The sequence below is a fragment of the Lycorma delicatula genome, chromosome 5, assembly GCF_047948215.1.
Source record: "Lycorma delicatula isolate Av1 chromosome 5, ASM4794821v1, whole genome shotgun sequence".
Taxonomy (NCBI): Eukaryota; Metazoa; Arthropoda; class Insecta; order Hemiptera; family Fulgoridae; genus Lycorma; species Lycorma delicatula.
In genome coordinates this window covers 71,276,078-72,351,316 of record NC_134459.1, presented here as the reverse complement: position 1 = coordinate 72,351,316, position 1,075,239 = coordinate 71,276,078, and the positions used below count along the sequence as shown (strand labels likewise).

Sequence of the window (1,075,239 nt, the reverse complement as noted above, 5' to 3'; positions counted from 1 at the left end):
ACCATTCCGTCATTTACAAAATATAATTTTTTTTTTTTTTAATAAAGTGTAATCAGTAAAAGGCAGATATTTTTTTATAATAAGGAGAAAAAATTGTCTATCAATTTCTGTAGTTTTGTACTTTTCTTTTTCTTTTAGTCTCCGGAACCACTGTAATGTACTTCAGAGGATGAATGAGGATGATATGTATCTATTTAAATGTAGTCTTGTACAGTCTCAGGTCGACCATTCCTAAGATGTGTGGTTAATTGAAACCGAACCACCAAAGAGACCGGTATTCACATTGTAGTATTCAAATCCGTATAAAAGTAACTGCCTTTACTAGGATTTGAACCTTAGAATTCTCGACTTCGAAATCAGCTGATTTTCGATGACGAGTTCACCATTAGACCAGCCCGGTAGGTTTGTATTTTCACACTATTTTTTGTTCCTAAAATATTAGATTTAACTGGTAAAGTGCTATATTATATATCCTTATGGGATGTTAGTGTGATATATTTTGTAGCATGGCGTAATTTATTTGCAATAACAATAATAAGGGAAAATAATAATTGTTAAAATATAATTTTACTCAATAAATAATTGTTATTTTATTTTATTTCTATGGCATTTTATTGATAACGAGGTGGAATATACAAATAGAAAGCTTAGCTGTTTATCTCAACTTCATGATTTGGACATGGATTTTGTTATCTCCTACTTTTTAAAATAAACATTTGTTTTGATTGATTGATTTTATTTTAGAATTTAACAAAGTTTACATAGTTATTGGCGCATGACATAACATTCTACTTTAGAAATCCTAAAATCTTGACAAAATAAAAGAACAATAAGAAGTTGTGAAATGAGCACACAAACCTAAAATTTAGCCGAGAATAGCGGTAAAAATCTATTATCACAAAAGTAATCTTTAAAAACGTAAACAAAAACCACAGACAAGGAAAAAATAATAAAAAAAAAAAATTAAATGTAAATAAAAGAAACTGCCCAAGTATTGCATGACTTTCCCAGCTATTAGTAATAAAAATAAAAAGAATTAAAGCCAAAAAACCAAAAGAGAATATATGTTTTTTAGAGGTGAAGATAAACTTTAAGAAATTTTTTTCTAAAACTGTTCATATATAGATTAAGTTAAACAAATTTTCTTAAGTAAAGATTTCACAAAATCTAACACTTCCACTCCCATAAAAGCTAAAGCAGGAAAGCAATTTTCAAAAAAATTTTGCATTTGGTCCACGGTCTATAACTAAAAGCAAAAAAAAATAGACATTTCTTGATAGCTATGAAAAAATATAAACTTGCAAAAAATTAAAAAAAAAAAAACATTTAAACCGTAGAGTAATATAACAAAAAACAAAACCATATATTTCAATTTTAAGAAGCGGGGGTTGTTTTTTGAAAATTTTTTTTGGATTATTTATATTCATTGTATATAACAGATTTGCTTTAATAAATTTTTTTTTAATAAAATTCCTCTGAAGAAAATCGAAATTTTTTTCGCATTATTCATCACACCTTTAACTAATTTAAAAAAATAATGTGATCAACATATAGAAATATTTAAGTATTTAAGTCAAATTTGAATGATATCGGTTTTTCAATCCTGAAGTATAAGGTCAAAAGCAGTGCGATTCGTATATTTACGTATATACTACATACTTACGCTTTTTTTTTATCTGATTGAACTAATTTGACCGTAAAAGTAAAGAATGCAAAAAAACCAACACCCCATTTTTAATATGATCACTTACTTTCCTGTTCAATGTAATTCCAGCTATATTTGGCGGTAAAGTAAAACTGTACATATGTCTAAAATGTTATTGATCGATGTAGAAGTCTAAAGAGCCCTAGTTAGAGATGAAAAGAAACCGAAAATATAATAAAATTCAAACAAAATCTTATAAGTTTAAAAAATATAATTAAATTTGTCTCTTTCAACCATGACATGGTGTTCTTTGGTGGTTGGATTTCAATTAGCCACACATCTCAGAAATGGTTGACCTGAGACTCAACAAGACTAAACTTCAGTTACACTCATACATATCATCCTCATTCATCCTCTGAAGTAATACCTGACGGTGATTCCCGGAGGCTAAACAGGAATAAAGGTTGTTTGTAGATAAGATAGGTTGAATAAGTTGTTTGAATACTATGATCGTGGATACCGGTGTTCTTTGGTGGTTGGGTTTCAATTGATTACACATCTCAGAAATGGTCTAACCGAGACTGTACAAGACTATACTTCATTAACCCTCACACATTTCATTCTCATTGATTCCGGGGGCTAAACAGAAAAAGAGAAGTCGTTTGTAGTTATTTTTAATATGGCATTGACTTCTTAAATGAAGTTTTAAAATGGATTGAAATAATATTATTTTTGATTTTAAAGCAGTTTTTAAGCCGGTTTTATTAAAAAGCTCTTTCAACCATGATATCATTTAAAAAACTGCCCTTCTGAATGATCAGTTGATTCCTCACCGCAGTAACACAGTACAACGTTCAGAATCGAGCAGAAATAAAGGACTGTTACGTGGAAATTATCTTACTGGAGTATATTGGAACTTCACCATATGACCATAAGAACCATGCGCCATCTGTTGTATACTCCAAGCGCAAATGATAAATGAGTACTTCCTCAAGGTGGCTATTTTATAGTTACGACTTCTATCTACGACAATACACTAATTGTAATATGAAGCAAGTTATTATCAACAAATTTCAAAAGCTAATTCTGCCATCAGTCGACGCGACATTTAATAAAGCACAAATAATCAGACTGTAAGTTAAATAATAAACAACGGAATATATTTTCCAATATTTTGCTTACATTCTGCCAGTTAATTTAAATAAAAGAATTTTTTTATTAGAAAAAGAAAAAAACGTTTTTTGAAGTGTAAAAATGCACTTAATTCGAGTAAAAACAAATACAAAAATTGTTGTAAAGATATCTTGTAAAGTTGAATAAATGTATTCATATACACGGGGACTTATCCTAGTTTAGCTTGCTAAGGTATTTCCTGAGAAGTTTCCATCTTTGAAAAACTGTTTTAGTATTCCGTTTTACAAAAAAAAAATATTTAAAGCTAACTGCAAAAGTATCGATTCTTATTCCTTCATTTCATAACCTTCGATGCGTGACTGTTTTCTATGTTGTCAATTTTTATTTATTTTCGACCAGGGAGTCTGCTATTTTCAATTTATTTTAGTAATTTCTGTGTTTAATAGTATTAAATTATATCCCATAAATAATTTAATAGTAATAATAGTCTAAAATTATTGCAAATTCATATCTAAGAAAATAATCGAATTTAGATGTCCTCAAATCTCTGAATTTTCCGTCACGTAGAATATTTTATATTACTTTATAATACGATGTTGTGCATGTCCACTACAACAAATCAGAATAATGGAAATAGCAATAATGATGATGGTAACAACAACAATAATAATAATGGATAAAATAGAGAGAGAAACTAGTAACTAAACTGTAACTAGTTCATTTCCCCCATACCCTTTATTATATTGTGTAGAGAAAGCAGTCAACTATAGTGTGTTGTTGTGTTATTAGCATCATAAAGAGTCCTGGATGAATGAGCATGGACGTGGAATTGTTAGACTTAACTTAAGTGAACTGAAATGAACTTGCGTTGTTTAGATGTGATAGCGTAAAAAGGGTGGTGATCTTGACATCACTCAACCGTCGCGTCGTCACTTTGTATGCGTTAGTACTGCCCGAGAAGAGAAAGTTCTTACACTTCATATGTATTACCAAATAAGATAAGCTCATTGGTTTTCCCTAATGAACTTATTTATTATTTCATATTTAAAACTTATAATCATATTTATTTTGTTTTAACTTTAAACAATTCGTCCTTCCTGATTTCAAATTATATAATAATTTATGAATTTTTTTAATTAACTGGAATTATGCCAATGTTTCAATTAGGGAAATTTAATTCCGTTCTAGTATATATTGCGTAAATGTTTACTATTTTAATTTAATCTTTCAAAATAAATTATAGTTGGCATCATCTTATAGAAAGTATAAAATTATTTCGACATATCCGGGAATAAGAGAATAATAATTTATTTGGCATTTATGTACAAATACTCTTATTTCATTAAACCTTCAGTAATTCTTTTTTAGGCTTTCCATTATTCAAAAACTTTTCTTTTGTTATCGAGTTACTCTCCACATTATTCCAGTAGTAAAATATACTTGTTATTTTACTTTTTTTTCTTCACAGTTACTTTTGCTTTCTCCATATAAAAAGTAACATTTTCGATGCCATAAAACATTAAAATTTGGTAGAAATATTAATTTTAATCCAAAGGGATTGAAAATAAAAAGAATATCATATGATATTTTCAATAAATTATAAAAAAATAATATTTTCCTAAATTCTAAATCTTTTAAAATTGTTTATTTTATACATTTTGTAAGAAAATTCGGATCTCGTTCTTGAATAAAATTATATTTCACAAAATCCAGTGGGTAGTCATATCTGATTAAAACATAAGCTGATAATAAAGTTGTTCTACTTTCTTGGCATTCCCTATGGTATTTTTTGGGGGCTACTTGCACTACTACTACTACTACTACTACTACTACTACGCTTAGAAATCATAAAAAATTCAAGGAATATGGAATAAATAAAAATATTTTTTGATTTTTTGAGAAGGAGAATTTGGGGCAACCTTTATTTAGATTGTAACCTAAGCATGAGTTTAATATTTTATTTACAAAATTTTGAGAAGATTGACCCCAAAAGAACTACCTACCTCACCTATTAAATATATTGATCCCAAACTTTTACCATTAGATTTTCCCATACGCTATGCCAAATTTCATCAAAATCAGTTTACCTACATAAGTACGAATATTACCCTCCACTTTATTTTGTTTTTGGGATTTCTGGGTCATGAAACGTTGAGAAATGTAAATAAAAGCTCTGGCTCAGTTCTGCACAAGAGGATAGATTTTTCCTTTCTGACGCCCTCACTATTTCGCAGTCAGAAACGCATTAATTTCCAGAGTACATTACGATATATACGTTTGATTAACCAGAAGATCCTACACACAAGCACGAAATTTCCACAAACCACTGTGACTCACTACATAAGCGCGTATTTAAATTTGTTTCGACCTTAATTGAGCCTAATTCAAGAACGACCCAACCAATCCTCATAAAATTTTCACATGATTTTCAGATACTGTAGCCAACTAAATTTCAATAAAATTAATGTAGTAGTTTTGGGGGGTTTTGAGTCACAACATTTTATATGTAGGCTTATTATATACAGAGTATTCCACGCAGAAACCGACATACTTCACAGTGTATTCTCTAATCAAAATAATGGAAAAAGTTCTGATACACATAGGTCCGGAAACGCTTCGTTAATGAGTTACGGCTAGCGAAATATTTCGCTCGGAACTCAGCTTCCCCGATGAAAAGAGGTCATACTGAAATTTTTAGGACGTTAATCGAGGGTCAAAATTAGAGATTTCTTATGGTGTTTGACCTGAAAAATGGAATAAAATAGTTCAAAAATTGTATCTTCATTAGTTTTCACGATTTCCAAAAATTTTCTTTGTCTTTCGTAACTTTTTATACGTTTTTTAAAAGATACGTATGTATTTTTTATACTTCAATAAATTTTAGGTTTTCTGACTTTAAATTTTTAAGTAATATCTCATTACAGATTAAAAATTTCTGTTTGAGTCCTTTTAAACTGTGTTACAATTATTTAATAACAAGAACAAATACAACCAAGTATAGTGTTTGGTAACAAATTACTCAATATTTATATATTTTTTAAGTTTATTTCATATATAGTTTAAAATACAAACACGTGCGTGCTTATTATATTACTTCCCTATTAAAATAAGAAGCTGTTTTTATTTTTAGCGGAAGGTGTTCATAGTTCCCTGGTAAAGTAAGAAGCTAATTCTACCGGAAAGTCTTCATGGTTAGACCACTTACCGCTTTTTAAACCTGCTTCGAAACTTGTCTTCTTGCTAGACTTGTCTCTTACCTCTGTATACACACTTGTTTATTTCAATAAAAATCTCATTAAACAATATAAGTTTCAGTTTTCTCTTTTAAGAAAACGTCTTAAATTTATATTTGTATGCTAAAATATAGTGTCTTTCATTGGTTACATCCAATATGAGCATTTCCCAAATTTGATATTCTATTGAACACTTTAATCTCACGATTTAAGTTTTTCTGTACTTTTCAACCGCCGTTTGAGAATTAGATATACAACACCTTTTCCTCTTTAGTTAATGTTGAAAGAATAACTTTAAACATTAGCAATTTGAAACAGTATTTTTCTAAAAATGTTAACATAATTTTATTAATTATTTGAGTGTGAAGATTTACTGATGTTTTCTTAATCAGGATGCGTTAAAACTATTGTAACAAAAATTAATGCTGTATTAAGAGCAGTTTTAATGTATTTTTTTACGATGAAATCTGTCTTCATTTACCTATTAAAATTACTTTCCTTTTGGGTTTAAATGGTTTTGTGGTTTTACTTATTCTTGTTGATTTTAATAGAAACTACATGAAAACGAAAGTATAGCCTACGAAACTATGTTTTATAAAATTATAAATAGTTATCTGAACGGCTTTGTCTGTAAAATTAGTTTTAAACTACTTTAGCAAGTGGAGGAGTCTTTCAGTTCAATCAGGAGTTCAGTGGAGATTCTCAATTCAATTATATATACTAACACGCGCGCGCGCACGCACTCACATTTTTTTTTTGTATTCCTAATGTATGCGTAGCAGTCTGTAAAATCTGTCAATAATAAGCACAAATCCATGACCCAGTGAGATTAGTATGATATGTAAATATAATAAACATGTAAATTAGATGTAGTCTTGTACGGACTCAGGTCGACCATTCCTGAGATGTAAGGTATATTGAACCCAACCATCAAAATACAACGGTACCCATTGTATAGTATTCAAATCGTATAAAAATAACTTATCTTTACTAGTATTTGAACCTCAGAACCGTCAATATCAAAAATCTACTGTTAAACAATTGATTTGCGATGAAAATCACTAGACCATCATCATCAAATCAATCAATCACTAGACCAAACCGGTGATATAAATATATATGTATATATATATATATATTTTATAAATAGCCAAAACATTTTCATTCATTAATGTTAGATTGTTGTAGTTTAATGATATGAGATAAGCTAATAGGACGGGTAGCTCTTCTGAGGAGGGACGTCTAGGCTGCCCAGAAGAGGGATTCGGGGACCTCGGTGGATGGCCTCTGGTAGGCTGCTACCACGGCAGCCTGAGGTAACGATTTATGTCTAACCGGCGGAGACCGATTGCCTTTGGGGTATTTAAAAAATGAAAAAAAAAAAAAAAAAGCTAATATGATATTAAATTTCATATTAAGTATGATATGACCTTTTTAGGTGAAATTTAAAATTATGAACAAGTAAATATAAAGTAAAAAAATCGTTTGCATTTCCACGTTTCAGACAATCCTTAACTAAAATATAATAGTCTAACATTTTTTTTATTAGTTTTTTTTTAATAATGTTAACAGCCGAGTCCGATCTTGAGATATAATTTTTTCTTTAAAATAAACAAAAATAGTGGACAGAAGGAAGTACGAAGGACAAATCATGATTTTTTCATAGAATATTTTTTGTTCATTTTGATATTTAAAATCCGGAAATGAAAAGCAGATATAATTTTTTGTGATACCTATACATTTATTTATTTACTGTACCTTTAATATATAAATAAGTGTACGTAAAAATATTTAATAATAAATAAATAAATTTTTTCTGTAAATTTGTATATCTATGTCCATCATCTACATCCTGTAATTATTTTGAAATTCACAAAACCGATCTTCATAATATGCTCAATAAGTGAACCTACACGCATAGGAAAAATATTTATGTACAACTGAAAAATACTTTTAAATTATTAACAATATAATAAACAAATTTACTTTTTAAAAACCGAAGAGATTTCTTTTATAAAAATGTAATTTTATTGTATTATTAAAAAGAAAATATTTGTCCTATTATTTAAAACTTTTTTTAAGGATTTACAGCAACGGGAATAGTTTTATAACTCCCATTCAGTTTTATTTTAAGTACAATAGCCAATAGGGAATTACTTGTTGATTATTTTACGAAGTAACATTTCAAACAGGTATGTCTTAGAGCATTGTTTCTGCAATTATTGAAGTGATAGAATCAGTATATATTTTTTCATATCAAGGTAATTTCCTTTCAGCTGATATTAAAAAAAAGATTACTTTTATTAAAAATTATGTGAAAAAAAAAATAGAATGAACTAGTTGAATGGGAAGCTTATATTAATTTTACGGTTCATGGTTGAAAAGGAAATCAAATTGACGGTCAACGTCCCGCTGCTGGCTAGTGACTCCATATTTTAGATATGATGAGAAACTGAAAACCGTAATTCTTTTCAATTTTAATTTAATTCAGAATAAATATGAACCAGTGACTGGCATGTGAATGGAATCAAGCATACAAAAAAAAAACTTGATTAATTTTTTTTTATATGGAAATAAACACACTTTTTATTTACTTTTTTATAAATATAAAAGTGTGTAATATATTTATAATAATTTATAATATATTATAACTTATAATATATTTTTATAACTTATTAAATCTACATAATGAATTTTATTATTAAATTTTCTTCTTTATTTTTTTTTGCTTTTTGGCTGTAATTTGTCATCTTGATAAAATAAAAAAATATGTAAGCATTTTTTCTCATAAAATTTATGACCCTTTCCAAATGAACTATACAATTAAAATTTGGTTCACCGAAAGTGTAATCACCTGTGTGATTTCGCCCACATGAATTACCTTTTTTTTATGTTTGTGTGTTTGTTTAATCATAAAAAAATTTAGATCACTTTCATTTATGCTGGAAAGTTGAAATATGTTACACACAATATATTAGTTTTATTATTAATATATTACATTTGGTATAGTTGTCAAGTGTTGAAATTTTCATTAAACTTATACTGTGTTCGATTCTCATAATGATTGGTATATTTCATTTTATCACCATTCCGATGTATTTACTATCATTCAGCTTATATTTCTTCATATTAAACCAGAAATAAACAAATAAGTGTTCCTTCAAAAAACTAACAGAAAAATTTATTTTAAAATAAATTGGAATTTTACGTTTAAAAGTTAATTTTCAGCAGTTTTGATAAAGATCGGTACTGCTATAAATGAAGTAATTATAAGTAAGTGGAGGTACAGATACAAATGGGTAAATATATAACTGGGCAGAAAAAATTCATTTTTATATTAAACTTTTAAATAATCGGAAGAGGCTACAGAAATAGCTTCCTACAGGCATGTCCCAATCTGTTGTTAATGAGATATTTTTCCGTACTGCTAAACCCATAGAGTAGTTCTTTGACAATCTTTTTTATTCAGTCACGTATATTTAACGCAATATTTACTGTAATTTTTAATCTTAATTAATAGTTTTTTTTTGTTTTTTTTAATTACTTTATTACGTGCAGTATGAATCCTATTACTAAAAACAATCAATTTTTTTATTGGATTTCAAGTCGTTTCATCAAATATAAAAATCTGACTTTATGTACGTATTTTATTTTTACAAATATTTTCATTAGTAGATAGAGACAAATGAGTGTAAAAAGAAATTCAGTAAGTGAACATAAAAACAAATCTTGATGATTATGGACTAAAAAAGAAATAATACGACACTGCAAAAACAAATTATTTCTCTTCTTCTTTATAGAAATAAATATATAAAATAATATCAGTTAAAACATATATATGTAAAACATATTTATAATATATGTTTTATAAAACACATATCTATATATTTACGAGGTGCGACAATAAAGTAATGAGACTGATTTTTCTTTGCAAGATGTGGCAACCCTGCAGCTTACGTAGGCACACCATCTGTGACCTTGGTCTATAAGCTACTTCTAGTCCAAGCGGCACATTGATGCAACTGCTCAGTCGTGAGTTGTGCTGTAATAAGTGAACACGTGTTTGTGTCTCTCGTCACAGAAATGAAACCGCAAAATATTGCGCAACGGTATGCCATTTCTTTTTGCGTTAAATCGGGTGAAAACACGACGACAACCTATGGTAAGCTTCAGAAGGCTTTTGGAGAGGAGGTTATGTCAAGAGCTCAAGTTTTTCGGTGGCATAAAATTTTTAGTGAAGGCAGAACGAATGTTGAAGATGAAGACCGCAGTGGACGACCATCAACCTCACAGACAGATGTCAACTTGACCAGGGTGCGTGAAATCGTACGATCTGATCGAAGATTATCCGTGAAAATGATTGCAGAAGAACTCAACATCAATCGAGAAACGGTTCGTCTAATATTAACTGAAGATCTTGGTATGAGAAAGATCTGTGCTAAAATGGTCCCCAAAAATCTCACACAACAACAGCAAGAAACACGGAAAAATGTGGCAGCCGATCTGTTAGAGCCAACGGAAATCAATCCAGATTTGTTGAGCCGTATTATCACTGGTGATGAAGGTTGGTTTTTTTCAATACGATCCAGAGACAAAACGCCAAAGTTCGCAATGATGCTCAAAGGGATCACCCAGACCAAAAAAAGCTCGCATGTCAAAGTAAAATGTGAAATGCATGCTTGTGTGCTTCTTCGATTCCAAGGGAATTGTTCATAAAGAGTGGGTGCCTTCTGGACAAACAGTTAACCAATATTTCTATTTTTAGAAAGACTTCGTAAACGAGTTCTTCGTGTCCGTGCCAACATTGCTGATAATTGGATTCTGCATCACGATAATGCGCCATCCCATACTGCTCTGTCAGTACAGCAATTTTTAACCTCAAAACAAATTTCAGCACTACCACAGCCACCTTATTCACCAGATATCGCTCTGTGCGACTTTTTTTCTATTTCTAAGAGTCAAAATGGCGGTCAAGGGCACCATTTTCAAACAACACAAGATGTCCAAAAAGCTGTGACGAGGGTCTTGGAGGATATTACAGAAGATGAGTTCCAGAAATGTTACCGTCAATGGCAGAAGCGCTGGAATAAGTGTGTGCAATCAGAGGGGAACTACTTTGAAGGAGACAACACTACACATGACTAAAACGGTAAGCAACATTTTTTTCACATCAGTCTCATTACTTTATTTTCGCACCTCGTATATATAATAATAACATGTCTTGGGTCATAATCAATGAATAATAAAAAGTAATGAAGGTAAATTGATGAAAACTTGTATACAGTTCATCCTACGGTGTAAGTGCACACTAAGAAAGGATAATTTGAAATTCCCAGTTTAAAGGGTTACAATTGAGTAACAATAAAATTTACTAAATTTTTAATTTCTCGGGGAAAAATGTACATATGAACTTGATTTTTGGTATGTGTAACCTTCATGTGAATATTTAAAAACTATTCTCCAGATTTTTTGAAGTTCCAAGTCTAGAGGGTTAAAATGGACTTTTGATTTTTTTGAAACCCAGATATTTTTTTTTCTCGGTAACAAAGAAGATATCAACTTGATTTTTAGTGTGTGTTTTCTTCATGTGAATATCTAAAAACCAATTTCTAGACTTTTTAAAATTCGATCTTGAAAGCTTTGGATAAAAGTATAAAACTCGGAACAATGATTGCAAATTTTCCGCATTTCCTACTATATTAAACAAGATACTCAATAAATTTGAACTTGCAAATACTCTTCAGGTAAATATATTTTTTCTTCTTTTTTTTAACCTCCGGAACAACCGTTAGGTATCGCTTCAGAGGATGAGATGGATGACAATGTAGCGTGTGAAAATGCCATGCCTGACCGGAATTCGAACCCGGGACCTCCGGATGAAAGGCCGGGACGCTACCACTCGCGCCACGGAGACCGGCTAAGGTAAAAAATCTAAAACACCATTTTCGGTCTTTTTTGATTTCGACTTTTTAAGAGGTGCAACGGTGTAAACTGCAATGGTTCAACCGCAGAGCTCTTGATGCTGTTATGTATGTGCGACGCGGTTGACCGCTTCCGGTTACTTGACTAAAAAACATAAAATAAAAAAAAAATTTACGAAAGGGAGACGCAAGTAGCCATATAGAACGGGCGAAGCCGCGACGGGAATGCTAGTGTGTATATATTTATGTAAAAATATTTGTTTTTAAAAGCAGTTGGGAAGTACACTGAAATGCAATCCAAACCTCTTTAAATGTGCATTCGTATTGGTCTCCCCACGTTTTTATACAGCAAGGTAAGATAAAAAATTTACCTGAAGAAAGATAGCTAGAATGATTAAATTTAATTTAATTAATTTAGGATTTATTAAATTTTATTTTTGCTAACATTATTTTTCTATCAATATTTTATCTAGGATTAATTTCATTTTCAATTTTATCACTGTATTTATGTTATGGTTCTGATTTATTTAATCTGTATGTATGTATATATAATCTTGTTGCTAGCTGAAATTTTAGTTCTAAAAGACTTGTATCGTTTAATTATTTTTTAAATCCATTTGGAAATACACACTTGATTATTCAATAAATGGTTCGTTTATTATTTTGCTCATTTAAAAATAATGGATGGTAACCCCCAATACAGTTATTACTACAGGGGGTACTTAGTTCCACAAGATTATGTAATAATTATTTACTTTTATTACTTTATATTGTTTGGCTGTATTCTGCTAAGCTTATATATTAAGAATTTATAACTATATATAATTTTATTTTCATTTGTAATCTATTTATTTTGTGGAATAAATATTATTATTATAATTATTATTATTATTATTATTAAACACGGTAATAGTTACCGGTTAATAGACCCGCCGGCCTCAAGGAGGCAAGGCAAGGGGTTAAAACTATTGTAAAATCATATCATACATGTTCTGTGACAACCACATCTTGCATACGCCAGAGCTTTAGGTTCATTATCCACCAAGTCCAGAGATTATATACTTCCTCAATGCGCACATGTCCAGAATCACTGTTTTCTGTGTCGGCAGGATGAGGCGAGGTTGAACCCCAATGGCCCTGAGTGACTTGTGGAGCGAGTGCGGAATCTATTCAAGTGCGCTAATGAGGATGGACACTATTATAACCTCTCGCTAGGTCCAGATCTACCTCACCTGATCCGCCAAATCCCTGTACTTTGACAGCTTCTCGACATATTTCTTCTGGATGTTAGCGGCCAGTGGTATCGTCACATCGATGGTCCAGGTGATGTTTTCATGTTTTTTAATCACAACAATATCTGGACGATTGTGGGCTACTGTCTTATCCGTGAGGACAGCGTGATCGTAATAAATCCTATAGCAGTCATTTTCCAACACGGACAGAGGAACATATCTGTAGTAAGAGACAGACACATCAAAGGCTAGTTTCTGATGGTGAATTCGAGCCACGTTATTGTGTCGGGACAAGTATTCTTTTGGAGCCAGTATTCTGGCAGCCACTAATTATGTGCTCCACAGGCTTGCTTGTTGTCCCACACAAACGGCAATTATCCACGACCACCGCAGGGTCCTTGTCTATGTGCTTCCGATAATTGAGCGTGCTGACTACCGAATCCTGGATTGCAAACACAAATCCTTCTGTCTCAGCAAACAATCTGGCGTTCTTCAGCCACGCAAAGGAGACAGCAAAGTCAGTCCCCTCACCCAACACGGAGGCTGCAAATCTCCCATGAAGCTCCCATGTTTTCTGTCTCTCATCAGGTACCTCGTTCAGGAGGACATACTCATTGTCGCTAAGGTGGGGAGTGTGATCAGAGCTTCATCTCTTTTCATCACCTCCCGATGAAACACGCTGGATTCGCTTCGCCCTTGAAAATAGTTTCTGAGGTTCAGCGGTTGTTTCTCATGAACCTCAAGGAAATTATTATTATTATATGATGGGATTCTGTTGTCATAACATTTTCTCCGAGTAATAAAATTTAGATATGATATATTTCTAATGGTTTTTAATAAAAAACTTTCACAAAAATATTTTTAATAAATTTTAATTTCTGATAGGCTCTTAGACATTGGTCTTTTATCGTTATTCAATAATAAATTTTCTGTATTATTAATTGTTTCTCAATTAGAAATAATGTCTTATTCAGGTTATTTTTTTAATAAACTAAATGTAGTTTTTCACAGATTTATTTTATGACAAGTTTACAAGCAACTTTGCACCAAGGCATATTATTCTGGTTTACTATCGTTGTGATGAATAAATTCTGCTTATATCTGTAGTCCTTTAAGTTTTGCATTATACATTCTAAATAACAGTAATAGTCTCTACAAATTAATTTACAGCTTTTGAGAGGTTTTATCTTTACCGTTTTACCATTTACCTTTTACCGTTTACCAAGGTAACGGCAATTATGTTCAATCCTTATTTATTTCATTTATTTATTTGTATTTTAATAAATTTCTCTGTATTTACTGACGATATGTGACACTCTAAAGGAACATATAGTTTTAACTTCTTTCTTCTTTTTTTTTTTAATTTAATAAACGGTCTTGAACATCTCCTATTTGTGATTTTATTTTAATAACATTTTAGTTTAATGCGTAGATAATTTTTTGAATTGTATTTAATTTAATTATTTTGCATGTTCCGAGCATTACTTAAAATTGAGTTTTCTTAGTCTAGTAGTTTAAAAAGAACGTTCCAAGTACTAGGGTAATAAAGAAAACAGGAAATGAAGATAAGAAAACATAGAGGTATAAGAAGCAATCCCTCTACCATGTTACCTTGTCGTTATGATTTCTTTTACCAGAAAATTTCATCGACCCAATGCGATAAAAAAGCTTTGGATTGGATCGGAATTAAGGGAAAAATAAACGTTAAATGGAAGATTTGGTTGATAAGAAGAAGTGAAAAAGATGGATTCTTGCTTTCCCGACGCAATGGTAGCATAAGAAATGAAAAAAAATTTTTTTTTCAAATTGTAATTTAATAATTTTCATTAACAAAATATACTTCTTAGTATGGCCTTTAAATGTACTTTACATGATGAACAGAAATTTTCTATTAGAACGATTTTCGTAATCTTTGTTAAATAATGATTAAAATATAACTTAATCGAAATACTTACTGTAAAACCGACTGTACCATTGTTTGCTAAACTATTTCTTCCTTTTACAACATAAAAAGCATTAATGATGCTCCTATCTTCCGAATAAATGGTTGATTTTTCATGAAATTAATTTAAATTGTGTATAAGTTTTTTCTTTTCTTTTTTTTTTTAAATCTACAAATCAGAAAATTTTTCATATTTTCGCTTCTGTTATTTTTTCTAATTATTTTTAATAAGTTATTTTCTTGTAACGTCGTACAAAGTTCTCAGTCACTCAGTTTAATATGTATGTAATGATGGTTATGTAATGGATGCGTTTCCATCCTTTAAGCGATGTAGCAGCACATGAGGAATATCGCTTTTCATATTAATATATTTATTTATTTAATTCGCTCGAAAGTAACCTACTCATTGTTATTATTTATTTTTTGCTAAAAAGAATTATGTAAATAAGTAATGAGGGAATTGATTAATTAGTTTATAAATTTATTTCCTATTGCTACTGTAATTCAATTGAGGAAAATAAACTAATTGTTGAATTCTATTCCTCTATTATTAGTAATTATTTAAATTTTAATATGTAGATATTAGAAGAGAATTCATTTTTAGTTTTTTTTTGTTGTAATATCAATTCAGTTAATTATTTTCCGGCAATCTGTACTACTAAGAGAAAATTCGTTCACCTTGCAATTAGCATTTAGACACATCTTTAGTGCTAATTAAGCTTTATATATTATTTATTTATAATCAATTCTAAACATAGCTACTATGATGAACTTCAATTTGGAATAATAGCTTCATGTGTAAAATTCCGAAATAAAAAAATATTTAAGTAAAAATATTCTTAATTTCTAACCTAAATAACATTGGTGTTGCTTATTTGAACTTGGTTAATTAACTTTGTTTTTTCCTAATGTGTACGTGGTAATCTGTTCAACTACTGAACAATAAGCAACCTTCCCACGACTTAATGAGATGAAGATGATATACTCGTATATGATATGTAAATGAGGTGTAGTCTTGTACAGAATCAGACCGACCCCTGAGTGTGGTTAATTGAACTCCAACCACCGGTATCCACTATCTAGTATTCAAATCCGTATAAAAGTAACTAACGTTTACTAGGATTTCAACCCCAGAACCTTCGAATTCAAAAATCGGTTGTTAATAAATTGATTTGCGATGACGAATTAACCACTAAATCAGCCCGGTGGGCTCTATTTTAAATAAAGAAGAAAAAATAAATATTCGAATAAGTAAGTTAGCTGTTCAATATGATATCAAATTAATCAGTAAACCGGTCTTTTTAATTGTTTTCTAAATTACCAAACTCTAGTGCCTTCGAGGGTTTTCGGTATTTGTTAATAACTCAGAGCTTCTATACTGACTAGGAAAGCTATACTTATTTATGCTTGACAATAACTTAGGAGACGTTGAAACGATTTAATTACCGACTTAATTACCGAATACTTCCGAAGATTTCACATGTTAATATATATATATAAACTTAGTTATATACATTTATGGTTCACTAAATATGTAATTTAAATTTATTTTTATAATTAAAAGAATATTATTTCCTTTAATTTGTTTTTTTTAATTTTATTATTATTCTGGTCTGTCATTTTCAAGAAATTGCCAGATATAAGTAAAAACAGTACTTTAAAGAGTTGATGTAATTTAGAAAATTACAACGAACGAAAATTTATTATATAAATAGTAACAAGACATACTGGTAGAATTTTAGAACGAGAATGGATTGTATATGTTCATAGGTGATGAATGAAGACAACGCCTAATAATGGTTTAATGAATTGTGTCGTCTAGACAGTTAATGAAATGAATTGTAACGTAACGTACAACTTGACAAATAAAAACAAAAAAATATAAAATTAAATAAAACATTAAAGCTAACGTTCATCCGAACAAAGAATGGAGTCCATCCGGACTAAGAGTATGACGTGACCGCCTTGGATCAGATTCGATCGCCGAATACTAGTAACAATGAGTAACACTGATTGTCCATCCGAACGAAATGAAAAATGCGACCGCATTGCGCGGGATCTAACGTAGAATGTTTTTTTTTTTTTTCCGACTTGTTGGTATTACGCCGCCCAGGGGAGTGTCTTTAAACTCAAATAGGCCTCCCCACCTACCGGCTATATACCGGCAAGGCAGGTCGGCCTACCGGTTAGCTCTTTTTGAGAGTTCTTTATCAATATTGGCCCCTTGGGGACCCAAAAGGGCAATACTAATACACCACGCCAGACCCAGTTCGCCGCGACGCGGTACCGGGTCCCTTCAGTATTCAGTGTGCTCTTGCCTGACTGTTACCCGTGGAGTCCTTGGTGGCTCATCAGTGCCAACACACCGCAGCATGCTGAACCTCACCAGCAAGGCTGTCCACCCAGTCCTATTCTAGCCAACACCTTGTCTTCTCTCATCGGAGTATTTCTGTAGAACAACTTGTCTAACAAAACTAGCAAAATTATTCCAGTTAGACTCGCTTCTTAGCATGTAGTCTATTGTTGTCTCTGGAGTTATACCTGTGAGTGCCTTACTATGTCTAAGTGTGTCCCACCTATTGCACTCAAAAAAGGTGTGCTCAGCATCATCTATCTCGTTGCAGTAGTTGCAAATTGGTTCTTCTCTCTTGCCTATTTTGTGCAGGTAGTTATTGAAGGAACCATGTCCTGTAAAAAACTGCGATAGGTGATGATCAACCTCACCAAATCTTCTCGACAACCATGGCTTGATGTTGGGGATGAGGGTTCTCGTCCATCGACCCACTGCTTCCTGCGACCATCTTTCCTGCCAGATATTATAAACGGCATCCCTGACCTCTTGTTCTGGCTTGCCTGGTGCCCTCTCCACCCTCTTTTTTGCGATTAGGTCAATAGGAGGTGTACCCGATAACACGCACAGGGCGGCATAGGACACTGTCCTGTATGCGGACACAACACCTAGGAGCACACACCTGTGCGTCCTCGCCAGTCTCTCTTTGTTGCGCCTGATGGCGATAGAGCGCCACCAGGCCGGAACGGCATACATAAGCGAAGACACGACGGTGGTCGCCAGTAAACGGCGCTTTGAGGCCCGAGGGGCATTCTGCGATGACATAATGATGTTTAGACTTTTTATCATCCTTTCTGCCTTGTTGCATACATTGACTATGTGCTCGGTGTATCTACCGTTTTTCTGGAGGATAACTCCTAAGTACTTGATGTTATTCGCTTCTTCTATAGCATGACCGTTGATGGAAATATTGAACGGTTCTAGCACTCTTCTACCCGTAAAGGCAATACACCGGCATTTTTCCGTAGACAGTTGCAGACCCCTGGACCTCAACCACTCCTGTATAGTGTCGATGGCCGCATACACCCTCTCCCGCACCTCCAAGACCGTCCTTCCCTCTACGAGGACTGCAAGGTCATCTGCATAAGCCAGCACCTGAACGCCGACAGGAAACTCCTTCTGAAGGAGTTCATCTATAATCACCAGCCACAACAACGGCCCCAAAACAGAGCCCTGCGGAACTCCACCGTGCATTTGAAAATGTACTGTTTCTTCCTGTGCTTCCACCAGACATCCTCTGTTGGACAAGTAACATTCAATTTGCCTACGCAGGTACGGGCTGAGGCCCCTAGCCGCAATTGCGTCATTAATATGACCCCAACCAATAGCCCCGAACGCGTTTTTTATGTCTAGTGATAGCATCAGTGGAATTCTCCTGGTTCGCCAAGTGCCTCTCTTCACCTCGTCGGCCCATCCCGAAATTCGGCAGATAGCCTGCACGGTGGATCGCCCCCGCATAAACCCGTACTGGTTAGGACTGATTCCGGCTCCCTCTTCTAGTTCTTTGATGATGCGGCGAGCCAGCATCTTTTCTACTAGCTTCCCCATCATGTTAAGGAGGCTCAGGGGTCTATAGGTTATATCTTCCTCCGAAGAGGTGCCTTTAGGTAGGAATACCACTCTGGCCTCCTTCCAGCAGTCGGGGAAGTCTCCGTTCTCCATGCCATGGCTGGCAATCTCGAGCATCTCCCAGGGAGCCTTCTGAAACAGCCCCTTGATCACTGCCGCGGGAATCTTGTCCGGGCCAGGGCTCTTTTTGGTTGCCAAACTCCTCGCCGCAAGTTGCAGCTCTTCCATGGTGAATCTTCTATTGTCGCAAGGTGTGGATCTCACGATATCAGGCACTGTATGGGGGAACAACCTGGCTACCTCCCTTGCAACACTGGTCTTATTGAGGATAGGCATACGTCTCCCGAACTTTTTGGTCACAATACGATATGCCTGGCTCCAGGGATTGCTGTCAAGCTCTTCGCAGAGCCTGATCCAGCAATCCTTTTTACGTCTCTTAATAGCCTTATTGAGCGTTCTCAATAACGTAGAATGTTACCACGGCTTAACTTTCCGGTGAGCGCTAGCACCCACTAGATCGCAGCGACGGCTCGACGTGGAACGGAACACATATTTTACTTCAAAATATTATCTTTATTAATCTCATAGATTAAGTTATCAACTATACAAACTTATAAATTAAATACACAACTTTTCACTTAGAATTTTCTAAGCTTCCTCAGGTGACAGTACACATTCATACACACATCGTACAAAATGTATTAATTGTGTATTTAATTTATAATTTATTTTATAGTTGATTGGTTAACCCAACAAATTAATAAAGGTAATATCATTAATGTCTTGTTATTATACGTAATTCTATCCAACCAAGAGGAAAATGAACTTAAATAAATTACATTTAAGTTATATATATATATATATATATGTGTGTGTGTGTGTGTATTTATGTTTGTGTTTTACATTAAAATTAAATTATTCAAAATGAATAAAAAATGTCAATCAAATGTTAATCTAAAATTATTGAATACAACATAACGCTTAGATGGTTTGACCATTATTATTACATAAAAAGTGTTACAAAATTCCTACAAATTAATACTTTAAATAATTTATTTTTTTTATTTTTTGACGGAATAGTATAAAAAGTCGCTAAGTACCACATAGAAATAAAAACTTGACAAGCATTTTGTTACAGTAATTTCAGGTCATTCAGTATTCGTCATGGTTTTAAACTAAATAATAGTTACCCATTCCATGCCATCCGTTTGCATATATAAATAAAAACTCGCTGTGGTTTTTTCTATAGTTTAATATTTGACAATTTAGCTGTAATTTTATTTGGTTTTTGATTTGTTTAATATTAGTCTGTACTTTTTTTTTATTAAAATTTACCGCTAAAGGATGTTCTTTGTTCATATATTGATAGTAGACAACGAGTAAAAAGAAGTTTTCTTTAAATTATAAGCTATGTAAAATGACTCTAGTTCAAATGATAGTATCCTAATAAAAACCATAACATATAGATTTGACTGTTCTCTTCTTTTGAGATACAACGGGACTGTCAGTTAATTATTGTTTAGGCCTACATTCTGCAACAGAAAAGTATACTCGTGCCCTTTTTTATGATGCTTTATGTAAATAATATATCATATTGTGTTTCCGTTTTGTATTTAAAATTGCTACCTTTCTCCATAATTTTACTTTTTTCAACTTTTATTGCGATTTAGTTTTAATAACTTCAAATAAATATTAGAATACATGGTATACCAGAACTGCTTTCTTACATAGTTTACAAAATTTCAAGGTCAGTAATGTCCCCTCAACTCTGCTTTTACGACCGTTGTTCTTTTTATTCGGCTACCGTTGTACGTTGTCATTCCTTTGTTATTCTTAATGGTCAGAGTCCAGAACTATGTTCCCATTAATTATAAAAGTTTTATTGAGCGAATAATTTTTTTTTAAATCATTAAAAAATATTATATTTACTAATTGGACTAGTCAGAACGAAGACTACATACTAAAATATAATTCTGAGACCGATAAAAATGGAAATAGCAATAAATCTAATAATTTAGTATCTGATTCTTCTGAACCCGAATTAAGGAATTTCTAAGAAAGTTTATTTATTGGCCTATCAGCATCAGTTAATTAAAAATATATTTTTAGCATAATTTTGATTATTCAAGCTTTATATTTTATTCGATTTATTTCAGGAAGAGAGTAATATGTTGCGATAGTATGTTTCTATTTGCCCCCTTTAACTTCCGAACAACTGTAATTTTATGATGTATATTAAATTATTTCATTCATTTGCTGAAATTATGGTGGTTGTGTGATTATTATTTTTTTTTTTTAGTGACGAAGGTAGGCACAGTTTATTCTCCCATTACATATGTTTACACATACGCGCGCGCGCACATACACTTCCATCGGTTATATTGCTGTTGGATATTTCCATATACCTCAACGTTCCGTAGCTGAATGATGTTACTTTTCTTTATAAACGTGTACTTATTCTCATATAGCTCTTTAAGTTTTACTTGAATACTAGATCGTGTATACCGGTGTTCTTTGGTGGTTGGCTTTCATTTAACCACACATCTCAGAAATGGTCGACCTAAGACTGTACAAAACTACACTTTATTTACACTCATATATATCATCCTCATTCATCCTCTGAAGTAATTCCTGGTGGTGGATCCGGAGGCTAACAGAAAATAAAAGAAAAAAAGAAGCTATTTAAGTTTTGCAGGAAAAGCAACTTTGATTGTAACATATATTTGTGTCGGTCAACACAAAACTTAAATAATTATCCTTATCATTAAAGTGTAGCTCCAATTGGAATAAAAATGCTCTGTCTCATGCTCTTCCTCCACATGCGTAATTTTTCTAGAACTACAATTCTACCAAAGGTAGACATTTCTTCTCACAATGTATAGTTTTCTTATTCATGATTCCTTCTTTCCCATTTTATATATGTAAGACGGTTACTTACTAAATTTGTACTAAAGATGCCTGGACTTATATAATCAATGCATTTTTTACTTACTGTGATCCGACTGGAGGTTTCTATTTTCTATTTGGTGGCTAAATAACACCCAACTACTAATACAGTAAAATGTAATACGAAACATAATTTTTAAAGATCGGTTGCAAAATTTTATTACTTAGATTTTTTATATTTTATCATCATAATTTTTATATATGCGAGACTGAATTGTTATAATTATTCAATAATATTGTTAATAGTACTATTATACATAATCAAAAGTCATTTTTATAATCAGAAAAATGTTGATGTAAAATTCAAGAAAACGTTGTTGGAAATAGAATAAAAAAGATTATACTTGTACATATTACTGCATTCCATATAACGTTAGTTCACGCTTATTACCATTGTATATAGCCTCTTTGCTTTACTTCTCTTATCTTTATTATCTAAGTGCAGTAAAAAAATAATACATGTTTTCTCATTTAGAGAACCACAGTCACGTTCACTAGCAGTCTCTTCATGTCGTTTCTCTACATTCCTTTCCTTAATTTTGTTAGGAGAATGGTTTCTTGCTTTTTGCGTTTTTCTTTGAAACGGTTTGTTTTTTACTGAAAGAAACTTTTTGTGAGGAGGGGTGTACTATTTTTTAAATAAATTTTTTTTTTGCTCAGTAACAATTATAATTACAATCAGCTCTCCTGCGGAGCGATAAGTAAGTTTCCTGACAAAAGCACGTGATAAGAAGTTCCTTAAGGAACCCCCAAAATAAATAATATACAATAAACAGTTGCAAGGAAACTTAAAGTCAAATATGAAATTTCAAGCTCATTCATAAATCACAAACTATTAATTTCAGAACCATATAGTCCACAAAACAAACATTAACAACAAATAAAAAAGAAAAAGAAAGAGAAGTAACAAGAAATTAGATACGACACCACTAAAACTTGACGGTGTTAGATTCCAAACTGTTATGCAGACCCTACGTCGAGTACATGGGCTCGTTTTAACTGTCGGACGTCTCTACTGCTATCGAGTAGATTAATTTCAAAGTGGTTTACACGATTCTCAATCCTCTGCAGGTATTTGACATTGCGCTGTTGTGCAATCTGACAAACCGATGGGAGCTCCAGATAATCGTGAATCTCATCATTCCGCGTGAACCACGGAGCTTCGGCAATTACCCTCGCTATTTTGTTCGTTGTATAATTTCCACATTACTAGTACTAGCCGTTCCCCACAATTCTACACCGCACGTCCAGTTTGGGCAGGATAGCCTTATAAATTAAGATCTTGTTGGATAACATGAGGCCTGAGTTCCTCCGTAGCAGCCAATGAAGTTCCTTGTACCTTGCGTTTAGATGTTTCCTCTTCACCCTCACGTGACACTTCCAGGTCAAACGCCGATCCAGGTGAAGTCCCAGATACCGCACAGTCTCTGTTTGCGGAATCAAAACAGCATCAAGTACACACCGAGACAGTCACCTCTCCGCACGGCAAATGTGACGTGCCTCGACTTACCTTGATTAAACTTAATCCTCCACTTTTTTTGCCACACGCATATACGATCCATCGCCATTTGTAGGTTCTGCGAGGCTATGCCAGCGTTTTCCTTAACGGCCAGGATAGCAGTGTCATCAGCGAACTTGGCGACAATGCAATCATCCAGGACCGGAATGTCCGCAGCTAATATGGAATGCAACACAGGGCTCAGCACAGAGCCCTGAGGGACACCCGATCCAATCTCAAAGAACCTTGAAAACTCGTCATTACATTTCACCTGAGCAAAACGCTCCTCAAGATAATTCCGCAAGACTAGAAAGTAGGGTTGAGGAAGTTGTAGCTTTAACTTGTAGAGTAAGCCAGGTCAGACATCCACACCTTATCAAAGGCCTGTTGGATGTCTAAGAACGCCACCGAGCAGAATTTCTGCTCCTCCAGACACTCACTGATGACTCTATGGGATTTTTCGATTATGGAATGGCCACACCTGAACCCAAACTGATGGTCCGGAATTATCCCCTTACTCGCCACTACTGGCCTAACCCTGTGCAGTAGCAGCTTCTCCTCAAACAATTTACATAAGACCGGTAACAGGTTAATTGGTCTGTAAGAAGAAACTTCCTGTGCAGGCTTCCCTGGCATCAAAATCATCGTCACCTGCGACACCTTCCATTCCGCTGGGAAGTAAGACGTCCGCAGAACAGCGTTAAACAAATTCCTGATGTACTCGATGCCTTGCCAGGCATTTTGTGCGTCACTAAGTCAAAGCCTAATCTAAGTCAAAGACACTAAGTCAAAGGTGGGGCCTTCCTTAATCGTCTTCCTTCGTTGACTAATTTCAGTACCTCCCTTGCAGAGGGAAGCTGATTGGTTCCCGGTTCATCTTCCCGGTTTAATCGGGAAGCTGATTGGCATCGGGCTCTCAAGGAATTCGTTAACATCCACATCACCGAGGCCCTCTGCATCGTGGGGTCAGAACGTTACCTTTAGGTGTGAAGCAAACAGATCGGCCTTTTCTTTGTCAGTCCTCCCCCACGATCCAGTACGCCTCTGCAGGGTGGGGAGCGTTCCTGATGATCGTTGCAGTCCCTTTCTAGCCTTCCATAAGGAGCATCCGTTCCCATTCAGGTGAGAAAGATTTCCTATTTACTTCTTGAATGTCCCGTCCCTGATAGTTCTCAACAACCTCCTAAGCCTTCGCGCCATCCTATTAAGAAGAGTCCTATATTCTAGCCTTCTGAAACGCTGCCAATTCCGCCGAAGACGCCGCTTCGACACAATTAGTTCCCTCGAATAGGTATTGTCTGGCTGAGTGCAAATCATCAGATGTAGACCACCATGCTCCCTCCTGCATGACCGACGTCAAAAAGTACGTCGCGTAATCTCTCCAGGGGTATGAAGTGGAAACGGGTCAGTCAGTTTCTCTTACATCCAATCTTGGTAAGAAACCCAATCCGTTCGTCTCGTATGAAGAATAGGCGTCTCTTTGCTCCTTAGCACCGTTATGTTCAATGTAATTAGAACGGGTGACTGGTTCGACGATGAATCATAGTTGTTCTCCACCGGAGTGTATGCAGATGACATACCCAAGGTATCAATAAAGTCAAGCAAATCCTGGATCTTCGCCAGGTCCGTAGGCCAGTATGTCGGCTGGAATCCAGATACCACGTCCAGGAGCAGATTTCGAACACATCTCCTCAGCGATCTACCCCTGCTGGTAGTCAACCGGGAACCCCACAATGGGTCTTTCGCGTTCCAGTCTCCTCCAACAATAAATCTAGAACCCAGAGTCACAATGAAATCAGAAAACTCATCAGTTACAGTATGCCGTGGAGAACAGTACACAGCAGACACCCTAATAGTCCCCAACCAGCCTGTAATTTCAACCGTGTTTGCTTGAATCTGGTCGGTGCAAAGCCCGGAAGTTGATGATGCCGCAGAGAACTCCGAATCAGAATCGTAGTTCCTCCATGGCCCCTCCCGTCTGGTTGATTCGTCACATACACAGAATAAACGTGAAGCCTCAGGTAATTCCGGTCATTAAAGTGCGTTTTCGATATCAAAATGACGTCCAGAGAATTTGAAACTCCCATAACCTCTAGATCCTCACGCCTAGAAAGTAGGCTGTTAATGTTCCATGCATAAATTCGTAAAAATCTGGAAATCAACAGATTTTGGAGAGCACCTGGGTGAGCAATGCTATCAGACTCCTTGGCACAGGTATCGTCCTCCACTGACTAGTAGTAAGCTGGGACTCCATCGTTACACACTCATTATCACTCGACGCACCTGACAGATTGTTCGCCAAGTCGTTTCTAATAAGCTTCCTGCGCGCACCCCTATCCAACGACGGTAGCGGACCACGTTTCGTGGACGGTATACGATAACCTACAATATCAGATGACCCGTCGTCTACTATATCTGCCGAAGGCAGCTGATCCATATCGTGGATATGGATCATACGAACTAAGCGTACATAAGCATAAACAAAACTAGAAACCATAAAAAATGAACAAAGAAATAAACAAAAACGTAAACAAAACAGTAAACAAACAATGAACACTCCTTAGCAACGGATCTTGTTAAAACGTATACCTAATGATAATTAACTTCCAAAACACAACCGAATTTATAAAACAGAACGAACATAATTCAATATAACATAAAAAAAAAATTCTAGGTAGAAAACACTATCATACGACTATCTCAAACAACAGCTGATATATGAAAGTACATATTTTAAATAAAAATAACAAAAAATGTAAAAAGCTATATTCATTTTTATAATGTATAATTAACTTGGAAAAAAGTTTGTTGAAAACTAAAATTAATAAGTTTTCCAATTTATCTTTAAATTTTTAAAGATTTTTAAAAAAATTAAAAAGGCAGCGCAAAATAAAGAATTATTAATCGTTAGGATTATTAGTAGCAGTGTAATTAGATTTTTTAAATTGTATTTATTTTACTTTCCTGGCATAATGGTTCTAGAGGTATGCTGCAAAAAGAAATTTTGATAATCAGTAAAAAAATGGAGTATGGTTTTTTTTTGCTTTTCTCGACGTTTCAAAACTCGGCGACCAAAAAAGAGAGTGGCAATGTACGTGTTTTAACGTGTTTGAAACTTAATAATTATTGACTAGATAAACCGATTTTTATGAAATTTTATATATGAGACAATTTGTTGGTAAAACTTTGGGAGTTAATATCTTTAGGGATTGGGGTATCAACCCCAAGTTATTTGGGGTCAATTTTCTCAAAGTGTTACAAAGATTTGCCCACTTTATATTAAGTTTAGTACATGCATACTTCTATCTTTTTCCTCTTTAGTCTCCGGTAATTACCGTTCAGATAATACTTCATAGAATGAATGAGAACGATATGTATGAGTGTAAATGAAGTGTAGTCTTGTTCAGTCTCAGGTTGACCATTCCTGAGATGTGTGGGGTTAATTGAAACCCAACCACCAAAGAACACCGGTGTCCACGATCTAGTATTCAAATACGTGTAAAAATAACTGACTTTACTAGGATTTAAACGCTGGAACTCTCGACTTCCAAATCAGCTAATTTGGGAATACGCGTTCACCACTAGACCAATCCGGTGGGTTAGTACACGCATACTATTACTCAGTATCTTACAATTTTTTTAAATATTTGTCCAAATTCCCTCCCATTCCCAAACAATTTTTTTTATACATGCTTATTCTTTAACCGAATTTTTTTCATGTCTTCTTAGGCAAAGTAGTAGGGCAAGTGGCCCAATAAAACAACCTTAGTTACAATATTTGGAGTGGAGGAGCCGATGAAAGTTTAAATATATCGATTATTTAATATATTTTCATATATCATTATTTTTTCACTACACAAGAATTAACAACCAATGTCAGGAAAGTATTACAACTTTGTTGTCAGCTTTTTTTTGTAAATAATGTTTCACTATAAAATTTTATAAAGTATATAAAATGTAATAGTAAATAAAATTTAACGTTTATATAGTGCAAATAAAGTGTAATAGTATAAATAAATAAAATATAATGTAAAATTAACTTCGTTAAATCGAAATCATTTATATGATTATTAATGAATAATAACTGCTTTACAGAAGTAATGGATCTTACAGCCTGTTCAGAAGCAGTATAATGTTAAAATAAGAAAAATAAGTAAATATATATAAATTTTAAAAAATTCCGCATTTATGCGCATAATTTGAAAATCCCATAAACATTTAAATGTGATTTTAGTGCCAACGTTCAGCAAAAGTAGGTTTTAGGGTTCATTGAAAGTAATAATGATTAATGTTAATCGTATAATAAGCATGAATATCCGTCTATGAACGAGTGAATCACTTTAATATTACAACAATATAAGTTTGCGTTAAAGGTAGGCGTTCGTACTTGTAGGATGTTAATATATGTTTTATGTTTGCGTGGGCGGGAAGACTTAAGGAAATCATATTGACTTTCAATAATAGGCCAAGTATTGCCGTATTTTGATGCCGGATTGATTTTTCACTATTACTTTTGTAAACCATGTAATTTATAATCGGTCGTTAATTATTAAAATCAGTATTAATATGTTTTTGTTTTTATTTTTATTTCATTTATAATACTTATATTTTGTGATTTCTATAATATAATTGAATCTAGGACAAATAAAATCACACGCATTTTTATATTTCCAAAAATGGTCGTTGCTCCTGTAGGTGCAAGTGCTTCTCTACGGCTACAATCTGACACACTTTCTTTCGTTATTTCTTACTTTTTTCTTTCTAAACTTGTTGTAGTAATCTTTGTTTACATTTTTTTATATTTAATTTAATGTAATTGGTTAACTCATCAAGTTTTTTATTGAATATAATAATATTAAAAAAATTCTGCGTCAATATATTTTTTTTATAATTTTATTTAATCAATAAAATTAAAAATGGTTATGGATTTAAATAAACGATGAAGATATTATAATAAATGTTGGCTTTATCACTTAAATTTAATTTAATAAATTCTAATTAAAAGGAAAAAATGTTTACAAGAAATTGTCTAATTGTTTCCTTCCTGAAATTTTTTGATTTACTGAACCATGCACATCAAAACAAGAGGTCTTTAATAACTTATTTCGTAATCGTAGAAACATAGTACAATGATAGCGTCATTTAGGGATAAAATTTATATAGTATCACCGATTGCCATTTCATGTATGAATTAACAGTAAAATTGAGAAAATGAATTTTTATTGTATGTCACAGTTTACAATTTTTAACGATTATAAAAATTATTTCTGTCTTTATATTGTTTTAATCCTTATTTCTATATTATCCATTAAAAAAGAATTTCTTCTTGATGAATTAATTCACAACAGAAGTTTGTAGGTGGGAACATGGAAAAGGAATTTAGTAGCGTATGAAAAATTTCATGCCTGATCGGGATTTGAACCCGGAACCCTCAGATGATATGCTGAAATATTACCATTCCGTCACAGAATTTGGCAATAATACTGGATGGAATATTAGTAATATTTCAAATAATTCTACTCAGAATATTTCTTTTTTTCTGTTTTAGCTAATAAATTTAATTAAAATTTAGTCGGTTATACTTCACGTTACATGTTCGAATTCCAGTTCGGACTTGAAATTTTTACTTCAGTAGCTCTAGAGCTGTACTACAAGAAAGAAAATAGGTAATCAGTCAAAAAATTGAATTTGGTTTTGTTTGAATTTCTCAACGTTTCATGACCCAACACACGAAAAAAAGGGGGTAATGTTCGTACGAACGTAGTACATATGAACACGTGTTAACGTGTTTGAAACTTAATAATTTTTGACTAGATAAACCAATGTTGATGAAATTTTATATATGGAGCAATTTGTGGGTAAAATTTTAGGGGTCAATATCTACAGGGTATGAGGGAGTTTTTTGGGGTCAGTTTTTCCAAACTTTTGCCCTCATAAACCAATTATAATTGTATAGTAAGCTCAGTACATGTGTGTGCACATTTTTTAAAAACATTTTTAAAAAACAATTTTTTAAAAACAAAATTTTTTTAAAACATTTGGCCCAAAATTCCCCCTTCCATAAAAATAGAATATTTTTTTTATTTCATATTTTTAACTGAATTTTTTATGTTTACCTAGTCTAGTAGCAGTGCAAGCGACACAAAAAATTTAGTTTGAGATCTTTATTGCGGTTAGGAGAGCTAGTCAGAGTATAAAAAAAAACAATTTTTTTAAATGTTTCAAAACTTTTTGGTTTTACTTAAATTTTTGTATTAATATTAAAGTAATTTTAATATAAAAACAAATATTATACAGAGTGTCCCATATAAAACGCAACCCATTAATCACTCATTTATGAAATTTCAAAAGTCAAGCTTACTCCCCTACTCGTTACTGAAATGGACTCGTCCAACATCTGATCATCGCGGCGACGCGGTAGAACACTACAGATAGTAACAACAATGCAATCATAACGTTCAGTGTATTGCTAGAGACAAGTTGGTGTTTTCGTTAGATGAACGTGTTTTCATTGTTGAGTCGTACTTCAGTACGAAATCAGTGGTTGCAGTGCAAGATTTGTTTCGCCATAAGTACCCAGATAAACCAGCTCCTAACAAAACATCAGTATTAAGGTTAGTTGCAAAATTTAGAGAGACCGGTTCTGTTAATAACAAGGAACACAAAATATCTGCGTCAATGTTGAATACAGATATAGTCACTGAAATCAAAGACCGATTACTTGCCTCGCCAAATAAATCGATCAGACGTTTGTCTGCTGAAATTAATTTGTCTAAATCAACTGTTCGTCGGGCGACCAAACGATTACAATTACGACCTTATCGCATTCAAACGGTTCATCGACTTCTTGAACCCGACAAAGAAAAACGGCTACAATATTGTCAACGGTTCCGTCGATTTCTGCGTGAGGGAATTAATGTTATGGATTCGTTATTTTTCACAGATGAAGCACGGATTTCATTTGGATGGCTACGTAAACAGCCAAAACAGTAGAATTTGGAGTGCTGAAAATCCCCACGTTTATCACGAAAAACAATTACACCCGCAGAAGTTGGGCGTGTGGTGCGCGATATCGCGGAAGAAAATAATCGGTCCTATTTTTTTCGAGTACACCATTAATGCAGAACGATATCAGGATATTTTATTTCAGTTCATTGCACTCTTGGAAGAAAGAAGACAGACACTGCCGGCTACAACATTACGGTGCGATATCGCACCACCCAGGTTCAACTTCTGATTTCGTTGAGGAATTCTTTGGTAATCATGTTATCGGTCGAGGCTTGTGGCCACCAAGACCTCCAGATTTGACTGCGGCGGATTTTTTTCTACGGGGTTACCTCAAAGAAAAAGCCTACAGTAACAAACCACGAACACTTGAACAATTGAAAGTCAATATTGAACTAGCTGTATTAAATATCCAGCGACAAACTTTGAAAAAGGTTGCAAGAAACGCTGTAAAAAGAATTGAAGCTTGTATTCAAGAAGATGGCGGCCACTACCAACATTTACTCTAAATGTAAGGTAATGGATGGTAATAATAAAAATTACATCTACATTTACACATGCCTTTTTATTATTTCAATACCTACCAATATAAGGTTGGGTTGCGTTTTATATGGGACACCCTGTATTAATATAAACAATTAATATTAAACGTTTTAAACAACAAACATTTAGTAATAATATTGCAAAACAATTTATCATAGTTCACTCTCCCCCCACAAAAGAGAAATCTTAGGTAACTTTTTACTGGTTGCACATTTTTTAGTAGATTTTTTTCTATTTAACATAGTAAACATAGAAAAAGAAAAAAAAAATATTCTTGGAAGGTGATTGTTGTGGTGGGGGAGCAGGAAAGGTTGTAATACTTTCCTGACATTGTTATTAATTGTTTATTCTTATATTGTGAAAAAATAATGATACCTGATAAAAATTACCTAAGATTTATTTTTTAGGGGTGGAGGTAGTTATGATGAAGTTTTATTGTAGAATTATATGTTGAAATAAACAAAAAAAAAAAAAATGTTTTAAAGATTCAAAATATCGGTATTTTTTTATTTTTTGTTTCCCACTCTAAATTCACTTACCAAAAAAATTTTGATTTTTCTCTGTTTACTATGTTAAATTGAAGAAATTAAAAAAAATTCCACTTCAAAATGAACAACCAATAAAAATTTTTCTAAGACTTATTTCTTTTTTAAGAGTGGGTTGAGTTATGATAAAATTTTTTTGTAATATTATTATTAAAATTTTATATTTAAACTTTTAAAAGTTTAAAAAGTTTAAAAAAAAATCGATGTTTTTAAACTTTAATCGGCTCTCCCATCCTACATATTGTTCTAAAGTATTTGTTGGGGGTCATTTGGCTATTACTTTGCTTAGGATGACGTAAAAAAATTCGATTAAAAAATATCCAATTGGTAAAAAGATAACTTTTTCGAAGTTTAGAGAACGGGATAATTTGGGATCATGAAACGTCGAGAAATGAAAAACCCCAAACCCCATTTTTTGACAGATTACCTTCTTGTAGCATAGTTCTAGAGCTATGATGACAGGAATGTAAAAATTGTGTTACATGTTTCATAAGCCCGGTTACAGTTAGGCCGTTGACCTTAACTAGTCAATTTAACCATTGCTACAACAATGGCATTAATTGTGTGCCACTGAATAACGAATACCAGCAATATTGGTATACTTATTGAATTAGTGCAAAATAAGTATCTATCGTAATAAGAAACAAAAAACTTATTTACTATTACGTAGTACGTTAGAAAAATGCTACTTACTTGCTTGATAACAAGCAATAATTCGCATACATAAGTTATAATTACCATATGTACATTTTCATCGACATAATTTATATATATATATATATAAAAAATAAATTAATAGATCATCTGGTGAATTATAAAAATGTTGTTTTTCGATTTACCACAATGTAGAAAATATATGGGTGATATACAAAGCTAAAAGTGAAGTTACTTTTTATTCAAATTAATTAAAGAAAGGAAATTATTGCAGCTAAAAATAATTCTTTTATATATATATATATATATTCTTTTTTTAGAATGCTTATTAAATAAAAATTTCATTAAATTATTTCAGTTCATTTTACTGAACTGGTTTGGATATCTATTTTATGATGACAAGGAAAGAAATATATGTAAAAATATGTTAAGTAATGACTTAAATTAATTCCTAACAAGTTACTTTCTTCTGGTTTCATATTTTATTCGAACTTAATTAAGACTAAGTGGTAATGATTACTTCTAATAAATTACAAACTAATAATACTGTAGCGATAAATTATTATATCTAATTCTATAATTTTTTTTAGCAAAGGTTATAAAAATATTTAACCTAGAGTAATTGAAACTCCGTGAACGTATTTATTTGACGTACTCTTTTACTGTATTGAAGTTATCCGAAACATTTAACGTTGACACATATTCAATTGACAGACAATTAGGCCAGCATTAAATAACTGTACGCTGTAGTTTTATCACATTTTTCACCTGTTCTGTTTGTTTAGTATCGAAGCTTCTACGTAACTTTCCATTTATAACAAATTGCTTTGAAAATCTGAAAACATAGAAATTTAACCTTTTTTTTGTTTTGTGGCAATTTTTTCCATTTTTTATTATTTTTCTTAATGAGAATTATTTGTTCTATTATTTTATCATTAATTTGTTTTAACTTTATACGTATTGTTAAAATGTAGTATGGAAGAAAACTATCCTTACATTGACTAATTTTATAAACGTATTAAAAATTAAGCTTCTTTATTTAATTTAATGCTTCTGTATTTAATTAGCCCCTTTAGCTTAAACTAAACCTTTAATTCTCTTTAAACTTAAATTACTTTAAAAAATATATCCCAAAAAAGGCCGAGTTTAGAGCCTCTTTTTTTAAATTTCTTATACTTATAAAAGATTTGTCAGTTAAATAAAATGTCGTTTGTGTAGTGTACATAATTACAGGTTGTTTTGATAATATTATTACCCAAAACATTCAATTTACATTTAATATCACTTGTAAATATTAAAAAAACTTTAAAGTGATATTGTAGATACGTGATTCAGAAGGAAAGAGAAATAGTTTGGGAATGATTCTAGAGCATGAAATAGGGAAAACGTTTGTACTAACATATGTCCGAAAACGTTTTGTTATTGAATTACGAATGGCGAAAAATTTCGCCCGGATTTCAATTGCCCCATGAAATGAGGTCACACTGAAATTTTTAAGGCGTTATATAAAGGGTAAACTTGATGGTTTCTTATATATTTTAATCTGAAAAATCGAGAAAAAATCCAGTAACTAATTTCCATAGTTTTCGTGACATCCAAATTAAAACAGAAAATATCGTTTACGAAAAACATGTTTTAAGAAAGTATAATAACTTTATTAAATGACTAATAAATGCGTAAATTTTATTTTCAAAGCTTATAGAGAATTTAAAATTCTAAAAAGATTTATTTAATAAAGTCAATGATTTATTTAATAAAGTTAACAAAAGACTTTTATTATTAAAAACAAAACTTAACAGAAACATGTTATGAATTTAAAAAATAAGAAACAGCTGTAATTAAAAAAAAACCCTTTTATATTAGTACAACGTGTCACAGGGAGAAATTTGAAATCTGAAATTTTTAAACAATGAATTTCAATACATTTTCATTTCTTGTAAATTAATTCAGTATAATAAAATACAGTGAGTATTTTTTTAAAATAAATTAAAAATATTTTAACCTTTCAAAGGTCTAAATTTATTGTTCTAAAAATAACCTTCGTAAATAAATAAAAAATGATTAAGTTAAATAATAAATAAAGTAAAATTTGTTAAACAAGAACTTTAAAATTAAATTTAATGGCCAAACAATAAATAATTAATTTTTTTTTCGAGATCTACTCGAAAAATAAATACTATTTACTATTTCTAAATATTTTGCGAATCTTCAATGACACATACTTAGTTAATATAGAAAGTGAATAATGTTTCGAATTTGTAAATAAACGTAGTTTCTAAAAAATAAACGCTTAAAAACTTCTTCTTCAAAATTTTTGTATTCAGTAAACCTAAATTAATAAAAACAATAATATTAATTTTTCTGATGCATTTCCAGAATTCTGTTAATGTAATTATTAGTAAAAATTATTATTTTCGAAGTAATTTCTACGTCATAATGTAAGTTATTACAAATTTTATACAGTAGAACACAATAATATTACAAGGATTCTTCAAAATTTTTGAAAACTTGCTTTATTCATTTTAGTTATACTTTAATAAAATTATTATCATATATTGCATGAGTTTAATTAGTGGATTAATTTGGATTTCAAAAGATAACAACATTTATTAACATTTCTAATATATTTATGAAATATCAAACAAATTTTCAATCAAAAATTTACTGTACAAAGTAACGAAATAGTGAAGTTTTTGTTTCATTTGGTGAACCGCCAGAAGTTGTATGAACGATTCGGAGCCGAGTGAATCATCAGGAGCTGCGTCTCAACGTACTGTCCGCTAAAATTCATCTGTATATATATATATACATATATATATATGCGTGATGACGAAATTTTATCAAATTCGAAACCACAAAAACTACCGTACCAAGTTTTTATAATTTTTTTTATGTCAAAGAGCTATCAGATTTGTCATCTGCGACCCCAAAACCTCGCGTAACCGTTTTGCAGATTTTACAATTTTTTGCAAAATTGAATTGAAAATAATTGAAAGCTTATGAATAGAAATTTTGTAACATTTTAAAAATACCATGCCTGATCGGGATTCGAACATGGAGACTCCGGATGAAAGACTGAAACAATACCACTCCGCCACGGAGATCGTCCGTTGTTATTCAAAAATTGGAAAATGAAAACAATGTAAGTTTTTTAATTTTCAAAAATTTTATTTAAATATGACAGCTGTTTCAGTACACAGTACCTTCTTCAGATGTTAAGTACAGAACGAATTTAAAAAATTGTTTTATTACAAATTATTCTTATTAATTTATCACATCATATACTGTCTTACTACTTGTAGTACTACTAGTGTTATTGTTCTAATTAAAATTTTTTCCAGCCCTAATCAGCTTTCACGTTATACGAGCGATTTAAATTATTTCTTTTAAAGGATTTAAGTGTTTTAGGATCATAATAGAAGAAAAATTTAATTGTAAACACAGTTAATGTTTAGAAACTTGATTAATAACATTAAAATAAGGGGAAAACTTTTAATGAGAACTATTATTGAATTTGTATTGGTATAACTGTACCACTGTTTTGATAAATAAATGAATAAAAGGGGTACGTAAATATGTTTAGGTAAATAATAATACAGTTTAGTTTTCTGCAAATTCACGTTCTACAAACAAAAAAAAAAAAATGAAAAAATATCAAAAGTTTTTAATGAAATAAAATTTTATGTACTTTTCATTTTTTTTAAATTGTGTAAATATAATTTAATAGCCGTCATGTGTTGTCTACATCAGATGTTTTCTCGAGGCTGACTAACAATATTCACTTGAACAAAATTATGTAAAGTTTTTATTAAAATTAAGTCTAAAATATTCCACATTTATAAAGAAGTTATTTCTTCATTAAAAAAAAATAGCTATGGAATAATGCGAAAGTTTAGTAACATATTAGGGATACTGAACGATTGGAACCTGACAATATCAGACATACTATTTTTGTGCCTCTTTTTAGGACATAGATCTCGGCTTTCAATAGAAAGTAAATTATTGTTTTATAAATCAGTTTAGAAGCCTATTTGCACTTACGGGATTGAATTGTGGGGTACAGCGGGAAACTCCAGTATTGGCATATTTGAACGATACCAGAAAAACACATTGGAAAAAATGCTAAACATACCTTAGCACATAAGCAACAGCCTCATATATAATGATCTTAAGCTGCCAACCGTTCGGCAGGAAATCTCTCTGGTCAGTTTACGGTATCAAAATCGTTTTGCGTCGGCACCCGAATTATTTGGCTGTTAATTTATTGGATAACACGATCAGTGATTTTTCAAGATTGCAAAGGAACAATATTTTTGGTTTGCCTTATCCGTTTCAATTAGGTGACTTTATGGTCTGGCTATACGGAGTCCTCTTTTATTTTATTTCATTGTTATCGGTAAGTCACCAGCCGCTGGGTCTGTGACTACTTAATATAGTTCAAATATAGATCTTATTTACTTACTGTTCAATTACCTTGCTGAACAGATTGTAAAGTTACTGTCTCATTATAATAAAAGGAAAAAAGCTTTTCAAACATCTCTTATCACGTAGTTGATCTGCGCATCTCAACGAAGAAATATAAGATTATATCTATTCCTATAAATAAGATTAAATATCTTATAGATTCCTATAAGAATCACAATTTTTGTATACAGTAAACATAAATTAAAAAAAAAATAACATTAGTTTTCTGATGCATCGCCAGAATTCGGTAATGAAAGTATTAGTAATAATTATTATTTTTTAAGTAATTCTACGTCATGATGTTAATTATAACAAATTTTTTACAGTGCTAATGTTCTTTTCTTCTTGAAATTGTTTTCTGTTTCTTTTCTTTATCTTATAGATTCCTAGAAGAAAAGAAATAAAACATTACTTACGTAATGTTTTATCTTTTCTTTTTTAATAATTGTCAATAACATAATTTATATATGGATTATTTCTATTTAAAATCCAATCAGACGGAAATTCTTTTAATTTGGAATGGATTCCAGCTCCATATTGTATTCCAAACTAGGAAAGAAACGGTTTTAATTTCTGATCTATAATTAAACAAAATAACAGTAAATTATTCTGAGTTTTTTTACTGCAACAGCATAACATATAAGAAACATTTCCATCTCTTTTATTATGAGAATATTAATTAATCTATAAATAAAACCGAGTAGCTCGTTTTCATTTTATTATCCTTCATTAATTTTCTAGCTATAAATTTATGACTCTTAATCTATGTAAAAAAAATGAATGCATATACTAACCAGTATATTTTTAGTAATTAAAATATTAAATGCATAAATAAATGCAGTAAACAGATAAATTGAATCTTCTTATATCCATAACATTGTTCTTCAAACAAAACAGTTGCACGCTCCCGTTTTCTCATTTAAATGTATCCAGCATTATACGTCTACATATAATTTAGATATATTCATAGTAGTATACAGGAAGTATATTAAAATACTATTATTAATACTAGTTTACATTTCTGATTTTTATCTTAGATTTAATTTTTGTTCTTATCTAATTTTATAAAGCAATCTGTGTTTTTTTCTTGCTGGCGATTATTAGAGCGCTACTTACGTTTACCAACATTTACAGATTACCTGGCTTTGTCTTAGTGTGTTCCATAATTCTAAACAACCAGGTTCACTATAATCCTATATTTTATGCTGTTAACTTGATACTTTGTTAAGTAAAAGAAGGTTTTTTAAATTCTAAAAATAAAATTAATTATAAATAACTAAGGATGTAGAAATAAAAAAATAATCATATAATACTAATTATCATTTAAATTGTGAATTTTCATAATATACGTTTAAAAAATGGAATAAAAATTATTTATAATTAAGGAATAAATAACAGTTCCGTTATCTAAAAAATTATTCATTTACGTTTTAAAATTTTAACTAATTGTCAATTTCTTTCATTTTTTTAGCGTAAAATTACATAATCTTATGAAGTTTAACCTTATAACTTAAGCAGTTATTACTGATGATTTCAAAAGATAGCCTCCATATCAGTTATACAATAAATATTTATTGTCCATTCATTTATATCGCAACGATTATTTATATAATTGACATTGATGCATTAACTGATGTATCAATAATAACTGTCCTCCAATTACTGGTGGATCATAATGAATTTTGGTAGCGTTCAAAAAATTCCACGCCTGATCAGGACCCTAACCCGGTATCTCCGGATGGACAGACACATTACTATTTTTCCACGAAAATCGGCATATATGTAAACCTTTTTTTTTTTGTTTAACCTCCGGCACCAGTGTTAGGTATTGTTTCAGAGGATGAGATGAATGATTTGTAGCGTGTGTGAAAATGCTATGCCTGACCGGGATTCGAACCCGGAACCTCCGGATGAAAAGCCGAGACGAATACTCACGCCACGGAGACCGGCATATATGTGAACCTGTGTTAATAAAAGAAATATTTCTTTGTAATCACAGCTTTCTGACTTATCAAGTAAACAAAAATTTCTTGGATCGTATTGTGAAATTTGATATATATATTATTTACATATTGTGTACACTGAAGTTTTACTAAGAAAATCTGGCCACGACGTTGCTGAACGTTCCCGGTGTTGTTATATAAACTCTTAAAATATAATTCTCCTCCCAGTGATAAAATATCTTTATTAATTTTATTACATTTCATATTTTCTTAATTATTTATTTATTTATTTTCATTGAAATTGGTTTTTAAAAATTCTGTATGTTTTATAAACCATTAAAATGTTTTAAAAACCAGAAAAAATTTAATCTTTTGTAAAAGGTACAATTTTTTCATGTGTCATAAAATGTAGTTTATAACACTTATGATTATAATTTTTAGATTACTATTTAAACAGAAAAAAATTAATTTGTCAAAAATAAAATAAAATAAAACTTGTTTATCTGTGATAGAAGTTGAAAAATACTTCCACCATGATAACTCCTCACTTTAAAAGTAATAAAAAATTTAACTTGGTTATTTGAAAAGTAAAAAGAAAAATTAGTTATAGACCTTCAATATATAGGAGTTAAATTTTATGAATTCTGAACCCTTTGATAATGTTTCATTTCAACACTGTTCCCATTCTGGCGGCGCTTCAAGAGGAAAAGAATTTAAAATGTATATTTATTCATCGGGTCGTAAATTAGAAAAAAATATATAAAAATTGAAATCTTTAAAGGTATTTAAAATAACTCTTACTATGTTATTTCTAGAAAAATTATTTACTTAATAATCTTAAAAAAAACTCGAATAAATTAAATTCTCATTTAGACAAGTCTCTTCGAGATGTACCATCTCCATGCAGTCAGTCTCTTTTTATGTATTTTAATAAATTTCTACAATAAAACAAATTTCGCAAGTTTATTCTTAAACTCTTATTCTTTATAAATCAAAATAGACTCCTGCTTGAATTTATCTGTGTATCCATAAATGCAGAATTTAATAATTAATATTCTACTATTTCCGATTATAAGATACATTAAAATCTTTAAAAACCTACAAACATTTGGTAGACTATTTCTTCACTGATGGCATTTTTCCCCTCGGTTATATATTAATATAACAAACGGAAAAATATAGTGAAAATTTGTTGATGAACTTTATTTGACTAGGAACTAGTCAACTACTAAAACTTTTTTTTTTAACCTCCGGGTCCACCGTTAGGTATTGATTCAGAGGATGAGATGAACGATTTGTAGCGTGTGTGAAAATGCCGTGCCTGACTGGGATTCGAACTGCTAAAATTTGTAAAACTAAAACTATTCAAACGTAAATACAACTCTGTAAGCATAGTCAAGGAAATGATGGTAACCAGAAACTCTGTAATTCTATTGAGGAATCTAAGGTCCAAAATAAATATTAAAGTTAAAATTATAAATCAATAGATAAAATTGTAATAATAGATAAGTGTTTAAACATTTAAAAAATCCTATTATAAGGATAATTTACAATTAAATTAAAGTTGATTAAATGAATTAGTTAAATAAATTAAGTTAAAGTGCTGTTTGCCTGTTAAGTAAATTAAAATTATTCAGTACATTACAAATTGATATGGGATTTTTTTAAAAATAAATAGTATGTATTAAAAACAATGACACAGTCTGGATGAAAGTAAATAATAGTAAAATACCGTCCATAAAATTATAGTTTGTGTTATACGTAGTGTAACATTACAGATTATTATTTTCATTATACACTTTGTTAGTGTGTGAACATATGTGTTTTATTGTTTGAAAAAGACAGCTATAAGAGTTTTAAATTGAGAACAGAAGTTTAATTTCTTATAACTCTTGTGTATAAACAATATTCCCTTTTATAAATTTCTAAGTTTTTCTCTAGGCAGTGAATGTGAAAGAGATTAGTATAATAGCTAGTATTAACTTGTCTTGAGAGGGAAGAAAAAGAAGAAAATGCTATATACATGCAATTAGCCCAGATTATGAGTTTCGGATTCAGTTTTCACATGCAGAGAATCAATAATTGGTTGATAACATTAATGATGATGAGTTATATCAAAATAATCATAATATTATTCAGAGATGTTTTAAGATAAATTTGATCCTATCTACGATTATAATAATGTAACAGCAATTAAATTTAATTAACAGTAACAGTAATCAATGCCGTTAAAATTTAGGAACACTAAATAATTAAAATATAAATAAAGCCTTAAAAAATAAATTTTTAATGCAAAATTACCAGATATGTTTTGCTGCTTTCTTTATCAAGAAAGAAAAATTCTTTTTTTTTCTTTGTCAAGAAAAAATTCCTCCCGATTATCATCGGGAGGAAACATTCGTGTGTGATCAATTTCTCATGTTATAAACATTGACGTGACCCATCTCGGATTAAGGTACTAGTTTCTTTATTTTTTACTAGTTACCTGACAAGTCACTAATAACTTTAAGAGAAAATCTTATTAAAATTCACCTTTACTTGTATTTGAATCTGTAGCTTATAATATAAAAAACTGCCTTTGATATTTAAGCATCAATCCTGATTACTAGATTTTAAAAGTTGTGTAATTTATAATTTTACGTAAGAAGTTAAAAATTATTTTATATTTATAAATTTCAATTCTTTAATACCTCTTTGCTTACAAAGATTAAAAATTTATATTCTATGACCGCAAGTTATCAGTTTTTGTACGAGACAACTGAATTTGCAAATTAAATTTTTTTTCCTCATAATCTATTTACTAACAATCGGTTCCGTGTAAGGAAACACAAATAAATTGTACTACAAAAAGCACATGATGAGGAGTTTCCAACGAATACCCTCAATAAAACGTTTATACGAGTATAAATGAAGTTGTTAATAAGTACGTACATACAGATATAAAGTTCATATACATAAACATTCTCGCACTGAATAAGGCTAAAAAAATTATAAAATCATTAAACAGCAGACAAAGACAAACAAAAATAGTAACATAACATGTTCACGGAGATAAATGAACAGAGACTAGGCTCCTCATCAAGGCATAAATAGATCCTTATCACATATGTGATATTGAACCAGCTTAAGATTCACTCAGATTCTCTCAAGTCCAGCACATGCAAACATTCTCAGTCACCAGACATCCTCATTGTTGTCTGAGATTTTTTTTTTAACTTGTCTCCTTACACCCTGGGCTGGATTTCCTCAACCCCATCCTAGGGGCTGGGACTCGGTATTGGGACTCGGCATTGGAGACAAGGCATCAAAATAATGCCTTGTCTCCAATGCAAGTATCCCTCAAAGAGGGCCCACACCGGGTCTTTTAACAGCTGCCTGCCTCTAACCGAGTTCCCAGAGGGGATCCCAGCCGGGTCTCGGTGTTAACAGCTCGAGGGCAACGGAATCCTCGTGTCGCATCGTCGCCGCCCTTCTCGGCAAGCCCGGTGCTAGAAAGCTAGAAAGTTCACGTGATTAACTAATATATCATTTTTACCGAACCGTTTGACATATTTGCGAACATAGGTAATTCTAAGTAGTCGTGAATTTTTTTTGTTCCGTGCGAACCGCGGTGCAATGGATTTTGCCAACTTATTCTTGAGACGTTTTACAATCCCAATGTTACTCTTGCTCCTAGTACCTTACAGCTTTATGCCTTACGTCTAAATCGGTTTTAGAATTACTTCGTATATTAAAAGTTTGTTGGACAGCGACAAGTGTGAATTCCTGCCTAACAAACAATAAAGCTTAACCCACCGGTTTGGTCTAGCGGTGAAAGTTGTAAATCAGCTGATTTCGAAGTCGAGAGTTCCAGCGTTCAGGTCCTAGTAAAGGCAGTTACTTTTATTTTTGGATTTAGGTCACGGATAACGGTGGTCTTTGTTGGTTGGGTTCCAATTAACCACACATCTCAGAAATGGTCGACCAGAGACTGTACAAGACAGCACTTCATTTACACTCATACATATCATCCTCATTCATCCTTTAAAGTAATACCTGACGGTGACTCCCGGAGGCTAAATAAGATTAAAAAAAACAATAAAGCTTATTATACCTCGTGTTCGTTTGCTTTATTCTCTAAAGTGGTACTTCCACGTGAAATGACGATCAAGGTGGAGCCTAAGGTACCGTACGCGGTTAGAGTGTGAGATGGAAATGCCATCAAGGTGGACCCGGGGACGCATTACCTCTTCTCATCGCAAACACAATATGACTTGATTTATTCTAATTCACCTTTGCTCTTCATTTTGATAACCATACGCCGATCAAATCTAATACCAATTGGAGCTTCCCTGAGACTAATTGTGGATCTTCGTCAACAGCCAGGATTGCTATTTTATCTGCAAACGGGGCAACAGTGACATTTAGCCGGAAATTCAGTTGCCCGCAGTTTCACTGTGAACAACTGAACCTGCGAATGAATGTGTTAAAAAGAGATATATATATTTAGGTAAAAAGAATGTCTATTTCCCACTAAAAGATTTCAAAATAAATAAAAATTAAATTAAATTTCTGAAGATAAAATACTCGTACATATCATTTTCAGTGACATGTAAATTATACAACTATAATCATGCAGTAATAAAAAGAACATTATGCTCATGTTTTGTGCTGTTTATTACAAAATAGCATGTTTTATATATACGTTTATATAGAACTCGTGTTTTGAACAAAATGTATAATTAATTGGTAGTAAATTACTTATTCTGTAACTTCTGAGACAAGAATAAAAATCAAAATAATGATAATAATTTTTTTTCAATAATTACTGAATTAGAAAATAATAAATTTATTTTACGTTAATATATTTATTTTTCATTGTATGTAACAAAAAACAAAACATGTGAAAGTAGTGCACGTATAACAAATTAGTACGTAAGACTCGCTTGTTCTCTCTGCTTGTGCTTAAATAGAGAGCGCGAAAGAAATACTGACAAGATAGAGAGAGCGTTAGAGAGTAAAACTGTTAGTTCCATTTTTAAATTTTAATAATTTATTTACCCCTATGGATCCAACTACTGTATTTCAATTAACTTATTTAGAAAACTGTCCCTCGTAGGCTTAATTCAAATACAAAAACTACTCACGAGAAAAAATATTTCTTCATTTCCTTCATACTGTATTTTCTACAAGATTTCTTATATTTTGACTTATGATGGACTAATTTTATTTTATTTAAAACTTTTTTATTATAAAACCATAATTGGGTTCGATAAACGGAGTTCAATATACTACTACTTCTTTTAAGAAGATACGGTAAAACAGCTAGTTTTTTGTTTACAATTTTATTTTTATTAGAAATTTTAAAAATCTCCTTTTTACTTCAAAAATCTAGTTATTTCAACTTTCACTTATCATTTAAATATGTTCTGCCTGTTTTTATAACATAAATAATAAAATTATTAGCGTGGCATAAATAATTGTAGAATAAACTGTTTACCACTGTAATAACAGGGTAAATTGTTTAACAATATTGTCTTATCTGAGTAAATTAAAACCCTTTCAATTTTCAAACTTAAAGCTGTTTTGAACATCAACAATACTTCTTTCAACTTTCAAAAAAGAAACATCGTAATAATAATTGGAATTAAAACCTGTTGTGAGGCATTGTAATCATCAGATTAAAAAAGTTAGATAATTCAAGAGCGATATATTGAATGTTCTGCGGTAGATGACTAAATGATTAATTTACCTACCTTTCTCCCCTTAATAGTATACATTGCCTAGTCATAGAAATGAATTGTTTGATTATATAGAGTTCAGTATATTACGCAAAGTATTACTTACATAATCAAACGGGGTTTTCTTTGTTTTTTCAGATATCTAAATTTTTATCTTATATGGTATTTAATTTTCTCATTAAATTGTAATCAATCATGGAAAGATTACGATAAGATGAGATAAAAAATAAATTGATCCAAAAAAATAGATTTGTTTATTATCCTTAAAATCTCACAATTTAAATCCAGCTTAAAATTATATTTAAACAGCTTAAAATTAATACTTGAAAGGTTTCCAACTTTTTTAAGGTTTTAAATATATCTCAATGTAGTATATTCTATTGTTTACATACTAAGTAATTCTTGATAACTTAGCCTTCTAAAAAACGGATTTAGCTGCCTTTGTTTTCTATACTTTAAATTTATCCTGATTTTTGTTTTTTATATTCGTCGATAAACCCACGAATTTAAAATTCATAATAACATTTATAAAAGCTCTAATTCTTTAATCACTACTTTCATGTTCTTTAATTAGGATCCATTCCTGATTATTTATGACCTTATAGAATGATATAAGTACATTTTTAATTTATTATTTTTATTTTTTTAGTAAAATAAAATTAAATTTGTGTTAGTAGTAAAAATTAATAACTAATTTTAATTTTGTTAGGAAAATACCGAAAAATATTATTTCTACAAATACAGGGTTACAAAGTTGATCTAGAATGGTTGCGTTATATGATTTTTACTTCCTTGTACGAAGTAAAGGAAGTATTGTGATTGCGAAAAATTTCGGTTTTCAGATTTCAACGGAAATATCCATTTTGACCATCCCTGAATCCAATTAGACTAGTTTCAGCGTGACATCTGTACTTACGTATGCACGCATCTCGCATAACTCAAAAACGATTAGCCGTAGGATGTTGAAATTTTGGATTTAGGAATGTTATAACATCTAGTTGTGCACATTCCCTTTTGATTGCAATCGGCTAGACCAAAGATGTCCAAAAAAGCCCAAATTCCAAAAACATTTAGATTTTGGACTTTTTCTTAACTGCAATAATAAGCCCTCATTGAGAGCTTTTTAACGATATATCATAAGTAACACTTATTTTCATTGGTTCCAGAGTTATAGTTAAGTAAAATTTTAATTAATGAAATATTTTGATCTTACAAGGGAAGGCACATCGGTTCGAATTCGACTTCATTTCCTTTTTTTTTTAACTTTTTCTTTTTAATTTAAATATACTGATTTATTAATAATTATTAAGCTGTGATTGTAAAGAAATTTTAACAATAAATAATAATTGAATGATACAATAAAAAACAATATGAAAAAAATCAGAAGTTATTAGTGAAAAAAAATGTTATGTTCTTTTAAAAATGTTTATATCTAATTTAATAGGCGTACAAGAAAGTCATGTGGTGTCCAAATCAGATTTTTTATATTTTGATGTAGGTGCACAAATAGACCTTAAAGAATGAACTTTCTATGTTTCACACATAAAATTTCGATGTTTTCTTTTTAAAGAAAACTTAATTAAAATGTTACCGCTTCTTCCTTTAAAAATAAATTATTCAGTACATTTTACATTAGATATTAATGATAAATATGAATTATAAGACCTCGATATCTAATCTATCCGTAGAGAAAACAGAGTAACAACAGTTATTCGTACAATTTGCATTATTGAAAATGAAACAAGTTGGAGTAATTATCAATGACTGCGCAGTAAAAACTACTTCCAGATGCCATCTCTCGACTGTTTGAGTAGAACTTTCGACAGGTTATTACTATAAGGTTAATTTTTTTTATTAATAGTTAATAAGGTTTTCTGATTTATTTTACATTTTTTATGATATTTCATGCTATTGTCCTTCCACGGTTTCAATTTGCAGATTGTGATTTGACTGTTAATCTTCGGTTGACGATTTGAAAAGTGTATCGTCTGTTTTTCAATACTTCATTCAAAAAAGCAGTTTATCAGCTAAAGAAACGGAAAAAATTGTTACATTTTTGTAATTTTTTTTTGTAGAATCTCTCTTCATTTTATTTTACATGGTGCGCGCGTGCGCATGCGCGAGACTGAGTTGATAGCAGGGTTATTCTTAACTATCAAGTAATCTCTTTTACTTTCTGTTCTGTTCTAGTGCTCAGTTCTGTCTAACACTACTTTTGCATGGAAATACCGCAATTTCATTAAGTGTTCATGGCGAGAATATGGAATGTAACTAGATGACTTTACAGTTCGAATTAAGAAGACTGTTTCTTTTCTGTTTGTATCTCCTAACAAGTTTCCATTCTTGATTGTATTCGAGCTTTACAGTACATAACAGTATCGGTTATTGAACTTAGTAAAGAGAATATTCTTACTGTTTTCAAGTTAAAGTTACTCATATAAGAACCTGAACCAACTTAATTTTATTTTATATCTCAGTAAGCCAATATTATTAATTATAGAAGTATGAAAATAAAATAAAAGAATACTTATTTATAATTTGTGCATGTATTTGAAGTTTGCTTTTCGAAGCCTGGTTTCTACGTCAGGTAATCTCATTGAATTTTTAAATAGCCTACTATAATAATGCAAAAATGTTACGTAAAAGGATTTAGCTGACAGTGTTAGAATTTTTATTCTGATCGGTAGTCAGCCATTAAAAATTATTATAAAATTATAGTTTTCATTAACCAGAAGAAAATAAATTTTGATATTTATAAATTATAGTTATAATATCCTATAGTTATAAACCTATGGGACAGTCTACAAAATAAAACATATTCTTATGTTTTTAAAATTGTCGAATTCCATTAGACATTAATTGTTTTCCAAATATATGTTGCGAAGTATCTTGGTGAACTATTTTCCTTTACAGTTATTTTTTATTCCAGAATTAATAAAATTTAGCTACATAAAATATTTAACATAAAAAATAGTTAAAAATTAATACTTATATTAAAAATTTCAGCAGTACTTTAAATGCGCAGTTTTACTACCCACTAATCGTCTTTTAAATTAAACGTTGAAATTTCACTAAAATAAAAAAATAGGCTAAAACTAATATTATCCAAGGATAATCATAAAGATATAAAACCAAACTACGCCCAAAGCTATCACTCCTGCTCGGTACACATGATCAATATTTTCAGTTTTATAAAGTCTTATGTTTAAGAATTATGATTATTTTTTAATTAATAAATTGTGGTCTGAATTACCAGGAACAATACTTTTCATAAAACGATTTTCAGGTTTTATTTATTTATCACAAAATTATAAAACATCGTCTTCTTATTACTAATTTTATTTTAAAAAAGTGTTTATTTTTTAATTGTTCTTAAAAAATGTTGCGGATTTCTGAAAATAGGATTATAAGAGTTTTACAAACATTTTTACGTTGATTTTTTTAAAATTATGTTTTAAACCTTGCTCTTAATCAAAAGGACCGTTTTTGATGACCTTTTTAGATTTAAAGTGGATGATTCTCTAGTGATTTTTTTATAGTGTCTTTCCTTATAAGTTGAATTTCATCGTTTGATTTTTCGTATAAATTCAGAAAAATTAATTGACAAAGAATAAAAGTCGTAGCTCAGTATTAGTGCTTACGTCGTATCTGCACATAGTTTTTCTTATTTTTATCAAAATTTAGGTTTCCTGTAATTGCGTTTTTTACGCAAAACTAATAGAAGTAATATTCAATTTTTTAAATACTGACTGTTTTATGGCAGGGGCAATAAAGGGTTTTAAGTTTCTTGCTTTTAACTTGGAAACGATTTCAAAAATCGAAATTTACAAAATTATTTTTTTATTAATAGTTTGCTTTTTAAAAATCGTTTTATTTACCTATTTTTTGCTAAAAACTTAATAATTGTCGAGATTATTGTATCTTTAAATTACGGTGCACATTTTCTTTATTTTCTTTTAAATAATTAAAAAATAGATTATGATTTATTTCACGAATGGTTTTCTTATTCAAAAAATAAATAATAATAAAAAAATTTCTAAAGACTCGTGCTAGTGTTAACGATATACAATATCACTTTCAAGAAAAAGATTAAGATGTTTTATTAGCTGTTTTATGAACTGTTTTGTGATGTTTTATTAGTTTTATTATTGTGTTATATGTAGTCCTGTTATTAAATGATCGTTACAATACTTTTTCCTTCTCGTAGTTCTTAATACATTGATTTTTTATAATTTTTTTTTAATTTACATTTTATAATAGTTGTGATTATGATATCTTTAAATTACGGTAAACACTTTCATATTCTGATAATCAAAACGGCCTTTTGTTTAATTTCAAAAAAAAAATTCTATCATTATCTACCACTTAAAATTTAAAAAAATCATCGAAATCGATCGTTTTTATTTAGAACAAGATTTGAAACATAAATAAAAAGACAAAAAAAAAAAACGACTTAACAAAAGTTTATAATCGTACGACACAATTTTCACAGATCCACAATAAAATTTTACATTTTTAAGCAACAATTAGAAAATAAAGAGACAGATAAAACTGCTTATCTTCTACTAATCAAAATAGAATATAACTGATAAACCCTTGTTATTAGGAATTATTTTTAGATTTTTTCACGTTTCATAATTTTTTTAAAACTGATTAAGAATAAAAGAAAGAAAATAAGAAATAATGTTTTTCTTTAGTTTTTTTTTCCTTTGAAGATACATTTTAATGATGAAATTAAATTGAATAAATTTGCAAAAACAAAAAGTGGTTCAGAAATGAAATATGATCATCTTTAACTTTAATATCATTCTTATGAAGCAATAAGTCAGTAAGCTTTAAATTTACAGGTAAAGATATAACGCAAACAGTAAAATTGAAAACTGGATTTAGTTTATACTACCCCCTTCTTATTCCTGAACTGAATTTACAGCCAGGTATTTTTTTTTATCCTTATGAAAAAGAAAAAGTTTTGTAAATTCGCTTTTATCTAGTAAATAAATGTATAAATAACTAAAATACAGGTATGCCTTTGGATTTTATTATGTCTTTCTGTTTTTGTGCTAATTCCCTTTTTCTTGGGGCCTTATTGTAGTATGTAGTATTTTGTATCTTCTGCATTCTGTGAGGTTTTGCTGTTCGGCTGCAGATTTTTTTGCTGCTGTCCGATGTATGCATTTTTAGTGTTGTGTTGTTGCACTAATTGTGTAATATTAATGAATTTCTCTTTTCAGGCGTTTTTTATGTTCTTGCTGTTATTTTTCTTTTTTTTATGATTTTTTGTTTATATTGCTGAAAGACTTGTTTTCTTGAGTTTTTCTTTTCTTATATTTGTATATATCGTGTGACTTTTCTTTGTATGTAGTTTGTAGTATGTGGTTTCATAATCTGTTTTCTATATCTTGATGTATGGTGATGTATCTTGTTTGCTGTTGTTTTGCTGTAACTGATATGCTTCATATTCCTATTATGATGCGATTGCACTATGACGTATGAGTGTGTAGGTGGGCGTGTAACCCCCCCTTCCAGAAGAAATGCTTCTTTAGCGGTTCCAAGAAGGGTGGTAGCCAGGGGTGGCGGTTTAGTCGGTAGTGCGCAGGTTTACATACGCATATTAATAACATCTTGCGGCACCTGTTAGCGAGCCCGACACTGCTTAGGCGTCCGTAAATGGGGTTCCCCATATCTTTAAAAAAAAAAAAGAAGGTATGCCTTTGGATAACATAGATAAATAAAGTAATATTAATATCTTTAGTCAGGCATTCTTTTACGAAATATGGATAACTTTGCCTTTAATCGAATATAATCAGTGATTATATCATCATCATATTAAAATAAGCAATATCAGCATTCAAGCTCTTAAACAAAATTTGTACTATTAATTTGAGCTAGAGGAATCACCACAAAACAGCTGTTATAGAATCTCACAGTAAAGGGATCACTAATAAATCATACAGGTTATTGTGGATAAAATGTGAAAAATTATTTTGTTTTTATTTCTATAATCGTATTCTAATTGCAATGTTATAAACTTAAGAAAATGTATGAGTCTTGTTTTTATGACATGTTTAAAATTATTGGAAAACTAAAATGTACTATACGTTGAATTTATTAACTAACAGTTATTTCTAACTGTATCGGATAATAAGAAGTAATATTTAAGTAACATAAAATGTTTGCCATCTGATATTTTAATAATTATGTCTGTATAATGTTTGTTTTATCTGATGCTGAGTCTTGTACTGAAATTGTTTCCTGAATGAGATGAGAGCTAATTATTAAGTAAGCTTTATTAACGCAAAATGATATTTTTCTTTTGGAATTTTTTTTTCTTATTTGACTTAAAATAATAACATAACTGTGAATATAATGGCCAGTTAAAGTACTTTATGAGATAACTGACTTTTTTTTTCCAATTAACATAAACTTAATTATTTAACGGTTTTTCATTGTGTTATAATTGAGGTAGATAATACTTTCTAAGAATTATAGTAAATATTATATTCATTAATATTACTGTATTAAATTGTTTACACGTCAGTATTTTCTATAGAAGAAGATAAAACTGCATATTATGTTTTACATTGTTAATCGTTTATTTTTCTTACGTGATAGTATCATCAAATAATTACTATATAGATTAGTTATAAGATCTTAATATTATAACAAATAATTGTACTGAATTCCATTTAAATAATATAGTAAACAGAAAACGCTTCTTAAAAACCGCTTATAAAATATCTGAATCTAAAACTGGATACGCGTATTTGCGACTATTTTATTTATTTTAGATTTAATTAATATTTTAATTTTACCCTTTTTTCGTTAATATATTTAATGCTGTGTTACGTAAAACAAATTTCAAACCTTTAAATAGTAAATTTATTCCATTATTAGTGAACTGTACAGCCGGTAAGTTTTGAAAAAATGTATTTTTAGCAATCAAAACCATTTCCCTTGTTTAATTTATTTGATGTGTGTTAAATTCTTCAATCTTAAATTTATTAGTAACCCTATCGGTTTTTTTTAATTTTATCTTTACTTTCTTGGTATCATATCTCTAGCGATATGCTGGAAAAAAGAAAGTATGGTAATCAGTAAAAAAATCGGGTATGGTTTTTTTTTCATTTCTCAATGTTTCATAACCCAAGAACCCCCCAAAAAAAACAAAAAAAAAATGTGGGAAGGGAAATGTTCATATGTACGTGTGTTGTTGGCGCATTTGAACTTTAATAACGTTTGACTAGGTAAACAGATTTTTATGAAATTTGGCAGAAAGAGTTGTCGATATGGAGCAGTTTGTTGGCAAAAATTTGGGGTGGTAAGGGATGGATAGGTAGGTCAATTTTTTTTTTAATTTTGCTAACATAACCCCACGTTATATTAAGCTTAGTATATGCTTATCTTACCATTAAAAACATTTTGCCACCAAATTCTCCCCTTCCCCAAAAATCGAAAAAACAACTTTTCATTTATGACATATTTTTTAAGTCTTCCCAAACATCATAATAGTAGTGGAATTAGTTCAAAAAATACTTTGAGAGCAATATTGGAGTGGAGCCGATAAAATTTTTAAAATATTGATATTTTGAATTTTTTAAACTTTTTTTTAGTTTATTTTAATATTTAATAATATTACAATAAAATTTCCTCATAATTAATAATCAATGTCAGAAAAGTACAACAGCTTTTTTGACAGTTTTTGTTTTTATTTTAGAAGAACACACTATTTTAGTGTAACAAAATTTATATAATAAAGACTGAAAGTCATAGATTGTTATACTTTAAAAGTATATATTGTTTTAGTAAGCACTGAGTTCAATGCCACAGGTTTCTTCACGAAAAACGATTTTAATTCAAAATACCATTTTCTGTCGTAAACATTTTTATGAATATGTCAATTATTATAAATTTAGCAAAAAACTCTTACTCTCTAATATGTGTTCAGAAACAATATCGAAAGAAATAATTTTTTTTTTAAACTGTCATTGAGCGTTTTTATTTCTGTTTTATAAGTTTTACATTTTTATAATATATGAAATGTAACATTAGAGAATTTTTCATTTCAATTTAAAATTTCTTCAAAAATAAGCAAGAATTTAAGTATCAAAACAGTAGTTCAGGCCGTTCAAACAAGGATTTCAGTAGGAAAAAAACAACTTGTTTTACACCTAAAAAAAAAAGTGTAATTTAATTGAACAGTGAATATTTCTATCTTTACTATATTCTTTGATTTATGATTGATTATCCATTGCTATAAATCAATGAACAGCTTTAACAAGTACTTATGTTTTTGCTACAGATTATGAAACAAATTTTTAAAATAAATTGTACTGACCCAGGAAAAATTAAAATAGAGCTTAAATATTTTAATTGTTTTACATTATCATTACTTTTTTAAAAAAAAAACATATTTTAAATAAATTTTTATGATTTTTTAATGGCTTAATGTGTCAAAAAACTTGATATGAAATACTAATTACTTCTGGAAATGGAAAAACTATTTTTAACAATAACAAATATTCCATTCAGTGTTACGTGAGAAGATGAAGAGCGTAAAGGTTTCCTGTCCTCTTATTTTATATCTGTATTTATTTGTACTTTATAAGGAATTGCCCTTCTTTAAGAATCTAACTTTACCGAATAGATTTTCAAAATTACCCGATACGCTGGCGTATTTTCTTGAATCTAACAACGTTCTACCACTTTTTATCTTCAAAAACAAACGTTACTCTTATAAATTAGTCATCATTAACAGAAGAGTAAATACTTGTTAATATACAGTAATATTAATGTAAATAACAGTAAAAAAAGTGGTAGATGCTTCTCTGGAGAAGTTTCTTTTTTTCCAGAAATTAAATAGGCACCCGAATACAGGTACATCATTCATAAACAAATTATCTCACCCTTCTTCCATGTACTGATATGCCGTTACGAAAAGAAACATTATAGTGAGAGTAATTTAGATAATATTCTGTCTCTCTCTAAACAGACTAAATTGTTTTTTAAAAATATCATTAATATAATAACGCATTCTTACTGCATACTCGAATTACAATACCATCATTCCTGTAAAATAACAACAAATTGTTTCTTACCTTACTTTCGTTTCTTATAATAATGGTTTCTAATATGAGAACTTATTTCATAATAATAGAATTTATTTTTCTACTTACATTTTTTGAGTAACTTATAATAACATAGCCAAATTTAAAACTTCATTTCCATGATAAATAACACATTTTTTCTGTTTAGCCTTCGGGAATTACCGTCAGATATTACTTCAGAGGATGAATGAGGATGATATGTATGAGTGTAAGTGAAGGATAGTCTTAGGTCAACCATTTCTGAAATGTGTGGTCAATTGAAACCCAATCACCAAAGAACACCGGTATCCACGATCTAGTATTCAAATCCATATAAATGTAACTGCCCTTACTAGGATTTGAATGTTGGAATTCTCGACTTCGAAATCAGCTGATAGGATATAAATTACTTAAAATATTTTTTTGTTCATAATTTTGCATGTATCATTTATTTCTTCCAACACATCTAGTACACTATATAACACATTTTTCACACAAATTACGATTCATAGGCTAGCTTACACCTACTGAATGCATGAAAGGTAGGTGTAGCACGACGTAATACGCACGTTTAAATCTTACTGCACTAATTTTGTCACATGATCAAATAGGCCTACACTATTCCATAAGATTCAAAAAGTAGTGTGCATGATATAAAATCAAGAAGACTTACTGAATTTCTTACACACTTTGTGGAACACCAGAACTATATCTTCACTGCTTTCCTCTTCCTTCCAAGTCACCTTCAACTGATTCTTTATCACTGATAAAGAATGATGTTCTCTGATTCATCTTCACTACTACCATAATTTTTTTTCTAACCTCCGGTACCACCGTTAGGTATTGCTTCAGAGGATGCGATGAATGAATGATGCTGTTTTGTTGAACCCTCTTTCGAAGGACCATATTTTTTTTTGCAATGTGATTTAGCGCGCAGGATTCGACTATAAATATAATCTATTTGCTTCCCTGTATTTATTTTTAAAGTTAGTAGATATATAATCCTTTTTTTCTCGTATTTATAATCTTTCCACCAAAACAGATCGATTGTTCTGAATTTTTTTCATCTGAATCTTAGCAAAGAATATTCAAATTTATTCTAACACTCCTCTCACTCTCTTAAAATCAATAATTTCCTGTTGAGCACAATGCAGTAGATCTGCTCTAGGAATACGTTCTATAACTAGGAATTCGCTTTATAACAGTAGAAATCATTCAGATTAGACGATTTCTTCGTATTCCTACTTTTCTTTATACTTTGTGCGGTGCCTAAGAGAATGGTATATTATGATCTTTAGAGTCCGCTTTGAAAATCGACTACAGTCTTAGTTGGCATTTGATATTTGCTATGTTGACACTCCTCTATCTTGGGTCTCAGTCACCGGCCTCTTTCTTTATTCTTATGCACCGTGCTTACTACTTGTCTACTCTGACCATTCAGAATTTTACTAACAAGTATCGATTTAAAAGCAGAATTTTCCATCGGAAAATGATATTGGAAATCTTAAATTAAGAGAATATATCGTTTTTATGAAAATAAAAAAGCCATTAAACTCACTCTTTAGCACTTGAAATAAAACAAAACTTACAGATTACTCAGTAAGTTAAGAAAAAATAGAACAAATTTACCAAATTAATAATAATTTCTATTTAGTTGGTGAACTTAACCGGACCATCAGCATAATATTATTAAGATAGAATTCATTATTTATATTAGATTTGATTTCTCATTTGTTAATACTCATTCCATCTAACAATGAGACGTAAAGTACATCTCATTAATTACAACACAACGTTATAAACATTGTACAAGCTGAATTTTAAATATTTGATAAATTACTCTGTGTACGGTAAATTGACTTATTTTGCTGTAATTTTAAACTGTATTATCTCAGCTAGCTTATTTACAGTAAGTTTTGAATTAGTCATTCGATTTTATTTGAATGTGGTTATTTAACCTATCCTGTTATAGCTCTCTCTTTTTAATGAGACTGCGGAGCTACGCGCCGACCACTGTACCAATGTTGTCGTAAGGTTTTATGTAAAGCCTAGGCAGCACAGTTGAGGTATACTTACTAAAGTTCTACGAATAAGTTGTAATTAATTCCTTTCTCCCTAAGAATATACATAGGGATAGAAATATTGTTTCAGTTACTGACAAAAATTGTACGTGGCTGAATCTATTATACTCATATAGCCTAAAATAAACATCATTCAGTCGTTTGAGATCCGAAGAATTATAATCTAATAATCTAATATATAATTAAATATAGTATATAGAATTATAATATATAATCTAATAATTTTTGCATAAATGTTGTTTAAAAAATGCGTCTTCCGTTTCAGGAATTTCATCTAATTTGTTATTAAAAGGAAAGTAATAAAACATTTTGTTTTGTAAAGTAATTATTCTTAAGTTCAAGATTTTTACTCTCAAAGTTTTTCCTTTTATTTTCTACCGTTACTATTTTTCCTAATGCTTGTTTAGATGTTTTGTAATATTTTAATAAGCGTTTAGACATAAAGGTTATTTTTAAGAAACATAATGACGTAAGATAATGAATATTCCTTATAAATTATCAGAAAGTAAGCGATATGTAATTAATCTACGTAGTCTTGAGTTATGTAAATGATACGAATTAACCTAATAAATATCTTCACGGTCAATAATAAGTGTAACTATTAGATAAAAATCATAATTTTTTAAAACATATATGGACTAAAAAATAAACAAGAAGAAACGTATTTTGAATGTAAATGACCTTGTTTAATAATATTCAAATAATTTAATTTACTAACCTTTATAAAAAAAAATTATGAAACTTAAGAAAAGTAGTAAATATTTGTTGTAGTGTTTTCTTAAGTATTTTTTTAAATTTATTTTTAATTACATTGTTAATATCTGCAATGAAATAAATAATCAAGTACATTAAACGGTTATTGAAGTAAATCATAAAGAGGAGAACGGTCAAAAACCGTTCACAAAAAATAAAAATCTAAAATTAAATTAAATTTTTGTTTTTTTCTTACATACAATTATAATCAGTATACAAAAAAGAATTATTAAACATAAATACAAAAGCACAACATAAATTAAAGTGAACATAAACTAAAGTTTAACAGTAAATAATTATAATAATAAAATTTTAGCAATAAAAATAAATAACGTAAAAAAACAATAAACTCAAAACCTATGGAACAAAAAACCACTTCTCTTGATATTAAAATAAACAAATAAGTAGAATTTAGTTAGAACCTCTCTCTCACTCTCCTCTCACTCTATCTCTCTCTCTCCCACACGCTCTCTCTCTCTCATTTTCGACTAGAATTGTTAAAAGCGACAGTTCACCTTCTTTTTTTTTATAAACACTTCTAAAATCGTTTTATGGTTTTTCTTGAGTAACTTTTTTTTCTATTTCTTTTATTACTGTTATTATCAATCGTTATTTTTTATTTATTTATTCTATTTTATTTTTTACTTTTTTATTTGTTAATTCCTCTACATTTATGAATTAATATTATTTATTAATCAAAATTCGTATTTAGTTTATATTGTATTTTGTTTTTGAGTGTTTTCTCTTGATATTTCATTGTGGTTTTTAATACTACCAACCAAAGTTTTTTGTTGGTAGTTTAAAATTACATCTATTTAGTATGTAAATTATAGAATAAGAAATAGATAATTAATTCATATGTCGCTAATAAAAATCAAATACTAGTGCATTATATTATATAACTTTTAAACGTATAAGTGTTATACGTAAAATTATTATTTTTTATTGAATAGTAGGTCTCCACTAATACAATTTATTTGTATATTTGTTTAAAATAGTAGTTTTATATCAATCGATTTCATTATTTTGATTTCTATTTTATTTATGTACACAAAGACCAATGAATAAAAGATTGTCCTTTTTTTTATCGTATTGTAAAATTTTACTTGAACGGTCAATTTTCTTTTAAGAGGTTTTTTAAGAGCTCTGTTAACTTATAACTAAAAGAAATAAATAAAAGACTGACTAAGTTACCGACTGTTTGAATGACAAAATTGATTGTTCGTTACACAAACCATGCGCGACCATTTCGTTTTGCAATAGACTAGATAAATGTACATTACTTATAGTCTACAGTAGGCTTATATTTAGGCCTATATAATTCTGTATATAATTTTTTTTTTTTTACTTCGTTTGCTATACACTGTAGGCTTCTAAATATTGTGCTTGACCTAAATAAATATTATATATTTATTGTAAAATAAATTTACCGAATAGTATCCCCTCCACATTTTTATGGTTATATTTCGGCAATTTGTCTAATATTAGGCCACCCAGGCCAGTAAATAGTACGGTTAATTGTACCTTGAAATCTAGAAGTTTAAATTGATTACACGGACGTCCAAATCTAGTTAAAAGTAAACTAAATACTTCTACGCTATTCACTAGATGTTGAACATCGGAATTGTAGCATCATAAATTGTGTAATAATAATAATTTCGAAAAATATGGGATTGATTGATTAACAAATTATCAATTATTTATAACTAATGAAATATAAATTATTTTTTTATTCATATTTCGTATTTTTTAAATATATTTTTATACTTTTTATAAGATCAGCGATATTATCTATGTAAATAAACCGGTTGAGTTTGAACTTAAAAGTTAAGCAATGTTGGACACAGTCAATAAATTAATGCTTACTATTTATTTACGGAAACATGAAAGATTTCCAGATTTTTTCTAACTGATGCTCCATTTTGGAGCAAATATTTGATCAGTGCTTTCTCCGTTCCTTAAGATATTGAGAAATGTGACAAACGAATTAATATTATTAATAAGAACAGGATATTAAATTATCTAATTGTATTTTTTTTCTTGTTAATCAATTAATCCTGTAATACGGCAATTTTTACTTTCTTGTACGAAGTAAAGAAAGTATTGTCATCGCGAAAAATTTCGGTTTTCAAATTTCACTGGAAATAACTATTTTGACCATCCCTGAATCCAATTTGATTAGTTTCGGCGTGACGTTAGTACGTACGTATGTATCTCGTATAACTCAAAAACGATTAGCCGTAAGATGTTGAAATTTTAGATTTAGGACTGACTGTTGTAACATCTTATTTGTGTGCACCTCCCATTTTAGTTGCAATCGACTGGACCAAATCCAAAAACTTTAGATTTTGGACTTTTTCTTAACTGCAGTAATAAGCCCTCATTGAGAGATTTTCAACGATATATCATAAGCGGTACTTATTTTCATTGGTTCCAGAGTTATAGCCAAATAAAATTTTAATTAATGAAATATTTTGATCTTACAAGCGGAAAGCACGTCGATTCAAATCCGACTTCATCTAATTTGTTAAAATTTTTTTTTTAATATATTGATTTATTAATAATTATTAACCTGTGTTTATAACAAAATTATAATAAATAATAATTCAATAAAAAAAATACATATGAAAAAATATCAGAAGTTATTAATGAAACAAAAATTTTATGTACTTTCATTTTAAAAGAATGTGTATATGTAATAAGCGTACAAGGAATGTGGTGTCCACATCAGATTTTATTGTTGCGCTATTTGATAATCAGGAATCGATTTAATTGTTATTTATTAAAATTATTAATGCACTTAAATTAATTACATTCTATTTTCAAATAGCTTCTCTATAATTATAGCAATTTTTGTTCAGTACCACTAACTTTAATCCTTAGACGGCAAAAGTTCCTATATTTCGAACTTTTTATATTGTCAGTTTACGGTATCTTCTACTAGGTTGCTATGTGGTAGTAAAATTCTGAAAAATTTTTCCTTTTAAACAAAAACAAAACAAAATATTTTTTATAGATAAAGTAGACATAAATACTTGTAATTTTACTAGGAATGTATAATTATTTTTCAATTAAAAAATTAATAATTTAATAAATAGTTTGATAAATTATTTTGATAGAATTTAATAAATGTCTTTGGGAGAGCAATTAATTATTCATTTATTGATTGTTAACGAAATACTTTGAAGGTATTATAGTCTTACAAATGTTATACAACTTTATTAAGTATTTTATTTTGATTTACTCATATAAATAGCTTTTAACGACTGGAATGCCTATAGCCATATTTAATAAAAAAGCTTCTTAATTTCATATAATTATGTTTTAAATTTAACTTTATTGTTGGACTAATAGTAATACAGTAATTGGTTGTAAAGTAAGTAGTCAAGAGTAGGTGGATCGGAGCTCCCCGATGATGGCATGGGGGACCCTCGAGGTGTGCATGGGGAGACGCGTAACTGTGAAGGGCAAACGAAATGTGTGTCTTGATCAGGTACAATAGGGACTGGAAGGGTGCTCTCCTGCGGAGAAAAATTCTGATCACCGGAAGAGGTGATTAGTATGTTTTCGAGGAGGCACGAGAAACCCCGATGGGATGTCCGAGTTCGGACGATCTAGGGAGGGCAGACTGCGCTGCCATGAAACCCTGAGGCGACTGTGTTAAGCTTTTTAGCGTGGGCTGGTCGTCTTGGGGGAGTTTAAAAAAAAAAGTAAGTCGTCAAACTCTATCAAGCGATATTTAACTTCAGTGTACTACTAAATGGTAGATTAAAAGCAGCCATGGCAATTTATGCATGCTTAGATTATTCAACTGTAGGATGCTGATCTGTATTTTATTCCAGACGTTGCGAATCTGCCGAATTGCAAAATGGTACAGTTTTTCATCGTACTCTGGATAATCAGGAATTGAAAATAATGACGAAGCTGATTTTCTGATTAATAAAGGAGGTAATTTTCTATTTATCGGTACTGAACCAGTATGTACATTTAGCTTTTGTCAAAGAACTGATTAATCAGTGGGTTCTTATGAAAAACGTAAATACTTGAAAACCTAATATAACTAAGATTTATATAATAATATAACTAAAACTAATTAAACCTAATATAACTAAGATAAGACAGGTTACTTATTCAGGAACTTTGTAAAGGTCCCTCTCTGATTCCTTAGTAAAATCAAAAGTAAATGAAATTTTCATTTTCCTGAAGAAATACAGTGTGAAATCTTTTCATTTGAGAACAATGGACAATAGACCCAGCTTATACATTGTGGGTGAAAATTCCCTTAACATGTTAACAACATAATACAGTTAGATATGTAGATAAACATTGTTATGAATACAAAAACAGTATATTTCAACATTTACGTCTGGTTAACATTAAAATTTATTGTGGATAACACTGTTACAAAGGTTCAAGGTTCATTTATTGGTTTGGAAACAGTCCATTTAGCCGTGTGCGGATACACAAGAAAATGTGGTGGAGCGCCGTCTTTTGAAGTGTAACGATGTTAGCTATTCCACTTGCCGTTAATTCTGGAAGCAATCACGTTTTGATCATGTGATTAACACAAAATCGTAATATTCTCTGACGACTATGCGATTTATCGTGGCTCACGAAATCGTAACAAATCGTCTTTTTTTAGGCAGAAGACAATCCGCAACTTTATGAGGAAATAGGGAGCAAACCGCCGCATGTTATGATTTGGGCTGGGATAAGGGCAAACCATCTGCCGTTATTTCTTTGATGTGGTTCTGTGAACCAGCACAGCTATCTTCACATAATTAACATATGGTTGCTTCTAGAATTAACGGAAAGAGGAATAGCTGACATCTTTACACTTCAACAACGGCGCTCCAAAACATTTTGCTGTGTGTCCACACACAGCTAAATGAACTGTTTCCAAACCGATAAATGAGCCTTGAACCTTTGTAACAATGTTATCCACAATAAATGTTAATGTTAACCAGACATAAATTTTGAATATATTGTTTTTTTATTCATAACAATGTTTATCTACATATCTAACTGTACTATGCTATTAACATGTAAAAGAAATTTTCGCTCACATATTACATTACACTATCAATGTAATATGATAACTAGACATCTTTTTTAAAATGTGAGAAAAATTTTAGTTCAAAAGAAATCTGATTTTGGGGGTTTTCCTGTTTCGGATGTAGAACCCAAGTTTTAAATCGGTTCTGCATCTTTTTGAATACCGACTGAGCTGGTAAGCTAACAAAAAGTCTTTTAGTTAGTAGTGTTTGGGTTGACGAATCCCCGTTCATCTAAAACTGGCGTAATTTAATAATTTCTTCAGAATTAATTATAACTTATTAAGAATGATTTTAAAGATTAAGAAATTTAATTGTTTAATCCGATTTGACTCTGATAATCAAGAGTTTAAAGAGAATTAGATTAACTGATAAAATGTACAACATATTCGTTCTGTTTTCCTCAGCGACTTTCTGATTTTAATGGCAATTATTTTTTTATTTTTAATAATTAAATTAAAAAGAATAATGTATAACAAAATTTTACAAAAATAAAAAACGTACTCAATAAATAACACAAAAAAATACGAATTTCAGATAAAAACATAAAATATACGAATTTCACATAAAATATTCTTTGAAAAAAAAGAATGATTACTTGCATTAAACTTGTATGTAACAGCGTAATGAAAAAAAATTGATTGTCTTAGTGTATGTATAAGTACTTAAGAAGCTCTTACATTAAACATTTAAGAAAGTGAATATCTTTTTCACTCGTAATAAGTTTTTTTGTTAGTTTTTTCCTAGACAAGTTACATCTTTTTATACTTTTAGAGCTGGTTTGTTTTTTTTTTTTGTATTAATATTTTGCTAGTGCATCCTTACGCAGCTTATTTTACTACTTTCTTACTTACTTCCAATGTTGTATTATTATTTTTTTTAATCTTTTTTGAGCCTGTTTTTTTATATATATTAAAGCATTTTTATATGATTAATACATGGAATAGATGACAACTATTTATAATTATTATGTATAATATAAACTGCTTACCAATATATCATTCGTCTCCCTCAAGCGCTTTCGGCTATTCTGCCATCTTCCAGAAGGATTATATTTTATAATTGAAATATATAAAACTCACATATTTAAATTACAACAATTGATCGTCATTTTATAAAAGTTAGTCTTAAGTCAAAGTAACTACGCCCCTATTGTAATAGTATCACAATTGTTATATGCGCTTGAGGGAAACGAATAATATACTGTTAAGCAGTTTATATTATACATAAAAATTGTATTTTATCAACAGAGCCATGCTAGAAAAACTTAACTATATATATATATATATATATATATTTAATAGATATGTATTTATGCATTTTATTACAATAAAAAATATCGATAAATTCATATGCATTTTTAAACATAATCCTAATTGTTATGCTACAAAAAAGAAAATGAATGCATATTGATGTAAAAAATTCACAATTTTATGTTCTCTGTCATTAAAACAAAGTATAATTTTAAATTGTCTTACGCGCCATTAAATATTAAACCTTCTTACAAACTGATGATCTCTGATGATACTGACCTTAACAAGACCAACAAAAAGTAAAGCTTGCTTTGAATTTATTTTTTCCCATCACTTTTACTAAAAATAAAATTAACTTGCATTTGGAAATAATTAGATGCTTCTACTCAAAAATCCAATATCTCTGCCAAAATTTATCCGCATATTCTCTATTAAATTCATTCTGAAGGGCTATTAAAAAAACGGGTCGATGCTCGTACACCACAACTTTTAAAAACTAACTTACCGGCTAACTCTTCATATTATCATAAAAAATGTTTTTTTTTTACAAAAATCGAAAAAAGCAATATAAAATATTCATTAGACCAGTTTTTAACTCAAGAATCTTATTTTCTAATTTTTAGGTCAATCTTGTTTATTTAAGAGTAAATTTGAAATAAAAAATTTTCCATAGAAACTCATGAAAAAATGGTTTACGACATTTAATTGTCAATTTCTGGAAATGGTTTATAAAGTACGCGCACCCATAATTTTGGAATATGGCGATTTTGAGTTTCAGGTTTATTTTATCAAACAGTACAAAACAATGTAATGAGGTTTTTTGTATATAAAACCAAAAATTATCCTTAGCAAGTTAATCTTTCTCCGTATTACATTGTATTTTTTTTTTTTTTTTTTTAATTGTCAGAAAAGATAGTTAAATTTATTATTAATTTTTATAACATTCATATAATAAATTTTTAAAGAATATGTAAAATAATAGCCTGAAAAATTATTTAAAAAAGTGACTTCTACGATAATATGTAAGAAATTTTGTGGTGATACAGTACGTATCACCATACATTTCAGTAAATAATATTCAACAGCTTAAGCAAAGTAACTTTTTTACATTTTTTCTTATTAAGTAAATTTTTTAAAAATATATCTACTAAAAAGTAAGCATGTTTTGTATGTAAAAGAAATATGTTTGACATATGACAATGACGTAATGACATTTTTATTAAATTCTAATATTTTTAGTCTAAGACCTGTGATATTCAGGTATTTCATGGAAATATAATTTTTATGTTAAAATTACTGGTTAAAAGCGTTTTTATCCTACAGTCAATAGAAGAAATTAAAAAAAAAAATATTTAATACACTTTCAATACCAATTTAAAAATCAATTAGTTGAAAATACCAAAGGAAATCTTTAGATACCAAAAATTACTTTTACCTTATAGTGCACCCACATATCTATTAAATAATAGAAAACTATGATGAATTACTTTGTTTATTACTTACTGAAATGTGGTGATATGTACAGTGGAAGAACATTACTAAATTAATTATTTTCTCTTACTCCATCGTTAAAGTCACTTTTTAAACTTTTTTAAGGCTTATTATTTTGTATATTCTTTAAAAATTATTTAATTTAAAATGTAAAAAATGAATCGTAAATATGATTTATATACTATTATTAAAAAAAAACCAAACAAATTTTTTCTTCGGTTGTTTATAAGGAGTATTCCTTGCAATCTGGAAAATTTCGACATATCCTCGCGTTTCACATCCCACAGATCATAAAAACCACCGTCAGCTCAAAAGTTTATATATATATATTTAATTTTCTTGTGGATACGATAACTGCCGTAATTTTGCACCAATCACTTTCAGATTGTTCCCTAAAAAAAATTCAACCCAAAATCTCAGTCGAGTTCGTTAACGATCAAAATCGGATCATGGGGGTGGAAATGGGGTTGTTTTTTTTTTGCGAAAAAAAAAATATTACTATAATTTTTTATTAAAGTAAAATATCGAATTCGTTTAAAGTTCCTACGATTCTTTGGATAAGGACCTAAAACTAATGTAAGTAACGTTTTTTTATATCACCAACCATTGGCTCAGGGGGTGGAAAAATGGAGTTTTGAAAACAAAAAACATTTTACTTCCCTTAATAGTCACAGTATTGAATCGGTTTAAAGTGTTCGTTAGTCCTCTAAACATTACCTAAAACTTTTGTCTGAAGCAATTTTTGATATGGCCAACACTTACGGCAAGGGTTGACCAAAATATTACTGGAATTGTAAGATGGGGCTTGTCATATGCTAAACATGTGAAACTTTTTTTCACAGCAACCGTTGTCATATTGAGTAAATTCGAAGTTTTTCTTAACTTTAATGTGGAATTTTTTTTATCTCCCCGTTAGCACCGGTGAAATTTTTTTTTTTTTTTTATTTAATTATATTTATTTAATAATAATTATTAACCTCCGATTGTAAAAAACGTTTTACAATAAATAATAATTCAATAATAACAATAAAAAAAAAATGATAAAAAAAACAGAAGTTAGTGAAGTAAAATTTTATGTACCTTTAATTTTTAAAAAAAAAAAAGGAAATGAAGTCGGATTCAAACCGATGTATCTTTTCCTTGTAAAAACCAAATATTTCTTTAATTAAAATGTTATTTGGTTTAACTCTGGAACAAATAAAAGTAAGTACTACTTGTGATATATCGTTGAAAAGCTCTCAATGAGGGCTTATTACTGCAGTTAAGAAAAACTCCAAAATCTAAATGTTTTGGATTTTGGCCTTTTTTGGACATTTTGATCAACTCGATTGCAATCAAAAGGGGAGGTGTACAATTAGATATTACAACGGTCCTAAATCAAAAATTTCAACATTTTGCACCTAATTGTTTTTGAGTTACGCCAGATACATACGCACACACGTACGTACAGACGTCACGCCTAAAATAGTCAAAATGGATTCAGGTAATTTTCCGTTATAATCCGTTAAAATGGTCAAATGGTAACTTTCCGTTAAAATCTGAAAAACTAAATTTTTCGCGATAACAATACTTCCTTTACTTCGTACAAGGATGTAAAAATGAGATTAATAAATAACAGTTAATTATTTTAATTAGTCCCAAATTATTTTTATTGGTAACTGTTTATTGAATTCACTGCCGTAACACTTCGATTTCGCAGATCTTGAAGAGTAGCAGGCTTAATTGGTAAACCTACCGGGTTAGTCTAGTGGTTAACTCATTATCGCAAATCAGCTGATTTCAAAGTCGAGAGTTCTAAGGTTCAAATCCTAGCAAAGACAAGAATAACGTTTTTACGGATTTGAATACTAGATAATGGATACTACTGTTCTTTGGTGATTGGGATTCAATTAACCACACATCTCAGGAATGGTCAACCTGTGACTGTACAAGACTACACTTCATTTACATTCATACATATCATCCTCATTCATCCTCTGAAGTAATACCTTACGGTAGTTCCGGAGGCTAAACAGAAAAAAGATAACCCTGAAGTAAAAGGTTACATATATATATATATTTGTTGTTGTTTATATTCTAATGTCATATTACAAAATAGAATTATAAACGAGTGTTCCGGTCTAAAGTAATAAAAAATATTTATTACATTTGCTATTTAAAAATAAAATTTTCCACTTTAAAATTAAAGAGATAAAACATTTCATTTAATAGAACGTAATAATATTAATAATGCCTATCTTATAAAAAAAATGTATAAAAGAATACGAATATACACGTGTATACACGCTTATAATTAATTATAATATGAAAAACATTTTAAATTTAATATTATATTATAATACAATACGAATAGGATAGGGCAGCTTACACTTTAATATCAACGCACTTTATATTTAAATGACTTGAAAATAATGTCGTGATATTTAATAATTAAAGGTCCGATATCTAATATAAACGAGGTCATGGTTTTAAATGGATTTTTATTCAAAATCAGTAAAAGATCTTTAATAATTAAAAATAAATTATTGTTTTTATTTTTGTGTAAAACATATATTTTTCAAACCGAATGAATTATCCAAGTTTAAAGGGTTGTAAATGGGTAAAACCCCCTAAATTACAAAATAGTTTATTTCATTTTATTGTTGGACATTTTAATGTTTTAGGTAAATTTCATAAGAAAGCTACCTATTGTAATGGATACCATGATTCGACTTCCGAAAAATTTCGAAATAGCTTCGCGTTTCACAACCCCAGATCCCAAAACCACCGTCAGTTCAAAAATTTACATATTTAATATGCATATTTCACTTTCTTATGGACACGATAACTGCAGTAATTTTGCGCCAATCACTTTCAAATTGATACATAAAATATAACGACCCAAAATCTCGGTCGAGTTCAATAATGGGAAAATCGGACCATTGGGTGGAAATAGGGGGGGGGGGACTTTTCGAAAAAACAAAACATCGCTATAACTTTCTTATTAAGTAAGATATCGAATTCGTTTAAAGTTCCTACTATTTTTTGAATAAGGGCCTAAAACCTATTTCAGTAAAGTTTTTTTGTATCACCAACCATTGGCCCAGGAGGTGGAAAAAATGCGGTTTGAAGACAAAAAACATCATACCTCCCTTAATAGGCACAGTATCGAATCGGTTTTAAGTGATCGTTAGTCCTCTAACATTACTTAAAACCTTTGACTGAAACAATTTTTGACATGACCAACCCTTACGACAAAGGACAAAAATTTTACTGGAATTGTAAGAAGATGGAGCTTGTCTTAGGGACAAAACGTTTTTCACATGAAACCATTGTCGTATTTCTTAATTTTAAGGTGGAAATCTTTTTTCACTTACTTAGCACCGGTGAAAGCTTCTTCCGCCTTCCGGTGTGCCGAAAGGGATTTTTTTCTTCTACCATTCCCTTGAATCCTGGAAACTTAGAATTGAATACAGGTGATTCAAAAATTTAATTTAAATCTAATTCAATGTTAAAAAGAGTTTAAAATGTAAGAATCTAGGCAAGAATTTGACATAGACTATGTTTAAAGTGGTGGTTGACTTTTGAGTTAGCAGTCTGATTCTCTGCTGAGAATTTGTTTCATTTAACATGTGACTTTAATTGGATTTAATGTTTTGCGACTTTTTCCTTTATCTGACTTTATTATTTGTTATCTTTGTTTTTGTTATTGCTTATCGCCTTGTTTGTGTCATGAGAGGTGATGCATATTATTAATATTATTTTTTATGCGAGCTATCTCTGGACGGTCTTCTCACACGTTACCTTTAGCCAAAGATTTTACTTATCGTCCCAATCCTTTTGAGGACCGATTTTAAAAATAAATTACTCAAAAATATCTAATTCTAAAATAATATCTATGGAACTTCTTATCTTTGGAGAGGGAAATGAATTTTTCAATACAGTAAAATTCTTTTCGATTAAAATTTGTTTCAATATTATTATAAAAATGATTGTAATAAAAAATGGTAATGCCTCGTAATTCTTCCATTAATTTTTTTAGCTTTATAAAATGATTTGAAATCAAGTAATGTAGACACAAAGATTTGTTTAAAAAATTTTCATGAAATAATTTTAGGGGTTTTATTGAAATACATAGTAGTTTATAGAACTGGTTGATCAGCTATTATAGTTAAAATGTTTCTTCGATATTAATTACACTGTGGTTCGATTCCCGACAAACATTTGAAAAACTTCACTTATATTTTCAACCATCTCATCTTCCTCACAAAATATATTTATAGCATGTCAAAGTCGTAATATAAAAAATAAAAATTGATCGAGCAATCAGTTCGACTTTTATTTCAAATTCTTATTAATTTTTCTAGATTTATAGATCGAATTTTAAAAAAAAATATTTTTTTATCACACGCCAGAATCATCGAAACTAAACATTCTAAAAAGTAGTTGATTTTTCAATAATCAATCAAAAATGAACCTGTATCAGATTTTAGATTAATTCGAGTAGCTGTTCTAAAAATATTACGCGCAAGTAAAATTAACTAAGTGAGCAATCAATCAGACACTGAAAAATTGAACATTTTTTTTTTTTTAAATTAATTCTTTAATAAACATTAATTTAAATATTTATAAGTTTACTAAAAGAAGTTAGCATCTATAAAAATAAAATATCCATCATCTATTTGTTCTCGTGCTGTATGATTCTTTTATTATTAAACGAAAAAACTAAAAATGTTGCGGTCGTGAGTTGTGTATTAGTGAAAGTAAAATATGTTATAGTGGACTTTCTTCCAAACAGGATCTTTGTTGTAGATGATTATGATGATAACAATATTATTTTTATTATTATCTTTATTATTATTATTTTACTACTATTATCACAGTTAATGATAAAAATGAGAAATTACATCACGTGGCCCCTTCCAAACAACCGTCATTGTGTGATTGTGTCATTTACCTCGCTGTATTCACCTCCTTGGGTGTTACAAAACCAAATTAATCATTTGGTTTTCCCCGGGTCGGTGTATAAATAAATAAATTGATACGTAAGTTACACAACTAATATTCCGTGTCAAAATTTATTTGTCAGCAGTATAAAAAAATTTTAAAGGTAATCACTTTGTAACATCTATCATCGGTTCGAACTGTAACATCTTATTTATAAAAAGAGTGATAAAATTATTAGATAAAAAAAAAAGTTAAATTGTGAACGAATTCACTAAAGTCGGTCATGTACTTTTGTGATCAATTTGTTTATATAACTAAAATGATGATACTGTGACGAAATACTTCCGTATTTATTCTACAAAGTATATTATTACTTTTATACAAAATTGTACTATTTATGCACGTCTAATAATACATATCAAATTGATTAAAACTAACATCTTTAAAATGAACCTTTATTTATATCTAGTAGACTTTATTTTTATTATTTTAAGCTAGAAATATACTATTATTTAACCCGTTCTGTGTGATCTTCTAAATTAGTAATTTAGAATATTGGTGGCTACATATTTATGGAATCTTGAGTTCGATTTACAAGATCTATGAAATACACTTAATTTAAAATTTCTTTACATACCTCCCAATATTGAAAAAGATTAAAAATAAATAAAATGCTTATTGTATTTTAACAATTACTGATAGTAGAAAAAAAAGCTCTTGTTATGTAAAAGATGAGCAATATTTAAAAAAAAAATAAATACTTTTACTAGATATAAACTTGTACATGCACCTTCTTTAACCCTTTACAAACCCTCATATTCCCGTTTTATTTTTTATATTCGTTTTCAAAATCGAAAAATTTTTTTAAAAATTATATTTTCCAGTAAAGTTTTCGTTTGCAAAAAACATTTTATGTGCATGCGTTGGGTTATATAATAAAATGTACCTCAAACAAATTTTTAACCATTTTGAATAATATCGCAGGTAGGTTTATTTCGGAAAATTAATTTATTACATGTTTAATTACTCTCCGAGTAATTATGTTTCATAATATAAGCTAGAAATATCTAAAAATTGTAATTTAAAATAACTTTTTTTTTAACAAATTTACCATGTTATAATATCATTGTTTCCTACTGGTGGTATGCGAGTTAAGAATTTTATATTTCTGTATTTTTTTTATTTTTTAACATCAATAATTAACTACATCTGTGAATTACTTTTTTTTACATACAATCGAAACTATGCAAACTTACTAATGGAAAGATATTTTATTTCTCTTCAGATTTTTATTTTTTTAATTTTATTTTTACCATCTTAGAAAAGAATTATAAGCTTAATTATTTTATTTTAGCTACTAATCTTGCCTACATTTATGAAGATCGCTTCTAAAATCATACCGTTTATTTTCCTTTGTGAGCGAAGAGCATTGTTCGAATGAATATTAGAATGTAAATAAAAATATAAACTTACATTCACTTGGACTTTAATCTATTTTATTATGTTACGTTCATATTCATGTTTATCTTTCACTAATCAAAATAAATTAAACTCTTTGTTAGTGATAAATTAAGGCTATATTTGATGATTATTCGTTAATTAAATATGTTTATAAATTTATTAAACTATATATAAAATCAATAAATTAATTTTAAGAGTTTAAACTATTGTAAAAAGTTTCATTTTATAATAATCTATTTGTTTAATTTCTTTTAAGTCGTTTTTTTCTTTCACCTTGTTACTCTATATATATAAATTTAGATAAAGAATAGCCAGCAACTTTCTTTCTTCTGTCTGGCCGTCCCACGCCACTCCACTTCATTTCATGTCGCTCCACGCGACCACTGCAGATCAAAGCAGAGGCGTTATAGTGAAAGAGATGTGACTTACGAGCTTGAAATGAACTAAAAAAAAATAATAAAATATTATAGCACAATTCTATTACGGAAAAAACATCCGTAATCCGGCCTATTTTTAAACATATAAAACTGCTTTGCAGTTGTATGTTCAAAAGTTAACGGTATTTTTAAAACGTTCAACCGGAAGAAAGGGCATTTTTATTCATTGGTTATCTTTATAATTGAACGGAATTACAATATTATATTGAGTTTTAAAACTTTCCTTATGTATGCCCTATATTTTACGTTCGTTTTTTTTAGAATTAGAGATTTATAAAATAAATAAATTAATATCTGATTAAAAAATGTATATATATATATTTATATTTAAAGATAAATCAACTGCATTTATAAAAATTTCAATCTTTTTTTTATTTTGTCGTTTTTATATTTTACCCTCCTGTAGTTCCTTATGTTAAGAATAAAAAAAATTTTCTGAATCCAAATTACAAACTACTCTAAAAAAAAATAAGTTTAATATTTAAAAATTGTTGGATACTACATAATACCCAAGTTTCGATTTTTTTAATATTAGAATCAAAAATAGTCATGAATTTAAAATTTGAATCATTTAAAAATGAAGTAAACTTAACCTCAAAGAATATTCTCTCGTATTAACCATGCTTTCCGCATCAGGGCAGGATGCTGGGATTTAAGCTGATAGACTGACTATATATATTAACCTAAGTATATTTTTTTATTTATACATTCTCAATGCGAGTAACAGAAAAACATTTAAAAGCTATTGTAATGACGTAAACTATGGTGAAAGGTGATACAAGATAATTTCGTAGAGGAGAAATTTACATAAAGAAAGCGGAAATGAATCATATCTTGGTGTTTATCTAATGAGCATATTTATTTAATATATTAAATTAATCTATTAAAAAGAAATAATATACGTTAAAATATTTTTTTTTCGAAACCAGTTTAGACAAGTTATGTTTTGAAATAGATAAAATTACAATCATGGATATATTTTTAATTCTCGTATTTCGATAAGGACTCGGCATCAAAATTTCACTAGAAGCTAAAAATTAAAGTTATAAATAAAAAAGTAATACTTAATAAAAGGTAAGTAATATAGACGGTAAAGAAAATTAAGAAATTCCATTAACGGCGTTAAGTAGTGGACGTCCTCAGTTTGGTTAAGACCAACTATCGAACTGAGAAAACTGGGTTTATTCTATAGTGATTACTTACAAAGGAATATCAATCCCCCGGCATTTTTGACATCCCAAATCTTCGCTTCGCTCTTAATAATAATAATAATAATGATAATAATTTAAGAAGGAAAACTTTGTTAAAAGAAGTTATTCCCAGAAACCTTTTTAATGACATTTTATAAATCCTCATTACCACTTCTTCCTTTTGTCGCCTACCAAAGCGGTCAATAGAGTTAAGCCAAACTACGGTTTTCGGTGTTATTATCAGCGAAGCTAACGAAGAAATGTTCTTAAGCGGCCAGATTAATGAGTTAGTTAATACCGAACGCTCCACTGTACGATGATGTAAGATAATAACAATAAACACAAGTTTTATTGTAATTAAACTATTTACATCTAATTTTATATTATTTATTTAAACAGTTTCTTAAATTTCAGAATAATTGCAAAATTTAAAAAGATATATTTAAGACGGAAAGATAAAGATATCGATCTTAAAATTGTCTAAAAAATAAAATTAATACGGGATCTGGTATTGATTACGTCACGAAAGTAATTACTGAGTAAAGAAAAACAACAGATTAAAGCAAAACTTATTATCGTTTAAGCCTTATATAAGTCTCCTGATGGCTTTATATTTATTTAGTTAAAAAAGTCGAAAAAATTATTCCCATTAATTTTAAAATTGAATGTTTTATGGTTTTAACTTATTTTATAATAACTGCTTACCATAGTTGTTCAAATTATGTTTATTTTTTTGCAATTAATAACGAAACTACTTTAGATCAAATTTATCTCTCAATCATTTTTAAATGGATATGATCCTGTAGTTATACTGGAAGTATTTGGTGAGCAAAAACAGTCTTATAGCTACGTTTTATACATATCTATACGTATGAATATACTGGTAAAAACATTATTTTTAACTTATAATTAAACATTTTAATTTAAGAAGTAAACAAAATATTTAAATTGTGATCTTCTGACAACAAATAAAAGTTAAAATATAAGAAATATATTTAACAAAGATAACCAGAGTATTTTCAAATTTTACTGCATAAGTGTCCGAATATTTAAAAAATTATAATTCTTTGCAATTTTATTTGAGCAACAATTTGTATTTGGAAGTTTGTTTTTCAACAATCTGTTTTTTTTTTTTAATTAATACTTTTATTTATAGTCGCATCAAAAATTAAAGTCATTAGCGACTTATGACTTCAATGTAATTGTACCGGTAAATGTGTAGAATTGAACAAAATCAGACCGACCATTCCTGAGACGTGTGGTTAATTGAAACCCAACCACTAAACAACACCGGTATCCACCAACTAGTATTCAAATCCAAATAAAAGCAACTACCTTTATTAGGATTTGAACCTGAGAACTTTCGACATCGAAATCAGCTGATTTACGACGACGAATTTGCCACTAGACCGACCCGGTGGGTTGACAAACAATAATCTTTTTTGGATAACTATACTTATACAAATAATTTAAAATTTTTTTTATTTTTTTATGAAAGAGCTGGCTCAACAATCGTGGTCATTAGTCCGGTGGAAATTGGTAGCGTATGAATAGATACCATGCCTCATCGGGATTCGAACCCGGGAACCTCCATACCAAATGCCAAGACGCTACCTATTCAGCCACGGAGGTCGGTTTTTAATATTTGTTTTAATAAATATATTTCGGTTTAATAAAATTGAAATATTTTCATGATTTAAAAAATTAAATTAGTAAAACAAAATTTTTAAAAATTGAATATTTTCAAAACTCATATCTTTTAATTCTTAATTTTTGTAGTCTCATAATTTGGTTATATGAAATAAAGATAGTTATGACATTAAACATTTTAAAATAATTGATTAAAACAGTTTTGAAGAATTCTGTTTGAATCAAACAGTGTTTTCCTGTTTAGCCTCCGGGAATCACGGTCAGGTATTACTTCAGAGGATGAATGAGGATGATATGTATGAGTATAAGTGAAGTGTAGTCTTGTATAGTCTCAGGTCGGTCATTTCTGAGATGTGTGGTTAATTGAAACCAAACCACTAAAGAATGTCAGCACCCGCGATCTAGTATTCAAATCCGTGCAAATAAGTGTCTTTACTAGGATTTGAACTTGGAATTCTTGACTTCGAAATCAGTTTATTTGCAAAGACGCGTTCACCACTAGACCAACCCGGTGGGTCACAGCTTATGATCTAATAATATTTAACTATTTGAAATATCTAAATAAAGTCAAATGAATTCAGATTATGTATGGATACTTTTTTTGGATTTTGCTTTTGTTTTTCTTTTTCCTTTGTAGGATGATCAGTGAAAAAAGGGTAGATGGAATAATTATAATAAGCTATAATACAAATTTAATTAATTTATGTTATATTTGAAATTCTGTTTATAATATATATTATTTTAACTATTGTACATCATAAAGCTATTTTTTTTCTTTTACAATAATTCAGAATATTATGAACGCCCATTTTCTCCCATTCAAATAAAAAAATTAATATAAAAAAATTTTGTAAATTCTTTTGAATTATAAATTCTTTGAAACCAAGTTATATTTTGAATAACAGGTATAAACAATATTTTGGAAATTTATAAAATATTATGAATTTTTATACTTTTAATATACATTTTTTAAATTATGTAACTTTCACACTAAAAGTTACCGTTTTGTTAATTATTGTTATCATATCGTACCCTTTATTTACTTAGCTCCTTATTTGTTCAACGTATTTGATTTGATTTTTAAAGGTATCTCGTTTGTATGTAATTAATATAGGAATTTAATTCTAAAAATATAATAATAATTATTGTTTTAAAATAAATAAGTAAATAAATACAACTGACCGATCACAAAAGCAACTGCTAAACGCATCGTATCCCAAATAAATAAAATTGTTTGTTGTTGCACTCGCGATTCGCGGCCGGCTGACGGGCGGTTGCGCTGATAGTACTCACTGTTGCCAGGACCGACTGTTGTACCGCTACGCTATAAAGTCTGACTGAATGCAAGGAACAGCTTCTTCATCGTCAACGAAGTCGTCAACGACACGATGTCGTTAGTCGTAACAAAGCTGTCGTGCGTGGTGGTGTTTAACTCCCTCCTGCTACTTACAGCGACTCCCCTTACTTCTGCTATTGCTCCTGCTCTGCTAGCCGACCTACTTTTACAGATACGTTGTAATAGTATAAACAGAAACGTAGTATACATTCACGAACACAAATCATTGGTGCACAATGTTCGTTCAGAAGAAAGTGAAATTTTCTCCGAGAGTTGTTGTTATAGTGGTCGGCTGTTCGCTCTCACCGGTGAACATTGAAAGATGTGAGGGTCAGGGTCTACGACCAAGGTCGTCCGATCCAGAAGCACATTTTAATGACGTCATAACGTAACCCTCAACCCTTTCTTAGTTCCTGCGTTACAACATTTTCTTATTACATTATCTAGATGTATAACCGATCTTCTCTATCTCATTCCAAAGATTATTTCTGGTATTATAACCCTTCAAAACTGGTTGACCTCGATCATATGTAAATGATTGTCGTAAGGGTTGTACCAGATCAAACGTGTTATCCCCGAGTAAGCAATCCCTACAGAGGTAAATTTAATACATACATCTTGCATTTTTATTATTTTAAAACGTTCAAAGTTTAATCTGATTGTTATTTTTCTTAATTGTATATTTTAAAGATTTTCAAAATGCTTTTCAATTAATTAAATTTTCTATTATTTTAAAGCATTTTCCTAATTAGTTTATTTGAAAAAGGTGAAATATTAATTCTACTTCGCTTACTATTTTGCTAAGCGTTTTTAATCAACTAGTTAAATATAACAAATATAAAATTAGACCACCTCTATGACACCGGTGATAAAAAATCTATTACAGAGACAGATTGCCTTATAAAAAAAAAAAAGATTCGATAATCGGCTTAAAGAAATATTTATAACAACAGTCAACCACATAATAGTAATATAAAATAATACATGTATATTACTCATATATATAAATAAATAATTATTAAATCTGTGGGTTTAAGCAAACGTTCTTACAGGATAGAAAACTAATCTGTAATAAAATGAAGTTTTAAAAATCTGATGTAGATAATACATGACTTTCTTGTACGCCTATTAAATTACATTTACACATTTTTCAAAATGAGAAGTACATAAAATTTTATTTCATTAATAACTTTTTCTTTTTTTGTTATTATTGAATTATTATTCATCGTAAAACGTTTTTTTTTTTTTTTAGAATCAGAGGTAAAATAATTATTAAGTCAATATATTTAAATTTAAAAAAAAAGTTAAAAAAAAGGAGATGAATTCTGTTTCGAACTGATGTGCCTTCCCTTAAGATCCAAATATTTCATTAATTAAAATTTTATTTGGCTATAACTCTGGATCGGTGAAAATAAGTACCACTTATGATATACCGTTGAAAAGCTATCAATGAGGGCTTATTACTGCAGTTAAGACCAAAATCCAAAAAAAATTGGATTTTGTGCTAATTTTTTCCACTGTTTTTTTTTCTTTTTTTACTAAAATGAACAATTTACGCATCACTAAACACAATTCGATCAAGAAAGTTGTCATGTTTCATTCTGCAACATTTCGATTCAGACGACGGCACGCACAGCTTGTTCGGTAGACTTCATAGCTTGTAACAGCTGCAAAGAGGTATGGGGACATATGTAGGCGTTGCCTTAAAATATTCCATACTGTCATCACCGGTATTGCGAGTTGCGGCTGACCTTCTTAACAGAATTTTTTTGACTGTGCAGGTCTCTCTGACAATATTTTCTTCAGACTCCTTCTATCGTCACATACTCTTCCCTTTAAACAGATATCAGGTCGTTTCGACCGATTCGTCGATAACATCGACGAATTTTATTGCTCCTTGAAAGTTCACAGATAACTGTATACGAAACTTACATTAAATTGTAATTATAGATTCACAATCAGCAAATCTTAAAACACACAAGGCATTTTGTTCAGCAGTTGCCATCTTTATGATGCTGTCAAGCAGAAAAATAGGGAATCAATCTATGACTTTGCGTGCAACTAACACTATCCTTTTTTCTCCGTGATTCTAGCTTTAAATCAACACCGTACGCTTCATCAGGTATATTTTAATAAATTAAATTCTGGTATTTTTTTGTACATCTGGTTTATTAATATAAAAATAATTAGGTTTTGTAACAACTTTATGAATGGATTATTGAAATCTACTTATGAAGTGAAGTCTAATTAAAATAACTGAGGAAAAAGTTGTACTTTCCTGGCATTGGTTATTTATATAAAAAAATTTTAAAGTTTTAAAAAAATTGATATTTTTTTCTGCTCCTTTTTTGCCGGGTGAACAACGAGTGTCATTATCTGCACACGAACACGATTTACATAGTACGTGAATAGATATTAAGAATTAACAATTAAAAATTAAATTTAAAACTACAACCCAAAAAGCGAAATAAAATCACAATGAAATATTACATTAATAATCTAAATTAAAGCAATAAAATTACCATCAGATATATGCTAAATGGTAAAAATAGCTGAAAACTACTACTGAATACTAAAAATTTGAATATAAATGGACAGCCCTGCGAAATCATAAAAGATTGGATTACATCGCTTCATTGTTCCCCAACATACTTCGCATCCCAGCCCCTAGTTTAAGCATGTCAGATACAATGCCGCCCTATGCCGCATAACAGATACAATCCAAAAGGATGTGGTGCGCACTTAGTAAGCAGTCGCGTACACCCGTACATGCGGGTGATGCAATGCGTACAGATGCACCCGTACAAACGGGTGCATCTGTTTTAAGTTATCATCAGATATCTAGTGTGTCGTATTCGCAAATAATAACCTCCTCTTGATGGTTATTCTTTCATGAGGAACTCCACGGTGACACCAGTGTTCTTAACTGGACAAAGTTTATTGTTGATGTAGCATTCCATTCACTATTCCGCACTCTTTTTTGGGGTGGGGATGGGGATGAATTATGATGAAACTTTATTATAATAGTACTATTAAAAGGTTAAATCAACTGGAATTTTTTTTAAATAGTTGGTATTTTTTAAACTTTGATCGGCTCCTCCACCCACAATATTGCCCCCAACAGTATTTCTTAGGCCACTTACACTATTACTTTATTTAGTAAGACATTAAGAAAATTCAATTAAAAATATCCAAAAGTAAAAAGATAGTTTGTTTGGGGAAAGGATAGAATTTAGGACAATTTTTTTTTTTAAATAAAAAAAGATAAGTTCGTGTACACACGTACTGAGACAACCATGTATTATTTTTGCAAAATTATGAGAAAATTAATCCCAGTGATACAATTTACCTTACCCTCTCGAGTTATTTACTTAAAAATTTACCAATAAATTCCCCCATATTACTCACATTATATTATTTTTTTTTATTAACTCCCCACGAGTCTCTATGATAAATTTCATCAAAATAGGTTTATCCTGTCAAAAGTTATTAAGTACGTGCATAAAAACATACGCCCATTTTTCTGTTTTATTGGAGTCTCTGGGTCCTCAGACGTCCAGAAATGCAAAAACCCAATAACCCATTTTTTGACTGATTACTATACTTATCTTCTTGCAGCATATTTCCAGAGATATGATACCAGGACAGTAAAAATAGACCCAGAAAATTGGTAATAAATTTTGTATTGTTATTTAATTTCGACATTTTTAAACGTGTGCAAAATTAAATATTTTTAACCGTTTATTAAATGTTTATTTGGCGCTCACCTCAAAACATCGAATTTTAAAGAATTGAAACAGTACTATTTTTTTCTTTATAATCCTTTTACTAATCACTTTTTAATCTATTTTAAGATGTTTAGTGTTATTTATGTTTAAAATATTACTAGCCCTAAAAAACAGCGATATCGAGTTCTTTCATATTATTTCTCTTTACTATAAGCAACCAACTCAACTATTGTTCATAAGTCGGTATTGTTTATTATTGGGCTTATTACAAGCGTCATTAATTGAACACATTAAAAAATGCACTTAGAAAATTTATATTCATTTCTAGTTAAAACTACTATGTATTTAATTGTATTTTTAATTCGTATCAACATTACAAATAATTGGACAAATAAATAAATATAATTTGAATATTTTGTAGTAAATTTTTCACATTTGGATGATAGATTGTAAATAAAGAATTCTAATAAAGATTCTACAATACAGATTATAAATGAAAAATAATTATAGGACAGGACAAAGCAAATGAACTTTTCTTTTCTCAATTAAGAAAATGACTTTCACCTGATTTCCTGCAGTTGACAATATAACCCAAGGTTAGACATTGAAGATAAATAGAGTGTATATTGTTTATAAGTGTTTTATGTATTGTGAAAATCTTTTTCCACTTTCCAGGAAACAATAATGTTTAAAACCCATAAAACGCTAAAAAAAGTGCATAAGTGCAACTAAACCCACTCGGAATTAAAAAAAATAAAGAAATTAATGAATAAAAAATATTTTAGGTCAAAGTAAAATTGTTTTAGTCAGCTTCCTAAGTAGATGAAAATTTCATTATAGTTACAAATGGTTGTTCTATAATGAATATAACTCTTACTTTTGTAATTTAGAAATTTCGTTTTGTTTTGTACTGATTCCTGGATAAAAAATTAACATATTTATAACTACTTTATACTAATGCATGTAATAGTAAATGTCTGTATTAACGGAAACACGATTTCCTTACTTCTTTAATTGCATTTTATCATCAGTTCAGAAAATAATTTTAAACTGTATAGATCGGAATAGGAATGGTAGGTATCTTAATCCATAGATGAAATAAAAAAAGGCCCTAGTATTTTCATAAAGTAATTAGGAAAAATAAAAGATTCCTGATAATAATCAAAATTATCTTTAACCAATCCAAAGCACCATCACAGAAAAAAGCAAAAATTTTAAAACACACAGAATTGTTTAGAATAAATTTTTTAAAAATTATTTCTGTAGAGGATAATATAAAAAAACTTTCAGGACATGTTCTAATGGTGATAATATTTAGGTTTGAAGAACCTTTGTTTTGTTTTACAATTATTCTCTATTTAAAATCTTCGTTGATCCAAATGCGAAGAATTTACCATAAAATATTCAAATTATATTATTTATTTATATATCCAATTACTTGTAATATTCATCCGAATTAAAAATATAATTAAATGCATAGTAGTTTTATTTACAAATGAATATAAATTTTATTAGTGTATTTTTTTATTTTGTGTTCAGGTAATGACACTTATCTTTGTTATAATAAGCTCAATAATAAACAATATCAATTTATGAACAGTAATCTGGTGGGTTGCTTATAGTAAAGAAAAATAATATCATAATTGTAAAAAAAGTTTTTAATCACAGAGTTAATGATTTAAATTCTAACAAAGCATTATAATTTACATTCTTGATAAAACATGGCTGATCCACAGTATGGATTAAGATACGGTGATTTAAACTATATACGAGATAGAATCGTATGTACAAGCTAAAATCAGTTTCAAAAGAAAGGTTTAAAACTGTTCTCGATTCCTAAAACAATTAGAGTTTTCTCCGTATCTTTTCCCTTATTTTTATCGACCAGTCCTCGGGTTTCTCTCTTTTTATTTTTCTTGTGATCTAATGCACAGCTAATGCGGTTTTATTAGGGCTAGTCATATCTTAAAAACTAAAACTTTAAAATAGATTAAAAAGATATTTAGTAAAAGCACTAAAAAATAAAAATTACACTATTTATTTTTTTCTTTAAATTTCGATGTTTTGAGATGACCGCCTTTTATTAAAGAATTAATAAACGCTTAAAAATGGTTGTTTTTAATTTGCACAAGTTTAAAGGTGTCGAAATTGAATAAGAATTTAAAATTTGTTGGTTTATTTTTACTTTCATGGCATCATAATTGAGTATTAGAGTAATTTACTACAGCAACATTACTTTAGAAAAAAGAAAAATTTTAATTAATTTATTTAAGATATAGATTTATATATCGCCAATCCACTGATCTTCAAGGAGTAGCTTCTCAGGCCTTTCATCTGGAGAACCCAGGTTCGAATCACGGTCATATATGGCATTTTCCATACGCTAAAAATTTCCATTTTCATATTCCCAGGCACAAACTTTTGGTATGCTTTTGCGGTGATTTAATACATCAGTCAAAAAAAAAAAAAATCAGAGTATTTTTTAGATGGTAATGTAATTTATTAAAAACTAGCAGATCTGGCAATGCTTCGCTATTGCTAAATTTGAGTGTATATATATATATATATATATATATATATATATATATATATATATATATATATATATTAGCTCTACCCGCCACGCTTCGCTGTGGCACATTGTGGTTGCATGGATGAGAAATGAGGAACAAAACAAAACATACGTTTCATAGAAGTTTAATTTTGCAATACTTGTGGATATACAATATTTTTTGTTTTTCCACTGTCTGCGTAGATATAAAGGCTATCTGGTTTGCCGACTCGGGAACACGGAACATACAGTTTCCCATGTTAGAAGCAATCCGCATCTAAATCTAAACCACACAAATCTTAAGATTGACCTTGAGCTTTATTGATTGTGATTGCAAATGCCAATCGAATTGGGAATTGCAATCTTTTAAATTAAAACTGTGTATCGGTCGGGATTATGGGTATTCGAGGAATGAGGACATCTTCACCTTTGAAAGGCCCCGTTAAATTCGTTGCTTCCACTACGTTATTCATCAATTTCTTAACTGCAAGTCGCGTGCCGTTGCAGAGTTTTGGCTGATTAATATTCCGCAACAGGATAATTGTCATTTTTTGATCGAACCGTTGCTAGAATCAGTCTAATGAGGAATGTTTTCCCAGTTCCTCCTGGCGCATCCAAGAAGAAGGTCCCCCAACTCCGTCATTTATCATTTGCATTATGCGATCATAAATGCCTTTCTGTTCACGCGTTAATTTGGGAATGTTTGATTGGACATATAACTGAAGATCACCAATGTTGTAACTCTGGTCACGGCGTAAATCCACATCAAATGAAGCAATCGCAGATCGGATGGGTGCTGGCATTCCCAATTGACTAAGAACTTTATTTGCAGTAGCTAAGCACTTGTCTTCAATATTTATCAATGCTTCGTTGTTAATGCCTTCTGTAAATTGCATGGTCATATTGGTATTTTCTAGGCGTACTCTATGCAAAATATCCTCAGCCATATGCGATCGGTATCTTTCCCATAACTCTGGTGGCAGATGAAGGGAAGCAAGCGGTCAATATAATTGCGAATAATGCGCGAATTTGGTTTGGATGTGCAGTGTTGCACGCATCATTAATATATATATCCCACTGTTGGTCGTTTTCTAATAAATTCAGAGGTTGGTGAAAAGCGCAGCTCAATCACGACACGATCATACAAAAGTACCTCGATTAAAGTGAATATTTAATTCAGATTGTATAATAATCTGAATCAGATGCAAGTGGATACGTTTTTTTTTTTGTTAATAAACAATGTAATTGGGAACAGGTATTGTTTCACATGTGACTGTGGTTGTCGTTAGTTAGTATGGCGAGTGTTCCCTTCGCTTCCGGCAGATGGTGCGGTCACTGGTACACAGCTGACCGTTAAAAAAACTGTTTTCTCGCGATCGCGGGTATGTGACTGATGTGAAAAATAGATAAAATCAATCTTTGATGCGGGTTATATATCGTGCTAAAATTTGAGCTCAATTGGTGGAGAACATTTTGAGTTTTTGAAGCGTACACAAACGAACTTAACATTTTTATATATAAAGATTTGTGGGCTACGATAAAACACATCATTTAAATGCTTACAAAAGCAAAGGATTGCTTAAAAATTACAGAATAATCAAACAGCGTTGATTTCAGATGTTAATAAACTGCTAACGTAAGTAGAAGTTGTGCTGCTTCAATGTACAACGTGATTCTCGAATATGAATCTACTAATGAATTACGGTCTCCAAAGAAAACAAAACCCCGCAGGTCAATTGAGAAAAAGGTGAGATTTTGATAAAAACGCGATTCGTAAAAAAAATTACACGAATTTGAATTATTTAGGAATAGTTTAGCGGTGTATTATGTCCTTTGGAAGAGAATTCGGTTATTGTCTTCGACAACGCTTCTTATCATTAAACGAAAAGAATTCCAGCCGTGTTATAGAAAAACAATGATTTCAAAATGTGGCTTAGTTCAAAAGGAATAATTTTTGAAGAGGTTTAAGTTAATGTTCAATCATTGCAAAGGGCTTCACGTATTAAAAGTAAATATAGTCCGTATAAAATTGGTTTGACACACAACGTCATATTGGTAAGTCGTGTTTTTATTCGGCTCCTAACGAATATGTTTGCCGGCCTCCATGGCGCGAGTGGTAACGTCTCGGACTTTAATCCGTTGGTTCGGAGTTGGAATCCCGGTCAGGCATGGCATTTTCATACGCTATAAATCATTCATATCATCACCAACTGCGGTTGTCCTTCTTGGTGGCTTTTCTTTTTGTTTTGATGTTTTTTTTAATAAAATACAGATGTTTTAGCTGTTAAATATAATTCAAAGAAATTTGGTCGTTGTGTTTGACAGCGGCCATCTTGCATTGATCTGATTGGTTTTCCTTTGTTTACATTTCCAAATTAAAAATGTACAAATTAAAAATAGATACATAGATTTATTAAAAATAGATGAAAACTATCTTTGATGCGGATTATATATCGTGCTAAAATTTGAACTCAATCGGTGCAGAACATTTTCAGTTTTTGAAGCCGTACACAAACGAAGTTAACATTTTTTATATATATATATACGAGTATATATATTAAATACAACTGAAACTTTTATTAAACATTAACAAAATGAACGTTACGGAACTTCACAAAATTTAACCTTTCGCTTTTACTCTTTCTCCCTTTTCCTATTTTCAGTTTCTCACTTCCCCTTTTCCCTTTTCCTTTTTCCCCTTTCCTATTTTCATTTTTCACAGTTTTCCCCTTTTCCTCATCCTTTCCATTTTCTTCTCCCATTTATCTTCCCCTTATTTCTTTTTACCCTCTTCCTCTCTCCCCTTTTCCCCTTTCCATTTCATTTTCCTGGTTTTTCTCTTTTCCGATTTTCCCTTTCTTCCTTTTCCCCGCGCGTAAATGGGCCCAGTAATTTTTTAGTCTATAGTGGAAACACATATTTGAAAATGGAAATGGAATCGTATAATATTTAGTATAGCGCGTGTTGCCTTACGTCCAACATATTTTTCAAAAAAAGTATGTTTTTATCTCTCACAGGTGTGACATTTTAGATATATAAATAGTATGTATATAAAAACACGCGCGTAATCGAATGCAACGTTGTGTCAAAATTTCAAAGCAATCGGTGAAGAACTTTCGGAGATTTAAGATTCTGAACAAACGAACATTTACATTTTTATTTAAATAAATAACAATGAAGCATAATAAGGAGTTTTTTCATTGAATTAAATGTTAATGTTGTGTAAAACACCAAGTTTTCTGTTGTCTGGTTTATAGAAATGAATGAATGTTTTTTTTGTTTTTTTTTAAGTATAAAATCCGTATTTCACATTCGTGTTTGTCAGCACTAGACAATGTTCTGACAACCTATTTCTGTATCTTGAAAACTAGCCGTTGCATATCTGAGAAATGATACTTTGTTTTACATTTGGACATCATACACACACACACACACACACACACACACTTGAAATGAGGCATGCTTATCATGTCATTAAGACATTTCAAACAAAACACTTTGGTTTAATTTTATTACAGTTTTAACATCCCATGAAAAATTAACCTCCAAGATGTAATGTTATATTGTAAAAGAGGATTATTTCCTGAATCCTTTTCAGAGCATTTACCATAGCAATTAATTAAATAAAAGATGTAGGTTATTACGTTGTCAAAAATCTTAAATGACCATCATATAAAAGCTTCATATAACCCAACTTCACTACTTTTTTTTTTTTAATAATTTCTTTAATACCCCTTTTAAGCTTTTATTTTTTCAGCTACTAAGTGATAAAATGTGTATAACGCATCGTTTCCCATATTTTTTTTTCTCTACTCCCCTGGGCCGGACCGACTTGATGGTATTAAGCCACCCAGGGGAGTGTCCGTTACTCTAATAGGCCCTCCCCGCCTACCGGCTATATACCGGCATGGCAGGTCAGGCCTACCGGTGGCTCTTTTGAGATTTTTTATTCTCTATTATGTCCTCTATGGAACCACATCATACCTACAAGTCGTGATGTGACCCCCGGATCTTTCTTAATACTCTCTTGTCCCTACAGCACACCCCAAGGAGTCCTCAGCGGATCATTAAAACCAGCACACCTAAGCATGCTGGCTCTCACCGCTGAAGCTGTCCACCCAACCTAACATACTAGAAACCCATACTTCTTTCATCTTCATTCTTCTGTTTTAGTACTGTCTTTATATAATCAGCGACCTTCCTCCAGTTCTCCTTACTGCTGAGCATGAAATCCATGGTTTCCTTCGGCGTTTTTCCATGAATACCCGCGTCGTGTCTTAGTCTTATCCATTTATTACATACTAAAAACGTATGCTCAGAATCATCGTCCTGTTCGTAGTACATGCACGTGGGTTCATTCCTTCTTCCCACCTTATGGAGATAACCATTGAAACACCCATGTCCCGTCAGGAACTGGGTGATCCAATAGTCAGTTTCTCCATGCTGCCTGTTTATCCATCCTGTTAATTCTGGAATTAAGGTTCTTGTCCATCCAGCCACTCCAGCCTCCGCCCATCTCTCCTGCCAGATTCTATGTATGTTTTCCCTGACTTCATTTTCTGCTCTCCCTAAAAACCTGTCAGTTCTATATCTGGCGATAAGGTCAATCGGTAACATTCCCGAGAGAACACAGAGGGCCTCGTAAGAAACAGTTCTATAGGCAGATACTACTCCCAGTAGTATCCCCCTGTGTGCTCTCTTCAACCTGTCTCTATTTCTGCTAATAGTGAGAGCACAACTCCATGCCGGCACGGCATACATCATTGTTGACACTACGGTTGTCGCTAAAACTCTTCTTTTTGATGCCCGAGGAGCGCTCTGCTTTGACAAAATAATATTTAGGCATTTAGTCAGTTTCTCCGCACTCTGACAGACACTTAGTACCTGCTCAGTAAATCTGCAGTTTTTCTGTAAGATGACTCCAAGATATTTTAATACTGTTACTTCCTCAATATTATAGTCTCCAATTCGTATATCTACTGGTTGCAATACACGTTTTCCAGTGAATTTAATGTATTTACATTTTTCAATCGAAAGCTGCAATCCCCTATCAATGAGCCATCTACCAACTGTCTCTAATGCAGCGTTTGCCTTGTTTTTAACTTCATCGATCGTCCTGGCCTGCACAAGGATTGCCAGATCATCTGCGTATGCTATAATTTGTACACCCTCAGGAAATATTAGCCGCAGCACACCATCAAAGGCAATGACCCATAAAAGTGGTCCAAGGACTGAGCCCTGCGGTACTCCGGCGCTCATACTAAAGGATATCTCTTGCTCTTGCGCCTTGACTTTACAGCTGCGACTTTTGAGGTATTCCTGTACTTGCCTTCTCAAGTACGGGCTAATTCCCTTTTCAACCATGGCCGCATTAATATGTTTCCACGGAATCGACCCGAAAGCATTCTTCACGTCTAAAGGGACAAGCAAAGGAATGTTTCTTGTCCGCCAAGTACCTCTTCTAGTTTCGTTAGCCCAACTAATCACCTTACTAATTGCCTGAACTGTTGACCTGCCTTTCCAAAAACCAAACTGATTAGCACTTATTTTCGCACCATCTTCCACCTCCTGCACTATGCGGCCAGCCAACATTTTTTCAACCACTTTTCTCATCGTGTTGAGGGGGCTCAACGGTCTATATGTCAATTGTACTGTATCATTTGTGCCTTTAGGCAGAAACACAACTTTTACCTCCTTCCAACACTCCGGGAAAGTCTTGTGAATCAGGCCGTACTGGCCACCTCTAGTATCTCCCAAGGTGCTCTCTTGATGAGATTCTTAATTAATACAGCTGGTATTTGGTCCGGTCCGGGGCTATTCTTAGTCGCAAGCATGCTGCCAGCACATTGCAACTCGCATAAGGCAAATCTTCTGCTATCGCATTCAGTGGGGTTGCGCTCCTCAACAGTTATATGCGGGAAAAGACTAGATACTTGTGTTTCAGCCCAATCCTTGGAGAGTATCGGAAGCCTTCTGCCAAACCTCTTTGTAACTATTTTAAAAGCCATGCCCCATGGGTCACTGTCTAGTTCAGCACACAACCTCGACCAGTATATTCTCTTCTCTTTCTTTATAGCTTTATTGAGAGCTCTTCTAGCCTCTTTATAGTTGCTAACTGCCTCCTGATATCTCGAGTCACCCGCGAGTGCCATATTGCTTTATGCTATCTTTCCCACTTTTTTTTTACGGGTGTGTTGCATATAAAATATCAATAATGCATGAAGAACTAGTGAGATTTGATTTCTTTGTAACTATTGATGTTCACTTTGTTTACTTTATGTTAATTTTTTCAACAGAGTAAAAGTCACCTCAAATAGCTTCATCACTAACATTTCGAATAAATATTCATTTTGAAAATTATATCCTGTCAGCGCTCGCTCTAGTGGTTACGTCGCCCTGGACAAAAAGACAAAAATTTAATAAAAATCAAATCGTTTTATTTAAATATTAATAAAAGCATATATTTAGAAAGAAACATGTGACGTCATAATATTGATAATCAAGCAGTACAAAACGTAGAAATTAATTAAGAAATATCTGTACCTAGCCACAAATTGTTAATCATATAATTTTTTTTTAATTTTTAAATGTTATTAAAAATATGTATTATTGCAAAATAAAAATGCCATTATTTTGAAAATAAAACATGGTAACATCAACTACGTTAAAATCACAAAAAACTTTTTTTTCTCACTTTCAGTTCTGCAAACTTTTTTATTACCTTTTAAATTTACTTGATCAGCAATTTCGTACTCAATTGCGAAAATGGCCAAACCATTAAGACGATTTTGTGTAGTAGTCGAACGTAAAAAGTTCTTAATTAATTTTAACTTAGAGAAACTCCTTTCGCCACTTGCTACAGTTTTTGATATCGTTAGCAATATTCTTAAAGCAATAGTAAGATATGGGACAAAATTTAACTTTTTAATTAATCTCAGTACATTGCTTAGGCTTTCTTTTTTTTCTCAAAAGCGTAGATACTACTGAAATTTCCTCTGCTAAGTCTACCCAATTTATGTCAACAGAATCACCATCAGTTAAAATACATCCTAAATTCTTAGATTGATTTAGTAGCATTTCTTTTAACATGGTATCTAAATCGTATATATCATATAAGAATTAGAAATAGTTACAATGATTATTGTTCAAATCTAGCATCCATGCTTGATCGATTGTAAAAAAAAAAATTTTATATTTTTCTTTTAGATCTTCCATGGTTTATCTCGTGCTGCGTATGAGAAGTTCCTTTTTCTTCTTACGCGGTGTCGTGTTATTGTTGATCCAAAATTAGCCTCCACGTCAATTTCGACAGCAAGTTCTTTTGCAGCAATAATAGTTTCATAGAAGGACGAATCCGAATGAAGATTCTTGAAAAATATTTTTCAGTTTTGTAAAAGATCAAGTGCAGAGGCTAGATCAAAATCTTTTGTTTGCATCAACTTGCTTATTGGATTAATTGAATTTAGTATTTCATACCAAATAACTAATGAATACAAAAACTTAAATTGTTTAATACAATTTAATAAACCCGAGACTTCGTCTCTTATTAAATTATCAATTTCTTGGTTTTCGTAAATCCTTAGCAAGACGTCGCTTATATCTCCAAATTGAATATCAAAGGCCTCCTACTCTTCCATCTAGTGTCACTCAATGCTTTCAAAGTTAAACATTGAACATGTTTTAAAAGTATTGCCCATCGAAAAGTAGACAAAAATATATATACTTATAAAATACATTCAAATTTGATACAATATTTTATTGATTAAATAAACAGTCTTTTTCGATACATAAAATATTTATTTTATTTAAAAACGCTTTCTTGTTTCGATTCGATAATCGATTTACGATAAACTACTATCTATCAAATTAAACAACAGCTTAATTATAGATGTACTTACCTTTAACAATTAAGAAATCGCACTGAAATAAATTTTATGAACTTCCACTTGTTGTCACTACCGACGTAATAGCAAGAATAATGCTATTGTGTAACGAAACCGCTCTTTTATAATTAGAGGTAATAAGCAAGTTTATGCATGTTCAAAAACAAGTTGAAGCAGCGCTCTGCTCGCGTGTTAATGCTATTCTGTTCAGAGAAATATATACATGTTTAAACAAGTTCATGCAGCGTCCTTTACAAATTCTGCGCTAATTTTTCGTTAAGAGTGAAACTATTTTTAGATTTTAGACGTAAAAAATATAAATACGCTACGCATTGTAAATTTTTAGCGAACGAAAAAATTCATATGTGAAATTTTTGTATTAATTAAGTATTTAACACATCAATATTTTTCTCACACTTACAGCAAAAATGCCGCCCCGGACGATGTCCAGGTTGCCCGCCCCTAGAATGGGTGCTGATCCTGTTTTGCCAGTGCCAGTTTAACCAATTTGATTATTAAGTTATTACTTATGCAATTGAAATCTAGTTCTCAAAATTATAAAAAGTAACTGCCAAAAAGTTTACATGAGTGAGTGTATTTTTTTTTATAATATTAGAAAATTTGTGTTATTTATACAAATTTTACGATTACTCAATGCGTTTTTTACCGACTTTTCGAAGAAGAGTACAGTATCACTTTCAGTCGCATGGTGGGAGTGGGGATGAAATGAATTTTCTTTTGACGTATGAGGAGTACGAAAATTCCATTCACTTAAATTATGATTCCCTTATATATTTATTTATTTATAGGCCTGCGTATAAAATTTTGTTGTTAGAAAATCTCAAAATCCGGCCTCCGTGGCGCGAGTGGTAGCGTCTCGGCCTTTCATCAGAAGGTCCCGAGTTCGAATCCCGGTCAGGCATGGTATTTTACGCTACAAATCATTCATCTCATTGAAGCAATAGCTAACGGTGATCCCGGAGGTTGAAAAAAACTACAGTTTTAATTTACATATTCTGTAGTAGTATACCTGAAGTTGTACATTTAAAAATTTGATGAAGATTGACGAAGTCGTTCTTAATTGAGTTACGTTCAATTTAATGTCGAACAAATTTGAGCGGGGCAAGTTAGAAGCGTGATTCGTTATGATGCTGCAAGTTACAACATTGATGTTTCTTTATCTGCGATTTTTATCGCTAGCAAAATTAAGCCAAATTAAAAAAGTATTAAAATAATACCAAATTAAATTAACGGAAAATCGGTCTTCTTGCGCAGAACTGTGTAAGATTTTTTAAATTTTATATGTACTGTAATGATAATTGAAATAATTTTTTAATTTATTTTTTATGTTTTCGTTTTCAGAACATTACTGTGAAATAGTAATAATTGTTTCTTTTAACTATTGTATCGCTTATAAATATTTTGAAATAACAGTGTGAATAGTATATTTAATCTATTTGACATGAAATCTATTATAAATTCATCATGAATACAACTGAACATTTAGGACAAAGTCTATGGATAGAATTTTTTAATGATTGTTCTTTTGTGATTTACACGTACATTCTGGCAAGTATTCTTTTTAATATGATATTTCAATCGGTAAACGACTTTTATTTATTTTTAAACTGTTGCAAATAAATAATTATTCACTGAAATGTAACTTTTGTGTCACGATGGCACAGTTAACTGTTATTATTTGGAAACATAAGAATCAATAATAAATTGCCCTCATTTTGAGAACATGTACAATTGTTATCACGTAGAATATCTTAATATCTCATGGACACTTCTTGGTTGAATGAAAAGTTTTAAAATAGTTTTTTTTTTCATTTTGCTTTTATACATTAGTAATAATAATCTTAAGAAATAGTGAAAATAAAGAATTATGAAACGGAAAATAAAATGAAAGAGAGAGAGAATTCGGAGAGAAAAAGAGGGTTTATTATTTATATCATATTAATCACACTTATTAATTTATTACTATCACAATCAAATCAACTTTATGAAAGAAAAAATAAACATGCTTACTAACGATTTTTTTTGTTTAGTTCATTTTTTCTTCTCATAACATTATAAATGTTATGTTGTTTAAATTCATGTTAAAATATCAATTTATTTAAAACCATGTTTATTTTTTTCCTTTTCATTAATTAAATAACTGAGTGCCATTTAATTTCTTAAAGAAAAATATATTTCTTATTTAATTAATAAAATTGAAAATTACCTTTTTTCCTGCAATACATAAATTCTATATAATACATATTTTTCTTATATTTAAGGATATTTTTCTTATATTTGATACATTCTGAATAACCACTGATATTCTTTATTTTTTTTGTAGCTTAATTTTCCGAACATCAGAATTTTTCAGATTCCTTATTTTAATAAAAAATCTATAATGTTATTATCATTAAAACTTCATCTATATGATTAGAGAATGATTTACTGTGTACTTAAGAGTCATCTATATATCTAAGTATACGTATATCTAGTGTTCGGCGTATTCAGGTAGCGTTACCTACTTTGACCTACTATGATGACTGGGTATTGAGCGGGACAAAAGAAAACAAAATAGGATAGTAAAAAATCAGTTTTCTTGCGAAAGATTCTTTTAACTATGCCGGCGTTTTAATTGTCATTTCCTTGGAAATATATGTAATTTAATACATATATTATATTATCCAACAACAGTACATTTATATATCCAATTCACTTGGATATTTTTATGGCTTAGGTGTCTCGTATTAATGTTCGTATAACAACTGTAACCAATAGCGTGTCAAAAAATAGAGAGAAAGCTCTCTTTGGTTATAACTGATTAATAATCTGTAAATGTAAATTAATATAAATTCTTCTACGTAGTATTACTGAAAAATTACGAGAAAAATACATTTCATTAATGAATATGCACAAGTGAGAGATGTCATGTGCGCGCGTGCACACACACACACACACACACACTTACACAATTATGTGCAGATATTTGTATAATTTATGTTTTATGGTGTAAATATATATATTCACTCGAATAAGTAACGACAGCAATACGAAAATTTAAGAAAAGAATAAAAAATTAAGGTAGAAGATAAAAAATTCGATTATGTTACTTCCAGTCAGATAAAAGAGAATATAATTTTATCCAAAATCTCTAGGTGTAGGTTTGCGAAGTAAATCTTCTTTCTTTTTCCTGTTTAGCCTCCGGTAACTACCGTTTAGATAATACTTCAGAGGATGAATGAGGATGATATGTATGAGTGTGAATGAAGTGTAGTCTTGTACATTCTCAGTTCGACCATACCTGAGATGTGTGGTTAATTGAAACACCCAACCACCAAAGAACACCGGTATCCACGATTTAGTATTCAAGTCCGTGTATAAATAGCTGGCTTTACTAGGACTTGAACGCTGGAATTCTCGACTTCCAAATCAGCTGATTTGGGAAGACGCGTTCACCACTAGACCAACCCGGTGGGTTTGTGAAGTAAATCTAACTAGGGTATTCAAACAGGAACCCGGAGGTTCCCGTTTGAATACCGGTCAGGCATGGCAGTTTTCATACGCTAAAAATTTCTATATTCATATTCCCACGTAAAAGCTTTTTTGTAATTTTTGTGGTATATTAATTTTTCAGTGAAAAAAGAACTGAATGGCGATTGGATTGATTCTTTAACCGAAGTATTCATCAGAATTTTATGAATGCTTAGAGGTGTAAACTTTTTCAGATTCTTGCGTTATAGCTTGAGCACTAAATCATAAAGTGAAAATCAGCCTACTTCTCAGTATCATTTCACCTACAGTAATATTTTTAATAGCTGAATTCAGCAACCTCGGTAAGACCAATCGAAAGCTTAAAATAGACACCAATCATAATAAGTGTTTAAATAGGCAAATCACACTACAAAACATAGACACCATAATCTAACCATTCAATGGATAATAGTATTAACCAATTTCAACCAACAAAAAAGCTGGTTTTTTATTACAAAAGCGTCTTTTTTGTATCAAAATCGTACACACATACCGACATAAAAACAATTTTTTTAAAAATTGTTTTATGTTGTGTTGTTTTATGTCTGTGTGTTGTACAGTATAGCATAAAATGCTATATTGTATTACCACGGCATTTTCATATGAATATGGTATATTTGTAGCAAATGAAAAATGTCAAGCAGATCATTTACTAAAACCGTATCTCGATAAGAATGAATATCTTTTTTTTTCAATGCACTATTCTGGTTGATTAAAAATTCTAAACCCATTAAACTGCCGTAACATAAAATAGCTCCCTTATTTCATTGAAATTCATAAACAAGTATATGTATTAATTACACTTGCGATTTTTATGCAAGGCATATATAATTTATTTCGTTTTATACAATACTTAAAACGTACTTGTTTTACTGTACATTTTTTTTTTAGATTTTAGTAATCTATAATTTTAGTACAATAAAGAGTTGTCTGAATTCTGTGACAATACAACAGGTGTTCCTCAGGGCTCATTTCTGGGACCGGTTCTAAACTTGGTCTTCACTGCGAAACTCCTGACTCCCGAAGATATCATAATTGCTTCGTTAGCGAATGACACGGCGATCCTGGCTGTGGATACTATCCCTAAAGCAGTTTCTGCTTAAGTGTAAACTGTGTCGGATATAATTAACGAGTGGCTAGTTAAATGGGAGCTAAAGGTTAATCCGTCTAAGTCTACGCATATTATGTCTGCGATGAGGAGGGATGACTGCCGGCGAGATTAACTTAATTGCGTTTTCATCCCGCATGCTTAAAGCGTGTGATACCTAGGACTGCATCAGGATCGCCGTCTGACATGAAGGATTCATGTCAGATAAGGACACAGCTTAACATTAAGTTCAGGGAGATGTAGTGGTTGTTAGGCAGGAGGTTACAACTATCATTACAAAGAAGCAATTGCTGTTCTCAACTGTCCCAAAACCGATTTGGACAACTGAATCCAACTGTGGAGTACGACAAGCGAGAGTAACATCCAAGTCGTACAGCGATTCCAGAACGAACTATTGAAAAGTATAACAGACGCGTCATTGTTTGCTAAAAACACTGAAATACATGATTTCTGGGATTACCAACTGTTCGAGAGAAGATACGGCGATTCAGTACAAGATACAAAATGAACTGGACAAATATGGGAATTGGCTTGCAGTTAACCTGCTAGATAACAGTGAGGATGTTAGGCGTCTAAAGCGACTGCATATATTAGATCTTTACCTTCTCCAAGATTTGAGGGAATCAACTATCCTACGATGATGTGTATCGTCAAAATTCTTCATTTCGTTTCGCCACTTACTTTTGTTGGTTCTTTGATTTGTTTTCCTATTTCTTTGTGTGGTTGATAAGACCATATTTATTTGGTGTTTTCTTTGCTTTTTATGTTCTGCACTTTTATCAATGTTCCTTGGATTCACCTTCGTATGTACTTATCTATGTTTATTATAAGTTTATGTGCACTGTATGAGATATGTACACATATGCTCTTCTGTACGCATACATACAGTATATCGTTTTTAACCCGTCATTGCTACCTAGAGAGCATTGTGCTTACCCAACATGCTTTTTTGTTATAGTTTATGCTTACAGTTTTAGAAATATGACTGACTATGTACCTTTTGTACAGGACGTTTACAGATTTTAATCATCATTATTTCTTATATTATCATATTTTTTGTTGATGTATTCAGAATTTCTTCGTTCAGTGTTGTATTTGTGAACGCAGCGCTCAGTAGCTAGTAATGTAGTTACGGAAAATTTCAATTTTTTCAAGTGTATATTTATGCGTTCAATATTTTCTTATGATTTTACGCAAGTTTATTTTTATGTATGGATGAAATGGTTGTATTCTGTTTCATGCATAAGCTGCAGATGGTCACTTACCGTGTTTTTTTCTCTTCTAAACTTGCGACAATAATAGCCAAATAATTTTTAGAAGTAATACACACAAACTAATTTCAAGACAAGAATTCATAAAAATTCTATCCGAAGAACTAACTAAAACTTTTTCTAATAGCACGAGCTTCAATAAAAAATCTGGATCCAGTTCTGAAAATGCAACTACGAAGACAAACTAATTTGCCGGAGAAGGAAGCACTACCTACAGCAGTGACCAAAGAAGATCGGCAGAAATACACTTTTATTGTACACGTAAAAAAACAGGAAAACAAAATTTAGATGTGTAAAATCTCATTCTGCTATTTGTAGGATACAGTTACAATCTGCACAAAATGTAATTAAAAGAATAGACTAGACACCGAAAGCAATGATTAGCTAAAGTATTACTCTATTTATACCTAATTTAACTATTTTAGCTATGTGGGGTAAACTTTTTCAAAAATGTAACAAAAATCATTCATTGATTTGTTTTCTTTTTGGTAGTACAAAAACAATTTTTCTTACAATTTATAACATGTTGACTATTATCTTTTAACTTTCAAACCGGGAACTTATATATTAGTTTTTTATATAATAAATAAAAAAAGCGTTAGAATAAATTACGTGCGTTACGCAGATATGGTGATAAGTGTTATCTAAAACTTTCAGAAGCAACCCGAACAAATTACATCATTTGCGTAAGAAAATAATAAGTATTATTAAATACTACATAATAGAAAATTAATGTTATATCATTAATTAGTAATAAGGAACAATAAAAAAATACTTATTTGCATAAAACTGACAATAATCGAACTACGGAAGAGAAAACGTCGAACGGTAAGCAGAGCGGTCACAAGCCAGTAACGGCGAAACATATGGCGTAGCCAGCAATGCCGGGTGAAGGGGGTTTCAATGGAAACACCTCTCTGCAAGTTATCTTTTTTGTAATCAGATTGACAAGGTTCCAATAAATTGGAACCGACTGTAAATTAAACACTGAGACAGAAAAAAATTAGTAATCTATATTTCTGCCTATCTAAATATTTGTTTTATCCACTATTAATATAATTCAAGATATAACTAAATTTCATATTTAATTTGAGAAATTAAACAAAATAGTGATGTTTTTTGTAAGAAGGCAGCACATTAGTAAGTATTACTTATCAAAGTGTATGAAACTTATTTGGTACTTGTCGAGCAGGATGGGGAATATATACTCATCTATAACATAAGATTTTTGTTTTTTTTTTTATTTTTATATCACCACCTTTTACAATTTGTTTATTTGTTATTTTTAGATTCTAATACTTTATTTCTTTATTTTCAAAAAGGAGGAAAGATAATTTTTTTTTTAATTTAGCGATTCCATCTCACCTATATCATTTATGTCGGCGTCATCTGTATCCTCATTTTGATGTTCTGTATTCAGTGTTATGGTTACTGATTTGCTATTATAAGCTTTTCCGGCTTACATTTCGGAAAATCTGTATGTTTCACAACTAAATCGGTTTTATTTTTAAGTCATCTTTACAGCACTACTTCCAATATTCAGCAGCCAGTTCAGAAACATTTTTCTTAGTCTTTTTTTTTGTTATAATTTTCGACTTTATATATTTTTTCCGCAACCTGACATTATTTTAGTTCAAATCAGCTCAATTGGATTGAGTTCAATATGTTACCGTGACAATCATTATATAATGTAATCTTAATCCTCCAATATTTCGTCAAAGTAAGACTCTTTATAGAGTGATTTATTTAATTGAACTAATTCGTAAAGTTCAGTTTTTATCATACCTGTTCTTCACGGACTATTTCTGCTTTAGTTAGTTATTTTATCAGTTGTTTTCTGTAATTTGAATTCGTCACCTTTTGTAATTTTACATTATGATATTGAGCGTTGTGAATTACCAAAACTGAACAAGTTGGAAGAGTTAGTATCAACTTTATTTTCAGCAATGTTACCTAGTTGTCAGCATTCATGTTTTTCCGGTATTTTTCTTTGCTTCTAGTTTGATTTAAAATTTAAAAGTTTATTCAGGATTTTTTTCTGCAGCATTGCAGGCGTGTACCAATATCAACTTTGATCCTTTGGATATGGTTTGTTTTTTGTAGCCATTAAAAAAGTCATCAGTCATTGATAAATTTCGTCGAATTAATCTTTAACTAAACCGGAAAAACTAATCTCTTCCTGTCTGTAAATTTGCATTTGTTTTAAATAATTTACCCGTTTAAAGGTATATCGTGTTTTTCCATCAACATCTCCTATTATTTATTTAAAACCTTCCATGGTCTTCTTCCATTTAAACCACGATCTTCAGAATTTTCGTGTTTTGCAATTTATTTATCTGCAAACCCGGTGTTTGTTTTTGAAACCGCTGACTTCTTTAATATCGGCAATTTTTTAAGCCGTATATGAAAATTGCAAACAATATTTCTTCAGAAATAAAATTTGAGATTATACTGATAATCATATTTACAAGGCTATCAAAAGCTTTGCATATTTACAATGGCGTTCAAGGTTTACTATATATAAAAATAATTTCGTAATGATAACGTACTTAGATGGTAACTGGATTTTTGAACGTTAATTCACTGTCTGTAAAAGTAAATTCACAACGTGCTACATCTCAGTAAAGATCGCTTAAATCTCTTCATAAATTCTAGCAGCTACCTAATTTATAGCTATGAGAAAAATACTCAGTTTTTTAAACCCCCTCCATGAAAGTTATCAATGTTAACTAACTTCTTTCCTCATTCTTTAATCAGATTTTTAGGTAGAAAATGAAATGTTCCTTTTCTCTATTTAATCTTATGATTTGTCGGAAATCTGTCTATTATGATCAGTTGTAATGGATTCAGTTATTGGATTCTTCCAAAGAATTACATTCTCAGGCAACAAAATCTCTCTCTCTCTCTCTCTCTCTCTCTCTCTCTCTCTCTCTCTCTGTGTGTGTGTGTGTGTGTGTGTGTGTGTGTGTGTGTGTGTGTGTGTGTGTGTGTGTGTGTGTGTGTGTGTGTGTGTGTGTGATTGGTTTTTTGTTTGTTATGAAAACGATTTTGTATATTAAATTTTTAAATTATTTTAGATAATTTACTACTAAAAAGTATCCCTTTGCTACAGTTTTTTAAGGGTTCTTTGTTCTGTTTTGTGTTGGAATTAGAGTCAGTTAATGAACATTTAATTATGCACAACAAATACAATTGTAACAAACACAAAACTTCAAACTAGCTAGGTTTATAAAATCCCAGTCTTTTAGAAACATGATTGACAAAACGTAATGTTTTCTTGTTACGAAAAATTACAAATGAATTGCAGCAATACTTCAAGAAGAACTATCATATTTATTTTCTTGTAGATTAGATAATAGATAAATTCAAAATGATCATTTAAAGGCTCAAATGATCATTAGAATAGTATGTAGATACTTGTTAATTTTGACCGAATGTTTTTCTGTACATCACGCACATTTCTTCTGTACATGTATTTGTCAATGCTCTCTAATTCATCAGATATAAGTGAGTATCATGATTGGCATATAACTTGATTGAAACTGCTTTTGAAATTTTGAGAGTTCAGTAGGCTCTTAAGTATCTGTTAATCAACTTCATCTTTTGTTTATTAATGTTCATCAGTTTCTTTGAAAATTTCTGAGATATAAAGAAATTTACTTATAATTACTAAATTTCTTTAGTCATTGAAATAAGCTATATAGAACTTAAACTGGATAAAATAAATCAAATAAAAGATTACATAAACTTAAAATAGTTATTTATTTATAGTTTGGTTCATAGGTGTGCTGTTTACAAGATATTAAAACTAAACATAGAAACAAGTATAATAACAAAATTTATTCTGTTAAAAATAACAATTTAGTTCAATAAAATAGAATAATAAATATCTTTTTTTTATATAGGAGAAAATATTTCAATTTTAATAAAAAACATTTGAAGCAATTTAATAGAATTAATCTATTCTTTTTGTTGAAGAAAACTGACTGGCATTTCTGTTTTCATAAGCAAGTACATATTAAAATAATTTTTTTTTAAATTAAAATAACATATTAAACTGCAAATAGTATTAATCAAAGAAACAATAAAGAAAGCAGTCGATTTTATTGTTTAAACATCTACCAAAACTAACCTCTGTTAAGAAATAATATCAAAAGAAAGAAAAAAAATATGAATTACATAACTTGTACTATACATGATAAACAAACTTATGAAGGGCAGTAAACAGTGAAAGCAACAAACATATATTTATGTAATTGAGACATAATACAACAATGCACCAGTATTGCTCTGAATTGTTGATTTACTATAATAATATTGACAGTAGATATAAAATGAAATGTTATTGTACACAGATTAATATGACTTCAATGTCAAAAGATTTTTTGGCTTTTCAATTGTTCTGGTCTCTTAAACATATAGTTATCCATATATTCACACACTTCACATACACATACTATTTATACTCATGCAAATATGCATATAAAATAGTTTTTTTTATATATAGTAGGGAGCAAAGGCATTAAATTCGCCTACTCTAAAATTTTGTTTCAAAAGATTTCTGCCTCAAAAAATTACATGACCATTTAATCTATAATGCTTCAGCAAAATCTTTCTGAAAAATTAATACTTTATCAGTACAAAATTAAATCTCTCTCTCTCTCTCTCTTTCTCTCTCTCTCATATATATATATATATATATATATATATATATATATATATATATGTGTGTGTGTGTCTCTCTCTCTCTGTGTGTGTGTGTGTGTGTGTGTGTGTGTGTGTGTGTGTGTGTGTGTGTGTGTGTGTGTGTGTGTGAGAGAGAGAGAGAGAGAGAGAGAGAGAGAGAGAGAGAGAGAGAGAGAGGTGCACAGGTGCACGTGTGCATGAGTGTATGTGCATACTGCAATCGATTAAATGTACCGATTTTTAGAAGAAGTTTTGCAGAAGTGGAGTAAACTGGTTAATTGGTCACAGATTTTATTTAAAGTGGAAGTTTATCAGATCATAATTTTGACAGAGGTTGAGCCCCTTATCATTTTGATAAGGATTGAATGAATTTAATGTTTAGCTAATGGCTTTGTTATTTATGTACTCATGTGATACTCACACACTGGCAAGCATGAACAAATAACAGATTGTTTTATAGTTTATAATTTTTAAATTTATAACCAGGTTTTCTTTAGCAATCTTACAACATTACCTCTAGCATTGTACAATTGTAAAAAGTATTAATAATTTTAAAAGGAACTACTGAATTCAAATTTCTTTCACCTCTTCTTGCTGTTATAGAGTGCTAAAACGTCTGTTAGCCCCTCCAGAAATGAAATACAGAATCCCTTCAAAATTATTCTTAAGATATTGAAATGAAAAACTTTTACAATGAGTTTTCATCTAACAATAACAGTTTCAAGATAATCTTCATCACTAACATTTACCAACCTTACTGAACTGAATCTGAACATTAATATCTGAAGTTAAACAATACAAAACAAATAATAAGTGAAATTTGTGATTGTCTCATAATTAATTGGAATTAATCTCTGTTTCATTCTGTTATCAGTACAGTTCTATAATTTTTTTTAATCAATGGATGAACCCTTCACTTAATGAAAATCTATCATAACAAAAATAAAATGAAAACAAAATGATAGCTGTTCTATGAGGAAGATACTGTGTACCAAAACAGCTGTCACTTTTTAAATAGATTAGAAAATCAAAAAACATATTTTATTTTCATTTTCTCTGTTTTATTTTCTTTTTTTCTAAATTTATTCCTTAAAAAAAATTGTATTTTATTATGTCATTTCTTTAACCTGAAATTATGTCTCTAAACTTAAAATTTGCAGTTTCTTTTCTTAAGGGAAAAATCTATATTATAACAATTTATTGTGTTAATGGATTGTTTAGCAGAGCAGCAACCATATCTTATTCTATAAAGAGATGTTAATGAAATATTATTGCCTTCAAATATAATTTATAAAAATAGCAATACATTTAAAAACAATTTATTGAATTTCTAATATTGATGTTACCATTTATGAGCAACTGTTTACACTTTGACAGGAGGAAGAAAGTAATATCAATTTACCTTTAAAAATAAATACCTTAAGTGAAAATATGTGTGTTAAATAAAATAAAAGTAAACACATAAACAGAGCTTAAATTTTTTTCTTAATTTTATTAAAACTGAAAGGGAAATTCTTTTTCTTTACAAATTGGGAAATATAGATAAGTTGTAAACATGTACCACAATTGTAATTTATATATATTCTGACTGTTAAATAGTTACCATTGTCACTGGACAGAAAGGAATAGACTAAAAATAAATATATAAAAACCATAAAAACTTAAAAATATATAAAAACCACAAAACACACACAGGTTGTAACTGCAAACAAAATTTTGGTGTCCTATATCATTCTATCATTTTTTATTTGATTCTTGAACTTTAAATTACATTTTACTCAGATTCTTACCCCTACTACTATTATTGTCAGTAGTAATTGCTGAAATTGTAATTCATAGTTATTTGATTATTTATTCAGTTGTTTTTTATTTGTAAACCAATTACAGATACTTACAAACGTAGATGAATATTCTTGCCTAAGAAAAATTACAACCCTGACCAGAATTTGAATTCTCAATCTCCCAGATGAAAGACAAAGATGCCACACATCACATAAAGGTCAAATAATAATAACAATAAAAAACTCTTTTTCAATAAGTGCAACTGAAGGGCAGTTTCCAGTTTTAGTTAAGAAAGAAAGACTGTACTGCTGTAATGATTTTTGAAAATAATATTGCTTTCAGTGTTTTAGCTAGCTAGCTAGCTTTTTTGGCTCTAACTCCCATTCCTGCAAGCTGATTCACTTGAAAATCAATAGGGTTCTAATCCCAATAGATTTACATAATTTCACCAAATTTTGTAAATCGGTTAAAATTTGCATCTGGTAGAGCAAACAAAAAAATTGTGTATAAATATATATATATATATCATACCTATCTGCGTACAAATGTAAATATGTGTGTTGACTGCTTTTGGTCTTATATCTCGGGATTGATCCAACTGATTTTCTACAAATTTGGCTCAAATATCTGTTTGGTCCATTGATCATATAAATTTTTTTCAGGAAAATTCATTCAGGTGGTTGAGGGATATTGCAGAAAAAAACAATTTTGATTTTCTTCAGAGGCACTTTCAAAAAACTTATTTTGGCAAATTTACAACCTACGTTGCATAATAAATAATCCAAAAATGGTTTTTCAAAAATCAATCCTCACCCTTAAAATTGAATTTTTTTTTGTTATCTTTTCTCTATCTCCCGCTGGTTTTAATATTTTTAAACAATGTTTTTGGCATTTTAAACATCATAAAACAACATTTCCAAAAAATTTCTACAATTTTTCAAAATTTTAAAATCCCGGACCTTAAACATAGAAAATCTTTTTTGGAAATGTTTACTTTTTTGTTTTAGGCTTTTTTTGGAGGTGTGTTAGATTTACAGTAAACTTTACTTAAGCAAATTTGTTAAACCCACCAAGTTGGTCTAGTGATGAACTCATCATTGCAAATCAGCTGATTTCAAATTTTTTTTATTGATAGTTCTTCTTCAAGGTTTTTTCAATCTCTAGTAACTTTCTCTAAAGCACAGTACAAAAGAAGTAGAGATTGTCCTTCTCCTTGTCTAATTCCAGTTACAATTTTTAAATGTTTTGTAAGATTTAACTTTAGAGGTTGTATTTGTTACTGTTTGTGTAGTTATTTCCAATGTTTTATTATTCTGCCCCAAATAATTTTAAAATCTGGAAAAATGAATTCCTATTGATAGAATAAGCTTTTCTTGAAATCTAAAAAAAGTCAAGTTTACTTTTTTATTGCTCTGGATTGAAACTGTTTCTAAACAATTTTCTGTAAAAATTGATAAGGTTGGAATTCCAAACTCAAGCCTGGTTGTTGTGACCCTGAATAGGTTTTGAGGTCTCCCAACTAAAGGCAAATAACCTTAGTTACATTACACTTGAAAAATACATACCAATCTTTCCAAAACTTGCTATAATCAGATTTAAAATTTTTGTTTGTTTATTTATTTATTTATTTTTATGTACTTACCATATATTTTATATTTTACCTTGTACAAGTGGTTAACATACTGTAATAAAATTACATGGCTTTTTTCAATAAAAGAAATACATCTGCAACCAAATGATCCAAAGTTTCCTTTTATTTTTTTAATAGAATCTAAAAACTTAGTTTTGTTACTTCATTAGTGTTAACTTAAAGCAAACTCACAACATTTTTTATTTACATAAATATTATTGTTTACAATCCAGAAATAACTATGATATATTCTGTGTATTTATACAAGCTTTTATATAAAATAATAGGCATACTAATTTTATAAAACTACATACTTTTGTGAGAAAAGTAAGTACAATAAAAATTAAAACTTAAATTAATATCACAGTAGTAAAGACTACATAGACAGTCACTTCTTATCACACATTATTATTATTATAAGAAAACTTATTTCACAAAATAGTAATAAATAAATAAATAAATAAATAAAGTCTGTCATGAGAATAAATAATCTACTTTTCTTTTTTGTAATCTAAACTGTGAACAAACAGGAGAAACATATTTACTGTTTGTTAATTCTTCATTTTGAGGATTATCAGGTGGTTTTGTTTGTAAACATGGAATGCCATAATGAAATGAATATTTTAACCATCTAATCGTTTAAAAGTCTGTATTGGTTGTGGTACTGCCATTGTATTAAGTTTTATCCAATCAAGATAAGTTGATATTGAAGTATATATTCGTGTACCAATTCCTTCTCCTGCTTGAACTCCAGCTAATATTCCATCACATCTTAATGGCAAACCTGTGCTTGGTGAAGAGTTAGGCTGAAAAATAAAAAAATTTAGATTCAGTTACCAAACTTATATCAATATATAAAAAAACCACAAGATATTGAAAAATGATGATAAAAATTATGAATTATTTCAACATATTTATACATAACTGAATGTAAATCTTACTTTTAAAATATTAAGTAGCCTTTAAATAATATACAGAATTTTAACTTTAAAAAACTAGCCAAACTCATCACATTATTCATCCAATTTTGTTTTCTTACATAAAATTTAAGTGATATATCATAATTAAATGATCTACATTAGATTATGACTGTCCCAAATTTTTTTATATAAATGTTATCTCTTTTTACAGAATAAACATGTAAAACACGTAATGTTTTTTTCATAACTTTTTTTTTCATAAGATTGTGTTGGTTGGTTATAAATAGTTACCTCACTAGGAAACACTCCTGAAATTCATTCCTCTAAAGTAATAAAAACATGAATAGATTCAGGAGGAGTATCTAGGGGATTCCTAATTGAAATTTACAATAGTATGTATTATCAGAACAATATTTCATGACTTCCTTAAAATTACAAATACATCTAGAGCTTCTTTCTATTTTAAGACTCTTTCTACCTATAAACCTGAAAAAAGTATCATACATCATTTAAATACAGTTTTAATACTTGTTGAGTATCATTGTCATGTATAATTGAATAAATAAACTTTCTAGTCATTGGCTGTTTACATTATTCTAAATAACCTTTTTTTGTTTTTTTTTAATGTCTAGGCAATCAAACAGTTGATTCAAGATGCTTTATACTGTTTATTGCCCTAACGAATGGCAATCTTTGTGTGTTTGTTCACTCTTTCTTTTACATCATCTTTCATACCTTCTTCTTTACATAGTTCAATGGAAATTTGTTTGCCACTGCCTTAGCATTATCTACAGCATTATACTGGCATTTTCTAGTAGCCAACAAGTAGATGCTTTTTTATTGAGCTCAGTATGCTGCAATTCTGCCTTTGTAACTTAAGAAGACTTGTTTGCTATCTGGAGATTACACTAAGTCACGAGAAAATTGATGAGTTGAGAGGTACTTATAGTATTAAATTTTCCTTCCTACTCCTTTTAAAATCTCTTGCTACACTGGTAGCATTATATCCTTACTTTACATTTCTTATTTATTTTTTTGATAGCAGCACACACACACACACACACACACACACACACAAAGAAACAAATTTTAACTATATGCCAAATAATACAAATACGAGTACCATCATTTTGAAAGGATAAGCACCATTGAAAGCTAATATATTTTCTGACCATATCTTAAATATCTGTCTTTCCCCCAGAAAACAAAACCAAGAAGTATCTTAAGATAGAATTAAAATAGTTTAATAATAAATAATAATAGTGTACTAACAACAAATAGTGAGGTAAATGACTCACACTTAGCTAAAAACATTTTAATAGAAGTAAAAAATCTTGTTTTGATTTGTCTTATAAAAAAACAGTGAGTGGTAATTTTCATTTCTGTTTCGGTTAACAAAAGTATCTCTTTCTTAACATGCTAGGAACAAATAAACCATCAGACTTCCCCCTAAAAACTATGGATTATTTTCATTTAAGACTTTTATTCAGTATTCAACAAAAAAATAATAAACAATCCTGAGAGAGACTCAGATATAATATTCAAAATGTTATTTATACATTCTTCTTTTAATCTAAATTCTTGACTTGTAAATACTTGATAATAAAGCAATTAAATTGGTTTATTTATCTCATCTAATCGTTATTATAGTCTGTTAGTATGGCATGGCTTTTATAACCCTGAAAGCATCAACCCTTTGTTACAGTAAGTTCTATTTTTTATTTATTTTTTTTTAATACTTAGTGTTCTTGTTTCTGCATCATATATAAATTGTCTGTGAAACATTATCTTTAGCACTTTAGAAATTCTTATTAAGTGAGTAGCTATGAATTAATATTGATCTTCACTGCTCATAATCATTTTGTGCCAAATTATTTTATATTCAATGTACTTATCAATCCAATTTTTCTTGTGTTTACTCTATTACAAAAAGTAGGAAAATATATGTAGCTTCATGCGTCATAAAAAACTGTAGCTTTATTTTTCACTTTCCTTTTTTGAGAGAATAGCTGAAGTTGATTTAATAGTATATTATTACCAAATATAATCTAATAAAAGCCAATAATTCTCTGACAGTTACCCATCTGAACTTAAGAAATGTAAGAATTGCTACCTTTCCAAATTCAGTTTAATTTTAACATCAACTTTTGATTTAATTAATTGGCTATCAACATGTATACTTCTATATTTTAAAATAAAGTATGTAGAATAGAGAAAATAGAATAAGATAAATATGAAAAATAAATAATTCATTGACAAATTCCAGCAAATTAAGTGTTTACTATTGCAACATTAATCTGCTGACAAAGTTTACAGCAAATGATTGAATAATATTTACTCATATTAAAAATATGCTTACCATTTTTTTTTTGGGTCCAACCTAGGACATATTTTTGAAATTACTTAAACATCTTAACAGTTTATGAAACATTATACTTTATTTATTCAGTTTATTTTTCACTAGAAATGACTTTTTTTCAGAAATGGTTTGTTTGTTTTAATTACATCATAAAATTCACAAGAAAGTTCTGAATTAATTTTAATATTTAGCAGTAGATACTGAAAGTCTTCCCCTTTCTGCAGATTAAATGTTCCCCATAGTTGAAAAAACTCTCTCAACTGGAGCAAATGTCCCAGGCAAAGACATCGCAAACTCAACCATTTTAGAAATATTGCAACATGAAATATCAGTCTTTCGAAACACCTTAAAAATTACTTTCCACTTCTCTTCAATGGTAGTTTCTGGTACTTTTTCAGAACTTGAACCACAACCTATCCTTTGGTTTCGAATTACCTGCTTCAACAATGTATGTTCATCAAATAGATTATCAATATTTATGGAATCCTTTATAAGCTCATTAACAACCTGTGCACTCTCTTCTAAATCAGACCAGGCAATTTCAGTTTGTAAATTTATCTACTGAAACTTACTAACTTTATCAAAACTGGTTCTCCACAACTTTATGTATTGGATACTAGAATTATAAAAATTGTCTACACTTGAGAAGAATTTTGTTCCTGAACATCATTATTTCCTTTTATGGAATGCAAAGTTGGCAGGAGTCTATTACTCCCTACTTTATCGCAGAACCTGGACAGAGTCCCTTGCTGCTGGATCTTTCTAATCGGGCTTGTTTTTAAAAGGGTTATTTTTTTAATCTCGGATCTAATTTTTCAAGTTTTGTCTATTATTATTTTAGTGAATTTAAGACGGATTTAATTGCATTCCAATCCGTTGTTAAACCAGCGTTATCGAACCCATTTCATGGGCCGACCGCGGAAGGCTAGGCTTATAAAGCCTGTCCTCCCGACGTAATTCCCCTTCAGACCGTCCACTGAAGTCCTTTCGGTGCTAACTCTTTAATAGGCTAGCAGGAATACGCCACAACAGGGCACTAGCTATAAGGAGGGAGCAATGCGTCCCCTTTTCCGGAGGAGTCGCAATTGCTGGGTTATTTTATCTTACTGTAAGTTTAACTTACAGATGGTGATACCTATTCGCGATCGCGGTATTTCCTTTTAGAGTGCATAGCAATTCTTTCACAAAAGATGGTATAAATTTGTGGTTTTTATACAATATGTCTGAAATGCTTCTGTTGCTGTGATAGAATTAGCTTCCAATTTCAGAACTACATTATTAAATAAATGTACAGTACCATATAAAAATTTCAAAAACTGTTCACTTTCTAGATTTTCAAAAAAATTAAATAATAATGTTGGGCATTTGTCACATGATAAGAAGTACAATTTTAGGTCATAAAAAATGGAAATAATTCTTTCTATTGCAGGTAATAAACTAAGGAACTTTGTGCTGCTATGAAATAATACTTTTTTGTAATCTGTTTCCACAAATTCACAAAACTCTTTAAAAAGTTTCATTACTCTTCTTGTATATAAATGAAAATATTTATAAATTTTTATAACAATAACGTCTATGTCCAGGGGGTTTCAATTGCATACTGTTTGTATTGAATTATGTACAATGTGGGCTGAACAACGAATTCTTAAAATAGGTCTACCTAAATCACTTTGAACTCTTATGAACACATTTTCATTCCCCTTTCTCTTCAAACCACCAAAATTACTGTTAGTGTTATCAGCAGTATAACAAACCAACTTTTATTCAAGTTTGTTTTTTTCACACACTGCAAAAGATACAGAGTCAAAATTTGAGTAGTTTCATCTGCCACTTCATCAAAATTTAAAAGTTTAACATGAATCCCCTCCTTCAAACTGAAATATCTTACAATCGAAACAAGTTTTACTTCACTTCTGTTTGAGCTATCCATCATTACTGTTACATAATTAATGTTTTGCAAAGAACGCAACACAATCAAATATAAATGGCAAAATAATGTTAACAATAATTGCCTCAATTTTGGTTATAGCAGATGAAAAATTTGGGTCATATAACTTTTTGATCAGTTTAGATGTGAGCCTGATGTTTTGAAACTGAGTTTGTGTCTAGCAGTGTGGTATGAAAATGTAGCTTCTTTAGCAGTACACTCCAGATCACTGTTATTGTTATTTCCATCTTTGGCTTTAAAAAAATCTTTTATGTTTACTGAAGCAATAGTATTAATAGCATTCCTATGTTTAGCTATTACCACGTGGTCTTCATTATCATCCTTTCCTTTATGTGCAACAGAAAATTCTCCAGTACATAGTGTGTAATAAACACATTCATTGTTACTGTCATTACACAATTTCAAAAATATGTATTCCTGTTACAGGTTAACATTAAATACGCATTTTCTTTTGCCCATTGCTAAATGATGAGACAAGATAAAAATGAAAAGATAGAATGAAATGAAACAAGATAAAATGAAAATAGAGATAAAATTATCAAAAACATCTAGATGAGTTACTTGGCACACAAAAACAACATTAACACATTGCCCCTGTTGTGTTGCAAAATGACTAAGTAAAATGTTGTGGCAAGACCAGTAGCCATGCCTCCATCAAAATCGATGTCAGCGCTAAGAACATATAGGTCATAAAAAATAGGTCTAAAATTAAAAAAATCCTCACCAGTCATAAAATTCTCAAACACCCAGATATTTTTGCGATTCCAGACAGCACTAAAAAACCAGGACTGTCTGGACTAATCCCAGACGTATGGTAACCCTAATTAAAAAGTATATCAAAACAATGTTGTGTATAAAATAACAGAAACAATTACTGTTACTTTTATGTACATAACTGAAAGTGAAATAATTACTTAACAAAACAAATATACATTTAACAAGTACAAGATGTTAATTTTCAAATGCTGACGCACACATACATACATAAATAAAGTATCAAAAACTATAATAATGTACTGTTTTTAATTTAAGAAATTTCTAATCATTATTTACAATAAATCATATAGCAAGTAATAGATATTCATTGAACAATTAAAATAAAATTACATAAGGAATGAATACAGACCAAAGTAACAGTTAACTCTACATTATGGTTGAATTATAAGCACAGATAGATTTACCTATCGTTTGTAATAATCGTATCGTTTGTAATAATAAACATTTGACAGTAGTTGGGGAAGTGTTGTAACAAAGTTACCAGGTTCATTATTATTTTATATTAAGTACAGTCAATCTTTTTGTGTTTGTTAATCCTAGTAAACTTCCTAATAAGCATTCTTCTTCATTTCTCTTAACTCTATTTGCTTGATTTTTGCACCATTTGTTTTAACAATTTATTTCTTTAGTGCACACAGTGCTATTACTTTATGTTTGATGATTTTTACTTCGTAAACTTTGTCATTGTTTCCAGCAGCACTTCAATTCTTTCTCCATATTGCACTGACGACAAATGTTGTGGCAGTCAGGTCTCTAAACAATGTATACCATTTTCTTTTGATTTTACCATTAATCTTGAAAATTTGTTAGTACATGTTTGTTTCATTATTTAGCTCTTTTTTTCTTTGAAAACTTTATTTTTTCATTTCTTCCTGATTATTTTTCTTAAACATAATTTGTTTTCAATTTTTTTTGTTTAGGAGATAGATTTTACAAGATCTTATCTGATTTTTTCCCCTACTAAGGGTTCGGAGTAACTAGTGATAAAACACTGGTTTTTTATGCTGATTGTTATTGATTTGATTTAAATCAATCTTAAACTAGTTAAAATCTTTTAAAAATATACTAATCTTTGATACCCCACTTACACTGCATACTTATCTCAGACTGGGAAATTAAAAATGATCAAGCACAATGCCAGACATTTTACCTCCTAGTGTTACAAATAATTTGAAATTAGCTTAACTGACACATTTGAATCTTCATAAAAAAAATTTTCTAGAATGACATTAATTTAAATCAGTTTACTGTTATTATTTTTTCTTAGTCATTAAATGTCATAATAAATTTAGTTTGGTGAAAAATGTTAATTCCATTTGTAGATGCACTGTTTTTGAATTAATACATCATTAAAGAATTTACAAATATAATAGATAATAATGAAGAAATTCACAGCTTAATGACTCTGAATTGTATATAAACCTGTTTAATACAACAGTCTTACTTTCAGACTGTTACTTTAGTAAAACATTTGCATTAATTTTTGCTTTTGTTGATTGTACTAGTGTATTATAGTACTTAAATATTTTATTTTAAAAAAAAAGAACTGCATTAACTAGAATTATTACATACCATTGCCCTTGGATTCCATGCATTGGTAGGGCAAGGTAATGACAAGAAATCACCAGTACCTGGTACCAGTTCAGTGATACCTTCACACAGTGCACCACTTCCTAAAAAAAAAAAATCATATTTATATAATAATGCTTTAAAATTACTTTAATTTTTTGTGTAAATAAATTAACTGTATTGAAAACAATAAAAGGTTATCAGTAATTTTTAGATGATAGGTTTAATGAACAAATATGTTAAGACTACAACTGTTTGTAACTGCTACTTTTCATCAACGTAGTTGAATATACTGTTTTCTGTGTACTAGCCTCTGACTAACAGAATCTAACAGAATATAAAGGTAAAGAAAGTACTAATATATTTTTATTGGAAACATATGACTTAAAATTACTGTAATTTTATTTCATACTAACAAAAGTGAAACATAAATTTGTATTGCATATTGTATAAACTTTTTTTAAAAGTCTTATAAAGACAGGTAACGATATTTTAAATAAGTACGTATTTTATCAATATTTTGTAATTTGTCATTAGTTATTCATGTCAGAAAAACAACTATAATGTCAGTAGTTGTAAATTAATTACAAAATGAAAATAAGGCACTTTTTGTTCATTGGGTATTACTGTGTGTAGTAAAAATGTATAGAAAAAATACAATATCATGCTGTTTTATTGTTTACTAATTCATGTATACTTGAATGAATTCAAGTATGAATCATATGATTTTTAGTTATTTTAAATTTGATTTAACTTAATATTCCTTAATCATACTGAAAGGAAAATTTTATGTTTGTACTTTCATAAAAATTTGGATTTAGGCCAATCTTAATAGTTAAAGAAATAAATTATTATGTTCATATGTCTTTTGTTTGTGTTTTTTTGGTTTAAAAATATCAGAGACTTTCACAAAATGTTCTATGCATATTTCAACCAATAACTTAAGAAAGTATATTAATTTTGATCCAACAAAACTCTTTGTCATAGAATCCTGGTTTGAGAAGTTTGAGGCCTTTCAACTTTCTTAGAAACTAAAAATTTCAAAACGTTTTTGTAGCATTTCAGAGGACCTATGACCTATGATCCTCCAGACTAATGATTCTGGAGAAATTGAGTGGTATTGAGGTGATTAAAACAAAATATATAGTTTTTCTAATCACAGTATTGTTAGCCTCATATCATTTTGAAATGTGAGAGATTCAGTGATTTTACCTTTGGGCATGAATGCTTTTCTTAACTTTTAGTTGTTAATATATTTTAAAACTTTTCTTAGTAAGCGCATAGGACATAAGAAGGAACTGGCTTACCAGATTTCAACCTTTTAGTACCAATAGTTCTAGAGATACTGTGTTAATTAATTGATTAATAACATACATCAAATTGTTTATTCATAAGTAACTCAATGTAATAGTTTTAGAACCATTTTTTGGTATAATCTTTGTAAAAACATGATTATGTAACAACGGAGAACATATGTAGTTTTTAATAGTATTTTATGTAGATTAAATAAAAGCATTTCTCTGATTTATAATTAAAGCAAAATGACATTTACAAAACTGATAAAAAAGGCCAAACACTAGCTTTTTATCATTAAGCTAACAGCGAAATAAAAAAAAAAAAACTTGCCATATATACTTGAAAACCATACCAATTAAAAGAAAAATAGATTTTTTCTATCACTTCCATTATAACAAATACAATAAGAGTTGTTCTTCTTACATCATTTTTTAAACATAAGTTATTGTAAAAAATACTTTCCTAATCATGTACAAAGAATCAATGTGATGTATCACATGCAGTACTTGCAAGATTTGAATATTTGAATTAACTAAAGCCATATAAAACAGATATTTTTTTATTGTTCTGACCTTGGACATATTACACACATAATTTTCAAGGAAGATGAATTGGATGAAATGGCTAGATGAAAAATTTTAAACCCTTGTCAGGAATTAAATGCAAGAACTGATCTAAAAGTATCACACTATACACAACTTTAGCTGGCTATTAGTAAGTAATACTTACTATGAGGAATGAAAAGTAGAAGAAGATGTAAGAAAATTGATTAAATTTTACTATTTAACATACATTATTGTAGTATATTTGGGTCAGTGTATGGTTTACATCACCTGCATTAGAAATCCATTTAATTGGAATATAATAGACTGATCCCATTCTATGTATGCAGAATGTTAAATTAGAAAAAAAATTAAATATGTAAATCATCAAAATTAATAATATAGGAGAGATAATATCCTTTCTGCTTTTGTTTCTTTTGCATCTTTACATCTCAGGGAGACTTTTAAACAAATGTTTGAAGTAATTTATAAAATTTATACATGTTGAGATTCCTACTACATTTACAAAATGCAATAAATGACATTAATTTATTAGCAGAAATTTAGTATTATAAATGAAACCTCATGTTTTAATTACTGTTAGTTTTTTAGTTGATGTTCTTCAATCAGACTTAGAATGATTCATAAAAAATAAAAGTATTATTGATATTACTATAACTGCAGTGTTTTAAGAGCAAGTAATTATTATTAATGAGAATTTACAGTTAACTAGAAAAGGATATGAACAAGTTTAAAGTAATAAATCTGCTAGAAAATATTACTTCATTTTAATATTATAAGAATATTGCATCAGTTCAATGAACTATTATTGCAGTGTACAATGAACAGTTCTTATGATTACCATTTATTTTTATTTCTTGTATTACTGTGTTTAATAATATGAATTAGTTATAATTAGACTTACATTAGTACTGAAATTTATTTCTCTATATTTAATATCTTCTAAGAGCTCTTCAGATAATAATTTAAATATTATAATTGATCGATGAAGCAGTTACTTGGTGAAATTCCATCATAATAAAAATAACATATTTACTTAACTTAAAAATAACATATTTTGTTTATTTTATTATTTTTTTTAATGTAATACAAGTTAATTTTGTAATAAATTCTTATTTTACTTAGTCTGCTTACAACTTTCAGTATTTCACATAATATTGTAAAGTAAAAATAATTAAACTGTTTAAACATAAGTTAATATTATGGTGTTAAGGATATTATTACAAACATAAGTAAATACAAAAAAATTATACATTTGAATTTTAACTGATATTTTACGACTTTTTACCGATTAGAAAATATACTGTGAAATCATTTATCATATATAATTATATATGTTTTTTTGTGAGATCATAATAGATCTTGGAAATTTGAGAGTAACCAGACCTAAAAAATAAGTTTTTATAATATTGGACTTTGACTACTACCTTTGGACATTAAAAAATAGAATCCAGTTAATATAAATATACTATTATAATAATTTATATCCACGCACTGTTTCAACCGTGCTTAAACATCTTTAAAAAACAAATATCATGTATTTTATTAATGTTTGAACACTTATTACAATCATTTTTAACTCTTAGTTTACTTCATTTATATAAACATTTATCAGGTACTAAACTTCTTAGATTTTTTTTAAATATGACTCAAGTGTAGATATGTTATAGCATTTCAAGAAAAAAAAAATTTGAGCTGTTATTTTCAATTTTTTTTTTTATTAGAGTTGTTTAAATAAGGAGTGTCTCTAATCCGGTATTTATAGTTTTCATTTGTCTTCTATACATCAACAGTCTCTCATATTTTTGTAAATTTTATCAGACCATTTGTTTATTTATAGTGAATACTTAATAATCCAAAACTGAAAGGATCAATTATATTTACCCAATTTTTATTTAAAGTTTCAGTATTTGAGTTACTTTGATTTATTAAAATATTTAATGAAATTAAAATAAAACTAAAAATTACTTTGTTCTCACTTAAAATAATCTGATTTAAAATAATGAAATATTTATGGACAAGTTATTTTCAGAAAATGTTTTATTTACTGTCCAATTATTGTGTTACCAAAATATTAGCTTTTAATAAATATGGGTAAATTAAGTATTTAGCACTCAAAAGAGAATTTTTTTTATTAATTTTTCCTCAAAACTGTTCTTAGAATTTTTTATTTGACCATTTTTCAGAACTGGACAAGATTAACAGAAAGTTTATATACTAAAAGTTTATCATATATCAATGTTTCTAATGCATTTGTAACTTTTTTTTTATAAAAATAAATTATTTTGTAGTACAGTACACTCTATTTTAAATGCTTTCTCCTAATTATCTATTAGATCAAACTATGAAATAATTCTGCCAGGATACTGGTATCCTGGCAGAATTATTTCATATCCTGGCACAAATATAATATATATTTATATATAGCAACAAATTAATATACCCCTTCTATCAAAGACTTTATTACATTATCTCTACTCACTAGGCATATTTGGTTAATATATTTGGCATTATCATTATTCTGTTTATGTTAATTTCAGTGTTACAAAACAGTGAGAACATTCTTAACTGACATCTAATGATGTAATGTTTACTAATATGAAAAAATTTCATTATCATGAAAAAAGAATGGTTTGGAGTTAAATAATGATAGCTATAAACTATGTGCTGGATTATGTATAAGAAGATTGCAAAATCTCATATTTATGTTTAGACATCAAGTTTTACATATCTATGTTAATTTACATTCCTATTTCCTTTCATTTTATCAGAAATATACACTGCTCACTGAACCACACTAGTCTATTTACTACTGATAGTACATCAAACCTGATGAAATTGATAATTAAAAGTCTAATGAATGCTAAATTTTTATTGACATTGTTGGCTTGTTTAATAATCATTATTTACTTATCCTAATATTTTATTGCACTTTTTAATACGTTTTAAACTAAAATAACAAAAAAGCCTTCAGTTAAATGTTCCAGTTGAATTTATTTATTTTTTTTTATAGCGAATATTTTTATGTTCTTTAAGTTAAATTTAAGTTTTCCTGTTCCATTAATTTTATGTATATACTTGGTTAAATTAATTCAGTTAATGATAGTTTCATGTCAAATGTGTCATAGAGTATTTATACAAGTTACCTTTCTATAGTTTGATTTCTTTACAAAAACATGCTTTTATTAAAATAACTTGTACAAATCCTCAGATAAGTTTTGAATACAAAATGTAATCATTTGTTTAGTAATAATGAAATGCATAAGTAATTTAATTTAAGAAAACTCTTTATCAGTGCTTTATTTTTTTTAGTTATTTTATTTTTACATTTAAAAAGAAAACTCAGTTATACTTACTCATGTGATCATTATATCGAAGCCGAATTTGTGAAGGAGGTGGTCCTCCTAATGGATGTGTAGCGCATCTTTCACCATCAAACTTTTGTGAAGGTTGGGGCAAACAAGCACGGCACATTTCCCATCCTAATCCAGGATAGATTCGTAATAAACCTAAAATAAATAATTTTTGAATAAGTTTTTCTCCTTGGAAGCTTTTATTTAAAAATTTCTAGAACTTACAATTCAGGCCGCAGATTGTTACAGCATTTTTTCTAAATAAAATCTGATGTAATGCCATAACTGCATTAACAGAATAAAAAAACATTATTCAACATTAACATATCACTTAATCATATTAATATTTACCTAACATTTTGTGCATACATCACATACACACTAAAATATTTAAGTAAACACTATGCAGTATGAACTTATTTTTTCTTTACACCTAAATAGAAGTAATCACTCCAAAATTACAGTAATTAAAAATTCAAAAGGAACCAGTCTCTATCATACTTTCCATTAATCTTATCAATATGAAGGTAATAACAGATTTTTCAAACCTTTCGGTGATCTAGATCAATACAGACTGGGCTGTGCAATATCCTGAATTATGATATACTTTCTAAAGGCACTTTGCAGTAAATTTAACTCTGTGAGCCCTTCTACAGAAGTGCAATTAAATCAACAAAAATCTTTTTTGTAATGGAAAATCTTTATTACAGATAGAAGAAAGAGCTAAATGTTGCAAGAATACATAAAAGAACTGTTCAGCGGAGAAAAATTATCTGATAATTTTCTAAATGAGCAGAAAGAAATTTATAATGACTTCAGAGGAGGCTCTATATGGTCTTAATTTGATAGAACTATGTAAGATTTATACTAATATAAAGCAATAAGTATTAGTGATATACAGTCTGAATGATTAAGTTGTTTGGGAGAAGAAAAATGAATAAGTAGGTTTTACACATTAATAATAACAATTTATGAGACTAGAAATACAACTCTCTTTTCTGAGTCTATTTATAATTTAAAAAGGATATAATTATTAACAAAAGTAGGAGCTGATAAATGTGAAAAACTATCACTCAATTAATTTAACAATTAATGCATCAGAAATATTTACTAGGATTGTTTACAGATGAATAGAAGGTGTATAAGATAAAAACCAGTTCAATTTCAGAAAGATTTTGGGTGTAAGAATGGTCATTCTGAACCTTACATTAATTTTAAAAGTGAAGCTTTAAAAGAATATACCTTCTTCATGGGAATTATAGATATGACAAAAAAATTTGATAATGTAGATTAGTATAAAATATTTAAAATTTTAAACTAAAAGAAAGAAGGAGAGCTTTTATAATCTGTACAAGAATTAGGTAGAAATTATAAGAATAGAAGATAAAGAAAGACTCAGAAGCGAGCGAGTCATGGATATTGTTTATTCCGATTGCTTTTTAACTGGTATTAAAAGAAGCAGTTTAGGAATGGAGTATACCATTGCAAGGAGAAAGATATTCAGACTTACTATTAAATTCTGCAGCACTCTAATTACTAATTTGACAAATTAGAATTTTATACATTTTGTCAATTTTTTCAATAATGGATTAATTGCAAAATTTAAGGAAATGCAATAAATTTTTGAAATTTACTATTTTTCTCATTGAAGCATTTGAAAAATTGTAATTTTCGTTTATTCTTAATGTATAAATAAAAATCTGATGTAGACACCACATGACTTCCTTGTAAACCTATTGAATTACATATGCCATTTTTTTCTGCACTTCATTTAAACTTATGTCATTTGAAAGTGAGATTATTCATTTTATTATTCAAAGATCTTCCAATTCTTTAATAAAGTAGACAGTTACACAATTTCATTGTGATGGATCCAAACTGCATAAAATTTTTTTTGTGGTATCAGCATTTTATATTAGTTTATATATTAATTTTGTTTCACGTTGCTGAAGTAGTTATGTGGTGTAAGTGAGAACGTGTTGGCTCTGTAACCACGGGCACATCGGTTCGAATCCGACTTCATATACATATATATTTTTTTTAACTTTTTACTTCCTTATACGAAGTAAAGGAAGTATTGTGATCACAAACAATTTTGGTTTTCTGATTTCAACAGAAATATTAATTTTGACCTTCCCTGAATCCATTTTGACTAGTTTTGGCGTGACATCTGTACGTATGTATGCATGTATGTACGTACATACATATTTATCTCGCATAACTGAAAAACAATCAGCTGTAGGATGTTGAAATTTTAGATCCAAAATATTTGGATTTTGGACCTTTTTCTTAACTGCAGTAACAAGCCCTCATTGAGAGCTTTTCAGTGATATATCATAAGTGGTATTTATTTTCATTTGTTCCAGAGTTATAGTCAAATAAAATCTTAATTAATGAAATTTATTGGACCTTACAAGGGTAAGGCACATCGGTTCAAAACAGATTTCTTCTTCGTTTTTTAACTTTTTTTTAAATTTATATATATTGATTTATTAATAATTATTACTCTCTGTAAAAATTTTTGAATTAAAATGAAAAGTACATAAAATTTTATTTCACTATTAACTTCTGATTTTTCATATTTTTTTTTAAATTATTATTTATGGTAATTTTTTTACAATCAGAGGTTAATAATTATTAATCAGTCAAAAAAAAAGTGAAGAAAAATACGTATAAATATACGTTGGTTTTGAACCAATGTGCCTTTCCCTTGTAAGATGCAAATATTTCATTAATTAAAATTTTATTTGGCTATAACTCTGGGACCAATGAAAATAAATACCACTTTGAAAAGCTCTCAATGAGGACTGCAGTTAAGAAAAAGTCAAAAATTCAATTTTTTTAGATTTTGGGCTTTTTTGGACACTTTTGGTTCAGTCAATTGCAATCAAAAGGAGAGGTGCATAACTAGATGTTACATCTGACCTAAATTAAAAATTTCACCATTCTACGGATAATTGTTTTTGAGTTATGCGAGATGCATATGTATGTACAGATGTCACGGCGAAACTAGTCAAAATGGATTCAGGGATGGTCAAAATGGATATTTCCATTGAAATCTGAAAACCAAAATTTTTTGTGATCACAATACTTCCTTTACTTCGTACAAGTAAGTAAAAATTTGTGGAAAGTTGAATTTATTATAATTAAATTGTAAAATCAAGAAAATGAAATGAAAATCACATAAACCAATTAAAAAAATATACTTCAGACTCAAAATTATATATAAATTTAAATTGTTAAATAGTCATTAATCATCATTGGATAATGAGGAAATAGTACATGTACACAAATTAATGAAATCAAGAAATATTGGTGAATGTTAATTGATAAATAAACAATATAATGACAATATTTCTGATAGTGTTTTTATTATAAGAATAGAAATTCAAATAATTAATGTCTATTCAGGCAATTCTACATCATCTAAATCACCCCAACTCAGAAACCTGCACTAAGATTGCCAGAATAATTAATTTATTTGCATATGTTGTTTACTAAACGTTATTACAAATTTATGATTTTCATTTTAATTCACTAATATTATTTGTATTTTTTACTTTTATTTAAAACACTTAAAATATTCTCTTCATAGTCTTTCATAAGATCATGAATTAATATATATATATTATTGTCTTTACTTTTTCATTTATTTATTAATTTTTATGTATGTACTTCTTCCTAAATGTCATTTGAAAGTGTATCATTTAAATATCACCTTAAACAATTAAAATGCTCCCTATCTTTAGATTTTTAGTAAGTTTTTGAATTTTCTTGTGAGTTTTTTCAGTTTATTTCTTAATAATTTAGTATGCTTTATTTTGAATAAAAGAAATTTATAATGTTTTCTATTTTATAAATGTCACTGATTCCATTAATTTATTAAGATTAGTACTGTTTAGAGAAAGTGAATAGATTCTTTTATGTGTTCATATAATTACTGGTACTATAATGCATCACATTAATTTCTCTAACAGGATTGTGATATGACAATAACATCATGTCATTTTATGAATGAATGATAGCTGTTGGTGATTTACTACAAGTTGATGAATAAACTACTAAACTACCTGCAGGTTTATAAAACATATTGTGAAAGTTTTACTAAACTCTTACATATTTTTTAATTGCCCAGTTCACTGCCCTTATTTCCTTATCTATATATTATAATGTCCTTGTTAGTATTTTTTTTTTTTTTTTTTTTTTTTTTTTTTTTTTTTTTTTTTTTAGTTGCAGATTTTTGCTTAGAGATGAAATTCAATTAAGATTTAAGAAGGTGTGGTACCTGTAATAACTAAGTTCTTTTATTATTTTTATTCTAATATTTTACTTAGTTTTTTTATGGATTTGATGATTATTTTAAATATTGTTTTACACACATCAGTAACTGTTAATTAACTAATCAAGAAAGTAAATTAACTTTGATTTTGCTCTTTTTGGGAGGGATGAAACATTAATCATTATATGGTACTGAATGTTTTTTTCAAGGGAAAAGGAACTTACTTGTTGCCATTTATATTGTTTCAAGGAATACAATTCATCAAGCCACCTACACTTTGACTAAAAACAATAACAAGACTTATAATAAAATTTTCATCAGTTTTAAATGCTATAAAAAGTTCAGCAATTTGCTGTTTCAAATTTGAGTGTCAAATATTTTTCTCCATAAGGGCAAATTTATGTAACATGAAATCCTCCTGTCACAAAGTAGGCTTATAAAAATGGTAGCAAGTTTAAGCATTAAGATACACATCTTGATCCCACTATAATTAGATTATACTCTTTTACTACCAACCCTTTACATTTCAATATTTCTATTTCTGATAGCTTCTTCTCTTGAAAAATACAATAGAAATCCTTCTACCTTGCATAAGAAAAATACTAAGAGTGAGTAACATGAGAATAAATAATGAGTAATGTTACTCATGCATTTTGGTGCTCAGTAATCAAATCCTTTTGTTAATTTCATGTCAATTCAGTAGTAAACATGTCTTACATAAAAATAATTAAGAATAAAAAAAATTCACTCTACAGATTGTAGTTGTTGACAAAACTCAAATTAATCAAGTTCAATGACACTGTGTTTTGAATCATTTTACAGATTGAAACAAATGTTCTGTTTGTTTGTTTGTGTGTGTGTACATACGCAATTGTATATGTGTGTGCATGTGTGCATGCGCTATTACAGTGAACTGAGTCTGATAATTGGATAACTATGTTAGTAAACTTTATTTTATTATACCAATGTTATTGACTTCTAAATGTAACTCATTCTCCATGGCTCGATAATTTTCATGAACAATAATAGTTCTCACATGTCCGTCAGATCCCCAGGATGCTTCATCATCTGTTACAACACTCACATTGAACATTCCCACACGAAATATCCTGTAAATTGTTATAAAAAATTGTATTAAATCATCATCATTATTATTATTATGATACAAGAAATTTTTAAAACTCTAAAAGAAAATCAGTAATTTTTTTTTTTTTTTTGAGTAAATCTTTACTCCTTTGTAGATTTTTTCTAGTGTAAATGTCACTTTTTTCATTAATTTTATGTAATATGAACTACTATCAGTATAATTTATTACTGCAAAATATTAACACCAGCCATTCATTATCTGCTGAAAGATAACTTGCCCTACCAATATTTAATTGGAGTAATAACTGAAGATTATTACATTTAGCTCTTAGCTTCTTCATTCATTTGTAAATATGTTTTTTGTGTGTACACTTGATAGTTGTTATAATTGAATTAGAACTGATAATCTAAGAAAAAATAAGTTTGGTGTTAAATCATTAAAAAAAGACTGTTAAATTGGTAAAAAGAACTGTTTGATGGGTAATTTTTTAAAGCATGCGCAGTTAGTCGGACTGGTAATAATAGAAGACTGGAGGTGAAAATAATCATAAGAGCTCTTATACAAAACCAGACTAATCACTTTATCTATGGCAAATCCAGTAAATTTGCCATTTATGCTTCATTTGAATTTCATAAAAATGTGTATTGCTTTTTTATGATCAATACAAAAGCAATACATAATTTTTTTATTCCTAGTATAAAAGAAAGTTGATTCCAATCAGTATTCAGTAGAATGAAATTTTTTTTTAGTCCTTGCAATCAAAATTACAAGTTTTATTGAGAGCAATGAATAAATAATTACAATTTTATATGTAAAATGGGAAAAAGATGTTAAATTTTATAATTCCAAAAAGTAGGATGGAAGCTAATTGTGTGATTGCATAACAAAAAAAGTAACAAATTCAAAATAATAACTTTAAACTTCGTTTAACTACATGATATAACTTCTAATAGAGGAAGTATAAGGGTGTTAAATCCAGCAATTTTAGGGACCTAACTTCTGTTCCATCATCCTAATCTAAGAAGTCATGTACTATTGAAGATAGAGTGAATCTCATGATGAAAATGTGATGATGAGCTGTCTTGTTGAAAAATAAATTCTCTGTTTATAGTTGGAAATAAATATTGTTCTAACATATCTTGGTAACTAATGAAAGTTAAAAATAATTCAACATTTTAAAATCACTTAGGCATATCACAAATACAGAGATGTTGGTGAGCTCTGTACATGTTTCATTGTTTATATTGATGTTATTGGCCCATTGTGAAGATTTATCTCATTTCTCATATGAAAAGTAGCATAATCACAAAACATAATTTTCAGAGATGGCTCACATATAGGCACAGTGAAACTGTAGCACCCGTATTTCCACTTGATATTATTGAAACATTTAATATGAGTCCTTTTTTCTTTAATTCCTTCTTTGTACTTGTACAATACATAATCCTTAATCTTAATGTCAGTAGCCATCCCACAGTTTATGAAATACTCACTGTCACTTCGGCAGTGCCAACCCTAGTGTGCGGGTGAGGTAGTTTTTTTTTTTTACTCTGTGTGTGTATGGAACAACCTTATTCATTCCCTTCCTAGTTTAGTCAGTGGAAGGAATATGAAAGTGGTTTAGTTGTTTTTTCAGTAGTGATCAGAAGATGGCAAAAAGCAAGGCCTCTTTGATTGCCAAATCTGTACAAAAACACGGTAGAAGGGTGAAAGAGAAGGTAATTAGTAAAATTTAATTATGTATTTGTTTCTGTGTACATAGAAATTTAAATTAAGCACCACTGGACTACAATGTTTTTAAGCAAACATTTTATTAAGTTATCTAATAATACTAAAAAATATTTAAACTTTAACCATGGCCTTGAAAAGGCCCAAAAAAAATTTTTTGTTGCAGCACCCTCACTAATTTTAGTTACAAGCCACCACTGATAATTTTGTAAAAGAAACTTTGTCTTATGCTGTCAAAGCATTTAACGTAAAATTCATATCAATTTTTTTGTCACTGTCTTTCAGACCTTATGTCATTTGTAACTTGTACCATTTGATTCAAATTGAAGTTATTTCTTCAAAATCTGTTTGCATTAATGACGAGAATATTCAGTTCTGAGTTTGTATATTTAGTTGATCTCATTGATCTAGAAATGTAAGAATATGCTTTTGTTTGATTGTTTCATCTGTAACTGAAGAGCTATCCTAACCTGGTATTTTTTGTGCTACACAAAGGTTTAAAAAAAGGTTATTATAATGATTGTACAGTATCTGAAAATTGATTTTTTTATTGGATTATTTATGATAATTATTCCTAAATTCACTCTGAACACTGGTGGTCTATTAAGATTTGTGAAACCACACACTATGCCAATTCAATTTGTACTTATGTGTATATACATCCATCATAAGGAGCTGTAATTTAATGTAAGTTTATTCATATACATGTATGCCATGAGTGCAGTGTAGACTAATAAAATGGCCAGCGCTAAACATGAAAAGTTCTGCATTTAATTTTATTATAAAATTCAGTAGAATTTCTACTTACTTTACACAACTATACATTACTTGTGTAAGTTACAAATATCATTATTAATTACAATCAATAATTCATTGGAAATGTTATTAAATATTATTGTAGTGTAATATATTTATTGACTCTTAGCTATTGAGAATGACAAATAATAATTATGGCTGTTTTCATTACATTAGTGTGAATTGGGTGAATTTTAAGATCACCATTATCACTGCTTAGCAGTTGTAACAGCGTTTTTTTATGATACTCCAGGATCCTGGTTTCAAGTCTAAGTAAAGGTTTTTTGTATTGATATGAAATTCCATGTTACCTTTTTGCTTACTGGTTCAATTAAAATAAATTACCGTAGTTACGGGTTGATTTGAGCACCCATACATAGAATTAATCCTCAGAAATAAAATGGAAATAGAAATAATGTTCAGATTCAGTGTATTTTTTAATTAAATAAATTTAATCAAGAACTTTAAATTAAGATACTTTAAAAGAAACTACCATTTTATTACAATTACTATTTTTGATGCTGCACAATTTACATTTTATTTGTCTACTTTAATCATCAAATTTAACATAATTGGCACATCAGTCAAAATAAAACTTAAAAGTGTTGTTATATTAATGAATGGTTTAAAGATCTATTGATTTAATTTTATTGAGTACGATTGGTTAATAGAACAAACTGATTATTGTAAAATATACCAAAGAAAAAGGTTAGGGTACATAAAAACTTGCAGATGAAGGTGTAGTATACAAAAATACATATAAGGATAAAGAAATTAATTAAAAGATTAATATTTTTATTTAATTAAAATCAGACAGGAATTAGAAATGTATGAAATTATTTTGAACAACAAAAATAATTTTTGTTCTAATAGCAAAATAAAGCTATAGTAAAAGTTTATTTTTCTATTAAACTTTTTATATAATTTAAAAGTAAAACTACTTCATGACAGCAATAGAAAGAAAATCAATTATTATTTGTTGTATAAGCCATGTTTGACAAACAGTAGAATAAAACAGTTTTTTCATTTTTCTTTATAGAAAGATTTTTCTCTTTCATTTTATCAACATTCACAACCAGTAAACAAGAAGTGAGAATAAAATATTAATGAACTTTCTTTTAATAGAAATTAGAGAATGAACTTATTTAGAAGTAGGTCACAGAAAAATAATACTGTATACGTTTTTTAATAGCTGACTTACATATTAACGAAAATGTAAACTTTTGCTGTAGAAACTTAAATCATTTGACCCATTACCTGTCAAGAATGTCTACTAAGTTATACAATACTGAAATAGAAGTGATTTATTTGGAAAAAGTAAAGTAACAAGTTTTTATTGTTTTAAAAAAACATAATTTTAAACAATCTTTAGCCTGAATAAAAATATTTATTTAAATTTTCAGAAATTTGCAGCTTCCAGTGGTGCCAGATAAACTCTTACAATATTTATATAATAAATTATTTTAACAAAGAATAGAAATATTTTGTTTTGGTTGATTTATATGTTTACAGCAATTACTAATTAAATTGCAGATAAACATGAAACTGTTTGGAGTTATACATAGTAGTTTATCTCTGAATTTTTAAATGGTAAAAATTACAATTTACAAAGGAATCTGACAATTCACAGAAGTAATACGTATTAACTTTATGCTGGGTATTAAAAAAGATTGACATTTATATGCTCTAATTTTTTTAATTTGCTAATAAAAAGATTTATGTTATGTATATGAATTTTCTTTAAAAAAAAGTTAAATATCCATCGTTGTAAAGCATAATTAAAAACTGTATAATGGATTAATTATATAATTGATTATACCTACTGTTTCATACATTGAAAAAAGTAACTAAAATTTTTCCTCAAAATAGTATATTAAATGGTTAATATGCTAAGCTCTTAAAAAAACAATTCCTCATACCATATGAAGGAAATCTTTCAAAAATGTTATTGAAAACATATTTATGTGAGTACATGTTTTATTCAATAATATTTTTTTTGCATACAGAACTTTGGTATAAAGTTAAAGTCTATATTTCTACATGTAAGACATGAAGAACATAGATATGTTTTTCTGTTCATATGTCAATTACTGTTCATCTTCCTCTCTATATGTTACTACTCTCTCTCTCTCTCTCTCTCTCTCTATATATATATATATATATATATATAGAGAGAGAGAGAGAGATGAGAGATTTTATTGCAAATAAAATTAATTTGATTTCATTGATAAACAGATTAATGAAGAAGCTAAAAACCAAATTACTAAACCAAATTTAGCCAAAATTAGGTCAAATTCTGAATTTTGCCTATGACTTCTCTCAAAAGTAGCCAACGTAATTGTATTTCCGAAAAATCTGAATATAGGTAAATGCGAGTAAAGTCATCCCATCACTCTCATTTTCGTTCAATTGTAGCAGTAAAAGACATTGATCTTTTTTCTTACATTTTTTATTGTTTTACTGAAAAAATTAAAAGATTATGGCAGACCAAAAAGTGGAAAGGATTTCAAAATCCATTTTCTCTAAATCTTTAACCCTTAACTTTAACTCCTGATATCTAATCTTTTTTTTGAAAAAAAAAAGATTAGATATGTTTCAAAAAAATGTTTTTGAAAAAAATAAAATTAAGAAGAAAAAATCTGTAAAACCTGGTTGAAAATTCAACAGGGACTATTTTGGCGACATAATTGCGATAAAAATGCCTTTTACCTTAAATGATAACATCTGAAAAACTAAAATGAGTCTCTGATTAATCTGATTGAAATACTACGGGAACGGACAAATGTAAAGGCTCGGGTACAAGACGTTTGATAATAAAAGAACTAGAGTTCAATTTTTCGACGAAAGTAAATTAATTTGCATAACCGGTGGTTTGCGATGAAGAGTGACTTATTTGATTCTTGTAGATGTAAAGTTCGTGTTAAATTTATTTTAACGGTAACCAGTGGTTTATTTGTTTGATTTTTTTTTTTTTTAATTATTTATAATGGTTAAATGGATTACCTTACCTTAACGCACAAGATGCAGACGTGACAATCCAATCATTGTGCAACGGATTTCCATAGCAAATTGGATTTTTTTTGTATGTGAAACGAACGAGACTTATACATCTAGCTGATATACCGCACGGTTTATCAATATTTGTAATAACTGAATTTGAATCATTAGTAGATGGTTTTAAAGGTGTATCTGGTTCTTTTGCTTTATCGGGTCGTTGGGAAGTCGATTTATGTATACTATCCCCATTAATCATAATTGCCGGTTCTATGGTAGAAATTGGAGTTGTAGGGTTCGTCATGTCGAATTGGTTATATACATGAATATCCGTATTTAATGTGGCCGCTTCACTACTTTTAATATTATCGGTTACGTCCTCGCCGTTTTTGTTTTCATCTTTTTTGTAACCTTGATCCATTTCCTGTTGTTTTATAACGTTACCAATTTTCACATTATTTTCAAATCGATCATCCTCTTGCGTTACTGGTACTACATTATTTTCGTTTGATTCGCTAGGATTACTAATATTGTTATTGTTATCATTTTCAGAGTTATTATTTTTTTCGGTTTTATCTTCATTGTGATTCATCAAATGTTCTTCACTCGGTACGGCCATCCATTCGGCATCACCAGTCAATGATTCTTCTCCGGAACCGTACACTTCATCTGATTTTAATGAGACATCGTGCATTTTCATTTTGGTTTCTCCCTTTTTCATTTTGTTTTCATAATTTTCCGTCATATCTTCTACTTCAAAATTTGTTGGTAATTCTGTCGTTAATAACATTTCTTCATCAGAAAGTACTTGTTCAATTGCATCTTCTTTATTATCAATTGTTAATTGTTCTTCAGAATTATTAATTGTTTCTTTTTCAATTAGTTTAGCAGGTTGTGACTCACGTGTTATATTATTAATAATATTATTATTTGGTATAGAAGAATTTATTGTTTCTGCTATTTTTGATATAACATTATTAATATCGATTTCATTTTCATCATCTTCATTTGGAATTACTGTTGATTCTGGTATTATTGATGTTGATAATATTCCTCCAGGTTTCGGTTTGAAATTAATCACCGGTATAGTTGTTTTATTTGTATCCTTACAACAAACAAAATGTGCACTCGGTGTAAAAGCTGATTTCAATCCGTCACAATGACCTTCTTCATCATCGGGTACAAAATCTTCATCCAGTGTACAATCTAGTCCTAATAAACAATAGCCTTCTCCACCACCGCATGTTCCAACACCAGATATCACGAACAATCCTGTTAACAGAACACTTTTTTACTTCGTATCGTACAGTAAATATCACAAATATTTCTATAAAACTATTAAAAATAAGATTATAAATATTTTTAAAAAATATATTGTTCATGAATTTAGAAATTAAAACCTCAGATCTCCTACTGTGCTGATAGAAGGTTAGTTAAAAATAAATTGCCGCATAATTTTTTCCATATTAAATCTACTCGTGACCTGATTAAAGATATGATAAAAACAAGTCGTGTAAAAAATTATGAAATATACTATACCCAATATGCTTATAATAAAATTTGAATTTTAATCTCCTAGGAACAGAGCATGTTTCAGTAAACGGGTTTGTACATATCTAACAAGGGCGCTGCGCAAAATAAGCGCTTAAAACCTGAATAAAAAAAATAAAAATAACTTTAGTTAAGAAAATATAATTGTAAGAAATGAAAATCTATTAAAAGGTCACTAAAAGCAAGAAAACTATTACAAAACTAAAATTGATTCATTGTAATTAAAAGTTTTGTTATAAATTTAATAATGTTAACTTCATTAAAAATACAGTTTCATTCTATTAGTGTACTATTTTTTCCTTAGGAAACGAACAGGTGTAGTAGTTCCTTAGTGGATTGTGCCTTAATACGAAAATTCTGACTTTTGTAGTTATTACGGTGAATATTTTATTTGATTGATAAAACAAAGAAATAATAATCCCACTGATGAGAAATTTTGTCATTATTTTCTTTTGCAGTTTTCTTTACAAGATTAAAATTGTTAGCTATTGAATATAAAATGATGAATGCTGAAATTAGGCTTTAGATTAGAAGATTACTACTACTGTTAATGTTATATCTATATGAATTAAATGTTTAATTCGTCGTATTCTATGTTTACGTATGTTTTGGTGGCTTGGTTTTTACACCTTCAATTCAGATAAAAATGAGGTGTTATGTATGTTTATAAATAGAATACATTGTTCTGCCTTAACTAATAGTATTAACTTCGCCACGAATCGACCGTTAATGTTTTTTTTTTTTTTTTTTGTTTTTTTTTTTTGTTTTTTTTTTTAATTAATGTATGAACTAAATGATATGAATTTGATCCATTTTCGACACTCGGTTGGAAAAAAGCATTCAAAAACCGTTAACAAATAAAATTACTTACATTTTAAACCGTATGGCTGTTTTGATTTAATTTAAACAATCCTATCATTAGATAATATAAATATTTATTTTAATATAATAAATAAATTTTAAAAAATTATAATGAAAAAATAATATTTGAGAAATAAATAAGCAATACCTAAAAAACGAGTATTTCCTCTAGTATAAAAAATAAATAAAAATAAGTATTGGCTGAAACGTTACCACAGCTGCGTCTAAAAACTCCTCGGAATTGCTAAATAATAAAACTAAACCCGTGGAAAAAATAAACATTTAAAAATTAATATAATAAGACAATAATTACAATTTATAAAACGTAGGAGAAAACAAAAAAAAAAAGGTTAAAACTAGAAAAAAGGAGCATTTGGTTGATTATACATACAGAACAACGGATAAATTGTCCGCAGCCGAATATTGCCTGGAAACTGATCTCGTAAATTATATCACAAAAGAAAGTTTAAAAACTGTTCCGTAATAAACTGCAGTTGGGAAAGTTACTATATCAACAGAGATATAGAAACTTCATTGTTGAATGATGATAGGGGATAAATATCTAACAAACCTTTAGAATTATAAATTTACAAAAACGTTTTTGTGAAACTTTCCCTTCCCTTAAATTTTTTATGGGAATATATTTGTTTGATTGATTATATTTTATTAAAAGATACATTTTATCTTATCGAACTATATTTTATGGGCTTGTAGTAAGTCTTGGATAGTGCGAATTGAAAATTAATATTTTTTTAAAAGAACTTTACGCTTTTAACTGGGATTACCTAAATCAGTACTTAATTTGTGATCAGAAGTTGTTTATATTTTTATATACTGGTATAAGTATTCGTTTTGTACTGTATTGTATTTCTTATTTATGACTGATTAATTTTTTATCTATTTTATTTACTGATATTATTTGAAAATCGAAATAGCCAATGGTCATCGAATATTAGATTTATATATATTTATTTTTAAGCGGTTTTCGACCGCTTTCTACTTTTCCAGTTTGTTTTAGTAACCACTTATCGTAGTTCTTTTTTTGTATTAATATTCTTTTTTTGCAATAATATTTCGGTTGTACTACTGCAACATTTTTTCTTATCACTTAGATTTTTACTTTTAAATTATAATTATTATTAATTAATTAGTTCTAACTGCAGGATTATGTATATAAATGAAAAGAAAATTAAGATGTATCTGTTTTCACTACGTACATGTAGGTTTATGAGTATTTGTGGAGTATGAATGATGAATATAAACATTGTTAACATTGACTTCAATCAAAGTAGGCCATCTGTTGTTATCATCATAGAATCTTATTATTTGGTCAATAACACCAAACCAATTCAAATACTGTCTGAAAATAAGGAAGTTAAAATTAATGCGAATTCCGCATACATTCAACTGTAGGACAATATGATAAATTGGGATAAAAAAAAGGAACTATGTTTTTTTGAAAAATCTAAGAGAGGAACAAAGTACGAAGGAGACAGCAAGTGAGAATTAAATAAATAGTATTCTTTACAAAGCAGATGTGCTCATTCATTAGGAGGTTGTCAACTGATTTAGTGCGTAGTAACAATCCTTTAGGCTTAATGCTAATTTGTAAAGCTGTTTATTTAATTATCTAGACTAAATTATTTTCCGTTTCATAAATAAAGCTCTATATTTTTGTGATTCTCCAGTAATCTGGAATTAATTTATTATTATTATACATGCAAATTAGGTGTTATTGAAGAGGTCAAATGTAAATTTCCCCAGCCAACTTTTCTAAGGTGTGGTATATCTTTTATCGTAAAAGTAAATTTCCTGAATTTAATCAATATAATCGTGTCATATCCTAAATAAATTCGCAGTCTGATTTTAGCATATTTAAAATAAAAAGCGTCATTAAATAATACTGTTGATCTTACAAAAAGAGAAGAAATCAGAAGAAGAAATAAATCCGATAATTGTCGTATTTTTTTTACCGTTGTGTTTTAATACGGATTTGAATATTAGATGATGGATATTGGTGATATCCAGTATAGTGGTTGGGGTTCAATTAATCACACAAGTCAGAAATGGTCGGCTTGAATCTGTACAAAACTACACCTCCTTTACATGTCATACATATCCTCATTTCATTGGGTCATGGGAGGATTGCTTATTGTTCTCTAGTTGAACAGATTGAAACATTAGCAATAAAAAATTTTTGAAGTATTTTTAATATATATTTAAAGATTTCTTTAAAAGTTTTCAAGTCAACTTCTTTTATAGTAATATCAAAAGAGATTGGTTGGTTTTAGTAAAATATTAAGCTGATAATCATAGTTAAATATTTATGCTGTTATTCTTATATATATACTTGATTAACATATAAATCTTTTTATTAGAGCTCCTTGAAATGATAAAATAAATTTTGTGGGTACAAAAATAGGCTGTTAGATAATTCCTTATCTTCTGAAAATATAGAATCGTGTATAGTGATAGATTTTAAATTCTAATATGGCCATACTTTTTTTTTTTTTTTTTTTTGTTTAGCAATATGCTACATTTACTTCTATTCATTTATTTTTAAAAATGAAAAATATAATAATATTATTTCACTTTTATTAGACGAAATAACAGAAAATGTTTGATGTGATAAAGTAACAACTACTCGTATGTTAAATTCGACTTAAAAAAATAATATTTATTTTATGTAAATTTAAACAACAAATAAACTAAATTAGATTAAGTTAAATCAGAATAAACAATCTATTGTGAGTGTCTGAACCTTTCACTGTTATCACTCCAAATCACCCTCATACTAACATAAATAAATATAAGATCAGATTTTTAAAACTTTGAATCTAATGAGCTTAAAGGTTTATGATTTTTTACCACTTTATACCCTGGTGTTTATATTAGTTTTTGATATATCTACAGTTGATTAAATAAAAACAGCTGAATAAATTAACAAAAATCATTTGTTGTACACTCAACCATACCATCTAAACAATGAACTTCCAACATCATAATAAACTTGCTTCCCGTCAATTAGACCTTGACTTTTAAATCTCATTTTAACTTTTTTTTACGCTTGCATAAAATTACCCTATCTGCTTTACATTGGATTTCCAGAATATTCTAAAAAAGGAGGTAAATTTTCATTTAAAACCTTACACAATAGTATACAAACTTAAAATTTCTACCGATTATATATATTTATCTTTAATTTAAAGCCAAGCCGTTAATTTAGTTTTAACTTCTGCATTAAACGATTTTTAACTTTTAAAGTACAAAAATGTTTTATGTTTCAATCTTTTTCAAAAAAAAGGTAAAATAAGTTCTGTAAGTCTATGAAATTTAAGTTAATGAACCAGATGATTGAAATCATTTTTAAATTAGTAAGAAGAATATTCCCAATTTTTATTTTTCAAATATTATAAATTATAATAACGTATTAATGAGTATAAAATCTTAAATTTCTAAATGAAAAAATTGATTAAGTTTTACAGTAAGAATCACCAGTTTTTTCTCCTATTTATTAGTATTTATTCTCATATAAATAATTTACCCCGTAGCTATCTTAGATCTGTTTTCAAAATTAATGTTATAGAATCAGGGTAAATTATTTTTATATATGTTAAGACATTAATTTTTTTTTATTATAGAACTGACCAAAAAGGAGTTTAGTGTATTTAGGGTGTATGTATGTTCCACCGTATCAGCTCAACGGCTGAACCAATTTAGATGTATCACCACCGCGTTGAAATCCTTACGTTACCGGGAATGTCAAAGTTTATATAAATATGTATAAGTATGTTTAAACAAATTTAAAAAATTTGAAAAAACAATTATACATTATATAAAATTGCCACACGCACGCTCTTTAATTATTCTATATTAAAGAACAATTTTTGTCAACATTGTTTTTTTTTTTTGGCAGTCGTATTTTTTAATTTTTTAATATTTATCTCTTGTTTAGTTCTTTGGTGTTTGGTAAATATTAATCTAGAATAATTAACCTATTGTTCACTTTACCCTGCATCTTTACTTATCAGTCACAGTTTTTTCCGTAACTGTAAAAGGAAAGCACTTTTAAAGAAGTGACTTGAACTATGTAATGTATAAATTGTTTGTATTAAACAGTATTCATTATCTTCTTCGATACATATAATAAAACGATAAATAGGGTCGTCCCTGTTCACGCATCACGGAAAAACATCTGGACAGATTTTAACAAAACTTTGCAGATTTATAACTTAGAGACTTGGACATTATCTCCAATTAAAATTATGACGATACTCCTAAGGTGGTTAATATATTAAAAAATAAAAGTAAAATAAATTTTACTTCATTATATTTCTTTTAATATGTTAACAATGAGTTGAAATGATTACTTTTTCTTTAGCTGTAAAATAATTTTAACATTTAAAAAATGTAATATTTTATTAGTTTATTATTATTAATATTGTAATTGGCTTAAATAAACACATTTAGCGAACCTTTATGAGTTTTGATCGCTTATTTTGGCTATCGATACTGTCAAAAGTTAAAAAAATATGCTTTCAAGAAAGAGAAGTAATCTTTCTTATTATTCAAAGACTGCTAAAAGAATGAGAGTTTGTCCTCTGGAAAAAATGAAGTGTATGGATTCTCGGTTAGCTGTTGACCAAGAGCGCTTTGCCCAGAGTTGAGTTGTAACTTGGTCTCTAGCAGGAGCGTATCAGCGCTTCTACGTAAAAAAAAAACCACGGAACGTTGGAGGAAAGAGAGCTTTAATTGTTATTTTTTAGTCAGTGATATCCTTACAACCATGAGGATAATAAACACAACGAGGATTAGGGACTCCGCCTCCAGGCTAGACGGGAAGGAGAAGCGAAGCGAGCCCTGACCCGCTAGTTGTTTCACTAAAAATTTATATATTAAAATAAAGCTGGGATAAGTTTTGTTAAATATTCTATGAGATCTTGTTTTTTTCGTAGATTCGTATAATGTAATAAAATATGAATATTATAATTTCACGCCTTTATTTTTTTAAATTTTATGTACTTCGTTGATTTGAAACATTTTTTTAATAAATTATACATTAATGAACTCGTTTAAGTAGTCCGTAAGTGTGTGTATGTACAGATAAGCACGTGGTATCTAATTGTCCATTTGTGGGAACGTGATCTGGCTTGTGGGAAGATCTGATAAGATTTTTTACACAAATGATCAGATATAACGAATTAATATTGTATAATTCTTTTCTTAATTAACAGGAATGTTGTTATACTTATTGTAATATATATATATATATTATTAAGATTCTTCAAATATATTATATAATATATTATTACGAGTATATAATTTATATTAGATATATTAAATATTATGCATACGTATTTTTGTGAATAATTAAAAATTCTATAAAAATTCAGACACCAACTTGTTACGTATATAATTTTATGCCTGCATATGTATTTTTTATGAATACAAAGGACTGTAATAAACTCTGGTGGAAATAGTATCTTTAATTTTATTTAATTTAATAAATATTTTTGTTGGTAATTTAAGATAGAAGGCCAGCTGGTCAGAAAAAATTCTTTGTGTTATTTAATTTGACAACGATACCTTTAAAAATGAACTTGTGATTTTATTATTATAAAATTTATTTCTTTAATTAAATGTAGCAAATATTAAAACCGTAAAAATGTTATTCTAATATTTGTATTATCGATTTTATTTTTTTTCATAGTGTTAGTTCCTTCAAAATGCAGTTTTGTTAATCCAGAAATTCGGGTACTTTCTATGAAATACTGGGAAACATATTTGTAGTTTTTGTGCAAGATAGAAAGTTATATCTTCTCTGTACAACATAAGCATATGCTGGATTTTGTGAAAAGTACCGTTTGTAGTAGTAGCCTAAGGTCAATTTCATTATTGCTACAGCTATAGATTTATGAAAAAACTTACTTTTTTTATCGTTATTAAATTTAACACAATTTCATATATTTTCCATCAAACTAAATATGGAAAGATAATACAGAAGCTATGGATTTTATAACACTAAGTTTGCTATATTTAATAATACTTATTTAATTTATTCTAGTTGATATTGGGGCAAAGTCCGTTACAAGTGATATTTTTATTATTTGTGAACACACACACACCATTTGAGTTTAAAATTATATTTCAAAAAATGTTAAAGAAATACTCATTTCTGAATGATCACCAGTGAGTTTAAGAATTGAGAATTAAACAGTGAAATTAAGAATTCAGTATTAAGTCGTAAAATGTCTTACAAAGTTTTGACTTACATACGGGGGTTCTATAATGTGCATGAAAGGAACGTCTGAATTTTTCCCCAAACAATGCGCTTGAGTTTTGTAAAATGATCCGTTCATCGTACGACAAGCCAAAAAACTCGAAATTTTTTGACGTCTTTTCGAAGAAAAGTAGGATATTACTTTTGGTCGCATGGTTGAAGTCGGGTGAGAATGAATTTTCTTTGTTTTGAGTGTATCTGAAGTTGTGAATGTGAAAATTTTATGAAAATTGTAGTTCTTGAGTAACGTTCAATTTAAGGTCGAAGAAATTTGTGGTTATGTCGACTGTAAAGTTGTGTATTTTTTATACGCGCTTATACAGTGAATAAAAGTGGTGAATAAATGGAAACTTGATTGTGTGTAATGTCTACTGGTTAATTGAACGTATGTAGTGTGTTGTATTCTGAAAATCAGTGCGTTTCTAACTGCGGAATAGCAACTACGTCGAATAATGAAAAGTGGGTTTTCTTGCGCAGAACTGCGCAAGACTATTTTTACTTCCTCGTACAAAGTAAAGGAAGTATTGTGATCGTGATAAGTTTCGATTTATCGCGATTAATCGATTTTTAGATTTTAACAAAAATATTCATTTTGACCATGCCTAAATCCAGTTTGACTAGTCGTGACGTCTGTACGTACGTACGCATATATCTCGCATAACTCAAAAACGATTAGCCGTAGAATGTTGAAATTTTGAATTTTGGATAGATGTAACATCTAGTTGTGTACCTCCCCTTTTGATTGCAATTAACCGAACTAAAAGTGTCTAAAAAAAATCCAAAATCCAAAAAAATTGGATTTTGGACTTTTTTTAACTGCAGTAATCGGCACTCATTGAGAGCTTTTCAACGATATATCATAAGTGTACTTATTTTCATTGGTTCCAGAGTTATAGTGAAATAAAGTTTTAATTAATGAAATAGTTGGATCTTACAAGAGGAAGGCACATCGGTTGGAATCCGACTTCATTCCCTTTTTTATTATAATTTTTTTTTTAATTTAAATATATTGATTTATTAATAATTATTAACCTCTGATTGTAAAAAAATGTGTGTATGTAATTTAATAGGCGTACAAGGAAGTCATGTGGTGTCCACATCAGGTTTTTTAAATTAAATATTCAATTCCTCTTATGAAATTACGGTTAGTACAAACATAAATGCAGCTTGCTAGTACATGTGCGCTACACATGTATATTAAAGTTTTATGTAAATGAAATATGTAGTGCTAAAGAAATTAAAAAGTTTATTATTACTGTTAATATAGTTTATTAAATTTAATAAAGTCTCTCACTAAAAATTATACTCGGAGTAAACTTATATTTAACAATAAGATAATACACTGCATTTCAATTTTTTTTCCTTTTTTGGACTGTATTTTTGTTTTTAATTTTAATACTTCACTGGATTTATATTTAGAATATTACATATTTTTGTTAGAAATTCATTTATGCTTCCTTGTGCTCAGATATGTGTCCACTATTATTTTAATACCTATAAATAAAGTACAATTTTAAATAATTGCAGAATTATTACACATAGTTTAATCTTAATAATAAATTATTCTAATTTGACCAATAAGACTATATTTACTGACCTGGATCAACGGTGGGTAGACCGCGACCCAATGATGTCTGTAATAGAGGGGCGATTATCATATAAAAACAAAACCAGAATTTAAAGGAGAGATGACGATCCATGCCGGCCAGTTGTGGTCACAGCGGCGAGCAGTAAAAACGTGTAGGAAACGATGTCTTGAACAGTCAGTTGTTATTTGATACTCGATGCACTTCTTGTACCGTTATTATCAGCTAACCCTTGCTATAAACTCTCGCTCCTTCTGGCTCTGGGTCAACAATAGAAATACAAAACACCTCTGCTAGTTAACTAGTATAGTTTAATGTAATTCTTTTGTTTATTATGTCAAAATTATCTATTAATAAATATTATATATGTTAAATATACAAAAGGAGTCATTTTACATACCGCAAATTTAGTTTTCTTTTTTTTGTCGTTTCCGTCATACATCTTTAGCTCATTTATCTTGTTTTTTACTTCTACTTTATTACAGGTTGGTTGGTTTATTTGTATGTTAATGGTGTGTACCGTTAACGTTTTGAATAACAATATTTAGCATAATAGTTTTACTACACTTGAACATATATATTATCGACAGGTTCAAAAGTTCATTCATAATAGTTAACTGTTTAATATGTCATACATCCACTTACGCTTTTTATCTTTATTTTTTACGGAATAACCAATAAACTGACCGAATTGTACGCTTCACTTTCTTAAAAGGGCTAAAAATGTATCCTTCGTAAAGTAATGTACACTGTACATAATATAAAATAATGTAAAAAATGAAAAAAAAACTTTATTTATTGCTTTTTACTTTCCCGGCGAATTTAACTCGATTAGCTATGATATATACAGCTATGTTAGCTATATATTTTTATATAGTTATATTATTATATTATATTATATATAGTTAAGGTTATAGATAGTTATATTTAGCTATATATATATATATCATGTCAAAAGTAAAGTATCAAGTTTTTTGCAAATACGTTTTAGGGCCTAGTTAGATCATCTAGACAAAAAACGTATGTATGTGTCACACTGCTTTTAACTGAATAGTTCACCTTTTTTAAAACTTATTATCTCAGGATTGATCGAACCTATTTTCTTCAAATTTGGCTATAATATTTCTCTATGTGGGGCATTGAACATATTAATTGTTTTTCAAAATTTGTTAAGGGGGTGAAGGGATATTGCCAAAATATTCATTTTTAATTTCTTCAGAGGCAAATTTGTTTCATACAATGCATACTTAAATAATCCAATTTAAAAAAAATCAAACCCCACAACTTTTAGAATTGAAATATTTTAATTTAAACAGAAAAACAAAAAAAAAACAAATTTTTTTTTTTTTCTGCTCTCCCACCAGTAAAATATTTTTCAAAAATCTTTTGTAAGTTTATACTTTACATTAAGTTATCAAGAAAAATGCCTGCAAATTTTTTAATTTATATACCTGGGACTTCAAATGTAGAATATTTTTTTTTCTTATTTTAGCTTTTATTCAAGGGAATGTTAGATTTAGAGAAAACTTCACTTAAGTAAATTTGTTAAGCTTAACCTACATATAAATATTTTTAGAAAAATTTTTCTTAGAATTTATTCCCCACTTAAAAAAATATATACGCTATTCTTTGTTTTTTGGCTCTAATTCCTTTAATTTTTATTATTAATAGTCGGAAAAATCGAGTAATACTTTGTTAGCTTTTTTAATTGTTTATTTACTTATTTATTATTTTAATCTTATTAATTTTTTTTTGAATTATTTACATTCATTTTAAAAAAAAATTGATTAATTTTATTATTTACCTTTTTTATGTTAGGGAACTAATAACTTATTTCCTTATGAATAAGCTTTGATATTTGTTAAGTGAGAATATTATTTATACCAATTGCCAATATGAAAGTGCTTTCTAAATCTATAAAAAAGGCCAGATATTAAAGGAAATAGACATACATAAAACAGTTTTTAATTCCTGTTTGAAAACTCATCTATTTGTCATTAATATAATTTAAAAGCATGATTCCAGGTAACATTAAAAGTTCTACAGCTTATAGAATGGCTATTGAATTTAACGTTAACTGGATGAATTTAACGTTAACGGAATCATACTTTTAAATTACATTAATGATAAAAGGATAATTTCTCTAACAGGAATTTAAAACCGTTTGTATATATTTTTTTTCCTTTATTCATATATCTATACTATTATATAAAGAGGAAGAGGGCTTTTGTTTGTTCGAGATAAAACAAAAAATCTACTCGATCAATTGCAGCCAAATTTTCACCCATGTTTCGTGGCATAACTAAGAAGCTTTTTAGATATATTTCGTCTCGAAAAAAATATATATCTAGCAGTGGAGATGTTCCGGTTGAAGAAAAAACTTTAATGAATTAAATTAATGAACTGTGAACTGTAAGTCTCTATCACTGTGTGAGCTGGGTTTGAACTGAATGATTCAAATCAGTCGATTGAATAATATTTCAAAAATAATAGAACTAAATTACCGTTAAATAAGGTAATATTAAATAGATTTTTAAAATGTCTGTTTCACAATAATGGGCTCCCGTGGGGACTGCGTGTGAGGCTAGACTGATGATATGCGAGTACCAAGGAAGGCTAGACCAATCATCACCATCAACTGGTAACAAACGGGATGCTCCTGGGACGCTGTTTTGGAAGGTGCAATGGGTGTTCTTATTATATCTTTGCAAATAATCGTCCGATTTTCAAATATAAAAATTCAAAGGGAGTATTTGTTAGTTAGTTGAAAGCTAACTTTTGCATGCACAAGGTACACTCTCGATTTAACAGATCACGGAAATGTGTATATACATACATATAAAGTTTGTCTATTTGTTTGTTATCGCATCACGCGAGAACCAATTATTATGACTGTTTTGAATTGTTATTATTGGATATTATTTATACAAAAGTTATTACCATAAAATAGTCATGAAAATACTGATTAAAATAGAATTTAAAAAATTGAATAAACCTGTAAATATAAAAATATAAATAAGGTGAAACAGAATCACTTTTTAAAAAGGATTAGAATTTGATATTAGAAAAATTGAAAAGAAAATACCTAGATATTATAAAGTAAGTATCACACGACATAAAGCATAAAATTTAACAGAGTATAAAAATGTATGTTTAATTTCTGCTGTTTTGTTTAGTAATATCTTTTCGGAGCTACCTTACTGCGCCAGTTACAGCCGTTTTGAGCCGTGTTTTGTTCTTCTGCTTGCATTGGTAAAATTATTTTGTTAGTGGCAAATTTGAAGAGTTCAAGAAAAGTATTCGGTATGTAACCAATGATGTGAATGATATATATTTTGTATATATATATATATAAGTTTTTGTCAGGTCGATTTTAGTGGCCTTTTTTACATTACAATATAAATTCAATATGTTATTAGTTAATTCTTTGTAACTTAAAAAGCAATTTATTTTTATAATATAGCTAATAATCTTCTAATGTGTATCCTGTTTCTATTGTAAAAACATCAGTCTTAAAATCTTTAACTCTTCCTGTTTTAAATATGCTTCCAATATCTTTTATTCTTTTGACTATTTGAATTTTCTATTGTTCATGTTTCTTAATGTAAAATATATACCATCATATCGTCATAATCTGTATTTATTTTTATTTTATTTATTATGATGAAAATTTCAATCGTAGTACAGATTTCTGTGCTTTCTCCTTTTCAAATATTTTTTTTTTTTTACTTTCTCCCCATGCATTTTAATTATCATAATATAAATTTTTATTCTAGATTCTTTCTATTACTCATATTTTTCATATCCCTTCTTAGTGGTTGTGTCAGGTAGTTCCAAAATTAAAGCTTTTCATGTTGACAGCTTAATTGGTTTAACTGTAACTTTTCGGATCTTAGGTTCAGTCTCCAGCCATTGTTGGTGGAATTTGAATTTAAATAAAACAAATCTTGATCTGCTAAACCTAAAATGTGACAAAATTACATATAAACTTTACTTCGGGACAAAGGACGCAGCCAAAAAAGGTTCCCCATTAAACAAATCTGTATTAGACACACCGGACACTTTCAAATTTTCATTACTTTTTTTACTTTTTAGTGATCTATTAACATTTAAAACTGGAGCTATTTGAAGCATCTATTCTTGAGCATTTCTGGTTAAATTAGATAAAACATCTAAAAATGAAAATCTCAATTAGTTTTTACTACATGAAGTATTTTCTGGACGTATTCATTTTTCCATATATCGGTTCCAGTATTTTTGTTAGGATTTATCATTTACTCGTAGTTATTATAAGTATCAAATACTTATATGTATCATGTTACATGTTAAGTATCATGTTTCCCTTACGTACGTAATTCACTTTTCAAAAAAAGATTTTTGAACTACCTACTATTCTTTATTTAAAGATTATACTGTCACTTTTTTAAATTATTATTCTAAGAATTATTTAGTATTATTTGCTAGGTAGTAATCAACAAATAATCAACACCCAATCATAAATCATAAAATTCCCTTTATCCCCTTCTTCCATTTTTACTTCCTTGTATGAAGTAAAGGAAGTACTGTAATCGCGAAAAATTTCGGTTTTCAGATTTCAACGGAAATATCCATTTTTACCATCCCTGAATTCATTTTGACTAGTTTCGGCGTGACGTCTGTACGTACGTTGTGCACCTCTCCTCTTGATTGCAATCGACTGGGCCAAAAATGAGTATACAGGTGATTTCAGTTTTGAAACATTTCGATTTTTGACTTTTTCTTAACTGCAGTATTAATCCCTCGTTAAGAGCTTTCCAATGATATATCATAAGTGGTACTTATATTCATTGGTTCCAGAGTTATAACGAAATAAAATTTTAATTAATGAAATATTTGGATCTTACAAGGGGAAGGCACATCGGTTCGAATCCGACTTCATATACAAGGATTTTCTTTTACTTTTTTCTTATTTAAATATATTGATTTATTTTATATATTAACCTCTGATTGTAAAATTTTTTTAACATAAATAATAACTCAATAATATAAATAAAGAAAATATGAAAAAATCAGAAGTTATTAGTGAAATAAAATTTTATCTACTTTTCATTTTAATTCAAAAATTTTTACAATTAGAGGTTAATAATTATTAATAATTCAATATATTTAAATTTAAAAAAAAGAAATATATGTATAAGAAGTCGGATTCGAACCGATTCGTGTATGGTTGCGGATCCGATACATTCTCACTTCTACCACATAATATACTCCAGCGACGTGAAACAAAATTAATATATAAACTAATATAAAATGCTAAGGAAATTTTTATGACCATTTTTCTGTGTAACTGTCCACTTTATTAAAGAATTGAAGGATCGTATCCCACTTTCAAATGAAATAAGTTTAAATGAAGTGTAGAAAAAAATGTGTATATGTAATTTAATAGGCGTACAAGGAAGTCATGGTCCACATCAGATTTTTTTTTAAACAGATTTAATATACTATTTGATTTACAATAAAATTAAAATAATTATGTTACTTACAGTTGTATAGTAATAATCGTGCAACTGCCGCAAATAAATAATAACAACTTTAAATCAATAAACAGTGTTCACAGTAACGTTCATTGATATCAAAATTATTATGTTGTGAAAAGCAATTGTAGGTCTTATCAGTATAAAGTTAATTATATGGCTAGAATATATCGCGTTTTAATTTTCAGTCTCGGGCAATAATTCCTGAAGATGATAGTGCCGAAATACAGTTAAATATTTTCACTTCCCATGATTTTTCTATAAATGCTTTTGAAATATTTTAAATAATGGCTTCTGTTTCGGTGGGAAATTTTTAGAAGTTTAGAAATAAAAGTTAATTACCAAATATAATGTGATTTTTCATAAACTTTTAAATTACAACGGTTTAACTTCTGGTTAGGAAAAACAATTGATTACCTAAAGGATCGAATAATTCAGAAGCGTATAGAAATTAAATTTACCAAGAGATAATCAGTGGAAATATTTTTACTATAAAAATAATTAAAAAATTGATATTTTCGTTAAAAATATAAAATACAAAATTGGGAATATTAAAAAATGCTTTTCAGTAGGTCGATAAATATTAATTAACTATTATTCTAAAATCTTTTGAATACTTATTCATTATGAACCAATTCAAAAATGTCAACAACGTTTAATTCGTTAATTAGTTCAGTAATTTATCAAGAAGTTTAAATGTAATAAAGAAAATTCTTTATTAAAAAAAAAAACCTAATAACTAATCTATATGTTATTCAAGGTTGTTATCTCATTATTTTCTCTTGTATAATCTACAATTTTTTAAATAGACTGACAGACGTTAATTTTTCAATTACCATTAGTTTTACAAATATACACCTAAGATTATCAATTTCTTGACATTAATTATTTCCATTGGATTGTAAATTATTTTACTTTTTGATCGTGAAAATTTAATTATGTAATCTTAGAAAAATGTCTTTAAAAAATTTATTTGATTAAGGCAAAAAGAAGTGGTATGACAATCAAATTTTAAGATATCACTTGATTTAGAGAAAGTATTCATTTAACACGGATGAAGTTCATATGAAAAATGAAATTTATAATCAAAATAATGATAAAAATGTCAAATTTTTACATTATCCGATATTTTCTGTTTGTATTAACATTACACTAATCCCGTCGGTAGAGTAGTATTTTAGCTACTTTTAATCCGAAAATATTTTGTGTTCGAATCTTGGGCAGGCTTAGAATTTCTTACTGGATAAATGATTCATCTGTGTTCATAGAATATAGGTAAAATATAACGGAGTTGGAGTTCTTAAAACTTTATTAAAATATATATTACTACAGATAGAGACATGATTCTACTCTATTTTAAATATTTTCTTGTCTTCTCAAAATCGATTGAATCGTTTTGTCATCATATGAACATATTATACTCACTTCGACATTGGTATACGTTTATTATTTTAATACTATTTTATATAGTTTTCCTTTTTTTAGGTAAAAACTATCCTCTATTTGAAATTTTTACGTATCAGGATACACTTTAAAGAAAAATTTCTAATTTACAATAGTTAACAGTGATTGATTGCAATTTTTTTTAATATTTTATCGATTTTTTGGGGAGGGCAAAGGAATCTTGAGCAGGAAAATTCTATTGTTTTTTTTACTTCCTTGTACGAAGTAAAAGAATTATTGTGATCGCGAAAAATTTTGGTTTTCAGATTTCAATCGAAAAATCAATTTTGACTAATTTCGGCGAGACGTCTGTACATACATATGCATCTTGCATAACTCAAAAACGATTAGCCGTAGGATGTTGAAAGTTTGGATTTAGGATCCCTTTTGATTGCAGTCGACTGAAGCAAAACTGTCCAAAAAGCCCAAAATCCAAAAAAAAATGGATTTTGGACTTTTTCTTAACTGCAGTAATAAGCCCTCATTGAGAGCTTTTCAACGATATTTCATAACTGGTACTGATTTTCATTGGTTCCAGAATTATAGTCAAATAAAATTTTAATTACTGAAATATTTGGATCTTAAAAGGGATAGGCACATCGGTTCGAATCAGATATCATCTCCTTCTTTACTTTATTTTTTTTTTTTAATTTAAATTTATTAATAATTATTAACCTCTGATTGTAAAAAGAAATTTACGATAAATAATAATTCAATATCAATAAAATACATATATATATATATATATATATATATATATATGAAAAAATATCAGAAGTTATTAATGAAATAAAATGTTATATAATTTCATTTTTAAAAAATCCCTTTCGGCTTGCCGGAAGGAGTGGTAGTTTTTACCGGTACTAAGTAGGGACATAAAAAAGATTTCTACCTTAAAATTAAGAAAAACTTCAAATTTACACAATACGACAATGGTTGCATATGAAAAAAGTTTTACATATTTAGCACACGACAAGCCCATCTTCTTACAATTCCAGTAACATCTTGATCATCCCTTGCTGTAAAGATTGGTCATATCAAAAATTGTTCAGACAAAAGTTTTAGGTAATGTTTAGAGGACTAACGGCCACTTTAAACCGATTCAATACTGTGCCTATTAAGAGAGGTATGATTTTTTTCTTCGAAACCCAAGTTTTTTCACCCTCTAGGCTAATGGTTGGTTATGTCAAAAACGTTACTGAAATACCTTTTAAGCCCTTATCCAAAGAATAGTAGAAATTTTAAACGAATTCGATATGTTACTTAATAAGAAAGTTATAGCGATATTTTGTTTTTTCGAAAAGCCCCCTATTTCCTCCCCAAGGTACACGATTTTTCCCATTAATGAAGTCAACCGAGAGACGGTGGTTTTGGGGTCTGGGGGATGTGAAACGCGAAAATATGTCGAAATTTTCCGGAAGTCAAATCTTGATACCCATTACAATAGGTAGCTTTCTTATGAAATTTACCTAAAAATGTGTAAATGTAATTTAATATGCGTACAAGGAAGTTATGTGGTGCCTACATCAGATTTTTAATACAGTTTTTAAGGTTAATCCATAGACCGTTAACTGAACACCCTAAGGAAAAATTCACAGCTAATTTGATAGCCTTCATATATTTAAATAAACGTGTTTGTTCTTTAATCTAGATTTAAACGTGATCCCTGTAGTATTACCGAGCAGGAGTAATTTCAAATGATTAGCGGCGGTACTAAAATACTTTCATTTTAATTCCAAGCTTCCCGTATTAATTTCTTGAGAATTTAGATGAGAAACTTGGCAGCAAGAAATGTACGTGCAGCAGTCTTTGCAGTATTATCATTATTTAAATAAAAAATAAAATTATAAAATGTAAAATGAACATAAAAATATTACAAAAACTTGTTAAAAAAAATTACAAGGTAGACAATTTATTTTACATTATTTTTTAAATGTCTTCTTTTTGAAGTTAGTTAAGTTACTAAGCAGCAAATTAAGGATTAATAATTTGTAAGTTATTGATAATTATTTTTCATTTTCCGCCGCTTTTATGAGTTTAAATTTAGAAGAATGGAAAAAATGATGTTATATAATTTTCGCTTTTAATGCATGTGTGTATGCGCGCATGCGCTTATTTTAAGTCGGTTTTCTTTTAAGTTTATTTTATTAACTATGCAAATAAAGTTTCAATACCTGTTTACTTCATTGTACGAAGTAAAGGAAATACTGAACGCGAAAAATTTTGGTTTTCAGATTTCAACAGAAATATCCATTTTGACCATCCCTGAATCCATTTTAACTAGTTTCAGCGTGACGTCTACGTACGTATGTATCTCGTATAACTCAAAAATGATTAGCTGTAGAATGTTCAAATTTTGGATTTAGGACTGTTATAACATCTAGTTGTGCACCTCTCCTTTTGATTGCAATCAACTGGGCCAAAAATATGTGAACAGGGGGGGTTTCAATTTTGAAACATTTTGATTTTGGACTTTTTCTTAACTGAAGTAATAAGCCATCGTTGTCCTTACAAGTAGAAGACACATTGGTTCGAATCCGACTTCATATACATATATATATTTTTTTAATTTATATATATTGATTTATTAATAATTATTAAGCTTTGATTGTAAAAAAATTAACAATAAATAATAATTCACTAATAAAAATATTTAAAAAAATTAGAATTTATTAGTAAAATAAAATTTTATGTACTTTTCATTATAATTCAAAACTTTTTACAATCAGAGGTTAATGAGTATTAATAAATCAATATATTTAAATTAAAAAAATACATATTTGTATGAAATCGGATTCGAACCGATGTGTGTATTGTTGCTGATTCGACACATTCCCACTTACACTACATGTCTACTTGAGGACGTGAAATGAAATTAATATGTAGACTAATAATTAAACTACTCCATTTAGTGAACTCCTGTATACCTACCTGTTAAATAAATTTTAACCTTTATAAGTTTAAATGAAATGCAGCAAAAAATGTGTATATGTAATTTAATAGGCGTACAAGGAAGTCATGTGGTGTCCACATCAGCTTTTTTTGAACGTTTTTAAATATATTTTTATCGCGTTTCCTCTTCTATTAAAGTAAAATAGTTTCATTTAAGAAATCATCTTTTAAGTAAAAATAAACAAAACGAAAGAAATATTATTAACAATTCTCATTCTCTATGCAATTTATAACTTACAAAACACCGCAGAAAGGTGTTACAGTAACATTTAAACAGCTATTAACTGAATTGTGAAATTTTAATTAAATTCATCTGTTTGTTTTATCTGGAAAAGAAAATAAACAGATAAAAAAAATTATTGAAAGAGATGAATTATTAAAATTTTTAGTATTTATAATCAATTTTTTTATCGGATTAAATGCCTTTCTTCGTTTAATGTAATGTATTTCTAATATCAATCATCAGTCGTGTTTGTCTGTCAAAATTGTCTGAGAACTAGGCAGCAAGGAACTGAACAAGATCAACTGCTAAAGTGTAACATTAGAATATCGTTCAATTTTAACGTGTATGACCCCAAAATAAAAGCAATAATAAAATGATCCGTTGATATCATATTACAATCCGTTTAATAGAAGATAAATATTAACAGGGATTGTACGATAATAATATTTATATAATAATTGTTGAATTGATCAATTAGATAACGGAGTGGATTAAGTTTGGAAGAATGGTTATTTATGAAAAAATTAAATAACCGCTCCGTATAATAATTAAAAAATCATACTTATTTATCATATTATTCTATGTAACTTTCCCTGTTGGTAATTTACTAAATATATTGATAAAATAAATAAGTTCTTTATAAATTATTTTATTATCTAATTTTAATTAACTTAGTTTAATTTTATATCCTGTTGTATATATTTTTATTAAAATAAACACGTTAATAAATTTGTAACATTTTTGCGACTTAACTAACCAGTTAACAGTTTTATGAAAAAGATACAAAGCAACATTACTTATTCATTTATTCACTTGGACAACGCCCAGTTACAACTACCACCCTCTTTTATTTATGACGAGAGATGAATATTTGTAGCGTGTGAAAAAAGTCAAGCCTTATCAGAGTCGGAATTCAGAACTTTCCGGTTGAAAGATAGAGTCGTAACTGATCTTCGCGAGCAGTAGAATGATTTTACAGAATTTATATGATTTACAGTACGAATTTTTTAGTAGCTCATTTATTTTTTATCTTTATGTATCCCGAACTTTTATTTTTTTTCTTTTATTCATTTTTTACGGTGCTCATATCAAGATTTTCCCACGATTTCCCTTGATACTTGATTTCCCTTGAAACAAATTCTGTGGCAGTTAATTTTTTTTAAATATTTACAGTAATACATCTAACCATAACTGACCTGATCTACATTATTGAAATAACTAACTGCAGGCTTACAGTTAACATTGTTTTTTTTTGAGAGATGAATTTTTTAGAGAGTGAAAAAGTACTAAGCCTGACCGGAATTCGAAATTAGAACATTCCATATAATTAATGAATTATAAATATTTCTTTAAATAGATGTGAGATATATATGTATATAAAACAAGCATAAAATATTTATTCATATTTTTTATTTATATTTGCATGTAATTAGTTTTTTAACAAAAAATAATGCTGCAGGTAAGTTTAATTTGTTCTAAAAAAGTATTATCTCATTTGTTTTTTCGACAAGTTTTTTTGTGAGTTTTTACTATAATTTTGACGTGATAAGAATCTGTTTAGTAATTTATTTTTTATTTGTTTTTTATACTACAGTACATTAGAAAAGTCGCTTTGCAGTATGCTTTAGAATTATGTGGTGAATTCTGTTCTTTCAGCGTCAGGTAGATTGTCCTGTGAGTTCGCTGGGCGTTGCTCAATAATAAACCAAGACAACAATTTCGTTTCGGGTTGTTTCATTTATCGGAATCAATAGTTGCGAGAAACGTAATGGAAACGTTCTTTCGGTAGAGGAACACATTTTTCTCGTTGAACACGTCTTTTGTGAAGATAATATGGTAACAAGTATACTGATTTAGTGAAGCACAAGTTTTCTGAAAAGTTTCCAACTACTCATGTTCCTTACTACAACGCAATTAAAATGCTTATCGAAAAATTTGGGTAACAGTCTCTGCTGAAGATGCTGATCGAAATGGAACACCACCTAAACTAAATGAACAGAAGCTGCTTGATATATCGGATGTTATGGCCGAAAATTCATCAAAGTCAATGGGTAAGTTAGCACAGCAGCAATATACCGGACTTGTTACCGCAAATAAAGCTGTAAGAAAAGAACTCAAAATTTTCCCCTACAAAGTAATGTGTTGAAGGACTGAAATCTACAGATCATCCCAAAATACTAAATTATTGTCAACGGTTAAACGTTTTATTGACCAAAATTCCAAATATATCCTCGACATCACGTGTTTTACAGGTGAAGCGTAATTTCATTTTGGAGGGTATATTAATTCACAAAATATATGACTGTGGGCAACTAACCCCAATGAATTACATGAACAATTTTTACCCGAAACAAAAAATTGGAGTCTGGTTCGATGTGAGTAGAACCCACATTGTGCCGGCCTCCGTGGCGCGAATGGTAGCGACTCGGCCTTTTATCCAGAGATTCCGGGTTCGAATCCCGGTCAGGTATGGCATTTTCACACGCTACATATCATTCATCTCATCCTCTGAAGCAATACCTAACGGTGATCCCGGAGGTTAGAAAAAAACCACATTGCGGGTCCAATCTTTTTTGAAGATACGGTAAATAGTGAAAGTTATTGTGCTGTTTTAACAAACTTCATTAGTTAGTTAACAGAAGCGGAAATCAATCACGGTTGGTTCCAACAAGATGGTGCCACAGCGCACACAGCTAACAATTCAATGAGTTTTTTTACAAAATGTGAACGAATAATTTCGAGGGGTTTTTGTGGCCTGTACGATGGCCCGATCTGACTCCCCCCGATTACTTTCTATGGTGGGGGGGGGGCAGCGAAACAAGCAATGTATTTGAACAGATCATGCACGATTGACAAACTAAAACCGCATTAACGGTAAACGTGTGAGGCATTCGAGTACATCTGATGGTTAAAGTGTATGAAAACAAACTGAAACGTGTGCAGTGATGTATTGATGTTGGAGGAGGTCATTTTCTCCACCTTTTATAAACTATTCCAGTTATTGTAATATAAGTTTCTATAAAATAATTAAATAAAAAATGCAAAGTAATAATCAAGTATCATCATTACTCTTCCATAATTCCAGTACACAGCAACCTTACTAAAGCAGTACACGCGAACGCGCGTATTAAATTCAAAAACGACTAAATGTTAATTAATAATGCTTGTAGTATACATTTACTTTAACTGATGTCAAGGGATTGACTGAAAAAATATATTTTATTTTTATAGAAAAAGTAATTTAAAAAAAAAATTAATTTAAAAGTAAATTTAAATTAACTTAAAAAGTAGCTAAAAATTTAATTCTAAAAAATCGCCTTTCTGGCTATTTTTTTTTTTTCACTTCAGTAGCGCGATGGCCTGCTATTTTAGCAGGGAGGCGGAGTTCGATTTCAGGCTACAATCTCATAAATTCATAACAACATCCCCAGTATTTTTCCCAATAATTTTAGTACATAAAAGGATTTAACAAGAAAAAATTTATTAAAGAAAATTTAGTATCCATTAACTTAATTTTATTTTATCAAATACTAACTCACAGGGCTCGTCTAGTGGTTAACTCGCCGTCGCTAATCAGTTGTTTAACAGCTGAGTTTCGAAGTCGAAGGTTCTGAGGTTCAAATCCTAGTAAAAATTAGTTCCTTTTATACGGATCTGAATAGTAGACAGTGGGTACCGGTGCACTTTGGTAGTTGGGGTTCAATTAATCACACAGAAATGGTTGGCCTGAGTCTGTACGAGATTACATCTCATTTATGTCATACATATCTTCTTCATTTCATTGTCCGTGAGGGAGGGAAGTTATTTATTGTTCAACAGATTGCAACGTACACATTAGGGAAAAAAAATTACATTGAAGACTGTCCAATTGTTTATGGACTGGCGTTTATATTTTCTCATTTTGAGAAAATTCTACCAAAAAAAGTCATTAAAAAACAGATTAAGATCGTACATTTTAGAACCTGTTTTTTTTTTATTTTGGCAAAATACTTTCAGCACAATCAAGAACAATTTTTTATGTTTTCTTTACTCAAAAGCAGCGGAATAAATTAAAAATTAAAATCACAGTTTGTTCGATTTTTTTTGTTTTAAGAACACTAATGGGGAACCATATACAGAATATTATCCATTATCCATAGGGTAGTGAGAATAGCTTATCTCATCAGGTCGAGGTAAAATAAAGTAATTTTTAATTATGAAATTATCTAAAAAGATAATGTGTAGCAGAATTTTTTTTATTATGCAGATTACCTTCATAAATCAAACACTCAATTATCACTACCGGTTTTGTTTGTTTTATTAGATCTAATTATTATTGTTATTAATCAACCGTTTATTTTGATTCTTTTATTTATCACACTTTTTTTACAAATTTTTTGAAGAACAAATTAATAAATTATCTATCAGTAGATGGGTTCAGTGAACTCTAATGCAGTACGAATATTTGTAAGAAAATTTGTCACCCAAATTAAACGAATAGAATTCGAATATATTAAGTCATGTTCAATTTTTTATAAGTTTAAAATATTTTAGATTAATTGACCTTTAGGAAAATTATAGTTGACAAAGATTTTTGTTGTAAAAAAAAAAAAATACTATTTAATAGAATTACAAGTATACCATCATTTCTATGTAACTGGAGAAATAAATCCGGTTAATTTTATTTTGATTATTTATAAAATAACTAAGTGAATTTTTTCTTATTTTCATTATTTACATATAAATAATAAAATAAGGTAAATATAACTAAAAATTAAACAATTTTTCGTAGAAATTTATAAATTAATTTTTAAATAAACTTTTATTTCATTTTTAATTAATTAAATTTTTATTATTCATAAAATATGCAGAATTTGCATATTATTAAAAAAATATAATAAAATTATTATCGTGAAATTATTACAAAACAACTTAAGATCATACCTCTAATACAATGAATGGAAGACCCAGAGATTTGTAGTAGTACTAGCAGTATGCAGGAATGTAAAGTGTACACGAACTGTTCGCAATCTGACGGTGTACTGTTGAGGAAGATGCATAATACATATGTGTTACGCTGCCCCCCCCCCCCTTCTTAGCAGGTGCCTTTACCATTCCAATAACTGGGTCACATTCTATCTGTGATCCACTACCGCCAATCTGTTGGTATTAAAGGGATAGCATGACCCCTCTCCCCTAAGGATACAAAGATTTTAACCATTCAGTAAAATTATTAGCTTAGTAATTTTTCTGTAATATGCATCGGTTTAGAATGTTCGTTAGTCCTCTAAATAATACCTAAAACTTTTATCTGAAACAATTTTTTATATATGACCAATCCTTACCTAAAGGGATGACCAAAATACTGCTGAAATTGTAACAAGATGGGGCTTGTATGCTAAACATGTGAAACTTTTTTTTACATGCCACCACTGTCGTATTGAGTAATCTGAAGTTTTTCTTAACTTTAAGGTAGAAATCTTTTGTATCCTTTACTTAGCACCGGTGAAATCTACCTCCGCCTTCTGGCGTGCCGAAAGGAATATTTTTTGTTTAATTTTATTTATCAGAATTTAAATGAATGTTAAAGATGTACCTTTTTTATTGAATTTCCTGAAAAAAAAATCATAAACAATTATTGTATTTGTAAAAATCCCAAACAATAAAACTAGAAAGGGTTTTATCACTTTCATTCCGTTTCCAATACCAGCAAGTAGTTATAAATTTTTAGCTTACAATAATTTCCATGGTAGTAGTTGGAAAATTGTTTTTAATTATGGTATGAACAAAATATTTCTGTCATAAATTTTATACCTAACAGCTCTAATACGTTTTTACAGTTTCTGATTAATGAGTCTTTGAATAAAATAATTTTGGTTGTTTCCTTTCTATTGCAGTAGATTCCTATCTTCAGAAAGGATGACAAATACAACTGTTTCATTAACCTCCATCATCATTTTTTTTTAATATGTTTCTGACTTCTGTAGCTCATTTCTTTTAGAATTGTAAAATGTATTGATTTAAAAAATTTTCTAGAGGCAAATTGGCCTCTGCCCTGAGTTGTTAAAATTTTCAAAATCAAGTATTAAGATAATTATTTAATTAAACGTGGATATAAGGAAACGTGCCGTTGTTAGATGTTTGCTAGATTTATCACAAGCAATTGACAGCTTTGATTCCAACTTAATCCATTAAAAAAAGTATCAGATTTGAGTGAACGCCTTTAAAGTGGCTCAGTATCTTTAAAAACCTGACAGATACCATTGTGTATGTAAATCAAACATAATTATTTTGGTAGCAGTATTACGTACTCGTATTTCCAGCATATTAGATATGAAGTCCCTCACAGTGCTGTTTTGGTAGCTTTTCTTTTATTTATAGCTACAATTAAAATTGTCAATAACGTTCCTGAAAATAATATTTATGCATATGATAAAACCCTGTCCGCTGATAAATCTATTAAAACACTGGAATTTAATGTACTTTTAAACTTAATAACCTAGTGCAATATTTTTTAAGCATTAACCTAAAAAAAATTCATTTAATTCTGCAATTAAATTGCAAATTACATTCATATTATAACGAAGCAGAAAATTCATTAGTATTTTGGTGATAACGAAATTAAGGAGAGAGAAACAACAAATTTTTAGATGTTGTATTTGATAAATAGTTATGTAGTCTTATAAAATTGATCATTTTATAAATGCATTATAACCTTACGGCATCTTTATTGTAATTCGGATTATATAATTACAAAACAAATAGACTTTCCTTAGTACACACTAAATTATATTTTCTTTTTATATTGTGGTATTCAATTTTTTACGCGACTGTCCAAAAAGAAGTGTAATGTATTTAAGGTGTATGTATATTTGTTCTATCGTAGAAGCTGAACGACTGAACCGATTTAGATTATGACCCCGCGTTGGATACTTACGTTATCTGGAGTGTCAAAGGCTATATATATATATATACAGGTAATTCAGAAGGAAAGGGAAATAATCTGGAAACTGATTCTAGAGCTTGAAATAAGGAAACCTTTCATACAAACATATCTCCGAAAACGATTTATTATCGAGTTACGGCAAACAAAATATTTCGTATGGATTTTAGTTCCCCCTGTAAAATTTCAGTATATTAGAATAAATTAACCTGAAAAATCGAATAAAACTGGTCCCAGTACTGTATTTCCCGTATGTTTCATGATATCCAACATAAAACAGAAAAATTCGGTGATGAAAAAGATTTTATTTAGGTTTGAAGTACAATAACTTTGTTAAATTACTAATGTGTAAATTTTAATATCAACACGTGTAGAAAATTTTATTCTGAGAAAATTGATTTTATTAAGTCTATGAAAAACAAACAAAAATCAACTTTTATTGATAACAAACTTAACAAAAAGATCTTATGAATTTGTAAAAATTAAAATCCTCTATTTTTAGTACAATAAATTTAGAACTTTGAAAAATTGAAATATTTTTAATTTACTTTCAAAAAATATTTCCTGTGGTTTATACTCTGATAATTCATTACACGACTACCCAAAAACCGATTTAGATGTATGACCTAGCGTTCAAATCCATTGAAATCCTTACGTTAAGGGAAGTGTTATAGGCTATATATATATATATATATGTTTAAATAAATTTAAAAAAGTTATACTATATAAAAATACAACATACAAAATTGTCATCCGCGCGCTCTTTAATCAGCAATGTTTTCTTTTAACAGTCGTGTCTTTTAATTTTTAATATTCATTTATTTCTAACCTTGATGAAAACCAACTTCATTTTTATTAAAAATTGTTTTGTTTGTTTCTGTTATCTTTGGGGTGGAAGCTCTACCAGATTAAGTCAAAAAAAAGGGAATTAAGCTAAATTTTTGGGATAAGAGGTAAAATAATCTTCTAAATAGTCGTTTATGGTTAACAAAACACTATCGTGCAAAAATTCCTTCCTAGTCTTTATTTTTTACACACTAAATAATTGACGAAAATGTAAGGACAATAGTAGATTGTTGACTAAATGATTCCACCAACATAGTAAAATATTGCGTAAAATACTTGTATATGCTCATTACTTAACGATTAAAAAAGAGAAAAAATAGTTTACCTAAGTTCAAACATAATGATGATTTTTGCGAAAATAACTAACGTTTTGTTCTCTATTTAAAGGTAAGGTGAAAAATTTTCTAACGAAGAGATTTTATTCAGTTGAATTCTTACAAAAGCAATTTTATAGCATTTTATAGCTATTGATTTTCTCATTTTAAACTGATTCTTTATCGACGTGAAATTTTGTTTTACGTTGTGCTAACTGTATTTCGTAGGTTAAATTATGTATAATTAATTGTTATACATTTGTTGTCTTTCTTAATTTTTATATAAATGTTAAGTGTTTTAATATTTTTGACAATAAAACATAAATTTTAAAACACTGCTCTGTGAAGTAGAATAAGCACGATTAATGAAACCTCGACGTATAAAAAAATTAATTTAAGTAGTAACGTACACTAAATTAATTAATGTAGGTTTATCCATTCCTGAGAAATAATTTTGTTGATGAAAATCACAAAATTGCGTCCAGAAGGAAAACAAAGCAAAATAGGACTTTTTGCTTTGATATGAACTTTTTTGCTAATTTGTTATCCTGAATCAATACCTGAAGTTCGTGGAATACATCCCTGAACACTCTGTATATATATACGAAATGGATAATACAGCTCATTCATTATATTATAAATGTAAATTAACTTAATGTTGAAAATTATCAAAATTAATAAAAAAAGTTAATTTTTAAATTTATTCATACAGATTGTTTATAATATCTAAAAAAAAATATCAAAGTTACATAATTTTTCCGATTTTGAATTTGACAGATTTTTATTTCGTATATGCCATAGGATTTGTTAATATTAATTACATAATAGTACAACATTTAGATTAAAATTTAAAAAAAAAAACAAAATGTTCAGTAGAAAAATCTGGGTTCAATTTGACCCCCTTTACCAAACCCCATTTTAACCTTAAAAATTAAACAATATTAGAAGTATAATTTTTTAAAAATCAAAATTCTTAGTATAGCATTTTGGGTTCCAGTTGTCTCTCTTGACAAATGATGTTTGTATCATCAGAATGATACTGTAATTAAAGTAGATACAATTGCCAAAAAGAAAAAAACAAAATCAAAATTTTTAATAAAACATTTGGATTCCATTAAACCTCTTTCCTGCCTCATATAAAACCCACAACTCAAAAAATAGATACAGTTTTAGAAAATATAAAAAGTACAAAAATTTCTTTTAATTTTTAAACCAGGTCTCAAATTCCTTTTTTAAAACAAAAATTTCCATATTATCTACATTAATATTAAATAAAGTTGTATTTTCATTTTTGAAATTTAAACTTTAAAATATTGTATTTTAAGTTCAGTGCCTTGGAATTTTTAGGCTTAAAAGTTTGTTTATTTGAATAATTATTTATTACAATAAAAGTCAGCCTAATTTGATTCAATACTATTCAACAAGGCTAAATAATTTTAGTTACAAAAAAGTATATTTTATTAAAAAAAAGATAATTTTTTTTTATATAGTTTACATTATAACATATACGAGTTTTTAGAAAGTAAAGCTGATAGTTTAATCAAATTATTGGTTATTCAAAAAATAAATAAATAAGATGTTTTTGAAGTGACTTTTGTCTCTTGTCAGTTCTCTACAATTCTTTAAATAATGGCATTTACATGCATACAGACATCATTAAGATGAAGTCTTTTGAAATAATTCCTGTGTTTGATGCAAACATTCTTTACATTCCTAGTTTATGATCACAGACATCTTCATTCAACTTTACGGTTACTGATTTTACTTACAAAACAGACAGCTACATAAATAGGTACTGACAAAATAGTAAATAACATTACAGTTAACAAGAAATTAATAAACTTATGAAAACTAACATTTTATACCAAAATTAATTAACAGAAGAAGTGAGCAACCAATTCGTATTACCCAAATTAAAAAAAAATCGCACATAAATTCAGTTAGTGAGGTACGATTACAATAAATTTCACTCAGTTATAATTATTTCACACTGTACCAGATAATAAGTTTTCTACATTATAGGAGGTTTATTGTATTATCATGATTGTCATTATCAATTACATGTATCAAAAGTTTAATTATCCTTAAAATCAGCTGCATAATAGTGAGCTGTTCATTTACAGAGAACAAAGGTTATTCAATTATTTCTGGCTAAATATTTAAACAATAGTCATAACACATGTTTTTGTTGTTTGAAGTTAATGTAGATTAACAAATTTAAATTTGTTAAATTGCCAGTCTCAGTGGTGTGAGTGGTAGCATCTCGGCCTTTCATCCGGAAGTCCTGGTTTCGAATCCCAGTCAGGCATGGAATTTTCACACAGTACAAAAATTATCATTCATCATCTCATCCTTTGAAGTAATACCTAATTGTGGTCCTGGAGGTTAAAAAATAAATAAAAATAAAAAACAATAGATGATGTTTTGCCAAAATTTAAACTATGTAAAAGATATTGATTTATTGAAAGTATTAACAGCTTTTAGATTTTTTATTACATTTAATGTATCGCTTCATCAGAGATTTGTAAATTTTTATTGAAATTCTTAATTTATAATTTACTATTGATTATTTTTATCAAAGATTCAGTATTAAAATTTCAGTCAAGCATGGATTTGGTTTGGCTAATTTACATTTTTTTAATTTAAAAATAATATAGGTAAAATGAGGTTTTTTGGACGATGGTTTTTTAAGCATTTTTGATAGTATCCAAAATAAAAAAAAAAAAGATATTAAAAATTAAGAACTAAATTGGGAAATAAGAATTAATGTAATATGTACACCGTTTTAGAGATATAACCTCTTTTTCAAATATGTTATATCACTTTATCATATATATATATATATATATTATATATATGTAAGTATGGAAGGTAATTTGATACAAACAGTCTAAAATATAATAAATACAACTGAGGATATGGGTTTCCACGAAAACGTTTTTGTAAAATATGAAATAAGATAAGTGTATTTATTGTATATTTCTGTACTTAGATGGATCAATTTGGTTTATAATTTATATATATATATATATATATATATATATATATATATGATAAAGTGATATAACATATTTGAAAAAGAGGTTATATCTCTAAAACGGTGTACATATTACATGTAATTCTAATTTATATACATATTATTTAATAAGTTTAAATAAATAATCAAGTAATAGTTAGAAAAGATAAGAAGCTAATAAAAGAAGTGTTTTCATGGAATTAATCCACATCTTCAACTCATACAAATTATTAAAATATCCAGCTACTTTTAAGTATTTAACTGCAATTCATTTTAATAATTTAGTGATTCTAGAGTTCAACTCAATGAAGACATTGCATTGGTAAATTTATCTTTAAATATATCTTGGGGTGTTTAAAAAAAGAAAAATTTACCATTTTAACTCACTAAAAGGAAATGTTAAATACTAATGTAAATGTTTCCCTTGAGTTTAGTAGGTGTATTTATGTACTTATTAATATAAATATTATGTAAAAATATATATAGTATTTTCAATTTATTTTAATATTTAATAAATCATTGGATTTATTTAAATTATTATATATTATTGGTTTCTTTTGTTAAAAGTAAGGAAAAAACAGAATGGCATTTATTTAAATAATCCCTTGTTTGCTGACAAAAGCAGTAGGTAGAATTTTTTTTTTACCTTTTTCTCATTGTAAATTTTTTCTCCTGTAAAAGATTATGATGAATCACCATAGGTATTGGTCATGTTAATCATAGTTTTTATTGTGCCTGATTCTGTCATAATTATTACTCACAAGTTTAAAAAATTTTTTTTTTTTTATTTTGATTAGAACACAATACATAGATATGAATGTTAACCGAAGGAAAGGTTTTAGCCACTACTTTAAGTAGAAGCAGTAAAAGAATCTCTGGAATTTTCTTGTTTGAGGCAAGGAAAATTAAATCAAAACTTAAAACTGAAAAATGTTATATTTTAAATCTATATATATTTTTTTTAATTTATTAAAAATGTATATTAAATTACTTACTGTCATAACCACTACAATAGACATTTAATAAATGTTATACTCACATATTTTGGTTATTATATTTTGTATAGTATTTTAAAAAAATTTAAATTATAATTTCTATAAAAAAGAGAGTTGATCTCTTTTACAAGGAACTTTTTTATTTGTAAACTAATGATTTATTGAATACTAACATATATTTGCAGTGTATATATTACACAATGTAGCGTATTTTCTATATACCAATCCTATCAATACCACATTTAATAAAAAAAAAGATATTGTATAGCCTGTTCAACTGAAGCCCCCATTACTGCAAAAGTATACCTGTCCAAAGTACACTGTAGTTTGCCAATTTATGGATGCTAATATTTGTTTGAGAATTCTCCTGAAATCTTTCTACAGAAACAAAATTGTTATTGGTACAAAACAGAATAAAATTTAAATACATTTTGTTACTCAATGAAAATACTTCAGTCTCATTTTCAGACTGGTCACAATATACTGAGACATATCAGGAAGAGCATTCAACTGTAGTCTTGTCTAAACCCAAAAAAAACATCAAAAAAGACCACCAAATGAAAAAAATGTGTAATGTTCAAACTGTTTTTTTTTCAAGAATTACCAAGAACTGGTAATCTTAGTATTTAAAAAAAAAAAATTATCTATTATTTATTTCATGGCTTTTCTGATAATAAATTTATAAAATAGTTTTATGTTATATGTGTTATAAGAAATGCTTATTCAGCCACCTGATTGTTAATGTTCTCCTATTGCACCACATTTCAAAAGCTTCTAATCTTTTCTTCTCAGGTACTTCTATCTTCCAAGTTTCACTTCCATATAAAGCTATGTTCCAAACATATGCTTTCAAAAATGTTTTCCTAATGTTTGAATTAATATTTAGTTTAAGTAAATTATATTTCTGACAGAACGCTTGTTTCACCTGTGCTATTCAGCATTTTATATTGCTCCTGCTTCCTCCATCTTTAGTAATTGTTCTTCCCAAATAATAAAATTCTTCTACCTCCATAATCTATTCTCTTCCTATTTTTATATTCAGTGGTCCATCTACATTATTTCTCCTACATTTCATTACTTTTGTTTTGTTCTTGTTTATTTCCATGCGGTAGTTCTTGTGTAGGACTTCATCCATGCCATTCATTGTTTCTTTTAAGTCTTTTTTACTCTCAGCTAGAACTGCTCTATCATCAGAAAATCGTAGCATCTTTATCTTTTCACCTTGCACTGTTACTCTGGATATAAATTGTTCTTTAACATCATTAACTGCTGCTAGGTCTATGTAAAGATTAAGAAGTAATGGGAATAGGGAACATCCTTGTCAGGCTCCCTTTTTTATTACAGATTCTTTCTTATGTTCTTCAATTATTACTATTGCAGTTTGGTTACTGAAAAATGTTAGCAATTGTTCTTCTATCTCTATACTTGAACCCTAAATTTTTTAAACTGCTGAACATTTTATTCCTCTACCTACTATCGAACTATCTTATTTGACTACATTATCAAATCTCTTTTCTAAGTCTATAAATGTCATATATGCTGGTTTGTTTTTCTTTAATCTTTCTTCTACTATTCATCTGAGCGTTAAAATTGCTTCTCTTGGCCCTATACTTTTACTGAGATCAAATTGGTCTTCTCCTAACACTTCTTCCACTCTCCTTTCAATTCTTCTGTACAGAATTCTAGTTAAGATTTTTGATGCACGAGTATTTAAGCTGTTATACACCAGTTTGTATAATCTATCTACCGCTTCCTCACCTCCACTGCGCAGTAATGCTGCAGGTATTCCATCTATCCCAGGAGCCTTTCTCCCATTCAAATCTTTTAATGCTCTATTAAATTCAGATATCAGTGTTATATCTCCCTTTCATCTTCTTCGACTTCCTCTACAACATCAGTTTCTAATTCATTTCTTCCGTATAATTCTTCAATAAATTCCACCCACCTATCGACTTTTTATTTTGTATTATAAATCAATGTACCATCTTTATTTAATACATTATTAGATTTTAATTTATGCAACAAAAAATTATTTTTAATGTTTATCCTTTAAAGTCTTTAAAAAATGTTATCCTATTTCATCCCTTTATCAAAGTAATATATAACAAGAATAAATTATTAGCATACCAATCTAATTTTTCTTATTAACTTTGTCTTGAATTTCTTATTTATCTGATTTTTATCAAAACATTTTTATTTCAATTCTAGTTAACGCATTTGATTTTAGTTTATCCAATTCACACCTATATTCTTTGTCTTTTTTCTTTTTCTGTTTAGCCTCCGGAACCACCATCAGGATTACTTCAGAGAATGAATGAGGATGATATGTATAAGTGTAAATGAAGTGTAGTCTTGTACAGTCTTAGGTCAACCATTTCTGAGGTGTGTGAATAATTGAAACCCAACCACCAAAGAACACTGGTATCCATGATCTAGTATTCAAATCCATATAAAAGTAACTACTTTTACTCGAATTTGAACCTTAGAATTCTCAACTTTGAAATCAGCTGATTTGCGAAAATGCGTTCACCACTAGTTGTGAACGCGTTTTCACTGCAAACCCATTGGGTAAAAAATTTTAGTGCTGTGGACAGGATTCAAACCTGTGCAGGTAGAATCCATTGAATTTCGAGTCCAACTCTTTAACCACTCAGACACCACAGCAAACTATATTCTTTGTCTACTTTGTTTTTAGCTAACGTAAAACTATATTAGATTGATGAAAAGCCTGAGGCAATTCAGTAACTAATTAGCCTTGTTAGACAATCCATAGCAAGGAATTACAGCTATATAAGTAGGAATTTGTTAGAGAAAAAGGCTAATTAGAGCCAACATTACTTCATTTTATACCAAGGAAGAAGCTGCTGGAATGTCCCCAACCTTGTAGGATCCTCAAGTTTTGGCATCCAACTGAATTCCTTAGCATCTAATCTCTATTCAAGGAAGAAGTCAGATACAGAAAAAAAGATTGGATAAAATTAAGAGAAGGCTAACCTGCAAAAACAGTGACAGCCACTGAAGTTTTGGAAATAATTTACCATCTTAACCATAGACAAAATTAAAGAATATCTTATACAATGAAATATTTATACAAATTTTTTTCTATTTCCTTAAACTATTTATTATTAAGGTAGATTTCTCCTTACCTGTTGTAGTATAATTCTGATGTTCTGTTTTCGATTTTTTCTTTATAAAATTTATTCATGATATATACATATTTCAATATCTCATATACTATGATAATCTATAATACTCATCATCATAACTTCCTATGTAAAAATTAAAACGTAACGGGAATAGGCAACATTTTTGTCAGACTCCCTTTTTCATTACAGCCTCTTTTTTATATTCTTCAATTATTACTGTTGCAGTTTGGTTACTGAAAAATGTTAGCAATTGTTCTTCTATCTCTATACTTGAACCCTAAATTTTTTAAACTGCTGAACATTTTATTCCTCTACCTACTATCGAACTATCTTATTTGACTACATTATCAAATCTTTTTTCTAAGTCTGTAAATGCCATGTATGTTGGTTTGTTTTTCTTTAATCTTCCTTCTACTATTAATCTGAGCGTTAAAATTGCTTTTCTTGTCCCTATACGTTTTCTGAAATCAAATTGGTCTTCTCCTACCACTTCTTCCACTCTCCTTTCAATTCGTCTGTACAGAATTCTAGTTAAGATTTTTGATGCATGAGTATTTAAGCTATTATACACCAGTTTGTATAATCTCTCTATTGCTTCCTCACCTCCACTACGCAGTAATGCTGCAGGTACCATTCAAATCTTTTAATGCTTCTATCTTGTTACTGTGTATCAACATTTACTGTGTTTTAATATTCTCTTATCAGTGATTTACTGTATTATACTGATATTTTATAAGTCAAAGAGTTAATTTATTATAATAAAACAGATCATTCTATGAAAGCGTAAGAAAAAATATGGAAATTTTTTTTATCATAAACTGCTATCAGAGAAAACTGAAAAAATGGTACCTGCTACCCAGTAATGGGTTTGTTACTATTTTTATTTCAGCTGAAAATTAATATTTTGCTATAAAAAGCATCAGACAGGAATTTTAGGTTATGATTAATGTGGAAAATATACCATGGCATTCTTGTAGTAAATGTGGAATATTAAAAGTTTAAGTAAAACTAGTAAGAAAGTGTTCATTAATAGATATCAAGAAATGGATACGTTACGGTTATATATAGTAAGAATTAGCAATATGAAACGAATTTAAGTTTTTTTTTCATTAAGTAATAAGATAATCTTTATTTGTCAAGAAGTTAAAATATAAAAATGGAAATGGTGTTGAAGAAAAAAAATTAAAAATTACCCTAATGAAAGGATTATTTTAGTTGGGTTAGATTCAAAGCTTAAACCTATAATGATATTGCACATTTATGTGCCACTTTCTTTAGAAGAAAATAAATAGAAAGAAAATATAAATTAAGAAACATATAGTCTAATCAAATTTGTCAATGGAGATAATTTAATAATAATGGAAGACCTGAATAACAGAGAAAATCATTACAAAGTTAATAAAATGTCTCATCCACTGGAGAAACTCACTAGATTATTTCACAGGCAAATAAAATATCTGCTGGTAGGTACAGTAGATGAAGACCAGTTTAGAACAGTTTCCAAAAGAGCATAATTTCGATTTGAGGTCATTTTGATTAATATTTTAGCAATCAGAATTTTTTACAATTCTTTGATCTCAGATTAATTTTCAAAACCATGGTTAAAAAAGTTAAAGATATTTACATAGCATTTTTAGGTCTGGAAAGGTTATTTGATAATGTAAAATCTAATGTTTAAAATGTTAAAGAAAAATGTACTGAAATATACAAAAATTATAATTAATTATAGTTTATACAAGAATCTGATATTAAATTATTAGGTGAGCTCTGATAGAAAAAGGATTGAAACAAGGATGTTGTATTCCGTCCACTTTGCTTTTCAACTTCTACCAAAAAGAAGTAACACACTAATTGAAGCAAAAATTTAAGAGTAGATTAATTATCCAATGAGGCAGATAACATCCTCTGATGACATCTTTCTTTCAATGAAAACCAAAATTGAGCTGTAAAAATATTGAATGGTATGATTTATCACTTGAAAAAATAAAACAAAGGTAATGAAATATGGCAGGAAAGAGAATAATGAGCAATTATACAAGAAGAAAGGAAAACAAACTACAGAAATTGCAAAGCTTTCTTATTTAGGTTGTAAAATTGCATCATATGGATAGAATAATGTAGACACAAAAGAAATTGACTTGCACAAGCAGAGTGCTTTCATCCAAAAGAGAAGTCTGCTTATTAAAAACATATCTAAGGATTAGGGAAAATATTTTTTAAGTATTTGTAAAAAGTATAACACTTTATAGTAGTGAAACATGGTCGTTTGGAAAATAATGGAGACCTTTCAAATATGGTGTTATTGAGCGACATTAAAAATTAGATGGGTCTGTAAAATTCGAAATAAAAAGGTTTTAAGATGAAACAATAGAGAAAGAAATTTGTGAGAATCTTGCAAGCAGATGAACTAGGTTAGTGGATCATATTAAGACAGCCAGGTTTAGTTAATTTGGTAATAGAGGGATGAAAAACTATAATGGAAAATATATAAAATATATATAATATATATATATTAATATAATATATATTAATATAATATAAATATAATATATAAAATAGATAATTGGAGGAAGCAGGAGATAGTAAATATGTTGAAGTTAAACGATAAAACTGAACAGGAAAGAATGGAGAATAACATCAAACCATTCAACTACCTGTTATTGTTTGCAAGTCTTTACTTATTCATTAAGCAAATGTACAATTAATTCTTCTTTAATAACAACATTCCTTAACATGTCTGTTTCTGCAACCTTTCACTGATTGAAGGTATCTCATTTCAGCTGTCTAAATGTGTGACAATATTCCCTAATGATTGACATCACATTTCCCTTTAAGTTAAAACAGCACAATCGTAATCTTTTCCTACCTTTTCCATCTTGTATTCATTATTCACCAAATCGATGCTATTACTCATGACAAATTGCCTGATAACTTGTTTCATGAAAAATGGTTTATTCAAGATGTATACAGAAGCATATCACTCTTACATATTATCCTCCTCCACCTTTAGTAATTATGTGAAATGAAAAATCTCTTCTGGTGAATAATAAAATATTTTTCTTTTATATAGTAATTCTGTAATTAAATTTAATATCCATAGCTATTCTCATTATTGTGTGAAAACTATCACTTACTTATAAAGCTTTTCACTTTAATATCCTTTGCCTGAATCTATACTCTACTCATCAAAAGTAGTGAAGGAATAGATAGTAGCCTCATCATCTTCAAGCCTGAAAATAGGGTGTAAAGCTAGTCATTGACTGTTCTTGATGAAGGAGAATGAAATAACAATTGGACTTTACTACTTATTGATAAGTTTGCTTATTACAAAGTACATTCTGACTGGTTGTAGTAAATGATTTTTAGAAACCAGTTTCTATATGTCCTTTGGTAAATTAAACAGGTAGAACTAAATTTCTGGCCGACATCTATTGACAAGAGTGTTCAGATACAGAATTAAATGATACCTTCCTTCACTTATGTCCTCACTTTAGTGAACAATCAAGAGTAAAGTGTATGTTTTCATTTACCATTTAAACTAATGAAATTACATTTTCAATATATATATTTATATTATATTCATCATCATCAATTTTCACTTGGCATTCTGCTGGCAGCAGGATCCTTATGCAACTTCTGTATCCATCTATTTCTGTCCCAAGTCTTCTCCTTCATCTCCTTGTAGTTTCCGATCTCACCTCATCAAATAACTTCACCTTTCTTCTTTTTCGCTTTACTGACTCTTCCAATGCAGTTGGCAAGATTCCACTCCCTCTAACCACATGTTCTAATCACTTTTCTTTTCTTTTATGTGCTTTTCTTCCCACATAAGTGCTCTTTTTTCTTTAATCCTGTTCATTACTTTATTATTCCTCATTTTGGCCATTTATCTTCCTTTCTTCTTCCGTCTCCATATCTACATTTAAAAACCTCAATCTAGTCCACCATCATCATTCATGCTTCACTCCAAACAACAAGAAACCATTACTGTACACAATATATACAAGAATGTGTTACATTTACTCTGATTAAGTATATTCTTCCTAACAATATGTTAAGCAGGTAATACCTGCATTTCAAAGCAATGAATAAGAATGCGTCATGTAAAGGATAATTTTGAACATATATTTAAAACACACATAGTTAAGGATTTTTTAAATCTGTGTTCTATACCAAAACAATAAGCATTTAACATTCCAAAACAAATCAGATTTTATAAATACTAGTCTCTAATAACTTCAATATGTTACAGTTGCTTTTGTAACCATCTTTAGTGACTGAATTACATTTTTCTTCTCTTCAGCTATTAGTTCACAAAATGATTTAGTATTGTATTTTATTCATTTCTTTCTGCTTTTATTTTTAATAATAAGTGGGTGTCAGGTTTATTTTTAATAATAATAAGATTCAGAAAATGGATAAAAAGAATTGTCATATTTCATTTTAAAGGGCGTGGCACTAATGGATTTCTAGGATTCTATCCCAGAAATGATACAAAATGTTGAATTACAAGATTTAACAATAATTAAATAATTGCAGTAAAAAAAGAGTTGTGTTCTTTTAAAAGAATTAATTAATTAATTAAATATTTTTTACAGTACCCTTACAGTAATGTAAAAACTGAATAAATATATTTTCCCCCTAAATAGTGTAAAAAAATTTAGCGCTGCGGACAGGATTCGAACCTGTGCGGGTAGAACCCATTGGATTTCAAGTCCAACTCCTTAACCACTCGGACACCGCAGCAGACAGACGCAACTGCTTCAAAGAGTACTATTAAAATAGAACAACTTTTAGCTCCAGTTAAAATAGGTTATTGACCTTCGGTAAAGGTAAAGTTCATTAAATTTTAGTTTTCAAAGAATTTTGTTATTTAAGAAAATTTATTTCTCTTCATTTGTTTTCGTAATAACATTTCATAGTTTATATTAGTACGATTATTTTAAGTTAACCATTATTGTTTTTCTTATTAATAGCTGTCACGTATTTAACCTAACCTAGAAGTTAATGTAGTTTTATTGTAAAAATATTTAGTAAAATGATTGTAATTAGTATTCAGATACAAAGGAGGTTTAATTGGAAATTATTACTCAGACAAGTTAATTGTGTGAAATATCATCGTGCTGTCTATTTAGTTTATACTAGAAGTTTAAAAAAAATACGCCAAAATACAATTTTCTAATTTGCGTGTGACTAATCTGGAGTCAAAGTAATGAGAGCACTCATAATTTTTGGTATTTTTTAAATTCTAATATTGTTCCATACTGCTGGGCAGCAAGAAAAATGAAATTAGTCATTACAATGATAACTATAGTGAAAATTGCATTAGAATTATAGTTTTATATATAATTATAATGAAAACTTGGTTGCCCTTTTAAATCTAGTTTTACTTATTTTAGAAAATAAGGAAAATTATTCTTCTGAAAATCATTATAAAACGTTTTCATTTTATGCTTTTTCAACCCATCTGATTTTCGACATTATTATGAAATGTCACATTTCAAAAACACCTACTGTTTAATTTTTTTTGTTTTCCTGTAAGCCTATGTTTCACTACTACACAAAAGGTACTGAAACATTGGCAATATTATACTATGTAACATAACTATATGTTTCTAACATCTACAGTTCTTTGCCTGTGATATAAGTGTGACATAATATTTTTCCAGTCTTCTTTCGACCACTTTGCTTTACTTTGCCCAACGTAAACGTTTTTTTACAGTACTACCTAAAGAGCTGTACATTAGCTGACCCATGGATCAGCTAAGATCACCTACTTTCCATATAACTGTAAGCAGTTTTGTTGAATAGTTGTGACGTATACATCTGTTCTTTATGTAAAATGCCATATCTGTTAGTTGTTTTAAAATACCTGCCATGAGTTGTGAGTTGCTCCAGGAGTACCATAGCCATTCTTAAGAATACTAAGCATCCTATTAAATGCCAAGATTTACCCAAGGCTTAGCCTGGGATAGAAAATGACTTACCAAGTCATTAAGCCAAATAGATGGTTGTGTATCACAACCCAAGCCCACTCAAACTCTAAATAATATTCAGCCCAATAAGTGATATTTTCATTCTGTTTATCAGATGGACTGGCTGGCATAAAGAACATTATTATTCTCAGATTAAAAGTAACCATTGACTATACCTACCTCAGGTGCCTTACATGCATAAGAAATACTGAGACAGACAGTGTAAAGAAGAATATTATCATACCGCTTCCTGTTTGAAATTAGTCTGTTTAAGGTCAGCAGGGAAGATATTTATTCTACAATATTTAAAAATATTGTCTAAGATTAATTTTCCTTTTTCTTAATGAAAGAGTTTCCTATTGTATTACATCCTGAAGAATTTTATAACTTCCTTTGATGTGTAATAAAACTGTTTAAAAGTAGCATTCATAGTCAAACCAAAAGCTATCCATTTGAAAGCTATATGCTGTATCAAAATTGACATTCTGCAAGAAACAATTTTGGATATTTTCTTGAATTACATGAGTTTCTTTGTATGAAAAATGTTACTTTGCAAAATATGAAAAATGATATTTTCTAACAAAAGACTAAAAGATTGTTTCAAAATGTTATTTACTAATTGTATAACATTACCCATAATATAAAACACCAATTACTATATAAACAAAGAACTTATCACACATATCATGTTATGAAAACATAAAAAAATGGATGTGGTAAGCAGTATAACCACAAAACTGAAATAAACAATAAAGTCCCATTTTCAGATTAATTTGCGTGTACTGTATGCTTTTTTTGAAACTGAACTGGTCTCCATCTTGTACACCTTTCACCTAATGTTCTATTCATCTTTAAAATGTACTAGTGAATATTTTGAATGCCTGACTAGTATTTCTTGTAATTTATGTACTGTTTTCTTTGGCTTTATAACAAGTATACTCACTTTAAAATCCAACGGAAACCCTTCAGTTTCATGAATTCACTACAATTTTTAAACCGTGATTAAAGTTAGTAAATAGCATTAATTTTTATATTATAGCACCTCCTACATCAGTCACTTTATTCTTGTGACTTTGTGTATTCTTGAAACTTAGTATCAAAGGAAGCATGAAGGGAAAACATTTACATACTGATTTTTTTTAGAATAATATAAAAAGAATTATGCAATTGGAGAACTGATATGTTAAAGAATGTGTTAGCCAGTCATCTCTCTCTCTGTTTCTATTTAGCCTCCAGAACCACTATAAGGTATTATTTCAGAGAATGAGTGTAAATGAAGTGTAGTCTTGTACAGCCTTAGGTTGACCATTCATAAGATTCCCAAGCCAGTCAATCACTTGAGATATCAAAAGATTACTGACATTTTTAGGTTATTATTGATGATTATTCCTACTTTAAAGTTGTATACCTGTTAAACAAAAAACATTTATCTGTAAAACATTTGGTTGTATGGGTAAAAAAATTCTAGACACTATTTGCCTTTATTGAATAACAATGGATAGTTGAGAAAAATTGATATCTCGCTCATTTTAAAAATCTTACATGATTAACAGAGATGTAGAATAATGCCTTCTTCTCCTTAGTAAAGAAAATCACAGAGGATGAATAGAAACATTTAGATTGAAAGAGAACCAGATTTTTTAACAGAAATGTCTGCCAACAAAGGCAGGAATTAGTTAGGCAATGTTATAAGAACATCATTATTTAAAACAGATACCTTAAACAAAGGTTTGCTAAAGAGAAAAATTTAGAGAGATTTGGCATGGACAAAATCACTTTTCAAATTTAAATTCATTTCAAGGCTGGTTGGCTCCATAAAGATAAATAAATTATACTCTAAGATACGGTAAGTGATGTCAATATGACCAATTTATTCTCTCCTATCATATTTCAGAAATCTGTGGGTGTCTTTTGCCCTGTTTTCATTCAAGGACAGTAAAACGGCTGTCCTTTTAAATGTAGTATATATTTAGCTTGTTATTTCACATCACAATAATGTAACATTCAATAAAAAAAAAATTTTCCCTTACTTAATCTTTTAGAAAACAAAATTATTGAGTGAAAAGATATGATATTTTTTAGAGTAGATTTAAACTTTGAAACACATTTTTATTTATAAATTTAATTTTGTGATTTAAATTTTTGAAGTTAAATAATCCAGAATCCAGACAGAGTTAGATTAACATTTTTATATTCTTAAATCATTTTGTTTCTTAAATTGCATTGAAAGGTAAGACTTAAAATTCATTGAACAGCATAACAAAATGTAATAACACTTTAAAATAATTGAAAATTAATTATGAAACACTAACTTTCATGTGATACAAGTCAACTTCATGATTAAAATAGCTTCAGATTACTTGAGTTTATCATAAATTTAAGATATTACATTTTTAGTAGTAAAACAGTATATGACCTAATTGATGCACAACATGGATAGTTTCTCTACAACAATAATACACTCTGTATGAGAGTCGTAATAAATGCATAGTAAAGGTTTTATCACACAAGTTTTATTAATTATAATATTTATTTTTATGTAGGTGTATTATGACATGAATTAATGGAAACAATGTTAGATTTTTAATTCTTTACGCAACTTATTTCAGCTGGACATTTTTTTAATTTATTTTTATTTCTGCAGAGGAAGGCCTTCAAACCAACCTCAATAGGAACCCTAGTGTATCATACATGCTAGAAAGGTTTCTTGTACTTTCTATCCGAGACTATTTTAAATAGTTGTTTTACTTTCCTTTTATTTCAGTTAAAATTCTTATCCAATTGGAGTCAAGCCACAAATCCTATTAGACTGGCTAATAGCAATAAAAAACTTTTACCTTATTATACAGTTTTATAGTTACGTATTTTATTTTTTCGTAAGCAGCTTCAGAAATATAAATAGTATATTATATTATATTAAAGTATATTATATTTCAGTAATTTATATATATTTTTTTTTATATGCCCTTATAATAACAATAACAAAATTACTGATTATAGTTGATCTATATAATCAGTTTAGCTATAATAAATTTGCATTTCTTTTATAACAACATACCAAGCTGTTGTTGTTTAAAATTCCACCTAATTTTAAGATAAGCATACTGATGTAATGTAGACAAGTGGTTTCCATTTATTAAACATTTTTTTACCCAATACCTGTCTGAATAATATCTGGCCATCTAGACCTACATGAAAAACACATATAATAAATGGTGTCTTGGTTGGTAGAGAATGTAGCTTTAAATCTACTACTCTTTATGACATTGCCTCTTTTTACAAAAAATAGTGAATTCTATCTCTGATAAACACCAAAATACAAGTTTATGTTTATATATTGTGTAAAAGACATTACTTGATTGAAAAAACTTTTGTACTAAAACTCAAAAAATGTTTAATTAACTTTTCAACTGGAAAATTAGCTAAGATTGAAATAATTACAGGCAGAACTTATAACAATTTAACTGCTAAGAAAATTATACCATATTTCACAAACATTGTTCTGAGGTAATAGTGAATAAAACTGTATGATTTTTTTAATACATATTTAGTTGTTCAAAGCTTTACCAAGGAATTTTTTAAATAACACTTTGTAATGAAAGTACATTCTCAGATTGTTAAAGATTCTTTTAAAGTTAACATTGATCATGTAGTTGTTTACATACTTTAATGGTTTCTTTATATGTATATCTTGGATTACATTCCGGTTGTTCAATATTAAAAATTTTATTTAATTGTTTATTTTGTTACTGATATAAAAATATCTCTAATTTTTTTTAAGTTATTCTTAATAACACCCTTCACAGTATAATATGATAGGTGTAGGTGTATTACTTTCTAATATAAATGTGTATATGTTATTAATAAAAACCACCTATGAACATCTAAAATAGCAGTCTTAAACTTATCAATTTATATAATAAGCTTTTTCATGAATTCATCATTGATTATAAAATACTATTTCAAGTAATGCCTTACCATATTGCATGTAAAAACTGATAGTTGTCTTGGTGTAATTTATTTTATTTGTTATTTTTACAAAATAATTGCATTAGTTTCATACATATATATATATATATATATATATATATAATGTTTTATTATATTAGTTTTATTAAAGTCAGTTTGATTTGTTGTTTAAAAGGTTTCTATTTTAAATCATTTTCACCATCAAACTTCATAGATGAAAACAGTGTTAAATTTTTTTTTATTAAAAAATTAATTTTTTTTTTAATTTCTTCGGTAAGCTGTCTACTGTGTCATTATAATTAATATCAGAAAGTTTCTTGAAAAAATTATGTCTTTTTTCAGTTAATTAATTGTTGAGATCCATTTCATAACTTAATACTACTGAAGTAATGTCGGGTTTATGAGGTACAGTTTCATGATACAAAATCATATATTATGAATTGAGATTAAATATGAAATGATTAGCTTACTTCTTTAATAAATGTTGATTATCTTAATGAAGATATGATGTATAAAAGTGAAAGATGTAATGAAGCTGCGTTGATAATTAATTTTTCAGTTAAAATTAAGATATTTTATATAACATCTTAATTTCTAGATTATAATGGTTGGTAGATCCCCTCCTAGTCACATAGAATAAATTTAAAATTTTGTAGTCATAAAATGGTACTGGGGTGTTTACTCAGGAGCTGAAATTTGTAGACATTGCTTATCCTCTTCACTATCTGAATTTATTTAGTTTCTATTTGTTTTCACTCTTTGTTTTAATGTTGTAAAGGACATCTAAAATTATTTCTGTCATCAAAAATTGTTATTTTTATTTTTCATTTTTCTTTCATAATCGTTAACTTAATATTCTTCTTGGATAATTTTCTAGGAATGTCGATATATATTTATTTTAGTTAAACCTTGAGTAGTAACATGACTAAAATATATCATTTTCCATAGAAATATTATTACTGAAATTTTAATTTTAAAGACATACCCAACTCATGTATAGTGTAGAACATTATACTCGTATTTTATAATTTTGCGAATGATACTGTAAAAATCTATATTCAAAATCTGATAGCTGGTAAAAAGGATTTGCATTATTGATCAAAATTAAGTTAAATATATATTTAGAAGCTAAAATAAAAGTACCAGTATATGTCATATCAATGACTGATACAATATTTCAAATTTTTATTAATAGATGTAGTTTCATATTTGTGGAAATTTATTGTTAGATATGCTTTATGAAATTTGTACATTAAACTTACGAATTTATTAAATTTCACTCATTAATTGTATCAGCATATAGCAAATCAGTTCCATTATGAAATTACTAACACTTTGCTTCAGTCTTACTAGTAGCCTAGAAGCAGTAGTAGATCCCACTCATGTTATACTGAGTTTATCAAACTGGGCTTTTTCAATGTAGATTTTTATTTTGTTTTCTTTTTTGTGATATAGTTTTGTACATGTTTAGGTCAACCATTCCCGATACATGTGATTAATTGAACTCCAACCATTGAAGTACACCAGTATCCACGTCTAGTATTCAAATCTGTATAAAAGCAACTAATTTTTACTAGGATTTGAACTTCAGAATCTTTGACTTCCAAAATCTTCATTCAATGAAGTTGAACTAATAAAATTAAAATGAATTACAAATGGAATCATTGATAAAAATCATAGTAGAGAATAATTTTAGTGCATTAGATACATCATATGTACTGATTCCCAGGACATCACCGGATTGATGACTGTCTTTAATATATTTCTACTATAGCCCCCTGTTTTTTTTTCTAATGAAGTATCCAACTGAAACAATAAAAAATAATTTCATTAAAAACCAAGATAAGATTAAATATTAAATAATGTGCTAAGGATTTAATGGTATATAGAGAACAGCCTCAGAGACACATAATTCAAGAAAAGAAATTGAGTATAATGTAAAAAGTGAAGGTATTGAGAGAGACAGAGAGACAAATAGGCAGACAGACAGATTGAGATGAGTGACAGTACGACAGATCATGTCAGGATTGGAGGAGATTGCTTGTGTTAGTAGCTGTGTGAGGAAAAGTTACTCTCCACTGCTTCTCTCCATACTCCTTTTCTAAAAAGTAACCAAAAATAGCTTCTCTATTTCAAAAAGGAAAATTTTATGAAAAATCATTACATATATATCACTCCATCTAATAACAATCAAAATTACTTATTAGATTTCACAAAACTTGGGGAATGCTTAATATTTGTTATGTTTGTATGTTTGTCCACAGTATTATGTTTGGTCGTAACACATATGGCCAAGCAAACAGATGAAATGGCAAAAGTTAAAAAAAAGGATCTTGCTTCATTTGGTCAGCCTTTTGAATCAAAATCTTAATTTGTCAGGTTTTAAATGGCACAAATCATATTGCTTTTCTTCAAGATTAGATTTTTTTTAGAGTTTTGGAGTGTAACTACAATAAAAGTTTTGTGATTTCACCATAATGGTTGAGGAGTTCTCCAACCTGTATTCTCTCATCTTAAATGTGATGCATTCTGAAAAAAAAAAACATGTAATTTAGAAGTTAGTGTGGATTGATTCTATGGTTTCTATCTTTGTGAAAGTAATTTGAAATAGACAGTCAAATAATGAAGATTGATCAATACCTGTATTTATGTTATTAATCATATAAATTTCATAGATATATTAATTATTAATTGTGTTTTTCGTTATATAATATACAATATTATTACCAAATATAAACGTAAAACAATTTATTTATATGTTAAACAGATACAGTACAAAAATGAAAAAGATAGATCGAATACAAACAAATAGATTAAACTATAGGCTTTATTTAGTTAGTGAAATTCTTACTGCAAGTTTAAAAAATATAATAATAATTTACTGAAAAAAATTTGTCTTTAGTTATATTATCTTAGGTTTTTGCCTTAGTTATCCATTTTCACTAACCATGCTATAATGATACAAGTGTGTTGGTTTTATAGACATTTTTCTGATTTTAGAAGTAATAAAGACAATATTAATACTGCCATTAATCAGGAATGTATCACACACAACTGACAAAACCTCAAGTTTTGGCATTTTCACTGAACATGTTTACTCTGAGGGTCATCTTAGTTTCAATAATAAATTTCTAGTAAATTGTGTGTATATATGCACTGCAATGCCACGGAAAGAGATTAAGTTGTTTGAAAACACGACTTTAATTTTCTGTTTGCAATTACTGCATAAAAGCAATGGTTTCAGTTTGTATATGATTTAAAAATTATTAAAAACTACATACATCCTCTTTTAGTCTCTTTTATGTTTGCATTTGTTTTATTACAATTAAATTAATTTTAAGTTAGTAATAAGAAACTAATTTGAAAACCAGCCACAAACAACTTTATTATCATTATAATTACTTAATCTGCTCATCTCTATTACTGGCCCCTTGTCAATATTAGAAAACAATTAACATAACAGATATAAATCAATTCCATAGTTATCGTCTCTCTATTTATAGGATTCATTACAATATTTAGACACGAACCAGCCTAACACTGTTTAAGTACTAACTACCATTTCTGTGATCAGACTTGGACTTACATAAAGTGTATCTTTACAATACATTTTTTATCAAATGTTTATCCAGTTTCTTTTTATCCATTAATTGGTGATTTCTTCAATTATTGGTATGTTTAGATTGGTGGATTTACTAATTCAAGAAGTGGACTGCAAATACTAGCTAATGGAAGCCAGCAATGAGGAAAAACTTACACCATATTTACATTAGTTCACTGGTAAAACTGTAAAGCAAGTGGGGAGATCTGGAAAACATGTTATTGAAAAGAAAAAGAAGTAGGTACTGGTATAAATTTTTTTCTTTAATTTCTTCTTACTTTTTTCAGTTTCTAATCAACTTAAAAAACAGATATTTTGCTTTTGAAGATCTTTGGAAATGTACTACCATCTGTGGTTCACTTATATATGAGTAATAGTAAAATTATAGTAATAATATTGTATATATACTCGTATCTACAGTAATTCTTTCAAAGTATGTGAAGATGAAACACCTCATGGACTGCACCTTGATAGGGGTCAACTTCCTTTTACTTCTACTTGGATTCATGAACAGAAGAAACAACTAAAAATCCAGTATGAAAAACTTAATGGACACTTTGAGTTTAAAAAAATTACCTAAACATTATTAAAAGGTAATGAATCTATTAGATTGGTTGTGACTGTGATGTGTGTTTGATTGATGATTGCAGTGGTACTTTGTGGAAGCTGTTTTCACAATGTGCCAAATATCTCTTCATACTTTACTTTGAGAATATTTACTACAATGAAGTTCTAAATAATTTTATTCAAAACAGAACTAAAAGTTTCATAGTATTCATGGGTCTATTGATAAATGTGTAGACAGCAACAATTTATAAATGCTGGAAGTAAGAGAAAGTGAAAGGAAATCATTGAATTTTTTATTTACATTGTAACAGAAGATTTTTAATTTTATTACTGTGTAGTGATTTAAATGTTTATAAGCTGTGCATAATTTTTATACTTTGTAACTAATTGGTTACTTCTCTCTTTTGTTGAATTGTAGTTATGCAAAGATAATAATAGTACATAAGCCTCTTGTATTTATATTATTGAATATACATTGCTGATTTTCTTCTTTTGGTGACTTAATTTTTATTTAGTTTTGCTAACTGTGTACTATGTATTTCAGCTCTTTTAATTTCTCATAATATTTTATTATACATTATTTATAAATGAAGTAATATTATTCTAGTTATATCTAGGAATCTTCTAGTTATATAATAACAAATAAACACTGTAGTATTTTGTTAAACAAATGTACTTGTTATGTGAGAAGTACCATTTATCAGTTTAACATCTTGTGCCTTAAAAATATTTATTTGGGTATTATGCGAGTAATAAGAATGTACAAAGGAAAGTGAACTAGACGAACACTGGTTCGGTTTCAGAAAAACCAAGGGGAAAATGGAGGCTCCTCAGACTCAGAAAAGAAAAATAAAGCCACCTACGGAGGAATTTGATAATGTAGAATGTAACAAAGTGTTCAAACATTAAGGAAAATTGGGCTAATATTTTAAGAGGGAATACTTTTATACAACAAGCAGGTAGTAATGAAAGCGTAGAAGATAAAAAACAACAAGCTGATTAGAGAAACATGACTAGGTTGTAGTGTATGTTTATTGATTTTCAACTTGAACTTAAAGAACCAATATAAAAATTGAAGGAAAAGTTTGAGAGTGGAGTACTATCTGAGGAGAAAAAATAATGATGTTAAGATTCACAAATGAGATTGTTCTTTTGGCAGAAACCAGTAATGAAATGAAAAAAAAAAGATTAAATGACAGTTTTATTGTTATTAGGAGAATTCAGTTAAAACTAAATAAGAGTAAAACAAATGTAGATAAAGGTTATAATGAAAAATTAACTACTAAAATAGAGAAACATGGTATATCAGAATTTTAAAATTATATATTTGTATTGTAAGTTTGTTTGATGGTTGTTTGACATTGATATTGGCATACCTAAATATGTTACTTAGGTAGTGAAATTGGCAAAAAATTAAAAAGTAGGGTAAAATCAAAAGTCGACTAACACAATCGGGGAAAATTTTCATGTAGAAAAGAAGTCTGCTTGTATTAATTGTAGATGTAACAATTAAAAACACATTCTTAAAAATACTTATTGTACCATAATTAAGCATTTTTCTCTCAAAAGATTATTCTAAGAAGAATATGTAATTAAACTTATAGATATGTGTTTTTGAGTCAATTTTTTACATATATTTATAACCCTTAACAAATAACTGATGCAACCTGTTAATGATGCCAGTCAGTAACTTGTTTCTTTCTTCTTCCCCAAATGATTATATACTCAGCCAGGCTAGTTTTCAAAGTAAATTTATTCACATTAAAATGGTAATATGTAGTCAAGTTTCTTCATTAATAATAATTTAATTACTATATCATTCATCGGCGTGTATTTTAACAAAGACAATAAGGTGAATGAAGTGACAGATGAAAAAAAATGCCATACCTTGCTGGGATTGAACCCATTGTCAACACTGATCTCGAACCCAGCATGTTAATCACTCCAGCAACTGACCAACAAGATCTAGTGTCTTGTTGTTGATCTTGTTGTCACTGATCTTGACAAGATCAGTGATAAATTATTGTCTTAATTTGTTTTTTTATATATAATTAATTAATTTATATTTAATAGATCAACCCAAGTACAGAATAATTTAAATAGGATTTACCTTATTTCATTTCATAGGCAGAAGCGCTTTCACAAACTTAATTTGCATCATCAGCTGCATTACATTTATATATATATATATTTCAAAAAACATCATAACCACGCAATATATTATATAATACTTATTCATTTATATTTTATGTTACACATTTTTTAAACTAATTAAATTTTATTAAAATCTTTTAAATTAAATTTAAATGTTCTTTATCATACTTTAAAAGCTTAAACAAAATTTAAAAAAACTTTCATTTAAATTAATAATTTTAAATCAAAACAAGATATAAAATATAAAAAATTATAAAGATTAATTAATTAAAATTGATATTAAAATTAAATGTAACAATTTTTTTTACACATGTGTACAATCAATATAAACAAATAAATTAAAATTAAATTAAAAATTAAAAGCTTTTAAAGTAAAATCAAAAGCTTAAGTAAAGTAAAATTAAAATTATATGCTAGCCATTTCACTGAATTTATTTTACCAACCAGGTTGGAAGATTAATTACTCAACATATTCATCAAAACAGATATTGGTGCTATCTACTGCAGCCTTTATAATAACATTGTCTTCATACCTGTCTGAAGGTTGATCAGATGTTTAAAATACCTTTCTAAACTGTCATAACCCTTATTATTCATATCCATGTTGCATTTTTTAATTTCTAGTATTTTTAAGTTTGTCTGGATATTTGATATTGTGTGCTTATTTTTAATCAAATGATCTGATACATTCAAAAAACCTAGTTATCTATTTTATAACTTCTAAAATGTTCCTTGAATCTGATTTTAAAAGATCTAGTGATCTTACCAATTGTGGTCACAATCATTACATTCAATTTTATAAATACCACTCAAATTATATACATAAGAAGGATTATTACGTTTATTATTCGTCGAACCAGCAGGTTTAAACCTTTTACTACCATAAACCTTTGTAATGTGTTCGACTATTTTATCAGTACATACATATTTTAAATATGCATTGTTAATTCTTTTGTATATTCTTTACTGGTATTAAATGTGTGTTATTTTTAATTTTTACCATTTGTTTATTGTAAATATTATCTGCCAATCTACCATCATAGCCATTATATATAAAACAATCTATTTTATAATATTTAATCCTTTGTTTAATTCATTTTTATTTACATTATGTTTCATACAGTTAATTGTTCTATTTACCATATTTGTATAAGTACTAATCTTATGTGACCATGGTGATTTTAAGCTCTATGTATAGTGGTTTTGTTAGATGTGGGTTTTCTATATACTGAAGTTATACATTGATTATTTTTACCAAACTCAATATTAACATCTAAATAATTTATTTTTCTATTGTTATCAATTTCAAACGTAAATTTCAAATCAATTATAGTATATGTTATTATATGTAACTTATTCAAGATTATTAAATGTTCATCATTTATCATCAGATTATAGACTACAAAAATAGTATCAATGTATGTAGTCCACATTAAAATATCATGTGTATGTGTTATCCTGTAAACTATCTTATCTTCAAACTGCTGTAAATAAACCTCAGACATTATAGATGACAAGGAAAACCCATCGGTAATGTATTATCCTGGCTGTTATTAAAACTAAAACAATCTTGTTTACATATGTTCTTTATAATAACTGATGTTTTTAATAAATAAGGGATCTTCATGATTTTGTATTAATTTTTTCTTTAATATATTAGGAGTTACTTCTATGGGTACATTAGGATGCATATTACATATATCATAACTAACCATCATAGTTTTATAATTTACATGTAAGAATTTAGTTTATTTACTAACTCGTATCCATTTTTTATATTATATTTATACTAACTTTATTTTACTTCTGAGAATTTTATCTATTATTTTATCTATAATTTAAGATGGAGCGGTTTTAAAATTAATTAAAGGATGCATAGGTACACCCTGTTTGTGTAACTTTGGTAACCCAATTTTATGTAGGTGCACTTGATTCATAAGGGTACAATCTAGTATGATATGTTAAATTATTCTTATAATTAAAAATATTACAAAATCCATTATTACATTTTTAGAAATTCTCAAAACGTTTTTAGTAGGGTCATTTACTTTAAAGTATTATAATCATATTTTGTCAACATTTGTAACTGAAGAGTTTTTTATGACTGCAGTTGCTTTTTATTTACTTCTGAAGAAGGGAAAACTATGGACATATACAGGTAAAATACAGCAACAATAAAGTGCAGCACTTATACTTTCCATGAGTTATCTTATCTTAGCTTATGAGTTTGCAGCTAAATAATTTGACTTGGTTAAACTGTTAGCTTATCAGCTAACCTGCAGTATAACAGTAAAAGATTAATGTTGGTCTTTTATTCTACAGTTACTTTTCTGCTAATGGAATTTCATGTCATTAGAATTTTTCTTAAAAACTGAAGAAATTCTACAAAGAAATATATTCATTCTGGCCAATTTTTTTTAACAACCAATCATTATTTAAAATGAACATTAAAATTTCATGATGAAATGATAAATGAAAATAATGTCAAAATTTTACTGAGTCTTGAACCCAATACCTATAAACTCCTGTAAATAAACTCCAAAACTCCTGCAAATAAACCTCAAACAATATGGATTACAAAGGAAAACCCATGGGTAGTGTATTTTCCTGGGTGTAACATTTGTTGTCAAAACTAAAATAATTTTGTTTACATATGTTCCTTATAATAACTGATATTTTCAATAAATAAAGGATCTTCATGATTTTGTATTAATTTTTTCTAGAATTTTATGCGTATGTGAAATGCACAAGAAAGTTCTAAAAATATTTTGTATTTACTAGTTACTAGTCCTTACTCATTTTTCTTTCCCAATTTGGTATACTGTGCTACAGTTCTTTAGTTATCAGCCATTTTTTTAAAATTAATTTCAGTCAAGAATTAATAAAAAACTTTTAGAAATTAAAAAAACTGTAATGTTTGTTTTGATAATCTGGATAAGATAATGTATATAGATATTAAAGAATAATTACAATGGTATGATCCAAGCAGTATATAGAAAAACCTTTTTTTGTATCCTGTTACATTATCATGCGAGAAGAATGTGGTTGTATATTGGTATATTATTTTCTTACTCATCTTATCAGAATAAAAATGTTTCTTTTTTCATTTTTAAAAATAATTACTGTTGACTGAAACAGCTATTGCTAGAAACATGCCCAAAAACTGGAAAAAAATCTATTCTGTATATATAAACTTAAAAATTGAATTTTGTTTTTATCTGCAACAAAGCATAAAGTCAAATTAGCCTAAAAAATAAACTACTTTTCTTTAGATTTTTGAAGAAAGATTCCAGTAATGGAATGAAATTAACATAAAAAAAGATTTCAGAATATAATAAGATCTCTCTCAAATATGAATGTTAGTATAAAGGGAATTATTAATTTTTTTATTTATAATTATTAATTATTCGTTTTTTAACTAACACCATTTGAATTATGAACGTTCAAATTAAATTGTAAAATTTAAATGGTGTGTTAGTGAGATTTAATTCACAAATTTAATTTAAATTTTAAAATTTTGTAGTGACACTCCAAAACCTCAGTGTATAATAAAATAATTTTAAAAATCTTACTTCTCAATATTTTTCCTTCATTCAACATTTTACTGAGAAGGCAACTGTCCTCGGGGGCAATAACTCTGAGCCATAATAATGACTGAAAATGATTTGAAGTAAATTTTAAAAAAGATATTTTATTGTACATGGTTTGGTTCAGTAATAACAAAATTAATATTAATAACATTGCCAGTCATCATAAACATGACAGCAAATTTTAATGATTTTTGTTTTGTAGTGATAATTTTATGATTTGACCCTTTTTTATAAAATTAATTTGTTTTTTCTTTTAAGTTAGACCAACTGAGAATCAATGACTGTGAAGCAACATTTTGCATTCATTTTTCTTTTGGGCATTTTCTTTCCTTCTCTTCTAATAATTCTTCATTCTTTCACTTTGTTTTTGTCTTTCCTTTTCTGACCAGACATTATTTGTACTATTTTATCAGATATTTTCATTTCTTTTAGGCCATTTTGAATCACTGAGGTCCATTGATTTTCACTCTTTTTGGTGTAAATGTGGTTAAAGATTTGTTTCTTGAGCCTGTTTTCATTCATTCTCATAAGGTAGCTAAAGAATCTGGCTCTTCTTTTCCTGGTGGAATCTGACATTTTTTTATAATTATAAAGATCTTTATTACTTCCGAATTGTAATCATTTTCACCTTATTTTTTTGCTCCTAGTTAATTATTACTAATATTAATAATAATCTCTTTTTTCCAGATTTTAAGTTATGCTGTTATTTAGTTGTCTCTTCTAATGGATTCACCGTCTATTTCAAAAGGTATTTCCATCTTTCAATTTTTTTTTTTAATATCATTTACTTACTTTTGACTAGGTAAAAAATTATTTTTAAATGTTCTCTCATGAGAAATTGTAAAAAGTTAAAGCCTACAAAATTATTCTCTATTTGAAATTTTTAACTGTGTTTTTTTTGCCATGAGTTATCTTGGGTTATGATATCATTCAGAATTTACTGGAAAAAAAAGATTGACATAATTAAAGCCCATAAAATCTGCAGTTGAATTTATTTTGAAAAATATTGGTAAATAGGATATGGAGGGCTTTCATAGTTACCCTTTCATAGTAAAAGATCGTTTTTCAAACCAATTGCTTAATTTGGATGAGTCTTCCAAATTATTTTGAGAACAAAAATAAAACTGAAAATCAAATTCACACAAACCTTTTAAATTTTCAAAAGTTTTATGAGAAATAGTTACCTTATTACTTTTCTTATAGTTTTATTGTTAGGTTAGTATACTTTGTATTTTCCCGTTTACATAAAGATTGCGTATATAATGCCTTATTCTTACAATAAAAAATGTTACATTATCATTTACATAATTTTTACCAGTATTTTTTGTAGGTATAAATCATATAAACCACCTGTTACACAAGCGACACCAGCTTTCTTTTCCAAGAGTACTTCGTGTGCTGATGTGTAAGATAAAATTATTTGATTTCATCATAAAGGGTTTTTTTGTAGAAAGAATATTTACTTCATAACTAAAAATAGTACTGGTACCGATTTATTAAACCTAGTTCATTAATGCATATACTGAAGTACAGTACAAATTAACATGAAACAAGTAGCTCAAATTGATATTACTAAGAGTAGTAAATTCACGGTTTTCAATTTTACTTCCTGAAATTTTTGGGCCAAAGGAACGACAAAGAGTATTTGATGAATGAGAAATGCTGTAGAAACCTGCAATTTTAGTAATATTATTTTTTTAAAAATAACAACGTTTCTCACTTTTGAGTTCGTCCATTAGTCCGGCTCAAGTACATCGCCGATCGTTGATAACGCCCACTTTTTAATTGGTCAGGAATTTCATTAGGAAGCAGGACTGTCGTTGTGTGTTGTGACGATACTACTACTCCTTGCGGGTGGAAGGGGACATGCCCCGTTACTTCACCTGACGCTGCACTCGTTCACTCACACGCATGCACGCACGCACTAACACGTACATGCATGCCCGTGTGTATGCAATATAACATATAAATACACTCACACACGCACAGACTTCATCAAGTCCAGCCATTGAATGGATTCATTTTGTTATTTCTCCTCATTGTCGTTACCGTCACCGATTGCGGCGGACTAGTACGTCGGTTTCAAGTTCCGGTACCACGACTAAATATAGTACATTCCTTCCAGTTTTTCTTTTCCTGCATATTGCACAACCATAAAAGTCATACGATAAATTAATGAGTACATACATAAGTACATTCGTTATACTATTTTTTTTTCTTTTCAGTAGCTCGTGAACACAATATACACGTACACAATGTATTTATACTACCGCCACACTCAATTTGTTTAAATACAAATGATCTAAATTGCTAAGTTCCGGTACTTAATGTGATAATTCCTTTCGATTATTTATTTATAGGATTATTTTCACAGAATTACTATTTAAATACGTTTAAAGTGAGAAACATTTCAATTATTACGTCAGCTGTTTAAAAAACAAACTGTCATGCAAATAGCTACGTACATGACTTCCGTACCCAGAATTACATAATCGGGTATCATGAAGAAGATAGCTAGTTATGGACAGTTACACGTTCCGAGGGCATGTCAGGTTATACATTGCACTAAATACTCGTAAAATTTGCGCTACATTACACCACCAGGTCTGAATCTTGGGAAGAGGAACCTAGGACGGACGTTGAATCGGTTATGGGCAAACGTTCCTTACATAAAACATACAGCCTATTTTTCCTGTGCATAAATTACATCCAACACGTGATCCCTACTTACGGATTCATTAGTAATCACAAATATTTCTTATTTATTTCTAGGAATTTTCGAAAAAAATACGGTATTAGTTTCGTTCGCACTATGGGATTGTGGGTGAAATTGAATATTTTTACGTCTTGAGGTAAGAGGAGTACGAAAATACCATTTACTTAAAATGTAATTTCATAAAGGGAAATTACTGGCTATTACCGCCAACTATAGGCCTATGTATAAAATTTTTGGCTCGAAAATTTCCAAAACTACAAAATTTTATTGAAATTTAGATACGCTGTAGTAGTATATACATCGCAGTTGCGTATGTGAAAATTTGATGAAGATTGATTGAGTCGTTCTTAATTGAGTTACCCTCAATTTAAGGTCAAAAAAATTTGAGGGAGCTGATTAGAAGCGTGGTTCCAAACATAAACCCTTACGTAACTCCGAAAAAAAATCAACAACGTTTATTACAACTGTAAACAAGATAACTGAAATTTCAGGCAAAGATATTGCTCGGAAAGTAAGTAGAGGAACAGTTGTTAGTGAAAGAACAATTTTTAATAAAAGAATAACACTAAATTAAGGTTAAACATATTAGGCCTAAAAAGACTCGAAAGTCTTTGAAAGCGATTGAAAGCCGATATCAGAAAGTTCATTCGTTTTATTTCAGTTCAAATTTCAGACTCCTAACTTCAACAAAATATTAAATGCCGTGAACACCAATTATGAACTAATTTTTCTAGAAGTACATTACACCCTGTTTTAAAATCGATGAATTTTCGATTCATATTCAGTAAAAATAACTCTTTATTGATTGAACCCAAAAATAGTAATTCATGACGTAGGGACTATTTAAGAGAAATTAAACGATTTCGTGAAGAGGGTAAGACAAGTTATTATCTAGATTAATCTTAGGGTAATGCAAGACGTGTATAGGAAAAGGTATTAGGTGATTAAAAAAATAAATAGCGCAAAACACGCTGTTATGAAAGGTTTGTCAAACGGGGTGAAAACCCTGGCTGGAAAAGATAAACGATTAATAGTAACGCAAGAAGGAAGTGAAAATGGGTTTTTGAACAGTAGTTTGTGGGTATTCCATATTTTCCTAAGAGTATCATAATGAAATGAATGGTGACAATTTTACGAAGTGGTTTAAAAAATCTGTCGAAATTGTTGCTGAAGGCTCCATCATAATAAACGATAATGCGCAATACCACTGCCTGAAAACTGTAAAAATTTCAAACGCTTCGACCCGAAAATCGGAAATTGCCCAACGATTAAAATTGCGTACACCAAAGAAAAACATGTTAAAAGAAGAACATAAAAAAATACTAAAATTAATTAAACGAGAATATATTCATTATCTAGTAGATGAAATCGCAAAATCAAGAACTTTTGCCGTGCTGCGTCTTCCTCCTTATCATTGCAATTTTAACCTGAAAGAATTGATGTGGGCAGAAGTCAAAGGCTACATTGGGAGTAATTAAAGAAGAAGAAAAAGTGGGAAGCGAACAGACAGTTTAGGTAAAAATATTATTGAAGATAGAGAAATAAATTTGGGAAACTATGACAATAGTTCAATAGACAGTAGCTTATCGGGTATTGAAGAAATAAATTGAGCTAAGAAATATTTTTTTTCTGTTTTATTATGAAATTTTAATATAGCGGTAACGTACTTTCTTATTTTTATTTTTATTTTTAAGGTGAATATGCAATTTATCACAACTCTAATTTTTTTATTACAAGTAATTACCCAACTTCAAAAAACGGAGGAGGTTATCAATTCGACTGTATTTTTTTTTTTAATTTCTTTTACGAAGTATTGTGATCGCGAAATATTTCGGTTTTCAGATTTCAACGGAAATATCCATTCTGACCATCCCTGAATCCATTTTGACCAGTTTCGGCGTGACGTCTATACGTACGTATGTATCTCGCACAACTCAAAAACGATTAGCCGTAGAATGTTGACATTTTGGATTTAGGACTGTTGTAACATCTAGTTTTGCAGCTCCCATTTTGATTGTAATCGACTAAACCAAAAGTGTCCAAAAAATCCCAAAACCCAAAAAATTAGGATTTTGGACTTTTTCTTAACTGCACTAATAAGCCTTCATTGAGAGCTTTTCAACAATATAATCATAAGTGGTACTTATTTTCGTTGGTTCCAGAGTTATAGCCAAATGAAATTTTAATTAATAATATATTTGGATCTTACAAGGGGAAGGGACAACGGTTCGAATCCGACTTCATATATATATCTTTTTTAACTTTTTTTTTAATTTAAATATATGGACTTATTAATAATTATTAGTCTCTGATTGTAAAAAAAAATTTACAATAAATAATAATTCAATAACAATTGAAAAAAATCAGAATTTATTAGCGAAATAAAATTTTATGTACTTTTCATTTTAATTAAAAATTTTTACAGAGGTTAATTTATTAATAAATCAATATATTTAAATTAAAAAAAAAATGTTAAAAAAATTTATGTATATCAATTTGGATTCGAACCGATGTGTCGGATTCAACACTAATTGTGCAATTCTGAAAACTGTCCACTTTATTACAGAATTTTTTTTAACCTCCGGGACCACCATTACCTAATGGTGGTCCCGGAGGATTTGCCTCAGAGGATGAGGCGAATGACAATTTTTGCAGTGTGTGAAAATGGGTAATTGAAAAATTATAATATAAATACATATATTTACATTATGCAATAATTAATTCTAATTTGCAATATTAAATAAATAGTCATACGACAAGCTCCCAACCAACAGCACTCTGTATGAAGTGAGTTAAATATTATAATTATGCAATAAATAATATTCTATAGATATCATAAACACTTTTTTTAACCAGGTACTCGCAAACCTTGTCAAAATGTCAACTCGCAATAATGAAACCTATAAATTGTATAGATTACACAACTTTATCATTTCTGTCATTGCTTTCTCGTTAATAACTTATTTGGGTCCAAATCAGAAAAAGCGATGCCCTCCCTCTAAAGTTTTAACTCAACTAAGAATGACTTAAATCTACCTCTTGACAAAATTTTTCTTGCCGAGGTCTATCATTGTCTTATCAAGAGTTGTACCCTGCAGTTTGTGAACAGTTACAACCGGCTTGATATTAGAGATAGCATTATGCACTCGATACCTACGTATCCCTATGTTGTTTGGAATGTTGTACAAACTGGTGAATTGGCTATTCGTTCTGTAGTTTTATGTCTTTCCCTCCTTAACTTATTTAATTTGTACACATTTTTCTTTCATTTTCTCCTGTTTTGTTCTTATACCGCTTTCTTCCATTTTTTTAGCGTTTCTGTTGATACCCATGGTTTGTTGGTTCTATTTCCCTCATATAAGCCTATATCTTCCTCTACTGTTTTTACTATGGTATTTTTTATTTATTTCATGCAGGTCCCTCGGTCACTGCTCTCATTTTCCTTTTTGCTTTCTTTATTTGCATATCTCTCCCATTGTTTCCTCATCCAATTTCTTCAACTTTTCTAAGTTCCTTTTCTTAACTACCTTTGTTCTCTCTACTTTCTTTAATGCTATTTTCAACTCCTTCATAAGTAGCGCGTGATTACTATTGAATCTGTACCTGGTAATCCATTGCTTTTCTTATCAGCATTCCTACTCCTTTCATCTTCTGATACGGTGTCACTAACGCCATATGCTTTGTCCCCAGGAGATACCCACTTGTAGCTCTCCTTCTTTAATGGTTTTTGAACCGAGTTCAAAAACTTTAGTTATAAATATGTTTTTCTATGGCAAAATTATAGTAGTCTGTTCTGCCTGCCAATCCTTTACCACTAAGCCAAATCTTCCTACACACTTATTTTTTCAGTTTCTCCGACTAATCTTCAGATTGCATTCCAATCTTCCATCATTATCTTACACAATCCTTTGCTGATTAGAATGCAGAAGACATTGGAAAGCCACCAATTGAAAAGGCATTAACAAGCCTTTTCTTTTTTTTAGCCTCCTGGACCACCATAGATATTGCTGCAGTGGATGAGATGAAATGACAATTTTGTAGCGAGTGGAAATTTCATGCCTGACCAAGATTTGAACCCAGTTTGAGTACAGACCATGATTCGAACTTCTTTTGTTGCCTCCCTCAAATGAGAAGATTGAAATGAGAAACTATTTTAATTCTTGAACATGTAACAGAAAAAGCCACATCATAACATAGCACAAGGAATTATCACTAGGATCTTTTATTCAGCTGGCCTCTTTTATTCTTCTACTTCTAGTGGTAGTGTCTTGACCTTTCATCTGAAGGTTGTGGGTTTGAATCACAGTCAGACACGACATTTTCACATGCAACAAAATTGTCATGTCACCTCATCCTCTGAATCAATACCTAATGGTGGACTGGAGGCTAAAAAAGAAAAGGATCATTAATGCAGTGGAATTCCAATGCCTTCTGTATTTTAACACCATTAACTTCCCATCCTTAAGAAGTTCCTCCACTTTTGAGGGTATTTTTCCACCCTCAGGACAATAGTCCACCAATACTCATCCACCCTCTAACAAGGCTATTAGAAATTGTAATTCTATAATATATAAGGGAACTCCTTATATCAGGAGTAACTCGGTTCTTTCATTTGTTAACCACTTCTATATACTAGCAGTTGTTAATATATATATATAGTCTCTTCTTCTCTACCATGGAGAGGTGAATATTAGGATTTTCCCTTCACCAAAATATGAGATGAGAATGATATGCACGACATGTAAGTGATGTGTAGTCTTGGTAGGTGTAGTCCTGTACCCACCGGGTTGGTCTAGTGGTTAACGCGTCTTCCCAAATCAGTTGATTTGGAAGTCGAGAGTTACAGCGTTCAAGTCCTAGTAAAGCCAGTTAGTTTTACACGGATTTGAATACTAGATCGTGGATACCGGTGTTCTTTGGTGGTTGGGTTTCAATTAACCACATATCTCAGGAATGGTCGAACTGAGAATGTACAAGACTACACTTCACTTAAACTCATACATATCATCCTCATTCATCCTCTGAAGAATTATCTAAACGGTAGTTACCGGAGGCTAAACAGGAAAAAGAAAGAAGGTGTAGTTCTGTACAGACTCAGGTCATCATTTCTGAGACATATGGTTAATTAAACCCCAATCACCAAAGTACACCAGTATTCACTGTTTGTATTCAAATCAATATGAATGCAACTAACTTTTACCAGGATTTGAACCTCAGAACCTTCGACTTCAAAATTCAACTATTTTAAACAACTGATTTTAGATGACAAGTTAACCACTAGACTAGCCTGGTGGCTAAAATTTATACCTGAGCCAGTAAAACTTATAAGAAAAACCTAAACATAATCAGTATAAATTCAACATTTATACTGTTATCAAAGGGAGTAATCTTGGTTCGAATATAGTTATCTGATTTTCTTTGAAATTGTGTCTCTGTAATCGTTCATACACATCCTATATATTATTTTACTTCACTTTGGTGAGCAGAGACTTGGGCTAATTACATCTGCCTACCACTCTTCTTTTTTGTGATGAGAAATTAATTTTATAGTCTGAGAAAAATTAAAAGCCTGACTGCTATTCAAACCCAGCAACCTTCGGAATGGAATGCATGACGCTTCCACTTCATCAGGAAGGTCAGTTTTTAAATTTACATTAATAATGTTAAAAATAAATTAAATTACAAATATTCATCAAATTATACTCACTTAATCCCAGAAAATAAAAAAAAAACCCCTTACCTAATTAGGAATCAGAATTTTTTTCATTTAACTAATTAGATTATTTAAGCATTCGAGAAAGGACCTCATTATTTCTCCATTGCCATTTTTAATAAATTACTGTCTCATTTAATTTTTTTTTTTACATAAACAACATTACTTTGTAGATGAGTATTTAAACATAATTTAAAAAAATAAATCCTGAGTTTTCTTCAATTCTCAATTTTTTTTTCTTTTAATAAGTGCCTGAGTAATCTTCATTAGCACCTTTTATGCTTTTTTTTATGGTCACATTTAATTTACTATTTTTAAATATTTACATGACAGTTTCTTTTTTTTACAATGTATAGTTTATGAAGTTGTTCTGAACAAATTTTTAAACAGTTTTTGTCCACAGATATACTTTTTTATCCATAGGGTACCAAAATTGCCATTCCTGACATGATTTATATAATGTTTTCTTTTGTACCGTTCAGATAAAATATATACTTTTATAAATTTTCATTTGAAAATTCGACCTGTTATTAATTTCAAACATCATACCTTTTATTTATGATAAACTTTAGAGTGTAAAATTATCTTTCTTTAATTTATATTAAATTAAAATAGAGTTGCACCGCCAACTTTTAAATTTTCTACCAAAAATATAGATTCAGATAAATGTGCATAATGTTCTTCAGATACAAAATTTCAAATTTCAAATCACATTTCAAATTTTTTTTTTTAAATGCCTGATTAAAAATTTTTTTAGTCATATTTTTAAAAAATATTCCATAAAATTATTTTTTTATAAAGTATACAAACCCGCCGGTTAATCTAGTGGTTAAACTCGTCATCGCAAGATAAGGTGATTTTTGAAGTCGAGAGTTGTAAGGTCCTTGTAAACGCAATTGATTTTATATGGATTTAAATGCTAGACTGTGGTTACCGTTGTTGTTTTGGTTGGACTTCAATTAACCATACGTCTCAGAAGTGGTCGACCTGAGTCTGTTCCAGACTACATGTTTACCAGTACATTACACTACAACTACAGCTATCTCAGGCCTGGCAAGCTGGTAGCGGTAATTAATTTGCATATACACACACACAAACGCACACACACCCGGACCCGACAGTAGCCGCAAAACTGGTTGGAGAGAAAAAATTAAAGTATACAATAATATGTAATTGTTAGAATTCAAAATGGCATTCAAAAACTGTATTTTAATATAGAGATCGTTAAGATAAGCTATGTTATTTTTAATTAATCTGTTCCAATTTTGTAATGAAATAAATTCAAGACATTAATTAAACAAAACATTGATTTACTCTCAAGAATAATAGTATCTAAATTGTTGAAAACTTTCAATTAGTATTTTTTGAGAAGGGAGCATATGCCTCGTATTTACCGCAAATAATGAAAAATTAAAAAAAAAATGTATTTTAGTTAGGAAATTTTCTACAGTTTTGATGTAGTTATATTTTAAGACGGATTAAGAGAACATTGGATAGTTCAAGGTAGACAGGACTTCTCCCTACCAAATAACACCGAGGATTTACTAGTTCTTAAGGTGTCACAATTCAGCATGGATCTTTCAGGTTCTGATCTACTTTTTAAACATACAATTCGGAGAAGAATGAAGGATATACATTCTTCACCATTTGGTGAAAAAAAAATGAGCTACTCACGAAGAAACTGCAGTGTAAGACAAACAATTCCCCCAATGGTACAGTTTAAGTTCCCCTTAAGGAAGCTGTGGATCCATTCCCAGGAGGGTTTCCACAACTTCTCATCACAATCGAATATCTTCATTCACGGTAGGAATAGCATATTATTGATCATAGATTTACGTTTAGCTGTTTAAATAAAACCGGCGCTGTAAATATTGTTTTCATTTTTTTTAAATTGCAGAACTACCAGAGATTAAACCAGTCGTAAAAGGATAATAAAAATTATTTGATGGTGTTTGTTAAAAAATAAAAGACGGTGATAATTTTTATTGATAGAATTAACGAATTATAAAAATAAAACAATTATTTTTACAATATCAGCGGTAAAAACAACTTAAAGGATTCTGATAATATTTTAAAAACCTGTTTTTCTGTTTTTATTCGGCCACTGAATGGTAACGTTTGTTTATTGATTAAAATTAGAATGCAGTGCCAAACCAAAACGGGAATTAAATTTATTGAATAAATTTTCAATACTAGTTCATTCTTGCGTAAATTACTTGTATAAAGGGATTTTATTTGAAGTTAGACGATATCGGCAAAAAAAGTTTTTTTCAAGTTTGCTGATATTACTTACAACCTACGAGACTGAAGTAAAGTGTAAATTTTTATACAGTTTTATTTGATATGGAATTATGATGTACAGTTTGATTTATGAAAAGTAGTTTAAATGAAAAAAAATATGTTTATTACATGGAAAGAAATTCATCTATAATTTTAATACTGGTATTCATTTACTGTATAAAAATGCATTTACTTGCTAGCTGAACAAAGGCTTTATACATAAATATATATTCAATGTATTTTTAAATGAATATACTAAAGAAATCCGGTTTGCATAGAATTTATTTAAATGGAATTTGTCGTGAAAGTTCAATGAACTTTTTCATGATTCATTATGTGCATCATGATAGTGAATCATTAAAGAATAATACTTAAGAATAAACTTTCACATTATGTTATATATCCTGGTGGTAGATTTATAATAAATTTTGTATGTGTGTGTTTATTTGTGAGAATGTATGTATGTTTTCGACAGTGTAAGTAATAAAATAAGTAGAACTCCTTCCTTTAAAATATACGATTCCTACCATCTGGAAGTTACAGAATGAATATTTAATTTTATTATGAAATTATTACGCCTGTATATATTATATTATCGTAATGTGACTTCGAAACAGAAATTTCCAGAGTTGTGATAATTAATCAATTTATTATATTCTGCGTAACTGGTATATATTTAAAATTACCTGTTATTTCATAATTCTAAATTTCAGAATGATTTTTTTAATCTTTTTATCGTTTTTTTTAAATTTATTTTGTAATTTGAAAATGTTGTTTGCCAAAAAAGCAAAGAATATACTAAAATATATCAATGTATAAAAATTTCTTCCCACTTTTAATTATCAATAATTATAATAACACAAATAATTATTGTTTTATTTGCTTCTCATAAAATGTAAGTCAGCTTATAAATGAATTAATTTGAAGACATTTATAAAAAATGTCTTCTTCGATTTCACTTAAATTAAAAATTTAAGGATTATATTTCACACATATTAATCCAGTGAGAAACATTAATTTTTTTTTTTTGGCGATGGGGTTACGTTTGAAATTATAATAGAAATCATGAAATTTATTCAATATTTTTATTTATATTAGCTCGCCGAGCTGGTCTAATGGTTAACTCAACGACGTAAATCAGTTGTTTAACAGCTGATCCTAGTAAAACTTGGTTGGTTTTATACAGATTTCTTTTTCTGTTTAGCCTCCGGAACCACTGTAAAGTGTTACTTAAGAGAGGATGAATGAGGACGATATATATGAATGCAAATGAAATGTAGCCTTGTAGTCTTGTACTATTCCTAAGATGTGCGGTTAGTTGAAACCCAACTACCAAAAACCACCTGTATCCACGATCTACGAGGGACGATCAGAAAGTACACCTCCTCTTTGAAACAAACACTTATTTTAAGACAATCTTTTTTTATTGAACAAAAAGCTACATATTTTTATTTATTTTTCGATATAATCAACCAGTATTTCTAAACACGTTTCATATTTTGTAACAAGTTTTTCAGTTTTACTCTCAAAAATTTCGTCCAATTTCCTTCAACCATTCAAGGACCGCTTCCTTCAGTTCATCATTATTAGCGAAACGCTCCCCTCCCAGGTCTCGCTTGAGAGGACCAAACAGGTAGTAGTCGCAGGATGCTAGGTCATGGTTGTAAGGCGGATGAGACCACACTTCCCACTTGAATTTTTGCAGTAACTCCTTCGTCACATGACTGAATGAGGAGTAGCGTTGTCGTGAAAAAAACGTCCCCATCGCTCAATCTTTCAGGTCTTCGATCTTTAATGGCTTTACGGAATTTTTTTAAGTCTCACAGTTAGATTCAGCATTAATTTTTGTTCCTCGGGGCATAAATTCACTGTAAACAACTCCCTCAGAATCGAAAAAGATTGTCAGCATAACCTTTCGAACATGTGGAGATGTTTTCACTTTTTTTTGGCTGCGGCAAATTTTTGTCTCCATTCCTCCATTCATATGATGCTCGTTCAGTGTCAGGAATGTAATGAAACAACCAGCTCTTATCCCCTGTGATGATTTGTTTCAAAAACAGTGGACCAGTCCTGGAATAACGTTGAAGAAAAGAAAGAGCAGACGCAAAACGTTGATGTTTGAGGTTTTCGGTCAACAAATGTGGCACACATCTTACGGTAACCAAGCAGATCGTGAATAATCGCAAACACACTACCATAACTGATGTTAAGTTCACTTGAAATATCTCTAATTTTAATGTGCCGGTTACTCAAGATCGTCTCATTCACGCGTTACGCGTTGTGTTTGCAGTTGAAGGACTCCCAGCACGCAGTTTGTCACTCACATTTGTTCTTCCGTTTCTGAACATTTGACACCATTTTGTGATCATGGGACGTGACATTGCATTCTCACCGCACACCTCAACAATTTGGCGATGATTTCTACAACAATTGTAATTTTTTGCCCACAAAAATTGGACTACTGAACGCATTTCTGTGCTGGACGAAACCTCTAGAGGACATGTCATATAGACAACGACCCTGACTGAATATTGTACAGAATTATTTCTGGGGGAACGTGAAGACAACACCAAACCAGTGCTGCCACCACAGACATTAATATATTCCTTTCAAGAACAAGAACACGGTAAGGGTGTAACTTATTTTTTGATCCCTCTCTCGTAGTGTTCAAATCCGTATATAAGTTTATATTATTAGAATTTGAACCTTAGAACTCTGTTTATACGGATTTGAGTACTAGACAATTGATACCGGTGTACTCTGGTGTTCGGGGTTCAATTAACCACATATCTTAGAAATAGTCGGCCTTAGTTGGTTCAAGATTACACCTCATATACATGTCATACACATTTACCCTTCATTGAGCGGAGGGGAGGTTTGCTTATTGTTAATTAGTTAAATCGATTGCAACGTACACATTAGGAAAATATATATTTCTGTTTCTGAAGTATTCTGTGAAAAAAATAATAACTACCAAAGCTCTGAATGATAAATATTTTTAGTGAAATAGAAGTTACTTTTATACGGATTTCAATACTAGATTTCGGATACCGGTATTACTTGGTGGTCGGGTTGCAATTAACCACACATCTGAGAAATGGTCGACCTGAGACAGTACAAGACTGCACTTCATTTACACTTATGTATATCATCCTCATTCTCCTCTGAAGTAATACTTGACGGTGATTCCCGTAGGCTAAACAGGAAAAGAAAGAAGTGAAATAGAAGTAAATTTTATTTTAAAAATTAATAATATAAAAATCGTTGATAATTTTTTTAATCACCTTCTTAATCTTCCCCGCCATGAAGTATGAAAATTTATTTTGCGATCTTTGAACTGTAATATACTACGAAAAAATGTGACCTTGTTGAACTCTCTTCGGGAAGTACAGAGATATGAATTCGTAATGTAGGTTATTATAAAACTTTTTTATTTTTATCTAACAAAAGATGTTTTCTTCCTTTCTCACCTTAGTAAAATAAAATAATTATTGTTGTATGTTGTTTCCTTAGACCACTAATCATATTATGATTGCAGAGAACTCTGTACAGTTGGAAGTTTTTCATCCGATTGTGAATTTTAAAAATACTCTTTGCGATTTCATGTTCAAGGTTTGAAAAAAATAAACAAGGCAAGATATGGAGAGAAAGAGAAAGAGAGAGAGAGCATATGAGACTGCTCATTTCCAACAGTCATCAATTGATTGTTCCTTAATATTCCTTATTTTTTGTTATAAGTATGTTTTTCAACCTTGCGTTTCTTGTGAACACCTTATTGATTTATTTTTAGTCAGTTTTTCTTCTTTAAATTACCTATCTTCGTGAATTGTTCTTTTTTCATATTTTTTTTATTTATCCCCGCATCTGTTTATCGAGAAGTAAAAATCACATACGTAATCCTTAAAATTTTTATCTACTAAATGAGCCCAAAAATTTAAAATATACTTGCATAATTCTATAATTATTAATTAAATAGTTTTAAAATTATTTTACTGTGTGAAGATAATGTATGTATTGCATGTTTTCCGATAGAAAGAGAGTAGTTTAGACAACCTGTTCTAAACACCTATATTGCTGTTACGCATGTAAAGCATATGAGCTGCTAGTGACATTAATCGTTAATTTTTTTTTTCTCTGAGAGCTATGATGATCATTATTAGCAATTTCCTTGATAAAAGAGTGAATGTGATACTTGTGGGGTTGATTGAAGCTAACGTATTAGGATCAGAACGGGCTTGGCATCCTGATATGCAACAGTGTATTCAGTCGTTGAAAAAAGCAACTACTTCATTCCTCACTTTTCGTAGTAACCCTAACACGGGTTCTTATTATTCTTCTTAGGAATATGTATGCCATTGCTTAAGTGACTTAATTACTTTCATATTATCTACGACTGTAAGAGTACGGCACTTTAACACACTTATATCCTTTTTAATATTTGGAGAATGTTCTTTTTCTTGGTCAGAGGAGGGGAACCTTTAACAGGAACCATGTGATCTCACACTCCATAGTAGTGTGGGACTCTCCCTTGCGAGCCTACTCACTAAAACCCTTCCCCCTCTACAACATGGGATGCCGGGCCCACCTTACGGTATTATCACAGCATCCCATGTGTTTTGTCTTCAACCGCGCTTCCATTGCTGATCCCACGCCTTGAACTTGTCACGGTCTTGCGTTTAAAAAAAGAAAGGAGAATGACTGTTATCACGTAGGGCAAAGTTAAGGAAAATCATCGACAAACTTAATATTATTTTTATAAATATCACAGTAATATACATAAAGATGTAAAAATAACCATTCGCTATCTAATTAATTAAGCGATTGTATTGAAACTAATTAATAATAATAAGTATTACAATTAATTAAACTTTCAACGGATCTTCAAGTGAAGATCCGTTGAAAGTTTAACTAGAACCGTTCTGTTAATATTTATTATTAACAGTTATTGAGTAAAGCTGAAAATTAAACCCTGCTAATAATGAACTTTTGCCTGGAAATTGTTTGAATTTATCCGGTTTTCCACTGGTTTAACTTATAGAAATTACAAAAGAACTAGTAATAAAAGCATTGTGTGTATATGTGTTCCACTAAATTTTTATATACTACTATCCTAGACTATTATTCAAAAACTCTGCATTGGTTTTGATTTTTAACTTTTTTAAAAATAAAGTTGCTTAATTTTGTAAAAAATTAAGCAACTTTTACAATTAATTAATTTTAAAATTAATTTTTTTACCATTATTGGAAAATGTTTTTTTTCAATAACAATTATAATTACAATAGGCTCTCCTGCGGAGCCATAAGTAAGTGTCCTGAAAAATGCACTTGATAAGGGGGTCCTTAAGGAATCCCCCTAAATAAGTAATACACAATAAATATGTGCACAACTAAACTTAAAGTCCAATATGAAATTTCAAGCTGTCATAGAACACAAAACATTAATTTCAGCACCATACAGTCCACAAAACAAACATTAATAACAAATAAAAATAAAAATAAAGAAAAGTAACAAGAAATTAGATACGACACCACCAAACTTGACGGTGTTAGATTCCAAACTGTTACGCAGACCCTAAGTCGAGTACATGGACACGCCTCAACTGTCGGACGTCCCTGCTGTATCGATTACATTAATTGCAAAGTGGTTTACATGATTCTCAAGCCTTCGCAGATATTTGACACTGTCCTGCCGTGCAATCGCACGAACCGACGGGAGCTCCAGATAATCGTGAATCTCATCATTCCGCGTGAACCATGGCGCTTCGGCAATCACCCTCGCTACTTTGTTCTGAAATCGTTGTGTAATTTCCATATTACTAGTACTAGCCGTTCCCAAAAATTCTACACCCCTACGTCCAGATTGGGCGCAGGATAGTCTTATAAATTAAGATCTTGTTGGATAAGGTGAGGCCTTAGTCCCTCCGCAGCAGCCAATGAACCTTGCGTTCAACCTACACCTTGCGTTCAGCTATTTTCTCTTCATCCTCACATGACACTTCCAGGTCAGACACCGATCCAGGTGAAGTCCCAGGTACCGCGCGGTCAACGTTTGCGCGATCAAGACACCATCGAAGTACACACCGGGACAGTCACCCCTCCGCATGGCGAATGTGACTTACCTTAATCCTCCACTTTTTCTGCCACGCGCAGACATGGTCTAGCGCCATTTGTAGGTCCTGCGAGGGTAGGCCAGGGTCTTTGTCAACGACCAGGATAGCAGTGTCATCGGCGAACGTGGCGACGATGCAATCCTTCAGGGCCGGAATATCCGCAGAAAATATGGAATACAACACAGGGCTCAGCACAGAGCCTGAGGGACACCCGACCCAGTCTCAAAGAATCTTGAAAACTCGTCATTACATTTCACCTGAACGAAACACCTTTCAAGACAATTCCTTCCAATTAGAGGAAGTAATGTTGACTTTGCGTTAACTGTCCTTGCACTCCTCGACCCAATGAAGGGAAGTTTTTATCAACAAGGGCGGGGCCGGCCACACTGCAGCTAGTGAATTCGACTCTCGAAGCAAGCTGCGAGTTCCAATTCGCCTTCCGCCTACGCTTTCTCTCCAATATCTCTTGATATACCCGATATATATCAATATCTCTTGATATACTCGATCATTTGCCGGATAGTCGGACGGATACAAGGCGCAGATTGCAGGAGTGCTCCTGTCCTTCCTGGGATAGTCAGCTGTCGGATGGCCCTCTCTACACTTCATGCAGCGGAAAGGCCTCATACAGTTGTTCTTAGTTTGCCCATATTACTGACATCCAAAGTACTGCACGTGGTCTGTAGGCTTCCGTGGCGTCTCGAACTACACTGCAATTGGCAGTGTATTCCAATTCAAAGATGGTCTTTTTTTTCTCCTGTGGCTCCAGGTTCACGAAGAAAGTCGATGTGGGCTCCTTAGTTTCCTTAGTTACACGATGCCCGTGGCCTTCGATTTCATCCTGTATCATTCCCAGTGGAATCGACTGGTGCAGGTTTCAACACGAAAGGCTCGTTGATCCTTCCTTGTGAAAGTATGACTTATCAGACCATTCTCCCGAACAGCATGTACAATCTTCTTGTACGCCTTGATGTCTCTAGAAAATATTCTCAGCAGTTTACTTCCAACCAGTCGAATGCTATAGTCACTCTTGCACACGGTCGCTTCCAACATGTTGTTCGTACAGCTTCAGCATGTCGTTTATCCCGTAGAGCACAATCGGAGGAGGCTTGACTGGCTCAGGTTGGTTCACAACATGTTTCCTCTATTGGAAGGCCGCTAAACCTGTTCGATAATGGTAAGTCGCCATTGCTAGGACTACGATTTACTGCTTGACTCCTCGGCACAGGTATCGTCCTCTACTGGCTAGTAGTAGGCTGGGAGTTCATGATTATAGTCTCGTTATCACTCGAAGCACCTGACAGATTGTTCATCTTTAATAAGCTTCCTGCGCGCAGCCCTCCTCGGATCCCTATCCAACGACGACAGCGAACCTCGTTTCCTTGACGGTACAAGACAACTTCCAATACCAAATGGCCCCTTGTCTACCAAATCTGCCGAAGACAGCTTATCCATACCGTGCAAGAACTAAGTGTACATTAACATAAACGAAACTAGAAAAAGGAAACAAAGAAGTAAGAAAAAAGTAAACAAACAAAGAACTTAGAACGTTTCCTTAGAAATGGAGCGTGGAACGAAAAGATCCTCCAAAATTATACGTGTAAAGAAAAAACGTAATACTTAATGAAATTTAATTTCAAAAACGCAACCGCAGATATAAAACAGAACGAAACATAACGCAATATAACACAATAATAACGTTTATGTAGAATACACAAGCCCACGACTGAATTTTCAATTAATATTAAATAATCCATGAGGAAATTAACAATTTTATAATTATCTAATCTTTTGATTATAAAAAATTAAGGATAATTTGTTTATTAGAATTTTTTTCACCCCATCCTTTTCATTTACAACCATATCAAACACAATTAATAAAAGGGATGAAGTGATATGAAGATCTATTGAGAAGTCTCATACAGGTTGCGACTTCTACAGGAAATAAAACATGTTTTATATGCGTGACGTTGTACAAAATGTACACAGACATATATATATATATAAACACATAATATCTCTTCTTCATTTCCTTCTCAATTGTCTCGAGTGAGGAATTCCCTGGAAGATAATATTGCATGTCTAAATTGCGAAATGGTTTTCATATAAAAATGGTTATATAGCATATTTAGAAACGGGGGAAAATGTGTTGATCTAAGGAATTTGAGAACTAGACCTACCGGGTGAGTTACAATCTTACTGCGATACATATTGTCCAATCTTATGTTATAATCTTTAGTAGCTTCATAAAAAACATTATACTGTTGCATGATCAGGTATTGATTTGCAAAACGACATATTTTCTTTGATTGATCTGCCCCTATCGCATTAATATCTCACAAAACATAAGATCTCAGAAATGTTTGCCATATTTGTTGATTTATCAAATTGAATACTAAAAAATTCACTTGAACTCACTTATTGAATTATCTGGTTGCGAAAATCAGAAGTCATGTCAGATTCAACTTGATATTGTGTTGTCAGAAAGCGGAATATTTTTCAATTTTTTCGCTTGTTCCACGCGAATTAAAACATTGACCTAACAGTTACAGCATACAATATGAGTTTTCTGCGATTATACGGAATTTGGACATGTTAGCTACTCTTAATGCTACAAGATAAGATGCTTTAAGTGTTCTTTTATCAGCCTGATTTACAAATAGAAGTTTGTTGATTTCTCAAAGTAAGTAAATTTCTTTCGAAAAGTTTCAAGGGTTTGCTTTTGTGATCCGGATGTTTAACTTCCAAGAGTCGAATTAATTCTGATAGCTTTTTGTTTCGTCGAAGAGGACTTAAAAGCAAACAACGCACTGTGGCTTTCCATCCACTGAGGTAAAACCGTAATTTAAATAACCATCATTGTATAATTTTTACCGAGCGATTCACTGGATGTAGATTACGCGCTTTGTTTTTTCTCAAATTTATCCATTTTGTATAAGAATCTAATTGAAAAAAAAAACATCTACACCGTTTGACCGCACACTAAAATACCGAAACCTTAATTATTATTTTCAGTAAAGTTACACTTTTAAAAAGCTCAGTTAAAGGCACCAGACTCACGATTCGCATTCGAAAACAAAAAGACGTTCTGCATTCCCTTACACCTCTTTTATACTGCTGAGAACATGACATGTTAAAACGTATCGCATGCATGTTCGATTATGAAGCTTTCACAACGAGTGTTATACAAGCAGATCAAAGTACTAGGAGCACATACACATCAAGTTGAAACCTATAAATTGCTCATGTTTGTACACTTCATACATAAATGTTCATACCCGTCGCTATCAACACAGCTAAATAGTTTTAACTAGGTTTCATTGGGTTGAGGTTGGGGAATCGCGAGATATTAATTATATATATATTTTTTTTATTTTTTGGGGATCTTGGAAATAAAAGGATTGAGAATCAGTAACCTCAAAGTACAAAATTCATGATAGACGACGGAAAGCCAAAACAAGACTGGACGATGTCTTTTAATTGATGACTAATAACCGGCTAGATACGGACCTGTATGCAGTATAAATGTACAGTTACGTACACGGATGTATATACAGTATGTATAGTGATTTACTATGTTCATATATAAATACAATAACAAATATTAATAAAAGAAGTAGATAAATTAATAACCTCAATATTACTATTAGAATTATTAATAACTTTTATTGGCACATAACGGAAAAGTACTGGAATTTGTAGTATTAGTAAAAGGATTCATTGATAACGTTTGGATGAAGGTTAATTTTTATCTCTTCCAATCGATACTATTTTATTTTAACTTTAATTAGACAATAGCCTTAAGAAAATAAATGGTTAAAGGTGTTCATACTTTTGCAAATTATCAGATATAAGTAGAATGAAAATATGAAAGAATAACTGTTCAGTGAAGAAATCTCTTAAAGTCGAATCCTTTTTGTAGACTAAAAACATTGGGATTTTCTATAGATTTATCCCAAACGATATTACATATATATATATATATATATATATATATATTCTTTATTTATTTATTACATCCTTGTACGAAGTAAAGAAAATATTGTTACAGCGAAAAATTTCCATTTTCAGATTTCAACGGAAATATCCATTTTGTCCACCCCTTAATCCATTTTGACTAGTTTCGGCGAGGCGTATGTACGTACTGTATGTATCTCGCATAACTCAAAAACGATTAGCCGTTGGATGTTGAAATTTTGGATTTAGGATTGTTGTAATATCTAGTTGTGAACCTCCTTTTTTGATTGCAATCGACTGGACCAAAAGTGTCCAAAAAAGCGTAACATCAAAAAAAAAAATTGTATGTTAGACTTTTTCTTAACTGCAATAATAAGCCCTCATTCAGAGGTTTTCAACGATGTGTCATAAGTGGTACTTATTTTTATTGGTTCCTCAGTTATAGCCGAATGAAATTTTAATTAATGAAATATTAGGATCTTACAAGAGGAAGGCACATCGGTTCGAATTAGGTTTCATCTCCTTTTACTTTTTAACTTTTTTTTTTCTAATTTAAATATATTGATGTATTAATAATGGTTTTACGATAAATAATAATTCAATAATAACAAAAAAAAATGAAAGAAATATATGAAGTTATTAATGAAATAAAATTTTATGCACTTTTGATTTTTAAAAAATTCTGTTTATGTAATTTAACAGGCGTATAAGGAAGTCATGTGGTGTCCACATCAGATTTTTTTTCCTTTTTTTTTAATATATGAATGTCAAGAAGGCAATATTCGATTTTTTAACTGTTGTCTTTGAATGTTAAAAAAAAATTACCTAAGTAAATAATGTCTGAATGATGTTTTATACTGGCCACATCACTTTTTTTATATCATTTATTTCTGGTCCCAAATTTTCTTTTGTTTTTTTTTCGTCAAATTGAAAGTAAATTATATAAATAAGTATGATTTTTTTCAGTCATTTTTTATTAGTGTTGTTATTTCCATATTTTTTTATTACAGTTAGACAATAATACCTACAATATCGTGATAACTATATTAAACATGGCATTGTTGAGTACATATAAACTTATGTTATTCAGTAGAACCATTACTGATGGATGTTTTATGTTATATTCGCCAAAACCTTTTATCATTCCATCAGACAAAAATATTTCTGTATTATATACAGTTCAGGTTTTTACAATTTTTTTTTCTATTCTGTTCAGTGTCAGTAAAATTTTCTTAGTTCATTTATAAGTGAGAGTACAATTGTATTTTATTATTTAAGGAAATTCGTTTCACTGTTTTTAATGCTGATAAGGCGGTAAAGAGGAAGGAAGTTGGAAGTTCGTTAAAGAAGGTGGATGGTTGTTGGAATCTAGGGTAGAGACCTGGGCAGTGTGATGGTCAAGTCGGAAGGCTTTAACTTTAGTGACGTCACAGACAAGTCCGTAATGGAAGGGGAAGTAAAGTCTGTTCGGTCCGTTCAGTCGGTTTGGTGACTTGGAAGCGAAAAGTAGATGATAGTCTTTTCTTGTTACGATCATGAAAATAACCGTGAAATTACAACTAGTGTTATTCGTGTTACTTGGAGGAGGGAGATACCAAATCCGAGCTCAAGATGAATCCCTCGCTACAAGTCTCTTCTCAGGTAAATTTAATTGCGGAAAACTCAGGTGTAATCTACCAATCCCCTATTATTTATATTCAAAAAGTGATTTGATTTTCGTCTCACTTATTTATTATTTTTCGATCGACTGGACCTACTTTTTCAGATAACACTTAATTGGATAGCTTCTGCTAAATATATATATATATATATATATATATATAGTTGAGAGTTTTTATATTGAAGCACCCAGAAGTCTATTTCCAAAAAAATAAATAAATAAAATGCGAAATCACGAAATTTAACGTTTGTACATTTTTTATATTTATTATTTTTTTTAATATTTATGATATTCAGTCAGTTTTGTAAATATAATAAATTTAGAAATTACACAACTTAAAATATATATTTTCACTTTTAAGTTAAATTTTTACTAAATAAAAAAGTACATCAAAATATTAGTAATAATGAGATTTATTTTTACACCTTTAATGATTCGGCTTAAAAAGGTACGCTTTTATAAAATATTTTGTATATAAAATTATAAGCTTATATTCGTTTAACAAGTAGTGAGTTATATTTTTAAATTACACCGTATGTTTTGTGATAATTATTTTATAGATATATTAAAGAAAAAAAAAATGAGTAATATTACTTCATTATAATATCTTCATATAATAATATCTTTAATATATTAACCCAAAAGAGGGTTAGGACCTCGATGTTCGGCTTAATACCTTTCCTGTGATAACACAAATATATCCTGAAAATTTGAAAGCAATCAGTTGGAACACGCGTGATGCTGTTGCAAACAAACAGACAGACAGATTCACAAACTTACTTATTTACTCGTATACACCCAAGATATATATATATATATATATTCCTAATTTCTATATTTAACACATCTTTGGACATATATTCTATTATTTATTTTTCTGCTAAGTGTTAAGTTTAAATTTTACATCTTTCATTTAAATTTATATTGCATAAATCTTAATGTAAATTACTTTAAATGTTCTTAATCAATTGGTGTCAAATCTATTTAAAATAAAATATAATTAATTATTGCATTATGTTATCTAATATTATTTTAATCTTTTTAATAAATCAGCTTCCACCTCAAAATATTACTCCTGATTAAATGAAACAATAATTGTATTTTAAAAATATTTTATTTGTTTTATGTAAGGCTAAATTATTAAATTTTATATATATATATATATATATATATATATATATATATATATATAGTGTTTTAATTATATTATTTATTACATATGTGGAATTACGAATTGTTTTTTAATTTTATAAAATTTCAATTTTCCGATTAAATTTTGTTATGTAGTAATTATTTTTCTATTTTATTTTATTATTTATCGAACTAATAATGTATTTTATAATTAATTACTTATAATTCGGTTAATTTATAAGGAAAATGTAGATATACTAGATTTTTCTACCTAATTCATATGTATACGTATGAATTATTACGGAGGTAAAGCTCTCCCATAAATAATTAATTTTTTTTAGTTTAAATAATTTTTTTTAGTTCGGTTATTATTAAGTTGTTGCAGTCTAATTATCGGATGTGAAGTTAGTATTCGTTTGTTTTATATTTATTAACTTAGTAGGGGGATTCGTAGAAGATTCGTCTTTCCATACATTAATTGTATACTTCTTTTATTGTATTTATAAAAAAATTATAAATTAAAAAAAATTAATTTTTGCTGATAGGATTTATTTACTAAACGACGATAATAACAAGTTACCATAAATATATTTATGCAATTGATATTTTGGTTTTTTGACCTAAAGTTGAAAAAATAATTCAATGAATACTTCACGCATTAACTGGGAAATACAGGATTGATATAATCCTACTTTTTTAATTTATATTTACTTAAAGTTAAATTTTGTTACGTAAAGAAAACAATTTTTGAGAACAGTGTTAAATAGACGTATAACGGGCATTCAAAGATTTGCTTGATGATACATAAGTTTTCATTATTGTCAAACTATTTTATAGTATAGATATAAAGAGAAAACGACTTAAAAATAGTTTATAAAAAAATAATAAATTTAAAAATAAATGCGTATTTGATGATTGTTTAATAAATTTATTGAACAATCATCCCCATCAGATACAAGGGAATTAGTGAAAGTAGATATAAATACAAAATTTAATTAATCTGCGAAACTTAATAAATAAAGAAAAAAGAAAGATTATTAATAAAAAGTAAAATTATTTTAATTCATTTTTTTATAACATTCATTTAATTCTTTAGATTTTATTTGTGTATTTACATTAATATTGTTTCTGATTTCTTAGTATCTATTATGAATGAATGTTTAAAAAATCGAAAGCCTTTTCTAGTTCTAGATCTTCATTTTTATAAAACGGTTTTTTAGCGTTTCTATTCACAGTTATATTACAATAAACATTTAATGTAGCTCTTTCTTTTTTTTATATGGTTAATAATAAATTATACCGTTACTTTCCACCGATTAATCATTACTATTAAAGAGAGGTTGGAAGATGATTTAGTACAATCTACATAGACAAATTTAAAAATTTCTACGCTCTCACAGTTTTAATTTGAATACTGATATGTTTTAGATTGTAAATTGTTTTTATTTTTTATCTACTTTAACTAGATAGAATTAAATTATATACCTATTTCCTAATGAGAACCTGTGTTTGTTTACATTTGCTTCAATCTCTAAAACAATTTCCTTTTCTTTAAATGTTGCGTTATTTGTATTTCCGACATTTTTAGCAGTTGTGGAATTCATAAACGCCGTATACAATTTGATACGGTCGAAAGTTATATCTATCTTTAGCAAAAATAAAAATTAAATATTAAGTTACGAGTTTTTCTCTGATCGAGTTAATTAGGTGAGAATTAGATTCCATCTGGGTTTTTTCTGATTCAATTGGAATAGCTTTTATTATTTATTTGATTTTCTTCGTTATTCTCAATATAATTTCAAATATTTACTCAAACATGATCTTATATCACCACTTAAAAGGCAATTTTAATTTTCATATTAAATCATAGAATTACAATAAAATCTTTGTTTTATCTGAATTTTATGAATTCTGATTTTTTTGCCATTTAAAATAATGTTTATAATTTCATTTCTCACAAAAGTTGATCGACAATCTTTTATAATTTTTTTTATTTATTTTTTTGTTCCTATTTTACTCAGATTATAGGTTAATAAAGTGTAACTTTCTGTCGAAACATTTATCGGTTTTTTAACTTACGTTTTATTCATTTGTAATAAAAATACTTAGGAAATCACTCAATAAAGTTCAGAACTTTGAGGATTCCATCGCCAGTAAATAAATAAGTAAATCATATTTTAATACTCAGAACGTGATATTAATTATTTTAAAAATAAATTAAATCCCTTAGATCAAAACGCGGCCTTGTAGGCCTAAATATGCCATTGTATAAATATTACTTTTTGTATTTTGCTTGTATTTACCTTCTTAGATTGAAATATTAGTGCTGACTTAATTGATATAAATGATATTTAATGTTCACAGAGTGACTAATATAACAACTAATCGTGTAGTATAACAGTACTCGCTTGTAGAATATTAATATTGTGTGATATCTCAAAATAATTTAATTTTTTTCTACTGTTACATTATTGTAAAGTGTACTTCAAATACAGTTACGTATATGATTTCTATCAAAAGAAAATACTGTAAATTCTATTTTCAACGTCTTAAAAAATCATTTTTTCGACCTTATCGTCTTTCCTCGTACGTAACTTGAGAACTGCTGAAGTTATTATAATAAAAAATTTTTAGATTATAGAAAATTTTTCAAAAATTGTTCAGGAAAACTTAAAATCTATCGGAAAAATTTAACAAAAAAAAATTATTGAAAAATATTTAGGTTACTGTATCAAAATGAAAAAGTTTCGTGTAAAAATTTAATAAAATTATTAGCTTTACCTGTGTTTTTTAACTATTACTTGGATTCTGTTTTTAAATCTGTTTCCTATTTTAATAAATCTGAAATGATTATGAAAATACTATTTTCCAATACCTTTATTGAATATGTATTTGAATTGCTTTATTTGTATATTGAATTCAAGTAAATATGTTTCGACATTTAACGTCAATTATATAAAATGCGAAAAATTATTTTTTCTTTATAGAATTATTTCCTTAACAAGAGACGTTATAAGTGCCATTCATATAATATATGAACATCTTAGATGTAACTGTTTAGCGCCGAAGTACATTTTATAAAAAGATTGATTATCCGAAAGGAATCTCGCTTGAGCACCTTTTTTTATCTGTGCAGTATAATTACAAGTTAAATATATATTACATATAATTACAAGCTTTTGAGTTATAATGTCTTAAAATTAATAAAAATATAAACAATCGAAAAATCCATTAAACATTATTAAGAATAACGCTTTAAAATTCGAACAATCATGTCATGGATTTTGCGTATTTTAATCACTTAAATAAGGCTTTTTGTATCATATCGCCAAAAATTTTTTTTTAAATATATCTAATAACTAATTTTCAAAAAAAGGTTTGAAAATCTTTTAAAGGCATTCTATAAATGCTAAACTTAACAGATTAAATTTTATGAACACTTTTATTGAAAACTCATCAAAATATTACTTTAAGAAAATATGAATTAATTAAAAAAAAAGTGTCAATCCTGGTGAAAGGTCCTATAATTTTAAAAAATTCCTCAAATTTTCGGAGTGGTATAGAGTAATGTCATAATTTTTAATCACCAAAGTGTGCACGTCCCTAAAATAATCAGTTGCAGGTGACTGGAACTATCTTGATGGTCTTTAAAATGTTTAGGTGTGTGTGTGTGTGTGTGTGTGTGTGTGTGTGTGTGTGTGTGTGTGTGTGTGTGTGTGTGTATCAATTCGTGTAAATCCCTTTAATCTATGATTGGTGTGTGTGTATATTTATAATGTGTATAAGAACTCGGTATTTCATCAAAATAATATTTTAGTTTCTTCTAATAATTATTTTTTCAAATCATAACCAACGATGTGAAACGTTTTATTTATTTATAATTTTTTTTAATAATTTTGTGAAAATTATTTATTGGTTTTAAAAATAACTTCTGGTATTTAAGGTTTTATAAAATAACAAACATATTAACATTTTATTAAAATCGTAGGAACCATTTATAATATTTCTCTTAGAAATTTTACAAAGTAGTCGTAAGTTACATGCTTTGGGTCTACGTTACATGTAGGGTTTATTTGTTTAAGCTGATTTTAAATGTATCTTTTGATCCTGAGAATTAAAAAGTAATTTTTTATTTTATGTTCTTAAACTTGTTCCAAAGTTCTATTAATGTTGGCCCTTGCTTAAATGTATTATTTTTCTTTTATTGTATGTTAATTTATTGTTATTTATTTTGTGTGCTATCTGTTTATTGTTTTCTTTATTCTGTATGAGATGCTTTTTAGATAAAAAGAATTAGTAATAATATTTATTAATTATTATTCCTTTTTAATATTAACTCTAACAGTAATTTAAATGGGCCTTGTAAGAACACTATAAATAATCGACTACCAAAATACTAGCTAGTTAATGAAATGATCTGACTTCTAATTCATTTGATTTTGGATTCAATTTTCGCAAAGTGTATTACTTCCTCGTACGAAGCAAAGGAAGTATTGTGATCACGAAAAATTTCAGTCTTCAGCTTTCAACGGAAATATCCATTTTGACAATCCCTGAATCTATTTTGACTAGTTTCGGCATGACGTCTGTACGTACGTACCTACCTACTTCGTATATCTCAAAAACTATTAGCCGTAGGATGTTGAAATTTTTTATTTAGAGCTGTTGTAACTTGTGGTTGTGCTCCTCCACTTTGATTGCAATCAACTGAACCAAAAGTGTCCAAAAAAGCCCAAAATTCAAAAACATTTGGATTTTGGACTTTTTTTAACAGCAGTAATAACCATTCATTGAAAGCTTTTCAACGATGTATCATAAGTGATACTTATTTTTCATTGGTTCTAGAGTTATAACCAAATAAAATTTTAATAAATGAAATATATTTGGATCTTACAAGGGAATACAAATCGGTTTGAACAAGACTTCATCTCTTTTTTTAAATTATTTTAAAATTAATTTTAACTTTTTTGTTTTTTAATTTAATTATTGATTTATCAATAATAACCCGTGATTGTAAAAAAAAAAATTACAATAAAATAAATCAATAGTAATTCCAAAAATATCTGAAAAATTCAGAAGTTATTAGTAAAATAAAATTTTATGTACTTTTAAAAATGTGTATATGTAATTTAATAGGTATTATTACTTATGTGAATACGAGTATGTAATAGAATTGATGAAACATCTGATTATTTAATATTAATTGAAAATTATGTTTTAGAATCGTATTATTTTTGGATTTTCTAGTTTAATTTTTGATTAATTTTATTTAATCATTATGAAATTTCTGTTTAATTTTATCTATATTAAAGTTAACTACAGAGTGACTGAAAAATAGACCCTCGCATAAACAACATATACATTGAGGCATACATGTTTGATCTTTAATAAAAAAAAAAATTCTTATTTTTAGTTCATTACTCCCCTGATATTGTCGGACAATATTCTCCCTAAATCGGAGTTGATGATTATTTTGTTTATTTGTTTTTTGTTGCCAATCATCTAATCGCTGTTTGGTTTGATATAATTTTTCTGATCTTAATTTGTGTAAACGTTTTCTAGTCATCAAATTTCCCCCTCTAAAGAGAAAATTTGAAGAGAACAAAATCCAAAAAAAATCTGCATTTTGGCCTTTCTTTTAACTGCAGTAATAAACTCTCATTGAGAGCTTTTCAACGATATAAGTGGTACTTATTTTAATTAATAAAATATTTTGATCTTACAAGGGTAAGGTACATCGGTTCGAATCAGACTTCATTTCCTTTTTTTTTTAATTCTTTTTAATTTAAATATATTGATTTATTGATAATTATTAACCTCTGATTGTAAAAACATTTTTACGATAAATAATAATTCAATAATTCAGAATTTATTAATGAAATAAAAATTTATGTACTTTTAAAAATATTTATATGTAATTTAATAGGCGTATAAGGAAGTCATCTGGTGTACACATCAGATTTTTTCTTCTGTGATTTTATTAATTTTAACTTCTTTGTTAAAATACGTGTAAGTACATCTCAATAAAAGAAGGTTTTACCAAGCTATTAGCTGTTTTACTGTGTAAAAAAACTACCCTAGAAAGGATTTGTAGGTCAGCAATTGTCATAATGAAGCAATTCTTCCCTACCCTCTTATATACGTACAAATAGAAACAATACACTAATAAATGATGTATTTATCAAATAGATAATTAATCAGCTGAATTCATTTAATTCCACCATATTTGCTTCAGTCGAAAAGCATTAATTATTTTTCGTTTATGGTAAGAGGGTTGTAAATTTAGAATTATGGCCTATTTATCTTTGGAAAAACTTATCATACTTTTAATTTTTTTTAATGAAAAGAAACTTAAAAACAAATATTAATACTTAATTTTTATTATATTGTATTTTATTGGTTTGTATTGTTTTTTATTTTTTTATTTTTTTTTTATAAGAAATGTAGATGCAAAACGTAATAGTGGAGAAGAAACATTATGTAGGCTTTAAATATAAATTATTTTTAAGCTTGTTAAATAATATTTAATAATTTAATTAAATAACTCCGAAGGAAGTGGTACAGTTTTATTGCAACGGTAAATTCAAGAATTAGCTCTTTTTAGTAACTAGACACATATCCTATTTTGTCACTGTAAAACAGGAAATAATTATTTTTCTTTAAATACTAAGTTGACGTTAGATCCTTTAGATTAAATTATAAATACGATAATAATAAATTACCTCTTTTTCAGTCATTTTTTTTTTTTTATTGGACTTAATAAAATATTATAATAAAATTATGAGTTTTCAAAAAGAATAAATGTTATAAACTTATTTTAATCTTTTTTGTATTAAATTTCTTTTCAATTAAAAAGTGCAAAACTATAGAATCGAAGTAGTGCTTACAATTTTAAATTATTTTCGGTTTAATCTGCTGAATTTTTATTTATTTATTTTTTCATTTAGATTGCATTTCACGTATACTGTAAACAAAATGAGAGGATTTATGATTCATTTTACATAAAGAAAATTTCACTTTGCAGAAAATGGTCTTTTAACCGCAGTGTCGAACGGAAGTATTTTTACCTATTCTTATTATAATCTAAACCATGTATTTAAAACTACAGTAAACTAAACTACAGTATTTAAAACAAATATTTTAGCGGAAGTGAAACTCTCTATATTTTTCCTTTTTTTTATTTATTTTGTTTTTTTTAAGAGAACATTGTTTAGTGTAATACATTTCTTTATATTATTATTATTAACGGTACTTATTATACGTTTGTGAGTTTTGTTGATTGTCATATTGAAACTTAAAGCTGACTGGTTATTAATTAACAAAAAATAATTCGAGTTTGTATTCATTTATTTTAAGTAAGCCCATTCATGACATTATTAATGTTGGGATGAAAGAGTGTGCATACATTTTTTCTCAAGAATTTCATTGTGGAAATGAATTGAATTATAGTGTTAAATTAGATGAAGATTAAAATGTTTCCATTTAAATCTTGGGAGATTTATCATGGTATCTCTGCTTCAGGTGGTAGATATAAATTTATTACTAATTATTAAATTCTATTTTTCCTCTAGCAAGATTGCATTTCAAGACTCACCCTTTTTTCATAAGATATTTTTGCGATGATAACGTTTTGAAATACATTAATTTTTAATATAAATCTCCAATTTTCCTATGAAATTGAGTAAAATAAATTCGTTTACTTATTTTCTCGCTTTAACACAAATATCAATAAAAACGTTATTCTTAAATATTAAAATAATGTTCTCTTTCTAGAAATGTTCCTCTATAAGCATAAATATTTTCAGTTAAAAAAATTCAATTAAAGAAAGATTAAAATTTGAAAATTTGGGTTAAACCGACTTGCCAAAAAATTAAATTTTTTCTACTCTCTTAACATGTTTATTTGTCAATATTTATAATTAAGTTATCCTTTACTAAATATTGGCAGTGGGGTTTAACTTTTTATTGACATGAAAGAAGAAAAAGTTTTACCTTTTTAAATAATCTACCTCAGACTGTCAACTGTGCATATAAGTCTTCTCAGATGGAAGACTAGTCAGAGTTCTTTTTTCTGAGAGTCAAGTTTCTGATGTCCATTATATCCTAACCATGTGTTAAAAGATGGAAGTACAGGACCACATTTAAAGTTGAATATTATCTCTATTTCAATTAGCTTAGCAAAATAATTTCGCGACATTATATCTGAAAAAATTTAAAAAAGGGAAATCAGGAAATCACATCGCTTCCACTATCTCTAGTAAGCTTCCTAGAGGATTCTTTCTATTCTTGAGAATGACAGTATTGTATTCAGTAGGAGCTTAGGTTACTCTTGTCAACTCTCCTAGCAATTTCGGTTATAGCACTTAACAGTGGTATAGCTCTGTTTGAACTATTTATCTTTGATTTTAATTATTTAATTCTTTATTATTATAATACTAGCTGCAATATGTACCTACGGCACGCCTCCGCAGCTAGACCCTCCGAGCGGATTGCCCTGGCGCGGACGGCGTCTCGGAATGGGATTATTAGGTATTCAAAACCGATTACCTCTTGTGTAAAAGTATCTTTTTTTGAATGATGAAAAAATTGATATAACGAAATTTAAATTAGAAATTTAAGTCTAGAAATTGATATTAAAGAATCACAAAAAATTTCCGTTAGGATCGGTACATTCCGGTGCCTACTTTTTGGTTATAATTCATTATTTTATGAAGAAAAACGATCACATAAATAAATAACAAATATTTTTAACAAATTTTTAAAACATCATTCTTAAATTAAACGCTGTAAAAGGTAAAAAATAATTTTAGGACGGTATATCAGAATGGATTTGACAACATGCTTTGATGGTGATGTGTAAATTTATGTGAAAGTCATAGCTTCAAATTAAAAATTTGATGATTTTGCCAATCTTTTCATATGCGTGTTTGCACCTCACTATTTATGCCAATCATCACACATAAGAAAAACAATTGGCAAAAATATAAAATTTTTAATTTGAAACTATGGTTTTCACGTAATCTTACATATCACCATCAAAGCTTGTTGTCAAATCCATTCTGAGACATCGTCCTAAAATTATTTTTTACATTTTAGTGCGTTTAATTTAAAACGGTTTTTTGTTATGTTTTTTTTACATATTTTTTTATCTTCTACTTTTTATTGCATTTAATATAAGAATGATTTTAAAAAATTTTTTATATATTTTTTATTTTCTAATTTTTAGTCTTCATAAATTTATAATTTACAGCTGCAATTTACAGCACAGGTTTGAGCTTATTTAGCGAAAGATCAGAAATAAGCTCTAAATAAGCTTTAGGGTGGGTGAGTCTAATCAAAACATAGGGCTAAACGATTAATTACTGGATAATCAAGATCCAGTCGATCAAGTGTGTTAAACCATGCGTTAAACAGTTAGCGCTCGATCTGCTGATACATATGCCGTTAATCGTGAAAATCGCCCTAGCGGTTACCGAGATATTACGATGGCACCTCATTGCACCCCCTCCTCAACTTCCGAACGGCGTCCGGGGGCACTTGAAAATATTATCTTTTGAATATCACTGAGAGCGGATGGGGTATTGTCAAGGGGAGTAGAAAAAAATTTTCAGTGCTCTAGGACCGACCGTAGATATTTGCGATTTTCGCCCGAAAATTCGGATCCGGTTAAAAAGTACTAAATTTTCCTAAAACTTTGATATATTTATCGACATACATTTCGCATATATATACGATATATCGATATATACTAATGTAACAGTATACACCGGACCAGCACTAGACATATACTAACAAATCGGGATTTTCCGCTAGTGATCGGCACATTCCGGTACTAAGCGACACATATACAAATGCAGTTTAATAGGGTAGGATATACGTATTTTTTTATTATATAATTTAATTTTAAATTAAAATTAAAGTTAAACGACTCACTTTCAAATTGATGGAACTTTTATTCGAAAGGCCTTTCATAGCTTTAGTGGAATTTTAGTTAGTACTAAGAGACTGAGTCATAAAGAGTAATGTTTTCAATAGTTCTGTTAATATAAGGTAGGATTAAAAATTGCTTTTTTAATCTTCACAAATCGCCTATAAATGTTCTTATACTTTTTTGTATACGTCTATAATATGGAACAAGAATATCAAGCATCGCATCTTGCCTTAGTAAGGAGAATGAGGAATAAGGTAGTTTCCCTTTACCTTTTTCACTGTGGCCAATATACTATTGCATATCAGTTTACTGAGCCCACTGAAATGCAAAGCTTTCAGCAGTCAATTTTTGTCAGTTTTTGTCCCTATTCATCACAGAGACTGACCGTATAATGAATTAATGAACATTATTACTTTAAGAGAAAATAATTCCGATTTGTGTCACTTGCATCTCAAATGTTTTGCGTGCACCTTAATCATAAAAAAGGTGTGACATATAGCGTAGAGCGACAAATTAATATATCCCTTTCTGTAGGAGGCAATATTTTATATGCATTGTCTTCACTCAGTTCTTATATTTACCTTTTGTGAATTTTGTTTGTTAAAAACGTTTTTCCGGAAAATAGTTTGCAAATTTGTTGGTTTATCATTAAAAATGATTAATTAATATAAATATTTATTTTAAATTGTCCATTTAAGATAGTTTCCATGCAGTTTTAAAATTTTCCAGTTATATATTATTTCCATTAAAGGGTTGCAAGATCACACAATAGGTGTCGAAAATATATATTATAAATATGACTTTTTCAGCAATAATTAGTTTACGCGTCGAAGTATGATCCGAATGAGCTATTTAACCCCATTGAAATCTGAAGATGTCAGTTGATAAATGTTAGATAAGATATATTGTTGTTCCCGTTCCATCTCCGTAAGATATTCACACACTACCACTTCTAAAAATTTTACATAAATAATGAATTTATCCAGAGGTATAGGATGTAAAGATTCTTCACCTAAAAAAAAAAATATATACGATTATATTCATAAAAATAGAAAAGTTCACAATTGGTAAAATGTACTTTATAATTTTTTATCCATAATTTTTTTCTGAAAAACTATGAAAATGTATTAACTAATATTCTCAATGATTTATGTAACTGAGGAAACAAATTTGTGGGAAAAGAAATATTTGTTTAACAATGAAGAAATTAATTTCATAATTTTCTATGTTTGTAGTACTTGCCTTCAAATATATAAGTAAGTAAAGGCATTTATATAATAATGAAATATTTAATCTTGTTGTCCTTTTAAATTAAAAGAAGTTTTGATTACTGTAATTTCTGACCCAATCTTTAGGCTCATCATTACAATCACTTATAATTGTCTATCCTGAGGCAAAGCCCATCATATCCTTTTCCATTCTCCTATACCCCAATTAAACTTTTGAATCGCTGATAGTTCCTATTTCCTTTAATATAACCTATTTTTATTCTTTTTTGGCCTCTCTTTTCATCTTATATTCTTAGCTCTGTCAGGAATATCCAATCCAACTGACCGATTTTATCTGTCCAATAATTTCCTCCATTCTCATTTTTAAAATGCCTTTTTTCGCCTTTTTCTTACCTTTAATGTTTCTTTATTCATACAAAAACACATTCTAAATATATATTCCGATTCACAAGACGCTTTTATACTTATCCATCTTTCTATATAATAACTATTTCTTTCTGTTAAACGCTTCCTAAGCCTTTTTTTTTGTTACATTTCATTTTTGCTATCTTCATTGAAGCATATAAATAGAGCGTTATTATGCTATATTTAATATATAAATCATAATCAGACAAATAATAATAATTTTATAATTAAATTCTATCGTAGTAAAAGGCATTTGTATGTGTCTGCCTGCGTGTGCGCCTACCTTAGGTGAAACATGCTTACATGATCGAACATACTGCCCATCAAAAAATCGTATGATTTTTTTCTTAAATGTTTATAAACAATAAGTAAGAAGAAGCAAAACCAACAAATAATAGCAAAAGGAAAGAACATGCTTACATGATTGAACATACTAACTTTATTTTTTGAAAAGATGGATTTTTCTCTGAGTGAGCATAGACGTGTTTGTTAGCGCACTTTATTTTCGAATTTTTTTAAGTTTCTCTTTTATGTTTATTTGTGTTATTGGTTGTTTTGTTCGTTATTCTATGTTATTATGTTAGTTTCGTTAAGTTTTCTTTCGTTTTTGTTAATCCGTTCGTCGGATTAACAAAAGTTAGTGCCGCATTGGTTATCACACCTTGAGGACTAATTTTATTATTAGTGGACTTATTTGCAGTTAGTTTTCGTTCTAATTAACGATAGTTAGTCGTTCTATTTATCTTTATTGCGTTTTCGTTGCTTATTGTATTAATTATTCTCTTTATCTTTGTTTTTATATTAGTTAGCCTACGGTTTTCAGGAGCTGTTTACTTGGCAACCACAGCTGATTGTTTTGCTTACATTCGAACTACAGAATTTACTTAGTCGAATTCTCGGACTTAGAAAAGTCTTATTAAATATATTCAATTTTTTTTTTGTAAATTTTTCTTTGGTGTATGTGATCTCATGACTGAGTCCCAAAGGTCCGGGGGTACACCCCCCCACCCATGGAGTGGGCGTTTACCCCAGTGGGAAGGCATCAATCCGGTAGGATACAGAGTGTTAGGGTTGTCCGCGAAAGCTTCTCGGGGAACAGTGGTACCGACAGTGCGGATAGTGCTGATCGTGAATCACACCGGCAGTCTGTCGCTAGGAAAATGGAGGCTTCGAGGAGGAAATCCGTGCAGGTGGATTTGTCTGGGCATCGCCAGAAACGAGCCGAAGCCCTGTACATGGAATTAAGTGACGAAAATGTCATCAGAGAGTGTGATGTTGATTTTCGCCACACCCGGTGGTTTCTACCTGCGAGGAGGTGGAGACTTTACCGGTGGGGAAAACATCTAAGAGGCGGTTGCGGCTCTCCCCCCCCCCCCCCAATAGCGGAGGAACAAAAAATGCCTTGACCGGCAGAAGTGGGCTCTTTTGTGACCAAGAGGTCTGGTCGAGGTTCTGGTGAGTTGACTCCAATGGAGCTGGTGGCAAAGGCAGTCTCTATAGAAGTGGATTTATTGGCGAGAAGGATTAAGAGGGGAAAGTGTCTTGCCTTTAACGTGTCTTGTCTTCTTCGATGCGTTAAAAATACGAGCGACTTGGTCCGCAAGTATGTTGACACTAAGCATGAGGGTTAGCTGAAATGGTGGAAATGTTCCATAACGGTCTGGAGCATCTGCCTTTTGGGGTTAGCAAGTACCCTCGTTTGGGGGTACAAAAGTGGCGACGGTGGTGGTTCCTCCGCTGCTGGCCGACAAGCTGCTGAAGGACGGCCGTATCCACGTTGGGTGGGTGACTTGCCGAGTTCTGAGGAGTTGCGCAGAGGAACGTTGCTATCGGTGCTGGGGGATCTGACACCGGGCTGGGTCCTGCAGCGGTTCCGATAAAGGAGGTCATAGTTTTAACTGTGGGGTTACGGAACATCTTCAAGCGGGTTATCCAACAGAGGCCAAGTGTTCCCTGTGTAATGTTCGAGGTCACTCTTTGGGGGGGACGTGGCTGCAGAGCCAGCTTCGGCAAATGAGACACGTCGCCTCTGTGCCTTGACCTGCGTTGGGACATCCTCGCCCAGGAGAGGTAGGCCGCTTAGGTGTTGACTGCCGATGATTGAGCGGGGACTCCCCTAGGAGTTTCTTGGAAACTTCGTATTGGGGGATAAATTAAGATTGAAGTCCGGTGGGGGATCCCTATTGGGTTCCTCACTTGAGGCGTAGCGTAAAGATAGAGTTCTGATGGGGTGATTCCTTTGGGATCACCTCATTAGAAGCATGGCGCATAACTTAAAAGACCCCCTGCTTCCTGGGGGGAGGGACTATGGTTGTCGACGAGGTAACTTGAGGCGATGGCACTCCGTGGAGCTGTGTTTGTGCCTATTTGCGTGTCCCGGTCCAGGGGGAGAAAAAATTAACTCGAAAAAAAAGATTTAAGAATTTTTCTTAAATGTTTATAAACAATAAATACGAGCAGTAATAGTAATTATACAATAAATTTTACTACTTTAATTCATTCTTCATTCAGGGACGTAGCAGATCTTAAAACACAATTATTTTCGATAAAAATAATTGATACTGAAGATACTATCGATTATCCATTTAGATTCGTATATATAATTTTTTTTTTTTTGGCGTTATAATTACAATTAAATATATATATAGCAAAACACTTGGTTAAATCAAGTGGTAAAAACAATAATAAAAATTAGAAGAATATTGAATCCTGTATATCCTTCTTAGCGATTTATTGATTTTGAAGCCAACCTCTCTTTTGTTATTGTGTCAGGTTAGTTCGTATTACGATAATTTGTTTCGTAAATTGAATATAATACGACATAAATAGTTCATTCATTCATTTTATATATTTGTTATTTTATTTATGTTATGTTATATTTACATTTAAGTTGTTACGCTTAAATATAAATATAACGTGAATTCGCACGTGGATATTTATTTTGATGAAAATATTCAGTCTGCAATCTTTTAAAGATGCCTAAACTGATCTAAACCAAATTTAATTGGGAAGATTTGCTGATATTTTTTCGCTTTTCCTTGATCAATTTTCATCGTTCAAAATAAACATTTTTACACAAGAGGTAATCAGTTTTGGGGACACCATTCCAAGACGCCGCCCGCCAGTGCAACTCGCCCGGAGAGCCTAGCTGCGGAGGTGTGCCATAGGCACGAAGCTCTTCAGCTAATATTATAAATAAAACGATCAATTTTTAAAAGATTTATCAGCTTCCATTTTTTTTTAATTTTTCATAATTTAAATTTATGTTTTCGTAAACCAGGAACAATTATTTTTGCCGAAGATGACTAACCAAAATCAATATAGGTAGTTGTTTTCTTTCCTGAAAAAAAAATACTTATTTTAACAGCCGACTAAATTAATTCACTAAACTTGCAAAAGGTACTTTATTTTTGGTACTCTACTAAACATTTTATATTTGTAGACTGAGATTGTTTTAAGAAAAGGTGGTGTTAGTTTTTATTGAACCGTTTGAAAGTTGTCAGATATGGGAATGTGTAAATGCCCTGTGATGAGATGGGTGAATTGTTATAAAATGTTCAATATTTTGTTTTTAATGTTGTAATTTTGATTTTCTGTAGGTTCTCATAGTTCAGTCATGAAAATGTTAAAATAACAACCTTTAAAGGAAACAACTAATAAATACTGAGTGTCCGAAAAAGAACTCCACGGTTTTAAATTAAGTTTATTACTTTCATGATTACATATTTATGTATTCTATTGTATGGAAATACAATGTTCAAAGATTGTTTACTTGTTAATATATCTCAATATGAGCACTTTTTACAGTCTTGCAGATTTAAACCGATAATCCGCTTCATTCTACACTCTACCGAACTTATATGCAGGAATCGCTTTCACTACTGCTGTTATTCTTTGGTCCAGGTGATCAAGTGGCTGGATTTTTCTTGTACGGTATTTTTTTCCTAGCCCCAAAAGAAAACGTCAATCGGTGTCATAAAGGGAATTTGCAGAGGCCAAGTGATGAGAGCTTTTTGCCATTTTATTCTTTTTCCTGTTTACCCTCCGGAACCACCGTAAGGCATAACTTTAGAGGATGCATGAAGATGATATGTGTGAATGTAAATGAACTGCAGTTGTGTCCAGTCTCAGGTCGAAATTCCTGAGATGTGTGGTTAATTGAAACCAAACTACCAAATGAAATGGGTATCCATGATCTAGAATTCAAAACCGTATAAAAGAAACTGTCTTTATTAGGATTTGAACTTTAGAACTCTTAACTTGGAACTCTCAAGAGCTTCTCTACCTATCCAGCCTTCTGATAATCAACCGTTTAATGAAATTTGTACAACTTCTGGATGGAAGGATTCCATCCTGATAAAAAATTAGACCCTCCATATTTTTAATTTGCGGAAACGCAAAGTTCCCTAACATATCCAAGTATACTATGCCCGTAAGAGTCTGCTCATGGAAAAGGAAATGCCTAAAAATTCAATTATTCATGATGCAACACCAAAAATTTCACTGTCTGACAGTTGCAGATTGAGACCACCAATTTGTATGGATTTTTTAAGCCCATGCTTTATAATTATATCGGTTAACGATTCCGTAAAAATGAAATGAAATTTTCTAAATTCATCAGAAAATAAATGAGCTACAGGTAGTTTTTATTAGCAGAAATGAAAGTCTAACATGGTCATTATAATTTGAACTCTTTGTTGTGCCTTATAGTGAGTAAGTGCAGTTTATAAGCACGATCTTTTGCGAAAAACATCACAGACAGTGATTTTTAGGAATAGTTTAGTTGACGACTAACACTATGAACTGAACGTTTTGGACTTCGTAGGGAAGACAGTCGAATTATTCTTTGTGTTCCAGCACACTTTTATGCCTACCTGGTAAATGTCCTTTCAAAACGCTACTGATTTCCAAAATAATATTCACACTACTTAATATGTTATTGTTACTCGGACAATTTCTACAATAAATTTGAGTATAATTTCTTTGTATTGCAGTCACTGATTTTGTTTCTGCGAAGCTCAAATGAAATTTGATAATTATCCTATTCGATTCCATCACTCACAATATTCATAGTGATAGAAAAAAGGTTTTTTTTTAGATGCTCCTGAAGGCACTGGAAACCTCTTTTACTTCTCGCATGTGTACTATCGACAGTCAGCTTTGCTTTCGATCTAGCATCGTCAGGCATCGCTGCAACGCTCCTCGCTGGTGGTAGAACTGCTCATTGAACTTTTAAATTGCCGACAAGAGTCGGTTTGCTCTATACGTAAAAGTCGTCTTCTTGGTAAAATTTTCTAGTATAAAACTTATTGTATGGGATAAATAATGCACCACGATTCATCGATCTCATCTTGAAGCGATTGACCGTACTCTCAGAGACCTTAGTTCATGTGATAATTTGATGGAAGGCATAACTTTTTTTCTTTCTGAAGATTTTCCGCAAACTTTGCCAGTGTGGGTAAAGCCGCGACGGAAGAGGCTAGCATTTTCATTTGAGCTACACTTTTACTTTCCCGTCTAGATAGCGCTATAGCATAGCTATAGCTCTAGAAGGGAAAGTATTGTAATCGGTCCAATTTGGGCATATGAGGTTTTAACCGGATCTTGACGTTTTGACACCTAAGGAACCCCCTCCAAAAAAAAATTCGGGTGGAAATTTTTCGGATATTAATATTCGTATGTACGTGTGTTCGGTGTTGGATTCTAAATCACCTTATATCTCCACAATTATTGAAGCTATTCTGACCAAACTTGATCAGATTACTTCTATATGTGGGGCATTGATGCCATTAAATTTTCAACTTAAAAGGTCAAGAGGCTGAGGCTGTAGAGCAGAGTTACCCTCAGTATCTCCAGATTTCGCCCAATTAAGGTCTTATTATTCTTAGGCACATTTGTTAACGATTAAAAAATAACAATATTTGCAAAAAATTTGCGAACTCGAACGCCTGGTTGACTCTATTCTTGTTGCGTTAAGCCTCGCGGCTACACCAGTCTGTCGACCATGCAAGCGAAATTTTTTCTATGAAAGTTGTGAAATTACATTAGTGTAGTGTCAACCGTCGTCGCTAGTGTCATACCCGCGCGAATTAAATACAGTATGCGCGCGTTGCATCAGAAACAACCTAAAACTGTGTTATCAGCTTTTGTTTAGAACTTTTAAAGCTATAGAAAATATTATTTATAAATATTAAATTTAACATTTGTTCCCTGAGATTTATTAAGAATTTCAAAGTAGAGGAATAAAACCCATGAGCACCTGATTAAAATGTTTATAAAATTATGGCGTAGGTTGTTATTGATGCTTATTTTTAAATACTTATATATTTGTTATTATAACTAAATATATTTTACGTGAACTGACATTGTAGGAAAAAATTCTTGAGTTGACCCAGCCATTTTCAAGAAAACATGTTTTCAGTGTATGATAAGCGAGAAAAGTAAAAAGAAGATATTCGTATGTAAAATAGAGTAACTCCTGCTCAATTTAAGAAAATATTTGATAAAGCTTTATTATACAATTTTTGTTTCTTTTTGTTTTGTTTTTATACAAATTTATTTTTTTTTTAATTCTAAAAATTGTGTTTATTTTCTCATCGTTGCCAGGATGGGATAGTTAATATTTTATTAAATTGTAATAAAATTAATATTTCTAGGAAAGATTTTGTGAGTTATGGTGTAGCACTTTTTAGGCGCTTTATTCTATTTTTTATCATTTCACTTAGTTTTGATTTATTTTGGAAAAAATTAATAAAAAATATTTTTAAAATAGTTGGAATCAGTTCTTAGAATAATCTCGAGTTGTGTCCTCAAAACAAGAATATACAACATATATATATATATATATATATATATATATATATATATATATATATATACAGTAACAATGTATATATACTTTGTTGGTGTAAAACGTGTATGATAAAAATTGATTAAGCGGAGAATAGTTTTGTATTTTTTTATGTTGAAAAACATATGTATAAATATATGTGAGGTCCGATTTTTTTTTTTATACGTATAATTCTGTTTAATATTAAGTATACCTTAGGCATCGTAACACATTCACGCACAAACGCACATGTACATATATATATACATATGCTTGAAACCACTTTTCACTCGGCAGACGAACTCGCTGTGTGTTTGATCCACTTTCATCTGCCTGGTCTGCCTCTCATGTGTAGATCAGTACAAGTAGAGGGGTCGCAAATCGTGTTGACTGACAAGGTAAAAGCAGTCATTCATCTACGTATCAGGTTTCACACACATTAGCACACGAACAAATACTATTGCTACTACATACATATGCGTTAACCTGCAACTCCGTGACCATAATCGTGACATTGGCTGATGAATGATTTGATAGTGATGAATTAAAAAAAAATATATATATATAAAATATAATAAAAACAGGCAAAGTTAGTTTAAAAATAATCTTCAAATTAAAGTGTAAACTGTATTGCCATCCAAAAAGTAACCTTTAGAGAAATAACTTTACACTGAATTTCGTGTTAAGTGTATATGTATCGCTAATTAATAACAAAAAACACAATTCTGCCACATATATAAACTAATATATTCAAACTGAAATTACCAGAATTAATCAAATTTATTTAAAATCGATTAAGGTTATTGGCTTTATGAAATAATAATTTAACGAAGTTATACGTCATTCTGATCGAAACTGGAAACTTGTTCTTTGTACTATAAAAGATAAATAAAACCATTTTGTGACATTTATTAAGAATAAAGAAACATTAATGAAAGGAGGGGATAACTGACATTCTATTAAATATATATGTTAGCCCGTTTTCTTCAATAAATATTTTTTTGTTAAATCGACTTCAAAAAAAAGTAGATTCTCAATTCGACCTGTATGTTTTTTTTTTAAATATATTTTCAAGCCTTATTCTTCACCATACGACCGATTTTTTGAATGAAGTTTTTTTGAATGAAGAACCTTTGGTATCATCGTAAATTTCTTCCTGCTAAGATATACAATATAAGCACAGACTTATTAGCAAAATATTTACATTGATTACCATAAAACATTTTTTAAATATTTTTTATTTGTTTGCTATTATTATACTTAGAATTGAGTACTTTACTAAAATGTATTCACTTTTATTATTTAAATTTTATTATATTTAAAAAAAAAATAGATTATTAATTGAAAAGTTGTGGGTAAAAGAATAATATACATCTGGAATTTTAAGTTCTTTTACGCTCGGTATAATCTTTTTACTGCGTTTTTCACCATTTTAGGTAGATTTCATAAGAAAGCTTCAGTCGGATAGCCATCTTCACCAAATTGAATTCCTTTTCTGCCATGGAAAACTGGTCTCATTATGGAGTCAACTACGATGTTAAAAATGAGTGAGGAGGCAAAATCTCCCTGGCGGATTCCTATCCGGATGTAGAACTCTCCGATAGCTCATTCCGAAAGCGTATCTGATTCGACGATCCATTGTAGCTCTCCTGGAAAGCATAATAACTTTGGATGAATGGATGGATGAGCTTTGCCTCCAGTGCCTTCCAAAGTGCCGGCCAGTGGATGCAGTCAAAGACTGATCGAAAGTCGATAGATAACTGCTCGTTTTTCACATCGAATTCTTTCTTCCATTTGTTGTCGAATTGTGAATATCTGGTCACAGCATCTTCGGTTTGGTCGAAAGCCGGTTTGCTCCTCGCGGCTTGTTTGCTCACTAAATTTCTGTTGGCGTGACTGGATGACCTTCATGAAACCTTTGCCAACAGTGATAGATGACTTATGTTACGGTAGTTCTTGTAGTCTTGGCTTGATTATTGTGCCTTTTTTCAGGTAGCTGGTATCTTTTCCATGCTCCAGATGATTTGAAGGAGCACATGAAGTCGCTGAAGCAGAAAAACACCTCCGGCCTTGATGGCCCTGATGTGATCTCATGTTCTCCAGGCGCTTTTTCATTTTTGAAGGCATGGATGGCTGTTTTCACTAGTAGCATCTTCAATAGTGCAATAGTTGGTTTAGCATCAGACGAACCAACGGATGTTGTCATTTGTTGACGTGGCCTTTCCATTCAATTTTTGGAGAGTTCGGTTAAATGTGAGATATTCATGTTCAAGGCTACTTCTTCCGAGTGAGTCCCCACTTGGTTCCAGTATACCTCCCGCTCTTGGTTCAGATGACAGCGGATTAGTCGATATCATTCAAAGTTTACCCGCTTGACTCGTTTCCGCTCATCTACCATGCTAAGATACTGATCAGATATCAATGGTCGCCCTCGATATCTATCGGTTAGGGCACACAGCCTTTGTACAGTGCTTGAGAGCATCCGAGATTTGCCTTTCTTCAATGTCAACATCTTCAGTTTGGGCCAGTGTTACAAAACGGTTGGATAGCGCAAGTTGGAATCTTCCTTGCGGACATGGTCCCACAGATATTTTCAATCTCGCCTGTTGGTCGTGATTTGCATTTGGCTCTTTGTAGTCAAAGTTTGATCACTGCACGCACAAGATCCCACAGTCAGGTCCACGCTTTTAACGGACGTCTTTAAGTGATGATCGGAATCGGTAGTTGATGAGCAGAGTCTTTCCCAGTTGGGTTTCGCCATGTAGCTCTTGTTTTTAAGAATTCTGGAACTGGCTGTTTCCAACAACCAGGTTGTTGGTTATTGGTATTGGCAAAGGACAGGAGACGCAGTACATTGTCGTTGATCACTCCGTATCCAAAATGCCTATTGTTCGTACCTACTGTTCGTTCTCAACCAGTTCGCAATTCGATTAGAACTAATATGGGCATTGAAATCGCCGGCAGGAGGATCACACCAGGCTGTGGGATTCTTATTTAGTGGAAAAATAATGATACGTGAAAAAAGTTTAAAAGATTAAAAAAATTGATGTTTTTTTACATTGGTCAGCTCCCGCACTCCTAATATTGCCTCCAGAGTATTTTTTGGGCCTCTTTCACTACTATTACACTTAGGAAGACATAAAAAATCTGTTAAAAGATCTGATAAATAAAAAGATAGCATTTTTCGATTTTTGGGAAGGGAAAAATGTGAAGGAAATTATTTTTAAATGGTAAGATAAACATATACGTATATACATTTTGCAGTGCTTATATGCCGTGGTTATTATGCAGTGATTCTATGTTTGCGAAATTTTGAGAAAATTGACCTCAAAGAAACTCCTGGATATATTGACCCCCAAACTTTTACCAATAAATTGCTCCATATACAACAGTCTCTGTGTCAAATTTCATCAAAATCAATTTTTCTATTCAAAATTTATTTAGCTTTAAACATGCCAACACACTCACATACGTATGAACATTACTTCTTTATTTGAAGACCTTGGCCCATAAAACGTCGAGTGATGCAAAAAAAATCAATCATTTTTTGATTGATTACCGTACTTTTCTTGTAGCATCATAGTTTTAGATTTATGATGCCAGGAAAGTAAAACGTATTAATAACTGAAAAATAATATTTTTAAATTTTTTATTAAATTTCATATTCTTGAATTAGCTACAAATATAGATTTAATAAGCTGTTTGTAGATGTTTTTAATTTGGCGCCGACTTCTAAAATGCAAACTTCAAGATTAAAATAATTATTTTAAAAAAAAAGAACCGACATCAAATGCGCTAAAAAGTAAGAAATACTTTCGTCCAAATATTTAATTAATTATGTATAACATAAACTGCTTACCATCATATTATTCGTTTCCCTCAAGCGCTTTCGGCTATTCTTCCATCTTCAGGAGGAATTATAATTTATGATTGAAACATATAAAAGTGTAAAACTCACATATTTAAATCATATACATAACAACTCATCGTCATTTTGTAAAATTCAAAGGCTTAATTCAAAGTAACTGTCCGTATTGTAATAGTATCACAACTGTTAACTGTTATCTAACAGTTGTGATACTATTACACTAACTAATTACTGTTAAACTATTTAATTTCTAGATATTACAAATTTGTTCTATAATTCTATATACGTATAGTTCATAAAAACCAATATTATATATTACATCAATGGAATTCATATTTATGCGCTTTGAATTTTTTTTCCGTTTTCGATTATTACGTCTTTATACTCTATCTATAGATCCATTCAAGTACCACATAGGTCATTTTAGCGCCAATTCAGAAAAGGGTATAAGAAATTAATTATTTGGACGAAATTACTTCTTACATTTTAGCACATTTTGTTATGGCATTTTTTGATTTTTTTTAAAAATAATTATTTTGTAATTTCTGTATCTGATTAATAACGATAAATTATTCGGCGGAGTTAATGTGATAGTTTTTGATGATTTAATGGCGCTGCTTCCTGTCAAAGGTCATTTGTATTTTGTTTAACTTCCTTGGTGTGAAGCAGAAATAAATTTGTGTTATCAGTTTTCATCTTCTTGTGAGCTAACAATATATATATATATACCAGTATATATTTAATTTAATTTTAAGATAATTTTTTTTCATATTATTAAACGATTCTGCAATAGGATAAAAAACGTTTTACCTTTTATGCAAGCTGTACTTTTCAGTACTAATTGAATTTTAATTAACACACTTTTAAAATCCATTTATAAATGCTTTTTGTTATTAAATTAAATAGTTTGTTAATTAATTGACAACGAACTGCTTCTAGCGGGAGAGAGTCGTGGAAGGATCCTTGTGCAGCCGTCTGGCTCACCACCATTGGGGCGTTCTGCGCCAATAGCAGCAACGATTCTCTACCGCTAGAAGTAGTCCGTTGTCAATTAATTTACAGATTATTTAATTTAATATAGGCGCTCCCTGGTGGCCTATAACCGTAAAACATATCTAAGAACCTGCTCTGAAGGGATACGACTAAATGCAAAAATCCCTCATCGAAATCGGTTCAGTAGTGTTTGAAGGAAATAGTAACAGACATACACACAAACAACTAAAAACACACAATCTGTTACCCCAAATGCATATACCTTCTCCGTTCTATCGTGGCTAAAAAATGGTAAATTCGAAATGTAGGGACATATCTTTAAAAAGAATTGATGGTTTTGTAGAATATTTGTATGATGGTGTGTATTTTTTTTTTGTAGAATGAATTTTGAGTTTGTAAATTTTTAAATAACGTAGTTTGTCTTAGATTAGGTTGGTAATCCATTAATTTACATCGAGATTAAAAACATTATTTCGAAATTTTCCACCTATTATGGTATGATAGTCTACGAATAATATAGTAAAATAATATGGATAATAATTTTCATTATTGTAACTTCATATTTAATGAAAGCTTATATGATAATAGACTTCAATCAGAATATTCAGATTTTTTTTAAAACAAGTATTTTTTTTAGAAGAAAAATTTGTATTATATTTCAGAGCGGAATTTTTAAACGAAAATCTAGTATAATTTAAATAAACATCTACTGTGGGCATAAATATTAACTGCTAGATTCTAAGAATTATTTTACTATAAATATACTGTTAGATTTTGAGTACTGTCTCAGTATGGACGAAACAAGTTTCTGTTCTGTTTTCGTAAAACTACTTTTTTTCTGAATCGCCATCAAAATTTTGAAATCAATTTCGTATGATTACCAGACTTCTCTACGGATTGTTTCATACAGTTCATTTTTCATAAAAGAGAAAAAAAGCTTACAGTTCTTCCATATAAACTTGCCCGAAGTTCATGTAAATTATAGGTTTAAAGAAACTAAATTTAAAAAAAAAGAACATTCACTTGGTTGATCTGTAGAATGTCATTTGGTTGATTTAATCTCAGATTTCCCACTTAACATATAATGCTTTTAGTAACTTTAGTAGCTATAACGACGTTTTGGAGTTTATTTTATCACGTAATTTTAACCTTTTTTCTTTTTTTCTCGCCATAAGCCTCATCAGTTCAGTGAGCACCATTCATTCAAACAAAATAATTCATTCATTTTGTTTGAAATATTAAGAATTCTTTTAAAAATATTATTTATTTAAATCAATCTTCATTTTTCTTTAGTGGAACTGTCTATTGACAGTTATGAAGAAACATCATTCTCTATGATTATCTGTCCTGAGCTTTTACTTTTAAATTATAGTATCTTTGTCTCCCTTTCAAATCATCCAACATTCCTATCCTCCTTCTTCCTCTTCCCTTCTCACTATCATCTTTCTTTCAATCATTACTTTTAAAATACATTCATGTCTTAATATATGGCTAATACAATTAACTCTTCTTATTTTGTTTGTATTGTCTCCATCATACTGCTACTCTCATTTATGTTTGTCAATACCTGATCATTAATTACTCTTTCTCGCCAGTTGATATCTAGCATTTTTCTCCATAATCAGATTTCAAAATCTTCCAGATATTGAGTTTCTCTTTTCTTTATTGCTTATTTCTTTTCCATATAATACTACACTCTAAACAATACATCTTGTAAATATTTTTCTCAGATCAATAGGTATACTTTTTGTTGTAAGCAGGACCATACTGAAAGCCATTTTACCATTTGCAATTCTGTTCTTATTTCCTCAGTGCAATTTCCATCAAACTTTATTGTACTTCCAATTTATTTAAAACTACCAACCTGTTCCTGTTGTTTCTCCCCAATAATAATCTTTGTTTTTTTGTTTTAATTTTATTTTAATCCAATTTTCATTTATTGTCTGAAAATAAGCTACTGGAAATATTCCTATAAAATTTCGTTTTTTTTTTTAAATAGACTGTACCTGTGTATTTGTAGATAAATCATTTAAATATTTCGCAATACGAATCCATACTGAAATCGTTTTGGAATAAAATTATTTCTAAACCGGAAAATTATTTTTCTTTTAGGCTGGGTATATCCGTAAGGATTATTAAATCGGTAAGAGATTACCTCTGAGCTGTACATTTATTTGCTATAGACTTATTTCATAAATTGCAACAATAATTAAAATATGAGGAAAATAGTATCTTTTTAGAAGTAATTTATTACGTTACTACGTAAAATAATTTTGTAATTTTAGGAAGCATTGTAATTCATACTTAAGTAATTTTTCCCATCTCATTTCGTAATTTTCTTTGTTGGCACGTTCGAAATACTAACAAATTTGTAGGATCAGAGGATCCTGGTAATTTGTTAGTATTACTGAATAACTAAACGTTATTTACTAGTATAACGTCGATAACTGAATTAATTATTTCAAATAATCAAAAATTAAGTTATTTTTATTTTAAAATGCTGGCTTAGAAAAATTTCTTCGGAGAAAATTTCGCACGTGATGTATGATTGATTAACAAACCACTAAAATAATTACTTTGATTATAGGAACTACTTACTTTGATTAGAAGTTTTTTATACTTTGATTAGAAGGAAGAGGTCTGAATTACTTTGATTCAGACCTCTTCCTTCTTTTTAATGAAAAAAGAAAAACCATTAAAAAAGTGTTTTACGGACGAATAATTCACACGCAAAGGAACGAACTAAGGAATATGTGTAAACAACATGGTTTTGAAAACATTCTATTAATATAATAAATTAAAATAGAATGCATTTTATATTTCGAAGATATTTTTCCAACGCACAGTTGGAAAATTATTGTAAAATTAATTTGATGTTATTTCTTAATTTATGACATTTATTCTATACAACGAGGGTACTTGAGTAGGTACTAACTCAAGGAAAGTTGAAAATGTTTTGGGGATTTCTACTGTTAATTACATCATTAATGAAATTTAAGTAACTGTAAATCTCGATTTAGCAGGACATTTGTGTGCAGAAAGGATTAAGTTTTAATATCTAGATTTATTTACATATTTTAAAACATTTTGTTTGTTAAATTCATTATATAGACCATCTCATTTTTAAAAAAAGTATTTTTTTTTTTAAAAAACCTATTTTGAACTCAATATAAAAATATCGAACCGTTGAATATGTAAACAAAATTTTGCAACAGTGAATATATAATGGTAATAACCAGTTTAGAAATTATACTAATGCATTAATTCAGAAACGTCAACTTTTACTTGTTTGTTTGTTTATTTATTTATTTATTCTAGCATGATTTTCAGCTTCGGTTAATTTATAACTGTATACCTATTTTCATGATCTATAAAATATATACCATAAAAATACTAAACAAAGATAAATTAATGCTTAATTATGTACTATACTTCGGCATGTTATATATGAAAGATATAATTTATTTTTTTATTTTTGTTTATTATTTTTTATTTGTATTCAAATACCTTGTAATTTTTGTGTAACAGTTAATGTTTGATTATGTATTTCGTTCGAGTTTATTTCACTGTTTGTCCATAGTAAGAATGAGAAATTCTCATACAGAGACATATTAATATCATTCTATTATACTGATAAATGTCCTGAAGGAAATTTTGAAATAAAAATAAATTGTTAAGCTTAATTATTGGTATGGAAAAGTAGCTCCTCCATCCAACGTGTGAAGTGGTGACATTCGTTTCCATAGCAACTATTGCGAAGAACAACCAAGTTTTTCAATTATTGTTTATTCTTAACAAAGTAAACCGTTGTGAAGAACAGGGAAAATCGCAGTATTTTGTAAGTAATTTTTTGTATGCATTGTTAAAAGTAATTTTTTTTTTATAAATTGTTAAAAATACATACCATTATTATATTATACCATCTTACAAAGATGATTTTATTTTTATAGGCAAATGACTTTGAAATTTCCATGTCTAAGTTCTTGAACATCAACTTTACAGTTGAATATTCACTTATTTGAAGATTCAGTTTATGAAAAAATGATTTACATTTAGAAAAACAATAGAGCCAATAAATTGAATACTTTGATATTTATGGCTGCGCTGATGCGCTGAATAAAAATAAGTAAGATAATTTCAATTAATAGTTTGCTATCATATCTTTTTATAATTCATTTTTTAATTTAATATTAGCGGTAAAAGTTGAACTGATAAAATTTAAATAATCTAACTGAATGAAACGTTATTTTAATATTTTGACAATGAAGAATAAAATGGTTTTTCTCGTTGATTTCACATCGGAAGGAAAGAACATTAAGTTCACGCCTAAATAAATCCACCTAAATCACTGATCATACCATCTGATAAGTTACAAAAATCTGCCGTGGGCACCACATGACTTCCTTGTACGCCTATTAAATTACATATACCCTTTTTTTTTTTAAATTAAAAGTATATAAAATTTTATTTCATTAATAACTTCTGATATTTTTTTTTATTATTGAATTATTATATTTATCGTAATTTTTTTTTACAATCAGAGGTTAATAATTATTAATAAATCAATATATTTAAATTTAAAAAAAAAGTTAAAATAAAGATGAAGTCTTGATTCGAACCGATATCCCTTCTTCTTCAAAGATCCAAATATTTCGTTAATTAACATTTCATTTGGCTATAACTCTGGAACCAATGAAAATAAGTACCACTTATGATACATCGGTGATATATGATCATGACACATATATTATGATCATATATCACCGATGTATATCAACATAAATCATATTTATGTTGATATATGATTATGATACATCGTGTTATTGCTGCAGTTAAGCAAAGGTCCCAAAATCAAAATTTTTTGGATTTTGGGCTTTTTTGGACACTTTTAATTCAGACGATTGCAATCAAAAGGGAAGGTGCACAACTAGATGTTACAACAGTACTAAATCCAAAATTTCAACATTCTACAGCTAATCGTTTTTGAGTTATGCGAGATTCATTCTACGTACATACGTACGTAGGTGCAGACGTCACGCCGAAACTAGTTAAAATGGATTCAGCGATGGGAAAAATGGATATTTCAGTTGAAATCTGATAACCGAAATTTTTCGCGATCACAATACTTCCTTTACTTCGTACACGAAAGTAAAAAGCTGATGTATTGCTTATACTAAATCTTTCAAGATACCTCCTAATGATGTCATGTTATCAGTTATCTTACTACACCCGTTCGTATTCCACATGGTATTTTACCACAGATAAATACTCATATAATTACCATATTTTTGTAAGAAGGATACACTTAAAAAATTTTTATTTAAATGATGAACACTAAAACATGAAAAATAAAAATGCAATTAATAATTATGTTATTGTATTTTAATGTTTTAGACTTGAACACATTCCATTGTATATTACAAAAATCAAACATTCTTCTTTTGTAGCTGTACAATAATAATAAACATTTATTCTTCCTTATTTATTATCTAAATCCATTCTTCCAGGATGATTATCGAAAGCGTATAACCGTAAAAGGAAATTCTGGTGCAACAAAACGGAAAGTGTACATAAGGTTTAGTCTGTAGAATCCTTATACCAGAATGAGTTACCTAATGTCCCTTCCGATACAATTGTGATGTGATAATATAATCCTAAATTTGTATGCAGTGTTGATTAGTTAAGAACCGAATAATATTTTAGTTTAAAAAATACGTTAATTTTTACTAATGTTTTAACTGCTATAATCTTCTTTAGCCTATTTTGTACATAGTGCTCATGGAAGATGGTAAAAAAGAATCTTAACTCCTCACTTTTTTTAATAAGCCAGGAATCTTATTTGCTACTCTTGAGAATGGCTATGTAGTTTTCGACAGTGATCCTTAGTTAATATCAGATCGTTTACAAGCGTTAAGATTGTGACATGTACATATATACGTATAATTTTGTGTTTATTCAAAATAATTTAGCAACATTGTTAAAAATATATCCTTACGCACTAGTATCACCATTAAAAATGTAAATTTTATACTAAAATAAGAAATATAAGTTTGTGTTTTTATCAATATATTTAATACGTTATATATTGTTTATCTTTTTATTTACAATTTAAGCAAATAACCTACAGCATTCATGTACGTAAATCTATCATGAGCGTAATAGGTATGCAAGATGTTCCGAGACTTTTTTTCCTGTTTAGCCTCCGGGAATCACCGTCATGTATTACTTCAGAAGATGAATGAGGATGATATGTATGAGTGTAAGTGAAGTGTAGTCTTGTACAGCCTCAGGTCGACCATTTCTGAGATGTGTGGTTAATTGAAACCCAACCACCAAAGAACACCGGTATCCGCGATCTAGTTTTCAAATCCTTATAAAAGTAACTGACTTTACTAGGATTTGAAAGTTGGAACTCTCGACTTCGAAATCAGTTGATTTGCAAAGACGCGTTCACCACTAGACCAACAGGGTGGGTTAAGATATTCCGAGACTTACTCAGATATTACTCAGGACTTAGAAAATAATTCGGATTTAAATGCACGCTTTCAGTAACATTATCGTACAATAAAAAGCTTGCTTTTTATAGTATTCAAGTTGGGGTAGGCTCTTTCAGTATTCTACAGTCTACTAGCCTTTCTTAGTTTTATTTCTTAGGGATACTTTCAAAATTATTAATGAATTTTACTTAACTACTGTATTATTAATACATTAACTAAAATAAAAGAAAAAAATTAAAATATTGTAATCAGCAATACAAACCTGACAATTAAAATTTTCAACGGGGAATTCAAGTGATTATATATGCTGTTGAGATATGACACTCACACAAACACAATGTTTTTTCGCAAAAAAAAAAAACAAAAAAAACAGTAAATGTAAACAAATAGTTCGTGTGTTTGTAAACTGGATTTACTTGGCAACGTTTTCCTATCAAGTCGGCTAAAGAAATATGTTACTACTGTTGCGTTCTTTCAGAGTAAGACAAGTTACAAGTAATGTAATATTTGTAATGAGTTTAACAAGTAGATCTAGTATACATTTGTTGTGGATGAATGTTATAAAATAACCTTCCAGTTTACTGTACTTACTTGACAGTTCTGATACTGAATTAGTGAATCCGATAAGCGTATTATGCGGGCATAAAATGAGTTTGTTTACCTCTAGCTGTTCTCGGTTGAATGAAAACACAGAAGTATTGCGATAAAAATGCTGACCTAAGTAGTACGGGATAACTTTATGTCTCTGACAGGTTTTAATTCGGAGTTTTAGTCCTCTGGGCTCATTGCCAGTAGTGACTTTTAATCGGTTTGCACCGGTTCAAGCCAACCGGTTATTGTGATAGTTTTGACGAATTAAATATCGAAGCGATAGAAGAGAGCACTGGAATGTATTTTCATTCAAATTTTTCAAGAGTCTAACAGTCAATCGGATCGTTAGTTGCCTTCTACGGTTTGATTAAGGCAGGAGGTATCAACAGTATTCTATTGATTTCTTCAGAAATTTCTTTCATTCACACCTCGCAAATATCATTAAAATTAATTAATTAATGTATTGACTATACAGTCTATAGAGGTAGAATAAATACCGTTCTTTATGATTTCTACCAATTTATAAATACAGTACGAATATATACTTATCAAATCAGAGGAACTATTATCAGATTTACATGCTTGCATTCTTCTTCTGTGATTAGTTGGCAGAATGCCACGCATTGTGAATTACGAATTTGTTTACCTTTCCGCGCATACATTTTCACGTCACTCAAAACGAACATCTTCTATTAAAAGTTTTGAAACCGTTTTGAATGTATTTTATACAAAAATTCTTTAACATGCTTTAAAAATGTTTAATCAATGATGCTCTCTTTTCGCGCAACTTTCTCAGCACGGCTTGTGACCAGAAATAATTATTTTATTTTTGTAATTTAATATTTATAACAAACTGAATCCAACGATCATGATCGAAGACGTTCGTCAAATCATTTTTAGGTTTACTGACTGATGCGATAGCACTATTATCTCAAGAATGATGATAGGAGGCATAATACACGGCGAGGAATGGCGCCTGGACGCGCACTCATACCCAGGTTGGAGCCGTGGCTGGAGAGGGGACATAAAGAGGCTGGATGTCATGTCACACAGTCTCTCTCCGGTCACGGCGGATTTGGGGAATATCTCTACCGATTTGGTAGAAGGATGTTCCAGAACTTCATATATTGCGGGCTGGAGGACACCCCCTACCATACATTCTTTGAATGTCCTCGGTGGGATGGGACCAAGTTAAATTGAAATCTTGAATGGGTGACACCTGAAACTGCTGACCCGTACATGGTAAAAAGTTTAAGGAAATGGCTAAACATGGAAAAGCTGATTGCAGACATCCTAAAGATGAAGGAAAAGGATTACAGTGAGTGGGGGGCAGACTGAAGCCCGGATGGAAATCGTTGGGGAAGAACAACTTCCTGCTGAGCTGCCATTCCTCTGTGCTTGCACGGGTAGGCAGCAGTGAGAAGGCACGGGGACTCCCAATCCACCGGGTAAAAAAAAAATTGGAGAAAATACCGAGTCCCGGCGGATGGGGCGGGGTCCCAGGAACGGCAAGCAGGGCCCGGTTACCCCCGCTTCTGAAGTTACAGGCAGAAAAATTAAAATAAAACGATCCAGAACTGGCGGGCCGACCTGCCATGCCGGACCTACTGCCAGCAGGCGGGGTGGCCCGTTAGAATCGCAAGGACACCCCTGGACTGAGTCATGCTTGACTGCAGGTCCGGTCCAGCAGTGTAGAAGTAAAAAAGGTTTACTGACTGGGATTTTTCCCCGTTTAACTTTTAATTTTCAGTTTCATTGTCATTCATCATTAATTAATGACCATAGAAAACCCAACAGCGTTTTGCTTCTGATTATTGAAGCTTAACTTTTATGAAATGATAACATACTTTTGAAGAGGTTACTTTCAAAGACAGATTCGTTTCAGTATCATTCTACGGTTTCTTAGCTCTATATAACATTCACCTGCACATCCTTAAGACGATGTATTAAATAATTCTTGTTAGAGTGTCGTCTCTCGATGGAAGTAGTTGCTTATGGCGATCTATTTTCGACTGCTGTGCGAAAAAGTAAAGGAAGAACCAAACCACTCCCATAAGTTTCTCTGTCATGAAATCCTACATATTCATCTTGCTGACCTACTGATTACATTCTTCTCTTGTATGATTAGTTCATTTCGCTGTACTTTTCCCTTCAACTAATATGCCAAAATTAGTCACAATTTATTTTCGTAATTTAAAGATTGTTCCATTCATTTTCTTCTACTGGATCCTTTAACAGTCAACAAAATTTTATTATCATAACGGCTGAATTCAAGATATCATAACCCAGCTTACTTTGTAGTAAAAAAGAAAAACTTATTATATACTTTAATAATTTGTGGATATATTTGTACTCGCTTGATAAATTATATACTTATGAACGAGAATTGTATCAGTATGTACATATCTTAATTATTAACCTATAGATTTATGAAATGATTGAGTTAGTTTGACAATACAAAAAAACAAACATCTATGTACTATATCGAACCTTTTAGACTTATTTGTAATAAAAATATTTGCTTCAAAGTTATAAATATATGGAATAAGTTACTTCTTTTATCAACTGGTGTTAAATTATCAAATTTTTGTCTCGTACCTGATTGTTATATAGCAAATTGAAACATATGTTTACTCACTTGGTTCAACTTTACATCGAAGTGTTTTTTTTTTAAATGTAAATGTATTAAATTTCAAGTATAAGTGTACCTTTGGAATTTACAAATTGTTTTGATAAAATTACTCCAATCAGACTTCATATTCCGGATTTTCCACAAAACCAATATATATTTGAATTTGAAAGATTTTCAGTTTACAATTTGTTATTAATTTTCTTATAACTATTCTTATTAATTTGTATCATAAAAACGTTCGATCGGTATTAAATTAAGAGAAATCGTATCTATTAAAAAAGTTTCAACCGCTTTAACAACTCATCCTTGAAACAATTAAACTTCTTTCTACCTGGAAAACTTGAAATATTCTTCCTATTATATGCATGGACTATCAAAGTTTACATAACCTTTGGAAATTATTTTATTGTAATGGAAAAGAAGGTTATTTTTGGCAAAGATGAGTAAAATTTGATATCTGTTTCCATTTAAACTAAATTACCAAAATTATGAAATTCAATAATTCCTGAGTTTAATATCATCTTAATAAAAAGAAGGCCCTATGTATTTTTAATTATTGAAGCTTTTACTAAAATTTATCAATTAATGAGGTGATAATTGTGATGTTAGATATATTCATATTTCAGTAGATAAAAAATCTGATGTAGACAACATGACTTCCTTGTGCGCCTATTACATTATTTACACATTTTGTTAAAATGAAAAGTACGTAAAATTTTATTTCATTAAAAACTTGTGATATTTTTTCATGTTTTTTTTTTTGTAATTGAATTATTTTATTCATCGTTAGGACTTTTTTACAATGAAAGGTTAATAATTATTAATAAATCAATATATTTAAATTTAAAAAAATGAGTGAAGTCTGATTCCAACCGAAGTGTTTTCCCCCAAGATCCAAAAATTTCAATAATTAAAATTTTATTTGGCTCTAACTTTGAAACCAATGAAAATAAGTACCACTTATGATAAAATCGTTGAAAATCTCTGAATGAGAGCTTATTACTGCAGTTAAGAAAAAGTCCAAATTCCAATTTTTTTTTTTACTTTGGGCTTTTTTGGGCACTTTTGATTCAGTCGATTGCAATCAAAAGGGGAGGTGCACAACTAGATGCAAATCGTTTTTGAGTTATCCGAGATACATACGTACGTACATACGTCACGCCGAAACTAGTCAAAATTTCCGTTGAAATCTGGAAACCGAAATTTTTCGCAATTACTGTACTTCCTTTACTTCGTATAAGGAAATAAAAATCAATTTTTTGGTAATAAGGACAAAATTTGTAAATTGTAGAATGTGACTAAGAAATGGGTATGTAAAAGGTTTTTGTTTTTACATACCCATTTTATTTGATAGAATACGGTTACATTACGTTATTTCATAGAATACATTATTTGTTTGCTGCAAATAAATTCTGTTTTTATGCACATTTGTAATTATACTTTCTACAAATAAAATCACTGAAATTGAATAATTCATTTTTGAGTTAGATAAAATAAAAAGCACAAATTATTTAATGAGCCCAACTGAAAAAATTGCAGTAATTGTCGGTCTTCTATTTAAAAATATTTTATATGCTGTTTCTAAGTGATATGTTTTAGGTATTATTTTTCAGGAATTTTTATGTGAAATTTTAAAATTATATATTTGTTAAAACGGTAACAAAAGCGGTAGTTATTGTTCACCTCTATGAAGAAAAATCTTGTCTTAGACGCATAAAATACTACGTTGAACATTTTATTTTTTAAAATTTAAATACTTATTTAAATTATTTAAAATGTAACACATTATTTTTGATTAATTTGAGTAATTATTTTGTATTGTTTTATGTGTGTTCGCGCGGGCGCACGAGCACATGCGTTTGTGTCACACAAATTTTATTTGCTTTTGCGAAAATGACAAAATTCATCATCATTCTACAATTTTTTCTATAATAATTTTTTCCCGCTTTGTCGTTCTCATTAAAAATTACTTTTATTTAACTTTTCAGATAAAAAATAAAAGAATTTTTTTTTTCTCTCATCATTGTGTGAATTCATTTAGGGATGTTTGGTGTATAGTCCCTATTTGAAGTATCAGGATAGCAAGAGGTAGTAGTGAAGTCAGACCTATTGACCCAGGAAGTGTGACCTCCTTATACAGCTCTCTGCTTCTCTGCTCGGTCACTGTCTCACGTACCAGCCTTCCTTTGCCTTGCCTTTCCTTGCCTCCTGCTTTTTTTTCTTTTTTTTAGCTTCTTGTTCATGTTTTTAACAGTGTGTTTGTGTGTATAGTGTTCTTGACGAATTACGGTTGTGGTTTGCCTTTTCATTTGTTTAATGTAATTGATTTACATGATTTATATTTATTATTACAGATTTGCTGTTTAATCCTTACAAAATATTGTTGTCTTGGTGCAAAAAGAATACTTTTTTTTTCACTACTCTGAATATAAAAAAAATAAATATATCATTTTATAACTTGTATGAAATAAAGATTTTTTTTATTAAATTAATTTAATATTTAATTCAGAATCTATGTCTATCATAATACATTTTTCCTTTAATGCTGTGCGAAGATCGTTTAAACCCCCAAGTCAGACAACGTATCGCAAAATTTGTTTTATTCCATTTATTCCTTGAGGCACTGCTCCAGTCTTTTCAATTTAGACATACACCAAATCTTATTATTTTCTTAGCCAAGGTTTACGTTATACAGCAGAGGTGAAATAATAACAAAACCAGAACAGCTTACTAGAAAACTATCTCTTACCTTTATATTTTCTGTCAAAATTTTCGAATACGTGTTATTCGGTTTCAATTTAACCATTTCACAAAGAATTAAATACCTTCGAGATTATAGCTTTACTGTAGAAAAGCATATTATTTTTAAAGGTTGATGGTTATTTTCTTCTAAAAAAACTACACAAAAAGTCTTGCCTTAAAATTACATTAATATGCCATTCCAGATTGTTTTTCTATTCTTAGTTTAGATTTAGGCTTTTTAAGTGTTCGTCTTTTGGGGTGATTGATTATGTTGTTTCTGCTTTCTCTTCGCAGTTATATGTCTACATCAGTATTATGACGATTAAATTTCCCAAAAACCGAAAAAAATTTAGTAGACATATAACCATTGACCTAAGTTAGTACAGCGATGGAACAAACAGTTTCTTGGCTGAGATTGAAGGAAGAGAAAATGTAGGAAATCTTTCATTTTAATATTTAATTTTAAAGTATTTTATTTTCCAATTACCTATTTTCCAAAAAAAAAAAATTTTTTATAATTTTCAAAAAAATTACAGTTTATTACTGTCTTGCCTATCACATTTCAATACGTCTTTCCTTTGACTGTTATCGCCTCATTTATCCATTATATAACGATTTTCCGCTTCCTGTTACTCCGCCACTTCATCTTATGGGATCTAATTAAGTTTACTGGACTACCTGTTCTCATACAAATGTCAAATAACGCCCATATAAACTAATCTCAAAAACTTAATTTCATCAACAGGTGTAATCAGTTACTAACATTCTTTTTTTCTTATTTTATCACCTAGAAAGTGATTTAACCATGAAATATGACACCAGATATCGGAGGAAATTCTTTTTTAAGTTTTAATCTATAATAAATTTCATGTATAATAGTATTTTTTGGTTTTGTTTGTGGTATCTTTTTATTTGTTTACTATTAATTTCTATTGAAAACTCAGTGAAATCTTTATGAACAACTGTTATCCAAGTCCCATGAATTACTTAAGGTATGAAATATGAAATAAATTATTGATTAATTCGAATCTAATTAAAATTGTGAAAATAAGAATATATTAATCTTAACTATTTTAAGATTTATATACGCTTTATTCAAGAAATATTCCGTTGACCCTGCCATTTTTCAGATCGTTTTTTATGTTGAAATTGATAAAACACGAAAATGTTTTTTTTTACATTTTTAATAATTTTCTAATATAAAGCAAACTTTTTTTGAGATTTGATGATAGAAATTCTCCTTTTATCTCACTGCTATACTTACGTGGGTCAAGGGCTAAGTTTTGTCTAAGAAGTTTTAAATTTCCGAAAAATCAAGGACTTTAACTTCTAAAACACTCGGAAGATAACGGACAGACTTAGGAACTGGCTTTTTATTTAATCTATGCAATTATTATCTCTGGATAACCAAATACGAAATTGTATTAATTAACCAGCATTGTAACATCAATTAATATGTGTCATCGGTGTTAGGCATAAATTAAACAAAAGAGTGAGTTCATTTTATTGTTGTTAGCCTACTTGTTATGTAGAATAATTTATATGCAATAATGCTGTGTGGTTGGAATAAAAATAATAATGTATTTAATTGTTTCTTTATGTTACACTCTATTGTGTCCTGGTAACGGTGTATTATATCACTGACAGCTTACTTCTTACCCGTAAATTGTTATTCTTTATGATAATATTAAATTATACATTATGTAAATTCTTTTTTACAGTACTCTTATAAAATAAGGAATTTCTATTTTTTTAACCTAATATTTACCGAAATATGTAAATAGAATATTCTGATTCTAATACTACGTAATACAGTAGGTGGTTAAGTGAAGAAGTTAGTTGTTCGCTTTTTTCTGTTTAGCCTCCAGAACCACCGACAAGATTACTTCAGAGGATTAATGAGGATGATATATATGAATGTAAATGAAGTGTAGTCTTGTACAGTCTTAGATCGATCATTTCTGAGATGTGTGATTAATTGAAACCCAACCCCCAAAGAACACCGGTATCCACGATCTATTATTCAAATCCGTAAAAAAGTAACTGCCTTTACTAGGATTTGAACCTTAGAACTTTCGACTTCGAAAGCAGCTGACGCGTTCACCACTAGACCAACCCGATGGGTCAGTTGTTAGCATTGATGACATAGAATAGGTTCAAATTCACGTAATTCTCCAGTAATAAGGATCAGTCGAATGCCTTTGTAAATGGATATACATTTTTATTTAGGAATTTAATTGTCGACATTGTCTTAATTATTAATTTATGTTAATCCGCTTAATTATGTAACTTGTGTAAACCAAAACACCACTCACATTATTTCCTTATAAAGATCTTAAAACACCACTTAATGTAAAATATGATATATTTTACATTTCTTTATATATATATATATATTTTGTCTTCAGTCATTTGACTGGTTTGATGCAGCTCTCCAAGATTCTCTATCTAGTGCTAGTCGTTTAATTTCAGTATACCCTCTACATCCTACATCCCTAACAATTTGTTTTACATAATCCAATCGTGGCCTGCCTACACAATTTTTCCCTTCTACCTGTCCTTCCAATATTAAAGCGACTATTTCAGGATGCCTTAGTATGTGGCCTATAAGTCTGTCTCTTCTTTTAACTATATTTTTCCAAATGTTTCTTTCTTCATCTATTTGCCGCAATACCTCTTCATTTATCACTTTATCCAGCCATCTGATTTTTAACATTCTCCTATAGCACTACATTTCAAAAGCTTCTAATCTTTTCTTCTCAGATACTCCGATTGTCCAAGTTTCACTTCCATATAAAGCGACACTCCAAACATACACTTTCAAAATCTTTTCCTGACATTTAAATTAATTTTTGATGTAAACAAATTATATTTCTTACTGAAGGCTCGTTTAGCTTGTGCTATTCGGGAATTTATATCGCTCCTGCTTCGTCCATCTTTAGTAATTCTACTTCCCAAACATATTTATAATATACTTCTTCTATATATCTTCTATATATATATATATATATCTTCTTATCTCCTATATCTAAGTGAAAATTATATTTTTATAAAACTAATAATAAAAAATTCCTAGTAAAACTAAGAATGCTCTTTTCTAGGTTTCGTTACGAACTTAGAGGTTGAAGAGTGAGGGAAAGCTGTCATCCTTCTGATTTTTGTTATGTAATAATTACATAACATTATCCATTTAGGAATCAAATGATCATTTCTTTTACAGCATCTTATCTTACAATAATGAATGGATGCACAGTAGTTCACTTGCCAGGAGTTCGACTGTTGGTAGGAATAGCGGGATGTATATAAATATATATATATATATATTAAAAGAACATTTTGTTCTCTTGTCATAATATTGATTGATTATATTTTCTGTATGGTAAATTGTAATTATTTAACTGACAAACAAAAGTTTTTTTTTGTAAATGTGCAGCAACTTCTCTATATTCGGTAACCTTGTTTTTGTGCACATTGATCAACCGAACCAGTAAAGGTTCTCTGTCAAATAAGTTGTACAGTAGAAAAAATTAAGTGACATGGAACTAATTAAGCATGCACCATTTACTGTGGCCACAATCTCATACTGTATCCTTTCTACAAAACATTAAAATGCTTATTTTTTATAGAACGACTATGAAAATGATGAATTTTCACGGTTCTGATTTCATTTTTTTTTTTCTTTAAGACGATCTGAATTAGCTTAATCGGTTAGCAAGTTTTGTTCATAAAGAAACACGCACACCTGGTACCAAGTTTCCACTGAAAACGTTCTTATTAAAGTTTTATAAATAAACTAGTCTGGATGAGATTCAATTTTAAAGTTGTTTACCTAAATTTAAATTACCAACTTACTCTTTCCACTCTAAAGATAAAATTTTTATTATTAATTTCTTACATAAAATTAACCTTTATAAAGTGTAGCTTCATAAAACGAAGAGAATACCATGTTTTTCCTGTGAAACAAAATGCAACATTTAACATTTTTGTGATCTTTTCGCTAAGGGATTTAAGATTTGATTCAGCATTTTCTTTATACATGAGCATGAACTCCAGTTTTTATTAATTACACTACTCATAAAATTAAATATTTGTTAAAAATTGTAAAAACTTTACCAAGTTGTGAAAATTACCTTACACTTCTCCACTCTCTAACTTTGCATTAAATTTTTTAGAGTCCCAGAAACAGTGGCGGCTCGCATATAGGCACTGTGGAACTGCAGTACCCCCTATTTCTACTTGAGCTTATCAATAAAATTTAATACGAGACCTTTTTTCTTTAATTCTTTATACTTGTAAAATATATAATCCTTAAGCTTAATCCCCAGTTTATGAAAAAGATACAAAAATCTTCGTATGGAACTGTGCGCTTCACAGTTCCAGCGGCGTGGTGTTTGGCTGTTGTGCGTATGCGTACATAGGAAGCTGCACGTGAGGCTGTGAGGAAGAGAGAGAACTGTCGCTCCAGCAGTGCCGACCCTGGCGTGCTAATGGTAGTTTTTTTTTACTCCGCGTGTGTATGGAATATTTCTTGTTCGTCCCTTTTCTAGTTCAGTCGGTGGAAGGAATATGAAAGTGGTTTAGTTGTTTTTCCATTATTGATCAAAAGATGGCGAAAAGCAAGGTCTCTTTGATTGCCAGATCTGTTCAAAAACACGCTGGAAGGGTGAAAGAGAAGGTAGTTAGTAAAAACTAATTATGAATTTGTTTCTGTGTACATAGAAATTTAAATTAAGCACTACTGGACTTTAATGTTTTTAAGCGAATATTTTATTAAGTTATTATCTAATAATACTTAAAAATTTAATCTGTATTGATATTTTATTATTTATTCGGTTAAACCGAATACGGTTTATGTGTGTACCATGAATATGATAAACTGAAGAATTATATTATTATCTTGCTTCCAGCTATTCTATTTGATTAATTTTTTTCGGTTCTTTTATTTTACAAAAAACTTTACCATGGCCTTGAAAAGGCTCAGAAAAAACTTTTCTGGGGCAGCACCCTCTCTAATTTTAGCTACGAGCCGCCACTGCCCAGAAACCAAACCGCCCATGTTGAACAATAGTTGTTTTGTTTATTTGAGTGTGTTTATTCTATGTTTAACATACACACACACACACACACACACAACAAACAAACAAACAAGAAAAAGTAGAATTTTGACAACCAGTCCAGCTTCCTAAACAATTCAACCGAACCTACCAACTGACAAGCAGACAAGCAACTAATAGCCATCATTCCCCATACAACTTTTGCTGTTCAGAGAGTTTATACAACCACAAAAATAGGCGCCATCAATTCAAACTTTATGAATACCAGTCACTAAAAATATGTAATCGTCTCTCCATAAAAATTATAAGTGTTAAAGGTAATATTTTTAGCACAAGCCCTTTCTATTTTCTAAAACAGTAATGTAGGTTTATATAATCATGAATTATTAAACTCAATAAATTGAATTTTTTTTTCACAATTATGTCTAAAAAGTGGTCTGAAAAACTGTTTTTTCATGAAACACAATTTTGCTAATTTCCTATCATTTAATTTGGTTATTACGCCTGACTAATTCTTGATTCTCAGTAGTAATTACAGACGTTTCTCCTCAGTTATCAACAACTTAATTATTTTAATAAAACTGGAAATTTTTTCGCATTAAATTGTTGGAAATAATGGAAAAAAATAAGCGAAAAAATTCCCTTGAAGACGTATTCAAATAAAAAATAAGATAATTATTTATTAACGTAAATAGCTTTGAACAAGAAGAAAAATTCTATTTACGAAAATTTTGTTACAGTAAATAGATTCAACTTCTTTGTAATGGAAAAATTCTAATTTCAGATGTGGATGAAATAATGCTACGTAGGGATTTTCTACGGAAAATCTTCAAAAATGATATTAAAATGTGTGACAGACGCACATATTAGTTCTAGGGTCTAGTCACTTTTAGAGTTTTGAAAAGTGGATTTTTTGTTTTTACAAAATTTAAAAAACAAAATTAATCAAAAATCTATATTTTTAACGATGTTTATAAAATTATGAACAATACACAAATTTTTCGTATTATCAATCTTTAAATGGGTCTGATACATTTCGAAAATACCTTCTACTACAATCTCTCGTACATCATATTTCTTACATCCTAGATTTGTAATTTTTTTTAACTTTTGTTCTGCACTCTTTGGACTTCCATCTACGGTCAAATCGTTAACACCAAAAACATTACTAAACGACTCACCATTTTTTTCTGACTACACGATTCTATCTCAAATTTTTCTCTTCTTCCTAAATAGTTTTATTCGGTTTTTAAACAGACCCTTTTCAAAATTATCATGTACTAAGATATCTCAAAAAAATATTATAAATGTCGTATTTTCTGACTTTCCTGGTTAGAAAACTGTATACCTTTCATTGATTCCAATTTATTAATTGTACAATAAAATAGATTTTATCATTTAATATTTATCATTCAAACATTTAATTGATAGAAAAAATAAAACATATTTATCACGAAAGAAGAAATAACATACGATTTCTGATGGCCAGATACTATTGATTGGAACACAAGCGATTCAAGAATGAATTAAATTATTTAGTAATAATTTATTTATTTAATAATTTTAAAATGTTTAAATAATATAAAGGAATTTAAATAAGATATTTACTTAGAGTTCATAGGAATCAATGCAATCGTTTTGAAATTATTGCTAAAATGTTTCATTTATTATAACATATAATATTATCAATAACGTTTACAATTCTTTTATTTTCTTTTTCAAGGAAGGGATATAGAAGGTGGTGAAATTGATCATCTTTTAACTGAATAATGGGATATCAAAACGTATTTTGAATATGTTTTAATAAGTACTTTACATTAAATACGCAAATGACTAATAAATGTTGCAATTTTCAACAGAATTTCATACAAATACAATTCACATGAGTAAAATTATTAAATATGTTACCCTTATTTCTCATTCGGGAAAAAATAATTCTTTTTTATTTCCTTGTACGATGTAAAGGAAGTACAGTAATTGCGAAAAATTTCGGTTTCTAGATTTCGACGGAAATATCCATTTTGACCATCCCCGTATCCATTTTGACTAGTTTCAGCGTGACGTCTGTACGTACGTGTGTATCTCGCATAACTCAAAAACGATTACCCGTAGGATGTTGAAATTTTGGATTTAGAACTGTTGTAATATCTAGTTGTGCACCTTCCATTTTGATTGCAATAGATTAAACAAAAAGTGTCCAAAAAAGCCCAAAATAAAAAAAAAATTGGATTTTGGACTTTTTCTTAACTGCAATAGTAAGCCCTCATTGAGAGCTTTTCAACGATATATAAATTAAGTGATACTTATTTTCAATGGTTCCAGAGTTATAGCCAAATTAAATTCTAATTAATGAAATATTTGAATATTACAAGGGGAAGGCATATCGGTTCGAATCCGACTTCATATACATATATATATTGTAACTTTTTTTTAATTTAAATATATCGGTTTTCTAATAATTACCTCTTGATTCTAAAAAAAAAATTAATAATAAATAATAATTCTAAAAAATACAATACAATATAAAAATACAAAATTTTTTTTTTTTTTAAATTAGAAGTTATTAGTGAAATAAACTTTTATGTCTTTTCATTTCTATTCAAAAGATTTTACAATCAGTGGTTAATAATTAGTAATAAATCAATATATTTAAATAAAAAAAAGTAAAAAAAAAGTATACGTATATGAAGTCAGATTCAAACCGATGTGTGCATGGTTACGGATCCGTCACCTTCTCACTTACACCACACATTTACTTGAAGGTCGTGAAACAAAATTAAAATTAATATAAAATATTCATACAAACACTACAAAAAAAAATGTGATGCAATGTGGAGTCCACCACAATGCAATTGTGTAACTTTCCACTTTATTAAAGAATTGGAGGATCGTATCTCATTTTCAAACTAAAAACTTTTAATGAAGTGTAGCAAATAATGTGTATACGTAATTGAATAGGCGTGCAAGGAAGTCATGCGGTGTCCACATCAAACTTTTTAATACATATTTAGAAAATTGCATTTTAGAAGAAGAATATTACGAATGTTCTGGTAATATTTATGTGATTAATTTTTTGCACTTATTGCTTTTATTTTTTTCCACGTTTAGTAATTTGGGAGAGATTCCTGCTTCATCAGTACATTTTTTTCTCTGCTTAATTATAGCACCACGTACGTATGCTTGAAGCTTGTTCATGGGTTATGGAAATGAAAGTTTTGTAGCGTATAAGAAATTCTGTCTCTGACCGGGATGTTTTTTATACTTGACGAGGTATTTTATTGTAACTTTAGTTAAAATATAATAAATTGAACAGAGATGAAGTTTATTATTTATCTGGTATATTAAATTAGTGATATATATGCTCTGCCAAATGTTGAAAAATATTAATTTTTTAAATTTTCATTTAGACTACATTTTATTTGAGAAAAACAAAAATACTTATTAAATTTTTATCATTGATATTTTCATTAATACCTGTATATTAGAAATTTTTCAACTTATTAACATGAAAGAATATTCTATTTTCCTTGATTTTTACCAGTGATAACATCAAATAAATAGCAGGTGTTTTTTACACTATAATTACATATTAGGTAGATTTAATAAGAAAGCTAACCTATTGTAATGGGTACAATGATTTCACTTCCGGAAAATCGACATATTTTCGCGTTTTACATCCCCCAGACCCCAAAACCACCTTCAGTTCAAAGGTTTATATAACATTTATATATATATATTTCACTCACTTTCTTAAGGACACGGTAACTGCCGTAATTTTGCGCCAATCACTTTCAAATTGATACATAAAATATAACAACCCAAAATCTTGGTCGAATCTGTTAATGGGCAACATTGGATCATGGGATGGAAATGGGGGGGCTTTTTCGAAAAAACAAAATATTAACTAAAATATCGATTTAAGTGGTCATTAGTCCTCTAAATATTACCTAAAACTTTTGTCTGAACAATTTTTGATATACCAACCCTTACGGCAAGAGATGACCAAAATATTGCTTTAATTTTAAGATGGTGGTTGTCGTATGGTAAACATGTGAAACATTTTTTTCACATGCAACCATTGTTGTGTTGTGTAAATTTGAAGTTTTGCTTAACTTTAAGGTGGAAATCTTTTTTATCTCCTACTTAGCATCGGTGAACTACCTCCACCTTCCGGCGTACCAAAGTGATGTTTTTTTTAATAAAAAGTCAAGTGGAATAAAAAAAAAATCTAAAATCCAAAAGCGTTTTCTATTCGAATAAATTCAATTTATCATCAAGTTTAACGTTATTAAACATGAAAATATTTAACCGATTTACAATTTTACTTATTTGTCAAAAACTTTCGTTAAATTGAAATTTCTTTATTAAATTGCAATGTATATTGTAATCCCATTTGAAACTATAATTAATCTTTTTACTGTGTTAAAGAAATAACAGTAGTTCATATTTAAAGTAAAAAATAACTAGGACTTTTAATTAAGGTGTTATTGGGTGCATTGACTTAACAACTGTCGCGTCGAAGTTATAACTGTGTACGGCTACGTGGATTGAATTGTACCACGCATTAATCGTACATATTTTATATTTGTGACATACTGTAGAATAACATAACGTAACATTACCATATAGCATACTATATACGAATAATACATTACGTAGCCAAATACCTTTCCACATTAATCTATTCGACTGAATGAATTTATACTGCATTAATGAATGTTATTCAATGAATAATAAATTAATAGTATACCCGTTAAATTACATTATCTCATATATCATATTTACATGTAAATGAGACGTTACTTTTTTTATTGCTATTAAAAAAATCATTGGAATCTTTGAATTTTTCAGAATTTTTTTTAACTGATTTGTTTTTTAATCGGCTCGACAAGAAAGGAGAGATTTCCAATTCGAATCAAACATATTTCTTTGATATATATATTTTAGCTTTATCTTCACGAAAAGAATCGATTTTGATTATTCATTTTTTAAAGTACTTCCTTTGTTGATGTTTCAGTTTTCACCATAAGTGAACAAATTTTTAAACGAAATATCTGATACTATTTATATAACTAACTAAATATTTGAAACTATTTTTAATTTCATTCTCTGTCGTTACCATTATTTATATTAAACGATAACAAAGCAATAAATATATTACCTGATTCTATTTCAATGTATTTTTGTGAGCAAAAATTCAATTAAATTAATCAGAAAAAGAAATTAAAAAAAAACATTCTTTTCGGCACGACAAGGCGGAGGAAGATTTCACCGGTGCTAAGTAAAAAATAAAAAAGATTTCCACTTTAAAGTTAAGAAAAACTCCAAATTTATTCAATACGATAATGGTTGCACGTGAAAAAAATTCACATGTTTAGTATACGAACCACCTTCTTACAATTCCAGCAATATTTTGGTCATCCCTTGCCGTAAGAGTTGGTCATATCAAAAATTATTTTAGACAAATGTTTTAGGTAATGTTTAGAGGATTAACGATCACTTTAAACCGTATGCTGTGCCTTTTAAGGGAGGTATAATTTTTGTCTTCGAAATCCAATTTTTTCTACCTTCTGGGACAATGGTCGGTGATATCTAAAACCCTTACTTAGATAAGATTTAGACCGTTATCCAAAGAATAGTAGAAATTTTAAACGAGTTCGATATTTTACTTAACAAGAACGTTATAGCGGTTTTTTTTCTCGAAAAAGCCCCCCCCCCCATTTCCATCCCCATGGTCCGATTTTTTCCATTAACAAACACAACCGAGATTTTTGGTTATTATATTTTATAAATAAATTTGAAAGTAATTGGCGCAAAATTACGGCAGTTATCGTGTCCACAAGAAAGTGAAATATATATATATATATAAACTTTTGAACTGACCGTGGTTTTGGGGTCTGAGGAGTGTGAAACGTGAAGATATGTCGAAATTTTCCGGAAGTCTAATGGTACACATTACTATAGGTAGATTTCTCATGATATCTACCTAATTCATATTCCCTTATTCTATACATTCTTACCTCATGCACGCTAGTGGTCTGTTTACGACGTTTCTCTGCATTTCTATTCTATTTTTTTTTTTTAAAAAGGTAGTTATTCTTCTTTTGCGGAGATTCTTTACTTTCCCTTCTAGATAGCGTTGTAGCAGAGCTATAGCTTTAGAAGAAAAAGTCTTGTATTCGGTCTAATTTGGGCAAATGCGCTTTTCACCGGATCTTGATATTTTGACACCTAAGTAACCCAAAAAACCGGATGAAACATTTCCGGATGTTGATGTTCGTATGTACGTGTTCGTTCGGTGTTGGCCTCTAAATCACTTTTTATCTTCAGAACTACTGGACCGATTTGACCAACTTGGTCAGATTACTTCTATATATGGGTCATTGATGCCATTAAATTTTCAACTTAAAAGGTCAGTGGGGGTCAGGCTGTAGAGTAAAGTCACCCTCAGTATTTCACGATTTCGCCTAATTAAGATCAGATTTTTCTTAGGCATATTTCTTAACGATTAATAAATAACAATTATTTATAACAAAAAAATTTTGGAAAATCGCACCCTCGCCCTCAAAAATGCCGTTGTAGTCGTCTACTATGTTATGACAATTCATTAAATAAATACATAATATTTAATATGTAAAAAATTAACTCGGTCTGGCTGAGTCTCGAACTCGATTGCCCGATTGAATCGATATCTAGTGCGTTAAGCCTCGTGGCTACCCCAGTCTGCCGACCGTACAAGCTAAATTTGTTCTATTTAAGTTGTAAAATTACATTAGTATAGTTATTACCGACCGTCGTTGCTAGTACTGCTGCACCCGCACGAATTAAATACGGTATGCACGCGCTCTATAGTTAGAATCAAATATTATATTTAAATAAAATGATAAATATTCTAAATTAAGTTGTGTGTACATGTGTTGTATCTGTGCATCAAAAACAACGACAGGAACATCGAACTATAATTGGTAATTGTAATTGTTTGGGTATTTTATAAAATATCGATTTTGGAATATCGTTTAATTTATTACGGGACATAATACTTGGGTCTAAAAGATATTTACTTGCAAGAGAGACCTTTACTTTACTGAAGTCCAACAACTCTGTTGTCAGTTTTGTTTTAATTTTTCACTTACGTCAGAATCAAAAATAGGCCTACGTAATTTGTAAGTGATTGTCTTTCTGTTAGTGATTATTTGAGATTAATAAAAGAATGAAACAGTTTATTAATGTTTACATATTGGCGGTTTTTGTCTAACTCTTGTATTTTTTTTAAATATTAATTTTAATATTAGAACTCTTGAATAAATTTATTTATCTTTAAAAAAATGACTTAAAGTAATAATTATGATCTCAGACATTCTCCCTTGGATCTTCTGTATCAGTGTATTCTGTTGTACTGGTCTTCGTTAAGAACCAATAATAATTTTTACAATCCTAAAATATTTCAAAAAATTTCATTCTATCCGAGATGTTTCTAACTGATAGAGAGAAGAGTAGATGCAGAAAATTATTCTAAATAGATCTTCAATTATTGGTGTCTTTTATGAATTGTAATCTTGCAGTTGAATTTGGTAATTTTTATTTAAATTTACTAAAATTCGTAATTGTAATATTATTTTATTAATAGTGGTGTTATATTTTTAAAAGATTTCTAGGATTATTTCTATATATTAGCATTCACATCTATATGGATATGTGTCTTTTTTGTTACTTAATGATAACTAGCTGTTCTATAACAACGTTACTACAATTATAAGCTTTTTTTTATGGTAATATAATATAATAATTTATTTAGTAGTAATATTAGGTAGATTTCATAAGAAAACTACCTATTTTAATCGGTACCATGATTCAACTCCGGAAAATTTCGACATGTCTTCGCGTTTCACATCCACGCCACCAGACTCCAAAACCACCGTTAGTTCAAAAGTTTACATATACATTTATAAAAATATATCACTTTCTTGTGGACACGATAACTGCCGTAATTTTGCGCCAATCACTTTCAAATTGATACATAAAATATAACGATAAAACATCTCGTCGAGTTTTCTAATGGGCAAAATAGGACCATGGTGGTGGAAATGGAGAGCTTTTTTGAAAAAAGACAAAATATCGCTATAACTTTCTTATTAAGTAAAACATCGAATTCGTTTAAGTTTCTACTATTCTTTTGATAAGGGCATAAAACTTATCAAGTAAAGTTTTTTTATATCACCAACTATTGACCCAGGGGTGAAAAATGGGTTTTGAAAACAAGAAAAATCATACCTCCCTTAATAGGCAGAGCATCGAATCGGTTTAAAGTGGTCGTTAGTCCTCTAAACATTTGTCTGAAACAATTTTTAAAATGACAAAGCCCTTAAAGCAAGGGATGATCAAAATTTTTCTGGAATTGTAGGAAGATTGTCGTATGTTAAACATGTGAAATATTTTTCACATGCAACCATTATCGTATTGAGTAAATTTGAAGTTTTTCTAAACTTTAGGGTGGAAATCTTTTTTATTCCGTTCTTAACATCGGTGAAATCTACCTCCGCCTTCCGGTGTGCAGAAAGGGATTTTTTTTTATATAAGTTGGTATTTTGGAGAAGTATTTAACATGTTTTTATCAATATTTAAATCACGTACTGATCTGTACGTTAAAAGATACGTAATCAGGTTTCCATTTTCAGCTTCTTTTTTACTTCGCTAACCTAAAATATCAATTTTTATGAGAATTAGTCACTCATCCAGAAAGGGTATTACTTAACCGTTTATTTAACATTTGCATATTTACTGATAAAAATGGACTTGTTCCCTTTCTCTTATGATTATAGATTAAGAGAGCAATTAGTATTAGGAACAATGAAAAATACTAAATTGTTAATCCGTAATGAATTACTGTCATCTGAATAACGTTTTCGTGGTTTTGCGATCAGGATGGCCGCTCGCTACCAAGAATGGTCTTATAACAATTATTTATGTCGGTTTGTCTTTTACTATAGATCCTGTGGGTAGATCGTTCTTTCTAACAATCCGGTTTTATCCCTTATTCTTGACTCCTACTCAACTTTATTTCTGTGTATATAGATAAATTCCTCTCAAAAAATTCTAACAGAACCGTAATAGCTCCTTGACGTGACCTAATATAGGGTGGCTACCTGTAATCCTGGCTCCTCTCTGATAGTTGAGGCACTATCGGGAAAATTTATCCTTTTTGTTTAATTTCTTCTGAAACAAAATATAATATCTTAAATATTCTTAACCTTTCATTTGTATAAGGCATCCTCCTTATATTTTTTAAATATGTTTTATAAAATCAACCCTTTAACTTCTTATAATTATTTTTTGTTATACTCTTCTGTATCACCTGTTTTGCATATGTCACTAACTTTATCCAAAAAATTAAACTAACAAATATATATTTTATAATAGCTAATTGAACTCTTAAGTATAACAACCCAAAATTTTTCACAATTCTTTGTCCAGCTTTTCTAACAAATCATTTTATCGTTTCAGAAATTTATTATTATTTATTTACCAGTACCAATTAAATAAAACGATTACTAGTCTACGAGCGGCATTTTTAAAACTGAAATAATCTCAAATTTTGACAGTAAAATATCCTGTCAAAGAGTTTAAATTTTCATGTTAAAGAATGTCAGCCCGGATTCTTCATGATTCCATTTTTCCTTGTTTTTTTTTTTAATACCAATCATTCCTGTTGTTCATTTTATAATAAAAAATATTATACAAAAATAAAATACTAATTAATTTTCTTTATAAATAGTGTGAGTATTCTTAGCTGATAATAAAGGTTTGTAAGAGAAAGATTCTTCTGATACTTTTAATGATTCTATGGTTCGGTGTTCGATTGACGGTAAACTATTAATTATAATTTGGTAGTTATTTAGTTTTATCTTTTACTAAATATCTCTTATTGTTCGGAAGACTTCATAAAGTATTGTTAGGTGTCTATTTGTGTAAACTTGAATAAATTTTTATGACTAGTTGTATAATATAATCTTAGTATACTATATTACACTGCATTATGTATATATGTTTATATAAAAGTGTATATGTGTAGTGTATATAAGTGTTGTGTTGTGTAGTTAAACATCATAGACCCGTTATTTGATGACGTGAAGCCCCGTTAGCCATGCCTGACTGACAAAACAGCTACTACCTACTAACGCTATTAGTATACACGCTGTATAACACATATTATATACTTCATAACTTAGTATACTTGTATAACAAATAATTTTGATTGTACAGCAACCAAATATATTTTACCACGAATATTATTATAATAATAATTATATTTAATAATATCTACACGCTATGTAAATTTTGATGTTTAAAGATTAAAAATGGGGGGAAACTGATGTAATCTTGCGTGAATTTTAGAATTATATAAATTACGCGTATTATAAGGTATAATAATTTATCTAGTTTGATAGATTTCAAAATAAATTATATAATAATACTTTATTTACATACTTTAAGATTTTAAATCATTGACCACTCCTTGTTTAACTTTTCATTTTTTTGAGCAGGTCATAATAATTTTTAAGAAAGTAAATTTTTGCTCACATTAAATTATTCTCTTCTGAAATTAAAAATAATAATCTTGAAGAAAGAAATAATAAAATAAAATAAAATTAATAAATATGATGATAATTTAAATACTATAAGAGGAAAGTATAATTTTTTCAAAAAGTTTTCATAGGACAAATGATAAACGATATAAAATAGACATCAACAGTAGTTAGTATGTATGAATCGTTTTCATAAAGAAAATAAATTTGTCACAACAAATCTAGGTTTAGAAAGAAAAAAAACAATTGTATTGCTTTTTATCGTAGATAATAGGAGAGCCAAAAAGATAAGATGAAAGGATTTTGAAATATGATGTAACAGAAAGATTATAAAATTAAACAGGTTGATAAAATTCATAATGAAGAGTCTTTAAGATTCTTTCTTGAAGAAGAATTAGGCTGATAGGTCATATATTAAGACACACCGGGTTACTTATCTAATAAAAAAGAAAATTTTAAATTTTAAAACTCTTTAACTATGGACAAACTTTAGAATACCTAAGAAGCGAATAATAGAAGTTTTTTTTTGTAAAATTATTTTCATTCACAATTGCTTTTTATTCTATGTTAATCTTTTTAATCTCAAAATACTTATTAAATCTTATATTATGAATTGTATGTTTCTCTAATATTTTTCTCCCTTAAAAATATTATCCTTTTTCCAAATTAACTACGGTTCAGTTAATGTTAGTGTACCTGCAGGAAAGGACACTATTTCAGGAGGTGATAAGAATTATCTCGTGAAACAGAAGCATATTTTTTTAGCCCTAAGCTAAAAGTTTCCGTTGCAAGATTCATACATGTAAACCATACCCAAGTATTCGACATGAGTGAGTATGTGAGAAATTGTTAAAACATGGTTGTTACAGAATTTTAGTTTCTATAGATACAAATTAAATTTTAATTTTAAACGTAAACGCAATTATAATATAAATTCGTATAATTACTGATTAAATTCAAGTTTAAACAAATATAATCAAAATTTAAACACCCAAACGTCTATCAGTACATGATTCTGTGTACACCAATCACATTCAAATTAAATTCCAGCTACCCGAGCTGATCTACTGGTTAACTTGTTGTAGTAATTTAGTTGTTTAAGAAGTGATTTTTGAAGTCGAAGGTTAATTGCTTTTATATGAATTTGAATATTAGGCGTTGTATACTGAAGTAACAATTGGAATTCAATTAACCACACTTCTCAGGAATGGCCGACCTGAGTCTGTGCAACAGTACACCTCATTTACATGTCATACATATCATCCTTATTGGGCCTTGGAGGAGTTGCTTATTGTTTACTAGTTGAACAGATTGCAACGTATAAATCTACAGAAAAAAAAATTCATTTAGTCAGCGATGCCGACTTGTTGTTCGAAATAATGTAATTTAATCAAAAATATGTCATGATAAAATAAGTAATGTAAAATAAGTAGTGTAATTTTTCAAAAATATGACATGTTAAAATATGCTAGTTGATTTTTAAATAAAGTAGCTGTATTAAATTACATTATATTAGATTCTCGACATTTTGTGAGGAAGTCCCGAGTTCGAATCCTGGTCAGGCAAGGCATCTTTTCATACGCTATCAAATTCCACCGGGATAATAGCTTTTGATGCCCGCTTTTTCATAACAAAAAACATTAAAATCGAATTTCTCGCACTAGTGTTCTCTTTTTACTGACTTAATTTTATCAAAATTAAAATCTCTAAAGAATTTTGTACAGGTCTTATATATTAAATGGCAATTTTACTATTTAATTTCTTTTATATTATACCTAAAAAAATTGTGTTTTTAAGACTTGAATTGTTTTTAATTTTATGTCATATTTTTAAAAAGACATAATTCTGAAAACTATTTTTTTAATAATATTTTCAGTTTAAATAACATAAAAATACATTCAGTTTTTACCATAATTATTGTCCAAAAAAAATATTAGTACATTATATTATCTATGTAGCAAAAATTACTATGAATTTCTTCAGCAATCAATATTTGAAAACAAAGCATTTTCGGACTTATGTTTTTATAGCTTTTTTCTTATCTTTAGCTTTAGAACCATCTTTTAAAATAGCCAGTTAATTACTCTCTCTTTAAAAAAAAATTATATATATAAACAGAATGAGCAACATAAAACCGAAGCCATAACGTAACCGCTGCAGAATCGGTAGGTTGTGTTGGAATGAAATTTTATGAATAATACGGAGAAATTGAACAAGAAAAACATAAAACGTAATTTAAATGTTGCATTTATTTACCTTATTGTTACAAAAGATGTTCAAAACGACTACCCTGGACATCGATGCACTTTTGTGCTCGACTGATCGTATCAGTCGGGTTCGGTTGTTTACCGGCCTCCGTAGCGCGAGTGGTAGCGTCTTGGCGTTTCATCCGGAGGTCCCGGGTTCGAATCTCGGTCAGGCATGGCATTTTTACACGCTAAAAAAATTGTCATTCATCTCATCCTCTGAAGTAATACCTAACGGTGGTCCCGGAGGTTAAAAAAAAAATTACTGTGTTCGGTTTTATGTTGCTCACTCTATATATATATATATTTATATATATATATAAAAAATTATATTTGAGCTAAATGAATTTAGATAAGTTAAATGAATTATTTTATTCAACATGGAATTTAAATTATAATTCGGTGATGAACAAAAGGGTTAGAAATTGATGTCAAGTTTATACTTTAACAACGGTTCGATGATAAACAACTTCACAGTATTATCTGACGTAAGAAAATCTGTAAAGATACTGCTAAAAAAAACATATAATACAATAATGGGCGAGGTCTTTGAAATCTCCCACTCATCTTTTTAAGTGTACATTGAACTCTCGTGTATTTATTTCCTGCTGAGATATTATAAATTTCTGATTATAATAACATTAATAAAGGAAATCATATGTTGCTGCAAAATCGAAGAATAATTTTCATGTTCGGATAAAAAAAGTTTGATCAGCAAAATTATAGTGGCAATGAACTTGATCATAGAGAGCTAACATAGAGAGAGAGAGAGAGAGAAAGAGTAAAAAGGTTTAATATATATACAAATTATTCTTTAATATCTATTTACCAGATATTTTATTTACCAAAGTTATTTAGTATTTTACAAAACTTTCTTTGTCATTTTCAATAAAGAACTATACTTAAATTACCGTGTCTTAGCAAATTCTGAAAATGAGTTTTTTACATGAAAAATTTAGCTTTTAAAAGTCAATTCTATGATTTTTTTTTTGAACCTCCTCTTTCTTAGCTTTCTTTTTCCTGTTTAGCCTCCGGTAATTACCTTTCAGATAATACTTCAGAGGATGAATGAGGATGATATGTATGAGTGTAAATGAAGTGTGGACTTGTATAGTCTCAGTTCGACCATTCCTGACGTGTATGGTTAATTGAAACCCAACCACCAAAGAACACCGGTATCCACGATCTAGTATTCAAATCCGTGTAAAAATAACTGACTTTACTACGACTAACTGTGCAAATTAGTAGATTATGTTTATTTATTTTTTAATATAATTAATTTACTCTTATGAATAATATTAGCTTAAAGAAGTGACCAACTCAATCATTATTAAAAATAAAATAATTCGAACAAAATCCAGTAAAAAAATAAATAATTATACAAAAAGATTTTAATGTACAACAAACTTAAAATGATAAGAAGGTATTAATCCAAAAAAAAGAAATAGAATAAACAAATTATATAAAAAAAAAGATTATCCACCTTAATTTAAGATTCCAAAATAAAAAAAAATCAACAAAAAGAAATTTTTGATTATATCAATTTACCAGATAACCAGATGTATAAAAAAAATTAATTTCATTCCAAAACGACCCAAAACGTCTGGATTACAAGTCCGTAGAATGTTTACACTGTTACAGCTTATTTTTCTTATAAAAATGTATATCTGGGAAAGGAAACAAGGGCTAAATTACTAAATAATTAAATTAATTAAAATTTAGTTGGATTACATAACTTTTCTGGGCAAATGCGATGACTTAATATATATATAAGAGTCTGGATGTTTAATAAAATATTTGGTTCTCAAGTTCCACCTCTTTAAGATCCCTAAAAGATTTAGAGAAATTTTTAAACAGTATTTTTTTTAACCTTTTATGTAGTTTCGATTGAAAACTTTACAGAAGATTTTCTTAACTAAATTTTATGTATTTTGTCTAATTGTAGACATTTTTTTTTATTAATATTTTTTTATATTAGTTTTAATAATTTTAAAATTTTTTTCGTAATTGGCCAAGCATTTTTATATTTGCGATTTTATTAACAACATTTCATAACAAAGCTAAACAAATGTGTGCTAGGTTTTTTGTAAATTATTTTATTTTTATTGAATAATTCAGTAGTTTCATTTATGTTGTTCCTATTGCTGGTATATAAATAAAAATAACATTTATTTCAAAAAAGTTATTAAAACAATGGGTAATTACTTAGTTGAGGTTCCTCACCCCGAAATCACATAAAAACATATCAAATCGTTGTAAAATATTTTGAAATGTATTTTATGATGAAAATGAAGTGTCGGAAAGGTAGATATTTGAATATTGATACACTCGATGATGCAGATTCTCACTTCTTTCTTATTCACTACACTACTTTTATTATTTATAACTTATTCATTCATTACATTTTTGTTTGCTATTCTCACACGGCGTCTAAGTTTTCTTAATTTTCTTTATAGAATTTACAGTGTTCAGTAAGTAAATTGAGTGAACTACAATGGATGAAAAAAAAATCTGCTGGACCTGAAATGACTATGTAAAAATTGTGAATTTACATTTATTACACTTTTTGAATTCTCCCAGTCGGTTGATAATGGAAGACAATTTTTTTACAATCATGGCATTTTGCCGAAACACAGACAATGTCCATCGTATAATAACGAAATGATGCTGAATGAAGATCGACACATTTTCCGTTGTAGAAAACTCGTTCGTGTACTTAACAAATATAAGAAATGTGAAAGTAAACAGTGTAACGTAGCCATTTCGCAATACTCCGATATACGACGGTTAGCCACCGCTAGGTTAGAATTACCTGTTATTTTACGTTTCTCCATAATATGGTGAGTAATAAAGCCACCTCGGCAAGATATGTTTTATAGTAAACTAAATTTATCGTCTAGTACTGTGGTAGATTGGAGCAGTTATTTTCGAGAAATTTGTTTTGAATATTTGAGTACTAATTCGAAAAAGGTTGGAGGAGTAGGTGAAGTTGTAGAAATCGATGAAGCCAAAATCGGAAAACGAAAATATAATCGCGGCAGAATTATAAATGGAAATTGGATATATGGTGGAACACAACGAGACACAAAAGAAGTTTTCACGGTTCCAATACCAAAACGTGATAAGGAAACTTTGCTTCGCATTATAAAGGACTATGTGCACCCAAGTATTACAATTATTAGTGACTGTTGGAAATCTTATGATTGTTTACAAACAGGAGGTTTCCAACACTTAACTGTGAATCATATATACAATTTTATAGATCCGGTCACTGAGGCACATACGCAGACAATCGAACGTCAATAGAGGGAAGTGAGAAGCAATGTGCCGCGTTATGGAAATTTCCACAGACATACGGCCAAATTTTTATTTAAAAGGAAGTATTGTGATTATAAAACACGATTTCACCATTTATGGTGAATTATATGTGAGACACACATTGATTCGGCAAATCGTGTGTGTGATGATTCTGCAGAAGTACCATCGCAATCTGATTCAGATTAACAATTACTAATTTATTTTCATGTTTATATCTTTAAATATAATGTTTCACTATGATATAAGTATTTTTATCGTATCACTATATAATTTGTATTTGTGTATTTTTGTATTACTATGTAAATTTTTACTAATTTTCTATTTTCAGACACCCAAAGTACATCATTAAATGAATAAATATTAATTTTGAATGAATTTTATATGTTTTTTTTTGTGATTTCGGGGTGAGACCACAACTAAATAATTACCAAACAATGAAAAATAAAGTACTTTGAAAATCAGTAAAATTATTTTAATATTATTAATTAAATTTAATTACTAAAGTGTATAAATAAAATGATGCTAAAATTAATAGAAGAGAAATTCATTTTTAATAAATTATCAAAAATATTTAACAAAATTTGAAAATATTTTATAAGAAATGAAAAATACTATTAAACAAGTTGAAGAAATCTCCATTGTATCTAAACACTGCGCATCCTACTGCTACCGGCACAATTCATTAAGTGGTCTTTATGAAAGGTTAAAGCTGTAGACATTGAAAGAGAACTTGAAGTTCAAGACCAGCCTGTCAATGAACACACATACACACATTTTGTACTACATTCTCCTTTCAGTGGAGGTGGTAAAAGGCTGCAGTTATCACGGCCAGTAACACTAGAATGCTGGCGTTCAGATATCATGATATTTAAAAGCCGGTCTTCATGTTAACCAAACGAATGAGAAGATAATGCCTGTCATAACTAAGTAAGGTATAATCAGAAATTTTTATAATCAGATAATATTTCTCCTTCTTGTACGTAGATACAACTACAGAATCCGTTTAAAATATGAACACCTAATTAATATCTGTTAATAAGAATGAAATTGGCCTTAACCCTGGTTTCTGCATGGTCATTCTGCATGGTCCTTACAGTTGATTATTATACTGGTGAGATTTAAATTTTCGTTTAATATGATAACTTCATATAAAAGTTACAAAACGAATAAATTTGTTTAAACTAATATTTTCTTTTTTTTTAAATATTTTGCTGAATATGAATATTTTTTTTTATTAAATATTATTTATTTAATAACTTTTAAACTTACAGATTTGTGTAAAAACATATCCGTCGAGATATGATTCCATTTTTAGACTTTTTTTTTATAAATTCGAGAGAGTAATTGTTTTTACTTCCTTGTACAAAAAAGAAAAGGAAGTACTGTGATCGCGAAAACTTTCGGTTTTCAGATTTCAACTTCTTTTTTTCTTTTTCTTAACTTTTATTACTTCCTTGTACGAAGTAAAGGAAGTATTGTAATCGCGAAACATTTCGGTTTTCATATTTCAACGGAAATATCATTTTGACAATCCCTGAATTCATTTTGACTACTTTCGGCGGGACGTCTGTACGTACGTATGTATGTATGTATGTGCGTCTCGCATAACTTAAAAACGATTAGCCGTAGGTTGTTGAAATTTTGGATTTATCACTGTTGTAACATCTAGTTAATTGAAATATAAATTAAAATAAATATTTAAATTAATGAAATATTTGGATCTTAAAGGGAAGGTACATCAGTTCGAATCAGATTTCATCTGCTTTTATTATTTTTAACTTTTTTTTATTTATTTTTTTTAATTTTCTTTTTTTAATTCAGATATATTGATTTAATAATTAATTATTAACCCGTTATTGTAAAAAAAATATATAGTATAATGATAATAAAAAAAAAATTATTTGTGAAATAAAATTTTATGTTCTTTTAAAAATGTGTAAGTGTAATTTAATAGGCATACATAAGCATATATGTAATACATTTAGTGAAACATCTGATTATTTAATATTAACTGAAAATTATAATTTAGAATCGTATTATTTTTGGATCTTCTCGTTTAATTTTTGTTTAATTTTATCTACATTAAAGTTAACTACAGATTGACTGAAAAATAGACCCTTACAAAAACAACATATACACGCATAAATGCCCGATCTTTAATAAATTGCAAAAAATTCTATTTTAATTAAGTACTCCCCTGATATTGTCGGATAATATTCTTCCTAAGTCGGGGATGATCATCATTTCGTTTATTTTTTTGTTGCCAATCATTTAATAACTCTTTGGTTCGATATAATTCTGGTCTTAATTTGTGTACACGTTCTCTAGTTTTCAAATTCTGTCTCTCTCCCTCCCTCTCTCTAACTCTCTCTCTTTCTTTATATTCATCATCCTCTTTTAAATCTTTTTATTCTTTCCTTGGTCTTAACGTTTTCTTCCTCTTTATATTTATCATCTTCTCTTAATCTTTTTCTTCATTCTTTGGTTTTAACATTTTTTTCCTCTTTATATTTATCATCTCTTAATTTTTTATTCTTCCCTTGTTCTTAACGTCTTCTTACCCTTCATATTCATCTTCTTGTTGGTTTTTTGACATTTATTTCTTCAAGTTATCTTTCTTTTTCCTGTTTGATTGTTTCTTTTTCATTTTTGATTATTCACCAAATAATCCAATAATAAAAACTGAATATTTTCCCCCCATAGGTCGAAATTAACATTTGTAACCAGTATACAGGAGTTCACTAAACGGAATAGTTTAATTATTATTAACTTTTGTTTATACGACAAACCAGAAATCTAAAACTTTCGTTAATCAACAACTCACGAAGATACGAATAATACCGATGTAGTAATGCTAGTAATAAAGGGTCTTTTACTCTATTATAATATTTCATGTATGATTGTTGAATTAATAATTGTACAAATATTTGATATTAATAAAAACTAATATTTCAGCAATTATGTAACTGTCCACTTTATTAAAGAATTGGAGGATCGTATCTCACTTTCAAATGAAATAAGTTTAAATGAAGTGTAGAAAGATAATGTGTATATGTAATTTAATAGGCGTACAAGGAAGTCATGTGATGTCCACATCAGATTTTTATGTTTATTTAAAAATGTACAAATATGTTGGGTATTTTATTTAGCCGTTATTTTCTAAAATATTCTACTTTCATAATTATTTTACCAAATATTCATAATATTTCAAATAATTAGCTTTACTTTCCTGGCGTCGTAGCTGCAAGAAGGAAGATGGTAATCAGTCAAAAAATTTGGTATGTGTTTTTACACATGTGTGTTCCCAAAATCATTAACCGAATGTAATACCATATTACTTATAATGAGAAGATAAAGTAAATCAATACTCAACATTTTAACCGTAAGAAAAGGAAAATAAAAATGGATTTAAATAGTTTTTAATTTTAAATCCTTGTTATGAGTTCATAACATTGTATTTAATACATTACATTCCATCATAATATTATCGTGTACATTGAACCGAGTAGGCAGAAGATCGCCCAAAACCGTATTGATTGCAAACGTACTGAAAAGGCCTTCATCCTGCAATGTATTGATAATGGTTGAAATTGTACGCGCATTCGAAATTTATAAAAATTGAATATACGCTCTAAATTTATTTATTTTTATTTTTTTGCTTGATTATATCGCCACATAAGCTTGTGCGTAGGTTATGGAAGTGTAGCGTAAGAAAAATGCCATGCCTGACCGGGATTTGAACCCAAGACTTCTGAATGAAAGGTCGACACGCAACCTCTCGCGCCACGGAGGCTGGCAAATTTAAACAAAGATCTCTGTTGCACCTTTTTTTTCATAACTTTTATTATTTTTAACTGTAAACATGAAAAATAAAAATATACCCATTTTTAGAACTTGAAATAAACTTTATTTTTCTAAATCATTTGATTTTTGAAAATTATTATTTTTTTATTTCTACCTAGTTTTATTTTCAAGGATTATACATTCGATAAACTAAAGCTTTGTTATATCAAGTATTATTCTTGTTTTTTGAATATGGATGAATGGATAGAATATAGTAGTTAGTTTATATGGGTGTAATTATTTCAAACATGTTTTAATTATCTTTTTCAGTCAATCTGTTAAAAAATGTTATAGCTACATCAAAAGGAAAGGAAAACATCCGATGGCAGTAAGGTTTTTAGTAAACTTTCTTCACCCTTTGATTCATTAAAGTTTTTACACTTTCGCTTTCGTATGGTTTATGACGAATTATTTCACTAACAATTGCCTAATGAATGTAACAGATCGGTAACGAATTTAAGGAAATATCTCTAACAAAACTTTACCAAGTGTTAAACATACAAAGATTTAACTATTTATAAAAATAAATTATTTGATTATTTGAAATTATTATATACCTACAAAAACTAATTTTTTTCTAGGGTAAACTCGGCTGTAGGTAACTCCAATCTCTAACACAGATTTGAAAAACTATTCATGTTAAATTATGATATCATTATAAATAATCGTCTAATTTGCCATAAACAATGTATTAACTGATAACTGTTATACAGAAATTTTGTGATAATCATATGATTTTTTCTGAATACTGTATTTAGAAATACATTCATATACTTATTTATTAATAAAAATATTCTTATTACAAAAACAGTTGGTTATAAATAAGTTTTTACGTAACAATTTATCTTGTGATTTTCTGCACAATACCCATCTTAGATAAAGAAGTATTAGTTAAGAGAATTGTATTTTATTATATAAAAACTATAAACTAAGCAATTTAAACAATTATTCTCAAATAAAATTAAAAAAAGAAACGAAATTAAATGTTAATTTATTAACAATGAAAACAGTGAAAGTAGGAGACTCATTTCATCTTTTATAGGATGATGAATTTTTCAATTTTAATTATGTTATTGTCTTTTAATATTTAGCATAACAAATAATGTCACAACTTCCTTTTCTTCCGTAAATAATGTTACGAAACAATAGATTAATTATCGCGCCAAAATAAAGAAATATCAGTTTTTACTTTTATTTACAAATAATTCATGTACTATACAAAAAACAAAAATGGAATTCATATTTTCACCTAGCAAAAAAAAAATAAAAATACAAATTGAAACCTCAGAAGGTTGAGCTCTTGTATGTATGAATCAGCTTAGAAAGAAATTATTTATAAAAGTCAGGATAAGAATTTCCGAATAAATTATGGATCTTTAAAAATATAAGTCAAGCATATTTTATGCTCCAGTTTATACTCTTAAATTAACAGATTAAATCTTAGATTCGTAACATAAACTTAATCCATTCTCCTTTCAAAATTTTTTCATTTAGAAAGAACTGACAACTAGAGAATTTTTAATTAATGTAAAAAGTTGCGGAGTTTTTTCAAATTAAGGACATTTCTTCTTCCAAATGTTTTAACATTTTTAATGCTACTATATTTTTTGCATCTATTAAAAGATGCATTTACTAAATAAACTGAATGTAAATAAAATGTAATAAAGGAAATTCATGACATAAATGATATTAAATTTGATCTTTTTCACAATCTATTCCAATTTCTGTGAGCCATTTAAGAACCTGAGATGCCAGTCATAGTTAATAAATTAATTCAGCACAGAAACAAAGGCGTTTGTAAAATGCGGGGGAATATGAAATTGGACATTTTTAGCGTATGAAAAACGTCATGCCTGACGGGATTCGAAACCAGGACTCCGAAAAAGAGGCTGAGACTCTAAAATTCCAATACTGAGATCGGCGGCGTATTATTATTTTTATTATTATTATTATTTTCCAGCCAATCCGTGATAGAAGAAGAAAAAATGTTACTGATAGATCGATATTTCGGTTACTTTTAGTCGGTTTTTCTTCTTTTTTTTTCCGGTGAGTCGGAGGAACCCCATTTACGGACAGAGTTTCAGCCTCCCTAACAGGTTTCGCAAGATCTTAAGGGCGCATGTAAGCCTGCGCCCTACCGACTAAACCTTCTATCTCACAACTCCCTTCCCCGGGCCGGACCCGCAATTAAGCGTTAATTCAGCCCCCAGAGGTGCCTCTGAGCTCAGGGGATCCAGAGTCCCCGTGCATCATCACCATCGCCAATCCACGCAAGCGCGGACAAACTATGGCTCCGCAGGAAGCTGTCCTTTACCCCCTCGCTCTCCGATCACGATCTTCGGCCTCTATCTCAGGGCTTCTCTTAGATCAATTACTCCAGGGTGTCCCGATCTTCTGTAGTATCCACAGCGCTCTTCGGACCACTGCTTAACAGATGTCCATCACCGACTCCACTGGTTTCGAAATGAAAAATCCTATTTCATTATTCGACAACTTCCGGTTCTGTGGCCCTTTGCTCCACATACAGCACAGTGTACCACCTCTGCACACTGTTCCCTACTATGTTCCGGTATGCCACAGTTAAACCGCAGGCCAGAACGATCGTGCCTGAGCATTGCGACGCCACGTGGCCGGTCTCCCATCATCTATAACATCGAAGTTCTTCTTCCCTGATAGTGGCCCGACATTGCACCCATCCTATTCTCAATCTCTTTGCCGTAACCGTCTTAGCCGTCCAGTGCGACATTATAATCGTAGCCTTCTGGGAGGAGCCAAATGCCGGGCGCAGCAAAGTTATCCTAAATTCCTCGCCTCCTTCCAGAGTAGCCGCCACATATTCCTTTATCGCCTGTTCGTCCGTTAGGGCATCAATATCACGTATGTGCACAACTGTTTGTCTCTCTCTGCTCTTGTTCTGAGATTAATTTGTAAGTCTTCTATTCTAGCCTGCAATACCGATTTAAAATTTTCAACTGCCTTCCCATCCTTAATGAATATTTTCGAATGTATCTTTTTCTGAAATGAATCTAATTTCTCTAATGAATCTTTTCGAATTTATGTTTAACTTATATGATTTTTTTTCTTAATTTGACCAGAAGTATGTGCTTTTATGTGTGTTTCCTCATTGGATTACTCGTACGGCAATAGTTATTTTATTTTCTGTACCGATAATTAACCGTCTTTAATATTTTGTATATGACTATCCCTGTAAATTTAATGATTTTATAAATAAAATTCTTTATATAAATTTTTAGTATTAAATTAAAAGTACAGAATGTATACCCTAATTCCATTTAAATGTTACCTACATTATACAGTAGGTTTCCTTTTTTTATCAGTATATTTTTTAATTTGATTGTAAAATAGTATCCGTACAATTAGAATAGTAAAAGCAGAGTAACTTTTATAACCCTACGGCGGTTCGGGAACGTCTAAAAATTGTTTGAATGACGGCAAAGCGGTGTGCTTTGGCTAAAAAGCGCTTCAAGAAACGCCCTACTTTCGTGGTGGCCTGTTTATGTTGCCTTTTGCCGCTGCAGACGTGCTGGCTGCTGCTGCAACTTTGTGTGAGTGTGTGTGTATGTATGTATCATTGAATACCTGATCAGCTCTCCCTACCATTGATTTAGCCAACGGCTTCCTAAAAATCTGTGGAGGGAAACCGGTGATTTAGTGTGGGAAAATGAACACCATGTTATGTTAGTAAACTTGAAATATTTATACGATTTGTAAATAATATCTTTTATTACTAAATTAATGTTTTATACGTTATTTAAAGTTTAGTTGATGAATACATTAGAATCCGTGTGTGAATAAAATTGTCTTTAATGCGTATCAAGTGTAAATCACTGCGCAAGAAAGTATTTATGCAAAATGTAAATGGTACGGAGAAAGTTTTACAACGATTGAACTGTATATCACATACAAATTCAATCATTTCTAATGTTGATATTCTTTGCTGTCCTAAATTGTTTGTAATTTTTTAAAGAAAAATTTAAGTTATTCTAGAATATTTTATTTAAAGTAATTGAATATTTTGTTTTGTAAGAGGTTTTTTCTTAGTCTATATCAGCATATGTCTTCTTACTATATTAATAAATTATAATAATAATAACCTAAAAAATAAGTGTTATTTATATTTTTTTAATTAACCTAATTTTTTCTTCCAGTTATTCAAATTTCGAAAATAAACTTTTTCTTCTCTTACTCAAGTATCAGAACACCTACAAAAATATTTAAATTATGAACCGTACGAATTTCAGGATTACAAAAATAAACAATTATTTAAAATAATCTACAGATTGGTATTGCATGTTTCAAATAAATTTGCAATTTCAATGAATTTTTACCGGCTACCAGAAATTTTAGTAGTAAGTTATCTTATTGGGAATTCAGTTTTAAAAGTGTTTACTGAACCAGAAAAATAAAATAAATGAGGTAAACATTTATCGTTTAACTCAATTTAATAGTGCCTATATATTATTAAATATAAGTTAGAATAACTAATAATCTTAGTGGATTCTTTTTGAACAGCATTATTTTGAAAACTATATTTCCACTTTATAAAAACTAAGAACTATATTTGTACATTTTTTTATTTTATAACTTTCCATGTAAAAATTGCGTTATCAAACTACTCTTTTCATTCCATCATGGATTACTTTAGAATCCATGACTATAAAACAAAGTTTAATTATAATTATCCGAATGTTAAAGGAAACGAGTACGCTGATTTCATGAATGAGTAAGAATCTCATGAGATTTCGTCTCAGCTATGATGTGAAAATTGCTCAGAGGATATGTCACTTTTACGAAAAACATCAATTTTTTTTCATTTTCTTTTTAATATTTTTCTTCTTTTTTAGGTGAAAACTATATGAGCAGTTTTGTTATTATAGTTTTTTTTTTTTTACTAAAAGAAATAAGTGTAAGTAACGAATGCTTGAAACTTTAAGCCTATTCATCGTCTGTTTTTTCTTGTTAGGTAAACATTTTTATCCGCCTTCTTATTTGTTAAAAGTTTGAATTGAGCGCTGGGTAAAATATTTATTGTAAATATATTGTGATTTTTACAGTCAAATAATTACACAGAGAGAGCCAAAAATCACAACTTGATTTAGAAAAAGGGCTATTATAAAAAGCGAGAAGGAAAAGTACAATTTTTTTTCTTTTAGAAAAGAATTATTAACTTGGATTAATTAATAACAACAATTGGATTAATTAATAACAATTTAAAACCAGTAACTGAATATTGTGTAATTTTTTCAACAAGCATGAAACTTTTTGGTATGTTCATTATCTCTTCCACACATAGCTTGATTCGCCGCCACGTACTTTTGCTCGTCCTCCAGATTGTTTGAAATGTTATCGTCCTTTCAAAGGAGGGGGGGAAGAGGAAAACTGTACCAGCTACCACCATCTGCCCGTACAAACGGTAGTGTCGGGCTCTCACCGACTAAAACCTAAAACCTGTCCTCTTATACAACATGATGCCAACCAGACCGGCATTAAAGCGAGCTGCTGTTAACAACAGCATCATATGAGCCTTACGGAGACTCTATCCAAGCGTCTTGATACCCCGGCTAGGAGTCCTGCAGAATCATTATCAGCAGCTACCTCTGCAATCAGACTACTGGCAATCCTTGCAGGTTGTGTTATTCTATGCTTCCGGCCAATTTCAACTTGTTGAAATAACTGGCCGGAACTCATTCTTGTTCCTGGCACGTAGGCAGTCGCCTACGTGCCAGAAACAAGTGGTGAGGACGGTCATATGAAAGGTAGTCGCCCTTCATATGACCGTCCTCACCCTCTAACCCATATTTCCCGCACCACTCTTAATCTCCTTCAGTAAATCGGCGTAAGTCCTACCCTCATTCCTGACCATTACCGTATTAGACGGTTTGCCTGGAATCCTAACTCCTTGTCCTTTGGTCCTTTGCCCGTCCTGCTCCAAAGACAGTTAGATGAACATGTTCTTCCTTTTTCTATATACTTCAGGAGTCGCTTCAAACAAACACCGGGTTTACACTCAGCTGGTCCAAATATAACATCTTTGCCACCACTAACTAGAATGCATATCTGGGTCAAACATTTATTAATGCCTTCTACTTCTTAATACCCAACTCTTCACCTAAGAATTGTTTGGCTGAGTATTTTTCAGGCAATAGTCGACCTTTCTTAAGCTTCTTCTCAGGGGAAAGACATTTAAAATAGGGCGCATTCATATGCATCTTCATCGATAATGCACAGTCATCTACTGCCATATCGCACAATATGGCAACATTTACCTTCTCGTTGAAACACGATTCCTCCCTTACACGAATGTATTTGTAAAAGTCCTTCGGCCATCTCTTCAACGCCAATTCAAAGACATCATCCTCTTTTTCCGCTTCCTCTTCGAGCTGTGGAGGATAACTTCATTTCCGACCTTCTTGTCCATCTGACAGGCAACATCAATTAGTGGATTTCTCAACCGTAGCATTCCTATAATCCCCCAGTTTCTACAACAATGCAGACAGTTCAGCTTGTACCAGCTTAATTTCACGCTTTGGTGTTCTTATCTACATAATGACATAAGCATCTATACATATCCTCAGATTTGGAGACTAGTGTCTCAACTCACCATTATTCAAATCTTCTTCCTCCGTAGCAAATCTTCTTTGCTCTCCGTATGCGGAGCCCCTTCTACAGGAGTAGCACCTTCTACTGCAGCTGGTACTGTAGAGGTAGCAGCTGCAGGGCTGCACCTTCTATTGCTGCTGCTAGAGATGTTCCCTTTAGGAGCCTCTCAGAACCCCCCAACCGAGCGAGTTCTTCAACAGATCCACCTTTCTTGAAAGGAACCTTCTCCTTCGTAGACTTCAGGAGACTTTTCTTTGGTTTAAACAAAGACGGCTTTTCGGCCATCTGTTACGCCTTTTTTTCCGTTCTTCTTCCTTTAGTTCAGTTCGATTCAGTAGAGCCAAAAGTACTTACTGAACCACTCTACAAGCACAAAATTATTAAACACCAGTTATAATAATTATATCTATTTTTTTGTTTTTTCCAGCCAGTTTTCCAGCAACTGCCGAGTCTCTTTCTCTCACTCTCTCTCTCTTTCTGTGCGTGCGTGCTTGCGCGTGTGTATGTTTAGGCAAATGAAATTATTGCTACCGAGTTGCCAGGCCTGATGTAGCTGCAGATTTAGTGTAAATGTACCGATAAACATGTGTCTGGAAAAGACTCAGGTTGATCACTCCTAAGACGTGTGGTTAATTTAAAACCCGACCACTAAAGACATTGGTATCCACAGTCTAATGTTTAAATCCATACTAAAGCAAATGCCTTTACAAGACTTGAACCTTAGAACTAACGATTAATAATAATTATATCTATTATTATTTTTTTTTTTTTTTTTGTGGTTTTTAGGGGCATCGACTACTTTGGTCATTAGCCCCATCACACTTCAAAAAATAAAAAATAAAAAAAAGGTTCAATGATTCACAATCTCATGAATCAAAAATGTTCAAAATTTTACATTTTCCTTAACTTCTAATCCAACAAATTACTTCCTAGGCTTTCCTTTCGGCCATCCTTTCTTGCACCGTTTTTCCATCCTGCGAACGGCCTCAACTTCTGACGAAAGAGTGCCTGAGGCCTCAGACATTGCATCGTCTTCTCTTTCTGATGCCAATGACGTTCGCCGGCTTACATCAGGTGATGAAAGCCTCATTGGTGCTGTTAACATCGTTGCAATTGAATCTAAACTAGCAAGCGATGCACTTTCCGCGGCCGATGAGCTGAATTCTATCTCTACTGCAGTGCTGGGTCCAGCTGAAGTATTATTAAATTAAATTAAAGATAAAATATTTACTCAATATTTTATATTTAGACTAACTTATCTTATGATAAATAATTTTAAACAAATAATTGTTTATCTTCCCTTTATTTGGTTTACCAAAAGTAGATCTATAACAACCTCCACAAGTCTATAGAACAATACAATATTAATATTAATACTACTAATAGTAAATAAAATATCACGTTAAAACATCTCTAAAATAAGTTAAATAACTATCACACACTTCTTTAGTTCGCTCTGTAACACAAACCCACAATTTTTGTTCAGTTTCCCAAACGCATAACGACATTGCACACAATGTGACGTACATAAAATAACCGTACTGCAGCACAATAAGATCAGAACAGCTAAACGCAAATCCGGACTCATCGACGACTCCGACTACTCTACACAACATAACATTTTTTTTTTTTTTTTTTACCACTTGAGAGCAACCGGTAACCGCCTAGAAGACGTTACTTAGGTCGGTCCCAAGTGACATAGCTGAAGACTAGCCCCCCTTTTGTGCAGCTTGAAGCTGACCTCCCGACGGGGTCCCTCTTGGATCATTAAGACAACACGACATTCCCTCCCGGTTGCCCATGGTGACTCTCCCCAAGAAGGCTACCTTTCCCTTCCCTGGGTCCGGGTATGCACCCCACGCATACCTCCCTGAATCGCGCGCCCACCTCACAAACCTCGAGGGTCCTCAATGCGTCATCAGAACGTCCTGATCCAGCCATCTGCTGGACACACAACATAACCTAATCAAGTCATAAATCACAAATACGAAAAAGCTTGACTGGATTAAAATGGAAACGAGATTAACAACTGTAACATAAGGTATTTGGAGGATTGTGAGGTTTTCACTTGATTATGTAATATTTTACTAAAGCATGAATATTGACCACGTGAATTTTAATGACATAGTCATCGTAAACAGAGTAATCAACATTTTACCATTCTTATATATCAGTGAACTCCTAGAGATCAGCTCAGTCCAACCATATAGTGGGTCCTATTTTGTTTATTTAATAAAATTACCCTATCATTATCATATTTTAAGTGAAAATATGAATAAGATCACATATATTTTGACTTATTTGATACAGCACTGAGAGATTCAAAGAGTCTAAAAAATTGAATATTAGAACTCAATGCTTATCACGTTAACAGCCTATTTTGAGCACTAGGTTCCGCACTTAAAAAAATGGTACTGCACTTAAAGAGCGGTTCCTACATTTTAACAGCTTCTAGTGTTATCCGGCTATTGTTATTATAATTAACAATTATAAATTGATTTCTTGATTGACTTTCTTGAAACTTTGGAAACAAATTCGAGATGTGGAAATTATTGTTTTCTGCGATTTATTTTTCGTCTTTTAGATTTATATTAAACTTGAAATGATTGTTACATATATTTACAGATCTTATTAACTATGTATATATAATAATTAATTTCTTTTACCACACTTATTTGTAAATTTGACGTAATTGTAATTTGTCGTAATTTATTCGTCAATAAAATTATTATTTTTCTGTTTTGTTTGTTTTAGGATTTTTAGATACGATAACAACTACAGCTGACAGTAAAGATTGTCCTGGGGTATGCGTACATACGATAGCTTCGATAATCTGTTATGAAGTATTAGAAAACGTAGCATGTCCATCGTCGTCTTTAAAATGTTGCATTGAAACTCCTACTAATACCACGTCCGCTTTGAATACCCCTTCATCGGAAACAACTCGGCCTCCTCCAGATCCACCACAGCCTTTGCCTCAACCTCCACCACCACTGCCTCCTAATGCAACAATCAAACCATCGGTAAGTAAAACATTTAATCTCTTGATTATTAAATTATCTCCTCCTTCATTTATTTAAAATCTGTACATTATTTACTGTAGATTGACACGGGGAAATTGGAATGCACCACACTTAATAATAAAACCTCTGTTTAATCCACTGTTTGAAAGACCAAATCAATCAAAAGTCTTCGTGTGGCTTTATAGTTAAGTAAAATGTCGGTAAATCTAATTATTTTCAACTTATAACTGCGACGCATTTTTAAAAAGGTTCTAATTACACAAATAGAAGTTTATAATTGAATTCACTTCTTATTTTTAGTTACTATAACATTTCTAATTTTTCGTAAAAATCGTTTTACTGTGTGACCGTTTCAGTTTCCATGACGATAGTATAGCTGTTATATAGAGAGTGTTGTGGAGGAATTCTGCCAAACTTCGTAGGCATACTTATCTCATTAAAATAATGAAAAGCTTCATATAAACATGGATCGAAAACGCTTCGTTAACGAATTACGGCTAGTTAAAGGTTTCGCCCCGATTTCTGATTCTCCGCTGAAATGAAGCCCTATTAAAATTTTGGGAAGGTAAATTACAGGAGAATTTAGTGGTTTCTTACCTGAAAAAGTTTTAAATTAATTATACAGAAAATGTAATTATACAGAAGTGTATAATTATTATTTTCCAAAATATTTTCATATGTATATTTTCCAAATGTATTTATATTTTACATCCAAAAACACATTGTACTTAATAATAAAATGTAACAATGAAAATTGAGTCTTTATTTATTTTTTCGAACTTCGAATTATTTTTAAACGCAAATCTATATCAGTGAACTGGTATATTTTATTATAAAAAGTTCCAGTGGATAAATATTGTTACATCTACTAAATTTTCTCGTATAATAAAAATTTCGTGTTTTTGCAACAATAAATATTTGTAAAAAAATTATTTGTTTTCAATTGCTAATTTTTACGTTTGTTGTAATTATTGTGTTAAAAATTAAAAATAAATTATATGTAAATTAAATTATATTATTTATATGTAATAAATTAAAAATTTGAGGAAATCTAAGAGGAAAATTTTGTACTGCAATAAAAATAACTAATTTTAACGTTTGAAACTTATGTAAAAGCAAAAACCAACAAAAATTGACTCCCTTAATTTGAACTTTATTGAAGGTTTTGTTTGAAAAAGTACTATCGAATACAATATTCCTGGCGGTAAAACAATAAACCCAATGGTATTGTGATGGAGCACCTTTTTCCCTGGAATATTTGGGAATAAATGAAGTTTTATTATATTATTAATCAGTTGGTTTACCAATACTCATAATTTGAAAAATACATTGTTTTTCAACCAGCTACGAACCTAAAAATTAGTTATTTGAATTAATTGTGGTATGAATTGTCACAATTCCGTTGGTAATAAATTGTAATTATATGTACAATAAAAATAGAATAATAAAACACTTTTCCTTCATTTAACGCAGGAGCACTTTCGATGATACCCTCGTCATTAGCTGTACATACAGTGTTTATCGTCTAATTTACATAAGAAACATTCGTAAAAAAGTTGGGTGGAATCTTTACTCAAGAAATTGATATGACCAGGAATACATAACATGATTTCATATTTATTTGGTTTTTCAGTCTCAAATGACTAGTCTATCCGTTAACTCAGACACACAAATTTTAAAACAATCTTTGAGCTCATTTCTAATTGCATACTACTTCATCCTTGAATAATACAACCGTTTTGATTAATTCAACATATTCCGATAAGGTCTTTCTCCAAGAATACTATCATCATTTCTATATAAAAGGGATGGTACATGAGTTTGTTTGTTTGATATATGTGCTCACATTTTTATTTTAGCTGCTATTGGCGCAGAGCGGACCACATGATGCGCCGGGTAACTGCGTACAGTGCATAAACGATTCATTCGTTCGAATGATTTATACTTCTTGATACGACCGATTTATCTAAAATTATATTTGTGTTTTGGGGATAAAAAATGAAAATATTGGCGTTAGAGCTGTATTAAAAAAATCACAACTCAAGAAACAATCAAAAATGTTCAGGATTTTGAAGCTTTTCGTTGTAAAAGTTTGTTTTGTTGTTAGTACGCTAAATTAATGAAGTTATTTAGTTGCAATTGGCAAAAACATTTAACAGAATCATGTGTAATGAAACATAAACATATAACATTTTCGCGGCGGGCCCTAGGCCCGCCTTTTTTCTAGTTTTATATTAAAACTTTGATGTTTTTCGTACACTATCAATTTTTTCCAAAGCGTTAAATATCTGTAATTAATAACTGGACTTCAATTACAAATCTGAAGAAATATTGTATTTTTAGTATTCCGGATCTAGCCGGATTTAGCAAATTTGGCGATTAAAGATAATTTTATTTCATGTATATAGTCAAGAATAAAGTGAGCTATAGACAATCATTTGTGGACATCACTGCCTATTACCATGTAAGATATTGAGCTAATGACTTCAACCTGGACGTTAATATCCTGGATGAATAGCGCCGATAATTCGATGAAAATTCTACCTGAATTAATAAACTTACTACTGATTAATTCATTTATTCGTAAAAGTTAATAAATTTAAGTCGGATAATTTAGGTAACAACTCTTATTTATTTTTTTTACATCTTTAATTTGCTATTGCTGGTATTTTAACAAGGATAATGTAATGAGTTGAACGAATAACTTTGTACGATATGAAATTTTTTTTCATCACGATTCAAAAAGTCCGGATTCAAACCTCAGTTCTTTTCAATTTAATTTGAATCTTCCAATCAAATTCCAAACTTCCGCTTGTTTTCAAGTTTTCTTTCCATCTTACTATTTTCAGAAGTAGTTATTCTCGGTTCTTTTTCCTTATCCAGCGTGAAAAAGTGAAAGTTTACCAGCACTTAAGCACTGAAGCGGCGGGCCGCTTAAAATTCTATCCTTTCTCTACTATTAGAGTTAAAAAAGGTACCTTTCATTATATGTATTATTTGCCTTTCTCTAAGCAATTCTGCTAATGTATTTAAATATCTGTTTAATCCGATAAAATTTACTAATATGGCAGATTTAAGTGCTTTAAATTTAGAATTTAATAATGTATATTTTACAGTTAGTAAATGTTTTTTTTAGAACTTTTTTTTATTCTTTTGGGTGTTGCTTTTTTGAATAACAAGTACTGACAATAGTAACTATAAAAAACTGTGCATCTTACTAAAACATCTGTCAAACCATTTTAGTTAATGTTTTATCCGTTACTTCTACAGGTTCAAATCATTAATAATACCTGAAAACATTTGATGTAGCTTTTTTATTAGAGATCCATTAACTTGTTTTTTAGATAATCAAGGAGTAGGGAAATACTGATAGGGAGCTAGCTGTATTTCAAAAGGGTTGGACATATTGAAAATTTTACTCGAGGTATTGTTTTATATTGTATAAAACATCATCACAAATAAATTGGAATTATTTTTAATTTTCATAAAAGCCACTTTTCCCCAATCCCAGCTTAAAAATGATACTTTCATAATTTTTCATTTTTATTTTACTTTCGACTTTTTCTTAATTCTAAATTAGGTATTGTCAATATGTAAACAGTTTCAACCCTCAACCAAAGTTTACCTAGTAAAACCCTTACTCTAAAAAATGTAAATTTTATTTTATTTATTTATTTTAATTGAGGAGTTAACCGTGTAAAAATAGTTTTTAACCTTTATCACTGAATTAATAATAGAGGCCAGAATTTTATGTGATGTATTTTTAATTAATTTCTGTTTGAATAACTTAGATTATTGTCAATGAAAGTGTTTTTAGAAAAAACAATAATTATTAAAAATGGTTGAAACTTTTAGCCCTGAATAACTCTGTGGGTTTTAGGAAACCACTAATATTTTAAAAAATTTTCAGTTTTCCTTTTCACATTCGCTTTAATAAATTGAAAAAAAAAATTATGAACCTTTCGCAAAAGTGAAAACCAAAATTATGTAAACATAATCTTGATGTCTCAAAAAAAAAGTGTTCGGAAAGATTTCAAATAAACATAATATTATAGAAGAAAAATATTTAAAAAAATAACCTCAGCCTTTCACCCGGAGTCCCGGGTTTGAATCCCGATTAGGCATGGCATTTCTCATACGCTACAAATTTCCATTCTCATAGGGCAAAATGAAGGCGATGCTCGTCATCTCAAAAAAAATCAATTATAACTGTTAAAATACTCAAAATTTATTTGAAATTATCATGAAAATATTTACGAAAACTATTTTAATAAGTTTAACACGAAAGAAATTGAAATGCTAATTTAAATTTTTCTTTGAATTTACTTACTGTAAAGGTAGGAAATAAAAATAAAACTCCGATCCTGTGAAAATAGTAAAAAACTTGAAAGCAAATAAAAACTCTTAAATGCAAGAAAATACATAAGACAAGAAACCTGCTGTTGTCTTGACAAAAGTAAGAATGATAAGAATTAAGTAGACAGTAATTTACTGCCCATCTCCGTGCCATAGTAGTAGCGTTTCTGCCTTTCATTCCGAGGTTCTGCATTCGATTTCCGGTCGGGCATGTCATTTTTCACACGCTACAAAAAATTAATTTCATTATCATCCTTTGATACGGGTTACAGGATGCCTGCCAGAATAAAACGGAATATAGAGGAGTTAATTGTTGTTAGGCTTTCTCTTTTTCAAGTCAGTTATAGATATTCAATTAACCTATCCCTTATTCCGACAGAACAGATTGTAGATGTGTCAAAAAAAAATTACATATTAAATAACTCATGTAATATTGAGCGTGTTCTGCCTGGAACGCGGTAATAAGTATTATTATTGTTTGTTTTATCTTTAGTATTTCATTTAATTTGTTTGAAATTTTGCATGAATGTAATTTGTACATCAGAATGATTTCAGGCTACATATTATTACTCTGTAACATTCCAGTATTAACTAAATCACCATAAATAAAAACATAGTTTTAAGCCAATTACAAGAATATGTAATTTTTATTTAAAATATCTTTCACTAATGTTATCTACAAGAAACCAATTTTGGGAGAGAGTAGATACAAAATAAAAAATTAATCGTTTAAATTTGTATATCTGAATACAAAGCATAATACACCAAAAAAAACATCGATTAAATCATTTTTTTTTTTTTTGAAGCATACAATTAAAAACAGATTTTATAATTACCATTAATGAAATCCATTTACTCATTTCCGGTCTAGAAAATCCCGCTAACAGAAATCATTATGGTTTCTACTTCTTCTTCACGAAAAAGGTTTATGATGAAAAAATCTAATGTAATACGGGTTTTTTGTATAGTCAGGTTATTTTGATAATTTGTTTTTTGTGTTGCAGTCCGTACTTCTTGAATAATAACAGTTTTATAACTTGATTTATTGTAGAATACGATACCGTTACATGCCAATCGAATACCGTTTAATCTTACTGAGTTCTTATGTAATGTGTTATGAAAGTGGATAATTTACGTATGGTGTTATGGAGGCATGATATTTAAATTATTGCTTTGGATAATACACTATTTTCTACAATATTGTTTAAAGAGAAAAAAATAGCTGTGGTTTTTTTATCTGAATGGAATATTTTATTTTTAAAAAAATTACAGAATGTACAAATTTTTATAGTGCGTACTGTATTATTTTGAATAATATATATTTGTATATAGTAGGTCACTGACCGTTCAATGGCAAGGTCAATACTTGAAGGTCGTAATAGACTACCTTGACCTCCCGCTATTCTCTCCCTCCCCAACACCTTTCATAATTATTAACACACGCATACACATGGCTAGGATTATCTTTGCATATTGCAACATACTGTACCGACAAGTAAACCGCTATAACAACTTCCTACTGTCAAAAAGAAGAAAGAATAAATATTGCCGCCTCATTAATATAAGTAGTATTTAACAAGCAAACCGATGTTTATTAACTCACTCTCTCCCTCTCTCTCTTTCTCTACTTATTATTGTTATTTTATATGTGTATATATATATATATATATATATTTTTTTTTTTTTAATTTATTTATTAGCTTATATATTCCAATTTTATGAATTTATTTATATTTAGATAGTTTTCACTTTGCTATAAATGAAATTTACAAATAGGTTTAATAAAGGTTATTTACTGTGTGGCCTGTTTTCTTTGAGCGGCCGCTTGTTCTCGAGTTGGATATATCAGAGACTGTTGCCTCTCAGCGTACAGTCTTGCCTCCCAAAACCACCAGACAGCAGAAAAAGAGAAATAAAGATAATCAAGTTATAAATAAACAACCCAATATTACTATTTAATTTAAGCCTGACTCTAATAGGTTCTTCGTGCTAAGGATACCAGGAACTGATGAGCCTTTCTTTTTTTCTTTCTGTTTAGCCTCCGGAACCACCGTAAGGTATTACTTCAGATGATGAGTGAGGATGATATGTATGAGTGTAAATGAAGTGTAGTCTTGTACAGTCTCAGGTCGACCATTTCTGAGATGTGTAGTTAATTGAAACCCAATCACCAAAGAACACCAGTATCCACGATCTGTTATTCTAATCCGTATAAAGTAACATAGGATTACTGTACTTATCTATCATTACACTATTTGCTACCTGTGAAGCTTTGATTTCAACATTGCACTCACCTGCCTTACCATTCAGTAATATCACCTCGATAAGTCACAGACATACCATCTTCTACCATCGACTTCAGAACATGATAGAATACTGTTTTTTCATCAGTCAAAGACGTTCTTTCAATGTCAAGAGTAAATAACCACTTTGAATTCCCACTTGAGGGAAGTATGAATCCTCCTCATTCAGTGATTCTGTCCTTATTCAAAAAGGAATGTATGTCATAAATGGATCTGGTCCAAAATTCTCTACAGTAAATGTCAAACTTTACAATGCTATGTTACCCACCTCCACTTACCCACCATACAAGACACAACAGCCTCATTCATCCTGTACTTGATTGCCAAGAGCAACTTAGCGTGGAAACTCAAGTCTGAGCCAAAGGTAGCATAAAGAAGTGACCTTCAACATAATACAGTGAAATATGACTCGCTTAGAAGAGAATCCCAACTAAGATTGAATGAACAGCCTTCAGTCAACTGCTTGCATAGATGAAAATTGTCCTCACTGCCCTGAAAGTTTAAAACTCAGTGTCAGATGTCATATTACACATTTCATATGCCAGTGGCATCCCCTTCATGTTACTGGCTATTTCAAGATTTCTAGATAAATTTCATAGACAATTGAAGGCCAATTTTTACAGCCAGGCTTCAGTTTTAAAACATATTTTTTCTTAATTTTAAGAAATTATATTATAATTTTTAATTTGCTTCAGTTTTCCTGTTTCAAAATTTTATATAGTTATCTCAAAACTAGAAACTTTAAAGTTTGTTTCTTACATTATAGTTTGTTTGTTTCTGTTTCTTGTTTCAGTTTTACAAGTTTTTTTCTTACATTATTGTTTGTTTGTTACATCACATTATTAACCACATTAATTAATAATTAAACATTAGTAAACAATTTGTTAAATGATAAGTTTTTCTAATAACTGCAAGATGTTATCCCCCAAATATCAAGAGCGTTAATAAAATCAACACTCCTAAGGACAGTTAATACAAGGAGAGAATTTATAGCTACTGTTTATTAGTGAGGTTACTTACACACCACTTCCCATTATAGTCCCTCCTACTATAGTTCATCTTTTCCATCACTAAGAGAATTTCTTAATCTCCAAAAGAAATGTACTTTTTTGATCATATCTTGACTTATTCTTACCTCATTGATCAAATCAGATTTCTTCTCTCTTAAAAACTCCTTAACTGAACTGAACAGACGGCAGTATATTTTAAACCAATGCTTATCTAATGCTTTCCTTTTTTTTTTCTTTTTCCTGTTTAGCCTCCGGTAACTACCGTTTAGATAATTCTTCAGAGGATGAATGAGGATGATATGTATGAGTGTAAATGAAGTGTAGTCTTGTACATTCTCAGTTCGACCATTCCTGAGATGTGTGGTTAATTGAAACCCAACCACCAAAGAACACCGATATCCACGATCTAGTATTCAAATCCGTGTAAAAATAACTGGCTTTACTAGGACTTGAACGCTGTAACTCTCGGCTTCCAAATCAGCTGATTTGGGAAGACGCGTTCACCACTAGACCAACCTGGTGGGTTATCTAATGCTTACCTGATAGTATTAAACCTTACCCATGTAGAAGGTGGGGTATCAAATTTCGTAAGATTTTCATTGCTAAAGTGACAATGTGAGAGTGAACATTATCCTGGAGAAAACAAGCAGAAGACTAAGCAACTCTCCTCTTGAAATGAATTGCAGGCCAAACCTTTTAATATAATAGAAAGGCAGTGAACAGTGATTATTCTTTTTTCTTTGAAAAAGTATTCTCTACGAAGCTCTTAAAAAGGCTGAATTTCCCCTTTAACTAACTTTTAGTTATTTATTGTTAAGATGTGGTTTTTATTTTTCTTGATAGAGAAAAGCTTGAATGTTTATGAATTAGAGTAGATGTGCTCATTTAGATTTTGGTATAAAATAGTGTATACGTGTTCTTCGCACAACAGAGCCTAAAAATTTGTCTTAGTCCTTTTCATATTGCCCCAGTGTGACAACAACCACTTTTCCTACCTAGATTCAGGCTCCAAAAGGCAGTCCAACTAGCAGTCATTCTTAAATTTGAAATGATCTCTTACCATTTTCCTATACTCATTTCTTAATATTTATTTCAGGGGTTTTTCAGAAATCGTCATAACTAATTAGACAATTCTCTTTAAAAAGTGCTTCAGTTATTGTCTGTCTTCATTGTCATTCATTCCTGAAACGATTTTTAACTTGTGTAATAATCTGAGATAGAATGAACCTTCATTTGTTATAAAACTGAATAATAATCTCCTATGCATCATTAATGTATACAACCTATTCAAATATGTTGATTATATATACAGAAATGAGAAAAAGAGACTACTGATAACAGATTTTTTTAGGAGTACTATATTCTTGCTTAGCCCCAAAGTTACTCTTATCTCTAAATTATTTAATATGTACTACATGTTGACAATTTTTTTAATATTCTACTCAACATAATGCTTCTGAAGAGCATAAAATATATATCTTTAATTATCTGCTCAAGATATTCTGGTAGGTTTAAGTGGTATTTTAATAGTAAACAATAGACCCTATGCAATTTATAAACTTTGATTTCAATTTGAGCATACACAAATTACAAATACAGTGTATAAAAACCACATTACGATTTCCATTTATTAATTTAAATCAAAATAGAGTTAACTCATAACTCTGTTTTTGTAAGAATAATTAAAAGTTCAATAATAAATTTTTAATGGATTTTGTAAACCCATCCAGGAAACTGGTGAAATAGTCATCTGAACGTAATATCAAACACTGTGATGTTTTCTTTTCCTTCAAATTAAATCACTGGTCATTAAATGGCAGTTATCAGACACATTAATAAGACTGAATAAATTATTAACATAGTTTATAGTAATTTTATGAAAATGGACACAAGAGAGAGTTCAAATGGTTTAGAAGACTTACAACTGGTCATTCTATTCAGAAAAAAAAGTGAGAATGCTCTCCTGGAGATAATAGAAGTTGAAACTTAAAGGTCAGACAACTGAGTCATAACATTGACTTTGTAGGCAAACTGAAGCCAAAGGGGTATAATGACAAAATCTAAAAATAAAGTTCTTTTAAGGTAAAGGTGGAAGGGTTAGATGTATCGAAAAGGGAAAAAATAAATGTTCCTTATTTTTAATTAGCAGAATAAAATATGATCAGAAATAAACTGAAAACAATTATAATAGAATTCAGAGAGAGAGGAGGTCCATTTTTTGGGATACAATCTCAGGAAAGAGGAAGGCCTTTGTATGATTTAAAAAAATATATATATATTTAATTTTAATAACTATAAAACAAAACAATAACGACATTTATGTAGCACACTTACTGCTTTTTTCGTAAATATTCTTTATTCTTTATTTATAAAAATTATTATGTTTTTTGGCTGAGCAGAAAAAATTAGTTGTTAACAAATCTTTTTACTTTAGGTCAGAGTATTTTTAGTCACTGTTATGAAATTCAAACAGTCTCTTCATTAGAGCAATAAAAATACTAGAACTATAAACAGACTTTCAGACTTTATTCAGACTGTGGGAATAGACATTTTTACTTTCAGTAAATGAATTTTTGTTCAATATTTCATTAAACAAAATAGTATTTTTTATAAAATTCACCTCTGATTTCACAGGCAGATGTTGACAATTTATTGTTATGATTAACAATGTATATTATTTCAGTGAATGAGATTAAAAAAAAAAACATGTGCATATAAAGTTAACTGTGTCTACAGTAGAAACTTTAAGCTTGGCATCATTTGGCATCTTCTAATAGTCAGCAATACGACCATTTATTTATTTTTTTGGATCCATTAAAATAAAATCCATTGTGCTTATGTAACTGACCAAAAGCTCTTTCCTAACCAAGCATTGCACAAAAAGGCAAATTGGCTGCTGAGGTCTCCATGGGTAAAGTTAGGTTTCCTATTCATCATAAAATCAAATAATACTCATAGTAAAATTATTTCCTATCTGATTCTGGTTATTGTTAAAAGTGGTAATAAACTTAACTTTTAGTCTTTTAAACATAAAATTATATTCTCAGGTGAGTTTAATGGAAAAGGTATTTTAAATGCCTTTTCTAATTTTCAGAAGAATTAAGTTTACAATTGGTTGGTTTTAGAAATGATTAATTTTTTAATCATTGCTGACTCTGTTATACACTCGTTGAAGTGTATGTAAGTATTTATCTTTTTAAATAATTACCTTTGCTAAAAGACTAAACAGATGATTTTGTGATAATTTGCTTGCAAAGTTTCATTAAAAATTTGTGAGTTGTTTTACTATTTTTAAATATTATATTATTTACTCTGTTATTGTTTGCATAGAATCATTAATATTACAATTTTCTTCCCACTTTTATTCATGAAATTCATAATTAAAGTATGTATCATTAATTTAACTGCATGAATGCTATTGTATACATGGAACAAAAAAACGTAAACAAATCATCGTTGCAAATGGATATATATATATATATACAGTGATAAGAGTGGATCATTTTAGATGAATCAATGCTTACTCAGTAGAAATAAAGCAGTGAAAATAGTACAAATACAATATAAAATTATGATACTAACTGAAACAAAATGCTGAGCATAAATTTCATTTAATGTAACTACGTGATACACCATAATCGATTGCCATTACAGTAAATATAAAAAATGAAAGTAAAGACTACTGGGAAGTAGATAATTATTTTGAGAGTACTCACTACAACTGAATTAAAATATTTTTTAAGACATATTTAATATATATATATGCATTACTTGATTGGACTTAGTTATCATTATTGCAACAGTAAACTAAATAATAACCTTTATACGATTAACTGATTTACAACTCTAAATAATAAAGTTAGATATAGTAAAAAACATTCCATTGGATTCATTTATTAGATATCTACAAACAACTAAGAAAATTTTATAGATACTATTCAGATTTTTTTTAATATCAGAATAATATCTACCAAATATACTGAAAAAAGTTTCAATTATATGTAATATAAAATGTAATGTGTGTGCGCATGCGTGCGTGTATGTATTTATATACATGTATATATTATATATTAAATGTAATATATATATATATATATATATACATTCACTTACATCTTTTTTATATGATGAACAAGCATGGTGCATTGGTTTGTTTGCTGTATGTGCTTCCATTTTTATTTTGAATTGAAGCACAAACTTTAATGAACTGTGAACTGTGTGACCTGCATCTCAGTATGAGCTGGGTTTGAAGTTTGATGATTCGAATCAAATAAATATTATTACAAAAATTGTTTTATTTTTGCTGTATTTACTTTATTTTTTTTAGAAAATTTCCTTTTTTGTGTTGAAAAGAATAAATAAATAAATTTATTGCAGTTCTTTATATTATTTAATTTTTGTTTATAAATATTTATCTAAAATTATATTTTTGTTTTGGGGATAAAAAGGAAAACATTGTGATTAGAGCTGTGTTAAAAAATCACAACTCAAGAAACAGCTCAAAATGTTCAGGATTTTGAAGCTTTTTGTTGTTGTTAGTACGCTAAATTCATGAACATTATTTAATTTACAAACAGCTAAAATGTTTAACAAAATCATGTGTAATGAAACATAAACCATGAAACATTTTCACAGCAAGCCATAGGCCCACCTTTTTTCTAGTATTACAAAATACAAATTAAAATTAAAAAAAACAAACATACTGTAAAATAAGCTGTAATAAATATATACATGTTACAGAATCAAATTTTACTCTAAGTTTATTGGTCTGTAAATTATCTTTATTCTATTTGTTATAATGCAGGGTAAAAATTTTAATTAACATCTTTTAAGATTTATTAATAATGTTTTGAGCTAATTTAAAACATTCTATGGTATTTTGTCAGCTTTTTTCTATAATTTTTTTTCTAAAAGACATTAGCTACAAAGGTGACTGGCCAAAAAATTCCAACAAAATGTTATTAATCAAAAAAAGGATTTTATAACCAGCATTATTTAATTTTGGTATTCTACAAGAACCAGTATATTTATTTTTTTCAGAAACAATAGGCGAGTGCTCAATTACAGTTTTAATAATGTATGAATTTTGCAGCATATAAAAGATGTCAAACCTGACCAGGATTCACACATGAAACTTATTGTATAAAAGGTAGACATGCTACTACTTCACCATTGAGGTTGGTGTGGTATCATAATAGCAAACAATTTTATTTTCAGAACACATTCATAAATGGCAAAGAGTCATCAGATGATAAGAATGTAGTTTACTGTCTTACTGAGTGGGTTACTATTTTGTTGGTATGTTATTGTTGTTATTTGTATGGTACTATAAAGACCTTGTTTTTTTTCAGACCAACTTTTTATCAATATTTTCTAATGTGGTTTTGTTTTAGCCATTAAAAAACATAATATTTATTGATGTCAATAGTACTTTTAAATTGAATTGTTTTCATAAATTAAGTTTTTAATTGAGTCTCGTATTTTTTTTCTGTTAGAAAAAAATGTCTATATTAGAGATAAACTCAAATATTTTAAATTAGCAAAAACTGTAATCTTTTTGCATTTCTTTCAAAATCAAAATTTTCATTCTTAAGTTTTGTTATATTTATTTTTGTTTTAATGAGTTCATTTTAATAAGTACTTTTGGATTTTATTTTTGTGTGTTTTAACATAGAAGTAGTTGGACTCAGATCTAATTTAATTAAAATAATCTATTGCAATATTATATTAAACAAAATAAACACTAGTGGTAATATAAGAATGGTCAAAATGATTCAATTAGCAAAGAACTAATGACTGGTTTTATTACTCTATTTATTTATTTATTTTTATTTTTTTGTAATAGCTGAAAAATTAATTAATAGGAAACATTTAAATATTCTTAATAAAACACTTCAAATCAAATTTTGTTGTAAAATTATGGAAGTGGTGTATGACTGGTTTAGAAGTTATCTTATTGGTAGAAAGCAATGTGTTGAAATAAATGGTGCACAAACAGAATAAAGAGAATAAAATATTGAATGCTAGAAGATTCTGTACTATGAGCAACAAAAATAAGGAAAACCAATGAAAACTCGAATTTGAATAATTATGCTACTAAACATTCTAGTATTGTTAAGATATGCTTTTAGTTTTTAAGTTAAATAATAAATAAATAATGAAACTTACTGCAGTCTTCTACTGCTTATTTTAATTTTTTATGAACTTTATAGATAATAATAATAATATAATTTTGTTTTAGCCTCCAGATCCATTTTTGAAACCAGATCAAACAACGACTTCATTTCCCAACAAAGGTGATGTGGGTATGTAGATATGCATTTATTTGTTGTTATTATTTAATAAAAGAGATTAATAGTTTAATTACAATATATATAGTATAAAATGATTTACATTATTATGCTGAAGAAAATCAGTTTATAGATCGCCAAAACTAAAAATTTTATATAATCTTTAATGAATGCTGAACAAGTAGTAATCACACCCCTTCACAATCTAATGGTTCCACAACCAATATGTTTCAATGTTTGAAACCTTGAAAAATAATGTTAGCAGAAATAAAAAATGATATGTTCTAAGCTGAACTTGGTAAAAATTGGTATATATAAAGATATAACTTGGTTATACCCTTGCACAGGTTACATTTTATTTTCTTTTGAAAATAAACCTTGATCAGTTAGCTGGTTTGTTTTTCCTTTGTAGAATGTAACTGATTGAGTCAGCTTTAAGTCTAAATTTCAGTCCTTAACCATACCGATTTCTGTGATATGTTTTTGTTCTTCACAGTTTTGTAGTAGCAAACCTTCAAGAAGTCATTCACCCACACTCTCTGGTGACCACATTGAAGTTATGACTCCTGACATCTGATTGTTACATACCAGCAAGCTTAACATAATTTTGGTAGTTTACCAGAATTCCAAATTATTTGCTCTCATTTAACCACATAAAAAGAAACTGCCCTCATAAACCAGTTTCATTTAAATCTGAAAATAATACAATTTTTATTTAATTTTTTTACAATATAAATTTAAAACATGCAGTGTAGTATGTGTTTGATGTTAAACAAATGTGTCAATGTTTGATGTAACTTAACTTTTTTTTGCATAATTATCTATGTCTACATTTCATTGGAATGCAGCAACATCAAGTTCATTGGTTCAAAGTTTTACTCATCATTCAACTTTCTTCAGCTTATTTGCATCAGGAGTTATACCTATCACAAAACTAGATTTAAAATAGAAACCTTTGATTTTACTGTTAATACAGAAATTCAGAACTGTTAGCAGTTTTTATTATTGAAAACATTTTTTTAAAAAGGTTCACGTTCTTTCTATGTATATATATATATATATATATAATAAAATATATATATATATATATATATATATTCGGAGTAGACAGGAAGAGGCAAACATTAATAGGACAAACGTTGACTAATACGCAGTCCAAAATAAAATTTACGGGAGAAATATCAGAGCCCTTTGAAGTTAAAACGAGATTGTGGCAGGGAGATGGGCTGTCGCCAATATTGTTTAATCTAATCCTCGAGAAAATAATAAGGGAATGGCGGAAGAAGAAAGAGGAAAACGAATTAAAAGAAATACGAGTAGGAGCTGGTAAAAACCAAATAAAGTGGATTGTTTGGCCTTTGCAGATGATATAGCAGTAATTACAAAAAATGTTGAAGAGGCTAGAGAATCGATAAAGTTACTGGAGGAAATAGCCATAAGGACAGGACTACAGATATCTTACGAGAAGACGGAATACATGGAATACCGACATCACAAGGAGAAAGAAATAAAAACAAAAGAAGGGAATATCAGGAGAGTCGATCGTTTCAAATATCTTGGAGAAATTATTCAAGCTAATGGACTCGATGAGGCAGCTAACACGGAAAGGACCAGGAAATTAGAAAGAGCATAAGGGATAACAAAGAACATCTACAACAAAAAGAGTATATCATACGAATAAAAAATAAGACACTACACTACCGTGCTCAAACCAGAGGCACTCTACGCATCAGAATGTTTGATACTCAGGAAAAAGAATGAACTAAAGGAAATGGAAATACATGAGAGAAGAATCTTGAGGAAAATATTGGGACCAAGAAAACTAGAAGACAATCTTGCAGACTAAGAAGTAATGAAGAACTTTATAAAGAGAACAACGAACCGCTGACATTGACGATGAGAAAACGAAGGGTGAAGTTCTACGGTCATATACTCAGGATGTCGGATGATAGGTTAACGAAGCGCGTCTTTAGTTTTTTAACAAATATGAAAGCGACTACGGATTGGGTCGCCAAAGTTAAGAAGGATCTCAGCGAACTACAACTGAACAAAGGCGATGAGTGTAACAGAACTGAGTTTAGAGATAAAATTAATAAACACATTTTCCGGAACTTACAGATAAGACAAGAACTGGGAGACAGTGGACTGATGAATAAAAACAACTTAAACGAGACGAAATGAAATTGTACTGGGAAAACAGACAGAAGATATCTGTTGTGCAAAAAGTTCAACGCGGTCCAAAGAAACCATAACGAAAAAAAATATATATATATTGATGTAATTTTTACAGAATGACCCAATAGTAATGCAGGATTTAAATTTACAAAATGAACCTTTATTTATGCATATTTATGGCAAAGTTCTGATGTACTTTGATAGAGTAAACATTCATATTAAATATGGAAAGTAATATCTGGAAATTGTCTTCCACGTCTCATATGATTCTTGTGCAATCTTTTGACAAAATTTGCAGTCACATTTTCACAGACTTATGGCTCAATTGTTGCGATAAAACATCAGATTTCTTCTTCAACATCAGATCTCATCAACTTCAACGCCAAAGTCCATGGCTTCCAACTGAGGCTACAAAAATGCTGATAACAAACACCATTTTCAGCACAACATTTTCCATATTTATATGTTTTCATGATAGTTATGCACTCATGAATCTTGTTTCAACGTCACGACTAACTCACTACTACTAACCAAAATGTGATTACTATAACATGTGCTTCAGGGAGCATTGCCAACCCAATCGACACGCAATTTAAATCCTGTGTTAATTTTGAGACACTCTTTTACACTTAAGATTTAAGTGTAGTATAAATGATTGTCATTATGTATTTTGCATAGATCTTTAATAGAAAGATATACTTAGGCTACAAGTTCTTTTTTCTGCAAGTTTACAGATTATTGTATCATCTAATTAGTTTATGTTAGCTTGCACATTTAAAAATTTGTTTCATATTGCTTTTTATTTTATTAATTCTAATTTCTGTGTATTTCTGCAGTTTATGGATGAACAAGATAATATTAAAGATAGAGACAGTTCTGTTATTTATTCAATACTAGCTCTTTTTATCATTAATAATTAAAAAGGGGATCTAATTTCTGTGGATCTAATTTCCATCAGTCTGCTAAAAGACAAATTAAAGGTTATATTTGTTACGTGAATATTAAACACAGGTTATTGCAAAATGAAAACACTTGCTTTCTTTATTTGTATTATCTTTTAAGTATACATAAGAGAGCTGTTGTAGTTTTAGACTTTGTATTTTTATCAAAGATGAAACCTTTATAATTGTTCTATTTAAAGAAAAAGTAGCTTCACAAAATCTGGAACCTCTGTGGTACTTAAAATAGAGTTAAATCTATGTGTTTTATGAGTATTCATATAGCATTATTTAAATCAATTTTCATTTTTTATTTTTTTTTTATCAGGTTGTAACGGTATAACTTTACATTGCATCAATATCTACTTGCTCAAAAATATTTTTTTAATGGCAGTTAAAAATGTGAAATGCTTTAAACTTTAAAACAATGTATTTTTTTTAATTTTATTCCTGTAAATACTGCAAAATTAATATTCCCATAACAATATGAATAATAAAATTTTATAATATAAAATCGTATGAAAACTTATTGAGAAATATTAAAAAATTAAAATATTTTCCTCTAACATATTAAAATTTAACTGAAATTGTATGAAACATTTTGAGAAATACAGATTTTTGAGAAAAAACAAATCAATTTTTTTTTTAATTTTAAGTAACATTTTTACAAATAGTAACACTATTACAATACAGTTAATGGTAATACAACATTGGTAATACAATAATTTATATCATTATAATCTAATTATTCCACATCAGTGGAAAAATCTTATGAAAATCTCAACCTGGAAATTAAAGTGTTGGAAGAAATGAATTGTAGTAACTATTAAAGCTTTTTTTTAATAAACTGGTTCACAAAGATGACCAAATTTCTTTGTTTAGTTATAGGTTTATTGTACAAAGCTGACATTTATAAATAGTTAAGGACAGAGTAAATCATACTACAAATTTATTTATTTTTTTTAATTAAGAAACATAACACTTTTGTAATAGTGCATGATTATAATGACAGAATTTGATTGACTATTTACATTAATATGCTAAACTGATAATTTAGAATTGCAAGAAATACATTTTTCAAGTACCTACACCCTTCTGTAAAGTACATCAAAAAGACTAATTTTAATACATCAGTGGTATTTAAAAAATATATAAGCACGTACACATTACATTTTACATAATATATCAAAAAATAGAAGGACTGACACAATTATTTAACAAATCATGTAAAATAATAAACATTTTAATGGGCAACCAACTATTCTGCTAGATTCAGCTATAACTTAGGATGGAGAGTGAGGATTGCTCATAGGAATGACAAGTGAGGAGTGACAAAACACAACTATCACTCATTTTTCAGAAAATAAAAGCAACATTATTCCATTTTATCTATGTTTAACCCATGTGTAACCCAAATCTTTCCACGTACTCCAAATTGAGAATCACTGTCCCAGATAGATTATTGAAATTTTCTGGCATGTTCATGACAATTTCCATATAATCTAAAACTTTAATGCAGTTAAAATACTTATTAAGACTGTTTTAAAAGTGGCAGATTAAAAAAAAAAAACATTTTAGATGATCTAGAGCTTACCTCAGATTGTCTGACCGAAGTTCTTCTCGGATTCTACAGATAGAATCCATATAACTAATTATAGCATTTTCACAATTTTTTTCTAGGCAGAATTTGCTCTTTTAATGAAATTTAACTGTATGAATTCAATATTGCTTCAAAATGAGTCCATCAATATATTTCTAAAATATTACCTGAGAAGTGCTTTAAAATGAAAAAAGTTGCTTTTTTTTTTTTTTGTTAATTTTATGAAACTAAATGCAAATGCTAAAAATATGTACAAAAAATTTTAGTTTTTGATTCTTTCTGTATTTTTCTTTTTCCAGTCTCTGTTTCTGTATAATTTCATTTTCTGTTTTAAATAGTATAAGCTATCCAGCTCCACAGAAATTTAGTTCTCTTTTTTTCCTAAGATAACATTAATTGCTATATTGATTCAAGACACTGTTCATGCCCTTTTTGAACTTGTTTGTCTATGTGTAGATGGGATTCTAACATAAAATTTATTCATGCTATTTCCAATTTTAATCGTGAGATGATATTTATTTCAACTTAAACTCAGGAATTTGCTAAATATTATTTTTGTTTTAAAAAAAAGGAATTACTTTTTTTCAAAAAGATTTATTACATGATTGCCCAAAACGGAGTGTAATGTATTTAGGGTGTATTCATGTATGTTTGTTCCACAGTAGCAGCTCAGTCGTTGATTAAGATGTATAAACCCGTGCTTTGGAATCCTTACGTTACTAGGAATGTCATAGACTTCATAAATTTGAATATGTAAATATATATCTACAGTGGGGTATAATACTTACATATTATACTGTTTACAAATATATATGATCTATTGCTTACATTTACACACACGCACATAAATATATATATATATATATATATATATATATATATATATATATATATATATATATATAGAGAGAGAGAGAGAGAGAGAGAGAGAGAGAGTGTGTGTCTCAAAAAGGATACAACCCCTTTGTTTGACAATGTGAATTTATTACAGAAATATTAATGTTAATAAAATACTTATACAACAATATTCAAATTACCTTTAATAACTTTACAGTAGATGATCAGAATTTTTTCCTGTGATCCCGATGCATGTTCGTACAAGTTTCATAACATTTGCTGCCATTTTTCGCAATGTTTCCTCAGTAATGTTTGAAATCTCATTTCATTGTTAGCTTTCAATTCATCAAGTGTATGAAGATTGTTTTAAAAAACTACACTTTTTAAATACCCCCAAAGGAAAAAGTCGGCTGGTGTAAGATATGGGGATCTTGGAGGCCACAACCCCTTTTAGTATCAAACGATGACCAAAAAATTCCCGTCACATAACCGTTTCATTAGCAGTATGACATGTTGCATTATCCTGCTAGAACCGACATTCTCTTTCGTGTAAATCTAACATGACAACAAACTGTTCGATTAAGTTACGATAAACCATACCATCTACCCACCGAGTTGGTCTAGTAGTGAACGCGTCTTCGAAAATCAGCTGATTTTGAAGTCAAGAGTTCCAACTCACATCCTAGTAAAGGCAGTTACTTTTACACGGATTTAAATACCGGTGATCTTTGGTGATTGGGTGTCAATTAACCACACATCTCAGAAATGGTCGACCTGAGACTACAAGATTACACTTCACTTACACTCAAACGTAATGAAGTAATGCCTGACGGTGATTCCCGATGACTAAACAGGAAAAAAATAAAAATAAACCATGCCATCTACAGATTTGTCAAAAAATAGAGGCCCTGTTACACGACGCACACCAAATATCACCAAATTTGGAGTCGCACACCAAATATCAATTTCACGTGCGTGTATAGGTCGTCCATGAAACGCGTGAGGATTTTCAGCGCTCCGTTGTCGGCAGTTTTGGCGGCTAATGTAGACATACAAGTAAAACCATGCTCGGTCGAAGAAATTAACACGATCCAAAATCTCAATACCGTTTTCATCAACAAGAGAATGAAACCAACGACAATATTGTAAACGTTTTCCGTGGCTACATCTTTCAGTTCTTGAACCGACAATTATGCAATAGTAGGTTTTTAGCAGCCCTGAAAGGTGTAGATAGTGAAAGCCCAGCCTGTGAAGATAACTTTGTGAGCGATTTTCTGGGTGATTGAGTTAAACGTACTTTCACATCCTACAGAACTTCTACTCTTATCGGTGATGTCGACCTGTGCTTTTCTGATAATGTACACTACCAATCTCACTAAATTTATTAATCAAATGCGACATTGTCGACTTAATAGGAACAGAATAATTGGAAAATTTTATCCGAAACTCGTTCATAAGATTTATATGCGCAATAAGTCTCGATAATAAACACACATTCGTCCTAGGAAAACGACATAGTTAAAACAATAGAGACGAATTTATACTGGTATAGCATTAGTACATTAGAAGGACATTTCATCTGTTACAAGCTGCTAATCTTGAGTACAGTGTTGCCAACTGACATGTAGGGAGAAATAAAATTTACCTTTGCGCGACTTCTACTTTCTTAATCTTAAGGTGGTTGCATCCTTTTTGAAACAACCGTTTACAAACACAGTGTTTATAAAATGATGAGCTGGCTATATGTTTTTGAATTCTACTTGTAAAACTAAACAAAATAATCCTTAGGAAAAATGGCAATTTCTCCTTCGTTCTGTCCATCACTTCGTTATTTTTATATAAAATTTATATCTCAAGTTCGGCCATGTTTATTTTTCAATCAGTTATATCTCCATAAATATAAGTTTTATCAAAATGTATGTTTTTCAAATATTAAGCCTCTTACTCTGAACAAAATGACATTTTATTTTTTAAAATTGCTAACAAATAGTCGAGTTATGACAGAAAATTGCTGTTGTAATTTTGTGTTTGTTTTTATGTCCGCCACTTTACGTTCAATTCGATTGAATGTTAACTGTTTTTATTTATTGTTAATTCTATTATTGTAAATTAGTATCAAATTAAGTAATAATTTTCCAACAATAAATTTTAATATTAAATAATAATAAAACAGTTGATTTAATTTTTCACTTTTGAATAATTTTACACAGCGAGTGTTAGTGCTGATCATGTTAGCAATGTAAAAATGAAGTTTCTTTCAACAGGAATGGTGTTCAAAACTATTACAAACAGCGTATCTGGAACGATGAGAATCATCATGATATCTTCCATAGTAACCATCAACAAAGATTTTGCTTGAACATATGGGCAGGTATTTTTACGTCTTTCATTTGGATCACTCCACCAAATCATTTAAATAGAGAAAATTATCTTGCTCATTTGACCGAAAATTTTCCAAATTTTTTTGGAAGACCTACCTCTACAATTAAGAGGAAATATGTGGTTTCACATATTCCCTGGTTTCACACTTTAGTCAGTTGGTATCAGATTTATCAGGTTTCCTGCATAAAACTTTCCATGAAATGTGGATAGGCCGCGAAGGCCCAGTGGCCCTGGCCTGCCTGATCACCTGAATTAAACCCCCTTGATTTCTACCTCTGAGGTCATTTGTAACATATTGTTTATTCAACTCCAATACTAAACATTGAGGATCTTCAACAAAGGATGGATTTCAAGAAATTAGGAATACTCCCGGAATTTTTGAATGGTTAAGACAATTTCTCAGAAAAAGTCTGTAGACTTGTGTGATTTCTAATTGTGGACACTTTGAACATTTCTTATAACTTTTAACAATTGTTAACTGTTTATTTAAAAAAAAAGTACACCTAATGTTCTACAACAATTAACATAGGATTATCACAGGTAGTTGCTTTATTTTTTTAATTATTAGGTCTTAAATTGTGAGAAAATTGTTACTTAATTTGAAACTAATTTACAATACTAGAATTAATAATAAATAAAAACATTAATATTTAATCAAATTTGAAGATAAAGTGAGGATATGAAAACCAACACAAAATTACATCAATTTTTTGCAATAACTCAACTATTTGTTAGCAATTTTAAAAAATAAAATGTCATTTTGTTCAAAGTAAAAGGCTTAATATTTTAATAAAACATACATTTTGATAAAAATTATTTATGGAAATATAACGGATTGATAAATAAACTTGGCCGCCATTTTATAATTTGCAAATGTATTCAAGTCCTGATTTTTTGCTTTTTTTTAAATTTTATTATCAAGGCACTTACCAAATATTAATGTGATTCCTCTCCCCAAACTTGAGATATAAATTTTTATATAAAAATAAAAAAATGATGGACGGGGGGGAGAACGAAGGAGAAATTGTCATTTTTTCTAAGGATATTTTTTTGTTTAGTTTACTAGTCTGAAAAAGTATAGTCAGCCTACCACTATAAAAACAATCTGTGTGTATAAATTTAAAAAATTTGAAAAAAATTATACTATATACAATTGTCACCCACATGCTCTTTAATTATCCTATATTAGTAATTTATCTTTTATTAAAACCCAAAGTTTTTTTTTTTTAGTTGTGGTTTTTACAGTTTTAAATACAAAAAAAATCTAGGACAAATGATTATTTAAATAAAAAGAGAAAACAAAATAATACTCAAAAACTGTTTTTAAAAAATATTACATTTTATTATAACTAAATGGAATTTTACATATTCATTAAAACCAAGCAACAATTTTATGACAAAAAAGAAACCAAAAATATTTAATTTGTAAAATGATGAGATTTTGTAAAATAACTCTTATCTCTTATGTGTGGATATAATTACTCATTATAAATCACTGCAGTAGATATCTGAATTTTTGGTAGCTTAAATGATAGAAGCAACTTGCCTGCAATGTAAATTTTGTTAAGGATGATGTATTTCAACAATTGTCCACAAAAAAATAGTCATTAGTTAGAAATGGCTGATAAATTAACCAATTTTTAGAAAATATTTAAAAATGCACAGATAACAAAAGGATTTCATTTTCAATTCTTTGCAATCTACAGTAAAGAATTCAATGTACTCTGGAAAACCATATGTTAGTGGTTTTTACAGATGAAAACCTTACATTAGCAGCTATATATCAGAGTAGTTGCTAATAGATATTTAGTAATAGCTTATCAACTGAAAACAGGTTGTTGAAATTTTATCTTTTGATGAGAATATATATTTAAAATTTAGAGCCTCACTTCAAAATTCAGAAGGTAAAGTGCTACAGGGACATATCCTCAGTGCCTACTTATCAAATAATACATAAATGACCTACTTAAAAATTTTAAACCATTTATTATTACTTTCTTACTGAACTCATGGTTAATGATTTTCATTTATGATAATAGTATCTCTGTTCCCTGTAAAGTGAAATCTTAGGCTGTTTTATTAGATTGCAAGTTCTCTTGGGATGATCAAATTGATTTGTTTGCAACAAAATCCAATCGTAATGTTTTGCTTTGAAGCACCCTAATAAAATACTGGGCATGACAACATTAATAAATATTTATTATTCTTACACATAAAGTATAATGTCATCTCTTGGAGCTCCATAAAAAATTAAAACTAATTTTCAGGATACAATAATGGTCTTCAAATCACTGTTTGGTGCCACAAGTACGAATTGTGTATACTGATATTTAGAAAATTAAATATGTAACTTATTATTATGTTAATAAATGAGCAATCTTTTCTAAAAAGAACAGACACCTAATCTTAAAAAAGTAATAATATCTACTTTGCCAAATACCGCTGAACCGTATTTGTATAACTGAACACAATACTTAGGCTTATGAGATGCCATATTTTATAAATTACCAACCAATTAAAATATTTCCCCACAAGTTTATTAAAAGTAAAATTACAAGGTTTTCTTTTACAGAAACAATATTTCTCTATCAGTGAATTTTTTAAACAAATCTAATTAAAAAAATCATTTAAATCCTGAATTTTTTGATCCCGCATCTAATGTGTGTGTATATATATATATATATGTATAATCAAATAATTTTCAATAATTCCTGAAATGTAAATTATTTTGTTTTTTTAATGCCTTCATATACTTATCTTACCTTACTTACCTAACATTTTTTCATGCATTTATGCATATATATATTTATTTATTTATATATAATATCTTAAATAAATTAATATGGACCAAACCATATCTATTTTTTTCATTTCATAATTAATTGTATCCATTCCTGACATAGTTATATAACATATTATTATTGTGTACTCATCAGAAGAAAAGATTTATTTTATTTAAAACAGTTTAACTGAAAAAATTACCTATACTCTTTAAATCAAATATTTTTTATAGAGTGTTACTTTTCAATGGAATAATTGTTAGATTATTTATAATTTGTTGTCATAATACAATATTTTGTGTAAAAAAAAATAGTATTGTGTGATATGATAATTATAATTTATAGATGAATTTTTTAAGTTTATTTTTAAATTTTGTTCATTATCTGAAATAAATATCTGAATTTATTTTATTGTTTCTTTGCAAGTGTTCTCTGTATTAAATAATTGATAATAAATAATTAAAATTAAATATTACTACTTTTTCAGGTAAACCTGGAGAATGTCCTGGAGTGTGTGTTGCAGAAAGAATAGCAAATTATTGTGAGGCAGTTCTAGATATATCAAACTTATGTGTGTCTGGACTTCGTTGTTGTGTTGCATCAGGCATTTACGCGGAAAATACTCCACATTTAATTATTATGGATAGAAATAATTCAAAACTTTCATCGTCATCATCACCACCTACATCATCATTATCGTCATCATCTCAATCATCACATTCACAACCACCTGCCCATGAAAATACAAATACTCACCCTATCACAACTCCAGCTGCTTCTAGACCTCCTCCAGCGCTAAGACCGTGTAAAGGAGAATGTGTAACCGGTTTATTTGCACTTTTCTGTGATGATATAGATTCAGAAGCAACTTGTCCAGGAGATGATAGCTGTTGTATAACAAATCCTGCTCCAACTCCTGCACCTACATCTGCTACACACTGGACACGCCAACCACTTCCACCATCTCAACAAACAACAACATCAACAACTACTACAACTACAACCACAACGACTACAACACCTTATCCTACAAAACATTCGCCAAATCCATCACCAACACCACCACTTCCACGTTGTCCAGGTTTCTGTTTGCTTAATATTATGGCTGCTTTTTGTGAACGTCCATCAGTCTTAATACCACATACATCAAACTGTCAGAGAGGTTCAGTGTGCTGTGATAATACACGTTCTAGTCCTTCACAAAGGCCTAGGCCACGACCGCCCCATCAGTCTGGAAGTACAACCACTTCAACTACAACTGTACCCCCTCCTCCTGATGACCGCCCTGATTGTCCTGGATCATGCATTGTTTCTTACCTATCATTCACCTGTTTCAGTAAGTAAATGTATTATTTAAAATTATTTACTGTAATGTACAATCTTTTAGCCCTGTAATGTTTTACAGTGGGAATATTTTATCAAAGAATGATAATTTTACTCAATCATTTTCTACATACATCTTTTATTCTGAAAATATAAAGTGATTATGTAGTTTTTCTGATCATATGAACTGGATTAAATAATTATAAATTAGTTTACTTGGCATTGTTTTACAAAATAACAACAATCAGAAAAAATTATTTTCATATTCTTAAATGCAACTTGTATAATTTATATAATAATTAAATATATGTAAGAGAGAACTTTATAAAGTTATACTAGTTTACAGTTAATTAAATTTTTTATATAATTTTCTGAAATGAAAAATTGCAATATTAAAATACTTTCAGTATTATACTTCTAGTATACTTCACTATGTATTTTCGGTATGTTAACATCATATAATAGGGTATATATTTACATTTTTTACCAGTACATATAAATTGCATTATATATTGAGATATTTATACAAAAAATGTACAATATAAAAATAGCTTAAATATTTATTTATTTTAACATGATTATATAACTGTAAAAATGGTGATTTGTAGTTAAAATGGTGATTTTATTATTTTTACAGTTTGCTGCCTTGCTGATATTAAAGATTACAAAAAAAACAGCAGAAAGGGTTTGATATTATTTGTGTTATTTGTAGACAAATAACAAACAATTTTGTTTTAAATTTAATTGAATAATTAATTTTAAAATGAAATTAAAATTAAAAATGAACATTAAATTAATTTAATTAATCTTTCTAGATATCTGGAAAATATAGAGCATGATTTAAATTTAAAAAAATCACATAGTATCACAGCCTGTGCATTAAAGACATGCTGAGGTAGCAATATGTAATAGCCATCAACACAACAGCAAGTTTTGGATTTGGCAAGTTTTTCAGAATAATGAAATATTCTAGACAATTTTATACTGGGTTTGTGATTTCCTTATGAATGGAATGATCTGGCATCTCTAAATGAATCATATTTTTTTAAACAACAGAACTGTTTTAAATATGGTATAATGATATCAAAAGTTCACATAACTTAACAATTTTTTTTTTTTTTAATTTTTGAAAGTAGGGTATCCAAACACCTTTTTGTTGAATGTAATGAATTTATCCTAACAGCATTTAATGTTACATAAAATCATCATCATTATCTCTTTAGTTGTTGTTGATTTTATACTTAGTAATATATATATATATATTTTTTTTTTATTCACTACTAGAGATCTAGAGGATGAAGTATAATAACAAATCTCTGAATCCATCAACATTGGATCAAATTTTACGTTTACTGTAAATAAGCAGCATAATTACTGTTAAAATTAGTTAGTCATTTCTTCCTTACTATAAAGATTGTAGGCAGTCAGTCACCATTAATTAAAGAACAAAATTTGATTTTTTCTTAGTAATGCACAATTTGATCTATGATTAAACAAATATCCTTTTAAGCTGAAAGCAGGTAAATGTAAATTTACTATATCGGGCCTTAGTAAGGATGAGAAATGGTGCTCTCTATCAGGTGTAATAGTTGTATGAAGCTGAGAATCAGAACATATGTAATAGGGTGAACAAGTTTAATGGCCATTAATTCCTGCCCTCTCTCGCAGGTTTATATCAGCAGATAATAATGTGCTCATCTTTACCCTATTAGTAAATAATAGGAACATTGTTAGAGGCAATATTTTTATTACTATGCACCTGAAATTGTAACATTGTTTTTAAATGATTTCAAAATTTTATGTTGTATTTTAGTTTTGTCATTATAGAACAGAAATTTATTTATATTTCTGGATAACTGAGTGGATTAGTGTCTTATTAGTTTTGAATACAAGTTTTATGTTCACATTATTATAACTTTTAGCTGTGTTTTTAAAACAAAAAAATGATTATTACTAAAAAGGATTTTTGACAGCATTTTTATGATTTAAATATTATATATATAATAATTTTAATTATATATATATCTATATTTATATATATATATATTATAAATATTGTTAATTTTTTCCATTCCAGGAAATGCAGAAATGACAGAATTATTTAAATGCCGAAAGATGGGTACACAGTGTTGTGCTCCAAAATCATTAATTAGGGAATTACTTGAACAGAAACAAAGTGGCAGTGCTATTAATAACAGTAACATGTTCATATCATCAAGAAATGATACCATATCTCACCAGTACAAACCACATCAAGGATTACCTTCTCCAACAATGTCACAATCTCAGTCACACCATACTGTACAAAATCAGCCCATTAGTAAGTGCAACAATTTTTATTTAATTATAGTTTTATAGATAGTAATGAAACTGTTAAATTCTTTGTATATAATTCATAAATTAGGTTATGTAATGAAAAACATTTTTCAAACAAACATTGAAAACATTTTTGAATATATTCAGTTATACTGGTTTTGGTTTTTTACATAACCCTTTCATAGTATTTTTAGTGTTTTATTAGATTATCTACTTTTGACTTACATATGTCCCAGTGTACCCTTGCAAATGCATGTTTTCTTGATAACTTCATTCTTGTTCTCTGATTTCTTAAAAAATGAAAATTGATTTGTGTTTGGTAAAAAAAGAGATCAGGTACTCATAGTTCAGTTCCACATGCAGATAATGTCATCTGAAATACTGAGGAGAGAGTACCTGGTAGGGGGGGGGGGGAGTGGAACGTCCATTTAACATTTCATCACATCACTAATAATATTAGTTAGCCGAACAAAATTTTTCTCTAAATGACTGTAGATTGATGATTATTTTAGCTTTTACCATCAGTAACTATGTTTTTAATAATTACAATTATTCCTTTCCCAGTGTTACCAGTGAAAGATATTGTAGATTGGAGGAACAAGTATTATGGGTAATAAACACAATTAAAAAAGTAAATAAGTATTGTTAAAGCGAAAAATTGAATTATTTTAAAAAATGTTAAAGTTATAACAAATAATAGCTTTTTCATAGAATTACATGTAAGATTACCAATAATAGTCAATACGTTTAATCAGAATAAAGAAAGAATTATTCCACCAAAAAATTTAACTAGTCATTTATTTTCAAAAAAAAAAGTAAATAACAAAAGTATTCTTCAAGAGAATTAATACTTTTTGTAGGTTAATTTCTTTTTCATACTAATGGTTCCTCAAGTTAATATTATTATTTCACCTGTGTAAAAAAATTTTTTTTTTAAAAATCATTGATACAAAACTCATTTTATTATGATTTTAAAAAACCTTATGAAGATGTTAAAATATTCAAAATTGTATAAATTTTGCTATGTTTAAAGATAATTTAAGATGAAAGATTTAACCTTCCTTCTTTCATCAAGAATGTTCTGAGTTGGAATCCCAGTGAGGAAAGTATTCTGAGTATTAGAAACCCAATTTATTACATCCTGCCTTACTTCAGAAATGGAAAAAATGGGCATAAAAAGTAAAACTTTTGTGATTTATTTTATAAAAATATATTTAATAGCAATTTTAAAGTTTTATTTAAGTAAACTGCATGTGGTATATTTGACATTGTGGTTAGCTCGAAGTTCATTCTTTATAACAAGATAAAAATATAATTTTGCTGATTTCAGTAAACAGGGTGGTAATAATATGTAAGTTTTAATAGTGAAATAATAATAATAATGAATTCTCAAAAGGTAACTATGAATAGTGTTTGTTGATTTACTCATAAGGAAGAAGCAGCAGTTCTGATTAACTGCAGTAGGAGAAATAGATAATTGGAGGGAGATATGTGGGAATTTCTGTTAATTAGCACTAGCACAAACAAGCATTTTTACAAGGTTATCTATCTACAAATGGATAGCTGAACATAAATACCAAACCATATTATATATATATTTTTTTGTAATTACAACATGTTTTATTTGTCTCTGCAACCATCCAAGTGACTGCTATTTCCACACACTAGCATCAGCTGATGTTAGAACTGGCAGTTTTTTTTAATTAAGCAGACATTTATTAAAAATGTGGACAAAAATAACATTCAGGTATAAATTAAGATTTTTGTCAATGTTGTTGAATTTGTGATTGGCATGTATGTGATAAGCAAATTTTAACACTATTATGTAACGATTTTAAATAATACCAATTGGCATTATAACTTCATTTAAAAACAGCTCTTCCCATTGAGCAAATAGAAATTGTGCTTGTATACTCCAGGAATAGTGTAGCGTATATATTCCATGTCCATTGTATTTGTTTGATAGTATTCTTTGTGTAATAATTTGTTTTGTTTGTTATCCTGACAACTAAATTGTTTCCAGTATTTTTTTTTAATTAGTGTGTTATTTCTCTGTACTGATGTGATTTACTTTTCGCTTTGTTTATTTTTGTATTTATTTATTTTGTGTATAAAAAATCTAACAATTAGTATGCTATTACATCCAGTTGTGTTTACTAGGAATTGTGTGGTATTAAGTTGATCTTTTTGTGGCCTTCAGATAACATAACAAGTCTGTGAATCATACTTCTAAATGTACATATTTAATGTGTGGTCAGTTAGTTTGAAGTGTAATGAATGAGTGTGTCTGGCAATTTTGAAACTGTTTAATAACTGACAAACTGTTTTTGTCAGTTATTTTTTGAGATAGTGAGATCAAACACAATATATTAAATAAACACACATAAATCAAATAACACAAATTTTTTTATGATATTTATTCTTAATACATATCTGCCTACTTACAAAAACAGCTGCAGTAATTTCGGCTAATGTCATTGTGAAAACATCTGCACAAGTCACTTAGGATGGTTGTAAAGGATGCTGGAAATGTTTTGAAGTTTATTAAAAAATGCTTTATTATATAAACATTTTAAAAAATATTTTCAATTTTATATTTAAAAGATGTCTTACTTTAAACTTATATTCCTTTAAATTTTAATTGTAGTATTATGTTATATAATATTAATTTTGTTTTTGAAAAATTTCAGTAAATTCTGAATTCATTTGTCAGGTTCTGTAACATTAACTACAAGTACAGTACGTCCACCAGTGTATAGTAAATATGTTTGTGGAGTGAAAGGTACTGCACGAGAAAGGGGTGGTAGAGTAGTTGGTGGTGAAGATGCTGATCCAGCTGAATGGTGTTGGCAAGCAGCTTTAATTAATTCCTTAAACCAGTACCTTTGTGGAGGAGCTTTAATTGGTACTCAATGGGTATTAACTGCTGCTCATTGTGTTACAAAGTAAGTATTTATTACAGATTTAGAATTCAGTTTAATCTGTTCTTCTACCATGAAGAGGAAGTGTTAATATTTATAAACCTATATGCGAGTATATATTTTAAGCAATGGTATGTGCAGAGGATTGAAGTGGCTTCAACCACTTTCAGTTGTTTCAGTTCAGTGGGAAAACTAACTCTTGGAGATTGTGATTTCATCTACGTGGAGAAAATGCATCTATGCTATCATATATTTAATTGGTTAACGCCTCCATGATAAATTTTGATTTTCATTGTTTCCATTCTATTTGCTAGAACAGAAAAATGTAAAATTTTTGAAAATTAAAACGCTTTATAAACAAATCGTTCATTTTTTTGTTAATAAGGGATAATTTTGATGATTAAAAGTTAAAACTGCTTATAGTAATTATTGAAACAAGACAACCACTGCTTGTAAGAAACTGTAAAATTTAAGCATTTTCAACACATCTATTACTAAAGCAGTTATTTCTATAATAAAGTGATGATCCTAAAGTGTTGATTAGATGTGGGCACAATTTTAACTTTCTAGAACTTTGAGAACTATTCTTTCTATCTAAAACAAAAGTCAAAGAAATTGTCATTTATAAATGCATGCAATTTAAGTAATTAATTCAGAGTTATCTTAAAAGCACTTTTATCTAACAAGAACAGAAATTTATAATGACATCTGAAGAGAAGGATTCAGCTTACCTTAAATCACAGGTTAAATAAAAAAAATAGATCCTTACTCTAAAAAATTCTTTTTGAAATGAAATATACTATCCCTTACTGCTACTAAATTAAATTATATAGCATTATAACAGTATAAGAGTAAAAATACGTTGAAACAGTATAAGTTAGTAAAAATTTTGGTTGGTGAAAAACATTGAAATATCATTTTTTGATACTTCTCCCACCATAGTTGTATACTACTTTTTCCAACAGTGGCCCAGCTGTGGCTGGAGAAATCATTATAAAGTTGATTATCAAATTGGTATTATCTTTAAATTTAAAGTGCCAACCTACATAAAAAGTAATTTATCACTGACTATAATTGCGTAATCTATTCATAATATTCTTTCATTGTAACATTTGTTCCATTTTTCTGAGCTGTATTTTTCAAAAAGGCTATAACATTAATAAAGTTACCTCTTATTTTAACCAATCTCTTCACCCATTTACGATCAGAATGGTACAGTAGCAGACATAAGGGAATATGATCAAATTTCTTTTCATGTTTGAAATTACTGCTACCTACAAAAGTTCTGGTTTTGCCAATGATGAATTGTAAATCTTCTTGTGCTAATCCATATATTGCATTACAACACTTTTAAAGGTTGTAAATTTTGGTCTCCTATTCACTTCAACTGAGTGATATTTGACACTGTTCATTACAACCACACTTGAAAATATTTACAAAAAAGTTACTTTTTCAGCTACTTGCAAAAATTTCCAAAATTCGTTAAATTATGCAAATTTCTGCTCATTTGCTCAGCATTAAAATCATAACCTAAATTCTTCCCCACTAAACTCCTATCCACCAACACGAACAAATATCAATATTGCTTTTCCCATTATGTTTCTAAATTTCAACTTCTTTTTCTGGCTGCCAATCTTTTGCACTGAAAGCCTCTTCAGTATTGTTTCATATACTTTTACAACATTTTAACCTCCTCTCTGTATTTTTAAATTTCCTACACATTGTATGTCCTCCAAATTGAAAAATCTGCTATTCTATGAACAACTTATGTCTTGATTGCCGTGATTTCCATAGACACAAGCTTTCTAAAAAAAATCAGTGTATGCTTGCTTAATTTAATAATTAATTTCCTTAAATATTCTTATTGCAGCTAATAATGTAATCTTTTTTAATCTGCTAACAACTTCTATAAGAAGTTGTTTATTTTCAACTATTGTTGGGTAGAACATTTTTAACTGGCCTTTGTAAAAGGATACTTTTCCTACTTTACCTTCTTCAAAACTTTTCCCGACAATAATTTTCTTTATCGTACTTAAGAAAAATATGATACCTACATAAAATATTAATGACATTAATCCCAGCTAAATTAAGTGTTCCTTGTAGATATTCAGTGATACTATTTCCTAAGGTTGGTATCTTAATCGTATTTTAATGCCTGACATGTTGTTGGGCTATAGATCTCATAGTTGGTTGTTAGTTGCATTAAAATTATCTCATTTTTCTGAATGTGTCCACCGATACAAAATATTAAAAATACATATCACTTAAAATATGTATTAAATAATATACAATGCATAATCAAAAAGCACAAGCATTTTTTTAAACAACTATACACCAAAATTAAGGGGAAAAATAATAAAAAATGTACCTTTTAGGTAATCCTAAAAAAAAATACAAGTAATGAAATAAATACAACTCCATTCATAAAAATTAAGACTGTTCAATATGCTTGTATTTTCTGAGACTACTAAAATAACAAGATGCTTCTAAATAGTCAGTATAAGTGATGCCAAACAGAGCACATACATTTTGAAAGTAATTTATTAAATAGGGAACTCCTGAGAACATAATGCATAAACAAACCATGATTATCATTAAAAAAATCTGTCATCATGAAAGTTTTTGTTTAACATGAAAGTTATTCCTTTTTGAAAGTACTTTATAAAAACTAGGTGTACATTTAGCATAAAATTATATAATAGCTATTGAATAAAATAGAATATTCTGAAAAGGAAGAGTTTTGATCATATTTGTTTTTAAAATTAGGTTGTGAAATCATTCTCAGTGCATTTACTTTCCAAGCTAGGCTAGATACTATTATTATGGGTGGACAGATGGATATTAACAGTATGAATTATATTACATAATGACTCCATAGTTTGCAAATAAATTAAGAGGGGAAGCAGTTCACTGGCAGGCAGCTAATTTTGGAGACAATTTTTTTTAATGCATTGTTTTAATATGTCAGTAACATAATCACACTTAATTAATATTTAGTAATAGTATATCTATTTCCTTATTTCTTTTTAATTTTATTAATAATAATTGATTAATTTAGCTAATAAATATATATTTTTTTAGTTTGAGATTTTTCTGCAAAAAGCTCTTAGTCCACTTCTGCTTGACAGTTAATTTTCTTCAGTCTTGGACTGATCATTTTCAGTTATGCTTAGTAGAGTGTGTTAGATTTTGTCTGAAGTTTATCTTTGAGTTATTAATGTAACAATAATAGACTTTTTATATAAGCTATTGAAACCCCTTTAGATACAATCAAACTCCAATAACAAACTATATATATGAACTAGATGTTTCATTTTTATATTTAAGTTCTTATTTTGTTTTTTTACTTATAATTGTCATTGAGGTAAAATAAAGTTTTTTTATATTCTAAATTTCTGATTTTTTTTATATTTTAAAGCATAGTAAGATCAGGTGATGCAATCTACGTTCGTGTTGGTGATCATGATCTTACAAGAAAGTATGGTAGTCCTGGTGCACAAACATTACGAGTAGCTACAACTTACATTCACCATAATCATAATAGTCAAACATTGGATAATGATATAGCATTGCTTAAACTTCATGGACAAGCTGATTTACGGGATGGAGTTTGCTTAGTTTGTTTACCTGCACGAGGTGTTTCACAGGTTGCTGGAAAACGGTGCACTGTTACTGGTTATGGATACATGGGAGAAGGTAAAAATTTCAGTTCTTTACAAGTTAAATGTAGATTGTTATCCATCAATAAAATAAATAAGGTAAAAAACTAATTAATGATTAGTTGGTAGTACTTTGGAATTGTGACTTTTTTTATTGTAGTTTTTTCTAATATTTCTAACACTGTACTGAAAAGGTTTTCCATCTTTATTAAAAATCAGTACCTAACACTGAAAAAGATACTATGAAGGAATTAATTTTGTATCACACATTTTTCTATACATATATTATTTTCTTTATATGTAATCAAGAAAGTTGGAGTATAAAGAATGAGTTATTTTTTTTAAAGATTTAGAAGTTGGTATAGCCATCAGTTAATCAGGGAAAAAACATAACTATTAATGATGTGTTGAAGTTCTTTGTCTTCAGCCTATTACAACACAAAGCACCAATTGACATATGTCATGGGAAACTAACTCTAGAAGTTCTATTTTTAATAAGTCTAAGTTAACAGTAATTAATTTAAAAATCATTAGAAACCTACAAAATAGAATCCATAGTTGCAACGTCAATGACTTGAAACAACAAATATTATGTGTAAACACATTCAAACCACATGGTAAACACAGTTTAACACATTTTTTATGGGCAGTTCTTTCTAATGTCATTTTATTTCCAGTTGATTTCCTAATTACCATAAAATACATCAACAACAAAACCATAAGTTCCCAATCAAATAGTTCTAAGAATATTTGTATACAAGTAAAATCCTTAAGTCATAAGAACATCATTTTTTAAATTTTTTTACAGTATTGTGTTTTCTTTCTATATTGTTTTTGTTTTTTATTATTTATAGTAACAGTGCATAATTTATATTACTAAGTGTCTGTTAATTAATGTATCAATTAATTGCTTGCAATTAATTTTTGTTGGTGTAATTACATGTAAATGTGTTTTTTTCTTTCAAAGTTTATTATGAATGTAAATATAAAAATTTGCAATGAAAATTACAATAAGAAAAGAGAGAGACAAAGAGAAAAGTGAGCTGTAAAGAAAAAACCAAAGGATTTTTAATTTTTTTTAAAACAATCAAAAATGAAAGTTTAGTCTTGCTTCACTTGCTAAAAAACTTAGTAAGTTATGAAGAATAAATCAAAGAAATATCTTTTTAACAAAAAAATAAGACAAGTTGATCAAAAACACCATCTAAAGTGAGAAATATAACTACGTCCAATCGTAAATACCAGAAATATCAAGGATGACAATTTTTCATTTAATTGTTAACGGAAAATTTATATCAGCATATCAAGGAACATATATGATATCAAGAGTCAGCTTTCTACACTGAATTTATAATTAATTAAAAAATGATCTATTGAAGAAAGAGTCATTATTCTTTATAAAGAACAAGATTTGAAATACAAAAGGTATGCAGATACAAGGACATATCAGATGGTTTTGGAAAAAACTGAAAAAAAATCAGACAATTTTGGCAGAGACTGTATCCTTCTCTATTTCAATGGAATAAGATGGAGCAGTAACATTAAACTCCACACTATGCCATTTCAATTGCAATGGAACAGTGGTAGGAACATCATGTATTTCTTTTGGTAACATTTTTAAAACAGTCAATTCTATAATCCACGCCCAGCAGTTATTTTATTTGTAATTCAATGTTAATGCACATAATCACAATGGAAATAACATTGGGTTAAGGGTTTCAAAGAAATAGTATAAACTTTAAAAAAGCAACCCACCCATCCCTGTATACTCCCATAAATGACAAAGCATTGCATCAGTCAGTACTCTGGAGCCATGCCCTGCTGCCTAACATGCTGCTGCTCTGGGTATATTAAACTACTATGTTCACAGGCTGATGCTCATAAATTTTCACTTTCACCATTACAAAATTGTGAACATGAAAAAACTATGCAAACATAACTGTTAGTAATGAAAAAAGTGTGTTGATTAATTCTAAACATTCCTGTTAATGAAATAATTATCATTATGTTATGTTATGAGGCCCACTTACATTTGTCTGGGCATCTAAGCAGAACTTTTTTAAACCAGAATTTCTGTTACTGGGAAGAAAACAATACTTGTTAGTTTCTGATGGTTAGTTCACTGTGAACTAGCGCTGTAATAACTTTGTAGTGATTGCATCATATTTTTTTGAAAAGAATAAGCAAATAGTTTTGATAATTTAAGCTTGTTACGTAGAAATGCTGACAACTCCCTTGCATTGGAGCTATCAGAGTTAGCTCACCATAAGCTTAATTTTGCTTAGATCCAGTATCAATAAAATTGTGCTGCTGTATGTACAGCAAGAGTATCAATGAATGTAATGCAAGTAATGATTCTGAGAAATATTATTTTTAGAGATTGTGTCTCTCAAGGCTACTTGCTCCCTACATATGTCAGCAGGTAAATATTTTCTCTGGAATTGAAAGTTTATTCCAGAAAACCACAATTGATGATCAGAAGTTGCTATTTTTAATAAAATAGTGACAATTCCAAACAAAATTATACAAAAATCATTGTTAATCTTCAAATGATGTTTACAGAAACGGTGGTCTTCATTTTTTGGGCATAATTTTTTTTTTAAATTATATCTTAGAATGTAAGTTTTATTAATTAAAATGACAAGTAATTATATTCCAAATATATTATAATTTTTTTTTTAATTCTTTTTTTCATAAGAATTTTGAAAATTAGTTTGTGTTAAATGATTGTTTTAGCATTGCTATCATTGTATTTTCTAATCTTTACTAATCTGATTTTCTTTTAATGCTCATTAATAATGTTTTTACTGGTTTTTTCTGTTCAGTCAAAATATATCACTAGATCCTGTATTCCATTTTAATTAGACATAATATTTATTTTCTTAACTTTCAAACTTATTTCATTAATGAATCTTACAGCTTCCAGTCCTGGAATGATTTATTTTATATTTATCTCATCTATCATCATTACAGTAGAAGTAAACTTGATAAAATTATCTTATACATAATATTAAATTATTTATCAACATTTCTTCACTAAACATTTGAACAATATCAATGATAAGTAATACCAACATTATTTTTTTCCAAATTCAAATCTTTCAATCTTCAAATGATTTTTTATCTCTTTTTAACTTGTTGTCTTCCTTATATACTTGGTTTGCTTCTAGTATTGCTGCTGAATTTTCTAAATTTCACAACTTTTTTCCACATTATATAAAATATACAAGTTGATATATATATATATATATAAAAGTAATAATAAATTCATCTCAATTATAATAAAATTTTTTAAGTCATAACTATAGAGCTTTGTTATGTGATTCATTTGTTATAGCTGGACCAATTCCACTAAGAGTACGTGAGGCTGAGATTCCAATTGTTAGTGACACAGAATGTATTAGAAAAATAAATGCAGTTACTGAGAAAATATTCATATTACCAGCTAGTAGTTTTTGTGCTGGTGGTGAGGAAGGAAATGATGCTTGCCAGGTGAGTTAGATTGGATATAATAATAATATTATTAAGAAATTACATTGGTAAATTGCACCAAATTTTAAAATTATATTTAATCTTGAGGTAAAAAGTGATTTTCAATATTTTTAGTTTTCATTTTTAACTACAATAATATTCTAGGTATTGACAATAAACATGTTGATACATTATTTTTTCTTTAAAAAATTCTCGTTTTTTTGTGGTGCAATCTAAAATTATTTTAAAATCTTTTTGTAATTGATAAAAATGCATCAAATAATATCTTGATTGCACTTATTATTTAAGTTGCTGCTAGAAAAAAATGTTTCTTGGTTAAAATTTTTAACCATTATTTGCCTTAGCATTTTTAAATGAGATGTCAAATTAAAATCAATAAACCTTATACTTTTCTTGTATTATAAATTAATTTACAACACTGAATTTAGTGTGAACAACACATTAAATTTGTTATAATTATCTGATTTCTTTATTGTTTTTTTATATTTATTATTACTTGGTAGCCTTAGTTGAGAAGAGGTCAGATTATTCTCAGGTAGCCACCTGATATACCATCAAAGGGTCTGTTTACTTTTGTGCTGATATAAACAACAACAAAAATCTGTTGTTATTGAAACAAGCAGGTTAGTGGTTATTGTTAGAACAGCAGATAAGATAACAAATAGACATGATTTTTACATTAATATATAGATGTGATATATATTGTCTTTTTTGTTTGGACAATGAATTTTGATTGCAAAGTACTTATTCAAATTTTAGTAATAATAATTGGTGATTATAACTAATATTATATTACTTTTTCAATGTATTTTTTTATTATTACTAATAGGGTGATGGAGGTGGCCCACTTGTGTGTCAAGACGATGGATTTTATGAATTAGCTGGATTGGTTTCATGGGGTTTTGGATGCGGCAGAGTCGACGTTCCTGGTGTTTATGTTAAAGTATCTTCATTTATAGGATGGATCAATCAAATAATAAGTGTCAATAATCTTTAGTCACCAATAATGAATTATTATGAAAATTGAAATTGAATTTGAATTATTTTTATATTTCAGTCAATATTATGAACAGTATAATATACTGACTTCATTAGAGACCTATATTAAAAAATTTGAGATGAATTAAAATTTTCCACGTTATTAAACCAGTTTTTTATTATTATTATTTTGTGACACTAGATAAATGTACATGAGTTATCTTTTATAGTAAATTTATTCTTATATTTAAGAACTAATAATAATAAATTTACTATTAAAATATGCTGCTAAACTTCTGTCTAGAAAGTACAAGATTAGGATTTAATATTATTCTACTACCAGATATTGTTCATTACCTTTAAATTTGACATAAGGTGTGTGAAAAAATATTAAACCAAGTATCTTTAATTTTAAAGGTGTTCCTTAACTTTTTTTTAAATTATAGTAACATTATGGTTTAAAAAAATAATAATCAGTATTTCACATACTAGCTCAATTGGAAAATTATTATTAACTTTTTTAGTGTATATGTAATACAAATAGCCCAAAGTCTGGGTAAATACTCACCAATACTACTATTTGCCGCTACACAGAGCTTAGGCAGGGCTGGTAAGGTGTATAAGCCAAGAACAATGGGTTAAGCAGCTAGTTAGTTCCTTTCTCTCTCAGAAGCATACACAATTGAATACAGTTTCTTTAGCTGGTTGGAAGAACTATAACGCCTTTAAAAATCTGTAGTCTACAATATGCTATAGGGAGAAATTTTTAAGTACAGAATTATAAAATGTTTGTTTTTTTTTTTACTTATTAAAGAACTGTAAAAATCAATAAATATTTTTAATTTATAAGATACTTAAAATGCTTGATCTCTGCTTATAACCTTGACATGAAATACTGTTTGATAGAGAAAGTAAGTTAAAATAGTTAACTACTTTTTAAAAGATATGAAAATTCTCAAAATGATGAACATTAAAAAGATAATATTCAAAGATTAGAATTTCTTTTTGTCATTTGATAAATGACAAATAACTTCACCCAACAGACAAATTATGTTTCAAATTCAATATCAAGCAATATGTTATGATCTATTAAAAACTCTAACTTATGATTTTTCAGTAAGAATAATAATTTTAATTATTTCTGTTTTTTTTTTTTAATTATTAAAGTAATATTTTTAAGATAGAAAAATGTCTAACTATAATAAAATCAACCACTTGGTTGTCTTTATTTATTACATTATACTGTTATAATTAAAAAATTAAGCAGTTAAAAATTACTCTTCCCTGTTACCATTTTCACTGACAAACTATTATGTATTACGTTATTGTATCCCTTTGTAAAAATAAGACTTTCTTTTATTGGGTCTTGTTAACATATTTGTTTTCGACAGTGTTGTGACATGTCAGTTGCTGCTTTTGTCTGTTTCTCACTTAATATCATACAAACAGACCAATTAACCTTACATAAACTAGGCATTTGTCATTACTTATTTTACACACCTGGTTTCCTCAATAATTTAACATCCCTATATGATCACTATCAGATATAACATATAAAATATGTTATATGATAAATATGATATAGCTACATCAGATACACCTATATAAAATGGTTTTATGAAAATTCAGTTGTAATTTTTTTTCTCTTTTTCATTTTTTTTTAAAGAACGAGTTACTATCTTTAAAAACATTTTTATATATACATGCAGTATGTATAATATATACTCCTGCCCCTTAAACTTAAAAAAACTATGGAGTGTGAATATAAAAGACAAAAAGTATTCTGTAACACCTTGACGGTTTTAGTTTGATAATTTATATATTTACTTAAATAATTAATCTGAAAAATATTAAAGTAAATTTTATCACTATATGATATTAATTTATAATTGCTGCCTAAAAAAAAAAAACAAACTGGCAGCACTCTAAGTAAAAAATAGTTTAAATTTTGGCCATCATGGATGGTATTCTTTATGAAAGTTTCAAAATATTTGTTTGTTAAATTAGTAAGGTTAAAAATAAATGCTAATAAAAATTAAACAACTAGATGTTATTCAAAGGATGTTTTTTTATGAAATTACATCTAATACTGTTAACATGGTGCTTTCAACATGTTCCTTTGTGTTATCAGATAAAATAATGCATGTTCAGTTAAAACATTCAAATGTGTTTTGAATGCTCACCCACTTTGAATGGTTTTAACTTTCTGTTTATTTTATTTGGCATTTACTGAACAAAGAGAATGTTCTGATAGTGATCATGATATTAAGAAAATTGAATTTTATTTTTGTTAAAGTGAAGTTTTACTAAAATTTCACTTGGTTCTGACAAATTTGATTCAACAGGTATAATTGAATTTGTTAATTATAGTTTTATATATTATGCATTGTTAACAAATTCAAGTCAGTTTTTTGATAGGCTAGTTTTTTAAAATGATTTTTAGTTATAAGGGTGTTATTCTACAAAATCAGTGTAACTAAGTGTGATTCGATCAAGAAAATGGTATCAAAGAATTACTGATAGGTGACTAGAAAAAACGTATTTTAGGTCACGAATGATTCATATCAACTTTTAATTCTAGCATTCCTGCTAGAACAAAAGTTATTTTGTGACATTAATTTCCCATATTTGATGACCTTAATAAATTTATTGACCTATTATATTTATTGACCTAAATTTAATTTAATACATTTACTTATTTTATTTAATACATTGTTTTACAGTAAAATTCATTTCTTTCTTTACACAATCTGTTCAAGTTTTTTTTTTATATTTGTGACATATGTAAAATACTGAGATACAAGAGGCATCAATCAGAGTTTATTTTTGAAGTAATGATATTTACTAGCCATTATCTGTGGCGGGGAACAAAATGAATTTGTTAATTGTAGTACTGAATATTGCATTCATTTTGATATATATAGCATGCTGATATGCAAAGTATATTTACCTCAGGAATAAAACAGATGAAAAACCATTTCATTCTTTTTAATTTTAATATGTATAAAATACATTGATTACATAGATATATTTACATACATATTTAACAAGAGGGTTAACATGTTTTCTTCTTGGATATGTATTGTTCCTTCATCATACAGGTAAATTAAAATTTAATTTTAAATTAATTGAATAAAATATCTTTTATTTCATTAGATAATTTATTGAAAATGGGAACAGAAACATTACAAGTTCTCTCTCAAAGGCAGAATCATTATGCTGTATCATGAAAATAGTTCTTTTCAAAATCATTACTTGATTTATCAGTCATAACATATTATAAGTATATTAATGTTTAATTCTTCAATGAAGCCACCAGATGGCATCATAATAGAAACTTAAAACTTGAACTTATTAAGTTTTCTTGTGGATCTTTCAACAGCCTTAGTTATGTGCAAAATCATCAGTTTATTCATAAACAAGTAAGTAAAATGATCGAATAACAACACAAAATTATTTAAATACTGGATAACACCCTTGTATTATAAAAAATAATTGCATTTTATTTTAAGAGTATTCTCCTACTTTAATAAATGTGAGTTTTATGTCTTTTTATTTATTGTTTAAAAGTTTTTTTTATTGGAATATTATTTATTATTAAATAAATGTTATTTAATCTTATAAATCATTTAATTATTTTGAATTATAATTTTTTTATCATAGAATTTTAACAAATTTTGTATTATTAGAGAAAATAAGGCCTTATTTATTTAGGTCATTAGTTTTATGTAAATAAAATAAGTTTACTTGTATATTTAATAAAAATAAATTATTTATAAATAAATATATCATTTAGTTTACATGTATTTATAATTATGTTATATTAGTAATAATAAGTTTATTTATTGTTCATGTAAAATAACAGTAATGTTATTTATGTGGATTAATTTATTGTCAATCGAAGGATGTATTTTATCATGTAGAAATATAATAACGCAAATCTTATTACATAATATTATCTGACTGTTTGTTTATTTTCAGTTTATTTAAATAAGTTATTTATTGTCTATTTCACTGTAATATATCTTCAAAATTTATTAATGTTAACACATAATAATTAAATCCAATTAACGTTAAATGTTACATTTTAACTTGTTCACACTCTCAACTTCCTTTAACACACTGAACACAAATATAATTGTATTCAACTCTATAGTTAGTCACTCTTGCAACCATCTTCAGTGTCTATGAGATGATCCAAAAGGCAACTGAAGATGTTATTAAAAACATTTAATTTCTAGGTTTATAATTTCAAAAGTTTATTGTTTTAAAACCACGTTAGAGTAAAGGTAAGTTTGTAGTAAATGCAACTTCATGCAGTGAAGTATAATGTTGTTAATTTTGATGATCAGCGATTGTAGATTTTTTTACCATAGTTCTGGTCATTGACATTTTACTTTATGTTCTAGATTCCTTTTCCCAATGATATTTCAGGTGTTGAATCATCAAATCAACTTGATAAAAATATTTACTTTGTTTTAATGTAACATTTAACGTTTTGTATTCATTATAAGTATAATGCTTGTTCAAATTAATATAGAAAAACATATTATTTTGTTAAAATTACACATTAATTCAATATATCAATTAAAAATTAATTGATTATGTTATTAAAATACACTTTTATCCAATTCATACACTACATTCTGTACTACAAAGGATGAAGCTTAACTTTAAAACCATTGCTTATCACAATGGATTAATAAAAATACCATACATGACTTGTTTTAAAGATTAATATATTATTATCTTTTACATAAAATATGCTGCATAAAAGTTATCTGTGAACTTAAACAATTTTAATATTACTTTTTTTAAATCAACCAATCTTTTTTCAATTTTAGACTATTTTCTTCAAAAATTAATTAATTTTTCATAATAGGGTATAAAAGTAGCCTTTTATAAGCATGCTCTTTTTCATTGATCTTATACAAAGATTTCAAGAGTTATATCAGTTAAAAAGAAAGGTATTTATGTTTTGAGACATGTATTGCTCAAATGCAGTTATTCTTAAAAAAAATTAATTAAATATAATGATTTTATGATAATCATCAGAGAAGTACGAGAAAAGTGACACAGATCCTTCATTATGTTTTAAAAAAAGGGGTGATGCAGAACCCAGCAGATGCTTGACTTAGAGTTTGTTTCTAATACCATCATCTGTTAACAACACCTTATGCTTAAATTATTTCTAATTATTATTTTGTTCAATATTCGTTTGAAAAATAAGTTTAGAAAATTGTTCTGATTAACCAATAATGAATAAATATTAAAAAAAAATTACCAGATTATTTCATAGCACCATATATTGAAACCATTTAATTTATTTGAATGTAAACTATGCAACAATATTTCTAAACTAGCATGCCAAAAAAATTTTTTATCTTTTCTGTTTGTTTATTTTTATCATGAATCACACTTTAATGTGTTTTTCTTGCAATTATGGGAGACTCTTTAAATACATGAGAGTCTACACCATATTTTTACAGGATGATAGATTCAAATTTTACTAAGAATCATGGAATTAGAAGTAAGAATGTTTTTAATGTGTTACTACAACTGCACCACTTCCACTGGAAGCTTGAAACAGTCCAAAAATTTTCCAAGAATATGGGAGAATATTTTAATTGAAGGATATAATAACTGTCTTTACTCTTATATGGTCTGAAATATGAGATACTTGAGAAATTAAAATTTACTTTCCTGTTTTCTAAGTTCCCAGTTAACTTTTATGAGGAACACTAGGAATGAATATATTCATAAAATTGGTTAAAAAAAAGCTATAAATAAAATTTTATAAATCTAGAACAATAAGCTATGCGATTCTAAATTCATGCTTCATTTTTCATTATAGTAAAACAACATCATTCAAGATAATTATGACAGTGATCAAGTGTGCTTGAACACATGTATATGGTTAAAGCTGTAGTTTACTTCACCAATCAGTCAGCATATGTTCTTTGCAGTTAGTATCATAATCCAGTGATCTAATTATCATCTTAAAGCTGCTTTTATAAGTACAAAACCAGCTTTACTCAAGTACAGTTGTTTTTGTGAAATTAACAGCTCATAGTTTCCAACAAGCAGTAATTTTATTATATTCGTTGTGAAGTTTTTGCGGTCATTATTTTTATCACTGTAATCACTGTTTTAGCCTAATCATAACATACTCGTACTGAAGTATTCTTTTAGTATATTAAGTTACTACTTACATATAATTTTGGACTGTACTGAGTGCTTAAATATAATACACATTTCTCAAGCCTATATGTTTATCTTTTAGTATCCGCTTATGTCTACATGTGCTGAAACCTATACGAAGCCAACTTGGAATGAAAATGACTGCTGTCATATACATATTAGCAGCAGCATTGTATCAAAATCATTTATGTCATATATCATGGCACCAGTAGTGAACATGTTAAATAGTACAGATAGTTTGTAGTGGCTGTGATATTTGACTTGTTAACAAATAATCGCTAAAGTAGTAGAATGAACCTACATAGACATAAATGATGTAAATTAAAAAAAAAAAAAAATATGAAAGTTTGTGGTTTCTTTTAATCCATTACATCCTTTTTTTTATGGTAATATTTTGCAAATTAAATTAAAATTAAATATTACATAATTTTTTTTAATGATTTAATAATTATAATAACTTTATGAAGTAATGATATGGTTTTTGTATGATTTAATGATTTTGCTGGAGACCTAAAACTGATTTTATATTTGTGTAAGATAAACCAAAAGATAATAATTGTTAACACTGATAAATTTTTATTAGTAATTTACCTCATTTAAGACTATTATTTATCTCACACATTTGCACATATTTATAAAATGTAATATTTTAAAGTTTAATTATGTGCAAAAGTCTGCAGATAATTATTTTATTGCACTCACTCAGTTTAGTAATTTAAATAGTACATAGTTAAGAACCAAACAAACCATTGCTGTTTAAAATGTATTTTAATTTTATTATTGAATGTACAAATATTGTTCTATTCTATTTTTATTTAATAATTTATTTATTTTATTTATATTTATTTATAAATTTGTATATATTTTAAGGGATAAATAAATTATGGATCTTTTTTATTACCATCTTTGTACATACAACTGCATTAAGTCCTTCAGGTATCAGTATCCTGATCACCTCTGTATTATTACATAATTCCTCACCTTTTCTAGTTTTTAACAAATTAATTTTCTGAATTAACTTGTTACTCTATAACTGTAATTTATTATTGGTTGTTTCCCATCTATTTGCAAATTGGATAGATAATTCACTTTCAATGATTATTGTTGCCTTTACTATGGCTTATTCCTCTAATTCTTTTGAGCACATTATTTTTCCTTATTAAGTCTCAAATCAAAATGATATGTTAGTGTTCCGCAATGTTCTTCAAAAAATAAATATAATAAATTTTGAAACGTTGAGGCAAATACAAGTGTTATATGAACTTCAAAAAGCATAAACTAAACCCGTGTTTTTACAGATTGAGGATGAATATTGAACAAAATGTAATAATAATTCTTAGCTAGAAGCTTGTCTTTGTGTAAGGAATATAGGAATAATGTACCAAATACAGTGTGCACATTATTTATGCATGTAAATAATGTGCGTTAATATATTTGGTATAAAATTGTATATCAAAACATATTTTTTTGTAAACATTCGTAAAGAAAATTCTTTTTGTGGTAAAGTTAATTCCTTTCTGGCTGATAGTGCAATATAACACAGTAACCATTAAGGTATGTTACGTAATGCAACGTTTTTACAATAAATAGTGCAATTCTTACAAAGTTATTAAACTAGCAAAAAAGCCAGTTGTAGAAAAAACTATAACTGGTTTTAGATAACTTTTGTTGATAATTTCTCTCATTATAATTCAAAATGCAGATCATTGGTAGGATGATAACCCTTCCAGAGAAAGGGACATGGATACCTTTTTCTCATGTTTCTACATTTTTTCGTTTTTATTTTGTCTTACTATGCATCGTTTATACTATAATTTATAAATTATGTATTAAAAGATTTATTTACGTACAATGTTTTTTTTCATAAAGTAATAATTTGCCTTGCTCTACTCTATGGTAATGTAACTCATCAACTTGTTTTTATATCAGTGCGACATAAAAGAAAACAGTTAAAGAGTAAATAAAGAAATTCTATAAAATGAAAATTAATCTTACAAGAGAGTCAGGAAAGTATTGAATATTACCAATTTAAGACACTTTTTAAGAGTGTTGCAAACTTTATAGATATTACATTTTGACGCAAAAAACCTCGGTAGATCAGAGAATCAAATAAAAAAGGGTCAATTTGATTCCTTCCATGATTAAGGAATTAGTTAGGTTTTCCAAGAAAACCCATTTTAAGAAGTTTTGAAACATATACTCAAGAACATGTTTTGAATAGAAAAGTCATTAAAATCAGCCCAGTAGAACTCTAGAAATAAATATTAAAATGTATTTAAATGTTTTATTATTAAGCGATTATTAAATGTTTTTTTAAAAATAATCTTAGTATTTTATATAATAAGATTCTTTATTTCGATTGAGTTATAAAGTGAGTTCTCAATTTGACTTTGTATATGTTTTTTTATGAATTCAACCCTTTACCAAGTAGAAAATTTTGATCTCTTTTTTTCATAAAGGAACTTCTTCTGGTACAATTATAAGTTTTACCAGGTAACTTAGTTGTAGAATTTAAAAAAAAATATTACTTTATATACATAAACTCTGTAAATGATTTGAGAAATTTTTTCATATTTTTGTAATTGCACTAGTCAACAAAAGTTTTTTTTGTATATCTAAAATCATTCATGGTGTTTTTAACTAATTTTGAGGTTCTGATTTCAGAATTGTTATCAGAATTTGTGTAATATGTCATGTTTTTTTTTTTAGATATACACAATTTATTTACCAATAAATGCATAATCACTGTGAAATCAATATTAAAAAAAAAATGATTATTATATGTATTCATTTAAAACTTGTTTAAATCAACTAAATTTTTATGTATTCAAATAGATTAATTGAAATACAGTAATATAATTTTAAAATAACAGTTTCTCAAGTCTAAATCATTAGAAATGTTTTTAAAATAATAGCCTTTAAAAGTTTAAATCATTGGAATTGTCTTACCTTTAATTTTTAAAATATGTTGACAAACTTTTTCACTTGTACAATGTTTGATCAGTTTCTTTAAACAAAAACTAACAATAGACACTCATCATTTGAGAATCCCATCTTCCTTCTTAGCAATGTGTTCCATGGTCAGATTATCTGGATGGAAGTGCTCTTTCTTTTCTTCCTGAAAATTTGGGCTCTGACCCAAAAAATAAACCCGAAAAAAGTTTGGTGGTAGTGTAGAGAATGAATTTTTAATGACATCTTACATCCTAAACATCTGTAGTTTCTTAACAGCTTATTAACCAAAAAAACATAGTTTTCATTTTTTCTGTTGCCTAAAAAACCACCAAAAACATCTTTGAAGGACTTCCATGCAGATAGTTCACATTCGCTATATTTATAGTCAAAAGTTGAATCCTTAAGCAGTTTCTTGATTTGCGGATCAATAAATATACTGCCCTTGAGCTTATCATCACTCAGCTTAGGAAAACTTATTTTTAAATGATTAAATCCTGGTCCGTCTTTGTCTAGTGTCTTTACAAAAGTTTTCATGAGTCCGAGTTTTATGTGAACTGGCAGCAATATGATTCTACCACTATCAATTACTGATAAATGCTTTACATTTTTTTCACCAGCCAAAAAGTTCTGCTGCAGTTGCCACTTCTTTACTTGGTAATGACATTTCGTAACACGACTATCCCAAGGCAAAGAAAAAAACAATTTCGTTAACCCAGCTTATAAACCAAGAAGTTACGCAACAATTTTCTGATGCTGCAAACTTGCTACATATGCTCTGTCTATTTTAATGCTTCTAATATTGATGCCATACTTTCATATGTTTCTTTCATGTGAACTGCATGAGCTAACAGAATGGATGGCTGTTTGTTACCATTATGCAATACAGCTTCTTTCATGCTAACTTTAGAAAAGTCAATAGAGGAGTCTTATAACTCCATCTTCAGGAATATACTGAATTCCAAGCTCTTTCATCACCTGATGAAAGAGCTTGGAACTTCTAGACCCCAGAAGTTCAACTTGCTGCTTTGATAACTCTAAATCGCTAACTAAAGCATTAAGTTCATGTTGTTGAATTAAATGAGAATATTCTCATCAGATACAGGAAGAAATTCTTCAATATCCTCTACATCATCTGCTTCATTTTCGGATTGTTCTTCTAACAATGTCAGATTAGATGGTGGTACAGGTATAGGTAACTCCTCTCCGTGTGGTACTGACTTTGGAGCCAAGGATACGTATACTTTATGAACTTTCTATTTCTGAAAGAAAATCCAAATATATTTGTCATTCAAAAGTAGCAGTTGATGAAGTAGGTTCACGCCAAATCATTGGTACAGCAAATGGGATGCTTTGTCGTTTCCCTTTCAACCGTTCAGTTGATCTGCGAGTGCACAATCAAAATAAAATTTCTAAGCTGTTTTTATCAATTCAGATATAGTCTTTCTTTGAAATTTAGGGATAAATTTACCACAAACATAACAAAAATTGTCTGGATGAATTGAACAACCACAAACTTTTGCAGAAGCCATGTTGTAGCAAATAAAAATGAGAAAAATCACTTCTGTATTAAAAAGAACTGATGAAAATGTAGCAAAATACTAATAACTTTTCAACAATACTCAGTACAGACAAGTGAAGCTAGACTGAATGAGAGTTTAAGCTCTGTCGTAGGCAACAACAGATGTCTATGATGTCGTCATACAGACATGTTTATATGTGTTTACTTCTCATGATACAGTATATATATTTATTTATTTTTTCTTTATTAACCATGTATGCATATTGTTTGAAAGTAAAAATACAGAAACTATTCTTAATTGTGTCCAATAGTTGATCAGAATGAGTTTATTATAAAAAACTTTACAAATTTACTATTTACGTAAAACCTTTACATGGTAATACAATTTCAATATCATATTTGAAATCAGCATCCAAATACTGTCAGAAAAGTTGTGTAATATGTTAGATACAAATTTTTCGTTGACTAGTGTTATTGCTGCTTATTGGAGATGGGAAGAATACATTGTGGATTTATATACATCAGGAGAAAAGCCAAGAGAAATAGATATGGGAATGGAACAAGAGTCCAAAGTTCAAGGAAGATTAAAAAAGAGTACATTGTAATAAAAAGTGAAATAATGAGGCAATTAAAGTTATAAGAAAAGGAAACGTTGAGGGATACGATGAAATTTCCAACTGAGCTGTTCAAAGCACTAGGAGATAGAAGAATTGTTATTCTAGATCTATGCAACAGAATACTTGAAGAAGGAAAGTGCCCGGAGGACGTCCAAGAACAATAATGGTACCAATAGGAAAGAAAAGAAATACAAAGAAGTGTAAAGAATATAGAACGATTAACTTAATATCACATGCAGCTAAGGCACAATTAAGGGTTATAAATAAGAGGATATACTTGTATATGTATAATAAATTGGATGGCAGTATAGAGAAAGAACAGTATGGGTTTAGAAGAGGTGTTGGAACAAGGGGCGCTATAGGGCTGCTAAGAGTAATAGATGAGAGATACTTGGAAAGGAGGTGGAGACAGTATGTTGAATTTGTCAACCTAGAAAAGCCGTTTGACAGAGTTAGACGGGATAAATTACTATTAATTTTGGAAAGAGAGGCCCCTAATAAAAAAGCTGTACTATAACCAGAGAATAAAAGTGAGGGCAGGAGAAAAAATTACAAAAAATAATAGAGATTCAAAGGGAAGTGTGGCAGGGATGCTGCATGTAATCAACACTGTTTAGTAAATGTTTGGAAAAAATGATTAAATGCTATCAAAATGGGAAAAGAGGAATAAAATTGGAGAAAAAGAATAGAATGCATTTGTTCTACTGATGACATGGCAGTACTTCTGGAGAGCTTAAGTAAACTAAATGAAATGTTTGATGACTTAAGTGAAGCTTGCAAAATTCAGGGTATGAGGATCAACAAAAAGAAACAAAATTTATGGTATTATGTTGAAAAGAGGGGAGGATTGAGATTAAGATAGGAAATGAAGTTTTAGAGCAGGTGAAGAAATGTCATTATTTAGGGAACTGATGATCTGACGTGCACAGTATAAATTAAAATAAGAATATCAAGAAGTAAGCAGACATTTAACAAGAAGGTAAGACTTGTGTGAAAAGTTAAACTCAGCAGCACTAAGGAATAAATCAATGAAATGTTTTATTTGGAATGTGATGCTCTATGGGGCTGAAATGTGGATGATGAGAAATGCAGACAGAAAACGAATTGAGGCTTTTGAGATATGTGGTGCAGAATGATAAATGTCAAATGGCAAGACCATGTAGCAAATGAAGAAGTATTAAGGAGAATCAGAAAGAACAGGAAAATGCTAAATGTGACTGAATATAGGAAAAGGAAGTGGCTAGGACATTGTACAAGAAGAACGTGTTTATTAGTCAATACGACAGAAGGCTTGGTGAATAGAAGGAAAGGAAGAGATTTCAAATGATGGATGAGATTTTGAAAAAGAGAAAATATGCTGAAACAAAGAGGTTAGCAAAGTAAGGTGGAGAGCAGCAGCCATAACAAGACCTGCCCTAATGGCAGAACAATATGAATGAATGAATGTATTATTAGATTGTTATAGTGTAATGCTACATGACCTGATGTCTTTCTGATAGTCAAAGATTTTTTGTGTCACAATTGAAAAAAAAAAAACTTGAGAAATTGGGGAAAAATTTTTTTTTTTTTTACACATGAAAATTTTCTTGGATGTCTTATATATTTTAATACTATATATGTTATAATTTAATATTATTTCTTGTATTAATATTTTTAATTAAAATAAGCTTCAACCAGATTATTTTTTTATTTTATAATTTGAAATTATTAATTAATAATAAATTGTTATATATTGTGATGCTGCACTGATCAAGATTTTATCATGATTTCCCTTCATCCAACCAGGCAAGTTCTGGGACAATTTCTTTTTATCTATGGAGAAGCATACTTACCTATCCTGATATTATATAAATGTAAATATTTTGAAAAAATTAAAAGTGATATAGTATGTATCAAATTTATTTGCAAAGTTAAATGTAAGGAATTTACAGCCACTGGAAGATGAGTTCAGCTTGATTTGAACAAAGTGGAACTTTAGTTGTAAAAAATTTTATCAATTTATAGGGTCTCGCAACACTGAAGAAAAAAATCACACATATGTAAATGAAGTTCCAATCTATTATCACTGTAGTATGGAAGCTCTACATAAGGAGCTACCTTAATGATTCAAAGATATCCTCATTGTGAAAATATAGAACTAAGATTATTTATTAATTTCAAACATAGAGGAAACAGATGAACATTTGCAAGAACTGGTTTAATTAACCATTTAGTTCAGTTGAGCCACAAATTCAAAATTTTATCCTGAATTATGGGGTGTTGTAAAAAAAATCTGATTGAATTTTTATTGTCATACTTTTTAAAACGTGGATTTAATGTTGTCGCAGATCTATTAACAAAAAAAAAAAAGAAGAAATTACCTGCAAATACTTGAATAGGGTAATTTAAGGTTATGGTTCTGCTTACTAATATGAAGCTGAATGTAACAAAATTAGTTTCATCAGATCAACTTCATCAACCTTCATATTTTTTTGTATGGTATTGCAAATATATTAAATTGTATTATTTGCAGACTCTTATTATTAATATAATAAAAATATACCATTATAAAATAATTATAATGATTTTTTTTTAAATCTAATATAATATAGTATTTAATAAGAAGTGTTTCATAATTTTTAGGGACTAAGGAATTGTGTATTTATATAAAAAAAGATTACAAAATTTCTTTTACTTAATAAATATTAAGTAAATGATCATGTCAGTAAGTATTTTTTCTCATTTCTGCAAATCCTTTTAGGTAGATTTCATAAAAAAGCTACCTATTGTAATGGATACCATGATTTGACATATCTTCACGTTTCACATCACCCAGACCCCAAAACCACCGTCAGTGTTTATATATATATATAAATAAATTTATATACATATATATATATATATATATATATATGTAATTATACATGGATTTTATCCCTTTGAAATAGTTTCCTTGGAAAGCCATGCAACACTTCAAACAGTTTTCTCTCTCTTCAAGCAGTGTTGGAACTAAGAAACCAGAATATCCTTCAGATGGTTGATTGCATTTTTTTAAATGTTTTCTACTGTTCCAAAATGGTCTCCTTTGAGATATTTCTTTAAAGTCAGGAACAGGAAAAAGTTGCAGGGACTCAAGTAAGGTGAATAAGGTTGTTGAGTAACTACAGGAATGTCTTTATTTGCCAAAAACTCATTAATTGAGAGTGCAGTGTGACAAGGTGCACCCTTGTCATAATGCAACATCCAGTTGTCTTTGATGGCTAGTTTCAAGTGGGTAATTATTTCCTGCAGTCTTTCAAGAAATTCTTGGTAAACATATTGATTCACAGTCTGTCCTGTAGACAAAAACTCCTTATGTATAATGTCATTACTATCAATAAGAGAAATACCATATAAAGAAATTAGAATGGTTTTGATTTCTCAGTTTTGCTTTTTTGGAGTATGGTGAGTTTGAAGTGTGCCACTTCTTGCTCTGGTGTTTTGTTTCTGGGTTGTACTCAACTATCCTACATTCATCACCAGTAATAACATTTTTTTAGAAAATCGGGATCAGTTTCAATTCACCCAAGAAGATTTTAGCACACTTCCACACTGTTGTTTTTCTGTTCAACAGTGAGGTTTTTTGGGACCAATTTTGCACAGACTTTTTTCATGTCCAGTTTGTTTGTCAAAATTTGATGGACTGTGGTATGGTTCAAATTCAATTGTTCTGCAATCATTCGCCAGTCATACCGTATCAAGTCTTTGATTTGCTCAACATTGTCGTCACTTTGTGACATTAATGGTCTTCCAGAGCATGGATCATCCGCAACTGATTCCCAGCCATCTAAAAATGCTTTAAACCACCTAAAAACTTGAGCTTGTGACAGAGTGTCATCTCCATATACCCTTTTCAATTTTTAAAAAGTTCAGTAGCATTCTCACTGAGTTAACACAAACATTAATTGCATAATGTTGCTCATGAATAGTATCACTCATTTTTGTAACACACAACAAAAACTCATTTCACGAAAATTTTGTTTACTCTCATGTGGCAACAATAGACTAAAAATATTAATATCTAATATAAATCAGCTGTTCATATAACCATATGTTTACTAGTAACTTTACAGTGTTGCCACTTTGGCTGCCAAAAAAAAATAGTCTCATTACTTTATTTACAGACCTTGAGCATGTGAGTATAAATATATATCACTTTCTTGTGGACGCGATAACTGCCATAATTTTGCGTCAATCATTTCAAATTGATACATAAAATATAACGACCAAAAATATCGGTCGATTTTGTTAATGGCAAAATCGGACCATGGGGGTGGAAATTGGGTGACTTTTTCAAAAAAAAAAAATATCGTTATAACTTTCTTATTCAGTAAAATATCGAATTCGTTTAAAGTTCCTACTCTTTTTAGGATAAGGGCCTAAAACTTATCTGGGCAAAGTTTTTGAATATCACCAACCATTGGCTCAGGGGGTGGAAAAATGGGGGTTTCAAAGACAAAAAAAAAGTCATACCTCCCTTAATAGGCACAGTATTCAATTGGTTTAAATTGGTCGTTAGTCCTCTAATCATTACCTAAAACTTTTGTCTGAAATTATTTTTGATATGACCAATCTTTACGGCAAGGGATGACCTAAACAAATAAAATGTTCCTACTATTCTTTGGATAATGGCAAAGGGGTGGAAAAAATGGGGTTTCAAGGACAAAAAATCATAGCTCCCGTAACAGGCACAGGAGTCATAAGGAAGGCTTGATAAATTTAGCAATAGCATGTAGTCTAATGAGAAAAACGTAGTGTTTGTAAAACATGGAAAGTAATGTTTGATACGAGCTCGTACAATCAGAGTTCGCCTACCCCTATTTTGCCCCGGTGAAATCTACCTTCGCCTTCCGGCGTGCCGAAAGGAATCTTTTAAGGTTGTGAGACACTGAAGAAATATTTCGCAGAAAAGGAATATAATTACAAGTTCCTTTATAATTTCATTTCAAATTTCAAGCGTTTTACTTAATAAAAACGTAAATAATAAATTCATTCTTGGTAAGATTTAGTTGATGACACTTTTTCTGAGAAATATTTTCTATCAGGCAAAATCCATGTACTTTATGTTATAAAAGCCTGCAGAACGATTTTAAAAATCATTCAATCGTTTTAAAATTTAGTCGTCATAAAGACTGCGTTGATAAAAAGGTAATAAAAATTTCAAATATTTACCTCCAACCGTTTTTGTTTGATAAATATTTAAATTATACATTTTAAAGAAATGCTAAAAAATTATCTTTCTAATTACTCTCATTACTTTATTTACAGACCTTGAGCACGTGAGTATAAATATATATCACTTTCTTGTGGACGCGATAACTGCCATAATTTTGCGTCAATCATTTCAAATTGATACATAATTGATACAACTAAGAACAAAAAAGTTATTATGTTTTTAAACAGAAATAATTCTACGTTTGAATGAAAACCTCATTATTATTTACATTGAAAAAAGGACAGTAGGTAAGATAAGCGTTACTTTTATCGAACTATACGCAGTATATATTCGTTAGGATCGTCAAGACAGAACAGCTGTTTACCTTTCCGTTTAGTTCGTAATGTTGCCGTTAGTATGCTATGCGCTGTCGTGCATCAGCTGTTCAAAAATGTGCCGGAATTTGATTGTAGCGTTAGTTGTTGTGAATAGAAACTGTATTAAGAGCTTCTTGTGAAGTAATTTAGTGTCGTTCTTGTTGTATGTGTTATTAATTTCGAATAATAAATCACTTCTGAGGATTCATTGGTATTTACAATGTACAATAGAAGTAACAATTATTCTTATCATATTGGTTGATGATGCAGAAGCAAACTTATGCAGGTATGTTAAGGAAGTATAATATCGCTTTACATAATTTATGACATTGTTGTTCATTTGGTAATAGAAGATTAGATCTCTTATCTATGAGTTTGTTTTCTTATTTTAGGTGTTTAACAGAAACATGATTTTAGCTTTTAACACAAGTTACGGTTAGATTCCATTGAATATATTTTTATATTTTATGTGGCTCAGTTACTTACTGAATCCATTTTTCATACTTACAATACCTCCTTATGTTGGATAATTTTCATTATCCTTGAATGAACTAAAGTTAGATCAAGGTTTCTGAAAACATGATCTTTATATTTTATAGATAGGATTCAAAAAATAAAAAAATAAGAAGTTGTTTTGGTACAAAGAGTTTTATATTTTTTGTAATTATTTTTGCAGTTAGAAAAATATTGTGTAACTTGCTGTAGGATGACCAAAGTCCTGTTATTGGTCTATACTTTTTACTGTAGTATTGTGTTTCGTGCTTAAAATTATGATTCTTCACACTTATGTAAGTACATGTCATAAGTTAAGTTGCAATGTGATGCATTTTACAAGTTTCTGTCATTCTTGTTAAACTTTACGATGTAATTTCATTTTGAATTAACCTGATTAAACATTGAAGATAATTAGAAAACTTTCTAACACTTCAAAATTATGAAATTATTAAACACTTGTTTCTAAAGTATTAGAACTTTTTTTCCAAGGACCATTCATAATAATTTGTTCACTGGAGTACTGGTAGCGCTGTTGTCAATAGACCTGTCTTCTTTTTCTTTATTAAAGTCATTGTGCCTCAATTTTTCATTTGTGGTAATTCTTGACTCACATTTTTTTTGGAATTGTCTGAACAAATCAAGGTAATATCAGGTAGTTTTTAAAAACATGAATCTTTAGCTTATAAGAATCTTTTTATAATAAATATAGATCATATTTTTGTGTGTACGCTACACTACACACATTAACCATTCGTGCTATACTTATGTAAATTTATTATTTGGAGCTGACATTTAAAATTTGGGGATTCAAGCACAACCTTGGTTTTTTAACACCAACATCAATGATAGTGGTCTAAGGTCAAGGTCATTCAGATTCAGTGTTTAGTAAATGCATCAGAGACCTTTCAAGGTCATATATAAAATGACTTTCAAGGTCACTGATCACCTGACTAGCAAATTTACCACGATTAATTACTTAGTGATTTTTTACTTAAATTAACTATTGGATTTTGGTTTTATTTTTAAAGGGGTGTATCTCGAAAACAGTGTATCCTAGCTCAATTATAATGAAAAACTTTAAAAATAATACAGAAAATTGCATTCTGATCCGATTAAAAAATTGATGGTTATCAAAATTGCTATTGCGTCGGTTATTCTTTTTTTAATTACCGGTCTTCCGATTAAAAATTCAAGCTATTATGTAATATGCTTACAAAAAATTAAACTCTGTTTTCACAAAATGAATACCAACTCTTCTGCACGGCGAATAGAGTCCATTTTACTTGACGCCCGAATCGAACTTTTAATGCTCGAAACATGTGGTAACCCCTTCACTTCATCAGTTTTTTTAATTAGAAAAAATAATTATGTTTCTTCATTAGAAAAATGTATTGTGCTTCTTTGTACGTGCTTCTCATATTGAAAGCTCATTCGTTTTCGTATTCTGTGAAATATGAATGACAGCGATACGTTACGCTTATCATGATAATTACAATTATCATCTACGTCGTTGTTTTGTCACAGCGCATCACGCCCACGTTACAGGTAAGCACTCCCAAATTACAGGTATAATCTCAATCGATTATACCGCCTCCAACGTTTATAAAGTATTTATCCGCGTATCCGTAACTTTGGTTTATTCAGGCTTTCGGTGTAATTAAACGATTAAAAATGTTTCCAAACTATTTTCTTGTGGTTGTATTCAACGTTCGATATGTATGCATGTTGAGTTTGTTGTACATATTTCAGCAATATCAACGTTTCTTCAAGCACGCTGCTTTTTCTCCGCTACCTACGGAAAAACTTACTAACACTAATTAGCTGCTTTTAGTTATTTTTTTCCGTTACCAAGAACTGATCTTGTCTTTTGCAAAATTTTCCTACTCGTCTTGTGGCAAGTTTGACATCATTTTGTATAAAGCCAAACTGTGAAATTTAAACGTAACGACAAATTCCATAGTCAGGTTATGATTGATCTCTTTGTAAACATAAATTTCCCTTTGGCTTTTGGTTTAACAATGGTTCATCCCATATTAAAGTCGAATACTTTGACTACGAAGTGTGCCACAAAAATGGCATGTTTTGAAAAAAGTTTCTGAATTCAGTTTTGTTTGCTCCTTTTTAGATTACAAATATCAGTATTGGGTCCGAATTTTATACAGTACATTTCGCACATTGTGGCAGCGTAAAAAAATGTATTGTCGCTTGTGCAGTACCATCTTTAATTTTATCATTTATGGACTGTTGGATGGCAAGCAGATTATAAGCTCACGGATTCGTTACTTTCTTTGTGTACGTAAACATTTATTGGAACGCGGTACGGTAACGGTTTTAGGGTTCATTCAAAATCGGTGTACACGACTACCGGTTTTGGGAAGTTTTAAAACAGAATACGGACGGTATTTATTTTGTTATGCACTGGCTCGTTGTGCATGTAACGGCTAAAATGCGTTTTCATTTTTGCGTTATATTTCAGGTTGCCAACGTGATAGAATGAAAAATATTTTTGTTGCATCATGATGCTTTATGATTTGCAATGTGATTAGACTAATAATTTTTTTTTTTTATAAAATAGTTAGTGATGTTTCTCTTTTTTTTAAAGCTAGAGCAGATCAGAACGACCCGATTTTTTTAATATCTTAAACCTTTAACGGCTTGATTTCGTTTGTTTTCTTCAACATTTACATGTTTTTCGAAATGTTGTTGGCTATTTCACAATGAGCATTGTCTTCGACTGTTATGGGAAAATTTAGCTTGTTACACTCGCATTTTTCAAGTAACGCGTTGTACCGCCTGTCCTTCCGATCTGGATTAACTATTAAGGTTTGTATCTTTAATTTTTTTCCGTAGGTCTATGTATGTCGAACCACGAAGCGTTTTATATTTATTTATAGACAATAATACTAATCTGCACAGACTTAAAATTATATAATTTTAAGACCTTAATCCTGCGTATCCGTTTCTGGAACGCAATAAATATAATCGTAGATTATAATTTTATACACTTTTGCATTCTAATCAATATCAATTGATATTGATTTGTCGACGTCCGCAATAGATTCTCTCTACAATTTAGATTCACTACATTATAAAATCTGTAAATATAAAAATATCCTTCATCTCCTCGGTCTATATTTTTATTTTAAAAAGTCAACAGATTACTTTTTAAAGGAGTTTTCGAAAATAATTAAGATCGCTGGCCTGTAATCTAGCATGTTTTGTTGTGGTTCGTAGGGGTTTAAAAAACTATCTTTCAGTCGATTGTGACCACCTGTATTAAAAAACCGGGATCTTTTTCGAAATTCCCCCCTCAAAAAAAACTGAATTTTTTAACCAATCGCCAAAAATCTATGTATTTTTAATATCCAATAATAATTAGGTGAAAATATGCATGTTTCAAAATAAAAAATAAAAATTTGTAGATTTTCGTTTCCCCCCAACCTACAAAGTTTGCAAGTTTTTCACCTTGAGATAACTGAAAATAACAAGAAATATTTATATTAACAATAACCAGCTTGTTGAAATAACCCAATAACCAAACTTAACCGTTTATATTACCATTCTTATAACCATTTATATTTATTTATTTTATAAATATAATTTAACCCACGCTCGCTAACCTTATTAATTTAATAGCAATGTTTTGATTATTTCAATTATAAATTTAGTAATTATTGCTGCAATTTTTTTATTTTTTGAAATGCCATATCTTACCGGGATTCGATGAAAGCCCCCGGGACTTCCGGATGAAAGGCCGAGACGCACAATCGCGCCACAAAGGCCGGTAAATATGTATTATTTAAATAATGAAAATATGACTGACTGTTAACTAATCGACGTTAGCGAGCGTAGGTTAAGTTTGGTTAGAAAGTCTTTAATAAATTCAACTAAAAACTTATTATAACTTTTTAAGGACTGGTTGTAATTTAATAGGCATTATTTACATATGTGTATATGTAGTAGTTTTGGTGAAACATCAAATTATTTAATATTAATTGAAAATTATAATTTAGAAACTTATTATTTTTTAATTTTCTAGTTTAATTTCTGTTACATTAATGTTATTACATTTAATTACATCGCATTTAAAGTTAACTACAGAGTGATTGAAAAATAGACCCTCACAAGAACAACATATTCCTTGAGGCATACATGCCCGCTCTGTGATAAATTGCGAAAAATTTTCATCTTTTAGTTCATTACTCTAATATTGTCGGACAATATTCTCCCTAAGACGGAGTTGATCATCATTTCGTTTATTTCATTTTTTTGCCAATCATTTAATCTTAATTTGTGTACACGTTCTCTAGTTTTCAAATTTTCTTTCTCTTCATCAATTTTCTTTCAATTCATCATCCTCTCTTAATATTTTTATTCTTTGCTTGGTCTTAACGTTTTCTTCTTTATATTTATTATTTTCTCTTAATCTTTTTATTCTTTGTTTGCTTAATGTTCGTCCTATTTTCCCTTTTTTTATTTAAATATATTGAGTTATTAAAATTAACCCGATTGTAAAAAAAAATATTCAATAATAATAATTATAAAAAATATATGAAAAAAATCAGAAGTTATTAGTGAAATAACATTTTATGTACTTTTGAAAATGTGTATATGTAATTTAATAGGCGTACAAGAAGTCATGTGGTGTTCACATCAGATATTTTTCATTCTTTAGTTCTGCAATGGTGGGAGCCGATAATAAGAATACTTAAAGATTTACTTACGAGAAAATGACCACAATATTATGTGACATAGAATACATTCTAAACTCATGTCCGCTAACTTATCTATCAAAAGATACAAATGATTAGATACAATTGACACCTATCATGTTTTTACATGATCTCAATCAGATACTACCGGTTTAGATATAATTTATTAAATTGATTTGAATAAACAACATGAAAGAAAACAGATTATGAACCATTTTAGAAAAAGATTTAGAAAAGAATACCTAAGCCAATTAGTACTAAAAAGTAACACAAAGGAAAATAGAGAATTTCATGTAAGCGACATTGTTCTAATTGGTGATTCAACTGTAAAAAAAATTGATTAGCCATTGGCTGGAATTGAAGAACTTATTAAAGTCGAGATGGAAAAAATATAGTAGTTATTTTAAAAACTAAAAATGGAAAACTAAAGTGGGCTATTCAAAATATTTATCCTCTAGTAATTCACGAAAATAATATTATTGTTTTCCGAGACAAAGCAAGAGAAAACTAGGTTAAGAAAAAGAAAATGAAATTGACAATGTCATTTAAAACTGTAAAACAAGTAGATCATACTGTTAATAATTGTGATGAAACTATCGAAAATGCAGTAAAAACTCAAAAGTGGTCGAGAAATTGAAAATTATTGAATTTTGTATTATTGTTTAAGTATTTTTGAATTCATATTTTTTCGATATAATTTTCTATTAATTATATCTTTGAATTTGAGTCAAAGACTCAAGATGGGAGTATATTATAAATAGTGTAACAGCAATTGAATGTGTTAGTTGTTTGTAACCAATAAATAAGTAACTTATCAATGTGGATATTTTACAATTAAGGTAAGCAGACGAATAATTTACGAGCTTTGAGAGATTTTATACATTTTTTGAGAGATTTGTAATCACATTTTTAATTTATCGCACAATTTTTACCATATTAAATGTAATATGGTCACAGGTGATATTGGATAATATATTAAATATAAATTGCGCCTGATAATCAACCCCACGGTGTTTTAATCGGTGATGGGGAAGTTATGTTACAGTAAAATCCTGACGCATTGCATTCCATACGTCACGTGTGCTTCATATCACTTAATATTTAGAAAAATGCCGGCCTCCGTGGCGCGAGTGGTAGCGTCTCGGCTTTTCATCCGGAGATCCCGGATTCGAATCCCGGTCAGGCGTGGCATTTTCACACACACCTACAAATCATTCATCTCATCCTCTGAAGAATGCCTAACGGTGGATCCGCAGGTTAAAAAAAAAAAAAAAAAAATTAGAAATCTACCGTATGATTGAATGCAATGCAACCTTACAGACTCAACGTCGAGTGAAGTTCTATTGCAGTACTCGTTCGATGCACTTCATCGTTATTTAATTCATTATTAACACAAAGTACCGCAAGTAATGTTGTTAAAAGTATTATTTACAGTTAATGTATGCCCATTGTAGTAATGCTAATTGTATAAATAAAGTTCGTGTTTAATTTATTAATAATTATTAACTATTGATTCTAAAAAAAAAAATTACGATAAATTACAATTCAATAAGTTATTAATGAAATAGAATTTTTTGTACTTTTCATTTTTAAAAACTGTGTATGTAATTTAATAGTCGTACAAGGAAGTCATGTGGTTGACTTCAGATTTTTTTGGTTACTTGGGATGTTTTTTTAATGTGTGCTGGATATTTTACTAGTTTTCTTATTTATATTATCAGATATTCTAATATGGGTTTGTTTATATAAGGATTTTCGTCATTATTCCATCACCAATTTTTAAAAGAAAATTGCGGGGAGGTTTGTTATTACATACCGAAGAGAAGAGTACTACTTTTAGTTATATTAATGTAAATTTTTCTGTAGTTAAACATATTCTTCAAAGATGTCGTTAGTGCCCGTGTTTTTTTAAAATGTTTTTTAAGATATTTTTTTAATTCTTTTTAAAATATTTATATTTGTAATTAACTAGTTTAACATTATACTTTACTTTCAGTTCCTAATAGCACGATTATTTTAATACATATTTGTATAAAATAACAATTATTTACAATAAAACTATTAATTTTCATTTATTGATACATCAGTGTTACCCCTACTTTATGTATGCATGCTTTCCTTAAGCAAAGTAGCAGTAAGGATACGTAATAAATGTGCTAGTGTGTATTTTTTATAAAACAGTTATTGTTTTTTATGAAATTAACTTCATTTGTACTTTTTTATTTTTACTTAAACTTAATGCAAATTAAACTGATCACAGTTATTACAATTACCCTATGCAGATCTAAGTCATATATATATATATATATATATATATATATATATATATACACACACGCACACACCATACTAAGAATTATTCACATATATTATATCTGGTAAAACATATAAATATTGTACAAATTTGATAAAAAATAAAATTAATAACATTTCTAATCAATTTTCAAATTTACTAATATTGAATTTTCAAAAATTGTTACTACCTTTATCAAAACTTTCTGATTAAATGGAGGCCACCTGTTTTCAGAAGCAAGAATGGTGTTTTTAAAAAAACTCAAAGATGTACACAAAGTATAGGCCTTTATATACTATAAAATTTGTTAAATTTTACAAACTACTTTTGTACTTACCTATGCTTGCTTTGCTTGCTAACATTGTCTAATTAACAAGTAATATTTTGAGTATTTAAATAATAAATTCAGTAATTATTGCAATTATTTATTATTTAAATAATCAAAACATTACTGTTAATTAGTCGAGGTTAGCGAGCAAAGCAAGCGTAGGCTAAGTTTTGTTAATTTATATCTATAATTATAAGCAATAATACTTATTGCATTATTTGTCAAAAATTTTTATAGATATAAATTAACAAAACTTAACCTATGCTCGCTAACCTTGACTAATTAACACAGTAATGTGTTTTGAGTATTTAAATAATAAATTCAGTAATTATTGCAATTATTTATTATTTAAATAATCAAAACATTACTGTTAATTAGTCGAGGTTAATGTGCAAAGCAAGCATAGGTAAGCACAAAAGTAGTTTGTAAAATTTCAAAAATTTTGTGGAATATAAATAAAGGCCTGTACTGTGTGTACATGTTTGAGTTTTTTTTTAAACATCATTCTTCCTTCTGAAAGCAGGTTGTCTCCGTTTAATCAGAAAGTATATCCCTTTATCAATATTTTTATTAATTTTTAACAGCAGTTACAGTCAATATAATGTATATTTCCTCAATCATAAATTTTCTATATTTATTTTTTAATGTGGAAATTATCCTCTAGTAATAATAATTCATAGTTTAATCTTTTGAAATCAGATGACATTAATTCCTCTGTTTAGATTGTGAAAAGATATATTCCAGAAAAAGCTATTAGATTTTGGGAGTTTACTAGTAATTGGTTTTTACCATGTTCTTTCGTATACCTTTCATTCATTTAGGCAAAAAAAGTTTTTAATAGAAAAAGTATTATACCATTTTAATCTGTTTGAATATGGATTTTACTGGTGTTGCATTAGTTTCTCATATTTGTTGGTTATGTTTCACAATGTTTTTGTTTTTATTAAAATTTGTACGCTTGAATGGATAATTGTTGTACCTGGAAAATAAAGATTTAAAATAAAATACTGTAATTTTGATTAAAGATAATATCCATCTCCTGTTTATACACATTAGACAGAAATTTGGCAATATGCAAAGAGCAATATAAAACTGATGGCTTGTACCTTCTATTCATAAGTTTTTGTTCTTGCTGAATATAGTAAATATTTGTATATTTACTTAATTAATTTAATTTTTTTCTTGATTTTTTTATTTTCTTTTACAAAGTAAAGGAAATATTGTGATCGCAAAAAAATTCATTTTCCAGATTTCAATGGAAATATTCATTTTGACTATCTCTGAATCCATTTTGATTAGTTTCGGCATGACATCTGTATATGTCTAAAAAAAGCCCAAAATCCAAAAACATCTGGATTTTGGACTTTTTCTCAATTACAGAAAGAAGCCCTCATTGAGAGCTTTTCAACAATGTTTTATTTTCATTGGTTCCAGACCATTTTTAAAAAATGTGCTAATGTAATTTAATAGGCATACAAGGAAGTCAAGTGTCTATATCAGATTTTTTTAAATTTTATTTGTGATTATGTTGGTTTTATTTAATTCTGAGTAATGTTTAATTAGTTCAATCAGTATTGTAAAATGAACCTACTTTATTAAATAGTGGTCCAATTTATTCTGTTGAAAATATATACATGTTTCAAATATAGCAAAAAGGTTAGGTAATATGAATTGCATGTTTAAGAATAATTTATACATTAACTTTTAACTCATAAAAATTAACTAATTTCTTAATATGTTCAGATGGATTAAAAGTGTTAAATTTCATACTTCAAGTGAATATTTCAAAATTTTTTGAGTCTGGGCATTTTGTATGTTGTGCTTTATGAGACAGATGGGTCAGTCAGAATTTTATAATGATAATCACTAATTTTTTAACAAAGGTTTAGCAACTATAAATATATTAGTAGATGTTTGATAATATGCACATGCAATATTAATAACTAGAAAACAAATTAGATTCTAGAATCTCATCTTTTGCAGCAATCTTAAATTACTTTGGTAGTACTATTTTTTTTTTTTTTTTAACTGTTGCATTAAATAACACTGCTGCAGATTATTTTTTTGTTAGAAAGTCTATATATATTTAAGATACAGGAGAAAAGAATGAAAGGTTATTTAAACAAATAATTTTTTAGAATAAATAATTTGATATTTTTCTTAGTTCATGTTGGTATTTCTGTTATTTTTTTGTTGTCAGTTGGCTGTGAACCATGTAAATAAATACTTTTTATTATTGTTCTGTCTAATTTTTCTCCAGTGTTCCCTCATATGTTCAGAAAAGACCTTTTTACCTCCTAAAAGCTCTTAAAAATTTCATCTCTTATTTTTGGACAAAAATTGTAGTTTAGACTTTGACCTTATCACATAATTCTCATTGTCTTTAATGATTGGACCCAATATTTTCCTTAGAATTCTTTTTTTCTTTCTGAAATTTTCTATTTACTTTGTATCCTATTAAAAGTAATGTTTCTGAGCCATACTGGTTTTACTTCTACGTTATAGTGTTTTTAATGCTTTTAGATAAATATCTTTTGTTATATAAACTTTTATTTTTTTTTGTTTACATTTATATTTTTTTCTTATTATAAATCGTACTTGTTTAACTTTTAATTTGTTGTTTGATTTTTTCAATTAATTAAATTTTTTATTCATTCCTTTTGCGTAATCATTTACTCCACTTTACTAACAATGATTTAATAAATCTTGGCTATATTCATGCATTTACTACTGGATTAAGGTTTTTTGAAAGTGAATAAGATGTTTTGGAAACCTTGAAAGAAGGTTTTGAAAAAAATACATTGAAAACCTTTTATAATTTATATCAGAGTGAAACTGTAATTAGATTATTTAAAAAAAAAAAAAAAACTATCAAATTTATTTGGGGCTGTTAAGATAGAACTGAAAATTTAGAAAATAATTGCAATACAAAGGGTCACTTAGTAAAAACTTCATCCTAACTGAAAATAATTCCTAAAAATTATTTAGTTACAGATTCACCATCATAAAAAAGTAAATCAAGAATATAATGGTCATTAATAAATTAGTAAAATTTTATTAAATCTATATTACTAAAACTCATCAGATTTACTTCAAATTATTTTTTTAAACATATAAAAAGTGAGTGAGTTTCAATCTCTCATGCAGTCATCTACAGCAAGCACTTATTTTTCATTATGTTAATATTATTATTCCAGAATATTATAATATTAATATATGGGGGATGGGATAAAAATGTATTAGTTTTGAATTTTGTTTTCTTTTTATATTTCAACAAATAATAAGATATGATTTTTAAACACATCCTAAATATTTATCTTCCTAATTATGAAAAAAAACTGTCACTTTGTCAAGTGACATCAGCACCATTTTTACAAAATCAAATGAAAGCATTATAAGTTTTTAAATACTGCTGTATTGAAGTAAATTTGGTTTGATTCAATAATTTTTACTATTAATCTATATAGACAACATTGTAAATTTTTCAAATGGTAATAGCAAGGTCAAATAAAAGGAAGGACCTTTAGGTTAAAAAGAAGAAACCAGACTGATGTATGTAGATTGATTAAATAATCTATTAAATAAATTAATAAAAAATATTTTTTATATTTTTTTATGATATTTAGTATATAATAACTAAATATTTATTAAGTTATGGTGGTCAGTCTGTCTTTCTGTTAAAGCGAAGGAATCTAGTATCAAATTCAATCAGCAAAGATGAGGTTCTTATGTATGGTAAAGATCATCACATCCAAAATGAAATATCAGAATGTCTTGAATATCAATCTAATAACTGATCACCTCAGAGGATAAAGAGGAAAATTAGTAACTACTAATATATTTTTATACCATAGCATAGGAAGAGTGAACAGTAAAGCCCTAGGAAGTGGTACCACTGGAACAGGATAACTAAAGCCTAATTCTTAGTCAAAAAAGATAATTACATGATTTTTAATATAATTTTATTTGGAGTACAAGTGCACAAGGAGTCTATTTAAAAAGAAAAGTATTTTGAATACATAATATTTTAGCTACAGTAAACATCAACAACATGTAGTGAAATTGTTGGCAATTTATCTGAATTTCATGTCATTCAATTTCTAGAATTTTATGCCCTGAGAGGTACCTGATGTCGCAAAACCATCAGGTTATAAGAGAACGGAAGTTTTGACTTGACCAGCATTAATAATTTTTTTTTGTTTTAGTAGCATAGATCTCTCATGTTCAAATTGTACAAATTTAAGGCCCAGCTGGACCAGTTGTACTTTAATGTTAATCGGTTTTTGATTCTGTTTCCTTACCACCACTCTATTCCTAAGTTCTGATTAGGAACATATCCCATCCTGATACTACAGTTATGTAGCTATAAATACACTTATTCAGTTAGGGCAGTTTCCTACAGGTCTTAAATCAATGAAGTTTTTATTTATTTAGAGAGAACCAGAATATTATAATTAATATTTCATTTTACCTACTTTAATTATAACTTTATTTTCTTAGATCATTATGAGTGCTTCATAATGTATACTACTTCTTCAGATAAGTCTTAATCACATTCTTTTAAGCAAGATTAAGAGAGAGACCAAACATACAACATACTCTTTAAAATTTTAATGTTTTATATGTTAAATTTTTGACTCAAAACAGTCAAACTACTTGTTAAATTGAGTATATAAAAAAGATTATATTGGACCATTATCTGAAGAAATATGTACAGTATGAAAACTCATGAAAGAGAAATAATTCGGAATTGTAAAGAACAACTGTGATATATTTAAAACATATTCTACTACTGGGATGAATTTTTATTAAAAAAAAAAAAAATACGTTTCAGTCAAATGAAATTAATTTTTTTTTTTAATGCATGCAAACATTTTAAGATATTTTTGTGTAAACACAGATTATTGACACGAAAAACTGTCCATTGAAATGCAGCTAGGACTTGGGCAAGAAGCTGAAAAAATAATACTAATGTTAGAATAAAGTTTGTTTAGTAGTAAGATATTTCTTTATCTTTAATTAAAATGCATGCTAATACTTCACATCCTTCCACTTACTACAGATTTAATCATAAAACAGTTAATAAATGATACTTTTTCACTTCCTTCCATTAGTAGACTTTCAGATTTGGCAATCAGTGCCCATTGAACATAACACAGTGCTCATAACACACCAAGTGGCAGCTTGTTAGGGTTGCATCTTTTTCTGTTATATGTAAATCTTGGTGTATGGTACGATCACATCTTCAGTCTGTGTATTTATGTGTTGTACTGTCAGTTTAAGTTGTGAATGCTGAGAAAAATTACATTTTTATTTCTTGAAATTTAATAAAGATATACAAAGATTGCAGATTATTGAAGTAATATACAAAATTGAAAACAAGTGAGTTTAATAACATATTTATTTCTTAAAAAAACATTAATTTTAAAATGTCATTTTATATAAAAACGTTTCATGAGTACTTTAATGAAAATTTGTGTTTGTAGTTGTGTTAAGTTAATCCAGCTGGTTTGATAATAATGAAAATTATAATGTAAAGTTTAAAATATAAAAAAAACAGGGAGTATCTATTTGTTTACAGCTGTTAATTAATATGATAATGCAGATTGTAAAGTTGAGGTTAGGTAATGGGTGTTTGGTAGGGCGCAGAGGAGGTTGTTGTAATTTTAAATATTACAACAAAATATCCCCCTTCATCAAGCTGTACATTATTTCGTTTGAAAAACACAGGTCCAGTCAATTAAATGAGGCACACTGTACACATATGCAGTGTTCAGTACTCTGGTAACTGTGCATATAACTCTTCCACCACTCGCACACCAACAAACTTTCCCACTCGACCCTCCCCTTAACTCTTCCTATTTCATCCCTCCCATGTTATAAATGCTACCCATCCCTCACATCCATCCTCCGGCAAACATTAGTTTATTTGTCAGGGATTATTTTGCTGGAACAAAAATATTTTTCCTCTGATAAATGAATTTTATAAACCATTTTATTAATATTTCTGCTAAAACATCCTCCATTTTATTAATATTTACATAAATATTTTTTTAATTGAAATTGATTAATGTAACATTCTTTTTGTTATTGCATTCAATAAGTCACCTTTCAATCAAACAGAATAAATAAAATAAATAATAAAATTATAAATATAAAACCAGTAATTTACATGTATTTTTTTCATAAATAAATTCCAAATGTGTAATCATTTTATATTTGTTATATTCATCATTTTTTTAAATGTTATTGACTACTAAGGTGTAAAGCCAATAATAAATCTTGACAGCGTATAATAAAATTACACTCAAATTGATAAACTTTTGTGATCTAATGGAATTGATTTATAATTGAATATACTTTGTTAGTATTTTACCTTAATACACAAACTATAATTTCAAGGATATTCTACCTTAAATGTTTTGGATTTTGTGGAATCATCTCATTGTAGGAAAACTCAGTTTACTGTCTTAATTAGGACCATTTATGACAGGGTTCAGCGGCAAGGCAAATTAAGTTAACTTATTCATGACTAATAGCTTAAGGAGTTAAGCTATTAGTCATTAGACCCGGAGGTCCGGGTTCAAATCCCGGTCAGGCATGGCATTTTTCACACACGCTACAAATCGTTCATCTCATCCTCTGTACAGTAATGCTTAACTGCGGCCCTGGAGGTTAAACAGAAAAAAAAAATAGCCTTAAGCTATGATTATTCTGTGAATCCTCTGCTGTTATACAGGAGTTCCTGTCTATTGGATCTAATGTGGGTTCATTTATTGAATTTAAATGTTAAAAGATTTGAACCAAATTTAAACCTTTAAGATGCAAAGCCATGCTAACTTAACATTATTATAAATAAAATTTGAACCATGCAGTTTACATATGTAACTAAGGTTACATCAGTGAGACAATAGCAGTGATGTACATCACAAATGTCTCTCTTTATTCGTCAAAGGAAAGTTGCTCACTTTAAGCTGACATCTGTGGGTCCAGCTAAACTTTATTCACCATTAACATATTTTATCTAATCATAATATAGTTTGGCAATATTAACAGTGATAATCTATTGTCTTAAAAACTATTATTTTACTTGTAACGCAAACATGATTGTGGGTTGATTCTCTCTACCTGTGACTAGACTAACCAATGAAATTCATTAACATAAAGCAGGTAGAATGGAAATAGTTTCACTAGGTATATCCAGGAAGTATGGTCCCTTTCTAAATATTGCCGCTGCAGCGTAACATTTGCAATTCTATGTATGCATGATGAACCTTCTGTTATGTTAGGAAGGGATTGTTGCCTTTTTTGTTTTAAAAAGGGATTCTTATTCAGTTGTGAAGATTGTATGCTACTTATTACCATTGTTAGTATTACAATTTTAAAGAAACTATAGACACCACTGCATATGAAATTCAGCCAGCATTGTTTCTTGAATGCAAGGAACATTAAACTGGTTGAAATCCATTATTAGATTTGTGACATTGGTGAAAATACGGTGAGTGATTCCGTGCTATTGTTTAATAAAGAGGAAGGTAATATTCACAATAATGAATGGAGTGGGCAATCATCTTTGATTTCTGATTTGCTTCATTGAATAGGTTAACAAAAATTTAAAGAGAATATACAATTTGTCATTACATATCTTCCGTGCAAAATCTAGAAATTTCATGATAACATCTACACAAAATTATGTTGGGAATTAGAATTATTGGAAATTATCTGCACGCTGAGTGCCTAAGATGCTCACAGAAAATCAATATGAAAATGATTGGGCAGAGCATTGGATTTTTTGGCTGTGTACAGAGAATAAGGTGATGACTTCTTGAGTCATGTAGTCCCTGGAGATGAGACATGGGTATTGCACATAGCTTCTGAAATGAAATCACAATCTATGGAATGTCAAAATATGTGGGTGAGAACATTTTTTCCCCTAGTAAGACAAAATCCAAGCCAATATTTTCCACTTATCATATAGAGGATATTTTTCTCTGATGAAGATCATGTGCACAGTGTTTTTGAACAAAAAAGTGTTGTGCTTGTCAACTTCTTGCCGTAAGACTGTTACCCACAGTCATGGTGTCTATTGAGAAATTTTGAAAAAATTTCATCATGCAATCCAGAATAAGAACACGGCTTATCTGGGACATTGTGTTGATTCATGAAAACGCTGTTGCCACAATGCAATGTCTGCTCATTGTCTTTGGCCAGGAACAGTTTGACCATCCCCTGTAGAGACTGGACCTTGCACCAAGTGACAGGACTATCACTTGTTCTTATGTCTTATACTAGCCAGTAGTTCCACGATAACAACAAGGTCAATCAAGTCATTAATATGTAGCTTACTCTGAGGCAGTATAACTTCGGTAGTGCCCAGCTATTATAAGTACCTCAACAATGATGGAAACTAAATAGTAAAATAGAGTAAGATTTGCACTTCAGAGAATAAGACAAATTTTTAGATAAGTATGTCCCTGATCTTTTTTTAATAAGCCTTTAGAACTTACTATCTAAATAATCTTTCATCGTAGAGGTTTCGGTTGGATTTCCAACTGATATCTGCAACAACAGAATCCATATAATAAATTCAATAACCTCCTGACAACTATAATTACTTCAAGCTCTCTTGATTAATACTCCTACTATTCATTGACTGAAGGAATTCTATATAAAAAAAAATCACTACAATATGAGCTGTAAATAATGTTTCAGAACTTGGTTTACAAAGTCATACCAAATTTTGAATGTTTTTTTACTAAAACAGTATCTCTAGTTCATTTAATTTTCCCATAGGCGAATGCAAGTGCAATCTTCTTTGCAAATTTCTCCACTTCTGAACATGCAAAAATAGTGTGTAGGCATCATCTATGTAATCTCCACATAATTAACTGAAGAGAAGATTTGTATGTGATTGAATTTTCCTGGCATATTAATGTCTGTTTCAACAAATGATCCATAATTGGCTAATAATCTTTTTGGTGATTTTTGAGAAAAGGATTGAACGAGGCAAAGCATAAACCTAGTAGCAAGAGCAATGATTAACGTTTCTGCCATAATTCTGTTACTTCCTATAACATAAACCTAACAACAATTATATTCTATCTGTCTGCTATTTTTCTTCATAAGTATGCTTACTTGACAGCTTTCTGATCAATTGGGCACACTTGGCCAAAATCTCAATCCACTGCCATACACTTTATGGTAGAACATACAAACCAAAATTAAAATTAGTTTTTACATACAAAGTAAAATCGAACTATAACAAAATTCTTTTAGCCTAAATTCCTGCACATTTTTAATGACTATGGAATTGGTGGATTACAGAAACTATTGTTTAATGTTGTTAGAATCAAGAAATCCCTGTAACATTCCCTACCTCCAGTAAATAAGTTGAAGTTTAAATGTCAATCATTAATCCAAAATTACAACTCCTTTTAAAAAAGGGAAATATAATTTGATGAAAACTCCATAATGTTTACCATTAACATTATGGTCATTGACCATTAAAAAATTACTGACAATGTGCAATGGATTTCCTCTGGTATTCTTAATTTCAGTGATGTATATGTAACTGGTTCATTGAATTAGGGTTCGCCTGTTATATTTTTATCTTTTTTCCACCCTTCCATTTCCAGAATACTACTGTTTTAGATGCTACTGCCACTATGGAATCGTTAGGTGATTAGGAGTATGGAGTTTACTATCTTACCAGAACCATCTTTTGATGTTAAATGTAATGTTTTACTTATACTATTTATTTAATTAATGGAGATCTTGGCTGAACCAAAACACCCTTGAAATACATCTTCATAACTTTTGTAACTTTGAACTTCTTTTGTGTTTATAGATTTTTGTGTTTTGTAGATTGTGTGGTTTATTCTTCTACAGTTTTGAATGTGTCAAAAGCATATAAGTAACACTTAACTCTTAGATATCACCAATCAACAGCAGTGTGTCATCAGGTGAATGAAAACTGTTTACAATTACTAGAGAATTATAATTGAAAAAATAAGGGCAAGACATATATTTTTATGTACATCTTTTAGTAAGGGTTTCTCAAACAGTGAGGCCATTAAAGTTGTTTTTTTATCCTTGAAATAACTTTTACAAATGCCTGAAATTCTAAGTTATTTAATTGAATATTTGAATTAATTAGATATTGCTAATATCAATACTAATATTACTAATACAATTTCAACCCCTTCTTGTTTATTTATCTTTTGGATATTGAAAAGATAAATTCTTGTTAATTTTTTTAACTTAATTTTACGCTACAAAAATTACAATATAAATTACTATACTCACAAACTACAGATAAGATCAATAAAAAGAAAATAAGATGAAAATAGGATTTTACTTTTAAACCATTTACCTCTTCAGTTCAAATTGATAAAAACTTGACTGAGGACTCCTTTTAAATCTAGTCCTTGTTACAGTCTAGTACTACCCAAAACGTACTGTTTAAATTATTCATAAAATTTTGCAGTTAATAAATAGTGATTAATACATTTTTCATCTAGAGCACTTTTGAATCCTTGTAGAAGGTGCAATTTTCAGCTTAATAAAGTTGCCCTTTGAAGGAGGTATTCCAACATGTGCATTCAGCACTGTTTAAGTCATCTGTGTCAAATATTCATAAATTTGTTCATAAGCAAGTGGTTTGTGAAATCAGACTAAAATTCCTTGTATTGAGTGTAGCTTTTTCAATGTCTTATCATAGCTCATTTCCTGTCTTCAGTATTTCTGCTTGTAAATTAAAATATTTGTTAGTTATTGGTAGGCTTACCATACGTCTGGTTTTTTAGTGCTATCCAGGGTTGCAAAAATGTCCGATGTTTGAGAATTTTATGACTGGCGAGAATTTTTTTTAATTTTAAAAATATGTTCGACATTGCGTTTTTAAACATTCTCCTACAGCCGTGCATCTCTCAGCCGACCTTGGAGCAAGTGCTCATGTCGATTTTGACAGAGGGGAGCCTACTGATCTCGCCACAACTTTTTTCATAGTCATTTAGCAACACAACAGGAGCAATGTGTTTATGTTGTTTTTGTGTGTGATATAACTCATCTACAAATTTTTCATAATTTTATCGCTATTCATTTTTTGTTTCATTGTTTAGCAATGGGCAAAAGAAAATGTGTGTTTAATGTTAACCTGCAATAGGAATACAAATTTTTGAAATTGTGTAATGACAGTAACAATGAATGTATTTATAATAAACATGTACAAGAGAATTTTCTGTTGCACATAAAGGAAAGGGTGATATTGAAGACCACATGAAAACAGCTAAACATAGGAGTGCTATTAATGCTATAGATTCAGCAAACATTTTTTAAAGACAAACATGGGACTAACAATAACAATGATCTGCAGTGTGCTGCTAAAGAAGCTACATTTTCATACCACACTGCTAGACACAAACTCAGTTTAAAACATCAGACTGCACATCTAAACTGGTTAAAAAGTTATCTGACCCAAAATTTTCATCTTATAGAACCAAAATCAACCAAAATCGAGGCAATTATTGTTAATGTTATTTCGCCATTTATTTTTGATAATGTGTTACTTTCTTTGGAAAACATTAATTATATAACAGTAACGATGGATAGCTCAAACAGAAGTGAAGTAAAACTTGTTCTGATTGTTGTAAGATATTTCAGTCTGGAGGAAGGATTCAAGTTAAACTTTTAAATTTCAATGAAGTTTCAGATGAAACTGCTCAAATTTTGACTCTGTGTCTTTTACAGTATGTGAAAAAATACAAACTTGAAGAAAAGTTGGTTTTACTGATAACACTAACAGTAATTTTGGTGGTATGAAGAGAAAGGGGAATGAAAAAAATGTGTTCAGAAAAGTTCAAAGTGATTTAGATAAACCTATTTTAGGAACTGGTTGTTCAGCCCACATTGAACACAATTCAGTACAAACAGCATGTGATTCTCTACCCCTGAATGTAGAAGTTATTGTTATAAAAATGTATAAATATATTTATATACAAAGAGTAAGAGTAATGAAAGTTAAAGAGTTCTGTGAATTTGTGGAAACGGATTACAAAAAAGTATTATCTCATAGCAGCACACGGTTTACCTTAGATTGTTACCTGAAATAGAAATAATTCTTTCGATTTTTGATGGCCTAAAATCATATGTCTTATCTTGTAACAAATGCCCAAAATTATTATTTGATCTTCTTGAAAATCTAGAAAGTTGTTATTTTGCTTGTGTTAGTTTAGTTGTGTTAGTTAAGCTTGTGTTAGTTAGTTGTTAAGTTGTGTATTTTGCTTGTGTTTTATTACATGTGTAACTGTTTTGGAAATTTTTATATGGTACTCTACAGTTATTTAATAATGTAGTTCTGAAATTGGAAGCTAATTGTATCAAACACAGAAACATTTCAGACATATTCTGAATTAATCTGTCAACTTCAGGAAAGAAAAACCCATAAATTTATACCATCTTCTGCCAAAGAATTGCTATGCACTCTAAAAGAAAATAATGATGTTCAAGAACAAAAATTCTTCTCAAGCATAGATAATTTTTATAATTCTAGTATCCAATACTTAGATTGAGGTTTAAGTTCTGAAAAAGTACCAGATACTATTGAAGAGAAGTGGAAAGTAATTTTTAAGGTGTATCAAAAGACTGATATTTCATGTTGCAATATTTATAAAATGGTTGAGTTTGCGATGTCTTTGCCTGAAACATCTGCTCCAGTTTAGAGAGTTTTTTTCAATTATTGGGAACATTTGGTCTGCAGAAAGAAGTAGACTTTCAGTATCTCTTGTTAAACATCTACTAAATGTTAAAATTAATTCAGAAATTTCTTGTTGTGAATTTTATGATGTAATTAAAACAAAGAAACCATATCTGAAAAAAGTCATGTCTAGTGAAAAATACAACTGAATAAATAATGCTTACTGTTTCAATAAACTGTTAAGACTTTTCAGTAATTTCAAAAATATGTCCTGGATTGGACCTAAAAATTATGGTAAGCCTAGTTATTGGTCACTACCTATTACTTTATTTTGTCATTGTTCTTTAGTTTTTTCTCTAGAATAATTGGATTCTTCTTTAATTTGTAACATTTTTTTTCACTTAGTTTAGATCATTATGTTTTTATGTAAAAAGAACATAAATATCTTATTGGTGTGGATTACAGAATTCAGCCAGAGTTGTGTTCTGCTAATCATTTGAATCATTCTACAAAATATCTGTTAATGAAATCATTAAAAAAATGTTTATTACAAATAAGGATGGGCATTTCAATAATTACATATTTATATACTTTATATTATATGCTAAGCTTTTATCTTAAGGAACTATTGCTAATGTTACACCGGAAAAATTACTCTGGAAATTGTTTTTTATACATACAACACTTGGGATTCATTAATTTTTTGAAGAAAATATAGAAAAATTATAAAAATTTTGGTGTTTAAAGGTACTGATTAGGATTGAGGGTTTTTGACTTGCTGAAAGGAAGTAAGAAATAGTGGCTGAGTCATTTTTATTTAATTATATATTTCTCTTTCTATTCTTATATATTAATTGATCAACACTAACTGGTTAAAAAGAAAATTATCATAGGAATGCTCATTGTGGTTCACTAAAGTATAAATATATTTCAAAAACGGCCAGCAGTAAAATATGATTTATTAGAAAGCCATTTTTTTATTTAACAGTTGATAATAAAAAGCTGTTGTTACTATTTTAAACCAAAGCTTCAAAATTTCTTCATGGGATGTCTGGAAGCTAGGAACCAATTGTTATGCCACTGATTCTTCATAAAGTCTTCTCTTACAACTTTTATACCTTCCAATCTGATTTCCTTGCACAAATACTGTTGTTAGTATCTTCCTAATAACTTAAGTAAAAGATTTTTAAACAAAAATTTTTGATTTTAGACAAAAACACTGTTACAGTAAGTCATATAGCCTTTGTTATCCAAAGTATTTGCATGTGAAACTTCAAGAAAACTGGAGGTAACAAAATAGTATGCGACTACTCTAATTTGGAATGTGGAATGTCCACATTCCAAAGAAGAGTGATTTCAGAAATAAACTAAAAATTAATCCTATATATATATATACATATAAAGGATATTCAATTCGTTTTTAGATTTTTATGTTTTTATGTCAAATTGAGGTTTAATTAATATTGTAAGTTTATTTGCAACAATTTTCAAAAGTTAAAATTAAAAAAAAAATTGAGTAGTATTATTTTATAAATTTCTATATGTTTTATATTTTTAAAGGTGCATTTTATTTTATCTAATCTTAAAACAGTATTAATTTAGTTCAAGCATTCATTTTTCAGTAGCCTGTTGGTTATATTTGGTTACAATAATAATTTCATGGTTTTCCTATAATTTCATTTAAAGTGTTTATATCAAAAACACGTTTTTCATTTGTAAGTTTATCCATATTCACTTTTTTATAATGATAACCATTTGAATTTGATATGTTTCAATGTGATATGGTGTAGAGACCTATTAATGAGAGTAAATTATTGTTATAATCTTTTATGAGCAATGAAATAAAAACATTGTGTTCCTCATTGTATAATTTCCAGCTACTCTGCTTGATAGTGATTTATATACTGCCTGTACTTTTACTTGACATCTTGCATGAAATATTGCTCACTATAGTATGTATCTTTACACTACTACTTTATGCTTTCTAGCTGATTATATATCTTCCATCATTATGTTTTATTTTATTTTATTCTTTTTTCTATGTAGGCCTACTGCAAAAATGTTTAATAATGATGAAATAATCCTTCAATATATGAGAAACAATATAAAATTTTATTAGCTATCATATTTTATACCTTAAAATTTTTTAACATATTTGTTTTTAAAAGTTTACCTGTAAGTTACATTATTGTTTATTATTTAGGCCACTACAGATCCTGGATCTAGTTCTAGTTACGAATGATAACAAGAAACAAATTTTTTAACATGTGAAAAAATGCTAACCTGATCAGGATTTGAACCTAGAACATTGTGAATGAAATGCACAGACAGCATCACTCGACCATAATTGTCAGTCTTTCAGTTAGTTCACAGATAACTCATCATATGTTAATATTGTAAAAGGATTATATAGGGTATAACCAAAAGGACAAAGTCAGCAGAACTTGAATGTTACTTATAGGTGACTGTTTTATGCTATTGTATTCACACTAAATAAATCATTGAAAGAACTTCACACACTTATATTTTATGTAGACTAATATTTTTGTGAGTTTAGAGTATCTCTGCATGGTGAATCTTAATTAAGGCATTGTTCTTGGATCTTGATTCATCTTTCTTTTCTTCTTAATGCAAACTGTTATCTATTACATGATGTGTGTGTTTTATTGACACGTGACCTTTCAATTTCCTCATCACTGAATGTGCTAAACATTATTAATTTTTTTCTACATTAAACCATTCATCATGTCATTTTTTGTTGCATTCTTGCAGTTATCAACCTTTAATGTGATTCTAGTATTTAATCATTGGAAAAAATTTTCTAGTGTTGACCTTGATGTGCTTTTTATATACGCTCTCTCTCTCTCTTCCTCAATAAGGTTGAGTTGTCAGGATCAGGTTAGAATACCAGGATGCAAAGATACCAAGAAGATCTGGTGAGAGAGCTGATCCATTTACAGATAAGGGATATATTCTCCACTTACAACCTCTGTGCCTTTTTATGATATAAACTAAATTGTAACTAGAAATATAGTTCTAAAGTGGGCATGTTATGACCATGGTAATAATTGGCATTAAACTCTGAGACTTTGTCTGAGGAAGTTGCTAATTTATTTTCCCTTATGTTTCCCTGTTGAACCCCTTTATTTAAATGAGTAGGACTAGCTTGAAAAAGGAGCTATTCTTTATTACTGGACACAGATTATTAAAGAGGCATATATACACTATGAGTTTAGTGAGTTTACTAAGTGGTTTTCACAATAAATAGATAATAAAGAATTTCCTACCATGCAACTATTTAAAAAAATGGTAAGTGGAAAGTTCATGGAATTCTTGAAAATGTTAAAAATAATGATTTACTTTCTTTCTAAATTTGTGAGGTGAGCTTCACAATTTCTTCAATTTTTATTTAGCACCATCATCAATAGTGATGTAATTTGAGTAACTGCCTATGTTAATATAATAATAACTGGCTCAAAATAGACTTCATTAATACTGATGACTGAGCTGAATAAAAACTCAAAATGATCTTATGATTGATAACACATTTCACCAATTTAGAAAGTGTATCATTATACTTATATTTACTTATTTTATCATATATCACTAGATAAATAAAAATCTTATGTTTAGGTATCCAGCATTATTAAAAACTAAACTTAAAGAAAATTGCTACTAGTTCTACATAATTTTAAAAACCTGTAGTGGTTTTCTAGTTACGTTAATACTAATACACTAACAATACACGTTACATTAATACACTAATACAACACTAACAATTTTAACACAATACTTTAACACTACTTTTTAATGACTTTAATTAACACTAGTTACTTATTACTGTTGGTAATTTATCCTTATTTTGTATTCTATCATTCTACTATATTCAGCAAGATGTTCATTTCATAATGGAACTATTAGGTTATTAGGAAATCTTGTCTTATTTATGTCTGTATTGTTCTGTGTAATTTAATTTCATGCCTCTATATTGTTTGTTAATACTTGTAGCTTTATACCCATGTTTATTGGTATCTTTTAAAACAATATGATGTCATTATTGTTGGAAATGCATTTTTAATGCTTGAATGTATTTTTCATTGCCATATTTATGTAAATGTAATGAAATATATATCTTCAGCTCTCTTGTGTTAAGTTATGAATACTTCCTAGTGATGAACAAACCCTACATTTCCAATAAACCCCTATCTTTCTCTGAATTTACACTTGCATGTTATTTAGTTAGATTAATCATATACTTGTTTTTTCTTTCTACATGAAAGTACAATTAATTGAATATTAGAGCTTTACTTGCATGAGTATTTTACGTTTTATAAATATTGATTTTTCTTTTATTATAATTTTCTAAAAAATAATTATTTTTCTCATATTTGTACTTTTAACTGAATTTAAAGTTTTTAATCTTTTCATTTTGGTACTCTTTTAGGGGAAAATATATTAGATTCATGCAATTTACAAGAAAATATCTTGTTACTTCAACAAATTTCAGTTACTCTTAAGGGATTTTTTGTTATTTTATGTTACCTTATTTATGTTTTGTATTAAATTACTCAAAAGTTTTCTCAAAAAGTTTTTCTCAATAAATTTATCGTACTATATTCTGAATAACTTATTATTAAAGCTAAAAAATTAAGCTTAAAGCATAGAATGAAGCAGGAGTAAGATCCAATATAAAATATTTATTTGATAGGTCTCTACCATTAGTTAGAATTCATTCAATCCTCAAACAGGAAAAGTCTCTTCTCACTGAAGAAGTATTGGCATCATTGATTCCCAGTGGCTTAATGCAGATTGTATAAATGCAATAGCTGACCTAATTCTCATTATGTCTGTTCAGAGAAAAAGAAATCAAGTTTAATGAAATTGTAAAGGCATTGGAGGGATGCTCAATCAGAGGGACTGTGTTAGCCCCCCACAAGATCAAATTAACTTTACCATCTTGTCCAAAATCACCCAGTTTATATCCTTTTAATAATTACCTTTATCCTTTATAAAAGTGTTATTTCTTATGCACTTAGTGTAAAGTTTTTAAGCATAAATTTTAAAACCATCAAAATTATACTAACAAGGTATTAACTATTACACTTACCTAAAAAAATTCTATAAGAGTCTTATATTATCTTATAGATTTTCTTTTGTTGATGGTAATGGTATCCTTCTACTAAAGCTTTATTAAATTTTATTATTTTGTGTATTCTAATCGGATACCTTATATGTTTATATTCAGGTAATCATAGAGAAGGCTTGGCATAAAGAAAGGTGTTAAAAGAAATGTAATGTATAAGCCCTTTAAAACCAGCGGAAAAAAATTTGGAAGGCATTCTATAGATGATAACGATAATATTTCTGTTATTGAAATTATCAGGAAATAAAGAGATCATGTGCAAACGTAGTTATGCCAATGTCTTCTTTTCCACTTTTTTTTTAACTTATTTGTTTAGTTCATATTTATTATTTTATATGATTTTCTTATTCCTCATTACATTATCCCTTGGAAATTATTGTTTCTGAAAACTCAAGCTGTGTATTTAAAAAAAAATCATAACATTATTGATTCAGCTGACTATTGTCCTACTAGAATCTGAAGCAGTGCCTCTGAATGTTGCTATGTGCAAAAAATAATGTATATTTCTAAATGTCTTTTCTGTAAAGCATAATTTTTGGCAAGAAAACTGGTTTTTTTCTCAACAAAAAAAAAAAATACATTGATTTTATTATTAAAAAATGTCAAATATTTCTAATATTCTGTCTAAAAATTTTTAATTGTTAAAGTAGAATATATTATACTGAGCTAGTTTATTTTAAGAATAAATCGACTAGATGGAAAAAATGAGAATGCATGGCTCATACATTAACCAAATTAATTTCATTGCTTGTAAAAATCAAATTCTACAATAAACTCTTTATAATATTGTGTACAAGGTAAGATGAAGCCTCATCACTCATCAGTGTAAATCCATTTATCAGTGGCCACATTACCTCTCATCAGTGGCCTCATCACTCATTAGTATAAATTCATAAATTTGTTATTTGATGTATGCTTGTTATAAAGCTTACTCTTTTCTGAATTTATTCAGTATATTGTACCCCACATGAAAGTTATTTGGAGACATTATAAGGCTCTTAGTAAAGGAAGAGAATTCCTGGTTTTTAATTTTTTTTTTTTTGATATAGGTTTTCTTTGATGTAGAATAAACAATTTAAAAGTATATTAAGCATTTCAAAAATGTTAATAATTTCACTTCTTTTAAAGTGTTGCAACTGTTGAATTCCTGTTGGTAGAAGTCTAAAACTTTCCTAACACCCGTAGAAGATTTAACATTTGTTAAGCCTTTCCCTACCAAAATTAACAAGAAAAAACACATCTAAAAATATTGTATAGAATTAAATATCATAAGACCTTTAAATCATGAAGTGAACAGTAGCTATGCTTTTTCATCAATAACAGAAAGCAACTGCTACATTTGCTTGGGTCAAGGCTCAAGAGGATTTATGGAGCAACCTTGATCAGAGTAGCACTAAAAAATGAGCAATTTATAAATAAAAAAAAATGGTTTTTAGTTGATATTATATCATAAAATAAATAATTATATGAAATTATGTTGATGTACCAATAATAAATTAATAAAATGACTACAGATTAAAAAAACAAATTTTGAAGGTAAATATTTTTCACTAAAAGTTTGATTGATTGTTCAATGATTTTAGCAGAAAATTCGGTTCATCTAATTTTAACTTTTTTGTATGAATTGAAGGAAGTATTTTGACTGCGAAAAATTTTGGTTTTCAGGTTTCAACAGAAATATCCATTTTGACTAGTTTCGGTGTGACGTTTGCATATATATGTATGTATGTACATACATGATATATATATATCTTGCATAAATCAAATACAATTAACCATAGAATGTTGAAATTTTGTATTTAGGACTGTTGCAACATCTAGTTGTGCACCTTCCCTTTTGATTGCTTTTTTTGGACCAAAAGTGTCCAAAAAAGCCCAAAATCCCCAAAAATTTGGATTTTGGACTTTCTCTTAACTACAGTGATAAGCCCTCTTTGAGAGCTTTTCAACGATATATAAGTGGTACTTATTTTCATTGGTTCCAGAGTTATAGCCAAATAAAATTTTAATTAATAAAATGTTTGGGTCTAACAAGGGGAAGACACATTGGTTCGAATCAGACTTCCTATCTTCCATTTTTTAATCTAAATGTATTGATTTACTAATAATTATTAACCTCTGATTGTAAAAAAAACCCTACAGTAAATAATAATTCAATAATAACACAAAAAAAATATCAGAAGTTATTAATGAAATAAAATTTTATGTACTTTTCATTTAAAAAAAATGTGTATATGTAATTTAATAGGCATACAAGGAAGTCATGTGGTGTCCATATAAGATTTTTATTAGAATTTAAAAAAATCTAAAATTGATTTATAATTTTGTTCATATTAAACAGTATGGTTTAATTAAATAAATTCTTCAAAGAATTTTTTAGGTCATTAGGGAGTTTATAAAAATATGAACTAAAAACTATAATAGGCCCTTCTCTTAGATGAAATGTTATGATGGTTTTATAGAAATGTAGTTAGGAACGATGCTTAAAGCTTAATATTTATATATGATTAAAGAAATTAATTCTTACCTTTTGTTAACAAATTATTAGTTTTGAATTCTATTTAAACTCTGGTGACTGCAATTACATGATGCATCTATATGAGTGTAGAAACAGAATTCTATTTATTTTATAAAAATAAATTTAACTTAAGTAATGAAGACATTGTCCATTGTTTCTCACAGAAAAGAATGCATTAATTTGTTGCTTTTCATTATCTGCTCTCCTCTTTCTTATTGTGTTGCTTGTAAAGAATCAAAAGAACAGGTAGTGCTAATCATAGTTGTTTTCTTTGAAAGTAATAATTTTGATTATCTATAATCATTAGAGTGAACAAGGTGAAGTTGTTCCTTTTAAGGCTTAATGGAGGCTTAGCATATTATTATATAACCTTAATTTTGGTTCAGTCAAAGAAGACAATGCCAAAATACTTCATTGCTCACTTTCTCTATTAAGATTCCAAAGAGATTTTTGGGAACAGCTTTGCCATTTTTGAGATCATCTCGTGTTGAGTTGTCTACAATATTATATTATACCACCTTTCTTATATAAAAGATAATATTGTGAGTATAGCATAAACATTTTGGAAATAAACTATCACTGATTGTAGAAGAGAAACAAAAACACTAATCCAGACAAATGCTGATGAAAAAACCTTTTTACAATTTCTACGTCAGTAATATTTTGAAAAGAATTCTGAAATAAATTTCATTACGTTCAGTATTTTATTTTGCAAAAGATGACCATTTTTCATTTTTGTATGTATTAATGTAATTAACAACTCTGATAACGTAATGACATTGTTCATGCAATACATATTGTTATAACAACGTATTGATGTTTTATTTCATAGAGTTGAAGTGTTGTTTAATTAGGGATATCTAAAATATTATAAGTACTTTTTATAATCCAGTTACAATTGTGATAATGTTAATAATTAGTATATATTTGTTGTGATATTTTTATGTTTTTGGTAAAAATCTTAATTTTTCAACACATTAATATCTAAGTATAGGATATTAGTCTTTGTTATATTACCCCACCCTTTGTTCATACCTTTAAGTAATTTTTTTATATGTATCCCTGTAACTTCAGAACAGTCATTAAGATTTTCCTAAAATAAATATCGAATGATTTATTTCAATTACTGTAGTAATGGATGGCATTTTATTTTTAATATTACAATCCTGGATATGGTAAGTAAGACATTTTAATGAGGGAAAAAGTTATTGAAGTAATTGATAAAATTCTGGGCTCATGGTGATTTGAAGAAAATAAAATTACAGACGTTAGATATTATTTTTCCTGAAATTTCTATAAAAATCATTAATTTTCCATTTGAAAAGCAGATTTTTAGCAATATATTTTAGGGGTATATAAAATTGGAATGAAGAGATCTTAAGACGATTGGGATTAGAGAAAAATTGTTGTAGAATCTTGTAAAAAGATAAAAAACTGTGTTTGTAGGTTACTATTAAGATATCCAAATAGAAGGGTGTGTAGAAAGTAAAAACTGTACATAAAAGCAAAGACTGGAGTATATAAAATATTTATTATCCAGGATGTAGAATGTAGTTAATGTTGATGTTAAAATTCTAATCTTTTAGATTAGAATAGAGTAGAAAGGAATGGAGAATAACACCAAACCAGTTAACTGACTGATAATGCAAAAAAAAAAAAAAAAAAAAAAATTAATATTCCTGCTGTATAATAATATTACACATGAAAAATAGTTGCTATTAAAGATAAAACACTGTCATCAATTTTTTTATACTGTTCTAGATTGGTTATTTGTTCTTATACAGTGGAAATATAATGTTACATGAAACAAATTTTTTATAATTTTTATAATAAATTTTTATCAAAATTCTCACCCATCCCCAAAAAAGAAATTTTTGGTAAATTTTATTAGTTGTACATTATTCAGTGGAATTTTTTTTATTTTAATTTCTTCCATTTAACATAGTAAATGTAATTTAAATATATAAATAATTTTTATAAAAATATATAATTAACTGTTTTAAAACTGCTGATTTATTCAAAAGGATTTTATTTACACAAAATACCACGAGTTTCTGATTTCTCCAACACTTCTGAAACTTATTTCTAAGCATCAATCAGCTCCCCCATCCATAATATTGCCCCAAAGCAGTTTTTTCGATTACTTACACTACTAGGAAGACATGTTTTGGAAGACAAAAAAATTTAATCGGAAAATATGCAATAAAAAATAAGATGACTTTTTTCGATTATATATTGGGGGAAGGGGGAGAATTTTGAGACAGTTTTGTTTTTAAATGGTAAGATGTGTGTATACATGTACTGAGCTTAATATAAAGTGGGGTTATGTTTTTAAAATTTTGAGAAAATTTCACAAATATAAAATCTCCACCAACTGGAGATATTGACCCCAAATTTTTACCAACAAGTTTTCTCATATATATACGAGTCTCTATACCATATTTTATGAAAATCGTTTTATCCAGTCAGTTATTAAATCTTCAAACATGCCAACACTTGTATGTAGGAACATACACCTCCACTTTTTTTATTTTTTTTGCGGCCCCTGGGCTATGAAATGTTGAGAGATGCAAAAAAACTAATACCCCATTTTTTGACTGACTTCCATTCTTGCAAATAAGCTATGATGCCTGAAAAGTAAAAATTAATCGTTTCTTAACGAAGTCATTGTGAAGGTATTAAAATTATTTTAAACAAATTTGAATATTATTTAATAAAACGATTATATATGATCATTATATTTTTAAGTCTTGGTTATTTTTATATATTTTAATAATATTTATCACTTATTTTGTATTTCTTTTGTGTTTTCTTATCCCTCAACATGAAGACTGGTTGGTAACAATTTTTTTTCTGCTCTACTCTCGATCAATCTTCATTTCCTCATATAAACTTGCTTCTACATCTTTAATTTATAACAAATATTCTTATTCTTGGTCTACCTCTCTCTATCTACTCTGTTCCATCTTTCCCTTTAATTTGTTGTTCACCATGAAATTACTGTGTCATAAATTATCAATGAACTGTTTTTCTTTATTTTATTACATTAAAAAACAGTGTTCTTTTATCTTCTATTCTTCTAAGAATTTCCTTGGGTTCCTTTCTAGCGAACCATGGAAGTGTTTCTACTGTCCTCCATAATAACATTTCAAATAGTTCCAGTTTTCTTTTGCCAAGCTTTAAACTACTTCACGTTTCCAAACCATACAATCATAATCCACACGTAGCGTTTAATAAATTTATTTTCTTAATCTATTTGATATTATATCAAATAAATATTTTTTATTGCCGGATGATATTTTTTTATTGAGAGATTTTATTTTTTTCTGGCTGAAGATTTTACACCTGAAGTAATTTTGTTTTGTAAACAGGTGAGAACATGTTAACTTATTATTCTCTGATTACAATCAGGTCGGAGGTTTATTTGTGTTTGTAAATTTTATTTGTGTTTTTTCTTTTTTTAATTAAGATTGTTTGTTTTGTAAGCAATATGTTTTTGCAACTTTCTTTAATGTAGTAATATTTTCAGAAAACCATATCATCTTCATTCTCATCTCTCCCCCTCCCACCACCTCTCAATCATCACCCCCCGCTTTCACTCTTCATCTGTCCCTCCGTCCGACCGTGTCTGTGCGCGTACGTCGGTGTGTCTGTGCCTGTCCGTGCTTGTGTCTGCGTCTGTCTGTGATTGTTTCTTTTTAAGTTTACTAATTAATTTTTTTCTCCTAATGATTGTTTAATAATCGAATCAAATAGTTTAATAAACGAGTTTTAGGTTTTTATTAATTTGAATATTAGATCGTGGATACCGGTGTTCTTTGGTGGTTGGGTTTCAATTAACCACACATCTCAGGAATTGTCGAACTGAGAATGTACAAGACTACACTTCATTTACACTCATACATATCATCCTCATTCATCCTCTGAAGAATTATCTAAACGGTAGTTACCGGAGGCTAAACAGGAAAAAGAAAGAAAAGGTTTTTATTAATTATTTTTTGTGTTTTTGAAACGGTACTTAAGCGTTTTCTTTGCCCCCTTAAGAAAAATTGTTTTAAATTGCTATTGATAAAAAAGTAAAGTAAAAAGACCACGTATAATTTTTTTCAAATTTAAGTTCGATTAGGATGTAGAATTTTACAATATTTAAAAAATTATAAATTTTCAAGAATATTTTCTTGTTTGTCCTATGATTGACATTGGTTATAATAAAACATTTTGAAGCCCTATTTAATGCTTTCCAGGTTAGAGAATTTGATCACTGAAATCAAATAGTTCTTTATTCTTCTTTTTCTATCATATTACAAAAAAAATATGTAACAATATTTACCCTTTCGATTGATGCGTTGGGTATTTAATAAAGAATTATATAATTCTAGTTTTTTCATTGTGCGTGTATGTGTAATTTTTAGAATTCTGCTTGTTACTTCTCGTATTCAATTAAGAAATCAAAAAATAAATTAATGTCCTGAAAATAACAGTAGAAGATCCTTGAATGAATGCCCGGTAGTTAAAAAATACAGTTTTGTTATAATTGTAAACAGAATATGTTTTTTTTGTAGTCTAGACATGTTGAAACATAGAATAAAAAACATAAATAATACCTTCTTATGTCAGTTAATGAAAAAGTATTAACAATTATGAGGAAAACTAAGTTGAGTTTTTTTATAACGCGTAGTTTTTTTCTAAATTATTATTAAGATTATTTATAGAGTATTTATGAGAATGTTGTACAGTAAAAAAAAGGATCGTTATTAGTTTTATTACAACTGAAAGCTAGCACGAGGAATAGAAAGAAAAGAAACTGTTAGAAAGAGATGAAGAAGATGATGAAAAGAACGATGAGTAATCTGGTTTATAAGAATGAATAATTGTTTTATAACTGAGAAGCGGCGCTCAGTGGGTCCAATCCTTATAGCCATCTATCGCTAGGGTCGTTGCGTTTTGGCAGCTCAATTGACCCGTTTAAAACATCTCTCTAGAAACACAAGTGGAGATGAGGAGTAGGATCATTAGAAAAGATCTAAAATTAGCGGTTTAGATGTGATGTAGATCGTTTATGCTGTGCTGAGGTGACGGTCGAGCGGTTATATGGACGAGGTGCGGTATGGTTGTTAGAAACGCGCCAAGCGGATGTCAGCGGAATAATTGCCAACAGCTGGTCGGTCTGAAATAATAGGCAATAAACTATCTTACATCTTTAGTGAGTGACTGAGTGTTAGTGACTGAGTTAAAAGCTTTCTCATAAAGTTAAGTATAAGCGTTTGGAATGCCGGATCGATATAAGTGGTGTGTTGTATAGTATAACAGAATAAAAGAGATGCACTTAGTGTCTGGAATATTGCCAAACTATATAGCTTAACATCACATACCTACGTTCATTGCATACCATCGTGTATATAACATTTTTTCACACATGTTATTTCCTTGTTATAGAACACAAACAAAACGTTATGCCTGTTATAATTTAGGGTGACTTTATTGTTTTAATTCAATATCCGATTAATATTTTCAAAGTTTTCTACCTGTAAAATCTGATAATATAGATTTAGAAGATGGATAATTTTTATTTAATTTAAATAAATTGTTAGTAGGTATAAAAAAAGATGTTTTATTCATTATTCCCCCACCTCTAGGCAAACAAATTATCGATAATAAAAAATTACTACCTTGTTTCATGTTCTGTACCTTATTCCCAATTTTGTAATTCAATATCGTTAAATCATTAAACAAAATTTATTATTAATTGTAAACAAACAAATTATGTAAATTGCATTAATTTTACATCATTTGTTTGTGGTACAATGCACGTAATAGACCGTGGTAAACTAAAGATTACAACCGTGTTAACAAGACTACGTAATGTTTTATTCGCCCTTACGACAATTTTCAGGGACTGGAGCCATTATTCTCACCCCGTTGTCAGTTGATGACAGTATTTTTTTCTTTAGATTTTTTTATTAGCTTACGGTCGAAAATGTGTATTTGAGTTGTGTCTGTTCATTAAGTGTATATTTTTCGTGCGTTTTTACAATTAATAATTAATGTAGTCCTGTTTTTTATGTATACAATTAAAATTAATGTACAAAATTTTATGCATATAATTCAAATTTATGTACATCAAGATTGTTGTATTAAATATTTGTACCTGTGTAATGATTGAATAAGCAATCTTGTTTTGGAGAACCTTCTTGTGTTCACTATATGTTGTTTGAAGCTGCATCCCTCAGCTAAAAAAATCTGATGTGGACAACAGATGACTTCCTTGTACACCTATTAAATTACATTTATACATTTTAAAAGTACATAAAAATTTATATCATTAAAAACTTCTGATATTTTTTTTTTTTATGTTATTGTTGAATTATTCATCGTAAAACTTTTTTTTTTTACAATGAGAGATTAATTATAAATAATGAATCAATATATATAAATTAAAAAAATAAAAGTTAAAAAAAAGAGATGAAGTCTGATTCGAACCGATTTGCCTTTCCCTAAGATCCAAATATTTGATTAATTAAAAGTTTATTTAGCTATAATTCTGCAACAAATGAAAATAAGCACCACTTATGATATAATGTTAAAAATCTCTCAATGAGGGCTTATTACTGCAGTTAAGAAAAAGTCCGATATCCAATTTTTATTTTATATTTTGGGATTTTTTGGACAATTTTGGTTCAGTCGATTGCAATCAAAAGGGGACGTGCACAATTAGATGTTATAACAGTCCTAAATCCAAAATTTCAACATCCTACGGTGAATAATTTTTGAGTTATGCGAGATACATACATACATACGCACGTACAGAAGTCATACCGACACTATTCAAAATGGATTCAGAGATGGTCAAAATGGATATTTTCGTTGAAATCTGGAAACTGAAATTTTTTGCGATTACAATACTTCATTTACTTCGTACAAGGAAGTAAAAAGTAAAGATAAAAAGAACAAAAATATATCATATATAAAACAAATGCTTTTAAAAAATAGCTCTTAATTAAAAAAAAAACTGGATATAGTGTGAACTGCAAAACAAAAATAATCCACATTATGCAAAGAGCATAATTGGCAACAAAATGAAATTTCATTGGAATATATTGTCGCTTATTCGCGGTTCGACAAAGGGTATTGAGAGATAGCACACGTAAAAATTATTTCAAATACCATTTATTTACTCAATAAACTCCTATGTATAAAATAAATCAATTATAAATCGAAAAATACAATTTTGATTTTACTAAAAATTTTACAATATCTAATAAAAATAAATACAAAATTAAAAGTAATTATATGACAATAACGAGTAAGATAATTACAAAATCTTATATAAAATTAATTTTATACAAGAATTATTTACTTCTAATATTTAAAAAAGGAAATCGGCTCACGTCTGTCAATGAATTACGTCACCTTGTCTCCTGACCACAACGAATTCACCGAACAGTTTCCCGTACTTTTTTTAATTTTTTTATAACCTCGGCGACCACCGTTAAGTATTGTTTCAGAAGATGATATAGATGAAATGATAATCTTTTAGCGTGGGAAAATGTCATGCCTAACTGGGATTCGAACGTGGGACCTCCAGATGAAAGGCCGAGACCCTACCACTCGCGCCACGGAAGCCGGTAGCTTCCCGTACGTAACCGCAGACAACACTATCCAAATCCGAATATTCTAGTGATGGATTCTTCGCTCGTACGCTAGACTGTTACTACCCCCACACTCTTTTCCAATGTTCTCGCACACTGTCATTTATCACACACCGATTGTTCGTTGCATTTATCACACACCGAATGGTCCTCAGTAGTATTTATATGTTCGGACCTAGGGCCTGATCGATAGTATCAGCAGCCGACCTACTTTTTTTAGATTTCTATCGCCCGAACCGTCTATACTATTCTAGAAATTAATATTAGAAAGAATTTTATTGTTGCTTTTTTTTAATTTTTATTTTTCAGTCTGTTTGTCGATTTAAGTTCTTTATTTTCTCTCTCTCTTTCTTATTCTGACACTTTCTATTAAAAGAAGCTTCTCTAACTGTTAACAATATAATGTGAAATGCTGTGACTGCACAATTTTTTATATTTGTCAAACGGGACGCAGCTTCAAAGATAAAATGAAGTCCATATAGCAATTTAAATCATAATTTTTCCAAACATTACTTATATGAAAATCACAAATCCAGCAACCTTGATATTTTATTTATAAAAAAAAAAGTTCACATAATATCACATTCGAATATTATGAAATATATCAACAAAAATAATGTGTTAAATGAGTGTATCAGTTCAAATCTAACAAATATTTCGATCAAATTCTGAATATGTTATGATTAAAAAAAACCAGGAATCATATCAGCTGAGCCCGGATAAGATTCTGAAGATAATTTACTAAGAGCAGATATAAATTATATGAGATATCAGTTAAAAAGAAAGAAAACTTTATTAGATAGTACGGTTTTTTTTTATTTAATTGTTTCAAATAATGATCCGACCGTCATGGAAGAAATCATAGCAAAACAAAGGAAATAGTTAACACTGATTTTTGTAGTATCGTTTAGGTATTGTTATATATTAAAAGCTTATTAAATAAAAACAAAAAAAAATATAAAGATATCTTTATTAATTACAGAATTTACATTTGTTAGTTGCTGTAATAAAGGGATAATGCCAAGGCTGGTAATGATTTTCGGTAATTTATTTGTTGGAGGTGTGATCAACGTACAAAATTCCCCAAAAATTGGTATTCAGAAATTGTTTTATCATCTTTCCTCGAAGAAGAATGTGCAGAAACACTGATCGTTTTTAGGTAAGGCATATATGGTTAAAAAAGCATTTTTAAATTTACTGATTTATTTATATCCTGCCTCAGGAATTGGCAAATTATAGTGACCAAACAACGGTCAGTCGTAAATCTATTTTTCATTATTCATTAATCGTTTAAAAAAATTCATAATTTAAAAATAAAAAGTTAATATTCATATTATTTTATTTAGGTTTATCGATTTTCTTTCATAGAGAAACTGAAAATGATTATTTAAAAAATTAACTTCGTACTTAACATATAAGAACTTAGTAAACTAAACTATTATTCTTGTCGTTTCAACGTGTTTAGTTCAGATAAAGTGGTGGCAGCTAAGCGAAGTTGTGAAAGTTGGTTGGGGTGACCACGTACGCTGCATCCTTTATGTAACCCCCAAGGAAAAATTCAAGTGAAGTCGGGTAGAATGGTTCTTTTGCTTTCTCCAGTTGAACGATTGGACGGTTCTGTTCTCTACTTTTTACATTTCAGTGTTTTTTGTTTTTTAATTATTATTTCATTGACTTGAAACTTTTTTAGTATGGAAATATTTAATGTCATCAAATAATTCTTCTAAGTGTTTTGACCGTTTAAGTGTTAACCGATTTCCTTGAAAATCAATAGGGCCTATTACCAATAGGTTTATATCACCATACCAAGATTAGTCAAAATCGGTTAAGATTTGCCTCCGGTAGAGCGAACGAAAAAATTTCATACATACATAAATAAATACTATATATATATTTACATACATATACGTACGAGGTCTTTTCAGAATATAACGGAACATTATTAATTACGCGCCAACGAAGATATTTAGGTGACGTGCGGTTGGTAGCATTGTGTTCCGCATAACCTCCTCTGTAACCACACGTTCTTGGATTGTCGATATCTCGTTTAGTTTTTGTGTTATTGTTATTTGAGTGCAACATATTTAAGTGTTAGTAGCAATGTTTATAATGTGTGATTTTCAGGAGCAACGATGCAACGTAAAACTTTGCGTGAAACCGGGGAAAACTTTCTCAGAAATGTTTCAAATTTTGAAAAAGCTTAAGGAGATAATGCTCTGGGTCGTACGCAATGTTACGAATGTTTTTCACAATTTAAAAGAGATCGTCAGTCGATTGAAGATGATCCTCCACCAGGAAGGCCTTGACTTCAACTCATGAAACCCGCGTTCAGAAAATCAAGGATCTGGTGCTTGCAAATCGCCGATCGACTGTCAAAGAATTTGGAGAAGAGTTTAGAATCTTGAATGGATCATGACATTTTGACTGAAAAATTGAACATGTATCGAGTTGCAGCAAATTTTGTTTCTCGTTGATGACCGAACAGCAGAAACAACATCGAGTGGACGTTTATCGGTGACTTCTTGAATAAGAATTAAGTTTGTCGATGACGATGAAACATTCATGTAAAGGATCATAACGAGAGATGAAAGCTGGGTTTGCGGCTACGAAATTGAGGCAAAATTTCAATCATCACAGTGGATCGGCAAAGGATCTCCAAGTCCCAAGGAAGCATGTTAGTCTTGATCCAATTTCAAAGAATGCTCTCAGTTTTTTTTCGATTTTAATGGAATTGTGTGTTTTGAATTCTTGTCTACAGGTGAAACAGTGATCTGTGCGTACTATCAAGGAGTTTTAAACGGTTACATGAAAAAATCCGCAAAAGAAGACCAGAGTTGTGGTGAGACAACTCGTGGTTTCGTCACCACGACGATGTGTCCGCACACTCAGCTTTGTCAATTCGTCAGTATTGTGCCAAAAATCAGATGATTGTCCTCCCACAGCCTCCCTACTTGCCAGACCAGGCTCCTTTCGATTTTTTCATATTTCTAAATTAAAATCCGTGTTAAAAGGACGCCGTTTTGAGACTATTGATGACATTAAAGCAAATTCGTCACGGACCTTAAAGATCATTTCAAATGAAGCAATTCAGGACTGCTTTGTGAAGTGGAAACACCGCTGAGAAAGAGGTGTGAGTAGGGGGAGGGCAGTAAATTGAAAGTGACAAGGACTAATATCTGTAAAATTAATTAGAAGTATTAAAAAACTAAAGTTCGGTTATTTTCTGAACAGAGCTCGTATATAATAACAGTAGCGATTTCCAAATTCTTTTTAAATCACCTAAAAATACTGTATTTAAAGTTGAACAAATTTTGTATCCATAAATACTTTGAGAGTTGATTTATGAAATCAACTGTTTTTGAATATTTCCATACATACTATTTAATTTTCTGTCATAAGGGTTCCTCCTCAGCATACTGACACGCAGTTTTCTACGTAATTCCTTTGTGTTTAATTAAAACAGTAAAATATTCATTATTATCCTAGCGATTCCTACACCATCATTATCATTTCCATCTTTTTTAATCAATGATGAATATTTTCTTTGCCCTGATTACACAACTTGTTTTAATGGTCATACACTTTTAAATTATTCTTTTTCACAAATAATATGTTTTTTTCTTCATATAGTCCAATTCAGGACATCGTTAAATAGCGTTAGACTTTTTTTTGCTCTTCTAAAACTCTTTTAACCTTTCTCTCTCTCACCCTGTTTCAGTTTATTATTATAATTTTTCTTTTTTTTTCTGAAAACTTTGTTTCAATTAATATTTTCATGAATTAATTTCTATTAAAAATTTATTATTTATTAATTAAAAATTTTTTGAGATTCTTTTTTGCTTTTTGAGACCATTTTTTTTCGTTATCATGTTTTCGAAAATATATTATGTTATTATCAATTCTGAAGAAGGGATCGTAAAATCTTTTCTTCTTAATTTTATATTTTATTCTTTTTTTTTTTCAAATTTTGATAAACTTTTTTTTCTTGGCCTCAATTTGTAAATCCCATCTTCCAGTTTTGGTTCGTAAATTCTTCTTAAAATATTTTTTTCTACTTTCTTGTTAATTTTTTTTTTTAGGTGTTCAAATGTATAAAGCTCCTCGCAGTATCACTGTCTTAAAATGTTGAAGTTTTGCATTTGTTTTATTTTTTCTTAAAATGTTTGGCTAAAATTCATCTTCAGAGAGCAAATCACGAAACATCTTTTATAGCTGGAAGTTAACCAGAATCTCTATTTAAAATTTCAAAAATTAATTCTATCAAATCTTAGCAATTATTTTATTTATACTTGGAGTTGCAATTTTTGCTTTAATTTTTTTTTTTAATTATTAACTATTAATAGTGCATCCTAAGTGCGTAATATAAAAAACTACTTTTTCTTCTAGAGGAGAATATCATAAAAATATTTTTGCTCAGACGGCTAACATTTTAATGATTTGAAATAATTTCTTGTTGCTAGTTTTTTCAAAATCGGTTGAACCTTTTTTTTTTTTTACATGATACACTATTAATATATTTTATTATTTATTTTTCTAATGTGTTCGTTGCAATCTGTTCAACTAATAAACAATAAGAACCCTGCCCACGGCCCAATGAGGTGAGGATGATATTTACGTCATGTATATTAGGTGTAGTCTTGTACAGACTAGAACCTACCGGGTTGGTCTAGTGGTGAAAATGTCTTCCCAAATCAGCTGATTTGGAAGTCTAGAGTTCCAGCGTTCAAATCATAGTAAAGTCAGTTATTTATACACGGATTTGAATATTAGATCGTGGATACCGGTATTCTTTGGTGGTTGGGTTTAACCACACAATGGTCGAACTGAGACTGCTGAAGACTACACTTCATTTACACTCATACATATCATCCTCATTCATCGTTTGAAGTATTTATCTGAAAGGTAATTACCGGAGGCTAAACAGGAAAAAGAAAGAGTCTTGTACAGACTCAGGCTGACCATTCCTGTGACGTGTGATTAATTGAAGTTCAGCCACCAAATTACACCAGTATCTACTATTTAGTATTCAAATCCGTATACAATTAAATAACTTTTACAAGGATTTGTACTTCAGAACCTTCGACTTTGAAAATCAGCTGTTAAATAATTAATTTGCGATGACGAGTTAACCAGTTGACCAATCCGGTGGGCTATTAATATTTAAACTAAATTTCTTTCCCCCTTATATGAGAATGGAAAAGGAAAAATTTACTACACGATTATATAGTAAGTAAAACTTATAATGTGATTTATATCTTATGAAATACTAAATGGAAAAGATTTTGTTTAATACCATATTAGACCTAAAACTTTTTTTGGGGATTATAAGGTAAGGGTTATAATGTGAGCTTTTGTGGGGGTTATAATATTATATTTATAATAATCTATTTTAATTTCCGGCCATCTTTCTAACAAGTTTCTAATTAAATTTGTAGTAAAGAAATTAATTGCATTAATCCGTTTGTTTTAACAACATATATTACATACGTAATTTCATGATTTCGATTTAAAACGTAAAAAGAATTGGGTTATGAAAGAAAGAAATAATTTCCTAAAACTGCTGGGAATGTCGACCGTCTATTACAAAACAGTTATCACATCACATTATTACTACACAGAGAATTTACCGAAAATATAAGTAAAATGACGAGACTTTATTTTAAGCTTAAATGAAAGCCGAAATAGCACTTTTTTCAAAAAGGCAGTCATTTTTTTAAATTGATTATCGGAACATTTTAAAAATATTTAAATGAGAAGTGAAGTTCTATTCTAAAATTCACCAAAACAATAATTATTTTATATAATTTTATCATATTATATAAGGTTAAAATTACACTAACGGAATAAGAAAGAAAGAAACAGCGAAATCTTTTTTTAGATATTATTTTCGAAAATAATATAGATTATCTTTGAATGAAAACTATTATCAATTATACAAAAATAAAAAGTTTTAACATGTACATAATTCAATTCTTTCTGTTAGGTGGTTCATGTGATACATTTAAAAAATAAGTTTCTCTTTCGTATTACATAATTATCTTAAAATGTTTTATATGAATATATTAAAAATCAGTGAGATCAGAAACTTTATTCATGTTTTGTAAGTTATCTACTTTTTTTATAAGATTATGTCGAGTTCTAAAGGTTTCATCAACGATAGAACACAGAATTTCTAATCTAAAAGCTTGTTTTGAATGTGTATTTAATTTGTTCGTCATTAGTTTCACTCGTACTTGGAAACCATCTCGAGTACTGTTTAAATGATTGTTCAGATAAGCGTTAATGCGCGTCACAGTGCTGTTCTTAGAGCGTAATTTGGGTGTGTTAATGTGAACTTCGCCTGAATATCGATCGGAACCGATGTTCTTATAACACTTGATTTTCCAGTGTCCTTTGAATATGTCTAAAATACTGAAATACTGTATTGAATTTAAATTGATTGTTCGTTCTGGCTAGATTCCGATCAGATTCTTTAATAGTTGTTTTGTTGTTAGTGTTTATATCGCAAAATTGATTTCTATTGATAAGGAATTCTTATGTATTTTAAATGTGTAAACATTTACTGCGTCAAATATTAATGGATTATATGATGAAATTAATGATGTTCTGCGGGACGTTTATTTAATAATACATTATTTTAAGAAATATTGGTTACTACTCATTAAAATGTATTTTTGTATATTTTGATTTTATGTTTGCGATGATTTGTAATAGTGTTTCTTCAGTTATCAAAATTTAAATCTAAGTATAAATAAATAACTTTTATGCTTTGTAAACTAGATTACTTTTATTCGGTCGAGTTAGTCTAGAGCTTTTTTCAATTTCTTTCTGTTTTGTAATAATTTTTTAACTGCAACATAAATTACTAAAACCTAATCCTTAATTATCTGTTTTATTTTTTCTCTGATTTGTCACAATAATGTTCACTCTTTATCTCAACGAAATGTTGAAAGAAATATTGGATGGCCGAAAAGAAGTAAGCATAGATGGAAGAAATATCAATTATGTCATACTTGCTGACGCAAATCTGCTAATTGTAGCTAAAGCCACTCAGACATCGCAAGGAATGATGAAAGCATTGGAAGTAGAGATGAAGAAAATAAATGTGAGGAAAACAAATGTTATGAACGTAAATGTGAGGGAAGATATGGATGTTGTAACAGCATAAGGAAAAATTTAACAACTAAAAATATACGTATATCTCGGAACAGTACTAACTGAAGACTGGAGGAGTAAAGAAGAGATTAAGACGAGAATTGCAATGGCAAAGGAAGCCATTTTCAGAAAGAAAACATATTCTGCAATAACATGAATCTGAACCTGAGGAGGAAATTAGTAAAATGCTATGTTTGGAGTATACTTTTGTACGGTTGTGAAACATGGATACTGTGAAAAAAGGAAAAAGATAAGATCGAAGTTTTTGAGATGTGGGTCTGCAGGAGGATTGGGAAGATAAAATGGGTTAACAGTGTAAGTAACGTAGAAGTATTAAGAAGGATAAATGAAGATAGAACAATATTAGCGATTATCAAAAGGAGGAAAGGAAACTGGATCGGACATATAATTAGAAGGAAATTAATAATAAATACAGTTCTTGAAGGTTCCACTGAAGGTGAAAAAGAAGAGAAAGGAAGAGGCTGAAATTAATAAATTACATAAGGGGTAGAGAAGGTTATCATGAGATGAGAAGAAAAGCATGGTATGGAAATAGATCGAGGCAACATGGTCCTAGGGACTTGTCAGCAGGCAAAACACCACATGATGCTGACGATCTACAAGAAGACAAGACCTCTATCTTTTTCCTGCAGCCCATGTTTCGTAACCATAAAGTGCTATACTTAGCATAAATATTTTCATAAGTATCTTTCTAATTATCTGATGATAGCAGACCATATGTTATTTCTGCATAAAAGCTCTTCATTCTTGTATTAATCTGCTTTTGAGAAATTCTGAGATTTCTAGTTTATTATGATTCCTTATCTTAATATTTACTCCTTCTTTATCATATTTTTTGTCAATTTTCATTATTTTTTTTTTACTCTTATTTATTTATCTTCAACTTTAATTTCTCTGTTATTACAATAATCAAAAATAAAATTGTAATTAGGTATAATTTTATAAAGTTATATTAAATATATATATATATAGAATTGTGATTAATAAATGCGTAAATTTTATTATCAGAACTTTTGATAATACAGTTTTTTGTTTTTGAAAAACAAAGAAATCAATTTCTATTAATGAGAAAGCAGAACGTACTTAACAGAAAAATCATACAAATATGTAAAAACTAAAAAGAGCTCTTTCTATTACAACCGGTCAGACGAACTGATCGCTCATATCCTTAAGGCTAAGGAACGTGAAGATATCATTAGAATAGCTACAGAAAATGTAAGGAAACGAGTTGAAAAGTGCATCGATGTTAATGGCGGAATTTTCGAATATTTATTGTAAATAATTATTAGAATATAAACCATAGTGAGTATTTTTTAAAAGTAAATTAAAAATATTTTAATTTTTCAAAGGCCTAAATTTATTATACTAAAAACGAGTTTTTTTAATTTTTACAAACTAATGAGATTTTTTTGTTAATTTTTATTAATAAAAGTTGATTTTTACTTCCTTGTACAAAGTAAAGGAAGTATTGTGATCGCGAAAAATTTCGGTTTTCAGGTTTCAACGGAAGTATCCATTTTGACCATCCCTGAATCCATTTTGACCAGTTTCGACGTGACGTTTGTACGTACGTATGTACTATCTCGTATAACTCAAAAACTATTAGCTGTAGGATGTTAAAGTTTTGTAGTTAGGACTGTCGTAATATCTAGTTATGCACCTCCCCTTTTGATTGCAATCGACTAGACCGAAAGTATCCAAAAAACACAAAATCTAAAAAAGTTTGGATTTTTTATATTTTCTTAACTGCAGTAATAAGCCCTCATTAAGAGCTTTACAACGATATATTATAAGTGGTACTTATTATTATTGGTTCGATAGTTATAGCCCAATAAATGTTTAATTAATGAAATATTTGGTTCTTACAAGGGGAAGGCACATCGGTTCGAATCAGACTTTATATACATATAATTTTTTTTAACTTTTTTTTTAATTTAAATATATTGATTTACTAATAATTGTTAACCTCTGATTGTAAAAAAAGTTTTACATAAATAATAATTCAACAACATAAAAAAAAAATATGAAATAAGATCAGAAGTTATTAATGATATAAAATTTTATATATTTTAATAATACATTTTAATGTTAATTTTCATTTTCATTTTAATTCAAACATTTTTAAAGAGGTTAATAATTAATTAATAAATCAATATATTTAAATTTAAAAAAAATATGTATATGAGGTCGGATTCGAACCGATTTGTTCATGGTTAGGGATCCGACTCATTTTCTCTTACACCACGTAACTACTTGAGCGACGTGAACCAAAATTAATATATAAACAAATATAAAACGTTGATACGGACACCAAAAAAAATGTGATTCACTGTGGGGTGTCCACCACAATTTAATTGTGTAACTGTCCCCTTTATTAAGAATTGGAGGATCTTATCTCACTTTCAAATGAAATAAGTTTAAATGAAGTACAGCAAAAAATGTATATATGTAATTTAATAGGTGTGTAAGGAAGTCATGTGGTGTCTACATCAGTACTTTTTCTTTTCGTAGACTTTATTAAATCAATTTTCTCAGAATAAAATTTACGCATTTATTAGTCATTTAACAAAGTTATACTTCAAACCTAAAAACTGTTTTTTGTCACCGAATTTTTCTGTTGTACGTTGGATATCATGAAAACTACGAGAGATTCAGTTCTGAAACCTATTTTATTTGATTTTTCAGGACAAAAAGCATAAGAAAACTTCAAGTTTATCCCTAATATTCTGAAATTTCACCGGGGGAACTGAAATACGAAAAACCTTTTCGCTAGCCGTAACTCCATAACAAAGCGTTTTCGGACAGATGTTTTTTTATGTATTTTTTTCTTATTTCGAGTTCTAGATTCTGTTTCTGGGTTATTCCCCTTTCCTTTTGAATCAACTGCATGTGTATATATACACTGTGTTTATATATATATATATATATAAAATTTTTTATTTTTCGATTATTAATTACATAGTAATATATTAAATTATAGTATACATTATAATAAATATATATTTGATGAAATTAACACGAATTTTAAAATATGGTGTTAACTACTTACACGTGCTTTATTTGTGAATGCAAGATATTATTTGATCACCGACGTAGCAAAAACTGCAGCCTTGTAGAAAAGTAACGTTATATAGAAACTACAGTTCAAAACGGAATGTTATTTGCGGCTATAAATCACTGACTGCTTCCACTTTTTCAGTTCATAAATTATTTTTTATCCGCACCCTTTAAACCCATCTTATGTCATCGTTTTATAACTTACCTAATATATTTTCTTTATTTTTATTTCTATTTGTTTTATGAAATAAATTATTGCTAAATCTCCATTGTTATAGGATTTTCTGTTAGTTTTATCAATGTTGTAAAGACTATGTTTGAATTCTTCCAAAATAAATCATTATACAAAAAGACTGAATGGCCTCTTTAAAAATTAATAATTTGTTATGCTGCAATGTTTTATTACCATTATTATTATTATTATTATTATTATTATTATTATTATTATTATTATTATTATTATTATTATTATTATTATTATTATTATTATTATTATTGTTTTATTATTATTATTATTATTTGTCAACAACACAGTTGTAGGACTTAACCATCATGCGGCTTTTTTCTGATGCACGGCTTACACACAAACACGCACAATTTAAAATATTTATAATTTTATCTAAATATAATATTTTATTTATTTAATTCAATAATTCTAACTAAAGCGCGCGCACATACCGTATTTCATTCGCGCGGGGATGGCGGCAGTAGCGGCCATTTTACATATTCTTTTATACTTGAATATTATTCATTTATTTAATTCTACCGCTCACCTGTGACGTCACAACATACAGTCGACTACAGTAGCTGTACGTCTTCTTCTTTTTCCTGTTTTAGCCTCCGGGAATTACCGTTCAGGTATTACTTCAAAGGAATGAGGTTGATATGTATGAGTGTAAATGAAATGTAGTCTTATACAGTCTCAGGTTCGACACATTTGTAAGATGTGTAGTTAATTGAAACCCAACCCCCAAAGAATATCGGTATCCACGATCTAATATTCAAATCCGTATTAAAGTAACTGCCTTTACTAGGACTTGAACGCTGGAACTCTCGACTTCCAACCCAGCTGATTTGCGAAAACGCATTCACCACTAGACCAACCCGGTGGATAATGCAGCTGTACGTCAGTGCTACACTAACCTAACGCTCCTTGTAGTGAGAGAGGGTACTGCTGATGCAGTATACCCACTTACCTATTAGTTTATTAATAGCATTTTTAGGAACGGATGTGCGATTTTTCAAAAAGTTTTTTAAAAATATTATTATTTTTTAATCGTTAACATATATGCCTAAGGAAAAATAGGACCTTAATTAGGCAAATATAGAGATACTGATGATGAACTTGTTTTACAGCCTCACCCTCTTGACTTCTTAAGTTGAAAATTTAATGGTATCAATGCCCCATATATAGAACTAATCTGACCAAGTTTGGTCAAAATCGGTCGAGTAGTTCTGGAGATTAAAGGTCATTTAAATGATTTTGATACCACATCATCTGGAATATTTCCATCCGGTTTTTTGGGTTCTTTAGGTGTCAAAACGTAAAGATCCGGTGAAAATCTCATATGCCTAAATTGGACCGATTATAATATTATTTTCACTTCTAAAACTATAGTTCTTCTATAGCGCTAGACGGGAAAGTAAAAGTATAGCTTTTTGTTAGTTCAAATTATTAATCGTTAATTTAGAATCGAATTTTAGAAAACTTATGTGATTTTTTCGCCTTTGATTTTAATTTTGGAAGTACTACTTGATTTTTAAAACTTTATTACAAATTTGTTTGTTCTATTTTAAGCACGAATAAGCTTTGGCAAAATAGATACAATAAGTAAAAATGGGTAGACTACAGAAAAAATCACTGCCTATTCTATAAAAAGCCTTTCACAAGATACACCTTACATGTAAAATCTGGGAATTCGTGTAAATAAGAAAATTAATGCAGAAAGAGATAATTACGAGCGAGAACTAGGATTCACGCACTCTGGAATTCGGAAATGTGTTAGTTATTATTATTATTTATTTATTGTATTATTTTTAACTTAAGATTTCATATTATTTTTACTGAAATTTTGCTTAAATTTACTTTGAATAATAGTGTACGTATCATCCTGCTACAACAATCCTTTATGGTGATGATAATACATATTTAAAAGAAATATCTTCGAAACAGCAATATTGTGTTATTTTTCGTTTAAAAATATTTCATTTAATTTTCCTGGAACAAACACACCATGAGTTCAAAGAATTATATAGAAAATAAATGGAAATTAAGGTTTAAATATTTAAAAAATCAAATTTAAATTTGAAACCTCCGCAACGAAGGTTGGTGTTACGATAATTTATTTACTTGACTGTTTTTGTAGGAAATTTTATCGTAATAATCTAAAATAAAAAAAAATCTGATGTGGACGCGACATGCATGACTTCCTTGTACGCCCATTAAATTATATATACGTATTTTTAAAAGTACATAAAATTTTATTAATAAATTCTGATATTTTTTCATATTTTTTTCTATTGTTATTATTGAATTATTATTTATTGTAATTTTTTTTTTACAATCAGATGTTAATAATTATTAATAAATCAATATATTTAAATTTTAAAAAGGTCAAAAAAAGGGGATGAAATCGATTTGAACCGATTTGCCTTCCCCATGTAAGATCCAAATATTTCATTAATTAAAATTTTACGAGGGCTATTCAGAAAGTAAGGAACGTTTTGGAATTTTAAAAAACCAAGTACAAGAAAAACTTTTTATTATATATCTGTGAAAGAGGGACTAAAATACTACTTTTCAACGTAATCACCATACAAATTCAGGCACTTAACATAGCGGTGGACAAGCTTTGAAATTCCTGTGTCATAGAATTCTGCCGCCTGTGATCTCAACCACTCAGTGACGCACCCAACTTGCACAAAATTTGTGCTTGCCTAGCTTCTGTGAAACAATTTCAAACAATAAAGTCCGTGAAACTTGTGGGAAACATAGAGAAAGCTCAGTTATTGTGAAACGGCGGTTTTCACGAATCTTTTCGTCAACTTTGGAGACCAGATCGTCAGTCACTATGCTCGGACGTCCACTCTTCTCTTTATCGTGAATGTTTGTTCGGCCATTTTTAAACTGAATGCACCACTTCCTGACAGAAGTTTAACTCATTACGTTGTTCCCGTACACTTCACACAGTTCCTGATGAATTTCTATTGGTTTTATGTTTTTTGCCAACAAAAAACGAATCACAGACCGCACCTCACAAATGGCGGGATTTTCGATTGCAGCACATTTCAAATTTGTATATAAAAAAAACAGACAGTGCGGAGATGTTCCCGTTGTCACCGCTGGACGCTGACTGAGGTGCCAAGCACGAGCACACCAATATATACGCGATTGGCGTGTGCCTGGCGGCGTCAGGTGTAAACGTTTCTTACTTTCTGAATAGCCCTCGTATTCGACTATAACTCTGGAAGGAATGAAAATAAGTACCACTATCGTTGAAAATCTCTCAATAAGGGTTTATTACTGCAGTTAAGAAAATGTCCAAAATCCAAATTTTTTTGATTTTGGACTTTTTTGGACACTTTCGGTCCAGCCGATTACAATCAAAAGGAGAGGTGCATAACGAGATGTTACAACAGTCCTAAATCCAAAATTTTAATATCCAATGGTTAATGATTTTTGAGTTATGCGAGATACATACGTACGCACATATATATGTAGGTACGTACAGACGTCACGCCGAAACTAGTCAAAATGGCTTCAGGGATGGTTAAAACTTATATTTACGTTGAAATCTGAAAACCGAAGTTTTTCGCGATCTCAATATTTCCTTTACTTCGTAAAGAAATAAAAGACGTAGCAATTTAAGACTAAACATGATTTAATAACAATGCTTCTTATAAAATTTGAACTTGAAACCAACTTAAAATTTTATTTCAGATGATTGTTAAAATCTAAAAAAAAAATGTATATTTTCACATACATTTTGGTAACATTTAGTGCAGCATTTTGGTAACCATCAATTTTGATTTAAATTGGTTTTAAAAAGTACTAACAAAGATTATTTTTGCAGTTTATTCATATAGTTACTGGGAAAGATTTTTACGTAAATATATATTTGCTTTAAGTAATATTATAAGCTTCATTTCATGAATATAATAGGTGAAATTAATATTAATTCTAAATACATTGCATTTTTGAATTGAACTCATAAATTCACCCGCACGCGCGCGCGCACACACATGCAGTGAGAAAAATAGAAGTTTTTATGTATTTATTCTGATTCTAATGAAAAAATTATATTTATTAACCATTTGCTTTAATTATAAATTTTCATAAAAAGTCTTAGAATATATGTATATATATATATATATATATATATATATATTATAATTCACTCACTATAAATAAAATAAGGAAATTTTTTCTGTTGGGTGATTTTCATAAAATAAAATGGAATGAATTGCGAAGAGGCAAAAATGAGTTTCAGGGGAGAGAAGTTTTTGGAAAATAATACCTGGCGAAATCGTTTCCGTTGCGTACTTTTTACATTGGTCGCTAGGCAAAAGAAACTAAAAAGAAAATTATATGATTTTCAACCTCCTTTGTAAATATTTGGGTACCATCAAGTGACTTCCTCTGCATTATCGTTCTAAAGAGAATAAATCATGTTCTTTGTCCCACGTGAGTTTCTCCTAAGTTCGCCTGGCTCTAATAGGGTTTTCAATTTTTTCTGTTGCATTTAATTTTTTATGTAACTCTTTTCCTTTTATGGGGTTGTGAATTTGATTTTGATCTTTTTTCTAAGATTCTTTCTATAATTGTGTAATTGTTTAGAATTAGTAAGAGATTCCTCATTTTTAGCAAGTCTTAAATAACTATATAAATACCTTGTCTTAAAAGATTGTCCTGTAATTTTTCCACTTTCTAAATTAATGTTATTTATTTTTATATACTTCTTTTTAACAAAAAAATAATGTATTTTAACAAAAATTTATCATAATATAATTCATAAATTTGTCCAAACAAGCTGGTGTGTGTTTTTGTAATTTTTACAGAAAAAGAATTCTCATTTCTTATGAATAAATATTTTCATCGTGATTTTGTTTATTCCTTAATTTTTTAAGTCTGTTTTTAACAAAACTTGTTGAATTTTTTTTAACTTAGATTCGATTTTATCGTAAGCAGTTTAAAATAAATAATCTAGATAATGAAATATGATCTATCTGTGATTTTCTTCAATTATTAAAATTTATTGTTGTCGTAAAATAATGTGGGTAAATTAAGATTATTATTATATTATATAATATTATATCTAACTAGTAAGCGAATAAGAGTCAGACAAGAGGATTGGTTAGATTAAGGGCCTCGGGTTGACTGATATATAATATCAGCAACCTAATCAGAGAGTGACATCATCACTGTGGCTGGTTGAGACTACCAGATATAATTACAATTGATGAAGCGACCAGACACTCACGCTTACAGTACAAACAAATAGATGCAGACGGAATGCTGTGGAATGGAATGATGAAGCTATATAGTCTATACATTACACGAGAGGCTAATTAATTAGGAAGTCATTTCACACTGCTGCTATAGCCTAATATATAACATAAACCAGTATAGGACTGGCTGGCCTGTTCAGTTCGTGAATAAACAGTTAAAGGGAAACAATATGATTATAATTATTCCAAATATGTACATCGAAGTAGCCCATTAAACAGAATGCAGCCTATTACATTTTTTCCTATATCATAATCTTTATTTTTAATTAGCACTTATTAAATTTAGATGGTACTAATTACGTATTAATAAATATTCTAGCCGTGCACGTTTTTACATGTTTTTATTACGAATCACTTCATTTGAGAAATTTCTTCGCTCATTTCTATGTTTCTTTTACTTTAGAGTATTTTCTGGATCCTATCTATCTGCTTTAACGGTTTTATATTTTGTCTTCCTTTTTAGTTCGTAACCTTTGTAATACAGTGACTTTGTTTTGGAAAAAAACATTTTTTTTCAATCATATTCAAGCGGGATAAAATAAAACATTCTGCTGCTTTTATCCCCGGTAAAAATGCTCCCGAAGGTTATGTTCGTTACAGGTTTTCGCTTTTAAATTTATCTTTTATCCTGTTTTCTTCCATGAGTAGACGGTTACTTCTCCTCGTCCATTCCTTTTTTCCCCCCTTGTTTATTTTTACCTTATTTTGGATTATGTAAGTACATTCGGACTCTTTTATGAACAAAATGAAGATTCTGAATGATTTGTAGAATTTAAAACTTGCATTTTTGGCGAAATATAGTGTAGGAAGCACAATAATGGCTGAAATATTTACCAGGAAAACGAAGCCATTTTAGTTCTCTTTTATTATTCATGTATACACCTTTTCTTCCAATAAAATTTTAATTAAAAAATTTTTTGTAGTCGGTTCCCCAGTTTTGTTTTTGTTTTTTGTTTTTTTGTTTTTTTTTTTAATATAAGTTTTGCTGACAAAGTTTTCTATTTTTTAAGCCTTCATTAAAGCACTTCATTTCAAAAAATTAGAATTAATTTAAAAAATTCCCTACAACAACATATTTCTAAACGTTGAAATCTTTGTTATTTCTCGTTTGCTGTTGTAAGTGATACCGTAAAGAGATCTTACAAACAAAGAACTTTAAGGAGTTTAATTGTGCTAGTCTTGCTTTGATGTTACCTTTTTATCCTTTCTTAGTACTTTACATTTTCATTCTCTGTAATTTTACGATCTAGACAATAAAATACTTCAACGAATGTTTGTTTTTTACTTTAATGCATTAATTTTATGGGCTCTGTTCAATAAACATCTTCTTTTTTATTCCTAGTTTTTTCATAAATTACAGTAGTATTGAGGTTCTTAAATACAGATTTATTGTTTTAATAAAGATAAGAAAAGGAACGTTAAAAATGATACAGATTTCGAGCCAAGGCTATTTGGAATGCAGAATTAAATACTAATAATTTTCATTCTGAGTTTTCTATATAATTTTTCTTGAATTTTCTTCCAAAAATACTTAGAAAATTGAAAAGATATCAGGAAATACAAAATTTCTCCAAAGTAATCAATAAAAACGGTAAAGAACTGCTTAACTTTCCCGGTGAAATCCGTATCAATTTTTCTTTTTTCTGTTATACGAAATAGAACTGTAATATACAGAATGTATCACGAGGTTCTCCCGGAACTATCATAACCTATTCTACTCGTTAAAATAATGGAAAAATAATACATTAGACCAAAGTGCATTGTACAGTTTACAATAATGTTCAAAAATGAGCTCGCCATTTTTTGGTACGTTTCTGTACTGTTTTTTCCTCTTTTTAGTTCTTCAGAACTGTCCTTAAGTTGCTCACCCGCATCCATAATACGGATAATTAATTTCTCAGAAAAATGTAGTTTTGTTATGTGTATAATATTTTTCATCCATCTACAGACGCAAAAATCTAAAGGTGTTAGATAGGCGATCTTGGTGACCAGGAATATGGACCTTCACCACCGATCCATTTCTCAGGGAGATAATGATTTAAGTAAATGAAACGGCACAAGAGGCGCGCCATCGTGCTATAATTATATTTGCGTTTCAACGTTAGAGGAATATCTTCAAGCAGCTATGGCAATTCTCTTCAAGAAAGTGCAAGCCAGGTAATATCTTCAAGCGGCCAGGTAATATGAACGGTCCAAACAGCTGCCACGTGAGCTCACGTTTAAATCAAATTGATTTAAAATAATTTTAGCATTACAGATTTCATGTATATCTATTAAAAATAACATTCGTTATTTTAATGCAGACAATAAGAAATGTTTGAATAATATACATATATTTAGACACGGCCGTATACATGTTATGCGGATTACTTTTTTATCTGTTCGTTATGGATATAGACCGTATGAAACGCTTTTTAAACGATCTATATAACGTGAAAAAGAAATCTGATGTGGACACAACATGGCTTCCTTGTACGCCTATTAAATTACATATACACATTTTCCTAAAATGAAAAGTACATAAAATGTTATTTCATTAATAACTTCTGATATTTTTTTTGTTTTTATTATTGAGTTATTATTCATCGCAAAAATTTGTTAACAATGAGAGGTTAATAATTGTTAATAAATATATTTAAATTAAAAAAAAAGGATATGAAGTCTGTTTTGAATCGATGTGCTTTCCCCTTAGATCCAAATATTTCATTAATTAAAATTTTATTTGGCTATAAGTCTGGAACCAATGATGATATATCGTTATTACTGCAGTTAAGAAAAGTCCAAAATTAAACTTTTTTTGATTTTGGGCTTTTTTGGACACTTTTGGTCCAGTCGATTGCAATAAAAAGGGGAGTTGCCCAACTTGATGTTGCAGCAGTCCAAAATCCAAAATTTCAACATTCTACAACTAACCTTTTTGAGTTATGCGAGGCACTTCTCACCAGTGATCGACCTGAGACTGTACAAGACTACGCTTCATTTTCACTCATACATATCATTCTCATTCATTCTCTGAACTAATAACTTACGTTTAGCCTACGGAAGCTAAACAGAAAAAGAAAGAAAGAGTTATGCGAGATACGTACATCCATACATACGTACAGACGTCACGCCATAACTAGTCATAAAAAGGGATGGTCAAAATGGATAATTCCATTGAAATCTGAAAAACTAAATTTTTCGCGATCACAATACTTCCTTTACTTCGTATAAGGAAGTAAAAATGGTAAATGCAAGACTGTATTCGAATACGGTCCTCCAAATTCTGGTAAAATTTTTTTTCTGTTGGATCAGTGGGTGAAAAATGAAACATTCTGTAAAGTATTTATGTATATGATCACAGATCAAACACAAAAATACATGTTAATACAGATGTAAAGTGATATTTTCACTATTTTTTTTTTTAGTTTTTAACAGTTCTGGTTTCGATTTCAAATAGTCGTAAAATTACAGTAAAGGTATTTTTTTTACGTCTGATATAATTGCGTACTTAAAAATGAAATGGAGTCAACTGAAGATTACAAACGACGTTAATTTTTCTTAAGGAAATATAAAACGTTATCTGCATGTTGGGAAGTCTTATACAGCTTCATAATAACATAAAACCCATTCTTGTAATTTTAAATTGTCTTTTATTTCAGTTTAATAAAAATTATTTAAGATTTTTTATATATTTATTTTTTTGTAGAACCGTCATTATGTCTTGTCATTACGATTGTTTTGTCCTGTTTAATGCAATTTTAGAATATTTTAATATGTTTGTAACATTTTAAAATAACATACAAGGTTATATGTAATAAAAGTAACGTGTATAAGTATATAAAGTAAAAGAAAATTAATTAATAAATTAAGATTGGCAACCACTGTCCTGAATTCTAAGTTAGTCGGAACAATCTATAGAAGAATATTGTTTGGTATTATAAAAATAAAATATTTCAATTCTAATTATTTATTATTAAATTCAATGTTTTTTTAATGCTATTTAATTTTATTTATATGATATTTAAACAGTAATGGATATATCTTTTTTATTAATTTAGCATTTTATTCTTATTTTATAGTTTATTCCTTTCTGTAAAAATAACTTTTTTTATAATGACTAATTAAATCACTGTGATAAAATTACCTTTTCGATTCCTTACTTAATAATAAAAGATATTTTATTACTTATTAAAGCGAATAATTTCACAAAGAATTTATTACATTTTGCTAATTATATTACTGAAGATACTTTTTATGTAAACTCTCATATTGGATGTTTAAAACTATTGATAATAATACTTAAATAACATATTTTCTTTTTTTTGTGACAAAATTAGCTTTTTTTTACGTTTCTGTCATTTGAAAGTAATGATAGTAGTGAAGTAGTTGTCTGTTGTCGAAAACAGGTTGCAAAAATCGCCAGTACGAGGAAGTACAACTATTTTCATCTTTTTTACACTCATTTCCATTTGTTATTTTGGTTACCTTTTTACAGCTTAGGAATGTTTTTTGCTGTATTTTCTTGTAAATAAAATTATTTTTAATGAGTTGTTTGCTTTTGAGATTCGAGTAGGACTAATGTAATCTATTAACACAACTGAGTAGTGTTTTAATTTTGATTGTTAAAATAGATATTTAAAAAAAATCCATAATGTATGTTAACGTTAAATATATGTTTAAATTAATTATAAAAAGTAATTAACTACTTAAAAAAGATCCTTGTTTGTTCGCGTTCAGGATTGTGATCAGTCACTTATGTAAAAAAAATAATCAAGAAGTCACTGAATATTGTTAATCGGTGTTTTATAATATTATTAGCGAACTTGGAGTATAGGTACGGTAATAAGTTATTGTAATTTTTTACTTTCTTGCCTTGTTCCTAAACAAATATTTTGTACGCTACATGCGGCAAGCGTACCAAAGGTTGTAAAATACTATTCTTCCATTTACAGATGTTATATGGATCTCGCTTAATGGATATATTGGCGGTTGTAGAAGAAGCATGTATCCCTTAGGAAAAATTAGTTAAACTTTTGAGTGTTCAATAATAAATGATATTTATTTTGTTTCTTTAGAATTTACCTATATTTCATTACTGTGCAGCATCTTCGTCAAGAATTAAAATTATCAACTTCAGACCAACGTTTAGTTACAGTCTCTTATGAAAGAATTTTTTAGCGTGTGAAAACTTCCGTGCCTGCGTGAGATGTAAACTGAGTGACTTCTACAATTATTTAATTATAAAAGTAGAACTTTTTGTAAATTACGTCCAGTCTTATAATTTTCTTTTGAGATTGCTAACTATCAAGGAGCTGCATTCTGCCTGTCTTGAATAAATCTTATCTGATATTTAATATCTTTTATTCTAGGAGACCCAACGCGATTTATATTGGTTATAATTATTTACATTTTCAGATATTTGACGTAAAAAATATCTAAAAAATAAATATCTTTTACCCATAAATCCATTCTTTTTTTTCGCCTGTTAATGAAGCACCTTCCTTAATGTTCAGATTCTTCTTTCATATCAATCTTATAACTGTAATACTCTCTGTTTTTATACTTTCTGATATTCACCGTTTTTGTCCAAGTTAACCTTAAGTTGTTTAAATCGTTTTTAAATTTGTTGTACACTTTATAGCAAAGTTTGTTACCATATTTTGTATTCATCATCATTTTAGTGAAGTAGGTTTTTGGTTAAATAATAATTATTATTATTTATGCTGCGTTTCTTTTAATATATATATTTTTTATAAACTGTCTCTTGAATTAAAAATTTTCTTTGAATATAGGGACCCTTTATCTAGAATTAGGCCGTTCGATAATAAATTTGGGTGTGAATGAGGATTCAAATTACTCGCATATTATTGTACAGGTTTAATAAAATAAAACTTTTTAAAATGTTTAAGAAAATGTATGGATTGAAACTTTACAAATATCCAAAATATTTTTGATTTTAATTTTCTGTGAGAAGAAATTTTATACCTCGAAGTTATTTTTTGAATCCAAAATGTTCTTATAAGGTAGTAATAATATACTTTATTATGTTTTGTTCATGCCGGTCGGCGATGAAATTTTTTTTTAAATTACAGACTTTTCAATCTCTAATAAGGTCCTTCTATACGAGATCTTGAAACCGATATGGACTTATGGAATTCAGCTCTAGGGGACAACTAGGGAAGCAATACTAAACTGTTCCAAGGGTCACAGAACAATATAGTGAGAAAAGTGATCCAACCGCCTTGATTCGTCAGCAATTCTGAAATACATGAATAATTGGGGATCTTGTATTTTCAGTTTGAGATTGACCGTTTCAGTTCTAAATATATGGTTAGACTAAATATACAAGTAAACTCCTTTGATTTTAACCTGCTAGACAACGGTGATGATTGCTGGACAACGGTCATTACACGATTGTAAGGGTTCATGGTGCTGGACCTTAGTGGTGGTCGTTGAGATACTGTCCTTTCATGTTCCTTTCTTCTTGTACTATTTCTTATTATTTTTGTTTACCATTGTTTTAAGGCTATTTCTGTTTGTTTATTACTGTGTAATGCTGTTTTCATTTGTTCGTTTATCTACCTGTGTTTATCTTTTATTTGATAAAAAAAACATCGCAAGAGAACTAACTGTTTTGGACACATGTGGTCCATAGGTTTTATAAGTTCTAGAACCCAGTGATGATAGTGTTTTTGGAGATAATAATTGTTTGTTGCATCTTAGTTTTTAATATAAGTAAGTTTATTAACAATACAAGAGTGTGGAATTTCACTGATATATTTATTAAGATGACGCCATTAGAGAGTGGAAAAATAGGTTAAGAATTTTAAAAATTGACTATGATATTAATGAATAATTTTGTAATGAAGATTTTGTTTGCCGATGATCAAGTTATACCCAACAGAGTGCTTTGTATGAATTTAATAAGATAGTCAAGAAATATAATTTTAATATCTCGCCGGGTAAAACGATTTCCATGGCCTTTTCTGGATTAAATTCGCTGCGATGTAAATTAGTAATGGAGGATAAAAATCATTGACCAAGTGAATAAATTTAAATTTCTAAGTTGCAGTATATCACCTTTTGTCGAGACGGATTTAAAAAAAAGAGAAAAATGTAAAAAGATAGAAAAGGTTAATAAAATGTGTGGTACTGTTAGGAGAACATTACATGGCAAGGTGAGGAATGATACAACGATGAATAAAAGCATAGCTGTTCCGGTGGGTCTGAAACCCACCGGAACATGGTAGTGAAACATGGGTTTTGACATCATGCGTTTTCTTAGGTCTGTTATAGGAATTACCCAAAGGGATAGAGTACGAAATGATAAGTGCGACAACAGCTGAATATTTTCAACTTGAACGACAAAATTATTGAATATACAAATAATTGGAAACAACATGTGGATCGAATTGTCGTTTTCCCAAGAAGATAATGTAGTACAGACCCGTGGGATACAGGAATATTGGACGACCCAAGAAGAGATGGGAAGAGAATTGACTTTAAGTTCGTAACAGGTCGAAAGGCCTAAGGTTTGAAGTAGATGATGAAGTTTATTAACATGTAATCTTTTACTGCTTGTTTTCGAAGAAGGAGGGTCATCATTGGATGGCCCTCTCTCATGTAATATTTTAACATATAATTTACTTATGGTTTTATCAGGAGAAACCAATTATAAATTTTTATTCTTCAGAAAAAAAATTATAGACTTTTGAAATTTTATCATCATATAAAATGCAATGTTTTTAACAACTTACTTCAAATTTTTTTTCAGTCGTATAAGAAAAAAAGGATCGCTTCTTAATATTCTTGAACAATATGTAAACATATAATAACGATATACTAAATTACCAAATTCAATACACTTTTAGATCACTGAATGCATTCTGCGTATCTAACGCCAAAACAGTTTTATCAGTGATACCAGCTCACGCCAACAACAGCATAACATTTTATACGGTCGTTTTAAAAATTTCTAATTTCAAAAACATATATTTTGATGTGATACAAACTAACAAGTAGGCTTACTTTTTTTATATTAATTTTTTTTTAATGTTTTGGAAGATCATTATAATGATATTTTTAATACTAACCGTTTTCTAAATCTCTTTTTAAAAAATATTATTTTATATCACGGTTTTATACCGCCTTTTTCCTTCGGTATTTTACCGAAAGTTTTTTTGAGGATAATTCTGATTGATAATCTTTCCTTTGTTGTTTCTTTTAATTTTGTTTTTATAATCTGCTGCTGATTAAGACTGAACATTTTCATTTGGTTTTACCACTGTTAATATTTGGGAAACTATAAACAGCAAATTATATTTTAGCAATAATTTTGTTAAACTTGTTTAAGATTTTTGATGCATATTGATGACGCTGAAAATTATAGTTTAACTTGTGCAAAAGTAATTGAAGTTAGTATTGCATTTCTAATTAAATTAATCCTTTGAGTTTAAAATAAATATTAAAAAGGTATTAGATGAATATTTTTCATTCTATTATGTGTATGACTTGTTAATTACTACTTTGCTATGGCTTGTATCATAAATAAATGTTACTTGCTTGACGTGTTTATTGATAATTTAGGGTTTCTTCAATAACAACAAATAAATTGCGTGGCTGGATCTTTTACATCTGATTTAAATTTTCAGGAAATAAGGTTTTAGTTTTTATAAAAATAAATTTGTATCTTAAGAGAGAATAAAACCAAACTATTTAAAAATAGATTTATTTACAAAAGTTTGTAATTACATAAAATTTTATCTCATATTTAAGATTAATGATTTATTTATTTATTCTTTTAAATGAGATCTATTGTCCGCTTTTATAAACCATTCTTTTTTTAATTAACTTTTTTTTTAGTAATTATAATTACATTTTAAAGTAACAATCACAGTACACTAAACTAATGCAATTAATAAAAAAATTATTACTGAAAGCCCACACATATTATATATATATATATATTATGTAATTAATATAAATTAATAAAATAAGTAAATTTCTCTAAACATGTTTACAGTATATAAGAAATATTAATTAATATTAAATTCTATTACATGTATTTTTAAAGTAGTATAATTACGGAAGTATTAGGTGACTTTTTTTTATTAAAAAATAATAATAATTACATAATTTCGTATACATTATATATTTCGTATAAGGATTGTAGGTTCTTGACTTTATTTTTTTTTCATCAGATTGCGGTAGGTTTACCTACAACAAAATAATCTGGATTATCACCTTAACGTTTCCTGTTTAGATTCACGTCGGTACTTGGTCACTGCAGTTCAACTACCCAACCCCCTATAGAATCTTTGACGCCACGCCTTAATATGGTCGATCTACTTCTTCTGTTCGCACAGTCTAAAATAATTTTAATGATCTCTTTTCAACTATCTATACTGTCATACTATAGTCTAAAATAATTTTTACAATAAACTTTGAAAGTCTATTTTTATACATTGTATTTTTCTCCAGTTTCTGTAGAAAAATTTAAAGGTAAAGTTATTCAGATACGTACGAAATATGCCATCAACATGTAAAATCTTATCAGTTTTTTAAAATGTAATTTTTGTTTACAGTATAGAATATATGTGTGTGTGTGTGTGTGTGTGTGTGTGTGTGTGTGTGTCAGTGGGCGCGCTCGTATGTGTGAAAAATTGCAAATAAACATCTGCGTGTTAAGATATTCCATGAAATTTAAATAAAAGAAGTTTTTCTCTTGTGTTATGTAATTTTATTTTATTATTTACTGGCATTTGTAAATTTCCATAAAAGTAGAGTATGATTAAGCATAGCCTTGTGCAGAAATAAGTATTTAGAGTATAGTATAACCTTGTATTTTTGTTATTCGCTTAATCTCTTTGTAAGTGTACTAAAAGCTACATGTGACTTACGTTAGCGTTTTAAAAGATAATATAATTGAAAATCTCATAGATTTAATGTTTTAATGTAAAATAACACAATAAATAAACAATTTTAGAATTTGTTGGGTGCACCACACCCTAAATGTTTCTTACGAATTATGTTTCATACTTGTATAAATAACATATATACTCGTAAAATGAAAACTGGGCGTATTTTGATGTAGATATTATTGGATTTAATGACATGTTTTCTGTTTTTATTAAGGTCTACTTTATACTGTCACGTTGTTATTTCCTTATGTTTAATCATTGTTACTGTGTAGATTTTACTTAAAGCTAAAAATAAAAAAGTTTATTTTTTTTATACAAAATCACGACTTTAAACTAATTATAAGAGTATAAAAGTATTCAAAACAAAAAAAAAGTTTATAATGACGGATTATTTCGCAATTTTTTTTTGTGTTAACGGCATTACTAAATAAATATAATAAAATGGAATGGTACTGTGTTTATTATATTTAATATTAATTAGAAGTATAGTAATAAAAAAAATATGGGAAAGGTGTTAATTTCTTTTTCGTAACCTAATTACAAATTTTGTTTTAAATGCTATATCAATTTTACCTATAAAAGGACTACATTACTGTTACGGTAGAAAAAAGTAATAAAGAAATTTGTGTTTTTTTTAAAATATTTTTAATCTTACATTTAATTAGCTTTTTAAATTATAATTAATAAAAGCAAAAAATATAGAGAAAGAACCGTGTAAAACTTTTATTAAAACAAACCATTAACTGTCTTTAATCTTTTTTTTTCAATATAAAACTTTAAAAGCAGTTTAAATTAATAATAATTAAACCCTAAATTACTTATTAGCACTTTCGACTGTTAAATAGTAATCATCAATAGATACTGAGGAATATATATATATATATATATATATATATATATATATATTTTAATACTAACAAAAGAAAAAGTTACTATGGTTAAATATTTAATTTAATAAACAAATCTTATGAAACTTACACAAAGAGTTTTTTACCTTCAAATGAAAATAACTATCGATTGGAAATGTTAATGCATTTGAGTAGTTTTAGACAATCCTATTCAAAAGAGAAATGCTAAGAAATTTTTAAAAGCTCTTAATTTTCTAACTCGCATTGCTTCGTGGTAGAAATTGAGTAAGACTTTTTTCCGATTTTTATTGAAATTGTTTAAAACGATTCTGCATAATATTTAATCAGCTGTTTATTTTTAATTTTATAAGCACAGGTAAAAAAAATTGTTTTGTGGTAATTTGTAAGGAATTTTGTTTGTTTAGCTGATAATTTTGTTTATTTTACCTTAAAAATAACAAACAAATTAATGTTTATTCGATTTGTTTCTTATTTTTTAATATTTCCTCATTATTTACCATTATAATTGTTTAACCAGTCAAAATGATTATTTATTTTTAGATTTTAATTAAAAATTGCGTTGAAAATTATCTTTGAGCTTTTTTCTAATATAAAAATAAGAAAAATATAATTCGTATTTGCAAATAATCGTTTTTTTATTTTTAATTGTCGATTTGTATAATAGAATTTAATAGCATTATATTTTAGGGAAAAATAATTTTATTAAATTACCTTACACTGTAGATGAGAAAAAAATTGAAATAATTTTTATCTGTGTTTTCATCCGAACAAATAATACCCAGTTTTTTAAGGATATAAATGTCACGTTCGTATTTCTTAATAATAGCATCTAATGTGAGATAATGTTCTGATCATTAGGAAAACATCGAGATATTTAATGAACTTTAATTTATTCAGGATCAATATATATTTGTATTTCTAATGGTGGAGGAATAGTGTACATGTAATAGTGCTACATTCTTGGCCAACAAACCTGTTATTAATTACCTAACAACAAAATATTACGCTTAAGCCTCGATCGAGATATTTTTCACAGGAGAAACTAAACTGTGAATTTCCCCCTTTTCTTCGAACTCTATTTCTAATAAACGGACAACTTTTTTTGTATGTTGTTTTAATTTTGTTAGGAAGGCTATTCCTTAGGTAATACTCTCTTGCTGGATGCACAAAATAATTGCTGCAGTAAAAGTTTAAAAATCATTTGGTGAATACAAGTTTACTATCCTTTTAATATAGATTAGTTACTATCTTTTACTCTCTGGTCTTCTGTTTACCTTGTTAAAGAATACTTTTAAGGATCTTTTTTTTTTGATCATTGCTAAATTGAATTTTTTCATTACATGAAGGTTTATTTATTCTTATGATGTATGTTATTGTAGCTTACCGTGTACAACAAAAAATGAAACCTGAATTTAGAATTGCACGTCAGTACCAATGTTTTGAGTATTTCAGTGAAATTTTATTCTTTCACTGGTGGGAGTTCAGAGTTTGCTTAACTCCCAGCAGTATTATGTATTTCCTTTTTTATTAATATTTCCTTTTATATTTCCGTAACATTTCCTTTTTCAAGACATATGACAAAGTAATGTAAATTCTTATGTTAATAAAATCGTGAAGAAATTTATTTGCACTATACTGTTTTTACATAATAGTTATCTTGCATGCAAATTTTATATTAATTGTTAGAAATTAGTACAAGAAGTTGGCCAGCTGGGCGCTTGTGTTAATATTTGTATAATTACCGATTATCGTAGAATATATTTATTGCAGTCATTCAAATAATATCTTCTTCTTCTTTAGTTAACAATCCTTAGGTTGGTTTAAGGCAGTCCTTTAGTCTGTTCTATTCTGAATTTTCTATTTCATCTCCTCACCATAGTTACATCCCATACCATTAGTAATTTGTTTCATATTGAATTTACTGATTTTGAAAATTAAATTTACTGAATCTTTGGTCTTCCTCTTTTCCCATCAATGTAACATTCTATTATTATTGTCTTCAATAAGCTCTCGTGATACACAGCATGGATTTACTTCACAATATTTTGGCAAAAAATTATTTTTTCTCCAACTCTCTTCAAAATTTCTTCACTACTGATTTACGATCCAACTCACTTTCAATTACACCAGATTTCAAGAGCTTCTAATCTTCTCTCCTCTGCTTCCTTCGTCCACATCTCATAACCGTATACATTCCATTCGTAACTCTTCAGAAATCTCTTTCTTATTTCCACTTTTAAGTTTTTTGATATTAACAGCTTCCATTTATTATTAAAAGCGGTTTCAGCCTGTCCGACCCTACCCGTAAAATCTCTCTTACTTTTTCAACTTTTATTATTTTACTCGCTGAATAGGTATCTCAACCTCTTCTATCTTGTCTTTCATTTAACATTACATTCATACTAGGCTGTTCATGTGTATTACAGGCCATCACTATCGTTTTATTAATGTTTATTTGCAGATCTTATTGTCTGCTTAGCACTTTCTCCACCAACATGATATAAACTCTATTATTTGATTCCGTTTAATTATAAGTAAACAATTTTCTATTCGAATCTGTCATCTTACACGCAATCTTTGGTAAATTTCATTAATTTTTTTTAATGATTATTATACAGGATATTTTAACGTATATTACTCACAATTTCACCAAAAAAAACCCAGATAATTCAACAGTTAAGAACAGTTAATTTTTAGTTAAAAACAAGAATTGGTAGATTATGATTTATTGAGTTGCAAATATCTTTGTATCTAAATATCTCTGCGCCTTATATGCTAATTGTTCTTTGAGGGTTAATGTTAACATATTCCAAAATTGTGAAACCAAAAATTTATATTTATTTTTCTATTTCTTTTATTCAACTACAGAAGACCTGCAAAACTTCGGAAAAACAGAAAACACTGCATTAGAATTCCATCAAGATAATTATTTTGTTTCCATTTTAATATGAAAAATATCTATAGTTATTTTACTGCATATACCAGAAATGAAAAAAAAACTTCTGATTAGAAACATCTGATTAGAAAATCAGATGTTCTCTGATTTTCTAATCAGAGAACATCTCGTAAATGCTTATAAGGTAAATTTTCATATTTAGGAAATTCTATCTCGTAGTTTCAAAGAAGACACCTACATGAGTATTTTTTTTTCTTGCTATATGTTGCTGTTAGGTCCATAATTTGTATATTACATGTTATTAAATTTAAAAAAATAACAATAAACAGGTGAAATTTTTACGGCTTTACATTGATAAATTTCACGGTTCAGTCTTCTGCTTTCATTGTATATAGTGTAATAAAAGTGCTTGTAAGGTTTTTCGTGCAGAGCAGCTGCACTACTAGTTAAAACAATGAATATGGATATAAGTTGTAGAAATCCACGAAGGTTGTATTTGTTACAATTCGTTCCCTAACTTTCTCATACATCTGATGATAAAATAATGACTGGACTGAAAACATTGACTGGCAGTAGATATTAGTATGTAAGCCACATGTAAACTTTAATGTTTTCAGTCTGTATGGTACTGTATATTTTCTCTGTGGAAGTTACAAAAAATAAGTCTAAAAGAAAAACACTGTCTTTAAAAAATCGTTATTTTCAGAAAGACTTGTTTAAAAAAATTGAGTTTTAGTCATTGTTTTTTTTTTTGTCTTTTTTTTTACAATATTTTATCAGTTTACTTGAAGACTGTAAAAATTATATAAACTATCTAGTAGTTCGTTTCCACTTTCTTGGCGTAGCAACTTCAAATTTGATTAAAAAGATCTTTTTTTAAGTATATTATTTGAATCAGGAGATTTTATTTTTTATAATTTTTCTCCCATATTTTTTATCAAATATCAACTAATTAAAAAAAAGAAGTTATTTCAGCTCTTTTTAAATATAATAATGTTTTTTCCTATGAAAAATTTATTTTAATAACGCGATACGTAAATAGTTTCTTAATTTTAATGGAAAAGAGATCATGAAGGAGAAATTTCTATTAAAACTTCTACAAATCTCGACCGTTTTTTAGTAAAATGAATAGTAGTTCGATATAAATGAACCTCGTATTTGACTAGCAGCTTGATGAAACCGCACTATTTTCTTTTACAAATCAGAAAATGAAAAGTTTTAATATGATTTAAAACTGTATTTCCATCAAGCTGTTTTGTCAATATAACTCTTCCAAGAAGAGATTTTTCTTTGGCAATGCGTATTATAATTGTTAAATTCCTTACGGTTTGTTTAGAGTTTTGCATCGAAAGCTACACAATTTATCTTGGGGGATTATACCTTCTATTAAATTATTGCCTACTAAAATTAAACGTTCAGTTTTTCTATATTTTTAGGACGAAAATTCCTATGTAGAATTATCCTAAGTACTACTACTTCTATTTATTATTACTGTTATATAGATAAAACAGTTGGTAAAATTGTTCTACGGACAATAAATCTATACATATATTTATATATGTAGTGTAATAATATATAAAGTAAAATTAAATGAAAAAGTAAAATAATAATGGAAAGAATTTTGAGTAATTTTTAATATTATTGAATAATTTTTATTTTAAAAATATTTATTAAAAAATACTTAAAACACAAATGAGTTTAAATTTGTTTTAAATAAATTACAATTAAAAAACTAATCTGGCTTAAAAACAATTACAATGTAAAAATTCAATAAAGATCTTTTAACGACAAACGTAAAATAAAAATATAAAAATGAAATAAAGTAATATCAGTAAAAAAATATACTTAATAATTACAATTATTTATTAAAAAAAAAAGATATTAAATTATTTACTACTACATTAAAAAAACTAATTAATTTTTATTAAAATAATAATTAATTCGCATTAAAAATATAATATTAAAGTAAAATAATAATAATATGTAGACCACGAAGTTATTTTTGACATAAATTAATATTATAAATGACTTGTTTTTATCTGTATATATTACAATGTATATTGTTTTCTAACTTACCTAATTTTTATTTTAATAGTTTATTTACATAGAACACAACTTGCTTATTTTATTATTATTTTTTAATGATAATAAATAGATAGTATTTAAATCTATTATCTATTTATTAATTTTTAATGTAATATATTATTATTATTATTATTATTATTACACAATAATCTACTTATAAAATGAAAATAATTTTGTCACAAATATTCCTGTAATCGTTTATATTTTGTTAAATAAATAAATAATTAAAAATGAATTATTTTTTTAGATTTAATTTATATAAAATTGTTAATATTTCTTTTGTAACATTAACATTATTTTGTTCTAATAATAGAATCACGTTTAGGTTGAAATTATTTCAACTGAAAACTGGAAAAAATTGGATCAAATAATCTTCTTCTTTTATTTTAATTTAAAGCATAAAATAACATAATATAAATGAAGTAATTCCAATTCGGTTTTACATATTTTATAAGAAATTGTACTAAGAAAAAAAAAAGAGAGAGAAAACTATCTCAGGTGTTTTTTTTTTACAGAAACATGTATTCTATTGTTGTTTTTAAGTAATTTTTTTACAGTTGTGGTATTCTATTTATTTATTTTTTTCAGTTTTACTATATCCAATATTAAGTTTAATGATTATTTGTATTATTATTCTATAACGTTTATACATTTGTAATTGTATCTGTTTTTAATTTTAAAGCATTGTAAGATATGACTACTTAATCATATTTCATATTTTTTACAAAATGTCCTGTTTTTTGGAAGGAGTCTGGAAAAATTATTTTGGATACCTGGATCTGATACTATACTGTAACTCCTTTTTATCGTTATAACGTAAACGTATATTAATTAATAGTAGTTGCACTAAAATATAAGTAACATGTATTTACGTATATAAAAGTTATTTATATTTTACGTATGAGCTGTAATTTTATTTTAATGCTTGCACGCAGCTTATTCTATAGTAGAATGTATTTTGTAACTGAGAAGTGTAAACATAAACAAGAAACGGTTTCACCTGTAAACTATGAGTTTTGTGACCGGTAATTATTTTATTTTAATTCATCAATTTTACAAAATTTTCTTTACTTAATCTATTTATTATTATTTTTTTTTTTTTTATAAAACATTTAACATTTTCTACGAGTTAATTAGTATATTTTTTTATTCCCTAGGTTACATTCGAAAAGTTCATTAAGTTTTTATTTAAAAGAAACCAATTATGTATTTAGATATAAATTTATATTTTATATATATATATATATATATGTTTTTATAAACACATTTTTATAAACAGGACTAACTTTATTACCATATTTATTTTATTTAGATTGCCACAACTCTACCGTTAACGTTAATTTCTTTTTATCAATCATTGACGTTAAATGTGGTGATGGTAAATGGATGTACTCTCTCATTTTTATATTCAAAATATGAAAGGAAAATTTTATAGAATTTGTCTTCTGTTAACCATAAGACGAAAAAATATATGGTTTCAAGTTTACCTCGTGGCTCAGAAATAAAATGTTAACCTGAATGTTGTATTTATGAAACTGTACGTTTTAATAAATCAGTTTTTGATCTTATTAATTGTATTTAAAAACGAAGTGTTAGTAGTTAAAATAAGTGCGTCGGTTTCGCAAATATTGTTGAAAAATCATAAAAGATTTATTGATAATTTTTGTAGAAGTCGTTTGTTTTATGGTAAAGCTTGAATAAAGAAGATCTTGCCATAAATGGAAGTAAAACAGGCAATGATTACTGTATGAGGGAATTTTACGTCTTTTTAAAATCTTACTGTGTTCAGTTAAAGGTGTAGGAATTGGCACTGTAATTATAGTTTTTTTAGTTCTGTAAATAATTTTATTAGAGCAGGTAAATTTTAAATTAATTGTACAATGACAACTACCTTGTGTTTTCATTTTCCCTTCGTTGCACTCACTATTACATAAATTGAAAACATTTACCGTAAGTATCATCAATGATTTACATCGTTGTATAAAGAAATACATATAGTAAAACGTATTATTTATTATACCTTGAAAATATAAAATAAATCATTTAAAAAAATATATTATTAGCAATTTAATTGATCAATTAAAGTGGTTTGGTTTATAAATGTTATAACCCAATTCTTTTATGGCGACAAATAGTAAATTTTTCTTATCACTAGATAGCATAATTTACTTTTAGTTTTATTATTTTAAAATATTGAAAGAATTTGTGAAATTGATTTATCCCAGAATAAACAGCATATTCTTAAATTTCTGTTTACAGTACTTTTATCAGGTAAAACGTATTTTCCTTATCTTATAGTATGAATGCATATAAAAAAAATTAATTATCTTTTATATAAAGTTATATTACTTAATTGTATTGTTTTTAGTCTATGTAATAATATGGCAAATATATGTTAAATGCTAGTACAATGTAACTGGAATTCTTCGTTAAAATAACATGCCTGTAATTTTATTTTCGAAGGAAGCATTACAGTATAGAAAATATATTTTAAATTATCTACTAACTTGGGCGAAACATATCAAATCTAAGCGGAAACAGATGGATCTGAAATTTAAAGCATGTACTGGCTGCTGAGTCATATAAAAGCATTCTTCAAAGTCACCTGCAAAAGAATATATAATAAACTGGATGAAGATATTAGTAACACCCAGTTTGGATTTAGGTACGAGAGAAGCACTATTTAATTTTAATTTTTTAGCTCAGAGGTGCCTAGATACTTTCTTGTGTGATCGGCAGGTCAGATTATACCTGCGGGCTAGAATGGTAAAATGTTATGTCTTTCCTGTGCTGCTATATGGAGTGGAGGTATGGGCATTGAAAAAAACTACACGTAAAAAAGTTGTCGGCCTTTGAAATATGGTGCTACAAACGCATGCTAAAAATATATTTTTTAGAATAAGGTGTCAAACATCAAGGTACTGGAGAGTATGAATAAACAACTCGAGATTACGTCTACAGTACAAACAGGGAAATTATAGTATCTAGGTCACATAACGAGGGGAGAGAAGTTCGAATTGCTCCAGTTGAACATGCAAGGGAAGGAAATGGGCAGACGTAACGATGGGAGGCGCAGAATTTCATGGTTGCGCAATCTGTGGGAATGGTTCGGCACAACGTCCACTGAACTGTTCCGAACTGCCTACTCAAAGGTCAAAATAGCGATGATGATGATGATTGCAAACCTCCTGAAAGGAGATGCCACATGAAGAAAAAGAAAGCTGATAGGACATATATCTCGACTTTCAGTAGAAAGTAAATTATTGATTTATGAATCTGTTTTGAAGTCTATCTGGACTTACGGGCTTGAATTATGAGGTACAGCGTGCAACCCCAATATTGACATACTTGAACGCTACCAGACAAAAATCATTGCGAAAAATGGTAAACATACCTAGGTACGTAAGCAACAGCCTCTTATATATTGATCTTAAGTTCAAACCGTTCGGTAGGAAATCTCTTTGGTCAGTCTACGGTATCAAAATCGTTTGGATCGGCACCCGAATTATTTGGCGGTCAATTTATTGGATAAAACGATCAGTGATTTTTCATGATTGCTAAAGAACAATATTCTTGGTTTGCCTTATCGTTTTAATTAAATGACTTTATGATATGGCTGTACGGAGTTCTTTTCTATTTATTCTTTTCGTTTCGTTGTTATCGTTAAGTCACCAGCCGCTGGGTCTGTGACTACTTAATGTTAGTTCAGATATTGATCTTATTTACTTATTGTTCAGTTATCTTAAGTTGTTGTGTCGTTATAATAAAAAAAAAAAAAATTATCACTCGGGTCCGATTTATTTATTATATTATTCGTATTTCGGTTTAACGTGTATTAAAATTACATTTTTAATCAGTTTTACCGTTACATCGGTGATTTTTATCAGCGTTATTTGGATTTATGTGGCTGTTATAACAGTTTTTACTAATACTTTGTATTTTGCATGTAGAATATAATTTTTCGATTAATAGAATATTGTTATTTTATTATCTTTGTAATTTTAATATAAGAGGTAAAAAATGGGTAATATTTAACATCATATTAAATTGTTTATCGTCAAAATTAAACCAACTTTCATTATGATTACGTATTTATTGATACTTAATTAAATACGTATATGAGTATACGTAGACTAAAAACCGTGTTTAACATTAACATTACATGTTCATGTAAAATTGATTGAAAGTACTCGATTCAATACAGTTTTATTAAAATTTACTGGAACTGATAACCACGCGTTTATTTTAAGTTATTTATGTTTAATTTTAAATAACTAATTTCTTATCTGAAAATGTTTAACGTACAATAATCCGGTTTTCCATTAAATCTAAAATTATCGTGAAAAAATAATGAAGTTATTATTCTAGTACGAATGCATAAATTATTATATAATAAAGATTTAAATACTTTTAAATTTAATATTTGTTAATATACCCTGTACATATTTAAATTTTGTAAAAATTGTATCTTTCTGATAATTTTATCAATATGTATTAATAGAAATAATAATAATAATAATAAATCTTAAACGTATAAGCTTTATATATGATTTTAACCCTTGATGGTTTATTATAAACCATTATGAAACTTCATCAATTTATTTATTTTCAGATGTGAAAGAGCATATATTAATAATAATAATAATAATAACAATACAAATAATAATGATAATAATAAATTTAAAAAATAATAATATATCTTCTGGCAAAAAAAACAATCTGATTTTGTGAAATAGATCTTAGTGACAAAGTTTTATTTTGTTTAAACTTACAGTGCTTCTTTTAAAAAACTCAATACCATAATACTTTTATTGATAAAAATCAAATAATGCAATTATTAACACAATAACAAACAAAAAATTGGTATAACTTTTACTACTTGTTTGCCTCTTCCGTCGAATGATTGTACTACTCGTTTCAAACATATCGTTTATTCATATTCACTATCTCTTATAATATTAAATTAACTCTGAATCGCATGTTTTGTTTTATTTATTATGTTTTATTTTATTAAAAAATGTTTGTTTTATTTGTTGATTTAAATTAACTTATTTTTCATATTTATATTTTTATCGTTCTCGACATTAACAAACATTTATCATTGTATTATTGCTACATATAAGAGCATACAATCAAGTAAGAGGCGACCAAGTAATAACAATAAGATTAGTAGTATATACTATTGAAATAATTGCACACAAACTCTAATTTATATAATAATAACAACTATTGTTATGTATTTTTTTTTGTAATATTTACATTTAAGAAAACAATACTAAATGGTGTAAATATACTTTGCAATTGTTCTCTTCTGTTTCTAAATTGGCAACAAATAGAAATTCATTATCCACTCGTAAGAAATTATAACAAACACTTGTGATAGATTGACACATTACGTATCGGTTTAACTACAACAAATAAGCTATTTATCAAACATTGTGAAAATATTTATTTGCAATTCAGTTACTGAAATTAATATAAATAATTAAATACCAAGAAAAAACTAACTTAAGATTATAAAAGAAAACTTATTTATAAAAATATTAAGAAATAAAAATTGAGATTTTGTACTAACTTATTACTTTTTATTCAAAAATTTACTTATCGTAATTGTTGCGTTTCTATATCGTTTAAAACATGAAGAATCGTTTTCTTCTTATTGCACAAACCACAGAAGTTGATAACGCTCAGTTCTCAATAAATAAAGTTGTTACTTAAAATAAAAATGTAGATTTAGAAATAATAATATACTCAGCTAGATTGATGATCCCCACTCATTCTTTGTAGCGATCTTGATTGGATGGAGACGTCTTCTGCGCACTCCCATCTTTATTTTACATTACTATATGAAAAACATATACATATATATGCTGCTGTATAATTTTAAGGTATTTTTTTAATTATAGATTATTAATGTATTAGATTTAAAAGGTTTACATAGTATGTTTAACATTTTAAATAATTTATTCAAGTTTGTTCTTTTTTTGTTTACTTTAAGACATCATTACTTCATGATCTCCTTCAGGTTAATAGTAAAAAGTTTATCAGTCATAAATTTAAGTAAAAAAATTAATAGATAATTTTACAATAAATTTTGGTAATAATAGTAATTTAGTATTAACATTTTGGCTTTTGTTACTTTTACGACTCATTTAAGAATGGTTGGCCTAATATTTTTTTTTTTTTTCTGAATTTAACACTATCTACGAATTGCCTATTTGAAACGTCGTGAAAGTAAATTTATTTATTTTTACAGATATAAATGTGAACATTGATTTATTAATTATTTTTAAAATAATTTTTCCAGCTAAATAAAATTTACAATAAACAAATTATTTATTTCGCAAAACTAAATAAATTAATAATAATTTTATTTGTTCATTTTATTACGCGTAACTGATTAGCTTATCAGAGGGGAAAAAATTAACGTTAATTAATAAAATATATATTGTTTATTTATTAAAAAGCTGAAAAATAAGCAAAATTTATGAGTTTATGAACTCTTGACGTATTGTTTCATCAGTTTGAATTCCTGATTACTAATAAAGATTTATTCATCTGTTAATTACCACTGATAAGAATACGCGCTATTAAGTAATTTTAAAAGATTTCAACAATAATCATATATATGCTGAAAAAAATCTAAGATTATAAAATGCAGTATTTTAATAGGAATATTTAACGATCAAAATTTCACTGATGGACTATCTTTCAAAAAAAAGTTTTTTTAGGATAAAATACGGTTGCAGTAGTAATAAACATAAGTAAAAACACCTTCCAATCAGAAACATTTTCATGCACTCTCAGCTCTCAATAAATAAAGAATAGTTGTCACTTAAAAAAAAGGTAGATTTAGAAAAACAATATTGCAAGCATTTTAATAATTACTTAAAAGCGTACTATAGTTTCTTGGAGTTTTTTCGTATACCAGACTTTAATAATAAATTATATATACAATACTTAATTTACTAATTATAACACAATGTGTAGAATTTACATACACTGTCTATAATGAACTGTCTTTTATATAAACACCATCTATATATATATATATTTTTTTTTTTTTTTTTTTGAATGAATTGAAAGTCTTTTTTCTTTTAAAATTTGTATTTTTTTTTTTTTTTTTTTTTTTTTAATTAACTGTTTTTTGTTGATACCATAACCTTGCTCTGATAATCACAGCCTAATAGCTTCAATGCAACAATGTTATTGTTGAAATTATTTTGTTTGCTTATTTTTTCCTATGCAGATGTTCATTTTATGTTTTTCTTAATTACTGTAGAATATAGAGCCGTTCTTGTAAGCAGTCTTATTATAATTTTAATAATTTTTATATTGTAATTAAAATTTGAAATAACATTGTAATTTAATTGTAACTTTTGGTTTGAGTTTTTATTAAATTCGAGCAAACATATTTTACTTAATTTAAAAAAATAAAAATAAATATTAACTTTATTTTGCTTATGCAAAATAGAATCTACCGTAAGTAGCTAAAAATATTTAATTTTTACAAACGTTAGGATATTCAAAAAAAAATAATAATAATGAAAACCTAATAAATAGTAATTATATCAAGAACAAAACAGTTTAATAGATGATACTAAAAAATCCCGTCTTACTGGCTTTTCAATTATTACAGTTTTGCTACCTTCTGTTAAAATAAAAGAAGGATATATATATATATATATATATATATACATAATTAAAACCAAATAATAGTTATAAAAACTGTTAAATTAGGAACTGATTTAAACAACAAGACACGCGACTTTTCATTTTAAAAAATCACTGGAGAAAAACATTTTTTACACAATTTTTTTGCATATGCAATTTCTGTATTTTTAACTCCGACAAAAAATACATAGCTAATATATATTAGATTTTTAAAATATGATATTTAATACAGTGAAAATTTGTAAAAATATCCTTATGTGCAATTTGACAGTGAAAAATATTTGTGAAATTTTCAAAAGTAGTTAGCCATACCATAGGTGATCCATAACCTTTGATTATCTATGTTGAGAATAGCTTAAGTAATAACCAATGAAGGAAGTAATTACCTTTTCAGAAGTTTGAGGGAACAGTTGACATATCTGATATAGCCCATTTAAAAGAAATTTTAAGCTATGTCTTTTGAGTTTTGTGCAGGTGAAATTTGCGGAGAGAAATGGCGGTAGTCGTATTTTCCAAGGAAATTCTCATTTTATTGTTAAATTATTAATAGTTTTTAAATTAAACAGACGTGAATTATATTTAATAATATATACTTTTTTAATAAATATAAATGGTTGACAACCACCTACTCAAGGTTGACACAATTTCATTCAGTTTTCACGCGTTATTAAACTAAGAAAATCAATGTATTGGTAGTTTTATCTCGTTTTTTTACTACGAGTTTTATCTACTTTTTTAACGTGTTAATGAAATTGTTCTGAAATTTCTATTAGTCAACAATACGTATAAATATATTATAATATTGAGAACTGTTTATCGATCTTTTATAATTTATAAATAAATATTAATTATGAAATATTTTTTTTAGTTCTTTAGTCAAATATTTATTTGGAATGATTTATTGTTTTTGTAATATATGTATTTTTACGGTTTATGTTAAAGAAGGCAAATTATATAAGAACGACCCTTAATTGTATCGTTTAAATGTAGATATATTTTCTACATGCAACGTGAACAGAGCATTGTCATTATTCATAATAAAGTATATTACAAACGTATATTAGATGTATAATATTACAGTACAGTTTGTTCGGATGATGAATCATGTTGCTGGTGAGGTTAGCTAGGGAGGCTCGGACTAGGCGGTGGCGGGGGCGTTGGTGGTGGTGTCGATGACAATGCTGCAGCTGGTTTCGAATCGGCCTCGCTAAAACAACTCTCTGATCCGTCTAATGATGAATGCTCTTCGGCGCTGCTACCTCCAGATTTCTTCGATGGTGGCCCACCTGGTGTCGATGATGGCGTCGTGGTTGTAGACGCTGTAGTGGTTGACGTTGTCGTAGTCGTTGAGGTGGTCGTTGTTGTTTTGTGTTCGGCTGCTTCCGCGTTACTGATGTTATCATGTTTCTTCCATTTTGTTCGTCTATTTTGAAACCAGATTTTCACCTGAAAATAAAAGATAGTATAAGAGGTATAATAAATTTAATAATAAAGAGATATAATAAATTTTTAACAATTTACATTTAATAAACAAAGGGAAATAAAATATTAAAATGAAACTCGTTTAAATTAACTCGGTTGATTGTAATCATCGATATTCAATTCCCATTTATTAACGCTCCAACAACTAATTTGTTAAGTAAAGCGTTAAATAAAGCAACACCCAACTATCATTCCCTTAAAAAAATTAATAAACTTGATATTTTACGTTTTACTTAAAAACTTTTGAAATTCATTGTTTCATATCAGAAAAATAATAATTTATTTATCGCTTTGAATTATCACTCCCAATCTATCTCCGTTTGTAACTCATTTAAAGCAATTAAGGTAAAGAGGCATCAGTCAGGATTGCTTTCTGTGAGAGTGATGGTGTCGATATACAGCCAGTCCTTAGGTGATCGAGTTATTCTTCACTTATAGGGAAGAATAACTGACATTCTAACGGGTTTGGAAAATGATATTCAGCCGTATTTTTGGCTCCAGAGAAGTCAATAAGAGATTACTTTACTATTTAACGCGACATAGAATATTATTATTCTTGATATATTCTTTACATTAATATAAAAAAACCATTCTTAAAATACTACCATTTTCAATGATAGTATTGCTACGTACCGTTATGGCACGTAACAATACTACAAAGTTATTATTCATCTAAAAAGTTAGAGATTCATATTTTTGTGAATTTCTTTATAATGAAAAACCATGCTGGGATTGTGGAATAAGAACATATTCTACAGAAAATCAATGGTGTTCATAAAGGTTAGTCGATGTTTGAGGCATTTACAGTCACAAGCGTTTATATTGTAATCGGGCTAGGCGCGGGGTTCGTGCTTCCGCGAACTCGGTTAGCTTGTTCAGAGGGTGACGCTGTAGGATAGGAAAAGTGAAGATCTCCGAAGGATGCCTAAAGCGAAAGCGTTGGCTGAGTTATTAGTTTTTACTGATTTAAATGTCTGCCGAGGCATTTGCATCGGTGGCAGTCCGACTGAGGCCTTGCTGGTGACTGTAAAATCAGTTAGAGGATCTGAAGACGACCTGCGGTAAAGCTCTTCAGGATTAGGAACGGAGGGGTGGTGTGGCGACCGGAATCGAAAAAAGGTGGGTATCTTCCCCTACAGGATCGGTATGTCATAAAAATTATTTATTGAAAGGGATGAAAAACAATACTTCTAACTCCAATTTCAAATTTCTTACGTCAAATATCTAATCGGGGTTGGAGCTTCTATAGATGTTTCATTTATCAGTCAACCAGTGGAAGGTGATACTGTCACTATTTTCACGCTTGCGCAAAAGTACAAGACAGTTGTTTATGAACTGGTTATAGTGTACGATTATTTAACCCGCGGCGTTAGCCTAGTGGTTAAACTTGTCATCGCAAAATCAGCTGATTTTATAAGTCGAGAGTTCTGCAGTTCGAATCCTTGTAAAGGCAGTTGCTTTTGTACGGATTTGAATACCGGTGTTCTTTGGTGGTTGGGTTTTAATTAACCACATTGGAAAGGCAATGGTAAACCCAACTACCCGAAAATCTGCCAGGAAAATTCCAATGGAAAAAACATCAAGCTACCTGGGGTGGAACACCTGGGTGGAAATCACCTGGGGTGGAACACAAATGAATGACTAAATTTGATTTTTTTGATATGATTATTTTAATGTAATTTTTATGGTAATAAAAAAATTAAAATGTCAATGTTTTTTTTTTATTTTTCAAAAGTACATACATACGCCTTTAGTAAGGAAACGCCGCAAAAGAAGTTCCAGGAATTTTGTACTAATCTTTCAACCGGCCATTTTCACTTAAAAAAATATCTTTATTCGCCGAGAAATTTCATACCCTGATTTATGTAGGAATGTATGTTAGAATAATAATACTTTGCTGTGTCTTTAATTACTTCTTTCCTCCATAATAGACTGTTTTCCTAAATTTCGTTAAAAGCTAACTCTTGTGATAAATTAATTATCCAGTAAGTGGAAAAACTGTATTCATTTAAATTTATATTTCTTGTCCCACTCTTCTTGAGAAGTAATAAGAATTATTTATGCATACTAATGCATCTAATAAGATATTTTGAAGCTATAATATTATTTAAGAAAGAAAATAATTGATATAGATAAAATTCCGTTGGTTCTATTGAAATACATTTTAACTTTTCAATATTAATTTTTAATGTAAAACATACTTTGCAAAACATACTAGTTGAAATATTTTTAATGTTTGGCTTTAATTATACGTAAATCCTTTTCAAATGTTAATCATAAAGGAAAGATAAAAAGTTCATTAACATAATCACGGATTTAAATATTTAATTAATTAACATTAAAATGACCGTCTAAGTGCTTATTATAGCGTTTAAATTTTATTGTATATTTAGACCGTAATCATATTCCATTTAACTTTTTTAAATACGGTAATAAGTAAATAACGAAGCGATCACGGTTTATAAAATATTATTAATATCGGTTCATACGCGATCGTGTTTGATGTGGAAGGTTGGTGTTATTAGTATTGGAAGTAAATCAGAACTTGTTAAGTGGTTTTAAAAGAGCCGTCGATGTTCCGCGTACCGCGCTCGCGCTGCGCGCTCTCTCATCATTGTGTACAGCACAGCATAGATATTTAGTACCGCTGCTGTTGCTGCCAGCCACGGCAGGCGAGGCGATTAAAAGCCAATAAATCCTAATGTTAAAGTGGATGGCTAATAGAGGTGTGTGCGCGCGCAGCAGACGCTTGTTTAAGGATCAATAAACAGAGGGTGGGTGGGGCCCTATGTAATCTGCAGCTGCCGGTACCCCCTCTCTACATTCCTCTGACTCGATCTATCTATCCTTCTCGCTCACACACTCTTGGTCCCCCTCCTATCATTATACCTCCCCATTCCCCCATTCCAGTAGGCGCTATTAACTTGACATAAACACTGCACTAATCAACTCCCTCACACCACTTACTCATCCCTCTCTCACTCGCTCACTCAGTCTTTCTCTCTCTTACCATCCATCCCTCTGTACAGCCATGAAACAATCCACCTACCCCTTGTAGACTTCGTGCACTCTTCCACCTTCCACCCTCGATGGTCCAGCTTTTCACTTTTTAATTCTCCTATTTTATTTTCTCCATTTTAATTAATTCTAACTATTATACGTATTACTTTTGTGTATATAATGTTGTACTTACATTATTACTGACTCGACCGTAATATTTTATATTCTTTTTTTTATTCAATTTATTATCGGTTATTAAGTTATTATTATTCTCTGTTTTGTTTACATAATTCCTGTAATTGTTTATTGACACTGATAATAGCCTACCACAGTATTTATTTATCAATAGCTATAACTGCCTGCCTACTAGGATAATTATTTAGCCGGTAGACTACCATTAATTATTTTAGGTATGTTGGTAATCGCTTTGTTTTATACAGTCAAACAAAGCTAATTAATTGTTGTAAAATTTAAATTGATATTAATATAGGATAGTCTATTTACACATAAAATTACATTACTCAGTATTATTATTATTATTATTATCTTTTAAATTACTTATTTTTATTGATTTAAATGGTAGTGATTATAACAATATATATGTATCTGTCATATGCATATATATGTATCTGTCACTTCCTTAACGAATTTATTTTTTTAGGGCTTCTGTCAGGGCTTTTTTATATGTATCTTTGTTTATAATCGTAAAATAGCTGCAAAAAAATTAAATACATTAAAACATCTCTCTAATAATTATGAATATATCTACGATTGTTGAATTTAAATAAACACAGAGCAAAACGAGAAATATTCACTTGTTTTTTTTTCCTTTTTTATTTTATATATATATATTTTTTTTTAATGAAGAATAAAATCATATAAAATATTTATTTTACTTATTTATGTTTTTTTTTTATGGTTCTGTTTTTAGTTTTAATCGGCTGTTAAGCGTTTCTGTTTGTTATTTTTACGTTTAATATAGCTTTTATTTGTATTTTATACATAATATATAAAATAGGAAACACTCCATCCGAAATTTTTTTAGTTGTAACATGAAATATACTTAATTCCGTGAAAAATAATTAATTGGAATCTATATTAAAATGATAGATTTCATAGCATTTCTATTTTCCGATGTCATTCGTGATTGAAAAATTATTAAAAATACATCTCTCACAAATTACATAATATTAAATTAACTTTTTTCTAATTCTTATTTAAAAGTTTCTTCCTTTTCTAAAACTCCTTAAGTATACCGTTCTAGTTGTCACTTAGTGCTATTCTGGTACGTTTCAATTTACTTTTAAATTTTAAACGAAACGTTTTTGTACCTTCCATTGGAAATGCAGTAGAACTCGTTTTTTTTATCTTTGTTTGATTAATTACAGAAACTCGTGGCTCGTGTGTAGGAATACGAGATGGAAATTTTCTAGTGTAGGATATAGGTCATGCCTGACCGAGATTCGAACTCGTGAACTTCTGGATGAAAGGTAACTAGCAATCCGCCACGAAGGTTGGTATTTATATAACAATGGATGATTTAATTTTTTATTGGTTTGATAAATTGCTGCTTTTTTGCCCGTAGAAACCTGGGAAAAACTTTGACTCTCGCAGATGATTCGTAATAACGATTTACGTCTACATCATATTACTTAAGAATTTATATTAAAAAATTTTTGAAGCCTATATCATTTTAATTCAACGGTTAATCTACAAAAGATCCATCTGCTTAGCTAACCAATACAGTAAAAATTTAAATGATGAATCTCTTCGGGATGATTTGTCTAGGAACTTTAATACGCTATTCTTGGAAGGTCATGATATTTTAAGGAAGAAATTTTGGCTAGGGTTGATAGGGTTATACAACAATTTAAAGAAGTAAATAAAAGGCTAAACAGATATTTCTTTTATAGGACATAACAGCGAGAAAATATTCTGATTTTTGTTGGAAGAAGGAACTTCTTTATTAAAAGCAGAAGAGATGACTGTTAATATAACAAAGTATAAAACTTGGCTGAATACTCCGGAAAATGAGATTTTTATTTAAACTACCCGCTTAGGCCTACATATTTTTAATTAAGTCAGAAAAAGTTACGTAATCTATTAATGAAAATCTTAATATTTTATTAATATATATTTTTTTAAATTGTTTAAAGTTTATAATAATTTTGATAAAAATAAACGAAATGAACTAGTAAAAAATAAGATAGATGACAAATGACATTTTGGACGTATTTCAAATTTTTACAACTCATATTTTTTAATTCCATTATCATTGTTATTAATTTCTGAGAGAACTACTGTAAAGCAATATTATTGAAGCATTTACGTCTAGTTTTAAGTGTGTATTCATGCGTTAACACAAGTGCGTATGTTTGTATCTCTCTCTCTCTCTCTCTCTCTCTCTCTCTCTCTCTCTCTCTCTCTCTCTATATATATATATATATATATATATATATATATATATATATATATAGTGCGTGTGTGTGTGTGTGTGTGTGTGTGTGTGTGTGTGTGTGTGTGTGTGTGTGTGTGTGTGTGTGTGTGTGTGTGTGTGTGTGTGTATGTGTGTGTGTGTGTGTGTGTGTGTGTGTGTGTGTGTGTGTGTGTGTGTGTGTGTGAAGCGAGAACATCGTAAACGAGGGTGGAAGTAGATAATTGCAAGCAGATAACAAAGATACGAACATCTGCGATTGACAGCTACTGAAGAGGGAGAGATAAAGTTCTCTAAACAGGACTGATTTCGTGTATTGCTGGGGGAATACGTTCCATTAGGAAGGAGTAACTGTACTGTCCTTGTCAGTACAATTCATTTAACAGAGCCAATCTGTGGACATAAGCTTGTTAATATCGGTTCTAAATCTATAATAGTTTTTAAATTCTGGTAATATGTAGGCCTTTATAATAGTGAAAAGTTATAGGAAAATATAAAACAATGTATTATAAAAAGTTGAATGAGTAAACTATTTTATAGAGTTTTTAAAATAGTAAACGTCTGTCTATGACAGATCAAATAATAATGTTTGTCTTACTGACCTAACAAAAATTAAAGATAAACTTGTATTTAATATTGTTATATTAAGTGTGTTAATGTTATTAAAATATTGTTTTAATATTTTATTTATTTTTCTGTTACTTTTTTATTTTAATAATAATTTTTAAATGATTTACATTACTATACGTTACATGGTTTTAATTTTCAATTTTAGTTTTGATATTTTAAAGTTAGTTTTAATGTTTGAATAATTTTTATTTCATTTTAATTTTTTAAAAACATAAATTTTAGTTTTATTTTTAAAACTGGCACTATGCCAGAAACTTTATTAATATATTATTATAATTTTTGTTTTGCTAACAATCTATCGAATTTTGATTGAAATTAGAATAACATGACCTGTGCTTGTTTTGTTTTATCATAAATTTGTTAATGGTATATGAGTAGAAGGACTAATTTATAGAATACTTAATGTTTGTATTATTAATCAACACAAGATTGATAAAATGATAAATTACTTGTAACGTTTCATTGTACGTTGTCTTTAACTTGAATGCTGGCCAAACGACACATACATATTGTAGTAATTATTATTATTGCTTTCACTTAATAAAATCCGTGCATCAGATAAACAAATGAAACGCTACTGTTTAAATTATAGATTTTATAGATAAACCAGAGATAGTATAAGATAGTATAGTTTGTCTCGTGAGAAATGCCTTATTAGAATTTCTTAAAGTATAACACTTTTTGAAATTGTAAATTTTCATAAAATATCGAGTATGGGTGATCTACTTTTTACCATCTAAAACAATGTCATCGATTATTATAAATATCAATTATCAATATCATATCAGTTATGTCAATATCAATTATTCCTATCTTTAGTATATTCCCGTGTAAAATTTAATATTACGTTTTGGAGCTTTTTTAGAAAATTAATTATTAGGGATACAAAATGAGTCTTCAAATGATTAGTTATTATCGGTAAATTAGAAATCGTGATTAAAGAAGAACATTTTTAACGTATTTATATTTTTTTACTTTTTCTTGATGAATTAAATCGTTAATTCAGCACAGAAGCTTTGAAGCTTAGGAATATGTAAATGGAATTTTTTTGCGTATGCAAAATGTCATGCCTGACCGGGATTCGAACTATGCATCCCCGGACGAATGAAAGGCCGAGATGCCACAGAGATCAGGTAAATGTATTATCCTTGCTAAAAACATAATTTATTCATTCATTAAAAAGAAGTTCAAAAATGAAATATAATCCAGTAATATATTCTTTTTAGCCAGCCAGAAGAATTATTTTTACGATATATAATATAGCACATACATTTGCTATAATGTAGTACATATATATATATATATATACATGTACTTACATTTCCTACCCAGAATTCATCATAAAATCATTTGTAATAAATCAATAAAAATAATATTAATTAAAGAGCTTTCCAATGTGTACATCAAACTAAAATTTATTTTTCTGAAATGAGGAAAACAAAAAAAAATCGACCCCTGTGGCTGAGTATAGCGACGACATTTCGTGCGGAGGTCCCGGGTTCGAACCCCGTTCAGGCATGGCATCTGTTCACACGCTATTAATTTCCACCGGGATAATAACCGTAGTTGTTTATACCCGCTCTTTCATTAAAAAAAATTTGAAAGTAATCTTTCTTTCATTCAAGTTAATATAAAGCTTTTATATTTTTTTTTATAAAAAATATATATGTTGTAACTTTATAACTAGTACAAATACCAAATAATTAACAAAATTAAGTCATTCATAATTGTTTTTACACTTGTAGTAAAAGTATATTAAATATATATTTAGAAAAAGGAAAAAGTATAAATGCGCGAAATTATATGCTGCTGTTTGTATCAAATATTTCTTTTTTTTTTTTTTAATTTTAAATATATTTAAAATAAAAATACAAATTCTTTATATCGGTTATTTTCATACATTTCGAAATAACATCCAAATCATTTATTTCTGTATCCGTCAGATATCGTCTTACATTCTAAAATGAGATATATAATCGAATCTGGTAGATCAGATTTACGAAACAGACATAGCTTGTCAAGACTGAAATCGCGCTTCTTTTTTTTTTTTTTTTTGAAGAATGCTTATTATGTTTTCTTTATAACTTTAAATGAGTTACCTACCATTTTAAAATATCTTCCAACCAATTTCTTAAAAATATAAATAAATAAAAAAACAATGTGTTGTTTTTATAAATTTTTTATTTCTTTGATGAATTTTTAATAAAATAGATAAAAAGTATAAGTATGTACTCAAAATACCTTTTAATTAGCACTTTCAAAATTATTTTACCTAATATTGATTTTATATAATCATGAAACTGCATCATCATTATTATTTCATATATTTATTATTTCCTTGTATTAATAAAAACTTGTAACCATTGGCGGTTTAAAAAAACAATAAATGTTTTCTACATCGTTAGGTGGAAAGTTTCGTTTTTATCCTGGAGCGTCGTAAATATACTATTTGCCTGATCTATAATTATATAAATTGCGCTATATTATACGTAACTTAATATAATTATTGTTACAATACGTATAATTATTTAATCAAATAATTGTTCACTGAATCATTTAAATGAAACTGTTTATACAATTTTTTTGTACATTAATTAAATAAACAGTTTATATATATATATATATATATATATATATATATATATATATATATATTATATAAAAGACATATATTTATAACTGTTTAGGCAATACAACCATTTTATAAAATTATTGCACAAAAATAAACACAAATATATATTAAAACGACGTTTCGCTCCAAATTCGAAGCTTTCTCAATTATAACTGAAAACGTAACTTAATCATATGTTAAATAAGAAAGCCTCGAATTTGGAACGAAAAGTCGTTTTATTATTTTTTGTGCTTATTTTTATTTAATAATATTATAAAATGGTTGTGTTACCTAAAAAGTTATAAAATATAATATTTGTTGTCTATTACACAAACTGAGAAGTTTCTTTTATATAACGAAACTTTCTTTTATATTGATATATATATATATAAGTTGAATATTTTCTAGAGTGATATCTTGGAATGAATTGAAAAGATTTAAAACTTCAGTTAGTTTCCGCCCTCCGATTAATAATTAATATTAGCTTTTTATTTATTTCTTTTACGCCGATTATTATTTGTTTCACATCGTTGGCAGACGATGTCAAACGAATATAATCGTCATTTTGTGTAAACGAAATAATTTGAAAATAGTAATGCTTTTTTTAAATATTTTGGTGAAAATTAGGAAGATCCTAAAAAATGCCCAGAAAGTGTTTCTATCGATAGACAAAATGAAAAACATTTGAAATGGCTGCCTATTGAACACATTTCAAAGAAAGTTAATTTTATTAATTCTAAAAATGTTTTTCTTAATCACAGTTAAATACCAATTTTTAAATTGCACTACTAAGAAAAACTTGGTATTATCTTTTTTAATTCATACAAGTTTTCTTTAAATAATTAGAAACGCCCGTTAAACTAAACAAACTTCAATGTGGTCCATCGAGTGCTTTGTTTGTAGGATAAAACTTATCAAACACAAGCTGCTTTTTCTTGAAGATATATTTTTTAAATATTCTACTATTAGTCAACCTATGAATAATTAAAAAATTTTCATTTCAAGCGATTGCATTCTCTTAAATTTTTTAGTAAAAATAATTTACATAAATTATAAGTATAAAAAAAAACTTTATTATTGAATTAATAAAATATATTTCACATCTTTTATTTATCTATTTTTAAATCATTAATTACTTAATTATAATCTTAAAACTAGTTATTATTTTTATAGTTCTACTATTATATCGAAAATAAAATGTGTTAAACTCAGGAGTATATCCAGGTGATGTACAACTTGAATGCGTCAATGAAATTTACTTCCTCTATATGAAATGGAAACCCCCATTATTTACCTACTGCTCGTGATTATTAAACTGTGATCAAGGTCTCTCGAGACCTTTATCACAAACGATGTGCTGAAGTCTTGATAAAAACTGATGTATCATTTAAACTTTGTCTATGTAATTACATATGGGATATTTACAAAAAAATTATTTCACGTTAATTATTGAAGATGATTATGTTATTAGAATTTTTACGTGTATTTTTATGACTTACTTAAGTAATTCTGTATAAAAAAATATGTTTTCAGAGTATAATACTTTCATATATATTATACTGTAAAAACCTTCCCGTTTTAAAGGACGTTTCAGTTGATATCCCACAGTTAGTTCCTCCCCCTTAACTGTATCTGACAAGTCATTCCTTGTTGATGTTTAGAGAGAGACAGAAAGATGAGGAATTGTAAGACCGAGTCGGTACGAAGGCAAGGAGCGGAATGTTTTATTTATGCAGAAACCATTATTCATTCCCCGTTATATTATATACCCTCTGAATTGTCGACAAACGAATGTTCACCATCACTGCCTACCTCTTATGTTTCCCTTTACTACCCTCTACCGCCTTTCAGTCCAGAGGGCGCCTAGTAATAATAATAATAATAATAATAAAAATTAAACAGGGCAAAGAATATTCTGTGAAAGTTTTAAAAGCGATAAATAACAGTCCGCAGTACGGGAGAGAAAGTATTTCATCAACAAGGCAGAATGCCGTACAGCATTTCCTTTTTGCTCTTTTACTTTTGCACCCTCCCACCGTCTTCCTCTTTTATATATTTCTGTCTTTATCTGTTCGAACAACTTAAGAATTCTTGTGTTAAACTTGCCGGCAGAGCTCAGAGCTAAGCTCAGTACAGAGCTTTGCTTGATATTATTAATTAGTAAAGACTTCGTCTCTCATTTTCTTTGTTTCCAACTTTTATCCTTATACTTATTTATACTTTGATAAGCTTTTACTTCTTATTCCATTTCTTCTTCTAATAGTAATACTAGTATTCTACTACTACTACTACTGGCAAATCACGGTAATTATTTCATAAATCATTGTTATTATCATCAACATCGCATTAAATAAATACTTTTACAAATGGTAGAAGGGAAATTCGAATGTATTGTATAGACTACTGTTAATACAAGCTTCACTTAAGGAACGAAAAACATTTATAAAGTAACTAACTACGTAACTCTTACTGTCTTCTTTCTTTCTTATTCTACCTTTAGCTTACTTACTTTCTTTCTCATTTCTCTTCCGTATTTGCTCATGATTTGATTCTTTCATTCGTATATAACTTTATATATATCCTACTCTACTCGATAATAATACCTCAAATTAATTTTTTAATCCAACTGGAATAATTATTAACATCATCTTAACGAGATAAATTATTCATCAAATAATAACGCTAGTTAATCGGATATGTTTTTACTTAACCTATTTCTTGCGTTATTAATTATTTAATATCATTGTTTTCTATTGTTAATAGGAATTAAATAGCTGTAATCATATATTCTATTCTGTGAATATTCTATTTTCTTCTATTCTTAATATTATTCCATTCTTGGATGATCGAAATAAAACTATTCCGTATTCGCATTTTCTTTATTCAATCTAATTGTTTATTCTGATCTCGTTATTTTTTCCGTTGGGATTGAAATTTAATAACTCGCTTAGTAATAGTTATTAAAAAAAATTCTCAGTGTTCCTTTATCCCCATCAATTTATTATTGAACTTTCCGATTTTTATTTAATTTTTTTTTAAGACTGAAGAAATAATAAAGCAGTAACAGTAAATAAATTCGTAAACTAATAGGACTTTATTTAAAATATTTTAAAAAATGTCTTAAGTGCTTGAAAAATAAAATTTTCTCATTACATTCTCACAATTTGAGCTTTTTTGTTTTTTATAAGTTTTCTACTTTTTGGTAATTTTTCTTGCAATAGCTTGAAAATCTCTAATACTTTAAAAATAGTTAAAATTTACTATAAGTTAATGTTATTCCTTATTTAGGAACGATTGTTTTTTTAAAAAGGAATAACTTATATATATATATATATATATATATATATATATATATATATATATATATATATATATATGTATATATGTATGTATATATGTATATATATATATATATATATATATATATATATATATATATATATGAGGTGCGACAATAAAGTAATGAGACTGATGTGAAAAAAAATGTTGCTTACCGTTTTAGTCATGTTTAGTGTTTTCTCCTTCAAAGTAGTTCCCCTCTGATTGCACACACTTATTCCAGCGCTTCTGCCATTGATGGTAACATTTCTGGAACTCATCTTCCGTAATATCCTTCAAGACCCTCGTCACAGCTTTTTGGACATCTTGTGTTGTTTGAAAATGGTGTCCTTTGACCGCTACTTTTTAACTCTTGGAAATAGAAAAAAGTCGCACGGAGCGATATCTGGTGAATAAAGTGGCTGTAGTAGTACTGAAATTTGTTTTGAGGTTAAAAATTGCTGTACTGACAGAGCAGTATGGGATAGCGCATTATCGTGATGTAGAATCTAATTATCAGCATTGTTGGCACGGACACGAAGAACTCGTTTACGAAGTCTTTCTAAAATTTCTTTGTAGAAATATTGGTTAACTGTTTGTCCAGGAGGCACCCACTCTTTATGAACAATTCCCTTGGAATCGAAGAAGCACACAAGTATGCATTTCACTTTTGACTTTTGACATGCGAGCTTTTTTTGGTCTGGGTGATCCCTTTGAGCACCATTGCGAACTTTGGCGTTTTATCTCTGCATCGTATTGAAAAAACCAACCTTCATCACCAGTGATGAACAAATCAACAAATCTGGATTGATTTCCGTTTGCTCTAACAGATCGGCTGCCACATTTTTCCGTGTTTCTCGCTGTTTTTGTGTGAGATTTTTGGGGATCATTTTTGCACAAATCTTTCTCATACCAAGATCTTCAGTTAATATTAGACGAACCGTTTCTCGATTGATGTTGAGTTCTTCTGCAATCATTTCACGGATAATCTTCGATCAGATCGTACGATTATACGCACCCTGGTTAAGTTGACATCTGTCCGTGAGGTTGATGGTCGTCCACTGCGGTCTTCATCTTCAACATTCGTTCTGCCTTCACTAAAAATGTTATGCCACCGAAAAACTTGAGCTCTTGACATAACCTCCTCTCCAAAAGCCTTCTGAAGCTTAACATAAATTGTCGTCGCGTTTTCACCCAATTTAACGCAAAAAGAATTGGCATACCGTTGCGTAATATTTTGCGGTTTCATTTCTGTGATGAGAGACACAAACACGTGTTCACTTATTACAGCACAACTCACGACTGAGCAGTTGCATCAATGTGCCGCTTGGACTAGAAGTAGCTTGTAGACCAAGGTCACAGATGGTGTGCCTACGAAAGCTGCAGGGTTGCCACATCTTGCAAAGAAAAATCAGTCTCATTACTTTATTGTCGCACCTCGTATATATATATTATATTTAATAAGAAAAAGCTAGCAAAGTATTACATGACATTTCTTGGCTATAAATGATTAAAAATGAAGAGTTTAAATATAAAACAGAATCAAGTTTTTCGGAAGATGATTTTACAGTAGCCAAAAATAAGAAAAAAAAGTTAATATAAAAATAAGTTCTTTAGCGAGCTTCGGCTCACGAAATGTTTAGCTCTGCTTTCTGCTCCCTCTTTGAATTTAAACCGTACTAAACTTCTTGGGGTACAAATCAAAGGGTACGTTTTGTGTGCTTTCTTATGGTTATTGACCTATGAAATTGAAAAAGAGTGATCCCAGACCTCTATCTCACTTGGATTTTAAGAAAAATTTGGTAAAAGGTTTGTCGGATACACTTTTTTAGGCTTGGAATAAAATATTTTTGTTAATTTACCAATAAATAAACATAAATTTCTTGTTAATTTTGTTAATTTAATTCTGAAAAAATTGATGTAAATTACGTTTATTAAAATTAAAAACAAATTTGTGAAATTCAACTTTAATTAGAAACAAAACAGTCAGACGATCGGAAAAGTGATACGATTTTAAACACAAGGATTTTCAATAAAATAAGAAAATTAAAACTTTCTCTGGATTTTAGGTTCGGGTCTACAATTTTTTTTTTTAAATTTAGACTTTTTTTATAGCTTTATGTATGAAATATAAACTTTCAGAAATTTAAAAAAAAAAATTTACCGAAGAAGATATAGCAAAAGAAAAACAACATTATTTCAATTACAAGAGAGAAGGGGTTGATTTTTTAAAACGTTTTTTGAGTTATTGCACTGTAGGTAAAGCATTTTCTCTAAAATGACTGAAGAAAATAGAAGTTAGTTTTTTATGGGACGTCCCCCATCACCTAAATGAATTTTGAAAAAATTAATATGATCAATGTGTCTTATATAGAAATATTTGAGCCAAATTTGAAGAAAATCATTTTCGTCAATCCTGATAAGAACAAAAACAGTACGACACACACAATTGTACATACATATACAAATACACTATACTTTTTTGGTATAGACGAACCAGTTGGACCTAAACTTAAAGATTTGCAAAAGATCCGTTATCTCATTTTTGATAAGATGACTATACCTTCCTTCTTAACGTAGCTATTCTAGCTACATTCGCCGAGAAAATAAAATGACTTTAATAATTATAAATAATCTTTATTACGTCATTGGTGAAGTGATATTTTAAAATAAAAAGGTAATTTCACGCCAGAACAGATGATATACAATACTTTTACATGAAAATAACTTTCCATTACCTTTGTTGTCTGAGAAACAGTTCACAATAATATATACAAAGGGACATTATTATATAGTCGTTGGTTACAATACATTCATTTCTGTTGCAGGTTTTTTTTTACATATTACAGGCCTACCACCTTTTTCTTATTGTTGTATCGTTCTAACATTAATTACTCGCTAACATTAAAATTATTTTTTTAGATTTTCGTATTCAGCGTATAGAAACGAAGATACAAGTTTTTTATTTATTCCAAAAAATAGCAATTTTTGATTGAACTTACGTCAACTCTAAAACTGGTTCATAACTAGAAGACTATCTAAGAGCGCATCATTTGGTCGAGGTTGATATGAAAAGAGTGCTTATTAGCTGATCCTTTAGGAATTTTTTCGAGTATAAAATTAAGTTTAATTATTTTTAAAATTTTAAAGTTTTTTTCTTCTAGATGGTCTTTTTTACAGATGTAGAAGAATCACCAATTTGATAAGTTTAAATAAATCGCCTTTTAAAACGAGGTACTTATGACTAATAATCCTTTTCATTAAATTTAAATCTAATACATGTTTTTGTTTTCAGTTTCTACAGATTTTGTTGTATTTATTCTGACTAATTTCCGAAAAAAACTACGTCTGTTATGATATTTTTATAAGTTTATAAATAAATATTTGTTGAATTTTAACATAAAATGTAATTGTTCGCCTTTTTTGTTATTTTTGTCTATTTTAAAGCCCAAGTTAAATATATACTGTTTTATAAAAATTTTAAATACATTTCATCATTTATTAATGAATTTGATTTGTTTATCATTATCAGTTCCTTTTACTCGAGATATATGTATTAATTAAAAAATACATTGTCTCGAAAAATATGTTAAATAAACTGTTGATCTCTTAAACTAATAAGTATTGTGTTCTTTGTGTGAGTTTTATAACAATGCGCATTTATCGAATTTTTATTAAAATATTTTCTGTTACTACCGTATTTTGTTTAGTTACATATGACAGATCCAGTCCTTTTATCCTGAGCTACATTGTTTTTGTTACAGATTTAAAATTGAATGTCCATATTTCACATGTCAAAATCACATTTAAGAAGCATATAGATAAAAATAAGTATATATCACAATGTTTTTCTGAATTCTGTAAGTGACCATTTATAAAATAGTTACAAAAAAAAAAAACTTAAGAATAAATTGTATAAACATTTTTTTCTATGATTTTTATAAAATTATTGTAATGTAATATATAAGGGATCACATTACTATAAAATTAAATTAAATTATTTATGTTAAATTAGTTTTCTTTTGGGTCATCAGCCATTTGAATAGTTTGATAATATTTTCTTTTTTCTGTTTTGTATTAATTCTTACTTACAACATATTTACTATATCCTCAGTTATATTTTAATGTATAAAAAATACATTTTAATTAAAAATGTTGGTGTATACGCTGATAAAATTCATAGAAAATAGATATTTTATTTAATAGCTCTTCAGGTAAACCAACAATTTGACATTATTAACGATTACATAAAAAAAACCAAATAAACATAAAAAAAAATAATAACACAATGTTTCCTTTCAAATGCGTATCATCCCTGTCACGGCTCACCCGCGCAATTTGGTTACTTGTGCTTTCCGTCGCCGAGGTCAATTTTTACTTCCTTGTACGAAGTGTTGTGATCGCGAGAAGCTCAAGAATGAGATGGAGCCTGATTTAGAACCCAGATCAGTAAGAGGATTGAGGATTCACCCAGCAAGGAATCAGAGTTGCGTATAAAAGGCTCAGGCGAAGAAAGGGACCTGAGGGATGAAGGGACAAAGGACAGCCCCTGTGGAGCGGTCGACCGTCTGCACTTGTGCGAATGGGCGACGGTGATGAAGCACAGAGACTCTAGACCCCTGGACCCTAAGGGCACTTTCTGGGGCCGCGCAATGCTTAACTGCTGAACCGGCCCCGGAGAGGGAGAAACGGTGAGATAGGAGTGTTAGTCGGTAGGGTGCGGGTACCCATAGGCTCATAATAACATCTAGCCAAGCCCGTGCGAGTCCGACACACCCCCATTTATGGGGAACGCGTAAATGGCATTTCTCCGACTCGTCGATAATAAAAAAAAAGTGTTAACGTTTTAATAGTTCAAAAATTAATGCTGATATATATCATACATTTCTATTTAGAAACCAAATTCCTTTACAAATGAAAATTATAAGTGTAGATGTATATTTAATTTTACGACATTCATATTACACAATTTCTTTCGTAACATGATGAAATAAAATAAATTAAATAACCAGATTTTTTTTTGTAAGTAGTTAATATTTGTTAAAAATAATATGAAATAATGCAGTTATTCTCCTATATTATATTTTACACACATTGACGTGTTTTTTCATAATCGTAGGCTACTTCTAGTGATTTAGTTACCAAAAAGTTTATGAAAATTATGAACGTAAAAATTAAATATATTTATTTACATATAAATTAAAGTTAAAAACCACTTTATATTATCAGTCAAAAAGATATCTTAAACTGGTTGTGTCAAAAAAAAAGTAAAATAACATATGCAACATATTATAAAAATATATAACTGGTAAGCTGGTAAGGGGGGACTGTTAATACCTGACATGTGTTAGCGAGGACGGGATAACGACAAATTACGTGTTTTAGAGTTAAGCTATTCATGCATTTGCCTGTTAATATTATATCACGAAGTAGTAAATCCTGTTTTCCTTTAAGTTACTATAATATTCTTCTCCTTTATTCCAATAAAGGTAAGCCGGATCGAAAGCGAGTCGATGTTAAAGAGTTTAGTATATATATAAACTGCAGATGTGCCGGCTTCTTTAATCGATGTAAGTTGTTTGTAGTAGCTTATAAAATATGAAGCAAATAAATTGAATTTAATTGTAGATTTCCATTCTATAACGACTGATTTGTTTGCGTACGTGGTGTGTATGTGTATGAATGTGAGTATATTGATAGCGTGGTACATATATAGCAGAACAAGCGGAAGGTATGAGGAGAGGGCGGGTTTAACTACATAGAAGGGACAGCAACCGAGCTCGACTACAGGGGTAGGCGGAAAAGCAGGCTGGCAGGCTGGCTAATGGATGGAAACAGTAATTGATGTTGATTTGTATAGAGCTCGCAACGTCCGCGTAATCTAGGTGCCGCTGATTGCTTTTCCATGTCTATCTGTCGGTCTCGACCGGTACAGGTTCACAACCGTTCACATTAACCGCAACTAAACTAGATCACCTAACCTACCACTTGCATCGCTGCTAGGTAGGTGGTGCTTTACTGTTTAGGAGTACATTGCGGTACGTTGTCCCATTCGTATGCGGTTCTATAGGTACCAATAGATTTTAGTTGTCTAGTTAGTTTACCTGATAAATTGTCACCTAATAAATTGACGTTGACTTTTTTTATAAATAGCTGTGGTATAAATATTGATGGCAATATTCAAGAGAATATAAAACGCTATTAAAGTATTTCAGTTTGCATTCAACAAAATCATAAAGTATAAAAACAAATTACATTAACGTACAAACACTACACTCCTATATTTGTGATTTACTATGTAATCAAAGTAAGCTTTTTCGGATATTCATATAATTGTCGAAATATTAGATGTGCAGTTTTTAGGATGTTCTAAAACTGAAATTTCTAAAGATATTCTTCAAATTAAAAGGTTTGGTTTCTACCAACTGATTTTGAGGATTTCATTTGACCTTTTAAACACTTGTTAACGCTATTCGATGTAAATTAAAAAGTGAAACTTTTACACGGAAAAGCCTGTGTAAACGGATGGAAATGTTGCTGGGCTGGTAGTCCCAGCATCATTCAGATTCAATTTTCATAATTAATTTTCACATGGGTGTATAGCTTCACCAGAGACGACTAAGAAAGAAATTTTCTGCAGGTTTGTATATAAACTTCTTAAATAACACAATATCTGGTTTTGGAGAAAAGAAGATGAGATCCCCTCGGCATGATGGTAACTCTGAAAGTCGCTGTGTTGTGGGTAGACAATTACAACTTCGAAATGAAAATTTCAACTGTCGCCGAAGAGATTAATGGTTTAATCCTTGAAGTCCAGATGATAACTTAAGTTTTCGTTTAATTATTTTTTTTTGAGGTAGCGCAGATGAGAGATTAGTAGATCGATAGAGAATTAACGGAATTAATTAATGGTAGCCTTACCATTAGGCTACCACCATTTGTTGCTACTTCTAATTAACAAAATATCCTAACCAGACAAGCCTAGATTATAATAATATATAACAATATGAACAATGAATACAGTTACTTGCAGATCTCGAGTAAATAAATATGCATCAAATATCTTTCTATATTATTGTAAGATTGATTAGGTTACGTAGTTTGAAGTAATCGTATTAAAAATTTGTCGGGAAATGTAACTTATGTCAATGACCAGAAGTCATATTCTTAATATTACGTTACTTTTATCTAAGCACAACTAAAGTAGAGTAGCAAGGATTAAAATTTTGTAAGTTTTTTGCAAAAAAAAAAGGAAAAAAGAATTACCATATTACAAGTTCAACATGCTTATTGTGTATACGAGTATATTCTCATCTTCAGAATGGATCAATTGGAGGGGCTGACTCACTCTTACCCGTAGAACCTAAAACGGGGAAAAGGATCTAGGATAAAAAAAGGAGATGGAAGAAATGAAAGAAAATCCATTCAGGGTAGGATTATAAATAAATAAAATGATTGTGTTAAGGACCCTCCAAGTAGTGGACATCAATTCAGCGACCACTGGCCCTCAGGGTAGTCATAATTTCACTCAGAATGGATGCAGTAAATAGATAAAAATCAATTTGCATTAACCAGCTTACCAGAAAATTGGTCACAATAAAATTACTTATTTCCAGAATTTTAAGACCTATCCGAGAACAGGCTGAGCTTTTTTAAATGAACATTCTCGCCCATCCGAGGAATTGAGGCGTAGCCAGCTGATATTTAAACAGTTTAGTCATATCCCTACTACTCGATGGTTACGTGTAGACAATGGAAAGTTGACAGTTTCTTCTTTAGTATATGTAAACCTGTTTATTAATTATGAATGTCAAATATAAAAAGTAGTTTTTTATATTATAGTATTTGGATGGAAATGAATAATGAATTGTAATAAAATAAATGACAACTAACATAAAGGGAAAATAAGACTACGAAACCTGAATCAATTTACGAGTATAAAACCAAGTAAAAACGTAATAAATTAATCTAGTTTAGTTAATTGAATATGATTTAACTAAATTAAATACTCCATATAAACTAATTCATTAATTAATTTATACATTTTCAAGAATAATCCATTTCATTAAACCCATTTTTATTTCCGTTAAGATTTTTCAATATTAATAAAAATAACATACTCTTGAAAACTTAACCTTTTACAACTTTTTACGTAGATTTCATAAGAAAGCTACCTATTGTAATGGGTACGTACCATGATTTGACTTCCGGAAAATTTCGACATATCTTCGCGTATCACATACCTTAGACCACAAAACCACCGTCAGTTTAAATATATATATATATATTTCACTTTCTTGTGGACACGATAACTGACGTAATTTAGGACCAATCACTTTCAAATTGTTACATAAAATATAACGACCCAAAATCTCGCTTGAGTTAGTTAATGGGCAAAATCAGACCATGGGGTAGCTTTTTCGAAAAAAAAACAAATTATCGCTATAACTTTCATATTAAGTAAAATATCAATTTCATTTAAACTTCTTACTGTTTTTTTGGATAAGAACCTAAAACGTAAGTTTTTTTTAATTTTACCAACCATTGGTCGAGGGAGTGAAAAAATTGGGTTTTGAAGACAAAATCATACCTCCCTTCATAGGCAAGTACAAAATCGGTTTAAAGTGGTTGTTAGTCCTCTAAACATTACCTAAATCTTTCGTTTGAAATAATTTTTGATATGACCAACCCTTACGGCAAGGAATGACCAAAGGTTGCTGGAATTGTAAGAAGATGGGGCTTGTATACTAAACATGTGAAACATTTTTTCACATGCAATCATTGTCGTATTGATTAAATTTGAGGTTTTTCTTAACGGAAATCTTTTTTATTCCCTACTTAGCACCGGTGAAATCTACCTCAGCCTTCCGGCGTGCCCAAAGGGATTTTTTTTTTATTGCTGTAAAACAAAAATTTACAATCTGTTCCTCCTGACGAAACCATAAGTAAATAACATGTTAGAATATCACGTAAGAGAGGGCCATCTAATGATGCCCTCCCCTCACAAAAACAAACTGTAAATGATTATAATATCAATAAACGTCCATGTTAATAAACACACGTGTAATAACAACTAAGATTCGGTAAACACCCTTTATGCCATAAGCACTGTCTTTACTGGGATTTATAATTTGTTCATTCTATGGACCGCATGTGTCCAACACATTCAGTTTTTGTATCAAATATATCATCATGTACTTATGAAAACAGGTAAATAACTCAAAGAATGAAAAATTAAACGCAGACATAAATAAAGGGCTGACAAAATAAGAGAATACAGAAAATGAAAAGCAAGAATACGGTAAACAGTAATAGCATTAAGATAACAAGAAATAGATAGCAATAATGGAAACAAAAAGTAGTAACAGAAACAGATAAATGCTCAAAGTAAAAAAGTACCGAGAAAAAAAATGAAAATAGACTATCTTCAACGACCATCACTGAGGTTCAGCACATAAACCCTTTTCAGTTGTCTAATGTCAACACCGTTGTCTATCAGGTTCAAAGTAAGGAGAATTTCATGTCTATTTTATCCTAAACCAGGTATTTAGAACCGAAACGGTTAATCTCATCCCGAATATACGGGATTCCAGGTGTTCATATATTCCAGAACAACACTTTAAAACTTTTACAACTTTAAATTAAATCTTTTGTCTTTTATATTTTCAAATTTTATCTTTTATTTAATTACAATGGGAAAAGTGTTTACTTTCTTCTTGTTTCTATAACCGTTTGTTTAATTATAGTCCAGGCGGTATCTGTTTTTTAGGTTAAATATTTTCTCTATGATTGCTAATTTTTGCTTTAAGGTCTCCGGAATATCATCAGAAATGATTATTTCCTTATGTGCCAGTTGAAAAAGATGTGCTTAATTTTTTGGTAAACAAACTTAAAAACACGCAAAAGTATCATTTTTCTTTACCCCCTTTTCCCTAGATAACTCGATAAATGTTCATTTTAGAGGAAAACTCGAGACAGGAAAAAGTTTAGTTATTAGATTTTATATACAATATCATCGATTGCAAATCGAAAAATACGTTATAATTGACGCAAAAATAGCAGTAACTGTCAAAAAAAAAATGAAAAAGAAAACGAACATTTTTGGGGAATTTTTACGAGTAATTATACAGTCTGACAGTTTTTTCACAATAATTTTGCGATCCAAATTTTAAAAATATTCGATTTTTCCAAATTGTGTAGAGCATGAAATAGTCTCTAGATATTTATAAATTTAATCACACATAAAAGAGCATTTAAACTTTCAAATGCATTTTGAAAAATTTAAATCGGTTAAAGTAGGAGAGCCTAGGATAGCTTTCAAACATATTTTCAATTTTAACAAACAAAATTATAAGTTTTTTTTAAAAATAAATATGTTGTAACCTAAAAAGTTCAAATATCATACTGGCAAACGCGAATTATTGCTGAATATCAGTTTATTAATTTATCAATGATAATTTATTCCAAAAGTTGCACAACAGGGGTCAACTTTAATCGCTTATATCTCCAAGATAATTAAGGAATTGAAACTTTTTTGTTTTAAAAGAAGCATCTTTTCGAGTACTTTCAAGCTGTTTTTTAAAATTAATTTAGATAAAAATTCATAAAGATATTAAATTTGTTTAAAAGCAAAAAAATTGTAATTTTAACCAGATTAAAATGACTTTTAACACTATTTTATTTGACCTAAGTATTTTATGAGCACAATTGCTGATGCCCGCTCTTCCATAATACAAAAAAAATTACAATTAAGTAAAAAAGGTAATGTTATTTTAAGTGAAACAAATTCGTATATTCTTATTTTAAATTATTTTTGTAATTTATTAAAATTAAATATTTTATACGAGTCATTAATATTCATGTTATTATATAGTTTACGTCGTTTTAAGCAACAAAAAGTAATTTGTAAAGAAATGAATGAAACCTTTCTAAGGCAAATATTGAAATAATTATGAATATAAAAAAAGAGAGAGAGTGAAATCATCCCCTTACAGTGCACCGCAGTTATATACATCTAACAATGATGTTAAAGGAACGTCAGATTTGCCGTCGGGTATGTAAAACTGTGAGGGCCGCTTGTTGTGATAGCAGGGCGACTGGAAGAAAAAGAAGGGATAATGCTTATTTTATACTGTGTTGTAATGTTACGGCAGCTTCGCGCAATTTAATTTATATTTCTCTTCTTTCAAGTTCTCAAGAAATGTTTAAGTATCTGCTAAGTTTATTACTAAGAGTGACTGCTAGCCGGAATGGATGGATGGAAGGATTTTAGGGGTGTAAAGGATGATTCTACTCTCTTTTCCATAATGGATTTCTGTTGGAGTGTGTGTGTGTGTGTGTGTGTGTGTGTGTGTCTGTATCTGTGTGCTTTTTGATTATAGAGGGGCTGAGGAACAGTTAGTATGGAGAAGTGAAGGGTAGCGCCGATCAATGACAAGCTAGGCGGTTGAAGATCGACTTCAAAAACAATCCTTCTCTCTCTTTACCCTCCTCTCTTGTTACCCTTGTTCTAACGTAAAAGGGAACCGTATAACTGCCTGCCTGCTTGCTTGCATCACTCAAAATCTCAGTCACTACAGACCAAGCGAAAAACATTTTACGGATGAGTAACTAAAGACAAATGCTTATCATGCAACCGTTCGTTATGTTTATTCTACTTTAAAAAAAATTGAAGTCGTTGAGTCTTAATGCGTCTCAGTGTGTGATATAAATATAAGCTAATCCAAACTAATAACTCTTTAATACAAAAAGTTTGCAGTCAAATTTGTGCAAGTTAAACGGGATTATATTTTTAAATTATAAAAGTTTAATTGCGATTATAAGGAGTATTACATTAATTTTATTTTTAAAAAAATTATTTAACTTACTAATTTTAACAGTTCAAGATAAATTTTTGTCCATGAAACACAGTGGAGAAAATTATTAGTTTTTAATTAAAAATTTGTACAAATTTTTGTTAAACTGGTTTTTCTTCATCTTAGGTCATAACGCTTTCATTTATAACCATAACTGTTCAGTGGAGTTACAAAGTATTTTAACATTGTTTTTAAAAGGATAAAATAAATCGTATTTCCTTTTATCATTAAAAATTAATAATGGTTTTACACAATTTATCTTAAAATTCTGATACTGATAACTAAAGGGGCTAAGGAAAAATTATATATATATATATATATATATATATATATATATATATATATATATCCATGGCTTGTTTTGAATATTTTGCTATAAGGATCTTGACAGTTTAGAAAAGAGTCAAATAAAATGTATATATGGAGAGAATTGTCTAATTTGTCATTAGGATATATTAAGAAATTAATAGGAAAGGAACGAAGATACAATGGGAAAACGAGGGGAACTGGATAAAATTTGTGTTAATAAGGGATTGTAAAATTAATGTTATTTTAATGATGATGTGGAAGAGAAGATCAGTAAAAGAAGAGATAAATTGAAGATTATAAATTGAAAAGAAAATTATAGAACAGGAAAAGTTGAGAAAGAGACATTTAAGAACGATCTGTAAAATGTAGAACGTAACTGATAATATATTTCAACAAACAGAAACAACGTTTTAATAGCACTGGTTGCTCAGTATCAGTAATGCAAACTTTTCAAAGAAAATTATACTGAAGGAGATAAGATCAGTTTGAAATGTGTGATGTGAAGAATATATCGATTGTTATTCTTGACTGATGTAATACTTAAATTATTTATTACGACACTACATTTAAATTTAATTATTTAAAATTTTTTATTTTTAATTATATTTTAAATTAAATAAAATAAAATTCTGTCTGAACTTTTTTTGTAGAAAAACAAAATTTATTTGAATATAACTTCTACAACACTTTTTTTTACTTCCTTGTAATAAGTAAAGTAAATATTGTGATCGCGAAAAATTTCGATTTACAGATTTCAATGGAAATATACGGTCTGACCATCCGTGAATCCATTTTGACTAGTTTCGGCGTGACGTCTGTACGTACGTATGTATGTATCTCGCATAACTCAAAAACGATTGATCACAGGATGTTGAAATTTTGGATATAGGACTGTTGTAACATCTAATTGTTATCACCCCTTTTGATTGCAATCGACTGAACTAAGTAACCAAAAAAGCCCAAAGTCCAAAAAATGTTTGGACTTTAGACCTTTTCTTAACTGCAGTAATAAGCCCTCATTGAGAGCTTTTCAACGACGTGGTACTTATTTCAACGGTTCCAAAGTTATAGCCAAATGAAATTTTAATTAATGAAATATTTGGATCAACGGGAAGACAATCGGTTCGAATCAAACTTCATCTCCTTTTTTTGTTAACATTTTATTTTTAATTTAAATATATTGATTTATTAATAATTATTAACCTCTAATTGTAAAAAAAATATTACGATAAATAATAATTCAATAATAACCATAAAAAAAAGAAAAAATATCTGAAGTTACTAATGGAATAAAATTTTATGTACTTTTCATTTAAAAAAAAATGTGTATATTTAATTTAATACGCGTACAAGGAAGTCACGTGGTGCCCATATCAGATTTTTTATTCAGGTGGAAACTGAAAAACTGTAAAAAATATGCTCGTTGTATTGTATCAGTATTATTATAATAACCGCTGTATTATATATATATATATATATATATATATATATATATATATATATATATGCATGTAGTTCAAATTGAATGGCTTGTTATGCTGGGATCTGTTACGTTCAAATTTGTCCATTCAGTTGTGAATTCTCTGAATAGGCTACAGCTAACCACTAGGGGCGTTTGGTACAGATAATGAGGCGACCAAACCATTACTAAAGATAATGATACCTACCACTAAGAGAAGTGCATAACATCATTTTACGTAACGTCCTTTGTGTAGGTAGGTACGCTATTAGATCAATCCATTCTGACCTACGTCAAACATATTTTTGTATAAATATACAAATACTAGCGTTCCCCCGTCGCGGCTTCACCCACGATGCTTTTGCGGCTACATTCACAATATTTTTGTAATAGCAAATTTATTTATTTATAAATAAAAATTATTTTATCGACAATATTGTTTTTAGATTTTCATTTAATCCTGATAAAATGGTAAATAAAAATTTCTATTAATATATAGAAGGAATATACGGTACACAACGAACTGATTTCCAGCTCTTAAATAAAGAGAAACTAAAATCCAATCCATGTTATTAAGGAATTAAAATAATCCATTATAAAGTAATAAGCAAAAGCCTAATAAGGATAAAGAAAAAATGTACTACAATCCCGTCGTGGCTTCGCCCATGCTATATGGTTATTTGCGTTTCCCGTCGCGTCAGTTGTTACTTAGCCGGTCATGGCTGGCCAGACCCGTCTAGCCCGAGAGCTCTATCCCTTAGACTCCGCTGTGTTAATTAAAAGCATTTTTGTGAGAATAATAATGACAAATAAAAATTAAAGCCTGTTCAATTCATAAAAAAATACCAGTTTATTGTAATTTCTTCAGAAGGAACAGTTTGGTCAATAGAGAGATCTATAAGGGTTTCAAAAAGTCGGCCTCGTTCTTAAAAATGTTAGTTATAACTGGTAAATATTAGTTATATTGGTTGTAACTGGTTACAGGAAAAATTGTATTTTGCTTGGTTTTTAGTGTTACCCCACAAACACCACTAGGAGGTGACCGTACTTCGTTTCTAATTTAAAAAAAATTTGAATTATTTTATTTTTTTTAGTGAAGTTACCAAAGGCAGGTGCAGCCAGTCGTGTTGAACATACAGTAGTAACCGTTGCTGTGTTGACTGAGCCGCTGCGCCGTAAACCGTAGCATCCCTCAAAAAAACGAATTTAAAAAAAAAAATACCAAAATGGTTTTTAGATAGTTATGTGAAGATTATTTTCAAACCCCAATCTAGTGAATATCTCGTTTAGTATAGTCGGAAATGGGGAATTTACAATCATTGTTCAAATATTTTTACCTTTTTTTCATTCCTTTCAAGGTCGAATTTAGAAAATCTAGAATCCCTTTTTAGATATTCACATACAAAAAATCAAGTTGATATTTTCATTTGTTACCAAGGAAATAGTAAATTTAATTGCTACTATATTTAACCCGAAACTCGGAATTTTAAAAACTTCTTTCTTCGTGTGCGCTTACTCCGTAAGAAGTACATAATACAAATTTTCATCAGTTTATCTTATGTAGTTTTTGCTGCACGTTGATGAATCAGTCAGTCAGAACAAGTTGCTTCATAGGTACAGATATATATACTTTGGAGTGGATATCGTTATTTTGATTAAACTACACAATTCTACCTCATAAATCTTCATAAATATAAATCTACGGTCAGGCATGTAATATTTCTTACGCTACAAAATTCCATTTTTGTATTCCCGCATACAAACTTCAAAAGCTTCTGTGGTGAATTAATTCATCATTAAAATATAAATAACATTTTACGTGTAAATTTATGTTCGCAATGTTGTTTTGGTTACCGATAATATTTTAGTAATTTTTTTCACGGCAATTTTTTTTAAGAAATATATAAAAATACCGTTAATTTTTCGCCGTTCATTAAATTTTATGTGAAACAAAGTGTTTTCCGATCAACAAAATATGTTCACGTTAATATTCATGTATGATACAGACGATTCATGTTTTTGATTCTTTTAACTATTCCATTACGTTTATTAATTAAAGACTCAAGTTTTAGTACAATTTTTATCCAAATATATTAATTCGTCTGCTTTATGTTAGTAACATAATAAAAACACTCCTAAGTGATCTGAACAAAATATATGATTCCTTATCTCAAGTACGTTAACATATAATCTCATCTCAGATACACCGGAAAACGCGAGGAGTGAATCGAGTTTTCTTCTTTAAATAAGCTAAGTAAATAAAATAGAAAAAATAAAAAGTAAAGTTACCTTTTCTAAAATGAGAATATGTAAATACTGGAAATCAAGCTATCATACTCGCTGAAATATTTATAAATGCAATCTTTTTACAGATGCATTCATTCTATTCAATGTGTAGAGTGTACTGCATCATGGCTATTTTAAAAATTTTACAATTAGCATCATTTCTGTCAGTTACAGATAATCTGAATTTACTTCTTTTACGTCAGTTGATTTACATATTTCACAACAAATTAAAGGAAAAATTTTGTAAAGCGACACATCATTTATATAATCTCTTACCATCTATCCAAATGGGTATTAAAAACTTAAAAGCGGTTCATAATATTATAAATGGGCGGGTTAATTTCTTATAATATTCTTCTGATGTACTTAATCCGAAAAAATTAATTTTAGTCCAAAGTGAATTTAGTTCGTGTTAGTCCATTTAAATGTGAAGACAGAATTAGGAAAAGAATGTACATTAAAAAAAAAAGGGTAAATTATATATAATAAAGTGAACAATTTAAATTACAATTCCAAACTTTTCAAGTATATTTTTTAGGTGAGAAAGATGGTTTTACACCATCACGAATGAATAAATAAATAAATAAAATTTATCTCTCATTTCAGCTTATTAAAAGATCTATATCTTGATTATTCTGATTCAGGTTTTAACGGTCTAATTTTTTTTTTTACTTCCTGATCTGCTTAAGTATTTGAGTACCACACATGATATTAATAAGTTTTATCGATTGAAAAAGATAAGATAAATGTAAAATTCTGTTTAATTAGGTTTTTTCATAAAAAATGATTATGCATCCAAAGAGATCTTTTTTAACCTTTGCATTAAGGTATGTTATCGAATTTAGATTAAATATTTTATAACGAGCATAGATTATTTTTTTATTTCTTAAAATTAAATATGTCAATATAAATCAAAAAGGGCTATTTTTGTATTATTTTTATTATTAATAATAAAAATTGTTGTTAACTATTTTTATCTTATTATTTTGTGTTTAGTTTTCTTTAAGGAAAAAACTGACCGCTAAATGTTTAGTAATGGTTCTTAACATCCGTCTTATATTTATTATAAAACGACTCTTGTTTAGTTTTTTTTTTTTTTAAGGAAATAAGGATTAACCCTTGCGATAATAAATCTAACAAGTATTTCCAAATTTATTCTTTATGCAAACTGTAGCCTACAGTACTGTTTACCTACGGAAGGTATAAAAGGTTGGTTTTAGTCGTAATAATATGAAAAGGAAATTAAATTAATGGTCGATTGATGCAAGAACAATGAAGGGTTGCGTAGCGTGTAGTTTTGATAAAAACAATGAACGTTATTGAGTGAAAATGAAGGTTCAATTGAGAGAGTTGTACGGTGTTCTTGCCGCTAGACCGTTTAACTTAAACAGTACGATGCGGTAAGGGTATAAGCTGGAGCCGTGGAGTTGGTAAGCGGTCGAGCGGTGAGGTGGGCATTAATAGGAGTTGATTAACGCTAGGCAAAGGCGAGTTCCTTTGTTGAAGAGAGAATATGGGAAAACAGGAGTAGAGTTGCGGAAGGTTGGAGGGGTTGAAATGGGATGAGGCTTTGATTTGTCAAGCACACGAGGCGTTCAATTAAAACAACCCCTCTGGTGCAGAATAGCTACACAGACAACGTCCCCTGTCCCTTTGATCTTCTGGCCACGCACACGAAGAGGATGAAGAGGCTTAACCCTCCTGCCTTTCCGCCGTTCCTCTTCATCTTTTATACCTCTTCTGCTCTACACTCTGCACAACGACCCGCTCCAGTAATTACACCTCCGACTTGCTTTTCTACTCCGCTCATCCTATCAATCGGAGCAAACCCTTCATTCTGTAACTCTAGCAAACTTTCAGGTCGACCTGAACCTTCTCATCTCTTAACAGTCCTGGGTGGATGCCCATTTATCCACCTTCCTGTTTATAAATAGCTTCGTACCGCCGGTATAATCGTGTATGTTTGTTATTCTGTATGATAAATTACAGTCTAACCGTTTCTGGAAAAGTTATCGCGTCTAATATTTTTTATTCATTTGTTTTTTAATTAATTGATAGTCTTCTAGTAACAGATTTTTGAAAAAAAATGAAGGGTCATTAACCTTTTAATTTATCTTCGTTCTCTGACATGATAACAAATATTGAATTAAAAAATACATTTTTCTCTTAATGTTTGAGGTATGGTGTCATAAAAATTAGCCGTGTAAGCTATAGAAAATAATATATATATATATATATATATATATATATATATATATATATATATAAATATATTTTAGTTTATTTTATATCTTTTAATCTGACGTATGATTTTATATTTATTTTAAAATAGTATTCAGTTATACTTATTAGACTATCAAACTTGAAAGAAATATCGGAATAAATTATTATCATGAATTTTCGTTACGGAAATGCTATTCACAGCATTTTATAATTTTAAGGTTGAGCTTTTATAATTTTGTAACTAAAAGTTGAAATAAAACATATGTTTCATTAATTTCACTCTTTCTTCATAATTATCCGTCCAAATGTATAACTGGTGATGTATTTTAATTTATAAAACTATTTAATATACAAGAGGTTATCTCTTAAGTAAAGACCGTTTCATTGTAAAAAGATTTATTTTGAAAACTTTATAGATATTTTTTATTTCTCTTAAACTACATACCTTATACTGCTTCTCTATATAATCGCCATATGAATTAAGATATTTATCGTAGCGATACACTAGCTTCAATATACCCTCGACGTATTCTTCTGTCGCTAGTCCACTTAGCCACTGATTAACAGCATTTTTAAGTTCATCGTCACCCGCGAATTGCTTACCGCTCAAAACTTCTATCAATTTCCCATCAAAATGTTCTCAGTAAATCATGTGTCGGATCCGCAACATGTGGACGTGCATTACCGTGCAGTAGGACGATGCCGTCGGTCAGCCGCCCACGTCGCCGACTTTGAGTGGCGCGCCATAATTTACGTAGAGTTTCGTAGTAGACTTCTGCATTTTACTCGTTCCATATGGTATGAAATCAATCAGCAGTATGCCAAACCGATCCCAAAGGACTGTGGCCATCAGTTTGCGACCAAAAGGCTGTAGCTTACCTTTATCGGTCTGGTTGGTGATTGAGGTTGACACCATTCAATTGACTGCCGTTTTCTCTCTGGCGTGTAATATGAAATCTATGTTTCATCGCCGGTAACAATTGAATTAACTCATCAGCATTTTCTTTGTAGCGCATCAAAAATTTCAAAGCAGATTCCATTCGGATTTTTTTGTGACTTTCCGTTAAAACGTGCGGCACCCAACGTTCACAAACCTTTCTGAAGCCTAAATGGCCATGAGTAATGCGACCGATAACAGCTCTTGAAAAATCAGAAAAAAGAAGGGCCAGGTCGGAAATTCGTAGACCGACGATCTTTTCTGAATTCATCATTGACGCGTTTCAATAAGTCCTCGGTGATTATCGAGGGCCACCCCCAAACGTTCTTCATTATGCACATTAATTCTGTTATTTCTAAACCTTTCACACCGATTTCGGACGTTTGTTTTATTTATTACATATCACAGTACACAGCAACCAACTGCCTATGAATTTCAGCAGGCATAACGTTTTGATGGTTTAAAAAACGTTTGACCCCACGTATTTCAAAGTAGGTGCTAAATCGATTTTCGTATTCAATTTATAACGTAATAACTCACACGTAATCAAAGATACTACAAAGCGACAGCTTACAGACAACAATGCAGTGTGTACATTACTAGCGTGGCCATGAATGACACAGATTTGCCAACCTTAAAGAGAGAAATTTCCCAGTGGTCTTTACTTTAGAGATATCTCTCGTAGTTAAAATAATATTAGATTTCTGAAAATTAAGTTTTATATTTTTTACGTATACTATCCTCAAAATAGTTAGAAAAAAACTTGAAATTTGATGAGGTTAAAAGTAAAATTTCATATTTTATCGTACATTTTCTATAGAATTGTTTTGTGAACATGAATGAGTTCGTAAATCGCAAATTAATGAAAAAGTGGGCGTGTTTGCTCGATTTAAAAAAAAAAGAATGTCAAGTCATTTTCTGTTGTAAAAACGATTTCTTTACAAAATAATGGAAAACAGAATTTTATATGCGTCATGTTTTCTTTTTCTACAGTTAGAATATTGCTATACTTCAAACTCACAGGTCTTCTTTTTTATCCAGACGTAAGCAATTTCATCAGATTTTTCCTCTTTGAAAACAGGAAAAGAAATTACTAAAATCCATTATACAATACAGTATTATCTTACGATAATAGTAGTGTATTATTTTGAAATTCGACTGTTATTTTGATTATCATTCATAATTCTATAAAAGTTTGACAAACAAATATATACAGATAATTTTTAATGATAATTTAAGATTATGGAGTTTAAAAAAATATCGTAACTATTCATATCTGATGTTATTAAAAATTAATAGATTGTGTAAATAATGAAAATCTTTATTTTTTGGGGCTTGTAAACGAAGTTAACGTCAAATTCTTATCGTTTATTATTAAATAATTTAATTTGTTTTGTTTTATGCATATCCGAGTCCTACAAATTACTTGTTGTTTTAATACTTGCAGTTTGCTGTGTTTTATTGATTCTTTAAACTGTTTCAAATTATTTATTACTTTTAAGAATTCGAACTTAATGAGTAACTTACTTTCCTAACGCCGTTTTTCTTATTTAATCTGTTAGATTAAAACTCTTAGTGGGTTTATGAATATAACAATCACGTGACCACCAAGTGTAGTCTGTTATTGGCTAACTCATTACTAAAATGTTTATTTAGCATGGATATTGCATGTATCCAATCTATTTACTAACACAATTCTACCTAGACCTATATAACATTCTGAATTTAACTGTCTGTGAGACGAATCTTTCCCTCGCATTCTCTCTCTTTCTCTTTGAACGGCATCATTAATTGTATTTGATCACGTTCAACGTCCATCCCCTTACAGTATACAACTCACTTACCATAGTCGCCATCTACAAGCCCAAATTAATTCACTTCAATTTACGGTAAAACTGCCAACAATCCCCTTTTATGCCCCAATCCTTCCCGCTAACTTATCTAACCCCTGTATAATACTATACAGGCTCACTCACCCTTACTATTTTAATTACAAAATGTTACCATACTCTAATTCCGTTGGATGTTTTCCGGCATGCAAAATTATCAATTTGTGTCCTATTTAATAATTTTCTTTCTTTCTTAAATGTTTTATCGTTTAGTTTTTCAAGCGTTTTATGTAAATTTATTTATCCAGTTTTTCTCTTTTTTTTTACCAAAAAAAATACAAACTAATTTTTATTTGCATCATATTTATCTTTTACGTTGTTATATTTTTGTCACATTTAAAATATAATTATTTATTTATTTGTGAGTTATCTTACACATACAAATAGAAAGACAAAAGCAACAAAGAAAAACAAATTTGTGATATATTTCAGATTTTTTCTTTGTTTTTATTGTCCTCTGATTGTAACTTACGAATTTCCTTACTGTACTATTTTCATTGTGCTATTTGCCGGTTGAAGCAGAAACTTTAAAGAATTGAATTAGTGAATTGTTAACTATGTGTGTCTATCACTATGTGAGCTGGGTTCGAGCTGAATGATTATGAATATCTTAAAGCTAAGTTCTAATTTTTATAAATTAATATTAATATTTTATATTAGTAAAAATATTAATTTTTATTGTTAATTTATATTTATTATTTATATGTTTTTATTATTAATTTATATTAATATTTCCAATTTTTTTAAATTCCGAGTTTCAAAGGTTAAAATGGATTTTTGATATTTTTTTTTTTGAAAGCCTATTAATTTTTTAAATTCTCGGTAACAAATGAAGAAATTAATCTGATATTTGGTGAGTGTAATCTTTGTGTCAATAAACCAGTTTTTAAATTTTCGAAATTCGATCTTGAAAGGGGATTAAGAAAGGTAAAAAATGTTGAAGAATGATTGTAGATTTTACCGATCACGACTATAGTAATCGAGATATTCAATAGATTTGGACTTGAAAGTAGTTTTTAGATATACTTTTTAAAAATCTTATTATTTTTTTAATTCCGATTTTTTTAAGGGATGCGAAGATATTCGACTCTGTGACCCAATCAACACACTGCCACCGTATATGTGTAACTGACTGCATCTGCCTCCGGTTACTTGAATAAAAAACATAAAATAAAAAAGAATGACCACTACGGGAAACGCAAGTAACCACACAGCTCGAGCGAAGCTGTGACGGGGAATTAGTTTTTAAATATACGAGTATGTAATAAAATGTTATCTACTTTAAATTGGTTATTAACATTATACAAGGACGTAATGAGGATGATATGTATGAATGTAAATGAAATGTAGTCTTTCACAGTCTTGAGTCGACCATTCCTGAGATGTGTGGTTAATTGAAACCCAACCAACAAAGAACACCGGCATCCACGATCTAGAGTTCAAATCCGTATAAAAGTAACTAGGATTCTTTGGTGGTTGGATTTCAATTAACCATACATCTCAGGAGTGGTCGGCCTGAGTCTGTTCAAGACTAAAAATTTACCGGCCCCTTACACTTACATGCCAGATTGAAAACAGAAGCGTTGGCATCTCTGCAGAGTACTGTTGACATCATTGTCCTGATACTCTGTAACCTGGTATTACATAAATGAATAAATTCGAAATGAAAAACGTAGTGAAGTTACAACTAGAGTAAGAATTAATACTATTATGATTAGCGGGGTAATGGGAACATTAATAATGGGTAAACGAAATCAAGTGACTAGTATTTTTTTATAAAACTACTTAAATGGCTTTATAATACGTTGACAAAAAGACTACAAATAGTCATGCAGTTAATAGAAATAAATTTATTTATCTTAAGATAATCCAGGAAAACCTTTGTAATAATCCCTTAAAAAATATAAATTTGTACTTCATTATTTTTGGTACAATAATTATTGGTATTGGGGAATAATCTGTTTATTAAAAGAACAAAATAATCAAAATGATTTATTTATTTCTAAAACTATTTTTGAAATTTAATGATTTAAAAAAAATTGTTTATTTTTGTTTGGATTAAAAAATTAAAGTTATTGTAATTATTTTAGATAGTTACTGTTTAAAAAGTACAATATTTTTTGTACTGTTCATTTCGTTATTTAATTTAAATATTTTTATTTGATAATAGATGCTAGATTTCGAGTTATGTGTTAGTCGAAAAGTTAAATTAGGGACGATTCTTTTTTCTGTGCCATTCTAATGTGTATAATTACGTCTTTCTTGTGTGTGTGTGTGTGTGTGTGTGTGTGTGTGTGTGTGTGTGTGTGTGTGTGTGTGTGTGTATATATATATATATATATAAAATTATAATTATCATTCTTACACCTTAATATTAAAAACTTTTCAGTAATAAATATATAGGTGTATTTGTTAACAGGTATTCATAAACTAAGCAGGATTTTATTTTTAATAATAATAAATTTTGAAGTATAATTATATATAAATCACATTTTACTTCTACTGCAAAATTCCTTCAGATATTTAATTTCTTTTGATGTGCAAATAATTTTAAATGGAAAAAGGAATTGAGAGTTGAGCAAGTAAACGATAAAGTTTTATTAAAAAAAAGAAAGAAAAAAAGATACCAAAGCACGAGGTCAAACTTTAGAATAGTGTGTGTTGTTTGTCAGTCGCCTGCGGTCAATTCAGAACATTTAAGGCAGAACACAATATCCTCTGAAATACAACAAACTGTAGAGGAAATGACAGCAAGCCAAAAAAGGACCAATCGGATCGCGGTTCTTTTTAGATTTTCTTTTCTTTACACAGAACATCTTCCTTTATCAGTCAAAAGAACAGGATTTGCTGTTACTTTTTTTCTCCTTTTTTTCTATTGGAAAGGTTTGGAGTCGGCTTGGTATGTTTGATAATTTAATGTAATCATTTTTCCAATTCAGAAAATTCTATTAGTTGATTGTAATCAGTTTCAGTTTTATTAACATTAAAAGCGGGAATTAAATAACATATATTTAAAAACCATTATTTTAAATAAATATAAATAACTAATATTATTCGCAAAATATTTTTATTTTTTTTTTTCACTCAACTGTTTCTTATCTACGGCGTTTGCAGACATCACTGCTTCATTCTGTTTTTTCCAATGATATTCAATTTTAAGTATCATTTTCTCAGTTATTGCAATAAAATTAATTATCTTGCTGGTACTGCAGTCTGTTGATAAACAATATAACTTGTTTTTGGCATTACGTTCAAATTATGATTTCGCCACATAACTTTAATATAAATATAAATTAAACGCGTTATTTCTCCATTCAGTTCATAATGTTCAACAATTATTGATTAACTTTAGTTGTTTTTAATTAAGTCTACTTTCGCAAAAAAATGTACAGTTTTAAGTTTTAATATTTGGATGGCGTCCATTCTATAATATATGAGTTTATTTCCTTAATGTGATACCTTTATATTGTCATCATTTTCAGTTGCTACGTATCTCACTAAACTGAATTAACCTCATGAGTATGAGTGTAAATGTAGTGCAGTCTTGTACAGTCTCCGTTCGACCATTCCTGAGATGTGTGGTTAATTGAAACCCAACCACCAAAGAACACCGGTATCCACGATCTAGTATTCAAATCCATGTAAAACTACTAGGACTTGAACTCTGGAACTTTCGACTCTCGCCTTAGAGATTCCTGTAATAATTTATTATTAAATTGATGTTTTTTTCTAGTTTTCGAAGAGTAGAAATGATAAAAATTTCTAGTACAACAGTAATTTTAAATTATGATAACATTCATAGCATACCATTTTCATAATTTTAGAGCAGACTAAAATTCAGCTATATTAATCCAAACAGAAGGAAATTATGATAGTTATATTATAAATAAAAAAGGATATCGGTAAAAATATAGTTTATGCCGCAGCTTGTTCATTTTTACGACTTAGAGTTGTTAAATAAATATAATATTTCGATGTCTTGTATTATTGTATTTAAATTAATTATATTTTATTTATATTATATTATTATTTTATTATATTTTTTTAACAGTTTCCTTTAGAAAATGCATCGTTTTGCAGTGATCAATCTAAATTTATTTTAACTATATTTTTTTTGTTTTTAAATGAAAAACATTTTTCTTAACTATTCTAATAAATAGTAAAACATTAGACTTGCACAACTTTGTTATATACATGTTATTGAGTTATACGTTGTTAAACAAATAAGATGTCATAATTTTGTATTCATTATTTATTAAAGTACATTCAAGTTTTAAGGATCATTTGAAGCAGTATAAAATTTGATAACATTAAAATCTGAATCGCTGAAATAATTTTTAAGTTTATCTTTAATATTATTTTTATGAAATTAAGATATTATCAATGAATTTACAACTTTTTTTCTCCGTTGATTAAGATGTTAAAAATTATATCGATAATCTAATATTAAAGTAATGTAAAAACTAATAACCTGAAATCAGCTGGTGTGTAAAAAAAATAGTAAAAACAAAAATGAACTATAAAATTGTAAAAACGGAAATATACGAAATAGATTTGTGGAGTTTTAACAGAGTAATAATAGAAAATAATTTTTTATGAGATATCGATTTTCAATTCGTTTAATCGTTGTAAATCGATATAAATCGAGATATTGATTATAATTCATCTAAAGAAAAGATAAAAGTAATATAGAAGTAAGATAGAAAATAAAGTATTTACTGACAAAGTTATAGTTATTCTCAAGAAAAAAACAAGCAGCCTATGCTAAGGTTACTAGGGATAAATCTTTTAAATATTACTGCACATTAACATGCCCAACCCTCTAAAACGTATACGCTCATCGCTACATGAGATATCTTCATCACAATGTATATCCATCGCTGTATAACGATTCATTACTTTCAGAAAAAGCAACCGTGATTACAGCTTCTTTTTCTATAACTGCTTCATATAAAGGCTGGTACGGATATTATTAAACAAATTAATTTTTTGAGAAATGATGGATTATAAAAATTTCTTCTAATCGATATGTAATGAATTTGAGGTTTAAATGAAATTCTAATCGTCAAAAAAATTGTACCGTATTTAGTATTACAGATAAATAAATAAATTAATATTTTAGTAATTTAAAAGAAAATATGAATCGGTGACGTTAGGCAAAGACGCACAGATAAAATTATCACTTTTCTTCTTGGATTTTTTATATCAATGTTCCTGATAATTTGTCTCACCGGATAATAAATAAAAAAATGATAATTAATAAAAAGATAACTAATAAAAAATGTTAAATAAAAATCAAAATTGCTTTCCGTTTGTATAATCTTTGTTTAATGAAAGACATTGATCCTTAAATGTACGCGTGCGTGAGAGCGTAATTGCGAGCGCGCGCACCTGTATGTTTATTGTGTTTGTGAAGTGTAATATTGATTAATATTTATCCATTGTATCATAAAATTAGTGGAGGTGTTAAAAGATGTAGTAGCTACGGTAGATAAACTGTGAGATATAAAACGGGGGGTGTGTGAAGTGAAATTATTCAGTCTTTACAGTCTCGTGTATTTATGTAGAGGGAACATAACGTTCATGATATAAAGTAGGATCAGAGGTGGTGGAATCAATAAGGGTGAGCAATTAAAGTCGTGAGCTGGCTGGATTTAAAGCCTGACGAGGCGGCGCGGCGGGTGGAATAGCAAAGAGTGAGACTGACTAGGGTTATAGAGTGAGGCGGTTCTCATCCAATTAGTACAGTAGTCGAACCGTTGCGATGTGCCGCTTGGGCTACTAATTGCCTCAGAAAAAAAAAAACACTGTTAGTGCTGCCTTGCAATTGCTACGCTTATAATGTGTTCTGCAACTGCATTTCATTGCATTATTGGACTATAACTACCTAACTATCAACCTTAGACTACACTTTCTCACTTTCACACTATTTCTTTTCTCTCATGTTATTTCCCATTCTCTCCTTCCCCTCCCACGAATACCTCCTTGTTCATGTTCTCTGATTACTTTTTTCTATACCTTTCATCTTGTAGCTGTGAAAGAATGCGTTGTTTGAACATAATAAGCTTAAATATTTCTATTCTAGTTTTGCTTTTATTGTTTTTCTTCCTTAAGTATTCTTTTGCGGTAAAGCACGTTTAAATAAAACATTAAATACTCGTACCGTGCTGCTTTATAAGTACAACTTAGTTTCTTCTATATTTATTATATTACATTAATGATAAAAAAAAAACAATTTTACAGTTAATTGGTTATGAATTGTGAATGATAAAAATATAACGGGAAAAGGTGTTGATTTTTATTAGTATTTTTTTTTTCTCTTCTGTCATTTAACTTGTTTGATGCAGCTCTCCAAAATTCTCTATCTAGTGCCAGTCGTTTCATTTCGGTATACCCCCTACATACTACATCCCTAAAAATTTGTTTTACATATTCCAAACGTTGCCTACCTGCACAATTTTTTCCATCCACATGTCCCTCCAATATTAAAGCGACTATTCCAGGATGTCTTAATATGTGGCCTATAAGTCTGTCTCTTCTTTTAATTATACTTTTCCAAATGTTTTTCTCTTCATCAGTTTGCCGCAATACCTCTTCATTTATCACTTTATCCATCCATCTGATTTTTAAAATTCTCCTATAGTCCGCATTTCAAAAGCTTTTAATCTTTTTTTCTCAGGTACTTCGATCGTACAGGTTTCACTTCCATATAAAGCGACATTCCAAAAATATACTTTCAAAAATCTTTTCCTGATATTTAAATTAATTTAAACTAAACTAAATTTAATTTTTAGGAAAAATATTTTGTAAAACAAATTAACTGGTTTCGATTCTAGATTTTAGGTATTCAGTTATCTATTAAACCTTGAAAAATATCGTCTTTAACAGTATTCTTTACCTAAACAATTTAGCCTTATACATAAAGTGAAATCATAATTTTTTATGAATACGCCATTATTGGGCAGGTTGTTACAATTTCTCTCTTATGTAACATTTTGATAAATATTAAAAATAAATTTAAATTTAAGTTAGTCAATTATTTTAATGTCAGAAATGTAAAAAAAAAACAAAAATGCTACCTAGATATTGAAAATAAATAAGAATAGTTTATAATTTTGATAAAATTTTATTTTTAGAAAGTTAATTAAAATTAGTAGAATGTAAACATAATATTTTTAATATAACAAGGTAAATCGATGTTACACAACTAACGTGATCGTCCTAGTAAAGGTCGACAGAATTCTTAAGAACGATGATTTGTCATGCGCACCTTTTATTGCACAGCCGCATGTTCCTCCTTCACAATTTTCAGGTCATTATGTGCAGGTTAATAATAAACTATATAAACATACGTCTAAGTGGGATTAGTCTATCTACTTTACTAACTTTTATCTAAATATTTAATATCACGGAGTTCGTTACAACTTCATCAGTAATACGCGACGAAGTCAACGAACTACGTTTATAGTTCTAAACATGATTTAACCTAACAGTGAAATGAAAAGTGGGGAAAAAATAAGAGTGAAAATGTTATATTTTAGTTCATTTAGATTGGTAATAAAGAATACTTTCAAAAAATACCTCGAATTTTGTTAGACAACATTTTTTTCCATTTGATGAACCGCGGGACTCGAATATGCCATTTTATTCATTTTTTTACGGTAACTTTACAAATCGCACCGCTAGATAGTACTTGATAGTACTAGGTAGCGTACAAAAGCCTGATAATGTACTTGAAATAATAAAATTTTAAAGAAAATATACTACAGCTTGTTTTAATAGTAAATGCTGTTATGTAAATGAAAGTACTGAAGGTGAAATAATTTTTTTTTAAATTCCTATCACTTCTTTAAAAAAAATAAAAGTATTAGTTTACAAGAGATTATACTAATTTTATTAAAAGATGAATAAATAAAACAGAAATAAATTCGGTTGGTAAAATTGAATTTATCGATAAAAATCGAGGATTACACTTACAAAGTAATAAGTCAAATATTATATCACGGATAGTAGTTTTATTAAAAAAGGAAAAATTTATGGTATGAAGTGAATATATGACTATAAAAAAAAAAATTGGCCGTGAAATTCAATTTGTTTGTTCTAAGGCAATAAATTTTAATAATAAATCCATAAGATAACAATCAGTAATTCATAAAAAAAATAAATAAAAGAATAATCTAACAAACTGCAGTGATATCCAAAAAAATTACAATGAAAGTTTACGTAATAAATTTAATTGTTTTTAATAAAACGATACTGATATCAAAAACGGTAATACACTATATTTCTATTAACAAAATCTGTTATTACTTTAGAATTTTCTTTAAAAAAATTTATGTTAAATATATGTAATAGAAAATAGATAATAAACAATGTTTAAGCGTTCCATACAATAAGCAAAAAAAAAAAAAAATACAAATTTATTACAAAACTCTTACCGGCCCGATTTCATTTATATGTAATACTTATCAAATTTACAGAAATAATACAATTCTTATGATTATTCGTTGTTTAATAAATGAAATCGGGCCGGTATAGTTTGTAACAATTTTTTTTTTTTTTGGCTTATATAAAACGCTTAAACATTGTTTATTATTGTATATCTTTTGTCTGTTATATATATTTAACATCTATTCTGTTTAAAGAAAATTCTAAATTAGTAGAGTTTGATAATAGAAATGTAGTGTCTTATCTTTTTTGATATCAGTATTGTTTTATTAAAATAGTTTTATTTATATTACAGAAATATTTGTTTTTTGAGCGGAAGAAATGGTATCTGAGAGACTCTTACCGTACGGTTTACAATTTCATTGTAATTTTTTTGGATATTAATTACTTTTAATAAAATATAAAAAAATATAGTTAAAAAAATATAAAAAAAGCCTTAAAAATTGTCCAGTGATTGATAACAATATTCAAAAACATATTCATGTTTAAAAACAACATATTGGTAAATACTATAAACATATATAATTGATATGTAAATCATTTTATATAATATAATTAACGTATTTACATATTTTGAGTGATATTCGATGAGCTTATATTCGTTTATCAATGCAAAAACTTTGCTAATATAAAACTTTCCATAAAATACGGAAAAAGAAGTCTCTTTTAAAAATTGTTATCTAGTTGCATCTCTACAGGACTGTATATGTTTATTCGCCTAATAGTATGCTTTCTCCATACGTTAACCAATATATATATGTTTTTACAGGTACTTGCTGATTGACCCAATTTTATCGTAGCTCCAGATTGTAGCAATATACTTAATGAATGATCTAATCAGACCGAGTGGAATTTCCTGTAGAATGTCATTCTATCTACCATTTTAATCTCTTTATAAGTATTTATATGAGTTATTTTATTGATTTTTTTTTCATGATTAAAAGATAAATTATAAAATTTTAAACTTTAAAATTCTAAACTTTTAAAGTTCGTTTTTATTTTTATTAGTTTTACAATTAAAAAATGCATAAACCTTAGCCTATATGAATAAATTAAAATTATACTAATTAACATATAAAAATATACATGGAAATTAACGCACTTATCCCTCGTAGTTCAATTGGATAAGGATTTTATCAAAAATTAACCGCGTCAATATTTGGGAACGGAACGCAAGAATGGCGGGAATTTCAATATTTTTCCCTACAGATCGCAGAGCCTGGACAATGCCCCTTGCTGCTGTATCTTTCTATTATCGGGCGGATTTCATCAATTATTTAGTGGCGGTTATAAATTTTAAGTTTTATTTATGGACGGATTTGGTAATTTGCGTTCCTATTCGTATGGACCATGGTGTAATTTATTTACTGGTTCTGACCGTGATAGACTAAGCTTTTGAGCCTAGTAATCCCGGCGTGATTCCCCTTTAGTCCATCCGCTGAAGTACTTTCGGTACCAGCACCTATGGGCTAGCAGGAGTGCGCCTACCGGAACTCTAGTTATTTTGTGGGAGAAATGCGCCCCGTTCTCCGGAGGGAGTCGCATATGCTGACTAAATGAAATTGTAGTCTCTTCGTGGGACGGTGTGGGGTGATGTCTAGCTTTTTATAGTTTTAAAAAAATTTAATTGCGAAAACGGGCACTTACGCGGCCGGAATTTTTGGGCGGTTTCCATTTATAGGTTATGAAATATAGAGGCTCCTGAGCCTGGTTTGTCATTTTTTGACTCTCGTACCGCCTCTTCACGGTGGTTCGTTTAATACGGCATGAGGCCGTTTTCTTATACCCTGTGGAGTACGGTCCTCTCGTCAACATTTATTAAAACTGGTTCAACTCATAATTTGACTCAACAGTAAAATGAGCTCAAATAATATAACTTTAATTGGCTTTTAAGTTTAACTGTAAGAATCTGTTTTACAACTTGTCGATTTTAAATCACAGGTTTGCACTTCTGTAATAAATATAAAAGAAATAAATAAAAAAATCATAAATTGAACTAATATGATTTACTAAAGTAATTACGTTACCAAACATTAATTTATTTGCTCCTACTTTTTTTTGTTGTTTTTTTTTTCACAAAGTATATCGTTTGAAAGAAAGAAAAGTATACGAAAATGTGTTGTATTTCAAAAAGTATTTGTCATCAAAAATGGATTGAAAATGTGTTGCATTATTCATGATCGATCCCTTAGGGTGAAAAACAAATAATAGTTATTGAATCCCACAGTTCATTGCACTAGGGTTCGATCCTCAGTTACAAATGAAAAGAAGGGAAGGAATTTTCTGAATTTCATATAATAGAACTTTATTATGAATTAAAAGAATTTTAATATCGATAACTTATTATAAAAATAATAATGTTTTTCATAAAATGTGCAAAATTATCAAAAAACTTCTACAAAATATAAATGTTAAATAAGTACTCTGAAACTATATGAAAGTGTGTAACATGATAAAAAAAATAGATAAATAAAAAGTAGAATTTTAAAAATTAAGTGAATTGTTTTGTAACAAGTAAAGATGTTTTAAGACAAATTGGAAAAAAGAAGAAGTTTGTGGCAAAATGTCGCTAAAAAAAAAAACAAGATTTGTGAGCATCCTTGGTTAATGAATGTGGTTCTACAAGGAACTGTGAGGTGTAAAATAATACAAAAATTAAAAAAAATAGAGTATATGAAACAAATAACTGAATAAATAATATGTAGGAAATATTTTGAGATCAAGAAATTATTATGTAGAGCATTCAAAAAGTGACGCAACTTTATGGGAAAATGTGTAAATTAAATAGTTGTAGAAAGTGGCCTCCATTATGCGATTCACATAGTGAATACGATGTTGCATGCTCCTAAACATATTGTAACGTTTATTGAGGAATTGTAGCGACACATCGTTCAATTTTGCTCTGCAATTCGGGAATGATGTGTGGATGAGTTTTGTAAGATAAGTTCTTGTGGGGATACCTACCCTCACAAGGTAAAGTCAGGAGGCGATAAATCAGGAGACCGAAGGGATCACATCCTCTTCGAAATCACTTTTTCATGAAAACACTGATCCAAGAAAGTCATAGTGTGTCTTTATGAGCCATATCATTGTCCTGCTGAAACCACGTGCACTCTAACCGGTCTGCAAATATAGTATTTACAAATTGTTGCACCATCTATCTGCATGTACCGCTCAGTGTTCACTGTAACATGAAAGAATGTCATGAAGATTTCCCTACGTGAAATTCCACACCAAACCCCCTTTTTTGTTCTTGCAGAGGATATTCGAGCAGCTGATGTGGATTTCCGTACACTAAATGCTTGAATTCTGTGAATTTACGTACCCATCATGGTGGAATCATGCCTCGTCACACCAAAATCAATCATCGAGTTCTTCCCCATCTGGCGTTATAGATAACATGAACCGCTGACGAAAGCTAAAACGTTTTCCAGTGTCTGTCGGTAACAACTCGTGAACAACACGAATTTTCTACGGATGCATCTTTAAACATTTGCACAATGTAGCGTAGGCCCTACCTACGGAGAGATCAGGGTCGTTTGATAGGCGTCGGTACAGACACTTTGTGAATAACAAAATATGCAGCTTGCACGTCGATCAACTTTTCTGGTGTTAACAGTTTTGGTCGACCACTTTTGACGCTTCTGCCATTCCCTGTCTCTTGGAAATTGTCGTAAAGCCGCTTGGTGGAGGACGTGTTTGGTGCATCCACACCATACTTTTTTGTGAAAGCATTCTGTGTTTGGGCATAACTGGCATATTGGGAGACAATGATTATTCTGTGCTGTAATGTGTCCTTTTTTTCTCAATGAAACCAGCAACAAAAGAAGGAAACATTCTTTCTATAAGGTAGCGTCACTTTTTGAACACTCTGTAGAATAGAATAGAACGGATAAAACGCATCAAACCAATCAAATGAATGACATTTAACTCCCTCCTACCAGTGACAACGAAGTTAAATAACAGGTGCAAGAATATAAATTTCTTGCAATATTTTATTTTAAACCAAATAAAATTATCTATCTAAAGACTCCAAAGGTATATTCTACATTTTACTACCGATATATTAAGAAAATATATCGGTAATTTTATGTTTTGCATCTCCTAAAAATAAAAGTCATTCCATCAAAGAAGGGCTTAGATTATATTCGGTGTATGAATTTTCTAATGGCTAGAATTGTTCAGTACTGTTGTTATGTAAAAATACACAGCCCTTTTGAAGTTTATTCCGAAATCATAGATTATGAGGTCAACAAATTTATCCTAAAATAAATAATGTAAAAATCTTACCTTCAAAATTAAAACTTAAAATTATTACTTTTGTATGATATTTCTTAAAAATTATTTCGACGTACAAAGATCATATCATTTGTTTTTGGTTTTTATAAATTTTTTTTATTTAAATTTTTCTTTTGATTTAGAATCATGTTCTGGATACCCAAAGATTTGATCGCAAATGGAAATACTAGAGCATAACCGGTGATCTAATAATCTTAGAACATTTAAAAATACCTAGATTAATAAATAATAACATGTATTAATAGTACTTTTTTAAAGGTTGGAATATAGAAAGCTTCATACATATAACCGCAATCTTTTTTTGTTTAGAACTTTAAAGTAAATTCATGATGAATTGCTGTTTACATTATCTGGTTTCGAGTTTAAAAAGTGGTACACTTATATATTTCGTTTTGAAGGATATATATATATATATAAGCTTGGAAAAGTTTTCAGTAGGTTTGTTGGTCGGGTACGTTCGTTCATAAGTTGTGAATTCTCTGGGGCAATGCGGTATGATGTGGTGTGGGGGTGCGGTGCGTGCCTTTTAGAATGGGAGAACGATGAAATTGAACATCAAACCGAGCTCGGTTGCTAGGTTTACTTCCGCTAAACTATTGCAGTATTATATAGCAAGTTTCTTAACATTAAAATTTGAGAAACCGAATGACTTCTTTCTTTTTGTGTGTTTTGTTGTAACTACATAAAAAACTAAATTTATGTGTATTTTAAAGGGAGAACCTTTACCTCATTGTGTATATTATTTGAAATGTTTTTAACGTGATATCGAATTTAGTTATGTTTTCCATCCATTCTTTTGTAACATGTTATTTATTTTATTTCCTTATACACAGTTTCTGATTTTTATCTTGGAGGTAATATATATCTATATATATAATAATGAGACTAAGGGTTTCTGCCATAAACCCAGTAGGATAAAAACTTAAGTTTTTACCTTTAAGTAAAATAAATTTAATTTTTTTTTCTTCATTTGACTAATTTGATGCACTTTTCCATTGTTTCTATTTTGTGCTAATCTCTTGCCCTCATTATACATCTTACACTATTCATCTTCGATCATTCATTCATCAACATCATAGTGATCCTTTCTCTCATGCCTGAGAGCGGATAACTCATTCATATCCCGTTCACAATTTCCCGCTATTGCTCATAGTCCTCTGTCATTCAATGTGCTTAACGTTTCTCCAGTCGCTTCTTCAATTTGATCCAACCATCTTTTCGGCGCTCTTCCGCGTTACCTGTTTCCCTCGATTTTTCCCTTTCCACTAGCTTATTCAAGATTTTTGCCGGGCCTAAGGGCTTTGTGGCTAAAAAAGCGGAGGATACCCAACTTGTTTGAAATCAAGTTGTTCGTCCTCTTTTCGTTCATGCTATGCAGAGCATTCTTCTGCGTCGAATGCGTCAATTTCCCTTTTTACTGTTTTTAACTTATACAGTTCCGTCGGCTGGATAACTTAAAATATATCCCACCAGCCGGCTTTATCTTTTTAAAAGGTTTTGCTACAAATATGTCTTTTTCAGTTCAACTTAAAAATATCGTACTCCATCATCCCACCTAATAATCTTCTCCGATAACATCATATATGAAAAATGTTTATACTTTTTTACAGTTTGGTTTCCTTACTTGCATCGTTTTCCCAATGCGCTGCCCATCTTACAAATATTTTTAAAACATTCTTTCTCATTCCTAATTTTGTATTTAATACCAGAAAATTTATTTTCTTTTGCACAAATCCTCTCCTGTTTATATCTTCTTTAGCTCGTCCAGCCTTAGTAGTTTTATTATCTAAGCTAAATTCCGTGACATATGTTATTTTGTGCTCCTCTACCTTAATAGACATTCCTTATTATTATCTTTCATTCAGTCGCATATTATTTACTCTGTTTTACTCTACTTACCATTCAAATTAAATTTTACCCCGACATTAAATCCATTGAGTTTAGTCGAATCAGTTGTATTATAAGCGAATTTTTACATTTTATTTCTCCACCCACCCAATTGTTAGTTCATTTTCAAAATCGTTCTTTTAGTTTTTTAGTCTTTCTTTCAGATACAAATTTAAATATAAAAGGGAGAAGCTAGTCTTGAAATTCCTTTTAGTTATCTAGCACCACCTTTTTTTCTCACCGCAGAAGGTTACAAAGATATTTTATTACCTAAATTTGAAATAGGTCAAAATACTTGTTTTTGTTTGATTTTTTTGTTAATAGAATGATTTAGAAATTCATAATTTGGGACTTAAAGCTTGTATTTCACTCGGTTACAATAATTATTCATTATGGAAGATAAAAAAAATGTAAATTTTTGTAAATTTTGGAATTTTTATTTCCGTTTCATATTCCCATTTACAAGCTTCCAACTTATATGGTGAATTAATTTTAAAAGTTCTGAAAAACACAGTACTGGAATCAAGATAAGAGAGATGTCTCTTATTCTTTTCAAATTTTAAAAATATATTTTAAAAATTTTAAAAAAATTTTAAAAATATTAAACGTATTACAACCTACTAGACATAGTAGGTTGTAATACGTTTTTAAAAAAGCCGAAACCGAATTAAACTGTATTGGTATCCAATAGCGAAGAGTAAAATTATTTTAAATGTTATGGATAAATGAAGTGTGTTGTATATTTTTTAATATATATAGTATATCAATTGATTTTTTATAATTTTTTTATGTAACTTACGTTCTGGATCACGCGATGTAAACATTTTTTAATAATAAATCAATAACTACTTAATTAATTAGTTCTTAAAAAATTAATTAGTAATTAATTAAATAAAAAAGTAATTAGTAATAATTAATTAGTAGTAAAAAAATGTCAAAGTTGAATTTTTTAAAAGTTTCATAAGATTTTGATAAACTTTTAATATGGTTATTCTGTATAAGACAGTTCTTTTTTCCCATATTATATATTACTATATATTTTAAATAATATTTGTTGGACGTAATTTATACTAATGTTTTTTTACGAAGAACTATTTAAATAAATAAAATAGCATCAGCCTAATAGGATATTGTTACCAGATTAGATACATAAGTTTAGCTGATCTTCGTAGTGAATCGATAATATTGTCTTATCCTGAAAATTAATAGTTTGAATCAGGCATAGGAATTTTTACTCTTTACAAATTCCTTACTTCATTCTTTCTTTTAGATTGACCTTAAAATGCAGCCTATCTTCAGAAGAAAAAGAAAAACGCGTGTAAAAAAGTTATAACATATACTCATGACACAAATGGATTCTTCGTATGATCCAAGGGAAGTTCGATCATTTAAATTTTTTTTTCTTTTCTAAAATTGATGAGGCATTTCTTATCATAGAACATTATAAAACAACGCATGCGTAGATGACTGCAGGTGATAGATGAGGGGATGACATCGAGATTAAAAGCATTTTAAGTGATGATGAAGATGACGGAAAAATATAGGTGGCCAGAGATCCATTACTATAAGAAAGTTATTTTAAAGTTTCTATAACAACTTGGGTTAATTAAATATTCATTCGTTGTTGTTAAATGTTTAATTAGTACTCTTTTTCATAAAATATAAAGGAATTCTTATTATTATCCAAAATTCTATTCTAGTTATAGATTTTAGAAGAAAATAAATAATGACTTTTTATCATCTGTAATTTCTGTCTTTAATTTTTTTTTTGTTTAAGAAATAAAGTTGAATCGTAACATTCGTTTCCCAGAATTTATAGAAGATTAATAATCAGAAAGGTAAATACGTACATCCGTTTACGGTAGGTTTCATTTAATAATACAGATAATTATTTAATTAAATAATAATTAATTCTTTAATTAATAAGAATATCACTTCGTAATATCAGATGATAAAACAATTTTTTAGATTGGAATTAAGATATTTTAGGCTTTTGGAAAATATTATTTCTCTGTTAGTAGCCTTGAATAGCTGCTATTATGTAATTAACTTTAAATTATATTTACGTATTCATTGCTATTATTTAATAAGTTAATCTAATGAAAACGATTTTATTTTTTAAATGAAAATGTCCCGTTTAAATAAATTAAAAATAAATACTGCGTAAAAACCTTTGTGTGATAAAAAGCTGCTCACATACACTTCATTACAGAAATAAATAGCTATATTAAATGATCATTGAAATAAATTTGAAAAACGATTACATTAAAAAATCGTTTATAAAAGTGTTTTACTTAAAATCTAAACCTAGATGACAATTTTGATTGTTAAACGAGCATCATCGATTGATATTACCGATTTAAAGTATAAATAAATAATAAAGAAATTAAAAAAGAAGAAATAATGATTATTAAATAATTAATAAACAACTAAACAATACTTACGAAACACTGTAAAGTGACTGTTGTAATATAAACAAATTTCGCTTCAGACAATCTCAATAGAAATCGTAAATTTTAATTTAAAAATATTATTATTCAGTTATATTGAGGAATGTTTAATAAAATACATTTACAAACATAAAAAATATGAGTAATCTACTATACCCCGTATTTCATATTACAATATTATTCAGTTCGAAAAGAATAGTTGTAATCCGATATCAATATTTAAATCTAGTAATTCCCACCATTAAGTTAGATCGTTAAAATAATTATGTTTTCTAAATGTTCTTAATAAATACGTTTAGGTAAAAACACGATGCGATCGTTAATGTTTTAAAATATAAACGTAATAGAAAGAATTAAATCGATAAGAAATCTAAACGAAAGGAGTTAATACGATCAAATCGGTATCCAAAAGAAAATTCTGGAATGGAAATGGCAGTTCTTGCGGTTAAAAGAGGACGAGTAAAGAAAAAAGAACAGAGAGAGAATGAGAGAAAGGTTAATAGATGGATTGACATGAAACGTCTTGAAGTGGAACCCAAAAGATAAGAACTGAAAGAGAGCACGATTATATCAACGTTTTAAAGGGATAAAACAGAGAATCGCTGCCGGGAAGAAAAGTAAAGGTAGAAAAGATAAGGTAAATCTAGGGAAAAAACTTTTAACGTGAAACTGTTTCATCAAGAGAATAGATAACGTTCAGTAACACCGTTTCTGTTTTTTTTTTGTTTTGTTTCTTTTTTTGTTTTACGTTGAAAACGGTCTTATAAAATATATGGATTATAACGTACATACGTACATTTAAAATAGATTTTTGAAAGTACGTAAGGAAATCTCGACATAATTAAATAATTCCTTTTATTATCATATGAAATTGTAATTTTTATTTTTGTTTTTTTATTTTATAACTGCTATTAAGCTAAGCTCCAATTAAGTGATTTTTCATAACGAATTACGTTCATTAACAGCTAATATAACACATTATTAATCGACTTTAAACAATGATAATTAAACATTTATTCACACACAGTTGGCGATTTATTAGTTATTTGTTGTTAATGTTTTATTAGTATTTTATGTGCTAATTATATGATTAAATGTTCTTAATTATTAAATCTTAAGCCTATTTTATAGCTATTAATTATGGTCATTAAAATACTGGTTAGTAATTGCTGGGTATTATTTTTTAATTACTGTTGTAATTCGTTTGTAAAGTTTAAATTTCTTTATTAGTACGATGTTTTTATTTATTTTAATAGGCTACATCTTTGTGTTACTCTTTTCATAAATTTATCGCTGGATTTATATCTTAATTACTGGGTTCATTTTTTTTTTGCAATAAAAAATCGCGTATATTTTTATTGCTTCTTTCCTTAATCATTTCTTTGCATTCATTCCGTTATCTATAATAGTCTAAACAGTACTAAAGGAAGTAAGAATAGTAAAATTTCCATACAATAAAATGAAGTTTTGAATTGCGTATGAAGTTTCTCGGGTAGGTTTTTCCTAATCTTAAACCAGGTTCCGTTCTTTGTATATATTAGGTGTTATTTTGTTATTTCTTCGGGTCGTTTTTCATAACGATAATAATTTTATAACAAATTAATTTTTTTCTCTTTTTATACTTTATCCTTAATCTTTCATTCAATTTGTCCAACGTATTTAACTATTATTGAAAGAGAATATATTCGTATCCTGTTTTTAATAGTATTATTTCACTGCTACAGATTTAACTTTTTTTATTAGTGCTGCTACCGGCATTTATTATGCTCAGTCAGCAATGTATACGAGTTCTGTTCTAAAGATAAGAGAAATTTTTTAATTACGCGCTAACAGAGATATTTAGTGATGTGCGATTGGCAGCATTGCGTTCCGCATAACCTCCTCTGTTACCAAATTTTCTTGGATTGTTGATATGTCGTTTAGTTTTCGTGTTATTTTTATTTGAATGAAACACGTTTAAGTGTTAGTAGCGATTTTTTGATGATTGAACTTCTGTTTCAAAGTCGTAGCCATAAACCCAGCTTCCGTCTCCCGTTACGATCCTTTGCATTAATGTTTCATCGTCATCAATGTTCAATTTTTCAGTCAAAATGTCATGGTATGATCCAATCGAGATGCTAACCCTTACCGCACGTTCTCTGACAGTCAATCGGCGATTTTCACGCACCAGATTGTTGATTCTCTGAACGTGTGTGTCATCAGTTGAAGTCGAAGGCCTTCTTGGTCGAGGGTTATCTTCAATTGACTGAATTGACCACTTCAATGATGGTTTCTTCAATTGACCACTTTTAAATCATGAAAACCATTTGCCGCATTGCGTACAAACCAGAGCATCATCTCTGTAAGCTTGTTTCAAAACTTGAGAAGTTTCTGTGAAAGTTTTTCCGAGTTTCACGCAAAATTTTACGTTGTATCGTTACTTCCGATAAAGGTAGGTTTCAAAAATCTCTATTAAAACTTAAACACGTAGCACTCAAATAACAATAACATGAAAACTAAACGAGATATCAACAATCCAAGAACATGTGGTTACAGAAGAGGTTGGCGGAACACAATCGCACGTCACTAAATATCTTCGTTGGCACGTAATTAAAAAAGTTCGGTCTTTTTTTGAACAAACCTCGTACTGTTGCTTAGATTCATAGTGGCTTACATAGTGGCTCCTTTGTACTATTTTGATGATACGGTTAAGAATATAAATTTCAGTTTTTACTTGATATTTTTTTATTTTTCAGAGTTTAATAAAAAGAAAATGGTTTTTTTGAAAGCTTGCCTAATTCTATTTTTTTTTATGGTATTATTCTATCAGTGTTCTAAAGTCACGGCAAGCGAGCTCTTGAAGGATTTATGTAAAGAAGGAAGTTTTTATTGCATCCATTAATGTCAATAAATATAAATCATTCATTATAACGGCATAACCATTCCAAAGAATAACATGTTTTCTATTCCGGGTGTACTTGGAAAGTAAGGAATGAAGTGGTTTCTTTTAAAAGCCCTTTGAAATGCTGATGTTACGCTTTTATATATAAGTTTGAAACAATAATTCGTTTAATAATTGCAAAAGGTAGAGTGTGGTCTTACTTTATTCTCTATCAGGTTTCTGTTAACCTTTATTTCATTTTATTGCTGAAATTTTCTTTCAAAAATAGTTTTTAACGTAATTTGATTTTATATCCCTTTAAAATGCACAAGAAAATTCTATTAACTGCTAATAAATAATCTTTTCAGTTTCAGAGTTTTTGGTAAAACGGTTTTCTAATTGTCGGTTTTCAAGAAATACCTATTTCGGTTAAGGGATTAAATAATTATAAAACTGCAAACTGCAAACTACAAACGAGAAATCGTATTTGGAAAAAGTTATTTTAAAATAACTCCTTCAATGAGGAAATCATGTATTATTGAATTATTGAATACACGTTATAAAATTAATTTTGTTAAGCGTATTGTTGATTCTGCTTTTAAGACAAACAATAATGTCTTTTTTTCTTATTTTTATAACTATTCACAATTTCTTAGTCGGCTTACCAAATCGGATATAACGATATTTTAATATCACAAAATAAACATTCCTGACGGAATTATTTATTTATTGAAAAGTTGGCCTAAAACTGGATATCGGATCGTTCAAAACAACCAAATTGGGTGATAACAGAAAAGATTAATTGTTACAGACTGAATAACAACATTTCATATCGTTTCGCGTGGACGTATAATTGAGTTATAGTAAAAGATTGTTTAAAAAAGAAAACTTAGTTATTCTTCAGTTTTTGTTGTATTATTTTTTAATTTAATCAAATTTCATAAATAACCTAAAAGACTAGATCAATGCAGGACATAACATTTGGGTCAGATCAATGGAGAATATCTTTTCTTCGTATATACCTCCAAAAACTGTTATCATTAGCTTTAATTTGAGTTGTTAATAAGATAATGAATAGTAAAAAAACTAATTTTAGTGCTCATCATTGAAAAACATTGCCTGTTTTTATATTTATTCTTCTGAATTGTTTTATTTTAATATCTGTTTTTCTTTCATAATTCTCCTTGAAAGAAACAGATTAAAAATTAAGACGTGATTAAAAAGCAACATTGATTAATTATTTTTTGATGCGATTATTTTTTCTTCTTCCAATGTTTTTAGCTGTAAGATTATTTTAAAAATAGTAAGACTTTTTACTTTTCAACCTTTTTATAGATATGAAAGAATAAAGAAATGTAAAGCGTTTTAGAGTAAAAGTAGAATCAGTTAAGTTAGTAACTAAGAGCGTGGTGCGTTCGGGTAATAGGGTGGTTTGAGCGCAGATGTTTCAACCCGTTCATCGGTTGTATAAAGCCTGATCCTAACGACCCTCTTTCCACTCCCTTCTCTCTTATGTTATGGTAGTGCACTGCTTCTTCATTAATTAGTTGATGGGTAGGAGGTTTGCCCGTTACCAGACAAACACAATCTAGTTTTGGACCGACCAACTTAAGTAATATCTGAACAGTAACTGTAACTGATTATTGAATCCCTCAATATTCGGAAATGTAATGAATTATTTATACTTGCAAATTTTTGAAAATTAATATGCAAACTTATTTATAAAATCTATTATTTAAAACTATATTTATTTATTTATTTTTGTCTTCAGTCATTTGACTGGTTTCATGCAGCTCTCCAAAATTCCCTATCTAGTGCTAGTCGTTTCATTTCGGTTATATCCCCTACATCCTACATCCCTAATAATTTGTTTTACATATACCAAACGTTGCCTGCCTGTACAATTTTTTCCTTCTACCTGACCCTCCAATATTAAAGCGACTATTCCAGAATGCCTTAATATGTGGCTTATAAGCTGTCTCTTCTTTTAGCTGTATTTTTCCAAATGCTTCTTTCTTCATCTATTTGCCGCAACACCTCTTCATTTGTCACTTTATCCACCCACCTGATTTTTAACATTCACCTATAGCACCACATTTCAAAAGCTTCTAATTTTTTCTTTTCAGGTACTCCGATCGTCCAAGTTTCACTTCCATATAAAGCGACAATCCAAAAATATACTTTCAAAAATCTTTTCCTGTTATTTAAATTAATTTTTGATGTAAACAAATTATATTTCTGACTGAAGGCTCGTTTCACCTGTGCTATTCGGCATTTTATATCGCTCCTGTTTCGTCCATCTTTAGTAATTCTACTTCCCAAATAACAAAATTCTTCTACCTCCATAATCTTTCCTCCTCCTATTTTCACATTCAGTGGTCCATCTTCGTTATTTCTACTACATTTCATTACTTTCGTTTTGTTCTTGTTTATTTTCATGAGGTAGTTCTTGCGTAGGACTTCATCCAAACCATTCATTGTTCCTTCTAAATCCTTTTTACTCTCAGCTAGAATTACTATATCATCAGCAAATCGTAGCATCTTTATCTTTTCACCTTGTATTGTTACTCCGAATCTAAATTGTTCTTTAACTTCATTAACTGCTAGTTCTATATAAAGATTAAAAAGTAACGGGGGTAGGGAACATCCTTGTCGGACTCCCTTTCTTATTACGGCTTTTTTCTTATGTTCTTAAATTATTACTGTTGCTGTTTGGTTCCTGTAAATGTTAGCAATTTTTCTTCTATCTCTGTACTTTAACCCTAATTTTTTTTTAAATTTTGAACATTTTATTCCAGTCTACGTTATCGAACGCCTTTTCTAGGTCTATAAATGCCAGGTATATTGGTTTGTTTTTATTTATTCTTCCTTCTACTATTAATCTGAGGCCTAAAATTGCTTCCCTTGTTCCTATACTTTTCCTGAAACCAAATTGGTTTTCTCCTAACACTTCTTCCACTCACCTCTTAATTCTTCTGTACAGAATCCTAGTTAAGATTTTTTATGCACGGCTAGTTAAGCTAATTGTTCTGTATTCTTCACATTTATCTGCTCCTGCTTTCTTTTGTATCATGACTATAACACTTTTTTTGAAGTCTGACAGAACTTCACGTTTTTTATAAATATTACTCACCAGTTTGTATAATCTATCAATCGCTTCCTCACCTGCACTGCGTAGTACTTCTACAGGTATTCCGTCTATTCCAGGAGCCTTTCTGCCATTCAAATCTTTTAGTACTCTCTTAAATTCAGATCTCAGTATTGTTTCTCCCATTTCATCCTCTTCAACTTCCTCTTATTTCTCTACAACACCATTTTATAATTCATTTCCTCCTTATAACTCTTCAATATATTCCACCCACCTATCGACTTTACCTTTCGTATTTATTTTTTATAACTGTTTTATTTATCTATTTCACAGCTTAATTTTCTTTTCTTGTGTTATATTTCTACTTAAATTAACTTTTTTGTTTTAGTTTTGAGGGAAATATGATGGAACAATGTGGCAGGAGTTTTAGAAGGATGTCCTCCCTGATGGCAATTTGTGAGATGATATCATTAATATCCGATTAATGTAAACAATATATTTTTTTTAAAATACAACAGATGTTAGTTATTCATTTGGGTATTGATGTATTATTACGGTTAAGACCACTGATTTGCATTATATTACTGTTTTTTACGTATAGTATAACCTATAAAAAATACTGTTAAAAGATTTCTTAACTATCACCGTAGGTTGTAGACCCTCACCATATTTTTTTTTTTATCGCTTGCGGTTCCGATTCCGTATTTCAATAAAAAATCTAAACTAGATAATTAAAAAATTACAGGAGAACTTATTTTTATTTTGGTGGGTGTCACAATTAATAAAACAAATATAGGTAAAAAAGGCCACTTTCGAAACTGCCACAGCCGATCACAATTTAAGAAGCACCCTAAGCCAGATTTATTAAAAAAATGGTGTGAATTGAATTACCGTTTTCTTCTTTATTGACGAAAACATAATATTGTTGTACATCGGTATGCTAAGTCCACCAAAATGCAGATGATGAACTGTACAAGTGACATTGTTCATCATCATCGGAACTGACGGTATAATGAATAACATCACTATCATAGAAAGCACCTCTGACTAGTTCTTTTTATACTTTATACGTTTTATCTATGTCGTAAATGTCACAAAAACTAAGACAGTTAGTAAAAACAAATTAATTTACTCGTCAAGAAACAATATAATATTATGAACAAAGCAATGATTCAATATCAAAAGCATTGCTTCATTTGTTGTTTAGGTCAATTATTAAAAAAGACATCTTTGAACTATCCGGGAACGCAACATCCCACAGGAAAAAAGGGATGCAACTTTCTACAGACGGGATAACAGACGCAAAAATTATTTATTTATATATTTATTCAACCAAATATTATATTTACATGTAACCTACCGAGGTTAACAATTAACCTGTGCGTGGTAGTTGTGCAATAGAAAACTTGCAAACTAATAAAAATAAAATTTTAAAATATAATAAATATATCATTTCTCAATTAAAATGACGCATGTATAACAAAATTTTATTTCGTAGGAATCATTTTTATTGAACATTCAACTTAACCTTTGATTTCAGTTTTTTGTTTGAAAGCAACTTTATTATTAGACAGCATTTTTATGTTGTTTGGCAGCCTAATTGCCAAAATAAAACTATTTTTCCACTAATAGTTTCAGTAATTTTAATCATCAATGTAATCTTGTTTCTAGTTATGTTATTAAAGCTTTCGTATATGCCTTTCAGATCAATGTAATGGTTTCTTAAAGCTTCTAAACTAAATCGTTGTACTAGATTCATCGGATAATCATACAATGCAATTTTTTTTTATATTTTATTCTGCAATAAATTTATTTGTAGAAGATCCAAATTATTTCTAAAAGCACTATTCCAAGCAATTTCTCACATTTTATAATACTGTGAAAGAAAGTATAATATATCAATGATAATGTCATGGTCTAGATAATATTAGCAAATTTATAGAACATAATGAATAAGTATTTGGTTTTTCGGTTTTGCCAATTATGTATGAAATGTGCTCTTTCCATCTAAGATTATAGTCAAAAATCACTTCCAAGTACTTATTTTTTTAATTTTCTGGCGGTTAATTTTCACTGACGTCATGACTTCCAGACGTCATGAATACAGTCTTATCGATAGTCAAAGATAGTTTGTTGAACGTCAGCTGCCTAGCAATCCCATCTATATACATATTCAGTTTATTTACTGCGTCAATCAGGTGTTGAAATTTCAACAATGTCATCAGCATAAGAAACGATCGTTTCAGGCGGCACGACATCAATCATATCATTTTCATACAAAAGAAACAATAATGGATCAAGTATTTTTTCTGCGGAATTCCCGTAATCATATCATAAAATTTACTTACACATTCATTTAGTTGTAACTTTTATTTTCTATTCATAAGATTGATTCTGTTCGAGTAGTAATTCGAGTATACTCTCTCGAACCCCGTAAAAATATAATTTTTCCAACAAAATCCTGTGATTAACATTGTCAAACGCTTTTGGTATATTTAAAATTTTACAATAGTAGGTTTACACCCATCTACATTATTTTATCAGTCTAAAAGCATCTTAGGTTCTTTTATTTTTTACAAAACCGAACTGCAGTTGTGCTAATATTTACTTCTATAAAACTGTACAATCTATTGTACTTTATTTCGAAGATTTTAGCTGTGATTTATTACAGTGAAATAGATTTTTAATTCGAAACCTTGTATTTTTTCAGATGTTTTAGGTATAATTATAAAAAAAAATTAAACATTAATAATTCTAGGACTAAAAAATTATTTTTTGAAGTTGCAAGTAGGCTTTGTATTTCATTTATTTACAATTGTTAAAATTATATATTTTTTATATTTTTAAATATATATATTACTTAGAATACTCATAGACAATTTTAGTCATTCGATCATGATATTATGACGGTAAAAAAGTTTTTACCAGTATTTTTCTTATTTTTACCGGTATTTTTTGTTTAACATTAAATAAAAGTAGTTTACTGTAAACGAAAATTTTATCGTGCTGTCAAATTATTAAAGTCTAGCATAATAATTACGTTAATTGCTTTAATGGAATCAGTTCTGTTAATTATGTTTTCTTTAACGGTATTTTTATAATAATATATAATATGGAAGTTTCTTGCAAGTAAATAAAATATTAGCACAACAATTCGTTTTTGTAAAAAATAAAGGAACCTGAGATGCTTTGAGATATATCACAATTACTATTTTTAACGATTAAAGAATTTTACGTTAGTTGTATAAATACGCTAAACAGTATAACTGAACCATCTGGATCACGGAAAAGACGTAATCTAGTATTTTTATTTTATATATTACTATCTTTGAAAAAACATTGGAATTACTATGCTGGACTTAGAGAATTTGACTATGCGCGATAATTTTTTTGTTTATAATTAACTATATTTTCTTTGGTGGTTATTATTGTAGTAAAATTTTCCTTTATTCTAATTGAAGTAAATATTTCTTTTTTCTACGTGGATTTCTGAAAGGTTTCAAAAAATAAATTTATAAATGCCAACTAAGAAATTTTCAACTGCTCAGAAAATATTAATAGGTTATATTTTGAAGATTACGATAGAACAAAGGCGACTAATTTAAAATTTTTGGAAAAAATTGAAATTATGTTTACACAGTTTCGTTCGAACTCTTTAGCTAATTTTTCCTCCTTGATTAAACTCTATTTGTTAAGGTTAAAGAAAAATTTTACTGAATTTAATTGAAATCTGTTTGCCAATATTATAGTATACAATAAATAAACGAAAATTGTATGGTTTTTTCTGATGATTGAATTGAAAATAGTAAAAACAATATTGAAAAGTAATGAAAGTTGCAAGTGATAGTTTTAATATTTGTTTTCCATTTAATAATCCACACGTTTTACGTTTTACTAGTATATTGTACTTTTATAATGTATTTTATACATATTTTTTTTTTTGTAATTTGATCGGTTTTTCTGTGTACATAAATTTATATTTTAATACTCCAAGTGTGATTTATATTTTATTAGAAACTTCTGTTTATTTATTTACTTATCCTCATTACTCTCAAATTTTTAAAATTATTTTGAAAGTTTCTAATTTTCAAAAAGGTGGTTAAGCGTACAAGGATGTTGAAAACACCCTTATACGCCATTCAAATATACCGTACTTTTGGATGGAGATTTCCTTCAGACTCACCAGTTATACCGAGAGGAACTCGAACCAATGAGATCAAAAAACGCATCAAGACGTCTCAATTATGGCCTCAAACACGCAAATTTTCTCTCAGAAAAGCATGAGAATTCATTCCAGAGTGATTTTTCTGCTGGACAGTTTTCTGAGCTACTTTAACAAATAGGAGACGGAAAATACTCTGAATCTGGAAAAAAATATTAATATACTTGACGGTTTAGGTACGTATTATCTTCTTTAAAAAATCTCACAGCCAAAGTCTATCCCATTGTTGCCAGTGTCAAGGACAAATCTCTGGAATGGCTATACGAAGAGAAATTTTAACACTAAAATACGATCCAGCTATTGAGATCAATGACATTTTATTGAATTCTTTCGATGGAGAAAGTATGAAATACTGATCCGTCGATTCAATATTCCAAGTAGATAATGCAGTGTAATATCTAGTAAGAGATTTTCAACTTAATTCTCATGGATTTCCGGCACATAGACTTCTTTTAAAAGTTGGGTCACAATTATGTTGTTGCGCAGTAGTTATGAGATGTGTCGTTTAAAATTTAAACACCACACTTTATTCTTATCCTAATATAGTAATAATAACCTTTTAATTTTTTAATACACACTCAATTTATCAAAATATTTCAGGTTTTTAAATTTTTAAAGATAATCATTTCCGACTGATATAACTGTTGTTTGAAACAATGATTAGTAATTAAAAAAAAAACAAAAAAAAAAACTGTTAACCGAATTGGATAAAGGAAATAATAAAAATTGAATATTTTTCAATTTAATTTAACGGCAACATATATATATATATATATATATATAATACATACTATACAAAAGAAAATGCTAATCGGGTTTTTTTTTGTAATTTGATCGGTTTGTCTGTGTACATAAATTGAATGTTTTAATACTCTGCCTGTTATTTATATTTTGTTAGAAACTTCTGTTTATTTATTTACTTAACCTTATTACAATCAAAATTTAAAGTTATGTTGAAAGTTTTAAACGTTATAAGATAAATGTATTTCTCTTTCCATGAATATTGCTTTGTAAAGTTATCAAAAGATCTGGTTTAAAAGTTTGCGACTTGATCAGAAAAACTTTGCTGCTGAGATATTAGCTAAAACTCTTCCAAGTTTTCTTTACTCTTACGTATTTGTTTTTATTCTACGTCAATTATATAATCAGAATTGATATTAAACTTTATATTTTCCTCTCTACCTATTTTCCTTTCTTGTAATGTTTTATGTTTCTTTTTTCTTATTTTATTCTTTGTTTTAATAATTATTTCTTTTATCCTTAATAATCTCAAAAACGGTTTTATATTTTATCTAATAAATGTATAGTTTTCGATGATGTAAAAAATTATTGTTATAAAAATTAATAAATAAATTAGATAAACCAATTCTTAGGCTATTACATAAAATATTTGTTATCAACATGTGGTTATCTATTCTGAGGTAGATCCCGTGTTCGTCTCCCTATATTTTCATTTCTTGCTTTCATGTTGCTTCCCCTTTATACCGAACGGGAAACGATTTTACCTCTGGAATATTTAGTAGAAGAAGACTAAAAATTTGAGAATCATTAGATGGTGCTCTTCTATTGCTTTTTACTTCTATGTACGTCGTTCATAATAAGGGAAAATATTTTTATTTCATTACTTTATAAACTACTGTTATTCTTTGAACAAGTCACCCATTTGCCTTGTTTTGTTAAATGTAACTAAATGATTATAGCTGATCTGAAATAATGATCAGTAAATTTTTTGACTGGTTTTTAATTTGATGCCAACTAAAAGAATTAATTTTAATTTTTTAAATTTATTTTCCTTTGGAAATAAATTTAAAATATTTTGGATTTATTTTTGCTATTGAGGTGTAAAAATAAAAGAATGTAAAATTGTATGCAAATTGTCATAAAGTATACTAAATGACGTCAAATAATTAATAATTATCACGCTCTACAATTTGAAAAAAAATTGAATTAAAATATTAGAGGTCCGATATTACCGAGTAAGATGCGCAGTCGCACAGTTTTATTAAGAATTTTTAAGTTTTATTTAGTTTTTTGTAGAGTACATATTAGTAAGGCTTAAGCGTTAACTAATTTAAAATCTCTAATAAAAACACATGGTGCGTTGGTTTGTTTGTTGTGTGTGCTCACATTTTTAACCACGTGGTGCGCCGGGTGGCTGCGCGTAGCCATTGTATGCTATAAATTTGATTATAGCATTAATAAAACCCATATTTTTAAGAATTAAATTTTTAGAAAGAAAATAATTATGACTGACCCGTTATGATTATTTGGTTTAGTTGATCGGTAATTTAAAAAGAGTATGTTTTGATAATAAATAAAATATAAGGCAATAATTTACCAAATTTATCTTAAAAATTTTAATGAAAATATGATTGCTTTTGATTTATGAAATAGTTTTTGCAAGACTACTCTCTAAGGCAAGAAGGTATTATTTGAAGATCCATTCGCACAAAATGGCTTTTTAATTTAGTTGTAAGTAGATTAGAAATCATGAAATGCATTAACAATTGTTAATGAGTTAAATATATTTAGGAGAAAGCTTAAAGATTAATTTCGCTAATTTATTTTTAGGTTAAAATATGTCTGTTTTAACACTGATATTTTATTTTATTAAACATTACGTAAATGAATTTAATTCATGATTATTAGTTTTATAAAAATGCAATTTTTTCGGGCGGAATTTTCGTATAAGCAGTATTTTTGTAACCTTATGTAAATTTTAAATAAAGATTAAATTAAGAAAGCTAACAAGGTTGTTACACTTTCCTGATATTGGTTATTTATTCTTAAACAATGGTAAAAATGTATACATGTAATAAGTTTAAAAAATTAAAAAAAATCAATACTTTTTAATTTTGATCGGTTCCCATATTCCGAATATTATCTCCAAAGTATTTTTTTTTTACGTTATTTGCACTTCACTATGCTTAGGAAAACATAAAAAAATTCGTTTAAAGAATATGCATTAAATAAAAAAATATCTTTTTCGATTTTTAGGGAAGGGGAAAATTTGAGAATAAAATATTTTTAAATGCTAAGATAAGCATGTGTGTACATATTGAGATTAATTAGAGTTAAGTATGGTAAATTTTTGAGAAAATTGTCTCCCAAAAAGTTATCTACCCACCCACTGGTGATATTAACCCTAAAATTTTACCAACAAATTGCCACATATATAAATTGTCGTAGTGCCAAATTTCACACAAATCGGTTTGTCCAGTTCAAAGTTATTAATCTTAAAACACGCCAACGTACGTCCGAACTTTACCCCCTCCATTTTTTTGTTGTTTTTGGGATCCCTGAGTCATAATGCATTGAGAAATACAAAAAACCCTTACCCCATTTTTTGAATATGGTACTTTCCTTCTTGCAGCATAAGTCTAGCGCTATGGGGTCAAGAAAGAAATATATATTAATCAAATAAAATTAAAAGAAATTAAACCCGACATTTTATAAACAAATTATACAAAAAAAAAAGAATAATGCTTTGACAGTTTTTAATTTCATTTCGACTTTTTGAAGTCGGTGTTAAATTAAGGGTTAGTAGATGTTTGTTTTAATTTGGCCCCGGCTTGTAAAGGTGGAAATTTACGTTAAGTGATTTGAATTTGATTTTAATATACAATAATAACCGTATCCTTAAAATATTATTTTTATATTGCAAGCAACATTGCTATTATTTTTAATTTATCAATTTGTATTTATTTAACAATTATAAAGATTGTATAAATTGTTTTTATTTTAGTTGCTACTGGCGTAGAGTGGACCACAAGGTGTCCGGGCGGCTGCGTGCAGCCGTTGTGTGCTATACAATTTGATTAAATCGTTAATAAACCTATCTTTTTGAATATTAAAATTCTAGTAAGAAATTATGGTGATTGACCCGTTCATCATCATTTAGTATCATTTAAGCAAATCAATTGCCATCTTCGTGACCGAGTAGTATCGTCTCGACCTTTCATTTAGAGGACCCTGGTTCGAATCCCGAATAAGCATGGCATTTTTCTACAAAAATTTCATTTACAAAATTTCCATTTCATATTCCATGCTTCCCGCTTATATGGTGAATTAATCATAAAAAAACTATGTTAAGCCTAAAGGGATTGGAGTGAATATAAAGGAATTGATAAATTCATTATATTTGCCTAGATATTACGAATAAATAAGAAAAGTATAATAACAGTTTCTGATGTATTTTTATCTATATCTAATGGTTTCTTTCTTTGTAATAGTGGTTATCATTAAGTTTGTAATATGTGGTTATCATTCCTACATCGTAATACGATTTAAGAGAGGGGTTCTAAATTAAATTTTAAAGTATGAATTACTTGAGTAATTTGTACATAATACAACATACGAATCGGAAGAATAAGTACAAAGTTAAATTAACAGGCGTATAATATTTATGGTGAAACAGATATTACAAATGCAATGTCTGTGTATGTGGGTACGTGAATGTGTGAGCGTATGCGTGCGTTTTAGTAAATGATAATGGGATATCATTTAATAGCATCTGGCTGGGAGCCATATAACCCCTCATTGCACTCTATACATATTATCTCTCTTCCATCTGTATTACTCCTTTCTCTCTTCGGTTTACTTGCATGAAACGCTTTGCTTTTGTCTAACAGTCCATTCCTCTTGCCCCTCCACACCAGGAACCATTTATGTTTCTCCACCCAGTTATATACAAATACTGTACATGCATTCGATAACTAAAGCTGTGCATAGTGGTTTCAAAATCCCTTAAGAACAGAACTGAATCGATTCAGTTAATTAGCGCATTTACAATTCAGTAGCAAATATTAAAATTAATACCTTTTACCTTGATATAATAACTACTGATATAAACTGAGTTCATAACTGTTATACGTTCAGTATTTACAAAATATTTTACAGTATTAGATGTTCAGTAATATCGGATGTATTCCAGATATAGCGGAAGTATTCATGCTAGTAAATTATTAAAACATTGCTTCTTATCTAATAGGATATAATTTCCTGATTTCATTTGGTTTTGTTGAAATCAGCTTATTTAAAAAAAGAAATGTATATTTGGTTAACATATCTGTCAGTTTTTAAATTTATAACAAAAACAAATTGGTGTTTGCTTTTTTAGATCACTAATAATTTTTTAAAAATAATTGTTATAAAGTAAATTAAAAATCAATACAATTTGTCAGATGATGTTTGTCTCCAAACTATTACTTCTGAGTCATTGTATTTAAATAAAACCTAGTGATTAAAATACTCCAGGTAATTAAAGCTCTTATGATTCAAATTAAAAGTGAATAGTCGTAGATAGGGTCTTGAAGCATCGTAGAACAGTTGTTTTGTAAATCTATAGATCTTGATACTGAGCATTAACAAATCAATATTTTGAAGCCGTTTGTTAATCATTAAATTGAAAAAAATTAGAAACTAAAGCAATAACTAATTAAAAAATTGTTTGTTACACTCAAACATGTTGAGTAAAATAAACTACATATTATTCATAATAATTTACAGTTTTATTCTAAAACTGTAGCTAGTTAAAAAAGAAAAAAATTCTTTTTGTATCTTACCAAACATAATTATAAAATTAATTCGAAAAAAAAAACATTATTTATTTTCGGACAGACCACTCTGTTTATTGGAATTGAGCTGAAAATGTATACTCAATTTTATTTTTGTAGAATTATTAATACCAGACTTTGGGATTATTTTTTATGTTTCTTTATTCAATGACAATTGGCGACTATAATTACTTTAACTACAATTTTTGAAACGACAAACGGAACCAAAATTTATAAATACACGTATTTAATAAATTTACTTCAAAACGTTTTCCGTCAGCCTTTTAACCATCGTCCGTGAAATAAGTAATTAAAAAATGTTGTTTTTATAAAATTTGATTTGTTTCAAAAGTTTTTATTATATCGCCACATAAACTTGAAGCTTATGCGTGGGATACGGAAATTTAGCTATGAAAAATGCCATTTCTGACCGGGAATTCAAACCCAGGACCTTCGGATTAAAGGCCGATACACTACTACTTTCGCCACAAAGGCCAGCAAATATCTTTCTTAAATAAATATCTTTCTTATTCCTTACTAAGAATAAGTATACAATAATTATTTAAATAAATATTTTATACAGTTTTGTTATTCCTGATTTTATATAAATCATATTTTTACCTACTTATTTTCCCTCTATATGTACTTAATAACACAGAAACTATGTACTTCTTTATCTCATGAACTACTGCGGTAGCTTATTCCAATTTAAACCTAAAAATTTAGTATGTAACGAATTAAAATTTGTTTGTAACGAATTAAAATTTTCTAAACTTTCGTAATAATTCATTTCACTCTTGAAAATTACATCAGTTTATAAATTATATTAATATTAAAGATATGTAAGTTCTGCTGTAATTTTTCACTATTTAGTATAAAATAAACTTCAATATTTTAATAGTAATATTGCTTAATACTCATATAAGGGTGGTTTATTAATTTTAAGAAAAAAATAGTAAATTCATTATATTATTAACGATAATTAAACTATTTTGATTATCCTAACATCGTATCACATTATTTTTTAAGTTATTATACCCGCTGACGTTCAGTTGATTTAAAATCAACTGTTTTAATGAAAAGTAAATTCTTTAGAAATGTACCTGATTTTTTAACATAATATAAAGGGTACAAATTTGTTCGGATTACCAAACGTCCGGATTAACCAGAGGTTATTTATCTGTTTTTATACACAGTTATTAGTTTGTTAAATCTTTGTTTATAATTTTGACTGTAATTGGTGTTATGTTTTAGTGCCATACACTAAATAAAAAAATATTCACATTTAAAATATTTAGTCTTTTAAACTTATTTACTTCTTTATTAGTGTATTTAAATGAGATTTAAAGTAAATCAAAATCAATAAATTCAATTTGCACTCTCCCGAAATGCGTTATAACGTTTAAAAATACTGGTTTTAAAATATTAAATTAGTTGTTTATTACTCAGAAAAAAGTTATATTTTCTCATAATTTTTCATCATAGTTATTGGGAGAAGTAAATTTCGGAAATTTTTAAATGAAAGGTTTTTTATTAAAATAATATTTCTTTAATCTACGTTAATAAGATTAATCTACGTTATAAGTGCTTCATTAGCAATTATTAAGATAGAAAACTACATATCTATTTTAAACATCTGACAAGATTACGAAATCCGATAGGTCTGCTAATAAAAAAATGCGAAAAAGAATCTGATGAGAAATATAGAGAATAGCTTATTATATAATATACGAATATATTCTCAATTGTGTGGAAAGTTAAAAGAGAGAAGGACTAAGAAATAGTCAATGAGCGGGAGAGAAAGGAATAACATTTAAGTAAGTTGGATTAGAGGAATACGATATGTATCGTAGTATGGTTTTCAAACCATCTGGTTGGCATACAACCATATAACCATACGCGGCGGTGTTCAACCGTACCAGTGTTATATTGTAGCTATCAGGTTAGGTTTAGTTTCTCTCTTCGCAAGTGCGTCGATAATTGGCAAAGCAAGAAAAACCTTTTTTTCTCTCTCTTTCTATCTCTCTCTTCTTTTCTTTCTCTTGTCCTCCGGATGCTTCATTCTCTTTCGTGTTCTAACTTCTCGTTCGTTCTGTCTCTTTTTTGTGCACAAAACTGCGCGTTCTCGACATATTCCCTCTCTTTCTAACATACACAGTTTTGTTACTGTTGCCTCTGCTGCTGCTACAAAGCTCCAAGTTGAGTAGAGATAAGCCGTGTTCGATCTACAGCGGGAGCCCTATCTTGCTCAACCATTATCAAGTTTGAGTTTGTGACAGCAGAAAGCATGGCGGAAGCGAACCGAGTGAGCGTTCTATATTGAAAATCAATGTTCCACTCCTCTCTTCCGTTCCGCTCTCGCTCGGTTGTACTGTCTCACTTTCATTCTGTCCTGCTTTTACTAATATCCCTCTCTTTGTCTCATTTTGTACGAGTAGCAGTATTGATATCCTCGGCTACCAATAATGCAATATTGCCGTATCAAGTTTCTATTCAATAATAAAGCGCATCTGTTTGTTGCCTATTTTATTGCGTTATATACCGTAAATAATTAAACGATTTCAAATCTGCTATACTTAGTTAATGTTAATAAGTACAATAAGCTACCTGTGAATTAAAAATGGTGTAAAAATTCAGACTTTCATTACTGAAGCAGTATATAAAACCCATTATGTCAATAATTGATTAATTATTATAAACATTTAACTTTTACATAAAATCAAGAGGAGATCTTTCAAAAGGGGAATAGATATTTTTATTCATTCGTGCCTCTCTAACTGCAGAATGGCTAAGCCTATGTTCACAATATAGGTTTAAAAAAATGATCTGCAGAAATATACATGCTAATAAACGAATTGAACAATTACAGAATGATGTACATTATTTTTTCCAAACTGAAAAATCTAAATTCTTGAAATCTTGTAAAGAGAATCAGAAATAGTAGTACTAAAAACTGTATGTAATTTTTAGAAATTATAATTTGTTTTTTTTAAAGTATTAATTAAAAAAAATCTGATGTGGACATCACATGGCTTCCTTGTACGCCTATTAAGTTATATATACACATTTTTTTTAGATTGAAAAGTACATAAAATTTTATTTCATTAATAACTTCTGACATTTTTTCACATTTTTTTTTTTATTGTTATTATTGAATCTATTTATCGTAAAACGTTTTTTACAATCAGATATTAATTATTAATAAATTAATATATTTAAATTAAAAAACAACAAGTTAAAAAAAAACCGAGATGAAGTCTGATTCGACCCAATGCGCCTACTCCTTGTAAGATCAAATATTTCATTAATTAAAGTTTTATTTGACTACAACTCTGGAACAAATGAAAATAAGTACCACTTATGATATATCGTTGAAAATTTCTCAATTAGAGCTTATTACTGCAATTAAGAAAAAGTCCAGAAGCCAAATTTTTGGATTTTTTGGACACTTTTGGTTCAGTCGATTGCAATCAAAAGGGGAGGTGCACAGTTAGATGTTACAACGGTCCTAAATCCAAAATTTCAACATTCTACGGCTAATATTTTTTGATATTTTCGAGATACATCAGTACGTCCAGACGACACGCCGAAACTAGTCAAGATGGATTCAGGGATGGTCAAAATGGATATTTCCGTTGAAATCTGAAAACCGAAATTTTTCGCGATCAGAATACTTCTTTTACTTCGTACAAGTAAGTAAAAAGTATTACTTGTATATTAAATGAATTAATGCGGTTAAAATATAGATTGTAGAAAAAAAGAAGAATTTTCATCAATGTAATATCAAGTTCTTTATCTGTATCCTGTCAATAAAACTGAAAATATGCTATTTTAAATTTTGAAACTTAAAGAATATATGCCACCAACAACAAATAAATATTAAATTAATATTAATTTTTTACATTTTATGTTAAAATTACAAGAATATTAAAAAAATAAAAAAGATCACCGTGTTGGTCAAGTGGTAAACTCGTCGCCGTAAAACAGCTGATTTCGAAGTTGGGAGTTCTCAGGTTGAAATACTAATCAAAGAAGTTGATTTCATTTGGATTTGAATACTAGGTCGTGGATTTCGGTGTTCTTTGGTGGTCGGGTTTCAATTAACCACTCGTCTCAGGAATGGTCAACCTGAGTTTGTTCAAGACTACACACTTACCGGTACAGTTACATTAATTGATTAGTCGCTAGTAACTTTAATTGTTGATACTACTATAAGTAAAAGTATTAAAAAAAAATATGCATTCTTATATATATATATATATATACATGAGTCTGAAATTAAAAATAAAATATTTAAAAAAACTTTTAAATTATGTTTAGTAGGTGAGAAACATCATTTTCCATTTTTTATCTAACAAATTCTCCATTCACATGGTTTTCTGGTATTATATGATAGCATAGTTTAATTGCCTACAACGAAGGAGATTTCTGTAATCGAGGATTCCCCACTTAGTGAATGAATTGTGGGTTGTTACATGTAAACTGAGTACCACTTTAATTTTGGTAAGTTTAATATAACGATATGTAACCGGATATTTGGCTTTGTGAAGAAAGCTTAGTATTTTTTTCTTGAGAATTGCTATGTTGTTTTCAAGAATAACTTGTGACTGGATGAATAGATACTCTACAACCATTAAGGTTATAGTATTTAACATACATGTATAGTAATTTGTATTCATTGATCTATGTTTTGATATGTGGCAATTATTAAACTATATCGATTTGAGTTTAATACTACAAAATGAATACTTTGTAATCACAAACATTAATCTGTAGATGTATTAATATTGCAATATTAGTTAACATCTGAGTTGCCGTAATGTAAACGATTCTCACTCAACTTTACAGTTCAAATGATTTTTATAATTTTTACTTCCTTGTACGAAGTAAAAGAAGTATTGTGATAGCGAAAAATTTTGGTTTTCAGATTTCAACGGGAATATCCATTTTGACTAGTTTCGGCGTGATGTCTGTATGTACATACGTATGTTACGTAAGCAGGTATGTATCTCGCATTATTCAAAAACGATTAGTCGTAGAATGATGAAATTTTGGATTTAGTACTGTTGTAACATCTAGCTGTTCACTTCCCCTTTTGATTGCAATCGACTGAACCAAAAGTGTCCAAAAAAGCCCAAAATCCAAAAACATTTGGATTTTGGACTTTTTTTAACTGCAGTAATAAGCTCTCATTGAGAACTTATCAATGATATATTATAAGTAGTACTCCAAAGTAATAATAATTTGGTATACTTTGCGATGGAAATTTTTTTTTTACAATAATGAATAAATTTAGTATTGTACTTAAGCGTAAAACTTGCCAAACAAAATCATTAAGTTTTATCAAACATATGTATCTGTATACTATAGAAATTGAAATTCTAATTTCAGCAGTTTTAGGGCGTAAACACGACTTAAAAATCAGTTAGTTCATTTTACTATTCAATATTTTTTCTATTACCAGGTGGTGGCTTTATTCATTATTTGTTTTCCACGAAATATATTTTTAAATAATTTTTTTTGGTAATCATAAAGAAATTTTAATTCTTCACTGTGTAATAATATATACATATATATATATATATATACATATGTAATAATATATACATATATATATATATATATATATATATATACCTTTATATATAAATATAAATTTAATTTTTTAATTCATAATCTTTTTTATTAACTTTTTTTTTTTTTAAATATAGCCTCCGATCACTTACAATTTTTTTTCTAAGAAGGAAAAATCTGAAAGAGTTTAATAATATAACTCCTTAAGGTTTAGAAATAACCTTAATAAATGTTTAAAATAATAAAAATTATTTAAAATTAATATTTATCTTTTAACGTAAAGCAATTCGTTATTTACTCATATTCTTAATTATTGTTTTTACGTTTTATTTTAAATTAAAAACGTTTTAAAATATTTAGCGTTGTTATCCTGTATTTTTTTTTTGATGAGGTAAATAATTATGTCTTGTTAAATTATTATATTTCCTTTTTTTTTCAAAATAATTTTTTTTTTGTATTAACTAATACACCATTTGATATTGTTTTTGATCAAGATGTGATGTTTGTTTTTATTACTATCATTATTATTTTCGCTGTAATATTATTTATGTGATAATATACGCGTGTTTTAGAACCTTTTATATTATTTTGTTCATGAAGTTTTTAGACCGATACATTAATAAATTTTCCATCAAATATACGTAACCAATTAACATAATGAATATCACATTTACTACCTACGTTTAATTTTCCATTTACCATACCTAATAGTGAATATAAAATATTAGAGATAATGGAAATATTATTGGTGATTAACCTGGTATCTACGTACCGATTTTGTTAATTAATTATATTATTCTTGTACATGAATTTATAGTTGATTTATGATGGAAGGGAAAAAGAGAACGTATTTAATGATTGATTTCTTTATTAACTGGAAAAATTGAGACACGAATCTGTTCTTTTCCTCTTTATATGAATTAGTGTTCATATAAAGTGTGTGTTCGTGCGTGTGTGCACGCGTGCGCGCGCGGTCTGGAATTAGCATTAATAAAACTTGTGGTTCTAAGATCACAAGGAAATCTTTAATTTCTAAACATAGTCTCAGAAACGCTTAATTAGCTCTATAAAAATGATTTAAAAAGTTCAGAAAGCTTTTCCGATCTGGAAAATTATTTCAATAATTTTGTAACGTTCTTTTAATGTTCTAAAGCCCATTAAGAACACTTATATAATAGTTTACGGTTGTTATATGAAACAGGTGCTCCGTGGAACTTATAACTTATGCTTGTTGTATCTTCTTGTATTCCCAAGGCACTTAATTCCATACTTCAGTACACATTTATCACCATTACGCGATTGTGTGTGTGCGCGCGCTCGCGCGTGTGTGTGTATGTGTGTAGTTTTTTTATTCAACTGTATATTGTATGCTTCATGATTGTAACTTCTGATTAAATTCATGGAATTTATATTTGCCTATTCCATCACAATAAACTTTCCTTATAATCTTCAAATATTATGTTATTTTTAACAACAGGTGTTTTTAATCCTTTTAAAAACTGTTAAAACTTTTTTTACAATTATTTTATCCTTTTTTTCTTTCTTATTTTCTACATCATTATCGCATATCTTAAATCTAAGACCTATGAACTCTCTTATGATCTTACGGTGCAGATCATTTCCCTATATTTTCTTATTAGCTCTAGGTGGATCAACATGTTATTTTTTTGCACTATATAAAGTTATAATTCATAATTTTTAATATACTGATAAAAAATTTCAGATGTTATTTAATTATATCATATACTCGGGTTGATCCTTATTTCCAGCTACTAAAATCAAAAAGTGAGATTATCCGCAAAGGTTGGTGTTTTTATTTTCCAACCATTTAAAATTTAGGAAAGTATTTCTATATCATCACTTTAATTAATATTATAGAAGCACTGTGATTTGTGAAAAAAATGAAATACACGATTATCTGAAATTGCCAACCGTTCGATAGGAGATAAGGCGATTCGGTACAAGATATAAAATTAAACCGACCTCGCGGGTAACCTCCTCGATAACATCGAGGGTATAAGGCGCTTCACCGTTTATTTTTTTAATTAGTTATTATTTGTTGATTTATAAGAATATTTTTTGGCGTTTTATTTGCTTCTTATATTGTGAACTTTATTAATGTTCCTCGGACTCATCTTTACATGAACTTATTTATGTTTATTATATATTTATGTATATTCTATAAGATATCTGTACATATACATATGCAGTTCTTTGAGGAATTTCAATGCAAACCCTTCTCTGCATGTCATTTTTTTCGTATTTAAATTTTCCGTAAATTGGAACCAATAGTTAATTAAACTGAGCGGCAAAAAAATTTGTATTAGCTTTACTACATCATTTTATATTCTTTTTGTTCAAAATTTGGTATTTGGTTTTATTACTACCATTATTTTCACTATAGTAATACGTATTTGATAATATTATAGTTAATAGTAGTATTTACATCAAATATCAAATTAGTATTTAGCAATACTAATTTGATAATATTAGTATTATTTATTTATGCATATATCATATACATACTTTAGTGCCTTTTGTATTATTAAACAATCGCCTGGATTTGGTTTGTATTCACATCATTGTATGTTTTGATTACAGTGCAATAGTATTTTTACCATTGCGTGTATATATATTTATATAAAATTAGCTTGCATTTTTATTATAATGTTTTATTTTTATTAAAATACAAGATCTAGCTTGAATTTTTTTTTAAAGAATTTTTTTAATATATAATTTATATAGTAGTATATTGAAGTTACTTCTATTATAAAATCAAAATATTAACTGTTGTTAACATACAATTAAAATTTCATCCAAATGGAATTTTATTTACGTATTGTTATTATTTCCTCTTTACTGTTTTAATTTTCTTTAACTCATAATTTAATTTTTCTTGTAAAATATTAAAAATATTTTTATATTCTAGCTTAGTTTCTTCTGGTAAAACTATTTTCAATTTCTTTAATAAAAAAAATTCTCTTAAAATCTCAACTAGTTAAAACATTATTATTTTGTTTTTTTAGAATCAAAATCTTTTCTATAGATAATCAAATTTCTAATAATAATCAGATACGAGGGACTTATCGCATCTAGTGAATTTAACATTTGGAAAAACTCTTTTGTTTCTTAGAAAGAAGATTTTTCAATAATTAACTTATTATTGAGGTCCGAAGCCCCCGAGCACGAGCCGAGTGTCTTCACTTCGGTCGAACATTCATGCTTCCATCGAAGCGCATTTCTAATAGCAGGAATTAAATTTTTTAAGTATTGGGTTAACACGTTTTATTGTTGATAACCTTATTTTTTGCATTAAGATTTCTTTATTCTACAAATGTTTCTGCGGTACAGTTCAAAGCATTTTTAATGCAACATTTAAAATTGATAATGAAGTTTTTCTGTATCATTTACAACCGGTAAATGTTTATCAATAAGTTATTAAATTAGAAGTATATTTTAATAAGATCTAATAATTTTCCTTTTCCTGTTTGGAGTTATACTTTGCATTTGTAGGTAGTTATATTTTTTGGAAAGCAAACTTCTTTATGATTCCGTAATGATTTTTCCATTACATCTTCTTATACAATTAATTGTGTTTAAACTTCCAAACATACAACAGAAGCTTACGGCAAACCTAGTGGGAATATGGAAATGACGTTTTTTTAGCGTATGAAATATCCAATGCCTAACCGGGATTTGAACCCTAGAACCCCCCGATGAAAAACCGAGATGCTACCACTCCACCACTAAAATCATCAATACGACTGTTGAAAAATACTGACCAATTAAATGATGTTTTAATTTCTTGAAAGAAATCTTTTCATTTTTTTTTAAACAAACTCTACTACAGTGAAAATAAAGTTATCCTTTTATATTACAATAAATTATATGATTTTCTACTAATTCCGCGTTTATCCAATATCTTTATATCTTCATCTTCATTCCAGAAGTTTCCACCATTCCTTTTTTTTGGGCGTTCAATAAATTCCAGTTCGTGGTTTACTAAACAACCACCCCCGAATGAAACGTAAATAACTTTGTTGTAGAGATTTGTTCTGAGATTATAACACGTACAAATAACATAAACTGGATAATTATCTCAGATTTATGATTTAGAATTATGTTTATTCATAGAATAATCTTATTTGTCAGAGTTTGAAATATTGCGTTTGGGCAGCTGGAAACAAGACCCATCGCAAAGGAATGTTATTGAATTACACAAAACTATGATGTACCAAAAACATAGAATTCTGTAACTGATTCAAATATCAATATACTGACTTTTAAAACAATATGATTACCAATTACTTTTGATTGTATACTGGCTAACTAAAAGCGATTACAAAATTGCTTTTGATCGAAAATGTTTTGCAGATTTTTTGAAACAGAATTTTTTCGGATAGTTTTGTAGAATGAAAAACATTACAGATTTTCAAAACTTTCATTCTCAATTTTAAAACGTTGATGTTTCAAGGTGTTTAACTATGTCTTCTGAATTCGGTATGAATTCAGATAATTGTATTATTCAGATACCATGCAATGGTATTTTTACCATTGCAAGTATATATTTATTTATATAAAATTAGCTGTAACATTATATTATAGCATAAAATGTAGATTATTTATTTTTTTATAACGATTTTATTTTTTTAATAAAATTTTATTTAGTATATTGAAGTTACATCTATTGGAAAATCGAAATTTTACAAGTAAGCATGCGTTAACATTATTAGTGTTCGCACGAGTATTTTAACTGTTGTTACACACGGAGGACAGTGTAAGTGAGCTTATAACGATAGGATGATGAAGCGCGAGAGGGGGATCGTTGTACACGTTATGATGCGATGACGTAAAACACGAGTTGTTCATACTGAGAGTAAAATGATTTGTGAGTGTGTATGAGTTTAGGTGATGGGTCGGAAGGAGTGTGAGACGGAGGAGTGGGGTAAATGTGCCGGCGCGCTCTCAGTGATGTTATGTAATGCAGTGGTGAACATAGTGGTTTTGATGTGCATAGTCAGAACAACGGGGGGGGGGGGGGATGCGATGGTGCGATGCAGAAGAAGAAGGAAGGGAATCGGTCTGTCGGATGGATGTTGTTCAAACTGGCAAAACAGAAATATGTTTAATTAATGCGTTTAATATCAGTTCAGTTGAGGGAGAACGGGTTGAATTGTGGAGTACAGTGTTATATACAGAGGGAGGAGGAGAAGGGAGTAAACTGATGGTATGAAGGGCCGAAAGGGATGGGGAACTATAGGGAGGCATTATTGATGCTGTCAAAGCCAATAGCGCGATGCCCGCTAGGGTTAATTAAAACACAGATGGACTACGTAGCTTGCTTCGCTCATCTCTCTATTTTGCTCTAAACTACTGACTGGCTCGCCCAACTCGAGCTTATAAACAGAGTACAGTATGAGTACCAGTTCGGTCGGTTCAGTTCATTTTAGTTCACTGTACCGTAATTGTAGTTAGCTGCCACTGTTTAATCATCCCATAAAATGCATCAATGCTCGACACAACAACCGACGACCGACTTGAATCTGTTATAACGATCTTTATTCACCTATCTGTAAAACAAAATATTAACTATCACTTAATTATAACTACGCAAGCAATACTATATCGTGGTGACAGAAGTACTATAAGCAGTCATTTTGCTGTTCAGTCTTTTCTTTCTATTCCTGTTTAGCCTCTGGTAATTACCGTTCAGATAATAATTCAGAGGATGAATGAGGATGATATGTATGAGTGTAGATGAAGTGTAGTCTTGTATAGTTCGACCATTCCTGAGATGTGTGATTAATTGAAACCCAATAACCAAAGAACACCAGTATCGGCGATTTAGTTAAGTCTAGTTTAACGGAACGGAACGCAAGGATAGCGGGAATTTGTTTTCTCCCTACTAATTGTAGAACTTCGACAAATGTCTTTTGCTGCTGTGTCTTTCTATTTTATCTGGTGTTTTATTATTTGTTTATTGGCGGTTACAGATTTTATTTGTTTTATTTTATTTATGGACGGATTTGGTAATGATCTTGTTTAACATAGATAGAATTCGTCATACGAAAAAGATATCTCGTATGTAAATCATACTTTTCTTTAGACATCCAGAAAAAGATGAAATGTGTTCGTATAAATTAGTTGTTGGAGTAATGTTAAGGATTTAATTTTCATTGAACGTATATGGACAGCAACACTTTCTTACAAATATAAATTCTGAAAAATTGGTATGAAATTCACTACAAGTTGAAGAAAAATCCAATTTTTCATTTATCCCTGAATTTGAAACTCATAAAATTCAATGATTTGAACAATTCTCATAATTTAAGTAATTAATTTTACATATCTTAAAGAAATAAAAAATTTATTCAAATAATCCTATTTATGCAAATTTTTTTTCAATTTAAAATTATAAAATACATTTCTTAAGAATTACATACATACTTCTAATAAAGGAAATTAATACACCGCAAAACGTTGAATGGGTTAACAGTATTTAAAAGTCTAAACGGCTAAGCTTTTTTTAACATTCCATTGATTAAATGAGCTTTATCTTTTCATCATTATCCACTTACGTCAGCCAAATGAAATGTGGCAACCTCTTTTTTTTTCTCTTTGTAAAATTAGGTAATTTTTTCTTTTTAAGAAATTAACTCAATTCTTACTGTTTAATGTCATACATTTTGCCTATTTAACGCCTAGGAATTTTTTCTAGCGTATAGCGTTTATGTTTCGAAAAATTAATATACAAAATTAACAAAAATTGACAAATTATTAAAATAATAATCGTAGTTTAGATTAATTAATTAATAATTTATATATTTGCTGTTTTTAAATATAAATAAAGTACCGGTAATAAAAGATAATTAAAATTAATACAGATTGGATGGAAGGTGTAATACGAAAGTATCACCTAATGCAAACAGTATTTAAAAAAAAAGAATGATTTGAAGATGGTGATACTAGAAATGGGTTGATATTAGAGGGGGTGAGAAAGGTGTAAGAAACTAAAAGAAATAAACAAAGGAGGAAATAGGTGTTGGTATCATGGTTCTACCTTACGAGTGGAATATAAAAGGAAAACGCTATACAAAAAAACTAAAAAAACTTAGGATATACACAGACAATGAATGTATATACACATATTCTTGGAAACAGGTTCATAATGATGAACAGCTGATTAAATTTCAAACTTTGCTATTTGTAAACTGGAGAAAATATTTTGGTATGGAATGACTGTCTACTGCCAGGCAGTAGAGATTTACTTTCTGTTTAGAAAATAATCTGTATATCAGCTAGCATTTTTTGTGACATAAAAGATAGTACGATAAAATTGATTTATTTTATATTTTTCCATTACTTACTAGTTGCATATTGAATGCTAACTTAATTCAGTTTTGGAAAATATACTCGTATTTTTTCTTTATTTTCATCCATTAACAAAACTGATTCTAATTTACTTTTTATTATTGGTTTTTTTTTTTTTTAAACGAACAATCACTTGTGCAAGTTCAGTGAGATTGTTTAGTTCCATTAAAAAGATGAGATTTCGTTATAGCGGTTTGAATTTATATGGGTTGTTGTTAAGTGCTATCTGTATATCGTTATTATTGTTATATAGGGTTAGTAAAATACGGCGGACTCACTTTAGAAAGAAATTGTGCGGAGGGTTCTTTTTACTCGACGCTTGGATGACGTGCTTTAAAGTATAGTGACGTCGAGGGAGAAGGGTGGATTGAGCCGGCAGGATTATAAGCGCCCGCGTTGAGCCGTACTGCTGCGTTGTCGTAGCAACTACATAGCTTGGCAAGGCGAAGCATAGCGATGTAACTCTATTTTGTGTGTGCTAGTGTATATGTGTGTTGCTGCTGAGTTACTAGCAACCTGTTCCATCCCTTAATCGCTATATACCCCTTCTGAATACGATATTAGCCCCCCCCCCACTCCCTCGGCACGTCATCCATTGTTTCCCCCCTTTCTACAAGTAACCTTACTGTACTCAACCTTGCATTGCTTCACTTCACCATACAACAACCTCTGATCCTTACTAATAATGCTCACACATTACATGCCAATCTTTATCTACTTCACATGTATGGAATGAATTATTAAAATTTCCACACAATTATTGCTTTTATTTGGGAGTTCATATTCCTTAAACTTCATCTTTTCTATATTTCTCTTTCCTAGTTTCGTCAAGTTAATTTCATATATTAATTTTAATTGCATATATATATATATATATATATATATATGCGTATATATATATAGGCTGTATATATATATATATATATATATACAGCCTTATCAATTCTTTTCATCAAGGTTCAGTAACCTTTTAAAAATATAATAATATCGATATTTTGGAGTAAAGTCAGTCATGCACAAACTTAGGTAAAATAATAATTTTAGATTATTTACCTATAAGTAAATAAATATTAAGGAAGAAATACATTATAAATAATTATTATTTGATTTTTTTTTTTAAATAAAAATTACATAGATTCTTTAAAGTTACGTGTTTATTCGTGCAGTTTTGTTCGATGATAAATAAAGTAGATTAGTAAGTAAATAGTCAGGTGATTGAAAAACGATGTAAGTAGATCAAATATTTAAAAAGATAAATTATTTTATAGGCATTTGTACTAAGTAAAAGAAAATTAATGATTGCTTTTCATTCAATTAGCCTTACTCCAACTTCAACGAGTAAGTATTATTCGATAAGTCCCCAGATATTTTTTGTTTATATCAAATAGGGGCCCGTAGCTAGTTACGTCACTTGTTCATGTAATTGTACCTACTGCACGCCCACTATTCTACTATTAGGTTGCTTCACTCCTCGATTGACAGGTTAGAATTTATTGTTGGTAATACCTGACTGCAGTCGTGGATATAGTTTTGAAGAGGTGATAATTTAAAAATATAATAGCTACGGTCTGGCCTCGATCTGTCCACTTTACAAGCAAACACTAATTTATCCGATTAAAATTTATTTTAAACCATTTTGGGTTTTTTAGTTCTATAATTCTTTGTATATATTCTTTATCTATAATTTAGTTCTATATATTTTTTTTAGATTTAATTATTAAAATCTTCTTTCATTGGATTCCGATTCATATTGACAATTCCGCTATTTTTGCAATATAAGCGTTTTTTAATACTGTATAATTCACTTCAGTAGATGTAATTGAAAACAGTTTTTTTCTGTATTGTCTCTATAATATTTGTCCTACTTTACATATTTCTCATAGAGTGAATAAATCATTTTGAAAAGACTTTATTTTACACGATTCTCCGATAAAAATCTGTTTCAAACGCTTATTTTTAATTTTATGCTATAACCTCATTTCAAAATTTTTTAATCTTTTCATAATAGCTTCTGTCACCGTTAATGAAACCGTTTTCTAACAAAACATTATTTTTTACATTTTTATTATCAGTGATAAATTACAATTATTTAAAACTAATACCATTTAAATAATTTCAAACTAAATTTAATAATGAGATATTTTTTCTTTTATTTATGATAAAGAGAAATCGTAAAATTATTTTAAAATATAAAAACACACCAAAAAACTGGATAACATTTCAATTTTACAAATTAATTTTAATAATAAATTATAATCCCACTCTTTGTAAAATAATGCGTAATAAATAATGCTAATAATAATATAATTATATTATCAACATTATTATACTACAATATTATGACCAAAAATCTAAAATTTTGAAAATGAAATTCACTGAAAGAGATTACTCAATTAATATAACATTTTACTGAATTTAACATTTGCCAAGATTAGATTACATAATTAATGACTGCAAATTAAATAATAAAATACTTAGATTAGTACCAGAATAATCAGATACCAAACAATAAAAGTTTTTAACAAAAAATTACGGAAAATTTTTCATCTCTATTATTTTAAAATTATCTTAAGTTTGGTTACTTAAAAATCATGGTTAATATTTTTGTAAAAATTTATTGAACTGTTGACTTACAAAACAGAAGTGAACTACGAAAGCGCTCACAAAAATAAAGAAAAATAAGACGGCGATGTGATGTATATCGATAATATTTATTAACTTTTTCGACTGCTAAGATATATTATACAAATTTATATACGTATATTAATTTTAAACATTTATTTTTAGTAAAGATTAGTTATTCTCAAAGAGATGTTTTCTATATTTATAACATTACAACAGTTCTTGGCCTAAATCACAGGCCATATTTTTCAGTCATGGGTACGCTTACCAGGGATTTAGAACTACACAATGTTTTTAAAAAAAGTGTTAAAAAATTTTGGAATCGATTTGTTTTGACACTGTAAGGCATTTTCACTTCTCAACAATTTTTAATTCCACTAAAATCCCATACAGCATAGTAGAGGGAGGAAAAACTACATATGGTATTTTGGAATCTTTAAGCTTATTAACTTGAATTTAAACATAAGCTGTAATTTCTTTAATGTTGCATAATACAGTCCTTTTTCCCCCTTAGAACAATCAGTTTATACGAGTATATACTTAGTGTATTGGATCTGTTGTAGCTTCAAGTAAATGATGATTACTCATCCGGCTTGGTTACAAATTCATCTGATCATAAATTGATGATTCAATTAAGTTTTGAACATTTTTACCGGAAGGTTTTATTTATTTTTTAATAATAACTTTTACCTTTAATATTCTAATTTTCTTAACTGTCTGTTAAACTATGGTTATTACTTTTAATAATAAATTTTCTTAAAGTTTAGTAAATTTAATATCTCTTCTATTTATACTATCGATTTATATTCTTTTTATTAAAAACAAAATAAGTGCATTTTTAAATGTCAGGTTAACTTTGCCGTCAATTAATATTTATTTTTTGCAAAATAAAACAATAATAGCTAAATCTGTAGAAAATAAATTATATATTCATATTATGAAATTTGTTTTAGACATTATACTTAATAATATTAATTAAAATGTTATTAATGCCTTAATTTTAAAACGTTTTAAGTCAGTCAGTTACAGCATTTACTTTTTAAACTCTTCTGTAATGGTATTTTATAAAATGATGTTTGAGTGGTAATAGATATGACAGTATTCGTAGCAGTGTATTTTGTAGAATAATGTGTGTTTGTGTGTGTCAGCAGCAATAGCATAGTTATATTGCCAGCTCTACGCAGTGTGGGTTCTCAATTACCAGATCCTTTCTACGACCTAACTCCCTCCTGCTCGTCTACCCCAATATTCTGCTATCCCCATCTATCCGATTCTGTACAAACCTCCCTCTAAAACACGCGGCGAGAGCTTTAACGCCTGTTTATTGCATCTCCACCACTCTTCTCTTCCAGATGAAGTCCTTCTACACTTCAGCAAACCCCATAACTGTTCTTATTTCCACTACAAATTCTACTGATTTTCTTTAAATGCCCTTCTCAGTAGAAAAATTTTGCACTTCATAATATATCTCTGATTTTTATTTTTTTAAGTACACTTTGAACAAAGAGAAAATTTACATACATATTTTAAGTGTATTAAGGAGTATTATATCTTAATGAAGTATTATTTTTATTTTACTTAAACTGTTTTATTTAGCAACATAAATTAAACATTATTACGAATTGTTTTCATTTTTTTTTTACTTTACAACTCAATTATTTATTACGTTGTTTTTATTATGTATTTATGATTCATTGAAGTAGATCTCCTTAAAATAAATATATACGTTGGTGAAATTTTAAATAATCTTATTATTAAAAGAACTAATATTTTTAAATGAGTTACGCGAATGTTTGAATATTAAAACCGGTATCTTTAAAATACACGTTTTGTTTACGGAAGGTAAAAATATAACGAATTTTATATATATAGTGTATCAAGACCGCCATTCGGAACCTGAGTAACGAATTCCTACCAACTAAGAAGAAAGTAGTAGAAAATATAATAATGGGAGGAATCCAGAAAGGGGCTAAAAGAAACAGTTTTAGTAAAGGTAATAGGTCCGTTTAACAATGATCCTTTGTAATACTGCCCGCCAACATCTAAACAGATATTGTTCCGTGAGAAGAGTTACCGGACCAAGATTTGGAATTTCATGGGAAAATGTGAGAGTAGAAGATCATTCTCACGCTTCGAGTTGAGTCTGGTCTGGTAGGTAAAGAGGATAGGAGTATAAATATTCCGAGGAAGGCCGGTTAAAAATGAGTGCTGCGAATCAGTCTGAGCGAGACGTTATGATGTCAGTCAGCAAGAGTATTCTGCGAGGAGGTCAGTGAAGGTGCAAATTTCTAGTTCAGGTTCGACGCAATTACGGTGACGTTACAAGTAATTTCAATATATAAAAACAAGAAATGGTTCGGTGAGTTATTGTAACACTGTAAATGAAAGATATAACTACTAAATTTCATTCATAAACTATTAGGGTAGTTTTATTTGTGAACAGTTAAGGTATTTGCAGTGAAAATACTTTATACTTGTTTTATCTATTGTACTATTGTTGTTAATACAAGACTAATTTGATTAAAAGTGTGAAGACTAGCGGTCATGCCTTTTGTCAATAAGATTGAATTCTGCTTTTCTTCATTATTTATGTACCTGTGAATAAATCCTAACGATTACTTTAAATTCTGTTTTGTATGTAATCACTGTTTTTTTTTTCTTTTTGAATAGCCCATTTAGAGGGCACGCTTAATCAACTTTTTAGCCCGTGCTTCTTTCATTTTTCTAGAGTGGTGTTCTTTGTCTTCTTGAGTCCATTTTCTCCCTCTTCTACAAGTGAGTTTTTTCCTCTCCTGTTAATAATAATATTAATAATCACTGTTTATTATTATTATTGTTGTTGTTGTTGTTGTTGCTGTGGTTGTGATTACAATTTTAATTACCTCTTTTATTATTGATTTGTCTTCTTTCATTAAAGTAATAAATTGTAATTATATAAACATTCTAAATTGTCAATCTCTCAATATCCTGATCGAGCCGCGAACACGCGACAATATGAATTATAATTCTATAATTATTAAATTTATATTACAACAATTATTATTGTTATCTACTTCATAACTATTTTATATAGTCTTCTTTCAAAGATCAATTCGTGTTAAAATGAAACAATCTCTTCCGTAAACTATGGCATCCATCCGTTTAAAACGATCCAACCAATTACTTCAATATTATTTTATCTTATCTTTAATTGACTCTGATTTAATCCTTTTTGAATATCCTCTTTTCTTTAACAGGACATTATTGTCACTCATTCTTCCATTCTAAAGAAACACACTCAGCAGTCTGAATTTGATTTCTTTTTACTACAGGCGTAATCCGTGTATCTGATCCACACAATAAATTTTTCGGTATTATTATTATCTTATACTATTATTTGAGATTTATTCAAATTGGACTGTTTTTACCGTTCATATTGATTTTATTTAGTTCATTTTTGTTTATTTAATGTATTATTAAAATTAAAGGATTAGTAGATAAAATACTTTTCGACTGATTATTCAAAGTAAATTTTTGTTTTGTGTTTCATTTGGAAGGTTCTGAGTTTGGAACCGATCAGGCTTGACATATTCATGACGCTATAAATACCAACTTTCATCACTTACGGTAACTTTAACTGGGGTAATATCTGTAGTTATTTAAATTCATAAATAAATTAAAGAAGATTATCTGATTAAGTATAAAATACAGTATAATGTACATTACAGTTAGTTATCTTAATTATCAGAAAACTGACAATAAATTGAATAAATTATATATAAACAACACTTAAAAATGTTTAATTTTGCAAGAAAATTTCCTTATACGCTTTGGAATGTAAGTAATACAAAGACTAACACTAGAAGTTCATAATTTCCGGCATATTTAAATAGATTAGAAATAAATAGATAATAATTATGGTGTAGAAAAATAATTCGTTAAGCTTTCAAAATGCACAAAATACAGAATTTTTGTATACACATTGACAAAATTAACAAAACAGGTTGGATTCTGTATATACTAATTATTGATATATCCATTCCAATTTTATTTGTTCTGAAGTTCTATGAATAATGTATTACAGTTAGTTATTTACTTAAATCACCACACATAAATAAAATTAAAATGTAAATTTTAATACGATAAAGAACATCTTTATAACGCGTAAAAAATTCTAAGGAATTTCTAAATATCAAAGCACTCGGAACCATTCGGTTGAAAGGTTAATAATACCACCAACAACATGGAGGTCTTTAATTTCGTTTTTTTCCGTTTAGTAGATTTTACAATTATTATGTTTTAATTCTTGACATCATAATTAGTTTTTATATTTTTTCCAAGAAATTTTCTTGATTATTAATTACTTAATATTTGAAGTGCATTAATTATATTATTTTCCTGAAAATTTGTTATTTTATCTGCACGATGTAAATGATATATTAGAAGGAATATTTTCTGTCGTTTTTGGTTCTTTATTATAATAAAATTTAAGAAATAATATTTATTTAAACTTACGTGATGTTTTTTTAGCATATATTCGTTGTCTTCCCGCAGTTTAAAAGTGTTAAATGAAGAAATTACATAATGTGCAAATGAATTTTAATAGAAGAGATAATTTAATTATTTAAATTTGTAGCAAAATCACTTTACTTTTGTTGTCATCTTGAAATCTTTTTTGAAGAATTTTTTTGCAGTTTTTCAATTTATACCAGTAGTTCATTATATTTCAGATAAAATTATTCCATATTTATGATAAAAAATAAGTAAGAGGTATGAAGTTACGTCGGCAGTTTAACCGATTCATGTAGTTAAAGTGATGAAAAGGCATGCTGTTAGAAAATGTCTGATGTGCCGAGAGTGGTTGCAAGGATTTGTTAGAGAATGAAAGATGAGTTAAGCAGAAAAAGAGAGACAGAGATATACGGATAGAGAAATGGGAGAACTAATAAGACCACTGCTGCTATTAAGGGTGGCGTCACCCTACGTCTTTTCCTGTTTCATTTCTAACCCCGTTCTATGTTATCATCCAAACCCTCTCTGTTCCTTGTCCTTTATCCACCCACCAAATTGCGTACGAAGGGTGGAGAAGAGATGTAGAATACAGCTTTGTCACTGTCCCTTCCACACTTTCTGAGGTGTTATTCTGAAATGAGAATAGGTCATTCAACCTTACGATCAAAGAACCTAGAAGTCAAGTATGATAGTAAAGAACAAAAATCTCTGAGCGTTATAATAATGTAATTAATTCCGATGATAACAGATTTGAACGTATGAATTAAAATCGAAAACTTTGACCATTCGGTAACATATGAAATAACTTTTAATTCCTTTTGAACAATCAAACTGTGCGTTATTCCATATCCTTTAAAGGAGTATTAAAATTATTTGTTATGAATAAACAGAGTTACCTTTCATGTATTACGCGTTATGCATGTAATCTGGTTACCTTATTTTATCCAGTTTGCAATCAAAAATAATTATAATGATTTCATGTTACTTCCACAACAACATATTCATCCTCTCCAATAGGCTTAGCTTTATCATATTTTTTGGATGATAAATAATTGACATTTTTAGGATACTTTACTTTCCCGACTAGATAGCGCTAAAGCAGAGCTATAGCTCTAGAAAGGAAAGTATTGTAATCGGTCTAATATGGTTATATGAGGTTTTCAACGTATCTTGACTTTTGACACCTAAGAAATCCAAAAAATAGGATGGAAATTTTTCGGATGTTAACTGGCCTCTAAATCACCTTATCTTCAGAATTACTGGACCGATTTTCATAAAACTTGGTCAGATTACTTCTATGTATAAGGCACTGATGCCATTAAATTTTCAACTTTGAAGGTCAAGAGGCTGAAGCTGTAGATCAAAGTCACCCTCAGCATATCAAGATTTTGCTAAATAAAGGTCATATTTTTTAAACACAATTATTAAAAATTAAATCGTATTTATTAAATTATACAATTAAAAAGTACATATTTGCAAAAAAAAGTTTTGAAAAATCGCACCTCTACCCCAAAAAATGCTGTTGTAGTCATCTGTTACGTTGTGACGTCACAGGTGACGCCAGCCTGCGGGCCGTACAAGCGAAATTTGTTGTATGTAAGTTGTGATATGTTGTGATAAGTTGTTCTATGTAAATTGCATTAGTTTAGTTAGTGTTGACCGCCGACTAATGCTTAAATGCGGTTTCCGGCCTCGGGAGGGGGTGGCTGGTGAGGTGGAGCTTAGTCGGTAGGGCGCAGGCTACATACGCCGTAATACCTGCAGAACCTGTTAGCGAGCCCGACACTTTATCCGTAAATGGGATTACGCTCCTAATCAGAGGGGAAAAAAAATTTAGTGCCACCGTCGCCGATAGCACCGCCACACCCGCGCGAATTAAATACGGTGTGCGCGCTTGCTTTAGTTAGAATCATTGAATTAAATTAAAAAATATTAAATAATAATAATAAATTAAATAAATATTAATATTAATAGCCGTCACGCGGCTAAAGCCGCGTTCCGGGAAAGTCCTACAACTGTGTTAGTTTTTTTCTTTCAGTGTACATTAACATTCCAATACCTAATCAATCATTTTTTCACTTAATCAGACATATTATTACAAACTACTGATATCGTGTTTTATCATGACAGTTCTGAAAAAACCCTTTTTAACCGAAACATTGTCAGTGGAAAAAAACAGAAAATGCGGTGCAGAATTTTTAAACTTATATTTAGCAGTAAAAAAAAAAAGTTAAAACTGTACTATTAGCTGTACGAGTAATTGAAAAATTAAAAAAAATATGTTAGACTAGCAGAGTTAGAGAATCACACTCGCTTATTCTAAATTAACTAAATCTGATCCCTTTAGAATAATGGAAAGTTATCTGTATTTGCGCTACAGTAAAGAATGACTATTGTAAAGAATGACTACTGCCAAAAACAAAAGAAAAAACAGTTTAGAATTGAACTTTGTAAAATTTGAATCTGTAACTATTCTGCCTGCATCGAGTCATAAATTAAAATGCAATAATTCATTTATTTGTTTGTTACCTCTAAGAAACGTTGTTCAGTTTATGAACATAAAGAAATAAATCACAGAATTTTTTTATTTTTTATTTTTTTTATTCGCAGTAAGCCATTATTTATTTTTACTTCCTTGTACAAAGAAAAGGAAGTATAGTGATCGCGAAAAATTTCAGTTTTCAGATTTCAACGGAAATATCCATTTTGACCATCCCTGAATTCATTTTGACTAGTTTCGGCGTGACGTCTGTACGTACGTATGTATCTCGCATAACTCAAAAACGATTAGCCGTAAGATGTTGAAATTTTGGATTTAGGACTGTTGTAACATCTAGCTGTGCAGTTCCCATTTTGATTGCAATCGACTGAACCAAAAGCCCAAAATCCAAAAGAAAATTAGATTTCTGACTTTTTTCTTAATTGCAGTAATAAGCGTTTATTGAAACGATACATCATAAGTGGTACTTATTTTCATTGGTTACAGAGTTATAGCCAAATAAAATTTTAATTATTAAAATATTTGATCTTAGGAGAAGGCACATCGGTTCAAATCAATTTCATTTTTTTTTTTTTAACTTTTTTTTTTTAATTTAATATATTGATTTTTTAATATTTATTAACCCTTTATTGTTTAAAAATATTTACAATAAATAATTATTCAATAATAACAATAAAAAAACATTTGAAAAAATTCAGAAGTTATTAGTGAAATAAAATTTTATGTACTTAACAATGTGTACAGGTAATTTAATAGGCATTATTATTACACATATGTATACATAATAGATTTGGCGAAACATCTGATTATTTAATATTAATTGAAAATTGTAATTTAGAATTGTATTATTTTTGGATTTTCTGGTTTAATTTCTGTTTAATTTTATGTACATTAAATTTAACTACAGATTGACTGAAAAATAGACCCTCACAAGAAAAACATATACACTGAGGAAAATGCATGCCCGATCTTTATAAATTGCCAAAAAATTCTTATCTTTTAGTTCATTACTCCTCTGATACTGTCGGACAATATTCTCCCTAAGTCGGAGTTGATCATTTCGTTTATTTTTTTTTTGTTACCAATCATTTAATCGCCTTTGATTTAATATAATTCTTCTGATCTTAATTTGTTGTGTACACGTTCTCTAGTTTTCAAATTGTCTCTCTCCTTATATTCATCATCCTTTCTTAATCTTTTTATTCTTTCTTTGTTTGCAACATTTTCTTCCTTTTATCCTTTTTTCATTTCCCTTTTTTTAATTTAAATATGTTGGTTTATTAATTATCAACCTTTGATTGTAAAAAAAAATTACGATTAATAGTAATTCAACAATAACAATAAAAATGAAATATGAAAAAATCAAAAGTTATTAGTGAAATAACTTTAATAAATAATAAGTTATGTACTTTTAAAAATGTGTATATGTAATTTAATAGGCGTACAAGGAAGTCATGTGGTCCATATCAGATGTTTTGTAATTTATTAAACGTTAAACTGGATTAAAATGATATAACTTTTTTCTGCTTAATTCAGAAATTATTATCTAATTAGCGAGATTCTACGTATTTATGTTTAATTTCAATAAATTTAAAGTGACATAGATTGGTGTTATATTAGTTAATTGTAAATGTCAACAATATGTGATTAAAAATGCTTCCAATTCGATTTAACTACAATTATCTACAGAAACTGGTTTATTAATAATTGCTTAGGCCATTGGTGTATTAATTCAAAGCCATTAATTTGAAGGATTTTTTTACTTAAGATGTTTCAAATGTAGCATTGTCAGAGTTATCATCCTTCTCAGAATTTATCTTTTTTTTTCCAAATATTGTGTACAATTTTTAAAATAGTTGGAACTTCATTGGTTATTGCTAAACCTTTCTTCTCTCATGTAAATATTGGTATTTAGCTAACCATATTTTAATTTAAAAATAATAAATAGACTACATGTCTATGGTTTGTAACTGCAATTCATTGTAAAGATTTTTCCTATACATTCATTACTATTATTTTTATTAAAGTGTATAAAAGGGCGTGATTAGACTTTTAAAGTATGCGTAAAAAGGAGGGGATAAACTAAAAGAACAATAAAGGTACAGGCGAAGGATGTTAGCTGTTTAGGGACGAATCGAATAATTGGAATTTTGATAATATTCCTATTCCCATTTTGTCCGTATGACAGTATTTATTAGACAACAAAAGGGGTTTGAGTCGGGTTATAATCAAAGGCAGCATTTCGAGATCCCCCATTGATTAGGTTAGGTTAGAAGGTATGACACTACATCATTCTGTACAACACTAGGGTGAATTATTGACAATATTGTTGAAATGCCAGAGAACGGTGAATTTCGTACGATCAACGAAGTCTTTCCTCTTCTGTACGTTATTAATACATACTTGAACAGACACGAGTCGACTTATCCGGAGCTGGTCAATCTGTAGTTTGCTCCTTTATATATATATATATATATATATATATATATATATATATATATATAATTCACCCTTATATAAAACCTATTCCGTCCAATCGATATTATATACTGCATAACAACCCTCCAATATTCCAGTTCACCCTCATCACCTTATTCTACACAACCCCAATATTAGCTTTTTAAAGCGAGGAATCTGAATATTAAAATTATATTACATGATATTATGTTTTAGTATTATTATTATTATCGTCATTTTTAAAGGTATTTTTTGGTACACAATTCGATAAGCAGATTTGTTTACCTAAATACCTTGTATATCATTTAATTACATATAATATACCGTGTTTTTTATATTAATTTTTTATTGGAAACTTTTAATTATAATATTCAAAATTATATATAATTTTTTTTTAATTAATAGAAGAGTTTATTTGTTTATGAATAATAATTTTTTTTATGTACTTTAAATAAATTTAAATTAAAAATTATTTCTTTTGTGTAATCGATAGCCTGTATTTATGTAGAAATAATATCGTTTTTACCGACTATTCGAAGAAAAATACGGTATTACTTTCGGTCGCATGGTGTGAGCGAGGGTGAAACTGAATTTTCAGATATGAGTACGAAAATATTATTTAATTAGATAGGGTTTTCGTTATATAATTATAGGCCTGTTAATAAAATTTTATAGCACGAAAATCTCCAAAACTTCTACATTAATTTAATTGAAATTTATATATTATACTGGTGTAGTAATATATTAGAAAAAAAATTAAGGAAGATTGGTTGTGTCGTTTTTAAGTTACGCTCAGTTTAATTTCGAAAAAAATTGAGTGGGACAAGTTAGAATCGTGATTCATTATGATGGCGCAAGATGCAATGTTGACGTTTCTGTATCTCCGGTGTTTATTGTTAGCAATATTAAACCTAATTAAAATAGTAAACCCGAATTAATTAACGAAAAGTTATTGTCTTGTGCAGAACTGCCAAAATTGTTTTTTGTTACGCAATTAAGTCATATACAGATTGTTTAGGTTTGATACCTAAACAATCACTTTATCAGTTTTGTTTCAAAACTTTGAAATCTTAATATGCCCTTATTTTATTTATTAACATTTCGTTTTGTAAATTAAAATTATTAATTTTATATTACCTCAACACATTCAAGTTTCGTAGATAATCGTTTTAAATTAAATAATATAAAAACTTATTCTTTGAGTCGTGAATCAATTAATTGGTTTGTGACCATTTTCCGTTCCTTCTATTCTTTGCTCTAACCTCAACATATTTACTAAATTCAACATCCTCAAGTGTGTTTTATAAACAATTTTACAGAGAAATTTTAATTTTGTAATTTTAGATTAGAATTTATAGTTTATATAAAGTAAACGATTTGAGCTACGCTTTTTATCTTTTCGTTATTTATTAAGAATCGACAAAAAACAAGAATTACCACGGTGAGAGTTAACGCGGGCAACCCGGTAGCTCCGATTCTGCTACCAATTTGAATCACTTTTCTGTTTTGCAGTCGACCGAACAACCTCAGCCTTTTCAGGGTTCGTTTGTGTGTCTCTCACATTTATATATAGTTTTATCTCCAAATCAAATATTTTAATTAAACAAAATTTAAATCAATTAATGTAGGCAGTAAAGATAAGAAAATCAGTAATTTAAGATGTAATTTAATTAATTCTGGTTGATTTGAATGTATTTTATTTTTGACGTTTATTAGGATTTTTAAATTGATAGGGTTTAATATTTGATAAGTTTACTTTAAATAATTATTGTTTTCTGATTTTTTATTGTGATTAATATTTGAATTTGGACTTAACGATAATTTGTTTAAATTAATTTTCTGAATTTAACTCTTAATTAAGTACAAATCGTCCATCATTCTCATAAATTCAGATTTACTGGAAAGCATATCTAAGCGGATTTGGTTTATTATTTATTTAAAATAAATAAAATAAATTGACTGTTCAATTTAGTTTAATCTGATAGGTTTTTTTTTTACCTTCAAAGAGATTACATAAATAATTATTAATTGTGTTTTCTTTGATGGTAAGCCATACTTTCAATATAATGGACTGTTTCATTAATCAAAAGCTTCTTTTAACTGATTAAATTGGCCTTTTTCTATTTTAATTATTGTATGAGATGGATGACCGATATGTATGAATTTCTCCTTATAGATGTGTACATAGATTCGGCTATTAATTTGTTTTAATTCTTCTTATTATTAAAGCAAAGTTTTTGTAATAGATTAAAATAATGAATATCAAGTCAGTCTTTGAGCAAAAAAAAAAAAATATGGTACTAATATTATGGATATTATTAATCCAGTTGGTATTAAGGTCTAAGTATTATTTAACATGCATTATTGTATAAAACGTTACAATAAGTTACACGCCCATAATTAGTATCATTTATGTTTAGTATTAATCGTTATACCTTGTTTTCGTTTACTAATAATTATAATTATTGTTATAATAATAATAACAATAATATTAAACAAGTCATATAAATGCACTTGTTTAATTAAATGATGATGAAAGGTGGATTTTAACAACAAATAAAACAATTCGTTTAATAATAATATTATTATTGAATATATGATATCATCAACGGGTATTTGTTTGCTTGATAAAATATAAATGAATAACAATAATGTTAATAAATAAAACTGTATTCATATATTTTCAAAATGAGTAATGGGAAGGGTTAGAAAAAGATAGAAGGAGAGGAGGTACGAAAAGGGACTGTAGAGAATACAAAGCTAAAGTTAGTTGGCAACCACCACAATGGGATTATCCCTCGTGACATTTAATTATTTCTTCTTTTTTTTTTTGCAAAACTCACCCCGTCGCACAACTGCCGAAGGGTAGTAAAGCGGCTGCGGTATTAATATTGCTTGCTCAATTGGATGGACATTTCTCGTGCGCGCGTTATGGGGTCGGTCAGTCGGTTTTCTGCGTGCGGGCGTACGTATAAGTGGGAGAGAACCAATCGAATAGGGTAAACGGGAGCGGGCAACCCGGTAGCTCCGCTTCTGCTACCAATTGGATTGAATTGCTTTCCTGTTTTGCAGTCGACCGAATCTGCCGACCGAACGAATAACCTACCAGCCGTTTCAGGGTTCGCGCGTGTGTGTGTGTGTGTGTGTGTATGTGTGGGAGAGCACATTTATATATAGTAAAACGATATTTCCAAATCAAATATTCTCCCACACTTCATTAACAGATTCAAAAAACACTGCTGTTACATCACTAGTACTTCCATGCTACCCGTTGTACTGCACATTGCATCGGTACAACGCCCCCTCAGGCCGTAACAATCCATACATCCGGAAAAAATCGCATATTTATTTTATCTGCAATCAACCTCTACTCGCCACCTTCCCCCCACGATATTGGCTACCCCGTTCTCAAAAATCATACTCACATAACTAATAAAAATAGGTACTGAATGTTCACAGGAATCTACCCTTCCATGAACCACATTTCATTCACCCTCATACCCAACGTTACCCCAAGCAATACATTTATTTTTTTTTAAGGTTTAATGAGGTAATCTGATATATCTGCTCTAATTTTTAAATTTCAATTCGTTGCCATTTTATCTAAATGAATTTATCTATAATATTTGTTTTTTAACATTATTTTATTAATATCATCTAACAAATTGATCTGTCAATGATTATCTTTGTTTTTATTTTATTTTTATTATATTCATTTCTTAATTTATAATACTGTCAGTACAAAATATATTCAAAGTAATAACTTTTGTATCCCTTAATTCTATTTGCCTCATAAGACTTAACAGTACCTTTCTATATATTGTTATCTTGATTCCTTCATACACTTGCTTTATTTTGTTGATGCTTGATTTTATCATTCTGCTTTTTTTAAGATTTCTATTTTTTATCAATTATTTGTTAACTAATTATTGATCAATTCTACTGTTCCAGATATTTTGGTCAACCTTTTTCTTTTATTGCTAATATTTTTTTCTTGTTTTTTATTATAGAATAATGGATAGGGTATTTTTATTTATTAAAAAAAAAAAAAAAATTATATAAAACTTTAATTTTTGTTTTTGCATCTAGGTCCATCCTCCATAAAGAAAAAAAAAACGTTCGGTTATTTCATTTAACTTTTACTTATTTTCCATTATGACAACACATTTCCTTATTCATCTTTGTGTTTGGATAGAAAAAGTATTTTATCAGATAGATGCATTGCAAATTCTTTATAATATTAATTAATTAATATAATTAATATAATTAATTAATTACCTTTGCTGCTGCATTCCTTATGCCAGGATAATTTAAGTGCATATTTGGTTACTAGTCGTTGGATTTATCTATAACTAAACTACGTAGTTTTATATTACAAAGAAAATAGATATTTCTAGGAAAACAAGACTACCTTGTGACTGGTAGGGTAGATGTATAGGGGCGGATGGGGTACGGTTGGTGCTGTCTACATTACAGTGGGCGTTTCTCCCTCCCACCCCACCAATATAGTTAGGTAATGCTCTTTCTGTAGTTTTAAACAGTTTATACATTTTTTCGTTTCTGATTCTTTTTATTGATTATTTTTCTGCTTTTTTTAACTTTTGTTTTGATAAATTTTATCTATTTTCTGCTTTAGATATACTTTTCTTTTACATATTTACATATAATAGGATTTTACTTTGTACTTTAATTTATTTTAGTATTTCATCTTGTAAACTAAAAGATTATTTTTTAATTTTTTTTTAATATGCTAATTATTTGTTCAGATTTAGCTGAGAATTTAAAATAAGACACTTATTTGTTTCCCACATTTATTTCCCATTTTTACTTAATTATTTACATCTCTCTTAGATACCCGTTTCTACTCGTTTCATTTTCAATCCAAGAACTATGTCTTTCATCGTTCCAAAAATATTTCACTATAAAAAAATTATTCAATTAAAATTATTTTTTGCAGTAAACTGCGTAGAATCATAATTTGAAGATAATTTTATAAATGTTGATTTATGTTTTAGACTCCTTGAGTATAATTTTTAATTTTATATAACAGTACCATAACTATTATATTTGCAATAGGCTCCTTAAGTGGAGCCATAAGTAAATCGTTTAATAATAAACAAATGATAGGGGATTCTTAAGGAACTCCCGTAATAAATCAGCCATAATAAGTCATCAGTAAGCATTAAGTTCATTATGAAAGACTATATTAGCTAAAATTATTTTTTTTTAATAATTATCATGTAAAATACTCTATTAGCAGAACGAAGATTAAAGTTTTCAGTAAAATACATATTTATATTTACTAAATAAATAAAAGTCTACCTCAATGGTCTATGGAAGAGAAAAAAAAGCAAATAACAATTATACCGTTATACATAAATAAATTGATGGGGTGAATAGATAAGCGACAAGTTACTGATAAAAAATGGAAATTAAAAAAAATCAATAGCAATCAAAAATATTAAATAAATCAAATTAATAGAGAAAAATGAAAGAAATAGCATGTTATGTAAACAGTAAGGGTATAGAGGAAGAACAAATACATAAAATTAAGTAGTTCAACAGAGAAAGTAAAATTAAGGAATAGAAAAGAGAATTATTTTTTTAAACTATTCTAGAAATTAAATTATAATAATACCTTACAATTAAATAGAATATTTTGATTGTAATTATAACAATATTTATTAGCATATTTAAAAACATGTAGGTAGATCATTATTCACCGACAAAACACTGAAGATAAGGAACGACACTGCTGAAGGTATTGCAGTTCAGCAGAGACCATTACACCATTACACAAGACTAATATAAAGAAAATTATTAACTAAAAAGGATAACTCAATTTACCAACTCACGCGAGTAAGTGATAACGAGTAATAAAGGAACTATAAGTACTACAACCACTACTCGGCCGAACGAAATCGAATGACAAGATAAGTAATTAAAAATACAGTAAGCTAGTAAATTGGAATTTTTTCACGATTAAATTTTAATTTTATATATATTTCTCAAGCTACAGATGTTATTTTAACATATTTTTAACTCTTTGTTTGTTACGAGTTATTCACAAATGGCTGAACAGATAAAATAAAAAAATTACTGGAATCTTTTAGCGCGATGTAACTACTGACGATGTGACTAAATTTCATTTTAGACTAAACTTTTCTGTGACATTCATTAAAAGAAGTTTCATTAATATTTTCTCCCGTATAATGTAACTGGAAATTTTATACGGTAAAGAAGTAAGACCCTTGTTTTTTTAAACAACTTAAAAAAAAAAATTCTTTGAAATAATATTAAATGGGAATCTATTTCTTTCATAGTTACTGATTTATGAATTTTATTCTTAGATTTCGATAATTTATAAAACGAAGTCCACCGAATTTGCCAAAAAAACCTTTTTTTTAGATCGTTAACTTAAATTCTGAACTCTTTTTTATGATGTTTTTGGATGTTTCATGTGTCCTGAATTTTAAAATACAAATCGTAAAATTGAATAATAATTGTAATCAATTTATTGCTCTAATTTTTGTGGCCAAAAATGTTTACCGAACCTGTGAAGAGGTAATGAAGGCTTGATGGCTGCTTAGAGAACGAAAATGGCCACATATGTTGTTGTATTACAAGTGTGAATTGTAAAAAAAAAGATGAAAAACCTATAAAAACGTTTTTTTATTGAACTCAATGATAATTTAACATTGAAAAGCTAGATACAGTTTGGATAATAATATTTCTTTATAGGTAATTCTATATACTTTATTTACGTGAAAAATGGAAAGTATACTGAGTAAGCATAAAGATAATAGTTATAAAAGATAAATTTTAATGAACGTAAGATAAATCTCAAACTTGATACCTGTCAAAAAGAAATCCTGTTATCGAACCAACGAAAAATGTAACAATATTTATAAAAAGATGTGTGGAAAAAACCTGTAACAGGCTTCATTACTACACTATGCATGCAGCATATTCTACAGATTGTAATGTAGTGATGTATATTTTTCTACCCTGCTCTCGTTTTAACCCCCGTTCTACAATGCACTGCTTTGTTGCTAGTTGGCGAGAGTGATTTCCCATAGGGCGACGTTGAAATGCCGGAGAATATATCCCTTATTGAACAATCCTGTACTGATAACAAATAACACATTCACGCTATTCTTGTCGTCATTTCAGTGGTTTTATTCCCCTTTTTCGTATATTTTTCACCAAAACGATCTTTACTAAGGAATTTTTAACAGGTGTCGTTACTGTATTCCAAATTCAAATTGTATTTTACATCGATCAAAACACAGATTGTTTTTTGTTTCATTAAATAAATCACAAAACTTTAGAAATGAATTTTAACTTTCAGTTGAGAAAAAAGTTAAAAGTTAATTATTTCTTTTTAAGAAGTTTTTTCTAGTGAAAAATTTTAAGATTTGTTTTTTTCTTATAAAACGATCGTTTAAAAAGACGTAAAACTAATCTTCGTATTAATTATTTTATAACCACAATAAGATAAATAAATGAAGTATAAGTAAAAGGCCTTTGTTCGTTTTTACATACAAAATCCTCAACTTATTTTACAGCTGATTTAAAATTATTTTTTTTTTTTAATTAAATTTTTTAACTGATTTTATATCTGATAATAATAATTTATAAAAACCTCTTACCAACAACTTTTTTATATGTGTTCAAGTACTTTGGGATACCAAATCCATCTTCAGGAACTTAAAAAAACTTTTATATTATCTTTAAAATAAACAAAAACTAAAACTTATAACGGTGGAAACTTTTATTGTGACTTTTAAGTCGACATAATTTTTTTTTTTTTAAACATGACCACTGTTGTACATTTTTTACATTCTACATAACACTTACATACGATGAATGAGTTCTAATTTTTTTTATTTTAAGAATAATGTTTTTTGAGTTCCTGAAGATGGATTTGATATCCCAAAGTACCTGAACACATATAAAAAAGTTGTTGGTAAATGGTTTTTATAAATTATTATTATTTTATAATAATACCAACGGGGCCATGTTTGATAAGATTTTATATCTATCGGTTTAAAATCATGATTATTTTTATCCAAAAAAGTAATTAAATAATAATGAAGAAAACCACTTGACATCCAGGATGGATATCTTTTCAACAGTAAATATGGACGTAAATTATACCGGGTTTGTTTACCGGTTAACTGGGCGTCGCAAATCAGTTAATTAACAGCTGATTTTCGAAGTCGAATGTTTTGAGGTTCAAATCCTAGTAAAGATTAGTTGTTTTATACGTATTTGAATACTTTCTTTCTTTTCCTGTTTAGCTTCCGGTAACTACCGTTCAGATAATACTTCATGCGATGATTGGGGATGATATGTATGAGTGTAAATGAACTATAGTCTTGTACATTCTCAGTTCGACCATTCCTGAGATGTGTGGTTAATTGAAATCCAACCACCAAAGAACACCGGTATCCACTATTATCTACTATTCAAATTCGTGTAAAAATATCTTGCTTTACTAGGTCTTGAACGCTGTAACTCTCGACTTCCAAATCAGCTGATTTGGGAAGACGCGTTCACCACTAGACCAACCCGGTGGGACGATTTGAATACTAGCCAGTGGATACCGGTGTACTTTTTTTTGGTTGGAATTCAATTAACCACACGTCTCAGATATGGTCGGCTTGAGTTTGTACAAGACCCTACACCTCATTTGTCGTACATATCATTCTCATCTCATTGGGCTATACTTATAGCAAGTCTCAAGGAGACTTGCTTATTGTTCATTAGTTGACCCGTTAAAGCCCAGCAGGGCTAAGAACGTTGGGGTGGTGGTGTGGCGACCGGAAGCATCACAAGGAGGGTGTCTTTCCCTACGGGGTTGGTATATTCATTAGTTGAACAGATTGCAACGTAAAATTACGAAAATAAATAAATATGCAGGTTTCTACTATAAAATAAATAAGGAAGTAAAACGAAGAAGGTTTTATTTATATAAAATAAAAAAAATTACGAAATTGCCAGTTTTGATTTTGCAAGCTCTTCTCGTAAATCCTAACATCCTTAACATTTAAGTAGCATGAAAGATGAGACTAATCTTCCAATGTTTCAGATGTCAGTATTACACAATATTTATAAAACTATACATTTTGAATATGGTGTGAAACACGTTATGGATTTACCTCCCGATGATCCTCCAGTTTACCTGAATGATTTGAAGTTGTTCAAACATGGAGAATGTCTCTATAATTGACATGGATGATGTTTCTCTATAATTATGGGGAATCTACTATTCACAGACTATCCTGGAATTTCATGTATAGTCAGTTTTCTCATCTGATAACTAATATCAGCTATACTTGTAGGTCTCACCTAATTCAAATTTCCAGCCGCCCTCTCCCTGTTGCAAAGTTCAAGGTCCAATCAGTGATCATGTGTACAATATGTGATCATGTTTATTATTAAGAGATATAAATATTTTACAACTTCTACAAATCTTTTTTGAGGTCTTTTTCTTTGATGCTCGATCTTTAGACTGGTCAGCAACTATATTCCAAACGAATCGCTTTGTGAAGTCTTCCGCTCCATTTCTTCATAAGAACTGCAATCGATACTCTTCATTATTTGGTTTATACATTGGAGTTCTTTCTTCTATATTTTTTCTTTTCAATGTTACTTAAGCGATTAGATATTTTAAAAATGACAAATAAAAAATGTTTTTTTTATTAATACAAGTAATGGTATCATGTAAATATTTTCTATGCTTTTCTTGAAAATAATCCGTACCATTCTACATCGACTAATATCATGTGATTGTACAACATTTAATCATGTCACCTTACCACTTTTAAAAAGAAAGCCATTTGATTCATACAGTCAGACCATTATCTTTACTTTACTTTTGAAGTTAATTGTAAAAGTTAACCTAACCACATTTTATAATTTTTCCACATCACAATCGACTTAAACACTAATCTATGTGAATGTTGCTAACTTATTGGCGGCTGATCACTCGTCATTTTATTTCATAACACCACCCTGATATGTCAATAAAGTATCTCCTTTAATATATCAGTTAGGAATCATGTTTAGATGAACAGCAATAAATATTGTAACGAAATCATATTTTTTTAAATATCTTATTGTATTGACTCAATGTATTTTACAAATGTAATTTCCTAATATAATAGGTATGTTCTATAAAGCTAAGTTAATATGAATTATATTCTTTTAAATCTTGTAGGATTGTTATTAGTGCACTTATTTGTTGCTGACTTTTACTTGAAAGAATGAGATAGATCTACGCAGTTCAAGGAAAAAATCGAATCATTGTAACATAGTTCAAGATTTTGTGCTTGCGCGTTTGAGAGAGAGAGAGAGAGAGAGAGAGAGAGAGAGAGAGTGCGCGCGCGCGTGTGTGTGAAGGTTTTCCTATCGAACGTTTTGGTAGTGTGGGATGGGTATACATTTAATCCTTGCCACCTTGTATAAGACGAATCACCCTCAAGACGCTTGCCATCCGCCCTTTGACACTGACATCTGATAAAATCTTAGATAGCGCTTGTGGCACCATTCACTGGGTCCTATTCTTTTTTTTTTCTTTTTATGTTTTTTCTTATATATTGTTTCTTTGCCAATCTAAATCCAGGAGTTTAGTATCATGAAACCTAAAAGCGATTGTCATTATTCATTGTAATCTAGAGACACTTAAAGACTAATAGCTACATGAAAGGAGGTCTCTCTCGCAAGCTCACACAAACACGCCAAGTCTTTATATCCTTCATCATATGTAATATGTGCTCGTATGCGCGTACGCGTCTACGAACGCTCTCTCACTTCAAGAAGCTTTCATGAAAAATCAGTCATGAATTTTTATGTTTTGTGTATCATATAAATCATAGTGGTTATCAAAGTAGTTTTAATATATTTTATATGTATACAAGTGAGGTTAACACTCAGTTTCCAGTGCTTGTTGATTCAAATTCTGTAACATTAAATAACTGGTTAGAAATTTTAGTTTAGCAGTTTGTCATTATCAGCTGATGTCATTACTATTCAGTTGCTAAATTCATTTTTAGATCTCTATTAAAAATAATGGCGTCTAAGTACACAAAAATAAAAAATAAGAATGAGAATTTATGTTTCAATGTCGGTGGAAAAATAACAACGATACTACTGTCGTTCATAGAGAATATCTCGTGAGATTTCTTAATTCTCTATCACCGACCCGTTAACATTTCCATAGGCTAAAAACAGATTTGAAAATACTACAAGAGTTGGATATACTACACGTTCAGGTAGGCCTAGACTAGTTACACTTCAGAAAAAAACAACTTGCTGCAGAGGTAAAGAGCCTCCAAATATGAAATGCTTCCATTAGATTGAAAATACAGAGAAACATTTACGAAAGATTTTTAAAAAATTGAAGTTTAAATGTTATGCTTTAAAATTATTTTAACCATTTCATGAAGATGATTTTGACAGAAAGATTGAATTTATTATTCATTATGAAACAAATGCTTGTTTCTTTAGCTCATTATAAACGGTCTAATAAACCACCATAACATGTATATTGAAATGATGAAAATTCTCGCATAATTATGAAGAAATTTAATGTATATGCAATTCATGTTTTATTGGATTTCCAAAAAAAAGTGTTATGATCTTATTTATTCAACGGAAATGAACAGGCAATTCATAAATTCGCATTATAGAATTTTATCATTTCCGATCTATTAAGCAACGTTTTACATTCAACCTCACCATTTTTGGATTGATGGCGCACTACCACTATGTGCTCTTCAAGTTAAAAACTATCTCAATCAAGCTTTTTCTAAATGGATAGAACGTATAGGAATAATTGAATAACTAACAACATGCAATATTCCGTTCTTAGAATTTTCGAACACACGGTATTTCTTCAAATCCAAATGAACTGAACCGCTTCAAACCGACAATTGAAAACTCAGTTTTTTTTATAAATTGGGGTAAAATTTTATTGGAAAAAATGTCTAATTTATTGCCCAGGAATATATATAAGGACAGAAGGACGACACTTTGAATACTTCCTCTAATGTAAATAAAAAACGTAATAATATAAATCAATCTGTGTAAATTACACCTTTTTTAAAATATTTTCTTAACAATAATAGGAAAACTAAACTTAGACCACTGATAAATATTTTCAAAGCAGTGACATTTAGATTTATTGTTAAAAATCAGGTATTAGGAATAACCAGAAAGGTTATCAATCGTTCGATAACTGATAAAATAGAGTGATGAAATTATATACATACCCTGTTTTACATTACCATATATTTCTTTTTGAGATTTTGCCTTTTACTAAATTTTAAAATGTCACTTATGGAATATAAATTTCATAATCTGAATCTATTTTTGGTATAAAAAAATCATGATATTTGTAAAAATATTTATTTCTGCACTGAAATTATATTTCAAAAAACTCTTCCATAATCATTATTATAAATATTAAATATAAAAATGTAAAATCATACTACTTACCATTTAAAATTTAATAGAAATAATTACGGTATAAGTTACAATTAATTATAGTTACTAATAGTATATTTATTACTAATAATTTTTGTATCATTGTGACGTAGTAAATTTGATATCCTGTAGACCACTCGCTAAATATGATTATAATTTTTATTATTATTTTATTGCAAAAGTTAAACTATTAAGTTATTTAAATCTTAAATGATTATTGTCATTAAGAAGGTGTTAATTATTAATAAAGATTAAGTTTTTACGATTATAGCTCAATAAGTTTAATATCCGTTTGTTTGTGGTTTTTTTTTTTTAATTATGATAAATTACGAAAATTTAATATCATTCTTTAAACGATTAGTGTACTATATAATGTTTGCTGGGCTATATTAATTATAATTTAATGTTCAGTAACATAATATCTTTAATATTTACTATAATTAAACAGTTATTAAAAATATAATTAATTTTTGCCGATTTCATTGTTTTTTTTTTTTAAAATCAAAATTCTATCTAAAATTTTTAATACAGTTCTAAATAAACGCCATTGAAATTTTATTACAAAATTAATTTTTTAATTTGCTATTATTTGATTATAAAATAAACTTTTTAAAAGATTGAACCAAATTAAAAAAAGTCATTAAAAACAAAAATAATACTCTTTAAAGTCTACTACAAAATTCTTTTCTTTTTTTCGCCAAAATTTAAGTTAGAAGTTTATATTGATTGCTTATCTTAAATTTAGAGCCGATTTCTAATAATCGAAAATTTCAAAACAATTGTTGAGATTTTTTTCAATTTTGTTAGAAAATTTTGAAAATGTATATTTTATTAAGCGTTACTTTTATTGGAAATTTCGACATAACCAAAAACTGATGCCAATGAGAAAAAACTGTTCGTAAGATGGATAAGGATGAGAAACAAAGTAAAAAGACTGGAGCACTTCCTGTGAACCAGTGTTTTCTGGAATGCAGGAATACTGGGCTATTTAAAGAAGCTAAAAGAGTTCTATTCATGATGGCCAACTGTTGAAAATAGATGAGCGAAGCCGTTTAATCGACTTTGATGTTGATTCTTTAATATCATACAGGTAGTATCATACAGGACCTCATTTACGAAGATAAAAAACCATTGTCAAATACGTTTAGCAGTTATTGAATATTAAAAAAATAAATAAATTTTACAGAGTGATTCAGTTTTACAGAAAGTATAAAATAACAACGCTTGATCGGTGTATTTTGTTGAAGACTGTTGATTAAATGAATTGATAATTTTCAAAATGAAAAGCTTCTGTAAGGTAATTTGAAAAACAAAAAATTTGTGGCATAATCTTTCCATAAAGACAAAATGTGGTTGCTTATAGAAAGTTGATGGCGCCTTCGTATTAAAACATTCATGATTTTTATATTTGCAGTGAGGCGTTACAAAATGAAAGTTGAACTGTGGATTGAAAAGGAAAACGATAAGTTTCAGGGGATATATTAATTTATCCAGTCATTTTTACTGAATAATGATTTGAAGTTAATTTTATACTTTCCCTTATGTACGCTGATGACCGTGTAATTATATCAGACAATGGATATATGCTTCAAAGTGTCTGACATAAATTGTCACAGGTTGTTGATACATACGATATTGAAGTTTCCTCTTCAAAGACCAACTCGATGGCTTTAATTGGTAAATATCCCAGACGGTTTAAGTTGATGGTGAATAATTTTTGTGCGGAACAGATGCAGATTTTTAAATTTTTTAGGATGTTTAATATCAAAACCGGATTAAGCAATAATATGCTTAATCCGTAAGCATATTATGATGTAAGCAATAAGATAACGACTTTTAACCGTTTTTGCGGTACCATACCTTGAACCCATAAAAACAGAATAACGAAGGATATAATATTAAAATTTTATAAGACGATGTCAGTTCCTGTTGGAGTTTATGGCAGTAAAACATGAGTTCAACAACAAGAGATATAAGTCGTTTGTAAGTTGCTGAGATGAGGGGTTTCTGAGAAGGGTTGGGGGTCACTAGCAGAGATCGTCTGAGGAATGAAGATGTAGAGACACACTTAAGGTTTATAGTTAAATTCAAGAATTGAAGAGCATCGACAGACTTGGTTCGAGCATGTAGAAAGGTTGGATAATGATCGTATTACTAAGAGGATCCTGTCACATGTATCACATGGTACCCAAGATGTGGGCAGACCGAGAAATAGATGTTGGATCAAATATGAAGCCGAAACAGGTCTACGAGTCTAATTATTGTAGTATTGGTAGGTAGGTAAAGTTATTTAACTTAGAAAGACAGATGGTTAAGAGTGAATAAGAGAAAAGAAATTACAAAAAAATTATCTGCAATGCAGACGAAAAAATACTAAACTGTACTTGAAATCGATGGATTATTTCCGAACCGAAGGTAAATGTAAAGTACGTAAAATTAAATAAATAACGGACGATAAATTATGCACTTGCTATATCATAAAAGTTACGTGTAGATCAGAAAATTATTTTGTGTAGTATTATTTAATTTTTAATTTTAAGTGTAAAAATACATAACATCCTTTTTCATGGTCTCAAATTATGACTGTATAAACATTTCACAAACGAATCATTTCTGTAAAAGAGGTTCATGTCAGAGCACTTTATATTACGCTACAACTAAGGTTTCATGTTACAATGTATTGTGTGCGTGTATGTGTTTTTACTTCTGTATTTTCAACATGTGTACGTGACATACAAATGGTCAGCTACAAGACTGGCAGACTTTTTTCGGTAGAGGAGATTAAATAGTCGTTTAACTTTAACGTTTTGCAAGATAAAAACACTTTATTTTGTTTCTGCTCAGTCTCTCTTTTCTCTTAGTGAGCTGAATGACCTTATGCACCCTTCTTATTAACATAATAGCGGGTTTTAGCTATTAAAATATTATTTATGTAACGCAAATTTAGATAATTATTGTTGTTACTTATGTAACAACAATACTATTTGTTGTTACTTATGTACACTTGAAAAAATATTAATTGCCTACTATTTACTTACTGCTCCTCAATGATTTATTTTTATTAACTTTATTATGGTATATATTTATTAAATAGAATTATTCTTATATTGAATGTATGGAAAATGTAATTTTCTTTGCAGTTAAATGTATTTGCTGTAAAATTAATTGAATCTTAATTTGTATTTTTTTATTTTTCAAATATGCATTCAATGCATGTCGTCATGCTTAAGCATGATGACGTTTTTACTTTATTTTATTTATTTTCGGATGTACTGGTAATATATATAGGAATTATTAAAGGAAAATTTACAAAATTGAATCTAAACCTTTCTGCCGAGTCCACAAAATGTCGGCAATATTCAGCTCTACTAGTGACGTTTCATTCTGCTCATCCCAGTACAGTTATTATTTTTCTGAGCGGAAACAACTGTTGTACCTCAGTTGTTATATATGAATCACAAAAAAGGCCATAAAAAAGTTTTAAAAAAAAGATCATAAGTATTACATTCATTGCCTCTACAGATTAGGGAGAAATATAATGCAGTAAATATAGCAGAGTTATATTCCAAGAATCATGAGTGGATCCCTTCTTTTCTAACGCTTAGATCAGTTATATCTGTATCTACAATAACTGATTTGAGTATTATCAACTTAATTTGAAAATACGAGTACTATCGCTGCTGACGAGACTTCAGGCTACCCGCCAATCTTCAGTTAATCCAATAAAATAAATGGGGGAAAAATATTAACAATTTATTGTAATAAAAATAAAAACTTTAGACACCGTATGATATTTATTAAATAAATAAATAAATGTCTTTAGTACTTAATTAGACATTTCATAATTATATTGTTCTTAATATTTTATTCGATTAATGGGACAGGCTAACATTTTTATTTTTTTACTTTTAATGGAACAATGTGGTTGAAGAAGTTAAAACTTTTCGATAGCGACGGAAAAAAATTTCGCTTACTTTTCGTTGTGTGACGTGATATTGAATAAGACGTATTTTATTTTAATGAGAACCGAGTTAAAAGGGAAGACGTATATAGCGAATAGTGGGTTGAGAGAGCGCGTTGTACGACTTAACAAAAGGAAACGACTAAAAAGCGAGTATCTCAACAACCGAAGAAAGGGTAAGATCGGGTGGTAAGAGTTTAATAAGGGTTGGAGGGGAAAGAGGTAAGCTGAAGAAATCGAGGGTGTTTTTTTTATTAGGCAGGCAATTAGTTGAATATGAAGGGGGTAGTAGCGGGGAAGTTGCCTACATCACTTGGACTGTGGCCCAGACCGGTGACAAAATCCTTTTGATGCCTACTCTTTAGTCCTCCCTCCGACCTTAACGTTTACCCCTTCCATACTTTACGCACCCCTCAACCATCTTTATTAAAGAAGAGATCTTTTTTTTCTTTGTCAGTTCTCAGTGGGATATTACTGAATGGGTTGAGATGAAGCAATAACATTGCGAATCAGAACTTCGGTCCATTTAAAAACAGGATTTTCAAATCCTTTTTTTATTCTGTGGTCTATTAATACTTCTTTTATTTAAATCACAATTAAAGAAGGCTTTAAATTCTATTTTAAAGTTTTCCTTTTGTTTAATCCCTGTCATTAAATATGTGAAAAAAACAACTATTATAAAATAAAAAAGGAGTTTAACGTTTTAAATGTAATCAAATCTATAAATAAAAATGCACGCATATGCATAATATACTGTAACATGAACCTCTTGCTGTAGCTAATATACAATACTCAGTCACGAACTTCTTTTAAAGAAATGAGTGTATATAAAAATGTGGTACTCATCTGTTATTTCCTCCCCAACAATTTTTTAAATATTTTTCATTATGAATCGTTGGGAAAATGCTTAAAATACGATATTCACTTCAATTTGGGATGGAGAAACCATTTTTTGTATTTCGGGGAATCACAGAAAAGCCCCGCCAATGTTTAGAAATACGGATTACTGTATAGTTACGATACGAAATATTGCATCGATTATTTATATAGTGTTGTCGATTAGTCCACATCATTTCGCCTCAAGTGACATTCGTTTCTCTTATTATAAACGTTGATACGAAAGAAAAAGCGATCGGGTTTCTTCAAGATAGGGGAATCATTCATAAAACCAGAATATGTAAGATGAAACACGAAATGTCTATGAAAATTCATGCAAAACATTATCGTTGGGTATGTAAAAAACGAAAGTGCCGTGAAGAAAAGCCGATGATCAGAAAGGGAACTTGGTTGGAAGGTAGCAAATTGTCGTTCGAGAGGATTATTTTATTCATTTATGCTTTTTTCTCCTATCTCCCGAGCTGGATACTGCAGGATTAAGCTTAGCACAGCTCAGGAGGTTGTCCTTTTAACTCAAACGGGCCTTCCCGTCCGCCGGCAGTACATCCGGCACCACAGGTCTGCTCGCCGGTTTGTTTCTTTTACTTTTGCCTGCCTCTAACCTTTGAAATGAGGTGGCCAAGCCCGACTATATCGTTCCTGGGCCTCACCGCAAAGGCCGGTTCTCGGTCTTTATGCCTCATGCCTCTACCACGTACGCTCCCTAGAGAGCGCTGTGGCGGGTCTGGGTTTTTTCTTTCATGAAAGGGGTTTGGAATCATCCTTCTTCTACAGAGTGTGTTATTGTATGTAGGACTATCCCTCACCCCTCGCCATTTCGTCCTCCCTGGCCTTCTTCTGCAGGATTTGGACTTTAAAATTCTTCTCGTTGTTCAGCATGGTTTCAATTAAAGTATTAGCTGTGATAGGTCCGGTTATTTGAGTGCACCGACGACGCTTGTTTTCCCACTTGACAGTCGAACATGACATGTTCAGGGGTATCTGTTTCTCCACAGTAACAGAAGAGGTCATTTTCTGCCCTTCTTCTTCTGTATAGGTACGCCCTGAACAAACCATGTCCTGTCAGTAGTTGGGTCAACCAATAGTTCAGTTTTCCAAACTTACGGTTGACCCACAGGTCAATCTGCGTTATAAGGCGATGAGTCCATCGCCCTGTTGAAGATTGGTCCCATCGCCCTTGCCACTCCTGTAACATTCGTCTCCATCCCTTAGTCTTGCGTCTTATCCATTCCTTCTTTCACATTCTTCCTCATGTCTGCCATCTGTTGAAGAGGAGGCATGCCACCCAAAATTACTGTAGGCTCAGTCGAAACCGAGGAGTACGCGGAGATTACTCGTAGAGCGATCCGACGCTGCACTCCTTCTAGTACACGCCTATGCTTACCTACCTCTAAGGCCTTCGCCCATACTGACACCCCATAGAGTATTATGGAGTTGACAACGTGGCCGTAGAGCTTCTTTTTGCTCGTTCCGAAGCCTGTAACGTTTCCTAGTAGTCTGCTGAGAGCGCGCATTGTCTCTCCAGCTTAGCCTGACGCTTGTTTCACATGTGACGAGAACGACCTTCTGTGATCCAGCCATATCCCCAGGTACTTAGCTAATTCGACCTGGATAATTGAAGCGTTATTAATCCTTATCGGTTTCTTCTTTCTTTTCCTGTTTACCCTCCTGTAACTACCGTTTAGATAATACTTCAGAGGATGAATGAGGATGATATGTATGAGTGTAAATGAAGTGTAGTCTTGTACATTCTCAGTTCGACCAATCCTGAGATGTGTTGTTAATTGAAACCCAACCACCAAAGAAACCGGTATCCACGATCTAGCATTCAAATTCATGTAAAAATAACCGGCTTTAGTAGGACTTGAACGCTGGAACTCTCGGCTTCCAAATCAGCTGATTTGGGAAAACGCGGTAATCCTTATCGGTTTGGCCGGTAGTAGCTGTCTTCAAGCCAAGTAGACGATGGTCATTTTGGTCCCAGAGAGAGCCATTCATTTATGCTTGGTTTCAGGAATACGCTACCACCCGTTTTGCTGAACGAGAATTTGAAATGATCTGAGATGCCATTACATACTGGAAGAACCATCTGCGTGAAGTTTGTGCCTATTCCTTATTGAAAAATTGGCGCAGAATAGGTGGTGAAGGAAAAACGGTGGAAATCGATGAATCGTGTTTTTCGAGAAGAAAATATAATCATGGAAGGTTGTATCCTCACCAGTGGGTTTTCGGAGGAATTTTTCGCGAAGATAAAGAGTACTTTTTATTGCAGTGCCAAATCGGAAAAAAGAAACGTTATTAAATATAATTACCACATGATTGAAAAAGGCGCAACAATAATGTCAATAATCTGATAAATGGAAGTCATACGATGATTTACCGAAAATAGAAGGCATGAGTTTTTAACATTTTACTGTGGTTCATAGCCGGAATTTCGTCGACCCGGTTTACTGGTGCTCATACCCAACGGATTGAAAGCCTTTGGAAAAACGCGAAGAGACGCAACAAATGTGAATCGGGTGTACACGATCCACATTACATACTCACCGTACTATGTATGGATTCATTCATATTTGTGACTTTATGTGGCGTCGTAGATACCGCGATGAGGACTATTGAAAGACACTGTTTCATTCTATCCATTGTGTGATTGAGTTGTTTTTGAAAATGAATTATTTGCGTAGGTTTTTTCACTTGTTACTAAAAGTTTGTTTTCTTATTTCTTTTGTACTGAGATTAACAAAGAATGTTTACATTTTGTGTCGGATGTTTCAGTAATTATTGTAATTATTTAAATAATCAAAACATTACTGTAACTTAATTAAGCAAGGTTAGCGAGCGAAGCGAACGTAGGTTAAGTTTGGTTAGATTATATTTATAAAATAAATGGTTATAAAAATGGTAAGATATCAGATTATGGTTATATCAGATGAATGGGTTATTTCTCCAAACTGGTTATTATTATTATCAATATTTCCTGCTACTTTGAGTTAATTCCAGGTGAAAAACTTGCAAACTTTCGGGGAGGAGAAACGAAAAAGAATCTGTTTTTCTTATCGAAAGTTGATTTCTAGAATTAAAAATGCGTTGACCGAAATTGACAATTAAATTGCATGCAAATATGAATGAATTGGATAAAAAAAAATGAGGGGGTTACAGAAAAGACCCAAAAATTTTTAGGCAGCCAAAAATTTCCTGTATTTTTGCATTTAAAATTCAAAATTAAATAAGACTGTGCCAAGTAATTTTGTGTGTGATCTACATGTAAATTTCATAATAAAGCATGTGTTTTATTTTTTGTCTGTTCTATATCTAATTTGATGTATTTTACCTTCTCTCTTTCGTGTCTAATCTTTTAATTTTAAAGTACAGTTTAGTATTTGCTCGTCTACATTCCAGATTATCTGAATCTACGCCAGTTTTTGTTCCTTTATCCATTATCATCAGCCTATTAATAAATTAAATAATTCTGGATGATTGAAGATTTCAATTCATGAAACTTTTAACACTATCTTGTAACGCCTGTAATGCATCATCCGGGTATAAATATTTTTAATTCCTGTATTTATATTTGATGACTCTTTTCAGTTTGGTTTTTGTTTTGCTTTCAGTAAAGTTCTTTTCACTTGCGTAATCTGTTTATTCTAATCCTTTCCTTACTGCTGCAATCATTTTTTAAAATTTTGTTGCTAAATAACAGAAATATTTTACACAAATCATTTACTCTAATACTTAAATATTATTTTCTTCCTTCTGTTTTAATCGTAAAAATTGATTGAAATTTAAATAAAACATTTATTAAAAATACAGATAAAACTAAAAAAACTGATATTAAATAAACGATTAAAGTGTTCAAACTTTGTATGAATACTTTTCGTAATTTATAAACAGGAAATATTATTACCTAGCAGTCGTTATATTTTTATACAGGAAAAGTGAATATAAGGAAATTTAATGAAAATACGTGAAAGGGAGAAAAATGAGAAATGAGATACAGTAAAGGATGCTTTCTTTTATTCTTACTTATTTTCAAAATGAATTTATCTGCCGGCAATAAATTCAATATTTCTAACATGTTTCAAGAAAATCAGAAGTTTATTTGAATTTTGATTAATGATAAAAACAAGTACTATCAAATCTAATTATATCGAATAATAATAATAATATAAATAATATATTGATAGTCAGTAATTGTTTGTTTACATTATTGTTTAATAAAATATAATGGATTATTTATATAGTGAATCGTATTTCAATGCTAAACTTTCATTATTCCGCAAAAAACTAAATACTGTTACGTTACAGTAAGTTTTCACAATGCCAATTCGACATATTCTTTGAATAATTATTCCAGTCTGCAGAAACTAGACACTTCGTTGTTACTCCTTACTGCAAAGACCTGTTATGTTATCGAATGTCATAGTTTTATTTTTAAATTATTCTGTTATTTATTTTCATAATTTTTATTTTATTTTTAATTAGTATCGCTTGATAAAATTCTTAATTATTTAATAGTTCACAGTTAAAACTTATATTTTACATCATTAAATATATTTTTCATTTACTGTAATTATTATTTTTTCTCTAATATACATTGCGCCTTGCATTTCTTTCTTCCGTATTAACTTGTCCTGATTGTCTTAAAGTACGATAACATAAAGAAAAATTATTTTATTGGTGATAAATACTCAGACACCCAAAGAAATTATTGAATACATTTTTCATAGTTCCTGAGACGTGTGATGCGGAAGAAAGTTTTGTAACGGTACATTTATCCCTAAAATTTACTATGCATTAATTACTAAAAAAAAGTCAGGATTCATTTTACGAAAATCTAGTAAAATTCTGGCTCAACTTTAATAAGATATAGTGTAGAAATTCATCCAAAATTTCTTTTGGATGAACTCATACATCATAATTTTAAAGACCGGAGGTTGTACTCATACAAATAAAATCGAAATTTTTACCAGACCGGCCAAAACGATTTGATGAAAATCATTCGTTGAATATCAATAACTAAACAATAATATTAATTTCATTGAGAATTATTTACGCCCATATTTACATTGCATCAATTTTGTTTAATAATCCTTTGCAGATTCATATTTTATCAAAAAATTACCCATAAAATAATATTTTTTCAGGATAGTGATTATTATTAGATGGCATCTAATAATAATCTCACGTTTTATCAGCCACCTCACAAATTACAATTTATCCCAAAAATAGCATAACCATCTTCGAAAATACTAAGCATCATTATCATTCAACGTTTATCAGAAAAATTAACTTGACTTCCTGTTATCGTCTTCAGTGAATTAAATATGTTGCATCAAACTCTTGAGGAACCGTGAAAAACTCATCCAATAAATTCTCTACGTGTCAGATTTTCATTTTCTATTATATCAATTTGTTTTACAAATCAAAAAGAACTTATCTATAAATAAAAAATGAGAATAATCGCTAAGTTAATACACAATTCATTATTTTTTTTACTACTTTCGGATTTAGTGAACTGTGTCCAAACGGAATAAATTTTAAGTGACTGCGGTGTACGTGAACAGCTGATTGAGGTTATACGCTTCGTGTGTGAACTACAGCTGAAAAGGATAAATTGAAATTCAAGTTAATTCGAAGTACAGTAGAATAAAAAATTAACACTTATACAACTATTACTAATAGATATTATTCTTCTTTTCGTAATAGTTATAATAATAGAACGCAGCTAAATCTTTGGATGTAGAATAAAACCGTGAATTTTTTTATAGGTCATCCATCTTGTATCTAAAAATGGCGTTTTCTTCAACCACTTTTTCAGATAACGCCAGATCTGGGTGTGTGTGTGTGTGTTTTTTTTTACCGGTTTGCCAGGTCTGACGTAACTACGGATGTAGTGCTGTGTAAGTATAAACGTACCGGTAAACATATATACTGGAACAAACTCAGGAATTGATCACTCCTGAAACGTGTGGTTAATTGAAACCCAACCACGTAAACATGGAGGGTTGTAGCTAAAATTAGTGGGGGTGCTGTTCCAGAAAATGTTTTTCTGGGCCTTTTCAAGGCCATGGTTAAAGTTTTTTGTAAAATAAAAGAACCGAAAAAATTAATCAAATAGAATAGGCTGGAAGCAGGGTAATAATCTAATTCTACATTTTATCACATTCAAGAATATGGTATCGATTTAACGGAATAAATAATAAAATGTCAATACAGATAATATTTGTTTAATATTATTAGATAACAACTTAATAAAATGTCCTCATAAAAACACTGTAGTCCAATTGTGCTTAATTTAAGTTTTTAAGTACACAGAAACAAATACATAATTAGTTTTTACTAATTATCTTCTCTTTCGCCATTCCAGCGTGATTTTGGGCAGATCTGGCAATCAAAAAGCCCTTGCTTCCTACTGATCACTACTGAAAAAACAACTAAACCGCTTCATATTCCTTCCACTGACTAAATTAAGAAAGGGAACGAACAAGGAACGTTCTATACACACGCGAAGTAAAAAAAACAAAACTATCTTCCACCAGCACGCCAGGGTCGGCACTGCGGGAGCGACAGTGTGCTCTCTATCCCTCGCATGCAGCTTCCTATGTGCGCATGCGCACAACAGACAAACACCACGCCACTGGAACTGTGAAGCGCACAGTTCCATACAAAAAGTTTTGTACCTTTTCCATAAACTGGAGGATGACTACTGAAATTAATTTTAAGGATTATATATTGTGCAAGTATAAAGAAAAAAGGACTCATTATATTAAATTTTATCGATAATATCAAGTAGAAATAGGATATGCTATAGTTCCACAGTGCCTATACGCGAGCCGCCATTGCACGAAAGGACACCGTTATCAACAATTTACCATTTAAATATATACAAAACCAATTGCCTTTATAAGGACACGAACCTTAGAACTCTTTGAGTTCGAAAATCACTTGATTTTGAGATGTCGAGTTAACTAAAATAATTTTTTTAAAAATTAAATAGTAAGTTAAAGAGTAAAGTTTTATAAACAAATAAATATTTTAACCTCTGTAACTTTTTTTTTTTCAAATTTGTAGTTGTTAAGATAATAATGAAATAAAATCGGATTAATTCGTTTTTATTGAACGGTAACGAATCATGTGATCTAATTTATTTTAAGAGTTTAATTGGCAGATTTTCGTTATATTCCTGGTACTGGAAATAAACGGGATCGAAGATTCATTTTCAATGAAAACTCTGATTATATGGATATATATATAGAAAGATTGTAGTTTTATATATATATATATATATATATATATATATATGTCATCAGTTGATAAAAGTATTACATGTTGATCGTAACATTTATGTTGATCTAGTTAATTTTATGCTACAACAAATTGCTTTTCTACCAGATAATCAAGCACCATCCACGATCTAGTTCAGTCAACTTTAATGAAAATCATCATCCATAATTAGTATTTTACAGCGTGTGGAAATATCCAATTGAGTTATAAAACGCTCAGCCATATGAACATATTTGTAAAGAAGAGTGTGAGAAATTTCAGTAACTTATGTTTTTTTTAGTGTTCAGGTTAAAAGGTTAAATTAGTAGTCTTGAAACATCAGTATTTCTTGATGAAAATATGATCTCGAATGAAATGGTATAAAAATTGTATTAAATGAGTTATTTATGAGTAAAATAAATCATTAAATAATGAAAATATTTTTTTACAACTAATTAAATAATGATTATAATAACTAAGAACTATCGTTAAGAAAAATAATAAATTATTTATAATATAAACGCTTAATTAAGGAAATTATTTGTTGTAATTTTTTTACTTTCTTATATGAAGTAAAGGAAATATTGCGATCGCGAAACATTTCGGTTTTCATATTTCAACAGAAATATCTGTTTTGACCATCCCTGAATCCATTTTGACTAGTTTCGGCGTGATCTGTACGTACGTATGTGCGTATGTATCTCGCATAACTCAAAAACAATTACCCGTAGGATGTTGAAATTTTGGATTTAGCACTGTTGTAACATCTAGTTGTGCACCTCCCTTTTTGATTGCAATAAAATATGTGTACATAATATATATTAATAGGCATTATATATGTGTATATGTAATAGATTTGGTGAAACATCTGATTATTTAATATTTGAAAATTATAATTTAGAATCGTATTATTTTTGGATTTTCTTAGCAAATTTTTATAAAAATTGTACATTTATTTTTAAACGATCATTTTATTTATTTTAGTGAAAAATAAAATACATTTTTCAATTGAATTCAATTTAGAGTGATTGATAAAAATTTATTTTCACTTGTGCGTAATACGCACAAGATCTGGTGTGTCGTATAAATAAAAGTTAGTAATAATTAATGCTCCGTTTAGTGAACGGAATAATATAATATTAATATTAATATTTGTTTACTGGTTACAAATATTAATTTTGATCTCCCAGTGTAGAATAATCAGTTTTTATTAATGGATTATTTGGTAAACAATTTATTTAAAGAGTAATCAACAGATTTTTAGTCTAAACTAATATTTCAGGTAAGATTGTTGAATTAATAATTGTATAAATATTTAATGTTAATAAAAACTAATAATTATACAATTGTGTAACCGTCCACTTTTATTAATTGGAGGATTGTATCTCAGTTTCAAATGAAATAAGTTTAAATGAAGTGCAGAAAAAAATGTGTATATGTAATTTAATAGGCGTACAAGGAAGTCATGTGGCGGGGTTATCAGGTCTACTCCTGTGGAATGGCTCCCAGTATTGAGCCATATACCACCCGTAATCTGCGCCGTATGAACGCTCTTATAAGAGAGTACAAAAAGATTATGGATAATTGAAACCTACCAATACATAAGGACATTGAGGTTGCCAATCGTAGTCGGCTTCGATCTAGAAAGCCACCTATCAAAACAGCAATTGCTTTCACAGAGGAAGAATTTAACTGACGCCTGGCGTCAAGAATGGACCACAAAGCAGAATAACCAAATTCCATGTATTCCTCAAAAGCCGCCGGGTTTTGACTTGCCACGTAAGACATGGTCAACTTTAAACAGAATACGAACTCAGCATGGTAGGTGCGCCTATTTCCTGTATAAATGGGGTAAAACACCTAGCCCCTTTTCGAGTGTGGTGAAAATCAAACTGTTAAACACATCACAGAAGTTTGCCCTAGGATAGCTTATGAAGGGACTCCTGAAGATTTCCTGATAAGGACTCCATAATCAATAGCTTAAATTAATTTGCTAGATGTTTGTTTGTAATTTTTGACTGTAATTGGTGTTGTATCTTGGTGCCATACGCTAAATAAAAAAATGTGGTATCCATTTTTTATTTTTACATTGAGTTATTTCTAAATAGTAGAACATACATTTTTCTATCGCTATTTTAAAATTATTTAATTATTTTTTTTTTAATTATACTTCGGTTTCTTTAAATTTATGATATTATGAATAAACCTTCGTGATTTTTATTATCTTTTATTTTGTTTTTTGTTGTAATTTAAAACTAATTAATAATCAAATAAGAAGTGAAATAGAACTGTTAAATAAAATACCAAAATATATAGGTCAGAAATCTTTCTCTAAAAATAAATATTTTGCGTTTCATTCATTCAAAATAAACTGCCAAGAATTATTTTATACGTAGTTGAAGATAATTCATGCTAAATATGAACTATGCATGAAACGTTTAAAATATAGTAGTGTCGTGGTAACGTATTTAATATAACTTATAAAAGAAGCTAGAGATTTTCTGCTTAATATAAAAATATTTAAGCGTATATAAACGGCTAAAGAAGATTTTAAAATAAATTGTCGGTCGGTCGACTTTAAGACTATAACTCCAAGGAGAAGGGGCGGTCAGATACTTGTAAAAACCGTTTTTAAGTTTTAAATTAATGCGTTAAATAATATTCACAGTCACCTGTACTAAAAATGTAGCTTACAGGTGAGTTATTTGTAACGCCGGGCGGAGTAATAAACGTCTCTTTTCTATCAGCTGCTCACTACACCTCCGTTACATTACTGGCGTTCGTTCAAGGCACCTGCACTCTCATGCTTCACAAAATGACCAATTATTTTCGCGTATTATGCTTAAACCACATGAGGCAGGCACACCACCCACACAGTACTTACTTTATACGATCCGACAAATTAGTGCTACTCTTTCTGATAAACGGTAGTATTCTTTGAGGTCAAATTTTTCTCTTCTTTATAATTTATCGCGTTCTTCGTGAACCGTAATAGAACTAAACCATTATTTTTCCGGGTTTGAATATTAATAATCGCTAACGTTAAGTAAAATGATAAGTAAGTTAATTATTTTTCCTCTAAAATTTATAAGTTATGTGAAAATACATAATTCTGAAGGACAGTTTCTCTTGTGTTGTATATTTTACTTTAATCTCGGAATTCTTATTTTATACTGTCTGTAATTATTCGACCAAAAGATTTTTTGTATCTTTGGAATTACCAAAAATGGACACATCATTAAAATATTTACCTTCTAAGAAAAAACTAATAATAATTTTAAGGGTTAGGATTTTCACTTGAATTATTAATCCATAACCTGTATAAGAGTATGTAAGCAAATCTTTTAGGTCGATTACGTTTTGTTTTTTTTTTTTTTTTAGTATAGACGTTTTTGTTAGTATTAATTTTTGAAAGAAATATGATAAATTTCGTGTAAATAAATAATTTTTTTAATCGTTTTAATCTAAGATCTTAAAAGGAAATGGAGAAATTTAGTATTTTACAAAGCAAGACAAGGATAAAAACATATTTTAATTTTTTTTTCCTTTAATTCATTGTAAATGTAGTAGTAGATTTGCATTTTCAAAATTCTACTATCAAATTCTACAAAATAGTGATCGATCCTATCATACAAAGGTTCTTCTCATGTTTAATATTCCATAAATATTTGTTTTATATCTTCTTTTGTTATTTCTGTTAATAAAAAACTAGCCTTCCCAGAAATATCATGCTTCAACCGATTCTTTTTCTTTGTAGATTGTCTTTTACCTTCAGAAAGATTGTCAATCAATATGACAGTTCCTATTTTCGACACCGCTGCACAGCAACTTGATCAAACCATACCCGCAGGGAATTTCAGTGTTTGTCAACCATAGAATTCTCCGTCGTCCTGCTGATCTACTTCCTAAAATTTCATTTTGCATGATTAATCAAAATATTCTGTCCCGTATTTCCCTTTACTGATACGTCTAAAATATTCCTTCACCAAATAATATACATATATATAGTAGCTTACAAGCTTTAAAAAATTTAAACAATTTTAAAATTTAAAAGTTTAAACAAATTACATTCTTAAGGTAAACTTTCACGGTCATCTTAAAACTTCTGCGTTAATTATTTTCTGGATAGTTCCATCTAGTTTGATGAAAGATATAATTACCTGGGTTGCATCTGGATTAGGGAAATATATTGCAGTGTAATTAGTTCATTACAAAGAAAATATACCTTTTCATAACCGGCTGTAAAGAAAAAGATCTCTGTTTTTCTGCTTAAAAAGATAAAAACTTTATAAGATCTGATTGGAGGGAACAAGCCTACATCTTAGAAAATAATTTGAAAATTTTCATTCCTTTGTATTTTATCGTAAGACGTAGAAAGTACAATCATTTTTAAATGTTAAAAAAAATTATGAACACATTTATATTTTTATTATTGTTTTTTTTTTGTAAAAGAATTTTCTGGTATTACGTAGCTGGTTTTAATTTGAAACTTTTTTTTTCAAAGTAAAATTGGGAAATTATTAATTAAATGGAAATTCTCTTAATATTTGTAGAAACGAAATTTTCTTTGAATTTATTTTCCTAGACCGTGAATTTTTTTTTGTTTCATAAATCTTGCATTTAAAATCGGTTCTGATTAAGGAACTACAAATAAATTGTATTACAAAAATCACGTGAAGGGGGTTTCCAGCTAACACACTCAATAAAGCATTCACACATAAATAAACTACATATTCGTAAAAGATCTATATAAATAAACACATTTATATTAATTAGGATCAAAAAGATTAAAGAGATCACAATAATCGAGTGAAAAAACATAAAAAAAAGAATCCACAACATTATTAAACAATAGATAGCGTAGCAAGATCACGGAAAGAAATAAAAGGGAGCTAGGCTTCTCACTAAGGCTTAGTAAAGATGTTTATCACATGTCTGATACCCTCTCTTTTTTTGTTTAGCCTCCGAAATCACCGTAACGTATTTCTTCAGAGGTTGAATTTATGAATTTAAATGATGATATTTATGAATTTAAGTGAAATTAATCTTGTACAGTCTCAAGTCAACCATTCCTGAGATGTTTGGTTAATTGAAACCCAACCTCCAAAGAACAACGGTATCCATTATCTAGTATTTAAATCCGTATAAAAGTAACTTCTTTATACTAGGATTTGAACCTTAGAACTTTCTACATCAAAAATCAGATGATTTATGATGACGAATTCACCACTATACCAACCCGTTGGGTTGGGTATATGTGTCTGATATCGAACGAGTTCAAGTCTCACTCAGGTATCCCAAATCCAGCTAGTGTTGGCGTTTCAGTCACTTTGAAATTTAAAAATTTAATTTCCTACCGTTCTGGTATTTTTTTTGTCCAATATATTTACATAATTTTAAAACTCATAATGTAATGTAGAAGTGTATTTGGAAAATGCAGTATTTTCTAATGTAGTTATAGATTTTCCTAACAATATAATATTTGACGATTTTTTTTTGTTTGATTCTTCTGAAATGAATTGTATAAGTATTTAAAAATAATAATTTTACTACCTACACTCGCGTTGGTTTAAATACTACCTATAACTTATTTCATTTAATAAAGAAAAAAAAAGAAATAGATTAGAAAAAATAATAAAAATAAATCTAGTCTTCATTGTCGTAAATTAATAAACGGATCGTTAAACTACAATTACTTATATCATTTAATTAATTATTATTGTTTTCTATTTAATTTTAAATTATAAGAGTAATATAATCTTAAGAGTTAATTATGTTAAGTAGTAATAATTAAAAAAATAATTAATTTAATTGCTGTAAATAAATGAATGTATAATTAAATTGTTTTGTTTAAATTTAGACCCGTATACAGTACAGTTTATTGTTGATATAAGTATTAAATTGGTTGAAATGAAAAGAAAATTTAAATAAAGATAATACTTAATATAATAAGCTTAATTTTCACTGTTATATGTCTGAATAACTTTTATTTCCTTTTATATAAAAGAAGATTACTAATAATCTTTGTTATATATAATTGTTTTAATCTTATTTTTTATTACGTATTTAATAGTTCATTTTCTTTAGCTTACATCTGTACCGTGTTATTAGCAAATACGCGGACAATTAAGAGTTGAGATTATTATACAAGTATAAAAGAACTAATCGATAACTTGTTAAGCTTTAGACTTTGATCAAATTTTCCTATTAAATACTTGGGTATTTAATATAGTTTTTTTCTCTTTGAGCGTGGGATTGTAAAAAGCTCGAAACTAGAGATATTTTCTACTCCATCATAGTTTACAAAATTAAAAAATTTCTACAGTTAGTAAACAGTAACTTTTCTTCTTTTTTAGGAAAAAAAAAATAAATCACCTAATAATTGTTATCTATAGAACATTAGTTTCCTGGATTCTAAATTGACTTAGTATCGGGTTTGATTTTTGGTGACTGATCTAATAAAATTACTCACCTATTTTGCATGAAGAATTCAGGCATCACAGAAGCTTTTGAATTTCATTTTATGTAAAAGAAAATAATAAATAACCACCAGACTGATTCAAAATACTAACAAAAGCTTTTTAAAGAACCGATTTCGTAGTTTTCCTTCATCTTCACTCACATTAGTGAATTGTAAGTTAAGATATCATTATTTTTAAATAGCAATCCGTACAATCTGTTAAAATTAAAAAAAGAAAAATCTCTTTCGGCATGCCGGAAGGCGGAGGTAGATTTCACCGGTGCTAAGTAGGGGGAAAAAATATTTCTACATTAAAGTTAAGAAAAACTTCAAATTTACACAATACGATAATGGTTGCATGTGAAAAAAGTTTCAAATGTTTAGCATACAACAAGCCCCATCTTCTTATAATTCCAGCAAAAGTTTGGTCATCCCTTGTGTAAGGATTGCTCATATAAAAATACTTTCAGAAAAAGGTTTTAGGTAATGTTTAGAGAACTAACGTCCACTTTAAACCTATTCGGTACTATGCCTATTAAGGATGGTGTGATATTTTTGTCTTCGAAACCCAATTTTTTCCTTCCCCTAGGCCAATAGTTGGTGGTATCAAAAAACTTTACATAGATACGTTTTAAGACCTTATCCAAAAAAATAGCAGGAACTTTAAACGAATTCGATATTTTACTTAATATGAAAGTTATGCAAAATTTTGTTTTTACAAAAAAGCTTTCCCATTTCCATCACCATGGTCTGATTTTGCCCAATAACGAACTCAACCGAAATTTTGGGTCGTTATATTTTATGTACAAATTTGAAAATGATTGGCAGAAAATTACGGCAGTTATCGTGTCCACAAAAAAGTGAAAAAAAAAAAATATATATATATATATGATTGAACTGACGTGGTTTTGGAGTCTGGGAATGTGAAACACGAAGATATGTTGAAATTTTGTGGGAGTCGAATCATGGTACCCATTACAATAGGTAGCTTTCTTATGAAATCTACCTAATATATATATATATATATATATTATTAGGTTTAGTACAAAAACTGAGGAGGTGGAAAGATTTCTAATAATAAATTTATATTCGTACATTCGTTCTAAATTTAAAGCTTAGAAAAATAATAATTATGTTAGTAAATATTCTTAACCTGGTAACAATTTAAAAGAGTAAATCTGCATGAAAGTAGTAAATTCACTTCTTCATTCTTTATATTAAACATTTCTAATTGCATCCTGAATGAAATAATTTATTGACTTTAAGAATAATAACTAGAAGTAAAAGAAATGCCTTAAAACCGGAAGATTAAACAAAATTTAAGTTTTTTTTAATAAAGTTTATCTAAAAACGGTTCTGTGAAAACTGCTTGCAGATGAGCTAAAATTTAATTTACCATACAACCGTAAATAAATAATAAACCAAATGGAACTGTTTTTTATTATTATTATTGTTATTACTATTAATATTGTTATTCAAATTTGATATTTTTCATTTATAAACCTATAATCAAGGTACTGCTTTGTAAAAATTCCATGCTTTACAAAACACATTACATGTCATTAAAAATAGTAATCAAAATAAGTAGTTAGCAAATTACATTCTAGCAGCAGTTATAATTTTATTCAAATTAATTAAAAATTATTTTCAGTCATTAATATACGAGATGTGTGAGAAAAGTAATGAGACTGACTTTTAACTTACCAAAATTTTTATTTTTTTCAAACACAAATATTATCCCCTTCAAATTAGTTCCCTTGGGCAGCTATACACCGGCGGAGTCGTTGTTCCCACTCCTGGTAGCAGCGCTGGAAGGCTTCAACTGGTAGGGCTTTTAACTGGTCGGTCACAGTCTTTTGAATGTTCTCCAGAGTTCCAAAATTACGTCCTTTTAAGACATGTTTCAATTTCCGGAAAAGAAAAAGTCACAAGGAAGCAAATCAGGTGAATAGGGGGGGGGGGGGGGTTGAGGAACCGTAGGAATGCGTTTTGAGGTCAAAAATTCCGTGATGGAAATGGAAATGGTGACACGGGGCATTGTCATGATGAAGCATCCACTTGTCTGCAATGTCTGGTCTCACGCTAATTACTCTTTCCTGAGCCTTTGAAGTACCTTTGTAAAACACTTGGTTGACAGTTTTTCCTGCAGGAACAAATTCTTTATGCACGATATACATACCGTCAAAAAAGCAAATCAACATGGTTTTGATCTTTGATTTACTCATTCGACATTTTTTCGGTCGAGATGACAAAGTCTGCCACTCTTCGCTTTGCCGCTTTGTTTCAGGATCGTACTCAAATATCCAGGATTCATCACCTATGATCACACGATTGAAGAATTCTTGGTCACTGTCAATCCTCTCAAGAAGATCAACGCACACGTTTCTTTGATTGTCCTTCTGTTCCGTTGTGAGGTTTTACGGCACCAATTTCTCACAAATCAATGTCCAAATCGTCTGTCAAAATTTGATGTTTGGTGAAAGTGTTTAAATTTAAATGTTCACTCATCATCCTTATTGTTAAACGACGGTCTGATCTCACAAGAACCCTCACACGCTCAACGTTTTCGTCAGATTTTGAAGTTGAAGGTCTCCCTGAACGAGGTTGATCTTCAACGTGTTCTCGGCTTTCCAAAAATGATTTGTGCCAACAGAAAACTTGTGCTGTTAATAAGCAATATTCCCCATAGGCATGTTTCAACTTTTCAAAGGTCACATTCGCGGATTCCCCAAGTTTAACACAAAACTTGATTGCACTAAATTCCGATGCTCCATTTTCGTAACATACAACAAAAACACAACTTCACTGAGGCGCTGTCATAAATAATGTGTTGGATGAACGGAGTTGAAACTCGTACTGAGCATGTGGAAGGGATGAACAAACCTGTAAAGCACGGACCGGTAGACACAGCGTTGCCAGATCGCTCGCAGTGTAACCAATTTGATCACTTTTCTCACACACCTTGTATCTTCTCTAGTAATTATATAATATATTTTAGTTAATATATATTTATTTGCAGAAATTCCTGTATACTGAAAACGGATTTTTTTTCATTAAATCGATTAAAAATATAGTTAAAATCCAAAAATTATATAGATATAAATATTTATTTGTATCTCTGCCATTACAATAAGATTGTAATTTTAATTATACTCTTGACTGATTTTTTAAAAATGCTTTCCGGAAAGAATCAGATTTCTGTTTGAAAGGTAGAATATTTTTTGCTACACAAGAAAAGAAAACGCAGTAAATGGAAAAAAACAAAGTTGTAATACTTACCTGGCATTGGTTATTTATTCTTACATAATGAAAAAATAATAATATATGAAAAAAGTTACTTAAGATCCATTTTTTGACGGTGGGGATAATTTATGATGAACTTTTATTGTAAAATTATCATTTTATATATATATATATATATATATATATATGTGTGTGTGTGTGTGTGTGTGTGTGTTTAAGTAAACCAAAACAAGTTTTAAAAAAAAAAACATTTATTTTAAAAATCAATTTTTTTAATCTTTAATCAGCTCCCCTTCACATTTTCTGCCCACTTCACATTTTCTGCCCACTTCACATTTTCTTCACATTTAATCGAGACTACTACTATGCCTAAAAAGGCATTTATGTTGGTTAAAAAATACGCAATAAATAAAAATATAGTTTTTTTATAATTTTTGGAAAGGATTGAATTTTGGGGCAAATTTAATTTTAAAAATGATAAGATAAGCATGCACGCATGTAGTGAGCTTAATATAAAATGGGAATGTGTTGGCAAAATTTTGAGAAAATTAATCTCCAAACTTACCCTCATTCCCTCGTGATATTGATCCCAAAATTTTACAAGCAAATTTCCCTATGTACACTAGTCTATGTACAAAGAACGTATCAAAATTGGTTTATCCAGTTAAAAGTCAATAAACTTACTAAACACACCAACACACCTACATACGTATGTAAGAACATTATTACCCCCACCCCAAAACGGTCAAATATTCGTACGTACGTAATAATATCACGAAATAAATAATTTTTTTTGTGGTCCCTGGATCATGAAACGTCGAGAAGTGCAAAATAACCACATCCCATTTTTTGACTGATTATCAATTTTCCTTCTTGCAGTTAGGCTCTAGAGCAATACCAGGAAATTAAAGAGATCTAATTAACTTTAATAAAATTATTTTAAATAGGTATAAACATTTCAAAATTTTATTAAAACCTTAGTAGACATTTTCTTATAAATTCAGCTTGATTAGTTACCAAAATAATCGTAGAAGAATGGTAGATCTTTCTTCTAGTTCAGACAGATATGTTTTTAAAATAGACAGATGAAGTTTTCGGTAAAAACTGGTAAAGCGTATGTTTATTATTGATATAAATACGAGCATTTCATAACAGCTGTTGTACAACATTATAATAACTTAATAAAAAAACTTAATGGTTTGGTTGTTAGGATTTAATTAAAGGCTTTGTCTCAGTAAAATCGACTTTATACAGGAATTAGATTGATTGTTAATTATAATTTTAACCAGTCTTTGAAAACCAATCTTAGAAAATAAAACCCTAGAAGTATAAAACAATTAACATTTATTTTATGTTTATTTTAAGTTTTGATAAAAACTTATTACTGGGAAGTTAACCAATATTTATCTGTTTTAATCTATTTTTATTTATTTAATTTATTTTTTATACATAAAAAGTGACTGTGTAATTTTTCCGGTTAAATTATTATCATAAAGCAGAAACGCATCAATATGATTCACCTGTTAAAAAATTCCTACGACTTATGTAATTGGTATTATAATATTAAAATAGAATATCTATCTAGATGACATAAATGTCAGTTGTACCAACATTACAGTAAAATTTAATTTGGCATAATATATTAAATTGATCTTCCAAACATATTTTGCCTGTCAGTTTAGATGTACAGTATTTGTATTCCGTCTAATTTTTCATATTTTCATGTTACAATCATATTGTCTTTCGTTGTTCAGTATAATATATAAAAAAATCGAATATAACCATTGAATTTATATTTGTGAATTAATTTTAAAAAATCTGAAGTGGACATCACATGATTCCTTGTACGCCTGTTAAATTACAGATATTTTTAATGTATTTATATTTTTTCATTTCTTTTCTTTTGCTATTATTGAATTATTATTTACTGTAAAACTTTTTTTTACAATCACAGGTTAACAATTATTAATAAATCAATATATTTAAATTAAATAAAAGAAGGAAATGAAGTCGGATTCTCACCAATGTGCTTTCCCCTTGAAAGATCCCAATATTTCATTAATTAAACTTTTATTGGGCTATAATTTTGGAACCAATGAAAATAAGTGCCACTTATGTATACGTTAAAAAGCTATCAATGAGAGCTTATTACTGTAGTCCAAAATCCAAATGTTTTGGATTTTTGGCTTTTTTGGACACTTTTGGTGCAGTCGATTGCAATCAAAAGGGGAGGTGCACAACTAGATGTTACAGCAGTCCTAAATCCAAAATTTAACATCCTACAGCTAATCGTTTTTGAGTTAAGCGAGATACATACGTACGTACAGACGTCACGCCGAAACTAATCAAAATGGATTGAGGGATGATCTTAATGGATATTTCCGTTGAAATCTGAAAACCGACATTTTTCGCGATCACAATACTTACTTGTACGGTACAAGGAAGTAAAAACAGGCCTGTTGTAGAATTGAGGTAAAGGCCTAATGTGGAAGTTGATAGGCTATTAGGTGAACATTAAATATCTAGTGAATGTAGTAACCTTCCTGTTAAACCTATGAAGAGTGATTCAGCTTAAACTGAGAAATATGTTTGGAGAACTTACCGAATTCCTTGGTGGAGTGGTAGCGCTTCGGCCTTCCATATCCAGAGGTTCAGGGTGTTAGTCTATTTGGTAAAATCATCGTGAAAAAAAAAAATTAAATTCTCTACAACTTGGCAAATTCAAATATTTTCTCCTTTTAGAAAGTTTGACTCTTTTACTAACTTATTTTAAAATGTAGGCGTAGTACTAATATAGAAGAATTTACAAGAGTTAACATTTAGTAATCATCCTTATCCGAAAAGCGTAATATGATAGTATTATTTACGTATATAGATTATTATTTTGATCATATAATTTCATTATATTTAACAGATTTTTGTGAAACAGTCATTAAATGATTTCTTTAACCGAATGAATAACTTTGATTCTACGGTATTACGTTAATGATGACAGTAGGCAAGTTTTTTTTAAAGGTAATCAAAAAGTATTTAAAGCTCATTAAATGGATATTAAGAAAGTGCTTACATAGAGTGATTCAGGAAGAAAGGGACATAATTTGAGAACTGATTTTACAGCTTGAAATAAGGAAAAACGTTCATAAAAACATATGTCCAAAAACGGATATATGTTTTATTTAACCAGTCAATACCACAAAACGATTATAATTAATAATTATTAATAAAAAAGAGTTTTAACAAAGAGTTAAAGGGATAAAAGCTTTTAAGAGATAACAAAGAGTTTTGTAAACCACAAAACTCTTTTTTATCGAGTTAGTTCTAGCGAAAAATTTCACCCGGATTTCAGTACCCTCTCCCCTCCCGAGAAAATAAGCTCATACTGAAATTTTTAAGGTGTTATATGAGGGTAAACTTTGTGGTTTCTTATGTTCTTTGACCTCGAACACCGAATAAAATAGATTCCAAAACTGTATTTCACGTAATTGCATGATAATCAACGTTAAAAAGTAAAATTTGTTAATGAAAAACAGTCTATTTTAAGTACAATAACTTGGTTACATGAATAAAAAATGCATAAATTTTATTACTAATATTTGTAAAGAATTTACTTTGGAAAAAATTGATGTAATAAAGTCACTTAACAAAGGTATTATACTTCAAATATTCGGTGACGACAAATCGGTGGTAAAATTCGATGGCGAGTGAATTTTTGTAATATAATTTATAATTTAATATAATATATAATTTCCAAGTTACTGCACGACTTAATAAATAAAATATGTTTTCTTTGCGTTTCGTAGAATTGTGTTTAGATAAGTTTGAGAGTAGAAAATAGTATTCAGTTTCTTGGTATATCAATTCTTTCCGGATTCGGTACAAACAATTGTTTTTTGAGGGATACCTTCTCACTGATTCACACTGTGTTTTTCGAAGGTGTGTATTTTCAAAATGTTTGTTTTCATTCTGTTTTTATTATAAGGAGATTTTCACTAATACCTTTACAATGAAATTGGTTTTTTTGCTGGTTGTGATTATTCATATCGAATATGACGTAATTGTGTCAAGATACTTATCATTTTTTTGTTACAGAATCTAAAAAAAAATACCTGTCAAATAGAGTAAACACCAATTCGAAAAAAAGTAATATTATTGGGTATTCATAGAGAAATACGTATAATAGATATTTCCGCTCTAGATAATCCTGCAATGATAAATCGTGTGGGTTTTCCCCAATATTCTTATGTAACAATTTTTTTCTTATATTTATTTAATAGACTGAAGTGTACAGATTTACAAACAATTTTTTAATACTTTTGTTATGGTTGTTAGCTAAATGTAAAATAGAAAGAGAAAAGATTATGGAAGTAGAAGAAGTTTGATATTTGGGTAGTAGAATTACTAAAGATGGACGAGCAGGAGCGATATAAAATGCCGAATAGCATAGGCGAAACGAGCCTTTCAGTCAGAAATATAATTTGTTTACATAAAAAATTAATTTAAACGTCAGGAAAAATTTTTTGAAAGTATATGTTTGGAGCGTAGCTTTATATGAAAGTGAAACTTGGACCATCGGAATACCTGAGAAAAAAGGTTAGAAGCTTTTCCAATGTGGCGCTATAGGAGAATGTTAAAAATCATATGGGTGGATAAAGTGACAAATGAAGAGGTGTTGCGACAAATAGATTAAGAAAGAAGCATTTGAAAAAATGCAGTTAAAAGAAGAGACAGACTTATACGCCACATATTAAGGCATCCTGGAATAGTCGCTTTAATATTAGAGGGGCAGGTAGAAAGAAAAAATTGTGCAGGCAGGCAACGTTTGGAATATGTAAAACAAATTTTTAGGGATGTAGTATGTAGAGGGTATACCGAAATGAAACGACTGGCACTAGATAGGGAATCTTGGAAAGCTGCATCAAACCAGTCAAATGACTGAACACAAAAAAAATGGTTGTTAGATTTTTAGCGGATATATGGACGTATAAGACTTTTTTTTACCGATTTTCACGAAACTTATCGGGGTCAAGTATACCTATTGGGAATACAGCCCTATTGTTTTTAAAGCGAATCGGTTCACAGGAATCAGAGCCAAAAAACAGGGTTTTAGATTACATTTTCAACTTTTTTCCGTTCTACTGAGCGCAATTTTTTTTACATCTTTTATTATTTTTTTAAAGAATAAATTATTTTAAAAGATGATTTTAAGAATAAATTATTTTTAGAGTTTTGTATGCTTTACCATTGTGAAGCATACAAAATACTTTTCCGTGCATACTGGAATTGGAAACATTTAAATAAATAATAGTATATACTAAGTTAAATGTTTAATTATATGTAACTAAAAATATTTTTTTATTAAGCTTTGATATCCTAACCGAGAAAATTATACACTTAAGCAATAATAGAATGAATGTTATTTTTTTAGTGAATTTTCAAAGAAATTATTTTTGTAGAAATCGCTACTGCGACCGGTCTTATAAGAGGATGTTGGAAAAGGAACAACGTTTCTTTACGTTTTAGAGTCTTCTGAACAAAAATCTGCATTGTTTATATACATATGTGTGTATGTATAAGATTTCTTTGACCACTAACCGGACGCAGATCTTAACCGATTTTCACAAAATTTAGTGAGGAAATGTAAACCTATAGGGATTAAAGCCCTGTTGATTTTCAAGCAAATCGGTTCCAAAAACCGAAGTTAAACCCAAAAAATGGAGTTTTGGGGTACATTTCCAGCTTTTTTATGTTCTACCGAGCGCAATTTTTAACCGATTTTGATGAAACTTGGTAGGATGGTGTAAACCTAGTAGAAATATAACACTATTGATTTTCAAGCGAATCGCTTCGTAGGAACCACAGTTAGAGGCAAAAAACTGGGTTTTTGGACACCTTTTCAAGGTTAACTAAAACCGGAAATCCACCCTTCTAACATACTACTAGAACAGAAGTTTATACTTTTATTATAGTGTTATATTTTTTTATTTACTGTACGTTATCTCTTTAATTGTTAAAAATTTAGTTTTTTAATATTACTAAATATCAACTGACGGTTGTACTGTTAACTCATTAAATATTAATTACGGCAAATGTTAACATTCATTACAACATTTTATTTAAAATGTTTATACATGTACTTCCATTACAAACCTATAACATGTTTTTGTTTATTTTTTTATTACGATGTAATGTTATATAACGTTTTACATTAAACAAAGCAATATATATTTCTAAACGGTAATACGTAAACATTATAACATAAAAAAAGCATTTTTTTTAAAGTTGTAATAATAATTTATAAATGTAATAATTTCAAATAATTTTTATGGAAACATTAAAAAAAATATTAATTTAAGCACTTATCTATAAAATAAAAATCACTAACCTCTTGTTAGATAATTCTTTAAGTAATTTGTTTGGAGTCATATTTAAAATATATTAATTGGGGTAAATGTACAAAGAGGAGCAATTTTGGATCTCAAATCAATTTCAAAAGTCAGGCATACATTGTACATGGCATTTGTAGATACAGATAAAGAATTTTGCATTCTTAAATAGAGTGAATATTGAACATTTAAACGAGAATCAGACTGCGCTTGTTAGCGGGCAGGATGAAGAAATGCACGCTCACATTCGAAAATAAGTGAAAAAAGGATGCAGTCTGTCCTCGTTCCTTTTCGACTTAAACATAGAAAAAGCAATACAGGAAATGAAGGAAAATTATAAAAGTAAAGTATTATGCAAGAGGAAAAATATTAGTTTTAAGATTTGTGAGATACTGTTATATTTTGTTTGAAACCGTAAATGAATTAGAAGAAATACTGAGTGACGTAGATTTATTGCAAGGAGAAAACTTCAATCTAAAAATTAACACTGCATGAATAAAAGATTAAAGGTTATGAGATTTGACAGAAAGGAAAGGATAATAGGAAATTAAATGTTAGATACGGAAAATAATACGTACATAGGTGACCGAAGCTGTTATCTTAGTGATAAAATCACTAAGGATGGACGAAGTAGTGCAGATATAAAAATCAGAATGGATAGGCAAGATCTTAAATTCTGAAAAATAATATTCTGTATCAAATATAAATTCAAAATTTATGATGAAATTCTTGAAACTATTTTTGTGTTGAGATCACCCAAACTTATTTTATTATGAAAATTAAAACTATTTTCAAAAAAATTTAACATCTTGTAATCCCATAATTAAGTCAATCATTATCTATTGTGATCGTGTATTTAAAACTAAGTTATGCTTAAAATATAGAAATATTACATATAATAATATATATAATTTTTAATTTGATGAATTCCTTAGAGTTGTTTATCATTATAACAAATAATGCATTATAAAATTAAAATTCTTACATGATAAAAAGAAAGTATTTTTATTTAAATTTAAATGGATTTTGTAAAATCCATTATAATGAAATTGTAATAATAGATACCATTTCTTCAACCAACCGGGTTGGTCTAGTGATGAACGCGTCTTCCCATATCAGCTGATTTGGAAATCGAGAGTTCCAGCGTTGAAGTCCTAGTAAAGTCAGTTTTTTTACACGGATTTGAATACTGGGTCGTGGATACCGGTGTACTTTGGTGGTTGGGTTTCAATTAACCACACATCTCAGGAATGGTCGAACTGAAAATGTACACTTTATTTACACTCATACATATCATCCTCTGAAGTATTATCTGAATGGTTATTACCGGAGGCTAAACAGGAAAAAGAAAGATGTCATTTCTTCCGCTCAAAAAAAAATTCTTTAATATAAATAAAACTGTTTTTAACAAAATGATACTGATATCAAAAAAGGTAAGACACTACATTTTTATTATCAAAAACTGTTATTAATTTAGAATTTTTTTTTTTAAATATGTATTAAATATATGTAATAGTCAACCGATATAAAATAATAAACAATGTTTAAGCGTTCCATATAATAAGCAAAAAATAGAAAAAAATTGTTACAAAACTCTTACCGACCCGATTTCATTTATTAAACGAATAATCATAAGAATTGTATTATTTCTGTAAATGTGATATGTATTACATATAAATGAAATCAGGCCGGTAAGACTATTGTAGTATTTTTTTTAAATTTTTGCTCATTATATGGAATGCTTAAATGTCGTTTATAATCTATTATTTTATATCTATTGTCTATTACAAATATTTAACATGCATTTTTTTTAAATTCTAAATTAATAGAAGATTTTGATAATAGAAATAAAGTGTCTTCTTACCTTTTAATATCAGTATCATGTTTTTAAAAGTAGTTTTATTTATATTATAAAAAATTTTTGTTTTTTGAACGGAAAAGATGGTATCTGAGAGACTCTTACCGTACGGTTTACAATTTCATTGTAACTTTTTTTGGATATCACTGCGTTTTTTAGGTTATTCTTTATTTTTCTGTGCATTACTGATTGTTTTCGTATGGATTTATTATCAAAATTTATTGCCTTTCTAGAACAAATATACATTTTTTGAAATTCATGGCAATTGTTTTTTTTGTGGGTAGACATATCATTCAATCCATACCATATTTTTCCTTTTTTAATAAAAGTTGTAAAATGACCTTCACGAATCGAAGATCTGTGATGTAATATTTCTCTTATTACTTTGAAAGTGTAGCCAACGATTTTTATCCCATCCGTGGACATACTTTTAGGTACATTTCATAAGAAAGCTACCTATTATAATGAGTACCATGATTTGACTTCCGGAATATTTCGATATAATTTCGCGTTTCACATCACCCAGACACCAAAACCACCGTCAGTTCAAAAGTTTATAAATACATTTATACATACATACATTTCACTTTCTTGTGGATTAACTGACGTAATTTTGCGCCAATCTCTTTCAACTTTCTCCTTAAAAATAAGTCATTCCAAAATCTTGATAAAGTTTGTTAAAGGCCAAAATCGGATCATAGGAGTGGAAATGGGGAGGCTTTATCGAAAAAAACAAAATATCGCTTTATTATCGAAAAAACAATATATATTACTTTAAGTTACTTAAAGTAATATATCAAATTCGTTTAAAGTTCCTACATTTTTTGGGAAAGGACCTAAAATCTATGAAGGTAAAGTTTTTTGGTATCACCAACTATTGACCCAGGGGGTGGAAAAAATGGGGTTTTGAAGACAAAAATATCACACCTCCCTTAATAGGCATATTATCGAATCGGTTTATAGTGATCGTGTTCTCTAAATATTACCTAAAACTTTCGTCTGTAATACATTTTCTTATATGACGAATCCTTACGGCAAGGGATGACCAAATTGTTGTTGAAATTGTAAGTGCTAAACACTTGTCGTGTGCTAATCATTTGAAACTTTTTTCACATCAACCATTGTCGTATTGAGTAAGTTTGAAGTTTTTCTTAACTTTTAAGTGGAAATCTTTTTTATCCCCTACTTAACCCTACTTAGCACCGGTGAAATCTACCTCCTCCTTACGGCGTGCCGAAAGGGATTTTTTATATTATTATTATTATTATTTAATGAACTTTTTTTTATTTCTCCATCAATTAGTTCAAATAGTTCTAATTGTAGAATAACATTTTACCAGTCGAATTTTTTCTGTTTTATTTATTCCTTTTTTAATAAAACTAGTATAATCTCTTGTAAACTAATACTTTTGTTTTTTTTAAAGAAGTGATTGGAATTAAAAAAATTGTTTCATCTTCAGTACTTTAGAGCATTTACGATTAAAACAAGCTATAGTATATTTTCTTTTAAATTTTATTATTTCAAGCACATTATCAAGTTTTTGTTGTACGCTACCTAGTACTATCAAGAACTGCTATCTAGTGGCGCGATTTGTAAAGTCACCTTTAAAAAAAAGAAAGTGACATATTTGAGTCCCGCGGTTTATCAAAAGGAAAAAAAACGGTGTCTTAACAAAATTCAAGATTTTTTTGAAAGTATTTTTTATTACAAATCTAATTGAACTGAAATATAATGTTTTCAAGCTTATTTTTTTTTCCATTATCATTTCACTTTTAGATTGTCGTGTTTTGAACTGTAAACGTTCAAATGTTAGATAATTCTTTAAGTAATTTGTTTGGAGTCATATTTAAAATATATTAATTGGGGTAAATGTACAAAGAGGAGCAATTTTGGATCTCAAATCAATTTCAAAAGTCAGGCATACATTGTACATGGCATTTGTAGATACAGATAAAGAATTTTGCATTCTTAAATAGAGTGAATATTGAACATTTAAACGAGAATCAGACTGCGCTTGTTAGCGGGCAGGATGAAGAAATGCACGCTCACATTCGAAAATAAGTGAAAAAAGGATGCAGTCTGTCCTCGTTCCTTTTCGACTTAAACATAGAAAAAGCAATACAGGAAATGAAGGAAAATTATAAAAGTAAAGTATTATGCAAGAGGAAAAATATTAGTTTTAAGATTTGTGAGATACTGTTATATTTTGTTTGAAACCGTAAATGAATTAGAAGAAATACTGAGTGACGTAGATTTATTGCAAGGAGAAAACTTCAATCTAAAAATTAACACTGCATGAATAAAAGATTAAAGGTTATGAGATTTGACAGAAAGGAAAGGATAATAGGAAATTAAATGTTAGATACGGAAAATAATACGTACATAGGTGACCGAAGCTGTTATCTTAGTGATAAAATCACTAAGGATGGACGAAGTAGTGCAGATATAAAAATCAGAATGGATAGGCAAGATCTTAAATTCTGAAAAATAATATTCTGTATCAAATATAAATTCAAAATTTATGATGAAATTCTTGAAACTATTTTTGTGTTGAGATCACCCAAACTTATTTTATTATGAAAATTAAAACTATTTTCAAAAAAATTTAACATCTTGTAATCCCATAATTAAGTCAATCATTATCTATTGTGATCGTGTATTTAAAACTAAGTTATGCTTAAAATATAGAAATATTACATATAATAATATATATAATTTTTAATTTGATGAATTCCTTAGAGTTGTTTATCATTATAACAAATAATGCATTATAAAATTAAAATTCTTACATGATAAAAAGAAAGTATTTTTATTTAAATTTAAATGGATTTTGTAAAATCCATTATAATGAAATTGTAATAATAGATACCATTTCTTCAACCAACCGGGTTGGTCTAGTGATGAACGCGTCTTCCCATATCAGCTGATTTGGAAATCGAGAGTTCCAGCGTTGAAGTCCTAGTAAAGTCAGTTTTTTTACACGGATTTGAATACTGGGTCGTGGATACCGGTGTACTTTGGTGGTTGGGTTTCAATTAACCACACATCTCAGGAATGGTCGAACTGAAAATGTACACTTTATTTACACTCATACATATCATCCTCTGAAGTATTATCTGAATGGTTATTACCGGAGGCTAAACAGGAAAAAGAAAGATGTCATTTCTTCCGCTCAAAAAAAAATTCTTTAATATAAATAAAACTGTTTTTAACAAAATGATACTGATATCAAAAAAGGTAAGACACTACATTTTTATTATCAAAAACTGTTATTAATTTAGAATTTTTTTTTTTTAAATATGTATTAAATACATGTAATAGTCAACCGATATAAAATAATAAACAATGTTTAAGCGTTCCATATAATAAGCAAAAAATAGAAAAAAATTGTTACAAAACTCTTACCGACCCGATTTCATTTATTAAACGAATAATCATCAGAATTGTATTATTTCTGTAAATGTGATATGTATTACATATAAATAAAATCAGGCCGGTAAGACTATTGTAGTATTTCTTTTTAATTTTTGCTCATTATATGGAACGCTTAAACGTCGTTTATAATCTATTATTTTATATCTATTGTCTATTACAAATATTTAACATGCATTTTTTTTTAAATTCTAAATTAATAGCAGATTTTGATAATAGAAATAAAGTGTCTTCTTACCTTTTAATATCAGTATCATGTTTTTAAAAGTAGTTTTATTTATATTATAAAAAATTTTTGTTTTTTGAACGGAAAAGATGGTATCTGAGAGACTCTTACCGTACGGTTTACAATTTCATTGTAACTTTTTTTGGATATCACTGCGTTTTTTAGGTTATTCATATTTTTCTGTGCATTACTGATTGTTTTCGTATGGATTTATTATCAAAATTTATTGCCTTTCTAGAACAAATATACATTTTTTTGAAATTCATGGCAATTGTTTTTTTTGTGGGTAGACATATCATTCAATCCATACCATATTTTTCCTTTTTTAATAAAAGTTGTAAAATGACCTTCACGAATCGAAGATCTGTGATGTAATATTTCTCTTATTACTTTGAAAGTGTAGCCAACGATTTTTATCCCATCCGTGGACATACTTTTAGGTACATTTCATAAGAAAGCTACCTATTATAATGAGTACCATGATTTGACTTCCGGAATATTTCGATATAATTTCGCGTTTCACATCCCCCAGACACCAAAACCACCGTCAGTTCAAAAGTTTATAAATAATTTATACATACATACATTTCACTTTCTTGTGGATTAACTGACGTAATTTTGCGCCAATCACTTTCAACTTTTTCCTTAAAAATAAGTCGTTCCAAAATCTTGATAAAGTTTGTTAAAGGCCAAAATCGGATCATAGGAGTGGAAATGGGGAGGCTTTATCGAAAAAACAAAATATCGCTTTATTATCGAAAAAACAAAATATATTACTTTAGGTTACTTAAAGTAATATATCAAATTCGTTTAAAGTTCCTACATTTTTTGGGAAAGGACCTAAAATCTATGAAGGTAAAGTTTTTTGGTATCACCAACTATTGACTCAGGGGGTGGAAAAAATGGGGCTTTGAAGACAAAAATATCACACCTCCCTTAATAGGCATATTATCGAATCGGTTTATAGTGATCGTGTTCTCTAAATATTACCTAAAACTTTCGTCTGTTATACATTTTCTTATATGACGAATCCTTACGGCAAGGGATGACCAAATTGTTGTTGAAATTGTAAGGAGATGGGGCTTGTCGTGTGCTAAACATTTGAAACTTTTTTTCACATCAACCATTGTCGTATTGAGTAAGTTTGAAGTTTTTCTTAACTTTTAAGTGGAAATCTTTTTTATCCCCTACTTAACCCTACTTAGCACCGGTGAAATCTACCTCCTCCTTACGGCGTGCCGAAAGGGATTTTTTATATTATTATTATTATTATTATTTAATGAACTTTTTTTTATTTCTTCATCAATTAGTTCAAATAGTTCTAATTGTAGAATAAAATTTTACCAGTCGAATTTTTTCTGTTTTATTTATTCCTTTTTTAATAAAACTAGTATAATCTCTTGTAAACTAATACTTTTGTTTTTTTTTAAAGAAGTGATTGGAATTAAAAAAATTGTTTCATCTTCAGTACTTTAGAGCATTTACGATTAAAACAAGCTATAGTATATTTTCTTTTAAATTTTATTATTTCAAGCACATTATCAAGTTTTTGTTGTACGCTACCTAGTACTATCAAGAACTGCTATCTAGTGGCGCGATTTGTAAAGTCACCTTTAAAAAAAAGAAAAAGTGACATATTTGAGTCCCGCGGTTTATCAAAAGGAAAAAAAAACGGTGTCTTAACAAAATTCAAGATTTTTTTTGAAAGTATTTTTTATTACAAATCTAATTGAACTGAAATATAATGTTTTCATGCTTATTTTTTTTTTCCATTATCATTTCACTTTTAGATTGTCGTGTTTTGAACTGTAAACGTAGTTCGTTGACTTCGCCGTGCCGTCCAGTTCTGCGGGCACTTCGCGGCGTAGTTTTAACGAACTTCGTGATTATAAAAAAGAAAAAATCCATTGATAAAAAAGTATGCATTTTTATTTATTTAAATGTAAATGGATTTTCCAGTCTCTTTCATCTGAAATATTAAGGGTTTTTAAAAAAACTACATGAAATGAATTTTAATTTTACCAAGTACATGTTTGTTTTTTAAGCTTTTTTTAATGAACTTAAAAAATAAAAAAGTTTTGATTGACCAAAATATAAAAGCTGATATTTAAAATAGTAAATTGTTAATGATAACCGTTGGTTCCCGTAAATAAAATTCGTTGTTACTAATATAATTTTGTTACGTTTCTAGACATATTCCATAACTGTCGTATTCCATGTAAACAATAATCGTGAATTTCCGTTTTAATATTTAATGCATTCACTTTTTATTTATTTATATTTAATATTCACCCCTTTTATTAATAAATAATCATTTCCGTATTGCCGATCTAAATTGTTTTATATTAATATTTTATTACAATTACGTAATGATTTGTAAAAACGTGAAATTATCATTTTAAATGATCCATATCACAAATAGATTAACAATAAAAGAAATTTTGTGTAGTAGTTTTACATATATATTATTGGGAAATATATGAGTTATTACTTATTACTTAACTGTCGTTTTATTTTTAGTTTCATGTTTTAATAATTCAAGAGATGGAAGTAATATTTAAATTAATGGAAGTGACCGAAAGTTTAAATTGGATCGTAGGTGAATCTCATAGAGACTAAATAAAATTGCATTTTCTAAATAAATTTTCACTTTAGACAATGTAAGAAAAAAATGATCTTTAGATTGAAACCTATTATAAAATTAATTATTTTTTTAAAATAAAAATTTAATTACCCTTTTTCTAGGTTCTGTTTAAAAAATTATCCATTGAAAAGGTATTTTATTTTTTGTTCAAAACTATATCATTCTTTTTATACAAAATAAAAATTATTCATATCTCCGTAATACCGTATTAATTCATCTCCTCTAAAAATAATTTAAAAAAAATTTCATTATCATCGTCCCTCACATGGACAATTGTATACTGTATGTATACTGCCGTGGCTTTCTTATTGAGAAAAATGTTATCAGAATGCCTAATTCTCTATTGGTGATTGATTATTTCAGTCCAACCAATCAGAAATGATCTTTCTACAGGCAATGAAATCTTATATTTAACCAACGTTTATACTCATCGTGAAAGCTGATGATTTTTGCTACACCATGTAAAGCTATAAATTTTTATTTAGCCCGAAGGAATAACTATATTAAGGGGGAAAGCATGGTGATCATGTTAAAAATGAGTTATCGGGTTTTTGAAAATTTTTACATTTTAGAGTCTAACTAATTCATCTAGACGAAAATAAAATATATATATGTATGAATGTATTTGCGTACGTAAATATTTATGTAACGCACTGCTTTTTTTGGCCTTATATGTTAGGACTGACCGAACCGACATTCTTCAAACTGGGCTCAAATATGTCTATATATGGGACAATGAATAAATAAATATTTTTAAAAAATTCATTTAAGAGCTGGAGGATATAGCGAAAAAACCATCTTTTATTTTTCTCAGAGCATTTTACAGTAAACGTTTTCAATGTGAAAATTTGTTTCCTGCAATGCATATGGAAATAATCAACTTTTTTCAGAAAATCAACCACTACCTCTTAAAATTGAAATATATTTTCCTTTTCCCTTTTCTTTAACTACCTTCGATTTAAAAATTTTTCAAAAATCCTTTTGAAAGTTTATACTTCATATGCAGAGTTATCAAGAAATATCAATTTTTTAAATGATAAAACTCGGACTTAAAATGAAGAAAGATTTTTTGAAAATTTTTCTTCTTCTTATTTTAACATTTATTGAAGGAGGTATTATATTAAATTTAGATAGAACTTTACCATTCAGAAAATTTGTTGTTATTTAACCTAAGTATGAATATTTTTATGTATAAATTAATATTTTATATAATAATCATATTATAACTATAATATTTTTATTTTATAATGTAATATTATATAATAATAATAATCATCTGCCGCCAAGGATTAGGTTTTAATCTGTTCAGCCCATTGTAAGCTCGTTTTTCCAATCATTCGCCTTCCTCTTGGAATGGAATCCGAAGCATGTTTAGGTAACCTGCTAGCTTCCATTCTCTGGACATAAACTAGCCAATTATCTCTGTGCTATTTAATTGTCTCATTTATAGCCATCACCCGGAGTTCGTTCTTAATTCTGCCACTCCTGTATCTGACCAACTCAGTCACTCCCTTTACACTTCTTAAAAATCTCATTTCAGCTGTCTGAACTGTTCTTTTTTTGACATCGACCAAGTTTCAGTCCCATAAAGAAGAGTCGGGCGATGCTAATGTTCAATCAATACAAGCTTTATTTTTCAAATTTATTATAACCGTTCCATAACACTTGTTGAAATGTACGAATTTTATTATATACATCATTACTTTTTAAATAAGAAATACCATATTCTAAGTAAGTAAACTGTGTTACCACTTCTAATATCTGACTGCTTATTACTATTTTGGATCGAATAGATTCATTACTAAAAAAAAGCCACGACTTTAGTTTTCATGGTTGATAATAAACACTTGTATTTTTCAGCTACCGTAGTAAATAAACAACTGGAGTTTGTCTTCTGATTCACTTTACATAACCAAATCATCAGCAAAAAAAAAGGGAATTTATAAAACAATTATTACGAGCACCAAAGGTGCTGGTCTTTTCCATTGCACAGATAAAGAGTTAATAAACAAATTAAAAGTATCGGCGACAAGCTCCAGCCTTGTTTAACCCCTTATAGTAATATATCTTCTTCCATCAACAATTTTCACTCCAGTTCCCCTATAAAGACTTTGAATAATGAAGTTAAGATGTCTCCTTCATTACTTTCAATAATTTTGTTCTTTCGACACGGTAAAAGGCCTTATCCAAATCCACCATCTGAGTTTCTAATAGAAACTCTCGTCTATTTTCAACCAACTGCTGCAGTATAAAAATCTTATCAGTACAAGAGCGACCTTTACGGAATCCACGTTATTCTGTAGTTAATGAAATTACTAGCATTTACATTACATTCTTCTTGTTATGATTTTAGAATATATTTTATATCCAGTGGAGAGCAGACTAATATCACGATAGTAGAACAAACATTTCGATCCATCTTTTTATAAATAGGAACAATAATACAATTTAACCATTCTTGAGGAATTACTCCGCTGGTCCAACACGATTTGAGAAAAAGGAACATTCGAAGTTTCATACATTGACCGGCATATTTAAATAATTCTGATAGAAGTTCATCAGATCCTGCAGCTTTCCTGTTCCTCGTATCGTAGTTCAATATATCTATTAGATAAGTCAACATTTCCAACACTATGCATTTTCATCAATTTTTACCTCCGGGTCGTAACACTGACTCCTTATAAACCTATAACTACTCTTCTTCCATTGTGTTATTTAATGAAAAAGTATCTTTCTATTCTCTATTTTAGTGTTTAATAGGGTAACGAGCGGTATGATTGTCTACAATGTAAATTGCTGATAGATGGCTCCCAATCCAAGATGCATTTGGATTGTGCACATTTTTGCACAACCAGTTTATAATAATGAAATATAAAAATAATAATGTAATGTGATAGAAGTTGTGCAACATACTGTATGACTTGACGGTATAGCCGGGAAAGTCTTGCATTTTTTTTTATTAAACTTTTTTTTAAATTATGGATTCTTTATTTACATATATAAAACACTTCGTGACTGAATTTTTAGGAAACTATTATTATGGTATGTATGAATTATTAATTTGTAAATTTTTATATAGTACTAACAAATCCGGCAATGCTTCGCTATTGCTAGATTTGAGTGTATATATTAGATTAAATGAACGCAATTGGAAGTATGATAAAACATTAAAAATCTGGACATTACGGAACTTCAAAAAATTCAACCTTTCACGTTATAAAAGTCAGAATGTAAATAAATCCAACTGTCAAAACAACACTACCTATCGGATTTAATTAAAATTACTCTCTACCACAGTAGTCGATTTAAAATACCTCTAATTTTCTTTCTGCTGGTCGGATCAAGAATTTCAATAGCTTTAAACCTTCTTTGGACAACGCGGACCATTTTCCAAAAACCCGCGCATAAATGGGTCCATTAATTTTTTAGTTTACAATAGCGGACACACATACAAACATTGCCTTTTTTATTGTATATATATATATATATATATATATATATATAGAAGAAGGAAGTCTGTTTGTATATTTGTTTCGTAAATATCTCGACACAGGCACCAGCTAGCGGTTATAGGTTTTGCAAAAATTTTTCTTTTCACGTAACTAATATATATTCTCAATTTGAGCCAAATAGGTCCTGAAATACATTTTTTCTAAATATATCAACCCCCAACGCCATCTAGCGGGTCCATTTTTAGCAAAGGTGTTTCTTTCCATGTAACACATATTATGAATATGAACCAAATCGAACCACAAATATAATTTTTCGAAATTTCTTGACCCCCAGCGCCACCTATAGCGGGTCCATTTTTACAAAAATATTTCTTTTAACGTAAATAATATATATTCTGAATATGAACCAAATCGGATCATAAATACAATTTTTTTAAATATTTCGACCCCAGTGCCATCTACCGGGTCCAAACTAATTCAGAAACCTTCGCAGGCGTGCACACCAAAGTTTCATCGAAATCGGATGAATGGTATAGGAACGCGTACGGAACAAACAAACATTAATTTTTATATATATAGATAAGTAGTTATTCGGATGTTTTTAACAAGGAGTTGTTACAAATTTATGTAAAAACGTTTGCTCATGTTTTTATTTATAACTTGAGAGCTAGACTTCAGGCATATTTAACAAAAGATTTAAAAAATCATTTCTTTACCTTTAAAGTAGTTAAATTTGTCGAACACCCTTTAAAATTCGTAGACACTTCATATTAATAAAATGTCTAAGTTTTATTAAAAGAATCCGTCATGAATAATTATAAAAATTAATAAATCGGAATTTCTGCTCGAATACGAAATAATCACATACTCGCCGTGATTGTAGTTACAGATCAGCCCAATCTACTCCTTTTTTTTTGAAAAGTGAAGAATAGTTAATGAACCATTATTCAGTAAACTCCAACCTTTTAATGATTCCAAAATTACAATGTAGGCCTACTTCCCTTGTATTTAGATAATGGTTTTCTTAAAACCATACGATGTAATTGTAATTGAATCCAATTAATTTGTAATTTTTAAAATATTTTTACGCATTGATAGATTTCCATATATGAAACAATTTTTTAAAAAAATAAATCTACCAGATTGCATTCTATATCAGTTGAATGCCATTAATGAGGTGATCTAAAATTTATTTCCTAGTTTAATATCCTTTCCGTAGAATTATAAATACAACTTCCTATCGGTAATTATGTATTTTTAATTCGTTGGAATTTATGTTTTTTTTTTATTAATTAACTATTAATCTTTCCTTAAAAACAATTGATTTATTTTTTAATTAAAAATTCTTTTCTTTGTTATTATTTTTTATATTAAATAAGATAATATTAGAATAGTTCAATAAAATTTGTTTGGAAAATTAAATATGAAGGAATAAAATTGGAATTAGAATTCATAAAACAGAACTCGATATATTTACTAAATTTTGATTATTTAAGTTTTTGAGTTCATGAATTTTTAAAGAAAATACTCAGCATTTAACATTTTTAAAATTCTAATTATTTAAGTTTTTGAGTTCATGAATTTTTAAAGAAAATACTCAGCATTTAACATTTTTTAAATTTTGATTATTTAAGTTTTTGAGTTCATGAATTTTTAAAGAAACTACTCAGCAGTTAACATTTTTTAAATTTTGATTATCTCTAGAAGTTTGTGAAGAACGATTTTTTAAATTACTGCAACCTTTTTCGATGTCTTTCTCTCTTTCTCTCTCTCTATCTATCTCTCTCTCTCTCTCTCTCTCTCTATATATATATATATATATATATTATTTATTTATTTATTTATAACTTATATAAATATACATATATATAACGAAATTTCATTTTAAATGAATAGTATTTTCGTACTCCTCATACCTGAAAACGAGAAAAAATTCAGTTTCTTTCCCCAAACCCACCGTGCGACCGAAAGTATTACCATAATTTTCTTAGAAACGTCGTTTAAAAACAAGTTAAGTAAAACTTTTATCAAAAAATAGACAATATTTAATATCAAACAGTATAAGAACCAGCCATCTACCACCAAAAATGAATGAATAATTTAATTTTTATGGCGTACTTTTAATATAAGCTACATACTTTCGTGTCGTGCACACGCATGTCTATTTAGTGAGTAATTCATTAATTCATACATATATCATATACAAAAGTAGCGTAATTTATTATGAATAAAATCTTACTTTTTTAGTTTCTAATTCGTATTTAAAACGGGTAAAGTGAATATTCTAATCATATTCGGCTATAATTTGTAATAATTTACAATGTTACAGAAATAATGTTCTTTTTTTTTTAAATATACGTAATATAAAAATAGTACCTTGTAACTTATTATAGCTTTAAACTCCACTCCTCTACGATATATTTATTACTTGATTTATAATAAAGATATATTTATAGAACAAGCTTGTGTTTTATTTTTTCTGCTTCATATTATTAAAGAGCCATGTAAGCGTGCATATTTTTTTTCTAGTTAAATGTAAAAGTTTAATACGTAACGTGTACAAAGCGTATGAGTCATACATTTGTATCCTTATTAATTTTTATTATTTGTGGTTTAGTATATTCTTTTATCAAGTAGGCTACATTAGTTATTTATTGAGTGAGCGTAAAAACACACTTCTTTCAAATAAATTCTTTAATCGATGTTTTGTGTGTGAGATCAATTATTCAGTTTTTAATTTTATAAATATTAAATATGTTTTTTAAATCCTAAAAAAAGAAAATTTAAATAAAATACGTGACTTGATTTATTTGTAGTAATTAACTACAGAAGATTATTTCAGACAATTAATTTACTATTTGAATAACAATTTTTTTTTATTCAGGTAGTAAAAATGATATTTACTACGTAGGTATTTACAACAATGAACAAAATAAAAAACAGATATGAAAAACGAATGATCAAATCAAGAAACATATTATGAGTAGAAGAAATTTGCGTATATTTAAAATATGTTTAGAGATTAGAATGAATTTGTTTAAAGTTTTCTATAGTGACATTCTTTATGATTTCAAGAGATTAAAATGACGAAACCAGCAAAGCAAAAAGTTTAGGTTTTTGAGATGTATTTTTACACGTTGTAGAAAATTAATACAGTTAATGATGTTAAAGAACAATTTAGATTCGGAGTAACAGTACAAGGTGAAAAGATAAAGATGCTACGATTTGCTGATGATATAGTAATTCTTGCCGAGAATAAAAAGGATTTAGAAGAAACAATGAACGGCATAGATGAAGTCTTACGCAAGAACTATCTCATGAAAATAAACAAGAACAAAACAAAAGTAATGAAATGTAGTAGAAATAACAAAGATGGACCACTGAATGTGAAAATAGGAGGAGAAAAGATTATGGAGGTAGAAGAATTTTGTTATTTGGGAAGTAGAATTACTAAAGATGGACGAAGCAGGAGCGATATAAAATGCCGAATAGCACAAGCTAAACGAGCCTTCAGTAAGAAATATAAGTTGTTTACATCAAAAATTAATTTAAATGTCAGGAAAAGATTTTTGAAAGTGTATGTTTGGAGTGTCGCTTTATATGGAAGTGAAACTTGGACAATCGGAGTATCTGAGAAGAAAAGGTTAGAAGCTTTTGAAATGTGGTGCTATAGGAGAATGTTAAAAATCAGATGGGTGGATAAAGTGACAAATGAGGAGGTATTGCGGCAAATAGATGAAGAAAGAAGCATTTGGAAAAATATAGTTAAAAGAAGAGACAGACTTATAGGCCACATACTAAGGCATCCTGGAATAGTCGCTTTAATTTTGGAAGGACAGGTAGAAGGGAAACATTGTGTAGGCAGGCCACGTTTGGAATATGTAAAACAAATTGTTAGGGATGTAGGATGTAGAGGGTATACTGAAATGAAACGACTAGCACTAGATAGGGAATCTTGGAGAGCTGCATCAAACCAGTCAAATGACTGAAGACAAAAAAAAAAAAAAAAAAAAAATACAGTTAATTATTACGGTTTATACGTGCGAAATGAAGATATCTTAAGATGAATTTGAGAATTGTAGTGCAACCTTATAAAAGTTAAGATGTGGCACGTATACATCTTGAATTACTGAATTTAATTTTAGAACGACTAGTGAAAGATAAAAAATAATGGTAAAGGAAGTCAAGGTAGATTTACGATGTTTTTGTCTGTGACAAAAAAAAAGAGTGTAAAAGTGCATGGTAATATTAAACGTTTAGCAGAGAATATAAAATAAATTTGAAAACATGAAATCATTTAGATTGTAAACCCCAAAAAATTCAGCAGTACTTAGGTGGTGTTAAATCATATTATTTTGTCGTAGTTTGTTAACGATGTTATAAGAAGTCGTATAATAAATATTATACTTGATCTTCGTCCAAATTTGTATAGTAAATATGTTGTTTTCTAAAATTTAATGTTTTTTAAATTCTATCCTCTACAAATGCATTTATTTTGGTCCTTTTTTACTGATTAAATTTGGAGTTTTTTTTATATCTTTTAATAAAATCTTTTGAAAACACAATTTGTTTTAAAAGTAAGCCGTTTTATTTATGTATATTTCATGTTTACAGATTTTTTTAAATTATGTTTTTACATGCATATCACTGAATTTAAAAGAGTATATAAATATTAAATCATATGAGTTATTTCTTTTCAACTAAAAATTTAGAATTTTTGAAGTTATACTTTTAGAGCGTTAGGAAAACTGATCAGAGTGTATTTTCAGCAAGTTACGGAAGTTGCGCGCGCCGGTGTAACACACCATGAAGATTTGCGCATACCCAAGTGGATCAGTTTACACGCACATGCGTGTAGTGTCTAATTCAGTCATCGTTTAATGCAATTAAGTGATTAGCACGGGTTGTAAACATAACAGATATAGAGTCGTAATAAATATATATTTATATACACGGATATCTGAAGATATAATTTAAACTGTGATTATTGTTCTTCATACTCATAAAACTATTTATATTGCAGCGTATGTTTATTTATTTTTTTTAATGAAAATTGTGTATCAAGATTTGAGGTTATATTTATGTAAATATTATTTTTATGAGTAATATTATATATTTTAATGACAGAAAATAGCACACATCAGATAAATTCTTGATTTTGCATATAAATTTTTAATTAACCAAAAATAAAATGTTTGATAAAATACATTATTATAAAATAAAACTAACTAATCGTACCATATTTTTCATGTCATAATCCGCTGATGCCTATTCAATCGTCATCCGAAGAATTAATGGAACTAAACTAATCGGATATATTCGATGAACTTTGTTTTATATGACAATGAAAACTTCAATAATTTTTTCAACTGTATAAAATAATATTATTTAATTTAAGTTTTATTTATTTAAACTTTTATTCATGGTATTTAATCTCGTCTATCAATCGTTTGACTCAGTTCAAATTTGTTTGAATGCGTAAAAAAATTATTTTTTTATTCACGCCAAAGAAGTATAACTTCTTACGTGCGTACATAAGTACACATGAACGGTTTTTTATCCCTCTTCAATTTTTTTGAAGAGAAGAATTTATCTGAAGAATAGAACCTGTTATCAATAAGCAGTTCTAGTAATTTTTACCATGTATAACTGAAACAAGTAATACAAAACTCCATATACAAGCAGAAAAAAATTACTCTTTTTTCATTTAAGTATACAAATTATATATATGTCGTAATATCATTATGTGTATTTTAACGCGCATTGTTATTATTTAGAAAGTTAAGTAAACTAATACGTTGATTTTTCTTTTCGTAAAACTATTCCTAAATTTAAAAATACGTTAATATAAAATCATTAATTTTCACCAAAAACGAAATAGTAAAAATGAACGTAGCAGTTATTCGTTATAAAAATAAATGAAGACTCTTTATCATTTGCGTATAATATTCTATCCTATGAGAGTATTTCGATAGATATACTTCTCATTTTATAATTCAAAGCTGGGTTATCGGATTGCGTGTTGGGAATAAACTTACATTTCTCATTTTAAATATCTTTATTATCTTACTGAAATATCAGCTATTTGTTTAATATGTAGAGTTAGTACACAGATAATCGGTTCCTTACATTTATTTAATGAATGATGTTTTAAATTTGCCTTTGTTACATACAAGTACTTAAAGTATTACTTGCTTTGTTTTATATAATGTACGGAAATGTAGGTGCGGTGGTGAAATTGAGCATGAATTAACATACTACAAAACTCGGCAGGTGTCTGAGGAGTTACAATAATCGTGGTTACTACGGCCAAGTCTTACAGTTTTGTTCCTCGGATTTTACAATTAACTTTTTGTTGTAAAATATTAAAAAAATTACATCCACTGCTAAATTTATAATAATTTAAGGTTTCCCCCATTATCTTACTCATTATCATGCATAATGAAATAAAAAGATCATACACTATTTTGGTTTGATACAGATCAAACCAATCAAACCAGATCAAACCAAGAAAATATTCAATTTTCTTAATTTTTACATTTTAATAGTTACCTTCTTTTTTTTAATTAGAAAGTACATGCTTAATGTATTTCCAAAATACAGAAAGTTAACTATTAGTTCTTTTTTTTATATTTTCACGATTTTTACTACCAAACACCATGTGAATTCTTTGTTAGTAGTAATTTTTTATTTAATATGTTTATAAAAAAATAATCAAAAATATGTATTTAATTGAATATAAGTAAAATAAATAAATAATAAAAGTAAAAATTATATAATTCCAAAGAATTCATTTTTTTGTATCAAAAATTAAAAATTTGTGTGCATTGTATTTAAACATCTGCAATAATATAATTAATTAGTTCTAGAGTATTACTAATATTTAGGTGATATACAAAAGAATCCTTCTATTCATAGACGAAGCATAAATATTACAGATTTTATAGTGTGACGAACACTTTATTGCCGTTAAATATATTTTTTCAGGTAATTAAATGCACAACTTATATATAATATATGAAATAACATTTTAGAGAGAAAGGAAAGTTTTGTGGATGTTTAAGATGTCTGTTTATTGGCCGTAAGAGTGTTAACATGTTTTGTTATCGTCCACGTGCATGTTCCGGTGTAGTTTCGGCTGCGGTGCCACAAAGAATTATTCAGCTGTGTTGTATAAAGGGTCCAGTCAAAACAAAGACACCACTTATTTACTCACTGCTTGGTATATCCGGTGCAAGGCATGATCCATGACTCGCACCATTATCCTTGAATGGTGCGAGTCATGGCTTATACTGCAAGAAATGGTCTGCATTTCCTAAATCAACAAGCTGTTATTTTAATAAATAACTAAATATTAACCGATAATACTATTAAAAAAATAATAATAAATAAATAGATTATTTATAAATTCATGATTGTATTTTGGCGTTGGTAGTATATATTTTTTTTTATAACAGTGGAAATAGTTCTCATTGTTTAGCTATGTTTACTCCTAGTAAATTTTTATTTTAAACAAAAAAAATTATTCATTATAAGGTAACGTTATATTTAAATTGTTCATATTAAAAGATAAACGATATAAACTATCCGAACAAGTATTAATAGAAATCACTAATTTTTAAAATCAAAATATGATCTATTTAATAGATTTTTCTGCTGGGATTTTAATATACTTAGATGTACTATTTATTAAATAGATTTATATATAGAAGAGGCACGTTGAAAAGAAGGTTCATTTGAGATTTTATAACTTTGTGCCGATTAGGAAAGGAAAAAAAGATTGGTTAAAAACGCTTTAGAAAAGATAAGTTCATCATTTAATGGATGACAGAAATTTCCTAAAAGAAGTAGTAGTCAGATGTAATTCGCCGTAAAATAAAACATTTCAGTAGTTTTAGCTTTCATCAAAGGAAGCACTTTTTTACCAAGCTACACTAGTACATTAAAACTGAAAAGGAAACCGTAAAACCATAATATTAAACCGGTTGCTTTATTAATTACATATATTAATTTATGTTTTTTTGGAAATCACTTTTATTTCGATCGCAAACACTTATAACATTGGTTGATCGGACGTAGACCTTATTTTTCCAACGCTTTTAAGATATTATTCATAGTAAAGGCGATTTGGTCTTAGGCTATGTAGCATTAATTATCATTTAGTAATTTTAACATCAAAATCCTTGAACGCTTCCAGTTGAACATCATTAAGAGACATCTTTAAAGGCTTTTGGTTCATCAACAACAAATATGTTTTCGTAGATTTCAAAATTCTTAGATTAAAACAAGGAATCTTTAAATTCAAAATGGATATTTCTCTTGAAATCTGGAAACCGAAATTTTTCGCAATCACAATAATTCCTTTACTTCGTACAAGGAAATAAAAATTCAAGTATATATACATACTTGAATTTTAATAGAAGTGAATATATATAGGGTTTATACATTCCCGGTGAACATAGCTAGAACAGCTAAATTAAAGGGGAGGTATGGTGATCCTGTCAAAAAATGATATCGGGTTCTTTTGCAAATCTTTACTTTTTAGGATCCAACTAGTTTATCTAGACAACAAAATACGCATGTATGTACGTACATATGTACTTATGTGTGTTGTACTGCTTTTGATCTTATATCTCAGGTATAACTGAACCGATTTTCTTTTAATTTGTTTCAAACATTTCTATACGTGGAACATTGACCACATTCATTTTTTTTTTAAATTCGTTAGAGGTGGAGGGATATCGCGGAAAAAACTTATATTCTATTTCCTTCAGAGCGTTTTACAGTAAACCATTTTAAAGCAAATTTTTTTCCGACTATTTATACATAAATAGTTCAAATTGTTTTTTTTGTCATTAATCAAGCGCTTAAAATTGAACTATATGTTTTTTTTTATATTGCGCTCTACCTACCTTCGGTTTAAATATTTTCCAAAGATATTTTAAAAGTTTATACTTCATATATAGAACTATCAAAAAAATTTTTGTAATTAATTTGAATTATAGATCCCGGACCTAAAATTCAGAAAAAACTTTTTGAAAATTTTATTTTTCTTATTTTAGCCTTTATTAAAAAGGGAGTTAAATTTAGAGAAAACTTTAATTAAGCAGATTGGTTAAACTTAAACCTATATGTGGATATTTTTTTAGAAAATGTTTTTTTTAATTTATCCCTATCTCTAAAAATTATATACTCTTTTTTTTGTTTTTTGGTTCTAACTCTTTTATTATTTATGAAGTCAGGTAATAATTTGCCAGTTTTTTAAATTTCAAAACTGTACTGCTTCACGACAAGATTCGAGTCAATTTTTTCGTTACTCTTTTATCATCTACTGTAAAGCAGAGCATTCAAAATAGTGATATAATTGTGCCCGAACAATCAAATTACACCAATAAAATTTCATTTCAAGTCAGTCGTTAAGGTAAATTCAAATGTAAAATTAACGATAGGTTTGATTGCAATTACCATAAGACTGCAGTAGTCAACAGTTATTTTAACAGAATGGTAACTAAGCAAACCTGTTTCCCGAACTGTATGTTATTTCGTTTTATTATCTTATTTTATAATCGATTAGATCTTAAAATGTTATTATTGTCTTCCCCTTATCGATATATGTCTAAAATAAAATAATTATTAAGAATCAGTAATTCATGGCAATAATTTTCGAATATTATAATACATTATTTTTTTTATTTTTTTTTTATTACTACTAACTTTAATCTTCTTTAAAGGTTCTGTTTTGCTGCCGGGTACTTCAGGGATGCTATTAATAAATTTAAATTAATTTTTAATCATTAAAAAAGAAAAAAATAATAAATCTTTATACAAAAGTTAATTATTACGTTTAATAATGCTTGAAAAAATATATAAATGGTAAGTAACAAATATTATTGGAAATAAATGCGATAAAGTTTTCTGTGAGTTACAAGTTTAAATATGATGTAATTTATTTCTATCAAATTCCGTATATTCATCTTTTGTTCAACCAAACTATATACCATACAGACAGTATTTAGAAATATGAAACTGAATAAAGCTAACTAAAACAATTTTATACGTACCAACATGAAATTCTCAGTCAGTATATATATCTCATGAATTCTTATTTTACTACTAAAAGCGGATTTTGTAAGAAAACAAACCCTCTTCAGTTCATTTTGCCGATATTTCGTTTCTCTTTACTAATACAAGAATAATACCTACATATAATACAATTCATATTTTGATATTTACGTATTATCTGAAACGTTCGTAAAATAACTGATTTCTTTTCGAATTGTATTAAAAATAGCACAATTTTGTTTTTACAATTATGTTAATTAACAAATCTTTTTTTATTATTAATGAGATATTAATTTTGTTGCAGACACCCTCACCAGTAAGAATATGATAGATAACATAAAATACATTAATCAAAAGAATAACTACAATGTTTCTAGAAAAACATTTATATATATTAGCCAGGAGGATTCGCTTCTAGATCCCCGCTGTGTTCGTTATCCTCATGATGTGAGAATAATTTTAATAAATAAAAATTAAAGCCTAAAGAGCTCTTTTTTTTCCGTTTCCTCGTTCTTGACATCCCCTTTTGGAAAATATCCCTTTCGGTTCCCCTTTTCTTTACCATAGAATACCTTCACATAAAAATTCACAACTTTACCCCCAAGGGAACTAGCGCCTTGACTTACAACTTAAAAACTTTCCTGGGATAACACAAATGTATTATGAAAATTTTAAAGCAATCGGTCGGATCGTTCTCGCGTGATGCTGTTGCGAAACAGAACCGCCATACCTTTTCACACACATACATATATATATATATATATATATATATATATATATATATAAAATAATTTTTCTCAAATATTAATTTATCTAAACTTCGGATATATTGATAAAAAAAATTTATGCTGATAAATTTTCATAGTTTAATAAAATTAAATATATTTCTTGATAACAAGCTTACAAACAAATTTTAATGCTTTATTATAGATACAAATTTTCTTAGGAAAATTTTTTATAAAATAGTATAAGTACGTTATAAGTAACGTACTTATAATTCTAATAAATATAATTAAATTTAGTGTACTTTTTTTTCAATCACGTAAATAAATCTGATGTTATGAATTATAAACGTTGTTCACATTTTTTTCGTATCTTTGTTGAATACCATCGCAAAGGTTCTTGCCTCTTCAGGTCGGATGTTTTATTATAATACGAGTAAATTAATCAAAAAATAATAATAAAATATTAAAATTGTAGAGAGAGAGAGACATTCGCTGTATGAATCATTGAAATAAAATGAGCGATGAAAAATTTAATTAATTACAATGAAAATTCCGTTCTGAAGAAGCAGAAATCTAAACAAAAGTATTCAATGGTGAATAAAAGAAGAAAACGCAATAAAATGCAAATAATCTTTAATAGATTAAATTGATGTATCTTTCTATTATAATATACAGACTGTTAAACTATATATGTACCGGTATCTATATACATTTAACTTCATTGTAATAACTTTTTGTAATTTCTTTTACCTAGACTAATCTAATCTAAATGTAATCATACGAATAATTTTTAAAATGGATTCCATTCTTAATTTAAAATTATGGTGTTATAATATTGTATATTGAAATACCAATAATGGCCGGCCTCCGTGGCGCGAGTGGTAGCGTCTCGGCCTTTCACCCGGGAGGTCCCGGGTTCGAATCCCGGTCAGGCATGGCATTTTTCACACACGCTACAAATCATTCATCTCATTCTCTGTACATTAATGCTTAACTGCGGCCCCGGAGGTTAAAAAAAAAGAAGTAATACTTATACAATTGTATATTTAAACAAACAATTTGCCAGTTTATTACTCAAATTTTCTCATGTATATTCGCTTCTGTCATATTATTTTTTTCGAATATAATTTATATTGTACTTGAAATTCATTATTTCTTAAAATAAAATTTGTAAATAAATTAATAAACAAATTTTATTCTATATCACTTCAGGTGTCATAACCAGGGACCTTTGGACACTGATATGTAGTCCAGATGGAAAGTTTGAGAGGTGTAAGCTTCACTGGAAACTCTTGCTTTCAACTTTTAAAGGAAGATTGTATAAATTTTTACTTCCTTGTACGAAGTAAAGGAAGTATTCTGATTGCTAAAAATTTCAGATTTCAACGGAAATATCCATTTTGACTAGTATCGGCGTGACATCTGTAAAGACGTATATGTATCTCGCATAACTCAAAAACGATTAGCCGTAGAATGTTAAAATTTTAGATTTAGGACTGTTGTAAAATCTAGTTGTGCACCTCACTTTTTGATTGCATCGAATGGACCAAAAAAGCCCGAAATTCAAAAGAAATTTGAATTTTGGGCATTTTCTTAATTGCAGTAATCAGCCATCATTGACACCTTTTCAACGATATATCATAAGTGGTACTTATTTTCATTGGTTCCAGAGTTATAGCCAAATAAAATTTTAATTATTAAAATATTTAAATCTTACGGGAAGGAACATCGGTTCGAATCAGACTTCAACTCCTTTTATTTTTTTTTTAAATTTAAATATATTGATTTATTAATAATTATTAATCTCTGATTGGAAACAAATATTTTTAACTTTTTTACCTATTTTTTTTCTTTTTTAATTTAAAATTATTAATTTATTAATTATTTACCTCTAATTATATAAAAAATGAGTATATGTAATTTTAATAGGCGTACAAAGAAATCATGTAGTGTTTTCATCAGATTTTGAATTTTTAGTTTTTTCCTTTTTTTATAAATAGAGGTAAATAATTATTTATAGAGTTTTGTAAGCGTTGTTTTTTTTTATCTGTTTTGTAATTTTATTTATTTTTTTTAATTTTAATTTTAATTAATTATGTTCTTTTAAACATTATTATTTAATAATTGAAATATTTATCAAGTTAAACATTTTTAATCGTAATAGACAATTTTTCAACGGCATTATCTGTTATTATAATTTTAAATATAATAAATATACATATTTGTTATTATCAATAACTGCTAAAAAGAGCAAATTTTTAATTGAAACAATAAAATATTGAAATTATAATGAGCAAAATTAGAAATGAAACTTTGGGTTGTATATTTTTACAGTTTTCATAAATACAATTTTTTTTAAAATATGACAAAACCTGCTCTTTGATAATTTCATATCTCGGTTAAGTTTCTATCAATAGTAAGGAATAGAATTGCTCTGCAGAATAAAATTTAAGAAGGATTTTTCGATTTTGATGTTTTAAATTACTATTTTACAATTGGAAAATTAGATAACAATATAGGTAATTTGATTTCAAATTATGGCTCCTCTGTACGTCAGATGTCCGTTGAATATACGACTTTACGCCAACTACTTGCTGAACTGTTTGTCAAATTATGAACAAGTTTGTAAGAACAAGTGAGTTATTTTTTGATTCTCAGAGGTAAAAATCTTTAGTTATTAGAAATTTTAAATGTACTTGAAAAGGTTAAATTTAAATATTAAGACTGATTTTATTTATTTACTTTTTTAGTGTACTTTATTTATTTCTCTTTTCCTTCTTTTTTGTATTCATATATATATAGACCATTTTTTATTTTGTTACTAATGAGCAATTATTCCGAAAATTAATTTCTGTTCCAGTATTTGTGATGATATGTTATGCGTTGATAAAAAAAAAAAGATGTAGAGAATGGTGGATTGTATCACTTAATCAAAGCAGACAAAGGTATAACAAACGTTTAATTTATTTCATGTATTAAATGATCATTTTGACTGCGTAAAACCTGGTGAATTGTGTCTTTTATCTTTGTCAAGCGATTGATAGTAATGTTATATCAGATGTGGCACGTGTTTTCTTCCTTTTTTTATTTAATATGTATCTTTTTGAATGTCCATAATATGAGGATAAGAGGAATTTCAATTTAGAGGTTCTTTCTCGTTTAAATTCAAAATGTCTAACACTAATCAATTTCTAACACCTCATTTTATGAATATAGACAACCGAAAAAAATATTTTAGATAAAATTTAGACTGAAAAAAGAAAAAATAGCACTATAAATAATAAAACTGTAGATTGTGCAGTGGTTTTAAAGATTCAAGTACATGGATCGAAGTTCTTCATTGAGTATAGACAGATGTTTCAACTGAATACCGATTGAGAACAGGTAGCTGTTTAATGAAAGCCGAACAAACATTCGCCACAAATTAAACGTTCATATTACTCGGTATTTGTCGAATTGCAAACATTTGTTGCTCGATATTCAACGAACATCACGTGTGGTACCGTTCCTTTCACATCATTAATGTGTCTTACTTTGTAAACTATAAATCACAAAATTAAAATTTCTTTCGACAGGGATACAGCAACAAGGTTCATCAATAATATACTTCTTATAAGAAGTCTTAACACAAGAAGTGTTTAATAAGTTATTATATATGAAACAGACAATTATAAAGTGCTTTTGTTTGTTGATCAGTTTCACCAAATATCAATTTAATGTGCTGTTGAGTAATCCGTCTAGTAATTTATGAAACAATATTATTTTAAACAATATTTATTATATTATAGAAATTTATGAAATGAATGTTAAGAATTGTTATTTCAGATGAACGTAAATAGATTTGTGTATTCCTCAATTTTCAGTCGTAAATAAACTCGTATCTAGAACAGAAAACTTTACCACGAGACTCGGCTGATTATCTTTGCACACTAGCGTGCGACACGAAGACAAAAGGTACTATCGAGTTGGGCGTGACAGAACATGGTAGCTAAAATCCTCACTACAAACCTGCGATAAAGCATTGAAATCCGTTTAGCGATTTGTTTTCAGTAGCAGTTTAAATGGAGTCGAGTACGGTCAATATGTCAACATGGTTAAAACAGCGCGCAGTGATCGAATTTTTAAAAGCAGAAAATGTGAATCCTACGAATATTTTTCATTTTTTAAAAACGGTTTACGGTAAAGTAAAACTGTTGACAGGAGTACAATGAATAGGTGGAAGTTGAAATTTCGCGAATATGAAGCTGGTAAAGTGACAAATGAGGTCGCACCTCGTAGCGAACGACCAGTTTCTGTGACTGACGAGAAACACCGAAAGGAGGTGGACGATTTGTTTTAAAGTGACCGGCGAATCACCCAGCAACGCATCGCTATTCAGTTAGGCATATCTAAAGAACGAGTAGGCCGAATTATCCAGCGATTGGGTTAACGTAAAATCTGTGCACGATGGGTATCGCACAAACTCTTTGATGACTCTCCGCAAGCTGAAGTTTGAGCCTATTCCGCATCCGCCATACTCGCCGAATTTGACTCTATGCGACTTGCACTTCTTCCCTCACCTCAAAGGTAATCATTACATCACCGACGATGAGGTGAAGGAAGCTCTAGTCACTTGGATCCAAGAAAGAGTGCCAGATGTTTTCAATGACGGAATGCAAAAACTTGTCATACGTTGGGAAAAGTGTATCACGGTAAAAGGGGATTATGTTGAAAAAATAAATACTTCATTTTTTTTATTTCATTACAATATCTCTTTTCATTCCCGTGCTACGCATATATGTGTACAATTTATCAGCTGACCCTCGTATTTGGAATTTTACGTTCAAATTAAATAAAAATTTCCATTTTTTACTCTCATAAAATAGTGTTAAAAATCATTTTAATATTAGTTTTCAATTTTTAAACAAAAGCTGTTGGCTTGTACAAATCATTATGGTAATAAATATACCACATTAGAGAATCTACAAAACTAATAACATGAAATATGTTAAACTAGATTATGAAATTTCTACATTCCAAAAACTGAACAAAATAAACTCAACTAAATTTACTTTGATTTAATGTGTTTTTTTTTTGGTTTTTTTTTCTGTACGCGCAGATAATTTTTTCTGGGAAAACTTTGTAGAAAGATGTTTTGATCTAAAACGCAGACTTATCCACTTTTTAAATAAATTTTGAACTTGCAGTTATGTTGATAATTCTGTAGATGTAGTCTGCTTTTATAATTTTTTTATTGCTAGATATCAGTACTGTTTAAAGTACAACATTCAGATCTGATAAAAATATAAATCTATAAAGTGGAGGTGTGTGTGTATATATATATATATATGAACACATATACATGTAATATGCAGGAGGCAGGATAAGCATTAGGCAGGCATTACTATTAGCCCTAATGGGCTGCTGTTGACGGCATGAATTTGACATGGGTCGAACCACCCACAGTACATTACTCTTGTCACGTTTGTAATGCGCTGCTCGACGCTGCTTGTGCTTGGGCCTAAGTAAACTAAACAAGGACAGTGGTAGATGGGTGTGAGTGCGAGTGTGTGCGATCATATAATTTGTGTCTCTAAACTCACCTCCCAACTATTCTCTCGATAACTCATTGTCAACAGGTTAATGCACACATACCGCTGACCTTACATTATACGTACTCCCACGAAACTGTGAGTTTGTGTACATATTACATGTTCAGGTAAACATGTGTGATTTGACATATCTAACCGTAGCATCGTAATATTATTGTATAAAATTTAACCGTGTAGGCTATTGCACTTTGCTAATAGCTGTAATTTAACATTAATGTTCAGCGAACACAACCTACTTTTACTATGTAAATTGCATTTGACAAGATTTTGACTTTTTTTTTATATAAACCGTTATGATGATATAAACAGACAGAGCATTTCTTTAACATAATTTAACAATAAATGAATGAAGTTATTACGCGATTTTATCTTTCTGCTAAAAAAATCAACTTCAATCTTTCTCTGTTTATGTACATTTGTTGCTGGTATTTCCAATATTCTAACCTCAAAATTATCTACTCTGGCATTCGCTTTAAAACCCCTTGCCTTCTCAGTGCTGATAGAATCGAATCTCATACATTTGTATTTTGGATTTGTAGAACAAGTTAATAAAACCGAATATTCTCTGCGTCTTACATGAATTCATCTGTGATATGAACTTAAAGAAAAAAATAAATCTAATAAGAAATTTCTTATGCGTGGTTCTTTGTACTACAAAAATATTACCTTACACAAATAATGTAATTTTTTAATTTCTTTTAATTTAATAATTAATCTCAAACATTTCTTGTAGGGGTTTCATCTATTAAAGATTTTATCTTTTATTTTCTGTAAACTCATCGGTTTCACTCTTTCAGACATTTAAATGGTTTATCCATTCTCTAGCTGGTAGTCCTCAACTTGCCTTTTAACACGTATCTGCTTCATGGTTTGTTCAGTTACAATATCACAACTTCTAAAAACTAGCACACCAATAATCTTCCAGACTCATCCCGAAATGTAACTATTATACTCATATTTCATCTTATTTTTCTATTTTTAATGAGTTCATAAACCATTATATACTTTATTTTTTTAGCTTTTCCGCTCTTAACTACATTCTTCCTATCGTTCCAATTTTTAAAGATTAATAAGAAACATGCAGTTTTTATTTTAACTTGTTTACAAACTTAATTTCAAACGGGGGTTGACGTTTTCTTAGTGATCTAATCTTTTTGTTTTTTCCATTTACATCCTCATATGAAAGATGAGGTTGATTAGATTAAAATTACATAAAATAAATTAGAATTGCCATTTAAACTTAAGAGATTTAAATTGGTTTAAATTAAACCAGTTACATTATTTCGATGATGTATCTATAAAAAAATAGTAAATTTAATAGCTGTTTTAGCCCCTTCTATGTTTTTTTTCGAAAATGTATTAATTATTATTGAACTTACATATGTTTGTTGTGGTTGGCATTCACTAATTATGTCGAAAATTTAACATACCTGAAAAAAATAAAAAATAAATTGGTCAGTCTTATGTAGTAAAACGTTTAATATTATAAAAATAAAATGCTATTATTGTAAAAGGTTTTTGAAATAAAAAAAGAAAACTAATTAACCGTAAAAAATATTTAAAACTAGATGGTCATTTCAAAAATGTTGCAACTTTTTGACGATAAAGATAAAATTATTTCAATAAAAAGAGGGACATTTATAAATTAATTTGTAAAGGTAATAATTCTAATATGCAATTTAGGTTAAACTAAAAGAAAAATTAAATTAGAATAAAGGAGAATTTTGTTCATAAATAAAATGGAAGAGAGAAATCGACCTAAAATTCTTTTTTAAACTGGTCTCAAAATTAGTTTCATCAGAAACAAGAATTTTAAATGATTGTCATAATAAACGGGAATTATTAGATTGGAAAGAACATTAAAAAAAAAAAAAATCAGTTGTGTAGAAACTTCATTGTTGAATACCGGTGTTAGGTATACAAATTGTTTCGTTGCAAACAAGTTTTATCTTTAAAGTTTTTTTTTCTTCATTTTTATTGATTTATTAAAATTTTAATATCATATTTCTTCAGTATCTATTAATTATTTACAATTGAAATAACCACTTGTTTAAAAATTTAAGTAACATTTTTACGTAAAAGGTTTTGAGCGTTTTCTGGTTTTTAATTCTAGTATCATATTATTAGTAACTTATCACTAATTAATTATAAACTTATAAAAGCGTAAATTTAAATAATTTGATTTGAATAAATAGATTTTAATTTTATAATTTTTTCCTCCTTTATTTTTTGGCCCACCATCCAGAGCTGGACTCACACTTAAGCATAAACACAGCTCCAGAGGGGTTGCCATTGTTTCAAACCACCTGGAAAATAACCCGGCTATGCCGTTCCCAATGCTCCACCCGGAACACATCCAAGGCAGCCGGGACACTGTGTTTTCTTGGTATGCTTCAAATAAGGAGACCCCCGAAGGGGGTACTCTCACCGGGACTCCGGTCTTTACGGCGCCTTGCCTCAAAGGGGAATCCCCGAAAGGATCCCCCACCGAGACTACGGTCTTAATTTTCCCGGTTTAAATTTTCCTCGGTTTTAATTTTTTTGAAATAGCTATGCTATTTCACGGATAAAAAAGGAACTGTTAAACCGTTTACCTGGAAGGATCAAGGGAAACCGCTTAAAATCACAAAATAAATAATTAATTATTCAATAAAAGATAGAAGAAGTTAAAGACACATTAAAAGTTAAAAACATAAATTCATATACTAATAGTGAATCAAATAAACGAAGATATAAAAGAAACGACTATTCAAAAGACGTTAATGAAAATGATATATATATATATATAGATTTGTTAATATACATGTCTTAACTAGCAATAATTAAAAACATTTCAGCAGAATAATTTGATTCTCTAAAAGAAAATCTTTTAATTATGTTTGAAGTATATTCTTTCTTTTTTTTTGAACAAAACCATGACAAAGTGCTTTTTTATTTTAATCGATGCGTAATACTAAGCTATACGGAACAGTTTTGTTTTCTACTTTTATACAGGTGGATATCTTTTTTATAAGAGTAATTATTTTTGGTAAATGTATATTCATAAATATATATTGGATAAATTAGCATTTTTAATTTACCAAATATTAGTCTATATGATTTATATACATGTCTCATAGGATTTTTCCCCACCAAAAAAAAAAGTTAAAAAAAAATTTAAATATTAGTTTTTTAAACATATGTATTACATTTGGCATCTGGCATGAAAATAACATGTAATACACTATAGGATCTTTCTTTCTTTGGATTTTATAATTTATGATGGGTCTAAACAATTACATTTATAGGTTAAATAGTTTTTTAAGTAATAAATTAAACAAATTGTTTTATATTAACAAATTGCCAGTCGATTTTAAATATAAATTATGAGTATTTTATAACTGAAGGAGTGTAGCGTGATATTTATTAGTAATCTTATTTATTAGAACCGGTTATTCAAACCACGTCGGTGTAATTGTTCAGTGTAACTAAATATAGTAACCGGTTAGTAGTTATTAAATCAAACTTCCATACTGTTCTTAATTGAACCTTGATTATTCCATAAGGAATTTATCTGTATCACTTATATTGCTTTGCTATTAGACTCCATTAGATTTAACTTATTTCTTAATTATATAAAGTTCAAACATCTTTATCAGGCTATAAAAATTCCATTGTGTGTAAATAACTTTTTTGTTAAATTTTATCATTAAAAAACAAATTTATTTATTATATCTTAATACCACTACGTAGAATTGCGCGTAATTTAAATATGCTGAAGAAGTACAAACTAGTATAAAGGTACAAAACTAGCAAAGTACAAACATTGCTTTATGTAACTAGCACAGTTGAAGATGGCAGCGTCAAGATTTTGTCAGATTTAAAAAAAAAATAATTGAACAGTGGCGGCTAGTAGTTTAATTAGTGGGGGTGCTGCTCCAGAAATTTTTTTTCTGAGCCTTTTCAAGACCATAGTTAAAGTTTTCTGTAAAATAAAAGAACCGAAAAAAATTAATCAAATAGAATAGCTGGAAGTAGCATAATAATCTAATTCTACACTTATCACATACAAGGAAATGTTACACGGTTTTTAAGCACATTGTGCTTAATTCGGTTTACCTGAATGAATAATAAAATATTAATAAGATAATATTTTTTAGTAGTATTAAATAATAACTTAATAAAATGTCCATATAAAAACACTATAGTCCAATGGTGCTTAATTTGCATTTCTATGCACACAGAAACCAATACATAGTTTTTACTAATTACCTTCTCTTTCGCCCTTCCGGCGTTTTTTGGACAGATTTGGCAATCAAAGAGCCCTTGCTTTTCGCCGTTTTCTGATCACTATTGAAAAAACAACTAAACCGCTTTCATATTCCTTCCACTGACTAAACTACAATAGGAAACGAACAACGAATGTTTCATACACACGCGGAGTAAAAATAAAACTGCCTTCCAGCAACACGCCAGGGTCGGGACTGCGGGTGATCTCTTTCCTTCGCGTACAACTTCCTATATGCGCATGCGCACAACACCACGCCGCTGGAACTGTGAAGCGCACAGTTCCATACAAAGAGTTTTGTATCTTTTTCATGAACTGGGGGATGGCTATTGGCATTAAGCTTAAGGATTACATATTGTACAAATATAAAGTAAGAATTAAAGAAAAAAGGATTCATTATATTAAATGTTATCGATGATGTCAAGTGGAAGTAGGGGATGCTGCAGTTCCACAGTGCCTACACGCGAGCCGCTACTGTAATTGATCGTTTATTTTTGGCTGCATTTATTGATATTTGGATACAAAATATGTTTTCTATTATTCATCTCAAAAATATTTTATTTTTTAATAACTGTAAAGGAAATGTTTAAAATTTAGGTAATATTTAAACTTTTTACGCTTTAATTTTATCAACTTAATTACCAATCCATACAAGTTATTTATTATTTTTAAAATTAAGTTTAATTTGTTACTTTATCATTTCTTAAGATGTATATTGTTGTTCATTTCAAATCTTATGAATTCTGAAAGTTAGCCAATGGCAAAATCTCGCAGCGCTGACAAATTTAACCGCTCTAGGTGTATAAAGTAATATATATTTTTTACTTGTATTTTACATCGTAATAAAAAAAAGAAACAGCCTTCGTAAATCCAGAATAGATAATTGTTAAAATTTCTACATTTAAATTGTTATTTATATTTGTTAATTCTATTGTTTTAATTGCCGTATATTAAAAATATATTAAGTTTTTATTTTATCATATGTGCTATGTATTTATGATTGATTTGTTAAAGTTTTGTTACGCATTTTTAATATCATAAGGAATCTACTACGATTGTTGGTCAGGAAGAGCAGACAGGCTTTTAGTAATAAGTGCGCATGCTCAGATCTCCGCTCTTAGAATAAATAATTTTAAAATGTCTTAACTCGTACTATTCGATGTGTAATTATTATTCTATAAAATAAATAATTTGTTTTTAATAAACAACAATTAGGATTATTTGAAATAACATATTTGGTTATCACAGAAACGTTATTAACAGAATATATTCATTTATAAAAAAATACCCACATCAGTAGAGGATTTGTATACTTCTTCAGCACGATTAATTTAGTTGCAATTTTACATACACTCGTATTAACACACAGTCAATTATTTTCATTTGAGTCCTTTTTTTTAAACAGATAAATGTAATAATTAATTAAAAGCTATTTACACACTAGAAGTGGTTATTACATTGTAATTACACGTAGAGAAACTCACTAACGTTCCACCATGAACAAAAATACTGTTTATTAATGTTTTATTTTATGACATTCATTTTAAATATTTTTTTCATTATTTATTATTTAGTAAAAACATCAGATTAAAAATTTAATTAAAAAAGAATAGTATTCAGTAAACTTCTCTCTACTTAAACATATATATATATATATATTTATATAGCCTATTTGTATGAAATTGACAGGGATGTTACAGTTTAAAACGCAAACCAATATAATTTATGTTATTTACCATTCTAGAAGACGTAATTTAAAATAATTATTATTTGAAATACATAAAATAACATTACAATATAATTATTTCATATAACCCATCATTAACAGGTCTCCCACTTGAATATTTGAAATTAGTGTATCTTTATGTATTATTTACCATTCAGCTAAAATAATATAGAACCATTAGATACTAATATTTCATTTATTATATTTTATATTTTTAGGTAAACTGAACCAAATTAATAGCATACTTCATGAGCTAATCATTCGAATGTTTTTATATTAAGAGTAAATATAATCAAAAATCCTATAATCCCTGTATAATTAGGTTTATAATTAATTAATTAATACAATTAATATTATGTATAGCAACAGTAATAGATCTGCTATTTCATAATTAGTACAATTAAGTTAAGTACAGTTACATCTATGTAAACATTACTTTCTCTTGAATTAAAGAAAGTACATTCCTGAAACTTAGATAAGATGTTTTTGAAGTGTGGTCAACAAAGTTTAATATTGATGAAAATTATGATATGAAAAATAAAATCAGACGCAGAGTTGTCAAACTCTAAAACGCAAACCACCATAAGTTTTGGTAACGTCGCTCGTAATTGATTTGATAATAAATCAGCTGGATACAACTCCCGCCTCTAGAGCTCATAATCTCTGAAACGTTTATTAGATATACCGTACCGGTTCCATAAAGATGAATCAGTAGAAGCAATTTTTCTTATCGTCCAACAGTTCTAATCTTTAAAAACTGTTGACTATGTCATTTCCTTTAAATTACATAATTTTATAACTATGATCATTTTCCCTGTATTTATTAACCCATCTTTTTCAGTACTGAAAAGCTTTTTATTTCAGAAAGATGTAAGATGTAAATTTTTTTTTCTTATTTATCTTCTTTTTTTTAAAGAAGAGATTCTCATTTTTAACATTTACTCTTATTCTTCATCAATAATACGGACCAGTATTGTTGTTTTATTAACACGTATGGACCTCTTTGTACTTACAGAAACACTACCTCATAAATTTATATTAAAACACAACAAGTTACTTTGTAATTTTATAGGTTTTTATAACCAAAACAAGCGAGAAAACGAATTGGACCTAATATATATATATATATATACATTTTATTGATTTGTAAAATTTTTTTAAAATATTACACCAATTTTTTACAGATTTTATGACTTTCATATATACATATATATGTATATATATATATATATATATATATATATATATCAATAAAATTCGCCAGTAATATACAGTCCTTTTAAAATTTCTAAACAGGTAACCTTTTCACGATAAGTTATTTTTAACCTTTTAAATGCGAGTATATTTTTACAGGTAATCCTAAAAGTATATGCCTAAAAAGTAAAAACTTTTTATATGAAATTTTATAATGGTAGCTAATGTAAAAATCGGACGTGAACACCACGTGACTTCCTTGTACGCCTATTAAATTAGATATATTTTTTACTTTTTTTTTCATATTTTTTTTTTACTGAATTATTATGTATTGTAAAAAATGTTATACATTCACAGGTTAGTAATTATTAATGAATCAGTATATTTAAAAAAAAAAGTTAAAAAACAGAAAAAATAAAACCAATGAAAATAAGTACCACTTATGATATATTGTTGAAAAACTTTCAATAATGGCTTATTACTGCAGTTAAGTCCAAAATCGAAATTTTTTAAATTTCGGGCTTTTTTGGACACTTTTGGTCCAGTCGATTGCAATCTCAAGGGGAGATGCACAATTAGATGTTATAACAGTCCTAAATCCAAAATTTCAACATTCTACGGCTAATCGTTTTTGAGTTACGCGAGACACATACGTACGTACATATATACGTAAATACAGACGTCACGTCGAACTAGTCAAAATGGATTCAGGAATGGTCAAGATGGATATTTCCGTTGAAATATGAAAACCGAAATTTTTCGCGATTATAATACTTACTTGTAGTTCGTACAAGGAAGTAAAAATATGTAACAGACTAAGATACCAGCGGCATTCAATAGTTTTTAATGATAGTGCAGTTTGGTTAAAATTTATTTAACTTATGCCCCTTCATAGCAGTAACCCAATGTGCGTAAAAAGAACGGAATATTACTAAAATACGACTCTAATCCTCCCATAGCAAAACCGATCAAAAATAGACCAATGACAATACAATCATCCTTGCAGCTGCAAATTTTACTTAAGTTTCGCCGCCCTCACAAATTACTTCAATAACTAACTAATACGATACCGCATTTTCTTAACCAATCAAATACGATTACAATTGACCAATCAAAAAGTCACTACTTCATACTAATCAAAACTATAAAAATAACTGACCAATTATTAGGTAGTAAAATCTAACCAATCGTAAACCGTGTTCGTTTAACCAGTCTTAAAACTTACCATTTGGAATACAACAAAATTTTACCGATAAATTACGTACAGTCCATAAATGCTCTTAAAAATACATCATATACAATCACAAAATTTTACATTTTATCAGATACAATGACTGAAAACCATTCAGACCACAATTAGTTTAGTAAACACACATGAGAGAGAATTATCATCACCATTATTTTATTCGATAAGCATAAGAAATTTATTCGTTAACCAATCCAAATCCATTTATGATTCAATATATCTTGAGTACTCGATAAAATTGGAAATGTATTTTCCCAAAATTTAAAATTAAATTCACAGATTTATTGTTCATTACATATAGTTGTTTTTCAAGCCGAAAACCTAACGCATACAGCGATGTTTAAATTTGTATTGTTGACCGGAAAGAGAAATTGGTCGAAACACGAGGTCATGTCACAAAAAAGAAAAAGCTACAGATTTTACTCAATTATATAACTGAGTATTTAGTTCTTACTGAAGATCCCGGGAGGTACGAAATGGACCGTGGAAATTCTGCATTCAGATCGCAAACACAACCCGACTGCGTGATCACTAATATCTGTACGTTAAAAAAAAAATTAAGATATGCAGCCTTACTTCGTGATCGGTCGGTAAAAATCCAAATACAATAAAGAAACTAATTAGGTTATTACAAAATTTGCTTTATAAGATTTTAAAAGTAGTTTTGGACTATCGTTTACCCAGTATGAGAAATTTTAATATGTGAATTTGATTAGAAATATATGTATGTCAATCTGTATTAGAATATTATTTTACGTTTTTTCAGTGACTAATACTAAATTTTAATGCATATTTTGTTGGTAAATTATCGACATTGTAGTAAATAAATGTTTATATTTTTCAGATAAAAAAATCTATGTTAAATATAAATTTCTGTGATTACAGAATTTAATAATCTCTTTTTATTTTCATTTACATTTTTTATTTTTTTTATCCATGAATATCATGCTGTAATACTGTACTACTCTCATTCTCTTTTTACGTTTTACTGCAGCCTAATTAGACTAGAAATCTGATTTATTTAATTGATAAACCATCAGAAAGGTTTTATTGGTGGTTTTCTTGAAAGAATTAGTCACATTACAGAAGAATTAAATCAAGATTTCTGTATGTACTTAAAGACAAGCAAGCGTAGAAATATTTGTTTAATTGGTATTTTAATATCAGTTATTACACTCAAATACTACCACTGTAACCGTTATAATTGAGTAGTATCTAGAATTACTTCAGTAAATAAATATGGGCTGTGTCAGCGTGCGTTTTGGAAAAGATTTGCGTACCATGAGCAGAACATTCTAAAAAAAAAAGTTTTTCATTAAAATGAATATATACACATAAAATATATGTGTAAAAATTAGATTTATTAAAAATTAAATTATATGAATTACAATATACTGTAACAACGATCAACAGTGGTTTTGTTAAATGAAAGTGAATAACTGATTTTATATTAGTAGTTTTCATGATGATTTTAAATACAAAATCAGAGTTCCTCTATCAGGATTAGTTTTTTGTAACTACCATTCTTATTTTCAGGTGGTATCATAAATGAACTTTATAAGCATAGCATTTTGTGAACTTAAAAAAAATCCTTCTGCACGCCGGAAGGCGGAAGTAGATTTCACCGGTTCTAAGTAGGGGATAAAAAAGATTTCTTATATATTTCTTATGAAATCTACCTAATACGTTCACAAATACTCCCTCGGCCGTGCGACCAGTGCCACATAGCCAAGAGCTTCCAATTCCATCAGATACATGGAACTTAGATGAAGATGAAAATGCCGAATCTTGTGCTGACATCAGGCAATGAAGAAAGAGATCCAAAATTTTTAGAAAATAAATACACTAAACCCAATTTAATTAATCAGTCAGAATTAAATGTGATCTGGTTCGTAATCTAAATTTATCAAAGAATCAAGCAGAAATACTAGCATAAAAGCCTGAAAGGATCGCATTTTTTACAACCAAACACTAAAATAAGTACTTTCCCTGACAGATAGTCAGAATCTAAACATTTCTTCTCTCAGTACAAAAACTTAGTATATTGTATTGACTCTTTACTCAAAGCTTTAGGTCATATGGACCATCCTGACAAATGGCAACTTTTTATTTAATCGTCAAAGCTTAGTTTGAGAGCTGGTCTACTTAAAATTGGAAATTTTAATTTGTGGAGATCTGGAAGTAATAGCGCTTTTATTTGAACTGCAACTTGGTTACACTAAGTTCTGTTGCTTTTTGTGCGAATGGGACAGCAGGGATAGGAAAAACCATTGCATAAAAGAGCAGTAGCCAAAGAAAGAGTAACTGACTATAGGAGAGAAGAATTTTGTTCGTCAGGCATTAGTAAAATCAAAAAAATGTTATCTTCCACTACTACACATTAAGCTATGTTTATTCAAAAATTTTGTTAAAGCAATGGATCGTAATGATGGAGGGTTTCAGTTTCTAAAAAACAAATTCCCTATTATAAGCGATGCTAAAATAAAGGAAGGTATATTTGTTAGACCACAAATAAGAAAACTAACGAGTTATCCGACGTTTGAAGAATGTTTGAATTCTCATTCAAACATCTTTCTTAGAGGTTGCTGCATGGAAATCATTTCAAAATCTGGTAAACAACTTCCTTGGAAACCGTAAGGCCAGTAACTACAGAGAACATGTGACTGAACTCCTTCAAAACTACAAAGAACTTGGGTGTAACATGTTACTCAAAATCAATTTCTTACATTCACATTTAGATTTTTTCCCCAACAATTTCGGTGCTTTCCCTAGCAATTTTGGATGTACATGGGAGAACGCTTTCATCAGGAGATATCTACAATTGAATCACGATACCAGGGAAAATGGAACCCAAAAATGTTAGTTGATTAGTGTTGGAATTTAAAGAGGAAACTACCTGCAGCAAATTACAGTAGAAAATCCAAAAGAAATAGATTTTAGGTGAACACAAAATTCATGTAATGTACTGTCATATTACGTTCGCTGTATATTTTTTTGTTTTAAAAGAAATTTCAAATACAAAAAAAATGAGCCCGATAGAAAAACCTATTAACATATATGAAATCAGCAAAAAATATACTATAAGAATCAGCCATTCACTCTCATTTTACAAACCAAAAATTAAATTTTGTTGACTAGTATAATTTGTTACTTATTACCAAAAACTATTGGAATTCAGATTGGTCTAATTATATTAATTGCAATGATTGCAACATATTTCTTTTTTTCATTTCAAAATTAATATTTAAAAAAAATTTTTCTTTACAAGAAATACTTACTTTAAGTCATGGTAAGTACTAGCCGTTGAAATAATTGGGAAGAATATCTCAAAAAAAATTTGAATCGGTATATTTTTAAGTTATATAATTTCAAGTTAAAATTCTCGCAGAGTTTTCATATTATGCTGAAGAAAAAAGAACTAATAGGACGTTTTTAATACACCTAGGTTGGACAAAGTCATTTCTACTACGTTAATTGCTTTCTAAATGTTTTATATTGTAATATTTTTTCTTTTAACTATTAAATAAAAAGCTGGCAAAGTACTACATGTCTTCCCCCCCTATTAATAGTAAAAATTAAAAGTGTTTAGAGCCAAAAACAATATATATATATATATATATTTTAGAGGTGCGGAATAAATTTAAAGAGATTTTTTTCTAAAAATATTCATGTATAGGTTAAGATACAAATTTGTTTAAGTAAAGTTTTCTCTAATCGAATACTTCCGTCAATAAAGGTTAAAATAAGGAAAAGAAAATTTTTAAATACTTTTCTGCATTTTAGATTCGGAATCTATAATTAAAATTTTGATAGCTCTATATATATATATATATATATATATATATGCTTTCAAACATTTTTTGAAGTATATATATATATATATATATGAAGTACAAACTTTCAAAAAATGTTTAAAAAATATTTTAACGAAAGGTAGATAAAGCAAAATAAATAAACAAAAACATAACAACGTACTCTTGTATTTCAGTTTTTTATTTCAGAGAAAAGGTTGATTTTCTTTTAAACTTTTTTTTGGATTATTTATATATGAATTTTAAGAAACAAATTTGTCTTAAAAAAGTTTAATGTAAAATACCTCTGATGAAAATCAAAGTAGGTTTTTCCGCGATAATCACTCACATTCTTAACAACTTTTGAAAAAAAATTAATCTGATCAATGCCCGATATACAGAAATATTTGAGCCAGATATAAAGAAAATCAATTCAGTTAATCCTGAAATATAACGGATAAGCAATGCAATACACATAGAAATTTTTTTTTGTCTAGATAAACTAGTTGGACCCTAAAACGTAAATATTTGCAAAAAAAAACCGATACCCCATTTTGACATGATCACTGTTGTGTTTTTCTCTTTAATTTAGCTATTCTATCTATATTCGCCGGGAAAATAAAAAAGAACTGATCTTCAAGTGATAAAAAAAGATCATTTAACGTTTTATGTTTTGCATACAAATGAATGAAAAATGGAAGCTAAAAATTACTGATATTTAGACAAGCCGTAAATGGTAAATACGATTTAGATTATTTTTTAAATCAAGAAGGATACTAAGTAAAACATGTATACAAAATTAGTGGAAGATTTTATGATTATATTATATTGCCATGTTTTAAATAATGTACTAAAGTTTGTTTTATATTTCATTAGTGAGTGGGCTGCAATAAACTGTCGGCGAATCGTTAAGATTAGCCAGTTTGATGCTACATTCTTTAGCATGATCACTGTACATCTGCCAAACCATCTGGATTTACACTCTTTTATTACTTGTTAAATGATGTTAATAGTATAGCTTTTAGTTTAAAAGATAAACAGATTTTTTTAAGATTCGTTCATTGGTTCTATAAAAACTGAATTAAAGATTGAAAAAATTATTAATTCTCAATGTTCCGCTTTTTTATATATAAACATTATGCTTCTGATGAAACAAATGGTTATTCACCTTTAATTATTTTTTATATTCTATTAATTCATTTTTTTTCATATTTACTTATCCGCTATCCACAATAGGACGTTTATCGCACTACTTTATGGTTTTTATTAATGACAATGTTTTTCTGCTCTTCTACGTAATTTTTATCTAGTTTAGATCGATTAATAGTAGTAGTAGTAGTAGTAGTAGTAGTAGTATTTTTATAATTAAGAAAAATATAAATTTAATTTTAAACTCGAAAAAACTCGCTATATCTATAACAAGACAGACCATTTATCTATAATCGTTTATCTAAATGTCTGTTGCCTTTCTTCTTACAACATTCTAGAAAGAGATAGCCTTATGAAGAGTTGTACAGTTTCTTTTACTTCATGTTTACGATTACACTATGATTTATCGATAATTTATACCGCTAATATTGAAGAAATAAAATCCTTATTTGTCATTAAGAAAACGTTTTTTATGCTTTACAGACATTTAAGTATTTACGGATATTAAGTTGAATTGATGATGAACTGGTACTTAATATTTTTTTACATAATTACAGTATAACAATTAGTTAGTATACACATTATTTTTATTAAAATATTAGAACAATTTTTAATTAGTTATAATAAATTATTATTAAAAAAAAAAAATACAGTTGTAATAAAATTAATATGTACTGATAATGAACATAATAATAAACATTTAAAATAATAATAATAAATAATTAATATACATACTATGACAGAATAATTTAAAAGATACCACGTAGAAAAGAAAAATTTTGTGATCTCTTTACGACGAATAGAATTGTACTAGTTCAGATTCATATAAACAACGTCAGTTCGCTAAATCGCTTGATTGCTAATAGGCTTTGCTAATTGATAGATCAGACACCTAGAATGCCACTTACCAACACGGTTATGATGAGTATACCAATGCATTCTACACAACGTTGGACGCTGAATTCGCCATATTTTTTGAGGTAGACACAAACAAATCTAAAATTTGCACCCGATTAACAATACGAACTACTTTTTAACATGCTAGGAACAAATACTTGTACACATAATACGAACAGAATGGCACTGCACAAATTTAATACAATTTTTTTTAGTGTATTCTAAATATGCTTTTTCGTAGTATAAAAAGCATCTCCTAAATCGCAATGCAACAGCCAGCTTAATCTTTGATAAAATCTACCTGTATGTAATGTGATAAAAAAATCACTATAATATATTTGTAATTTGATTTGGTTCATCTTTGAAGTACATGTATTATGCAAACAACTTAATTTCTAGGAGTATCATAATTCTCAAAAAACAAATTTGTAACTCTTATTATGTCAAGATTACAGTATTTGATCAGGATTTGTTTACTTTATAATTAAGGTCATAGAAGGATATCAAAGGCTACATTTTTAGATTATATATACAAAAGTATCGGTCTGTTACATTACAATGTTTAATCAGTTTCATCATGTATTGTTTTTCTGAAACCTATTAGGAATGAAATGTTTCCCGTTTATACTTATTTACGTATAATAGACTTCCTAAAAACGAATTTAATGAGGAAAGCGAAAGGTATGAAATGATCGTTCTGGTAATCGAATCTGAAATCAGCTGATCTAGAAGTCAGCACGCTAACTACTACATCACATCAATGTAGTATATAATAAATTATATCAGTTTGCTTTTAATTTAACCATCAGATTGTGTAAAAATAATTTCGAATGTATCTTTCATGTTATTTCATAGTTTTTCTATTATTAATCTAAGTTTTTATTAAGAAAGGATAAATACGATAAATAATAAAAAAGTATATATAATATACCTGTTATGTTTCCTTTTATTAGATTTTTTAAACATATTTTTTTTATTTTCAATCTACTCAACAATATAAGTCTAGTATCAAGTCTACGCTTTTAATAAATAATCTACTTAATAGTAAGTAATAAAATAAAAATTGCGTACATAATGAAATATAGATTACTATATGAAGGTCTTCATTTGGTATTATTGAACATACTCCTGTTCAACTGATATGAAGTAATACGATAAAATACAAGGTTGTTGCTTTTATCGATTGCATTACCCTACATCCAATAATGTCACTTAGAATATTGTGTGTGTGTGTGTGCGCGCGCGTGCATGTGTGGGCGCGCGCGCTTTAATAACATTATTGGTCTATCTATCTATGTAACTTACCTGTACACCACTTTCAATTTTTGATAATCTAAGTCATTAAAAAATGAATCAAAACGTTGAGCTGAATAAATTTAACTTAGACTACAAATCATTGATATTAAAAATATTAAAACATTATTATAATCATCATATATTTAAATGTTTCATACTTAAAAAGAAGAATGAGTTTTTTAGGAATCTGATTTCCCTTCCATGTCAGTGAACGAAACAAATATATATCTGTTATAACCATACACACTTTCATGAGCCTCATTTTAGAATATTTACTACGGAAAAACAGAAAAATTCATTGAAGAAATTACGTACATATATCTGTACAAGAAGTTTACTGTATAATCAATATAAATATATTACTTTCTTATGTTGTCATAAAAGCCAAATCGAGAAAAGTAGGAATGACATAAAACATTAAAAAATGATATATTATAAGAAAGGACAATCTGCCTAACCAAAACGTAGTTTCAAGTCTCCTGCCGATAAGCGGTTCTCTTTTCTTGAACCTTTTTAAAAATCGGAGTATTTTCACTCAGAAAGGCAGCAACTTACTTACAAGTTGGGGTTGTTCAAATAAACAGATGTTACAAAGAATTAAATTTTCAACAGATTCTCAATAAAATATAGAATCATTTCAGAACAATATCACATTTCTTAAAAGAACACCCTAGTCTACTCTGGAATTGCAAGGTTTGCCAAGAAATTCTGAATTTATAAAGGATCCCTCTAAACTAATAAAACGATCCTTTAACCTGATTCCAATACAGGATAGACGACCATCTATCTTTTCAATGTAGTTGAACCGTTCATAGAAAAAATACTTGACGTTTCATTCACAAGATCGAGCAGACATTTGAGAGTTAGAAATTCTACATAACAGTGTTGGAATTACAAAAATGTTAGCTCTAATTAAGCACTTGGAGATGACCGTAGAAAATTTACTATGTTGTTATCAAGTTAAATAAAATAATTTGATCAGTTAACCGATAAACACCTCAGTTTAAGCTTTTCCTACTACCGTATAGGAAAGTGAGCCCAAAAATAAAGTTCAGATAAATGGGCAGAGCCAGCATCATCAAGTTCCAACAAGGTAGCACACAATCACTCCGTAATTGCCAACAACATCACTTCTGTCACGGATCTAATAGGAGCCTAGCCACCACGACGTATACGTCTGTGGGGAAGAAATTAACGATCTTTCTTTCTTTATTTATTTTTCTTTTTTGCCTCCGGAACCACCGTAAGGTATTACTTCAGAAAATGAATGAGGATGGTATGAATGAATATTAATGAAGTCTTGTACAGTCTGAGGCCGACCATTCCTGAGATGTGTGGTTAATTGAATCCCAACCACCAAAGAACACCGGTATCCACGATCTAATATTCAAAGTAACGATCTACCCTCGTAGGACCGCACAAGGAGACAAACATCAACCAGCTAAATGATTCAACACTTTCTCCAGGCAATGAACTCCTGTATACTGAGTATCATAATTTTTTTACACTAAATGGAAACATGATGTAGTATCCAAGAGTTTTTAAACTTATTCAAATAGACGTAGCAGTGAGTTGTTTATCCCTGTCTTAGAAAAAAAGCTACTGAGAAGAGACACTAAAAAGCCACCTGAGAAGAGACTTTCTTAAGGAATATTTTTGCCTATCTCCAAAATTGAGTAGTATGAATATATCAAACTGAAATAAAAACCGTTCTGCAAATGGGTATCATAAAAAATAATTTAATTTTTGATGGGGAACAGGAACAGATTATTTTGTTTTAATACAACTCACCAGTGCTGCCCAGGGTTTTCTGGCAGCTGTGACTTCCTGATATGTTCGACATTTTTTTTAGAAACTCGTGGTCATCCCTTTACATATACATGCAATCGTTTCAAACAGATGGCGAATATTATCTCTTGGAAGATCACAATTAAACTTTTTCTGAAGAAATCTAATTACAAATTCACATTTAGTAAACTTCAAAAGGCTTTCTGTTTAGGAATTTTCATTTTTGCTGGTGGAGTTGTGAAGCGAAAAGATAGGGAATCAATCTATGACCATGGGCACAACTAAAACTATTATTTATGCCCTTTGATTCTAACCATAAATCAACATTGTGCACCTAATCAAAAAGATATAACAAATTGAAACCCCGTTATTTTTTTTATATTTTTTTTTTTGTATATCAGTACACACATTCTGATTACATTGATATCTTCGATAGCTTTTATCCCAGATTTCAAATATCAATTTTTAGATTCGACGCTAAGCTATGTTTCAATATATACTGATTTATTGATGATTTTTTTCAAATACCTTTACTGAATTGTACCTCATTAGATGTAATCTTCTTGAATTTATTTTTTAGGGTATTTTCTACCCCAATAGAACTTTTAACCTTCTTTCAGTATTACTGTTAAACAAAGTTCAAACTGCACGCTAAGAATTACTGTCAGCAGGAATTGAATAGTTTCTTTTTCTCTTGAAGAGCTGTGATTAAGGAACCGTAGACGTTTAGTTATTAAACATCGTTTTGATCTATAGATTTTGTTTATTGAACAAGGTATAATATTTCAATGTATTTATCGAATGTAATCTTAAAAAAACAATTTGTAGATTGTTTTCAGTTATTAAATATAATGTAATGATTTATGTATAAAATTGATTACACAATAATTATTTATTTATTTTACATCGATATTATTCATATAAAAATTACTCCATTATTAATTTAATATTCAGTGAAAGTGCATTATTAAAGAGTGGTTTGCATTTTAATAATATTATTAAAAAAAAACGACTGTGGGAGAGTCACTAGTTTTTCTTTGTTCTCAGATGTACATCCGCTAGTTTCGTATTTATTACAATACTTGTTTTATTTTTTATTTACATATTATTATTCTTACTTTTGATATTTATTTTCTATTATTCATTCGTAAATGCCTACAAGCACATAAATCTTAATGTTCAATGTAATGTAATATTTAAGCCTTTAAAACTATTGTTTTATATTATTGTTATGTGTATGTATATGAGTTTTTGTATACACACACACACACTCACACACCTATGATGAAGGTATTAAGCTCATAATAAATGGTTATAGCTGTTTATAATATGCAACTTAATTGTATAACAAAGGTATTTTATATTGCCAATACATTAAATCTTTTTATGAACTATTCGATTTTCCATATTAAAGTTTATCTTTATTGTTTATTTGTATATTAGAATGTGTTAATAGTTTATACCTTTTTATAATTATTATTAGTTATATATATATTAAGGCGTATCTCACGTCAGTAATTTGCATTTTTTAATTTAACGTTGCTTTGTATGCGTATAATAGATGTTTTGTTACTTTACCCGTATATACATAGTCCATTAATTGTGGTAAATTTTTCATGTAAAGATTTCTCTTCGTATTAAAATTATTGTTAGCATAATTAGTTGCATATAATTGCAAATTTAATTAACAAATTTTATTGATAAGACAAATTTTTGAAGAACAAAAAATGAAATTATCTATCGTTTTTTCAATGGTTTTCTTATTTTCGAAATCCTAAATAGGTCGAATTTACTAATCGACACACTTGTGAAATTTGACACACTTCCCATTATCAAATCAAGCTGAAATTTTACACAAAGCTTTGGTTCTGATGACGATATAATATAGCATATTTATTAACGTTCTAATTCCAATATGGCGGACATTGTGAAAACAATTTCTTTGTTTACATATGGATAACAAATCATAAGTTTCGGTAACTAAGGGTTTGTTGTGGCAGTGAAACGATTTTATTACGATAAAAAACTGGATTTTTTACTATAACCTATCATGTAAGTTATCTGATTTTCTTACAATGATAAACCGATTTGTTATCGTAAGTAAATGAATTTTGTGATTTTAATTTTTTTGATTTTTAGTGCGGGAGACTAAAAATTAAAGAATAAATAAATTTAAAAAAAAATTAAAACAATGGTTTTCTTTTAGAACGAAATCCTCTAAAAATTAGGAAATAGTTTTTCAGTGATTATAAGATAATCAAAATAATTTTCAAAATTTGTAAAAAGAAAACCATTGTACGATCATAAAATTTTACTGAAAAATTCGAATAGGTGTTCTGTGAGAATCCATAAAAGTAAAAAATGTAAACATAAATTAAAATGATTAGGCAAAATAATATTTCACGAATGCGCAATGATTTTCTTTTTATAAATGTTGAAAATTATTTTTATTATCTTATAATCACTGAAAAATGATTTTCTACTTTTTAGAGAAATGTTGTTTTAATGAAAACCATTATTTTATTTATATATATATTTTTTTAAATTTATTTATTTTCTAATTAAAATATTTATAACAAAAAAAGTTGGCTTGTCAGCATATTATTATCATCTTTGGACTATTCTTATGTTTACATATTATTCTATTTGTTGATTAAGTTAGTCTTTCACAATATCCAACACATTTCTTTATGAGAATAAGCAATATATATTTTTATGATTTTTGTTATCTTCACCTACTGGATCCGCTCAATACTTTGAACATGTGAACAAACCTTGCATGTAATGCATCTTAACCAATAGTTCGATATTTTTAATTATTATTTAAAATATTTTTAAAATTATTTAAAATAGTCTTGTATCGTATGCAAGTAAAATCTTTCTGAGATTGAATTTACGTCCCGTAAATTCCAATAAAATACTGATTGGGTTATTTCATACTTAATTTTTACTAGTCCTAAAAACCAGCTATATATTTTTACATCATATATGCAAATATTTTTTTAAAATATTTTTATTATATAAGTAATAACAATTACATAATTTCATTCCTTTGCAAAAAATCATTTTTTTATATTAATTTGTTGTTTTTTATTTCACATTTAATTCATGAAGAAAGCTTTGAGGCTTCATAACGTTCTCTCTTCATGAAGTTAATCCAAATTTGATCCAAATATTTCATTAATTAAAATTTTATTTGGCTAACGTACGTACAAACGTCACGCCGAAACTAGTCAAAATGGATTCAGGGATAGTTAAAATGGATATTTTCGTTGAAAACTGAAAACCGAAATTTTTCGCGACCACAATACTTCCTTTACTTTGTACAAGGAAGTATAAAGACTGTGCCAACTCAAGTTGCCAACAATCTTTATGATTACAGTACTAACATTTAATTAAAAAAGTATAAAAAAATATAAATCTTGAACTGAGAACCTCCTTGATTTTCAGTCTTTTAAAAGTTTGTTCCTTCAAATAAACTTTTTTATTTATAAAATATAACAAAATTATAATCATCTGCCTTTTGCATACAATATTTTTTCTTTCTTTCATTTTTATTAGTTTTTTTATTTATTTCATTTTCTAAATAAGTAACGATATAAAATATTATCATTTTGCTTTTGATTTTAATCGTGTTTCTCATTGATTTTTCAATAGCAAGAATAGTTATATATTAAAATTTGATTCCTGTTTTAATATTACAGCCATTTTAAATTAAAGAGGAATTTATATATCTGCTCGCTAAACTTTAAAAGCCGATCTCTATCACACCTTTATAATACCAAAGGTTTTTTAATAATGCTTTAAAATCATAAATAATGGACTATTATCGGATCTCTTTTTATTTTTTATAAATGTAAAGAATTTTATCTTAATTTGCAATCAGATTCAGAAAAATTTGAAAAGAATTAAGAGGTTGAAATAAATGTGTATATATAGTCAAGAATATGTTGGTTACATCCTATTGGTTTTCAGAAACATAAAATTTCTTAATTAAATTTGCGCTGAACAACCTGATTGTTTTGTTTTGCTCTTTTATAATCCTTTGAATTCTTTCTCAACTATTTTATGTTCGGGTTAATGATCTTTGTATGTATATGTGTTCTTTTGATGAAAAATAAACACCCTTTTTATATATATATATATATATTTTATTTATTTTTTTATTTTTTTTAATTTATAAATCTTATCATTTTCTTTTAATTATTTTTAATTAAATATGAAGTTAATTGACAATTAAGCATACAAATCAAAAAACTGCTAGTTTATTGTTAGGTAAAAGATGAATTAAATGAATTATTTCTGTTCTCTTTGTTTTACTTAATAAATTTTCTCACATAAAGTGTAAAAGGTTTATTTTATAATTGTTGATGTGAGAAAATTTAGCAAATTAATTAAGTTCTTAATTTTTAGTTACTAGCTACTAAATTAAATGATTATAATGGTTTGGGTTATAGTTCTTCCCACTAATTAAAATCACTTAGCGGTTGTTATTATCTCTCACAATTGTATATGTTTCAATAAATCCATTTGAAAGGCGTTTAATAATATTTTGGTGATGCAAAAGGAAAACAGTTCCAATAAAACTAAATTAATTAACAATTTTTAGATTAAGCCTTCATTCTATTTACGTACCTATTTTTAATATTGACGCTATTGGAAAAATAAATTTAATTTAAAAGTGTAGTTTTGAAATGCATTTTATTTTATTTTTTCCACGATCATTATTTAATTATTTTTATTTATTATTTTATCAGCAAAATAGTAACGGCGAATGTTATTCTTTTAATTCATTGATTCAATAAACTTTCCGTTATAATTAAATACAAAAAAATTACAGACACAAATGCAAATAGTCAGGCTTATGTATAATGATAATTTGAAATGGATGCGGTCTGATAAAAGTGTAATTAATTAGATCTTGCTATTAAAAATTTTGTTCATTGAAGTTTGAGTAGAAAATTCCGTTTAGAATAAGGAGCACTGGGATCTTCACGAAGTAATGAATGTCATTGATATAATTTATTACGTCAGACTCTTACATTAATTAGACTTTATCGATTATTTATTTGAGATGAGTAGAAAGAACTTATATAAACCAAAAAGGCGATTTTATTCCTTTAAATCATCTAATATAATTTTTATATAAAAATTTATGTTAGTCAATAATTTTGTTCGCTTTTGTTCAGCTTCCTCATTATATTATTTACATACTCAACCAGCACCTATAGATAATAAAGTGCTTCATATAATTACAAAAAAAATTGACTTTTTTTAAAAATTAATCTTAAAAATAAAGAAAATATTCGTATGTTACTGTTCGCTACCTGTGTGGCAATTGCTTTAACTGATTTTGTTTTTTTTGTTTTTTTTAATGGATTTTGTAATAAAACCTTGACTTTGCATCGATATTTAGAAGTATTTAAGCAGCTTTAAATGTTAGTGAAACAATTCTTGTTTTAAATGAACCTTTATTTTTAGTTTTATGTCTGTGTAAAAGATTTTCGTCTACGATAACCTAGTACGAATCGTTTTTGAGAAAATCAGGATCGATTTGTTTTTTAAATCTAAAGTGGAATTCCTAGAAGTAAAATCAACATTTCTAGATAGCCAATTTTTTTTTGCATTAATATATATATATATATATGTGTGTGTGTGTGTGTGTGTGTGTGTGTGTGTGTGTGTGTATTACATGTTATAACTTCAATGACTGCAAGTAACCTTGAAAGAAACAAAAATCTTTCTCAAAAACGACATATCTTTTTTCTATTATGGAAAACATCCCATATCAGGCTTAGTAAGGAAAGTAAAGTTGTTTCCTGTAGGCTTCTTCAGTGAGCTGAATATACTGTTCCACCTCGGGATACTAACAAAACAAAATGCATGATATGTAACTCTACTAATTTTTAATAAACACTATTATTATTATTCTCGAAGAAAAAACTTGACTAGAACCTTTTGTACCTTAAGTGATTTTCGTGCGACGCAGCATAATAAAAATCTGAACAGATAGTGTGAAGCCACTGTCTCTCTCTTTTTTCTGAACTAACATAAGTTCTCCGGAACTAACATAAGGTATTACTTCAGAGAATGAATGAGTATGATATATATGAAGTGCAGTCTTGCACAGTCTCAGTTCAACCATTCCTGAGATAGTGTGAAGCCACTAACCAAATACCTACTATGCTGTGTAACAATGAATTTTATTAACTACTTCAACTCAGTTGGGGTAAAGAATGTGTTGTATTCTTGGAAAATTACAAAAATTAACTTTTTTAAAAACTCTCAAGAACTTTCTTGGTCTTAGGTTTTCGCGGTTGTTTTATTGGGTATCGATCAGTAAGTGTGTGTTTGTGTGTATATATATATATATATATATATATATATATATATGTGTGTGTGTGTGTTTGTGTACGATTATATATACATACAATATATATATATATTTACATATTCATAATACACGTATGTAGTGTGTATATATACACACGAGTATATCTTATGAACGTACCTCAATTATCTTTTTCTATTTCATAGGGGAATCCCTTTAGTGATCTTTTAAGTAATTTCTTTTAGACAAATGAAGTGAAAAAGTTTTCAAACAAAGAATTACTTACTTAATGTAAATCAGTTGAAAAAAGTTTTTATTTATTTGTCGTCGCCGTATAAAATGTTTATTTTGCAATAATATATGGTTTGATATTTTATTCTGACATTAAAATTATTTTCACATGACAGTTCAAGAAGAAAACTTGACAGATAAACTTAAAATACGTAATAATATATATTCCTACATTCCATAAATTGGTATTGAATCTTTACTTTGTTTTTCAAACATTTTTTCTTATTTTTTTTCAAGAATTAGGTTTCTTGCAATCTGTGTTTCTTGGTAACTGCGTTTTTACCTACTTGGTAACTGGTTTTCAGGAGGCATATCCTAATTTTATTTAAAAAATAAAAATAAAGAGGGTAAATTAAAAACGTAATTTTAAAAAACTAATAAATGCCCTAAAACGTGAAAAAATAACTTTTTTTCAACCTCTTCTTTATCATCATTTCAAAATTTGGAGGTTATTTCTAAAAATTTGATTTATTAACTTGATAACGATTTCTAAATTCCAAATTTATATCACAATTAAAAAGTAAAATTTCTTTAGTGCAATTTCTTTAAGTAGATTTTGTCCTTTTTTTACTAAGGTTATTTTATTTCCGTGGTAAGAACGTGATATTTTATCAATATAAAGAGATCCTTGATCTAAAATAGAATTCAAAAAAGTAATATTCTTTAAACTGAAAAAAATTATTCCTCTACAATTTCCGAAATAACTGTCTGCAAATTCTAAAAAAGGAGAAATGTATAAAATACAGTATTCTAGTCAACAATTAATAAATATCTTATCGAAATTGTATGGGCTATTTTCGAGGAATTCAGATTTGTAATTTTTCAAAATAAAGATCATTTAAACTTTGGTTCGGCTTAATTTAGTTTATTATGTGTGTGCGTATTTTGATATTTTGGTTTTGTCCCGTGTCATCATAAACTGATTATTGAAAGACCAAAATTGACAGTGCATTAATGGGATTTCCTTAGCTATGCTCTTTGAGCCTATAATTTATATTTACAAATCTATTTTTATATTGCAAATATTTTTTATTTTTTATTTGTTTTACAGTCGCAATGAATTATTATTTTTTCATTCTGTCCTGTGTAAATAATTCAAGAATATTACACGTGTACTCAATAATAGGAAAGCCACAAATATATGAGGATTTGTTATCATAACGAGCGAGTTCAATCGGCCAATTTGCGTAAGGGTGTTTTAGGGGATGATGGTAATAGGGATAGAGAGGTTGTTTCGTTGAGGTGTTTGAAATCATGGCGGCGCTAATGGTTTCCGGTACATGATGAGGCACGATGACACGATGGTTCGAGCAAATATTTCCTCTGTTACTGTCGGCCTGCCTGCCTGAAATGCCAATCCCCCTTGCCTGATATTCCTACCCAAACTAAACTCAATCAATTCTCCAAACTGTAAATTGTTGTCCTCATAGTAATATTAACAAATTAGCGTGGTTAATACTCGTGGTATAAGCGTACTGACAATTTAGTAACAAAATTTCTGTTTTAATTTTTATTTCTTGTAATTTAATATAATTAATTTTTTTGTATAAAAATATATGTGTAAAAAACTAAAACAGAAAAAAAGTACGGTATTTTTTTTTTATCTTAAAATTATTCTACAAACGTTTTTGGAAATATCATCATTTTCAGTTCAGTTCAGAATAATTATAATATAAATGCATATAGAACTGTTAAAAACGCTTTTTTTTTTATCTAATTCAGAATATCTGCGGTGCTTATTTGTACTGATGTTTGCTAAAAACTGCTGGCCGATATGAATGATTATTTTATAAATGTTTTCAAAGAACTCTGAAGATATTTTTATTCGTTAATTTATCCAGATAATTCCATTACTGGATTATAAATAAATTATAAACGTAATGTTTTATTTAGTAATATTTTGTATTGCTAACTAAACAACTTTTGTAAATGGTGTAACTACATGGTTCCGTTGCGTGAAATTTATAAAAGTGAACGAATTTATTGATTTCTTTTTTTTTAATTAAATTTATCAGAAATAGGATAAAGTGTTTCTGAGGCGTTAATCACATAAGCCTAATTTAGTGCACTGCAAGCTTTTTTAGGTATGTGAGTGATGCAATTTTTTTAGCCAGGGGTTACGTCTAAATGAAGTTACAGTGCAATGATGAATTTTATTTTCGTGCTATCTTTGCGTTCGTTACAAAACTAAACAAAAATGGTTTCTGCTTAAATGGGGTTGTACTTCAATTTTTACGTATTATATTGATTTAATTATAATTACACCGCTTACCAACAATTGAATTCGAGGCATTCCAGCGCTTTCGGAATTAAATTTCATCTTCAGGAACTCTCATATTCGTCCTATTTATAAAACTAGTTAAAACTTCACATGTAAAATTATAAGAAAATCGTGATATTTGCTTAAAACACGAGAGTTAATTGTCCTACGTTTAAAAATTATGTCAACGTAAACTTCCTGTCAATTTGGTGGTCTTAACTGTTCAAATGGTGAACAGTTGAACAACAAAAAAATATGTTTTAAGCAAATATCAAGATTTTTGTATAATTTTTCATGTGAAGTTTTAATTAATGTTATAAAAAGGGTGAATATGAGAGTTCCTGAAGATCGAATTTAATTCCGAAAACGCATGAATGCGTCGAATTCAATTGTTGGTAAGCGGTTATTTTGTGTAAAGTATAATTATACACGGTATAACGGTATAATTATACACGGTATAATTATATCAACGGTCCATTCTTAACAAAATTATTATATTGAAATTATCATATTTAAAATTATTTTTTTCATATCTGTTATTTCTTTACTTAAAATCTTTATCAATACTGTTTATTGAAAAGCATGTTTTTGTATCTACTTGTTCAGAATAAAAAATTAAATACGTTTTTCCTTTAATAAAACTGTTTTGATTTTACACATACAGAATATTTTAATAAAAAGATTTTAAGGGATGAAATTAAATCAAATAAAATTGTATATAATTATCATTGAAATTATGTTTTGAAATTTCAAACTTAGGTTCGTTTCTCCTACTAGAGTACTTTTTCTATGTTTTACACCGACCGTGTGGGTGAAATTTTATTTAAAGTTCCAAATTAATGAAATGATTTTCGAGAGAAAAAGATACGCGTGCGCGCGTGAGTGTGTGTATATTTCCGGGTTATAAATAAGATCTGGTACCTGGGTTCCTGAAGAAACAGCTGGGCAGTTCAGCTTTTTCACCATAAATTAAAAAAAAAAAAAAACATTGTTAATTTATCAGTTTGTTATGTTATCATTGCATTTTAACAAATTAACGAAGTAAAGCCTTTTTTTTTGTAATTTATGATTGATTGTGTTTAATATCTGTTGGGTTTACAACGACTTTACACTGATAAGATAAAGGAAAAATATTTACATTATGTTTTAATGGATTCACTTGTTATATATTTTCATAAATTTAATAATAAAATATATAAAATAATAAAAATTATTAAAACATAATTAAGAAATCTATAATTTTTTTTTACAAAGAAATATTATAAATTATTATTTATACATATCTCCGTACAGAATTTTTTTCAATGACTCTTTCGATGTACAATATTAATAAATCAAATTCCTTTAGTTTTTAAATTCCCAAAGATTAGAATTTTACATAAAGGAAAACAATTTATACGGTATGTGTTTAGTGGCTGGTTATACTTTATACCGATTGCGCTAGGTAACTAAGCATTTTATATCCCCTTAGTCGCGTAGATCCTTGTTACTAGAATATTATAACCGTAAAAGATTATTAATTACAACTGAAGATGATTTTTTCTGTGAAAATTGCGTCAAATAATATAATAATGAATCGTAAAACCTCTTTTTATAAGATTAAACTCAAGCTTTTATAGAGTGGTGTTTAGTATTAAAGAAAGGAATGTTTTTATATTTTTGTCATTATTTTTATCTTTTAGATTAGTGATGCGTTTATGTCTTTTTAATTATTTTAAGGAATATCTTTTATTACTATTGTTTTTATTTAAAATTTTATTGTTGTTTAATGAGAAGGTTAGTTTTTTTTTTTAGCTAAATTAAATCATATTTAATCATATTATTTCATGCATGACAGTTTCCGTAGGTTTTCTTTTATGAAGCTGATATAATAACCAAATATTTTTAACTTAATACGATAGACGACTACGTACAGAATACAAAATTTTATATAAAAATAATTGGATTAAACATTTGTGAGTTATGGGTTAAGTAATAATTTAGTTTAAAAAATACTATATGTACCCAAAATATTTTCTTAAAAAAAAAAACATTGAAAGTAAATTAAAGCTCTTTTTAAAATGTTATACCTCGATGAATTAAAAAAAAAACCACAGCAGTTTCGGCTTGTGAATTTTGTGAATAAAAGTCCAACTGAAATTTATTTTTGCTGGAGTAAATTCACTGCATTCCCTGTTTGTTGAAGAGATGAGGTCGTACTGCGATTAGCCCTGTTGAATTCCGTACGGCGTGGCATGTTTTCGATTGCATGTGGCGTGTGTGTGTGTGTGTGTGTGTGTGTGTGTGTGTGTGTGTGTGTGTGTGTGTGTGTGTGTGTGTTTGTTGTGTTATTTGGGGGAGTTTTGTAGGGTGAGTGAGAGAGGAACAATTTATTTAGACGGCGTGCGAGCACACATTGACTGAAGAGGGAGTGGTATAGAAGTTGCTTCTACAACAGTTCTCTGGCCCTGGCTGCCAGTTTTATTGGGGTTGGCGCGGCTTTTCAGCCTTCAGTGTTATTTGTCTGTGCTCGTGCAACATAAACAGTATAGTAGTGGAATTGCTGGCGCTATTTCGCACGCGAAATCACAACCTCATTTACCTTACTCTAATTTCTTTATGTATATACGTTCAAATTTATCTTGGATGAATTACGACCTTCTTTTTTGTTATATTTATTCATACAGACTCATTTGCCTTTTTAATTTTAAGAATTATATTCTTACAAAATTAAGCTAATTAGCTTGTTATTTTGGTTATATATTTTTAAGTTAATGTGTATATGTGTGTGTGTTGTGTGTGCGCACACACTTGCTTATAAGTAAGTCTATAAATAAGTCACACTATAAATAAGTTAACGGAACAGGGAAAAAAATAAAATCAGTTTGTCTGAATGTTATTGTCTTTTTTATAATTTGATAACATGATACTTAACATTAATTTTGTTGTAGTATTTTATTTTATTTATTATTTTTTTATGAGGCTGTAGTCATTTCTTGTACTGGTTTAGGTGTTATCAAGAATATCAAACATCTCATACTCAGCTAATATTGGAAAATGAGTATTGCAATGTCTTAAAATTAATTCTTTGCAGTGCAAAATAACTGCTGCATATCATCATTCTAAACCCACCAAAATGCAGATGATATTTACCAGTTTATATAACACCTCCAATTTACAGGAATTAGAATGAAATGACAAGCTAATCTTCCCCTTATCCGGTAATACTTTTTGTTATGTCTAATAATATTTTTCCATTTCAAGGAGTTTCACTCTGATGTTCCATGTATTTTACTTCCACTCTTCCAAGTGCCGAGAGATCTCTCATAACATATAAATGCAAAAAAAAAATAATTTTACATTAAATTAAATACAGTTAAAAAAATAAAACTGAACTATTTTATACGGCTGTGATAATTTTTAAATAATTAGCAGCTGATTATATTTTCAATTTTATGCATGGTTTTCTGATTAATATGTATTTTACTAAAATAAAATAATAATAAATAACAGATTAAACGGTGAAAACTAAGCAAAACTGTGTTGTTTTTTTTGGTTAACTCAATCTCTATTTTAAATAGGTTAATTGAACGTAAGCGAGAATATTCACGTGATTGTGTGGTGCCATGACTATTTTCAGCTGCCTACCTTCATTCGGTTATAATATAATAGCACCTGGTGTTTTTTATCATATTTAATCTAGGATTATTAGTTTCATGGTGGTATTAAATAATTTAGCTGATCAGGAAAAATTTATTTACTTTCGTTTACGATTATGTACCTTAACCCAAATGTAAAAAAAAAACTAAGTATTTTTCTTTTCGGCTTTTATTTTAACGACATATGTTGGTAATAAATAAATCTACAATAATAGTTTTCTCAGGCTTACTAAGAAAAGATTTATAGTAATATAGATAATATTTTTTTTTAATTTTATTTTATTTTTAACTAGCAGACCTGGCGATGCTTCGGTATTGCAAGATTTGATATATATATATTAAATAAACACAATTGAAATTATGATAAAACATTAACAAAATGAACATTACGGAACTTCACAAAATTTAACCTTTCCCTTTGTCCCTCTCTCCCATTTCCCCCATTCCCTTTCACCCTTTTCCCCCATTCCCTTTCACCCTTTTCCATTTCCCCTTTTACCCATTTTCATCTTTACCATATTTCTTTTCCCCATCTCCTTTTCTTCCCCTTCCCTTCCTTTCGCCATTTATCTTTTTCTTATTTCCCTTTCTCCCTTAATATCCTTTCCCTTTTCTTTTATCTCCTTTCCCCTTTCCATTTCCTTTTCCCCGTTTCCCCTTTTTCTTTTTTCCATCTTCTCCTTCTTCCCATTTCCTTTTACCTTTTTCGATTTTTCCCTTTTCAGATTTTTCCCGTTCTCCCTTTTACCCCACGCGTAAATCGATCCAGCAGTGTTTTTAGTCTATAGCAGACACACATATCGGAAACATTGAAATGGAATCGTTAAAAAATTTAGTATAGCGTGTGTTGCTTTTTCGTCCAGCCGATAGCGCTGTTTAAAAAAAAAAAATGTTTTTACCTGTCACAGATGTATCATTTCAGGCATATAAATAGTAGTGTAATAAAAACACTATAGTAGGTAATAGTAGTGTATAAAAACACGCGCGTATTCAAATGAAACATTGGGTTAAAATTTCAAAGCAATCGGTGAAGAACTTTCGGAGATTTAAGATTTTGAACAAACGAACATTTACTTTTTTATTTATATAAATAACGATTAAAATCTCCAAATGACTTCTTCACTGAACCGAATAAAGTGTTGCAAGCAGCCATAAAAAATACAGCGATATCTATCTCCAAAATGCAAGATATATTTGGTCATAAAAGTGCCTGTACTCTATTCATCACATAACTGAATTTTGAATATTCTCACAGAATTGTAAACCTTTCGCAGAATTAACAGCTGAGATAAATTGTTAATTACACAGAATCTTACTGATTAATTTATAATTATTGTATAAAGTAACTTTTTATCTTTTTCTTGTTAGATTAAATAGAAACTTTTATAGCTTAAATATTTAATATAAATTTTAAAGTTTAAACGATATTAATTAATTTAAATTAATGTTATCCTTTATTAATATGACACAGTATAATAATTACATTTTTATTATTTTTAAATTGTTTTACAATTGCATTTTTAATGATTCTAGATGATAATATATTTTAGATTCGGCATAAAATGAAAAGGTTCGTGAAATAATTATAGACCAAAGAATATTTTGATTGTAAATAACTTACTGTTATTGTTGTTATTGCTATTATACCGTTTTGAACTGAACAGAATGAATTACTAACTGTAGTAAGTGCTGGGAACGACGCTGTAAGGAAGAGGGTTAACGGCGCGTGATGTGATAGCAATTAATATCGCATCAGGAGCGTTGTGACGCCGAACGACGCCGGCCCGCGGCACGTCACGGCGCCGGAACTAATCCTTTCCAAGCGTCTGTTTCTCTAAGATATCCTCTCTCTTTCCCTATTCGTCTTACCTCTTTAATACCTCCCCCGTCCTTTTGCCCCTTTACATTTTCAAGAGCTTATCTTAATAGCGAGTACTCCCACTCTCTCGTCACTACGTCTCTCATCCATCATATAAGTCTTCCTCATCGTCAATGTTAAGTGAATCGTACAGTTCACATGCTATGTCATGTCTATGCATCTTAATTGAGTTCAGTTTAGATTGAAACAATGAACAAACGGATTAAATACATAATACTAAATAGAAAATTGTTATTAATCATCTCATATACTGTACAATCATCGGCGGGCGACGGCAACATGCTGATTTATTTTAATCATTAATATTAATGCGATGTAAATAAGCAAGATATATGTGAGGGTATTAATTATTAACACTCTTTTTTAATAAAGAAGATAACTTTAATTCGGTTGAAAGAACTCGTTTGAGTATTCAACATTTATTAACTAATATATATATATATATATATATATATACATTGAAACCGAAAATGAAAATTACGCCAAGACAATTTAAGTACCTGTCGTGTTTTTGATTTATAATATCTGCTTTCATAAAAGGGGTAGGTAAACAGAATGTTTAAAACATTCTTTTATCTCAGAGAAAATGTCAGAAATCAAAAATATTTTAAGATCTGAACTTAAAATATCGTAAATTAATTAAAAGCTGTAATTAATTTATATTTAACCAAGAACTACTCACTCATGTAAAATTTTATTAAAATAAATAAATTGAGTATATGAAACTAATTTTTGGATAGATGTGTTTTTATTATTATTATTATTCATAATGAGTAAGATGCTATCTGTTCAACTATTAAACAATAAGCACCCCCTCCCCCCATCGCAATAAGTTAAGGATGATATGTACTGCATGTAAATGAGGTGTAGTCTTGTAAAGATCCAGGTCGACCATTACTGAGGTTTGTGGTTAATTGAACCCCGACTATCAAAGTACACCAATAACACTCTCTAGTATTCAAAGCCGTACAAAAGCAACCAACTTTTACTGGGATTCGATAATCAGCTGTTAAATAAGTGAATTACGATGTCAAGTTTACCACTAGACCAGCCCGGTGGGCTAAATATGTTTGTATACATATTTTACCTTATACAAAGTAACTAACAATAAATTATTATGTAATGATTAATTACAGAAAAATGTTTTTTCTTTGAGATTTTAGGATCAGTAAATTTTTGACAAAGAAAATGGTAATTCGAAAACAAATATTTCGTTTAGTTGTGATTATTTTCCTTATGGTTGCTCTATGTTTGATATTACAAATTTGTTTATTTACACCGCTAAGCTACGCTCGCATTCCCTCAGAAGCATGTGTACACACACATGTTTATATATATATATATATATATATATATACTATAGAAAGTATATATAATGCATTGTTTCTCGACAGAAGAGGAACACGGAGACACTTCATTCCTCATTTTCTTTATTAACCCTGGTATGGAGTGATTGTTGTTTTATGAATTGTTATATCACTTTACTAAAAAATTTTTTTTATCAAAGATTCTGAATTATTAATTTTGCGTAATTATTTTTAATTATTTTTTTTTGCGTAATATCAGAGAGAGATTTTATGCAGTTTTATGCAGAGTAATTGCAGTACACATGCAATTTTTATGGTAAATATTGTAAATTTTAAAAAGTTTTTAATTTGTATAAAATTTATTGTTTGGAATCTTTGTTAGTAATTTTAACCTAAAAGCAGTTTCTTCTTTACAGCAATTTATTTTTACAATGATTTTCTACGTATATTACGAAATTTTATGATACAGTAATTCGCAAGGATTATTTACTGAAAGTACAGTAATAATATAACTTGAAAATATAAAAATTGACATTTTGTTCAATAAAACAAATTATTAGTTTATTCCAATACACCGATTTACTGATATTTACAATGTATTTTTATAACAGATGCTAGACAATACTCAATTATTCCTATTTATTACTTGATATAACGTTAACCTTATTGTAATGTTCATAAAAGTTTCTTTAAATTTCCATTTTTTTAAATTTTTTATTTATTTTAGATTTAAAGCCCAACGATTTAAATCTACGCGAGTACAACTAAATCTTAAAAACAACTGGGATTCAAACCCAGGATCTAGCTCAGGAAAGGCAAAGATGTTACCACTCTGCCACAATTGTCGTTGTCATAAATATAATACAATGTTAAGTGTACTCAATTTTTATTTTAGTATTATATATATATATATATTTTTTAACTTAATAAAACATCAAATAAAACTTTTCACTTCAACTATTTGACATTTATGCCATTATTATCAAACAAAATTTATTAACTGATTGAAAACAATAGTTTAAAGATTTAATACGCGGACCTATTTGTCGAATCAAATATTCCATTATAATTTAGGATTACACATCCATCCATTCTGTTCCATAATCATTTAGTAAAATTTAATAATCCTTTTGTCACGTGACAGCAGCTCTCACATAAATTACATATATACCTATTATAATTATTCGGTCTGCTTCATATACTGTATTGGCTGACTTTAGCTTTTAATATAAAATACTCTGTAATTATATTCAGTTAATCAGTTCTGCTATTAATTGGAAAATTAAAGTTTATAGTGACTGTATGTCTATAAGTAGGTTTTTAATTCCATGAGTTAGTGTTAAATCGATTTTATGATGTTTTTTTTTTTTGTTATACTAATGTCAGTAAAAAATTCAGTTATTAGTTACATTTAAAAAAGTCAATTAAAATACTTTTTGTTGTGAAGTAAAATGGCAATCTTATTATAGATTATCCTCTAGACAAGAATAGCATTTATAATATCAGTAACCAAATAAAACTAAAGGGAAAAAATGCAAATAAATTCATAGAATAAAAAATAGGTAATACTATTAAAAGGTACTGATAAAAAAAATATTGAAAAATAACAAACAGAATTACAGATGATAAATATATGTGGCAAGTAATTAATTGCAACATTTATTTTTTTAAACCAAATGTTTCATTTAGTCATTTTAAATTTATTTTTATTTTAAAATTAGAATTCCTTAAAAAAACTGCAGCCAAATCATATATTTTTTAATAAATTTTTCTTAAAATAAAATAAATATTTTAGTAAAATTTTCGAAAAATTTTAGCCATGGACTTATAAAGAAGAAAAACTATTCAAATACCCTGGTTATTAAAACGAAAAATTCGTAAGTTAACATTGTGCATGATAAGTAATGTGGGAATTACCAGATTTTTAATTTCATATCTATATGGAAAATTACTAGAGATGTATATCGTCCTGTATACAAAAAAATGTCCAATCCAGTTTCTAGTTTTCTGGAATTTTATGCAATTGATAATATAAAAATAGTTTATCAAAACTAGTACAAATGTAAGCTAAAACTATATACTGAAGTACCTTACAGGATTCTTTGTTATTTATACATAAATAGAAAGAAATATTGATATTTCAGTTAATAGAAAATAACAAAAAAAAGTAAATAATAAGGTTGTTAGTGAAAAAAGACACAATTAAGTGTCTTTTAGTTTTTTTTCTAGGTGTATTAGTTACGTCAACACAAAGATATACTTCATTGTAACTGGTGGAATTAATTAATTTTGAAAGAAAACAGCTTATATATTTGAAGGAAATCGCATTGAAGCTTGCAAAAAATCTACGAAGTCAATTTATAATTCATCAAAAGTTTTAATTAATATCTCTTTAAACGTAATAATAAAAATACGATATTTTATTGTTACCACATAGCCTATATACAAATGTTGCCTATATTAATGTTAATGTTCATTGGATCACATTTAAAATACTTATAGCTTGAATCTACCTATTTTTTTTTTTTTTTTTTTTTTTTTTTTTTTTTTTTTTTTTTTTTTTTTTTTTTTTTTTTGTAAAGCATAAAAAGAAGCATTGGCCTTACAAACAATTTTACCAGTTTTACCAGATGGTATTGTCATAATGTTCACTTATCAATGTGTGAATGTAGAGAATGACTTGGAGATCACTCGTTAGTTGTATTTTTTAATATTGATCGCTGTTTCTGATACTTCTTTACCGCATGAGTCACTGAGGTTGTGAGAGGGGATATCATGGGAATGTATACCTTGTAACTTAAGGAAAGTTAAGTTATCTTTGGCAACAGCGGCTATGAAGTATAGAATTTTTGTGTAGTATAGTCCTATATATCATGCCTAAAACTAAGCATATCTTACAATAAATACAGTCTCTATTAATTTGTTTTATTGATTGTAATATAAACCATAAATTTTAACGTTTTTTTATGTATAGCCTTGCGATGTTAAGCTCATGCTAATGCTATTTAATGTGTTTTTTGTTTTTTTTTTTAATTACTAACCTAACGGATTCTTGACACTTGAAGAATATTTATTCGTTCGTAAAACGGATTTATTAGTTCTTGATCATTTAAAGAAACGAAGTCTGTTAATTCACATATGTAATATTTCAAAATCAGTTACTAATTGAATCTAATGTAATAACAAAAATTCGCTTTCGGCACGCTGGAAGTAGGTTTCACCGATGCTAAGTAGAAGATAAAAAAGATTTTCATCTTAAAGTTAATAAAACATCAAATTTACTCAATACGACAATGGCTGCATGTGAAAAAAAGTTTCACACGTTTAGCAAACAATCCCCATCTTCTTGCAATTTCATCAAAAGCTTGGTTATCCCTTGCCATAAGGGTTGGTCATATCAGAAATTGGTTCGGACAAATGTTTTAGGTAATTTTTAGACACCTAACGACCACTTTAAACCGATTCGATACTGTGCTTATTAAGGAATGTATGATTTTTATCTTCGAAACCTCATTTTCTCCGTCCCTGGGCCAATGGTTGGTCAACCAACCATTGTCAAAAAACTTTACTTAGATAGATTTTAGGGCCTTAATCAAAGAATAGTAGACATTTTAAACGAATTCGATATTTTACTTAATAAGAAAGTTATAGCAATATTTAATTTTTTCGAAAAATTAAACACAACAAACATTTTAGGCTTTAGTTATTTAGAAAAAAATTATTCTTAGATCACCAGAGGAATATCATCTAAAAGATAAAATAATCACCGAAATCGGTTCATTTGATAAAACAATTGACAACAAAATTTATTGATAAAAAATGTCTATATTAAAATTTGTTGTTCAGTTTAATCACATATAAGGAAATAAGCAAAAATCTTTTTTTTTAAGTAATTCTATCAATTTTTACAAGAACTATTGTTTAAAAAAAACCATTTCCATGTCTACACATAAGAAAAATAATTAAAATAATACATTATATGTTTAATCGAAATAATTATAATCTAAAAATTATTCATTATATTTTATTATAAAACTCGTGTAATTAATTTTAATTATTATCATTCGTTAAATTTTTTGGTCAGAAAAAAATCCTGAATTTCTAATTGAAAATTATTAATGAAAAAAATACTTAATGTGTTATTGACCTGTAAATAAAGGAAGTTAAAAAATGATTTAAAAAAGAAGTTTTTTTTACATTTTAATTTATAAATATTCTGTTAAGATGAACCGGAAAATGAGATTGTATAGAATTTTATATGTAGGATGTTGAAATGTTTCTCGTCTCCTTAATTGGGAGATTTAAAATCAGAGATGGTAAAATCCAAGGTAATATATATATATAAAAGCTGTATATACATTTCCTATTAGACAAGTTCTTTAAGAATTAAGAGGCGGTACAGTACGCCAGAATAAATACTTGACACGTCAGTCACAGACCGACAGATCTGGTTTGACGTTTATTCATTAAACGATCTATGCGATTGTCACTAGTTGATAATTAGGTTCGCAATTAGGGATATATATAGATACATATAGTTGAATAAATATAATTCAATAATTAAGTCTGCGGCTCCTCTTTTTAAAAATAACAACAGATCACAACGCTTTATCGTTGTATCTTTTTTCTCTGTTCGGTTGTTTCTTTTTCTTTAGTTTTTGAAAAAAGAAGTCAGAAATACTTATTAGTAGATCCATTTGTACAACCTCAATTTAAAGCCGACAAACGGTGAAACCTCGGTCAGTTACTTCCCCCATCCTGTTTCCCCTATCCTGTTTCCCCCATCCACTTCGCCCAATAACTCACGAACTGGCATAGCCTTCAAACAATACTTATTTATTCTATTTCACCTAACAACAATTAATTAGAATTTGTTAACAGCTGTTTTTATTTAATGTTTAAATTATTTAGAAAAAAATATATTGACCGAAAGCAGTGTTGAAAAATGTTCTAATTAAAAAAAAAAATAACAGCAAAAACTAAAGGTGATTAAAATAGGTTGACTAAAACAAAACTTTTACTACTTACATATCGGATAAATAACTGATTAGTTTTATTGTCAAGCAACCATATATGGCAGCTGTTAGACACCAATATATACAGGAATACACCTGTTCAAATTCAGTTAAAGTCTGGGTATATTTTAAAATAAATGGATTTGAATGCCCTTATTATCGATGTATTTTGGTGGTTAAGGCATTATAGATTCATTAGTTAGGATGTTTCCCTGTTGTAATTGTATTCAGGTTGTCATTAACAAAATAGAGTAACAAGAATTTTTCTCAGGATAACGGGCTTTCAGCAGCTTGTGCGAATTACAAATTTAAAAAAAATATTTTTCCAATTTCGTTTCGTAAGATCACATCATGAAAAACACCATCATCTGATTGAGATTCTTCTTTCCGTATACTTTTTTTTTGTGTTTAGCCTCCGTAACCAACGTAAGGTATTACTTCAGAGGATGATATGTACGTAATATAAATGAATGTAGTCTTGTACTATTTCAGGTCGACCATTCCTGAAATGTGTGGTTAATTGAAACCCAACTACTAAAGAACACCGGTATTCTTGATCTAGTATTCAAATCCGTATAAAATTATTTCCGTATCCTGTATGACCCCAAAAGCCGTAGGATATATTCATATTCGTAACAGATCGTTAAATAGACTATCTATCGGTCGATTCACAACATAGAGAAAACAAAAGTTCTCGTTCAAATTTGGTGACCATATTTAAATTACATGGTTTCAGGCAATTTACGGACAATAAGAAACGAAGATAACAATTTAAACATTAAAAAAAAATATAAGAAGTTTTAATCTATGTTTTGTTTCACGCGTACATAAACTACTGGAAACGGAAGTACACTATATTAATTGCATTGAGTACCTTAAAGCATTTTATATTGTGAATTATAAAAAGTTTACAAAACTGTTTTTATTATATTAAAATGAAATAAAAAACTATTTCATTTATAAATATTGTTTTTTTAAAAAACATTTTATGATATTTTTAAATACTTTTTAATTTAATTTTATTTAGTTTTATTTTTTTTTTTAATCAGGTTAATGGTTTAATAATAATTAGTGTTACTGTCAGAGGGACTGAAAGAATATTAGTCAAATTTGTTCCGGAAAATATGAAATTTAACACCTACTCATAGCAAATTAACACAAATAGAAAATGTGAGAGGGTATCTGAAAAAATGTAATCGCTCAGTCTGAACATATACGATTAAGTAAATTTTCGTTAATTACTTTTCTAAAATGTTAAATCTTATACATTAGTTATGGTTTATTATAATAATTTTAAAGAATAAAATAACAATTTTGATTTATTATTAATTATTACTCGATAAAATTTAGAAAGCGTAGAAACATTCGCATTTAAAACCTCATAGTTGTACAATGGTTCTACATGGGTTGTCTGAAGTATTTTTCCCCTGCTAATAAAAAAGTGGAGGTGATAGATATGTACCACAATAGCATGTTGTAGGTAGCAAGAAGCCAGTCACCAGTCCATCAGTTTATCTCCTCCCTGCGCATCAAATGAGCTTTCTAAATTTTGACGAGTAAATCATATTATGTTACGATGCGATTCATCGTTCAAATTCATTTGGTCAATTCTACGTGATCTTCAAAACAAAATTAAGTTATGAATTTATTTCGTCGTAAATCTACATTGACGGGGTTAACGTAGATGAATTACTTGAGATCTTAGTATATTTTTATTCTCTAACAGTTTTTCCATTAAAAATGTTAAGATACTATTTGTTAAATAATAAATATTAAATTTACATAGATATATAGGTAATTTATAGAACGATAGGTTTACTGCTACACGAGTATCAAAATGGATTCTAACAAAATAGAGGGGAATATTGGATACACCTTGATCAGAGCTGTATTATAATATTGAAAATTAATGAATATAAACAGAACAGTAGTGGGTACATTATTTAAAACATAAAAACACCAATTATCTGCAACTCTACTGATGCGACTAAGCAAATATAATAAATAAATTAAATTTGTACAGAATAAAATAACAGTTTTGAAGGATTTAATTGATAATATTTCAATTCGTATTTAAGTATGCAATTAAAAATAACTTATAAATTCATGTTATAATTTAAATAACAGAATTATTAAAAAGTAGTATAATTCAAAAAAATCATAGACTAACATACTTTCTACAAAATCAAACATTTTAATTTCAAGATAATTGATCAAGAGATCTTCTGTATCGTAAAGTAACTTATTAAAAACAGAAACTTGTTTTAGAAGTTCTTTCTCGAGACAAGTTGGAAAATGTAGACAAATACTATTTGTCTGTATTTCGGATAAACAACTGTAATTTTTATTATACAATTGAAACTTTTGATATAATATACCGATTGCGTTTTTAAATTTCCTTTCATTGTACAAAATCTGCAATCGAAAGTATTTAGATAGGATTTACTCGTGAGTTTGCCTGTAAATTCTTTGCAAATATAACTTCACAGGAAAGGGTTTATTTCGTACTGTTACCTAAACAAATTTAAAATAATATATAATGTTACGAAGTAACTATCATAATAGAAAGCATCTATCTCTGCCTCATTTTTCTTTTATCGCTTTTTTTATAATTTTTAAATAAAACTATCTTCTATTAAACTAAAGATACAAACTCATCTTCAAGTTTTCGTTTACGTAGCATATCATGAATCCATTCTTAGTTTTTTTCTCGTTTCATTGTCTTCATTTAACAATAAAAATAAATAACCGCTTATATCATGCAGAAAAAACTGTTCAAATACTCCTTTTAAATAAAGAAACATGAATATTTTTCCAGCACCGGACATCTGTCTGTATAATAATACGTACGCATAAAACAGAGGTTTTTTCTTGTATTGTTGTTTCTTACTTGGTTAATCTCCCTTAATAAAAACTATATAAAACAATTGAAAAATTGGCTAAACCGAAATTAAAATAAATATGTTTATGGTAAGTTTAAAGTTAATTTACTCTGCACGCTGATGTACATTCTATAACAGGTTTGAAACTTTGCCTTAGTATTTGGTAGAAATAATCAGCTAAATTACTATTTCAGTGTCCAGTTTATTTTTAAATCTGTATTCAGAATAGTGACGTTTAACCAGCCAAAATAAGAACACGTTTTTATGCTTCTATCATGCTTGAAAAATAAGCACGGTGCAGCTGCCCATGTAGAATTTCATACAAAGTTTCCTGATTCAGGAATGACTTCCAACTGGTCAATAATTTCATAAACTGAATTCGAATTTAAAAAACTACTGTTGATTATATTCTTCACAATCATGTAGGCGTAAAATTAGTTTTTCCTCAAACTACTTGATGTGAGAATTATTAAAGATTTTTCTTTACTATAGATAGCCGAAAACAAACGTCAAAAAAAAGCCTTCCGTTAGGCTAGAAATACTCACAACAAGTTTACGAAAATTGTAAAGGAGTTATAGTTTAAGAGCTGTTATCGACTAAGATTTCATCGTGAAAATGGCTCTGATGTAAGGTTAGAAATGTGAGGAATTTATTATTCGTTTTAAGCAAATTGAATGGCGTAGGAATCAATCATAGTTGTGTTTATTGGTCTGGTGGTAATCCTCGCATAATTGGATAATAAATGTCGAAGGAGCTTAATATGCTTGAATTGGATACTTGGTGTAAAATGATAAAAAAGCAGTGTCGGAAGATTATTTTTCGACGTAAGTGGAACCAGCGATTCGTATGATAATAAGTTACGAAATTTTATGTCTAAGCTAATAGGATGAGATCGATGATGTCGAAAACAGGATTTCGACATCATCCATCTCTATGTCTGGCAGCAAGATTGTGCTCTTCAATCAAGAAACTACTTCGATTAAACTTTATCTTAATGTAAAGAAGAGTCGAATGACAACCGTGTTTATACGATTTTTCGTTCTGAGTAATCATCAGAAACATTGTGTTCTGTTCCACATCGAGCCGTCCGGTGCTGCGATCTAGTGGGTGCTAGCACTCACCGGAAAGTTAAGCCGAACTAGCATTCTACGTTAGAATCCCGTGCAGTACGGTCGCATTTTTCATTTCGTCCGGATGGACAATCAGTGTTACTCATAGTTACTTGTTTTCGGCGCTCGAATCTGATCCAAGGCGGTCACGTCATACTCTTAGTCCGGATGGACTCCACTCTTTGAAGACGTTAACGGATTAACGTCCACGGATTAACGTTAGCTTTAATGTTTTATTTTTATATGTCAAGTTATAAGTTATGTTACAATTGATTTCATTAACTGTCAAGACGACAATTCATTAAACTATTATTCAACAAGCAACAAGAGGTTGTCTTCATTTATCACATACGAACATACAGTCCAACCTCGCTCTAAAATCTACCACGCGTTTCATGGTCCTCTGGGCCGGTCCCTGAAGCTGTCGATTGAAAACTGAGTTCATTTTTTAAAAATTGAAACATCTTTTTGCTAAAAACATTTTGTAATTCAGAGGTTAAAAGCTGCCGCAAACGTAAAAGGCAGGAGGAAGACAATCTGAATGATTTCTTTCGTGTGTATTAATCACTTTATAAGAAATTTTGTCTTTTTTTTGAATAACTATATTATTAATTGGAAAACGAGCTAAAGACCATGCGGCGTTTTCATAAAGTAAGAAAACATATTAATTTAATGTACAAACTGAAGCTTACTTCATGCATAAGAAAATAGAAAATAGTGCTTAAAAACGACAATATAATATTTAAATCATTTTAGGAATATATAAATTTTTAATTATTTTTTTATTAAATCTGAGTTATTTCTTTTTCATTATTTTATAAAATCAAACATTTGTCTTTTTAAATATATATATATATATATATTTAAAAATATATAAATTGGAATTTATATATTTTAATACATCACTGACTGAACTTTTTTGCAAGACTAATCAAAATTCAAAAGATTGTTGCATTTAATTTCAAGGTTTTAAACATTTAGAAAAAAAAAAGACGAGACAAAATGATCCGGTTTTATCTTCGTCGTAAGTCGTTTCCGAACAATTGTTTCTTTGAAGTCCTAATATGTCCTTTTATAAGTTTGTATATCCACTTATTTAATTACATTAGTTAACTATTCTTATAATTCGTAGTAAATTTATTCAGTTGCAACTAAAATAGAGTAAAATAAACGTTTTTTCTACTTGAATCTCCTTTATTTATTTAAACGAATAGTGATATTTGAAAGATCAAATAATAAGGTTATTTTTATGTAATTTTTTTTTTCTTTAGTTAAAGGTTTATAATTTGTAATTAATGTTTACTTTTCATATGTTAATTAATTAAAAATACTTTTTACTAATTATCATTCTCATAAATTATTCATAATATTGGTTTTACTTTTTTATTTTTTTTTAATAAAAATAAATGTGCGTGTGTTTTTAGTGCACTGAATTTCTTTTTTTTTTAAAACTTAGGAATTATTTTTCATGTTCCTTTTACGTTATTAAATGCTTTTAAAATTAAGTCTGTTCATTTAATATAATGCCTGAACGCTGTGATATGAACAAATAATTTTAGCTGTAATATTAAACTTATTACTTTAATAACCATTAAGTAAAATGTAACATACAAAATTAGTGGTTCTTACATGTTGTTTCCTGTTTCCTGTACTTCGTATGGTCTTACTAAAAAAAAATTACGTGTGACTGTATGTTACCTCCCTTTCCGCCACAATTGGAAACAAAATAAAAGACACCTTACCACTTGGCGTATCTTCTCTGTGTTCATTGTGTTTTTGTCACTGCGCTATATTTTCTTTCAGCCACGGTTTTATTATTGTAAAATTGCTAAAAATAAAATAAATAGTTTGGTGTTACACTATTTTCTAGGCTCCTTCAGTTTATTTCTTTATGAAGAGTGAAATAAATTGTGGCCTTAGAGACTAGCAATTTGTTGTCATGCTTTCTGTTACTACAAACTCAAAATACAATTTTTGAACGAGGGGAATTAGACGGTTACCTACATTTTGTTTCTAGATACCATAATTGCACAACTGTCTTAAAATTTCTTTAATACAGTTCAAGAAAATTTTTTTACTCATTTATAAATATTTAAGAACAATCTCCGCTGACCTTCATAAAACAGAAATTTAAATTATAATTGAGACCTGAATCCGTCTCAATTTTTATAGACTACGACTATATATATGCATGTGAATAAGTGTGGTAGCATAATAAAAAATATTATAAACGTACTGACATTAGATATAAGCCCCACCTAAAACTAGTGTAACTATTCTCCATATAACAAACATTCAATGCCAGGCTTTTAAGGGAAGTAAGCGCTGAAGTGAAGTTTTCTTCTTCAATGGACCAAACATACTGTTGAATATCAGAATGGCATTGCTACTGAAAAGCAGGAGATGCCTTTGATAAAAGTGATACCTTTATCACTGCAGTTGTTTAGTGAACATCATTACTCTAAGAGAAATTAACCCTGATTAATGATTTTTACTGTGAAGTAAGTAAAACTACTTACTTCACAGTTACAAGTAAGACTGAGACAGATATCGTAAAACAATAAATTAATATACACCTTTTGCTTTGAAATAATCCATGAACATTTCTTTTACTTATGTTGAGGATATTTAAAGATTGTTAGCTGAAATTTTAAACAATTTAGTAAGAAAAATGAAAATTTACATTATCATTTTATACAAAGCTAAATTTATTAAACTAGGTTTTGTATAGCCTTGCCGTACTTGTATAGCAAGCCTAATCAAAACCAAGCTACTCCAATATATACCAGGCTATGACCAATATACCACTATATAATTAGTGGTACATATTTTTCATTAAGATGCAATTCATTTAGGCACTTTTTCAAGACTACTCAGTAATTTTCTCCATCTTCAGCTATCATGGATTACGATCTAAATCCTGTCCCGACATCACAAATTCTTCCACCCATCTTTTTCTGGGCCGACCCCTATCTCATCTTTCCTTTGGACAATAGTTAATGCTCTTAAGGAGATCATACTGTCTTACATACTGCTGTTGATATGCTTAAACTAGTTTTGTTTAATATTTCCTCACTATTTCCGATATTCCATTCCAGTCATGTGGAACTCTGCCCTAACATCACTATTTCGAATATTATACAAACGAATTACACTCTTCAACCCTATACAAAATTTCCATTTCCGCCGCTTCTATGTGACTTTCATCTCGCTTAGTCTAGAAACATGCCTCGCTTCCATGTAACAGAATTGGATGTGAAATAATATTATATAGACGTATTTGTGTTCGCTTTTCAGTTTTTTAAAATACCATTTAATCCTTCCGCACATGTCTTCATACTTATTTAACTTTTTTTTTTATATCGGGCTTCCCACCTATTGTAATTTCACAGCTCAAATAATTAAAGTGACTAACTTGTTCAAAAAGTTTACTCTCTTCAGTTTTAGAACGTACCTAATATTTTCCTCTATGAGGTAAAATTTTAGTTTTTTTTGGTGAGATTTTAAGATTGTATGTTTCAGCCAAATTTTTTTATTCATAAACGGTCATTTGCAGTTGATCTTCCTAACATTGAATTATAACCTGATCATAGAAAAATATTAAAATATTCATATATATATAACCCTGTCTAACTCCTCTCTATTAATCAAATTTTAGAAAGTAATTTTCAATCCCTGTCATCTATCTAAAATTGAAAAAAATGTAGCAACAATGCTGCTGAACTCTTGTGATTCCGTAGAGTTTAAAATTTAACCTGTTCTGTTGGAAATTATTATTAAATTATCGTCTTTATTGTTTATTTTCTTTTCTTAAATAAAAGAAAAATTAACGAGAAAAATTTACTCTATGATTTTTTTAACATTTATTAAACTTTTCACAAATTCAATTTTGTGTTAAGGTAGTTTACTTTGTTTTAAGTTACCTTATAATATAAATAAAAATATTCACGTAAAAAGTAATTTAGCCGTTTGAAAAAAGAATTTTATTGTATAAAATGTATGTAATTTTTACTCCTGCTTCTGCAATAAAGGTTAAAAACTATTTCTACCCCTGTAATACTCCTAGTTAAAAAGAACGAGTAAAAAACGTTTGAAGTTGATTTTTTGAAACTGGAAAATGTTATAAAAAATATATAAAATTCACGATTTATCGGTTGGCTAGATTTTTTTTTTAATTCCCATATTTTAAATCACGCATTAAGTCAACTTTTTATGAAGTCCAATACTATGGCAGTTTATCTTTTCAGTATTTTCTCATCATTTCTCCGATAAAAAAAAATTAATAAAATCAATTTCTCTGATACACAAGATATGACGTCAAAATTTCAAATTATGTTAAACTGTTTCTAAATTATTAAACCAAATAAGAAAAACACAAATAAAGATACGCATAATATAGATTTATATAATATTTAACTGTGAAGCAAAGATCTGTTTCTATTTCTTCATTTCTAAGAAATAAAGTAAAAGTAATACACTGAAAGCTTATTGCGTGCTTAGTATTTTATGCGTATATATATCATAGGTGGAATGGGATTATTTCTAATTTTATTAAAATTCTCGTTATTATTAAAATTCTTTCATTAACGGGGCAATTAATGGTTATGTTAATAATTATTGAGGTTATTATGACTGAGGAATATTATATTCTCTGTATAGTTAGGTATTTTACTGATTGTTCATTTATTTTATTTATTTTTATTTTTATTTATATATATATATATATATATCAATTAATGGTAGGAGTCAATGAGAGAAACATAGATCAACATATGTTTTCCGAAAAGCACGGATTACACAGCTCTGATCGTTTGTTTTTCAGTATCTGGAAGTTTCATGGGTCTGGTTATACAAGAGCTAAAATAATTTGTAACAATAAAAATTTTGTTTTGAAAGTATTCTGGCAAGATTTATTATTTTGGTTGTCTTAACACAGAATATTAAAATATACAACAATCCCGAGGGGGAGGGAGGCATTAGTTTTACTCAAAGCAATATTTTTTCTAAATTTTTGAGGATATAGGTTACTATAAAAGCCGGCTAGGTATAAAATTATTAAGAATTTGAATTCTTAACTTTATATAGAACAACGTTTAATTTTGTGATCTATCTATTTTTATTCAAAAAATTAAAATTATTACGTGTTATTCGATGTTCTTTGTTCAGTGACCTCGTCTTTATAAAAAATAAAAGTAAAGAATTAAAGTAGGAAAAGTTATATTGATTATAATAAAGACGAAACAAGCTTTCTATACTGTAATAGTAATACTAATAATAACAACTGTTCGGTTAATAGGTGTAATGAGGTGTTGAAAGGATTCCAACTTTAAGAGGTCGACGTCAACCTCGGCTTGGCCGACATTTGTGACGTAAAATCGATAACTGTTATCCTGACTGACTAAGGCACTTTTGCTCGAGGGTTTGATTTGTTTGACAATGAAATACGAAGACCTCTTGTAAACTAGTATAATGTACATGATTGAAAATTAACAATTCAAAATAGCTTAGCCTACAGTTTAATATATTGTTCACAATACAAACTGTTTTTAATCTAGAATAAAAAAAAAAAATGAATCGATTTTAGTTTCACATTTAAAAAATGGTTACATGTAATATTTTATTAATCATAATTGTAGGACTCCACTTAAAATACATTTCATTAAATTAAATTGTTCATTGTAACTATCTGTTTTGTATATTTAAACAAGCGTTTGTTCATTATTTTCCAGATCAGAATATACCTTTTATACTACCTGTGTCCAACCATAGCTTTTTAATCGATAAATGGATTTCAATAAAAATTTGCGCAATTGTTCTCTAAGATTCGGAGTAATTGAATTTTTTAGGGAAAACTTATTGCGGTGTGTGTGTGTGTGTGTGTGTGTGTGTATGTGATAGAGATAGATAGAGAGAGAGAGAGAGAGAGAGAGTTTTCGCGTGTTTAACCGCAGTCTCTAATGAACTCCTCGAAGAAAATCTCTTTACAATTACTTATTGTTATTACTCTATAGTGAATTTTTTAAACTTTGGTTTTTCGCAATTACAGATTGTTCTAAACTAAATGCTATACGTTTTTAAAACGAACTTCTTTCACAGAATTTAATATTTCTTTTAATAATGTGTCGATTTTAATCAAATCATGCTTTAACATAGAAAAGAAAAAGACGCGAGTAAAAATAGGATATGAATGAGCTGATTTGTCACTTTTGCAGACATTTTTGAAGCTTGAACTGCAAACGTTCTGAATCCATCGTCCAGATTATTCATGATATCCTTTCAATGATAAATAAGGCTGTGGTACTGGTATGGGTTCCGGCCACTGTTGCATCCTCGGGAACGAACGGGCTGTTGAGGCTGCCAAGAGAGCGGCAATAAATGGCATCCGAGTACAATCGACATGTGAGAGAGACTTCATGAAATCTGTCCGTGTCAAATTGCGAGCTCAGTGGAATAAGTTCTGGCTGCTGAGTCCTCCCACGGCATTACATAACATCCGGGAAAATGTGCTCGAGAAACCTCTTCCCCCGAGCAACAGAAGATACCAAGTCATCTTAACTCGGCTAAGGATTGGACACACCAGGCTTACCCACGTTCACCTATTTGGGTTTCCTCAGAAGATCTGTGAGGCGTACAAAGCCAAATGGTCCGTGCACCATCTGCTCTTTGATTGCTAAATCTTTGGAATCATCCGACAAAACTTAGACTTGCTTTCAGATTTGAAATTTCTACTAAACTGGAATGAAAATGTAAAACTTCTGTTGCGGTTTCTCTCTTGCAGTGGAATGAAGAATACAATTTAATGGTTTTTGTTTGATTTATGTGTTTTAGTTTGTATTTATTGTTCCTGTTTCTTTATTGTTTATTTTTGTTATTTGTGATCATGTGGTGTTACTTTAGTCGCTAATGACTGTAATCAATTTAAAAATCCAAACAAACCACCAGAAAAAAATACTCAAATCAACCAGAATCCAAAATTGTTGATGCCACAGTAAATAAAACCATTCAAAAAAAAAATGCTGCATAATTTCACTAAAATTCTATTAGCTATTTTGAAATTTATTGATTGACATATTGACATACAAATAAAGAACACAAATTGAAATGAAGTTGTTATATAAAATTTAATTTGGGCTGTGTTAAGTTACGGTAAAAGAAATACCGTATAAAATAATACTAAAATTGTGAACGAAACCCTTTAAAATTACCTATTTACATTTATTTGTGTTATATATCCATCTACCTATGTAACTTATAATTTGATAAATTACAACCCTTTTTTATTTCAAAATATATTTACCACCTTTAATATTATTTACTGATTACAAAGCACTTTTCGTTGATGGAAATTTTCTGAAAAATTTAGTGGTAATACATAACAAAGATATTTGATTTATTCTAAAGTTTTTCAGGAAATGAAATCGTTTAAAACATAAAAAGGCTTTTTTGATTCTTCTAGTTAAATTAAAACAATAGGGTTTTTTGTTGCCTTTTATAATCATTAATTATGAAGGTTTGATTTTCTTTTTTAGAATTAATTATTTAAAGTTTTTATTCTATAAATAACTAAAATAAAACATTTGAGTGCAATTTTAACATTAATGAATTTGTTTTTTTTTTATTATTATTAAATACAAATTTATTCTATACAGATTGCATACCTGTTTATAAATTAGATTATTAACATTTCTAAAAAATATTTTTTACATAGATGTAATACACTTTTAACTACTAAATTTTTATTTACGGGAACAAATAGTTTAATTCAATGAATAATAATTTAATGCAGTTGTAATCTTTAATTTGTACAACTCAGTACTACTAGATTCAACAGTAATAATATATTTTTATCTCCTTGTACGAAGTAAAGAAAATATTGTTATCGCGAAAAATTTCGGTTGTCAAATTTCAACAGAAAAATCCGTTTTGACTATCCCTGAATCCATTTTGTGTAGTTTCGGCGTGACTCTGTACGTACGTATGATGTATGTATATATTTACGTATCTCGCATAACTACTCAAAAATGATTAGTCGTAGGATGTTGAAATTTTGGATTTAGGACTGTTATAACATCTAATTGTGCACCTTCCCTTTTGATTGCAATCAACTGAACCAAACGTGTCTGGAACCAAAAGCCCTCATGGAGAGCTTTTCAGCGATGTATAAGTTGTACTTATTATCATTGTTTCCAGGTTTATAGCCAAATAAAATTTTAATTAATGAAATAATTAATCTTAGAAGGGGAACGCACATCGGTTCAAATAAGACTTCATCTCCTCTTTTTGTTTATTTTTTATTTTTTTAATTTAAATATATTATTGATATATTAATAATTATTAACCTCTAATTATAAAAAATATTTACGATGAATAATAATTCAATAACAAAAAAAAAGAAAATTTATCAGAAGATTAATGCAATAAAAATTTATGTACTTTTCATTTAAAAAAAAAATGTTTAAATGTAATTTAATAGGCGTTCAAGGAAGTTACGTGTTGTCCACATCAGACTTTTTTAAGTATATTAAATAACATTGAAATTGATTGTGTATATATGTTTATATATATATATATATATATATATATATATATGTGTGTGTGTGTATGTGTGTGTGTGAATTTGTGAGCATATACATACAACACGCACGCTCAAACTATAAAAATAGGTCAGGAATACATACTTTTCAAAAGTAAAATTAAAGCTTATTATATAGGGAAAAAAGGTATTTATAATATGAACAAAAATCTGACAGCTATAAACAATAAAAACCGTAGAAAGACAAACTGCAACAGAATAGTGTTAAACAAGGATATAACGCCTTTATTATTTTTTTATCGAGTAAGCAATAAAAGAACCAAAAGAAAATTGAAAGCACAGTAACAATCCATGTACAAGAAACTAGTTATCCAATAGATCAGCCCGGTGGTAGAACTAGATTTAGAAAAGACTTTTTGGAATTATTTGTATGAAGTGAAACGGTTTATGAGAACAAATAATGAGTAATGGAGAAACTAGAAAAACAAAAAATAGAGGCTTTTGAAATGAGGAAAACCAATTTTCGAATCTATGAAATAAATAACTAGAATGTATGATCTAAGAGATATGGTGAAGCTAATACATTAGCACAGAACAGAAGTGGATGAAAAGTTCATCAAACTACTGAAGACCAGTAAATAAAATAAACTTTTCTGTATACGTAAACCGGTATTCTAGGAAAAGCATTCTAATGGTTCTGATTTTTAATTTAAAAATTTCAGTCTTGTTAATTTTTATCTTGATTTGAATCATAGGTTTTTTTTATTTATCCGATAAATTAAAAAATACTCTGTTTTACTGTCTTCAGATTGTTTTGACATTAATTGGAGTGACAGGATCTGTGTACCATCGATGCATGAATCGTGGGTCATAGGATACGTTTACGAGAACGCAATTACGTTACTAATGTTGTTATAATAATATGCCTGAAATTAGGCTAACCTATTAATCATATCTAATGTTGTATACGCCTGATAAGTTGGCAGAGTAAAATCTGCCAGCTGCCAGTTACCCCGACGCCATAAATACACTTTAGGTCGAGGCATATGTTCATATTATCGTATTTATACATACGTGTTATTATCAGACGTCATCTTACGTGATATTTCATCGTAGTTGTACCATGAAGTATCCTTCATAAATGAATTATGATTCATAGGCCTTGTATAATGCATTTTAAATGTTCCGACTCGTAGTTAATCTTCGTAGGTAGTCAAAACACCTTTAATACACCTGATTTTATCTTTCATACTCTAAGTTAAGCTTCATTGACCTAACGTAAACGGACACACACTTTTAAATTGCAAACAATTTAAAGAGACTGTTATACAAATAAACGTTATGTAGGATATTTGCTACGTGAAATTATGATTATGCATTTGCAACTTTTAATATAAATTATGCGGTCCCAGTCCGTCACAGTTGTTTTATAATATATGTACCGTCTCAAGTCAATTAAACCCTGGTAAGAGTCCAATCCGAGCAACATAAAAGACTACCGACCAGTGCCGTAGTGGTTTTAATCGTAATCATGTATACAAACAGTAGTAGTAGTACTACTACTACTGTAGTTTACATACATTTTGTAGTGTGACATAAATATGTATTTTTTTAACATTAAAGTAACTTACGTTTCATTTTAATATTGCACCTATTCGTCTGTAAAAATAAAATTATTTTTATACGATACTGAAGTGTACCTATTATTATTTCATGCACGTGGCCTGTTTCAGATATCGAATCCTTAGGAGATTATCAGAGACTGAAACGCAAAAAATAGGTTTATATCATCAAAGTACTAAAATTAGAATGATATTGGCAGTTGAACGATGAGTAATAAATGATCTGCCGCGCCTTGCTGAAAAGTAATAACAACTACCCATCTGTAAACAGTGTCCATAATAACGCACGCTGTTGCCAGATGATTATTTACTATGAAAAAGTAACTTTGGGACGTCTAATGATAGAGATGAGATATTTCTAATTGCCATTAGTATAGCACTAATTTATTAATATCGTTTCAATTGATTTAAATTAGATTTTATTCCTTATTGTTTAATTTTTCGTAATTTTTATTTTATTAAGTTTTTCTATTTCTTCTTTATTAAAAAATATCCATCAAATAAGAATACATAGCTACTTCTAGGTACAGATCTGTTATAAGACTTTATTATTATATTTATCGGTCTTCCATGATTAATAATCAGGTTTTAAAATTAAACTAATACGGTTCTAAATAATTACGTACTTAAGACGATGACGTAGTCACACTATTTCTGTTTCATTGCATGTTAGTAATATTGTATGATGCTATTAAATTAACACAAATTCTGAATAATTTATTATAGTATTTTGTCGAATTTTGATTTTTTTTGTTTGGATTTTAAAAAATAGTAAGGGGAGCGTAATATGTTTACACCATATTATATTCCTCTGCTTTGGGTGAGTGTCAGTAATCTGAACTGACGAAAAATTATACACCTATTTCGTAAAAATTAACCAAAAAGAAAATTTTGTAATACAATAACAGAAAAAAAAATTAGTACTATATTACTGTATTCGAACGACGGATACATAAATATTTTTTAACTAAATAGTGATTTGACTCTGACTTCAAAATTTTTATCAAACTGTATAATTAAGTTTTTTATTTTAAAGTCATCTAATAAATACAATTTAATACATATTATTTTTAAAATCGATAAGTTTAGTATTTATTTTAAACAGATTTACCAACTTAAAATATCTATTTCAAATATTACTTCTCAAATCGAATTTCTGTTCCTTTAAATGCTGTATCAAGAATATTTAAATTTTAATACCGACTTATATAGTATAAAATTCTACTATCGGGTTTCATTCAAGATACTCTTTGTTTAATGAAAGAAAAAACTTCGCTGAGGGGAGAAATATCCGGCTTGTATAGGCAGGTTACCACTTTAAATTAATGTGGTTCATTTTTTGTCATTTTTAAATCTTTTTAAAATGCATTATTCATATTATAATAACATGCATTATTCATCTTATAGTACTACGCATTTTTATTTTACTATATAATTTATTTATTTATTTATTATTTTTTGTTTTATTAAATCTGACCGTAAATAAAAAAATTATGTAGAAAACGTTAAAAATTTAGTTTGAAAAACCGACGATTTTTCGTTTTAATCGTGATTACTGCTGCAGTAGACATCAGAAAGAGATGAAATTTTATATTTATATTGCTCTAGAAATAACAGAATTAATAATTTTGGAGTTTCTTTTACGTTTTTAAATAAACAAAAGTTTCTTCCTCCTTCCCTACCTACATCCAGAGAATAAGTTCTTTTCTGATTATGTATTAGCTAAGAAACAAACGAACATAAAGATCAAAACTAAAAATACATAAAAGTTATGTACAGTAGTACAAAAAAATACTTTAGGAAAATTCTGATGTAGGATGAAAATATATGTTCGGTTCTGTTTCGCCTAAGCAGTATGAATTTTCTAGCGTAGTCGTTTTTATCCAGAATTTAAATTTTAATAATTCTTTGAAAAATAAAATTCAATTTATATTTAATGTTTTACCAAAAATCCTGTTTATTTAAATTCGTCAGTCAAAGAGTTTCTCACCATTCTGATTGTCACTGACAATCAGAATTTGTCACTGATATTGACAAAAAATCGCTTCTGTTAATTCAAAACCCTTAAATGAAGTTTATTAATTCGTTTATCTTTTGCACAAATTTTGCTTTTTTTATGGTTAGTTCAATAATAATCAAGATTTAAATAAAAATCAACGCTTTTTTTAATAAATTTCCACAAACCTTTTTTACAGTTAGATTTAGTGGAAAAAAACGTTAAGTGCTACTATTTTCTTTAAGATTTGTATACTTTAAGAGGATTCTAAATATCTTTATAAATGAAAATGTAATTTCAAATAGTGGTACTTTTGCCTCCCATTTATAAAATTCCTTATCTCCTTACAAAAGGATGATCCTTTGTTAGACTAGTAGTTTGAATAAAATTTTTTTTGCGGAATTTATGCATTAATACGTGTTGGTCTCATTGGTTACTCATTGGTCAACAGAATTTAAATTTTCAATAAATATTAACGAATAAAAAGTAAAAATCATAAATATCCCTGCGACCTTGGATATAAAAAAGTAATTTGAAATGCTTTTCCTATGTTTTTAAAAAAAAATTAGATTAAAATTGTCATCCTCAATTTATTTTTAATGTATATAATTATTTATTATTAAGAAAAAAGTAATAACCATATTTTATAACACAAGCACGCGCTTTCTGATCTTTTACTTTTAATTTTCCGCTCTCTAATTGTATTGGTAAACATTTCTGATTTTTTCGAAAATTAAACCCAACATTGTCATGGCCATTGGAACTAATAGTAACCTCCCTTTCCATGAAAAGATTTCACTGGTTTTTCTTGTAAAACAATGCGGCGTTTAAACTAATTAACGATGAAAAGTTTTCTATAGCGGAATAGACAGTTAACAATAATGATCATATTAAAATAATTATTTTGATTGGTAATAGTAATCGGTTTTAATGATATTTTAATCACTAATAATGTAATTATTAATTAGATAATTAGGTATTACAAGTAGTATTAAAACAATAACAATAATTACCATAAAATTATTATGATTATGACAATATACTTTACACATCATTTTTATACAGAAATCATACAAAACATTACTAATAAGTAGTTGAAAACAGTTGATAAGCTTTTAAAAAAATTGTGAATATAGTTCTATACACAAAAAATCCAAAGTATTTAAAAGTGACTTTTTAAATCCTACATTCACCTCTTGTTTATTTTTTTAAAGCTTGCCAGAAAATGTTTCGAGTTTATGAAAATAACTGCAGAACTCATTCATTTGTTTTTTTTTTTTTTGGCTTTTTTTTTAGTTTTACTAAATCTAAGAAAGAAACAATTTTAAATCATGAATAAAAGGTTACAGGTTTGTGTAAGCAAACGTAGTGTTACTTTAAAATGTGTGGTAATTCATTGTTAATTTACGAATCATGAAAAAACGTATAATTTAATGTAGTAAATTCATCTGAGAAGATTTTTATAGCTTCAAGAATAACGATTGGTTACTATTGAATGGTAAGTGGTTATGTGAAATACCCACCAACAACAATGGTAGAAATTCACATCGTTTGTCATGGAATGGTGGGAGAAAAAAACCATTAAAAGCGGCTTTTCAAAGATAGTGAGGGGCAGTAACAAATTTTAATGGATATCATTTTTTTTTTATAAATGCAACAATCTTGCAACAAATTTTTTAAAAATTATAATAAACTTTTCAGCTTTAAAGCTTTTAATAGGAAAATAAATTTTTGTAACATTATAATAATATAATTAATGTATAATTTGTATTAATTAATTTTGAATTAATTTTATGAATAAATATGTAGCTGAGTTGTTTAATCCTTTGAGTAACCGTACAAATCCCTTTTATTTATCTTTACGACGTAACTCTCGGATACCATTCAACTACTTCAGAAGACTGGTTCTGATAAATAACAATTAAAGTATTCAGGCTTTATAGAAATCTGAAAAGAAACCAAATTATAAAATATAGAATAAAAGTAACTAGAAATATATCAATGAAGTAAAAAGATTAATTTCTTCTTTTTTTTGATAAATATTTTCAATTGATATCATCACACCCCCAAGCGGGTTCGGGGCTATCAAAACGTTCCCTGAGATAACTCGAATGTATTTTGAAAATTTATAAGCAATCGGTTGGTTGGTTCTTGGGTAATGCTGTTGCAAACAAACGGACAAAATGTCGCAATTATATATATATGTATATATGTTCCCCGTGTGTTTCAAAATGAATAATATTTATTAAGTTTTATTTATATTAATAAATTATACATAAAACGAAAAAGCAACTCGAATAGTTTTTCCTACAACTGTTCATTGTGAGCACCATTTGGCACACGGTACACAGCAAGCCGATAGGAGAGTTCATTCCGTACTTTAACAGCAAATACGTACTTTAATTGATGCGGCAGCTGCTTCAGTCCTGTGTCTCAGATCAGTCTGCGCAGATCAGCTGATAACGGTTACACATATACTTGATCCTTTAAAAAACCCGATAGAAAAAAATGGTCAGATTGTGCGAATGGGAAGTCACGGCTAAAAAACCCTGTCATCTGATCCCGGTGACCAATCCAGCGGTCGGAGAGAATTTCATTCAACCAATCAAGTACAGCGTTATGTCAGAGAGAAGTCGCACCATCTTTTTGCCAAATAAAGTTCTGCGGTTCGTATTACAGTTGAGGAAAATTCGTGGCTAGACTTCCTAACGGATTTCCTAGGACTATGCCCAGAAAACTCCAGAATTCCAAAACTCCAGAAAACGTATAACAGAAAACTGTTATACGTTTACCATTGTCTTCGGACACACTCGGTCGTCTTGTACTCTTTCCACTTTCAAATACAGCCAGTGGTTTCAAACCGTTTATACCATCTACAAATGTTATAGTAACTTGGTGGATCACAACGGAACTTCAAATGCAACGAATGTTGAACGGTAATTACAGATTCACACTCTGCAAACTGCAAAACACAGAACGCTTTCTGTTCGGGCGTCGCTATCTTTGCTTCTAACACTTTCAAGCAAAAAGTACTAGAAACAGTTTATGAGTTTACTCACACCTAAAACTGTTTAAGTTGCTCTTTCATTTCATGTACAATTAATCAATTTACATGAAACTTGAGAAATTTTACACAGCTTTAAAATTCCGATATTCATTATGAAACGGAGTATATTCGTAGATTATTTCGTATTTGTGTGAATATTATAAAATTGGCCTCCGTATTTATTTGATAAAACGAAAAGCTCAAAAGTGAACCTGGAACCCGGATGGGAAACAAAATTCCCTGGAAACATTCTTCAAGATTCTTTCTCCAGTATTTAAAGTATTAAAATTCTCCAGTATTTCCAAATTTTTTCTATTAAAAAAATTTGAAATACGTTGGATTTTTTTGTATAGAACTATATTTACATTTTTTTAAAAGCTTTTCAACTACTTATTAGTAATGTTTTGTATGATTTCTGTATAAAAATTGTGTGTAAAATATATTGTCATAATCGTAATAATTTTATGGTAATTATTGTTATTGTTTTAAAGAAAGCTCTTTAAGAGATTTCCTTGAACTTGTCGTCGCAAAACAGTTACTCAACTGCTGATTGTCAAAGTCGATGTTTCTCAGGTTCAAGCTCTATAGACAGAATTAACGCCAACAAATAGCGACAGTACTAAGGACGCAGCAAACACATAATATTGGTACTGATAAAATGAATTTTTTTCCAAAAGGGAAAACGATGGTAATGATAAAGGGACAATTTCTCTCCACAGAAACAAACAACGGCAAGTGTTTTGAGAATCTTTTTAACCAATGCGGATCGTCCAGCTCATATCTCAGGAGTACTGGTTACCTCAGTGCACGACTGAAGAAGCTCATTTATTAGTAACTGATTATGTCTCCATCTCATCAAATAAATAAATTTTTGGTATGTTGCAACAAAATGATTTTCTTCCAAACTCTAAAGACTTATCTTAAAACAGTTCCATATTTTGAAATTTTTACATTGATGGTGTACCACATCCTTTTATATAAAAAAAATTATCTTCATTTTCATACAACTACATTATGAAAACCATTACATTTTAAGTGATTTTTATTATTTATTTATACAACAACAACAGGCTTTCGTCCACTTACAATCACTGATGAACGATAACAAATTTTTTAATGTGCGAAAAATGCCATGCCGGACCGGAATTCGAACCCACGACTTCCGAATGAAAGACCGAGACGCTACCACTCGGCCACGGAGATCGGAAATAATTTTTTTTTTTTTTAATTAGTGGTAGTACAGTTTGCTTCTAATTCTTTGAGTTATTTCAAATCGTAATTAGTTAATTAAAAAAATAAGTGATAAATTTATTCGAAAAGCGTTTTTATAAATAATTTACATTTAGAATTTTTGAAACGTTAAAAAAAGACAACCTAAAATTACGTGCTAATGGAAAATTAGTTAAATAAAAAATATATACTTGTGAATAAGAGCATTATTAGTAGTAACAGGTTATGAATATTTATTGAGGAGAGGAAATGAAAAAGTTCTTATTCGATGAAATTTCAGTAAAACTTTAAATGACAAATGTATGCAATACATGCACCTTAAACATGACACACCATTGAAAAGGTAGTCTATATCCCACTCTTTATTTTACTGTTGTACTGATTTAAGGTTTTAAGTAAGATAAATTTTCTAAAACACTTTTGTATTAATTATATCATGCTAGAAATAATTAAATGGTAGTGAAAATAATAATAACACCTTGCTTTTTATTTAATTTATTTATTCTATACTGTTGTTTCGATAGCCTACATTTTGTTCTATTAAATCGTATTACTCTCAAGAAGGAAATTATAATTTTAATCAACTATAGAAAAACCTTTTGTTACATCTGATTACTAGAAATTATTCCCTACCCAACTTCAAAAGTTTTCATAATAAAATTTAAGTTTCATTACTCTATTCTCAATATAGTAGTTTTCTACATAACACTTTCCACAAATGTTTTTGTTTGAAAATAAAATTGTCAAGCAAGATAAGATTCCAGATTAATTTGTTTTAGCCCACCGGGCGTCTGATCTAATGGTAAACTCGTCGTCATAAAACAGTTATTCAACTGCTGATTTTCAAAGCCGAAGTTTCTCAGGTTCAATTCCTAGTAAAAGTTAGTTAATTTTTTACGGATTTAAATACTAGGTAGTGGATACTGGAGTACTTTGATGGTTGAGGTTCAATTAACCACACGTTTCAGGGAATACTCGTCCTGAGTATGTACAAGATTACTTCATTTACATATCATCGCAACTGGTTTTGGGGTGAAACGGTTGTTTAATGTTCACTAGTTGAACGGATTATAACGTACACATCAGGAAAATAAAATAAATTAATGTTACGCAACTATTTGGATGATTAAAAAGAGTTTAATTAATTTGACATTCATTTGGAATAATTTTTTTGTCAATATACATCGATAATTATAAGAGCGTTTGTGTCATTTTTATATGACCCAAATTCTTTAATTTTTAATTTATACATTTAAAAAATTAAAAGTACATTTATTTTTAAGAAATAAAAAGAACTAATTAATAATGAAAATATTGTATTTAAAAAAAAAAAACAAAAAGCAGTTAACTCTTTTTAAAACCTTTTACGGAAATAACTGTTAATTTATTTATTAAAAAAGCTACTACCGATTAAAAAAATCAATACATATAAATGTTATATATATATATATATAAATAATAATTATAATATATTTTAATCTGTTTTTGTTAAGACTACGTAAACTGAAATTAAATATAATTGGAGGCATAAGAGAAAATGATATAAATTAGTTGTAATATATCTATATTATGTATTTCTTAAAATCATTTACATTTCATTTAAGAAACAAAAGAAAAACAACGAGGACTAAATATAAACCACTTATACTTCTTTCTTTTACATATAATTGTATAAAGAAATTAAAATATAATATTGTAATTATTCAGAAATCGTAAAATTGTAAATTTAAATCGGTAAAAAATAAAACTTTTTAGTATTGGTTATGAAAAACTGGGTGCGTTTTATTTATCGTCTTATTTATTAAAACAGATTTTGATGATCAAAGTTTTAACTTTTTTATTAAAAATTTGATAAAATGTAATATGATATAGAAAGAATTATAAACAGAACAGATGTTTTAACTTAGTTATGAACAACATATCACGCCTACCAGCTTATCAATAATACACCTAAAAAAAGCAAACCAACTAAAAAAAAAAAAACCGATCCATTTTTGGATCTGAGAATAACCTAAGTCAAATTTAATTAATTTTTAACGGTATTTCATTTATTTAAATGAAAAGATATTTATATTAAGATATTTAAAATAATTTGCACTAGAAAAAAAAACAGACCTATAGCCTGCCGCGGCTGTGTTTTCTTTTTTTCGGTCCAATATTTTCCTTTTTTATACCCAAAACACAAAAATAATTTTAGATAAATCGTTCGTAGAATGTAAAAGAAGTATATATAGATCGTTCGAACGAATGAATCGTTCGTGTGCTAAGCGCAGCCGCCCGACACACCATCATTGGTCCGCTCTGCGCCAATAGAAGCTAAAATAAAAATGTGAGCACATTCAACAAACAAACCCACGCACCACCTTTTTTTATCGAGTGATTTTTAGTAACTTTCCATCAACCAATCAAATTGTTGATTTGGGTGTTGAATATCTAATTGTTTTCTGTTTTCTGGACTGGGATTTTATCGTTAAAGGCATTTCTAAAACAAAACTGGATAATAAGTGTAAACACGCCTCCTCTATCATTCAACCTCTAGCACAAGTGCCTTTTCCGATCTGCTGGAAATTAATCTTTACTACCAATCATCCATTAAAATTACTTTTTCTATAAAATTAAAAAAATTCGTATATTTGTGGCAAGGAAACTGATTAAACAATAAATTCCAACCACTTGGTTGAATTCATGTAGTGACAACGATACAATAATGCTGTTTGTTTTTTTAGTAAAACTAAAATAGTAGACAATAAGTGAATTTATAATAGTAATAATAAGTGAATTTATAATGTCAAAGCACTTAGTTATCTACATAGAGTTGTAATATTTTAACTCTAAATAAATTTATAATTTAAAAATAAAAGTTAAAATTAAAAAGAAGGTTTTTTTGTGCATATATATATATATATATATATATATATATATATATATATGGATAAAATAGAAAGTTAAAGAAACATAATAAAATAAATGTAAAAGATTTAAATAAAAATTAATAAAAGAGAAAATAATTAGCTTGAGCTGCAATTGCACTGTTAACTCTATAATATGCGTTATTCTAAGAATTCCTACTAAAAAACTTACTTACACTTTAAATGGTAGAAAATATAATCTATCTGTTGGAAACATTCCAGAACTATTATCAACAAGTTAATATTACTGTTTAGTACGAAATATTTCGTTTTCATTTAATAAAAGCTGGTCGAAATTTTTTCTTCTTTTTTTTTATCTATAATACTTTTTTTGTGTGTTCTTTCAAATTAAAATTTTGCAATCTAAATTGGATACTAGTAATATATTTTTCTTTTTTACTTCCTTGTACGGAGAAAAGGAAGTATTGTGATCGCGAAAAATTTCGTTTTCAGATTTTTTCGTTTTTTTTTCGTTTTCAAAACGGAAATATCCATTTTGACCATCCACGAATCCATTTTGTCCAGTTTCGCAGTGACAACTGTACGTACCGTATGATGTATGTATGTACGTATATAGCATAACTCAAAAATGATTAGCCATAGGATATTGAAATTTTGGATTCAGGACTGTTGTAACATCTAGTTGTACACTTCCCTTTTTGATTGTAATTGACTGAACCAGAAGTGTCCAAAAAAGCTCAAAATCAAAAAAAAAAAATTGGATTTTGAATTTTTTTTTTTAACTGCAGTAATAAGCTCTCATTGAGAGCTTTTTAACGACATATCACAAGTGGTACTTATTTTTATTGTTTCCAGAGTTATAACCAAAGGAAGTTTTAATTAATGAAATATTTGGATCTCACAAGCGGAAGGCACGTCGGTTCGTATCCGACTTAATTTCCTATTTTCTATTTCTAACTTATTTTCTGAATTTAAATATATTGATTTATAAATAATTATTAACGTCTGACTGTACAAAAATTTTTACAATAAATAATTTAATAATACCAATAAAAAAAATAATAAAAATATTTTTTAAAAAATCAGAAGTTATTAGTTAAAAAAGTGTTTGTGTGTTTTTAATAAGGTGTATACGTAATTTAATAAGCGTCATTTAATAAGAGTCATGTGGTGTCCACATCAGATTTTCTTTCAAGACCTTAACTGATACTTATTACAAAAAGAATAAATTCGTAGTGTTTGCTAATAATTTGTTACTAAAATAGTATTTTAAGTAGTGTTATACTGATATGAAGAGTTCTGATGTGTTGAGCTAATGTAATCGTGTAGCGACATGATTGCCTCTGCTGGGGAGAATGACTTGAGTAATGCCAGTATTATACAATTATTCATTTAAAATACATGTAGTTTATACGATAACTGTTTCTCTCACACATTTACATCACGACTGTCAGTTGAAAATTATGCATCACTCTAAAAAAATTAATCATATGAATTAATATGTAATTAATGCGTATCACATTTTTTCTTTTATTTTTACCTTACAGGTTTGACGGGCCGTTATTCGAAAACGAAGGGTTTCCTAGCTCATGGCTACATGAATTTTCTTAATTATTTTTGTCTTATTTAAATTTTTAAAAAAATTATATCATTTTTAATTATTTTTTAAATATGCCTTTATATTTTATTAGAATTTTTACGGGAACGTCCTGGAACGCTAGATATATAAATATATGTTTACTTACAAATATCTAAAATATAAGTTAAAAACTAAACTTCATCAAAATTATAAGATTTGTAAAACACAGTTGGAGTTATTCATAATGGAGTTATAGTTATAACTCTATTTAATGGAGTTGCATTTATTTTTTTGCCTTCAGTCATTTGACTGGTTTAATGCAGCTCTCCAAGATTCCCTATCTAATACCATTCATTTCATTTCGCTACACCTACATCCTACATCCTACATCCCTAACAATTTGTTTTACATATTCCAAACGTTGTCTGCCTACACAATTTTTTCCTTTCTACCTGTCCCTCCAATATTAAAGCGACTATTCCAGGATGCCTTAATATGTGGCCTATAAGTCTGTCCCTTCTTTTAATTTTCTTGTTCCTGTTTAGCCTCCGGTAACTACCGTTCAGATAATTCTTCAGAGGATGAATGAGGATAATATGTATGAGTGTAAATGAAGATTAGTCTTGTACATTCTCAGTTCGACCAATCCTGAGATGTGTAGCTAATTGAAACCCAATCACCAAAGAACACCGGTATCCAAGATCTAGTATTCAAATCTGTGTAAAAATAACTGGCTTTACTACGACTTGAACGCTGGAACTCTCGACTTCCAAATCAGATGATTTAGGAAGACGCGTTCACCACTAGACCAACCCGGTGGGTTCTCTTCATTTAACTATATTTTTCCAAATGCTTCTTTCTTCATCAATTTGCCGCAACACCTCTTCATTTGTCACTTTATTAACCCGTCTGATTTCTAACATTCTTCTATAACACCACATTTCAAAAGCTTTTGTTCTCAGGACTTCCTATCGTCCAAGTTTCACTTCCACATAACGCTCCAAACATATACTTTCAAAAATGTTTTCCTGACATTTAAATTAATTTTTGATGTAAACAAATTATATTTCCGACTGAAGGCTCTTTTCGCCTGTGCTATTCGGCATTTTATATCGCTCCTACTTCATTGAGCTTTAGTAATTCTACTTCCCAAATAACAAAATTTTTCTACCTCCGTTATCTTTTCTCTTCCTATTTTTATATTCAGCGGTACATCTACATTATTTGCATTTATATGCATTTAATAACCGTTTAGTTACATTGAAATAACCGTTGAAATGTTTCCGGTTTCATTTCATCGATTTCCTCTAGATGACCCAGATATAGAACTTTGGAACACTCTAAAGCATTTTATCTTTTCAGATCTAGAAATATCGCTCTATATCGGTAAATCAGACAAATTTCTTTTAGAAATTTGTACAAATTCTTGTTCTTTTGAATTTCGTTATTAATGTGTATTCACTTAAGAGCATAGCAAGATGGATAAATAAATAAATCCAATGTTTTCATTTCGGTTTCATAAGATTATGGTTGAAGACTTCTTATTCAGCCTACAACGTCGTACACTTCCCAGTTACATTAAAGTTTTCTGATATATTCATGGCTATTTTAAATACTGGTTTTTTTATATTTTAGCCGTCTCTATGCACCAATAACTGTATAAGAATTGTCACGTGTGTAAAGTTGTTTAATTTATATTAAGTGAATAAGAAAGAATTTGGGTAATGAGTTCTTGGCACTGTAAACGTTTAACAGAACTAAGAGCTTTGTTAAGCCAATAATACATTAATTATATTTGTAATATAAAATTATATACAAGATTATAAACACAATTATTTTTCATTATTTGCTTTTTGGGTGTTTAAAATCTTAGTTGATTAAAATAAACTTTTTCGAACACCGATGAATTAAAAGATCAAATTCTAGCGATACAACACTGAAAATACTCCATATATGACAGAAATTATAACTACACACTATATATAAACACATTTAATTTTATTATTTTATCGCATTTATCGTATATATTGTATCGTATTTCGCATTCGTGACCTCTCAAGAGACTGTTCGGAATTTCTGTTTTAAATAATTAAAGATCAGTATTCGTTAAAAAAAAACCACTTGAAAAACACTTAAATGCAATCAGGTATTTAAAAATTTTTGTGAGAATGTAAATACTTAATTATAAAATAATGAAATAATCAAAATTTCATACAAAAGTAATTTTACTATCAAAAATGTATAAAAAGCTTAATTTACCAATTTATTTATAATCTATATAAATGTAAATCTATTTAGATATATATATATTTTTTATATGAGTACTTAAAAAGTTACTCTTGATCGTTTGAGAAAGTCTGTTGAGTACGCGATACGATACTTAACGGCCGTTAATCTTTTGTGTTCTAGATATGATACTAAAGACTGTTAATCTGTTAGGGTCACATATGTATGTAGATTAATGTCATTCTTTATTAATTAATTATTAAATATTGTAAACATCACTATATTATAAATTGGATAAGAGTATTATTAAGATTAATATTACATATGGATTCTGTAAACTACTCGTTATTTAAATCCTTATTTTTAAGAGATTTTATTTCTACAAATATTACAGATTATTGTTATTCTAGATTTATAGTAAGGAGATTTAATTAATCGCAGAAAGTATATGTAATGAACTATAAGCTAGTACAGGTTTTATATTCTACTTACGTGCAGATTGTATTAAACCCCTACTTGTACAGTAGCATTGCATTTTTTAAGCCTGTTAAATCATTCATTGCAGATATGATCACTGTGTTGTTGCGATTTAAGTATTAACACTGTTCTTCAGCAGACCTAAAAGATATAACAGTTTACCTAAATATTAAAAAATATAAACATATTTATTTTTAACATCATTTAGCATCCATTCGAAAAGTGTGATTTTTTATAAAAGCATTTGAAATTTAATTTTTTTTTAATTTTTTATTGAAATTATCAAGGTCGTTTCTATATGTTTTTTTGTTATTCTACTACTCCTCGTTGCTCCAAAAACATTTCCGAGCATTACAGTCTCATTCAGTTACAATTTTCTCTCCTCCATTCACCCTTTCCACTAAATTCCCCTACAACCCTTGAAAACACTCTCAGCCGGCCTGTTAGTTACAAAGGGGATGATGGTACGCGCTGACAGCACGAATCAATCAACCTCCTCTTCTTCACCATTACTCCTCTATACCATCATCGTGTAAATTCCCCCCTCCCTTCCGACGATAAATTGCAGACAACGAAGAATGACTGATTACTCCGGCACTGGTATTACTAGCGCTATACTGCGGTAAGAGCACAAATCTATTTGACTCCACTGTTTGTTTTCATCTATAACTCCCTTTTTCTAGTAATAATATAAAATAGTGAGTTATTTTATTCCCAAATTTCACCTTATTTTATAAAAGCAAAATAATAATTTTGGTATTCAATATGTAATAAAATATTTGTTTAATTTAGTTTTCTCAAAGTGTGGTTGTATGCAAATATTTTGTATAGATGAAATTATTACTTTTTTTTTAAACAGTAATGCCATGATGAGATATCTAGTTGTAATGTGTTGTAAAATATTTGCAGCTAATGTCGTTGTATGTAAAAATCACATTTTTACATAGCTATTTAAAAAAAGATTAATTTTAAATTCCAAGTAAACAAAAACATAAATATTATTTTTTGTGAAGAAATTATGTATTTACTTATTCAGACAACCACTTTTTTACTGATTTTTTGAAGAAAAACAGGTCTTACTTTCGGTTGTATGATGAAAATAAATTTTATTTACGTTATGAGGTATGAGAAGTACGAAAATACCGTTCGCTTAAAATGAGGTTTCTTTACACACAAAAATATGTCTACTAAAATTTTGTGGCTCTGCGGAAAAATTATTTTTATATTTATGATACGGTTAGCAATATTAAATAAAATTAAAATACTAAAACCAAATTAAATTAACAGAAAAGTCGGCCTTATTGCGCAGAATTGTGCAACATTTTTTTTAACCTGATTTATTTTTTTATACGAAGTCTTTAGCAGAAATCTTGAATTACGAATCGTAAATAGAATAAATTATCGATTGTAGCATCATCAAAAATCTAACAAGTATAATTTCCATTTTCAACAAACAAACACTTCTTTATTGCAATCTATGTGTATCTGTGTGAACACTTTTTGTCTCGGATTTTAAGATTTTAATTTTGATTTTATGTTGGATTATTCATCGTTAGAAGATTATAAAAGTACACGATCTGCCGTCGAGTTCACCTTAAAATGCTGTAAAAATTAAAATTTTGTAATAATCATTACTCAATAACGGTGTAAGCTATCAAATTGGTTGTAACACACTAATTTAAGGTTTATTAAAATATATAAATTTTGTTTATATCAAAATAAAATTTACAATCGGCTACAATATTAAAAACACCTATGAATAAATGATATGTAATTTACAAGCGCATGCAGAGAGGCTTTCATCGAAGCTTCTCAAAAATTACATAGTAATATCCTACATAAAAAATTCATTGTAAGTATACACATAAAGTTGCCAGAGAACAGTACCATTGGTATCTCAACACAAAATAAAAACAATCAAAGGATTAATCAAACACATAAATAATTTTGTAAATGAAGTGTAAGACCTCCCAAAATGGCTGAAAAAATAACTTTTTAATAATTTAAAAAAAAGATATGCCATAAAACCGCTAAAACAAGAGGCAAATAAATTATATTAACTTAGCGTAAGTAGAAGTTAGAGGTAATTTATTTTGAAATGAATAAATTACATCTAAAAATAAAATTATCTTTGTTAGATTTTACCTTTGTTACCTTTGTTGTTTACCTGTAATTACTTTTGTTAGAAATGAATTAATAATTGAAAGAACTGTAATAATAATAATTACGATTATAATTGTAATAGTAATAGTAATGGATGGTAATAATAATAATAGTGATAATAATAAGAACGTTCGTTCGAGAAAGTCTTACTAAACTTTTCACTGATGGTTTAATAGTTAAAATATTTTTTAAATGTTTTACAAATTATCTGGTTATACGTCTGAAAATAAAAGAAATCACGTATATAAAAAAAAGAACCATCTTGTATATTTTAAATTATTAATGTATAAACATGTTTTATTTTGTCAAATATGTTGTACCCTACCTGGTTAGTAGGATACAATACATTTTAATAATATTTTTAATTAGGCTATTAATAAAACGTTTTACTTTTAAAACTGATAAATGAATTATATACAACCTTTTAAACCTAAAAAAAAAAAACATTATTATCTATACGAAAATTCTGATAAAAACGTAAAAAGTAAATAAAATTTATATTATGTAACAGAATATTAATAGATATCTTAATTGGCTTAGAAATAAATATTACTAATAACAACTACAGTAATGTATAAACCAAATATAATGCCAACTGGCGGAGTTAAATAAAAAAGTAGAGTGATATTTAATTATACGATTTAAAAACTTAAAATCGTAGTAGCCATAAATCTAACAAACACAATCTGTGCACGTATTTTTTCTTAATCAGTCTTTAAAATAATGGATTTCACACCTTAACCGCTATAAATATATACGCGCGCGCGCACTTGCAAACACAAAATTCTTTTTTCTTATTTAAATAGGACTAGAAAAGCACGATAGCTTTTTTATTATAATGAAAATTTAAAAATGTATAAAAATATTTTAATAAAATATAAACAAAGTAGTTAATGTTTGTTACTCACTTAAGTATTAAATGTTGTCATTGTACAGTTTGAATCAAAGTATGGCATACCTGAAACAAAAATAAAAAAATCTGTGAAAAAAAAATATATATAATATTCGTAAATAACGAATTTAACATTTTATTTCTGTTTTGAATTTAGTTTGCTGAACACCTATTACTTATAATGGGATTATTTTTCCCTCTCTACGTCTGATGTACTTGTTACAAACACCTGTTTTTTGTTGGTTATGTGGTTTTGTTGTTGTGTACAGGTGATTTGTATGGTTATCGATTATAATTAACTTTTTCTCAATATATGAAAATGTTATTTTTAGAAAACGATGAGGGTCGATAAATGAAAACGATAAATAATATTATAAGGTTTATAACATGTCAATGAAATTAATGTTATATCATATTTATACACGTGTTCCTTTCGTTGTTATGGGGAATGTAAAATAACCGGCACTCCAGATCATTTTTTTGATTTGGATATTATATTAAATTAATAAAATGTTACTTTATATATTACATTCGTAAAATTCTCTCAAACGTCTTTTAATTTTCTATTTTTTAAATTTTGTAGCAGTAGTATTTCTTTCTATTATTACTAGCAGACCCGGCAATGCCAGTAGTATTGCTAGATTTGAGTATATATACAGGATTATCATAAAAGAATGGTGCGGTTTCAGTAATTCATAGGAAGATTGCAGGGAAATTTCTAGATGTTATATTGGTATCCCTGAAAGCCTCCAACCCAGAAGTTTGTTTATCAGCAGTTGTAACTACAACGTCAGTTCTTGTATTGTTGTTGCGGTGAGTTTAGTGAGTTACTATAAATTGTTACTCGGATAAAAACAAAGCTAAGTGTGTTTTATTGATGGCCGAATTAAAATCCGTAATTTTAGTTCAACGTGCGTTTCGATGTGATTTCGGGAGAGATCCACCCGCACAAAAGTAACATATAACACGTTGGTTCAAACGATTCGAAAAAACCGGATCGGTTAAGAAACAGAAATCAACCGGCAGACCAAGTGTACCAGACGAAACGGTTGAACTAATTAGACAATCGGCAATTAGAAGTCCTGGGAAGTCCATTCCCCGTCGAATTAGGTATTCCAAAATCAACGGTTCACAAAGTTTTACATAAAAAACTGAAATTACACGCTTATAAAATCCAGTTACTGCAGGAATTGAAACCCGATGATGGTGTAAAACGTTACAATTTCGCTGTTGAAATGTCGGACAGATTAAGTGAAAACGAATCATTTTTAGACGATATATTTTTTACAGACGAAGCTACATTCCGTGTGAGTGGATGTGTTAACAGACACAATTCACGAATATGGGGCTCTGAAAACCCACACGCAATTATCGAGAAACAACGCGATTCGCCAAAAGTTAATGTTTGTGATGAAAAATCGTGTAATAGGGCCTTTTTTCTTTACTGAAAAAACAATTATCTTGACATGTGTATCTTGACAAGTTAACCAATTATTGCTTTCCTCAGCTGGATGAACTCGAAAACATTCATCGACTTTATTTCCAACGAGATGGTGCCCCCCCGCACTTCAATGCATCGGTCACGGACGCTTTGAACGACAAATTTGGAGATCGATGGATAGGCCGGCAAGGACCCGTACTTTGGCCCCCAAGGAGACCTGACACCTTGCGATTTTTTCTTGTGGGGGTACATCAAAAGCGTTGTTTATACACAAAAAATTCGCGACCTAAACCACTTAAAAAACAGGATTAATGAAGCAATGACAACCATTAACGAAGAAATATTAACTAATGTTTGGAGAGAAGTTGAGTATCTTTTGGACATTTGTCGAGCGACTAAGGGCGCATATATTGAAATTTATTAATTATGTAAAAAAATGTTTGAGACGACAAATTTGAAAAATAAAAAACATAAACTGTAAGTAATTCTGTTTTAATTTAAACCATGTTCAAAACCGCACCATTCTTTTATGATAACTCTGTATATATATATATATATATATATAGATTAAATTAACTTCACAAAATTTAACCTTTTCCTTTTACACTTCTACCTTTTCACTCTTTTCCTTTCCACCCCTATCGCAATTTTCCATTTCCCATTTTCATTTTTACCATATTTCCTTTCCCTTACCCTCATTTGCCCTTTCGCCCTTTCCCTTCTTCCCCCATTTCTCCTTCCTTTATTTTCATTTTCTTCTTTCTATTTACCCCTTCCCCTTTTATTTTTTATGTTTTCCACTTTCAATTTCTTTTCCCGTTTTCTCCCTTTTTCTTTGTTCCATTTTCCAAATTTCCCCTCTTTCCCTTTTCCTATTTTTCCCTTTCTCCCTTTTTCCCCGCGGGTAAATCGGTCCAGTCGGTTTTTAGTCTAGAGCGGACACATATATCGGAAACATTGAAATGCAATCGTAAAATATTTAGTACAGCGTATGTTGCTTTTAAGTCCAACAGATACCTATGTTTTTCAAAAAAAGCATGTTTTTACCTGTCCCAGTTGTAACAGCTTAGATATATGAATAGTAGGTATATAAAAATACACGCATATTCGACTGCAACGTTGTGTCAAAATTTCAAAGCAATCGGTGAAGAATTTTCCGAGATTTAAGATTTTGAACAAACGAACATTTACATTTTTATTTATATAGATTGCATTCAAAATCAGGTACAAGCGTAATTTGAGGTAAATGATTTAATTTTTCAACTGAAATGGTGTAGCTATCTTAAGAATTAAAAGAAATTGGGGGTAAATAAAACAGTATACGTATTATATAGTGTCGGCGTCAGAATGTAATATGAAATATTTTTAGCGAAAGACAAAATGTCAAGCCTAATCGGGATTCGAATCCAGGATTTTTCAGATGAAAGACGAAGATAGTACTTATTAATTAATAAATAAATTTATTTATTCCTTTTTTTTTACATTACACAGTTAATTATTTTCTTGAAACATTAACGACATAATTTAAAGTTTCGTTTCACAAATATAAAATTCAGAAATTTTTACTTTAAGTATTTGAAACAATTAAAATCCTATGAACGACTAACACAATTCACGACGTTGACAATTTAAAAAATAATTACCAAACAAATATTAGTCACTAACGGCTAATCTTTTGTGTAGTATATTTCTTTTGTAGTTACTTATATATAATCATTAATGAGATTATTTTACCTACTTATTAGCGTAAAAGTTTTAAGATTAAACTATAAGACAAAGACGTTATTAACTAACAACTGGCAATATAGTATTTAAAGTCATGATTATTTTAAACACTTGAGAGAAAGGAATTTTAAGTTACTGATAATAAGCGTATAAAAAGAAATACGAGCCAAATGAGTCGTACGATGTTATATAAATCAAGGAAATGCTTAGTAAATAAATAGAAGGACATGTTATTTGAATGATGGACAGCGGGTAGTTAATGTACTATTAGAATATTAAGTATAAAGAAATTTGTAATTATTTACGGTATGCCACTCTTGTCACCTGTCATTTAAATAGAATGTAGCGTAAGGCATCTAGCCAAATAATTTAAAAAGACGAAACAATTAAACCATGAAAACACTACCTTTGAACAATTAATAATAACATATTTCAAAGGATGCTTCTCTGGCAATATTACAGGTGTCACTTTCAAATAATGCAGATAAGTGGTTTTTAAGCAATAAACATTAGTCATTCTTACGTAAAGTTCTCGTATAGAATAGTGAACTAAATTCATATATTTAGTTGTTCTCATAACCTTTACACTTAAATTCTGACTCGATTTAAAGTTTTAAGAATGTTTACACAAACTATTGCTATTATGTAGTTAAATTTTCAGCTGGAAATTATCACTTTTTGAAATTTTTAAAAGCTACATATTTTTTTAACTACAACCTGCGTATTTCGTAATCTTTTAGCAAAAAAATAGTCATCCAGTTAAAAAGTAAAATTTCATACTGAAACAGATCTCTCTCTCTCTCTCTCTCTCTCTCTCTCTCTCTCTCTCTCTCTCTCTTTCTCTCTCTCTCTCTTTCTCTCTCTCTCCGAATATGTGCGCGCACGCGCGCCACATTTATTTTTTCACCTTACCCCTGGGCCGGATCCGCATTTATATTACCATAATACTTAACTGTATTGCATTATTTAAAATGTTCCTATTCAAGTTACTATACGGGTCGATGATGGGGCCTGTATCATCAAAAACTAAACGAATGAGCATGATACGATTTATTGAAGTTCTTATAACAGGATCACCACTAACAACGTAATACGTAGTTTTACTACTGATTCAAGTGTGTTCGAACATGTTTAAAATGTCTCGATTTATATTCTAAAAAAGTGCTATACTAATGGATAATCTATTTATTTACATACTTGATTTAACCAGACTTGTTACATTCATGACCGTCTCAAACATTTGTTTCATATTTTTATCTTCATTCCTTGCATTTATCGATGTTAGTAGAATAGATATCTTGGTATATTTTTTCTTTTATTTCTTGATTGTTTTATTAAAAGTTCATGCGTTTTTATCAGTTCATTGTAGTTTTTAAATATGTCTTCGTAAAATTACCAAAGGAAAAAAACGGTGAGGTTTCATTTTTTTGGAAGAGAATGCTTTCAGATCGCAGCATGAAAATGGTAACGTTTTTTCTCGTAACTTTCTTAATCCGGTATTCACTTCACTTATTCATTAAAACTTTATGTTCGAAACTCATCCGGAAATCTTCGGCCTAGAATGACGACATACCAGAAATAGTAATTACGATTCTGCCCATCCCATTAAAATAAATTAAAGAAAAGTAAATTAATTCATCCTTAACTAAATACAAGACAGACTGTCTCGTTTAATCTTTAATAGGCTTTCATTAACAAATTTTATAAAGAAAATTGTAATGGATACATTCTACAAGTATAAGAAAGTATTGTAATCTCGAAAAATTTCGGTTTTCAGATTTCAACGGAAATATCCATGTTGACTAGTTTCGGCGTAACGTCTGTACGTACATACGTATGTATCTCGCATAACTCAAAAACGATTAGCCGTAGAATGTTGAAGTTTTGAATTTAGGACTTTGTAACATATACTTGTGCAATTCTCTTTTGATTGCAATCAACTTGACCAAAAATGTCCAAAAAAGTCCAAAATCCATTTATTTTGGATTTTGGACTTTTTCTTAACTGCAGTAATAAGCCCTCATTGAGAGTGTTTTCAACGATATATCCATAAGTGGTACTTATTTTCTTCGGTTCCAGAGTTATAGCTAAATAAAATTTTAATTAATCAAATATTTGGATCTTACAAGGGAAAGGCACATCGGTTTGAATCCGAGTTATCTTCTTTAACTTTTTTTTTTAATTTAAATATATTGATTTATTATTAATTATTAACCTATGATTGTAAATCATTTTTAGAATAAATAATAATTCAATAATAACAATAAAAAAAGTATGAAAAAAAATCCGTAGGTATTAGTGAAATAAAAGTTCAGTGAAAGTTAGTAAAATGTATTTTTCATTTTAAAAAAATGCGTATAAGTAATTTAATCGGCGTACAAGGAAGTCATGTGATATCCACTTCAGATTATTTATTTTTTTGTATTAACTTTTACTTTAGCCGACAGTTTTTTTTATCGCTGAAAAACACAGTCAGTGTAACAGGAGATCCAACAATCAACGCGACCTATAATTTTAAAATGTACCTCTCGCTAGTTGAGATATGTATGGAAATTATTAGTATGCCATTGGCAACAGGAATTTTTTTTTTTGACGTACACTTGTTTTCCGAACTGTTTGTTGGGTAGCGATATAAATAGATCATTTTTTATAGAATGGATTTTTTTATAAATAAACCCATTAATTATCGGAATATGTATTCCGACACTCTTGCTACGAATAAATCGAGTATAAAACATTTGCTTTATCGCTGTCGTCAAAAATGGGGAAGAGGTAGAATATAATGCGCACCTTGATCGTTCTTCAATGCTAACGGTCGAAGTGGATAACAATATAAAATACTTTGCTTGATGACATTAAAAACCGACGGATGTAATCTCACGGAAAATTGTTGCATAAGTATCTGCTCAGATAAGAATTCTAATATAATAATTTAACGAACCACACAAAGCTACATATTACAGTGTTGTTCCGGAAATTAAAGTACCAGAGAACGTTAAATGAATGAAATGCTTCAAACGATTTCAATCGTTTGTTATAAATATGATTACGAAATACTGTTTATTTTACTGATGCGGATATATAATTTCAAAAATAACTTTTACATAACGAAAAAGTTTGTTTGGTGGATCTTCATGGAAAAAATTGTCAGAACGATAATTTTTTTTTAATCATACATTAAATAACGATATTTTCCAAGACAATAATAAAATCGATTGTATTCCTAAAGCCTAAAGATAGGTATTATTTCCTACAAAATGACAATAGTATAACGTTTACAACAAAAACAATAGACTTTTTAACGACCTAATTTTTAAAGTATTATAATCCTCCGGTGTCTGATTTCTGTTACTGATTTTTTTTATCAGTTTTGTTGTAGAGCATTATGTTTAATCTTAATAATACTGACGAACTGAAGATTGATAGGAAAATGGGATTGAAAAAATTATCGAAGCTAAATGACGAATGGTACAAGCATGATTAAATGAATAAAAGCTTGTCTAAAAGTTGAAGGGTACAATGTTCACCTCCTACTTTTAAATAATTATTAAAAAAATATAATAATTATTATAAAATTTTATTCAAATATTTATCAAAAAATATGTTTTACAAATAAAACTGTAAAATTAAATGTGACATATTTATTGTTTTTTACTAATTTAAGGATGATTTTTGGACCGTCCGGTACGTTGAGTTACGTGGACAAGGAAATAATCCAAACGAATTTTAAACCTCTTAATTAATCTGCAAGCTAATAAGCTGTTCTCATATCCCATCACTTTATCATAAATTTATTTAAATATTATTGCATTAAGTACTGAACGCAAAGAACACAGTATACTTTTACTGCTTAAAATTGGCTAATCATCATATTAAGAAAAATATTTTACATGTTAAAAATTATTTAAATCTACTCAGGAGAGAGTTGTAATAAGTTAATTTACTAAAATCATTAAATAATTAATTTAAGGTATATATTTTGCAACAGGTTTTTTAAACTTTTCTTTTATTATTTTTCAGCTATATTTTAATGTCACTAGTGGTTTTAAAAATTAGAGATCATTTTAAAAAGCCATATTTACGTGCAGTATAAATTTTGTTTTCATGTTATAATAAATGCATTATAACAGAAAATGTTTAATAAATGTCTTAAATTATTAAGACATTTATTAAAAAAAAAAGCTCACGACAAAGTTGTAATACCTTCCTAACATTGGTTATTTATTACTGAAAAAAAAAGTGAATAAAGTAGGCTAAGATTTATTTTTTGGGGTAATTTATGATGAAGTTTTATTGTAAAATTATCATAATATGTTTAAATAAAAAAAGTTTAAAAGATCAAATATCTGAACTTTTTTTTTTTCTGCTCCCCATCTCCAAAATCATCTTCCAAGAAAAAGTTTTGGTTTTTCTATGTTTACTACGTTAAACGGAAGAAACTTCAAAAAATTCCACTAAAAGAAAAGCTTACTAAAATTTTTTTTTGTAGTGGAGGTGAATTTTGATGAATTTTTATAGTAAAAAAAAAAAAAAGGTTTAAAAGATTCAAAAAATTGATATTTTTATATTTTGATCAGTTCTCAATATTGCCTCAAAAGTATTTTTTTGGGACGCTTACACTACTATTATACCTAGGAAGACATAAAAGAAAATTCAGTAAAAAGATATATAATAATTTTTTTGAATTTTGGGAAAGGGGAAATTTTGAGGTAAATCTTTTTAAAAAACGGTAAGATACGCATACACACATGTGCTGAGATTATGTTATCAAAATTTTTTTATAAACTTGATCCCAAAAACTATCTTGCATCTTGGAGATATTTATCGCAAAATTTTAACAAAAAAATTGCCCGATTTACAAAATTTCATAAAAATCCCTTTATCCAGTCAAAAGTTATTAAACATTAAACACGTACAGACGAAAATTACTTCCCGCTTTATTATTATTATGTTTTTTTGCATCCTTTGGTCATGAAATGTCAAAAAATTAAAAAACCCATACCCCATTTTTTTAAGGATTATCATACTCTCATTCTTGCAGCACAGCTCTAAAGCTATGATGCCAGAAAAAAAAAATAATAAATAGATTTTCAGAAAATTGAAGGATACAATAATAAACTAAAAAATTAAGCTGTACGTAAAATAATTATTTTTGACAATATTTTTAAATAAAAACTATTAATTATAATTATCTTATTTGTTTTTTAATGTGGAATAATTAAACAAATTTAAATACTAATTTAGAATAAAGAACTAATAACTCCTTTTTAACAAATAACAAGAATAATTGTAATTAAATAAATCAGTATAAACAATCAGGTTATATTTTATTACCGGATTTCTTTTCTTCCAGTTTTGTATAGATTTTTTTATTTTTATAACGGATGTGTACATCCGACTTAGTCAACTTTTAAATATTATTACTGTTTAAATTAATTAAAGTAATATTTAAATAGTGTTTGTGTGTGTGTGTGTGTGTCGCTTCCTTGACCCACAAATTGTAAGGTATAGTTTTGAATAAATTGCCAATTTAGGTTGGTAAAAGAAAATGTATAAAAAAAATAATTAAATTTGATTATTTATTTGAAAATTTATTTTAAAAATCGTAATAATAAATTATATTTAAATTTAAAACATTTATTATATTACTGTTTGAAATTAGTTTTGCATTATAGTAATAAAGAAAACCATGTTCAGATAAACGGTAATTCCAATGACGATAATTTCCTATTTTTAAAGAATTTATTGCTTGTATACGTACAAATTATTATCACCAAAGCAACATTGATTTAATGCTTGTATATTATTAATATACTTAATAAAGATTGGTTTTATTAATGTGGGCTACGTCTGTATTGGATAACCTATTTATTAACGTGTTTATAAATGGAAATAGAACTCTGCCACAGATATGACCCACATCATATTTTTATCTTTAAATGCATTTCAATATTGCATACTACCTGCTTGTGATCTTAAAGAAACCTATTCAATTAAACATTTATTGTATAGTTCAATTTCTCCATTAACTGTATTTATTGGCTTTAAGTTAATAGCTATTTTTTACTATATTATTAACCGTTTTGAAGTATTTATTATATCGGCTAAATTTATTTTATCGTGTTAAACCATTTTATTAATCAAATTCTTAATACTGTTTCATAACGTTATTACGCGTAACCTATTTATAAAATGTACTGTAGATATTATTTCTAATGTTTGATGACAACTGAAAATAAATAAATATTTGTTATTTAAAAATTACTGTGTTTTCTTGTTGAAAAATCAATATAAAAAATAATGTATACGAAACGCAAGAAAAAACTGTGTCGCAGTAAGTGCATTGGAAGGGCGGATTTTCGGTTTTAATTAATTTAATTCTTAGGAAAATAAAAGGAAATGTAAAAAAAAATACTGCGTCCAGTTGAACGAAAAAAAGCTGAAAATATACCTAAAAACCCCGAACCCCGTTCCCCCCCCCCTAACAATGTTCCTATGAATCGATTGGCTTGAGATCAAAAGATATTTATTACATAATCCCACCAAGTTTTGTCAAAATATTATAAAATTTTCTTTTAATAAAACGGACGAAAAAATCGTATAAATACATACATAGGATATAAACATGACAAGGCGCAACAGTGATTTCCAAAGAATTTGGAAATCCGCTAAAAAATGCAAATTTATTTTACACGGTTAACTTTCCATAAAAGAAAAGACTATGAAAAGATCTTTCTATACATAGAAAGAAGCAAACAGAATTTTTTTATGATTGATATAACTTTTTATTAGGTTTTGAAATATATTCTGATTAATAGTTGCGGTTACTTATTACTACAAAAACAAAATAAAATTTTAGAAATTAAACTTAAAAAAAAATTGATTAATGGTTATATTATCATATTATAGTTTAATAGCAAAAAAAAAAAGGTTTTGCTCATAAATGAAATCAGATTATACCATATTATTAATTGTGTTAGTTTCGCAAATACAATGTTTTCAATAGTTTGGTACGGTTAGATATTTATTTATTTTTAGGACATAAAAGTTCATTTATAAGGTGAATTTTGATTTTCTGGAATACGAAATAAGCACGAAATAAGTTATAAATCCTTTTAAATTATACAGTCAAAGAATTGATAACTTAGAAAAGTTTTTTTTATCTCCTGCTGATAGATTTTAAGATTTATTTACTTTTTTCCATTTTTAATCCCTGGCTATTCAATGTGTCTTTTTCGTAGGTATTTGGAGGTGGTCTTTTAGGCTTTATGCGAAAAAATTATTATAAAGCACATTGTAGTATTTTTATTTACTCTGGGGTGCGAAAATAAATAGTTTTTGGTATTTAGCAAATGAGTACTACATTGTCAAATTTATAAAATTTACTAAAAAATTTATAAATTTATCAAATTTATTTTAATTTTTTTACATCTGAGTTTTCATCTTTAGATTCAATATTATTTAATAAATTTTCAATAGAATTTAAAAAAGTTATTGCACATTTATTTACTTATTTTTTCTCAGCTAACTGCAAACCTACGCCCAATTACAGCTACTCTAATAATTTTTTTTTTGTGGTGAAAAGAAATTTATAATTTAGCATATGAAAAGATTTCAAGATTGACTAGGATTCTTACTCAGAACCTATCGTATGAAAATCATTGATTAATGAAATATTTAATGTGTCTTTCTTAGAAATTTGTAAACTTAGCTTTACACCTCAGATAATTTATTGGTGGTTTATCCTTTTCATAATCAGCTCACATCATCAGCTTTAACGATTTTATCTAGATTTGATCTTAGAATCAAATCTAGATAACACAAACCGATTTCATAGAATTTGAACTGCTGATCACGGGTAAGCAAGAAAGATAAATGGTAAGGATCTATCCGTAGAAGAACCACGGCAAGAAATGAACATCAATAACTTTAACCCTTCCTATAGCTTTGAAAGCCTGTCTTGTCCGCAATCCCACCGGAAATCAGGGCTTCATGTTTCACCGAAAGTAGGAAAAAGTTACTGTTGAAATATTCTTCCATTGACCGACTTTTACTTGTGCTGTAACAGAATTACTGTTACAGAAACTCAGGTTTCGTAAACAGCAGCCTTAACCTATCCTCGATTGTTTTGCACAGAAAAGCATTTAACTGAATACAAATTATTCTTTGTTAAATGTTGAAAATATAAAGTAAGTGTAGGTATACCGTTATACTTTCAACTGCAGTATATTATACTGTTTTTTATATATATATTAGGTATTTAAAACAGAAGTATAACGATTTTAAGCATTTTGATGAAGGTAATAAAAAGGATATTAATAATAAGGAGTCAAGTAATTTATTATGATAGGAAATTAAAATATACCAGAAACCGCAAAATTTTGTTATTTAGTTTGTAATATTGCAAAGGATGAATGAAGTAAAGAAAAAATTAAAGGCAAACCGGTAAAAACCAGGAAAGATATTATGCACAAAATAAATCAATTTTAGGAAATTTTATAGAAAATATTACAAATATGTGTGTATAGATTATGCCCAAGTAGACAATTAAAGAAAATTAAACTTGGACAATAAGGAAGCTAGTAAAATACAGGCTTTTGAAATCTATTATTAGATTAGATGGGCTAATGCATAATGAAATAAAGATATTTTACGACGGAATTTTATATTGAGAAAAAATATTATTTTTTAAAAAAAGGAAAAATACTGTAAAACTGAAAAACGACTGTTTTTTTGTAGATCGTATATTAAGACAACCACTCTTTGTGAATTTGGTCCTAAAAACGAGTGTAAAGAGTAAAAATAGTGAAGAAAAATAAAAATAATACTCAAAACTTATAATTAAGGATATACGATCTAAGAGACAAGTTGTACTTAAAATATTACACCAAAATATTCCTATAAATAAATGGAAAGTACATCCAACAATCGACTTCAGAAAGAATTAAAACTGTTGACTATAAATATAATTTTACATAATATAAAGGATTAATTTTCTAATTTTTAGAGATTTTAAATTAAACCCGTTTTTCTACACCTTTTATATTATATTTATAAAATAGACAAGTAGTATCTGTCATTATTAACAGAATTTAAACAGATTCGCATTACTTAAAAATGTTTATATTTATGATGACGCATATTTATTTATTCAAATTTATTAATTCAAAAACGAAGAAGGTTGTAATGTTTTTATAACCTTCTTCAGTTTTACGAAACGAAGAATAATTTTTAAAGAAATTTGCAAGTGAAACACGTTACTTGTTTAATCTGTTGTTATTTTAATGTATTCCATACATACTTCGATACTTTATATGAGAAAATTATGACTAATCTTAGCTTGACATATCATGCAACAAGTTTAGAAAATAAAGCGGTATTAGCGAGAATGTATTTATATATACGTAATATAATTTTACATTGTAAGTATAGGTAAATAGCAAATAGCTAGTTACTGGTCTATTATTGCTGCAAATTATGTTTATATATGTATAGATGTTCACGTACATGAACAGTAAATGCATTGGTGAGTAGTGTGCTGCATGACTAGAATTGATGATTAACTAACGTTAACTTTAAGCTTACTTTATTATTGTTGATTATAGTAGTACTATTGTAAAGTAATAACTGTTAATTGCGTGTCATAAATTTTATAAATTCTATATAATTTTATTGCAGTAAATTTTTTTATTATGAAAAATTATTTTTACAGCCTTTTAGAGCTTTGAAAATATTTTGTTGATTTTACTTTATTCAAATTGTTTTTATATTCTAATATATGAGTTTTTTAACAAATTGTTGTTAATATCTTGTATCCATATTACAAATGGTTATGCTATTTATTTGGAAACAACTGTGTTCTGGATAATTAAGATATGGATCATGTAATTTTTAATAATTAGGTAAATCTATTAAAAAAAAATTCATTGACACTTATTTGAGAAATAATTATTTTGAAGTTGTTTCTAGATAACGAAATCCTAATCTGGAATAAAACAGAAAAAATAAGATAAAAAATTAAAGAATTATTTGAAGTACCTAAAAAAACAAAACTGTGATTGACTTTTGTTGAAAGATTATGCAGTAAATTTTGATTTCTTTTAATGAATTATATTGTGGTAGATAGAAAAAGAAGTCAGAATAGATCCAGCGTGTCGATGCAGAGATTGAAATAGAAGAATCATGAGAAAGAACTACCAGGAAAAGAAAAGAATGAAAACAGATTGAAGAAGTACAACTAAAATAATAATAAATCCTATTTTTTATTTTAAAAAAAGTAGAAATATTATTAAGACACAGGGTATAAAGACTTGCGAAGAAAAAATATTAACCAATATGTTTTATTCGAAGTATGCAGAGGATGAATGTAAAATAAATACCAGAAGAATAATGGAAAACAAAGTAGCTAGTGGAAGTACAAAAAGAAAAGAGTGTGATCAAATATCTGAAAATGAAAATACAGTTTGTGAATGCAATCTTTTGAGAAGAATATAAAAAAAAAATATAATTTACAAATTCAAATACAGCCAAATATTTTGGATAATTCGACAGAAATGAAGATATTTCTGGCAAACTTTTAGATTCAGTTTAATATTAAAGAGTGGATACCGCCTAATAAAATTTAAATATTAGACGTTAATAGGACAAAGTGATAAGATCATATTTAAAGGAATTTTTTATTTTAAAAAATATGAGGTTTTCAAGCTATTAATTCACTGATGTTGTTGAATGTTTAATTTAATTCTAGTCGATGAAATAAAATGCAAATTGATTGAAAAAGAAGAAAACAAATGTTAATTATAAAAGTGGAATTTTTACAATTTCTGAAATTTTTTTAAAAGTTTAATATTTGATTAAAATGAAGAAAATATAACGCATGAGCTGCATCACAACGTAGCAAAAAATAAAAAAATTCCTTATCGTAGTTTTATTCTTGTTGAGATAAAGTTAATATTATCCAACATCAGTTAGTTCGGCTGAAATAATAAATGTAATAATTTAATTTTTAGATTGTTTCAACTGAAAAAAAAATCAAAATTTACTTCAATAATAAAAAATACATTACGTGGGGAAGAATTGAAATAGTTGTGATAAAAGAAAATAATTAAATTTATAAATTAAAAGAAATAATACAACTTAAAAGTTATTACCATGTCTGTAACAAGCCAAATGTATTACACATTTTTACTTCCTTGTACAAAGTACAAGAAAGTATTATAAACGCGAAAAATGTTGGTTTCCAGATTTCAACGGAAATGTCCATTAGGACCATCTCTGAATCCATTTTGACTATTTTTGATGTGACGTCTGTACGTACGTATGTATCTCGCAAAACTCAGAAACTATTAGCCGTAGAATGTTGAAATTTTGGATTTAGGGCTGTAATAACATCTAGTTGTGCACCTCCCCTTTTGATTGCAATCGGCTGAACCAAAAGTGTCCAAAAAAAAAAACACAGAATCAAAAAAAATTGGATTTTGAACTTTTTCTTAACTGCAATAATAAGCCCTCGTTCAGAGATTTTCAACGATATATCATAACTGGTACTTATTTTCATTCGTTCCAGAGTTATAGCCCAATCAAATTTTAATTAATGAGATATTTGGATCTTACAAGGGGAAGGCACATCGGTTCGAATCATTTTTTTTTTTTTAATTTAAATATATTGATTTATTGATAATTATTAACCTGTTATTGTAAAAAGATTTTTACAATAAATAATAATCAATAATAACAACAAAAAAATATGAAAAAAATAAAAATACATAATAAAAAATATAAATAATTTTATAGGCGTACAAGGAAGTCATATAGTGCCCACATAATATTTTTATATTAAAAAAAAGTTGATGACAAGTTGTAATACTTTCCTGGCGTTGGTTATTTATTCTTATATAGTGAAAAAATAACGATACTTGAGAATAAACGAAAGAAAAGTTTTAAAAAATTCTAAAAATCAAAACTTTGATCGGCTTTTTAAACTTTGATCGGTCCCACCACCCCTCAAAGCATACTGTACCAAAGTGTTTTTTGTCACCTGAACTACTACTATGCTTAGGAAGACATAAAATAATCGGTTAAAAATATGCAATAAATAAAAAGATAACTTTTTTTGATTTTTAGGAAATGGGGGAATTTTTGGCCAAATTTTTTTTTTTAAATGTTAAAATAAGCATCCATGCATGTATTACTGAGTTTGCATCCGTTACTAAGCTTACTATAAAGTGGGATTATGTTTCCAAAAGTTTTGAGACATCGAAAAAAACTATCTACTTCCAACCCCTGGAGATATTGTCCCCAAAGTTTTGCCAATAAATTATCTCATATACACGAGCCTGTACACGAAATTTCATGAAAATCGATTTATTCAGTCAAAAGTTATTGAGCTTCAAACACGCCAACATATGTATATATACGTACGTACAAATATAAACTTCCACCTCTCTTTGTTTTTTGGGGATCCTGGGTCATGAAACGTTGAGAAATGTAAAAAATCTATACCCATGGCACTAGAGCTTTGATGTCAGAAAAGTAAAAATCAACAAAACTGAAAACAACAAAAATCAACAGTATTGTGATTTAAGCCGATATCTTAGATATGTAGGCAATTAAATAAAGGATATAGTTTGTTTTTTTTTTAATAGAGTAGGTAATTTTAAGTTACTCTACCCATTAAATTAAAAGTTTGTTAAGGATACATAGTGAAAATTAGTTTTTACTATTACTTAGTCAATGATTAAGATTGTAATAAAGTTACAATTATATATTGAGGTCATTTAAACTGCTCCTCTCCTCATTAGTAATGGAATCTATTAATTAAAAATACGTAGAATTCATAATCTTAATATGTAATGTTTCTTATTTACATCAGTTACAATACTGGATATAAGCTTATATATGATTATATAAGCTTGTAACTGATGTAAATAAGAAACATCAGATATTAAGATTATGAATTCTACGTATTTTTACATATTATTTTCAATAACCAATCTTAATTATAATTTTTATCAATAAAAAAAATTAATAAATTAATTCACCTGTAAAGGCCAATCAGACAAACAATTATTTACAATAGATACGTGCATTTTATTATACTAAATTTCCTTAAAAGTTTTAAGGTTATCTTCAAGCATTTTATTAATTAAAAATTGTCTTAATTTTAGTTTAAAGTTATTTCTACGAGGATCCTTTAACCTTTGAGGCAGTTATTTTTTATTATTTTTTTTTTAAATTACTACTTTTACTTACGAATTATTTTCTTTTATATTTATTAATTGCAGAAGAAATTTTTTTTTCATTTCTCGGGGATTTTCTTATTCATAAGAAAATTTTTATCTTAAACTAAAAATAAAATCGTTTTTAATCATAAATACCCTCGCTATAAGGTCACCGAGATAGAATGATAATAAAAAATATATATGATTCTAACCTCTTAAAATCAAAAAATAAATGTAAGTTCTTTTTGCTGATTTAGAATAGAAGGGTTTACGTACTTGAGAAGATGAATATGTTAAGCTTTTATTTAATAATCAATCATTTTTTATTTAATTTAATTTTTTTTTTTTTTTTGTTTGGTACGCCAAGATTGAAGCTTGTGCATGAAATATGGAAATGGAATTTTGTAGCGTCTGAAAAATTGTATGCCTGATTGGGATTTGAACTAGGGACTTCCACATGAAACGCTGAGACACTACCAGTTCGCCATGGAAGTCGGAGAATTATTTTGATAATTCACTTTAAGGAGATATGAAGTTTTTCAAATTATGCAGTTTATACGATCATATCTCGGATAGAGTTAGATTTAATATATATTATATAAATATGGTATAAAATTTTAATTTATATACGACTTTTGGATTAGAAAGTTGTTAATTTGCTAACAAGTTGTATTATTTATTGGGATAATAATAATATAATACGTAAAAATATATATATTTATTAAATAATAATTTTAAACCATTTTAAATTAAAAGGATATACATTGAAGTACAACACAAATTTTAAAATAAATAAAATTGTAAGAAAAAGATGTTTGTAGGACAAAGTATATAAATAATAACTATAATAAAAAGCTACATCAAGAACGATTACACTATCATAATTTTATTTAATATCTTCGTTCGTTTTACTGTTACGTTTTATTTATTAAAAATAAAATTACGTTCTAAAAAATGAAAGATCTTTTGAAAATTTGATTTATTTTAATAGACCTATTAAAAATGTAAACTTGTACAATAGGCTATATTATAATACTAAAAAATAAAACGAAAATAAAAAAGTTACGTATGGATGCATATGCTGATAATGGTTTTCTAAGTGTTGAAAATTATTTTGTCGGTCCGACTTCCGGTACTTTATTTGATTTACGTCTACAAACGGGCTCTCTAGTTAGAAAAAAGTATATGAGCGGAGAGGTAAAAGCGTTTATTTAGGTTTTGTATATATCCTAACACTAAACTCAGTGATGAACAACTTAAGGTGTCGGTTTGGATCAAAGACTATGTGTAGTAAAAGATACCGTATTAAATAGTACGTATTAATATTAGGTTATATTATAACATTGTATAGTAGCTTATTATTATATAACTTGCGTACGTACACTAATACGGTCGGTGCTATAAGTATAACGACTGAACTAAAAACCTCGCTTTATTATAACAACGGCCATCTGTATTACTTCATCGGTAGTAGTCAACTAACATGCATTAGTATTCTATAAATAATATTATAGATACTGCTTATAGCTGCTCTTTTAATAGTCACACTAATCTAACGATTATACAGTACAAGGTTTCTTTTTTTTTCTCTTTGTTTTTAACACGCTTCACATATTTATCATAATGTATTTATACATTTCTTTTCACAATTATTATAAGGGTTATATCATTTTATAATTTATAATAATAATAATCATTAAATATACTTTTATAAATAGCATTCTGCATCATAAATTTATTAGCGTGTTGAAATGTATATTTATTTATACGCATTGCATTTAATGTGAAAATCGTTATAACAGAATAAATCCATCGAAATATACACTTCTTTAAACATTTAACAAAATTTATGTCTTAATTCTAGCAGTCGGCATTATTAAATCTCGTTTGTTATTTCTTGCACGTGTTCCATTATTAGCGTAAATATGAACTAATTTTAATGGAATCTCTATACTATTGCATTGATCACTATTTTATACTGCCTGTCTGTGTTTTATTTTTATCTAAACAAAATAAAACTAGGAAAGATGTACAATTCTAAAAGTTAGCTTAGGTAAGTGAGCGTTGGTGATATTACGGGATAAGTATGGATAATCTTAGAGTAGTTAAATGAAAAGAATTCAACCGATTTCTGCGTGGTTTTGTTTGACCTAAGCTCCCTTCTTTTTTCCTTTCTATTTTTTACTAAAATCATTCTCTCAGTAGCTTATCAAATCTTGTAAATATCAGTACAGTTAATGGAATTGGTAAATATATCCTGCATTATATTCAACTACTGTTTACGTTATTAATTTATCAATGCTTCGATAAAATGTACGTTTTGAAATAACAAATAACAAAATTTACTACCCGTTAAAGAAATTACTTCATACTTTAAATGTTAGAACTTCTTAATTAATGGAATAATTAGGTTATTCCATTATCAAAAATATAACGGATGATTCCAACTTGCACAGTAATGTCTCAGATGATTCTATAGCCAAAAAATAAGAAAAAAGATCACATAAACAAGGTCAAACAATGGTTCGTTAACAAGTTTTCGCTCGCGAAACACTTAGTCTTGCTTTCTGCTCTCTCTTTGGAATTAAACCGTACTAAAATTCCAAATCAAGGTGTAAATCTGGTACTTTATTTGTTTATAAGTAAGTAAGTTAACAAAGTTATTTTATTCCACACCTAAAAAAGTGTATTTTCCGACAAATATTTTTTTAAAACCTAACTGAAACAGATATTGGGACTACTTTTATTTAATTGTTTAAATCAAAAACCAAAAGGAACTAACAAATTACCGCTCGATTTTTACCCCAAGAACTTCGTACGGTTTAATTTTACAGAGGGAGCAAAAAGCAGGGTTAAATCCTTCGCGAGCTGACATTTGCTAACGATCCGTTTTCTGACCTCGATTTATATGATTATAAATATATATGATTATATTATATGATTTTCTTATTTTGGTTATAGAATCATCTCCTGAGAGATTGCCGTTCAATTTGGAATCACTCTGTATTTAATTAAAAGTATTATCGTTTATTTTTCAATGATCTTTTTATTTATTATTTTTAATAAAAATAATAATTATATATTCTTTCGATTTCCTTGTAACAGATAATGAAAAGATTGAATATCATTACATTAAAATAAATTAAAAATAATGGAAATATAATTATTGTGTTTTAAATAGTGTAAATGATTTAGATTAGCTAATGCATTTGTCCTGGAATATGCTACACACATATTTTACCGAGGAATAAGATATAGATGAAATAAATGAAAAAAAAATGCTACACCTTGCCACGACTCGAACTGTAGGTAAGCTTTATCACTACAAATCATCAGCTATCCTAGACCATCATGCCAACCACTTCACCAACTTCAACGACCAATTTAATTTAAAATACATTACTTACAGAAAATAATTTATCTTTTTGGTAGAAGTAACAAAATGATTACTTTTATCAGTGGCTTTTATATCTTTCTATAAGGTCAACAGATCAATACCTAGCCATACCACTTAAATTTTAATGAAATCAGTATTTCAGTTTTGTCTAACCGCTAATTTTTTTTTTTTTAAGTATTAGTTAAAGCGCACGTTATCGTGTGAACTTAAAAGGAAATACAGACACAGTTATGGAACGAAGAACGCAACTAATTTAGGGTTACGATAAAATGTTTCGAATAATTTCCAAATATCCTGCTTTGATATCAGTCAAAAAACATAGCAAAATTTCATTGAAGTTAAATGTTTCTTTTGCCGATTCACTTTGATTGTTTTGGTTGAATTAAAGGTAATATTTCAGAAATTATACGTAGAAGATCAACCTTAAAATTATAATCGAATTTTAGCATTTAAATCTGATCTTGTAATCGAATTTTCTGTTGTGGAACAATCTAATGATAAAATTGAAGGATAATACTGTTATGTGATAATGTTGTTATTTAATTTGAAAGTTTTCTTAAAGAAAAAAATATGTATACATACTAATAAAATTTACAACAAAAGCACTCATAAAACATGCGTATACAGAGAGGGGAAAAGTGTGTGAGAGAGTGCTGGTAAAAAAAATTTCATAATTAACACCGGTTAAGAAATCTAAGTATACTAATTATTAACATCAGCTTTCATATATTTTGTTAATTTTAATGATTTTAATATATATTATTTATCAATTTCCTATTGTTGAATTCTAATTTTTTTATGTTATTTTGTATAGGAACTGAAAATGTACAACAAAATGTTTTACTGCGGCTACAGAATGCATATTGTCATGTTACTGACGAAAAACCTACAACCATTGCTGATGAAAAACCTTTGTAAAACATTGAAGTAAAAGCATGTAAATAGAATACCGTATGTATGTTGTTAACATATCGTAATAATTTATATTGTAATCCAGTATTTTTATATTATTTACCCGTTAAATTTCGTTACTTTACTTATACAGTAGTGGCAACAATTATTGCATTTCGTTTATACAGTAGTTAGGGTAGTAATCCATTATCACGTAATTTAATGAGTTTAAAATTTACACGAAACATATATCTATATAATATATAAAACAACTTGTCCTGACTGATTCGTAATCATTGCCCATCAAAAACTGCTAGATAAATTGATGAAAATTTGTATACACATCCTTCTTACGGTTACGTTTAGTTCTTACAATTCCGAGTTTAAAGGATTAAATTGAAGTAAATAATGAAATTTACTATTTTTTGAATTTCTCGGAAATAAATGAAGATATCAGCTTGATTTTGGGTGTGTGTAATCTTCAAATGTATATCTAAAATCCAATTTCTATATTTCTCAAAATTCGACCTAGAAGGGGTGAAGAAAGGTAAAATTTTAGTAAAATGATAGCAAATTTTCCCCATTTCCGACTACACTAAACGAGACATTCATTCGATTTGGGCTTCCAGATACTCTTCAGATAAATATTTAAAAACCATTTTCTGATTTTTTTTAAATTTTCTAAAGAATGCAAGGTGGTTCAAACAACACAGCCACTACCACTATTACTGTATGTGCAACGCAACTAGCTTCATCTGCCTCCGGTTACTTGACTAAAAAATACAAAATAAAAAAAAAGTTGACTCCGACTGGGAATGCACTTGTAAAGCGCTTGTAAAGCCGCGACGGAGATGCTAGTTTTGTATAAAATATAAAGTCTTTGTGTAGTTAACAGTACCACATTTCCATGCTTCATTTGTTCAGTTAACGTATGAATTTGAATTTAAACTTAAGAGATATGTTGCCAAGATATCCCCGTAAACATACAGAAACATATATCAATTACGAAATACTAAATCAAGTGACTGCAATTTTAGATATTATTTACAAGGTTTATGTGGGCTAATATTAAAACATTAAATAATAATAATAATGGCTAATTTAATAATAATGGGAGAAATAATTTAAAACGTTATGGATTATTTGAATTTATTATGTTCCTTCCTCTTATTACAATCACCTATTGTTAAACTTTTTTTTATCGTTTGTCTTATTTTATATTTTGACTGCAGTTTGGTTAACAAAAGAAAATAATTGAATATGAACTGTTTTAGTTTTATAACAGCCTATCGTAAAAAATCAGGTTATACATCAAATTGAAGCCTATTTGTATTTTTTTTTTCAATATTAAAACCAAATTTAAATAATAAGTTACATAATTTACATTTTTATAAAAAATTATATATATTTTTTTTTATGTGAAATTTCCTAGCCCCATAAACTCAGTAAAATAATAAGATATTTATTATTAAAAAAAATTGTAGTATGTTCTACCATTCAGGAGGAAAGGTAAATAATTTGGGAACTGATTCTAGAGCTTGAAATAAGGAAAAAAGTTCATACAAACATATAACAGGAAATTCTTTATATCCAGTTACGATTAGCGAAAATTTTCTCCCGGATTTCAATTCTTCTGGTGAATCGAAGTCATCCTGAAATTTTTAAGGCGTTATATAACGGGTAAACTTGATAATTTCTTTTGTCTTTTGACCTGAAAAAATGAATAAAACACGTCTTAATACTACCGTAGTTTTCGTGATATCCAACGTAAAACCGGACAATTCTGTGAGAAAAATCAGGTTTTTTAGTGGTTTAAAATATTTTGTTAAATGACTAATAATTGCGTAAATTTTATTATCAAAACTGGGAGAGAATCTAATTCTGAAAAAAAAAATTGATGTATTAAAGTTTATGAAAAAACAAAACTTAACTGAAAGATGTTTGACTGAAAAATTTAACCGAAATTTGTAAAAATTAAAAAAGCTCTTCTTATTCGGTACCTGTTTTATTCGATTTTTCAGGTCAGAAACCATAATAGAACCATATGACAAGCTGTATAACCCCTTAAAAATCTCAACATGTCCTCAATTCACTGGGAGTACTGAAATACGGATTTTCAATAGCCGTACTTGATAACAAAACGTTTTCGGATAGATGTTTTTTTATGAACGGTTTTCCTTATTTCAAGCTCTAGAATCTGTTCCCAAATTATTTCCATTTCCTCCTGAAACACTACGTATTTTAAACAATTTGTTAGAGAATATTTCAAATTTATTTTAAATGTAATTTCTGATTAGTTTAATTAGTGGCGTATTAAGATAAAAACTCAACGCTAAGAATACAAGTTGTGAGAAATATTTTTAATAAAAATAAATGTCTAATGTATTACATTTTAGGGGAACTGAAAGAGTATAATACTTCTTAATGGTCATTACTAAATGGAAGATATCCAGATAACGGTTTCAACGCCATTTTTAATACGGATCCAAGCTTCTTAATTTCCCTATGTATTGGTTTAGAATTAGGAATATGCATGCTCCTAGAAATAAATGTCGAGATATATGGGATATGCAAAAAAAGCAATGAATAATTAAGACACAATATTATTTAGTAGTAAGTTAACTACTTAATATCAGCAGGCAATGACTACACATTTATGTTTAATAATAAATTAATTGTATTCATTTTATTTATTATCATACTGTAATAAATATAATTTGTATTTTTGATTCTTTAATTTCTATAATGTCTAATAATTTTGAATTACAGTCTATTCCAGCTAAGATGAAACTTTACGAAACTACGGATGCATAAACAAGTAGGTATTGGTAAATTACGATAAGAACAGGTGTAAACAAATCGTTATTAGTGCTGCTACTCATAGTACATTTATATCTACATACCAGTATGATTATAATATTATATTTTTATTTCTTGATAATAAACTATTTTTATTATCGAAGTAAAAATATGATAATACATCTGCTTAATATATATATTATTGTTTTTAAATAAAATGTTAACGATATGGTTATCTCTGTAACGTAAAACTTTTTTTAAAGATATATATGTTTCCATGTATTAATTCTCAACCTTGAAGAAAACAAATGCCAGTATTATAAAATCGATCGCTTAAAATGTATAAAAAAGATTGCCTTAGTCCTATCAGAAACAATATATATGATTATAACTACTATCAACTTGACTAAAATATACTACATATTAGTATTTAAAAACAAATTAATATTTTCAAAATTACGGAACGTCCTTTCAAGGACTACACAAAAGATAAAAAGGTTATAACGTGAGCCTTTGACCAGTTCTTTTTCTTTTAATTATTTTAATCGTACCATATTTTTCAGTTAATCAAATCTTTCTATATATTTGTAGATAACATATAAAAATAAATGGCTGTACGTTAAATATTATAAGTAACACCCAATTAAAAAATTACAGGTTTTGTTGTTTGTAAAAAAGTACTAAATATATCTGATTTAATATTAATTAAATCATTTTTTTTTTTTAATTTTATTTCCATTAATTTTTAAATATATTTACTGAAAAAGGTACAATGTGCGTAACATTAAATCAACCAAATGTAATGCAATGTTTTTTATTTTACTAAAATTATTCATTTATCTGCATAAATATTGTAAATGTAAATAATTAGCTTAAATCCAATTCGAATAAGAGTCTAAAAATCAGTTCATGTCCGCCAAAGATACGATGTTTCACGTTGTTAATTACCATTAATTATTTGTCTTTTTTATTTTTAATTGACCTGATATATGTATTTTTTTCTATTTATTATTATTATTTTTTTTTAATAAAATAGCATGTCGGTTGCATTCATACCAATTAAAAATAAAAGAAAACGGAAATATAAAATTTACATTTTTTACTGTGTGTAAGATACATATATATATATATATTTTTTTTTTTAAGTATTAAAACACGAAAAACTGGGATTTTATTTGCATTTTATTATTTCCTTTTTCTTTATTATTTATTAAGGACTACATTTTAAAAATTAGGTTTTTTAACAAAAAAAGAAGTTGATGAATGTAAAAAGGAAATTAACGGTTTTTAAAACCGAAATAACCTTCAAATATAAAAATTAATTTACTTAAAAGATATTAAAAAAATATATATATAAATAAAAACATTTATTTAATTATCGTTTAGTTTAATTTAATTATAAACGGTTGATATCTATTATAATCTGTTTAAACTATAAATATGTAATAAAATCCTATGTTAATGTCTTTTGATGTTTTAAAATTATACACATCTGTTTATTTAATTAGTGTACAGAATTAAGCTATAAAAATGTTTAACATTTATACGTAAATTATTTTTATATCCTTTGAATAAAAATGCTAACAATTTTTTAATAAATTTTTTTGAAACTTGACCCATCTTTCTATTAATTTCGGTTCTTGAATTCAATTCTGTGATGTGTGTGTACAAATACTTCTTTTTTATTAATTTTATTTTAATAATACACAGTTGGTATTTTTACAATGCTAATAAAATATACAGTTTCAATTTATTTGCTCTTTTGGGAAATATTTTCGTTTTAACTTCTTTTTTATGCTTTTTACAAGTTTATATTTTCATGTCGTTACTTGCTTCTTGTTTTGTTTTAATATTTTATATTGTTGTTATATCTGATAACATCATGCAGAAGTCTTTAGATAAATATAAGTTGAACTATACTTTCCGAGATCCGTATTCAGAATTTCTTCCAGCGCTTATCTTTTGTAAATGCTTCAACATTTTATATTTCCCCATGTATTCATGCTCAAGTTTTGATTTATTTAGTTTCCCATAAATGCTCATAAGTTGTAACTTACTTTTTCTTTTATACATCTGTAATATAATTTTCATCGATCATATTAATTTCACAGTTTTTATTTTCTAATTCAATAATTTATAATCTTTAAAAACAAAATACTTCAGTGCATTTATTATTTTTTTTTAATGAATGGTTATTCTTGGTAATAGTTCAGCAAATAACAGGAAAAATGATATGACCTTCCTTTCTCTACTCATTTCATTCTTTACTTATTATTAAAGGTACGATTGAAGAAGGTCATTTATTCTGTCAGCTTTTAAAAAGCGAAGGATTTCGTAGCGAATGAGGTAATTCGCTAATCATACCCAAAATTAATTATTCATTCAAGTTTTATTATTTTCTTAATTAAAAAATATGTGTATCATTCACGTTTAGAATATTAATGCCATTAAAATTAAAAATTATTATATTGATGTTCATAAATTTGTGGGATATTATTTTAATAAAAACCCTTTATTATAAAAGTCTTTTGTTAATTGAAATTTATTAAATCGTTATTATTATTAAATAAAATCGAGGATTTCATTTAATTATTAGAATAAATTATTGCAGTTCTATTTCACTAACAGGTTAAATAAATATTCAATTTGTAATTGTCAATAATGAATTATGGATTTTTATTTTCTTTTATCCAGAAAATTAGTGGTTAATTTTCCATCTACATATTTAACTTTTTTTTTTATTCTGTAGAATCCTCATTTTAAATAATTCATCTTTTTTAACATAAATACAAGCAACAACTAATTTTAATCAAGATTAATGCCAGTCTATTCATGAATTATAGTTTTTCATGTTGTATATTTTAAATGTATTTGAATGTTTAACATTCATCATAACATAAAAAAAAAAATTGTACAATTCAAATAATATTTCTGAGGATGGTGTAACAGTCTAAAACGTTGTATTAAACTTATATATATATATATATATATATATATATATATTTTTTTTTTTTTTTTTTTTTTTTTTTTGAGATTTTAGGGGCATTGACTACTTTGGTCATTAGCCCCATCCCACTTCAAAAAAAAAATAAAAAAAGGTTCTTTAATTCATATTTCCATGAAGAAAATAAGTGTTCAAAATTTCAATCTTCTAATTTAAAATCCAACAAATTACCGCCTAGGCTTTCCTTTCGGCCATCCTTTCTTACGTTTTTCCATTCTGCGAACGGCCTCAACTTCCAACGACAGAGTGTCTGAGGCTTCGGACATGGCATCGTCTTCTCTTTCTGACGCCAATGACGTTCTCCGGCTTACATCAGGTGATGAAAGCTTCAATGGTGCTGTGAGCATCGTTGCAATTGAGTCTAAACTTGCAACCGATGCACTTTCGGCGGCTGATGAACTTGATTCAATGTCTAAGGCTGTGCTTGGGCCGGCTGATACAGATGCTCTTGCCACAGTTGTTCTCTGAGCTTTTGGGGCCTCTGTAGGTACAGTTTTAATATCGTCTGTGTCTGGTGCTTTTTCGATAATTACTTGCACCTCCATTTTGGTTGACGCAGATTTTTCCTGTACTCTTGTCACAGTATCCTTAGCTATATGACTCGTCGTCGGGGTGATCTTTAGATCTTTGTCGGATAAATCAAGATTTTTCTTCATTACGTCTATTGCTGGAGTTATAATCGAAGATTTTGCCGGTTTTTTAAACTGCGCTGGTACGGGTCTTCTGTCGGCGACGTCAGTCCGGGAATGAGCCTTCTCATGTTTACTTTTTTGTATCTGATGAGTCGACTCGATCTTGGAATCAATGATTCTTTCTATCATTGTCGCGAGACTTGGTGCCATCGTATTAAGCAACTGCTCCACGTTGATTTTAGGTGTGGGGGGAGCAGCAGCTGCTTCTGCGTATGTAGTCGATGGTCTAGGTGTACGTAGGTTTACAATCTTCTTCGCTTCAGGGTAGCTGACTTTTTGAAGCGTTTTAACCTCCTGAATGGCTGTTTCTGATTTGTATACTGGGCAGTTCCTGGATCGACAGTTATGGTGCCCTTTACAATTAATGCAGACTGGAGGGTCTTTACATGGATCACCCTCATGTATCTTCATTCCGCGTATACAAATTTCCTGCGCTTCACATCTAGCTGCAGTGTGTCCGAAACGTTGACACCTAAAACATCTCATCGGCTGCGGAATAAATGCCCGTACATCAAGCCGATGGATGCCGGCTCGTACCTTTTCAGGAAGATTTGGCCTATTGAATGTCAAAACATGAGAGGCCGAAGGAAGAATCTCACCATTTCGTCTCGTAGAAAGTCTGCGACAATGTGTCACTCCCTGACTAGACATTTCCTGCACTATTTCTTCTTCAGTACAGTTAAGAAGATCACGGCAAACAACAACTCCTCTAGATGAATTAAGTGTACTATGCGGTTGGACAGTAACCGCAAATTCACCGATCTTCTTCAACGCCTGGACTTTCTGGCTTTGCATGTCGTTTATAGTTTCGACATGTAATCCGTTAAACGTCTTACGGATTTCCTTGACAGGACCACCAGCACAATTTGTAATCTCTCTAGCAATTAAGAATGGACTTATCTTTTGGAAGTTACCATTCTCTTTTGTAATGACCAAAAATCTTGGTTTGGGAACATTATTTCCAAACAAAGCTTTTCTTAAATCTTTACTGATTTTATCAGCATCTTTTCTAATCTTATCACTCTCCTTACTTTTTTTCCTCTTCGCTTGTGGCGAATCGGCGGTTTCTAAACGAGGGTGTTTACGTGCACACGTTAGTTTGTTCAGGAAAATTCATGAACATTGATCCCTTCTGTAGCAAGGCTAGCCGCCGGGGTACACCCCCACTCCAGGGCTACTAACCTTGGAGGTCCGATCCGGTACTCCGGTGGAACCGGCATATGTCCTGGCAGAGAGCGGATGCGCAGTCTCTGCACTGACTCCAGGCTCCTACTCACCGAAGCTTTCAGAGCTCCCATGCACCGACATACATGGGCACCATTGCTACATGCTTGCCATCGCAGGGGGCATGTGGACAACGGAAGGGTCTCCGTTACACCTGCAATAACATTGACTCTGGCCGCCACATCGCCAGCTCTAAGAGTGGTATGAATCCATTTCCAAAATCGTTTGTTATTCCATTTCCTGCAGGTAGCCAAAAATCCAGTCCGTTTAGTGACCTGAAGTTGGAACCAGGTCAAACTTAACAAAGCATAACCGAGGAATTTACTCGGAACCCCGTTAGCCAGCTATATGTGATGTACAAAGGTACAGCTGTTGCCGCCCTGGACGTGGAACATAGATGTTGTGTTCCGGACATGGGGATTATCTACCTCAGGGCAAACTTATATTTATTTATATGTTTGCTAATAAATTAATTATTTGTTATTAGTGTTTTAGTTGTTATTTTGCTTCAGTTAATTATCCTAATTAAAATAAAGTTATTTGTTTATTATTTTTAATCTAAAAATGAATGTTTATTAGCCATATTTAATGTAATAGATATTATCTGGATTTCTTTTTTATTATTTTCCTTTATGTATGTTTTTCTCTATTTTTCTTCTCTTACTTTAAGCAGATATAGATGAATCTCTACTGGTGAATGGTCTAGTTGATACCGACACTTATAGATGATATCAGTAGAACGTGATAAAAAGAACGGTAATTTATCCATCTGCTAATCATTTTCGATGTTACTTAATTTCAGTATTCATAAAGTAACAGGTGTATTTTAATTCGGCTAAGGTCGCTAGCAGTAGATATTTTTATGAAAATTAATTAATTATTTTTATTCCAAGATAGAATAAGTTAATTAATTATCTTAATTAATAATATTTAATGCACTGTTTAATATTATAAATCTTTCAAAAACTTGTCTTAGCCAATACAGTGTATGGTTTTTATTTACTAATTATAAATTATTACGTCTTGTACTTCGAATAAACTGGAATTTACAAAATAAAATTATGGTGTATGTAATCAGATATAAAGAAAATCAAATTAAAAAAGTAAAAATATAATTAAAGTTTTTTTTTTATTACTTCTAGAAACTTTTTAGAAAGTTGTAATAACTTTAAAAGGAGGCTCGTTTGTTTAAAAAAAAGGAAAAAATCGGTTACTAGAAGATATCTTATTATGTATGTATCTCATGAGTAAAATGAGAGAATTAAAGAAAACGTAACAAACGGACAATGTTATTGCACGGAACGGTGTAGATTGTAAAACAGAAGTTTTGTCGGAAATTATTCTTTGTAAGGGTTTTAACAGAGTTTAGGGGTTGTTTGAGTGTTGAACGAACGAGGGAGTCAGAAGAAGCGAGGTAAGGATAGGATAGGCTAAGCAGGGGTTGGTTCATTAGGGGAAGAGCCGCACATTTCCTGTCGCTAACTAATTGCAACGGAACAACAGAGCAAAGCAGAGAAGACTACACAGCTTGCCTGCCTGCTCACAGCTTCACAGCCACAAAGCGGAGCGTGCTAAGCACGCTTGCTTCTCCTTTGCTATAGCATTACTATTATTACTACTATTACTCTGCTTCTGCGGTGATTATCGCTTTGCCTCTACTCTTAACATCATCACCTCCTACCACCCACATCCAGTGCTATCTATCATTCCATCTTGTACTCCTGTACCTTCTAGATCAATAAATAGCCGCGAAACGATTCGCTCTGTTCTGTAATATTCTTGTCTACTGGTAGTTTATATTACTTTACTACCTATGCGGTTATTAATTCTTAGCCAACTGCTTTTCATTAAATTTATAAGTAGAAGGCTCGATTTATTATTTATCAGAAAAACTTTAAGAAATTTAATTTTATCATTTTTAGGAATTCTGACTACCTCTCCTTAATTTTATACTGTCACAACATTTAATTCTTAATTTATAAGTAGTCTTGTGTGGCAAAATAACAGTTTAAAAAATCACATGAAACTTAATAATATTATCACGAAATTATATTTAAAGCTTTAGTTGCATTATAAAGGAATATACATGCTAAAAGTTATAAATATAAGTAATTTATATTATTATAAGTAAAAAATTATATCATAGTAATTTCACTTGATACAAAAACTTGAAGGAAAACAAATTGTTTTCCTTCTCTTATAATACAGAAATCTTCATAAAATTGTGATCAGAATTTATACCTATTTTCTCGATGTACAGAAAAGAAGCTCACTTTTGAAAAAGTATTCGTGAGCTATTTTTCTATAGGTTGAAGATTTTGTGTATGTATATATATATATTCTGTGCTCCCTTGCAAGTGATCACAAAAATCTTTTAACTAAAATGCATCGAACAATTCATCCTGATTTCGTCCTCTTTATCAAAACTTAATATGACAATGTTATTAACAGGCATCAATATTTACTGTGTTTGATAAGCACATACTGTGAATTAAATGTTTAATCTTTTCTTTAAATCTTTAATCTTAAAAGATCTTTTATAGCAAGAATAAAATCTTTTTGGTGTAATAATCGGTTATTTTACAAACTGATCTACAATCCCATTTTCTTTGAAACTTGAATAATATTAAAAATATTAAGTTAATATTTACCAGAAATGGGTGCATATAAATAAACATAAATATAAATCTATAATAATATTAAATTCAAAAATGTGGCTTATATTTTATTGGTGTAATAAAGCGTTCGTTATATTATCGCGGAATATAATTTATTTCGGCTGTAATATTTGTTAAATAAATCGATAATGTAAAATACTGTGAGTTTGTGTTTGGTATGTTAAAGTTACTTTAGTGTAGTTTATTGGATCAACAGGTCGCCCATTTGTTTAATACAGCTACAATGAAAGTACGTACGTACATTTTGTATATAGCAAGCTTATATAATCGTGTATATGAACAAAATGGTTTCAATAGTTAATTTATTAATCTAGTGTTATATTCTAAATAACTTATTACCTAATATCGTTTATTGCTTTAAATTAGAAAACTAATCTGAACGTTATTATTAATAAAATTATATTCTATTATTTTAACTATATATGTATAATTTTATAAATATATTGTTTTAATTTATTGATTTTATTAATATAATTTTTGTACCTAATTATATTACCAGGTTTATATATAAGAATCTCGATAATAATTTGACTGAACTATCACCTGTACCTCTAAAACAATTTATCCTGACTGACTGATTTATCAACGCCCAGAAAAAATTATTCAAGATAAATTGTTGAAAAATGTATACATATTTTTCTTACGATATAAGTGGACACTAAGTAACAAATCTTTTTAAATTCCGAGTTTAAAGGTTTAAAATAGAGTAATAATGAAATTTACTAACTTTTTTAATTTCTCGGCAACAAATGAAGATATTAACTTGATTTATTGTATGTCTAATCTTCATGAAAACATCTAAAATCAGTTTCTAGATTTTTTGAAATTCCGAATTTAAAGAGTTAAAACTGATTTTGTTTAAAACCCGGTTATTTTTTTAATCTCTCGATAAAAAAATGAATATATCAGATTGATTTATGGTGTGTGTAATTTGTATGTAAATATCTAAAAACCAACTTCTAGATTTTTTGAAATTCGACCTTCAACGGGGTGAAAAAAGGTTCAACGGGGGTAAAACAACTTGAACAATGATTGCAAATTTTCCCCGTTTCCGACTATACTACACAAGATATTCACAAGATTAGGGCTTGAAAATACTCTTCCGATAAATATCTAAAAATTATTTTCGGGTTTTTTTAATTTCAATTTTTCAAGGTTTAATTTCACTGTTAATGTTTGTGCAACAAACAGCCACTGTTACTACTTGTGCCTAACCGACTGGCTGCATCTGACTCTGCGGTTACTTCATTAAAAACATAAAATAAAAAATTGCCCCCAACGAGTCAATGGTTACTTATTACTTGCGTACCGCAAGTAAAAAGTAACCATTTAGCGAGAGCAAAGCCGCGTCGGGGATGTCAGTTATTATATTGAAAAACATAAATTTTTGGGAGTTTCTTGTTGATAGTTAGAAAAAGAGATAGATTACAAAATATTATTATTATAAAAAAATCTGTTTAAAATAAATACTTTCGATTTAATTTTATTTTTTTAAATTGTAATTTTTATTTATTATTTAATTAAACTAATTTATTTATAATAAATAAAGAGCTGTCAAAACTTAATGACAGAAGTATAGGTCATAAGCGTTCAAAGGATGTAAAACTTTTTGTTGTGCGAAGCCATCCTGTCATTCACCATTCCTATCGATTTCCGTGACATTAAGAGAAGTTGAAAAGCACAAACGGTCATTATTCAACAGAAGTCTTACTGTGTAGCAGGGAGTGGTAGAGGAAATCGTATCCGCTTATGTAGATGATTTTCCCTCTACATGCTTATTCCACTGTCGTATTACTCCACCGGTAACATTCAAGTCGCAATTTTAAACTTCTATCGACATTCAAAACATGCAAAATAAAGCATCTTTTATTTATATAAAAATCAATAAAAATTGTTCTGTCTCCTTCTTCATACTTTGATTATAATATTTCATTAATTAATGTTCAGTGTAATCATATGTAGAAATACGAATAATTACTGAAATAAAATATGAATATATAATGTAAAAATTTAAATTGTTTATTACCATTAAAAACCCAAATTACATTTGACATTTGCCAAAATGTAAACGGTTGCGTATGTCAGAGTTCTTTACTCTTTACTTATTTTAGACAGACAGCTGCTTCTTTATACTATAAATAAGTATAATCAATTTGAATGATGAGTTAATATTGTTAAGATTCGTAACCTCCTTTTTCTTGTACACTGCAAATATATTTCAGCTGTCTCGTTCTTCTTCTTATTATGATGAAGTAATTAAGTTTGTTTACTATTTAATTAGCCTAGTTTTATTCTGATAATTATTTTATAATATTTAAAATGTGTTATTGTAATATTTTTATATCCGACACGATAGTGGATACGAACAGTAACATTGTAACAATCATTTTTCACATAAAAACATGTATTCAGAATTCATACATATTAAAGGATATCATTAAATATGACTAAATATTGCCTTTATTTATTCAAATGAATCAGCCACATTAGTTAGAATTAGTATACCACGATGGTTACTGGTTCAACAAATATGTCACTCAACATTAAAAAAAAGTCATGCTAGAAATACTTATTTTATGCTGAATGAGTCAGTTTTGTAGAAGAAAATAATAATAATAATACATATATTTTGTGTCTTTAATATATATATAAAATAGACGCAAAAATAAGGCGTAAGGATAGGTTAAGCAAAGAGAACGTTTCTGAAAATAAAAAAATCTATTAGTTTCAGACACGAATATAAAAAGATTCCTAAAATTACTTTTGTTAAGTATGGCGCCTTACGGTGATGAAATATGGGCAATAAGAATAATAGAAAAGAAAATAATAAATTAGGAATATTTTTCCTGGAGATTTTGAAATTTAGTACAGGAGGATATTAAAAATTAGATGGGTTGATAGAAAACGAAATGAAGTCTTAAAGTGAGTAAAAGAGAGATATTTGTAGCAGAATCTTGTGAAGAGAAAAAATAGGTAGGGTGTTTTGTAATATTAATATTAATTTTAGTTAATTTAGTTATAGAAGGATGTGTGAAAAGAAAAAAAGGCTAAAGTAAGAAAAAAGGTTTATAATTATTTTAGGTCCAGGATTTATAATTTTAAAAAAATCATAGGCAATTTTTAATAGCTCTATATATGAAGTATAAACTTAAATAACGTTTTTAAAAAGTATTTAAACCGTAGTGAGATAGAACAAAAGAAAAAAACATATATTTCAGATTTAAAAAGTGTAGGTTGATGTTTTGAAAAAAATGTTTTTGATTATTTATATGTGGATTGTACGTAACAAATTTTTTTTTTAATTAAATTTTCTCTGAAACCTCCCTGAAGAAAATCAAAATTGGTTTCTTCATGATATCTCCCAGTCCCTTACCAAATTTTTAAAAAAGTATATGATCATTGCTCCATATCCGAAATTTGAGCCAAATTTGAAGAAAATAGGTTCGGTAAAACCTGAGATACAAGCCAAAAGCAGTGCGACACACATTCAGTGTTATCTACAATAGTTTATCTACTCGTATCCTAAGATTTCAACAAAAAAAAAACCCATATCCCATTTTTTATATGATCACCATACTTTCCTCTTTAATATAATTATTCTAGCTGTATTTGGGAAAATATAAAGAGCAGAGAAATATGGAAATTGGAATATATAAAACAGATAAATCACGACCTGGAATATAAGGTCTACCTCAGTTACATAGGTAAAAATTATCGCAGAATAGAAAGGAATGGAAATAAACAACGACCTATATAGACTTCAATGAAATCGCAAAAAGTTTTGTTTTTAGTTTTACATTACTTTAGAAAATTAAAATTTTATAGTTTGTTTCACTTTACAATTTGATGTCGCCGACTCTTTTACCGCTGGAACTTTATTTTTACTTTGCATCGCAAAGTTTCTAATCATAACTTTTAATCAGTTTGTTGACCGCATTAAAAACATTTCTTTCATCTTCTATATAAATTTCATAACAAAAACCTATATTAATAAGTACAAATAAATCAATGACAACACTAAATTACACCATACTAGCGTAGAACTTAATAAGCTAAAAGTTCAATAAAATTTATTTAAATAAGTTATTTTTCTTCAACTGATTTACAAACTTATTATGTTTAATTTGTTTTTTTTATAAATTATTGCTCTTTGGATGATCTAAAAAACAAAACAATTAAAAAGGTTTTAAAGGATTTACTAGCATACTTTTGATGATAAAATAAATTAAGAATACTTCTATACATTCATTACATACATTACGTATATATATAGAATTTCTTATGCAAATAAAGCTTAAATAAATATGTGTAAGAAAATTTATTATCTTAGAAAGGAAGAAAAATAAAATAAAAAATAACCCGATTAAGTGATGGAATTTGAAACCGGTAATTAGTTTTCATTAGGATATTTATTTCTCACCGTGATACCTAAAGTTTTAACGCGTTTTAAAGTACTTTAGTAGTAATAGTAGTAATTGAAGTGAGCGAGATACTAGAAAACGTAAAAAAATAACATTAGAAAACGCTGAGTTGGAACGTGCATAAAAAATGTTGAACAGCTGCTGTTCTTCATTACATAGCAGCTAGAATACACTGAGTTGCGAGTTGAATGAGATGATATCGGATGATAAAAAAAAAATAGGAATAGGAATAGGATAGTTAAAGGTAAATAAAATTAACGAATGATGTAACGAGTGTCTGTTACAGTCTACCCTGACTAGAGTACAATATAATTATAAAGCAAATTTTTTTCGTTTTTTTTTTGCGCTCATTACACGCGGTTTCGATTTTATACGGTCTGTTTTATGATCCTTCCCTTGGGGTACAAAAATAATGTATGATTCAGTTCACTGTTGGATATTCAGTTGAGTGAACACTGATTACGTCAACCACGTATACACGTTTAATTTAGTTTATAAATTTTAAGAAGAATATCATTTTCTGTATTTAGTTTACTAATAACTAAATCTTTTTCAAATGAAAATAAACTTGCTTATGGCAAATATAAAAGTGTGGTTACGTGTTTTTACATTCTAAGAACGATCACGTAGTTTAAAACTTTGCATTAAAAATTTAAAAGTTTGCGTTAAAAAGTAACAAAATATGAAACCGTTTTACAAAAAAGATCACTCAAAACATCATTATTCTTAAAAATTGTTCGAATTTTTTTTTTCACTTTTTTTATTCCTGAAATTGTAAAACAACTTTTTACAAGGTAAAAACAGTTCTTACTTATTTTAAAATGTTAAAAATTATAATATGTATATTTTTACATATAATACATTTGGCAAACATTTTATGCTGGAATAGCATCCCATTATTCATTTAAAAGGTATCTAGTTCGAATTCCGGTCCGGCATAATCTTTTTATTCCTAAAAATTTTCGTGTTGAATTCAGTGTAGTAAATTAATATCAAAAAGTCTATTCTGCCATAAAATCGTTGCAATAATCCATGAAGAAACATGGAAAAGTGCATTTACGTAAAAAGATAAAAGAAGAAAATTATTGAACGATCTTCTAATTAAAAAATATTTAATTCTAATTAAATACTGAAGGAGATTTTGATAGATTGCCCTAATTTTTAACAATGAAAATTCGTTTCATCACGTATCTGGAGTTAAAAACTACACTACTTATTTGCTCAGATATTTAAAAAATTAATTGTTTGCTTTAAAACATTAGATATTTTTATAATAAAATACCACCCAAATAAAAAAAAGATGTACGAGTATATACAGAGAGTAACTGAAATTGATTTTAATGAATTTTCAGAACCTTCTCATAAGTTGCTTTTTTTCTCAATAACAGTTATAATTACAATCGGCTCTCCTGCGGAGTCATAAGTAAGTTTCCTGACAAAAGCACATGATAAGAAGTTCCTTAAGGAACCCCCATAATAAATAATAAACAGTTGCAAGCAAACTTAAGTCAAATATGAAATTTCAAGCTCAGTCATAAATCACAAACCATTCATTTCAGTCCACAAAACAAACATTAATAACAAATAAAAAAGAAAAAGAAAGAGAAGTAACAAGAAATTAGATACGACACCACTAAACTTGACGGTGTTAGATTCCAAATCTAACACCGTCAAAATTGAACATGGGTTCGTTTCAACCGTCGGACGTCTCTGCTGTTATCGAGTAGATTAATTGCAAAGTGGTTTACATGATTCTCAAGCCTCAGCAGGTATTTGACATTGCGCTGTTGTGCAATATCACGAACCGATGGGAACTCCAGATAATCCTGAATCTCATCATTCCGCGTGAACCACGGAGCTTCGGCAATTACCCTCGAAACTTCGTTCTGAAATCGTTGTATAATTTCCACATTACTAGTATTAGCCGTTCCCCACAATTCTACACCGTACGTCCAGATTGGGCGCAGGATAGCCTTGTAAATTAAAATCTTCTTGGATAATGTAAGGCCTGAGTTCCTCCGTAGCAGCCAATAAAGTTCCCTGTACCTTGCGTTTAGCTGTTTCCGCTTCATCCTCACGTGACACTTCCAGGTCAAACTCCGATCCAGGTGAAGTCCAGGTGAAGGTGAAGATACCGCACAATCTCCGTTTGCGGGATCAAAACACCATCGAAGTACACACCGGGACAGTCACCTCTCCGCACGGCAAATGTGATGTGCCTCGACTTACCTTGATTAACCTTAATCCTAAACTTTTTCTGTCATACGCACACACGATCCAGCGCCATTTGTAGGATCTGCGAGGCTAGGCCAGGGTTTTCGTTAACGGCCAGGATAGCAGTGCCATCAGCGAACGTGGCGACGATGCAATCATCCAGGACCGGAATGTTCGCAGCGAATATGGAATACAGGGCCCAGAACAGATCCCTGAGAGAAACCCGATCCAATCTCAAAAAACCTTGAAACTCGTCATTACATTTCACCTGAGCAAAACGCCCCTCAAGATAATTCTGCAAGACTAGGAAGTAGGGTTAAGGAAGTTGTAGCTTTAACTTGTAGAGTAAGCCAGGTATCCCATACCTTATCAAAGGCCTGTTGGATGTCTAAGAACGTCGCCGAGCAGAATTTCTGCTCCTCCAGACACCCGCTGATGACTCTATGGGATTGTTTGATTGTGAAATGGTCACACCTGAACCCAAACTGATGGTCCGGAATTATCCCCTTACTCTCCAACACTGGCCTAAGCCTGTCCAGTTGTTTAACTGGGAAAGTTTTATTACTGTTGGTTAAGATTTCATTCAATTTTTACTTTCTTGGCATCACACTCTAAAGAGAGCTACGCTACAAGAAGGAAAGTATGGTAATCAGGCAAAAAATGGTGCATGGGTTTTTTGTATTTCTCGACGTTTCATAACCCAGGGATCTCCCAAAAAATTAATTTTTGCATTTTAGTATAAGTTAATGCTTGGCATTGCAGTGTTTGAAACTTAATAACGTTCGACTGGATAAACCGATTTTGATGAAATTTTATACAGAAACTAGTGTATATGGAGCAATTTATTGGTAAAATTTTGAGGTCTGCTCAAAGGGAGTAGATAGTTTTTTGGGGTCAATTTTCTCAAATTTTTGTAAACATAACCTCACTTTATGTAAAGCCAGTACATGGATGCATGCTTCTTACCATTTTAAAAATATTTTGCCCCAAAATTCACCCTTCTCCAAAAATCGAAAAAACAATTTTTTTATTTGTTGCATATTTTTAATCGAATTTTTTAGTCTTTCTAGGCATAATAGTGGTGCAAGCAACCAAAAACAAAAAAATAAGCGATCCAACTAAAATACTTATGGGACAATATTAGTAGTGGGAGGAGCGAATCAAATTTAAAAAATATCGTTTTTTCGGAATTTGAAAAAAGTTTTATTAATTTATTTTCGCTATCATTATTTTTCCCTAAAAGAATAAGTAATCAATGCCAGGAAAGTATCTTTGTTGTCATCTGTATTATGCTACGTTTAGATTTGTTTTGTGTTGTTGAATATACGTTGAAAAATTACTTTTAATATATAGACACGCTATATACTAATACAAAATGAATACAAGTTTGCTTTTTTGATAAAGTGGTAAATAAAATATTAACAGTAAAGTAGCAATATTACAAACCAGATATATTTATTTAGTTTCTATTTTCTAGTGGAAAAATAATAGAAACTAAATAAATATATCTATTTGGATTGATGAACCAAAAGCATAAAAATAATTTTTTTGATTATCTAAAAGTTTATTTTAATCTATATAAATAAAAATGTAAATATTTGTTTGTTCAAAATCTTAAATCTCCGAAATTTCATCACCAATTGCTTTGAAATTTTGACACAACGTTGCATTCGAATACGCACGTGTTTTTATATACTTACTATTTATATACCTAAGATGTCACACGTTGTGACAGATAAAAACACGCTTTTTTTGAAAAACAGCGCTACCTGTTGGACGTAAGCCACACACTATACTAAATATTTTACGATTCCATTTCAGTGTTTCCGATATGCGTGTCCGCTATAGACTAAAAAACTACTGAACTAATGAACCGGGGAAAAGGGGAGAAAGGAAAAAATCGGAAAAGGGAAGAAGGGGAAAATTGAAAAAAGAAAAAAGGGAAAACGGGGATCAGGAAAAATGGAAAGAGGAAAGCGGAAAAATAAAAAGGGAAAATGTAATGGGGAGGAAAAGGGGAAAGGGAAGGGAATATGATAAAATGAAAATGGAAAAGGGAAAAGGACACAATGGAAAGGGGGAAAGGAAAAGGGAGTAAGGGAGAAAAAGTAAAAGGGAAAAATGGATAGGTTAAATTTTGTGAAGTTTCGTAATGTTCATTTTGTTAATGTTTTCAAACTTTCAGTTGTGTTAATTTAATCTATATATATATATATATATATATACTCAAATCTAGCAGGTATTTAATAAATTTAAATAGTAAATTGTTTTTCTTAATACTGACCTGCTGGTGCAAAAATTAGAAATGACACAATACAATTACTGCCAAGAACTGAATATAATCTTTTTGCAGTTCACTAGTTATTTGTTAATAATTTCTAATTCTATATTTTCTAATGCAAATATTGCACCTTATTATTAAACTTTACTTTTATTACTACTTTATTAACACATCATTCAAATTAATTACATTTTTAATGCGGATGCATAAAGAAGCAGCTATTTGTCTAAAATTAAGTACTTTAACTCTCTTGCTATAACAAATTGATTACATTTTGGCAAATATAAAATGAGTATTTATGGATAATTAACAGTTGTATTGCAGCCTTTGATTTTTTTGAACATATGAGTAAATTTGTTTAATCTTATAGTTTTATGCCATCAATTAATTACCTATACGATTTTTTCGACGATGAACTGGACGACCAATTTTCATACTATTCATTTAATTATATTAGATCATTTTTTTATGTTTTAAGTTTTTTAAATTATTTATTTATATCAATTATTGTCATAACGTTTGACCCATTTACCTTTTTGTTATTCCTCGCTTTGACGCATTTTGAAACAACCTTTGCGTGCCCAGTAAATTCTGAAATAATTGCATTATCGTTTAATAATAAAAAGATATTACAACGCAATCAGAATCCCAAAAATATTATAATTAGTGTAAGATATTAATTATTGAAATATAATGTTGACATACTCATATTTTTAATATTTTCGTAAGAATTTTTTGAAATTTTCACTTTACTAATAAAGTGGAAATACGGTAATGTAAAATTCTTTTCCTTTTTATTTTTGTTTTAAATTTTAGGATTTCTCTATATCAGAAAAATTATGCGTTTTCATGTAATTTTAGAAAATTCGTTCTATATAACCGTTTTGTAAGTTGCATAATACGCAAAGTTGTATGTTTTAAAAAATATATTTACCGGGAAATCACATAGTGTTAGTCGCCGAGAATTTTCCCTTTCCTGCATTACCTGTCCAAGAAATTTTCTATATGCGCCAGTTGTGGGTAAATATATTTTTTATTCATGAATATGGTTATCGGTATTGAATTTACAAGAAAATTTTCCATTTGATTTTATCTATATATGTAATAATGTAATAATAAGGATCGTCCCTGTTACAAAACAGTGTTACGAAAAAACAGATTTTGTAGATTTATACCTTAGAAGCTTGGTCATTCTTCATTTAGAATTATCACGATATTCTTAATGGGAATTAAGATATTAAAAAAATTCATTAAGAAATATATTTAATCTTTTTAATCCATGTTTTTATCAAGATAATTGTTATTATGGTAAAAGAAATTTATCTCCGAGTTCAGATCAATATACAAACCATCTTCTAACCTAATCTGAAAATTTTAAATATTGTATTAGTTTATTAGTATTAACTATTACATATATATATATATCTTTTTTTTTGAAGTTTTAGAGGCATCAACTGCTACGGGTATTAGCTCCTTCCACATCAAAAAAAAAAAATAAATAATATTATTCCCTCCCTGTTAAAAAACACGAGCGACATAGTCAATAGACTAGTCTTGTCAATACAGATCATCTAATTAATAAACAGACTTGTCATGGGATAAACACAAAATAAACTTTTCACACAAAATAAACAAAAAATGGCAAGGTAAAGGTCCTTGCCACTTAAAAACATGAAACATTTCCTATGAAACGTTGTCAAACAAACAAATTCACATCAATTCACTATCAAAATCACCATTACAAAATATTAAAAACACTAATATAAAAAAAAGTGTTAAACACATAATGACAAGTGTGTAAAGAGCCCTTGTCACTTAACATCATATAGATCACTTATAATAAAAGATGTTCAAAAACAACAAAAACATATTTTAAATTATCATGTTATTAAAAATTAAAAACACAACCTTCATTAAAAGAAATTTTTTATAGAAACGTAAAATCAATCTATTTTTAAATTCTATCGCCTTGGTTTCCCTTTAGGCCATCTTTTGCGCTTTTTTTCATCTTCCTAAAGGCCTCGATTTCGAATTCCAAGGTATCTGAGACCTCGGAGATTGATTCTTCAGATCCTCTGCGGTAAGTCTCGGAGGATCTGCTGCTTCCGACATCGGATGACACAGGCTCCGTTGGTGTGACAAGAAGTACATCATAGTTCAGACTGGATGCACTCACTGAAACAAGTGGGATGGCCGAATTTCTTGTCCTTTCACCTACAGGCCTCCATGTTTTTGGAGGCTCCATTGTTGGTTTTTACAATATCTTCTTTTTCCAGTATCTGTATTTCTGGTTTCGCAGATTCTTTATGGGGATTTTTTCTAGCTGGACTTTTGCTTTAGATGCAGTTGGCTCAGGTTTTCTTTCGATTTTTCTTTCTTTTGGCCTAACTGATGTACTAGTAGGTTCATTCTTGGGCTTTACGGAGTTCTTTTCCGGAACAACTGTCTTCTTGCGGGTCGGTTTTGGATTATTTCCCCTTGGTGGTCGGCCTTTCAAGTTTTTATTGATGATGTGTTCGATCATGTTTGCTAGAAATGGTGCTATTTCGGAAATTATGTCTTTTGATGCTACAGAAGCTGCAGCAACCTGTGCATATGACGCAACCTTTGGCGTTTTGCTGATAAAAATCTTCCTAGCTTCCAAGTAACTAACCTTTTGTATCGCCCTGACTTCCTTTTGTAGCTGCTTCATGCTTGCAAGTAGGACAATTTCGGGATCTCGCAGAGTGGGATCCATAACAATTGACGCATACAGGTTGGTCCCTGCATGGGTCATCGGGATGCAATGGATCACAAACGCAGATTTGTTTCGTTGTACATCTCTTTATGTCCAAATCATTAACATCCAAAGCATTGCAGTGGAGTCGATATAAAAGAACGTACATCCAATCTATGAAACCCTGCCTTAATTTCCTCCACTTCGACACTTTGGTTAATTGAAAGTCACGACGTGCGACGCGGAGGGAACAACTTCTTCGTTTCGTCGTGTTTTCAATCGTCGACACGCAAACTTTCGCGGTCATGTAACTCTTCGACGATTTCCTCTTCGGTGCAATTTTTAAGTGTCTACAAACAACAACGCCCTTTGAGGTATTTAATGTACCATGTAGCGTAACCTCAGTGTCTAGTACTCCAATATTCGTAGCTTTAAGTAAGAGTGATGACTGTACGTCGTTCATGATTTATACAAATAGTTCAACTTCTGTCTTCCTGACATCCATTACTGGACCTCCGGCGGTTTCCATGATGCCTAGAACTACCACAAAAGGGCTAGTCTTCATAAAATCGCCTTCCTTTTTCTTGGTCACAAGATATTTTGGAATCGATCCGCTACTTTTCGGTCAAAGCTTCGTTCGATCCGTCTTTTCCAAAATAATGAATTCTTTGTCCCTAAACTCAACACACTTGCTCCTTTTCACCTACGAAACAGAGGCTCTCCAGGATGAGAGATTTTACGTGGACCCTCAGCCATGAAAGTTGTGGTTGTCGAATTGTCCATGAACCTATATTTACGCCAGTAAATATATGTCACAAATTGCGGGCGGAGAGACGGTTGAGCGTGTCCCGGATCACTAATCCTGCCTGGGTTCTCCCAGACAGTCGCCTCCCATAAATATAACCCGGGCCGGGAAGTCAGGTACTGCCTGACCCACGATACTGACATCTCAGGTTTTGGTGACATCCCAGGGTTCGCACGTAGCAGTAATGGCTCCGATACCCTTCCTAACCCATGTGACATTCCTTGCCAAGGACCGAAGTGATTGATACACACTGGGCGGCGCAAGACATCAGCAGAACAAACTCACAGCAGCCCACCCTCAACCCGGCTCAACAACCGAGAAGAGGGATGAGCACTCTCCGTGCACACTCTGCACAGAGTCGGCAAAACAGATCACGGTCACGCCTCCCGCCCTAGCTGAAAAAACAGCGAAATCGCGAAGCACAACTGCAACCAACTTAAACGAACTACGGATCGCCAATCCCGTACTCCACAGAGAGCTCCTGAGCAAGACTAGACATAATTAAAGATACTGAAGTAGTATGTTGTTGCCCGCCCCAGATGTGTGCGTAGATGTTATTGCATGGACAGGGGGTTGAATTTGTCCTGGGCATTATTATTATTGTAATTAGATTAAATTATTGAATTTTTATGGGGTTGATTGTTTATTTTTGTTTTGGATTAACAAAAGCTAAGAAAATATGCCTTCAAAAAAGAGAAGTAACCTTTCTTATTATTAAAAATCTGTTAAAAGAATGTGAGTATCTCGGTCTTCTGAAACAGCTGAAATGCGTGATTCTCGGTTAATTGCTGACCGAGAGGGATAGGCTCAGACTCGAGCTGCAGTTTCGTCTACAGCAAGAGCGTTTCAAAGTTACTACTTCAAGAACGAAGGAAACGTTGGAAAAAAGAGAGTTTTAGAGGCTTTAATTATTTATCAGTATTATTCTCACAACCATGAGGATAACGAACACAGCGGGGGTTCAAGAGATGAAACCCTTTAGCTAGACGGGAAAGGCAAGCGAAGCGAGCTCTGATCGGCTAGTTTAAGTAATAATTTTAGTTCTAATAAACTATATGTTTATAGGTTAAATCGTTTTAGAAGTTTTTTTTTTTTTTGTTTAGCATGAAATGAACATCTGATATGTATTTTTAGATCATTTATGTTCTTTTAATTTGAAAATAATTAATGATACTATTTTCTATATTCGTATAGCTGGTTTTGAAATGTATTGAACAGACCGAAATTTTTGTTTAGAATAATTTTAATTGTTTTTAACTCCTTCATATGTTGGAATAAACCGTATTATTTAATTAAAACTCTTAAACCGGTTTTAAAATTTTGGTGACAAAACTGTTCTTTAATTTACTAATTTAAATAACTAAGCATAATAATAGATTTATAAAATGTTTAAAAGGAAGTAGACTCTTTGATTTAATTATAGGAAGAATTTTTTGATTAAAGATAAACTTCCACAAATTATCGTTATATTTATTTATTTTTTAATTAAAATATTGAGTCGTGAAGTCGACGCCCATGTATAAAATGATATAAAAAAGTTCAGTTAAATCTGTTTGAAAAATATATATTAGTTAAATGATCGTTGTTGTTGTGGTTCTTGTTTTAATTAAATGAGTAAATTTTTGATAAATTTCATCGAAAGATAAACCGGCTGACCGACCACACATAATAGCGGCTTCACATCGTTAGTTATGTAATTCGTTTTTCCCTTGTGGTTGTCAGAAACTTTTAATAGGAAGAGGGGTGCTAGCGTTTCCGGGACGGTTTTGAAAAATAAATATTTCATGAAGTGCATATTCCCCGGTCGCGACCAGCAGCCGGGATCTCGTCAGAACCAATTTCCGGCACCCCTCTATTCCTCTTTTTCACCACCCCCCTCACCTATACTCGTCCACTCAGCCTACTATTTCCCTTCCCGCCAATATAAAGCATCCCTCGACTTTACTCGGCTTCAATGCCTCGTCCTCCTCCATTTGTTAATGGATGTTCTTACCCTTGAAAAACTTTAGGTTTTATTCCGTGCATAGGCGTAAGTATACAATTTTGTTGATACTGTGTTTTAAACGTAATATTATAAAGTTAAATTTGGTTAATGTGAAGAAAAAAAAATTATAAATTAATATTTATTCCAGGATTCGTTGTTAAATTCAAAGTATTTGACGTAATTTAAAAATAATATTTGGAGTCAAATCAGTTAATCGTTAAAATATTCAGTGTATTCAAGAGATAACTCAATTTGTCCGGTGAGGCAAAGTGTGTTGTTCTGGTTAAACTTACAAGCGGTTGAATGAAAGTAATCTAAACTTCAAAGGACTGTTATTTTGATCTGCAAAAGCGGGGAAACATAATGGAAATTATATTGCTATAAAGAGAAGAATTAGTTAAAAATATCTTCTTTTAAAACAATGAACAGATTCCGTGATGTATTTTAGTGTTTTGCATTTTAGCATTCTTCTCGTTTATTAATTGCAAAGTTTTCTCGTATAATATAGGAAAATATATTATATAATTTGTAAATATGTGATTTAAAGCCGAAGAATAAGACATATTTTCCTTTATTACTGTCCTTTAGTGACTCTATCTTTCGACAGTTTCTTACAAAACGTCTCCCTTCCAAATATTTGAACATTCCAGTCATTTTTCTTTCTTTTACTTCTAATCGCCCTTCATCCATTTTACTTCCTGTGATTCTTCACTGAAGACAATTTTTACAAAGGATATCTCGAACTAAGATGTTTGCTTAATCTGTATGGTCATTATTAAATTATGCCCCTCTCCTGTTCTTTTCATTTTGTCAATTTATTTCACTTCTTTACTACATTTCAAAAACACCCAAATAATACTTTTCTTTCTAGTGATGTACAGTCTTTCAGATTCAAGTAATAAACCTCAAAATATGATCTGTAGTTTTATATATATATATATATATATATATATATATATATATATATATACTCCATAATGATTTGATCATTGACAAACCTATTCCTTACTTCAATCGGAATCCTTCTTGTTACTTGTAATCCGCTCTATCCTCTTAGATATTCTGTTTTTTACTTCCTCGGAACAGCTTACGTTACTAGAAAGTAAATCAGTTCCTAATAATTATAAGACAGTCTGTTGTATACTATCAGAATTTTATTTTAGTAATATACTATCAGAATTAGCACAATCTTATCAACTCTTACTGGACTTAAGATAAGAAAAACGTGCATTACATCATAAATCATAAATTTTCTTCTGATTCTGCTAAACTGCAATAATTTATTATGCAATCTTTATTATAGGAGCTAAAAAAATAAAATCTTAAAATTTTTTATCATTTTTACTTTTATTCTGTACACTATTTTTAGATTTAAGTATTATGTTTATATGACTTCACTGAATAGTTTTGCTACATATGTTACCGGTTCACTACATTTTACAGTATTAGGTAGATTTCATAAGAAAGCCACCTATTGTAATGGGTACCATGATTCGACTTCCGGAAAATTTCGACATATCTTTGCGTTTCACACCCCGAAGACCCCAACACCAACGTCAGTTCAAAAGTTTATATATACATATATTTCACTTTTTGTGGACACGATAACTGCCGTAATTTTGCGCCAGTCACTTTCAAATTGATTCATAAAATATAACGATCCAAAATCTCGGTCGAGTTCGTTAGTGGGCAAAATCGGACCATGGCAAAATCGTAAAGGGGGAGGAGCTTTTTCGAAAAAACAAAATATCGCCATAACTTTCTTATTAAGTAAAATATCGAATTTATTTAAAGTTCCTGCTATTCTTTGGGTAAGAGCCCAAAACGTATCTAAGTAAAGTTTTTTTGATATCACCAACCATTGGCCCTGGGGGTTGAAAAAATTGGGTTCCGAAGAAAAAAAAATTATACCTCCCTTAATAAGCACATCGAATCAGTTTAAAGTGGTCGTTAGTCCTCTAAGTATTACCTAAAACATTTGTCTGAAACAAGTTTTGATACGACCAACCCTAACTTCAAGGGAGGATTAAAATGTTACTGAATATTAAGAAGATGGAGCTTGTCGTATGATAAACATGTGAAACTTTTTTCACATGCAACCATCGTCGTATTGTTTATTCTTATTTTTTAATTGTTAAATTACAATAGAATTTCAGATAGCAATCTGTATTTCCTTTATTTAAAATTACTTTTTCCCAAATTATCAATGTTAATATTATATAGATAAATAGATATTACTAACAATAATTAATATTATTAATGGAATTCCCCGTATAAATGGACTTTCCACTACGCTTAACTTTAAATCACTTGATCTGAAAATGTAGATTACAATAAACAATGAAATCATAACTTAAAAGAAAAAAGATAACCTGATTAATTTCAGTTAAATTTATTAATAATAAATTGACATGAAATATTGATTTCAGGAAGTTAAACAATGTAATCCCATTCAAAATTTGTTTAGTTCAATTTTAGAGGAATTAAATTTGTTTGTTTTCGTTGAACATACACCTTTGATATAGGTCCAAAACATTTAAAGCAGTTAAAACCTAACAACAGTGTCATTTATCACTCTAGCAGTGAATAGCGTTAATTTTTTATAGCAGCAAGTGTTCTATGTTTAGCAACATCGGAATAGTGTAGTAATAAGTAAGTATTAACTCGATTTTTCTCTAGTAAAAATAGTGGTGGTTGCTGCAACTCCACAGCTCCGCTTTTTCTACTTACACTGGTTGATGAATGCTGTTTATCTCAGCATGTCCCATTTGTCGAAGCGCTTAATATGACATCATTTTATTTATGGCGCCACTTAGTCGGGTTTGTTCACAATAAAGTATACAGTAACTATGAAGAGTTAAGGAAGAGCTACGTTCTTGTTTTATTCTCTCTTATAAATTTTATATTTTCTCTTTTTTATTGCAAAAAAAAAAAAAAATTCAACTATTGTCAAAGTAATAGTCTGTGAAAAAAAAGGAAATACATGAATTAAATTATATTTTATTGCAGTGCAACCTTAAATAAATTTAATTTTTTCTTTAAATAAGAAGAAAATAAGTGAATTATTTATACTCAAGTTTTTACGTACTATATTTTCATACGGTTAATAAAAAAGTATAATTAAAGATAATTAAAATAAAAACTTAACACGAAGTTGTACGAGCTATTATATCAGATATATTTCAAAATATCTGCGATGTCGGAAGCATATTTATATAAATCCTTTAATGTATAATTTACTGTTATAACTTTCGTATCAAAATTGTAAACAGACAAGTCAGCCAAACTCTATTAATATTTTAAATAAAAGCATAACCCGTGTGTGACTTGTTCGGCAACGATTCAATCTAAAAAAAAAAAATCTTGGCAGCTAAAACCCACCGGTCTAATTTCTAGGTTGAGGAAAAGCAGTTCAGCTTTATAAAATTCTGTTTCCATTCCTGTTATCAAACATTCTTTATATTAACATCGAAAATAGTAAAGATGAAAAACGGTTTTCTGAAATAAACTCTTCCTGTTATTTTACTTAATGGAGATTTCTATTAATATATTATTTAAAATGAAGATTCTTTAAAGCCTGAAGTCTTTAATTAGTTGTGACTTGTTCATAGTAACAGTAAGTAAACATCAGATGGGCGTGCTTTTGACGTTTTTCATAATTATGTGGTTTAGCAACCACACATTTTAATATTAGTTTTGTCGAATCTTTAAAAAAAATAATAATACGTTATCATTTATTGTCTTATTTTTTAGTATTTTACTATTAATTCCGGCTAAGCGATAAACTTTCCTTGTCTGATCTTTATTAAATTTTGTTTAGCAGCTAATAACATCTTGTTGAAGGTCAAGCACCCGTTTCGTTGGATAACAGCTTATAATTTAGACATGCTATATAATTTAGGTCTAGATCTATAACTGTCATTTAATAAATTCATTTACATTTACCTTAGTTTAAGGGAATTTTTTTCCATTTAGTTATTTTTTAACTAACTTTTTTAAACAGTTAAAATACAACGAATAAAACATAACAAAAAATATACTCTAAATCCGTAACAAAGTATACGTAAATCAACACGTAAATCAACACGAAACATAGTAAAAAGAATAAGCGGTCAACACAACAGTAAAATTGTTAATTAAACAAAGTAAAATATTATAATAATACGGGACTACCGTTATTTATTACTTCAGAGAATGAGATGAATGACAAGTAGCGGGTGAAAATTCCATGCGTGACCGGGATTCAAACCCAGGACCTCCAGATGAAAGACCGAGACGCTAACACTCGCGCCACGGAGGCCGGCTCATAATTTTTCTTGAAAATACAAAAACTAAGAAAAAGTAATATTTTTTTAACTAATCCGAATTTACACCTGTACTAATTCTGTAAATATGTGCTATTAACTGCATTATTAATCTTTTTTCATTACTCCTTCCCAATTCGGATGTTTTTTCGACCATCGGTTGAGAACATTTTTTTAAATAACAGATATGTTATTTAGGAACGATTATTTTGAAAAATAAAAAAAGTACTTTCTTCTTGATAAGCTCAAAGAAACTGTGCTGTTAATTAAAAATACCAATTATTACGATTTAGATGAATTAATATTTTATAGAAAAAATCATCTTTTAAAATAGTCACGTTAAGTTCTGCGGAGATGTAGTACTCTGTAAAGATCACGTAATAATACAGAATTAACTGTTATAGTAGATTGTTGTTCATTAGCTAATTGTTTTCTTAAGTATACATCATTCATTCTGGTAGAAAATATTTGATTACATTTCTATTTACAAATATTAATTCAACCGAAACGTAATAAAAACAATATTCTTCTTCTTCAGCTGAAATTTGTAATCATTTTAATTACGATTTAAATAATGACCTAAAATTGGAATACCGTTATTAAAAAAAAAAAAAATTCCGAGTACAGAAAAAGAATTGGCTAACCAATTATAAGGTATACTTTTCCACGATTTACTCGTAAATGTTTTTGAAAAAAAATCAAGGAAAAGGTACTACTTTTCTTTAGTTTTTTTTTAGTATTTTGAAAAAAATTTGCATTAATGAGATGAAATTTCAACGATTAACAAAAAAAAGATCAACTTCAACTTTTTTCTTTCAGCTTCATTACTGAAAATTGTTAAAATTTAAATTTAACGGTAAAGAATAACGGGACTTATAGAATAAATTTATTTAAATTATTATTTCACGAATTTTTAAGTTCTGCTCACTTGTAGGTTTTCATTTTGAATTTAATAATCCATATAATTTTCTAATAATAATTCTAATACATTTCATATACTGTAATAAATCATAAAGATTTGTTTTACCTTAATATATAACCTTTTAAAAAAAAGTACTTATAATTTCTTGATGAATACTGAAAGAACACTATATTTCGTTGTTTTTATTATAGTTTTAACTGTTCAGGCTTATTAAAACAGATGTTAAAAAAAAAAGAAACGACTATCATTATAAAATTTTATTTCAAAATGAAAAGAGGGCTGTAAAATATTACGTAAAGGAATTTTTTCCCTCTTGATTACCTGATGTAATATAAATATATTTTTGTTGCTGAAAAGAATGTTAAATTGTTGTTCTAAAACATTAGTAAATTTTTGGGTATCAGATGTACATATCATATTTCAATCAAGATATTGAAACTGTCAATAAATGATGGAAGTTTTTTCCTTTCACAGTGACGGTAAGGTCGTCGTAAGTTATCTCGTAGTGATTTTGATTCCATTCTCATTCTTTCTTCATGTTAGTGGGGAACCCTCGTCCTATTTTAGTTGCTGTCAGGCGGGCCATAATGTTCGATTGTCCCGGTTGATATTTTAGGCCCCATTAAACATCAAGTGGAGTTCCGCCTTCAAGTTAGTGTAGACGCTGAAAGATTCAGGCAGCAGATCCTTTTTCTCTCTCTTAACCGACCTTCTATCGTTCTTCTCTCTCTATTACACTTACTCGGTCGCTCGCATACTTAGTTCTCATACTATTGCCTGCAGCTCTGCCTAGGTCGATCTCTTTAATACGATCTGTGCCACCTCATCTCGTTTTCTCCCCCCTCTATGTTCTCTTCAGACACACTCACACACTTACTCTCACAAATATTCTTCAACAGATCCCTCTGATTGCTTTTTCTAAATCGTCTTCACACTCTTATGTCAGCATTCTGTATATCACAGGAATCGCTTCGGTTTTAAATGATTCAATCGCTTAAGTAAAAAGCAAGTTATTACCCGTAAAAAATGCGATTTTAAAATTTTTTGCTTACAAACATCTTACCCGATACTTTATATCTTTTTCCATAACACCATTTATTTTGATCGGTAGATGTACTTTACGTATGAAACTTTTATTGTTTTAGTCGTAAATTCTTGGATTGATATTTTAATAGTAAATTAACTTTAAACGAAAGAGTATCTATGTATACTTTAAAAAGATATAATTCTAATAAAACATTTATTATTGTTAAAAAAATTTGCTAAATTTAAAAAAATTAATACAATTCAGAATTCAATGGTTTTTAAATAATTAAGAAATCAAATGGTTATTGAATTCAGGTTTTGTTATACAGTATGTTAATAAAATATAAATGTATAGTTTTATATTAAGTTAATAATGATTACGGTTTCCCCCACTGAATAGACGCACATTATTTAATGCTTTGTTCCACGACTAAAAGTAATACGTTAATTTTTCCCTTTATACTATTTGCTTTCGTCTATTTGATGTGCGACACAAATATCACCTGAGGTTCATGTGGTATTAACTCGCTCGTTGCTATCTTTGAAAGTAGTGTTGAATTCATTATACAAAAAATTCCTATAATCTACTGAAAGAAAAATGTTATTTCTAGTTAATAAAGTCAACCACGTTGCTTAACTTTCCGGCAAATTATCCGAACGTAAGCCCTGCCTCTCTGCATCTCCACAACCCAGACTCCTAACTTAAATAGAATCAATGCCTTATAGATAAAAGTCAATATGAAAAATTTGAAAATCTTTGGTCCGATCATTATTAACTTTTTTTTTAACCTCCAGGACCACCGTTAGGTATTGCTTCAGAAGATGTGAGATGAATGATTTGTAGCATGTGTAAAAATGCCATGCCTGGCCGGGATTCGAAACCGGGACCTCCGGATGAAAGGCCAAGACGCTACCACTCGCGCCACGGAGGCCGGCGATCATTATTAACCCAAATAAACCAACATACACACATATACCCACACGCGCCCACACACAAAAATAAACATAAAAGCGAACAGAATTTCTTTTCCTCTTTTTTTTGTATTTCTCGATGTCCTCCAACTCATTTGCACTTCTCGACCTCTTGAATAACAGTTGAAAAGAATGAAACGATTGAGATCGAGCGAAGAATTTCTTTAAATATTAAACGGTGCTGGCCTCCGTGGCGCGAGTAGTAGCGTCTCGGCCTTTCATCCGGAGGTCCCGGGTTCGAATCCCGGTCAGGCACGGCATTTTCACACACGCTACAAATCATTCATCTCATCCTCTGAAGCAATACCTAACGTTGGTCCCGGAGGTTAAACAGAAAAAAGTATTAAACGATATTTTGAATAATTTCTTATTATTAGTACTTTCTAAGAGATTAAAAATTAAAATATACAAGGCCGTGATACAAACTGTTTTATCGTATGGAAGAGAAATATGAACTTTCAAGATAAAAAAATAATTATTTCAACCTCTGAAAGGAGAATACTTACGGCCAGTTAAAGAAAATGATTTGTACACGAAGAAAATTTAACAGAGAATTGTATGAGATTTACTAAGAACCTGATATTAAATATATGATGGCTAATATGATGTATGGGAGACGTCCAGGGCATATTTCTTTCGGGAAATTAAAATTAATCAATTTTATTTTATAGTAACATAAAATACTTTTATTTTACTTTATAAGATGTTATAAATATTACAAATATGATATTGCAATTTATTATGATATTATTACAACATTATTAATTCAACGAAGTAATAAGGTACGTCCAAAATCAGTTGGAAAAATAGCCTACACAAACTACGTTAAAAGCAAATCATTCGTTTTGAAAGGTTAAGTGTGCGTATTGTCTCTGTTTGTTACTTCTAGTAAGCGTACGTAACTCCCTCTGTCGACTGTAACGATGTTCACGGACCTGTTCGTACAAGACAATGCCGTCAGTTACTGCGATGCGTCTGTTGATGTGTTCATTTTGTAGATTTGTTTTTATGCGTATTTCATAAAATGTGTACGGATACTTCTAGTATAGAGAAAGAAATGAATGTCGGATACCTGTATTTATAACTGAGGTAAATTATGACAATTATGTTTACATATTTAATTCAAATTAACATTAGGTTTATTAGTTATGAATAACAATGTTATGTTTTTGTGATTAAACAGTTTAATGTAGTATAATTTGACAAAATAGAAAGGAATAAATAATTTTACTGAATACTCTTTTAAATTACGTTTTATTCGTTATTTAAATAAGTATTGGTTTGAATTTGTTTTTAACTGTGTTAAAGTAAAATTTAATAACATAGAACATTTCAAAAAAGTAATCATGTTCAAATACAAATTTATGAATAAATTACTGTAATTAAAAAAAGAAAATATTTAAGAATGCAATTTTGTCGATGTTTCAACACACACACACACACACACACACACACACACACACACACACACACACACACACACACACACACACACACACACACACACCACACAAACACATACATACACAAGCATCTCCGTCGGCGTCTTCGCCCGTGCTATGTGGTTATTTCCCGTCACGGTCAGAAGATGTTTAGCCGGTCATGGCTCGCTTCGCTCGTCCTAGCCGGTCATGGCTCGCTTCGCTCGTCCTTCCCGTCTAGCTATAGGACTCTACCCCGTAGATCACCCCTGTGTTCAATTAATAAAAACTATTAATTTATTGTAATTTCTTCAGAGTAACAGTTTGATCAGTACAGACCCACACTAATTGGTTTTTAGATTAATCGTCGCGGCTTCGCTTGCGAAATACGTAATCACAGTTACAAACATAAATTATCATTTCAATGTTACCAAATCTCACAATGATTGATTCTTATTGAATCTCATAAAACCGTATTTTCCCCATTTCTGAAGAAATGGGGAAAATTTGCATTTAGTGTTGAAAATCTTTTTAATTTTCATCTCTTTCAAAGCCGAAATTCAAAAAAATTTATAAATCAGTTTTTAGATATTCACATGAAGATTACACCCATCAAAAATAAAGTTGATATCTTCATTTTTTACTGAGAAATTTAAAAAAAGTTAAATTTCATTGTTACTCCATTTTAATCCTTTCAACTTGGAAATTCAAAAAATTGTTCCTTAGTGTGCACTGACGCCGTAAGAACAACGTGTATACAAAATTTCATCAATTTATCTTCATTAGATTTTTTACTGGGTGTTTACTATGAATCGCTAACATGTTGTTTTATATTATATATACACACACATGAGTAATTGAATTTTATCCCTAGTAAAGTTATATTTAGATTAATAATTAAATATATAGGTCAAAATGTGGTCTGTATTTTACATTATATGCGTGTATTTATATGTATACAAAATGGAGTACATGTATGAATAAATGGTAAACAGCTGAAATGGAATAAACTGTTCTTGGCGGCTGTTTACGGTTATTAAACACGTTTAGGTGGAGGGTTATAGTGACATTAGATAAATAACCAACATGATGATTACAGTTTGTCGTATCTCTTTTAAGATGAACTAATTATTTAAATGTCATTTAAATTATCTTGTACATTAATATGCGATTAAATAATACCAATCTAACTGCAGAACAACAATGCATATAAATCATTTCTTTAATCAGTGTTAAATATAGGATAGTTTTTAAAATACACCATTTAATTCGTGTCTGTAGGTTTTAAATATTAGAATCTTTGTCTTTTTTTTTGTTCATTGTACATTTTCTTTGCGGTATTTAAATTATTCAGTAAACTTTTAATGAGAACCAAACTAATTTAGTATGTATATGTTGTTAAAAAAACACCAGAATAACATATTAGGATACTAATCAGGAAGTTAGAGGAATATTGTTACATAAATATATTTTTTCATGGGGGAGGGGTGAATTTGGTTTTTTAATTATTTTTATACTTATGATTTTCCAATTTCCTATAAAGGAACGCTTTCACAATACAATGAATTATTATTTTTTTGGTTATGGTTTTATAATAGTTATCTCTGATATCGTCCATAAAAATTACCCCACTCAAAAAAAAATTATATTTACTTTTACGGTTATTTTTTTATAAATTTGTTTTTTTTTTTTAGAAACATATTTTTAAACATGACCTTGATTCGGTTTATTTTTTCGTTTGTAGGGTCCCTTTGTAATCCAATTTTTTGTTTTGTGTCTTGAGTCCCATTATTTGGAAGATTTCTTTTAAAAAGTTTTTCGGCTAATAATTTTTAAACTTGTCTTAAAAAATGACATAATCGTTTTGTAATTTATCTTCAGCGCGCCGTTATTTTGTTACAGTTCTAGAACGCTATTAACTATTTTGATTATCCCCAATAAAATATATTAATTTTTCATTTAATATTACTTTTTCATTTCATATTTTATTTATATTTTGGAGCTTTTTACATTCATGAGATCTTAAGACCAAAGTATTTTGTTAATTAGAACTTAGTTGAATGATAGCATCGGACAGTATCGAGGGACATTTTACATTAACGTATTACTATTAGCGGGTCTCAACCTCTCAAACGAGAAGGTTAAACATCTACCACTCCAACACAAAAAAAATTTGGTTGATGATAATCTTAGATGTAAATAGTAATTCCAAATTTAAAATGTCTGATGTGGACACTACATGACTGCCTTGCACGCCTATTAAATTACATGTACACATTTTGTTTTTAAATGAAAAGTACAAAAGATGTTATTTCATTAATAAATTCTGATATTTTTCTTTTTTTTTAATTGTTATTATTGAATTATTATTTATTGTAATTTTTTTTACAATCAGAGGTTAATTAATAAGTCTGTATATTTAAATTTAAAAGAAAGTTAAAAAAAAAAGAGATTTAGTCGGATTTGAACCGATGTGCCTTCCCCTCGTAAGATCCAAATATTTCATTAATTAGAATTTTATTTGGCTATAACTCTAGACCCAATTAAAATAAGACCAGTTATGATATACCGGTGAAAAGCTCTCAATGAGGGCTTATTTCTGCAGTTAGAAAACATCCAAAATCCAATTTTTGGGGATTTTGAACTTTTTTTGGACACTTTTGATCCAGTCGACTGGAATCAAAAAGGGAGGTGCACAGTTAGATGTTACAACAGTCCTAAATCCAGTATTTCAACATCCTACGGCTAATCGTTTTTGAGTTATTAGAGATACATACGTATTTACGTTCAGACATCACACCGAAACAAGTAAAAATGGAATCAGGGATGGTCAAAATGAATATTTCCGTTGAAATCTGAAAACCGAAATTTTTCGCGATCATAATACTTCCTTTACTTCATACAAGGAAGTAAAAAGATATGACGACACTGTTGAACAATATGAATTTGAATTTATTTTAAACCTATACGTAGAAATTATCAAAATAAAAACTCTTAAACCCTAAATTTTCTCTTTCTTTATTAATTTTATTAGAATTAATTTTCATCAGTTCTCTAGTAAAAATGCTTAGTCAGTATAACGTAATGGAAAGTCTGATTAACTTTTTATTTACAATATTTTTAGAATAACATATATTATATGGCTTGTATATTATAATTGTTCATTTAGTACACTCTTCAGTGCTGCCTAGGCTTTGTACTTGTTGGTATTCTAGTGTTTTAATTAATCTAATTACCGATAAACGTAAATGTATCTTTAGTGTTCCGTTCTGTAGATAAATTTAAATATTTTAATACAGTGATGAGTCAAAAAAAAATCATGTAAATGAAACTTAACTCTATTTTTTAACACACCATACTGCAGTGTGCATTTAAGATTTTTGAATCTGTACATTTGTTACATAATATGACCCAAAAGTGTACTACGATTAATTAAATATATATATATATATATATATATATATATATATATGTCCAATTAATTCTTTACGAAATATATGCGCCGTGCATGTATTATCATGCACATCGACATTACTTCATTATTAAAAAGATTTTGCTGATGAGGAAAAAATGATGATATTTTTATAGAAAAATAGATTGAGAACCAATTTATTGTTATATTTATTAATCAGCTGCATTTATAATACATCTCTCTCTCTCTCTCTCTCTCTCTCTCTCTCTCTCTCTCTCTCTCTCTCTCTCTCTGTGTGTGTGTGTGTGTGTGTGTGTGTGTGTGTGTGTGTGTGTGTGTGTGTGTGTGTGTGTGTGTGTGTGTGTGTGTGTGTGTGTGTGTGTGTGTTTAGCTATTATGTTTTATTTGGTAAAGCAAACTGAGACGAATTTTGTTAGTTTGGTGAAATGATACACTATTGAAGTGCAAAATTGTTTTCAATCTTTTTTCGCTCCTCAATTTGATTGTCTGAATGTTTCCTACAGCCAGCTCAAATTTCAATCAAACTTTCGTTTTAACCTAAACTTGATATTGTTATTGTGTATTTTTTCTCTAGTATTTGTGTATTTATTATCATCTTACTTATATAAATGTAAGTATTAAATTTCTTACTTTTAAAGAAAACAATTCCTGAACTTTACCGTGTATGTGTTTTCTTTAATCGATTCTCCTTGACTAAATAAATACTGTATGCTTTAATGGGTTAATATTAAATTATAATAAATTTATTAATTATATTAATTCACTTAAAAAAAATATTTTTTTCTATTCAAAATATATCTTTGTCATGTCAGTAAATTGCATGTAAAATAAACCGAGAATATTTTTAAAGCGAATCTGTAATAGCTGTGTGTTAATAATCAATATCACGAATAAGGCGCCAACTAGTTATTTTAGGGATTTTTCCTTTCAATTCCGTACAGCTTTCACAGTTCATTTCTTTCATAATTTTTTGAAAATATGTTAATTTCGTTCTCCCTTTAGATTTGAACACAGTTTTCCATTACTAGTGAAACTATGGTGTCACATTTCTGTAAATTTCCAATTAATTTATTTCTCCTTCTTGTTAAACTTTTCAAAATTTCTTTTCTTCTCCTACACTTTCGAGAACTTCCTCATTATAGTCACTTTATCTTTACCATACTTCTGTAGCACCATATTTCAAAGAATTAAGCCTTTTTTTTTCTTTTCCTTCTTGCTTGTATACAGAACTGTACTCCAGATATTAGTTTTTAACGATTTCTTACGTATCTCCAAAGAGATTGCGCTAATTTTTAACAAATTCTTCCGCAGTCTTAATGCTAACTTTTTTCCTATTTATCCTAAAAATTATACATTTTTTCTTAGCCCATTACTGGTAATTTTTCTACCCAAAAAAATTGGATTGTATAAATTTCCAACTCCTCTCTTACTACAGACCATTAGTTTACTTTTCCCTTAACTTCTATTCCTCATTCATTATTTCTTCCAATTAGCTTCAACTATTCTGCATTAAAAAAATAAGTTTACAAAATAAATGAAGAAACCTTTTTACTATTTTACTAACAACGAAATTGAGTACGTAACGCGTACGTCAGGTTTCATGTATATTTGAGAATGCTTATTTTAATTAGTTAAACATGAATTCGTAAAGTCTTCTCCGAATATATCTACAGGTCTTTTACTTTGATTTAACATTGCATCTAAATTACTTAATACAGTAATATAACATTTGTTGATACTGAGATTAATATTAGGTTACAAGAAAGGGTAGATTTAATGACTGTTTTTATATGTAACGTGCATTCATGTTCTAAAGGGTATATTTATAGTATGTATGACGCAGTAAAATTCGAGAACTGAGAGCGAAAATAAAATTTATTATCTCTCAGAGAACAAATTATTTTTTAAATCTTGAAAACACTAGATCTTGTTTATAGTGTATTATATAATATGAGGACATGTTCACTGGTATTTAGAATATGGTTGTACCTGCCCCGATATCAAAATTTTTAAATTTGTTTACACCACTTTTTCAGAAAACTGTTCAAAACCATTACTATTATCTAAAACAGTTTAAAAAACACTCTCAGTTTGTAATATTAATAATTCATTTGCTTACGTTGTCATCTACTCTTTTAAAAGACAAAGTTCTACAGCAGTGGCTCCCAAACTGTGTGGCTGTGTGAATAAAAAGTTTTTAAACAATCGATAATATAAAAACATAAAGCGATAATGTAAAATCAAACATTGAATAGAGTACAATGTTCAATATTTAAATACGAAAACAAATAGTCTGATTCCTAAGAAAATAATATATTTTCCAGACTTCAAATAGAAATCGTTAAAATGATTCAGAATTTTGTCCATAATAAAATAAATTTCAATGAAACGCATACTAGCAATTATAAATTTAAATGAGAAATATAACATTGTAGGGTATATCACCTGAATACAGCAACAACATTTTTGCAAATTAATTACCGTTTTAAACAATGGAAAATTCTGAATTAATCAACATCTTTTTCCACACTGGTATTCACTAGCACCATTTTTCCTCTGATTGAGCTCTTCAAGCTGCATTTTTAAATAACAGTTGTGCAATTAATAATGGAATTTTTATATCAATCGCTTCAAAATGGCATTTAGAAGGTTTAAAAAAAACCCTCTTTGGTTTTTTTGACTTTACAACATTATTAGCGGCGTCCTTTAATTGAATTTCATATATTTTATTTATTAAATTAAGTTTTCCTTTTACACATTTGCTCATTGATGGTGTACTGTGGAGTGTACAGTTTGACTGTACAATCAACATCGGTAATCCTGACAGAAGACAAACAGATTACTGCTATGTGTTATCAGGTTTAGAGAGCCTAAACCCTTAAAAAGGATTATCAGCTAGAATTATCACCTGACTGTAGGAGCATCCATACATGGAGAAGCCCGGCTGTAAAGAACATGCCTGAAGAAATAGCATCGGGTTTAAAATACGCTATCAACATTATAAATTCGATTAAAGCAAGGGCCCTTAATTCACATTTGTTCACACTGCTATGTAAAGAAATGGGATGTAAATAGGTATGTTCCATACTGAAGTGAGATGGCTGTCCCGTTGAAAAATTTTAAATAGGCTGCTTGAAGTAAGACATGAGACGTTTTTGTCTTTAACTGAAAAAGCGAACCTTCAAAAATTTGGCTTTCAAAGTCGGCCATCTTGCCAGACATGTTTGACAGGCTCAAGTGTTTAAAATAGGCCTCCAAGAAATGACCACTTCGGTGTTTGTTGTTAATGATAAAATAAATTCTTTCAAAAAAATGTTGAATCTTTTTATCTCTCAAACACAGAAAACTGATATTTCGGCATTTCCATTTTTTAAGTCAATCGTTGAAGAAAATTAACTGACTATTGTAAAATGTTTGACTATGAACATTTTGAAACACTTAGAAAGACTAAAATAAAAGTTCGACTAATACTTTTCTGAAAACTACAGCCCCACATAGTTGAATTAGAAACCCATTTTCAGAGTAAATTTCAGTTCAGAAAATGTTAAAGACAAAAGATCTTTTACTGACATGACCATTGACAGCTCTATAAAAGACGCTTTCAAACAGAAGAGTTTAAATCTTTTTTGAATGGCAACGAAGAAAAATTATCCTAACCTTTTCAAGTAAGTAATGCAATTTTTGATCCCCTTTGTTACTGAATACTTGTGTGAGAGTTGATTCTCTCGATTTATGTAAAAATAAGTACAGAAGAAGACTCAATATTGAAAATGATTTAAGAGTAAAAATTAGTACTACCCAACCTGACATTGACTCACTTATACGTATGAAGCAACATGTTCCACATAATTAAAAATATTAAAACGTACTAGGTGAAAATATAACTGACTATTTTAGACGTAATACAGAAAATTTGTTTTAGAAATAGTTTGTTAAAATATCGAAAATAAGAATATCCTCTTTTTACTTCCTTGTATAAAGTAAAGGAAGTATTGTAATCGCGAAAAATTTCGGTTTTCAGATTTGAATGGACATATCATTTTGACCATCCCTGAATCCATCCTGACCAGTTTCGGCGTAACGTCTGTACGTACGTACGTACGCACGTATTTATCTCGCATTACTCAAAAACGATTAGCCGTAGGATGTTAAAATTTTGGATTTAGAACTGTTGTGACATCTAATTGTGCACCTTCCCTTTTGATTGCAATCGACTAGACCAAAATGTTCAAATAGCCCAATATCCAAAATGTTTAGATTTTAAACTTTTTCTTAACTGTATTAATAAACTCTCATTGAGAGCTTTTCAACGATATATCATAAGTGGTACTTATTTTCATTGATTACAGAGTTATAGCCAAATAAAATTTTAATTAATGAAATATTTGGATCTTAGGGGACGGCACATCGGTTCGAATCAGAGTTCATCTACTTTCTTTTTTTTAACTTTTTTTTTTTTTAATTTATAACTTTTCATTGTAAACAAATTCTTACGATTAATAATAATTCAATAATAACAATAAAAAAAAAATAAAAAATATCAGAAGTTATTAATGAAAAAAAATTTTATGTACTTTTCATTTAAAAAAAAAAATGTGTATATGTAATTTAATAGGCGTACAAGAAGGTGTCCACTTGTGGTGTCCACATTAGATTTTTTTTTATTCAATTATATTTGTGACTGATTTTAATGAAGTCTGCCTAATAAATCTGTGTGACTTTTTCCTTTCGTTTAAAGTCTTGCTTACTTTCTTTATTTTATTATTATTAACCTAATCTTTACGTTTGAAAAAACTCTCGTCTTTTATGTTAATTTTTTCTTGAATTATAATGTAACTTTTATTACATTTTAATAAAAATGACACTAACATAAGTTGTTCGTAGTTCTAATTATTATTATTTTTATTAGTTTATTTTTTATTTCAAAAATTTAGTTACATTGTTACATCTCTTATTATTTGATTTCGGGTTAAATCTGTTTTGGACTTTAATAAATTGCTGTTAGTGTTCGAAAGTTTGTTACCATTGAAACATTTTTGGTAAGTTCACAGTACAGTGTAGTCTGTTCCATTTCGTTTAATGACCCCATTTTTTTTATGTTCTAAATTGTAATGATGTACTTTCTTGATTAACTTTGTAATTTTAATACAATATTGTGTATATTCTATAATATTTATTGTATTTTATGTAATCAAAATCCCTAATTTTGTTATTTTAATTATTTAATGGTACGCCAATGGAACTTGAAAGCGTCAAGTGGCACACCGGGAAAAAATTTTGAGAGCCGTCGTTCTGAAGGTTGTATACGTGTTATCCAAATTACTTAAAAGTTTCAGGACGTGAGATTATGATAAAATTTGCCGAAGCTATTAATGAAGTATTATATATTGATCATTATTTTGCCTTTAATTTTATTAATCATTAATTTTATCAACTGATGATTATATTAACTAAGTGAAAGTTATATAAACTTGTACGTGCTTCTACATTTAAATATGATTTTGTTTTGAACTAAATTTTTCATTACGGGACGCATTGTTTTTACACAATTGCCAATAAAAATCTAAAAATCACGACTTATTTTTAAAATAGATTCATTTTTTTTTTTTGACCTAATACAAGGTAATTTCGAATCAATAAAATAATAAATTTAAACATTAATAGTATCATATTTCTTAGTGCAATACATCTAAATTTCAGTAATTTGATTTATGTGTAATTATATTTTACTGTTTTATGCATAAAATTTTGTTATTTTTCTAGTATTAAGTTTTATTGTTAATTTAATATTTTAATTATGTTTTGGAACTTTAAATTTCGTTGAGTTAAACCCAACTATGGATAGCAGCCAAAAATTTTCTTTAGATTTTTTTACATTTATGATAACTTCTTTTACAATTCCTCAAATAGTTTTTCTTAAGGTAATTAATTTTTGGTGAAAATACAGTTAGTTAATATTTTGGAAAAAGAATTATAATTCAGAAGAAAATTGAAAAATATTGAATTCATAAGGTTATATTTTTAAAATGTATAATTAATGGCAAAACATATTTTTGTCAATATTTCAAGCTCAGAAATACTACATCAAAAAGTATCCTATATTTTAATTTTTTCCTTTTTATCGTAGTTATTTGCAAAAAACTATAAACTCCATGCAAGTTGTGTAGTTTCTATCAAATGAAAACTGGGTAACCTTCTGTTATTTCTCTATATTTATTTACAATCGGTTTCATATTTATTTACAATCGAAACCAGAAGTAAATAGACTGACAAATAATGACACGAATTAAGAGTACCCCAAGTTATTCCTCGTGAAATACCGTCATACATCTTTTCATAACGAGTGTTTACAACATAAGTGTAATAATAAAGCACATAAAAATATTACATTAAAAAAAAAACACAAGATAAAAGATTACAATAGAAAACAATTTATTAAAGATTTCAACAAACAAGTGATCGAAAGAAGTAAACTCAACACAAACAACAGACTGTAGAACGATTCATAATTTAATAATATCAATCGAGAGCACGATAAATTACGCCACAATAGCCTTCAGTAAATCAATAATTCCAATCGGCGGCTGAATTCTATCTCGTAGCAGATTCACAAAATAATATAAAAATAAGAGAATGTAAATCCAATTTAACAAACCACGATATCAGTAATAATTGAAATTTTAGTCCTGAAAGGTAAAATCCATCGATACGCGCATAACCTAGGTCCAACACGTGTCACCTCTTTAGACATTTAACATCCCTACTCTGTAACAGATTCATCGTTAGGTGGTTCACGTGTTCATTTAGTTAGATATATATTTCGCACTAATCTATCGGATTTCCTCATGAATGTACAGTATCCTTAGATATTCATAGTTTCTTATAAACCACTTTTATTAAAATCACTTCTGTTAAGATCCTGAGCACTTTATTTTGAAACCTCTAGATGACCTCTATGTTCCTGTCACACAATGCTCCCCGTAGCTGTATGCAGTAGCTCCACATTGGTTTTATGAATACTTTATGTAGTGACAAATTGTTTGATAAATATAAATATCTTCTGCCCAGCAACCATTACATTCACTTAAACTTAGTGTCTAATTGCTTTCTCTTCTTTATGTGATCTCTCCACCTAAACGATGATCTAGTTACAATTCCAGATACCGTACCGATAAATTTCCAATTAATCGTTAAAACCTTTAGTAAATTTACACTGATTTAAAAGAACATGCCCATATTTCTTCATTATGGTTTTTATATTAAATCAGGTAGGTGCATTAACAAAGCAAAACGATAAAAGTATAATATTATTTATAATAATACAAAGCTGAAATCTCTAATATTTGTATTCACTCTCTCTATAACAGAGGATGGTACGTGGATTTATTGGTTGTTTTTTTATGTATGTGCTCAAATTTTTATTTTAGCAGCTATTGACGCAAAGCGGACCACTTGATGCGCCGGGTAGCTGCGCCCAGCACACAGATTGATTCGTTCAAACAATTTATACTTCTTTATACGAACGATTTATCTAAAATTATATTTTCGTTTTAGAGATAAAAAAGTAAAACATTGGGGCTAGAGTTGTCTTAAAAAAATCACCATTCAAAAAACAGCTAAAACTTTCAGGATTTTGAAGATTTTCATTGTAAAAGTTTTTGTTGTTGTTAGTACGAAAAATTCATGAACGTTATTTAGTTATAATTGGCAAAAACATTAAACAAAATCATGTGTATTGAAACATAAACCATATAAGATTTCCGAGGCGGGTCATAGGCCCGCTTCTTTTCTAGCACTTATTAGTATTAAATTTCCATATATACTCGTGTGTATATATATATATATATATATATGTATTTACCTCTGTAAAAATTATTGATAAGTACACGGTTCCTGTACAAAAAAAAACTGCAGAATGGAAATTATTTCATTTAATATATTAACTATTAATTATGCCAGTTAATATATATATATATATTTATATATAAGTGGGTGTGTATGTGCGCGCGCGCGCGTATGTTGTGTAATGGACAAACTACACAAAAGGTGAGATCCGTTTAATCGACCGCAGGATATTTTAAACGATAAATAAAACTGGCTGCGGTGATCTCCAATTTATATGTAGGAAAAATATTATTTATTTGGTTAATAATTTAGTCCAATTTTCAAAAACTTCTGATTAAATTTGAAACTATAACAGATTTATTACTATAATTACTATAACATAATATATTACTATAACATATATGTTATTACTATAACATATTTATTTAATATAATTAAGATATAATTAATTTATGTTATTTAATATTTATCTCGTAACAATAACTTCTGAATTCATTATTACTTTTCTTTTGTTTTCTTATGTATTTTGAAAAATTAAAATTTCTTATTTATTTAAAAACTACTTATTTTTCCTTAGATTTTATTTATAAGAAATACATTTGGGAAATCACCGAAAAGAATTGTTAAGCAAAATTAAAATAAACTAACCTGAAAAATAGTAGTTTCTATTGTAATATAAATATTATTTTACATTTACAAGAATTAGTATTCTCAAACGAATGTTTTGTAAGATTTTATAGAAGTTAATTCGCTTATTTTCGCTTGATTTAACCTAGGTAACCTACCGTCTATCATGTTATTATGGATTAGTTGCTTGCTGCTTCATTTCTATAGAGAAGCAATAATATATGTATATTTATGTATCCGGTTGTAGTTAAATAATAAATTAATACATGTTTATTATAAAACGTATTTTAACATTATTTATTGTAACGTATTTATAACATTATAAATGTGTGGGCCTACTACTGACAAAAGTTAAATCAAAATAGTAATTTTTAATTATTACCGGTTAATCGAGGTCCTTAAAGATAATCGAAAATTTAAATACTTTTTCGTTTATCATGTAGTTAGATAAATAAATTACGAGACGGATTTAAAACAAGGTATTCATCGAATAAACATTTAGGTCGATAATTAAAATAATGAACATATGTTTCTATGCATTTTTATAAATTACATGGGATTTATTTGATTTAATATACTTATTAAAAGAAAAGAGAAAGTTTGAAATGAGTCAATCAATTAAAAGTGAAATGTGAAGTTAATTAATTACATTTCTTGACAGTCTTATCCCATATTTTTAATATATAATGTAAGAGTCTTGAAGTCTTTCATAATACCTTACATTATCGGTTTACTAATTGGTTTAAACTGGTGTTAAGATTTATTTTTTTATTTGTTGTTTATTTATGTTGTGTTGTTTGTTTTTAACTTTTCTTATGGTTTCATTTAAATTTTATTTTGATAAAATGTGTATCTATATATAACAGTAAGTAACTGTGTAGCAAGCATACGCTGCCAGATTTAAAAAATGTCCTTGCTGATATGTTTAATTTTTTTCAAATTTAAAGGTATTACTTGCTTTACACACGTATTAATGGTTATTAATTTTAAGTATGATATTTTAGATATAATGAAAAATAGAGATAGATAGCAGTGTATCATAATGATAGGTCCTTCACGATAATGAAGAGTAACGCCTACTCTCCAACCCCTCATTCTGTTCCATTGTAATGGTGATGAGAGCCTGTTATAAAGAATAGGGGGTTGATTGATTGTTTCTTTGTTGTTTTATATATGTGTGTGTATTTATATATATATAAATGTGTGTGTATGTGTTCGTGCGCGCTCGCGCGCGCGCGTATGTTTGTGTAATCGACAAACTACACAAAAGGTGAGATCCGTTTAATCGACCGCAGGATATTTTAAACGATAAATAAAACTGGCTGCGGTGATCTCCAATTTATATGTGGGAAAAATATTAAAATGCTGTAGTTGAAGAGATATGCATCTTATGACAAAGAGGAAGTTGTGGAAGATACAATCCTGTTTCCACCTCTTTCTACCGTCTTTGTTTTTTGGTAGACACGGTTATAAGGGGATGCAAAAACGGTCAGATGGATGGGTTTGTCAACAGTTGACAAATGAGAGCCGATAAAATAACAGCAGCGGCAAGCAACTCCAGTCCCTGTACCCTGCTGTATTGCTGTAGCTAACAACTACGACTCAGCCAGCCTTGATGATGCTCGTTTGTTGTTGGCAGCTGGGATGTTCTAACCGAACCCCCTGACTACCCCGCTTCACCACCGTGACTACGCTCAATCGTGGCAACGCGAACGTACAGGGAGTGAGCGAGCGGAGTCTAGGAGGCAGTAGTGGCGTCATCACTCTGTCTACCGCATCATTCATCCGTCATCCCCTCGTACTCGCACAGTTTTCTCCACCCATTAAAATTCTCTCTCTCTCTCTCTTTTACAATCTGTACCGGGTCTGTTAATTGCACAACACTTATACGGTAACAGAAAGATCCATTTCAACCATTCAACTCCTATTACCTTCTAATTTTACTTTCTTTCTTGATACTCCTAATTATTGTTTATGTAACATCAATTTCTTTTAAACTTATACCGTTTATCTCAATTTTTGTTTTTATTTTTGTCTACTATAGAATATTGATCCCGTTTCACGATTTCGTATTTCAGCTATTATAATTTTGTGAACCTGCTTTTAATTTGATTTTAACGGCCATATAAAGGGGGTTTTTGATAGTTGTTTCTAGATTAATGAAACTTACTCAAACTGGCTGGCGTTAACGTACTGTGAATGAGCCAATAACAATATGAGTTTTGTCAGTGTTACCAGAATTTAGGTTATTTTCCACGTAGACATTATTTACGAATGAAAAGTAACAGGCGCATACAATTTATTTGCCTAGCTCTACAGAAAGGGGGATAATCATGACAATTTTATACACTACTCTTAATTTAGTATAAATATAAATATCATCTCATTCCAACCAGTTTTGAATGTTATCTAACCACGAATGGTCATGATTCGCTGGCGAATTTGTTAGCGACCGTGGAAAATTAAATATTTTTGTGAAAGATGAGTACATATTGTTAACATGTAGAAGAATTTGTAATTGATTTGAATAAACCAAAGAGAGAACGTATATATCTTGAAACCTTTTTTAATAATAGAGAAACATTAATAAGGGTTATTTTATTCCTTTTTTCACGTGCACAATCCTACATTCCTTTTCTTTCTTACTTTTCTTCTTCCCACTTAACACCTCTACGACCTTTACTTCCTCTACGACCACATTTCAAACATTTCCGATCTTCTCTCATCTTGCTATCTTAATTTGTATGTCTCCAACCTTACAGTGACGAAAGTCAATATTTTAAGATGGTTTTTATCAAACCTTATCCCATAAGCTCTCAACTAAGAGTGTATCTTTTCATTTTGAAAGCTTAGTTAATTATTTTTACCCCAATTTTTAATTAAAAGTGATAATATTTTTTGATCGTAAATATAGTAGAGTTTATAATTTTTGCATATAAATACAGATTCACGTAATACTTACGTAATCTTACGTAATACTTACATACTATCGTACGTAATACTTACGTACTCGCACATATATTTTGCTAAATTGCATTGTTTCTGAATCATAATTGTATTTTTTCAATAAATTTATTACGGTTTAACGCGATGAAACATAAAAAAAATATTTTCTTTTATGTTTTTTGAATTGTCTGATTGGACAGTTATTTTTGCACTTAAATATTGGGTTAATTTCAGATTTAGAACAAGTAAAAAGTTAATTTAAAAGAAATGTTTTATTAATACATCGTTGTCAAACTTATACTTGCTTATTCTATTTATTCTGCCACATGGGTATTTATTTTAAGGTTTTTTCTTTTCCCTTTTTTTTGTGTTTTCATTGTTTTCCTAAGTTTTTGCTCAAGGCACAAAAGAAAAATGACATATTTATAAAAGTAGAGATGGAATAATAAAAACAGTTTTCTCTCTGTAACCTTTGTCTATATCCTTTAGCTCTTTCATCATGTGAAGTTCCGTATATATCTTTTATATGTAGGTAATTCATAAAAAACAACAATTTTAAAAAGTCTGTCACATCAAGTAAGGTTCTTTTGTATGTGCCTATAATATCTTAACCCGAGTTGCTAGAAAAAAATATAACAACAAAAGATTTTTCTTTTGTAGTTTATGTATATATATATATATATATATAAAACTAAATATTAAATATATATATTTTATTTTTATGATTATAATCTATATAGTTTTAAAGAAAGTAATATCATACGAAAGAGAATTAGCGGTGAAAAGTTATTCTGGAAAAAAATATTCAGTTCTCGACCTATGATACGGTAATAATTTGTAATCATTTCTGTAATATTTCATTAGACTACTCTTACTTCTTAACACAAAACTACTTTTTTGAGAAACTGCTGCTTTATTTGAATCAACTAATCAGCAATTCTAAACAAATATCTGAAATATTGTTTATTTACATTATTTAATAACAGATCATCTAAATTGTATTGTATTAGATTATGAATTAAATTTAAAGAAAATAGATTAACATGTAAAATTAAATTTTTATCTTACTGATCGACTTATTATTAGTTTAATGATTAGTCATCTACCCACCGGGTTGGTCTAGTGGTGAATGTGTCTTACCAAATCAGATGATTTGGAAGTCGAGAGTTCCAGCGTTCAAGTCCAAGTAAAGTCAGTTATTTTTACACGGATTTGAATACTAAATCGTACATACCGGTGTTCTTTGGGGGTTGGGTTTCAATTAACCACACATCTCAGGAATGGTCGAACTGAGACTGTACAAGACTATACTTCATTTACACTCATACATATCATCCTCTGAAGTATTATCTGAACGGTAGTTACCGAAGGTTTAAACAGGAAAAAAGAATGATTAGTCGTCTAAATCAAATATTTCTCGGTTTATTCCAAGCAAAGACGAAAAATTATTTTCATATATAATTAAAATTATTTAATTTTCCATTTAAAAATATGTTTGATTGAGTTTACGTGGTCATATTAATGTTTAAAACACTAGTTTTTTTTTTTGTAACTTATAATTTTTTATAACTTAAGTTTTTATATATATTTTTTTATTATTATTTTTACTTTCCTGTCTAGCGCTGTAGTAGAGCTGTAGCTTTAGAAGGAACAGTATTGTAATGGGTCCAATTTGGGCATATGCGGTTTTCACTGGAACTTGATACTTTGATAGCTAAGGAAAACCAAATAATCAAAAACCTGATGGAAATTTTCCGGATGTTCGTATATACATGTGTTATGTTCGATGTCACGCTCTAAATCACCTTATATCTCCAGAAATTCTGGGCCGACTTTGACCAAACATGGTCAGATTAATTCTATTTATGAGGCATTGATGCCATTAAATTTTCAACTTTAAAGGTCAAGGGGGTGAGGCTGTAGAAGGAGGTCACTCATTATTTCGAGATTTTGCCTAATTAAGATCTTAATTTTCTTAAGTGTATTTTTTAACAATTAAAACATGAAAATATTTGCCTAAAAAAATTTGTTAAATTGCACCCGCACACCAAAAAATCCTCTAAAAAGTACTAGAGGCTAAGTGGGTATACTGCATCAATAGTACCTCTTCTCACCACAAGGAGCGCTAGTGTAGCACTGACGTACAGCTACTGTAGTCGTCTGCTATGTTGTGACATCACAGGTGAGCGGTAGAAATAAATAAATGAATAATATTTAAAATGTAAAAATGTATTTAATCTGGCCGCTAGTTACCACCACACCCGTGTTAATATAATACGGTATGCGTGAACGCTTTAGTTAGAATAATTGAATTAAATAAACGAAAAATATATTTAAATAAAATGATAAATATTTTAAATTGTGTGTGTGAGTCGTGCATCAGAAAAAAGCTACGTGACGGGAAAGTCCTACAACTGTGTTGTCACGATTTTTATGGAATATTTAACTACACCAAATTTTATAATGACTAGAACTGATGGAGGAGAGACTGCCACTTTGCAGCAAAGGAAACAGTTGACGGTATAGTTTATTTGTATCGTATTGTACTAGTGTACAGAACAGCAGAATCAACTGACAAACCGGCTGTTTGGAAATCAAGCTATGTTACGTGTATCTTAGGTCAGTAGTACAATATCTTCTTATGAAAAATAGACTAATAGGATTTTTTATTCGTGATGTCTTTAAATATTCGGTTGTCAATAGTGTAATTATTTATTAAACGATATTTATTCGTATTTTTAGAAACGCCACGTATTAATTCCAATACATCTAATTTATATATTTTACTTTCAAAAGTAGAAAATTTAAGACTATATTGTCTTAAAATTGTTCTATTAAGTATAACGTGTTTATTATTATTATTATTATTATTTTTATTATTATTATTATTATTATTATTGTATTACTATTATTACGAAATTAATAATTTGTTTATGCTTATTAATTTTACTTAAGTTACAATATATTTTGATCATCACTTCAATTAAATGAAAAATAATATGTCAGTTTTTACGTGATAAATAACATTTCTTTCATTACAATAGTTTTGGTAGTCTGCAATGTTTATTTAAGAAATAATTAATCGTATGTATGCAATAATAACAAATACTACTCTAAATACTACTCTAAATATACTACTCTAAATACTCTAAGTATACTCTAATACTCTAAGTATACTACTCTAAATATATGATTGTTTATCACCATTGCTTATTCCTTCATCTGAATAAACTTTGTTATGTTTAATTTCTTCAATTAAGTGTAGTAAAAATGCCGACCTTAATAAGTCTTAAATGTCTGCTGAAATCCTACAGAAAAAAAATTGTAAATTATTTAGTTTTTATTGTATCTGTCTTTTTTTAAAAACTCACTGGGATTTTTAATGTAACCAGTATAATTAAACTGTTAAAAGCAACATCCGTAAAGAGATATTAATTTTGTAACGTGATCGCTATAAATGTATATAAATTCCATGTTTATGCTTATGTTACATTAGTATAAAAAAAGGTGGCAAAGTATTACTCGGATTAACTTATAAAAATTAAAAGTTACAAAAATAACACAATTTATATTTTTTAGAGGTGGGAAATAAATTCTATAAAAATATTCATGCATAGTTTAAGCTTAATAAATTTGCTTAAGTAAAGTTTGCTCCAAATCGAACACACCCTGCAATAAAGGCTGAAACAAAAAAGTAACAATTCTCATAGAAATTTTTGTTTTTTAGGACCGGGGTCTATAATTAAAAAAAAAAAAAAAATTGTAATAATTTTTTTATAGCTCTTTATCTGATGTAAAAAATAGCAAAAACGTTTTTAAATATTAAGACGGAAGGGAAGTAAAACAAAAACAAAACATATATTTCAATTTTAAGAAATGGGGATTGGTTTTTGAAAAAAAAAATTTAGGATTATTTATATATTGAATTGTAGGTAACAAATTTTCTATAATAAGGTTTTCTCTAAAAATTTCTCTGAAGAAATCCCAAATTGGGTTTTTTCGCGATATCCTTTTACTCCCTTAACTATTTTTTTTCTTTAATAATGCCCCATATTTGAGCAAAATTTGGAGAAAATTGGTGAGATTAGTTCTGAGATACAAGGCCAAATTAAGTATGAAACACATACATACACACATTTTTTGGTTTAGATGAACTGGTTGGACCCTAAAACGTAAAGATTTGCAAAAAACCCGGAACTTTTTCGTTTTATGCCACCGAAAAATTCTTGCACAAATCAACTCAAAATCACTCAAAAATAATTATGTTGAAAAAAAAAAAACAATTTTTAGGCGAGAAAAATGTAAAAAAGATTTTTTTTGCAATTTTTGAAAAACTTTTTTGTCAAAACACTTTTTGACAAAAAATGCAATGAGCATTATTGCTTGTAATTACAGATTAAATTAACCGAACTTAACCTACGCTCGCTAACCTCGATTAATTAATAGCAATGTTTTGATTATTTAAATAATAAATAATTGTAATAATTACTGAATTTATTATTTAAATACTCAAAACATTACTATGTTAATTAGTCAAGGTTAGAGAGCGTAAGTTGAGTTTTGTTAAATTATATTTATAAAATAAATATAAAAGGTTATATTGAATGATTTTCTAATATGTTCATAACTTGAGTTAGTGAGGAAAAATGATTTTGGAAAAAAAACTTTTTTTATCTTTTTCCTCGCCTAAAAATTGTTTTTTACAACATAATTATTATTTTTGGGTGATTTTGAGTTGATTTCGGCAAGAATTTTTGGGTGGCATAAAATGAAAAAGTACCAAAAACCCGATACCTAATTCTTGGCATGATCATTGTACTTTTCCTTTAATTCACCGGAATCATAAAATCAATTACCTAAAAAAATTGTTAATTATTTCCATACTGTACTGTAGTATAAAATTACTATTATAAAAGAGTAGAATTTATATTTAAATATAGAAATACAAATCAAGTACTTTTGCAAATACTTAAGAAAATGAGAGGAGAAAATATGTAGTTAAGAAAAATAGTAAAAAGATAATTTTAAAATTTATCGCAATTTTAGAAATAATACTTTCTTAAATTGGAAGTAGCTACAATTTACGGAGGTTTTAACTACGTATTTAAAAAATATATAGTTCAGGAATTGGTTGTTATATAATAACTGGAGAAATCCGGTAAAATGTGCAGGTAAAATCGTTGTTCTATACAATGTAGGCTATTCATTATTGTTATTATTTTTTATATTAGATGAATCCTGTATTATTTAAAGTTTAATCAATCTCTTGTACAATCTATTATTCATTATTTTTCTCATAAAATACTTTTTATCGATGCATTTCCTATTTATAAATAATTATGTTATAATTTTACAGTTACTTTTATAGCTGAAAGTATAAAAAAAATATTCTTTCGTGTGCATGATTTTTTTATGATACTATATTTAACGTTAATAGTATAAATGTTAATGTAACATTAAAAGCATACTTTTGTTCATTATTCAAGATTGGTCATTATTTTGTAATTTAAAATTTATCACTTTTTTATAAAACATATTCTATTCTTTCTATTTCTTTATTTCCATTTAATTGAATTGCATTTATAGCGTACTATTTGTTTTTATTTTACGATTGTAGTTTAGTTATTAATTTTATGTACCATTTCCAACATCGAATGTACACAATAAAATGATTTCAACTAATAATAATCTCTCCTTCCCTCACTGATTCATCTTTTTCCTCTTAATCTCAATATATATATATATATATGTATGTATGTATGTACGTACATTACATGTAATTTCGTAGGTGTTGTAATTATACATGTAATTATATACATAGTTCATGATTGATAGCAATACGGATCGGATGTATAAACTGCATTATATCATTGCATCACTGTGCATTGTGTACATTAACTGTCGACATCAGAATGCACTTGAAATAGGGACGGTCGGTCACAGTATGAGGAATATGTGGGAGAGAAAGGCATATATATATATACAGTGTATACATACATACATCTATATATATATATATATATATATATATATACACAGTATTAACTGTGGAAATCAGAGCGGCAGCAGAAACAGAAGCTTTAGCTATAATAGCGCCAAACTAGAGGGTGGTAACACTGATGGGGGTGATGGGAAGTGAGGAACAGCGCACAGCTGTGACGTCACGCCTAGTAATTACAATGCAATCCTCTCATCCCGGACTGAAGGAAATTAATCCCATAATTAGCCCACTAGACTCCGACACAACTGCTGCTCCTGTGTTGCTACTAGTAGTACTATTATTACTACTGCTGCTGTTTCTGCTCCTGATTCTGCTGCTATTTCTTGTTCAACTGTATACACGTGCGTCGCTGTATTTCTACACTCTACTTCAATATTCTCTTCCCTGTAATCTTCAACTTGCGTCCAGTGTACACAATAAAGTAGTTCTGTATCATACTTTTATTAATGTTTCATTTTCGTAACATTGTACAATTTTTGATTTGGCATTACTTTCAGTACCCTACATAGGGTAGCCAAACTGTCTTTATGAAAATCAAGTATATGCTTTGAGAGCTTTATTATAAAATTTAAGTATTAATATAACTTAAATGATAAAAAATGTTTATTAATTATAAACATGTGTTTTTCAATAGAAAATTTTTGATGATATTTTAACTGGAATACATCAGATAATTTTTAAATTTGTACTAAAACAGTATAAGCCAGTTTTTTATTGTTATGTTGATGGCTTAACCAATATTTAAGTTTTTGTTAATCCTGTTCAAAATGTTTCATTTATTTATATAACTCATGCATAAGCTTGATTTATTAACACAATTAAAAAGAAAAATTATTTTACATTTTAATCCTAGGACAAATAATTTTATTAAGAATTATTTATCAGAACATTGAGATAAATATTTAAATAAAAACTGTGTCAAACTCTTGTACATGGAATATTAGGCCGCCCTTTCTAATCAATAAAAATTCTTTCGGTTTTAAAAATGTTTATTTTTTTTTATTCTAAATTGTTATATCTTACTATAAAATTTTATATTTAATAAATATTATTTTAATTACTTATTGAATTTTTTATTTGTGTGTGTGTGTGTGTGTGTGTGTGTGTGTGTGTGTGTGTGTTTTACTATTTATTGATAATTTCAGTATACCAGGATGATGAAACGTATGAATATGTATGTTGAAATCATTCTGAATTTTTGTTGATTTCTGGAGTTTTATTTAATTAGAAGTTTACTGTACTTCTAGTTTTTTTTTTGTCTTTGAAGTTTGTATATTCTTCTTTGATGTCTTTACTTCTTTTTTTTTACATTAGAGTACAAGCATCCTGGTATTTTATTTTGTTTTTGTTTTTTTTAACTGGTTTTGTCAGAATAGGAAATGAGTTAACAATTCTTTTTACATTACCATTTACTTTTGTGAAGTCGTTTTCTTTAATTTTATTATTATAATACTGTTTTTCAACTGTGACTGGAACGATACCGTGTCACAAATCTGTTTTGCATCAAAACATATTAAAGATGTGTTTATTTATTAATACATAGTAAATTTTCTTTTACATCATTAATGTTAGTAACTAGTTTTCGTGTTTATGAAAAAGGTTTCCTTAATTTTGTTATTAGACGTAGATACTTTACAATATACAAATATTGCACAGGCCGCTAAAGAAAATAGAATTATTTACGTTCTTCTACAAAAATTTCCCGATACTGTTTCTTTTAATTTATTAACTGTACATTATTATGTCTTTGTTTTGTTAATTCAACTAAAGCTTTGACCAAATTAAGGTATGTTTAATAAACAACTGAATTTCCTCTAAATATTTCAACTCGATGTCGTTTAACGGTTTTTTAAAGGAATTTTATTTCCTTCTTTCTAAATCTGAAATCTAATTATAATAAAATGTATTAATTCAGCAGGGAAAAAAGGAAGAAAATATTACTGGTGAACTGAAAGTATAATAATAGGCCTAGTGTAGTACCGAAGCATAATAGCAGGTCACATAGTGCTGACGTCATCGCTAGAGTTATAGGAAGAAGAGAGGGTAGGGAATAGTCCTTGTTAGAGGATTTCCTCGACATAATTGATTCTGGTAGAAAAGCATGAGGCACGAGGCCTGAGGCAGGGGTGCGAAGATAGATAATGAGTAAGGGGTTGCCAGCTAGCTATCCCCCATGAGGGTTTAAAGAAAACAAGGGGAAAGACAGAGAAAAAGAGAATAAGCGAAAGAGAGCGAGTAAGGGATAGGTCTTTGTTTCAATAAGAGGAGTGAGGGCGGCAGGAAACTACGCATTATCAGCTCATTCCAGCCGCTCAATTAGTCCTATACTGTTCTATACTACCCACTCGACCAACATACCGCCTCTCCTATATAGTTCCTTTATGACTGACTATACAGTACTATAATGCTCCTACACTCACGCACATACAACAATTCGCGTGCATATCGAACGCACTTATTACGGTATACTATCATTATTCACATTAATCATTCATTTGTACGATACGTAAAGTACTCAGAACAATGCCGTATACAGATTGATCAACGAATAATACTGTCCGAATATCGAATATAATTTCGACAATACTTAAATCATGATAGTTATAAATTAGAGAATAAAAAAAACCTGAATTCTTTAATTAATAAGTTAGTCATGAAGACTTTTAAAAAAATTAATTACATTAATTTCAGATATTTATTATATTTACTAGCGACTTATATTTAGTAGCGATTCTTTTATATAGAAGATTCTTTAAATATTTTTGAATAAAATTTTTGTTATGTATCCATGATTATAAATACCTTTTACGTGAATCAACTTAATATTTACGTTTTAGATGTAATTCGTTTGACATTAATCCAATTTAAGAAAATAAAAAATACAAAACATTTTTTAATATTAGTAATTGAATCAAATAATAGTTACCCAGGAATCTGAATGTCTGGTCATTTAAAATCATATTTATTTAATTTTTTAGGTAATTTTTTAACTTTGCTAAATTTTTTTTAGCAAAAATTTGTTTTCTAAAACGGTTTGACACTTAAAAACAAAACGTAACCCAAAATTTTATTGAAATGTTAATATAGTAAAAAAAAAGGATAATGCAGATGGACAATTTTTTGACTTGGATTCAATCGACAGAAAAGAATTTTACGTTAAAAAATTACATTAGTATTTTCATGTTGATCTTAAAATATATTGAAATAGTTGAACTGTAGATTTAATTATTATTGATTTATCTTTCATAAAAATCTGTTAATATTTTCTGGGAAATAGTTATGAACTACTCTACTTTTTACTCTATTAAACCTTTTTTAATTTTACGATTATGTAAATTTTTTTTTTAGAATAATCGAATCGAGGCGCTTTAAAAGCAACATTTATCCCTGTTAATTAATTCTATTTTCCCGATATCCAAAATTGTATTGTTTGTTATTTTTGCTTCCTTATATAAAAATAATAAATAAATAAGTGAAAGTTTATAAAATTTAATAAAAGGCACATAATTACGTTACTATGTATTTGAAATAATATTTTTTATTACATATAAAATTATGTGACTATTTTTAAAATACTGATATCAATGAATAAAAACGGTGAGCAGTTTAATTTTAGATATTATTTAATTAACTATTTTGTCGTGTTTAAATGAGATTTAACTCGGATGGGAATGTAGAGATAATTATTGTGTAATTTATAAACTTTTTCTTTTCTCGTATAATTTTAAGTTATGCAACGTATTAAATCGATTAAAAAGATAAATATTTCATTATTATTTAATACTATATATAACCAGGGTTAAATATTACGTCGTACCTTTATCAATTAATTATCTTTTCGCTTGTAATTAGCATTCTCTAAAGAATATTAAATTCATATTTTATTTTTCACGATAGAATAGAATTAAGTTTTTCCCTCATTATATCCAAAGAATTAACACTTAAACAAAAACCTTCCTAAACCACGGCCGAATAAAGACAATTAGTTTAAAACAAAAGTTAAGTTAACTGGAAGTGTTTGTAAGGGAAATAAAGTTGAGGGGATAGGAAGACGAAGAATATTTTCAGGATGTATAGTAGAGACACTTAAGAAGACCAGCACGGTCTTTGTATAGAGGAAAAGGGGTTGAAGCCATTAGCAGAGAACTCCTCTTCTCATCTAAACTACTAACTCCCTTTTTACCGCTTCTCCATATCGCTCTCTCTCTTTCTAACCCCTGTCAGGCGCGTACGCTCACTCGCCGCCCCGGTACAGGCAGCGTAGCACTCTCATTAAGTAGCGTTTAAAGAATTAATACTTCCAGATTAAGCTATTAACTAAGCACTCCACTCCAAACTTTAAACTTAAACCGTTTCTTGCTTTCAGTAACAACAACACTCCGCTCAACTCTCTGCGTTGCGTTGCGTTATTATACTGCACGTATAAAAGCAAGAACATCGGCAATTAACTCAGACTTGCTTTTCATTGCGAGAACTTCCTCTCTCTTTTTCCCTTCGCTATATAAAGACTTAAGAAAATTATTTAAGAAAAATAAACAGTCCAAAGTAAGAATGTTTTAACCGCATTAAATGACTACAACGTATTTTAATACAAAAATCTGTTTTGTACATATGTAGTTATGATTAAACAGTTTTCTTTAGTAATTGGTGTTCTTCACTTTTAATTATATTAATATTATAATCTCATAATATGTAAACTTTGCATTTAATAATGCTATTAAAAATATACCGTACTAAAAATTAATATTACTTTGATTTTATTAATTATTAGGGAGCAGCGTTTCGTGGCCACTTCTTACCCCTTTGTAATGTAGGGCGAATCAATGTTTGCTCATATCTTGACTCAGAGTTGAAGAAAAATTTTGGGTGAGGCCTCAAATCAAGTGTGATTTGATTTTTCGAGTATTTTAAGCCATACCCATCCCAGTAGATCAATTAAGTATTATGTATGTATGTATTAGGTATAATTGCAATTTTCATATTTTCAGTATTTTTCTTACCGTTATAAAGTACAGGAAGAATAATTTTATCGAATTGGAATTTTATTAATTTCATAGAATTATAATTTGAATTTTATACGTTTGTTACTAATTAATTACTGTAAACTGATTCAAGGTATAATTGAAGTTTTTATTTTATAAACAATGTATAAAGAGTTTGTAGGAGGATACGGGTCAAAAATTGAGTGTTGTCAAGATTTTGAATACGTGAGCTGATTTTTACTTCTTTGTACGAAATAAAGGAAGCATTGTGATAGCGAAAAATTTTCAGATTTCAACGGAAATATCCATTTTGATTATCCCTGAATCCATTTTGACTAGTTTCAGCGTGACGTTTGTACGTACGTATAAATATATATATCGCATAATTAAAAAACGATTAGCCGTAGGTTGTTGAAATTTTGGATTTAGGACTGTTGTAACATCTAGATGTACAACATCCCTTTTGATCTGCAATAAACTGGACCATAAGTGTCCAAAAAAGTCCTAAAATTCAAAAATTTGGATTTTGGACTTTTTCTTAACTACAGTAATAAGCCCTCATTGAGATTTTTTCAGCGATATACATAAGTGGTATTTATATTCATTGGTTCCGAAGTTATAGCCAAATAAAATTCTAATAATGAAATATTTGGATCTTACAAGAGGAAGGCAGATCCATTCGATTCAGACTTCATTTCAAATTTTTTTTTAATTTAAATACATTAATTTATTAATAATTATTAACCTCTCATTGTAAAAAAAAAAATTGCAATAAATAATAAATTCAATAATAACAATAACAAAATTTTAAAACAATATGAAAAAATATCAGAAATTATAAAGAAATAAAATTTTATGGACTTTCCATTTTAAAAAAATCTGTGTATGTCATTTAATAGACGTACAAGGAAGTCTGATGTGGTGTCCACATCAGATATTTTGTGAACATTAAAAGATTTTACTTCTACTTATAAATATTTTCACCTCGTAGCAACGAAATAATAAATAATAAATGATGAAATACGTAAGAAAAATGGAAAATACGGATTATAAATAATTAAAAAATTAATGATAAATCTGAAAATCGTTTCACTTTATTAGTTTAATAATATTAAAAAGTAAATTAAAGTCTTGAATTCTTATATGTTTTTTTTTTTCATGTAATTTGTGTTTTTTATAATTTAAATTTGTGCTCATAGTATTAACAAAACTTCCTAATCTGACCGGGATAAGAACATGATTTTTTGGTTGAAAGAACTTTTTAATTTCTTTTTTATTTTGTCATTTAATTTGCACATTAAGTAAGTTGTGTTATTAAGTGAAGAAAATAAATTTAAAAAAGTCAGTTAAAAATCAGGTAAAGATAGTTAGTTACAAAAATAAAAAGTAGTAATTAACTATTTCAGTAACATAGTTTCATCGTTTTTCCTATATTACTTTATTGTCGTTTGTTTAAGTACATTATTGTTTTCCTTTCATTATCTTGATAAAAATTTATAAAAATATTAACTTTAATAATATCAAATTTCGCTGGAATTTTTTTTAAAATAAGTTTATGTTTAAAATGGATGTCATTCAATGAACAGAATTAAAAGAATATTAAGGTATATATACTGACACTTTCACTCTTGCTATTTTCTAAAAAAAATAGTATTAATTATTTTATTAAAAATAGCTGACAACAAAGTGTTAATACTTTCCTGGTATTAGTTATTTATTTTTATGTAGTGGATAAGTAATGATACAATGAAAAAACGTTTAATTCAGAAAATCAATATTTTTAAACTTTGATCGACTCCTTCATTCCGGTATTGCCCTAATTTTTATTTTTATTTTTTTGTGTCACATGCACTACGACTGTACTTAGAAAGACAAAAAAATTCGGTTAATACGCAATGAATTAAAAGATCGTTTTCTTTGAAAAGGGTGAATTTTGGGGTAATGTTTTTTTAAATGGTAAGAATAACACGAACACATGGTTAATATAAACTGAGGTTATTTTTGCAAAATTTTGAATTAATTGACCTCAAAAAAACTATCTACTCTCCCCTGAAGATATTGACCTTAAAATTTTGCCAACAAATTTCGCTATACACACGAGTCTCTGCACAAAAGTTCATAAAAATTGATTTATCCAGTCACGTAATAGCAGTTCAAATCAACTAGTTGAGATGGTATATAACGTTTTTAAATTTGTAATATTTTAAATTGTGATTTATTAATTATATTTTATAAGTCAACGTTTTAATTAACGTTAAAGACACATTGTTTATTTAAAGATTTCTGCGAAAGTACTGATCGTGAATAATAAAAAAACACTAAATGAAAAAGTTAATTTTAATAAATAATTATATTCTGCATCTAGAACCCAATTTCCTAAACTATTAATTATGTATGTTAAAGAGACAACGTTGCACCCAGCACAAATAAAACTTATAATTTTTTGCTCGTAAAGAATCAAGAAGCTAGTCCATAATTGTTATATGACATCATAATTCTTGTCGGTAATCTAGAATAGTCTTGAAAGATTATTTATATACGTGGTACATATTAATTTACTATATCATTAAAAAATTTTGTATATTGTAACTTCTTACATTAGCAAGTTTTTTTTATCTAGAAAATTTATAAGTACTCTTTTTAGTAATTTTCCTCTCTGACTTATTCTGTCTTCAGATATTTAATCACAATTATTTTAACTGTTAACTGACATAATCTCAACGGTTTAACCGACCTGACTTAGCCGTTGTTAAGAACAATAGTTCATTCCATGTAAAACATTCTAAAGAAATTTAAACCGATGTGTAATTTAATTTTATTTGTTAATGATTCTTCATCGAGCCGAATATTTTATAGCCCATCACATCAACAAGCTAAGTCTACCGAAATGTGCGTTAAATTCACATCTGCGAGTAAGATAATCATTCTACTAATCACTAGGATAAGAACTGGTCATGTAATGAACACGATTTCACTCAGAGAAACTATCTACGGTTCTTTTATTTAAGGTGTAAATGTATTTTACTCTTGTATTTTAGATGTAAATGTTCACACACACACACACATATATATATATATATATATATATATATATATATATATATATTACTTTCCTGGCATCATATTTTAGTGCTATGTTGCAAGAAGGAAAATATGGTAATCAGTCAAAATGAGGTATGGATCATGACCCAGGGATCCGAAAAGCAAAACAAAAAAGTGGGGGTACGTACATACGTATGAACGTGTGTTGATGTGTCTGAAAGTTTTGACTGGATAAACCGATTTTGATGAAATTTGACACATTGACTGATGTATATGGGCCAATTTGTTGGTAAAAGTTTGGAATCAATATTTTCAAAGGATGTGGTGAATAGGTTTTTGAAGGGTCAATTTTCTCAAAATTTTGCAAACATAACCCCGCTTTATATTAGACTCAGTAATTGCATACATATTTATCCTACCATTTAAAAAAAAAAATTGCTCCCAAGTTTTCACAACTTCCCCAAAAATAAACAAAAAATAAATAAATACATATATTTTTATTTATTGCATTTTTTTAACCGATTTTTTTTATGTCTTTTTAAGCATAATAGTAGTGCAGTGGCGAAAAAAATAATACATTGGGGGCAATATTGTGAGTGGGGGAGCCGATCAAAATTTAAAAATATCGATGTTTTGGATCTTTTAAAACCTTTTTAATCTGTTTGTTCTTGCTTTGTTATATTCGTTACCATCCAAGGAGCATCACAACAAAATACTATATTTAGACACAAAATTCTTACTACAAATGCCAGAAAGCACAATATGAAAACTTTGTTGTCAGCTTTTATAAATATACTTCGAATGTGCTATGTTCAGAACGAGATTATAACACGATCTTAGCTTATGTTACTGACGTCATCAGGAATAAGGATGAGTAGGCCAGAAGGCTGAACTTTCTGTTGAAGATCCCGATTATCATGAAGAATTCCTAAGACTTGTGAAGATCCGGGTAATGAAGAACGACGTCGTGGGACCAATGAACCCGGGGTTGAGATCAGCCTGACAGCGGAACCGTCGTCTGTCTGCACAAGCGCTCGGGTGGACGGCTGTAATGACGCTCCTGGAACACCACACCCCCTCCTCGTTCGGGTCAAGAGAGTCACCATGCGAACCCATGCCCTTTTATGTTTAGTACACTTACTAATCTATTCTTTTCATCCAAGTTCCCTGAAGCATAACGAACATGAAAATGCCTGAAGAGGAGACCCGTTCAGGAGTAGACGCATGCCCTTCTTAGGTGAATCCGGCTCCCGGACATGACAAATGGAGGACAGGTTTTTTGGTGGGTTCAATCCCCACACACCGGCCAGCGGTGTCAAATATTATCCGCATCAGTTTTGCCCACCGGTTCCCGGTAGTGGCACGGTGCTTTGCTGGCTTATTTAAGTCAAAAACAAGACCGAAAAACTGGAAAAAAAACATGCCATAAGGGTATTTTTAAAAATCTTAATTCCTAATAATATTTATAGAACTATTTTATAGAACTTCGTTCAACTATTATAAATCAATTATTTTAGGGATATTATATGCTTCAGAAATTAAAAGATAATCGGTTTGAAACAAAAAAACTTCACAATTGCTAGATTAAATTTAAAATCATTGCATAATTTTACTATCTTAACTCATCGCTGGTTATTAATTCCTTAATTATGGATATCATGAGTTCATGAGGTATCATTTTTATACCTTTTTTAGTTTGCAGATATTGTATAACTTACATTATTTGAATACGATGCATAAATAAATCTTAAAATGATTCTGCCAAATAAAACCGAATAATTTTTTAAATGTAGGCTACATTTTAACGTTTCGCTACCACTTCAATTAATTTATCTCTACGTTTAGAACAATGAAATGTTCATTAAAATAATTATTACGTGGATGCATGCTAATCGCAATATAATTAATTAAAATTTATCTTCCGGTTATTTAATGCGATATAACGTTTATTTTAAGTTTTGAAATAAACTTACCACTTAACTAGACTAAAAGCAGAATTTAGAACTGTCAAAAGTAAACTTGTTCATGTTACCGTTCTCTGACATTATAAACTGCTTTATAAATTAGTTGCGGTTGATAGGCTTTAGGTTACAATGTATTTACACATCAATTAAAAGAGGATTTTCATAAAGCAGTTAATATTATTAAACGCACAGTTTCTTCATAGTTTCTTTTTTATATTACAATAATATAATTCTATTTCAATTAAAATATCATAATTGTTGTTCCGTGCTGTTAAATATTTGTAATAATCCTGTAAATAGTTATTTTAATAAAGCAGATTACGATAGATTTCAGTATTTACGATTTAAATTGCCTCTCCAATATACCATCATCATCATCAAATATAATGTATTGTTACTGAACAATATCCCGTTATTAACACAACAGGAATGTAGTTAACATAATTCATAATATAACTATTATATATTATTTTGTTTTTATGTACAATAATCATTATTAAAAAGAATGTTGTTCGTTACTTTAAAATTTACAAGTTGTACTTGTAAAATTAATTAATTGACTTAGTCACTGTTCATTTATTACTGTAATTAATTATTTCTTGCGCTTTTGTAATTGCGTTTATCTAAGATATACTGCACTAATTGATGCCAGAATAAAAGTCTTCCAGTAGTCTTTTCTACGAAATACGAATAGTAAAATATATATATATATATATAAATTTCGTATAGATACATATAAATTACATAAGAATAAATAAATATGCTACTCCACGGATAACAAAAGGAATTATTACAACATTGAATCCTGCAATGATCAAGGAAAACCGTGGGAAATCATTTATTGTAACAGTATCAGAAAATAAAAAAATTAAACATCAAAATGTGAAGCGTATTAAGGTTTATATTAATAAACAAAATTAAATTGAAAATAAAGTAATAATTTTCAAAACGTTCATTTTAAGTAATATTTTAGTATTACCTCATCAAAAAAGTAATATTGTTTTAAAACTATTTGAAAGAAGATGGAGTTCTCAATTTAATCGGTTTATTTTTTGTAGATGACGTTTCTGTTGCTTCGTCATAACTTCTTTCCAGATATCTTAGTAGAAAATTTTAAACGTAGTTTGGTCGTCTTTATAGGCAAATCGAAGAAATATTTCGTATCTGAGCTTGTTGGTTAATTATTATTGTCTGATAATAAAGTATAGATTGATATAACTCTGAAATTGTACATAATTTTGCATGCAAGTGTAAGTAAATCAGCTAGATAAATTAAACTTAAAAGTTTTACTAATTACATTTAGAAAATCTTAATTTATATTTTGTAAAATTCTCTTTTATGTTATGTTTCATTCCTTTCCACATTTTTATCAAGACGAAGTGCCTTTTCTGTTTATTGTGAATTACCTTTTACAGAATTTTATTTTTATTTAAAACGCAGTAAATACTTTTAAAAAATATCCTTTTTCCAATTATTTTTTATTTCAACTTGAAGTCGAGATAAAAATAAAAGTAACTAGTAAAATGACTTAGTGTATTTTTTCGTCCGATTTTTAAAAATCGAAATTAAAAAATTACTGAAAAAGTATTATTTCTTCGGTTTTTTAATGTTTTGAAGATTAAAGAACTATAAAAAAATTAAATGCATTAAAATTAAATTTATGGTTATAAAGGAAAAAAATTCTATTGCAATATCAAGAGAAAAAGAAATTGTTTTACTATTTTCTCTGGCATGTCCCAAAATTAATGGAAGCTATGTGATATCGTGAAAGCTTGAAAACCAATATAAAGTCAATAATCATATTAGCTGCTTCCCTTTTAACGTTTCAACTTGTTTTTACACGAATGTGGAATTAAGAAATTGGAAGAGTGTGCTTGACACTATTCCAATTCCCTCACGGGTGCACCAATTTTTCAATAAATTATTCTCTTTTTTTTAATCCTGCAGATTACACCTGGATACACATTCCTGTTTAAAAAAAATGTTATAAATTTAGTACTCGTTAAGTGTGTATACAACCAAATCCAGTCTGTAGAATCCTGTCTTTATTCGTATTTTTCTTTAAGCTTATTCAGAGACTAACCTATTTTTTTTAATATTTTGTCTTTTAACGATTAGGAAATTTAACCACATCAAAAATATTCAAATCCTTATAACCCTTAATTACGTAGGATTATTATCCAATGCAGCGATTTATTAAAGTTTTATGAAATGTAACTTTTTTAATACGATAAACTTAAATGTTTTTGTTGTAATAAAATGAAAAGTAGAATAGAAATACTGAATACAATTAAGTGTTGAAGCGTGTTGAAACCTAAGAATTGTATGCTATTGTTCTCTTGGTATTCATATTACCAGGTTACTCATAGAGCTCAGCAATAGTCAACTCATCCCAGGTACCCATTAGCAATGTAACAATCTGCTTCAGGAATTCAACCTGAATTCTCTTTGACTCTAGCTGCAGTCTCTAAACTAACTACAGTTAATATTTTATACAGAGTTTTTCTATTTTTTACTTTACCAAAATAATTTTGTTTTACTATTTAAATATCTTCAGTAAATATAGAACAATAAATTAATCTTTTTATTGTTTATTGATTAGAAGGGGAACACATGTAATACCTATAAAAATTTTCGGTATAAAAATAATTTTTTAAATTCATTTTATTGAAATGTATTAATGCACTAATATTATTAGAAAATTGTTAAAAATTGCTTAATTAAGTAAGCAAAAATTCTTTCTGTAAGAAATTTTCTCAATTTAAGCGGTTTTTTTTTAAAAAAAGTAAAAATAACACCTTCGTTGTTTAACTCGTCTACTGTAATTCGTAACTTAACGCTACTAAATATCAACCTGATTTATTACCTGGCAAATAGTAATAATCTTTTATACTTTTTTATGGAGGAGGTTTTATTTATAAAAGCTATTACTAAATTCAAATCGTCACACAATATTTCGATAACGGATGGCCCAATATGTATGAATATTTTTTTAGTTTTTCAGTCTCTAGAATTAACGCATAAACATACCATATTTTTAATACCACATTCACATGAAATCTATCTATAAGGAAAGAGAAAAAAATAGTTTTTCAGTTAAAAAATTATTTGAAAAATATTTACTTCTTCTAATAAAATTAAAATGATTGCTAGAAAAATATTTTTTTAATACTTCGTTGTTACTTTTAAAAACGGCGTACCTAACTTTTCGTACACAAAATAGCGTGAAATTTGTTTTATATTAGACATATCAAATTACAGATTAATTTTAAATTTACCATTATGAAAATAAAATAATATATCTGAATTCAATTCTTCTTTTTGTCCAGTCGTTTGACTGGTTTGTTGCAGCTCTTCATGATTCCCTATCTACTGCCACTCGTTTCATTTTGGTATACTCCCTATATCCTACATCCCTAACAATTTTTTTTTTTATACATTCCAAACGTTGCCTGCCTGCATGTTTCCCATCTACCTATCCCTCCAATATCAAAGCGACTATTCCAGGATGCCTTAATATGTGGCCTATAAATCTGTCTCTTCTTTTAATTATATTTTTTCAAATGCTTCTTTCTTCATCAATTTGCCGCAATACCTCTTCGTTTAATACTTTATCCATCCATCTTATTTTTAACATTCTCCTATAGCACCATATTTCAAAAGCTTCTAATCTTTTCTTCTCAAGTACTCCGATCGTCCAAGTTTCACTTCCGTATAAAGCTAGGCTCAAAACATACACTTTCAAAAATGTTTTCCTGATGTTTAAATTAAATGTTTATGTAAGCAAATTATATTTCTGACTGAAAGCTCGTTTTGCCTGTGACTGTGCTCGTAGGCCGAATAGCACATAATTAATATCGCTCCTGCTTCGTCCATCTGTATAATTCTATTTCCCAAATAACAAAATTCTACTATCTCAGTAATCTTTTCTCTTCCTATTTTTATATTCAGTGGTCAATTTACAATATTTCTATTACATTTCATTACTTTCGTTTTGTTCTTGTGTATTTCATGCGGTACTTCTTGCGTAGGATTTCATCCATGCTATTCATTGTTTCTTCTAAATCTTTTTTTATTCTCGGCTAGAATTACTATATCATCAGCAAATCAACGCATCTTTATCTTTTCACCTTGCACTGTTACTCCGGATCTAAATTGTTCTTTAACATCACTAACTGCTAGTTCTATGTAGAGATTAACAAAATAACGGGGATAGGGAACATCCTTTCGTACTGCCTTTTTTATTACAGTTTCTTTCTTATGTTCTTCGATTATTACTGTTGCAATTTTGTTCCTGTAAATGTTAGCAATTAATCTATTTCTATTCTTGAACCCTGATTTTTTTAAAATGCTGAACACTTTATTCCAGTCTCCGTTATCAAATGCCTTTCTAAGTCTATAAATGCCATGAATTGGTTTGTTTTTCTTTAATCTTCCTTCTACTATTAATCTGGACGCTAAAATTGCTTCCCTTGTCCCTATACGTTTCAAGAAACCAAATTGGTCTTCTCCTAACGCTTCTTCCACTCTCTGTTGAGAATTCTACTTAATTTCTGTTGAGAATTCTACTTAAGATTTTTGATCCACGAGTAGTTAAGCTAATTTTTCTGTATACTTCACATTTATCTGCTCCTGTTTTCTTTGGTATCATGCCAATAACACTCTTTTTGAAGTCTGACGGAACTTCCCCTTTTTCGTGAATATTAGACACCAGTTTGTATAATAATCTATCTATCGCTTCCTCACCTGCACTGCGCAGTAATTCTGCAGGTATCCCGTTTATCCCAGGAGCCTTTCTACCATTCAAATCTTTTAATGGTCTATTAAATTGTTCATTTCTAAAGAACTTAAATGAAAAACCCACTTCTGACTAAAGTTATCAACTTAAGAAAAGCGTAAATACTATATTACATTCTCTTGAAATAAATTTTAGGAATTTTCAATTAAAGAAATTGAAAATAAAATATAGACTTGTGATTTTGACCAATGAAGTAGAATTTAAATAGTTTCTATATTATATAGAATCTATATTATTTTAATAATAAAAATTCTTTGTTTATCTTCCTGCCCACCTTTAAAGTAAACACCTATCAGACTACTCCGTCATTTTCTAATAATAATAATTTCCTTGCAATGTAAAAAAACTTAGTTTCATTGAATTTCAAATCATATTACTGGTATTTAACGTGGAGAAGAAAAAATTAGTGATCGCGCAACATGATTCTGAATAAGAATCAGATTTTTAATATACTAATTCTTGGAATTTCTGGTTTCTGGAAATAGCATGTCGTTAACGAAATTTTATAATTATAAAATGATACTACTACTTTTGTCTGTGATAGGAAAGAACTCTAGTATTTAAATGATAAATTATCTCACCCAAAAGTTGTAATTTAAAAATGTTATTGTAATATTATTATAACTACAAATATGATTAGCATCTCTGCCTTTCATATGAAAGGTTCTGGGTTCGAATCCCTGTTAGGATACGGAATTTTTATACGCTTGAAAATTCATCTATCATAGAGTAATCTCTGTTGGAATTTTAAATACTACCAGATAACGATATTAAAGAATCTTTATTGTGTTTGATTTTTATTAAATTATTTATTTTCAAATTCATATGAGATGAATTTGTAGCATATGAACAATTTTAAGTATGACTTGCTTATAATTAGTACTGGCTTATGTCAATATAATTATTTTATAATCAATTTATTAAACTAATAGAAAGTTGAATTATTAAACGTCTCCATTTTTCGAATTTGACCAAAAGCATTTCGCCAGGGTTTTTTTTTATAAATTAGCTATTGAAAGATTGAACAAAGTTCTATTTCTTATTTGTTTTAAGTTTCTTGTATTGAACCCTCCCACCATTTAATTATTTATTTATATTTCAAAAAACAAATAATCGTAATATTAAATTTTTATTTTTCATATTAAAGAATTAAAAATAACAGAACGTTAAGATTTCAGTGTTAACACCAAATAACTTAGTATATTATTATTTTTTTGTTTTTTTTTTTACCAAGAACCGACGCCTAACTACGAGTAAATTGTCTCTTTCTTTTAATCCAAAATGAAGTTTTTATTTTTATAATAAATATTCCTGACTAAGTTATTTCTTATAAGTGACTGATAATTGGAAAACTATTATCGAATTTTCAAGTGCTTTGTGCAAAATTGGGCGAGGAAAATTGAGAGATCATAATCATTTTTTTGTGCTTTTAATATAAGCGTAAAATCTTATTATGTAAAAAAAACCAAAAAGGGTAATTTTTTCTTTTCTTCAAGTATATTTTTTTAGTTTAATATTTTTTACACAAATTTCAGTTTAATATAATTGAATTGGATATTTTAACATTTTTTAATTTGATTGAGAGATAAAATAAGACCATCATTTCTTATCTCCTTATGAAGCAAGAAAAAAATAACATAAAATAGACATTTTCTGCTTTTTAATTAATTAATTATTTACGTTTTATATTTATGAGTTATAATCCATACATACTAAGGCATAATTTGAATAATTTTACAGCATAAATCAAACAATTATCATTCGTTTCTAAACAGTTAAGTTAAAATTACAAATATTTTAACTTTTAGACATACTGGATAGACCCCCTACAAAGAAACATTTAAAACAAATTTACTGTAGTAATTACAAAACTTTTAGCGTGATATTATATTACTTGAATAAATTTATCAACTAATTAATCTGAAACTAAAAGGTTGCAAAAATACTACCCTTAATTTGCAAATTAAATTAAAATGCTACGAAATTATATACCGTAAACTTTCATCAACTACAGGCAGTTTGTTGCACGAAACATCCCCGTAATGTCGCAATTACATCGATATTTTAAAAATATTAATGTAATAATGGTTGATTAGGTCTTTATTTGGTAAATAATTATTTTATAATGTTATGTAATTTTTAACGGTTATAAAAGTTGGTGTTAATAACCTTTAATTTGAATTGTTGATCCTTATAATAGGTTGGTTAGGAATGGAAATATATATCCCCACAAATTTCTGCATCTTAAGATAATAGTGCTATTAATCGTGATAAGTCCAGCCTACTCTGCAAATTAACAAATTAAACCACTATATCCACCATTTACAGGTAGGCTAATTCAAATAAAATAGATCTAAGACCTATTAGAGAGTAACCTGTGAAAAGGAAGTAAGTGTATTTGAATTTTGTATACGATACTCTAATGAAAATTTCTTAGTATCAGCACGAAATATTAGCAAGCTTTTACAAATATAAACGACAAAATTTTTTATCGTCAGCAGTTCCAAAACTTGATAACGTGATCGATAATCCATTTACCGCATAATAAACATAGTTAAAAAAATTAAAATAAAATAATTTTTTTTCAGTGTTTAATAATTCAAAAAATTATATAATTTGGATAGGTATGAATACATTACATTAAGTTTAAATAATTGAAAAATCGATGCCTACGGATTATTTGTAAATTGATTAACTACTTTTATGATTATATTAAATGTTTTGATTAATTAATAACGTTGGAATACAGAAATTACTTAATTATTTTAGAGATTCATACATCTCATCGAAAAAATTAGAAAAATAATACTTATCGTTAACATATTATTTCATATCTTTTCGAACAAAATTATAATGAAAAATCATTCTGGTATTTTCCATATAAATTACAATAACTTTTTTTTTTTTACAAAATATAAAGATTTTTCTATTTGAATACATACGATTAAATAACATCTCAAAGATCATCTCGTGAGTCTAAATCGTATGGTTAGGTAAAAAAATTATCACAGAATTTAGAGATTATTGTTAAATGTTATATTAATTTTTTAGAAAATTAACCTTCATATTTAAATGAAAATTTATCTAATAAAAAGCCTATTTGTAAGACTATTTTGATAACCTGACCGACCTTTGACCCGTCGTTTATTGATTTTATAAAGAAGTTGTAAAATTAGATGTATAAAAATTTAAAAAAAATTTCAATAAAATTTGTTTATATATTTTTAAGAAGCTAATCAATATAAGTTATATTAAAGTTATTTAAAAAAAAATAATAAAATAAATAAATATTCAAAATACGTTGCCAATTACCGACACGAATCATAATTATCCTGATTCTCTAAAATAGTTTTTTTTTTTTACTTAAAAATGCACTAAGTACAATTAATCTTTTTAAAAATGAGTTATAAAAGGCAATATTCTTTTTCTCATTTTAGAAAACCACTGTATCTTACGAAAAAACTTATCATGATGAATACTTGTACTGTTATGTTTAAAAAAATGGCGCTGTACTAACTTATTTTCTATAACTGATTTTATAAAGAATCCTTGTAAAATTGCTATTTGTATGATGATTATGTTAATTAATTATCATTTTAATTGTAACCAAATCAGACAAAAAATTGCATAAGTATTGAAACCGGTTAGAAATTTTCCTCTTTTTTTAAATCAAATTGTGTATAAATGAGAATTAATTACTTTATATTTCTGTAGAATTATTGATAAAATTTTTTCAGTAATATATTCTTTCAATTTTATTTTATTTTTTTATTTTTTATTTTTTTTAACAATCAAACAATTATGCGAAGAACTCTGAAAATATTTAAATTATAATATTAAAATTAACTGTTACATCTCTTATCTCGTAGAATAATTTATTTCAAATCGAAATATATTTAAATTTATTTCTTAAATTCAAATCACATATAAAATGTAGAGCGACTTAACTGGCAGCGTAGTAATATAAATGAATAAATTACGGAATATTAAAATCTTAGTATTTTAAAGATCAACGAAATAGAAACCAAAGAGAAGTACTTGCTAATCCATTTGGATTGCCGATAGGCTGAAATAATTTAATCAAATCATAATAAAAAGATTTTTGATGAGATTTTTTTGTAAATCTCATTAATTATTGCATTTTTAACAGTCCTTATATCATCATAAATAATTTAAAATTTTTATCGCAAATTGATAGAACTTTTTATACGGCTGAAAGACTTTTTTACTATGGTTACACTGTATTTGCTCAAATCTAAGCCGTTCCTGATTCTAAGCCGTACGATAAATATTCAGAAGCTTTTTGTGAAAAATTTGATAAATAAAAATAAGAATATTTTTTTTTATTGTTTCAAATATTATTTACAATCGGTTACAAATAAATAATCATTTGGGATGATCACATCCCAAATCACATGGTAAGGAGTTCTCACTCCTTAAACTCCTTAAAAATTATACATTAGTATAATAAAAGCTTTTACGTGAAGCTTGTAATTAAAAATTATGAATGACAATTCATTAGAACAATAGAAAGCAAGATAAGAAATCATAATTAGTAGGAAAAAACCAATGAAGAAATGTAAAAAAAAAGAAAATTATATGTAAAAAACTTGAAATTAAGAGTCGAAGAGATAATGCACAATACTCACAGCCGAAGTTACAACATATTAAGACACTGTAGGAACACTTAGGTTGAAGTCTAGAACGTATAGTCGGTTCAACCGTCTTATATCATCCTCACTGTTTAATAGGTTCACTGCCAATTGATTTGTATAGTAGTTAAGCCGAAGTTCGTACTTTGAAATGAGACGTTGTATTTGCTCTCGCATGGACTTCAGTCCTAAATAATCCTGAATCTCATTATTCCTTGTAAACCAAAATGTCTCTGTCGTAAACCTCGTCAGCTTATTCTGAAATTGCTATAAGTTTTTGACTTTGTTTCTACTTACGCTGCCTCAGAGTTCGATCTTATAGGTCCAGATAGGTTTTATAATTGTTGAGTATACCAGCAGCTTATTAGAAAGGACGAACGAGAATGTCTGCCCAACAACCAGAATATTTTCTTGAACTCAAGTTGCTTTCTCTTCACTCTTATAAGAACTTTCTACGTTAGTCGACAATCGAAGTGTAGTACCTCACACTCTCAGTTTGAGGAATTACAACGTCATCAAAGTAAACCCATGGGGAGTCACCTCTTCTCGTGAATGTCATATGGTTCGATTTTGCTTGTTTAATGCGTATTCTCCATGTATTTCCACCATATATTGATTAAATCCAACTCAAATTGTCGGCTATTCGATGCTATAATTGGGTTAGTCATGTCGTCCGCAAGGAAAACGACAGTAACCTCGTTTATAGTGAGAAGATCTACAGTAAAGATGGAGTATAACACGGGCAAGGCAGAGCTCTGAGGAACTCTCGAATTATTTTCAAAGAATGGATAACTCCTGGTTATATTTTACCTGGGAAAAACGACCCTTTAGGTAGCCGCGTAAAATAAGGCAATATGGTTGCGGAAGGCTCATCTTTAATTTGTATAATAGGTCAGGGTACCAAAGCTTGTCAAAGGCCTCTTGGATGTCTAAAAAGGCTGAAAACAGTGTTTTTCTCTTAAAAACTTCTGATGATTACATTTATGAGCCTGTTTGTTGCTCGATAACGAATGCTCACAACGAAAACTGACTGATGGTCAGAAATTTTTTTATGGCCATGCTTCGAAACAGGCCGCATCCTCCGAAGGAATAACCTTTAAATACCTTCGATAAAACAGATAACAGGCTTATTGGTCTGTATGAAGTCACATCGTGTATCGGATTGCCTGGTTTCGGAAACAAAGAGAGGTTTCAAAACATTCTTCCCAAGGGAGTGGAAAGCTTCCACTCCCTTGGGAAGTATGTTGTCAGGTGAATGCCGTTAAACAGATGTTATATACAGCATAGCTTTGAAAGGTAATATAAAGAGCATTTTATTACGATTAAATTAAAGCCAGGGCTCTTTTGTGAGCTTTTTCCCTTCTTGATCATATAAATAACTTCAGCTGTAGAGAAAGGTTTAATAGGAAAACCCATATAGAAACAAGAATAATGGATAAGGTTTATTTACAGAGAATCTTAAAATAAATAAAAGAATTACTTAAAAGGATTGTGTAAAAAATAGATAACCTTATTACTAGTAAAAATAAAATTTAAATAATAAAAAGTCGCAATACATTTACTTTTACTATCATTAGTGTCTCTAAAAGTGGTTTCAACGCCATCATTAACCCATATTAGGTCGTCTTCTGTTCAACCCATGGCAATTGTGATGCTACATTTTTTAGATTTTATTCCAGGCGAGATGGAAACCCGTTCCGCTGTTGTTGAAGAACTTTCTTTCTTTTTCCTGTTTAGCCTCCGGTAATTACCTTTCAGATAATACTACAGAGGATGAATGAGGATGATATGTATGAGTGTAAATGCTGTGTAGTCTTGTATAGTCCCAGTTCGACCATTCCTAAGATGTGTGATTAATTTAAACCCAACCACCAAAGAACACCGGTATCCACGATCTAATATTCAAATCCGTGTAAAAATAACTTACTTTACTAGGACTTGAACGCTGGAACTCTCGACTTCCAAATCAACTGATTTGGGAAGACGCGTTCACCATTAGACCAAGCCAGTGGGTTATTGTTGAAGAACTTGACTTTTTTTAATTTTCCGGAACCAATTAGAGGATAGTCTACTGAATTTAGCTGTTTTCCTATTCTTTTCTTACGTGTTTTTTTTGTAAAGTTTCGTAATAGTGACATCGAGTGGATGGAGTTGGGATGTCATACTACTCGGAATTATCAAGTTACAATTTTCTTTCTTTAATTTATTTTTCATTGAACCCGCTACATGTTCTTTAAATACATCCATTACAACCATGTTTTTAGGTTTTTGGTGAGTCTTCTGTTGCACAAGGCGTTATTTACACAGTATTCCATAATTTCAGAAGTCATCCTATCATTCTTGTGGGCACATATTATCATATGATTGCGAAATTTCTCGTTTTTGAGCATATATTTAATATTAAGAATGGCGGTAACCTTTGGACATCTGCCGTAATATACAGCATTACGTGACACCTTGTTTTTCGTGCTCTGTACTAACTATTTTAATTTCTTTTTACGGTTCGAATTTACTGTATAATTACCATAAATATAAACGAGAGAGGATGTTCTTATTTTAAATTGTTTATTTCTTTTTAAATATTAATGTTAAATCGTAATAATGTACAATACATAAGTAACTGGAAAACCAAAACTTAAAAGTTCGAATATAAGCCGAACCCGAGAATATTTAAAGTATACCTACCAAAAAAAAAAATCCAAGCCACCTCAAAAATCCCACTAAACCTCCGATTTTTTGAACTTGACAAAGAAGGAAAAAGTACGGTTTAGATTCGAGTAAATATGGTAAGTTAAAAAAAGTTATGCAAAATTATACTAGAACAAAAGCGATAATTTATCAAAAAAATGTTATTTCTTATTCTATTTGACCAGTTTATAAATGTACCTGATAATATACATTTCATTTTTGTTTTAAAAAGTTGAAATTATAATTTGGGGGAATATACGAGTAAAGCTGGAATGTTAGTCAGTTAACCTTAAATTTTAATAGGCTGAAATTATTTCCATAAAAAAGTAAATTTTAATTTCAACTGGTGATTCAGAATAGTACATAAGATTACGCTTTATAATTATGTCCATTTATTGTAGTTATTCTTTTTTTTTAACATAATCTCTCTCTAAAACATATATTTATTAATGTACAGTTAAAGAAAGAATATTTACTTACCGTAAATAACTCTGCTATTTAATTTTAACATGAATTCCAATTAGTAGATGGAACATAGAGTTTTACCATTAATAATAAAACTAGTTATAACTTACTAAAATAAAATACAACTTCATATTTGTCGCTAGTATTATCAATGAATATAATGAAAATCTAAAATTAAAAAAAAATGAAACTTTTTTATTATGTTGTAAAATACGGTGTAATCAATTATTGTGTTCTTGGCTAAAATCCAGGTTTTCTTACATTCGAACGAATAAATCTTTATATATATATATAACGCAATGATTAATTAACCAATGAAAGTCTGAGTGACAGTCCGTTGGAATATCATTATAAAATTGGTTGCATGTGAAAAGTGCTTAACCTTACTGAGATTCGGAAGATAAGATTTTATCGCATAAAAAAAAAATTATTTTTATCCGATTTCTCTAAACTTAATTCATTAGAGCGTTTACTTCATATAAAATTGATATAACAATAATATTTTTACCTGAGTTTAGTTCTACTGACAAAAAAAAAACCTTAATTCATGACCTAAAATATTCCGAAGAGAATGAACTTATCAAACAAATCACCCAGTTTTAAATCCCCTACTACGAGTTTTACTTAAACCTTGTGAAACCAATTATTATTGTAGCATGATTATTTTTTTATTACTAAATTATATATCAAGGTCAACGTGTCGCAGCTAGGCGTAATTTTGTAGATCTATGGGTTTCTATCAACAGAGGCTACACCCTCATGTGTGTGCTTATGTAGCTTGTGTATAGCAATTGTTGTCCATTCATTGTTACTAATTGCTTCCCATTGTTAAGGATATTCCCTCTTACACAACCCTATATTAAATTGTATTTGCTTATATTTACAACACACGTCAAAGGAAGTTAATGCAATTTATATATATAATTATCACTGCATTTTAGGAAAAAAATAAATTTCTGTATTAAAAAGTACCTTGATTGTCTTAATAATGAAAGTTTCCCACCAAATCTATCATAACCGAGAAGAATAAGTTAGTATGAATGGACGGGAGTAAATAGTATTTTATATTTTTCATTTAATGAAATTTTTGCGATAGACATTTTTCTGATTATAATTCTGTCAAATGTATTAATTTAGAATATTTTACTAATACCTTTTTTATCTAGACCCAGTAAATTTAGTTGTAAATAATAGCACAGTAAAAGGATTTTGAGTTAATAATTTTAAAAGTGAATAGTATCCTGGTTAATTTGAATACTTGAGATTAACTTGAACTGTACATACACATTTGTAATACTTTATACTATTACACAGTAATAAAAATGTACTGCATATTTTCATATATAAATCAGAATATTCTATGTTTTTTATACCGATATCATTTTATCTCGAGAACCGCTTGGCCTATCTGAATAAATTTTTACCCCTGTATTTTTTAGACATTAAGAGAGGTTGTAGGCGTAAATTTATCCACATAATAACTAAGAACAGTTATGTCGCATTTTATACTGCATATTTTTTTAATGTAATAATATTAAATCACATGATTCGTGCAATTGAGATTCATAAAATAAACTAAAATTTATTTCAGCGTTTCATTTATTAGAATTGGATAAACTGTTCTCTATATTCGATTTAATAGGATGTTTCGCAAATTTTATAGGCAAATTAGTAGCGTAATTTTTCTCCAGGAGCGGTGTCTGTGTACTGTAATTACATAATTATGTAAAAGTTACGTTTGTTACGTGTAGTTAGTTACGTGTAGTTCTCCGGGCTGGTCTAGTGGTGAACTCGTCGTCGCAAATCAGTTATTTAATAGCTATATTTTGAAACTGAAGGTTCTGAGGTTCAAATCGTAGTAAAAGTTAGTTGCTTTTATACGGATTTGAATACTAGACATTGGAGGTGTTCTATGGTGATTGGAGTTCAATTAACAATACATCTCGAGAATGGTCGGCCTTAGTCTGTACAATACTACATCTCATTTACTTGCCATACATGTCATCCTCATATCATTGGGCCTTAGAGAGAGAGTTGCTTATTGTTCATTAACTTAACTAATTGCTCTTTTTCTGTTTAGGCTGGTGATATGTATGAATATAAATGAAGTGTAGTTTTGTACTGTCTCAGGTCGACCACTCCTGAGATGTGTGGTTAAATAAAACCCAACCACCAAAGAACATCGGTATCCACGATCTGGTATTCGAATTCGTATAAAAGTAAAACATGGTGGGTTAACTAATTGCTGTTGTTAAAATTTGTGCCTATTCTTTAATTCTCTTTCTTGATTCAATTCTGTTTTTCTTTCTATACACTAAAATGATTAAATTTAATTTAACGTAACTTCAAGTTAAATATACTTTAACCGGATACAGTAATATACAAGATTTTATTCCATAGAACTTCATTTGAAATATTTACCAGTTACTTAAATAAAAAACAGATTAAAGGCACTAACATTCATTTTAAAAAAGTTTGAAAACAAATTTAATGATTGATTTTATGGACTTTACGAATTAAAGTACGGTATTACTTTCGATCGCATGGCTTGAATGGGGAGTGAAAATGAATTTTTTTACGTTTTAAGATGAGGATTACGAAAATTCATTAAATTGGTATTTCCTTATGTATTAAATTTTGTGGCTCAAAAATCTCCAAAAGTACAAAATCAATTTTAATGTAATTTATATATGGCTGTATTATTGTACGTGAAGTTGTGCATGTAAAAATTTGATGAAAATTGGTTGAGTCGTTCTTTAGTTACGCTCAACTTAAGGTCAAAGAATTTGTCTGAAAGAATTTCTCCTACTTGCGTATGCAGTGAGTCACAATTGTGAGCCGAGTTAAAACTTTATGCTCGTGTATAAAGTCTACTGGTTAATCGAACGTATGTAGTGCGTTGTAATGTGAAAATCAGTGCGTTACTGACTGCGAAATATTGTGAGTGACGGAAATGATAAGTCTATCTCTTGCGTAGTTCTGGGGAAGAGTTTTTTCCAATTACATGCTTAGAATTCATTTGAATAAAACCCATTTCAACACAATAAAATATTTTAAACACATCTTGGAATTCAATTTCTCATTTAGAAAGAATAACAGTAGTTTTATTGTAATTTGTTATATTTTACTTGCTAAAGCTGTGCTTCAGCGTCAAATTTCAAACAATAAACAGTTAAACAAAATTTTAAACCGTTCATAGAAACTTTAATTGAGATTTTAAACGAGCGTTGCTTATTCCATTTCTCAGAAATCTTTTTGTAATTTATTTGCATGAATTACAGAAATTACAATTTGAAATAATTTTCTAACGTGTTTTTGTATTGCATTTAAAATTCAGTGTAATATCTATTACTCTTAATAATTATTAACTAAATTTTATATCTAGAAAAACAGTGAATAATTTTAGTTCTTATCTAAAGAAATGTCAGTCGCACATCGGTAGCTGATTTTGGAACCAGAGCACGGGAGGTTTCTGCCGTGGCAGGCGGGGAGACCCGTTAGAGTTGCAAGGACACGCCCCTCAACTGAGTCATGCTTGACGGCAGATCAGGTCCAGGGATGTAGGGGGAAAAAAAAGAAAAAAGTTCTTATTAAAAATTTAATATGATAAATTTTGAAAAAGGATATTAAAGTTTTTTGTTGTTTAAAATAAGTAAAATATTTAAATTATCAGTTCGAAAATTCGATTCAAATTTTAAACTGAATATTTATATTATAATTAAATGATCTCATGAATTAAAGTAAAACGGAATGAATAAACAAGAGAACTACATGAAAATTCGAGTATATATAAAGTAGGATTACACGGGGGGTGTTAGTAAAATGTGCGGTAGAAGCAAGTGTGGGAACGTTACTAAGTGTGCGGTAAAAGGGGATGAAAAGGGATGCGAATGGGAAAGTAAATATTCAAATTGAAACACCAAATTTAATACGAAACGAAACAAAAGAACCATTAGGTTAGTATTTTACACAGTAATAAAATCTTTACTGCTTACTACGTACTGCTAGCATAACTTTGGTATAATAGAAATCTTTGTATAAGTAAACCTTACGTAAACAATTAATGTATTATTTTAATAAAGGTTTAACCATTAGCTATCAGAATTAACATAATTATATTATTGCTACTACACCGGTGTTATTTTAATTTATAATATTAAAATGATTTTAATAGTTATAATTATTTCGAAACTGAAAGAGAGAAGTTTCAGGTTAACTTCTTTCCCTTACATAAATTTACAATAAAAAAATATTGATGCATTTTTAATCGACTGATATTATTTATTTACAACATTTAAGCATAGGTTATAAAATTGTTTTGAAATTTATATTTCATTTGAAATTAAGTCTCTTTTAATTCTTCCGATTGAACTCATTTAATAATAATAATAATAAAAAAAATGCATTCATTCAGGAAATAATTCATTCCCCTTTTTCTAAATAGCTTATTGGGCATCGGATTTGGCCTAAAAAGAAAGGATTGTAATTTGGGTCTAGATTACAAATTTGAATCCCGGTCAGATATGGTATTTTTCATATAGTACGAAAAATTCCATTTCCACATCCCCACACACAAGGTTCAAGTTTATGTGACAATATCATGAAGCTTAAAAAAAATAATAGTAATACAAACAGAAAACTATATCGAATAATTTTGCATCGTATACCTTTTGTTTGAATAAAACATAAGAGCGATCGATCAAATGCAATAATAATAAATTGACGTGCTTTTGAATAAAATCAAACGTTTTTCGGCTAATTAAGGAACTGGTTAATCACAAGCGTTGTTTTTTTATAGTACAGAAATTACTTGGGGAAATTATTAATTGTTAATTCTGATGAAATTAACATATATTACTAAGACGTGCTTACTGTGTTCAAATCTTTATTGCTGTTATGTTCTCAATTTTTCTTTATTTTTTTTATTATTATCCAAGTGAGTTGAGATGTTATCTTTTTTTTTGGATATTTTAAAAAAGTATACGTTACAACAAATTTTACTGCTTTTTGTTTATGATATTAATAGATAAAAGCTGAATCTTTTATATTGGCATGGCTTTTTGCGTTCTTTGTTTTTATGTTTACTTCTACATTTCCTAATAAAGAATTTTACTACTCCGTACTAGTAGTCTGTTGACTTCAGTATTTTGTTTCAATTTGAAAGTAACAAAATGATCGAAATTGATCAATAGGTTTTTTGTATTATTATTATTTTGTACTAACTTCACGTAAAAAATTTCCTGACTGGACCAAATCAAATAGTTTTTTGAATAATTTTATCAATTCAAAATTTTAATTTAATAAAATAAACATTTGTAGAAAAATTCTTTACACAAAATAAAAGGAGTTCCTTGACGGAGATAATGGTGATCATATCATGTTGGAAATTTAGAGTAATTCAACTAAAATGCATCAAAATTTTGGATCTTATGCCTGTGCACGTTTTCTTTTAATTTAAACTAAAAATATTCATCAGTCTAATTACATTTCTTTAACTGTGGTCTTATGATGGATTATTTATAATGTATTGACCTAATTCTATTCTTCTGCCCTTTTGTAATATATTTATTTGGTATATCTATTCGTGCTTCCTGAAATACAAGTTAAACTGTCATGCTTTGTTTGTTTCACATTATATTTTAGTGTTACCAGGAAAACACGGGGGACTGAAGTACGAACTAACCTAGTTGCTTTACTGGTCACAGGTGTTTTAAGGTATACCTTTGCTCGCGGAGTGTGATTATTGAGATGAGGAAGATACCGCCTTTTTCTTGTGCGATCATTTCCTGCAGCATAGGGAAGCATGCCGGAGAAAATTCGAAGTTCTTATCCCAGTTAATATCATTGGAACAATGCCGCAGATCATCGTGGGCATTGCGCCAATGCCCACTATGTTAGTTAACCTTATTCAGACAAAGATGGCAACCCACCAGCTTGGTCTAGTGGTGAACGTGTCTTCCCAAATTAGCTGATTTGGTAGTCGAGAGTTCCAGCGTTCAAGTCCTAGTAAATTCGGTTATATTTACACGGATTTGAATACTAGATCGTGGATACCGGTGTTCTTTGGTGGTTGGGTTTCAATTATAACCACACACCTCAGGAATGGTTGAACTGAGACTGTACAAGACTACACTTCATTACACTCACTCATACATATCATCCTCTGAAGTATTATCTGGAAGGTAATCACCGGAGGCTAAACAGGAAAAAGAAAGAAAGACAAAGATGGCGGAAAATGTGCAGGAATGAGTAATTCTTCCTGAATTTCCCTTGGAGCTGCGTTTTTATTAAAGCAGGTTCGGCCCCAAGGTGGAAGTATCAAAAAAAAGTATTTTAGTGTTCGAATCTACTACTTATCGCGATTTACCTATGCCGATAAATTTTAAGTAAATAACTAAGGATTAAAAATTTACAGTATTTATCTACTCCAAAACAATTTTTCATTAACCTGTGCAATTTTATCCATTTCTAATATCTGTCTTTAAATAAAATGGGGAAAATTTAAACAATGACCTCTCCTTTTTGATTACTGTTCAATATACTCGACATAAAACCCTATGAAATGTACAAAAATTTCTCAAAATATGCTCCGTTAAGTATTTTATAAGCATCCTATTAAAAATTTCGGATTAACATTTCTCCAGTTTAAAGCATTTTTCAAGTAACGATTATTATATTAACGAATTAATTTATTTATTTAAAAAAAGTATTTTCCGCTTAACCAGCTGAGTAAGGATACATGTAGAAATGAGAGAAAAATCATTACTGTTTGTTGATTAAATAATAATTTTAAATAAAAGTGTGATGATTAAATATGTAGTATCAGTACTGTTGCGTACAGTAAAGAAAATGATTAGCCAGTGCTTTATGAGTAGCAGTCCGTTATAACAGCTACGTACGTTTTACGTGATCGTTATAAAAATGTCCTTTCCGCAGCAATTAATTTTAATTTTTTTTGTTAATATCTCTTCGTCCCCGGTTTAATAATAGTTACAGTCTCTTTGCATATTCATTCTTTTATTCAGCTTATCAAAACTTAAATAAGAAATTTTTTAAAATTTGTAATACAGTAATTACTATTCCAAACTGAATAGATAAGAAATTAAAAAATAAACTTAAATGTATTTCTTTAATATTTTATTTTTTTATTTTTTACTCTGCGTATTCTTTTTTATATTTATTCTATTTTTTAATTTAAAATTTAAATAACCCTGCAAATAAATTTACCAGCATGATAAAAAATCCACTGAAAAGAGATAAGAAATTGAGAAACCTGCTTAAAATTAAAACTATAACTACAGAGAAACGATATAAACCCAATATCTTCTTCGCCTTAATTGGCTCATTTGAATACAGGAATATGTATTATTTGTTAAATCTAAATTTTCCAAGTAATTTTCTTGAATTTCCTCTTGAAAATATTTTTAATATCAAAATACTTTCTGAATATTTGTCATTATGATATAATAATTAAATATTTAAAATGATGTTGACAAAAATGAAAGTCGTTTAAGTAAACTATTTCTTTTTTTCGCTAAATTAAATGTTACTAAAAAGAAATAGCCAAAATTGGTGAAAAGTTTTGGTAAAAAGCAAGATTAAATAAAAAAATTAGGAACATAAATACGGTTCAAATTGAGAAACTTGTTTTATTTAAAGTAGGCAAATAGGTCAATAATTGGTAAACTATTGGATCAAAAACATTCTGAATGAATGAGAACAATGAGAATAAATAGCACATATCTAAAAGAAAATAATAATGAATAGAAAGATTTTCCTTTATGTTTTTATAAAGAAAATTTTCAGTCATGAAATTAAATTGTCCAGTTTTTACAGAGCAAAAACTGATATAAGTGGGGAAAAATTAAGATTACCATTGTTTTTTTTGTCAGTATTACAAAGCAAGATGCTGCATATTTCCACTGCTACAAGATGCAGCATGCAGAGGAAACAAGTACAAGACCAAGGGGTAAACGAAGAATGCAATGGATAAATACAATGATGGAGGAAGTGCGCAAGAGAAGGGATCTGGTGAGAGTAATGAAAAAAGGATAGTGGCAGGGGGAAAAATTTGTAGAAGGCTCAATCCGAGAAAACTTGAATTAAAAGGAACTGAAAATGATGATGACAAAGCAAGATATTAAATTTTAAATCTATTATATTTAAAAGGCAACTATTTTTATAAGTTATAACTACTTCCGTACATTTTATGTGAAGTCAATTCCTCCTTTATCTGCACCTCTTTAATTTTAATACGCCCTTAATATTGGAAAATTTTTTTATAAAATTATGGATATCTTGCCTTTTATTTTTTGACATTGTCAAAGATTTGCTGTCATAAAGTAAGTTTGGTTATAAATTACTACGTTATAACATTTTTTAATTGTATTCACATGCATTTATCATTAAAGTTTAGAAAGTATAAATAAATAGAAGTAGTTCTACTCTGGTTATCTAACGTAGAATTGGCATTGCTAATACTACAGTGGAAGGGATTGTGTACCGCATCAGAACGTCTTAGGTAGCAAGAAACAACTTATAGGTCTAGTAATTCATTCCCACCTTGCGGGTCAACTAAGGTTTGTAAAATTTGACGAGTAATACAGTCTTCAAACATTTTAAATTGTTCAGGTAAATTCGCTCAAATTTAGGTATTTTACTATCAATATTAATGCTATATTAATAATTCATTTGTTATATTAGTTAATACAATTTAAATCAATTGTTACAAAATCAATTTATCATTAGAAAATTCCATCATAGGGAAAGAAAACAGCATCTACTCATCTACTTAACTCATAAACGTTTGATATTATGCTTTTATTTAGTGTTATCAAAACTTTGTTGATAATTATTGAGTTGGAATCAGACACCATTTTTTTAACAACAGGAAAAGTAAAAGAAGTTAAATAGAATTTATTTTTATTATTAATATAAATTATTTTATCTTACAAACTAACATAAAATAAAATTTTAGAAACTAACTAGTTTGTCATTTGGAGTGCGCGCGCGCGTATTTCTTAAGAATATCGATTAAAAAAGTGTTACTTACGATTCATTACATTAAGGATATTTATTAAAATAATTGTTTATCGATGGTATTTAATACATTTCATTTTTTTAAGTTGAATTTACATTTCTAGATTAGTGTTACCTTTTTTTAATGTAATTAGGATAGATTAAATTGGTTTATAAATGAAGAGATGGTGTAGGGAAGGAAAATGTGCTGGTAATTAATATGCAGATTGTGTTCCCTCTTTACCACCCTTCACCCTCTTATCTCCCGGTTACAAGTTGAATTTGTTTAATGCCCACTTCCGGATGTTAAGGACCTACAATGCCCATTGTCGACCCACTCTTAACCTCTGTATCGACCAATGTAAAAGCATCAACTTGCTGGGTTTGTTTCTGTTGTTATTGTTCATTCTTAACAGGTTCGTTGACTGAAGTTTTTTTTTATAATAATCATTATTAAGGTTTTCTTTTTAAATATTCAAAATCATTTCAATAGATACGTTTTAAATAACCTAAATCGAACTGATTTTAAATAGGCGTACATATAAAAGATGTAAAGTTTTTTTTCTTTTAAAAAAGATTCTTGTCCTCTTTTTCTTAAAATTTTAATAATAATGAAAGGTGTGGTTTCTGAAAAATTAATAAAAAACCCTACGTCTAATCGATTATTTGAAAAATCCATTTTTAAATAAAATAAAATTCGTTACATGTCTGCTTTCGTTTATAAATTACGATATATCTTTGTAAATTTAGTAGGTATGATTTTAAATTACTGACGTATTTTGACTCTGTTGGTTTTTTTGTAAACTACTAGAATACTAGAAAAGTGGATATATAGTATAGTGAATTAATCCTGAAATAATCGCTTAGGTTCAATTAAAAATAATTGCTTAACATATATTTGGGATATATTAAAAATGTTTTAGTAGATTTAAACTTAGTATGTTAACTTAATAAAATATTTGGTATGTTTTCTCATGTTTATAAATATATAACTACTTTTTTAACAAATTTTTAAGAAAAAAATATATATTCTCGATTCAGCTCATATATATCTTTTTATAAATGATCAAATTTATCATTGCATTGAATTGTTCGAGATTTTTGTTTATTTTATAGAGAAAAAAAAATCCTTTGATGATTCTATAGTAAGTTTCTTCAAAATAATTGTAGCGGATGAGTTTTTAAATAAAAAATTGCGAAGTATCATTGTCGATTTAAAACTGTAAGTACGTCAAAATCATCACCACCTTTTGGATTATTATTGCATAATGGTATGTAACCTGAAATCATAGTTATATATGAAGTATTTTCTTACGAAATTTGAAAAAAATAATTTGGAAAATAATTCATATTCCTTCATCTCTGATAATCTTCGCTCAGGTTCAATTAACAATTGTTTAAAATTGTTTACATCTTTTTTTCTTATTTTTATCAAGATTCAGGTCCCTAACCTTTTTTTCACCATATTTTTATATTTTAAACAACAAAAAATATTTTAAAATTTTGTTTAGTGAATTAAAATCAATTTGAAAATGTTTCCGATCAAAATTAGCCACTATAATCGAACATTTCTGTCCTTTAAAAAACTAAAGTTTTTTGTTTATCCACTCCTCCTTCAAATAGAGCGTACAGTAAATATCAAACGATTCAGACATAGAGTAATTACAAAGTCCAGTATCGACTAGTATTTTGTTGTACAATTACTATAAGAGTGTTGTTAAAAAAAAAAAAAAAATGTAAGTATTACGATCACTAATGAATGAGTCTGTTTCTTTTTTTTTGTTTTTAAACAAAATTAATGAAATACTTTAAAATTTATACCGATTAATGACATTCAGTAATCAAAATTTGTCATTTTTCTACTTTCCGTGGCAGAGTAGTAGTGTCTTGCTCTTTCAATTGGAGGTCCCGGGTTCGAATCCCGGTGAGGCATTCTGGAATTTATATTTCGCTGCGAAGTTCCTTTTTCATATCCCGACGCACAAATTTCCAGCTTATGAGGTGAATAATTCATCAAGCAAAAAAAAGGTTTAACAGTACACACATGAGCGCGCGCGCGCACACATGCATATATATATATATATATATATATATATATAATATATGTTTAAATTTAATGTGTTTGTTTTCTATTTTAACTTGATAGATTATTTATAAAATTACAGTTTGACTATTAAGAAATAAAATTTTAAGATATAACTTTTTTAGAGATAATAAATTACTTAAAAATAACTTTAAAAATATAATTTAAGATAAAAAATTAACCATCCGATAACCAAGTCAGTGTTTTTGATACTAAATGAAATCTAGTAGGTCTTGAATTTAATTGCATGTATAGGCTCGGAACAAAATCAAGGAGGAATAAACGGTTAGGACATATTTTAAAGGTAATAGTTTATTAATGGATTTCATACAAGGTATTATAGAATGAGCTAAGGAAAGAAGGAGAAAAACGATCGAGATAATTGATGACCTAAGATAGAGAGAGTCGAATTATGAAACGCTAAAAAGGAAAGCAGAAAGTAAAACTCAATAGAACAGTGGATGATATCTGTAACTTGGACCCACAGAATTTGCCGATTGCAAATGATCTCGATAAGCTTAGAATTTTTTTCTTTATAATATTTCAGTAACTTTAATTAATATTTTCCCTTCTTGTAAGGAACAATAGACTGTTTTTTTTTGTTTAAGCTCCGGGACCACCGTTAGGTATTGCTTCAGAGTATGAGATGAATGACAATTTTTTTAGCGTATGAAAATGCCATGTCTGACCGTGATTCGAACCCGGGACCTCCAGATGAAAGGTTGAGATGCTGCCACGGAGACCGGCAAGAAACAGTAGACTTATATAATATTACCTTTAAAAATTATCTTTGTTTATTTTAACATAGATTTCTTAGTTATTGAAAGTTAAAATAATTTGTGCTAACAAATATTGATCAGGGAAAACATTTTGTAAGATTCGTTTTATAATCATAGGAATTGGCTATTTCTAAACTGGTTTACCTTATTACGTAAAATTATCTTCTACAATTCAGATATCTTTTCACTCATTTCCTTAGTCATGAAGGGTTATTTAACGCATTACATTAAATGTTTATCGAAGGTACTGCCATACAGCAGGTCGACATCATGTAAATATTAATCGATTTATTTATAGGCCTATATCAAGGTACAGAAAATTTTAACCAAAAAAGGAATCGTATAACGATTTGAAAAATGAACAAAAGTTTATGTACACAAAGCACGGATTAGGTTGTCAGTCGTCGGTGTCTGTCATGTTGTATACTGTACTACGTATTGCTTGATGCATATAACATTAGCGTTGCTCGGATAGGGTTGACAACATCAGTTAACAGTGTAGTAGCAGTATGTGGTGTGAGGCGGAATTACTACCCGTCTTTCCCCTCCTCTTTCCCTTCCGTTAACCATCTAAACAGTACTGCTCCGGTGTACGGAGCGTGGAGTCTGTTATTAATTAGGGTAGCTGGGTGACCCGGTAATTAATGCGAGGGCTTGTGCAGAAACACCATCACTTGCTGCTTACCGTGCAACGCATATCTACTACCATGAACGCGCGTGCTCGCGTGTACTCATTCAAACACACAAAGAAGAAGGTCTTTGCTTCGTGTGCGTATAGTCATAGTTCACTAGATGTTGATCGTTTTAATACAGCTGCGTCGGCTATTCTTTCCATTATTTTTTTTTTCATCTTCTTAACGCCCTATTTAAAAAAAAAGTGACCAAAACAATATTACATTAACACTTATGGTGTAACATTCACAGTGTAACTTTGTGAAACATTTACTTCTTTTTTCGTGCTGCCATAATGATAAATGTTTTTTTTTTTTCAAGTAGATCAGGCTAATATTCATACGTAACAAATTTTTTGTATAATTATTTTTTTAATCTATTTTTTTTTTTCATCAAATGATACATGAAAAAGGTTATGTAAGATTTCTTTTTTGGATGGTGGTAATTTATGATGAAGTTTCATTTTAAAATTATTATCTTACGATGTATAAATAAATAAAACAAAAAAAGTTTAAAAAATTCAAAAAATCGGAATTTTTAATTTTTTCTGCTCCCCACTACCAAAATCACCTTTTAAAAAAAGTTTTTAATTTTTCTACGTTTACTATGTTAAATAGAATAAAGTAAAAAAAAAAAAATTCCGTTGAAAAATTAACCAGTTAGAAGTTATCTAAGATTTCTTTTTTGGGGATGGGGTGAATTATGATGGAATTTTATTTATTAATAGTTTAAATAAACCAAAAAGAAAAAACTTCAAAAAGCTTTATACAAATTAAGTTCCGTATCTATAAACATTGATCGACTTCTCAATCCGCAATATTGCCCAAAATATTATTTTTTTGAATCACTTGCATTATTGCTAGGCCTTTTCATTTCCTATTTAGCCTCCGGGAATCACCGTCAGAAATCACTTCAGAGGATGAATGAGAATTATCTCATTCTCAGGTCGACCATTTCTGAGATGTGTGGTTAATTTAACCCAATCACCAAAGGACACTGCTATTCACGATCTAGTATTCAAACCGTGTACTACTATTAGGTCTACGAAGACATAAAAAAAATTTAGATTAAAAAATATGCAATAAATAAAAAGAAAGCTTTTTCGATTTTGGGATAAAGGTATTTTTAAAAAATGGTAAGACAACCATCCACGCATATACTGAGCTTAATATAAAGTAGGGTTTTGTTTACAAAATTTTAAGCAAATGATCCAAAAAAAAACTATTTATCCCATTTCATGGAGATAATGATCCTAAAATTTACATATACATGAGTCTCTGTACAAAAATTCATCAAAATCGGTTTATCCAGTCAATTTATTAAACTTCAAACTCGCCAGCACTTGTACACACGTATGTTCGAACATTACCCCTCACTTTTCTTGTTGTTTAGGTTCTTGGATCACGGAACTTCGAGAAATGCAAAAACTCTGTAACCCATTTTTGACTGATAATTTACTTCTTGCATCGTAGGTCTAGAGCTACGATGACAGAAAAGTAGTAAAAAATTATTGTGTTTATCATAGAATAATAATTGTGGTTGATCATTATAACTTGATGATAAAGATAACGCTAGCTGAAATGATCATTATGAGAGAATATTAAAACCTACGAGATATTAAATTGGGCGTAAATAAATGAATATTATAATTGGCTGAATAGAATTATTTTAATCTTTGCAACCTATCTACCAGTAATAGTAGAAATACTTGCAGAAAAAATCCTTATCTAAATTACATCATTAAATTTACTACATGGTTTGGTATAATTTATAAAGTAGATGAAGACTTTGCCTGATTATTATGTCTGTATGATTGTTGCCTGACATATAGTTTAGCTGAATTGTCTACTGGATCATTTTTTTGTGTAAAAAATTAATTAGCTTGGGTAATTACGGATAGAATTATAGAAAAAAATATGGCATGTAAAACAGTGGTGCGAGATCAGGTGGTGTTTAATACCTTTGATTCTTTGTTTACGTGTACTTTAATGACTATTTAGTACGTTAGGATCTGACCTTCCTATTGTTCATAGCACGTCTAAATGATGATTTTACGGTTACTAGAAATTTTCCTACGTTTCAAACTACGTAATTTAATTGTGAAATGAAAAACGTTTAAAAGAAATCCAGAATAAATTGCACATGCAAATGGATAAACAACTATTTGAAAAAATTCATAGTTTTTTGGTGTTTCTTTTTATATATTAAACTAAATTAGATTTATGTTCTCTTTCATAATTCTTTTAAACCAATTTCCGTTGATTTTTTTCTATAAAAAATGTATTAACGCACAGTTAATTTACATAATATTTTATCACTAAATACAAATTTACCAAAGGATAAATATAGAAATCATTGATAAATTAATTACTGTTTCTGGTTAATAATATTTTTGTTAATATGAATCTGTTCTATTACAGAGAAGTTCGTATTAATGAGGTTCTATAATTAAAAGAATATAAAAAAGCATATACAACAAACTTATAATAATTTCTTGGCATTGGTTATTTATTCTTATATTGTGAAAAAATAGTGGAAAGTTACCTAAGATTTCTTTTTTGGGGTGGCCATAAATTTATGATGAAGTCATTGTAAAATTGTCATTTTAGGTTTAAATAAACAAAAAATATTTTATTTAAAAAAATAGTATTTTTGATTAATTCTGCTTCAGACCTACAAAAAAAACCCTTTCAGAATAATTTTTTTGTTAATCTCTACGTTTATTATTCTAAATAGAAGAAATTAAAAAATAATTCCAATAACAAATATACAACCAATTTACGTAAGATTTGTTTTTTTGGGGATAGGGGATTTCATCATAAATTATGATGAAATTTCATTGTAATATTATTTCTAAAAATGTATTATTTAAACCTTCAATAACATTAAAAGTTTAAATAAACCAAAAAAAGTTTTGAAATATTTAAAAGTTCCATATTTTTAAACTTTGATCGGCTTAAACATTGACCCCCTCCTCACAATATTGTTCCCACATCATGTTTCCATAGACGGTTTGCACTGCTACTACGTTAGGAAGAAAACAAAATGCAATAAATAAAAATAGCTTTTTTATCATTTTTGGAAGAGAGAATTTTGGGACAAAATTTATCTATAAAAAAATGTAAGAAAAATGTACGCATGTACTGAGCTTAATATAAAGTGAGGTTATGTTTGCAAAATTTTGAGAAAATTGACTCTTAAAAAACTCCCGCTACCCTCTGAAGATATTGGATTCAAACATTTTGCCAACAAATAGCCCTATGAGTATAAAATGTGTTTCTGTACAAAATTTCATCAACATCGGTTTATCCAATCAAACGTTATTAAGCTTCAAACACGTCACCACACGAATATATGTACGTAAGAATACTGTTACCCCTCTTTTTCTGTTTGTGGGGGGTTCCTGGGTCATGAAACGTTAAGAAATAAAAAAAATTACCCACACTATTTTTTAGACTAATTACCTAGGAATTTTTCCTTCCTGCTGTCTAGCTCTAGAACTACGATATTAGAAAAGTAAAAAAGTAAAGTACATCATTCTGTATTTATAACTACCGCATTTAAACCGTAACTAATTACATAATTACATTTTATTATCTAGTTGAAAATACGTCGGATCATTTAAGAGGCTTATATTATGTTTTAATACTATTAACAATTAAATAATTTTTAATTGAGAACACTGACTTTAACATTACATAAATCATATAATCTATTTATTTTTTTAAATTATACAAATCTTTATATATAAATAAATTTAAAAAATCAGTATAATTTTTACCTGTGTTTCGGTGACGCCTAATAATTTAGCCATGTCCGCTCTTTCTGAAGACGATAAATATTTTTTTATTTCGAACTGTCGTTCTAATTCAAATATTTGTCTTCCTGTAAATGTTGTCCTTGCTTTCTTTCGTTTCCTGTCACCATCTTCCGATTCTAAAGGACTTCCCGCTTCTGTTTTAATAGTTGCTCCTCCCGTTGTGACTCCTGTCGTTCCAGTTACTGCTGCTGTTGCAGGACCCACAACAGCGGTAGGACCCGTTACAGTTGCAGCTCCCGCTACTGTCGCTGATCCTGTCGGTGTCGCCACCCCGATCGCTGCCCCTGTACTCGTTACTTCTTTCGATCTATTTCGTTTTTTAGAGTCTGAAATCAGAAATAAATAATATGTCTTAATTGATGTTCATAATAAAATACTTAATATTTTACGTATTAATATTCTATAATAAATATTTATCTCTTTATAAAGATAGATTAATAAAGCTGTAAATTTATTAATTATTGCCTGTGAACAACTCTCATCTACTTATGGAAACCTCACGTGCCGAAAAAAGATGGTCACCCTCAGTAAAACCGTCGATGGGCTAGTGATACAATAGATTCCGGCCCATTGCGGTATTTATGGAAATGAACAAGCGGATCGTCTTGCGCGGAAGGTTGCATGCTAACAACAGTCCATGCTGCCTATTTCATTGCTTAGTGCGAAACGAATAATCTGTAGTGCTATCATGGGGAGAGCAAGAGCAGCAAATTTGAGAGATTGTGGTGACAAACACTGGGCGTCAGTGCTCGACCCTAAAAAACGACCTCACTGACTTTAACTAGACCAGTAACAGTGGCATGTTTTAGGGTAGCCACTAGACACGATTATCTGCGACACCATCTAAACAGAATAGGAGAAGCTGAGACTTCACAGTGCGTCCTACGCAGCGAAGAAGAAATGTCAACCGATCATATATTTGTATGTCTGGTAACTGACAATAGCCTTGTCAATATGGCGGCTGTATATTGGACTGTGAGGAATAAAATGCCAGAAATGCTTACTCTGGCGTAGAAAAAAAAATGAAGTTGTAAATTCTAAAATCATATTTATTTGTATCTTTATAAGAAACTTGTCTAGATTAAAAATAAATAAAATGAAAAGATTTGTGGAAAAGATCTCTTAGAGGAAAATTTTTCTGATAGTTTAATAAACTTTGAAGTACTCGTATTTTTAAAAAAAGCCGTAAAATAAAATTGTTTTTGGTTCATCAATGAAAAAATGCATACAAAGATTATAACTGTTAAAAAATGAAAATTTTTGTCTATTTATTCATTTTTTTGTACGGCAATCTTTTAAAAAAAAATCAAGTTTTGGATATTCTAGATGGAGTATTATTCGAAAGTAGTATACATAATTTCAGTTGTCCACCTTGATAAAGTTCCGGAAGAATTATAGAATAATTTAGCTTACGCAAGCGATAGAATAAGCTTTACGTAGTCTACGAAAATTAAGTGAAATATTTAAATGTAAATATTTTGTTATTTGGGAGATAAAAATTTGTAATAAATTAATAAAAAAATAATTAATTGTTTAAGCTACTAGTTAAATGAGATAAACAAATAAATTTCTTACGTCAATTACTGTAAGAATGAATAAGCCAATCAAATTTCAGGATTTTTTATTATTACATCGTAATCATCACTCCATAAAAATTCTGAACATGAATATAAACGTATAAATTAATGTAGATGCTATTTTTAGTGTATATTTAAGAATTCTGATTAAATATATGAAAATCTTTTTATCAGACAGTTATAATATTATAAAATTAGGATTTTTTACCACTTATTTTAGAGAAATAAAGAATTTTTTTTTATTCAAATCTTTATTTGCAATCGGTTACATTTTTTGCATGAACATTAAGTAAATTATTTCATACATATTCGCATTAAAACGGAATTTCCATTGAAATCCCTCAAGTTACGTAGTAGCATTATATAGAACGTAGAATGTACACAAGGTAGATTTGAAGACTTGTACTATCAGTAGTATTGTAGAGAACTATAACATCAATAAAAATCATAAAAATTACAGGTTGATAAAACATTTATTAGGTAAAAAAAAAAAAAAAAAAATTAAAAATGAAAGTGAAAACCAAAACAGAGGAGGAAATGAAGGATTGATTAATGCACAAGACTCAGAGGGTAATATTATATATAGGAGTTACTAAGATTACTAAGATATAGAACATGTAGCCGTTAAAGTCTTCTAACATCCTCACTGTTGTCTAGGATGTTTATGGCCAAGTGGTTAACGTGGTCATTTAGCCGAAGTACATATCTCAAACTGAAACGTTGTACGTCTTCCTTGAAGTACCGTAGACCTACGTACGTATTTGTGTATTTACTACTCTTAACTTCATATTATGCTGCTTTTCTTCTCCTTCACATGAAGCTTCCACGTCAAAGGACGATCCAGGTGAGAACCCAGTTACCTTACAGTTTAGTATGCGGGATTAAAATGCCATCAAAGTGGAACGATGGGCAGTCTTCTCTCCTCATTTCGAATGACACATGCTCGACTTGGCTTAATTAGCTCTTATCTTCCCTGTACCCAGCCACCTGCTGATTAGATTTAATTCAGCAGCCAGAATAGTTGTGAATATAAAGTAATTTAATTACTTTTTTTTTAATCTTTAGTTATAATTGGTAATGTTAAATATAGTTTATAAAACCAAAAGTGATTGTTTTCCGTGAACTAAAATTCATAATCAGAGAAGGGGTTTCCGGGTTTAGTAGTATTACTAGTAGCAACCTTCTATTAGGTAATAATGGCACTGTGAAAAAGTCAATCCTTTAAGAATAATCGCTAGTCAATATTAACAAACTTGTCACCCGATATCAAACTAAATGTATTTAAAAAACTGACAACAAAATTGTAACACTTTCCTGGCATTGGTGGTTTATTCTTATGTAGTGGAAAAATAATGATACATAAAAAAAGGTAAAATATTTTTTTAAATCGATATTTTAAATTTTTTGCTCCCTCACCCCCAAAATCACCTTTCAAGAACATTTTTAGATCTCTCTACGTTTACTATGATAATGGAAGAAGTTAGAATAAAATACATTGAAAAACGTACATCAAATAAAAAGTTACGTAAGATCTGTTTTATTGGAGATGGGGTGAAGTATGATGAAATTTTATTGCTTTGTAATATTAGTGTTAAAAGTTAAAATAAACTAAAAAAAGTTTTTAAAAATCAGAAAAATCTATATTTGAAAATTTTAACCGGCTCTCGCACTCTCAATATTGCCCCAAAGTATTTTTTTGGGAACACTTGCACTACTACTATGCTTAGAAAGACATTAAAAAAAAATTCAGTTAAAAAATATACAATATAAGAATAATATACAATAAAAAAAGATACCTTTTTTCGATTTTTTTGGGAAGGGAAGAATTTGGGGGCAATTTTTTTTAAATAAGTATGTACGCATGTACTGAGCAAAATAAAAAGTGGGATTTGCAAAATTTTAGAAAAATTGAACCCAAACAAACTATCTAACCTACCCCTGAAGATATTGACCCCAAACTTTTACCATTAATTTGCCCCATATACATAAGTTTCAGCACCAAATATCATCAAAACCTGTTTTTTCAGTAGATGTATTAGAGTTCAAAAACACCAACGTACATAGGGTACGTACGAGCATTACCCACACGTTTTTTTGTTTTTGAGGTCCCTGAGTCATGAAACATAGAGATACAAAAACCCGTACACCCTTCTTTTTATAATTACCATATCTTCTTGCAGCATAGTACTAGAGCTATGATGCCACGAAAGTAAAATTGTTAAATAAACTAAGTTTTCAAAATATTATCTATCAAACAAGATTCGTACTTGATTCCTCTAGATTATACTATGAATAATCTATATTTATATTATGAAGTGTATTACTACTGACTTAGTAGTCTTTTATCGTGATAATCGCAGATTCTTACGATAAAAGTAACTTAACTCATCTAAAAATATAACCTGTCAAAATTTTGGTGTGCAAACTTATTATTTATCATAAAGAAAGTAATTTTAATAAAAATAAATATTTTCCTCATTAGTAAAAATTTACTTGATTTTTATACGCTGCATTATTTTATTTTACATATAAATAAATAAATATATATATATATATATATATATATATATATATATATATTATAATAATAATTTTAAACAAGTTAAATGTGTATAAAAAAAGGAATTTAATGTCGTGTAACTGAATAAAAATCATGTGTTAAGTACTTAACTAATTGATCCGATAAAAACATAATTCTTACAGGTTTTTTTATAACTAATAAATCTACCTCGTGGATTTTTTTTTGGCTAGCACATACCACAGTAGTGCGTGATAATATAGAGAGGGTGAGTATAGACTATAGAGGGTTGTTTCGTATATGCGTGTTGGGGTAGTTTGCTTTACGAACCACCTGTTGCAGTATTACTACCAATGGCAAGCCTAGACTTAACTTAAAAACTCTCTTCACACCATTATACACAATAACTTTTGTAATAAAATACTTTTTTTTTCGTGTTTTAAACAAAAACTTTGTGTAATGATAATCTATTTTTTTTTTAGTGAAACGATAATGTTCTGGCTGATACAGGTTTCTTTTACGTTATTTTTATATCCCTTTTTCTTCTCTATAAATATTTAAGTAGTTTTAAAAAAAGTGGATGATGATCATGATTCTAAAAACATTAATTTAGGCTAAAATATTTAAACTTTTTTTAAAAGCTGATGATTGTGATGTAATTGTCAGTTATACCTATGCCTGTCAAAGAATAACGTCGTTTATCTGAGAGATTTTTTATTGGGTTTCCCCAATTATTTTCCATCATGAAATGGCTTTTAATCTGGACTCTCACCTAGGTAATTTGATTGTTTTTTTAACCATTAATTATAAATATGTAAAGTATACTTAATTTAAGCTTTCAAATAAAAGATTATACAAAAAATAATTTAGCAAAATCTATTACTTTCTCGGTAAATGTAGTTAGAATAGCTATATTAACGGGGAAAGTACGGTGATCCTGTTAAAAATGGGGTATCAATTTTTTTGGCAAATATTTACATTTAGGGTCCAATTAGTTCATAAAAAAAAAAAAACACATGTACGTATTTATATGCGTATTGATGTATGAATGTGTGTCGCACCGCTTTTGGCCTTATATCTCAGGATTGAGCGAACCGATTTTCTTGAAATTTGCTTCTAATATTTCTGTATATAAGGCATTGATGCTATTAATTTTATCGTATTTTTTTTTTTAAATCAACTCGCCTCTAAAAATTGAATTTTTTTTTTTTGTTTCGTATCTCCCTTCGGTTTTAATATTAAAATAAAATTCTTCTGGTATTTTATACATCATAAAAAAATTTATATTAAAAAAAGTCTGCAGTTTTCCAAAATTACAAACACCCGAACTTACACAGAGAGAAGTTTTTGAAAATTTTTACGTTCTTACTTTTGTCTTTGTTGGAGGGCGTGTAAAATTTAGAGAAAACTTTACTTGAGAAAATTTGCTATTTATAAATATTTTTAGAATAAAATCTGTTCTCCGCCTCTAAAAAATATATTATTCTAATTTTTTATTTTGGTTTTTTGGCCCAACTCTTATAATTTTTTATTATTAAATAAAAGGTTTATTATTTTCTTTGCTTTTAAGGGTAATTAAAATTTAAATACCTTTGACTCCTATTATATACCCTGGACTCAAAATAAGAAGCAATTTTTTTCATTACTATCATATATTATTATCACTTTATTTTTTTTAATACTTTTAAACAATTCTCTATTTTTAAATTTATTTACTTGTTTTATTAAGGTTCACTTAATTATAATTTTTTTTTTTTTTAAATAAATTATCTCTACAGAGTAAGGGAGCTTCCAAAATCAAACATATTTTTATCTGAAATTTAGAAATGTTGATGCTTAAATCTTATTTTGGAAATCATTATAATCAACAAAAAGTTTCCAGTGATAGGGGCTCAAAACATGAACAATTTGGAAAAATTTTTTAATTACTTTTATTTAAATTTTTATTATAAAAGTAAAAATTAAGACTTTTAATTAATGAAATGTAAAGACATATCGGCTTCGCCGGAAAGGTTTTGCAGTAAAAAAGATATTGTATGACTTGACCAGTGAAGCCGAGAAAGTCATGTAATCCTTTTTCAGATTTTTGGGAGATTTTGTAATTTAATTAGAAAGGGTAAATTGGATATAGGAAAAATTATAAAAATTACGAATGATATTTTTTATTTTGTAGATTAAGTGCTATAACTTGTTACCAAAACAAGCACTTCTCATTTCCAGTCCATTTATTTTTTTACAGCAATAACGACCACGAATTTTTATCACGAAAACTTATAATTAAAAATTACTTAAATATTGTAAGCTGTGATTTTTTTATCTAAATCTTTCTATATAATTAACATGTGATTTTCTACTGCTCATAAATGAAATTAAATAAAATTCCCACTTGTAAATATACATGATAAAGATTCACCTCAAAATGAAGAAGAAAAAAATTTAGTAATATATCTAGTAAAAATACTTGGAAAATCATATAACAACAAAAAGAAGGGTTAAATTTTAAGCACAGTAAAGTACTTACAAACAGTACTGTAAAGTTTGATTACTAAGAAAAAGTTGGAAGTTGTCAAACAAATTATTGCTGTGTAAAACAATTTTAAAACCGATTTAGACTTATGAGATTCAATTGTGGGGAGTTATAATCAGCAATAACGTAGGAAATTTGCTACAATTTTAAAACAAAGACTTGTGAATCATTGATAGCATAGCAACCTACTGTAATAGGTACCATGATTCGACTTCCGGAAAATTTAGACATCTCCTCGTGTTTTACACCCTCCGGACCCCAAAACCACCGTCAGTTCAAAGCTATATATATATAAACTTTTGAACTTTTACCACTACTTTATATTTATATATGTGTGTGTGTGTGTGTGTGTGTGTGTGAATTATTACATTTCATAAAAAATACTTAATGAAATTAACAATGGAGTATTGTATTGTCACCAGACTGACATCACTAGGTAAAATTTCACCACTGCATGACGTCGGAAAATGAGTTTAATTAAGGTAGCAAGATTTGAGGACACAATTAAACCATTGTAAGTTAAAGAGATGCATGTAATAATTAATATTTTTATTTATTTATTTATTTTATCAATTATAATTTGTAACCACTAATAAATAAAAGAAAATGTTTTTTAATTTGGTATTGTGGTTTTGAAATTGTATTTTTTTGTTTTGTTAGCCGATTTATTCTGCTAAAAACATATTTAATTGGCAGATTTACATTCATTAAGATCAGTAACGAGTACAATAAACAATATCATAATATGATTATATATCGCTAATCATTATGATTGTATTAAATTATTTCTTATGCAGAAAAGTTAAATACATTTAATTTTATGTTGTCATAACTCGTTAAGGAAATGCATAAAATTGCATTGTGTTGAAGTCACGTGAAAAGGTGGGTGGGGGGAAATAGAACTTTGAATATAACTATGATTATAAGCACAGTCATCATTAACATAACTCTGCGTCTCTTGCGGTATGCAACGATGACGTGTTGGAATAAGAACGCAATATGACATGTTGTTTATTAATGAACTAGTTTATTCAGCATTTAATGTCTATTAAAACAGAAAGTATATAAATACTAGTTTGTATGTAAATTAGTTTTTAACTTACTTTATTAATCTCTAAGTTATCCAGTTAAGTATAATGCCTGTCTAGTCTCAAGCCTATATGATATTTCAGTCTTAATTAATGGAATGAGTTTTACTTATTGTTAAGAATATATATAAAAGCTTCTTTTCTCTTTTTTTATACACAAATCTATACATTTATGAATACAATTAGTTTTATTTTATAATATGTTTATGTACGTACATTATTATTTATTATCCATTTAATTCCATCTTTTTCTTATAATAACAAAAACGTTTTCATAGGAATATACGATTTGGGTGATCGGTGATTAAAAAGATCATTTAAAATTTTGACTTAAACTTAATACAGTAATTAGATTTAACAGTTTTTAATTTATTTTGTAAATAGAAGAAAAAATGAAGCGCTTTGAATTTTTCTCGCATTTGCTACTATTACTGCTTAGAGATATACAAGTAAAAATCGAATCATGACCTTGGTCTGCGCATTTAGAAATCTGAAAAGTCTGATCCATCAAATTTCGTAATTTTTGAATCGATACAGTCCTGCAAATTATTATAACGTTATTCCATTTCATGTTCTTTCTTTCAGGTTCAATTTATTGTCTTCATATTTATTAATTTTATTTTATTTTTTTTAATTTATGTGTTGTCTACGAAGAAAGATATTAATTATTTTATACAAATGAAATAATATTACTTAATATTATAAATAAAGTAGCCGGTCGGAGTTCCGCCCCACGGACTCCCGTGACCCAGATCGGCACAGGTAAGCCCCAGGGATCCTAGGAGCCGATCCAGATCCGCATGGCTCGCTTCGATTTTCATTCCGTCTAGCCAGCACCCCGGAAGTGTTCTGTACCCTCATGGTTGTGAGAATAATACTGATAAATAACGATTGAAGTATTACGGCTTTATAGAAACCTGAAAAAGAAACTAATTTAAAAAGACAGAATAGTAGTAACTGTAGTAACTAAAGTACACAGCCCTTTGACGAGGAAAACTTCACAATTTATTTCTGTTGTCATGATGACCGAAATTAATTTAATTTTTAATTATTAATTTTTTTCTTCTTTAATGAATATCTTTAGTCGGAAACTACACCCCAAGGAGGGCTAGGGATCCGATCTATGGCTTTAAACCTTCCCTGGGATAACAGAATATATCCTGAAAATTTGAAGGTAATCGGTCGGTTGATTCTCGCATGATGCGAGAACTAACCAGTATGTATATATATATATATACACACACATACACAGAATGTCCCACAAGAAACGGAGAAACTTTCAGGACATAGTCTACTGGTAAAACTAATGAAAAAATGTAAATATAGGACTGGAAACGCTTTGTTTTTCAGTTACGGCTAGCAAAAGATTTCGCCCGGATTTCATCTCTTCCAATAAAAAGAAGTCTTACTGTAACTTTTAGAACCCAAATTAAGGAGTAAATTTAGCTGTTTCTTATATAATTTCAGCTGGGAAGTAGCATAAAACTGGTTGCAGAACTATAACTCCAGAAGTTTTTAAGATATCCGCCGTAAAACACAAAATTCGATGTCAAAAAGAAGTTTTTTTTAGGCTTGTAGTACAATAGCTTTGTTAAATGATTAATAAATGCGAAGATTTAGTAACAAAACTTGTTTAGACCTAAAATGAATACAGTATCGGCGTATTCTTCTGTTGTAAATAAGTACGGCATTACCTCAATGGCAAATCAATCACGCTCAAACTAAAATTCACAGAGATTGTTCGCTAACAACAGCACAGTTCACATTACCCGTTATACTTAATGTACCTAACAGAATGATTTAAACACTAAAACAGTATTGCGCATTGTTCATCAGTTGTTATTTTATTGCTTACTTCAAAACAATAATTTTTCAACTAATTTATTGTATTTTTGTCATTAATAAAGAAATGATTACCTAGTAATTTTTATTTATTTATCTTTATTTTATAATTGTGTAATCTCCAGTTTTTTAAAAATCTTTTAACAGCAAAATTTTGTTTTTAAAAATTTTTCACCTCACCAAAAAATAATTTGGTTTCTGTTTACATTATATAAGTATTTTTCTGACAAATGTAGTAATCTACAGTTTCTAAATAAAATTCAAATTTTTCTAACTTTTCTTTGTTTTATGCAACTTACCTTAAACCATTTTGTTCAGAATTAATTTCTTCACAAATTTTGGTTAACATTTATATGTATTTATTACCCATTTAACAAAATTATTGTACGTTAAACGTAAAAAAGCAGGATTTTTATCCTAATTTATTGATTTTCGCCCATGATTTCTCAAAAACTACGTGAGATACGGTTCTCAAATCGATTCTGAATAAGGAAATAATTATTCGATTTTCAGGTCAAAACCATAAAAAAATTACTAATTTTGCCACTTTAATAGCATCCTGAAAATTTCAGTATGACCTCATTTCACCGGGATAGTTGAAATCCGGGCGAAATTTTTCACTAGCCGTAACTAAAAAACGAAATATTTCAGGACATATGTTTATATGAACCTTTTTATTTTCACGAATAGAATAGGTTACTGATAAAACCTGTATAAGAAGATACAGTCAAACCTTGCCCAAAAAAAAATTTGTGTTGCTGGTAAAATCTTGAAAGTAATTCTCTTCAAAACATGTAATATCCTTATGTGGTAGTTATATAGCATTCTCGATCTCTTTTACTTCTGTTTTTCGAAATATTTATCGTTCCTTACATTTTCTAACAAAACTAAGTAGTTTAGTCAAGTGTGATACGCGATTGGCAAGTCTGTATTAAGGCAAACTGTGTTGCTGAAACAGATTGGACTAAACTAACAGAAATATTTGTAGTATTTCTATATGTAGAGGTGAAATATGTTTATTATACTATTTTGTTATTAGATCACGCATCAAATTAAATAAACTTAAAATTATAAGAACTTTTTTTTTATTTCTTACTACGAGTATTAGATTTTATAGATCGTACCATAATTTTACATGAGAGTTAAAATATAATTTTTTTCAGAGAAATTTTAGCACTTATTTTCATTATTAATTTTGTTCTTCTTGTATTTTGATTAAGTAGGCAAGAATTATGTATAAGCATATAATATTCAAGCTTCTTTCAGAAATTTTCTCCCGTAAAGTTTAGAAAATAAAACTATCAAATTACATTAAATTTATTCAACCGTTATTAATTATTCCCAAACCATTTTCAAACACGAAATGGAAAAATTATGTGATCCACAATTTATACATATTTATAAAAATCCGAATGAATGTATTAATTAATTATTTTTTTATTATAAATCTGAATTAACAAAGCCCACTTAGTCAATTTTTTTTTTTTACTAAAATCTAATTTTTTAATGAATTTACATACACTAGTTAGTCCATATCTCGTATATAATTCTAATTATTAATTATTACTAAACTAATTATTAGAAGCCTTTCAATCTTTATATTACTTGTTAAAGTTTAGAAAACTTATAGATGCGGTGTAATTCTACCAGGGATATCTGAAATAGTGTTAGCGCTGAGATTAAAACAGTAAGGATGTAGTACACCGCGACAAAACGTCATAGCTAGCAGGAAACCCTTGTTCAATAACCCCCTCCCAATGTATGTGTACCAACTGAGTTTTTTTAAACTTGGACGAGTAACTCTGCTGATGTAAACATTTTATCTTCGTTTTACTTAACTGTCTCACCTTTTTTCAGTTTTAATATATGGCATCAATTAAAGAACTAGCATCAGACTCCACTCTTTTTATATTTTATTTTAAGATAAAAGTTTTCAGCGGATGAGAAGTGATAGATAGATCTGACCGAAATCCAAATTCCGCTTTCCGGATGAAACAAGGAACTTATCTGTGATAAATTTTCTTCAAAAGCGTTTTAATTAGTATTTGTATGACTGTTGTAAAAAAATAAAGACACATTTATTAGCATTTGTAATGAACGTATGCTATGATCATGTCATAAAATTACTCGTACATGTTCAAACGTAATGTAAGGAAGCTGTAAAAAACTGTCACATTGAGAATACGTAGAACAGTTTGTTAATCTAACCAGATCTGTATGAAAGCTTTTTAACGAAACCTTTTTTGATGGCAATATAACATTTTTCCAAATGATAATATTAAAAATATATATATATTTTTGTTAAAAAAAAAGAAATTATTCATTGAGTTACTCCCGCTCATATTTTACTTTTTCTGCTCCAACTACACTCGTAGTTGAATGTCGCGTTTACAGAATATTAAAGGATTTATAACTAAATCTGCTTGGTTTTATACGATACACAGCATGAAGTATCACAAAATAATTTACTGATCATAACTTTGTCACTGAATTTTATGCAGATTTTCAAATTAATATTAGTTATATAAAAAATTCTGATGTGAATACCACATGACTTCCTTGTACACCTATTAAATTACATATACACATCTTTTAAAAACGAAAAGTATATAACATTTTATTACATTAATAATTTATTGAATTCTAATTTATTGTCAAAGTTTTTTTACAATCAGAGGTTAATAATTATTAATAAATCAAAATATTTAAATTTAAAAAAAAAGTTCAAAAAAAGGTGATAAAGTCTGATTCAAACCGATCTGCTTTCTCTTGTAAGATCCAAATATTTCATTAATTAACATTTTATTTGCTATAACTCTAGAACCAATGAAAATAAGTACCACTTATGATATCGTTGAAAAGCTCTCAATGAGAGCTATTATTGCAGTCAAGAAAAAGTCCAAAAACCAGATTATTTTGGATTTTGAGCATTTTTGAACACTTTTCGTTCAGCCAATTGTAATCAAAAGCGTAGGTGCACAACTAGATGTTACAACAGTCCTAAATCCAAAATTTCAACATCCTACGGTTAATCCTTTTTGAGTTATGTGAGATACGTACGTACAGATGTCACGCCGAAACTTGTCAAAATGGATTCAGGGATGATCAAAATGTTGAAATCCGTTGAAATCAGAAAACTGATATTTTTCGCGATCACAATACTTTTTTACTTACTTCGTAAAAGGAAGTAAGGAGTTCGATTCTGGTAATTTTTATACTGTCAATGAACGCTAGTTGTATTTATTAAAACTAAAAGTTCTGTACACATCAGATGCTTAAACCAAAAAAAAAGTCAAGAATACATATAATAAAACGCAACAAAAATAAATTAATTATAACTGTTATGTACAAAACTTAATATAAATGAACAACTTAAAGTTTATTATATATATTTATTCAGAAGGCCAGAACGTTATTGAAACGTGTAATACTAGTTATTTAACTTTGTTTATTCATGTAAATTACAATTATTTACATGTTTTAAATTCCCTATTAAAATAACTGACACTTAATCCATTTGCAACGCCCAGTTTACACTCAATTTACTGATTAAATTCTACGTTTTACCATTCTTTTTTTTGTATTTTGTTGTAAAGAAAAAATTTGTAAAAAAATTAAGTGCCAAATTGGTACGGTTTTTTTAATTTATATTATTTTATTATTAGACTATTATTTAGTATACGAAGAGTAAAATAAGTTAAAAATTATAGGTATATATTTTAAAAAAAGCTGACAAAAAAGTTGTTACATTTTCCTGGCATTGATTATTTGTTTTTACAAGTGGAAAAATAATGACGATACACGAAAATATACCTCCACCCCAAAAATCATCTCCTAAGAAAGCTTTTTGATTTTTCTACAATTATTATGTTAAATGGAAGAGACTAAAAATGGTATTGAAAAATATACAACCAACAAAAAGTTATTTAAGATTTCTTTTTTTGCGGGTGGGGATGAATTACGAAGTTAAAAAACTTCGTAATTCATCTTACGAATATTCTTAATATAATAATATTCTTAAAATATTATTTTAGAATAATATTATAACAATAATATTATTTTTAAAAGTTTAAATAAATTAAAAAAAGTTTTAAAAATTAAAAAAAATATGGCACCCAAATTTGGGTGCCATATTGGGGGTAGGGATGCCGATATAAGTTTAAAAATTATTTTTTTAAACTTATGAAGAAATATAAAGAAGTAAGAAAGAAGTATAAAGGAATAATACTATTTCTTTGGGTCTTTTGGACTACTACTATCCCTAGGAACGCTTAAAAAAGATACGGTTAAAAATATACAATAAGTGAAAGATAGCTTTTTTTAACTTTGGGAGAGAATTTGGGACCTCTTTTTTTTAAATGGTAAGATAAGTATGTATGCAGGTACAGAATACGGGTGTTAGTATGCATCTACTTAATATAAGGTGGGGTTATTTATATTTAAAAAACTTTGAGAAAATTGACCACAAAGAAACTATCTACCCCATTACCGGGAGATATTGACCCCCCCCAAAATATTACCAACAAATTGGTAAAATACACGAATCCCTGAACAAAATTTCATCAAAATCCCGTCAAAAGTTATTAAGCTTCAATCAAAGTCACCCCCACCCACTTATTTTGTTTTTTTGGGGTCTCTGAGTCATGAAGCGATGAGAAATGCAAACATACCCATACTCCATTTTTTGACTGATTACCATTCTTTCCTTTTACAGGTTACCTATGATTCCTGGAACGTAAGAGAAATGTTCAACCGCCTCCCCAAAAAATTGTTCTGTCTTATCGTATTCTTTATTTTTTTATCATTTTTTTTTATTCAAATTACTACCAATCTATTCCAAAAATGAACAGAAGAAAAAGAATGCAATTATAAAAATTTAGATTAAAACGATGATGTCTCATAAAGGATTTCTCGTCTTGTAAATAAATTTTTAAATATTTCCGAGAATGACATCCATTTCGTTTACAACAAACAGAAAATCAGTATTTAAGTCTTGATATATACATGTACAGCCATTTTACATAACAACCAGTTTATCATTTAACCAAACGATTTTGTAATTTTTATTTTTAAAAAAATCGCTGATCGATCCCTTTCGTAATTTAAAAATCTGATTTTTCAAATAATCTCTTTCTATGAAGTATAAACATTTTTCTTAATAAAGATATTATGTGGCTTTACTAATAATAAAGTATTTTTATCAATTGAAAATGGAAAATAAAAGATACCTACTTCACTTTCTATTCTACATTTACAGCGCAATATATTCAGTATTGTGTTTCTGCCGTTTTCTAATATGCTTTTTCTATTTTCTTTCTTCGTATCTGTATCAGCGCATTTTAAATATTAAAATGTTTGAAATGAAAGGATTATTGTAATTGAAGTTAATTGAAGTTTTAGCATTAATCCGCTAAAAAAAAATGCTATTTTAATTCCAAAATTTCACTGTTAGCGTTAAGTGATCAATGACCTTATACCTGCTTCATTATAATTTTAATTCTGATTTAAATGACTCGTAAACATTATATTATTATTAAATAAATATTAAATTAAACGTTTTAATGATTAATTTTATTTTCTTAATTAAAAATTGTATGTCTTAGCAGTTGCCGTGAAAATTGATACAATGATTAGCTAATTGCTAAATCATTAAATTTTCATACTGGTGTTAAATTATCATGTTCTACTTCTTACATAGCCAAATTTTTGCTGCGACAGTAGAGGTTTCTAGCGGTGAGAAATTTGACTACTTGCATACGAGTAGATACATGTTAATTAAATTTTGTTTTTTCATTGTTCATAATTAATGCATATTGATTATTTTTTCGATTTATAAGTTTAAATGTCTTGTTTTCACACAAGAATGATTGAATCGATTATACGAAACTAGTTAGATAAAGTTTTTGCCTTAATTGAGATCTGTTATGCTTCAAAGGTAAAATAGCTTTAGCATTTGACTTAGCCTACTTAAACATTGAAAACTAATTAGAGTACCCTTCTTTAGTTCAAATACACTAAAAACAAGCAATCTAAAAGATAAATTTTATTTACTAATATATATATATATATATATATATATATATATATATATATATATATATATATAATCATAAATGCGAAAGTTCGTAGCAGTTCTGTCCGTTCGCAACAGCATCATGTTGCGACCGAACGCTTTAAAATTTTCAGGATGCATTTGTGTAATATCAGGGAAGATTCAAGCCATAGATCGAAGCTCTAGTCCCTTGGGGGTGAATTTGAAATTTTTACTCGACGTAAAAATAATTGACTGAGTTTTACAACATATCCGATTTTCAGCTTTCTAACTCTATCTCTTCCCAAGATATAAGGTATTCCAGGATAATTGAAAGAGGACCAAAAGGATATGCTGGTCTAAAGCAGGAGCGTATCTGAGAATTTATGACAAGAACGAGGGAAACATTGTAGGAAAGAGAGCTTTTCAGGATTTCATTGTTATTTATCAGAATTATTCTCACATTCATGAGGATAACGAACATAGAGGTGGTCCAGGGTGTCCGCCCTCTGCTTAGACGAGAAGGGCGAGCGAAGCGTGGGAAGTAATACAAGCGCGCGTGCGCGCACACACTTTCTCTCTCTCTCTCTTTTAATATATTCCTTACCCTGTATTCCAGTTGAAAAGAAAATAAACTTGAGTTATTAATTAAAAGAATTAATTTTTCATTCTTACTTTAATTCGCATGACGTTCCAGATTTTCAACAAAAAATTAAACGTGATCGTTTTTTTTAATTTTAAAATAAAATGGATGTTGCACTTTAGTATCAAAATTGAATCTGTTTTATAAAAATTGTTAAATTACAGTTACGCATGCGTGGTTTAACATGCTTATATGCATCCATACGTGCTTTTATATGCTTATGTGCATGCATGAGTAAGTTAAGTATTTTTACGTACAGAATGTTGTTTTGGTATTCCTTTGTAGCTTTGGTTCTTGTATTATGACTCACCGAGGCTAATTTACGGGCTAAAACAGTACATAATGAACTTAATTACTCAGTTGGCAAAGACTGCCAGCTGAAAAAATTTAGAGCAGGAGAGAGAATGTTGTTGTTAAGCTAGTCTCAATACGGAAGTTAAGAAAAAAATGTTACTTAAGAAAATAATATTTAGATTAATACACGTACCAGCTGTTTCACGAGTGAATAAGAGATGCTATGGAAGAAAGATTTAGAGAAAGTATAAGTTTAACAAAAAAGGAAACAGCGTGAGATCGTGTTAAGGTGTATTAATAATTGAATTTTCGTTATTTAAATTTGAATTTAAGATTAAATTTTTTTTTTTTTTGTTTTCTTATATGAACACATTTAAATGCTGATAAAGTGTTTCTGCACTACATCTTTCAACAGGTTTTAGTTCTCAAGTGCGTATTTCTTACAGATGGTAATCTTGTTTAACTTTTTTTTTATACTACCATTACATTTTTTTGTCTTGTCTTCAGTCACTTATGATATAAATAATTAAGATATTTTTTCTCATTGATCAAAGGCTAACTTTGTAATTACGTATTTTGTATAATTTCATTTTATAAATCATATTTCTTTTATCTTTAAATCCCAGTAATTTTAAATATATTTTTTTTAATTTGTCAGTCTGATATTTGTCTGTCCTTTGAAGAAAGGACATGCAGCATTTAATTTTGGAAGAAATATTCTCCTTAACCCAAATGGGTACAAAAGTTTTAAAATAATCTTGATATTTTTTCGAAAGAGAATCTAAAAGACAAACTTTTCAAGATTTTTTTAATATTAAGATTGTACTTTTTTCCTTAATTAATAAAATAAAAAGAAACTTTAAAACAATAAAAATATTTAGGAATGGGAAAAAATTAGGAATTTAAAAAATTAAAATAGTGATTTTTTTTCTTTATATTGTTTTAAAAAAAGTAGTGATTTATTCTACAAAGCTAACTATCGGTCTTTCATTTTAATAATTTATTTTTATTTGTGACATGATATTTTTATATGTAAACCAAATAATTATTTCTTATTTTGATATAATTAATTTTAAACTTCAGAAAAAAATAATTAGAAAAAAATATAACTTTTAAATTATCAACTTTTAAACATTTTATTTCAGTAACACAAAGTTTTCTTCGTTTCCTTTTCTTTTTTAAAGAGACTTCAAAATGAAGAGGCAGTTCCCTTTACACTTATGTATCTCCAGGCTTTGCTCGTTATTAAATTCATCATTTTTGGTGATTCACCTTTATTTTGTAGAAAAATGGTCATTTTGTAGTACTGTACTAAGTTTCTTCCAGATGAACAGTAGAGGTAAATTATTTTTTTTCAATTTCATGCCGTCATCATAACTTATTATTTGATTGCTATAAAGCGTTAATATATAGCTCTTTAGCTCGGGTCAATTAGTAGTCCTAACGCAATTTCTCTAAATTATTAGTATTTTTCCTTAGTTTCACCAATATCTCATATTTCATAGTCTTTTACGTTTTTTCCAGATGGCTTTTTTACTTGGTCAGCGTACTTATGTAGCCATACATATACATTATTTTAATAAAAATAATACTAAATCATTTTGGATAAAATTTACTCTTACAAAAAATTAAATTAAAAGTTTCTTCTAAAAACGTAGTAATAAATACCAAACAATGCTAACTACATACTTTTTAAATTTCAACTTTTGCAAATTCTATGTTTACTCTGCATTTCTGCAGTAATAAGAAATTATTTACATTTTTTAAAGAGTATATTTTTTTAAATTTAAGCTGCTCAGTTATATCCTAAAAAGTCAGTTATTCAGTTGATCCTAAAAAAATTCCTATATATACTACAATATTCTTTTAAAGTTCAATCCTGTTAATTTTTGTTTTAAATAAATTTAATAAAGTCGCTCAAATTATTTTAATCGAGGTAACTATTTGATCAAGCTAGTCAGAAAATAACGTATTATAATGAAATCCACTTAACATTTATACATCCATAACAGTTGAAAATGTGTTCCTTGCATTTATATATGTACGTACACATTCTGTATGTTTAGTTCCTACAAAAAAAAAAAAAAAACAAAAAAAAAACGAAACTGACACCGACAGTTTTTATTTTTAAAACTGATTTTTCTGTAATAAATTTAATTCATTATGTAGTTAATTATATGCTGTCTAGCTCATTAACACTCAAGTAGGATAAAACCAGCGACCGTTAAAACGTACAATTATTGTCCATACTCAACACGCTTTATTTCCAGATAAAATCATTCAAACGACACGAAAGGGAAAATACGTTTGACCTTAATTTTTTTTTTTTTTTTAGCATGTTCCCCCTAATTATTTTATGGTAGGATTATTTATTATACGTGTTACGAATTTAATTTTAATATCGTGATATATGTAAGATTTATTTATCTATTGTGACGACAAAAAAAGAGTATTTTAATCTTAATTTTAACAATCTCTTATTTTAATTTTAATAGAACTAGTCTTCTTTTATAATAATAAGCTTAAACTGCTCTAAAAATGCATCTCTAAAGAGTTAATCTTATACAGTTATAATAAATAAATTATTATTTTTTAAAATAATACTTTATTACTTTCAAATAAAATACAATTTAATTGTTGTTTACCAGTGATATCCATACTTTTTCTTAATGATCGCTCCTCTATTAAAACCAGTATTTTATTAGTGTTTCTTTCTCTACTTTTAAGTTAATTTTTGTACTTTTTTTATTTAGAGCTGGATACAATTAATTATTTTTTAGATCAATAAATTGGAATTTAAAGATACTTGAAAATACGTCCATTCCGGGTTTTCTTCCACTTTCCTCCTTGAGCCTACTAGTAACCCCAAGGGGCAAGTAATACCTACTTTGTGAATCATTAGTGTAGAATGTACAGTATATTGTATATTTATAAGATAGAGGATCTTCATACTAATGTTTGTATAAACTATAAACCAATAGAATTATATAAAAAATGGTAAGGGTATACCTCATACACTTTGATAATAAAATTTTAATTTTAGTTTATTTATTCCTCAGAATGTTTTAAAATTTTATGAAATCATTTTTTTTTTTTTTTATTAAATTATTTTAAATATCTTAAACGTATAAAGGTATTAAGGATTTTTGAGTAAATTTAAGTGCAATCAAATAGAGTAACTGTAAAAATGTGTCCTCTATTACGTATTATTATTATTATTGTTTTCTTGTTTATTTGGCAATATATAATAATCCTGGAGAATATTACATTTTTTCTAGTTTGTTCTTTTTTATAAAGTTTCATTATTTCCAAATTAATTCAAATTAACTGTTTTTACTAGTAAATATCCTATATTTCTGACAGTGAGGCCACTGAGTAAACGTATCCTTTATTTTTAACCTTTTTTTTAATGAAAATAATGATTAATACTAGTAATTGCACCGTATTTATGTAATAAACAGAATGTAATAGTAGTTTTTTTTTTCACTTCAAATTATAACAAAAATTCCTTAATAATATCTTTATAATCTATCTATCTGATAATGTTATCTTATAATATATTAACTATATTTGCACACGTATCATCAATTACAAGCTCTGTAATTTAAGATAAAAATCAAGATTATAACTCACATGACCGTGGCAAGAAATTGATATTATTGGATTTCAAACCTTGAATGAAGTTGATTATTTTATACAGGCAACAATTTGTAAACATGTTTTATTTGTGAACATTTCATTTAAGTTTAAATAAAATGATCTTGATATTATTATAATTATTATTACATGGAGGATAAGTTTAAATTATGTAATTAAAGTAAAAATATAATATTTTTTTCTTTAATTTCTTTAGATGTATCCTAGACAGACTTGATTTTTTTTCTTTATGGTTTTTGTTATGTATTGTATAATTTCTATAATTTATAGTTTGTTTTACCGTAACTAAAATCACTTTCATCATTACAAGATTTACTTGTTGATAAATTAATAACTTGGAACGATTTTAAAAAACCTCAAATTTTCTACATTGCACAATTATTTTTTTTAGAGTCGATGATCTGATCAATTAATAAAATTCAAGAACTGTTAAAAATTTATCAGTTGATTTTGATAAAACCGTTGTCAACATTAAATGTGTTTTATTAAGCAAGACTTATATTTTTTTTAAAAATATCATCAAAATGGAAGAAAATTAATTATTGTTAAGCAGTTTATTAATTTACTAGTTTTATTTGTATAAAAAGGTTTATAATTGATGCTGGTTAAAAGACTAACCCCGTCGGGGTTTTTTCTCTATATTGTAAAATATTCTGAATTAAACAATATACTGTATCTATCTATCTCACGAAAAAAGCTTTCAAAGTATTGTATCAATTTCCAACCATGAAAAATTAAAAGAGTTAGAGCCAAAAACAAGATATACTTTTTTGAGGTGGGAAATAGATTTTAAGAAAAATTCTTTCTAAAAATATTCCTATATTGTGGAAGCTTAAAAAAATTTGCTTAAGTAAAGTTAACCCTAAATCTAGCATTCCCTTCAATAAAGACTAGAAAAAGAAAATTATAAAATTATTTTCCACATTTTTAGTCCGCGTCTGTAATTAAAAAAAAATGTAGACACTTCTTGATAGCTCTGTATATGAAGTATCAATTATAAGATCTTATTTTTTTTTAATATTTAAATCGCAAGAAGATAGAGCAAAAGAATAAAAAATATATATTCAATTTTAATAAGGGGCGTATTTTTTGAAAAAAGTTCTTTTTCGGATTTTTTATACATGCATTGTACATGCATGAGTGTATGCTCGCTTCACTCGCCTTTTTCGTCTAAGCAGGAGGCTCCACCCGCTGGTTCCCCATTATCTTCATGATTGTGAGAATAATACTGATAAATAACAATTGAAGTCTGAAAAGCTCTCTTTCCTTCAACGTTACCCTCGTTCTTGATGTAGAAGCTTCGATACGCTCTTGCCCTAGACGAAGCTACAGCTCGAGTCTGAGCGTAGTGCTCTTGGCCAGCGCTAACCGAGAACCACGCACTTCAACTATTTCAGAGCACTAGACAGAGATTCCAGAAAAAATCAGAAAAATAGTAGATATTATTTTTTTTTTAATATAGTCATGCATGATTTTCGTTTGCTTTATGTATTTATAACTGTAGAATACCAGAAATTGCTTGTTCGTAAAAATAACAATTTTTTTATAGGTACAAAGTTATCATATTTATTGAGAATTGTTCACACTTTATTAATAAACTGGATATTGAAAAATTATTTTTAAAAAATAGTGATAAAAGTAACGTAAAATAAATTATAAAATAAAATTCTATAAACTGCTTGAAGGTAAAATCTCGGTTGATAATATTTAAGGTGTAAATATTTAATGTTTACAGAATAAAGTTACAAGCGTTGATGAGAAACACTTTCCATGTAATAAAACAAACAAAAAATCTCTGTAAAATTATAAGGATTTAATTTTTTTTTTTTTTCGTACAAATAAGTAAAGTAGTTGGTACATTCCGTTTAAATCAGAAGTTTTTATAGACTAATTTTATATAATTACGTTTTATAATTATGAATCATATATATATATTTAATTTATTTCAATTATTCATGCAAAGTGTAACGAACAGTTTCTATAAATTATAATAATTTTATACTCTTTAGTAACAAATTTATTATATCCGGTATCTCTCTAAATACTATACAGATGAAAATAAATAAAATTAGCGTTTTAACGAACCGACTGTGAAATACGATCAGGCCTACGTATTTATATATTATAATCATTTATTGCAGCCCGTTTGTACATATACATATATGATTATGATATATTCTAATAATATTATTATTATATAAATGTATGTAAGCACGCATTCAACAGAATTAAAATCATTGCTGACGTTTAATTTAATATATAAACGCTTATTGTTATTATTATTATTATTATATTTATTTCTGATGAAAAGCTAAATATAATTAAATTAAGGGTATTATTATTAAAATTATTTTATCCTGATTATATTATAATGAATTTTCCTGAAATTTTTAATTTTATAAATAAAAAAACGGTATTTAATAAGCTAGTTTTATTTAATAATTTGTTATGCAGTAATGATATATCTTTGATTGAAATTGTATTTTTAACACAATACTAATCCACTCTTAGATTTATTTTATGCAATCTAAAGTATTCATGTTTATGGCTATCAGATACTTACATTATAAAAAATTTAAAAAAAAATTACAAATGGGTTAAAAAAAAAAAAAATTCGTTACACATTCAAAATATATAATTTGATTTATGTTAATAACATATCTATGAAGAAATTTATTTAAGTTGCTTATATAGATTTAGGATATCAAGAAAGAAAAGAAAAATAATAAGTCTTAGATTATTTTAATTACTTTTCTCGACGAAAGTGCAATTTAAAAAAAAATTAGTTTCTATTTAATTGATTGATAAATTATTTTTTTACATCAATCACTCCACTGCACCATGGTATTCAACCCGATCCGTTTTGTACAATCATCAATTGTACAATTATCTTCTTAAATACATAAGTTTTTCCTTCGTTATGGTTACGTAATTTCAATATTGCCTTGTATCATTGCAAATTAAATTATTTATTTGTATTTCAAAGTAATTATACTTTAGACGTGAAACATCCATAAAATCACACCGAATCTTAAGGGGTACCAGAATAGATATTTGTAGCGTAACGAAAAGGTCTTTCTTTTTCCTGTTTAGTCTCAGGTAATTATCTATCAGATAATACTTCAGAGGATAAATGAGAATGATATGTATGAGTGTAAATGAATTATAGTCTTGTACAGTCTCAGCTCGACTATTCCTGAGATGTGTGGTTAATTGAAACCTAACCACAAAATAACATCGGTATCCACGGTCTAGTATTCAAATCCGTTTAAAAATAACTGACTTTACTAGGACTTGAACGCTGGAACTCTCGACTTCCAAAACAGCTGATTTGGGAAGACGCGTTCACCAGTAGACCAACCCGGTGGGTTAACGAGAAGGTCTATATCGTAACTCCCTAACTATTAGTCACAGAGACGTAAATGCGGTGTCTTTTTATAACTTACATGGTCAGCTCGCCGTTACGACTTTGATTTTGCATCACTGGCGAGCGGCTTGAGCGGGAGGGAGCACAGTGCAGATTTGGCCAAAACTGGCGCTCTCGCTCATTTCCATTTACTCTAGCTTACGAGTTAGACGTGATAGCGCGGTGATTCATGTATTTTTGTTTAATGTTTGTCGAGATAGATCGATTTAAGTAATAACAAATGTATTTTTGACAATGTTTATGTGTAAAAAAATTAAATTAAACATGTAAGAAGGTATAAAAATTCGATATGTCAGCCTCATCCCGCGCCAAAACCAGCCGGAAATATAAATTACGGCGCGCTCAGTGAACGATGATGACGGCGCGAGCACCTATACTGCTGCTGTACCCAAACTAACGGACATAACGAATGAAAATAACACCCATACATCTGTTGAAGAAGACGTCCCCGGGCTGATGGATGTCAAAATCTGTCGAATTGATAAGATGGGGGACCACTGGCGTGCAACGGACAATCGCTTGAAAATGGTATTTGAAAACAATCCGTTTGGTCTATCTTGCAGCGTTTCTGATCGACTTTGGTTCGACAGAGATTTAAAACAGGTGAAAGCTCGCAATATTCCTCTTCAGACTAAATCCCAGTAAAAATGTAGCGGCATTTCGTTTATGTAGTACCTGCAGCAAGTCGTTTACTTCATAAATGAATTCAGTCCCAAATATATGCCCACAAAACCAACACTGTGATTCGCTGACATACAGACCGACCAATTTATCTGCTGAGTTGGCCAAATGAAGGGATTAAAATTTTCCATTGGAGACTCAGTTTTGTTTAAAAAATACGATGGTGGCTCTCCCATTTAACAATGCAGATAAGAAAATTAAATTATTATAACCGAAATTTGATGAAATAATTAAAAATAACTAATAGACCCTACACATAACATCAGGTTTCAACTTACTCATCTCTGTGGCTTACTGAATAAGCGTGTATGAAAAAATACACAAATACAAAGTCAACGCAACCTTAAGTTGAGGTTATGTTGTCTGTTGTCGGCCTTAAATTGGGTGTAACTAAAAAACGATTTTCACATGCACAACATGTATACACTACTACATCATATCTAAATTTCAGTGAAATTGATTTAATAGTTTTGGTGATTTTTGAGCCAAATTTCGATATATATATATAAAAGGGAATTACATTTTAAGTGAATATATTTTCTTATTCCTCATATCTCAAAACCTAAAGAAAATTTAATTTCACCCTAATACCACGGTGTGACCGAAAGTACTACCGTACTTTTCTTCGAAAATCCGGTAAAAAAAAATTTCCCAAGAATTGTTTAATTTGGCCTCATAGAATACTTTAAATAAGTTCCTTTAAGAAAACTACTACTGTTTAAAAGATTTACTGACACATTTCTAATCCTCGGGTTTTGTTTCCAGGTAAAAGTGTAGAATAGAAATAGTTAAACCTTATCTCATAAAATTGGTTTTCCTTACAGATATATTCTTGAAACAAAGCGATTCAGAAAAAGAACAGTAATAAAGTAAAAAAACCTTCGTGCACAAAAAAAAAACAATAATATAATATAGTAATTATTATAATATAAAAATTGCTGAAAAATTATATTCCTTAATATATTTGGTAGAATAGTCCAGAGGTCTAACTAGAATGAGCTCTACTAATACTATTGGATAATGTCTTATAACTTCTCGTTAAAGAAGAAAGCTGATAATTTTTTGCTTGTTTTTATTTCCCCCACTAAATGTAATAAAAAGTATTAGTAACAAATAATAGTAAATTAAAAAAAAATTATCAGCTTACATTAAGGTGCGCAAGCAAACTGCCGGGTTAATTGTCTGCAATAACTCGATTGTTTGTCAACGGATTTTTTACAAATGAGGTGTCATTTCTTTCAAAATTCTTAAATTTTGTTTTAAAATTCTTAATAAATTTTATAATAAGTAAAAATTTGATCAAACAAATAATTACTTCAAGATATTGAAGATTAGATAATTAAAATAGCCGTCATTTTGAAATTTTTCAAGGTGACGTTTTTAAATATTTTATTTTGTAGAATAAGAGACTAGTCTCAGATTTACAAAATTTAATAAAAGTAGGTTTACCCGTTCCTTAGAAATAATTGTTTTATTGACAATCACAAAATGTTTTCCTTGACGTCCTCAAGGAAAAAGTAACATAAAACAAAAAAAGTAACATAGAACAAATCGATATGAATTTTTTTCGTGTCCTGAATCAGAACATGTAGTTCAGGGAATACGTCCCGGTACACTCTGAATATACGTCAGTGTCCTATTAAAATACATAGTATGCTTACACGGTGTGTTTGTTTTATTACATCTAATCGAAAAGAAGAAACAAAAAAAAACTTTTGCTTGAGGAATTAAGATAATCATGCTTACAGTTGTACAGTAATTATTCAATTTCTGTAAAAATTTGGAGATCCTAAGACAGAAGGATATTGTAAATTAAACTTAAGTCTAATTTTATTCAAAAGTACTTCAATTTATTATTTAGTTTTAATTCTTATATTCAAATAAGGTAGTATATCTTGAACATTTTATAGAATCGTGGATCTATTAAAATTTGGAGTTTTGAGACAAACATACTTCAGCGACGCCAGAAAATCAATACAAAAGGGTTTAGTGATGTAAATTTATATTTAATTATTTATTATTCATATTTTTATGAGTAAGGAATGTAATCTGTTTGAGTGTTACATAACATTAAAAACTATTTAAGAAGTAAAATTAATGGTAATTAGTTCTGAAGTTGGTAAATTATTACAGTACAGTATCTAGTCTAACATATATATTAAGCTTATGACGTCACTCATTAGATAGAAGTGGTAGGATTTAGTTACACGTTTAGCGTGGGGAACTTGTCTGTTAGATTCTGTTAAAGAGATTTTCGTGCACAATTTACCAAGCGAGGTTTCATTTCCCTGCACAGTATTTTATATATATATATATATATATACACGTGTGTGTGTTTATAAATATATATATACTACCTCTCTTGTATTCTGTACTGATCATCATTTAATCAAATACAGTATATGCACAGACGTGTTGTGTTCATTCAACTGACACAAAGTAGTCTAATTCAGTGTAAATTCAAGACTGTAGCAAACGTTCTATTTCACACGGTAGAATGTATGAGCAAACAAATGGTGCAATTTCTTCTTAATTAATTTTTTTATTTATTATATATATATGTAGAGTAATATATTTACTAATATTCTTATATATTTCCTTTTAACTGTTGATGCTTTGTACTGTTGACTCTAATGTACGTTTCTTCAGATTACACTCTGATGCGGTCGTTTTAACGAAATAAACATTTTTTAACGCCTGAAGAAAATATTTAATTACTTCCATGTATGTTGAAATCTGAAAAATCAAAATTTTGATTTTTCAGATTTCAACGGAAATATCCACTTTGACCATCCCTGAATCCATTTTGACTAGTTTCGGCATGACATTTGTATGTACGTATGTATCTCGCATAACCTAAAAACGATTAGCCGTAGGCTGTTGAAATTTTGGATTTAGGACTGTTGTAATTTTGTAATGTAATGTTGTTGTAATGTAATTTTGGATCTTACAAGGGGAAGGCAGATCGGTTCGAATCAGACTCATCTCCTTTCTTTTTTAACTTTTTTTTTTTTTAATTTAAGTATATTGATTTATTAATAGTTATTAATTTTTGATTGTAAAAAAAAATTTACAATAAATAACTCAATTCATTAATTTGTATTTTTTTATGAAAAAAAATGAAAAAAATATTGGAAGTTATTAATGAAATAAGATTTTATGTACTTTCATTAAAAAAAAAAAAGTGTATATGTAATTTAATAGGCGTAAAAGGAAGTCGTCAGATATTTTTTAAATCTGGTTACATAAAATATTTAAAACTGAGATATTTTCAGTTTTTAAACATCTCGCCCTTGATATCTGAATTACGCTGTTTTTGTGTACTTCTTTATGTAATTTTCGATTGTTTAATGTATTATTAACAAGAATCAACTTTTTTAAATAAAATTTCTTTATTTTTATTACTCACCAAGGGCTTAAGTGTATAATCTTTTATTAAAACAATCTTGAAAGTTTTTGATTGAATTATAGAACTTATTTCTGTTTATCCTAAATTTTTCCGAGTTTTTAAATAATGCATCAACTCGGAAATAATTTAATAACTCGGAAATAATTTTTTAATTATTTTCTATTTTTAAATAGAAAAGAATACAATATTTCCTTTATTTAATTATCTTTCCCGGTTTTTTATAGCTTTAATTTGTGTAAAACCCAATTGAGTACCTATCAATGTTGCTTTTTCTGATTAGTAAGGATGTTCACTGTACAACCAAACCTTATTAACCACAAGTGAAGATGTTACTTATAGGTTTTTTTTTACCTTCTCCCCGGGCCGGATCCTGCAGTTAAGTACTACACAGCCTATAGCAGTGTCCTTTACTATAACGGGCCTCCCACCCGCCGTCGGATCTCGACCGGCCAGCCGGATCTTACTTTGCGCCCGCCTCAAACCCTCAAAGAAGAATCCACCAGGCCCGGCTATGCCGTCCCTGGGTTCCCACTCCGGGAGAAAAAACTCGGTCTTTATGCCAATGCCTCTAACGTGGACACCCCGAGTGGGGCATCCTCACCGCGACTCGGTCTTCTTCGCCCGGGGGATGCGGGTGCTCCCTGCATCATTGCTACCGCCCACTTGTACAAGCACGTGCGAACGGCAGCTCCGCAGAGGGCTATACCTCATCACCGATCCCTCCCCTGAAGAACCCTCGTCAAGAACCCTGCGATGGTATCAAAACCCTACATAAAAAAAAAAAAATAAATAATAAAAAAAATAAATAAAGAGAAATTTTGTTATTCAGTACAATTTTTTTTTTTAATTAGCAAGCACTTGTAGGATTTATCAACACCCAACCACACTTCCGGTGGCTTAGCATACTGGTAAAATCAATTCGCTCTCAGCTTATTCCTAAATAATCTTGGCATAGAATTTTTTTTATAGCTTGAAAATTGTTGTTCTGTTTTTTTTAAAGTGACAGGCTTTTATATCAGTTCCCTTATAACAGTTATTCAGGTATGTTATATATTTTACTTTTTTTGTTTTATATTGTTATCCTTTATTTTGTAATCATTACTTCTTTGTACCGTGTTTTTATCAACAGATTAATTATTAAAAATATAAAATTTATTAGAAATAAATTTTCTGTTTTTTTAATAATTTTTTCTGTTTCCCTACGCTTTATAAATTCTTGTGTTTGCACTAATTATTTAGTTTTTATCTTCAAATAATCAAGTATAAATATAATGTTTAAATTTTCACCTTTTTATATATATTTCTAAGAAAATTTTCGAAAAATTAATTCCTTTTCTGTGTTGTTCCAAAACATTTTTTTTTTTTTTGTTAAATAAGCCAATGATATTTTTTTACATTCTATGTTATTGATAACATTTACAGTTAATTACCAAATTTGTTAACATGATTCATATTATTATTATTATAATATGTATTTTTTTTCTTATACTGGTTGTATAAAAAATTATAAATCAACAGCGCTCATCACCTAACTGGTTACCATTTTTCATTTTTTTTTTTTTAATGGTTAAGCGTTTAATTTATTATTATTTTAAAATTTTAAATGTTTAAAAAGTAAAGATTAATTATTTTATTCAATGAATGCTAATTAGATTCAACGAAAATAGGCCTTATATGGACTCCCAAGTTAATCAAATGGGTAATTTTGTTTTTTCTAACTTTATTTAATTTTTGTGGGAATTTTTTTTTATTGGAATTACTTTTTTAGTTTCCTTTTTTTTATTTTAATGATAATTAACACAGTTAGGAGACCTTAAAGTATAAACCAGAGAAAAGAGATATCCAGTATTTCTGGGGCATTTTGTCAACTATTTGTATATATTTTAATTTTTCCAGTTCAACCCGTTTAAGAAATATAAGTAAATAAACAAATATGTATATAAAAAAATAATAAATAATTTACTGCTTTTAATCCTGTTTAATAACGAGCTTAAATTTATAGTAATTCTTTTTAATTACCACTTTTTTTTTAGAGAGATGGACTGGATTTTATATTTTTAATCCGTATTTATAGGAAACCAGTTTTGTTTATTTGTAAAGAAAATTGCTTGTTAAATTTTCATATGGAAAGTTGTGCTTGTACTTAAATATGTTTTTTTTTTTTTACTATTTGGGCTACATGCTTTGAGGAGATAATTGAAACGCGTGCGTGTCCGTACTTGGGATTATAATATGAATGATTATTTAATTAAGAATTTATAAAACATACGTACTGCGGCTTTTGCTCCTCGGTTACCGCTCATTGTCTCAACTATAATGCTTTTGCTACACCCACTGTAGCATTGTCCCTTTTTGGCTCAATTCCCCGCCCTCCTACTTATTCCCCAAATTTTTTTTCTTTTATAATTATCATAAGAATTATCCCACACAGTCTGCCATCTCATCGTATTTTAACAACAAGTTTCTGTCTATCTTTTTTATTAATTTCCTTTAATGTCTCGCCTGATATACCATATTGTACGAACCACCACCCAGTTTTGTATATAAAAACCTTTGTAAAAAGAAAAAATCCTTAAGAATGTTCAAGTGGATTTGGCACGAGGCTTTTAAATAAAATATTATTTGAAAATGACGCTAATTCAAGGTTATTTATTTAAATAAATATTTTAGTGAACTTATCGATCACCAAAATATAAGATATCTAATCGCTGACAATAGCTTGTCCTTTCAGCTGACAATACTTTTATAATTCTTAGTCATTATCATTATTTTCCTCAATTCTTTGGCCTTCCTCTTGTTCCCTTATTTCTCACTCACTCTCTCTCTCTCTCTCTGTTTACTTCTCCCATTCCTCTTCCTCCTCACTATCATCATCACCTACCTCCTTTCGACTTAATTATCTATTAACTTAACAGAAACTAGCCCACACCAGTTTAGACAGGTTGATGCTATTATAACCATTGTAATTGTACTTAATTAGTTATTCCTTATTCAAAAATACTTTATATTCATCCTATTATAAAGTATACAGGACCTAAATAACACGCGCGCGCACCTTTATGTATACAGGCAATCATTATATTAGTCATATTCACAATAGACCAGTAGGGTATTAAAACAACGCCGCTAATGTTCCGCCCGCAGTTTTTAATGTGCCGTGTTAGAATTAATTGTATTATATACACCCGCAGTTAAAAGTTATTTATACTATACCTTTTTTGCATATCATGTAATTATACTTACTGAAGTTTTCTCTTTTAAATGTCAGCATTATTACTGCTGACATATTAATTCCTGATTATATAACATTGCAAACTACTGCGATATTGAATTTTTAACGATCGAATACAATTTTTTAAAGATAAGATATAAATAAATGATATTTGTTGTTAAATATTATTTGATGTTTATTTTTATTTATTCTTTTTGTAATTTTTAGTCTAAATACAGATAAAAGTCAGTCGTTTTTTATAAGATAATTTATATTGAATAATCCTTAAAAAGGTTTTGAAATATATAATGATATCTTTATTTTTTCGTAATTTGTTATCTGTTGATGTTTGAGATGAGTTAACTTTTTGCTTTTTCATGTCACAATTTTTGCCTTTCCTGAAAATGATTTAGGATTAAATATTTTTAAATCATTACATCCATTTTTTAGTTATAAAATAAGACTCTTTTAAAACTTGGAAACTCTTGGATTCTTTTCTTATCCCTCCTTCTTGCAATATGATAAAAATTTAGATAGATTTATTGTAATTTACTTTCTTTTTTCATTAAATGGCACAAATTAAATATAACAATAATAAATAATCATTCTATTCCAGGTTTACTAAGAAAGGTCAGGAATAAAGGTTTTTTCCGTAATATTCTTACTACAGAATATAGTGCTACTGACATGCAGCATTAGATTGCTGATATACAAACGAAGCCCACCAAATTGCAGGTGATATTTAGCCCTACTTATGACACTGTTCACCAAAGGATTTGGCTGACTGTCCCTCACAGGAGGTAACTGAGATTAGTTCTTCTTGCACTAATTTACTTTTCAAATACTACAGCTATTAGAAATATTGGGAAAGTTAATGTAAAGAAATGTTTTTATTTTTTACTTTCGTGTTGTGAAACAATTGATTACCTATAAAAATGTTTTTAAGTTTCTTATTGATAAGTTTGGAACCCAGGAAATGCGTATAACAATTCACATTTTTCTAGTGCTGTTTACGTAGTATGAATATAAATTACAATTATGAAACATATAATGTTCAGATAACCTCCGTACAAAAATGGCAGCGTCTTTGTTTGTTTGTCATCCAGAATTTTGCGATTATTAGCGTTTTTCATGGGCTAGAAATATTGTAAACATTTTCACACACAATTCTGAACTGATTGATGAATCTCATCGCTTAACATATTTTTTTTAATATAATTTTATCTTTATTAATCACAGTTGTTTTAATTTTATACATTTAATTTTTATTCATTTTAGCTTTTTTGCCCGCGTTTTATTCTTTATCTTTCTTATCTTCTTGTAAATTATTTTGTTTATCAGCTTTTTCCTGAAGCTGGTTGTTTTGCCTTATTTCAGCGAATTACGTAGGAAAGCTCTTTTAATAACCTCAACAGCAAATTCTCACCCTGTTATGAATTTTATAACTCGTGATGATAACTTAAGTTTGCTTTTTTATTTCCTTATACAAAGTAAAGGAAGGATTGTGATCGCGAAAAATCTTGATTTTCAGATGTCAACGAAAATGTACACTTCGACCATTCCTGAATCCATTTTGACTAGTTTCGCAGGCATGACGTCTTTACGTACGTATGCATCTCGCATAACTCAAAAACGATTAACCGTAGGATGTTGAAATTTTGGATTTAGGACTGTTGTAACATCTAGTTGTGTACCTTTAGAAATCCGAAAGCCCAAAATCCAAAATCATAGATTTTGGAATTTTTCTTAACTGCACTAATAAGACCTGATTGAGAGCTTTTTAACGATAAGTGGTACTTGTTTTCATTAGTCTCTGAGTTATACCCAAATAAAGTTTTAATTAATGAAATGTTTGGATCTTATAAAAGGAAGGTCGAATCAAACTTCATCATCTTTTTAACTTTTTTTTTAATTGAAATATATTGATTTATTAATAATTATTAACCTCTGATTGTAAAAAATAATTACAATAAATAATAATTCAATAATAACAATAAAAAAAAAGATATGAAAAAATATCAGAAGTTATTAATGAAATAAAATTTTATGTACTTTTAAAAATATGTATATGTAATTTAATAGGCGTACAATGAAGTCATGTAGTGTCCACGTCAGATTTTTTAAGTATGGTGTAACTAGAATTAGATATTAAAAATTAATTTTGATATCGTTTTAAACAATATATTTATCGCATTGGAAGTTCATTATAATAAAAAATTATATTGTTGTTTTACTCGTTCAAAACGAATGTAAAATTAGGTTTTTGAATGACACATATAATTTTTTCTTTCTTAAATAATAACTCCGTAATTTTTGTCAGTATAAAGTATCGTAAAATTCATTTTCTTTCAGGATATTATACATAAAATCTTCTGTAATATTCCAGTCATTTCCAGACAAACGAAAGGGTTTCATTTAACATATAACGTTACAGGTACATAAAGGTACTTTCTTTGTTTGTAAATTTAAATTAATTCGAGTATTTTTTATTTACCTTTCTTGATGCATTAATTAAAAATATAAATAAAAAATTGTATTCAACTGACTGCACCATTTAATAACGTAATTAATACTTTTTTTCTAAGAATTAAGAGATAATAACTTCATCTATTACAATGAAATTATAATGCAGTTTAAAATAAGATTTAATATGAAAAAGAAAAATAACAATGAAAAAATGTATATAATAAACAATGAATATGGAAATGCTATAAAAAAAGAGTTAAGAATTGTGAAAGAGAGAAGACAAGATAATAAATAAAGGATGATATAATAATGATGAGTAATAAAGAGGGAACGATTGAAAATTAGAGGTGGAGTAAGCGAGGAAGATCCGAGTTAAAGAGATTTGCCGCCGGTATGATGTTGTTTGAACAGATAGTAGTTGGAATTGCATCCCCCACGGCGATTTAAGAGCGTATTAACCGGGTGATCGATTTGTATAGCTGAGGTTATGTCAGAGCCAAAGGAACGACTCGACTCTACTCCGATTGCCTCAACTGTACAACGGTTGCTATGGTAACTGAGAGAGCGGCGCTTGTCATTTGTAACCTGTCACTACTGTATAGCACCACTTGGACTACTCGACGCTCAACCGCTCAAACCATCAGCGTACACACGCGCACACACACGAACATAATAGCGTAAACCAGATTGAATTTTTATATAGAAGGGTGTTTGTTAATACAGTTCATTTTATGTACACGTTACTGTTTTTAACATATCTTTCCTTTTATTTTGCCGTCGGTTAATTTTTCAAAGCTTGTTTAAAAATTTTACCTCGCTTTTAAATTTAATGATATTTCATCCCTCTAATTTAATATTAGTCTCTACTTTTTTTTACATAAAAAACATAATCGTTTAATTTACTTGTCATTTATTTATTTATTTACTTTTATATATTTAAAAATAATACAGTATAAAGTTAATGAATAATTAATTATTTCTTCAATGCAACTTTTTATACACAGCTAATATTTTACATTACTTTTCATTATATAAACTTTATTATTTAGATAAAATTTTGATAGTTTATTTATTGAAATAATTTCAGTTTTTTAATTAATCGGAACGAATATTTTCTGATAGATTAATCAAACTTAATGCTGAATTTAACTGAATTAGCGTAAAAAAAAGAATAAATCACTCATTCAGCCATTATGATTATATGATATCGGCATATTATGTTGTTAACTAAATTTAGCTTTTTTTATGTAAATTTTGCTTGATATATCTTATATATAAATGCGTAGGTTTGTGGCGGATTCGCCATAACTCGCCACTGTCTGTCGTTTGCAATAGTACCACGCGAAAACCTACCCACCGATTGCTTTCAAATTTTCAGGAAACATTCCTTTTATTCCAGGAAAGATTTTAAACCGTAGGTCGAGACCCTATTTCCCTTGGGGTGAAGTTGTGAAGTTTTGTCGTCAAAAGTCTCTGTACTTTAGTTAGTGTAATTATTACTATCGTCTCTTGTAATTTTATTTATTTCAGGTATTTGTAAAGTCTATATACTTTAATTATTATTTATCAGTATTATTCTCATAACCATGAGGATAACAAAACAGCAGGGGCAGAGCCCCCTGACTATATATTTACGGCCTGACCGGCTAGTATATATATATATATATACTTTTTAAAAGAATGAGCTTTGAATATTATCGAAAAATTGAAATAATGGATATCAAATTATTTGGAATTCATAATTCATACAACCATTAATAAAAATAATGTTTTTGTAATGGTAAGCTTATAGAAAATATTAATATGTTAATTATCAACTTATTTTCATTGCAACATAAGGAAAATACTGAAGAAAAGCTTGTATACTTGAAATATCTCCCTCATCAAGGACATATACACATTTCCTGTTAACCCATTAAAACAAGTTGGTGGTATATGCATATTAACATTATTCCTTATGATGAGTTAATCTGAACCTTTCCACACATTAAATGGATGGTCAGTTATATCTTAAATCATCCGTGTTTAAGCCGGTTAACGGAATACATTAAAAATTTAAAATTGAAAATCATTTATTTCTTTAAAAAATTAGCAACCCATTGTTGGTCACTTACTATTATTATTTTTTTTTTTCAATTAGTATATAACACTGTTGTAATATGGCAGGATTTTTTATTTTCTAAAATAACACGACTCTAAATGAATTATTTTATACATGTTAAATTAAGTAAGCCAGTATGCTAGATTAAAATAGTTGTAATTTCACTTAAAATTTGAATTTGAAATTAAAGTTCTAGTTATAATGTGATTATTAATATATATTGGTATTTACCCTCATTGTATATCGAGCTAAATTTGAATGAAAAAATTCTAAATATTGTAAAAATGAAAATATATTTATAAAATTGTTAACAAAATGTTTAATTGATAATTAATTATGCCTTTAATACTAAAACTGGATTTATTATTTTTGAGTGATAATATATAAAATTTCAGTTGGATGTCGATTCTTTTTTAACATCCCTTGTATTTTCTTAAAATAAAAAATAAATAAAATACTTTTTAACAAAAATTATTTTTATGTAGCCAAAGTTTTAAGTTCTATTTATATTAATTTGTTTACTGGAATCAAATGTTTTATGATTTAATTTTTTTCTAAGTTATTAACACTTTTATTTTGAGATTTGATAACTTTTCATCTTTTATTAGTTATATAAAGTAAGAAAGGTTTATTTTTTTTTAAAAAGAACAAAAACTGTAAATTAGAAAACTTTTTTTAAATTGTAAATTAGTAATTAGTTAATAAAATAAACATAATAATAAAACCAACTTTTAAAATTGCACTCAAAATAAATAATAATACTATTGATTGCATCTTTAAATTTCCATTATTTGGAATTCAAAGAAATATTAAAACCGTTTAAAACAAACAACTGCCAATTTATCTTTTTATACGAATTTTACATAATAAATTTATGTAAAATATTCGTAATATTTTTAAATAATAAACAGAAGGAGTATAAAAACATTTGTATAAAGATCAACATGTAAAATTACATGCGCATTTTGATAGTTAAACAATGATCATCAGTGAACTCGGAAAAATTACTCTATTTTGATCAATTTGTATGATTTTTAGAATGTTTTCAGATATGTAATGCAGCTTTCTTTATTTAGGGCCTTAGGCGATTGCGTCTTTGTTCATGTAACTAGTTTACATGCAACCTGTTATCCCTGTGGATCATTATGTAATGATATGTTGTTAATTAGAATCCAGTAACAGAATGATAACCAGGGGTATCGGAGTGTTGTTAACATTACAGTAGATTTGCCGAATTCGGTGTACCTCAAACTGTCATCCTCCTACATGGAAAGGCTATCAACGTCATTAATACACTATTATAATAATAATAACAACGAGAGGTAAATAATCAATGCTTAAAAAAATTATGAAAAAACACTTTTACCCACCTTTAAAAATATAAAAATTAATTAAAAGTAAAACCAAATGCTGACGAAAATATTTGACTACTTCGTTTTATACAGTCCAAGTTGAAAGTTAAGTTTTAGCTTAAATTCAGTTCAAACTACTCACTCGCAACTTTGGACTGACCAAATATTTTGTTAAGAACCCAGCATCATCTATTTAGGTCTGTAGGACTGTCTCTTGAGAGACGGTCCTTCTTATTTCCGGTATTAAACCCATTGATATCCTTGCCACTGAGCGTTAATTACGTTATGATGCTAAGAAGGTAGACCAACGTACCGCTGGCTAAATTAAAGAAATAGACGATAAAGGTTTCCATTTATGGCAGGTCAGATGGACTGTATCGTTCGATGGCGGTTACACGAATGGTATTTTTCCTGAAGTGAGAAATATACAGATACTTAGGTACGCTTTCCCCAACTGGCGTCTTACACAGTTTCTTTCGGGACATGGTGATTTTTGAGATAGTTGGCCAGATTTAGTTGTCTAATTCAGGCTTGTGTCCGGAATATAGGACCATTGATTATGTGTATCATTTCTTATATGTCTGTCCCAGGAACGAAGCTAAATGTACCAAAGTAGGTAGAGAGCTTGCAAGGATCAATTCTGATTTTGGTATACAAGTTAATTGGAATACCGAAAGGGAATTAAACATATTTGCTGGCTTCCTTAGATTCTTTACCCTGTCAGGATAGCTGAGGATCTGATGTTGTTATAGATGTACAGATGGAATAGCAACCGGGTGGCTTGAAGCAAGCCTGAGTGCTTCTTTCGCGAAGATAGGCGTTTTTGGCATCAAACCCCGGTTAGCTGGAATATTCGCTGTTAGAATGAGAATGGCTGTGTGAAGAACTCTATGATACAGCTTTGGTGTGGGAGGGTGTAGGCATTGATCTCGTTCCCAAAAACGGACCAGAGCAGAGAGAAATAGGGTATATTTTCTTTAGAGGCAAATTAAATTTATGAATCTGTTTCTTGATTTTTATGTAAATCAAAAGGACTTGGAATAAATTGAATTGTATGTCAAAATTGTCGTTGTTGCTACCAAAACTTAGTTTTGTTGGTATGAAGATAGTATTTTTGGTGTTATAATATTTTTCATTCAAGTAATGATCTAAGTGCATAGTTTAATTGAAGTTAGATGTAGGAAGAAAATTTATGTAATACCTTCGGTGTTAGAGGAAGGCGGGGGATCGTGCTTCCGCGTGTTGGTCAATTTGATAGTTAAGGGTTGTAAGTTACGATAGGTGGTCGTGGTTGGAAGAGGTCGTATGAAGGCGATAGTAAATTGTGTAAGGAAACTGATGAAAATGTTATGATATCAAGTTTAGAGGGACTAAAAGACGACCTCCAGTAAAGCCGATCAGGGCTTGTAATGGAACAGATTTTGTGGCAACTGGTATCGTCACAAGACGGGTGACTTCCACTACGGAGTTCAGGATGGCCAAATCTACAATTTTATTTTTATGTAAATAGTATTATTAGTGGGTATGTTTTTATTTACTTTTGTAATTCAATAATCGTTTAGCGAAGTTCATCCTGTGTATTTTATTTTTAATTGATACAATGATAGGCCTACAAAAATCCGACGTACGTGTGAAAAAAAGTCCGTTTGCAAGAAACGCAGAAATATAAGAACCATTTTAAATATATAGAGTGAGAGAAATTATTTAACTATGTTTACCACAGACGGTCCGCTGCGGGTATCTGTATCTGTTAATATTTTTTAACCTCAATATTTCCTACAAATCTTCATGAGTTTTCCTTATAAATGCTTATAAATATCAATGTCTTCATATATGTATATATATGAAGACATTGTATGTATATATAATTTCCAAAAGTATGTAACTTTGACGTTAAACAAACAAAAAAATCTTCGTTATATACATAGTAAAATGTCTTTGTTGTTATGTTTCATTTTTCTTTTAAAAGATCTTATATGAACTTATGTCATATTGAAGAAATTTACTATCAGATTACCAGATTAGCTTCCTTTAAATATTAAAAGAAAGCATAAAACCTGAAAGGAAGCATAAACCCTTACTCAATACAGTAGAGAGTAAGGGTAAAGTATAAACTCTTACTCACCATTTTGTAGCGAGTAAGGGTTGAAACAATTTTTTTTAAATTTGTTTTATCACGTACATAAATTAAATTCCAATTTTTTAATGTACGATCTTTCCTATATAAAAAAATGTACTGGTTGAATTAAGTAATTCCTCGTTTTTTGAAATTGTTCAAAAGGTTAAAAAAGAAAAAAGATTAACATCGATTTTGATCTTTGAAATCCAATGTCTTTTAAATCGAGCATTATTTTTAGCATTTAAGTTTTGCAAAATTTTAATCGAATTATTGAAAATTTCCTTGTTGACTAAATACGCATTTTAAACTTATTTCATTTGTTTGAACAGTTTACAATTATTTATTGAAAGTTTATGATATTTTTAAAAAGTATTACGTTGGTACTGCTAATAGATTTTGGATTTCTAATTATTTAAATTATGTTTTTGAATTATTTCACAGATGCAGTTATTTAATATTAGAAACTTAAAATAAATTTAGATACATACATTAAAATATAAAATACTACAGACTCCTTTTTTTAATTATTATTTGTAAACCGTTAATGGATTCCAGATTTTTTCGTGTTTAATTAATAAAACTAATATATTTAATGTAGAATTTCTTTTTTTAATTGACATTCATAAATATAATGAACGTTGGTTAAATCGTGTTGAATAATCATCTATAGTAAAAAACCATGAAATAAGATCTATTTATTATTCGTTAAATAGTTATCACTTATTGATAAACATCAAGATTTGTGGAAAAAAAAAATATATATAATCATTTCAAATGTGTGATTATTAACAATAGACTGTTATTAATGCGGGTACATTTAAGTTGACGATAAAAAGTTGAAGCCAATGAATGATCAAGAAAGAAACTTGAAGAATTTGAAAAGAAGAAGAATTATTAAGTGTAAAGGGAGAGCAGAGTGGATCAAAACCGAGAGAATTAGAGAGAAAGAGAGAGAGAGAAAGAAAATGAGAGAGAAGGGTAAAAGAGTTAAAACACACCTCGTCTGATGGATATTATGGAAAAAGTGAATCCCGCAGGCAAAATACTGTGAAACATCTGGCAGATAGAAAATTCGAAATAAACGAAATAGCGTGGCGAAGATCGTTCTATAAAACCTGAAATTCTAAAGCGGAATTAGATCCTGTTGTTAAAATGTAATGAGTTATATACTTTTATGCGTTACATATATTAAAAAGTTACACACATCATTGTTTTATATTCTTAAAAAAAATTTTTTTTTTAAATAAACAATTAATTTCAAAGTGGTATTGTTTTATATTCTTTTCAGTCGGAGAAACCTAATTATTATGCAATATTTCATATTCCTTTGAAATTTTATAAAAATTAATTAAACATTTATTAAAATAAACTAGAAATCAAAAAATATTAAAACTAATTAACGAATAAACTAACGTTTAAATGAGTTCACAAAAACAAACAAAAAGCTGTTCATTTATCAATAAATTTCTTAATTAGAAATAAATGCAACTCCTTTCTTAAATAAGTTACATTTAACTAATAATATTACATAAAATTGTTAAAGTTACGTGTAATTTTATTTACTTTTAATACTAATTTTTAACAGTTATTACTATTTTCCCATATTTATTAGCCGTTAAGAAAAAAAAAAATTTGCACAGTTTTACACAAGAAGACCGACTTTTCGTTTCCAACGCCTTTATTATTTCGTTAGAAATGCTCTGATTTTCAGAATACAACGCCCTACTACGTTCAATTAACCAGTAGATCTTACGCACAAGCATCAATATTCAACTCGCTCATCAGTGTGACTCACTGCATAAGCGCGTATGAAAAATACACCACTGTACATTTAACATAACGTTTTCGACGTTAGACTGGGGGTAACTGAAAAACGCAAAACCGATCTTCATAAAATGTTCACACGCACAACTTCAAATACATTACTATCGCATATCTAAGTTTCAATGAAATTGATCTTGGAATTTGGAAAATTTATGAGCCAAAAAATTTTGCCTATGAATAAAATATATAAGGAAACCGCAATTTAAATAAATGGTATTTTCATACTCCTCATACCGTACCTCAAAACGTAAAGAAAATTCATTACTCCTACAATGTGACCGAAAGTAATATCATAATTTCTTCGAAAAGTTAAAAAAAGATATCGTTCATGATTCAAATTCTGTTTAAAGAATTACTATCTGAACGTTTGCTTTTATAACTAACCATTTAACAAGTACCCGGATGGTGTTCCTTGTTTTATCATAATAGGTACAAATCATCAATAATACTCCCACCAATAATATTAATACAAAAAATTATTACTATTTATTTTTTTAAAAATAAGACTAATACTAATTTTTGCATAAGGTTCTTTATGTAATACGTTTAAAAAATAAGTAGAAAATATATACATTTAAATAAGTAGAAAAAACAAATTTGAATTACTTTTAACTGAAGAAAGGGATTCTTTGATCAAAATGAAAAAAATACGAGTATATTTCCTAAAAACTTGTTTAAAGATAATTCTCTTCTCCAATGCTATACAAAACAATTCATATTTTAATGTATTATATAAGGTTCGTTAACTGAAAAAAAACTGAAAAATATAAGCCCACCGGAATGACCTAGTGGTTAACTCGTCGTCGCAAATCATTAGTTGTTCAACGGCTGATTTTGGAATTCGAATGTTCTGAGGTTCAAATCTTAGTAAAAGTTAATTGCTTTCAATACGGATTTGAATACTAGACAGTGGATACCGGTGTACTTTGGTGGTTGAGGATCAATTAACCACACGTCTCAGGAACGGTCAGCCTGAATCTGTACAAGAGTATACCTCAAATACATGTCATAGATATGATTAACGCGGTATAGACCGCGTTAATCAACCCAGGACACTTTCAGTTTAACGAAATCACGATTAGTACAAAATTTAATTAATCATAAATTAATATTTATTTAATTTTTTCAATAAGAAATGAAAATATATTCATTTTATTTCATACATCATACTATTATTTTCATTTAGCTTTGTCTTATGTTACAAACACCGTAAAGTTTTAAAATTACTACTCTTTATCATTATTATTTAAATTTATGTTAATTGATGGGTTACAGAGTTTGGTATACGAGAGAACCACTAAATTTTTTTGTACTATAAGAAATTTATTCTTAATTGCTCAAACGATCCAAGAACTCATACACAGAGATTACATTTTATATAGTCCTATTCTAATTAAGTACTTAATCTGACAGAGCAACACTTAACGGTTGTAAACAACCGACATGGGACGTTTTCAATCAGACAATGATTACCCATTTTCAAAAACAAATATAAACAATTGTTTCCCATTATCATACTCGGCCCACTGAAATTGATCAAATATTTATCTACACAATTAAAACTCTCTTCCCAATAGGATTAGCTACATACTTGACATCATTTCCTTCAGAGAAAGTAGCCTCTGATAGGTTCCTGTTTTACATCAGAAGACATCTATCATAATAAAAACTGGAGTAATTGGTATAGCATACTTTGCCTCTTTTCAGCTGTAGAGTAGAATACTAAACTAAAATCACTGAATTGCAGTTCATGAATTTGTATAAATATTTAAAAAAAGGCGCGTGCGGACTTGTTGTTGTCAATGAGGGATTTTATAGTACAGAAAAAAACATTTAATGATATAAAAATAAATAAGTATTTACAATACATAATCTGTAATGCCTTACCCATTGAAACATTTTCTTTTCGTAACTATTAATCTTTATCGCTGTAGTTATTGCTCGGAATGATGATACCAGGAATTTTTATGGGTAATATGTATTTTTTTTTACGATTGTAAAGTAATCTGAATACTAACCACTTCAGATTTATCTCATTATAATTAATTAAAGAGTTCTTGGTGCAGAAGTTAACCGTACGTTTGTGTGGATATTCTATTGTAACTAAAGACCTGAACAAGATTTATTTAATTGCATTTCACTTAAAAGCTGTAGGTTTATCTAATTATCTAACTGTTACGTTTATTTTCTCTTTCATTTAAGTCTTAGATAAATATTTTTGAAATACCAATGAATAATTTCTTAGCAGGACTAATGAGGAAAGAAAACTAATCAGTATTCTGAAAGGCAAAGGAGGCGCGTTTTATCTGACAACATGAAAAAGGCTCACTGATGGTCGGTTGGTGGTCGAGAAGAAACTTGCTGATCACCTATCAATTCCAAACTCTATCACCAGGTGATCGGGTTACTTTTTTCTTTTTTTTTTAAAAAAAGGACCGTCTATCTCTGTCTGGTTCAGGTCAGGACTATTCCTTTAACTGTTGGTGATCAATCAAGCCGTTTGTAGAAAAGACATTAAAATTACTATACCCACTTTGCCGTTCACCTTGTGCGGTGACAAGTCGGGAAAAGAAAATGCAAATCGAGCCTCTCGACCGATCTTTCGGTCGAATAGTAATGTAACTAATATATCCGGAGCTTAGTTATTTCGTTTTTGTTCGTGTTTTCATGTTTTATTTTCATATTAACGAGATCAGTTAGGAGCACACTAAATACAGGATGATGAAGAAATAACTTAAATACTTGCAATTTTAAAGGATAAAGGATGAAGGATATAAATGTAGGAAAGATATTTAATTTATAAAATTTATAGATAGTTCCATTTTATTAAGTGGTTCTTAATCTTCATCCTCTATTTTTAAATGTCACATACTTCCGTTTCCTGTATAAATAACAGTAATTTTTCTATATACTCTATTTTTCATACCTATTAATTACAGAACACGTTTTTTATTGTCTCTATGAACTTATAAAAGTAATTAAATTAAATATGTTATTTATTCCAAAGGAAATTGAATTACCGTCACAAATTTGGCGTGCGCGTGACTGATAAAAAAATATATTTTAAGCATTAGTCTGTATTTTTATCATATTCAGATTTTCTATATTCAATGTCTTTGTTTTGTGTATAAATGAATAGTATTAATTTTATGATTCTATTTTATTTTTAAATTTAAAATATCTATTTCTTTGTTTTCTAAATAAGAATTTTTGTAAATTTTTGAAGAGATTCTGTATTATAATGATAATTATCTTGATAAGATTATAAAATCCCATTCGGCACGCCGGAAGGCGGAGATAGATTTCACCGGTGCTAAGTAGGGGAATAAAAAAAATTCATTGTCAAAATGTTTGACAATTTTTTGATTTTTCTATAACCCTGAATATATAGTAAGCTCCGCTTTTACATATTGAATAACGTTTTTTATATAAAATTATCTACATATATTCTCCAATTAAAATTTTTATAAGTACACCTTTTTGTCTAATCATTTTGACAATTCAAAATTATTAATGAATATTTTTGAAATCAACAACCGCCTGTTTTCTATCCATGTAAAGATCGAAATGAAATTCGCCCTCCTGACATTTAACTTAAATAATTAATGATCAATTAAGTGCATAACAAATAACACTAGAGCAGTACTTTTTATATTTTGAAAATCCATTTGAATTTTTAACAATAATATCATCATATTAAGATTTAATTACACATTAATGCAAAATTTAGCATCAAACTAATTGATTACAGGATGCTCCAAAAACTAAAGCGGATCTAAAACAGAGCCGTACGTTGTAGCATTTTATACCAGACATTATTTAAAATATTCGATTATTTTTATTTCTATATAGAACTTCTATTAGAATGGTAGGCAGTACGTAAATTTAAAATGAAATTATAACTCCCTATGCTTTCAGTTTGTTTATTAATTTACTGCAACCTACACTATAGAATGCTTTGTTTTGCCCATAAAAATTATACTTCCGTTTTAATAACACCAAGAAATTTTCTAATTTTACTGTTGTTATTATTCAGTAAATAATATTGTGAACCTTATTTAAAAATCGTTGTAAAGCTTATCATGTAGCTCTCTCATTTTATGACATTACAATTAATTATAAATAACAAATACATTTTGAAACTATTTAATATTTTATTATTAACATATTGAATTTTAGGTTTTATGACTCTGGGTATTAGATTAAATTTGAGAAAAACCGTCTTTTCATTTTTAAGGATATTGTTTAATTTTAATTTTTTTCTTAATGTAATTTTTATTTTTACTTTCCCGTGCTGTAAGAGCTGTAGCTTTAGAAAGGAAAGTATTGTAATCGGTCCATTTTGGACATAAGGTTTTAACCGGATCTTGACGTTTTGACATCTAAAGAATCCAAAAAACAAGAAAGAAAACAAAATTTTCCGGATGTTCGTATGTACGTGTTAGTGTTCGATGTCGCACTCATTATATCTACAGATCTGCTGTACCAATTTTGACCAATTTTAGTCAAATTACTTATATTTATGGGGCATTGATGCCATGAATTTTTCAACTTAATAAGTCAAGGAAGTGAGGCTATACAGCAAGGTCACCTGTACAGCAAGGACATCATCTCGAGATTTCGCCTAATTAAGGTATTATTTTTCTTAGGCGCATTTGTTAACTATTAAAAAATAATATAATAATATTTACAAAAAAATTCTTTGTAAAATCGCACTCCCACCTCAAAAAATTCTCTAAATAAACTAGTGGCTAAGTGGGTATACTACGTCAATAATAGATCCTTTCACCATAAGAAGCACTAACGTATAGCTGTTGTATTGTGACGACAATACAACATTGTCTGCTGTATTGTGACGACATAGGTGAGTAGTAGAATTGAATAAATGAATAATATTTGAAGTGTAAAAAGTATTTAAAGTGACCCCTTGTACCCTTGTACCACCCTACCCGCGCGAATAAAATACGGTATGCGCCCGTACTTTAGTTAAAATCATTGAATCAAATAAACAAAAAAATATTATATTTAAATAAAATATTAGATATTGTAAATTAAGTTGTGTTTGTATGTGTGTGTAAGCCGTACATCAGAAAAAAGCCTACTTTCCCATCACAAAAAGCTGACAACAGAGTGTTGTCAGCTTTTTTAAGTAAAATTTTCATGATAAAAGCCGCATAGGTGATGACGATAAGCAGGTATTTTATATCTTTGTAGTCAATTTGAGTTATAGATATGCTGTTTTAAGCTACTTTATTTGAAAAAAATTAAATTATTATTACTTCTAATGTACGTTTCAATCTGTTTAACTAGTGAATAATAAGCAACCCCCTTCGGCCAAAATGAGATAAGTATGATATGTAAATAAAATGTACAGATTCAGACCGACAATTCCTGAAATGTACGGTTAATTAAACCCTAACTACTAGTATCCGGTATCACTGTTTATATACACCGGTCTCCAATATTTAGCAATCAAGTCCGTATAAAAGCAACCGACATTTACTTGGATTCGAGCCTGAAAATCGACTTCGAAAATCAGCTATAAAGAAGTGATTTGTGACGATTTTACCGCTAGACCAACCCGTTGAGCTATCATTTAAATTGCATAAATAAAGTTCTAATTACCTCCAAATTCTATGTAAGACTGATGCTTTTTTAAATATAAAAAAATATCTTTTGTTTAGAAAATTTCTGTTCTTTTTGTACGATGAAATGGTAAGGGGAATAGTTTTGTATAAATATTTTTTTGCCTGTTATAAGTAGACATCTAATTGATTTAAAAATAAACCGGTATGTTTTAAAATAGCTTTTTACTTATTTAAGAAAAATAAAAAATCTATCGTAAATCAGATTAAAAATTTTTTTTTCATTTACATTTTATTTTTATAATCTTACAGCTTATTTTTTAAACGAGGTATGAAATAAATAGCTTCATAATTAAGTCATCGGCTTCATAATTGTATAACTATATTGGGTATAACAAATCTATTTTAATTTATTAAAATAGTATAGTAATTATGGTAAAATAAAATTAAAATTCATGCATTATTAATTCTACATATAAAATTAAAACACCATTCTGAACAGTTATTACGGGAGGGACAATCCAGCTACTTTTTTTACTATTATTATTTTACTCCTGGTTGATAATAGTTGGTTAATATTTTTATTAAAATAATATATTGTGTAATTTGTTACTTTTAGTACTTTACAATGTTTTCCGAAAACCGCAATCATGACAGCATAGAAACATTAATTTTAAATAACTATTTTAAAAATGAATTTCAATATTAATTTTATTAATATAAAATATAAAAAAAATAATAAATTTATTAAAAATTAAATAATCTTTGTTATTTCTGTACTGTTTATCTTGTTTTTTCTAAACATAATTCAGAATAATCAACATTATGTAAATTTATTAGCCTATGACATAAAGCCTAGTCATAAGGTTGTCCAGGTGTGGCAGTAAAATATATTACGTCATTATAAAGTATTGCGCACGCGCATGTAGCTATACCGTATTTAATATGAACAAAAGTGATCCAACAATTGAAAGAACAACCCACACACGTATTGTCATAGAATCTTAACATTTGCACGCACATACACACCCTAATCACATATATATATTTTTTTATACACACGTGTAAAACTTTAGTTATACAATTTTTATCTTAATAATGAAATAAAATATTATTTAAAATTACAGATTGGAGCAAAAAAATTATTTTTTAAAAGTAAGATTCCAGACTCACACTAATTAAATTATGGTTAATGTGCAAGCTTGAATTATATGTGAAGATGAGTTTGAAGTTGAAATTAATTGAATATGGGTGATACCGGAAAAACCGTTTGTCCAAAAACGTGCATCTACTAGATTACGATAATGAAAAAATATCACTAATTAAGGCATATTTTTATAAATAGGATGAAAACAAAATATGTTTTGCAAAAAATTATTTAAAAAATGACAGCTATTTCGGTGCACAGTACCTTCCAAAAAGAAAATTAGCAACAGAAAAATCAAATCTATCGATTATGTTTATATTTTTTTTTTTACACACGGTAGTAAATTTGTGTTAGGTTAAAATAGTCACTAAGGTCGGTTTGTCTATTCATGCCAAATATCTGGGGGTCGGGATTGTGAAGTTCCGTCTCCATTATAAACATATTGAGGAAGTCACCAAAAAAAAACGAAAGGAATAAATACACAGGGCAGACTTATGGGTAACACGTCGGGTCATTAAGAGGCGACTGATTATGACAGTACCCACATCGGTACTTTTGTATGATGTAGCCGCTTGGTCGGAAACGCTAAAGAGGGAGAAAACTATAAGTAATTTGGCCTCACTCCAACGGAGAGCTGTGATTAAAATTACGATGGCATACAGGATGATCTTCAGAGAAGCAGCCGAGGTCTTAGCAGGAGTACCACCTATACACTTGAGAGCCTCTACTTAACTAGAATCTACCAAGGTATATCCAAAGCAGAGGCAAAATAGCTGCTCTCATTCAGGAGTGGCAGAATGAATGGGAAACCACAACCAAGGGTAGTTGGACCAGATTACCTAGTTTAGAACCGTGGAATGGTAGGAGGTATGATGAGGTGGGTTACCACCTAACACAATTCCTGTCCGGGCATGGGAAGTTCGGTGTGCATCTACATCGTTTTGGGATAAAGGATTCCCACAATGTATATAGTGTGGGGAGGAGGACTCTCCTGCATATAGTTTTTTCGCTTGCCTTAGGTGGTTACAAATCTAGACAGAAGCTGGAATAAACTGAATCAGCAAGGTAGTATTATTTTAAAACACATGCTTGCAGGGCCACGAGAATGGAATTCGGTAGAGAAATGCATTATGAGGATCGTCCAAACCAAAGAAACAGAGCACAGACAATGGACTGCTGATTAGCTGACTTTGAAGACTGGATAAAAGAAGATAAACCTGAAGAGCGAAGGGTGAAGGACATCCCTCTGCGGAGCTGCCGTTCGTCCACGCTTGCAAGGATGGGCGTCGGTCATGAGGCACGAGGTCTCCTGAACCCCTAAGCTCGAAGACACCCCCGGTGCTGAGTAATGTTTAATTGCTGAACCGGCACCGGGACGGGAGGATCGATGAGATAGGAGGTTTAGTCGGTAGGGCGCAGGCACACATATCCACTCTTAATAACATCTTGTGGAACCTGTTAGCAAGCCTGACACTCAGTAAGTAAATGGTGTTCCTCCGACTCGCCGGAAAAAAAAAGTTTGTTTCAAAGTGGCGTAGATGGTTAGTGTTAACCTTCTCATTCGAGAGGTTGGTAGTTCGAGGTCCGGTCAAACCTTTTATATTTACTGTGAAGAATTTTCAATACTTTCCCCTGCCAGCAATATATTGTTGGGTTAAATTAACAACATATCCTGGTTTGACGATCAATTGATATCTCAAATACAAGTATATTCGTTGTATAAATAAGAGTGGAACTACATCTAGGCCCAGAATCAAGAAAACTGAAATGGATAACTGGAGACTTCCAGAATATCAAAAAAATTAGTTAATCGAGAGATTAATAAGCTCTTAAAATATATTCTTTTCTATGACTCTTTTTCTTCGGGCTTTTAAAAATAAATTTTAATAATAAAATGAAATTGGATAAGATAACAGAAAAATACGTTTTTTTACCCTTCCCCTTCCCTTGGACTCACAATTAAGTATAACTCAGCCCAGGGAAGTTTCCAATACTCTAACGCCCCTCCACGTCTACCAGCTTTACGTGCTGCATGACAGGTCAGCCCGCCGGTCGGATCTTCTATTTATGCCTGTCTCAAGCCTCTGATGCAGGGTGCCAGGTTCAGCGATGCTAAACCTAGTTCCTACCCCAGAAGCCGGGTCTTGGCCTTAATTCTGCTTGCCTCAAGTGGGGAACTCCCAGAAAAAAGTTCCCTTCCCAGGACTATGGTCTCGAAATGCCTTTGCCTAACATGAGGAATACTAATACTCCCCACCGGGACTATGGTCTTAACTCTCCTCTGAAGATGTCGAGTCCTGTTGTTATTCGAGCTTCCTACTTGGATCCCCAGCTTTTCTTCGGAACCGACATACCAAGGTATGCCGGCCCTCGCAGGTGGGGCTGTTCAACACCGCTGTTTAAAAACCTTTCTTCCGCTCCTAAGTATTTTTAGTCCGTAGAACAGATTGCTGAACGCATCCAACCAGTAGATGCTACGTATGACAGGAGATACTTCGAAATATGTAAGAACACGTCGAATTTTTACTGCTGTTATGAAGCGAGAGAGCTATGAGTATATTAAGCTTTAAAATAATTAAAAAAAATATCGTGTAACTGCAGTAGTACAGTCATGATAGTAACTCAAAAATTGATCTTAAATCAATATCCAAAATATACTTTCTAATTTCATTGAGTTATTAATAGAATAAAAAATGCAGAAATTTTCAGTAGTAAATAAGTTTCAATGTTATTACGAGGTCGTACATTATTTGTAACAAATATTAAAAAATGGTTTAAGCGATGTAACAGAAGTTCACTTCATTAAATATCGATGAATTCTTTGCACGTGTGAATCTAAATATTAAATTTTATTCACAAATTAAATGAACGATGTATTAAATTTTCGCGTAAAAACATTTACAACCATTTACTGTAATTTCCTTAAAACGCGAGAAATATTTGAACTGTTAGATATTACTTTAAAAAATGTTTTTAAATGAAGAATACAAAAAAAAGAAAACAAATATTTAACCGGGAAAATTCATATAACTTTCTTCGTATCTACCCAACGTTTTTTTTTTTTTTTTATTTTAACTCATTTTATGATCATTAGTGACTATTTTTTTTATTCAATTCTTCAAGTACTTTTTTCTTATCACTAGCGAGCTTTCAAAGGTTCATTTTTTATTTGAATGCTAAAAATATATTTTTTCATTAAAATTATAAAGTTGAACTAATAAATATTAAAGGTTGATTATTTATACAATAATGTTAAATAAATATGTATTTTTTTTGTTTATAAATTGTACATAAATAACAAAAACAGTTAGTAACCAGGAGAAAATAAAATTTATAATATACTTAAAAAAAGGAGTAGTTAAATGAAAGCTTATATTGTTTTTTTTGTTTTTTTTTTATGTATTTAGATGTAAATTATTAACACTTATTTTTTTCGGAAAATACTTCAAACAAAAACACAATAACAAAAACTGAAAAAAGAATTTTTGTGATTTTTTAATTTTCATAACTTTCAAACTACTGTATATAAAATATAGTAAAATTCGTTCAATAATATTTTCATCAGTTAAAGAATAAAGCAGCTCTTTATCATATTCTCTTATAGATACCGTTTCAGAATTGGATTAAAAATTGGTAATAAAACCATTAATTAAAAATGGGCTGATTTCTTATTTTGACACGAAAAACTTCTGATAAGCGTCACAAAAATGAGTAAAGAATTCTTTAAACTGCATTTACGACAAATAAAATATATATGCACCCGATGCTCTCGGCGTTATTATTTCAGGACCGTTATTATAAACTAAAATTAAAGATAAAACGGATATTTCAATGACTGATAAACGCCTTTCTTAATGTAAAGAATGGATATATTATTAACTCGTTTAATCTTGAGAGTTAAACCTTTAATATAACGTAATCTAAGAAGAAATGATAAATGGTTAAGTTTTATATATGCATAAAACTCGAAATTTATTTGATGAATGTAAAATAGTCACAGTTTCTAAACTTTTATTATGAAATTAGGTATTTATGCTGTTTAATATTCTCTGCTTAGTAAATCCGAAAGTAAAAATTATAAAAATTTAAACTAGAATAAAGGGTAATTGTACGAGGGAATGTAATTAATTCTTTGAATGAAGAAACGCAGAATGAAATCATTCAAGTAAATACCACTGTAAATTAGAAAAAAGTATACAATAAACTTCTTATTAGAACAAAAATCATTGCAAGTTTCATATTATTTAAAAAATAAGCTCTCAGTAGACATTTAGGAAACTGTTTTTATAGTGTATAGGAGAAACTCAATCTTTAATAATAATTATTATATTTCTTTTACATGTAAATCTATAAGTTACACCGTTTTAAAAATATTAATCTATCATTAAGCTTAATTTAAAAAATTATTTTTTAATAACTAACTCCCCCTTGAATCTATAATCAGCCTATCGGGCTGATCTAGTGGTTAACACGTCGTCGCAAATCAGTTGTTTAACAGCTGATCTTCGAAAATCAAGAAGTTCTGAGATTCAAATCCGAGTAAAACCTGGTTGCTTTTATACGGATTTGATAACTAGACAGTGGATACCGCTGTATTTTGGTAGTTGGGGTTCAATTAACCACAAGTCTCAGGATTAGTCGGCCTGAGTCTGTACAAGGCTACGCTTAATTTGCATTTCATACATCACCCTCATCTCAATGGGCCATGGGGATTGGCTTACTATTCACTAGTTGGATAGAATTCAACGTCAACGTTAGGTAAAAAGAAAAAAATTTACCTAATATTTGAAAATTGATATACTGAATTTTCTAAAGGATTTTTATACATTTGTTTTTCCTTTTGTAACTTTTAATCTTTTATTTAATGTTTTTATCCAGTTTGAATATTGTTTTTATTGTTTCCTTTGATTAAATTTGATATGTGACTTTTATTATAATTATACTTTATACAGTTTCTTGAAATGTATTAATTAAAAAAATATATATAGGGATAAATTATACGAATTGTTGACAAAGGCGATTGTTGTTTGACATAGTAGTTGGATATTTGTAACCTTATACGATAATTAATGAATATATATTCAGATTTCATTAAACAGTCGTAACATCTGAAAATTTTTCGCATTAATTCATTGTAGAGCTAATTTAGAGAAAACAGGAATGGGGTTGCAAAATTCAACAGGTAACTAGCAAGTCCCAAACAAGGTATAATGAAATTCCATTTTATATATATATATATATATATATATATATATATACATATATAAAACAACTTAAAAAAGTGATAGATCTTTTTTCATTAATGTTTTTATTCCCCTTCTCTTTCTCCTATTCACAGGAAAAAAAGAACCTCACGATTACTCTTCTGTGAACTCCTTCCTGACTCGAGACGTTGCTCTGTATTATTTTGCCTGTTTGAGGCCGCTTCACCCTACCTAACTTTGTACTTCCTTCACTTTCTATGCTTCCACCCATCTATCTCTATATAACCACTTGCCTCATTAAATTGTCATTAATTCTCATGTTGATGTTAACACCTAAAGCACGGCAGACTGTGCTGTAGAGACTAGCGGCGTGACCTGTCTCTGAAAGCAAAACAGTTACCACGCCTTTATATACACCACGATGTCTGCGAGTCCCTACCTGACCGACCGATCTGACTTAGCCGTAAGCTAGATCAAAATCATCTTTCATGATATCCGTATATATATATATGAATGCAAAGAATAATCAAACAATCTATTCAAAACAGTGAAAGATTAAGTTGCTATTAATTCTGTGGATGGAACCAGACATTTTTACAAATATATAATTCACCATAAAATTAAAGAACCTTTGATTTGTTTCCATAACATTCTTGAATGTAAATCATAGAAATAATTGAAAAAACGTGATTTTAAAAATTCCATAACATAGGTAAAATAAAAATAAAAATAATGCTAACAGACGTTAAACAGGTACATTTGCTTGCTGTTAAAGAATATTATAAAACTATTTTTGTATACATACAAAATATGGTTTCTTATGAAAGTGGGATATATTTATGAGGCTCGGATGATAAATTTTTCACATATATGCATAGCATAAGAATGAAAAAAATAATGGAAGAAATAAAAAACGAATAAAAGTACAATGCCTTAGCTACAAAATGCAGTATATTTTTTGAAATATAATCTCCCTTTACACTGACACACTTTTCTCAAGGTATGACAAGTTTTTGCATTACGTCACTGAAATATTCTGGCGGTATTTCTCGAATCCAAGTGGCTACAGCTTTCTTCACCTCATTGTCGGTGATGTAATGATTACCTTTGAGATCTCTCTTGAGTTGAGTTAAGAAATGGAAGTCGCACGGAGCTAAATCTGGCGAGTATGGCTAATGCGGAATAGGCTCAAACGTCAGCCTGGAGAGAGCCATCGGAGAGTTTGCGCGGTACCCATCGCGCACTGATTTTACATTAAACCAATTGCTCGATAATATGGCCTACTCGTTATTTAGATATGCCTAACTAAATAGCGATGCGTTACTGGATGATTCAACGATCACTTTGAAGCAAATTGTCCACCTCCTCATGATTTTTTTCGTTAGTCACAGAAACTGGTCATCCGCTGCGAGGTGTGTCCTCAATTTACCAGCTTAACATTCGCAAATTTCCTAGTCACAGTTCTCCTGTCAACAGTTTCACTACCGTAAAACGCTTTTAAATGATGAAAAATATTCGTAGGATTCACATTTTCTGCCGTTAAAAATTCGATCACTGCGCTCTGTTTTAATCGTGTTGACATATTGGTAGTACTCGACTCCATTTTAACTGCTACTGAAAACAAACCGGTAAACGGATTTCAACGCATTAATGCAGGTTTGCAGAGGAGTAGTTTGGCTATCATGTTCTCTCACGCACGATTCAATAGTACCTTTTGTCTCCGTGTAGCACGCTAGTGTGTAAAATTTATCAGCCCGGCCTCGTATTTTAATGTATTCTTTTTAACCAGTTAAAAAAGCATATCTCTATTTTTGTTGATCCATTTTTCCAGATGGGTATTTTTCACATTTTTATAAAATTATTATTTTTTCAAAATATTAAGCAGACAAAGCAATCTGTCCGCCTAATTTGTCTTAATTGGAGATTTTAGATCAAATAATTAAAAAAATATAATTACCCTTTCTTATGTTTCTATCGAATTTTCGAAGAAAATTATGGTATTACTTTTGGTCCCACGATGGGGTTGTGAGTGAGATTGAATTTTACTTACGTTTTCAGGTATTAGGAGTACGAAAATATCATTATATTTGCGTTGGCGTAGATTTTTCTTTACGTTTCCAGAACCTACACGTCGTGTAATTTGACGTGGTATCATTGATATTAAGGAAATTTAAGTCTATTAGTATGTTTTAAAAATGGAAAAAAGGATGAACGGATGTTGAAGGATTTTAATGAGATTTGTACTTAATGAATTTTTATTTAACTTTTTTTTTATATTATAAATAAACAATACCATTAAACGACCACAGGTAGAAATTAATTTTTAAGCTTTATTCATTTTTGAATAAGTTCAACAATTTTATTTTCAGCAGTTTTCTTATATCTAATTTCTTATTTGAATATTGAAATGTCTTTTGCCTTTTGAAGACGACTCTATTCGTAAGCTAAATCTTCAAAACTTGCTGTTATTATTTTTCTTCTGTAATTTAATTTTTTATTTATTTTTTGCTTGATGAATTATTTCGCCAAAGAAAACTTACATAGAAGTTAGTACGTGCAATATGGAATGAAATTTTGTACCGTATGAAAAATGCCATGCCTGACCAGGATTCGAATCCGGGAATTCCGGATAAAAGGCTGAGACGCTACCACTCCGCCACAGAGATCGACGTTTTTAAGATTTTTTTTTAATACATTGTGTTAATTGCATATGAAAGGTTAAACGTACGATTATAAGAAAGTTACCTGACATTACCATCGTTATAGTTTTTTTAACGGCAATTGGAGCTTGTAGATACATGTTTTCGAAAACTTTTATTTTTTTATTTTAGAATCTTAGCTGTACTATTCTTTTTTAGATCTGAGGTTAGGTATTTAAACTTTCTAAGACATGAAGGAATGTCCTTTTTGTTTGGATTTAAGACAAACATTTCAAAGAACTTCGTACTTATAATACTACATGAAATATATATTTTAGCTGGTACTTCTATTGCATTCATTTTATAAACGCTGAAAAAATATTACCATAATAAAAAATAAAATTTGATTTATTAATAATTTAACAGTACGTGCTGTTTGACTGAGAAATGTATTCAGTCTCTAGGTGGGAGAAAACAGCGTAAAGCGTACCTACCAGTAATTGTACTAGAGCATTAGAACCAATTTGCATTCTTTCCGCCGGACTAAACATGTTGATTTCTACCGTAAGCTACAGCGCCTTAATTACCTTTAGACTGATTCACTTAATCACTGCTGCTTGTAGTAGATTTATTGAGGTAATTCAATAACTTAATACTAAAGGTTCTAAACCGGACAAACTGGTTACATACTAATTGAATTTATTTGTTTATGTAATTTATGAAATACGTAAACAAATTATTGTAGTATATTTCTAGAGAAGGTAAGATTTTTGTTTTTATTTTATGATATTAATTTATACAATCCGACAGTATGAAATTACAAAGTTAAATTTAATATTTAAAATAAAATAATTTTTCCGCATATAGAAGATTTCCATGTCCTGATTAAGAATTGTATAAATATTTATTTACCGGTATTTGAATTCTGCTTAAAACATAAAATCCGTAAAGTATAAAAGGCTGAAAATTATTTTTATTCTTAAATATTACTTATAATATTACTTATATTAAATATTATCTTAAAATATTACTTATTTTTAATTCATTTCTCATTAAGCAATTATACTAAAATTGCCGATCTCCTGGAGGAGTTTTAGAGTCTCAGTCTTTCATTCAGAGTTCCCGGGTTCGAATCCTAGTTAGGCATCCAATATTTTATTTGCTATAAAATTTCCATTTCATATTCCCATGCAAAAGCTTCAATATTACATGGTCAATCTCATCCTCTCCCAAAAAAAAATTTTAATAATTTTTTAAATCGATAAGCTATACACAAAAATTAAAATTAATTTCAACCGTTCACCAAGCCTTTTTGTACCAATATATCATAAAACCTAAGCAAAAATATCTTCAAGAACAAAAATATTTTGGATGATATGAACCAAAATTTATTTTATTTATTCCTATCCATATCAAAGAACCGATAAAATTTCATTTAAAAAAATTGTTGAAAAAATATATAAATATAAATTGTTGAAAAAATATATTAAAAACAGCTAAATTAGAAAACTATATCGAATCCTTGACTTAGTAGAGAGGCTCCCACACCTAACCTCCAAAAAAGAAAATTTTTACCACCCAAGTAACGATTTATTTACAAACAAAAATAATAAAAGTAAGCCTGTATGTTAAATCAGTCGAAAGTTAGAAAAACTTTACGTAAACTAAAATATTTTCCGGCCTCTGTCACGAGTGGTAACGTCTCGGCCTTCCATCTGTAGGTTCCGAGTTCGAATCCCGGTCAGACATGGTATTTTTACACACTACTTGTCATTCACCTCATCCTCTGAAACAGTACCTATCAGTGGGCCTGAAGGTTAAAAAAAATAAATTAACATATTTAAGAGGTGAGGTACTTTTATGAATTTGTTGTTCAACGGATAATAAAATTTCCCGAATTATATTTTGTGATAAGCTAAAAAAAAATAAGTGGGACAATCTCCGTGGTGGAGTGGTAGCGTCTCGGTCTTTAATCGGGAGGTCTCAAATTCAAATCCTGGTCAGAGTATTTTTCATAAGCTACAAAATTTCCATTCTCATGATCCAATTCACAAGCTTTGGGCTTATCTGGTAAATTAATTCAACATGCAAAAATAAGTAGGAGTTAAATATTCATAACGATAAATTAATTCAATAAGAAATATAATATCCCTCCATAATTTGCCATGTCATCAGATATTTTTATCTTAATAGGATTAATCCCCCCTCCCGCGCAATAGACAAGTATTACTAAATATTATCATTATTTAAAGGCCGTAAATATTATGATACAAAGTAAACAGTACAAAATTGCTTTCGTTTATGACGCTAAGAAAAAAATAATTATAAAAAATAACCAAATTTAAAACACGGTTAATGTTTTAAACTATGTTTTATTGTTAAATTTCATAAAATATATTATAAACTAATTGGTAATTTCACAAATGCATCCGATTTAGCATTTCCTTTTACAGCTATATTTCATTTCTACTTTTGAAAAATGATAAATGAACAATTAAATTACCCTTATTGTAACTGTTAAGATAACATGATTTATATGCTTTGAAAAACTACTTAAGTTGGAATTTAATGCGTACTCCTTTGTAATTTACTGCCCATTAATTTATTTGTATTAACTGTTCTAAATGATAAAACATCTATTAAAGTACACCTGAATGAAAATATTTTTATTTTTGTTTGTTTTCATGTTCTCAATTTTTACGACAAAAGGATTAATGTTTTTTTATAAATTACTAATTGTGTATTTATTGTACGTAAGTTGCATTGTAATTTTATTTCCAGTATGGTTGTGTATCATAATTCGTATTCATAATTAAAGTATCAAAACCCTTTAGTCACTTGTATAAAATATACTAGATTATTTTCTTATCTAAATAAAAATAATTGCGGACGGTTAATTTTACAAAATTTGTGAAAACGCAAATTTTGCAAAATTTGTGTTCACAGAATATTTTACAGATATTACTGTATACGAATATTTTACACATTTTTATAAAAATCTGTAAAATATTCGAGCTCCCTGAAACCCCAATGATTTATTTGTATCCTCTTCATTAAAAATATGTACTTTATTTTATTTAGTGGTATGCGGTATTTTTCCCCAAGATTGTTTTCTGTCCCAGCTATTATACTGTATTACATTGTAACAAAGGTTACCATGGTTATCTTTCTAAAAATCATATTTCCATTTTTGGAATCATAAATCTACGAAAGATTAAAAAAGAGAGCTAAAGCCTGTTCTCTCGGACTATAAATGCCCGAATGTTAGTCACTAATATGAGATCGATTAAAAGTCATCAAATTTGGTAGGATAATTTTAGGTAGATTTCAAATGGGTACCATGTTTCGACAACTTGACCCAAAATCTCGGTCGAATTCGTTAACGGCCATGATCAGACCATGGGAGTGGAAATGGGGTAGCTTTTTTGAAAAAAAATCTATATATAACTTTCTTGTAAAGTAAAATATCGAATTTGTTTAAACTTCCTACTATTCTTTGGATAAGGGTCTAAAAGGTATGTAAGAAAGGTTTTTTGATATCACCAACCGTTGGCCCAAGAGTTGGAAAAAATGAGGTTTTAAAACACAAAAGCACATAAAGCATCACACCTCCCTTTATAGGCACAATATTGAATCGGTTTAAAGTGATCGTTAGTCCGATAAACATTACCTAAAACCTTTATCTTAAACAATTTTACCAACCAATTGCGGTTTTAAATTTTGGCTTTATTATAAGCTGCATTGTAATGTAGAACTTTTTAAAATGCTTATTTTCTGCTCTGTATGTACTTTTAAACCTTGAAACCTGATTTCGTTGCAAAGATGGTTTTTATTAGATTCAGCTTTTTCTTGAGGAGATTTAAATACGAATTTTTTTATCTCGGATAACTTCAGTCTACCAACAGTTACATTATTACACTTAGTTTTTATGTTAAAAAGCAGATTTTTCTACTGTGAATGGGGAAATAAAATAGTATGAATCTTTGTAACCAAGCCCGATTGGACTCGATCAGAAAACTTTCCTGATGATTAAAGGAATTTTCACTTTATATTTCTTAGTTTATTCTCCTAATGAGATTTTACATTTTTAAATAAACAAGGATTTATTTTTAGTACCTCAAAATTCATGGCCACTGAAGCGAATTTTATTTATTCGTACTTTTCAGTAGTACAATTACTTCTGATTACAATTACTACAATTATCATCACATGGTTTAAACATAATTTAACTTCGGGTTTGACTTCGATCACTTCAAAATATATCTAATGGGGAATGATTTTTTTTCCAAGTTTAGAATAATTTTCGGCTGCAAGATGATGTAATGCAATTTTTTATGTGTTTTTTTAATTGATTTATCTGATTTTTTTTAGTAATGGAAACTAGATTTTTTTTTTAATTTCTTGTTTTGAATTCTTAAAACTCGAAAAAAAGTTTTCCCGATTTTGATTAAATTTTAATTAATTAATTGATTTTGTATCCGGAAAAATCTTCCGGGTAAATTTATAAATAACTATTAGGTAAAAAATCATTGTATTTGTATAAAATACGTAAAGTTAAAAAAAAAAAAATAATTAAAACAAAATTAAGCGCGTAATTAAAATCTACGTATGAAAATAGAATAATCAAAAATAAAATTTAAGTTGAAAACTCTATTTCGTTATTGCGTATACAATATTATTTTACCGATTGTTTGCATTATTATTTTTTTAATAAATCTAGATGATGTATTGGAATTAATGTATTTAGTACAAAAAGTATTTCCTTCCATATTTAGTGTTTGAACTTCTTTAATAAGAAATAAGAAAGGAGTTCATATTCCTAATACAAGATTCTTGGCAGTTATAACTGTTTATCCACAAGCAGCCTAGTGTTATAGAATTAAATTACTCTTTTTAACATTACTTTAATATTTCTACATACCAGTAGTATACAGTGCATTACATTACACAGAATTCCATCTGCGATTATATACATATAAAACGTGAACAATATTTTTGTAATAATTTAATGAAATTCTACAAGTACAACATTTTTATTGTATAATTAGCTGACACTCTTTCTTTCATGTTTGTATTTTATTTTTTATTTTATAACCAGATTCGTAACATTTCATATGTTAATTATAGACTACTCTTTTTGTTGTTATTGTCTTGCGTTATCCCGTAAGTTATTTATGTAGCCTACCTTTTTTTAATATCTAGGTAATTACAAATAATATGCATTGTACAATCCCTTTTTAGCAGATGGTATAGATTTCTATTCGATTATTCTTAGTAATATCATTTTAAATACTCTTACTCGAGACTAGCTGTAATTTAATAAGTAGGGATCCTACCTTTCATTACGATCAACTGGAAAAATGTTAGATATAATCGTTTTTTTTTTGACGTAATTAAATCTGTTTTCTCGGGACAATGAGTCTTGAATATCCAATGATGTCTTGAATATCCACAACTGACTTGAAGAACAGAATGTCTAACAGCAATTAACTCCTCTGTATTCCGTTTTAGTCTGGCTGGCATCCTGTAACAGCTGCCGATGGATGATAATGAAATGAATATTTTAGCGTATGAAAAAATTTTATACCTTTTCGGGACTCGAATCTAAAACCACCGGATGAAAGGCAGAGACACTACCATTTTGTCATGGAATTGGTAGGAGTAATTAATTATAATTATATTAAAAATTTAAAAAAACTGCTCTCATTAGGAGATCCGTAGTTCTACGGATCCGAGGTTTTGGTACTACTTAGATGAGTAAATTATACCTATGAAGTCTTGTTATAGTATTATTTTTAAATAATAATATAATGCATTCTTATATTTTATACCTGTTCAATATAGTGATTTCTTTGTACGTTTCAAGGCTTACAGTATTTCATAAAAAATTTATTAAATTTTTACTTCCTTGTACTAAATATAGGAAATATTGTAATCGCGAAAAATTTCGGTTTTCAGATTTCAACGGAAATATCTATTTTGACCATACCTGAATCCATTTTTACCAGTTTCCGCGTGATATCTGTACGTACGTATATATCTCGCATAATTAAAAAACTATTAGCCGTAGGATTTTAAAATTTTGGATCTAGGACGGTTGTACCATTTAGTTGTGGACCTCCCTTTTTGATTGCAATCGACTGCCAAAATTGTCCAAAAAAGCCCAAAATCCAAAAAAAAAAATTGCATTTGGACTTTTTCTAAACTCAATAATAAGCCCTCATTGAGAGCTTTTCTACGAAATATCATAAGTGGTCTTATTTTCATTAGTTTCAGAGTTATAGCCAAATAAAACTTTTATTAATGAAATATTTGTGATCTTACACGGGGAAGGCACATCGGTTCGAATCAGACTTCATCTTCTTTTTTTTTAATTTAAATATATTGATTTATTAATAATTATTAACCTCTGATTGTAAAAAAAAAAAAAAAGTTTTACGATAAATAATAATTCAATAACAATTTTTAAAAAAATCAGAAGTTATTAATGAAATAAAATTTTATCTACTTTTCATTTTAAAAAAAAATGTGTATATGTAATTTACATATACATATAAATAAATAAATATATATATATATATATATATATATATATATATATATATATATATATATATATATACACACACACATAAATATATATATTTTCAATTACATATACACATTGTTTTAAATATGTACAAGGTGCCCACAATCAGATTTTTATAATTATTTGTTATATTCTAAAACTTGTCGTATACAGTCAGTAATTATGTTGTTTTTCCAGATATCTCTTTTAGTTTACTCAAAAAATCCTAAAAATACAAAGTATTTTTTTACCTAATATACTACAACTTTGATGCTATATTGCTGGATATAAAGAAACTAAAACGGATCACTTAGGTATGTTTAACATATTTTTTTTAACTGAATGAAGAAATTAAATATATGTATGAAAAAGAAGCTGTTAGAAAGGTGAATCGACTGCGAACTAGTAGAAATATCCCTAGAATAAAAAAATAAATTTGCGAAATGTTTCCTTTATAGTTTTCCGTTTAAAAAATTATAAATCAGAAAGGATGAAGAATGTGAAATAGAAAGACAGAATTAGGAACTAGGAAAGTGAAAAGGGAAGAACTTGATTAAGAAGACTAAATAAAAAAAAATTTATATCTCATATTATTTAGAAATTTTCTGCAGCTAAGGATCACATAAGGAAAAGTAAAAAGAGGATAGCAAAGAGAAAGAAGATATATAAAATACTAACGGACGTCAAAGAAGGAACAATTTATAAAGAAAAAAAATGTAAAGACGTCCAATTCACATTTATCACAAGATATATTTACAGAATATAGAATGAACATATACCTGCTTTACCTTGGCATAGAGTTAAAAATAATACTATGTCTTTTATAAAGAGAAAACTATTTATTGTAGAGACTATTTTATATAGTACAGAAAGTACGGTATCTGTAATAAATTAATTCGGTATAAAATTTTCACAATATTCTACATTTTAGCGAGGATATCAAAATTTATTTGAGTGTTATTTTCTGCCCCTCCTAGTATTTTTAAGAGTGAAAATGCTAGGAAGGCCAGAAAATAACACTTAAACCAATTAATTCGCTATCCCGTGAAATGCAAAATCTTTACGGGAACAGAAAAAAGAAAGAATGTATAGAACTATTGTTTTGGCTCAGAAATGTAGCAAATAATCAATTTTAAAAAAATAGCGCCTATTACAAAGAAGTGTGTATCAAAACTGCTGAAATGAAGCTTACCAAATAAAAAGAACTAATTATAAAAAATTAAATAACTGAATAAATCTGTCGTTACTGATTGAGTAATTAGTAACAAAACCATATGAAATTCCAAACTGCTGAACTACAATTAAGTTTGCGAGACGTGTATTCTCAAAAAAATTATTTGAAATATAATTACACCGCCAGTACATTTGACTACCTTTGGAAAGGGGAACGCGTTGCTTCCTCCAAACACTACGGCCCTGAAAGGCTCATTTCTGCTTGACTCGAAGGCTCTATAGCACCGAAAGGACTTCAGAAAACGGACTGAAGAGGAGTCATGCCGGGAGAACGAAGGTCATAGGCGGTTAATCTCCCAAGGTCAGCCACGGTCAAACAATGTCGCAGCATGAAAATAGCGACCATCTTGATTGTATTTTATTTAGTAATTTGACAACATTTCATCTTAGTGGGAAAGTTAACACTCATAAATTTCATATCTGGGGAACAGAAAACCCCATGAACTATTTCAACGCAAACGGGATTCCCCAAAATTAAATGTTTTTTGTGTGATTTCCCGATGATAAGTTTACGGGCTATTTTTTCGCCGAAGCAACCGTAACAGATGTTGTTTATTCGGATTTTCTGCTTACACATTGTGGGCTCCAAGGTCACCAGATCTGACCAATGTGGTTTTTTCCTTTCGGATTTTATAACGAATCTTCTGTCCGCTACCTACCGATCTACTCGCTTTGAAGCACAAAATTGAATCAGCAGTTGCTTATATTACTCTAGATTTGCTCGCTAAAGTATAGAATGTAGAACGAACTGTGCTATAAGTTGGATGTGGATGACGTCTGTGGATGACGAAAGGTGACCACCTTTCGTCAAGCGGCACAATGTGTTCAATGTGACCACATTGAACACTGCTAGGGGAAAACAGAGATCTTCCAATTTTATTTATGATTCATTACTAGAAGTCAAACTTAAGAGACATTAAACAGCTTTAAAACACCGATAATTTTTTTTCACACTTTGTGTAATGAGGTATGATCTGAATACAATATTTATATTGGGTTTTTACCTATGTTTTCCCAAAATAGGATTTTTGTTCAATGCTGGATATTAAAAGGTATATAAAAAAATATCAAGCACTTATCATACAATTGTTTTGTGACACTTAAAAGATAAAAGTATTCTTGGTTGAAGGAATATAATGTACATTTAAATAAATTTTGATATTTAAATTCACACGTTAACGTTTATATACCCTTAATAAATTATTTTCGCTATAATTTCGTATTTTGTCTACCTATTTTATTACACTTTTGATATACAAGTAAACGATAATAAAAAAAGTAAACAAATTTACATAATTTGTATTTTTGTCTATTATTTGTAAATTTACTAAGTTTAATTAAACAGCTATTAATTTCTATATGGTTGTAATAAAAATTGTTTTAAATTAAAAAGAATGAATGAAAAATTGAGTTTTTGAAAAAACATTATTCAGTGTTGATTGCTTCTACTGTAAAACTCAATATTTAAAATCGCATTAGCCCATTCCCCAAACATTATTATTGCGTACTCTTTGTTCATTGTTTGTAATTTATATCATAGTTTGTAATTAAAGTTAATTACAACTAAAATTAAAAATTAAGATATCCATTAAGCCGTGTCATAAACAAAATATTTGGAACGAGTTTTATAAGCAAATTACCAGTTTACTTCCTCTCTGTTTACAACGTTTACTTATTCTAGGCATTTAAAACATTTTTAATTACATATTCAACAAATATCATCAGTTAAAATTGTAGTTAAATACGTATGGTCAAAATACGTATTGGTTCGAATCCGACTTCATTTCCTTTTTTTTAACTTTTTTTTTTAATTTAAAGTATTGATTTATTAATAATTATTAACCTCCGATTGTAAAAAATTAAATTATTTAATTATTAAATTAAATATATATAAATTAATATATAAATTAAATTTAATTATTAAATTAAATAATTTAATTTTTTGTACGGCTATTTTGTACGGCTATTAAGCCGTACAATGAAGTCATGTGGAATCCACATCAGATTTTTTCCATTATTTTCATGAGTATAACAGGTTATGAAAATCCCGGGAGAACTTCGTGATACACTCTGTACATGAACATTTAGAAATAGCAACTGTAAATTAATAATTAAGGCTTAAGACATGAAAAACCTTATACCTTTAAGTAGTTAATTGTAATTATTAACTTATATTTCTATATCTATATTTTCTTTATGATAAATGTTAAATTAGAATGATTGAATTATATATATATATATATATATATATATATATATATATATATACACATCAGTATTAATATTATTAAACTGAAATTGAACCTTATTTAATTTTTTCTTATATTAATTAAATAACGGAGCATTAATAATAATAGTTAATTAGATTTTATTAGTGGATCTGCTGCTGCTTCTTAATTGTCGAGTTTTGTATATTAAGGAATATCATTAATTAAGTTAGTACTACTTACAAATTTTTTTTTTAATTCTCATAATACAATTATAAAACATAATATAAATTACTTAAATCCAAACAATTTGTTTAATTAAAAGATTAGTTTCGTTAAAGAAAAATCAATACTGAATTTACAAATTGGTACAGAGTACAGGTACCTGTAATAGTATCAGGACGCTGAGTTTATCAGCCTGTTTGTTTAAAGCGCAATTAAAACAATACTAACTAAAATTACATCGTTCGATTAAAGCGAAATCTTGTTTTCACTTGCACCTATGGTGTTTAGTCTGTTTGTGTTTTTTAATTTTCCTGTCAAATGATTGATGTAAGTAATGACTATCATACTGTCACTTTAAAATAATCGAAAAGAGGGAGTTGGTTACTTTTAAAATTTAATTCGGAACAATAAATAGTGCGATTTAGATAAACTCGGTTTTAAAAAAATCATCATCTTTTAAATCTGTGGCTAATATCTTTCTTATGCAGTAAGTGAAGGAGAAATATTTTGAAAGGGAAGTTTCCGATGCCAAGCCACCACTGCTGACTGATTAATTAGGGTTATTCCTTCACTCGTAATGCTAAAAAATATTTTCAGTCTGTTTTTCAAAATAAAAATACTTCACTTTTCCAGATAATACTCTATTTTTAAGCTTGAATTAGTTCGATAAACCAATATTTTTTTGGATAAAATACCTTTTTTATAAAACAAATTAAAAAGCACAAAAAATAAATATATATGTTAATTATTTTTTTTTTTTAACTTGCAATATTTTGAAATATCTTCTCAACATACATACAATTTTCTTGGAAATGTACTTACGATGTTCCTAATACTGTAATAATATTTTTTGTGATGGTTAAAACTTTATCAATAATAACACTTTTTCAAAAGTTAGCAAGATCAAATGTTAACTGAGCTACATTTTAAAATAATTGTATAATATTTAAAAAATTTATAAATGTATATATTATTCCCACTCTAATAATGATATTTGTTTTTTATATAGTGAAAAATTAATACATTATTCCCATTACGATAGTTATATAAATTTATTTATATTACAGATTCGTGTAACGCGTTTATACATAAAATATTCCTTATAAAGAGAGTTAAGTTATATTACATAAATCAAAATAAACTTATAAATTAAAATAAGGTATCTTAAATTAGGTATATAATACCTCTTTTTACTTCCTTGTTCGTACAAGGAACTAAAAATTATACTTCCTTTAAAAGAAGTATTATATACCTAATTTATCAGATACCTTATTTTAATTTAATTATATACCTATAAAAGAGGTATTTATACTTCCTTAAAAGAGGTATTATACCGAAAGTACAAAAGTCCTTGTACGAAGTACAAGGAAGTATTGTAATCGCGAAAAATTTCGGTTTTCAGATTTAACGGAAATATTCGTTTTGACCATCCCCGAATCCATTTTGACTAGTTACGACGTGACGTCTGAACTTAAGTATCTCGCATAACTCTAAAACGATTAGCCGTAGGATGTTGAAATTTTGGATTTAGGACTATTTAGTCCTAATTAATTTAGGATTTAGTTGTGCACGTTCCTCTTTTATTGCAATCGACTGGACCAAAAGTGTCCAAAAAATCCCAAAATCCAAAAAAGTGGTTTTTGGATTTTTTATTAACTGCAGTAATAAGCCCTCATCGGGAGCATTTTAACGATATGTCATAAGTGGTACTTATTTTCACTGGTTCCAGAGTTATAGCCAAATAAAAGTTTAATTAATCAAATATTTGGTCTTACAAGGGGAAGGCACATAGGTTTGAATCCGAGTTATCTTTTTTTAACTTTTTTTTTTTAATTTAAATATATTGATTTATTAATAATTATTAACCTCTGATAGTAAAAAAAGTTACGATAAATAATAATTCAAAAATAATAAAAAAAAAGATAATATGAAAAAATATCAGATGTTATTAGTGAAAAAAATGTTATGTACTTTTAAAAATGTGTATGTGTGACTTTATAGGCGTACAAGGAAGTCATGTGGTTTCCACATCAGATTTTTTTAAAATGAGAAAATATTGAAGAATAAACAAAAACAGGAAACATGTCATACAGTTTTTTTAGAACACAGAAAAATGAAAAACCAATTGAATGCTTCAATTCTGTAAAAGGAATGAGTAAACCATTCTGGTTTACTAAGTGATCTTGTAATCGACAAAAATTAATTTGATATCCATAAAGCGCATTATCTTTTAAATGATCTCCTTTAAAATAAATGTTCGTAAAACATGATCAACATTTGCGTACCTCAAATGATATAATTTAAGGCTTTGATGTAAAGATGGATCAGTTCTTACACCAGTCATCGTTACGACTATCGTCGTTTTTGTTACTGTAGAATAAATATCGAAACAGTATGAACGAGTACATCACGCAACAACAATTTTTATAATGAAGTTAAGAATTAATCATTGAGAAGGTGGAGAGACGTATTTAAAAAAATAAAAATTCTTATTCCTTAAATCGTATTAATTTTGAATTAGAAAGTTTGCTTTCCAGACACAGTTATAACCCTTAATATTTTATATTCTCATTCTGCTCAATTTTAATACCGTTCAAACAAAGATCTCTACTCTCCAACAATTTTAAAGTAAATATGATAGATTTTATCGTTCTGTAGCAGAAGGAAAAAATCAAACTTCGTGATAATTCTCAGAGGCAATTTAACAAAATAAACTAACTTTTAATCATTTTGTATACCATATTTGAACCTGAAAACCTACTTATATAACCTTTCCGAAATTTATATAAACCGAAAACAGTTTACTTAGGTTCGAGAACAGACCTTGTGGGATCCCCCCAAATAACGGACACAACAAAATTGAATTAACTTTTAAATGAACTTACTGATAACAGCCGGTCAAATGACTTAAAGATAAATTTCCATATTTTAATCGCCCCTTTTGTAATATTGAATAACTTTCCAAGATTCTTGCCCCAATCTTTAGCTATATTACTAGCTGCAAGGCGTGCCTACGGCATGCCTCCGCATCTAGGCCCTCTAGGCGGTTTACCCTGGCGGGCGGCGTCTCGGAATGAAATTATTAGGGTCTAAATTGATTACCTCTTGTGTAAAAATGTTTTTGTTTTCTTAATGATGAAAATTGATGAAGTAAAAGCGAAAAAATATCAGCAAATCTCCCAATTAAATTTGGTTAGGCATCTTTTAAAGATTGCACACTCCCGACATTTTCATCAAGATCCCTATGCAAATTATTCAATATGAGAGCTGGAAGCTCAAATGTAAATTAATTAATTTATTATTTATATATTATATTCAATTTACGAAACAAATTATCGTAATACGAAACTAATCTTCCTTGACACAATAAAAAAGAGAGGTTGGCTTCAAAATCAATAAATCGCTAAGGAGGATTCAAAATTCTTCTAATTTTTATTATTGTTTACCATTTGATTTGACCCACGTGTTTTGCCTATGCGAAAAAAAATCATACATACGGTTCTAAATGGATAATCGATAGTATTTTCAGTATCGATTTATTTTTATCGAAAATAGTTGTGTTTTAAGATCTGCTACGATACTAAATGAAAAATGAATTACACTAGTAAAATTTATTTTATAATTACTATAACTGTTCGTATTTATAAACATTTCAGAAAAAGTACTTTTTTGAGTTCGTCATTTTTATCCCCCTCCCCCTGGAGCCGGACACACAACTTAGCATAAACACAAGTCCATGGGGTGCCATCACCTCAAGCTACCTCGTCAAGAGCCATAGGTCCCCCCAGGTAGCCGGGACTCAGTCTTTAAGTTATGCGCTGTGCCTCTAATGAGGGGATCCCAGAGGGATCCCCCCACCAGGACTGGGTCTTAACGCCACGCCTCAAGTGAGGAACCCCAAATGGATCCCCCACCGAGACTGCGATCTTAATTTACCCTCCAATTTGTAGTTCCAAGAAAAACCTGGGGAATATCTGCCCAATCATTGGCAGTAGGACACCTAAGCGGCCCACTCCTCCTGGACGGGGCAGTCCCAACGCAGATCTTCTCAAAGGCACAGGCGACGGGTCTTATTTGCCGGAGCTGGCTCTGCAGCCACGTCCCCTCAAAGAGTGGCCCTGAACATTACACATTTATGTATGTTTAATCATGTAAGTGTGTTCTTTCTTTTTGCTCTTATTTGTTGGTGTTGCTTCTTCTTACTTATTTTTTATAAACATTTTTTTAAAAAATCATGATTTTTTGACGGGAAAAATGTTCAATCATGTAAGTATGTCTCAGCTAAGGGAGACGGATGCACAGACAGACACACATACAAATGCCCTTTAGTAGGGTATGGTGAGCAGGGAAACTTATGATTTCCCTCAAACGTTTTTTATTGTTTATTGTTTATCATTTTTTTAATTTTATTAAATATATTTATTTTCTGATATGTATATCAATTTTTTAAGATGCACATAAATGAGGTTCATTTTTCGATTGTAAGGTATGCATTACTTTAATGTAATAATATTTTTTTATTTCACTTTTTTATATTTAAAAGATTACACACAGAGTGGTTCAGGGGAAAAGAAAAATAATTTGGAAACGGATTCTAGATCTTAAAATAAGTAAAAAAGTTCATACAAATAAATCCCCCAAAAACGCTTGTTATAGATTTATGGCTAGCGAAAACTTTTGCCCGGATTTCAGTTCCCCGGTGAAGTGACAACATACTGAAATTTTTAAGGCGTTATATAACGGAATAAACATGATAATTTCTTATGTTTTTTGACATGAAAAATTGAATAAAACAGTAACCAGAACTGCGTCTCTCATAGTTTTTATGATATTCAATGTAAAAAGAAAAATTCGGTTACGAAAACTACGTAGGGTTGAAGTTTTTTTAAATGATTAATAAATGCGAAAATTTTACTATTAAACCTTATAGAAAATTTAATTCTGAGAAAATTGATATAATAAAGTCCATAAAGCGCAAAAACAGTCAACTTTTATTATTAAAAACAAAGCAGAACAAAATTTAACAGAAAAATGTTATGAATTTGTAAAAATTAAAAAAATTGGTTTTAATACAATAAATTTATATCCTTGTATACTTTTAAAAAATAAGTTTTAAACGTTTTGAAAATTAGGTAACTTTTTTTTACTAATCTTGAATGATTCCTTGGAATTGTGGTAAAAAATTTAAAACTTTGTTGGGAAATGGATTGGTATAGGGTATGTACTGTTATATAGTATAGTTAAAAACATGTTATTTATATACTTTTAAAGAAATGTAGTATTTTAATTCCTGTGCTGTATAAATAGAAATTCCATTTACTCAATAATTTCACTTCAAAGAAATTAGATCAGATTACTGAAAACTATATTTTAATAATTACTTTTTTCCATTAATTTAGCTAAGAAAAAAGAAAGGAAAGATAGGAAAGAAAGAATCTGTTAGTCGAAGAAATTTGGGAATTTCGGTTGTTGAAATTGCTTAAATTTTCTTTTTTTTTTTTAATTAGCCCAGCCCCTCTATTTTTTACTTAATAATTTACAGTCAATACTACTCTAGTTCTTTACATACTAACCTGGCTTATATCTACTACTTTTTATAATACTACTACTAATAATCAAGCTATGGATGCGAATATAAACTACAGATATTAAATGCATGTGTTCCCTAATTAATATAACAATATTCACTAATTGCTTTCTCACCATATTCAACTTTTTTATATATTTTTTATGTTAATATAGATGGAATCATTATCTCTGTAACCACACTGATTTTAGTGAGTATAATTTCTGTACGATATCGCTGAGTATATATATGTACTTTTTTCTCACCGTTATTTTTCGCAACGTTTTTAAGTTGAGCTATAAAATAGACTAAGGATAATTTCTCCATCATATCTTTTATTCTTCAATTTTTTTAAATTTTATTTGTAATCTGTACAGGTTAAAGTAAATTATAGAGTCGATAGATTTCATTTTTATATGTCAATAAAGAATGATATACCTTGAAATTCTTGTATCTTTTTTCTAGGCAGTATTTATGTAGGTACATTATTGGTATGTTTTATTTCAATAACTTACTGAATACAAATTATTCTGAACTGGTCATTCTGACGTATTTCATAATTTATTATGAAATATTTTATTTCGTGTAAGTAAAGTTTTTCCTTACTTGCTGTTAGTTTCATTAAAGAATTCATACTTTTTTCATATGAAGTACATACAATCATCAATATCATATACGTATATATTTCTGAGTAACCTCTTTATACTCGGATAGTATTGCTTCATTAAATCAATGAAAGACGTAAAATCCGGTTTCTTCTTTGTAAGAATAGTTGTGAAGAGGATTTAAAAAAAATATATTTATAAAATCTAATTGATTATGTATTTTAAAAAAATATGTATTAATTATAAATTTATTGCATTAGCTTCTCATCTCACTCATTTTACATTTATTTGCACGCACATAACACATATGGTAGTCATTAATATATATATATATATATATATTTTTTTTTTTTTTTTTAATTTATCAACATTAAACTGTATATATTGTATTTATTTATCACTTTCTAAAATAATTTTTTTTACTCTTTGATAAACAAAACGTTTGAAAGAATTTTAAGATCATATCTTTTGCGAGATCTACACCTTTTACGGAATTACATCTTATTTAACCAGAATACTGAAGACAGAATTCCGAAGAACAGCATAATGTTTTTGTTAATCTTCTATTTAATTAAGATATAATATTATGAATCGAGATATATTATTATGGTTAATAAAACTTCTGTTTAGTTCAGTGAGGAGTTTATTACTCTTTAACAATTTGGTAAACTGTTCCCATCCTGATAACGTACCGTCTAAAGAAAAATAAATAAAAAATTCCTGTTGCAAGGTTAAAAAGTATAAAACACTATTTGTAGAGGTGTGAGAAGGAGCTTTTATTTTTATAAAATTTATTTCTCAAGATTATTAAATTATTTTTTTAATAAGGTAAAACTCCTGCTCAATTGTTTTGTTAGTCAAACTCGGTTTGAGATATAGCAGTCCCTCATAATCTATCCACACTTTTATTCATTTTTTTTAAAACTAGAATAAAGGGATAAGTTTTACTATTACACAAGCTATCATTCCAAATTCATTATTATAGATTCCTCTGTTCCTATGAATAGAGGAATCTTTAGTCAAGTACCCCGAAACTAAGATCTGAAACTAAGATTCTTGCATTGTTGGGCTAAAAAACAACTTAAAAGAAATAAGAAAATTGTAATGCAACAGTAGAAAAGATTAAACCGATCCGTAAAGTCAATGTTAAGGGGTTCTTCAAGGTAGGTTTATACCAGTTATAAAGACATATTATACTTTAATAGGAGTTAAATTAACGGTAATGTGCTATAACTGGGTGACTTGATGATGAAAAACCTAATAACTGAACAGTACTTAATTTATATTCGCCAAGTTTATCTACTTTTTTTATTTGTAATGTTTCTAGAAAGGTAGTTCAAAACAAATGACTGTTTTCTGTTTTCTCTCAATTATTATTTTATTTAAAAAAACACGATTTTTCTGAAAAATGAGTTACGATTTGGATTCTCATGATCGTTTTTATACATTTTGTTATGAAAATGTATTTATTATATTTTTTTATTTTGTTAAATCTATTTTTTTGTTACATGGATGGTCCCTGAGGCTTTTTATTCTGGGTTTTTCCCATTCAATTTATGACAAATTCTTGACATTAATGTATTATTTAACCTGTTACGGATATACGGTTAGCTTGAAATTAATAAAGTTAACTGATTGATACTGCCGAAAGGTTTTCAATTAAATAATAATAAAGACGTTATAAAATATTTGTTGATACATATCAAATTATTGAGAGCTATTACTCGTATAAATTACGTACAGTAATAAATAATTCTGAATTATTTAAGTAAAAAAAGGGAGAAAAATACTATTCAGTGTTGAATTCTCCTTTTAATTTATCTTTTGTGATATTTTTAACACATTAAAAATGAATTCGTATTCATTCATTATTCATTATATAATGACCTGATTTTTTTTCTTATTTAGTTAATGAAGAAATCTAGAAGCAATTAAGGTACTACTAACTTATCCAACAACTAAGATTTCTTGTTCAGATTTACCGGATTGGCTAGCTAGGTTAGGTTAGTTTGAGATATACTCTACCGTCCTAATAAGGTGGTTCCGAAAGTCGTGGGAACACGTTTCTTCATTCTTCGACTGCTGTTAAAAGATTGCTTCTGATTTCAAGCTCGCTTTACTTTGCTCACCACACAACTTTCTAAATGAATGAGAAAAGGATGTTGTTTTATTGAGAAAAAACTTCCTGTCAGTTTAATTGATATTTAACTAGAGTATAGAAAATATTGAATACTTTTTTTAATTAATTAATTAATATACCTGTAAATATAAATTATAATGTTTTACGTTAGTTTTACTATAAACATATTGCACGAATATAATGACTATCTAAGAAATTTAATACCATAAAATAGTACTTCTGCAAAGAATTTTAATTGATTTCGAAGCCTATATTAAGATTGATTCATTAACTAATCTTATAGTCTATAATCCCTAACGATTACTTTTTCTTCATAATATTTATTTACCTTTTTTTTATTCTTAAAGTACATCCTTTCTTAAAAGAATGCAACAGGAAATAAACACATCTCACATAGTATTACGCTGTTTTATAAGGATGAATTCTTGAAAGAACTGTTTTACTTCTTAAATTAAAAAAAAAAAAATACAAGGTAAATGAGGTTTACTTGGAACAAAGGTTTATAAAAAAAATTAAAAAAAACCAAACAAAACAAAAGTTTACATGTATTCAGATATTGAGACTTAAGATCAAGGAAAGTAAAAATTAAATAATCGGTCGCTATACGACCGCGCAGCTGCTATTTATTTGTTGTTTGTTTTTTTTAATTAAAGAGTAATAAATATTCTATTTAGCCTCTATAATTCATCCCAGAATATATTTTCGGAAAATTGTTAGCAGATGTGGTGTTGCTAGTTCTAGAATAATAAGTTTAAATTCTAAAAAACCATCCTTTTTCTATTTATTTATCGGTATTAATTTATTTAATTTTATTATCAATCAATATACTCCTTTTTTAACAGCCTTTTACATCTTGAGTGGATTACCATAAAGATGTTCCATTGCAATAAATCCTAACGTTCTACTCGGTATTTTGGAAAATCATGAGTTATTTTCTGAAAGGTAATTTACTAGTTTTTGCACAAATCGTACCTTTTAGAGGAAAACCTCCTTGTAAAAATGCTGGTGTTACTTATTTTTTATTCATAATTTCTGAAGAAAAAATTCAGTCAAGACAATTATTGTTGTATTTTTGTCAAAATACAATATGTATTATTTTCTTAGCGATGGAAAAAGTTTTAATTTTTAAGTTTAATTTAGTATTTAATTTACTATTTAAGTTTTTAATTTAGTATTTTACATTAATTTTAAACAGATATTAAAATTGTCATTTTTTACACTGGCTTTTCTGAATATAAAATAGATTATATTGTAGTTTACTACTGCAGTAAATTTGAAAATTCTTTCAAATTTTACACAACTCTATAAATAATATATAGGCGGTCTCCTTTACAGGAGACTTTGTCTCCTGTAAAATATATAAATCAAAGTTCGGAAAATTTTTCGTCGAAGTAACCGCTGTAAACATTCAAAATAGAACCAGTTGAATTTCAGTTTCAGAAAATATTACGATTTGCTTGTTATATACTAAAATATTTTTCTAGCAGTTACATCTCTGAGTTGATTGTACAACTTTAACATTTCTTTAATAATTAACGTTAAGTGGATTATGATGAATATTGTTCAAAATTTCTGTTCAATTTCGAGATAACGTGATTTTGTGTTATCCTCTTGTTGGACCATCCGTTTTTCCCTTAACAGAACATTTGAATATTTTTAATAATTTAAAATATTTTAACTACATTAATACTTTTAAACTTGTTATTTTTTATATTCTGGATACGATCAATATCCTTTGCTATATTCTGCAATTTAAATACATCGAAGTAGCTTAGAGAGTTAGTGCTTACGTTTCTGTACGCGAGGTAAACAATTCCAAGCTGAACCAGTCATATTTTAACCCTTCTCTCTGTTATATTTGAACTCCTCAGCATTATCTCTCGACTGCCAATCTGCTATTAGATTCTAATTAACATTTTCTTATTTGGCGAAAGAGAGATAGAATTATGTAATTTATTTTTTATTCATAATTTCTGAAAAAAAATCGGTCAACAAGAAAACTATTAATTTTTTTTAATATTTGCTGTCAAAATACAAATATGTATTATTTTTTATAACCATAAAAAAATTTTGTTTGAATACTTTTAGTCGCATCAACAATTAAAATCATTAGCGACTTATCAGTGAAATGTAATTGTACCGGTAAATGTGTAGTCTTGAACAAATTCAGGCCGATTGTTCCTGAGACGTGTGGTTAATTGAAACCCAACCACCAAAGAACATCGGTATCCACGATCTACTACTCAAATCCGAATAAAAACAATTACTATCTTTATTAGGATTTGAGCCTAAGAACTTTTAACTTCGAAATCAGCTGATATACGTCGACGAGTTTACCACTAGACCACGCCGGTGGGTAAAAAAAAAAAAAAAATAATAAATATAATGATTAATTTAAAAAACAATATTACAATTTATTTGTTGCATTAATTTTAAACACAATATTTATAACTATCATTTGTTATACTGGCTTTTTTTACTATTAATTGTTTAGACTTTTAGAGTTTATTATAAAAGAGAGGTGTGAAAAGCTACGATGTCACTATATAAAAAGGGGCGCTGCTGTTTTGGACTCTAAATCAGGAAAACTCCAGAAGTTGTCTGAATCTTCCTGAATACCATATGAATCAATCAGTAATAATTGAATTTTTCGTTCGGTTTTTTAAAATAAAATTACCATGGAAAGATATTAAGTTGATGAACTACTTGTATTTTCTTTTACACCGATTTCTCCATAGCGTTTATATTGTTATTATGTAAGAGAGATCTGGTGAAAATTTCTTATCTGGCAGTCTTTCATTACTACATTAAGATGCAAATGCTTTATTTTAAATAATTTAATTTATTTCTATGTTATTCAAAACATTATAAAAATTTCTTTGATTCTGAAAGAAACACAAAAAGGAGTCTTGTGTTTCTCAGGGCTATTTTATAACTTAATTCAACTCCAATAGTTAATCGTTTAGGAGTTAACGATGGAATCTCGGCTATTCAAACCAATATGTATTTTTAAATTAATAAATGTACGTTATAATTAGAAGTAGTGGCAATTAAAATAACTATTTTTATTTAATTAAATTATTTTTAACGAGCATTTTTACTCTTTACGGCTTATATTTCTTTCAAATTTTATTTAAGTTTAATTTCATTTGTTTGTTTCAAGTTTATTTGTCATAAACTACCGACCCTTGTGATAAACCTTAGGTAAAATTGGAATTTTGTTCAACTATACAGTACGTCGAATTCTGCAATTTTGTACGCAGTGTCTATTTAGCTGAAAATTACATAATTCGTTTTGTTTATTTAGTTCTGTGTATTTTTGCCCGTATACTTTTATAGTACTTATACTAATTTAAACTACGTTAAAGTCCATTTTTATTCGTTCATATTCGATTATATTATATCGTCTCTATTAGTGATTACTTAAAAAGCAATGGAATGAAGGGCGTTCAAAATATTTACGTACGTCGACTGGGATAATAAAATTTGTGAAAGCTGACATTAAATAGGTTACCAAAACAAATAAATCTTGACTATTAACCTATATAATTGCACTATTATCCTGTTACAGCTGCAGCTGGCAAATAAACTTTTGAATATATGACTGAACTATTAACGTATTGCTGTTTTATTTATCGTTTTTTGCGCTATTTTTATAGTTTTTTATTTCTTTTTAATTTACAATAAATGAAGAATTATATAAGCAGTTGTTAAGAGGAAGTAAAGCATTTTTAATGCATAGGCTTATTTCTAATTTTTTTTTTTTATGATAAACTACTTATCATTTGAAAGATAAATTTGTAAAACTTTTATAAACATTAAAGATATTCTATGTAAAATAACGTGGATACTATGGACCTCCGTTATTCTCATGGTTGTAAGAATAATACTAATGAATAATAATTATAGTATTCAGGTTTTGTAAAAACCTGAAAAAGAAATTAAATTACAAAAGATAGCATAGTAGTAACTATTGTAACATTGTAACTAAAGTACATACACCTTTGATGATGAAAAATTCATTACTTATTTTTTTGCTAAGGTGGTAGAGATATAATAACGAAGTAAAATGATTAATATTTTTTTCTTAATGAATATCTTTAATTCACAACTTCACCCTCCTTAGGGGTGAAGAAATAATAATATTTTTAATATCTTAACCTTCAAAGGAGCTAGGGCCTCGGTTCATGTCTTATTTCCCTTTTTATACATTCTCTGGGATAACACGAATATATAATGCAAATTTTAAAGTTAGCGTTCGGTTGGTTCTCGCGTGATGCGATAACAAACAGACAAACTTTATATATATATATATATACACACACACACATACATTTGAGAATAACCGTGATCTATTAGATCAAGACTGTACCTGATGCATGCAAAAGTTAGCCTTCAACTTACTAGCAAGTACCCCGTTTGAATTTTGAAAATCGGACGATTGTATGCAGGGATAACCCCACTGTACTTTCCAAACAGCGCCCCAAGGGCACCCCGTTTATTACAGGTTGATGGTGATATTCGACCTAGGCTCGCACGAGGTGCTCGTGTCACCTCACCATTCTAGTCTTACACGCAGTCCTCACGGGAAGCCCATTATTGTTAAACAGAAATTTTTTATATTTATTTAATATTATTTTATTTAACGTAAATTTAATTCTAATATTTTTGAAATATTATTCATTCCATTGATTCGAATCATTCAGTTCAAACCCAGCTCACACAGTGATAGATACTCAAAGTTCACAGTTCATTAAAGTTTGTGCTTCAACCGGCATTAAAGTTTGTGTGTTCTAAATTCTTTACTGTTACACTTTTATGAGTTTTTTTGAGATTTAATATGTCTAAAAACCATCTCAATTATGCCAAGAAACCTGAGTAAAAATTTGGTTGCGATTGACGAGTAGTTTTTTTATTCTGAACAAACAAAAACCCTCTTCCTCTTTATATAATAGTATATATTACATCATTACAGCATGTTACATGCATGTTTCTTGCATAGTGTTGCCCACAACAGTTTTTTGACTGTATTGATTTTGGAAGGTGTCATAGTATTGAAAGAAGGCATCAGTGATTCGTATTTAAAACGTATAAAAACAAGATGTCAGATGTTTTTGTCAGGATAGTCTGCAGACCTAATGAACTAGTTACACGAAATATTTTCACTCGTTAAAATTTTATGGCGCATGAGAACCCGGGAAGTTTTTACTTTATCAAATACGAGTAATGAAGCTTACTACTGTATACCATTTACGTAGTACGAAATTAGAATACTTGTAATTGAATTCTCTTAGTCTCTTACATTCTAAATTATATACTTCAAATGCAATAAAAAGACCCTTGCGAAGCCGAGTTATACAATGGAAGATTAATGTAAGCAGAGTACCCAGTGGAATATTGAATCGGTTAATAACTATGTGTAAGGTGTTGGGCTTGTATTCTTATGTTCAATCTCATAACCCTAGGGCCAACAGAAGTTTTTTGGGGTTACTTCCTAGGAAGTAACTTTCTCCAGTTTACTTCCCTTCACTTACCTTACCTTATCAAATTCTGAACTTTATGGAGTGAAGTAGGATGTTTCTATTGGGCGACGATAATATATAACATTCTCGATCTTTAAAAATAAACACTGAACTGGATATTGTTTAAAAAATTGAAAATTTAAAAATAATTTGAGAGGATTAATTATTAAATTTCAAAAATAAGACGATTAAAGGAAAAGGGTTGTTGAGAAAGAAAACGTACCCAAAATGATTTTTTAAGAAAGGGTCATGATCATAGTGAGAAGAATTAGTAAAATTTCTTGGACTGAGGGTAAAAATACGATATATAGCCGAGGGCAATGAGATTCATTTTTTTTTAATTCTACATTCCAAGGTAAAAGTGACACGAATAAATAAAAATTGCTACCTAATTTCAACAAATAAAATATAAAGAATCTTTCATCTTTTTATCGAATTCAAAAAGATAAAATGTTGTTGTAACCCATAAGACTTTCAAGGAAAAAATTCAGGAGGCGCTTACTGTCTTCACATGTTCAAACTGGTGCCAATCCGTTTGGCAAAATTTTGGAAACATTAAAACTTTATGTATTCCAGCAATTGAAATGTGATTTATTACAGTATACATGTACAATATTATGTAGTACTTGTTTAATAGAATTTTAACAGCAGTATAAATTTAATGAAAAAAATGTATTGCTGCCCCCGTTTTTTAAAGGATTATCTTACAAGATTGAAATATTAATTGAAAATAAATTGATTTAAGGTAAAAAATAATGTTGATGAAGAGATATCGATTGAATAATTAGACGCTCTTATGAGTTTAGGCCTATTCATAATCTATACATTAACCATTATTTAATATAGATATTAGATAATAGTAGATTTTGTAATGAACATTGCATTTTCCTTTGTTTTAGGATTGTGAATTAATTTATAATCATCGTAAAATAGGACAGCTCTGTACATTAATGGAGTATCAGTGATTAATCCGTGCTTGTCACTTTCAGTGTCATCCTAAAGTACTATAAAAACTTTGTTCTGAACTGGGATTAAAACCGAATGTTGAACTTAAAAGGTAAAAGGTAAAATTCTAAGCATGGTATTGATTCTCTATTATATGATTTCGTTCGTTATTTCTTATATATACTTTTTTAAATACTTTCCATTTTACAGTTAAATTTTAAACTGTGACGTTAGTTAAAATTAATATTCGTTTATTCCCCTATTCTTAAAGAAAGAGTATATTATAATAATAATAATAATAATAAAAAATTATCTATTGAATCTCTATGGTAATATTATAATATGAACTATACTTAAACCAAAATATTTGATTCTTACGTTCTTCAGACGCTCTGAGAAGTTGTTATTACAGTAGAAAAAACATACAAAAAAGTCCACAATTAACTTCTACAAATGATTAATTAAACTTGAGATAATATTTAAAAAAAGTCATGCACAGTTCTGCACAAGAAGACTGACTTTTCGTTTCCAACGCCATCACTATTTCGCGGTCAGAAACAACTGATTTTTTTAGTGCAATGCACTATGTACGTTCGATTAACGAGTAGACCTATTCACTTTATAAGTGCGTATGAAAAATACACCACTACACAATCAACACATTGTCTGTTGTCGATCTTAAATTGAGTGTAACTCAGCAGCAACTCAACCATTCTTCATAAAAGTTTCACATGCACAACTTCAATTACACTATTATCTGAATTTCAATGAAATTTATCGAGCCACAAAATTTTGGGATTTTCGAGCCACAAAATTTTATACATATATATGTATAAGGAAACTACAATCTATGTAAATGGTACTTTCGTACCCCTCGTACCTCAAAACGTAAAGATAATTCATTTTCACCCCCAATCCCACCGTGCGACCGAAAGTAGTGCCGTATTTACTTCGAAAATTCTCTAAAAAAGAACATCTTTAACATGTCAGTTTTTTATAACAACCGAACTGAATCCAGTCTTTCCCATTTAAATAATAAAAATATTAATTTTCCAGGTATTTTTATTAAAATACTTCATCCTAAATTTTTCTAACACCGGTCAGCTACTAATAAAATATGTTACATTTTCTAATTATCTCGTGTTGCATAGCGAGCAGATCCTAATTGTCTTATTTAAAATAGTACCTATTAATATAAATTAAATCAACTGTTGGCGGATTATTAAATGAACATTATATCTACTATGTAAATAATCATTATTTTGATTTAACATTCTGTACAACATTCCTGAGTTTTACTGGCTCTCTGCAGTTTAAAATCTATTTTTGTAACGATATTATTTACATCCATATCATACTGATTGAAGTTAAACATTAAGATGTATATTCTACGCAGTTCATTCCAGTCATTATTCCAAAATATTTTTCTCTTTATAATTTTATTAATAAGGAAGTTAGAAAATTACCTACCATCAGCTAACATGCCTTATCACACATTTCAAGTGTAATTTCATCTTTTAAAAAAAATTCACTGAATTATTAGTTTTAAGATTTAGTATATATTCAGAGGCAGTTAATGGCCAAATTAAAAACTTTTTAATGAAAAACCAACTAACGTAATAATTGAATGGAGTTAAATTTAATACGACTTCAAATCTGAGTTCCGTGGAGCAGGCATTACATTTTAAGACTGAATTGGAAACACACAGTTTGTTCTGAAAATGGTACTTCACGATGATGCAATACATTTAAAGTGAATTTAGATTTAAACAATATTTTTATCATGCTCTTCTGAAGATAAACACGATACAGCACAAAAATTTATACGTGATAACTACTTTAAAGATCTCTTGAGTCCTCGCCTCCAATTTTCATGTCTTATGGGCTTTCTACCGTTTCTAAATACAACAATACTTAATTTATTTCATCTTAAACAATACTGTTCAAAATCATTTATCAGTTTTCTACCGCACAAGATTATTGGCATTCACCAATAACTTAATATTTATTTCATTAATAATACCCCAGCACAAAATTATAAAGCTCTCATTAATGAAAATCTTGTTTTCATTGTTCCTTAATGACAAGTTACTTAATATATTATAAGATTTCGGTGAAATAAGATTAATTTATTGCTTTATATTACCTACCCCAGTTTTACTCATGGTTGTGAGATGTACGAAGAATCTGACTAACAAACGGCACTGATCAGTTTTCATTTCTCTGAAAGTAATGATGTTCATTATACAACCAAATGGTGCAGAGAGGAGTATGTAGTTGACATTGAAATTAAGGGCTGAATATTACTTGAATTTCAATGAGCGTGGATCACGGAAGATTATAATATTGCATTATTATTAATTTTTTTTTCGATTGGTATTTGTCTAAAAAAGTTTTTAATTTTTTTTTTAAATTCACAATAAATTTTATATTTGCTCAGACAGGAACTCTTATTCCCTGTAAAATAAAATAATGAAACGTAATATAAATAGCAACCATTATTTTATAATTCCATTGCTTCGTTTAAAATGGTTTAATAACTGCAACAGTAATAGGCTTATTGATCAGAATGATTAAACGCATTTAATAGATTCCAAAATCCATTGCAAACTTCACCAACACCGCATTACACGTTTTATTTTTAGAATTGCTCGTAAAGCTATTAATATAATGTTATTCAAGAAATTTGTTAATAATAGATTGATTTTTTCCATATTTCCTCAAAAATGAACTAAAAATACCTTTTTATTATAAATATCAATGCTCGAAATCGTATAAAAAGAAACGAAGAGTATTTATAATCAGTCTTAACACGTCTGCTAAAAGTATTTTTCAAATATCTTTTTAAAATAACCAAGGCGTATTTATATCTCTAATGATTATTAAAATACACTTTTTTGTTGTAAATCCGCTTATTACAGAATTTTGTTTGTAATGGTAAATTTTTTGGGGTTTCAAAAGTCTTATAAAAAATCTGATTTGGACACCACATGACTTCCTTGTACACCTATTAAATTACATATACACATTTTTAAAAGTGCATAAAATTCTATTCCATTAATCTGATATTTTTTCTTTTTTTTATTGTTATTATTGAATTATTATTTATCGTAATTTTTTTTTACAATCAGAGGTTAATAATTATTAAAAAATCAATATATTTAAATTAAAAAAAGACATTTTTTTGCAATCAAAAGGGGAGATGCACAACTGGATGTTGCAACAATCCTAAATTAGAAAAATTTCAACATCCTACGACTAATCGTTTTTGAGTTACATACATGCGAGGTACATACGTACGTACAGACGTCACGCCGAAACTAGTCAAAATCGATATTTCGATTGAAATCTGAAAACCGAAATTTTTCGCAATCACAATACTACTTTACTTCGTACAAGGAAGTGTGTAACATTGTCAAAAAAGAACAAATTTTTTAAATCACTCGTAAAACTGCAGTTGGAACACAAATCACGAATTCTCATATTTATATATCATAATACACCCAATCGTTCGGAATTAAGCTAAATTTTAATTAACTTGAGCTTATATTCTTCTTCTTTTTTTTTTTTTGTTAGGTCTTAACAATTATTGTTGTTTTATACATAGGATACAGTAAGATTTTACTTTATATAAAAGTTTTATATTTTTCGTTAACTGTAATTATATAGCAATTTATTGGACAGAAATTCTTGATGATTATGTAGCCAGGTAAATATGTGACATTGCACCGGGAGAGAAACCGTTTTCTGCAGGAAGTCCAAACCTTTCTGTTGTTTTTTCTCTGTTTCGAGAGGAAAACTAATATAAACTAATATCTCCACTAAATATATTGTCTGATCAACGCAAAAGTAGTCTCTAGTAATCTGCTGGTACAATCTTTTTGGTAAAAAAAAAGAAGCATTTCAATAGATTTGGTCTGGTTGAGTAAACCGTGGAATTCGTCTTCTACCGCGATCAATATTCAGATTGATCTTCTTCACTTTAAAGTTTTTCCTTAGTTTTGATCACTTCTCTGGATATACACCACAATAATTTCTTCACCTTTAAAAGTCCTTAATAAGTCAAAGCCTTTTTATTTTTAGGAAATTTATATGATTTTCTTAATTTGGATGATTCTAAGACTTCATTGTATTGTTCCTATTTTTTTTTTCTTTTTTTGTTAAGACAAACTTTTTTTTAAGAATGCTTATTTCTGGTCTTAGTATCAAGTTTTAAAATTCTTGTGTCAATACAAAACCTTTCGTCATCCGTTCTTCAGCAATTACTTTGTTTTTTTCGAAATAGAAGATTACATGAATTGTGCTCTGAAGATTAATTAATTCGAATGGTATTTCTGAATTCTCCAGATATTTAGTTACAACTTTCCAAATTGGAATCCCGTAAAGTATAAAAAATAATTTTAATTGATAACTAGTCCAGCCAAGCCTTAAATTCTTGTTTACTTTCCAAACGAGAAGACAAACTCAAAACTTCTATGCCATTTTTACGAATGTATATGCCGAATACAAATATGTTCTCGATTCACTAATTATCCTGATTTAATGAGCTTACTCTGTAATAAATATCATAACTCATAGTATAATATTTAGAAATACATAAATTCTTTCTAGTCAGATGTGTTCAATCTGGAGGGTTGTCATAACAAAATTTTTAAAAAAACTTGTGTATTTTGTTTAACCATAAAAAGGAAAGAAAATTAAGAAATCTTTTTAAGAAATTAATTCAATATATTAAAAAACAAGAATTTGATTAACATGTACGCAAAAAATTATAATTAAAAAAAAAAATAGAAACAAAATTAATAATGTAGATTATTAAAAAAAACTCAAGTTCTGTGGTGTTAAAATTGTTTATTTACAAATTAGGTCAGACAGCGACTTTAATATTTCCTTTTTTAACCAGTGGACTAATAATCTTTGTAGCGTTTCCTTGAAGATTGTTAAATGATAATGTTTTTTTTTCGTATATACCTGTTAATTATTAAGAATAATCAAATTTAATTCAACTAGGTCGTATTAATTATGTTTTTTACCGTTATAATATAATAAATTAGTTATTTAAAATAATTTAAATTGCCTTTTATTAACGTGTTTGCGTAATTTTTGTTTCCGCTGAAATCAATGTTTGTTGTTATGTTGTCTTGGAATTCTTCTTTTTTTAATACAGCTATTATAAAAATTGAATATAAAAATAATTTTTTTATGGATATGTTACTATTTTATAGGATTCTATTAAAATAAAAAACAATAATCGACCAAATCAAGCGGCGTGGTCTCTGTGAGAACTAGGCTATTTTTGGAATTCCATATTTAAGTGTTTATTTTTTGTTTAGTCAATAATTACTTCAAAACTTTTCCACGGATTCCATTGATTTTACTTTAATATTTCAAAAGATTTTACTTTAATATTTCAAAAGATTTTACTTTAATATTTCAAAAAGCTGTTTTTTATTTTTTAAAACTTCAGAAGAGGTTGCACCATTTTTTCATGAAACAGTCATCAAACAGATTCTTTTAATGGCATAAGTAATAGTAATAGGATTACAGCCCAGAATAAATTCCAGAAAATTAAAAATTTCCAATCAAAATTATTCCTCAATTTATAAGCTAAATTTAACTAGTTCAATCAACTATTTTCTCGTTTGAATCAAATATTTTTCCGCAATGTGTTTAGTGAAATGCTTAGAATTGCAATTGGACAAACGACTGATATGGAACAAGTATGTTGTTAAACACGCAACACTTGAAAACACATTCAGACTACATGGATCTAAGCCACTTTTAACCTCAAATTTAGTAACACAAATATTTTTACTAGTTTATTTGGTTCAAGTTCATTATTTTGCAACCTTCAGTTGTCGATCGTATATACTGATTCAAAATATAACATTTTTTTTTTTAAATTATATATATTGTTACATTGGTCGTCTTGAAGAGCACTACAAAGTACTTAGGATATTATAAATCTTTCTAGATATTATAGATATTTACTTAAAATTATACCGATGGTTTAAAGATTAATTAAATATCCCAACTCAATTTTTATTCAATTATCTCTCGCCACACTCTGACAATTTTACATGACAGCTTAATAACCAATTTTTTAAATCAACTTTTCGAAAAAATTACATTACTTCCGGTCTCACAGTAGACTGAGGGGTGAAATTAAATTTTCTTTTGAGGCATTAGGAGTGCAGAAATACTATTCACTTAAAATGTAATCTCATTGTACATAAAATTTATGGTTCAAAAATCTTTAAATTCTAAATTGAAATTTAGAAATGCTATAGTATTGTTGTACCTAAAGTTGTGCATGTGAGAATTTAATGAAGATTAGTCGTTCCTGAGTTACACTTAATCTACGGCTAATCGTTTTTTAATTATGTGAGATATATGTATACAAACATACGTACAGATGTCACATCTGTATTAGTCAAAAAGGATTCAGGGATGGTCAAAATTGATATTTCCGTTGAAATCTGAAATCCAAAATTTTTTGCGATCACAATACTTCCTTTACTTCGTACAAGGATGTAAAAATTATACCTTTTTTCTCATTTCATTTATGTTTTATATATTTTTTGCGCAAAAATTTGTACAAAATAAAATAACGAAAAGTCATTTCGTTGTTTTATAATGAAATGAAATAATGAATTGCGGAAGAATTTTTTTTTTAATTTACCATATAAGCTTAAAACCTGTACATTGATATTAACTGGTTTTTACTTCCGTGTACGAAGTAAAGGAAGTATTGTGATCGCGAAAAATTTCGGTTTTCAGATTTCAACGGAAATATCCATTTTAACCATCCCTGAATCCATTTCGACTAGTTTCGGCGTGACGTATGTACGTATGTATCTCGCATAACTCAAAAACGATTAGCTGTAGGATGTTGACATTTTTATTTAGAACTACTGTAGCATCTAGTTGTGCATCTCCCCTTTTGATTGCAATCGACTTGAACAAAACTGTCCAAAAAAACCCAAAATCCATTTTTTTTTTTATTTTGGACTGTTCTCAACTGCAGTAATAAGCCCTCGTTGAGAGCTTTTCAACGATATATCATAAGTGGTACTTATTTTCACTAGTTCCAGAGTTATATCCAAATAAAACTTTAAATAATGAAATATTTGGATCTTACAAGGGAAAGGCACATCGGTTCGAATCCGACTTCATCTCCTTTTTTTTAACTTAAATAACTCTTTTTTTTAATTTAAATATATTGATTTATTAATAATTATTAACCTATGATTGTAAAAAAAAAATATTTAAATAAATAATTATTCAATAATAACAATAAAAAAATAATATGAAAAAAATCATTAGTTATTTATGAAATAAAATTTTATTTACTTTTCATTTTAAAAAAATGTGTATATGTAGTTGTGTATAATAGGCGAACAAGGAAGTCATGTGGGATCCACATCAGATTTTTTTTTTATTTCACTAAAAGTATATTGACGAATTAAACCAATCATTATTCAAATTAAATAAAATGTTCTCTTATCTAAGATTATTGTTTGAATTTATTTAAAAAATGTTTAAAAAAATAAGACAATCTGTTCGTGCATGTGATAGCACATAATCATGTTCGTGTCATAGTCTCAGGATACCGTGGTGGGATTGATAGTTTTCCGGTAGAAAACTGGAACGCAGTTATTTTGCGCTACCACTGAACTAGAAACGGATACTCTACGTTTGTTGTTTTTATTAGATTACATCAATAAGGTAATATGTTAGGGTGGTACGATTTTTTTTATGCTTCAGTAACTTAATCACGTGAGTAAAGTGATTCTATAGACTATTAAACTCTAAAAACAGAAACGAATGTGTGCTACAAGTTATTTTGTCTAAATATAAAAGTCGCATTGCTAGATAATGTTCATGAAATATGTCTTCCACCCCAATATTATCGATCACTCCTGCTCGTTAATATACTATATATCTTTGTTGAAGAAGATTTTTGATCTTAATAATACGCTACGCTGAATAATAACGTAAATATTCGAGAATAGTCTTAATTTTCCAGTTAAATTACAACATTTTTCCTAATTAATTATTATTATTATTATTATTATTATTATTATTATATATTTAATATAATACTATATGTTTAATAATATAATTATTATATTAATATATATGCTGAACAGCTTAGTAGAGCCGCCGGCAGAACTGCGAGAACCGTAACTGCTCTCAGCCGGCTCATGGCGAATGTTAGCGGACCGAAGGCCAGCAGACGGTGATTGCTGATGTCCACGGTGCAATCCATCCTGTTATACGGGTCGGAAGTGTGGGCCCAGGCATTAAGAGTTGCAAGAAACCGGAAGCGGATCGCGCAGGTGCAACGCACTGCAACCTTGCGAGTCGCTTCCGCGTATCGGACGGTCTCCGAGCCTGCATTACTTGTGGTCGCCGGCTCATACCCATGGCTATTTTGGCAAGAGAGCGCCAGATGACCTACAGGAGGCGATGGGAGGCGAAGACCGGGAGACCACTGCCAACGAGGAACGCACTCGCACGGCAAGAGACCACGAGACCACGAGACCAGAGGACGATGACCGCAAGGCTTTTCCCTCTGGTCAGAGCGTGGACAGAGCGACGGCATGGAGAGGTGAAGTACTACACGATCCAATTTTTAACGGGTCACGGGTACTTCCGCGCTTACCTCCGTGTCATAGGGAAAGCGCCGTCCTCAGACTGCCTCTATTGTTCCGGTGTACGGGACACCTTTTTCAAATGTGCTCGGTGGGCGACAGATCGAGAGACACTAGAGGCGGATCTCGGAGCACTGAGTCCCCACAACGTGGTTGCGGTAACCTGAGCAGCTGGGAAAGTGTAGCCGGATTCGTCGGCAACATTCTCAGGGCCAAAAAGATTGGCCTGGAGAGTCCTGAAAATTGGTAGCACCTAATCAGGCTAGTATAGGAGGACTCGACCGGAAGTAATGTGTTAAACGGTTCCGGTTCGAGTCCTAGTAGAAAGGGGGGTGGTTTTAGTCGGTAGCGATAGTGATTGGATAATACCATCAGCGGGAGCCCGACACTCCGTCCGTAAATACATTTCCACTTCCTCCGAAAAAAAAATTATTATTATTATTATAAGAATGGTTATTTAAAAATGTATCAAGAAAAGTAAATGCGATTGGAACAAACATTATTTTAAATAATTTTAAAGTAGGTGCTACGTTATCAGCCACAGAAAGGAGAATGTACTGCAGTAACCATGTTATTTATACATGGTATCGTAACACCGTAAGAACTTAATAAGCTACTACTCTTAAAAAAGTCGTCAACTAATCATTTTCTTGTGCAAATTACGCCATCTGCACTGGCACGAAATATTTAATTACGAAATCCATTTTTATTTGCTAATGTCATTCATGCAAATTATACAATTTTTAATTTCCAATTATTATACATTTTTTTATTATACAGATGATAACAGAAACTGCCGCTGTTCCATAAAACCCCGTATTGCGCAAAAGCAATAAGTTTTTGTAATTTTATTTTTTTTTAGAAAAATTTCAAATGAAATGAAATTACGTAGCTATAAGAAAATTGACCCGGGAGTAAAGTAAGACCATTTTGTTATTTTACCGTTAACACGAAGCAAGTAATAAATTCACACTCATCGATGAAGATGTAGGTTCCAGTAGTAGCGGCAAAAAATGTACAGCTAAAAGACTAGTTGACTCAAGGATATTAGATAAATACATTTTATCAGATTCAAAGTGTGGTAGATTATGAAACCTATTTTGTGTTTCGATTACATATTTTTTGAAATTACGTTATCATAATAACTGTATTTGTATTTACATGAGAAAAAACTAACCAGTGTTATTACGTTTTATTTTATTTAATGAATACAAATGAATAGTCAATGCTTCTCAGATTGTGTTTATGAACGCTTTCGTGCGCAGACTTTAACATTGTCGATGTAAAAAAGGAGGTATATAAGTCAACTACAAGTCGCAATAAAATTATGCAGTTGTTATAGAATCAGTTGATAATGTTAATAGCAGCCGAACACACGCACACACATTATATTCTCTTGAGTTAAGTGCATCAAATAGCGTATTGAATGCGTTGGGTTGTGCGCTGCACACGATATACATTATGTTATGCAACTTCACAGAAACTTCGTCTTCCTGTATCACTATAAATAAAACAATAACTAACCATCTTAAAACTGGTCACTACATTTATAAACTACCCTGAATCTCCATTCCAGTTTCTAACATCGCAGTATTCCATTATTCCTTATGTATAACGCATATTAAATTATCTGATTGTATCGTTATTTATATTACAACCATTTGTGTTAAATTCATTTCCATATTGCCTTTAAAGATAAATATTCATATATTATCTATATGTGATAATAGCATACCTATAAAACGTAATAAAAGTTCATTTTACTGCTTTTATCAATAAAGTTTATTTTCAATGCTTAATAATTAAAGAATAACAGATTATTTTTTTAAATATGAAATATTTTGAATGATTTTTATTTTACAATTTAATGTATATTCTAGCCGTTATTATACATTTTTTAGTTTATAATAAAACAAAATTGAAATAACTGTTGGGTATTTTATTTAATAATAGGTATTAACAAATCGGTCCCTTTAAGAGAAAATGGTGAAGTAAACAATTTAAATTGAATTAGAGTCTAGAACATGCTCACCGAATTGAAAATTAAGGATTAATTAATGATGCAGAGGGTATTTGAAATCTTTAGAGATACCACTGAATAATAAGGGTGAGGGGGTTTGATTTGAGACTAATGGGAAAAATTTTGAGACAAATAAAATATAGAAAATTGGTACGATAGGTTGTTGACCGATTTTTATACATGGATCAAGAAGGTTTTTCAACCCATTCATACAGCAATTTTTTTTTTAATTTTTGACAAATTATTTTCAAACGACTGCCCAAAAAGGAGTGTAATGTATTTAGGGAGTATGTATATATGTGTGCTTGTTCGACCGTAGCATCTCAACGGCCAAACCGATTTAGATGTATGATCCTGCGTTGGAATCCTTACGTTACCGGGAGTGTCATACGCTATATATATATATATATATATAATGTAGTGGATTAGCAGTGAAATTTGCCGGTTGAAGCACAGACTTTAATGAATTGAATTAATGAACTGTGACCTTCTATCACTGTGTTAGGTGAGTTTGAACTGAATGATTCAAATCAATCGAATAAATAATATTATAAAAATAGAATTAAATTTACGTTATGTAAAATAATATTAAATAAATTAAATTTTTTTTTAATAATAATGGGTTTCCCGTGGGGACTACTCTGAGGCTAGAGTGGTGAGCTGATGCAAGCACCTCGTGCGAGGCTAGACCAATCATCACCATCATGGTGATGAACTTGTAACAAACAGGATGCCCCTGGAGCGCTGTTTTGGGAGGTGCAATTGGGTGGTCTTGTAATATCTCTGAAAATAATTTCCAATTTCAAAATTCAAACAGGATATTTATTAGTAGGTTGAAAGCTAACTTTTGTATGCATCAAGTACACTCTCATCTAACAGATTACCGTAATTCGAAAATGTTATATCTTCGCAATCAATCTTCCGATTTTCAAAACTCAAACTAGGTATTTGCTAGTATAATACAAAATCACGATGGAACCAAACTAGAATAAAAATTAGCTGATATACTCAGAAAAATCAAGTGGCCTACGCTTCGCCGAGGCCAGCTCGTGCCCGGCGAGCTCCTACAAATTGTCTTTGTCGAGTTTGATGACAGTACAATTAAAGATAACGCTGTCGGCATCGGATTGAGGATCGAGTTCACTATTGTCGACTTTGATGCTTTTAGTGGGACAGGACAAAGTGGAACGGCGTATGCTGCCACTAATATTGTGCCCTCACGTCTTTGCCAAGAGCCAGGCCTAGCAGCACTGAATCGCGTGAGATAGTTGGAGAGTTTAGCCATTAGTTTTTGGATCCCAGAAAATTTCTGTATGATCGGCAAGATAGAAAGTCTCTCGAGGAAGTCAACCGCTTGAGAAATATGTAAGTTTAGATTGGTATACGCCAATTAAATAAAAATAATATTTACAGTTTCCTCTTTTGGCTCAGTATGTTAAATACATTATATCTATAAGTTTTCAAATCGGGAATTTTTCTCGATGGTCACTAAAATGTTTTAAATAATAAAAATTAAAAAATACGACAGTCAAAAAATTAAAAATAAATTGAACTAAAAAAACTCTTTAATATAGAATAATTACTAGTATTCAGAGCTTTTTAATATAGACAATTACTATTCAATGCCCTCCGACTGTATTTAAATATTTTCGTTGAAGGACAGAATTTTCTTATCGATGTAAGACCTGGTGAGAATTAAATCATTAGACAACCTTAAATGTCTGCTATTGCTACAACATAAAAAAAATATTTAAATAAAGTAAAACTGTCTGAAAGTTGATTGGTCACCCATTATTTTACTTAATTAAATGCTGCATAATGATGTTTAGTCTTTTATTTCCATGCCTTGTTTCCTTTTTTTAGTTTGATTTATTGTCGTATTTTAATTCAATTTATTTTTTATTTTTTTTTTGACAGTCGTGTTTTTTAATTTTTATATATATTTTTTTCCGAAATTGATTGTTATTTCTACTGAATCTACAAATCAGCTGAATTATTGGATGTTAGAAACACAAATTTACAGTAAGGGTTTATTGATGGAAGAGAAATCCAATTTAAAGAAAAAAAAATGTTGAAGAATTTCAGAGCAAAAATAAAATATTAAGACCGTGTCGAATGCACAGCGAAGATAAATATCATTTAGAAGTTAAAATTTGTTAATACTGAATTTCTAAAAATTAGAAATTCTTTTAAATATGGAAGTGGATTTTGGCTTTTTTGCGTGAAATTTTGTACATGGGAAAGCCAGAAGGATAAAGAATAGAATTTTTAAATGGTCGAATAACTACATAGAGATATCTTCGAAATTAGTTACATTGAAATTTTTTTAAAAAAAGGTGAACTGAAAGAGGTACATTTTTATTAACACCTTGTCAAAATAACCAAGATTAGATAACTATACGAGTATATGAAGATCCGGAATAATTTGGCACTAGAAGGAAAAATGTAAGGGAAGAAAAATAATTTTTTTTGTAATCGTCTGTCAGTTAATTGACCTTGTTGCTATTCCTCATTCCTTTCTGTTTTGTGCTAATCTTTTAACTTCAACATATTTTCTAGTCCTATATTCTCAATTATTTGTTTCATAGATTCCAATCTTACTTTTACTGTATAGTTTTTATCTTCCAAAATGAAATTTATTAGCAAATTAACTGAACCTAGATGTCTAAGGCATGGCCCGTCAACCAATCATCTTTTCACATGATCCTTTTACAAATCTCTTTCCTTTCGTTATAAAGCCAATTGAGTCATGAAATAAAACAACATCATTGCGTTACACCGTTTTTTGATGGTCTTCATTCTTTTTCGTTTTCTTTGTTCGATTTTCCATATTTTACCAATAATATAGAACTACACTACAGAACAATTATTTCTTTCTAATATTTGAAACTAGCAGATTTATTTTTTATGTAAAACTTCTTCTTTGCTTGTACCAATCTCGGCATTAATTAATCTAATCTTTGTAATTTTACTACTAAAATAATATTTTTTTTTACAATCATGAATTTCATTCATTAATTCACCACAGAAGCTTTTGATATTTGTACGTAGAAATGTGGAAAGAATATTTTTTAGCTTGTGAAAAATGCAATGCCTGATCAAGATTCAATCCCGGGACAGCCAGATGAAAGGCCCAGACGCTACCACTCCATCCCGGAGATCTGGTTAATATTCAGCGCGATATTTTTATAATATGTAATTCTTCATTAATCCTTTTTTCTTTTAAATTTCATTCCCTTTTTTTATTCTTATTTATTTTAAAAGAAAGTAATTAGTAAAAAATTCAGTGGATATCTAGATTTAAAGATTATGGCGAGAACAGGAAGAAATGGAAAAATGCATCAAATCAATCAGGTGACTGATGAAAATAAATTATTCCCTTACGGTCCAGTTCACAATAGTTGAACGAATCTTAAACGATTATTTTTAAATGACAAAACTTATCTGTTACTTATTTTATAAGAAACGTGATTATTTAATTAATATAAATTTTAATTTGTTATTTTCTATTACTGGAAATAATGCCACTCCCACGTAGATATTTCTTATGAAATTAGTTGTATTAGTGATTATTAAAAAATATTAAAAACATCAAATAGGTCAAAAAGCTATTTCCATAATTTAATAGAAATAAGATTAACCTTATAAGGTTTGAGTATCGCGTAGACGTTCCTTGAATTCCGTTATAAAAGTATTACGTTACGTAATGTCATTATTAATTCCAAACGCAGGACAGTTAATTTATTTTCTTCATTTTAGAGCACCGTATATCGATTAAGTTATTAGGTCTAAAGATTTCAACAGAATCTTATTAAAATTTGATTGATTTATATTAAAATAAGACTGTTAGTCGTTGTCTTAAACGACACGAATTCCAAAAATTGGTTAAATTTATTTATTAAAAAGGTTTTTGGTGAACCATTTTATATATTTAATCGATACTAGATACTTGTCATCTTAAATGGAAGTTCCAAACTACATTATAATTGATTTTAAGTTCGGAGTATTTTTGTTATTAATTAATCACTAGTTGAAATATTGAAGTACAGCTAAATGAATGAAACTTGGGATATGCTGTTAAAATTCAGCCTTTTTAAATATAAAAATTTAATAATAATTATAAAAGTTCACTGATGCGCATTTCCTTCTCATTATCCAATAATAATATGAATCATTTTTTTTTTGCTTTCACAGAAATATTTCAGTTAAATAAATTCACACATTAGCTGGCATTCCTCGGGTAATAATATTTATCTACAAAATCTCGACTACTTTCCTAAAATCATTACTACGAAATAAAAATTTTATTTGCTTTATTCGTGTCTTCAAATGTTTTTATTAAATATATTCTGAAAATTAAATTACTTCAAACAGATGTTTTCTTTTTTATGCGTGTGAATATATATATTTTTTCCTTTTTTATAATTTATTCTTTGTTCCTGAAATCTTTTGTTGAAATTCATTTGGATGTTGATAGTAAAAAATTAAAATACAACGAACTAAATCAAAATAAACTTTAAAAGAAAAGGAAATTGTAACTATTTGAAAATTTTCTTATCTATAAAGGATTCCATTAAATTAATTTTGATTTCGTTATAGTTCAAAATTAATTAGGATTGCACTAAATATATTCCACAAATTATTTATTTTATTTATTATTTATTTCATTTAATCAGCTCAGACATTCTTGAGCATAGAACAGGGCCGAATAATTAAAATAAACAGAAAAAATAAAACCTGAGACAATTATAGAAAAATAAATTCTTAGAAACGTATTTAGTCATATATAGTAGATTTTTTAGCCTCCAAGATCATCGCTAGATATTGCTTAAGAGGATGAGATGAAATTAAAATTTTTTAGCGTGTAAAAATGCCATGCCTGACCGGGATTCGCCTCGCGGGAACTGCGGATGAAAGGCCGGGACGCTACCACTCGCGCCATGGAGGTCGGCAAGTAGTTCATTTTAATTTATAAATTTGGTCGTGCTGTAGAATCCTCCGTTTATCACTTTAAATAATTCAACCACGATATAATTCAGAACATTACAAATTATTAAAGTTACACTACCATATTTAGTTTCAAAATCTCAACTCTTTATCATGTGAGTACTTCAGAAATCCTACCAAACGAAATTATTATATAAAGTTTAATTATTACCAAGAATCTTTTCGCAGAGTTAGTTAGATTAGAACAGATAATATCTCTTACAGATTAATCAATCTTTTTTGTAATTACTATAGACTACGTCTTATATTAACTGAGAATGTTCTCAGAGATTAAGTTTATTAAGAAAAGGCTGTATTTGGAAAATATAATAATATAAATAAATTGCGATGTATAATGGTGTAAAAACAAATGTTTTATAGCATTTTACGCTGTAAAATATAGCTATTTATAAAGTGATTACTAGTTATTAATATAATAAAAATTAAAATAACCATTTAGTAATGGAAATAATAACTATTAATGACAGTATATTATATAGACGTATTATGACTATTTATTTATATTACATTCTACGATAATTAAAAAAGTTTGTTATGTTGTTTTGTGTTTAATAACATAACCAGTAACAGTGATTTACTGGTCCATATTTTTTTTTTTTTTTTTAATATTAATAACTCCAATAGTTAGCTATTAAACTAATCAACTGGCAAGCATTTAATTTTATAATTAAATTTTGCGTACGTCGGTAATAGTAGCGTCATGTAAATGAATAGATAAAATCAGACTTATTCTCTTGCATCAAACTATCCATCGTTATTCAAAATATTTTTACTACAACTGTACTTTTTATTTCCATATTCCAAAGGAAATTGATGTATTCTGGATATTGAATTTTTTTAAAATTATAATTCATTAGTTTATTTTTTATAACTAGAAAAGTTGTATTTTTACTTCTTTAATTTCCAACTAAGATTGATTTCTTTGAGTCCATTGAAGGTTTTGTTTTGTTTTTTTTTTCTAACATTCTTGTCCATAACATTTTTATATCGATTTTTATACATTCTCGTAAGTTTATTAAACTAATCCTGTTGTTAATTTTAATTAAAATACTCATATCGTTTTAAGAAATCTAAAATAAAATTATTTGTACATAATGCGTTCCCAATGTACCATCATTAGCACCTAACTAAGAGCTACAAAAAATTTTAAATTATTTTCAATTAACAGCAATCCCTATTAACAAAAAAAAAGCCAATTTCAATGGAAAACATCATTATTTAATACATTTTTACTTTTGAATTATCTTTCTATAAATGCAATAATTCAGAGATGTAAATCTTCAAAGGTGAAACCAACTAGGAGAACAACATAATTTTTTCCATCAACTCTAGAAGAGAGTTAAATTTTACATTACCCAAGAATAATAATAATTAAAATGTAGTTTCTAGTAAAAATTTGCAAAAATATGATTTTAAAAATTAAGTAGTCGCATTAGTAGAACAATGGAAATTAACTGAAAAATACCAGCACCGCATTTTAATGCTTAGGGGGAAAATAGCAAAATACTACATGAAGTACTGAAAAATCTCGTCACTTTTTTTTTTAATACATATTTATTGATAATAATTAATAGAAAATAGTTTTCTAGATTGGTTTTCGAAGAATAATTTTCGTTATAAAAAAATGTTTTGATGATAAATAAATTAATAAAATTACTTTTTGTTTAAAATTAGTTTTATAACATCAGTTTGTCCTTGAATTTTCTTTTCAATTTCATGTAAATATGATTTACCTTAAAAAATTTACGAATTATTTAAGATTAAATTGTTTTTTTATAGTGTAACTTTATCATTCAGGATTGATTTTTAAACTAAACGTTGGAGAAAATAAGTAAAGAGATTTAACGCAATTTTTTTATATCGATTCGTCTAATAGGTTACGAATACTGACTTGCATGGAAAATACATTTTCTCGACGCAATTTTCTTTTGAAATTTTCTCCATTAACAGAAAAAATTGAAATTAGGATTATTAAATATTAACGAAGGATTTGTTGTTACTATGCCAGATTGGCTGAGTCTGGCATATTTTTTTTTATAACTTTTCATATTATCTGCTCGTAAACCAAATAGTTGATTAAATTAAAAAGTTGGCAACTAAAAATTATTTTCATCGGTTGGATAGTGAATCTGTGTTTTTCTTCCTGTTTTTCAAATGTTAAATTTTCCAGTCTTTTTAAAATTTAGTTGTCTACCTGTTAATGTCTTTCCATTTATTATTCTACCTTATCATTTCATAAAAATATTGAAAAATTTATACCCTTTCACTGAATTCCTCATATATTTTTTGGTGTTTTATAGTTACTAACGTGACTTTCTCTTCAAACAGATTTTCAAAAATGTATCACCATTACCTTAATTTTTATAACTGCTTCTACTGTGAAATTTTTTTTGAACAAAATTTAGTCCTCTACAACAACTTATATTTTACTTCCCTGGCACCGTAGCTCTAAGCTATACTGCAAGAAGGAAAATATCGTAATCATTCAAAAAATGTTTTTTTTTACATTTCTCGACTTTTCATGACCCAGGAGCCCCAAAAAACAAAAAAGTGGAGTAATGTTCGTACGTTCATATGTACATACTTGTACGTACAAAAGTACATAATTGTGTTGGCGTATTTGAAGCTTAATAACTTTTGACTAGATACACTGATTTTTGATGAAATTTTGTTCAGAATCGTGTATATAGGGCAATTTTTTGGTGTAATTTTGAGGTCAGTATCTCGAGAGGGTAGGTTAGATACTTTTTAGGGGTCAATTTTCTCAAAATTTTACAAACATTTTAATATACATTAAATTTATGTTACGCTCAGTACATGCATTTCTAACCATTTTTCAAAAACGTTGCCCAAAAATTTTCCATTCGCCAAAAATCGAAAAAATCTATCTTTTTATTTATTTTTCTACGTTTTTTAAGGCACAGGAGCGATGCAAGTGACTCCAAAAAATATACTTTGGGGGCATTATTATTGGCGGTGGGGAGAGCCGATCAAAGTTTAAAAATATCGATTTTCTTGAAGTTTTAAAACTGTTTTGTTTTATTTCATGAATTATTTTTCCACTATATTATATGAAATAACCAATGACAGGAAAGTATTATTACTTTGTTGTCAGCATTTTTAGTTTCTTGTTATTCGACAGCATTTCTGTTGAACTGATAGAAACATTTATGGACTTTACATTTTTCCTTTCTATTTTTATATTAATAATACAGATTTTGTTTAATTATTCTAAATAATTTTTTTTCCAGTATGATTTATATTACTATAATTTTTATTATTTAATGTAGACTTTACCAGTTAAAATATTGGCTATTTGTTCGTTTATTCATTATTTTTCTCATATCTCCAAGCTTGTTGTGAAATACATTCTTAAACATTAAAATAATTTTAACTACATATAAGGTTGATTTAAAAGAATATTTAAATGTTTTATTCTAAACCCCCCATTTTCCACATTTTCCTTTTCTTTTTTCTCATGAGAAGTATTTATGATTAAAAATATTTCCGTGATCCAAGTTCGAACTGTTTGATACGAAAAAGATTATTTTTCCATATATTGTATGAATATTATATGACCTATATTTAAAATTCATCTATCATCAAATCTTTAAAAAAAAATGTATATATATATATATAAAATAAAAACAGGAATATACAACTCTAGTAAGATCAGTAATCTTGTATGGCACTGAAACATTACACATAATAGAACCCGAAAAATTGCTCAAGATCGAACGAAACCTTACTAAGGAAATTTTATCAACGGTAACAGAGGAAGGATACAGACTAAAATCTAACGAGGAGATCTACCTAAATCAGAACATAGAAACAGCAATAAGGAAAAGGAGGTTAAATTCCTTGAGGCATATGATCAGGGTAAATCCATAAATATTAAAAGACAAATCTTTGAAAAGCTGTGGAACATGAAAAGAAAATCAAATTAGCTGAACCGATGGAAAAGGACCTTCAAAAGATAGGCTTGAAAAAAGACCATTTCGATAAAGATAACTGCCGAAGAATAATTTACAATATAAACGTTCTTGTGGCAGAAAAAATAAAAAAAAGGAAGAAAATGGACAGATGAGAAAAATCGAAGCCATGCCGAAAAAATAAGCAACGCAAAGAAGAGCTAGAAAGCTAGAAAGGAGTGATATTTGTGTTTCTAAGTTGGCCTTTTTTGCATAATATATATATATATATTTATATATACGCGCACATACACACACACACACACACACACACACACACACACACACACACACACACACACACACACACACACATATATATATATATATATATATAATAACATACAGTTTGTAATTAAAAAAGCCATTATTAAATAAACACTCTAATCAAATAAACAAAAATTACCTTTCGTTGATGTAAAAAAATTTTAATTGCTTCGTTTTTAAATTAAGTAATTTTATTTTAGATTAATAGTTTTAATTGTTAAGTTTATAATTGATGGTAACAATTAAGAAGCTTTTACTTTCATGTTGATCATTGATGTAGTCTAAGAAGTAATTAAAGAGAAAAAATCAATTAAAAATCGTAAAAGGAAGTAGTTGCATCATTCACTGATCCATTCATTCATTCATTGAATTCCGTAAACTTACTTCACGAAATCATTTTCATCACGCAATATTAGTCTACTAGTATTAACACAATATAATATTACAAGAGATTTATACGCTTGTATACATATCGTGTTTATGTTAAAATTTAATATTAAATAAATTATTTATAACACTTAGAATATTTATTATCAACACTGTTTATTATTAACTACATTCTCTTTTACATTTTAATTACATGGTCGTTGCCAGAAGTTATAAATTCGATTACCCCATGCAACTAATCTCGTACGGAAGATATTTATTCAAAAGAATACAGATTTATATAATTTTTCGTTTATAATTAGATGTATACTTAATGTAACATGTTATTCGGTTCTGTTACTTTATTTCAGCCTATTTGTGTATACGATTAATTTTTATAATGCTACTCTTTTACAGATCTCTATTTAGTAAATAATAAGAAATCTATTGTTTACTCCCTTAACCGAGGTCTGTTAAGATCCTTTTTCAATGTGTTTTCTGACTTTCATCTACCAGAATATACAGAAATGAAAAAAAAAAAATTTTAATTAAAATATTTATTTATTTTTTAAAATAAAGTTATAACTTTTTTTTAAATTGCTTTAATCCAGGCAATAATGAAACCCTGTTACATAAAACCTTTAATTTTTTTATTATACGAGCATATTACTTAGCGGGCTTAATAATTATCACTATTGAAAATGTTATTCATATTCATAAACCATTTCTTAACCAGATTTTCCCTTATCTTATACAACCATAATAATATCTACATTACAACTATCTGTTTTTTTCAGATACTTACTTTTTACTTCCTTGTACGAAGTAAAGGAAGTATTGTAATCGCGTAAAATTTCAGTTACCAAATTTCAACGGAAATATTAATTTTGACCATCCCTGAATCCATTTTGACTACATTCGGCGTGACGGCTGTTCGTACGTATGTGCGTATGTATCTCGCATAATTCAAAAACGATTAGCCGTAGGATGTTGAAATTTTGGATTTAGACTGTTGTATTATCGAGTTGTGCACTTCCCCTTTTATTGCAATTGACTGTACCAAAAGTGTCCAAAAAAAAGCTCAAAATCCAAAAAATTTAGATTTTAGACTTTTTCTTAACTGCAGTAATAAGCCCTCATTGAGAGCTTTATATATCTCATTAGTGGTACTTACTTTCATTGGTTCCAGAATTATTGATTTATTAATAATTATTAACCTCTGATTGTAAAAAAAAAATTACGATAAATAATTCAATAATAACAATAAGAAGAAAAAAAAAAATATATAAAAAAAATATATATATGTATATTATGTGAAAAAATATCTGAAATTATTAATAAAATAAAATTATATGTACTTTTCATTTTAAAAAAATGTGTATATGTAATTTAATAGGCGTAAAAGGAAGTCATGTGGTGTCCACATCAGATTTTTTTTTTATGTTTAAGTTCCTGTATCGTATGTAAAATCAGATTAGGTCAAGAAGCTCTTCACACAACGAAGAAATTTTTAAGAATTTTTATAACTCGATTAACCCTTTGAAAATTGAGCAACACGAATACCAGAATAAGAAATAGAGATTTATGAATATTTTTTTAAAGATCATATTTTACCTGAATAAGAAAATAATTGTGAAAATAAGAATTTAGAAACCGAGTGGTTTGACTTAAGAAGAGGTGAAAACCCCGTCCTGCTTACAATGTTTTTTTTTTTTTTTTAATGTGTATGATGAAGGTATTATTAAAAATACTCAAAAAGAAAAAAGGAATCCATCAGCAACTGGAGAAAGAAAAATAGGTCGTAAAAGGTTTGGAGATGATATGGTTATTTTTTAGTGAAAAACAGGATATTTAGTGATGTTTTAAAATTAAAAGCTATTATAAAAGAACTCTGTATAAACTATATGTTTTAAAAATAAAATTAATTCGATAGGAGACAATATAATTATTGTCTCGTATAAATATATTAATATTTATACGAAAGAAGGGAAGAATTGAACGAGAAAGCTATACGAAAGTTATGGTAACAAAAAATTTCATTATTTTAAATAATATTAAAATCAAAATAGCAGTGGCTAATGAAGAAATTAACAAACCAGTTATTCGTAATAAGAATAGTTAGGCTTAAAGAAGCCGACTAGTTAAATTTACGTTTGGAATATAGTTTTAACTACGGGTATAGAACACGAATTCTAAGAAAAAGGTATAAGAAATGTTAGAAAATTAAATAAATGAATTGAGTGAAAAATGAAGTAATGAGAAAAGTGAACGAGATTGGGAAGCAAATCAGAACGATTTAGAATATGAAAGCCATTGATAAATACCATGAAAAGAGAAGGAGGTTGATTAAAACAGTGCTAAAAGAATCACTACAAAGAGAATAGAAAGACGGACAAAAAATAATAAAATTGAATTTTTAGTAAAAAAAGAAGAAAAAGGAACTACAAAGAATTTAGATGTTCAACTGAAAATAGTAAAGAAAAGTGATGGACAAGGTCCAACGAACCTGTTTCAAGGCACGATCATAAGAGAATGCTGAAAAATTACTTGGGTTAATTAGGAAGTTCGAAGTGATTTTAAGATGAATCGTTTCTTTCTTTTCAATTTGCAAATTCTAACTGATTGAAATATTTTGTAACTCTGAATTAGTAACTTTAATAATGTAAAGAAACGTGTAAGAATGTAATAACTGTAAGTGTAGATAAAATTTAAAGCCAGTAATTAAATATTTCGGATGTAAAAATTAAGCTAAAATTGTAGAATTGATTGGAATAGAATGGTGAGGTTAATCAAACCAAGTACCCAAAAAAATTTCTAAATCACATTACGTTTTTTATTCATATTTCTTTTGAATTAAAATATAAACTTTTCCTTTCACCACGAATGTAATGAAACTTTGTAATGGTTTGAGATATGTACGATATTCAGATGTAGATACATTATTACAGGATAAATCACGTGACCTTTAGTTTAATAAACCTCTCCTGCATCAATATTAATGAATATATTAGTTTATAATTAACATGCAAGCTTATTAGCATAAATGTGTAATTGAAATTGTTAGGTAATATTTGCTATATAATCCATATTAATTAATATTTTAACTGTATTAAAATTGTTTAAATCCAGTCAAATTTTTAAAAAGCAGTACCATTTGTAGGAATTAATTCAGTTACTTTAAATATATTACAAATAAACAGAATAAATTTTTCATATAAATAAATGGAATATTGATTTCTAACTTTTTAATGTATATAAATTCAGTTCAAAGTTTGTAATGAAATGAGCTGATAACAAACAAGAAAGCCCAATATTGTAAGAAATAAGCTGTAAATTTTCAAGAGTAAAATTTAGAAAAAAAAATTCGATTTAGAAAATTTAGAAAAATTATTAGATTTTTGTTGTCAAAATCTCAGTGATTAATATAAAATTTCGTTTCACACCACGTTATTCGTAGGTAGATAGACAGATGAAATATTTTTTCATTGCAACTGCAACTTATAATATGTACTGTACATAAAAAAAAAACTGTGTTTCATAATTGATAAGAAGCATTTTTTGTTTTCCTATTCATTACATGCAAACTTAAAAAAAAGGATTTTGCTTCATTAATTTTATGTATTTGTCCCCATTTTCTCAATTTATTTCTGTTTTACTGATTGTACGGAATTACGCAAGAAGACATAACCTGTTTTAATGAAACCGGAAGGTTGAACTTATTTTAATTCGACATAGTAATCTGCATAACTGAAATCTTAGCGAGACTTTATATATTAATTTTATAATTGCCCCTCTTACTCTCGACGAAAAATAAATTTTTGGCGTTTATTCGCATAAAGTGAACTTCATAAAAAGTAATAAACAAAAGATAGGATAGAAAACTAGTTCTTTTTAGAGATTTTTTTATACCTTTAGGTTACATTTTAGTAAAAAATTAATTTAAAGTAAATAATAATACAATAAATTTAAATAATTTTTAATAAAAAAATTATTACAATTATTTATTTATTTTTTTTTTTTTTTTAGCCTATCAGAACACAAATAGTGTATTATGAAAATGATTACGTTGTAATATATATGTAGCATTAATATGTATGTTGATTTAATTTTAAATTAATAAATAAAATCATATAAAATTATTATTATATTACAGTATTTATAGAATACAGTATAACAGTTTTTGGTGTATTTATGGTTTGCTCGAGAAATATTTTATTTTATATTTAGCAATCAATCCGTATTATATACATGTATATATATATATATATATATATATAAGTATTAATTTTATTTGAAGTTTTAATAGGTTCTTCTCTCCTATTTAAATGAATATATATATATATATATATATATATATATATATATATATATATATATATGTGTGTGTGTGTTTGTGTGTGTGTGTGTGTGTGTGTTACTCAAAATATCATTGTCATTTTATATATAGATATATATTATCTATAAGTATGCGTGCGAATGTGAATGTTTTGTTAAAAGTAACGGTTACGTTGTCGTGTTTCAAAAATAACCAGCCCTCCACCTTTGCTACGTAGTGGTGTATTAGATAAATGAGCTTTGATGACTGATCAAAGGCTGAGGTGTGAGATTACCGTATGTGTTTGATCGTAGCAAAAAGATTCTTTCTCTACGATAAAAACTGTCTAAAGCAGAACTGCTTTGTCTACGGCCGAGAGGAGTAAAGGACTAAGGAAAAGAGGCGTTCGTATCATAAATCAACGGTACTTAAGCAATATTTTATAACAGATCCAGAGATGTTTGTCTACACGACTGGACTTCAGTGTATATAATCCGAACGTGCATGTGTACGTATATGAATATACTGCATGTGTATGCGTAACTTAACATTCTAAAAACCCAGTAGCACCGGTTCTTTAACAGAAACAACCGCATCGGTCGGTTGGTTTATTCGCTCGCTAGCTAGCTGTTCGGTCCATCGTTATAAAAGAAATATAAGAAAGGGGTTGATAATAAGGATTATAAGACCCTTTCGTTTTTACCACCCTTTTATGCTCGGACACGCTTATAACACAATACTCTGTTACTATAACGTAGTTCTTGGCGCGGAATATATATGATGCTAATGACTTATACGATATATGTTGAGCGAATATAAAAATTTATAATCTGTGAGTACCTCATTTACAGATGATTAAATATTCTTTACAGATTTAAGCTACCTACCTCTGTGGATTAAATATTTCAAATGATTTTAATACGAACTTTACGAATTTTAGACCTGCTTTGTATACTCAATAATAATCGATTATAGTCAGCCACCGAACAGTTTTTTAAAATCACCTTAGTATAATGATTCTTATATCCAGAAAAAATAAATCGTATTTTCAGTTATAATTGAAATTTAGTCCAAGAAGAAAATAAAATTAAAAGAAATTAAGTAATTTTTTTTGTAAACGGCTTTTGAGCGTAGTTTTGTTTTAGGTAGATTAAAAAAAAAGCTACTTATTGTAATGGGTACCATGATTCGACTTCCAGTAAATTTCAAAATCCCGTTTCATATCTCCCAGACCCCAAAAACACCGTCAGTTCAAATGTTTATATATATATATTTCACTTTCTTGTGAGTACGACATCTGCCGTAATTTTGCGCCAATCACTTTCAAATTGTTTCTGAAATATAACTCGTCCCAAAATCTTGGTCGAGTTCATTAACGGCTAAAGTCGGACCATGAAGGTGGAAATGAGGGATTTTTTTCGACAAAAAAAAATATTGCTATAACTTTCTTATTAATTAAAATATCGAATTCGTTTAAAGTTCCTACTATTCTTTGGATAAGAGCCTAAAACGTATTTAAATAAATTATTTTGATATCACCAATCATTGGCCCAGGAGGTAGAAAAAATGGGATTTTGAAGACAAAAAAAAATCATACCTTCCTTAATACCCACAATATCGGATCGGTTTAAAGTGGTCGTTAGTTTTATAAACATTACTTTAAAATTTTGTTTAAAATGATTTTTGATATGACCAACCCTTACGCCAAGGATGACCAAAATTTGCTAGAATTATAAGATGGGGCTTGTCGTATGCTAAACATGTTAAACTTATTTTCAAATGCAATCATTGTCGTATTGAGTAAATTTGAAGTTTTTCCTAACTTTAAGGTGAAAATCTTTTTTATCCCCTACTTAGCACCGATGAAATCTACCCCCGACTTCCGGCGTGCCGAAAGGGATTTTTTTTAGTTTATTTTAATATTTAAGTATATCAGAAAGTATTTGCGTGTACGCATTGCCCAGTATCATACCTACGGTAAATTTTAAACTTTAAGAGAAGAATTGATATTAATATCAAGGCTTTGATAGTAATTTATTAAAGATGACAAATATTATTGTAATAAAATAGTTATTATATGAAATGTAAATAATATAAATTTTTTAATAAAAATTATTTTATCTAATATTGATAACATTATTTTTGTTTACAATGCCAAACAAAACAAAAAAACGCTGAAAAATTCTTTATTATCGAGAATCAAACTGATCGCAAAACGTGTGCATAAATGAGTTTATAATGCAGTTGTTTTTCAGCGACTAGAAAGATTAAATTATTTATTTCGTGTGTGTTTTTAAAACTAATTTATTATTCATTTCGATGCGGAATAACTAGATCATGAGGGTAATATTTAAATTACCTTTGTGTATAATAGATTGATATATACTAGAAAGTACATACAACACGATATGCCATTTACATTGTTATTTTCTCGTGGGATTTTTACACTTTAATATTTAGTATAGTGAATTGTGGCCGGAATAGGTCGGTTCATGTATGAGGGTTTATATTTTTTGCTTACTATTTAACTCCTTTCTACCCTTTCCATTCCATATCATCCTAAGTCGTACTCGATCCTTTTCTGAAATAAGTTTATAAGCTAGTCACGTACATTGTTGCGCTGCCGTCTCTGCTGTATATATGTTAGTTCTTCCCCCAACAGCGCACATAGCACATTCCTAAGCACCTGCGACGTCTGACATTGTAGCCTTGCAAAAGCTACAACTCTAGCAGGCAGTAAGGGATGTTAGATGTTATGTAAAAGAGGTTTACTACCGCCAAACTTCCTTCCCTTTCATCCTTATAAAGTTCTGTTCTCAGTATAACCACGTGCAACCGCGTTGCTTTCATAACTTAACAACTGAAAAGTACACCGTACAAAGTTATAAAGTACCTCTCTGATTCTTTCGGTGCAATTTTAATAACAATAATAATAATATTGTGTAATTATTATATCTTCAGTTTATGTAGAAACTACAAGTTTACGGATGGTGTAAATAAGCAGAATTAAACATCAGTTTTTTTTCAATTTTATCTGTTTAATTGCAAAGCGTGCTAACAAAACTGAAAGATTGAAAACTAAAAAAAATTTGTCTGTTCATTCTTTCCTCTCCTCTCCCCCTCAATCGCCTGTTTGCTCTGCAAATGACATTATTAATCTTCCAGTTAAACGCAAGTAGGTACATTAAATGCATCTACATTTTTCATAGTCATAAAAAAATTCTTGAATAAAACAAAAACAAATTGATATTTACACTAATTTCGTGTTTCAAATGGTTGTAGTTTCAAATTCAGGAATATTTCTTATTAATTAAAGAATTTCATATTGATATTAAAAAATTAGCTCATTAAAAATTTAGAAGTTTTAAAAATTATGGATTTTCAGAAATGATTTTGTAACTTAAATATTTTATACCTTAAAATCTAGTTTTTTGTTGTTTTTTTTAAACGCCCTAAATACTGTAAAAGTCTTCATTCTAATCTAAGTCAATATTTTATTTCAAAATCTACACCTTTTTATCGTAATTTAACACCAATTTTCTTGAATAAATGAAGACATATGTTTATATAATGCATTGTTTCTCTACAGACGGAGAATATTAATTTGTTTCTTTGATGAATCTTTCATGTAGTTCTACGCATGTCACAACTATAAATATAATCGGCTTCGTGAAGAAACAACGGAAAATCACTTTATTCCTCACGGAAACCTTGTTCTTGGATTTTTATTTCTAAGAATGCCTACATATTTTTCAGGGTGATTACTGTTTCATGTCAATCGCTTTCAACCGTTATATTGTGACATCCAATAAATATATATAGGTCAACATTGGCTTAACTCACAGGAATTAAAAAGTATATTTACCATAATAACTTTCACTTTTTTTTACCTAACCATGATTTTATAAACAAAATGATCGTATTTTTAGTTTTCTATTACTAAAGGTTTTCCACTTTATAGGGTTGTATCCTTCAAATTTTGCAATCTATATGTATATACATCTGATTATTATTAAAAGCAGTCTTGTAATAACAGATTTTTTAAACTATTCGTGCATTCGTTCTGTGCATACAACGTAGCCTTCCAGTTTTGTTACGAAAGCATAACTACAAATACACAAATGTGATATATGTCCATGTGACTTTGTATAATATAACTATAAATTGTGGTGCTTTAAACTACAATTATGTACTAAAGAATTTAGATAACATTAAACAGTGACTGTGTGAAAGAAATTACAGACTGAACGGGTTATTCTAGAATGGTGCATAGTGTTTATACAACCCGCATTCACTAAGCATGCACGGATAAAGAACAACAATAACACAAACGCACGCAAACATTATACACTTGCACACTTATAAATCATTTGCTTAGCTACGAGATTAATATTTTTTTTTAAATTACTGGCGTACGTTAACGAATATCAAAGTAAATTCATACGTATTCCCCAGTATATGTTAATTATTACATACTCTATAATTTTTAGTTCATTACTAAATAATTATTGAAGTTAAAAATAAAGAAGCCATCCGTTAATTTACGTAAAACAAACCTACTCATTGTTTAGTATTATAATAAATATATTTCAACTCTAAAATCACTAACACGTGTTATCTGAAACCCTTAATAACAGTTTCTTTGACACCGGAAAATTATATTGATTTATGTAGGTTTATTTCTTGATATTATTTAATATTTTGCACAATGGCAATATATTTTAGACGAACTGGCCCTAGACGTAAGTGGCACCTTGCTGCTTTGCAACGTTATTATTGCAAAGTAATGTTATATATATATTTTTAAATCGGTTAAAAACCTAGTGGACCCGAGCTGCTCTACAGCGTTATTATTACAGAGTAATGATATCTATTTTTAAAATTCAGCTAAAAACCTATTCCGTTTACAATACGTCTCACCCCGAACTTCCTTGTTTTTCTCTTTCCTTTCCTACCACAGGTAAAATGCGTGCTTAAATCCTATTTCCAGTCCGTCCAGACATTCTACGGGACGGATCGGGCTGATATATTTTTTTTTATTCTGCTCGGAAAGGATCGCAGATAAGTCATGAATCATAAAAAAAATTTCAAAATGATTTTCCTGTCAAGTTATTACCTCGGAAAGTTCTTCAGTTAAGAGATAAATGAGGATTTTTTAAGTAATTCTCAGACGAGACTCAAGTTTGAGGGTCCGATAATGCTTCTTGACTTATCTGTGGAACGTTCCGAGCAAAGTAAAAAAAAAAATTAGCTTGGTCCGTCCAGTAGAAAGACCAAAAGGACTATGGACTGGGAAATAGGATTGTAGCCCAGTTTTTTTAATGTATAAAATTTTATTTATAAGTGTAAATAAGAAGACAGACACTTCCTTCAGCATAAAATTTATAGAATTTAAGCGTATCTAAGAAGAATAATGTGGCATATAAAAAAATTTTTTTCTTGAATTTTAATCAGATCTTGTAACGCATTACAAGTAAAATTATCTAATTTGAGTAATAAATAAACGAATATAGGTTATCATTTGCTTCGCATGTAGAGAATATTTATTTAAAACCTACCTGTTTTAAATTTCATTGGAAGAGATTATTCATATTAATTAACTGCGTTTATTATTATTTTACCGTCTTGATTAAAACTAAGCTTGAATACGGAGTTCTGATTTGGAAACTTTGTTATATAAAATACTAGAATCCCCACCCCCACAATGCCTTTGCCTCTTCATTATGTGTATAGAACTTCAAAAATTGGTAATATCTTTTTTTATTTACTTATTACGTGTGGACTATTTTTCTCAGAGTCATCCCTATTTACAAGTTAACGGATAAGATAAAATGTATAGATGAAAAATGTGTTTCTAAAATCAAGTGTTTTATGAAATCAGGAGGATATTGAAGTTTTTCATGAACTACTTGCTCCCAGCATAGAAAAATCCAAGAATTTTATAAAATATCTTATTTTATATATATCATATTTGAATATCTTATCTTATTAATATCTTATCTTATCTTATTTTTCTGTATATCATATTTGAATATCTTTCAAATTCAGATAGTCAATTTCAGGGTGATAACCAAAATCTGATTTGAGATTTAAAATATTTCTTGAAGCTTGAACTCGATTTTGAGCCGAACGTATACGTTGCTCTTAAAGTTTTTGAGAACGTGAATCTCAAGAGATTCATGTTCGTAATTTATATTTTCTTGTAGCCGTAGAAGTTCTTCTTTTTATCTGTGATCTCGCCGACCTAGGCATTATGAAAATGTTGATATCAAATTGAAAGTAGAATCCATTACGATTGTGTGTATGGATTATCCTGTTGAAACTTCTTATTTCCGGATAAAAAAATCTAGTGCTAATTTGCTCGCGTTAAGGATGAGTGCTAGCGAGTCGCTACCAGATTAGACAATGGCATTAAATTTAATGAAACGTAATAACTATCTGAAGAAGTCAATTTTGACAATGACAATAATCGATATAGATAGTGGCGTTAAATTTATCAAAAGAAGTTCTAAGTTATTTATTTATACAGAGTGCGGCTGTGAATCGGACGAATTTAAAAACTTATTAAGAGAAAATTATTAATTTTACTTGGTTTTATCAAGTATGAACACAGCGTAGACATGAAAGCATTCACTATTTTTGATTTTAAGTTGCCAAAAGAGAAATTTATGGTCCAAAGATGATATCTTGTAGATGACCTGCCACTCCGCCGTACACACTCAGTAAGTCTCTTGCTAAAGTCACCCGTTATTCTTTGGAGCATCTCTAGGAGAATTTTAGGGTTTTTGGAAGCCCAGTGTCAGAAATTTTGCTTGTTAATAAATTCTGACAAATGAAAATGTGCCTCATCGTTCATCAGTAAATTTGTTAACAAGGTCTTGCTTTTCATTAATTAACAGCACTAAGGTTTGTAATTTACCCTGTTTTCATAATCACGTTCGTGAATTCATGAGTTGCTTAAATATTATACGGGTGAAGTTCGAGTTTTTAGTGTAAAATTCGCCGTATACAGCGGTCAGATAATCCGAATGAAATAGAATGGCGACGCGCTGACCGGCGCGGGGTTTGTTCAAATTCCTCTCTCACATTCACGATATTCTCTCGAGTGGACGTACTTTCTTTCTTTTTCCTGTTTAGCCTCCAGTAATTCCCGTTCAGATAATACTTCAGAGGATGAATGAGGATGATATGGGTGAGTGTAAATGAAGTGTAGTCTTGCACAGTCTCAGTTCGACCATTCCAGAAATGTGTGGTTAATTGAAACCCATCCGCCAAAGAACACCGGTATCCACGATCTGGAATTCAAATACGTGTAAAAATAACTGACTTTATTAAGATTTGAACGCTGGAACTCTCAACTTCCAAATCAGCTGATTTGGGAAGACGCGTTCACCACTAGACCAAGCCGGTTGTTTCGGGTGTACGTACTGTTTTTACATTACCACCTTTCTTCTTTAGCGCAGAATCAGTGGCACCAGTGGAACCCAAACCTTAATGGCATGAAACAACACGATTGCGATCAATCAATAATGTTTTCGAAAATCAAACTGAGCGATTACGTAACTTTCACCATTTTTGTAAACATTTCCACAGCAAAGGAACGTTGTTCTCCACTCCACTGTTTCATTTCAATTAAATCCTTTTCAGTAAGCTACAAAATGGCAATAGCGGTTTCATACCTACTCAACCATGTCTGAAAAAGTAATGTTGCAAAATCGCCCGATTCATTACCACATTCTGTATGTTTTTTCTTTTTTCTTTTTATTTATAACTTATATTGTAGTGAGATTGGTGAGATTTGAACAGTGATAAACATTTCAAGCATCATGGGAAAGCTACAGTTAAAATTTCATAACGATTGATTCAGTAGTTTTTGCGGTTATCTGGAACAAATGAAAAGACGTCTCTTTGAACAGTAGTGAGATAAAAATTTTTGGAAGGAATTTAAAATTTGTTTTTATATTTAAAACATTTTTGTCAGTGTACTTACTCAAAACTGTATGTGCATTTAATGCCCAGTATGTTACTATTAGCTAGAGTGTCTGAGTGTAAGATCGGCTGTCGCTGCTTTGATGTATTTTCAGAAACTTGTCAATGGTCAAATTGATGATCAAGCATCATTGGAAAAATTGGATTTCGTTGTGCGTTCCTTTAATACCAGATCTTGTTTTTTTATTGCAACGTACAAAGAGTAAGAGAGAGAGATTTTATGGAGAAAACTCGTCACAAAGTCACATGGTTCGTCTTTTTACAGAGCGTCTGACAGATTGGATTTATTCTTTGGTTCGATTTAGTCATTTATAAATTCTGTTTTATCACCACTTTCGTCTTGGTGAAATATAAATGAATCGCGATCTCTTCATTTCTATCTTTGTTATTTTTAAATAGGTCATCTTTTTACCCTAAACTTTGTTTGTTTTTTTTTTCATTTTAATTAAATACTGTATTCGGTTATTTTACTGGCATTGATTTTATAATCTTTTTCTCACAAATAATGTGTATTTTTATATTTGGTACTCTAAATTAATGAGCTTAATTCACTTCTTAGAACAAGTGGTTTAAAATAAATAATAATAATACATTTTTTTTTAAAGTATGATAATAATTTCAAAAATGGGGTATCGGATTTTTTTTTTAATGTTTACGTTTTAGGGACCAAACAGTCATCTAGACAAAAAAAATGCATATGTATTTATGTATGTGTTTCGCATTGCTTTTGGGCTTATATCTAAAATGATTAAAATGTGGGCAATGATCATATTAATTTGTTTTCAAAATCGTTACGAGAGGGGGTAAAATACCAATTACGATTTTCTTCAAAAGAATTTTCGAGAAAACTTTATTAAAGCAAATTTGTTACCTACAATAATACCTACCCATAAATAATACAAATGTTTTTTTTTTAAATCAAAACCCATCTCTTAAAATTGAAATAAATATTTTTTTGTTCCTTTGGTTTTAATATATTTAAAAATGAATTGAAAGTTTATACTTCATGTATAGCGCTACCAAGAATTGTCTACAATTTTTTTTTTTTTTTAATTCAGACCCCGGAAAATCACCACTCTTTTCTTATTTTAGTTTTATTGAAGGAGGTGTTATATTTAGAGAAAATTTTACTTTAGCAGATTTTTTTAAGTTTTTCTTATATATGAGTATTTTTGGAAAAATGTTTCTTAAAATTTACTCCTCACCTCTAAAAAATTTATATTGTTTTTTTTTTGCTCTAACTCTTTCAATTTTTATTTTTATTAATAGATACATATAACTAATTATACATAATATATTTTTTTTTTAATTATTTATTTTTTTAAATAAAATTCTTTTCTGTGAAAGATAAAAATATTACCAGCTATAATAGTTACTGGTGGTCCTAACTACCTCCGTCTCTAATCCATGATCTCGCTTATGCATTAAGATCTTATTTTACTAAATCTTTGGTTAAAAAAAAATTAATGAGGAAAATTAATTTATACATTTTTTTTCAATGAAAAAAGGCTATTAAAATGAATTTTCCTCAAAAAAGTTTAAACATTTATATTACAGTTAGGAAATATTACATTCAATTACTCTGATACGTAACGCAATCAAAAAGTAAAAAAAAAAAGATATATTTTAAAATACAGCAAATGTCTATAAATACTTATTCGCAAACATTGAAATAAAATCTGCGACACGCTTTTATTTAACTAAATATTTTCATTACTTTTAATTTTAAAATTTAATAATTATTACATTTATTTATTTTTTATTTATTAGATATTTAAATAATTTATTTTTTACTTTTCAGTGCATTTTTATATTTGTTAATATATTATTATATTTTTTTGTTTAAAATTCTCAATTTTATTTAATTCTTGTTTTTTTACTTTTAGAGGGTTTTTCTAATTTGTTTCCTTTTTTATTAATGTTAATATTAATATTAGTTAAATAAAAGTTTTTTTTTTTAAATAATTTTTTATATGTAATCAAATATATTTTTGCAATTTTTTTTTGTATTAATAAGACTAAAAAAAAGTAAAAATATTTATTTTACACATCGAAGTTACATAAGTGTACCAAATTTCAATCATTTTCATACGATAGTTCATGAGAAATGAAATTTTTCAACTAAATGCATGAATTTAGCGTAGGGGTATCGCGTGGGAGCGTCGGGGTGGGTCATATCTAATTCCGACACCATAGTGCTGTATTGTCATCGATGTGACATACGTGTACCAAATTTCATTGATTTTTATACGATAGATCAAAAGATATAGCAGTTGCAAGATTTGATTATTCCTAAAGCGAGTTAAATAAAAGCTTTTAAAAAGATATTTTTTTATAATAAAACAGAGCTTTAAAAGTATCAGGTTACTTAAAAATAGTTAAAAGTTCGAATTATGGTAGTGTTACGTAGTATGATCTAATGCTACCTAAATTAAAAAAAAGAAATTTAAAGCATTAACGGTATGCATTAAATAATAGTGATGATTATTATATTATGATGATATTATTGATCACACTAATGCAAATTGAAAAATAAAATAAAATTTCAATAAAAAAATAATAATTTTGCACGATTTTTCCATATATTTCAAACTTTATTAAACATAAAGAAAATAATTTTAAAAACTCAACGAAAATAATTTAACATTTTATTAAAACTTGGCATTATGCAAGATTGCGCAAAAATATAAATAAACTTCTTTTTTTTATTTCAAATGAATTACCCTATTTTGTTTGTATTGCATTGTAACCTGTACTGTATGTAAACAATTGTTTTATGTGTTCCTGCGAAATGCATAAACGATTAAAAATCAAGATAATTATTTATAAGATGTAGCCTAATAGATGTAAGGACATCAATTTTAATTATTTGAACAACTATTTAATAAAAATAAATATTAAAAATATTTAAATAATAGTTAAAAAGGTACTACTAAAATCGAATTTATCTTTATCAATAACAAATTAAAAAAATAACACGATTAACTATTATTTGTAAAATGATAAATTATCATTAAAATGACATTTAAAACATCCGTAAAATAATGATTTTGACAGTATCAAAAGAAGTCGAAGGAAAAAAAGGAACAGTTAAGAAACTTGGACCGCTATTGAATTACTTGTCTTGTTTGTCAGATATATCGATGTAAGCAAACAAAGATAGAAATAAGGAAAAAATGAAAGGACGGAAGGAAGGGAAGGGCTGTGATGAGGTTTGAGTTTGAGTCCAGGTGTGTGGTTATATCGATTATTAAATCTTGAAACCCTCTTTTTCTTTTTTTGTAGTTTTCCTCTACTCTTGTGTCATTCTATTTCAAAACCGAATAAGGCAGGGTGGAGTGTATAATTTCTACCTACGTAAGTAATTCTACTCTCCCCTACCTGATGGTAACAACTAACTCCGTCTATTACTTCAGTCTACTCGAATCTTTCTTGTTCAGTCAAAATAATTACAAGTCAGGTCATCTCACCCACCCGTACAAATAAAAAAAGAATCTTCTCTAATCGTTGAAATTGATAGTGTGCATTTAAATTGAACTAAATATAAATACATATATATATATATATATATATATATATATATTATTAATATTTAAATTGGATTACTATTGCAGAATAACCTACTTTCTTTTGAGCAAGTTAAAAAAAAAGTAATAACTGAGAAGTAAAATTACTTGAAGTTTCCTTTTAGTTTTTTCATTCTTTTACCCTGAGAATAATGTACAAAGAAAATGATTAACCATTAATGTCAATAGTTGTTTTTTCCTACTAGTATCAAAATAAATGTAATAATCAATGCTAATACTAAAGAGTTAAATGATTTATAAATGAATATTACAGTATTATTTTTAATTAGATTATAATTTTCTAAAGGATATCTTTAAAAATAAAAAATAAATTATACTTGGTAACATTTTCTTTCAACAATTTTTTGAAAAAACTTAGAAAAAATTAATGTGGTTACAATTTTTTATCAATTATTTAGGTAAAATAAGGTTAATAACGCTTGGCGCACTACTATTATTTTTTTTAATTTTAAATGATTATTAGGTAGACAGTCTATTATTTTGTATATTGAATTATCTCAATACACCAAAATGTTTATAGATTTTGGAAAATTTAATATGCAATATTAAGATTATTCATTCTGCATGGCCCTTTTTTGATGACATTCAGCTCCGTGGAGTATTCGGTATGAATATGTCATTTTACTTTATTTTAAACAATACTGTGTGTTTTTTATGCGAATGCGTAAATGAATATGTTTTTTACTTTCCTGTCTAGATAGCGCTACTGCAAAACTATAGATCTAGAAGAGAAAGTATTGTAATCGGTCCAATATGGATATATGCAGTTTTTACCGAATCTTAACATTTTGACGACAAGATTCTAAAAAAGGAACCCAAAATCCGGATGGAAATTTTCTGAATATAATGTTCGTATGAACACGTGCGCGCGTGTGTGTGTGTGTGTTCGGTGTTGGCCTCTTAATCACCTTATATCTCCAGAACTACTGGACTGATTTTGTTCAAACTTGACAGATTACTTCTATATGTGAGACATTGATGTTATTAAATGTTCAACTTAAAAAGTCAAAGAGGTGAGGCTGAAACTCAAGGGTCCCTGGCATTAAGGTCACCCACCCTCAGTATCTCGAGATTTCGCCTAATTAAGGTCATATTTTTCTTAGGAAAATTTGTTAACGATTAAAAAATAACAATATTTGCAAAAAAACTTAGGGTGAGGATGCAAAATTGCATCCTCACCCCAAAAAATGCTGTTTTAGTCGTCTGTTATAGTGTGACATCACAGGTGAGTGGTTGAATTAAATAAATGAATAATATTTAAAGTGTAAAAAATTAACTTGGTCAGGTTGGGTCTCGAACTCGATCGCCCGGTTGATTCGATACTTGGTGCGTTAAGCCTCGTGGCCACACCAGTCTGCCAACCAAAATTTATACGCAAAATTTTTTCTATGTAAGTTGTGAAATTACATTAGTTTAGTTAGTGCCGACCGTCGCCGCTAATACCGCCACACCCGCACGAATTAAATACGATATGCGCGCGCGCTTCAGTTGGAATCATTGAATTAAATAAAGGAAAAAATATTATGTTTAAATAAAATGATAAATATTTTTAATTAAGTTGTGTGTATGTAAGCAGTGCACAGTTGTAAAACTTTCCTGGAACGCGTATTTAGCTGCGTGACGGGAAAGTCTTACAACTGTTCGCTTCTTTTATGTTCTTTAATCATTTTTATGGTATTTTTATTTATTTTATTATATTTTTTATGTAATTTGTTTTTTATGACCTTCACGTAAAAGAAAGGCTTTGCTAGTTCTAATTCCGTTCAATAATTAAGTACAATTATCCATCTTAACAATTTTATTATACGATAGTTTATTTTTAAAAATTTTTCGAATCGTAGGAAAAAATTTTGTTTAAAAAAAGTTTGATAAACCCTGGGTTAATATTTAAAGAATACCAATGCATAATTTATTTATAGTCATCACTTTACCATTGCATTTAGATGATGCGAGTTTACTTTGACGTGGCGGAGAGTTGAGAAACCTCTAACTTCTCCCTCACATAACAATAGAATTTTATGCCTTTTAATAAAATCTTAATGAGTTGACCTTTCTTTTAAAACATCAATGAAGAAGTAATCGATTTAGGCTTTTATAGGAAATTATTCGAAAAAATTGTGTTTTTATTAGTTGTGTGTGTGTGTGTGTGTGTGTCTGTAAGTCCATAAATGAACGTGTTTAAGTGTTTTTAGGATTAGCGGTAAATTATTTCAATGAAATAAATATATGTCTGCTTTCCTGTAGCGCAGATTTCATAACATTCTACTCGTATGGAATGCAAATATCCATGCATAAATTAATATTATAAAAAATGTAACAATATAAGTAAGGCTGACTAAATAAGTAGTTTATATTATGAATACAGAGTGAAAATAACGTACTCTTTTCTTAACATTAGTTTCTTGGCATTTGTATAGCAATCCTTAAGAATTATATTAAGTTGTTAATTCAGTGCCAAAACATCCGATAGAAAATTTATCGTTAGCTGTAAAGTAATAATTATACAGTTAAAACAAAGCTGTAGGACAGCTATTTAAAAAATGTAATCCTGTTCTAAATGCTTTTTTTTTTTGCTTTTTAACATTTTTTTAATGAGATATAAAAGTAACAAATAGATTTCAGTTAAAAAAAAATTCGATTGTATTGTCTTTATTTTGCTGCAGTGTTGTTAATTTTTTTAAAAATTATAATGTGACTGAAAAAATTGTTTTATAAGTCAGAATAGATACGTAAACTTTTACCCCAGGATATATAATATACGGATTTTAGGTACCCGGACAGTTCTATGATTTTTTAAGTCTTGTTTTTATTGACCCCAGGATTTTTATAAAGTATTCTTTGTTACCACGCCAAATTTCTAGACTAATATTTATTTTTATGAGAAATATTAGATTTTTTCCTCTACAAACAATTTTTTTACAAATTATTGAAAAATGATATTACTTTGTAATAAAGGCTAATTTATAATTTAATTTTTAATAATGATATAATTCTCTGATGAAAAAACTTAAATATTTTTGTTATTATTGTTTTTCTTTTGGGGGGGGGGGGGAAACTAAGTGTTGTATTTGACATTATTAGCACTTATAGCCAACTATCTTCTTAAAGGATACCAATTGAACTGAAAAAGTACCTTAGTCAGATGATTTGTATAGTGTGTTATTATATGAAGTTGAATTGTGGATAAATAGAAAAAAAAAAAGAAATAAATATTTAGATAGTCTTGAAATATAGCCGTAAAAAATAGGAATAAGAAATTGATAAACAAAAATCTGGGAATAATGGAAAAATTGAGAAAAAAGAAAATTTAATAGACGTGAAAAGGAAATGGATTACGCCACGATTGGAGCATATCTTACGTGAAAATGTTTTCGGAAAAGGATCATATAGAGAAAAGTGGATGGAAGGAAAAGAATAGTATTCGAAAATAAAGGAAGATGTTCACGCCGAAAAAAAGGAGAGCGCTCATAATTGGATTCAAAGAATTGCTATATGAGATGAATTAACTTTCTCCCATCCCGCATAGCCAAATGGACTCTTCGTAACTTATCCAAGGGAGGTTTGTGGATCATCGAAGAAGTAGTTTTTTTTTATTTTGATTTACCGTTTTCAAAAGGTTTTTTTTAAATATAAGGGCTATTTTTGGTCATTCCAAAATTATCAGCTGCATGATGGTTTTCTTATTTTGCTTAACTTACCAATATTCATATCTAAAAATGAAATAGTTACTTTTGACTTCATTAGATTAAATGTTTCTATCGTAAAATAGGGTTTTTTTTTGTATATAAACATACATTTGTATGTATATGTGTGTGTGTGTGTGTGGGGGGGGGATGTAATATAAATTAACGTTTATTATTACTGAAATTGTAAATTTTATAATATTTTCGATTACACCGGTTCAGATTTGAATTTAAGCAAAATATTGAATGAAATAAATAAAGCAGTCAGAGTTATATAAAGAAAAACTCATTTTGAATTGTAATCAAACGAAGCGTAAACCTCCAAACAAACGAGAGAGGGTGAAGAACAAAGCCATCCCAACCCAATCTATGGACAGGGCGATGCTCAACAGAGGGCGAATACCGCGTTTTACTAAACCTACTGGCCTTATCACGTCAAACTAATCGAATAAATTGATTATTATATTATAAGCGACTATTTCTTTTTTTTAAATATTTTATACGATTTTTATTTTTTCAAAGAATTAGTAAAATTACGATTCTTTTATATTATTCCACAGTTTTGAAATAAGTGACTAAGTCTAAATAAGTCCTTGATAAGGACTTATTCATATATATATATATATATATATATATATATATATGTATGTATGTACACACGTAATAAGGCTAGTACGTACGTTTACAACTATAACTTACTTTTTCTTGACAGTAAGGAACAAATTAATTCTATTGCTTACCTGGTTTATCTATCCCAGTTTTTAACTATAAGTTGCAGTGAATTAAAATTATTTAAGTTACAAGAGGCATCAGTCAAAATTACTTTCTTTGAGAGTAATAATATTCACTAGTTCTCTGAGGTAACAGCTCTTGCAGTACTGAAAATCATATGCATGTCAGTGGACTTAACGAGTTCACGTTCAATAAATAGTATATTATTTCATTCGAAGAAGAAAGTATCGTGAAAACCACTTCACCTCTCAATTTATCTAATTAGCCTAACACGGTATTTTTTTATTCTTCTTGTAAGTAATTATTTTATTTTCGGAAGTAATTTATATTTGGTGATAGGTTACCTTCGAGTATCTATAATTTTATATGCAAAGTCCATATTAAAACCAAAAAATACGCTGATAATACATCCGTTTGATCAGGCAGAGTTGTAGTTATATGAATTCTAATAATAATTATAGCTATAACAAATTTATGTTATGTTAACGGAATAAATATTTTAATTTCTCATTTGATCATTAATTACTCACAAAAGTCTATTACCTTTTTTAGCATTTTTGAATCCGTTTCATTTAGTTCCGCAATTGTTTCAGTGTATGCATGCGTATGTGCCATTAAACTTTATGTGTGACCGTTAATAAAGTAACTAAATAATCTATAAGAATTAAAATAATATAAAAATTATCAAACAAAAAGAAATATTGAGAAAAGAAATATTTCTAAAAAGAGTTCTTAATTAATATTTACAACCCACAATACCTATTAACAAATCTGGCAAAATTATACTACTTTACTGGTATTAATTATTTATTCATATATAGTGGAACCCAATAATAATTTATATATGTATATACCTTTATTTACATACTGGATACAGGAAAATAAACCGAAAAAACTTTTAAAAATTCAAAAAACCGATATTTTTTTACTTTGATCGGCTCTCTACCCCCAATATTGCCAAAAGTATATTTTTTGAGATCGCTTCCATTACTACTACGCCTAGGAAGAAAAAAATCAGTTAAAAAATATTCAATAAATAATAAGATAGATTTTTCGATTTCTGGGAAAGGGGAAATTTTGGAGCCGTTTTTTTTTTTCAAAAATGGTAAGATAAGCATGCACACATGTACTGAGCTTAACGTTAAGTGGGGTTGTGTTTGCAAAATCTTTAGAGAATTGTTCCCAATAAACTGTCTACCCCACGTCCTGAAGACATGAACCCAAAATTTTACCATCCTGACCCACTCACAAGAAACTCGCCTTGTGACGACCCAGGTCGCCAAACCACCCACTCCGTTCCTAGCACTGATAGGCTTTACCGGAGGTCGATCCACTAAACTTGATAACACAACATAGTCATCAGTTTGGCCTCTTGTCAGAATGCCACCGATGCAAATCCCTCGGCAGATATTTCCATTAGTGTACTTACTCAACCTACTATCGCCTTCGTATGGCCTCTTCTAACCACGATAAGTTACAACCCTCCTCAACTATCAAATTAACTTATTCGCGCATCTCTTCGCTTTCTTCTAACAACGAAGATTTCACACAAAACATCTTCCTATATCTCTAACTACAATTAGACTATGCACTCAAATCATTACTTGATTGAATATTTAAACACCAAAAATACTCTCCTCATACCAAAAAAACTAGTGTTGATCGCAGCAACGACAATTTTGACCTACAATTCAATTTACTTTGGAGTCCTCTTAATTTACTTAAAAATCAAGAAATAGATTCAAAAATTTAATAAGCCTCTAATAAAAATATATTCTACTTCTCTCTGCTCTGGTTCACCTTTCGGGTGGAGGTCAATACCTACACCCTCCCACACCACAATTCCATCAGAGAATTCTCCAAAATATTACCAACAAATTGCTCCATATACTCGAGTCTCGGTACAAAAATTCATCAAAATCACTTTATCCAATCAAACGATATTAAGCTTCAAACGCGTACATACGTATGTACAAACATTACCCCCACTCTTTTTTTTTGTTTTTTGGGAGCAGTGGATCATGAAATGTCGAGAAATCAAAAAAATCTCATACCCCATTTTTTGACTGATTCTACTTTTTTTTTGTAGCGTAGCTTTAGAGGTCTACAGTGTATGATGCCAGGAAAGTAAAAATTGTTATTAGAATGTTTTTATTAATTAAACCTTAATACAAACTTAATTATTATTATTTTTCTTTATAAATGCAAGTTAAAGTTAAAGAAAAATTAATCAAAAAGGACGATTTTAAGAGAAAAATTTAACTAAAAGTTATTCGTGATCCTTTAAATACATATTATTTTATAGGCCCTTAATTAAGAAAGATAATTTATACTGGTACTATCAATTTTATTTTTAATCTAAAAACGTTTTTTTACACCTGTTATTTGATGATAATAGAATTATTTTTAACTAAATTTTTAGTTTCATTTCTCGAGTTAGAGTTAGAAATGATTCAGTTCAGCACTTCTGTAAATAGCTTTTTGTATAAAAGATATATCGTAGTTCTTGTTTTATTGGTCGCATCAAAGTCAGTGAGAAACGTTTTGTAAGGAACGTTAAACTAGAAGCAGTCAGTGTCGGTTATTGATTTCAATATGGTATACGTGGGGGTGGCAGAATGGCAGACAGGAGATTAAGGGAGGCAAACGCATGCACACATACACACTCACGCACACAAGTATATATATATATATATATATATGTTCAGTGAACAGTGAACCCAGGGAAACGGAGAACTTAGGGGACATCTTCAGTTTGCTTCCTTGCTTACTCTCCATATTGCTGCCTATTTCAAAATCCCGTCTATTCGATGTCCGACATAACCCTCTTCAAATACATTGAACTGTGGTTGTTGGAAGTACTTAGGTAATCTCTCACTCACTCTCAGGCGCATTCATACACCCCCTCTGTATTTCGTTTTTATTCATACTTTTTTCTGAATATGGTCGTTAATTTTCTTCATTGTATTTTCTTTGTAGTATTATACCTTTTTTTTTATTAATATCAAGACATACAATTTCAAATTGATTATCCATTTTATTTTCACTTAATTCTTTTACATTTAAAAACCTAGGCCACTTACAGTCGTATATTTATGCGTAGTTTACAAATTTTACTTATCACTTATTTTGCTATAGTTTAATATCCCATTTTTTTAAACAAAGTTAATACAACTAATATGAGGGTAATAATATTAATTATTAACAAATAAATTATGCATATCCATTTATGATTACTACTGTAATGGATACCATGATTCGACTTCCGGAAAATTTCGACATATCTTCATGTTTCACATCCCCCAGACCTCAAAACCACCGTCAGTCCAAAATTTTATATATACATTTACATATATATTTCACTTTTTGTGGACACGATAACTACCGTAATTTTGCGCCAATCACTTTCAAATTAATACATAAAATATAACTATCAAAAATTTCGATTGAATTCGTTAATGGGCAAAATCGGACCATGGGGGTGGAAATGAGGGGCCTTTGCGAAAAAAAAACAAAATATCGCTATAACGTTCTTATTAAGTAAAATGTCGAATTTGTTTAAAACTATTCTTTGGATAAGGGCCTAAATATTATCTAAGTAAAGTTTCTTGATATCGCCAACCAATGGTTCAGAGAGTGGAAAAAATGGGTTTTTGAAAACAAAAAACATCATACCTCTGTTAATAGGTACAGTATCAAATCGGTTTAAAGTGGTAATTAGTTCTGTAAACATACCTAAAAAATTTTATCTGAAACAATTTTTGATATGACCAACCCTTACGACAAGGGATGAATAAAACCAAAAACAAAATACTGCTATAACTTTCTTATTAAGTAAACTATCGAATTAGTTTTTTACGGTAATAAATTTTTCTTTTCGGCATATTCAAACAAGGTAGGGTATCTAACGTAAGTTGTATTACTTAATGTGGGTAATGTAGGCTTATTGTACTTTCAAATTATCTTCTCAACATCACTCTTGTTACATTTTTACGTTTTTTTAAATAAAATCTTCTGAAAACATTGTCTTTTTTTATCAGTAGAAAGAGACAAACCTAGAATTTTCCACTAATCCTCAAATAGGTGTGTTAATAAGGAAGGATGTGACATACGGAAGTCTTGATCGATTTAGAAATAGCTTGTAGCCTAATGAGAAAACGTAGTGTCCATAAAAGCATGAAAAGTAATGTTTGATACCAGCTCGTACAATCTGAGTTGGCCTACCCCTATTTTGCCCCTGTGAAATCTACTTCCGCCTTCCGGCGTGCCAAAAGCAATTTCTTTTAGATTATATTTCCTCTCAATAAAAATTACCGTTCAACAATTTGTTTTATTTAATTATAGACTGGTCATTCTTTAATCTATCCAATCTGAACTTCGTATTGTAATGTGGATAGCTTAAAAGTAACTGTAAACGTAGTTTATTAATGATGAACCCCCACTTTGCTTCTTGATTTATAGAAGTAAAACCTTTTTCCAACTAATAAATATTATCAATTTTTAAGCATTAAAAAAAATCAGTTAGATTTGTGGTAAGTTTTTTAAGATCCTTATTTTTCAGCTAAATCAATTGAAATGACCAAAGAGTTTCAAAATTTTTATTATTATTTTTTTTCTTTTAAACGCTTTTTTAAAGGTTCTTCTATATATATCCAATAACTGTTTAGCATAGATATTTTTTTCTATATTTTCAGCTTACTAATTTGTTTGATGTTATATATGAGAATTATGTCTGAAACGTCTGTTTAAAAATAAAGTTATTTTTTTCTGCTGGGCTAGAAATAGAACTACAATAATCTTGCTCGCAAGGATATTTAATTACCAAAAGTTAGGAATTGTCATAATATACTATCAACAACGTCAAACAAAATCGCAAAATAACTGAATATAATTTTATTGATTAATTTTAGTTTTAATTAAATATTTTGAAACTATTTATTAAATCTTGCCGATCAAAAACCAAGTTCTTAACAAACATTTGTGGGAAAAAAATAGTTCTTATTCAATTTATTAAAACAAATATATGTTATTTTATTTATTTATTTATTTTAATTAAGTATATCTGTCTGAAATAAAGAATACTTTAAAAATGACTAATAACTGAAAAAAAAAAAAAACAATTGGCCAAAAAACACCTAATGTGGACAAGATTAGAAAGGTTTTATACTTTTGTTTGGTATTTTTATAATCGCTTTTTTTCATAATATCATATCAGGTTACAACATAATTGGTAAAGGTTATTTTTATCAACATTTTATTTAGTTTTTTGAAGACAAATTGAAGTAGTTAAGTAAAATTACATATATTTAAAGAGAGGTTATCAGGTAATAAATTAAAACGATCTCAGTTTTTATGTTTATTATTAAGTGATTAATTATTTAAAAAAAAAAAAAAAAAACGTATCAAGAAAAAATAAAACACATCTAGTTAAAAACTCAGAAAGAAATGTTATTCTAAGACGCATATTTTTAAATATAAGGTATGGTTTTAATATTGTAAAGTAATAGATACATTTATGTGATAGTATTTCTTTCTTATAAGCGTAACAGTCAACAAAGGATGAAACAATACAAAACAATTACTTTGAGTATGATTTAACACACGAGTCCTTTTATCCGCACCGACGTATAATATATATATATATATAAAACAGAAAAAGGAGGAGGAAAGAAGTAAATAAAATATAAAAAGAATCAATTACATTATATTATAAATACAAAAACAGCCCACTTAATTTTTAAAAGGAGGTTTTACGTTATTGTACTTCCTGTATTTTATACCCGTTGTTAATTCTGTCGTACATGTATATTTTTTATTGCTCATTAAAATCAGCGCCTGCCGAAAGATACAGTAACTTAAAAGCATAGACTAATTAAAGATGAAAAACCACTGAATATTCATGTGATTTCGTTTATTATCCGACTAAAGAATAACTTGCTACATAGCTTTTTATTTTTACAATATAAAAGTATAATAATATTATAACAGTCATTAAAATTTATCTAAATAACAATTAGAAAACTTTTATAATAATAATGTATAAAGTATATTTATATTTATTTATTTTGTAATTAAATAATTTATTCTATCCAGTTTTTTCGATATATCTTTTTTTAGAATAAATAAATAATATTTATTAACTTGTTTTCCTGCTTTAAATCATTAACTGTCCTTTAATTGCATTACAAACTAAACAACAACAACATTTCTTTTATAATTAATTTCAGGTTTATGCTTAGAATGTATAATTAATAGGCTTTAACCAATTACGTAAAAATTTTCTTAAAAATCATTCCCACAATTTTACTTTAAATAAATAAACACACTCAAGCTAGATTTTGTATTCACACACATAACAGATTAGGTTGTTTGCAGGATAAAATTATGTTAAACCTGATTGAAATCTACGCTGTATTTCTATTAAAATATTTTAACAGACTTTTCGAAAAAGTAAATAAATAAGTACACAAAATTTGGAACAACTTGGGTAGAATTATATAGTTTTTGGTTAAGGATGCATTAAAAAACAATCAATGTACATAAACTGTAATTTAATGAAATTTTATAAAACAATCTCAGGAAAATATTAAATACCAATAGGGGTAATTCCAACCATGATGAAACTGCTTTATTTTCCAATTATGCGCCAACACGGAAATGATAATATTTCAGGATTTATTTTATTTATTTAATTTTATCGAAAATATTTAGAAAAAAAAAAGTAAAATTTATAATTAACATAATATTTTTAGTTCGCCCTGATAATAATGGTATTAAAAAAAAGAAAAAACAGCTGAAGATTTAGCCAGGAAGTTTATACAAATTGTGTTTATGTTTCTAAGAATGTTTCGTGCTTATTTTGTACTATTAATAAAATGGCAGGTAACAGTAAGGGAAACAAAAATTATTGTAATAAAGTTATAGCTGCCCAAGTCATGGCTGTTTGAAGGGATTGGAAAACAAATTTTGGTAACGGAGGTGTGATTCTGCGAAGGGCAAACGCCCGTTCAGGGTTTTATGAAATACAAAACTAGGATAACAGTATTTAATATAATAAATATCTACAGCCCAACTGCGAAAGTTTATCTTTATCAATAGAAATTCATTGAGAGAGGATGCCCCAGGAGACAGGGTATCTCTTAGGATTCACAATTGTCAGACATACGAAAAAGGAACACTTTATAAATTAAACATTTCTTTAAAAAACTAATTTAAAATTTTTAATTTATGTTTATGTGATTTGTAAGTTTGGAACACGATACAGAATAATAAATCTAAGTGATTTGTGATCTGTAGAAATAAACTAACTTGTCTTACAGCAATGCTTTCGGATTACAATCTCAAAATAAAATTTTCCAACGATTAAATAAAAATCATAAGAGAAAAATTGATAACGTATTTCCGGAATCAACAAAACTTTATTTACCTTTGAATTTGATTTTACAATAAAATTTTATTTTTATTTTAATTTTGAAATCTTTGAATTTGTACCTATTAGTTTAAACAAATCTAAATCATTATTATTATACCAATTTATACAGTACTACTTCACAATCTATTATTTTACAAGCGTTTTCGTGGTGATCTACATTTCATCAGTGAAATTAGATTAAAAAGAATAAATCTAATGAAGTATCAATCAAATCAATTTAATTATATAAACATAAATCGTAATAATTACTTTCAGATTGTACAAAATTATTTAATTGAAATCCTGTGTTTAGATTCTCTCGCAATTTAATGCGCGGTATGATCTAAAAATAAATTATTTTTATTTTAGATTAACTAATAAACACAATAATTCGCTTAATAATTAAAAAAAATAATAAAAATTTTGCGCTTTTTTTATCATTACTCTTAAATTCAAATTTTAAAATTATAATTGTGTAATTAGTATATAAAATATAACTAATATTAATTGCTACTAATATTTATTAAAGTTATCGTCTATATTTCTGTTGATTTTTAAATTATAAAAGGAGTTATGTGATTTTTGTAACATCCCCTTCAAATCCATCTGTCCAGTAACAATTTGTATTAAAAGTAACGAATCAGCAAAATCATTTCTAGTTAAAAAAAATAATATTTTAGAATTTTTTCTTCTTTTCTTAAAAATAAATATTTAATCCAAGATTCATCTGTAAAATTAGATAATATCGGGTTGTTCAGTGACAGAATCAGATTTATTATTTTTTTTTTTTATCGTCCTACTTGTTATATTTGGTTTCTTTTAAATTGTAATTTTTAAAACTAATAATAACCTAATTTGAAAAAAAAATAATTTTTTGTAGGTTTAATAAAAATGTAAATTTGATCCGTGGAATGTAATGTTTTATGTGATTTCACTAATTCCCCAGGATTTAGAATACTAACTTAGATTTTATACATACACACACACACACGCGCGCGCGCGCTATAAACACTCAATTATAATCATTATTTAAAAACAGCCAAAACGTAACTTCTAAAATCTTCAGGCACGATTTTATGTTCAATATCATCTGAAAAACTATTCATATTTATTATACGAGTATAATATCTTCAAAAGCTACGTGAGCAAATAAGTCCACGTTAACTTTTCATGCAGGAGTGATTCCCAGATTCCATAAAAAGCCTACCTAGTTAATGTTTTAAATAAACAGCCTACATTATTATTGTCACCCAGACTTATGCGTGTTTGTCATTCGAAAGAAAAGGACCTTTATAAATACTCAGTCACGTTCAATCTTTCTTTTCTTCAAAATAAACTCGTCTATACTTTACTGATGATATAAACATGATGTATAATTGAGAAATGTGTAATGAGAAACAGATGTTACCGGTGTTTGCAAACAATAATCAAAAAATTGCATTGTCTGAAATAACATTATTTCAAACAACTTTGTTGTTTGAAGTATGTGCATGTTTGAGAATTGCATGGGAATTAATCCAGCGTTTACATACAACAGAAAATAAAATATTTTACATAAAGAGTTGCATTAAATTGTGTTCTGTAAAGTCTTTGTTAAAATATCAAAATAATTCAGAATAGTAAAAAATATGAGAAATGAATACTTTTTTTATGGGATTTATGAGAAGATATATCGTATTTTTTGTTTTTGTTTTTGTTGATTGCATCCATTCATGAAAAATGTTTTGTAAAAAACATGAAAATGTAAGAGAAAGAGAACTTAATAATACATAAAATATTTTTTTTAAATATTACAAAAATGTTCAATATCAACAAATATTTTTAATTAAATTTGTTGAAATTTTTAAGCACTTCAAATTTTTGTAACGTCATTATTTCAACAACAAAAAAAAAATCATATCAGAAAAAATTAAAAGATCAATTTTCGACTAAGAAAGTGCCACCCCCTTTGGAATATTTTTAAATTCTATATTAACTAATATTTAATTCTGATAGTTTAAGCTCTGAAACACTGAAATTTTCATTCAAAACAGATTACTTGTTATTAAACTATAAATTTACAAATAAACCGACAGAAAAAAAAAATTTATGATAAAGATCATTTTTGCTAGAAAAAATTGAAAAAGATAGTAAACATTGTAATGTGTAGCGGGTGATGTATAGCTATTCACATTGCGTGCGAGGGAGATAGACTAATAGGTCGAGTGGAACAGTTAGATAGTCATTCCTTTCGAAAACATCTCGCATAGCTCTGTATACTTTCATGGTATGCACTACATTGACAGAATATATTAGATATTTTCAGGGTAGATAATAGCGCGGTAAGCCAGCCGTCAGTCTATGGGCACAGCAATACGCCGACTGCTATATAGATAGATTACAATTTTTTAAATATAGATTCATAAATTAATGTACATTAGATATTTATTAGTGTGATTTGGACATTTTGGAACAAGTAATGTCCATCAACCCCATCGCGGTTCGCCCGAGCTAAATGGTTGCTTGAGTTTCCCGTAGCGGTCAATTTTTTTTATTTTTTTATTTATTTTTTTAGTCAAAACTGGAGGCAGGTGCAGCCAGTCACGCAGTGGCTGTGTTGGTTGAGCCGCCGCGCCGTTCACCTTCGCACTCAAAAAAAATCGAAATCCAAAAAACCCGAAAATAGTTTTTAGATATTACCTGAAGAGTATTTGCAAGCCCAAATCTTGTGTATATCTCATTTATGTAGTCGGAAATGGGAAAAATTTGCAATCATTGTTCAAGAAGTTTTTATTTTTCTTCATTAATTTCAAGGACTAATTTCGAAACATTTAGAAATTGGTTTTTACATATTAACATGAAGATTACACATACCAAAAATCAAGTTGATAACTTCATTTGTTACCAAAAAATTAAAAAAGTAGTCGGGTTTAAAAAAAAATTCAAAGATCCATTTTAACCCCTTTAATTCAGAATTTCAAAAAATCCTTTCTTAGTGTCCACTTTTACCATAAGAAAAACGTGTATATAAACTTTCGTTAGTCTATCTTCAGTAGTTTTTGCTGGGTGTTGATTACTAATCACTCACGACATGTTTTATAAATACAAATTACTCGCATTTTATATATCTATATGTAAAAACATTAGATAAGTTTGCATAGTTTAGTAATTAGGATTAATCTTTGTACGTATTACTGGAAAATATTTATACAAAAATGTATAACTACATATGTGCGCATATGTTTGCGTGAACAAGTCATAACAAAACAAATTTTGCATTTAAATTGAATAAAAAACTAAAGTAATTATAAAAGAAAAAAATACCAGTCCATATTCCTAAATGTATTAAGATAGTATGTACATTATAGTTTCAATAAATTGCCAAGAAATGCATACGTAAAGTAATTTAAAATAAAACATATTAACTTATAAGCATTCCTTTTAGACATTGTTGCTTATTAGTAGTGAATTTCCGCTTCTATGAGCATCCGTCCTACTAGTTTAGTTGTAGAAGGAGATGGTAGATATTAATGTATGCACTGAATAGATGGAAACCTAATCAGGCCCATTAGCTTCAGCCCCAGATCTTCCTTCCATTAATGCAATATGGGGGGGCCTAGCTTGCCAATAACACATGAATAAAATATATATATATATATATATATATATATATATATATATGTGTGTGTGTGTGTGTGTGTGTGTGTGTGTGTGTGTGTGTGTGTGTGTAAATTGATTTATCCAGCTAAATTAAATTATTTATAGATACGGTAATTAATATATTAAAGAACTTAGTAATCTATGTTTGATGAAATTATGTAAAATAATTTTATGTCAATATATAATAATATTTAAGCTTTAATTTTTTATCAACTAAATTTTGTAAGGCGATGAATTATCTCAAATCACTGATTTATTTTTTAAGAAAAACTTACAATGGAATTTTTCCTGTCGATAATATAAATAAAACTTTAGAAAAATATTTTTTCAAAGACTTTGGACAATTATAAAATACTGAATTACGTCATATCAAACACAATTAATAATAAAAAAATCATAATCACGATCTACTTTCTAAATAACGGAAAATATTCTTTCAAAATAACTACCAGTTCACAGAACATAAAACAAAAGATAATAAAAAAATCATTCAGCCAAACTCCATGATGGAGTGACAGTTTCTCTTCCTTTCATCAGTAAGATACTAAGTTGGAATTCGGGTCAGGCTTGGTTTTTTCATACGTTTTTATAATAATTTCTTATCGTAAAAAAAGAATAGAGTAGCCTACAACAAGGCGTAAACCATTTGTAGAGAATAAACAGTTAAGTAAACAATGAAACATCGATTACACTGCAAATTCAGGAATTTGCAAATTAATTCCAGTAACTGCGCTAAATAATATATCGGTCAAACAGGACGTATCCTATAATATTTGTGTACATCCTTTGCATCTATAAGGACAAGGAAAGCATAAAACCACTATACACAACATCATATATAAAAACATTTACCCTTTCCAAATATATTACGTAAATTACGACGCCAAAACATAAACAATTCGTTTACATTGGGTGTACCTTAGTTTTTTATTGCATTTTGGACTTAGGGTACCTCAAAACACCGATGAATTAAAATAAAATACCATGCGTACAGAGTTTTGACTGTCATAATACTTTCCCTTACAGTATTCTGTACTGAAATAGCTAGTAAAATAAAATACCGCTAAAAATTCCTTATCATTATTGAAGACTAAGGAGTCGCATACTTATTTTATGCGAATAGGCCAACTTAGGACCACAAAAAATCACATTTTCTAGCCTCTTCTCTTTTCTTCCATGCGTTTCTCATTTTTTCGGCATGTCTTAGCTTTTTCTCATCTGTTCACTTCCTTCCTGTTTTCCTTTCTCTTGTCATAAGAACCTTTGCATTGTAAATTATTCTTCGGAAGTTATTTCTGTCATAACAGTCAACTTCTTTCAAGTCAATCCTTAGGAGATCCTCTTCCATCTGTTTAAGGTAGTTAAACTTACTTTTCATATTCCACAGCTTGTGAAAGATTTTTTGTTTAGCCTGTCTGGATTCATCCTGATCATATACCCAAAGAAATTTAACCTTCTCTTCCTAACCGCTGTTTCTAGATCTTCTTGATTTTGGTAAATCTCTTTGTTAGATTTCAGTCCCCATCCTTCCTCTGTTACTCTCGGTTCATGGATGTGTCTTAATGTGTTTCTTTCGATCGCGAGAAATTTTTCGAGATTGGTTAAGTGTAATGTTTCAGTCCCGTACAGGATTACTGGTCTTACTACAGTTGTACAATGTTTCAGTTTGGCGGCCTTAGAGAGATTCTTCTTATTGTAGATGTCTTTAACGACAAAACTAAGCTTCTCCAGTTTTGATGTTCTACCTTCGCTTGATCTTTTATCTATTCCTATTCTGCTTATAATCTCTCCTAGGTACTTAAAGTGGATGGTGACTTTTATCTTTCCGTACTTCGTCTGTATTGTCTTTTGCGTGAATGACTTTGTTTGTCATGATTTCCGTTTTGGTAGAGGATATCTGTAGGTCTGCTTTCTGGGCTACTTCTGTTCTATTTGTCGCATACGTTTATAAATATAAAAAAATATTTTCATGAACATAACTGAGAAATATATTTACTTTATTTTATATGCGTAATTTTAAAATTAAGTGATACAAGATGAACTATTTATAATATTAAAAATTGACTTATACAATCAGTTTATATTATTTTAAAAAATAATGAACATTAACTGTATATGTTAAGTTCCACAACTATAATGGTCTCTATGTAAAACTATATATACTCACTCTCGGAAAAAAACATTCTTAGGATTAAAAAGTATTCCATCGTAGGATAGTTTAAAATTGGCATATTTTAAATTATTCCTTGCATAATCTTTTGGTCTAATAGTAGAAATAATGTTATGATAATACATTTATTACAATAATAATAATGCTTCGTTTACATTTAAACGATTCAAATAGAATTAAAAGTTATAATTAGTGTAATCTCAGGAATGTACAGTCTAAGATTGAAGAGCAACATAAATTGTTAAATTGTAAGCTAAATATAACAATGATATGAAAGTTGTAATAAAATGAATTGACTGATTGCTAACTATTGGTTTTGTTACTCTTGACATTTTTAGTGTTAAGTTTATTTAAAACATTGAGTTATGGAATTCGATATAGTAAAAAAATTATAAATAAAAGCAAGGTGCATAAGGATTACATAAAGACAGATTATCATGTATCCTATTACACTTTAGGATTAGTTAATCTTATGTTGATGTCAACCGTTCCTAAGACAGCCACTGACTTAACCCCAGTAATGTAAATATATCGTTGAATATTTTATTCATGTTAAATGAAGTATTTTTTGTGGAATAATCTATAAACCAACTTTCATCTATGTATTTTATCAAATAATTCTAGAAACTCGATAGAAAAAAAGACGTTATCCTTCAATAAAGGCTAAATTGCGTATAGCCTTTATTGAAGGACAAGTAAAATAATAATATTGAATATATAGCACGTTAGCTGAATTAGTGCCGAAAGATCAGAACATAACACTCTTTGAGCATCACAAAAAAACGAAACAAATAAAGCATCGAAACGCAATTTTTGAATTTCAAAGAAAACTAGTTTGTAAAGAAAAAACGCTCATTAATATTTATACACAAAATATAAAATATTATCGTACATATTTGTAAATTTAATGCTCATATTGAATAAAATAATAAAACCTTAAGCATTACTCATTTTCTAGACTTGTATATCTATGTAAAATATTTTTAAATTTGAAATCACATGTAGAAAAATTGGAAAAAGATAAACCAATCAGTATCGCATTAACAAAAGCCGTGATCCGTATTATTAATAAACTGGATTTCTCTTTTTACGGAGTTACATCTTGTAATCTGTTTAATCTTGTAAACGTTACATTTAATTTAATACGTACATCGGTGGTATTTAGTTGATAAAATTTACAAAAAGTAATTTGTTAATTAATTAGGTAATAAAATCTGAACAGCAACGGGAAATTCAAGTCTTATCAATTAGAGAATCTAAACTTTTATTGAATTCCAAACTACTTTATTTAAAAAAATAATTAAATTAAGAATATGATTATATAGATCAGTTAAACTTCTAAAGCGTGAGAAAGAAATATTTTTGACTTTTAAATTAAAATCTGCATTATGATAGCGAGAAAACTAATCGTTACCATTAGCGTCACTTTGGCCACTCCGATGGCATTCAATTAATTTTTCACACACTATTGTAAGATTTTAGAAAAAAATATGTAGTTGGTATTAGTTGGTACTTAAAACGTTTAAAATAAAATACGTTTGTAATAAAATAGCTATTAATTATCTATTAATTGATGTTATTTATTAATTATCGTCTTATTACACAATTAATTAGATCAAGATAAAAAGTTACCCGTCAGTATTTTAATGAATTTTAATTTACTGAATTTTTCCTTTGTAACTTTTGTATATTTTTTATAGTTTTTATTTATAGTTAATAAAAATGAAAAAAACTAGAATCTTTATTTTGAAAAAACTAATTTATTTCTATGTTTAAGTACTTTCGATAGTTAAAAGAATGAAAATCAAGTTAATAAATACTGATAATTTGTTAAAATGAACGTTCGTTTATTAATAAATTAGTTCTCGGCAAATATTAAACGAGCAGGAATTAATTAAATTAAATGAGAGGATTTGATAACACCGAAACGCAGTTTATTGAGCTCTCATTTCAAAAGTTTCATAAAATTTCTTGCAATTTAAATATGTGAAGGAGCTTTTAACCACTAAAAAATGGATAACTTTCTATACTATTAATTCTAACTATTTTTCTGATAAATCTTTAACATTCGACGATTTACCGGGTTTCTATTAATTTTATTTTTAAATTTTTCACCGTTTATATAAATATAGAAATATAAATATCTAATTACTTAGTTTATTACTATAAATTTATATTTCTTTATTTAACATATTTTTTGACTTATTAGATCAACGTTTACTATTGATTCTAAATGTATATATTATACCTACATATAATATGTATGTACATATATATATATATATATTTAAATAACGTACATATACATATACGAGTATACTATGACTTTTAAAGGGCGATAAACTCAGAAAGGTAAACAAAAATTTCTTTCAAGTTTCTTGATTAAAAATTTCATTAAAAAAGTTAAATTGTATAACTTAACAGAAAAATAATATGGTTAATAATCATATCATATGAAATATTTATGTATACATTTAATTAAAGCTGCCTGCTTCATAAACTTAAAAATAGCGTTCCTCAACAGTTCTGCCTAATTCTGGGTGGCTACATGGATAGACGCTTTTCCCAGGTTAAGTGCAATCAGGCGTTGTTTGCATTTTTTAATAAGTCGGAGGTTCCTCAAGGCTCTGTTTTGGGACCATCCGTTTGTACCCAAATTTTACTGCGGACCCCTCCAGCTCCGAACCGGAAGGTCTTCATTAACACTGTCGCCTCGTCTGTGATGACACGACAATCCTGGCTGAAGATGAAGACCTAAATCAAGCGCATGAAAATTTTTAAATTATGGATTAATATTTTTAAATGAATTTAGAAGAACCGTACCCTATTTTTTTTATTATTTTATGGCTCTAATAATTGTTTTATTACCATCACCACCACAACCACAAATACGTATTTATTTTTATTTTATTTTTTTATTACATTTACTTTCCTGACATCATAGCTCTAGGGCTATGCTGCGAGAAGGAAAGAATGGTAATAATCAGTCAAAAAATATATTTGCATTCATGATTCAGAGACCTCAAAAAACAAAAAAGTGGGAAATAATGTTCGTATGTACGTACGTCTGTTGGCGTGTTTGAAGCTTAATAACTTTTGACTAGATAAACCGATTTTAATGAAATATTGTCCAAAAACTGGTGTATACGGGAAAATTTGTTAGTAAAATTTTGGGATGAATAAGAGGTTGGATGGATTTTTTTTTTTCGATTTTCTCAAAATTTTGCGAACCTAGCTCTAATTTATAATATGCGTGCATGCTTGTTTACCATTTTTTTAAATAATTTTACACCTATATCTCCCCTTCACCAAAAATCTTTTCATTTATTCATATTTTTTAACCGAATTAAAAAATATATGTGTGATGTTTTACGCCTTCCTAAGCATAATAGTAGTGCAAGTGGCAAAAAAAAAATACCTTGGGAATAATATTGTGGGTGGGGGTGCCAATAAAACTTTTAAAATATCGATTTTTTTTAACTTTTTTTGGTTTATTTAAACATATAATCATAATTTTACCATAAAACTTACCACAAATTAATCCCATCCCAAAAAAAGAAATCTTAGGAATTTTTTTAATGTATCATTAATTTTTAAATACATATAAAAATTAATAACCAATGTCAGGAAAGTATTACAATTTTTTCCCCAGCTTTTTTGTCGAGGAATAGGCTATTCAAATAAAATAAATCATAATTGAATAGTTAATTTTCTTTTAGGTAAACACTATTTTATTCTGAGTTAACTACAACTTTAGATTCTAATGTATGAGAAATTTATAAAAATATATATTTACAACAATAAAACTAAATTATTTTATTCAGAAGAAAATTGTTTTCTTAATTTTCTTTGATAATCAACATATTGTCATTGTTATATTCTTTGTCGTCTCAACATAATTGTTTTAAGGTATCAATTACTAAGGTCATTAGCCAAAAAAAAGTTCACATTAATATTTTATTGCACTCTCAGTATTTTTTAAATTTAAAAAAAAGGAAAAAATTTAGCTAATTAAAGATTTAATTTCTTTTTCGTAAAATTATTACACTGTAATTAATATGAAATAAAATAATTAAAATACCTAATAAAGCAATAATTTAATAATTTCTCAGAAAAATGTATTATATTAAGAATTAATACCTAAGATTAATTCCACGTATTCAATTTTCCTTTTGTTAGAATTCAATTTTTTTTTTTTAGTTAAAAATATTTGAGGAATTTATAGACTAACTAATACAATACATATGGAAAATGCAATTGCACTGAGGAAATTAGAAGAGACTTGTGAATGGTAAAATGGTTTTTAGCAAGGATAGACATTTTCTTTCGGCAAAAAGTATACCTAATTATTTGAGAAAGAGCTTTCCAAGATGTTTTGTTTTGAGTCTGGGATTATATGTTTCAGAAATATGGACAATAAGAGAAACTCGATATCTGGAAAGTTTTGAATTATGGCTATGCAGGAAAATGTTCGGTATCAACTGGCAAGAGAGAGTAACTAATGATCAGGTGTTGAAAAATAAAAATGAAAGTAGGAGTATGATAAAGACAATACAAAAAGGAAAAGCTAATTGGATAGGCCGCATACTAAGGCATGGCTGTATTCACAAAGTTATAATTGATCGTAGGATTAAGGATGTGAGGAAAAGAATAAGCAGGATAAGAATGTTGGATGATTTGAAAGGGAGACAAGGATACTATAATTTAAAAGAAAAATCTCAGGACAGACCGTCATAGAAAATGATGTTTCTTGATGCCTATCTATAGATAGTTCCACTAAAGAAGTTTATAAATTCATAAGTTCTGCCTTTTCTTTTATATCAATCGGTATCAAAAACATATCTTCCTCAGAATCCTATATAATTAACAAAAAGATAAACAATGTAATATAGAAACTTAAGTTACCTATTGATTTTCTCTCAAATTAACCTCTGGTTGTTAACTACTAAATCGGATTAAAATAAAGAAAAAAATTGCTGATACGTTAAATAATACCTGCTTCTGATTGATTGGTCAGTGGTTGAAAAGAGTATAATTTTGATTGGTTGAACGCCTGTATCGTAATGAAAATCTGTTTCATAATGATCCTCATTATGATACAGGTTCCAGCTGCGTAATTCAAGCGTTATAATACAGCTGTAGAAAAAATATTTTTTGTAAAATTATTATTATTTGTATTTATACCTAAAAATAGTGGGTTCGTATTTGAAAAATCAATGAAGACGTTTTTGGAATATTTGGCTCTGAAAAAATCCAAATCGATACATTAACAATTTTTTATTTTTTTTGTAAATATGATAAAAAATTTCTCTTTTTTTATTATTGTTCCATTATGTTGTTCAGAATTAAGTAATCTTCTATTCTTCAAGAATTTTGGTTCCCGTAGGCTCCTTAATAATAATCCCATAGCAGTTTATTACAAAGTAATTAAGTGTAATAACTTTCTAAATGTCTTAACTGGCCCCAGCTGAATGCAGAAGCTACTTTGTTTTGCAGATAGAACCAATATTTTGAATAAGTTTCACAGATGAATTTGTAAAATAATAATTTATATGATTCTAATAAATGTTTGACATATTATACTTTATTTTTGTGTAAATTACTAAATTTTTTGACAATGTTTAGAACTGAAAGGTAATTTTTGCAACTAAAATATTATTGAAAAATATCTCTCTTTAGTTGTATGTGCTTCAAATTATCGGTTGCCACTAAGAAATATTGCTCGGAAGTTCTTAATTTCGATGCAATGTCAACAAACTCATTAAAAAGAGAAAATATCATTAATATTCTAATAAAATGTACTGAACTATTTTTATTTTTTCAAGAAAGTTTTTAATCTTCCTGATGATTCCAACATTACTCTTCATCTAAGGTCCTAAACATTCTGCTAACCAAATCATGCTGATCGTAGCTTAAAATTAATGGACTAGATTTACTTTTTTTTTCTTAATATATTTCTTTAATAAAATATAACACGATTAGTGATTTTTCAAGATTGCTAAGGAACATTATTCTTGGTTTTCCTTATCGTTTCAATTAGGTGACTTTATGGTCTGGCTGTACGGAGTGCTCTTCTATTTCATTCTTTTCGTTTCGTTGTTATCGTTAAGTCACCAGTCGCTGGGTCTGTGACTGCTTAATGTTAGTTCAAATAGATCTTATTTACTTATTGTTCAATTATCTTGCTGAACAGATTGTAAAGTTGCTGTGTCGTTATAATAAAAAAAAATTACACTTCAATATAATACAAAAACAAAATATTTTCCAGCACGAAATCGTTATTAAGAATATTTATTTTATTAGGCTACAAAATTAATGTAATCTTAATTTAAAATAATGCAACTAAGTTTTTTTTTTGCTCAATAACAATTATAATTACAATCGGCTCTCCTGTGGAGCCATAAGGAAGTTTCCTGACAAAAGCACGTGATAAGAAGGTCCTCAAGGAACACCCAAAATAAATAATACACAATAAACAGTTGTAAGCAAACTTAAAGTCAAATATGAAATTCCAAGCTCAGTCATAATTCACAAACCAATAATTTAAGCACCATATAGTCCACAAAACAAACATTAATAACATATAAAAAAGAAAAAGAAAGAGAAGTAACAAGAAATTAGATACATCACTAAACTTGACGGTGTTAGATTTCAAACTGTTACGCAGACCCTAAATCGAGTACATGGGTTCGTTTCAACCGTCGGACGTCTCTGCTGTTATCGAGTAGATTAATTGCAAAGTGGTTTACATGATTCTCAAGCCTCAGCAGGTATTTGACATTGCGCTGTTGTGCAATATCACGAACCGATGGGAGCTCCAGATAATCCTGAATCTCATCATTTCGCGTGAATCACGGAGCTTCGGCAATTACCCTCGCTAGTTCCAAAATTGTTGTATAATTTCCACATTACTAGTACTAGCCGTTCCCCACAATTCCACACCGTACGTCCAGATGGGGCGCAGCATAGTCTGTTAAATTAAGATCTTGATGGATAAGGTGAGGCCTGAGTTCCTCCGTAGCAGCCAATGAAGTTCCCTGTACCTTGCGTTTAGCTGTTTCCTCTTCATCCTCACGTAACATTTCCATGTCAACCCCGATCCAGGTGAAGTCCCAGATACCGTACAGTCTCTGTTTACGGGATCAAAACACCATCGAACTACTCACCGGGACAGTCACCTCTCCGCATGGTAAATGTGACGTGCCTCCACTTACCCTGATTAACCTTAATCCTCCACATTTTATTTTTTTAAATAATATCTTTTTTTAGAATTTAAATGAGAAAATACATCGTAAAAGATAGGCTGATCCTAGGAAATAATGTTATTAAAAAAAAGAAAAATCAAGTTTTGTTTTAATTTTAATTTATTTTTTGGTCTTAATTTTTTTAAATTTTCTCTTTTGATATATTGTATTTTTCATATCTATTTTTTTTTTTTTAAATTCACGGTAATGAAGAAAATATAAATATTCATAAAAACAAGGCTCTTTTAAAGAAGAGTATTTATATCGAAGGATTTTTAAGGTTTATATTGCTGTTTTGCACATTCCGTAAAGAAATCATATCTGAAAGATTTATGGTTCTCTGAATATAAAGGTCAAGAAAAGGGTTTGAATTCAATACATATTTCTAAAACGAGTCTTCTATAGACCTACAGCCCATACATAATAATGTAATCTTTCAATTACCTATTTATATCCTGTAAATAAATATCAATAGTAATATCTTTCTGTTATTTATATTTATTGTTGTAGTAGCTAAATTTTTCACACTGATGGAAATTAACCACAGTTACATTTCATTGATGTTATTAATTTACTGAAAATCCGTATTTATTTAATTTAATTTTAAGTCATTCTGATATAACATTTTGAAATTTATTTTCATTATTCAGGAATATGGTATTGTTCCGATATTACAACCTTAAGGGTAATTTGAACCCAAGAATCTGAAATTGAACCTCCAAAGAGGAAAACTCTTTAATCTCTTTGCTTTTCACTAAAGCCATCCGAAAAGAAAGAAAAACTATTGAAATATATTTTCTAGTCCCCCAAGAAATAATTACATTTTCGACCTTTACATATTTTCCAAGGATGTAAATATGAATTACTGAACTTACTTTGATACAGCTAGTTTATGTTATTTGGGAAGGGGATGCTTTTACTGAAATTAAAAATTTATTGACCACATAAAAAATTGCAGACATTTTTATTTTTTAGTTTTCATATACTAATGTTGTATTTATCTAAATGATAGCAACACGAGTGAATTCAATTAAGAGACAAAGGAAATTCACAAGAAACGTTTACCTCTATGCCTGTTAAGTGCAAAAACTTATATTTTAAAGCTTAAAACTATAAGTTTTTAAACACCTAAGTTTAAAACTTATAACATAGTTTGAAAATAATATTAATAATAAGTTATAAAATTCATAACTATAACTTATAAGTTTTAAAATACACGAGGTAAGGAACGAGAAGTACAGTTAAAATAAATACGTATACATTCATAGTATACACTGGTTGAAATGCATAGAAAACAGCACTGAGCACTGCGAAAGTTTAGAAGCAAGTCAAGTTGGATTTTTAGAAGTGATCAAGAGCGGCAAAAAATTAACATCAAATAACAAGTTTTTACAATTCATCGGTCTATTTCAGAAGAAAACTTTCAACTTTCTACCGGTGTGTTCCTTTTAAACGTAGTCTTTAATTTTCTCTATTACATAATTGAATCTGCTTAGTTATATCCTCGTAAATTCAAATCTATCTAGCGATAGATAAAAAACGGTACTCTTCGCTTGTCTCTCTGTGGTCACTCACTTTTGCAAACACTTTATTTATTTTCTCACGATCCGTACTTTATAAAAATATTTTCGTACTTAAAGAAATTGCGATCCACTCTGGTTTACATGACAATAAATAAAATGTAATACTGGCATGCTGTGCCGCTCCACTTTAATGTGTTTTAGCACTATCAGTTGTAGTCGATCAGATACGAGACAGAAGTCAATAACAAAAATTACCAACCACTCCGAGAAATAAAAAGCAAATCCAAGCCAGGCTTAATAGGGAGAAAATCAGAAGTGATATTTCGTGGCCTTCTTAAATAAATCGAATATATTGTTTAACATCAGTATGTCAAGCTTAGTAGGTTGACTATTTTACTTTTGTTCCCTAAGAACTGACTGTGTAATGAACACCATTATCATGAGGGTGGCACTTTGTTTATGCTACTTGTATTTCACATGTTTTAATCCGCCAAATAATCTTTAATTTGTTTTATTCTTTATAAATATAGAGATATTTAAAAAGCTATAAATTTAATTTTTATTTGTCTAATGCTCGAAGAGTTATGCAGTCACTTCAAAAATACTAGAAATCTTACAAGAAATTTTATGATAAAAAAATTCCCTACACAATAATCCAAAAATATTTTCGGTAATTTAAGCATGGATACCCAACGATAGTTATGTTTTATTATGTTATAAATATTATATCGATTATCCTGCTAAACTAGAATTTTTAATGATACAAATAACGCTTTAAGACATGACGAGTCTTGGATTCAGTTTTAGAAAATAATTTAACTGATCTTTTTTCCAATAATTTTTTCTTTTGTAAAATCATGATTAAAATGATAATTTTTGCTTTTTTTGTTTTTTGTGTTTTGTTCGAGAGTTTTGTACAAAAGCTACGTGATCGATTGTCCGTGTGTATATATAATTCAAGCTCTTACACTTTTTTTTTGTTTTTTTTTTTATTGTTATAACGACACAGCAACTTTACAATCTGTTCAGCAAGATAATTGAACAATAAGTAAATAAGATCTATTTGAACTAACATTAAGCAGTCACAGACCCAGCGGCTGGTGACTTAACGATAACAACGAAATGAAATAGAAGAGCACTCCGTACAGCCAGACTATAAAATCACCTAATTGAAATGATAAGGCAAACCAAGAATATTATTCCTCAGAAATCTTGAAAAATCATTGACCGTACTATCCAATAAACTGACCGCCAAATAATTCGGGTGCCGATCCAAACGATTTTGATAACGTAGGCTGACCAGAGAGATTTCCAACCGAACGGTTCACAACTTAGATCATTATACGTAAGGCTATTGCTGATATACCAGGGTAAATGTAGCATGTTCTGCAGTGTTTTTGTCTAGTAGCGTTCAAATATGTCAATACTGCAATTACACGTTATACTCCACAATTCCAGCCCGTAAGTCCAAGCAGGCTTCAAAACTGATTTATAAATCAATAATTTACTTTCCACTGAAAGCCGAGATCTTGGCCCTAACAGTCATTAGATGTTTTTAAACTGGAGATCCAACCGCGCGCGCGCGCGCGCGTGTGTGTGTATGTGTGTGTGTGTGTGTGTGTGGGTGTGTGTGTGTGTGTGTGTGTGTGTGTGTTTGTTTGTTTGTATAACGTATATTTTTTCTCTTAATTTAATAATTATAGTAAATAATATTTTACTGAAAAAACAGTTTTTTTTTCAATTAAAACCCACATCACCATATAATAAATAGAAATTAATACCCATAATTCAAATAAAACGCAGTACAGTTCATTATTTTGTATTGCTTGCATTTTTGTTTTACCGGGTAATATTTCATACGAAAAATAATATCGATAACAATTTAATTTTAAAATGTAACAAGGTAATTATTTGGAGAATAAATAATAATTTAGGTTAATGAAAAGAAATTACATGGAATTAAAAGCATTATAACAATATTGTTATTATTAATATTATCATTGCAACATGCATAATAATACACTGTGTTATTAGTCGGAAAAAAAAATAATAGAAAACCAGTCGCATGATAAAAATGTGATGAGCGAAAATGTTGTCTTTTAATATTATTAATTCCTAGAAAAAACTTCGGAAATTTGAGACCTTTAGTTATGTTATAAAAACATTATTGTATTTAATGCAAACAATACATTGTTATTATATATAAACAAATTATGAAAATATATGGTACTTGCATTTGCTGAGAAAAAAATTATATTGTAACTTAACATTTTACTTTTAAAAATAACAAACATTAAATGTTAATTGCCAGCTTTTAACTTTAATTATAACATTATGTGTTAACAATTTTCAATTTGAAATATTTGTTCTTTCTCTATTATATAAAAGTTAAAAGCAACACAGGTTAAAAAAAATTTTATATATTTTAACCAATTATTATTTTTTTAACTACATTCAAAATGATGATCTAAGTGTATTTTTTAATTAAATTTTTTTTCTGCGTCATCCTACATATATTGTTATCGTTTATTTACAACTTCAGATAATGATGAATCATAACAGATAAACTGTTTATTTTTCACCTTAATAAAAAGTATTCATTCCTGACAATAAAAAATAGAGAAAACTGTTTTAATTAGCGAAAATTGTGAACAACTGAGACTCTTTTATTTACAAAATTCGTATTTAAATTTTATATAATAGAGCTGTTGTATTAGTGGAGATAATATAGAAAGAGATATATCAATTTCTTCACTTATACAACCTCTTCCAGTCGTTTTTAATTCAACCGTGATAATTGAAAAAAAATTGCTGAGATATGAGACAAATATCAGTTTATTTCTCTAGGAATAGTAATAATAATAATAATATTCATTATACAACCAGTTCCTGTAGTGAACAGATTTTTATAACTGAATATTACATGAATTCATTCATTTTGCTTGGTATGCCGATGTACAAAAGTTCAATTGGCGAGGTGAAGAAAGTAATGGAAAAACTCTTCACTACCACTTTTCTTAGAATACCTGGCATAGTTAGCTGCTGCTATACTTGGGATGGTTATCCCATTTTCAAGTGTGACTAGTGATCAAATCTATGACTGACGGTTACAAAACTGAAAAACATGATGGTAGATCAATTCATCCGAAAACTTTTACTAATGATATCGATCATTTACGTAGGAATATGAAACCGGAAATTTTTTTATGAAAAATGCCACCCGTGACTGGGATTTGAACCCGGGATCTCTGGATGGAAGATTGAAGCATTACCAATTCGCCACGGAGATGGCAAAATTTTATTTAAATATGTATTTTTTTAGGTTTAAAAGTTGCTTAATAGTTCGTAGTTAATCTGAAAGTATTTTTTAGTTTAGAATATTTATCCAATAATGCAATTTTTAAGTATACATATATGATATGTAACTTCCTTCCTGCTTCCGATTCCTAAAATAAAAAAAATTATTATCATGTATATATATATATATATATATATATATACATATAATTTTGTATAGCTCTACGCTTAGATTCACCATTTACACGGTGCATAATACACCACTATTTTATTGATATCTGTGCTTCTTACAAATTCGTTCATTATATTACAAATTGTTACACAAGATTTATTTTTTTATTGTAAATAAATATTCCTTATATCCTGCCTTGTATTACTTTTTAATAGTTTTCCTTTCTTATATTTCGTTATAAATTAACCCGTGGTATAAAAAATTATGTATAAAGTTATTTTTTAAGAACGGAAATTGTTCAAACAATAATTACTAGCTATTTGCGCTAAAATGTGACAAATTATAAATAATAAAAATTTAAAAAAATGTTACAACTTGAGAAGTTTTAATTTTTTAATTCAGCATCTATATCATATGAATTGAAATAAATATTTCATTAATATACAGAAGATAACAATAATAGAATGAATAGTCAAAACATGGGTCGTGAGAAGGCATCAATGAGATATTAATTGATTAGATGCATTCCTCCAGCCCCATATTTGTCATTCTTATTTCAAACTCATTTGTATGCATTTTCATACTGATGCCGTTGGTATTGGTAATTCAAATGAAACTATTCAACAACACCATAAATCCAAGAAAACTATTATTTTGATACTTTTATCACGGTACGTCATATTTAATTTTTTTTTAATACCACACAATTTCTTCAATTTTACTTCCATTTTACAATTGGAAAAATTTTAGAAATAATACTGAAGCTAAAATTTTCTTTTTTTACCGACTTTTCGAATAAAAGTACGATATTACTTTCGGTCTCACGGTGGGATTGAAGGGTGAAAATGAATTTGCTTTACGTTTTGACGTATAAGGGAACGAAAAGACCATTCACTTAAAATGTAATTTTCTTATACTGGGTGTTTATTTTAAAACGCAACCCAAGCAAAATACTTTTGAAAAAGCTAATACAATAATTTTTGATGAAGAGATTGACACTACCTATTGTTTTATAATCAGCTGATACAATTTTCTATTTTTCTTTTTTTGAAGAGTTAGTTACTTTTGGTTATCTGTGTTTTTTATTAAGAAGAAGTGGTTTTTAACACGGAAGAAAGGATTTTTATTATGGAAAATTATTTAATAACTACACCTTTTGTGCCAAGAAGCTTTATAATTGCAGTTCCCGGATAAGAATTACCAAATAAATCTTTAATTCATCATTTGATAAAGAAATATAGAGGGATTGGTACTGTTTGCAATCAGAAACATAATCGAAAACGTTCAGTACTTAATGATGAAACACTGGAAGATGTTAGGGTAAGTTATTTAAACTCGCCTTACAAATCATTACAAAAATTGCGTAAAAAAAGGAGTATCTCTGTGTAGTGCCTTTAAAACTACCGACTACTTAATTTAAAGCCATACCGAATTCATGTATCACATGAATTACACATCCAGTTGCTTATGATGCTAGGCTCCACTACTGTCAGTGGTTTAATCAGTATGTTCGAGAGAGAATTAAAGTGTTGGATAATGTATTTTTTACGGATGAGGCTTGGTTTCATTTGAATGGTTAGTTAATAGTCAGAATGATCGCTACTGGAGCTCCAACAATCCTCAGATCATCCGTTCACGATCTCTGCACCTACAAAAAATTTGTGTGTGGTGTGCAATTTTCAGGCGAAGAATAATTGGCCCCATATTCTATGAAAACACTCTTAATGCAGATTTCTACCAATAAATTGTAAGGCAATTTATCGCAAATTTATAATTAAATGAGATTCATGGTTTCAACAAGATGAGTCACATGTCACGCGGCATGAACAACAATGGACCTTTAGAGAAATTTCTTTGGTGAAAAAGTAATATCCACTGGCTTATGGTCAGTTAGATCAGCTGATTTTTCTCCTGCAGATTTATTTTCTCTAAGGATATCTAAAGGATTATGTATTCAAAAATAATCCGCATACCATTAAAAAACTGAAAGCCAACATAACTCAAGAATTACGAGAATTTGAAAGAGGTACACTTTGAAAGGTTGCACGAAATATAAAAAAGAGAATAAAGCATTTATGAAAATGATAGATGCTTTAAATATTTGTTATAAAAATATTTGATTTCAATATTGTTTTGCACAAATTTTTGTAATATTTATAACTAATCGCATTAAATAGAAGGCATTATTTTCTTTAAATTGGCTTGCTTTTTTGGGTTGCGAATTAAAAAAAACTTCTGAATATGTATATAGATCTATGAATAAAATTTGAGGCTAGAAAATCTCCAAAACTACTGTATCAATTTCATTGAAATTTAGATATGCAGCAGAAATGTATCTGAGGTTTTGCATGTGAAAATTTCATGAAGATTGGTTGAGTCGTTCTTCAGTTACGCTCAATTTACAATAAATGACATAACCTCAAATTGAGGTTTTTATTTGTGTAATTTTAATATGAGCTTATGCAGTGAGTTACAGTAATAAAAGAGTTTAAACTTGATGCTTGTGCATAAGGTCTACTCGTTATTTTTAATTATTTCATTAAATTATAGTTATAAAAATTTAATTTTATTGTAAATAGAAAATATATTTTAATATTAAATAAAAAAAGAATTATATCTCATAGTTTTCTCATTTAATTTATATTTTGTATATTCTTGCGCAAAAAATTATTCAAAATAATTATGTAAAAAAATTATATAATAAATAATTTTATTTTTTTATACAAAATAAAATAACGAAAATTCGGTCTTCTTGCTCAGGAATGCGTAAAAATCTGGTTATATAGTTTTCAATATTTAAGCACAACGACGTTTAATAAATAAAAACAATTCCTCATTTATATAACGATCTTATATATAATAACCTTAAGTTGCGAACCGTTCGGCAGGAAATCTCTCTGGTCAGCCTACGATATTAAAATCGTTTGGATTGGCACCCGAATTATTTGGCGGTCAATTAATTGGATAATACGATCAGTGATTTCTTTAGATCCCTGAGGAACAATATTCTTGATTTGCCTTATCGCTTCAATTAAGTGACTTTCTGGTCTGGCCGTACGGAATTCTCATCTATTTCATTACAAGCCGCTGGGTCTGTGGCAATTCTATATTAATTCAAATACATCTTATTTACTTATTATTCTACGAACAGGTTGTAAAGTCGCTGTGTCGTTATAATAAAAAAAATAAATTTTGTTATTTTTTTAAAGATTCGTCTAATAAAAATAAATATAGTTTCGAAAATCTTTTGAAATTAGTTGATGTAAATACTACAAAAATATACTTGATATTTCTAAATGAAAAAAAGAAAGGATAACAAATATTAATTGGAAATATAAATAGATGTTACACTACTCATCAGTATTATTAAGTGAAATACTAAATCATAATAATAAATAATGTAATATAAATTTAAAAATTATAAATCAACATAAATATAAAAATATTCCTAAAAATTTTAAACATTTAAAATTGACACCTAAAAAATAATAATCATTAAAAAAATCGAAGAATAATTAATTTTATTGTTATATAAATTCAATTTGTTTAATGGAACAAGGTTTTATCCCAAGGTTTACGCCACGCGGAAACTAAAATAAAAAGAGCTGATTTGTTTTGTTAATTTAGCCATATACTAATTTCCAGTGAATTCAACTAAGGTATTTAATTTTCTTCTTAATCATGTAGTTAATAATATTGCTGATTATCACAAAAATATATTTTACGACCGGAGATTTTCTTTAAAAATAATATTTATAAATTTATTTTATGATATTGTGGTGTGCCGATTGGTATTATTTAGAGGTTACTTTAATCAGCCAAAAAATTATTTTTTACGATTTTATATCTCGAAACTAACATCTTAATCTGAATAATAAAAAGTAATTAATTATTTATAAAATCGTATAACAAACATAGAAAAATTTTTATTTAGTTAAATGTATATATATTTAAATCTTGTTTACCTTTTAAAAATTAGGTAAGGTTTACAATTAACCCTTAGGTATTTTACTTATTTAATGATATTCGTAACTACATTCTGCCGATTACAATCGTAACAAACATAACTCAGACTGCTGCTGCTGATTATTCGATAACATTTTCATAAATTGTTGATGAAGATTTCAACTAATAAATATTAATATCTACGGGAAAATTAATTACGTATAACATAAGCATTTTAAAATGATTTAAATTAAATAAAAAATTGCTTTTACATAAAATATATATACTCTAACAATACTTTTATAAAACAACAAATTGTTTCCATTTTTAATCTTATAAGATAACCTAAATTAAATTCGAAACTTTTTTTTTTAAATCAACAACAAAAAAATATAATATATACATAAATATAACTTTAAAATATAAATTTTTTGAAGTCAGCACCAAATTAAGCGTTTGTAAGTTTTCTATTGCATTTTTTTTTATATGGTGCTCGTAATGTTAATAAACGTTCATAAAATTTGTAATAATTATTGGTTTATAATTTAGTACCGATTTCAAAAAGACGAAATTGAAAATAATGTAATTAAAATATGTTATTTTTTTACCCTTTAATCTGTTTAATTTTTTTTTTTTTTTGTTAATTTTAAAATCTGATTTATTATTTATTTTTAATGTTACTTTATTTTAAAAAACCTTCGTTTTATATTTATTTATAATATTAAAAGCTTAAAAAAGAAGGCTGATCAAATTAAACACTATAGGTAAAAATTTTAATCAAAAATTATTCAAGATATAAGACGTAAAGAGACTACCACCAAGCGTGGTAGTGAAAATAAGGCTCTCTGGAATGCGGCCAGATTTATTATTTTAATTTTAAATTTAAGTTTCATGTAAGAATACAGTGAATATCAGAAAATAGATTTTATATTATTGCGCTATAATAATCCAATATCAGGTAATAATAATAATAATAACAATAATATATATATTTAATATCTTTAAATTATTTTAGTGTCAATGAAGCCTTCTTTTAAACTAGATCTCCCCCTTATATAATCTGCAAAATATTACCGCTAGCTCAAAATAAGAAGTTATTCTACAATATAAAACAGAATTATCAAAGTTGTTACATTTGCTAAGTCTTAAAAACATACTGAAAAAACATTCCAATCGAATTAAAAATTTCCTCCTTTTTATAAGCTGATAAAAAGGAGCTGATATAAAAGGAAGCTTATAAAATTTTATCAAAAACCCACTTTTAGCTTATACGTATATATTATTTACCGTATTTTAACTTTGACGTTAACAGAGTAAAATTGAAGTAACTGTTTTGCACCGGCTTCAAAAGTTCAATAATTAAACGTAACATATTTTTTGTTTTATAGTTTTATTGGTCTATTGAAAAGTCTGTCTGTCTATATTTTCGGGGATTACTCATTACAATTTTAAATGAATGTATATATACGAAGTATTTAGTCATATTTCGTTTGAATTTATGTTAAATTTCCTAACATAAATATGGAATTTTTCTTGATTTTCTGGTATCGGCAGAGAGTAAACGAATGGCCTATATTATTCGTAACATATTTACTTATTGAAAGTGTAAATAAGATATTTGTTATTAAATATGGAAAAATTTTAAATAATGTAATTTATTTTAACGTAATTCGCGTAAAATATGTAATGGCTTCATGAACATTAGGTATTATTTTGAAATCTTTCAACTTTTTTTAGTACGGTTAGATCACTTATCTAGGGGTTTTACTCTCCTGGCATCATAGCTCTAAAGCTATGCTGCAAAATGGAAACTATGATAATCAGTCATAAAATTGGATATGGGTTTTTTTCATTTTATGACCCAGGAGCCCCAAAAAACAAAAAAAGTAGGAGATAACGTTCATATGTACATGTGTTGGCGTGTTTGAAGCTTAATAACTTTTGACTCGGTGAACCGATCTTAAAGAAATTCAGCACGGAGACTCGTGTATATAGGACAATAAATTTGTTGGTAAAAGTTTGGGGACAATATCTCCATGGGGTGGGGAAAATAATTTATTGGGGTCAATTTTCTCAAGATTTTGCTAACATAACCCAACTTTATGTTTATGTTAAGCTGAATACATGTGTGCATAATTATCTTGCAATTTTTTAATAAAGAATTGTCTCCAAATTTTCTCCCTAGCAGAGACGTCCGACGGTTGAAACGAGCCCATGTACTCGACTTAGGGTCTGCGTAACAGTTTGAAATCTAACACGGTCAAGTTTAGTGGTGTCGAATCTAATTTCTTGTTACTTCTCTTTCTTTTTCTTTTTTATTTGTTATTAATGTTTGTTTTGTGGACTGTATGGTGCTGAAATTAATGGTTTGTGATTTATGAATGAGCTTGAAATTTCATATTTGACTTTAAGTTTGCTTGCAACTGTTTATTGTTTATTATTTATTTTGGGAGTTCCTTCTTATCACGTGTTTTTGTCAGGAAACTTACTAATGGCTCCGCAGGAGAGCCGATTGTAATTATAATTGTTATTGAACAAAAAAAAAAATTCTCGCCTTCCCTAAAAATCGTCAAGAACCTTACTCTTTATTTATTGCTTAATTTTTGATGGAATTTTTCTTTAATGTCTTCTTAAACATAGTAGTAATGCAAGTGATCCAAAAATAGTGATTTGGGAGCAATATTGCAGATGGGGAGCCGATCAAAGTTTAAAAATATCCAATTTTTAAATTTTTTAAAAAATATTTAGTTTATTTAAATTTTTATTAATATTATTACGATAAAATTCCATCATAATTCATCCCCATCCTCAAAAAAAGAAGTCTTAAATAACGTTTTATTGGCTGTATATTTTTCAGTGGAATTTTTTTTTTGGTTTCTTTCATTTAAATAGTAAACATAAACAAATCAAAAGATTTTCTTGGAAAGTAATTTTGGGAGGATCGGAAAAAAATTTTAAATTAGTTTTTTTTAATTTTTAATTTTTTTCCTGTATAATTGTATTTCCTATACTAAGAAAAATAACCTAAGTCAGAGAAGTATAGTAATTTTTTTGTCAGCTTTTATTAACTCTATTTGTTTTGAAGTAGTAGCATATCTCTTAAACCATGTTTTTTTTTTTTTTTTAAATATAACTTCTTTTAATTTGTCCTACAAAATGAGTGTTTTTTTCTTATTTCTTTATGCCAATTTCAAAATAAATTTTAAATGAATTTCCAGTGAATTATTTTAAATTATTTTTTTTCATATTATTGTTTAAGAAATTATAAAATTATTATATAAATCTTCTTTCATTATTTGTTTGAATTTTCATAGTTTTGTATTTTTATTTTGTAATTATGCTGCATACATAATACAACAATCCTGCAATACCAGTAGAAATATATATATATATATACACCTAATTTTTTCTTCACACCATAATTTGACAATCCGCTTTATGAGATTTCGATTAATATATTGTTTAATTAAAATTTTTTCAAGTTTAATCAGAAAATATAGACGAAGGCTCTTTTAATAAGAACCTCAGTGAAGCCAGCTGTACAGTTAGTTACGTTATAAATTAATTATTTATTTTTTATAATAATCATTATAATTTGATTGTGGTGAAAATATTATATATATAATTAAATTTATTGAATTAGACGCAGAAAATTACTTTTTTATCTATTCATTAAATCGGTATAAACAAACGAGAAATATTTGAGGTTTTTCGTTCTTCAAGTTATTTTTATTACTCAATTAATATGTTTTGCATAATGTTAAATACCAACGTAGGTTTTGTTGGAATTTTGTCGTATACTGTGTGGATCCACTGTTCATTAAGTATTCTTTCCTTATTAAATTTGTACATAATTTTTTTTTTACATTATTTGCATAAAACGCTCGAATTTTAATAATATAAATATTTATAAGAAATTTATTAAATTAATAAAATAAATCTATTTGTAATAAAATATTATTTGCTTATTTAAATAACTAAATTATTAAGTTTAAATTCCACTTGATAATATCCCGTATTGTTACCAGCAAATTTGTCGACACATTATTATAGAATATCAATAGTAAATTTAACGGATATAAAAATAAAAGAAAAAACTTTAATCTATACCGCCTGTCATTATTATAACATGTTAAAAAACACTTTCAATAACGGCGCATACATTTCCTCCTGCGCACATATACATATTAAAATTATTTTTATTTTCCTTAAGGTAACCAACCGTGCATTTACTTAATAATTCAGCTCACTACCATTTATGTTTCTCTTGACAATTAATTTTTTTTTTTATATTAAATCACATTAAAAATAACTCATTCATATACCCCTATAAAAAGAAATAAAATTTATTTTTTATTACAAATTTATGTAAAGTTAAGAATGAAAATGTTAAAAAATTGTCTAATACATGATCTTATTTTCATATTTTGTGCTAAAATTTATTATATAAATGCCGATCTCCGTGGTGGAGTGGTAGCATCTTAGCCTTTCATCTGGAGGTCCCAGGTTCTAATTCCGATCAGGCATGGCATTTTTCATGCATTACAAAATTCCATATCCATATTTCACGTACAAGCTTCAAAGCTTATGTCTAATTTCATCAGATAAAAAATAAATAAATTATATATAAAACTATTAAAATAATGCGCAACAAAAATTTACCATAAAAAAAAATTTTCATCTGAAAAACTGAATTTTTTTGTAGTTGAATGACTACGTTCTATTTAAATACTGGAATATTACTTGTTAATATAAGAAAAAAACAACACGAAATATTATTACAAGCTGAATGGTAATAAAAGTTACGAACTGTTTACGTAAATGTTTAAATCTTTTTTTTTTATTAGTTAAATTTTAAGAAAAAATCTGTTTAAATGTTTATAATTATAACAAAAGAAAAAAAATCATGTATAAAAATTTATAGCTTTTTTTAATTTTTAAATAATACAGAAAAACGTATCATGAAATAAACTTTGAAGAATAGTAAAAATAAAGTTTTAAAACAACGTTTTTTATAGTCTGAATTACACCATGAGGTTGAAATATTAATTTTTTTAAATCGAATATGTTCTCGTGCGTGCGTCTATGTAAAATTAATTTAATTAATCTTTAAATCTAGCCATTACATTAAAAAATAAAAAATACTAACACTATATAAACATTTTTAAAACAGATTTGTTTATTAAGTTTATAATTTTCTCAATATAAATAGGATTAATAGGGGATTCATTATCAAATTTGTAATTCATTTTTTTATGTATAAATCCTTTATTTTTAAAAATATTTTTTTTATATTAATATGAATGAATTGTTTCCTATTTATATTCATTCATAAGGAATATCCGAATTGTTGTGGTTATAATATAACAAATGTTTTGCTATGATAAATAAATTACACTTTTTTTCAAAATATTAAGATGTTACAATATACAGAGTTGATTCAGGAGAAAAGGGAGATAATTTTGGAACTTATTCTACAACTTGAAATAAGGAAAAAAGTTCATCTAAACATATGTTCAAACGCTTTGCTATTGAGTTACGGCTAGTGGAAAATTTCACCCGGATTTCAGTTCTCCCGGTGAAATAAGGTCACAATAAAATTTTTATGGCGTTACATAAGGGTAACCTTGGTAACCTTGGTGGTTTCTTATATCTTTTGATCTGAAAAAATGATTAAATTAGGTCTTACAACTGTTATCTCCCGTAGTTTTTACGATATCCAAAGTAAAACAGAAAAATTCGATGATGAAAAACATGTTTTTTTTTTTTTAGGTTTAAACTACGACAACTTTGTTAAATGACTAATAAATATGTAAATTTTATTATCAAAACTTGCAGAGAATCTAATTTTGAAAAACGTGATGTAATAAAGTCTATGAAAAACAAAAAGATAAAACTACTTTTATTATTAAAAATAAAACAAAAAAAACATAGTAGAAAAATGTTTATGAATTTGTAAAAATTAAAAACAGCTGTAATTAATAGGTCTTTTCATACTAGAACAACGTGTCACGATGAGAAATTTTCTGTAATTTAAAAAAAATTAATTTCTTAGTATTGAAAATTTCTCATTGTCGAAACGAATTGAAATGTATTACAACTTGATGAAACACCAACACATTTCCGAATGAAATAACACAATTCTTAGATGAAAAATTTACTGGTAAATGGATCTGATATAGAAAGCCGATAAATTGGTCGCCTAAAATACTGAACCTTACTCCCTTATATTTTACTTGTTTATGCGGTTGGATGAAATGCGAGGTATACAAGCGAAAAGTAGACACATGTGATGAGCTGATCGTTCTAAATCTCAATGCTACTGCTCCCATCAAGGAATACAGAGATATCATTAGGTTAGCGACAAAAAATGTAAGGAAACGAGTTGAAAAGTGCATCGATGTCAATGGTGGAATTTTTGAACATTTATTGTAAATTAATATAGAATAAACCATAGTGAGTACATTTTTAAAGTAAATTAAAAGAATTCCAATTTTTCAAAGGTCTTAATTTACTGAACTAAAATCAGCTATAAATAACCAATAATTTACTACATTTTACGTTGGATATCATGAAAATTATGGAATACACTGTTTTGGGACCTATTTTATTCAATTTTTTAGATTCAAAAACATAAGAAACCATCAAGTTTAGTCGTTATATAAAGCCGTAAAAACTTTAGTATGACCTCATTTCACCGTGAGAACTGAAATCTGGGTAAAATATTTCGCTAGCCGTAACTCAATAACAAAGAGTTTTCGAACATATGTTTGTATGAACGTATTTCTTATTTCAAGCTCTAGGCATCAGTTCTCAAATTATTTCCCTTTCCTCCTGAATGACTCTCTCACTCTCTCTCTCTCTCTCTCTCTCTCACACACACACACACACACACACACACACACACACCCACACCCACACACACACACACACACACACACACACACACACACACACACACACACACAATCTCTCTCTCTGTCTTTATGTTAACAGATTGTCCAAAATAATAAAATACACAGTGTGTACATTTATTTTATAAATATCTGTTATTATTTTTTTTTCCTGTCTTAATTTTTAAATTATTCAGTTTTAAAACTGTCTTATATTACACTACAACTAACCGCGTGAAATTAAAATCATAAAAATAAAAATAATATTATATTACTTTTAAATCTTAAGCTTAATGGACTAAAAGGAAAGTTTATTATAAATTATAATTTATTATTAGCTATCAAAAAAGAAAAGACCCATTACTAAGAGTTTTACTAATAAAAAAACCTTCCAAAACCTTTTAGTTGCACACTGTTATAATATTGGCCTTAATAAACTTATTAAATTATAATATAGTTTTTCATTTGTATTTTCAATTTAAAATTTACTTCTCAGAATTATCTAAATTTCTTTTATATTTTTAATTTTATTAAGTTTGAAATGTACTATTTCATTTTTTGTTATAAAAATTTATCATCATGAACTTTTTTTTAACATAAGAGTAACCAGTTGTTAAAGATTAAAACAGAATAAAATATTCTTGTTGAGCAAGCGAATGGTTAAAATCATAAAATTTAAACAGTTGACTGTAATACTAAATGAAACAATTCATATAACTGAAATTAAAGTTCAGTGTTTAGTTAATATTTGATTATAATGTACTACAATATTTCTGTTAGCGGTGATAGAATAATTTAGCAAAATTATTAAAAAATAATCTGTTGTTTTATTAACATTAAGACAGTCACTTTTTTAAGTGTTCGTTTTAATTAAAGCTGAATTACCTGACATTACTCCGGGTAATGCGTCCTTTTTTAATGTTTGTGCTATTTTTCTTTAAATATTAAAAACCTTGGCCTAGAATTTAATTAATACATATATTTTTAGTATATATATATTTATATATTCTAAAAATCGGTTTAGTTCTCCATAGGTAACAAGAAAAAGCTGTTCCAATTTAAGATAATTTAAGGAGTGAGAACGTGAAACTAAATCAAGTTTTGAATAAATGATTCTGAGCGATATTTGTAACGTAAATTTAATTAATAAAATAAAATTTTAAAAAATTAACTTAAATAATTAAAATTAGTTTAATTTAATAAGTAAACAGTTTTACTGTGATAATTAAATGAATTTATAATTAACTTTAATTTAAATAGATGTGTTTTTGTAAAAGTTATTTTAAATAATAATAATTGCATCTTAAATTAAAATACGCTGTTTACTTTATAAATTATTATTTTATTTTATTGTGTTATTCTTGCTAGATATGGATAAGTCATTAATAACTACACAATTATCTAACCTATTTTTAAGACCCAATTACATTTTATATTTTAACACCTGTAGTATTTTCAGCTAGCGTTTAATTTTATTAATGTAGTTTTTTTGCTTACTCTACTAAAATAATATTTAAGTTTTTCTGTTGTATCTTTAATTTAAAATTAATTGCTCGGAATTACATAGATATTTCTATATTTTGAAATTAAAAAGTCCGACGGAGTGTGGTATATACGTATCCACAATTGGTATAATGATAAAATAATAATTCGTTTTTTAGTTAATTTTTTTTATACACTTGTATATTTATCTCTCTCTCTCTCTCTCTCTCTATATATATATATATATATATATATATATATATATATATATATATATATGTGTATATATTTTCATTATTTTTTTTTTTTTTTTTACGTTAAGACAACTGTAACTTTATGAAGATTAAACGTGTAAGTATTTTGCAACCGAAATAAAGAAGAAATAACTCACTATTACCCTTTAAATAGTTAAGACGTATTCCTTTTATATATATATATAAAAAATACACCTATATATATATATATTAAATCATAACATATGAAATTTCATCCGCCACTTTACTAGGAAATTAAAATATATATATATAACATTTAATTTTATTTTATTTATCTAAAACACACAGCTGTCTATGAATTTCGTTAAATTAATTGGCAATTATAATCCAACTGATGATATCTAAAAATTGAAAAGAGTCATGTTATTTAAAACAGATTTATTTATTTTTTTAAAATTAAATTACCTCACCTTTATTTTTATATTTTTTCCTTGAATCAGAGTAAATTATCAGAGCATCTTCTTTTTTTTTTGAAAACGTTATTTTACATTATTAATAATTTATTTGTATATTCTACTATATTATTTTATATCAATATCTTGGTGCAGAAAAAAGCTGTGAATTTATAATGAGGTAGTTAAGTTTTTAATTTAATTTATTTAATCTTAATTACATTTTTTTTAAAGTTTCAATGGTATTAATTAGGAGAAAATGTAATCCTAAACATTCATTTTTTTATAAAATGATTTTCATTATACAAATTTACCTCTATATTTATATATATATTTTTTTTTTGGGGGGGGGGTTATGAAGAAAGAACGGGTATCAGTAGCTACGGTCATTAGCCCGGAGGAAATTGGTAAAATATGAAAAGATGCTATGACTGACCGGGATTCGAACCCTGTACCTCCACACAAAATGCCGAAAATTTAATTATCTATTTATCAATACGGAACAAAGAAAATACATAATACTCAGCTCTTTTGTAATACAAGTTATTTAATATGATTTACTTAATCTTACAACGTTAAACGTTTATCCCAAATTAATGTATAAATTTTATGTATTATATATGTAATTTTTTATTGCACATATGATATGGTTTTATTCATTATATATTAACCACACTTAATAAAATTATTATGATATGCAAATTATAATAAACTCTGTTAATTTACTGATTTGTGTACAAATTGAATTAATGTAGTGGTGGTTAATTGATTGCACAAACTACACGATGTACCGGAATTTATTAAATTTTAAATATTAATATCTTACATATATTAAATTATTACAGAAATTAAATTTATTTATCATCAATTTTCATGTATCTTTTTACTCTTTTTATAATGTTTTTTTTTTACATTATAACTAATTTTGGTTTATAAATACATATATATATATATATATATATATATATATATATATATATATATACTCCTTCATTAGTATTTTATTACAATGAAATTAATAATAAATAAGAAATTCATTAAAAATAAATTAGTATTTTTTTTTTTTAAATTTATAAATTTGTTTTCTTAATATATAAATTAGTATTTATATATTAAGAAAAAACTAATATTACTAAATCAAAAATACAGTTATAATTCTTAATTAATTTTTCCCTTATAAGATTGAAAATAAAATCGTAAATATTTTCGAGCTCGATTATATAATGTTTATATTTATCTGCGCCTAAATCTTATTTATTTTTTCAACGTAAACGTGTATAATTAATGTAAATTTAATTAAGTAATTCATATATATATTTTTTTTTTTAATTTTTGAAAAGAACGGAATATACGGTTCTTTATTCATTACTTTTTTTTTTTATAATTTATTTTAAATAAAATTAGATTGAAGGAAATGTTAATACATGTTTAGATTTCCAAAATATTTTTCATTAATTTTTGAAAAGAAATACGATTCTTAACACAAATGTTTTAAAAAATATGTAGTAATATATTTATAAATTTAATATTTTTGTGTTTACTATTCAAAACTATTTATACTGAAATAATAAAAATAAATTTAATTAATTAATTAGACTTAAGCTATGTTTTTATTGAGTTAATTACTACGTTCTATTATCGAAAGAACTAGCAAAATAAGAAACATTAACAATATTTAATTATGTATATTATAAAAAAAAACTCAGTTTATATAATATTAAAATAATTTTTCTTTAAATAGATTAAGTCGAAAATATATTAGCATAAAAAAGTAGTTCTAAAAAAACCAGTGCAGTGATATTTTATTTCTTTTAAACGTTTTTAAATGGTTAAAAAAAAAATTATTTTAATAGTCTGAAATTCAGTATTTTTCAAGTTAAATAGTTATATATTTATTCTTAAATGTAGAATAGTAATATATTAATTATATCAATAATACATAATATTATTATTGGTATATTATATTATTGTATATTAATTAATTAATATTATAATCTATAATAAATACCTCATATATAATGATTTTAAAACGCGAACGTTCGACAGGAAATCTCTCTGGCCGGCCTACGATTTCAAAATCATTTTGGATCGGCCTCCAAATTATATGGCAGTCAATTTATTGGAAAACACAATCAGTGATTTTTCAAGATTGTTGAGAATCAATATTCTTGATATGATTTATCGTTTCAATTGGGTAACTTTACATTCCGGCTTTACGGGGTTCTCTACTATTTCATTTCTTACACTTCGTTGTTATTATTAAGTCACAAAGGGCCACTGGGTCTGCAGTTACTTAATGTTGGTCCAAATAGATCTTATTTACTTATTGTTCAATTCTCTTACTGAACAGATTTTAAAGTTTCTATGACGTTACAAAAAACAAAAAATAATTCTTAAATATAGGTTTTTACTAATTAATTTAGTTTGCTTTATATCTACAATAAATCCATTGTGTAATGTATAAATATAAACATTACATTTATATATTATTTAATGATATTTCACAATTTTTATTAGTATATTATTTCCTAGTTTATTTTAAATTTAACAATTAAAAAACGCCTTACAGGATAATTGAGTAGGGAATAAATAAGATAAAAGTAGGCGTCCGAGTATAAAGGTGAAAAAAATTACTGTCGCATCGTTTATTATAGAAGAATATTATTATAAATTATTTTAACTTTTTATTAATTTTATTATACATCCCTTTTATTTCATATAAACTTAAACGTCTTCAAAATGAAATAAAAGAACAGCTAAATAAATATCACAAGTCATTATTTCTTGTCGTAAAGTTTTTATTCAACATTTCCTCTATTTTTAAAAATATTTATTTATTACCTTGATCATACTTAAGTATTCCTATACTTTTTAATATTTATTATTATTAATAAAATATGCTTTATATTTTTCTCAATAAGAGAAGTAATAATTGTTGTCACGAAAATCTGTTACATTTTCTTTGGAGTTATTTACGTGTATTTATCGTTTTCGTATCCATTTCAACCGGTTAAAAAAAATTGTACGTTTCTCTTTAAAACTTACTCATTTTTCTTTTTTTTTTTTTTACAAACTGATTTGAAAAAATTAATAACATTTTCAAAAAAAAATAACCGATTATTTTTTTACACCATTATTCCCGGTTGAAAGAAGTTTAATTTAAACTATTACCTAACCTAATAAAACGAAATTAATTTCATGATATTTTTTAAACCTAAACCATAATAATGATATTTATTTCTTTAAATACAGTATCACTAAAAACAGCATTTAATAAAGTTGATTTATAAGATACAATAAATATTTATACCCATGGGTGGGAAATTAAGAAATAATTATGCTTTATATTAGAACAAATGAAATTATTTTAACTTTTTATATTTCTTCACTAATAGAAAATAATGTATGTTATGTGCTCATTAAATTATTATTTTTTAATCAAAAGTAGAAAAAAAAAATTGTGTTTTATACTTATAATAATTTGTCAATTTATAACCGACAAATGAAATTCTTAGCCGTATATTTAGTAACAATAAATAATAAATATAAAAGTTGTAAATTTGAATCTATATATATATATATATATATATATATATATATATGTATGTGTGTGTTTGGGGGGATATAAACTGTTTAAATAAAGATAAATGAAATTATAGAAGCGGGAAGTAGCTCTTCCTTTAATGAAAGTGTAAAAAATCCGTTACACAAAAAAAGATTTTTCCTAAATATTATTCAGAACATCTATTTATCTCATTTGATTTATTAAATATTTAAAAATACTTATAAACGTATCTAGTAAAAATTAAAATCATTCACATAAACAAAATTCTTCAATATCTTTTAGCAGAAATATCTTAAAAATGTTTAATTACAATTCACCGGATTGTCATAAATAAATTTAAATAAAAAAGCCAATACATGATTATATTATAGAAACCATTATTTTTATTATTTTACGGAAAACTTATTCGGCGATAAACATCTTGCAGTTCCTTCTACCAATAGACAATAAAGAAGAAAGTACTCGTTCCGTAACTTAGTAAGAGTTAAAACTTCGAATAAATCAACAGAACCTAATCCTCTGATTTTTTCGTTATGTATTATAAAAGAAAAAACATGTTGTAAATGGTATCTATAAAAGTAATAATGAGTTTAAATAGAAAATTTAAATCAAACCTTTTAAACGTAGCGTTAAATATAAATATATTTATTAATAATAACTTTTCTTAATTTTAATGAATATGTTTAACGTAATAATTTCATTTAAAATCTTAAAACAATAAAAATTCATCTAAATAGTCGATTGAAGATATATCAAATTTAAGATGATCAGAGTTAATATAATTTTATATTTTAATAACAGTAGTCTTTAATATCATCTAGACTTTGGAATCAATTTTTAATTATATTCACTAAATTACCCATGAAAAAATTAAGAAAAATTAAAAACCAAATTTTACGTATATAGTGGCAAGTTAGAAGGTTTTTTTAAATATAAAACAGTAAATTTAACAAAAGTTAGGTTACGTTAAACTATTAAAGGGATTGTTTAAAAAAGTTATACATTTTTTTTACATATACAAAAAACAAAGCAATTAATTAAGGGATCGGAAAAATATATGAAAGTATTAACGAAAAGAAAATTAAATTCCTTGTTAATGATGTTACTTTAGTATAGAAAACTAATAGTGTTCTACTTTGTAGGAATATTTAACTCTTTTCTCTGTTCTACAATAAAAATTCATTAAAGCGTTTTATCGTATTTTAAAGATATTTTTGCATTTTATTTTATGTTGGTAATCTATTTAAGCCACTTTGATCTAAATTTCTATTCATTTTTAAATCAGATATTGAGTGAACGTTGGTTTAATGTTATCCTACGATTATATCGCCTACCCTTACATCAATTAGTCAAGACTCAATGCGGGCCTATTACTTAACACTACTTTTAACACATAAATAATTAATTGAATATATATATATATAAAAAATTTATATTGATATAATCTGATTAATAATATTTGTTTCCCTCAAAGATTTACTGTTTATTTAGTAATAAATAAACAGCTATGATTATAATTTTGAAGACTTGAAAAATTTTTACATTTTGTAACCGTCTCTTTTTTTAATTTCCAAAAGTAAGTAAAGAAAAGATTTATGTCAATTAAACATTATTCAAATTAATCTAAAAGTTATTTTTATATGATTTGTTTTTAATAAGCTTCCGTACGAGTTTATGTTTATCTTCAAAAACTTTTTAATTTGACCGGTATTTTTGCATCGCAAACTTTTATTAATGACAAGTTCAACAAAATTTTACATTACGAAATAAATGTTTTATATTTTTACTTATTGTTAATTATTCAATGTAATTTTCCCATTATATTTTTAGTATCTTATGTGCATTTTACATATTATTTTGTTTTATCTATTACATAATTATTTGATGTTCGTAATTTGTTTACTCTTTTCAATTTATTATTTTCTAAAGACAATACGACATAAATAAAATACGTTTTGATGTAAAAAAAAACTTATCGCAAAAAACTTTTTTTAAGAAAAGATTATTGACGATTAATTATAGATTAAAAATGATATAACATTACACAAGGGTTAAATGATGATAATAGGTTACCTTTCGGCGAGTGGGCGGAGTTACGTCTTGACGCAGGTGGTTTAGGGGGCGGCGTCGTAATGTGCCCATTATGTGTGCCGTCATGAGGGTGAAGAGTGCCACCGTTTATCGGTTCAACAAACGCACCGGGTGATCGACTTCTTGTTGTCAGATTTAAAGGTTCCTCGGTGACGGCCGTGGTAGTGGTCCAACCGAGGATATCGGCGATCAGATGCGGGGTGGGTGTCTTAGGGGGACTCGCGTACACATGAGGGTGCCAGGTATTAAGCGGGGATTCTTTGACCCCGACGACATGATTATTATTGTTCATTTTGTTTAAAAAGTGATTATGATGATGGTGGTTATCTCCATGGTTCATGTCCACGGTAGATTCCATCGCACGCATGTTCACGTCACAGCACTTCACCAATATACATCACTCCTTCCGCGGCGGCTGTCTGCCAACTACTGTCTACTGATTGCTTACACCGCAGTGTTTCACTAAACGGCCGCCAGGAGCACTGTTGTAACACATCGTCATCCCTCGCTATGCTTGTTGATAGGGTATAATGGCTTCGGCTGAATTACGACTCCTACTAATGTAACTAAAAACATCATCTCTTCGGCACTCACTCACTCAATGACCCTACTAGCCTTGTTTAGCACCCCTCGTCTCCACTCTTCTTCCCATATACCCTCGCTGCCCCTCATCTACTCGCAACGCTCTTTCTCTCACAATTACCTCCGACATTTTTAATCGTGTATCTGTTTTTAAAAGACCGCTACTGTCGTACTCTCTTTCTCTCTGTTACTTCAGAACCATTTAATCAAATGCGAATTAAAATAATTCTATATTTTATATCAATCGCAGTTTTGTTTATTTGTTTATGTTAATCTAATTACGTAAAATTGTTTTAATAGTAATTAAATTTTTTTCTTGGATATCTTTTTTTATATGTTTTTCATTTTTATTTATATTTGAAATTATTTAAAAAGTACGCTTGATATTACAACCGATATTGTTGTTATTGATTGATGACTATGGTACAACAGTAGCATACCCATCCGGCTTTCGGAAGGTATTACGTTCGATTCTCATTTCTCATTGGGCTTAATTTATTTATTTATTGCCAGATATTATTGTACGTGTACATAACAATCACTATTATTGATTATTATTATTATTATTGTTATTGTTATTATCTATTTTGATCAGATCAAAACATCATTTAAAACAAATCTTTTGTAAAAATCTTAATTTTTATTCTTTCCGATTGTTTTTACGTTTAACTGCATATTTTTCATAAATTTGTTATCATTATTCATATGTTTTTTTTCCGTATTTTAGTTAATTTATGAATTCTTTAGAAAAGGTTACAGCATTTCCCATGTAGAAGTGACAGTCTATAAACACCGTGATTGATTTAATATTTTGACTTGTAATACTACTATTGAGACAGTAAAAATTAATTCTTCATTTTAATTACAATTTGTTTGTTGTACAATTACCTCTTATAGTTTATTACACCTCTTATACCTTATTATATCTCTAATAGTTTTACCTCGTAAAGTTGATTTAATCAGAAGTTGTTATTATATATTTTATTAAATATACTAATCTCGTTATGTTTTTGCTAATAAATTTTGTTCTCAAATTACTTTTCTGTAAAATTACACAATTCCATTTAATCACGCTATTTATTTTCTACATAACAACTGAATAAAGAATAAAGAAAATAGACTTTTCTGAGTAGTTTTTTACGAAATTCAACCTATTCCTATTAAATAAAAAAATAGTTGTAACTAAATTGCGAGTTTAAACCAATGGTTTACCAATTATTAGGCATTTTTTTGGAGTAATAACTACTTCAATAGTAATACATATTTTAAAAATAAAAAGAAAACTGCTACGTTTGTTTTTATAAGCTTATAAAGAAATTTATGTAAAATAGAAATCAGGTCATTAATATTGAGTCCCGGATGCAGTAATGTGATTAAATATTGAACATCATTACGGTCGATTTACAGTAACTTTCATAAGAACGAATGATTAGCTAGTGCCATGTTTTATGAGCAGTAGCCTGTACAGTAAAAACAGATAATATTTAATTGATTTATTGCATATCGGTACAGCACACTCCTCGCCACGACAGTTATTAAAACAGTTATTTTAAAATAACTTTTTGTTTTAAATTAGCCAGTCGGGAATCGCTTCGCTCACCTGACCTTCTAGTCAGGGGGCGGAGCCTCCTGAACCCCGACGCGTTTGTTATCCTCGTGGTTATATGTAGTGTGAATATTAAATAGTTTACAGATATTTATTGGAGAGAAATGAATTATTCCTTTTCCTTCATTATTTTATTTTTGCCATGTGACAGAAATATAATAGAATAAATATAATAAAATAAAAGGATTAATCTTTTTTCTTTAATGAATATCTTTAATTTACAGCTTCATCCCCAAGGGGGTTAAGGATACGATTTATAGCTTAAACCCTTCCATAGGATACCATGAATTTGTACTGAAAATTTGAAAGCAATCGGTCGGTTAGTTCTCGCGTAATGCAGTTGCAAACAAACAAACCCACAGACAGAAAAACTTTCATAGATATCACTTCATCTTCATCGTAATAATGGCTAATTCTAACTAGTTTACACGTTTTCTTCTTTCTCCGTGGATAGGTCTTCAAGGACCACACATATATCATTTCATATAGTTTCATTCTTTTTCTTCTAGAAGTTGATCATTCTTTCGGACTATTAGCTCTTCTTTCTTCTGTCCATTCTCTTCCGTTGAGGTTTCTTTTTCACCTACAAGAGCCTTTAATTCAAAAACTTTCTTTCTGTATTCTTTTCGATCTAGACAGTCTTCTATAATTTTGAACTTTTTTATCTCTTCTTTCATCTGTTTAACACAGCCACATTGACCTTTTTGGTTCTACAGTTTGTTGAAAATGTGTTTGTTTAGCCTTGATTGATTCATTCAGATCATGTGTCCGTAGAATATTAGTTATTTTCTTATTGTTACTTCCAGGTCTTCAATTTTATCTTACATCTCTTTGTTCCGTTTCTATTAAGTATTTGTCTAAGATATTTAAAATTGTCCGTGATCTTAATTTTGCGATACTTCGTTTCGATTGTCTTTTTAGGATATTTACTGGTACTTGTCATAATTTCTGTCTTTGAAATACAGATCTGCAGGCCCGGTTTTCCAGCTCCTTGTTTCAATTGTTTAATTAGGTGGTTGCTTCTTGTTCTGATTCTGCAAAGAGTGCTTAGGCGTCGGCAAAAACTAGACATTTAATCATGACGTTCTGGTTTTTTGTTCCTGTTTTTGCACTTTTTTTAATTTTTCCATACGGTTTTCATGACTATCTAAAACCAAATTGAAAAGCATTGATGAAAGACCATATCCTTGTCTTAATTCTGTTTTCATTTGGACTGAACCCAAATGAGTTCACTTAGAAACTTGACTTTAGATACAGTATTGGTTAAAGTGAATTTAATTACATTTTAAATGAATTAAATTAAAAGAATACAAGTTGAACAGTTTTGGTCAACTTGGTACTTTTTTATCGTGTCAAATATGGTTTCTCTATCTTCATTTTTCTTATTAATCTTAAAAAAATAATATCGTAATATTTTAATTTATAAAAATAGCTAGGAAATGACCAATTAATGGATAACCTTTGCCCAAAATATAGCAGATTAGGATCTATTAGGGAAACAGGTTACATATTAAGTTATAACAATTTTTTATGCGTTGTACACGGATATAAATCGGGCTTTATAGATTGTAAAATAGTCAAAAAACAGTATTTTTCTTTAGTTTATCTTCTTTTTTTTGAAGGAAAATTTCTAAACTAAAATTTATATTATATGGGTTAACAGAAAATTGAATTGGGAATAAAATAAAATAAATTTATTAAATAATGTTTCGTTAAATAATAAATTAAATAATGTTAATAAAAAACAATTAATAGAGTTAGGTATTGTTTCATATGTACAACACGCCTTTAAAATCACGCTGTTGGCGTTTAATAAATAACATATTAATGTCACTCTATAAATTTTAGTATAAACATTATTCGTTAATTGTATTTTCATTTATATTAGAACTAGTATATAAATTTGGAATTTTTATAGTGTTTTATCTTTAAAGTTTGAAATAATAATAATAATAACTCATTAAGAGATTTAAAAAATAACCTGTTCTAATTAATAATTTTTATCCAGGGAATATTATAAAAAGTGGAAGTATGGTGACCATGTCAAAATTAAAGAATCGGGTTTTTTTGCCAACCTTTACATTTTAGGATCCAACTAGTTCATCTAGGCCAAAAAAAAAAAGGTATGTATGTATGTTCGTACATATGTACATATTGTATCGCACTGCTTTTGGTCTTATATCTCAGGATTTTCCGAACGATTTTCTTCAAATTTGGCTCAAATATTTCTATATATGGGGCACTGATATTATTAATTTTTTACAAACTTCGTTAAGAGGGTGTGGTGATATCGTAAAAAAAATTTTGATTTTTTCCAAGGCATTTTAGAGAAAACTTTAGCAAATTTGTTACCTACAATGCACACATAAATAATAAAAAAAAGCTATTTCTCCCTTCGGTTTCAATATATTTAAAAAATGTGTTGAAAGTTTATATTTCATAAAAGAATTATCAAGAATGTTTACAATTTTTTTTTTTAATTATTGACCCCGGACCTAAACATTTTTTGAGAATTTTCTTTTTCTTATTTTAGCCTTTATTGAAGGGGGTGTTAGATTTAGAGAAAACTTTACTTAAGCAAATTTTTAAGCTTAACTTATATGTTAATATTTTTAGAATTATTTTTAAATTAATTACCTGCTTATATATATATATTCCGTTTTCTGTTTTTTGCTCTAACAATGTTAACACTTTTTTCGAACAGGCCTGTAGAAGATATCGCAAATATAGTTTCAATTCCTTCTGTTCTGATTGTATTACTAACTCTTATTAAAAAAAAACCTTGTATTCTTTTTCATCACTTAATGGTCTATTAAAATTAAAGTTGCTTTGGCACTTACTTTATATTCCGAACCCAAAACGAAAAACATTTTTTTCATTACTTTCATAAGAGTTATACTTTATTTTTTCAGTATTTTTAAACAATTTTCTTTTAAATTAATTTTTTTGTCAGGGATCGCTTTATAATAATCTTTATAAATAAACTTTCCCCACTGAGTAAAGAGGCCCCTAAATTCATAAAAGGTTTTATTCGAAATTTCCAAATTTTATAGCTTTTTGTAAAATTAGCTTTTTATAAAATTTAATTTTTTTTATTACCAAAAATTTTGGTAATCACATAATCAATAATAGAGTCTCCTTGATACTTGGGCACAGAAATTTTTAAACATCCGCAAATTTTTTTTATAAAACTAATTTGGTGAATATTAGCGGTATTGTACGTTATCGTACATAATATAAGCACCAAAACTGCATATACATTTTAATGATATGTAATGACTTTTTAAGGTATTTTATTTTACAATTTCGTAGAAATTTTACGATTTTATTTTTTTAAACTATGTTTTACTTTTTTTATTTTAATTTTTTTTTTTTACAAATTTGTAAAATTTACAATACTACTTTTTTACCGGTTTAGCCAGAAAATTCATGCAGTACTTTGCTAGTTTTTTCATACATTTCGAATTAGGAGGTTCGATACTGTCACGTATCGAAGACCAATTTCTGGCAAATGTCGATATTCTCTGTAAATGTCTACATACACCAAATACCCTGGTAAAAGACCGAAATATTTGATTATTCGGACTTTCGCCGGTATATGTCAACAAACACAGATAAGTTCTGGTGGGAGTCGAAACGATAACTAGAAATTAAAAAAAGAATTACCTCAACACCATTCTCTAAAGTAGATAGATTATGAAAAACCCTCATAAATAAAAAGAAAGTTTAAATTTAAGCCAACATAACCTACGATCGCTTCGCTTACTAATCTCATGGGGCGATGTTAACGCCCCATGAAAGCATTTTCGCCCAGGAAAAACTAACCTCGTCTAATTAACGTTAAATATACAAATTATATATATTATTCTCCAACATTAGACGCGACTAATCAAATTCACCTCATTTATAAAAAATTTCAATCAAATTTTCAGCATTTTATGAATTGAAAGGGCCAATCAGGACATACAGAATATGTTAACTGTATGGATGAACGGTAACGATAGAAATAAATGTTTAAATGTTTTGCCCTTTGTCCAAATTTTTTATAAAAATATTTTTATTCAGTTTTTACCATCAGTGCATACTGAATGCGGTGGCGAATTTGATAAATCGCCTCCAAGGTTGCAGAATAACATATATAATTTATATATTTAACGTTAATTAAACGAGGTCAGCGAGCAAAACGAGCCTAGGTTATGTTTGGCTTAAATTTAAACTTCCTTTTTTTACAAGGATTTCTCATAATCTATGTACCTTAGAGATTGGTATTAGGTGATATTTTTAAATTTCTAGTTATCGTTTCCATCCTCACCAGAGCTCTGTTTTTTGACATATACCTGCCGCGAAGGTCCGAATATATAATAACATGAGAAAATGTTTCGGTATTTCACCGATGTATTTGGTATGTGTCGGCATTCACCAGAGAATATTGGCATTCTCTAATTTCGGTCATTCACCGTAACATATATTTATAATAAATAAATAAATATATATATTATAAAGTAATTAAGGATTAAATAATTTATTTTATTTACTGCCTTTTAAATAAATAAAAAACAATGAAAGAATAATTTTTGTGCAAAACAAAAGAACGGCCCTCTTTTCAAATACATAAAAGTATTTTTCTTTACATTTCGGAAGATGTAGTACTTACAATCTATGACGTAGGAACTGTATAACATTTATTTCTTTTTTTATACATAAATTTTTTCGAAGTTAGTGCACTACTCTTTTATCAGTGTACAAAGCTCTTTGAAAATATTTTTTTTTCTAAGAAATTTTTACGATTTTTTTCTTCAGCTTATGAACGAATAAATATTTTAATTGCAAAATTTTTTTGTTACATATAATACCCGATTATATTATTAGAATATAATAAATTGTAATATTGTAGGTAATCTGTATTTTTATTTTTTTTCAAATCGAGATATTTAATGCATTATATTATTTATTTAACAGGGAATTCTTTATTAATAATGCTGTACCAATTGCTTTTCTCTGTCTGAGAAAAAAGATTACGTTAACTTTTTATCTTTCCTTTTTATAAGCTCTGGTGAATTTTTCTTATTTCCTTTTGAAAAGAGTTTATTCAACCGATGAAATTTCGTTTTTACTCACTACGATGGTTTTGATTAAATCCATGTTGCTGATAAATCTGTACAACTTACTTTTTGTAAGTATATTGTGAGTGATAGTCATTTTCCTGAAAACATCTACTAGCCTCTTTCAACTTACGTTTTTTGTTTTTATCGATAAACACCTTCTTTTTTTTTATTTTTTGTTTAGGCTGTTTATCACAGTTTCTTTGGTAATTTTTATTAATAAATAATGAAAATAGTTTTTTATATAAATAAATAATCAATGAGACTTTACTACTTTCGTGATCTTAGGGTGGCTTCTACGTCATTTTTTTTGGAACTAATTTAATAAAATTTACTGGAAAATTTATCTAAAATAGGTTAATGAAAATAATTTAAAAAAGGACGCACCAGAAAAAGTTGCACTCCTATAACTTGAGTCATATTAAAACTAGATATTTTAGTTCATTTTCGGTAGACCTCCCTCATTTTGTATTGAAATTAATGATAATTTGAGCATTATATCAAAATTGAATTACTGAAGTGAAAATTAAAACAAACAAAAAAATGAAATCTTGATCGTAATCGACTGTGAAATTTTTAGCCAGAGCTAGAAATAAACTTAATATATTACCAATAATCGTAAGCAGTTTCATGTTTTACCCAAGCTTTCATGTTTCAGTTTAACCCATCGTGTTGGTTATAAAGGTGAACTCGTCATCGCAAAACAGCTGATTTCGAAGTCTATGGTTCAAATCGTAGTAAAGATTAATTGCTTTTATACGGATTTGAATACTAGATGGTGGATAACGACGGTGTTCTTTGGTGGTTAGATTTCAGTTAACCACACATCTCAGGAATGGTCGACCTGAGACTGTACAAGACTACACTTTATTTACATTCATACATGTCATCCTCATTCATCCTTTGAAGTAATACCTTACGGTGGTTCCGGAGGCTAAACAGAAAAAACAAAGAAAGAGGAAAAAAAGAGGTTCATGTACACCGGGTATAATTGGCCGATGATAATCTAAGAGATATTTCCAGAATTTACCCACTCGTGTTTTTTTAAAAGAGATAAGTTTCCTAAGAAAAATCGTTGAAAGATAAATTTATCTAATACCAGAGTGAGTTAATATTTAATGTTGAGCGTCACGATGACGTACAATAGCAGGAAAACAGTCTCACAAAAATTTAGACTTAAAGATGGAATAAACTATGTAAAATGTTAAGTATTAACCGTTGAAATTCAGACTTAATATCTTGTATGATACAACCAAGAATAAATTGACTCAAAAGAAGAGAAGGAAACCATAAGTTAAGCTTCTCAACATTGGAAACATTTAAGAAAACTATTACATCAATTAGCAGAAAACTTACTGCAAAATTTCATAAAAATCGGAGAAAGCGAAACAGCACTTTGCTGTTTGTTTTACTGTGATTGTTTTACAATCGCAAAAATAGACGAAATGTTATAAAAAGTCGAATAAAAGAGGACGTTGCTTAGGTGTGTTCAATCAATAAAAAAGAAAAACTCTGTTTAAAATAAACTCGTGTAAGTTACAGTTACAACTTGCTGTTCTACAACATATTATTGTAAAATATATATATATATATTTCAAACTAGTGAAGGAATTTTTCGTTCAAGACAGGTAATATTATTTAATATATAGATGCGAAAGTTTGTGGCGGTTCTGACCGTTTGTAATATTATCACGCGAGAACCAATCGATCGATTACTTTCAAATTTTTAATTAAGAAGATTTTAAGCCATAAATTGCGGCCCTAGCTCATTTGGGGAGTGAATTTGTGAATTTTTCCTCTTGGATGACGACATAATACCGTTTTTGATTTCGTTATTCAACATAAAAGTAATAGACTATGCGTTTTATAACACATCCAATTTTCAGCTCTCTATCGAGACCCTTTCCCGATATATATGGTATTCTATGCTAATGGAAAATAGAACCAAAAGAATTATTATTAATCCACAGCAAGAACTTCTATGTAAAGAAACAGGGAAAAGTTGGCGGAAAAGGAGCTTTCAGTGTTTAATTGTTATTTATCACTTACTCTCACAATCATGAGGAAAACTGACACAGCGTGAATCCAGGGGAAGGAGTCCTCTGGCTATATGAGAACGGAGAGTGAAGCAAGTCCTACCGGATAGTTTATTATAAAACACAGCAGAAACCATATTTTATGGCAAGATGATATAATTTTACTTCCTTGTATGAAGTAAAGGAAGTATTGTGATCGCGAAAAATTTCGGTTTTCAGATTTCAACGGAAATATCCATTTTGACTTGTCTCGGCGTGACGTCTATACGAACGTGTATGTGTAGGAATGAACGATTAGCCGTAGGATGTTGAAATTTTGGATTAAGTACTATTGTAACATCTAGTTATACACCTCGCCGTTTGATTCCAATCGACTGAACCAAAGGTGTCCAAAAAAGCCCAAAATCTAAAAAATTGGATTTTGGACTTTTTCTTAACTGCAGTAATAGGCCCTCATTGTGAGCTTTTCAACGATTTTCATTGGTTCCAGAGTTGTAGGCAAAGAAAATTTTAATTAATGAAATATTTGGGTCTTACAAAGTGAAGGCACATCGGTTCGTATCTGACTTCATTTCCGACTTTTTTTTTTAATCTAAATATATTGATTTATTAATTATTAACCTCTGATTGTAAAAAAGAAATTACCAATAAATAATAATTCAGTAATAGCAATAAAAATAAATCTGATAAAAAATCAGAAGTTATTAGTGAAATAGAATTTTATGTAATTTTAAAAATGTGTATTTGTAATGTAATAGGCGTACAAGGAAGTCATGTGGTATCCACATTAGATTTGGTGAAACATCAAATTAATTATAAATTAATTGATAATTATAATTTAGAATAGTATTATTTTTATTTACGCATTTGTTTCAGTCTACTTGATAATAAATATCGCTATAAAATTTACTAACCTTCTCCTGTTTCGCTTTTGTTTTAATTTTGTTGATGGTTACATCATAATAATTTAAAAAACATAGATTTATGTATTTATGATTTAACAATCAATCATACCTGAAATATTAGGTTAAATTTTACAAATATTTGATACTAATAAAAACTAATATTTTAGCAATTATGCAACTGTCAACTTTATTAAAGGACTGGAGGGTAATATCTCACTTTCAAATGAATTAAGTTTAAATGAAGTGCAGCAAAAAATGTGTGTATGTAATTTAATAGGCGTACAAGGAAATCATGTGGTGTCCAAGTCAGATTTTTTATCTAATTTTCACATGCACATGTATTATTTAGTTATAATATTATAGTTATAAAAATATTTCTGTAGCTTAAACTAGAGTAGTACAACTGGCGACCAGCGACAGGTTTTTAATGGCTTTGTCTGACGACCCTGAACAATACACAGCAGGGATGTTTTTACTTTGATTGCCAGAAAGTGAATTTCTCTCTCAACATTGTCAGATTTATCGTAACACTTATAAGTTATAATTTTATACACAGTTTAACTCCTAATTAATGCCTCTTAGTGGTTTAATATATAAGTAATATTGTTTATATACTTATTATAGTCTTAATAGTTTAATTCCTCCTACTAAACCTTATTTAAGGTAACTAAATTAATGTTGCTGTAATTTAACGTGAGAAATTTCATTCAATTACGTATATGGAAGTTTTTTTTTGTTTTCTTTCATAAAATAATACATTTCAAACATATTCTAATAGGAGATATTTAAAAAAATTTTTTTTTTGTAGTAAGGGCCCACAACTTAATTTATTGAAGATAAATAGAAACTGGCTAAAGAAATACACTTTATGTGTATAAATATATACTGTATATTGTGTATATATGTATATATATACACAAAAAAGCCGAAAATTTGGAGGTTTTAAGCCATGAACTGAGGCCATAGGTCCCCTTGGGGGTGAAATTGTGAATTAAAGATTTTCATTAAACAAAAAAAATGAATCCTCTGATTCCATTATATTTCTGTCACTATGACAACAGAAATAAATTATGAATTTTTCGTCATCAGACGTTTGTTTACTTTAATTACCATAGTTACTACTATCCTAATTTTTGTAATTTAGTTTTTTTTCAGATTTTTATAAAGCCTGAATACTTAAATTGTTATTTATCAGCGTTATTCTCACAACCATGAGGGTAACGAACACTGAGAGGTTTCAGGGAGCGGAACCCTCTGGCTAGACGGGATACGCGAGCAAAGCGAGCTCTGGTGGAGGCCTGAGAAACTGGGCCCCCTGGCAAGATGGTAATGAAAAGCGAAGCGGATTCTGTGGAGGTTCAGGGGGGGAGCCACCTAGACAGACCGGAATAGCAAGCGAAGCAAACTCTGCGGCTCTGGCTAGGCCCGTAGCTTCTTGGTTGGCCAGGGAAGCCTCTGGGCGGTCCTCGAGCCCGGAGTCCAGAGGGCGGAGAACCCTGGCTATCTGATCGGGCATGCGAAGTAAGCCTATATATGTAACTAATAAGAGGCGAACAAGCTTTCTTTGATAGTGTCATGAGGTTTTCCTAAGTAAAATAGTAAATTCCCTTTTAGTTTTACGAATTAATTAGGAGTTTTCAATAATTTGAATGTATAAATTACAAATAATTATGAAAATGTAAGTTATAAACTTATGATAACATTCCGCTATTTGATTTTTGATAGCCTGAATATAAAATTATTTATTTAAATATACACAGAAAATTAAAGAAAAAATTTACTTAATTGTACTTTTGGGGACTCATGTCTCTTTCTCTTCTTCAAAGTAATATCAGTTTCATTCATAAGCATATACCTCTGCTATAAAAGTCGGCAGAGGGAATAGCGGATTGATAGCTTTTATTTCTCTCATCTAGTAAGTACTGTATTCAAATAGTAGTCAATTTAGGATTTTTTTTCACGCCACAATAATTAACCTTGTTTAGAGTTAGAGCCAAAAAAGAAAAAAAGAGTATAAATTTTTTTTGTTAGAAATGGGGAAATAAATTCTAAGAAAACTTTTTCTAAATATATTCATATGTAGGTTAAGCTTAACAAATTTGCTTAAGTAAGCTTTATTTAAATCTAACCTTCCTTCAATAAAGACTAAGAAAAAGATTTTCCAAAAAGGTTTCCTGCATTTTAGGTCCGGGGTCTATAATTTTTTTAAAAACTGTGGACATCTCTTGACAGCTCATATATGAAGTATAAATTTTCAAAATATTTTTTAAAAACTCGTATATGTAACCCGAAGGCTGTACAGCAACAGGATAAAAAAATATATTTTAATTTCATGAGGGGGTTGAGTTTTTGAAAAACGTGTTTTTAGATAATTTATATATGCATTATAATAAGTAACAACAAATTTGCTTTAATAAGATTTTCTCTAGAAGGCTTCTGAAGATAATTGAAACTGATTTCTTCACGATATCCTCGCACCCTGTCAACGAATTATGAAAAAAAAATTAATATGATCAAATGCCTTATATATATAAAGTTTTTAGCCAAATTTGAAGAAAAATAGTTGGATCACTCCTGAGATATAAGATCAAAGCAGTGCGATACATACGTACTTAAAAATACGTATTTTTATCCACATAAACTTGGACTGTAAAACGTAAAGATTTGCAAAAATCCTCATACCCCATTTTTGACATGATCACCATACTTTCCCCCTTTATTATAGCTATTCTACCTATATTCGTCAGTAAAGAAAAAATTACGTATAATTTTTAGATTTACAGTATAAAATTTTTATTTTACAATAAAAATTAAATTTATTTTTAAATTTAAAAATGTGTTAATTATTATTATTAAAATATAAACAAATTGGGCTATGTACTCGTATTTTATGTGACTGATGTTTCTTATCTCAGTACGTAGTTTGTTCTCGTCGTCGATACGTATATAACTCAATATTCACGAGTATTTAAATCCATTTGTTGATATAAAATTGAGTTTCGATATTATTGATTGTGTTATAATTACAGCGTTATTAAAATTAGAATGATATTGACAGTTGTAATGAACTAGGACAGTGTTGCCAAGATTAACGTGCTCTTCATATGCGATTTCTATAATTAGATAAATATACAGTACAATATTTACATAGCTCTGTCTATTTGTACGTATTTTTAAACCATAACTCGAATTTAATTTCAAAATTTGATAAGTAAAAATGATAATCTACTAATCTTATATCTCTAACTTCATTAAGATATTAATAAAAATATACTGTTTTTCATACGCATTTTTCAATCTAAAAAATAATAATTATAGAGATAAATGATCAGTAACCAACTCGGTAAAACTAAAAATAACGAACAGAAATTTCAAAATAATCGTAAAGTGTAATAGAAAATACAGCAATATTTAACAAATAGCCTGCGGCCCACAGTGGATGAGAGCTCTCTCACACCTATAAAATTTTGTATTAAATATTACAGTATTTAACAACAGACTACAGTTTAATACTGTAATATTTATCTGATGATCGGAATACCTTTAACTTCGGTAAACTTCTAAAAACCACTTATACACCTATATGAATTCATTTGTTTTTAAATATACTCCCACTGACCATCTGTAACATATGAGACTTCAGATTAGATTCATTTTGTGCATGATTTTGCTGTCCCAGTTAACTATGTATAAATGCTTCCCACACTGATAACGTTAACTCATTTCATAAACATATTAGCAAGAATGAGTGTAATATAGATACCGCTTTTTACTATTTTAAATATTATATTTAGATTTCGCAAGAGTAACAGTTATATGAGATCAATCCTATATTTCAATATCATTTTATTAATACTAGTGGCGGCTCGCATATAGGCACTGTGGAACTGCAGCACCCCTACCATTTGATATTATCGATAACATTTAATATAATGAGTTCTTTTTTCTTTAATTCTTTCTTTATACATGAATATATCATCCTTAAGCTTAATCTCAGGTGTAATACCCCAGTTTATGAAAAAGATACAAAAATCTTAGTATGGAACTGTGCGCTTCACAGTTCCAGCGGCGTGGTGTTTGGTTGTTGTGCGCATGCGCACATAGAAAGCTGCACTGCGAGGGAGAGAGAACACTGTCGCTCCCGCATTGCCGACCCTGGCGTGGAAGTAGTTTTTTTTTACTCCGCGTGTGTATGGAACGTTCCTTGTTCGTTCCCTTTTCTAATTTAGTCGGTGGAAGGAATATGAAAGCGTTTAGTTGTTTTTTCAGTAGTGATCAGAAGATGGCGGAAAAGCAAGGGTTCTTTGATTGCCAAATCTGTTGAAAACACGCTGGAAGGGCAAAAGAGAATGTAATTAGTAAAAACTAATTTTGTATTTGCTTTTGTGTACATAGAAATTTAAATCAAGCACCATTGGATTGGACTATAGTGTTTTTAAGCGGATCTTTTATTAAGTTATTATGTAATTATATTAAAAAATATTATTTGTATTGACATTTCATTATTTATTCGGTTAAATAATATTCTTGAATCCTGAATGTGGTAAACTGTAGAATTAGATTATTATCTTGCTTCCAGCTGATATTTGATTCATTTTTTTCGGTTGTTTTATTTTGCAATAAACTTTAATTTTAGTTACGATTTATTTTTTCTGGCCTTGAAAAGGTCAGAAAAAATATTTCTGGAGCAGCACCCCCACTAATTTTAGTTATGATCCGCCACTGATTAATACACTAACTAGTGAATCACTTTTATATTATTAAGCGTAACGTTGCAGATATTGGTTATTACAAGTTAATGTTTATTTTGCATTATTTAAAGAAACTGCACGTCTAACATCTATTGCACAGTTCTCGGTTTAATTGTGCTGTAATAAGTAAAGTATGATGTTTTTTTGATATGTAATAAAAAAAAATTAAAGTATTCAATCTTTTCTATAAAATAAAGAAGATTGATTTTATACTTACCATAAAACAGAGCAGCGTTGTAACAATTTGGTTTACGTACTTGGCAATTCTATTTTTATATTACGCACAATCATACACCTATTTAAAAAATTTGATATGTTCACCACATGACTTCCTTGTACGCCATTAAATTACATACACACATTTTACATAAAATTATATTTCATTAACTTCTGATATTTTTTCTTTTTTTTGTTATTGAATTATTATTTATTATAAAGATTTTTTTACAATCAGAGGTTAATAATTATTAATAAATCAATTTATTTAAAATAAATAAAAAAAGTTAAAAGAAAAATAAATATGAATTCAAATTAGAACCGACGTGCCTTGCTCTTGTAAGAAAAAAATATTTCATCATTAAAATGTTATTTAGCTAAAACTCTGAAACCAATGAAAATAAGTACCACTTATGATATATCGTTTAAAAGCTCTCAATAAGGGCTTATTACTGTAGTTAAGAAAAAGTCAAAAATCCAGATTTTTTTGTAATTTGGGTTTTTTGACACTTCTGGTCCAGTTTATTGCAATCAAAAGGAAAAGTGCACAACTAGATGTTGTAGCAGTCCTAAATTCAAAATTTCAACATCCTACGGCTAATGTTTTTGAGTTATGCGAGATACATACGTATGTTCGTTCATACGTATAGACGTCAGGCCGAAACTAGTCAAAATGGATTCAGGGATGGTCAAAATGAATATATCCGTTCAAATCTGAAAACCAAAAATTTCGCGATCATAATACTTCCTTTACTTCGTACAAGGAAGACGGTTTTTCTTATATCAAACCATATGAAATCACAGGAAATTTATATTTTTTTGAATCGTTGAACTTAAATAAATAATGGTATTTCAGAATATTTATTAGTTTAGTACAGACTATCCCGTATAGGAGAAACGTTTTTAGTTTCAAAACTGCCAAATTTTTTGTGCAGTATATCCGATTTCTGATATTCATTGGTTCGACCCTCCCAACAGTTCGTAGTTCTCATAAGTACCCTGTCGCAATCATGAACATTCTTCATTATTAACAGTTTACCGCTGATATTAATATACAAACAGCTCAAAAAAAATTTATTGGTTTATTTCATTCAGCCTTTTAGTAATGCATTAAAGTTATTAAGAAGGGTTTTTTATTTTCATTTTTTTGGAAATTATTTAACTTATTTTTTTAGTTCCTATTTTGGGATTAGTTATTTCTTTATTATTTTGCTTGATATTTCATTTTAGTTTTAATTTTTTGGAATGCTTTATGGTTTATTTTTCTATTGTGTTGTTCTGAGTTTGGGGTTTATTTAGCTGACTGATCATCTAATTCTGTTTATTTTTTATTGGGTTATATGCGAAGAATTTCTTATGAAGTCTCTTTTTTCTTTTTTTTGTTCTTATTTGTATCTATTGAGCATTACCTTGAAAAAAACTTGGTGAAATTACAGCCGTATAATATTTGAATGTTATAAAAAGCTCTGAAATACAGTGTATAGTGTTGCTTTAAAATATTGTTAATCGAGCTCTCAAAAAATTAAATTTTTCACTGGATTGAAATTATCAAAGATGAACCTAAAACGGGTAAAGTTGGGTCTTTTCTGTTATGCATTCCGCAAATTTTTTAAAAACATTATTTATGGTAGTTCTTTCACACATTCGATTTGCTTAGAACCTATGACCATCTGAACACAAAATAGCGCTTTTCAACTCGGACACTGCAAGTTTATTGTAAAGCAAGAAAACTTATATAGTCGTGTCATCCGTAACAACGGTTTCTTAGTGTACAGTTACAGGGAAACTAACAAAACATCATAAAGAATCGTGTAATTATAAAATATTCATAAGATACAAACTTTTACTTACCATTTTGTAATTAGGTAATCCAAAGCAGCTTTGCTGTACAGAGAAAAGTAAGTACTTTTAAAAACTATCCTACACATTTAACTTACACGTTTAACATATTCTACATACTTAACTAACTAAAAATAATCTGAACAATACTTCAAAAACGGAAAATTATTATGCAGATTGCCAAAAGGCTACCATATTCTTCAAAATTTGTTAAAAGTATCCTTTTGACCCAACCGAAACCGCTTTGAAAATTCACACACATTGGAATTCAACAGCTGTCTGCTTGTACCGCACTCCTTACAGTTTCTTCTTTTGCCCGAAGCCTACTACATCCATAACAGAATATTGATATTGAGAATCATTATCTTACCATTAAAGACACACTATAACATAGCTATCAGCGCAGAACAACGGAATATTATATATAAAACAACAGATCACTACCTTATCTTTAAGGCGTACAGACGAACTTAGGTAACAGTTTTACAAAATTGTTCCCTATGACACTATTTAATCATTTAATATGATGATGTAAACGATATTACATTATAATATTATATAAATCCACGATAAATAATAAAAAACAGGATTCGAGATGCGTAATAGAAAAGACCCGAAAAGGTAAATGACGAGCTTTATGATTTTAAATGTGTTTAACTCGCTAGCAGCAATAGAAATAGAAATATTATCAAGGAATAATATACCGCAAATCTTCAGATAGCGTGAGGCTGCTGACGCAGTTAAATAGGTTTGAAAAATTCCACGAGTTTTATAACAAATATTATAGAAGTAATGAAACTACATTTTCTTTACAATAAATTAAAAAAAGAAAAGGTCGAATTTAGAAAATTGGTGGACGGTTTAACACTAAAAGGCGGGAATGAGTGCCCCATTCTAATTCATCATCAGTTGACGAAAAAGTTAAGAAAATATTTATATTATACGCACTAATTAAAAAATAATTCAAATTATTTTAGTAATTTCCACTGTTTATTTATTAGCTGTGTGTTTTTTCCTATTGCGTGTAAAGAATATTCAAGTATTTAACGAATTTTTGCTAATGAAAGGTTTTTGTTTTTTACTTCCTTCTACGAAGTAAAAGAAATATTGTAATCGCGAAAGATTTCGGTTTTCAGATTTCAACGGAAATATCCATTTCGACCATCCCTGAATCCATTTGACAAGTTTCGGTGTGACGTCTGTTCGTACGGACGTATGTATCTCGTATGTACGTATCTATATTGGATGTCCGGCTCGGAGATGTAGGGAAAAAAAAAGAAAAAATATACGTATCTCGGGTAACTCAAAAATGATTAGCCGTAGAACGTTGACATTTTGGATTTAAGACTGTTGTAACATCTAGTTGTGCACCTCCCCTCTTGATTACAATCAACTGAACCAAAAAGTATCCAAAAAAAGCCCAAAATCCAAAAATATTTTGATTTTGGACTATTTCTTAACTGCAGTAATAAGATCTCATTGAGAGCTTTTCAACAACATATCATTAGTGGTACTTAGTTTCATTGGTTCCAGAGGTACAGCCAAATAAAATTTTAATTAATGAAATATTTGGATTTTACAAGGAGAAGACACATCGGTTTGAATCCGACTTCATTTCCTTTTTTTTAACTTTTTTTTAATTTAAATATATTGATTTATTAATAATTATTAACCTCTGATTGTAAAAAAACTTTTACAATGAATAATAATTCAATAATAACAATTAAAAAAATAAAATATGAAAAAATATCAGAAGTTATTAATGAAATAAAATTTTATGTACTTTTCATTTTTTTAAATGTGTCTGTAATTAAATAGGCGTACAAGGAAGTATGTGATGTACACATGAGAAAATTTTAAAATGTTTTTTAAGGTAAGTTAAACGAATTGCAGTCAACCAAGTTAATTAACTGTAATTATGTTAATTATTAACCAAGGTTTTTTCAAGTTTATTTACTTTGTTTTACCTATTATAAGATATTTTACTATAATTCGATATCGACAAAGTCTCTACCGACCGATTATCGAAATTTGATGTATGAATTTCCTTCACTCCTTAACTCCTTATTTCATTAACGTATGTATGTTCACTCTTGCCGGAGAATAAACAGTTTTTTTCAATATTAAGAGGTTTTCCACTGATCAGAGATGTTCGTAGTAGAAGATTTCTCTGCATTATTTATTCTGTACTGTAACTTATGAGTAATTCTTAATCACAGAGAGTTATTATTATTGTTGCGTGCTTATGTGGAAATGTGTGTTTTACAAGAAGAAAGAATGACATTTAATTTAACTATTTCCTATTACTGTAATTCTATAGTAATCTAATTTAATTGCAGTTCTCTTTTCCTTTATTGGAATGCGTGTAATTTTTACTGGTGTAGACGTAATAAACATGTTGGTTTAATAGTTCAATAATCGATCTCTAACGTTCGTAATTACTAATCGATAAAAGAAACACGTAGTACGATTGTTATTCATATTAAATAATAGTAGTATCGGTAAATTTTATAGCGTTCTGTAGGCTTGTTCATGTAACTGTAAGATAACTTTTGTCTTTGTGGCAAAATGAAAACTAAATGTTTGTGTGTACGTTATTAGAAAATCTGCTAAATACAGTTGTATTGGATACTGAGATGTTTATCTTTTATTGTAATTACTGTTAATAGTTTTTTTTCTTTTATTATCAAGCTTTTGAAATAAGTATTTTTCTACATTAAAGTCACGTATTTTGTTTTCTTCTTTTTTTATTTTATAATTGTTAATTGTTACCGATTTTATAATTGTTATTACGTGAATGTGTTCTTATATTAAATTATAACAATAGTTTATCATGTCTTTTCTGTATTTATTGTGTTTTTTATTCTCGAAATCATACTCGTAAGTTAAATACTACCCATTATAGTTGCTCAAGAAATATAAATTATAAAAATGAAGATATTTCTTAAGTTATTTCAGTAATATGGATTTAATTAATTATGAAATGTAATAATAAATTTTAATTTGAAATGTAAGCGAATGAATTTTAATTCCTATTTTTTTTTTTTTTTTTTTTTTTTTTAATTAATATCGTAGACAAATCTGTTGTACCAACTCATAAAGGATTACTTTTTAATTTTTTTAAATTTAAAAGAACTGATTATACAGTTTTTAACCGACTTTTTTTCAACCAGAATGGAATACCATCTTACTTATTTTTCACCAAATTAACCGGCTACAATAATTATTTCGTTTTTAAAGGATGGTAATGAACCAGCTGAATTTTTTCCAGATAATTTAAAATGAAGATTTAATCTTTAAAAAACTTTTTTTAGCATTTGGATTATCAGAAAAAATTATTTATAGTCTGTTTTCATTTTGATTTCGCAGAGTTTCACTCTAATCATCAAGAAAATTATTTCAAAAGAAAATATTTGTTCAATTTTCACCTTTGCTTAGTATCCGACTTTATGACCCAGTGGTATTGATGTATAGTTTGTTGTAATTTTTATATTCAAGGATTTTCGGTGAAAAATCAACAAAATTAGTAAGATGACCTTGGGAAGAAGATAACACTTAATCATACATGCCATTCTCTGCAATTTCTATATCATGTTTTTTTTTTATCAGTGCTCTCACTTATCTCTTTAACATCTATTGTGAACTTTATTTTATCAACATCTTCTACAAGCTGATCTACACCATTCATTCTTTTCAATCTTTCCTTTTAAAAAAAAAAAAAGTTTTTTTGTAAAAAACCTTGCAAGCAAAAAATCGCACAGCGTAATGATTTTCATTACTTGGTGCTGTTAATAATAGTAATAATAATAATATAATAATAATAATAATAATAGTAATAATAAATAAAATAAAAAAAAACATATATTGTAACAGGTAGTCGAAAAAGTACTGAAACTTTTGCACACGAGATAGCGTTAGCGTATTCTGGCAAAATTCAAGGAAGACCGACATGTAAGCAGTCATGACATCATCAACGACCTAAACATTCATCACCAAACAGTGTTAAAGCATTTGGAGAAAGCTTTGCTACAAAACGAGGCTTGAAGTTTGGATGCCACGAGATCTGACGCTGAAAGATTTACTCGATGGAATTTCTATCTGCCAATCTCGACTGAAACCTAACGAAATCGAGCCATTTATGAATCAGTTAATCACGAGTGAAGAAAAGTGGGTTACCTACGATAAAAATGTGCAAAAAAGATCGTTGTCGAAGCAAAGAGAAGCTCCATAGACTGCGGCAAAGCCCACACTGACACCCAGGAAGGTTATGCTGTGTATTTGGTGGGTCTGGAAGAGCAACGTGCATCACGAGCTGCTGCCGCAAGGCAAAACGATAGACTTAGACCTGTACTGTCGACAATTAGCGCGATTGCACTTAGCAATTCAAAACAAACGGCCAAAACTGGTCCACAGAAAGGGTGTCATTTACCACGCTGACAACGCCAGACCGCATACATCTTTAACGACCCGTCAGAAATTGAGAGAACTTGACCGAGAGGTTTTATTGTATCTACCATATAGCCCAGACCTAGCACAACCGTCAGGCTATCTTTTGATTTGGTCTATACAGAACTCCCTGAATGGTGTTAAATTAATTTCAAAAGAGGCCAGTGAAAACTACGTGTCACAATTTTTTGACCAGAAACTACAGAGGTTCTATAGCGATGGGATTATGGTATTGTCGGAAAAGTGACAGAAGGTCCCGGAAAAATGGCAGAAGGTCATCGAAAAAATGGTTCATATTTGGTCTCATAATATTTTTTTCCAATAACGATAAATATATTCTCAATTTCGGCTCCAAAGTCTCATTACTTTTTAGACAGCCTAATATAAAAAAAATATTGTTATATTTCTTAGAGTTTTTAATCGTATTTAAAAAAATAATTCCTAATAACTGCTTTCGTTTTAGGTAACTGCAATAGAAAGTTTAAAAGACAGATTAATGGCTAAAATCTTCATCTCCGACTGCTTACCATGACCATTATAATTAAACGCCCAGTAATATCCTACTGGATAAGATAAACATTTATCACAAGAAAGACTTAGCGTGAATCTTAAACCAATCAAATAAATATCCCTCTCATAAACAATGTATTTATGATAGAAAACTATAAAAAAATAATTTTAATAAAATTAAAATTCTAAAAGTATATTAGATATTGGTCCAGAATTTTTTGAAGAATAAAGTTTACATCATAATTGATGCATAGTTCATATTTCTGTTGGTAAGATTAGTCTCTCAACAATATATTCTGTTTATTTTGGTTAACCATTAAAACTTTCAAATTAAAAAAAAAATTGTCTTCATTTTAGCAATGTTAGATTGAGTTAAAAAAACAAATTCCTCAATTTTTCTTTAAATTATGACTTTTTGGAATTAAAAAGAAATAAAATACCCTTAATTAGACGTTCATTTCAAATATTTAAATTTAAAGGAGAATTAGAAAAATAATTTACCAGTATTTTGTTTTCACACCGGTCACTGCAGGACCATCATGTGACGGTTTCGGTCGCACCCCACTCCTTCCGTACGCCATCCCCTCCAAGTGATGACCTTAGGGCTTTACCGGAGGTAAAGGGCTAAAGCCCTTAGGGCTTTACCGGAGGTCATTTTCAGTACCTCGGCAATGACATCATTTCAGTCAAGCCTCAGCCAGGATGCCACTAATGCGAGTGCCACAAATAACATTCCCATCGATGTACTACTAACATAAACTCAAAACAAAACACATCTACCCAAGACTGAATGACTTTCTAAGAACGAAGGAATTGAACTCTACCTACCTGAAAAGTAAAACATAAATACTTAACAAACATAACACTAAACAAAACAATAAACACAAAAAAATATAATAACAACAATAAATAATATAAGTATATAACTAACGAAAAAAAAAGTAAAACCATACAGAAACAAAAACAGTAACATAATAGCAATAAAACCAAACATAAACGCCAAGAAGGAAAGTCCAAGAGAACATAACACCCCTTAATCGTCCTTTCTTTTGCCAAATATGCAATACAATTGTCTACGATCACCCATTCGGCCCGGCTTTTCCAATTAATACGGAGATCAAGTGTCGACCCGATAATATCAAGCCGACAAATGGTCTCTGTGCGCATTGTCATATTTAGCACATTCATATATCACATGAAAACATATAATTCATATATTTTCATGTGATAAGCAACGTCCAATAATCCTCATTGCGGATACATACCACCAGTCCAAATTTCTATAGTCTGTCCTGTAAAGCGCTGTAGGACCACATAGAATAGTTAATTTTGAGCTAGGTTTTTAGCTTTCCAATACTCCTTCATTCTTTCACTGTGCCGCTTCCTTCTTTATTCGGACCACTTCAGGTTAGCGCATTCTTTCTTCTCCTCCTGAAACCCTTTTAATTCTAAGACTTCTTTCCAAGCACCCTTCTGTCTTTTAAATCCTTCACGTATACATTTTGCTAGCCTTAAGTTCTCATTAACTTGTTTGAACCGTTTCACCATTACAGTTCTCAAAAATTTTCTTCGTAAGTCTGAATCCATTCCTTTTCAGATGTCCGTAGAATGCCAATCTTCGCTTACGTATTGCTTCCGTGATTCTACCTAACTGCCGGTAAAATTCATCACTCTTTCTTAATTTCCAACCATCATCAATCTTTTTGGACCCTAGAATTTTCCTTAGCAAGTCTATCCTTCTTTCTGCAAGTTCAGTTTATCTATTTCCACTCGGTTCAAAGCTATGCATTCTTCCGCGTATAAAACTTGTGGGCGGATTGCCATTGTATAATGTCTGATCTTGCCCATCATTGAGATCTGTTTCTTATTTTACAATTATTTTGTTAGGCCATACGATTTTAGAATCTGATTGATCCTGACGATGTTTGCTTTCTTGTCTACTCCCTTTGGTTGGATAACTTCATACAAGTATCTAAATTTTCTCGTTTTATTAATTCTTCTGAGTTCTATCCTTAACAATTATGGTGTAGTCATAATGTTTGTCATATACACTGATTTGTCTAGAAATTTGTAACCCTGCCTTTTTGGAGATTCCGTGTAGAACATTTAGTTGTTCTGCTGTTCTTATATCTTCTTCTAAGAGAGCGACATCACCTGCAAAAGACAGGTAATCAGTGTTCAAGTCTTCCTCGCATATCCCACTTTGACCTGCTTCAGGCCTTATTTCCTCCATTTTCTTATGAACTTTTCCAAAACTACACTAAAAAGAAGAGGAGATAGTTCAATCCCCTGCCTGACTCCTGACTTGATTGTAAAGATATCAATAAAAAAATAAAACGGCAATTTAGTTAAGTAAAACTAAAATAGAATAAAAAACCGAAATAATCTCAAAGTAATACAAGTATTGTTATAAGAATTACGAATGAAGTATATGTTCATTTCAGATAAATATGATAGTTTCTTTTCCGCACAAAATATTTCGGAGGTTTTTCTTCTTTTTTTTTTTCTAATTACATGTAAGCAGAAGTTATTTAATTACCTGTATTTAACCATTACGGCTTAAGCAATATACCCGTTTGTTTTTGCAGGTACCACTGTAAAAGAGTCTTAATCCTGTGTAATGTTTAATATTAAACGTGGCTATTTTAAATATTAAGTTTCATGCTTATTTTTTATTTCAGTTTACAATTTAAAATTATACAGTACACTACTTTCTAATTGCCTAAAAGCAGTGTCTATAAAATACATTTTTATGTTATTAAATTTTAATAGATTTTTTTTTAATAAAATGAACGTAATTCGAAAAATTAAAACTACAAATTTCGTGGTTTATGATTTTACTAAAAAGTAATTTGCATAATATTAGAAACATAAAAACTTTTTCTCCTTTCCATCCTTTTATTAAAAATCACTTTTTTTAACTAGTCAGTGTTTAATTGATTTAAAAAAATTAACTTTTTTCTGTATCGGTCAACATTTTTTTCTGTTACTAATTGGTTTGTTCTGCAGCATATCTTAAAAAACCGCTATTTAAAATTCTATCCATGAGATCTTTCGTTTCTTATGTTATACATATTTACGAGTATAAATAAAATATAAAGAGTAACACGATTAAATGACAGATCATTGGGAAATGATTGAGACATAAAATAAACTAAAAACTTCTCATCGACATACGTCGAATAATACTTCGTTTCTCATCCATTTTTTTATGTTTATCAGTGAGAAATTCGGATCTCAGTAACGAATTGGAGTATTTAAAAAAATTCTAAATAACACATATTTAATTCAACATTAAGTACAAATTAAAAAAATCATTTAAGTTTTAAAGTTTAAAAGTATCGTATATAGCAATTTTTGAATCATTAATACCTAAATATCAATTCAGTAAAATTATATTTTTATTTGATAAAATCAGAAGTATTTTTTCTGAACAAGACAGCTGATTATATGTTCATTTACTAACAGTGCGCCTTCACTTTCAACAAAATAGTATTAAAATATGTCGTTTACTTAATCACATACAATTTTAAATAACCGTATAATTAATTTATGGTTAAAATTATTAGACTGTAAAGTGTCACGATGCTTAAAATTCCAAAATAAGAAATCTTATTGAATTTTGGTTTATTTTTTAGTTTCTTCCATTAAGAAAGAGAAAAGGTCAAAAACGTCAAAAACGAGGGAAACGTTGAAGGAAAGAGAGTTTTTTAGGTTTAATTGTTATTTATCAATATTATTCTCACAACCATGAGGATAAAGAATACTATGGGTGTCCAGGGGGCGGTTATACCTGACTAAACGGAAAGGGCGAGCGAAGCGTGCCCTGACCGGCTAGTATGTATATGTACATATATATATATAAACTTATTTTTACTATATATCTAAACATGGATAATTCAAGTAAAGAGTTATATTAAACGACTATTATAATAGGTTGATTTAACTCAATAATTTTACTTGAAATCATAACCAGGATAAAGATATCCTGGTTATTTCATCAGTATTTCATCCTATATTTCATCAGTAGACACTGTGGAAAAATGTAATTTTATAGGAAGAAGGTAAATATTTTTTTAAATGTAGAAATAATAACAGATATTATTAATAAAGAATTAAACAGTACGATTACTTATAAAACAATAAAATAATTATTTTATCAGTGTTTTTTTAAAATAGAAAAATATAAAATCTGTTGTTTTAAAATAATGTTGGAATTACCAAAAAAACACAGTCGTTTTTAGTATTAACTCTTAATTTAAAATAAACTTAAGATCCTCATTTTATATTTTTTCGTATTAACTTTTTTCTTTTATCTAAGAAAAAAAGGATATCATTCTCCCAGTTATCTACCGATAATGATTGTTTAACAGTCGAAATGATAATATAATTTTTAATTTTATATAATTTTTTTTTTTGTAAATGGTTTTTGAGCGGACATAAAAACATATTTTTTGTATTATAACTTCGAATATTCTACACACGTATTTTGTTGAGATGAATAAAATTGTAAGTTAAAAAATTCCACAGCCTTACCTGTAGAATCAATATTGAAACCAATAGAACTCAACATAATATCCATTACTGAATTCCTAACGTTTTGGGTTTTTGTATATAATAGAAGTACCAAACACAGAACTACATCATAGTATAAAAACAGGGATTACAAATATTTAAGCCTTTGTAGTGATCTCTCAAAAGATTCAAAATTCTTTGACACACAGAGCCATATTTTGAAGTCAAATCCGTTTGAACAGTAATTGTGACAAATAAGGTAATTTTAAAATTTATTAAAGTATAGAAAATTCCTGAAAAGAAAACATTCATTTATATTTAACTGTTTTTTTCTTAATTAAAATAGTTTTATTTTATGAGCATAAAATATCTCCGTCTATATTTAAACAAATATTTTTATTTCTACTGATATCTCATAAAATTTCTGTTTATAATATTATAGCTACAAAAAATATTAGGAAGCAAATAAAATTCTCTTGAGTTTTTAATTACGTTGCAGCAATTTGAGAACTTTTTTATTGATATACTAAACAAATATTCATTTAAATATCAACGTCTATTTTATAAACTATTTCTGAAATTTCAGATGATTTGATATAAGACAGATTTAAGATTACTAATTTTTAAATAGTGTATGTTTGGAGTGTCGCTTTATATGGAAGTGAAAGTTGGACAATCGGAGTATCTGAGAAGAAAAGATTAGAAGCTTTTGAAATGTGGTGCTATAGGAGAATGTTAAAAATCAGATAAAGTGACAAATGAAGAGGTATTGCGGGAAATAGATGAAGAAAGAAGCATTTGGAAAAATATAGTTAAAAGAAGAGACAGACTTATAGGCCACATACTAAGGCATCCTGGAATAGTCGCTTTAATATTGGAAGGACAGGTAGAAGGGAAAAATTGTGTAGGCAGGCCACGTTTGGAATATGTAAAACAAATTGTTACGGATGTAGGATGTAGAGGGTATACTGAAATGAAACGACTAGCACTAGATAGGGAATCTTGGAGAGCTGCATCAAACCAGTCAAATGACTGAAGACAAAAAAAAATTTTTAAATAAATCGAAATTCCTAGGTAATTTTAAAAACTTAATAACCTTCAAACAAATTTCAATTTTATTAATATCTCTCAATTATATTAACCTATTACTATAATATACTTCATTGTTTTGTAACGTTTTTGTTAATTATTTGTACGAAATTAAATTACATTGTCCTCTTTGATGTTTGTTCGGATTTTAGGTAGATTTCATAAGAATGCTACCTATTGTAATGGGTACCTTGATTCGAATTTCAGAAAAGTTCGACATATCTTCGCGTTCCACATTCCCCAAGACCCCAAAACCACCCTCAGCTCAAATCTTTATTTATACATTTATATGTATGTATATAGATTACACTTTCCTGCGGACACGATAACTGCCGTAATTTTGTGTCAATCACTTTCAAATTGTTCCTTAAAAATAACTCGTCCGAAAATCTCAGTCGAATTTGTTAACGGGCCAAAATTGGACCATGAAAATGGAAATGGGGAGGCTTTTTCGAAAAAACAAAATATCGCTATAACTTTCCTATTAAATAAAATATCGAATTCGTTTAAAGTTCCCTACTATTCTTTGGATAAGGACTTAAAACTTACCTGAGTAAAGTTTTTTGATATCACCAACCATTGGCTCAGGGGGTGGAAAATGGGGTTTTGAAGACAAAAAAGTATTATATCTCCCTTAATAGGCACAGTATCGAATCGGTGTAAAGGTGTCGTTAGTAGTCTAAACATTTCCTAAAACCTTTATCTGAAACAATTTTTTATGTGACCAACCAACTTTTACGGCAAGGGATGACCAAAAAGTTGCTGGAATTGTAAAAAGGTAAACATGTGAAACTTTTTTTTATCTGCAACCATTGTCGTATTGAGTAAATTTGAAATTTTTCTTAGCTTTAAGGTGAAAATATTTTTTATCCCCTACTTAGCACTGGTGAAATCTACCTCCGCCTTCCGGCGTACAGAAAGGGATTTTTTTAACAACCATTACTTTAACAAGTCTCATTTTTTGATTTATGTGTACAAATGCCTTATAGAATGTATACTTCTTAAAAAAAATTGTAAGAAAAGTACTATTACTTGCAAATTGTAATAAATTTTTTAAAATCTCACAAGAAATTTGTTTTAGTTTCCGGAGATAGGTTATTTATTCTTATATAATGGATAAAATAATTATTATGAAAAGAGTTACTTAAATTTTTTTTTTTTTTGGTGGGAATAATTTATGATGAAATTTTATTGTAAAATCATCAATATATACTTATATAAACAAAAATGTTTAAAAAATGTTTAAATATCGGTATTTTTTATTTTTATGTACCCTCACTTCCAAAATTACCTTCCAAGAATTTTTTTTTCTACGTTACTATGTTAAGTGGAAGGGACAAAAGAAATTCTACTAAAAAATGTACAAACAATAAAAATTTACTTAAGATTTCTTTTTCGGTGTAGGGGGAATTATGATGGAATTTATTGTAATATTATAACGAAAAGTTTATTATTTAAACTTGTAATGCTATTAAAAGTTTAAAAAAACTAAAAAAGTATAAAATATAAATAATAAATGTATAAAAAATTCAAAAAAATTGATCTTCGTCGCCTTCTTCCCAATATTATTCCCAACGTTTTTGTTTTTTTTTGGTGGGAGGGGGTCGCTTGCATTATTACTATGCCTAGGGAGACGTAGAAATAAAAAGATAGCTTTTTTCGATTTTTGGTGAAGGATGGATTTTGGGACAATTTTTTTTTTTTAAGTATAAGATAAGCATGCACGCAAGTACTGAGCTTAATAGAGCTCTGTTTGCAAACGTTTGAGAAGATTGATCCAAAAAAAAAACCACACCTGCTGGAGGTATTGACTCCAACATTTTACCACTACCAACAAAGGATCCCATATACACGAGTCTCTGCATCAAATTTCATCAAAATCGGTTTAGCCAGTCGTGTTTGAAGGTTAATAGTTATTAACCTTCAAACACGGTTTTTTTTTTTTTGGAGGGGTCCCTGGGTGATGAAACGAAACGTCGAGAAATGTAAAAATCCAAATATCAATTTTTGACTAATACCATACGTTCCTTCTCACAGCACAGCTCTAGAACTATGATTTCTGGAAAGTAGGAAATTTTATCAAAAAGTGAGCCAGTTTAATTTTTTATTTGATAAATTTATAGAAAGAAAATGTATTTTTCAAAAAAAGAAAAATCCATTTTTCAAGAGGGGGAGTGAGACTCGTGGTAAATATTTCAACAATAGAAATACTATCATTTAGTCATGTAAATTACCTTCTGGTTAAAATAAATTTATTATCCAAAATTTATTAAGACAAATTTTAGCCTTTATTTTTTAAATTGTTGTACTAACATAAAAACGGACACAAATCGATACAATTGGCAGAAAATTAAATATTAACATTTTATTAAATATTAATAGTTATAAAAAATATTATATTGAAATAATATAATATATAATAATTATATAAATATTATATTATATTTATAATTATATTAAAATTAATATTTTTTGATATGCTATTTAACTACTGTAGACCTCTACAGATTGTCATAAATCGGTGTAGATCAGTTTCTAATTTATATGTAGGCCGTTGAATTCTTCGGATTCCCGTATGCATATTGAAAATAAATTCTGGTGATACAGATTTTCAGATATGCAGTTTCTCTGAAGAATTTAAATTTGTCTTTGCAATGAAAATTATGAACGCAACCAGCTAGTACAATTTTATTAACATATTCAGGAGGCTTCATTTGAAAGCACGTATAGAATATTCCGAAAATTTGAATAAATTAATAAACCACGAGAATTTTCTTATTGGGATAAGTTCTTAATGTTGAATATTTTATGATTTTCAATATTTTGTGATGATGATTTCGAATATGAACATGAATACGTATTTTGTGGGAAAGCTTCATCTCCGACTATAACAAAAGAAAATGGATACATAGTTTCTGGTAGTGACTGCCAGGTGATAATCACAACCACCAATACGCTAGTTGTAGAGAACTAGAGTACTATATGGTGCATATAACATACCTATATACAGAATATTCTACATACGGATATAGAATTCTACAGAATGGACCAAAAGCTGCAGTACAGCTAAAGAAAATGGAACATTTTGATACACCAACTTATATTAGGTATGAGGGCCCGCCTTTTGGGCATTACACAACAATGGCCGCCATTTTGAAATCCGCCATTTTGAATCGCCGTCCATTTATTTAAATGGGAAGGGGAGTCATGTGTAGTATCGAAACAGATCGAAATTTTATCAGGAATTCATTTCTGCAATCATTTCACATAACTGTTACATCCTCGTATATATATATATATATATATATGTATATATATATGTGTGTGTGTGTGTGTGTGTGTGTGTGTGTGTGTGTGTGTGTGTGTGTGTGTGTGTGTGTGTGTGTGTGTGTGTGTGTGTGTGTGTGTGTGTGTGTGTAGATATTTTACTTTCTCTACCAGTTGATTTAAGTTTTAAATACGAAAAGTACCTCAAACACTTAATTTTATAAATCCACAACATTGACAAAAATAAACTTCTATTTTGCATTTTCTAGTTAGTAACACAGTGGAAAATCCATTACTTTATTAAATATACTATGAAATTATTTTTCTTCTTCTAGTTCCCGCTTGCCATTACTAGAATAAATCGTGAAGTATATACAGAGTGACTCACCAAGAATGTATGAAAATTACAGGTCTCATCCTACTCGTAAAAATACAGAAGAAAGTTCAAATAAACAGCTTCGGAAACGCTTCGTTAACGAGTGTCGACTAACAAAAAATTTCGAACTGATTTCTGCATCTTCGGTAAAATTAAACCAGACTGTAATTCTTGCGATCTAAATTAAAGGGTAAATTTACTGGTTTTATATGAAATCTAACTTGAAAAATTGAAATAATAGGTCCCAGACCTGTATTTTTAGTAGTTTTCGAAAAAATTGTGGTAAAAAACAAAACATTGGGGTTAAAAAACTCATTATTTTGTTTAGCGTAAATAACTTTTTTTTAATTGGTAATACACATAAAAATTTTAAACAAAACTTGTAGAGATTTTGATTTTGAGTAAAATTTCATAAAGTCTTCAGAAACTAAATACAAACGTAGGAATTTGGAATTTATTAAAAATAAACATTTAAAGCGATTGTAAACATATAGTATAATAACAATTTATAAAAACTACTTACCAACAATTTTTTTATTTGTGTTCAAGTACTTTCGGATACCAATCCATCTTCAGGAACTCAAAAAACTTTTATATTACCTATTCTTAAAATAAATAAAAAATTAAAACTCATTCATCGTATGTAAGTCCTTATGTAAAATGCAAAAATATACAACAGTTATCGTCATGTTTGGAAAAAATTATGTCGACTTATCGTCCATTCACTATAAAACGTTTCCACCGTTATGGTAAAATTGAAAGCAAACGGCGTGGTCAATCTACTCTATAGTTATAGGTTAGAACTTGCATATGTAATATGTCATTGTCAAATCTTATTTGTTCATTCATTAATTTATTATTTTTAGCTATATGTAGTATTTTTCTAAGTTATTAGTACCTTATATATTATTTGAAAAATTAAGATTCTTCAATAAAATTTTCCGTTTTATAATTATGTGATTATTGATTATGTGTAACAAAATTAGACCTTCCTATTTGACCTTTTTACTTAAACACATAAAAAAATTGGTTGGTATGTGGGTTTTATAAATTATTATTATTGCATAATCATATCAACGAGCCATGTTTGATAAAATTTTTATAAACAGAATATGAATATAAATATATATAATATATATTTCGGCTGGCGAATATTTCGGCTAAATATATTCCAGCCGACTCATTCCGCCATTATTCCGCCAGCCGACTCATATAAAAGGGAAGCGACATATTTTATGTCGCTTCGTTAGCGAGTGTCGCTAACGAAGCGTTTCCGTACCTATGTTTGTATAAACTTTCTTCTTTATTTTAACAGTAGAAAGTGCCATTAAAGTTTGATACATTCTTCTTGAATCACTATGTATGTACTTCAAAATTTAGCCAAGTAATGGCAAGCGGGAACTAAAAGAAGAAAAATAATTTCATACTATCTTCAATAAATTAAAGGATTAAAGTAGTATAACCTGAGCGTTCGTTACATTCTTCGTGAATCACTCTGCTTAAGCTGCAATTGATGACTGCATCTTCCTCTACTACATCCATAGTCGAAAATAAAAGCAACTTGAAGAAAAATCACGGCATATTACCCTGCATGAAAATTGAATCGGTCGGAAAAATAGTAGATTTCGATACTCATATAATACTCAACCTGTAAATTGAAACGGTCGAGGTACAGTAGCAGTGAATAGACGCACGTAGTGTTATGTGTAAATACATCTTTACAGAACGTGATGTAATCAGCGTCTAAAAATATTTAAACGAAAAGTAATGCTATGAAACACGACACGTTCTCTGTTTCAGTTTAACTATTCATTTAATAATAGAATTATCTGGGTTTATCATCTAGTAATAATAATAGGATTCATCCAATAATAATAGAATATCATCCAATAATAATAGGATTAATGGGTTTTCATCCATTATTAAAGTTAAAAGAAAGCAATGGTAAAAGAATCATTTAGATCGGTCTATTAAACTTCTTCCGAAGTTTTTTGCGATATTCGATAGACACACACAGAGATTTTTATTTAAATAGTTAATATCTATATAAAATAACATAAAGTGAGTGATTCATAGTCAACGCCCAGCAAAAAATATTGAAGATAAATTAGTTTCTCAAACATGGTTTCCGCTATTATATTAATAAATTATTAAATATGATTAAAAAGTATGAATCCACCTTACCAGCAAGTATTTTTTTTTTTTTTTTTTTTAATTGCTAGTAAGGTGGATTTGTACCTTTTAATAATTGAAGATTAATTGATGAAAATTTGTATAAATTTTCTTCTTACGGTGTAAGTGCACACTAAGTAAGAATTTTTTTGCAATTCCGAGTTTAAAGGATTAAAATGGCGTAACAATAAAATTTACTATTGTTTTTTTTTTTTTTTTGTAATTTCTTGGTAAAAAATGAAGGTATCTGCTAGATTTTTGTTGTGTGTAATCTTCATGTGAAAATCTAAAAATTAATTTTTAGATTATTCGAAATTCGACCTTGAAAACCCCTTTCAAGGGGAAGAAAGGTAAAATATTTTGAACAATGATTGCAGATTTTCCCCATTTTCGATTATACTAAACGAGATATTCACAAGATTTTGACTTGCAAATATTCTTCATATAAATGTTTAAAAACTATTTTAAGGTTTTTTGAATTTTGATTTTTTAAGTTTGCGACGGTGGACGGCGCGGCGGCTTAACTAACACAGCCACTGCCACTGTTACTGTGCAATATGTGGATGCGACTGGCTGCTCCTGCCTCCAGTTACTTGATTAAAAAACATTAAAAAAATTGACTGCGACGGGAAACGCAAGTAACTATAAAGCGCAGGCAAAGCCGCGATGGGGATTCTAGTGTATATATATATATATATATATATATATATATATATATGCATCACATCACTAGAGGGTGTAAAGCTAGTTCGCCTCCACGTGGTGCACCCTGGGTAACGCTAAATGATCTAGCAGATACTGGCCGTCAGACAAACCAAGAGGATAAGAGTTCTCCTGACCACGCATACACAAGCCTACAGTGTTACGAACTGCAGGCCATGTCACTAGATATACCCAGCAGTCCTTTTCAGGACTTTCCGACAAGAAATCTTGGACCTTCGGTCCGAATTTGCCACATAAATATGGAAAGCATAAGTTATTCTAAGAGCCAGTATTTATCGAAACTACTGAAGAACGACAATATTAATCTGGTTGCAATCCAGGAAACACATTGTAACACTGAGGAACAATTGCGGAGAAGAGGCAAATTCCTGGATATGAATTACTTGGTCCCACATACCTTGATGCGTACGCCGTCGCTACTTACGTTAGGCGCGATATAGAAAACGCCACTCTCATCTCCACCTCCACAGACAATTAAATTCATAATGTTGTAGTTAAATCGGAAGTATAACAGTATCCAATATCTATAAACCACCAGCCGTATCGTGGCCGACGTCAGTAATCCAAATACAACCTCATCCTGCGGTCTACTTGGGTGATTTTAGTAGCCATCATGAGCAATAGAAATATAAGGACTGTGATGTGAACGGTGAGGCTCTGGTGAGATGGGCTGAGGATCAGGATCTTAGTCTTGTCTTTAATGCTAAAGACCGATTTACTTTTAAATCAGCGGCTTAGAGGCGGGAGTATAACCCGGATCTATGTTTCACCTTAACTGACAGCAAAAGTCGGCCGCTGCTAGTCACCTGAAAAGTTCTCTGCGACTTTCCCCACAGCCAGTACCGTCCAGTTATTATAGTGGCAGGTAGCCTAATTTCTCTCGTGACCTCTGTACCCCGCCCTAGATGGAACTTCAAAAAGGCTAATTGGGAAAATTTTTCCAGGGATCTGGATAAATGCCTAGGCTTTATACCACCAATCAGCAAAAACTATAGCAGATTTATTGGAGCAGTAACAAGTACTGCTAAGAAGTACATCCCTAGAGGGTTTCGCAGAGAATATATCCCAGGGTGGTCCCAAAATAGCGATGTTCTCTACCGAAGCTTCCTCGAGACGGGCGATCAAGAGGTGGCAGACGAGCTTCTCCATAGCCTCGATGTTGCAAAACAACAAAAATGGTCAGAAAGGGTGGGAAGCCTGAACTTTCAGACCTCGAATCGCCGTACATGGACTCTGCTAAGAAAATTAGAAAGCGGATCTCCTATTCGAGACCAAATTGAGATAAAACGCACGCAATTGAGATAAAACGCGAACTAAAAAACTTGAGCTCACCCTTTTACACTTGAAGAGATTGAGTCGGCGCTCAAAGATGTTGCTCCAGGGAAAGTACCAGGGTTCGATGGTATCAATCCGGAATTTTTATTAAACTGCGGAAAACAGTAATTGCTGCCACAGAGGACGGATTTTACCTAACTGACGCCTGGCGTCGAGAATGGACCACAAAACATAATAACCAAATCCCATGTATTACTCAAAGGCCGCCTGGTTTTGACTTGCCACGTAAGACATGGTCAACGCTAAACAAAATACGAACTCAGCATGGTAGGTGCACCTATTTCCTGTATAAATGGGGTAAAACACTGACGCCCCTTTGTGAGTGTGGTGAAAATCAAACTGTCAGACACATCACAGAAGTTTGCCCTAGGACAGCTTATGAAGGGAATCCTGAAGAGGCGACTCCAGAATCAGTAGCATATATTAGTTCTGTAAATCCTTGTTTGTAATTTTGACTGTAATTGGTGTTATGTTTTGGTGGCATACGCTAAATAAATAAATACATCACTAGATGTAGTAAGTTAGAATTTAGCAAATTCTTTAGTTAATTATTAGATCAAACGATACGATTAACAAATCCGAAGTACTGATAATTAGACTCTAGATTGAGAAGTTGCGATCAAGTTTATTGTAAGTAGCAAAAAGATAATTATTTTCTGTTAGATTAGAATTAAGTTAGAATCAAAAATTTTCTAATAAAACAATAATAATAACGAAGCTAATAGTAATAACGGTGTAATCATAAAATCTAATATTAATGTTTACACGTAGCGGTAAATTAAGTGGCATAAATATATGTAATGTTAATTGTGTAATAAAATATTTTATAAGCGGATAGAGATTTACATTGAACCCGGTGATTATTATTACTTGTAAATGAGAATATTACCAATTTTATAAGAATTAATATTGTTGATTTCATTGAGTAAAAAACCATTTATAAAAATCAGACGATGTGGTTAATTCATAAAGTTTATTCATCTTTTGTTATACCGTATATTCACTATTCACGTATAATTCGTAGAAATGTATTTTAAACTAATTTCTGGAAAAATAATAATTTGCAGTAATTTATTTATTTAGTCTGTAAAGTAACATCAATATTATAATTATATTTATTATTATGCAGGTATTTAATGTTATATTTCACTACAATTTTTTTTTTTTTTTTTTTTAATCACAGTGTATTGAAGAAAGTCAGAGTTATAAAATACATTTTCATTTACTACTTTACCAAAAGATTTCATTGCTGGACCATGCTTTTGTTAGTTCAATAAATATTAATTGTTTAGATTTGTGCTTTTCTTGAAAGCAATTTTTTTTTTAATATTGAACTTATGTTACATTTGATTTTTTTTGTTAGACTAATTTTCGGTATTAACTTCAGATTTATCAACTTTATCCTTAATCTAATTCTAAACCTTAGGTTTCATCATATGGTTGGTTATCTGTCCAGAGGCAGGTCTCCTACACCATTTGCGTCTTTATGCTCTTCTTTTCCCGGCTAAAGTTTTAAAATCCATTATAGCTTCCATTTTATTTTAGATCGACTGTAATTTTTATTCTTTTCCGTTCCGGATTTCCTTTTATCACCTTCTACTGATCCTTCTTACTCAGTTTTAATCACTCAAACTAAATACCTCTTTCCAAATACCTTTCATAAGTCCCGGCTAGTTAGTTTCCTTATTTTGAATTGTACTTCTTTATTTTTCTCTATATCCACATTTCAAATGCCTCTTAATATTTCTTTTCCTTTTTTCTTGATGTTCGTTTTCTTCACATCCATACAGAATTACAAGATAAACATAATATTTTTCAAATATAATAAGCGTTTCCTTTCTGCTAACTACTATTCTTGTTAGCCATTACCATTCTTATTTTTTATTTATTTTTTAACTTTTGCTGTCTTTTGTTAACATAGCATCTAAAAATCTGTCTCTTTCTCTTACTAATGTGTTTTTTGTGTGCTTATTGGCTCATTTTTTTCTATACTCATTGGTTTTTTTTTGTATTGCCACATAAGCTTGAAGTTTGTGAACTTATATGTAAAATATGAAAATGGAATTTGGTAGTATATGAAAAAATCCATTCCTAACCGGGATTCGAACCCGGAACTTCGGATGAAGGGCCTAAAAGCTGCCATTCCAACAAGAAGATCATCTACTGAATATCACATTATCTGCGAACTTTAAATAGATTATTCTTCTTCTCTAATACTACCCTTCATCTTTTTGTAAAGTATATCTTAACCTAAATTTTAATTTTAATCCAGCTTCAGTACACATAATATTTACCTTTAGTTCATGTAGTCTTACATTTAGACTATATATGGTACAGTCCAGCTTTAAATTTTTCTTGTGGTTACTCCACCTTGGAGCCGGAGCTGCATTATATGAACACAGCCACAAGGTAGATTCAGGCTTACCATCTTTGTTTGAATGATTTTAATAAACATCGAGAGCCACGATCGTTCGGTCTGCAGCATTGTTCCAATGATGTTCTCTGAGGTAACCACACCGAATTCTCTCCGGTATAATTCCTTGTGCCGCAGGAACTGATCGTACACGAACATGTTCTGCGTGTTCTGCGGTATAATCCCGCAGTACTCACACTCCACGGAGGGTCTCAGCGTCCGCCCACACAGGTTTGTCTTAAAACATTCGCGACCGGAAGTAATCTCGGTCTACTCGAACCCCAGTACCCTGAGTTTGCATATAGCCTATCTGCGGTACAGACAGGGATCAGAGTGGTACGTCCATCTACCCTTCGTCGACTGTTCTCATTTCTCCTGCCATTTTCGGACAAGCGAAGCCTCCTCATCCGTCTCACCCGCTTTCCTATCCACCTCTTTCCTCTTCCAAAGGAGGAGATCCAGGAGTGTAAGTTCGCTTACTATGCTGGCGGAATTGCCCGAGATATCCTCAGTATACCTGATGGGAGACAGCTCTGAGCATCCGGCTAAATCCCTCTTTCAAGCGCGAACTTGTATTTTTTTTAATCTGATCGAAATTTTATTACCCTAAAAAAATCCTTTTTATAATATTTGTTTCTATTTTGTTAAAATTTGGATGGTTTGATTAATATTATTCCTTTTCTTTCTTCTTTTTTTTTTAAGTTTTGTAAAGGATGATTATTCAAGTTCAGGATTTGAGAATACGTGTCCTTATGTGTTTACCACGTGATATAAAATTATTCTTTAAAACTATTCAATATAGATATATATATATTTCTTTATTCTAATCTTCTATAAATTCTAATTTCGTTGTATTGATGTTGACAACGCAAGGATACACCATAGAGCGTTTGGCATAAATAATTCATAAAATTTGAATTACCCAGAATTACTTCTAGAAATCTTATTTCCGTGATCTTCATGAAATTTATTGATCTTCGTGACGAATGTGATAACATTTTTTTAAATGTTTAATTTACAAATGTGCGGAATTTATGGTTTTAGCTATTTTCAAAGGTATTTGTGCGGTTCCTTTATCAGTGAAGATACCGGTGGAATAAAATCTTGTGTGATGTCAGATATATTTTATTAGCCGCTCAGGGCTCTACCTCCTGGCTAGACACGTGGGTCTGGCTCTGCCTCGACACGTTCGTATCCTCGTGTTTGTGAGAATATTAAGTATTTTACTTAAATATTTTAAGAAAATAAATATTAGCATTTCACCGCGATGAACTTATTGTAGCTACAGCTCCATTTATCAATCCGTAACTTATGGAACTAAAAGTGCATCTAAATAGACATTTTCAAGAGCATTCTTCAATTTTTTTAAAAATCAATAGCGCTTGCGCAGTAAATTTTCGCGGAATACGGCATTAATATTAGGTATAGAAAGAATGTAAAAATCTCAAAATTTCCTAAAACTTGAGATTTATCATTGTCCTGAATTTCATTTTTATATAATGTTTCATTTAAACGTTATTAAAAAAAAAAAAAAAACAGTAATTTTAAAATCTTTAATAACCGATAACTTTAAATAAACGATCGAAAATGTATCTTTTTTATTTAGCATATCAGTAAATAATCAAAGAATGGATTTTTTAGCTGTTTCAGAAAAAAAAGTTGTGTAGCCGGATTTGTGCAATAGAAATGTGCGGTTTACTGCCGTATGAGTAGTCACATCAAAAAAATAAAAACATAAAAACCACCCTTGCATTAAATAGCAACGTTTTGCGGAATTAGATTTTTTGTATACCCTTAATCTTGCATTTCAAAGAAATCAATTCCTTTTTATATATGTAGATAGATAAGTTGCTAAGATTAATTTGTAAACGGGTTAACTTCATTTTTAACATCAGCGATTAGCAGCTGCTGGTTTTGTAAGATTGCGTTTTATTGTGGATCACATGATGAATTTAAAAAAATGTTTCTATTCTTCATTTCACCCTCTCCTTCCCACTATACTTTACTCAGCTCTTATATATCCATTTTATTTATCTTCATTTCCCTCTTGAGATTCTTTAATTCTTCACTCTGTAACAAACTCTTAACGTTCCAAGTTCCTATCAATCACTCTTTTAACATCTCTTATTGCTTCAAAAGCAACAAAAGAAGTCGCTCTCACAGATCCGAATTAGAAGCTATTTTAATTCCGGGACAGAAACCAACATCAAAGCGTAATGCTTAATGCATAACGTAAAGCATCAATCGCGTAATTATCACTAGGATCTTTAATACGGTGTTTTTCCATTCCCTTCTGGATTCTAATATCGTTGACTTCCTTAAGAAATTTCTTCGCTTTTAGGGGTAGTTTCCAACCTCAGGACAATAGAATGCCCTGTATCAAACACTGCTCATCTGCCTTTGGAGAAGGCCGTTAACTCTTCTAATGGGGGAAACTCCGCATACTGAGAGTAACCCGGTCCCTTCATTCGTTAGCCTCTTATCTGTAAATGTAAACAATCCTAGCCTACTCTCTAACATAGGGACGTGAATAGCAGGATTATTCACTCAGCGAATCTTAAAAACATTTCCTATATTCTCTAGGAGCTTTTAAAACCGGAGGTTCATTTACATCCTTATAAAACTGAATTTACTCAAATTAGAGTAAAATTAGGAAAATAAAATTAGGAATGATAGTAACATATTACAGGTGCAAAAATATTGTGTGTGTGTGTGTGTCTCTCTCTCTCTCTCTCTCTCTCTCGCTCTCTCTCTCTCTCTCTCTCTCTCTCTCTCTCTCTCTCTCTCTCTCTCTCTCTCTGTGTGTGTGTGTGTGTGTGTGTGTGTGTGTGTGTGTGTGTGTGTGTGTGTGTGTGTGTGTGTGTGTGTGTGTGTATGTGTGTGTGTGTGTGTGTGTAGAATATCAACAGGTAACCTGACGTAACTTTTTAAATGTTAGCGATAACAAAAGTTTAATTGAGTTTAAAGGTTTTTAAGTGGTAATAGGACTATGAGATGTAAATGAAACGCGAAGTTATCATAAAAAATCGTATTTTTGCCATTTACAAACAAAATTTAATTGTGCATTAATACAGATGGGCTAATTTATTTATAGTACATTTATTTGTTCAGATGTTTCATTTTAATGCAGATAACAGACTTGTAATGATTCAGATTAGTTTATCATTTTCCATTTTAAATACGAAGACAAGAAATTACAAAGTAACTACGGTATAATAATTTCAGTCGTACATATGTCATGTCAATATTTTTTTATTTTATTTTACACCTAATCATTTGTTTTGTAAATGTTATCAATACGTACTTTGATTGATTCATTTTTCACACTTTTTTTTTAATGCTAATTTAAAATAAATTTCACACATACAATCATACATTTATGCCACGAATTAAATAAAGAATGTTATTTATCTATATACTAAATTGCTATTTACATTGACGTGTTTAAATGATTTATCGTATAAAACAAGTTCTATCTAAGTAAGAAATTATTTAAAAGGTGAGTCCACCCTTCTGAATTTTTACTCACTGATTAGTATGGAAGCAGTCTTTTTACTTATTGAGTCCATTCAGTTAATTACTACTGGGAAAAGGGTTTGTTCTCCACCCTAATACTCTTCTTTTCCCTTTTCGTACTCCTTCATTTCTGTAGAAAATACAGATCTTTTTTTAAGGGGAGGAATCAAAGAAAAAAAAATGAAAGGCTTACAGTATTTTATCAACCAAAAATTGTCTGTTAAGATGAATAATTTTATATATATAAACGTTCTCACTTACTCAAAAACATACCTTTATATAAATTCATTTATTTACACGCTTACTTTATCAGCTTTAAAATACTTGATTTATAGGAACGTCTTTTTAAACTCTATAATAACTCCATTTCTTTTAATTACATTCTTGCTTATACTTTACTATAATAAGAGTATAAAAGAAAAAAATAGTTGTATAGTGTGATTAAAATAATAGTTTAGTTCATTGTTTCTTACTTTAGTTAACCTTTTATACAAAGAGAATAAATTCTTCTCTATTAAAAGTATGATGTGTAGTTAGGTAAATAGGTTTTACGTAAATTTTGAAAACACCACACTAGGTGGTATTTTTTATTTTTTTCACTATTTACGTAAAAACTTAATAACTCTCGAACTTGTCTGTTTTCTTCTTTTGGACTATAAAATTAAAAATTTTATTTAAAATTAATAATACTCTACCTGATAACTTGTTTAGTATATCTGCGTATTTACTTTTTCCTTATAACCATATATCTATCATACGTTCCAATGGGGAGGTAATGAATCTTTTCTTCGATGTAGCATGTTGATTCTATTAAGTTAATATTGGGCCGTAGTACGAGTAAAATTTCAGACCAAAAAGGTAATTTTTAGTTCTGGTCGGTCATTATGATAATTGTGAAAAAGAATTTATTTATTTTTTGTCGATTTATTAATCATTGATAAAAAATCTGGTTGTGTTTTTCCATCCTTCTTCAAAAAAAATTTATAATTCATAAAATAGAACAATGACAATAAATTGAACATTAGGGTTCACTTCATGAAGTTTTAAAATTTCCTTACAAGTATAGCAAGGAGAGAGTTTATGGTTCATCATTTGAAAGTATAATTAAACGGTAAATTATGATTACGCACAATCTGTGCAACCCAATACGACTGTACTGGGTTGCACAGATTGCAAAACCATGACTATGGTTTTCATATAATAATCGATTAAGATTCATATACTACTTTTGAATTATTAACTTCTTTCAATCGTATTCTGAATTCCTCCAGTAATAAAGCTGTAGAATTGGCGACTCTGTAGAATTGGCGGCAATTCTACAGCTTGCAATTATGCAAGATGATAATAATACAGAAAATTATTTTAATTTATAATAAATTTATCATTAAAAATTGACTACTCGAATTAAATTTTCCAGTTAGAAATTATGAGTGCCATACATGGTAATTGATAAATCGGTGTATGGACAAGTCGTGTAATTATCTTAGTAGTACGAGTATTGAGTACAATTTTATTTAGTTGAGATCCGTATGTAGTTTAATCGCTTGCTTGTAAGAGCTGTGTACATTTAATTGTTTACACTTCTAGCGTTATTGGTTACAAATGAATTATCTTTAAGTCACATTTTGCAGTCTCATTTTGGCTACACAATTAAGTGTTGTTTGCTACTAAAAGATTCCAGAATGTCTTCATTCGGGTTTGTAAAGTACTCCAGAGTAATTTTATATTGCAGCTATGTAAATTTTCTCGCTTCTATTTTCTACATCTGAATCTAAGGATTTCAATAATTTTTTATGCGTAGTTTGTAATCCAGTTAAATTATTTTACTTGTATTGAAAGCATCCATTTTTTAAATATTGTTATTAGTCATTTTTTGTAAAGGAATGCTTCAAAGGAATGTCCTTTAACTTATAAAGAAACATTTAGTCAACGGGATATTACTTACAAAATATACCAAAATTTGTGTGTTTAAATGATTTCCGATGTTTCTTCTGTTTTACAAAAAAACCTGTTTGTCCAAAATCAGTTATAAAATTGATAGTTTTAAAGAAAAGTGGTTACTGATAATTTGTTTTTTTTAATTCTATATTATTTCAATTGTAAAACGTTTGAAATTTTAGAGGTTACATTTGAAACGTTTCATTTCATACAAACTCGGATGTAATCATTCTACAGCATCAATCTAGAGTACAAACATTTTCTTAACACCTTCTACTACATTCTTAAATTAATTTTTTTTCTTGTTGATATTTCTAAACTCATTCAGAATCGAAAATTATGAATTGCAAAGCAATTATTTATTAAAAGACATATTTAAAAAAGTTACATATCAAATCTTGACTAACTCTTAGTTGATAAGCATTATATGTATTATTCTGTTTATAGATATTATTAATAAGAAGCAGTTTACTGGGAAAAATAATCGATTGAAATTTAATTAAAATACATTAAATTTGAATTTCTCAAACTTGTGTTATTTACATCAATTTTTTCATAATTAAATTCTCTACAAAGTTAACTAAAAGATTTTATTTTTGTATTGGTAAATTAACAACGTTATTTTATTCTAAACCTAAAAAAGTATACTTTCCAACAAAATATTTTTCTTGGTTTATCCTGTTTTTCTTAAAGCCTAAATAAGAAAACTTTTGTTCGATTTCTTAGATCAAAAACCATAAGGAAATATCAGATTTAGCCCTCGATTTGTACCTAAGATTTTTAGTACCGACAAATTTCACAGAAGGAACAGAAAGCAGGGCTAAATGTTTAGCGAACCGAAATTTTCCCATGAACCGTTTTCTGGTCTACGTTTATATGAAGTTTTTTCTTATTTGTATCTATAGAATCATCTCCCGTGAGACTGACCTGCAATTTTTAATCACTCTATATATTTTTACAGCTTAAAATACGGAGGTTTTAGCTAAAGATCTTTTAAATAGTTGAAATCTTATATACTATATAAAGAATTTTACATAAAATTTTGTATAAGATGAAAAATAAGTACAGTCTATCTACTTTAGTCTATCTTCAGATTTTATAAGTACCCGAAAATATTTTTGAGCGAAATAATGTAACAATTAAGATAAGAATATAAGATATAATGTCACGATAAGACAACTAAAATTATTTTTTCATCCCAGCTTTTATTTAATACATTTACGAATTCGAAATTTTGACGGAGAGTATTTTTTCATTCTCGATTATGTGATTTTTATTTTTTTCGATAAAAATATATTGTCAATTGTGCTGGAATGTATCCTGTTGATCATTTAAACATGTTTGTGTGTATGTGTGTGTGTGTGTGTGTGTGTGTATAAATTTAAAAAAGATCAATCCAGAATATTTTATAATTACAGTAATAAGCTTTATTTTCCCCCTTTTTTTTTAAAATAAAAAATAAATAACCAATAAATTACAAGCTTTAAACTGATTAGTAATAAAGTAATCTTGGTATGTGTCATTAATTAATTAATATAAAATTACTACATTATTCATGGTTGTATGTAATTTAAGGAAATAAAATATATACCTGCTATCTGATAAATTACGTAGTAATTAAATAACAATTTACTGCTATATTTTTCCTCTTTATTAAACAAAAATGTGTTGTTAATAGGTTTTATTAACAATGATTTTTATTAGTAGTAATTAATGTGGAAGTTATTTTGAATTTATGTTGTATGTATTTTAACTCAAAAACTTTTCAGTGTTACAATAGTAGCTAGAGGTTATAATTTGATTCAGGTAGCAAGGATGTAAAAGAATTTTATGCATGAACTCCGGTATAAATTAAATTTTATATTTAAAAAAATATATTACAATAATAAAATAAAAAGAATAAAACAAGCACAGGAAGAGAAAGACATAGTTCATTAATGAGATGATGTTTTAGAAGATGTGGAGAAGTGGTTGGGAGGTTAGAAAAAGGTAAAAACCATTTCGGTTTATTCTAAAACAAATATTTGGCAACGATTACAGACGATTTTATTTGACCGTTAAAACCGGTTATTATTTTTTTTAAATTATCAACACCTGCCTTCTCTTTTCAATACTATAGATAGAACCTTAAGTATATATCCGTTCTGTTTCTGTTTTAAATATATTATTAGCTATCTCTTATTATGTAGCTTCGCTTTATTAGCTATTTCTTTTCTTAATGGCTTGTTTCTTTTTGTTTCGGTTTTTTTAAAAATATAAATAATATGTTAATGGTGTTATGATAGCCAATATATACATATATGTATATATACCAACGCTAAAATCTTTAATAAAATTTAGTTTATATATATAAACATATCAAACTGGTTTATCACTTACACTTACAGTGTTCGGTCAGTACTAATCCCACAATCATCTTAATCCGGCCTGATAATTTTCGTAATAATTATAATTTAATTTTTTTGTCGATTTTATTCTTTTATAAAACTAGGTCATTTGGATGTAAAGTAACAGTTATTATTATAAATTATTCATGAATGTTAATGGATTTTGAACGTAGGCTTTACGTCGTATATTATAATAATAATTATATTTCTAGTTGTAATTATGAAATAAATAGCAGCCTACATTTATTGAATTCAAGTGGCTGTGGTAAAATAATGCTTTTATACAGTAATATTGTAATTTAGAATTAATTAATTAATCGATTAATTTGTCGATTTATTTTATATTTATTTAATAACGATTCCGCTCATCACTGTAATAAAAGGACAGTATCACTCCCTTTCATCAGTTAGATTCTAGGTTCTAATCGTAGTCAGGCCAGGAATTTTATATAAATTGTATAAATTATTTTATTATCTTCACTTAAAAAAAAATGAGTTATAAAAATTGAATGTAAATCTGTAGTTGCTGAGAAAAAAAAATAATCAATTAACTCCTTTAAACAATGGACGAAAACGTTTTTTTAAAAATGAGTAAATTGATGTCAATTTAATGGAAAGGATTTTAAGATGTTTTCACTTTTCCTAGTTTTTTACGATATGATTTTACGATTTTACATTTTTACGATATGTCAACCAATTATCTCAGGTGGAAAAATAGTTCATATGAGATACTTATATATTTTACAAACCTGTAATTTCAGAATGGTTTTACCTACTTCTATGGAATGAGTATTAAAATGATTTTTTTTAATTTTGTAAATAACAGTGGATATTTAAAAAGTTAATTACTAAGATTTCAGGTTAGTGGTTTTCTTTTTGTATAAACTAATTAGTTTCACATTAAAATTTACGGTTAAAAATGGATAATTATGAATTTAAAATAAATATTTAATTCTGAACTTCATTTGCTAATTGAATCTACCCGGACAAATTATAATTTGAACAGAGCAAAAAATGTAGGGTATTTTTTCAAATCGAAATATTAAAATTTTTGACTATTATACATTATAAAATTTAATTAAAAGACAATTTAAAATAATGATTTTCCATACATAGGGTTCCGTAACAATGTCCCGCATTAAAAATTAATACAAATATTAAAAATAAATAGTCGATGGATGAGTCTTTACTTGATGAAAATCCATCATAACAAAAAGATAATGAAAACAAAATATGTTTTCTGAATGTCACAGAGTTCATTTAAAAGTGACAGCTGTTTCAGTACACAGTGTCTTCCTCAGTTCATATGTACAAAATACAAAAACTTAAAAGTACGATATAAAGAAAAAGGTATATACAAAAACCAAAAGAAATGAAATATGTAAAGATAAAGAGCAACAATATGGAGTGTTGCTATTTATGTAAATTTAACAGTAAATATTATTGATCAATTCAAAAAAACGGGTGATATTTGCAGTAAGATTTCAAGCCCATCACATATTTACATATAAGTTTAACAACGATGAATAATTCAAGTCTAATTGATCGTTTAATAGTAAATCAGATTTTATAATTTTTTTAACTTCCAATCATTCTAAAAGGTTCAGTTTCAAACCTTTGTTCTCAACATAAAGTACTTTGAAATTACCATTAAAACATTATTTTAATCAACTAAATGACAGACATAATTAGAATTGCCCTTGTTACTGGGGAAAAATTTGTGGTCCCTTATTCGTTTTTCAAAAGGAATCTACCTGTCTGTCCAATATAAACTTTATCACAAGTACCACATTCAAGTTTGTAAACTCCTGATTTTTTATCAGTTTTACTTTTGTTATTCTTAATTAATTTACTTATAGAATTATCGGATTTGAAAGTAATATAAAAATCTCTGTTTCTGAATTATATACTAATTTTCTCTGTGGGTTTACTTATATAAATGAGTGTGAGAAATTTCTTTTGTTGGAATGAATTACTTGAAGAAGGAAAAATTTTACTAATTGCAATTTTGAAGAATTTATTTTGAAGCAGACGATCAGTTAAGACTCCTTTGATAACCAATATTTACAGCTATTTACCTTATAAGTTCTTTCTTTAAATTAACATCTGATATCGGAATATTTAACAATCTGTGAATATAATTATTAAAAACCGCTAATTTATGTGTAAAAAACAAATAGATTTTCTAAAAATAGTTATGAAAATATTAACAGTAGTAATTAAAAAAATAAGACCATTTAATGAATGAGAAAATTAAGTAATAAATAATAAGAAGAAATAATTTAGGTTGAAAGAGTAAAAGTTTATTAGTGAAAGAGTTTGAATTTTTGACTGAAAAAGCATAAGAAAAAAAAAATCTTTTGATATTACAATTAAGAGATTTTTAAAAATTGTTAAATTAATACGCTTAAAAGCGGGATTTTATTTTATAACATTTGAAATATTTTGAATTTTCATAAAAAATGTAATACATTTTTATTTTGCATAAGCCTATTATAAAAATAAAAAAATGCGTAAAATATATCATATTTCATTCAAAACAAAGAATAAAGAAATCGATCTACAGTAATTTCCGAGGTAATGAGCACAGTTATTAGAAATCATCATTTATTTATTAAATCATGGGATTTATAAACAATGTGGGACTAATGTTGAAATTTTATTTGATTAAACATTTAAAGTGACACGTCCTAAATTTAACAACAAAGTTGTAATACTTTCCTGGCATTGGTTATTTATTCGCCTACAATGGAAAAATAATGATACATGAAAAAAGTTTAAAAACTTTCAAAATATTGATTATTTTTATTAGATTTTTTCTGCTTCCCCACCTCCAAAATCATCTTACGAGAAAGTTTTTTGTTTTTTCAATGTTTACTGCGGTAAATGGAAAAACTAACAAAATTCCACTGAAAAAAGTATAACCCATAAAAAGTTACCTAAGATTTATTTTTTGGGAGTGGGGTGAATTATAATGAAATTTTATTGTAATATTTAAAAGTTTAAATAAAACAAAAAGTCAAAAAAAATTTTAAATATCGGTATATTAAACTTTTATCGGCTTCCGTATTCCCAATATTTCCTCAAAGTATTTTTGGGGGAATAATTTACACTTCTAATATGCCTAGAAAGACATAAAAAAATTCGGTTAAAAAATATACAGTACATAAAAAAGATAGTGTTTTTTGATTTTGGGAAAGGGTAAACTTTTGGAGAGCAAATTTTTTTTTTTAAATGGTAAGATAAGCATGTACGCATGCACTGGGGTTATATTTGTAAAATTTTGAGAAAATTGACCCCAAAGAAACTATCTACCCCACCCCTGGTGATATTGATATCAAACTTTTACCAACAAATTACCCCATACACATGATTCTCTTTGTCAAATTCCATTAAAACCGGTTTATCCAGTCAAAAATTATTAAACTTTTCATACACATCAACACACGTATGTGTGTTAGTATGTACGTACTAACTTTTATTTTTTTCGGGGAGTTATGGGGTCGTGAAACGTTGAGAAATACAAAAAACCTATACCCCATGTTTTGACTGATTACCATACTTTCCTTCTTTTAATACAGCTTTAAAGCTATAATGCCACGAAACTGTAAGTAATATTTAATTTTAATGATTTTTTTTTCGAATAAAGCACTGAAAATATTTAAATTAAAATTATTACTATTTATTAAATATTATTTAAGCAGTCGCAAAAGAAATACACGAATTACTCTTTTTGGGTGTATTTTTCCATGTTTTAATCCTTAGTTCATATTGTTTGTAAAATATGTCTCCATATATTATTTTACAATTTTTGTTAAAATTTAATTTTTCCGTCTGTTATAACTGGTAGTAAAGTAAAAACTCGCGCGATAATAAGTTTATAAATAAATAATATTATCTATGTATGTACAGTAAATATCGTTTTTAGTAACCTCCAAGGAACTGTAATGACATTTTTAACGATATTTTAATGATTTTTTTCTAAAAAGATTTCCTGTTCGGAATTTTCGACTTTTGAGTTTCCAAAAACAGAAATTCTAAAATCTAGGTTAAAATACTCGGTCTCTTTGGATATATATATATATCCAAAGATATACACACACATACACACATATATATATATATATATATATATGTGTGTGTGTGTGTGTGTGTGTGTGTGTGTGTGTGTGTGTGTGTGTATGTATGTATGTATGTGCGTGCGTGTGTGTGTATGTATGTATGTATGTGCGTGCGTGTGTGTGTGTGTGTGTGTGTGTGTGTGTGTGTGTGTGTGTGTGTGTGTGTGTGTGTGTGTGTGTGTGTGTGTGTGTGTGTGTGTGTGTGTGTGTGTGTGTGTGTGTGTGTGTGTGTGTGTATTTGGTGCCCCATAAATTTCTACACATAGGCAAAATAAACATTTTTTATGAAAACCATATTCATTTATTTTTGTGTACTCTATGCCCACCGCGCTGGTTTAGTGGTTAATTCGTCGTCGCAAATCAGTTGTTTAATAGCTGATTTTCGAGGCCGAAGGTTCTGAGGTTCGAATTCTAGTAAAAGCGACTTGCTTTTACACATATATACTAGACAGTGGATACCAGTGTACATTGGTAGATGGTTTTCAATTAACGACACGTCTCAGGAATGGTCGGCCTGAGTCTTTACAAGACTATACCTCATCTTCATCTCATTGGTCAGTGGGCGGGGTTGCTTATCGTTCACTTGTTGCGCAAATTACAACGTACACATTAGGAAAATAAGAAAAGAGAATTTTTAAATGTATTCTAACTGTGTAAACTTAAGGATATTCTATGTATATACAAGAATGGTACAAACAACAATCGCGAATTTTAGTGAGCAAGTTATTATAGGAGATTAAGATTTTTTACTTTTTTAGAAAATTTAATGAAGAAAAGGGAAGATATTTAGCGAGTGTTTATGTATATATATTTATTTATTTGTATAAAGTTGTTTTAAACTTAATCAAAATGTTACTCTAAAGAGTTTTCTTAATTAGCCAGAAAATAATTTCAGTAAAAGCAAACGATTGTATTTTCACAAAATTGCATTAAGCCGCTATCTAATATGAAACAAAAATTACTCATGTAACCTCTGTATTTGAAAATGGCATATCATTCTCAACTACAGAAAGCGTATTCCAGGCTTAGAAATATTATTAAAGTGATTTACTTTTTTTCAGTGTACAAATTTCATTGTTTCATGTCAATATGGTAAACCCAATCCCAGTATTCAATTCGATATGTGATCGCTTCACTCAGTATACCACAGAGAATGTATAATTAATATCATTACTTTCAGAGAAAGCAATCCGAACTAGCACCACTTATATCTTAGACGTATAACAACCACAAAAAAGACACATATGTTTGCAAACTATGCAAAATTCATTTCATATACCTTTTTCTACGGTAAAAAATTAATACTACACAACTATTACAAAATGGAATTTTTAGTGAAAAGTTTTTAACATATTGAGAATTAGCCTAAAAATTATCAAACTTCTAGTTCTTAATACTCCTGCTTGTTTCTGGGTTGATTGGCAGTAAAAATTTAGCATTTTTTAATTGATTCTTAATCATCCATAAAAGAAGTCACTATTTTATTTATTTTTTAATAAATAAAATAAGTAAATAACAATATTTTTATCAAGATAAATATATAGTAAATTGTTTATCAACGGTTATTTGATTGCTGATTTATAAGAGATGTTAGGATCACATTAAATTTTTTTGTGAGTTATGGTATGGAGGCAATAAAAATTCTTCTTGTACATAAACATTACACGACAATATTTTTGCTGCATATTTCAGTTTTCTATTAATAAATATGTTTAACAGGTTTGAAGGATCATTATAACGTTTGCGGCTGTAAAGCGCAAGAAGAAATCCAAAAGGTTCTTGAAAATTAAGAAAAGAATGGTGTCAGCTCTTTTGATGACTTATTAATGATGCCTGTAACAAGATGGCAATTTGTAGCGAAGGTATAATGGGAAAAATTAAATTGAAGGCTGGCATCTTGATGTGTGAACTGAACTATGAAAGATATTTATGCTTTTAATGCAGCCCTGTTACAGCTATGGTAAGATGAGTTTAAGTATTTGATTGCTATAAGTTATAAAATAGCTATAAGGGTTTTAAACCTTAAACTGTAATTTAATACTAATGCTATAAATTTTCTCATAGTTACTTCTTCTCAGCCAGTCTTGAATATAAGCATAAAGTTTATGATATATATATATATATATATACTGAATATAAATTTCACTAATAAAATTATCAATTGCTTCTCTTAAATTCCAATAGTTATTTTTAACAATGAATTGAACAAAAATCTTTTACTTTTATCGACTTTTTGAAGAAGAGTATGGTATTACTTTGGTCGCGTGGTGAGAGTGCGGGGTGAAAATTAATTAATGTTTTAAAATTAAAATAATTATAAAATAAATACATTTATAATAAATATATATTATATACATAATTAAATTGGACTTAAATTAGGATTTCCTTATACATATTTAGGGCTATGTATAAAATTTTGTGGCTTAAAAATCTCCAAAACTACTTGATCAATTTAATTTCATTGAACTCCAGCTATGCTGTAGTAGTATATCTGAAGTTATGCATGTGAAGATATTTGATGATTGCTTGAGTGGTTCCTGAGTTATGCTCAATTTAAAGTCGAAAAAAGATGACTGTGGCAAGTCAAAAGTGTGGTTCATTATGATGCTGCAAGTTGGAACGTTGAGGTTTCTTTATCTATGGTATCTATTATTATCAATATTAAACAAAATTAAATAAATATTAAAACCAAATTAACTTTTCGAAAAGTCAGTCTTCTTGCGTGGAACTACATAGATTTTTTTTTTATTGTAGTAAAAATCTATCAGCACAGTATTTTACAGCTTTTTACTTCCTTGTACGAAGTACAAGGAAGTAAAAAGTATTGTGATCGTGAAAAATTTCGGTTTCCAGATTTCAACAGAAATATCCATTCTGACCATTCCTGAATCCATTTTGACTAATTTCGGTGAAGACGTCTGTACGTACATATGTATGTATGTACGTACGTATGTATATTGCATAATTTAAAAAAATTAGCCGTAGGATGTTGAAATTTTGAATTTAGGACTGTTGTAACATCTAGTTGTGCACCTTCCCTTTTGATTGCAATCGTCTGAAACAAAAGTGTCCAAAACACCCAAAATCCAAAAAAATTGGACTTCTGTCTTTTTCTTAATTGCAGTAAAAATCCCTCATTGAGAGCTTTTCAACGATATACTATAAGTCGTATTTATTTTCATTAGTTCCAGAGTAATAGTGAAATAAAATTTTAATTAATGAAATATTAGGATCTTAGGGGAAGGCACATCGGCTCGAATCAGACTTCATCTTCCTTCTTTTTTTAACTTTTTTTTAATTTAAATATATTGTTTTACTAATTATTATCCTCTCATTTTTACGATGTATAATAATTCAATAATAAAAGTTTTTTAAATATCTGCAGTTTTTAATGAAATAGTTTTTTGTATTTTTCATTTAAAAAATGTGTAAATGTAATTTAATAGGCGTACAAGTCATATTTTGTCTACATCAGTTTTTTTTAATTTGAAATTGGATGTATTACGTTAGCAGAAAAGTATCCAGAATTTTATTTTGAAGTCCACTTTGATATCGGGTCTGATAACGATGAATTTATTATTTACAAACGAGGAATATTATAAAAATTAAACTCTAAAAATTACTTAATTTTTTTTGTCCCATTAACTACTAAGGTTAGTACATCAATCTTCATGATCTTAGCCGGTAACGAATTCAAAGTCTTGGGTATTACAGGCCAGCACAAAATTTTGGATGTTTCTGACACCTCCTGGAGCATCCCTGGTTATTTGAAGTAAAGAACTTTTCTATACAGGACATATTCACGTACAACGATAAATTAAAGAAAAAAAGGATATAAAGTTTGGTAGATTTTAATCTTTCACACGTTCGATTCACACGTAAGAGTATACTCACTTTTCCCTCAATGCACGTTTACAGTCCAAGTTTAATTCATTGCTTTTAAATAATATCATTAATATTTCAGGGTTGCTTCGGTTTAGTTCTGTCACATCTAAGACAGAATATTCAAGATAATGAGAACCTAATTTACAATTCTTAAATAACTCAAATAATTGTTTATTAATATATATAGTAGCAAGTTAGCACCTATTCTTTGAGTAACAGCTATTACAGTCTTGAAGAGTCATTTTTTAGAATTAGTATTGATAATCTTAAGAAGAAAATATGCATAGTAATTTTAAATATTCATAACTTCGACGGTAACGAAGAGCTATTTTACCACTTAAGACTAAGTACCGCATAAATTTATGCATACGTTTCTGTACAGCTGCCGTGATGGAAGTATTTACTTTCACAGATTTATTTAAACATATCACTTCATCTATGAAATAATTATGTTTGTTTTTAATTATTAAACACTTTTAAAAGAAAATACTGCTTACCCAATCAATAAAATAATAATTATTTACTTTTTTAAATAACTATTCCTTTTTGTAATAGCCATCACTCTAAAAATGTCTGGTAAATATAAAACAATTTTCTTAAAAAAATTCCCAAATTCCAAAAACTTTGCTCAATTTTTTTGTGATTTACAAACTGTTATTAAATTTAAGACAGATTAATCAAAAAAGGTTACTATTTTGTAATTTCTAGTAGATAAATGTATCGGTGAAATATAATAGTGTAATGTAATGGAAATAAGATTGTGAAATAAAGAAAAAGTGCTCTTGATTTTTGCCGTTGTCATATAGGTAAGGATTTTTTATTATACGTTCACCAAATCCAAATCCGGTCAACTTCTTCAAGAACAGATAGTGTGGCATTTTACCAAATGATTTTGGAAAGTCAATATATATGGCGTCCAACTGGCCTTGAGATCCAACAGTAAAACCGATTTGATCTAGAAAAAAATTAAGGTTTGAGATAGTGGAACGGTTTTGCAAGTCATGATGAAAACGGAGGTCTTATGTTAGCTATTATGAAATATATAAGAGAATAGGATTGTTTCGATATTTTTAGAGAAATAGGAAACGACAGAAATAGGGCAGAAATTTGTGATGCTGGAACTCTCCAGGATTGGAAATGGGAGTAACCATCGCTTCTTCATTAAATTTGGAAGATAGCTGATTTCATTCTCCAGTTACACAATGAGGCGAGAGTAGATGCGATTTCACTGCTGATGCCTTTAATGATGAAAGGTCGTATGTTATCATGTCCAGTGGCTGCCTGTGGTTAAGTTGATGGTAGTCAACACCACATCGACACTAACATGAGGAATACCAAGCTCAGCACAGTTCATCAGATCTTTGGACGTTGAATAGGTATCAGGTGTACATCCTCTTGAGAAGGCTGAAACACAGATTGAAAGTGCTCACCAAAACGTATTACCATCCTCCGCTAGTGAATTCGTGGACGTATCAGTTTTCAAAGTCCCTAAAAAAAGGGAAATTAGAATACCTTCTGGCTAAATATCAGTATTATTTATTTTATTAAAGTCTCAGCTATACATCTTAACGTGGAAGTAATTGTAAGAAGGATACCTAATTCATCGCCAAACAATTACTCCACTTCGCTGACGGTAACGAAAGTATTAAATCTTTTCACAAATGGGACTTTTTCCTTAGAGTCTGAGAAGAGACCAAATTATTTTTAGTTTTCAAACTACCAGATTTGATTAAATTCTTACTACTATTATTGGAAATACCAATTGCTGAATCAACCAACTTGGAATGAACAGCATTAGTGAAGAAAAAACGTTCCCTTTATTTCCGACAGTCACCCACGATAGATTAACTGATTCATTATTATCTTTTTTTCTTGGCATTTCATGAATTCATCATTAATAAATTGATCATTAGTTTTGTTAAGAGATAGCGGAATCTTCACTCCAGTATCCCTCTCAATTAACATTTGCATTAGAATGTAAAACAACATTTTTTACAGAGGAATCAATGTCTACGTCCAAAATCAAGCCTAAACCGGCTTTGTCAGAAGCCTTGGTATTAGGCTTCTGTTGAAATTTTTTTTACATACCTTCTCGGTCTGACTTCCTCGGTAGAAGCGTTGGCAGACTCTAGTAGATCATCAGAAGCGGATGATAAAGATACATTCTTACAAAATAATCTAATCGTGTTCTTTATTTTCTGATTTACGAATAAGTTATATAAATTCATCATTAACAATAGAGATTTCTTTTTCCAAAAGTTTTAAAATTTCAAAAATGACATCCTGAAGGACGACTGTGAAACATGTAATAGAGAATCAAAATATGACTGAAGTCTTACAGCATCATCTTCAGATAGGTCTTTGTCTGACTGCACAGAATTTCCGTCATATGCTACATTCCCAAGATATGTCAACTTCTCTGACTCATTAATTACCTCGTCAACTTCAATAATATTACTTCTTATAACAGTAGAATTCATATTTTTATTTATTGTTTCATTACTGTGACTGACTCCATCGTCATAGTATAAATTCTTACATAGAGTATTGTCATCAATAAAAGATCTGTTGTGCGTGCAGTTGTCACATTTAAAACTCTGAATTTGATAAATATGAGATTCATTCTTGAAGATCTTCAGACGTGACACATGATAACGGAAAGAGCAACTGACAAATCGAAAATTCTTCCGCTTGCCATGAAACGGAAGATCGCAGAGGGAACAAGAATCTATAATATAAATAATGTAGTAAAAAAAAATTATTAAAAACTTTCACCAACTGCTATGTCAGTTATTTCATCGAATAGTGGCTAAATTAAATAGGTGTTATCTGAACCGGTTGGCCACAAATTGATATATTTAATCAAATAATCGATTATTCTTAATCCAAAAAAAAGCAAATGTGTTTTGTTTCTAAATATTAGGATTCATAAAATGTAATTTTTACACAACTGCCCAAAAGAAGTGTAATATATTTAAGGTGTATGTATTTGTTCCACCTTAGCAGTTCAACGCCTGAACTGATTCAGATGTATGACACCCCGCATTAGAATGCTTACATTACCAGGAGTTTATTGGCTACATAAATATGAATATATATGTTTAAATAAATTTGAAAAATAAGTTGTACTATATACAAAATTGTCACCCGCACGCTCTTTAATTATCCTTTATTAAAGAGGAAAGGTTTTCGGCGATGTTTGTTTTTGGTATTCGTGTTTTTTAATTTTTAATATTTATCTCTTGTGTCCTGTAGGGTCTGTAATAATATATATATATTATATATATATATATATATATATCCAACCAATTTTCCAGCTACTGCCATGTTTGGGTGAGTGTGTATACAGGCAAATGCAATTATTGCTATCAGCTTGCCAAGGTTGACGTAGCTGCAAATGTAGTGCTATGTAAGGTAGTGCTGGGTTGAATTAGTAAGTTACATGCGCCATGGTATATCGCACCATCAGTGATGAACTAGATCTAAGTAGCATTAGAGTATATTGTCCTTCTCACCTGTTCCCCGGAGACGTTTGAAACACAATCATTGTTATCAGGAGGTTAAGTGTGAACTTGACTAACAGCATTTACTTTGTTTGTCTAATCAGCTACGTGACCTCTATAAAGAGTGCTTTCTTGCTAGTGTATGGTGTTGCTATCATATATTTTTGTGTACCCATAGCGCAAACTGATTTATTATTATTTTTTTAATTTACTCTATTTGCTACGTTAATTATTATTACTGGTAATTGTAAAAATAATACAATTTGCAATCTTCGAGTACGTTCAGCCTTTCCAAAGCACAATATTATGATTGTGTTTTTGAAAAGACAATGTTATGATTTTCAAAACATAATATTATTATTGTTATGAAACATAATATTATGAGCTGAGAAATCTCTGCAGTTTTTAAAGAAATTTTTATGTAAAAATTGAATCTGAAGTTAAAATCTGAATTTTATTGACGCTGTAGTTTAAGGAGTATAAACTAATCTACCTTTTGCTATTGACAATTGGGAATACTTAATCTATTCTCTACTTCATTAATACACGTTGGGCCGTCAGTTTCCTCTGAAAATAGATATGAATTCTTTAGCAAGTGGTAAGTTATATTTTTGCAGTTGACAGTAATAACCAGCTGATACTTACTATTTAATTGTTCAGTTCATTTTTATATTTATATGTATTAATAAGAATAACTGAATTTAGGTACACTAAAGCAGAGTTTTTATGCTTCAATTCTGATGGAAAAGTAACAAGGATATTGCTACCGTATATGAAAACTCACGCAAGAAATCTTAATTTTTTACCCCATGCCCATTAACATTTTCTTATACTGAAAATACTGGAGAAGATGTTGATGTACCATTATCAGAATGGCCTAAAACTAGTTGCTCTTAACCCAAAAAAAAAACATCTATTTTCGAGAAACTAGTATAGAATCCTTAATGTCGATTGGAAAAGTTTCTATTAGGCTGGAAAATACTCAGAATAAATTTACTAAAACGTTTTTTTAAGGAATTGCCCATCAAAATTATTGTACTCACCTCAGGCATATTATTTTGACAAAAGGGTAAAATTTGTGAGGAATTTATTACTCGTGATCCACATCTTAATTTTTATGGCACGGTGTGATGAAGAAGCATGTGTTTCAAATTGAAGAGTTACTGAACATCATAATTATATTTTTATTGGTCCCGATGAAAATTATTGCGTAATTATGAAGAAAGAAATTATTGTACTCTTGAGTTGATATCTGGTTTGGAATCATAAAAAATGGGTGTTAGGATTTATTTCTTCAAGGAAATAAATTTAACCCACCGGATTGGTCTAGTGGTGAACGCGTCTTCCCAAATCATCGGCTTTAGAAGTCGAGAGTTCCAACGTTAAAGTCCTAGTAAAGTCAGTTATTTTTACACGAATTTGAATACTAGATCGTGGATACTGGATCGTGGATACTAGATCGTGGTGTTCTTTGGTGGTTGGGTTTCAATTAACCACACATCTCAGGAATAATCAACCTGAGACTGTACAAGACTACACTTCATTTACACTAATACATATCATCCTCATTCATCCTCTCAAGTATTATCTGAAAAGTAATTACCGGAGGCTAAACAAAAAAAAAAAGTATGGAAATAAATTTGATATCTAGAAAATAATTTGATAATAAATTTAAATAAATTTGTATATATTAGTCAACACTGTTTTTGGTAGAATGATAGGGCAGGCCCTCGCCTTAGTATGCTTTACAAATTAGAAACTAACTGTCTCAAATTTTTAATGAATAAATACTACTCTGAAGAACAACTGAATGGCCACCACTTCATATAATTTGAAGACTTATGTTTTTTCGTTACGGGGATTATCGAAGAGCTGCTGTTTTTCTTCAAATCCATGTGTGACACTAACCGCTTCACTGAATTGATGAATCTGAACATAAGTTAATTAAAAAAAAAGTGTAATTGTGTGATTGAACGCCGCCACAAATACATAAAAGTAAATGGATGACACTTTTAACGCCCTCTGTATGATGTGTATTAAACATGTAATAATAAAAAACGTATTTTAATGACCGTCTTTTTATTAATAATTAGAGAAATTGGTTTTTAAAGCCACCCGATATTTTATGATATATTTTTATAGAATTATGTTCAATTTTACAATATTTAATTTAGCCAGATATTTCTGGTCATCTCGGGTAATCGAGATTTCGATGTGACGGAAATTCTAATAAGAGGGGTTGTACAATACCGTCATAACAAAATGTAAAACAAATGCAAATAAACTTAAATACTCTTTGTCCCTAGGCTTGCATCACATAAATATTAAGTTACGCTAAGCAGTACAGATTCATGTAGACCCATTTGTGTCCCTTCCCTTTTCGGTCGGTTGATCAGTCAGAGAGATGGTCGGTGGTACGGTATACGTTGTGGGGCGGTTGTCTGTTTCCATAGTGACCAACAATCAGCGGCCTCTAGGGGGCAAACAATTATTGTACGATTCCCGTTTCTCGTTTTCTCCCTCCGCCTCTCTCACTCTCTCTCTCTCTCTCTATCTCTCTTCATTGATCCATTGACTATAGTATTGTTAAATCGACAAACAATTTTACCTAATTACAAACTCTGTGTCTATTTTAATTGTTCCGCTAATTTCATGATTAAATGGTGTAAATACTTTTACGTTACACTAAACTACAATACTATACGTATGTAGCATTTCGTATATGTATAACCATTTATTCTGGTTTCATGTTATTATGAAGTAAATGCATAAACGTGTGCACGCGAGTGTAGCCTACATTATTGTTTATATTATAGAGTTAGCTACAACAAATACTACCTCTATATACTCGTTTCCCTAGTGTCATCGTAACACAACTTGTTTTGCATTATTATACAGCTTGTTATGTGTTAACCAACTCATTAAATTAACCTAAAATGTCCCAGTATTATTTGCTACATAAATATATATATATAGGCACATATTTTAAGTGAAATCATTCGTTTCCACATTTCTTGTCAACCGTATTTATATTTCATGCTATAAATAAAACTGAGGTACAATTATTGGAAATTATGAGACAGTTGTTATTATTATTAATAATTGCTCTTTAATCGGAAGCATGGCTTCCAGTTCATTGCCCTTTAACTAATAGCTATATCAGTAAGTTTAATAATTAAATAAAGCGTTTATAAATGTTAATATGTCATACATTCTATTTCCTAATTTTATAGCTATCTTAAAAGAACCCGTTCTTTTTTATTATTATAAATATGAGCATAATAAAATAAACGAGATCTTTTAAGATTTTAAGGAAAATTTTATTAAAAAAATGACATTATTTACAATCTGTATAAAAACCATGTCGTTATATTAATTGTGTAGAAAAATAGGCAAAACAAGATACAATGGGCCGTAGAAAGAAGTAAAACAAAATGTGGCTTGAGGACATTTCTTTTACAATTGAAACTTTCTTTCTTCTACAATGAAGATAAACATTGTTGCATTCCATTTTTCGTGAATTAGTAGGAGTAAGTAATAAATTGCTTGGATTCACTTCCGGAAAAAACTCAATTAAAAAAAATTGAATAAAAAGGAAAGTTCAACAATAATAAAATAATATGTTAAATATTAGATTAGGAAAACATTGTACATCTGAGGTTGAAGAATCTCATTATTTAAGTAGTAATATTACTAAGTTTGCACATTGTAAATAAGAAATCAAAACTAAATTTGCTCAAAGAAGAATATTTATGCAGAAAATAAATTTGCTGGTGTAAGACATTGAATAGTAAATTATAAATACATTTTTAAAACGCTTTCTATGTTGTTTATCATATTACTGCAACGAAATGTGAACCATAAATAAGCGAGAAAGGAAAATAATAGAGGTTTTTGAATCAGGTATTACAGAGAAAAGTTTAAAAATTGTTAGGTTGTTGAGAGATAATAAAAAGGTTTTAATTAGAAATGAAAGTGGCATAATCTTTAAAAAGAAGTATAAGGTTTGTGGATTATATACTAAAACGTCAAAGAATGGTGAATTTGAGTTTAGAAGGATACTATTCTGTTTCTGATATGAACAGAAAAATAAGATTATATGAAAAGATAAGTGAGGATGAGAATGAAGAAATTACGGTGAGGCAAAAATATTAGTGTAGAAGAGGTGGGATTGTCGAAGTATATCAAAATAAGTCAAGTGTCTATATTAAAAATATGCTACGTCAACCATTACACTTGTGTTTCCTCATTTTTGTACTTTTTTATTACCTTGAATATACATTGCCTTTTATAATATTAGCATTTAAGGGTCGAATTATTTATATATTTATTATTAGCTTTTGTTCTAAATCAAATATATATATATATATATATATATATATATATATATATATATTTGTGTGTGTATGTGTGTGTATTTTGCTTGGGTTTTGAGTTTATAAACTGTTTAAATAAAGATAAATGTAATTATAGAAGTGTGAAGCAGCTCTTCCTTTAATGAAAGTGTAAAAAATATGTTACACAAAAACGAAATTTTCTGATATTTCCTAAATATTATTTAGAACATCTATTTATCTCGTTTAATTTATGAAATATTTAAAAATACTTATAAATATACCAAGTAAAAATTAAAATCATTCACGTAAACAAAATTCTTCAATATCTTTTAACAGAAAAATCTTAAAAACTTTGATTATAGTATAGAAACCATTATTTTTATTATCTTACAGAAAATTAAATCGGTGATAAATATCTTGCAGTTGCTTCTACCAATAAACAATGAAGAAAAAGTACCCGTTCCTTAGTAAGAGTTGAAACTTCGAATAAATCAACAAAATCTAATCATCTTATTTTTTCGTTAAGTATTAAAAAAGAAAAAAACACTGTTGTTAATGGTAATTATAAGTACAGTAATGAGTCTAAATAGAAAATTTAAATCAAACCTTTTAAACCTAGCGTTAAATATATATTTATTAATAATAACTTTTTTATTCATTTTAACGAAACTAATAATTACGAAACGAAACGTAATTCATTTAACGAAACGTAATAATTTCATTTAAAATCTTAAAACAATAAAAATTTACCTAAATATTTTTTCTTATAGTCGATTAAAGATATATCAAATTTAGAGTGATGACAGTTAATGTAATTTTATATTTTAAAATCAGTAGTCTTTAATATCATCTAGATTTTGAGCTCAATTTGTAATTATATTCACACGCACGCGCGTAATAATATTGTTCGTGAGTATGTACTACGGAGGCCAGCCTCCGTGGCGCGAGTGGTAGCGTCTCGGTCTTTCATCCGGAGGTCCTGGGGATTGACTGGAATCCCGGTCAAGCATGGCATTTCACACGCTACAAATCATTCATTTCATCCTAACGTTGGTCCCGGAGGTTAAAAAAAGATGAAGAAATATGTAGATTTAACACTTAAAAACAAATTCTTCATCATGTTTATCTTCACACGAGTTGTTACACTATTTATTATTTTATTTTAAAGGAGAATAGCTACTGACTTTATTCTTATATAGTGGAATGATTTATTCGTAATATTGTGGAAAAATACATGAAAAAGGTTACCTAAAATATCTTTTTTGGAGTAGCGATAATTTATGATGAAGTTTTATTGTAAAATTATTTTGTACGTTAATAAATCAAAAAGGTTTAACAAATTTTTTTTTAAATCTGTATTTTTTTCCGCATCCCAACCTTCAAAGAAATTCTTAGAAAATCTTTCTACGTTTACTATGTTAATGGAAAAACTAAAAAAAGGTTCAACTGAAAAATGTACAATCAATAAAAATTTACCTAAGATTTATTTTTTGTGTGTGGGGATGAAACATGATGAAATTTTACTTTAATATTGTAGTTAAGAATTTAAATAAACCAAAAAATATTTTTTTTAAATTCCCAAAAAATTTATATTTTTAAACTTTTATCGGCTCCCCCGTCCCCAATATTGCCTCCAAAGTATTTTTTTTTTTCATTTGTACTACTATTATGCCTAAGAAGGCATAAAAAAGATTCAGTTAAAAAAAATGTAAAAAATAAAATGAGATTTTTTTGATTTTTGAGTAAGAGGGAAATTTTTTTTTAATGGTAAGATAAGCATGGACGCACGTATTGAGCTTAATATAAAGTTTATGTTTTCAAAATCTGAAGAAAATTGACCCAAAAAAACTGTCTACCCCCCCTGGAGATATTGACCCCAAAACTTTACTAATAAGTTGTTCCATATACACGAATCTGTAAAAAAATTTCATCGAAGACGGTTTTAAACGTTTGAATGACAATCAGAAGCTCGGTTAATTTCTACTACTGTATGCGTTACCTTATAATACATATTCAGATTATTATACTTACCACTGAACCATACTTAAATATTTATTATTGTATCTTTCTATTCTTTAATAAAAATTTTATTATTTTAATATCATATAGAAGAAATCCGTACCAGTTTAATATATTTCAAATTAAATTAATGTTTTTTCTGTACATAAATAATAAAGAAATTATGAATTGCTTGAGGGACGTTCAGTTATTAGAATTAATAGGAACAAGATAAATAAATAGAAATTTTTCAGTTGTAGGGTAAAGGTCACTAAAATCTTTTTATCCATACATTTTGACTTTATTATTTATTTTCGTTTTATTTGAATAGTAATAATTATATATCCAGTAGTATAGATCTCTCTGATAATGTAAATATTTAAAACTCTTTAAAAGAAATTTAGATATATTAATATGTATTAATACGTATCCTGATAATGTATTAATAATAATAATTTATCTTAATAATGTATTAACATGTATATGTATTATTAATATGTATCCTGTTAAAAGGATCATTATGATCACTGTTTTGTGTTTCTCTGTACTCCGTGTAAATGTCTCCTATTCGTAATCTTGTACCAAGAATTGTAGTACATCCATTTGCCAATACCGATTCATTTTATTATACAATTTTAATTTCTTTTTTAATTTATTTTAAAATTAATCCGGTATAAGTTATAATTAAATTTATTTATTATTAGCTTTATACCTTGCCAGTGTATTACAAAAATTATTAGAAAAAGAGTTGTTTATCGATGTTATTTTAATATAATTTATAAATATGATTACAGCGGTAATGGATGCTCAATTATTTCATAAAATATTTTCGCTCAATCGGGAACAAACGAGGGATTTACAATGAACTGAAGCAAACTCTAAACAATAGCGTACCGATAGCCAAACTCTCTCTTTCTCTTTCTCAATCACGCTCTCTCTCTCTCTCTCTCTTACGCTCTCTCTTTCTATCTTAGGCATCCTTCATTTTCTTTTCTTTACTGTTGTATTGTCTTTCACTCCCTTATTTTCCTTACTTCTCTTGAGGAAATTTAATATCATAACCCTCTATAGATAAGCGACTTCTACGGAACATTTCTACTTTAATTATTTAACAAAGAGAATAAATAAAATTTTTATTGAATTTAGAAGTGTTTTATTTGACATATTTATACGTGATTTTATTACTGACATTGAAATTTTTATTTTTATTTTATTGGAATTCAAATTTCTTCAACTGAAGTTTTAATTACTAAAACTAATTATTCATTTAAACATTATTTTTTTAACAATAAGATCAATTATAACGACGCTTGCAGTTTCATGACAATTTAAACTTATTCATAATTCTAAGTCTTCTAAAGTTTTTAGTATATAATTTTAAAAATTGAATGTGTCCAAGATTTCATTTTCCTTGGTTCCAACATCAACCGCGATCCAAAATCGGCACCTAAAATTAAACGCCGTATTGCACTTGTACAAACCGCGATGCTTACTTAGTATGCAGAAAATTTGCAAAAGTAGAGATGTCGGACTGGACACAAAATGCAGACTCGTGCAGGCAATAGTTTTTCCAATTACCACGCACGGTTGTGAGAGCTGGATTCTCAGGAATTCAGAACGGCGGAAAATCGATGCATTCGAGTAATGGTGCTGGCGAAGACTGTTGAGAATCCCATGGACCTTCAGAACCACAAACAAAGAAGTTTCGAATATATAAAAGCAAAATAATATAAACCAAAAATATATAAATGAAAACTCGAAGCTAAAATCACAAGAATTAAACTGACATACTTCGGCAAACTCACGGGCGCTAATTGCTTAGAAATTTCAATTATGCTCAGTAGAAAAAGAAAAACAGGACGACCATGGACACGCTCATTTGATACTATCAAAAGCGATACCAGCAAGAAAATAACGCAGCTTAAAGAAGACGTACATGATCGACAATCGTGGATTCGCCTATTTAATCGCCAAGGGTCGAACACGTCTAAATGACTAATCATGAACATCATCAATCTTAAGAAAAAATTGAAAAACAAAGTTTCTTCAAAGTTTCAAAATATTTTTGATATTATTTTATTTGTGAGTGTTTATCTGATTGTATTATTAATTTTATCATAATGTAAATAAAAATTATATTCCTAAATAAATTATGCAAGTTTCCAGTTATACAATGGAAAATTTCTTTGAATTTTAAGAAAACTTTTTAAAGTTTTAACATGTAAGGAAAAATAGTTAAGTTTAATAATAATAACAGAAATATTGATATTCTAACTGCTGGCATGAAATTTAATACTTCTTTTAAGAAATATACAAGGTAAAATGAACCGTTGAGATAATTTGTGCCCGCACGCCGATGCTCGTAAAGAACAGTTTAGTTTTTCTGAAATTAAAAATAACACAATAAATAATATTAAGAGTACAGATTTATATTATGTTAGTTTATATTTTTTATTAAGTTTCATACGTAGGTGAGGTACATTTTTGGTTCTTAATTTCTTTTGTAGTCTTAAAAGAAGTTAGTTAGTTTTCTTTTTTAAAAGTAGAATCATCATTTTAGATTTATATAATAACATGAATTTTGTTTCTTTAAAAAATTAAGAAAAATTAAATAGTTGCTATCTTGTTTAAAATAATAAAATTATAAATTATTTGCAACATTTGCTCTGTGTTATAACACATTATTCTGTTTTATTTTGAATCTTGGAAAACACATTCTAAATGTAATTGTGGAGGTGATAAGGGGTGTCAAGTAAAATAACGTTACGTTACACAGTTATTCCACTCAAGTGTGCAACATTAAATCTAAAGTGCAGAACGTATAACTTGGAAGGAAAGACACTATTGTTGAAGGGAGTTCCACCCTTATTTACCTACTGGACAAATTGTTTTTTATCTTTTTTCCCGTAATATAAAGCATATAAGTTGGTTTCTGATATTAAAAACATTTTTTCCTAATAATAGAAAAGAAAAATTAGTAAAACTTTTTTTTTCAAAAATACCCTTCTTTGAATAAAACCAGTAAAAATACTAAACCGAGAGGTAAAATATATAAATTATGTAAAAAATCTCCAATTTTAGATATAAAACATTAAAATTGATTTTAAGATGACTCAGATATTGACATGTGAGAGTAATGTCGCAATGCTGAATTATCATGGCAAACCATTATTATAAGCGAGTTATCCGATTGTAATGACTTACATTCTGTGTCTTCTGTGTGAGGTTAAATAAATAAATATAAAATATTTTATTCTGTTCGATATATAATAATGAATAATATAAGTCTGGAGTGGTAGATATGCCAATTATAAAAAAAGAGGAACTCCGCCAGTATTTGCCGGGATAGATAAAGGGAAACTGCGGTAAAAACCTTAATTATATCGAAAAATACAAATTAATTATAGAACAAAAAATAGACTTGGTTGACGTCTATATTAACAATTTTATGTATTAACCCACCGTGTTGGTCTAGGGGTGAACGCGTCTTCGCAAATCAGCTGATTTCGTAGTCGAGAGTTCCAACGTTCAAATCCTAGTAAAGGCAGTTACTTTTATACGGATTTGAATACTTAATCGTGGATACCGGTGTTCTTTGGTGGTTGGTTTTCAATTAACCACACATCTCAGAAATGGTCGTACATAACTTGTACATAACTACACTTCACTTACACTCATACATATCATCCTCATTCATCCTCTGAAGTAATACCTGATTCCCGGAGGCTAAACAGGAAAAAAGTATTAATATATTAAGTAATTGCAAGTTAAATATATGAAAATATTAAATTAATAAAATAACTAGAAAACAAAATAAAAATTCAGGATGTGTTATAAATAAATTATTTACGTCATTAAAAAACATATTTAAAGACAGAGTAGTAGTATTGATTCTATAAAAAGATTCTTTTCCCCTTCACTCACTACCCCTCCATTGCTCTCGCTCTCTCAGTATATGAGGAGACTCATGTCTTTATCTCATAAATATAGAATCATTCATGACAATTCGTGTTTCTTTATTTTAGAAAATGCTGTGTGACTAATTCACAAGTAGGTAGTTGTTTAATTATTATTCCTATTATTTTTTATTATTTATTAAAAATATAACCATACAAAATTCCATGAAATCACGTCGGTAATGTTATCGAATTCAAGCAAATTTATATGTTTGAAACGTATTTAAATGTATATTTTTTAAACAATTTTGAATGCGAGTGGTATTCATGAATTTTAACTTTTGTCCTTTGAAATTTTTGTCCAAAACTGAAAGAAAGATAGGTGCAAATAAGAAGCCGGCCTCCATGGCACGAGTGGTAGCGTCTCGGCCTTTCATCCGGATGTCCCGGGTTCAAACCCCAGTGAGACGTGGCGTTTTTATCTCATATATAAAAGAGAATGTCCTGCGTGATTCACTGAGTCATAGTTAACGTACAACCAAAACTATTATAGGTAGAGACTTGAAATTTTCAGAGAACCTTCGTATCTTTAAGTAGGCGTGCACTAAGAAAGGAATTTGAGAAATTTTGATTTTAAGGGGTTCAAATCGATAAACTAAATTTCGTGTTAATAGCGCTATCTGTTGGACGTAGAAGCAACATACGCTATACTAAATATTTTACGATTCCATTGCAATGTTTCCGATATGTGTGTCCGCTATAGACTAAAAAACTACTGGACCGATTTACACGCGGGGAAGAAGGAAGAAAGGGAAAAATCGGAAGAGGGAAATAGGGAAAAATCGAAAAAGGTAAAATGGAAGAAGGTAAAAAGGAAAGAAGGGGAAAATGGAAAAAAGAAAAAAGGAGAAAACGAGGAAAAGGAAAAACGGGAAAAGGATATGGAAAGGGAAAAGAGGAAAGAGGAAGGAGGAAAGGGAAATAGGGGATTAAATAAATTTAATTAAAATGGAATTAAAAAATTAGAATATGTAAAGCAAATAATTGAAGATGTCATATGCAAAAAAATTGGTTGAGATTAAAAGCGTAGGTTAAGGATGGAAATGAAGTAATTCCTTACATCTGTCAAGTAAGTAATATTAATACATCGTGTGCGCGCGCAGAGCGACAGAATGAGTGTTCCAGAAGATTGCCGTTAAATTTTAACTGTATTTCTCTTTTTAAAATAATAAAAAAAGTCCATAATAAGCATATGTCCGGAAAAGGCTTTGTTTTTAAATTAGGAATAACGAAGAATTTTACCATGATTTCTGCTTAGCGGCAAAATGAACCTATACCGAAATTCATCGAAAACCGGGGAAGAAGACAGAAAGGGAAAATAGGGAAAAATTGAAAAAGATAAATGGGAAGAGGGTAGAAAGGGAAGAAGGGGAAAATTGGAAAAAGAAAAAAAGGGGAAAACGTGGAAAAGAAAAAAACGGGAAAAGGAAATGGAAAAGAAAAAAAAAGAAAAGAGGAAGGGAAAGGAAAATGGTGGAAGAGGAAGGGGAAAGGGAAGTTAGGGAAAGATAAATGAGAGAAGGAAAGGAAAACGGGAGAAAACGGGAAGGGAGAGCGAAGCGAGCCATGACCCTCTGATTGTGACAGGAAGCGCAATGAACCATAGAGCACGGGCGAAGCAGCGATGTGGATGCTAGATTTGGGACTGTAATAATTTTTTTGTTTATCTTTATTGGACTTTTATATTGAACTATTTTAATTCATTCATAATGTGGATTGATCTAACAAATATCGTTCAATTTTCTTATCTTCCTTTTTTGTTTTCCTTTATTTAAGTTTCGGGCAACAATTCATTGTTTATCGTATATTCCTTCAATATTTCTCATAAAAATGTTTATTTATCGTTTTATAAGGATTTAATGAAAATCGAAATATAACATTATTGATTAATTTTTTTTTATTTATAAAAAATAAGTTTGCTATTAAAAAAGCATTGCGAGTGAAGATACATCTATATTGTGGGCGAAGTCGTGATGGGGTACGATAGTACGCTATAAAATTGTCATTTCATGTCATCCTCTGAAGCAATACCTAACGCTGGTCTCGGAGGCTAAAAAAAAAGGTGCAAATAAGAAAAAGGTTTTGAAATAATAAGTGCACCCTTTCATAAAGTAATACCTTATATTTAGCGTAAAATAAAAACATTTTTCCTAATTAACGTAATAGATATCTTACAGTAATAGACTACCTAACATAATAAGATGAGGTAATAAACATTAAATGAATTAAGATAAAGCTCATGTCTCGAATAAAGATGGAAAATCTTGACATATTCCTGTCAGTTTAATCTGAACCAAATTGATAGATCAGTTAGTTATATATACGAGTAGATCCAAATAAAACAAATCGTGTAATTATTTGGATTCGGACCTGAATTATAGCACAATAACTGTTATAGTAATTGACTTATTTAGTAATTGCTAATGGTAACCGATACTATGATAATATTATATTATGTTTACTGCGCATTAATAGTAAAGAAAAAATAATTTGTTTGATAGGTTATAACTATCAAACTTATAGATTAAATCTTTAATGCGTATCATACAGACCTACCGTGACTAATTGCGTGAATAATATTTTCTTTAATGATAATAGTTTTATTTATGTATCCTACTGCGTAAAATTATTTCACGGCTTGTTAGATTATATATTTTATCGTGTGTTATATTTATTCATTTGCAACAAGATCGACGGTATCGTATACCTTTGAAACGTCTAATTAAAAATTTATTATAATTATTACATATTTTTATGCCTATGTGTACTGCCGTTTAAGTTCTAATATTATCGATATTTAAAAGTACTTTGGGGTACTTCAAAAAGTTATAACGATTTTCAGTATTAAAAAATGTACTGTTAGGTCTTTATGTACTACTATTGGTAATATGATTCACTTCGACCGATTTAAAGAATAATAATAATAATAAATTTAATTTTCTATGCTTTTATACTTATTTAAACTTCCACTCTGTTGTAAAATGAGCATAAATAGTTTTTCACGGGTAATGTACTAGATATGTTGAATTATAACTGCGGCAACTCTGTCTGTGATTGACCAAGAACAAAAAAAAACCGACAACAAAGTTGTAGCACTTTTCTTGGCATTAGTTATTTATTCTTACATACTGTAAAAATGATTATTTATGAAAAAGTTACCTAAGATTTCTTTTTTTGGGTGGGGGTAATTTATGATAAAGTTTTATTGTAAAATTAATATTATTTTTTTTTTTATCTCGGAGTTTCACATCCGGAATTTCAGTATGAGGGACCATTGGGGCATGCCTCATTCAATGCTGTGGTGCATTTAACACAACACGTGTCCAGAATTACCGATTTTTGGGCTCTTGGAATTATGACTTTAGGATCCAGGCCAACCTTTTCTACGTACGAACTTATTTAAATTTTTGTTAATTAATCCATTTGCTGTTATCACAATGGGAATAACTTCTATTGAGTTCAGTCTGTAAATTTCTTTACATTCTACTGCCAGAGAGTTGTTGTGTTTGGTTATTTTATGTTTCAGCCTTATTAATATTGTGATCTGACATGAGAAGAGCATATATAGCATATTATTATATAGCATATTAAGAGCATATTATTAGTACGGTGAATGACATCAATGAGAAGAGCAGTTTTTTTCTCTAATGTTGTGTAATGTTGTGTTCTGGCCTATTTGCAGCAACAAATTTGTCAATATGTAGGGAGATCATAATATAGTCTATAATGCTCATTTTCCAATGTAGCTTTGGCCTTATATTCATAATAAGGACAATGCTCCATGTCATCTACAAGTCCTAATTTTAATTCCTATGCCTGATGAACAGTGTTTATTGTAAGATTGTGGCGATGCAGATATTCCGTGTTAGCCAAGATGGAGCATCCAGTTATCAAATGTTTAATTGTTTCAGATGATCGATGACATACTCTGCATTCATCACTGATGTTCTGATTTTCTATGAACTTTTTGTAATTGTTTGTCGCAATGATTTGGTCCTGGATGGCATGGATAAACCCTTCAGTCGAGAAATGCAAAACAAAATCACATTTTTGACTGATTTTCATACTTTTTCCCTTCTTATAGCATAAGTCTAGTAGCGAATTTACACATCAGGAATATTTTCTAGAAGGTCAAACAGTTTATGAAAAAAAATTAACGAGGAGTCCTTATAATATTATTTGACGCGAAATACCAGATTAATGAATTTGTGCTACGAGAAATTCAATCATGAAAAAATTCCTGTCCACTCTTTGGATCTAGTTCAGACCTATATATCTAAGCATGAGGTTCTCTATATTCGTCAGACAGTTTATTTTTTAAATAAGGCCTTCAGTGATATCTAGTTACTCAAACTAGAAATGTAAAGAAGATATTATGAAACACCATGACAGGTAAATGCCATTCCGAAACCAGATTTCCATCAAGTTAGATTGTTTACCACGCATTTTCATTCATCCAGCCACAAAAATAATCAAATTATAAAATTGTTTTGTAACATTTACATAGAGAATGTTTTTTTAATATAATAAATTAATTGCAGCAGTTTTAATTAGAAAAAATACTAATTCTACTAAATATGTACTTAAATAAAGGCATATAAGTCGATCTGGCGTATAAGTTGAAGTTAATTTTGATGGGGATTTTAGATAATTAACAAGAGATCCGCCGAATAATAATAATTTAATTATTGTAATGATTTTACAGAAAAGAACAGTTACCGCTCATTTCTGAATGCAGTATTACCAATAGGATTATTATCATCCTACTAAAGTTTCCGCATTTGGAATTTTAATCAAAGAAACTGCCACAACAGTTTTCATTGTAATTTTTTTTCTTTTAACGAGCTTTATAGCTAATTTTATAAGATTGTTATATTTATATATTAATTTAGAGCAAACCACTTTAGTTTGTTCATTACATTTATAATACTAATCTAATCTGGGGTTTACCACACTTTACCTCGATTTATTCAGGCAAATGCTGAAACTGAATCATTTTTATTATGCAAATAAGAAACTTTCAATTCTTGGTGTAATATTTATAACGTGTAATTATTTTATAATCCAAGTAAAGTATTTTTATTTATTTATATTTAAATTGGTAGTTTAATTTTGCTAATAATAATAATAATAAATAATCATCTATGTTAATGTTTAAACAAGTAGTAATTTTAAAAGAAAAATCTTCACTATACAACATAATGGAAATTGAAAAGCTAAAATATAATAATAAAAGTAACATACGTAATAGCTACCTATCAAAAATAATTATTTGCAGTTAAATATTAAAAGAAAAGCTACAAATTGAGAGGCTGTCAGTTAAATATAAAAATAAGGTTATTGCAGATCGTTCTAGAGTTTTTTCATTTGTAATATTCCAGTATTCAGATGTTAAACCCACCGGGTTGGTCTAGTGGTTAACGCGTCTTCCCAAATCAGCTGATTTGGAAGTCGAGAGTTACAGCGTTCAGGTCCTAGTAAAGCCAGATATTTTTACATGGATTTGAATACTAGATCGTGGATACCGGTGTTCTTTGGTGGTTGGGTTTCAATTAACCACACATCTCAGGAATGGTCGAACTGGGAATGTACAAGACTAACACTTCATTTACACTCATACATATCATCCTCATTCATCCTCTGAAGAATTATCTAAACGGTAGTTACCGGAGGCTAAACAGGAAAAAGAAAGAAGAAGGAAGAAGTATTCAGATGTTAGGAATGGAAAGTTACATTAATATTTTAACACTTACGAAGGTTTACGAAGGTTATCTAGTCTATATATATATATATATATATATATATATATATATATATATATATATATATACTATATTGTTCTTAGTATATTGCACTTCTTTTTCATTTGATAGCATTTAGCGTATTATATTTTTATAATAATAGACCACTGTCAATCGTATCCACATTAGTAGTATTATTAAATATTAAATTTGACTGACTATGAGTCAACGATTTCTGTTATTTATAGTATCATTATTAATGCATAATACGTTTCTAAATTTTACTTATTACATACATTAATAATAAATATTATTATATAATTACTGTTATTAAATGAATAAAAAATATTCACTTATTTATTTCTCTTTTTAAGAATAGAAAACATAAAATATAATTTCACTTATTGAAAACAAAAGTTTTTTTCTTTTTTTTATAGTAATCACAAAAACAAAATTAATTTTAATTGGAAGATCTAGAAATTGTGTTCCATTATATTAAAAATGTTTCATGCCAACATCTTACTTAACTATTATTAATATTGTTCTTGCTTTTATTTTTATTTTATTTAAAATAATTTATATCACAATCATTAATTTATTTTGTTTGAACCTGGTCATTTCTTAAGTAAAAGGTTTAGATATTTTATTAATAAATAAATAAAATTTTTAAAGAATGTATGATTATTTTCTAATTATGTTAACATTATAAATTTAAATATTAGCGAATGAAATAAATTAATAGGTAAAATAAATATTTATAATTCCATCAATATTTGCATATCCACGAATTAGCTCATCGTGCTTTTCTATTTTGAATCCCCCTCTGATTTCCCTAATTAATACAAAATATTTTTTTCTAATATTTTCTTTCACATACTTTTTTTATATTCCAATATTCCTAAGCAATTTTAAATAAAATGATTATTATTAAAATGTTTTGTGTTAGATGAATATTCAAGATCACAAAGATACAATAAAAAAAGAAAGAGTTAGCAAATGAACTATATTAGAAAAGAATTTTAATGGATTTTCATTAGATCAGTTCGTCTCCGTCTACAATGTGACAAAGCTAAAGTTCGTAGATAATGTACCACCATAGGGTATTACACGTTTAGTTAAAAAAATAAGCTGTGTACACCACATGACATCTTTATACGCCTATTAAATTACATATACACAGTTTTTAAAATTGAAAAGTACATAAAATATTATTTTATTAAAAACTTCTGATATTTTTTCTTTATTATCTTATTGAATTATTATTCATCGTAATTTGTTTTTATAATGAGAGGTTAATAATTATTAATAAATCAATATATTTAAAATAAAGAAAAGGAGATGAAGTCTGATTCGAACCGATGTACCTTCCCTTGTAAGATCCAAACCATTAATTAAAATTTTACGTGGCTATAACTATGGAACCAATGAAAATAAGTACCTCTCAGTGAAAAGCTCTCAATGAGTGCTTATTACTGCAGTTAAGAAAAATCCAAAATTCATATTGTTGGAGATTTTGGACTTTTTTGGACTCTTTTGGTTCAGTCGATTGCAATCAAAAGGGAATGTGCACAACTAGATGTTACAACAGTCATCAATCCAAAATGTCAGCATCCTTCGGCTAATCGTTTTTGAATAATGCGAGGTACGTTCGTACATACATATAGACGTCACGCCGAAACTAGACAAAATGGATTCAGGGATGGTCAAAATGGATATTTCCGTTGAAATCTGGAAACCGAAATTTTTCGCGATTGCAATAGTTCCTTCGTACAAAGAAGTAAAATAGAGGCAAAATCACAGTAATCATTACTAGTGTCGTAAAAGTAAAATAATTAAAGATAGTCATTGGAAATTTAGTTTTGGTTCCATAACTATATTATTAGTGTAATATATTGCCTTTACAATTTGGCAATAGTGTAAACGTTCAACAGATAATACATCCCTGCAGTCAGCCTATTTTTCCAACCGTATGAGTAGTTCTATGTTTTAATGTATGTTAATCTCTTTTTAACACTCCTAGTCATTCTTCTGTCCCTTACCAAATTCTACACAATCATTATAGTAGTTATCTTACCGCCAAATAAAACCTGTCACACTATACCATAATACTTATCGCATTACTCGAAACACAACCTTAATATACTGTGGACCAAGAAATAATAATAATAATAATTTTATGCTTATTATAATGGTTCGCGTTTAATATTCTGCCTGCTGTTAAAGTAATGGAATAATTGTGGAACGAAATTTTTCAAAAAAATGTCGCTGTAACTACAAATTTAAGATTGGAAGTTATGCTGAAAATTTGATAGAACTATTGACAATATGAGTTCCAGTCGATGCCTGGAACTTATTACTGTGGATATGGTAGCAATTCAAAAACAATGTATGCTTGAAAAATAAGAGAAGATGGAACTTATTGAAGGAACTTGATTGAAACTTATTGAAGGAAGTTGATCGTTTGAGTGGGAATAAAAGTTCTTGAAGTAATTGATTCTGACGAGCAGCGAGGGGCATCAACGAAAGCAGGAATGAAACGAACACAAAGCATGCTTCGAGTAATTCTAAGACAGAGAGAAAGAGGTCGTTATCCCATCAGACTTCTATGCACAATTTCTTAAATCACAAACTCGATCTTCATCTGGAAAACAGTATATCAGAGATTGGCAACTATAAATTATTTATATTTAAGATCTGAGGTTAATTAAATTTTCAGTTTTACTGAATTATCACATAACTTCGGAATATGACTATAATATCGTTTCGTTAAGTTTCAAAATGCAAGCCTGTATATTAATAATCATGTTTCTCATACATAAAATTTGTTATTTCAAAATATTTAAAAAAAGCACTGTACTGTAAAAAAGTGATCTGTATACAGAATAAATTTATTTTATTTTTAAAAGATTGCTTATATATTGATAACTTGTTAGGAGTATTTATGTGTATCGCTTTACCTAACGTTTAATTTTTTTTCCTTTACTTCGTTCGTACAAGGAATTATTGTAATCGCGAAAAATTTTGGTTTTCAGATTTCATCGGAAATATCCATTTTCATCATCCCTGAATCCGTTTTGACTAGTTTCGGCGTGACTCTTCTACATACGATTCTCGCGTAACTCAAAAACGATTAGCCGTAACGAATGTTGAAATTTTGAATTTAAGACTGTTGTAACATCTAGTTGCGCACGTCTCCTTTTGACTGCAATCGACTTGACCAAAAATGTTCAAAAAAGACTTTTTCTTAACTGCAATAATAAGCCCTTATTGAAAGGTTTTCAGTGAGAAGTAATTAATGAAATATTTGGAACTTACAAGGCGATGGCACATCGGTTCGAATTCGACTTCATTTCTTTTTTTTTACCTTTTTTTTAATTTAAATGTATTGATTTATCAATAATTATTAACCTCCGATTATAAAAAAATGTTAACAATAAATAATAATAATTCAATAATAACAATAAAAAAATATGAAAAAAATCAATAATTATTAATGAAATAAAATTTTATGTACTTTTAAAAATTATATATGTAATTTAATAGGCGTACAAGGAAGTTACGTGGTGTCAACATCATTTATTTTTAAATTTAATGAATATAAACAAACTTTATTAAATCTATTATCTAGTTTTTTTTAAATATTTTTACAATTTTGTTGATAATCCTGCATTTTGATTCTTTAATTAATAAGTAATTTATTAATTATGATACACAATATATTTTTCAATTAAAATATTTCTTACTTTAGTATTTAAAAATATTACACATAATCTTTGCTGTTACATAACTACAATAAAACAATAAAATTTGACAATAACAAACGGTAACCTTTCTGCAACGAAGGCGGTTCTCGAAATTATGTCCTATTTCTTTTGTGATGTTGAGATGATCCAGTCTATCCCAACAGAGTTCCAGCGTTCAAGTCCTAGTAAAGTCAGTTATTTTTACACGGATTTGAATACTATATCGTGGATACCGGTGTTCTTTGGTGGTTGGGTTTCAATTAACCACACATCTCAGGAATGGTCGAACTGCGACTGTACAAGACTACACTTCATTTATACTCATACATCATCATCCTCATTTATCCTCTGAAGTATTATCTGAACGGGAATTACTGGAGGCTAAACAGGAAAAACGAAAGAAAAAAGTCTATCCCAACAATCCACCGGGTTCGTCTAGTGGTGAACTAGAACTCATCGCAAATCAGCAGAGATTTCGGAGACGAGAGTTGTAATGTACAAATCCTAGTAAAAGCAGTTAATTTTATACGGATTTGAATACTAGATCACGGATACCGCTGTTCTCAGTAATAATCGACCTGAAACTCTACAAGACTACACTTCATTTACATTCATGCATATCATCCTCACTTATCATCTGAATACCTTCTAAGTAATACCTTATTACGGTGGTTCCGGATGTTAAACAGAAAAAGAGAGAGTCTATCCCGACAACTGGAGATTTTCACGGTAGCTTTCAACTGCCATGAATGTAGAATGTTCAGTACTTACAGTTGAAATTACTTTTCATCTGATTTATGATCGATGGAAAATAAATTTAAAGAGCAAATTTAACAGAACAAGTATGAAAAATACAAATTAAAATTTTTGAAATATATGTATGTTAGATACCGCAACTGACGGCGCCCTGAAACTAGTCAGTCATTCGCGAAAAGATTTTGTACTTCCTTTTATCTTTTAGAGCCTTTCATTTCATCATAATTATTAGAAGAACTCTGACAGATTATGTAAAACAACAAATTAATGTTTCGTTCTTTTGTAGGAAACCATGAATAATGCATTGTTTCCTACAATGTATATAATACAGTCTATATGTCCACAGTCAGGAAATAAACCGGAAATAATATGAACTGTATGTAAAACGCTGTCATGTAAAACACTTAACCGATGAGAGATGACACTAGACATCATAACTATGCGAGTTCATTTAAAGGCCTCTTACTGTTCCTTAAATTCGCATCGAAGTAACTTTTTTCATATAATATGAAAAACATATATTGTCTTTGAAGAATCTATAATTAATTTTGACTATTTACAAACCTTATAATGAACCCAAAGCTGCTTTGAGGAATTCTAAGACATAGAGAGAGAGAAAGAGTGAGAATGAGATCGTTATCCCATCAGACTTCTATGCACAACTTCTTAAATCCCAAATCCATCCTCGTCTGGAGAGCAGTAAATCAAAAACTGGCAACAATAAATTGATAATTTAAAATGTCAGGTTTGTTTAACCTTCAGTTTTACAGTGGATATAACTGACACTTTAATAACATGCATAACTTTTCTGTACTCTAATCCTGTCATTATATGTTTGATTATATTTGCAAAAATCCCTTTATATATAATAATAGTACATTTCCAGTAAATTTTATCTTTATATATATATATATATATATATGTGTGTGTGTGTGTGTGTGTGTGTGTGTGTAATAAAAAGACATATTTTACTTAAAAATATTACCTTTATTAGTTTCTTGGGTTAACCAATCAACTTATAAATAATATACACAGTTTCATTTATAATTCCCTAAGCTTCCTCAGGTGATAAAACACATTCATACATACATCATACAAAATTCGTTTTCATACTCTAGAGTATGTAAGAGAATATTCTCTCTTACATACTAAGAGAATGTTCTCTTAATACTCTAGAGTATGTAAGAGAATTTTGTATGATGTATGTATGAATGTGTATTGTCACCTGAGGAAGCTTAGAGAATTCTAAGTGAAACGTTGTGCATTTAATTTGTAAGTTGATTGTTTAACCCAAGAAATTAATAAAAGTAAACTTTTAAGTAAAATATGTCTTTTTATTATATTTAATTCTATCCAGTCAAGGTGAAAATAAACTTAAATAAATTAATTATATATATAATTGTAATATATATTATATATATATATATATATATATATATATATATATACATATATATTGATTAACAATATAATGCCCTAGAACCTATCGTATTTCCACCTGAACTGAACTTAGTTGTTTTTAAAATTTGCATTTCTACAGATTTGAATAACAATAAGAACAATTACAAATGTAATTACTAATTTTAATCTATTTTCTTTTATTTAGTTTTCCTTTCGAGAATAAAGTATTAATTAAAAATTTATTGCAGATAGTTTTTAAAAATAACTTTTTATTGTTCAAATTCTATTATTAACCTGTTACAATACTTGATTAATTTATACATATATATTTATTTATTTATTTCCTGTAACTTAATTGTCTGGAAATATAAGATTTAAAAACAATTAGTTACTTTTTTTTATTTTTAATTCTAGTTAGTTACAGAACATGAGTTTTTTTACTTAATTTTTACAAAAATAAACTGCATTGAAAAATTCTACTGTGTTTTAAATCGTGTAACGCAAGTTGATTTGTCTTTTAGTATTGCAGAAAAGAAAGAGTACTTTTCTACTGCCGTTAGCGATAAGAAAAATTTACAGTGTTGATCAAAGTATCCACAGGATATTAATTACTTTGCCAAACAAAATTGACCAAATATGATAGAAATAAATTTTTTATTCATGAAAGTTTGAATGAAAGTTTTTAATCAAAAAAATAATTTACTATTTTCATTTGTGAAAATATAATATTTTGTGAAATATTTTGTAACACATACATTTTGTGAAAAATATAATTTTTCCCCTGCGTAAAGTATAATATAAGACATAACATATTAATATATGTACTGTGTTTTGCTTGTTTATATTATCTGAAAACTAATAACTTTTTTTATTAATTATTGGAAAATATTTTATATTATTTTCTTAAAATATTTTTATATTCTAAACATTTTTTATAATATTTTTATATTATATATATATATATATATTTTTTTAATACATCATATTAGTTCTATTTTGAAACTCTGTACCCGTGCTCTGCCCAGAAGCCCCGAAACATACTAATTTACCTGCTCAAATATAGCCGTGATGTACGCCAACTCTAAATAACTGAAAATCGGGAGGAGGTTACCGGTCTTGTCTAAAGAAGATTTGGTGAAAAGTGCAAGAGAGCTGTTTCCACGAGGCTGGGATACCTACAGGGAGGAGGTGGTAGTGGAGGAAGTCGTCCCATTCACCTTCAATGATTTGACTACTGCTGCTAGAACTATTGGAAGAATCCGGAATTGGACGGGATCCCTCCTGAAGTGGTGAAGATCACAATAGAGACCGTGCCGGACAAGATCTTACAGGCTGTGAACACAATTTATCAATGAGTGGATGCCTGAGGAGTAGAAGGGTGTGAGGTTGGTTATGCTGCGGAAGCAGGTAGGACGTCTGGGTGCTCCGTCGGCTTATAGACCGTTATGCCTATTGGACTGCTTCGCCAAATTATTGGAGAGGATGTTCCTGCGGATATTAAATGAAGGAGCCTCTGGAGGGCTGCATGCGGATCGGTACGGCTTCCGAGTTGCATGCTCTGCGCTGCACGTCGTTGGAAGAGTTCTGAGCATTTTGAGGCCTGCGGTTACAGGGACATGGCGAACCAGGAGAATTGGGGCAGTTATATTCTTGGATATTCGGAATGCCTTTAACGAAGTTCCGTGACAAATGATGCTTCGTAAGTTACGGGAAAGGCAAATCCCACCGTAGCTAAGGAGATTCATACAGGAGTATTTCAGAGATAGGTACGTGGCAGAAATTCTGAGAAGGAGAAAGAAAGGTTTTCTGTCGAAAGGGGTAATTTTTGGTTCCAGCTTTGTGGAACGTAGAATTTGAAGAAGTATTACGACAGGGGGGCAATACCAGTGGTGTTTGCAGACTATCTGGAGCTGTTATTAGTCAGTAAAACTGAAGACAAGCTGCTGGCTGTGGGTGAGGAGGCGGTGGACTTGGTGAGGTGATGGCTGACCACTAATAGGCTGAGTATGACAGATAATAAGTGAAGGTGGTTGTCATGACTGGGCACCGGGGATTGAGTCCTCTTCGGTTCCGGGTGGGTGAAACGTTTATGTACCTCAGCCCGGCGGGAAGTATTTAGGGGTTTGGATGGATGGGCACAGGTCTTTCTCCATACATGAAGCTCACCCAATTTCTATCAGGGCACGGATGCTTTCAAGATTACCGGTATAGTATGAGTAGGAGTACCACGAGATGCTGCTATGATTATGGGGAGCAAGATACGGCGGAACACGTAGTGCCTTTTTCCACAAGGTGGAGAGACTTGAGGGCCGCCATGATGGGCCACGGTGCAGTAAATGTGGATGATGTCATAAGTGTGATGTTGGGTGACAGAGCTGCTTGGACGAGAGTAACGACTGCGATGTCAGCCATAATTCGAAACAAGGCAGCAGGGGAAAGGGGCAGGCAGGCTGGAAGCATGCAGTTCACCTGTGGCGGAGCGACCGATGCCGGACGGCTGTGGGTGGCCAGAGTGAGGGGGGGCTCCTCGGAGTCGTTGTTCGCCTATGATTCCCTGGGAACGTCGCTCTGGCTAATCTAATTCGGTGACAAAAGCGCCGGGCTGATATCACAGAGGCTGTGTACATACCATGTGAATTAGGTATGGCCCTTACGTGACTAGATGGGGAGATGTTTAGCGGATGAGAGCCCCGCACTTACCGCCAGAGCAGGCCTAGCGGCGGATGGCAGAGAATTTTCCTCCCCTTACGAAAAAAAAAATATATATATATTACTGAAAATAGATAATAATTTTTTTTTTTAATTTTTTACGTCGATTCTCTACTTTTTATTCACTTATCACACGAACAACTCTATTTTAAGCATATTCATATTTTAAAAATAAACGAAATTTTTTTTAAAAATGAATTTAAAAAAAATTAAACCGATTAAAAAAAGTTTTCTTTCTTTTGTTATGATAGAGCGGACATCATTAACAGCTATGATCATTAGCCCGGTGGAAATCAGTAGGTTATAAAAAGATGCCATACCTGACAGGGATTCGAACCTGGGACCTCTGCACAAAATGCCGAGATGCTATCCTACTCAGCCATTGAGGTCGGTAAAACAAAATGCTAAAAATTTTAAATATACTTTTGCTATACCTACCTTTTTTAATGAACATACTTTTTTTTATTTAAATTTGGATTTTTTAAAGTTGCGTGAAATGAAGGTTATTAATGTTTTTGGTAATTGTTTGATTTTATTCATAATTTGGCGCTGGGGTCAAAAGTAAAAATTTGAAAAATAAATGAAAAAAGCTTTTTTTTTCTTTTTTATTGATTAGTGTACTTATTTTAATTTTTTCTATTCAGAAACATTTTCCCTGCAACTGCTTGCAAAGATTTTTAATCTTATTTATTAATGTATTTTAAATATCCGATTAGTTTATATATTGAAATCTATGAAGTTTTAAGCATCAGAATTATAAATCGATTGAAATTTTACGGGATCAAGTTAAACTGTTAACTATTTTTGTTAAAATTCTCCTAGTTTTTCTAATTTCTAATTTTTTTTATGTAAAATTATTTATATAATAATGACTCGTCGAAAAAAAGCGCGTGAAATCTATTTTATCAAAGTATCATTAACCAAATACTCTGCAGATCTATCTTTGATCCGTTATAATCCTTTTTTTTAATTATCAGCAATGCTAATTATCTTTAAACAAATAAAAGGAGTTTTTCTAGAAGAAGAAATCCTTAAATTTCTGTGGACCCATGTATGTAAGAAGAAATCTGTAATATTTTCTCCTTGATATTATTTTTACTTTTCCTAGGTCATTAAGTAGCCTGTTAAAGGCGAGAAAAGTCAACATTATAAATTTTTATCAGTTAGGTATCTATCTTGTTCCTACTTGCATACATCTACAACATTTTCTTTATTATTTTGTGTACATGAAAGATGTCATTTTTCTCAATTATTCTGCTTTTGATATGATTATGATCATATCATAATCATGTTTAGTTAACGTAAAACTAAATAATTAGATCTGGTTGCAGGAATTTCATTGTAGTGTTTGATGTCTGTCAAGTCTGACTTCAGTTCAATCAGGCAGATCATTTATGTTTTTTAAAAGTTTAATTTCCTGCTCGACGATCAGTGTTTTATTCATTTAATTGTTCTTGTCATGCAGTTGTCTGTCAAAATCTATAAAACTACTACAAGCGAATTTTATTAATATACTTTATTTCTCATTATATATATAAAATTAGACGAATAGTTCCAGCCAATTAGAATAACGTTATAATGAAAGCGTATTAGTCATTAAAACACTAGGTAAGATAAGTTTTATTTTTTTTTAAATAATTCTGCTAGCGTCACCATGATTTTATTTATGTATTTTTTTATTTTTATGATCTCGGACTTTCTGCACATGTAACTTAACGAGAGGAATGAAATAGAGATGAAATGTTAGGTGGAAAGATATCGACCCACTGAACCTGTACTACTCGATTCTAGAATTGACCTGCTAACCATTTACTACATTAACTGGCCAGTGTTTCAGTTGAAAAAACTTAGCTTCCTTTCCCTAATGTAATTGATCCTTTTATTTACGTTGAGTGATTATCTGTGATTTCTTTATTAGTCGAAAAGTATAAAATAAACATTTTAAAAACTACCGAGTATATTAATATTTTAAAAATAGTAGTAAACATTCTGCTGTAATAGAGAACTTTACTGAATAGGGTAATGTTAGACATTAAAGGTAGATTATAATTAAACAGGATATGATGTATTGTATTTAATAGGGTTTTAGTATTGCACAAACTGACCTACCTTATATAAACTAAAACTAAAGAGAATATAACTAACTAAACTATAACTAACTAAAAAGATAACGGATTTAAAAAAAAAAATGCCTTTCGGCACGCCGGAAGGCGGAGGCAGATTTCACCGGTGCTAAGCAAGGGATAAAAAATAATTCCACCTTAAAGTTAAGAAAAACTTCAGATTTACTCAATGCGACAATGGTTGTATGTGAAAAAAATTTCACATAATTAGCATACAACAAGCTCCATCTTCTTACAATTCCAGCGAAATTTTGGTTATTTCTTGCCGTAAGAGTGGGTCATATCAAAAATTGTTTCAGACAAACGTTTTAGGTAATGTTTAGAGGATTAACGACCACTTTAAACCGATTCGATACTGTGCCCATTAAGGGAGAGATATGATGTTTTTGTCTTCAAAACCTCATTTTTTCTGCCCCCTGGTCCATGGTTGGAGATATCAAAAAACTTTACTTAGATAAGTTTTAGGCCCTTATCCAAAGAATATTAGGAATTTTAAAAACGAATTCAATATTTTACTTAAGAAAGTTATAGCGATATTTTTATTTTTTTCGAAAAAGCCCCCTATTTCCAAACCCATGATCCGATTTTGCCCATTAACGAACTCGACCGAGATTTTTGGTCGTTATATATATAAATGTATATATAAACTTTTGAAATGACGGTGGTTTTGGGGTCTGGTGGATGTGAAACGCGAAGATATATCGAAATTTTTGGAAGTGGAATCATGGTACCCATTACAATAGGTAGCTTTCTTATGAAATATACCTAATAATAGTAATTTTTTAATAACTACTATACTTGCTAAATTATTCAAATTTTCTCCGGCTATCAGTGAATAAATATTGATGTTCCTATAAATGCATATTAAATTAACTTGTAACATTTTTTTTTTTTTTAATTTATAACAATTTCTAACGTTAAGTAAAAGAGTTAACAGTCAATCAGAGTTAAGAGTTTACTTTCTCAAGAACAATTATGTTTATTGCACAACAGTTGAACAGTTTAGAGTTGTCACAGTAGGACTAAAAATGTCAACCGTAAAACTTAAGTGGCTTGGTGTACTGATATGCTGCAAACATATATTCAGCTCATCGATTGAGGTAATGAATATATTATATCTTATTTTCCGTAATAAGTTTTGTTTTTATCTTTGTTAAAAAAAAATTTATTTAAGACATATTTGAACTCTTGATCAAAATTAATAAAAAGTTGATCCTTCAATGCATTAACTGCTTTATTTATATATATTTGTAAATATTAAAAGGGTTTTCATTACAATATCTATCTAACTCTGAGATGGATGCTTAGCCATACCACACTGCTCCACCGTACCTAGACTACTGACCAGAATGAGCCCTCTTTTCTTCGTTAAAACACATTTTCTTCCTTGTAATATAGACTGCTAACTATAATTGGATGGATACCTGAATTCCATTGGCCTAAGACATGTAGAAATAACAGATCCAAAAAAGACGCCAATGTCATCTGTCACTGTAGAATCAACACAAGAAAATCATTAAACTGCAAGAAAGAGATCATTTTAACTTATGTACCTGCGAATATTGTTCGAAATTTCAAGTCTTGATTTGTAAAAATCACGCCAAACTTTTAATTTTTCTCTACTAATGAAGATTCTCCCTAGTTTTACGCATTTCCTCCAAAGGTAATTCAATTTCAGTCTTATCGTCAACATCTTTCCTGTTTGTAAACCGAGATATTCTGCAAATAATTATTCTTATGGTAACATAATCAGCTCGTGAAGTATCGGCAATACTCGTATCGAATTATTAAGTTTTTCGTATAATTTATCAGGGCTATTTATCATTTGATTAGGTTTTAATAATGGAAATAATGAAGTGATGAATAATCAAAAAATATATTCACATTAAAATATTAAAATTATATATATATATATATATATATATACATATATTAAGCAGAAAAAACTAAGTAGAAGTTTTATTAAAATAAGATAACCTGTTCTTAAGGTAATCTGGATAAACAAACTGGGAAATGAAAATATTGAAACGTCATTGTAATCCTAATTATATCACAAGAGACAAGATATGACCGTAATAAACAAAAACTTAAAAAAATCGGAGTTTACTGACTTTTGTAGTTTTATTATATCAGTACAGATTATCTATTTATCTTTTAGTGAATGAAAAAAGTGTTTTTATTATATTATGATGTAACGCGCGTGTTAAAATTATACTTTCATTTATCATCTTTTCCGGGAGCTTAAAACTTCCATTTTAATTTCTTTTGATATTTAAATAGATGTTAAAAATATCATAACATTATTTTAAACCGACACAAAAATATATACATTAGTGAAATGTGGAAAATAATATTATGATTAATAATAGAATGGAAAAAGAAAGATGTTAAAAGCGAGGAAAGAGGGAGGACGGAAGAATGAGTATTAGTATAAGAGAGAAAGAAGAGAGATTATGAATGGGAAAAGGGTAGGTAAGGGGTAGGTCGGATGGAATTTTCGAATTGATTCTCCGGACCATATACTTTACTACACGGTACAACTCACAGCTCCACTTCACTCATTACGAGGGGAACTTAGGGGTTGTTTAATCGTTCCTCCCTTAGAGGAGAACAGAGCAATGCGAGAGGGTGCTGTCTCACTCCCTTAGGAAATCACCGGGACAAAATGAAAAGATTATATTGCTGAAGCAACCCCTACTCTTCTTTATCCCCTCTTCATCCCTATCTAGAAATACAAAACGAGCCGCAATCCTAGTTTACTAAGCTGCTGTCGACAGCGTAAAACGTGGCAGTGAACAGCAGCCACTCGCTTCTGCTGTTAAAATTTTCTTTAATTCAAACAATCTGAACCGAGACTGCTATTTATTAATTGAATATAGAAGTAGCACTGTTATCGTTATATTTTTTTACGTTTAATTTTTAAAAAGGAACTGTGCAATTTGTAAACGAATCTAATAGACAGTTACTTGTAATTAATTAATATTCGTTTTTAATTATCGTATTAAAAATAAAACAATAGCAATCGGAGTTCATTAATATTATCCATATTTATTTCATCGATTTAACAACCTAAATAGAAGCAGCTGTCGGTTCGAATATTGGAAAATTAGGTAATTGAGAGCTTAATTTAACATACCAATATATTGCAGTAAATATTTTTAGTAATAAATTATAACCAGACATAATTATGTAATATTTTATTATTTAATTCTAAAGTGGACATTTTTAACTAATTACTAAAGAGAAAGATTATACTTACCCACTCTTCGGGTAAGTAGAAATCTACTAGTGCATGCAGAGAATTAAACCGTGATCTTTTCCTAGCTGTATTGCTTTCTTGTTCCGATCTCAAACCATGAGAAAGTAAAATTTTCTACATCGTACTACTATATCTTCCTTGATCTTTTCTTCCATTTGTTGATTTATTTTTCTTTTCTATCTTTCCTTGTGACAAAATTCAACTGGCATTGTGTTTTCCTTCTAAACTATTTATGTATTCTAACTATCACCATTGTAACCGGGTTTTCTTTATTATCAATTCTAGTTATCCATAATTACTTGTTTGATATCCCATGATATTTGGTCTTGCTTTCTAGCCATCGCAAACAGAGGAATCTAAGTATTGGGATATTATGTATGCACAAGATTCAAAGCCGTAGAAATGTTTTAAGATGTTTCTAAACTGAGGTTTTCTTTTTAGATAGTTGTCTTAATTCATACAACGCACATCCTGAGAGCGTTAAAAAGGGGTGTCCAAGTTATTCTGTTGTTTTGTTATCACGTATCAGTTCTTTTCCCCTTTTTTTAATAAGTTTTCTTGTTGGTGTCTGAATTTACCATTTTCACAGAAAAATCTCAAATTCTGATGAAAATTCAGTAACTTTGCTAAGAAGTCACTCTAGATAAAATACATGTATTAACAGACAGCAAAGAGAATTAACTAAAGTACCAGTAAAATTTGAACACTAATGGATTAGGGAATTACATTTAATTTAAGTTATTTTAAATATATTTGTATTAAATTATGATAACAAAAACAATTTCAGTTATCTGCCACAGACAGCAATAACAATAGAAAAATTAATTTTATACCACTGACCTAGTTGATAAATATTCTTTTTACATTTTTAATTCTTTAATTTAATTTTAATAAAATGTAAATACTAAAGAAACCGTTCAAAGAGAATATTGAAAATTAACCACCAGAATCAAAATAAAATTCGTTTCTATATTAAATAAACATAAAATATCATCATTATAATAAAAGATAAATTAATTGAATAGGCTGCTATAAATAAATACTATAATCTTTAAGGTTACTCTTAAATACTTAACTAATTTAAATTCTTTAATGTTTGGAAATGAATACCAAGATTTTTAAGCAAAGTACAGAATTAATACCACTACTGTTTTGTAGTTAAAATCGACCGCGTTTTAATAAAGTAGACCTCGTTCACTTTGTTATAGATTTAAAAAATTTGATTTCTACAATTAAAGTGAATTAACATAGTAAAAATTAAAATAAAGTCGAAAACGAAACTGATAATCATAGTTAATTATAAATGTTTTAGTCAGGATAAGAATAATTTAATTTATTAGCAGTATCTTTAGCAAATTGGTACTAACGATGAGGTATAGTGGATGTACCACTTATTACTCTTTATGTGAGTTTTTTGTAAATAAGATGAACGCAGGAAAACCGATAAATAATAAGTTTACTGAGAATACATAATTAATTATTTAAAGTTTAATGACAAAGGCGTCATTCTGTATAGTAGTAGGAGAATGTATAAAGAGACAAATGCAGGCAAACGTTACTAAACTATTACGAGTAGTACTTACTAGTACTGAAATATTATCTATCGTTATGTTTGTCAGTTACATGTAATATATTAAGTAAATAATTTTAGCAAGCGGTATTACTAAAGACAATTGTAACTGGAGTTAAATAAATATGCAATAAAAGTTTATTGGTTAAAAATACCAAATAAAATAAATGATTGGATTAGTGTGTTCTGATAGAATTACATATATGTATAAGATAGATATGCAAAACGTTAATGTCTTAGCGTTTTAAAATGTGTGGATGATATACATTTATGATCGACCAAAAAAGAAGGAGAAAATACGCACCGGGAGAGGAGGGGAGAATACGTATTCGTTCTGCTCCAATAATGAGGGAAATTTACCCTTTTATATCACCACACACGTTCTCTTTTTGAAGAATATAATAGTCCCCATTTTGAAACTAAAATTGTTTAAAAAAGTATGTGATATAAATCTCTTCGCCTAATAGTGAAGATCCTTGCTACAAAATTTAGTAATAATAATCGGAACACAAAAATGTGCCAAAATATTTAGTAAAATAAGACCTCGTTGCGCTTGGTCAAATATCGTTTGTGCAGAAATTACGTTTTAATGAATTTTCAATAAAAGGTCTATTTTCTGTATATTTATTGACGTTAATATATTGTTCATCACTCCGATGCAGTTTGAATGAAACTATAGTACAATTTTAATATGAGAAAAAAGGGAATTTTTACATGTTTTAGCAGAGGATCATTTTATGTTTTAAACATTAAATGATTATACCAAAACACAGCATTATCAAAAAATTCCATAGGTTCGTTTTCTTTAATGTTAAGACAGACATAATACGCGATACATCATACAATTTTTTTTTTCTTGTTATAGATGAGTCTGCGAAATGCCATTTACGCACCCACCATAAATGGGGAAGTGTCGGACTCGGACGGGTTCGGCTAGATGTTATTAAGAGCCTATGTGTACCCGCACCCTACCGACTCACACATCTCACCGTTTCTCCTCCTCCGGGGATTGGTCCTGCAGTTTAAGCATTGCGCGGGTCCAGGAGGTACCTTTAGGGTCCAGGGGTGCAGAGAAATTCAACAGCGAGACCGGAGGAAGGAAAACGGCACACCTCGCACGGCGGGGACCGACCTTAGCTCCGGCAAAGTAAATTACCGGCTCGAAGAGCCGGCGTCACAAGCGTTATCCCGCCAGAGCAAACACGTGAAAAACGCCTCAAGCCGCGGGAAACTGGCATACTGGACTGCAAAAATTGCAGCTTTTCGCACTCAAGTCTCCGAGCAAAGAGGGCCACGGATTGCCTGACATGTGACTACGCCAACCCATTTAGGGGGCAAGGCATTCCGCAAAACTAAGCCGATGTCGGCCCTTCCAAGAAGGGCCGGCACCGTCGCCCATCCGCACAAGTGCAGACGCACGACGGCTCCACAGGGGGTTGTCCTTCGCCAATTCACCTTTAAGTCACTTTCTTCGCCTGAGTCTCAGGTCTTTTGTATGGAACTATGATTCCTTGCTGGATGATCATCAGTCCTCTTCCTGATCTGGGTCCTAAATCTCAGGTTCTATCCCATTCTCTAGCTTCTCTTGCTTTAGTTTTCAGGATATTAGTTGCTATGGGACAAGGTTGCTATGGGACATTCCGTTCTTCCTGTCAACATGTATGGAACTGTTTCTTCCGAAGAAATCCAGCTTAACCCTAAATCTTGTCAGACCACATCCCACCGCTGGCATTGACAAGATGGCGGCTGAACCACCGCCCGCCGCTGTCGTCGTCGACCGCGACTTATATACAACTTATTTCTCCGGGAAGAATCCCGGAGATGATCCCAATAGCGTTTCGCGAATTCATTTTTTATCTTTATATAGAATTATCACACGTTGTTAAAATTCAGTGACTAATTTTTAGAAGTTAATGCCACATGCACAATTTCAAAAACATATTGCAGATAGCAAAGAAAATTATCTTTGGTCTGGCTAACATACAGTTTTTTAATAAATAATTCTTATTTTAAGTTGCTCATAAAACAGAACGAAAATTAAAGGACAAATTTAATAATCATCAGATGTTAAGGAATAATACTGAAATAAAATATGAAAAAATTGAATTAAATTATTATTTTTTTTTTTTTGTTGGATTTTGTCAATACGAGATCCTGTTGTTATACTTCCATCTCCAAATATTTAACAAATATAAGACCGATTATTATCACTGATTACTTTTACCATCGTTAGATGGCTTAGTTAGCTCGTTATCGACCAACTGTTGCTACAGTTTTTTCTTTTGTAATACTATATACTCAGCCTACCCGTGTACTTGGGGTTTAATTAACTGCTGTCTTAAGACATTAAAACAAATTGAGCTTGTAGCCTGTTGTAGATAGCACAAAATCAAAAACAAATTTTTTTTTTTTTTTTTTTAATTTAGCCGAAATTTTAAAGACCTAATTAAAAATAGATTATAATGTTATAAAGTTTACTGTATATTTAAAAAAGTATTTTATGTTTAATAAATAAAAGTTATAAAAAATTAAGATTTTCAATTAGAAATAGATTCATTTGGGTGTCATCTATTAAATTAATTAATTACCAGATATTAATTAACGGATAATTACATTATTCGTTATTGGCTTAAATGGAAATGATCCAACAAAAAAAACATAAGTGAGTACTGTCATACTAGACGTAATTTACTGTTTTATATTGTTTACGTTCATCATGTTTTGAGTTAACACTATTTTTATTTTTTTACTTCCTTGTACGAAGTAAAAGAAGTATTGTGATCGCGAAAAATCTCGGTTTTCGGATTTCAATGGAAATATCCATTTTGACCATTCCTGAATCCATTTTGACTAGTTTACGTTTGTACGTACGTATTATGTATCTCGCATAACTCAAAAACGATTAGCCGTAGGATGTTGAAATTTTGGATTTAGGACTGTTGTAACATCTAGTTGTACAACTCCCCTTTTGATTTCAATCGGCTTGACCAAAAATTCCAAAAATGCCCAAAATCCAAAATATTGGATTTTAAAATTTTTCTTAACTGCAATAATAAGCCCTCATTGAGAGCTTTTCAACGATATATCATAAGTTGTATTTATTTTCATTGGTTCCAAAGTTATAGCCAATTAATATGTTAATGAAATATTTTGATCTGACAAGGGAAAGGCACATTGGTTCCAATCCGACTTCATTTCCTTTTTTTTTTTTTTGTTTTTTTTAAATTTAAATGTATTGATTTATTAATAATTCTTAACCTGTGACTGTAAAAAACGTTTTACAATAAATCCAATAATAACAATAAAAAGAAATATGAATAAACAGAAGTTATTAGTGAAATAATATTTTATGTACTTTTAAAAATGTCTATATGTAATTTCATAGCCGTACAAGTAAGTCATGTGGTGTCTAGATCAGATTTTTTTATTTTTAATTATAAAAATAAATTAAATTCTTAGCAAAAATGACAAATAACCATTAAATAACTGTAGAATTTTCAGGTTTTACATTACCTAACGAGATTCACTCGAATTATACTAATGTTTTGTTATTAAAAACACGTACACTTTGAAACCAATACTAATCACTCCAGTCCTTCTTTTTCAAAATATTAAAAATAAATCACCATTTAATTATACATTCGAGTACTACAATAGAATTATTTGGCTATCACTCGTTAATCAGTGCAAAAAAAATATTTATTCTAGTATCTAACAATAAAATTTAAAACTTCTTTTAAATCTTTCGTACTGAATTTGCAGCGTGATTTTAGAATATGGTGTTTGTCCAGAATGAAATACGACATAATCTATTACTCTAAGGAAGTTATTAAATCGTTTAATAATGGAATTTATGAAAATTGTATTTAAATGTACATTAATGACTATTTATCTATTTGTAAATATTTGGTTATGTTGTTATATAGATATTTTAATTATTGGCTCAATGTATTCGATAGTTTGTTTTAAAAAAATTATTTTTTAAATAATTTTTAAAAAAACCTTAAATTTATAATACAAAGAACATATTTTAAATCACTCGAAATCTTTACATGAGTACTAAAAAAAAATATTTATTTAAATAAAACATATTATTATAAAATCATAGCTACGATCCTTTTCGAAAAGTGGATTATGAATATGACGTTAATTGAATTGATGGTTGATCTAGTTGCGATAATTTCTTTATGAGGTGGTTACGTAATTGAAGACTACAATATAATGATTTTTTATGCGATTATATGATTTTGCTGTTGAGGATGAGGATTAACAGACGAGTGTAAAAAATATAAACATTAATATCTAATCGATGCTGTATATAAATCTACGGAATGGCCCGTAGTTGTTGAATAAAAGTTTTAGATTGCAGAAACTGAATACTTTACAAGCGTGGTTGTAGTTAAAATGGCTACTTATATTCACTGTATCAACTATACATAAAATTTGTTCTGTCTTTAAAAATATATATTTTATACTAACTCACTTCGTATTCTCTTAAATAATCCCACAAAAATATAATAACACGATTATTTCGAATTCACTTGTGCCTAAGACTAAAATATACGAGTACATATATGCCACATGCTAATACATTTCGACAACTAAAATAAATCATTTATCAGTCATACGTACATCTCTCGATCATAAATGTACATCATCCACATCTTAAAATCCTAAGACATACCAGCCTAACTTTCTGCGTATCAACCATATATTTATACATAAAACGGCCGTAATTCTATAGGAACACAATAATCAAATCGCTGTATTTTATTTGGTATCTTTAACTCATAAGTTTTTATTGCATTTCTACTTAACTCCAACTATAACTGAATTTAGCAATACCGCTTGCTAAAATTATTTACATATTACACGTAATCGACAATATAACGATACATGATATTTTAATACCCATATTTACTTTATACAAGATCATAATTCATATATTATTATTTATTCATAGATACATTACTTACGTAATATAATAAATGTAATTGACAATATAACGATGCATAATATTTTAGTATCCTAACTTTTCAATATATCTTCACATTATACAAGAACATAATTCTCTTATAATTAAAGTAGCTTAACGGTACATTTCTTTTACTTATAATTTCTTTTTAATGGTAATGCAATAGATATACCCCTTTACCTTTACCTCCAGGTTATTGTTTCTTAGTTAGAATAACGGTTAATGGATTTTAAAAATGTACAATTTTTAAGATCATTACGTATTTTCTCAAGAGGGGGTTTAAAATTGTGGGTATTTATTTCTAATATTTTATTGTTTTCTATACTTAAAAATGTATTTTAACATCCGTAATGCAATCATTAAAATTAGTTTTCTGTTTATTTTATTTATATGCTTGTAAGTTTTCTTGAAAGCTTATGATTCTTTTCTGCTGCTAAAATTTAATTAGATTATTGGGATAATTATAATTATTATAATAATATTTTTATTATTATAATTATTTGTATTATTATTATTATAGATATTATTCATTATTTTAATTAGATTTAATTATTGTAAATATTGTAATGTACATTCATGGATATTTAATCCTCTGTGCAAGAATAGAATGGTATGCGTTTCCTTGAAGTAGTAAATGGTTTTCAGCAACAGTAGATTTTTATTTTTTTAAAACAAATAAAATAATTTTTTTATTATTGTAAATTTTCCTTTAATTTAAATATATATTTTTAATTTTATAGATTTCCATTTATAGATTTTGTATGTAGGCTATCCTGATGATGCATTCTTAAGAATTCAAAAACCATCTAGTTTTAGGCATTTGGTAAACGTTTTTTAAACGGTTTTAAAATTTTGTTTTATTTGTAATTTAATAATTTAAATTAAAATCTAAGTTTAACAATAATATTTTTATGTTTACAAATAACGTCAATCCTTACTGTGGAAATAAATCCTTTATTTTCACACTAGTAGATGATTATTTTTTTATCTTCCAAGTTTGGTTAAGTAAATTTAAAAATATCGTATCAGTTTTTCAAACTCGTAGGTAGTTGTTTGTCTTTTCTTTATTGTAAAAATGATACAAAACAATTATAAAAGATAGTTGAATAGTATTTTATTAAAAATTGAATAATAAAAAATAAAATAATTAATATTTTTTTCCGTTGTTTAACGTTGCCAAACAATAGAAAAACTTAAAAGTAATAAGGATAAAAATCAAAAGACAAAATAGTGCGATCCGATTGGTCACTATCTTACCGGGCTGTGATTGGTTACTAAATGAGAAACTATGATTGATTGAAATTTAGCGTTCCGATTGGTTAGGTCCTTTCCGTGCTGTGATTGATTATTAATTGAGTAACTCTGATTAATTAAAATACAGTGCGTTTTTTAATTTCCAATTGCTTAAAATTTGTTACACTGGTGATTGGGTAAGATAATATTTCTTTTTCCATTCATCACTGAGTGAATCCTACTTTTGCATGCAGTATACGTAGCTTTCATAAATAAGTTGTACGTAGGTGATAATAAGTTGTACAACGGACACTACTCTGTTCTGTATGAAGAATAACTGTATTATAAATATTATTATCTCAGATAAATCAACTCTGATTTGAATTTGGTTTTATCTTAAATTAAAAAACACTGTGAAATATAGTAAAAGTAACAAATTAATGTACCCCTTTTGTAAGAAATTATGGATTACCCTCATTGACTTCTTTAGCCTCATTCAGTAGGGTAATTTATCACCATATTAAAAGGCTATATATATTGTATCATACTTTAACAAAAAAATTAAATACCATTTCAATAAAATTAAAATAAATATAATATTCAATATTAAATAAAACAAATGTGCTATAACATGAAACCTGTGTTATATAAAATGGAAGTCCTCATGAATCAAGTACATGTGGAAATATATATTATTAAAATAAAAGTTAAAACCTAAATAATAAATTCACTGAGTATTTTATGAATAAATATTTCAATATGATAATACACAAGAGTATTTCCTAGATAAAATATCTGTTAATATTATCTAATATAAAAATATATTTTCCAAAGAATATATTTTTTATCATTTAAATAGTTTAATACTGATGTGTGTTATACGCTGTTCAGACGATATTGTGTGTGTATGTGTTTATACAACAACAAAAAACAAGGAATAATGCACAGAATAGGGTAGATGTCTAAAAAACAATTTAGAAATACAAATATATTTCTTAAAAATAAATATTACAATTATCTATAATCCCTAGTGGGTATCTGGCGAGATAGTTTTTTGTAGTTCACTTGGATAATTCCACCCAGCACGTAATTCTGGGAATGAGCAAGTCATCCTTAGGGGAGCATGAGCCAGTTCTCAGGTGGCGTTTTACTTCCTAGGTAGAAAAGTTTGTTGCAGCATATACTTTAGCAATCTATCATAAAATTATTCAGTAACGTGCTGCTTGTACTTTGAATAAATATCTCCTGAGGAATTCAAAGCAGAACGGATATTTACTACTTGGAGAGAGCAATGAAGCACTCTTTAGATGGTTAGTTTGTCTTATTTGTATTAGGGATAGATAATTTCTTTCTCACTAGTATTCCTTTTCTTTATTTGTAACTCTTTCAACCCTGGTCGGCATAATATAGCTTAGGGACCTATTTGAAGATTCTATCTTCTATCTCATAGTTTTAAAAGAAAAAGAAACTCAATGTCTTTATATCGTAAAGGTTGACTTCATAATAGCTTCTAACCAATACATAGAACTCAATCAAAAAATATTTTAATCAAGATAAATATTAATTAAAATATAAAATTTTTAAATAATTTTTTAATATTTTTATTAAATTTCTGTATAAATAGCAACAAGTTTATATTATACGTATGGTAACTAATATAAATAACTAAGCAGGAAAAATTTGTCAAAAAATTATTAAAAAAGGAACAGTTTTAAAGTGTTTTAAAACACATTTAGTGTTTTAAATTACTAAATTTTTTTATACTGAAGTATTCTTGAAATGAATAATTTTAAATAAACTAAGTTGAAAGCAGAATATTAGTTTAAAAACATTTTACTTTGACTGTTTTATACTATAGTTTTTATCATAACCAGCTTTTGACTAGGATTATCTAAAATATATGCTATACATTTTTGAGTAGCAGAAAAGAAAAATTCAAGGAAAGGAAATTTGTTCCCTTACACCTCGCTTCATTATGCCTCGGTGGATCAAAGAAATGTCCGTGTAACTGTATTACATTTAAATTGTATTTATGTACTACATTAAATAGTACAAGATAAGTTTTATTTTAATTTTATCTATGACAAACATCATCATTAAATAAATAAATAAATCAAAACTTTTAGTGGATACTTTATTACTAACAAAATTAACTCACTGTAAAAAAAGGTTTTCCTAATAAATCTAAATATACTATTCACGTCAATGTTAAAAATCTACTCAAAATATTACTGAAAAATACATTTATCGCGCTAATAGAATTTATTCTCATAAGTTTATTATTATTAGTTTATTTTTATTAAATTGTTTTATTTCCTAACTATTGTAAAATTAACTGTTTATCAGATGTGTTACGCCAATATGAAATTAATAAATACCTTAAAATATGAGTACAATATTGAAAAAAGAGATTAAAATTAATATTTTTGTCAGTTTAAATGTTCTTTTTTTTAATTGTGTTCCTTTTAATTTTTTTTTAGCAGTATTATTATATAAAGTAATGAATAAAATGTTTAAATTTACTAAGGTTATTCGGAAACTTCTTAATCTGATAAAAGATTTTTGAGATTTTTTTTTTTAATTTTTCAACTATGCCATCTTGCAATTCGATATAGTTAGATCAATGATGTTTAATACCCTCAGTATAATAACACTCTGCAAAAACTTTTTGTCTCAACTTTGACCTCATAATTTGAAGCAAATCTTCATCCAACGAGCCATTTCTTTAGGTTTGACAAGAAGTAATATTTGGGAGCCAAATTCAGTGAATAGGGCACATATGCAAGCAATTTCATGCATATGTCAAGGTGATTTGCACCAACAACCCGAGACGTGTGTACAGGTTCATTATCTTGTTGAAAGAGTACTTTCTTTTTGTCTAGATGTGAAGTTTAGCGTTAATAACACCCTTTAATTGGTTCAGTAGTGACGTGCAATACTCCCTAGTGATGTTTCTGTCTTTTCCCTTGTAGCGTATGAGCACCACACCACAAGAATCTCAAAAAACCGTAGCCATGACTTTTCCTGTAGATGGAACAGTTTTCGCTTTCTTCGTCGCAATTTCATCTCCTCCCACCTTTGTACAACTGCTTGATTTCCGCAGTGTATTGGTGAATCCATGTTCTATCTACTGTTATAAAAGGTCAAAAACCTCAGGAACACCGCTTTTAAATAGTCTAAACAGACTTGAGAAAAGTTCAATCGAATGCGTTTTTGGTCGACTGTCAACAACCGCGGCACCCATCGAACGAAAAGCTACTTCATATCCAAAACATCGTGAAAAATATAATGGTCATAGTCTATCGAGATCATTAAAATGTCAGAATATTCGCGTACTTTGAGGCGGCGGGTATTTAATACGGCGTTGTAGATTTTTGTGACGATTTCGTAGCGTTTATTAGGCATCCTGAGAGTTCATTATCTGAAAGGATGTACGACCACGTTTAAATTCAAAAGTCCAGTTTCACTTTTTTTACCGTCGAAAACAAAGGGTAAGAATCCTTTAAAATGTAATCTAACTCCTTTTATATGACCGTCGGAGTTAAACCTTTTAAAACAAAAAAATTTGTAACAGTTCGAACTTCAATTTTAACCATTTTTCAGAAAATATCAAATTTTACCAACTGTACAAACAAGCGATTAACAGCACGTGCCTGAAACTTCGCAGGACACCATTTACAGAATCGTATTTGACAATATCATAGTCATTTGCTTATATTTACGCCATATCTGTGTCATCCCTAGAACTTTCCCAAAAACCTGGCGTAAACTCTTAAGAACCACTTACAATAAAATTCTAATTAAAATCTGAAACTATATGGCCACGTCGATGTTAAGCATTTACCGATAGATATTGCGAAATATTTTTTTTTTCTCTTTTTTTAATTAATTATTATAATACAAAAATTTGTAGGTTTTTTTCATTGCATTTTCTTGATGTTTTATAATTCATTCACACGAATAAGATACCACTTTTCTTTTTTTTTTAAAGGCGGTTAAAATAAATACAGGGTTAATGCAATAAAATATAATTTTAATCATTTTCTGGGTTCTGTGTGGTTTTCTTATGACGTGGCCAGAAACGGGCTCTGTCAATTCCGCCTGCCGCTACCCAATTCCCTTTATCAAACTGGTCAATTGCGTTCATGTATTGTTAACAATAAGCACAATTCAGTACCCTCACCCACCTGCTTCTTTAGGTACAACCTGCTTCTATAGATTCCTTGTACCTATATAACTGCTTCTTGTTATATATATATATATATATATATATATACCTTTTTCCGAATCTATTCCTCATTTAGTTGTCGTTAGTAAGAGTTGTCAAATTGAGTTGTTTCGAAAAATTTCCAGGCTTATACGAACCTCAAATTAAGAAGCAAAGGAGTTGTAAAGGATAGAGGAAAAGGAGATTTATCTTCGGGAACAAATGAATAAATTCGCCAGAAAAACCTGTTCTCGAATGCAGCATATAAGGGACTGTCTGTATGAAATTTTTACCAATAAGATAATGTAACATTGAAGATTGACAAAATTATTAAAAGTACTTCGACAAACAACAGGAAAAAATAAAATACATAGAAATAAATAAATACAAAAATTGCACAGAAAATTGATAAAACTATTTTAAGTGGCTGGACAAAACATATACTGTTTCTCCTTTCAAAATACCAGCTGATGATATTACTAATAAATATGAAATACGTTTTTGCTTTTCACTGGGATATTAAGAACACAGGCGATTAGAGAAAGAAACACTAGTATCTACGAATGTATTATACATACATAGATGTATATCTTATTATTATGATCAATTTTTCGGAATGGCAGTGTATAGTTTTCCCACGAGGAACGGAGTTGACCGGGTTCTTTACAGGCGGACACAGCTGACCGACGTACGACAAAAATACTTCTGAGTCGATATTAAAGGAATTATCACCAGTCTTTTATCTCAGCTGGAATTGAATACCAGTCCGTAAGTAATACGCATAAAAATTTCATATGGGAACTCTGCAGTCTTCAAATAAAAAATTATGTTTTAATATTTTTAGAATAAAATATTAAGTAAATCTAAATAAAAAGATTAATCATAAGTCTATAAAAAAATTAATAAACTTTTAATACAATTTGACGTGGGTTCTCAAGTTGTGACAGATTATTGGACTGTGACAAAGATAAATATATTTATTTATTTACTCTACAAAACATTTCTTATCATCCTATCTTGTTGAGGATCGATTATAAAAGGAATGAAAGTAAATATATTAAAAAATACATAAAATATGCAGCAGCTTTTTCTAGGAACATTTTTTGAATTAATATATAGTTCGTCTCTATTGTTGAGTATAACGGTAGAATTCTCCTGATTTAATCTGGCTAAAGCATCGATTTGGTTATTAGTTACAATTGAAGAAACCGTAATCATGTTAAATTGTTAAAGGGTTGTACTATCATACGATCTCCCTACTCAGTGGTAAACAGTGTGTGTACAGTTCCATTGTTTTCAATGAGAAGGGCTATTTAATTTGTTACATTACATCATTTTACCTAGTCTTTCTTATGACTCTGACGCATGAAAGGTCAAAATGCATCAATTAGAGCTGTTTATACCGAGTGTAGTGATGTTTATTCTATTATCAATCCTTTTTTTTTTGTTCAACCTCCGGGTCTACTGATGAATAAACATTACGATGGTTTCATTTATAGAACTGTATTTCATCGGGCCTATTTAACAGCATAATTAGCTCATGAAGAAGGCAGTGGGAAACCACTTCACTCTATTTTCTCTAGGAGGCCTGGTATGGGGATGATTGATATTTTTTTAAATGTTATTTTCATTATTAGGAGTAACATGTCAGATGGCCTTCAATTGTAAATTATGGCATTTAATGTGATTAACATAGCGTGATTTTCGAGGTTTCTATGCTAAGGAAACGTTTTCCCTTCTCTCTTTTATGTACTTTCATTTTTTAAATATTTATATTCTCAATATTGTCTGCTTCGCGTATTTTTCTTTCCTTTTAATAGTTACATTCTATTAAATTAAATAAATACGAATGTCTTAATATGGGTCACCTATTTTTTTTTTTTTTTTTTTTTTCTATTGGACTTTTTTCAGTTACCACTCCTCTTTAAACCTCTTCAGTTTTTTTACTTTAGCAACCTGTCATATTTTCAATATACTTATGTAATATCATATTTAAAAAGCCGTATTCTTTTTCCGTTGTAATTATATTTATACGTTTTGTACTGCTACTCCAAACCAGTACTTTAAAGAATTTATTTCTTACTTGTAGAGAGACTGTATACTATATTCATTTCTTATGAAATGCATTTACTACTATTCTATTCTCATAAAATTAAACAACCTACTTGTACTTTACAGTCCGGTGATATTTAAGATGATAAGCTGTTTCCCGTTATTATTTATACTATTGCCTTTCTTGGGAATACGCAATACGTTACGATAGCATAAAATATAAAAATTGAAATTTTATCTCCTTTATTTATAATGTTGGCATAGTGGATTTAGTAGGAGTTTAAATAGGTAATTTGAGAAGTTACGTCTAATCTTTCTCGTGCAGCACCAAACACCGATTAGGAAAGTCGTGGAGGTATACAAAGAGGAAGTGATTAATTTCGTAGTTTCCTTACCCGAGGGTCGTGTGTTCTCGTCGGCCAACGATGAAGAGGGAGATGTAGGGGACAGCGTAGGCAGTTTTATGTCGTGGATGATGAGACTTATGTTAGGAATAAAGAGAAGGAGGATGACGATGATGCGATGATGATGATGAGGTGTGGTGTGGCATTGCCTAGCTTATACAATGCGTGAATCATCATTCATTCATTCATTTGTTTCCTCATATCATTTTAGTAAGGGGAATCCTATATTGTGTACCGTACCTTTATAACTCGTTTATAGTATTCTTATATACCTGGCACAATACCATACATTCGCCTACGTTTGTCTGTTTTTTCAACCTAGTGTCCTTTACATCTTTTTATTATATGTTAAAAAATACACTTGATTTAATTGCCTTCAAGATTATTTTGATATTTAATTATTTTTTCTCATTAAATTATATAATGAATTAACAGTTACTTTACTTTAAAAACTTTTCTTTTCTTTTGTTTAATATTTCAAAATAAAAATCTTAGTTTATGTCGACATATTTCTTAAAAGACAACCAGAATATTTTTTTGGACGTATAATTTATGACCTTTGTTTTTTAATAAATGAGCCTGTAGGCCGAATCACTGCACCCAGATTTATATTAAAATAAATATAAAAATAAAGAAATTTTATTACATAAAACAATAAATGTTTAACAATTATTTAATTTCAACAATGAAATAAATGTTATAGTATAACAAACAAAAAACTGGATTGTAAATAAAAACCCTCAATTTCTTACCTTTAAAAAACGAATTATTAAGTTTCAAACTTATTGGCAAAGATATAAATTACTAGTAAGTAGTTATCAAATACGAAAGTTTTGAAACTTTTCTATGTCAAGGCCAATTCTAGCTTGAGACCTTGATATTAAATTCATGGTTAAGCTTAATTTGGATAGAATAAAACTTTGTTATAATTTTACATACATATAAATTTAAACGAAACTAAACAATAGTCTCATTTTATGATTAAGTACATGTAGAAACCATGTTGCTTGATTTTGAATTTTGATACGATATCACCGACTTCTTATTTTCTGTTTTACTTTGATTTTAGCCAGCAAATAACAGCCTTACAGCAAAGGATAGAGCTTTACATAATTCTCTTGAAAGTAAAAGAGAACGCTAACGATCTTGCTGTTGAAATTTAAATATGAAGTGCTGTTTAGTACTAGTATATCCTAAAGTAATTCTTTATGCAGCAGTTCACTAATTTCATTCCTTCTAACCTATCACCGACTTTATAGTTTTTTATGCGTAAATTTCTTTAGTTTTTTATGTTAATTTTTTTTCATGATATGAAGTAAATAAGTTAAAAGGTGACTAGGAGAATAAATTTTATTTTTTTTACCTTTTTTATTAAGCTATGAAGCTGCTTATTAAATTGAGAACTCATCGACACCTTACAGCGTGACTGAAAGTTATATGTGTGAATTTTTAACTTGTACCGTTGCGATTTGCGTTCCCCAAGTATCCTATTATTTTATTTATTGATCATTACTCCTCGTACCATGTTAATCAAAATATATAGATGTACATTTTTAATTATCCCATTACGTATGACTGATAAAAATTACTAAATTGGTTCATTTTTAAAGAAAATTTAACTCAATCTGAACTCTAAAAATATTTGTGAAACTCAGTCAGAAAATTGTTTAACAATCGAAATGGGTTTCGATTGTTATTATTCTATTCAAATCAATCACGTGATGATAGAACAGTGAGAAAAAATAGTAAGATAGAATAGTTTTTATATTTCATAAAACAACCTGCATAATTGTAGGATAGATTACGAGTAATCCATTATTTTTCATACCCACGAAATTTTCTTTTAATAAAAACAAATTTAACAATTGATTGCAACGGTTTTTTTTAATCGAGGTAAAAATCAAGTTAAATTTGGTTTAAAAGAAGGTTGAGTTTACAAAATTTAAAGAATTTTTAAGAAATAAGATGGAGAATTCTTACATCTCAGTCTTTATTAATAGTGAGTAATGTGATTTTAAAAAAAAAAGTACAGTATTCAGTAAGCCATTTCTCACATTTCAGCTCTAGAGAACTCCGTTATTAGAAATGTCACAGTTCAACATCTTATATGAAACGCAGTTTATTTTTCTTATAGCTATAATTTGTATAAGCTATATTATGCGATTTTTAAAACAAATTTTAACAATTTATATATTAATGTAAACCAGTTAATTTTGAAAGGAAATTAAAATGATTTTTTTAAATTTAATTTAGTACAGAACAAAGTAACTCTTAGGAACTTTTTTTAACATCTAGGACTACCGTTAGGTATAGTTTCAGAGGATAAGATGAAATGAGAATTTTTTAGCGTGGGAAAACACCGTGCCTGATCGGAATCGAACCCGGAACATTAGGATGAGAAGCCGAAACGCTACCACTCGCACTACAGAGGACGGCAATTCTGTTAGGGGTTAATGTCTTCTATACTAAAACAAATTTATATTTCTGCAAAAATATTACCTTCAGTTTTTATGATATTATCGCTGACATTATTTTTGTAATTTATGTATTCTATTTCATTTTTAAGTAAATATTTGTTGATAATAAAACAAACCCAAAATCTGGTCGCATCTATCACATCGTTAAAATAAAAATAATTATTGTTGACGTCAAAAATCATTGCTCTATGAATCAATGTTCGCTTGTTAACGTAAATGTACGTTTGGAATTATTTACCTTTACATTTCAGCTGGAGATCTGCACCTGTAATTTATTTCTAAAATATTGCGGATTTATATCCACGTATTTTTTTATTTATTTTTTTTATAAATCGAGTATTTCTTTCTTTCCATTTCAGTAATACAGTTATATTTTACCCAATAATTTATTAATGTTAATCAAAAATTGTATATTTATACTTTTATTGTTACCTTACATAGTTGCAGTATAATTTTATAATTTTTTTTTCTTTTTTTTAACGAGCTATGTAACAGCCATTCGACTGTCATACAATTACAATCTTTTTTTTTTATTCACGCCATCCTGACCCCCGTAGGGGAAGACATCCTCCGCAAAAGACAAACCCCATCTTACCGAGTCTTTAATAAGACTGAAAGGACTGAATTAAACAAAGGAACTGAACTACCTACTCGCAGAAGGACAAAAAGTTAGCTGCAGTTGTCATTATAGATAGATATACGTAATTCATTCAACGAGATCCCGTGGGATGTGATATTCCGCGAACACAGGGCTGGAACAAGTCCCAGCATATTTGATAAGAGTAATCCAAGAATAATTTAAGAACAGATTTGTACTAGGCAAGTGTGAGAAGGGTGAAGTGAAGTTCACTGTAGAGAGAGGTGTTCCCCAGAGATTGGTATTAGGTCCTACCTTGTGGAACATAGCTTTTTATGGAGTATTCTAGGAGAGGTATCCGGAGGGCGCCACGCCGGTGGCATATGCTGACGATTTAGCCCTGGTGTTAGTAGGAAAAAAATATGAGCTGAAGACTACCGGAGAGGAAGCGGCCAAGGTAGTACGGAGACGGCTGTCCACTAACGGTCGTCGCCTCACAGAGGAAAAGGTGAAAGTGGTGTTGATGTCCGGCCGGCGGAGGCTGTCTTATCAGTTTCTGTGTAGGAGATACTATAATCTATCCCTGTACAACCACAAAGTACCTAGGAGTGTGGCTGGACAGGAATCGAACATTCTCTGTACATGTAGAAGAGGCAGCCAGAAAGAGCGAGAGGGTGGTTCAGGTATTGAGTAGAATCACGGCTAACAAAGGAGGCCCAAGGACCATGAAGAGGAGACTCCTGGCAAGTTTACTCTCGTCAGTGGTTTTATACGGAGTGCAGATTTGGCAGGGACCTTTCCAGTAAAGGCTGAAACACAGACTTAACATCCGGATAATCGCAGGATACAGAACCAAAGCACAGAGGCGGCAACAGTGATGGCGGGGGTTCCTCCGGTGAATTTGCAAGCTAGGATGAGGATCCTCATTGTGAACGGTAGACACAGGAAATTAGTAGTAGATGAGCAGTTCTCAGAGTGGAACGGAAGTTGGCAAATGACATCCAAGTGTAGTTGGACACACTAGCTCTTCAGGGATGTCAGAAGTTGGACAGAGAGGAGCCATGGAGACACGAACTTCGAGTTGATCCAATTCCTGTTTAGCCACGGGTGTTTTCATGGTTACATACAACGGATGGATAGGAGCATCACCAACCAATGTCATGATTGCCGGAAACAGGACACCGTGGAACACGTAGTGTTCTCCTGCCCAAGATGGCGGGATTTGAGAGTCAGACTGTTGGAGCAAGGAATAGTGGGCGCGAGAGTAATGCTTAGCAGCAAGGACAAGTGGGATGAAGTATTGACAGTGGTATATGATACGTGAAAAGGTGCATGAAGAGAGAATTCGCCAGAACATGGATCAATGGATGAACCGAGGCACGGAGTCCAAGGACGAATGATCGTGGGGCCAGCCTTCGGGGGTGGTCGGCGCGGGCTCCCCGGGGTCGCTGTCCGTCAATCCCCTCCAGGGGTCGCCACGGGGTCGTTTCGAATCGGATGTCAGAGAGCCCGGGTGATCACGGGGGGCTGATTACATGCCGTAGGGATTTGTGTCGGCCCCTGCGTGACTGCAGAGGGAGGTTTTTTAGCGGGTGAGAGCCTCGCATCGCCGTCAGAGTGGGCCTAGCGGCGGCTGGCAGAGCTTTTTTCTCCCCCTATGGAAATAAAAGACAAATATAACAACAAAAACACAATTTATAAAACAAAAACAAAATACAAGAGAAATCCAAACAGGACTCTTGATCCCCTCAGCATCCTTTCCTTTGCTAAGTATACTATAAAACCCTCCACTATTGCCCGTTCGGCCTGGCTCCTCCAGTTTACACGGAGATCCAACGCTATTCTTTGAATCCTCTACTGGAATTATTTTCTATAGTCTTCCAATATTTTTTGTTTGCCTGCTTGATACTTTTTCGGAATTCACACCCAAGAAAAAAATAAAGTAAACATTTTTATCACTTATGTTATTTAATAAGTTGTATATAATTTGTTTATTTAATGTTAATTAGATGAAGTTAGCGAACGTAGGTTATGTTTGGTCAGATTATATTGATTACATGTACTGATAAATCGTATATCAACACTTTTTTTTAACCTCTGGGACCACCGTTATGTATTGCTTCACAGGATGAGAAGATGAATGATAATTTTTTTACCGTGTAAAAACGCCATGCCTGACCGTGATTCGAACTCGAATTCGAACGGTTGCGAAAGCCTGCATATCAACATAACCTACTCTTGTCTAATTAACGTCAAAAAATATTGAATTTTATACATCTTTAATAGAAAGTAAACTACATTAATTAATGGTACTTGAAAAAACAACGCAAATAGATTGGCTGTGAAATTCCGAAAAAGTATCGCCTGCTAGACTTTTTTACCGGGTTGTAAATAAAGAACATATTAAGAGTACGTGAGTAACAGTTAGAGAAGGAACGCAGATCAATTGCTAAATTTTTTATCTTACAATAGCTTACTTATATTTAATAATACGCCAATAATATTCAAATGATGCGAATAGTGTATAGAGGTAATACATTATTTTTTCGAATTTACAAGTACTTTTATCATTTTATATTGATTTAAACTGTTTTAGTCAGAAATAAAAGAAACCTGTAATTGAACTCAGCTTATTTTAAAGTAAGAATAAACAAGTCTGTTGAACGAAGGGATGCAGCAATGTGACTAAAACCTAATCTACTGTCTCGCTGTTCACCTTCTCACGTTCTATATTTGATTGCTTATACTTCCATTATTGACCATACACATTTTAGCCACATTTAATAACCTACTTTTTATAAATGAGATACCAGGCTACCAGGCTAAATAATGAAGAATTCTTTCATCACTTCTATTTTATAATAGTTTTTTTTTTTTTAATTCTTTAATCTTTAATCCTTAATCCGTTTACTTTAATAATCTTTTTTATTTATTAATTTGTTTTACAATAAAGTTCTCTTTTTTGTGTAAATTTTACTACGTTTTAATCTGTTATGAAGAATATTGAAGAAAAACTGTTTTGAAAAGTTAAAAGTTAAGTTACTAGAAATATTTATTAATTTATCCTACCCTACTAAAGAGCATTTGTATGTGTGTGTGTCCGGCCCTTTTAGCTTATCACCGGAATGTACCGATCACTAGCGGAAAATCCCGATTCGTTAGTATCAATTTCTAGAGTTAAATTTCTAATCTAACTTTCGTTATATCAATTTTCATCATTCAAAAAAAAAATATTTTTACACAAGAGGTAATCAATTTTGGATATCTAACAATTCCACTCCGAGACATTGCCCGCCAGGGCAACCAGCTCGGATGTCCTAGCTGCGGAGGGCGTACCTACGACACGCCTCTCCAGCTATTTAAAAATAAAGCTAATCCTGGATTACAGAATGATAATTTAAGTGTGTCTCATTTAATTATTAAATCCAAACTTAAAGGGAAAATCTAATAGCTATTAGTCATTTAAAAAAAAATTAAATAAAGTATACGGTAAATCATCAGTTTAATCTAGAATCGAAGGATTGCTTTTGGGTAACGTGTTAATCTTTTTTTTTCTTTTTTTTAACATGATTATATTCTAATTCAATTCTTTATCAGATATTTTATACTAAATGGTTAGATATTTTCAGATTTATTATAAAAAATATTAACTTCAAAATTTCCATAATATTTACAAAAAAAAACACAAATTTGCAAACCTTCCTTTCAATAAAATTATGGGATATAATAATAATATAGAAGATATTTTATTAATGAAATAATTAAAAATAAATAAAGTGTTTTTGTGTATACAAAAAGAAAAATTATATTTATATTTTATAATAACTTAAAATGCGAAATATGTTTGGATGAATCAGCACAATAATCTACGGTCGTAATAATCTGAAAAGTTGAATTTTAAATCGTTCAGAAAGAAGGTCAATTTATTTATTATCATTCGCAGCTATTACATGGCCCCTATTATAGGTTTTTATCGTTATCTACATGTGATCCGAGATGTAAGCTGTAATAATTCGCATTGCTTTCAGGGTATGAAGTGTTGGCAACTAAATATACGGTTGTAGAACAGTTAATTGCACAGTATATCGGTATAAAAGCGTTAAATATTTATTCACCTTCATAAGATAACTCATTGTCTTCAGAAAATAATCTCTATATGTACTTAAATTCATTTGTGTTGTAAAAAAAAAATAATAATAAATCATATATAATTAATAAACATAAAATGTAGTTTCTGAATATTTTTCTGGGACTATGGAATTTGGACGACCTGACTGGTAACTTAAAATCAGTCAATTGAAATCCACAAATTTAGCGTAAGATTAACCTGTTATCTGCCGGTTATACTTATATCGATAATATAGATTGTAGGAATCGATAATACAGTTAAAAAATAACACTTTTGTTAATGCATGGTATTTAAATTATTGAATAATTGAAGTATTGGAAAACTAGAGTGTTCTTGAGTTTTTTTTTCCATGAGGATTTATTTTTCTCAATGAACTACCTTTATATTATTTTGATCTATTTTGAACTATTTTGATCTAGTTTTTCGAATTTCTCTGATAGTTTAAATATAATTTAAAAAAATATATATTCCCTGTTTTAAATGTACATAAAATATACAAAAAATTATAAAATTATACTAGATAAAATATACTTTCGAAACCTATCTGGCTTAGACTGAATAAATTTTTTAACTTTATGGATGATTTTTTTTTAATGCAACCTGCTAAAATGAATAACTGTTCTTCACTTATTGAATAAGTTAAAAAGCAATCGTCGAACTTTATGCTGGTCACTGTCTCGTATGTTCCCTTGGCTGTAAAAAGAGTAGGCTCTTTCTGCCTTATTCCTGAACATCCCTTCTTAAGTAGATTGATATAGATTATGTAAAACTGGATTTAAATTTTTGAAATTACGAGTTAAAAGGATTAAAATGGATTTTTGATTTTTTTTTAATTTTTCGATAAAAAATGAAGATATCAACTTGATTATTGATATGTGTAACCTTCATGTAAATATTTAAAAAGATTTTTTTTGAAATTCCATCAATGAAGAAAGGTAAAAAAATTTGGAACAATGATTGCAAATTTCCTCCCATTTCCGTCTGTATTAAACAATGTACTCAATATATTTTGGCTTGAAATACTGTTCAGATAAAGATTTAAAAGCCATTTTCAAATTTTTTTGGAATTTTGATTTTTAAGGGGTGCGTCGGTGTACAGCCCGGTGGCTCAATCAACACAGCCACTGTCAGTGTTACTGTATGGCGGCACCTACCTTCAGTTATTTGACTAAAAAACATAAAATAAAAAAAATTATCGGGATAGGAAACACGAGTAATCATATAGAGCGGGTGATGCCGCGACGGAGATGCTAGTATATTCCATGATACGATAATAGTGTTAATCATTGTTTTGAGTGCATGATTCCAGAGCATTCTATTACTTTATAAAAAAGAAGTGAAAATAAATAAACCAGAAGCAAAACATATTCATGAATTAACATCACTTAAATTTGTGATTTATTTATTTGGAGGGTTTAGGTTCAAGTTCCATAAAAATTATACATTAAATTCTTCATACGTTAAAATTATTATACCATATTTCTTTTTTTAACAGGTTAAAGGCGAATGACATTCGATTTAAAATCCTACTAAATATCTCTCTTTTCTATTTTCAAAAAAAAAAAAATTTAATAAACTTAAAATAAAATGGAGGAAGTGTTAGGAGAAGACCAATTTGGTTTCAGGAAAAGTATAGGGACAAGGGAAGCAATTTTAGGCCTCAGATTAATAGTAGAAGGAAGATTAAAGAAAAACAATCCAACATACTTGGCGTTTATAGACCTAGAAAAGGCATTCGACAACGTAGACTGGAATAAAATGTTCATCATTTTTAAAAAATTAGTGTTCAAATACAGAGATAGAAGAACAATTGCTAATATGTACAGGAACCAAACAGCAACAGTAACAATTGAAGAACATAAGAAAGAAGCCGTAATAAGAAAGGGAGTCCGACAAGGATGTTCCCTGTCTCCGTTACTTTTTAATCTTTACATGGAACTAGCAGTTAATGATGTTAAAGAACAATTTAGATTCGGAGTAATAGTACAAGGTGAAAAGATAAAGATGCTACGATTTGCTGATGATATAGTAATTCTAGCCGAGAGTAAAAAGGATTTAAAAGAATCAATGAACGGCATAGATGAAGTCCAACGCAAGAACTGCCGCATGAAAATAAACAACAACAAAACAAAAGTAATGAAATGTAGTAGAAATAACAAAGATGGACCACTGAATGTGAAAATAGGAGGAGAAAAGATTATGGAGGTAGAAGAATTTTGTTATTTGGGAAGTAGAATTACTAAAGATGGACGAAGCAGGAGCGATATAAAATGCCGAATAGCACAAGCTCAACGAGACTTCAGTAAGAAATATAATTTGTTTACATCAAAAATTAATTTAAATGTCAGGAAAAGATTTTTGAAAGTGTATGATTGGAGTGTCGCTTTATATGGAAGTGAAACTTGGACAATCGGAGTATCTGAGAAGAAAAGATTAGAAGCTTTTGAAATGTGGTGCTATAGGAGAATGTTAAAAATCAGATGGGTGGATAAAGTGACAAATGAAGAGGTATTACGGCAAATAGATGAAGAAAGAAGCATTTGGAAAAATATAGTTAAAAGAAGAGACAGACTTATAGGCCACATACTAAGGCATCCTGGAATAGTCGCGTTAATATTGGAAGGACAGGTAGAAGGAAAAAATTGTGTAGGCAGGCCACGTTTGGAATATGCAAAACAAATTGTTGGGGATGTAGGATGTAGAAGGTATTCTGAAATGAAACGACTAGCACTAGATAGGGAATCTTGGAGAGCTGCATCAAACCAGTCAAATGACTGATGACAAAAAAAATAAATAAATAAAATGAGAAAAACAGGGTTAAAAGAAAAATATTAACAGTTAAACGATAAATCTTGAAATCATTACAATATTCTAAAAATAAAATTTATACGAGTCGTATTTATAGTGCATGAAAAAACGAGATTGTACCAAAGATAATAATAATTGTCAATAAAACAAACAGGGTTTTTTTTATGCAGTACGTAGATCTAAGCTCAACATTGAGTTAATGATAAAGGGATATATTCACCCTTTCTCCTCTACTCTACTGTATTATCAAATAAATATGGTGATCCGTATGATGTGTGTACATTATAATGATTATTAATGTTCAGTTAATTAGAATTACACGCTGTTATTGCGTTCAACACATCATTTGTAGCTTGCTGGCTAACTAGCTCGCTAGCTGCATAGTTACATTATAAATGTTTTTAAAAATACATGTATATGTATGTGTGTTTGTGTGTATATATATTTTTAAAGTGTAACAAAGTATATAAATCGTTCGTTTTATATATACAAAAGAGAACGGGTAGATGGGTGGATGGGTGTGAGATGTATAGGGGTTGATGTTTATGATAAAGAGGTGCAAGGGATGGACGATCGGGGTGGGTTGAAAGTTGGTAAGTCAAGGAGGGGGTAGCTATACCGTACAGCAGTTATAGTCGTGAGGGGGTTTTTGATGGGTGGTGAGGGGTTGAATGGTGCTGTGGTGCGGCATTAATGTGTATCGTATATAAATTATTTGAAGCGGAGTACGGATGCATTTGTCTCTGTTAATTGCGGAGGGTATTGATGGCCGGGCTAATTCCAGTTTTATCGCGAGTATAATTTGCTAGAAGGGTAAAGGGAAAGAGTAAGGGGGGGTTAGTTCAATAAATCATAGCTAACCGGCCATAAATAATGGAGCTTCTCTCTCTTCTATTGACCCGACCGGTCACCTGCCAACAATCCAATAGTCACACCGTTGTCCACCGGCTGGTACTGGCTATTGGTGGTACCCACATCATATGACCTCTTTTATTAGGTTTAATACCTCCGGTAGCATATATATAACGAATACAATATACCATAATAGTGTACGTTAAAATTATCGCATCTTCCTATCGATAGTAACATTTATTGGTCGTAAAAATTGTTTAATAATGACTGGAATTCTGAAAAATCTATATCGATAAACTTAAACGTTCTTTTGTGATAGACAATGATACATATAAATCATTTATTGTTTTTCAAACGGAATCCGTGTCTGCTTGATTGTCATTTCCAGTTTAATTCTCTTTTATTACAAATACCTTTTCTTGTGTAAATTTCTCAGAATTTACATTAGAAAGGTTAAATCTCGGTAAAAAAAGTAGATTTGTTCTCTCTCTCACTCTCTCCCACTCTCTCTCTCTCTCTTTCTCTCTCTCTCTCTCTCTCACACACTCTCTCGCGTGTGTGTGTGTGTCATATGAGTTGACGAATAAAACCGCCTTGGTGCCATACCTTGGTCAGGTATATTTATTCTGTGTATTAATCTTGCTGGTTTATATTTCGTGGTAAATAAAATACATTGTTCAGTTATGTTTAAAGAATATATTTTCGAAAGTAATAATGAGCATTATACATTAACCTATTTCAGATTTAATTTAGTTTGTATATTACATTGTTAAAGAATATGTGTAATTTACGTGTTAACTGTATGAAGTGTAAATTTTGACTGAACAATATCAGAATTGTAACACACACAAATGTGTCTTCGAACGATGGTCAGAGATTGCCAGAATCTAGTGAGGAGCGGCTTATATCTAGTGAGGAGTTGCGTCTGAACACAAGTGATGAGATACGGCATACATTTTGCCTTAAAAAGAGATACATAAAATTGTTACTTTACGCAATCTATCCCAGTCTTTCAAATACTTGTATAACATTACACCATCTTAGTTTATAAGCACTAGTTAGAGTTGCTTTCGCTGAAAGTAATACTGTTCATTTTACAGCTCATTTCTGTGATAAACGATTTTAAGACTAGATATCATCAATTCTGTTTCAGTGCAATCTGCATTCTACTAAGCATGCCAAGAATGATGAAGGTAACAGAAAGATCACTCCACTTCTAATTGTCCTTTTATAAACCTGGCATTTTATTTTGTTATTGTTGAGAAAGTCTGTACCAGTTTATGTGTGTGACTATTGTTGTCTCACTCCGTGTCAGGTATTAGTGATAAGGATCTAGTTTAAGAATTTTATTTTTTAGTAAACGGTATTTCAGTATTTTCTATTTATGATTTCATTTAAATGGTATTTTAAAATGTTAATCTCACAATACAATAATTATTATTATTTATATTAAAACGTAATAGGTGACGTAAATATTTTATTTGTTATGTGAATCAGTAGTATGATTGAATTTAAAATTTCATCAAAAAAAATATATATATAAATAAGGCGATGGATTTCGTACCATTTTTTATGCAACATTTAGTCAACCGATTTAAAATAAAAAATATTTCTCGTGAAGATTATTTAATTCATTAATCGATGATCTGATTTTTTTGTTGGAACTTTGTTCTATAAAGGTTTTCTCACTTGTCGATACATTTTATTAATTTAAAACAATTTAATAAATACGTTTATGTAGTTATAAATCGGTTGTTTATATTTTGTTTTTTAAACTATTGCAGAATGTATATCTCCAGTTTGCCAATTAAAAAAGAAGAATTGTGATTTTTTTTTTGAAAAGTAATTTCGTAAATCTTCTGTGTTTAAAGGTATTTCTTTTTATAGATTTAAATAAATATTTTAAATCTAAAATTTTATAATATAATAATTAAACTAGTATCAAATTGCTCCAGACATCTATAAATTCTACAAATTCATTATCTTTATAAAGCCATATACCATAGATATTATTTGGCTTAATAACTCTGTTGTAAGGTTATTTCAAAGAATGTACATTTATGCGGGCGCCCACCTCAAATGTAATATCATCTTGCCTTTATATTATATCATCCTATACATATATTATATTAACTAACAGACTAAAAACCACCAAAACCAACCGTAGAATTAAGTCAAGTTTAATTGTGCTTTCACATTGTTTTATTTGATAAAACAACTATCTTAAAGCGATTTAACATGTTTAACATCGCCGTCTTTATCATCATTTGTTCGTTATAAATTCATTTAAGAGGTATTCATAATTTGTATACCAGCATAATTTATTAATTTTAACATTACTCTTGGTTCTGTCTCTTGTATGGTGTTAGTGTGCTTTACATTTCTTGATATATATATATATATATATATATATATATAGAATAATAATTGAAGAATTGGTCTTTTATCTGGAATAATTTCCCAATCTGTTTTGATAATTATTTTACTTTAATTATAATAAGGTACTCATGATTTACGGTAGAAACTGTTTTAACAATTATAATTATATTTTCACGTCCTGTATTTTAAAATATACCCTTACTAAATATATATCATTATGTTATTGTAGAGTGTATAGATGATTCAGATCACACCCGATTTAATATATCTGTTACGAAACGGTGGAATATCGTAGAATATTTTTATAAAATTTCTTCCCAATAAAACACATTCGTAGACTCAAAATGTTATTTCTTAACCTATCTAAACTGTATGAGGGTAATTCGTTAAGAAGTGCAATTGGATAATAATATAAAAATAAAGAACAAGAATTGATTTTAGTCAATGAAAATATGAAACTTAAATATTTTTACAGAAAGAAAAATTAATAAATGACCTAAAAACGTAATAAAAGAATATCAGAAAGCATAATTTTCTGAAGGTAATATGTTTACATTTGTATTTATTTAACTTAATCAATTTTTGTATATTTTTATAATAAATTTTTTGATTCAATGGTAACTGAACTTATTCAGTAGGAAATAACAGGGTAAACTATAAAGAGCAACCCAGCAATTATTTTTTAAAATAAGCTATCTCCAAAAACGGTAGAATAAGAGTAAAAATCCAAATGTTCAATCCCAAGTTCGAAATTTGTGTTGGTATACTACTTTAGTCTCTTTAAATAAAGAAGATTAATCGGGAACAAAGTGAGATCTTATATTCAAAAAAAAAATAAATAAGGAGATATACATGGATGTCAAGATTGAATGGAGAGAAATATCAAACTTATTACATGCTCATACAACAAAGATATAAGAACTGTATGAAAAAATGCAAATGCCTACCTGGGTGCAGATATAAACTCTGATCACAACTTAGCAGTAGCAGAAATCAACTTGGAAGCTCAAGAAAATAGAAGTTGGTTAGAAACGAAGTACCTATGATTTAGAAAAACTAAGAAACAAAGAGATCAAAAATAGCGTACTGGATAAAACAAGAACAGGAGAGGAACCAAATAGTATGAATGATGACTGGTTAAATATTAAAAACAGTGTAAAAGAAGCAGTTGAGGAAACGATAAGAATTAAAAACAGAGAAAGACTACGAAAGGAGTGAGTCAGTGAAGAAATGATAGAAAAAATGAATCAAAGGAGAAAATGGAAAAATTAATTATATAATAATTTTCATTTACAAACTATTTTTATTATTATATGCGAGCGTTTTCGGTTATTAATCCATCATCAGGAACATTTATATGTTATTGAGTTGTATGAATAAATTTGTGTTAATGGATTAAGAAAAGAAGCTAAGATAGCAAGAGAAAAGTGGTTACAGGAAAAGTGTGCTGCAATAGAAAAACAAGAAAAAAAGGGAGATACGATCTAATGTACAAAGAAGCTACAGAAATTGTATTCAACAAAAATGAAAAAAGTTGTACAGTGTATCAGAACAACTCATAGAACAAGGACATAGATAGATCTGGGAATAGAAGAAGAGAATAAAGTTCATGAAGATCACAAGTGTTATAATATATTTAAATGTGAAGTAAGTTTGGCCATGAAAGCAATGGCTAATGGAAAAGTTGGAGGATGTGTTGAATTGCCAATTGAGTTGTTTAAAGCTCTTGAAGAGAATGGAGAGATTCTATTGTTGGATTTGTGCAATAAAATATATGATGAGGGCAGATGGCCTAAAAACTTTTTGGATACAATAATGGTGCCATTACCAAAGAAATTTAATTCTAGAAAGTATGAAGAATACCGGACTATTAGTCTAATTTTGCATACAGCAAAAGTCTTACTAAAAATTCTGAACAGGAGGTTGTACAATAAATTGGATAGTAGTACTGCAGAAGAACAACATGGCTTTAGAAGGGGAGGTGGAACTAGGGATGCCATAGGACCGCTTCGAATTACTGGTGAAAGACATATGGAAAAGAGAAGAAAATATATGTTGCGTTTTTAGACCTTGAGAAAACTTTTTATAGGGTAAGATGGGATAAATTAATGATAATTTTGAAAAAGAAAGGAACTGATTGGAAACATAGGAGACTTATGAAAGAGTTGAATAAGAACCAGAAAATAAAATTAAGAATAGGAAGTGAAACAACGCAAGAGATAGAAATAGAAAGGGGAGTGCGACAAGGATGCTGAATGTCACCTGCACTATTCAATATTTATCTAGATAAAATCATCAATAATGGTTTGAAGGGTAATAGGGGGGGGGGCAATAGGTGATAGAAGAATAGAATGTATACGATTTGCTGATGACATGGTGGTGCCGGCAGGAAGTGTAAAAAAGTTAAATGAAATGCTTAACGATCTAAATAAGGCTTGCAAAAATCTAGGAATGAAAATTAATAAAAAGAAACCATGTATGGTATTAGGTTGCAAAGATGAAAATATTAATGTAAGAATTGAGACTTAGGTACTAGAGCAGGTGATGAAATTTACGTTCTTGGGTAGCCTCGTAAAGATCTTAACAGTATCACAGAAGTCAAAAGGAGGATAGCAATGAGTAAGGAGGCATTTGGTAGGAAAAGCATTTTGCCACGTGGGAAATTAAATTTAGATTTGAGGAAGAGATTGACAAGATGTTTTATTTGGAGTGGTATGGTTTATGATGCAAAAGCGTGGACTTTAAGAAAGGAAGACGAACGAAGAATTGAGGCGTTTCAGATGTGGGTGTGGTGTAAAATGATAAACGTCTGTTGGCAGGATAGAGTAACAAATGAGGAGGTGTTGAGAAGAGTAGAAGAGGAAAGAAGAATTTTAGATACTATTTTAAGCAGGAAAAGAACCTGGCAAGGACACTGTATGAAAAGAAAGTGCTTACTAATAGATGCAGTTGAAGGATTGGTGAATGGAAAGAGAGGAAGGGGAAGGAGAAAATTTCAGTTGATGATAGAGTCGTAAAAAGAGCAAAATATACGGAAACAAAAACTCTTGCAAGGGATAGGAACAAGTGGAGAGCAGCCATGGCAAGACCTGCCCCATTGGCAGAACACAATGAATGAAATGAATTAAACATTAATTGAAATTCCTTCAATATCTTTCTCGTTGTATTGTAATAGAAAAATGAAATTTTCCCACTTTTATTTTTGTTAATGAATAAAACACTACAAAAAGAAACCCTAATATGCTAGTTCACGGGAATCTAATGTTAAAATTTGTAGCAAGTAAAAGAGTCAAGTCTGACCGGGATTTGAACAAGAACGTCGCGACTGGAAGACAAAAATGTTATCACCGTACCTTTTAGGAACTGTAAAATTTTATTTAAAGGTAATCCAATACAGAATTTTTGAAAACGTATATGGCTATTTTAGAATTTTTGGTTTTAATGCATCTTGTGTATATTTTGGTAATATATTAATGGTTCATGGGTTGTTTAATCCTGGTTACTTCCTATTTTATTATAAATAATTTACTAGTATTTCTGTAAACAGAAGCCCTTGCTCGTTTTGTATTCAATTTAACAAATTGAGCTCAACAACAAAATTAAATTTATAAAGTGAAAATAAGAATGTAGTAGAATTATGAAGAAGAGAGCACTGAGAGAATTGCAAATGAAAATAAGTTCGTGGAACATAAATAGCGACAGTTCATTCTAGCCTTAACGTTTACAGCAAGAACTCAGCAGTGATGATCTTCATTTTCCTGTTTAGCCTCCGGTAATTATCGTTCAGATAATACTTCAGAGGATGAATGCGAATGATATGCACGAGTGTAAATGAAGCGTAGTCTTGTACAGTCTCAGTTCGACCACTTCTAAGATGTGTGGTTAATTGAAACTCAACCACCAAAGAACACCGGTATCCACTAAACACCGGTTTAGTATTCAAATCCATGTAAAAAATAACTGGCTTTACTAGGACTTGAACGCTGGAACTCTTGACTTCCAAATCAGTTGATTTAGGAGGACGCGTTCACCACTACACCAACCCGGTACAAGAAAGAGTGCCTAATAGACAAGAACGCGTCAAGAATGGAGGGGAGAATGTTTAGTTTACAGCAGTGCGGTGATGGCTTGTTGGAAACTTTTTTCCACACCCCTCCACAAAATTCAATACCCGTGTCTATGAAAAAATAGCTACCAAATGACTAGTTATTATTATATACTAAATATTCCATAAAATATTGAATATATGTTAATAGTTATACAATGGAGTGCACTCCAATGACAACTTATATATCGACAAATATCTGATCGTTAAAGATACAGAAATACTATTTAATTTGTTCAGTAGGTAGAAAATTCGATTTTTTACACTAGAAGTAAGCTTAAAAATGTATCCCACCACTCGTCAAATCTAATCAGATATAAATCTTTCGTATTATATGCTGTACTGGCCGCCATTTTGAAATGGGAAAGCTTTTCAAAAAATCGTTATATATACATCATTACATCTGATAGCAAGCAATTTTAATGGGAAATTTCATTAAAATGGGTATGACTAATTTGGCCATCACTACGTTACAAAACAAACGATGTGCTGAAAGGTAGAGCTAAAACCCGACCATATCTACCTCGGTCAATCACACATCAGTTCTAATTTTAGATAGTATTCGCATAGTACTGTATCAGCCATTCTAAAACGAAAATTTTTGATATTCATTCATATTTTGAACTCAGTTAATTTTAAAAAAATCTGATGTGGACACCACAGGACTTTCTTGTACGCCTATTAAATTACGTATACACTTTTTTTTTTTTAAAGTGAAAAGTACATAAAATTTTATTTCATTAATAACTTCTGATATTTCTTTTCATTAATTAAAATTTTATTTGGCTATAACTCTGGAACTAATGAAAATAAGTACCACTTATGATATATCGTTGAAAAGCTCTCAATGAGGGCTTATTACTGCATTTACTGAAAAAGTCCAGAATCCAAATCTTTTGGATTTTGGGTTTTTTGGAGCACTTTTGGTTCAGTTGATTGCAATCAAAAAGGAAGGTGCACAACTAGATGTTACAACAGTCCTAAATCCAAAATTTCAACATCCTGCGATATACTTTTTTGCTACATTCTGCTTTTATAATAAACAAAACTTAAGTTTTAACCCGTGCTATAAGGAATGAGTGTGTTTATATTAACATATAGTAAGTTTTGAAAGAGATTGTTTAATAGTAGCTCTTTTTGGAACTACTGTCAAAAAAATCCTGTTTCAGTAGCGTTATTCGAATCCCAAAAGACAAGTCAATTAAACAATTACCGCTAATTGTATTTGGGACTCGGTACTGGATCACAGAACAAATGCAGTAATATATGAGCAATTATAATATATACATTTAACCAAATTTGAGTGGGATAATTGTTATTTTAATTAATTATAATAATCTTTATTAATATTATTCACAAACCTTTTTCATTCTAGAATTTTTTTGTTTGTTAATGAATTAATTGATTTATACATTTTTTTATCTATCATTATTAAACAATCCTTATTTATTAACTTTTACTAACACTTTTTTCTATTGTTACAACTCATATATATTTTTTATATATATATATATATATAATACGCATGAGATAAATGACGTATTAAATTAATCAATAGTAACATCATTAACTAAATAGATAGAAATAAATTATATCTCTTTTTGATATAGTTCCAAAAGCTCTTCTCATAATTAGATTTATAAATATTCACATTAAAAATACGACTATATTTTTCAAATCTAGCCGGTCAGGACTCGCTTCGCTCGTTCTTCCCACTTAATCAGCTGTATTCGTTATCCTCATGGTTGTGAAAATAATACAATTGAGATAAATAACAATTAATGCTTGAAAAAAATCTCTTTCCCCCAACATTTCCCTGGTTTTTAACGTAGAAGCTCTGATACGCTCCTGCTGTAGACGAAACTACAGTTCGAGTCCGGGCGTAGCGCTCTCGGTCAGCAGCTAACAGAGAATCATGCACTTCAGCTGATTCAGAGGACCTAGATACTCTCATTCTTTTAGCAGATTTCAAATAATAAGAAATATTAATTCTCTTTCTTGAAAGCATATTTTTTTAACTTTTGACAATCCAATATCGACAGTCAAGATAAACAATCAAAACCCGTAAAAGTTCGCTAAATTTAGTACATTTAAGCTAATTTTTTTTTTTTGTCTTCAGTCATTTGACTGGTTTGATGCAGATCTCCAAGATTCCCTATCTAGTGCTAGTCGTTTCATTTCAGTATACCCTCTACATCCTACATCCCCAACAATTTGTTTTACATACTCCAAACGTGGCCTGCCTACACAATTTTTCCCTTCTACCTGTCCTTCCAATATTAAAGCGACTATTCCAGGATGCCTTAGTATGTGGCCTATAAGTCTGTCTCTTCTTTTAACTATATTTTTCCAAATGCTTCTTTCTTCATCTATTTGCCGCAATACCTCTTCATTTGTCACTTTATCCACCCATCTGATTTTTAACATTCTCCTATAGCACCACATTTCAAAAGCTTCTAATCTTTTCTTCTCAGATACTCCGATCGTCCAAGTTTCACTTCCATATAAAGCGACACTCCAATCATACACTTTCAAAAATATTTTCCTGACATTTAAATTAATTTTTAATGTAAACAAATTATATTTCTTACTGAAGGCTCGTTTTGCTTGTGCTATTCGGCATTTTATATCGCTCCTGCTTCGTCCATCTTTAGTAATTCTACTTCCCAAATAACAAAATTCTTCTACCTCCATAATCTTTTCTCCTCCTATTTTCACATTCAGTGGTCCATCTTTGTTATTTCTACTACATTTCATTACTTTTGTTTTGTTCTTACTTATTTTCATGCGATAGTTCTTGCGTAGGACTTCATCTATGCCGTTCATTGTTTCTTCTAAATCCTTTTTACTCTCGGCTAGAATTACTATATCATCAGCAAATCGTAGCATCTTTATCTTTTCACCTTGTACTGTTACTCCGAATCTAAATTGTTCTTTAACATCATTAACTGCTAGTTCCATGTAAAGATTAAAAACTAACGGAGGTAGGGAACATCCTTGTCGGACTCCCTTTCTTATTAGGGCTTCTTTCTTATGTTCTTCAATTGTTATTGTTGCTGTTTGGTTCCTGTACATGTTAGCAATTGTTCTATCTCTGTATTTGAACCCTAATTTTTTTAAAATGCTGAACATTTTATTCCAATCTACGTTATCGAAAGCCTTTTCTAGGTCTATAAACGCCAAGTATGTTGGTTTGTTTTTCTTTAATCTTCCTTCTACTATTAATCTGAGGCCTAAAATTGCTTCCCTTGTCCCTATACTTTTCCTGAAACCAAATTGGTCTTCTCCTAACACTTCTTCCACTCTCCTCTCAATTCTTCTGTATAAAATTCTAGTTAAGATTTTTGATGCATGACTAGTTAAACTAATTGTTCTATATTCTTCACATTTATCTGCCCCTGCTTTCTTTGGTATCATAACTATAACACTTTTTTTGAAGTCTGACGGAAATTCCCCTTTATAAATATTACACACCAGTTTGTATAATCTATCAATCGCTTCCTCACCTGCACTGCGCAGTAATTCTACAGGTATTCCGTCTATTCCAGGAGCCTTTCTGCCATTTAAATCTTTTAATGCTCTCTTAAATTCAGATCTCAGTATTGTTTCTCCCATTTCATCCTCCTCAACTTCCTCTTCTTCCTCTATAAAACCATTTTCTAATTCATTTCCTCCGTATAACTCTTCAATATATTCCACCCATCTATCGACTTTACCTTTCGTATTATATATTGGTGTACCATCTTTGTTTAACACATTATTAGATTTTAATTTATGTACCCCAAAATTTTCCTTAACTTAAGCTAATTACAATAATATATCTTAACTCTCATTAGAAATATCGTTATAATTATAATTTGAGATAATGACGAAGCATCTAAGATATAAATCTATAAAGTTTTATTAAAATCTGTCCAGTAGTTTTTGCGTGATGCGCGCACACGGATGACCCTAGTTATCATTTTATTATATGTGTAGAAGATTAGATGTTATATTTCATTTCTTTTTTTGCAGTAAAATAAAATAAAATGTAAAATACTGGAAAAAGAAAAAACAAATTTAAATGATAAAGAAGGTTTACTCGTACTTTTTACCCAGCTTCAAGCGCAATTTTATTTAAAATTCGTTTAAAGTTACTCCCGAAGTGTTGACAATAGGCTTGTTTTTCTGTAACTATTAGAAAGATTCAAGCGTTAATCAATGTTTCAAACATTTTGTCATTAAAAGAAATAATAAATTTGATTGATATTTATCAATGTTACAAAGATTTTTTTTTAATTACTAATCTTAAAACAGCAACAGTAGCAATTGAAGAACATAAGAAAGAAGCCCTAATAAGAAAGGGAGTCCGACAAGGATGTTCTCTATCTCCGTTACTTTTTAATCTTTACATGGAACTAGCAGTTAATGATGTTAAAGAACAATTTAGATTCGGAGTAACAGTACAAGGTGAAAAGATAAAGATGCTACGATTTGCTGATGATATAGTAATTCTAGCCGAGAATAAAAAGGATTTAGAAGAAACAATGAACGGCATAGATGAAGTCCTACGCAAGAACTATCGCATGAAAATAAACAAGAACAAAACAAAAGTAATGAAATGTAGTAGAAATAACAAAGATGGACCACTGAATGTGAAAATAGGAGGAGAAAAGATTATGGAGGTAGAAGAATTTTGTTATTTGGGAAGTAGAATTACTTAAGATGGACGAAGCAGGAGCGATATAAAATGCCGAATAGCACAAGCTAAACGAGCCTTCAGTAAGAAATATAAGTTGTTTACATCAAAAATTAATTTAAATGTCAGGAAAAGATTTTTGAAAGTGTATGTTTGGAGTGTCGCTTTATATGGAAGTGAAACTTGGACGATCGGAGTATCTGAGAAGAAAAGGTTAGAAGCTTTTGAAATGTGGTGCTATAGGAGAATGTTAAAAATCAGATGGGTGGATAAAGTGACAAATGAGGAGGTATTGCGGCAAATAGATGAAGAAAGAAGCATTTTGAAAAATATAGTTAAAAGAAGAGACAGACTTATAGGCCACATACTAAGGCATCCTGGAATAGTCGCTTTAATTTTGGAAGGACAGGTAGAAGGGAAAAATTGTGTAGGCAGGCCACGTTTGGAATATTTAAAACAAATTGTTAGGGATGTAGGATGTAGAGGATATACTGAAATGAAACGACTAGCACTAGATAGGGAATCTTGGAGAGCTGCATCAAACCAGTCAAAGGACTGAAGACAAAAAAAAAATCTTAAAAAGTAGGAATTTTTAATCAAAATTCATTTATCGTTTGCTTATTTATTAATTTTTGTTAATTTTAACAGATTCTATACCCAGTTTTAGCTACCAATTGTGATAAGAAATAGATAAGATATTTTTTACCGAAGCTATTGAAAAAAATTCTTTCTTTTATTTATTAGAAATGATAAACTAAAACTAAATATTAAATTTAATTTTATTACAAAAAAAAATTAATTCAGTATATCGAATACGTTTTCTGTCTCGTTTTAATCTGAGTGAATATTTGTTTGTAAATATGCGTTCCACATTGATAGAAACACTGTAGTAGTTTCTTTTATTATTAAAGATGAATATATATTTTTCAATAATTATTTTGTAATGAATAATGTCGGGCGGATGTTGCCTAGTTCTCTGTACAGTTTGAATCCCAGTTCAGTATCGCTAACACAAGTTTGCTATCCTACCCTGCCTTCTCTGCCCCTTTTCAGCGTCGGTAGTAGTGGTAGTATGCTCTGTGCTCTGTGACTAATGGCAGCAGATTGGGCATGCACAAAGCGCTCAATTATTCGCGACCGATGTGGCGCCCCCTGAAACATTAATATCAATCCGCGAGCCCAGATACCCTCCCCACCCGATTCTCCCATCATTTCCTCTCTATCCCAAATACCTCTCTCGTATTCTCCTCCCACTATCCTCCACCCCCGTCGACTCATTAGTCAATCCGCCTCCTGTCCTAAGAATAGACATAACACATCATTGTGTCAATTATTATTATTGCGCATGTGTATTGTACGTACTCGGATGTATGTTCGTATGTATATGTACATTTGTAGGCATGTGTTTACGCTTATATAGTTAACGATAGCGTCGAATGACCAGACAGCCTTATACACTAGCCTTACAACTAAAATTTACTCCAGTTAATGATTATTATCTGAAAACCACTTTAATTTATACAACGACTTCGATGTATGCTTATTTACTGTTTTCCATTCTTTAATAACTCTAAATTGACCGTAAAACTTACAAAGTATTTTTTTTATAACCTAAATATTTACGAGAAGTTTATTTTATTGTACTAAATGTAAATAATCTACATCGATTTAATAGAGCTTGATTTGTAAAAAAGTCTTAAGAAGTGTTATGCTTGAAATTTACTTCTGTATGGGCGTAAAACACGAACATTATAGAAAAAAAGTGAAAACAAAAGTCTGGAGAGAGGCATCTGATATGTTACATGAAGGAGATTTGATGTAGATTAAATGAGCAGGCAATCAAAAGTGAAGAAATAATGAGAAGAGTGATAAAGGCTTATCAGAAAAATTCAGGATAGGAAAACTAAACTATAGGAAATTCAGAATAAGAATAATGGAAAAGTTTTAAAAATAAAAAAGGCTAGATCGTATTATTATCATTAGAGAAAGAGAGTTGATTAAAACTGCCAGAAAGTGCCAAGAAGAGAGTAGGTAAAAAGTTATAAGCAATCTAAAAAGAAATGAGCTTTTATGACCTCAAGATTTAACTTTAATTTAAGGATAATGAAGATGGACATGATGTAATGGACATACCTTAGGGCAGGTCCCTGACATATATTTATCTGATGGATTTAGAAAAGTTATCGTTTAGGACATATGAGATTCGTGACTGAAAAGTTTAAACTTAATACAGGGCCATTCTTATTTTATTCAAGTAATAACAAATTTCTGAAAAAGGTCATACTTTTAAGAAAATTTCGCTGATTAGGGGTAATTTATAGGATATTTAATGTAAAAATGCATTATCGATAAACGTTGATGGTTTTTTGACTTTATTTCACTGAATAAAATTCCTTTTCAGCGTTACTGAAAAGAAGGTTACTGAAGAAGGTCATAAGGTTGTCTAATAGAGGTTTCAAAAACTGACAAGCAGAATGTTGAACTAAACAACAATCTTATTACTAATATTATTATACTTTTGACGAAGCAGTTGTCCTCAATTATAATATTTCTTTATTCTGTATTGACAGGTACAAGCATTATGTTAGCGAGTTGGAGCAGTAGTGGCGTGTGCTATATACCAGGATATGCCATTACAGATACTAGTTTGGAGGTAAATAATTGCGTATTAGTAGTTGCACTCAAGCTTTAATTGATTAGTTTAATTGATATGGATAATAATTATGTATTAGACTATAATTAGGAAGTTGTATCTGTTAGTTTATATTAACACAAGATTAATAATTAATTTAATTACTAATAACTTAATTATTAAAAGGCGTCAACAGATTTTAAATAGATCATATCATAATTAATTTGTAATAATAAACAATCCTAGTGATAATTATTATTAACTTGTGACTTCGTTAAATTACAGTAATCGCTTAATAAAATAATTATATTTGTTATTCATCTTACTGTGTAGGCTTTAAATCAATACTATAAATTAGCACTATGTTGAATAATGTTAATTAGAGAAATACTGAGAAAAGCTGGGGGGAAAAAACAATTTTAGAATTATAAGCTTAGATTATATTACAATTAGAAATTCTCGCTTTAAAAATGTGTATAAATTTATTAGTTTATATTGAATGAAAATATTTTTATAAATTTTTTTCTGAAATCGTTTATTTACAATTAACTTCCATACTGAATATATATGTAAGTCGTTTGATAGACTATCACTTGAAATAGGATCCAATGGTAATAATCCTATAAGATTAAAATAATAATAGATATAAATAAATACAAGAAAACTAGTAACTGTGAAATAAATTGATAATATTCGATTACCTCTGAGAACTCAAGCACAGTTTTACACGTATAACAATGAATTGTTAAAAATCCCACACAGAACATCATAGGAGCCATCTTTCAAAATTGAGTTAATACATTTCGTCAGACCAGACTACAGAAATAGTAATAAAAATCTGGTACGCAATAACATAATATAAAATAAAATAAATTAAAAGTTAATTATCGATAAATATCACTTAAATATAGTTAATACAAGTATATAGTCAACCCAGAGGTCCCGGGTTCGAATCCCGGTCAGGCATGGCATTTTCACACACGCTACAAATCATTCATATCATCCTCTGAAGTAATGCATAACTGTGGACTCGGAGGTTAAACAAAAAAAAAAAAAAAAAAAAAAAGAAAGTATATAGTTAAATGCAGAATTAATACATTTCTTCGCACCATTACTCAAATCGGGTATATAAATAGAACAATAAATGAAACATTAACTTTAAGATAACCATAGATAAATAATAAACGTAAACATCCATAAATTTGAATAACCGAAAATAAAATAAAAACAATTTTAAAAAATCCCTTTCGGCACGCCGGAAGGCGGAGATTTCACCGATGCTAAGTAGGGGATAGAAAAAATTCCACCTTAAAGTTAAGAAAAACTTCAAATTAACTCAATAAGACAATGGTTGCATGTGAAAAAAAAGTTTCACATGTTTAGCATACGACAAGCCCCATCTTCCTACAATTCCAACAACTTTTGGTCATCCCTTGCAGTAAGTGTTGGTCATATCAAAAATTGTTTCATATAAAGGTTTTAGGTAATGTTTAGAGGACTAACGACTGCGTTAAATCGATTCGATATTGTGCCTATTAAGGGAGGTATGATTTTTTTTGTCTTCGAAACCCCATTTTTTCCACCTCTTGGGCTAAAGGTTGGTGACATCAAAAAACATCACTTACATAAGTTTTAGGCGCTTATCCAAATAATATTAGGAACTTTAAACGAATTTGATATTTTACTTAATAAGAAAGTTATAGCGATACTTTGTTTTCTCGAAAAAGCTCCTCATTCCACCCGCATGGTTCGAGTTTGGCCGTTAACGAATTCGACCGAGATTTTGGTACGAGTTATTTTTAAGGAACAATTTGAAGCGATTGGCGAAAAATGATGACAGTTATCGTGTCCATAAGAAAGTGAAATATATATATATAAATAAACTTTTGAGCTGATAGTGTTTTTGGGGTCTAGTGGATGTGAAACGAGAAGATAAATCGTAATTTTCCGGAAGTCGAATAACGGTAGCCATTACAATAGGTAACTTTCTTATGAAATTTACCTAAAAGCGGTACCTCCAACAAGTCAGATCATCATAACGGTCCATCAATCAAATCAAGCACATGGAACCTTTTCAGCCTCATAACATTCTCAAGTAAATTCAGAGATAGATGATTTATATAATTCACAGATAGATGCTTCTCTAACCTGGACACATATCTTGAAACTAGGCGTTCAACTTCTCGAACGTACGGAATTCCTATGAAATCGTTTACCTCAGTATTCATTGCGAGTCACGGCGCTTGTGTTATGTCCCGTAGAATTTTATTCTGGAACCGTTGATTTTGATTCTAGAACCGTTGAATTTGTTTAATGCATTATTGTGAAAAATTGTGAAAATTGATACCGTCAATTTATTACGTTTTCTTTAAAAAAAAAATTTGTTAAGTGTATAAAGCAAATAAATATATAATATTTTTAAACAGTTTAAAGTAAATAGATTATATCATGAGAATACTCAGATTACAAAAACAAAAAAGAAATGAACAAGAAGGAACTTATGATTATTTTTATAACGTTTTAAAAGTAAATTACTACAAAGGTTGTTCGGAAAACCAAGGTTTACATTGGACTGTAGCGCCAGTGAAAGAAGAAAGATCACAAAGTTTGTTATTTACATTCATCTAAAATTAAAGTTTAAGAAAGATTAAAAAAACAAACTTTTTTAACTTTAACGGATGGAATAATTACACTGATCAACAATGATTTTGTTAAGAGTGAATAACTGATTCTCATAGTATTTCTCATGATGATTCCAAATATGAAATCAGAATTCTTTTATCAGGCTGATTTTTGTTGTAACTACCATTCTTATTTTCAGGTAGTATCATGTATGAACTCCATAAGCATAGCATTTTGTGAACATAATAATTTTTAATACATATTTAATTTTACATTACATTTTTAATATATTTTTACATTTATTAATTTTTAATACATTTTTTTTTATTTTTGTCACATTAATTACAGACATTAGTCTCTATGTTTATTATTTACACACTAATTAAAATGAACAAGAATGTGACTCATTCTTCCTGTTTTCATCTTATTATAAACATATCATCCACTCATTAGTTATTCCTGTCGTTATTATATTTACTTATAAACTGCCGTGTAGACTAGAGAAATATTTTTAATTCTAATTTTAGTGCGAATTCTCGTGTGTGTAACATTCAGTTTTGTAGCTGGCTTTCGTATTTGCGGGTATATGTTGTTCAGTAAATTGAGAGTATGTTTATTAATTAGTGCGTTTATAAAGTGTTTATTTTTAAACAATATTAGTTATTATAATCTATTGACGATGCCTCGCAATAGCATTAATCATCCAAACAAGTTTTGCTACATCTCCGGTGAGAAAAGAAATATAACTCCCGTGATAAACAATAAATATGAACTATATTTTGGATGTAATTTAAATATATTTTGGATATATATTTGGGTGTAAATTTGGATCAGGACAAATTTGGGCTCCTCATTTTTACTGTGCGTCTTCTGTAACATTGTTGACCGTTGGCTAAATGGATCTCGTCACATGCCATTTGCAATTCCAATGGATTGGAGAAAACTGAAGGATCACACCACAGAGTTTTTTATTTTTTATTTTTATTTTTGTGTAATAAGAATATCTGGTATAACAGCTAAAATTAGACGTACTGTTAAATATCTTGATATTCCCTCTGCCATGCGGCCAGTGTCACATAGCCAAGAGCTTCCGGTCCAGTACCACCAGAACAAAGAACTTAAATTAAGAAAAATATGTCGAATTTTATGCTGTTTTATCAGGCGATGAAGAAAGCGTTCATCGCGTTCAAAGTTTTTAGAAAATATATATACTAAACGCCATTTAGTTAATCAGTCAGAATTAAATGATCTGGTTCGTGATCTTTCTTTTTTCCTGTTTAGTCTCCGGTAATTACCAATCAGATAATACTTATGAGTATTATATGTATGATGAGGGATGATATGTATGAGTGTAAATGAAGTGTAGTCTTGTACTGTCTCAGTTCGACCATTACTGAGATGTGTGGTTAATTGAAACCCAACCACCAAAGAACACCGGTATCCACGATCTAGTATTCAAATCTGTGTAAAAATAACTTACTTTACTAGGACTTGAACGCTGGAACTCTCGACTTCTAAATCAGCTGAATTGGGAAGACGCGTTCACCACTCGACCAACCCGGTGGATTCTGGTTCTGATCTAAATTTATCAAAGAATCAAGCAGAAATACTGGCATCAAGACTGAAAGGATGGCATCTTTTAAAACCAAACACTAAAAGGGTGCTTTCCGTGACAGACAGTCAAAATTTGAACACTTCTTCTATCAGTACGAAAACTTAATATATTGTAATGATGTGGACTCTTTATTGGAAGCTTTAGGACATATGCACCATCCTGACGAATGACGACCTTTCATTGACTCGTCAAAGCTTAGTTTGAAAGCTGTTTTACTTCATATTGGAAATAAACACCCATCAACATCATTAGCATACGCTGTTCACATGAAGGAGTCTTAGAAAAATAAGAAACTTGTATTGAGCAGAATTCAGTATGAGAAATATTTATGAAGATCTGAAAGTAATAGCGCTTTTATTTGGACTGCAGCTTGGATACATTAAGTTCTGTTGCTTTTTGTGCGAGTGGGACAACAGGGATAGGAAAAAGAGCATTACATAGAAGAAAGATTACATAAAAGAGCTATTACATAAAAGAGCCAAAGAAAGAGGTACTGACTGTAGGAGAGAAGAATGCTGTTATTAGGACATTAGTAAAACCAGAGAAAGTTTATCTTCCGCCACTACACATTGAGATACGTTTATTCAAAAATGTTGTTAAAGCACTGGATCGTAGTGGTGCAGGGTTTCAGTTTCTAAAAACAAATTCCCTATTACGGCGTATAAACGATGCTAAAATAAAGGAAAGTATATTTGTTGGACCACAAATAAGAACACTGAGTGATCCGGCGTTTGAAGAATGTTTGAATGACTTGGAGACTGATGGATGGAAATCATTTCAAAATGTGGTAACAACTTCCTTGAAAACCATAAGGCCAGTAACTACAGAGAACTTGTGAGTGAACTCTTTCAAAATTACAAACAACTTGGGTAGAACATGTCACTCAAAATCCATTTCTTACATTCACATTTGGATTCCCTAACAATCTCAGCGCTATCAATGATGAACATGGAGAACGCTTTCACCAGAAGATATCTACAATGAAAACATGATGCTAAGGAAAATGGAGCACAAAATTGTTAGCCGATTACTGTTGAAATCTAAAGAAGGATCTATCTACAGCAAATTACGGCAGGAAATCCAAAAGAAATAGATTTTAGGTGAGTACAAAATGTATATAATGTCAATACATTACATGTATGACAATTCATATTATGTTCACAAAAACTTTTTTGTTTCAAAAAAATTTCAATTTCAAAAATAACTGAACCCGATTGAAAAAATCTGTAAACACATATGAAATCAGCATAAAAAATGCTATAAGAATCAGCCATTCACTCTCATTTAACAAACAAAACAATTTTGTGGAGCAGTGTTATTCCCCAATTCATCATCATTTAAAATATTTATATTTTTATTTTTACATTTTGGGTACGTAATTAATTTTATTCAAGGTAAATATTTCTGGGATTTTTTTAAACATCTTTAAAAGCTGATTATTAATTTACCAGTAGTGAAATTAATATTATTTTTTTAAATCTACGTATTATAAAAATTTAAAAACCTAACTTCCAAGAAAATTAAACTTGAGAAACTTTTAAATTAATAAGGCAACAGAGAGGTAGCTTATTCCGAAGAGTTGGAAGGAGGCGAGACTTCTTTTGATTGAGAAGCATGGAGGGGGGCATACAACAATCACTCATCAACATATTAGGGAAGTTGTTTGAGTCCCTTATTGCTAGAAGGCTGGAACGTGAGATTAAAAGGTGGGGGGACTGTCAGAGAGACAGTTTGGTTTCTGTAAAGGAATGTCTGCGATAGACGCTATAAGGAAAGTAATGGTGCTGTCGTGTGCGGCGGACACGGCACACTTAGTAGATTCCTATAGTGATATTGGTTGATATTAAAAATGCCTTCAACAGTGTTCAGTAGGATGCCATACTGAATAAGTTGACAGACATGAAGATAGCTCCCTACTTAGTTAGAATGGTGCAGAAGTGTACCTCAGTACAGAGTTGAAAATTACCTCAGAGGAGGGAGATGAGGTCGTCATGGCCATGAGGAGAGGGGTCCCCCAGGGGTCTATACTGAGACCTTTCTTATGGAAAGCGGCCTATGACGATCTACTGAGAATTGATGTTCCACATGGGTAGAACTGTTTGCGTATTCTGACGATCTCGCTGTGGTCGTGCAGACGAGAAGAACGGAGGCTGTGATCCTACGGGCTATACAGCGATGGGAAGTATCGTGGAATGGTTGGTGGGCAGGGGCCTTTCTGTCTCTACCAGTAAGACAGAAGAAATAGTACTGATGACTGAAAGAAGGAGAATACCAAGATTCTCGATCCGGCCGGTAGATACTGAGATGATCCCCTCGAGGAAGGCCAAATACCTGCATCGCTTGAGGCAATGGGGGTGATTGTTGGGATGCCGCCCATTGACCTTCTGGCTGAAGAAAAATCTGAGAGATACCGGGACACGAAAAGATCGCCAGAGATGCATTGATGATAGGTTGACAGGAGAGATGGGAGAGGGCCTCAGCCTCAGTGGGGCGCTGGACCTACAGGCTAATACCTGTATAAGGAGTTGGATTAATAGGAAGTCCGGAGAATTTGATTTCTGGACAGTACAGTGGTTATCCTGACATGAAGCATACAACTCATATCTATGTGCTAGAGGGAGAAGAGCATCGCGGGGTGTCAGTATTGTGCTCTGGAAGACGATGCGAAACACACCTTCCTGCGATGCCCTGGGTGGGCGCCGGACAGCGGGGTTCTCGCTGCCGGGATCCCACTGGGGACGCTGGAAGCCGCTGCTTGAGGACGACACAAGAGAACCCGGTAAACACACGCGGTGATGATGTTTTGCCTTATGGACGGTTCCCATCACAGCGTAGTGTGTAGGGAAGGGTTTTTAGTAGATCCCTGTCTTGCGCAGGAAACCCCAAACACTCAGTAGTACGGGCTGCTGAGCGTCTGGTTGCAGATTTTCTCTCCTCCGACACAAAACAAAAAAAGAATCCATTTCGTAAATTCAGGCTGACAATAAATACAATTTAATGCTAAACAATTATCAGCTGTGTTTTGCAATTTTGTTCAACATTCATCACAACACATTGTCGAAAGCTGTGCATGACTTTCTCAGGAGGCGACTGTGTGCATTTTTTGTGGCCATTGTCAGCCCGTATGACAATTGTAAAATCAAATATGGTAACCATCTGTTTATTTTAAACGGAAACCTAATATATTATTATCTGGTTTTCAAATAATACTTTCAAAATTGGAAAATTAACTAAAGTGAAAAATAAAGTAAATGTAATATTAAAAGAATTTTTTATCTTGAATAATGTGGATTTAGTTATATTTATTATGAAGGAAAAGAATTACAACAGAATTGCTATGTCAATCATAACAGATCTTCAAAACAGCCACCATTAGTAAATATGCATGCAGTCACTCTCCTAAAAACATTATTAAAAACTTTCGACAATGTGTTGTAATTGATGTTGTAGAACATTTTTCAACAATGCAAAAAAAATTTAACATTAAAATTGTATTTATTGTTTTTGTTAGTCTGTTTTGTCTGCTCATAGCTTCATAACGGCTGCTTTCAGAGAAAAACCCAAGAATAAAAATGTCTTAAAATAATATTTTACCAAAAAATACAATAAAACCATAGAGTTTCCATTGGAAATAATGGAGTTGGCCGCTATATTGGGGAAAGGGCAAAGATTTCAAAAATGGTAATACTGTATTTTTTATGAGGGAAAAATCTAGGAAAGGTTTTAGTGTTTTTCATAAAAATTATAGGTTCTGAGATCCCAATGTGGCTACCTTGAGTTGATCACCTAATTATATGAAAATATTAAAGTAATAAGCCGTATTATTTAGTTCATTTTATTCATTTAAGTATTTATTTCCGGGGAAATTTTGAAGGATAGTTTTTTTTATGGTTTTATTTTATTTATGATTTTTTTTTTCTACTTAAGATCTTATTTATCCCATAAGATATTATTTAAAAATGTTTTAACTTTATTTTTAATATTTTACAATTGCAAATTCCATTTAATTTAAAAATATATTGAAATTAAGGCTATAAAGTAATCTATTTTAGTTTGGTAATCCAATGATAATCTGTTTATTTCTTGCCTAAAATAATTAAAATAAAAGTGAATTTGTTGCGAGGATAAGATAATAAGTTAAAATACTGGTTTCAAATTAGGTTAATTCGTTTCGTTTTATTTTAAGTTATTAGGTTTTATAATCAGCCCCAGTAATTCTAGTTAAACTCCTAACTACACTTTTGTAACGTTTCCTAAATTTTTCGTACTATCATTCGTTTTACATATAATAATTCAGATTTTATATTAAGCATTTTAATATTGTTTTTCCTAAGTATGAAAAGTATATCTTCTACTGATCAAGACTTTCGTTTTAAACTCTTTAAAAATTAAATAGGAATAAAACCTGCCTTTGGTAATAGTATATATATATATATATTATTACCATATATATGATTTTTTTTTGTTTGCTTGGCATTTCTCCCGCCACTACCCCATTCGGTCGCCCTAAAGCATAAGATCGAATGTCTGTGCCACAAACGGCTACTCAGCCACGAAACAGTTTAGCGACCATTGTCCTATAGAGCTAACTTAAAAGCGTGAGCGGAATAAGCGTGTTACCATAACCACTCGCTTTTGTGTCCCACCGCCCACTTGTCATATATCACTAAAATAGGTAGGCGCAACCCGTCAACTAATAAAACATATATAACTATCAATAATTAGTTTATCTTATCAAAGACAGCAATTCGCTGCCACGCCTAAGCCGCTGAATGCCAGCGAGTACCACCATTAAAGCGCTTGGAGCCTTAATCTGGCTTGCAGGCAGCCATATCTCTCGGTTAGCTTCCTACAGCAGCGCGGTAGGAGTCTTTTCCCTTAGGTAAACTACTGATGTCGGTTGAACAAAGCAACCGCATTAAGGAACTCCCACACGGTCCGACATTGCGGCTCTCACCACATTGACTCGCCGCTTGTGAGTGGCCAATTTTCACCTTCCTCTTAGTTCCAGGGTGGCCTGGTTTCTGGCCGAAACCAGATCGAACATCAATCATGTTCATACATCATATTTTCTCGATTGGACCTCCCCGCAGACGCACAGCTCATCAGCTGCTAGGTAGAACCGAAACAAATATTGGTTTAAATTTACATGGTTGGAGAGCACGCGGGCTCCCGTTGCCCTTAAAAACGAAGAAGAAGCATACCATCCTCCAGATCCTGTATAAATCTATACAAGGGCTTTCCCTTAGTCATAGCGTGACATTCTTGCTGCCATGCTTCCATCGCGAGGCTGTAAAGCCTCCTCCGCAGGCGGGAGATGGGCAACTGTTCGAAATTTAAAACCGGTCCATTGAGATCACCGTTCCGCTCCGGTATAAGCCCGGCTCAAAACCGCATCCCAAATACCTCGGCCTCGCTGCCTCTTCGCAATTTCCACATGGCCATCCGAACTTTCACCACTAAATCGATTGGGAGAACCTTTTCCAATGCAGCGGTAGCCTCGTAGGAGGTTGTTTTAAAAACACAAATGCTTTACTTAATATCGGCGTACGACAACGGTAGTAGCCAGATGTCAGCGGGAGCACATTATACGTACGCGCTGGTACACGTCATTCCCGCCGCGCAATTCTCCCACCATAGCGGCGCTGTGGCTCCCACCACTCTCAGGCTTCAATAAAAGAGTGTGCACGAGAGTGAATTTTTTATTCGTCGTCGAACACCACCTGGAGAAGACCAAGAAGAATAAGATGGAAGAAGACAGAAGAGGTTACCTGGCCGCTGCAACGTGGGAGCTCCTGGAGGATGCCAACATCCCCCCCGCCGGAAAAACAGGCCTGGCCGGCCCGCCGAGGAACCGCTGAACGCGGACGCTACCTTCCCGCTCCAGCTCACCGGCGGACTCCAATCACCCTGATCGGCGGACTCAGTAACAGAAGAAGCCAGCCCAGCGTGGGATCGTTCGGGGAGAACCGCCTCGGCAGCGCCGGCGAAAGACGACCGACGCCGATCCGACACTGCGGGGATCTGGGGGCCACCACTGCCACGCTGTAGTGGGGACCGAACTACCGCTGAGGGAAAGCCCGGTCTGATTTCAATGGACGAGCCACAACTCCCCGACTTCGCCGGAGACCAGCTTCCGGACCCAAAACCTCTTCTCAGAGCTAACGACAAAAACGGCCCTTCTCAGGGCTACCACAAGGCTATTAATTACAACGAGCCATCGAAGCCAATCGACGACAACAACAGCCCGTCTCAGGGCTACTACAAGGTAATTAGCGCCACGTGCCGTCAAAGCCATTCGGCGACAATATATATATGTTTGTAAATTTCTTGACATTACAGAATTGGATAAAGTCGTGTGGTTTTATGTTTTCCATAAAATTATTAAAGAAAAGTGTCTGTCTTGTATTCGTAGTTTCATTTTTTTAAGATTTCTCAGTAATATATGCCAATCGCGACAATTTATATGTTCTTTTCTTTCGGACTCTGAATAATTCGATAGTGAGTATAACTATAGTAGAATATCCCGGCTTCTCTCCCCGCAGTGGTTATTGTTTTAAAGCGATATGCATAAAATTTATAGTATGCTAAATATTATCTTAAATAACGATTATGTAGCTCTCCTCACCGGTAGGCTTTTATTTAAAATCATATTTCATAAAAATAACGTAGATTTTCTTAAAAAAAGAAATGTTTCTCGCTCACTTTTTCACAATTATATGCTTTTTCTTTTAGCTATTACATTGTACAATGATTTGAATTTACTAAAGTTATGTTTGGTTCAGTAATTGTAAGGATATTGACTATTGATGCGACATAAAAACAACGGAAAAGATGCAAATGGTAATTATAAGCTGTAAAAATATTATGATTCTTGCAAAACGGGATTCCTATTGCTTTTCTATACACCAGTCTGTAACTTGTAATAATATATTGTTACATAATAACGCATTGTTACTTGATAAAAAAGATTAACTTAATTTTCTGTTGTGTATTACTTTTCCTAAAACTTATTGCGACTGTAACGTATTTAAAACAATTGAGATACAAGAAACAGCGTAAAAATCGCTTTCTCTTGAAAGAAATAATCCCTCATTATACGAGAGAGTCCAAGATGAACGCAGCAAATGTTTTAATTTTAGAGAACATCACATGAGTTTCAGTAGACGTAACACACTCATATGCTACATCGTATTTCGCTCAGTGAAGAAATTAACGCGGATAACTACATCAACCTAACTTTCCTTAGTTTAATAAATTACTATTTTTGAGAATGGGTATTTTCTTTTCTATAGTGATATCTTGTAACAAATTTTCTATTACTGTAAAGTTACGTCACCCAACACATATGTTGCATTAAAATAATTTTTAAAGTAAGTTCGAAGTAGGTTACATTTGCTCTATTTCATATGATTAGGAACTACACAAAAAATATAGAATCCTGTACTTTTCTGCTGATTCTTATAAAAGATTATCGAGTTAAAATCCGTTTTAACATTAACTGTGAAACATCAGAAAATAATCTAAAAAACATTTTTTTGAAATTTTATTATAGTTGAGTGTAGATATATGCATTTTCAGTAAAATAAATAATAAAAACGATAAACAACAAAAAAAATCCTGTAAGAATTAAATGGTGAATGTTATTATTGCATTAAATTCATCAGAAACGCGAATTTTTTTCAGTTCATAAAAACTTGCTTAAGAGTAGCAAGGAGATATACGAGGTACTAGATTTGTGTAAAAGGAATAACTGTTATTTTTACTTCGTGGTGGTACTCTTATTGTAGTAGGAAACATGGTCGGCTCAAGCATTACTTGTCTTGTCGTGCCTGTACGGTCACCTAATAAGCATTGCAGAGAAGCTCCGTTGCCGTTCGCTTCTGTTGTTGTCATCGCTACTAATCAAGCACCATCCGTCACGCGCTGTTAATTTGCTCTGCGAACGTTTGACGCATTTAAAGTAGATCTTGTTACCTACCATATATTTATAACCTTTTCGCTTCTTTTACGCATTTCTTTTATTTTTCCCTCCTCTTTCCCTTTCTCACTCTTGCTGTTTACTCGCCGGTCGACTGTTTTATCTCGACTTACCACAGCTACGACTGAATTAAAACTTAAAAATTTACTGCAGGTGTCATTCAAAGCTAACGATTTACCGCCAGGTTTTCAATCATTTTCATTAGTATTATATTAATAATATTTATAATGATTTAAGTTGCATCTTCACTTCCGGAGTGACCATCTGAACAACGGACAACGAACTCGATTTATATGTATAGTCCCTACAGATTTAATTTGTAAAAAAAAGAATTTAATTTTGATTGGCTTGTGTTTGTTTTTGTTTTTTTTTTTTTTAATTGCATTTTTACTTAAGTATCACCTGCTGTAAAATAAATAAATTCTAAGTTTTTTTCCGGAAATATAATCGATATATTTTTTAATCTATTTTTAGATGCTACGTTCCCTTTTTTCTGTATTGTCCTTCAATCTGTTTTTTTTTCTTTTATTGAAAACCGATTTAATTCCACTTAAAAATTTGATAGTTTTTTAATTCAATCAATTTTAATTTTCAGATATAATAGTTTGAGTTTAAAAATTAAGTTAAATTCTACATGAGATTAAAACATGTAAATTATTTAATATTTAAGCTGTAACAAACCAGCGTTAAAACGCTGAGAAATAAAATAATTTATTTTTAGATTTAATAACTTCAGGCAATTAGGAAATATTTATAAATGAATCAGCCGTATAAAAGAACCCCTTTAATTTAAAATAGAATTTAACAAAAAAAAATTATTTTTACAGCCACTATAATAAATTTTTCTTAATTACATTTGAAAATAATAGATGAAACAGAAGGGCGTTGTTCTAAATCCGATAATTATATTTTTTTGTATGAAATATATGGTTTAAAAAGCTGGCAAAGTATCGCATGATTGACCGACGTGGCCGAGAAACACAACTGTTATTACATTAATTATTTACCTTTAATTACTTTTATATGTAATAATTATTATTATTATATAATAATAATATTATAATTATTATATAAAATATTAACCTATAATTAAAAATATTCATATACAGAGTTTTTCTAAAATGGTGGGCTGGTTATACTTCTGATTTTACTTGTAAAACTAAACAAAAAATATTTTTAGGAAAAATGTACATTTCTCCTTCGTTCTCCCACTGTCCGCCATTTTGTTATTTTTATATAAAAATCTCTGTCTCAGGTTCGGATAGAGGAATCACATGTAATGTTTACTAATCGTCTGTGTAATAAAGTTTTAAAAATTAGTAAAAAATCAAGACTTCAATAACTTCACAAATTACAAAATGGCGGCCATGTTTATGTTTCCGTTATACCTCCATAAATATTAGTTTTATCAAAATATATGTTAAATTTTTTCTAAAATATGAAGTCTTTTATTTTGAACAAAATGACAATTTATTTTTTTAAATCGGTTAACAAATAGCTGAGTTATGGCAGAAAATTGAGGTAATTTTGTGTTTGTTTTAATGTCTTCCACTTTATGTTCAATTCTATTAAATATTGTTTTTCATTTATTTTTTTTTTATTGTTAATTCTAGTATTGTAAATTATTATCAGATTAAATATTAATTTTTTCACAATAAAGTTTAATATTAAAAAAAAATAATTAAACAATTCATATTAACTTTTCACTATTGAATAATTTTACACAGTGATTATTATTTGCTGATCATTTTAACAATGCACGTTATTTAAAAATAAAAAAATGTGGTTGCAGTTTACTAAACCATACATTAATTGCACTTCACACATTTCCGCAAAAGAATATTCTAGCTCCATGATGACAAACAAAAAAACTTAAAAAATAAACCAATGATATCGAATGTTAAACAAACACTTACAAGTAAACAATGAGTTTAAGATACTCTAAAATCATATGATTTTATTTTTAAATTATTTTTTTCTTTTACTAATTTTTACGAGTTTCTTTGACTCGTTAAAGTGATATTGATAATGAAGTAATTTTCTTCATTCTTACAGTTATTAATAAATATTTTAAAAGTCCTTCACTTTGTTAATATATTTTTTTGACATATTGATTTCATTTACATAATTTTTTTAATTACTCGGTAATTAATTACCTTAAAGAAATTAAGAATAAATTTTATTAATTTTTTATAAATTTTCTTTACTCTTTTATTAATCAAATTTTTTCAATGAAGAGTAATTTTTAGTTGATTGCGGTACTGGCTACATTCATATAAAGAATACAATAAAATATTCGTATAAATAATTGTGTGTGTGTGTGTGTGTGTATTGGTGGTGGTGGGGGGGGGGGTGCCCGCGCGCGCGTGTGTGTGATAAATAAAGTTAATATCATATCTGGAAATCGTATTTGCATGTTATATATGTATACCGAGTAGCTGAAAGTAAGTTACACCCCCTCTAATGTTTTTATAATTGAAATAACTGGATGCGATTGTGGAATTCTTGCTCGTACCGAAGGGCTACTTCAATAAACGTATATTTCCCTCTTTTTGATTTTTTGCGGCGGTGGGTGGGGGCAGCTCAAAAATGTCAAATGGTCATTTGAAATATCATTACAAAGAGGTCAATGAGACGAAATAAAATGATACAGTTAAAACTAAATTCTGATCGCTCAATCCAAAATGAAACCAACAATGTGTTTGTTTCAGATAGTTAAAACTACGGTTGCATGCTCCCGTTTAATTTTTTAGTTATTTGAGGAATTCAAATTTTCTTTTTGGAAATTTTTTTCAATAAGAGAGGCTAACCCAATAAGTCCCAGTTTAAAGTATACGATCCTTAGGGGGGGGGGGGGTGGAGTAGCAGAGGCGGCTTAAAAATGGGACATTGGGACATATGGTCATGTGATACCTTATTTTAAAGGTCTTCGCGAGACAAGCAAAACGTAAGGCTAGTATATATATATATATATATATATATATATAAAACATTCAAGGCCAAATTTATTAGTTTATATAAACATTGTAACACAATCGCTGGTTTGTCTTATCTAATATTACCATCAGCTTCGATAAATATAAACTTACATAAGTCCTATGAAGGAGCCATTGTAATGGCTTTAGTGTAACGACATACGTTTACATTACCAACTTGTTAGTAATTACTAATTACTACATTAGTTAATATATATATATATATATAACCATGGAAATATTGTTTTAATACGAGTATGTTTCGACTCCGTATTATTCAAAATGTATATCATTACTTTTACCGTCTTATGGAAGAAAAGTACAGTATTACTTTCGGTAACACAATGTGATTGGGGTTGAAATCGAATGAATTTTCTTTACGTTTTGAGGTATGAGTACGAAAATAACATCCATTTTACTTGGTATTCCAGGTTAATGGAAATGTCATTAACTTAAAATGTAAGTACCTTATATATAGGCCTATGTATAAAAATTGTGGCTCGAAAATTTCCAAAACTACTCCAACAGTTTCATTGAAGTTTATGTAAATTATAGTAGTGTATTTGAAGTTGTATATTTAAAAATTTAATGAAGATTGGTTGAGTCGTTCCTGAAGTACGTTTAATTTAAAGTCGAAAACAGACAACCTAACCTCAATCTGAGGTCACATAGTAACCTTAGTGTTACTTTCGGTCCCATATTGAGATTGGGGGGTGAAATTTTCTTTACGTTTTAAGGTATGTGGAATACGAAAATACCATTCATATTTAAAATTTTATAACTCGAAAATCTAAAAAGAAGCATTCATGTATAACATTTTGTTCCTCGAAAATGTCCAAAATACCAGATCAATTTCATTGAAATTTAGTTTGATGTAGTAGCGTCAATTTGAGGTTATGTTGACTTTTTTGTATGTATTTTTTTGGTGTATTTTTCATAAGCGTTTATGCGGTGAGTCACAATGGTGAGTGAATTTAAACTTGATAGGGTCTACTCATTATTTTTAATTATTTCATCAAATTACGGTTATAATAATTTTTTAATTCTCTTAGAAACAGAAAATATATATTAAATAAATAAAAAATTATACCTCTTTTAACTTTCTCATTTAATTTTTTATGTTTTGTATATTTCTTGCGCAAAAATTATACAAAAAATATTATATAAAATAAAATAACAAAAAGTGTTCTTCTAACGCAGAGCAGAACGACTGATAAATATTCAGTTTATTTAAAAATAAATTTATTTTTTAAGTTTTTTTTTCTAAACTATGTAAAGGGATCTATATAGGTAACAGAGAAATGATAGAGGATTTGAACCGGAAATATGGATTTATTTAGTTTTAGGAAGGATATAAAAATATGATAAAGATCTGTAACCCTGGGGATGATTGGGTATTTGAACAGGTGGTAGAAATGTTCAACAGAATTATGATGGGTGAATTCGTTATTTCCGGAATATTTTCACTTTACTAGCTTATAAATAGAATCATTGTATTTTAAAATCGTTTCAGAATAAAAAGAATTTCATTAGTGGAATTTATTCACATTCACACACACGCGTGCGCGCTTGTGTAGTGTATATTTACTAATAACATCTCGCCTACTCTAAAGTTTTCTTCCTAAAAATGTTCACCTGTAAAAATTTTCTGAAGCCAAAAAATGTTAGCTCACCTGCTTTAAAATAATAATTATCTGAAAATTTTGAATCGCATCAAAAAAAAAATCGAAATCGTAAAAAATTGAAATCGCATTACGAGCGGAGCTCGCTTAGATAAATCATTTGGGTTTGGCATCTGCTCATTCCTAAACTTCTTTTAATGAGCCGGTTCCCATTAATTATTTTGTAAGTGACTTACATTCATCAGATTTTTTATTAACACATTATATATAAATAATACATTCTTTATTTTATATACAATTAGCTAAAATATTTAATTGCATTTCATGGAACAAAAATCAATAACCGCATAAACATCTCCATAATCAGTATTTTTTAAACTTTATTTAAAATAAAATCATGCTAGACTATAGAAAATTTTCATTACTTTCTATTTACAATAAATAATTTCACAATATATTTTAGACATTTATACAATAATACTTATTATCTTTGAGAAAATACATCCATTTATCGATTTAAGCTGTTTTGAGTGTTTGATAAAAATTATTACATTGATCACTTATAATTTTTTTGAATTTGAGAATTAATAAAACGGATTCTTTGGCCTTATATTGTAATTATGTCTGATGTGAAATTATTTCATTTTCTTTGATGCTAAAGACATTAAAACAGAAATATTTAATAGCGTCATATTCAAAGTAAAACAATTTCAGAAAATGCTTGTACAATATCTTTAATGATTTTGAACGCCTACTTTTTTTGGGCGCGTGTAAGCGCCCAAAAAAAGCTTTAACCATGTGTAAGCTTTAAGAGCGCGTGTAAGCTTTACCCAGGGCAAAACAGAATACATAAGATGTCTATGAGAAAACAAAATTAGCGATAACTAATAATTAGTGATAATTTTGTATTTAAATAATTGACGTGCCTTTTATAACTTTATTTTTTGTTGAAATATATTCTTCAGAATTTTCCAGGGATTGATGCACAAACATTATTACTATATTTACAATTAACTCAGTTTAAAAGCTATTGATCAACCGTTAGCGTCGAATAATAATACTGACCCTTTAACTCTTAGACGCTCTTTCATCTTAACATTCTGTAGAAATTAACCAAAATCAAAAATTTTAAATCACCTTACAGTTGTTTAGTAAAATAAAGTATGTGGTATCTATATTCCTCATAGTAAACAGATAACGACCGACTATTAAACTACTCCGTATTTAAACCTTAACACCCACTATTATGATGCACCATTAGTGATTATACTTATCTGCATGTATGTAATATGTATATGACCTATAAGGTATAAGACCTTTTATTACCGTCCTCATTATTCAGCAGTACATCATTATTAAAACTGCAGTATTACAATTTTTACTATCAAGCTACGACACTCTCATTAAAAGAGTTACTTGATTCTATAAGTCAACTAATACAGATGCTTATCGACCTGTTTTATAAAAGTCATCCATCACTATGCTCACCACGGCTGTTTCAAAATCATCAGCAGTAAATTTTGCGGTGTACTTGCTTAGAATCAGTTAAGTTACTCTCATAAAAAAAAGTGATATGTAATACACTTTACTAATGATGAAACAATTTGTGTCAAATGGAAGACGCGAGATTTAATTACCTACAAAAATTCACTCTAAGTTTATTTATTTTAAAAATAAAATTATATTATCGTTCGGAAAACACAATAACAATTATTTTTTTCGAATGAACTGTTTAAGGAAATTACTGGTTTAATTATTTTTCCAAGATATTTAAAAGAAACAGTTTGCTAACTAAAGTTTCAGAACATTTTCTGAGTATAGGCACGAAAGAAATTGGCCTTCAGTTAAACCAGGTATGACCAACATCCGGCCCGCGAAAAGTTTTCAATATTAGCTGTTATAAGCTATTGAATAATGGAAGATACTGAAATTTAAAAACACTCTCAAGAAATATTTAGTAATCTTCCTTCCAGTTTTTCCTTTTCCCCGTTTTCCGTTTTTTCTTTTTTCCATTTTCTTCCCTTTGTACCTTCTTCCCTTTTACTTTTTTCGATTTTTCCCTTTTCCGATTTTTCCCTTTTCCCCACTTTTCCTTTTCCGATTTTTCCCTTTCTCCCTTTTTCTCGCGCGTAAATCGATCCAGTAGTTTTTTAGTCTATAGCGGACACACATATCGGAAATATTGAAATGGAATCGTAAAATATTTACTATTGCGTGTGATATTTTTACGTCCTGTTGGACGTAAAGCAATACACGCTTTTGAAAAGTGACATCAGCAAAAGCAAACAGCGCTATCTGTTGATAGCGCTGTTTTTCCAAATCTGTTTCCAAGTTAATAGTAAGTATTTCCAAATCTGTTGATTTGGAGATCGTAATCAGATCCTCCTTTATAGGTATAGCTAGTGCCTGTAACTTTTAAGTTAGAACCTCAACAGGACTGTATCCGGGACAAAGTGTTGAGAACTCATAAGCTTTAAAAATACATTGTCCCACAAATCTCTCCACACTAGCTCCTTCCAGAAATCTTAAAGAATTTTTATTTTAAACAGTAACATGCAATGAAAAAGATTACAACGAAGATAAATTGTAATTATCCCTTTAAGTATGATTTTTTTTTAAATTTTTATTTGAGACTAGCAGACCCGGCAATACTTCGCTATTGCTGTATTTGAATATATATATATATATATATATATATATATATATATATATATATAGAGAGAGAGAGAGAGAGAGAGAGAGTGAGAGAGAAATAAATTAAATGAACACAATTGAAAGCTTAGTAAAACATTAACAAAATGAACAACATTAAGGAACTTCACAAGGTTTAACCTTTCCCTCTTCTCCATTTTCCCATATTAATTTTTATCACATTCACTTTCCCCTTTCCCTTTTCTCTTTCCTTGTTTCCGTTACCATTTTATTTTCCCCTATTTTTATTTTCCTCAGTTTCTCCTTCTTCCCTTTCACCTTTTTCGATTTTCCCCTACTTCCCTTTTCCGATTTTTCCCTTTCTCCCTTTTTCCCCCGTGCGTAAATCGGTCCAGTAGTTTTTTAGTCTATAGCGGACTCACATATCGGAAACACTGAAATGGAATCGTAAAATATTTAGTATACTCTGTGTTGCTTTTACGTTCAACAGATAGCGCTGTTTTCAAAAAAACATGTTTTACCTGTCACAGGTGTGATAACTTAGGTATATAAACAGTAGGTATATAAAAACACGCGCGTATTTGAATGTAACGTTGTGTCAGAATTTCAAAGCAATAGGTGAAGAACTTTCGGAGATTTAAGATTTTCAACAAACAAACATTTACATTTTTATTTATATAGATTAATCTTTGATTGTAAAAAATTTTTACGAAAAATAATAATTCAATTATAACCACAAAACATTATGAAAAAATATCAGAAGTTATTAATGAAATAAAGTTTTATGTACTCTTCACTTTAAAAAAATGTGTATATGTAATGTAATAAACGTACAAGGAAGTCCATGTGGTGTCCATATCAGATTTTTTTTATTTTACTGAAGTTCGTAGGGTAGATATCGTAATAACTTAACTAATTAATAAATGGTGTACCTTATACAATAACTTTATATGCATAACGTAATGAAAGTAAGAGCAAGCATTTTAATTTTTGTAGGTCTCGATTATGTCGGACGTACAATAAACGTACGTATATTATAATTATCGGTCAATGAAATTTAAAGTTCTTCAATAGTATTATCAACTGTAATAATAATAAAATAATAAATTTGTAAGACATTCCATTCCTGACATAATTGGCAAAACCACGCTTTGTGAAAAACCACTGCCTGTAATAAGAATCCACAACTTTATAACCGGTGGAATATACTAGTCGGTTTCTTTCATAAAGAACCAGTGCTTTTTTGCACATATATCACACCACCATATCCATCAAGAATACTTTTAACTCGTTTATCACGTTTAATTCAATTGATTGCAAATTTATAAAATAAAGAAGCATATATTTTTTTTTTATGTTCCAATGAACATAATTGATTGATTTGATTATTTTATTACATTGCTTTTATTCAATTTCTTACTGTTACAGTCACGTTTAAAATTACAGTTGTTATTAGTAACATTAATGTCTGTTACCGCTTTTTACTATTTTCATTGTTAACTGTTTAAATTTATGTTATGACGGTTAAAAACTTTAATTCACATCTATCAAACAATCTTGAGAGATCTCAAGAATTCACTAATTGATGCAGTTTATCTGTCGATTCCTTATATTGATGTCACAAGAATGCCTCCAACAGTGTCACCTATTAGATCATCATAATTGCAGTTTTTTCCAACAGTAAAAAAAGAAAATTCATTCATAGAAAATCTATCAGTGTCTGTAATTTTCTAACTCATAGATTATAGCGTTTTGATGGCTACAGACATGCTAATTTCGCAGTAGTTCGGTTTTTGTTAAACATCAATTTGTTCCGATAAACAGAAGCTACAAATATTTATTTTAGCAATTGTTATCCTGTTTAATGAAGTGTATCCATTTATAAAATGTATCCGTGTATCCATGAAAGCGCTGTATCAGAGTTTGGAAAAAATGTTCCATAATAAGAAAATATTTAAGACAAGTTCTACTTGTCACAAGAAAATGAATAATTGCATGTATTCATTTCTTTTGTAATCATATCTGTAATTAAATATTTACGTAAATTGAACAACGATATAAATAAAGTTAACATTAGCGAATAAGAAAATAATACGATTATTCGTTCAGTTATAGTTAGATTTTCCCGAGCAGTAACGATATCTGTTGTAGCTATTGTGGCATCAGAATTCAAGGTAGATTCATTTTGGTTCGTTAGGTATGGTATCAGAGTAAACTTATCACCTAAATTTACTTCAAAATCAACTACAAGATGAAGATAATATGTCAAACCTGTCGGTTGACAATCAGAAATGGCAAATGAATTTTTTCCGAGTTTTCTAAGAAAAGTACGGTATTACTTTCTGTCGCACCATGGGATTGGAGTGAAATTGAGTTTTCTTTACGTTTTGAAGTATGAGAAGTACGAAAATATCAGGGAAACTAGTTTCTTCCAATTAAGAAAAATGAAAGTGAAAATTAAGGAAAATCTAGAAGGAAATAAAGGGATTCTTTTCTTAAAATAACAGGTCCGTTTAACAATCTGTTCTTTGTAATATAGACAAATGCACCTCCAAAAGCTCTTGTTAGACCAGAAGGGTTACCGGACCAGGAAAAGAATTTTTTAGAAAAATGTAAGGCCGCGGAAAATAAAATTATTACACTTCAGCAATTAAAGAGACGAGTCAGATACTGGTTCTGCAAGTCAGGGTATATAAATACTGCCAGAGACTAGTGGTGAAAGTCAAGTTCGGCCGTGTTAAGCGCAGTCGTGATAACAAGCGATAACATTGATAATTGCAATCCCGATTTCGAAACAGTTTTGGTGACAGCGATAGCAGTAAGCGTTGAGTAATGAGTGAAGAACATTACGTCACGAACATTTCTTTGGGCAGTCGGTGAATACAAGAAGTTGTTCGGTGATTTATTAGTAAACAGTAGTGAAATTGACAGTATTATAAATAAAAACATTTGCATAAATTTTCAAAGTTGATCCTTTATTTTATATAAAAACACTATATAGCTATTTTAATTCCAATGGAATCATCCTCAATGGAATAGTATAACAGATCAGTATTTTTAAAACTCGGAAAGGAGAATATGTAGCTTCTGCGAATATCAACATGTTACTGAGGGTAAGGTTGAATAAACGTTGCTGGAAAATAGGTCAGCGTTGGTAAACCTACCAGGTTGGTTTTGTGGTGAACGTATCTTCTTTCGAAGTCGAGAGTCTAAGGTTAAAGTTCTAATAAAGGCAGTTACTTTTATATAGATTTGAATACTAGATCGTGGATCTGGTGTTATTTGGTGGTTAGGTTTCAATTAACTCCACATCTCAGGAATGGTCGACCTGAGACTGTACAAGAGTACACTCATACTTATCATCATCATTCATCCTCTGATGTAATCATGACGGTGGTTCCGGAGGCTAAATAGAAACAAAAGCACTAGAATAAACGAACACAAAAGACACATAAAGAACAGTTAGATGGATAAATCGTCAATAGCCAAACATATTTTAGAAACGGGTCAGTTTCAGTTTAGAACTCCGGACCGAGATGCTACCACTCGCGCCACGGAGACCTGCTCAAGGAAAAGGTTTAGATCCATCTATCTGCACTTATAACCTAACTGAGAGTTCCTGAGTAGAATATAAGAAAAAGAGTTACTATTGTATTTTAAAATACAAACAAAATCAGTAAGTTTTATTGTGCACTTATCTTATTTACGTATATCTTAAGGTATTTTTAATAGGCTTGGATTCGTTAAAAGTAATGGGGTAGATAGATGGAACTCTTGAAGGGTTTGTTCCAGATTTTTCAATCTCAGTCTTTCAGAAACGGTTTAGAATTTTTGGAGCCGAATTATTTTGGAACAGATGTTGAAAGTGATTTATTTTGGAAAGGGAAATTTGAACATGTAAATTAATTGAAAATTTTCAAATAAGAATTTTAGAGTAAAAATGATAAATTACACAATTTATCCAAGCACATATAAATACGTATATACATCATGCGTAAAAAATAATTATGTTTGGAATACTAAAATATAAAATTGTTCTATCCAACTTATTTTGATATTTAAATTACTAATATTGCTTAGTTTATTTAGTATAATTGTATCAAATAAATGAGTTAATTATTAAATTTAATTATTATTAAATAATTCATCAAGAAAATTAAATCATTATAATTTTATTATTAATAGATTCAACAATATTAATAGCAATAATTAATGTTTTATTATCAATTAAAATGAATAATTAAGCGTAGGGTTAATAGACTATGTTAATTTATTTTACACTTTGAAATTATTTTAAATAGTAAAATATTGATGTATAAAGTAATTTTACGCTTATTCTTATATGCATTGAATTTAAATGAAATAAAGATTACATAGAAATATATTTAAAGAAAGAAAAGGAAAATGTTAAATTTTGTTTTCGGGTGAATATTGAATTTTTATTGTTGCCGATTAGATTTTATAACGGATATTGTGTAATATTGAAAAAACTATTTTCAAATCGACGAGTATTTCAAACTATTTATAATTTTTAGTTCAATTTTTTTTTTTTTAAACTTTGGACCTCGATGTCAAAATATGGTTCCATTTTCAGAATGATAGATAGGATATTGAAAAAAACAAAATGAAAAAATGTGTTTTTTACCTTATATTCACAGTTTTGTGGTTTATCTTTTCTTAAACGATAATATAGTACAGTAGAAGTCTATTAGTCCGGCATCCAACAGTCCGGAATGCCCGATAGTCCGGCATCGCTCCGGAAAATTGTAAAAATTTTGGTTTTCTCCAAAAGTGTGTCTTTAAAGCAAATAAAAACGCTCGAGAGCTATTCGGAAGTTTTCGGGGTAGTTCGGGATCATCCGGAAGCGCTCGGTATTGTTCGGAAACAATTAACGGCCGGCTAGTCTCAGCTGTCACAACAAATTAGGTGCAGTGCAGCTCCGTTAATCAATCACGAAGCGTCTTCGCCATTTTTTTGTGCGTTGTTGTTTTGTGTCCTTTCACATCGCAGTAAACGTAACTTTTGAAACTGTTTATAAAAAAAGTGATTTTCGTTCTAACTGTACAGTGACCATGTTTTCAAAACCTAAGCCTTCGCGTTCAAAAGGAGAGAAACGAAAACACGTAACACTGACTCTCAATCAGAAACTAGAAATCATCAAACGGCTAGAAAAAGGCGAGAATAGAAATGTTTTAATGAATGTTTTAATGAATATTGGCTCATCAACTATTTATGACATTAAAAAACAAAAAGATGAACTAATGAAGTTTGCTTCTCAATCGGTAACAACTGAAAAATTGGCTTCTAGACAAACATTAAAAAAACCAAAACTGGAACAGCTAGATAGTGTATTCTTCAAACGGTTTAGTGCAGTACGTTCTGAAGGAAAGCCGGTAACAGGGCCAATGATTGTTGAAAAGGCAAAGAAATTCGGCCAAGATTTAGGAGTTGCTGAAAGTGAATGTAATTATTCTGATGGTTGGCTCAGAAACTTTAAGTTTCGGCATGGAATTCGAAGACTTGATGTAACTGGAGAAACACTTTCAGCAAACCAAAACTCTCCAGAATCATTAAATAATTTTATCTCTTTTGCTGAGGCTAGAACTAGCTACAGTGCTTCAGAAATTATTGATTTCCATATCATTAGAAATAAATTTTATACTAAACGCCAAAAGTCAAGAAAACAAAAAGACATTCGTGACTTTTTTTAAATCTAAGTGAAATATGTTTTACAGTACTTGTACATACATTATATGAAATGTAAAATAAACTTTGTTGTATGTATTTGCATACTGTATTTGTAGTTTAATTATTAACCTAATTGTTCTTATAATTACCGCCCGATAGACCGGAATTTTCGGTAGTCCGGCACCGAGCCGGTCCCGAACGTGCCGGATTATCGGACTTCTACTGTAAAACAGTGCAGTAACAGTGCAGTTTTTTTTAAATTTATTAAAGATCAAATGTTCTCTAAAATTTTAGGATAGGGAAATATTTTTTTTTTAAGAATTGTTTTTCACTGTGAAAGGGAGGGAAATCCTGATCGGTATAAAATTTCAATTAACATTAAGGATTTTACTGATAAAAAAACAACAATAATTTTAAATGGATTATTATTTTAATATGTAAGAATAGCTGGAATTTAGACGAGTGACGAACCTTAGATAACATTTCATGAAAGTTTTAATGTCCCTTACTCGTATTTTCCTTGTGCGTAGTATTCTGTGTCCTCTTATCGCCTTTTTATTTTTATTCATTTAAATGTAGTTGAGAGTCAATTGATACAGTTTGGTGTAATTGGTCTGGTAACAGATTCCACCAAAAGTCTATTTTCTGAAAAACATATTAAGCTAAATTTAAGAAAAAACGATACAGAATACCTCAAACCAATAAAATAAAATTTGATACTTCTCGCAGTTATAAACGCTTCAAATGTAACTGTAATTGTATTTTGCATGGTTAGCATGACAAAGGGAAAGAGGTTCCGCTGTTCTTGACCTTGTTTTAATAAGAGGTAATTACATTTTGAGAACATGATAATTCCATACTTTCTCGGCCATAGCTCTACTGCTGTTCTGTTTATCAACTATAGCTATTGAACTGTAAGTACATAGTCCAAAATTTTGATGTCGGATTTTTTGCGAAATCCGACGTTTCACTACCCTGTAAGTCCAAAAAATGTAACAAAAATATAAATTTTCAGAGGCTCTATGTACTAAAGTACAAATTTTGGAAAAAATTGAAAGAGGAGGAGAGGTAGTTTTTTCATTCTGATTTTTTTATTTTTTTGTATAATGATAGTAGAAAACTGAGCTTTAATAGGATGAAAGTACTTAAGTACTTTAAGTTATTAAGTTACTTAAAATTCCAAAATTTTAAATCAGTCGGAATTAGATGATTACTTCTGAACAGAAATGTTTTCACATTATATCTCAAAAACACGTCGAAATTTGGCTGTATATATCAGTTTTGATCTGATTTTCGACAACCGGACAAGGCCGGATCATGGTATCTACACATTTTTTATCTTTTGGTTTTATTTTTCCCCCGACAGGATATCCCGGAAGTTGTTGCTCAGACTTGAGGGGCTGATTCAGGACATCAAAATAAATAAAATTGTTCAAGTGGAAAAATCCCCTATTTCGCTTTTCCCTGCATTTTTGTATTTTTACAAATAAAAATTAATATTTTAAGAACAAATTGAGATATTTTAGTTAAATTAGGTACACAAGTACCCAATAACATTTTCTAAAATATCTGATGTGGACACCACATGACTTCCTTGTACGCCTATTAAATTACATATACACATTTTTGCTGCACTTGATTTAAACTTATTTCGTTTGAAAGTGAGATATTATCCTCCAGTCCTTTAATAAAATGGACAGTTAAACAATTGTTAAAATATTGGTTTTTATTAACATCAAATATTTATACAATTATTAATTCAAAAATCTTACCTGAAATATTAAAGGCCCTCGATGTAAGAGCAAAAGGCTCTTCATTACTTTTTAAATAATTGTGAGTCTTATATCTATCTAATACTACGTTTTTTTTAAAATTATTATGAAATAACAATCAACATAATGAAACAGGAGAAGGTTACTAGATTTTATAGCTTTATCTCAAGTAGACCGAAACAAATACATAAATTAAAAAAAATTATATATTTATACAAGAGAAATGAAGAACCAAGTAAATTCAAATCGGACACCGATTTGAACCACAATGCGGGTGGGTATAGCGCACTGTTTACGTGTCTTCAACACAAAATACTAATATACAATATTAAATTATACTCAAGAATAATCAGATTTTTCACCAAATTTGACGCTGTTTTAAAACAGAAGGTTTTATGAAAAATTGTTACACTTGCTTTGTTCGGTCTATTAGCAAGAAATCGTATTGAAAAGTTTCATAAAAATTGGGAACAAGTTTAGCCATGACTGCGTCATAAATACACAAACCGACGAAAATGTCAAGTTAAAACAGAATTTTTCTTGGCTTGGTTTTATCTAAAGCATCATAATTTGATTGCTAACAGCAGTTTTTTTAGCCAAACAGTGTTTTACAGTCATCTAAATATTCGATTGCTTTATTATTTATTCATTATTAACAAATACCACCGAATCGACTAGTTCACAGAATTAAACAAATAAAAATTTTTATCAATTTCAGAAGTTGTCTCAATTTTAATTAAACCGAATGTATCACCAACTTTATTAGTTTTTGTCTGAATTTTAGTAAATTTTCGGTCTTCCTTTCTTTTCCGAAAAAAACGTATTTTCCTAAATCGTTTCTATATATTGCAAAATATATCGAAACTATAAATATCTATAACTATAAATCTACATATATAATATATATATATATACATATATATATATATATATATATATATATATATATATATATAAGTTCAAAATTGGAAACTGTTCATCAAGCAAACAGAAGTTGATTTAAAGGATAAAATAGTATAAGAGATAAACTGGGAAAAAATTCATTCTGTAAGAGGTAAACGAATGGCAAAGATTTCTGAAAACTTTTTAATTCAGGTCACAAATACGGACTCTTGAAAGATCATGACTAAATCTAAATAGTTTTCAACCACATTCCTTCTCGTTGTATACTTACATCCCATACCAGTAATCCACACCGTTTTTCGATTTATATTCATTGATATTTGAGAGCCGTGCTAGCGTTAAAGTAGTGAACGCACCCAATCGCCCGTTGGGTAATTAAAGGTATAATCTATTTATTTGTTTATCTATTTATCTAAATAATATTTTAAACCGTTTAAAATATATTTAAGTGGGTTGAAAACTTAGCTAAAGCTTATATTTCTACACATGTGATCTTTTATTGCTACAAAAAAGGTTAAATTATTATTAATTTATAATAATATAATTATATATAGTAATAAAAAATAATTGTTATGTAATTATAATAATTCGTTGACATATAATAATAAAATTATTTTTCAATGAATGTAAATCGAATAATGGTGTGGATCGTGGTATGGGATACACAAATATGAGAAAGAATGTTACTGAAAACTATATGGGATTTAGTCATTATTATTTTAAAATATTTATTTTCTTTGAACAAAAACTATTATAGCTTATTATAGTTTTTAACTTCTTTGATAACCGCATTGTATGATTGTAAATGACTTATACATTTAACGTAACATCCATTTAGTTTAAAAGTTTAGTTATTATTTTAATTTGCAATACAAATTTATTTCTGTAATATCGTATTTAACCTATTATTAGAAGTTATTCTAACAATAATAATACTAGATAAAACATATTAGAATTACTGTATTCCTATTATTATGAGTAGAAGATGATTTATCAATAACGTAAAAATAAACGTGGATCAATAGGAATCTGTTAACCAGTAAGTACATTTTTTAAATCGACTCCATACGCAATGTCAACGTTGATATGTTTTAGGTACAGAACTATCGACGGTCAGACTGAGTGACAGGGTGTGATATTGAATGTATGCAATGATAATGAGTAGGACCCTAGCTAGGCTAACATTCTAGCAGTATTCACTAGCGCTACTAACGGTAGTGATTGTCATTAGAGATGGTCTTGACTGCTGCTGTTTGTAATGTCTCATTGCATATTCCAGTAATGGCTGGATGGTACACGACATCGTGAGGGCGGCACCTGTCACTTGCATACACTCACTCTCTCTATAAGGGTAGGGGTGATTAGGGATAGTAGGGTAATGCAAGGGGTCAGATTAACCCTTAAGACCCTCGCTTAGCTCCATTACATCATTTCTAACCCCCTTATACAACCTTCTCTCCAGTTTCCATTAAAATAATATGTACATAGCAGGTTTCATTGGTAAGACTACAAGTGTTAAATTACTAGTGTCTTGTTACTTGTATTATTATATTTTTTTCATTAATATTAGTACTTGAAATATAATTACTATTTTAATAAATTAAACAAAATTCTTTCCGATCGGTTTAATTATGTATTTTGTAAGATGATTACGTTAATAGTTTACATTCATTAAACATTTTTTTAAGTTGTAATTCGTTTTTTTAAAAAAAACCAGTTCCTTTTTCCACAAATGCGTCAAAAAGGACACTTCTAAATCCACTAGAAAGAATTAATTTGGTAGATCTATAATCCTTTACCGTAAGGGCAAAATAAAAATAATAATAAATTTCCGTTAGTTGTATAAAAGGTGTTTTTATATGTTAAAAAGAAATTAATTTCTAGTTCCATTTGGTTTAAATTATTATTATGGATCTATTTTTCCTTATTATTTTTTTAGAAGTAAATGTATTAAAAAACTTATTTAATAATAGGTTAATATTTATTTATTTAATGTATATAATTAAAAATTTACAAAAGCTTGGGAAATGTTACATTTTTAAAAATTAACTTTTTTTACCGACTTTTGAAATAAAGTGCGGTGTTACTTTAGGTTGCATGGTGGGGTTGCGGGTTGAAAAGAGAATTCTTTATGTTTTTAGATATGAGGAATACGAAAATATCATTCAATTAAATTCGGGATGTTTACACACACACACACACACACACACACACACACATATATATATATATATATATATATATATATATATATATATATATATATATATATATATATATATAGATCTGTATATAAAATTTTGTGGCTCGAAAATCTCCAAAACTACTGCATCAATTTCATTAAAATTTAAATATTCTATAGTAGTGTATCTGTACATCTTAAAGTTGTGAAAAAGAAAATTTTATGAAGATCGGTTGAGTAGTTCCAGAGTTAACTTCAATTTAAGGTCGACAACAAACAACATAATTTCAATTCGTGGTTATGCAGTTGAGGTTAGTCACAATGTAGAGCGAGTTGAAATTTGATGCTTGTGTGTAGGGTCTACTCGTTAATCTAACGTAAATAGTCAGTTGTTCTCTGAAAATCATTTCCTTTCTGACAGCGAAATATTTAGGTCGTTGGAAACGAAAAGCCACTCTTGCGCAGAATAAGAGTTTTTTCTAATTGATCATATTTCGGTAGATTATAGTTTAAAGATTGAGTACAGAAATATTCTTTTTTCATATGCTAACAAGGAATCACGTCGATTAAGAGCTTAATAAATGGAAGAGCTTCAAAACCTTTGAAATTATTTTAGATCAACATATGGTTTATCCTGCTGTTATGCTAGTTTATTATTGGTAAATTTCTCAAACATGGTTCCTTCTGATACATTTAATAAATTATAAAAAATTATTAAAAAATGAAAATCCATCTTACCAGCAAATTAAGAGTGTCTCAAGATCTTTCGGTTTATTTCAAAACCATCATCAGGAGTTAAAAATATTATAATAAGATTAAAAAATTAAAACTGTCACAGGTTAAAATACTTACACAGTAATGACTGCATGTATTCTAACAGTATACTGAAAGAATATAAAGGCTACTCAGGTGGATTTAAATGTAATAAAAGGAGACCAATGTTATCAGAAATGATAATTCATTTGATTAAATTCGTATTTCAATATATTTATATTTAGGACGTGTTTAAAAAATTTATCATCTTTAAAAAATTTTGTTCATTAATTAAATTTTTATTATTACTGTAATAAAATTTAATTTTATAAACTGGATGTAATAATTTTAAGAAAAGTCTCAAGAAACTGTAACTTTAGGAACTAAACTGAAAGATCTTGAGCCACTCTTAATTTTCTGGTAAGGCGGACTCTCATTTTTAATATTCATTATTATTTTTTAAGTGTGGTTTTTAGTAGGCTTACATATTTTACATGACAGAATAATTTACTTATTTTGAATAAATAATTTTACGAATTTTTTATTAATTATTAACATTCACCGACTTTATAGAGGCAACATATATGAAGTATTGATAAAAGAACGTAAGAAGTTTGCTTATTAGAAATTCGATTAATTAGCTTTACTCTATTCATTCTAACGTAGTAATGACTAAGACACATAAAAAGCATCAGAGAACTTGTTAAGAGTCGCTTTCTCTGACAATAATATTGTTTGCTTTACAACCATTTTCTGTGATGAATAAGTAATCATCAGTAGATCTGAATTTTGTTTGATATGCAATGGCTTAGTGAAGAACGTAGTAGAAGACTACTTCACGCCTCAATGTTGTTTATGTCTGATATGGTATGATATTATGAGAAAAGCTTTGTCGTTTTCAGGAATACTTAGTGCTTTGGAAGTCGTCTGGGCGAGACAGTTGCCGTGAAATATCGCTTTGTCGTCTACACTTTGGGTACATGAATTTATTATATCACCCACCTGGAGAGATGCTCCTTTAAAACTGCCTCGAAGCCGTATGTCATATTCACCGTGACTGTGTGCGAAGCTACTCGCACGTACAACGTTGGATATTCAAAGCAGTGTTCAGAATTCAGTTTTTTATTTTTAATTTGTCAGTTTCAGACAAGTTTGAACACGCAACATACTGTCAGTTCAGTTAGATTTTTACTAAATTTTCAGTTTTTTTTTTTAATTCTTAGCGGAAACCCTTTACTTTTCCACTTCATATATTTACAGATTATAAATCCTTTTTTTATTCACCAACTATGTACAGAAATTTCGAAGAAGCGATATATAGGACAAATAAAAACAATGATAAAGATTAATACACACTCAAAGAAGGAAATAAATGAACTGATAACTTTACTTATTTATACAAAACATCCTCCCGTTACAATTACTAGACAGGCAACCGACATCGCTGCGACTTCCTCCACGAAGGAAGTGCAGTGAACCCTCCAAAAAATAGGGCCCCAATAGGCTCATTCCTCCTAGACTGAAAGGCTTACAGTGAACAGATTGAACGGCAATCTCGTCGGTAGAATGACGCAAATATCTCACTAATTTCCGAAGGAATAACTCAACTAAAATACTTTACTAACTCGATCAACATAGGAGAGGAACACAATCCCAGACTTCATCCATCTTAAACCAAAAATAAATATATAACCACCACTAAAACTAAATATCCGCCAGATAAATACAAAGATTCAACAGCAAGGGACTGATATTCAGGCCCTGCCTCGATAGGGGCTCTAATGCATATAGCGGGCCTAATGCCCTAATAAATAGGGGGATAAAATATTCCCTCCCCCATATCTTTGCGTTCCGCTAACGTTCTTATTTTTAGAAAAAATTTTTTTGTTAATTTATTTTTGTAAGTGATGAATTTTTAT

The 1,075,239-nt window shown here is 29.0% G+C and overlaps 4 protein-coding genes and 2 non-coding genes across 7 annotated transcripts; 2 read left to right on the top strand and 4 right to left on the bottom strand.

Moving 5' to 3' along the window:
* Positions 1–103,335: 103,335 nt before the first annotated feature.
* Positions 103,336–152,354, bottom strand: LOC142325076 (uncharacterized). The gene is made up of 7 exons (XM_075366402.1): positions 152,230–152,354; positions 137,187–137,435; positions 126,912–128,169; positions 121,257–121,402; positions 116,018–116,170; positions 110,806–110,906; positions 103,336–104,035 (listed from the first exon to the last, which is right to left on the bottom strand). Exons 2-7 carry the CDS (start codon positions 137,287–137,289, stop codon positions 103,853–103,855), a joined length of 1,944 nt encoding a protein of 647 aa, XP_075222517.1. The 5' UTR covers positions 137,290–137,435; positions 152,230–152,354; the 3' UTR covers positions 103,336–103,852.
* A 9,627-nt stretch (positions 152,355–161,981) lies between these two features.
* On the bottom strand, positions 161,982–162,063 carry TRNAS-CGA (transfer RNA serine (anticodon CGA)). Its single transcript has one exon. It is a non-coding gene; the product is annotated as a tRNA-Ser (tRNA).
* A 5,146-nt stretch (positions 162,064–167,209) lies between these two features.
* On the bottom strand, positions 167,210–167,291 carry TRNAS-UGA (transfer RNA serine (anticodon UGA)). Its single transcript has one exon. It is a non-coding gene; the product is annotated as a tRNA-Ser (tRNA).
* Positions 167,285–315,894, top strand: mas (trypsin-like serine protease domain-containing protein masquerade). Of its 2 annotated transcripts, none has more exons than XM_075366400.1 (11): positions 167,285–167,377; positions 176,172–176,327; positions 183,089–183,149; positions 276,105–276,373; positions 290,284–290,347; positions 301,532–302,380; positions 304,445–304,687; positions 307,397–307,628; positions 311,023–311,300; positions 314,601–314,755; positions 315,585–315,894. In XM_075366400.1, the coding sequence occupies exons 3-11, from the start codon at positions 183,125–183,127 to the stop codon at positions 315,750–315,752; spliced, it is 2,283 nt and encodes a 760-aa protein (XP_075222515.1). In that variant the 5' UTR covers positions 167,285–167,377; positions 176,172–176,327; positions 183,089–183,124; the 3' UTR covers positions 315,753–315,894. The 2 variants fall into 2 exon arrangements, with proteins under 2 accessions (XP_075222515.1, XP_075222516.1); XM_075366401.1 differs by lacking the exon at positions 167,285–167,377 and adding an exon at positions 167,564–167,754.
* Positions 315,895–327,188: 11,294 nt separating this feature from the next.
* On the top strand, positions 327,189–327,542 carry LOC142325688 (uncharacterized). The gene has a single exon (XM_075367720.1). It carries the CDS (start codon positions 327,189–327,191, stop codon positions 327,540–327,542), a length of 354 nt encoding a protein of 117 aa, XP_075223835.1.
* An 80,940-nt stretch (positions 327,543–408,482) lies between these two features.
* On the bottom strand, positions 408,483–916,603 carry LOC142324451 (uncharacterized). The gene is made up of 3 exons (XM_075365281.1): positions 916,203–916,603; positions 751,136–751,500; positions 408,483–409,020 (listed from the first exon to the last, which is right to left on the bottom strand). The coding sequence occupies exons 1-3, from the start codon at positions 916,585–916,587 to the stop codon at positions 408,694–408,696; spliced, it is 1,077 nt and encodes a 358-aa protein (XP_075221396.1). The 5' UTR covers positions 916,588–916,603; the 3' UTR covers positions 408,483–408,693.
* Positions 916,604–1,075,239: the final 158,636 nt, after the last annotated feature.

What these genes read in the sequence shown, in the direction of transcription:
- LOC142325076 (XM_075366402.1), bottom strand. Translation starts at nt 137,289, where the DNA reads ATGGATCGTCATCTCTCCTTTAAATTCTGGTTTTGTTTTTATATGATA. An exon ending in TCTACCCACCGTTGATCCAG is followed by an intron (nt 128,170 to 137,186) that starts GTCAGTAAATAT and finishes TTCTGTTAACAG; the next exon opens with GATTGTTCGTGATATCTGGT. An exon ending in TCTGCATCTTGTGCGTTAAG is followed by an intron (nt 121,403 to 126,911) that starts GTAAGGTAATCC and finishes AACAATTTACAG; the next exon opens with GATATTTCGTGTGGGAATGT.
- mas (XM_075366400.1), top strand. Translation starts at nt 183,125, where the DNA reads ATGGATTCACCGTCTATTTCAAAAG. An exon ending in TGTACAAAATCAGCCCATTA is followed by an intron (nt 304,688 to 307,396) that starts GTAAGTGCAACA and finishes TTCATTTGTCAG; the next exon opens with GTTCTGTAACATTAACTACA. An exon ending in GCTGCTCATTGTGTTACAAA is followed by an intron (nt 307,629 to 311,022) that starts GTAAGTATTTAT and finishes TATATTTTAAAG; the next exon opens with CATAGTAAGATCAGGTGATG.
- LOC142325688 (XM_075367720.1), top strand. Translation starts at nt 327,189, where the DNA reads ATGGTACCAATAGGAAAGAAAAGAAATACAAAGAAGTGTAAAGAATAT.
- LOC142324451 (XM_075365281.1), bottom strand. Translation starts at nt 916,587, where the DNA reads ATGCGTGCGATGGAATCTACCGTGGACATGAACCATGGAGATAACCAC. An exon ending in CTCCGCCCACTCGCCGAAAG is followed by an intron (nt 751,501 to 916,202) that starts GTAACCTATTAT and finishes TTCTGATTTCAG; the next exon opens with ACTCTAAAAAACGAAATAGA. An exon ending in TAGGCGTCACCGAAACACAG is followed by an intron (nt 409,021 to 751,135) that starts GTAAAAATTATA and finishes TTTTATTTTCAG; the next exon opens with GTGAAAATCTGGTTTCAAAA.